The sequence below is a fragment of the Homo sapiens genome, chromosome 10 (genome assembly GCF_000001405.40).
Source record: "Homo sapiens chromosome 10, GRCh38.p14 Primary Assembly".
Classification (NCBI taxonomy): domain Eukaryota; kingdom Metazoa; phylum Chordata; class Mammalia; order Primates; family Hominidae; genus Homo; species Homo sapiens.
In genome coordinates, this window is record NC_000010.11 from 104,560,413 (window position 1) to 105,627,287 (window position 1,066,875).

At 40.0% G+C, this 1,066,875-nt stretch overlaps 1 protein-coding gene, 5 long non-coding RNA genes and 1 pseudogene across 10 annotated transcripts, besides 8 other annotated features; 4 read left to right on the top strand and 3 right to left on the bottom strand.

Annotated features, from left to right (window-relative positions):
- The first annotated feature begins 6,533 nt into the window (after positions 1-6,533).
- On the top strand, positions 6,534-64,380 carry LOC105378464 (uncharacterized). Of its 4 annotated transcripts, none has more exons than XR_946282.2 (10): positions 6,534-6,611; positions 24,945-25,188; positions 29,503-29,587; positions 34,304-34,423; positions 35,596-35,700; positions 36,957-37,082; positions 41,485-41,530; positions 55,602-55,741; positions 56,245-56,414; positions 64,186-64,358. It is a non-coding gene; the product is annotated as an uncharacterized LOC105378464 (long non-coding RNA). The 4 variants fall into 4 exon arrangements; XR_946283.1 differs by having other exon boundaries at positions 34,304-34,401; positions 64,186-64,331; XR_946284.1 differs by lacking the exon at positions 29,503-29,587 and having other exon boundaries at positions 64,186-64,331.
- A 16,497-nt stretch (positions 64,381-80,877) lies between these two features.
- Positions 80,878-704,830, top strand: SORCS3 (sortilin related VPS10 domain containing receptor 3). 2 transcript variants are annotated; one of them, NM_014978.3, is made up of 27 exons: positions 80,878-81,542; positions 282,380-282,447; positions 355,421-355,520; positions 416,923-417,081; positions 482,643-482,716; positions 529,363-529,427; positions 544,985-545,103; positions 578,985-579,074; positions 587,205-587,384; positions 596,726-596,872; positions 598,480-598,582; positions 603,891-603,967; positions 606,846-606,937; positions 617,654-617,761; positions 639,587-639,704; positions 640,708-640,841; positions 650,725-650,838; positions 654,030-654,201; positions 656,524-656,710; positions 662,704-662,837; positions 685,130-685,253; positions 686,807-686,919; positions 692,363-692,494; positions 695,290-695,389; positions 696,407-696,512; positions 701,919-702,079; positions 702,898-704,830. In NM_014978.3, exons 1-27 carry the CDS (start codon positions 80,916-80,918, stop codon positions 702,960-702,962), a joined length of 3,669 nt encoding a protein of 1,222 aa, NP_055793.1. In that variant the 5' UTR covers positions 80,878-80,915; the 3' UTR covers positions 702,963-704,830. The 2 variants fall into 2 exon arrangements, with proteins under 2 accessions (NP_055793.1, XP_011537844.1); XM_011539542.2 differs by lacking the exons at positions 80,878-81,542; positions 282,380-282,447; positions 355,421-355,520; positions 416,923-417,081; positions 482,643-482,716 and adding an exon at positions 526,157-526,162.
- Positions 104,196-105,804, bottom strand: SORCS3-AS1 (SORCS3 antisense RNA 1). The gene is made up of 2 exons (NR_104028.1): positions 105,037-105,804; positions 104,196-104,721 (listed from the first exon to the last, which is right to left on the bottom strand). It is a non-coding gene; the product is annotated as an SORCS3 antisense RNA 1 (long non-coding RNA).
- Positions 120,641-121,140: an enhancer, noted in NCBI's record as "H3K27ac hESC enhancer chr10:106440811-106441310 (GRCh37/hg19 assembly coordinates)". NCBI's record gives its function as "activates a minimal SCP1, AML or CMV promoter by ChIP-STARR-seq in naive H9 embryonic stem cells {active_cell/tissue: H9 hESC(naive)}" and the evidence as "EXISTENCE:reporter gene assay evidence [ECO:0000049][PMID:30033119]".
- Positions 174,590-175,547: an enhancer, noted in NCBI's record as "NANOG hESC enhancer chr10:106494760-106495717 (GRCh37/hg19 assembly coordinates)". NCBI's record gives its function as "activates a minimal SCP1, AML or CMV promoter by ChIP-STARR-seq in naive H9 embryonic stem cells {active_cell/tissue: H9 hESC(naive)}" and the evidence as "EXISTENCE:reporter gene assay evidence [ECO:0000049][PMID:30033119]".
- Positions 248,563-249,762: an enhancer, noted in NCBI's record as "P300/CBP strongly-dependent group 1 enhancer chr10:106568733-106569932 (GRCh37/hg19 assembly coordinates)". NCBI's record gives its function as "activates an origin of replication core promoter dependent on BRD2, BRD4, P300/CBP, MED14 and CDK7 cofactors, with strong dependence on P300/CBP, by STARR-seq in HCT116 cells {active_cell/tissue: HCT116}" and the evidence as "EXISTENCE:reporter gene assay evidence [ECO:0000049][PMID:35650434]".
- Positions 248,929-249,452: an enhancer, noted in NCBI's record as "OCT4-NANOG-H3K27ac hESC enhancer chr10:106569099-106569622 (GRCh37/hg19 assembly coordinates)". NCBI's record gives its function as "activates a minimal SCP1, AML or CMV promoter by ChIP-STARR-seq in primed H9 embryonic stem cells {active_cell/tissue: H9 hESC(primed)}" and the evidence as "EXISTENCE:reporter gene assay evidence [ECO:0000049][PMID:30033119]".
- Positions 507,817-509,016: an enhancer, noted in NCBI's record as "P300/CBP strongly-dependent group 1 enhancer chr10:106827987-106829186 (GRCh37/hg19 assembly coordinates)". NCBI's record gives its function as "activates an origin of replication core promoter dependent on BRD2, BRD4, P300/CBP, MED14 and CDK7 cofactors, with strong dependence on P300/CBP, by STARR-seq in HCT116 cells {active_cell/tissue: HCT116}" and the evidence as "EXISTENCE:reporter gene assay evidence [ECO:0000049][PMID:35650434]".
- LOC105378465 (uncharacterized) lies at positions 595,442-617,349 on the bottom strand. Its single transcript, XR_946286.3, has 5 exons — positions 617,292-617,349; positions 617,097-617,203; positions 595,964-596,121; positions 595,626-595,683; positions 595,442-595,534 (listed from the first exon to the last, which is right to left on the bottom strand). It is a non-coding gene; the product is annotated as an uncharacterized LOC105378465 (long non-coding RNA).
- Positions 704,831-767,696: 62,866 nt separating the features above from the next.
- On the top strand, positions 767,697-786,112 carry LOC105378466 (uncharacterized). Its single transcript, XR_946288.1, has 3 exons — positions 767,697-767,766; positions 774,961-775,194; positions 786,069-786,112. It is a non-coding gene; the product is annotated as an uncharacterized LOC105378466 (long non-coding RNA).
- A 149,359-nt stretch (positions 786,113-935,471) lies between these two features.
- LOC105378467 (uncharacterized) lies at positions 935,472-936,507 on the bottom strand. Its single transcript, XR_946289.1, has 2 exons — positions 936,473-936,507; positions 935,472-935,543 (listed from the first exon to the last, which is right to left on the bottom strand). It is a non-coding gene; the product is annotated as an uncharacterized LOC105378467 (long non-coding RNA).
- RNU6-463P (RNA, U6 small nuclear 463, pseudogene) lies at positions 974,247-974,353 on the top strand (annotated as a pseudogene).
- Positions 989,765-990,266: an enhancer, noted in NCBI's record as "H3K4me1 hESC enhancer chr10:107309935-107310436 (GRCh37/hg19 assembly coordinates)". NCBI's record gives its function as "activates a minimal SCP1, AML or CMV promoter by ChIP-STARR-seq in primed H9 embryonic stem cells {active_cell/tissue: H9 hESC(primed)}" and the evidence as "EXISTENCE:reporter gene assay evidence [ECO:0000049][PMID:30033119]".
- Positions 990,267-990,766: an enhancer, noted in NCBI's record as "H3K4me1 hESC enhancer chr10:107310437-107310936 (GRCh37/hg19 assembly coordinates)". NCBI's record gives its function as "activates a minimal SCP1, AML or CMV promoter by ChIP-STARR-seq in primed H9 embryonic stem cells {active_cell/tissue: H9 hESC(primed)}" and the evidence as "EXISTENCE:reporter gene assay evidence [ECO:0000049][PMID:30033119]".
- Positions 1,046,252-1,046,432: a silencer, noted in NCBI's record as "fragment chr10:107366422-107366602 (GRCh37/hg19 assembly coordinates)". NCBI's record gives its function as "represses an EF-1alpha promoter that drives an FKBP-Casp9 reporter gene in an ReSE screen in K562 erythroleukemia cells {active_cell/tissue: K562}" and the evidence as "EXISTENCE:reporter gene assay evidence [ECO:0000049][PMID:32094911]".

The window sequence follows — 1,066,875 nt, forward strand, 5'->3', positions numbered from 1 at the left end:
TCCCAGCTCTGCAACCCAAACGGCCAAACGGTCTGGGGGACAGTGGAGGAGTGGGGATGAAGGAGTGGTCCATGGCCTCTGAAGCACCATGGTTATATCACAAAAGTGGGGTGAGATCTGACAGCTTTCTCTGGGTCCATGGGTCTGTCTCTAAGCTGATGTGTTCCTCATTCTTCTCCCCTACAGAAATAAAAAAAAGTTACATGTCAGGTTGGACCCAAATCATTGCTATTTTTAATCTGTACCTATGGATGGGTACAAGATTTAATCTGTTACAGGAAGAAACAGGAACTGAGTTTGGTTGGTGAAAAGGCCTCCTTGGTGTCAGATCTGGGGTTCCTGCTGGAATCTGAACTCAGGTATTTAAAAGCAGGACCAGAGGATGGACTCCATGATTCTTTCCTATTCTCCTCCCAGACACCTTATCTGGAATATCCAATTAATAACCACATGTTTTTGTTCATTCCTTTAAAGTCTCTCTGACATCGATCCTAACCTTTGCTCTCCGTGTATCTGTGGGTGCACAGTAATCCTGTGGGCTGAGAGTAAAACTAGATGCCTTGATGGGTCATGGAATGGCATCAAAGAGGGTTCACCTACTCTGTGCCATAGAAGGCAGGATTGGAAATAAATCATTTGCATTGCTCCACATTGCCTGACACACAGAAGTTTTCAACACGTATTTACTGAATGAATGAGATGTGGGAGATAGGAGTTTGTTGGAAGTCCCTTGCTTTTTGCTACCCACAATTAACTTGATTTCAACTTAACAAATATCACCAAAACATTAGCTTGAATATGGCTTGTTGATATAAAAATTAAACAGTCTAAGTAGAAAATTACTTGTATTGGTGCATGCATGCACACACGTGTGCACACACACACGTGGTACACAGAGTACACCACTGCCATCTGGGATGACGGCAGAAAATGTCAAGCTTAAGTTCGGCAGTGTTAGGGTTGGGACAGGAAGGAGGAATAAGTCTTCTGAAACACTAAGAACTGTGTGCCTAGTAGGGCCCCTGCATGCAGAGAGGATGAGTGATTGGCTATGCAGACAGACAGGAGAGCAAGGGCTCCCCATGTGCATGGGGAGTTTGACCAATGAGACCAACTGTCCATGTTCCTATATCAGGATACAACTAAATCCATGGGAACGTGAATTTCAGCCAACTATTCAAGATGGAGCATCTTGGAATTCCAAGAAGAGCTCACTCTCTGCTGGTCATCTGGCTCTGAGCCCCTAAAGCTACTTGGAGCAGTCCAGATCCACTTTGCTTTAGGGTTGGTTGCTTCTATCTTTGTAACTCTAAAGGAGCTAGAAAGATTCTGTGTCTTTTCCTCTCTCCCTTTCCAGGTAAATAGAGGCGGGGAGAACAAGGAAAACACAGCATCATTTTTTTAACCTTTAATTTTAAACTAATTTTAGACTTACAGAAAAAATTACAAAAATAGTAGAGTTTTCCTGTACTCTTGTAGTTTTTTTTTTAAAATCAACAACTTTCATAGTTGTAGAACAATTATCACAACTAAGAAATTAACATTGGTATAATACTGTTAACTAAACTATAGACTTTGAATGTTGTTTTTTTTACTAATGTTCTTTCTTTTTTTATTCCCCAACTTTTATTTTAGAATCAGTGGTACATGTGCAGGTTTGTTACAAAGGTATATTGTGTGATGCTCAAGTTTGGAGTACAAATGAATTTTTTATCCAGGTACTGATCATAGAACCTGATAAAGCAGTTTTTCAATCCTTGCCCCCCTCCTTCCTTCCCCCTTTTTGTATCCCTCAGTGTCTATTGTTCCTGTCTTATGTCCATGTGTACCCAATATTTAACTCCCACTTGTAAGTGAGAACATGCAGTATTTGGTTTTCTGTTTCTGTGCTAGTTCGCTTAGCATGATGACCTCTAGCTGCATCCATGTTGGTGCAAAAGACATAATTTCATTCTTTTTTTATAGCTGTGTAGTATTCCATGGTATATATGTCCCACATTTTCTTTATCCAACCCACTGTTGGATAAAGGCACCTGGGTCAATTCCATGTCTTAGCTATTGTGAATAGTGCTATGATGAAGATACGGGTGCAAGTGACATTTTAGTAGGACTATTTATTTTCCTTTGGGTACATACCCAGTGATGGCATTGCTGGGTCAAATGGTAGTCCTGCTCTTAGTTCTTTGAGAAATCTGCAAACTGCTTTTCATAGTGGCTGAACTAATTTACATTCCCACTAACAGTATTAATATTCTTTCTCGGTTCCAGCACCCTATCCAGGGTCCCATATTATATTTAGTTGTTATTTCTCCATCTCCTGCAGTCTCTAACAATTCCTTAGTCTTTTCTTGTCTTTTATGACCATGACACTTTTAAAGACTATTGCACTGAGAATACAACTTCACAGCTGTGGTATTTTTCCCCAAAAATGCATAACTTCAGTTCAGTCATGAGAAAACATCAGACAAACCCAAATAGAGGGACATTCAACAAAACGGCTGATCAACCAACATTTTTTGAAGAAAACTCGAGCCTCTGCTTTTGTATTCTATTGTTCCTAAAATAGCTTGGGGAAAACTGCCTGCTGAGGTAGAAAATTAGGGTTTTAAAATGCAACCTCATGAGGGAGAAATGGTGCTTCTCTCTGGCCATGGAGACAGTCTTGAGCAAGCAGTTGAAGATGTGAATTCTGATCTCAGCTCCCTCATGTCACACAGAGGGCTCCCCAATGCCTTCCTGTAAAATGGAATGACCCTTTCTTATGTCTCCCAAAGGATGGTCTAAGGACCTGGTGATGCTGTGTGGAGGGGCTTAGTGATTCTCAAGGGGTGATGCTCATGGAGGGTCTTATCTCTCAACTCCACCAGCGATCCAACAAGATGAGAAGCTGGGAGACCCAGGCAAGCCAGAGCCTTGTTGGTCAATCAACTCCCCATCACTCTTAATTAGCTGTCATCTTCATGAGAAACCAGGAAGGAGAGGAGAGAGAAAAAATGTTCCAGATTTCTACCCCAGCCTTTTCTAAAAGCCTAAAAGAAAAGATCTTGTAGAATTTCATTCAACAAGTATTTTTGACCACCCACTGTGTACCAGGCACATTCAAGGGTTGGGCACCTGTGAGTGAAGGAATAGACTAAAATATCTGGCCCTTGGAGGTAATATGTTAGTGAAGGAGGCAGACAGTAAACAAAATAAGTACATAAATTAAGTAAATATTTGAAGGTGATGAAATTCCATCTTTGAACTGATGAAATTCCATCTTTGAACTGGTAAAAGTTGAAATGCTTTCTGATAAAATCCCTGCTGGGAGGCAGATGGTCTCTGCTGATGAATGGGGATGGTTACAAAATAACACATAGCATACATTAGGGGTGGGAGTATGGGTGTTGCCAAATGTCTCACCCACTTGAGCTTTCTCATTTTAAGTTTCAAATCAAACTCCTACTCTTTGTAATTAGACAATGCATATAGCAGTTCAAATGTCATTCCTTTGACCTGGGAAAATGCCTCTTAATCATTCCTTCTGGCCCCTAGCATCTCAGGGGAGAATGTGAAAGAGTAAAAACACATGGGAGTAATTCACCTTAGGAAGACTAATTGTGGGATAGTAACCACGAGGTGGATTGCACACATCATTTGGAGGATATTTGAATAAGTATGAAGAAAAGAGGGAAAAGATACACACCAGACTGTTAATCTGTTAATATCGGAACCTCAGTCGTGAGAGTGCAGCGGTGGGGCATTGGGAGTGGAGTGGGCAGTTGGTGGGAATTCTTTGTCTACTTGTCTGCTATTGGCTTGTAGGAAGTAATGAGTATTGCTTTTCTAGTTGGAAAAAGAAAATCTAAGGAAGCATTTAAAGAAACAATAGGGGCGAATGAAAGATGAGGAAGATCTTCTAGGATTTCTAAATCCCTCAAATTTATATGTAGCTTTTCTTTAGATGTATGGGTTTATTTCTGGATTCTCAATTCTATTCCACTGGCAAGTATGTCTTTCCTTATACAAGTTCCATACTATTTTGATGAGTGTACTTTTGTAGCAAGTTTTGAAATTGGAAAATGTGAGTATACCAACTTTGCTCTTGTTTTTCAATATCGTTTTGGCTATTCAAGGACCCTGGAAAATTTCATATGAGTTTGAGGATTGGCTTTTTCTTCTCTTTGAGATGGAGTCTCACTCTGTCGCCCAGGCTGCTGGAGTGTGGTGTTATGATCTCAGCTCACTGCAACCTCTGCCTCCCAGTTTCAAGCAATTCTCATGCCTCAGCCTCCCGAGTAGCTGGGACTACAGGCGTGCCACCATGGCCAGCTATTTTTTTTTTTTTTTTTTTTTTTTGTATTTTTAGTAGAGACAGGGTTTCACCATGTTGCCCAGGCTGTTCTCAAATTCCTGAACTCAGGCAATCCGCTTGCCTTGGCCTCCCAAAGTGTCAGGATTACAGGCGTGAGCCACCATACCCAGCTGACATTTTCATTTCTGTAAAAAAGGCTGTTAGAATTTGGATAAGGATTGCATTTGTAGATCATTTTGGGTAGGTTATTCATCCATCCAGGCAAACACTATTCATTTTCTGTCTTTATGTGTCATCCTGTGCTAAAGGTCATGGGAGCAAGGGTCTGTAAGGATGATTGAGATTTGATTTCTATTTCCAGGTAACTTTGTTTTTTAACAAACTTCTTTTTTTTTTTTTAAGTGGCTTTTCTGGTGTATTCTTTCTTTTTAATTGAGATGAAATTCACACGACATAAAATTAACCATTTAAAGTGAACAATTCACTGGCATTTAGTACATTCACAATGTTGTGTAAACACCGCCTACCTCTACCTACGTCTAAAACAGTTGCCTCATACCCTATGAAAGTAAAGTAAAGAAAGTAGTTACTCCCTATTCCTCCCTCCCCTAGCCCTTGGCAACCACCAATGTGCTTTCTGTTTCTATGGATTTACCTATTCTAGATATTTCGTATAAATGGAATCATACAATAAGCTACTGTGCCTGGCTGGCATTTTCATTTCTGTAAAAAAGCTGCTAGAATTTCGATAAGGATTGCATTTGTAGATCACTTCGAGTAGTATTGCCATCTTAACAATAGTAAGTTTTCCAGCTCATGAACATGAGGTATCTTAACACTTATTTAGGTCTTTCAACAATGTTTTGTGGTTTTCAGCATACAAGTTATTCGTCCTGGTTAGATTTATTTGTAGGTATTTTATTCTTTTCATGCTATTGTAAATGAAATTGTTTTTCTTAATTCACTTTTCAGATTGTTTATTGCTGGTGTATCAAAGCACAACTGATTTTTGTATCTTATACTTCGAAATTGTTGAATTGGTTTATTAGCTCTACTAGTTTATTTTGTGGATTCTCTGAGATTTCTTATATGTAAGATAATGTCACCTGTGAATAGAACTAGGTTTACTTCTTCTTTTCCAATTTGGATACTTTTTTTAAAGATTCAAATTTATCTATTTATTTTAATTGACAAATAAAAATTATATGTATTTATCGTGTACAACATGACATGTAAAAATATGTATGCAAGGTGGAATGGCTCAATTGAGCTAATTAGTGTATGCAGTACTACACAAACTTATTTTTTTGTGGTAAGAACACCTAAAATTTACTCTCTTGGGAAGTTTCAAGGGTACATTGTTATTCATTATGGTCACCATGTTGTACAATAAATCTCTTGAACTTATTTCTCCCATCTAACTGACATTTTGTATGTTTTGACCAACATCTCCTCAATCCCTACCCCACAGCACCTGGTAGCTACCATTCTACTCTTTGCTTCTATGAGTTTAACTTTTTTATATTCTACGTGTAAGTGAGATTATGCCGTATTTGTCTTTCTGTGCCTGGCTTATTTCACTTAACATAATATCCTCCAGATTCATTCATGTCATCACAAATGACAGGATTTTTTTCTTTTTAAAGGCTGAATAGTATTCCATCATGTATATATATACCACATTTTATGTATCCCTTGATGAACATGTAGGTTAATTCCATATCTTGGCTGTTGTGAATAATGCTGCAGTGAACATAGGAGTACAGATACCTCTTCAACATACTGATTTTATTTCCTTTGGCTATATACCTGGCGGTGGAGTGGTTGGATTCTAGAGTAATTCTATTTTTAATTTTTTGAGGAATCTCCATACTATTTTCCATAATATCTGTACTAATGTACATTCTTACCAGCAGTATACAGAGGTTTTCTTTTCTCCGCATCCTTGCCAGCACTTGTTATCTTTTATCTTTTTGATATAATCATTCTAACAGGTATGAGGTGATATCTCATTGTGGTTTTAATTTGTATTTTGCTGATGCTATGGTCTGAATGTTCATGTGTGCCTCAACATTTATATGTTAGAATCTAAAACCGACTGTGATAGTATTAAGAAGTGGGTTTTTTGGGAAATGAGTAAGTCATGAGGGCTTCACCCTCATGAATGGGATTAATGACCTCATAAAAGAGAATCAAAGGACCGCCCTTATCCCTTTCTTCATGTGAGCACACAGCCATTTTTGAAGCACAGAACAAGTCTTCATCAGACACAGAATTTGCTGGCACCTGGATTTTGGACTTTCCAGTCTTATGAACTGTGAGCCATACATTTCTGTTGTTTATAAATTATTCAGTCTAAGGTATTCTGTTACAGCAGTAGGAACAGACTGAGACATCTAATGATTACTGAAGTTGAACATTTTTTCATATACCTGTTGACCATTCATATGTCTTATTTTGAGAAATGTCTATTTAGGTCCTTTGGCTCACTTTAAAATCAGTCACTGGTTCTCTTACTATAGAGTTGTTTGAGTTTTTTATATGTTTGGGATATCAATTCCTTATCAGGTGTATGGTTTGCAAATACATTCTTCCAATTCGTGGGTTGTCTCATCACTCTGTTTATTATTTCCTTAGCTGTGCAGAAACTTTTTAGTTTGATGTAGTCTTGTCTATTTTTGCTTTTGTTGCCTGTGCTTTTAGGGTCATGTGTAAAATATAATTGCCCATGCTGATGTCATGAAATTCTACCTCTATGTTTTCATCTAGTAGTCTTACAGTTTCAAGTCTTATGATTAAGTCTTAATCCATTTTGAGTTAGTTTTTATATATGGTATAAGATAGGATCTAATTTCATTCTTCTGCATGTGGCTATGCTCTTGTGACAACACCACTTATTGAAAGGCCCGTCGTTTCCCCACTGTGTGTTCTTGGCAACTTTGTCAAAAATTAATTGACCATACATATGTGGATTTATTTCTGGATTATCTAATTCTGCTTCAATTATCTATTTGTCGGTTTTTACACTAGTACTATGCTGTTTTGACTACTATAGCTTTGTAGTATATTTTGAAATCAGGTAGTGTGATGCCTCCAGCTTTGTTTATTGTGCTCAACATTGCTTTGGTTATTCAGGCTGTTTTGTGGTTCCATATACATTTTAGGACTTTTTTTTTCTATTCCTGTGAAGAATGTCATTGGTATTTTGATATGAACTGCACTGAATCTGTAGATTGCTTTGGGTATTACAGTATGAACATTTTAACAATATTAATTCTTCCAATCCATGAACATAGGATATCTTTCCATTTATTTGTGTTTTCTTCAATTTCTTTCATCAATGTTTTATAGTTTTCAGTGAGTAATTCACTTCTTTGGTTAAATTTTTTCTTAGGTATTATATGTTATTTTGTAACTATTATAAAGGGGATTGCCCTCTTGATTTATTTCTTGGAAAGTTCATTGTTAGTGTATAGAAATGCTATTGATGGTTATGCTTTATTTCTTTTATAATTGCTTTGTATAGAACTTCCAGTACAATATCGAATAACAGTAGTAAAAGTAGGAGTCTTTGTATTGTTCTTGATCTTAGGAGTAAAGATTTCAGTTTTTCGTAATGGAGTATGATGTTAGCTGTGGTTTTCTCATAAATGCCCTTTATTATGTGAGGAAGTTCTTTCTATTCCTACTTTTCTGTGAGTATTTTCTTAAAAATCAAAAAATGTTAGATTTTGTCAACTACTTTTTCTGCATCAGTTAGGATGACTAAGTGGTTCAGTTTTTTTGTTGTTGTTCTATTAATGTGTATTACATTGATTGATTTTCTTATGTTGAATCACCTTTGCATTCCTGGGATAAATCCCATTTGGTCATGGAATTTTTATAATTATTTAAATATGCTATTTGATTCAGTTTGATAGTATCTTAAAGATTTTTGCATCTATGTTCATAAGAGTTATTAGCCTATAGTTTTCTTGTGGTGTCTTTCTGACTTTGGTATAAGGGTAATGCTATCCTCATAGAATGAGTTAGAAAGTGGTCTCTCCTCTTGTATTTTCTATAGATGTTTGAGAAAGATTGCTGTTAATTCTTTTTTAAATGTTTGATTGAATTGACAAGCAAAGCCCATCTGGTCCTGAATTTTTCTTCTTGGGAGTTTTGTTTTATTTATTCCTTTAAAATTACTGATTCAATTTTTACAATTTTTACTTTTTATAGGTCTGATTAGATTCTATTTCTTCTGGAGTCAGTTTTGTCAATTTGTGTGTTTCTAAGAATTTGTACTTTATGTTAAGTTTATCTAATTTTTTGGTATCAAATTGTTCATAGTATTTTTTTTTATTTCCATGAGGTCTGTGGTAATGTCTTTACTTTCTATTTTCAGTTATTTGGGTCTTCTCTTCTTTCTTTTTAGTTGGTCTAGCTGAAAGATTGTCAATTTTGTTGATGTTTTCAAAAACCAATTTTTGGTTTTGCTGATTCTCTCTAATTTTTCTATTCTCTATGTTATTTATCTTAACTTTAATCTTTATTTACTTCTTTCTGGTTTGGGGTTTAGTATTGCCTTCTTTTTCTAGTTACTTAAGATGTAAATTTAGGTTATTGATTTGAGATGTTTCTTTTTTAATGTAAACACTTACAGCTATAAATTTCCTGTTGAGCACTGCTTAACTATATCCTGTAAGTTTGGGTAAGTTGTCTTTCCATTTTAATTTAACTCTAAGTGTTTTCTAATTTCTCTTGTTATTTCTTCTTTGGCCTATTGGTTAAGAGTATGTTGTTTTCCACGTATTTGTGAATTTTCCAGGTTTCTTTCTGTTATTCTAGCATCATTTCATTGTGGTTAGAAACAATATTTTGTATGATTTCAATCCTTATAAATTTATTGAGACTTGTTTTGTGGCGTAACATGTGGTCTATACTTGAGAATTTTCTATGTGCACTTGAGAAGATGATACATTTTGCTGTTGTTGAGGGAAGTGTTCTATCTGTGTCTATTCAGTCGAGCTCTTTGTAGTTTTGTTTAAGCCCCCTATTTTCTTATTGATTTTATGTCTAGCTGTTCCATTCACTACTGAAAATGGTATATTGATGTCTCCTACTATTATTGTAGGATTGTCTATTTTTTCTTCTCATTCTGTCAATGCTTGGTCATGTATTTTGGAGCTCTGTTGTTTGGTGTGTATATGTTTATAATTGCTACATATTCTTGACGCATTGACTCCTTTGTCAATATATAATGTCCTTCTTTGTCTCTTGTAATAGTTTTTGACTTAAAGTCTATTTTGTTAGATATTAGTATAACCTCCTTAACTTTCTTTTGGTTACTATTTGCTTAAAATATTATTTTTCCATCCTTTCACTTTCAAGCTATTTGTGTCTTTGAATCTAAAGTGAGTCACTTGTAGACAGCATATAGTTGGATTTTTTAAAAAAATCTATTTGGTCAATCTCTGCCTTTTGATTATAGAATTTAATCCATTTATATTTAAAGTAATTAATTACAAGGGAGGACCTACTTCTGCCAATTTGCTATTTTTCTGTATGTCTTATGTCTTTGTGGTTCCTCATTTTCTTTATTACTGTCTTCTTTTGTGTTTAATTGATTCTTTACACTGTAACATTTTGATCCCCTTCACATTTCCTTTTGTGTATTTTTAAAAAGATATTTTCTTAGTGATTATCAGAGAATTATGATTAACATTATACACTTATAAAAATATAGTAACAGTATAGTTAAAATTGATATCAACTTAGCTTCAATAGAATACAAAATCTCTGCTTCTAAGCATCTCTGTCCCCACCTTATGTTGTTGTTGTCACTAAATACATTTTTTATTCATTACATTCATTTGGAGTGTTCAATAATGTAGATTTATAATTATTGTTTTATGCATTTGTCTTTTAAATTATGTGGGAAATAAAAAGAGGAGTTATAAACCAAAATCCAGTATATTGGCTTTTATATTTACTTTCTAGTTAACTTTTCTGGAGTTCCTTACCTTTTCATATTGCTTTGAGTTACTGTCTAGTGCGCTTTCATTTAAGCCTCAAGATCTACCTTCATCATTTCTTAAAGGGCAACTCTGCTAGCAACAAACCCTCTCAGATTTTGGTTTTCAGAGAATGCCTTAATTTTTCTTTTCTGGATATAGAATTCTTGGTTGATAGGGGATTTTTTTTTTCCTTTCAGCATTAAAAAAAAGTTATTTCTTTCCCTTCTGATCTCCCTAGCTTCTAATAAGAAATTAGCTGTTAATTCTACTGAGGATATATTGTACATGATGAGTCACTTTTCTCTTTCTGCTTTTAAGATTCTCTCTTTGTCTTTGGCAATTTGATTATAGTGTATCTTAGTGGGAATCTCTTTGCATTTATCCTTCTTTGATTCACTGTGCTTCTTAAACATGTAGATTTTTGTCTTTTTACCGATTTTGGAATGTTTTGGGATGTTATTTCCTTAAATATACTTTCAGCTGCCTTTTTTTCTCTTTTCTCCTGGAATTTCTATTTTGTGTATATTGTTGCACTTGAATGTTTCTCTTAGGCTCTGTTAATTTTTTTTCCAATTTTTTCTTGCTTTTTAAACTAGATAATTTCAAATGATCTGTCTTCAAGCTTGCTAATTCTTCCTTTTGCTTGCTGAAACCTGCTATTGAAAACTTCTAGTATGTTTTTTGTTTTAATTATTGCACTTTTCAGCTCCAGAATTTCTTTTTGGTTCCTTTTTATAATTTCTGTCTCTATTGATTTCTCTTTCATGTATTGTTCTCCTAGTTTCCTTTAGCTCTTTGTCTGTTAATTCCTTTAGCTCTTTGAGCATATTTAACACAGTTGCTTTAAAGTCTTTGTCTAATACGTTCAATGTCTTTGCCTCAGGGAAAGTTGCTGCTCATTTCTTCTGTAAGTGGGCCATACTTGTTTCCTTAAATGTCTCATAATTTTTAGTTAAAACTGGACAATTTGAATACTGTAATCTGGTAATTATGGAAATCACAATCTAGTTCTCCTTAGAATTTGTTTTTATTGCTTGTTGTAGGCTTTATCTATTTGTTCAGTGATTTTTCTAAACTATTTTTGTAAAGTTTGTATTCTTTGTCATGCATGGTCTCTGAAGTCTTTGTTCCTTGCTTGCATTGAGCTAGTGTTTTGATGAAGATTTCCTTGAATGCCAGGAGCCAAAAGGCATGAAGGGAGGGGCAAGAGAGAAGGAGAGAAAGGGCATGAGGGAGAGACAGGGAGCGGGAGAGAAGAGAAAAGCAAAGAAATAAAAAATAAAAAATATCTCTCCTATTCTTGGCAGATTGTTTCTGTACTAGGACATTCCTTCAATGCTTAGTCAGGCCATTTAAAATTTTACATTAGCCTTAAGTACTTGCCTGCACTGATCTTAAGAGATTGGCCAGAAGTACAAACTTAGGGTCTTCTCAGGCTTTTTCTGAGCATGAGTTTTACTCTGGGAACGTGTGTGGTTTTCTTAAATACCCAATACGCATGGAGCTTTTGAATGTCCTAATTTCCCAGAGAAATGCTCTCCCCAGCTTTTCTTTCCAGGCTTTAGGCACTCTGTTGTATGCATCAACTGAAATATTTTGCCCCAGGTGGCTGCAGGTTCTTCATCTGTCTTACAATATTTCCAATAAATGATCACTGTCTTTTCCACCCTGAGTGAGTTCCAAATTAGGCTAAACAAAGACAAGCACCTTGCTTCAGTCCTTCATGTAGCTCCGAGACAGGATAGAAGAGACAAACACAGTTCTTTGTGAGTAAGGTCTGCTCTCCTCCCTCAGAACCAGGGACTAGGGCCCCATACCGGGAACACAGAACTAATGTCTTCAAGATCGCTGCCAAGCTGGGGAGAGGGTGGAGCAAGCACAAGTAAAAAGTCACGAAGCTGGCTGGGTGCGGTGGCTCATGCCTGTAATCCTAGCACTTTGGGAGGCTGAGGCAGGCACATCACCTGAGGTCAGGAGTTTGAGACCAGTATGGCCAACATGGCAAAACCCTGTCTCTACTAAAAATACAAAAATTAGCCAGGTGTGGTGGTATGTGCCTGTATTCCCACTACTCGGGAGGCTGAGGCAAGAGAATCGCTTGAACCCTTCAGCCTGGGCAACAGAGTGAGGCTCCGTCTCAAAAAAAAAAAATCACAAAGGCTTTCTGCAACTTTAAAATTGCCTTTCTCTTTATTCCACATTTACCTGATTGCTATAAAGTTTGGAGTGTTTTTCAACATTCTAACAAAATAACTCTGATGGTTTTTCCTTGATTTTTTTTATATTTCTGTAGAGGGATGAGCTCTTAGAGATACCTACTCCATCAGTTTTGCTTTTTAATAAATGTTTAAATTGAAGTATAACATGCATTCATAAAGGTATATAATTCATAAGTGTGTAGCTGTATGAATTTCTGCATTTCATAACGCATACACACCTTTGTGACCACTCTCTAAATATTTTTATTTTTTAAAACATTTGTATCTCATCTCATTTCAAAAATTACTTGTTGTGACTTATAAAAATGCATATTATGCCAATAAGAGAAAAAATATTTTAAGTGAGGAAAGTAGGGGTAGGAGGAGAGAAGTAATAAAAGTAAAAAGAAAAACCAGTTTTCTATTTTTGTTACATGGCAATTGCATGGCAGAATGTCTTGCACACTTTGCTAAAAGTGGGATAGAAATTTATCCCTAACTTTCCTAGCTGCTAACGCAAAAAGGAAAATCTCATCAGTTTTAGGTTTTTGTAATTCTGAAGATAAAAAAGAAACTAATTGCTCAATAGACATGCAGCTATATCAGGTACTGAGGCTGGAAAGAATTTCTCCTGTTCTTACTATAAAGAAGGCCTTATTGACGTTAGTGGGAGATGTGACTTTTAACTTCTCCTGTAGCAGATAAATCCCACAGCAGAGTCCAGGTCTTCCTATCTGCGTATATCATGGGATGCCACTGCCACAGTGATCCAAATGAAGAGTAGTGACAGCAAGTCTAAGAGTGGCTGAAGCACTGCTACTTGAGTGGGTCAGGGAGAGGGCTATGAAAATAAGGGTGGATAAATTAACTGCCCTAAACCTCAGTTTTTCTACCTGTAAAATAAGAATAAAAGCAATTACCCTAGGATGCTACCAATAAAGGAGAGATTGTGTATGTGTCTCGTGTGTAATAAGTGCTTGCTAAATCTAGTGATTATTATAATTCCAAGGTTTGTGTAGAGACTATTGATGGCCTTTAGTTCCTTAGTTGAGTAACCCTGTTTCTTTTTGCCTGTTCTATTTCTAACCCTGGGTCATACCACCAAGGCTTTCAAATGGTTAAAATGTACTCACCGCATTTTTATCCTGTGGCCCAAGGTGGAGTTGGTGGGGTGGTGTGAAACTTAGGATCTTCCTAGTTCTGGAGAACCCAGGCTTGTGATGGATCGCTCCCAGGACTCACAGGGGGCAATATGCACGCTTGATAGGGAAGAGGAGAAGGTGACTATGTCTGTCCTACTCCACCCTGCTACCCTAACACCAGGCCCAGCTGCTTGAGGTCTGCATCCCATCTAGTATACAAATCAGGCTTAAAACAAAACAGAATGACAATGTATGTACTGAGTGCTGTTACACTAAGAAAGCAGGTCTTTATTCAGCAGCAAAGCCCATGGTTGCTTTCAGGTTTTGATAAATGCACATGGCATTACTTTTCCTTGGATGCTGACCACTGTCCAGATGGTCATGACTTCTGTGGCCCTGATGTGGTATGGCCTGAAGGACAGCAAGGTGCCTTCCGACCTCTGGTAGGATGAGCATCCATCTACAATTACAGTGAAACTCTTGCTGGTGTCTCAGGAAGAAGCACCTCTTTATAGCCAGTCATGAGTCCTTAATATATTACCCTTAAATCATTTAAAACTGGACTAGCCTGAGCAGCAGTGAATATGCCAATGCAGCTGGGAGCAATCTCAGGCAGGCCTAGTGAAATGGCCAAGATGATCTAATAGATCTTGCTTCATCTCTAGAAGTCTATCACCCTGCCTCTCTCCTCCTTATTAAACCAAAGCACCCCACTCCCAGGAAATAAAAGTGTTACCTGATATTTATATATCTTCAGAGAGTAGTGTGATTCAGAAACCAGGGAGAATGGTTTAAAACTATTTATTGAAAAGGAGACTGTTTCTTGCATGGAATAATCTTATTGGGAAAGTTACCTTATTTCTTCTACTGCACTTGAAAAATCTAGATCATTTGTAAAAAGCAAAGGGCAAAGCAGAAATTGATTTTTGTCAGCATGAGGTCAGTTTTTTTGTACTTTGATTAGTGGCTTGAAGCTGGTGGTGAGTCATGTGACAGTGCTGGTGTTTTGGGGCAGGGTATTCAGACTGAGATCATAATAGCTATTTCTGACCTTGACTTTGAGCAGAACATTGCAGGAAGTCTTATGTCACCCTGAAGTCTACAGCTATTTGCAACCTTCTGATATCTCTGATTGACTGCTTGTATTAAGCAGTCCCCCTCTCCTCCCTCACTGTGCCATCCCTAGACTCTAATGTTCTGAATGTATTAACAATATCTACATGGTGAAGCCCATGCTCCCTGCTCTAGCATTGGAGGCCTTCTAAGGACTGACCCAATCCAACTTTGCCTCCAGCCAATCTGTCTCCTGCTTCCACGGTATGAACACTCTGCTGCTATCAGTAGCTCTAGCTTCTGAGCACACACACACCTGGGCACATCCCAGGGACTCAATAATTTCTGCTCCTCTATGCACTGTCCACTCTGGTAGGAGGTCTACACCTTTCTCACATGTGCCCTCAGAAGTCACACCTGCCGTTGTGCCTACCAGTCGGCCTTCTTGGTTCTCTGTGTACTCACTGTCCTCTGAATGTGAGCCATTTACCATACCTGCCATCTAGTCGGCATGGGCCTTGTGCCTTGAAACAGCCCATATTTTTGGTGTGTGCATTGACCTTTCAGCAATGCAATGCTACGCTACCTACTGGAGAGAGAGAAGAGGGAGAGGGAAGGGGAAAGGGGGAGAGAGAGATTTTTGCCTATCTCCCCAAAATTTGTAAGTTGAAACCCTAACCTCAGTATCTTAGAATGTGACTCTATTTGGAGGCAGGGCCTTTAAAGAGGCAATTCAGTTAAAATGAGGTCCTTAGGGTGAGCTCTAATCCACACTGACAGGTGCCCTTATAAGAAGAGGATATTTGGACACACAAAGAGATACCAAGGATGCTTGTGGACAGACAAATGACCAGGTGAGCACACAGTGAGAGGGCAGCCGTCTGCAAGCCAAGGAGAGAGGCCTTAGGAGAAACAAACCCTGCTGACACCTTTGTCTTAGGCTTCCAGAATGGTGAGAGAAGAGATTTCTGTTGTGTAAGCCACCCAGTCCTGGCATTTTGTGATGACAGCCCAAGCCGATTAATGCACTCACAGAGAATGTACCCTGCAGTGAATGTGAAATCAAAGGTGTGAATCTGCTGTTCCTTGCTCAGGCTTGGTTCCCACAGCCTTCCAGGCGGGGGATCATCTCTCCAAGCTGGGTGAGAACCAAGTGTTGAACCATTAGCTAGCTAGCTCATCTAATCTATATCTTACAACCTCGACCCCAAACACAGCTACCTTAATCGGGGGCTCCGTCAAAGAATCGGTGATCAATTCCAATGCTGGCTGGGCTGGGCCTACTGGAGATGTCACTTTACTGACTTTTAATGGCTAAGGAATTTTTGAGGATAATGTTAATTACGTGTGATTTTCATCTTCAGTGATTACCTAAAAGGCCAGCTCCCAACTCCACTTAATGGTTACATAAATGGAACCCCTGTCCTGGCTGGCCCACATCATTGTGGCCTCTTCCCATCCACTCTCCAAGCAGCAGAGTCATCTTTTCTAAAAACAGTTCTGATTAGGTTACCTCCAATCCCCACTTCTGCACCTTTCCACCAATAAAAACCTAACATTATTCCCTTAGGAGAGAATCCCCAACTACTTTTACAAGACTTGTGAGGGCCTTCGGGGTCCAGGGTCTCACCAGCTTTCCTTGCCTCACTGGCGGCCCCTGCATAGTGCCCCAAGCTCCGGTGTAGATGGTTCCCCCTGCCTGGAACACTGTCTCAACCCCTCTCACCACATTCTCTCCATTTCATCCTTTAGACCTTTGTTCAAATGTCCTTTGCCTGGGGTTCTGCTGAGAGCCTGGCCAGGCCCCATGTCCGTGTCATGGGCACCTCTCACTGGGCCCCAGCTCTGTGTCATGGACACTTCTTACCTGGCTCCATCTGCCTGTCATGGGTGCTTCTAACCGGGTACATCTCCCTTTTCGCATTTGCCTCAGAAGCAGTTTCACAGTTGTCTGTGAGATGAGTGGATTCCTTTGTGTTTCCATAAATTCTAAATTTGATGTGGTAGAGACCGTGTCTGTTTTGTGCCTGGCACACAGCAGATATTCGGTAGGTGCTTTATTGAGCAAATAAACAAACACCCATCTTTTCCATCTCCACGTTAGTTCTTCCAAAGTAGAGACCACCTCCTGTTCATCTTTGTCTTCCTGTCTTAGAGATTTCTTCACTAAATCCCATTCTTTGATAGAAGAAGGAAGTGGAAGAATTACCAGGACTTACACATAGGAGGCTTTCACTCACTGAACCGTTTAATCACAAGGGCGGTGCCAAGACTTCTGCTCCCCACTCTGGGGCCTCAGGGCCACTCAGCCATGTGCAGACAGTGCTTCAGCAACGCCTGTTTTCTTCACTCTTTAGGGAGTTTATGATTGTTTAAGATTGAGTGCTTACAGTGAGTAAAAGCGATCTGGACAAAAAATCTTCCCATAAAAGAACAGAATGTATGCTGGATTTCTTTCTCTCTTGTTTTATGGGTTAGATTTCTTTTCTTTTTTTATTTTAAAACAGAGTCTCTGTCTCCCAGGCTGGAGTGCAGTGGCACCATCACAACTCACTGTGGCTTTGACCTCCTGGGCTCAAATGATCCTCCCACCTCAGTCTACTGAGTAGTCGGTGTGCACCACCATGCCTGACTAATTTTTGTATTTTTTGAAGAGACAGAGTCTTGACATGTTGCCCAGGCTGGTCTTGAACTCCTGGTTTCAAGCAATCTGCCCTCCTTGGCCTCCCAAAGTGCTGGGATTACAGGTGTGAGCCACCGCGCCCTGCCTGGGTTAGCTTTCTAATGGAGGGTTGCTTATTTGCGATTTGGGAGCTTTGCTACAAATGTTTATTGAGTGTCCTCTATGTGGCAGGCACTTATGAAGGACAGAGGGGGAAGTAGGTGAGGATAGGGAGTTGAGGGCGAGACAAAGGGAAGTGATGCTTTTTGAAAGTCCAGGCTATTGTGCAGTAGATCCCAGTGATGAGCTCTCAGAAAATCAGTGTCAGTGACTGTAACTTACTTTTCGCTATGGTCAAAAGTTTGTCTGAAGGCCTTGCCCTGTGTGGGACACTCAGGCTCAGAACACTTGCTTGGATCTGGCTGATGCAATCCCAAGAAACTCCAGTCAGCGTTCTCTCCCTTTGAGCCAGTGCCTTCACTTCCCCGAGCCTGTCTCCCTCATGTTTCCATCAGACACAAAGGACCGGTCTGTCGATACTCCTGTCTGTCAGTGACAAGCAATTGGTACCCGAGCCTGGGGTGGGACTTCTGATCTCAGCTTGGGGCTTGTTGATGAAGTGAGGACTGCTGTTCTCTCGGAGCACCACCAGGACGCCTCTCAGATCACTGTTTGAGCCCAGTAAAGGGACGAATCGTGCTCATGTTTATTCTGCAATTTCAAAGGCTGCCATCTAATGTTTAAGAGTGCAGAGACTTTAAATGAACAAACGGTTTGGTGGAAAATAAGAGATGCACATTGCCATGATTTGCTACCTGGTAGATGGACTTTATTTTATGTGGTTAAGGTGCAGAGCTTAGAAGGCTCTTCAAGTACAGGTAAGATTTGGAAAGTCACCACTAGGCTCTAAATTTGGGGAGCAGTGCCTTATGCTAATGATGTTTTTTGTAAAAAGATGGTCTCCTCTTCATCACCAGATTGTCCCTTAAATTAGCTAAAGCCCCGAGGCCTTAAATTAAAAGCAAGAAATTACAATGTAGCAGATTGAATTTAGGTTTATGTGCCGCGTGTGAAATATATGAGTGGCTTTTGAAAGCATAATTGTAAATGAACAGTGGGTTCCTTATGCACAGGCAGCATCCCCTGAATGTCTGGCTATTTGCATTGAAAGCCCACTTTCCACCCAGTTAGTGCCCCCACACCCACCCTCCCTTCCCCATCGCCATGACGCAAGCCAGACTGCACTGTCACGACCACACTGAAGCCTATGCTGACGCCATCATATCTGCTGGAACCTGCTCCCAAATTGCTCTCTCTGTTTAACCTGGTCAAGGCAGATCCAGCTTTTTGGGGTCCCCTCCCCTTCTTGGCCATTAACAAGCAAGATATCCAAGAAGGAGTGAACACCGAACTCTTTATCACTCCTGGGCTTGAGAATCTTCCTTTTTTTCTTTGCTTGGGCCTGAGGGTGCCTAGGAGGCAACATAAAATCTTGCTTTTGTTTCATTTATAATTGGTGAGTCTGTGCTCTCTGGGCAAAGGCCAGCGCATTCTTGGAAGGGGTTTTTAACGCTGGATGCACATTAGAATAAGCTAAGGAGATTTCAAAAATGCCGATGCCCGGGTCCTGAGCCATAGAGATTTCAATTTAATAGGTCTGGGATGGGGCCTGACTGTTGAGGTGTGTGTGTGTGTGTGTGTGTGTATGTGTGTGTGTGTGTGTTTATGTGTGTACAAGCTTTCCAGCCCATTGTAATGGTCGGCCAGAGTTAAGAACTACTTATTTGGAAGAAAAAGTTGTCCATTTTCACTGTTACTGTTAGGCAGATTTTCTTTAATCAGATTAAAACCATGTGATAGCAGACAATGCAAAATTAGCTGTGCAGAGAGAGGGATTTAAAGGATCCAGGCATTTATGACAAAATCAGCCATGATCCTTTTTTTACTGTACTCAAAATAAGACATGTAGAAAAAGCTGAGCCTTACAGGAGACAGATACAGTGTCCTTGGGCTTGGGTAGGGCTAGAAAGTAAGCAGCTTCAGGGCCAGGTGCAGTAGCTCACGCCTGTAATCCCAGAACTTTGGGAGGCCAAGGCAGGCAGATCACTTCAGGTCAGGAGTTCGAGGCCCGCCTGGCCAACATGGTGAAACCCCATCTCTATTAAAAATACAAAAATTAGCCAGGTGCGGTGGCAAGCGCCTGTAATCCCAGCTTCTTGGGAGGTTAAGGCAGGAGAATTGCTTGAACCCTGGAGCCGGAAGTTGCAGTGAGCTGAGATCATGCCACTGCACTCCAGACTGGGTGACAGAGACTCCAAAAATAAAAAAAGAAAAAGAGAAAAAGAAATAGAAAGCAAGCAAGCAGCTTCAGAGTGGGAGGCTGTAGACGTCGCCAACCTTTCCTTGAAATCAGGTTTATGCACTCATTTATTAACTCATTCATTCATACATTGCCTCTTTATTAAGTACCTCTTTGGTACAAACACTTCGGTAGGCTTGGGTGCAAAGGTGAATGTCTTCCAGATAGGAATTCTAAAAGAGTTGGAAACTCAGGAGATTAGGGTTAATTTTCGTAATCACAGATACTTGACTTTTCACCCGGCCTCCCATTCCTTTGTCAATGCCAGAAGCCAGTGTCTGCTCTCGAGCTTCCCGGCGCGGTGTGAGGGGGGAGGAGATGGCAGCACCCCCACTTTCTGCCTCACCACTTGCCGAGTCTTGCCGCTGACATTTTCTCTGGTACATTTTCGTATGACGCCGAGCAGCATATGGCACCTCTTTGTCAGACACATTATCTCAAGCACGTCCTCACTCCCATCCTGCCTGACTCATTTGGGGATTACAGAAAGTTCGTAGGAACAGACAGGGGTGCAGAGGCAGGAGAAACATTGTAGAATTTGTGAAGATTGAGTACTGGAATACACTTTTTTTTTTTTTAAAGCAACAGAAAAAGTACAGATCTCATGGTATAGCTTCACAATACCCTTCCTCGGATGGCTGGGAAGGAATCATTATACTCATTTTAACAATCAGGAATCTGAGACTTAGAGAAGTTGACTGTCAAGCATTTCTACCTGGATGCCTCTTCCTGGGGGTGGAGGATGTACATCTCTAAGATTGGCACCTGGAAAGACTTCTTATTCCAGTTTCAGGCTCCGCTCTGCAGAGACGCCAGAGCAGCCTACAGTCCCGTCTCCGCCGGCTAACCAGACATGACCACAAGGGGGCACCAAAGAGTTTTCATTACTTCCGCAGGTCTTGCTTTGCCTGCTTTTTCTGCGGTGTGGTGGCACATAGGTGCACAATGAAAAGAAAACAGTGTGAACTTAGAAGAACGGACGATGTTGGAAGACAAAGCTTAAGCCCCAGGTAGAAAACTGTGACTAGCAGTGGTGGCGATGACCCTAATTTTTCCATTGATCAGGGGGGTGGGGAAGTGTCGCAAGGTGGGGTAAACTTCAGATCCCTATCAGGACCCTGAGGTGCCATATGAATGTTTTCATTTTTCTTCGAGAAAGCAAAGGAAGATGGAGACTAATGCATATTAAGCAGGCATTTGTTTAATCAGTCCTTCACGGAGTGTGTGGCAGGACGTCAAGTATGGAAGGTAGGCTGAGGCTTAGTAGGACCTCGGTAGGACTGTGGAGGTCACGGAAGGGGGTCTGGGTTTTATTCCAAGTACCATGAGGAGTCCAAGCCCGCGGGTAGTGTGACCTGTCTTACCTTGGGATGCTCTGTGAGGAACAGGCCATGGAGCACAGGTGTGGGTGCAGTAGAGGGAGGGGCCATTGCAAAGTCCAGAGAGCCTAGAGTGGCCTTGGTGGAGATGGAACGAAGCAAATGGACTTAGGACATCACTGGAGTTGGGACTGGCAGGGCTACTAGTGGACTGATACCGGCAATGTGAGTGAGAAAGGGGGGAATCAAGAGACCCTCAGGTTTGGGGTGTGGATGGTGGTGAGACTGAATGAGAGGAGAAGGGTTGTGGGAGGACCAGGCTCAGAAGGGAACTGGCATCTCTTTCGGCCATGGCAAGTGTGTGATGCTGCAGGCTCCCACCTGGGGAGGCCTGGCGGGCAGCTGGATTTACAAGTCAGAGCTCAGGGGAGAGGCCAGGGCTACAGGTAGGAATTTGGCACTTTCATTTTTTTTTTTCATTTAATACTCACATCAGCCCTATGTTTCAGATATTGTTGCTCCCATTTCATAGACAGGGAAGCTGAGACTTAGGAAAGAGGAGGTAACGTGGCTCCAAAGTAGTAGAGCTGAAATTTAAACTGGGTCTGTGTGATTCAGTCGCTGTTTCCAAGGTGTCTCCCACATTCTTAACTGATTACCATTAGGGAAAAATCTACGTCTTATCCTGCCTCATACAGGCATTCATTAAGTATTGGTCATCCCTGGTTACACCACTATACTTTAGCCTTCCTTCCCTCAAGAAAAAAAAAGCATTAGTCAACCCAAATGTCTAGTTCTTTAAAAAAAATCATTTTAACCCAACAGATCTTGTTTTTTTTCCCAACTAAATAATAGATTATCTGAGGGAAGAAAAAAAATCATGCCTTCATATGTGCAGATCCCAGGCAGCATATGGTAGAGCACCTCACACCCAGGCAGGGAGGCCAGTGAGGTCACCCACTGAGTGCCAGCCACCGTCATAGCGGCTGCCAGGAGTGCAGTGCAGGAAAGAATACTGAGCTAGGAGAATGTGCTGAGATCCATGAGTGATGTCTGTTTCAGGCACTGGAGGGGTGAGAGGCAGCCTTTGAATCCTATATTTGCCATTCCTGAGACAGATCCTTCAGTCAAAGGAGAAATCAGGGCTCCAATAAGAACCTGATCAATAAGACCCTCCCCATTCACAACTCACCAGCCAATGGAGACTCCACAGCAAGGGCTTGAGGTCTTCCTTTCATAATTACTCAGAACCCAATGAAACCAGGGGAGTGCAGAGGCTCAATTAGCGGGAGTTATGGGTGAGTCAGCCTCCCCTGCACCTGCTGTGAGGATGGGCCTTCAGGGCAGACCCGTCTTGAGCGATTGTAGGTGCTGGCTACAAACCACTCTCCAGGAGTTGCTGAGGCAGCTGCAGGAACAGAGAGCAGCTCCCCAGAAGGGGAGACCCGAGAGGGAGGCAGAGGGCTATGAGTGAGCTGGTCCATGGCTGGCTGGAAGTGGAAGGCATGAGGGAGACTGGTAGGGCATGCTCAGATCACCCTGGGTTTTGTTCCTAAGCTGTTCTGGAGGAGAGCTGATATGATGAGAGGCTGAAGGAAAACTGCTCACTGTGCTCACTGCTTGTCTCCTGGAATCTGGAACTGACCCCTCAGGGGAGGGTGACTGGAGGGCCTCCTCCAGCCTGCTGAGAACACAGACAGGTACTCCTTGGTGCCACCTGGGTGATGGGTTAATGGGCACACTCTCAACAAGGGTAGGAGCTGTTTTGGACACCTGAACATCAGATGGGGCTGTCATCAGTTTGGAGAAAGCAGGTGATATGGTTTGGCTGTGTCCTCACCCAAATCTCATCTTGAATTGTAGCTCCCATAATTCCCTTGTGTTGTGGGAGGGACCCGGTGAGAGATAATTGCATCATGGGGGCAGTTTCCCCCATACTGTTCTCGTGGTAGTGAATAAATCTCACGAGATCTGATGGTTTTATAAGGGGAAACCCCTTTCACTTGGTTCTCATTCTCTGCTTGCCTGCCACCATGTAAAACATTCCTTTCCCTTTCTGCCGTGATTGTCAGGCCTCCCTAGCCATGTGGAACTGTGAGTCCATTAAACCTGTTTTTCTTTATAAATACCCAGTCTCAGGTATGTCTTTATCAGCAGCATGAAAATGGACTAATACAGCAGGGGTGCAGGACTGGCCCCTGGGATTCCAGAGATGGTTGCCATGCCTCCCAGTCAGAGGATTCTGGGTAATGGGGATGCAGGCATGGAGCTGGAGGTATCAACAAAGGCAGAAAAGCCCTAGTTAGAGGGCACAGAGGCCAGAAACTCCTTAGACACTTAATCTCATTATGGGCTAACAATTAGGAGGAGAGGGGGTTTTTTGGGAAGAGGGCCCTGGCTGGAGGGAGAAGAGGATGATCAGAGAGAGGTCTATAGGAGATAGGTGTCCATTCATCAGGAAGTCACCCAGGGAAGGAAACTTTAGACAGACAGAATCTGGGAGAAGTTTCCTAGGCTCTTTCTGTTTGCAATGTTGGGCTGGTGATTTTCCTTTGCCTTGTGTTAACTTTGCTGATGGGGCTGTTAAAAAAAACCCCAGCAAGAAACCACCTTGTTTATCCTGAGAACACTCAGTAGGACACAAGCAAGGAGCAAAGCTGTGGGAAGTGGGAATTGGAGTCCAGGGTACAATCTGAATGCAAGGGAGAGGACCTGTAGTGGGGTTCCAGAGTGGAGAGTAGAGCCATGGGCAGCTTCTAGAAAGGTGAGAAGGTTGGTGTGTCCTCTGCAAATACCTAGGAGGGCTGTCTTCTCTTTCCATTTATGGTCACCTTGATACAAGCTGGTTTGCGCCCACCTCAGTGGGTCAGTGATGGAGACTGAAGAGGGAGCAGAGACACTCTGCATCTGAAAGATGACTTGGGGATGTCAAAGAGCCATCTTGCAGCCACATCTAGATGTCTACTGCTCTCAAAAGAATGGGAGCAGCAAACATCACAGCAAATGGCATTTTTTCAAGAGAAAGTCATCTCCATTACTGCTAACTGGGGCCCATTGTGCACCCAAAGAAGAAGCAAGGTGGATAAATATTTTGGAGGAATGAGTGTGTGGGAGATAAGTGGGCAGGTCACACAAACATCGGGTAAAATGGACCTTGTGTTCCTCATGGTTCTCCCCCAACTCAGTAACAAGACCCAAGTCTGAGTTTCATGGAACTCCCCAGCTCATCCATGTCCACTGAGTTCCTTCTCATCAATGTCACCTGGGGAGGGAAAGGTGAGCCAGAGCAGGAAGCAGATTTCCTCTGTTGAGGGAGACGTGGTGGGTCTCCTGCTTTACGAGTCTCAATGGGCTGTCCCATCTAAGGGACACAGAGCAGAAGGGTTAAGGGAGATAAGCAGACATGTCAGGTGGCCTTTGCATAAAAGATATGGGCTGGGTGCGTGGCTAACGCCTGCAATCCCAGCACTTTGGGAGCCGAGGTGGGTGGATCACGAGGTCAGGAGATTGAGACCATCCTGGCTAACACGGTGAAACCCCGTTTCTACTAAAAAAAAAAAAAATTAGCCTGGGAGGTGGAGCTTGCAGTGAGCTGAGGTTGTGCCACTGCACTCCAGCCTGGGCTACAGAGTGAGACTCTGTCTCAAAAAAAAAAAAAAAAAAAGAAAAGATATGAGAGGAGCAGTCAAGAATGGGGGATTTCAACCCATTTGTTAATTTTTATCAACTAATCTCTTCGAATCTTTGCAACTTTCCCTTTTCGGTTATTCTTTTATTTTTAGTGAGATATACTTCACATACCCATAAAATTCCTCCACTGTGCATGTACGATTCAGCGAGTTTTAGTAAAGGTATAGAATTATACAACCCATGACTCCAATCCTGTTTTAGAACTGTTATTATTGTTTCTCTTCTCCAAAGGATTAGCTCAAATTCTTCTTGGAAGGGCTTGCAAGGTTTGCAGGAGGGTGCACAGTCGATCTGGGGAGAGAAGTAAACACAAGCAATGAAGATAGTGGAGTGGCCTGGACGGGAAGCTTCTTTTACAAAGGAAGGATGACAAGAGCCCACAGTTCTTATTGTGTAGGTAAAATGAGCCAGGGGCCATGCCAACCGCATCACATGGATTATCACCTTGGATTTTAACAGTAAGCCAAAGTAACAGGTAAACATGTTATTCCCATTTTACAGATAGAAAAATGGAAGTTTACAGAGGTGCAGTGGCTTCTACAAGGTCTCACTGAACCCATACCTTTCCAACTGCAGAATTTGCATGCTCAAACCATTACACTAGGATACGTTTGACAACTTTGCTCCAGAGTCTAGACTGTACTGTAAGATGACTTACAATGCAGCAGCTCCTGACTGCATGCTCAAGACCTTGATTTCTGCAACTCTGAATCCATTTGAGTTTATAAAATGAAAAATGAGCCCCTACTCCCTATTGATCCTAATCCTCATTCATCCCTAGTTTTGCTCATTTTGGCTTAGGCTCCACCTGGAAAACAAAACATTAACCACTGGGCTTTGTTTGCTCTGATGATCCTGCTCTGACCCTCACATAGCACGAGGCACCAAATGTCTGGCACCCTCCCTTGTGCAGAGGAATAAAGAAACCTGAAAACACACTATCATTTCAAAAACAGCCTGCCTGCCACGAAAGTAACAGTGTTCGATGATGCCATTGTATTTCTTCCTCCCTTTCAAAATCAATCTTTAGATTTTAGGCCTGAAAAGTAGGTGCCACTATCTTCTAATGATCTGCCAGGGGTTAGAAACGGAATGCTACACACCACTTAACATGTGAAATATGATTTATCTGTCGGGGCATATATGAAAAAAATGAAAAGAAATATCTAACAATAACCCTTCTGTTGAGTTTTGAAATGTAAATGTTTGCTAATGCTTTGCCGAAGACAGCTTCACTTGGGCTGAGAGCTATGTGTAAAGAAACATTAAAATGCATCATTTGCTCAGGGCTAAAAGTCATCAGCTTGTGATATTAATGCCCTTTAAAAAATAATTTGACGGCATGAAATCAGAGCACACCTTGTGCAAAGGATTGGCTCTTGTCAATTTTCTCGTGGATCTACTGAGCTATAATTGCATTTAGATCTTGCCAAAAATGAAAGTGTTCTTTTTAAAAATTCTCTCCATCTCTCATTTGCTGGAAGAAAGGTAAGGGGGTTAACTTTGATTTCATCTAGTGTGAAAGACCCCTGACCTATAGGCTGGAACATGCTGGTCAGCTAGAGGTCATGGGTTGTTATTGTTGTCTTTTCCTCCATCCTCAGCTCACAGGTTCCCAGCAGGGCTCATCTGGGTGAGTGCTGAGCTTAGGGGACCTGGGAGAGCCCAGTAACTAGATTAAGGCCACTTTGGCTGCAAGTGACAAAACTCTTCTCAAATTGGCTTAAGCAACAAATAGGAAATGTTTAAGGACACAACGGGTATCTTACAGAGTCTGGGGATGGGAAGGAGGTTGAGCCTTAGCCCACCTGGAAGCAGGGGCTGCCACGGATGTGTGCCTCCTGGATGTGTCTGGGGTGGGCTGTGGCTGCTAGTGGCTCCTGGGATGGGGCTGAGCCTAGTGGGGAGAGGGGGAAGATGAGGAGGAGGCGGATTCCATCCAGCTCTGGTCTTCCCTTCCTGCCTCATCTGGGGCAAGACCTCACTTTCTCCTGCAGTGGGTGGTGTAAGGGTTCCATTTGAAATAATGGTTCTGTGGTGAAGAAAGAAATTGGAAATAACTAGATAATTTCTTGGCCTCTTCACAAATTCTATAGCTTTGAGGATTACAACCACTTGATAGTCACAAGTGACAGGAGCGGTGCTTGAAGAATAAGCCATTTCTTCACTCTGTGATCATTTACCCAACAAAGGGGGAGCAGCTGAGGGTCGCAAGGGTAACAGATGAGCAAGGTACAGCAATGGCTGTGAAGGTGCCGCCTGTCTGGTTGCTATTCTGGAGGCTGGGTGTTCCAGGATGTGGTTTTTCACTCAAGGTCTCTGTACTTTCCTTTTATCTTTCTATTAAATTTTTTTTGATAGAATCTTTATATATGCGCGCGCGCGCGCGCGCGCGCGCACACACACACACACACACACACACACACACACACATATACATTGATGCATTTATTTCAACGATTTGTTCGACACATACTTATTGAGTGCCTACCAGGGGTTCCAGGCTCTGCGGATAGAGCAGTGAACAAAACAGAATTGGTGCGCTGTCCTCCTGGAACTAACTGGTTGGGATGGGGTGTGATTGCTTCTGCTTGATGCTGGTATTCCCACTTTCTCATCAGCAGTAAAGTGCCATGGCCATTTGACTCCTCAACAAGCTTAGCCCTGATCTTTAGCAGGCTTGTCAGTCCTTTAAATTAGTTTGGAAGGTTTCAAGTAGTGATTCTTAAAGTGTGTTCTGGAAACTCACATGGGTTATTTTTATCATAAAGCTAAAACACTTGTCTTTTTAAAATCTCTGTCATGAGTGAACAGTGGAGTTATCCAAAGTCTACACAATGTGTGAAATCAAAACAGATTGAATGGAGAAGCAGACATATGACTCCAATTGACTTCTATTAAGCCAGCCAATATAGAGATTTGCAAATAAGCAAAACAATGCCGCTCAATTCACTAGTTTTTTAAATTTTTGAAAATATAGTTATTTTTTAAAAAAACACCTAATTTATATTAACATGTTACACGTTTATGTTAAGGTACAATACATTTATTGTTTTTAATGAATTAGTGTCTTTTTTAAATGCTTTGGTTTTAATTTCAAATATGGTAAATATCAATAGATATAATCCACACAAAATTCTTTGAGGTTCTTAATTTTTAAGAGTGTAAAGGGGGCTGGGCACAGTAGCTCATGGCTGTGATCCCAGCACTTTGGGAGGCCAAGGCAGGTGGATCACCTGAGGTCAGGAGTTTGAAACTAGCCTGGCCAACATGGTGAAACACCGTCTCTACTAAAAAACCAAAAATTAGCCAGTCGTGATGGTGGGTGCCTGTAATCCCAGCTACTCAGGAGGCTGAGGCAGGAGGATCACTTGAAACCAGGAGATGGAGGTTGCAGTGAGATTGCGCCACTGCACTCCAGCTTGGGCAACACAGCCAGATTATGTCTCAAAAAAACAAGAGTGTAAAGGGGTCTTGAGACCAAAAACTTTGACAACTGCTAATTTAGAGGCAAAGGGTATTGCATGTGATGGGAGTCAGCATTCTCAGTAGCAATGAAATTGATTTAAAGCATATTAGAGAAAGAATTGTAAGGAGGCTCTAGAACCAGTCTCAGAAAGCTACCAGGATCTAGGAAAACTAGGAGGTCAGTTGCGGCCAATGTCACAGAACCAGGCTGGTGAGGACATCACTGTGTACTGCTGAGCGCAGGACACCATAGTTTCTCCTCGCTAACCCTGGAGGCACCGCCACCCTGGAAACTAGAGGCTGCTCCTGCCGCCAAACCCTCTGCCATTCCTGATTCTTTTTGTTCCCGGCTCATGTGTGAGGTCTGGGATGGATACATCTCACTGTGGGCCTAGGTCGTGGTCCAAGGCCTGGCAGCCACAGAGCCGAGGGAAGTGAGTGTGACTGTGTGGGCTCCCATAGAGGGAGGTGGGCCCAATCTCTCACCCAGAGGCAGGTGTAGAAAGTGATGGGCAGCCGGACAAAGTTCCCTTCAACCTGGTGTGTTTCAGAGAATGTCCTGGGGCTCTGTTTGCCCTCTCTAACCACATCCCTTGAGAAATCAGGGGAGCTAGAGATGGAGGGCAGTCAGTGTTACTGCTTCTGGCCCAGTCTCCTGTGTACTTTTGTTTCTAAGCCTCGGAAGCTTAGGGATCTTTTGTGGCTGGATGATGGCAAGGTGCATGGAATATAGAAAGAGGTCAGGAGAGTCTCTTATACTCCTGGGTCTGCCTCCTTCCTCAGTGAGGGGGAGGATGGAACTTAAGAGTATAGTGCAGCAATTAAGAGCTCAGTTTCTGGAATTAGACAGTTTAGCGGTCCCAATCTTGGAGGTGCCTTCTGCCTCCCTGGAGACAGCTGTTTCTGGACAGGGGCCAGCGGGCCATGTCAGGGAGACATGAGAGAGGGAGGAGGGAGACAGGCGGCAGCAGGAGCAGAGCTGGCTGGACAGGGCTTTGTCCACTTGATAAAGCTGGCATGTTCCTTCCAGCTGTCCCTGTGATGCTCGCTTATGTCTGGTTTTCTCATGACTCAGAGCCACAGGGCAGGCCTCTCCAGCAGTAGGGAGAATTTGGATTTGGATATGGTTTGAGAAGAAATGAGGTAGAAGACTGTCTTCCTTTGCTGCCACCCACCACAACTCCCCAGGCCAGTGCTGGATCCCTTCTGGTGATCAGTGAGCCTGGGGACAGCCTGCCAGTTAGAGCTGGTGACCACTTTGGCTGGAGGTCTGCAGGAGTGTACAGGACCCAAGAGCCAGAGAATCATTCCTTTCTCCTAGGAAGAGGCAATGAGAAGCCAGAGAGAAAAATCATGGACAACAGCATGGGCAATGGAATCCTGGGACCGAACGGCTCCTGACAAGAGTAAGTGAGGCTTTGAGCTCCTGGAGGGCAGGGACAATACTCATCTCTGACTCATTTCCCTGGCATCTGATGGACTGCCTCTCAGGATGGGTAACCACAGCTTGCAGGGAGCCCAGTCAGGTTCTGGCTCCCCCTTCCCTTCCCAGTACCCTCTTCCTCACCCAGTGTGCTCCTGCTAACACCTGGACCTCCGATCCGCAAGAAATTGCCTCCTAAACAAGTTCCTATGAAGGTGTCAGGCTGAATGTGCTCCTGTATTAAGGCTACTTGAATTTTAAAGGAAACAATGAAGAGGGCATTGCTTTATCCAAATTGGCAATTCTCTAATGCATGTTTTTACTTGTTTCCCCAAGAGTGTAACAGGTGTTTTCTAAAATTCTTTTATTAAATTCTTTGTCAAGTGAATTTGGGAAATCTTGGATGTTATAGCTCCTCCTCAAAGATTTAAAATGCACAATGTTGGCCAAGCATGGTGGCTCATGCCTGTAATCCCAGCACTTTGGGAGGCTGAAGCAGGCAGATCACTTGAAGTCAGGAGTTCGAGACAATCCTGGCCAACATGGAGAAACCCTGTCTCTACTAAAAATACAAAAACTAGCTGGATGTGGTAGATGCCTGTAGTCCCACCTACTTGGGAGGCTGAAGCATGAGAATCGCTTGAACCTGGGAGGTGGAGGTTGCAGTGAGCCAATCTCATGCCACTGCACTCCAGCCTGGGCAATAGAGTGAGACTCTGTCTCAAAATAAATATAAATGAATAATTAAATAAATAAAATGCGTAATGTCATATTAAAGGCTCTAGGAGGTCCTGTGAGTTTTAACCTGTTGGATTTTTAAGAAATAAGTCTTATTGAGGTATGGTTTACATACAATAAAACTTGCTCATTTTAATGGTGCAGTCTAATCAGTTTTGATGTACACACTCAGGTAACCAACATGACAGTTGAGGTCTAGGACATTTCTATCAGCTCAAAAACTCCCTCATGACCCTTCATAGTCAATTCTCTTCCTCAACGTGCAACCCCTGGCAGCCACTGATCTGTGTCTTCTATAACTAGAGTTGAGCCTTTTCTAGAATTTCACAACAATTGGAGTCATCCAGTAAGTTGTCTTTTGTGTCTCTGGTTTCTTTCCTTAGCATGATGTTTTCTGAGGTTGAGCTGTGTTGTGTTTATCAATAGTTTCTTCCTTTTTATTGCCAAGTAGTATTTCACTGCACGGATGTGTCACTGTGAATCCACTCCCCAAGTCTGAGTGGTTTCCAGTTTTAGGTGATCAAGAATAAAACCACTATGAGTATTTGTGTACAAGTGCTTGTGTGGCTGTGTATTTTCATTTCCCTTGGGTAAACAACTATGAGTGGAATTGTTTAATTTTATTTGATCAAGGGACACTTAAACTGAACATCTGTTAATGAATATTCTGAAAAACACAATCTGGAAAACATGGCTAAAATATTGGGCCTGTCAATACCATCCAGGCCGCCACCCTCACTGTCCTTGGGAAAATGCCAAGCTTATGGTGCCAGGCCCCTTGCTCTGCAGACATTTGAAAGGGGGAATGGGGTGGCCATGGCCTTATCAGACAGAGCTCAGCCGGAGAGGGGACTCAGGAGCTGGAGCCAGTGAGTGGAGTTGGCCTCAGAACTGTGGTATCTTTTCTTATCTAATAGTAAAATCCCAGATGCTAGTTGGCCCTGGTGCCCCATGGTGGAGAAGCAGTGAGTCTGGTCTGGAGCCCAGGTCCCAGATCTCCTTCTCATTGGTTTTAAGTAAAGAGGGAAAAGAGGCTCTGTAGCTGCTTTTCACAAATGTCGTCATTCTCATCAGCAGATGGTAGAGGAGAGAGGCTAATTCAGAACTCCTGTAGCATATAAAACAAAAACCAGCCAAAGGAACCCACAAGGTAAATGATATCATTATAAGGGAAGTAAAGGAAACAGCATCTGTCCCTGCTGTGGCAGGAACCAGAGCTAGGATGCTGGAGAGGTGCCTGCTCCCTGGGCCTTGCAGGGAAGTGGTTCTCACTCAGTGGCAAGGGGAGCTGACGGCTCAGCAAATGCTCTATTAATCCCACCTGAAGAGAAGAACAGTTCGGGAGGGCTGGGCTAGGTCCCGATTTTAAATGTTTAATGCACATCTTGATCTTCCTTTTATTTGTTGTTGGACTGTCTGGACAGACTCTTGTGATTTTCCAGGTTTGTTGATCAATTAAAGTTGGAGAAGACACATGGTTTATCCCACCGCATGCCTTCTGATAGGTCATAGTATGTTGAAACATCCAGGGATAAGTTCATCTGATTGTGGGCTTAGCTGATATAGGGGCTGAGGGTGTGGAAGGTACCTGCCTTTTGCAGCAGCCTGAACAAAGAATTTAAAAACTCCGTTCCTTGCCTTTAGCTCCACTGGGCTCTCAGACCCCACTGGAGAAGAACAGGGAAGAGACAGCTCTTTTCTGCAGCCACCTTCCTAGGCATTCTGTGGTTTTGCTGAAAGAGCAAAGGCTTCTGGAAACAGACCCATGTTCCCGATCCTGGCTCTGTCACTGACGAGCTAAGGCCAGGGCCCTCTCTTATGTCTTAGTCTCCTTGTCTGTAAAATGAGGGCATGTACCCACTTCAGAGGTGTTAGGAGGAGTATATACACATGATGCCTTATGTGGGTACAGTAGTGCCTAGCACAGTATTAGCTGTAGAATAAATGGGAATTCATAACCCCTCATTTCTAGATCAACCCCTGTAAGTCCACCCAAGAACACTGTGTGCCTGAACGAAAGGCAGGTAGGAAGAAGGCAGGGAGGAGAGTGCTTGGGTAAAAAGACACTGTGGTGAAGCATTCCTCTACTGGAGCCCCTTTCTCAGAATCCTAGACTCCTAAAACACCAGGATTGGAAGTTTCTTTGGAGGTCTTTTATTCAACTGTTCACTTCATGCAGGAGATGACTTTCCAAAGTCCTTGCCAAATGTCATCCAATTTTCCCTGGAACATCTTCAAAATAGTGTAGTGGGTGCAGAAATAGTCTCCACCACTTCCTAACCCTAACCCTGGGCTAGTTCCTTAGCCTCTCCCTGTCTCAGTTCCCTTAACTGTAAAGTGAGAGCAATAATAATAGGATTGCTCTAAGGACGAGTTAATACCTGTGCCTAAAGTGGTCTTTGGAAAGCGCAACCTCTCAAAAAATACCAACTTTAAACACGATTATTATTGCTATAACCTTTTCAGGGTTGAGGACAAAGCTATGGCTGGTTACACCCCAAAACCTCCCTGGCACCTCAGGGCAGCTTTGGTCCAGAAAAGGAAGCTCTCTCTGTCTTCATGAAATTTCCACTTAGGCATCCATTGATTATCCTTCTGTTCAGATTTTAATTTTTTTTTGGAGAGCCATCATCTCTTCCCTGGGTCTCTTCCTCTTTCATACTTAGTGCTTTATACCCAAGAGAATATTATTACATCGAACATGAAATTGTGGTTTTGGAGGTCAAAAACTGTCAGGTGTTTCATACGATTCAACCTGCACAGAAGCAGTGTCATCTTTGGGTCCCTGGAGTCACAATCACCACAGTTACTTTGGGTACCTGATTCCGGGTCCCTAAAGAAGATCTGAGAGGAGTGCCTAGAAATCTGCATTTCTAACAAGGTCTCCACTGACACAGTAGAAAGAACACTGGCCTGGGAACAGGAAACCCAAGTTTGAGGACCAGTCCTGTTTCTAGCTGGCCACATAACCTTGGGAAAGTCACTTCAGTCTCTAGGTCTCTGCTCTCTTTTATCACCACAATGGGAATTGCAAGAAAGTGATCTTTAAGATTACCCCCAAGCCTGAACTTATATGGTTTATAAAACACTTACTGGGTGCCTATTAGGAACTGAAGGTCACAAAAGATATAGTTCAAGCCTGCAAGGAGATTACTCTTGTTGGGAAGATTGAAACCAGATGAAGAGGCAGAGCAAAACAATGTGGAAGATAATACAGTACGGTGGCATCAGTGATATCACCGTGGAGAAAACGGTTACCTGCAAATGTGTATTACTTCTATAGAAGCAGTGACGTGAGGCCTCTGTGGGTAGCGTAAGCTTCCTGAGGGAAAGGCCAAATTTGAGCAGCATCTTAGGTTGAGAGAAGGAAGAGTCAGCTTATCTTCTTTTCTCTTTGATAGTCCCAGCACTGGCTCCTAAAATTTCAGCAGTCTTTAAGGTACTACCTATGTTCATTTGCTCATTCATTCATTCATTCATTATCTACCTATTCATGAATATATATTGGGTGCTTACATATGGTGAACAAGATCAAATTAGTCCCTACTCTTAGAGAGCTTAACATTGTAATGAAGGATATGACAAATATTAAACAGATTAAAAAAGTGGTGTAATGCTATGAAGAGAATTAAAGCAGGATGAAATAGTAACTGTGGTTTCTTCGGTTTGGGGGTAATGGTCAGAAAAGATCTCTCAGAAGACTGAGAAGCTATGACCTGAAAGTCAAGAAGAAGCCAAACAGGGCACGATCAGGGAAAGAATGCTTCAGGTAGAGGAAACTGCCAGTGCTGAGGATCTACAGTGGGAATTTACAGGAATGAAAGAAACGCAGGAGAAGAGGGGAGAAAGGCAGGAGAGGGTACAAAATATATCTGGTACAGTAGGCAGGGGTAAGATTGTGAAACGCTTCATAAACCAGAATAAGGATTTTATATTTTATGCTTAATTCTACATGCAATAGGGAACCGTTGAATGGCTCTAAGAAGAGGAACAACATGATTTGACTTAGGTTTTTGAGGGATCTCTCCAGCTACAGATTGAAGAATGATTGTAAAGAGGGTGAGTGGAAACAGGAGGCCTGGTGAGTATGTTATTGCAGAGTGGTCCGATGAGAGACAGTGATGGAGCAGACTAGTGAGGGAGCAGGTGGGGAACAGGGCACAGGTGTTTAATCACTCAGGGTAGAGAGGGTAGGGGAGAGGCACACAAGGAGATAAGGGAAGGGCTCAATATTTAAAGCACAGTTTCTTAAACAGTTTTTCCTGCTCTAGTGGGAAAATCATGCACTCGCAAGAACAGTGTATCAATTCAATGGTGATTCTAAATTGGGGTTCCCCCGGAAGATGTGACAGCATATTGTTGCTGGAGGAATGTAGGGGGCATGCCCTACGCCTGCACCCCAGCAATTGCCACATGGTTTATGTTGTGACTGTGACACAAGTCCTAATTGTGAGAGAGGACCCAGGGTACTGCTCAAAATGATAGGAAACATTGACAAATCCTAGCCCAGTTTGACTTTTTGAAAGCTTGTTCCTTGCTATTTTGACCCCCAAGTACATTTTGATTTCAGGTCTGTAAATAAAATTATTTGTATTAGAATAATAAAAACATTAATTTTTTTGTTAAGATGATTTTATAGGGTAAATTCTAATAAGTAAATTTAATTCTTTGATCATTTTTTATCTGATGCACCTAAAAATTTCCAGCCGAAGCTGGACCTGGTGGCTCATGCCTGCAATCTCAGCACTTTGGGAGGCTGAGATGGGAGAATCTCTTGAGGCCAGGAGTTTGAGACCAGCCTGGGAAACATATTGAGACCCCATGACTACAAAAAGTTTTAAAAATTAGCTGGGTACAGTGGCATTAGCCTGTAGTCCCAGCTACTCAGAAGGCTGAGGTAGAAGGATTGCTTGAGCCCAGAAGTTGGAGGCTACAGTGAGCTATGATTGTGCCACTGCACTCCAGCTTGGGTGACAGAACAAGACCCTGTCTCTTAAAAAAAATTCAATCATTTTGGTTTTCATTTCCATTTTCATTATGAGAAATTCTATTCCATATAACCAGTTTTTTTTGGAAGAGTTTGAAAGGATTAGTTCCTCAAATTTTTGGTAGAATTCAGTCATCACTCAGGTTGTTTTTTTTTCCATAATGATGTTTTTAAGTTCAATTTCCTTAGGCTTGATTTCGCAAATTTAAATTTTTTTCAGACATATGATTCTTTACTAAGTTTTAATGATAATGAATATGTTTCAGGTTCATCCTCTCAACTCTCTATTTGTGTCCAGTCAAAATTCGCAATGCCAACACAATAGTTTCTAGTCCCATGATCCACTGAGAAAAACATGGATTCTTTAAAAGGTAAAATACATATTCAACATGATGCTGCACTCTCTTCCCCTCCCCCCTCAAAGGCTGACACTACTAATTCACCGCTGGCACTTCCTATGGATTGAGAGACAGCTGTAGCTGATATTGAGCTTAGAATCAGATGGTTCAGACATCGAACCATTTCTGCATCAGCTGGTAAACAGCTGTGGCCTGGAGGGCTCCTTTTGGACCTCCCTATGCTGACCCAGCAACTAAAGAGTTAACACCCAAACCAGCAGGGCACCTGGAAGATCCCAGAAGGGTTGGGGTGAGGGTGAGGGTTGGGCAGGGCAGGGTTGGCCAGCACTGCAGCTGGCCATTTGTGCTGATTGGTGGATTGTTAACCTTTTTGAATATCACTCTGGGGAACAGTTTAAGAATCTTTCTCAGTACAAGGCTCCAGGAAGACATTACTGAATTGATCAAAGTTGGTACTTTAGATGAAACCTATTTATCACCCCTGGATTAAGGTCTTATCTCCCTTAGGGATATTTGGTTATAAACAGTGTGCTCTGAAGGTTAAAGAACCTCCAGGGCTCCAGGAACTGGACTTCTACTGCTGTACCTTCAAGTACCCTCCTTGGACAGAACTGGGGGCTGAGGCCAAATCACAGTTCCTGATCTGGATTGGCCTGACCTTTGAACATGAGATAGGGCAATCAATGGGGACGGGCACTAAAATGAACTCTAAGACCCTCCCCTCATTGCCAAGGCTTCTAGCACAACAAGAATGGCTTGTTCAGGCCTGCATTCAGTCTTGACATTCTGCAGTGTAGAAGCCAGGGGCATCAGTGGTTTCTCTGCTACATGTTTTCATTTTTGTAGAAATCACGTTGCCTATAGATAGCAAAACTAGCTTGGTATAAAAACAGCATGACTTGTGCCCTTAAAAATATTAAGTAAAAATAATTTGCCAGCCAGGTGCTGTGGCTCACTCCTGTAATCCCAGCATTTTTGGAGACCGAGGTGGGTGGATCACCTGAAGTCAGGAGTTTGAGACCAGCCTGGCCAACCATGGCGAAATCCTGTCTCTATTTAAAATACAAAAAAATTAGCCAAGTGTGGTGGTGCATGCCTGTGATCCCAGCTACTTGGGAGGCTGAAGGAGGGGTACTGCTTGAACCTGGGAGGTGGAGGTTGCAGTGAGCTGAGATTGCGCCATTGCACTCCAGCCGGGGCAACAAGAGTGAAACTCTATCTAAAAAAAAAAAAAAATTGTCATAGTAATATATATTTTTCCTTTTTAGTAAGTGGCAAAGTACCCCTGATTTTGAAACATGTATGGTCGTGATATCAAGAGTGACAACCTGGGCAAAAGAGAGCCATTGCAAAGAAGAAAGGCCTTTAGGGAAATGGAGCAGAAAGAGGAAGCAGTAAGATATTGTCTTTAGCGCCTACAACCATATATGGATTGGGTGGTCCAGAAGGAAGAATGTGGCAACCTCCCACAGGGGCTGTCGGCACTGCTGTGGTGGGATGGGCAGGAATGATTTCTCCCTCCAGGATCACTCTGTTTCCAATGAAAGACTTTTAGAGTTGTCACAGCTCTTATTTTTTCAGTGAGGTGATTGAAGTCCAGAGGAATTAACTGACTTGTGCAAGACCACACAGCTAGCCCAAGATCCATTCAGAGCCAAGAAAGAGAGTCCTGACGGCACATTCTAGTTACCTTAGACAACATGTCAGTGCAATTCATCAAGTTCTTCATAATCCAGAAGTATCATTAGAAACACTAACCATATAACACTGTAATATGGGGCTGGGTGAGGATATAGATCTATTTGCTTCTACGCTAAGTGGCCTCATTTAGTGCTATTTTGGGGTCTGCTCTTGGTACTTCCTAGGCTGTCTTTATCATCGTCAATCACGTACTGTGCCTGCTTCAAACAAATCTTCCAACATCTGCTTCCCCACACACTGTTGAAAGTACATTAGTAATTTAATTTTATGTAACACTTCTTCCAACTCTCTAGAAATCTTGCCAATGCAGTCTTGCCCGCTCCCCCTGAGGAGCCACTTTCTCTTCTGCATTCTCTGGGCCTTCTGTATCCCTTGTGGACAATGCATTGTTCTAGAAGGAAGCAACCTACTGTTTTGGGAAGAACAGGGCCCAAATCCTGTTACTAACAGTGTGGCTGTGGACAAAGTCCTTTGCCTCTTTGAGCCTGAGTTAACTCTCTGCACTAACATGTGTCTTTCAGGGAGAGTGGGAGGCTTAAATGCCTGCATAGAGCTGTCTTTTAACAAATGCTAGTTTCCTCTCTTGTTTAGAGGCATGCTCCACCTTCTGCCTTACATTGTGGTTGGTTCCAGGCATGTTTGTGCTCTTCAGTAGGATCCAGAATCCGTAGTTGGTGACTATGTTTCCTAATTCGGGATCCCCCTGTGCCAGGCATAGGCTTGCTGCAGGCTCTCCATTACTGCTTGTAGAGTAGATAATATTGTAAGTCATTAAGTTCTGGTCTGAGGCAGGTGTGTAATTGCCATGTACTCTCTTGCAGGCTCAAGAGTACAGGTCCTCAGAGGCCTTTTTTCTTCTGTGTCCTGGGAGGCATAGTGACTGCAGCTCTGACCTCCATACAGGTGGATTTTTTTTTTTTTTTGAGACAGAGTCTCACTTTGTTGCTCAGGCTGGAGTGCAGTGGCGTGATCTCTGCTCACTGCAACCTCCACCTCCCAGGTTCATGCGATTCTCCTGCCTCAGCCTACTGAGTAGCTGGGATTACAGGCGCACACCAGCACGCCTGGCTAATTTGTGTGTTTTTAGTAGAGACAGGGTTTCACCATGTTGGCCAGTCTGGTCTCAAATTCCTGACCTCGTGATCCTCTTGCCTCAGCCTCCCAAAGCGCTGGGATTACAGGCATAAGCCACCACGCCTGGCCCGACATTTCTATAAATGATGATCCCTCTTTGGAAAGTAGCCTCTTTGCAGAAGGCCCTTCTCCCAAGAGGGAATAAGATTCAGGGAACCAACTTCAAAGCCCATGCAAAATGAGCCAGTCTGCTCCATCCCTGTGGGCACAGTCAATGGGGCAAGAGCCCCCAGGGCTGCATCTCCTTCCTTCCCAGGGAAGCCATGATTGTGGGTGACTTTCAGTGTTTCTTAGCATTTGGGCAGTCTCTTGATTCCTTTGCAGAAGGTTTTGTTGTCAGATCAAGAGCACCTGCTCCCTTTATGCCCAATTGGTTGTATAGATTCAGAGGGAGCAGGTGGAGGGAGAAAGAAGTGGTGAGAAAAGCCTTGAGAATGGAGATAAGGGTGCTCCCAGAGAGAGGGAAAAGTGGATAAAAGCCTGGCTGTGCTCCCTGCACCTAAGTTCCTTAAGATTCTTCCCTTCCTGACAACAAATCTTCTTTCTCCTTGAATCAATTTGGGTGGGCCTTGGTACCTGTCAATAAATAGGCTCCAACTAACTTCTGTTTTAAATCCACTGGGGTCACATGGTAAGTTTTTTGAGAGTGGAACCACATTTCTGTTCTTATCTTCCCCTGAACACACAAGTAATGCTGGAGGCATAGTATTTGTTGGTTTAATGAATAACGTGCCTGAGTAGTACCACGCTGGTTGCAAGGAGAGTGTCTGCCCCCAGAAATTTCAAGAATTGCCAGAATATTGGAAGCAGGAAGCCTGGTCCTTTAAATATGTCATAAGCCCCATTTATGGTGTGTTCTGCAGCAGTTTTGCAAACACAGGAAAATCCATTTGAATCCAATATTCTCAGATTGCCCTGTTCATTTGGTAGTTAGAATATATTATCCTCATAGACTATTTGAGCTCCTGGTTTTCAGCCCTCTCTGAACCTCCTCCAGATCACTGCTAGTGAGACATTTGGGTAAAGTTGTAAATGCATTTGCTGTATCTTTTAGCCTAAGTATTTCCAGCAGGCTTTATGGAGCTTGTAAATATGAACTGATTTTTTTTACATATGTGAATCAGCCTTATTTTTGTCTAAAGTGGACTTTATGAACCTGCACGAATTAGAATAAACACTGAACCCAGCAATCAGTTCTATATTTAGTTCTTAATAGCTAGGCCGAGTGTGTGTGTGTGCGTGCACACGCGCATGTGCACGCATACAGAATATTAAGAAAAAAATTAAAGGTGAGTGCTTCTGTGATGTGTGAAGCTGGTTAACCCATATATGTGGCCTGGAGAGAATTCCTGGGCAGGTAGAACTAGGGCCAATGGCTGAGGGATCTCTTTCTCTGCTGAAAGTCACTGTTTCTTTATTTGAATATAGGGGAAAATAATACTACATCTCAGGATAAATGTGCAGATCAAAGGAAGCAGGGAATGTGGAAGGACCCTGCATAGTTACTAGGGTCTAGCTGGTATTCAGTAGACATGTAGCACTTACAGAATCTCAGCCCTGAATGGACTTTAAGGTTCTAGAAGGCTAAGGTACCTGTCTCCTGCTATGTCCTTGACAATTCCTAGGAAACCATGGGCCAAATAAGTAATAGTATAATAAGAGTTTATTACATTGAATGAAAGACAGTGTCTGCTTGAATGTTAATTTGATCAGAGTCCTGCCAGAGAATTCCCAGCCAAACAATGTTGTCTTGGGCCATCATAAGTAACAGAGCAGCAAGGTTGAGAGACAGCAGAAGGGTGGCATAGGATGAGTCTCCAAACCCAATTGCTTGGGTTGGTGTCTCACTCAGGTATTTAAGAGCTGTGTGATCTTGGACATGTCATTTAGCCTCTCTGAGCTGTGGTCTCTTCACCTGTAAAGGGGGTAGAATGGTAATACTAATGCCCCAGGGACAATATGTAAGTCTATAGAATATATATAAAATGCTTGGAACTGTGCCTGGTGCACAGTGTTTGTTGTTGTTGTTATTGTCATTACCATTTACTTATTATTGCTCTTAGTGGTTAAAAGTGTAGACTTTGGTTTGAGTCTTGGCGTTGCCACTTACCACTAACTTTGTGACCTTGGACAGTTTCTCAACTTTTCAAAGCCTCTATTTCCTCATCTGTTATTTGAGGATGTCTCTTACTTCCTGGGGTTACTGTGAGGGTCAAATGAGACAATATGTGCAAAACACTTAGCATGGTATCCATCACAGAGAAAGCACTTCATTGACGTTATCTATTTTATCATCTTGAGAACACTATTCATTCATCAAATATTTCTGAAGCCTGTGCTGAGTGTAGGCTTGGTACTGTAATAAAATTTCTTCCTTCTTTAATGAGGAAATGTGCACATCTTTTCTGTTTGGGAGGAACATGTACTTCCTCTATCCTAGGCAAAGCATTGTAATATTGTACAAAAATCTGGAGGAGAGTAAGGAGGGGTGGGGGATCCCTTACAGGGATTTGGCTCCAGTAGTCACCATGCTCATGAAGAAGCCCCAGCAACAAAGCATTTGCATACCCAGGACCTGGGACTGCAGCTGATGGACAAGTGGCCACAATCACCTCTGGGGTAGCCACCCATCCCAGTCTTTGAATGCCATCTGGCAATATTCTTAACTGTGCCCCCCTTTCACCTGAAAACTGTCCTGGGCTAGATGTTAAATTATATGGTTCCTGATACTTGATTTCCTTAAGACAAACACTCCCCTCTAGCTCAAAGGAATGTGGCTGCAAGTGCCATTTGGCTACATCTGGCGTTTGGGAAGGGTGCCTGGCACCTTGTGGATTGAGAGGGCAAGGGGGCCTCTCTGGTGTTGTCAGGGGGTGTCACACAGGGAAGGCCAGGGAGAAAACATCTCCTTCCTTCTCCTGGAAAAGTTATAGGTGTTTATTTCTTTCTGTCTTTTTCCAGGTCATCACACTTTATAGAAACTTTGTCATCTTTGAAGAGTCTGAAAGTGAGTGGCTATTTACTGAGAGAGAGCAGCACAGAGAGGCCAAATTAAAACAACAACAACCACCCCCTGCCACCCCACCCCCCGCCCCAGAAAACAAGCAACCAACCAGTGCCACAGAAAAAACTCTCACTTTAATTTCAATTCTGTTCTCTGTTGGTTGTGTGTGGTTGTTGATGGAGAAGTGTGTATCTGTCCCTGTGTTCTAACTTGTATAACTTTATGACAGCCTGGTGGGAGAGAGCATAGTACTATTGAGAGGAGGTATTGGTTGAATATTTTAGAGCTGTGTTCACTATAATTCATTAAAAAAACAATTAACTAGAAAGGGAAAGATAGAGATTTCCCAGGATTTCTACAATGCTGATGTGTTACTTTTATTAGCAGGTCAAAAAATATATTTTTAGAAATAATGACTATCACAGTGAAACTTACACAGTGATTATTGCATGCCAGGTTTTTTTTTTAAAATTCTTTCTACATATTAACTTCTTTAATCCTAACAACCAGCTTCTGGTTAAAAGATACTATCATTATCTCCAGTTTCCAGATATGGATACTGTGGCACAGAAATGTTGACTGTTAATAACTTGCCCAACGTCAATGTCTGGCCAATGGTAGAGATTCTGCCCAAGAAGTCAGGTGCTAGAATCTAATTCTTTTTAGCCAAATTCCATATCACTTTCTAGACTAAAAGCCTGGGATAGGGAGATTGAGACACAGAAAGGTTAAGTAACTTGCTGAAGTCACACAGCTAAGAAGCAAGGGAGCAGGGGATCAAACTCAGCTCTTTCTAGGTCCAACGACCGTACCCTTAGGAGTTATTCATGTTTTTTCTCTTTCCTCATTGAGTTTCCTAAAAGATTATCATGAAGGCTCCGTGAGACAAGGTATGTGGGTATGTTTAGCAAACTATAAAGCACCATACAAGCTGTCGTTTGTAAATTAGATTCAAGAACTAGAGGGGAAACAGGAAGAAACTCACCTTGCATTTGAGGTGCAGAAGACAGACCCATACCCTTGCAGTGAGGAGATAAAATAGTAGAGATGCAAAGGAAAATCAGGTGGGATCTTAAAACCAGACAGAGTGGAAGAAGGGAACATTTCTCTTTTAGTGCTAAATGTGCTGAGTGATAAAAGTAACAGACCCAGCACTTTGTTCTCTGTGACCACGGCTCAGAACCCAATGCTGTTAAAACGTCTTCAGCAACAACAGTAGCAACTTCATTTTAGCCAAAGACATTTTACCTCCTTCCTCTCACCGAACTTTCCTTTCTTCAAACAGTTTCCGAGCATTTCTCCAAGTGATTGGCTCTTTTCAGACACCTCTGCAGAAGGGTTTTAATTTGCATCACCATATGGAAATCTTCATCTTGAGCTACATGGCTCCTCTGGGCTGTAATAAGCCCACAGAATCGCACTTACTGATGATCTGAAAGTGGTACAAAGACTGACAGCTCTTCCCTCCCAATTTTAGCCCCTCTTTCCCAAAATACTGGCATCTGCCAAAGGCCCAGTTGTTTTCCATGGGGGCAAAATTGCCTGTCTCTCTCTTCAAGCTAACTTTAATTGTACATTCCTTTCATCTGTTCAAAATCTGATTTAAATATGAATTCCTAGAACAGAAATATCCAGCACTCAAAAGATTGTAAACTTGTTATAGTTTGTCCAGCTACACAGTGGTCATATTGTTCTCCTCTATTTGGTGGTGTCCCGTCAAAAGAGACTAAATGACAATGTTTGGTAAAATAGCAACATTAATCACAGTGAAAGTGATTTATTATTAATCTACCATTCTGTGGCTGTCCCTTGGTTATTTGTGAATACGTATCAAGCCCAAACTTTGAAAATTTGATGATTGGTTTCTTGCAGTTTCATTATTTCTCCCTTCTCTCTGAGTTTGATGTGTGTGGAAAGTTTCTCAAATATGTGTCCAGTAAATGAATCTTGGACTTAAAAACAGGGAGAGCAAGAAAAAAAGTCTGGTTATTAATTTAACAAATAGTTACTGAATGTCTTAACTGTCTTAGGTATAGCCCAATGTGCTGAGAATATAGCAGTGAACAAGGACATAGTCTTTGTCCTCACAAACTTACAGGCTAGTGGGGCAAAAGCCAGTGAAAGAACAAGAAAAGACATATACATTTTATACATTGCAATAAATGCTTAGAATGAAAAAAGCAGGGGTATTGCAAAAGAAAATTATGGAGGAAAAACTTAGAGAATGCTCCATGATGACTCAACTCCAAAACTTAGCGTTGTGGATGAAAGAAAAGGTCAGACATAACGCCCACGTATTTGGCCAACCCACAGTTGAAGCAGGTGCTGCTTCTTCAACAATATGCTAGTAGATATAGAAGTAAAATATACTGTACTCTTATGGTGAATTTTCTGAGAGAATTTGTCTTGAAGATATGTAATATGTATACAGTTAATATGTATACAGAATACATTCCTGGGAAAATGCTAAAAAACATTCTGGTACTCCTCTTTTTTGGATTGCTGTGGCCAGGATGCTCTGGAAGCATGCAGTTCTTCTCCCTCCTCCTAGATACTATCTCCGAATTCTTATAGTGAAACTCATTTTCATGCATTGGGTAGGTAAGTCCCCTAAACTTGGGATCTGACGCCTCTTAGACTCAATATCAAGGAGAAGAAATATCAATAGAAGTAGAAAAGTAGGATAGCACGCTCCTGACAAAGTAGGAAGAAGTGCTCCATCACTTTCCTCAGCAGGTACACTAGCCCAGTAACTAGTCTCAATTCACTAGTGAAGACTCACCCACCATTTCCCTATGTTTCCTGTTTCTCCTCATGATTCTCTTTCCATGCGGGAATCCCTAAGGATGGAGCCAACTTCTATTATCTTTATGGTTTGGTCTTATTTTGCCGGTGGTAGTTTCTAGCAGCTTGTAACAAAACTTTGAGGTGTCATCCCTGAACTGACTCAGGTGCCACAAACCCCTCATAAATCCCATGTTGTATTGTCAGAGTCCTTATCACACAAGATCAATGGTTATTCTCTTACATAAAACCCCACCAAGGGTCTCCTATAACTTGTTATACTAAGATCAAGCTAGATATAACAAGAGTTTCAGTTTTCTACTGCTCTGTAACAAACTATCCTAACACTCAATAACTTAAAATAATGATTTATTATTATATCTCATGATTCTGGAATTGATGGGCTCACCTGGGTGGTTCTTGTTTGTAATCCTTTATATGGGTCCACCCAGAAGGTGTCATCTGAAAGCTTCTTCACTCACATGTCTGGTGCCTGGACTAGGATGGCTGGATCATCTGGGGCTGGTCAGACATCAGTTACTTTATGCAGCACCTCTATGTGGCTAGCATAGGCATCCTCATAGCATGGAGGTCATAGTGTAGGCAGGCTTCTAATATGGCCACTGGCTGCATCAGAATTGGTGTTGCCAGTGAATATGGAATATGGAATATGGAAGCTGCCAGTCTCTTAAGGCCTGGGCCTGGAAACTGGCATAAGGTCACTTGTGTCACAGTCTGTTGATCAGAGACCATCCACTTTCAAAGGGAGGGGATATATGTTCTCACCTTTTAAGGGAATGAGTGTCAAAGAATTTGTGGCCATCGTCAATCTGTCACAAATCTATTGCCCCTTTTATACGAGAGCCTTTAATGTATATGAAGAAAGCAAATGTAGACCATTATATTTTTTCTTTACAGGCCATACTCACCAGTTCCTTTAACCTTCAGATCCTTCACATCCTTGCCAACTCCCATATACATTCCAAATTGTCAAAGTCCCATGTAAAACATGGTTTTCAGGTCTTGATTCATTATCCCTGATGTAGTTGTTCCAGTACAGAGGAATGAACTGATCAACATCTCTTTTCTGGAAAATATAATTCTACGTATGCAGCCTAAGTTTGCATTTCTTTTGTTTTTATTAGCTATGTTATACTTTTGATCCATATCAAGCTAAAATGACATTTTAATTATAAAAAGTAATTGCAGCAAACATGTAAAATATGAAACAACACAAAGAAAAATAAGATCATCTGTATTCTCACCACTGAGAATTAACCACTGCTACCTTTCTGGCCTTTTTTCCTATTAATATCTGTGCACAAGTGTGTGTATTCTGTGCCCTGGTTGTTATCCACTTAACAAAATAGTATGGGCATTTTCCCCACATGAGTAAACCTACATTGTCCTCTGTAGTGGCGGCATCATATCATATTTTGCAGTCAAGCGAAACACTTACATCTTTTTTGGTTGAAATGCAGTTAATCCAGATTGTCTTCATTCTGTACTTGCGTAGTTTTAAAAATTAACCTAAATGTATGACTTTACCTTTTTTTTGTTAAAAATTATATTACTGCTTTTAAGGTAAATTATTACAGCCGGTTATAACCTTTTAAGTCCTGATTTTATCAACAAAACTTTCCCAGATTTATGTAATTTAAAAATCAGTAAGTATTATAATCACTGCTATATAATTAAAAATAGGATAGAGCCTCCTAGTGTTTCCCTGGAGACTGCCCTCCAAGTTTCATAACTCCATTGATCAAACACTCTTTGGCTCTGATCAATTAATCATCTGAGTAGTACTATCATGTGACCTGTTTCTCCATTTGAAAACGAGAATTTTCAACACTAGGAGAAAATACTGCCAACCATTTTGCCATTTGAATACATTCTATCTGTCACGTTCCCTTATGTCCATCTCATAATTTTATTAAAGAAAAGAGATTGGGGTGGTTTGGCCTAACTTCTTTTTGGATTCATGCTGTTGTCTTTTTCCATTGTGTTTAAAAACCAACAGTTTAATTTTTCAGTGATTAAATATATACCCTTGGACTATAGATAACAAAACCTATTTTTAAAAATCCAGATGCATTTCCAATTACCCACGATCCTTCAAAGTGTAGCCCCTGTGGCTTGACATTCTCATCCTTAAGTCCTTTAAGTTCACTTCAATGTGGCTCAGTTGGGACAAGCAATTTGGACTCACTCAAAGCAGTGGTGAGCTTTCTTCTATCTTATTTATCTCAGATTTCTGAACCCTGCAAAAACATTGTTCTACCCTCTTTGTAGGAAGATTATTTTCCCTGAAAGGGTCAAGGCAAAATACAAGTTGAAGTAGAGTAGTTGTGTTTTCTCTCTATCTCCTGTTCCCACTACACCCTCTGCTTCAAGTAATGGATCCATTTTTTTTCCCTCTCTAAACTACCTGAGAGCTCACACATCTTGAGATTCTCCAGAGTGACTAACATCATGCCTTACTTGTTATAGGTGTATTAGAACTCTTTTCATTGCAAGCGACAGAAATCCAACTCAAACTTGCTGAAACCAGAAAACCTTTTAGAAACAGAAGTATACAGCGACTTGATTCAATATCAGACAAGCTTGCAACCCAGCTAGCTGTAGAGATGCAAATAATACCATCAGGACTTGGATTCTCTCTCTCCATCTCTCTAAGGTGCATCTCTCTCTGATTTCACTTGGAGAAAGTCTCCTTCCACATAGGAGCTCCAGAATTACATCTTCACAGTGCCAAGCCCTGGGAAAAACAAAATTATTCTTACTTGGTTGCCCAAGCACAAGTCCCAGGGTCAGCTGTATTTGATTCTGTTGGCTTGAATTATGTCATGTGGCCATTCCTGAGCCAATCACCATGACCCTGAGCTTATTACTCTCTGATTGGCCTGACCTTAGTCACTTGCCTACCATAGTGCTTGGACTACAGTGAACTCTACAATAAAGAACAGTGACAGAGTGAGCTGAATGGACAACAAACAGGAGCTGGATGGACAACAGAAACTGCCTACTGTGAACTAGGACCATGGAGGAGTTGCCAATCAAAGCAGAAATAAGGGAGAAATGCCCTGACTGCTCTCTCTTAGTCCTCCAATCTCCCAATATTGCCTCTCATTGGCTAGTCCAGAAGGCAGCTGTCAAGAAGTCTGGAAAATGTCATTTTCAGTACAAAAGAGAGGAATGTATCTGACACCAAGGAGGCAAATGAATGACACCCTCCTTGTAGCAAGAAAGAAAGATTGAGAGTGCTTTCCCATGGAAAATTAACAGCTTCATCTTGATCCTTTTCTTTGCTATAGTAGAAGAATTTGAAGCCTTTCTGCTATTGAGGAAACGGAGGCTCAGTTTTCCAGATTTTGGCCATAGGTCCTAGAGGCTACTGAGACAGCCAGGTGGGAGGGGGTCCCCAGAGAAACTCCAGCCAGCTTGTGCACTGTGATGGAGCCTCAGGAAGTTCACAGTTTGCAGCAGGAAGGAGCCTGGCTGCTCCTCTTCCTGTGTGGAACCTGGGATTAGAACAGCTGGCAGGAAGTGCTTTAGCAGGGACTCTGGCCTAGTGAGAGTCCTTGTTTCCCCCTTTCTTCCTTTTCACTCAATAAAGCCCTGTCTTACTCACCATTCAAATTGTCTGTAAGCCTGAATTTTCATGGCTGTGGGACAAAGAACCCTATTTTTAGCTGAACTAAGGAAAATTCCTGCAACATTTTTGGCACCCAACGTGGGACTCGAGAAGCTGTGAGTGAAATGGGGACTCAAAACCTCTCACTGTTGCTTCTAAACCTTTTCATCCTTGGACTTCTGAACGTGAGGGAACCATGCCCCGACCCCCTGTCATTCCTGGGCCTTTTCATGGCCTTTTCCTTCCTTTTTCAGGAGCTAACCAGCAAGCAGCAGCTCGTCGCCACTTCCCACTCCCTGCACTCCCTTCCCACTCCATGTGCAAGGACACATGGCCCAAGGGTCCCACACAGTTGGCTGGCTGGTTCCTAGCCACAAGCTGCCAGAGCCTACCCCTTCCCCATTCAACGGGTTTTACTCCATCAGACAGTAATTAAGCTTAAACTTTTCTCCCTGGTGGAGGAACCTGTTGCATAAGTATAAGAGGTTCTTCCTCAGGCATTTTTAAACTGTTTCTTTTCTTTCCTCTTTTCCACCCTGTCGGCAGTTAACTTTTAGATTTTTTTTTTTTTTAGGAGATGTTTTACTGGCCAGCTCTCTTCAACTATCACTGTGTGTAGTCTCTGCAAAGTTTTGGTTGTGAAATCAAGCCTCCATCTTGTTTTACATCCCGAGGGCATGGCTTGTGACTCCTGTGGCAAGGCTTTGTTTAGCAATTCTGCCTTAGGGAATAAGTTTCTTTCTGGTTCGATATCTGCATGTTTTCCTAGCTCTGTCTCTTAAGGGACCCTACCCAGTGACTGGGTTTTCTTCTGCCTGCCTGTGTGTGTACTGTGTGTGATGTCTGTGAAAAGAGCTTTAATAATGTGGCCTAAAGGAAAACAAGTGCTTGGATCTAATATTTTTTAAAGGGAATATAAAATATGTGGTACCTTTCTGTTCATGTGATTTTAAATTTTGAGAAATAAAAGCAGCACTAAAGACTATTGGTAAAACGCAGGTCAGATGCAAGGTTTTGAGGTTACAAACTGCTTTTTGGGTTTTGAGAACTATTTGACTTTGGGCTTCACAGTTGGTAAGGCCTGGGGACATATGGAATTAACCATGCCCTTAACTAAGAAGGCAAACCTTGGCTGCAGTTGGCACACAATTAAAGCAACTTACCAAGTTTTACCTTAAAGTTAAAAATTGCTAGGAGTTAATTAAAACTACTAGAAATAGATTTACATGCAAGGCGTGTAAGAACAGTAAAATGTGTTTTTTAGTAAACAGTCATAAGAAGGCATGGAAATGTAAACTATTGCCTAGGGTTAAAGGTTTGTTTTGAGTTAAATTACGAAAAAGCTGAAGATTCAAAGAAGTGCTGGAAGAATTGTGGAAATTAATCTTACAGAAGAGGTTCTCTGTGTGAAGATATTGACTAAATTCAAAAAAGGGTATTATATGGTTTTTCTGTTAATTGAGCATTAAAATAAAGGCATAACAAGGTTTTCTTAAGGTGCTAACCTGCTGTTTGGCAAAATTTGTAAAGGGTTATAAAAGATTTTTTCTTCTTTAAAATTTCTGAGTCATCATTTTGGCAAAATAAATAACTTATGGTAATCTGTAATTCTATTTCATAATATCAAGTGTTTTAAACTTCAAAGATATTTAACAGGCTTCCCCAAATCAAACTTCAGTTTCGAAATTGTCTTTCCTGATGCCTGGCTTTTTGGATGTTTCAGAGGGCCCCTGAAACATTCAGAAAAAAGAGGTAAACAGGATTATTTGACATGTTTAGGTACATGGGATTGCCAAAATGATGCTCAATCTTCTTTAGGCTGTATTTTTGTGAGTAAGGCTAATATATGTTCCAAAATTTTATGGGATTAAAAAAATTCTAATGTCCAAAGTATGTGCTGTCAATCATAATTAAGGTTGTTATGTTAAGTTATTGTAAACCATGGAGATAACCAAACTTCTTGTCAATCGTGTTTCTAACTGTAACTACCCTGGACATTTTGCTATTCATATACAATTGTTGTCTTGTTTTAATCCTTTTCGAAGATGGTTTATAATGAGCTATAGAACTTTAACAGGTGCTCTCAAGTACAGGCTTCTGATAACTTTAGAGATTGTAACATTGGAATAAAGGAAAATGTACAGGACTCATAAAGAGCTGAAATGTTCACAAATATCAAGCAAAACAAGATTTAACTAAATGGACTGAACTCAGGAAGCTGAAGCAAATCTTTTTGACTTTTGCTTAGAATATTGCTGATCCTTGTTTTGTTTTTCTGAGTCAAAGAAACCTATTTTGAATTATTTACGGCCTTTAATAAGTAATGTATATACACTCCTGTAATTAAAATTTGGAGCATCTTTGTTTCTCTCTTCCTGGTTTCTCTAGAATTTAGAAACTATTCGTGAGTATTCTTATGGCAATGTAGTTGTTTGCCTCAGTGCAATAAGAATCCATTTTTCTTTTGCAACAGAACACAGTTGGAGAAAGTGGTTATTTTGCCAAGGCTTTGACTGGAAGGGTATGCTTCCCTTTAAGGAGTCAAGCTCGACTTTCGGAGCTGATAAAAGCCCTGTGGGGAAACTGGCCTCATACCCTTGCCTACAGAGTCCCTGTACAGGGTTCCTGACCTGTGGTCTGTAAAGAATGTCACTTCTAACAGGTCTAGGAGCTCCAATTTTACCTTGGGACCTTAAGAGAAGAGAAACACCCACTCATAGGTGTTTGAGGATGCAAACCCATAGTTGGGCTCAGCTTTAAAAGGTCTTATCTGAGATTCCTTGTGGAACAAATTTCCATTAAAGCCAATCCAAAAGGCCTATGTAGAAATAATTGTTCTTGCTGCACTTTATTCAAATAATCAGGCCAAGTATAAGACTAATATCTATTTTTCAAACCACTCAGTTCTATGATGATTTGTGTTTTTAACAAACATGAAGACTGTAGAGAGAGAAATTATGTTCCAAAACTTACCATACATTTGTCATTAAATCCTAAACTAATTAGTTGTTTGTAAATTTTCACCTACATTTTAGACTAACCCTGCTTGTCCTGTGAACCAACCAGTAATCCCTGGCTGCAGCTCAAAAATAACAAAAGGGATGGGTAATGCAAAAATCTGGATCAATATTCTAGTTCTGAGCAATTATCATGCAAATCCTGCCAGGTGACGGGAATAAATAGGATACTCATCACTCGGAGGTTTCCTTTTTGGGAAAGTAAGACCAAGGGAGCTAATCAAAGCCAAGCACCATGCACCCAAATCTTAGCAAGCATAACTATAGCCACCAGTTATCTGGGTATATCACAAGGCCTCCTTTCCTCTCCCTTGTTGGAGGACGACTCACTTCCACAGTTTCACCTTAGCATTTGGCTTATGACAAGGAGTCCATGCAACCCCCTTAGAGGCACATTTTTGTCCCAAACTTAATTCCAAGCTTCGGGTCAAAACCCTAGGAAGGATAACTGGATCTAAGGGATTCAGAGGCAGATGACAACAGAGGTTAAAAGGCACACTGCAGGTGAGTGTGGCTGATTGCTGCCGATTAAGCCAAGCCCAAGCTTCCTGCTTCATGGATAAAGGCCATGTTAATATCCATGGCATAAATGAGGTCTAGGGAACTCCAAGGCTACTGACAGCAGGCAGGATAGAGGCACAGGTGAGAGCCAATAATTCCTATTCTCAAGGCCCTCCCTGCTTCATGAGTGCAAGCCACTTTAGCACTCATGACGGGACCAGCCAAGGTCACCAGGACTCAGGGATGCAAGGATGGAAGAGTGAAAGAGGACGCTCTTTCCTCTCTCCCTCATGTACCCTGGGTATCTGCCAAGAGTATCTGCTAGGAAGAGAAGGAAACCAGGGACGCCTGCTCCCCTCTTTCTAGATAGGTAGCCATTCATCTTCAGTCCGTACCCCTTTAGAATGCATCCTGAACCTCTGGGGCTCCTTTGAAAAAATACCCTTTTTTCCCCTCTCTCTTCCTCTGTCCTCTCTTCACAGATAGGTAATTGTGTCCCTATACTATGGGACACTCCCCTCAGATGCATCCTTCAAATTGGAGAGAGTTAATTTTCCAAACCTTAAACTGCTTGGCTTAGGATTTGGCTCAGAGGAAGGGAATCCAGAAGCCTAACATTCCAGCAAAAGGGTAAAGTTTTTTTTTGACAGCCGGGCTTTTGGCTGCCCTCTCCCTGTGCAAACTGGTAAAAGGCCTCAGAATTTTTTGAGCTGTCTTTACCCTGCTCCTTGTTTCATTTTGATACATGTGTTCTAATAACCTGGTTTGTCTGTCCTTGCCTTCAGGCCATCAGACTCTGAACAGTCATGCAATCGGAGCCTCTGACGATGGCCTCTTCTGCTGGGAACCCTTAGATAGGCCTCTAGGGAAGCTCTGACTGCCGTTTCCCTAAAACAGAGCCCCCTATCAGCAGGAAGCAGTTAAGACTGGACTTCATCCTTATCCTTAATCTAACAGCAGTTAGATGTACTTCTTTAGGGTGGGTAATGAGACAGCCAGGTGGGAGGGGGTCCCCAGAGAAACTCCAGCCAGCCTGAGCACTGGGGTGGAGCTTCACGAAGTTTGTGCTGTTTGCAGTGGGAAGGAGCATAGCCCCTCCTCTTCCTGTGTGGAACCTGGGATTCGAAAGGCTGGTGGGAAGTGCTCTAGCAGGGTCTCTGGCCTAGTGAGAGTCCCCGTTTCCCCCTTTCATCCTTTTCACCCAGTAAAACCCTGACTTACTCACCATTCAAATTGTCTGAGAGCCTGAATTTTCATGGCTGTGGTACAAAGAACCCCATCTTTAGCTGAACTAAGGAAAAGTCCTGCAACACTACCAGTGGTCCAGGAGTGACTGTTTTGTTTCTTAGAGCATGGAAAGGTCTGAGGGGTCCTGAAGGAAAGGCCAAGCCAGCTGTGGTGATGGAGGTCTACTTAGGGTGCTCAGGGAAGGGGCATTTTTTTCCAAAACAGAAGTGCAAGTCTTGACTTGGTTCCTGAGTGTGAATAGTGTGAGTTATATAGTGGGTTCAGGTAACGAGGGGGAACAGAATTGTCTTTTTGATTTTTGAGTGCAGGATAGCAAGAGTCTGAACAGTGAAAGAATTCTGTAATTCAACATTTAAACAGCTGGCATCACCAACCTGGTATGTTTTAATTGAGTGTCAGCTCTGCTCATAACCCTCCTTCTCCAGGAATTCTTCAGACATTTTGGCGACCCACAGACATTTTACTAGATCCAAGGCTGCTCTGTAAAATAACTTGTGTTGGGATTCTTTACTGAGAGTTCGTTATATCTTACCACAGAGCATCCAAAAACCTCTTTCAAGAACACATAGCCAACTCTTTGAGTTCCTTTGCCTCAGGAACTTTTGTGTTGCCAAAATAAAGCAGACTCTTGTATTGGAAAGCCCAGGCTCTCTGAAAGGGGAATGTTAGAGGTGCCTCACACAGGCAGCCCAGGGCTGAAAGCAGAAAAGAGATGTGTCTGGTTTGGTCTGAACAGTATTAGTCAGTACAGAGTTTAAGTCTAAATGTTGCTAACATTTAAAAATGAAGACATTCTACAAATAAACCCAGATTTCAGGGTTTTACCAGCAAATTGAATGCTCAGTCAATACTGGTTCCACATTCCAGTGCCAGCAATGGTGTCCCCTTTAGAAAGCATGCATTTGGCCAGGCGTGGTGGCTCACGCCTGTAATTCCAACACTTTGGGAGGCTGAGACTGGCAGATCACGAGGTCAGGAGTTCAAGACCAGCCCGACCAATATGGTGAAACCCCATCTCTACTAAAAATACAAAAATTAGCCAGGCATGGTGGCGTGCACCTGTAGTCCCAGCTACTTAGGAGGCTGAGGCAGGAGAACCACTTGAACCCAGGAGGCAGAGGTTGCAGTGAGCTGAGATTGCGCCACTGCACTCAGCCTGGACAACAGAGCAAGACTCAAAAAAAAAAAAAAAGCATGCATTTCTGGTTAGCCACAGTCTTTACCACTCCCTCTTGTCTTCCTGACCCACACTTGAGAGTCAGTTGCCATTTAATCATGTTGTCCAATGGGCAGGTGCCGCTCATTGGCACCACCTGCTGGGCCTCTTAGGTATTTAAGTTTCTGACTCAGGCTAGACGCAGCTAGGGAGAAAATAGTTCACATTCTCCAAGCCACTGATTTTTGTGGGCCCTGTGAGGGGAAGAGTCCAACTTCCCACTTTGGGACTTCTGTGAGGTGACTTGTGGATGACTGAGAGACCGGATACTGTGCTCTTGGTTGTTGTGATAGAAGATCTCTGGGCTCAAGCCTGGATCGTCTCCCTCAAAGGACCAGACTAGCTTAGACCAGGATCACTCAGCAGTAATAAATGAAGACAGAAGACACGGGGATTTCTCTCTAAAAATTTAGGGTGTGCAAGAACCCTAGTGCTTTTGAACAGCATTAGAAGGCAGGCTTATAGGATTATAGAACTGAATATCACTCCAGCAATGTGGGAGAGAGTTCAGAGAAAAGTATTGATTAAGAGACATAATATTAATATATAGACAGAGTTATATAATAGCTGGAAAGATGTTTGGCTGTGCCTTCAGGTATTAGTCACAGTTCTTCTGGGAAACAGAACCAAAAGAATCAGTCAATCTATCTAGGTATCTATGTCTATCTATCTATCTATCTATCTATCTATCTATCTATCTATCTATCTATCTCTCTATCCATCCATCCAATCTTTCTGTCTAGAGAGATGCTGGAAACCTGGGAGAGCCAATGAATAACTACTGTCTGAGTCTGAGTTGGAGCTAGAGTCTACAGCCAAAAGCAGAAGACCCATGTCCTATCTCAAAGACCATCAGGCATAGAGAGCGAATTCTTTTTTACTCAGCCTTTTGTTATATTCAGGCCTTCAATGAATTGAATGAGGCCCACCTACTTTGGGGAGGAAACTGCTTTACTCAGTCTACTGATTTAAATGTTAATCTCATCCAGAAACACTCTCACAGACACACCCAGAATAATGCTTCACCACATATCTTGGGCTCCCTGTGGCCCAGTGAAGTTGACATATGAAATTAACCATCACTCCTCATGCCTACCTATAGCGAGAGCTGGGATGAATCCCATCCTCCCATCTGCAGGGCTGGCTGCATGTGTTTGCTTATGTGCTGTCACCAAGGAACAGTTTCTCTTTGTTTTGTCATTGTGTGAAGCTGCATGTCTGAAATGATCTGATGATGATTTTTCAAAAAGCCTCCAGTACAGAGCTGCTTTTTTTGTTGTTGTTGTTGTTTTTATGTTTGTTAAGAGCAGATGCTCTAATAGCCTGTCTCTTATTGCATGGGAAAGTACAAAGGAAGTGATGGAGCCACCATATATTTCTAAATTTCTGCTGACATTCCTGGGGGATGCTGCAGTAACTCCTAAGGCTGCCTTTATTTTATCTGCATAGCCCAGCCCATGCACTACCTTCAGAGTTATTTTCCCAGATCCTGAGCCTAATCATGCTTCACTCACTTACAGTCTATCTCTGGGTCCCCATGCCTTCCTCTGGAGCCTGGACTCTTTGACAAGGCATTCTGGCATTCTAGACTCTTCCTGCATTGCCAGCTTCATCTCTCCATCACCATGTGCTCTGCCTAATTTCCCAAATATTCTGTTCCCTGCTTCTTTCCAGGTCTCTGTTTACCCTGCTTCTCCAGCCTGAGTTCCTTTTTTTTCTCCATTCTGCTTGTTGAACTCCTGCCAAACTCCGATTTTGACATCAAAGCCCACCTTGAATGCTGCTTGTCGCTAAAGCCATCGCTGGCATTTCCAGTAGGTATTGCAGTACTTTGGATCTCTATCCTAGCACCTTCCCTGAATTAGTATGTGCATGCTCCACTTCCCTGACTAGAACCAATACTTCTCAAGGGCCACAGAGCCATCCCCTTCAAGAGAATTTGGACAAGAGGAAAATGAGGTGAATCTTCTCAGTGTTAAATTATCAAATCAACTCAATGGGCCAGAAAAGTCATATACAAAGACCACTTAAGTAGTCAAAATAATTCTTGGTTCAGAGTGCAACTTGATTGCCGTTGTTTTTAAAGCAGCATTCATCACCCTGTAATCTGGAGGTGAGGGAGGTGTGTTTGTTTGGAAGAGTTCATTATCCTATCATATCTTCCCTTTGGTGGTTTGCATGATGAGTTAGCCTATTCAAGGCTCTGAGAAGTGCTGTAATAATGAGCCCTTTTCACTTTGTTGAATCTAATATTTCTTGAATTTATGACGTTCTTTTATTTTTCATAGAACACTATGAAACTTTTATTTTTTCATAGGACATTGTCAATATCTACTGGACTAAAGAAATTCTCTACTAATCAGAAAAGGAATTGGTCTGTATTGAAGCTGGAAAGAAAATCAGAGGAGCCAATGCTGTCAGAGTGCATCCAAGGACCATTTAAAGATGTCCTGGCCGGAGGTCTGGGCTGTCAGGTCCTGCCAGCAGGTAGATTCCTTCCAGAGACATTCCTTGACCTGATACCATCAAATCACTTTAGTAGGACAAGTAACTTTCCTTATTCTCATTTCATGCTTGCTAGACAACTGATTATACTTTAGTTTTGGAAGTAAATTTCTTACATGAAGGAAATAATCTGGTCTCAGGATGGGATGTTTAAACCCCTTGCAGTTCTAGTATGGTAATAAATTGGCATTCTGGGCTGTACATCAGTCCCTCATGACCTTGATTAGTGAGACTCCATCCCTGAGATCCTTATTCATTCTTAGTGGAATAAAACAAAATCATATTTCACAACCTGTGAGGCTGTGAATGATATCCTATTACTGTGGTGAATATAATAATGGCAATAACTAGCATTCATAGAGCATTGCTTTGGTTATCTGTTGCTGGATAGCAAATCACCACTTAGTGGCCTAAATCAGAAACAATCATTTTATTATTTCCCACTGTTTCTGTGGATCAGGAGTTTTAGAAGGGCTTTGGCTGAGCACTTCTGGCTTGGGTTGCAGTCAGACAATGACTGGAGCAGCTGAGGGCTACTGGCATCTCTCTCTCCTTTGTAGACTTGAGGCCTCCATATGTTCCCTCCATGTGAGCTGGTTGGGGCTTCCTCCAAATATGGCGGCCCTAAGACTCCAAAAGCAAGATTCCAAGTGAACCAGGTGTAAGATCTATCAACTTTTCTGGTTTATCCTGAGATTCAAAGGGAAGGGAAATAGACTTCACCTCTTGGCAAGAAAATGCCAAAGTTTTAAAGAACATATGGGATGGGAGATAATGTTGTGGAGTTTGGAAATACAACCTGCTGCAAGCACTGCTTATATGCGATGCCTTCACTAAATCTCTCTCTCTCTCTCACGCACACACACACCTTATTAATTCCTCACAACAAATCAATGAGATAATTCTTATCATTCCCTGTTTTTACAGATGATGAAACTAAGGCTCAGAGAGGTTAGGTCATTTGTCCAGGGACTTGCAGTCCTCTAGTTGTAAGGTTGGGTTTCAAAATCAATGTACGTTCTTAAACAGTACACTCCACTGCCTCCTGACACACCGAGGTAAATGCCACCCTGGGAAGTTACTGGAAGCCTGTCAGCCAGTCTTCCTAGTGACTCCCACATTACCATACATAGTAAGTGTGGTGGGAGAATATTTCAAAGTATTAACTAGCATGCCTTCCTCCTTAAACCATCACATTCCTTTACTTGTGCCCTGAGGGTCTTTCCCTCATGGATACCCTGCCTGCTTCCTGCCTCCTCTGGTCCAGATAATGAGACATGAGCCACCAATTTATAAAACCAGAAAGCAAAGGCCAAAGCTACTTGTTTATTTAGTGTCTAAACTGCTTTTTGACTCCATAAAAGTGTCCTAGTGAGACTGACACTCGGACAGGCTCTTGATGCTTTGCCCAGGTGTCCCTGGATCCCTTGTCACCATTGTATGCCCCAACCCCATCAGTGTTCCTGAGCTTCTAACAGGCAGCACCTGTGGCTCCTTTTTGCATATGTTTGAGTCCACTCTGCCCAACCGCACGAGAAGATAAGGAGCCTGGGCACTCAGGCCTCCCTGGCTGGTCCTTAGCCGGTGCGGGAGGGTGTGGGAGTGTGAGGGTTCAGCTGCCTGTCCTCTGGTTGGGACAACTGTGTGGGTGACACCCTCCAGAGCATTCCTGTGGGATTGGGTGAAGTTCCCCTCTGTGGGACTTTTCATGAAACTGCACCTTTGATTGGCTTCCTCCCCCTCCTTCCCCTGATTCCCTGCCTCCCTTATGGGTTTCTCTCGTTGCACCATCTTTGATAAGCCACTTAGAGCCTGCTTCTGAGGAGCCTGAGCTAAGACACCAAGGATGAGAAAAGAGAGGATGGAGGTGCTGGAGAAACTTCTTCAGTACGGGCCAGGTCCTTTGCCAGATCAGGTGGCTACAGGGAAGTCGAGCCAGCCTGGCCATTCTCATTGTGCTTCAGAAAGTAGACCCGCTTCCTGCCCTGATAACAGCAGCTGGCCAGTCACCTGTCAGCCTCAATTGAGGAGTCCCTCCTCAATATTCAGTCTAACCTTCCTTCTATGGACATACTTGCCTCCCACCCTGTTAATGGTACCAGCTCCCTGGAATGGAGATTGGACCCAAGCTACTTAAAGGAGGGCGGTGGTCTGAGGGTAAGTCCCCCACAACTTACTCCTCCTAACACTCTCTCACTCATGCCTGACTAAAATGATACTTGATAGAACTCATTCAAAATCTCCCAGAGCAGATGCAGAAGCTCACACCTGTAATCCTAGTGTTTTGGGAGACCAGTGCAGGAGGATCACTCCAGACTAGGAGTTCAATACCAGCCTGGGAAACATAATGAGACCCTGTCTCTATCAAAAAAAAAAAAAAAATCCAGGCATGGTGGCCTTCACCTGTAGTCCTAACTACTTGGGAGGCTGTGGCAAGAGGGTTGCTTGAGCCCAGGAATTTGAGGCTGCAGTGAGCCAGGATTGCACCTCCAGACTGGGCAACAAAACAACACCCTGTCTCTACAAAAATAAAAAAACAAACAAAATGAACAATAACAACAACAACAACAACAACAACAATCACAGACCTGGGGCAGGGTTGGAACCCACAATGAACTAAGAGTTAGAATTCTTGAGCACTAGTCCCAGCTTAGCCCCCTGACTAGCTGTGTAACCTGTTTTCTCACCTGCAGTATAGTCTCTGAGATCCCTCCAGCTCTAAATGCCTGTGCTTTCATAGGACAGTGCCTCCTGAGAGCTTATAATCTTGTTAGGGAGACACGACACAATTAGAAGGCTGTATATGACAGACTGGTGCACAAAGCTGAAATCAGTCCAATTAAGAGAGAAAACACTTGGTGCAGAAAACAAGTACTGTACAGTGGCTGATTAGGATGGGAGGATTTCTGTGGGACAGAGTCTTCAGGAAAGGATTCAAAGAATTATTTGAGAAGAGCTTTGGAGGATGACTATTGCTTATGGGGAATGGGGAAAGCCACCATAGTCTTGTGCATACAATTGTTACCTGGGCGTGAAATGAGGGCAGAGACAAGGGAGAGCAGAGAATGGAATCCTGGTTATCATTTAATTGCTGTTCTAACTCTAAGTGAATACAAGAGCACACACTGCTCCAGTTATAATATGCTAGTTATTTATAGGGCTGTATTTCTATTCTCCCAGGCTTCACACACATCACTGGAAATCTGACATTCAGAACTAACATTTCCAACCCCCTAAATTTTAATTAAAGTAATTACGTTACTAACAGAAGCTATAATTTATCTTCTCCTTGTGTTCACAAACAGGAAAAGGCAACTTTGGCCAAGCATGTTTTTCCTGACTCTTATTCCTGGTTTGTTTCTTTTGGTGGTGGAGATGGGGGCATCTTTCTTTGGTCTGGGTGGTCCAGAGATCACACTGCTTATTGCACTGTGCTTTCTATAGTGCAGAGAGGCCTGTTCTGGCTATTTGGAATAACTGTGGTACTGAGACCCAAATGGGTTGAGTCTTTTCATTCAGGAGCAGCCATGAGCTAAGGGAAAGTCCTTCTGGCAAAGCTCTTATTGGCATAAGACACTTTGTGTGTGTGTGTGTGTGTGTGTGTGTGTGTGTGTGTGTGTGTGTGTTTTCCTGGCATTGTTGGGGATAAGAAACTCAGTGATTTAGATGAAAACTTTCCATGCAATTAACTTTCTCCAGACTAAAGCAGGTGCGGAAGGGAGCTACTGGGCCAGTCTGCTTAGTAAATATCTATCCCCAGATGGAGAGCAATTCAATGGAAATAATTACACCAGGTCAATTAAGCAGAACTCAGATCTCCTCCTGTTAGCCCTTTTGAATTTTTTATTTCCATGAGCCAGATTTCCTCAGGATTTAAACTGCTTTACCTCTAGAAAGAGGGTGTCTCTGGGGAAATCTTATTGATTTGTGTGGTGGTGGTTGTTGCTGAAGAAGGTGGCCCCACTCCCCAGGCAAGAGCCCTGGGCTGGGCCTCCAACAGGCCTGGGTTGGAATGCTGGCTCCAGCACAGTGTAGCCTTATAACCGTAATCAAGTTATGGAATTCTCTAAACCTTAGTTTTCTCATTAGAAAAATGGGAATAGTGAGAGGGCCTCTATGTCAGCTCTTTCATAACGATTAATTGAGAAAATGCTGGTAAAGCTTTGAAAAAAGGGCCGGTATATAGTAAATGCTCCACAAACAGACACTTTTGTTATTATTATGATGATAGTTATCAACAGAGAAAAGGGATATTATTATACCTGTGCCACCTACAATGATCCAATGGAAAGCTTGTATAAAATGTAGCATGTAGATGTAAGAGCTAATGGAAAGCTTGTATAAAATGTAGCATGTAGATGTAAGAGCTAATTATGCTCAATTCCAAACATGCAGAATTCAAGAAACAAATATGTGAGTTTATAAAATGGAACAATTAGGGAGTGATGTAAGTGCTGAACAAAAGAAGGAACTGCAGAATTCAATGAATTCTAAAGACCCTTAGCTGCACCAACTGCCAGTCCATTTGTAGATTACCGATGGCTTGTCACAAAGACCGTGAGGAAGGCTGAGAAACTAAGCATTGGGGACCATGCTAAGTTGAAAATGAGTCAGAAATGAAGTGACATCGCCTCTAGAATGATAAGGCAAATCAGTAAGAAATGGAATCCAACTGACAAAAATTCAGCTTTTTGTACAACAATGGTATTTATTGAGAGCTTACAACTTGACAGAGGTATTTCTAAGTGCTTATGTGGATTCCTTATTTAATCCTTACCACAACCTATAATGTTGGTTCTATGATTACCTCAACCTGACAGATACACAAATCTTCAGGGATGCACCTGCTACAGAAAATGAAAGTCACTTAATTCTTAAAGGAGCCCCTTTATAGACTAGGAGAGAGCCTAGATCCACCAAAGGCTTACATGTGGAAGAGGCTTACTTAAATCCTGGGAGAAATTGGATTTAGTTGTGTTCATCGATTCTAATGAATCTAACAACTATTTACACAGGGTCTTCTACTCTGTACCAGAAACTTGGTTTGCTGTTGAAGATATAATGGTAAACAAAAATAGATATAATCAGTTCTGGGAAGATGGAATAGATATACTTTTCTTTACTCCTTCTGCTGTGTACAATAAACCCCCTGGACATTGTCTATAAAACAAACATAAAAGGACTCTGAAAAATGGAAAGAAGGCAGATTTTCTAGGGACCTTAAGACCCAAGGAAATGACACAGTGGTGTCATTAGAGGTGTCTTAGAGATGAAGAAACCAGTGACCAAGAAATGCCAATGGGTGCAGACAATACAATTCCTGCTGTCTGTAGCCAAAGGACCAGGAAAGAGGCAGCCTAACAAGACAGGGGACTTTCAGACACTAATGGCTCTACTCTAGCCAAACACCACAGAAAAAACTGTGGCTACCCCCAACCCCCATACTTGCAATGGCTACATGGGAGGCTAGACCTCCACCCTCTTGAGGCTGTAAGGAGGTGCTGCACTCCCCTGCAGGAATGGTGTCAGAGAGGACCAGGTAGAAAGCTGAGACTTTCATCTGCTCCAGGTGGTGATGAGGCATCCATGCCTGCAGTGTCAGTAGAAAGCTCCTGTACTCCCACCCAGCAATAATGAAGCCACCCTGTGCATCCCTGCTGGGGTGGTGTCAGAGGAGGCCTGGTGGAGAGTCAGGACTTTCACACCTGCCCAGTGGTAATGAAACCAACGCCCCCCACCACTTTCTACCCGTTTGCGTCAGTGCCCCCCCAGCCCCCACTTTCTACCCATTTGTGTCAGTGGAGGCCAGTTGGGAAGCAGTAATGAGCACCTTTCTACCCCTCCCAGCCAGAAAGGTATGAATGGAGGTTTGGTGGGGACAGAGGACTCTCACCTCTGTCCAGCTCCACCTACCTAGGTGCCAATGGACGCCCAGGAGGCAATGTGGACATATACCCCCACCTGGTGGTAACAAGGTGACACGCTCTCCTTCCCCTGCCAGAGCTGAACAGAAGTCAGCTGAAACAGAAGGCTCAAATAAGATCCAGCATCTTATATACTAAATATATCCAGGTTTTAACCAGAACCCATTTGACACACTAAGAGCCAGGAAGATACCTAATCAAATGCAAAAAGACAATTAATAGATGCCAACACCGAGAAGACAGAGATGTTAGAAATACCTGATGAAGAGTTTTAAGCAGTTATTGTAAAAATACTTCAAAGAGTAATTACAAATGTGCTTGAAACAAATGAAAATATAGAAAGTTCAAGCAAGAAAATTGAAGATATAAAGAAGAGCCAAATGGAAGTTTTAGACATGAAAAACATAATCACTGAAAATAAAAATCTCAAAGGATATATTCAACAGCAAAACAGAGGGACAGAGGAAAGATTAATTGAACTTGCAGGTTGAAAAGTAGAAATTACCCAATTTGAACAACAGAGAGAAAGTACACTGAAAACAATAAAGAGAACAGTCTCAGTGCTTGTGGGATTGTAACAAATGATCTAGTATAAATGTTCTAGGAGTCCCAGAAGAACAGAAGACAAAGGACAGGAATGGAAAAGTACTTGGAAAAATAATGGCTGAAACCTTCCCAAATTTTGCAAACCACATACCTACAAAAAAGAAAGACAGGGGTAACTATCTGAAGTGAGGAATATGTTAATTAGTTTAAGGTGAATTTATATATATACACACATATATATTAAATCATCATGTTATACACCTTAAATGTATACAGTCTTTGTCAAATATACTTCAAGTTGAAAAATTAGTTTAAAAAAGACATACTTATGTATTCAAGAAGCTGTGTGAATAATACAAATCATCTCCCCCAAAATCTATAAATCTCCAAAATAGAATAATCTCTCCAAAAATCTATAGCAAGGCATGTCACAAGCAAACTTTTGAAAACTTAACACAGAAGATCTCCTTTTTTTTTGTTTGTTTTTGTTTTGAAGAGACAGAGTCTCACTCTGTTGCCCAGGTTGGAGTACAGTGATGTGATCATAGCTCACTGTAACCTCAAACTCTTGGGCTCAAGCCATCCTCCTGCCCCAGCCTCCTGAGTAGCAAGGACCACAGGCACACACAACTACACCCAGCTGATTTTTTTTTTTTTTTTTTTTGCAGAGACAGGATCTCACTGCTGGTCTTGAACTCCTGGATGCAAGTAATCTTCCCAACTTGGCCTCCCAAAGTGCTGGGATTATAGCCATGAGCCACCGCACCTGGCCAGAAATATCTTTAAAGCAGGAAGAAGGAAATGATGCATTACCTATAAGAAGAAATGATTACCTATAGAAGAAAATGATTCAAATGCAACTGATTTCTCATTGTCTGCACATAAGAAACCAGCAAAATGTATTTCAAGTGCTGAATATAAAGAAATGCCAAGCTAGAATTCCATCATCAATAAAAATATCCTTCAAGAACGAAGGGGATAAGCCAGGCACAAAAATACAACTACTGCATATTCTCACTTATATGTGGAATCTAAAATAATAGGAATAGAGAGCAGAATGATAGTTACCAGAGTCTGGGGTTTGGGAATATGGGAAGATATTGGTTAAAACATACAATGGTTCAGTTAGGAGGAATAAATAGTAAGTATTTGAGGTGATGAATATATTAATTTGCTTAACTCAATCATTCCATATTGTATACATACATCATAGCATCACTTTGTACTTCATAAATATATACAATTATCATTTGTCAATATTCAATTAAAAACAGAATGAACAGAATGAAGAGGACATGGAGGCATTTTCAGATGAAGAGAAACTAACAGGATTTTTCAGCAGACTTACTCTAAATGAATGGCTACAGGAAATACTATAAAAATAAAGGAAATGATAAAAGAAGAAACTTTGTAACATCAAGAAAGAAGGAAGAACCACCAGTAAACAAAAATATGGGTAAATAAAATAAAATTTTTTTTAACTTCTTTAGTTTTCTCTATTATCTTTGATGGTTGAAACAAAAATTGTAACACTATCTGATGTGGTTCTAAACGTATGCACAGGAAATACTCAAGATAACTATATCATAAGTCGGGGAGGGTAAAAGAACATAAAGGAAAGTAAGGTTTCTGTACTTTACTCAAACTGGTAAATGAAAAACTGGCAGGCTGTGATAAATTACATGCATTTAATGCGATACCTAGAGCAACCACTAAAAAAAAAAAAAAGCTATGCAAAGAGATACATTCAAATGCTATGGAAAAATAAAAATGAAATTTAAAAAATGTTCAAGAAAGCCACAGGGAGGTAAGAAAAACCAAACAGAAAAATGGAAAGCAAAGAGGATAAACAGAAAACAAAAAAGAAAATGGCAGAATTAAGCTCTAACACATAATTAATTACATTAACTATAAATGGTCTAGATATACAAAATAAAAGAGATTGGCAGGGTTGTTTAACAAACATGACTAAATTATATTCTATCTGAAGGAAACTAACTTCAAATAGAATTATAAATGTATGATAAAGGATATATTATGCAAATATTAACCAAAGAAAACAAGAGTAACTTTATTAATGGTAGATAAAGTATACTTCAGAACAAAGACAATTACCAGAGATAGAGATATTATATAATGACAAAAGGGTCAATCTATTAAGAATAGCAATTTTAAATGTGTATGCATCGAACAAAAAAGCTGCAAAGCATGTGAAGCAAAAACTGATATAATTGAAGGGAGAAATTTTAAAAAGTCTACAAGTATAGTTAGACACATCAACCCCTCTCTTGACAAATAATAGAACAACTAGACAGAAAATTAGCAAGAATATAGAAGAACTCAACACTACCTTCAACCAACAGGATCTAGTCAATACTTACAGAATATCCAAACCAACAATAGTAGAATATATTTTGTTTCCAAGTGCTCACAGAACATATGCAAGATAGACCATATCCTCAGCTACACAACAAACCTCAACACATTCAAAAAATTGAAAGCATACAAAATGTATTCTCCTATAGCAATGGAATCACACTAGAAATCAATAACAGAAAGACAATAGGAAAATCTCTAAACACTTGGCAACAAAAAGACATACTCCAAAATAATTCGTGGTTCAAAGAGGGAGTCTCATGGGAAATTAAAAAAAAGTTTCAGCTGAATGAAAGTGAAAACAACATATCAAAATTTGTGGGATACAGCTAAAGTAATGCTGGGAGGGCAATTTATAGCACAAAATGCATATGTTACAAAAGAGGAAAGGTCTCAAGTCAATAATTTAAGCTCTTACCTTCAGAATCTAGAAAAAGAAGAGCAAAATAAACCTAAAGCAAGCAGGAGGAAAGAAATAATAAAGAAAACAGCTGAAATCAATGAAACTGAAAACAGAAAAACAAATGAGAAAATCATTGAAACGAAGAGCTGGTTCTTTGAAATGAGAAACAAAGTTGACAAACTTCTAGCATGACTGACAAAGTAAAAAGAAGATAGCAATATTTGGAATGGAAGATATCACTGCATATCCTGCAGACATCAAAAGGATATTTAGGGCATTTTACACCACAGATTTGACAACACAGACAAAATAGACCAATTTTCTTTAAAAAAAAAACACCAGTGACTTCAACTTACCCAATATGAAATGGATAATTTGAATAGTAGTATAATTATTAAAAAATTAAATTGATAACTGAAAAAACCCACAAAACAAATTTCCAGGCCCAAATGGTTTCACTGGAGAATTTTATAAAATACTTAATGAATTAAGACCAATTCTTTTGGGAGGCTGAGGTGGGCAGATCACAAGGTCAGGAGATCGAGACCATCCTGGCCAACATGGTGAAACCCCGTCTCTACTAAAAAAAAATACAAAAATTAGCTGGGCGTGGTGGCACGCACCTGCAATCCCAGCTACTTGGGAGGCTGAGGCAGGAGAATCACTTGAACCCAGGAGTCGGAGGTTGCAGTGAGCCGGGATTGCGCCACTGCACTCCAGCCTGGCAACAGAGTGAGACTCTATCTCAAAACAAACAAACAAACAAACAAAAATTCTACACAATCTCTTGCAGACAGAATAAGAGGAGGGAATATAATATAGCCCAATTCATTTTATGATGCTTCAATTATCATAATAGTAAAACTGGATAGATAGGAAAGGAAAGAAAGAAAGAAGGAAAGCAAGGAAAGATGGCAGGCAGGCAGGAAGGAAACCACAGGCAAATATTATTCATGAATATAGACACAAAAATCTTTAACAAAATATTAGCAAATAGAATTCAGCAATATATGAAAAGGATTTTATATACCATGACTAAGTGGGGTTCATTGCAGGAATGCAAGGCTGGTGTAATATTAGAAAGCCAATCCATATCAATAAGTTAAAGAATAATAATCAACTGATATGTCAATTGGTGCAGAAAAATAATTTGACTAAATTTAACACCAATTTATGGTAAAAAAAAAATCAGAAAAATAGGAATAGAGAAGACCTTTATTACTTAGTAAAGAGTACCTACAAAAAAGCAACAATTTACATGATACCTAATGGTGAAAAACTGAGTGCTTTCCTCCTAAGATCAGGAACAATGCAAAGATATCCACTCACTACTTTTATTCAACATATTTTGGAATTTCTTGCCAGTGCAATTTAGAAAGTAAGGTAAATAATACGGATACAGTTTGAAAGGGAAGAGATAAAACTGTCCCTATTTGCAAAGGACATGACCGTTACACACAAAATCCCAAAATGTTATACAGAAATAATCCTGGAATAAGTGAGTTCAGCAAGGTCACAGGATACAAGATAAAAAAGACAAATATGTAAAACTCAATTGTATTTCTGTATGCTAGTGATGAACTCATGGGCACAAAAATTTAAAACTATAATACCATTTACAATCACTCAAAAAATGAAATGCTTAGGTGTAAATCTAACAAAACATGTATAGGATTTGCATGTTAAAAATCACACCACACTGATAAAAAACACAACAGAGATATAGATATTTAAGAGACATACTTTGTTCATGGAATGGTAGATTCATCATAGTAAATAAGTCAGTTCTCTCCAAATTGATGTACAGGTTCAACACAACTCTTATCAAAACAACAACAAGATTTTCTTTATAGGTATCGACAAGTTTACTCTAAAATTTATATCAGAAGGCAAAACATTTATTTCAAAAGAATTAAAATGGCCAAAAGAGTTTTGAAAAGAGAAACAAAGTGGAAGGAACTAGTCTACCCAATTTCAAGATTTAATATATAGCTACTATAATGAAATCTGTGTTGTATTGGTAGAGGGGCAGAACTATAGATCAAGGCAACAGAAAAGGGAACTCAGGCATAAACTCACACAAAATCACAAATATGTCCAACTGATTATTGATGAAGGTACAAATGTAATTCAATGGAGAAAAGATAGCTTGTTCAACAAATGGTACTGGAGTAATTGGAAATCTATAGGCCAAGAAAATAAACCTTGACCTGACTTACACCTAATATAAAAATTCAGTCAAAATGGTTCATGGGCTTAAATATAAAATGTAAACTCTAAAACTTATAGAAAAAAATTATAGGTGAAAATTGTCAAGATTTAGAGCTAGGCAAAATGTTTTTGTTTTGTTTTGTTTTGTTTTGTTTGAGACGGAGTCTCCTCTGTTGCCTAGGCTGGAGTGCAGTGGCATGATCTTGGCTCAGTGCAAGCTCCACCTCCTGGGTTCATGCCATTCTCCTGCCTCAGCCTCCCTAGTAGCTAGGATTACAGGCGCCTGCCACCATGCCCAGCTAATTTTTTTATTTTTTTATTTTTAGTAAAGACGAGGTTTCACCGTGTTAGCCAGGATGGTCTCGATCTCTTGACCTCATGATCTGCCTGCCTCAGCCTCCCAAAGTGCTGGGATTACAGGTGTGAGCCACCATGCCAGGCCGCAAAATGTTCTTAATGACACCCAAACATTGATCTATAAAAGGTAAGATTTATAAATTGGACTTCATCACAATTAAAAAATTCTGCTCTGTGAGAAACCCCATTAGGAGGAAGAAGAAACAAGTTATTACCTGGAGAAAATATTTTCAAACCAAAAACCCAACAAGGACTACTTTTTAGAATATATAAAGCACTCTCAAACTCAACAGAAAAAACAACCCAATCAGAACATGGGTCAAATATATGAAGAGGCATTTTACTCTAAGAGGATACATGGATGGCAAATAAGACATGAAAAGACGTTCAACTTCATTAGCCAATGGGACAATGCAAATTAAAGCCACAATGAAATTTCACTACACACCCACCAGAATGGCTAAAATTGAAGAAAAGTAATAACACTAAATTCTGAAGAAGATTCAGAGAAACTTGACCACTCATACTTTGCTGATGGGAATGCAAAATGGTACAGCCACTCTGAAAAAAATAGTTTGGCAGTTTGTTAAAAAAACTAAACAGGGAACTACCATATCACCTAGCAATTACACTCTTGGACATTTATGCTAGAGAAATAAAAACATATTCATGGAAACACCTGTCTGTAAATGTTATTGCAACTTTGTTCATAACAGTTAAAAACTGGAAACATCTCAGATGTCCCTCAACAGGTAAACATCCATACCATAAAATCCAGCTCAGCAATAGCATAGAACAGATTAATGATACACGCAACCTAGATGAAGCTCCAGAGAATTATGCTGAGTGAGAAAAGCCAACCCCAAAAGGTTATAAACTGTATGATTCTTTTTATTTAACATTCTTGAAATGGCAAAATTATAGAAATGGAGAAGAGATTAGTGGTTGCCAGAGATTAAGGAGATGGGGACAGGTGGGAAGTGGGCATGGCTATAAAAGGGTCATATGAGGGATTCTTGAAATGATGGGAGGGCTCTGTAGCTTTGTCAATATTCTGGTCGTGATACTGCGCTGTATTTCTGCAAGCTGTTACCGCTGGAGGAAATGATAAATGGTACATCTGATCTCTTTGTTTCTTTTCTTTTTCTTTTTTTCTTTTCTTTTCTTTTTTTCTTTTCTTTTCCTTTCCTTTCCTTTCTCTCTCTCTCTCTTTCTTCTTTCTTTCCTTTCTTTCCCTTTAAGAGACAGGGTTTTGCTCTGTTGCTGAGGCTGGAGTGCAGTGGCACCATCATAGCTCATTGCAACCTTGAACTCCTGAGCTCAAGCCATACTCCCACCTAGTCTCCGAGTAGCTAGGACTACAGGCATGCATCAACACATCTGGCTAATTTTTTAATTTTATTTTTTGTAGAGATGGGGACTTGCTAGGTTGTCCAGGCTGATCTCCAACTCCTGGACTCAAGCGATCCTCCTGTCTCAGACTCCTGAAGGTCTGAGATTACAGGTGTGAGCCACCATGCCTGGCCTTTTTGTATTTCTTATAACTGCATGTGAATCAACAATTATTTCAGAACAAGAAGTTTAATTAAAATAGGTATGACCTCTTTGCTGATGAAGTTTATAATAGACTGGAGGAGAGAGGCATTAATTAAACCTCTAGGCAAACATATTTAGAAATTCAACTATAAGAATGCTTTTAAGAAGAGGTGTATAGTACCAGGAGAACATATAATAGATGGGGTGATCATATGATTTAGTGCTCAAAATGGGATACTGTTGAGAGTGAAAGGGGATGCTATTAGTAAGTACACTGGGAAAATGAACCTAAACTGGGACATGCAGTCACCTTAATAATAGGGGAGGGAGATGCGTCCTGACTCATTCAGTGGGGCCAAGGGAGGCTCCCTGAAGGAGGTGAAGATAGACTGAGGACCAGAAGGAAGATAACAGTAAATCACGCAAGGTGGAGGAGAAGAGCAATAAGAGCAAAAGTCCCATGCCAGAGGGGCGCCCGGACCTGTGGAAAGAGGAGTTTGGAGTTGGAGCTGCTGATGGATTCTGCCCGACTCCCAGGGCCGAGAAGCCCCTGCGTGGTTTCCAGCAGGAAAGCCCTCATCCGGGATCTGGCTCTGATTCCTGTGACCTGGACGCACTCTCCCTTCTGCTGCCCTGACTGGGGGGTGTTCCGTCGTAGACCGCGTGTTTGTTTTGAGGCTATATTTAGTTTCCTCTTTGCTCTCTCTGCCACGCTTGAACAACTTGCCAAGGATGCCATCTCTCTTACGTCCGCCGTGGTGCTCCGGATTCTGACTCATTCGGACGAACGGGTCGGGGTCGCGGAACCTGCGTGCGCAGGTGGTCACAGACGCGTCCACGGTACATCTCCCTCTCCATCCTGCAGCTGCTGAAGTGGCCTCGGGCCATTCCTGAAGGTTTTGTCCTGTTCCTTTGCCCAGTCCCACGCTTCTTCTGAGCTGCAGACCCATCTTTACTTGGCTGTTCCTGCTCCTATGGGGAGCTCCTCGTTCCTCTCGGTTTCTCCACCCCGGGTCCTCTTTCTTGCTCTTAGGAACGGCCCCTGCCCCATCATTGGCCCTGGACGGTGGGTTTAACTCTCTGAGCATCAGAGTCCCAGCCTGTAGAACAGAGATACTCGCCCGGGCGCTGGGCTTCTCCAGGACTCTGGGAAGATTAAATGGGGGAGATGGACACATATTCACCTCTTGTTCAGAGCCATAGCATTGAAGCCAGGCATCAAGGCGATTTCTATGAAGTTATTTGCTCTTGAAGTCTAATCTCACCTGGGGAAATTAAAAGGTTTGCTCTCTCATGAAGGAAATCCCGCATCATTGGGCAGAGGAAGATACTTCTTTTGGGGGGGTGGTGGAGTTAGGGATGGATGGTAAAAGGGGGTCTAATAATTATTTATTAAGTCCTTATTAAATGTACCAGACACTATTCAAACATTCTGTCATTGGATCCTCAAAAGACTCTTTGAGAGAGGGACAACCGATATCTTCATTTTACAGGTGGGGAAACTGATGCTGAGACGGGTTAGACACCAGGTAACATAGCTGGTAAGGCAGAACTAGGATTTGAACGCCACTCTTTCTGAATCCAGAATCTTTGTGTTTGACCACTAGGCTCTGCAGTCTCCCTGGAGATCATGTCTCATTTCTACTCCCTGAAAACACAACTGTCTGCATTTTCTCTCTTCTCCCCAACACAACTATAACCACCACCTAGGTATCTCTACTCTTTCTCCTTCTCTCATCCCTCCCTCTTCTTCCTTTTGCTTTAACCACTTTTCCCCCCAGTTGTATTTTCTTCTCTGTTATGCACGCCTTAACCTGCCACTGGCACCCGGGGGGAAGAGGTCAGTTCTGCTTGGGTCTCACTGTCACTGCTGCCTGGAGTTGCCCATGGTTGTCTAATCTCTTTGTTAAACTTGGTGTAGCAAGTTGGTGATGCCTTTTTAAATGCAAATATTATACTCCTGGGGAAGGGTACATTAAGGCATCACCATTTAGGTATGAATTAGATGCTTCCTTGTCTATGAACTTTGATGGGGAAGCACAGAATAAAGAGTGTGAACAGGAAAGGGAGACCGGGTGCAACAGACTCATTTTCAGCATATACTGGCTTCTAGAAATCAGAACTGTAGCTTGCTTGGGTCAGGAAGATGCCAAATCGAAGGAGATCAAATGTGTAACTATATTGATGGCAACTAAAACAACACACCCATGCCTTCTTTTATGTAGCTCTTTAAAGTTTGCTTAGTGTTTCCTTGTAAACTGCCTCCTTTAATCCTCAAGCCCAGTTATAACCCTGTTACAACAATGAGACTTGTTAGAACCTCTCAAGTAACACCGGTGAAGCCAGGACTAGACTTCCCTATCTTCATATTCACCTCTTCTAGATAACCTCCTGCTTTTTATTAAGGATATTCTAACTAAATTGCCCAAATCTTCTTTCTGTCTTCTGTACAAGTTCATTCTTTCCATTACTCTTTCATTCAGTTGACAAGCACTTATTGAGGATCTGCCATTAGGTTAAGCTTTTGCATATATTCTTTACTTCTCAAAAACCACATTATGGGGAAGATGTTAAAATACTTTCTTTTAGTATGGGAAAATGGAATAATGTATCTCTCTCTGCCGGACTGACCAATATCTCCCACTGTGAACCTCTGAAGACCATCACCATTAGTATCAAGGGCATGCTTTCCATAGCCAGCAATGGAGTGTACCAGGGATACCAGGAAGGCCCATTCCTGGAGGACAGGGGACTTTTCCGATAGTGACTTTGACTCAGAAGGGGACTCCTTGGATAGTAAATGACTTTGACTCAAGAACTTCCCATTAGCTTTGCCAAACTTTTTAGAACTTCCTGGGAATCCATGATAATTTAAGAGCAATGCTGTAAAAGACAAACTTTTCTCTAAGAAATGCAGCTTTGCATTGTGAATCATTAGGGAGAAGAATAAAATGAAAACCTATTTGCCTGCAAAACTTCTTTTCCAACTACCTCCACCTCATTAGATTGATGTCTTCCTTTTCTTTTGGAGATGTGACTAGAGGGAAAATGTCAACTAAGTTGCTGATGACTTTTGGCAGCTTAATGAGTATGTTCTTTCCCAGAACTTGTTAAGTTTCCATTGTTGACTTTACTTCTTTAGCCCAACCTTGCTACTTGAACACAGGCCTGGAATTCACCAACCATAATTTTCTTTTCTTTAGGAGGTAAATGGCATCTAAAGAGATGGATGTCACCAACTAAATCGCCAACCTCTTCCCAAATTGTAAGGCATGTTGTGGAAGCCATGTGCCCAGTGAGGACCAGCCATCAGTATTAGTCCTGGTGATATGTTCCTGGGTGCCAAGACAGAGGATGCAGCAGGAAGAACTCTGACTTCAGAGCCAAATAGACCAAAATGTAAATATTACCTGAGGCATGCTGTGGGATGTAGGTCAGGAAGACAGTGTAGACCACTGTGTGAGAGCTGTCTGGATCAGACAGATCCTTTAGTTTGGTTACTCACAAGCTATGCAATCCAACCTCTCTCACTCAAAGTTTCCTCATCTGTAAAATGGGGACAAAGTACTAGCCTCCACAGGACTGTTCAGGAGAATAAGAACATTTATAGCCAAATTTATCTAGCACTTAATCTTCGCTAGACCTTGTTCCAAGTGCTTTATGCCATTGATTCATTTAATCTTAATTGTGACCCCCTACATTAAGTATTATCACCATCTCCATTTACAGATGAGGAATTGAAGTATAGAGAGATTGATTTATCGAAGGTCACACAACTGGTAGTTGGTAGGGCTGGAATTGAAACATAGGTAATTTTTCTCTAAAGTATGGACTCTCAGTCACTCCAATAGCATGATGGTGGGTCCTTACCATATTTCTAGTCAAGAGTTAGTGCACAGCATAAATTATCATTCATCATTATCTTCTACATTATCTCCTCTAGCATCACTGCTTCAACTGTATGTATTTGTTTCTTAATCTACTGATTGGAACCAAGAAATGACTTTGTCTGGATTAAGTGAAGCAATGGCCATAGGAGACGTATTGCCTGACTTAAAGGAAGTCCTTATTAAATGCGTTTTCCAGGTAGCTATTTTCTGCTCTCCTCTTCTTTCTGCTGCCTTTTTTTCTTCCACTTTTCCTTCATCATAAAGTATTTGGCGCCTTGTGGACAGGATTCTTAATGTTACTTCCTATACCTATAACCACTGGGCAGATGGTCACCCCTCCTCTATTCTCCCCTTCTCCATGGGAGAAGTGTTTCCCTGGTTAAGCATCGAATTCCACATAGGTGTTATGTTAAATGTTACCTCGTCAGGATTTTGTTTTAGTTTGTTTTTCTACAAGAAGTTCAAGATGAAGGCAAACAGAGTCACTTTCTTTCTCTAAGAAATGTTTTTTTTTGGTGACAGGTGTAGTGGACATTTATCTTGCTTCATCCTGTGGCTGCCCAACATCTGAACTCCCTTCTGTGTGTGTGGGAGACTTTCCCACTTCAGGAGGCAGATCTGCTTCCTCACTGCATCTCTAGAGTAGGGGCTAGTGATCTAGGCTTGGCCAATCAATGCTAGTGATACAAAAAAGCAAGCAGAAGGCTAGCTGGTGACAATGGAGGTGGCAGCAACATTCAGCATTCAACTCTTGTGGTGCTTGTTAAAGCTGTAGCATCTAGGCTTATTGATGCTGGTAATAGGGTCCTTATAGGACCAATTCCGTGGTGTGATTTCAGGTGTCATTCCGCCTGCAGAACCCCTGAGCCTAGCTTTCCAGCCCGCCCAGCAATTTTGGGAGTTACTCAATATCATTTTCATAAGATAATTTTCTTTTTTTTCTTTTTCTTTTTTTTTTGACACAGAGTCTCACTCTGTCACCCAGGCTGTAGTGCAGTAGTGTGATCTTGGCTCACTGCAGCCTCTGCCTCCTGGGTTCAAGCAATTCTCCTGCCTCACCCTCCTGAGTAGCTGGGATTACAGGTGCTCACCACAACATCTGGCTAATTTTTTGTATTTTTAGTAGAGACTGGGTTTCGCCATGTTGGCCAGGCTGGTCTGGAACTCCTGACCTCAAGTGATCTGCCTGCCTTGACCTTCCAAAGTGCTGGGATTACAGGCATAAGCCATCATGCCCGGCTGCTTTTCATAAGATAATTTTCTCCAAATTTGTGTTGGAGAATTGTTTTCTGTGGCTTGCAATAGGAACATTGATACCATGAAATAAGGTGTGGTGGAAAGTAGTATCAATCAAGTCCTAGAGCTTTTGCCTCTTTAGAAAGTTGACATGCTAAAAAGAACAGGTGGTTAGTAGCTGCAGTGGAGGTATTATTATTTACATTCATCTGTTTTGTTTTTTATTGCACATTTATTGAGGGTCATCGCTGTGCCAGGCATTGGGCCAGGTGCTAAGGATACAGTATTGAGCAAAACAGACACTTCATGGACACACAGTGACAGGAAGTCCTAATTGCAGTGATCATCTGGCTGGCTTTGTCTGCATTTCAGGTTTTGTTTCATAATCATTTGCCTCCTTAGAAATTCAGAGTTACAATGTAGACTGTTGTTTGATGTTAATCAATTAATTAATTTCCTATTTAGTTCTAAAAAGAATGTGAAGTGGCTTATCAAAAATACGCAGATATAGTAAGATCAAAGAGTATCAAACAATAAAAACAGCATTTAGTAAAAAGGGAGCAGAGGATAAAAATCTTGACTGAAGACCATTAGAACAAGTTAACTCGGTACTCAGCGTGATTATTGAGACAAGAGGAAGACAAAGTGAGAAGACAGAGCCAGTTAAAAGAGCCTTTAAGAAAGGATGTCAGTTTCACAGGAGAAATACACGTTTTAAGAGAAATTTGCTTTTAGGTCCTCATGTAAGAGGTGCTGAACATTTTATAAAATACGGAAATAGGGCTGGGCATGGTGGCTCACGCCTGTAATCCCAGCACTTTGGGAGGCCGAGGGGGTCGGATTATCTGAGATCAGGAGTTTGAGACCAGCCTGGCCAACATGGGGAAATCCCGCCTTTACTAAAAAAAAACAAAAAACAAAAAAACAAAAATTAGCTGGGCATAGTGGCGTGTGCCTGTAATCCCAGCTGCCTCAGGAGTCTGAGGCAGGAGAATCAATTGAACCTGGGAGGCAGAAGTTGCAGTAAGCCGAGATCGCACCACTGCACTCCAGCGTGGGCGACAGAGCAAGACTCCATCTCAAAAAAAAAAAAAAAAAAAAAAGAAAAAGAAAAGAAATCGGCATCATTTGAATGCTTCCCTATCTGTGCCTGCTGTGAGTGCTGATGGCAAAATATCTATTAGATTATTGAGGGTCTGGAAGGGTAAGGGTGTGTGTGTGTGTGTGTGTGTGTGTGTGTGTGTGTATGTGTCTGTGTGTATTTGTGATGTCAGGGAGAAGAAGCACAGTTTCCCAAAGTGTTATTTCACTGTGATGGTAAAAAACAAGAAACAAAAAACAAAACAAAACAAAAAACCGGAAAGAAGACTTATTTGGGTGACATTTAGTGTAATCTCATGGATAACTTACAGTATACAGTTTGCTTTCTCCAGTTGTTTTTAACAGGGACAGAAGCCCTGGTGAGAAAATGCATTCCCAGTGGGCATTTGTTGCCGACCCTATGGGGACTGTGTGAGAGCTAATCCTCACTCTCAACCTGCCTTTCCCAGCTGAAGTAGGTATTATGTCAGCAAGGGAAATGGAAGCCCCCTTTAACCTTTGTCCTTTCTTTTAAATTCCAAATTGATATGGGACAGCTCCTATCTTATAGGAAGACAAAGAATTTGATGATGATGACATGATGATGGTAATAATAATGATATAATAACAAGTACTATGAGGCTGTGGAGGCAAGCTCCATGGAAGAGGATTCTTCCATGAAGAAGGGTTCTTACCATGAAGCCCCTTCCATGTTGAATACTGTGGCAGAGGACACATTCCAGGCTTAAGGAATACAGTAAGAAAGTTCATGGAGGTGGGGCAAGTACATGGAGCTTTGGATACCATTCTAAGAAGTTTGGATTTTATAAAAATGGTAGGTCATTGAAAAATTTTGAGGAGGGCAATTCATGATATAATCTTCCTTATGTTTTAAGAGGCTATTTCTGTCAACAGTGTGGAGCTGTGTTGTTTAAAACAGTAGCCACTAGTCACATGTGGTTATGAAATGTGGTAGTGAAAAAATGTGGGTGGTCTGAACGGAAATGTGCTGTAAGTATAAAATACACACTGGATTTTGAAGACTTGGTACAAAAATATGTAAAAATACATCAATAATTTTTATGTTGATTACAAATTGAAACTATTTTTGGTATCTTCAGTTCAATAAAAATTAAAGTTAATTTCATTGGTTCCTTTTTATTTCAATAAAGCTACTAGAAAGTTTAAAATTTCCTGTGTGGCTTACATTACATTTCTATTTGAAGGTGCCAGTGTGGAGGCTGGCTAGGAGAAGGAAAGAACCGAAGACCAGGAGAAGAGAGGAAACTATTGCAAAACCTTAGGCAAGAGATGTTGAGGGTCAGATATAAGGCAGTGACTCTAGGAATGAACAGGAGAGGAGTGGTAAAAAAAAAAAAAAAGGCTTTTTAAAATAGGACGAGACAAGTTATGGGTGTGGGGATCCAAAAGAGGGAGTCAAGCTTGCAAGTCAAGTGTCTAGTCTAGGTGACTAAGAAGATGTTGGGGTGATGGTTTTAGGTTTTGCTGCATATGGGTTTCAAGGTGAACACATAACACGTATGAAGCAATGAGGAAGTCAGGTGTGAAGCTCAAGAGGGGATGTGGTGAAGTTGTAGATCCAGGAGTCAACACCAGGAAATGGTAGTAGAAGGACAGAAATGGGCCTGATCTCCGGGCTCATTCAGACAAGGAGAAAGGGAAAACAGAATGAGAGCCAAGCACGGAGAATTGGGGAAAATGATGGAGGCTGGGGCTCAGAATTTAAGATGTGGATAAAAGAGGACAAGCTTGACTGAGGCTGGCCAGGGAGGACCCAGAAGATCCTAGTACCATGTAGATCAAAGGAGACCTTTTCAGATGGGACAAGTTTACACATGCGGGAAGAAGAGGTTGTTGAGTGAGGCTGTCAGGCGTGTTGGGGTAGGCCTTTGACTGAGTCGCCTAAAAGCAGATGTCAAATTGCAAAAAGTCCAGGAGTGAGGAAGAGGATACTGTGGGTTCAGGTGAGAACTACTGGGAGAAGTTTGGGCACTAGAGAAGGCTAATGGGGACTCGGAAGCAGGGGGTTGGAGGCAGGGGGCTGGGGGTGGGGGCAGGGGCAGCTCAGGGCTGAGGGCAAGGATTTTCAGGCAAAGGGTGAAGGAGGGAGAGGCTGCAGGTGGAAGAAGACTGTAATTGATGGGAGCAAGGCCAAGAAAACGAACTGGTGCAGGAGGCATGTGAAAATGTCACACTTGCGGGAGTCTTTCCTTTTTTGTTTGTTTTCAAACAAAAGCTTTTAAGCTACATCTCCTCAAGCCCATCCCAAGGATCCAACTCTGCCCGGGTTCCATCTGGTAGGGCCTTCTTCAGACAGGAGAGACAGAAGGAGGCCCCTCTCAGAGCGTCTGCCTCTTTTGCACCCGACTGCTCCTGCTCAGAGGCCGCGGGAAGCTGCGGGGACTGGATGGTGCACCTCCCCAGTGCGCATAGGACTTGGGAGACCACACTCCTCCGGGCTGTGTGAGCCTCGGGTCCGCCCAGATCTCTTATACTGTGGCACCTCCGCCCAGAGCCTGAAGAGAAGAGCAGCACCGCGTCCCTCCCGAACCCCGAGCTTCGGCTCGGGCTGCAGCGCCGGGCCTCCTCCGGCAGGGGCGCTGGGAACTCGCGGATGGCCGGCTCTCGTCCAGCGCCCGATCCCGCGCCCACCTGGGCCTGCGGCGCTGGAACTTTTCTTAGGAATACCCGCTACTCCCTGTCTTTGGAAACCCACAGATGCCAGGACCCGCACCATTCTGGGCCGGACGTTGTCGCTGGCTTGGTTCTTTGGCCCAGCCTCCCCCGCTGCTAATTGCCATTTTGGCACCGGGTGGAAAGGCAAGTTCAAGAGGGCGGGGGCTCTCGGGAATCGCTGGATGTCTTCTTCCTTGGCCAGCTTAGATTCTCAGTCGCCTCTTCTGCCTCCTCCATCCCTCTTGGCTCTTACCTGGCGCCCTTTCGCCTCCTCTTCTATCTCCCTCTTCCTTTTGCACCATTCTCTCGCCCCTTTTCTCCTTCATCTTGTCTTTCCTCTCTCCCCTTTTCCCTCTATTTTCTCCTTCATTCCTTCCTCTCACCTTTCTTTCCTCTCCGCGCATTCCCCTCCCTCTCGCTCCACTTTAACCATCTTCTAGAGAGGAGGAACTCTATCTACTCCCGAAGGGGAGGAGCAGGGCTGGAGGCTGTCTCTCTCTCCCTAAGCCTCCTCCCTCCTGCCTCCTCCTTTCTTAATAGCTCCTCCTCTAGCTCCTCTAGTCTCAGACTTTTCAACCCCTAGAATCCCAGGGGCTTCTCGGAGGCGGCGAGCTACACCACATGTCCTGGGGCCTGTAAACCGCAGCTCGAGGTCGTCTGTGGGTTTAGCTCATTTCCCTTCAGCCCACCTGAAGTCTCCTTCTTCCTACGGTCACGAAGGATCTCAGCTGCACCAAGCGCGCAGGCTACACTCCTGCAGTAGCGGATTGGGGACCAGATAAGCCCACGCGGCTCCCGCCTGAGTACCCTCTTAACTGGCGGCCGACACTTTGAAACAATTGAGTCCGTTCAGAAACGGACTGGGGAGAGTGAGGGCACGACCTCAAAATCCTAGGCAGCAAAATGAGGTCTGGATCCTCCCTGGAAGAACAGACATCTCGACTACTCTCTCGCCCCACCTCTGGCCGGGAGGTCGGGGCAAGGAGAATCCCTCAACCGAGAAGATCTGGCAAGTCCCCGATCCCACCGGGGCCTTCCGCCTCTTTTCCCTCATCCCCTAGGAGGCTTTATCAGGTTCTAACCGCTTGTAGTGGGGGCCGTGGGTGCTCGGGGCGCCAAGAGGAGGGGGCTGCCGAGAGCGGCCTGCCTAGTTCTCAGCATTGCCTCTTTGACCACTCGCAGGCTCCTGGAAATGCAAACACAGCCCGTGCGTGATCCGCACGCGACCAAAAGCCGAGCGCACACCTCCCGCCCCCGCCCCACTTGCCATCGCTCACACTAACGTGCACACATGCTCGTGCAAACGCGCACGCACGGAACCGCGCGCCCCCTCACACCCAGCCGCGCTCCCGGCCCGGCTCAGCCAGGTGCCCCCACGCGGCAGCGCCCGGTCTGCCCGCCGGCCCCCTGCGAACCCCTCGCCTCACGCCCGCCTGCCTGCGCGCACGCACGCGCACGCACGCATTCCCCACGCCCCCGCGCGGGGGCGCAGGCCTTGGGTGGCGGGGTTTGGCCGGGAGCCGGCCGGGCCAGGGAGCGGCGAGCAGAGTCCAGGGTGCATCCCGCGCTTGGCTTCCGTGCGCAGCCTCCCCGCGCGGAGGCACCTGGCTCCCTCTCGGCTCTAGAACGCGAACAGTTGGCGTTGAGCACACAACTCCTCCTCCTTCTCCCCCGAGACCCCTGTACCCTCCCCGCGCGCCATCTCCCGCCCCTCATAACAGGCCCGAAGAGTAAACCCCCAAACGCGTCCAGAAGCGGCTCCCAACTCTTCGCCGGGAGCACGTTGGAGGCTGGATTTCGGAGAGACTCGGGATTGGGGTCTATTGCCGGCCCCTCCTGGATCCGGCTTGATTTTCATATTTTAAGAAGATTTTCTTATTACCTTTGATTACTCCTTTTTACCAAATTTCTGGAGGAGCTCAGTGGGGAGGATTGGGGGGAATCTGATTTTAAGAAAGAAAGCACCGAAGGGGCAATTATTAATTTTCCTCGGGTTTGGAATCACCCTCTGGACAAGAGAACGGGCGAGCGGGAGCTAGGAGGGAAGAGTGGAGAGGACCGGCGAGGCGCGCCAGCCGGAGCCACCTCCTTCCCGGCCGCCCCCTCCCCACTCCCCCTACACACACACGCTCGCTCGCTCGCCGGCGCGCGCACACCCCCCGCGCCGGACCCGCACCTCGGCGGGCGCCACACACTCGGCAGCCCGAGCCGCGGTAGCCGCAGCGGGATGGAGGCGGCGCGCACGGAGCGCCCCGCAGGCAGGCCGGGGGCGCCGCTTGTCCGGACGGGGCTCCTACTCTTGTCGACGTGGGTCCTGGCCGGCGCCGAGATCACTTGGGACGCGACAGGCGGTCCCGGACGCCCGGCGGCCCCGGCTTCGCGGCCACCGGCGTTGTCTCCACTCTCGCCGCGGGCAGTGGCCAGCCAGTGGCCGGAGGAGCTGGCGTCGGCGCGGAGAGCCGCCGTGCTGGGGCGCCGGGCCGGACCAGAGCTGCTGCCCCAGCAGGGCGGCGGCAGAGGCGGTGAGATGCAGGTGGAAGCCGGAGGGACATCACCGGCAGGCGAGCGGCGGGGCCGGGGCATCCCAGCTCCTGCCAAGCTTGGCGGCGCGAGGAGGAGTCGCCGGGCGCAGCCCCCAATCACCCAGGAACGCGGGGACGCCTGGGCCACTGCTCCGGCCGATGGTTCCAGAGGAAGCCGTCCCCTTGCTAAGGGTTCCCGGGAGGAGGTGAAGGCGCCGCGGGCTGGGGGGTCGGCGGCTGAAGACCTCCGGCTGCCCAGCACCTCCTTCGCGCTGACCGGGGACTCGGCCCACAACCAAGCCATGGTGCACTGGTCGGGACACAACAGCAGCGTGAGTACCCACCCGGCGGCGGGTCCGCCTGTTTCCTGACACCGAAGGGGAATGGGGGGGTGGGTGGGAGCGAGGGACAGATAGTTGCTCGGGGGTCGAGGCGGGGGACGCCTCGACTTTTCGAGATAACAGGTTTGTCCGATTCCCCCCACGCCCCCAACAGGTTAACGGAGTTTGTTGTTAGACGCTGTGTGTGTTTGTTTACTGGAGACCCTAGGCTTCGGCCGCCGGGAGGGGAGTGGAGGAAGGGGCTTCTTAAAGATGAGTGGGGGAGGGATCTGTGCTCACTTTCTCCAATACTTGGCTTGGAGGGTCAGTTTTCCTGTTTGCGGGGTGCTTGAATTCTTGGATGAGAAAAAGGGCTGACTTGGGGCGGGAGCCGCTGAACAGACCGATTCCTGCGGCTGCCGGGCTCCCCCTACCCCCACCCCACCCCCACCCCCCCTCCCGTCACGCGAAAGGGAACCCGGAAGGCCATTCGGACTCCCAGCCTCCTGCTCGCCTCGGGGTCGCTGCTATCCGCTCCAGGCGCGCAGTCCTCCAGCCCAAGAGGGAGGCTCGGCCAAGTCGGCCCCCAGCCTTGGCCTTCAGGTAACCCCGGTTCCTCCTTCAAAGTCCAGGGAGCGGCCCTGGAAAGCCGTAGCAGAGGCCGTAAAAAAAAGTTTAAAGCGTGAAGCGAAATTCCACACCCATCCAGCGCTCATGCCACACCGCTCGCCCTCACGCACGCACAGGCACACGGAAGTCGCTCAGCAGAAAACTCTCGACTTCACCATTGCGTCCTGCGCCACAAACGGCTCCCTGAGCGGAGTTGGGTGCCTGAGCTTCCTGCACACCTCTCCACCCGCTTTTCCCCGCCACCGGGTTCTCCTGGACAAGGATGTACCGAGAGGTGGCGTCGTTGAGCCCGGTCTGGCCTACTCCGGCATTCCGAACTGGGCGCCCGACTGAGCATCGCGCCTGCCTGGCAGCTGCAGCGGCCCGCAGCGCGTGCCCGGAGGGGCTCCCCCTACCTCGCCGGCACCCAGCGCTGTGCAGCCAAGCAAAGAAAAGGCGGGGGACAGGTTCCCACCATCTCCCCGACTTCCCTCCCTCCCGCGGTCCCTACTAGAGCCAGATTTGGAAAATCCTTTCCTCTTCTCTGGCTCCATGGTTCAGATCAGAACCTGGCGTTGGGTAGGGTGCACGCTCCAGGCGGAGGATGACGGGTGTCTGTACAAGCAGCCTTGGGGAACTGATTTGATAGGAACTCACCCCGCAACTCCCTGCCGTTTTGTATTTCTCTTCATGACCGGTGTTTGACAAAATTTCTCTGGGAAATTTTTGCCTTATTTTAACAGAGCCTGGGATGTCCAGGATTGGGTATCTAATAAGAGGAAAGCGAGGGGTCCGCAGAAGGTAGTACATAAGCAATACCAAAGTGCAGATTTCTTGGTTTCTAATGATGCACAGCGCGGGCAGCCCAGCCTGGGTAGCCCATGCTGGTCTTGAAGGACCAGTGAAGTCCAGCTTCGCAGCAGCGCGATGGCGGGCTTCATCTGCCTGGGATGAAGACCCCCGTAGCCTCGGGCTGACAGCTCTGGCGAGAGGGGTGGACAATGTGTGCCTTTGCAGGGCTGGGTGATTGAAGACTTCCAAGTCCCTTCCAAGAGGACTTGGATATGTGTGTGCTGGGGGGAGATTCTCTGACCTCAGGGTTGATTCTCTGACAGCAGGGGTTGTGAATCCCAACTTCATTTTAGTTTGATAATTAGGGTGTGTGTGTGTGTGTGTGTGTGTGTGTGTGTGTGTTGGGGTTCTTACTTGGTGAGGAGGATGGATGGATGGATAGGATGTGTGGAAGTAAATATATCCTAGGAAGAGGAGGATGCAATGTCTTTACATCTGTGGCTTCCCTACTGCCACATTAGGACAATATAAATTCACCCTCCCTGAAGAGTTTTTCTGTGTCTCTGCTTTTATTTTAAGGATTATTTTTGAGTATTTACAAAGCCTCTGAAGATGGGACTTTAGAGAAAATGCTTCCTGCAAATAGCAGTTAACTGTGCATGGCCTTCTTTGCTCATCTTCAAAGCAGTTGTGCAGCAGAAGAGGTGAGGGGCAGGTCTGGCCCGTGCTCCCTGGGGAAATGACTCTTCAGTCAAATGACGGCCAAAGGGGCTTGGGGACTGGAGCAGTTGGGCTTGGAGACCTTGGTGACAGCAATGAGATTGGACAATGTATGAACAGCCCACAGGGACTTATTGGTTGTGCTCTTGGCCAGCCTTACTGCCCATGCAAGAGCACCACAGGTGGATGTAGGGCCACGCACTGTCCTCTCTCTCCAATCTGGGGAATAACTGCCTCTTTAGCCCCTAGGCTGGACCTGTCTCTTCTGACCACATTTTGTAGGCAATACGAGAGAGAGATCCTTGATTATCAGGTCTGTGAGCCTGTGTAAAGAAGATGGAGAAGCATACTCACATGGCCCTGTCTTTGAGACTTTAAGGAAATCTCCTGGAGAGTCACTGGGAAACCAGTTTCAGCAACATTGACCCAGCTGGTTTTTCTCCTGTCCCCCTTTCCTGATGGCAGGAAAAGAAGGTGTTGTAAATAAAAGCCAGGGTGAAGAGTGATGGGGATGAGGACACTTTGGGAAGATTCCTTCATCATTGGTTTCAAAGTGGAGGGAGATGTCCGTAAAACAGAGAACATGGGGCCTAGCTCCAGGCTCTTATGACGTGGAAAGAGAATTTTATCTTTTATTCTGGCTTCTGGAGTATTAGACATGTCCTTATTCAGGAGGCCACCAGTTTAATTTTTAACACAATGAGGGTTTCCTTGCTCTTCTTCCAAGTGTCTCTGATGCACCTGATTGCTTGATATGAGTTCCCTTTTGGGGAGCGTTTTCAGTAACCCTATGAAATTGAAAATTGAACTCCATTCTGACTGAGTTTACAGTCAGGGATGCAGGGTGGGACATGAAGGAGAAGGGCCTTCAGCCCACCCCATTGGTCCAGTGTGTGCCCCAGGTGGTTGAGGGTGCAGGAGGAGACCCTTGACCAAGGCTTGGGCTGGGTATTTGCCTTGGTCCCAGGACTGAGAAGAGATGGCTTTGGGGACAAAGGAGAAGGAGTGCAACTGGCTTTGGGCAAAGGAATCAGGAGGGCATGGGATCTGGGTACCACCTCTTGACCATGTTGCCTGCCAGGTGCTCTGGCTGGAAAGTGAGTGGACTTGGCCTTGGACCCTTTACTCTGGAGGAGCGATTTGCTATTTTTTCTCTCCAGTTGCCTCCAGCTGGAATCCTGGTGATTAATGGGTTAGAGAGTGTTTCAAAAACACCCAGAGGGAGCCCAGTCCCCGTGGCTTACAGGGAAACAGAAAAACACATTATTCTGTCCTTTTCCTTCAAATGAAAGAAGAAGCCTCCCTGCTTGCTCAGTGAGTTGGCAAATGGCTCTGGAGAGTGGAAAGTTGTGAAGGCACAGTCCACTTCTCCACACCCCCTCCTTCTTGGATTAACCCTTCATGGGGCCCCCATTCCTGGTGCCAAGGTGAAAACACTGCATCTGCCCTCACATTGGTCTTCATTTCCTTCCAGCAGCGCACTCGAAGTGGCAGCGATTTGCAGGCTGCTGCCCCTGCAGTGTATCTGCTTGGAATACTTGCCAGGTAGTTCTCAATTAATGGGCCCAACACTGCATCTTGGTGAAGAGAAATGGGGAGATGCTGATATTTCTAGGCCCTCCCAGATCACCCTGCCCTGAGCGTACTAGTAGGTGTAACACAGATTCTCCCAGGCAGGATTTCCTACCCTTAACTAATTCAGCTGGACTGTGTTCTAAAATATTTACTCCTAATGTGCAAAATAGTGACAGATTTGATCAGATTAATTGTATTTCACTCACTGGATCATCTAATTGTGGCTCCCAAACAGATTTTTCAAATAGCTTTTGGCTGGATTGCTTGTCTTCATCCTCCCTGCTCACAGTTCCTGTGTCACAATATCTTAATGCATTCTGCCTTTTTGGAGGCTTAATAAAGAAGCTTGCCACAGAAGCCATTCTTCAGGGTTTTGCCAAAAAAATTGTTTTCAATTAGTATTACAAGGGGAAACCATCTCAGTTGAGATGTAGCTGGGAAATGCATGGGGACATAACGGTACTAATTGCTCCTGGTCATTGTTGGTCTGAGGGGCCGTAGGGAGAGGAGGAGCTGGGCACAGCCTATTTATCTGCTCAGTGATTTCTCTGATGGCTGGATTACAGGATGTGATTTCCTTCTCAGATCCTTCAGTGATTTCCAAGGTGAGCAGAAGTTGCAGATTCCTTAATTGGGAGGCCTGATTTAATGATTACAGAAATGCAGTGGCTGGAACTTGCTTTGTAGCTGGCAAAGAAGGAATGCCCGGGAGTGGCTTCTCCAGTGGTGTTGGATTTAAGGGAAAGGGAGGGTGACTTCAGTGGCAGGAAGGCTCAGTGGACAGAAGGGAAAATTGCTTTTTCTTTGGGCTGTGTAAATCTATTGTCAGTGAAGGAATCCTGGAACTGGATGATCTGTGGGCCCTGAATCATCTCATAAGGAGCAGAGAGGTGCAACAAAGCAGACACTCTGTGATAGAAAGATTTGGCTGGAGACTAGTGGTTTATCCAAGGCTAGGTATAGATTGGCTAAGTCACTTAAGGCCTGTGGCTTGACCTACCTGTTGATTTCCCGCTTTCTGCCTTCTTTTGGCCTCTTGGCTGGTTTGAGACACTTCCCTTACAGGGAGAAAATGTCAAAGGAGGATTCTGCAGTAAGTTTGAAGGAGAAAAGAGGCCTTGTGGAGGAGGAGGTGGGAGATATAGAATGTGAGTGCCTAGTGGGTCACTAGGCAGTTCTGGTAAGCAGAACTGGCTCTGTGGGATGGATCGAATTTGGCTAACCAAGTTTATTCTCCTGGTGTTGTGGGTAACTGAGAAAAGGCTCTGGATAGGGCTCTGACTTTGTTGGTAGTCAGTGGAGATGAGGGAGCTTTGCCTTACACATGGTTGGCACTTGATAATGTTTGACTGAGTGAATGAAAGACAGTCTCAAGTCTCATCAAGCAGAGGCTATAAAGGAATTAGAAATTGTTGTTGCCTGGGATAGCAATGATTTCAGAACTTGACAGCTACCATAGCCAGGAGTGTTTCATCCAGTGTGTCTACATTCTGGCTTGAGGAACTTCGGTTTCTTAAATTCAGATCCAGAGTCCATTAGCCTGGCATTCAAGGCTATGTATGTCCCGGGTCTACTTCTCCAACTTTGGATTTGACTCTTCCCTGATTGACTCCTGCATTCTGGCCAGGGCAGCGTCTTCATTGTCCCAAGCATCTTGAGGTCTGTTCCACTTGGGGTACCCTTCTTTCTTGATGAAAGGGCACCTGTTATTCATAGCTCAGTTCAACATTCAGACTCAGTGGCTCTGTGAAACTTTCCTTAGAAGCATTTATTTCTCTTTTCCCCTACTTGTTTATAGAATTTGCAGAGTGCACCACACATTTTGTCATATTTAGTTTAGTACTTACTTTAGTCTTATATTATTTGGTGAGTGATTTGAGGGTAAGAGCTGAAATAATTAAAACAGCACCCCTTCCCTCCAATCACCATCAAGTGCGAGTTCTGTTCTTCTCATCCGTGCCTGGCAGCATGTGCCGTAGGGTAGTACATAGCTCAGTAATACTGAACTCACCTGGGGAGTTGGACTGTGCCTTAGCTGCAGGGTAAGAGGAGAGGAAAGAAGATCATTTTGCCCTAAGATAACTAACAGGTTAACACTGTCTCTTAATAACACTGAGTTTAGACAACTGGTGTATTATTTCATGTATGAATGTTAACATAAGATTCAGAGGGGTCTCTACACTACTTAGTAAGAGGATAGAAATAAGGACTAGTTAACAATCCTGGCTTCTCATGGACTTCAGAGATCAGATGGACACCCCCATAAGACATTCATCCATTTTCTGAGTGTTTCCTGTGTATGTGGCATTGTCCTAGAAACTGTGGGGTTGGTAGAAGTGTGATAGAGAGGAGACAAAGAAGGATAAGACAGCATTTGCCTCATGGTCCTGCCGACATGCTTTGGATGTGAGACTGCTCTTCTGTAAAGTTAAATAACACATGACAACAAGACAGATGCCATGGGGTGATATGTGGTTAATTGTCAAGTGATCGTTTCAGGCTATGAGCTCGCAGAAGAGAGGATCCCTGTGGGACATACTACAGGAATTTGAGACTTGCAGAATGTCAAGACTGGAAGTGCACTTGGGAATTGTCTTCATCAAATCACTCATGATAGAGATGAGGATATGAGGCTCAGACAGAAACATGGCAGCCTGCCTTGGACCCTGCTTATTTTTTTTTCTCTTGGAAGAGCCATCCCCTCTTCACACCCATTTTTCTCCTTTCTTCTCAGGTTAACAGAGCATTTTCCTTCTAAGAGGATTTGTGTGTTTTCACTCTGATGAGGTGCCCATTTTATAGGTAGGATAGATTGAGGCCCCAGGATGGGTATCGTATGAGGCTAGTTAGAGAGATTTAGGAATAGATTCTTTCCTTCTGTTCTGGGGCCATACTCTATAGTCAACCTGCCCACCCACCGCGGTGGCTGCAGACAATGAATAACAAGCTAGTTAATGTTGGACAAGCTGTATCTTACTAACCATTGTTAATGGGGGCCTCTTGTGAGTCACTTTGTAATTTGAGTTAGTGAGTGAATCAAGCCTGGTTACATCACAACCAGGAATATTTTGCTCATTTATTTTGATCAGTGTAGTTTGGATTTAATTATTTATAGAAATACTGTTGTTTATAGTACACTAATAAATGTTCTATAGTAAATTTGGAAAAAATAATGGAGTCTAAGAACCTCAGGATTGCACAGATTGTTTTCTGCTATTGAGTGCATGCAGGGAATCAGAGGAAGCCATCCCTGCTTGGTTGAGATGAGAGGGACCTGCAGCAGAGTGGGGCCAGCAGGGTTCTTGGTCAGTAAAACTGTGCCCTTGGCTAAGTAGGGGACTGTTACTTGGCATGCACTGGAAAGAGAAAAAACCTTCTTTAGGGGAAAAACTGGAAATAAAGCTATGTAGGATAATCAAGGATTATATTGGGTTGTGGGATTATTTAGTATGGGTATATGGTACAACTTGTGTGAATTCATATTTGTGGAGAGATTTCATCATGAATGCAATCCTCTTCTGGATTTGTTGAGAACAGATAGACTGGGAACCTGAAACAGGCCACATACTAAATAAGATCAATGGATTTTGCAGCCAGGTGCCTGGGTTCAAGTCCTGCCTCTGTTTCTTAATAGCTGTGTGACATTGGGCAAGTTGTTACCCTCTCTGCTGTTTCTTCATCTGAAAAAAGGGAGTGATGATATAGTATCTCTACCTTGGGCTGTTGTAAGAATTAAGTGAGACTGTACAGGGCAGAGTGCTTAAAAGAAGTGCCTGACCCATTTGTAGCAAGCACTCAAGATACTTTAGTTTAGTTGTTATTTTTATATCTGGAAGGGGCCTTCCCTTAATTTTCAGATGGAAATGTTGAAGCAGAGGAAGGAGGCACTTGCTCAAGGTTTCCCAGTGAGCTGATGGCAAGGCCTTGGCTAGAACCCAGTTCTCATCAAGATGCTCATTTCAACCACCTCCCATAGTTCATGTCCCCAGTCAATGAGTCTTTGCCATGTCTATCTTTTATGTCGTGCTAAAGTAGACATTGAAAAGGATCTAGAAGTGAATGACTGGGGACCTGTATTCTTGAAATTCATACTCAGAATTTGTAGTAGAAACAGAATAATATTCATTAGATGATTACACTAATAAGCTATGAATAAATTTAACATTATTTCGGGGCTTTTATTGCATGGAGAGTTAAGGGATCCAGAAAGATGAAGAGTAGCTTCTCTCAGAATTGGCATCCATGATACAACTCACAGCTAATCAAGGGAGACTTCTTGAGGGAAGTGAGTAAAGTGTGTAGCTACTAGAACATTGGAGAACACTGGGTTGCTGGGGCTGGTTGACAAGCAGATCCCATTGTGCCAAAGACTCATGTATGCCAAAGTCATGGGCTAGACCTCAATGTTACATTTTTCCTTTCCTCTTCTGTATTTGTGCCTGTTGTGAAATGGGCATATCACATGGATTGGAGCTATCTGTAGAATATCTGCAGCCTGTTCCCCAGAATTATCACACTGGTACAATCCACTACTTTGTGGTGATCTATACCCATAGAGTTGTAGGCTTGAGTTCCCTTTTTGCCTTCACCCTGTGTACCAAGAGTGGAACCTGAGAGCCCTACATAGACACTAGAGGGAGTGTTGCCCTGGGAAAGAAGTGAAAATAAATAGGATGAAATAACAAGACAATGCTGTACCAGGAATTGTTCCGAAGGAGGGAAGATGAAAAGTAGACTGTAAGTGAATTGTGTAGGGGTTGTATGATGATCCATAGATGAATAATCATTTGGCAGCAGGACAGTTTTCAATCCTGGGGGGGGCTGATCATTCAGCCTCTTCCTACAGAAAAAAGGGGAATAGATACAAACACGTTCATTCAGCAGTTAGATACTCAGACCATTAATGACCAAACTAACACTCTACAAATAGATTCAGCTGGAAGTGATGCTTAGGCTAGGTTCTCCCATTGCTTCTGTATTTCCTTCCTTTTTGCTTCCTTGCTCTCTTGTATCTGGTGGTTAAGTCAATAGGTGCTTATTGAGTTGAACAGAATAAATACTTGCTTAAATACTTAAAAGTGCCTGGGTAAAGAACAAGTGTCTTGGGGATGGAGTAGTGTCTGGCCTGCTGTTGCTGGCCTGGGATCTGCACTCTGGGACATTGCGGCTGTCTCTCACAGGCTCTCAGGTCCCACGTGCCTGACATCCTCCCAGAAGCCTTTTTGACATCTATGGTGAGGTAGGCAGTTTCTCATTCAGATGGTTAGAATCAGGTTACAGATTACACTGCTGCATAAGAAATAAACTTTTTCTTTTAAAAATCTGTTCTCAGTGGGAGATGAAGAACAATGACTGAGTTGAACATTTTCAAGACTAGAAAAATAGCTCAAGCTGCCATATCTGAATGTGATTACACATAGTGGGGGAACTTGTCTACAATAAGAGTTCTGAGACAATGAAGCTGGTGACACAGATAAACTTGTTTTCCAGAGTGGTGGTGGAAGAGGAGGGTATCCTTAGTGGTGAAAGAGTTGCTTATCTCACTGTGTTGCTTTCAGTGTTATTCATGCTTGAAAGCAAACTTTTGTTTGAAAGATTTCTCAAAACTCTAAAGCGTCTTTTCTGTCATGAGAAGGTCCCTAAGCCACAGCAATCTTGAACAAGTCTCTAAGCCTTAGTTTCACTGGCTGTAAAATGATGATAATACTGGAATTGCAGGATTGTTGTGAATCTTAGAGATGATGCCTATAAAGGGCCTAGCATAATAGGCTATTTTAACATAAGAATGTTAATTTTTGTAATTCCAGTACTTTGGGAGGCTGAGGCGGGCAGATCACTTGAGGTCAGGAGTTCGAGACCAGCCTGGCCAACATAGTGAAACCTCCGGGCTCTACTAAAAAAAAAAAAAAAAAAAAACACAAAAATTAGCTGGTGGCACATGCCTTTAATCCCAGCTACACGGGAGGCTGAGGCTGGAGAATCTCTTGAACGCAGGAGGCAGGGGTTGCAGTGAGCCAAGATGGTGCCACTGCATTCCCCAGCCTGGGTGACAGAGTGAGACTCCGTCTCAAAAAAAAAAAGAATGTTAATTCTCATTTGGAGATCTGTTGGTACTCTACCCGTATTCCCGGGGTGTTCCTTTGCTCTGCATGCTGGCCTGATTTCCAACCACCAGCACCAGGGACCAGCTTTCCCTGATCACTGTAGCTTGCTTTGATCACACAAGGTACAGGCTGGAAGAGTCAAGGAGTTAATGCCTGTGAGGGAGCAGAGAGCAGCCACTACCAATGACTGGTAGGAGTTGATGGATAAATATCTAGCCCCCTTGACTACTGGGGTTGGCTAACTCTGAGACATGTTTCTTTCATGGTTTCCCAGAGCTCCCTGTGGGATTAAACCCCAGTTTTAAATATATTTTAAATGTGTGTGTGTGTGTGTGTGTGTGTGTGTGTGTGTTTTAAATGGGTGCATTATTAGTAAGGAGAGAGCCTGCAAGTATGATTTAAAAAAATGGAAAATGCTTCTTTCAAGCATGCCTAGATTTGGTCTTACTTCAAGCAGATATATTTTCATTCATTCTTTCGCTCATTCATTCAATAATTTGTTTGCTTAGTATGATGCCAGTTAAGTTATTTGAATTTTCTGGGATTCAGTTTCGTCACCTATAAAATGAAAAAGTTGCAAAAATTGGTGCAGCCCATCTCACCACAAAGTAGATGTGATATTAGGTCAGTCATTTCTTGATGGGTAAAATGGGCACAATCCTGTTTACTCCCTTTATGTCACAGTTAAAAAATGAGATGGTGCACATGGAAGCATTTTGAAAAGAATAGGGGGTGATATGAACTCAAGTTGTTAGTTTACCTCACCTCTCCTTCATTCCTTAAGGAGCTAGAGACCCTTTGACAACAGATTTGAGACCAGATGCAGCTCTTGCCTTCTTCTGCCTTCTCTCAGTACAAATGAACACTTCCATTAACACGCATACCATGGTAGTAAAAACCCCAAGATTCTTATTCCAGGCGTGTTGTACAATTTTTTTCAAGTCACGTCTGATAATAATAAAATTCTCAGATGGGAGTGTAATTTGGATGTTTTAACAAAACATTTGCCCCAGGTTGTGACCTGTATTGATTGCTCTGCCTTACTCTTTTCAGATCATGTGAAGTGTTTCAGAGCACCTAGTATATGCCTAGTGAGGCAGCATGTGCAAAAAAATCTATGTGATGCAGACTGGACACCCAAGAAAACTTACAATTTTGTGTGTGGTAAACATATGTTGGACAGATATTGCAGAGAACAGTGTGAGATAGCATAAGACATGTGCTAATTGGAGCATGCTTAGGAAATAACTTGAACATAATCAAGACCACAGTGAATGAAAATTAATGAAATTATTAAAAAATTCTGGTTGTTTTTATTATCTGCAACAAAATCTACTAGCACAATAAGAAATAGATGCTATCACCAAACCTGGGTCACTTGACAAGGAGTGTCCTGAGCTTTGAGGTCAAATAGATTACCTGTTGTTCTGACAATTGTTCAGAATTCTGCCATGTCAGTGTGGTGTATAAATTGCTTACAGAGAACTCTGTTTTACCGTGTGTTTCTACTTGTTTTATTTTCTTTATAGGAAGATAAAGAATATGCTATTTCACCATAGTACTATGATATTCCAACTTTTTAGTTGTATTATTATTAGATATTCTAATTTGTACTGATTTCTTTCTTTCTAGGCCTGTTTCCCTTCTGTCATCTTGAGATTTCTATTTATTTTACTCTTGGATTAGTGCCTCTGTTTTTTGGATCCCATTCCTCTGTTGTGGGCTGCTTTTCATTTTTCTGTGGCATATCCTCAAGTAATCTTTTTCAGAGAATGCATGGGAATGTCTTGGTTTATACCTCTTGTCCTGATAGAATATGAATAGATGTATTTTGACTCTCAAAAGATCCAGGCTTAGATGATGAATCATATGGTCACCCAGTGCTTGGGAGATATTAATGCTTTAAAAATTTTTAATTTAAAAAATTGTTTGTGGGTACATAGTAGGCGTATATATTTATGCGATACGTGAGATGTTTTGGTACAGATATGCATTGCATAATAATCACATCATGGAAGATGGGATATCTATCCATTCAAGCAGTTATCATTTGTGTTACAAATAATCCAGATTATACTCTTTTAGTTATTTTAAAATGTACAATTAAAATTATTATTGACTCTAGTCACCCTTTTGTGCTATCAAATACTTGGCCTTATTCATTCATTTTATTTTTTGTACCCATTAATAATCCCCACCTCCCCCTCTCCCCCACTACCCTTCCTGCCTCTGGTAATCATTCTTCTACTCTATGCGCATGGGTTCAGTTGTTTTCATTTTTAGACGCCACAAATAAGTGAGAATATGCCATGTGTGTCTTTTGGTGCCTGGCTTATTTCACTTAACATAATGACCTCTACTTCCATCCATGTTTTTGCAAATGACTGAATCTCATTCGTTTTTATGGCTGAATAATACTCCATTGTGTATATGTACCACGTTTTCTTTATCCATTCATCTGTTGATGGACAGTCAGGTTGCTTCCAAATCTTGGCTATTGTGAATAGTGCTGCAGCAAACATGGGAGTGCAGATATCTCTTTGATATATTGATTTCCTTTCTTTTGAGTATATAACCAGCAGCGGGATTGCTGGATTGTATGATACCTCTATTTTTAGTTTTTTGAGAAACCTCCAAACTGTTCTCCATAGTAGTTGCACTAATTTACATTCCCACCAACAGTGTACAAGGGTTCCCTTTTCTCCATGTCCTCACCAGCATTTGTTATTGCCTGTCTTTTGGATATAAGCCATTTTAACTGGGGTGAGATGATATGTTATTGTAGTTTTGATGTGCATTTCTCTGATGATCAGGAGATCCACTTTTAAAAAAGATTCTTGGCATGTCTAAAATTTTGTTTTGCTCTCACATTGGCTTGGTGGTTCCTCTGGACATAGAAATCTAGGGTCAAAAAAGTTTTTCTTGGATTTGGGAAGTACTTAGGTTACTTGATGCTTTTGTATCATGTGCTATTTGGCATTATATGTGTCTCCCCTTCTACTCATGGACTGATGAAGGTGGGAAAAGGAGGTACATAACATAAGATACCTCTGACTTTGTTCAAATTAGTGATGTGCAACCCTTGAGGAAGCCTGATGCATTAAAACTGGATTTACACAAAATCGGTAGTATAAGGTGGGGGATTAAACACTCTGCAGAGCCATTTGCTATTTACACTCATTATCCAAATACCTTCAATGTAAAACTCAACCAAAAGAAGTAGTTTTAGGCAGGTTGCATTGGCTCATGCCTGTAATCCCAGCAGTTTGGGAGACCAAGGCAGACAGATTACCTGAGGTCGGGAGTTTGAGACCAGCCTGGCCAACATGGTGAAACCTTGTCTCTAGTAAAAATTCAAAAATTAGCCAGGTGTGGTGGCACACACCTGTAGTCCCAGCTACTTGGGAGGCTGAGGCAGGAGAATCACTTGAACCGGGGAGGCGGAGGTTGCAGTGAGCAGAGATCACATCACTGCACTCCAGCTTGGGTAACAGAGCTCCGTCTCAAAAAAAAAAAAAAAGGAGTAGTTTTATTTATTTAATTTTAGCTTCGGGGGTACATGTGAAGGTTTGTTATGTAGGTAAACTCATTTCATGGGGGCTTGTTGTACAGATTATTTTGTCATGCAGGTATTTAAGCCTAGTACTCAATAGTTATTTTTTCTGCTCCTGCAGAAAAAATAGCCAGCATTGTCTGTTGTTCCTTCCTTTGTGTTCATGAGTTCTCATCATTTAGCTCCCACTTGTAAGTGAGAACATGTGGTATTTGGTTTCTTTTTCTTTAAAAAAATTTAAAATCATTTTTAAAAACCACAGCAATAGCCAATTAATATGGTTTGGAACTGTGTTCTTGCCCAAATCTCATGTTAAATTGTAATCCCCATTGTTGGAGGTGGGGCTTGGTGGGAGGTGATTGGATCATGGAGACAGATTTCTCATGAATGGTTTAGCACCATCCTCTTGGTACTGTCCTTGTGACAGTGAGTGAGTTCTCATAAGATCTGGTTGGTTAAAAGTGTGCAGTGCCTCCTGCCCCCACTCCGCCTTGCTCCTGCTTCTTCCGTGTAAGACATCTGCTCCCCCTTTGCCTTCTGCCATGATTGGAAGTTTCCTGAGGTCTCCCCAGAAGCAGAAGCGAATGTGTTTCCTGTACAGCCTGCAGAACCATGAGCCAATTAAACTTCTTTTATTAAATATAAAATACACAGTCCTAGATGTTTCTTTATAGCAATGTGAGAATGGACTAACACATCAATATTCAATACATATTTGTGGAGTCCCCTCTATGTGCCAGGTGCTGCTGGATTCTGAGTCTGTAATAGTGAGCAGTGCTCTGATTGAGAGGTACATGACAACACTAGGGACATTTAACTTAGGAAGGGCAGAGAGGGAGATGCAGATGAGTGGAGATTGCAAAGATGTGCAGGGTGGATTAGGTGCAGAGGTGAGGGCATAGTGTTCTGGGCATATGGCTTCTGTGGCAGGGAGGAGCAAGGTATTTGAAGGGGAAAGGAAGGACAGTGTGGCTGGAGCAGAGGGGCTGGGGGATGGTGAGAGATGAGATGAAGCTAGACAGGCAGGCATGGGCAGGACTAAGCAAGGGTTTAGTTCTTTATCCCAACAGCAAAGGGGTGGCCTGGCCTGGTGGCTTATGCGTGCAATTCTAGCACTTTGGGAGGCTGAGGAAGGGAGATCCCCTGAGCCCAGGAGTTTGAGAGGCAACATGGAGAAACTCTGTCTCTGCAAAAAATACACACACAAACAAAATTAGCTGGGCATGGTGGAATGCACTTGTGGTCCCAGCTACTCAGGTGGCTGAGGCTGAGGTGGGAGGATCACTTGAGCCCAGGAGGTTGAGGCTGCAGTGAGCTGTGATCATGCCACTGCACTCTAACCTGGATGACAGAGTGAGACCTTGTTAAAAAAAAACAAAAAGAAAAAGAAAAAAAGTAAAGAGGTGAGCCATGAAAAGGTTTATAGTAGGAGAGTGATAAAATGATAAAATTAAATGTACATTAAAAAATCACTCTGATCACCCTGTGGGTTAGAGGGAAAAAAGGATGAATGCTAAGAGGATGTAGCTGGAGAGGTTGATGGCTTGGATGGTGGTAGTGGGGGTAGATAAGAAGGAGTCCACTGAAGAAATATTTGGCAGATGTAGTTGATTGTGTCATTAGCTCCAATTGTTCACTTCTCTTTATAACTCCCTTTGTATGGGACCTTTGCAGTGCCCTCTCTCTGAATGGGACCTTCTTCCCCATCTTCTAACTTTTGGTTTGGCCTTGTGACTTGCTTTGGCCAATAGAGAGTTGGAAGTGATAGTGTGCCAGTTCTAAGCTCAGTTATCAAGAAGCATGTGTGTTTCTACCTGTTTTTTTGTGCCTTTGGGGTGGCCATGAGAAAAACATAGCCTATTGGTCTCAGGAGGAGGATGAGAGACAACTAGTACATAGCCATTCCCAGCCAAGCCCACGCTAGATCAGCCCAGCCCAGTCCAGCTAGAACCACGTAGCTGAGCCCAGTTATGATCAGCCAACCCCAAGCTGCCCTGAATATTTCTGAGAATAAAGTGATTGATTGTTGTGAGAATAAGTGATTGAGATTTAGGTGGTTTATTTTGCAGCGTTTTTGCAGCAGGTAAAATCAATAGAACTTGAGAGATTGGATGTAGCAAATGTGTGGGAACATAATTACGGTATAAAGTGAGGCTCACCTGTATTTCGAGATCATTAGCCTGCTACATACATGCTCAGGGATGGACTTAGGAGTGTTTTTTTCGTGGTTGCCTGCCCCTTGCCTCTCTTTACAATTCATGGTTTCTTTTTCTGGAGCTGAATGCGGTAGGCCAGATTTATAGTCCAAAAGAATTAATTGTCTACTCTTTTTCCTTCTCACTCTCCTTCTGGCAGGCTAATCAGATTCCAGCAGAGCCTGAGAGCTGAGTAATCCTCAGTTCCCTCAATAGGGGCCTTCAGACTCTAACATTTAGTGTATTCTTGTTGGAGTTGAAATCAATTTTAGCTCTGACTGTGAAGATAGAATTTCACTTGAAGGGGTGAGAAATACAGGGCCAGGGATTTTCTTGGTTTTGACTGATTATTTAAAATATATTAGTTCCGATAAAATATTTAGCTTTTAAACAACAAATTTAATATAGGGAATTGTACTTTATTTGTTAATGGAAGTTGCAGGGAGATTGGTAGGAGTTGTGCTAAAGTGCACTGTTGTGATTTTGCAAAGTATAGTAATTACTGTAATATTTTGTTGAATTATTAATATCTACTATGCCTACAGGAACATAAGCTTTGCAGCTGAATTCATTTTAAAATTGCCTTTCTCCCTTCTGGTTTTGTTTTGTGTTTTCTTTCTTGTGCACTTACTAATTTTTAAAGAAATGGGGTAGGGCAGTGTTAATTATATTGTATGAAACACTGTTGTCACATGCTAACTGAATATATGCTTCTTCCAAACCGGTTTGCAGTGGCAGATTGAGGGATGCTGAAAGAATCATGTCTGGGGAGAAAGGGCTCATCCATGTGTTTTTTTCAGGAGCTGAGATGAGGAGAGAAAAATAGCAGAGAGGTCACATGTATGCACATGAGTATTATGTCTGCATGCTTCTAAGCAGAGCTGGTCCTACCTGTAGATGAAATTGGTAGGTGTTTAGGCATGTGTGATGAAACAGCACAAGTCTCCTTTTTTATTTTGAGATGGAGTTCACTCTTGTTGCTCAGGCTGGAGTATGCAATGGCATGATCTTGGCTCACTTGGCTCAGTTTGTATTTGTATTTTTAGTGTAGGCAACAGTTCATTATGTTGGCCATGGTGGTCTCGAACTCCTGACTTCAGGTGATCCACCCACCTTGGCCTCCCAAAGTGGTGGGATTACAGGTGTGAGCCACAGCACCTGGCCTCAAGTCCCCTTTCTTAATTGCCTTAACAGTGATTACTTAGTGTCTATTATGTGCTCAAATGAGATTATTGTGCATGATGATGATGATGATGATGGTGATAGCTTACAATTGTTACCTGAGTGGGCTCATGCTGCAATAGGACTCTGGATGGAGTGCAGGGTTATAAATAAGCACTTTTTTTTTGTCTTTTGTTTTTTGTTTTTTGCTTTTGTTTTTGTTTTTTTTTTGGTTGTGACTAAACTGAAATTGGAGGACTAGCCTTCACATGAATATCTGCCAGCTTTATGAAATGGTGTAAGTCGGTCAACATCTGAGACTCAAGTTTCCTCATCTGTTTAATAGTTGCAAGGATCAAAATGAAATCATGTATTTGAAAGGGCATTATAAACTATAAATGTACAGATATTTTTAAGGAAATATCACAACATGGTATTAAATTGTGGAAGAAGTTGCTCATACTCATGTTGTGATTTTGAAGGGGAGCAAGGAGGACTTTTTTGCTTGATTTTATTTTTTCCTTTCCAGAATCTTCACAATTAGAGGACCATTTTTCATGTTGAACATTGTTCCCTCTAAGGTCCTCTTAAAATATAAATAATTCAGAGACAATATTTAGAGCTGGAAAGAACACATAATGACCTAACTACATCTTTTTCCTGACATAGAAAATGTGGGCAAGCGAGATTGTATAGTGCCCAAATTCATCCAGATAGTAGAAACTCCCACATCAATGTCCACTTCTCTGACTTTTAGTCCAGTGCTCTTTCTGTAACACTCTGATGCCCATTCGTATTCCATTAAGTTTTTAGTCCAGAGAATTTCCCCCCAGAATGTAGCCTTGGGAAGAATAAATAAATAGATGACTAGTGGGGAGATATCAGGTTTGGGATTCCTTTAGGTGGAAGAGTAGTGCTTGGATCGGAAGGACCTGATCTTGAATCTTAGCTCCACCCCTGACTAGGTAGCTGTGACCTGGGCAAGTTACTTTTCTGAGACCTACTTCTCTCCTTTATAAAATCAGGATATAATCCCATTTTGCCTGGTCTTTGTGAGGATTTAGTGAGTTTAAAGGGCTTGCCAAGGCGCCTGCCCTGTGGTAGAAGATACTCTAAAATGAGTAGGAAATGGTTATTGTTAGATAAGAGGTCCTGGAGATTAGCTTGATCTCCCTCACAGTTGGTCTGCCTTTTGCCAGCCATTCTTTCACTCTCCTGTGAGGGTGTGTATTTTTTAAGAGGAGAGGAAACTGCACCCTCCAACATTGCTGGTTCCCTTCCCCAGGATCGGGGAGGGAGGACTATGTGAAAGGCCCCTGCAGAGATGCCTGCACAGTGGGGGACACTCCTGCACTGGCCAGAGGATGAGCTGGGACTTAGCAATAGCCCTTCCTTTCTCTTTTTTCTCACACAGCAGCAGCTCCAGCCCGATTTAAATTTCCTTTAAAGGAGCTGAGGATGATAGGAGGGTGGAGATGTGCATCTTGAAAGAACGGCAGGTGACTCTAAAAATGAGACAAATCAAAGCTCCTGCATCTATAGCTGCACATCGCTGTGTCTTAGGTGGCTCTGCTTCTTATTTTAAGTTACCAAGGTGGCTTCCTGAAAAGTGGGTTTCAGTTTTTTAACTGAGAGTTTATTATCCTGCATCTGTGCATCCTGCCGATCTGTGAGCTGGGTAGGACCTATTGTTTCTAGTGAACTTACAGCATGTAAAGCATGACCACCTATGGGTTAACATTTAGGTAGTGGAGGAACTTCTAGGGACAGAAGAAAACAGGAAACACCCCAGAGTCTGAGTCCCTTCTCAGGTATGGGGGCTGGGTCAGCCTTTACCTGAAATAAAATAAGAGCAAGGGATGCAGGGAAGTGAGCTCCTGTGGCCCTCACCCTCCCCTCTACCCAGCACCCTCCACTTTCCTTCTGACCTAGGGAAAATGGTCTAATACTGGTCCTTTGTGTCTTCACTTTTTTTTTCTGAGCCCTTCACATTTCAAATCTGATATCCTAATGGTGAATGAGTTGGGGATGGTTTGGGAAGGCGTTTTAGGGATGGTGACTCTTGAAATCAGAGCCTGTGCTATTTGCCTAATTTTTCCAATTTTTAGGGCTGGCATCAGGGAGAGGTAGGACAGTCCAGACATCTTTCTGGTCCAGAGATGCCTATTTCCTGTCTGACTCATGCCTGAGCCTCAAAAAGCTCCCATGAGAGGAGAGCCATGGGCTCTGGCCAAAGACTGGCTCTTCTCTCTGTGTTGGTCAAGTACTTACAATGATGGATTTTTCTTGGTTTAAGCGGAGGGGCAATTGGGGAGAGCTTTGCTCTGTACCTTTTTTCCTTTTTAAATTTTATTTATTTATTTAAAATACATATGACATAAAATTTGCCATTAGAATCATTTTTACTGCTACAACTCAGTGCCTATTAATGAAGAACCACTTAAACAGTGACTTCCTCTTGCTCTGTTCTTTACACAATTAAATTATCTTCTTCAGCATCTGAGCAAATATGGGGATTTCTAGTTTATTCCCCTCTTCTGCCTTCTCCTGTTCCGTCTCTAACCATTTTCTCTTCTTTCTTCCCAGAACAGGGGCCCATGGAGTTGGGAATGAGGACGAGTCTTGTAATATTCAGGGATAAGAAATAGGGGAGTATTTTTCATCTCCCCCTTGACAGCTATGTTATTTATTTATTTATAAAGATAATCATACCTGCTATCACCCAGAGAAAGATATGTATCTTGCTCCACCACCCTAACTTGTTCTCCTGAAGCAGGGATGGTAATGCCAAATTATCTGCTCCTTGACCATCATGGGCATCCTAGCAATCAGTGACATACCTCAACAGGCAAGCTGCCCTTGTCCAGTGCAGTCTTGACATTGTGACTTAGTTTTGGCTAAGCCTTTTTAAGAGGAGACTTGCTTGTACATAGCTGAGATCAAACACACTTCATAGTTGAGTTGTTATTACCTATATATTTATTAATATCATTGTTATTTAAGGTAGTATGATTTGGGAATATAGATAGATAGATAGATAGATAGATAGACAGATAGATAGATAGATACATATCATCCTGCAATAAATAGTTTTTAAAATATCTTGAACAAATTCCTAATTGCACTTCAGTACTGTGATCGATGATGAACAAGAAACAGTTCAGACTTGATCTCGGCCTTCTGGGAACTTAAAATCTAAGAGAAGTATGTGTAGGTGGAAGGATGGAAATCCAAATCAATATTGGAATCAAAAGTGAAGCATCTGGGGATGGGATCCAGCACTTACTGAAGGTTTGCTGTGTGCCGGGTGCCAGTTTTGGGTGCTTTATTTGTGTCAGTTCATTTTTCCCTCATAACTTTATGAGTTGGAGGTTATTACTATCTCTCTTTAACAGAAAACTGTGATGAAGAGAAGTTAGATTATCAAGCTCACATGGCTAATAAGCTTCAGAGTGGGTAATGAAATAGAGGAAAATACAGATGTAAGGTAGTTGAGTCTACTGTATTATTGATGTTGAAATCAGGATATTACAGAGTTTGTGAGTGCGGATAGGCTGAGAGTATCAGAGCAAAAGGGTGGGAGAAGGTAAAGACATCAGCTTTTATTTCATTTTAAAATGACATAATTTTGCAAAAATAATAGACCACAATTAGGATACTCTTACTGTGTGCCAAACATTGAGCTGTAACTTTTGCATTCAGCATCTTGTTTAATCTTCATGGTGACTCGATGAAGTTTCTACTATTATGAGCCACATTGTAAAGATGAGTAAATAAAAGCATGGTGGGGCTCAATACCTGACCCATGTCACAAAGCTGGTGAGTGACAGAGCTGCAAGTCCCACGTGGACCATCTGACTTGAGAGCTCCTTACTTGATGAGTTACAGAGCCCACTTCTCCAATTCATACCAGCCAGGGAAGCAAGGCCTCAGCAATGCAAGGTTGAACTGCTGACCCCATGAGGGCTAAGATGGGTTTTCAGCTCCTGGGCCTTTTTGCAATTAGACTGGCATGTTCTTTTCTAGAAGCCTTCATTGAATATTTGTACTTAAGCTCTGGTGTTTCCAGGCAAAGAGCAAGATGAGTAAAGGCTTGGAGGTGAGAAGTAATAGGGTGTTTTTCGGAACTAGGAGAGTCAGGAAGAGATGGGTCCAGATCACACAGGCATTGCATAGCCCACTGGCAAACTTGCATGTTATTTTTATAGGCACTGGGAACTCTTAGTAATTTTAAACAAGGGAAACATGTAATTAGCAGTGGCATCAATTGTCCTCAAAACACCACAAAATCCATTCTCCCTACTTCATGGGAGGAAAAAGAAAGGCTCAGAGAGGCTGAGTTTTTGCCTGGAGTCAGTCAGCAACTTGTTAGTGGAAGGAGCAGCAGAAGCCCACACTGCCGTCTCTCCTTCCAGCTCTGGGAGCTGCCGGCTGCCTTCCTTTCACTCTGCCTGTTCCCTTCCCACCTCTTGCCCGCTCCCTCCTGGCACAGTGGAGTCCTCTCCATCATTACAGCAGCCAGTGGGGTTCTGTTGTAATTAAAGGAAGCCAACAGGGAGAAGCAAGGCAGAGCAAGGGAAAAAAGCAACCACCAACACCACACAAACTCCGTAACAACTGCTGTCTATCGCCTTTCATGGGCACTTGCTTGCTTTAAGTACAGCAGAGGGAAACCCCATAGGATGGTGTGGGAAAGCAGGTTATTAAGTTGCCTTCAGGCTGGCAGAGGGGGGATTTACTCCTTTTCTTGTACTCCCTACCCTGCAGTGCAAAACTGATCAAATATTAAAAGTTGAAAGAGACTTCGAAGGCCATTTAGTTCAACTTCTCCTCCAAGGCAGGGCTTCCTCCATTGCTTTCCTCTCTCCGCATGGCATCTCTGATATGTTGTTATGTGGTGGCTCCCTCGCTCCCCAGCTCCCCACATTTTCTGGATCAAAGCTTAGGTAGGGATGGGAGACATTTTCACTAGCAAAATACTGGCCACACAAGCCTGTTGTCATTTACGGCAATGACTTCAGAAATGTTTAATTAATTCATTTATCCAATTAGCCTCTTGCTCTCTGAAATGCTTTTTCTAGGTTGCTGAGCAACTAGGACAGACTTTGAACACATGCATGCTGCTGCTGAATGAACCAGGAGCTTTTTCCTTCACACTGGCAGCCCCCCACTCCTCTTTCTTCTTTTATTTTTCTGGTGCACAGTAAAGAAGAAGATCTCTATCATCCCCCATCCTTCTCGCCTTCCCCACCCCGGCCTCTCTGAATGTGCATGCTGCCTGCCTTAACACATTTCCAAAGGTAACTTTTATGCCAAGCATTTGTCATGGACAAGGAGAATGACAGGATATATGGGCACACAGAGATGCCTCTGTAAAATAATGAAATTATCTGGGCTCAGGCATGACTTGGGAAGAGCTTTGCTGGTTGCTGGGGGAGGCGAGGGTGAGGGCTGGCTAAGGGTAGGCTCAGATGCATTGGGGAAGAAGGTGCAGGCTGTCTTGGGGTGACGTTGCATTAAGTGCAGCTTGACTAGGCAGCAGTTCCATCTGTCTTTACAGTGTGTCCTTCATGGGGGAATTGTCAGCCATCCCCAGTCTGGAGTGCATTGTGAGCAATAAACAGGAGCGGGGCTTAAGGTGAAAATGAAAGGAAAAATATCAACCCAGGAGGGCAGCAAAATGCCTTGAGGAATCATCCTTGACGTGTAACACATTTCCGTTTAAGGATGTGAAAATGCCACAGGCTGCTTCACTGAGTTAGAATGTTAGAGATGGACTTTGAGCTCAAATTGCCACCATTCTTCGTTTTTACAGATGAGAAAATCGAAGCTCAGGGAGGATAAACTGTTTGCTCAGTGTCTCACAGCCATGTCCTGCTTATGTCACCACATTCCTCCTCTTAGATTTCATTAAGGGGCCCTTGTCCATAAAATTAGTCACTTGAGTCATCAAAGCTTACTTTTAAAATTTTGACTTTATTTTGGAGTAGTTGAAGTTGGCAGTGAAGATTTGCAGCGCTCAAGGATCTTGGCATCTATCTCCCCATTCACCTTGACATGTGTGTATTGCAGATGCTAGGGGCGTGTGCTTGGGCTCAGTATTCAAATATGAATGAGGAAGGGTCCCTTGTCTTCAAAGACCTCCCCCAAACCCCTCATGTGGTGGAAGAGATGGACAGTAAAGGAGGAAGGAACTCCTTCTCAGAGACATTAAAGAAGCATTCAGAGAAGAGGAGCTGGGCAATTTGCTGGGCCCAGATCTTACAGTGAAGGGGGCTATGGGGATGGGATCGGGGTGGAGGACATTCCTGGTCAAGGAGACAGCATGGGCCCAGTAAGGAGGCATGAGAGATGGTGACATGTTTGAGGACTGGAGAGTGGCCTGGGAATAGAGCCTTCCAGCTGTCTGGCTTTTCTCTGATGCATGGTGGATGGTTTGGTGCTGCCCACACCGACTTCTGGAAGACACCGCCTCTTGCTCTCTGGAATAATAAGAAAGCACAGTTATCTCTATGCATGTATCAGTATGAAAAAGCATATGCCAGGATTCCCGGATGGAAATGACTTCCCTTTGAAGTTAGTTCATAAATAATGATGAAGACCATAAAAGTACACATGCACTGCACACATTTAGCTACTGCTGTGGACTGTGCTTGCTGGGAGCAGAACCTTCAGGAAAACCAGCTGCCCAGAGAAAGAATGAGGGACTATACATTCGCTAAAGCACGGGCTCCCAGAGCCTCCTGTAGGACCAAGGGAGACCTTTTATGGAACAGGGTCTATTCCACGGCACTCACAATTGTAGTAATCACTTAGTCACTCTGAAATTCCAAGAGATAGTCAGAGAAAAAACATGGCCTGTGACAATGATTGCCCTGACCAAGCCTTTCCAAGGCAGCAGATGCTTCTTTACTTCCAAGCATTGCCCGTCATGATCAAGTTCTTCCTCCAGCAGTGCAGCCACGTTTCCCTGGTGGCAGACATTCCTTTTCCAAGGTTGGGCTTGCTTTTAGAGGGCCCAGAGATGGCAAACAGCATTGTGTAGTGCTCCTTAGTATAAACTCTCCTCTGGGATTGTTCTTAACAAGGTGGTTTGAGTTTCTCTAGGAATTAAGCTGGGGCTGGCTATTATTTTTCTGGTAAGACTTGTTACTCTAAAATGCATATGGGGCCAAAATCACAATAGTCTTGTCTTTGGAGCAATCAGACGCACATGGCAATCTAAGGCTCTGGTAAGGAAGAGTCCGTGGGTTCTTATTCAATAAATATTTAATACATTGGGCTTTGATGGATGTAGACACTGTCTGCTTGGGTTTTCCTACACCAAAAGGTGAAGTCTCTGGTGGTCACTGCCTCTTGTTTGTTCCTTTGATTTCCTTTGACGAAAAACAATTCTTGTCTTGGTGAGGTCTATTAAATCTGTTCTTTTCCAAAATGGGGCTGGTAGTGCATGTTGGACAGAACTGGAACTTTCCCTCTGGTCATTCCTTGCCATCCCCTGGGTGATTCGGTTTCCCATTTTCTGGGATGTGCTGATAGGGCTTGTCTCCCGCCCCCTCTTATATAAGGAGGCAGGGTGCATCTAGTGCCAGATTTTATTCAACCCTGTAACAATCCCCCCTTTATGACATCACTGCTCATCACCATGGAAACATTTCCTCCGAGTCACAGAGACTGGATTGTGGCATCATAGCATCAGGCAGGAGGAGGAGAAGAGGAAAGGGGAGAGGATTGAAACTGCCTGGAGGGATGAAATGCCAATAAAATAGGACGCAGTCACAGAAATAGGATTTTTCTGTCCGGATCCTTGAATGGAGAATCTAACCATGAGCCACAGGAATAAACCTTATCTAGCATAAGGAGGAAGAGCTTTTGTGGAATGTAGACCTGGGACCTTTTGTTCCTGTGCAGTATTTCTTCAGGGAAATGGAATAATTTTAATGAGAGCTATGCTGTATTTTGTTTTATTTTAGAGACAGGGTCTTGCTCTGTTGCCCAGACTGGAGTGCAGTGATGTGATCATAGCTCACTGTAACCTCAAACTCCTGGGGTCAAGTGATCCTCCTGCCTCAGTTTCCCAAGTAGCTGGGACTATAGGTGCATGCCTCCATACCCAACTATTTTTTTTTATTTTTTATAGAGATGGGGTCTCACTGTGTTTCTCAGGCTGGTCTATCCTGTATTTTATATGCATTTCTTATTTCATCCTCACAAAGTCTCTTTGGACTATTGGATCAGAGAGGTTAAATAACCTGCCTAAGGTAACACGGCTAGAAAATGGCAGAGCTGAAAATTATTAGGGGCATAAGATGTAAACTGTGTTCTCATGCAGCTTAGTGTTGGGAGAGAGAGAGAGAGAGGAGAGAGAAGAGAGAGAATATGTTGGAGACAATTATCAAGTTAATAACATATACATAGTTAAAATTGTGGTAGGTGTCATGAAGAGAACAGACATGATGCTTTCAGTGAGGAGATACTGGAGTGTGCATAGGAACTACTTATGTTTGTATGTTATTAAATTTGGGACAAGGCTCTGAACCTAGTTGGTATGGACTTAGACGTGCAAGGCACTGTGCTCACATATGTACTGACTTTCCCGAGCTCACGTGCTGGGCCCCACAACCAATACCCTTCTCCTCAGCTGCTTTTCTCTGCCTATGCCCCATCTTTTTGCTTCTCCATTTGTCTTCTCCCTTCTCCTGAGATCTTCCTGCCTGCCCTCCTCTCTTGATCCTGTTTCTTCCTACTGATCTCTGATCTTCTCTTTCTCTAGACTATAAACTCCTCAAGAGAGAGAAAACTGTTCCCCTGTTTTATATCTTGGTTTACCCAAGGATCAGGCTCTAGCCTGATCTAGGACTGCTTCTATGGTCTGCTACAGAAATAAATGAGCAATGTCCCTTTTTAAAGAAAAAAAATGACTACATTTTTCACAGTTAAAAAATATTGTCTAGTAGACTTTTCTTAACAAACGCTGGCTGATAAATGAATGAACAAGTAACAAGTGAGCATTAAAAGGGAACAAAACCCCAGAGTAAATGGCCAATCCTGTGTTGTTCTACAGCTTGTTTGTCGTTGTTTGCATAGGTTCATTATGATTGTGATTTCAAGTTGTATTCATGTGATCTGGCCACCTTTTCTCTTAATACAACTGGTCCAAGTCTGTAGGATGGTGTCAGCTTAGTGCTTCACAGGGTTCTAAGAGCTGGGGGTGCTTTGCCATGGACCTCCTCTGGGAGCTGCTGTGCTGGTGCCCCATGTGGCAATAGATGGATGTAAGGAGGCCTCATACTTTCCATTTGTGTCACCTTGCTGAGCTTTCCTTGATTCATCTGAGTTTCAGGAGTGTTTGCCACTTGAGTTCAAGGCGCCTTCGTGGCACTCCTAGGATTTAAAGTGGGCAGGTTGGTCTCAATTTGGTCTCCAGTGTCTGGGCTGCCCAACTCAGATGAGCACCTTGCTGGTTGGAGGTCTGCAATTAGACTTTATTGCAACAGCTGTGTGTGTGTGTGTGCGCGCATGTGTGTGCACGCGCAATAGTAAACCATATTAAGTGCCTTTACTATCCAACCTTGTTCTTTCCAGGGCCTACAGTAACTTGATCTGACTTCTAAGGGGGCCCTTCTGGACCTGCTTTATGGATTCTATCAGAACCATTTATGACGGGCACATGTAGAACTACTAAGTGCCTTTTTTTCCTCTTTTTCTTTGTTAAGTGTTACATGGGGAGTGAATAGTGAATTAATTAAGACCACAGGGTTTGGAGTGAGAGAGACAAGAGTTTGATCCTGGTTTAGCCTCTTACTAGCTATATGGTCTTGGGCAAGTTACCTGTATTCCCTACATTTAAATGTCTTCATATACAAAATAGGCATGAATATATATTTGTACCTACTTCATAATGTTGATATTCAGATTCAGTGAGATACACTTGTATTGTCTTACCATGATGTCTGTCTCATCAAAATTAACTGTGATTAAGTGGGTCAAATGTACCATTTGCATATTTTCCCCCAAAATTATGCAAATACTTTTTGAACTCAGAATAAAACTTGAACTATAGCACAGATCATATCTAGACTTTTTCAAGTTTGAATTAGAAGGGTCAGAATAATTGGCATTTTAATTGTTCACCATTTACAGGCACCATAGGTGAAGGGAGTCTAGGAAGAATAACTCTTAGTTGGAACTAATTCCCGAGAGCCTTATCAGATATTAGAGATATTTTCCCCAAGTGCGATTCTGACATTAGGACTGTTAAAGCAAATTAAACAGGTGCAGTCCCCTCCCTCTGAGAGCAAAGAGTTATCTTCCAGCGGGGAAGTTAGTTCAGCTGGACATGTGTCTGTGTTGATATGCACATACACTTCAGCAGAGAGAAGTGTTAAGAACAAGCACTGCCACTCAAAAGTGGCTCTGTGACTTTAGGAAGTCAGTTCATCTTTCTGGGCCTCCAAATCTTCAGTATAGAAGGGGAAAGGGTAGTAGCTACTATATGCTTTTTCCCTTCAGCATGTTTATTGATGTATAATATACATGTACTAGAGTGCACAGATTTAAAACATTTATTATTTTTATTGTGGCAAAATACACATAACATAAAAGTTTACCATCTTAACCATTTTAAAGTGTATAGTTCAGTAGCATTAAGTACATTCATAATGTTGTACCAGCGTCACCGCCATTCATCTCTAGAACGCTTTTCATCTTGCAAAACAAACTCCATACCCATCAAATAATTACTCCCCATTCTACCCTACTTCCAGCCCTGACAACCATCATTCTACTTTGTGTCTCTATGATGTTGATTACTCTAGCTACCTTAATAAATGGAATCATATAGCATTTGCCTTTGGAATATTTCACTTAGCATGATGCCCTCAAGGTTCATCCATGTTGTAATATGCGTCAGAATGTCCTCCCTTTTTAAAGCTGAATAATATTCCATTGTATGTATTTACCATGTTTTGTTTATCCATTCGTCTGTTGATGAACACTTGGGTTGCTTTCATATTTCAGCTATTGGGAATAATGTTGCTATGAACATGGGTATATGGTATACCAGTATCTCTTTGAGATCCTGCTTTCACTTCTTTTGGGGAAATGCCCATAAGTGGAATTGCTATATTATATTGTAGTTCTACGTTTAGTTTTTTGAGGAACCATCACACTGTTTTCAATAGTAGCTGTACCAATAGAACAGAAGTCTTCCAATTTCTCCACGTCCTCACCAACACTTTCTGTTTTTTTTTTTATAGTAGTCATCTGAATGGAAGAAGTAGTAGCTCATTGTAGTTTTTATTTTTATTTCTCTAATGATTAGTGATATTGAACATCTTTTCATGTGCTTATTAGTCATTTGTATATCTCCTTTGGAGAAATGTCTATTCAAGTCCTTTGCCCATTTTTGAAATTGAGTTGCTTGTTTTGTTGTTGAGTTTTGGGAGTTCTCTATATATTCTGCATACCAACCCCTTATCAGATGTATGATTTGCAAATATTTTCTTCCGTTCTGCAGGTTGCCTTTTTACTCTGCTGATGGCATCTTTTGATATATAAATTTTTTTAATTTTCACAAACTCCAATTTTTCTCTTTTGTTGGCTATGCCTTTGGTGTTGTATCTAAGAAATCCAATGTAGTGAAACTTTTCCCATAAATTTTCTTCTAAGAGCATTATGGTTTTAGGTCTTACATTTAGGTCTTTTATTCATTTTGAGTTAATTTTTATATACGGTGTGAGGTATTTAATTGTTTTCTATCAAGTTTTCTCAGCACCGTTTATTGAAAAGACTGTCCTTTCCCCATTGAATTGTCTTTGCACCTTTCTCAAAAATCATTTGACCATTTATATGAAGGTTTATTTCTGGGCTCTATTCTATTGGTTTATGTATCTGTCTTTTTGCTAGTGCCACACTGTTTTGATTACTGTAGCTTTGTAGTAAGATTTTATTCAGGAAGTATAAGTCTTCTAGATTTGTTTTGCTTTTTCAGGACCGTTTTAGCTATTCAGGCTCCCTTGAGATTCCATATGAATTTTAGGATGGGCCTTTCTATTTCTGCAAAAAACATCATTGGGATTTTGATAGAGATTGCATTGGATCTGTAGATTGCTTTGGATAGTATTGACATTTTGACAATATTAAGTCTCTCGTTCATGAACATGGGGTTTGTCCATTTATGTCTTTAATTTCTTTCAGCAGTATTTTATAATTTTCATTGACAACTCTTTTCTGTCCTTTGATAATTCCTAAGTATTTTATTATTTTTACTGCTATTATAAATGAAATTGTTTTCATAATTTTCTTTTCCAATTGTTCCTTGTTAATGTAACGATATGCAATTGATTATTGTCTGTATCCTGCTACTTTGCTGAATTTATTAGTTCCAATCTTTTTTTAAACTTTAAGTGTTCTACATACTACATCATATCGTCTGTAAACAGAGATAATTTTACTTCTTTCTTTCCAATTCGTATGCCTTTTTTTTTTCTTGCCGAATTGCTCTGGTTAGAACTTTCAGTACTGTGTTGAACAGTATTAGTAAAAGCCAGCTTCCTTGACTTGTTCCTGATCCTAGAGGAAAAGTTTTCAGTCTTTTATGATTGAGTATGATGTTAACTGTGTGTTTTTTTTTATATGGCTCCTATTATGTTAAGGTAGTTTCATTCTTTTCCTTTTTTTTTTTTTTTTTTTTTTTTTTTGCGACAGAGTCTTGTTCTGTTGCCCAGGCTGGAGTACAGTGGCACAATCTCAGCTCATTGCAACCTCTGCCTTCCAGGTTCAAGCAATCCTATTACCTCAGTCTCCCAAGTATCTGGGACTACAGGTTTGTGCCACCATGCTTGGCTAACTTAAATATTTTTTTTTTTCTTTTGTAGAGATGAGGTCTTACTATATTGCCCAGGATCTTGAACTCCTGGGCTCATTTTTTCTGCCTCAGGCTCTCAAAGTGCTGGGATCACAGGTGTGAGCCACCATGCCTGGCTGGGGTAGTTTCCTTCTATTCCTAGTTTGTTGAGTGTTTTTATCATGAAAGGGTTGGTGGATTTTGTCAAATGCTTTTTCTGCATCAACTAAGGTGATCGTGTGTTTTTTTCCGTTTCATTCTGTTAATGTGGTATACTGGTCAATTTTCATAAGTTGAACCATCCTTGTTTTCCAGGAATAAATACCACTTGTCATGGCGTATAATCCTGCTAAGATGCTGCCACATTTGGTTTACTAGTATTTTGTTGAGGATTTTTCCAGCTGTGTCAATAAGGGATACTGGTCTATACTTTTCTTTTCTTATAGTGTCTTTGACTGGCTTTGGTATCAGGGTAATTAATGCTGGCTTCATAGAATGAGTTAAAGAGCTTCCCCTCCTCTTCAGTTTTTTGGAAAAGTTTAAGAAGGATTGGTGATAGTTCTTTAAATATTTGGTAGAATTCACTGGTGAAACCATCAGGTCCAGGGTTTTTATTTTTTGGAAGATTTTCGGCTACTTAATTTCCTTACTGTTATAGGTCTATTCTGATTATCTACTTCTTCATCATTTAGTGTTGGTAGGTTTTGTGTTTCTAGGAATTTGTCCATTTTATCTAAGTTTTCCAATTTGTTGGCATACAATTGTTCATAGTACTCATTTATAGTCCTTTTTGTTTCTGTAGAATCAATAGTAATGTTTCCAGTTTCATTTTTTATTTTAGTGATTTGAGTCTTCTCTCTTTTTTTCTTAGTCTAGTGAGGTAAATATTTGTCAATCTCATTGATCTTTTCAAATAACCAACTTTTGGTTTCGTTGATTTTCTCTAGTGTTTTTCTGTTCTCTGATCGCTGTTCTGACCTTTATTTTTCCTGTCTGCTAGCTTTGGGTTTAGTTTTCTTCTTTTTCTAGATTCTTAAGTTAGGTTATTGATTTGAGATCTTTCCTGTTTTTTAATTGTAAGTGTTTATAGCTCTAAATTTCCCCCTTAGGACTGCTTTTGCTGCATCCCATAAGATTTGATATTTTGTGTTTTTGTTTTCATTCATCTCTAAGTATTTTCTAATTTCTGTTTTGATGTTTTCTTTGCTGCATTGTTTGTTTAAGAGTGTGTTGTTTAATTTTCATTGCTGCTGAATAGAATGTTCTGTATATGTTTATATCTAAGTGGATTATTGTATTAATTCTTTCATTTCCTTATATTTGGTCTAGTTGTTTTATCCATTTTTTGAGGGTAAGGTATTAAAATCTTCAACTGTTATTATGAAGCTATTTCTCCCTTCAATTTTGTAATGCTTTTACTTGATATATTTTCATGGTCTGTCATTAAGTATTCATAACTGTTGCATTTTCCTGCTGTTCTGAACCTTTTATTAATGTATATTGTCCTTCTTTGTCTCTTGTTTGCAACTTTTTTTGATTTAAAGTCGATTTTGTTAGATATTAGTATAGTCACCTTTGTTCGCTTTTGGTTAATGTTTGCATGGAATTTTTTTCTCATCTTTTGACTTCCAGTGTGTTTGCATGTTTGGATCTAAACTGAGTCTCTTATAGACAGCATATAATTGGATCATGTTTTAACAATCCATTCTTCCAATCTCTGCTTTTGATTGGAGAATTTATTCCATTTACATTTATAGTTAATTACTGATAAGGAGGTACTTACTTCTGACATGTTGATATTTGTTTTCTATATATGCCTTACAGCTTTTTTGCCCCCCATTTCCTGCATTACTATTTTCTTTTGTGTGTGTTTAGTTGATATTTTTTGTAGTAAAAAAATGTAAGTTTATTTCTTATTTCCGTGTGTGTGTGTGTGTGTGTGTGTGTGTATTTTTTGATGTTGTTGTTTGTTCATTTGTTTTTGAGGCAGAGTCTCACTCTGTTGCCCAGGCTGGAGTGCAGTGGTGTGATCATAGCTCACTGCAGCCTTGAATTCCTGGGGACAAGTGATCCTCCTGCCTCAACCTCCTAGGTGCATGCCACCATGCCCAGCTAATTTTTAAATTTTTTTTTGGTAGAGACAGGGTCTTGCTATGTTGCCCAGGCTGATCTCAAATTCCTGGGCTCAAGCAGTCCTCCTGCCTTGGCCTCCTATAGTGTTGAGACTACAGGCATGAGCCACTGCACCCAGTCTCCTTTTGTATATATTCTATAGCTATTTTCTTTGTGGTTACCATAGGGATTATATTTAACATCTTAAAGTTATAACAACTAACTTAAATTTATACCAGCCTAACTTCAATAACATAAAAAACTCTCCTCCTTTAGCAGCTCTATCTTCACCCCTTTTGGTTGGTGATGCCATAATTACATCTTTATACATCATGTGCCCAAAAATGTAAATTAATAATTCTTTGAAATACATTAGCTAGCTAGCATACATTTTCGGTGTCCATTTCAATGAAGTTTCAACACCTGATTACGCTGATGTTACTCACCACCCAAACAAGATCAAGACATAGAACAATTTATAGCACCGCAGAAAGCTCCTTTATGTTTGCTGTAGACCAGAAGTCTCTCCCCCTGGGAATAATCAATGTTCTTTCTTCTATTAAGTTTTGTCTGTTCTTGAAAATCATATAAATGGAATAAGATAGCATGGTAGATGGCCACTATATGCAGCTCTAATGTGGTTCTAACAGCCTTTGCCTTCTAATATTCCTATCCTTGTACAGACTCCTCCCCTGGGGTGTGGACTGGACTCAGTAACTTGCTTGTAGTGAATAGTATTTGGCAAAAATGATGGGGTATCACTTCTGAGATTAGGTTACAAAAGACTTTGGCTTTCATTTTGATTTTGTGGTCTCTGGCTCTCCTCATTTGCTCTGATGAAAAGCCTTTGTGTTTTTAGCTGCCTTATTGGCAACAACCAATGAAGAATTAAGGCCCTTGGCCCTATATCCATAGTGAGTGAGGGAAGCAAATCTTCCCTCAGTTGAGCCTTGAGATTACGGTAGCCTGGCTGACATCTTTCGTAATGCCTTGTGAAAAATTGTGAGCTGGAAGACCCAGGTAAGATGTACCTGCATTCCTGACCCACAAAAATTGTGAGACAATAAATATCTGTTGTTTTAAACTGTTCAGTTTTGGAATAATTTGTTACACAGCAATAGATAGCTAATATGTATAATCCTTGTATTCTCTTTTTTGTTAAGGGTTTTTTTCAATTAACATTATGTCTGTGAGATTTAACCCTGTGGATATATATAACTTTAGTTTGTTCTTTTTATTTCTCCATAGTATAGGAATATATCCAAATTATCTATCTATTCTGTAATTCATGGACATCTGACTTGTTTCCAATTTTTGGCTATATGAACATTCCTGTACATTTTTTGGACATCTGTACTCATTTCTTTGGCATATATACCCAAGGGTAGACTAGCTGGGTCATAAAGTAGATTTTAGTAGATACCACCAAGTAATTTTCCAGAGTGGTTGTACCGATTCTACTCCCTCCAGCAATGGATGAGATTTCTAATCATTTCACTTCCTTGCCAATGCCTAATTTTTTTTAACGTTTTTCATTTTAGTCATTCTGTTGGGTATGGTGATAAATCCCATTGTGGTTTTTAATTCAATTACTGAGATGTTGAGCATTTTTCATATGCCTAATGGCCATTTGGATATATTCTTTAGTAAAATGCCTGTTCAAGTATTTTGTCCATTTTATATTGCATTGTCTATTTTTAAGTTAGATTTGTAAGTTCCTTATTTTCTGGACTTGACTTCTTTGTCAGATATATTTATTGTAGATATCTTCTTACAGTCTGTTCTTAATTTTAATGAAATACAATTGAGTGTTTTTTTCTTTTAAGGTTATAAAATCTTTGTCTATTCCAAGGTCAGGGAGATAGTCTCCTATGTTTTATTCTAGAAGTTTTATTGTTTTAATGTTCACATTTAGGCTCGTGATTCTTCCAGAATTTGTTTTATGTGTTGAGTGTCTGATGTGACGAAGGGGGCCAATTTCATTTTCTTTTCTCATATAGAACTCCAGATGGCCCAGCACCATTTACTGGAAAGATGTCTTTGTTGCAAATCAGGCGTCTTACTTGTGTGTCCATTTGTGAACTTTCTATTTGGTTCCATTGCTCTATTTTCCTATCCTAATACCAACATCACACTGTGTCAATACTGTAGCTTTATAATCAATCTTATTATTTGGTAATCTAAGTTTGCCAATCTTATCTTTTTTTCCTTCATAATTGTCTTGGCTGTTTTGGACTGTTTGTGTTTTCATAAACATTTTAGAATCACTTGCCAATTTCCACAAAAAAATCCTGCTAGGATTTTAGGGTAGGATTATATCAGTCAGTAAGCTTGGGGAAGAGGAACCTTTTTAAATTTTCCTTAATTTCTCTCAGCAGTGTTTCATACTTTTCAGTTGAAAGGTCTTGCACATCTTTCAGTAGATTTATTCCCAGGGATCTGATGCTTTGTGATACCTTAAGTGGGAATTTAAAATTTTTCATTTTCTAATTTTTGTTCCTAGTATAATCTTTAAATTGGATTTTCATTATGTCATCTGTGAACAAAGGTGTTTTGTGTCTTCATATCTTTTATTTATACCTTTTATTTCATTTTCTTGCCTTATTGAACAGGTTATGACCTACCCACAGTGTTGAATAGAAGTGGTGGTAGACATAATTCTCTTGTTCCTGAGTTCAGGGGAAAAACATTCAATATTTCCCTATGAATCATCATGTTTGCTATAGGTGGTTATGGATGCTTTTTACTAGGTTATGGATAAAAGCCTCTTTTTCAAGTCTAACTTTTGTTGACATCATCTAATTGTATGGAAAAAAGGAAAAGCTAATATGTAGAAGGAATAATGATGATAACATGGGTAAGAACAAGAGAAGCAAGAGAGAAAATGAGGTAAAGGAGTATGTAAAATAGGAGAATAAAAGAATTTTTGGGGTGCCTCCTATGTTCCAGGTGCTCTGAGAGCCAAGTTAACTTGTGATAGGACATAGGGCTAGTGAGGACTGGAGGCTGGAGGAGAACCCAGATCTTCTGAGAATCAGAGCTTATTCTTTCTACTGCACTCAGAGGAAGAGTAAACAAAGGGGAAGATTTGTAAGGAAGAGAACAGTTACTCCCAAATCCTCCTGTAAGCCTAGGGCATTGTGTCTTTTTTCTGTCTCTTCCATCTCTTTTTTTTTCTGTTTCTTTCTCAGTCATGTGATTTCTAGGTCTTGGCCTTGATCTTGAATTTTAACTTGATTTCATTCTGTCTCCAGTGGTCGAATGGTAGTGTGTGCCTTCTCTCCACTTCCATCCAGATCATATGAGGTTCTTGTGTTCTGAGACATCTCTTATTTTAATTCAGCTTTTGAGATACCCATTACATAATGCCAGTTCACCCTGGTCACTCAGATCACAATGGCTGGGGCATGAGATTAATGGTCATGTCTTTGGTGTCATTGTCAGCACTCTGCAAATCATGGTTATCCAGTGGTCACTGGGACACACAGAATAAGCGGGTTGAGCAAGGTTCAGGCTGTAGTGAAGGCTGTAACTACCCCTGAGAAGTCCAACCTTTTGTGGTGACAGTCACATTTATCTCCTGTGGCTGTGGACTCCATTTCAACCCCAATCTGGGCATGTTTGGGAGAGAGGCTGCTCCCCTGTTGCCTGAGCTTTTGGCAGCTGGGCCAGCTCCCCTGTCGGTTTGCTTTCTCTTTTGCAAAGTCTATCCTGAGGCTATTATTTGGTTTTCTAGCCTTGTCTGAATTAGGATGGTTCCATTTAAAGTGAAAACAATATAACACAACCTTAAAAAAGGACTGAAGAAGAAACAGAATAAAGAGAGGTTGAATGCAAATGTGTTTTGCAGTGTTTTAATGTATTCGGGATGTTCCTCTAACATTAGCCAGCCTGTCGCAGCCTGCCCAGGAACCTGGTGCATTTGTTGTGTGGCAGAAAACGTTGCTGAAGAAGAGGCTGAGGTTTGGGCTGAGAAGTTGCCTGAGGCCTCCTGAACCATCATCTTCATTATTGAAACATTAAACACCCTTTGGTCCCCAGGGCTTGCTATCAGAGCAGTTGGCTCAGAGGACGAAATGTGGCAGGAATGAGGCCATTATCTGCCATTATCCTGTTGTTCTGTAAGATATCCCTATATCCCACCTATATCCCACCCCAGTAGCCAGTTGTTTCTCAGTGTGACTTTCTGGAGAAAGTGTGGATAAATCAAGATCATCCATCTTCATTCCTGGAAACATAGGGGGTGAAGAGAGAGAGAGAGAGACTGACTGCATATGCTTAGCAAAGAGGACCAATCTCATTATTACATTTAAAATATTTGTTTCCTCCCTTTTGCAGTGTTTTAAAGTATGAAGGATGATGACCAGACATTTGTTTAAAGCAGGAGGCACACCCACTTCCCAGGAGCTTGCATTCTAGTAATGACATAATCCATGTCAATGTTAGACACATGTGTGCATGGTCTGGCCTTCAAACAATTAAACAATTGTGAGGTTGCCGAAGTTAAATTTCTTACCTGGGCATAGACCCATTGAAGCAACAATAAAGGGAGTGTACTTTAAGAATACACATGGAAGACATCTTTAGGCTTTAGTAATAAAAAGCCCTATTTGATCAAGGAGGTTCTCGTTATTTGGGATAGACTGGTTGGGTGAACTAGACCCAGTTCACACAAGTGACTTATAGAGAGTTCAGAGCTGAGAAAGCAGCTGTTAAGTGCGTTCCTATGTGTAAGCACGTACACATCCCTGGCACATAGTAAGTGTTCTGTCAATATTAGTGAATATGACTATTATTGATGAAACAGAAGTAAAGATTAAAAACCATCTGAGTCTGGTAACCAAATCCCTAGGTTCAGAGTTTCTTTCATTTAGGATAAAAGACACTGGCCAGTGCTGGAAAGTGAGTTAGACTGGATGTGTCCACATGTTTGTAAATGTTTTACCTGCCTCTTTGATGATTCTTCTTGGCCTAACCTAATAGGGCATGTGCTCAGGACTTGCTGCCCCTACTGTTAGCCTCCTGAGGGCAGGGACCACATCTGTCCCAGTATTTCCTAGCCAGTAGAGTATGATATGCTCAAAATATATTGTTGCAATAATTGAATGATATTTTCAAAATGAGTCAGCAACATCTGTGGTATCCCTCAAAGTTGATACTATGGAGGTTTAAAGAAATAATAGGAACATGCCCATCACAAAGCCCTGCTCTGTTTCCTCCCCTCCCAGTGTTATGTTCAGCTCTTGGAGCCCAAGCCAAACAAGAGAATCATTCACTGAGGGAAAGCAGGACAGGGAAGGATACTGGCACCCTATTGTAAAATAAACCATTACAAATATAGGTTCATTTACTCTGGAGGAGAGAAGACTTTGGGAATGAAAGTTCTAAACATTTGAAGGGCTTTTATACAGAAGAAGGATAAGAATTGTTCTCTGTGGCCTCAGAGGACAAAAGTTAGAATGCGGATGAGAAGTTGCAAGGAGGTAGAGTTTCTTGCACCATAAAGAGGAACTATGCCATGGAGAGAAGTGGTTGGCAGAGTCCTGGGATCTGTTTGGGTACCTGCTGAGTGGTTAATGTGTGTGCAAGATTTTGGAATCTACCTTCAGAATTTCTTATAAAGTAGAAATTAAATAAGATGAGAACTGGGGTCTCTTTCTTGTGGGGAGGGAAGTAAAAGCTGTTGTAGTGGCCCAGGTAGACCACTTAGGGCTGCTGAGAACGTTGTCTACCTTGAAAGAGAAATGAAGGGACCCACCAGTTACTATGAATCAGGAATATTACCAGATGCTTTCTTTACATAGAGTTACTTGTCTCATAACACTGGGAGGTTAGTATTGAAGGAAACATACTCACAGAGGTAGAGTAACCAGTCCAGGGCTCACTTTTCCTGTCTTAATCCTCTCCTGGAATACTGTGTTGTCAACTGGATCCCCTTTACACCAAATCTACTTTTTCTTCATCGAAATAAATGACTCTTGGGTAGAATATCCCTGCCTCAAACTGTTCTGGAACTTTCTTCAGGGACTTGGATGGCCTTCTAAGTACTGGATTTTGCCTTGTCAGTCAAGACCTTCTTCTCTTTCCTGCAGAGTCCTTGCCGAGGGCTCTTGATTGCAACATTCCATTTCTTTCCTTCTGCCTTGGTGGAGGGTTTCAGAGAGCCTTCTGTTGACCTTCTTTTAATTGCTAATAATTATTCAATTTTATATAGCCCACAGTGATAAATATTCATGAAAAGCACAGTGTATCAAGATCCAACACTTTAAGCTATTGTGTTTTTTTAATTAAACTGAAACATGGGATTAAATGCAATAAAACGAAAAAAAGAGAGAGCATATATTGTTATCTATTTCAGTCCTGCTGTGAGACTGCATGGGAGGCCGATAGGAAACCTTGACCTGGGTGCTGCAGTGTTCTGTCCTAAAGTATGTAAAGGAGACCTCTAAAACATCTGGACCGGCTGGATTCATTCATTCATTCACACATTTATTCATTAATTCACTCAGCACACATTTACTGATTGCTACCATGAGCCTTCCTAGTGCCTCTCAGAGGGATACAAATAGACTAGAACAGGGACCCCAAGGAGCTCACTGTTGAGTCCTAGATGAGGCAGCTGCATGAATCAGCCATGCCAGAGTTGCATAGTAAATACAAGCAAGCACATAAAACAGCATTCACACGGGGGCAGTGAGCAGCTGCCTGGGGTGGTAGATGTGGTGTTGTAGAGGTGGTGGTCCCCATCAGGACTTAATACTTTATTAGTCCTGCCTTCAGTGCATCTTTTCTCAACCTAGTGAGTCTCATCTCTAGGCGTGTGCCAGAAGCAGGCCACCGACCTTCTCCTCTTTCCCTGGAGAGGCTGTCCCCCGTGTGGACTCTGAAGTCAGGCTGCATGGGTTCAAATCCCAGCGCTGCCACTTCCCAACTGCATAACCGTGGGTGAGTCATTTGACCTCCCCATGCCTTAGTTTCCTTATCTGTAAAATGGGGATAATTCATAGAACCTACTGTATAGGATTGTTGTGAGGGCTAAACTAGTAACTGCACGTGAGGGGCACAGACCAGTGTCTGGCACACTCGAAGTGCCAAAATGCTGACACGCGTTATTATTATTTGTGCCGAGGCCTTGGCCCATGACTTCCAGGTTCTCTGGAGGGCTCTTGTGAGGTTTTGCTCTGTAGGAAGCAGGCAAGCTGCAGGTGCGCCCTTGTGGAGAGTTCTGAATCGCTCCTGAGAGCTTCTCTCAAGCACCAGCAAGAAGGAGGCAACGAAAAGCCTTAGCAAATACCTCCCAGACCACCAGCCTTCAGAAGGAGCAGGAGGCCAGGCAGGCCCTGCGGGGAACAGAGAGCAGGAGGGACAGGCGCCAGGGCAGAGAGCAAACTCCCTAGGACCCCACCTTCCGCAGAGCTCCGCCTCGGTTCCCCTCTCTCCCGGGAAGAGGACCAGCTTGCGCATGCGCTTGGGCGTAACACATGCCGGTCTCCCTGCTTTCCCACTTTAAAACGGGAAATGTACGTTATTTATTTGCAGCGCAGGCATGGGGAGACGCTCATGAATCAGCATGGGGATTTTCTCCAAGTAAACAAACCCACTTTCTGGAGAGGCGGTTGCTTTTTCCAGCCTGAGAGATGAGAGAGAGCTGGAGAGCGCAGCAGTGCCGCAGGCTTCCTGGCACCCTGGAGTCCTTTCCCGGGCCGACTCCGTCATCCTCCCCCGCCCGCCCCTGCCTGCAGTGTGGGGGCTGCTGAGCGAACCCAGGCCCCAGCCCTCCCACGGAACACCACCAGGCTCGTCTTTTTGCGTCAATTCACCCAATAGCTGTTTGAAGTCCAAGATGGGCTTCCAGGGGCTGTGGGCTGAGGAAGAGGCTCTGGGGCAAGGCTTGGTGGGATGAACAGTTCAGGTTGATTTTGCTTAGGGGCCTTGGTTTGCACTCTAGCCCTGTGTGGCTTTTAGGGAATCACCAGCCCTCTCTGAGCCTAGGTTCTTTCTCCATCACTAGGGGATTGATCAGAGTTGAAGCCAGAGTCTTTCCCATGGCCAGTTGCACCCTCACCTCATTCCTGTCTGCTCCTCTAGCTTCCTGGGTCCATCTACACTAGCCTCTCTGTTCTCCAATACCCCAGTAAAGCTCCTGCCCCAGGGCCTTTGCATGGACGGCTCCCTTTCTCGGAATGCTCTGTCCCCTGATAGCTGCATGGTTCATTCTCTCCTCTTCTGGTTTTTACTTAAATGTGTCTTCTCAGTCCTGTCCTGGCCACCCAGTCTAATACTATGTTCCCCTCCACATATTTCTCTTTTTTTTCCTGCCTTAGTTTTCCTCCTGTAAATGTCCTGCATATTGTATATTTTAATGATTTATCTATTGATTGCCTGTCCTCTGGTGGGAATGCAGTCTCCATGAAGACAGATTTTGTCTGTTTTGTTTCCAGGCTGCCATGTGATACTGTGAAGGGGCTGGTGGGGGGAGTATTATAGAGGTGGGGAAACTTAGCAAGGCAAGGTGGTAGAAACATTTTGTGATTGTGTGCTTTCTGGTTCTCTTTTATTTCCAGAGCTGTGAAATTTAGTGGCCTCTCCAGAAAGCAGTTTGTTTACTTGGAAAAAATCTTCATGCTAGTTCATGAGCATCTCACCTGGCACACCTGGCCCAAAGTAGGTGTCTAATAGTTGGTGAATGAATGAATATGAGGCCAGGTCCTGGGGCTGCATGGCCTGGACTCTTGCACGTATCACCTTTGTGAAGCTGGGCCAGTTTCTTAGCCTCTCTGGCTTTGGCTCCCTTTCCTGTAAAAAGGGGTTAATGATGTAACTACCTTGTAAGGTTGTTGGAGGACTCTGTGTGAATCTGAATAAGGCCTGAACCTTATAAGTCCTCAGCAGGTTAGCTTTTATTTTTAAAAGTACTTTCAGCTCTAACATTCTAATTCCAGGCAGAGGGGTGCCTCCTATGGAACTTGGGTCAAGTCCTTAAGGAATAACTTATGTAGGCAATAGGATGGTTAATGCATCCTGCCTCCCAGGCTGCTCTGGAAGAGGTTGGGGGCTGCTGGTCAAATTGCAGGAGATGCAGCTTTCTCCAGCATATTTATTTTGCTAAAATCATTGAAGAAACACAGCTAGGCAGAAAAGTATTCCAAAATGACACCTGCGTTAGGAAACTTGGAGGCTGTGGGTCTGGTACCAGGAGGAAGGTTGGGATGGAGGGGTCTGGCCCTGGCTCCTGAAGCAAACCATGAACTGCTCTTGAGGGCAGATGCAGCAGCCCCTGAAGCTCTCTGCTTTCTGCTCCTGAGTCTTGCTCAGGCCTGGTCCAGGATTTTATCTAGTTGTTCAGCTCTTCCCTGGCATCATGGCCATTGTGGGGGCCATTGGCTTTTAGCCAGTACTCTGGGATCTCTACCTACCCTTGACATCTAAGCATGCTTTGGCTCAGGGCCTCACAGACCACAGAAGCAGGCCCTAAATGTCCTAGGAGTAGGGACACTTGTCCTCAACCTGGTGCATCCCCAGCCAACTTTACAGTGGACCATTCAAGTCAAGGTAACATTGGACCTGGGTCATGAAGAGTCCAGGGAACAAAAGAAGACTTTGAGAAGGAGAAAGCCTTTTTAAATTTGGGGCACAGTACTCAAATAGGAAGTTTGAGTACAAGTCTGTGTTTGCCTCTTGGTCTTAGAGACAGGATACACTTCTCAGGGCTAAAGTGCCCAAGACTCCACGTACTTTGGATTCAGATAGAGCAGATGCTTTGAAATGAATCCTCACTGCCCACTTCTGTTCCTCATAATTGTTCTTTATGGGGAAGATAAAAGAAGTGGCCAGCTAAGACCTATCTGGTGAGTCAGTATATCTTCCAGGATGATTTTTGCCCTCAGCATGAAGCCTTGAGTAAGAGAGGAGTGACCAGGAGAGAAAGGTATTTTTACCCTTTTGCCTTGATGCTATCATGATGGCTCATTGTATAGATGCTGTGGGTAATTTTTAGTGCCAGGTGGTATTTGTCACCTGATTTTTGTCCCAGCCAAACAGCAGCTTGGAGAGGGGAAGCTAGGTATGGGAGGGATTGGCCTTAGGACTTAGAAGTGACAGGCTCGCCAGTTGGCTCCCTGGCAGCACCAGTGGCTGGCAAGGTCTGGAATGGGTCCCTCCACATCTATGAAAAGTCTTATTGTCCAGCCAAACAAACAATTTGCTTATTCCTGCTGCATGTGTTTGGTAAGCATCTTCTATATGCTGGGCTCAGGGCTCTATGCTGGGGATACAAGATAGTAAGACCAAGGCCCTCTCATTGAGTTATAACCATCTCAGAGGAGAGCCTTAGAAAGCCTGCAAAGCTCTCTAATAGGGGTCTATAGAAAGCTCTATAGTAACAGAGAATGTTGTCTACATTTACATGCTATCACCTCCACCAGGAGAGTTCACAGAAGTGACACAGTTACTGTATCTTGAAGTTTCCAGGAATCAAGGTGGTAATTCTGCTGTGGCTCAGGGATGGCTCTGGCACGAGGCACCCCTGGTCTTGACACTCTCCAGGGATGTGACCCTGGACTGGTAAAGGGCTGTGAGTCTCAGCTTCCTCAGCTGTAACCCAGGAAGCATGGTACCACCTTATAGGGTGGCTGCGAGGATTAAAGGAGGTGCCATTCATAAAGCATGCCTGGCATGTGGCAGGGAATGGAGCTGTTATCATTCTGTAAGCACTATGGTGCTTTGCTTCATTTCTTATTCCTATCTTTAATTGGTGATTTGGTTGCATTCTCTGGAATAGTGACATACAGAATAGGGGAAGCCCATTCATTCATTCAGTTAATTCCTCCAATTTTTCAACATTTTTTGAGCACCCACTGTGTGCCCGGCACGGGAGCCACCCCTGGGACACAGATGTAGGTAAGGCTGACTCCTTGCCCTTGAACATTGGCAGGGGCTGCGGTGTGTTTGTGGCTCCTCAGTGGACCCTGCTGCTGCTCAGCCCTCTTCCACCACTGGCCACTCGTGGGATCTGTGGGCAGTTTTTTTTCACTGCTTCTGTTCTTCAGATATCTCAACTGAAGAATGAGGATAATGATAATATCAATTTTATGATATAGTTGAGGGGAATAAATGAGCTACTAAATATAAAGAACATAATGTCAGGTATTGGTTGGAAAGTCCTCAGTGTTTTTTTTTTTTTTTTTTTTTTTTTTTTTTTTTTTTTTTTTTTTTTTTTTTTTTATGAGACACAGTCTCACTCTGTCACCCAGGCTGGAGTACAGTGGCATGATCTCAGCTCACTGCAACCTCTGCCTCCCGGGTTTCAGCAATTCTCCTGCCTCAGCCTCCTGAGTAGCTGGAACTACAGGTGACTATCACCACACCTGGCTAATTTTTGTATTTTTAGTAGAGACAGGGTTTTGTCATATTGGCAAGGCTGGTCTCGAGCTCCTGGCCTCAAGTGATCCACCTGCCTTGGCCTCCAAAAGTGCTGGGATTATAGGTGTGTACCACCAAGCCTGGCCTGAAAGTACTCAATAGATATTGATGTTGATGAATAGCTGGAATATAGACAAATAAATAGATAGCAGACATGCAATGCAAAAAGCCCTGAAAGAAGACTGAACTAAGCATTGTAGGAGCACAGAGGAAGCACAGACTCTGCCTACAAGGCAAAGAGAAAGGATGCTGCTCTGTGTCCAAGAATGAGCTCACTGGTCACCCTGGGTTGCTTCTAACACCCAGGCTGCTACTCCCTGGTTCCACTGGAATCCTACAGTGGGCAGGAGCTTCTGGGACCATCTACCAGTGTTCTTCTGGAGTGAGATCATGGGGCCATGAACCTGGGATCAGCTCTCCCTGCCCACCCAGGAGGAAGAGGCAGCAGCTGCAAAGGTTGCCTGCATGAGGTGCTCTAGCATATCCTGACCTAGGTCACATCCCTCCTGTCTGTTTGAACAGTTTCTAAACCCCTCAGCCAAGCAGTGCCTCTCCCAGTTTATTGAATTGCATTAGTTTTCTAGCCTAAGCCCTGGCCCACCTTCCCCATCTTTAAGCCCTTAAAAAAACTTACATATGCTTGGAAATAAGGCCCCGTTCTGTATAGTGATTTCCAGTAGGAGCAACGATTAGTGTTTTGGGAAGGTAGAACATTCTTTGTGGTGCAGGACTATCATGTGCATTGTAGGACTTAGCAGCCCTAGTTCTACCCTTTAAATGTCATTGGTTCCCTCTTCCCTTTGTCCCCACAAATGTTTTCTAGGGAGTGGAACATCCCCTAGTGAGACCCAGTAGAACTGAGATAGGATAAGTTTTTGCTTCTATTCTGGGCTTCTTTGCTGACATTCCTTCGACTTTGGGATTGCCCGGCTCCCTCTTGCCTGACCCTTTTGTCTGTGCCTTACTGGCAGTGAGATCCTGCAGCCCTGGGGTGGGAGAGAGGGAGCTCCTGGGAGGAATGGTGTGGTGGGGGAAGTGGATGAAGTGGAATGAAAGTAGGTAGCACAGGCATCTCTTTAGGGACATCTACTCTAATTTCTCTCGCAGGCCACCATCACTATCTCTGCGGTGGGAGAAGGTCAGGTTGGAGGGTATGGCCTGTTCTTTGGAAGTGAGGCTCTGAGCAGGGGCCTGGCTTTCCTTGAGGCAACCAGGGGCTCTGTGGGTATGTTCTCTGGTCTTGGTTTTGGGAGGGTGGTAATTTTTGTTGGGGGAGTGGGACAACAGGAGCAGTGGTGACCAGCTGGGGCATGGGGGCAGGAGCACAGGGAATGGTGGAAGGGAGTCACCAACTGCTGCAGGCTTAGACTGGAGTGACTTCAGCTTCCTGACTCACCCCTGCACCAGCCTCCTGGATAAATAAAGTAACAACCAATCGTCGTGAGCTCTGGACACCCACAGTTGGTAAATTGCAGAGATGAAAAGCCAGGTCCCTGTGAGACCAGTTCTACTCTGAGGTAATAGCCAGGAAGACTCAGGAACCCTGGGGGAGAGCCATTTGGATTCAGAAGGCCACACAAGTCTTCTCTCTCCCCCATTTTTTCCTCCTTTGTTCTTTCTCCTTATGCATTCCTATCTGTCCAGTACCCATCCTTCCCTCTTCCCTCCTTGTCATCAAAACCTCTCACTGCACATGATGGAAAAGATCCAGGATCCTGGGAGGAGCCCTGTGTAGTTGGTGGTCCCTCTTAGAACCACAAACCCACCCCGTCTCAGGATCCTCATACATCTGTTTGTCCATGTATCCATTCATTCATCCACCTACCCATCCATGCATCCATCTGTCAGTCCACCCATGCATCCATGCATCCGTCTTTCCATCTGTCAATCCATCTATCCATCCATCCATCCATCTATGTATCCATGCATTCATCTTTCCATTCATCTATCCATCCATCCATGTACCCATCCTTCCATCTATCTATTCATCCATCCATGCATCCATGCATGAATTCATCCATCCATGTATGCATCCATCCAGTCATCCATCCATGCATCCATGCATTCATCTTTCCATCCATTTATCCACCCATCCATACATCCATGCATTCATCCATGCATCCATCCATTCCAGCCCTGCCTTACATCCCCTGTCCACCAAGGTGGCCTTGTCTTTCCAACTGGACAGTAAGCTCCTTAGATGAGGGCTCATGACTCAGACTTTTAAAAAATCATCCAACCAATCTGGCTTGGAGAATGGGGTGCTGCCTAATATACTTTGATGCTTTCTGAGCTCCTTACCTCTTGCAGCTGCCTCCATGTAGAAGGCAACTGGATGAATGGAAAAACCCTTTCCTGATACCAAATACCAGTGGCTGAGCTTCCTTTAATGATGAGCAACATCTTTATTCTCTAAAATGAGACAACCCCACATTCAAATGCCTAGGAGAGGCCACCCCAAACATAAATACACACTAAGGTGTAAATGATCTATGTGAATTTCTTCCCTGAGTGTGTTTGTGCACTGGGGGTAGGGGTAGGGGATAGGAGACAGCCTGAAGTGTGAGTGGGTACCATGCAGGAGCAGGGCAGAAGAGAAGAAGCCCCCAGGTTTCAAGCTGAAGGGCAATAATTTGAGCATGAGAACTCTGTTGGACTGGTATGTCTGGATCCACTGCCTGTCAAGAGGGTGGTGGGGAGCGGAGGGCTGGAAGGCACAGGCTCTGGAGTCTGACTCTGGTAGTTCCAGTCTCAGTCCCTGCTTCCTAGCTGTGTGCCCTAAGTTCTAAGCCTCAACTTCTTCATCTGTAAAGGGGGGACAATAATAGTACTGAAAACATATGGTTTTCATGAGGATTTGCTGAAATAAAGCCTGTGCTTTGCTTTCACAGTGCCTGGCACATAACAGCCCAAGAATTTAGTGATCATCATCATCCACATCTCTAGCTTTGGGAAAAGGATTTGGAGCAAAAAGAAGAGGGATTTTCATACTTTGACCATAAATCATAGCATTGTCAGATTTAGTAAATGAAAATACAAATACATTTATGTGTTGTTTATCTGAAATTCAAATTTAACTGGGTCTCCTGTACTTAGTATGGCAACCCTATTGAGTCTCCCAGAAGCGGGTCTGGATTGCCTCCTCCGTCTTGGTCCCAAACTAGAACAGTTGCAGGGTCAGGGAGGTCTCCAGTGAAGCAGGGTTGTGGGGGCAAGGAAGCCCTGCACCCTGACTGGCCACTCATCCAGCAGCCTGGAGGCTGAAAGCTCTGAAGGAGGGACGATTCGGGTGAAGGGAGCTGCCCAGGCAGAGGCTGCGTGTGTGGGGGGGCAGTTGGAGGGGGGGACCCAGCCGTGGTGCAGAAGCTTTGAGCTTAGTGGATGCAGAGGGCGTTGTGAATCAGAGCACGTTGACTCCAGCGCCTGCCAGCCAGCGTGGGCAGAGAGTAGCAGCGTGTGTGGATACGTGCAGGAGTGCAGCGGTGGGGACCGCTTCTGTTTTCTTCTTGAAAGAAGCAGCCTGCGGAGCTCTGAGCGTTCTCACCCCTAATGGGTGGATTGTTCGGCCTCAACTCCAGTTTTCTCCCTTTCTTGTTCTTTTTCTCTACTCTCTTTCCTCTTTTCTTCCTCCCCTATCATTTTCTTCTCTTCTTTTCACCCTCTCTCTCAGATTCCCTCCACACCAGCCATTCAGGAAGTACCTCTGTGGGTGGGATTCTGACGCATCCTTAGTTACCTGCTGTTCCATACCCACAGACTCTATTCCCTCCACGTGCCAACTCCCAGGAACCTGCCCAACGTGGCCAGTTATTGGCAGCAAGTCCTTGAGTCCTCACTGACAAGGAGATGCCCAGGGCAGGTTCTGTGTGACCCATGGGAGATGAGCCCTGGCCCCTTCAGATGGGCATGCATGCCAAGGAAGTGAGAATGTGCCACCCAGAAGTGCCTGAGGTAGAGTATAGCTCAGAGTGGCCTCTTACTCAGTTAACACCCTGCTGCTCCACCTACTTAGGGCACTCACACTTTGGCTCCTGTTCTTGCCTCGGCATATGAGGCCCTGCATGACTTGCCCTCTTTAGGCATTCTTGCTTCATTTTCCATCACTCCTGTCCTCCCACCTGGAGCTCCAGGTAAATAAAACTGCTTGTAGTTCCAAGAAAGCTCTGTGCCCTTCACACCTCCAGGACTGTGTACCTTCTGTGTCTCTCCTGACTCAGCAAGATCCAGTCATCCTTCAGTGTTCAGCTCAGATACCTCTTCCTCCAGGAAGCCCTCCTGACAGCCACTGGCCAACTTGGCCTTCAGGACTCTTACTCTTAAGTTCTGCTTACGTTGCCCATGTTGCCATCCACATTCCACAATGTGTGGACTTGTGGTTGTTTGTTTGCGTGTCTGTCTCTTCATGTAGACTGGAAGTTCCATGAATTATATCTTTTAATCATTCATGCCTCAGGGCCTTTGCACAAGCTGTTGGTTCTACTTGGGACACTTTCATCTTCTCACTGTTCATGAGATCTCAGCTTAAATGTCACCTTTTCAGAGTAGCCCTCCCTGACTCCCCTTACACTGGAAAACTACTTTATTTATATTAGCACCTGTTTTATCTCTCAGTGGTTTATTACAACTTGACCTTTTTTTTCATTTTGTCAGTCTTCACCACTGGATGATAACATCTTGCAGGGCAGGTGGCTTATCAGCTGCTTCACCATCATATACCCAACACCTGGCCCAGTGCCATTTGCTGATGGGCTGGACAGTGAGGCATGGAGAACAGAAACACCGAAGGCCTAGAGAAAAGGAATTCCAGCTCGGGATTTTCTGAATTTGCAGACTGATTTCTCTGTAAACCGTACCATCCCATCTTGTCTGTGGCTAACTGGTTAATTCCAGAGCAGGTACTTCCATTGTGTAGCATCATCAGCCTCTCTTTTGGCATGCTTTAATCTTAATGTATGTTTATATTTGAAATTCTTCAGTTTGGTTGCTGTCCAACCAACAGGAGGGGTCATTTTCTGGAAGCATGAGGGATGTTTAAGGGAGAGTGGCTGCAGTGCCTGGGTCGGCTCTGGGTCTGGCTCACTGAGGAATTGAAGTTTCCTTTATCCCTTGCCTGTAGCTGGGAAGCTGGGAGACTCCCTTATGCATAGATCTGGCCTGCATGGCAGTACCTGCAAAGGCATAATTCTTGGGGTTGAAGCACTTCTCTGGACCCTGGGACTCCTCAAGGTGGGGGTGTGGGATGTGGATTTGACGGGTCAGTCCTCAGTAACCCATATTCTGCTGCCGTGCTCCTCTCAGGAGTGATGACTCAGAAGTCCCCATCTCTGGAGTCTCCCACTGAGCGGTGAAGAATGTCAGTTTGGAAACAGCCTGGAGAGATGATCTTCTCAGAGTCCCATACTTTACAGATGAGGAGACCAAGGCTCATGGAGAAGAAATGCTTTGCCCAAAGTCACAGGGTTGAGGCAAGACTGGAACCCAGGTTTCCTACCACTTCACCTGGAGTGCTTCACCCTCAGGCATAGGCAGACCTTCATGTAATCCAGAATGTAGATTCAGAGGTGTGGGCTTTTGTGTTGCAGGAACCTTTATATTTATATTCACTGTACAAACAGAAGCCCTCTTTTTCACTTCCTACTTTTCCCTCCTTGTTCATCATCATGAGAACATTGAGTTGATGAGGACGAGGTCTTGGGTTTCAGGATAGTGGACAACAGGCATTCTCCTATGGATCCGTGATCCAAAGAAGGTCTGCTGACCCCTGACTGTGCATCGAGGGACCAGGCAAGACCCTGATAGCAATAACTCAATGCTTCCTTTATGGAAGAGAGCCCCCATGTGTGTTCAGAGCACTTTGTGTTTGGATACAGATTTTACAAAGCTGTTTCTATGTGTTTGACCTTTTGAAGGGTCCACTGGAAAACTCTTCTGCAGCTTGGCTTAGTTCAGGTGTGTGATTACAGCTGGCTCAGGCTCAGACCATTGCATACTTTAGGACAGTGTCCAGGGGGATGGGCTTTGCCAGCACCCGTGGGCAGCTTGTCCTGCAGTGCTGTTGCCCTCCTGACATGCAATAAAAGATGGGGAAGGAAGGATTCCATGGTAACAAGGCTGAAGAGCTCTAGCACCATGGTGTCATAGCAACCAAATGGAGGAATTCCATCCACATGGTGACAAGGAGACCCCTGGACCTATCAGACTCAGACCAGTCCACTGCATTAGCAACCAGGCTGGGCACCCTATGATGGGGGTGAGGGTGGGAGGAAAATGAAAAAGACTACAGTGGGAGGATTGGAAGAAGTTGTTTGTGTGGGTTTAGAAAACTAAAAAACAAAATTATTAAAAGAGACAGACATAGAGAAGTCTTTGCTGGATTAGCACCAACTAAAGAGAAAAAAAATCAGGCCAAGCTTTAAATCACCTCTTCTGGGAAGTGTTTCCGGATTCATTCGCCCAATGTGGGCCATTTAGTTTTCATCTTCCCTGTCTTGTCTGGACCATTTGACCCTGGCTCTGGGGACGACATTCACTTCCAGTTCTCCTCCTTTGTTTTTCTCTGTTCCTTTTGCTAACTCAAGACATGGAGCAGATGCTAAAATAATAATTGGCTGCCCTGTCCCTCCCTTACCATCTTATTATGTGGCATGTAATTGTTTATATGTCCATTTTGGTTAATTAAATGAACTATATAATGTGTGTTTGATTTCCTTTTTTCTTTTTGTTTTTTGAGGCAGGGTCTTGCTCTGCCACCCAGGCTGGAGTGCAGTGGTGTGATCATAGCTCACCATAACTTCAAACTCCTGGGCTCAAGTGATCCTCCCACCTCAGCCTCCTAAGTAGCTAGGACTATAGGTGTGGACCACCACACCTGGCTAATTTTTTGTTATTGTTGAGGTGAGATCTTGCTATGTTGTCCAAGCTTGATTTCCTTTTATACTTTACCTTCCACCCCAGACAAGGGTCTGTTTTTTTTTACCCTGCAATGTGGACACATACAGGTATTCATGAGCTGATCAGGACTTGATTTGGGGTTAGGTAACTGTCTATAGGCTCTTGTGGCTGGTGTCTGTCAGCAACCTGGCAGCCTTTCTGAGATGGGATCATCTCAACAAGGATCTGGGGAAGGGATTGAGCCTTTTTCCTCCTTCCTTCTCAGTTGGGGAAGGGGAGTGGGGATGCAGAGTGTGGGAGGCCTTGGGGAGAAATAACAGAGGGAAGAATGGATGAGGGAGATCTGTGCCTGCAGCAGCAGAGGAAAGAAACTGACTGTCAGCCTTCTCGTCATGTGTCTGTGCCACAGTGCCTCAGTGGTCAAGGGCAGCTTTAGATGCAGAATGTCTCTGAGGCTTTGGGGCACAAGATGGACTGAGTTTTCTGTATGTACACAATCAGTTCCTACAAAGTTGGACCATGGCTTATATTACTTTCAATGGCAAAAACTGCAATTACTCTTGCACCAACCTAATACTTCTCTGTTCTCCATGGTGCCTGCACTGGGATGGGCATACAGTGGGTGCTCCATATTTGTTGAATGAGTCATCATTCTTGTCTTTGTCCAGCTTACACTCTAACTGGGAAAATGAAACATTTCTCCAAGGATCACCAAACTTCAGAGACATTAATAGACTACACATTTTCAAGTGTTAAATAAGAATTTGTTGACCATTGAGTAAATATTTGGCAGTAGGGCTTGGGGTTGGGGAAGTTCAGAAACAATTCATGGTAGCCAAGTCTGGTGGTCTAGGCTATAAAGAAAAAGCATGTCTCTCTTCTCTAAGCAGGGCTGTCATTGCAACCCAGTGAGAAAACTCTGTATCTCTGGGGGCCTCAAACTTCAGTTGAATCAGAATCATCTGGAAATCTGTTTAAATCTGCAGCTGCTGAGGGCTGGCCCAAAGATCTGATTCAGCAGTCCTGGGAATCTGCATTTTTAACAAGCTACCCATTTACTTTTGATGGGAGTCCGTTGGGGACTATACACTTAGAAACACTAGTCTACCCCAGGGGCATTCCTCATACAGTGAAGCCTCTTTGAGCCACATAAGCTTCAGGGATTGCAATTCTTAGGGGATTCACAAATAGTTTTAATAGCAGTAAGGTAGCCTCTGTGGGGCTGGCAGATCCAGGAACCTTGCTTTCCCCAGCAGAGGAGAAAGCATCAATCTAGTCTTTTGTTATCCTTCACTTGTGCAGCCAGGAGACAGATTGGCTGAGCTCCAGTGTATGGAATGGAAAGTGAGGATGCCCTCACGGATGTGTGAGGTTTACACACAGGTGATGAGGGTGAGCTGGCATTTCAGCAAGCCACACCATGGGAGCTGTGAAATGCACCAGAGGATAGAGAGTATCCGAGAGATGACTTGCCATGTTAGGGGATGTCTTTAAAGACAGAAAAGCAAAACTATTTATAAGCCAACATACTTTGCAGAGAATTCAGAAAAACCCAACCAATATACTGCACTTTCTTTCATTCTGACTTTTCCTGCTGCATTTTGGCTCTTGGGTGGGTGTTGAGGATTATGACCGCAACCTTGACAGTAATAACCCAGAGCTGACTCCATACGGACACAGTGCTAAGCCCTGAATACTCCTTGTCTCATCTAATCTTCGCAATGACCCTGTGATGTCTGTGTACCACCACTCTCCATTTAACAATTGAGGAAACTGAGGCTTCAGGAATAACAGGTCCAGGGATCTATAGCTGGTAATTGATGGATCCAAGATTTGCTGTCAGTCCCTAGGTTGGAAACATTATCCAAGGAGGAGATTCTTTTATTTACCTTTCTTCTCTCTCTCTTGTTCTCTTCCCCCATGTGCCAAAATGTGCATTCCTCTCCCATCCAATTTATCCTATATAGCTTCTATTTTTGGTAATTTATTATAGGACATGGGGAGTGGAAATGTAATAGAAAATAGATTTTTTTAAAGCATCCATTTGAAACCAAACCTCTCTTCAGCAAGACACACAGGATGAGTACAGGTTTCTACGCAGGACACTTGATAGCTGAAATCATTACAGAAAAACAGAGCCTTGATTTGCGTGGTTGTTAGCAAAGCCCCTCTCCTGTGATTGTGACAGATGTCTTCTGCTTGATAGATTGCTTTCCACGTTAGATTCAAGGATTCTTTTCTCCCCTTCTTCTTGGTGGGCAGAGGGACATGCTTACCAACATAAAATTCAGCCCAAGTTTTAAAGGTGAGATGCAGAGCCAGAAACTGCCCTTCTCTGAGACAGGCCCCTGAGTGAGCTGTTGTTGGTTTGGGGAAGTGACAGGGTATTAGGGAAGGAGCTTTGGAAGCAGATGGTTCAAATCCTACCTCTCCAGCTCACCTTGGACCAGTTACTTTATTTCTCTCAGTTGCTGTGTCCTGATTCCTAGAACATGGATATTAGGGTTTTGAAGGTAGTGGATGCTGAGGTACATCCCCAGGATCCCTTCCTCAGGACAAGCCTTCATTCCCCAGCTGCTTTAAGTATTGGCAGCTAAGCTTCTCCCTAGGAACTGCACTCAGATATAAAGGATTGCATAGCTCAAAGTTATCCCACTCCCTGGGGGCAGCCTGTGTCCATGTCAAGGGTGAAAAGGCCTGGCCATCTTGTCTCAAGGAAGGATGGATGCAGAGCTCCCCATAGGTGGGCATGTGCCTCTGTTATGGCTGCAGTATAGCTTAACTCCTGCCTAGCCTTCATTCCCACACAGGAGTTTGTCCTTCAGATACTCCCACACTAATTTACCTCCTACATGCACATTTCTGTCTCAGAGTCCTGCATATGCAACTGAAGACACCTCACTTACAGGGTTTTGTGATGATTATATGAGATTATTGATATAAGTGCCTACTCTAGGTCTTGGAAAACAGTAGGTCCTCTGAAAATGTAGGTTGTATTTTATTAGTTTTAAAATTTCCTAGAAACTCTTAGACCAAACAGCTTTTCTGTATTTTGGAAAAGTATTGAGTATGCAGTCATGATCAGGGCTCGATAAATTTCAGCGAAAATAGGAATCCTTTGGAGCTATGAAGGAAGCCCTCGTGTCGATTCATGTCAAACTTCATTATCAGAAGTGGTTTGGGACAGTCAGATCAGCTTTGTGTAATGGAATTTTATTGTGGTGATTTTTTTCTATTTTACAAGAAATCATATACTCTCTGAAGGAGAATCTTCCCAGAGATATTTTCACTTATAGGAAGAGATTAAGCAAACTAAATCTTTTAGTGAGGAATTAATGGGGAGAAGAAGTGTTGTAAATCCAGTAGCTGGGAGGGGTGTGTGTGTGTCCCTAAGGATGTATTGGTGGTTTGTTATTTGCTGGGGGGTTAGGAAACTTAGTCGATGGTTACCAGTGGGAATGGTCAGGATATTGGAGGCTCTGTGGAGGGAAGAGGATCTAGTATACCATTTAAAAAGAACATTTCTTGTAGGTGGTTATAAAAGAAGTAGAAAAGAAATGGGAAGAAATGCACATATTACTGAAATGGATAAGTTAAAAAAATGAAAGACCATTCTTTATCCCTGCCTCCCAACATGAGTTCCATTCCTCAGAGGTAACCACCCTCACAAGTTTAGTCCTTATCTCCCTCAGCTTTCCTCTCTACATGTGTGATCATATGCATGCAAATTTGTAATATGGGTATGTACATATTATCTTTTTGAAAATAAATGGGTTCCATCATGCATTCTACTGTGTAATTTGCTTTTTTTTCCACTCACTGTATTGGATATTTTTCTAGATCCGTATATATAGATCGACTTCATCCTTTTTAATATTTGTGCATAATACTCCATTAAATAGCTGCACTAAAATTTATTTAAAATGACCACCATTGCATTAATTCACAATAGTCAAAATATTGAAACAGCTTAAGTGTCCAATGGTGGCTGAATGGATAAAGAAATTGTGATGTATATATATAATATATATATTATATACACATATAATATATATAATATGTATTATATACACACATATAATATATATAATATATATCATATACACATATAATATATAATATATATCATATACACATATTATATATAATATATATCATATACACATATATAATATATCATATACACATATTATATATAATATATATCATATACACATATTATATATAATATATATACACATATAATATATAATATATATCATATACACATATAATATATAATATATATCATATACACATATATAATATATATCATATACACATATGATATATGATATATATCATATACACATATGATATATGATATATATCATATACACATATGATATATGATATATATCATATACACATATGATATATGATATATATCATATATATATCATATATAGTATATAATATATATTATATAATATATAATATATAATATAGAATATATATAATATATAATATAGAATATATAATATATAGAATATAGAATATATAATATATAGAATATAGAATATATAATATATAATATATATAATATATAATATATAATATAGAATATATATTATATACATATATAATATAGAATATATAATATACGTATATAATATATAATATATATTATATACGTATATATTATATATAATATATATTATATACGTATATATTATATATAATATATATTATATACGTATATATAATATATAACATATATAATATATAATATATATTATATACGTATATATAATATATAACATATATAATATATAATATATATTATATACGTATATATAATATATATAATATATATATATAATGGAATATTATTCAGCCATAAAATGGAAGGAAATCCTGCTATTTGTGACAACATGGATAACCTGGAGGACATTATGCCAAGTGAAATAAGCCGGACACAGAAAGACAAATACTGCATAATCTCACTTACATGTGGAATCTAAAAAAGTTGAACTCATAGAAGCAGGGAGTACCAGGGACTGGCGGGTGGAGGATATGGCGATACGTTGTACAATGGATACAAAATTTCAGTTATAAGCTGAACCAGTTCTGGGGATCTAATGTCCAGCATGGGTGGTGATGGATGTATTAATTTGATTTTGGTAATCATCACATTGAACACCTTGAAAATATTCAATTTTTGTTTGACAAGTATTTTAAAATAAATAGATGAATAAATAAATAAACGATCCCTGATAGATATCCATGTTGTTTCTAGCTGTTTGATGTTGTAAACAATGCTGCAAGTGAATATCCTTGTTCACACATCCGTGATACCATTTAAACATATGACCGTGACTTCCATAGGGTTGGATGCACAGTAGGTGTGGAGTCAATAATTGTTAAATTGGATTGAAGGCTATGTGCATGCAGCTTGCTGAGAGACCAAAGGGGCATAGCTCTGCTTAGCACACCACTAGAGGCTGATTTTTCAGGAGAGATTGGCTATCATGTAGATTTGGACGAGGAAAGGGTCTGGTGCACTGAAGTTCTCCTGGGCGAGAAATTGCTTAGGTCTGATGGTGTATTTACTGGGTCTTCTTGTCATTCTTCATGTCACAGAAAACCTTTTCTTTACATCAAAGTTAGCCTGTGCACTGATGCTAGGAGAGTTGGTGTTTTCTTCCTTTGTAGTTTTGGGGCATGGGCTTTGATCTGAGTGCATTTATGGATGATCACAGGGCTGTCACCCAAGCCTGTTAAAATGTTCACAGGTGCTTCTGGCTTTACATGACAAGGGGGCCTATTCAAAGATAACAGTTGGCCGGTGCTGAGCCTCCAACATGTAAATAAGCATTGAATGTGATCACTTACGAATAGTTAATTTTATGTTGCATCCAGAACATGCTCTATAACATAGTAGTTGATCCACAGACCCATTAATGCATCTAAGTGAGGGGTCTGGTTTAATGAGGCTATTCAGCATATTCATGGTCCTGCCTCTGGTTTAATTCTGTCACTCAGGAATCCAAGCAAGCCCAGCACCATGGATGCTGCCTGCACCTGTTGTGCTTTATCAAAGAGTGACTTTTAAGTTTTTTGTACTATATTACCAAATGTTCAGAGAAGGAAGTTTTCATGAGGGCCGTGAAATAATTGGAACAACTCTTTCTAGGAAGTCATGGACCATGTGAGTTCATTCTGTAGCATTCTTATTTTTTCAAAGCACTCTGTCATTTCTTTTGTATTGCATTCTTGTGAAGTAAGGAAGGCAGGCATTCCCAGCCCCATTTTACAGATGTGGAATCTGAGAGTCTGAGTTTAGTGGCTTGTACAGAGTCACATGGGCCCTGAGACCCAAGGCCTGAGACCCAAGCCCTGATTTCCTGTTTTGTGGTCATTGCACTCTTTTTTGCAAATAACAACTCAATGGACATGTCAAAGTGGTGTACACAAAGACTGAGTACACTTACATATAGCACACTGAGCACACAATGAGTTTAATATGTGCAAATTCCTGAGTAAGAGTTGTTAGGATTTAGTTTTGATTTGATACTCAACAGCCCCTCTTTACTGCCACACCCGTGTTTCAACCTGTTGCTGACCATTCTCTTTAACAGAGGCACACACACACAAATATGCATTTAAGGATGATCACACTGCTCCCACAAATTAAATAAAAAGTTATTTTGGAAGAAAGACGGATGATGTCATTCATAATTAGACCCATTATTGAACAAATGGCTATCCTGTGTAACTCTAGGCTGGACATAGAGAAGGCCAGAACTTTGCAAAAGAATTGTCCCTACCCTGAGAGGCTGGCATTGTAGTTGGGGAGATGAGAAGATGCAATTAGATAACACAGGGAAGTGTGTAATCAGTTGTCCATCATGAGCTATGAAAACCTTTATTTCCCTAGGATTTTGGGGAAAGTAGGGTCACTGTGGGATGGAGGAGTCAAGGAAGCAGCATGGGTCCTTAAATTCTCGTAACAAAGGATCTTAGGTGCTAGGTGGAATTTGGATGAAGGGAATGGGAAAAGGAAGACGATTCTATCACACTATAAGCTCCAAAAATTTGGGGTTCAGAGAGGAAACATCAGATAGCTGTAAAGAGAAGGGATCCATCGTCTTCTGATTATATTTGTTAGTTTCCAGAGGAACTTACAGAGTGCCCAAATCACTGATTCCTGGGACGTTTTGCAAATAAAAGTCCCAAGGGTTTAGGTATAAAAGGATAAAAGCCTGGACCACCAAATGTCTTGCAGACTCAATACTTTGGACTTTAGCTGTGGGTGTCCCAGATTTCCTAGTTGTCATTGCTATGTCATCACCATCATCATTATCCACATGTGACATGTTTGCAGAGCTCTTGATGGGGGAGGTTCTGTGGTATTAGAAAACTTGTTTCCCTGGAGTCTCCTTAAGAATATAAAACTGACCCTAAATATGAATCAGTATTTTACCAAGTAATTGCCAAACAGCAAACAAGTATGAGCTCAGAGGGAAGAGTTAACTTTGGGCTAAGATATCTAGGATGGTTTCAAAGATGAGATGGGACCCAACTGGCTCTTGACAAGTATGTGGGCTCAGCGTGTTAGATGAATGAGTAGAAGATGAATGGCAAGACCATTGCAGATCTTTGAAAAGACCTTAGAAAACTACCTTTGGAGATGTGTGGAAGTAGGAATATGATGGCATGTTTGGGAAAGAGTAGACCAGCTTTTTTGAAGAGCCGGGTCCTTGTGGGATATTAGGTAAAAGGAGGAGAAAGGGGCTATGATATGGGGTCTTTAATGTCAGTTTGAAATGTCTAAGAATTTAGATACAAAGTATTATAAAACCACAAAGGTAATCAGGAAATTCTAGATTGTTGGAAAATCATAGGAGCTAATAGATTTTTTAAAATATGAATGATTCTAAAAGATGGATGATTTGCTGTTACCTGTTATGGTAACTGCATCTGGATGCAATGTGAGCTTTGTTCTAGTAGCAATTCATTATGAGATACTTACAGATTATTTTCTCACCTAGTCTTGAATAAAAATGTAATAAATACCCATCCAAGGGGCTGTTGACAAATTGCAAACATAATATGCCACAGACCAGAATTAAGTCAAAGCATTGCCTAAGGTTGGGCTTCAGAGTCACAAGTGGTTGCTTGGACGCTGAGCTGTGATTTTAGGAGTGGGTGGTTTGCCCTGAGCCATCGGCATTCTGCTTCCTGATCACTTTGTGTAGGAAAATAAGGTGGCCTGAGGTGTGCATTCCCTGTACTGGTCAGGAAGCTTTGAGTGACAAGTGAAAGAAATGAAACTCAAACCTTAACCAAATGAAAAACTTAACTAAAAATCCAGCATGGAAGTAGCTTCAGTCATGGCTGGAGCCAGAGAGGCTCAGTGTGGTTATGAGTCTGGCTTTTTCTCTCTCTGTTTCCAATGCTGCTTTCCTCATTGTTAGTTTCATGTTCCAGCAGACTCCATGTGATGGGAAACGTGTGTTCTGGCAATTTAGAGCTTGCATTGACCAAAGGAGAGTAGGTATATATTCTCTTTCTCTTCCTTTCTTCATTTTATCCCTGAAATTGTTGACCCCACTTGGATCATGTGTCTACCCCACCTCTGGACCAATTACTGGTCAGCTTGAGGAGGCAGAACTCTCTAATTGACAGCCTCATCAGAATAAAATGGAGTCGGGAGAGCAGTTTCCGAAGGAAGGGACATGGGCCAGACTAAAGTGGGGGTGGGTAGGGAGGGAGAGATCAAAGTGATACCAACTGATGCTGACTGTCACGGGGTGGGGCTTTATGGTCTTTTGGCTTTAGGTGCTCTCCGGTCCACACAGCCAGCCTCATGCCTAGAATAAAAGGCAGGGGCTCAGCCTTAGCCTGGAGTACAACAAAGGATGTGAATATCAGAGACAGGGACCTATTGGATCTCACAGCCAACCACAGCCCAAGCTTTTTAAGTCTGTAGAAAGTGACTTACCTCTTTGAATTTTTATTCCGAATTCCAGTTAAAGTTATTCATACTGATAGAAGACTATTATTGCTTAGCCTTCAGAAGAAGAAGAGGTTGAAGTTCTTCCCTTAGAAGTTACCAGAATTTAATTCGTGGAAAGTTTTCCATCTTGCATTTGCTGTACTTGGACTAAGGCTCTTGTAGGAGATAAAATCCCTGGCTTTTGTTCCTATTTACTGTGAGTTCTACCTCTCTGGAAAACAATCTGGGCCTGGAGAAAATATACATAAGCAATGTTTAGCATTTACCTGTTAGGGTCTTATAAAAATCTCATAGCAAGTGCAGTTAATACATCCTTTCCAAACCATTTGTTTGGAGAAAGAGGACAAGGGGTAGGAGACGGATCTGATTTTCTCCATTTGGCTGATACAGGAAGTAGTACATAGGAGGGTTAAGAGATTTTCAAAGGAATATTAGTGGCAAAACTGAAAGACAGAAAATTGCACTCTTAATTACAAATCAGTTTTCTTAACAATCGGTCTTTGTCTTTTCTGATTCTAGTATGTTATTTCCTTTCAAAAGGGTAGCACCTTCAACAGTCACTTTCACTGGAGAGCCCATTCAAATCCATTGGTGAGCCCAACGGATCGTAGCCAAGAAATCATTTAATGAGATCTAGACCATTTTACAAGGCATGCTGGGTTTCCATTTATTGTAGTACTGCATTCAATGTGTGCATTTCTCTGATTTTTCTTTCAAAATAGAATGAAAAAACTTTGTTTTCTGTAGCTTTCTCACTGATTGCTAATCCTAAGTGCAGTGGTAATGAAGGGTGTAGCTGTCTGGTTCAAGAGTTCAGGCAAGAGTAGATATTATTGACAAGAGGCTTCTAAGCAGGTATCAAGTATTGAATAAATTTGTTTTGTGATTTTTTTTTCGGTATTGGGTAGAAAAATTATCCTTTCCAGCACTCTGAACATCAGTAATATTTTATTTAATTTTGGCTGCTATTGTTGATGCTCATGTTGTTATTATGTGAGTTTGTGTGAGGAGCTGGTAAATTTCTTTTGTAAAAGGGCATATTGTAAATATTTTGGTTTTGTGGGCCACCGGGTGAGCTACTGGACTCTGCTATTGTGTGAAAGCAACCATACACAATGCATACATGAATGGGTGGGCCTGTGTTCCAATAAAGCTTTATTTACTGAAACAGATGGAGGGTCAGACTTGGCTCATGGGCAGTAGTGTGCAGACTGCTGGTGTATACAGTCTGTTGGATTCTGTCTATGCGGACCGCTGTGTTTGAGCACAATGGAAACACACTGTGTTTTCATATGGTTTCTGCAGCTGCCATCCAGTTCCCTTCCTTTTCCCTTCAGAACTGTGTTACAGGATACAATTAATATCACTATTACTTTTTGAGACCTAGTCTCTCTTTGTCGCCCAGGCTGCAGTTCAGTGGCACGATTTCAGCTCACTGCAACCTCTGCCTCCCAAGTTAAAGTGATTCTGCTGCCTCAGCCTCCTGAGTAGCTGGGAATACAGGTACCTGCCCACCACCATGCCTGGCAAATTTTTATGTTTTCAGTAGAGATGGGGTTTCACCATGTTGGCCAGGCTGGTCTTAAACTCCTGACCTCAAGTGATCCGCTTGCCTTGGCCTTCCAAAGTGCTGGAATTACAGGCGTGAACCACCGTGCCTGGCAGGATACAGTTTTTAAGTGATGTTTCCAAGAGCTCCATTTCCAATGTTTGCATTTTCATCTTAAGAGCTATGAACCTTGGACTGTACTCAGGGGCCTGATTTTAGTTCTTCAGAAGCAAAGACTGTAAAAATCTTCCTGTTCTGGTGCTGGGGTTCAGGTACATGGTCTAGTGAAATGGCACTAGACAAATGATAATAGAGTGCTAGACTGGGTGACCCTGAGCAAACCACTTAATCTCACTGAGTCTGGTTTCAACTATACGAATATCTAGCTTGCTCATTCCACAGGGTTGTTGTGAGGATCATTCATTCATTCAGTTTCTCTTTAGTGAGCACATACTTCCTGCCCTGGCTTTTGCTAGGCATTGGAGAAATAATGGCAAACAAAACAGGGAAAGGCCTACCCTTATAGAGCTTACTTTCAAGTGATCAAATTTGTTGATGTAAGGGAGAGAACACTTCAAATCGATTGATTATACAAGAAGTTAGATTTTCCTGACCATTTTAAACAAATAGCATCCCAAAGTCCAAGGGAAATTTTGGTCATTTTATTAAGAAGTTGAAGTCTCAAGAAAGCCAGTTGGATGGCAGTTTAGATAAAATGATTCGGGTTGAGGGCCAGGGCAGGGAAAGAATGAAAACCAAGTTTAAAAGTGGCCTGATAGGTCAAATGGTATTTCTGGTTCTAGATCCTCGAGGAATCGCCATACTGTCTTCCACAATGGTTGAACTAATTTATGTTCCCAACAACAGTGTACAAGCATTCCTATTTCTGCACAGCCTCGCCAGCATCTATTGTTTCCTGAATTTTTAATAATTGCCATTCTGACTGGTGTGAGATGGTATGTCATTGTGGTTTTGATTTGCATTTCTCTGATGATCAGTGCCATCATCCTCAGCAAACTAACACAGGAACAGAAAACCAAACACTGCATGTTCTCACTCATAAGTAGGAGTTGAACATTGAAAACACATGGACACAGAGAGGGAAACAATACACCGGGGCCTGCTGGAGGGTGGGGGGTGAGGGGAGGGAACTTAGAGGATGGGTAAATAGGTGCATCAAACCACCATGTCACACGTATACCTATGTAACAAACCTGCACATTCTGCACATGTATCCTGTTTTTTTTTTTTTTTTTAAGAAGAAATGAAGAAAAAAAAAAGTGGCCTTATAGAGCTGCTTTCTACTAAAGTTCACTTCTGAAAGAAATCAGAGAGGTTTTCGACTCCATCAGGGTTCCAAACCTGAGGAGATTACCATTAAAGTCAGCTAGTCAAGGGTAAAAATTAGAGTGTAGGAGGATTCATTTTGAAACATTGTCAGCAACCAGCTGGAAAAAAATAGCAGCGACTGTGATTACTAGGAAATTTCTTGGAGGGTGTAGAAGTGTATCAGGTAATCTAATCTGTCACCTACTTCAGTGGCCTTTGGGTGGTTGGATAAGCATTTCAGTTTAGAAGTAAATATCACTGAACAGGAGGGAGAATAACATGGTTATTTAAAACTCTGAGGCCTTTTGGCCAGTTTTGGATTTGTTGTCAGCCAGACCTGATAGCTCATCCAAGTTTCCTTCTATGACTTTTTTTTTTTTTTTTTAGACAGGGTCTCTCACTGTCGCCCAGGCTGGAGTGCAGTGGCACGATCATGGCTTAGTGCAGCCTTGACTTCCTAGACTCAAGTGATCCTCCCACCTCAGCTTACTGAGTTGCTGGGACTACAGGTGTGCACCACCATGCCCAGCTATTTTTGTTTGTTTGTTTTAATTTTTTAGGGACGATATCTCCCTATGTTGCCCAGGCTAGTCTCAAACTCCTGGGCTCAAGCAATCCTCTGGCTTCAGCCTCCCAAAAAGCTGGGATTACAGGAATGAGTCACCATGCCCCAGCTGACTTCTACAGGTTCAACTACAATATTTACAGAGGGAGATCTTTGGGTCCTGGGTGAGGAGGGAAACTGGGGATGGGGTAGGGATGGGTAAAGGGGTCAACAAATTAGAGGCAGACCTGCTTACAGCCTTCTGAAGATAGACTTTCTGCAGAATGAATGTGAAAAGGTTTTGTAAAGTGTAATGGACCAATTTTTCCCTAGTACTCTAGGGAATGTGTGTTCCATCCATGCAGATCCTTGCATCGTGCCTGTAAAATAGCAAACATGCAAGCAACTGTGGAAAGGATCATCTTTGCCATCTTATGTTCAGTGTTCCAGCCATACCAACTCATTTGCAGATCCCCAAATGCACTATGTGCCTTTATAGATGCTGTTTTGGTGCTTGGCCTACTCTCCCCCTCTACTTTGCCTTGCTAGCTCTTGCATCCTCTTTAAGAGTGTACACAGGTGCCCTTTCCTTCCTGGAGGTTTTCTTCTCTCCTCCTCCACCACAAGTCTGGTTCAAATGCTCCACCTTAACCCCCTCTTCCCTCATTTCCCAACCCCAGATATGTCTATTATAGCCCATGTCTCAATAAATTGTAGTCATTTGTATTTTATGGTGGAGACCAATTCTTGGTAATTGAAAAATTTGTCTGAACTTTAGGGGAATCATTAAAAAATACATAATGCCCTGGACATATTATTTTAACTTAAAGTTTAGAGATGTGTATTTATTTGCTCATCTTTTGATATGGGCAGGCCTTCGTTTTTTTTTTTTTTTTTTTAATTGGTCTGCTGATTAGAGTTCCGGATTATCTTTCTTGTTTAACTCACATCCATAATACATCATCTATGATTTCCAGTGCCCGATTTTTTTTTTCATGGAATAGAAACCAACTGGGAAAGCAATTTAAAGACTCTAGATTCTCCCTACTCCCAGTATTTTATACTTTTCCCACTCACACCGAATTAGGTTCAACTACATTTTTAAGTGACTTACCTTTATCAGGTCTTTGCAAAACATTTAACTAAACTTTGACAGAAGCTTTTATTGGTACTCATCTTCTGTTGATTTACATATTACTTAATTAAACAATGTAATTATAATGACATGTAATGACAATGATAAATGGTTTTGAGAATGGACACGGTTGGCTCCTGTAAACACATACCTCAGTTGTGGGAGAAGCAGTGCTTGTGTATATGAGAATGGAATAACAGGTGACCCGACTGGTAGGAGTAGCATGAAGTAGGCATCAGAAGCAATGGAGAATCCCAGTTAATCCAGCAGCTCAGTGGAGCACAAGTTAAGGGAGCAACATAGATTGAGCTAGCCCAGTGCCTGTTCGAGTGGATATTCAATAATTTGTTAAATAAATGTGAGAATGATCCAGGAAGTCGAGAACTTCTGGGGATATGAGCTTCAGGACCACTGGATTTGAACTCGTAATTGGCCATCTCCTCTACCTAGAGGGGTGCTGGGCCCGAGTCAAAAGCCTAGAACTTAACCACTGTCTGCAAAATGAGACTGTGAAGAGAAATCTCTCTCCAATAACAGGGTGCAGATTTCTTGCCGAGGCTGCTAGCTGTTGCTGACGAGTGAGTATGAAAGTCTCCCTCCTTGCTCCCTGGATGACCTCTTTGCCATTCCTTCTTGTTTAAGCTCCTCTTCTTTGGCTCTGAAACCTGTGAAATGTTTGGAGACTAGAGTTTCTTTTGTTTGTTTGTTTCTTTTCTTCTTCTTTTTTTTTTTTTTTTTTTTTTTTTGAGAAGGAGTCTTGCTCTGTGGCCAGACTGGAGTGCAGTGGCACCATCTCAGCTCACTGCACCCTCTGCCTCCCGGGTTCAAGCGATTCTCCTGTCTCAGCCTCCGGAGTAGCTGGGGACTACAGGCGTGCACCACCACGCCCAGGTGATTTTTGTATTTTTAGTAGAGACAGGCTTTCACCATGTTGGCCAGGATGGTCTCCATCTCTTGACCTCGTGATCCGCCCACCTCGGCCTCCCAAAGTGCTGGGATTACAGGCGTGAGCCACTGTGCCCGGGCCAGAGACTAGAGTTTCTTGAGAGATATACTACTGAAAGAAGCTATCTGTATTAAAATTCAGTATGTGTAAACTACTTTAATGAACCTGGTTCCACCGTAGCATATGGGAAGTCAGATGGTAAGGGGTGCGATGTATGCATCAGTGTCCCTCTCCTGGTATAGTCCCACTTCCCTGTGGATAAATTTACCTTACCTATAGGGAGGCACTCACAAGAAGCTTATGCACACACACATACACATATGTACATTTATGTGTTTTATTTATACCTACATAAACATGTATATGCACACATACATAATGTATACATGTACATCTATAAGCTATAGGTCTATAATGACTTTTTCTTCTAAACGTGAGAAGAAAAATGATTTTTTCTTTTAAACGTAAGTGTGGGCACGTGGAAGATTGCTGTGGTTGCAAGGTCAGCTCTTGCAATCTAGGGACTGTGGAGAGAGACAGAGACTAAAGTTTTTCATATGTGTGTGGTATTGGAGTGGGGGTTGCTTAAATTAATAAGTTAATGGAGAGAAGTGTGAGCTATCTGAGGCATCGCATAGAGACAGGGCAGTCAGGCTTATCCACAAGAAGGAGCAGTGGGAATTGAGTCCAAGAGCCAGAAAAACATACTGATGTAGTGGCTAAGAGCACGTTTCCTAGTTTCAAATAGTTGTGGGTACAAAATCTGGCTCTGCTACTTACTAGCTGTATATCTAGGCAACTTACCTTAGTGTTTCATGGTTTAGTCCATAAGAAAGAGAATAATAGGACTTCCTTCACAGAGCTGGTATGATAATTAGATTTTATATGTAAAGTAATATACATAGTGTCAGCCATTCAGTAAGATACTTAAAAATGTGATATTCTTATAAATATTAATTGTATCTGGGGACAGCACAGGAACCTGCTATGGGGGCACTTTTTGGTAGTAATTGAGATCTAAAGACCCTCACTGAACCAGACTCTCTGATTAACACTGAGTAGTAAAGTGTAGTTCCAGGTACTTTGGGGCTAGGGGGAATCAACGAAGTAGATTTCAGGACCACCACAATGCAGGTTTGCATATAATAGGAGAGAGGTGGCCAACATCCATAGAAGGAGGACCTGAATCACATTCAAGGAAAATATATAAATGAATATCAACGATGAGATCCTATCCCATGCAGGGGTTGAGATACCCTGGGCAGTTTGTTTCACCTGCCTTTAATCACTGAGATTAACACTCAAAGGCTGAGAGCTAGTTAAAATGTATCTGCCTCCTGCCTATTTCCGAAACCAGAATAGAATGCCTGTTGCTTCCCTTCCCCCATCCCCAGCCCACTCCAAGCCTGTTCTTTATCCCTTATATTAGGAAGGATTTGCCCATGACAGTCTTGAGACCTAATGTCAGATACACTTGGGATGCAGATCTTTTATTGAAGAGAAGGTTGGACTTGACAGTGAGAGGGGTTGAGATGAATGAGTTTCCATTGTATTTATAGAAACTCAGTGCAATATCTCTCAAGGTATAAATAGAACAATGAAGTGTTGACAAAGGGGCTGGTTTTCTGTAACTGTGGAAACCCTGCAATTATTCCTGGAACTACACTCATTGTTTATCTGCATCTGAATTTTAATAAACAGGGCTCTTGCTGCTTATTCATGAATTTTCAAATGGAAATATCTCTCCCATTATTATCCCCTTCTTGTGAGTCAGGCCCCATCTTGCAAATTTGCAGCTGAGTAAATATACGGAACATTAGCAGCAATTAGATAATTGGTGCCCCGGATCAGCCCACCCACAGCTGTGAATGAATATGGGCTGCATGAGTGTCACCTGGTGCAGCCTTCCTGATGGCACTGCATGCCACCACAGTCTTGCAATTAAGCACAGAATTTTACCAGCCTTAGTCCTGGCCCTCCTTTCTCCCAAGAGACCCAGACTAGCAAGGTAAGTGAGGTTCCCTATTCTTCCAGCTGTCATCATACAATGAGAGATGTTAGGCCAAAGAAGTTGGTAAAGAAGAGAAAGTCCATGTATCTTCGCTTAGCTGATTGCTAAATTGCTTCTGATAACTTGTTTGGTGCATATAGCCAGCAAAAATTCATGTTTGGATCTGGGCTGGGGAGTTGGGTCATAAATCCTGTTTTTCTGTAAATCTCCCAAAACTTGCTAGCTCTGGGCTGGCCACATTTCTTCCCCCCCATCATCAGTTTTTTGGCCTCTGGCATTAACTTGGGATTCCTTTTAGCAGCCATATTTTAATCTCTCTTTCCTTTGGATAATATTTCTTCCAGGCCTCAGACTGCACTGGGTGCCTTTGCCAGCTCATGCTTTGCTCCTGTTCCTCAGGCAATCACAAAGCCCTTTTGAGGCATATAGATTTTGTTTTTTAATTGCTAGAGACTTCAGGAAAACAGAGTACTATTGCAAAAGGGAAAGTGGCAAGAGGGCTGCGCCTGCTATTATGACATTATGATGGAGGCTCATTAGCGTGCAGTGGAGCCACTTCTTTTCCTCCTCTGCCTTGGCCACCTGGCCCATCTCCTCGCTTTTGCTTTTGGTTAGACAGCAATTCTGTCTAGCCCTCCAGTCTCTCACACTCATTCTCCAGCCTCACACTCCCTGGAAGCTTTCCCAGGTTACTTCTTTCCTTTTTTATTGCATCCACCTTCTGTGTGTTTGGGAGGAGGCGGGTAGAGAGGGAGTTGGAAATAGTGAGGTAGAGGGGGAGATTTGGGTTGGGTGTTTGGATCTGGGAATGCGTCACATGGAATTCATTCATCTCCTGGAGATCCTTCCAGGCCACCTCACTGTGTCCCTGCATAGCAGGAATGTCATATTGGGCAATGAACAGTGGTCTCCAAGGAAAGCTCCAGAAGAAGTTGAAGTCTGGGTGGGATTTTGTGCCAATTCTCCCCTGTTTTTTTGATATGTACCATCCCTTTATAGGCATGGGATACATTATCTTTTGTTTATTATTAGAATTTTTTTACATTGCTAATATTTAACATCATTCATGTAATACTAAAAGTACATTTCCTGTACTGAGCACCTACTCTGCTTTATGTACAATTATATATCTTTTCAGCACCCCATGAGATTAATCTTATGATGTCCATTTGACAGATGGGGAACTCAGATTCAGAGAAGTTTAGGAAACATTACAAGGTCACAACAGCTAGTATGTGGCAAAGATGGAGTCCACACTTAGGCTTAACTAATTGCAAAGCCCATACTCTGAAACTGTGCTAAATTGCAGGACTCAAGTCATTTTGGGATACAATTAATGTCTGACTTGTTCTTTGCTTGAGAGTGAGATGTTATCTGTATAGCCTGCATTTTGGTTCCTTAAATAATGTGTCCAATTTGGTGAAGCCATTAAAAACACAAACTCAGGCAGTGGTGTTGGTTTTTTTTTTTTTAATTAAAAAAATTTTTTTTAACCTTTGCTGAATTTTCCCTTCTAGCTAGAAACTAGTTTTCCCAGTACTCTCTTGGTTCTTACTGCTGCCAACACATCAGATGTATCAACCACCTGAAATTGGGCTGCAGGGGTAGAATTTATTTGCAAACATTTTAATTTCCCTGGTGATAAGCAAATTAATTTTGTTGCAACTCTTTAACATTCTAATCGAATGATGGAATGTCACTGAATGTATTTTACAGATCAAAGACAGCCAACGTCTTCCCATCTTTCAGAAAAAACAGAGCTGAGACCTGAGTCTGCATTTTCCTTTGCCCTATAGCCCAACCCAGCTTATCCTCCTGAGCTTGAGAAAAGTCATTTGACTGAGGCTGTCAAATCTGCAATCCAGCCAAAGTGCTGGCAGTCACCTGTGCTGGGGAAGGACCTTTGCTTCATTTATTCATGTATCACATATTTCTTAGGTGTCTACTATGTATGTACCAGGCACTGTTCTGGCTCAGTAGTGAAAAAAACGGGCAAGTCTCTTTGCTGTTCTCTCAGAGGAGGCAGAGGATAAACTAATGAACAAATGCAATGTACAATCCATGAAGAAGAGCAAAGCAACATAATACATACAGAATACTGGGGTTGCTGTTTGAGAGGGCTTCTCTGGGGAGGTGATATTTGAGAAAAGCCAGAATGAAGTGACGAAGAACATTTCAGCCAGAGGGAACAGCACATCCATGAGGTTTATGCTCATCTTCAGATCAAACCCCCACCCCCACCTCATCCAGAGCAATGAATTGTCCTGAACTGAATATTCTGTAGTTGTCCATTCTTGTGGCTCATAGGAGCTTTCTCCAGACCAACTTCTTTGGAAAATGCTTATTTCATCTGAGTTCCTCTCTCATTAAGAAGTTTAGGGAAAAGTAGACAGCATCACCATAAAAAGGCAACATGTGAAGCATGAGGAGGAGGGGACAGTAACATGGATTTGCAATTTCTGCCTCTGTTGGCCAAGCAGTGGCATTTGTGAGTAGATGGAACAAAATGTTGGGAGATTAGATGGACGTTTCCAGGATCATCCATTGCAAATATTTATCAATTTCTTATTATGTGCTAGAGCTTGTGAGATGAGGTGGAACCACTTTGGTATGCAAGTCCCTTCATCAATAATTTATTATTGTTATTAATTTATTTTTATTGAACAAATCTTAGCTGTCATTATTCTTGAGCACTTACAATATACCAGGTACTGTTCTAACCACTTTACATGAATTAACTAATTTAATCCTCACAACAGGCCTAGGTTCTTTTATTGTCCATGTTTTATGATTGAGAAAAAGGAAGCACAGAGAGGTTGATAATTGCCCAGGGTTGCACACTGACATCTGATCCAGGTTTTAAACTTGGACAGTCTGGGAATGAACATCTGTAATTTACTGCGGGCCATGCACTGTGGTGAGAGCTGTCAGCTTAGTGCTTTTAAGTGGTGAGAGCTGTCAGCTTAGTGCTCTTATCTTTACATGAGAAAACTGAGGCTGGAAAGGTCAAGCGTCTTACTGGAGGCCACATAGTTGGGCAGCTGCAGAATCCAGAATCTAACATGAAATCTAATCTTTCTGGCCGTAAGGCTGTGTTTTAAGGGCTCTGTTAAGCTACCCTTCCTAGCAATCCAGCTCAGGCCACACTCACTTTCTGGGAGTGCAGGGAGGACCAGAGCTAGCTCCTGCCTTGGGCAATTTCCCAGCACCAAGTTGTGGCCCCTCCTCTGCCTTGCATTTCTGCATAGAGACAGATTCAAGGTGAGAACTGGCCTCTGGGGATTATGGTGGAGTTGTACTGGAAGGACTTTTGGAAGCATCACAGGCTACTGAGTCCAGGGTATTGTGGCTCTGGGACACCTTGAGGAAAGTTCAGAGTTGGGGATATTTGAGCTAAGGGTGTTGTCCTGTGAGTTCTGTGCCTGGAGGACATAGGAAGGGAAGGGAAGGGAAGTGAAGGAGGATGGAACTAGTTTATGCCAAGTTAATCACCACTGCCTGCCCCGCTTTTCCATATCTCTCATGATGTTTCTATGGCACCCTTCCAATAACCAAGTTACCATTAGTTTTCAGGTTTTTGTTCTTATTGTACTGGATCCTCAGCACATAAGTTTCTCCCCTTTCCTACTCTCGTGATTCTTCCAGATAATAACAACAATCAAAAGTAGCAACAAATAATTTGGCTCATTCTTCCCACTTTACAAAGTACTTTATGTATGCATCATCTCCTTGAATCCGGTTAACAACCTTGTGAAATATCATTATTTCAGACCTGTACCAGTATGAGGAAATGGGGGTTCAGAAAGGTTCCTTGACCTGCCTGTTGCCACACAGCTACTAAGTAACTGCCAGAGCCCAATTCTAGTTGCTTAACTCTTCCCCTTTCTGCCACGCAGCCTCTCCAAATAATTTCCTAATTAGTCTATTTAACGATTCTCTGTCAAGCTGGCTTCAGTTGCCCTTGCAAAGACAAGCTTGAGTGAAATCAAATGATTTCACTGCTGAATGAAAACATTTGCATGATGCTATTTTCTAAGCCATCCTCACATGTGAGTCTCTTGGCTCAGGAAGCCAATCCAGGTTGGGGGAGAGCTGTAGAGGCTGAGGAGGGATAGGATTCCTTTCTTGTCATAGGTGAGCTAGTTAGAATTCCCAGAGCCTGGCAGCGTGTTCCTTGAAGGGCCAGTATGTCTAGGGAAGGAAGAGACAGAGGAGGCCTCCATCTTGTAACAACAGTAAGTGTTCCTCTTGCTGAGAAAATGCTCACAGCTGAAGGATAGCTATGGACCTACTGCTTCCAACATAGGAACCCTCTTTCCAAGTGGTCTTGGCCCCTAAGTAACCCAGATGAGGACAAACTGGATAATTCAGTCAAGGAAAATTAACAAGCACCTACTGTGTGATGGGGATATAGCAATTTATAACCCATGGTCTTGAGGGGTTTGCTTTCCAGTGGGTGACAGTCAGTAAACAAAATAAATTATTCCGTATGTTAGAAAATGCTATGGAGAAAAATAAAGCAGGGTATGGTATGTGCTATGGGTGGGATTTCAGATAAACAGGATTTAAAGTAACTGGGCAGGTTTTATTTATTTTCAAGATGTGCATTCAGTTTATTAAAAAACCCCAAACACGAAAATTTGCACAGGGCCAGGCAGTGCAATATACCAGCCTTTCTCAAGTGTGTGTGCGTGTGTGTGTGTGTGTGTGTGTAGTGTGGGTGCGTGCATGCATATAAAATGAAACTTCAAAGTGACAAGAAAGCTTTTACTCCAGGCAGGTGCTATGTCACCTTTCCTCATCTGTGCTCTTCCCAACACAAGGTTGTCATCTTTGTTGCATGTGGGTGGTGGTAACAAAGAAGAAGTCCCAACCCTCCTCAGCCTCAGCAGCCTCCTGTAAACCTGAGGGAAAAATCAGCTTTCACCTTTTGTCCTTTTCTGTGGGATGTTTTTCTTTTTCTTAGCTCATGTCATCATGCTAGCTGTACGTTTTTTGGGTAGATATTCTTTACCAAACTGAGGAAGTTCCCCTCTGTTTCTAGTTTGCTGAGAGTTTTTATCATGGTAGATGTTGGATTTTGTCAAGTCCTTTTCCCACATTGATTGATGTGATCGCAGGGTTTTTCTTCTATAGTCTGTTGATGTAGCGGCTTACATTGGTTGATTTTCATATTGAACCAACCTTGCATATCTGGGATAAATCCCATTTGGTTGCATTATATAATTTTTTTTATATATTGTTGAGTTGATTTGCTAATATTGGTTGGGGATTTTTACATGTGTGTTCATGAGAGATAATTCGTCTGTAGTTTTCCTGTCTTACAATGCTGTTATCTGGTTTGGGGGTATTATAGAATGCTTCTGTTTTCTAGAAGAGATTGTAGAAAATTGGAATCATTTCTTTCTTCAGTGATTGGTAGAATTCATAGGTGAAAGCATCAGGCCTGGTGATTTCTTTTTTGGAAGGTTTATTATTGACTCAATTTCTTTAACAGAAATAGGGATATTCAAGTTATTTATTTCTCCTTGTGTGAGTTATGCTAGTTTGTGTCTTTCAATGAATTGGTCCATTTTATATGAAGTATCAAATTTGTAAGCATAGTTATCTGTAGTAGTAATTTATTATCCTTTTAATGTCAGCAGAATCCATAATGATGACTAGTCTTTTATTTCTGATATTGGTAATTTGTGTCTTTTTTCTTTTTTTCCTGGTTATCTTCATGAGATATTTGTCATTTTTATTGATCTTTTCAAAGAACCAGCATTAGGTTTAATTAATTTTCTCTATTGTTTTTCTGTTTTCAAGTTCACTGAATTTTGCTCAAATTTTTCTTCTTTCTTTTTTTCTCACCTGCTTTAAGCTTAAATTACTATTTTTCCTCTAGTTTCCTAAGGTGTAATCTTAGGTTCATTGATTTTATAGCTTTCTTATTTTCTAACATATGCACTTAATGCTATATTTTTCCTGTTAGGCACTACTTTTTCTGCATCTGACATATTTTGATAAGTTGTATTTTAATTTTAATTTTGTTAGAAATATTTAAAAACTTGTCTTCATTTTTGACCCAAAGTTATTTAGAAATGTGTTGTTTAATTTCCAAATATTTGGGAATTTTTACAACTATCTTTTTGTGGTTATTGGTTTCTAGTCTAATTCCACTGTGGTCTGAGGACATACTTTGAAGGATTTCTATTCTTTTAAACTTGTTAAGATGTATTTTATTGCTCCAAATATGGTGTATCTTGGTGAATATTCCATGCCAGCTTGAGAAGAAACACATATTCTGCTGTTATTAGATGGTAGATTTTGGAGTTTCATGCCAGTTTTAGATTCAGATCAAGACCACAGACTTCCCTGCCTTTCTCTCTGAGCCCATACAATGCTGCCTTCCCAGTAGGGAAGCTCCCAGCATGGTTGAAAGTTAAATGAGGGTAACTTTCAATCAGACAAGCAACCAAGTCACAGGCATTATTAGGAAGACCAGAGTCAAGAGGACAGGGAGGAGCTGGGTGATGGGTCATAGGCTAAATTATATGTGGGGTTGGGAGGAATGAGTATAATTTAAGCTCGTGTTGTATTACCACCTGTGCTTGGTACTCCATACCAATTATTTTGTGTAAGCTACCTTAGTACTCTCCAAAGTAGGTGGGATGGCTAATTTTGTGTGTCAACTTGACTGGGTTAAGGGATGCCCAGATAGCTGGGAAAACATTATTTCTGGGTGTGTCTGTGAGGGTGTTTCTGGAAGGGACCAGCATTTGAATCAGTAGACTGAGTAAGGAAGATTCCACCCTCACCACGGTGGGTGGGCATCATCCAATCTGTTGCAGGCCCAAATAGAACAAAAAGGAGGAGAAAGGGAGAATTCACTCTCTCTCTTCTTAAGTTGGGACATCCATCTTCTCCTGTCTTTGGATGTTGGAGTTTCTGGTTCTTGAGCCTTTGGACTCCAGGAGTTACACCATCAGCTCCCCTGGTTATCAGGCCATCAGACTTGGACTGAATTACCTATTGGCTTTCCTGGTTCTTCATCTTGCAGACGGCAGATCATGGGACTTCTCAGCCTCCATAATTGCGTGAGCCAATTCTCATAATAAATCTCTTCATATGTATCTGTATATCCTGTTGTTTCTGTTTGTCTGGAGAACTCTAATACAGTACAGTACATCGAAGGGGTAGGTGAAACACTAGATCTTCTGTTTTTGTTTTTGAATCTCATTGTTTTACTATTTCTGTTTCTAGGTGTATTTTAAAATGTATGGAACATAGTAGTAGAAAACTATAAAGCAGATAAGGACTAGTTCTTATCACCTCCACTGGTAAAACCCTGGTGTAGTCACCTTGATCTCTCACTAGGATTATTGCAGTAGCCTTAGATCTATTCTCCCTGATTTCAGCCTTCTTGCAGTGTGATCACACCAGGTGATTCTCTTACACACAGGTCAGGCCACGCCACCCTCTTCTCTGGCTTTCTGGTGTATGCCAAGTAGAGCCAAAGTTCTTACTGCTTATCTTCTCCCGTGCTGCTCTCACCTCTCTCCTGACCACCCATTTACAGGAGTCTCCTTGCTGCTTCCACCTCAGAGCTCTTGCAGTGGAGTTCCCTCTGCCTGAATCCTCTTTCCCCAAATCTATTCAACTTGCTTCCTTAATTTCTTTAAGTCTTTTAAATTTGTACCCTGCTGCATTTCCCAGTCCCCCTTCCTGCATTATTTTTTTCTCATAACATTTTCACTGTCGGACAGGTAATTTACTTATTTATTTTATGTATTGATTATCTTTCCCAAACTAGAATATAAGATACACGAGGACAAGGTTTTTGTTTTGGTACTGCTGCATTTCTGGAGTCTGATATCTACACGGAAGGTCCTCAGTGAACATTTGTTGACTACATGAAAGAATAAATATTGCAGGAGATGTTAAACTTTGTTGAGTGATGGGGTGCATAATGAAAACATTAGGTAGCCTAAGAGAAGTAAGGCTGAGTTCATGCTGCTGCTAGAAAGAGGGAGAGCTGAGTTTCAAATTCAGGGCTTCCTGATGCCAATGCTCACACTAATCCAAGATGCCATGGGGGTCGGGGAGGGGGCAAGAGAGAGAGACAGGGAGACAGGGAGTGGGGAGAGAGAAGAATGAGGATGAGAATATGAATGAGAATAAGAATTGAACTTAAAAGAAATCATTAGGACCAAGGAGAGCAAATAGGACCCACGTTTAGTCAGCAGGCAGTTCTTTTGGGACAAGAAATCATCTTAATTCCTCCAGGACCTTTAAGATCTGGTTGTCTGCGGAATGTTTTGGGGTTGGGGGAGAGTTTCTTTATCTCCTGCAAGTTCCCTGAAGTTGAGTCTCAGGTCAGTGGAGACAGATCTCCCTCCATGGTGGACCATTGTCATCTCTATTTGTAGGGTTTCACTTAGTGAGTTAGATGTCAGCTGGCACTGCAGTTCTGACTGGAAGAGAGAAAGCACTTGAAGAGCTTCCCTACCATTGAGGGAGAAGTCATTTTTCTAATTGTCTTCTCCACCAAAAAAGAAGTATATTCTAGCCTTGAAAATGGCAGCATGGGCCAGGCACAGTGGCTCATGCCTGTAATTCCCGCCTTTGGAAGGCCAAGGCAGAAGAATATCTTGAGACCAGGATTTCAGGACCAGCCCAGGCGGCATAGCAAGGCCTCTTCCCTATGAAAAACAAATTAGTCAGGCATGGTGGCTCACACTTGTAATCCCAGTTTCTTGGAAGGCTGAGATGGGAGTATCACTTGAGCCTAGGAGTTTGAGGCTGCAGTGAATTATGGTTGTACCACTGCACTCCAGCCTGGGTGACAGAGGGGAGACCCTATCTCTAAGAAAAAAAATGTAAAAAAAAAAAAAAAAAGGAAAAAGAAAATGTCAGCATGCAGTAAAACAAAAAGAAAGAGATGTTCTGTTTTGACCTCCTTCAGGTTTCCTTCTGTTCTCCAGTTCCTTTTCCTACTCAGAGCATTATTTCTTCCTTTCCAGTCCCGGACACCTAGAGCTCACCCACAAGGCGCCCAGCATTGTTGCCTGCTGTCTGTGTGAGCTGGTCTTCTCCACTGGGCTCTTTGTGGGTCCTTCTCTTTTTCCCTTTCAGTTGCTACCTTTGTTTATGAGTGTCTTCTCCCTGATGATCACATAGAAAACCCTGGGGCAGTGACAAGTAGGAGACCTCTGAGGGCACCACCTGCATATTGTGCTTGTGAGATAGTCACACCATCCAAGGAAAACAATTACAGCAGAAAACAGAGGGTCAGAGCTGGGCAGTTTGATGAAATTTAAGATTTAAAAAGCCTCAGGATACTGAATTATGTTAATCATAAGTCTTAGTCCATTTGGGCTGCTATAACAGTATACCACAGACTGAGTAATTTATAAATAAGCAAAAAAAAGTGTATTTGGGCCAGGCATGGTGGCTCACGCCTGTAATCCCAGCACTTTGAGAGGCCGAGGCAGGTGGATCATCTCAGGTCAGGAGTTGGAGACTAACCTGTCCAACATGGTGAAACCCCATCTCTACTAAAAATACAAAAATAAAATTAGCCAGGCATGGTGGCAGGTGCCTGTAATCCCAGCTACTCAGGAGACTGCGGCAGGAGAATCGCTTGAACCTGGGAGGCGGAGGTTGTGGTGAGCTGAGATTGCACCACTGCATTCCAGCCTGAGCGACAGAGTGAGACTCCGTCCTCAAAATAAATAAATAAATAAATGAATAAATAAATAAATAAGAGAAAGAAGTGTATTTGGCTCAAGTTTTGGAGGCTGAAAAGCTCAAGATCAAGGGGCCCCTACCTGGTGTAGGCCTTTTTGCTGTGTCATCCCATGGCAGAAGGTAGAAAGGCAGGATAGCATGAGAGAGCAAGAGAGGGCGAAACTTGCCTTTATAACAAACTCACCCTTACAATGATGAACCCGTTCCCTCCATAATGACATTCATCCATTCATGAGGGCTCTGACCTTCATGACATAATCACCTCTTAAAGGTAACCACCTCTCAACACTGTTGCATTGGGGGTTAAGTTTCCAACACATGTGCTTTGGGAGACACGTTCAAACTGCAGCACTGTAGAAGAAAGGTTTGTGTAGGGGGGTGCCTCTGAAGTACAATTAGAGTCTGAGAAATCTGATCCCACTCTGACCCTTCCCTATGGTATCTACTGCAGGAAATAAATCTGGAGCCTATCCAAGGAGGAATAGATTGCAGTAATGGGCCCCTGCTTTGAGGAATTAGGTGTGTTGAGTGTGAGAATTTCAGTAAAGACCATAACAGAAGGAAACTCAGTTCTGAGGTCAATGTGATGAACAAAGTAGGCCCGAGGAACTGGAGGAAGTCCAGGAAAGTGGGAGAAATGTTAGGAATATGCCATTATGGAAATGACTATTTGTCTACAGTTATTAAGAATGTTGGAAAAAAGAAAAATTCTGGTTTTATTTCATAAAAATAAAGAAGGGAACTGTCTAAGACAGTGCTGTCCAATTGAAATATAACATGTGCCACATCTGCAATGTAAATTTTCTCATAGCCAAGTTAAAAAAGGAAAAAGAAACAAGTGAAATTAATTTGAATGATATATTTTAATTTATTCAATATATCCAAATCTTATTTGAATGTGTAATTACTATAAAAATATTAATTTTATATATATTTTTCATACTAAGTATTTGAAATCTTGTATTTGACACCTAAGCCCATCTCAATTCTGACTAGCCACCTTCCAAGTGCTCCGTAATTACATGTAGCTAATGGCTGCCGTATTGGACAGCACGGGTCTAGAAGGTCCTCTTTTCTTTTCTAAAATCCTGATTATTTTATTCCTTCCTCATTATAAGCATACCCTGGTTTTGCTTGTCCTTCATGCTTCAGTGTCTAGCGTGTGTGTGCTGCATGTGGCTTTGGTTAATGGTTGCAGGGGTATAGGTTTGTCAATGTGATTGAATATAAGTAATTCGAGAATGGAGCTATGTCTTTTTACTTCCGTATTCCTTGACTCTGAAAGAATTCCTCGACTTCTGTATTCATCTGAAAGAATGGAAAGGTTGTGGAGAATGGATGGTGGATGCCCAGGGAAAGACATTACTCCATATCTCTATCTGATCTTAGACTAAATTGCTTCGCTTCTCTGCTCTTCTCCTTCTCCGTTAAATGGGGATGGTGGGATCATTTATACCTGCCTCCAGGATTGTTTTGAGGCTAAAGGAACACTGAATATAAAAGACACTTGGAAAAACACCATGCATGTATGTGAGGGTGTATTTATTACTTTAAGATCATTGAAATCAGCTGGTTTGTCTCTCTCTCTTCATGTGACGGTAATTTCTTTGCCAGCAGGAAACCATGAGAATTATGTGAATGAGAATTATGCTCTTGCCGAGATTGGAAGTGTGTGAATGTATGTGTTGGGGTGAGGGGGAACAAATGGATATGGATCTGAAAGTTGTCTGATGAAAGATTTCCCCACTTTGTGTGTAAGTCCATGTTAGAAAGCTAATTAGAAAGCCAGGTGAGCTTTCTGCTCATAGGTTTTTTTTTTTTTATACTTTAAGTTTTAGGGTACATGTGCACAACGTGCAGGTTTGTGACATATGTATACATGTGCCATGTTGGTGTGCTGCACCTGTTAACTCGTCATTTAACAATAGGTATATCTCCTAATCCTATCCCTCCCCCTTCCCCCGACCCCACAACAGGCCCCAGTGTGTCATGTTCCCCTTCCTGTGTCCATGTGTTCTCATTGTTCAGTTCCCACCTATGAGTGAGAAAATGCGGTGTTTGGTTTTTTGTCCTTGCAATAGTTTGCTGAGAATGATGATTTCCAGCTTCATTCATGTCCCTACAAAGGATGTGACCTCATCATTTTTTATGGCTGCATAGTATTCCATGGTGTATATGTGCCACATTTTCTTAATCCAGTCTATCATTGTTGGACATTTGGGTTGGTTCCAAGTCTTTGCTATTGTGAATAGTGCCACAATAAACATAAGTGTGCATGTGTCTTTATAGAAGCATGTTTATAATCCTTTGGATATATACCCAGTAATGGGATGGCTGGGTTAAATGGTATTTCTAGTTCTAGATCCCTGAGGAATTGCCTCACTGACTTCCACAATGGTCGAACTAGTTTACAGTCCCACTAACAGTGTAAAAGTGTTCCTATTTCTCCACATCCTCTCCAGCACCTGTTGTTTCCTGACTTTTTAATGATCGCCCTTCTAACTGGTGTGAGATGGTATCTCATTGTGGTTTTGATTTGCATTTCTCTGATGGCCAGTGATGATGAGCATTTTTCCATGTGTCTGTTGGCTGCATAAATGTCTTCTTTTGAGAAGTGTCTGTTCATATCCTTTGCCCACTTGTTGATGGGGTTGTTTGTTTTTTTCTTGTAAATTTGTTTGAGTTCATTGTAGATTCTGGATATTAGCCCTTTATCAGATGTATAGATTGCAAAAATTTTCTCCCACTCTGTAGGTTGCCTGTTCACTCTGATGGTGGTTTCTTTTGCTATACAGAAGCTCTTGAGTTTAATTAGATCCCATTTGTCAACTTTGGCTTTTGTTGCCATGGCTTTTGGTGTTATAGACATGAAGTCCTTGCTCATGCCTATGTCCTGAATGGTATTACCTAGGTTTTCTTCTAGGGTTTTGATGGTTTTCGGTCTAACATTTAAGTCTTTAACCCATCTTGAATTAATTTTTGTATAAGGTGTAAGGAAGGGATCCAGTTTCAGCTTTCTACATATGGCTAGCCAGTTTTCCCAGCACCATTTATTAAATAGGGAATCCTTTCCCCATTGCTTGTTTTTGTCAGGTTTGTCAAAGATCAGATAGTTGTAGATATGCAGCATTATTTCTGAGGGCTCTGTTCTGTTCCATTGATCTATATTTCTGTTTTGGTACCAGTACCATGCTGTTTTGGTTACTGTAGCCTTGTAGTATAGTTTGAAGTCAGGTAGCCTGATGCGACCGGCTTTGTTCTTTTGGCTTAGGATTGACTTGGCAATGCGGGCTCTTTTTTGGTTCCATATGAACTTTAAAGTAGTTTTTTCCAATTCTGTGAAGAAAGTCATTGGTAGCTTGATGGGGATGGCATTGAATCTATAAATTACCTTGGGCAGTATGGCCATTTTCACGATATTGATTCTTCCTACCCATGAGCATGGAATGTTCTTCCATTTGTTTGTATTCTCTTTTATTTTATTGAGCAGTGGTTTGTAGTTCTCCTTGAAGAGGTCCTTCACGTCCCTTATAAGTTGGATTCCTAGGTATTTTATCCTCTTTGAAGCAATTGTGAATGGGAGTTCACTCATGATTTGGCTCTCTGTTTGTCTGTTATTGGTGTATAAGAATGCTTGTGATTTTTGCACATTGATTTTGTATCCTGAGACTTCACTTAAGTTGCCTATCAGCTTAAGGAGATTTTGGGCTGAGATGATGGGGTTTTCTAGACATACAGTCATGTCATCTGCAAACAGGAACAATTTGACTTCCTCTTTTCCTAATTGAATACCCTTTATTTCCTTCTCCTGCCTGATTGCCCTGGCCAGAACTTCCAACACTATGTTGAATAGGAGTGATGAGAGGGGGCATCCCTGTCTTGTGCCAGTTTTCAAAGGGAATGCTTCCAGTTTTTGCCCATTCAGTATGATATTGGCTGTGGGTTTGTCATAGATAGCTCTTATTATTTGGAGATTCATCCCATCAATACCTAATTTATTGAGAGTTTTTAGCATGAAGGGTTGTTGAATTTTGTCAAAGGCCTTTTCTGCATCTATTGAGATAATCATTTGGTTTTTGTCCTTGGTTCTGTTTATATGCTGGATTATGTTTATTGATTTGCATATGTTGAACCAGCCTTGCATCCCAGGGATGAAGCCCACTTGATCATGGTGGATAAGCTTTTTGATGTGCTGCTGGATTCAGTTTGCCAATATTTTATTGAGGATTTTTGCATCGATGTTCATCAGGGATATTGGTCTAAAATTCTCTTTTTTTGTTGTGTCTCACCCTGGCTTTGGTATCGGGATGATGCTGGCCTCATAAAATGAGTTAGGGAGGATTCCCTCTTTTTCTATTGATTGGAAAAGTTTCAGAAGGAATGGTACCAGCCCCTCCTTGTACCTCTGGTAGAATTTGGCTGTGAATCCAACTGGTCCTGGACTTTTTTTGGTTGGTAAGCTATTAATTATTGTCTCAATTTCAGAGCCTGTTATTGGTCTATTCAGAGATTCAGCTTCTTCCTGGTTTAGTCTTGGGAGGGTGTATGTGTCGAGGAATGTATCCATTTCTTCTAGATTTTCTGGTTTATTTGCATAGAGGTGTTTATAGTATTCTCTGATGGTAGTTTGTATTTCTGTGGGATCGGTGGTGATATCCCCTTTATCATTTTTTATTGCGTCTATTTGATTCTTCTCTCTTTTCTTCTTTATTAGTCTTGCTAGCGGTCTATCAATTTTGTTGATTTTTTCAAAAAACCAGCTCCTGTATTCATTAATTTTTTGAAGGGTTTTTTGTGTCTCTATTTCCTTCAGTTCTGCTCTGATCTTAGTTATTTCTTGCCTTCTGCTAGCTTTTGAATGTGATTGCTCTTGCTTCTCTAGTTCTTTTAATGGTGATGTTAGGGTGTCAACTTTAGATCTTTCCTGCTTTCTCTTGTGGGCATTCAGTGCTATAAATTTCCCTCTACACACTGCTTTGAATGTGTCCCAGAGATTCTGGTATGTTGTGTCTTTGTTCTGGTTGATTTCAAAGAACATCTTTATTTCTGCCTTCATTTCATTATGTACCCAGTAGTCATTCAGGAGCAGGTTGTTCAGTTTCCATGTAGTTGAGCAGTTTTGAGAGAGTTTCTTAATCCTGAGTTCCAGTTTGATTGCACTGTGGTCTGAGAGACAGTTTGTTATAATTTCTGTTCTTTTACATTTGCTGAGGAGTGTTTTACTTCCCACTATGTGGTCAATTTTGGAATAGGTGTGGTGTGGTGCTGAAAAGAATTTATATTCTTTTGATTTGGGGTGGAGAGTGCTGTAGATGTCTATTAGGTCTGCTTGATGCAGAGCTGAGTTCAATTCCTGGATATCCTTGTTAACTTTCTGTCTCGTTGATCTGTCTAATGTTGACAGTGGGGTGTTAAAGTCTCCCATTATTATTGTGTGGGAATCTAAGTCTCTTTGTAGGTCTCTAAGGACTTGCTTTATGAATCTGGGTGCTCCTGTATTGGGTGCATATATATTTAGGATAGTTAGCTCTTCTTGTTGAATTGATCCCTTTCCATTGTGTAATGACCTTTGTCTCTTTTGATCTTTGTTGTTTTGAAGTCTGTTTTATCAGAGACTAGGATTGCAACCCCTGCCTTTTTTTGTTTTCCATTTGCTTGGTAGATCTTCCTCCATCCCTTTATTTTGAGCCTATGTGTGTCTCTGCACGTGAGATGGGTTTCCTGAATACAGCACACTGATGGGTCTTGACTCTTTATCCAGTTTGCCAGTCTGTGTCTTTTAATTGGAGCATTTAGCCCATTTTCATTTAAAGTTAATATTGTGATGTGTGAATTTGATCCTGTCATTATGACGTTAGCTGGTGATTTTGCTCATTAGTTGATGCAGTTTCTTCCTAGCCTCAATGGTCTTTACAATTTGGCATGTTTTTGCAGTGGCTGGTACCGGTTGTTCCTTTCCATGTTTAGTGCTTCCTTCAGGAGCTCTTTTAGGGCAGTCCTGGTGGTGACAAAATCTCTCAGCATTTGCTTGTCTGTAAAGGATTTTATTTCTCCTTCACTTATGAAGCTTAGTTTGGCTGGATATGAAATTCCGGGTTGAAAATTCTTTTCTTTAAGAATGTTGAATATTGGCCCCCACTCTCTTCTGACTTGTAGAGTTTCTGCCGAGAGATCAGCTGTTAGTCTGATGGGCTTTCCTTTGTGGGTAACCCGACCTTTCTCTCTGGCTGCCCTTAACACTTTTTCCTTCATTTCAACTTTGGTGAATCTGACAATTATGTGTCTTGGAGTTGCTCTTCTCGAGGAGTATCTTTGTGGCGTTCTCTGTATTTCCTGAATCTGAATGTTGGCCTGCCTTACTAGATTGGGGAAGTTCTCCTGGATAATATCCTGCAGAGTGTTTTCCAACTTGGTTGCATTCTCCCCATCACTTTCAGGTACACCAATCAGACGTAGATTTGGTCTTTTCACATAGTCCCATATTTCTTGGAGGCTTTGTTCATTTCTTTTTATTCTTTTTTCTCTAAACTTCTCTTCTTGCTTCATTTCATTCATTTGATCTTCCATCACTGATACCCTTTCTTCCAGTTGGTTGAATTGGCTACTGAGGCTTGTGCATTCATCATGTAGTTCTCGTGCTGTGGTTTTCAGCTCCATCAGGTCCTTTAAGGACTTCTCTGCGTTGGTTATTCTAGTTAGCCATTCGTCTAATTTTTTTTCAAGGTATTTAACTTCTTTGCCATGAGTTCGAACTTCCTCCTTTAGCTCGGAGTAGTTTGATAATCTGAAGCCTTCTTCTCTCAACTCGTCAAAGTCATTCTCCATCCAGCTTTGTTCTGTTGCTGGTGAGGAGCTGCATTCCTTTGGAGGAGGAGAGGTGCTCTGGTTTTTAGAGTTTCCAGTTTTTCTGCTCTGTTTTTTCCCCATCTTTGTGGTTTTATCTACCTTTGGTGTTTGATGATGGTGATGTACAGATGGGGTTTTGTTGTGGTTGTCCTTTCTCTTTGTTAGTTTTCCTTCTAACAGTCAGGACCCTCAGATGCAGGTCTGTTGGAGTTTGCTGGAGGTCCACTCCAGACCCTGTTTGCCTGGGTATCAGCAGCGGAGGCTGCAGAACAGTGGATATTGGTGAATAGCAAATGTTGCTGCCTGATCATTCCTGTGGAAGTTTTGTCTCAGAGGAGTACCCGGGCATGTGAGGTGTCAGTCTGCCCCTACTGGGGGTTGCCTCCCAGTTAGGCTACTCGGGAATCAGGGACCCACTTGAGGAGGCAGTCTGTCCGTTCTCAGATCTCCAGCTGCATGCTGGGAGTACCACTACTCTCTTCAAAGCTGTCAGACAGGGACATTTAAGTCTGCAGAGGTTTCTGCTGCCTTTTTTTTGGCTATGCCCTGCCCCTAGAGGTGGAGTCTATAGAGGCAGGCAGGCCTCCTTGAGCTGAGGTGGGCTCCACCCAGTTCGAGCTCCCTGGCTGCTTTGTTTACCTACTCAAGCCTCGGCAATGGCGGGTGACCCTCCCCCAGCCTCACTGCCACCTTGCAGTTTGATCTCAGACTGCTGTGCTAGCAATGAGCGAGGCTCCGTGGGCATAGGACCCGCTGAGCCATGCGCGGGATATAATCTCCTGGTGTGTCGTTTGCTAAGACCTTTGGAAAAGCGCAGTATTAGGGTGGGAGTGACCCGGTTTTCCAGGTGCTGTCTGTCACCCGTTTCTTTGAGTAGGAAAGGGAATTCCCTGACCCCTTGCGCTTCCCGGGTGAGGCGATGCCTCGCCCTGCTTCGGCTTATGCTCAGTGCGCTGCACCCACTGTCCTGTACCCACTGTCCGACACTCCCCAATGAGATGAACCCGGTACCTCAGTTGGAAATGCAGAAATCACCTGTCTTCTGCATCGCTCACGCTGGGTGCTGTAGACTGGAGCTGTTCCTTTTCGGCCATCTTTGATCCACCCCAGTCTGCTCATAGGTCTTTAAAGTAAACAAGTCTGTCATCAGAGGCAAATTCCCCTTATCCAAGTGTTCAGTGGCTCTGAATTCCAAGAGCTCACGGCATTGTGTTACTAACCTGTACCCAGGAGAATGGACACCTTCCCCTCTGGGAGCCTTAGAGGAACATCTGGTCTTGTCTTGTCCTGAGTGTTCGTACTTGGCCTTTCTTCCTATGAGGGCACTTGTTTGTAAATGGTTTTACACTTTATTAAGCAATCAGTTTTTGCTTGGAACTAAACTCGTGCTAATTTACCTGGATTAATGCTGTAGGCCAACGTGGTGGGTGATGAGGGTTGGGTAAGGCCTGCGTGTGCCATGAGAGTGGGGAAGTCTGACCTAAACCCCAGGACCAACCCAAGCTTCTCATGTCTCATGCATGTTCCATGTGGAAGGCATTTGTGCCATCCCACCATATGACGACCCCCAGGGGGCTCTCCGTTGGACACCTCTTTATTCCTTTTCTCCCCATCTAGTTTGCTCAATTGCTGTTCCAAAGTTGCTCCTCCTCAGAAATCTTCAATAGCTCTCTGTTGTCACTGGGACTTCAGAGGCATCTGCAATCTGGTTCCTATTTATACATCCTGTGGGTAAAAAACTGCCCTATTCCCACTGAATGAGCCTTGCCTGCCCCATCTCCATTCCTCTGCCCTTTTTTTCCAGAGCTTCTCCCCCAGAATAGGACCAGCAGTCCCAGTTGACCTGGGACTAGGGCTACTTGGGATGCAAGACTTCCAGTGTTCAATCTGGTATGTTCCCTGCTCCAATACCATCTCTAGTTATTGACATTTGCCTGTTTTTAGGGTACTGCTGAATTCCCTGTTGGGCCTCTGTGGTTTAGCTCTGATTGTCTGTCCATCCATATGGTGCAGGCATTGCCTTTTGCCATAAGTATTTGTGTTCACTCATTGTCTCCCAATCTGAACTGTAATTAATTTGAGGATGAGGATCATGTCATATTCTGTGGATTCTTTCAAGCACCTAGCACAGGACTTTCATGTGGTAGATGTTGAGATATTATTTGCTGCATGAAGGAATGGTGAATAAATTACCATTGAATAAATTACGTAGTTGTAATGAGAGAATGTATTGTAACTATGTTGATGGATTTTTATTGTTTTGTTGATTGCAAAAGAATATATATTCATTGTACTTTTGTGGAAAGTTTGGGAAAAATAGAAAAGCATACATATATCTCTTGTAAACCCACTATCCAGAAATACATAACTACTATTAATATCTTTGTGTGCATCCCTCCAACGTCTTCCCTCCTTCCTATCCTTCTGTTTGTCCAGTCATCATCTGCATATTTCCATGTCTTTAAAAAAAACTTGGATCTTATAGTACATATAGTTTTGTATATTCTTAGAAGGGATATATGTGTGTGTGTATATATATATATATATATAAGATGCATACACGCTTACCTATATATTCATATACTTATATATATACATATATCCCTTCTAAGAATATACGTGTGTGTGTGCATCTCCTTTTTAGGGGTCCCCAACCCCTGGGCTGTAGACCAGTATCAGTCCGTGGCCTGTTAGGAACTGGGCCAGGTAGCAGGAGGTAGGTGAGCGGTGTGCAAGAGAGCATTACTGCCTAAGCTCTGCCTTCACTCAGATCAGCAGTGGCATTAGATTATTATAGGAGCATGAACCTTACTGTGAACTGTGCAGGCAAGGGATCTAGGTTGCATCCTTCTTATGAGAATCTAATGCTTAATGATCTGAGATGGAATAGTTTCATCCTGAAACCATCCCCCACCCCACCTTCCCATCGATGGAAAAATTGTCTTCCACAAAACCGGTCCCTGGTGCCAAAAAGGTTGGGGACCACTGCTTTATATATATAACAGTTCTATCTATCTATCTATCTATCTATCTATCTATCTATCTATCTATCTATCTAATCTATCTGTCATCTCTTTTGTTCCATTTGTGTCCATACCATCAGGTTTTTTTTTCTTTTTTAACCAATCCACCATTGTTGAACATTTAAGTTTGTTTCAGAAATTTTGCTCTTATGGCTCTTTGTTCCATCCCTCATTATTTCCTTAAGATAAATGCTTAGAAGTAGAATTTCTGCTTCTAAGATTAAAGGCTTCTGAGTGATTTTTAAGATTCAGGGTGCTGCTTGTAGTTTGCAGGTCAGCTTAACCTGTGATCTTGCAATTCTAGTGCTGTTCTAAGATTTGGGCAGTGGAGGTTTGAGGAGACTTAGTTCTACTGCAGGGCTGAGAAAACCTAGGCAAGACTGAGAATTAACTTGGTTTATGGTTGATCTGGATTCTGGGAGTTTGTGTGTGTCAGGGATGATAATAGGAAGTTGATTGAAGCCAAGAAAATGGTTGGAAACCAGGTTAGGACAGTGAGAGTAGAACGATTAGGTGATGTCAGGACAAAGACCTGGGGATATACTGCACTAAATATGAGGACCTTGAAGCTGGGATGAATCCTGCCTCAGGCTCAAGGCCGTTTACACTTGACCTATCAGAAATCAAAGGATAATTTCTGTGATGGGGCTCTCCTAGGGCCTGCAGACCCAAAGAGCATCTGTATATAACCCCTGGAAAAATCCTAGTATCTGGCTGATCTTTTCTAGCTCTAGATTTTCTGAGCTCAGCAAATGATGGTGGAAGTCCAGGCTCACTGAGAGACTAGTCCTATAAGTCACAAACCTGGGGTAGATTAGGAATAATGAATACAAATGACCAGTTCTGGTGACCCAGTTATAAGAGGACTCCATCTGCCTTAAGTCTCTTAATCTCAACAATTACATCCCAGGCCAGATGTCACACTATAATGTAATATAATATTGCTAGTAATATTTCAGGAAATCATTGCAGAGTGGGAATGTTCTGAAAGACTGGAGACAAGCAATTATTCCTATTTTCAAAATAGTTTTATGAACTCAGATTCATGAGTTAGTTTAAAATCCTAGGCAAAAGATTCTATAATAGATTATTTAAAAAATGGTATGTGTAACTTTGGAAAAGCAAATAGTAGTCACTAGGAATCATCATGGGATAAACAAGAAGCACATGTTGTTCAGCTAACCTCATTTTCTGTTTTATGGTACACGTGTATATCCTACTTTCAGCAAGACATTTGAAAAGTCTCTCTAGATTACCCCAGGCTCAAGACTGAGACCTTTGGGCTGGATCAGTTATTCATGGAATGATATGCCCAGAGTACATTTTTAATGAAGCAATCTTAAGCCAGATACAGGTTTCCAGAGTTATAAAGTTCTATTCTTGATCCTGCATTGTTAACATTTCCTTTAATCAATGACAAAGAAAGAAATATGTAGGTGACATGAAGATGGGAGACACAATGGATATGTTGGATGAAAGACTTCAGATCCAAAATGATAAGTTCAGGCTTGAAGAAATGAACTTAATTTATCAAAATGATGGTTAATAGGGTCATAAGCTAGGTTTTATCCTTGCATTAAAAAAGTAAAACAACTGCACAAATGTGTGATAGGGAGGTTTGGCGTATCCATATTTCAGAAGGTATTAGGTGTCAAGTGCTGTATGTATCAGGCTGCATGAGTGGAACTACAGAACCTGTCATGATGGAGAGTCCTGCCCTGGCACTGCTTCTACCACGCCTGTCAGGAGGTGACTCGTTTTGGGCCCAGAACTTGGAGATAAAACAAAAGGCAGACAGTGTGCTGTAGGGGAAAGCACATGACAACTTCCAAATCTGCCAACAGACTATGTGTAGCTTGGGGAGTGAGTGTACTTAATCTCTCTGAGCCTCAGTTTTCTTATCAGTAAAATGGGCCAAGAGAACTTGACCTTATCAAGTTTTCTGAGAATTATGTAATTTATGAGCATTGCTTAGAAAATCACCTTGCTCAGACTTGGTACTCAGCAAATCTTGAATTTCTTTTGGTTGTCCCTGCTATTGGGAATGAACAAGATTCTAAGAGTCAAAATTCATGTTAATTGAAGGTTTGCAGTCTGGAGAAGAGTGGACGTCAGAGCATGTGAGATGTATGCATATACTCTGCCAGACATTATTCTGAACAATTTATATGATTCTCTCATTTACCTTTCTGAATAGTCCAATGAAGTATATACTGTTTGTATCGGCATTTTACAGATTAGGAAACTGAGGCTCAAGGAATATGTGCCACAGCTAATCAGGGACACAGCTGGGACCAGAACCTGATCTTCTGCCTCCCCGTCTGTACTACTGTGCTGCATCTCTTGCATTCTAGAAGAATATTGAAAATTGGCAAGTGTTAGAGGAGGTGTTTGTGGTGAATGGAGGGCTCCATCTGGGTTGATTCCTAGGAGCTGTCAGTGTAAGTCCTATACCAGCCACTGACCAGATAGGACATCTCTTTTCATTCCCTGCTTCTACCTCCCGCTTTTCTCTCCATGTTTTCCTCAGCTGGGCCCTTAGGGCATTTTTGTGAACAACTGCTATATTAGTCTTTTCTCACGCTGCTATGAAGAAATACCCAAGACTGAGTAATTTATACAGAAAAGAGGTTTAATTGACTCACAGTTCCACATGGCTGGGGAGGCCTCAGGAAACTTATAATCATGTTAGAAGGCACCTCTTCACAGGGCAGGCAGGAGAGATAATGAGAGCCAAGCGAAGGGGGAATCCCCCTATAAAACCACCAGATCTCTTGAGAACTCACTCACTATTGCCAGAACAGTTTGGGGGAAACCAACCCCATGATTCCATTATCTCCACCTGGTCCTGCCCTTGACACATGGAGATTATTACAATTCAAGGTGAGGTTTGGGTGGGGACACAGAGCCAAATGCTGAGTTTAGGCTTTCTGTTCTACCCTGTGGATCACCCTATGGTCTGGGGCCAGGGGGCCAAGGTTGAATTGGATGCAGAGTGTATTTATCATGGTTGGAAGGGCAGGTACTGAGTAGGGTTTAACTGCATGAGTGAATGCATTCCCAAAGAGAGCCAGAATCTGTCTGGTTGTCTGGTGTCTCCGCTGAGCCCGCATTCCCTTGCCTAGTTTCTGCTGACATGACCTTCTTGTGAGGACCCTGGAGGGAGCTTTTGAGAAACACCATCACCCTCCATTCATTCACATATGCTCCAGACAGCTACTTCTCTGGCATGGGGCAAAATAAATGATCTTTGGGGATATCATGGCTATCTTTTCGAAGGTTTTTCTTAGATCCCAGCCCGAGGCAGAGATGCAAATTGATGTGTCTTCTTAATCTGCATCTTCATTTACTGAGTCATGTTCCTTCTGGGAGAAAGAGCAGGGCTTGTGATTTAACTCTAAATCATCTCTATCCCAGAAGTCACTGCCGGGGACACTTCCAGAAGAGGCTACCTAATCCCTGACTTTCCCAACTCTGACATTCCCCTTCAACTTTCTTGGGAGGCTCAGTTTCCCTGTCACCTTTAGTCTACCTTCCAGACTCTAGGCTTTGGATCACACTGCCTTGCCCACTGTGATGTGTCTCCATGTCCTCTGTACATCTGGAACTTACATGCTTTTCCAGTTTACAAATCAACCCTGCTCCATGGAGCTGCCCAGGTTATTGAGCCTGTGTAGATTTACCGAGCTGTGAGTAACTTAAGGACAGGAACACTCATCCCTGTATCTAGAATTTGCCTGATGCTCAGTAGACACTGTTCAAAGCATGAGTGAGGACAAATGAAGGGAGGAACATCAATTGGCACCATTTAGCCCTTCATTCATCTCTGGTTGTTTCATGGTGGTGACATTGATCCCACCTTCCAGCTATGGGCTCAGAAGTCAGAGGCCTGGTTCCAAATCTCAGCCCTTCCAGTAACTTGGGAACATTTGGTAAATTCTCTAAACCTCAGTTTCTTTAACACTGGGGAATATTTTATAGGGTTAGAAGGAATAAATGAGATTATGGACACAATACCCTTACTGATCACAACAAACATTCCAGAAATATGCGTTAGCTCTCGTGTAAATATCTGGAGGACAGAACATCATCTTATATTACTGCTGCTGGTTTGGTGTTTAATTGGCCCTCAGTTAAGTCCATCTTGAGTGCTTATTGGATAAGAGCTCCAACATGTGCAAAGTAAGCAAGAAAGGGCTTAGGCAAGGGGGCTGCCACATTTATAATATAACAGGATTGTGCTAGCTTGGAGGCTTAATAGCAGACATTTTGTGTACAAAATGAGAAACAGAAGCATGAGGTCAGGGCCATTGTTACATCAGTGTTCTCTGTTGTCTTTGAACACGATGTTCCTAAACCGTAGTGCTTGCATTTGAAAGGCAGGTCACTCTAGGACGACACTGCTTTTAAAGATTATAATAGATGCTGGCAAGAGAAGAACACTCAGAACCAGGCTCTGCTTCAGGAAGTTAAAAATGCCAAATGCCAGTGCCTTTGCTGTGCCCCCAAGGGGGTGGGGGCAGTATGAAATTTACTAGAAAGATGAACTCCCATGTCAGTCTCCTTAAATGGGATGAGCCTCTGCTCTTGCACGCGTGCATGCTGCTGCTGCTGTTTAAAAGCTTTTATCTTGGGCTAAAATGTGCATATTGTGGGCAGAGCTATCTCTCCACTTCGCTGAAAAAAATCACCATGCTAACAGGCAGGGATGGGAAAGGGGTCTGCCACAGCAGTGCTTTAACATCTAGATGGCCTATTTAGCTGGGGAGCTTGTGTAGGTGTGCTGGGTATAGCCTGGTGTATGTAGAATGAGGGTCAGCCTAGGGGTGGGGGTAGCTGGACCCATGTAGGCTCAGTCCTCAGGGGAGAAGGAGGGCCTCTTTCAGGCCCCATTCATGGTCTCTGGTATCTGAAGGTCAAGGGGCTGAGCAAACAGTGGAGGTGGGAGCCCAGTGGCAGAGTTGGGGCAATCAGCTTACAGTACATAAGCTGATAAATCAGTGATAGATTTGATTTCCATGCAAGAACTGATGTAGATTGTCATGGGCATAAGCAAAAAAATAATAACCCGTGAACTTACAGAATGCTTTATGCTGCTGAAAATGCTCTGGGGCCCATGAGCTCCTCTGATGCCCCCAGGAGCCCTGAGAAGTGGGGAAGGCATGTACTACTCTCCCTTAGCAGAGGTGCAGAGAGGGTCAAGGGACCTGCACAAGGCCACCAAGCTAGTTCTCAAATAGCTAGACCTGATGTCCATACTAATTTCTGTGATTTCTTCATTTGTGCATTCACTCTTTCATCAAATCTTTGATAATTTTTTTTTATTTTTTAGAGACAGGGTCTTGCTCTTGCCCAGACTAGAGTACAGTGGCAAGATGAGAGCTCACTGCAGCCTTGAACTCCTAGGTTGAAGTGGTCTTCCTGCCACAGCATCCCAAGTAGTTGGGACTATAGATGCGCACCACCATGCCCTGATGATTAATTTTTTTTTTTTTTTTTTTTGTAGAAATAAGGTCCCGCTATGTTGACCAAACGCTTTGAGCCATTATTTTTGGTGCCAAGCACTGAGTTAGGTTTAAGAAATACGGAGATCAGAGACTTGCCTTCAAAGTGATCCCTATAGTTTATGTGTTTAAATAAAGCAGCTTTGGAGTGTTTTTCCCTCAGCTTTCCTCTGGGAAGCTCCAAGTTTGGTGCTTTGCTGTGAAGCCCAAAGATTTCATTTTCTTTTTTCTCAATCCCCTGTTTTGTGGTGGAGGAGAAGGCCAGGAGCCCTCTTGTTGAGCAAACCTGCAAACCTAAGCCAATTTATATAAGGCTGTTCTTTTTTCAGCATCCCCTCGGAACGAAAAGATGGGGGTTATGATGTTTCCCAGTGATGCCTTTAGATGCATGATGGTGCCTGGACAGATCATAAGCTTTATAAGGGTCCTGATGTCCTGTTTGTTTTAGCAATCTGCCCTCATGCAATAGGAGGCATTCAGCAGACAATAACTGGATTGAGGTGGTTGAGATATTACTATTTTAAGTTATTTGTGTCTCTGTGTGTGTGAGTAGATGTATGTTGGGTTGGCTTAATCTAAAATGTAAACAAAATTTGTCTACTTTTGTGGTTTGTTTTTAGGGATGCTAGGAAGATCTCGTCCCTAGAAATATATCCCATTACCTAGCTCAGTGTGCTCTAATTTTTACCATTAGAGATGCAATTCTTTATTGTAAGGGTGAATATCTGTAGTCCCGCACATGTTAGTATGAATTAGTCAGTGGTCTTTCCTTTTAGCTCTAGAAGAAATTACAGTAGTAAGGGGGCCTGGAGCTCTAGAAGAGAGCAAAGGGCAGAGAAAGCAACAGCAAAGCTCAGGCACCAAAGGCAAACTGCTGCTTTTGTAATTTGGCTGAGAGAGGACCTTAGTCCTGTCTTAAGAAGATTGAAAGAGCTTCAGAGACCAAGTATCTGTTTCTCCCTGAGAACTAATTACCAAGTACCAAGAGCACAGACGACACTGTGCTGGTGCACAGGACTTTGCATGCTATTGTTACTCAGGCTGTGGGTCCTAGTCTTGTGCAGGCATGATGGCTTTATCAATCATCATAGTGAGAATGAGTCATGAGGGATCCACACTTGGACAGAAGGGCTTAGCCCTGAAATCCCTCTCCATAGCTTGCACTGATAGTGTTCTCTTTTAACGGGAGAGACCATGTTTTGCAATGAAAATACATCTGCAGGCTTTGGGTGGAGCTAGCCAGACCTGGGTTTGATCCTAGCTAAGGAACTTTATAGCTTTGTGATCTTGACTGAAAGATTTAATCTCTCTGATCACCAGAGATAAAATTAACACTGACCTCCTACATGTGATGGGAGTATTAAATGAGATGAAGTATGTGCAGGGCCTGTTATTAACTTATTACTAATACATCTAACAAGTTAGGTATCTCTTTTTTTAAAAAACCATTTTTTATTGCAGTTAATTAAAAAAAATCTACCCTTTAATGTATTTGGTTTAGAAATTATTTCCCCAGAACAGAATGGGTAGAGTGTAAATTCAAGAGTCAGTAAAGCACATCAAGAAAGAGAAGGGCTCCCAGAGGGGGCTGTTCCCTGCCGCTTGCCTTTCACGTGGCTCTCCTGCCTGGTGACTGTCGGCTGGGCAGGGGGCCGGGCTGCTCCCAGGGAAGCTGTGCTGCTGCATTGTTCTTGGCACTTATGCCAGCCATTCAGGGCTCTCAAAAAATTGGCTTAGAAAATAGTTTGAAAGTTATTACTTGGGATTCAGGAAACTCCAGGTGGCTTTTGAGAGCTGCCCCCAAATGCAGCCGGAGATGCGTCCTCAGCTGTTCACTTTCAGGACTTTCATTATTTTTCATGTTTATTTCGGGCTGGAGCCAGAGCTGCGGTATTCATGAGCTCTCACCGTCTGTTTTTTTTTTTTTTTTTTTTTAATCAATCCCTTTGTTTCTTTAGGAGAGAAAGAAGCTTGCTCCCCAATCCCCTCTGCCCCACCATAGGGTTCAAGGAAACTGGCCCTCATAATTGTAAATTACCTATGAAAAAGACAGAGCCCTTGGCTCCCTTCCTGGCGAAAGCTTCAAGATCAGCAGTGATAGCGGAAATTAATGAAAGCGGCTGCTGAGCCCCTGGCCTGTTGGTGGCTGCTGAGATGAAAAGGCAGCAATTGAAGTCGGCTTTGGGGATGAGCATTCCGATAAGGATTTTTGTTTGGGATACGGTTATGACCTGTAGCATGGGCTCCAGCCAGGACTTAGGTTTCTTGGAACCGGTTCTGATTTGCTCACTAACAACAGTCTGCTTTTCTTTCAAAATATAACCTCTTTCCCTCTAATCTGACCACCTCATCCCCCAAGAAAAGAAATGCAGCCCTCCAAACACAATACAGTAGTAGCCCAAGGTGACGCCAAATGTCTGAATCTCTCCCTCTTTTCTTTTTCTTCTTCTTTTTAGTAGCAGAATGAGGCTCAGTTGAACTCATTTTCTCTTTCATCTCGGCTCATCCCCCTTGGGCTGGTGTTAAACAGCTGTCATACAAGGGCTGCCCAGGAATCCAGTTATGAAACAAACCAGCCAGCCTTCTTAATTGTCCTCCTGCGACTGGACTAAATTTGTCATCCTAATTCTTGAGCACTTGAGTTCCTGGGCTGCAGGCTTGAGTGTCATTCCTGAACTTGGCCAGTTGTTTGCCCTCCGTGAGACCCTCTTGTAAACTGATTAGATGGCACTCAGGAGGCCACGGCGGGGCGGGTTGAGGGGGGCAGGACTGAGCTTGTTATAAACGGAGATTTCTTATTTAGGTGGAAGGCAAAGTTTTCTCCTTACTGTTCCACTGTCTTCCTGAGAGAAATTAACACTCAAGTGGAAAGAACACATTCCACATGGTACACGGACACATGTGTTTTGTTGCACATGAGGGCTGGGTTTTTGACTGTAAGTGACACTTCATTCTGTCAAGATTTAGAAGTATATTTTAAATTGACATCAATGAATTTAACCGTCATGGTTTTGGATATTATTGTCAGCATCCCCCAACATCTATGGCATTATAGTAATTTTTTGCAGTATATTGTACTAAATGGTTTTTCTGTTGTCTTTTTGGGAAGTGAGTCCTTCTGAAATCTGTTTCCTTTATATTCTCAGCAGGTGAACCTTTTCTTTTCTTTTCAAAATACTTCAATCTCAGAGTCTTTCTTTGACTTCTTCTTTTCTTTCAAAGGCATGTTTTCTTTTTTTTTTTTTATTATTATTATACTTAAAGTTTTCGGGTACATGTGCACAATGTGCAGGTTAGTTACATATGTATACATGTGCCATGCTGGTGTGCTGCACCCATTAACTCGTCATTTAGCATTAGGTTTATCTCCTAATGCCATCCCTCCCCCTTCCCCCACCCCACAACAGTCCCCAGAGTGTGATGTTCCCCTTCCTGTGTCCATGTGTTCTCATTGTTCATTCCCATCTATGACTGAGAACATGCAGTGTTTGGTTTTTTGTCCTTGCGATAGTTTACTGAGAATGATGATTTCCAATTTCATCCATGTCCCTACAAAGGACATGAACTCATCTTTTTTATGGCTGCATAGTATTCCATGGTGTATATGTGCCACATTTTCTTAATCCAGTCTATCCCTGTTGGACATTTGGGTTGGTTCCAAGTCTTTGCTATTGTGAATAGTGCCGCAATAAACATAAGTGTGCATGTGTCTTTATAGCAGCATGATTTATAGTCCTTTGGGTATATACCCAGTAATGGGATGGCTGGGTCAAATGGTATTTCTAGTTCTAGATCCCTGAGGAATCGCCACACTGACTTCCACAATGGTTGAACTAGTTTACAGTCCCACCAACAGTGTCAAAGTGTTCCTATTTCTCCACATCCTCTCCAGCACCTGTTGTTTCCTGACTTTTTACTGATGGCCATTCTAACTGGTGTGAGATGGTATCTCATTGTGGTTTTGATTTGCATTTCTCTGATGGCCAGTGATGGTGAGCATTTTTTCATGTGTCTTTTGGCTGCATAAATGTCTTCTTTTGAGAAGTGTCTGTTCATATCCTTTGCCCACTTTTTGATGGGGTTGTTTGCTTTTTTCTTGTAAATTTGAGTTCATTGTAGATTCTGGATATTAGCCCTTTGTCAGATGAGTAGGTTGCGAAAATTTTCTCCCATTTTGTGGGTTGCCTGTTCACTCTGATGGTAGTTTCTTTTGCTGTGCAGAAGCTCTTGAGTTTAATTAGATCCCATTTGTCAATTTTGTCTTTTGTTGCCATTGCTTTTGGTGTTTTAGACATGAAGTCCTTGCCCACGCCTATGTCCTGAATGGTAATGCCTAGGTTTTCTTCTAGGGTTTTTATGGTTTTAGGTCTAACGTTTAAGTCTTTAATCCATCTTGAATTGATTTTTGTATAAGGTGTAAGGAAGGGATCCAGTTTCAGCTTTCTACATATGGCTAGCCAATTTTCCCAGCACCATTTATTAAATAGGGAATCCTTTCCCCATTGCTTGTTTTTCTCAAGTTTGTCAAAGATCAGATAGTTGTAGATATGCGGCGTTATTTCTGAGCGCTCTGTTCTGTTCCATTGATCTATACCAGTACCATGCTGTTTTGGTTACTGTAGCCTTGTAGTATAGTGTGAAGTCAGGTAGCCTGATGTGACCGGCTTTGTTCTTTTGGCTTAGGATTGACTTGGTGATGCGGGCTCTTTTTTGGTTCCATATAAACTTTAAAGTAATTTTTTTCCCTTTCTTACTTGATAGTTCAGATTTTAAATGTGATCATTTTTTCTTTGTTCACAACTCACCCACATATCCATGACATTTTATATCGATCCAGCCGAGGCACTTTCCAGAAACAGGTTCTTGATTCATCTTGAAGGAGCAGTTTATGGATGTAGCCTCTTAGAAATACCTGGTAATATCAGAAGATCCTGGAAGTAAATGAACCAGTGGTCTTCTCCCATTTGCCGTTTCTTTCTTTATAGTTGGCATATCGTCTTTAGGGGACTGTGGCAGAATTGCAGTATCTGTAGCTGCTTTGGGACAGATCTTTATGGGTTCCGTGTTCCCTCCTGGCATCTCAAGGCAGAAGAATGGACGCACGGGCTTTGAGGCAGACACGTGTGACTGTATATAGAAGGAAACCAACAGACCTTGGGAAATGAAATGGCTTTCAGGTCACAGACAAAGTTGGGTTCATATGGAGAACAATTCATTGTTGAGAACTGATAGCAACTTAATATTTTCCCTTGAGACGCAAGGGCTTCCCAGTACTCAAGGTCTGAAGATATAGGAGACATTCCTTGACAATATACAGATTCCCTGCCAATACCCACAGGTGAGTCAGCTAACTCTCTTAATCCTACCTCCTCCCAACTGTGGCAGCTGGAAGGAAAGCCAGAGGAACCCAGGACATGAGCTGCAGAGATGAATGTTTCAAGGTTTTCTCTGGTGGTCTCTTTGAGGCATTTGTGCATCTGATGCTCTGCAAGTCATTAGAAAACACAAGGAAGCCATTGGCTATGGCTGGATCCAGACTCAAACATACACAAACCTCAGCCTCCAGCAGCGCCTGCCCAGCACAGGTATCATCACTTTTGTCTCTGCTGCCAGCTGCCTCAGGGCCATGCTGATCTGGACTGTCTGTGTCTGAGCGATGTCAAGACACTGGAGACAAATGAAAAGACCATCTTGGTTCACTCTCTCCAAATGCCGGAGACAAGAGAAACAGAAGTTGTATTTGCAGAATAGTAAATAGGGATCTTCAAAATAGGTCAGGCAAATGGGTCAATTTCTTTCTGAGTTTTTTTCTGCTATTGTCACATAGAAGTTCACCACCTCAGGGCAAATTCAGGCCTGTGTTCATGACTGCTCCAGCTCTCTGATAAGTCTGACCATGTTGCCCAGTGCCAGGTTCTCCTGAATCTGTTTCTCCCAGGAGTACTGAAAGCACTCGGGAGAGGTGATAACCCTGTTATCTGTCTTCATCACCAACGAGTCAAGACACTTTAGACAGAGGCCATGTCTACAACTCATAGAGTAGGGTTCTTCACAGTAGTCCCTGCAACAGGGGGAGGTCAACAGGGCTTTCTGGAGTTCAGTCTCAGATGCTCTTAAATTGAAGTCCTCTCCTCAGGCTTCTGGCTCTGAAGATCCCCAGCATGTCTGAAGGATCTGGAGTCACTGCTGTGCTTTTAGTGGGGCAAGTGAAATCACACGTGTCCCCACATCCTTCTATACCCATTTCACCTACTCAGTCATTTGATTGGATTTCCATTAGAAAGCCAAGCAAAATAAGACAAGGAATTCACCCACCTTTGTAGGATGGGAGGATTTCTGGGTGCTAATTTTCAGGTTCTGTGTGTATTCAACCACCAAACAGAATTGTACTTGGTACCTCTTTTGTGTAGTAAGTATGCAAGGAGATATGGTATGTTTAATGGTGAACAGGAAAGACCTGGACCACAAAATATTAGCTGGTCTTTCCTTTTACAAATGGGAAGAATTTTCTTTATTTTGTTCATAGAACGTATTTCTTGGCATGATTAAAACATGCAAAAAGGTATGCATTTACAATTTTGCAGTGCGTACTAACAAAGGCAAACTCAGTGATATTTTTATTACATAAAACTGAAACAGTCAAAATTAATTATTTATGACAAATTCCTTCAAAAAATCTGCCTGTACTGTGTAGTCCTAGAAATTTGTGGCCCCCTTTCTCCTCACTCATGTACTACCGAGTTAAATAATTAATTTGCAGTTTTGTATCCCTTGATAAAATGAAGGCTTCTCAAAAGTAGGAAGTTATCTGGATCAGATTGTGATCAAAATATGTAGAATACATGTGAGTCTCTGCTGTCGTCTCACTTACTCCTCCTTCTGTGTACTGTTTCGACGCACCTCCTCTGGGAAGTCTTATCTGATCTTCCAGGTTAAGGATCCCCTTGTTTATGTTCTCATAGCCTGGCTTTGTCCTTCACAGCACATATTAAATTGTTGCTTTCTTAGTGTCTATCTTCCAGATAACCTCCATAATGGCATGAACTCCTTGTTTGCTTCTCAGGAAGGGATTCCAGCTTCAGGGTGTCACCTAATGCATTGCTCAATGAAAGGTTAATGGATTAACATTCATTGCACAGAGGTTTTATAAAAGACACTTATTTTTTTGTTTGTTTGTTTCCTTGCTTCTGTGTGTCAAGGCAAGGAAAGTGGTTTGTATGTATGTATGGAGAAATAATAATGTAGAAGGGGTGAGATTCTGGGGATTTGAGGGCTTAATTTTCTTCTAGGATCTTATCTATTAGTTGGCCTTATTAGGTTAACATAAAGTTAATCTTTCCATTAGCAATCATTGTAGCTTCTCATCTTGGAAATCTCAGTTTTAAAGAGTAAATTAAGGCCTTTCCTCTCCCTTTTATTATTATTATTATTATTTTGGAGACAGGGTCTCCCTCTGTCACCCAGGCTAGAATGCAATGGTCCTATCATAGCTCATTGTAACCTTGAACTCTTGGGCTCAAGGGATTCTCCCACATCAGCCTCCCAAGTAGCTGATACTACAGGTGCATTCCACTACACCTGGATAATTTAAATTTTTTTTTTTTTTTTTTTTTTGCCAGGGTCTTGCTATGTTGCCCAGGTTGTTCTCAAACTCTTGGCCTTAATCAGTCCTCCTGCCTCAGCTTCCCAGAGTACTGGGATTATAGGCACAAGCCACCAGGGACAATCAGACCTTTTCTTTTTAATCACCAGAAGGCAATGCTGACATTTGTTGCCCAACCATCATAACAGCACACTTGGCCGTTGTGGTCCTGGCAGGCGTATCTGTCTCATTAGATATTCACAGTTACTCGGAGCAGAGGCCTCCAAGAACTGATGTGCATTTCTTGGGTTTATCCTGTATGGAGTTTGTCAAGCTGCTTGAATCTTTAGGGTTGTGTCTTTTGTCAAATTTGGGGAAATATTAGTTATTGTTTCTTCACTCTACTTTCTTTTTCTCTCCTTCTGGAAATCCTAGGACATAAATGTTAAAGCTTTGTGTAGTTCCCTGATGCTCTTTTTTTTTTCAGTCCATTTTCTCTCTGTTGCTCAGAAAAATAATTTCTATTTTTCTGTCTTCAAGTTTATTGTTTCTTTCCTCTTTCCTTTCCATTCTGGGTTTTTTTTTTTTTTTTTTTTTTTTTTTTTTTTGCCTAGCCTTTGAGTTTTTAATTTTGGTTATTTTATTTTTCAGTTCTAAAATTGCCAGATGGTTCTTTTTTTATATCTCCCATTTCTTTGCTAAGACTTTCTATTTTTTCATGTGTTTCAAGCGTATGCATAATTGCTCATTGAGACATTTTTATGACGGCTACTTTAAACTCCTTATCAGAAAATTCCAACATCTGTATCCTCTCAGTGTTGGCACGTATTGTCTTTTCTCACTCAAGTTGGGATTTTCCTTGTTCTTGGTATCAGTGTTTTTTTAAAAAATTGTATCCTGGACATTTGGGTACTGTATGACTCTGGATCTTATTTTGACCTTCTGTTTTAGCAGGCTTTCTCTTATATCATGATAGTGGTGGGGGACAGGGGAGGGGAGGTGCTACCTTGTTACTGCCAGGTGAGGGTGGAAGTTAGTTTAGATTGACACCCTAAGAGGTTCCTTGCTACTGCTGGACAGTGGCACATGCAGAAAGGCTGAAACCATCATCTCTTGAAGTTTCCCAGAAAATTGTTTTTGTTCATCTCCTTAGCAGAAAAGATGTGCAAAGTTTTGCATTTGTAATCCATTTGGTGCTGGGTGACAAGTCATAACCTTAGTAGTGTGCTGTGTGGAAGCCAGCGGGGCAGCATAGAAGGGGGTCTCTGAGAAGTGTGACCAGCCTCCTGAATCACAGTGTTTAAGGATCTATGGAAAAGTAAGGCCCTGTTTGTCCTGACAGTGACCTCTAAGGAGCTTGGGTAGAGGAGGATACCAGTAGGTAGTGGCCACACTCATTGTCCAGTGGGTAGTGGTAACATGACTCCAGGAATTTGACTCAGTTTGATGCAGGCCCAAATTTGGGCCTCAGTCAACAACATTGGGCTGCAGACCTTGGACAGCTGGGCCTGGGGCCTCAAGAGGTATTAACATCAGAGCCAGGTCTGGGCCCCATCCAGCAGACCTCTGGACACTAAAAATAAGGGCAAACATCTTGACAACTGAACCAGTCAAAGAGTAAGTGTAGCACAGTAAGCGCAGGGAGACTCAGGGCAGTCAGTGGTCCTAAATCTATTGGATGGAACAGGGCTCCATGTTCCATTGGTTGGAACTGCACTGCCATGATTGACTTAGGGCTGAGACTCCGTAAGACTGGCCACAAAGAGACCAGGAGCACTTATTATTATTATTGTTTATTACTTAGTTCACATTCTAGGAATGCCCTGTGTGTAAGAAGCTTGGATATAAATAAGCATTAATAATTCTTGAAATCAGAATGGAAAGCATTTTATATGCATTACCTTTTAAAAAATTTCATAATAATCCTGTGGGGTGGATAGAACATGTATTGTTATTCCATTTCCTGAGGAAAAATCTGGAGCTCAAAGAGATGAAAATGCACTATACAAGTGAGTTAGGGAACTTGGCTCTTCAGACTCTAAAGTCTAGGGCTGTAGAGGGATATGCTGAGTGTCAGTCTCTGCAGCTTCCAGTAAGTGCCAGGTGTTTGCATAACTCAGTCTTTGCATCTGTAGACTAGAGCAACCATGACCTAGAGGACTATCTCTGCCATAGCGGGGTGAAGTTGCACCTAGTTTTACATGTCTCAGAAAACTCACTGATGCTCCTACAAGCTGCTAACAATCATTCAGGAAACATTTATTAAGCATTCACTGTACGCTAATAACTGATGTTGGGAATGCAAAAGTCTTCTTTGTCCACATGGTTTCTCGGCTCAATGGTCTCATGGTCCAGTGCAGGGAGGCCAAGTTTAATGCGTTCCTAATGTAGTAGAAGGCAGTGGGGGAGATGTGCCTTGGGAGGCATTCACCTTCTGCTAGGGTTCCTGGACCAGATGGATAATCTTGGGGGTAAAGGAGGTGAACTTCTGGGTCCCTTTTAACCATGCCTAAGAAGTTCCCTTCTATTAGTGGGTGTTACTGACCCACTCTCAGGACAGCCTGTGGACTGAGTTCTTGTCTCCATATTCTCCCCTAAGCCCCCTGTGAACCTGTACGTGCTGCTGTGAGATACTAGGCTGGAGCTGGAAACACAGGAATCCGCCTTGTCTGTACCGATGTGGATATGAGGACTTGGAAGCGAGGTTAGGAACAGGAAATTAAAAGCATCCTTTTATTCAGGCATCCGCTTAAAGGCTAAAGCTACAATAAAAAGGCTTCAGAATGGGCCTCCCTAAATCTTCATTCATTAATAACGATTATGATCATTATTCTAACAACAATAATAATACTAAACTCTGATAATGATCTTTTTGCATTTACCCAGTTCATCACCTCATTTGATCTTCACAACACTGTGAGATGGACATTATCATCTCCATATTGCAGATGAAGAAATCAACCCTTAAAAACTCGGTGGGCTTGCCCATGGTGGCTGGCAGGAGAATGATGGAGCAGACTTCTCATTCTAGAGCTCTTCTCCTTTGCCTCTGTCATCATCTTCCCTTTGAACCCAGTCCTCTAAAACAGCTGCTTAAAAAACAATAATGAAGAACAAAGAACTGACAATGAATAGACTGTCAGAAGACACCTTTGTTCTGCCTTCCCTCCCCTATGGTGCTCTGGGAACTTTTGACATGCTGGGCCTCCTTGATTTATACCAGTGAATCTGTTGAATGAGATTTCCAGTTGTAATAGTAATTTTTCTATTATAATAATGGTGATTATTATTAATTATAATGCTATTTTTATTAAAGCACAGGCCATATGTCAGCAATAGAAAAGCATTTGATTTTTCTTGTATAATCCTCACAACAATCCTATGGAGAACCTGTTATTATCTCCACTGTTACAATGAAGGATCTAAAGGTTATAGACATTTGAAACTTGCTTAAAACAAAATAGTTAATAAGGGGCAGAACCAGAGTTTGAAATTAGGTCTGTCTGTTTCTAAAGCCCATGCTTTTAACCCCAAAACCTAATTTCCTCCCACACTGATGCTAGGTTTGCAGAATCTGGACTCCGCCTCCATACCCAGAATGTGTCACGAACACTAAGAAGTAAAGGACATGCTGAATCTTCTCCCTTCAGTTTCCCTCTTGCCTTTGCTTCTCTGCAGGTTGCTGGTTGGGTGTTGTATGCCTGGGACCCATTTTAAGTCTGTGCTGTCTAAGATATGAGTGGTGTATTAAAAGTGAAGACACGTTGTTTGCTTCACGGGCATTAATCAATGGCAAATTAGAATGCAATTGATATATGCATAAGACATGCACATTAATTCCAAATGTGTTTATCGTAATTAGTGCTGTTACAAAGAATACCAAAGGAATCAGGGAATGATTAGCTACACTTAGTATTTGTTATGGTTTGTTTAAAAAAGTTAAACATAACAATTAGTTGAGGTTTGAGGAGCGATGTTCCATTTGCATGGTGAACGTGGCTACAAGCCTTGGGTCTTTGCGAGTTTGAAGGTTTGAAGGGGGTTTCCTACTCAAGATTTTACCAAAAAAACTGAGTTAATGAGGCTATCATCCTCAATTAATGCTGTGGTTTTCCTTTCTTAATCATTTGTATCTTACAGCTGTTTTCTACTGTCACATCTACATCAAAAAGCCTATCAATTGAGAAAGATGAACAGAGGGGATAGAAAAGTAGACCAAAACATCTAAAAGGATCTATTAGTATATACTTATATAGAAGTATACTTTTGAAGAAACTAGCAAGTTATGGCTGACATACAAAAAGCGGTACATATTTTAAGTATGTGAAATATTTAATGACAAGTTAGGAAATAGTGTACACCCTTGAAACCATCACCATAATCTATGCTATAAACCTATCCAGCACCTCCGAGAGTTTCCTCCTGCCCTTTTTATTAGTTATTATTATTTTGTAATGAGAACTCTTAACACAAGATCTGCCCTCTTAGCAGATGTTTAAGTATATAATAGAGAATTGTTGACCACAGGCACTATGCTGCGCTGTCCATCTCTAGGATTTATTCATCTTATATCACTGAAACGTTGTATCCTTTGACTGATACCTCCCACTTGCCCCCTCATCCCAGCCCCCAGACACCAGCATTTCACTCTCTGCTTTTATAAGTTTGACTATTTTAGGTTCATTATATAAATGAGATCATGTAGTATTTGTCCTTCTGTGTCTGGCTTATTTCACTCAGCATAATGTCCTCCAGGTTCTTGTATGTTGTCACAAATGGCAGGGTTTCCTCTTTTTTAGGGCTGAATAATACTCCATTGGATGCATATACCACATTTTCTTTATCCATTCAGCCATGGGTGGACACTTAGGTTGCATCCATATCAAAAGGATAAGTACATACTTATTTGGGGGAAGAAATTATGACCCAATTTATTTTGAAGGTGGTGTTTTAATTGACAAATAATAATTGTATATATTTATGGGTATGATGTGTTGTTTTGATAACTGTTTTCTTTTTTTTTTTTTTTTAAGGTGGAGTCTCGCTCTGTCACCCAGGTTGGAGTGCAGTGGTGCGATCTCGGCTCACTGCAAGCTCCGCCTCCCAGGTTCACGCCATTCTCCTGCCTCAGCCTCCCCAGTAGCTGGGACTACAGGTGCCCGCCACTACGCCTGGCTAATTTTTTGTATTTTTAGTAGAGACGGGGTTTCACCATGTTAGCCAGGATGGTCTCGATCTCCTGACCTCGTGATCCGCCCGCCTTGGCCTCCCAGAGTGCTGGGATTACAGGCGTGAGCCACCGCACCAGCGATAAATGTTTTCAATGTGAAGTGATTAAATAAGGCTAATGAACAAATCCATCATCTCACATACTTACCATTTTTTGTGGTAAAAGCATTTGAAATCTATTTTATCAATTTTGAAATATACAATGCATTATTATTTATTATAGTCACCATTCTGTATAAAAATCACTAAGGCTTATTCCTCCAGTCTAGCTGAAACTTTGTACCCTTTGATCACCATCTCTCCTTTCCTCATCCACCCGCTCCCCCAGGTTCTGTAACCCTCATTCTACTCTCTGTTTCTATGAGCTCAACTTTTTTAGAGTCCACGTAAAAGTGAGATAATGTGATATTTGTCTTTCTGTGCCTGGCTTATTTCACTTAGCATAATGTCCTTCAGGCTCAAGGATCAGTATATACTTTTAAAGGACATATGCTGCATTAGCCAGGGGTAGGATATTCATATGTATTGACATTGACTATGTCCTGGCATCTAATTTATGTGATCTTCATTTAATCTTCAGAATGACTATGAGAAACAAGTATTAAAATGAGAAGACTGAGGCTCAGAGAGGTTTATTTGCTCAGTTACACAACTACTGGGTTGAGGGCAGGGATTCAACTCCAAGTCTGTGTGAATTCACGTTCATGCTTGCTCTACTAAGGGTGGCTCACTTCCTTCAAGTGGCTGAATGCCTAGACTAATGATGCCAATTCCAGAGAACGTTGGTCCATTGTTCTGTGGTCAGTCTGAACCTCCCCCATCTGGCTGGTCACCTCCAGGATGGATGGAAAATAACATGGTTTAGCACAAACCCAACTCTGCTGATGAACCAGCTGCTCAAAGTGTTTGTCCTACCATGATTTCTGTTTTTTGAGGATGGGCTTCTAGGGAAGTAATCAGTCACATTAAGGAGTCCATTCAACAAACATTTGTTGAGCATATTGGGAATGCTGAACAACATGGGTAGAATGAGGGTCTATCCATGTTGAGAATGCTTCTCAGCTCTAGTGAGGTAGATGAACAGTACAGTCACCCACATGAATTCTTATAATTAAAGGGGAGTGGATAGACATACTGATACTTCCAATACGCTGAGAAATCTATGACAGATGCATGGAGTTCCTGGAGAGTTAATGAGAGGCTAATCTAACCTGTAGATTGCAAGGAGGCAAGAAATGCTTCCCATATGTGGTGTATAGGTTGAATTTTGATTATCGAATGCCTGCTTGATACTGTGCTATGCTCTGTGCATTATCCTATAACTCTGGGGAGTCATGTTCTTTAAGAGAGACACTGCTCGGACCATTCTCAGCACCTAGCACAGTTCCTGGCATGTAGGAGGCATCAGTAGAAAATATGTAACAACTCCTGGAAGGCAGTCTCCTGCCTCTGCCTTAGCACTTCCACACTGAGCATGTCAGCTGGAACAGGAGACCAGCTGTGCACCTTGAACAGCACTGGGTTTAAAGCCTGGATCTAACCCCTTGCTAGCCATGAAACCTTGGGAAAGTTCTTCCTTTATTCCCTGAGTTTCTTCATCTTTAAGTGGGAATAATAGTAGCCCAACATGACATGGTTGTTGTGAGGATTAAATGAGTTAATGCGTGTAAATGCCCTTAGAGCAGTAGCTAGCATGTAGTAAGCACAATAACCAATATTGGCTAAGTTTGTCATGAGGTCTCAATGAATCTTCTCAGAAAAGTCTCTGTTTTGGCAAATTCTGGCTTTCCTCTGATGTCATGTGGTCTGAATCTAAAATCCATTCTCTTTTTATAGATCTGGATGATATATTTTGATGGCATGATTCTATAATCTCTTTCTTAGAGAACTTTACTGAGTCCCGTTCAGTTTGTTCTAGCAAATAATAAACTATTAGATCTTATTTTGGTTATTTATATCAGCCACAGCAGTTGTAGCAATGGACAGAACCAGCCCGATAAAATCAGTATTATTGTTTTCCATTATTATCAGTATATCAGTTCAGTTTATTTTCCTTTCTTTTAAAATTAAAAGCAATGGGAACCGTCTGGAATCCACTTAAGGAAGAAAAGAAAATTTAATGGAAAGATACTGTAGGTATTTCAGGAAAAAACTGAGCCTCAAAATGGTAGGGATCAGGAAAAATCCAGGCCTCAGGGATAGGATTCTCTAGACTCCTGCTGGGTGCAGTGGCTCACACCTGTAATCCCAGCACTTTGGGAGGCCAGGGAAGGTGGATCATCTGAGGTCAGGAGTTTGAAACCAGCCTGGCCAACTTGGTGAAACCCCGTCTCTACTAAAAATACAAAAATTTGCTGGGTGTGGTGGCGGGTGCCTGTAATCCCAGCTACTTGGGAGGCTGAGGCAGGGGAATTGCTTGAACCCATGAGGCAGAGGTTGCAGTGAGCTGAGATCGTGCCATTGCACTCCAGCCTGGGCAAGGGAGCAAGACTCCATCTGTGAAAAAATAAAAAGAATTCTTTAGATTCTCCTTCCGGGTCTCTACCAATAGTGTAACTAGGTTTCCAGCAGATTCCCAGAAGAGGGAATCCAGTTTTCCCAGCTGTGGTCAGGTGTCCACCATTAAGCCAATCTGCTGAGACCAATGGGCAGAGTCCTGAAGCAGGAGCATGGCTATGAGAAGGTCACCACTCCATGGGGGGCAGGCAATTCCAAGGGAAGGGGCTTTTGGGTAACCTGCTTCATGTCTACTGCAGTTAATTTTTGTGTAGCATGGAGAGTTGTGATTTTACTTCTTGTTTTCCAACTCTGAGGATTAATCAAGTGTGGTTACTGAGCAGTGACCATGTACCTTGTTCTGTGCAAAGTATAGGGTGTGTGTGTGTGTGTGTGTGTGTGTGTGTGTGTGTGTGTGTAATGGTTACAACGAAGCAATTTGAAGGATCTTGTCCTTAGAAGTGCAAGCCCAGAACCAGACCAAGGAATGCTTTATCACTTTGAACATGATTGTGACTTCTGCATCAGCTGTTTTCCTAGTTCCTTTTCTTTTTAAATCTTTATGTCTTCTTCATATTTCATGCTTCTTAAAAATTGGGGCATCTTTGGCTCAAGTGTTCAATATAAAGGGTGGATTTTAAAGGGAAGCATGTAAAATACTATCAAGTTTAGTGCGTTCTTATTGTATGTCAATAACTGTACAAATTCATTATTTTCTCATTGAATATTCCCAGCCCCCTCAGCAGAGGCACTAGGATAATCCATATCCCACAAATGAGGGAGATGGGCCTTGAAAAGAGGAGGTAACTTCCTCAAGGTTACACCACTAGTATGAACTGAACAAAAGCTTCTGAATTCAACTTTGCTGACTCCAAAGCCAGTGCAATGGACAGGGCCAGTCATGTCACTTTTCATTTTGTTTAGTAAATTATTTTTCATATTTTGCATACATTTCATATTTTTCATTTTATTTATTTGATTTCCTCATGGAAAGATTTTTATTTTTTAAAGCCGTGATCTCACTGGTATTTCCTGAGTCTGTACTATTTAATTATATAATAGATTCCTTGCAAAAACAATGAAAATGAGCATTATTCTTTGAAAACCAACAAATGATAAAAATTAAATTATTAAATGGCTATATAACTAATTTTTTGATCAGCATCAGACACATTTTAAAAGCAATTTGTTTGAAAACATGTGCAAAGACAAGGTGTGTGCAGTATCAGTTAGTGGGTAGTACTAACTTATATTACATACTATGATGTTTGCCATGATCCTGGAATGGTGGGCTTGAAAATGACCCAGGGAAAGATTATAGAAGGGGCTACTAAGATAATGAAGAGGAGGTGATGATCACTGGGACTGCAATGAGGGCTTGGTGCAAGCAATTCATGCTAGCATAAATCTTACTGCTTTCGTAAGGGTCACAGACTTATTAGGTAGAAAAAAAAATAAGCAGAATGGACCTCGGCAACATATCTGAACAACTTCCTTGTGGTATCTTTGTGGCCAATATGGAATGTATTTGTATGTAAGGAAAACTGATGGGTTAATAATTGGCCAAATGATTATACTCAAAGTATACTGACCAGTGGTTGAAAGTTAACCTGAAGATAGTGTCCCAAGTAGCCAACTTTAGGGCCCTGTCCTTGGTCCTGCCCTCCAGTCTACCTAAGAGATGCAGGCTTCACTTTTCTCAGGTTGGTGAAGATACTGATGGCAAATTGTACCCAGTGCACAAATAATACGAAGACAGGATGGGACAGTGAATACTAAGACAGAAACAGGATATAAAATGATATTTATAGACTAGAGATCTGGGCCAAGTCTAACAGAACAAAATGTAGCAGGGATAAATGTAAAGTTCTACAAATCCCAAAATTAAACTGCACAAAATAGGATGAGGTAGATGTTTCAGAGAATTAGTAGCATGAGTAAAATATTAAATAGCTTGGGAACCAGTAAGCTCAAGGTTCACTATGAGTCAATTCTGTGATACAATAAGCAAAAAAACTCACAAAGCCTTAATCTATTTTAATAGACCTATATTCTAGAATGAGAATGGGGATAATTTCTTGGAACTATGCATTTCTTAGTTCGGAATATCGTGTCTATAATATTTTAATTTAGAATAATTTTTCTGCCTTGGTGGGTACATAATGAGATATGGACAAATTGGAAGACATACAAGAGAGGGAGAAGCACACAGCAAGAAAGAGAGGGCAAAAAAGAGACATTATAGCAGCCTTTAGATGCAGGAAGGGGTGTCAAGTACAGGAGATATTAGTATTGTTTAATGCAGTATGAGATTGTGGAATTGGTGCTAATCTGTAGCAGCCACAGAGAGATAAATTTGGGGTCAAAATAAGGAATACATTTCTAATAGGAATGCCTGGTTATAAGTTTTCCTGGGAGGTACTGGACTCTCTCTTATGGGAGATTAAAAATCCTGGGTTGGAATGTAATGTAGGATTGGTCTCAAATGGCATTACTACAGATTATAGGTGTGTCCTGAAATGGGGATACTCTAAACATTTTGAGCAGATGAGTGACAGGATTCTGACCATCCTGCAAGAGATGGGCCAGCCTGAAGTCAGGGAGACTAGTTAGGAGGCAATTGCTCTCATCCAGATGAAACAAAACTTGATTGGAGGTAAGGGTTAAGTAGACACTGGAGAGTTTAGGATAGGTCCATTGCTCCAAAGCCCTTGCAAGGCACGGTGAGTGAATGAGAGATAGCTAAAGCTTGCTGTGCATCTGGGGCAATCATTTAATGTCTGGGGTCTGTATTCACTCAGCTGTGAAATGAGAGGCTAAAATCAGGATCCCTTTCATTCATGACATTCTGTGATGAAAACAAGCTATAATAATCCCATCGCAGGGAAGGTGCATTTATAGCTCTGTGTCTGCTCACTTAAGTAGTCTGATATGAGGAGGGAAATGGAGGTGGCTCCTACCCAGAGATACTCTCCCACAATGACCTTGTACTGTGGCTGGGATTTTGTCACTGGGGTTTTTATTCAATTAAGTTCTTATATGCTCACTTAAAAAATGTAAATGCTAATAGGAAGCATATATATATATATATATATATATATATATATATATATATATATAATAGTTTAGCAGCAGGAATGAGGTTTTCTGATTAGTTGCCTTTAAAAGCTCTGTTAAGCACAGTCTTAAAACTTTTTTTTTTTGAGGCAGAGTCTTGCTTTGTCACCCAGGCTGGGGTGCAGTGGTGCGATCTCAGCTCACTGTAACCTCCGCCTCCCAGGTTTAAGTGATTCTCCTGCCTCAGCCTCCCCAGTAGCTGGGATTACAAGTGCCTGCCACCATGCTGTCTATTTTTTTTGTATTTTTAGTAGAGATGGGGTTTCACCACGTTGGCCAGGCTGGTCTTGAACTCCTGGCCTCAAGTGATTCGCCTGCCTCAGCCTCCCAAAGTGCTAGGATTACAGGCATGAGCCACCGCACCTGGCTAAAGCATTATTTTTTTGTGATAAGGAAAAGAGAGAGATCATTTTGGAGCATGGGACACTGCTTGGATTGCAAAGCCAAGTAAGGTGCCACAGTTGGCAAACTTGGCAAGGGAGGGGAATCACCACTGAGGGTAAGCCTTGCTTGTAAAAGAGTGGAAGGACTTCAAGGGCAAATTTAAGTCACTTCACAGTTTTACTGTGGGCTGGGCCAGCTCAGAGGCTGGACCACAGATATATTTAGCCTCCCTCTTCCATTTATTTGAGAAGACGATCTTAGGGATGTTAGGCGTGTCCCATTGTGATTGTTGTTACATCTGTGCAGTGATTAAAATATAACTTCCTTTCATCAGCGCTTGATTCCTTTAAATGGAATTCATTACTCTCATCTGAACATTTTATGTTAAAAACAAAAGATCATAGAGCAGTCTGAGGAGGTATATAATAATTAAGTTACTGTTGAGGTTCTGATAGTTACTATCAACTTAAAATAGAGAGTTTAAGTATTTTCTATATATCCTAAATGCCTGTAGACAGATTTTTATCGTTGGTTATTCAACAACCTTGGAAAGGGTTTGTTGGAATTCATGGGGCTTTTGAAGAAAAACCAAACCAAGCCAACCAACCAACCAACCAAACAAACAAACAAATGAACAAATGGACAAACAAACTTTCATGGAAACTGGGACTTTGGCTTCAAAAGTAATTTTGAACTAAACTCTTCTAGTAATTTATCACTGAAGTAGGAGTATGTTCACTCTATTGACTGACCTTTTAATTAAATGTTGTACCTGGCTAGCTATATTTTAAGAATTTGGCATTGACTTTGGACAACCATGGGTAATCTATCCAAATGAGATTTACTTGGGTCTTCCCCACAGAAGAAGGTTTAGGGCACCTTCTAATTTGTTAAATTATGAGTAAGGAATCCATTTGATGGGTGGAACCAGGGCCACCTTCACTGTTTGAGAAAGGTTAAGTGATATTTACCAGCACATTTTCTTGAATGTTCGTGTCAAGAAATATAAAAGGAAAAGTGATCTACATTCATGTAGAATGATTGGGCCAGGTTATGTCAAGAGGAGAATGAATACACTAAAGACCCGAATGAAAGTTTCCCTTAAGGCTGGATTCTGAAAGATGCACTGAATATAAAATGTTTGAATAAAGGAAGAACAGGAAGAGTGTTAAGTATTTACTGCTAGCAACACTTAGCTTTTAATCAAGAGCTCTTTTCCTAATACTATACGAATGATTAACTTTGATAATAGAAGTGTAAGGATCCTAATTTGTGACTTTGTTGATGGTTTTTCCCTCCTTTCTAAACGTAGTTTTAAAATACACTAACTTTCATTACCTTATAGTAGGCTTTTTCAAAGGACTTCCTTATCCTCAATCTTATTTACTAGTGTGACATTGTCCTTGGGGTTTATGTTATGGCACCATGTTATGAATGAGGCAGCATTATTGTGACATTCTTCAGAGATCAATGACCAAAAAGTCCAAGGCTGACCTATAGCTACAAGAATTTTGGGCTATCATTATGCTGACCATATTTTCAGAAGCCTCAAATGTACTATTTATTTTCCTAGTTGAGAATGTATATATCTGGAAGGTTTAAATCATAGTTACATCCTGTAAAGAGTCTTAATTTGGTAGACCTAATATAATTTAGTGAAATTTGCACTGGGCCAGGCAGTCTGAGAGGTAGAGTTCAGGGGCCCTATTTGGGCTGGTCTAGTTACTAAAATTCTGCTATGTGCTAGGCACTGCGCTACTAATTTTGTGAATGTTTGGTGCTTAAATCAAGGTTAAGCAGCTTACCCGTTTGTGATAAGTGACAGGGCTGGGATTTTATCCCAGGCCTGCCTGTGTCAAAAGCACATGCTGTTTCCATCACACTGAGTTTCTCTGCTCTCTACCAGTTTGTCATATGGGTCTGCTACATCAAAATCATCCGGGGCCCCTGTTAAACATCAGATTGTCAGACCCCACGCAGGGCCTCCAGAATCTCTCCAGCTGTAGCTAGCCAGCTCTCCAGGTGATTGGATTGTATGGCCAGGTTTGGGAATCATGGGCACCTTTGAGCATCATTGCTTGCCCTTATACTGTAACCTTTAGAGGGCAACACTTTTGCTGCATACCTATAGGTATGGCAGATGTTAGACACAAAGTCCAGAATAGGGGGGGAAAAACTTTACCCCCCTGGCGTTTTTGGTTTTAGGTGCTATTAAGGGAGAAGTTGAGAGAGACATACATTGAAAGATAGATAAGCTTCCCTGAGACTTGGAGTTGAGAGCAGTGTTTGGGCTTGGGGCCTTGCTTCCTGTTCTAGGACATGGAAATTTACTTAGGAAATGATTCTCATCAAGCTTGTTTGTAACTTGGGATATTCATCAATAAATGAAAGCTGATTATAGAAATCAGTCCCTGCTGGGGCCCTGCTAGGCTACGCCCTGACCTCTGTGCCCATATATTGACATCTTGTTTACTTGCATCTATAAAGATTTATTCCAGTCATTAGAGGATGGCAATTTGAACCCTAGAATTACACCCTATTCCTGCCAGCTGATTTATGTGTTTTCTCCTTTTCACCAAGCACAGAAATAATCCAGATGGAGTCAGGGTGGGTTGGAGGGGGATGCCAAAGAAGAAATTAAATTAGAAAAGGTGCAATTGAAATAACCCAGCTAATCTTAGCAGAGCTCTGTGGCTAATGCATTACCGGTGAATTCCTTCTGGTCGACTGAAAATAGTATTAATAGTGTATAAATATATGTGTGTTAGTTTGTAATAGGGAGGAGAGGAGGCAGGCAGAGGATAGATTTTGTTTGGAATTATTGACTAACAGTTGAAACCTGACCAATGATTTGGTACATTCATTCATTCCTTTATTCAATGATTCATACAGCTGTTCTGCAAGGAGATATTCATTCATTCAATCATTCATACATTCATTCCACAAAAACATATTCAGTCACTCATTCATACATTCATTTTGCAGGGAGATATAACTGAGCACTCACTATGTACCTGGGACTTATCCATATGTGAATTTTCTTGAGAAGAGAACTTGGGACTTAACATTAAGGAATTTAAAATTTAGATCAGTAATAAGATTGCATGAGAGTTGAATAAGGACATAAGAATTGAACAGGAAATATCATAAGAGACAAACTAAGTGTTGCAGAATGAAAGTGGCAGAGTAGTTAAGGAAAACCTAGATGAAAAGAATAATCCTGAAGAATTTAGGATTCAATTTGATACTTGAGTTTCTAAGATGGGATAGATTTACATAGGAGTGAGGACATTCCAGGTGGGGAGAATGGTGTGAGCAAAAACCTAGAAGCAGAGGTATGCTGGGGGCATTGACATTCAGGCCAGCCAAGTTTTGATCACAGGGATCATGTTTGTGAGGCAGAAGAGCAATATGAGTTTCATTTGATGATGTAGAATAATACCATTTTTGCCTTTCCTCATCACAGTTATCACACAGAATCATAATGATCAATGTTCCTGTCTGTTTTCTCCATTAGATTGAAAGTCCTTAAGATCAAGGACTGAGTATTTTTTTGTGGGGGCTTTTAAGTACCCTTAATTACACAAAGCTGTGCACCCAGTTATTGAGTGGAGACTGACTAGGGACATGTCTGGAATGAGGCAGTGGGGAGCCAGCCCCTGCTTCCCTTTCTTGCTGCCTGTTACATGTTGAACATTAGCCAAAGTGGTTTTCTCATTTATAAAATCATTAAGTTATTATGTGGCTCCTCATCCATGTGGTTAGAGGAAGTCGAGGTCACTCTGAGCCTCGCAACACTATTATTAGAGTTAGGCCATCAGTGAACTGTGAGTAAGAGGATGCATGGTGGTGAACTAATGGACAGCTGTTTACCAAGGATTTACTTCTCTCCACACCTATGTTAAATACTATGGGGGCATATAAAAAGTGCATATAGGATCACATAAGAGCACTGTCCTTCAGAAGTATACAGCATACTGGACTGATGAGGTTCCTCTACACGCAATAGAAATAAAAGAATGTCTGAATAGTCCATGGAACCTGCCTTGGTTTATTTTTATCTATAAAGTTGGACTGGATGATCTCTAAGGATCCTTTGAGTTTGAAGCTGATGGAGAGCTCAAAGAGTTCAGCAGGGGTAAATAACTAGGAAGGGCAGGCAATGCTTATTCAGCACCTTCTTCATAAACAGAGTTTGTAGGCAGGGTAAGGGTGGGTGAAAGGTGGAGCTGGGAATCTATCAGCTGGGGTTTGAATGGGAGTGGAGAAAGCATCCCAAGAGTGGAGAAAGCCACAGCAAGGGGCAGAACCTGGAAGAGCATGCAGAATGGAGGCTGCCTGTGGCATCCAGGCGGGCCTCAGATGGCACCGATCCTCAGACAGTGGTCAGGGTAACACTTTCAAGACAGCTCCCTTGTGAGCTTTAGTACCTCTCTTTAGAAGTTGCTGGCAGTGCATTGGCTGGGATCCTGAAAGTTCATGCTCTGTGCTAGTGTATGGGGAACATTCTGATACTTGGGTTAGTGATTTCTGGGACTGAATATTAAGGACTTGATCTTCTGTCCGTTCCACCTGCTTTCAGGACCACTGGAGATAGTCCCTTGGCTTCTACTGAAGCTGGAAGATCTGTGTCCATGTACAAGATCAACAACCATTATCTCCTTGGACTTCTAACTCACTCCAGCATTGAACAGCTGCTGTTTTCCAAGTTAAGGGTTTTTTTTTTTTTTTTTTTTTTTTTAGCCAATTATAGCTCACAAAAGTTTGTGCTTGCTCTGTCCAGGTGGGTCTGCCAGAGGCCCCCTGACCCAAATGTTCTGTCCCCACATCATGTGGCAGCACAACCCAATTAGAGGTGACCAGGGCAGCTGTCCACATAATTGTATGCAGTTAACATCTAACCCTTGGCTTTCTTGGCAAAGCAAAGGCATTGGCCTTTTGGCTTCTGCTGGTCCGGTCAGCAATTACCCAGTTATTAAAACTAAATAATTGCCATTAGCTCTTGTCCTCAGTGCATCCTGAGTCTCACTGCAGGTGGATCTTCATCTCATTTGCAAAGCTCTCCAATGCAAGGCAAGGGATACTTGTCCTTCAGACACTAGGCAGGTACAACAGCAGAGCAGTCTCCCTGTGTGCCACAGTTTCCAGCTGCTTTTGCGTTTCGAGGTGTTACTGTGAATTTTGCGCTTCTGCCACAGAGCCGATGCCTTGTGTGTCTGTGTGCTTGTGTATTCAGAGGGCTGCTGTTTTATTGTTGGGTTGGGGGGATTTTCCTTTGCTTTTTCTTAGCTGGATATTGCCTTTTGGTGGTGGCTTGAAATTCAGTTCGGGGGTGTGAACTTTCTCTTCATTTTTTTCTCCTTTTCTTTCTTTCGAGTTCTCATTTCTGAAGAGATTTCTGTTCTTAAATCCTAGCATTAAATGGAGGTGTTTTCATTTTCTCTGGGAGAAGTTTCACAGCACAGGTGTGTGCTTGATTCTCTACTTGCGGTTCCCCACTGCCACCACCCCCCCCCCCACACCCGCTGCCTTGATGCTGATAGTGGCTGTCTAAAGTACAAAGGGAAAGTTAAGCTTACAGGTTGTCCTTCTCTTTGATTGTATTCTTGGCTGTAGCTTCTCAGCCCTTTGCAGGAGGAACTCACATCAGTCTGGAACATAAAAACAGGAGAATTTTCAGCCCTGGAAATAATTGCTTCTTGGAGTAGATCCTTTGGGAGCCTCCACACTGAGGAATGAAGTTTGACTAAGCCCCAGCAATGAATAGGACTTGGATGAGGAGAAAGGGTCTGAGATCTGTGTTTCGAGGCAAGGAAAATTCTGGCAGGATCCGTTTGCATATATATTGAGGCCTAATTAGGCCCTCGGTGTGTTTGGAAACTGCTTTGTTGCGGTGGGTATGATATTATTCCATTTTAAGTACTTCCAGAGGGCAATGATCTTTAACTCAGATTCATTCCTGGACTTTATTTTTGCAGGGGTGGGTGGAGTGTAACCATAATGAGGGTTACTGCATTTTGTCTTTATGGCTATAATCTCACTCATTTATTCCTTTCTTCAACTATTTGATACATGTTTATCAAGTGGTCACCCAGTATAAAGTATGGCACAGCCTTGAACCATAGATTAAGGTGGTAGGGAGAGTCTGTAGGGGCCATTGTCTAACTTCTCATTTTGCAGAGGGGGAAACTTTGTCTCCATTTTTCTCATCTGTTTAGTGTCTCTCCAAGATCCCGGGCCTTTGAACATTCTAGCTTTGGGATGTCTCCTTTCCTGGATGCCCTACACTTCATCACTTTAAAATGACAGCTGAGACCTTGCAGGGTCATTGAGGTTATTAGGTGATCTAGCTGGTACTTTGGGATATTGTGGCTCCTCGCCAAGTAGGAATGGGCTCACATCTCTCTTTTAGTCCTTCTCCCAAGCAGCTTCTCCAGCCCCAGAGTTCATTCTTTCTGTGCTCCCTTTTTAGCGGCCGGACAGGGCTGATATGCCTCCACAGTTCTGAGTTGACCCAGACATGACTTCACTCTGAAGAAGTAGATCCTGTTAGGGAAACCGGTTTCAAACATGAGGTCTTGTATGGCTTGAATTGTGTCTCCCTAGAATTTACATGTTGAAATCCTAATCCCTGGCACCTGAGAATGTGATCGTATTTGGGAATAGGGTTGTTGCAGATGGGATTAGTTAAGAGAATGTCATGCTGGAGTAGGGTGGGCCCTGATCCAGTAGGACTGATGTCCTTATAAAAGGGGGAAATTTGGACACAGACACATATAGGGAGGATGCCATGTGAACATTAAGGCAGAGATCAGGGTGATGCAGCTGGAATGCCAGAGGTTGCCATCAAACAACTAGAAGCTGGCCAGAGGCTGGAAAAGATAATTTATTAAAAGATAATCCCTTAAAAGGAAGCAACTCTGTCCACACCTTAATCTTGGACCTCATCCTCCAGAACTGTGATAAGATAAATATCTGTTGTTTAGGCCACCCAAACTGAGTGGTACTTTGTTACAGTAGTCTTAGCAAACTCATACACAGAGGATTTGAGAGTGTTTTCTGGAATCTGCAGAGGGCCAAATAATCCCCTGGGGAGGGGACATGACTGAAGAGGGACTTGTCTCTCTCTCACTGCCATTCCAACAGAACAGGGGATTCTTGGATAATATTCTGCTGAGATTGCGTGAAGGTTACTTTAGTATATAGTTTCAGCATATTGATTATATGTGACCTTTTATCTGGAATACCCTCTGACTTTTTTTGCCCAAGTTTTATTTTTCTCAAGTCACTGTTTCAGATCCGGCTCAGTCCTCACCTCCTTGGGATATCTTTTTCTACACCCAGGCTTGGGTAGGTGTTTTCTGCTCTCCTTTGCTGTAACTTACCTCGTTGTATTCTATTTATGCTGATTTGCTGATTCACCAGGTGTTCTGTCGAGGATCTGTCACGGCCTGGTGATGTCCTGTTGGTTCTGGGTCAGTGGCTGACACAGAGGAGGTCCCTGTGCTTGAGGAGCTTGTACAGAACTGGGGTGAATGGATGGTAAACACGCTAGTGGACAGAATAATTTCAGATTCTGGAAGGTTCTAGAGAAAAAACAAAACAAAGTAATGTACCGAGGGGAAGCAAGGGACAGCTAGAGATACGGGGCCCAGGGGGGCAATAGCTGAGCTGAGATCTGAAAGAACAGGAGTCGGTCATGCAAAGATCTGCAAAAGAAAATCCCAGGTGGGGGAAGAGCAAAGTGCAAAGGCCCAGAGGAGGGACCTGTCCTGGTGTGTTCAGGATGGAGTGCTTGGAGAATGGCAGCTGAGCAGGAGAGTCAGTGGTGAGGTGGAAGAGATTAGCAGGAGTGGGGTCTTGTGTGCCTTGTCTCAGGGCCAGACTGTGAACTTAGCATGGAAAGGATTTTGTAACTTTTGTCACTACAGCAGCTGGCACACAGTCAGTGCTTAATATATGTATGAATAACCATAAACACTTGTATGTATACCTGTTAATCAAACATTATTAAACAATACCTCATTTATCTAAGAATTGCTTCTTAGGCAACCTCTGCTAGCCAGGGTGCATCAAGAAGCAACAAAGAAACAAACACAATTCAGAGACACCAAGTCAAGATGTCAAGAGTTTTATGTACTCCAAGTTGAACATTTTTCTCAGAGAATACTGACTTTGGTCCTTGTTCAGAGCCCAGTAACTATTTCTTTATATACTATTATAGTACTTTCTTTGCATATTATTGTAATAACTTTGAGTGTTAATTTTCTCAGTTCCTAGCAAATTTAGAGCAAGAAGTTATCATTGGGAAGGAAGTAGGAATTGGAAAATTGACATGAGAGGCAGACACTGTGATGGCAATATGACGTGACGACAGACAGACTGTAGATAGGAAGGAAACAGCTAGGACTTCAGAAAGCTCATCAGTATGAGTCTCTTGATTCAGAGACAAGCAGTCTTAAATATCACAGTAAGCCTGAGACATCATGTATGATAGCTTGGTAAAAATACATGCTCTTAACAATGAGGATTCTGAAGTACTGCAGGACAGATTACGTTTTTTTTTTTTTCTCCATTTGTTTTATCGAAGAAAACAGGGAAGTAGAGACCATTCTAGAATAATTTCCATTTGAAATGGTTAAAATTCAAAAACAGATCTGGTGCTTAAGGATAAGCTTCATTTATCTGGAAAATGTACTTCTATGGAAATCCTACCTCCTTGAATGATGCCAAATAAATGAAAATGTGATTGTTTAGCCCTTTGATCTTCAAAAGCCTTAGTACAAGTGGTAGATGATTTCCTGTGACCTCCCAATCAGACCAAGGAATTATTATTTCTGTTTTTTCTCCTTCCTAAGAGCAAGGTAGAAAATGACGAGCAAACAATGACATTACTACAGTGGCATTTTAATGGGTGTTCAGGGAACTAAAAAGTCAGCAGAGGCACTGTATGAAATATTCATGGGTATTTTTCTATTTTCTTGCCTCTTCTCGCTCCAGATACAGGAATGAAGTGTATCTGGAGAGAGAAGATACATACCATATCTGGAGAGAGAAGAGGCAAGAAAATAGATACAGGCCAAGTGTTCTGAGTACAGGAAGCATGCAGAAATGGCTCCTGCAGGCCTATCTTTGACCTTTCATGGGAGGGATAGACAAGGCTCTTCCATCCCCCACCCCAAACCTTAATTTTTATTTTCCTGAAATCTTGTTTTTCCAGTAAGCTGAGATCCCTCTGCTTCTTGCAGAGTATCCAAGATCCTGAATGGATATTGACAGTCTAATCTCCCCTTGGGAATTAGAGGAGGATTTTGAAGATGCAAATTTCCCCACTAAAGGCTTCTGGGAGAGGGTGAATGTGATCAAACAGATTATTGTCATTGAAGTGAGAAAATGGGGGCTGGATGGACTGGTCTGGGGTACCTCTTAGGTACTGCCTGTAAAGCGTTGACATGATACAAAGTCAGGAGATCCCTAGGAAGCACTTTCAGGGTTGGGGTGGTATCTTATCAGCAAGCTGCAGTTGCAACATTGCCTGCTTTTGCCTGTTAATGATTCTTAAATATAAGCTTGGCCACTATATGGGCCTACACTGCTTGTGTGTGCTTTTCTATGGAGACACATTATGTGAAATTCTAAACTTCCGAAACCAAATTTCATGGAAACACTCCTCTACCACAAGAATCCTTCTCTTAAGCACGTGCAGTCCCCTCACTGTTCCCACCTCTGAACATGAACTCATGTTTTCACCCAGGTGGATAGCCTTCATTCTCCACAGGTCCTATTAATTCTTTTGGTCCATCTCTGGCCCCACCTCCTCCAGTAAGTCCTCCCTGTTCACCCCAGTTTAGTGGGATTTCATCTCCTCATCTTTTGTGGCACATGTTGCCTGACCATTTGTGGTGTGCTGGTCAATGTTCTCTAGGTGGAGGGGGAGAGTCCTGATTTGTAGCATTTACCAATTTCTGTAGTGTAAATACTTCTGCCATGGGTTATTTCAAGCTAACAATGTGGTGTTAGTGAATGCAGAGCTGGGAAGCAGGAAACGCATTTGCTTTTCTCCAACGATGCCAGCTGGCTGCGGCATACTACTGCGTGGAGGGCCCTGGAACTGTCTTTGCATGTCTTTCTTATCTCTTCAACCAAAACCTAAGCCTCAGTGTTGCTTAACTCTGACTTCACATTAGAAACGCTTGGTGATATGGTTTGGCTCTGTGTCCCTGCCCAAATCTCATCTCAAATTGTAATCCTAATGTGTCGAGGGAAGGACCTGATGGGAGGTGATCAGATTATGGGGGCAGTTTCCCCCATGCTATTCTCATGATAGTGAGTTTTCGAGAGATGTGATGGTTTTAAAAGTGTGGCACTTCCCCTTCACTTGCTCGCTCTCCTGGTGCCATGTAAGACATCCTTGCTTCTCCTGTACCTTCCATCATGATTGTAAGTTTCCTGAGGCTTCTCTAGCCATGCGGAACTGAGTCAATGAAATCTACTTTCTTTATAAATTGCCCAGTCTCAGGTAGTATCTTTATAGCAATGTGAAAATAGACAAATACACCTGGGAGTCTGTGACAAATACTAGTGCTCAGACTCCATCCCCAGAGTTTCTGAGTCATTGGTTGTGGTAGGGACCCAGGCGTAAGTATTTTTAAGCAGCTTTCCAGTTGAGTGTGATGTACAGCCAGAAGTGAGAACTGCTGCCTTAAATGCAGGGAGGATATTTTTTTCAGTGTTTCTCAAAGTGTGGTCCCTGGCACGTGATAGAAATGCTAATTTTTGGTTCATACCCCAAACCTGCTGAATGAGAAACTCAGGGTGGGAGATTAGACCAGTATTCTGCGGTTTAATAAGCCCTCCAGGTGATTCTTACGCATGCTAGATTTGAGAACCACTGTCTTCTATCTTCTGAATACTTATGAAAACTAAAGACAGTTATAGGCACACAGCTGTGCCCAATCAACACTTGTTGATTAAAATCTATCAGGGAGTACATTTTCATGAAGCAAGCTATTTTTTCCTCTTTGTGAGAAGATTTAGTACAGAGTACCTTAAAATAGAGGTTTCTTTTTGCAGATTGAATCATGTGGCTTACAAATAGTCAAGGATCTAGGATTTACTGTTCATTCAGCTATGTGGAAACACACCTATTACATTAAACAAAGTAGAGTTTATTCATTCCACAAATATGTATTGATAGCTGGGAATAATTTGTTATTAGTCCATCTTCCCTTATGATGGCCACTCTCCATCAGGGCAGAACAGGCGTGGACTTCTATGCTCCACTTGTTACTTACAAGCTAGATGATCTTGTGGCCAACGCTTCTTTAGACCATATTTTTTCAAAGTTATTAATTGATATTGTTTGGCTGTGTCTCCACCCAAAATCTCATTTTGAATTGTAATCCCCATAATCTTCACATGTCAAGGAAGGTAATTGAGTCATGGGGGTGGTTCCCTGCATGCTGTTCTCCTAATAGTAAGTGAGCTCTCATGAAATCTGATGGTTTCATAAGTGGTTGGTAGTTCCTCCTGCATTCATTCTCTCTCCTGCCACCTCGTGAGGAAGGTGCCTTGCTTCCCTTTTGCCTTCCACCATGATTGTAAGTTTCCTGAGGCCTCCCCAGCCATGCAGAACTATGAGTCAATTAAACCTTTTTTTTTTTTTTTAATGAATTACCAGTGGAAGGTACTGGTAATTCATTAAAATGAAAATGGACTAATACATTAATTTTACATAGTTTTCTGTTTTGGCTTGATGCAGGATATCTAAAAAACTTATAATAAACTTCATAAATAATGATGAAAATAGTGATACATTCTTATTACATTCAGAGCAAAAAAACCTGATACCTTTACTACTTCTGCTTTTTCAACAGTAGCAGTGCTATGTTTATCAAACTTTAATGTGCATGTGAACTCCTGGGGATCCTGTTGAACTGTAGATTCTGATGAAGCGGTCTGAGGTGGGGCTTCAGATTATGTATTTCTAGCCAGCTTCCAGGTGATGCCAATGCTGCTGGCTCATAGACCACATACTGAGTAGTGAGGCTTTGAGATTCTAGCTGATGCAATAAAATAAGGAAAAGGAAGAAAGGGTATGAGAACTGCAAAGGAAAATTATTTGCAAAAATGATTGCCTACAGAAAAGATTTACAAACCATTAAAACTAATAAGAATTTTATGCTTTACACATTCTGAGGTGCCCAGCTGCCTGGTGAGGTAGTTGTAGGGTCAAGTGATAGTAATTTGTAAATCATAAAGTATTCTAGATGCTTGAGCCAAGAAGGTAATGAAGTATTAGCTTCTCAAAGCATGGTTAATTGCACTACATTGCCTGGTCCATAGTACTGGGGTAATGTTTTTTTCAGAATGCTTAACTATGGTTCACCCAGCAGGCTCTAGGAATATATTTTTCACCTGTTTCCTGTGTCATATGAATCAGTTCCCTAAGTAGATTATTCCAGTTTTCAGAGACAGGGAGTTTCTTAAACTCCCTTTGGCAACGTGGTGAAGTGAAGAAATGACAAATAGGTTTTATCTGGTAGTCAACTCTGATGGATTGTCCAGGATTTCTGGAGTCTAAATGCTGAGATTATTTGTGCCTGAAGGCATGAGTGCTGTGATGGATCAGTGATGTCTGCCATCACAGAGGTCAGGGAAGGTGGTGGGCTGGTCCCTAGAGCTGGACTAACTTAGGTTTGAATCTCTACCAACAGCCAGAGACTCCTATTATTAAGCTCTGAGACCTCTTTTTAGGTCTGTGGGAGTGCCCTATATTTACGTTTCTTTCCTTTGGACCCCGTGGAACCTAGTCTTTTCTCTCTACCTTAACCATACTTCCTCTGTCCCCTGTAATTTCTCTCTCCTTGAGTGTGATGAGACAGGAAGACAGTTTCCTCAACTCTCCTTTTCCTCATAAGCCCCTTGCCCTTATGGGCCTGACTCCCAGTCTTTTGTAGAAACAAACAAATACCAACATGAAGAAATGAGGAGGTTTATGGAGCCTTACAAAGCTGTATGGTCGTGGAGCTAGTCTCCAACTCCTAAGTAGTTTAGGGGAATTTCTGAGTCCCTGTCTCCTTATCTGTAAAATGGGAGGTAATTATTTTGACCTCTCAGGGTTGTTGAGAGATTAAGTGATGTATAACGTACATGAAAACACCCAGTGGCTGGTACACAGCAGGTATTCAGTCACTGTTGGTTCCTTCTTCCAGCCAGCCCCCTGTGCACTTTGTCAACAAGGCTGACATAGAGTGGACGTTGTGACTAGATAGCTTTCTTGGCATAGAATCTAGATGACCTTCCTACATGCCGTTGGATGGGGAGAAATAACAATTATTTTTATTTAATAAAAACTCCCAAAGCTCTCGCACTATGCCAGGAATAGTTCAAAGTGCATTGTACATATTAGCTCATTTAATTTTTTTAATAACTATAAATTGGGTGCTATTTCACAGATGAGGAAACTGAGCCAATGAGAAATTAAGTGCAGTTCCCAAGGTCACTCAGCTAATAAGTGTCAGACCTGGGATTCCCACCCAGTGAGTCTGGCTCCAGGGTCTGTGTTTTTAGCTGCCTTACTATGTTCCCACATCTAGGCCTGTGTGGGGAACATCTTGGTATCCACAGCTACTAACTTGCCCTTTGGGGCTAGAGAGGTTAGGGATTTGCTTTGTTTCTTGGGGGATTCCTTATCTTCTGGACTTTCTTGAAACAATACTTCTTCTTGACTCTGGCATTATTCTGCTGCATTCAGCAGGGTTCCCCAAATGACCCAGGAAAAATGTCAGCATGGGAGAGAGGGGAGTTGGGACTAAGTCTGGGACAGACCCAGTGAATCTGTTAAATCAGACCAGAGTGAACTGCCAGTGTGAGGCCATGGTCTGACTGCTGTGGTATTCATGAGCAGAGCTGAGAAAGTGATTGAGGAGAGTCTTGGTGGAACAGAGACAGTCACCACATCTGTATTTGTCTCTTTGGCCAATACTGAAGCCTTCACTCTCACTCCCACGTGTGGGGTTGTGAGAGGAACCATTGCATGGAGCAAATAGTGGCATCTGTACTTACCTCTGTCCAGGCACATTGCATTCACAGTGCTTGTTTGCTTGTCTGTGTCTCATGTGAGCTTTGTGGGAAGAGGAGGGGCTGTGTCTTTGTGTTCACTCTTGTATCGCAGGCACTGGCACAGTGCCTAGCACAGAGCAGTAAATGAATCATGAATGAATGACTCATTCAAGAAAAGGCCCTCCATACTGCTGACTGTTGGAGGATGCTGTCCTCCTTCACAGTGGCCAGTTGAGCATTCACATTGACTTTCTGTTGCTGCCACTGTATGGGCCATGTTGGAGACAGGATTTGGAAAAGTGGTAGATGGAAGGAAAAGCAGAGAGCACACACTGGGTCCAAGAAGATGTGGGGCCACGGTACCTCTGAATGTGCTGTGTGTGGTGGAGTATAATTCTCCATTGTAACTTGAATTGTTTTTGAGAAAATGGCAACTTCCTTTCTGTTTCCACCCAAAGGGTGCATATTGGCCTTCTGTGACATATTGTCCCATTATCTTCTCCCCCATGACTATGTGGTTTGATTTAACATAAATATTATCTGCATTCCAGTATTATAGACAAGGTTCATTTATCCCTGGGTAATGATCTTTTAGGTTTCTAATGTTTCAGGGGTTAGAGGAAGGATGGGAAAAGTGGTTGTTCTCAGATTCACATTCCTTCAATACTTCTGGTGACTAGCCTCACATCCCCAAGTTCTCCTTGCCTTCTGATTAAATGTGGTTCTGACTCTCAACATCTTGTTTTCCCAGCTTAAGTGTAAGCCCTCTGAGAGCTGATTCTGTGACTTGTGCTGACACAGCTCAGGATTTACATAGAGAAAATGATCAGTAAATACTTGAGTAGTGGGCAGTGTTTGTCCACTTAATCTGTGCTGCAGCAATGGAAAAAATGACCTTCTCAAGAGGGTGGCAAGTCCTGCTTTGCAAATCACTGAGTAAAGGAAAAGCCCCGAGGAGCCTTGGGACTGCTAGCCTACCTGCTCAATAAAGTTCCACCTTAAGATACAGGCTAAGCCTTACCTCCTGGGCCTGCAGTAACAACATATTTTGTAATGCTGATTCCAGAGGACTTGACTGTGGCAAGCTTGGGTAAGTTAGGTATCAGTACATGTCTTTGGAAATTGCAGCCTTCTCCCCCTTCCCCCTTTCCCTTCCTCTCCCTTTCTTGCTCCTTGTTTTTATTCCTCCCCCTTCCCCCTTCCCCTTTTCCTTCCCCCTTCCCCTCCCACTTCCACTCCCCGTTCCCCTTCCCCTTCTCCACTCCCTTCCCCTTCCCCTCCCACTTGCCTTCCTCTCCCCCTCCGCCTCCCCTCCCCTTTCCTCTCCTCGCTCTCTTTCTGCTTCCCCTTCCCTTTCCCCTTTCCCTTCCCTCCCTTTTCCCTTCTCCCTTCCCCTCCCTCTTCTTCCCCCCTCTCCTCCCCTTCCTCCTACTCTTGGTTTTTGATAAATTTATGAGTCTATTAGAGCTTGCTGGTAGTATAAAACATGGTCAATAGGTGCCACTCTTTGAATAGTTTTACTGTAGGCATTGCTCATCGTACTCCAGTACAGTGCATACTAAGGGATCTAGAACCCAGATGTTTAACAGAATAAGCAGAATTGGCACTTGAGTCAAATGTTTTCTGAAAATAAACCTCTAAATATATTCTCCTTGACCTGGGTCAGAACTGTAGAGCAGAGCTTCTAAAGGTATGGTTCACAGGAGAACTGCCTTAGAATTACAATTACCTGTCTTACTTGTTTAAAGTACAGCTTCTTGAGCTCCAAAGTAAATGCACAGAATCTAACTCCATAGGGAAGGCACCATGAATCTGCACTGTTCTGGGAGCTCCCCAGGTGATTCTTACATGCACTGAAGTTTGAGAATCATTTAGAGCAGTCACTTTTCCTTCTTTAGAGGGAGATAAGTAGGCACATTGGATTGGAATTCAGTATTAAGGAGGTGAACAACAGATAGTTTTTGAGACATCTGAGAGTTTGTTATACTGAAAAAACTGTGTCCTACTTTTTTTTTCTAAATTGTATTTTATAACACAAAGTATATTTAAGGAGAAGTTGTGGTTGAGACGGGGCCAGGGAGAATGGGAGAAAGGAAACAAAAAATTAGATAAGCAAAAAGATTTTTTTCTGTCTATTGTTTTCTTCAATGGTGTGGTATCCATTACCATCAAACAGAGCACCTGTAATAAGTCACCAGGGCTCTTGAAGAAATTGGTGAAGCTTCATTCTCTTGCAGTGCTTATTAGTGATTCAGTGTTTGTTCAGCTTCTGCTGATGGAGAATTTTCTCTTCAGAAGCTTCACAAGTCAGAGGTTACCCCTTGCTCCCTCCAACCCAATTTTCTATGCAAGAAGCATCTACTTTCTCTGCCTAATTAGAGACACTCCTCCTCCTGAATGACACTGGAGTGACCTGTCATGGAGGCAAAATGAGAGCACATAGAGAGTGTGGGTAAGTATGTAAAGACCTGGGCCCAGAGGGAGGTACAGAGGGCAGGGGCGAAGTGTGGAGCTGGCTATGCAGACCGAATCCAAATGGCCTTAGAGAGTAGCTCCACTTTCCAGCACCCTCTCTGCAGAATATTGACACAGGCTTCACTTTGTTTCTTCCTTGCTTCTGTGTCTCCCCTCTCCCACCACTCTATCTTCCAAACCTTCCACCTCTCCTGTTTTCATGAGTGGAAGAAGAGAGGGTCAAAGAACTGCCAACTTACTTGCATTTAAGAAAGTGGAGCCAACATGTAGTGTGAGAAATGTGTGGGCTCTTCACAATTGCACAGGGAAGAGCAGAGATTCAGGAGAAATGACACTCCTTCCAGGGGCTCTAGACTGCTGCATGTTAGGTCCCTACCAGCCCACAGCCAGAGGAAAAGCCAGGGTGAGGCCACTTCACAGGGCTGGCTCTGGAGGCCATCCCAGATGCTGTGCCCACGGAGGTGTTGTGGGCTGTTTCTGTTTCTGGAAACAGTTTCAGAACCTGAGTATCTGAGGAGATATCCGGAGGACCACAGTGAACATTCCTACTCCTTGAATGGAGGCTGGCCATGGTCCTTGCTGTGGGGAATGTGCCTAGGTTTGGGGAGATGCCTGCTGAGGAGCTTGGGACCCAGGTGTAAGATTCAGCATCTGATGGAAGAAGCTGGCAAGCATTACCTGCATCCTGTTCTGGTACCTAAAGGGAGGGGGGAATTTTCAAGACTTGTTAGAGCCAGGGGAGATCCACCAAGAATTAATGCCCAGCCTCCAGGAAGTCTGAGACATCTGCTTGGAGCCAGGGACATTTAGCTGCTGGTGTCTAGGGTGATGCTGTCAGGAGTGAGCACTGACTCTGAGGCTTAAGTGTCCCCTCTCTGTGTGTGCGACCTTGAATAGGACTTTCCCTGTATGTGTCAGCTCCTTATCTGCAAAATGAAGGGTTTAGGCATGCTGAGCCCTAAGTCTTGGCTTAGTCTTATAAATTATACACTTTTGTCAGATGACTTTTCTTTTGGGGGCCATTTGGGATAATGATAATGATGACTGTTATGGCAGTGTTGGCTGCCCGAGAGCGAAACAGGCTCCCTATGAGGTCATGAGCCCTTTGTCACTAGGGGTATTCATGTAGTCATCAAAGAGCACTTATGAGTGATTTCAAGACAATTTCATCAGGAATATCCAACTATTAAAAAGTTAGATTCCTGGGCTGCAACCTACTCTCAAGGACTCCAATTCGGCAGGCTTGGGATGGGACCTGGGAATTTACGTGAGGAACAAATCTGGATCAATGTGCTGCTGTAGGGAGGACATGTGAGATTGGGAGCCCTGTCCACTGTACCCCTCAGTGCAGGTTCACAAAGTGCAGGAGCTGAATAAAGGTTTTGGGAAACCTCATAGAGATGGAATCTGTTTGCTTTTGATTATCTCAGTGTTTCCAGAATTGAGTGTGGGACTTTTGTGTATAAGTGGAAAAGGGGACTCCTATTTCGAGGCCACAGAAGCAGTTCCATGGTATCTGTGGGGATGCCAGTTTTGTGGGTTTTACTGTATTTCATGGGAGGATCTGTGGCAGCACTGCTTGATAGAAGTACAATGAGTCACATATGAAATGTAAAGCTTTCTAGTCATCACATTAAAGTGAAAAGAACACTGGGCATAGGGGTTCACACCTGGAATCCCAGCACTTTGGGAGGCCATAGTGGGCAGATTGCTTGAGCCCAGGAGTTCAAGACCAGCTTTGGCAACATAGCAAAACCCCATCTCTACCAAAAAAATAAAATATATATATATACATAGGCTGGGTGTGGTGGCACACACCTGTGGTCCCAGCTACTCATGAAGCTGAGGCCGGTGGATGATTTGAGCCTGGGAGGTTGAGGCTGCAGTGAGCTGTGATCCAGCCTCTGCACTCCAGCCTGGGTGACAGGAAGAAGCCCCATCTCAAAAAAACAAAACAAAGAAGAAATGAAAACAGTTGAAATTATTTTTAATAATTTACTTAACCTGGTATATCCAAAATACTATTTTAATGTATAATCAATATAAAATTATTGTCATCTTTAACATTTTTTTCCCACTATGCCTTCTAAACTGCCACTATGCCTTCTAAACTGGTGCATATTTTGCACTTGCAGTTCATCTCAGTTCAGACTGGCCACAATCCAAATGCTTGATAGCCACGTGGGCTGATGGTTGCCATGTTGGACAGTGTAGGTCTATGAGATGCTTTTTGCTCAACGTGTGGTCCAAAACCCAGCAGTGTCGGCATCACCTGGGAGCTTGTTGGAAAGGCAGACTCTCAGGCCCCACTCCTATCTACTGAATCAGAATTTGCGTTTAGCACTATTCCAGGGGATTCTGCACATGAAATTGAGAAGTGTTGTGTCAGATGCTCTCTTTTCCAGTTTCAAGATTTTCTGTTCCTTGAATTCTGTGTGGATGTTGTTAGCTAATAAGCAGTGCTGATGTGAGAAAGATGGGCCCCTGTGTGCAAGAGTAGAGGTGGCTCATGGAATCTCTGCTTGGCCCCTGACCCTCTAAAAGGGCCCTGGGATCCCTGGGCAGAAGATGTGCCCATCACAGTGTAATGAATTCTAATTTGAATCTTGGCCAGGGTTCATCCTCGGGACCTCAGTGTGCTGAACTTTTGGGGTGGCAGGCTATCACTGAGACAGCCTAGCCAGGCAGCAGGAGGACCTTGAGCATGAGATGATGTTTGCACAGGCATGGCCTCTCCTTGCTCACTATGCCGTGAAGGTAAAATATCCTACTTCTCAGATAGAGGGTGCAAAGTTTGGTACAAGTGCCAATGCACTCAAAGGATAAGGAGTAGTCCAGGACCACAACAGGGATTTTAGACAGTTTCTCATGCATGCCACTGGTGCTGGTTGACCCCTTCAAGCAACCTGCATCACACTAGATACAATGAGAAGGACGATGGGGGAGGGAAAGTGAGTTGACCAAGGCTGACTCCAGGAGGTTCTCCTCTTCTCCTCTGAGAGCCCTAGCCTTGGCTTCCTCTTGGATCATGTGTTCCGACTGTTGTCTTTTTCCAATTGGCCTCCTTGAAAGGTTTTTTGGGGATGCTTAGATTCATTCTCTGAGTTAGGAATGTGTATCTGGGTGCAGGGAGGGGCCAATGCTTAGGCTAAGACTTGTGTTTCGATAGGTGGGGCTTGGGTGTGGGGATGACCCCAGGATGGGCGTCTTGGGTGTTGCAACCTGGACGGGAACACTCCCTGCCTGTCATCTCCACCTCCTTTCCAGAATCCTCTGTCATTGTTTCTTAGGGAGCTTCTTAGAAACTCTGCTTCTAGGGGACTGGTGGGGTGGTGGCAGGGGATTGTGCAGCAGGGGTGGGTGGGCAAGGATCTGCATCTGCAGGTCTCCCTGGACCTCACCTGTCCACTGCCCTGGCCCTTCTCACACTCCCAGCTGCTTGCTCTCCCACAACAGGGACCCTGTGTCTCACAGTTTTGGCATTGATCCTAGGGGCCAGCTTCCTTGCTTCTCTGGTGTCTCTGATTAAGTTCAGGAAAGGAGCCTCAGCAATTCCACCAGGTTGGCTGCAGCCCAAATCTCTGTCATTTTCTTGTTACTCTTAACAATGTCTGCTGGGTACTTTGGGCACTGTGGGGTTTCATTCATCAGCCCAGATCAAGCCGTTTTTCCTCTTGGATTCACTTATTGTCTCACATGACGTTATTCCCCCGCTTTCCCTTGCATTCACCCTCTGTTCTTCTTTGATCCAGCCTCTTCTAGTCTTCAAAAGATGCCATGATCTTTGCCATCACAGTACCTTTGTTCTCTGCCAGGAAAGACCTCTTTCCTCCATTTCTCCAAATCCTGCTTGTCCTTGAAGACTCAGATTCTCACCTTTTCCTGGAAGCCTTTTCTGATCATTCCTGGCCTTGCCAATCTCTTTTTATACCAGACTTCTGTTGCATGTATGGTCAGTCAATTCATCAAAAAGCACATATTGGCACATGAGTCAAGGGAGATGCCAAGGACACAGAGATGAACTAGACCTGACCTCTGCCTTATGGTTTAGGGAGGAAGACATATTCAGTAAACCATTACCAATAATTAGTAAATTACTTGCAAATGTGAATGGGCTGGAAGAAGGCATGCTGGGTACTGTGGGGGTATCTCATGGGGAGATATAGTATGAGGCAAGGCTTCCCTGAAGAAGCAGCATTTAACATGAGCATTGAAGGAGTGGGTATCTAAAGCAGGGGAGCAGCACACATGTGAGTCCCGAGGAGGTCAGTGAGGCTGGAGAGGTGACAGTCATGCAGCAGGGACAGGTGCACGAGTATCTGAGACCACAGAGGCATGGCCTTTCCTTGCAGCATGCTAGCATGTGTGTTAATCTTTCCTAGTCCTTCTAGTTAGGCTATGAGTTCCTTGTAGGCAAGGGCTGCACCAAGAGCCCTTGGAAACTCGGATTCATTCCCAGCTGCAGTGGTATGCTGTTGCCTAGTGACTTTTAGAGCTGATTGATAAATTGTCAGAAATTCTATGAGCTGTTTAATGCACATCAGTTGCTAGAAATTGGCCATGATGAGAATATTTACACTATGGAAATTGGTAAATGCTATAAATCTGGGCTCTTCTATTTTTCCTTTCAGTGAGCTGGTGTTTAAACATTTACCAGCACACCACTGCCAGCTGACGCAGGGCTAAGCATACAGAGCAGAAGGCAGCAGGGTGGAGGAGGAGGAACTCAGAATAGGGAGGCAGACACTGCTGTGTGTTGTTGGGAAAGTTAGTCAACTTCTCTGAGCTTCAGTTTCCTCATCTACCAAATGAGACATTGGGATATATGTGAAAGGATGTACATGAGAAAGAAGTGATAAGAACTGCTCAAACTAGAAGCCCCAGCTTAGGTCAGCAGAATCAGTCCAGGCTGGTTTCCTCCACCTCTGTTATTCAAGTGTCCTCAAGAACTGGACAGTGCAGGTCTCTGAGATATTTGTTGCTCAATGTGTGGTCCAAAACCCAGCAGTGTCAGCATCACCTGGGAGCTTGTTGGAAAGGTAGACTCTCCCACCCTATTCCTATCTACTGAATCAGAATTTGCATTTAGCACCATTCCAGGGGATTCTGCACCTATCCTCTGTTCCTTCTGGATTGTTTTTGAGTATTGTTTTAAATTTTACCTTAAAAAGTGTAATATTCTCTGTTGTGTTTAATTTCACAAGCCATCTCCCATCCTTTCTGGATGAAGATGGGATACATGCCTTCCTATAAAACATAAATTGTGCATATCCTGTTTACTTGCAGTCATCACCCCTGACTTCCTACCCCAAATCTCGCAGCTGTCAGTGGGACATCAGTCTTTACTTTTGCCTGAATGTTCTATCCCAGCCCTTCCCTGGGACAGCAGGAAGAGGGCTTTCCTCCTTCTAGAGGCTCTCTGAGATTCATGACTCAACTTTGCAAGGCCATGTTGTTAATCCCCATGCCTCAGAGGTATTCAGCTGCACCACAGCCCCTTCTTTCTCTGCAACCTGTGTCGACGCTGCCATTTCCCCGGGGGAAAGGGGAAGCAGTGTTGTCCCTTGCATGGTGTCTGCCATGTGTTGATTACTTAAGGATAATATTTCTGGCAGTGGAGAAAACGAGGTGGGAAATGGCTTTCGCGGGTGATTAATTGTTGAGATGACATGGCAGCTTCTGTCTGTGGCCATGACTCCCAATTACCTGACAAGAAAGATAGATTTGACCAGGAGTTCCTCTTCGAGCCTTGTTTCTGAGGGCTGCAGGTAGTGAGAAATAACACCCAGGACATTTAGAACTGGAATCTGAAAAGAAAAAGGGGTCATGGAGTGATCAGTGTGGAATCTGGCCCTGTCATTGATAAAACTTGACGTGCAAACTTGACCAAGTCATTTTCCATCTGCACCTTAGTTTACCTCTCTAGTGAAAGGATGGGCTTGAACTAGATGATTTCCAGAGTCCCTCTCAGCACTGAGATTCTGTGATTTTATGAACTTCACCAACGAGCTGAGACATTCCTATTTAGGCTTGTTTTATGTTCTAATTCCCAAGGACATATTTCTCATGGACTGTACTCCAGAGACTCTAATTATTTCTTGTTAGTCAAGAATAATTTTACCAAGCATCTGTAAGCTATGAGGAGCCTGGGATGTGTGTGTGTTCAGTTTTGGAGTGTTCTGGGAATTCAGTTTAACTCAAGCATTTATTGAGTGTTCACCCTTGGGATGAAATATGGTATGCAACATGGGATTTGCAGTTGGAAACCTGAGTTTCAGTCTGAGATTTGCTGTTAGTTAGCTTTGGCCTTGGGCACACAGCAATTTAAGTTCTCTGAGTGTTAGTTTCTTCACCTGTATTTTATAGGTGAAGGCACAGAGCCTCTTCATTGAGGAATAAATGAGAGAATGTTTGCAGAGCACACAGCACAGTGTTTGAAGCAAGTAAGTGCTCAGTAAGTGTTATTTCTTTTTCTACACTCCATGCCAAGTCTTTGTTAGGTGTTAGGAATGCAAAGATGTATATAAGTCAAGGGCTTCCTGCTTGCAAGACATCTGTTGACTTTAGGCACACAGACACCCAGTGATGATGATCAGTACTGGCAGTAAGAAAATGATGATTTGGTGCATAAGAGATGATATGTTCAGCTCACAGAGTACTGAACTAGAAAGCCAATGGCCAGTGTGCTCCTGTTGACAATCAGGACAGAAAAATACAGTGCAGCTGGGGCCGTTCTATAAAGACAGAATGACAGACTCCAGCACGGATTTGAGTTTGGGGATGGCATTTAGACAGTCCCTCTTGGCAGCACCATAGTTGAAATTCTCCAGACAGAACATCATTGGCATTTATGTTTCTAGAGCTGGACTCACACCATGGGGGTGGGATTCTAAAGCTTAGAAGAAACAGCCCTTGAAAGCCAGGGGTTTCTTGCTTTTCTGGAAGACAAAGCATGCTTACTTGAATAGCAAGAAGGTAGAAGCAGAGAGGCATAGCTACATCTGACCCCTGGCAAGTGCTTGATGATGTGAACTTTTCCCTCCTGCCCATATTTCTTTCCTATTCTTTTATTAAAGAGGCAGAAATTGAACACTTGTTGGTGTTGAGCACTAAGGGTCTAGAAGTGAATGAACCTGGTATTTGCCTCTGGAAGATTCCAGTGTGACTGGGGAGACAGACATGTAGGCAAGTATACTCAGCAAAGTATTATAGGTGCTAAGGACGCTGGGAGAGGGTACACTGGGCAGGGGGAGGGAGGTGAAAGGTACTAATATTCCACCTGGAGGTGAGGAACATGTGGTTGTATGAAGATATCTACAGAAAGAGTTTCTGTGGGTCCATGGTGGTCTGGGGAGGTTTTCTGGAAGAAGCAAGCTCTGAGCTATTTACTAACATCTCCCTTCAGGTCACAGAGCTATTCCCTAAAGCTCCCCAAGGTTGGGGAATTCTTATGTGTATTTTGAGTTCTTTCTGCTAGGCCAGCTCAAATGTTGCCAGACATTGCAAGGGTAGTCGGGGCTGGCGGGAAGCCCTCATCTAAAAGTCAATTACATTTGCCTTTGGAAAATGGGACAAGACATTTATGCTTAATATTTGGGTGTTTTTGTTGTTGGCTTTAAAAAATTTCTTTTTCAGGTCACACTCTGCTAGTGAAATACCATTAATTTCAAATGGAATTAAATGTCTGTTCTGTGTAGAGCACCCTTGCCAAATAATTACATCAAATATATAGTTTGCAAGGAAGATTGTCTATTTATCTTTTCTTAAAGGGCAGTCCAGAATCCAGACATACTGCATGGCCCCCTCCGAGAGCCACCCACAGCCTTTTCTTTAGTCTTTTACCCAAGATCGCTGTATCAGCTCATCCTTCTCCAAGAACCTGGGTCAGGAAAAATTGTAATACTCAGAGAACTTTTCTGTATTATCTTCACTAACGGTATCAGCTTTAATAAAAATACAAGTACCCAAGCTTATTCAGCAGCAGGGAAAAAAAAAAAAAAACCTCACAAAGCCCCTCATAGTTTTACTTTGTTATGTGATGACAGGCAGACAGGCAGAGAGAACAAAAAAGGTACATAAGGGGGAGATACAGTTGCTTCTAGAGTGAGGGAGATGGGGGTGGTGGGGGGTGGAGGCTTTGGGGGCATCCTACATGCCCAGGTCACAGTGGTACCTCTTGCGCTGCAGGTATCTGTGGCTATTCCCTCCTTCTGGGACCCCAGAATTAAGCATCCTTTTGGCCTCACCTTCTCATAGTTGGGAGAGTTGGCTGGAAAATAGTGAACCTGGAACTTGAGGTGACTCTGAAGATATTCCTGTTTAATGTCATCATTTTGCAAATAAGGAAACCGATACCCAGACAAGGGAAATTCAGACCCTGCTCACAGTTTACTGACAAGTGCATGAGTGAATGAGAACCTGGCTGTCCTCCGGGGGTAGCTGCACAGTTACACACTGAGCTGCAGGCAAGGGGGATGAGACCCCAACATGCTTAATTCCCAGGCTGTGCACTTCCCACTGCCCCATTCCAACCTGCTGTAGCTCAGTGAGGGGTGTGAGCAGAGCAAAGACTGGGACTGCAGCAGGCAATGCCTTTGCCCTCGCAACCTATTCTTTCCTACCTCCCATCTGGGTGGTTTTTCACCAGGGGCAAATTTTGCCTTGCAGGGGATATTCAGAAATGTCTGAAGACATTTGTCACAACTGGGGGGAGAGTGCTACTGGCATCTAGTGGTTAGAGGCCAGGGATGCTGCTGCACATCCTGCAATGCACAGGACAACCCTCACAACAAAGTTATCAGCCCCTAAATGCCAATAATGCTGCTGTTGCAAAACTGCCTGATTTTGTGTGTGAGTGTGTGTCGGGGGTAGTGTATTTGAAAGAGATTAGGGCTCAGTGGGACTGCAGTGAGGGTACTGATATCATTTTAAGGGTGATGGATTAGGTTCCTGTTTTACAAACTTGCCCACGCATTTGAGTTATACAGATAGCTTGTTAAAAAAGTATCAATTTTTACTGGGGTGAGATTATATCTCATAGAGGTAGAGAGTGAAATGGTGGTTACCAGAGACTGGGAAGGGCTAGGGGAGGGAGGGTTGAAGGTAAGCTCATTATTGAGTATGAAAATACAGTTAGATAGAAGGAATAAGATCTAGCATTTGTACAACAGGGAAATTATAGTTAACAGTAATATATGGTATATTTCAAAGTAGCTAGAAGAGAAGAATTGGAGTGTTGCCAACACAAAAGGACAAATGTCTTAGACGATGGATATCCCAATTACCCTGATTTGATCATTGTATACATGTATCAAGATGTCATATGTACCCTCAAAGTTTGTACAACCATTCTATACCAATTAACAAATTCTAGGCCCGGTTCCATACATGCATCTCCAGGGGTGGGCCTGGGAATTGGTATTGTTACTCTGCTTCAAAGGTGCTTCTGACATTGGGCCTATTTGGGGAAATAATGGATTCAGGTGCAGTGTTGGTTGAACATTTGTTATTTGCCTATTCAGATAAATCTGGATTTTAATGTCAGCTCTGTCATTTATCAACTGTGTGACCTTGGGCAAGTCACTTATTCTTCCAGCCTGCATTGTCTCATTCTCAAAGAGGAATGATCACATCCACTTCATGGTTTGCAGTGAGCATACAATGAGATAACATGCATCAAAGCACCAGCTCAGTTCCTGGTTGGCAGTAGGTGTTCATTCCTGTCAGATGAGTCTGGTAGTGTGTTAAGTTAACAATAATAATGAGACCCAACGGTCGTCAACCACTAATATCCCAGGCACCGTGTTAAATGCTTTTATAATATCTTTTCTCCTTAGCTTCACAGCAACCTTGTTTTATAGCTGGGGCATATTGTAGGTACTTGGCCTGTGGTAGGCTGAGTAATGCACATCTCCAGGCATTACTGGCCTTACAGATGTGGACCTGCAAAAGGTCCACATCTCCACTCCTGGAACCTGTGGATGTTACCCTATGTGGCAAAAGGGACTTCCTGTGGATGTTACCCTATGTGGCAAAAGGGACTTTGCATACATGATTAAGCCAAGGATCTTGAGGGGGGATCATTTTGGATTATCTGTGTGGGCCTGATCTAATCACAGGGTTCTTCATAAGGGGAGGCAAGTGATGAGAGGAGACAGAAGATTTAACAATGGAAGCCAGTCATTGGGTGGCACAAGGAAGGAATCATGAGTCAAGGAATGTCACCAGCCTCCAGAATTGAGAATAGGCAAAGAAAGGAATGCTTCCCTGGAGCCTCCAGACAGAGCCAGCCTTGCTGACATCTCGATGTTAGTTCTCTGCAAGACCCATTCTGGACTTTTGACTTCTAGAACTGGAAGAAAATAAGGTTGCGTTGTCTTTAAGCTCCATGCTGTGGTCTTTTGTTGTAGCAGCCGTAGGAAAGGAATACTCTTCCTCTGGCCTCATATCCAGAGATGCTGAGCTCTGTGCCAGGCATTGCAGAGTGACACAAGGAAGTTGGACACCTACCACCTGACTGATGAGAGGACACGTACACACAACTGAAAAAGGCCAGGGAATTTGCAGCAAGGAACAAATGAAAATATACGAGAGAAAATGTTGAGAGTAAGAAGATCTTCCACACCAGGACTTGCAGTGTGGACATCCAGGGGGACTCCACGGAGGAAGTGTGAAGGCTGCCGGCCCCTGAAGTATGCAGTTCATGCCTTGTAAAGACAGCTTGGTGCCCTGGAAACAATGACTTCTCTCCTGCCCAGTGATCCATTGGCCCCTTAGATGTTGATCCTGCACCTGGTCTCCTGCCCTCTCCTTTTCCACGTGGTGCAGTGGCTTCTGCTGCTGATCAACATATTCCCAGAGCTGCCTGTACCTCCCGGTGACTATGAGGATGGCAGGTGAGGGCCTCTTCATTCCCCATCTCCACTAACCACGCAAGTCTCTACTCTGCCCTGCCTCACCCCGCGCGCTCCGCCATGTTGATTGGTGAGGGCGGTGTATGTCAGTGCTGAGTAACGTGGTTATTAGAAGTATGAATTATTTAAGGAGACGTGCACATCATTAACCTGTCATTCATCCGAGGGAGGCTTGACATGTGAATTAGCCATGCACATTGCTATTTTGCTTATGGGGAGGGGAAGGGAGGTGGAAGGTGGGGCAGCGGGGCAGGAGTAGGGGTGACGGGTGGTACAAATAATCGAATTGGCTGCACTTGTGAAGGATTGGGAAGAATTGCCCTGAGAGGAGGCAGTTTTTTTTTTTTTAAGCCACAACGGAGCAATTTGATGGCAGAGTATTTTTGGCTTCAAGACACTGTGAATTGGAAATGCAGGAGAACTAGCACGCCACACGTTCAGCGGCATCTGTGAGCATACATACCAATATGATCACTGTAATTATAATAATAATAAATGTTCTCTTGTGGTGTGACTTGTGGAGGTCACCCTGAGATGAGAAAGTGAAGAGGAAGGGAGGTGGAAAGGGAAGCTATTAATAAACCTTAGACACAGCCTTCAGCTTTCCCTTACCCCTCTCCTACACTGAACCACGCATACTCGGCCCCCTGGCCCAGACTTTGGTGACATATGAGCCCACCTGGTCTGGCATCATGACCCCTTGGTAGCTGTTCACTCTTCCAAATGGGCTGCTTTGTTAGATGAACAGGTCAGTTCTGGTTATTGCCCCTGTTTGGATCTGCAGGGGCCTCTGCTCCAAAAGCAGATGCTCCTTTTGTGAGCTGCTGAGGTATGAAACCAGATCTCTGGGTGGGATGGGAGATAAGGACCATTTCTGCTAGAATATGCTGAATTATGGCTCTGAAACCAATTACCTTTAGAGGGAGACCAGCCCTAGAGTTGTTCACAACTGGGAATTGCCTGTGTCTTCTGACAATCATCAAATATTTGTTTAGTGTCTGCCAGATGATCCTCTTCTTTCAGGGGACATGGAAGTGTCAGAGAAAATCTCTCCTGAGAAGTTTACCATCTTCTTAGGGAAAGACTAATAACACATAGGTACTAACTGTAGAATATTGTTATTATTACTATTTCCAGCACAGCTAGGAATAATATTCTCTAATATCAGAGAGTCATATTTTTATAAGATGCATTATATTGCTTTATTGGCTACTGGTGGTAATAGATGGAAAGTATTGTCATACCAGTATGGATGTGTTTTGCACAGAAAATGAGGAAAATCACTGGTGATTAGATGATAGACAACTCTGTAGGCAGGTGTAGTAGTAATGCTGATATCTGACATCTGCAGAACGCTTTATAGCTCAGATCTCACCTTTGCAACTCATTTGATCTTTACAACAGTTGACAGCAAGTCATCTGAAGCCAGAGAAGTTAAGGAGCTTGTTTATGTCATATAGCTTGTAGGTAGAAGGGCTGGGATTGGAGCCCCTTGTGATGCCATGGCCAGGACTTGTCCCACCCCACCACAGCTGCTAGCATCACAGAATGTTATGTATTTGTATGTGGTATGTGTGTCACAGTGCTCTATGGTTTCAAAGTCTTTTCACATCAATCACCTCCTTTGATTCTCACAGAGGTTGAGTGCATGAGGTAGGTTCAGTTTTATTCTGGCCATTTCAGGGGCAGTGGGTTTGTGGAGGATTAGCCTTGAACCATCTGCTAGCTGATGTGTTAGTAGAGCATGTTGACTCCTGGAGAAAACACACACAAATATGTGTACACACACACACTTTTCAAGAAACAAAACCACACAGAACAAACAAAAAATGATAATAGAAAGCTGCAAGTGTAAAGTATATTAAGTATATTTACTGTATCATTGTGCCTTGCTAATTACCAGATAACAGTTATCCTTTCTTGGATTCCATAATGTAACAGCATAAGATGGGCAGGTGCCCCCATATCCTGCTGCTGCTCATCAGGCCTGATTTGGGTATTTATGGTTGTCCTGGCCTTTTGGTATCAGGGTGAGTCTTCCTGCTCTTCAGCTCTGGACACCTCTTGGTCTGCCCTATTGTTCTGCCATCATTTGCTCACTGTGTTCTCCTTTAGATAAAAGAATGGAGATGGAATTAAGATGGAGTTACGGAGCTTTACAGCTTTACACACTCCTGGTTTTTGTATCTACTTATAGAACGGGGTGTATGTGTGTGTGTTTTGGTGTGCATGTGTACCCACAGACACACTCACAAATGTGCTTGGGCTGAACTTTTCCTCCACACCTAATAACTTGGAGCAGGATCATGCCATTGTGTGCATGGATCATTTGTATTACCGGTTCTAAGGCAGCATTATTATTTTAAACCTCACTTATGATGTTTCCAGTGACTGACAGGCACTGTCATAAATCTACCTGATACTCCTGAGCCTGGAGTTGTTGACGTGGCTTAGGATGTATCTCCCGGTTGTCTAGCATTGCTCACCCATGCTGAGCCTGCTGTTCATTTCAGCTGACCTGCTTCCACCAAGAGAAGGCAGGGAGCTTGGGAACCAGGTGAAATGGGCAGTGGTCTGCCCTTTGTTGAGGCTGTGTTGCTTCCTAGAGCAGGCTTCCCTGAGCATCCTGTCACTGGAACCTGGGAGGATGACACAGTACTGCTAGCAAGATGTGCAATAAGATTGCAAAGATGTCTAGTCTAGTTCATCTTTCTTATCAGTGCAGTAACTACACCTTACAAAGGTCATCAGCCTGTTCTTGGATACCTACAGAATGAGGAGATCACTCCTATTCCAAGGGAACTCATTCTGTTGTAGAGTTAGAACACTCTTCTTATGTTTGGCCAACATGTGGTGAGATAGGAAGTGCCCTGGGCCAAGAGTCAGGCATGAGCTCATTCTTCTCCTGACTCCCTTACTGATAAACTATGGGATCTCGGGAAAATCACATTATCTTTCTGAGCCCCAGTTTCTTCTGACCGTGAAATGGATAAATTGGGTTTCAGATACAGCTCTGAGATGCTTGGGGTTTCTGGAAGATTCCTCAGGTGTTGCAAAGAAGATTAAGGTGATGGTCAAGTGTTGGGCATGAGTCCAACCATACTGAATGAGAATTATTATGATTTTGTGTTTTACATATGCAGTTTTGAGTCAATGATTTTTGTAGCTAAACAAGTTTAAAAAACAAGACTAGATCCTTCAAGATTCTTTCCAGGTCTCATATTTTATGATCTTTGAAATCTGTAGAAATTACAACAATCTACTTAGTATTATAGAGTAATACTATTTTAAATTCACTTTGCGTGGAATGATTCTAATTCCTCTTATAAGACAGCCTTCCTAATATCCTTGACCATCCTAATGTCCATATGTGCGGATTGTGATGTGAATATTAAGACAGGTCTGTTTTGGTGTCCTCTTTCCTTACTTCCTCTCCTGTATTACTCTCTTTTCTACTCCAAGTGCTTTTGCTGTTTCCTGTTCTCAATAGACTATTGGACCTGGCCAGCTCTCACAGGAGAAATTGTCTGATCACGTTACCCTGGAAGAAGTGTTTGCTGATGGTGATTTAGAGTTTTGATATCTTCCAAAATATTTGGGACTTCTGAAGCCTGAAAGTCTAAACCTCTTCTCAAAAAATGAATCTTGGGGCCGGGCGTGGTGGCTCACACCTGTAATCCCAGCATGTTGGGGGACCGAGGCGGGTGGATCACCTGAGGTCAGTAGTTCAGCCTGGCCAACATGATGAAGCCCCGTCTCTGCAAAAATTCAAAAATTAGCCGGGCATGATGGCAGGTTCTTGTAATCCCAGCTACTCAGAAGGCTGAGGTGGAAGAATTGCTTGAACCCAGGAGGTGGAGGTTGCAGTGAACCAAGATTGCGCCATTGCACTCCATCCTGGGCAACAGTGCGAGACTCCGTCTCAAAAAAGAGAGAGAGAGAGAAAAAAAGGATCTAGGATGATGAAGTTGGAGGCTCAAAGATGAATTGTGTATGGGCTGTTCTCTTACATCCTTCAGCTGATTCTTCTTCATCCCTTCCTCAGGATGTGTTTGCCCTAGAGGTGTATTTGTAATTTTGCCTTACACAAGTGTTTCCAAAAGTTAATCCTGTGGAATACTAATCCTAAATGCTCTGAGATAAAAGGATTCTGTGGCCAGATGCCTTTGGGAAAATACTGTGTATTATGTTTTCCTCTTGGAGATTCACAATGCACCTTGATCTGTTTCAGGATCTGAGGAATCCATCAGGGAAGAGTCCTGTTTATCTTTGTTTAATTCCAGGTTTCACAAACTATTTGACCACAGTTATCTTGTTTTTCTCTAGGAAATAACTAGAAAAGACCCCAGAACTGGTGTTCCCCAGAGCATAGTTGGGAAACTCTAGAGCAGTGGTTCTCACCTCGGGTGATTTTGTCCCCCAGGGGACTTTTGGCAAAGTCTGGAGACATTTTTGGTGGTCACAACTTGGTGGTGGGGTGGGAGGGTGCTCCTGGTATCTAGTGAGTAGAGGCCAGGGAGGCTGCTATTCACCCTGCAATACCCAGGACAGTCACCTCCAACCAAGAATTATCTGGCCTCAAATGTCAATAGTGCCAAGATTGAGAAACTGTTCTAGAAATAGGCAGGTACAAGGTGTGTTTTCAAACATCCCTTGAGCCATTTGTAACAGCCCTTCAAAATCAAGCTTTGAAGCCAATTCTTTTGTGACCAGGAGTGTTTTCCGGACAATGCAGAAGGAGATGCACCCAGATAGTAATTCCCTGAACATAACCATGACAAATTCAGAACTGAGTTCTCCTTCAAGTGCAGAGGCAGCAGTCAGCTCCCTGACTCTGCAGGATGTGGGCTGGGATGAAAGGCCCCTTCTCAGTGCAGAGCGTCTGGAATCAAGGCTGACATAGCTTATCACCTTGTTCTTGTCCTCCCTTCCTGGAATCAAGTGGTTTAGCACCATTATAGGAGGAACCTGTTTTCCTAGCTTGTAGATTGGGCCTTATTTCTTTCTTTAATCTTGCCTCAAGCCTCTTTTCTTTTTCTTGGGCTGACAGGGCTTTGCAGCTCATTCTGGAGATGATGTTGACTTGGTGAAAAAAAATGTGCTTGCTATTCCACAAAGCCGCCATTGTCATCCTGGCCCGTTCTCAATGAGCTGTTGGGCACACCTCCCAGACGGGGTGGTGGCCGGGCAGAGGGGCTCCTCACTTCCCAGTAGGGGCGGCCGGGCAGAGGCGCCCCTCACCTCCCGGATGGGGCGGCTGGCCGGGCAGGGGGGCTGACCCCCCCCCACCTCCCTCCTGGACGGGGCGGCTGCAATGGCGGCTTTGTGGAATAGAAAGGCGGGAAAGGTGGGGAAAAGATTGAGAAATCGGATGGTTGCCGTGTCTGTGTAGAAAGAAGTAGACATGGGAGACTTTTCATTTTGTTCTGCACTAAGAAAAATTCCTCTGCCTTGGGATCCTGTTGATCTGTGACCTTACCCCCAACCCTGTGCTCTCTGAAACATGTGCTGTGTCCACTCAGGGTTAAATGGATTAAGGGCGGTGCAAGATGTGCTTTGTTAAACAGATGCTTGAAGGCAGCATGCTCGTTAAGAGTCATCACCAATCCCTAATCTCAAGTAATCAGGGACACAAACACTGCGGAAGGCCGCAGGGTCCTCTGCCTAGGAAAACCAGAGACCTTTGTTCACTTGTTTATCTGCTGACCTTCCCTCCACTATTGTCCAATGACCCTGCCAAATCCCCCTCTGTGAGAAACACCCAAGAATTATCAATAAAAAAATAAATTAAAAAAAAAAATGTGCTTGCTGTCAAGCACAAGAGTGTTTCTGGGATAGGGATTCTTTAAGTCTTGGTGATTTCTCTGTTTCCATAAAGCAGAGCAGTGGTGCTTGTTAGTCACCAGAACTCACACCTGCAGTCTTCTCCATTCAATCCCATTCCATCTCAGGGAGGGCAGTGGGGATTGTTCTAGTTCTCGGGTGTTCTGATTTTCTAAGTTAGTGAACGTGAAGTTCCTTGGGGGCATGGATCCCTTTGAGAATCTGGTGAAAGTGGTCAATCTTCTTACAGAAAAATGCATACTGATGCATGCACACGATTTTACATAAGAGAGGTAGCGCATGGACCTGTGGTGTTAGTAATCTCAGAGTTTGACATGATGAGTTTACAGGACACTTCTTGGAGGCTGTAATTGCTTTTGTGAATCTATACTGAATATCAACATTAGGGTGCATGAGGGGAGGATCCTCTTTAGTCCCTGATCTCTGAGCACTGCTATTCTTGGAGATTCACAACACAATGAATTACTACTTTCTTGTGTTTTGGCTCATTCATTCATTCATTTATTTAGCGCTTATTTAGTTTCTATATGTCAAGTTCTGTTTTAACCACTGGGGAGTCAAAGGTAGACAGTCTTCCTTGATCTTGATGATAAACTATATAGGAATTGGAAGCCAAAAAAAAAAAAAAAGTGTAGTGGCTCTTGCCTGTAATCCTAGCACTTTGGGAGGCCAAGGAAGGCAGATCACCTGAGGTCAGAAGTTCGAGACCAACCTGGCTGACAAAACCCTGTTTCTACTAAAAATACAAAAAATTAGCCAGGTGTGGTGGCACGTGCCTGTAATCCCAGCTACTCGGGATGCTGAGGCAGGAGAATCGCTTGGACCCGGGAGGTGGAGGTTGCAGTGAGCCAAGATGGCACCACTGCACTCCAGCTTGGGCTACAAGTATGAAACTCCATCTAAAATAATAATAATAATAATAATAATAATAGTGATGATGATGATAAAAGAAAGGAAGAAAGAAAAGAAAAAAAAAAGAAAATTAAATCCTGAAGGCAGAAGCTGAGAGGAATGGCTTCAGGTTCAGGTGCAGAGCATGTGCTGGGTGAGAACAAGCCATTCGAGACCAGGTCCTTGCCTCTGTGGGTACTGGCTCCCTTGGTCTGTGACCCACCTCCTGGAATTGAAGAATTGTGCAGGATCAGGCAGAGTTTTCTTTGGTGCCTGGCACTTGGTTCTGGACTGAAGCTTGGCTTAAGAAGTATTTTAAGAACACTGTAGGAAACCATTCAGAACCTTCCACCACCCCAAGGCAGCACTGCCCACTCCTGCTTTTCAGTGCCCTCTGCAGAATGCTATGGAAATTCCACCTGCCCATCCTGCCCCACCAAAAGCATCAGATGGCTAAGCTAGACTTGTAGCTAGGCTCAAAGTACTCACCAGTGCAAACCAACAGAGCAGCACAGTCATGGACAGTCACCAAGAATGATGGCCACTTTGGTGACATCCCATAGATGTTATATGCAAGGAGCAGGAGCACACAGAGTCCTCACCTTGGGATTTTAGGATTTGACTCATCAGTTGTGATCTGTTTCGCCAAAGGAGGAGGATGTGAGGCAGCTGGGGGTGGGATTGGGGAGGATAATCATATTCTTGGCTCATGGCTATACCTGGTAGGGGGTAAGGTTGACTTTTCTGATCCCAGTATTCTTATTGATGGGTGCTCACTGATGCTGGAGTCTCTGTTGAGGGCATAATAATAATTTTGCAGAATGATGAAGACCTTTGCAATGAATCATGTTAATGCCACAGTTACTTCTGTTAGGTCTGCATTGTTGAGCTCCATAAGGAATCATAATGAATCCACTGAAACAACTAGATATCTCCTTTATAGTTAGGACTCACATTTTAGGCAACCTGGGGAGAGCATGAGCTGGTCTGTTAGTTTGTGCTGGGGAGTACTTTGAACTTAGCTGCAAGTCCAGCCTAACCATCTGATGCTCTTGGTGGAGCAGGGTGGGCAAGTGGGATTTTTTTTCCAGAAAGAATTTTTGCCTGTACAACATCATGATGTTCTCCCATGAAAAGGGACAATGATGTCCATAGCAGTTGGATTCAAAAGAAGAAATCACTTTTCCATAATTGGTACCTTTTTCATTCCCTCTTAAAAAATACCCAGCCCGCTACCCTGGCCCCGAATCCCCAGTGAACTTCAGTGCAGGGAAACAGAAATGCAGAGAAATTACAATTGTAACCAGGTAATGAGAGTCAGCTACAAGCAGACGGCTCTCTGCCTGTGAAAACAGGGCTTACAATTGCAGATTTTTATGACTCCATTTTCTGCTTTCAACATAGCCTGTCGACATCTCAAATTGAGAAGCCCATCAATGTGGCCTGGGCAGCCTCCTTCCAGCTCCTGTGTCAGGAGAGATTTATTATTCTTATAGACTCTACTTGGAGCCACTTCTTCCAGATTGGCCTAGAGAGGGAGGCTTTTATTTAATTTAATTTTGCTGAGAACTACAACTCTGCAGAGATGCATGTTCTCTCTCCTGAGGTAGGTTTCTGAGTCTAGGTGAGGAAGGTGGAGTAATTGAATCAGGCAATGGTTGAGTTGAAAGAAAACTAAAACGGAGCCAAAAGGCCATTTATTGTTGCATTGTGGGTTCTGAGGAGTAGAAAGATAACTGTAATGTCTGTCAGTGGGAAACTGGTTAAATCAGTTATGGTGCATTTATAGAATGGAATACTATGCAGCTGTGAAGAGGAATGCAAAAGATTTATTTCCCCTGATCAGGACTGATCTCCATCAGTCCTTAATGTAAAAGAAGGAAAAAAAATACGGTGCAGTATATATAGTATGAATCCACTTGCATAAAAGTGATGTGTAAATACATACTTTGCATCTACAAGGATGATCTCTGGGAGAGTTCATAAGAAACCTGTAATCCTGTTTGCCACTAAGGAAGCTGTTGTTGAGGGAAAGGGGAGCCAGAAAAGCTTTTCATAGAAAACCCTTTAGTGCTTCTGGATTTGTGTTTTGTTTTCTATTATGTGTTTGTATTACTTTCTCAAATCACTTAATGTTAAAAATGAATTTCAGATCTAATAGTGGCTAGCAAGGCTTGCTTTTGGAAAGATGAGCAAATTGTGGTTTGAATGTGAGTAACTGAAGCTACCCAGAAATGAAAAGTGTCTCCAGGAACTCTCATTATTATGTGGGATTTATCACTGCTAATGATAAGTAAGAACTAGAACCTGTCGGCTGAGGTACAGTTTTACCTTCATTTATGGGGATGAATTGAGTACATTATGGGCCACATAAATTGCATTTACACCACACCGATTTGTTATGTGCCATCTGTTAGAAGCTGGAACTTCCCTCCTAATGACATCTTTGTCTTCCCCCACCTGGGCTCCTAGCTTCCTCTTCCAGTGGCTGGTTATTCTTCAGCAGGGTGAGGGGGGCAGGAGTCAAAGAGATAATCTCTGTGTGTGGAATGGCCAAGTGGGAGCAAGTGAGAAGTGGTGAGGCCTTTGATGACTAGTGTGGTGTGTCCCTTTTGAAAACAGTCAAATTCAGCTTAAAAAAATACCTGCAGTTCATACCTTGTTCAAGGTCCAGGCTTCTAAATGCCTTTCTTGAACATTTCCAAGAGGTCCTGTCCTCCTTCTGTAATGCCCAGCCTTGGGCATCTGATAGGTGCCTTGTGAGTCAGAAAGCACTCTCCTGGGCATTGGTGCTGGGAGTCTATGGGAGGAAAATTGACCGGATAGCCAGAGGCAGCTCAGCTATTTGCGTCTGAGTGCATTTAGCCTCAAGGTCCTTAAAAGGCATCTTGTCTCCTGTTTTGGACATCAGATTCCTGGAGGGCAGGGATTTATTCATCTCTCCACTCAGGGCAGAGGTTAACACATCTCTCCCTGGGCTTTTCTTGGAAAACCCAAGTCAGGCAGGGTGTTACTGGGTTCTAACATTACAACTGGGAGACCCTCTTCTCAGGATGTAGTTCTCTGACAGGAAATGTAAAAACTACAATTGCTAAGAAAAGTAAATGAATGGATGAATTCAAAAATAAATGAATGGATGCAATGGATGCACAATGTTTAGTCAGAAAAAAAACTTGATATGCATTCAGTGAAAAATTGTTGTTCTTTGAAAGTGTAGCTGTATGTGGGGATGGGCTCTGTCTGTCCTACTTCCAAACCCTCTGCCACCACCCACCCTCACATAAAGAACCTCTGGCTGTGTGATCCTGGGGGCACTGTTTCCCCTGCCTGGTTTTTCTGGCTGGCTGGGATGTTGGCTGTCCCAGTGTGCAACTTTGTTGGATAATTCAGGACTTTCTCTTCCTCAGCCTGTCTTTTCTTAATGGTGTGGAATGACTCAGGATTCTGTGCCAATGCCTCCATAACTCTTCTCAGTAACTAACCTATACAGGGGTGTCTTCCCCAGGACAAAAGCAGGAGAGCCTGTCCAGGATCTATAACTGTTTCTTTCCCCGTGCAGAAGCACCAAGGTGCAGACCATATCTAAAAGCCACCACAGTACTAAATAACATGATGCAGCAGACCCTGGTTCCTATAAATTACTGAAAACAGTGCTGAAAAGATAATGTAAGGTGCATAAATTCAAGTATTTAGCCAGAAGCGCATTAACTTAGGGCAGACAAAAAGAAAGGAAGAACATTAACAAACCACTTCCTGGTAAGAGTTTTCAGTAGATGGAGAAGTAAGAGAAGAGGGGAAACAAAAAGTCAGCCATATTGGAAAGGTGGTTAGAGAAAAGGAAGAAAAAGTGTAGAGATCCTTTTCCAGATGGTGGCAGAAAACCTTCTGGTCCTGAGTTGGAGCTCCCAGGTGGATTGATTACCATTGGAAGGTCCCATCTCTGCAGTTTAGCAGTTTTCTCATCTAGTGGCTCAAATATCACCTTTTCCCTGAAGTCTTCTCCAATGCTCCGGATGAAAACAAATCTCTCTCCAAGATTTATTCTGTTGCATTGTTTGTCTCTTAGTGCTGACTTTCTATTCTGGTGATGATTATTTGTGTCCATGTTTTTTTTCCCCCTAAAAATGTATAAGCTCTCTGAAGGCAGAGATTGTGAGTTGGTGATTGACAATTCAGCAGCTATTCTACTGTTTAGTATATGCCAAGCTCAGTGCTAAAGGGACATAATGAAATGAGCAAAACATGGTCTCAACGCTAATGACATTTACCTTTAGCAGAATTGAGTACAGTTCTTTGCATAGTATATGAGCAATCACTATTGAATGAAGCTGGCTCAACCCTCTCTTCTTTGTTTTAAGGATGAAGAAATTGAGGTCCATGACTACTTGAACTTTATAAGATAACACTCCTGCTTTGCATAAGGACTAAAACAGGCAACACTTTTTTTTCTCTCTCTATTTGATAGTCTACAAGCAGCATCATTCCCTTGGCCAGTTGTTTCACAGATGAATAAGTGGGGCTGGGAGAACCTGGAGGTAGCCTTAATCCCATAGTTGGGAATGCAACTTCCAGGGTTCACTGAGAGCTAAAGAAAGAACGTGAAAGAATGATCAAAGCAAGGCCAGTGGGGGTGTGTATGTCTGAGAAAGGCTAGAAAAGCCGAGGAGGGGGCCTGTGGTGGAATGGGAGGCTAGATCTTGGGGCAGGCTGACCCTGGGCTCAGATGGCTGGAGGTGCTATGGATTCAGAGCCCTGTAAACAAACATATCAGTTGAAACTTAGCTTAAGTCAGTCCTTTGTTGAACTCGACAAACAGCCTTTCCTTTTCCTGGTTGCTGTGCAGGTTGGTTAGAGCTGGAAGATAACTTAGGAAGCTGTCGGGTTCAGCCTTTATGCAAGTAAGATATTGCCTGTGTTTAACAGATGACTTAAAAGAGGCTCGGTGAGGTTCAAGGATCTAAGACCACTCAGGAGAGCTCTCTAGTTGATGGCAGCCCAGTGGTGATGAGTGGAGTGTAAACTTATAAACCATTGTGAACATTCTTTCTGATTAAATTTCAGCAGAATCAGGCTATGTATTCAAGTGAAGCTCAGGCTCTGCAGGGACTAAGGATGCCTTTAGCCCTCAGCTTGGAGCGTGGGAATGCTGATGTCTGACACCTTTTCACTTTGGCTGCAGTGTGGATGACTGAGGATGACTTAAGGTGCCTGTGCTTCTCTGAGATGGTCTAGAGCTGGAGCAGCCACAGGCACACAGAATCATGGGGCCTGTCTCCTCAGTGCTTCTCCATTCATAAGCAGATTAGTTATGAATGAAGAGGGTTCATTCTCAACAGAAAAATTAGTTCTTCTGTTGACCCCTAAGGATCATCTAGGGTTCTCTGCAACTCTGGGAAATTGGGAGCTCATTTTAATTGGGAATCTTTAGATAGGGTGGTCATAGCTGATATTTATGTTTTATGTACCTCTTTTTTTTCCCCTAACAAAGTCAGTAGTTAAAAATCTTTTGCCAAGATCAGAGTTGTTATATTTCTATTTTGGAAAAAAATCAGAAAGAAAAGAAGGGGTTAGATTGGAGGCATAAGTATAGAGGGAAGCCTGGGCCAGTGTCTACCTTCTTTGCAAGAGAAACTCATGTTTTTGGGGTGGTTCTGGTCTGAATTCAAAACTCAGGGCCTGGGAAAGACAGTTATCTGACAAACTCCTACAACACCATGCATCTCTATCCTGGTAGATGTCTCTGGGCAGTAGGGCTTGGTAGGGAGATGGTGGAAGATCTGTAGTAGGGCTTCCACACTAACCTGGCTCACTGCTGCCTATTTGTCCAGTGCAGCTTTGAGGCCATTTACAGTCTCATTCTTCAGAACCACATTGTTGGTCCCTCTTTGAGGCCGTATCCCATTCTGCTTTGCTTCACTAGCTAAGCATGTTAATGACTTTGTAAGACCATTTGGTCCTTCAAGGCAATGAGTGTTTTATTCCCCTTGGATTGCTCATAGCGCTTGCACTATTTCTGGCAGTTAGAAGAAATGCAATGAACATTTATCCTTATGGTCTTTGGAACATTTCCTGCTTCGGGAAGTAAAATTTTAAGTATTCTTGGTATCAAGGTGGCTAAAATTCTTCTACTTTACTATCATTATTTTCTTTGAAAGATTTTTTGAAAGAAGCCTCTTTCATAAAACTTATGACTTGGATTTACGTGGGTTTACTTTCTCTAACTTCCTACATTTTTGTAGGTTGTATATCAAACTTATTTTTTTTCACATTCTTCCTCCCCAGGAAGACTGTGGGAGTCTCATTCTTCCTCCCCAGGAAGACTCCTTGAGTCTCACACAATGTCTGTGTTCTTACTTTAAGATTAAGTTATTTTGGGGTCATGGATTTCCCAAGTTTATCCCTTGATAAGTGGTCTCACTGCACCAATATTATGGTTGGGCAAAGAAGGAGAGGAGCCTTGGAATGTGAATCAGGCAAGTATGATTCCCATTTTCATCATCACAACAAACCTGGGATAAGCATTGTTATCTCAATTTTTGAGAAAAAGAGATTCTTGTCACTTTAAAATTGAGTCATTTTGAATGTCAGATAACACAACCCGATCTCAGAGGTGATTATTTTTTTTTCACTTAGAGTAGCAGAATAGGAAGTTGAACTCTGTAAAATACACAGACTCTACAATTAGGGTAATTAAAATAATGAGTCTATATTCTTCCTTTTGCCCAAGGTCATACAGCCAGTAACCCGTGAACCTATAATTCAATCCCAGGTCTGCTGGATTAAAATACTTCTAGTTTTTTATGGTTGAAAGAAAATAATAGAATTTATGCATTGTGCGTGACTATTGAAAGCTTGTTGGGGAGCTAAAATGAAATTTGACAATATGTGTCTTAATAGGGTGACATTGGTAGGATGTTGGGGAGGGTGGGTGCTGTGAGAAGGAAAGAATAAGTTGAGGTCTGTGGTATTACAATATTCCAGGAAGAAGATTATGGAAATCTGGACTGAAGTTGTGGGAATACAGGGGATGGGATTGTTAGGACTTAGCAATGATTGAATGAGTTGGCAAACAATGAGGTCAGTAATATGGCTTTTAGTATTTTTCTCTACATGCTGGGAAGCACAGTGACACCATGAACCAGGACAGTGACACAGACAGAGCAGCAAGTGTATTATTTAGCAAGCTGAAAGGAAGAAGAATGAGTATAATTTTGACATATGATTGAAGTATACCTGTAGTTCTAAAGGTTGGTGTCTTCCAGGAGGCAAATGGATTTATAGGTCTGAAGGTGAAGAAGGACATCTGGATGGCAGGTGGAAATTGTGGATCTACTAGCATTTAGGTGGCAATGAAACCGTCAGAGTCAACAAAATTTCTCAGGAATGGAATGGGGTGGGAGGCTAAAATGGAATTTCGGGAATGACCAAAATTTAAGAGGCAGAGTGTGGCAGGTCAGTGATGGCAAAGCTGAGAAGAGGCCAGCAGATTTTTAGGAGAATAGGGACTGGCCTTTCTCTCATCTCAGTTTTCATGGCAGAGGAAAGTCGCAGGCGGCTGCTGTTGTCTTTGGTGGCTTCCTCTGAAGAGTTTCTAAGATCTCCCCAACAGGGTCATTCATCTTTGAATTTCTGGAGCAGTCACGATTCCAAATACTTTGTACTATTGTCAGACTCTATACCCGTATTTTTGTCAGGCCTCGTGTCCAGGTTTTTGGTTTGGAAAATATGGCATGTGTGTCACTCTTCAGCTCTCTGGAATGAAGAATGAGATACTCCCCAGTGAGCCTGTTTTCCTTCAAGAGTTGATGGCTGGGGCTTTTTCTATTATGAAGCCAAAGTGATGAAGAGCCAAGTGGCCGCTGTGGATGGGAAAGACAAACAGCAATACAGGGAGTGCTGGGGCCCAGAGCAGATGCCTGTGGAATGGAGCAGAGAGTGTTTCAGGATCCCAGAGGAAGAAGAGCTACAGTAATCCAGGGGAAATGGACCAGAAGAGCCTCCATCAGAAGGATTTAAACAGACAATCAAGGAGGGATATCAAGGTAGATAGGGTGTGTGTGTGTGTGTGAGAGAGAGAGAGGGAGGGAGAGAGAGAGAGAGAGAGAGAGAGAGAGAGAGAGAGAATATTATCCAGCATAGTAGAAAAGGAAGAGATTTAGAAGGTTACTTCAGTGGAAACATATAGCATATGCCTTCTCACAGGTTTTGCTGCCACAGCAAAGAGACTTCTTTGGTAGCAAGATTTAGGAGGAAGCACATCAGAAACAAATTCCTTGGCGTAAACACCCTTTCCCTCGGGATAGTGTAGCCCAACACTCACTTAAAGCTTGTAGAGGAGGAGTAGCCTGCTTTCCTCTACCCTAAGAAAAGCCATAGATGGTCTCAGTGTGGTAAATGGAGATGAGTAAGAACCAGCACAATAGGAGCTGGTCTCTTTAGCATTCTATTCTTAGGTATATCAGACCCAGTTTCCCGTTTTTATAACAAATATTTTGAAACACTCACTTGACAATACTGAAATGACATTCAAAGACAATGTAACTTTCCTACACACACAATTAAAATCAGCATAATGCCCTAACTATAATATGAAGCAGAAATAAAAGGGGAGTAATTTATAACAAAATAGTATACATTTCAATAAATACTCGGGTATGGCTACACTTGAAGATATAACGAAGTCATCAGATGGTTCCTCCTATATATAGAATCACCATGAATAAGAGCTATAAAGGCAGACTGATCGATCAGATGTGTGCTATTGGCAGTTCAAACACTATGAATGGCATTTACATTTATTATGTAATTTAAAAAAATGGTGAATAGTTTTTTGTAAAGTTCTTCATAGAATAAGTTAATCTTCCTTTAATCTACATAGTATTTGTATTCCTAGAAAATTCAGTCCATTAACACTATACAAAAATATTTTTTGCTTTATATGTAAAATGAATTTAGGTCATAGGCTTGGTTCATGACAAACAGGTTCTTCCCTACAAGAATGTATTGTGGGATATTTTCAAGCTGTGTGGAATGTCAGACAATTTTTCATGGTACAACATGGTGTAGAATGATCGGCATTCCTGCCTTGTCACTAAATCCGGTATTTCAGCACCCTGTCAGATTTTTCACATGCCCCCTAAGGGGCAGTAGCTTTCTTGTTGATAACCGCTAAGTTGGAGTTGGTGGTGGCCAGAAGAGACCAGAGATGATGGGAGCTGAAGAGCTGCAGTTATCCTCTATGATCAATTCTTGGTACCCTATCAGGGAGCTATCCTGGTGCTGGTTAGACTTTGGTACAATCTAATTTGATTCCCACTGACTTGACCAATTCCATGTTCCACCTGCAACCAAGATTCTTTGATCTTGGCTTTCTGATCTAAAACTCTAGTTACCAACTTTAGCCTTCTCCATACTGTGAGTCATATGCCCCCTAGCAGAGCGCTTTGCCCTGCTTTGGACCCAGGAACCTTCCTGAGCTGTCATGTGTCTTTGGCTGCACCTTCATGTTGGGATCAAAAGGAGAAAAGGATCATGACTTCTAAGTAACTTCATATGAAAGTCCTCAAAGAGGGATTGCATGAGTTGTCTCCCAGACGAGTAGAGCACAGTTGTGTTCTCACATTTGGGTTTAATAGGTAGGGCCTGGGAGTTCCATAGTTTGTTCCGGATTTGTGAAAGCCTGTCCATGCTTTACATTCTGTAGCTAGAACGCTAAGTGGTATTTTCCAGAGTGTAAGAATTGTTCATCTAGAACATGGATATGATAATAAATAGCACTGGCTCATTTGATGAGCAAATTCATCTTTTTTCAGTTTGCTTTTAATCCCTTTAGGATATCAAGGAGAAAATTTGAGTTTAGGGTAGAGTGTCTTTAACACATTCCTAAGTTGATAATCTCCATTTTTTTTTTTTTTCCAGAAAGAAAAGAGCAGACTTCAGGCTCAGAGTCCATAGCAGGGAGCAGTATTGACTAGACCTTAATGGCTTCATTTCCCTGCTTCACAATTATTTTTATGATTACTCTGCATTTATGGCAGGTGATACTGTTTTTCCATTTTGTTGGAAATATACAGTTTTCTTTTAAAGTCAATTAATTATAGTTAAAAAAGAATAGCCAATTTAAATAAGTACATCAAATTTAGTATACATGTTACATAAATGTAGCTTGTGAAGAAGGTGGCACATGAATAATTTAAGTTTTGGAAACATTGCCATTTTGTATCATTCAAGAGGCAGGTTCCTGGGTGTAAAACAAGTTCTGGGGCAGAGGCAGACCACACTTTCAGGGTATTGGCTGGTTGTCAGTTCATTAAATTATTAGTTTTTTGCACAGACACACTCCAGACTATTTACTATTCTTGTTGAAGTCTTTGTCCCTGGATAGGAAAGCGGCATGTAAATGCCTCATATAATCAGTGATGGATGGCCCTTGCCTGTCAGTCTCTGACACTTTGAGTGTTCAGTAATTTCATTATCTACCCATTTCTCTACTCTTTGCAGCCTAGCACTTACAACAAGGTGGCATTCATCCCTAATGACATGGGATGAGCCAGGATTCTCAAGAATCATTCTGCTTTTAAGAAGGATGAAATTCCTTGAAAGATGACATTTCCCATTTTTTTCCTCCTTGGTTTAGAACAATGCAAGACTCGGGGCTAAGAATATTTGCAGTTTTAAAAATTGACAGAAAAGAATAATTAGCCTAGGTAAGAGGTCTATAAAATGAAACATTTAGTGACTAATGATAGTACTTGAGGTAAATGTTTGTTAAATCAAAATGGAGTAAGTATTTTTTCCAAATACGGTTTTTACAACGAGCTTTGATATGGCTTGGATGCCCACCAAATAAATAAATAGGAGCCACATTTGCCATTGGTTTGATGAAGCCAAGCTGTTTGCTCAGCCAACCTTGGCCAGTTTTGCTGCTTGGAGAGTAGCAAAACCTTGAATCTGAATCAAGGCTGATTTTTTTTTTTTTAAAAGAGACAGTTCATAAATGTGCTTGATACTTACAATATTGTTTGTAATTGTTTGACTACTATGTGCCTCACACATTTATTTCATCTAATCTTTAGAGCAATGTCTAAGGTAGCTTTGGAGAAGTTAAGTAAACTGCCTAAAGTCACACAGTAGGTAAGGTGGGACCAGGCTTTGAATTTCACATCTCAAGACTGATCTCTATATATCCAAAGTCCATGCTTAGCTAACTTTTTCTTGAAAAATCCATCTAGCCTGAGTTGAAATATTGTCCCCCTCCCTTTTAATTGCAAGACACTTCCAAAGATAAGAATCTTGGGAGATTAGAGAAAAAAAGTATCTTGGGTGCTGAAAACAAAACAAAATAAAGAAAAACACATACTCACATGCAGTTTTCTGGGTCCCAGCTCAGAGCTACTGAATTAGCATTTTTGAGAGTGAGGCCTCATCATAAGTCTAACAAGCCCAGAAGTGTTGTTAGTCATCAGGGAAGGTTGGGAGATGGTGCATAATCCCATAAGGTAATTTCAGGGGTGATTTTCAAAATATTTAATAACTAGTAAGGACTCAGGCACTCATCAATTAGAAAGGGCTCTGGCTGTAGCTGGAGCAGGTCCTGAGACTCTCTCAGTGCCAAGCCTTAGCTCCTTTGATACAGGATATTAGGAAAGGTGGGAGCTCTAAGGTACAGCTCTGGGGTGCCTGGGTGGTGGTAGGATACATGCAGAACTTGGAGCAATGGCTTGTTACCAATGAGCCTTGGAGCATGTCAGTATCTTAACTCATGTGGCCGTATAAGTGAGTACCAGTTGACTATCAGTCCTGGTAACATTCATGTAAGAAACTGGAAGCTGGTGTGAAGGGTGGGTTTTTTTTCTTCTATAAACCCCATATTTCTCAAAGCCTCAAGTCATCTGCATAACAATCACAGAGAAGCTCTTTTTAAAAATGCAAATTTGATAGCACAACATACTTATTAGAATTGTGACAATCCAAAAGAATAACAGCACTAAATGCTGATGAAGATATGGAGCAACAGGACCTCTTATTTGTTGCTGGTGGGAATGCAAAATGGCATAGCCACCTTGGAAAACAGTTTGGTAGTTTCTTACAAAACTAAGTATCCACTCACCATATAATCTAGTGCTCATGCTCCTTGGTATTTACCCAAACACATTGAAAATGGGATCTAATTAAACTAAAGAGCTTCTGCACAGCAAAAGAAACTATCATTAGAGTGAACAGGCAACCTACAGAATGGGAGAAAATTTTTGCAATCTATCCATCTGACAAAGGGCTAATATCCAGAATCTACAAAGAGCTTAAACAAATTTACAAGAAAAAAACAACCCCATTAAAAAATGGATAAAGGATATGAATAGACACTTCTCAAAAGAAGACATTTATGCAGCCAACAGACATATGAAAAAATGCTCATCATCACTGGTCATTAGAGAAATAAAAACCACAGTGAGAGATACTATCTCACGGTCAGTTAGAATGGCAATCATTCATTAAAAAGTCAGGAAACAACAGATGCTAGAGAGGTTGTGGAGAAATAGGAACGCTTTTACACTGTTGGGAGTGTAAATTAGTTCAACCATTGTGGAAGATAGTGTGGCGATTCCTCAAGGATCTAGAACTAGAATTACCATTTGACCCAGCAATCCCATTACTGGGCATATACCCAAAGGATTATAAATCATTCTACAATAAAGACACATACACACGTATGTTTATTGCGGCACTATTCACAATAACAAAGACTTGGAACCAACCCAAATGTCCATCAATGATAGACTGGATTAAGAAAATGTGGCATATATACACCATGGAATACTATGCAGCCATAAAAAAGGATGAGTTCATGTCCTTTGCAGGGACATGGATGAAGCTGGAAACCATCAGTCTCAGCAAGCTATCACAAGATCAGAAAAGCAAACACCACATGTTCTCAATCATAAGTGGGAGTTGAACAATGAAAACACATGGACACAGGGAGGGGAACATCACACACCAGGGCCTGTTGGGGGTTGGGGGGCTAGGGGAGGGATAACATCAGGAGAGATACCTAATGTAGGTGATGGGTTGTTGGCTGCAACAAACCACCAGGGCACGTGTATACCTATGTAACAAAACTGCACGTTCTGCACATGTAACCCAGAACTTTTTTTTTTTTGAGATGGAGTCTCGCTCTGTTGCCCAGGCTGGAGTGCAGTGGTGCGATCTTGGCTCACTGCAAGCTCTGCCTCCCGGGTTCACGCTATTCTCCTGCCTCAGCCTCCTGAGTAGCTGGGACTACAGGTGCCCACCACCACGCCTGCCTAATTTTTTTGTATTTTTAGTAGAGGCGAGGTTTCATCATGTTAGCCAGGATGGTCTTGATCTCCTGACCTCGGGATCTGCCCGCCTCAGCCTCTCAAAGTGCTGGGATTACAGGCATGAGCCACCGTGCCTGGCCCAGAATTTAAAGTATAATAATAAAAAAAGAAAATGTATGTCTACACAAAAAAATTACATGGATGTTAATAACAACTTTATACATAATTGCCAAAACTTGGAAGCAACCAAGATTCCTGTCAGTAGGTGAATGGATAAACTGTGATACATCCAGACGATGGAAGCCTTAAGAAATGCACTATTAAGCCATGAAAATATATGTAGAAACTTTAAATAGATACTACTAAATGAAAAAGCCAATCTGAAGAGGCTACATACCATATGATTTCATATATATATATATATGTAAAACATTCTGGAAAAGGCAAAACTTTGGAGACAGTAAAAAGATCTATGGTTAACAGTAGTTAGCGAGGAGAGGGGAATGAATGGGCAGACCACAGAGTATTTTTAAGGCAGTGAAACTATTCTGTACGATTCTACAATGGTAAGTGTCATTATACTTTTGTCAAAACCAAAAGAATGCACACCTCTAAGGGTGACCCCTAATGTTAACTGTGGACTTTGGGTAGTGATGTGTCAGTGTAGGTTCATTGATTGTCACAAATGTGCCACCCTGGTGCTGCTGGGATACTGAAAGTGAGGGAGGGTGTGTGTGTGTTGGGGAGGCGGGTAGGGGGTAGATGGGATATCTCTGTACCATCCTTTCAATTTTGCTGTGAACCTAAAACTCTGCTGAAAATACAATTTATCTGAAAATAGTAATAAAAATTCAGCTTCCATAGTTTAGCCCTAGTCCTAGAGAATCCAAATATGGGTGGAGTGAGAAAAGGGTGACAGGAACCTGCATCTGAAACAATAGCTCCCCAGGATTCCTAAACACATGGATGGCTAAGAACTGTTGTGTGAGAAGATTCAGTCACTGGCAGATCATTGAGCAAACACATTTCCTTCCCATCCCACCTTCTCCATTTCTGGTTTCCCTGATGGTTGGGCTGATCCTCTCTTTATATCACTGGTTTTAAAAACTGCTGCTTCTATGAAGTGTTTTATTATTTAGCTAGTCAGCACTGAGTCTTCCTTCTCCTAAATTTGTAGAAATCAGTCACTATTTTATTGCTCTTTTTCCATGTGTGTATGTTCACTTTTTCTAGCATAGACAGGCAGCTTTATTGTAAATGGTAAGGGGCACAGTCAGATGGCCTGGGATCAAATCCCATTTCTGCCACTCATTGTTGGTGTGACTTAGGGAATGTCACTTAATCTCTCTGTGCCCAGACTCCCTCATCTGTGAAAATGGGGGAATCAAGAGGGCCTATTTCATATGGAAGTTTGGGCTACTAAGTTAGGGCACAGTCACTTCTATTAGTTTTCTGCTTTCTCTTTTCTCTTAGAGGAAGGCAGCGTAGGGGAGTGGGCAGGCTCTGCAGCCCAACAGATCTTTGATTATAACCTCGGAAAAATTATTAAACCTTTTAGAACTATAATTTCCTCACTTGTAAAATGGGAGTAAGAATGTCTACTTATCAGTGTAATTTTGAGGAATGTAAAAATATCACCTCTCTTAAAGGGCCAGCTCCCCACCAGCCACAGATGAATGCTCAATTGAAGTGAATATCCCTTTTGAGCCTGTCACTCATGCTGCTGTGAACATAGTGAGGACTGAATGAGTGTGGGAATGAATGATGCATTGCGGTTCAGTGTAGATGGGATCTTTGAAGGTAAGATATGGATCTGTTGCTGACATGATTTTTACATCTTAGGACTTTCATCTAGGGATGTATGTTTTGAAGCAGGGCCCGAAAGAAGGAACTGAAGCATTGAGGGATGCATTTAATTCTTACACCAAAATCTTACATGAATTTACAGATACGTAAACTCTTACAGTGTCATTGTAGTACACAGCAAGGGCAAGCTTCAGATCTGTTAAAAAATTGGAAATTTCTACCACTTTTGAAGGTCTTAAGTTTAAACACTGATAAGAATAGAACTTACAATGATTCTGAAAGATCCTGGCTTCTTTGATGTTAAAATGGGAATTGTATTCTCTGAGACCTACTTCCCATTGCCAGCTCACTAAGCAATTGCTCACATTTTCTCTTTTTACTTTATTATATTTTAAGACATTTAAAATATTTTGGTGAGTCATTCTTCTTGGTAATTAGTTGTAGTGATTAGAATAGCTTTTATATTCTAAGGCATTAAGTTTATTTTATACACCTCAACATTATTTTCGGTAATGACCTAGAATTTAACAACGGTTTTGCAAAGATTCTGGCTCTCTGAAGCCAAGAGATGGGGAGACTGTCAGGTGATAGGAAGGGAGGGCCTAAAATCTCCATATTCTGCTTTTATTAGGCAATCAAGATGAGAAAATAGCAAGAAAGAAAAGTTGAAAAGCAGCCACAACAAAGATGAGATTTTATAGGGTTTATACAAAGTTGATTTTTCAAAATCTTGTAATAGTTTTTGGAATTGAGATAATACTTTTAAACCTGAACTGATGGATCTCTTTGGAATTTACAGAAAGAGGTGCTAGGCTATGATTTCCCCAAAAAAGTAATTGACTTATCCTGGGAATAGCCAGGAAGCAGCAAAGCTGGGAAAGTGGGGAGTGTGTAGGACCATGAAATCTGGCTTCCTGATTGGATGGAGCAAAAACAAAGAGAGGAAAGATACTCAGTTTCACCACTGTGTGGTTCAAGAGTCCAGTTAAGACCTATTGAGCATCTACAGAATCTGGTTCCCTGAAAAATGAAACATAAACAGAATTTGTTGCTATTAAATGCTATGGACAACTTTTGGACATCAAAGAGGTCACCATTCTGGTAGTGGGGCCTGGAGTCATGTGCTCAGAGATCTTGGAGAGAGAGCATAGAGAGTAGGAGACACCAAATTGAGTTTTTTCACTCTTTTCTCTTTCCCTCCTATGGCCCTGATTAGTTTGGAGCATAGGCGAGGCTTCTGTTATCATGAAACCCAGAATGCTGAAGCTTGAACAATATGGAGATTTCTTTCTCTCCAATGTCCAGGTGTAGATGGGTGGTCCAGAGAGGGGAGGTAGTTCTGCTCCGCAAGGTCATCCAGAGACCCAGGCTTCATCCACCTTGTTGCTCTACCACCCTCTAAGTTTGTCCTTTTCACATAGTTGAAGCTACTCATTGTCACATGCATGCTGATAGGGAGACAGAAATTTCTTTTAATGAAGTGACTCAGAAATTGCATGTGTCACTTTCACTCACATTTCACTGGATAAAAAGCAAAACAAACAAAAACTTAGACTCATGGTCACTTCTAGCTACAAGGAAAGTAGAGAAGTCTGTAGCTGTATGGAGACTGAAATTTGGTAGAAGTGGTTCTGTTTCTAAAAGAAAGAGAGGGGATGGGTGAGGGAGGAGAGCTGGTAGTCTCTGTTACAGATCCCAAGACTCTGTTAAGTCAGTGGCTTTCTGATTCTGCTGTGAGGTCCCTTAGGGTTCCTCAGATTTCTCTCAGGAGCTGCCTGTAGGGGAATGGAGAGGCTGTGGGCTGAGCACTGAGCATTGGGATTCCAAACCTCTCCTCAACCAGCTCACCTTGATTTTACCTGTATTATGCATTGGGTTTTCACATAACTTTCCCTTAAAGAAGGTTTTCCTGGGCTGAAATATTTTTGAAAATCACTTCTGTAAGCACTTTCTATAATCCTGTGTGTTGCCCATCACTAGCACTTTTTCCCTTCTCCCTTATTGCCACTCTCCCTTTCTGGCTATCTCTGGGTTGCTGTTTATAGGGAATGCGTTTAATGTTTCTATGTGAGTCCCCAGGCTCATTTATTCACTCAAGCTCTCACTGCAGGTGAGTGACCCCATTTTTTACTTCTGGGTTCTCATGAAAGGCAGTATTATTTTTCTGATCATTTTCTCCTCCAGCTCTTCCTTGGAGAGTCCTCTGCCTCCTCCAGGGCCCAAGGTTTCCTTTCTTGACTAAATTTACTGCTGTCACAGGGATTTCCAGCTCCCTACTAAAGGCTGTTTCAAGCTCCAGAGAAAGACCAGCCCCATCCTCTTTTACCACACAAGACTGAGACCCAAGTCAGCCCTGGAGAACTGTTTTGGGGTTTCTATTCACAAGTTTGTGGAGCTATATCATCCTTTGCCTCCTCTAATTACCTTGTTGGCATAAACGGTTCTATTATTTTAATAATACCTTGAAATTTCTTAGGGCTTTTCAATTTCCACAGCTTTTTCACATGGATCATCTCACTTGATTCTGACAAGTGTCCAGAAGATGAGCATCTCTAGAATGCGAATTTTGAAGATGAGGAGGCAGGTGCTTTGCAAAGATGAAGGAACCTGGCCCAAGGCCATATGACCACTAAGTGGCCAAATTAGGATTTGAATTTCGTTCTTCCAGCCTTACATTTCATGTTCAGAAACTCTTGACTATATGAATTGTAGAGAGCATGAAACAGGTTGTTGAAAGTTTCATGATTTTTGCTTCATAGGAGGGGCCCAAAGCAAATGTTAGTTTTCTTCCTTCCTTATTCTACCTGATACTTTGGTAAGGTGCCCTCACTTGCATGATTTTATATATTCTTCACAGTAGTCCTGGGAGTAGGCAGGGTGGCTATGGTTATCTGCATTGCAAAGATACAGAGGCCACGATAGAGGAAGTGACTCTACCACTGTCACACAGTTAGCAGTAAAACCCATCAACCAGGGCATAGTGCAGTCCTGTTCCATGAGCTGAGCTGCATCGTGGAAGTAGGATCTTAATGCATTTATTTTGAAAGTTGATATTCAATCTTCAGAAGTCAACAAAACTCCTGGCAGAGATAGAATAAGATTTGGAGATTTGATACCATTTAGGAAACCAGAATAGATGCCAAATTATCTGGCATGAGTTGGGCAAACTTACTTGATTTCAACTGGAAAGACTGGTGATGGACTGGCTGGTTGGTGTGAGCCTCCTGTGTGCCTTAGGAAAGGGTGGACTCTAGCTAGATACTCTGAGGTTTCATTCATTCACTTGTGCATTGATGTTATCTAGTCACTCAAATAAGTGGAGTTTAGATAAGTAGATCCATGAGAGAAGACAAACGATGAGTGTCACCCTTAGTTGATTCTCAGATATTGCATAGAACTGACTCAGCTTTCTAATACACCTCACTCACACATAATGAACACCCATCTGTCACTCAGTGAGTCATCAAGGGGCCATAAGCCATGGACCCTGCACTTCAGTTGCTTACCCTTGAGTAGAAGGAAGGAGACATGTACACAAATAACTAATACAATGAGAATGTTATTGGGGTTATAGGAGAGATGCAGATGCAAATTGTCTTGAGAACACAGAGGATGGGAGTAATTCCAGTTGAAGGGCCTGGGAAGCTTTCATGGAGGAGGAACCACATGAAATAGCTTGACTAATTTTGAGAGGGTGACTGAAAGTCATCCAAGCCTCAAGAAGGAACATGAGCACAGGCTCAGAAATGGAAAAATGCAAGGAATAGTTAGGAAATCTCAAATTTTCACATGTTGTTTGAAAGTGGTTTTGGCTAGAAGAGTGTGGAAGACATTTTTTTTAAAAGGTGGGTTGGAGTCAATTTCATGAAATTGGAGGTGGGGCCAAAGAGTCACCCTGAGGAGTCAGGATTTACCATGGGAGGTAGTAGGGAGAAATGTCAGTTTCCAAGTGGTGTGTGATAGAATTTGACAAGGCTTGAGGATGGATACCAGTTGTAACTACTCTTCTTGATGGTGGGATCTAGGGACATCCAGAGTAGGGAAGGGACCTGATGCAAGTAAAAGCCACAGCACCCATTCTCACATTTCCCCTGCCTTCAATTCCTGTCATTTCCCAGCCTTCTCATGTTCTTCATGCTTCAGTTTGTGGTTCCAGGTTTCCTCTCTTCATACCTCACACTCTCTACCCTTGCACAAACTCTCTTCTTCCTGTTCTTGCTTTCCCCTCTTTACTTATTCTTTTCTTTCTTTTTCTCTTTTTCTCTCTTGCGTGTGTAAGTCGTAGTATTTTGTAAACCCCTATGTCAGATATCCTGCTTCTCTTCTTACAGATCATCCTGGTCTGCATTATGAGGCCCATGGAATGGAGCAAGTGTTGGGAGATAAGTTTGGAATATTTGGGGGTTAATATTTTTGGCCACTTTTTTACTTTCTGTAAAGTAAGCCAAGTTATCCTTAGCTTCCAGATGAGAAAGCAGAAGCACAGAGAGGCCAAGTGTCCTTCCTAAGACCACATGGCTAGTAATTTAGAAAGCCAGGAATCTAAACAGGATATTCCTGACTAACCTATACTACGTCTTTCCACCATTCTAGCTGTCTCCTCTGAGTGTCCTTCCTTTGTGCCCAGAGGGTAAGTTTAGGCATAGAGAAGTTTGAAGACCAGTTACAGGTGACACAATAGGATTATGGATAGTGGCTTCAAAAAAACAGCAGCATAATGTCTCTGAATGTGACTTATGATGCTGTAAGTTCTAGAACCCTCTTCAGTTGGGGTGACATGAGAGTAATCATGGTAGTGGCATTGTAAATCAAAACAATTGCTTTGGAAGCCAACGTTGCAAGATGTACCCAAAGCCACAACATTGTTTATTACCTTTGACTAAGTAATATTACACCTTGGAATTTATCCTAGGGACTTGTTCAAAACTGAAAATATGCTAAATGCATAAAAACACATTAAAAGGGAAATAACGTAAGTTTTGTTTCATAATAACAATAATGACCATTTTGAAGGCTTTGTGGAAAAATGAGAATATATTAATAGGTTAGTTGTCAACAAAAAAGTAGTTTAAAATGGTATATGTACTTGATCCTAACTCTGTACAAAGGTCTACATTTTGTCCAACTACAAAGAAATCATAAAGATAGGAACAGTTGTAAGAGGCTAGTGTGATTATGGGTGACCTTTTCTTTCTCCTACAAATTATCTTGGATGTTTTGTGGTTTTCATAATGAAACACATGGAAGAGAACTAAGGGGTGTTTGCCGTTTTAGGGTTTAGTCTGAGCTGTTGAGATCTCCCTTTCCATTTTGGATGATGACACATTCTGGAAAACTTTCTGGACCTTGGGGAATTTTTGGGAAGAACCAGATTCTTTAGAGTACATCCTAATGTAGCCCAAATGTTTTCTTCTTGCATTCAGAATGCCTCTGGGAAAATCTAGGATGTGGATTCCCAGGAAGCATTTTCAGACCCTTGTGGACTGTTGCTTTTAAGAAATGGTCTGCTCTTTATAATCTCTTCACTAAGCTCCTTGCTCTCTGTGTGTGTGTGCGCATGTGTGTGTGTGCGTGTGTGTGCATGCATGCGTGCGCATGCACATGCATTTTGTACAAAAACATACCACTTTTTATTCCATTTTCAGCTGAGTGACAATATGGTACATTCTGTTTGGGGATTCCTTGGCCCATGGAGAGGTCTTGAGGAATTCATGAACACCCAGATATGAAGTGGAAATTTTTATGTGAATACATTATATATTTCTTTGGAGAGAGTATCTACCATTTAATCATTTCCTTTAAGAGTTCTTAAAACCTCTAAATTTAAGACAAACATGAACTATCAGGGCAAGGTAAAAAATAGAGGTTACTAAACTGGAGGACATTGGAAGAAGAAAAGAGATGAGTGGCTTTCTAGAAGTCTAAGAATCCTACGTTTAGAGCGTCTCAGGTTGTGGGGGAGGGTGGAGCAGCATCCATTCTCCAAGTGCTTTCTTCACCTCTTTTCTCTTTATTTTTTTGAAACGTGAGGCTGATTTTTGTAGTTGAACTTCTTGAATATGAGGGTGACAGCTCAAAAGCTAAAATCATTCTGTGGCTTCCAACACTTGCTGCTCTCCCAGCTTGTAACAGATGGATTTATAGCGATGATTCCATAGAATGTGATGCATGAGGGAGTTGTCCTCACACCAGAAAAAAAGGCTTCGTAATTTACTTTCAAATCTGGTTTTGAGTGAGGGCTGGAAGGCCTGCCTCTGCCATGATATGAAATGGATTCCCAGGAAGGGGTATGGCTCAGTTGTCTGACCTTTACAGCATATTTAAATGTATATTATGGTGTTCACAGTCGTAAATAATATAGCTAAGGTTATGCACAGGGGAGAGCTGAGGGAAACATTTGCAGTAAAGCTGTGGGCTGCCCTGGCGGGAAGACAGGCACTTGGCTTTGAACTGGAATTTGGAATCTGGGTGGGGGGAGTGAGAGCAAATATTTTCCAAATGGTTGCCAGTTGCTTTGGCACCAACAGAACTAGGACTTCTGAAGCAGAAGAAGCAGGATACGTTCTGCTTTTGTGAGTTGGTGAAGGACATCAGAGTGGATCTTCATTTATCCATTTACCAAGGATTTATTTAGCAAGTACTATATTCTGGACACTAGGGGCTGAGGATGTAAAGACAGGGCTTTTGCTTCAAATAGTAAACAAGAAAATAGTGGATAGAAATAAATAAATTAGTATAATGTGTAATACAGGAGAAGCATGCATAGAGCACAGAGATAGCATGAAAAGGAATGGCTGACTCTAAATGGGGGCAACAGGGAACAATGAAAATATGGAGGTAAATGTATGATTTGGGTTTTGAAGGATAGGCATTCACCTGTAATGGATGATGGGAAGGACATTCAGATGGAGGGAAAAACATGTGTGAAGGCCTGGAATCAAAAAAGAGAATGAGGCATTGAGTAAAGGCAATTTGCAGTTGTTTCCATGTAAATGAGATGGTGGAAACCATCAGTAGATAAGGAGACTGGAGCCCATCATGAAGAAGCTCTATCAGCCATCTTATGAAGGTAAATTAACTAACATCTACTGAGTATTTACATCAGTTATTCTACTGAATACTTTGATGTGCACAATCCTATGAAGCAGATACTAGAATTATCCCATTTTACAGTTAAGGGAGTGGAGGCTCAGAGAACAGAGAATGAAGTAACCTGTCAAAAGTCACACAGCAGAAATGGACTGCTGGTAACTTGAAGACGTGCTGGTGATAGAAATAGAAGTAAATGGATTTGAGAAATATTTCGACGGCAAAATCAACCCATTGATTGCGTTGGCTATAGTAAAATGAGGGAGAAAGCAAGGAAAGATTTAAGAATGATTTTTCATTTTTTGTCATATAAAATGGGAAGGATAGTTACGCCATTCACAGAACAGTAGAGGTTTTGGGAGGTAGAACATGGGTTCAGTTTCAAATGTCTTGAGTTTTAGATACCTTTAGGATATACAAATAGGATTTAAAAGCTGAAATAGCCTATTTGTCATTCATCTCCCAAGACTTAGTGTCTTAATTAGTTGCCTAAGCGTTCTGTGAGTTGGCAATTTTGGCTGGGCTCAGCTGATCAGTTGTTCTGGTCTTGGTTGGGATTCCTCATACATTTGTAGTCATGCCCATGCCAGCTAACTGGCCCTGCTCCTGGGGGTTGGCTGGCTGTCAGCTGGGGTGCTAGGGAAGCCAGACATGTGTCTCATCCTCCAGCAGGCTAGCCCAGGCTTGTTCTTGTGGCTAGGCATGGTTCTCAAAGAGCAAGTAGAAACATGCAATGTCTCTGGAGACCTGGACTCAGAACTGTAACACCATTGTTTCTGTCATATTGTTTTGGGCAAAACAAGTAAAACGCCAACCTATATTTAAAGCCTGGGGTGATTGACTCTTGATTGAAGCTCAAGTTACAACAGGAAATGAGTGTGGTTGCAGGAATGTGTGACATCATGGCCACTGCTGCAGTTGGCCACACCTGTTCTCCAAGCGGGACTGCTTTATAGTTTAGAGCACATCTTGTACCACCTTCCAGCTCTTACTCATGATGTCTCCATCCTCATTTAATGAGCATTATTTTGTCGTCTGTTGTGTGGGATAGCTACTCTACTAGTTGCTTGGGGATACAGAAATGAATAAAACGTACTCCCAGCATATGAGGTTAAGGATGGTCATGTAGCCTGTTAGTGGTGAAAGTGAAGTTGCTCATCGAGCCACAGACTGTACACAGTGTCCTTTATTTGATGTTCTCCTGATGTAACCATGTTGAAGCCTCAGCCCCCTGGGATAGGGGCTGCTTCCTGGAGCTTTGCATGAAATGTGTCACCCACCAGTGGGTTGGACTATTTCTGAACATGCTTCCGACAGAAAGCATGTTCTTGTTTAAGCAGAGCCATATGCCACATCTTGAATGTTAAAATTTAGCCACCACTGAGTCATCTAGAGATGAAATAAAGGTTATGAGATTTTAAAAGCAGAAATAAAGGATTTTCACCTCTATTTTTATAATAGTTTTTTTCTGAATATAAAAGAAATAGGAGTATCTGTTGTAAGAAATTAGAAAATCTGAAAACATATAGTGAGGGAAACAGAAATGGCCTGTCACGCACTGGAGATTATGTTAACATACGTGTACATTTATTTTGTAAAATTAGATGAACACTTTATATAAAGATTTATATTTAACATTGTCATCATATAGTGTGTATATTTTTTAAACACTTGTTAATGGTATATGTACTGTTTTATGGATTGCATTTTACACTTAACATTATACAAGTAGACATTTCAATATTGTAAAGTAAAATGTAGAAATATAATTTCAGTCTCATCATATTAAGTAGTACAGTTTAATTATATGATTATTTGGCTGTTTATGTTGTTTCTGATAATGTGCTATTATAAATAATGCTTTATGACCTTCCTGAAACCTAAATCATGTGGGCATCTGATTATTTCTGCTGTACATAGTCTTAGAAGTGGAAATACTGGGCCAGAGGGTATAAGTGTTTTTAAAAGATTTCCGATAGATATTGGGAATTTACTTTGCTGAAAGGTGGTATAGCAGTTACATACTTGTCATCTGATTTTCTTTGCCTTGAGAACTATCTGGGTGGCTATTGTGGAAACTTTCCTAGCAAATATTTGTTTATTTATTGTTTCCTTCATTCACTTATTCATTTATTCAGTAAACATTTATAGAGCGATAGTGCCTAGGGAGAAATAAAAATGTCTGAGACAGATGGTTACACAATATCATGCATTTTTCAAAACTCATAGAGATGTATACCACAAAGAGTGAATTGTACTGTATGTAAATTTAAAAAACAAAATTCTAAAAATGATTAAGAAAAGCCCATTGCTTCAAGGAACTTAAAATCCAGGGAAAGAGATAAGACATGCACGTAATAATTATAACACAAAACAACATATTAAAAGTACCATATAGGAAGGGAAAATATTTACTGGTACATTTCGTGTGCCAGGAACTGGACCAGATATTTTACACATTCATTCATTTGTTCATTTCCTGGCAATACAAAGATGAAAAACCTGAGTGCCTGTTCTCAAAGAGGTCCCAGCTTCATGGGAGTGGGACCTGCAAACAATCAACCACCACCAGGATAATTACTCTAAGTTGCACATGCAAGAGAACAGAACTTGCCTGAGGGAGTTGAGGCTGGTTTCTGAGAAGAGAGGGAACTTGCCAGGAGACATGAAGGAACACAGTGCTTTGCCTCATTTACTCCTCACAGTTGCCTGGTGAGGCAGAGCTTTCACACTTATTTTACACAGGAGGAAATGGAAGCTATAGAGCTTAAGTGAAGTGTCTTGCCGAAGGTCACACAGCTGAAAAGTGGCAGAGCCACAAATTTTGCCTAGATATGTGCTTTCTGTCCTAGTCACTAGATCCCTAGAAAGGGACTGGAATTTAGGATAAGCATTGCAGGATGGGGAGGAAGTAGCTCTGGAGTAAGCCAAGAGCAGCATCTCATGGGGAGAGGTTCATACGCAGGGAGTCAGGTCAGAGACCAGAGGCTCATTTAGCGGAGCGGTGCAGGGCAGATGATGGTGGCAGCCAGATAGCAGACAGCCTTACATTCTCGGCTGAAGGCTATGGACTTTTGCAGGCAGGGAAATGATTGATGTTTTGAGAACAAAGGAATGGCCTGCCAAGAGATGTGCATCAGAAAACATCAATCTGGTCTCAATATATGTTATTTGGGTGATGGATACCCTGAAAGCCCTGCTTGACTATTATGCAATCTATGCATCTAATGAAATTATACGTGTGCCCCATACATTTATATAAACAAAAATAAAAGGAATTGACAACCTAGAAAAAACAAAGAGGAATGAATAAATGGAAATGCCAAAGAGAAAAAAAATAACTTGGTAGTAGCACCCTGAAAGGATCCAGATGAAGGGTAGACAGAGATTTCCATCTCTCTTGGAGAACTCTCCTGTTCAGTGGTAGCGCACCTAGAATGTCAGAGTAAGGACACAGTGCATCTTAGTCCAGTGATCACTTCCCCACTAGCTAGGCCCCATCCTTAGTTATTCCCAAGATTTTGTTTCCTTATTCCAGCAGTTGCGTATCTAAAATGTCAGAGTAAGGACGCAGTACACCTTAGCCCAGTGATCACTTCCTCACTAGTTAGGTCCATCCTTAGTTATTTCCAAGATTTTGTTTCCTTTATGAATCCTGTCAAAATAGTAGACAAACTGAGACCTAGCTTTTGTTGTATTATTTCAGTTAAAGCAAATAAACAAAACCTCTTCTACTCAAATATTATTTCCTTTGCCTTTTCTACCTCTACTTCCAGCTGGCGATTCCAAAAATAAAAAGCTTTGTTTCCTCAAATAATAACAATGCACAATGTTGGAATATTCCAGTGAGTCATACATTGGTAGTCACACACAGGGATGGGGGCGACTTTAACCTGAAAACTCCAGCCCCTAATGGGCCTTTCCCATTGGAACCAGGTTTTACTCTTAAGGGCCTGGGTGGAGCTTGGGCCCTAAGTGTGGGCTATAAGCAGGGGCTGGATGAGTAGACAGCAAGGCAGTGCTGTGGAGTCTAGCTTGGAAAGGTAAACATCCAGAGCCAGTAGAGCTCAAAAGCTCTCAAAGGGTAACCAGAGCAGTATTTGGAGGAAGTATGCACCAGTTTCATCCCCATGTCCTTCTTGAAGGGGATGCTGTGGGTGGATCATGGGTATATGGATTTTAAGTCTTTAAGAATCAGAATGTAGAGCCCACCTATTTCTTTTCTGTGGCACTGCAATTTGCCCCCAGCTCTAACTTCAAAACACAGGGCCTTGGTCTTTAGTTCCAAAATCATCTTAGGATAGTTTTCTTACTCCATGGCCTACTGGGCCCTGGCCTGCTTCACCATTTTTTCAACTTCATCTCAGATTTATCCACCACCCTCCAGGCTCCCTGACTTTCCTTTGGTCTCTTAAATGTGCCAAAGTATTTTCAGCTTCAGGGCCTTCACTGCTGCTATTCCCTGTGAGCACAGTGCCTTTCCTTTTGCTCTTCCTCAAGTGACCAGACAGTTCCCACGACCCGTTCATCATCTGCTAAGGGTGTTTGTGACTTCACATTGTGAAAGGTATCCTCACTTTATTATTCTCTAATTCAGGAAACTTCATTGCAATTAGAGATTATATATTTATTTTTTTGTTTAGTTTACAAGACTCAGTCACCCCTACGACTAGATTTTATGCTCCATGAATTTAGGGCTGGCCTGTTTTATGTACTAATATACTAATCTACATACTCAGTTCAGTGATGGGATCACAGAAGGGGCTTCAGTAACATTTGTGGAAGGATTGAACCTGGGTCATTTCCTTACCGTAGCCTTAGCAACTCATTTCCAGTGTGCTGGGTGCATGTATAGGACAGAACAGGGTGGCTCTCTGCTCTACAGCGTTGGGTCTAATGGCCTGTCCCACACCCCTTAGCCTCTCTTCATGGGTTGGTTGGAGCTGATGGCGCCAAATGAGAAGATCCCACTGAAGATGCTCCAGGGGCTGGCAAGAATCACTTTAAAGAAAAATAATCTATCTCTTCCATGAAATGAAAATAGTAACCAGGACGATAATGTTTTCATGGGTTTGAGAAAAAAAAAATTTCTTCCACCATTGTCGTGATCATTTTGGAAATTCTAAAATCTGTTTCTCTGGGCAAAGAAAAAATTTATCTCACTGATGAAGTATATTTAAGGGAGTTTTCTTTTCTTTCTTTTTTTTTTTTTTTTTGCCAGGGGGTGTGGTCTTTAAGAATAGTTTAGGAAGACTTATGTTTTTTTCCCCCTATTCCAGAGTCACTTTGCAACTTAAGTAGAAATTCGTATATGTTCTCTCATCTCTTAATCATGCACAGGCTCTTCTAGAATATCTCTTACCTGAATAGCTTCTAAGGGGCTAGTCACTCACAGCAGTGGAATGGGCAGTGTTTGGAGTCTCAAGACACAAGGGGGGAGTTAAATCAGCTTTCCTTTTTGTGGAAAATGGGGTTCAGTGACCTGCCTTCTGTTTCCTCTCTCTCTTCCTACCTGCAGTGAGTAGTATTACTAGCCTTTTCTATATTCTTTCCCTCCGATCTTCCTGCTCTTCTTTCCCACTCCAAAGGCACATGCCATGCAAAATATTTGAACTAGACCCTCCTCCAAAGCCCAGCTTTTACACTGACTCACCCTCAGCAACCCTGAACTAAGACTCCATGTTTCAACTGTCTTTGTCATTCCTGATCAGCATGCCTCTGTGCCTTCATAGACGTTGTCCCCTTTCCCTGGAATTTTGCTCCATTCCTATCTCCCGCCAATGCATGTCTCTATGTGTCAGACCCCTATTCATCCTCTAGAACTCAACTTGGACATCAATTTCTCCTCCTGGAAGCCTGCCCTGATTGTCAAATTCTGTTCACTGACAGTACCTCACGCTTTCCCAGACACTCTCATTATATTGTCATAATATGTTTACACATCTAACTGACTAAATGTGAAATACTCTGGAGGTTGGGCAGGACTGGGTCAAATTTATCATTTGCATCATTAGGACATAGTAGATACCACTTATTAATTAATGGATGTGGAGAGCATTTTATTTGCTTCAAGACCTATGCCAAAATAAAACACAGCAAGCTAATTATTTGTACTTCAGCTCCCATTTTTAAGTCTTCTCACATTATTATATATTACAAATATAATTGGTAGTTAGGATCCTTCCTTTCTGTTTATCTTTATTGTCAAGTCCTAACTGAGCCCCAGTGTGTGAATGAGAGCCTCAAAGATGCTCTCTGTGGATAGAAGTGGAGGAAGAGGGAAGACACAATCCCTGTTCTCAAGAAGCTTGCAGTCTGAAGGAGGAGAAAAGACAAACAGCACTGATGGAAGGAGGACACCTGTGCGTGATTACTGCTGTTCTGTCAGTGAAACCCCAGAGATTTACAGTCAGTTATCACCACTGTAAAGAACAATGTGAAAGTCAGGGCCAGGTGCGGTGGCTGATGCCTCTAATCCCAGTACTTCAGGAGACCGAGGCCAGTGGATCCCTTGAGCCCAGAAGTTTCAGACCAGCCTGGGCAACATGGTGAAACCCTGTCTCTACTGAAAATACAAAAGTGGTGGCACACGCCTGTAGTTCCAGCTACTAGGAAGGCTGAGGAGGTGGGATCACTTGAGCCCAGGAGACGAAGGTGGCAGTGAGCCGAGATCACACCACTGCACTCCAGGCTAGGTGACAGAGCCAGACCCTGTCTCAAAAAAAAAAAAAAAAAAAAAAAGTCACCCACTGGGTATCTTGGAGCATAACATTATCGGGCACATTTAAATATAAATAAAGATTTGACATTGAGATACAAATTCACCACACTCCTAATTATTCAAAAATATTATTCTATCTTGATTGTCACCCATATACTTTTGTGCACATGGGAAATGCACCCATGTGCATTTCCACAATGACATACTAAATAGACACACTTTTTTTTAAGGTAGGCTTCAGGCAAAATCAATACATAAAACAAAAACAGTTTTTCATGATGCATTTAACTTTATAAGATATAATCTCATTAATACCAAGTGCCAGTTTATCAGTGGACACATATGTATTATTTCTATATAGCTGTAATAAGAATGAGCATACTTTTTGCTGTAATTAATAACTTCTGTATATTCATACGTTTTTTCCCCATAAGACCATGTAGTTCCAGTTTTCAATTTGTAGTAATGATATAGAATCTATCATAGAATATGCTATTAATTGCTTGAATATGTCCCTGCTATTGGTTATTTAGGTTGCTTAATTGCTTTTTCTCCCTGTGAGGGATAGCACTGTTATAAATATTTCCATACAAATAGCTTTTTTTCTTTTTCGCTTTTGAATTATTTCCATGGAATATAAGAGTATATTACCTAAAGTGGACTTAGCAGGTTAATGGGCATAAATAGCTTTGTCATTCTGCCAGAATGCTCCCTGGCAGGTCTGGGCCAGCATACAGTATTCGCAGGAGGATATGGGAATATCTGTTTCTTTATAATATCCTTAAATTTCATAACTTTGAAATGAATTTTCACTAATTCAAATGGCATTTTGGCATTTCAGAAATGAGTTAATTTGCTTTTCTTTAATCTGCTGAAAGCAAGATGCCAGGCCTTTTTTCAGCATTGGTTCACTCTCTACTTTTCTTCATGTATAAACTACCTGTCCTTGTATTTCAGAGATCATCCTGCTTTGGTGGGTCTTAGACTAACCATTTGTTAATGGTTATCCTTTCTGATATAAGGAAAAATAGAATGTGCCTTATCACTTTGCTAATTATTTTTCTTTGTCCTGCAGCATATTTTCACATTACACAAATTACACCTATCAGAGGTACACCCAAGTGCAGGAAGTTTGTGGTTTTAGTGAATTAGTAGCTATTCCCATGGAGCCAGTCAGGGGCTGGCGTCTGTTCAGCGCACCTTCCAGACTCATCAGACTTTTAAAAACCACTTTGTGGTGAGGAAAGAGGGAGGGCTTGGAGGTCCCAGCTCTGCTGCTGTGTGACTGGGGAGGTTCCTTAGCCTCTTTGAGCCTGAGCTTCCTCAGCTGAATCATTGGAAACAAAACCTAGCTTGCAGAATCATTTGGAACATAAGTTGGTGCTGCTTAGAGTGGTCTCTCCTTACTTTCACTTCCTTCTACTTGTTCCATCCTTCTCTCCTCTCTCTTTAAGACCAACAGGGAATACAGCTGCTAGAGTTTGGAGGGAGGCCAAGCCTTCAGCCCGGGCACCCAAGAATTCACCATGCCCAGAGCCTGTATCCACCTTCGTGGACCCAGCTTCCTGGCTTCTGGGGCACCACAGTGTCTGTTCCCCTCAAGCCCAAAGGAAGTTTGTTGTTTCCAACACCCAGACAGCCTCAGTACTTTCACCAACTTGGAAGCGGTGGATCTACAGTCATCTTGAAGGGGCCCACACTACTTATGAGCACATTTCATGAGAGACCTGGCCAAGGAGGAAGATAGGGCCCATGGATTTCCTTTCCAGGAAATTAAGGGAAACTACCCCTTATTTAGTACCTAATAAGGGCTGCTGACACATTATCTCAATTTTCAATTGGCAATCATAGGAGTCACTGTTTTTTTCCTTTTCTCCTCCCTTCCCTGCCTCCCTCCTCCCCCCTCTTCCACCCTTCTCCCCTTCCTCCCCCTCCTCCTCCTCCTTCCCCCTCCTCCTCCCCCTTCCCCCTCCTCCTCCTCTTCCTCCTCCCCCTTCTCCTTCTTCCTCCTCTCCTTCTTCCTCCTCTCCTTCTCCCTCCTCTCGCTTCTCCCTCCCCCTCCCCCTCCTCTTCCGCTTCCCCCTCCTCCTCTTCTTTCCCCCTCCCCCCTCCTCTCCCTTCTCCCCTCCCCCCTCCCCCTCCTCCTATCCCCTTCCCTTCTTCCTCCTCTCCCTCCTTTTCTCCCCTCCACCTCCTCCTTCTCTCCCCTCCCCCCTCCCCCTCTTCCCCTTTCTTTTCCCTTTTTTCCCTCTTATTTTCCCTCCCCTCCTCCTCTTCCCCTTTTTTGTTGGCAGGCAAGTGAGTAAGGGGGTGGGCAGATGAAGAAATCAGTCAGGGGGGATCAGTGTTTTTGCTCGTGGTCCCACAATAGGAAGTACAGAGCTAAGATTTGAACTGAAATCTGTCTGAACTCAAAGTCCACGTGCTTTCTGCCAAGCATGCTGGCCCTGAGATTATCCCTTTCCACCTCTTAGAAGCTTTCCCTGAGCTTTCTACCACACATTACCTTCCTTCGCGTCCATCTTTCTTTGAGATTTACCAATCATGTCACCAATTGAACACTTCTCATTTAATGCCTTGAATGATTAAACATGTTTGGCCTGCAGGTTGCCCTATCTACGTAGGTCTGTATACACACACACCTGTGCACACTTGGTTAGTCAGGACACTGCTGTGTGTTCTGCTCCAGGAAACTTTCCTACTGGCTCACCTCCCCTCACTTCTTTCTGTAATTCATGTGCTGAGCTGGTGGCAGTTGTTTGTAAATGTGACCCAACCTCTTGACAAAAGTGCATGTCTCCAGGAGTGTGTGTCTGACCCAAGTTAAGCCAATTGGAATCCCTTCCTAGGAATTGGAGGTTAGGAACAAGAGAGAGCACAATTTTTCTTCTCTTTCTTTCTTCTCCTTTCTTCCTTCCTTCCTTCCTTCCTTCCTTCCTTCCTTCCTTCCTTCTTTCTCTCTTTTTTTTTTGGAGCTGGTCCTCTAGCATGTGAATCTTAAGAGGTGGGGAGGGCCCAAGGGGTGCCAGGTAGACTCGGGGAGAGGTGGATGGAGCCTCCCTTCAAAAGAAGAGATATGAAGAGGGTCCCGTAGGCTCCCAGTCCTGCATTAGTCCTTTCCTGAGTCACAGCTGCAGCCCTGTCCTTGGCTACTACAGGATCCCCTGCTTTTCTGTGCCTCCCTGTACTCTGAGCTTATGTCAGTTCCACAGGGCCCCTTGCTTGTCTTCAGAAAGATTCCAACCCCTGTTGCCCTGGGTTCTGCCAGCTGAATGTGGGATTTTCTGATTATTATCAACCTACCTGAAGAGTAATCATGGGTTCCAGTTGGGAAATTTGCAGAGGTGTGAACTTGAACCATGCCTGCTTCTAAGCTGGTGTGTAGGGATGAGTGCACTTCTCAGTGGGCCTAGCTAAGTACGGCATGCATGACCGTGTGGGACTTTTTGTTTTTTCTGCTATTTTTTTACATGGTAGCTTTTTGCCTTATGATAAAAACAAAATGAAGTGAAACAAAACTAAATTCAGACTTAATAATATCCATCCAAGCTGGAGATAAAATGAGGGAAAATGGAAAAGGTTAAATAACTAGGTCATGTTTCTTGATGGAAATGTGATTGGAGAAAAGGCCAGGGGGGTGACATACTTTTTTTGTATTTGAGGTTTTGTGGATTTGCAGGAATCTCAATGTCACTTGAGAACTCTGAGGGGGTGCACGTCAGTGTGTACAAGATTCACCTGGATAGCCTATAAAATGCAGATTTCCAGGCCCTGTTCCCAGAGTGTACATAATGCATGAAAGATAGGGACCAGGGTCTGTGTTTTTAAGTAAGTTTCTCAGATGAGTCTGGCTCAAGGGGTCTGTGAGTCACACTTTGACAGATTCTTACCTGTTGTATATTACATTGATCTGTATCTGTTTGTCTGTCTATAGGTTCCCATGTATCTTCATCTCTTTCTCTCTCTCTCACTCTCCCACCCACACACATATCCACTCTTTCAGTAAGCTCCTCACATCTCCTCCTCTCATATGCCCACAATACCCGATAAATCCTTTGCACATTTCATGTGCCAGGTAAATGCTTGCTGGTTCTATTATTCCTCAGCTGTTATTCTGGGATGAACTTTTCCTTGGAGCGGGGCCACACCCAATACTATCCACTTGGACCCTTCCATGTGCTGGGCAGTGGGAGGCAGGTGCGCCCTTTCCCTTTCCCCAGATCTACCTCCTACTCACATGCAACCTACTCATTTGAGTCAAAATTCTAATTTTAGAAGAAAACTAGGGCCTGACATCTAAGCCTTGCCAGGTGCATGGCCTGGAGGAAGAGAAGTTGAGGGCTGGAGAGTAGCTCAACAGCTGAGATGTGGAACTCAGGTTTTAGGAGGGTGGAGAGGCAGGAGGGAAATGCAGAAGGCAGTGACGTGGCCTTCACTTCCAGAGCCAAGATTGCTCATGCAGCTATGAAATCAAACCTGCCGTTTATTGTGTTTTCCTTAACCACTGGGTTTAGAATGGAAAGTTGGCTTGAGGTTGAGTCTCTGATCTTATCTTGAGGATGTTGGGTTTACTTTAAACTTAGTCTTAAGGAGATTCTAGTGGAGGTTCTCATATGCACCAAGCTGTCATGGTAACTTCAGGGGTGCCAAAATTGCTGCCTTAATTGACACCCTCTAATCAGTAAGGAGGTGGAATTTGAAACATTAGGAGGGAACAGATTTTTTAGGGTAAGAATATATTAGGTGCTGCCATTTACGTGTCGTGGGATTTTGCTTGGTTACCTAATCTAAGTCTATTTCATCCTTGAATAAAATGGGAACAATAGTAATCATAGGATTGTTGCAAGGGTTAAATGAGAAAATAGATGTAAATATTGACTTCTGGTACTACTTGCATTATTGTCATTAACTGGAATTTATCAACTGGCTAACATTTATCCTATAAATATTTACTTATTAACAGATGTTTATAAACATCTACTATGTATCAAGTAGGGTTTTATTTATTTATGGGTTTACCAATTCATAACAAAGATCAAGAGGCAAGAAAAAACAGTAGGTCATTCATTCTGAAGATACTTTTTGAACACCTACTGTGGATTAGGTGTTTGAAGCACCTACTGTGAACAAAATGCTCTGCTTTTCTGCAGCCCTGTGTTCTGTTTGGTCATGCCTAATTACTCTTTTAATTGTAAAGGATTGAGTTTGTCAATATTTTATTTAGAATATTTGCATCAAAATTAAATGTGAACTATTTTTGACTCCCCCTAAAATAAAGAGACTCAACACTTGCTCTTAAATATCTCACAGTGTAGTGAGAGAAGATAAAATATTAGTATTACAATACAATAAGAAGTTGCTGTAATGTTAGGATGCATCAACAGTCATATATATAAAAGAAGGAGCAACAGAATCTGTCTTGAGAAGTCATGATAGGCCTTGGAGAAGTGATTTTGATCTGAGGCTTAAATGGTGGGAGAAGTATTTTAAGCACAACAGGAACACAAATGGGTTGAAACAGAAGAAAGATTGATTGACTGATTGAACAGAAAGGACTAGATGTTTATGGCTTCATGGCAGGCTTGATCCAACAGCTCAAATGATGATGTCGTCAAAGACTTAGATTTTCTTAGTATTTGTACTCCGGCTTGTGCATTCTTGGCTGCATCTTCGGGTTCCACACTGTGTACCTTCAGCAACTTCAGGCATTCTCTATACTCTGTTGGTTGAAGCAGTCACAACATTTTGAAGGGAGGAACATAGACCCCACTTCTCAACAGAGGGTGCATCAGGGTCACATTGTAAGGTAAGCATGTGGAATGGGAGATACCAGAAAATATAATGGGCCACAGATGGAGAGATGAGTGTGGACTGTGGTCATGAGGGATAACTCCCTGCTGGGGACAGGGCTTGAGCTGATGCTTAAAGAGTGGATAGCTGGAAGCTGGCAGGCAGAGAAGGGCAGGAAGAGAACATGTGCACATTCCTGGGGACACCGGTGAGGGTTTGTGTTCCTTTTTGGGTCTTCTAGATGCCTCCTTACTGCCCAGAGCAACTAAATAGGCTAAAAATGGAGTCTGTTGCTACCATCTATCTGTAGAAGACCAAAGCATTCAGCAATTTCAAAGCACATGGCTCCTTTTTGGTGTCTTACATATTCAACCTCAGGTTTAAAGTCCCCTGTGCCCAGTAAGTTGATCAGGCTTGATAAAATGCAAAGCCATTTCTCCTGACTTCTCCCTTTGTTTTCTCTTCTATTCTGGGGTACGAGGAGCCTCTGTACCATGGGATTGGAAGACTCACCAATGTCTTTGAGTTGGCACAATAAGTACCCTTGTTAGCACAGAAATCACATTAAATCAGTTATGTGCTTACTTGCCTGTCTGTCCCCCATTATGCTGAGAGTCTTGGGAGGGAAGAAACTGTGTCTAACACATTCCAGATTCTGAAGCAGAGCCAGGTACATAGTAGGTGCTGTGTACAAGGTTATTGGAATAAAATAACCTTGAATGAAACTTCAAGGTTGAATGACAGCAGTGTTCAACACACCTGGGCACTTTCATACCATCTCAGCCTACTGCAAGGTCCACATTTGTTTCCACCCCTTATTTTTTATTCCTTCTCTTAGTCCTGGAGTCTGACCAGCTCCTCTGTGATTCTTATTTCTCTAGATCAGGAATCTGATCTGTCCTCAGTTTCTGTATCTGTATCTGACAGTCAGGTCTCAGAACTGAGGCCTTAATTCCCAAGCACACGTTGTCTGTTTCTTATCATGGAGGGAGATTGTTTAGACCAGAGTCAACACACAAGAAGGACTGCCGTGTCCCTTTACCCTTTTCCTTGGCAAGTTTTCCTGGCATGAACTCTTGCTGTAACTAAGATATGTGAGGAACTTACTTTTACAGAGATATTTTGCCAAAGATAAATTTCTCAGGACTGTGGCCATGGATTCTTAGCAAAAGGAAGGACAAGGAGATACGATCAAATGTGTGCTGGTGAATCAATACAAATAAATTATGTGTTCTTTGTTATTATGTCCTAGGCTACATGAGAGAGGGCTCTTAATCATCCACCATCAGCCGCTGGAGGTTCTGCTCCTTTCTCAGGAGTTATGTGGAGACAAACCCAGGCATATGTTATTTTAGGCAACCCAGATCACTTTCTGGTGGGAATATTGGTGAGGCTGCTAAAGGAATGCTAGCCTCTGCAAAAGACTGGAGGAGAGCAATTCCTCTCAGAGTCTGGCATGGCCCTCAATACGCTCTAAGTTTTTCTACCTCTAATGTCCCTGGGATTTATCAGCACTTTCCTGCTTGAATGAATGGTCATTCTGCTGTGATATATGGGACCAATCTCTGGCGATTTTAATCAAGTATGTGACTAAGAGCTTGGACAGATTAAAATCTACACCTACCCCAACTTCCCACCATATAAATGAGGTGGCTCTTTATCTCTTATATCTTGGGATGTGGCTGCCATGGCCCTGTTATCTGCCATTCTGGGCTAGGACCTAGACCAAGGCCAACTCAGGAAGTACATGCATTCTGGGCAAGGTGAGATCCAGGTAAGCAGTTTGTAAAAGGAGCTAAAGAGGTGACGAGACATGGGGGTGAGGCTAGGAGATAGTAATCTAGGAAAGGAGCCTCTCCAAAGGCACTGGACAGGCAGTAACAAACATGCCTGCAGGGCCAATAGGCAGATGAGTAACGACAAAATAGGGCACAGGGAGAACCTAGGCCATGAGCAGGTTTCCAAGACAGGGAGGATGCACAAGTTTGGGGAAATAAGTTGGAAACCACCGCAACCAACCTGGAGCATGAAATGAGGTTTAGGCCATGGGAACACTTAGATGGTCCTCCCCTATGTGTTGGATTGGAGCTGGATCTCAAACCTAGACTTGTGATTAAAATGAATTATACTAACTTCTTGGATATCTCTGAGACACCTTTTTTTTCCTATTCTGTTCCATTTGCAGTTTTTAGCGACAACTTTTTCATAAGGGATTCCCTCCCACCTCCCTTCTCTCCTTTCCCACTGCCATTGCCTCAGTTCAGATTTCCTACCTCTTATGTTTGGACCATTGCAGTATCCTTCTCACTAGGCTTTCTGCTTTTCATCTTCACTGATCCACCCTTCATACTCCTGGCCATTTCATTTCCAAAGTGCAGGTCCTAAAAGGTCACTGACTTATTCAAGCTCATTAGACATCTTCATGGTATTTAATGAGTCAAGTCAAAACTCTTTAACTTGGTGTAGTTGGCAGAATAGTGGCCTCCCAAAGATACCCATGTCCTGATCTCTAGAACCTGTGGATGTGTTAGGTCACATGACAAAGGGAAATTAAGACAGTAGGTGGAAATAAGGTAGCAGTCAGCTGAGTTTAAGATAAAGCGATTGTCTTGAATTATTTGGCTGGGTACAATGTAATCATGAGGGTCCTTAAATGGGGAAGAGGGAGGAAGAAAAGTCAGTTTTCAGAGTGATGCCATATGAGAAAGACCTGACCAGCCATTGTTGGCTTTGAAGACTGAAGGGGACCATGAGTCAAGGAATGGGGGAAAAGAAAACTGTAGAAGCTGGGAAAAGAAAAACAACAGATTTTCCCCTAGAGCCCCCACAAGGAATGTAGAACACAACCCTACCAATACCTTGATTATAGCCAGTAAAACCCATTTTGGACTTCTGGCCCCCATAACTGTGAAATGATACATTTGTGTTATTTTAAATTCGTGGTAATCTGTTACAACAGCAATAGAAAATTTACACACCTGGTATTTAAAACCACTGTTATTTGGCCCCAGTAGATATCTCCATCTTCTTCTCTATGTATGTGAAGCTCTAGCCTCAGAAGACAATGGGTAGAGTGTCTCCAACCTAGTGTAAGTCAGACCAGTTTCAAATTTTTTTTGCAGGAAGTTGTATAAGCATGTATCTCCCTTCTTGCACTGAAAGTGCCTTAGGTCAGGAACTTTGTGTCTCTCATCCCTACATCCCCTTAGTACCAAGCATGATGTGTTGCCTGTAAGAGAGACTCTGTTGTAATTTGTAGGATTGAATAGGAGGTGGGTTGTGATGAATGCCCAATCATGAGTTGGTGATAGGGTATTCACTTCACTGTTATTTACAGCAGTGGTGCTGAACGCTGTCCCGGGTGCTGGAGGTGCTGAGCGCTGTCCCAGGTGCTGGAGATATAACTGCAAATAAAACAGATGTGTTGATACTGAAGCATCTTACAGTCTAGCCAAGCTCCTGCCTTTGCCCTCATCCGAAGCAGCTGAGGCTAGTGGCTGCTTCCAGTCTGGAGAGATGCTGATCCCCAGGAAATTCACTGGAGTCAGCAGCTGAAATTGTTTGGCTGGGAGCTCTTTTAGCTCCTGAGACCCAAGAGGGAGCACTGCCCCTGACAGAAGCTCCAGAAGAAAGGGAAGTGTGTGTGCCTGCAGGCAGGATCAGCAGAGACAGCCCCTGAAATGAAAAGAGACAAGAGGGTTGGATCACACACCAGGCAAAATGAACTTGGATGGACCTGTGATCTTCCCATCGCGGAGGCTGTCAGTGCGTGTCCACACAAAGCAAGCATTGGCATGCAGGGAGTTCCAGGCTTTTATCTCTGTGTCAGTGAGAGGCCTGATGAGGTTGCTCTTTATTTTGTGAGCTTCAAGTTGTCACCACTAAAGTGACATGCCCCTTCTTGAGGACATGGCATTTCCTCACTCAAATGGCAAATGACCTGGTTTGCTCAGAGACAGGGAAAAAGGAAGGAACCTAATGCATGCTGACGGCTTACTGTGTGCCTGGCAGTACAATACCCTTTAGCTGATCCTCACAACAACTGAATGAAGGGCGTGATCTTGGCTAACTTTAGTATGAGGACACTGAGGCTCAATAGGGTAAGCCCCTTTCCTAAGGTCACACAAAATAAGTGGCAGACCCTGGATTCTACACTAAAACTTTCTGGTTTAATGCTTTCACTTTTTCTCAAAGAAACAGATCACTTATATTAATATTTTCATTTGTGTTAATGATCATCTCTGGAGGTTTCACATTAGTGGCATTGCAGCCAGTTTCCTCTTCCATCAGCTCACATCCGTTTCTGCCCTTGGCTGCCTTCTCAGGGTGGTTTTGATGGTGGTTGGATGGATGGAGTAATGGACAGGCAGAAAGGTATGAGCTCAGACTCCTACCTAATGGTACACCTTTGGAGAGAATTAAGCCGTGGTCTGGTGAGATGTTATTATGGGATATAGAAATTGGCAAGGAATTGTGTGGTCATTTAGCCCCACCCCTGTTGCTGCGCTGCATGCTACCTAAATCATTTCCAAGAATGGCCATCTCATTTTCAAAGTCCCTTAGGGAATGAGAGTGAATGGATTTTTAATTCATTTTTAATGGCTCGTTACACAAAACCAGAACAACCCCCCACTATTCAACAGCCATTTTTCACAGTCTCCTTGTTTCAACAGCATTGCGTTTTCATTTCCTTGATTTGTCACTTGCCTTATTCAGTTACCAAATTCTGCAAAGTACTTTCTTAACAATGGCCCATTTTTAAGTCAGGATAACTACTGCTTGTTAATTTCTATATATCTTATCTCTCCCTTGGATCCCCTTGGAATAGAGAACCCTGTGTTTGGGTGCTGACTCCTGCCTCTTCCTACTTGCATGAGCGGGACAGTTTCCTTATCTAGGCAATGGGGATAATGCTATCTCCCTTTTGTCATAGTTATGCTCATTATCTGTGTAATACACATCAAGCATCAAGTACAGTGGTTGGCACTTAGTAGGTCCTCAGTAAATGTTAGCATGCTCACCTTGGCCCTTCCTGTATTTGTTCCTCTCTTGTATAAACTACCGTAGTTTAATTAAGTTGTGATTTTGTCTGGAAATTTAGTGTTTTCTTTCATCTACACCCCATTAGGTACAGGAGTATACACACATATACCTCAGAGATATTGTGTGTTACAGTCCACCACAATAAGGTGAATATCACAATAAAGCAAGTCACACAAGTTTTTTGGTTGCCCCATGCACATAAATGTTATGATTACATTATACTGTCATCTATTAAGTGTTAAGTAGCATCATGTCTAAAAAAATGCATACTTCAAGTAAAAATATTTTATTGCTAAAAATACTAATGATTACCCGAGCCTTTAGTGAGAAATCATCTTTTTTGCTGGTAGAGGGTCTTGCCTCAATGTCAATGGCTGCTGACTGATCAGGTTTGTGGTTGGTGAAGATTGGGATGGCTGTGGCAATTTCAGAAAATGAGACCACAATGAAGTTTGCTGCATTGGTTGACTCTTCTTTCATGAAAGATTTCTCTGTAGAATGTGATGCTGTCTGATAGCATTTTACCCACAGTAAACTTCTTTCAGAATTGAAGTCAATCTTCTCAAGCCCTGCCACTGCTTTATCCACTCAGTTTATGGAATAGTCTAAATCTTCTGTTGTCATTTCAATAATGTTTGCAGCATTTTCACCAGGAATAGATTCCATCTCAAGAAACTGCTTTCTTTTCTCATCTGTTTAAGTTTAATCATGAGATTGCAGAAATTCAGACACATCTTCAGGATCCACTTGTAATTCTAGTTCTCTTGCTATTTCGACCATATCTGCAGTTACTTTGTCCACTGAAGTCTTAAACCCCTCAAACTTATCTATGAGAGTTGAAATCAATCTATTCCAGACTCCTATTCATGTTGATATTTTGATCTCCTCCCATGAATCATAAATGTTCTTCATGACATATGGAATAGTGAATCCTTTCCAGGCGGTTTTCAATTTACTTTGCTGAGATTCATCAGAGGAATCACTGTTTATGGCAACATAGTTTTATGAAATGTATTTTTTTAAAAAAATAAGTCTTGGAAGTGAAATTACTCCTTGACTCACGGGTACATGATGGATGTTGTGATAGCAGGCATAAAAACAACATTAATATCTTTGTACATCTCCATCGTAGATCTTGGGAGACCAGGTGCATTGTCAGTAAGCAGTAATATTTTGAAAGAAATATTTTTATTGGAGCAGTAGGTCTCAACAGTGGGCTTAAAATTTTCAGTAAACTGTGCTGTAAAAAGATGTGCTGTCATCCAAGCTTTGTTATTCCATTTATAGAACACAAGCAGAGGAGATTGAGCATAATTCTTAAGGGCCCTAGGATTTTTGGAATGGTAAGTGAGCACTGGCTTTAGCCTAGATGAGTTATCCTGTCTTTTGAAGCTTTGAAGCCAGGCATTGAGTTCTCCTCTCTAACTATGAAAGTCCCAGATGGCATCTTCTTCCAACAGAAGGCTGTTGGTTTACATTGAAAATCGATTATATAGTGTAGCCACCTTCATTAATGATGCAAGGTAGATCTTCTGAAAACTTGCTGCAGCTTCTCCATCAGAACTTGCTGCTTCACTTTGTACTTGTATGTTATGGACATCCCTTCTTTTCTTAAACTTCATGAACCAACCTCTGCTAGCTTCAAACTTTTCTTCTGAAGCTTACCTCTCTTAGACTTCATGGAACTGAAGAGCGTTAGGGCCTTGCTCTGGATTAGGCTTTGGCTTAAATGAGTGTTGTGGCTGGTTTGATCTTCTGTCACTAAACCTTTTTCCCTATCAGCAATAAGGCTGTTTTTCTTTTCACGTGTATGTTCACTGGAATAGTGTTTAAAATTTCCTTCAAGGACTTTTCCTTTGCATTCAGAGTTTGGCAAACTCTGGCACAAGAGACCTAGCTTTCAGTCTATTTTGGCTTTTAATGGGCCTTCTTTGCTAAGCTTAACCATTTTTACTTTTAATTTAAAGTGTGAGATGTGTGACTCTTCCTTTTACTCAAACACTTAGAGGCCATTGTAGGGTTGATATTTGGCCTAAATTCAGTATTGTTGTGTCTCAGAGAATGGGGGCATGTGGGCTGAGGAGAAGGAGAGAGATGGGGAACAGCCGATCAGTGGAGCAGTCAAAACTTGCACATTTGTCAATTAAGTTCACTGTTTTATATGGGCATGGTTCATGGTGCCCAAAAAACAATTACAAAGTAACATCAAAGATCACTCATCACAGGTCATCATAACAGATATAATAATAACAAAAAAGCTTGAAATGTTGTGAGAATTTCCAAAATGTGACGCAGGGACACAAGGTGGGCACATGCTGTTGGAAACATGGTTCCAACAGGCTTGCTCGACATGGGGTTGCCACAAGCCTTCCATTTGGAAAAATTAAAAAGAAAACCACAGTATCTGTGAAGTGCAATCAAGTGAAACACAGTAAAACAAGGTACCTTTGTCTTCTCTAGTGGCCCTTAGAGAATGATAACTCTTTAAAACTTAATATGGTCTGATTTCGGGAGATTGCTTTCATTATCTTCCCACCCTGCTCCTGTGTCCCTTTCTCCTTACCCTGTTGTGGACATTCTCAAAGTTATTTCAAAGCCACCTTGAGCTCTCCCTTCTGGAGAGGCTTGGCAGACTAACTTATCTAAGGAAAAGAAATCCTTGAAAGACATTGCTCCCAGAAAGGAGAGGGCTGAGAGTTTAAACTTTTTCCATCTCTTATGATCTCATCAAAGCCTCTCATCCACTGTGAGGATGTCCTGACCACCTCAGCTCAGATTCATCGTCTCCTCCTTTGAACACCTCTGGTAATACTTTAAACTCAAGAAGTGTGTTATATCTCTGTTGATTAATAGATGCCATATCAAAGAAACATTTAATAATACTTTCATAGTACAATGATGAGAAAATCAGGGTTCCTGTCCTGAGGAAGCATGTAACCTAGAGTCAGAGATGCATGTGCAGATAGAAAATTATAGTCTGGTGAGTAGCAAAATTGGAGGTATGTACAACAAGTTAGGGGAACATAGATTAAGGGAAAATCAGTTCTGTCTTTGAGAACAGCTGAGACATCAGAGTGTTGATATTTGAGCTGAATCTGGAAGCATGAGAAGGAAGGAGAGCATCAGGTAGAGAACAGGAGAAGGGCTTTCAGAGGAGGGAGAAGAGCATAATGGAAAGGTACGGGAAAGTTGAATAGGAGAAGGGGTATTCTAGTATGGCTAAAATTCAGTGGTCATTTGGGAAAGTGGCTCTAGAAGAGGTTTAAACTGCCATTTGGGGCCAGGTTGAGAAAGACCTTTTATGCCATGAGGAATCTGGATTGATTCTAAAGGCAGTGAGAAGCCACTAGAGAATTTTTGTAAGAAATTAAGTAAATGAGTTAGTTCAAAGGCCTTTGAGGCCATCTAGTAGCCAAATCCAATGGTTGATTTTTGATCTTTCTTGTAAATAAACTGTCAGCAGTATTTCACTTTACAGGGATCTGGTCACCCTCTTCCTTGAAATGCTTTCCTCACTCGGTTTCCAGAACCCATGTTCTCCTTGATATCCTTGTATCTCCCAGCCTGTTCTGTGTCAGCCAGGGCCTCTAACTCGAGATATTTTTTGATTTTAATTTTATTTTAAGTTCTGGGTTACATGTGCAGAACATGAAGACTTGTTACATAGGTATACATGTGCCATGGTGGTTTGCTGCACCTGTCAACCCATCATCTAGGTTTTAAGCCCCACATGTATTAGGTATTCGTCCTAATGTTCTCCTTTGCCTAGCCCCCCAACCCCCGACAGGCCCTGGTGTGTGTTGTTCCTCTACTTGTGTCCATGTGTTCTCATTGTTCATCTCCCACTTATGAGTGAGAACATGCAGTGTTTGGTTTTCTCTTCCTGTGTTATTTTGCTGAGGATGATGGCTTCCAGCTTCATCCATGTCCCTGCAAAGGACATGATCTCATTCTTTTTTACGGCTGCATAGTATTTCTAAAAGAAGAGATTGAATACAGGAATTGAATACAAGAGTGCTGGAAAGGCTGGAAGAGCAAGAAAGAGGAAAGGCAAGGCTGCTCAAAGATCGGTCACTGCAGGAACCATCACGTGACTGCCTAGGAGGAGAGGAAGCAGTACTAGAGGTCAAGGGTCTCTCCCACCTAGGTTCCTGCTGTGTGTGCTGAGGTGCATCAGAAGAACCCAGGAGCCTGTGCTGCTGGTTACTGAGACCCATCCCCATTGCTTCCACCACCTCTGTTGCTGCTGATGTGTTGTCACATCAGAAGCCAGATATGTGGAGAGGGCTGCTTCTCCCTCCTCCGCCAGTCCCCACTCATGCTTTCCATTGGCTGAACTAATCTTGAAGAGAGCTCACAGGAGAGTTTTAGAAATGTAATTTGCAGAGCCCTGGTTACCTGCCATACATAGGCAGGATTGTGGGGTGAGAGTAAACAGCACAGCCTACTTCTTTGGCTATTGTGAGTGTTCTTTTCCACCCTCCTGTTTGTATTTAACCTTGTGATTCTGCCTAATATAATGCAATAACTTCTTTTTTTTCTTTTGAGGCAAGGTCTTTCTCTGTCACCCAGGCTGGAGTGCAGTGGTGCGAATGCAGCTCACTACAGCCTTGACCTCCTGGGCTCAAGTGTTCCTCCTGCCTCAGCCTCCCGAGTAGTTGGGACCACAGATGTGTGCCACCATGCCCAGCTAATTTTTTTTAATTATTATTATTTTTTTTGGTAGAGGCAAGGTCTTGCCATGTTGCCCAGGCTGGTCGTGAACTCCTAGGCTCAAATGACACTCTCACCTCGGCCTCCTAAAGTGTTGGGATTATAGATTATAGGCATGAGCCACTGCACCAAGCCACGACAAATTATACCATGAGGATACTGTCACTCTCTATCAAGAAAGAGATTCATGAAGTTCCATTAGTTGCTAAACCTTCTCTGGGTAATGTTAATTGCTTTGTAGACCTATTACAATCCTGTGTGGATATCTTATAACCCAAAGTAGTTGTGAAGCTAACCAACACTAACGTTCTTTGTATAAAAGAAAAGAAACAGAGAGAGAGTAGGAGAAAAGAGAGTAACTTATGGGCACCATCTATTTATCTGTTTTGCCCTGCTGAACCTGTGGCTGGAATTACCCCAAAAGTGATGGAAGGGAAGTTCCCACAAGGGAGTGCCCCAAACGGTACCAAGATAGGGCCAGTTGCGATTCCAAAGAAAGAAGCACTAAATGCCAGGGTGATCAGTGCAAAGCATTTATTAGGGGAACTTAGTATAGTGCTGCAGCAATCCTCATGACAGACAGCAAGAGAAAAGGGGTGATCTACCTAGATCTGTCCAAGCAACGTGGTCAGGGAAAGGAGTTTATGAGACGGTTTAAGGCATTTAGCTCAGGGCCAGGACCTCTTTCTTTCAGTGTTTTGGGCAACAACCTAGATACCTTTAACAGTTCCTGGGAATGTTCAAAAGACCAGTGTAGGTTCAAGCCTGCTGGGGAAAACCTGCACCTTGCTGGGTCACAGAACAGTCAAGCACTCTGATTTTTCACTCAGAACACAGAAAGCAAGTAGGTGATGGGGGAGGGGGGTGTGGAATAGGGAATCCTGCATTCTCACTCATCTCTGTGCACACACATTCTGAGCCTTCTCTCATCTCTGTGTATGTGCACATAAAGCAGGCAAGGAGAAATATGCGTAATTGCTATTATATTCATTTCTGTTACTAGTCCTGAGGCATAGTTGATAGGCCATGTCTTTTTCAGCTACCCATTTTGTATTTCTTTTGCCCTTAGCAAATACCTCAGAGGGTTAAGGATTTCTACCTCATAGTGTGATAGAATAATTCAAACCGTCATTTCTGAAGAATCTTAGTCCTTAATAGTTCTGCCTTTACCACTGTAGTCTTCCGTTAACTTGTACTTCAGGACTTGAAGACAATAGGGGCACTTGAAATTAATAAGAGGCATAATAATAATAATAGGTTTCAGACATCATTCTCTTTGTCCTCATTATAAAACATCATCTCTGTTTCTCCTTGACAATAGGAACAAATCATCCCAGCTGGTAAGTAACCCCTTCATTACCTGTTTGTTCAGTGGTAGCATGAGAAGCTCAACACAGATGGATATTCCTTTCAGCTTCCAGTTCAATAGAACAGGTGTGACCGGGCACAGTGGCACACACCTGTAATCCCAGCACTTTGGGAGGCCAAGGTGGGCGGACTGCCTGTGGTTAAGAGTTTGAGACCAGCCTTGCCAACATGGTGATACCCTGTCTCTACTAAAAATACAAAAATTACCCAGGCATGGTGACACGTGCTCGTAATTCCAGCTACTCAGGAGGCTGAGGCAGGAGAATCGTTTGAACCCAGGAGGCAGAGGTTGCAGTGAGCCAAGACAGGGCCATTGCCCTCCAGCCTCGGCAACGAGAGTGAAACTCCATCTCAAATAAATAAATAAATAAATAAATAAATAAATGAACGAACGAACAGGTGTTTTGCCTCTTGGTGACAGTTCCCTCCTTGGGAAGCAATACTTCTCTGCTAACAGAGCCCCAAGTTGTGGGGACATGATTTAAATATTCTGTGGTGTCCTCCTGGATATGATAAGGAGAGACATCACTCACACTTTTCATTGTTGATGTTCAGACCTTGGTATTTGGACCATATTTTGGTGGGACCCACATCCTAGAGGATAAGCACCACAGCCTCACATGGGTGTCAGCTCCCAGATGGTGGTCATTGAGTTTTCACAAGTCCACTCAAGCATTGTATCAGTCCAGGTGCTCTGGGTGATCATGTTTATGATAAGACCAGTGAATTCCACAGACATGCCCATGACTGTATTTCATTTGCTGTGAAATGAGTTCCTTTGTTAGAAGTCATGTTGTATGGGACACCATGACGGTGACTAGCGCAATCTGAAATTGAAATGTTTGATTCTAGCATGATCACTACAGGAAAGGAAAGCAATTCCAGTGAGAAGAAATTGCCTTCTCTGAGATGAGAGGGGTGCTGTGCAATCAACCTGCCACCATGCACGATGTTGAGACTCAGCATTGGTTTCTTATGTTGGTAGATTGGGAACTCAGCAGTGATTATTTCCACATCAGCCTTGGTGGGGGAGATTCCATGGTGAGCCTAGGGGAAGCCTCAATCTCTGCCACAATGGCCATTCTATACAGGAGCCCACAGAGCAGACACAGGGGTAACTGGGGAAGAGGCTCATTGATCTCAACAGAAGACACCATCCTGTCCATCTGATGCTTGAAAGTCTCTATAGTAAACACCACGTGGTGAGCATTCATACAGGACACAAATATCCCCTGTGCCAATTTCGAGAGGTCCAAACAAACTGGTTTTTCTGCCTCGTTTCACTGATCTCTAAATGCTGACATGCCCCAGCTGTCAATCCTTATAGCTTTAGTCAATCCACACTTGGTCTCTTAGTGACTAGACCTAGACTCATGTCTTACAAGTCCATCCAATCACTGACAGCTCCCAAATTGATATTTGTAGCCTAAACTCTCTTCTCTGAACCCCAGACTCATTTATCCAGCTCAGTGTTTGACTTCTCCATTTGAATGTCTCTTAGGCATTTCGAAATTAATGTCTAAAGCTCAACTTTTAATCTTTCCTCCAAACCTTCTTCTCTCACAGTCCTCGTCTCATAAGACAGCAATTTCATGCTTCCAGTCACTTAGGCTCAAATGCTGAGGGTTGTCCTTGACTATTCTCTTTTGTTCACACCTCGTATCTAATTTGTCAGCAAATCTCCTTGGCTCTATCTTTAAAATATATTTAGATCCTGCCCCTCTTCACCTGTCTCCCCAGTCCACTGCTGTTACTCTGGTCCAGTCTACACTGCATTTCCCCTGGATGATTACAGTAGGCTCCTCATCCACTCTCGTCCCCTCACTGCCTTTCTAAACACAGCAACCAGAGTGATCTTGTTAAAACCTAAGTCCTCCATGTAAATCCTCTGGTGGTTTCCCATCTCACTCGGAGTAAGTACCAAGATTCTTACAGTGCTTCTCAAGGCCCAGTGAGATCTCAGCCTCCCAATATCTCCCTCACCTCCCCTCCAGCTTCATTAACTTGTTGTTCCTTGGTTACGCTGGGCACATTCCTGCCTTTGGATCTTTGCATCTGCTGCTGCTTCTGCCTGACATGTTTATTACCAAGAGCACCATGTGACTTCTTCCTTCACCTCATTCAGGATTTTAAGTGTCAGTTTCTCATAGAGGCCTCTTCTGAACTCCTTATTTACTTTTGCAACCTTCATTCCCCACCTGCCACCCCCCCAGCCCACCCTGGAACCACCCCTGTGTGTTTGCACTTTTTAATGTATTTCTCTTATTTCTTATTTCCTGCTTATTTTTTCCCCACAGTACTCACTGCCATTTGACTACTGCATTTGTTACCTATTTTTTTTTTTTCCTCTGCTAGGATATTATCTTAGAGGGGGCAAAGAGGCTGGTTTGTTTTCTTTACTGCTGATTCAGCACTTGGCAAAAAGGAAGCATGCTATACATATTAGTTTGGTGAATGAATGGAAAAATTATAAGGACCTGAAATTGGTCAATGTAGTACACCCCAACACATTTCAGGAGACTCGGTGTTTGCTTGCTATGGGCAAGATGAGAAAGGAATCATGCTGAGCCACAGAGTTGGTAATGCTCCCTTAAAAAAAAAACAGAGAAAGGGGTTAACAGTTTTGTAAAATTTCTTGCATCAGTCACTGACAAGTTGGTGTCTCTTGTACTATTAATAATTCCTTGTCTTCCCAACTAGATTGTAAACTCATGCTGTGCAATGGGCACTGTTTGTCTTATTCTGGACACCCAGTTGGTGTCCAGACATTCTCGTACTGTGGGTCAGTTGGGTTCTGGACTCTAGATGTTTAATTTCTACTCCCTGCAGGGGAGGCTCCTCTAGGTGGGAGGAAGATGCCAAGACTCACAAGACTATGCTGAGACTTAAAATACACTCCTGCAGGCAGTCCCCGAAGTGTATGTTTTAGCAACTTTCTTATGTTACCATTGTCTACCACTCCTGGTAAAGAAAGTCAGTGAGTCCTATTCCACTTGGCTGAAAGCAAAGAATTATCAGGTCTAGGCAGGAGTGAGGTCATAAGAGTGAGGGGACCTAGAGGTGGATGTGCAGAGAGCCCCATGGATTTAAAGGCACCAAGATTTTAGGAAGGTTTAATGAACTAAAGTAATTTTCCTTCAGAGTAAAATTTTACAGGCATTAAAGGTCCTCACTTCACTGAATGTGCTCACAGGCCAGAGCGTCCTAGTGATTTATGAATTTGCAGATTACACATTTCCTTTCTGAGAACAGGAATCCCCTGGGGCTTTCTGCCTGGCTTCCAAAGCTGAGTGGAGGTGCCAGGTGAGAGAACACTGGCTCTGATTTGCGGCCTCCTGCATTGCAGTTAGGGTCTAGAATGGATGAGCATTTTTTTAGAAGGAGCTCAGCAACTCTAGAATCTGAAACCTTTCCACCAAATATGAGTAACTAGAAGCTCTTGTCTTCTGAAGAATAATTGTCACACTTATAACTCATGTTTGCACAGTACAGCTTATAAAGCAAGCTGGCATCCCTTATTTGATTTGAATCAGCAACCCTGTGAGCGTGGCAGGGAAAGTGTACCATTACCCCATTTTAGTAAAACACAGCCAACTCCGCAAACATACCTGAGTTGTTCGGGCACATGCAGGAGTGTGCGTCAAGGCTGGGTCTTGAGTTCAGCCCTCTGGTTTCAGGTGCTGCATTCTTTCCATGTGGCCTTGCAAGCTCCATCCAGGAGGCAGAGGGCTGGATCCAATTGGGCAAGTGAATTTAGACCAGGAGATATTTAGGATTTTTGGGTGGAATAGGGACTGAAACTTTAGAGTGTGGGCACTTCCTCTCACATAGAAAATGGGATGTGTAGAGTCACACCAAATATCACTCTCCCCAACCCTGTCAGGGACTTGGACTTGTTAGTTCCAATACGGATAATCTTGGAAGGCAGCAGGTTAAGGAGGGCTACACATTTAAAGACCACAGCAACCATTAAAAAAATCACTTTACTATCAAAATTCTTATACTGTGCTTGGCATTGGGCAGGAATAGATGAATGAAAGAAGTGAGGAATAAAGGCATTAGTTGCTGGTGTTGCGTGTGTCTGAAGCTGGCTTGAGCATTTGGGGACAGCAGAAGATACTAGCTGCTTGGGGACAAGAAAATTGGAGGTGGATACTCTACAAAGACAGCTCCAACTGATTTTATAAGAAGTCAGCTATGTCCCTTATTGTCACCTTATTTATGGTGACATAAATTATTATAATCTTCTATTGTCACCGCCCTCTTCACTCTTGTAGAGCTTTTAATCAAATCATTACTGACTACACCAAGTGCAATCCCACTCTCCTTCTTGCACCCTTCCCTTGTCCTTTGTGCCTTGTTTCCCACCTTGGCACAGCCTTGCCGTGTCTCTGAGTGGATCCTGCGTATATCATGGTGCACTCAACACAGCCCATACTGCTCCATCTCCATGCTGCTTTTCTCATAACTAGAATGCTGCCCCTACCTCCTGCTCTTTTCTATCTACCCCTGTCCAATTTAAAAAGAAAAAAAAGAAATAAAGCAGACAAGCTCCATTTCAGTGTATAGAAATTCCTACCATGCTCTAAGACCCAGCTCATATAACCCCTCCTTCATGAAGACTTTGTTAATCACATTTTCTGGACTTAATTGCTTCCTCTTCTCAAATCTTATAGCACATTTTCCATACCTCTCTCCTACATTTATCATCTCATCCCTTCTTTTACTGCCATATATTTATAATTCATCCAAAGGACCTTGTATAGTACCTGCCATGTGTCAGCCGTTGTGCTTGGTGGTGGGAATACAGAGCTAAATGAGACCTGATTTCTGACCTCAAGGAGGTCACAGTCTAACAGGGAAGACAGACATACAGAGAAATCATATTATCCCAGTATGACAGAAGCTATAAGAGATGTATGAACAGTGTTATTTCAAATAAGATGTCAGATGCCAATTTAAAATAGTTATATGTACCTATATGTACTTCCATAAATGTAATTTTCCAGCTATACACACACACATATAGAGACAGACTTCTCTGCTATTCTCTCTGTGTGTATGTCTGTATATAGCTTGTAAGAAGAGAGAAGTGCTATTACTCATGAATTATTCCAATTTATTTTCATTTCTCCTGCTGTCTAAAATCCCCCCAGGATTATAGCCAGTTAGGTCAAAAAGGTACTTATTTGACAAAGCTTATTTGGTAAACCTGGCTCTCCCAACAATTTGCCTAGTTCTTTTCTCATTACACATCTCTGTTTCCTATTTTTCTCTCCAAGAACAAAGAAAACAAAAGTTATCTTTACCCCTGGGCCTTGAGCTCTAGATCTCTCTCCCTGATTTGCAGAGTTTAGCAGGTGTATTTCTAGTTCACATAAGAGGTACTCGGTAAATATTTGTGGAATTCATGAATGAATGATAAACTCCTTGAGGGCAAGGGTACGTTTTTCTCTTCTCTGCATTCCTATTCATTGCCTTGCACGGAAGCCCACATAAACACTTACTGAGTAGAGGAGCATCACGTTAGAGCAGAACAAGCATGGTTGAGTCAGACAGGCATGAGCAGAAATGCTGGTTCTGTCTCTTGCTGGTTGTGTGCTGTGGGGGCAATTTGCTTAACCCTTGGGACTCTGTTTCTTTATCTGTAAAATGGGCGATATTATATAATACCTGCTCTGTTTCAAAGGTTTTTTGTGAAGATTGAGAATTGCCCAGTGTAGTACTTAGCACATAGTAGGAGTGCAATTAATGTTAGCTCCTGCTTATGCTTCCTTGAGTTTGAGTCCCATTCTCATTCTGGGGCCATCAGCTGGAGGGGATTCAAGTCAGGTTTTGCTGTAGATCCGGAACTACCCCCTCCACCATCCTGCCTGCCATATCCACCGACTGGGTTTCCGGAGCCACACTCTCATCTCTTTCTGGTCCGAGTACTTGCCTAACAGCCCCGAGCTTGTTAGGTGGGTTTATTGCATCTACTTTCAATGTTCTTCCCTGGAAATTCACTCCTCCCCAGTGGCGTTTGGAAGGCTGTGAGTGGTGGGAGAGGTCGGGGTGGGCAGGCTTTCTCTTGCTCTTGGTTTTGTTTGCTTGGCATAGAATGTCTTAAGCCTGAAGGTTACATTATCATCTCTTCATGGCTCTATTAATATCCTTCTGGGCTGGGCTCCAGGGGAAAAGGAGTTTCCATCCTATAATTCTCAGTGTTTTGACTTTTCCTCTGGGGAATGCTGGTGTGACCACGCTGAGGTATCCTCCTCATACGTGTCCCACTCCCTGCTTTATTTGTAAGGTTAAATTCAATGTAAAGGAAGCAGTGTTTTGCTAGATTAGAATCTCACCGTGGTGGGGTGGGTAGTGTCACTGTAGCATAGAGGTGGGAAAGGAACCATGATGTGATGGAGCCTTTCTGGAAATGTGGTCCTCTGGTTGCCACAGAAGATTTTCGAATCCTACTCAGGGTCCATCGAGTCAGACTTACTGGGGGTGGGCCATGGAATCAGCATTTAACAGGCTCCCCAGTGGCTCTTAGGCTCCGGCTTTATTCATGGAATGGGAGGAGCACTACCTTGGGGGTACTTGGTCAAGGTCAGACATTGCCAAGGCTTAACCTTGAGTCATGTTCCCCTTTCTGGGGCTCCATTTTTTCATCTATAAAATGAGAGCAATAGACTGGCTTAATAGCATCTCCTGCTGAAGTCTGTGATTTACCAACACAATATCAATATCTTTCATTTACTCAAAAGCGATTATTGTATAAGAACCTTCAATATGCTGAGCCTGTGAAGGAGACAGAAGTACTAAACACAATCCCTACCTTAAGTTGTTTAGACTTTAGTTGAGAAGGCCACTCATGTAACGTTCAGAAACTATCAATATAGTGTTTGTGATAAATTGCATGACTCAATTTTAAGCAAAATAGGACTTCACAGGAGAGAACATTTTTGATGTCTGGGATAATCCTGGGAGGCCACCTGAAAGGGGTGGGCTTTTGACTGTTGCTCCAACATCAGGCAGGCAAGTACAGGGGATAATGAAAGGATGGGGCACAGGCAGTGATACAATGATAGAGCATGAAAGAAAGCAGAGATGTGAGGATGTGTTTGTCTTACCTGAGGTACCTTGAAAAACTTAGATTGTTTAAAACAGAGGACAGGTTTTTGCAAGCTAGAAAAAATGGTTGGAAGAGTATGCATGGGCCAGATTGTGGAGTCTAAGTGTGCCAGTCTAAGGAGTATGAATTTCATCCATTGGCGGAGGAAGCCAGTAAAGGTTTCTGATCAAGGAAGTGCATGAATTAAGAGGTAAAATTGAAACCATCTACCATGAAGGCAGAAGTAATATTCACAGAAGTGTGGAAGGATATGTGAGTCTGGATTCTCCAAGAAGCAGACGTAAAGATGAAATGAGATCTCTGAGAAACTTATCAGGAAAAATGCCCGTGAGAGAAAGTGGGAAAGGAGCCAGAGCAGATTGGGACAACTGCTGGGCTAAGATGGACATCTGACCCCCCGGTGAAGGAGATGGGTAAGGAAGGAAGACAGGCAGGTAGGCTGGCTGGGAGCATCTCAGACTGTAGTGAGGTTCTGTGGAAAGTTCAGCAAGGCTGTTAGGAGATCTTAGCATCAATGTCACCCATCAAGGAGTCCTGTCACCCAGGAATGTGTCTGCCTAGTATTCCTGTTGCTTGTAACCATTGGCCAGGAGCAGCTTTTGTGGGGTGTGGGCTTGGCAAGAGGTAGCAATGGATTTCAGAGCACAACAGCTGGAGTGCTTAGTCAATTATGCTTCCTGCAGGTGGAGATCTGAGAGGCATGTTCTCATGGCAGCTACTGAGAGGAAGGAGAAACTAAGGAGAGTCTAATAATATTCTCTTGAGTGGTTTATCTGCAGAACGCCTGCGTCTTTGCTCATGATGCTTCCTCCATGTAGAAACACTTCAGCATTCCCTTTAGCTAGTTAGTTTCTACTCTTTCTAGGTATTAGTTTGGGTTTCACCCTTAGGAATCCTTCCCTGACCTCTATCTAGTTTCTGTTTTTGGTGCTTCAACATTCCCCGGTTTTCCCTGCATTCCCCACCACAGCACCTATCAGTCTATATAGGAATTGCCTGCTCATTTCTTAGGTTTCTCCCCTACTAGACTAGACTGTGAGCTACTAGAAGGAAGAATCTGGATCTTTTATTTCTGTATCCCCCATGTATAGCCCAGTGGCCAGAATATCATAGTCATTTAATAGAGGAAGAAAGGAAATGATGGAAGGAGGGAGGGAAAAAGCGGAGTGGTCCAAGCTTTGAGTAAGGAGAAGGGTTTTCCAGATCTAGTGGTTAGAAGCTCTGCTAATTAAGTGAAACTCTTACCCTCAGCATCTCTTTCTTCATTCTATGTAGATTTTGCACTTTTTAGAGGCATGTGCCCTGAAGGCTTGATGTTGGGGAAAAATGATTTTGGAGGCATGTCCTCTGAAGGCTTGATGTTGGGGAAAAAATGAAATGGTCTGACTTGCTCCTGCAGAGCCTGAGGTGGTCATTCTGACTCATTCCTAGTAGATCAGTTTTGAGCTTTTTTACTTTTTCCAGAATTTGGCATGGCCTGCACATAGCCTCCCATGCTTTTACACGGTGACTTTAAGAAGGACTTGGTACATGAAATAAGGTCAAATGAAGAACAGAAGAACTTTGAGGTGTGTGTGTGTGTATGTGTGTGTGTATACCATATATACTGATTCAACAAACAGAAATTATCTGGCAACTTGCTAGACACTTGGTGAGGCTATGGATAAGTTTATTTCTCTGTTAGTCTCTGGCTTTAATAAATGAGGAAACTAGTTATGAATGGGAGGGGCAAAGACCTCTAAGTGACTGTAGAGAACAATTCTTTGCATGGGTTCCTCACTCCTTGCTGTTGTGCTGTGGTAATAAGACAGGTAGCTTGGTAGAGTCTACTGTTCTACAAATAGCCATGCCACTGGTGTGTGCTATTAATACATACTCTTTGATTTGTGCTGTGGTAGGTAGTAGGACAGGTAGCTTGGTAAATTCTACTATTCTACAAATGGCCATGCCATTGATGATGTTTCTTGCCAACCTGCCATTCCTCATCGCAGAGAAATTGAATATTCCCGTCACCTTTGGCACATAATGGATCATATCCCTTGCCTTTAATTTTTTTCTTGGTTTATATAGAAGAAATGGAAATGGGGCTGATTGACCCCATAGAGTGCTGGATGAGAATAAATCTCAAAGTGAGCATTTTGTTGTTAGTTAAGTGCCATAAAAATGTGCAATATAATGGCTGATTATTTTTCTTTAATCTTAAATGGATACCTAGAATGGGAAAGTCCCATCTCGGTAGCAGAAATTCATTATCTCGGAAAGAATTTAATGGTTGCTGTGAAAATGAACTGGAGGAAGTTAAATTGTGGAATGGGAAGGAGCTGAAAAAAGTGAAATGAGTTGTGCATTAAATTTAGATAAACACAATTATGTGTAACTGGATTATCACGCGTGCAGGCAGGCAATGTGTATTATGCACCTGCGTTTTGATTAAAATCGATTCAGGTGCACGCACTTAGCATCCTTTTAAATGTGGAGCTGTGCCTAAGCCACTGCCCGGATGCATGAGAGGCAGGTAGGGCAACATCTGACAGCCAAGTCCCCAGCTAGAGAAAGCGCATGGGAACAGACTGGTCAGCCCAAGATTGGTTAAGAAAACCACCAACTGGATTACTGGTAGCCTCAGCTCTCTGATACGTCCAGCTTCCTTTTGGGTTACTTAACATCAACTGATGTCAAGAAAGTGGTCATGGAGTCCAGTGGGGTTCAATGATCTGCTTACTCCATAGTAGTGGGGGCAGGTGATACATGGTCGAAGGCAGATGGTATCAGGGGATGTTGGGGAAGTAGGCCTGTCTGCATTCAGGTATTTATGCCTGCCAAGGCCCTGTTGATGGAAACACAAAATCTCTTTGAACCCCTTTTACAGACAGAATCAGGACCACTTCCCTTTTACCCTTTTAGTTCCAATTCTGTAAATCAGAGTCATCTCTGGATCAAAAGCAAGCCTATCATCTGATCTCTGGGTGGCCTTGGTGGTGAACAAAGCCAGCTGGCCTGCATCTGACCTCGAAGGAGGACAGATGTGGAGAAACAGCTGTCAATAGCCAATTAATTCCTGTTGGCATGTTTTATTTCAAATGCAAGCACTGTCAGGATTAAAATAAATGCTACCAGTTACAGGGATGCATTAAATTAATAACTTTTTCCCCCTTGCTTAATCCTATAATACCCCGCAACTCAATGGATAAATACTAAGCCCTCCTCTGGGTGATAGGAGATGCATTATATATTGTTACACAAACTAAAGTAAGCTTCCTTTTTTCCCTCCCTTTGTTCCTCTCCTTTGCCCTTATCCCCAACCCCTTGCAGGTCATACTTATCCTGACGAAGCTGTATGACTTCAACCTGGGCAGCGTGACTGAGAGTTCACTATGGAGGTAAGCAGATTAGAGATTCTTAAGGAGCCACCCTGGCTTGGCTCACATGAGAAACGCAAGCTAAGCAGTTGGGAAGTGTGGACTGGAAGGAGCAGAAGATAGTCCTCTTCCTGGAAGCTCATGTTAATGCTCTGGGTGGAACTGATGGCCCCCACCTGTGAATTCCTTTCCTGCTCTGCTTATCTCTTTTGGGACCTGTTGCAAATACACCTTGGCCCTCTCATTGCTTCTGTGCTTTTGGAGTGTCTCATTCTACTTGAAGAAGGTGGGGCCTGGCTAGAGAGATCAGATAAACATGCACGAGTAGAGGTTCTTGATTAGGAAGCCTGCTGTAGGAGAGATTCTTGTCCTGGATGTGTGTCTTGGCCAAAGGACTGCCTCCAGCCCTTTGCATCTGCTAGATGCTGTGGTTCTTGAGAAGGCAGTATCATGGGGACAGATACACATGGGAAGAGATACAGATACAAGTCTGCATGATGATGTTCTGATCCCCAGGCAATTTTGCCTTCAGGGGCCCCTTGCCCCATAAAATAATATTAAAAGGTCTGTTTTACCACTGCGTTGGTATAAAGACAACTACATTAATATCATATATTAAAACACTTGTTTCAGCCCAGTTTATTCTTTTGATTTTAAAATAAAACACTTTTGGGGCCTCTAAGACTATTGTGAGCCTAGCTGCTGTACCTCTTGTGCCTAGTGGATAAGTTTGCCCTGTTAACAATGATTGTGCACACAGGACGAGGGAGAAGAGGGATGTGGGTGAGTGAAGTTAGAGAGAACCTTAATAAAGCCATGAAACCAGGAGTTTCTCAGGACAGGGAATGCCCGTGTGTTACACACACTTACGCCTATACCTCCTCACGTACATATGCACATCCATACGACCACATTGACGTGCAGTCACACTGGTCGACAGCGGGTCTTATCAGTCACTGGGACTTGGTGCTTCACCCTCTCTGCTAGGTCCATGAGACTTGAGGTGTTGTGTGTTTTCTCCCATTTACCTTGTGATGTGTCAATACTGGGCAGGAAGCTGTCACAAAAAGCCATGCATCTGGCTGCATCATCATCCCTACTAAGTCCTGACCTGAGGGTTTCCTGGGGTTTTGGAGCAGAGGGGACTGGGGTGTGAAATGCTTCTTCATCTGACCTGTTTGTTTGCAGAGAACTAGGCAGCTTCTCTCCAGGAAAGAGGGAGCAGTCGCAGTATCTATTAAATATTTAGGGGTTAATTGCTCATGTCGACTGAGGCCTGCCTCCATTTTCACAGGATGTCTAAAACCTAATTTTGCTGCTCAGTGAAAATTGGCAGAGGTATAAGTAACTAGCATGCCTCGAACAAATGAAAGCATGACTATTTCCACTCACACGGTACTTTCCAGGAAATTAGAACCTCAGAAACCTCCCTTCAAGCCCAAGCACAATGATGCTGTGTGATACTTTAAGCCTCATTCCTGTGGTGTCTGCTTGGTCAAATCATGAAACAAGCCAGAAAATTCTATCTTTATATTGAAGAACAGCTATTCCTGCTACTCCATGTTGCAGAAAAGGTTTGGCTATTTCTAGGAGCAGGCTAGGCAAGTATAGGAACCTAGGCCAGTTGCTTAATGCTAGAGGCCTTCAAGTTATGAAGGGTGTTTCTCACAATTTCAAGAGTCAGTGTATTCATCAGTATGTACCAAGAGACACTATATAGTTTGGTGTCTGTAAGGGTACCCTGGTGTTCAATTGCCAGGATTGAAGTCCCAGTTTGTCCACCACCAAGCTGTGTTATTTTGGGCATTTTACTTAATCTCTGTCTATTAGTTCCCCAGGGCTGCCATAACAATTACTACAAACTGAGTGGCTTAAAGCAACAGAAATGTCTTCTCTCACAGTTCTGGAGCCCAGAAGTCTGAAATCAAGGTGTCGTCAGGGCTGTGTTCCTTCTGAAGGATCTAGGGTTCTCCTGGATAAACCAGGATGACCTCATCTTGAGATCCTTAACTTAATGACATCTGCAAAGAATCTTTTATCAAATAAGGTTCCATTATAGATTCTGGGAGTTAGGATGGGGACATATCTTTTAAGGGAGTTTATCATTCAGTCCACTTCACTAAGTCTGTTTCTCTGCATATAAATTGGGGTTAGCACAGAACATGTCTTTGCTCTAGCCTCATTTTACTTGCTATTCCTCCAACGTACCAACCACACTTTTCCTGAGAGCCTTTACACTCAGATTTTCCCTCTGCCTAGTGCTCCCAGGTGACAGGGCAGACACCTTACTTCCTTCCTCTCTCTGGTCATAGGTCACCTAATCATGAGGTCCTTCCCCAGGATTCCAAATTCCATCACTTGGCTACATTTTTTTTTCTTGGTCCTTATCACCAGCTGGCATATGCTAAATGTTTACTTGCTGGTTTGTTTATTGTCTTCCCACACCCACTCACATCTAAGCTTGTAGAGAGAGGGAATTTTTTTCACTTTAATTCAGTGCTGTATTCTCAGCATCTAGAAGATTATTTGGCACACAAGAGGTGCTTAATAAATGTTTACTTAGTGAATAAATTAATGAATGGGCTGTTTTAAGGATTAAGTGAAACAAATATAAAAACATTTAGTCCAGTAACTCACATGTAGGAAGTGCTTACTTAACTGTAATTGTTAATGATTGTCATAGCCCTGTGTTTGGATAGCATTTTCATTCCATTGTTGACTTTGTTTTTAAGGATTCCTTGCTGCAGAGGTGCATGTGAGGGAATTTATAAGACACCAAGCGGGTGTAGTCTGTATTCTCTAGGAATTAGCAGAGATCTTTGAGGTTGAAGGTTGGGGGTTAGGGAGGGGAGAAGAGTGATTTAGAATGTTGTCCCTTGTGCTAGTTGGGAGGAATTGAAATACCAATTTCTGTCTAGTCAAAGATATTCTTTATAGAAAAGATTCTCCAAGCTGGGTGGTGGCATGAAGGGAGGGATGCAGTTTGGCAAGTGGAGAAATGTCCCTACCACAGGGCAAAGTCCAGGTGAGGCTGGTCTGCGGAAGAGAATGGAGCCAGACGGGAGGCACAGGGAGCAGCTGAGTGCTGGACCAGGTCCGGAGGGTGTGGAGATTGACCAGGTTCACAGAAGGGGCCCAAGCAAAGGGAGTTACTCAGAGCGAATTTACAGATCACAGATTCCATATGGTGTGACCTTATGGGGATTTGGAAAGCTGGTGAATATTATGGGTTTTCCGTGTTGACCAATATCATATATGAGTATATTTTTGTGTTAGGTTTCAGGAGGTTCATGGACCTGATAAAGCCCCAGCTTAGGAGCCACTGGATAGAGTGTGACTGAGGAAAGGGACTGCTCCTAAACTTTCTGGGGGTTTCCCGGTTTGCTGGGACCTCATCGGGAGTCTTCTAACTTTTTACTGTCTTTCTCACGTATCTTCTAAAGATCTGTATCTCCCGTTCTCTTTTCCTGTACTGATAATGATGTATTTTATAGTTAGAGCCTAGAGCCGTATGATTTCCCTTCCTAATACAGTGTGCAGACCAAAGAAACTAAATTAAACATGCACCCTTTCAGCTTCATGATTCGGCCTAACATGCTTAACCAAGTTGAAATTGAATTCAGTGATCTTCTTCAGTGTTCTGTACCATCAAGAAGCCTGGAACAGCAGCTGTCATGACAAGATGACACCCCCTGTCAGGTTGCAATGTGATATAATTATCTGCCTTACTGGATTAATAATTCAGAGGCCATCTACTTCTAAATAGACAAAAGATTGTTTAAAAGCATTAATTTGTGTAGCAGTATCTTGTGCCCTTGTGACATTCTTTCCAGAATACCTTGGTGCTCTTCTACTGGTGGTGGCCAAGGTTATTTCTTCACCACCACCAGAGTAGTTATGTAAATTTGTCGTTTAGCACAACCATCTGTTGGTATCCCTTAGTCAAAAAACACTTTACCTATAAGATATCATGTGTAGAGAGTTCATGAGGTTGGGGACTGACTTGTTTAAAGGAACCAGGGCTTTCCCTGAGTTACCTGGGTCATAAGGCTGAGATTAGGAGCACTCCCTGGCTCTTCATCTGAGCCTCCTTCCACAGTGTCATATATCCATCTTCAAAAATGGAAAGTCTGCAGCTAGACAGACATAACCCTCCTATTTATGTCTCTTCCATTCCTAACAAATGTAGGCCATTGTCATGTGGTAGGGTGGTGCTATGGACTCAAAGGGAGGACCACATCTTTCTCATTTCCATGAGAACTGCATATGGTGCATGCTTTGGTGCCATATTTATGCCCTCTGCACTCGTGGATGCGCGTGTGTCTCTGCCTCAGTTGGTGGCATTCATGGTCCTCAATTAGGGAGGAAGGATGTCACTTTTCTCTGGAAGTGGAAACTCTGATAGTGCCAATTAATCCACTGCTCGAGGTTATTAAATCTTTACTTTTGAACATATGTCCTGGTGAGGATTTATGTTTCTGATTGGCAGATCGTTTCTTGGACTCATTTCTGTATGTCTTGGACATGAGCCCTTGGACTGATAAACAAAAACTTTAAAGAAGTTTAAGTTACCCCCTTCTGGAGGGAAATGAGTTAGCAAGCAATTCTCCAGCTTCTGCCTGTCCATCCTAAGCATGACTGTTCATCAAGGGTCCCTGACTGATCAGCTTCAGAACAAAATATACATGGTAAAGGAACTTCAGGTGTGAGGTCACCACAGGTATGCAGTCCCCACAGGTGCAAGGTGTCCACAGGTGTGAGGTCTCTGCAGGAGCTCTCCTCTGGCTGCTGGTCTAGGGTCTTCACAGAGCTAAATGAATTTGCAGTTGTCTAGGCATGAGAGGAAACAGGAATCATTTGCAAAGAATGATCCCTTCAATTGGTAGACCTTGGTTCTTCACCTCTCTCCTCTCTTGCTTTATTGCACCCACCCTTAGCCTTGCTTTATTGCACCCACCCTAGTAGTATGGGAGCCATTCTACTATTAGAAAAGCAACCAGACTGCACAGCCATTCTTCCTGTATGCCTGGCTTCAGGATGCACCATAATTGATTATGATATATATGGAGAGTACGGATTCCCAGGCACTTCCTGCTGGAGACCTTTCATGACCCTCCTTTCTGGGTGGGAGGCTCCTCTTCTGCTTATGGGTAGCTTTATATCCTTACACCATACTGGTGATTCGTTCCTAGCCTGTGAACTTCTCAAGGGCAGGGACCGTGTGCCTTAGTTGTTTCTGGATCATTGACAATGCTTAGCATTTCAACTATACTAAATAAGGATTTGGAGACCTGACGAAAGTTTTCAATAGCCCCAAACCAATCCCAGCACCAGCCCCGCCTTGCCGTGTCCCTTTCCATGTATTGAGTTGTCTCATACTCCTGCCACTTGGGGATTCTGTGACTTTTCATCTGGTTCACAAGCTGTTGTCTGGACCACTTATTTCCTCCTTAATTGTTCTGTCAGTGACCTTTCTCGGGGATGCTGCTTTTTTAAAATAGAAAATGGAGACCTTTTGAATTTATGAATTTTTTGTTTGCCAAGAAAACCCTGATAATAATTGCTAAGACTTCCCAGAAGTTATTAGTTTACAAATTTTAATGACACTCATGATTTATTTATGCACTTCCCTCCCTCTACAGCTGCTCACCCCAATTCCTTGGTGGAATTCCTGCTGAATCTGAGTGAATTAGTGGAAACAAAACTGCAGATTGGAATGACATTTTTTGCTAGGCTGTTAATTAAAAGCCTTCCACCCCATTCGCTAGGCTCTTTATATGTGAGGTCCCGAAGGCTGGGCTGATATAAGCTGTGAAATCCTCCGTCTAAAACTGGGACGGTCTCCTATTTGTTTGCTGTGGTAATCAATCTGGTGGAAACTCCTGAATGGGTCACAGAACTTTCAACTGAACCTATATTAATCGAGCACCCATTATGTAAGCAGCCCTGCGCTCATTGCTGGGAGATACAAAGTATGTTATGCTTGCTATCCTCAAGGAATGTTTCATTTGGTTGGAAGATAAGATGAATGTACATGGGAAACAACAGCAGGCATATGCAAGAATATATACATATCCACAGAATACAGTGCATTTTGCAATGACTGGCTGTGCTCTAGAAATACTTGTATGTTTATTATTACCACCCCACTTCATTCCATAAAAAATACAAAACAATTCTAGGAATGAATCGGAGAAGAGAGCAATATGGCAAATATATTTTGTTTTGCTATTTAATATATTATATCCTATTTTTCCATTGGGATGTGTGAGCTTCTTAAAAAGAAAAACAGCCAGGCCTGGTGGCTCATGCCTGAAATCCCAGCACTTTGGGAGGCTCAGGCGGGTGGATTACCTGAGGTCAGGGGTTCACGACCAGCCTGGCCAACATGGTGAAACCGTGTCTCTACTAAAAAATACAAAAATTAGCTAGGCGTGGTGGTGGGTGCCTGTAATCCCAGCTACTCGGGAGGCTGAGGCAGGAGAATCACTTGAACGCGGGAAGCGGAGGTTGTAGTGAGCTGAGTTGATGCCACTGCACTCCAGCCTAGGCAACAGAGCGAGACTCCATCTCAAAAAAAAAAAAAAAAAAAAAAAAAAGGAAAGACTATTTCAGGTATTGGTAGTTCCCATGGTTCCTAGAAACACCTGGTGACAGTGGGTGGCATATATAGTGTTTAAAGGGGGTAGGTCTTGGATTCAAACAGCCTGGATGTGAACCCGAGCTCTATTGCTTACTAGCTATAACACCTTGAGCAATGTTTTCATCTCTTTGAGCCTCAGTTTACTTTTCCATAAAAATAGAATGATAATAAAGTCTATCTCATATAGGTTTTGTGGAAATTCAGTGAAATAATGCATGGAATGCAAAAGTTGTCAATGTAATCAGTATTTAATATAATAATTCTGGTTTGTTCATACCCTGTTAGCTCAGCAGCCTCAGCCAGGCTCCAGATGACAACTGTGCTAATACCTTTAGGAGGATGGGGTACAGAACAAATCTAGACTCCTAGGCACATCATGCCTGGAAATTGTGCATTTCTACTTGAGAGAGAATATTCCTGTCTTCCCCTTTATGTTCTCATCTGTGTTTGGCAAAAGGTGAAAGTTAACGTATTTCTTGGTTTTCATACACCAGATGCTGCTGCTGCTGCTGATTTGGGGCACAGGATGCAAACAAAGTACAATCTGATTTTCAATTTCTTCAACACAGTGTTAACTCGGTCTTTATTGGTTTCCTTTTCATATAACTTTTGGAGGGCCTAAGCCCATTGAAGAGCTTTGCTATCTCCCAAATAATTAACATGGAAGGCAGGGTGGGGCCATGCATGTTTCTCAAACTTGTTGCATCCTCAGAATTACTTGTGGAATGTGTTAAACATCTAAATTTATGGGCCCTACCCAAGAGATTTCAATTTAGTAAGGCTGGTCATTACTCAGGAATTTATTATTTCAAAAGCTTCAGCCAGGTGCGGTGACTCGCACCTATAATCCTAGCATTTTGGGAGGCTGAGGCAAGCAGATGGCTTGAGCTCATGAGTTCGAGACCAGCCAGGGAAACATGGTAAAATCCCGTTTCTACAAAAAATGTTAAAAAATTAGCCAGGCATGGCGGCATGTGCCTGTAGGCCCAGCTACTGGGGGACTGAGGCGGGAGGATCTCTTGAACCTCAGGAGGTCGAGGCTACAGTGAGCTGAGATCAGCTACTGCACTCCAACCTGGGTGACAAAGTGAGACCCTGTCTCAAAAAGAAAATAAAAGCTCCTTGGTTGATTCTGATCCTAGGTAGGATTGGGAACCACTGAACTCACCCGAGGAAGCTTGGGTTCTAGGCCCACCTCTGTTACTAATTAATCAGATTACTCATGCCGTCCTTCTGTTTCTTCACAAATAAAGGTATTAGACGAAATGATCTTTTGAAACTCTTTCAACTCTGAGTCCACAGTCTCTGCCATACTGGGAAGTCAAACAGGAAGCACACACAGGATTTATGATACCCAAAAGATACCTTTCCTGAGCTAACAGCACTGCTTCTGAGCACAACCACCTTCTTTCATAAAATCTGCTGGTGAAGTTGCAATCCAAGTGTCAATAAAATAACTTACTCTGCTAACTTGCTGTTCACTGATGGATATTATCCAGTTGGCAGACATTAGCCAGAACACCTGTCTAAACTACTTAGTTTGAATTCATTAAACATAGGGAGCATCATGCAATCTATGAAAGTCTTTGTTCTGAGAAAAAAAAATAGAATGAGAAATGAGTTTGCTCTAAATATTGGGCCCTCAGACATCTTACTTTGCTAGAGAATTGAGAAATGAGAACACTGGAGAAGTAGATCTGGATTACAGATTTAATATTTTCCTATTTATTATGGGAAAGAGGGCTTCTTTTTATGCCTCTTTTTTCTTCCACTAGGCAGGACTGCAGCGTGCATAAATCTTGATTTTTGGCCAGTGGCTGAGAGAATGTAACACTTTTCTATGGATTGTGTCTGTGGATTGTTATTTTATGTTGTATTCCCTTTCCTCCAAATGCAACACCATTTTATCACAATCTTAAATAACCCTGCCATTTGGATAAAAGGTGTGAAATTCTGCCCATCCCTGTCCACAGCCTGAGCTCTCTCTCATTTTCTCAGCAGTCAATTCATTAGCCTTCTAATGCAGTTGATAAGTGAATAGGATCAGACAGTCTCTTCTAAAATAACATTTATAGGTGGATGCATTTCCTTGCTCTCTAAGGTAGGCCTTAATTTATTTCCCTGCCAGATGTCCATGTGTGTAAAACTGTGATAGGTGGGCCCTTGGAATGTGGTTTGAAGCCAAAAGAAAAAGAAAAAAATTCAACTCACACAGAGCCTATCTATTTTCAAGTTTATAGGAGAGTGATTTGATATACCCCATTCCTGCTTATATATATAATGACTATAAAGATTAGGTAGTCAAACTTTCATAGTTACTTTCTCATCGTTTGGTGGCCAATTACTTTATTGGACATAGTCTATAAATGTCATTAGGAGGTTTCTGGCAAATTCCCTTGTAAGACCACTGCCCTAGACATTATTTGGGTGAAAATATGTAAACTGGTAAAAGACGTCTCCTCCCTGTTACACGTCTGTGAGATTTCTTTATAAGAATCACTGAACTTAGGAAGTTTTTTATATCTTAATGTTGCTTCCAAATGTTTTGTGCCCAAGTTAAAGCTAAAGCTGAGCTGTCTTCCAATACATAAGGTTTATCTTGTAAAAGATTCCCCCCTTCACTGCTATTATTCTCTTAAACTTGTATACTATTTTTAGTCATTGTCCACATGAATACGGGACAGTTCTAATATTTCTGGGAGGAATGTAAGGCCTGTGTAATTGAACATTCCATTTTGCAGACAGATCTGTGGTCCCTAGTGGGTTTGTGGTCAGTGATTTCAGATCTGGGACCCCAATCTGGATCTTCCAGTTCTCAGCAGCCCCTTTTTCTTGCTGTCATGTTGGTAAGCATGCTTTCCTGGCCTTACAGATTTGGCAACCATTCATGTTTCATGTGAGATCTATGGCCGAGGGACTATTTTGGGACTAGTAGTTTCCTTGGATATTTGCCTAAGTGATTTTCAATTCACGTGGATTATGAGAATCACCTGGGAAATTTAAGAAAAGTCAGTTTCCTGGGCCTTATTCTAATCCCACTGAATCAACTTCTGGGGTCAGGATCTATGAACTTATAGTTTTAAAGAACTCCCCTCTTGATTCTGATGTGCCACTGATCCAAGGCACTTTATGGCCATCTTTGCTTCTAAAATGTCATTTGCTTCTAAAGTTGTTTTGGATAACTCTCCCACAGCATACCACCTTTCCCTCTACCCATCTTTCTTCCTTCTGGCTCAGAGTGATGAGCGTAATCATTCATGCAGAAATCCATAGTTGCTCCCTCCTCTTTATAATGACGACCATAAAGGTTAATAATTGGAATGTGCTCTGGCACTTACTAATGAGCTTACATTCTGTCAGCATCAGGGCTGTTTAATTGGGCAATTAACACTGATCTTAGAGAGTGGTTCCACAAGAGAGTGGTCATGAGGTGCTGCTCCCCTGGAGCTGTGCTTGAGATAAGCCTTATGAGGGTCAGTTGGCCGTCAGGAATCTAGGTTCTGGTGGGGATCAGAGGACACAAAAACTGGGGAATAGGCCGGGCGCGGTGGCTCATGCCTGTAATCCCAGCACTTTGGGAGGCCAAGGCGGGCGGATCACAAAGTCAGGAGTTCCAGACCAGCCTGACCAACATGGTGAAACCTCATCTCTACTAAAAATACAAAAAGTTAGGCAGCCATGGTGGCGGGCACCTGTAGTCCCAGCTACTCAGGAAGCTGACGCAGGAGAGTTGCTTGAACCTAGGAGGTGGAGGTTGCAGTGAGCCAAGATTGCACCACTGCACTCCAGCCTGGATGACAGAATGAGACTGCGTCTCAAAAAGCAAAACAAAACAGAACAAAAGCTGGGGAACAGATTCCAGGTGCCTTTTGAAGGCTTTCTATTCATAAAGGTTTTTGGTTGCAAGTAACAGAAACCATTGCTAACTTAAGCAAGATATAGGATTTGTTGGAAGGATACTGGAATTGCCCAACATTTGGAAGAAGAGATGAGCAAAAAAACCCCAGTAGTGACAAAATTCTAGGAATCTCCAGCAACCATAGCAGCTGGATGTCATGGATTTACACTCCAGTGAGCTGCTATGAGATGACAGCTGCCTCCTTTGAGGTTTAAATTCCTGGAAGAGAAAATGGAAGAGACCACTTGGGTCAAGGAGTCGAAACTTTAACTGTATTTAGTAGGTAAGAGTTTCCTGGCCCAGCTGGCCCTGTTGTTCGTATCTATGCATAGAGAGACTGGGATGATCAGCAGCAGGGCGGCACATGGTTCTGGGAATACCAGACATCACAGATACCACATGCTTCCTGATGGATTCTAGTGTACAGATAAATATGTACAATTTTAAAGAACATCCCTCCAATTATAATATTTATTTAAGAGGCCATCAGTTATTATGTGTCAGAGAATGTTCCAGGAGCTTTAACCATAAAAATACCACTTATAAAAACCTTGCAAGGGTTTTACCCCATATTGGTGGATGATGAACCCGAGATTCGTGCTGTCAGTGGGCAAAAGAGATGAAGTTTGACCTCAGATCTGTAAAATGCCAAAATCCATTCTTGTCTCACTTGCCCCTTGCTGTCTCCCCGAATAGCTTTTAACTCCCAGTTTAGTTCGTGAACATTGTCTCAGCCCTGGACACTCATTTCCACATCTGTTCTCCTGAACCTTAGACAATGTACAAAGTTTTAACAGTAGGGTCTTCATAAATGAAGGTGATATGATTGGTCACATAATATCTCTGCAATTTTTATTTCTTGTAATGCCTCCCTCCCAACCCATCCCCACACTAAGAGATGCAAGTAGAATGCTCTTAGTCATTCACAAATTCTCCATTCTTCATAGGAGAGGTGGTGGGTGATTATAGAAAATTGTCTGGGATGAGTGTGCCATTTGTGTTCACACATTTTTAATGCAAATTTTATTGATATAACTGAATATTCACAGGCAGTTCTAAGAAATAATACAGAGAGATATTGTGTATACTTTACTCAGTCCCCCTCGATATTTTGCAAAGCTACAATATAATATCTCTAGGATATTGACATTGATATAATCCACCAACATTATACAGATACTCTAAGGTTTAGTTGTACCCATTTTTTTGTGTGAGTTTGTGTGGGGGTGTGGGGAAGGTAGGTTTGTCTATCTGCCCTCATAGTTATGATGCTGAACTGTTCCATCACTACAGGAATCTCTCATCTTGCCATTTTATAATCACACCTACCTCCCTCACCCAAAACCCCTAATCGCTAAACCCTGGCAACCACTAATCTGTTCTCCATTTCTAAAATTCTATTATTTCAAAAATGTTATAGGGTCATACAGTATATAACCTTTTGATGCTTTTCTCACTTTTCTTCATTTAGCATAATCCCCTGGAGATTCATGCACTTTTTTGTGTATCAATACTTCCCTTTTATTGACAAGTAGTAGTCTAGGGTATGAATGTACGTCAATTTGTTTAACCATTTACCTGTTGAAGGGCATTTGGGTTGTTTCTAGTTTTTGGCTATGGAAAATAATGCTGTTCTGAACATTTGAATACAGGTTTTCGTGCAAACATGTTTTCATTTTTCTGGGATAAATACATATGAGTGCAGTTTATCCTACCCTCCTTGAATTGCTTTTGCCCCTTTGTCAAAAATCAGTTGTACATATTTATATGGGACTGTTTTTTGCTGTCCATTCTGTTGCATTGGGATGTGTCCATTCCTCTGCCAGTACCATCCTCTTCATATTATAGTGATATGGTAAGCCTTAATGTCAGGCAGAATGATTACTCTCACTTTATTCTTCTTTGTTTTAGCTGTTCTAGGGCCTGTGCTTTTCTGTATATATTTTGGAAGAAGCTTGTCTCTGTTTGCCAAAATCAAAACCCTGGTGGGGTTTTGATAGGAGTTTTGTTAAACCTATAAGTGAATTTGTGGACTACTGACATCTTTAGTATATTGAGCCTTTGAATCCATGAACATGGTGGTACATCTTTTAGGTCTATGATTTCTTTCATCAGCATTTTATAGTTTTCACCATATAAAATCTGTGTGTATTTTGTTAAGTGTACACTTATTTAAGTATTTCACTTTCTTTGGAGTGATTGTAAAATATATTGTTTGTTTAATTTCAGTTTTCACATATTTATTGCAACTGACCAGAAAATGAAATGGGATTGTCTTTTGTGTGTTGACATTATTTCCCCAAGACCTTGCTCAACTTATTTGGTATTTGCTTTTGAGTGTGTGTGTGTGTATGTGTGTGTGTGTGTGTGTTTTGAGACAGGGTCTTACTCTATCACCCAAGCTGGAGTGCAGTGGTGTGAACATGGCTCACCACAGCCTTGAACTCCTAGGCTCAAGTGGTCCTCCTTCCTCAGCCTCCTGAGTAGCTAGGACCACAGGCATGTGCCACCATACCTGGCTGATTTCTAATTTTTTTGTAGAGATGGAGCCTTGCCATGTTGTCCAGGCTGGTCTTGTACTCCTAGGCTCAAGTGATCCTCCTGCCTTGGCCTCTTAAGAAGTGCTGGGATTACAGGCATGAGCCACCATGCCCAGCCATGCTTTTGAATGTTTATTGTGAACTCAGCACGGTGCTAGGCGTTTTCTGAATGCATCAGGAAACAGAGTGAAGTTCTCTAATGAGGTATGTAAGCCTATTTGGCTCTACTCAGACCCTGTATTAGTATAATTCATTTAATGAGACCTACTGTGTACAATATCTTTCCTAGGCACTGTGGGCCATATGAGAATGTAGAAAAGATTTTCCCTTCCAGGTGCCCCTAATTGGTTGGTCTCTCTCTCTCTCTCTACATATATATATATCATCAATTAGAGGCATATATATATAAATTAGAGGTATATATTTATATATATAGAGAGAAAGATAAAGGAAGAGAGAAAGCTATAGAAAGGGAGAGAGAGAGACCACTGTTATATGATATTATGATATTATGTTATGATTATATGCTATTCTGTAATAACTAATTTATATATATGCCTCTAATTGATTATATTTATATTTATATATAAATATATACATAGAAATGTATGTATATATAAATATATACATAGAAATGTATGTATTTGTGTATTCACATGTATATATAAATATATACATATAAATGTATTTATATGTATATTTATAAATATAAACAATTAGAGGCATATATATAAATTATTTCTTGCAGAATGTCATATAACAGTGGTCTCTCCCTTTCTATTGCTTTCTCTTTTCCTTTATCTCTATCTCTCTCTATAGATCTCTAATTAGATATATATAATATACATATAATATATAAAAATATATTAGTATATATAAATATATATTAATTATATAAATATATAATATATATCAATATATAAATAATATATATTTATATATAAATAAATTAGAGATATATATAGAGAGAAAGATGAGGGAAGAGAGTGATAGGGAGAGAGAGACCACTGTTATATGATATTCTGTAAGAAATAATAACAGAATTTTAAAACAAAGGCGTGTGAGAGAGAGAGAGAGATTAATTCTAGCTTTGGAGGATCAGAGGATGCTTATGCCAGGAGCAGAATATGAGCTAGGCTTTGGAGGGAGAGAAAAACTTTGATGAGTGGTGTGAGGGGATGGGCATGCTAGATAAGGAGTATAGTCAGATTAAATTCAGGAGGAGAGAATGTTCAGGGAAAATCTGACAAATGGTTAGGAGGCAGTGGAGTGAAATTGTGAATGCAGTTCAGGGAAGGTGACCCAAGGAGGAAGCTGGCCAGACAGTGAAAGCCACATAGTGGAAGACTTTGGTGCCAGACTGAGCAGTTTGAAATCTTTTCTGTGGAGTAGAGAGGAAGGAGTAAAGGTTGTAAACAGATATTATAGAATAATTGCTGTGTTTTAGCAAGATGTGTTTAGCAAGGGTGATTTAGTATGGGGAGAAATTGTAAGCAAGGAGGAATAGTTTGCACAATGTTATGATGTTCTTATTGCTTTTTCCCATTCATTTATTCCTTAATTAATTTATGCATTTATGTATTTGTTTACTTGTGTGCTTATTCATCTGCCAGCCCCTGTAGAATGTCCAATGATCTGATGTTCAATGCATCCAAAATGAGGAAGGCAGGAAGTCAAAGTTCAGAGCTTCCTTGTTTGAAGGGAAACAAAAACTTTTCCCCCCAGAATCTCTGGCTTTCCATTGTATAAACATGGATTCTACAACATTGGGGTTAGATGTGCTGACTGGTGTCATTGAGTCTTACATGGTGAGGGGCTATGAGGTACCAGGCTTTACTGGCTTACTGTACCCAGAGAAAGTTCAGACATTCTGAAAATGTAGAGTCTCCCTAGGGAAACCGGGCCTCTTGTAATGGTGGAGCAGAGGATAAAGAAAGTGACGTGACTTCTTAAACTTATCCCATTTCATTCCTCGGTGAGGATCTGGGCGGTCGGTAGGGGAGGACTGTAACAATGCAAACGGAAGAATTTGGAACTGGACCTAATTCTGATTTACTTTGAAACTTTGATGCTTCATATTGGCATCCTCTTCAAACACATCTGCCTGAATGCTCTAAGCCATGAAAATTGAGATACTTTAAAGGGTTCATCTGTGAAATGAGACAATGAGTTTCCAAAGCTCTAAATTTTTCTCTTTTGTGAATATTTAAATTCTTGTGTAATAATTTTACTAATAAAAAATGTTTTTCCAAAGCTTGAAAAACAAAGAGTACTGTTAAAATATACCAATCATCTAAATTCCATTCAAAATCATTGTTATGTTTTGGCATATGCATACTTAATACATATACGTATTTTTACCCATATATCTTTACATAATTGAGATCCTCTTGTATAAACAGTTTTTTCCTATTTTTATATAATGTTTGACTAAAAGTTTGTATGTTATCAAAATATTTGGCAAAAATAATTTTAATGTTTGCATGATAGTGTATTGTTCCATAATTTACTCAAGTATTCATCTGTTTTGGAGATTTAGATTGTTTTACAGTTTTTCATTCCTTAAAAAATGTTCTGGTGCATATCTCGATACTTAAATCTTTGTTTTTCCATGCATTTTAGAGTTTTTTCCTTAAGATAGACTTCCAGGGGATGAATTTTAAGACTCTTAGCATACATTGTCAGATTTGTTAAGAGAAGTGTACTTTTTTTTTTTTTTTGAGACGGAGTCTCGCTCTGTCGCCCAGGCTGGAGTGCAATGGTGTGATCTCGGCTCACTGAAAGCTCTGCCTCCCGGGTTCAAGCCATTCTCCTGCCTCAGCCCCCTGAGTAGCTGAGAGTACAGGTACCCGCCACCACGCCTGGCTAATTTTTTGTGTTTTTAGTAGAGACGGGGTTTTTCCATGTTAGCCAGGATGGTCTTGATCTCCTGACCTCGTGATCCGCCCCCCTCAGCCTCCCAAAGTGCTGGGATTACAGGTGTGAGCCACCGCACCTGGCCTGAGAAGTGTACATTTATAAAAAAAAAAAAAAACAACAAAAAAGAAGTGCACATTTCTTAGACTCTTATGCTGGAAAAGCCAAACTCTGAAATTAAACGAGAAATATTCACTTAGTTGCAGCTTGTATGTGTGTGTGTGTGGTGTGTGTATGTTGCATACATGCATTTACATGCTTTAGGGTGTTAGTATGCCTAAATTTATTGTAAAATTATGAGAATAAGACTTGGATAATGAAATCTCTGGAAATCATGCATCTCCAGACTCAAAGAAGAATGTGTCTCTCCTGCTGCCGGAAAATGTCCAGGCCCATCTGATCTGATAGAGCCTTCAGAAATAATGCCGCATATCTACAACTATCTGATCTTTGACAAACCTGAGAAAAACAAGCAATGGGGAAAGGATTCCCTATTTAATAAATGGTGCTGGGAAAATTGGCTAGCCATATGTAGAAAGCTGAAACTGGATCCCTTGCTTACACCTTATACAAAAATTAATTCAAGATGGATTAAAGACTTAAACGTTAGACCTAAAGCCATAAAAACCCTAGAAGAAAACCTAGGCATTACCATTCAGGACATAGGCATGGGCAAGGACTTCATGTCTAAAACACCAAAAGCAATGTCAACAAAAGCCAAAATTGACAAATGGGATCTAATTAAACTCAAGAGCTTCTGCACAGCAAAAGAAACTACCATCATAGTGAACAGGCAACCTACAAAATGGGAGAAAATTTTCGCAACCTACTCATCTCTCAAAGGGCTAATATCCAGAATCTACAATGAACTCAAACAAATTTACAAGAAAAAAGCAAACAACCCCATCAAAAAGTGGGCAAAGGATATGAACAGACACTTCTCAAAAGAAGACGTTTATGCAGCCAAAAGACACATGAAAAAATGCTCATCATCACTGGCCATCAGAGAAATGCAAATCAAAACCACAATGAGATACCATCTCACACCAGTTAGAATGGCAATCATTAAAAAGTCAGGAAACAACAGGTGCTGGAGAGGATGTAGAGAAGTAGGAACACTTTTACACTGTTGGTGGGACTGTAAACTAGTTCAACCATTGTGGAAGTCAGTGTGGCGATTCCTCAGGGATCTAGAACTAGAAATACCATTTGACCCAGCCATCCCATTACTGGGTATATACCCAAAGGACTATAAATCATGCTGCTATAAAGACACATGCACACATATGTTTATTGCGGCACTATTCACAATAGCAAAGACTTGGAACCAACCCAAATGTCCAACAGTGATAGACTGGATTAAGAAAATGTGGCACATATACACCATGGAATACTATGCAGCCATAAAAAATGATGAGTTCATGTCCTTTGTAGGGACATGGATGAAATTGGAAATCATCATTCTCAGTAAACTATCGCAAGAACAAAAAACCAAACACCGCGTTTGCTCACTCATAGGTGGGAATTGAACAGTGAGAACACATGGACACAGGAAGGGGAACATCACACTCTGGGGACTGTTGTGAGGTGGGGGGAGGGGGGAGGGGTAGCATTAGGAGATATACCTAATGCTAAATGACGAGTTAATGGGTGCAGCACACCAGCATGGCACATGTATACACATGTAACTAACCTGCACATTGTACACATATACCCTAAAACTTAAAGTATAATAATAATAAAAAACAGAAAAGAAAAAAAATGAAAACAACAACAGCAGCATCAATAATAATGCTTGCTTACACTTACCAAGTACCATGTGCCGGACAATGATCGAAGTGCTTTACATATGTTTAACTCATTGCTATAATAAACCAGGTAAAAATAGGTAAACACTGTTATCCCCATTTTACAGCTGAAAAACCTGAGGGGCAGAGAGCTTCAGTAACTTTCCTGGCATGCTTACTAGGTGTTTGAGCTGTGATTTGGATCTAAGCCCTCTGATTCTAGAGCCTGTGCGCTTGACCCTCTGCAAGATAGTCCCTGAATAAGACCTGGCTTCAGTTGGAGGTTGTCACTGGGGTTCCCAACAGTCTCAAATCTACAGTCCCCTCAGTGGAAGACCCAGGTGCAAAGCCTTAAGTGAAGGATGAAGAGTAGGGTGACCTTCCTCCTGGGTGAGACCCAAGACTCTTCCAAATGCACTGCCTGTTCTGGTTTCATCAAGGAGAGGTGTGTGGAAGGGTCCAGTCTCCTTCCTTCCTGTAAAGATTTGGAACAGGTCTCAACTCCCCCTCAGTTCAGTTCCCTTAATAACTACTGAGGGACTTGTCAAACAGAAGCTTACCTGTTCTGTACCTGTCGTACCTGTTACCTGTACCTGCTTAATGTGCACACCCTTGGGAGTCTCTGTACAGAGAAGTGAAAAGCATGCTCTCTGGCCCATACCACCTGGATTTGAATCCCAGTTATGCCACTTTCTAGCTGTGCACTTGAGGCAGTAACTCCTCTGGGCCTCACTTTCTCATGTCTAAAGTACAAGTGAAAACAGCTGGGCAGCTGAGTGGACATCCTGAGTTAATAATGGTAAAGTGTTGGAACAGTGATGACTCCCTTAAGCACATGTTCTGCCTATGAGGGCTTGCTTCAATTTCTGTCAGGATTGCTCTGCCTTTTGCCCTAATCCCTCAGGACTCCAGTAAGGTCTCATGACTTTGGGCACTCATTCTCGTGTTTCCCCACACCCTCAACACACACCTCCCCCGAGCCTACTTCTTTGGTGCTTGCCCCGGTGTGGAGGCAGCTTCTGATCAAGTTCTCCCTGAAGTGTCAAAGGGAAAGCATGGAGAGTGAAATGGCAGGACGTCACCCAGTGGGAGGATCAGGGAGGACGTTCCCAGGGGTGTCAGCCTGATAGGGCCACCATAACGCAGTAACACTGGGTGCTTCAACAACAGAAATGTCCCACCGTCCTGGAGGCTGAGTCTGAGATTGAGGTGTTGGCATGGTTAGTTCCCTCTGAGCATGCATCTCCCCCAGCTCCTGGTGGTTTGCTGGCAATCTTTGGTGCACCTTGGCTTGTAGAATCATCACCTTACCTCTGCCTTTATCTCCGCATGTGTGCCTGTGTCCAAATTTCCACTTTATGAGACTACCAATCCTATTGGATCAGGAGCCCATCCTACTGCAGTATGCCCTCATCATAACTAATACATCTGCAACAACTTTGTTTCCAAATAAGGTCACATTCTGAGGTCCCAGGGTGAGTTCTTCAACAGGTGAATTTTGAGGGGGTGGACACAATTCAAGTCATAACATTGGGGAAGTGCCCATAGCTGAGGCTGAAGGATGAGGAAGAGTTAACCGGGAGCTCAAGATTTGGGGAAAAGAGAGTGCATAATGGTACATGGACCACAGGATCTTTGCACAGGTCTGACTGGAATCTTTCAATGATCCACACTACCATTAGTGTGGCTTTTCAAGGAGCCAGAGTAAGTCAAGAGTGGCCCAGAGTGTGGGAGGTGGCAGAGGACAAGCCCTGTGGAGTTTTGTCAGCAATTTTTAGCAGTTTAGGTTTTACTTTGGGCACAATGGGAAAGCATTTTAAGCAGATAAGTGACATTTAATGAATGTTTCACAAGTTTATTATAAAATTTTTACTTTATTCCTGATTTTTTTTTTGAGAATAAAACTTTTTTCTTCCAGTTTGTTCTCCACTTGTATTTCTTCATATGGACTTTTCATATATTTTGTAGTTAATCTGTTGGGGACTTGTTTTATCATTTGTATGTGTTTTTAAATATAATGTATAAACTGAATTGTATGTGTTTTTAAATATAATGTGTAAACTGAATTGTATGTGTTTTTAAATATAATGCATTGTTGAATCAGATGCCAATATTCCCCTCATTCAGTTTTTTTACCTGTTATCATAGTATTGTTTTTCATAAAGTAAGGGATCAGGAAGTATTATTTATATTTTGTAAATCAAATCTGCAAAAATCTTAATTTGTAAAAGTTACATTCCTTCTTAGATTTATTTTTTAAGATTGAAGAGTTCCCACCTTTTTAATCTATTCTTACACTGCAGCAAATTCATCCTTGAGATGGGAAATGTATGCTAAAAATTGTCGAGGAAGCTGTGACATTCATTTGGGGAAACATCTGCTTGTTTTGTGCTCAATTATCTCATCAAATCCTCCCCAAGTAGGTACGTTATACTCTTCCTTTTTGCAGAGCGGGAAGCTGAGGCTTTAATAAAATGGGTAAAATCTGCTGAGAGACATACAGGTGGATTTGGATGATAAACACAAATGGGCAGGCCCTGTTCATAACCAAGGAGTTTCTCAGCTGGAAGCTTTGAGTGGTTTCTTGGGTGGCTTCCACCTTCTCACTTCAGAGTTTGGAACCCAGTTCTCAGAGGCAAACTAGGGATATCCCTAGCAGAACACATGCCTCTATGGAGCTGTTCTAGCCAGGCTACTGCCTCGCTTTCAAACATCCCTGCCTTTACTGATGCCATGTCTTGTTCTGGAATTTCTTCTTCTCTCCTCTTACGCATTTTTAGGACCTAGGATGTGTTCTGTTTTCTCCCATAGCTGTTCTTGAGCATCCTAGCCCAGCATCCTCTCACTTCTTCATTTTGAGTCCCTTAGAATCTGCTTTTCTACCCACTCATCTGCTACCTGGTCTTACTGTGCATGGCTTCTTGAGGTTACCCATAGCACCTGGCTGTGTTGTATGTGCTCAGTAAGTGTCTGTTGGGTAGACAGAGGAGCAGGATCCGTTTAAGTCTCCTTGATCTTGAGGTTAGGAGTCTGTTGAAAGCCTGCCTGGGTCTAGCAGCTGTGGGTCTTCCAAGCATCAGGTAGCTTCATATGGACACTTAGTTGTTGGTACCCTGTCTGCTCCTATCCCTAGCTTTGCAGTGGTGGTGTTTTCTGCTCTGTAGCATATCTTACATCACAGCTAGATGGTATAGGATGGAGAGATGGATATTTTGGAGTGAGGGCATGTGCTGGAGTCCAGCCAGCAGATGACTGAGAATGGCATACATAGAATGCCACAGTTGTCAAAACTCACTGGCTATTTTGAAGCAGTTGCCAGATTGCCTATCAGGGTTGTCAAAAGGGACATTTCCAGGAGATCTGAGGACAAGTGAGGGCAATATGTGCTCAGGGGCAGTTATCATAACTGCTAGCATATATTGAATAGCTACTGTGTGCCAGGAATGGGTATTTTTTAATATTATCCTAATTTAAACCTCCTGATGGCAAGACATTTAGAAAGTGTGGGGTATGAAATGAGCTGAATATGATACTTTGAGTACATAGGGATGTAGTATGGTTTTCTGGCTTTGCTATCTTGCCCAGAGGTGTCAGAAATTGTTAAATGTTTATAAAAGCCTTAAAAAAATTTTTAAAAAGATTTTTCTCTGCTGGGAACCCATGGGAGTAGGGGAGAGCTTAGTGTTATTGCAACCACAGCCCTGGATCTCCAATGTGCATGACCTCCCTGGGGTGACTGGATGAATATGGTCTCAGGGGCCCCATCCAGCCTTAGGCATCTTAGGAATCCTCAGTGACCTTTTTATGTGCACTGGCACCAAAACTACATTCAGTCCCTTCAGGGTTCAGCTCCCTGCCATTGCCAGTGTATACCTGAAGTGGTACCTGGTTAACAAAGCTTGTCCATAGGGTCTCACTGGGTGATATTCTCTCTCTTTCATGGCCTCTTGGTGTGCTGTGATGGGCAATATCAGCCAGTGGAGTGCTGGTCCAGTTGGGTGCTCCAAGGTCTTTTCATCAGAGACATGCTTGGACCTATTAAACACAATTTAACACTATTAAAGCTTGAGTGTTAAGGTGAATATACCAAGTTTATATAGAGAGCAAGGAGAGCAAGTAGTGGGGTGATAATGTGAGATACTGCAAGAGGACCCAAATCACCAAAGGCAAACTGGTGTTCTTTCAATCTCTAGAACAAACCAAGCTTTTCCTGCCTGGGGGCTTCACACCTGTCTGAAATATTCTCATTCTTCTCCCTACCTTCCCCTGGTGCCCCCAGCCAATCACATTTTTCACAGATCTGGTCTTTTTTATCTTTTGTCTCTTCAATTTAAGTATCTCTTCCCCAGAGAGGTGTTACCTGGCCATCCTATCTAAGAGAGGTTTCCAGGCTGGTCAGTCTCTCAGTCCCTTGTTGAGCACTTGTTATAATAGTACCACTTGCAGCCATTTTATTTTACATCTTATGTAGGGGTTATTTATTTATTTCACTACTGTTTCCCCTTCCCCATGAAACAGAGATTTATTGAGAGAAGGGATTGTGTTTTTCTCACACAGCATGGTTCCTCACTGCCTAGTGCTGTGTTTGGCACATAGGAGGATCTGTGTGAAAGAAGGAAAGAAGGAAGGAAGGAAGACAGGAAAGCAGGAAGGCAGGCCGGAATCCACAGCAGAAGCCAGGGCAGATAGGAGGACTCGAGATGTTCACTTCTCTTGGATGGCAAATCTTGACCTGATCCCTTGTCAATCTCTTCCTTTTTGAACTTTCTCAGTTAGATCACTGACATTTCATGCTATAAGTCATCAAGTCTCCTCTACAAATTTTAGGGATGAAGAAAGTGAGATTCTGAGAAGGGAAATGACTTGTTTAACCATCCTTTATTAGGGAAAGAGGTTGGACCAGAACTAAAACCAGCGCACTTTCAGACAGGAAAGCAGACACCCTCAAAAGATCCCAAGAGTCCAGTATTTAGTGGTTTGTGAGTAGGTGCTTCGCTTTTATTGATGAAGCATAGAGAAGTAGGAAAGTTAAGACAGAAAGACAGTCAAATGCTGGGCTTTCACCCGGGAGAAACCCGTGAGTCTGAAAAGCCATTCTCCAAAAGGGACCTTAAAGAAACATGAAAGAAACATGGAATTTTTTCTTGACATGAAGCTAGAAGCTGAGCACAATGCATCTGACAATGAAAAACCAGGCTGTGCCTTAGAACAGGCTTGGGGGTGGGAGGCTCATGCTTTCTTTGCGAGATAGTACTTCACTCACAGAGGCTGTTTGCAGTACTCTGTCCTTGGTGATGAGTCTTCATGGGAAGGAGGCATGTAGGGGTCAGAGAATAGTTTTCTATCTGTTCCCCATATTCGTCAGCTGTGGTTGATGTATTATCCTTGAAATTGGAAAAGAAAAGGAGAGAAGAAATGCACATAGAACAGAGCTGAAAAGTGAACCAAAGACGAAAAAGGTCTGAGAGAGAGAAGGGGCATGATTGAGGTGGTTCTTTTGAGGAAGCGAAGTGACGTTTGACTTAGTTTTCATGTTCAGGTACTTGAGGGTTTGAAGTCTGAACAAGAAGAAATGGACAAAGATTAAGGCACGGGAGATGAGGTTTATGTAACAGAATTTAATGACTATTATGTTGGAAAGCTAGCAGGGTGGATATGTAAAAGACATGTAAAGAGATATGCATTTCTGAAAAACAAATCATCTACGTTGACTATCCTTAAAGAACAGAGTTACCAGATTTATGGGTCTAGGAATTTTTTTTTAGAAAAGCCAGAGTTGGAAACTATTCATCAGGACCATCAGTAACTATTATGTTTATACTTTGAGTCCTTCAAGTTAAAAAAAACCTAGGTACTTCCTTAGGCTGTGTGAAAGAGTAATTTTGGTGCTTGGAAAAATCTGATTTTGAAAACTAGATGCCTCAGTTATCAGCTGTAATTCATATGCAAATTATGTAACCTCTTTCATCCTCACATTAATGTCCTCCATCTGGAAAGTGGGGACAAAGTTTACCACAGGGGGTTAATTTGGACATTCATTGAAATTTAAGTGTCTCTTATTTGTAAATCATTCATTCATTGTTCATTTCCATTTTTTCTCTCAACAGTTTGGAAAAGGTGGCCTTAATACTGGTGGAGTTCATATTTTATGGTTCACTTTTTACTAACTCAGGTACTTTTATTTTTTGCCCATAATCTCTTTTGGGGTATGTCAATTTTGAACAGTCACTCATCACGCTGGTTCTGTATACTTTTTAATAAGAACAGGAAGAATTAGACTTTAGGAAGATTTTCTTGGGTTGTCTAGAGTCACTGAATACCATTATCATAAGATGCTCTCACATCCTTGTTTTATTCTCATTAAACAGATTCATTCCTAGAAGCCTACTGTGGCCTAGACACCACGTGAGGAACTAGGGATTCCTGGGGTGGGGACAAGATAGACCATGTCTCTGCTCTCGTGGAGTGGACAGACTAATGGGGACAACAGACAGTAGATAAGTACACAATAAGCCAGGTAATAACTAAATGTGGCTAGTGCTGCAGGGTGGTGTGAAAGGAACTGGGTGGGCTTGGGAGAGGAGAGGAGAGGAGAGGAGGGGGTGCTTTTTTTAAAGTGGTCAGGGGAGAACTCACTGGAAGCAGGGCTGGGATTAGGGTGAGGAAAGTGAAATTCCCAGTGTACAATTTTTTTTTTTTTTTTTTGAGACGAAGTCTCGCTCTGTCGCCCAGGCTGGAGTGCAGTGGCGAGATCTCGGCTCATTGCAAGCTCCGCCTCCTGGGTTCACGCCATTCTCCTGCCTCAGCCTCCCGAGTAGTTGGGACTACAGGTGCCCACCACCACGCCCGGCTAATTTTTTGTATTTTTAGTAGAGACAGGGTTTCATCATGTTAACCAGGATGGTCTCGATCTCCTGACCTCATGATCTGCCCGCCTAGGCCTCCCAAAGTACTGAGATTACAGGCGTGAGCCACTGCACCTGGCCCAGTGTACAATATTTAAGGAAGCATTCACTCTTAGGGTCCTGCAAGTGCCTTCTTAAAATTTTGCACCCTACATGCCCTGCTTGCTTGCCTCATCCCAGTCCCAGGCCTGCCTAGGAGGTGACATGAGTTGAGACCTCAAAGATAATGAGGATACAGGCCTTCAAAGGCATGCATGATCATCAGCTAAACAAGTGAGTGAAGATAGTGTTTGCTGTGGCTCATTTCAATGTGGTACAGAGATATCTGTGTAAATCCTGTAATTGCCAAAATTGACCCATCAATGTTAAAGACCCTTTTTAAGTGGATCATTTTCTTCCTTTTACACAGCCATCAAATGCAGCACTAATGAGGGGTGGTATTCATCTTGTTTTACAACCCTGAGCTTCTCTGTATTCATTAGCATGCAGGAATCTGACTCCCTGTGGTTCCTAGAAACAGGAGCCCCTATCCTTGCTTCATATTTTCATATACGATTGTTTTTAATTGCTGAGGAGCCTCATGGCTCAGCCCAGGTGGTTACATTTCCACCTTCACTCTGACGTCAGAATGCTTCAGAGCTCTGCTCTCTGACTAAGGGATAATGTCTTGGCTGCCATCTTGGGGAAATGTCTCTTTGTAAATAACGTGTGCAGCTATAGACTATAAATTAAAAACACATCAACAATATTAACACATCATTGAGAAACACCACATGGCAAAGTTCCAAAACTATGAGCAAAGTTCTAACCCCTGAGCAATGCATGATATATTGCTGTTTCTAATGTGGTCTATAAGACAGCTTCCCTGACAGAATCTCACACTATTGAAAAGCTGTGTTCTCATGGGACTACTCGCCTGCCACGCTTCATGTAGTTTTTCAGAGATGCTCACTTACATCTTGCATTTCAGATAGAGACCGCTTTAATCAAGCTAGTCCATACTCATGGCTTCCAGGCCAGACTTTGTCCAACTAGTCCAGTGATAGTTCCCCTGGCTCTGTTTTCCTGATGGCATCTCAGCCAGTGGCAGGGTGAGATTCTATGTTTGATATTCAGCAGGCTCAGCCCTGTGACTATAGGAGATAAGGGCTTCCTTCAGGGCACACATAGACACCTTCAAGTCATTTATATGGAGCTCGATGCTGGGAATTTGAGTCCCTGAGCTCAGCTTTTTCTTTTACCATTTTGTCTAGCAACATTGGAGCAACTAGCCAATCTCATTATATTTGTTAGTTTTCTAAAAATGCTTGAAAATATCATATACCCAGTCAGACATCTTTTGCTTTGTGTAAGTTGTTGATTAGGTGTATCCAATGCAAATATTTTTCATGTTTCTATTACCAGTTCAGTTCATGCCATGGACTATATCAGTGCTCTCTTCACTACTGGGAAGCATCATTTGCACCTTTAAAACTAATCAGATTAGAGAGCCCATTCCAGAAACACCAGAACCAATTCAGAAAACTCATTCTCTAGTACCACTGCATTTCTGCTACTAAAATCTATGTTAAGGTTCTCTAGAGAAATAGAACCAATATGATGGATATGTGTGTATGTGTGAAATATAATATACAAATATATATTTATATACATATATTACATATATTTATATGTATTCAAAATTGGATTATGTGATTTTAGAGGCTGAAAAGTTTCACAATGTGTAAATTTCAGCCTGGGTCCAAAAGCCAGAGTGTCCAAACCAAGAGTGTCGGTGGTGTGAGTTCTAGTCCAAGGACAGGAGAAGACTAATGTTGAAGATCAAACAGTCAGGAAGAGAGACAGAATTCAACCTTCCTCTGCCTTTTTGTTGTATTCAGGCCTTCAATGGGTTGGATGATGCTCACTCACATTGAAGAGGGCCATGTGCCTGACTTAGTTTACCAATTCAAATGCTAATCTCTTCTGGGAATTCCCTTACAGACACACTCAGAAATAATGTTTAACCAGATATCTGAGCATCATGTGGCCCAGTCAAATTAACACATAAAACTAAGCATCACAGCATCTTTCGGATGGACCCTCTAGGCACTATCACCAACCATTTCTTCTGAAACCATAAGCAGAACACACCATGAACCATGTTTAAATGTGCTAGGTTGAATGTTTGAAGTCAGGACTCTGTTGGAATATCAGGATGCGTAATTACTACACATATTATGTAGTCCTGATTACCTGAGTTCTCCCTACCTGAGACATCCTTCTGGCTAGGTTGTCAACCATTCTTTCAAACATCTTTTATAGTAGAGGCCAAAAGACTGCAAGCTGCTAGCCCTGAAGAGCTTAGAGTCTAGAGCATCATCATTATTAGCTACTGCAAGTAATTTTCCATCATTGTACCTTGGTTTCCTCATTGTCAGAATGGACATAATGATGGCATCTATCACGTAGAGTCGCTCTGAGGAGTAAATGAATGAGTAGATATATGGAAAGTTGTTGGAATAATGCATGGCATAGCATAAGAGCTCTAGAAATGCTCTCTATTGCTGTCATTATCATTATTTCTGTTCTCACGGAATTGATGCATATTATAAATGTCAACAATTCTCTTAGGATGGTGCACATTTTACCATATTTTTTATCATGCAGATGAAATACATGTAAATAAAAGCACACATTTAAATTAATATTTCTTTCTTTCATTAGTGGTTTTATATATTGGTCCTGCACCTCTCAGCCAATCTTAATCTTTAGGAAAGAGAAACACTGATCCACCTTTAGTAAATGACAATGAGTAGAGAGTCATTCATTCATTCATGCATGCATTTATGCAACAGGTATTTATTGAGCCCTTTGTGCCAGAGTCTATGCTAGCCCCTTAATGAAAATGACAGATCATTATTTGTTTAATGTTTTTTTTTTTCTTGTTAACAACTATTGTATTACTTCAAAAAAAGGTAACACCTAAAACTGCCATCCACCCCTTGCACCTCAGCATGAGGGAAGGTTTGGAGAGAGACTTTTGAGGGAGGACTAGGGAAAGGATGATGGATCAGGTTGCTTTAGGTCTGAGGACAGCAAAGAACAAAGGGCATGTATCTGCGAGGGTAGACCTCAGGATAACCAGGGGAGTGGAGGGAAGGAGAAATGGCTCACTTGGAGAGGGAGAGCCTGGCTGTGATACGGTCATTTTCCCATGTTGAGCATGACCTCGCAGGGCTGTGCCCAGCCTGATTTGAATGGGATGAGGCATCCCACACTCTCTTATTCTCTTATCCTACTACCTGACTTCAGTGTCCCTCTCGGAAGGAATTTCCCAATGGACCCACCTCTGAGGCATTCTTCTGACTAGGTTGTCAACCATTCTCTTGAACATCTTTTATAGTGGAGGTCAAAGGACTTAAGGTGACCAGCCCTTAGGAGCCTAGAGACTACAGCCACACAAAGCACAGGAGTGAGCAGAAAGCACAGTGGGCAGAGCAGCCCTCCATACTCATGGGGGCAGGGATGACCCTCTGTGCTTCAGGATACGAGTAGTTGGAGAAGAACCAAACCCCTGCTTCCCAGAGGAACCACGGGATGAAGTCATATGAGAGATGACAGTGTGTCATACACTATCTGAAAATTACATGTGGGTTAACTTTTTAAATTCTCACAGTAATCCAAGAGGTGAGTATTTGAACTATATCTGTTTTACAGACAAAGAAACCAATGCACAGGGAACAGAGGCTTCTGTTGTGACTTAGACCTTGAAGGATGAGTAGGATTTAGTTACACAAAGGGAAAAGAGGGAGCTTTCCAGAAAAGTGGAAAGTCCGCTCCTAAACTAAACTAGGAGTGCAAACCAATTTTAAGAGTCAGAATTCATCAGTGGTGCAGTGTCCTTTTAAGAATTCTGCTACTTTAGAAAATTTTGAGCCCTTGGCTTTTGGCCCCACTGTGTGCACCAGCTCTGGGCGTTTGGCAATGCAGGTGGACCCTCAAATGCAAATTGCCAGAAAGATAAATGAGAATTGGTGGCTGTATTTAATTATGCAGCCTTCTGCAATGTGTCTACAACAGACATTTTTTCTTATGGAGAGTAATTATTCTTAGCGTGCCCATCTGAGTGAGATTATGCTTTGGTAATTGGTTTTGAATCCTTGATCCATTTTTATTTGAGCCACCTTGCTAGAATCCTTTCTATCAATATTTGTGAATTGAGCCTGAGGTACACGTGCCCCTGAGACACAACTTAAAGGTGATCTTGTTTTTGCCCTTCCCAGAAACCTGTCGAGGTGAGGGCAGGGAGTTCCTGGGGTGATGGGCAGATCCTGGATTGTGAGATGCGCTTGCTTAGTACTCTCAGTTCCTGCTGAGAGGACTCAGTTTTACCCCTTTGCGTCTTATTTCTGGTGGTAGTCTTAACTGATTGGAACACATCTGTACTGTAGGCAAGGAGGTGACTTCTGCTCTCTCACACCCTGAGACTACTCTGCTCACACTGACCCATTGATTCACAAATGTAGCCCAATACTCATCTACCTGACTGAATAAAGTACACAAAGTATACATACCCTCTGTCAACCAAATCCTACTCCAAGTCTGTCTACCCATAACTGTAATATAAATATGATAATAGCTGCCACATGAAACTTACAATGTACCATGAGGGATGCATGTAATCATAATTGGGAAAGTACTTCTCAATTGTACATTAAATCATAAATGGCAGGCATTGTCTTCAGCCTGGACTGAACTCCAGCAGTGACTCCCCTGTGACCTTGGCAAGTCAGTTTTCATTCCTGGGCTTTTCATTGTTAGGAAAATGAGGGGTTTGTGTCTGATACTCCTGACTAAGTATTTTTGAGAATCTATTTGCATGCTGAAGTCTTTGGCCCAGGGAAGAAAATAGAGGACTCAGTCTCAATGTGAGTGTGCATCAGCATTACCGGTCTGCAACAATTTACAGTCCTGCTAACGTGTCAGCTTCTGGGTCCCATCCTCCAGGGCTTTTTATTCAGAAAGTTGGAGATGGGACCTAGGGATCCTCATTTTGATTTTTTTTTTTTTTTGCAAACATCCCAAGAATTCTGATGTAGTTAGTCCATGAGCCAACTTAGGAATCTCTGAAATAGAGGGTGAATAACAAAGGCGAGTGAAGGAGAAAGTTCTTGCAATGATATCTCCTCTGGGGATGTCTGGGTTTCCACTGAGATTCCTTTCTTTAGCTCTATCTCCTCTGTGTCTGGTGTGCTTGCCCAAATGTGCATGCTCATGTCCACTCCCACGCACCATTACAAACAATATGGGTTGAAAAGTTTGTTTTCTGAAAAGCACAATATGCTGAAGTCTTGGCAGAAGGAAAATTGTGTTATGTGCTGAAAGCATCATCATTTGCCATGCGTGAAAGCTTATGGCTGGAAGGACTGATATGCCATTTGCAGAGTATGGTTTACAGTCATGTACACACACATACACACAAGCACACAGACAAACATACACATTTGAGTAAGCTCCCACACAGTAAATGTGTCAAGAAAAGAGCAAGGAAAGATCCAGGAAGAATCTTTGCCCTTTCTGCAGCAGAGAGCTGGTCACACGAATGTGTCCGTCATTTTCACAAGAAGGGCTTTTGTTTCTTGTTTTCAAAGCTGGCAGAAAATAGAAACATAGCAAGGGTTTCTGATGCAGAAATGCAGTAAGGAATGCAGAATGCTGAATTTCTTCATCCAGGACCCATTTTTCCTCAGTGGGATAAAACCCTTGGTTTTCATTCTTCCTTACTGGCTGACCAGATCATCCTTGCTGGAAATCCATTCATTCCTAAATGGGCTTGACAGCTTCCACTTAGACCAAAGTGCTCCTCTTGGAATGTGTACAGTTGTTGAGCAGTGGGAGCCAGTTCTGAGCACTGAACACAGGCAATCAACAGCCCCATTTAGCTTTGAGCTGACTACCTTCAGAAGAAGGACTGTTATACCTGTTGAGAAGGAAAGTGTGCATGAAAAGTAATTTCCTTCTCCTTTTTTATAGTGGAAACAATTGCCTTTTGGGGGCAGAGCACCAGCATTCTCTTTTGGATGCAGTAGTCATACAGTCACCATTTGGAGATATGCAATCTCTCATTTTTATTATAATTGTGGCATATCTTTAATTTGCTTGGCATAATGCACTTAATCCATAATTATAAAATATGCAACTAGCCCTTGGCCTCATTCTGCTCTCCCACCACAGAGGCAGTTTGGTGTTTTTATTAATTTAACTTTGTACAAGCTAACAGATTGTCATAAAGGAAAACAGAATTTCTCAACCAGTTCGGCTAATAGCTGAGCTTCAGCAAAGGGCCCTGTGGTATGTGTTGAACAATAACTACCTCTCTCCAGCACTACTTGCAGTTTTTAATTGAATTGCTATCCCATGGATATCATGTTGGAACTATTCATCTGCTCCACTAAGTCTTCTGATATTAAACAAGTTCTTTCAGGTTATTATTGTAATACAAATACGGTTGGACAGTTGATTTCCATTAAAAATTCACTGCCATGGTAAGGCTAACACAGTGAAGGGAGCTTATCCTGAACATGGCCAAGCAAAGAAATCACATTAATAAGGGTGAAAATGCAGTGTGCTTATCTTGTTTGCTTCCTTCTCACACCCTCCTCTTTGTTTAAGAGGATTTGGTCATGCTGACATATTTTGACAAATGACAAAATACTGGGCATTTTCAGAGTTTCTAGTTTGGTTTTAGATATCTGCCATTTGGATCTGCCAATAAGAAGACATGTCCATTCCTCTGGGTTTCTCTTCTACCTCCATTTTTCCTTTGCTATCTTGTCTCTAGCACACATTGTCATTCCAGTTGACATTACGAATATCTGCTGCCAAGAGCTATTCTTACTGTTATAATAAACATCTTATAGGCCTTATTGCCCTCTGCATTGTGTATACTGATGCCTTTCCAACGTGTACTACTTACACTTTCTGATGTTTGTATACTGACTAGTTCACCAAAATTTCAGAATATCAAAACTATAGGGGCCCTCTGGAAACCCTTAAATGGTAGGGTTTTATTAAAAAAAACAAATGGAAGTAAACCTTATATGTAATTGGGATGGGTAGAATTAGGAATGGCTACTATATATTCCAGCTTTGTGAAGGTGTCATAATGGAGGAAGCTTATTGTCCTCCCTACTGTTACTCCTTTAACTTGCACACCTAACCTTGAGTACATCTCATCATATTCTTTACCATATCCCTGGCTTGCAGCTCTCTTCTGCATCACATCCTGGGAAATCCTTCTTGATGACTTCTCTATCAATATTAGAAAACACCTTTGGGTCTCTGACCTCATACCCTTCAGCTCTCTTCTGCAGCCGCCTACCAGCACCACCAAATCTTGGTTTTCATCATCATTTGGAACTACCTTACCATAATAACTTGAATCCTTGAATTACACTATGTGATCACAGTCTCCTATTTATCCAGTTTTCTTACACTCCTACATTCACTGAATTTGTGTTTTCATTTGAATACATGATGTCTTCCATTTTCTCAACTCTTCCTTACTCTCCTCGAGTCACATGTCTTATCTTCCTTAAAAGATTATATACTCTTCAAAGAAAGGAATCAAGCCTTCTACCTACTCATTACTTTGCATGGAATCATGTTTGTCAGTTGGTAGATATTTCCAAGCCAAGAGTGTTGTTTGACCAATCAAGAAAACAATTATACCCTGACTTCTGAAGTGGGATATGCATTGCATCAAGGATGCCATCTTGGGACATATGCATTTATTTGCAGTTTGGTTTTACAGTAGTGGGTTATATGAGCAGTCTCTCTTGAATTCAAATCCTGACTGTGCCATTAAATAGCTATGTGACCATGGACAAGTTACTTGTCTTAGCTTCAATTTTCTCATCTGCACAATGAGGCACAATGATAGGGTCTACTGTGTGAAGTAACTGTGATAATTAAATTAGTTAATGTTTGTAAAGTGATGAGTGTATGTAGTCTCTGAACTTAGTAGACTATTAAAAGATAGTTGGTATTTCATTACTGGGAGCTTCAGATCAATGTTTACTTAAGATAAACCTTTGAAATGTCAGCATTGAAATGTTGAAGACTTTTGAGTCTATAAGTTGTGAGTGAGACCCAGCTGCTCTAATGAAATTCCTAGTTAGTTATTGCCGCTGGCCTGCCCATGTCTACAAAAAAATAGATGGTCTCATGGGCTCAATGGTGCATATTAGAAGTGTTTCTAAATTGTAAAACCTGCATGCCTGTCTGATTGAGTAAGTGCTAGGCTGATGGCTAGTGCAAAGCTTCACAATGGGTATAATTATTTGTGGTTTTGAATCTCTAGACCCTATAACATGAAGGTGAAGCCTTAGAATAGCTAAATAGACTCACATGGCAAAAGGAAAATGGCTGTTTTTAAAATAATACAGCCAAACATAAACCCACAGGCTCTTAAAGTTTATCTGAGAGTTTCTGAACCATGTTTTTTTCCCCTAGTTACTATTACTCCATACTTCAAGGTCAAATGCCAATAAAGTAGCAAATTGTATTTCTCACCTTGACATGGTTATTAGATCTGACATTCCTTGAGAAAAACAGTGAAGCCTGCTGACAAAAAGGACTGTGACTTCAACTGTTGTAAGTCACTAAGGGCAATAAACATTCCTGAAAGAGATTTATTCTAAGGATTTTAATCATTTCCTGTTATAGCCGGTTTGTGTTGGATAAACGTGTCATCAGGTGCTAATTACTTGCCTTGATTTTTCTGGCTGATGGAGGATGGTACTTATTTTAATACTGTCACCCTGATCTTTGGGTTTCTGCCTTTTCATTTGGCTATTAACAAAGCAAGTTAGATTCCAAAATATTTTCTAGATATGCACTCTTCACATTAATCTGTAGAAGCACAGAGGTTGTCTGGCACTTATAGATCTGTTTCCACAGGCACAATATCAAAGACCCAGAAAAGCTTTCTGATCCTTCCAGAAAATAGTAATATCTCAGGATGCTGTGAAAGAGAGAGCCTGGGTTGAAAGTTAGAAGCCTGGATAGGGTTTTTCATGGCTCTGACCCTTGTTGACTGTAGAATTAGGAGTATTCCTCTTTCATATGCCCCCAAAACTCCACACCATTGTCAGATGCTGTCACATTGCACATGCAATGAACTGGTCCAGGTTTTCCTTCCTTCCTTCCTTCCTTCCTTCCTTCCTTCCTTCCTTCCTTTCTTTCTTTCTCTTCCTTCCTTCCTTTCCTTCTTTTCTTTTTTCTTTCTCTCTTTCTCTTTCTCTCCTTCTTTCTTTCTTTCTTCTTTCTCTGCTTTTCTTTTTTCTCTTTTCTTTTGTTTCTTTCAAAAGGATGTTGCTTTGTCACTCAGGGTGGAGTATAGCAAAGCAATCGCAGCTCACTGCAGCCTCAGCCTTCCAGGCCCAAGCCTCCTAAGTAGCTGGGACCACAAGTACATGTCACCATGCCTGGCTAAGATTTATATTTATTTTTTCCTTTTTTTTGGAGACAAGGTCTCCCTATATTGCCCAGGTTGGTCTTGAACTTCTGGGCTCAAGTAATCCTCCTGCTTTGGCCTCTCAAAGTGTTGAGATTACAACTGTGAGTCACAGCACCCAGCCAGGTCTTCCTCTTTTAATCACAACACCTACTGTTTCCTAGTAATTCTTAACCCGTATTTCACCTAGTCCAGTCACCATTATCCAGCATGCCTTCTGGTTATCCACATTATTATTTCGTCTTAAATGTCTTTCTTTCCACCCTTTCTTTGCCTTTTCACTTTCTCCATCTTTCATTGCCCAGCCCCAGTTCCTTCCAATCCACAGTGATCAATGTTTCTTGTTTAAAAAATTTATTTACCCCTCAGAACCTGTATCCTCTTATGTAAAGTGGATACACTTACAGTGCCTCTCATGAAGATTAAGTGCACAGATATTTGACTCATAAAATATTTTCAATAAATATAATCCCTACCCCAGTAATGTATCTTGCTGTCTGCTATTCCTTCAAGCCCTGTGTGTCTGGGCCTGAACTGGTCATAGGAGTAAAAAAATATAGATGCTGGTCACATTCTCAATAGGCTCAGAATTAAATAAGGAAAGATGTATACAAATCATTTCAATGCAAGGCCATTTAAGGGAATACCATATAAGGACAGAAAACAGGCTAAGAGAAGACAGGAAGGGAAATTGTGCCAGGTGATAAGAAAAAGATTTCCTGAGAAGGAGTCAGATACCACATAGAGTATTTCTTCCCTATGGTTTTCTGCATTTTCCTAAGTTTTAAAACATAGGAAACTGTATATTTAACATTATGATAGTTTTCAAAGTCTTCTCTATTCTCTAAATTATAAAACTAGTTTTCTTATGAGGTCTCCTTAGGAATAATACTTAGATTTTGAAAATCTGTTTACTTATTTATACATATATACCTCACCATTTTCCAGAAGGGATTTCAGATGTGCCTGTACTGAATATCTTGACCATCATCTCAGTGCATATGTGGAATGCAACTTTTGGGAAATATACACAGATTCTTCAATTGCATTTGTTTATGAAATTCTTTTTTTTTTCCATTAGCTCAGGAACAAGAATGTAACCATAGAGATTTTCACAATTTATTCAATCACTTGGCCAATATCTGTTGAACCCATACTTCATTCCAGAGCAGTGCCATTTTCTTGGGATACAGATGTGGACAAGACATTCATGGACCCTACTCTTGACAAGTTGACATGCTTATAGGGAAGCAGACAACAAGCAATGGGATAAATTAATAAAACAACATAATTAGAGCTAGTAATACATTCTGTGAGGGAAATAAAAGGTGCTATGATGAGCAAAGGAGGATGATAGGGGTGGGGCTATGGAGAATTTCATTATATAAGCATTTTGGGCAAAGGGCTCACTTTATTATAGAAGGTACTTGATGTTCAAGAAGATTTACTCAAAATCTGCAAAAAAAATTGAGCTATTGCCTTCTGTGTTTATTATCTTTAATTGTGTGTGCACACAAGCTGTATGTATTATTTATGAAAAGATATCTGTAAGATAAAAAGCAGAATCTCCCAATTAGAATAAGGGTTAGGTATTTTATATGATGAAATACAATGTGACCATTTAAAATATTTTATAGGGCCTTTAAAAATAACATAATCCAATATTAGCATGAAAAAATAATATGTGGTTTGGAATGTAAGTACATAAAATTATGCCATTATCAGTCATGTTTCAGTCTGAATGCACTGTATGTATTCCAAATATGGAGGGCTTAAATACAGAGAATTAGAGGGATTTGCACGATGTGTTGGATGTTCTAGGAAACATAGGCATAGATGCGACCATTGATCCCAGCCAGCAGTGCCACAGTGGATGTTTTTGAAGGGCTCACCCTGAAGGTATCACAAATCTCCAGGAACCTCTGGTAAGCCCCAGCCTACTCCATCAGCAAATTCGGTGGTTCTCAGGGTCAGATTTGTGTTATAAAAGACTGCAGCATGTCTTTCCTGAGACTTGCTACAAGTTAGGATTCAACTTTGGAGCACTTTAGGATGGACAGATTATGATGGATCAGCATATGTTAGTTTTCTATTAAAACTATTGTAACAAATTACCAACATGTAGTGGCATAAAATAACAGAAGTTTATTATTTTGCAGTTTTGTAAGTTAGAAGTCCAGTACAAGTCTCACTGGGATAAAATCAAGGTGAAGTAGGCTGTGTTCCTTTCTGGAGAATCTAGGGGAGAATCTACTTCCTTGCTTTTTTCAGCTGTTATAGGCTGCTTATATCCCTTGGCTCATGGTCCCTGTCTCCATCTTCAAAGGCAACCATAACAGGCCAAGTCCTTCTCACCTCACCACTCTCTGACCCACTGCAGCTGAAAAAATTCTCCTCTTGTATAGACTCATATGATTAGATTAGGCCCACCTGGATAACCCAGGATAATCTCCTGATCTCAATATCTTTACTCTCAACTATATATGCTAAGTCCCTTTTGCAAGAGCATATTGGCAGGCCCCAGAGATTAGGGCTTGGACATCTTCAGGGGCTATTATTTTGAGCACCAGCATGCTAATGAAAAAGATGGTGGGGCTAGTCATTATGAGCCCATTGACTGCCTTTGTGCAAGCCAGACAAAGATGCCTCCCCTAGTTGGAGAGGGCCACTTGATGAGCAAAAGGGGTTTCCGCTGAATTTAGAAAAGGCATCCTTTCTTCTAGACAGGTGCTGCCCTGAGCCAGGGCTCACGGCTTGCATAACAGAGCACAGGCTGGGTTTCAGACCCACGCTTCCCCTTGATGGGATGGCTTAACCTGCACAAAACTATACAGAGGCCCTGGGTAGAATCAATGGGTGGCAATAGCTAGAAGAGAGGTGATGAAATCCGGTGAATTTAATCCCCCACCTCTTTCTCAGGATGGGATTGGGGTGGTGGAGGTGTTAAGCCTTGGAGCTGCTGGGGATTCCACAGCTCTAATCCTTTCTCTCAGGACCCAATCCACTTTGATTCACTTCCTCATCATTTCATTTATATTTTAAATAACCATGTACCACCTGTCCAACCAGGCTATAACTTCCTGGAGGGCGGCAAGCCTACGTTATCTTCCTCTTATATTCCTTATTATACTTCCTTATTAGATATTTAACACATGTGGCATAAATGAACCAATGACTGAAATAAAACGTAATGAGAATTGTAAAAGACCTTTAGGATTTAACAATAAAAGCCATTGTTACCATCTTTTTAAAAATAGAAATACAGAGAAAAACTATTGGACAGCAAAGTTTCCCTTCCCTCCTCAGTCTTTCCATTCCTTGAACAATCCTTTCCCCCAGTGGGACCTTTCTTTTGTCCATTGGCTGTTCTATGCTCCCTGCCTTTCCTTTTCTCTTTCAAAATCTGCTAGTTGGTATTGATGCTCAGGCATGATTGAGTTTATCACTGTGGTCTGCCCTTAAGGAATACATGTGTTTGATGCCTAATTATAGGATTAAAAGTCTGCTTTGTGTTAAAAGAATTGTCAGAGCAGGTGGGAGAAGCATTTTGGGGGCAGGGGCTTCCTTGGTACCTCTAACATCTTATCCCGTAGGTTGCTACTTCTGCCAATGCCTCCAGCAGGCCCTCCCCCGTCTGCTGGAGAAAGGAAACATTCTTGCAGAACATTTCAAGTACATTATCCAGCCCTCTATTAGAAACCCTGCTTTCCCTCATCCTGACCCCCTGCCTTACTCTGTAATATTACAATGCAGATAAGCACAGAGGTAGCACGTGTTGATGCGGTCATTACTGAGCTGATCCTGCTTCACAAGCTATCCATTTTGCAGTGGGAATGTCACAACATGAGTCACAATGGGACTTCAAAACTGTGTGTTTGTCACTCTGTATCCAGGGGAGAAAGACACTAATATTTCAAATTTCCTGAGATTTTTCTGCATATCTGACTTGTTAAAACATATAATCTCTGAAATCTGAGAGATAATGCCTTGGAATCAAAACTATGATTATTTATTTGCTCCAACTTCAGCATCATTTATGCAGCAAAGTATGAAAAAGGAATTACATTCCCCGATAACATCAGGAAACCCATATTTAATGCAGATTTAAAAGGACAGATGCTAGCATACTGGTTCCACTGATCATTACAAACACACAGAGGTTTAGCAGCTGTCTGATAGCTACATGCACAGTACAATGAGAGATACAAATATGGGTGAGTGCATATAGATTGTAGTTTAATCTCCTGAAATATTTCTACTGATCAATGACTGTAGCTTCGTGGTGTGCAATTGTCCTCTTTAAATCAAAATGGCCTGTCTATTTGTGAACTCTAGCTCAGTGCTTTGCTGGAGGGAAAAAGTTGGGAAAGAAGCCCGTTAGTAATGCATAGAATGATACTTTTTAATCAGAATATTAACATTTTGATTGAACCGATGGAACATTTAAATGGAAATATTCAATTGCAAAGACCAAACTTGTGAGGGAGCCTACAACATGCACAGGGTCTGTGCCTTTTTCCTTGATTAAAGAGAATTCTTTTAATAGAGAAAAAAGTAACAGATTAAAGAATCTTATATTAAGAATGGAAGGGTGGGTATTGTTCCCTTTTCAATTGCTTCTATTTAAATATAGACAAGCACACACATGGGCAGCTATAAAGGCAGAGACTTTGATCTACGGATGATTGAAGAAGTGTGTAGTAACTTGCGTCAAAAACCAAGCAAAGCAAAAAGACTATGAAATGAGGTGTAACATCAGACTGCGATGCTAGCACCAGCTCCATCCCTAACTGGCCATGTGACCTTGGAGAAGCCACTTTACTCTCTGGGCTCAGTTTTTCACACTGGTCAAATGGAGACAATACTTAAGGAATTCACACAGTTTTCATGTGGATTGAAAGGGATTTAAAAACTCTTTGCATCTTCAGCAGTTGGTAAGCATCCCTGTTTCCCACTGGGAAAATGCAAATCCCCAAATAGGGTATGAAGCTAGAGGTGATGAGCTGCTCAGTGGATGCACAGTGAAATTTAGGAGGCAGAGTCTCCTTTAAAGGGTTTTGACCCTTTGACTGATCTGCCACTGATTAATACCCCAGTTTTCTAGAGTAAAGTAAATATCTGGATTTTCTTTTCACAACAAATTGTGGGTAGAGATCCACCTGATTCACCTGATACCTCTGCTTTGTTCTTAATCCATCTTGGAATGAAACATCTGACTGCTTCTGAAATGCCCAGATTTATTGCAAAGGAGGTTCCCAAGTCACTTATTATTTTTTTGTTTGGCTTTGAAGCATGATCAAAAGTGTGACTATTTCTTTGGTCAAAAGAAATCTCCTGGCTTCAGATACTCTTAGAGCAGAGCTTAGTGTTTGGAATGAGAAAGGAAAAAATGACTATCAGAGCATCAGCTTATGAAGCAAGTATCCTTAGAATGCTTAAGGTTTTGAAGGGCAATTCTGATAAATATAGTCTCATTGTTTGTGCTGGGGAAGGAGCATGGCCTCTTAGAACTGTAGAATTCTACAGAATCATTTTACAAGTGAAGAACCTGAGGCCCACAGAGAGAGAAAGCATTGGGAAATATGTTTATGGATTTGACCCAACACTCCTGTTTAGGGAAGATACATCCAGATGGCCACTCCTATACCCATAACATACACTATGATTTTTTATTTCCTTGGTCAACCTTCCAATTTGATACAGCCCAGTCCTCTTGCTTATTCCCATCTCCCCACCCAGTGCCACTCCTGGCCACAGACTGGGATGATAGCATCTTTGAAGATATCAGAAAAGCTAGTGAACATTTGTACTAGAAAAAGGAATGCTAATTCATTATTTCATTAGCACATAATATTTCCTCTCTTGACTCCTCTCTTCCACTTCAAAGAGAATGCTGCTGATTTTTGGTGAAGTGTGGAAGAAATCATTCTGCTTTCCAGGAGACTAACATTATGGAATCACAGGGAGGAAGGACACACATTTTAAGGTTACAGGTGGCTGTGCCACCTGCCAGTCAATTCTCAACAGACGGAGTAGGAGCTTCATTTTTTTTATTCCAGAGCAGAGCAGTGGATGTCGGGAAGATTCCTGAACTTCACTGAAGCTGTTTTCCACAGGGTCTGGTAAGCCAAGGAGTTTCCACACTGGGGTGAGTGGATTTGACAGCAGAGGTGGAAGGAATCTACAGGAAAGAGCTGCCTAATTAATCACAAGCTATCAGAGCCTTTCAGCAGTGAGAGTCTCTGAGGTCTTAACAACACCCCTCAGTAAAGTTAAAAACCATCTTGGTATGACTTCATTTTCTTAGAGACACATGATTGATCTGGCTATTGGTGAATGGAGACACTGCGGCTTCTTTCTGTAGATGGTGTCATTAGATGAGAAGATTAAGTGCCTTTGAGCAAAGGCTATGTGAAGACTGTGAGTGATTCACTGGGAATGGAAGAAAGATAAAGAAAACTCTGAAATATGTACTTTTAAAGGCAAAACCTTAGACTTTACCTCATTTATTAGCATCATAAAAAGCTTGGTGGAGAGTCTCAGCTAAGAAAAATGCCTTCTTTGGGTCAAGTCTTTAGGGATACCGCTCAAAGCAGCTAACTGGGGCTGGTATCTATGAGGAATATCTTATTTTTTATTGTTGGTCCTACTCTATTCCCCTTTTAAGCTTTTGAATGCTCTGAAAGGAGACAGGGGTCTTTTCATTTGGAGCCTCTTAAGTATTAGGAAGCCAGGCTGGGCCAATTCAACTTCTTTTCCTCTAAGGAGGCTGGGAGGTAGGTTTGTCAGAGCTTATGATTAATTAGGAAGCTCTTTCCCATAGACTCCTGCCTTTGCTGTCAAATCTGCTCACTCCAATGTGGTGACTCCTGGGTTTTCTTTTTCCTGTGGCAAACAGCTTCAGTGAGGTTCAGGAAACTTACCTACATCCACTGTTCTGCTGTGGAATGAGGGGGGGGAAAGGGTCCTACCCTATCTGTTGAGAACTGACCAAACAGATGGTACAGCCACCTGTAGCAAACCAGGGCAGGCAATAGAGAAGGGTTATCAATGCCTATGGTCAACAGAAGATTTGTTTACCCTTCTGAAATCATTCAAGTTTAAATTTCTAAATACTTCTTGGCAGGCCAAGTCAAACATTTTTAGAAGGACTTAGCCCATGAGTTTCCAGTTTGCAACCCTGCAGGTGATAATATATCTTTAAAGGAGAGAGGAGACATTTAATGTAAGTATGCTTTTGTCACTCAGTTCACTCATTCATTTATTCATTCCTCAACCACGTCGAGACTGCTCATTGCTGGCTTACCCTGGAGGAGACAGAAAAGTAAGATCTAACCACTGACATAAAGCAATCCAACATCTAGGATCTATGATATAAAAATTCATATGTTATGTCAGAGACTTTTAGCGTTATATACAGTACTGTAAAGTTCAGAGAAAATACAGGATAGTGAGCTTTAGGTGCCAGGGAAAGGATGCAGTCAGCAGACCATGGGGAGCTATTGAAGGTTTTCAACTGGATGAGTATTTGAGATGGAATTTAGGAAGAATAATCATGTTGTACTGTATGGGAAGTGTGTGAAAGTTTGTTCTTAGAGAAGGGAGGATCAGGTTCCATTGGGTATAGGAAGGAGGTGACCTTTTTGAGAGGTAATTTGGGTACAAAATTCAACACACTTAACAGAACATTTGGGTTCAAGGGAAAAAAAAAGACATTTCTAAAATAGTTTTGAATTCTCATAGATAGCTATTTGGGTAGAAAAGCAGGTACCCATCAGCAAAGCTCTCCATAATCTGATCTCATGTATTTTTCTAGCTTTTTTTTTTTCCTCCTATGTCCCTCCAGGGGTGCTTGCTACCAATCCTAGTGGACCTGGACTAGTTATTCTGCCCAGAGCATCTCTTTCATTTTTTGCTTCTAGATTGTTTTTCTCACACTATTTATTCTGCTTCTTTGAAGATGGTAGGAGGTCAGGAGAGTGTGAGTGAACTAAACTTTAAATTCAGTATTTTAACAGAGTTCCTGAGAATCTATCAAGTAGCAGGCACCATGCCAGGAGTAAAGTGGACAGGCAGATCTTTGTCCAGAAGCTGGGCTGATGACAAGGAGACTGGGCTGCTGCTCACCCACACAGGGAGCACTGTCTCAGGTCTTCTTGTAGATTCTCATGGGCACAGCCTGGTGGAACACTGATGCCTCTGTCAAAAGTTTCTGTCTACTGGACATTTTGGAATCATAAGCCATGCCCTTTTCAGGATCTTAACAACAAAGATCTCAAGGACAGCAGATTTTAGTTTGTGCTGCCAGGAAGACTTAGTAGATTTAAGAGAGCATACACACTTGTGTTTCAAGTGAGCAAGACACACTTTTAAAATGTTCAAAATATTCCTTTCCTTCTCAGAGATCCTTTGTGTAGGTGGCCCTTGTGGCAATACGGTATTAAGTACTCAGCAGGACTTTTAAAGTACATCTTTATGTACTTTAATTTTGTTAGGACCGGAACAGTGTTAATGGTCATCATCTTTTTAAATGCTTGCAGAGTATTAATGCTTAGGAGAAAAACTTTTTCCCTCAAATATAGAATGCATAACCATGAAACAATATTTTTCGTTTTGCGTCTTTCCCATTCTCATGCCATCCTACTTATGTGAATATGTGATGTCAAGCAGATGGCTGTATCAAACTAGCTGGAACATACATATGATGACTATCCCATTATTCTTGGAAAGGTCTGAGTGCACCTCAGCACTACGAAGGATTTTGACATTTTTCCTTAATAGTTCTGAGAATTTCTCTTAGCTTTCATAATCTGAAGCTGAATAGTTGAAACAGTGATATGAGAATATTTTGAGGGGAGAGCAAGAAAGAAAAGAAGAATATAGTTATATCTGTTTTCTGTGACTGATGACTTAACAATCCTCAAAGTCAAGCAGGAACACTAGAGATGGAAAATACATTTTATATAGGTAAAAGATAACCCATTTAACAGCTGAAAAAACTGAGGAACCATAAATATCAGGTGATAGTCTGAGACACCCTGCTGCTAATAGATAGCAGCTGCAGGAGGATTAGAATTTCTCTGTTGGCTCCATGCTCCATAGTCCTTAAATGCATCTTTAATACTTTTTTTCTAGTAAGACTGACTTGATTTGTGGTTTTATGCAATGAGGTGGAGGTGGAGGCTTTTATTTTGGGGTACATGATACATAATGATTGGTTAGCCCTGTATGTGAGCAGCCAAATCTATTTGCATTCCTTTACTCTTAGTAGCCTTTCTAAAATTCTCTTATTTATGTGGTGTTTCTCTCTTTACAGTATTCCTGAAAATTGCATTTGAATATCTTTATAACAGGGATAATGGTGAATTATTCCATTTACTTTATGAACTTAGTTTCATATATGTTTATGTGTGTTCAGAATAGGCAGATACACAGAATATGTCCAGATACCACATATGTTATTTATATGTATATATATAATACATTACGTAAAATATATACAGTTGTGTATATAATATATAACTCTATCATCTATCTATCTATCTATCTATCTATCTATCTATCTATCTATCTATCTATCTACATTCTCCCCTAAACCTAGATGTAGAATTAAAATATTTCTTTAGGTGGGAGCCCAAAACAGCAGCCATTGATGGGAAATGACTTGCAAGGCAGAATCTACTTGCCATCTTTTTATGTTTAATTTAACATTTGAAAGAAGGTGGGGAAAATATTTGTTCCTAGACTTCCTAAATAAAATGTTTTTTCCTTTATTGATGGGGACAATTTTGAGGTTTGCTTGAGGTTTTCTTTCCACAATTTACCCACTACCTTCTTGGTCCAACTTTCTGATTAGAACATATGCAGGTTATTCACTTTCCTGCCTGTGAGCTTAATTGCAGTGCTGGCTGCAGGAAAGTGTTCTAAAAGTAATATTTATGTGGGAGTATTTGGTAATCCTAGTGATTCAAATTTTTTCATTCAGCAAGTAATTTAGTGAATATCTTGCTAAAGTATAGTAGGGAAAATAATTCATTGTAGAGTGTCTCTTTTACATGGATTTATGATTTAGTTGGGGAGACAAAAGATTCACATGCAGTGATTATATGAAAATTTAAAACCTTCTGTGAACACATGGCATAGACACTTTGCAGTTCATAAATGCTAAAGGACTTCAGGATAAAAAATGGTAATTGTGGACTGCAGTGGTTGGGAAGACTTTTTGGGTGCGAGTAGCTTAAGCTAAGGCTGAAAGGATGGATAAGAAAGAGCTGGGCAGAGAGGAGGTACAGAGGACATACTAGAAAGAGGAATGGCATGAGCAAAATCTTGGGATTGGAAACAAATATGGATCTTGGGGAGACCTGGAGTCATTCAGTATTGCTGGCATGGAGTGGGAGTGCATAAGAATAACTAAAGATATAGTTACTGATATGGAGGAAAGAAGAAGGGATGTTAGAAGGCTGTAAAGGCTCCAGTGAGGAGTTTAGACTTCCTCCTGGTGGCTTGTTACTTAGAATGCAGCTTCTAGACAAGAGTCCGGTTATAGGAAAGGGTGGAATTGTCACTCTGGGTCAGGTTGTTGGGTGCTCACCCTGCGATCTTGTCTGCCTCAAGATCCCCAAGTGGTGATGTTGGTGGTTGTAGTTCTCATCCAGAATTTTGTTTAGATCGCATGTGAACTGGATTGTTTTCAGCTACTACCACTTCTGATAGTTGTGCTCACTTATTCTCACCTCTATGACTTTGTTGTTCTACTTATGCTTCTGTGGATGTTTTAAGTTCTGTATCTGTCATACATGATCTACTGCATCTGTCAGATCTGGCAGTGGCTGGATCTGCATGAGGTGTCTAAGTACAGATGCTTGCACATTTAGTATAAGACCAGTTATCTCTCTTATCTTCCATACCTTCCCAGCAACATGGTGGGGGCGGGGGGGCGGGGGCGGAGCAAGCCCATGAAGACAGCATGAGACCAATGAGAGTGCTTCTAAGAGTTTGGGTTTATGGTGTGTTTTTTTTGAAGGCAGTTGGGAAGCTGTGCTCTCCCCTTGGACCTCTTTTCCTTTTGCTTGCAGCATTGAGACATCATAGATTTCTTTTAGTGAGCATTGTAAAAATAATTCCCCTTACCTTTACTTTTTAGAGTCTCATACAATTGTAACAGTTAACCTCTTTTAAACGATTTTACTCTTTTATTCCCCTGCTTCTGAGAATAAAACTGAAAATTAAATGTTAAAATCAAATCCATAAATCCCTAGCTACCACCAGAGCAAAGTGTGACTGGCTAAGTAGTTGGACCAGGAGACTCAAATGCTGGCCGATCCAAGAAATTGGGCTTCATTCTATTTTCCTGTTAAGGATCAGACCTTATGGTACTCAGTGGAAAATGTGAAGTGGCCCAGTAGGAGAGTCCATTGTTTTCCATGTTTCTAAAAACATGTGATCTACATGTGCTACCAATGCAAAGTGAAGATGTTGTCCATTCTTATTTCACTACTTTTAACTACCTCTCCAGTACTCACCTTTTTTTTCTATGTTGACTCAAATAAAGGCAAGAATAAAACCTTGGAAATGGCAGGAAATTTGTAGATTACCTCCATCTAAGTCCAGAGGTTACATTTTAAATACTTAACAATTGGTATGACAGGACACCAATCAATCACATAGAGAAAAACAAAATCAGTCAGAGTAGAGAAAGACAAATAGGGTCAGGAGGATCCATGTTATACAGGTGTTAGCTGGGAGGATCTATGTTACACAGGTGTTATAGCCTTTCAGTTTGTGAGTTGTGGGAAGATCCTTGGGGAGTGACTGAGTTGGCTGGAAGACATTTGGGGGCCTCGAGGGCAACAGCCATTTACAAAATCCAATTGTTTTAAAATTATTACCGTTGAATATTAGCCCTACCTATTCCCTACTTTAGGTCATATATTTTGGAGTTGTTAGTGGATGCATAAACATTAGGATTGTTATGTCTTCTGGAAAGATTGATTACTTTATCATTATAAAATATTTCTCTTTATCTGTGGTAGTTGTTTTTTTGGCTCTGAAATCTACTTTTCTTGGTATTCATATAGCTACTTAAGCTTTTCTTTTTTTTATTGGTATATATTTTTTTACCCCATCTTTTTGCTTTTAACTTATTTGTGTCTTTATATTTAAAGTGCATTTCTTTTAGACACCATCTAGTTGAGACTCTAAAGGCTCCAGTGAGGAGTGTAGACATTTTATATTTGTGGTAGATTTCCTGTGCTTTTTTTTTTTTTTTTAAATCCGATCTGACAATCTTTGCTTTTTAATTAAAGTTCTAGATCATTTACATTTAATGTAATTATTGATGTTTTAGGTTTAAATCTGTTGCCTTACTCTTTATTTTCGATCTGTCCTATTGTTATTTGTTCCATTTTCCCTCCTTTTGGATGGTATTTTTTTTTTTTTTTTGCTATCCCATTTTATCTTCTTTTTGACTTGCTGTGTATAACTATTTATTGTGTCAGGTTAGGGGTTGCTTTTGGGTTTATAGTACACATCTTTAATTTATCACAGGCTAGATTCAAGTGACATTTTACCATCTCACAAAAGGCACAAGAACCCTAAAACAGTATACTCTCCTTCCAGCCCTTGGACAATTAGAGGCATACATTTTATTTCTATGCATGTTATAAACCTCACAATACATTATTATTTTTTATTTAAATAGTTTATTCTTGAAAGATATTTGAATATTAAGAAAGAGTTATATTTATCCATGTAGTCACCATTTCTGGTGCTCTTTGTTTTGCGTAGATACATATTTCCATCTGGTATCATTCTAATAATTCTGCCTAAAGGACTTCCTTTACATTTTCTTGTGGTACCAGTATACAGATGATAGTTCTTTCATCTGTTTTAGAAAACCTTTATTTTGCTTTTGTTTATCAAAGAAATGTAATTTAATTGGCTTATTTTTCCTTTCAGAACTTTAAAAATGTACTTTCTTATCATTTACATTGTTTCTATAAAATAATCTTCTGTCATCCATAGCTTTGTTCCATTCCATATATCTTTTTTTCTATATTCTTATGTTTCTATCACTGATGTTAAGCAATTGAGTACGACGTGCTTTGATGTTGTTTTATTCATGATTCTTGTGGTTGGAAGTTTTTGTGCTTCTCGGATATCGACTTATAGTTTTCACCAGGTTTTGAAAATATTCAGCCATTATTTCTTAAAATATTTTTCTCTGCCCCACCCCCACACCTCCTTCTCCTTTTAGAGACTCTGATTACAACTGATGTTGTCCTGCAGCACACTGATTTTCTGTTCATTTTTTCCTCAGTTTTTTTTTGTGTTTCATTTTGGTATGCAAATAAATAGAAAAAACTTATTTTTTCTATGTTTCGTTCACTTTCTATTGCTGTGTTTTCAATTTCATTTACCTTTTCCTTGTAATGTCTAATCTGTCATTAATCCCTTTTAGTGTACTTTTCATCTCATTCATTATAATTTTCATATCTGAAAGTTTGATTTGTGTCTTCTTATATCTTTCATGTCTCTACTTGCATGTACACTTTTTTCTCTTGCTTCTTGAACTTGTGGAATAAAGTTAAAATAACTGGTTTAATGTCCTTATTTACTAATTCTGTCACCTGTGTCATTTCTGACCTGGTTTTCAGTAAGTTTTGTCAACATTGGTAATATTGACATTTTTCAGTGGCTAATAATTTTTGTAGGGGATTTCCTGTGCATCATAGGATATTTAGCAGAATTCCTGTCCTCCACCTACTAAATGCCAGTCCCATCTTCAGTCACGACAATTAAACATTTCTCCAGATATTGACTAATGCTCCCAGGATGCAGACAGTGAGAAATCACCCCCAGTTGAGAACTACTGATTTAGATTAATTGATTTTTCTTCTTTTTGTGTGTTGTAGATATCTGCTTCTATGCATGCCAAATAATTTTTTATCTGATACCAGATACTGTGATTTTTATCTTATTGGGTGCTGGATATTTTAAAATTCCTGTAAATTTTATTGAGCTTTGTTCTGGGACATGATTATGTTGTTTGGAAACAGTTGAATTCTTACACGTGTTTTGTTTAGGGTTTACAAGTGTTTTGCCCCACTACTGAGGCGGGAAGTTTTCTGAGGTATTCTACCTGATTCCCCATGACTTATGAGGGTTGCCACTCTGGCTTATGGTAACAGTAACTGTTATTGGCCTTGTGTGAACTTCTGGAATTGTTCCTTCTAATTCTTTCAGGCGGTTCTTTTTCTGATGTTGGGTATTTTTCACATAGATGCACTGATCAATACTCAGCTGAAGACTTAGTAGGATAGGGAGTCCGCTCTGTATATCCAGAGTTCTCTCTACTTGTGCAGCTGTCCGTTTTTCAGTACTGCTTCTTGCAAACTCTAGCTGCTTTGCCTTAGGCTTTCCTGTTCTGTCTGCTGAACTCAGGGAGATCACTGGGCTTCACCTAAGTTACTTTTCCCTAATGTAGCCTGAAAACTCTGTCCATGCAGGGTTAAGGGGCAATTACAAGGCTTACTGAATTTGTTTACTGTCTCTTAGGGATGCTTCTCCTTCATTGTCTTGGTGTCCAGTGACATGAAAATTGTTGTTTTATATGTTTTATTAGTTCTTAAATTGTTTCATGTGAGCGGGTAAATTCACTCTCTGTTACTCCCTCTTGTCCAGAATCAGAAGTACCTATGCTTTATTTTATATCTGATAAAACTGAGGTCCAAAAAAGTGAGTTGTTGCCTAAGGTTTGCTGAACCAGATTAGTGGCAGAGCTAGCATTGGATCCAGATTTCTTTCTTCCAGGTTGGTGCTTTTTCAATCATAACACACACTATGACTGGCACCTCCGAAGGTAATGAATTGGCTCCTGGATCTTCAAAGACAAGATTTAAATCACAAAGAGAATGAACTTCATGGAGTTGCTGCTCTTCTTTGATCCTTATTTGTTAAACATATTTTTCTCTAAATAGGTTTGTGACCCCTCAGTGAAGATGTAGACTGTCAGCGTGAATATTTTGTGAAGATTCTCATTTTAAGTTTTACAACTTTATACTGCTGGAAGTTGTAAAAACATGTGGCCCTTAAAAATTCCAGCTTGATGGTTAAAATGTCCATTCAGGGTCTGTTCATCTTTCTTGTTAGGAAACCTAGATTGTAAGTATACTAATAACTTAATAGTAATGGACTAGCTCAGTGCTGTGTTTAGGGAGATGCACTAAGCTAGTTGGGATTAGGTATTATTTTGGCCGAGGGTGGAAGTGAGATTTTTACCTTACTCACAGTTCTTACCACATCAAGACCAATAAAAACATCTGCTGCATGACTGACTATTCTGTTTCACATATGTTACTTGTCTGTAAGCTTCTACAGGTAAAGGCAAAGGCCATGGTTAAATAGTATCTGGCCGGGAGCAGTGTATCACACCTGTAATCCCAGCACTTTGGGAGGCTGAGGCGGGCAGATCACCTGAGGTCAGGAGTTGAAAACCAGCCTGGCCAACATGGTGAAACCCCATCTCTACTAAAAATACAAAAAATTAGCAGGGCGTGGTGGCGTGTGCCTGTAGTCCCAGCTGCTTGGGAGGCTGAGACATGAGAATCACTTGTACCCGGGAGGCGGAGGTTGCAGTAGCCGAGATCGTGCCACTGCACTCCAGCCTGAGCAACAGAGTGAGATTCTGCCTCAAAAAAAAAAAATTTTTTTTTCTCCTATTGCTTGAGACACAAGGTACTTAATACATGTGAGTTCTTTCCTCCCACTTTATGTCTTCCCAGTGTGAAACTAGGAGGCTGTAACACATAGTGTGTTCTCATTGCGTGCCTCTCTCTCTTGCTCACTGTATTTCAGCCTTACTGCCTTTCTGTAATTCCTTAAAAAAGTCAATCTCTTTCTTCCCTAGGATCCTCATACATGCCATTCTCACTGCAAAGCTCTTTATTTAACTCTTTGCATGACTCAATTTTTCAGGTTTAGCCTAAATGGAATCTCCTTTTAGAAGGAGCTACCCTCTCTCAGTCTCTGTCATGGTCCCTGTTTGTTTCCATTGTGCGTCATAGTTTCAGGTTTTGAACTTACTTATTAGCACACTAGTTCATTGTCTACCTCCCACTCTAGATTGTGAGCTTCATGAGAGCCAGGACTTCGTTTGCTTTATTACTTATAATTGACTTGGGTCCCAAGGAAAATGGGCAGGTATTTGGTTTATACTTGTTGGGATTTGTGTTTGTAAAAGAGTAACGTAATGCAAGGCTGATGTAGATACTCAGCAGGGACTTGTGGAATTAAATCTCCAAGGGTAGTCGGTCTCCCAGGCATCGCCATATGCAAAGCATAACCTCATTCTGAGTATAGAATGACCAAGAACAATGGCCTCTTCTGTCCACTCCCCACACTGTCTGCCTTGTCAGCTTTGGTAATCAGAGCAAGGTAAGGTGCAGTTCACTCCAGTTTGATTTCACTTGTAGAGAGATTTTCTATCAGTGGCATGTACTGGCTGTTTTCAATGTTTCTGACAGATGACAAGCCTTTTGTCCCACTTGTCCCCCTTTATGCCTTGACTGACTTTGGCCACCCAGTCCCCTGGTGCGAGACCTTTAACTGGTCCTTTGTAGAGTCTGTTTCTATGAATTAGGGCTCGTTTCCTTCCAAATGCCCAAGATGCCTTGCCGTATCTGCTCTGCATGTCGCAAAGAATCTAGCAATCTCAATGGCGAAGTGAACAGCTCCTTGCTTTTCCAGTTATTTCCTTCTCAGGCAAGCACTGCCATGCTTAGTAGTCTGGTCAGCTTTCTGCTCTTCCGAGACTCTCCTTCACCCATTCTGATAAGGACCTCGGGTTTTCTCCTGTGACAAATTTATGGCTCTCTCCAGCACCTGTTCCATCCTCCCTTTCTGCAACACTCCCAACCGGCAAATTCATTTCATTGTTTAGCTATGTCTACTCCCTGTCAATAAATTACTTCTTCCTGGCTTGCCCAGGCCTTTCTATTTTTTTCACAGACCTTTTGGGGGCTTGTTCTTAATTATTCCAGCTACTCACTGACCAGGCTTCCTCTCTGTTATTTGTCGTGAACTCTTGTGTAATCTCCTTTCTTCTCTCCACCCTTTGCTTTCTTATCATTGTTTTACACACATGTAACTGTCAAATCATGTCAGTTTTATAAGCCCATAGGTCCTCTCAACTGCAGCGTTTCTCTCAAATAGTGTTAGAGGAGGGAAAAAGGCATTGCTCTTTTCAGTATTCTTCATCTACCAACATTTAATCACCAAGCAATTGCTGAGATTCAACTGTGTGCAACACCCTGGATTGGAATGAGCAGTGGTGGTGATGGTGAGTGGAGACAGGGTGTTGAATACCAGAGTTATATTTCACAGCAAATATTGAATCATGAAGGCTCTTGAGCTGGAAAATGACTTTGTGCTCCTTAGCTGTGCTTTAGCAAGGCAAATTTGACACCACTCTGAAACCTGGACTGAGGAGGAGGAGGTTCAGAAGTGGAGGAATATAAGCTAGGGGAGTCTTAGAGAATCCCAGGCAGCCTGGCAGGCAGCTGATCATGTTGAATTTGGATTGTACAGAAGGAGAGACCAAGAAGGACCCATGCACGAGGTATTTCTGAGCTAGCAAAACTTGGCAGCAATTAGAGGTGAGGGATGGAAGAACAGTCATGATGATTCGAATGTTTTGGACCAGGAAGAGTTGTAGGATTTGGTCCTATTACCAAATTGGGGAATGGAAAAGGAGAAGGAGGGAGGAAGTGGGGGAGGAGAGGTAGGTGCAGGAGAATGATGATGGGAGAAGTGACGAGCTCAGTTTTAGTTAGCATCCTGGAATTGAAATGGCAACGGTTCATTGCACAGCATTTGGAAATGTGGGACAGGCACTCATGGGAGAGGCTAGAGCTGGATAAAGTTTGGGAGTCATCCAAATAGAAGTGGGAAGTGAACCAGAGGAGCAGCCATATGCATATTAAAAAGCAGCTAATACTGCAGGCAGCAGGTGTGGGGCTCCAGTGTGGTATGAACAGGCCCTGTGGGCTGTGGACACTCAGGGGATGGTGGAGTACCATGACAGGAGCTGTCAGGGAGGACTTCCTCAAGGAGGTGAGGCTGGAGCTGAGGCTTTCCTCTGCCTTCACCCAGCATGCCATTTTTGTTTTTACCTATTTCAATCCCTTTCCACATCTGGGCATGATTTTCATTTGCACTTATAATCTTCAACCCCAAATATTTTCCTTCCTCTCCATTTGTGATTAATCTGAAAGTAGAGGGTAGACAGCAGAGGAAAGATGCCCTCAGGTGCAAACTCGTGCCCCATCCCTTAAAGGTAGTGAGTGATAGCCTCTTTTTGGAAAGCATGTTGGGCAGCAGAGACTGAATCAGAAACTTCTTATGTCCCACTAACAACAGGGAGAAAAAAAGTGTTGTAGAGACTTGCGTGCACTTTGCCTTCCTAAGAACTCTCATGTACTGTATATCTTCTTTCTTTGTCCAGAAACTGACTGCTCCAGCATCCCTCAGCTCACACTCTCCTTTCCTTTCCTTTTCACAGCATCTGTGTCTCAGGGATGTGCAAGAATATAATGATTCCTGCTTCCTCAGCTGGTCTCATCAGCTGTTCTCATCCACTACACTGAGTTCTGGCTTTGATGGCAAGGAAAGGGCTCCCTCTGCTCCCTGAATGTCTGTCTCCATGCCTGTACACGCTTACATGTATGATGGGGGAAGAGTTTTGGATGCTCTCCCTGCCTGCTAGCTTTGCCAAAGCTATTGAATTAAGCAGGCAATTTCCTCTCACTTTGTTTCTCTGTAAATTTCCCAACCATATGGTATGAGGAGAGTTCTTGGATTATAAATAAACAGCACTGCTCATGAATCTCAGGATTTTTGTTTTTCCCTCCAATGGGAATAAATAGAAAGCATAGATTTGTAACTTCAGAAAAATGTGTTGGAGGAGAAGATAATGTCTCCCTTTATATACATATATAAATATTTTTCTTCCATTTCTCTTTATGCAGAGTCCCTTTTTCCTGGGAGTTTTCTGGCCAGAGTCCATTTGTTTTTTATTACTGCCATTTTCCAACCTGGAGGTAAATTGTTGCTCTAAGGCAATGTGATAATAGCCACATGGGCCTGGCCAGATTGCACTGACCAGATGGGTTTGGTGCATCTTTTCTGCTGCTGGAGTTGTCAGTTCCCCTCTTTGCAGGACACAGACTTCCTCACTGGTCTTATGGCAAAGGAATTCAGGGAATGGGAAGGATCCACAAGACCTTGGCCTTAATAAAGAATCACAATATTTGGCAGCCATTTTACCTGATTTCCTGCCACTAAAGCTACAGCGAATCAGCTGGGCATGCTAGCCACCAAGGACAAATGCCAGGATAGGGGCCTGGGACTGGAATGGTTGAGGCCAGGGGCAACTCAAAGAAGGCATAATTTAAAGTGTGAGTGCAGATTTCGATCTGAGGGAAAAGCGGAGTGTTGGTGCTGCAAGGTCAGTGAGAGCAGTTGTGTGATTCAAGAAGTAATGAGAGACCACAGTAGGGATGGGGCAAGTGGGCAGGGGTCAGCCAGTGGTGGCCCACAGGCCAAATGTAGCCCACTTCTTGTTTATGTACTGCTTATGAGCTAAGAACAGTTTTCACATTTTTAAATGGTTGAAAAAAATCAAAAGGATACTACATTGTAATACCTTAGAAATAAGGTGAACTCAAAGTTTAGTGTCCAGAAATAACATTTGACTGGCACGCAACTGTACTCATTTACTTACATATTGTCTATAGCTGCTTTTGTGCTATAATGGCAGAGTTGAGTAGCTGTTACAGAGACCATATGCCTCAGAGAGTCTAAAATATTTGCTTTCTGGCCCTGTACAGAAAAAGCTTACTGTCCCCTGGTCTAGAGTACCAGGAATTATGATGGGAATTATGGAGAGCAAGCTTAGGGCAGGTGATGGGTTTAAAACTAGGTGCTGGACTATAGCATGCTGGGCTCACTCTTTTGGGTGCTGCTCATACAGTGAAACTCATTAGGGGCAGGTCAGTTCATTTAATGTGCAAAACTGAGGCAAAAACTCATCCCTGAGAATGTCAAAGCAATAATACTTTCAGCTTTGTTAAGCTTTGGGAGACAGGGATTTACTCTCTCAGTCTGTACAAAAGGTAACAGTCTGTGGGCCTATCATGTTTTCACCCCGTCCTAGGGCCCTGTCCTCATACAAAACAATTATCTGATAATATAATTCACACGAAGTCATTGACTATTTAATACCTTTCCCAGAATTTTGTCTTTTCCAACAATGATCTCAAACCCAAAGGAACGAATATTTAAAGACAGACTTTTGGGCACTGGACAGATTGTTGCGGAACATTTACGAGATGGGAGGCTTCTTGCATCACAGTATATACAGCCTCTAAGAGCAGTTCCACTAAAATGCATAAGATGCTTCAAAAGACAATTTTATAGATAGTTGAAGTTATCAATGTACTTCTCTTTAAAAGCAGGATAATTTTCACATTGAAAAGCTGTATGTTCATCTAAGATTTTAATTTTGTTGGTACGATTCCCCTGCATCCAACCCTGACTTTCTCATACATTTATAGTTTGGTAAACTATGGAATGGTAGAGGAATTTTAGAGATCAATGACAGAAACTGGAGAGAAAGTTTGATTTCATTTTTCCTTTGTGAGTGCAGAATATAGTCTTTCTTGCAAGTGAAGCAGTTGTTGGGTGGTCCTGGGAATGGAATGCTTTGAGCAAGTCCTGTTCTGGTCGCTAATGAGTTGAATGGGTTGCCTGGGGGTAGTCCCACGTATGCTTGCCAGCCAGCCTTTGAGAACACACATTCAGATATCTGCCGCCCATACTGACTTCTCACATTCACTTAGTCCAGCTCATTCATTCTAGTGGAGGTGGGAAATAGAGCGTTAAATCTCCATGATTGCACATCTGTTCCTTTGCACCCTTGACAGAATGGCTTAGGGTAGGTTTGTGGTGGCTTCTCTGTAAGGCTTCCAGTTTCTTTATGGAGTGTTGTCTGAGAGCCAGTGTGGTATCTGAAGAACGTGAGTTCTAAAGTCAGGACAACCTGTTTTCAGACACCCACTTTGCCACTTACCACATCAGGGAATTTTAGAAAATCTCTTGGTCTCTCCAAGCCTCGCTTCTTTATTTGAAATATTGGGATAAAAGTAAAAATATCTATCTTATTATACAGTGCCTAACACAATAGTTTGTTTGTTTCCTTTCATTGTGGTATTCTGAGCATCTAGAATAGTGTCAGGCAAGTTATAGGCACTGCATGAATATTTGGAAAATGAATGAAGAATAGGGACTCAGCAAATTGTATTTCTTTTTCTTTTGGTAGGTACGGTATGTTTCTGGGTATCTCAAGTTAGCTTAAAGTTTCCTTGGGGGCCATAAGTAATTAACTGCTTTTTTATGTGTGAGATAAAATGCTAATTTCAAAACCCTGGAACCTCACTGTTATATTCCTGTGGCAGGGACTGATTAGATATTCACTAAACCTGTTTCCTCTTCATCCTGGGCAAGAAACTAGACTACATTTGTCAGCCTTTATTCATTGACTGAAATCTGGCCCCTGGAAAGAGGCTAGTAGTGATAGATGCCACTTTCATACCTGGCAAAAACACTTCCCACATTTTTCTTCATGCTTATTCATTTTCGGACTCACCAATTCAATTGAGATTTCCAAGATCTACAGGAGAGCAGAACCCTAATGTGGAAGGAGGCTGGATCTCGAAAGCACTGCATAGAACAGAGCCCCTATTTTTCCCCCCATCACCCTGCTGGCTCATATTGGGCTATGATATGAGTGAGAAATACACTAACATAGTGTTAAGTCACTGAAATGTTGGTATTGTTTGCTGTTGCAGTTAGTTGCTTCAATGCATACAGTCTCCAAGATGCATGTCCAGCCCTCCCATTCCTACACTCACTTTATTCTCTAGCCTGGATACCTATTTACTATTCTCAAGATATGCTGTGTTTTTCTAGCATCTAGCATAGCTCTGTTTATACCATAGGGACTCAGTAAACATCTGTTGATTGATTTCTGGGCCAAAGAATGAAACAGCAGCTTCCTATAAAATGTAAGCATGTTTTACATCAGACAGACCTGATATTTCAGAGGAAATATTCATTTAAGTGTTCTTCTCTACTATGGGACTTAGTATATAGTTTTTAAACAGAGAATTCAGCTTATCTGGCACATTAAAACTTACAGACTCACACACATCCTTTCAGGGAGATTCCTGCCATATAAAAGGAAAATTCAGCTGTATGGAGTTCTAGATGTGTTAGAATAACATCGCAGGTAGGCTCCATCCAGGAGAGAGGGTTTCAGGCCAGGGATGTATGAGCTAGCAGTCAATGTCAGGAGCCTTGGAGAAATGGAGCATCCATGCCAAGTTTTCCCACCTACATCCAGTGCTTCATATGCAAACAGCCTAACTTTCCCCATTTGTAGAAAGCTGCACCTAACTTTTCTGTTATGCTCTCACACCTTGGATGAATTGCATGGCCAATGTTGATAACCCAGAAAATGACAACTACTTAGCTTTCTGTTGCTTCCACAAAGTAGGTCAGGAAATGGAGGGGAAGTGAATTACTCTCCCAGACAGGGGTTATACCAGGCAGATAACTGTACTTGCTCAAAATTGTTTTCTTTTATCCATCAGATATCTTGAACATCTTGCCATCATCCTAATGCTAAGATAATAATAATAGAAGGCATTTATTGAGCTGAATGTGCCAAGCATTAGGTCAACATTTTCTTTACTCATCCATTAGCTGCCATTGAGTGCTGTGACCATCTCCAGAGGTTACCATTTTCCTACATCTAGGATGGCCAATGCCTAGCTGATATGGGGCACAAAAGCCCAGCCCTCTTGCCTTACAGTGGGACATGTATGTGGTGAGGTGTCTGCCCCAGAGCCTCCCTGGGGATTAAGCTTCACAGGAAACCACATCCTTGTTTGTCTTCTGCTTCTTTCCAGTCTTGCTTCCCTTTCTCCCATTAGGTTTTGCCTCAAAGCACTCCCACCATAGTTCTTGAGCTTCCAAATCCCAGACTTGGGCTCTGATTTTAGGGAACCCAGCTTAGGATGTTTTCCTTTTTTCTCAAAGTTGGTTTATAATGTGCTACAGAGATGCTGGCTCTGCTGGTTTCTGTCAGTGATAACAGAATTCTCTCAGGCACTCAGGTTTGGTATCTTTAAGATATCTTTACCTGTTCCTTCTTCTTCACCTCTGACCATGCCAGTAAACAGATTATGCTTCTTCTACCTGTCTTTTATTTCTTGCAACCTACAGTCATCCAGGATAGTGAGATGGATTCCTGACAAGTCTTTCTACCTCTGGAGCATATGCTTCACCAAACCATCATATAAATCACTAACAGCTTAGTCCTTTCAAACAGGCTTTATATTCCTATCTCATTTCTTGTAAGACAAGTTCAAGCTTCTTAGCAGATATGTAGGAGCCTCCACATAATCTTATTCTACTGATCTGAACTTATCCCCTCTTATGCCCGTGTAAGAACATTTTATGGCCTGGTGCGGACGCTCACGCCTGTAATCCCAGGACTTTGGGGGGCCGAGGTGGGCGGATCATGAGGTCAGGAGTTCAAGACCAGCCTGGCCAACATGGTGAAACCCCGTCTCTACTAAAAATGCAAAAAATTAATTACCCAGCTGTGGTGGCACGCACCTGTAATCCCAGCTACTCGGGAGGCTGAGGCAGGAGAATTGCTTAAACCTGGGAGGTGGAGGTTGCAGTGAGCTGAGATGGTGCCACTGTACTCCAGTGTGGGCGACAGAGCAAGACTCTATCTTGGGGTGGGGGGAGGGGGGCGGGGAAAGAACATTTTATTATCTACCCAGTCTCCTTAATTACCTTCTGAAAATACTTGCATTTTTCAGGTTCCAAGCCTTTGAGCATACTCTTTGTCTTCTGTTGACCTTCCAATACTCAACCCTCTTTCAAAGCCTACTTTTTTCATGAAGTCTTCCTTCCTTTACTTTGAGCTCCTCTATCACTAATAAATGTCATTGTCTTCTTCATTGACATTGTCACCATCATCATCATATTAATAATGGCCACCATTTATTAAGAGCCTATAATATGCATGACATTGTGATAAATGCTTCATGTGCATTGCCTGCTTTAGTTACCAAACAACCCAGGAAAAACTTTTTAGATAGTTTTGCCCATTTTATAGATGAGAAAACTGAAGTTCAAAGAGGGTAAGTGACCTGGTCAAGATCACACAAGTATCTAGTGGTGGAACCAGGCATTGAAACCATGTCTGTGACTTCGAAGTTTGTGCACTTAACCACTCTGGTAATATATTCCATTTGGCTTAATTGCTTCCTACTCATTTATCCCTTATTTATTCATTAAAGGTACTTATTGAGTTCCTGCAATGTATCAGGGAGTGTGCACTGGAGACTTAGTAGGGTCCTTGTCCTCAGAGTTTTATCTAATAGCACTCTTGAGCCCCTTTCCTAACTACCATCTCCCCCTCAAACCTTCCCCTCACCTACAGTCTCTCCAGGAGAGGACTGTCTCTGAATTTCACCAATGTGCTATGTCGTCTTGCCCAGCCTTTCCTGGTGGTCTTGTTATTAGATTTAAAATGATGTTTTTCAGCCCTTGGCTTTCAGGCCTTGCTCATGCCTTGCTTTCTAGTTATCTAGTGAGAGATGGTCTTGTCTCCCTAAGACCATATTATTCTTTCTGACAGTATTCCCACTGGTGCCTAGATTAGGTGATGCAGAGGCTGGCAAACCTTTGAACAGCTGAATGCTTACTCCAGAGACATTGCCCTCACTTAGGCAGTTTTTGCAGGACCTCAGTGGCCTCTCAGTGGTGACAGATCTGCATCTTTGGAGCATAGATCTGCATTTTGGAAGGAGCCAGAAGCCATTTGGAGCTTGATCAGATGCATAGAATGTTGGGGATGGCAGGGACTTTTGAGATCATTGATTCCAACCATCTCATTTTACAGAGAAAGAGAGTAATCAAACTGTGAAGCATTGTTTTTGGTTGGAAACAAAGAGTGTCTGTAACAACAAGACTAGAAACCCAATCAACCATAACTCATGGGGCTTGCTGAATGCTTAAGTGTGAGCCACTGAAGATGGCTGATAGGACCATGTTGCTGCCAGTCCTGATGATTGTTAACTGGCTGAGATACATTCTGTTTCTGACTGGGACTCTGGCTCCTGTCAGCACCTTCACTTGCCCAGTTGAGCACTCCCTTTACCCAGGGGAGCACCCATCTCTGGAAAAGTGCTGAATTCCAGTGACTCTGAGAGGTCATGGACTTGAGGAATGTTTGTGTATGTTGAGGGGAGTGGGCTGTGAGGGACAGGGTCCTTGAGCCAAGGCCCTTGCAGGCTTTTGCATGGATTGACCATGAAAATTGCTGTCTTCTCTTTCCAGTTATACTTTTTTCCTTGGCTTCTGCAACCTTCTTGTTCCAAAGACTCCAGAACCAGTTATCTGAGATAAAATATGTTTTTCTGTTCAATAGTCAGATCACTCAGATGATAGGAAGTGGCTGTCTTCATCTTGTGAAGTCATTGTTATTTTCCAGAGGAGAAACAGGGAATGGTGGTAAGACAGTTGTAGGAAGGAATGAAAGCCTGTCAAGAAACTAAGCTGATTCTTGCCCTGTGCTTTATGTAGGTTTTCTCACTGAATCCTCCTAATAACACTGCTTGATGGCAACTATTATGCCCATGTTAGATATGGGGAAACTGAGGCCTGGAAAGGTTAGGCAGTGTTTTTGGTGTTGTGTTGCTAGTAGGTAGGAGAGCAGGAATTCTAACCTAATTTTGACTCCAAGCATTCTCCTTTTTATACTTGTATAGCTTTCCAATAGGAAATGACCATGGAGACCCCCTGAGCAGGTGAATCAGTGAAACCCTTGCCATGTGATACTTTGTGAAGCAGATGCTCAATTACCATTGTTTAAATAAATGGCCGGGCATTGAAGTAGAGTGCATAGAACTTGGAATCATATGACCTGGGTTCAAGTTCCAGGATTGTCATTTGGTCAGTCACTTAACGTCTCCGAGTCTGTTTCCTCATTTTTATGACAGAGATAAAATATCTATGTCAGAGGGTCATAGTGAGGATTCAGTGAACTGCTTTAAGAGAAAGTGTTTTGTATAAAGCACTATGCAAATGTTAGTTACTTAATGCCACAGTGATTTAGGGTGACAGTCTTCCGAGAAATTAATTACAGAGTCTAAGTGTCTGCCAGAGTCTTGATCCTTGACCTCAAGAAGCTTATAGTTGTGGTGAGGACAAGAGACTATGGAAATCAGAGGGGACAGGGCAAATTGTGCTGTAGATATATAAAAACAATAGAAAACCAGAGAAAGGAAAGATAACAGAAGAGCACGGTAGATGAGAGGGCTTTACACAGGAGCCTGGAGTTGAACTGTAAAGGTTTGAAGTGAGAGGAGATTCGCGACTGGGCATAGATTTAACAATAATAAAAAAAGGCATGTTGTAAGTTACAGTCCTCTTGGGACCCAGGAGTTGTTTTGCATAGAGCAGCAGTTCTCAAAGTATGACTCAGTGACCCCTGGTAGCCTCCATGACTCTCTTCAGAGGATGGATAGAGTCAAAACTATTCTCTAATAATAATAAAATGTTATCTGCTTTTTAAACTCTTATTTTCTTATGAGTGTACAGTGGAGTTTACTAGAGGCTACCTGGCATATTTGATATTATCACAGATTGAATGTAGAAACAGATACAAGAATCCATATATCTTCTATTAAACCAGATATTAAAGAGCTTTGAAAGAAAAATTTGAAAAGTAAAAGAATGCTAATTTTGTCATGAAATTGTTTTGTTTTGGAAACTATAGTTTTTTAAATAAAATTATGTTATTTATATTAACATGTAACAGGGTTATTGTTATTTTAAAATGAGTCAATATTGTAAATTTTTCTCAGATGTAATTTCTGTTGTAATATGTATTGCTAGATATAACACACTTGAATTAAATATCTTGGGGTCCTTAGTAACTTTTAAAAGTATAAAGGAGTCCTGAGTCATAAAAGTTTGAGAACCAACCACTGTTAAAGACATTCTGGTATGGAGATACAGTAAAGGTCTCAGATTTTTATCACACTTTGGCGTCAATGTGTATGTCCTTTGGTATCTTAGAACATCTATGTACAGGAATTTCAAGATGATAATGCCCAATGTTGCAAGCATGCAGTGAAACTGGTACTTTTATACATTGTTAATAGAAGTGCAGACTGGCCAGAGTATGTCTGTAAGGCACTTTATAGCAAGAGCTTTAATGATAATTTTTATCCTTTGAACTAGTAATTACACTTACATGAATCTATTCTAGGGAAACAAATAATGATACATACAAATATTTATGTCTGACAACACACATTCAAGTTATTTAATACAAGATTTTGGCTAGAAACTGACCAACTGGCCAGAGAAGATAGTTAAAGTAAATTATGATGCATTCATACACTGGAATGTTGTAAGGCTTTAAAATAAAATGATATTTTTGAAAAATATGTAACAATATGTGGAAATGCTTACAATATTATGTTAAATGGAAAATCAGGACCCAAATTCTATAAATAATGACCCCAAATTTTGTAAACACACAAGAGTTAAAGAAAAACACACCAAAATGTTAACTGAGTTTTTCTATATGATGTGGCTATCTTGTGCGTTATTATTTTTTTTTTAATTTAAGGGTATTTCTACCATAAATTTTCAGTATTTTTTTTTTAAAAGACTCTAGGGTGTGACATTCCTTTTATCCAAGGCTGTGGTAACCAGTCTACTGAGCCAGCCCATGTCATGTGGGTTCAGGCGCACACTGCCTCAGATCTTGAAAGGGACACTTCTCTAAGAGTCACTGTGATAGTTTAAGGCATATTCTATGACTTGACAATACATCCGACTTCTAGCTAATTGCTTTTTCCTGCTTAGCCATTCAAAAGAAAGCTTAGAAAATACTGAGATTGTTTTTCATGCCCTACTACTCGGGTCTGTTGTCAAGAACAGTCAGTGTAGAATGTAGGATCCAATAGGCAATTGTTTTAAATGATGTGCATGTAACACAGCACAGAGAGCAGAGCAATCACTCCATAATTTTTACAAAGGAAGAGATAAATGAAGTTTTAGGTTTCTGGACCCAAAACGAGATGAAGTTACTATAGTGTTAGAGGCTCAAAAAGGAGAGCTGTAATTCACTCCTTGGAAACTGGGAATTTCCTCTTCTTCTTGCCTGTGTTGGAAAACACCATGTGTTGGAAGACTTTAGCCCTCTTTCTATTCTGGATGGCCAGTAGGACAACTGGTAAAACTGGTCCAGCACAAAGGAGCATCTGCTTTGCTATTAGTTTCTCACAGCAGAACAGTTTCAGTCAGAAGGGAATCTGTCTGAATGTGACTATTTCAGTCCCTGGGACATATTTTCTCAGTTTGAGGATTTACCCTGCATGGCATTATTCAGCATGATTTAGGGGTTAAAAGAGACGTCCAAGGTAGTCCCTTGACTTCAAAGACCTTATTCTGTCTGGAGAAAGAAGTGTCATGCACACAAAGTTAAATAATGGCATAAAACAACAGCAGAAAAGAGAAAAAGATGTGGTCCCAGAAAGCCGATACGATGCTCTCTGAGAGTGACAAAGATGCTGAGCACTGGGAAAGCAGAGGCAGGTGAGATGAGAGGCTCCGTCGGGGAGGATGGCGGCAGAAGGAGACACTCTCTTCTCTCCCGGGCTGAAGACTCTGGGAGGGGAGGTATTTGCATTAATTGAAAAGTGATTAATGAAAGCATTGAGTGCCTTCCATGTGCAAGGCATTGTGCTTATTACAGAAAAGGAAAATATTTAAAGATGAGTGGGACACAGAATTTAGTTTCTTGAGGGTAGGAAGGTGGTCTGAAGGCTCTCTATTTATTCATGTTCCTTCATTGGGCGGCTGCACATTTTATCCTGGAGGTTTCTGGATGTGCCCAAACAGACATAATTGTGCACATGTCACAGGGCCCCGACTGGCTCTATGTAATTTTAAAGAGAAATGATAAACATATTTATTTTTTAGACAGTGATGCCTTGCTAAAACTGTCCAGCACCTGCTAGTGTAGGCCTCATTATTTTTTTCCCCAGGAAAACTTAGTGGAAAAGTTGGGTTCGTTTTCCCTGGACTTTAATTTGTTAAGTGTTGGCCACCTGCTGGAGGCTATCTTTGATTACATGTAGCAGGCCCCCCATCCTCCCATGTGTCTTTTGGTAGCTTACTGCTGATATGGTGGGAATGAGATGGCGTTAGCCTGTCCACTGGGGGTTATGTAGCTATAACACAGCTGCTGTTTGCCCAGAAATGTGTGAGGCAGTTTCTCCTTCTGTGATAATATTATTGGTCTACCTTGGTGTTGCCCAACAACAGACAGTGAAGTGAACCCTCTGATAGTAGGGCTATATAAGCTTCACAAAAGCCCTAAGAACACAACATTTAGATTCCCATTGAGCAGACATGAAACATGAGTTTATATAATTAGTCTGAGGCTCCACAGACTGGATTTGAATCCAAATCTCCTTGACTCTGAAATGAATCCTCTTGTGATTCTTTTGGTCTGCCTTTTTGAACGCAGAAGCTTATCTGTAACTGGGTTCTCCTACAGATGTGTTAATTTGTTGATTAACATTGTGACTGTTTGGTAACAATCACTTTATTGCTATAATTTTTAACTACATGAGTCATACTTGGATACACTTTTGTTTGAAAACATCTCAACATTACAAGTAAATTCAAGTGCTTCTAGCTACCTAACCCCAGCCCACCCCGGTTCCCTACCCAGTGGTAACTTCTATTAGTAGTTTTATATATTTTCCACTAGATTTTATATGTATTTGTTTACACGCTTATAAACTTAATGGAAATGTATTGCCTTGTTGTGTCTGGATATACTGTGTGTGTGTAATATATTTAGTATTATGTCTTAGAGACTTTTCAGGTCAATAACTCTGGTATCTGTCTTACTCTTGAATGCTGCTGTATAGTACTGTGTGTGTGTGTGTGTGTGTGTGTGTAATACACTCTATTTAGCCTTTCCCTGATAATTGTTATTCAGTTATGTTCATATCAACAGAGATGCAGTGAATTATGGGCTGTCATACCTTCTCATGGGCCTGTTTGTGCACTTTCTTTTCCCTGGAGGGCTTCTTTCCTTCCCTTACGTGCATGATACAAATAGGTCTTTTGCCTGATAGGTTAGAGTTTTTGGCATTTTAAAACCTAAATATAACAACTCACCATCCTATTTTCTGAACTGAAGGTCTTCAGTGAGAACTAATGTGTTCACACCAAATAAAGAAAGGAAAAGAAAGAAACTGAAGATCTGAATATTGGCCCAACCCCATATACTTCAGCCTCTGTCCTACCTGAGACGTGTGCTGGGAAGCTGCTGCTGGTGGGTCTACAACTTATCTGATCCGAACCATGAATTCTGCATGACTGGTCTCCAAAGACAGCAAACCTCCAATTTTCCGCATTTAGAACCGGTGATGGCTCTCATTCAAATAGTGGGGGCAGGAGGAAATAGAGACGAATTAATTATCCTGTATCATTGTGCCTCTCTTTGTGAGACTAAACAATGCAGCCATGAGTTGGGTAAAAAGAGGTCAGGGAGAGCTGTGTAAGCTTCTGCACTGGCATCAACCTTCCTGTGGAGTTTCTGAAGCAGAGGGTGGGGCAATACCCACTTGGAGAATGAAGCTGTTTAAATGACTTACTTTTGGCTTGAGGTCTGAAATTAGTTATCTGGATGGTTATTTGTGGTCAGGCTGGGCTTCTGCCATTGCAAAGATACAGATTAATGTGACTTTGGGCACTGGCCCTAAAATGAGGAGTGGAATAGGCCAGAGGGAAACATTAATGCTTTTCCATCACAACTCTCTGAGAAGTCTTTGGTCTGGAGCTGTGCTGTGGGAACTCCTGACGCTGACCTTGGAATGGGCTGTGGTTCACCACACACCAGAGCACCTAATAGCCTATGGTCTTTGATTGTTGACAATCCTCAGTGTATCTCAGTGGAGTACACCTGAAGGAGCTGCTAGTGGGTGCTCCCCAAGGCCTGGCACTTGGAAGCATAGTTGTATCTTTTGATTCTCCAGGCAACTGGGTCTTATCATACACTTATGGTGACAATTGGAAACAGTGTCCACAGATCCTTTAATGATTTATTGGGTATCCGTGTGCCTCACCCCTATTAAGTGTAAGTAGTGCAAATCAAGAAAAAGAAAACAAGGTGATTTCCCTTGAGGACAATACAATCAGGGGTATTCATAAAAATGACAGCCATAAGCATTTATGGAACAAGGGCTTTTAGCAGATGCTAAGCTAGGTATCTTATTACTCTTCATTGAATCTGAATAACAACAACTCTATTGTCTGAGCTGAGGTTCAGAGACATGAAAAGCTTGCACAGCTAGATCTGGCTCTGAGTCTAGTTGTCTTTGTACTACTCCAGTCTGCTTGTTTTCTTTATGTAGAACTGTGCTCTGCACTTTCAGAAATTAAAAAAAAAATTCATTTGTGACTGTTCTTTTGAGAAGCTTTTAGCAATTGCTGAAAATATCAAAAGCACACATGTATATTCAGAGAATAAATAGGGAGCTCTTAGGTGCAATTGGTGTAAATGCAGAGGAGGGCGTGGGTGGGAATTATAGGAAAGATCTTTGTAGTACAATGAGTACTGGAGCTGGGAGTAAAAAAGGAGACAATCTGAACATTGGAGGCAATGGTAAAGCAAAGCAGGTAAACTACGAAGGCCTTGAATGCCAGACAGAGGCAGATGTTTGACCTGATGTGGCAGCCAGGCAGGGAAGGATGCTCTAGGGTATCAGAGATCCAGGCAGAAATCTTGAGAAGTTGTCTTAGAGACAAAAGCAGGGTGAGAACATGACTCGGGGGTGGGACAGAGGTGGAGGCTGATATTCTCTACCTCTAGCTGATACCAGCTAGAGCAGCACCACCAAATCATACCCCTCCTGCTTTTGCAAAAGCACCCTTTCATTTTGCTATTGTGCTTGGCTTGTTTGGAGCTGCAAAAGGTCAGAGTTGAGTAGTTGTGGCGGAGGTCCACAAAACCCAAAATATTTACTATCTGGTTGTTTTACAGGAAAAAAAAGTTTGCCAACCTGAGCTAGAGCTACTTTAAATGGCCGGAAAGGGGAAGCAAAGCACAGTGTGCCTAGCCCATGTCAGATGCCGTGGTTGATAAATATATGCAAAGGAATGAGCCAAACATGGCAACGCAGAAGTTGCTGAGAGGAAAGGAACAACCACAACTGTGGTTGTTTGCCAATTTTAGATTGTTTGCCAGTTTTAGATTGTATCCCTCAGAAGGCAGGCCACTGAGGAGATGACTTCTGACTGGTGAAAGATGCCAGGGTTAATGATCCTTAATTTTGCAGAGCTCAGGGGCAAGAAGAGGAGAAGAAATGAGGAGAGGACTGAGGACCAGGGTGGTAAACACCAGAAGAAGGTGCTGACTGGATAAGGAAAGCCATGTGCTCACCCAGATTGAGAACATCAGATGGCCCCGTGAGAGCTGGCAGAGTGTCTATCTCTGGCCAGAATGGGGCATTAGGACAGGGAGGTTGAGCTGCAGTTCAGCTCTACTGAGAGGCTGACTTGGCTGCATCGACTGGATGTCTTTTCTGTTTTTTTTTTTTTCTTTTAAAATAGCCCATATTCTTATTGCCACCAGCCTCTCCCCGAGAAGATCACTAGAGGAGTAGTGAACTTGCTGGGTAGGTAAAAAGCATACGATAACTCACACCTCCACTCCTGACTGAAATTGTCAGTGGGAAAGTGGCCCTGTGGGAATGACCAAGTGTATGGCAGGTCAGACTGGGGGTTCCTCCCACAATGTACCAGTCCGCACTAAGTCCTTCGGAATGCCTCTGGATGAGACAAGAACTCAGTGAACAGTTTCAGGACTCAGACTAGGAGTTGATGCCATAGAATAGTCCCAAGCACCTCTACGAAGTTGAAGAGGGAGGATGTCCAGTCTGCCAGTCAGCATCAGGTACCTGGAGAGTAGCGTGAGTGACAGGTAGCTGGCAGGACCTGCCAGATGATGAGCAGGTGCCTGAGCAGGCGGTGAAACCAAGGAGCAGTGTCTCTTTGGAGGTACAGTCTCCTTGGAGAAGATGTTGTAAATAGCCAGTGAAGTAGAAGTTATGCCCTGAGGTGACCCACACAGAGACGTCACCCCAGAAAAACTTTTCTTCACAAATACACAAGAAGCCACGCATAAGAATGTTTGTTGTAACATTGTTTATAATAGCAAATTAAAAAAAATACTTCTCAGTGGTTTGAAAGGATAAGCAGTGGTTTATTCATAAGCTGAAACACTAGATAGCAGTTAAAGTGAATGAATGACCACTAGGTATGTAACACGGATACATCTCACAAGCCGAATGTTGGGTGAAATAAGCAAGCTGCTGAACATATATCCTATGTGAGAACACTTATGTACATGTAGAAACACTCAAAAAGGTTATGTGTTGTTTATGCACACAAACACTTGTTAAATCTAATAGTGGCCAAATGATGGGCATTGCATTGTGTTTTTCTGTGTGCTGGAAATAATAAGAAAAAAAGAACAAGGGATAGAGACACACATGTGTGTGCACACACACGTGACAGTGGAGTGGGGTTGGGGTAACTGGAGCCAGGGTACAGGAGCCAGAGCCCCGTGGCTACACTGACCTCATGCGCCACCTTCCAGGTTAGTTGTGTGCACTGAACAATTCAGAATGGTAACTGGCAGAGTGCCAGGCCCATGCCTGGCTCAGGGCACTGGTGTCATGGCTCCAGTGTTCTGAACATTTCAGTCTTATGAACCTAGTGTCAGGATTTGGGAGGCTAGCTTTAAAATTGATGAGATGAGCCTGTTTTCTCTAAGTGACCCCACTGGCTGATGTCTGGAATCACAAAGTAGAGAGGATGGTTTGCTTTCTTGTAAGAGCAAGTTCTGCCAGCATAAATGTCTCTGGCAATGGGGCTGAGACCTCTCTACCATTTGCCCCTCACCCCAGGCCAAGTGGGCCCACAGAATGCTGTGGTCAGGGCAGTGTGCAGTGGCCATCCTGGAAAGGACAGAGTCGAGGGCACTGTTGGTTCCATAGGCTCCCAGGCTCCCTGAGGTATCTTCATCAAATAGGACTTGTTCCTCTGAGACCAAATGAGCAGAACCTGCCAGAGGCATGGAGGAGACTGAGACATAGAGGGTGTCCTTTGTTGGGCAGTCCCTCTTTTCAGCAGCCACTTTTGGAAAATAGCAAAGTCAGTGTTAATCTGTCATGCAGCTTGTGAAAGTGAGACCATGTGTGATGATCAGCGTACTATCTTTTGTGAGAGTTATTTGGATTCGGGAAGGAAGTTTGTTGTGACTTCCATCAGTCCTGCAGGGATCCCTGAGAATTTAGCTCTTCTAAGACTTTTGCTATAGATAGTATGAGAAAAAGATGATAGTTGGAAAACAACTTAGCATTGTGTTGGTGGTTTAATAAAATTTAAGATCCCATAAGGGACCTTAGGATTATGTAAGTAAACCTCTTGTGTTAATGATGGAATGGAGCTTGACAAAGATGCTTTCCTTAACCAAACTTGAGTTAGGATCCTCTGAGCTCTTTTTTTAACTAGGCTCCCCTGCTTGGGCATGTTCTCAAGAGTCCAATTTTTTAACAAGAATCCTTCTAAGTCATGTTAGCCAGAATCTCCCAGCCTCTGTTGCTAATGAAAGTCCTCATCCTCCACTATAATCTAGATAATATCTGATCACCCTGGCCTGCATTCAGCAAGAAACTTGTTAGATTAGTAACAAAGAATTACCCTCCCCTGTTAGCAATTTTTCATCCACTGACCTCTCCTCTGCCTCTGATAAAAAATTCCCACTTTTCCTTTTTCTATTTGGAGTTGAGCCCTGTCTTTCCCCTACTGCAAAATCCCATTGCAGTAGTCTCTCTACATATTGCAGTAGTCCTGAATAAAGTTTACTTAATCATTTTAACCAGTGTCAGAATAATTTTTTAACAGCCTTCTAAAAGTGGCTTGTGCAGGGTAACACGTTGAGTGCATTTGAAAATCAGCTCTACAGTCTCGACTTCTAGGCTCCAGCTTCAATGTTCTTTCTCCACACCATGCTGCCTTAATGCCTTCAAGAGTGTAGAATTAAGAAGTAATTAACTCTGTAAAATATTTTACTTGGATTAATAAAAATGCAAATGACAGCCTCTAGAGATCATGGTCTATCTCCAGTCTTGCACTGCCTAGGATAGTTGCTCAGGGTGATTTGTCATTTAACCGTAATTCTACTACAAGTGAATTACAGACCCTTCCCTAGGACAGACCTTGCTAGACTGTACCGTCTGCACTGTTGTGCTAGCATCCAAAGCCTCAAGCGTGTTTTCTAGGCATTGTTTGCTGTGTGTTGAATTACCACTAGACATCAGTAGTTGGTTAAAAACTTGTGAGTAGGTTTGGACAATCTCATTCATCCATTCATTCTTACAAATAAAGACAAATTAAAACAATACAAAAACTATTACTTTCAGCAGTTGCTTTGTACCAGGCATGGTGCAAGACACTGGAGCTGTTAAAAACATGGTTCTAGTCTTCAAGGAGTTACAGCCAAGGAAGAGATCCCAGAATAAGGACAGTGTAGCCAAACCAATAGGATAAATGCTTAAATAGAAATGCGTACAAGATAGTACGGGACCACAGAGGAGATTGTGATTAATCCCCCCCGGGAAAGCTGGAAAAGGGTGATGTTGGAATTAGATGTTGAGGGTTGGAGGAAAATTTGCCAAGTAGAGGAAACAGGGATGGATAGTTCGGACAAGGAGATGATGCGTACAGCAGCGGAGGGCAGTGAGAATGTAGGACATGCTCAGGAAAGTTTAGCGAGGCTGGAGAGAAAGGGCCAGAGGAGCAAGTGGCTGGGAATGGGTCCAGAAAGGGACGTTGAAGCCAGATTTTACAAGACTTAAGCTTGGAAGATTCAGCTTGACTGTGTGCATTGGGCAATTACTACCAAGGAGTGAGGTGGACAGATCTGGGGTAGAAAAATAGCCTGGTAACAGCATGGAGGATGAATGGGGGAGGGAGAAGACTGGAAGAAGAGCATCAAATTGGGGGATCGTTGAAACATGATGATGTATGAGCCACAGCATTGGTGTGATGATGGAAAGGATACCAGGGGTCTAAGTTTTTTAGGAAATAGCATTATTAAGACTTGAAGAGTGATCTGCGTTGTAGAAAGGCAAGGAGAAAGATTGGGAGTGATTCCCAGAGCTTCTGTGCCTGCAGTAGACAAGAGTCAGAGAATAAGTCAGCTTTTGGGGGATTGATGATTAAAGTTAGCATAACTCATGACCATGTGGAGCCAGTAGCCTAGGGAGGGGTTTGAAATATTGATATTTGTTTATTCAGTAAACGTGAAACGTGCTGAGTGTGCATAATGTGTAAAACTTTGTGCTGTACATTTTGGAGAAAGGAGAAATGAATGAATGCCTCTTCACTTTTGTTTATTTTTTAACATTTTAGTATACCTGCATTCTGTTAGGAGGTTTCCCATGTCTTATATTTTTGTAACCTCACAAATGCCTCATGAGACTAAATTATCCCCATTCTTTTTTTTTTTTTTTTTTTTTTCCGAGACGGAGTCTCACTGTCACTCAGGCTGGAGTACAGTGGTGCGATCTCAGCTCACTGCAACCTCTGCCTCCTGGGTTCAAGCAATTCTTCTGCCTTAGCCTCCCAGAGCTGGGACTACAGGTGTGTGCCACCATGCCCAGCTAATTTTTATATTTTTAGTAGAGACGGGGTTTCACCATCTTGGCCAGGCTGGTCTCAAACTCCTGACCTCAGGTGATCCACCCACCTCGGCCTCCCAAAGTGCTGGGATTACAGGCGTGCGTCACCACACCCGGAATCTTCATCCCTCAGATAAGGAACCTGAGGCTCCAGTGGTGCAAATAACTTGCACATGGTCATGCAACCAGAGAGCTATGGATGTAGAATGAAACAGAGATTTTGCTACACCCAAAATTCATGTTCTTTCCTCTTATGAAGGGAGTTTTGTGATGTTCTTTAATTCTTTGAGGAGCCTACATTGTGCTTGGGGAAACAGAGCATAGAGAAATCAATCATGACACTATTGAAGAGTTAGAGAAGAGGCATGTACAGTGTGCCTTGGGTGCCTAAGGATGGGGAAATCTGTTCTGGTGCAGAAAAGAGAGGAGCGGTGATTGGGAGGAGGGCTAGAGAAGCTTTTACAGAGGAGGTGCAGGTGGGTGTTTACACTGGGCCCAGGGACCAGGAATCTGCCAGCTTGGATGAGGGTGGGGGTGACTGTTAAGGGTCATCACATTGGGAAGGAGGCTGAGGTGGGAGGATGGCTTAAGCCCAGGAATTTGAGGCACAAGCCATCGGGCTGATGTGATGCTATGATTGTGCCACTACACTCCATCCAGGCTAGGCAACAGAGTGAGCACCTGTCTCTTAAAAAAAAGACAAAGGTTATATAGTTTTAAGTACTAAGCTTCTGAAGCTGAGCTGTTGGCCAGGGAAGCACTGATTAGCATTAGAAGGTGGATAAAGGCTCAAAGCAAAGGCTGGGGGTGGTGGTTACTAGGGCATCAAATGCCAGTTCAAAGCAAGGCTCAGAGCCAGAGTTGGGAACTGAGATTGTGGCGGATTTCAGGCCCCTATAAGGTCAGTTGAGTACAGAGAAAATGCATTGACCTCTGTGCTCTTCTAAAGCTTGAGTTGGAGAAGTTTTGTAAGTCTAGCCAAGGACAGTGATGACGGGAAGAGGAGGTGAGAACTGATGATACAGGTGGTGGAAAAAGGGAGGGAGGTCTCTGTGGGCCAGGGTTTGGGGACAGGTGAACAGTATGGCAGGGAGGTCAACTACTTGAATCCCACTGTTTGGCACCCTCTCTCCCTCCTCCACCATGGAAGGCAGGATGGAAAGAAAGGAGCCTCTACTTCTGGTTTTGGCATAGGTCAGTGTGCTGGAAAGGAGGAGCAGGTAGCCAGCAGGATCATTGGAGTGATGAACCCCTCCTCTGTAAGCAGCCCAGTGCCATAGGCTTTTCACCCTGGACACACCCACATCGTTGTCCCTGTGTAAAGCATCCAACCCTCTGCCTGGTGTGGTCTCATTTAGCCATTGGACCCCATAAGTTTTCTGGGCACTTCCTACCCCTCCAAGGGTCCCTTGCTTCAGGCTCAATGGAGTGGGTTGAAGTTGGTTGTACCCTGGTGATGACCTCAGGAGACAGCTGGCCATGCTCCCATGGCCTCCACACACAACTCCCGTATAGAGGGTCCGCTGGTGGGAACTTGTGTGCTTCCACAACTCCACACAGAGCTGGGGTGGGGGGGTGGGGCGGGGCTGAGCAGCATGAGAGTCAGGCCGTCTCCAGCAGCTCCTTTCACCAAACAACTTCACAAAGGGCGAAAAAGTAGGTCCTGAGAAAGGCTGGAAGCAAAGGGGAGCACGCTTAGGTAGTAAGCAGGTGCATTAGTCTAATTGCTCTTCTAAAATTAATGGGGCTTTTTATCTCTGAAGCACTCATATGATTCGGGAAGAAAGGTGCTGGTCGGTCGAGGGAGAACCTGGCTTCCCTTTAGACATAGCTGCCCATTGGTAAAATGATCTCTCCCTCTCTGTTTTCTCTTTTACCTGCAGGTCGACAGATTATGGCACCACCTATGAAAAGCTGAATGACAAAGTGGGTTTGAAGACTGTCCTCAGTTACCTCTATGTCAATCCAACCAACAAAAGGAAGGTAAGAGACTGGGTCAGTAGGTCCTGAGCACTCCTGCTGGGTAGCTGTGCTGATTAGGGCCAGAGGTTAAGGAAAAAACTCAGTTGTCATTGAATCATTTACAGAGGTCTGGTTTATATGCTGGGAACTTCATAAACGCTGTTTGTAATTCTAACAACAAGCTTGATAGTAATAATAATAATAGTGACAGCAGCAGTGATAGTAATGCCACCAGTAAAACTATGTACCTATGTCTTATCTCAGTTATCGTTACAATGAATCTATGGGATAGAAACTATTATGGTCCCCATTTTGCAAGAGAAGCTCAGAGAGATGAAGTAACTTTCTACCCTGAATCAGATGGTGGTAAGTAACAGATCTAGAATGTAAGCATGGGTTTGCTCAGCTTCAGAGTTGAGTCTTTCCACAGCCTTCCTCTTGCTGGTACATTTTTTGAGAACCCCTTACTCCAAGGGAGATTGTTTCTCCCACGTGAAGGAAAGAAAGGCAGCTCCTGGCTTCTTCAACTTGATCCTGAGCTGCTTCTGAGGCAGAGGGCAGACCAGACTCCTCTGGCACCTCTGCTTCTCTGCTTTCCTCTTGATTTAGCAGCCAGGATGAAATCATATAAGGTCAGACCTTGGCCATGGAAATCTACTGAGAGGAGGAGGCCTGGATTCTGTGGAACAATGGGCAGTTTTAGAAAACAAATACTGCACCATGTATTATCTTTGGGGAGATGTGCTCTTTCTCCAGCTAAGAAAGCACTGCTATTTAGAAACGTAGGCAGACATGATTCAAATACATGCACCAAAATGACCATATTAAAGGTCATTTTAATATTTCTAAAAGGCTAAAAAAAAATGGCACCACCAAGCTCTCCTCTTGCAATCTGATTTGCATTCCCCCGTGGTTTTGCCAGTGCTTTCTTCCTCAAGGTAAGCTCAGGAGCAAGCTTCAAACCATTGTGCGGATGTCTCTGATTTCTAACATGGTAGAGTCCAAACTGTGGCTGATAATTATGACTGTTTATGCTGCTCAGAGCAGAGCAGCTTTTACCTGAGCCACTAGCAGAATAATGTGCATCCATAGACTTTCTCCTCACCTCCACCTCTAGTGCCCCTAAGTACACCCAGCAAAGGGAGGGAGCAGAATTGTTGACTTATGGTTCAGCATTGGTGATAGATAGCCAAAGGATCCAGTTAGCTCTAGGGACTCTCAGGCCCTAGACTGTGCCCACTAGCCAAGTGCCAAAGCTTTGATCATCAGGCTGGCTGTTTAGGCACCTGTTATTGATTTTATTTGAGTAGTTTCTTTTTTCTTTGTCCCAAAGCATTGCCATTTTCACATCTTTCAGTATCATTATTTAAATTATTGGATTTTAGAGCTAGAAGAAAGCACAGATTTCACCTAGACAAGTGGTTATTAATAGTTTCTTTTAATTTGTTTATTTTAAAATTAACATATAACATTGTATGTGTTTATATTGTACAACATACTGTTTTGAAGTACATATGCATTGTGGAATGGTTAAATCTAGCTAATTAACAAATGCAGTAACTCACAGTTACTTTGTGGTGATAATACTTAATATCTACTCTTATCATTTTTCAAGAAAATAATATATTGCCATTAACTATAGTCATCATGCTCTACAATAGATATCTTGAACTTATTCCTCCTATATAACTGTAATTATGTATTTTTTGACCAATGTCTCCCAAACATGCCTCCCCTTTAACCATTCGACCCCTGTTAACCACCATTCTATTATCTAATTCTGAGATTAACTCTTTTAGATTCCACATATGCGTGAGATCAAATGGTATTTGTCTGTCTGTGTCTGGCTTATTTAACTTAGCATAATGTCTTCAGGTTCATCCATGTTGTCACAAAAGACAAGATTTCCTTTTTTATGGATGAATGGTATTTTATTGTGTCTACGTACCACATTTTCTTCATTCATCCATTGATAGACACTTAGGTTGATCTTATATCATGGCTGTTGTGAGTAGTGCTGCAATAAACATGAGAGTGCAGAAATCTCTTGGACATACTGGTTTCATTTTCTTTGGATATATACCCAGTAGTCGAATTGCTTGTTCATATGGTAGCTCTATTTTTAATTTTTGAGGAACTCCATACTGTTTTCTATAATAGCCATACTAATTTACATTCCCACCAACAGTGTGCCTAACAGTTTTTGGACTGCAAGTCTTTTACACATGTGATTAAAGTTCTAGGTGGCCTCTCTAGAAATATGCCTATGCCACAAAAATTTTCATACATTTTGAGGACTTCGTGGACACCTCAGATCCCACTCATGAACCCAAGATATCCATGGAGTCTCGGTTAGAAATCATTTTTCCATGCCAACAACATTTTACAGATGAGAAAATTGAAGCAAAAAAAACTCACATAGCCAGATAGAAAAAGGAGCCAGGATTAGAACCCAGGACTCTTGATTGTCAGGCCAGATGTATTTGCATCAGCTCATCTTTTGCAGCTTTTCTTCTTGTACAGTGATAGCGTAGGGGTTCAAAATTGCTTTATGATCTTGAATTAAAGCTTGGTGCCATGTCCTTGATGGGCACATGATTAAAGTTGACTGAATCAAGCCAGCAGTGATGGTTTTCAGTTCTTCTCCTGCCCTTCTCCCTTCTTGAGAAGGAAGCAGAGGCCCACAGAGGACAACTGCCCCACCCAGCCAACTCAACAGGTTAGGAGCAGCCTTGTCAGTTGGTCTGATGACTCCTAATTTAGTGCTCCTCCCATCCCACACAAGTGCCTTGAGCATACTGGATCTCAGTGGGCATATGCACTTTGGGCGAAGCAAGAACTGGATATTTGGTGCATGAAAAGTGCCCTACAGCGCTGATCTCTGTCTTGTATCTGGGCCACAACAGAATTAATCGTATTTTCATGTAGATGATTGATAGGCCACTTTTGTGAGGATTTTCCTAAGTGGCTCGTGAAGGTTTGTACCTGTTTGTATCTGTTTTGGAATTCATCTGTCATGTATGTTTCCTCTTCGAAAATATCATAATGATGTTTCTTTTTGTCTTTTGCTGTTTTTTTCTACTCCTGACAGTCTGAACTCTCCTTAGTGCAACTAAGAAGTTCTTAGAAGTGATAGAGACAAGGGATGGATTAAGGCAGATTCTGTGGGTTGGAAGGAACGTAGAGTTGAGATTTGGCTCTCACTGGCACGGGGATACCACCTCCATTTATCCTTCCTCATGGTGACATTCAGGCAGTGGGCTCTCAGGAGCCATTTCTCACAGAAACTAGTGCTCAATAAACAGAAGTTAGGCCTATTTTGTTGTCTGGTCTGAGAAACATCACCAAAGTGTAGTTAACTCCCATCTGGGAGGCACTGCCACCCAGAAAGTTAAACATACAGACATTTTCTTCACTCAGATTGGGGAAAAATAAGCAACAGGCCAATGGCATGGATTTTTTTTTTTTAGAAAATAGCAATAGAAATTAACGTTTGTAGCCAGGCACAGTGGCTCATGCCTGTAATCCCAGCACTTTGGGAGACTGAGGTGGGCAGATCACCTGAGGTCGGGAGTTCGAGACCAGCCTGACCAACATGGAGAAACCCTGTCTCTGCTAAAAATACAAAATTAGCCAGGCGTGGTGGTACATGCCGTAATCCCAGCTACTCAGGAGGCTGAGGCAGGAGAATCGCTTGAACCCAGGAGGTGGAGGTTGCGGTGAGCAGAGGTCACACCATTGCACTCCAGCCTGGGCAACAAGAGTGAAACTCCGTCTGAAGAAAAAAAAAAGAAATTAATGTTCATAAGGGTCCTACATGATCTAAAGTGCTTTCCTCATCATCCAAGAAAAAATGAAATTGGATTCATTTTCATTTTACTAAGTGGTATGTATTGTAATCTGAGCCTCTTGATGTTGACAGTGCACACGTAGTCTACATTCTAACTTTCTCGTAACCAGTATATTCAGCTTAGCAGAAATCCCCCTTCTCCAGCCACTTAGGCAAAAAGAAAATTTGATATAAATAAAAATACTCTTATTTGTTCCTTTATTAGTCTAGAGCTCTGGAACCATGTAACACAACTTCGTTTTTAAGTTTCCTTCTTTACGTCTTCAAGTTTAAACTTATGGTAATATGGATACTCATCTCAGCTTGTGTTAGGCAAGATGGTTTAGATTTGGTTAGTACCCAAATTATCTGTAGCAACCCATTTCATCAGTCAGCCAATGGCAGTAGTCTCTCGTGGATTTTTGAGTTCATCTTGTAGAAGCACTTGCTTTTCACCTAATGAGTTATTTATTTAACAGATGGCTGCTGCTTTCCTTGGAGGCTATGAATACATCAAATGAGATCTGTTGCCCCTGGCAAAACAGTAAATTGAGTTTGTATTCATGTAGTTGCTCCCAAAGCTAATTGTTGATTTTTTAAACAATTTTGAACAACATAAAATTATCCAAATACTGATAGTTAATTAACCATTAAGTTGGAAGGAAGCAGAGGTGTTAACCTGTGTATAGTTTCCTTCTACCAGTAATCATCCCAGGTAGCACTAACTGAGCAGCTACTATCCTAAACTCCCTTTTAAGAGTTTTATCCACATGATCTCTAATCCTCCCAGCCACTTTGAAAGTAGGCAGGGTAAGAAAATAGACTTTGATAAATTACCCCAAGACTATATTGCTATAAATGGTAGATCTACAGCAGCTTTCCCAATGGGTTTATTTTGAGGACAAATTAGTCATTCAGCAATTCTGGGCTTCCTGGAGGTAGCTGAGATTTAGACTGGGAGTACTGTCTTTATCACAGGCTGTGAGCAGGGTATAATCATTTCATCTAGCGGGTTTTATAATTCCCTGTCTAAATGAGAGTATTGATATGAAATGCACGAAGCTGCTTCAGTCAAAGTTGTCCTAGACTGCTGTTCTGTGGCATGGTGGCATCAGCATTATTTTAATGACCTTGACCCACTCTGACTATTTGATGTGAATTTTGTATACCCGGTTGTTTGCCTTTCTCCAGCCATTGGCCAATTAACTCATTGCCCAGGTTTGAGCCCAACTTCCTTATGGGAGCCCAGAATTGCTGAATGTGTCTGGTTGGTACTTGAAGATGAGGAATAGTATATTAGCTCTGGAAGCAAGAGAGTGTATGGTTTGCCTCCCAGAGGAGTGGCTCCATTATGGTGGGGCTAGTAAGCTCTAGCTCACAGCTTCTCCTTCCCCTTGCATGAGATAAACATCCCTGGGTTCCCAGAACTCATTACTGTCAGTTGTTTCTTGTCCTCAGGCCCATGCAGAATGGCAAGTGCCAAGGTCAAGTCTGCTGTGCTTTGTAAAAACAGGCTGAAGGCTTTGTGCCTTAACTAGAGAGGAGCCTGACTCCCATGGGCGAGCTTATTTGAGAATGAATCTTTGAGTGGACAGAGAAATGCAGGCATGTTATTGTCTAATTACTCTGGCTCCAAAGTGACTGCCACCTGCAACTTTGGAGACAGTGCATTGGAAATGGCAGAGAGCACACACTGGTCTAACAGCCAGAGAATGTGACCAAATTACTATAGTTAGAGGTACATGTCTCTCTCTCTCTCTCTCTGTGTGTGTGTGTGTGTGTGTGTGTGTGTGTGTGATGAAAACTATAAGGTCTGACATCAGTATAGGCTAATGAGTTCTTTCTATTGAGCTTCTAATAAGTTCTAGGCACTGGGCTAAGTTCCTTACTACACTTTATTCTAAGTTTTACTATTAATCTCCTGAGCGTGGTAGTTTTATCCTCATTTGACAGACGAAGAAACTGAGGCTCAAGCAGATAGACACTTAATTTTGGAAAATAGCTAATAAGAGGGGGTCCAGGATTCCTGTTCACCTCTATCTGCCCACAGGGTTGGTGCCACTACCACAGGTATAAAGACCAGGTGAGTTGTAATCATCACTCTATTAGTGGTAACCCTGTTGCCTGGGGTTTTCTGTTCATTAGTGTTAGAGGATTAGCAGTTTCTTGGAGGAGGAGGGGAATATTACATCCTGCATTCCTAATTGATTTACCAGTGAGAAGGATAATTACTTTCAGGCTACCCTGCAGAAATATAGTGGGAATTACCAGTGAGATTCTTACAGTGAGCAAGCTGCTTTTGTCAAGCTGTTCGAGAGGCACCGCGTGTGTGGTCGGAGGCTGGTTATGCCAATGTCGCTCTCTGGATACAACACATAACCCTGAACTATCTTTAAAATGCTGGAAAACCTTTAACCAAAACATAGCACAGAATTTTAAAATACCAGACTCCTAAGATAGTTGCAGGGTCAGGGAAAGTAAGTGGCAGGGTAACACATTTTCAGTCCACAAATATTAAAGTCTCTTACACTAAAGTAAGGCCAAAAAGGTGGAAAGGTAATTTTAGGCTGTTGAACAATCTTTTAAAAATGTCTACCTCTGAGCAAAGTATGTTTTGAGGGAGGGAGTTTCCTGCTTTCAGAAATGTGCAATTCACCTGGGCAGACAAGATGCACCGAAGAAAATGACTGCTACATAGACCTAGGTCTCAAATTCGGATGCATGCAGGGGCCAGAAGATAATGGCAAGGAAGATGTGGGCCAGGTAGAGACTTGGAAGCCCCTCTGTAAAGGGCCTTTTGCCATTAGGCTCCAAATGACTGTTGTCATGTGAAAATGAGGGCCCAGCATAGCCAGTTATTGTTAACATCCTTGCTATTATGTTCTGAGTTTTAAAGATATTTTTCTATATAGATTTTAATATGAAACATCCGTGTTTTGAAATATTTAGGAGGTGGAGTTCAGGGTTTGGGGGCTAACAGGCTGTACCAAATCTACTGTTATCCCTGTTTCCAGTTGGCAGCATGTGGCATATTCAAGTGGTAACTAAGTCTACAGGTGAAAAGTTGGTATTTGCAAAGTGGTCTTTAGAGTCACAGGAGAACACTTCGTAGACTCTCTTGCTGGGGACCTGCACTGATACCCTTATATGTGTGAGAGATAAACTAAGTCAAGTGTGGCTTACAAAGATTTCCCTTTGACTCAGAGGAAGCACATGGTTGATCCTTCAGTGCAAAGGGACTTTTTGTGTCATTGTAGGGTAAGACCACTAGAGTAGGGGTAGGGGGCAGATGTCTGCTTTCTGCTTCTGGTTTTGCCCCTGAGCAACTCAGTGTCTTTATATAGGCCACTTCCCTCCCAGGGCTTTCATTTCTCTATTTGTATAATGGCAAGTTTATGTTCTATGCTTTTCGAAGCCCCTTCCAGCTCAGGTCGTCTGGATGGCCACCATTTAGACAGTGTTTTTCAGAGGGCTTTGCAGTACCATGTGATGATCCACATTTAATTTCTGTGGCTCATTGGATAGCCAGTTGGGAAGTCCTTAGGAAGTGTAATCCTCATAGCTCTTAGTTATATGACTACATGTTGGCTGGCCAAGCCCTTAGGAAGTGTAATCCTCATAGCTCTTAGTTATATGACTACATGTTGGCTGGCCAAGCCCTGTTACCTGGGCTATCTTTTCTGAAGTTACAGTTCCTTGGTCAAAAGGTGGGTCCCTGAAACACACTGGCTCTGCTGGTAGAAGTCAGAGCAGCAGCACTACTTGCTGGCACAATTAAGGGGTTCTATCAGCATGAGCCAATGCAACTTCATAGGAGCATCACACGCATTACCCAGGGACGCTTAGCCCTCCTCCTGCAGGCAAGGGAGTTAGAGATGCTGCCTGTTCTGGTAACCCAGAATAGAGGACACCAAGTGTTGCAATAGGGAGTGGGAGCTTAGCTCTGCTGTACCACACTCCCTCCTTCATGGCCATTGACTTAATGACACATCAACCAGACATCTCTCCTCTGTGAGCCTTTCTTTTTCTCTTCGTAACATGTGCATAATAACCTGTCTGTTAAGGAGCAAAGAAGTCTCTGTTAGTGCTAGTATCTGTTTCTATTCATAAAGGCAACAAGTGTCTATGATAATAATGACAATGATAGTAAAAATAATAATACAAGAAGGAGCTAGAGTTTTTTGAGAGTTTGCTATGTGCTGAAAATTATCCTAAATGCTTCCAATGAATTAACTCATTTAATACTTCAACAGAAACTCTATGATGTTGGCACGATCATCATGCAATTTGCAGATGATGGATATTTGGTACTGAGATGTTAGCCATTTGCTCAGATTTGTTGCTGATGGTCATGTGCCTTGGTCTAATATGCTCATTTAACTCGTTTCCATTCATATTTAATTCTTAGACTCACTGCATATTGGAGCTTAAAGGGCTCTCGGAGACTGTGCAGACCCTCATTGAACAGAAGAGGCCACTCAGGGACTTGTCTGAGGTCATAGAGTCACTTGCCTCAGAGCTGGGGCGGGAGCAGTTTACAGACTCCTAGTCTAGTATTCTCTGCCAAGCCCATAAGGCTGGTGACAGCTGGAGAATTCTGATCTGATAGAGAACCTTGACTGAGAATAAGGTGAGCACAAATATGAAGTGGTAGGAAAATAGCATTCCACGTCGGTCCTGCTGAATGTCAGTTGTGTCTCTACGGCTTACAGAGATATCCACAGCCTCTCAGTACTCCACTCTCAAAGCCCAAAGGGTATTGCAGCTGGAATCTCATTTCAAATGAACCTGGGTGGGAAACCAAGGACTTGCATTCAAAACTGCCCAGAATGGTTGAGCAGCATGACAAAGGCCAAATGGCTTGATAAAGGAGCAAGAGGCTGGGTCCCTGGGAGGTGGGCTATCTGGGAAAAGAATCAGGATTTCTGTTTTAAGCCTTTCTGTTAACTACCTGTATGGCACTGAGAAGTCATTTAAATTCTCTGATCCTCACCTTCTCAATTTGTAAAATGGGGATAAAAGATCACTTACCTGTCCCCTTCTTTCAGAAGCATAACTAGCATGTTAGATATATTGTATGGGAGGGTTGTTAGCATTTTTTTATGAATTGTTCTTAATACTGTCCACTAGCTCCCATGCCTGGCCAGCAAAATGCTTTAATTTTTTTAAAAAAATTTACTTTAAGTTCTGGGATACATGTGCAGAACGTGCAGGTTTGTTACATAGGTATACATGTGCCATGGTGATTTGCTGTACCTATCAACCCGTCATCTAGGTTTTAAGCCCTGGCTGCATTAGATATTCTTCCTAATGCTCTCCCTCCCCTTTCCCCTGACAGGCCCCAGTGTGTGATGTTCCCCTCCCTGTGTTCATGTGTTCTCATTATTTAACTCCCACTATGAGTGAGAACATGCGATGTTTGATTTTCTGTTCCTGTGTTAGTTTGCTGAGAATGATGGTTTCCAGCTTCATCCATGTCCTTGCAAAGAAAATGAACTCAAAATGCTTTAATTTTTAACTGTAGAACACATGACTCGGTTGTCTTTTTCTCTTTTTTAAGAAAAGTAAATGCCGAATTAGGGGAATTAACATAGGCATGTTGCCTTATGTTAGAATGACCAGGTTAAACCACTTAATTTTTTTGTCCAAGGCAAACATGATATAAGGAATATGCACTACCAGAATAACTCCCCCTGGTGGCAGAAACCATGCTCCAAGCCCATCTGAGGCGCTGACTGCTTTTTGCCCCTTTTCAATGGGCATTGCCCTGATAGTGTGAATCCCATCAATTCAGCAGATGAGTGGGGAAATGAATATTTTCCCCCAAACCTTTAGGAAAAAGCAGGTTTTTGTTTGTTTGAGGCTTTTGGGTTTCTTTTTCCTCTTTTGTTTTTCATTTTTAAATCTTGAATGTTATTATTGAAGGCTGCAGGTATGGCAGACAATGAGCAGGTGAAGAACCAATGGTAAAGTGTCCCAAAACTGACATGTTAGCTAACAGGCTTCTGAATGAATTGCTGTGGTCCACAGAGGAGGCTGGAGAAGGTAGCAAGGAGATGCTGTATCAGTTACTACAGCCTTAAAACAAAGTTGGTGTCTCTTTGGACTTTCAAATTGCTCCTATGCAGCTTATTTTATTTTTGTTTAATCAAATAAGAGAGCCTTTCCATGGCAAAAAATAAAGAACATATCTAGGAAAAATGAGAGTTGTAATTTTGTTTGAAAGAAATGAGCTACAGAAACAGAAAGATTGTTACTACTGGGATGGAGCTGGCATCAAGATTGCAGACTGGAAGCCAGGGTCCGGCTGCCTGGCTGTGCCTTTAGTGCTGACCGCAGTGGCTGCTGGGCCTCCCCTCCTGAGCTGTGAGCTGCCTGCTTTCAGGCTTCCTTGGAGAGGATGCAGCTCCCAGAGGCTTGGATTTTTAAAGAGCCTCATGTCCTGCCTTATCCAGGAGGCATGCTGCCACTTTCTCTTTCCCCATCTTCTTCCTTGTCTCTTAAAACCAGACTTGCTGACTGCCTGAGAAAGACTGATTGTTCTGCTCATGGAGAGAAATGGTCCCACTTTTGTTAATTCACAGCCATCTCATTTTTTCCTGCTTCATAAATTAACATAGTTACCAAGCGGCTAGAGCAGTGTTTTGGAGATGGGTTTAGGGGAAAATGTATGAAAGGAAGAAGTAAAAAAAAAGGAAAAGAACAAAACATGAACCAAACCTCCCTCATTTACTGATTCCACGTCCAAATGTTTTTCTTCTTGGTGTATCCAGAAAAAGAACCAGAAAAGACTCCTTGCACCCCAAAAGGGAAAGTATCAGATCCCATTAGGGCTAAGAAAGCAGAAAGGAGAATCAATGAGGGGGCAGACACCGGTCTAGGAGTTTCCATCTGCCTTCGCAAGTGTGACCCAGCAATGGAATGGCTGCGAATGTGCTTCCATTCAAACTCATCACTTAAAGGAAAAAGAATCTAGAGTAATTCTTGGAAATTCAGTCTTAAGTCACAAATGTCTCTTTCTCAGCAAATATAGGTATATGGTTCTTTGTATAAATTACTGCAGTGTGCTCTGGCCAAGAATTTATTTAAAGGCTCATTAAAATGATTACTAGTTTTTTCTTTTGCATTTTATTTGAAAATGGGAAGAATATAAACCTATCCTGGCTCTTCTCCAAAGTGCCCTTTAGGGTTTGCATCGAGTATATCGTAATTTTTTTAAAAATAAAGATAATAATGATTTGCATTAAGATTATCCAGACATTTTAGAGGAATAATAAAAATTAGTCACTTAGTGTACTTTTTAGGTGCTTATGTTTGCTCAATATCTTTTAAAATTTTTATTTCTATTGTTGAAGTTTTTATGTGTCTGTATGTGTGTATATGTGCATCTAGGTGTGTATAAAACATTTTTCACAAAGTATTATGAAAACTTGAGAGTTAAGAAATATGAAAAAATGTCTGTTTCTCTTCCGTGTGAACTCTGATTTGGGCTGAACCAAGGATTTAGGGAAGCTTGTATTCCTGGATGGCCACATACAATGCTGGTTCCATTTCACTGCCTGGCTCATTTAGCCATCATAGTTGCTCAATAAAGCCTCTGAGAAGGGATTCCATTTGAGGTTAAATGGCAGCCAAGGACACACAGTAATTGTTTAGGCAGAGCCAGTGATAGGAGCAGGAAAATCAAGGGTGCAACCCAGATGAGAGGTCATTGATCTGTATCTTGAGAGAGTCAGGCTGGATAAGAGAAAATAACAACACAGTGAACATTGATGGGGGCTTCTAAGCCAGGCCTGAAGGACCAGTGGAGATCATGGGAGTTTTACACTTTGAAAGCCTTTAAAAAGAAGACAGCAAGCTGAGCACGGTGGCTCACACCTGTAATCCCAGCACTTTGGGAGGCCGAGGCAGGTGGATCACCTGAGGTCAGGAGTTCAAGACTAGCCTGGCCAACATGGTGAAACCAAGTCTCTACTAAAAGTACAAAATTAGCCAGGCGTGGTGGCGGGTGTCTGTAATCCTAGCTACTCGGGAGGCTGAGGCAGGAGAATCGCTTGAACCCGGGAGGTGGAGGTTGTGGTGAGCCGAGATCGTACCATTGCACTCCAGCCTGGGCAACAGAGCAAGACTCCGTCTGAAAAAAAAAAAAGAAGACAGTGTGTATCCAAGTCTAGAAGAGTGAATGCAGCACCAAGCTTGAAGAAGGATGTCATGCTGTGGCATAATCAAAGCTGGTAAAAGGTAGAGGCAAAAATCAGGCAGAATTTGGAAGAAATTTTGGGATTTGGAAAAGGAGGGAAAGGAAAGGGCAATCTGATAAGGTAATGAGAGTATAGAGGTTTTAAGTATGTGGGTTTTAGCAGTTTCAAGTTGGGAGAGAGAATAGGGTACGACTAGATATTATAGACTCCCAAAAGCCCAGGGATGGAGTTAGGACTCAGGGCAGAAGGACCTGGGGAGCCATAGCAGGCTTCTGAGCAGGGGCTTGAAAGCATGAGACCTGTGTCTCAGGAAGGCTGGCGACCAGCCTCTCAGACTGATGAGATGCCTGTGTTAAGCATCCCACTCTGTCCTCTCTTCTCACATGCACTGCCCTCACTAGACCTTCTGGGTGTGTTTTCTGAACATCACAAGCAAGAGCAATTTTAGCAAAGTGCTTGGGAAGGCAGGATGATGTGTTCTTCCTCATGTTCCAATGCACAGCCATATAGCAAATGGATCTCACTGCCCCTGAGGTAGAGATATCTGTAACAAATACAATCACCACCACTGGTGAAAGAAATGACTCGATTTTTTTTTCTTCAACCAAGCAGAGAGATTGCTACTGGCATGCATGCCTCCTCGCCCCCAGTTCGTGCCCCCATTACCAGCCCAAGGTCAGAATGACAGACCTCAGCACTTGGTACACACTCTGCTGGTGAGCGTGTCTGGGCAATGAGGGCCAAGTGTCCTGGGATCCTCGGGTCTGCCAGATGGCTCAGGGGTGGGTTTGAAGCCAGCAAGTCTCTGTCCCCACATGTTGGGGTCTGAGCTGGCAGGGAAGTCTGAGACATTGGCCTCAGTGACAAATGAAGGCCTTGGTCAGTGCTGCAGCCCTATGTCGAGGGCCTCCTGAGAGCAGATGCAGACAGTCAGCCCTGTCATCCCACAGCATGAATCTAACTCTGAGAAATGGCTTGGGCTGTCTTATGATGACCAAACAGAGGAAACAAATGAATCAGAGAGGACAGAAGTGTGAGAAATGCATGTGATTATCTCCTTGGCAGGGCAGCCAGAGGTAGGAAAAGTAGTGGTCAGTTTAGAGCTCCTTAATTATTCCTGGTTTCCCCCAGGGCCCAATGAGGTAGTGTGATGTGCAGGAAAGAGCGTGCAGCTCATGCTTCAGTTGCTGTGTGACCTTGAACATATTACTTGACTTCTCTAAGCCTTAGTTGTTTAATCTGTCAATGGGGCTCACAATAGTATTTTATAAAACAAAACAGCTTTAATAATTAAATAGCATAATGTATATAGAATACCTGGCAGAGAGTAGGTATGACTGGCTTTTCACCAGTTAAATGAGCCTCTCTTCGGCTTTCCCCCCTGCTCAGTGACACCTCCCAATTCCTAGGCACTCCATATCAATGTAGCTGGCTTTTCTATTCTGGGAGAAGGAATCTATACTTCTTTATATCAGCAAATATATAGAAAAAGTTCTTTCAACTTCCAAAATGAAAACAATAACAAACTCCTCCTGCATCCCTCCTGTTTCATCATTTATTTACCCATCTGCCTGTGTGCTCTGTAGCAGGCAGGGCCCAGTGGCCCTGAGCTTCAGGTGCATCCCAACACTGAGTTGGTCCCAAAGGTTCCAAGCCCTAGACAGCCCTCAGCAACAGGCCAGCCCCATTGTCTCTGGGCTTCAAGCTGGCCCCTGGGGACACAGGCTCTAAGCCTATCCCAGCAGACTCAATCAACAGGTCCATCAATGTGGATCCAGGCTGCAGGCCTGCCAGCCTAAGGACTCCAACAGCAAGCCCACCCATGGACCATGCTAACCAGTCTGTCCAGAATCTCTGGATGGCATGACTGCTAAGGGAATTTCCCAGACAAAGCCAGCGTGCAAAAACTGGAATAAGTACCTATTTTTTTCAGTTACACAGACACCAGAATATAGCCACAAGCATCAAGAACAAACAGGGAAACATGAAATCACCTCATTAAAGGGACAAAATAAAGGACAGTGACTGATCCTAAAGAAATGGACATGTATGAATTGCCTGACAAAGAATTAAAAATAGCTGCTTTAAGGAAGTTCCATAAATGTCCAGAAAATGGCAGAGAAATAATTCAATGAAATGAAGAAAACGATAAACGATCAGAATGGGACATTTAACAGAGTGATTGAAATAATAAAAAAATCAACCAGAAAGAACAGTAATTGCTAACATTGTGCATTGTTCTAATAAAAAAAAAGGTATAAGGTAAATACTGTTATTCTTAATTTGAGAGAGGACACATTGCAGCAAAAAGACTAAAGCTTTCCAGTTGGGCAGTGGCCAAGTCAGGTTTTGAAACCAGATTGTCAACTTTTAAACATATGCTTCATAGTAATAATAAAAATAAAAGAAAAATTAATACTGTGTGTTATTGGTCTCTCCTGGCTTAGATGGGTACCATGACCCTCTAGAACATCTCTTTATAAATCCATGAAAAGGAATATAGATGTGGAAAGGGATGTGTTTCCTTCTAGTCCAGCAATGCCATGGCTCCATGCTGAGAAGTTCTGAAAAATATTCCCTGCCGAGAGAAGAAGTCACGGGAGTTGCTGAGTTTTCTGAAACATAGGACAAACAATACACCGGGGTTGATGGGGGCAGTAAATAGCCTTTGGAAAATGCCTTAGTGTTCAATAATTCATAAGAGTAAGCATCAGTGCCAAGCACTGGCATTCCCACTTGGAAGCCCCCATAGGGCAGGGGCTGGCTGGGTTGCTGAGGGCCTCTTTTCACTTGGCCAAGAAGCTACTTTGTTGATATCCTCACTCTACCTCTTAGCAGCTGGGGGCTTAGGCACATCATTAAATACTTATAAGCTTCTCTTTCCTCGTCTGTGTAATCGGGATGATACTAGTACCCATCTCCTTAGCTGATAGAAGGATTAAATGAGAAATCTTTGCAAATACTTAGTGAGTGACCAACCCGTGGTACCCTGTAAGTAAATACTATTTATTATTACTCTTGTCATCATTGTAATCTCAGGACAATGGGCCCTTGAAAACAGGGGATAATTCCATGTTTGATCTACCCATTTATGATGGACACTCAGCCTGGGCAATTATTGCTCTTATTCAGGCATCTGGTGAGCCTTTGGAGAAATGTGGAGCTGGCAAGTGACTGAAAGTTTGTCTGCTTTAAAGCTCTCATTAAATTGATGAAGAAACTGAGTCTCAGGGGGGGAGTCCCTTATTCAAAGTTACACAGCCACTTGATGGCAGAACTATGATTTTGGAGATCAGGTGTCTGGCTTCAAGCCCAGTATCTTCCTGTTAGATTACACAGAAAGACACTGCACAATACAGGCAGAGCTGGGCAGCTAGGTAGCTACAGAAGACCCTGACATTAGGGCGCTTTGAGATTCTCTTATCTTTGTTCAGTAAACCTAGGATTTCCAGGGCACTGGCAGCAGAAACGGCCAGGTCAGGCTTTCAAATCGTGTGACTCTGGTGGAGAAACTGCCCAAGGGTATAAATAAGGTCTTAAATAAGACCTTTAAGGCTAAGTTGTACTCAGAGCAACCAAAGGCAGCAACATCAAAGGAGAGTCTGAGTCAGGGTTGAATAAAGAGAGAAAAAGTCCAAATTGGAGAATGTCTGTTGATATGCAAAGGCTGAGAAAAGACTCCAAACAGAAATCTCAACCTCTAGAAAGGCTCCAGAAAGACTGGAACCAACTTAGGTGATAGACTGTAAGACAGGCCTGAGAATAGTGTTCAGGACTGAGACTAGGAGGCTATTGACAGCCTGTTTTTATAGGGCAACTTTTGCTTATGCAGGGACAGTAGCAGGAGAGGCACTTGACTGATTAAAGCAGTTAGGCCAGGCCAGACAAGAAGGACAGTCACAAAAGAAGAATAGCATGAAGATAGGATGCAATTATCCAAAGTGGTCTTTGGCCTGAACCTCAAGTCTTAAATCATCCCAGGGGAGGCAGTGGCAGCATAGATATGCATGAGAGATTTCCTGACTCCACTCTGGACCTTTGGAGAGGAGTGAGCTGATGTCAGAGCAGAAACTTAGTGTGCACGTTAGCTCTGGAAACTCAGCTTGAAATAATGAACTGCTGGCTTCCTGGTCTCAGCCGCCCTGCCTTGATCCCAAATCACAGAACATCAGCATTCTATAGCTCAAAGGAGATCAGCTTTGCAGACCCAAGCTTGTAAAAAGTTATTTTTCTTGGAAGATTTTCTTGGCATTAATAGTTTCTACAGAACCCGTCTTGCCTCAGCTGGACCCTAAGCAAATTGTAAATGATTTGGAGCATTCCCTACCACTCTCTTCTCTGAAGTAGCTATAAAGATTGTTTCTCTTTAGTCTCACGGCTGCTTGCATTTGAATGTATGCATGCTGAGTGTACCCTGAAGTCAGGGCTGGCACATGGGCCTGAACTATCAACCCCTGGAAGTGAGGGAGAAAGAAGTGGTGAGGAAGTAGGCTGTACCACAGTTATCCCCTCAAAAAGTGACACAGTTAGAACTTTCTATATATCTTCAGGAATCACCACTTTGATCTTGCCAATCCTTACTCAGAAACTTTCAGCAGCTTCCAGGTGTCCACAGGAGAACATCTACCTCATTAGTCTGGTGTTCATGTGGTTCTGTCTACGTTGTGTGATTCTCAGCTTATGTGTTCAGCCTTTTCTTTGTCCTGCTCTATAGTGTTAGTTCTATGCTTTGAACAAGTTTCATTTTAACTTTTAATTTTTATTTTTTAGAAATGAGGTCTGTCTTTGTTGTCAAGCCTAGAGTGCAGTAGAGCGATCATAGCTCACTGCAGCCTTGAATTCCTGGGTTCAAGCAATCCTCCTACCTCAGAGTCAAGAGTAGCTGGGACTACAGGTGCACTTACCACTCCCAGCTATTCTTTTTAATTTTCTTTTTCTTTTGTTCTTTTCTTTCTTTATTTATTTTTAAAATAGAGACAGGGTCTTGCTTTGTTCCCCAGGCTGGTCTTGAACTCCTGGCTTCAAATAATCCTCCTGTGTTGGCCTCAAAAAGTGATAGGATTACAGACATGAGCCACTGTGCTGGCCCCCTTGGACAAGTTTTAATTGTTCCATACCTCAGGCTACTTTCCATAAAATAGGAATCATAATACTTCCCTAGATCAGCAGTGATGCTTTGGCTCTGCAAGATACAGAAAACTCTGCCTGAAATGGAAGCATAGGAAACATATGAGTTCATGTGATAGAGTCTCAGGGTAGGTAGCTCCAGGTTGTTAATTCTTTGGTTCAGTGACATCTTGGAAGACAAAGTCCTTTCTATCTTGCTGCTCTGCCTTCTAGAGCATTGGTCTTTGTCCTCTGGCTATTTTTTTTTTTTTTATAATGGATGACAAGATGGTTACAGAGGTTCTGGCATCACACCCAGACAGACAGTAAAATGTACAGAAGACCAATAGTAGACAACACATTTTCAGATGGAGGGAACTGCTTCCAGAAGCTCAGAGCTCCCAGCAGAGTACCATGTGTGCATCATGTCAGGACAGGGTAAACCAGGGGAGACAGAGTGGGGCCCAGCCTCCTCTAAGCACAGGCCCACACAGAGAGGGATACTGTAACAAAATACAAGTTCTGTTAGGAAGGTAGAAAGAGGTGCATTGATGGAAGTTATATAGGCAACCACCAACGCCTGCTGCACTGCCTTATAAGGTTCATTTGAGAATCAAGTGACACGAGCCGTGTAAATCATGTAAATGTTAACATCTCTGCTATTTATTATCATTCCCATCTTTATGCTGGGTCTCCCACTGATGTGTGTCCACTCCACCTATCAAAATCTTATTCCTCTTTCAGTGTTCAGCTTAAATCTTCCTTCCTTTTTTGTCTTACTCTGTAGCCCAGGCTGGAGTGCAATGGTGCAATCTTGGCTCACTGCAACCTCCACAACCCGGGTTCAAGAGATTCTCTTGCCTCATCCTCTCGAGTAGCTGGGACTACAGGCATGCACCACCATGCCTGGCTAATTTTTGTACTTTTAGTAGAGATGGGGTTTCACCACGTTGGCCAGGCTGGTCTCGAACTGACCTCAGGTGATCTGCCTGCCTCGGCCTCCCAAAGTGCTGGGATTACAAGCATGAGCCACTGTGCCCGGCCTTCCCTCCTTTTTGAAATTTTCCCAGACACCCCACTATTTCACTCCTATTTTTAACCCCAGATGAAACTTCTGTCCCTAATTCCCAAAGCGCTATGGCAGCCAATGGATTGATTGCATCAAATAACATAAAGGAACTTGAATAATATTGAATCCCAGACCTCATCTACCATGGAGAATCTGATTCTACAGGTCTGGGAAAGGTTAAGGCTATGTATGAGACAATAGGTCTAGGCATTAATGATGTATAATCAGGTTTGGAATAATTTTTGAACTTAGTATCTGGGCTTTATGGACTGCAAAGGTAGCAGATAACTTTTCAAGTTTGGTGTTTAAAGAGCAGGGACAGTATCTTGTATGTTTTTGTGTCCCTGAGTGTTGCTTAACACACAGCCTGGGCACATTTGTACAGTGTCAATAATTTTAAAAGTTGTGTATTTACTGAACCTTTTGAGTGAGAGGATTTAAATTTTTTTTTCAGACTCTTTCTGGATGTGCGCATAAGTGCACTCATTTTATCCATACCTCTTGTATTCTAAGACTTACAACCAAGAAATGTTTACTGGTTTACTCCTTTACCACTTCTTGCCAAAGAGGTAGACCAGCCTGCCTCCTTATGCTCAGATTCGGTCTTTCTGTCAAGAGTTTCCATCCTCCTTTTGGAATTATAACCAAGTTAAAAGGTCTGACTGTGATTTCCTTTAAGATTGTAGAGGTGGACGAAGTCAAAATTGACTTAATACTATCTGTGAAAACAGTCAAGGCTGGGAAGGGGCATTTTTTGCACTGCTTTCCTTTAGCAGTGGTGATTTTAGCAGTGAGTTATAGTACATGCAGTTGGAGTTGAAGGACACTGAGAGAGATTCTGAGCAGCAGAACATTCAGTTGGTCCATGAGTGTTTTCTAAATGTCAGTGGGGAATGTTGGCTTGTTTGGGTACTGAGGAGGACTATTAAGCAATAGTAAATAATAGCCCATGACATTCTTACTGTGTGCCAGAGACAGGGCCAATCATCGTATGATTAATTCTCGGAGCAGTCCTTTGACCCTTGTGAGTTAGGTATTATAATTATCCCCATTTTGCACCTGTTCAACTGAGGCTAAGAGGTTAAAAACTTACCTCACTAGGAAGCTGATGACCTAGGTTATGAACTCAGATTTGATTGACTCAGGATTTCAGGCTCTGACCCACTGAACTCTATTGAGTTCTAGAAAGCATGTATCACTGCTTTCAGCAGATTTGGAGTCTGTTTCATTAGATCTCAACTCTGGCTGCTCTTTAGGATTACCTGGAGGAGCTTTAAAACATACCCATGCTCAGGCCTCAGCCAAGGAGATGTTTAAATACATCTAGGGTGGGGTCCAGGGTTGGCAATTTATAAAGCTTTTGAGGTAATTCTATTGTACTTCCAGCATCAAGAACCATGGGTCTAGTTGGAGTGAAAAAAATTCATTCATCCATCAAATTTTATTTAGTGTCTTTTGTGTCCCTGGTCTTTGCTTTTCTGGAGTCATTCCCAGGAGAGTGATAAGCATTGCAAGTCACAAGAGGAAAGAGGCACTGATTCTGCCCGGCAGGTCTAGGAAGCTCAGAAGGAAGCTATATTGAAGCAGAGGCAACACATCAGTAGAGGTTTGCTGAGGACTAATGGTGGGGTGGGTTGGGGAGGGTTTTCTGGGCAGAGGAAATAGCACATGCTGTAGCATAGAGTTGTGAGAAGGTAAGGTGTGTTCAGGAAGCTGCAAAAGGCTTGGTTTGGGTGGAGTGAAAGCACCTGTGATGTGGTGGCAGAGGAGGAGGGAAAGTGGTTAGGGACCATGTGAGCAAAGGTGTTGGGCTCAGTACAGGGCTCAGGAGTTGAGATTTTGTTTCTTGAGAGGAGTCATTGCATCAGGTCTGTGTCCTAGAAAGTCCCTTGGGAAACAGGGCGAAGGCTGGATTTAAGGGAAAGGTAAGACTGATAGAGTCCAGTATGACATTGCTTTGCAAAAGCAAAAAATATTTTTTGCCACCTGAAGGCCTAATCATGACAGTTTTACCAGTAAATTAATCTATTATACATTCATATGATGGAACATGATAGAATGATTAAAGATTATGTGTATTGATATGGAAAGCTATTCATTATATGTATGTTTAAAAAGACAGGTTATAGAACTGTATATCTGAAATGGAGCAAGAAAAAAAAATGGCTAACATTGTGTTGTAGGGAAGAGATGACAAGGACCTGGACTCCTATAGTGTAGAAGGAAGGTATGGAGGGGCCAGCTGTGAAAATGCTAGAAAAGTGGGATCAACCCAAATTAGTGTTTGGATGTTGGGATAAGAAAAGAAAATTTTAAGGTGGGGTTCCGAGGATTTCAACTTGAGTGGCTGGGTAAATGAATGAGAGCTGGGGAACTGGGCATATTAACAAAACATAGATGGACTGCAGAGAGACAGGTTGGTGAATGATAATCAGTTCGATTTGGGCATGCTGAGTTTGATACTATGGGACATCCAGGGGAAAAGGCTGTTAAGCTGTTGGATTTATGTGTCGGGATGTTAGGAAACAGTCTTGAGCTTAAGAGCACAGATAAGTCTCCTTGGCAAACAAAGACGAATTTAACAATAAAAGCTGTTTGGGATTCTTGTTGTTGAACATAGGATCAAATGCAAGTAAACCCAGACTGCTATCAATTCAGCAAACAGTTTTTGAAAACTTTCTCAGTGATCAACATGGTGCCAGGTACAGGGATCACCAAATGAACAGACTTGGTCTCTGTCCAAGGAAACATAATCTATCAAGTGCTTTGGTAACACAAAGGAGGGACTGATTAATCTACCATGAATGTTTAGAGGAAGATGTGGCAGAGGTCACATTTGACTAGGCTTCAAAACAGTGGTCCCCAACCTTTTTGGTACCAGGGACCAGTTTTGTGAAAGACAATTTTTCCACAGATGGGGGCACAGGGGGTGATTTCAGATGAAACTGTTCTATCTCAGATCATCAGGCATTAGTTAGATTCTCATAAGTGTGCAACCTAGATCCCTTGTATGTGCAGTTCACAGGAGGGTTCATGCTCCTATGAGAACCTAATGCCTGATGATCTGACAGGAGGCGGAGCTCAGGCAGTAATGTTGGCCTGCCGTCCACTCACCTCCTGCTGTGCAGCCCAGTTCCTAACAGGCCACTGACCAGTATAGGGGTTGAGGACCCTTGCTTCAAAAGGTAAGTTAGAGTTTGCCACGTGGATCAATGGTTTTTATGCATTCCCATTGCAATTGGACTTCACTTTAGAAATTAAGCAGATTCTAGAAAATGTAGGTGTTAATTTGAATGCCAGGATGCCAAATATATAAATTCATTAGGAGAGTTCACTATAAAATCTAAGTTTTATTTTAAAAGATAACTAACATAGAATAAGTGTTTTCAAGTCAGTTTAAGTTCTCTTTCATCATGGCCGAAAGCTCACATTACTTTCGCTTACCACGAGGCAAAACAACATTAAATATCTGAGTCAAGAAGGATGGTGCATATGATACGTTTTCCTTCAGTCTAGAGCAAAGTAAGTTCGGGTCTTGGAAGGGCAACCCTTCCCCACTCCAGCCAGATGCCTCATTCCCCATGGCTGAGTCAATACAAAAAGAATGAGTGAGTCAATTCTTGCTCACCTCAAGGGAGCTTGTTGAAGGTCACTCAGCAAAGTGGTGGCAGAATGCCATTGCTTTATGGACCTTGCCACACTAATGGGCACTTCCAAATGATGCTTCCCCACATGTTTGGCCTCTCTCCTCTGGCAGTGCATGTGTGTGCTTTTACCTTTAATTACAAGGCACAGCAGTGCACAGTGGTTTGGATGCAGGTGCCAGTGGAGATGGAAGCCAGCCAAGTAGTAGACGCTTGACCTGGTGAAGGATGACAGATTGACAGAGTTTGGACTCTGGTATTACCCTTTGATTTTGCTGAAGTTTAATGTGTTTTCGGCACTTCCAGGACTCCCTATGCATCACGAGCCCATTCAGCCTCAGCTTGCTTCTTTCTTTACTGTCGTTAGTGCCTTAAATTTTTGACTGGGAAAGAAATACATCAGAGAGACCCAAACTTTCTCAAGCTGATGTGGTTCTCAGTAGTTAGCTGGTAAATTTATAACCTGGAATGAGGCTGGGCTTTGACATCTTCCAAGTGAATGGCCTTCATTGGTCAGGGAGGAATGTTTTTCAGGGGGAAGTGTTATGTGACAGAATTTGTTTTTATTCAGTTCCTACTCTGATCAAAATCTGCCAGTGACTTCTCATTGCCTGTAGGATTCAGGCCAAACTCCACAGCATGGGGTTAAAGCTCCTTCGTAATGTACACCCAATATTTTTGCTTGCCTTATCTCACTCATACTCTTTGACCTTTTTTGAATTTAGATTCCCCATGTTTCCTTTACACTCCCCCAGTAGCACCAGTGCTTATGCCCATAGTATCCTCTTAAAATGATCCTCCCTAACTTTTTTCCACTTACTTGAATTCTAACCATCTTCAGGGCCCTGTGCAGAAGTCAGTTCCAAGGGGGCCTTTCCTGATCACCTTGGCCCAGTGTTTCCTCCCACATTTCCACCAACATATTATCTTTTAATGTTTCCATCTATATAAATATGGCTAGTTCTGTTATGGCAGGCACTGAGTTTTCCCCATTCTTGTATGCATCATAGTGCCTGGCATAATGTCTTGCAGGCTGTCACAGTGCAACATTTTTCTTGCTGCCTTGCGGGGGAAGCCGTGATGCAGGTGTTGAAGGCAGTTCCAGGGTAGCTGGATTGCAGCCACTTGTCAATGGTTCTCAATCTTTCCCTGGACGAGGCCTGTGGAGGGCTAACTAATGAAGAGGTCTTTTGCTTCAGGTTTTATCCCAGCTTCCCAGATCTGCTTTCCTGGTCCAGATGGCACCTGAACTTGGCTACTGCATTCTGGACCCACCTTCTGTGTTCAGCATTCTGCTGGCCTCTCCTGTCACTGCTATAGGATTAATGGCTTCCAGCTGTGATAGTTATACTCTTCCTCTAGCACCCTCTGCCAAAATCCAGAGTCTAGTACCTCTGGCTGGAGGAGACGAGGAAGGAGGAGTAAAGGAGACATTTATGGTGGAATTGATTACTCCCTTTTTGATGCTTTCATCGCACTCTTGTTTACCTCCCTAGCATGTATCTTCCTGTAGCTCAGCCATTTATGTCTTTGTGTCTCCTGCTAAGTCGTAAATGCCCCAAGGCCAGAACCATGCATTATCTGTCCCTGCTTACTGGTACCTAACACAGTGCCTGGCACTGGGTTGACATTCATTTCAACTAAGCTGAAATCAGTAAGCAATTACAAAGTCAGAATAACCCACAAAATGTCCGATCAAAGCAGGTGTACTCTCTGCACTCCAGAGTGAATTCCCGTGGCTCCTCTTATGACAGTCCTTTTAAGAGAACGTCCAAATGGGTCTGAAACTCCTGAACACTGGAGCTTGGAGAGACATTTTTAATCCTTTGGGTGGAATTACCACTGGGGAAGAGGGAGGTCAAGGCCAGCCAAACTGTCCCTGAGACCGTGAAGTAACTGCCCTCACCAAAAACCTACTCAGAAAATGAATTTCTTGATGGGTCTCCAAACTGACTCTGGTCCAAATAGCCCAAGGGCAAGACTAGAAGGGATTTGGGCATGGATTTGTCTTGCTCCACAACACTCGGGTGGGTAAAAGATAAGCCATATTAAACAATCTTTCCATTGAAAAATGAAATCAGGAGCTCGAGCCCGTAATCACTAGACTTATTGATTTATTTCATCTCAGTGATTCTTTTTGGCTCTCTCCCCCATGCCTTTGTTACCGGAAAGGGGTCTGGATCCAGACACCAAGGGAGGGTTCTTGGATGTCATGCAAGAAATAATTTTGGGGTGAGTTCACAGAGTAAAGTGAAAGCAAGTTTAAGGAAGTAAAAAAACAAAAGAATGGCTACTCCATAGGCAGAGCAGCAGCAAGGGCTGCTGGTTGGCTATTTTTATGGTTATCTCTTGATCATATGCTAAACAAGGGGTGGATTATTTATGACTTTTCCAGGAAAGGGGCAGGAAATTTCCAGAACCGAGAGTTCCTCTTCCTTTTCTTTTATATATATATATATATATATATATATATATATATTTTTTTTTTTTTTTTTATTATACTTTAAGTTCTAGGGTACATGTGCACAATGTGCAGGTTTCTTACATATGTATACATGTGCCATGTTGGTGTGCCGCACCCATTAACTCGTCATTTACATTAGGTATATCTCCTAATGCTATCTCTCCCCCCTCCCCCCACCCCACAACAGGCCCCGGTGTGTGATGTTCCCCTTCCTGTGTCCAAGTGCTCTCATTGTTCAATTCCCACCTATGAGTGACAACATGCGGCGTTCGCTTTTTTTGTCCTTGTGATAGTTTGCTGAGAATGATGGTTTCCAGCTTCATCCATGTCCCTACAAAGGACATGAATTCATCACTTTTTATGGCTGCATAGTATTCCATGGTATATATGTGCCACATTTTCTTAATCCACTCTATCATTGATGGACATTTGGATTGGTTCCAAGTCTTTGCTGTTGTGAATAGTGCCGCAGTAAACATACGTGTGCATGTGTCTTTTCAATGAAATAAAAGAGGACACAAACAAATGGAAGAACATTCCATGCTCATGGATAAGAAGAATCAATATCATGAAAACGGCCATACTGCCCAAGGTAATTTATAGATTCAATGCCATCTCCATCAAGCTACCAATGACTTTCTTCACAGAATTGGAAAAAACTACTTTAAAGTTCATATGGAACCAAAAAAGAGCCCTCATTGCCCAGTCAGTCCTAAGCCAAAAGAAAAAAGCTGGAGGCATCATGCTACCTGACTTCAAACTATCCTCTTCCTTTTCGATCATATAGGGTAACTTCCAGGTGTTGCCATGGCATTTGTAAACTGCCATGGCACTGGTGAGAATGTCTCTTAGCATGCTAATGCATTATAATTAGCAAATATTGAGCAGTGAGTACACTAGAGGTCACTTTTGGCACATCTTGGTTTTGGCAGGTTTTGACCAGCTTCTTTATTGCATCCTGCTTTATCAGTGGGACTTTGTGACCTGTATCTTTGTGACCTCCTGTCTCATTTTGTGACTAAGAATGCCTAACCTCCTGGGATGCAGCTCAACAGGTCTTGGCCTCATTTTACTCAGCCCCTATTCAAGATATAGCTGCTGTGATTTGCACACCTCTGATACCCTTGGGCCATGTAAAAATTCTTGATTTTATAATATAAGGAAGAATAGAAAATGTCTTTCACTTCATTTGGGAATGGTCTTCACTACACCTGGCCCTTGTTTGTGTGGTCTCTTCAGAGGAGGCTAACTCTGAAGGTGTTTTTACTGTCTCTGTGTTGAGTTAGGCTGTGCACATCTTCTTTAGGGTTCTCAAGGCCACCAGCTTTGTTCCCAGTTTATACAGGCACTCCCATTAGAGTTTCTGCCACTCAGCTATTGCTTATCAGGCTGAGAACTACCACTCTCGTTACTACTATCCAATTAAAACTTTCAGGATTTGGACTCTTCTCTTTTCAACAAGAACACCAAAACTTGGACAACCTGGCTTAATTCCCTGGGTAGGTCTAGATTATAGAGAAGCAAAAATGACTGTGGCATTGGCTTCCAGGAATAAGCCTCTTTCTCTTCTTGCTCTGGCTCCAAAGCAAAGTAAAAAAAAAAGCTGTCAACTCCCCACTAGGGGAAAGAGTCCAGGCCTTGGAAACAAAGGCCTGGCTGGATGTCTGGAAGGGCTTATATGGGGAATTGAGACTTAGCTTTTGTTTTAGCCTGATGAGTCTGGAGTATTGAGAAAAAAAGACACAATTTAATGTCTTAATAGATTATCCTGTGTATTAAATTCTCAATAAATCTCCCTGCTATAAGGACAGGGATTATCTTTATTCTCTCTTTTTAAATGATAAAAATATCTTGTATTCACTGGAGAGGTTGTGCCTAGACAGTATGAGGATCAAAGAGATCTTACTTTAAAAGGCCAGTGCTCTGGAAGGAGAATCATAGATGGAATCTGACCAGTGAAACATTTCACACATTTTCCCAGGACTTCTAGGAGTCAAACGTTACCATTTCCTAGAGCAACTGCTGAAATATTTTGGAATATTGAAAATTTGAAGAGTTCAGTATTAATCAGATGAAAGGAATCGTAATTAAATGTCTTCCCACCAAGAAGTCACCAGGCCCAGATGGCCTCACCAGTGAATTATTTCAAATGTTAAGGAAAACTAGATCTTACAGAAATTCTGTTAGACAATAGGAGAAGAAAGAAGACTTTCCAGCTCATTGTGAGGGCAGCATCACTTTGACACAAAACTTGAGAATGACATTATAAGAAATAAGAATTACAGATTAATCCTTTTTATGAACATAGATGCAAAAGTCCCTAAGACATTAGCTAATTAAATCCAACAAAATATAAAGATAACATATTACAACCAAATTGGGTTTATTTTAGGAATGCAAGGTCACTTTAACATTCAAAAATCAAATGTAATTTGCCACAATTACATAATAAAGGAGAAAATCATGTGATAATCTTAAGCAATGCAGAGCAAGTATTTGATAACACTCAATACCCATTCATGATAATAACTCTTATCCAACTAGAGGAGAACTTCCTTAATGAGATAAAGTGTAGTTTTTAAGAAGCCAAAAACCTACAGCAAACCTCAAACTAAATGATGAAATCTTGAAAGTTTCCCTCCTAAGATTAGCAATCTAAGATTAGATAAGGATGCCCACTAACACCTCTTTTATTCAGCATTATAATGGAGGTTCTAGTCAGTGCAAAATGCAAGAAATAAATAAAATGTATAAGGATTGGAGGGAAAAGAAATAACAACTGTGGAAAATTCAAAAGAATCTGTAAATAAACCCTTAGAATTAATAAGTGAATATGGCAAGGTCACTGGATATAATGTCAATGTATAAAAGTATTATTTTTAGACAATGCAACAGAAAATAAATATAAAATATTTTTTTTTAAGAGACGGAGTTTTGCTCTGTTGCCCAGGCTGGAGTGCAGTGGTGCATTCTTGGCTCACTGCAACATCCGCCTCTTAAGTTCAAGCAATTCTCCTGCCTCAGCCTCCTGAGTAGCTGGGAGTACAGGTGCATGCTGCCATGCCCAGCTAATGTTTTGTATTTTAGTAGAGACGGGGTTCCACCATGTTGCCCAGGTCTCGAACTCCTGAGCTAAGGCAATCCACCTGCCTCGGTCTCCCAAAGTGCTATGATTACAGGCATAAGCCACTGTGCCCGGCCAAATGTAAAAAGAGTTCTATGTATAATAGCATCAAGTAATATGTGATAAATATGTTAATAATATAGTAATACAATGAATCAAGTCATGAATGCTGAGTGGAGACTCAATATAGAAGACTAAAAAAATTCTTGAAAACATTTCAAGGTGGCCTAAGTAAAGAGAAAACCAAGTTTATGGTTTATAGAATTAATTTTATAAACATCCTTATTTCCCCCCACTCTCATCTATTGATTCAAAACAATCTCAATGGAAATTCTAATGGACTTTTTCTGTGGAATTTAACAAGCTGATTCTAAAATTTATAAACAAATTTAAAGGGTGAAGAATAGGTAAGAGAATCTTGGAAAAAAAAGTTGGAGATATTACTAGACATAAGACTTATTTAAAGCTGCAGTAATTAAGAAAGTCTGGTATTAGCGCAAAGATAGAAAAATAGACCAATAGGACAGAATAAAAGTCCAGGAGTAGATCCATATATATACAGTTGCTTGAGTTTTTTGCTTTTCTTTTGAGATGGGGTCTTGCTCTGTTGCCTAGGGTGGAGTGAAGTGGCATGGTCATAGCTCACTGCAATCTCAACCTCACAGGATCAAGCAGTCCTCCCACCTCAGCCTCCCAAGTGCATGCCACCACACCCAGCTATGTTTGGTTGCTTGATTTATAACAAAGGGTAACACTGAAATGCAGTGATGAAAATGTGGTCTTTTAAAAAATATAACTAGGTCTATTAAATATCCTAATATTAAAAAATAATAATCTTGACTCCTCTTACTTCGACAAAAAACATTTCTTCTGGATTGCAGATATGACTATTAAACTTAAAACCATAAAACTTTTCAAGAAAAGCATAAGATATTATCTTCATGACTTCTGTATGGGCAAAGATTTCTTATATAGGCTTCTAAAAAATTTTGACTATAGAAGAAAAGATTGATATGTTGGACTTAAATGAAATAAAGAATTATTTAAGAAAAGCATTATATAAGAGTGAAAGTCATAGCATTTAATAAGAGAAGATGGTTGCAGTGTCTGTATCTGGCAGAGTACTCATATCTAGACTACATAAATAATGCCTATAAATCATTAAGAGAAAGACTGACGACTTAAAAAAATGGGCAGAAGACTTAACAGACATTTCACCACAGAAGGTATCTTAATGAGCAATAAACATTTGAAAACTAGCTCAATTTCCTTTGTCATCAGGAAATACAAAATTATACTACTTGAGATATCTTTTTATAACCAACATATTAGCTAAAATGAAAAGATAATATCAAGTGTTGGCAAGAAGGTGAGGCAACTGGAACTTTCATGCAGTACTGAGAAGATGTAACTTGTTATAACCACTTTAGAAAACCGGCAGTGTCTCCTAAAGCTGAATATATACACACCCTGTGACCCAGCAATTGTACTCTTAGGTATAATATCATACAGAACTACATATGTATGTGAGCCAAAAGACATGTACAAGAAAGGTCATAGCAATAAAAGCCACAATCTGGAACCAACTCACATATTTGTCAACAGCAAAATGGACTAATAATTGTGGAATAATTCATCCAATGTAATACCATACAGTAATGAGATTGAATGAATTACTGCTATAAGCAAGCAACAACATGGATTAATCTCATAGAGTATTGAGCCATAAAACGTCATAGAGTGTTGAGATAAAAAAGAATACATATCGTATGACCCCGTTTATATAACATTTAAAAATAGAACTAATCAATGTTAAATAGAAGAGCATTGTGGTTACTTTTGGGAGAGAGGACATACAAGGAGGGTTTCTGAGGTGTTGCTAATTTTCTGTTTTGTTTTGTTTTGTTTTGTTTTGTTTTTGTTTTGAGATGGAGTCTCGCTCTGTCAGGCTGGAGTGCAGTTGCATGATCTCGGCTCAGGCTCACTGCAACCTCCACCTCCTGGGTTTAAGTGATTCTCCTGCCTCAGCCTCCTGAGTAGCTGGGATTATAGGAGTGCACCACCACCCCTAGCTAATTTTTTGTATTTTTAGTAGAGATGAGTTTTCACCATGTTGGCCAGGCTGGTCTCGAACTCCTGACTTCGAGTGATCCACCTGCCTCAGCCTCCCAAAGTGCTGGAATTACAGATGTGAACCACTGTGCCCAGCCTAATGTTCTTTTTTTTTTTTTTTTTAATCATGGAAGTGAATACATAGGCACACTCACTCATCTTTGAAAGTTTATCAAGCTGTACCATTATGATTTTTGAACCTATGCATGTTGACTTTAATGCAAGGTTTACTTTAAACTATTTTGTTATGTTAAGGAGGAGGCACCTCAATTCACCGGGATACACTTTTTCACAAAATTAAGCATGCACACACATACACAATACCAACTTTTTTTTTTTTTAAACTGTGTTTGCTCCATCACATATTTTGCCTTGAGTCACACTGGAGAAGCTGAGATGGCTTAGTTAACACTTCCAGGTGCTGTGGGCATGGGCTTGGACTCAGGCGGCTGTTATTTTTAAGACATTTGATATGATTTTAAGAGCTGGCACCCTGGCTTCAGGAAGACCTGAGTTCTAGTCCTGGCTCCACCTCTTATTAATGGTGTTATTTTGGTTGAGTTCTGGAAATGTCAGTTTCCATATCTGTAAAATGGGGATAATATTAATTCTGACTCTGGTAGGGTACTGTTGAGTATCAAATGAGATAATCAATGAAAGTGCTTAGTGCAGTGTCTGGCACATCGAGTATGCACAATAAATGACAGGTGGTGGTGATGACAGCTATGACTACTAGATAAGGAGGGGATGTAAGGCTGTTTAAGACACCTGTGGGGGTTGAGAATAAAGAGTTGCAAATACAGGACGGCTGTTCTTGTTTCTGCTTTGGTGCTTAGTCTCCTGTCATTTCCTTTGGGACCCCTCTGCACCCTCCTCCTCTGCTGTTGTCCCAGTTGGGTCAGTGAGTCCCAGCAGATTGCCTTCTGCCTGGCTCATGTCCTTTCTCTCTTTCTCTCTGCATGCTGTGTGTGGGTGTGCTGGAGCTAGCCTATTTCCCTGCTATCAGCAGAAGACAAAATTGTTCGATAAGCACTTTGTCGTAGTCAGACCATCACAGGAGCTTTCATGAGGAGGCAGGGCACACAAAACTCTTTGTAAACAATAAAACCCATCTCCTGCTTTGACATGAAGTTGCCCGTAGGTTGGTAGTCTTGCTGATTCCATGGTTTCAAACAAAACCAGAAGCTGCTTCCACTGGCAGAGCGTATTTCCATGTCTCAGAGTCTCATTTCTGTGCCTCTCCCCACCTCCCTGTGGGTATGAAGTTAACTGAACATTATCTTTCTCCTCTTCTTCTGCCTAAGAACCCATCACATGTGGCCCAAGGGAGCAGAGGCATCAGAGCATGCTTCTTTTTATATGGAATTAATAGGTTTATGTTTCTTTAGTGGAATTTCTAAGTCCTAGAGGAATAGAAGGCCTTGCTCCCTCTGAACTCTGAGGTCATTTGGTGTGGTGATATGGGAGGGCAGATGTAGCAGGAATGGGGACAGCAGGATGGATGAAACTGTGCTGAGGTTCAACTTACCTCTGGGAGGTGGTAGCCTGAGATTGTCTGCGGTCCCTGGCATGGAAGATTGAGAGAGTAGATGGCAGCTCACGTTCTAGGAAAAGCAGGGGATGACTTGTACAAATCCGCACCGATATGTGGCCTAATGTGCTACCCTTATCCTCACTGCTCCATCAATTTTTCTTTGAGTCACTTATAAAGAGCTCTTCCATTTCTCCTTCCAGGAGGGAATGTGATTGGCCAAGGAAGGGCTCTGTTGGTAGACGTTCACATTTTTTAAAAAAAGCTTCTATGGCAGTGAAAGCAGGGTCCATGCATTCTGTAGTTTTTGCGGATTGAGGGGAAATTTCTCCTCTCTCTGGGTATCAGAAAGAAGGGCTGATAACACTAGAAACCTATCCTCCAACTCTGGCAGAGGGAGGCTTAGGAAATGTTGGGATTTAGAAGAGCTTCATTCTCTTTCCTCTTGGGGGAGGCACAATAAATTCAAAAGCACAAAGGCTCTCTGAACACGGAGGCGGGGTCCTTTCACGGGCTGCGAGGCTGACCGGTGCTGCAGTGATACATCATCCGCGCAGGCTCAGAGAATGGCAGTACTTACAAGGGCCTGCTTCATGACCTAGCACTGGATGTTGTATTTTTTGTTTGTTTGTTTTGTTGTTGTTGTTTTGAGATGCAGTCTTTCTGTGTCACCGAGGCTGGAGTGCAGTGGCGCAATCTTGGCTCAGTGCAATCTCTGCCTCCCAGGTTCAAGCTGTTCTCCTGCCTCAGCCTCCCGAGTAGCTGGGACTGCAGGCACGTGGCACCATGCCTGGCTAATTTTTGTATTTTTAGTAGAGTCAGGGTTTCACCATGTTGGCTGGACTGGTCTTGACCTCAAGTGATCCTCCTGCCTCGGCCTCCCAAAGTGCTGGGATTATAGGTGTGAGCCACTGTGCCCAGCCTAGATGTTACAGTTTTTAAAGAACTTGGGCATAGGTACTCAAAAAACAAAACTCCTTTTGTCTGGATGCCAGCACTATTTTTGTCATTGTAAAAATTAATGAGAATGTACTCCTTATAAGTTGACTGGCAACAGGCTAAGAGTCGTTTTGGGATTGAGGAACAAATAACACATAGACAACTATCATGCTTTTTCCAACTGCATATTGTCCACCTCTTCTGCCTGATTCAGGTTCCCTGGACACCAATCCCTGCCTGGTCCTGTCTTAAGTGCCCCTGAGCCCTGCTTATTTCCTAGGGAGCATTACCTATGCTTGACCTCACCTGTATAAGTCTGTCCACGGGGTTATGCTGTGCCAGACAGAAGTTGCAAAGGGTAGTGTGCAAAGCATGGAAATAAGGGCTTTGCCAAATTAGTGGGTCATTACCAGTAAAATCAGATGTTGATGCATCATGGAAAAAAGTCAACATAAAGGGGCTTAGAAGCCAGATTTTAGAAAAATGGGCAAGGACTCTCAGTGTGGAGGTAAGTGGAATAGAATGAGGAATTTATCAAGACAGAGATGGTTCAGCTGGGAACTGAGTTTGCAAATGAATTAATTTGATTCACAGCATTTTATGGATACCAGGCCCTGGAAAGATAGTAGCTAAACCTTGATATAGCTCTGCCCTCATGGCATTAACTTTCCGGTTCGATGTCTGCCCATGTCTTCTTTTACTTTGACCCTAACATGCCTCATGGGTTGAACAGAAGTGCTTTAAAGGGAAGGAACCTCTGCAAGAGGAAGATTACTGCGGATCTGAAGGAGTGAAGATTTGATGTGCCTTTTCTCAGGGGTTATCAAACAGGTCAGATTACTCCACATCCAGGATGCCCTTTTTTATTCCAGCATTGATTATTCACAGTGAGGTCTCCATGGGAAGTATTTTATTATAGGTCACTGTTCTCCCAGTTCCTTTTGCCATTACCCTCATTCCGCCCAGCTACCCACTAAATGTTACTTATTTTGTCAAGGAATACAAATTAATGCTACAGTAGCCCAAGCCAATTCAAGCCAATTTGTTGCAGAAAAGTCCACCATCCAGAATATGTAGAAAACATGCTTTGATTAGTCATCATTTGGGATCACACATCCATCCAGGTCTTCTCCATTGTATGAATGACCAAGCTTTGGCAATAACCACAATTTTTTTTTTCATGCTTAAAAAAATCAATAGGTCCCATCAGCACACATAATCACCACCCCACTCCAGAGGCAGAAAATTGAGAGTTGGTTTTATTTAAAATTGCTATGTTTGCTTTGTCTTTAAATTGCTATGTTTCCCACAGATACTATGTTTGTGTTTGAGCATCAGTGAGGAGACATGAGTGGTGGAAGGAACTTTTGCCTATATGCCATGGGGAAAGAGAAATAGTTTTGAATGTAGCTTGAGTCTGGGCAGTCAGGCTTTCAGTTTAAATTGGCTGTTCAAGAGAATGATAGATGAACTGAATTATTTTTTCCCAGTAAGAGAGTGAAACACTTTAACAGAGAAGGCATTCTCTTAGGGGTTCAAAGTGTGTAGTACTAAGAAAAGAAGTTAAATGTAACTTCCCTCTTCTACTTCTTAAGAAATTTCATGCCCTCTTTGGAACCCCTTGTAGCATTTCATAAATACATTCTATTTTTCTTAAGACAAGATAGGTTATAAGGAGAATCTTACAGCAGCAGTCTGGCTTAGACTAGGTAGGTTTTGCATCTTTGTTCATTGTGGTCATTTGAGTAGAACCAAGTGCATGCTTAAGTTAGTGTTCCTTTTAAGAAAACCCACTACATAAACGTTTTGATATAGAAAATATGTATGCTTTGAGTTTCTGTGTGCATAAAGGAAGGAAAGGTGGGGAAAATGGTGAATTTATTTCCTTAGTGTATTTTACTGTTCAGTTGCAGATTATTAGCCACTTGGCAGATGACTGAGAGAAGGGAAACTTTAGATTGCACATTGAATATCAATTTAAAGTGAAATGGTAATGAGTTAAGAGAGTAATAAGATTTGATTTACAATAAGTTTAATTTGTAATCAGTTTTGGCTTAAGCTGCATAAGTCTACCTGTAAGTTGTCAGGTGAATCATGGGCAGCATTGATCTGAGATGCAGAGGTAGAAGTCAGGACAATAAGAGATAAGATGAGGTTGTGCAAAAAGAAACAGCAGCAAGAAGAGCAAACAGGCCTCTTCTGAGCTTCCCCATCTTTATGCCTCTGCTCTCCTCTTAATCCTTTACTTCACTCAAGATCCTTTTCAAAATGTTACCCTCAGAAATAAAGCCATGTGTGATCACTACCCACAACCAATGAGATACTGCCTATTGCCTGTTTGGACAAAAAATAGCTAATTTTAGGTCAGTAAGTTTGGGGGTTAGAAAGGTTGGATGCTAGTTCCTGCAACATTACTTACTATTATATGATGTGACCGTATAATCTAGGGTATGTTGCTTAATCTCACCGGACTTTTCTCTGAAAATTGTGGTTAATAAAAAGTCCTAATTCATAGGGTCCATGGGAAAGTTAAAGGAAGCATTGCGTGTAAATAAGATTTCTTAGTTTACAGCTTGGCACATAGCAAGTGGAAGGAGTATTAGTATGATTGCGATTATAATTTTAAGGCTGTTTTTATAGATCTGGTTTAGTTACAAAAATATTTTATAAGTTGGTTTTGGAGAAAATCTACTGGAAAATTTCATTTGAATAGAAGGGCTAGCACAAGTGGCTTGGGGAAAAGCCACACTTTCACCTGACTCAGACCCGGGGAAATTCTGTCTTAAAAAGGAAGGGAGGAGTAGGTTTCTAGTCTAATCTCAGAACTTCAGAATCAGCATCTCTGGAGAATGTGGCCAAGATTTTGAATGTTCAACGAAGATTCCGGTTGATTCCTATACACAAGAACATTGAAACACACAAGCTTATATACAAATGGCTGTTTCCTCAGTACTCTCTAACTAAGAGGCTGGCCTCTAAATATAAATTATTTCAGCAAAGTGATTTTATTAGCAGGAGCATATTTAATTGATTGTTGTTTTGAAGTAAGGCTACTTTTTGACCTGCACATCTACAGAGGAATAATTATTCCTATACAGACCCTTTTAGACATCTATAGGAGGCACTGGCAATATTTTTAATTTTCTGGTTATTTTTACTATTTATGGATAATTTCCTTCTTAGTCTTCACTAGTGCTTCTTACCATATTTTCTATCTTATATGTTCCCTATAAGTTTCTAGCACATAACAGGCCCTTTAATGCATGTTCTTTTGGACTGAATTTTTTCTTCTCTATTAGACTGTAAATTTCTTGAGGACAGAAATCATCTTGCTTAATATCCAGTTCCAGTCACACCTTCAACACTGCCTTGCTTGGTATAAGACTTGATTTTTTAAAATTTATTTTTATTTTTTTCTTAGGGTCAGTGTCTTGCTCTGTTGCCCAGGCTGGAGTACAGTGGTGTGATTATAGCTCACTATAACCTCTAGCTCCTGGGCCCAAGTGATCCTTAAGAAAGGATCAGTAGCTGGGACTACAGGCACATGCCACCATGCCCAGTGAATTTTTATTTTTTTTGTTTTTGTTTTTGTTTTTAGAGATGAGGGTCTCGCTATGTTGCCCAGCCTGGTCTCAAACTCCTGACCTCAAGCAGTCCTCTCACCTCAACCTCCCAAACTACCGGGATTACAGGTGTGAGCCACCATGGTTAAATACAAACCAACCTGTTAGGATTACATAACAGTCTGTATGTCAGAGGTAGATCACAGGTGGCAAGACAAAGAGGCCCAATGCAGTTTCATGATTATTTTGAACCCTGGAGAAAACTGGCTTTTGATGTGAAGTCTTTTATAGAGAAGTCACATCCCAGGATATTCTTATAATTCAGCCATTCTCCATCTGGCTAATCTTAACCATAGGAAGGGAGTTCAATAGTGTCCACTTTTGTGGGCTTAGCAAATTGTGCTATGTATGTCATATACATTATCTCATTTAACCCTTACCAAAACCAGTGAACCCACCAATAGATACCATTATCCCCATTTATGTCTAGTGATATGAAGGGGCTTGCCAAAGTCACTAAGCAAGTTAGCACCAGCACGGCAATTTGAATCGTTCCCCCGATTCCAAATCTAGTGTCCGTCTCCTACACCAGTGGTTTTCAAGTGTGGTTCTTGGACCAGTAGCATTGACATCACCTGAGAGCTTATTAGAAATGCACATGCTCAGGCTCCTTCTAGATTTCCTAAATTGGACACTCTTTGTCGGACCCAAATCTGTGGTTAAGCACACTCTCCAGGTGATTCTGGTGCACATGAATGTTTGAAAAAAAAAAAAAAAAAAAAAAAAAAAAAAAATCACAGCATGACACCAGCTGTTCCTAATAGTCCTTCCTTACCCTGAGCCCTTGCTACTCAAAGTCTGGTCCACAGACCAGCAGCATTGGCTTAACTTCTAAGCGTGTTAGAAGTGTAGAATCTCACACTCTTCTACATACCTACTGAATCAGAATTTGTATTTTAGTAAGATATTTGGTGATTCATGAGCATATTAAAGTTTGAAACGCATTACTCGAAATTATGTATTTTCTCTCTGTAGTCTTATATTGGCTTTTCTTAGTCTCAGTGTCCAAGATTCTTGGGGTTTTTGTTCACCCATGTACAGGAACAAATGAAAGTTCTTCCATTTTCTGCCTTGTGACCAAATTGAGAGCTGTGCTTACTCTTTTCTGATAAAAGTCCACTTTTCCTTTCTATATCCCTGCTCCTCCAGCCTAAATGCATGCACACACAGACAACAAATGTTTTTGTTTCCCTTTGATGTCACCTTAAGCTAGGCACAACAGCAAGGGAGTAGCTAGAGTTGTGTTAACATGTTATAAATTAACAGGAATGGGAATTGTTGCCCATTAATTAGGAAAGAGATGGCTAATTTCTTGCTATTTTCTATTTCAGAAACTATATGTAGAACCTGAAAGCAGCAGCTCATTGCTCCACAGTTGATGCTAATTATTTCTCAACCATGTTTTGAGCAAACAGGTAGTGTTTAGAAAGCCTAAAACATAGGCTCTTCAGAGGAAAAGACACGCACCTTCTGGGGCTTATTGTGTAGTGAAGTTACAATAAGAATAATTGGAAACCCCACTCTCTGACAGAGCAGTGGGGAATCAAAGATTATTCAGAGGAGGATAGCTAACCAAATAATGTCCCAATTCCTAAATGATTAGTTCTGCCTCAATGCCACATAGTTTTCTTCTGCAGTGTTTAACTTCTCACTGGGTCTAAGGAACTGACCCATCATGGTGAAGGCTCTGCTGAATTACATATTCCATTTTGTATACTGTGAGTCTTCCACACTCTCTGTGGCCATACCCTTGATGGGGGGCTACCAGGCACTGGCAGTTTCCTCCATTCTGCAAGGAACTGGAAGCAAGAAAAATGATGTCCTTGCTGTAGGTATTCTAAAACGGTGATGCTCAACCTCATGTATATATTAGAATAATTGGAGTGCTTGTTAAAAGGTAGATTCAGGACTTTGCTCTCAGAGTTAGAAATTCCTATTTAAGATGTCTAAGGTAGGATCCAGGAAAATGCAATGTTTCACAAGCACTTCAGACAGTGCTGATGGCATTTTCCAGGTGCCACCATTGGCTAACAATTATACCATTGGTACCTATGAGATTTTAGAAAGGGGACTGCATTTGTTACATGTCCTCCACTGTGTGTTGGGATAGTTGAGAAAGATGATCTTAGACTTCCCTTTCTGCTCTGTAATAGTTTTCCCAGAGTTGGTTAACTATTACTGCATTTAGACGTATCTATTAACATCTACAATGTACCAGACATTGTGCTGGATGCCAGAGATAAAAAAGATAAATCAGGCTAATTACTGTTCTCAGAGACATCATAGTCTGATGCAGTCACAGACATACAGAGCAATAAATGACACAAAAGCATATTAGCTGGTAAAATAGCAACCTAACATAGGACCCAGTGGGGACTCAGCATTGGAAACAGTGACATGGAGTAAATTCCCAGTGTGTGCTAATAGCTGTCTGTATTGGGCAAGGCCAGGAAAATTGGGGGACTCTTGGTCACATGGGAAGTTCAAGGTTGTCCTAAAAAGTTTCAGTTGAATGGAGGAGGCAGATATGTATATATATATTTGACCAACTGACTTTCCTTCAACTGATAGGGGGTTTGGTTACAAATAAGTAAAATTTTTAAGAAAATTTATGCATCCAAGAGGGAATCTCAAAAGGGACACTGGAGATCTGTGTAATTTCTAGGAAGAAAATTGTGGTCCTATTATTAAAAGCTTAGAAAAGATATGGTTCACTCCATTGCCTGGAGTTTTGAAGGCTCTCTGTTCCATTTTTCATTATCCAATAATAAATATCATAGTGAAAGCCACCTTTAGCACTTAAATATTGCTGGGATTTTATGGGATTGAATTGAAGGGTATTAAAAAGCCAGGTGGGTGAGATACTTTTATAACACATGCTTCATAAAGCTGTGTATAGTAAGTGCCTGTATACCAACTTTTTAAATGAGAGCATTCGGGCATAGCATTTGAGCATGAGGGGGCCTCTGCTTGTTAATTAAACTTGTTGATAATACTAATTGTTAAGAAATAGGAAGAAGCAGCTTGTGGCAAGTAGAATAGGATTTGTTTCTGAGAAGAGTAGTCCACTTGGAACTGTCATGTACATCAGCAGGACCCAGCCTGAGCTGGAACTGGGCATCGCGGAAAGGAAGCAGACCTGCAACAAGTTTCACTAGCCAGTAGCTGGCTATGGGGTCAGTGTAGCTGTTCACCTGGTGGTGGTGGCCCGTGCTACCTGTTTAGATTGACTGTTATTATTATTTTCCATTAAGCAGAGGGATTTCATTAGGAGACTTAACAAGCTAGGTGGGAGTTAGTTTTGTACTTACTGCTATTTTTTACTTAACATTATCATCCTAGTTTTTCTGGATAAGTGAGAAAGGCTGAAACCAATGAGTCCCGGACCCAGTTCTTTTATTTATATAGATTTTTTGAAGTGAAATTCACATAAAATTAACTAAAATTCACTATTAACTAAATAACTAAATAATTAACTATTAACTAAAATTAACTATTTTTAAAGTGAACAATTTAGTGGCATTTAGTACATGCACAATGTGGTGTAATCACTACTATCTAGTTCCAGAGCATTTTATCACCCCCAAAAGAAGCCCTGTGACCATTAAGTAGTCGTTTCCCATTCCCCTATATCCCTAGTCTCTGGCAATCACCCGTCGGCATTTTCTTCCTGCAGATTTCCCTATTCTGGATATTTCATATAAATGGAGACATACAATATGTGACCTTTTGTTTCTGCTGCTTCTTACCTGCCATAGTGTTTTCGAAGTTTTTTTCATATTGTAGCATGTATCACTACTTCCTTTCTTTATATGGCTGAAAATATTGAGTGTTTACCAAAATCAGTTTATCCATTCATTCATTAATGAACATTTAGATTGTTTCCACATGTTTTGGCCACATTTTGTGAATAGAGCTGCTATGAACAGGCATGCACATATATTTGTTTATCTGTTTTTCATTCCTTTGGGTATATACTTAGGAGTTAAATTTGTATTATTTGTACAAAATATTCCCTGCTACTGGGTGTCTCCCTTTGGGAGGATTAGATACCTCACCCTCAATGAGAACAGGCTTGGCTCCATAACTTACTTTGGCCCATGAATGCAGTGAGAGTGGAGATGAGTATTGCTGAATGGAATAAGAACAATCTCAAAATTCTGCCTTCACTCCTTTCCTTCGTCCAAGACTCCTGCAGGGATGACCTGGGGGCTTCTTCTGGCTGGGTTCATAAATGCAGGCACCATGGAGCAGAGCAGTCCATCTTTTGAGCCCTCCCTGAAAGACAATAAATTGGGCTCTGAGAAGGATAAAAAGAGGAGAAAAAGTTCTTCTTGCCACAAAAGAGCTTACAGTTTTGCTGTAACTTAAGCAGGTAATTTTAAGGTCTACAAAGTACTACAGAGGGCTGAGGAAGAATCCACAGAGCTTTCTTAGAGGTGGTGGCATTTGGATATGGCCTTGAGGGAGTGATAGGATTTACGGGTATGGAGTGTAAAAAAGAGCCTTCCAGGACAAAGAATAACTGCAGCAATGACATCACAATGGTAACGTGGGATATTTGGGGAACTGTGATTTAGGTGATTCCTTTCAGGAATATAAGCACTCTGGGGACATGGGGCTGGAACATTCTATTGGAACCAGTGAGTGAACTATGTGACCTCCAGACTAAAGAGTTGGCTCTCTATAATCCGACATTACAAATGACAAGTTTGTCTCAGTAATGGATTACTGTCCCACTCTTCCTTTCTCGTTCTTCAGGATGTCACATCCTTCTGCAACAGTGTTTATCAGCCTTTACATTGTTGTTTTTACTTCATACATCTCAGCTGTGCAACCCAAGGGACTCTTGTCCTTACACAAACTGATTCTCTGTGTTTGCGCTCATCTCATTTGAAAGTAACTGTTCGGAAACACCATGGGACATGGAAGGCAAAGAAAGCCCCAACATTTGTTGAACGTATATGTGACAAGAGTTTTCCAAATGTTATTTCTCCTTCTCATCATCTCCTCTCAACCCACCATGGTGGTGGTGGTGGAAGTGATTTTTTTTTTTTAAATTTTACAGTTGAGTAGAACTGAAGCCTTGAAGTCAAGGAGTTAATAGATGATGGAGGTGGGGTTTGACTGTGTCTTTCTCATCTGTGTGTTCCCTGTTTACTGTAGAATCTAGCCCATAGTTAGAGCCTCAATAAATGAATGTGAGGGAATGATTGACCACGTAACTGAATGACCAAATGAAAAAGCAAGGTCTGTTTGATTCTAAACCCAAAGGTGATGAGATTCCATTAAGACCACCGACTTATTCTGTGTAATTTTGTTACCCCCACAGACACCAAAATGAATACCCTGGAGCTATAGTGAGTGTGGCTGGGATCCGATGACACAGCTCTGGTTGAAGAGTGTAGGGTGCCCTGAGGGGTTCCTAGATAATTTGGCTCTGCTAAGAGAATATTCTCAATTATCTCTTGTCCACCTTCTCTGGACAGAATGCTGGGTGCATGGACATTCATTGGGTGATCCTTCTCAGGTACATCATTCAGGACATTTTCTGGCCCTTTGCTTTGGGATTAGAGTATTTCTAAAACCCTAGCTCAAAATGGGCTGAGTGCGGGAAGTGAAGAAAGCAAGGTGAAATGTAATTTCCTCTTTAATATAGACTGTCATTTAATCTAATATTATAGAAAATGATTCGATCTTAAAAACCTATAAATTACACTTGACAACTCTCTGGTGTTCCTCTGCTTTCCCTTTCAGCAATTATAAATGGCAACAGTGGGCTGTGGCAGAAAGGAGCCTTCTGAATGCGGTTTGTTTATTGGCTCTTAATGAGAAGCGATTAATCTAAATCACCATAGGGGTGGATCCTTTGTGGAGCTTTGAAATCAGAAGTGGCAGTTGGACCTTTTGACAAATGTGCTGTTCTGTCCTTAATAACAACAAAAAGTTTGCGAGGGTTTGTGTGGTATTGTTTTCTTTCTTTCTGCAATAAGGAAAGAAAACACACACACACACACACACACACACTCAGACCTGTCACTGGGACAAAATACAAAACCATCACATTTGGGCTCCTCTGTTTCTTACCTCTTCAGTCCTTCCTCTCCTACCTCTTCCCACCCTCTCTGGCTGAGGCAGCTGGGGCTCCTCATTATGTAGTTATCTGGAAGACCCTTTTCTCTGTTTATTACTGTTATTGTGTTTTTCTTTTCCCTGCCTGTCTGGGGACCACCTGGCATGGGATGATGGATCATTACAGAGACTACCTGCCTGGCAAAATTGCTACCTTGGTCCCCTCCTCTTCTGCGTCACGTTGAGAAGGGAAGCAAAACCAAACAACCAAAACACCCTAAAAAACCCAAACGCCTATGATCACAAGCTCTTTTGTTTTGAGATAATGGGGTCAAATTTGCAGCCGAAGGGATGATCCCATAAAAGTAGGATGATGGTGGGTAGAGCAGGATGAGAGAACACCCACGGAGAAGACCTGTTAGGTTAAAAAAAGAAAAAAATCTCATTTTTCCTCCTGCTTTCTATTTGGTTCTTTTCTGCCTTTGTTTGCACTAATTCTTTGTCATTGCCTTGCTGTGCCCTCTGTCTCCTTTGCTATGTCACCAATACAGAGTACAGCAAGAAGAATAAAACACTCAACTTGGGAGGGAGAGTTCTGAATTTGAACCTGTCTTAATACTTAGTAATCAATTGTTACTGAGTAGCCAATTGTCAATAAGTAGCTGCTTGCCACTGAGTAGCAAGTCACTGAGCCCTGGCATTACTTTTCCTGTAGAATGGGTGTGATAGGCAGAATAACCACCTCCCTGCAATGCCCCGCTCCCCAGAATTTGTAAATATGTTCAGTTATATGGCAAGAGGGAATTAAAGTTCTAGATTGAATTAAGAATGCTAATCAGCTGATCTTAAAATAAGGAGAGTACCCTGGATTATCAGGTCGGCCATTGTAATCTAGAGAATGGGAAAGAGGGAGGAAGAAGAACCAGAGTGATGTGGTATGACAAAGGCTGGACTAGCTGCTGCTGGCTTTGAAGATGGAAGGGGCCAGGAGCCAAGGAAAGTGAGCAGCCTTTGGAAGCTGCAAAAGGCAAAGAAAACAGATCCTCCCAATATTAGTCTGTTTTCACATGGCTATAAAAAACTACCAGTAATTTATAAATTACTGAGTAATTTATAAAGCAAAAATGTTTAACTGACTCACAGTTCCACATGGCTGAGGAGGCTTCAGGGAACTTACAATGATGGTGGAAGGTGAAGGGGAAGCAAGGCACATCTTACATGGTGGCAGAAGAGAGAGAGAGGGAGGAAGTGCCACACTTTTAAAACCATCAGATCTTGTGAGAACGAACTCACTGTCACGAGAACAGCATGGGAGAAACTGCCTCCATGATCCAATCACCTCCCACCAGGTTCCTCCATGAACACGTGGGGATTACAATTTGAGATGAGATTTGGATGGGGCATGGAGACAAACCATATCACTCCCCTAGAGCCTCCAGAAAGGAAAACAGCCCTGCAGACACCTGGATTTTAGCCAGTGAGACTCATTTTGGGCTTCTGACTTGCAGATAGGTAAGATAATAAAGTTATATTGTTTAAATCACCAAGTCTGGGATGATTTGTAAGAGCAGCAACAGGAAATTAATAGAGGGGATACTATGGAACTGAATGCTATTCACCCCTACACATACCAAATTCATATAAATCGTAGGATTCATATAAAATTTTAACCACCCCCAGTGTGAGGGTATTTGGATGTCGGGCATTCAGGAGGTGGTTATGTCATGGGAAGAGCCCTCATGAATGGATTAGTATCCTTATAAAAGGGACCTCAGAGAACTCTCTCTCCTCATTACATCACATGAGGACACAGTGAGAAAGCACTAGTTATGAACAAGGAAGCAGGCTCTCATCAGATGCTGAATCTGCCAGTGCCTTGGTATTGGACTTTCCAGCCTCCAGAGCTGTGAGAAAGAAGTGATGGGTATGCATAAGCCACCCAGGGTATGATATTCTTTTATAGGAGCCCCAGTGGACTAAAACAGGGGTAACAATACCTGCGTTGCATTCCTCGCAGGGTAGAGCAAGGATCAAGGAGACAAGAGCTGTGGAAGAACTTGGCAAGCTGTAAAATGCAATGCAATCCGAAGACTTTGGTAGGAATTAACTCTGCCTGTGGGTGAAGGCATGCAGCACAGGTGTCTTGAGCTGGGGGTAAAAGCACAGACCAACCAAGTGCTTTGAACATCTGCCAACTCCTTGCACAGCCTGACTACTTATTGTTTTCATTTTTTTCTGGGAGCTAAATGTCTCTCCTCTGGGTGAACAGGATCAGTCCCTCTTGTCCTTTCCTCAGTACAGTTCCTGCATGGGTGAACGGACTCTAAGGCACCATTGGTTATTACAGCCTGGTCTCTTATGTGGTCCATTGTCTCAAAGGGTTGTTGCAGCAGCAAGTTGCCCTTGTTCTGCGTTGATCACATCTAGCATTTAGATGTTTGAGGGCCCGTCCCATCAGTTGAGTTCTAAGGAATGTTCATGTGATACGATACTTACTGGGCAATGCAATGTTCCCAGATATACTGATGTTGTTACCAATGCTGATGAAGCTCTTGGCTGTTTAGGCTCTTTCAGCTAGACCAGGATATAGGATATTTCTAAGTATATTTACTCCCAAGATTGTTTTCCTCACGATAACTTGAAGGTTATCTTCCTTCTCCTAAATATAATAATCCTCCCCAGATATCTAGGTTTAGGTTCCTGTTTTAGTTCATTATCTGTTGCTTGTAGCAGAATACATGAAACTGGGCTATTTATAAGAAACAGGATTCATTTCTCATAGTTCTGGAAGCTGGGAAGTCCAAGGTCAAGGGGGTACATCTGGTGAGTGTCTTCTTGCTGGTGGGGACCCTAAGCAGAGTCCCAAGGTGGCACAGGGTATCACATGGCAAGGGGGACTGAGCACACCAACATGCTATGCTCAGATCCCTCTTCCTCTTCTGCGCCCATAATAATCCATTAATCCATTAACCATTTAATCCATGAATCCATGAGTGGATTTGATACATTAGTAAGGACAGAAAACCTTTATGATCCAATCACCTCTTAAAGGCTCCACGTCTCAAAACTGCCACGTAGGGTATTAAATTTCAACATGAGTTTTGGAGGGGACAAATATGTAAACCATAGCAATCCCTTAAAATATCCTAAGTTTGAGGCTTCCTATAGGAAGAATTTAAGGTCCAATGGAAAAAACAGGGTTAGCAGGTGAACATATGAAAACCTCCCCCTTTTTTGATGTTCACTGGAAGAAATACTAAAGATAATACAATAAATAATAAGTATTAGTGACAATCTGCAGTTCTTAAATTAGCCATAATGGATGCTGTGCAATTAATTTCCATTTACCATCTCTTGTGCACTTGAATTTTTTCAGGCTTTTCCTCCTACGCAGCTTCAACAAGATGCTTATAAATTAGGTTTGTTTTGTGGTAGATAATAGGCATGTTGGTGGGCATTTTTTGCTTTATCTTTTCATATAGTCATTGCCTTTGTGATTTTAGGCTTTGGAACAGTGATTCTTAATTCTGGGGTCCCACTGTGGTCCCAGATGTGCACAGTAGCAACTTGGATGCTTGAAGCAACAAACGCCTTGGATGATCTTGATTTAACTCGTTAGATATTTCTGAAAACCAAACACACCTGGTTATGTATCTATGCCTGTGACAACATTGTGCCAACTCACATGTCTTCATCCTATTTAACCTGCGCCTTAGTCCATCTGATCGTAGAAATCCATGTCTGGGTTTACATCTTCCTTTAATGATCCTAATGTGGAGAAAAGAAACAAAGAAAAGCCCCAAATCAAAACATCAAAAATAAGCAAAATGACTTCAAGACCAATCCTGTATCCTGCATTTTTTTGAATTATGAAACTTCTTTATACTTCTCTCCTGGTGTTAGATTTGCTTTTTAAAATTACTGGAAATAAATATCTGGTTAAAAAATAATGTGGCCACCAATTTGTTAAATTTGTCTATATCCAACTTCTACAAAAGAATAATATGAAGTAGCAGAGGAATACTGACCTGAATGCCAATTACTGCATATGCAACTGGTAATGCCTTGGCTGGCAGAGGGACAGTGCCTCAGGTAAAGGTTTTGCTGACTGCCCTTATTGAGATGAAGCTAGCTTCTCTGTCTAGTAGGGCACTGATGAACCCCAAATACAATGAACTGAATATTTGGTCAAGCAAACTGAGAAACCTTTGAGTGACCTTCACTCAGTCATGCATCACATGATTTATTGATTTATTGAGCACGTTCTTCAGGCAGTGCAGCAAAGAAGACCAGAGAACATTGTTTAACCAAAGCTCCCTGCCTTTAAGGAACATAATATCAAGGTGGCAAAGTGAGGTAAATACAAGTAAAACGTAAAATAACCAATATTTTAAAATATATTAATATATTTATAAATTTCAAATATATTTAAACATAAAATCGCAGTTCAATGTGATTATGAATTTGCTGATGGAGTTCTTGGAAGACCGAGATCATTCAGCTGGAGCACTCAGGAGGCTTCATGGAAGGGATTGAGTTAAAATGGGACTTGAAGGAAGGCAGGGAGGATGCTGGGCTTTCTAGGTAGGGGAGTGGCATGGGCAAAGATAGGAATGTTGCAGTAAGCACAGTGATTTGAAAAAACTCTGAGGCACAGCTTGGCTTGAGCAAGTGGTTATGTTGAAGAGGTCAAGCCTGAAAACAGCATGGGAGCCCACTAAATGCCTGAGATGCTGGGTATGTTTTTAAAGACATGTAGAGAGTATTGGTGTTTCTTGTGGAGGGGAGATTCCATATCAGAGCTGGGCTGGGGGAAATCCATTCAGTGTATGGTGTGTGGGATAGTTTGGGGCAGCAGATTCTTACTCCATAGGGGAGGTCAGTAACACCACTCCCTGAATTGGGAGATGCTGTTTTTCCTGTCCACACTGAGTCTTCTTCACTACCCCACCCTCATGACACACCTGTCCTGCACCACGAGTTGTGCTCACCATGTGGATAGAAATTTACTAGCTTTTCAAATTTTCCAAGAGCAGGCAATGCGTAGCATGTTTTATCAAGAAGGTATATGTATGTGTATATGTGTGTGTGTAGACAGATAATGTTTTATGATTGTAAAGGAAATGTGTGCTCACTGCCGAAAATTTGGGGAAAATAGAAAAGTATAGAGAAGAAAATAAAAAATACTCATAATCTTGCCACTTAGGAATAACCACTGTTAACGTGAATGTTTGTTTCAAGTTATCTACTATGGATAAGTACAGACAAGAAATATAAGCAATGTTTAACAAAATTGAGATGATGCTTCATGTGTGTCCAGCCTGCATTTCATGCACTGTTTAAATATATGGTTGTTTTTCATATGTCATAAAAGTATTTGAATTCATTTTAATGGCTGCATAATATTCCATTGAATGGCTTTAGCTCACTTTAGTCATTATCCTATCAAATATAGTCATTATTTCTAATTTTGTATTATTATAAAAACATTGCATTGAACCTACAGGTGCATAAACCTTTTATTGGGTTTCTGATGGTTTCCTTAGATAGTTTGCTAGAAGACAATTTACAGGGTTAAAGTTATGAATATTTATAAGAGTCTCGTTCCATATTGCCACATTGGTTTTCAGAGTGGTCATGGCAATTTATGCTTGCATCAACATTGACAGTCTGCCTAGCTCACTCCACTGGCTTTGCCATGGTCACCAATACCCTCCCTGTTGCTACATTCAGTAGCCAATTCTCAGTACTCTTTATACCTGACCATCAGTTGCATTTGACACAGCTGGACACTCTTCCCTAATATACTTTCTTTCCTTGATTTTAAGAGTATCTCACTCTCTGAGTTTTCCTTCTCCCTCTCAGGCTCCTTTCCTGGTCTGTCCCTATCTTTTTGACCCTAAACATACTATAGAGCTCAGTTCTCCAGACTCTCTTTTATCTGTATTTGCTGTCATGGTTATCTCCAGATTCATGTCTTTAAGTGTTATTCAGACTCTGATGTCTCCTAGATTCTTATCTGCAGGCCAGCCCTCTCCCCGGAGTATAAACCTTGTACATTGCTCTTCTACTTAACGTCTCTGTTTGGATGTGTATTAAGCATTTCAAAACCAAATTCTTTATTTTTAAAGCCCTGAACCTGTTTTTCTATCCATAAGTGTTAATTCCACTTTCCCAGTTGTTCAGGCCCCAAATCTATCAGATAATTTGAGTTAGTTCCAATTTGTAATTATTAGAAACATTGAGATGAATGTACAGTTTAAAAATCTTTTAAGGGGTCACCTCACTTTCTCTGACACTCTACATCTAATCTGTAAGCAGACCTTTTTAACTTTTCTTCCAAAAATACACCCAGAAACTGACCACCTCTCAGCACCTCAGTGCTCCAGCTTGGTGCAGGCCATTCATCTGTCCCTTCTGATCATTACAGAACCTCTCCCTGGTCTCTTTGATTTTTTTCCCCACATCCTCCAATGCTCTATTCGACATGGTAGCCAGAGTGAGAGGATTAAAAAACAAGCCCTAGACTATCACAGCCATGCTCATTGTATGTGTATCATATGCTTTCTATGTAACTTGTGATAAAGCCAGAGTCCTTATATCAATGCCTGGGTCTGCGTTTCCTTGCTGACCTCATTTCCAACACTCTACGTTGTTCATTCTGTTCCAGCCTACTGGGCTCCTACATCCTTTTGCAAATGCTACTTTCCCAATGAGGCCTTTCCTGACCACATGATTTAAAACTACACAGCTTCTCTTTCAGCACCTCCCCTTACCTTTTCTGCTTTCTTTCACTCTAAAGGCCTTATCACCATCTGATATGCCACATGTTTTACTTATTTGTCTATCTGTTGTTTATTCTTCCTTCAACAGAATGTAAGCTCTATGAGGGAAAGTATTTTCATTCTGATTTGATTACTGCTCTGATCTAGGTCCTTAGAATAGAGCCTGGCATGGAGTAAGGCCTCAGTCAATAGGTTGGATGAATAAATGGTGTGTATGTGTTTGTTTGATTAAAGTGTTCATTAGCCTGTTACTTTATCTCTAGTCTCGTGTCTTATTTTTATATTTATTTTTTACTTTAAAAAATTGTAGGGATATACAAATAATATGCAATTTGCCGTCTTCCCATTTTTAAGTGTACAGTTTAGTAGTGTTAAGTACACATTGTTTTACGACCAATCTCCAAATTTCTTTTCATCTTGCAAAACTAAAACTCTATACCAACTAAACAACAACTCCTCATTTCTCTCTCCGCCTAGCCTTAGTATCTACCATTCTACATTTTGTCATTATGATTTTGACTACCTTAAGTACCCCATATAAGTGCAATCATATAGTATTTTTTTCTTTATGACTGGCATATTTCACTTTGCATAATGTCTTCAAGGTTCATCCATGTAGCATGTGTCAGAATTTCCTTCCTTCCTAAGGCGGAATAATATTCCATTGTAGTGTATACCACATTTTGTTTATCCATTCATTCATTGATAGACACTTGGGTTGCTTTCACCTTTTGGCTATTGTAAATAATGCTGCTATGAGCACTGGGTGAACGTATCTCTCTTTGAGACCTTGCTTTCAATTGCAAGAGTCTTGTTTCATGTTGCCACATTGCATTTTAGAATAGTCACGCCAATTTATACTTGCATCAACACTGACTGTCTGCCTGCTTCACTCCACTGTCTTGGCCATGGTCACCAATACCCTCCACAATGCTACATTCAATGGTCAGTTCTTGGTACTCATCTTTCTTGACCATCAATTGCAATTGACACAGCTGGACACTTTCACTTTTGGGTATTACCCAGACGTGGAATAGCTGGATCATATGATAATTCTATTTTTAATTATTTGTTGAACCACCATACTGTTTTCTGTAGTGGCTGCACCATTTTTTGTTCCCACCAACAGTTCACAAGGGTTCCAACTTTTCACATCCCTGCCAACACTTGTTATTTTCTGATTTTTTATTTTTTATTTTTAAACAGTAGCCATGGGTGTGAGGTTGTATCTCATTGTGGTTTTGATTTGCATTTCTTTAATGATTAGTGATTTTGAACATCTTTTTATTTGCTCACTGGTCATTTGTATAGCTCTGGAGAAATGTCTATTCAAGTCCTTTGCCCATTTTTTAAATAGGATTGTTTTCTTGTTATTTTTGTACTTTAATTTTTTTTCTTGAATAGCCTAAATGACTGCAGTTTTGTTGGTGTGCTTATGTTAAATCCTGAGGAACAAGTGTAAATAAGCTTAATATAATGGATTAGGGTGGAAAGGTGGGGAGTCTAATTTTGGCAAAGAGAATGGCATGCATTGTGGCCATAGGTGAGACAGGATATGTATAAGCATACATGCATATTGGTGTTCCGTGACATTTATATGTAGTTTACATATTTTACTTGTAATAATCCCAACTGCAGCATCATTGACATTTTGTGCTGGATAATTCTTTGTTGTGAGTCACTGTCCTGTGTTTTGTCACATGTTTTACAGCATCCCTCGCCTCTGCCCACTAGATACCGGAACTCTCTCCCCTGCCCCCAGCTGTGATAATTAACATATCTCCATATGTTTCAAAATGTCCCCTTGGCATGACCCCTTCTTTCTCCTCAGTTGAGAACCACTGTTCGAAGAATGAATGCTGGTATATTGTGAGTAAAAGCCGTATCTACAGTAGGCTCTGTTTGTATGGAAGTCAATATTCAACAACTTATCAATTATATCAGTGGGTTTAGCGGATAGCTATGCTGTCATTGTTTTATACTCTAAGAGCTCATATTGATGTTATTGTTATTTCTTATTGAACACTAACTTTGCTAAAAGTCTACCATTAGGACTCAATTATACAATAAATTATAGCCTTTCTTTTTTTATATTTAGAGAAAAGTCTGTTTGCTCCTATTCTGAGAACGTGCCCAAAACATTGAACTAGAGTGTTTTCCTTGACTTTCTGGATCTCTGGCAGAGTGAGAGAGAGACTGAGAAACGTTTAGCTTTCACTTGATTTTAATAGACTGCACAAAGGAAATAGAATAGGCAACTGAATAAAGTGACATATTCATCAATGATATTGTAAGACTCACTCAGCAGCAAGAAAGGGTGCATTGTGGAAAGATTTCTGGGGAGGATTTTGACATCTCCAATACTAATGTTGACTGGTTTAGACATAGATAAGCTGACAGGCTTTTGAGAGTATAAGCTGACTAAGCATAGCCCCTGCCTGACTCCTGACTTCCCTGAGTGTCCTTTGCAATTTGCAATATACCATTAAAATTAAAACCAATATTATTCAACATTCTCAGGAATTTCCTTCAGAAAGCATTACAAGTTTTTTTTTTTTTTTCAAAAGATACTGCACCATTTGTATGTTGGTAATCTCTAAAGATTACCAACTCTAATCTTGGACACAGACAATTCATTTACAGTGAATGGCTAAATCACAGGAACTTGATTGTATGCAGTTCTCACCCTAAGGCAGTGGCATGTTTAGTTTCCTCATGGGGTATAGTCATCCAATGAAGAGATGAGAGTGTTCATTCAAAGCAGCAATTGTGTTTAGCAAATTGACAATTATCTACCAATTGGTGTTTACTCTGGCCGTATTCATGTTGGTTAATAGGGTGTGTTTTCTTAAAATATTACCAGAAATGCAAAATGCATGTAAAGTGAATGTAATATATAAAACACTAAAATATGATGTTTTTCTCCCTGACACTTTCCTGTGTTTTAAATTATGGCAAACAAACACACGTACAGACAACATGAGATTTACCCTCTTAACCCACTTCCACATGTACAATAGAGTGTTAACTATATGCACATTGTACAGCATATCTCTAGAATTATTTCATCTTGTGTGACTGAAATTTTATAACCATTGAACAGCAACTCCTCAGTCCCCTTTATGCCCACCTCTTGCAATTTTCTCCACAAAGTTCAGGAATAATGGGAGTCAAGAGGGAGGCAAATAATCCCCACATCACCTCTATTTGTCTCCAACCTGCTTGGCATCACTTCTGACTTCAGTTGTGCTCTTATCCTAGATAATTTATTTTTTGGTTGGGGGGATGGGGTCTGGCTCTGTTGCCCAGGCTGGAGTGTAGTGGTGTGATCTCCACTGCCCGGGCTCAAGCCATCCTCCCACCTCAGCCTCCTGAGTAGCTGGGGCCATAAGTGCACGCCACCACACCAGACTAATTTTTTTTTTTTTTGATAGAGTTGAGGTTTCACCAAATTGCCTAGGCTGGTTCTGAACTCCTGAGCTCAAACAATCTGCCCACCTCAGGCTCCCAAAATGCTGGGATTACTAGTGTGAGCCACCATACCTGGCCTTATCCTGGGTAATTTAAAGCTAAAGGTTAACATTTATTTAGTACTTATGTGCCTGGTAGTGTGCTAAGCCCCTTTAATCATTATCTCATTTAATCCTTTCAATAGTACTAAGAGGTAGGTACAATTACTATCTCCTTTTTTCTCTAGATGAGATAACAGACTTGGGATAATTGCGACGGAGTTTCACTCTTGTTGCCCAAGCTGGAGTGTAATGGTGCAATCTCGGCTCACTGCAACCTCTGCCTCCCAGGTTCAAGCAATTCTCCTGTCTCAGCCTCCTGAATAGCTGGGATTACAGGCACATGCCACCACACCCGGCTAATTTTTGTATTTTTAGTAGAGACAGGGTTTCATCATATTGGTCAGGCTGGTCTCGAACTCCTGACCTCAGGTGATCTACCCGCCTGGGCCTCCCAAAGTACTGGGGTTACAGGCATGAGCCACCGCGCCCGGCCTTGAGCAACTTTCTGTTTACACATGAAATATCAGTCTGAGGAGCCTGGCCTAAAGACATCTGCATTGAGAGCCTATAACCTTAACAATCTGCGAAACCATATTTGAAAAACCCCTCTTCCCCTTCCAGCACACGTATACCCACTGCAGTTCTCATGTCAGGACAAACTGCTTTATAAAGAATCAAAGCAGAATGATGAACAAAACAAAATTAAAATCTCTAGTGGGATCTCTGTCCTGTTCGTATTGCCAAAATCACATAAATGCAGAACTCATGATATCTAAACAGCCATTGCCACAAATTATACACTAGATACCTATAATTATACATTGAAAGGTAAGCTTGTGAATGTCTTTGTTTTTGTAGAAACATGCTATCACAGCTTTAGCGAGAGTCACATGTCTCATCCATAAATTCAGTCCACAGATATATTTAATTTGGGCACAATGTTTTTTAAAAACCCAATTTTAAATATTTTGAGGGAATGATGTGTACTTTCCGATTTGACACAGTCCTCACCAGTCCCTGTCTTGGCTTGTCTGCTTCACTTGCTCACTTTACCTGCTTTGCCCTCACAGGCATTGGGATTTGAAATCCATGTGTAACAAGAAAAATTTGGGTGGACATGGGATGATTTTCTTTATAGATTTGGTACGTGAATATACAATACACGTATTTTACCTTGAGGCTTAACTTCTGACAAAATATTTGCTCTCTGATTATATAAATAATATGGCCTCCTCCTTTTTTATTTTTGAGCACCTACAACTAACCTATATCTTCCTCTTAGATTCCTACTCTCTTAATGCTTGATGCTCCTGTGGTCAGAAATTGAGATGAGTGAAGCTGCATTTTGGGCGGGTTTCTCAGAGATGCTTTCAAAAAGGATTGTGTGTGTGTGTGTGTGTGTGTGTGTGTGTGTGTGTGCGCGCGCGCGTACAGAGCATGGAAGGTGTGGGTTTTGAGGCAATTAGAGGAGTAATAGGCAAGTTGCTTTTCTCCTGAGCCTCAGTTTCCTTATCTGTAAAATATAACTCATGATACCTATATCACATGATTTGTATGAGATTTTAATAAAAAATCAGGTAAAATGCCCAGCATAGGTTAGAAATCCAGAATATGTCAGTATCTATCTCCCTTCCTTTCATTCTTCTCAAAAAGTTGAATTGAATAGAGACACTACCAGTGATATCAAAGTATATCAAATAATTTCTGATGAGAATGTCAGAGAAAGGTAGTAATAAAAATGTACTCTCACCAACAAAAGCTCCATAAAACTGCCACTCAATGTCAATATGCTTTATTATATATAAATTTCTTTATGTGTGTGTGCACATAAATGCAGCATCTCTGTATATGTTAGTGTATGTGTGCTCACACGTATGTGTTGTGTGTGGATTAATGTGCATTTGGGTATGCAAGTGGGCTTGTGTGTGTCTCTGTGCATGTGTGCACAGAAAGAAACAGAGCTAGGGGAAGAAAATACATTGCACAAGATATTCAATGGTAACCCTTATTTAGTATATTGTAACTCACGGTATATAAAATAAAGTTCATTTATGGTGTTGGTCTTATCTTCTAATTAAAATCATGGGCATGAAGCTTTTTTATACCTGCATAAAATAAGCAGTTTAATTTTTCTGCACCAGGGGAAAAATGACTTCATTGCCTGTTCTGTAGACCATTGGTACATGATATGGAGCAAGTGAGGCTGGTTATGAAAGCTTTTTTTTCTTTTTTTGTTTTGAGACAGAGTCTCACTCTGCCTGCCACCCAGGCTGGAGTGCAGTGGCGTGATCTTGGCTCACTGCAACCTCCACCTCTAGGGTTCAAGTGATTCTCATGCCTCAGCCTCCTGAGTAGCGGGGATTACAGGTGTGTACCTCCACGCCCAGCTAATTTTTGTATTTTTGGTAGAGATGGGGTTTCACAATGTTGGCCAAGCTGGTCTTGAACTCCTGACCTGAAGTGATTCACCCGCCTCGGCCTCCCAAAGAGCTGGGATTACAGGCATAAGCCAAAAAGCCTCCTTCTTACCCATTATATTCGTCCTTTCAAACTCTGCGAGCACCACAGATGCTTCCTCAGGTTTTCTCAAGGGCAGCTTGAGTGCTTTGACCCGTTTCCCCTACCCCTACCCCTTCATAGTGCCATGGGAAGAGGAAGTTATTTGGTCTATGATTACTCTAAGAGTATTTCCCTGCATTATTCACACATGAGTGAAAAAAAGTCATTATACTGCTCCATTTCTTAAAAATTTGCTGATAACTAGTGATGACTTATTTCAATGAAGCCAAAGCAAATATTTGAGAAAAGAAAGTAAGCTTGTCTTAGAAGCTGTAAAGGAATAAAAGAGGGAAAGGACTGTGAATTTTAGCACTTAAAAGACCTAAATTTGTTTTAAAGCTTATTTTATAATACTAATATATGCTCTGGGTAACATTGAAAAAATCCTGCTAGTTAACACTTTTATTTTATAAGGTATGGAAATTTAGGGGGCTATATTTTATACTCTGGGCCTTATGGTTTAGACTGCATGATAGAAAATTGGTGGCAACATATGCAAAGATAAGAAAAACTCTAAGAGGAAATAAATTCACTTGCTTATTTAGGAACTCAGAGAAGTTGAGTTGAGCTGGATAATAAATTCCAAAAAAGTTGTGCTTCTGACGAAGCCAGAGACATAAACAGGGGTGCAGCTTTTGCTAAGATGTTTTAAGGATTTTGGAATATAGGAACGTTGATTATGCCATGGAATGGTTTTAAGTGAGAGAATGTCAGAATCAGATTTATATTACAGGTTGATTGTTCTGGCCACGGTGTGAAACATGGATTGGAAGGGACAAGGCTAACATGGTAAGACTGGCTAGAGTTGTCTTACAGTAATCCAGGAGAGAGATTTGCATGTTTTGGACTAAGACAATCGCAATAGGTAGGGAGATAATGGATTTTGTGTTAAGAGTTAATTGAAAAGTAAAATACACTGTCCTCACGGACTTATTCTTTCAGAAGGTGAGAAAGCAGAGTCAAGGATGCATCTTGGGCTTTTTGCTAAACATGGATGTTGGTGGAAACGCTCATGGAGCTAGGGTATACCAGAGAAGCAGTAGGGCTGGAATCAGGTACCACTGTGGGGCATCTGGAGCTCAAGGTGCTTGTGGGGCATCTAAATAGAAGCATCTTCCAGGCAGCTCAGCTTCCAAATCTGTGACTGAGACTCAGAGATTTAGGAGTTTTCCCAAGGCGGTGATGATTTTCAAAAGGAAAAGGAAAAGAATCAGGAATGGAAGATGTCACTGAGTAATAGTATATTGAGTGCAAAAGAAGAAAGTCAAAATGGAGGGTTAAGGAGTGGTCACAGTTAAGGGATAATAAGAGAAAATTGAGTATCCAAATGAAATGAAATGAAAAGGAAAAATAGATGAACATGGTGTTATGGAAGCCCCTGGAAGAGAATGTTTCAAAATAGACGGAATTGTTGTGGTATCAAAGGCTGCTATGAGTTTAAATAATGGAAAAGTCTGAGTGTCTAAGCGTTTATTGGTTTAAATACTAAAAAGTTTGTCTATCTTTAGAGAGATCAATGTAATTGTGGCACTAGGGGCAGAAGTCAGATTGCACTGGCTGGAGGGGCAGTTTACTAGTAATAATAGCTATGACTGTTAAGAATGTACATTATGTTGGGAAGTGGAGGCAGGCAGATCACTTGAGGCCAGGAGTTCGAGACCAGCCTGGCCAACGTGGCAAAACCCCATCTCTACTAAAAAACAACAAAAAAAGAACATACATTATGCCCTGTGCTCAAAGCCAGTTTGGATATTATCAGAGTCAGGTTATTATTGAGGAAGCTGAGGTTAGGTAACTTTCTCAAGATGATACAATATTAACAGAGAACTGTTGAGATTTGAACCTGGTCTCTCTGATGCCAAAGACTTTTCATTACAATATTTCTGTCCACTTGACTGGAAGATGATAAACCTTCTGTGGGAGAAATATTTGCTCAAGGACCTTTGGGGCTATATGTTTTGGAAAATATCTCTAACAAAGGAATCATAAAACCACTTAATTAAATGCATAAAACAATTCAGAAAGAACAAAACAAACAATGGGATCATGGCAGCATGGCAGTGGGGGAGGGAGCTTCTCACAACTAAAGAACAATATAGGAAAAATGCTGTGATTAACAGTGGCATGGAGAATGGGATGGGGGAGAGAGAGAGAAAGAGAGAGAGAGAGAGACAGAGAGAGAGAGATGACTGTCCCAAGGACAGGAGACAGAAGACCACAAAAAATGTTCCCGGAACTTCCAACACTATGTTGAATAGGAGTGTTGAGAGAGGGCATCCCTGTCTTGTGCCAGTTTTCAAAGGGAATGCTTCCAGTTTTTGCCCATTCAGTATGATATTGGCTGTGGGTTTGTCATAGATAGCTCTTATTATTTTGAGATATGTCCCATCAATACCTAATTTCTTGAGAGTTTTTAGCATGAAGGGTTGTTGAATTTTGTCAAAGGCCTTTTCTGCATCTATTGAGATAATCATGTGGTTTTTGTCTTTGGTTCTGTTTATATGCTGGATTATATTTATTGATTTGCGTATATTGAACCAGCCTTGCATTCCAGGGATGAAGCCCACTTGATCATGGTGGATAAGCTTTTTGATGTGCTGCTGGATTCGTTTTGCCAGTATTTTATTGAGGATTTTTGCATCAATGTTCATCAAGGATATTGGTCTAAAATTCTCTTTTTTGGTTGTGTCTCTGCCCAGCTTTGGTATGAGGATGATGCTGGCCTCATAAAATGAGTTAGGGAGGATTCCCTCTTTTTCTATTGATTGGAATAGTTTCAGAAGGAATGGTACCAGTTCCTCCTTGTACCTCTGGTAGAATTCGGCTGTGAATCCATCTGGTCCTGGACTCTTTTTGGTTGGTAAGCTATTGATTATTGCCACAATTTCAGCTCCTGTTATTGGTCTATTCAGAGAGTCAACTTCTTCCTGGTTTAGTCTTGGGAGGGTGTATGTGTTGAGGAATTTATCCATTTCTTCTAGATTTTCTAGTTTATTTCTGTAGAGGTGTTTGTAGTATTCTCTGATGGTAGTTTGTATTTCTGTGGGATCGGTGGTGATATCCCCTTTATCATTTTTTATTGCGTCTATTTGATTCTTCTCTCTTTTTTTCTTTATTAGTCTTGCTAGCGGTCTATCAATTTTGTTGATCCTTTCAAAAAAACAGCTCCTGGATTCATTAATTTTTTGAAGGGTTTTTCCTGTCTCTGTTTCCTTCAGTTCTGCTCTGATTTTAGTTATTTCTTGCCTTCTGCTAGCTTTTGAATATGTTTGCTCTTGCTTTTCTAGTTCTTTTAATTGTGATGTTAGGGTGTCAATTTTGGATCTTTCCTGCTTTCTCTTGTGGGCATTTAGTGCTATAAATTTCCCTCTACACACTGCTTTGAATGCGTCCCAGAGATTCTGGTATGTTGTGTCTTTGTTCTCGTTGGTTTCAAGGAACATCTTTATTTCTGCCTTCATTTCATTACGTACCCAGTAGTCATTCAGGAGCAGGTTGTTCAGTTTCCATGTAGTTGAGCGGTTTTGAGTGAGATTCTTAATCCTGAGTTCTAGTTTGATTGCACTGTGGTCTGAGAGACAGTTTGTTATAATTTCTGTTCTTTTACATTTGCCGAGGAGTGTTTTACTTCCCACTATGTGGTCAATTTTGGAATAGGTGTGGTGTGGTGCTGAAAAGAATGTATATTTTTTGATTTGGGGTGGAGAGTTCTGTAGATGTCTATTAGGTCTGCTTGGTGCAGAGCTGAGTTCAATTCCTGGGTATACTTGTTAATTTTCTGTCTCATTGATCTGTCTAATGTTGACAGTGGGGTGTTAAAGTCTCCCATTATTATTGTGTGGGAGTCTAAGTCTCTTTGTAGGTCACTCAGGACTTGCTTTATGAACCTGGGTGCTCCTGTATTGGGTGCATGTATATTTAGGATAGTTAGCTCTTCTTGTTTAATTGATCCCTTTACCATTATGTAATGGCCTTCTTTGTATCTTTTGATCTTTGTTGTTTTGAAGTCTGTTTTATCAGAGACTAGGATTGCAACCCCTGCCTTTTTTTGTTTTCCGTTTGCTTGGTAGATCTTCCTCCATCCTTTTATTTTGAGCCTACGTGTGTCTCTACACGTGAGATGGGTTTCTTGAATACAGCATACTGATGGGTCTTGACTCTTTATCCAATTTGCCAGTCTGTGTCTTTTAATTGGAGCATTTAGTCCATTTACATTTAAAGTTAATATTGTGATGTGTGAATTTGATCCTGTCATTATGATGTTAGCTGGCTATTTTGCTTGTTAGTTGATGCAGTTTCTTCCTAGCCTTGATGATCTTTACAATTTGGCCTGATTTTGCAGTGGCTGGTACCGGTTGTTCCTTTCCATGTTTAGTGCTTCCTTCAGGAGCTCTTTTAGGGCAGTCCTGGTGGTGACAAAATCTCTCAGCATTTGCTTGTCTGTAAAGTATTTTATTTCTCCTTCACTTATGAAGCTTAGTTTGGCTGGATATGAAAATCTGGGTTGAAAATTCTTTTCTTTAAGAATGTCAAATATTGGCCCCCACTCTCTTCTGACTTGTAGAGTTTCTGCCGAGAGATCCCCTGTTAGGAGAAGGAAATAAAGGGTATTCAATTAGGAAAAGAGGAAGTCAAATTGTCCTTGTTTGCAGATGACATGATTGTATATCTAGAAAACCCCATTGTCTCAGCCCAAAATCTCCTTAAGCTGATAAGCAACTTCAGCAAAGTCTCAGGATACAAAATCAATGTACAGAAATCACAAGCATTCTTATACACCAATAACAGACAAGCAGAGAGCCAAATCATGAGTGAACTCCCATTCACAATTGCTTCAAAGAGAATAAAATACCTAGGAATCCAACTTACAAGGGATGTGAAGGACCTCTTCAAGGAGAACTACAAACCACTGCTCAATGAAATAAAAGAGGATACAAAGAAATGGAAGAACATTCCATGCTCATGGGTAGGAAGAATCAGTATCATGAAAATGGCCATACTGCCCAAGGTAATTTATAGAGTCAATGCCATCCCCATCAAGCTGCCAATGACTTTCTTCACAGAATTGGAAAAAACTATTTTAAAGTTCATATGGAGCCAAAAAAGAGCCCGCATCGCCAAGTCAATCCTAAGCCAAAAGAACAAAGCTGGAGGCATCACGTTACCTGACTTCAAACTATACTACAAGGCTACAGTAACCAAAACAACATGGTACTGGTACCAAAACAGAGATATAGATCAATGGAACAGAACAGAGCCCTCAGAAATAAAGCCACATATCTACAACTATCTGATTTTTGACAAACCTGAGAAAAACCAGCAATGGGGAAAGGATTCCCTATTTAATAAATGGTGCCGGGAAAACCGGCTAGCCATATGTAGAAAGCTGAAACTGGATACCTTCCTTACACCTTATACAAAAATTAATTCAAGATGGATTAAAGACTTAAACATTAGACCTAAAACCATAAAAACCCTAGAAGAAAACCTAGGCATTACCATTTAGGACATAGGCATGGGCAAGGACTTCATGTCTAAAACACCAAAAGCAATGGAACAAAAGCCAAAATTGACAAATGGGATCTAATTAAACTAAAGAGCTTCTGCACAGTGAAAGAAACTACCATCAGAGTGAACAGGCAACCCACACAATGGGAGAAAATTTTCGCATCCTACTCATCTGACAAAGGGCTAATATCCAGAATCTACAATGAACTCAAACAAATTTACAAGAAAAAAGCAAACAACCCCATCAAAAAGTGGGCAAAGGACATGAATAGACACTTCTCAAAAGGAGACATTTATGCAGCCAAAAAACACATGAAAAAATGCTCACCATCACTGGCCATCAGAGAAATGCAAATCAAAACCACAATGAGATACCATCTCACACCAGTTAGAATGGCAATCATTAAAAAGTCAGGAAGCAACAGGTGCTGGAGAGGATGTGGAGAAATAGGAACACTTTTACACTGTTGGGGGGACTGTAAACTAGTTCAACCATTGTGGAAGTCAGTGTGGCGATTCCTCAGGGATCTAGAACTAGAAATACCATTTGACCCAGCCATCCCATTACTGGGTATATACCCAAAGGACTATAAATCATGCTGCTATAAAGACACATGCACACATATGTTTATTGCAGCACTATTCACAATAGCAAAGACTTGGAACCAACCCAAATGTCCAACAATGATAGACTGGATTAAGAAATGTGGCACATATACACCATGGAATACTATGCAGCCAGAAAAATGATGAGTTCATGTCCTTTGTAGGGACATGGATGAAATTGGAAATCATCATTCTCAGTGAACTATTGCAAGAACAAAAAACCAAACACCGCATATTCTCACTCATAGGTGGGAATTGAACAATGAGATCGCATGGACACAGGAAGGGGAACATCACACTCTGGGGACTGTTGTGGGGTGGGGGAAGGTGGGAGGGATAGCATTAGGAGATATATCTAATGCTAAATGACGAGTTAATGGGTGCAGCACACCAGCATGGCACATGTATATATATGTAACTAACCTGCACATTGTGCACATATACCCTAAAACTTGAAGTATAATAATAAAAAAAAAAAAGTTCCCGGTGCTTAAAAGATGGACATCAAAAATGAAACCTTCTTCTATATGCTTCTAGCCTTGCCCCCTATTTTTACCTCAATTCGACAATGAGAGACTAAATCAGGAGAAAAGTTAATACAAGTATTTTTTACAGAGGCCCAGATGCTCCTTTATGTGCTATGGTGTACAAATACAGATGACTTATTTATGATTAAAGTTATTATATTTATTATTTCCTACTAACTCTGTCTGTATATGTCCCTCTATCCTTTCTTTAGATTATGCTTCTCAGTGATCCTGAGATGGAGAGCAGCATATTGATCAGCTCAGACGAAGGGGCGACCTATCAGAAGTATCGGCTCACCTTCTATATCCAGAGCCTGCTCTTTCATCCCAAGCAAGAGGACTGGGTGCTGGCCTACAGTTTGGATCAAAAGGTGAATAAATACTATTTTCATTTACTTCTTGTCATCCAGGTACCACCATGTGAAAATCACTTGCTTGCTTAATCCACATTTTGGAGGGAATTCAGTGACATTTCATCATTCCAACCCAAATCATTTCATCATTGATTTTGTCTGCAGCAACTAACTTTCCTTTCTGCTCTTAAGTATCAAAATATGTAGACAGGTATATTTCACTTATTGACAATGCTATTATTTCCTTTTCTTTTCTTTTTTTTTTTTTTTTTTTTGACACAGAGTCTCGCTCTTTCACCAGGCTGGAGTGCAGTGGCGCGATCTTGGCTCACTGTAACCTCTGCCTCCTGGGTTCAAGCGATTCTCCTGCCTCAGCCTCCTGAGTGGCTCGGATTACAGGTGCCCACCGCCATGCCCAGCTAATTTTTGTATTTTTAGTAGAGACGGGGTTTCACCAAGTTGGCCAGGATGGTCTCGATCTCTTAACCTCGTGATCCGCCCGCCTCGGCCTCCCAAAGTGCTGGGATTACAGGCGTGAGTCACCGTATTTCACATTTTTAAAATGACTTTCTTTATAATTTTACTCATTTGACCTTATTCAAAACAACCCTGTGAAAGAAGTAGGACATACATAATATTTTATAGTGACATAGTAAACGAAAGTACAGAAAAGCTATGGCTTATTCAAACCCTCCAAGCTAGAAGCTAGGAGCCAGGGCTTAAGTACATGTTATCAGATTCCACCTCGAGGCATATTCCATCACACTATGCCACCTTGATTTGGTGACATTGGAATATACCATTGCTCTTAGTTGAGTTATAGAAGGGAAGCTTCAAACAAAGTCCATTTTGTTATTTTCTAAAAATACATTAAAGATCTAGTGACCCCAATAAGACCTCCTTCTTGAGCTCCAAATACGTATATTCAGCTGCATACATAGCATTGTCTGTCTCTTGTATGCCTCAAAACCTCTCAACTCAATGTATTCTAGAAATGAACTGGAGATCTCGCCCCAGCATAGCTGGCTCTCTTCCAGTATTCCCTATCTCTAGCCATTTAATTGCAAAATTAGAAACCTAGGGAGTATCTTTAATATTTCCTTGTTCTAAACCCACCATCTGTGATCAATCATGGGATCTAATACCTTTTTATTCCATCCACTTCTTTCTGTTACCACTTCTAAATATCTTTTGATTCCATCCTCTTCTTTCTGTTACCACCACTACTCAAATATAAGTTTTGTTTGTCATCTGAACGATTGCTAGAGTCTCTTCCAGTATGTTAATACTACAACCTGAAAAAATATTTCCCAAATATAATGATTGTGTGCCTTTGCTTAAACCCTTCTCACATTTCCTCTTTGTTCACAAACTAAAGACCACAGTCCCCAGTAGATATTACCAGCCCCTGCCTGATCTGGTCCCTCCTTCTCTCTCCTGGTTCACTGTTATCACTTCCCCTTGAATCTTTCAGTTGCTTGCCCTACCTCTGCCCCTTGCTCCCTTCCCTGTGCCTGGAATTCTCTTCTTTAATGTAAGTCTCATCATCGTCAGATCTCAGATCCAGCATCACTTCCTCAGGACACCTTCCGTAAACTCCCTGATGAAATCAAATCCCTTTTGATGTTCTTTTTCGTAGCACTATGTATCCCTCATTCAGAACACTTGTCACAAATGAGATTTTGTGTTGATTTTTGGGGTCATCTGCATTCCTCACTAGATTACAAGCTCTATCTTGTAATCAGTCCTCAGTGTCTATCCGTTAGATGAATGAATTAGTGGATGAATGCTTAAATTCTGTAGTTCTCTATATTTGATCAACTTATACTTAAGAAAAGACATTTTAGATGATTTCCTCTTTGTATTTCCTGACATCTCCAGAATCGTACTACAGTGCTTGATGCCAAACTATTATGTAATAATGTTGTGGAATCAATCAGTGAAAGGAAACAGATAATTCTGAGCACTGTCTTACATAGAGATATCCACAGAACAACCTTGGTTGAAATAGCTTCTTCACTCTGCTCTCTTAAATACTGAAACAGTTGCTCCTCAGTGTATATTTGAATATGTGATTGTGAATTTGTGTTTGTGTGTGTGTGTGTGTGCATGCGATCATGTGATGTCAGCACCTTTAAACAATAATTTCAACATAACCTTTCTATGTCTCGTTAACCAAGCCTCATGGTGGGTGCCAGGTGCTTAATGCCATCCCCTAAGGACACCCACATGACATTTGCAGAGGAAAAGCCACTGCAAATATATTTCTTTCATGGCATCAAGTGGATATTGTATGAAAGACTTAGCCAAATGTCAGATAGTCTGTGACTTTAGAGGCTTAGTATAGCCAGAAATTTTGAAACAGTATTGAAAAAAGTAAATTATTCAGATGTCATTAAATGGTTGGATGGTAATTTATTTATAAGAAGCTCAGACCTCTTAAAGCTTATTTTTATTTCTATAGAGGCAAGCTGGGTTAGAGGCAACAGACTACTCATACCAAGAGGTTGATAAACCAAATGCAATATGTCTCCTGTGTATCTAAGAGTATCCTTTGCCTCCATCTCCACAGCACTGAGAACATCTGGGGCATTGCTCATGAAGTACCCTTATGGATATAATGCATTCAAAATACTTTCAGACTTGGTGGCTGCTCTTTCACTTGCTAAAAATATTTGAAAATGTGGCAGTGGGTGTTGATGGATTTTTCTAATCACACTGCACATTTCTAGATATATTATTCCTTAGGTACTCTTTCTTGTTGACATCTTTTGCGTAAAGTGGCTGAATGTTCTTCAGGCCCATAAAGTTTCTAACCAGTGCTTGGCCGTTCTTCTTTTAAATAAATGATGTGTGAAAGCAGATGATGCCCCTGGCAACACTTGCAGAGATGGCATAAAACACCTAGCCCCAGTCATCCAGGTTGCAGAAGAGTTTTTCTTTATTTTGGGGGTAATTTAGTAGTTTAGAGTCAAGGAGAGTGATGCTGTGCAGCAGCAAATGAAAATGCAAGTGTAGTTGAGATTGATATACAAATGTGTTATTTCAGACTAGAGCCTTCTCTGATGTGCATGCATGAAGGCAGCTGTTTCCTTCTAGAGAAAATGAAAAGTGCTAGTATTAAGGTAACTGCAGCATCAAAGGGAGATGTTTGTGGTGAGGAGTGAATCGATGTTTCCATTATTGTGCCTTTGATGAAATGCACTAGAAATTTCTTTAGAGTTGGTAAGGCTATCTCGTTATGTTGTATGTATTACAAAAGACCTAATTGAATGATATTTTAAAAGGACAGTATCCAATTGCTTTACTTTCCCAAATGCTACCCCAAAGCTACAGAAGACTTGCCAGTAGATCTCACTCAGTAAAGGCACTGCTGGAGAATTAAAGAAATACCTTGTGGATAAAACAAAATTGCATCTAGAAATCGAGAGATGCACATCACACTCTGCTAGTGATATGTGGCTGTTGGGTTGTGAGTTAACTGGGAAACATGTCTACCTGATACCGGCCAAGGCCTGGGTGTGGGGAAGATCTTCTGAGTCCTCCAAAGCTGCAAAGGGGTGGGGGGCAGATGTACCTTCCATTTGACCTTGCTGGAGGGTCATACCTCTGCAATCCTGATGCACCCCAGTCTACTAAAGTCCTTTCTGATTTCTGGTCAGCTTAATTTGGGCATTTGATCAATTCCTTCTCTTCTGACCATCTTATGAGCTTCCCCACTCCTTCTACCTCCCATGCCAGCTCCTTCTCTGGCCTATAGATTCTCCTGCCATCTTGCATTTTAATTTAAAAGGACTCAGTAAAGACAAGAGATTCATTCTTGGGTATCTTTGTAGATATTTTATAAGAATTCCTGAAGTTTAAAAAAGCAGTGGAAGTAATAGGTTATGGTTGACCAAATTGGAAATGACAAAAGAAAAGCTACTCTCCTCCCTCCATCTTAGAACAAAAGCTCTATAACTTCTTTTGAGGGCTGTGTCTTTGTCAGTTATTTAAGTGGTAGGATTCTCTTTTGTTTCCATCAGGCTATTTCCTCACTGATGACTGAAACAGCTTACACTGTGATGTGTTTAGATTAGCTGGAGGGCTCAATAATCTTATTAAAACTGAGACTTTTGGAAAGATTTTGAGATAGGTTTTGAAGACAGTGCAATCCTAGAAATATAGCTGCTGTTCTCATTGCTGTACAGAGCTGAATGTTTAAACATTCCTCATTTTGACAAGAGACTGCAGTTTTTAAAAAAATGGGCACATGCTCATGTATTCACAGATGCATACATCCTGGCACAGGGGGCCTTCCGTAGGAGATGGAGAGCTGAAAATAGCTATTTTTTTTCTGCGTGAGAGGTAGGATTGCAAAGCTCTCTAATACCGTTTATATTCTTGGCAAAATGAAACTTTAACAGATACAGCTGGGTTTGGAGATCAGAGATGAGCTCAATGGGATTGCAGACTCCATTGTTTTCAGACACTTCTGGGCCACAGTGGTCTAGAATTGCCCATAATTTTGATGTAAAAAGCACTTTCTGAAATGCTAGCACACATAATGAAGGGTTGCTGTTATAGTATTAATAGTTGGGGAGTGGGCATGCAGCTAAGGATTTTTGTTGATCACCTCCTATCCGACAAGATCAATAGTAGCTGACGGATTGACAGACTGGTTAAGCAGCTGATGCAGTGTTAGGCGTGGTAGCTGGCAACACAGGACCCAGTACAGAGGAGGTGCTTGTCCCACGCAGGCTTTGCCAATTGGACTGTAACTGGGGCAGGTGCTGGAGTGTATCTGGATTTCAGAGGGCCTAAAAATTCAAAAGGAAATGTAAACTTGACTTCTGGAATGCTGGATCCAAAGAAACTGTGACTTTCATTTATATTCTCATTTAAAACCCTCAGATTAAAAATGTAATTTTGTTGAGATCCTCCAGGATTAGTAGGCGATGATAAGTTTCTCAGTAGCTATTGGCAGAAACAGGCTTCCTGTCTCCTCACCTGGTGGAGATAAAGCTTCTGGGGATTAACTAGGGATGACCATGGCTTTGAAGCTTTTCCTCTGAGGAATATGAGTGGGACTGAAGGGCACTTTTCACTTAAAGAAAAACATTGCATTTTTATTAGGTCCTTTTCCATTCTTATAAAAATGATTTATATATAATTTAAGAGAAATATCTCTAGCTCTGCTCACCTACAGCAAGTGGCCACTGCTCTTACAGGTGTCTCATTAGTACAATGGAGGTGTGCTATCTTCATCACCATAGAAACACCAGGAGGTAGAGCAACCACCTAATGGGTGTGGCCCATAATCAGAGATACCCTGTGATATTTGAATGTTACCACTGATCTATTTGAGCAGAGTTCTGAATGACAGAACTGGTTTAATGTTAGCTATGAACTTGTATTCAGTGAGAGAAGGGCAGTAAGGATCTCCATTCATGTCAGTGTTGTTTTCAAGAACATTCATTCGAATGAACAACCTTTAGCAAAATGTGGCTCTGGTGGCCTGTGTCACCCCAAGCATGCTTTTTCTTTTCTTTTTTAATTTTTTGAAATGGAGTCTTGCTCTGTTACCCATGCTGGAGTAAAGTGATGCAATATTGGTTCACTGCAACCTCCATCTCCTCGATTCAAGCGATTCTTGGGTTCAAGCCTCCTGAGTAGCTGGGATTACAGGCACCTGCCACCAGACCCGGCTAATTTTTATATTTTTATGTAGAGATGAGGTTTTGCCATGTTAGTCAGGCTGGTCTCAAGCTCTTGACCTCAGGTGATCTGCCCTCCTCGGCCTCCCAAAATATTTGAATTTACAGGTGTGAACCATGCACCGCACCCAGCCCCAAGCATGCTTTTTCTATATGATGTCCTAGACTTTCTGGTCTCTTCTTCACCTTCTTGGTGTCCATTTTAGTAACCTGATACATTTATTAGAGGGAAAATCACATTTGCTGAAATGGAAGATACGGCATGTATATGCTTTAAGAAGGGTACTCAGGCAGGCAACAGTACCTTTCCCAAAGCAATTATGTTCCCATGATAGAAATTCAGCCATGGCAGTGTTTTAGTTAAGATAGGTGGCTCCAGCCACAGGTGCTCCAGGAGGTAGAGCAATGCAGCCTCAGGTTTCCCTGTGTACTTTCATCTGCTGCCTCTATGAGCTGACCTTGTCTTTATGTACGTGCTGTTTTTTTCTGTTAATAACACTGCCCTAGTGCTGACTACTTTGCTTGAATCCAGATCCTAGATTTCTCGTTTTCCAGTTGGACTCAGGAATTCTTCTGCTTGTCCCTTCCTTTGCAAGTCCCTATGACCTTAAGCTCTTGTCTGCCCGACCAGGCCAGGCCACTTATGCTCCCTCCATTCTCTGCCTATATCTTGACCACTCACTGTGGTATGAAGGCACCTGGCCTTTTAAACTCAGGGTCATTCTTTCAATTTTAAAAATGGGATTTTAACATACATACCGAAAAGCATACATCTCATGAGTCTGATGAATTTTCATTAACTGAATACACTCATGAAACCAGCAACCTGATCAAGAAACACCACTGGCATCTGAGAATTACTTGCGTGCTTTTTCAGCCACTACCTTCCACCCTCAGTGGAGCCACTCTCCGTCAAGGTCATTTTTTATTTCATGCAGACAAACTAGGAAAGCAACAGATAGAAAATAAGTTTTCTCAAAAGAAATGTTAGAAGGTAGCAAGGGAGGTAAACAATAGAGAAGAAGAAATACTTTAAATGTTAATATTAGAGAACTAGACTAAACCAAATACAAGAATTTATTGACATTCAGTAATCCCAGTTAATCAAGAAAATTCATAAGGACAATTTGAAAAAATTTTCATTTAAAATTAACAGGTTTCAGTTTTTAAAATGTATCACTTTCTGTACGATAATTATAATACCCAGTGTCGGGTATTATATTTTGAAATAGTATTGATGGGTGTGCAAATGAATTTTCCTTCCTGGAAAATATCTTGGCAATATATATCAGAAAACATACACATATTCATAACTTTAACCCAATGGTTCAGTTCAGAAGCTCTAGGCATAACAATGCTTATCAAAGTCATTTATAATGGGAAAAACTAGGAAGAAACTTACTGCCTAACATTAAGGGACTTTAAATTATGGTATATACATTTACTGGGGTATTATGCAACCATTAAAATAGTGACCATAATATCCATGTAGCGACATAGGTATATATTAATACCTATTAAATACATACAGGCGTATCTTGGAGATATTGTGGGTTCAGTTCCAGGCCACTAAAATGAAGCAAATATCACAATATAGCAAGTCATGTGAACTTTTTGGTTTCCCCATGCGTATAAAAGTTATTTTTATGCTATACTGTAGTCTATTAAGTGTATAATTGCATTACGTCTAAAAAATGTACATATCTCAACTTAAAAATACCTTATTGCTAAAAAATGCTAATGATCATCTGAGCCTTAAGCAAATTATAATCTTTTTGCTGCTGGAGGATCTTACCTTGTTATAGATGACTCCTAAGGGTGGTGGTTGCTGAAGACTGGGGTGGCTGTGGTGATTTCTTAAAATGAGGTAACAGTGAAGTTTGCTGCACTGACAACTCTTCGTTTCAGGAAAGATTTTTCTGTAACATGCAATGCTGTTTGACAGTTTTTTACCCACAGTATAACTTCTTTCAAAATTGGAGTCAATCCTCTCCAGCCCTGCAACCCTGATAAATCTTGCTTTATCAACTACGTTTATGGAATATTTAAAATTCTTTCTTGTCATTTCAACAATGTTTACAGCATCTTTACTAAGAGTAGATTCCATCTCAAGAAACCACTTTCTTGGCTCATCTGTAAGTAGCAACTCCTTATCTGTTCAAGTTTTATCATGATATTGCAGCAATTTAGTCACTTCTTCAGGCTCCACTTATAATTCTACTATTCTTGCTATTTCTACTGTGTCTGCAGTTACTTCCCCCACTGAAGTCTTGAACCTCTCAAAGTCATCCATGAGAGTTGGAATCAACTTCTTTCAAGCTCCTGTTCATGTTGATATTTTGATCTCCTCCCATGAATGTTCTTAAAGGCATCTAGAATGATGAATGCTTTCCAGGAGGTTTTCAATTTACTTTGCCCAGATCCATCAGAGAAATCACTGTCTATGGCAGCTATAGTCTTATGAAATGTATTTCTTAAAATAATAAGACTTGAAAGTTGAAATTTCTATTTGATCCACGGTCTGCACAGTGGATATTGTGTTAACAGTCATGAAAATAACAATCTATTTGTAAATCTCCATCAGAGCTCTTGAGTGACCAGGTGCATTGTTAATAAGCAGTAATAGTTTGGGAGGAATCTTTTTTTCTTAGTAGTAGGTCTCAACAGTGGGCTTAAAATATTCAGTAAACTATACTTAAACAGATGTGCTGTCATGCAGGCTTTGCTGGTCCATTTATAGAGCACAGGCAGAGGAGATTTAGCATAATTTTTAAGGGCCCTAGGATTTTTCAAATCATAAGTGAGCATTGACTTCAACTTAAAGTCGTCAGCAGCGTTAGCCTGGGTGAGTCTTCCGTCCTTTGAAGCTTTGAAGCCAGGCATTGACTTCTCCTCTCTAGCTGTGAAAGTCCTAGATGACACTGTCTTCCAATAGAAGGCTGCTCATTGAAAATCTTGTTTTGTGTATCCGCCATCATCCATGATCTTAGCTAGATCTTCTGGATAACTTGCTGCAACTTCTCCATCAGCACTTGCTGCTTTACCTTTCACTTGTATGTTATGGAGATGGCTTATTTCCTTCAACCTCATGAACCAGCTTCTGCTACTTCAAACTTTTCTTCTGTAGCTTCTTCACCTCTCTCAGCCTTCATAGAATTGAAGAGAGGGCTTTGTTCCAGATTAGGCTTTAGCTTAATGGAATGTTGTGGGTGATTTGATCTTGTATCTAGACCACTAAAACTTTCTTTATATCAGCAATAAGGCTGTTTAATTTTCTTATCATTTGTGTGTTCACTGGAGTAGGACTTGTAATTTCCTTCAAAAACTTTTCCTTTGCATTCACAATGTGGCTGTTTGGCGCAAGAGACTTCACTCTCAGCCTCCTGGCTTTCAACGTGCCTTCCTTACTGAGCTTAATCATCCCTAGCTTTTGATTTAAAGTGAGAAACATGCAACTCTTTCACATGAACACTTAGAAGCCATTGTAGGGCTATAAATTGGCCTGATTTGAATGTTGTTATGTCTTAGGGAATAGGGGTGCCTGAAGACAGGGAGAGAGATAGGAGAATTGTCAGTAGATGGAGCATTAGGACACACATATTTATGGATTAAGTGAACCATTTTCTACAGGTGTAATTTGTGGTGCACCTATACAAAACAATTACAATGATAACATCAAAGAACACTGATCACAGATCATCATAACAGATATAATAATAATGAAAAAGTTTGCAATGTTGTGAGAATTCCAAAAATATGGTGTAGAAACACAAAGTAGGCACATACTCTTGGAAAAATGGTGCTGATAGACTTGCTTGATGTAGTTGCCACAAACTTTAAATTTGTAAAAACCCCAATATCTGTGAAGCACAATGAAATGATGTATGCCTGTACGCATTACATATTACATATATAAATATATACAACTGCGTACATAATATATATTAAGACATACTTTTAAATACAAGTATGCAAAAAATAAGGTAAGGTAAAGAAAGGAAGGAATGAAGGACGGAACGAAAGAAGGAAGGAATGAATGTAGGAAGGGAGAAAAAAGGAATGAGGGAGAAAAATTATTTTAAAGAATGGAAGGAAATATTCCCAAATACTAGCTAGGTCCGTTAAGATGATGGAACTATGTTTGTGGGGCTTTTTTTTGCATACCATTTCTTTTCCAAATTTTTTATTATTTCATTACATTGCTTTCATAATTAAAAATTCTTTAAGTAATATACCATGACTAGTTTATGTTTATCCTAGTTATAAGGCAGTGCTCTTAAAAAATGCTTTAGATGTGAATGGGGCTGATTTAGTAAAACCCTTTCAAATCATTATTTAATCCCTTTTCAAGAAGGAGTATGTTGTAGAAGAAAATTTCCCTGAACTAAAATATGCAGCCTGAGATTTCTCTTTTCTTCAGCGTTTTTTTCACTGTCGTCCTTTTAGAACTCTGAAATTCTAGGAATATTTTTTTTTCTCCTAACAAAAAGTGTACTCTTGTTGGATGTAACCTCAATCTATATTATTTACAACTCAGCAACAAATGTAGGGTTTATTATTCAGAACGCACCCACCATAGGTAGATGTTAAGGAAGTGATTTATTCTGGTAGTTTTTCAGATGAATTTTCCGGCTCCATCCCAAAATTGAATTAGTATTTGCTTATTTGCTTTGACAGCTGTAATGGAAATAAATGATTCTGGAGCCAAGGGGTGTAGACAATTCTAATGCATTGAGCTTTGAGCCTAGGAACTCTTACATGCCCCATGTTACTTTACTCAGAGTTGGACGTATAGCTGCTCCTTGGAAATAGAGATACATGTCCTGAAGTACCACCTTCCCATGTGTGGCACTGACAAATTCTCTCATATATGTGATTATGTTGAATTTTCATAAGCAGCTGCCAGGTAGATATTATTTCCAAGATACAGAGGAGCATATGACTCTTGAAGGGCATTCTAACTTGTTCAAGGTCACACAGCCAGTGAGGGGACTGCCTGCTCTCTATCCTAGGCCTGGCTGAGGTACAGCCACCACACCCCACTCTTCCTGGTTGATAGGTGGGCTTTCCCTTGCCTTAAGACAGAACCGCATATGGGCCACTTTTACGCTGAACCCCAGCTCCAGAGAGCACAATAGAGTAAGACAACAAAATCAGCCATGTGGAAACCAAACCTTCAAATGAATCCAGTGGTTCTTATGGCATATTTCTCAGCTGGTGGCAGTTTCTGGAGTGGGACTTTGAGGGTAGAAGCCATCAGACTGCTTGCTGATGATAAGACATAGGACTAATTAATTCTGCCTCAAGCAAAAAATAAACAACAACAAGGCAGTTGTGTTTTAAGGGGATTTTGTCCAGTTTTGTTCGCTTTTCCCATTAATTTATTCAAATCTTTGAGTTAATATATAGATTAAACCAAGGTGTTTGTCATTTAAATAGGTAATACTATGATCTCAAATTTTTAAAGGAAGCTTTTGGAGACAACATCTTTAATATGGTAATGAAGAGAGAAGTTGAAATCATGTAACTTCATTTACAAATCATGAATATGTATTATGCTTTAAATGAAAAGAAGGACTAAAACAGATATAGTGTTTGTTCAATTTGCTAAAGAGAAGACAATTTGTCAAGATTCTTTCCCCAAAACTCAAGCAATATGCAAATGTAGGAAAATCAGACCCCCGTGTTAATTCCATGGCATGATGAATATTTTTATAATCCTAATTAGTACCAGTCATTTAGTCTAGCAATTTCCCCCAATCTAGCCAATTTGAAATTAAAATAGATGCCTTGATTACAAAACTCATTAGCAAAGAAGCACCCTTCTCACTAACCAGTTCATTTAAAATGCACAAACTGAATGAAGTGTGGAACACTTGTGTTGTCAATTGGCATAAGTGAAGTGAGTCTTAATTGGAAGCATTGTGAAGTATTTGTATTGCTGCGTGTTTCATTGCCGTATAATATATCATTCATTAAATGTAACAAAAGCAACTTTTAAATGGTTTAATTAAACGGAGTTTGTGCACTTGGTAATTTTTATAAAATCAAATGTCACAATTGTTTGCATTTGAAGTACTGACAGGTATTAATGTCAGGAAGATGAAGTCTGACTCTGCATGTATCACTCAGATTATGCGAAGAATGGCAGGTTTAATGTGAGAGGAGAAAATTAATTATAGAACATTGACTTCTTACTTAAAAGTACCAACGTGCATATTGTCCTTGTGAATTTGGGCATAGGAATTTCAGAACTACCTGATTTATGGCTGGAAATGGAGTGGAAGGGCCTGGCAGAGGACTAGGAGTGGAATATAAGGAGAAAATAACAGTCTGGAATTTTTCTTTTGTAATTTCATTTTTAATCAAGGGAGGAAGTAGTAGGTGGAGAGAAATGCTATCCTGTGTATTTTCATCTACTCCAAAGAGCAATAGAGATGTGTAGCAATGCAGACTGATGTTCTGTCTAAGCAGAATGTGATGCAAGTGGGATGGGGGAGGAAATTGGCTTCAGACCAGGGAAATGCTGCAGATGGGGACTCCACAGAAGTCCCGAACTGAGGCCAGAGAGCAAGGAGTTCAAGGATGATTTTCCAGTGGAAGAGGAGGCACAATGGGCTGTAATAGTGGCTGTTCTGTAGGCATAAAGTATAAGGCAAATATAGAAGCTGAGGTTCCCCTGATGTTTCTTCTCTGTGTAATGCAGGTGTCAGCTGTTGCCTCATATTTATGTTATTTCAACCCACTTCAACAAGGAGGCAAAACTCAGCCATGTCACTGATTTCTGTGAGAAATCCCATGTTAGCAGACACTGTTGATGTCCTGCCTATACCCACTAGATATTTCTATTCTAGTGTGCTCCTGCTGATTTCTGACTGCCAATATTTGCATTTCTTTGCCTGAGGGCTTTCTCTGAGGCCTCTGGAGGCTACTCTACCCCTCTGTGCAGAAAGCTATAGAAGTACCTGGGAATTAGGGGCAGCCTTAGCCAAAGATAGCAGAATTTGGTGTATAGATACCTCAGCTCTTTCACTGTCATGTGTGGTAACTCTGAGACATATGTCTTATACTTTTTATCTAGAATTTCCCAATGGAATGAAACTCTAGTTGCCCACAAAGTTGGCCAGCTTCGTAGCACCACATATTGACTGCGTTCTCTTACTTGGGTAATTTTCTACTTTAATACCAATGGGTTTTATTTTTTCATCTCCCAAATAAACTACTTACACTCTAGTCCTTGGCTTGGGGCCTGCTCCTGGGGAGACTCTAACCAGTTGTGCCAAATATTATGTGATCTTGGTGGTGGTAGCGGAAGATTTGTGAGGTCAAGGATGGGGATCACAAAACCTAGGTTTCCACCCAGGAATTACCCTTTGACATTTCTATGTTCCTAATCTCTCCTGAACCCCTCCAACTCCCCAGGCTGTCCACCTGGGACACCTGTGAATATGTTACTCTAGGGAAAAAGGGACTTTATAGAGGTGATTAAGTTTTATCCCAGATTATCTTGAGGGACCCAATATAGTCATAAGGGTCCTTTTAAGAGGGAGGCAGGAGAATTAGAGTCACAGAAAGATGTTACACAGAAGCAGAGGTTGCTCTGAGCTCTTTGAAGATGAGGACTGGCTGGAAAAGGCAAGGAAATGGTTTTTCCCCTGGAGCCTCCAGAAGGAATGCAGTCTGGCTACCTTGATTTTAACCTCATAAGCCTCATTTCAGACTTCTCACTTCCAGAGCTGTTCTAGAATAAATCTGTGTTGTCTTAACCACTAAGTTAGTGGAAATTTGTTACAGTAGCAATAGGAAATTAATACACTTACCAGCCCTTCCCTTGGCTTCACTGGACCTCCTGTCCCAGAGCAAGCAAAATCAACTGCTTGTCTCCACCAGCTTCTTGAAAGCCCAGGCATCGACTGACCCAGAGACGGTGCATCCAGGACATACTTTTGACTCCAGTTTCCATTGATCCCTGTGGTCCTGAAATAAGAAAAGTTTCTCCTTGCGGGTGGAAAAAAAAATGTTCTCTATATTGTTTACTTATTGTAGCAGTTTGTTTGGGGTGCTATAGCAAAGTACCACAGACTGAGTGGCTTAAACAATAGAAATAGACTGAGTGGCTTAAACAATAGAAATGTATGGCCTCATGGTTCTGGAGGCCATACATTTCTGAGATCAAGGTGTTGGCAGGGTTGATTTCTTCTGAAGCCTCTGTCTTTGGCTTGAGCATGGCCAGCTTCTCTCTGCATCTTCATAAGATCTTTCCTCTATGTTTGTCTTTCCTCTACGTGATCTTTCCTCTATGTCTTTCTATGTCCTGATTTCCTCTTCTTCCTTTTTTTTTTTTTTTTGAGACAGAGTCTTGCTCTGTTGCCCAGGCTGGAGTGCAGTGGTGCGATCTTGGCTCACTGCAACCTCTGCCTCCTGGGTTCAAGCAATTATTCTGCCTCAGCCTCCCGAGTGGCTGGGACTGCAGGTGCGTGCCACCATACCCAGCTAATTTTGTATTTTTAGTAGAGACAAGGTTTCGCTATATTGGCCAGGCTGGTCTCGAACTCCTGACCTTGTGATCCGCCCACCTTGGCCTCCCAAAGTGCTGGGATTATAGGCGTGAGCCACTGCACCTGGCCGATTTCCTCTTCTTACGTGAACATTGCTTATATTGGATTAGGGCCTGCTCTAATAACCTCATTTGAACTTATTTACCTTTTTAAAGACCCAGTCTCCATATATAGTAACATTCTGAGGTACTGGGGGTTAGGACTTCAACATGTGGATTTGTGGGGATGCATTTCAGCCCATAAGACATATGCATGTCAAGGTTGCTGAATAATGAAAGTCTTATTGCCCTTTGTGTCCCTGCTGCCCTGTGTGAGGGGGACAGTAGAAGTCTCTTCCTGCTGTGTAGCATGAGATATTCCCGAGACATATGGAATGGAGCCAACCACCAGGAAAATTGGCAGTAGGGTGTAGGGGAGGGAGCAGGGGGTAGGGCTTATTTCTGAGATGGAAACCAGATCCATGTGAGAGGCCCTGAGCCTGGTCAGGAAGATTCCAAGCTGGTCTTTGGCCTTGACCCTGGACAAGATTAGGAAATCATGGAAGACACAAGAAAAAAGATGGTGCCCAGACCATGAGGACCCCTTGGAAGAACATCGAGGGATCAGAGTCTAAAAGAAGTCTCAGATGGAAACTCGTATTTTAGAACCATGGCTATTTGTTGTATAAGCTAGACGTGTTTTGTTTCAGTTTTGGCATTTTGTTTTTGTTCTCCCTTTGTATTTGAAAATGTCAGCAGATCTCAGATGTGCCAGAAGTTACAGAAAGTTTGGTTGACCTGAATGTGTTGCAAATCTTCCTGAAGTTTATCATTGGCTTCCCCTTAGCTTGGAGGATAAAGTGAAAGCCTTTAGCTCAGCACATGAAGCCTTTTAACGTGGATCCTAACTTTCTACCTCCTCTTTTTAAGCACTCCATTCACTCATGCAACAGGAAATGTGTCTTCCTATTTCACACCAAAGTGCCCTGGCACACATGCTTTCTTCTAGGAGTCCTTTACTTCCCCACTTCATCTAGCTAGTTCTGAGTCCTGCTCATCTTTCAAAACTCAAAGAAAACAAAACTTTCTGGAGAAAGCTTTGCCTAGACAGACTTTACCTATGAAACCCTAACTAATCTAGGTTTTTAAGAAACGTCTAGAAAGAAACCTTTTTTGTTTAATGGTTTTACATTTATTAGGTATGTTTTTTTTTTCTCTGTGTTTAGGACATTTAAAGACCTGAATGAGAGTTAAAGAGGACCTGTATAAAGGTTATAATTATGGGGCTGGAAAGAAAGGGAAAAATTATCGAGTGATTTGAAAACAGAATCAAAATTTTTGACTGCCTAGAAGTCACAGGGGAGAGGGTGCCTGATAACACTGACCATGACAAGAATCAAAGGACATCATAGATCTGATGGTCTGATTGCCTACAAAAATATCTAAGGCCGAGGGCTATGCCTGCTCATGGCACACTTCTTTCCTGACAAAGGAGATGCTTGTTTCCCAAATGCACTAAGTGGAAGAGGGGAGCGTCTGGTTGGCGCTGTTGCCGAGGTGCACTGTAGAGGGGATAATCACCTTCCTTTGTGGTTGTTCTTCCCTGTAGTTGCTTTTCTGACATTTTGCCTCGTGCCTCCCTTGGCTGCTCTCAGAGCCGGAGGCAGGATCTACCAGTAGCTGTCTGAGTAAGTTATTGAAACAGGCTTTTTAAAATGGAGACTTTAATTTGAAGTGTTTGGTAGAGATACCAGGGTTGTAATCTAGAAGCTTTCTAATAGGCAGCTAGGGAATGAATGAGGGGAAAAAAGATACGTTAGCTTTTATTTCTTCAAATATGATCATGTCAATATTGGGCATGAATGTTTTCATAATTGAAATGCTGAAAGGTGGCTGGGAAATTCACTCTCCCTTGAGTCTATCTCAGGCATAGATGGTCTCTTGAACTTTCTAGCCCAGAGGCTTCAGTCCCTGAAGGGAGCTTTAAGATTTCATTAGTAGATCATTACTCTTGATATAATCTGCCTACCCTTAGGTTTGCACAATGTTTTTCCCTTTTTTTGATGCTGAAAATGCCAGTTTAATAATCAGGGAAAAAGCTCATTTAATCTCCATTATAGGTATCATGACTTAATCATTAAAGATACTGAAAAGTATGCCCCAACATTTGTCTTTTTTCCTCCAAAGTAGCTTACTACTCAATAGCAGAGTCTGACAAATGCTAACAAATATCCATTTTTAAATCTCAAAGAAATTTTCTCATAGTGAATACTGGTAAAAAGGAAAATGAAGAAAAGAAGCAGAGACAGCAAAATCCATCTGTTCCCTTCCAGCACATGTCTTTGAGAGTATCAGTACCCTACTGTCTATTACCCAGATACCAAATGAAGTACATGATACTCAACAAATACTTATTGAGCACTTACCATGTACCAAGACCTAGAGATGCAATAATGGATTTTGTTACCATCTTTGCTATCATACAGAGAGAACTGCTGATCAAATAAGTAACTGATGGCAATTGCAATAAGTGCTGTAAAATAGAAGCATGGATGGTTAGAGTATATATTAGGGAGGAGGTCTGACCTATCTACAAAAATGTTTGATATGATTTCTGTATTGAAGAGTTAAGGTGTTCACTGAGAGTGAAATCTTTTTAGATGCTCATAAGCATTATTTAACATAAAACTAGGGTCACTCTGTGAGTTGCCTTCAGATTTTTTAAACAACTTTATTGAGGTATAATTGACACTCAGTAACCGCACAAATTAAAATATATAAACTTGATAAAATTTTGATATGAATACACCCATGCAGTCATCACTACAGTCAAGAATCTGAGCAAATCCGTCACCTTCAAAAGTTTCCTTGTGCTCCTTTGTAATTCTTTTCTTCCATCCTTTTTCATCCCCTCACCATATTCACAATTGGTGGTACTCTTTATATCACTAGAGATGAGTTTGCATTCTCTAGAATTTCATATAAAGGGAATCATAAAGTATGAACCCTTTTTTGCACAGCCTGTTTCTCTCATAATTCTTTTGTGATTGATTTATGTTGTATGTTTCAACAGTTTCCTCTTTTATTGTTTCGCTGATAATATTATGTGGACATAGCACAATTAGTTTATCCATCCACATGTTAACGGGCATTTGGATTGAACCTAGGAAAATAAAGTTGCAATGAGAATTCATGTATAAGTGTGTTTATGAACATTTCTCTTGATTTCTCTTGGGCAAATAGTAGTGGAATGGCTGGATCATATGATAGAGGTAGTTTCAAATTTTTAAGAAAATGTCAAACCATTTCCTAAAGTGTTTGTGCTATTTTTTCATTTCCACTAATAATTCATGAGATTTACAGTTTCTTTATATTCTTAGTAACACTTGGAATAGCCAGTCTTTTTAATTTTGGCTTTTCTTTTTTCTTTTTCTTTTCTTTTCTTTCTTTCTTTCTCTTTTTTTTTTTTTGGGATGGAGTCTTGCTCTGTCGTCCAGGCTGGAGTACAGTGGCATGATCTCAGCTTACTGAAAACTTTGCCTCCCGGGTTCAAGCAATTCTCCTGCCTCAGCCTCCTGAGTAGCTGGGATCACAGGTGCACGCCACCATGACCGGCTAACTTTTGTATTTTTAATAGAGACAGAGTTTCACCATGTTGGTCAGGCTGGTCTCAAACTCCTGACTTCGTGATCTGCACGCCTCTGCCTCCCAAAGTACTAGGATTACAGGCTTGAGCCACCACACCCAGCTAATTTTAGCTTTTCTAGTAGATGTGTATTGGTAGCTCATTGTGGTTGTAATTTCCATTCTTTTAGTGACTAAGGATGTTGAACATCTTTTCATGCACTTATTTTCTATCTATATGTTTTCTATGGTTTTTGCCTATTTTAAAATGGGCAACTTGTGTTCTTACTATTGAATATTGAGAGTGTTTCTATATTCTGGATAAAAGTCCTTTTTCAAATGCGTGATTTACGGTGCTTTCTCCCATGTCATAGCTTATCTTTTAATTCTCTTGACGGTGTCTCTCAATGAAGAGAAGTTCATAGTTTTGATGAAGTACAATTTATCAATTTTTTGGATCATATTATTTGAGTCATATCCAAGAAATATTTGCCTAAGTCAGTGTTACAATTATCTTTTTATTTTGCCTTTTACTAGCTGCTATTATAGTTTTAAGTTTTATGTTTAGGCCAATAATCAACTTTGAGTTAAATTTTTTATATAGTGCAAGATATAGATCAAAGTTTATGATTATTGCATATGGATACCAAATTATTCTAACACAGTTTATGGAAAAGACTATTCTTTCTCCATTGAATAACCTGTACAGTTTTGTCAAAAATTAATTGGCCATATATGTGTGGGCTCTATTCTATGTCTGGACTCTATTCTGTTCCATTGATCTATTTGCTTATCTTGACACCAGTACTACATTATCTGGATTTCTTGGTCACTGTGGTACTTCACATTTTCATATGAATTTGAGAATCAATTTGTTTATTTCTACCCCCTACCTCCAAAAAAATGGCTTTTGGAATTTTGGTTGGGATTGCATAAAGTCCAGTAGACTAATTTGAGGAGAATTGGCCTTTTAAACATATTGAGTCTTCTGATTTGTGAACACAGCCATCTCTTTATTTGTTTTAGTTTCCTTTTAATTTGATTCAGTGATGTTTTATACTTTTTAGCTTATAGATCTTGCACCTCTCTTTTAATCAGGTTTATTCCTAAACATTGCGTAAACTTGACTTTTTAAATGGCATTTAAAAAAATTTCTGCTGTTTTTGTTGCCAGTACATAGAACAAATGGAAAAATCAGTAAGAACATAAAAGAATTGAACAATTCAACCAACTAAGTTAACTTTATTGACATCTCTAGAGCACTTCATCTAACACAAGTAGAGCACACACTCAAGTGCCCATGGAACATTTATCAAGATAGGCCATATTCTGGTCATTTGTGACTGAGTACAAATATTGTAACTTTAATCTGGAAAATGGTACTATTTTACTAGTTTCTGAGAAATATGAAAATTACTTAATGTGTGAGAAAGCATTTTGAAATAATTAGAGGGATTTTCAGAGCTAAGACTTAATAATAGAAAAAAAAATTTTTACTACCAAAATGTGTCTTCAAATGTCAAGCAAGTACAAACTTCTGCCCTCACCTGTCACTGAAGAAGGAAAGTTAGCATCTCAAGAGTTCAGTGGAGGGAGATCCAGCGGGGATGTGTGGATGTTGAGAAGAGTGGCATTTATTTTTTCGATGATCCCTGGAAGAGGTGTGAGATTTGCACATGGAGAGGATATTCTAGATAGTGCAAACAGCCCAAATAAACTTGTGAAGGTGGAGAAAGGGGGCTATAGCTAAGATTAGCAAGGGGAATAATAGGGGAATGTGATGGAGAATAATAGGAAATGTGATCAGAAAGTTACTCTGAGGTCAGAGAGTGAGGTATTTGGGTGCTAATCTGGGAAACTTATGCTTTATTATGTAGACAGGAAACTATTTCTTTTAACACAGTTCACATGGAAGTTGGGAACTGTCTATATTAAAGTAACAAAGGCTATTTCAGTAGGTAATTTCTTTCGTATGAACTAACCATTGAAAACCTAAAGGAAATCTTCAGTTTTGCCTTTCATCAATTTCATATGAACCCCTAATTTGTGTCATAACTTTAGACATGAACACTTCTGATTGTGTTTCTTTTGTTTTGAGACTTAACATTTCCATCAATAATCTGATCCCATCTAGGAAATCAAGTCTAGATCAGGCAATACCCTGACTCTAAACCTCTGCTGTTATAATCATTGGAAAAAGCCCACTGTAGATGCTTCCAGTCTTGGGAGAAGAAGAAGGTACATCAGGGATTGAGGGTGAGGAAGATGCATATATGTGCTTTTTGTTTTCTTGGGGTCTGTCCCTTGAGGATTATCTCTACAGCCTTTAGAATCTGGGATTCACAGTCGAGCACTTACAGATCTCCTCTTCTTCAATGTCTGTGTCATGTGTGTATCTTAGCTCTGTAACATGGCTAATTTTCTCATGCCAGAGCCTCCTTTTTCATTCAGCAAATCTTTACTGAGGACTTGATGGATTTAAATAATTGTACACAATGCTTGTGTGGATATAATGATGAATCAATGAAGTGTCTCCATCTGGTAGAATGGAAAAAGTAATGAACTGTTAATCACATATGGTGCTATTGGAACCTTAGGGACCCAGTAAAGTTCTGAGATGATCAGCAGGAAATGGCCTTTGTAGACTGTACAGAATGGGAAAGGCAGAATGCTGAATGTTGGAGAATGAGGGGGATTTTACCAGTGAAAGGAACCTACCGGGTGTTTATTAGGTGCTCAATACATACCTGATGACAGGTCAGTTATGGAAAAAGAGGTTCAGTTGGGAAGAACATATAATTTGGTGGAAATCTCATAGTTTATTCCCAGTTGAAAGTAGACTTCCTTGAAAGAGACAGTGCAAGGCTCTGGAAAGAGAATTGGACTTGGATTCTAAAGGCCTGGATTTAATTCCCTGATTCTCTTTTTCCCAGATGTGTTATGTCGGGTGGATGGCTTAACCTCTCTCAACCTGCCTCATTTTCTGTACATTGAAAATAATGATGGAAAGATGACAGGTGTGCTGTGAGAATCAAGCAGGAGAAATTATACAGATGTGCTAAGCACTGTTTTGTTGAGAGATCTCTGCTTGTCATAAACCAGCTCTGCAGAATTCTCCTCCAGGCCTCACAGCTGAGCAGAGGATGTCAATTTTCATATGATTTGAAATTTTCATATGGTTAACCCAACTCAGAATTCCTGCTCCTTCAGGGCAGTTATTTTTTTGTATCTCTTCTTCTTTGCTACTTTGAATTTTAACCTTTCTAAGACTTCAGGGGTTGCTTTCTCTGGACTGAAGTCATCTGCTAAGATTCTTTGAACCTTCAGTCTCCTTAATGCTTAGTTTTTCAGATTCAGAACTAGAAAGGCCAGAGGTCTCAGGCAGAGGAGGCCAGCTGGGTAATAGTTGGCTAATGGGACCGTACATCACTGAGGACAGTTTCCCAGTGGAGAATCATCGGCCCTTGAGTAATATGAAGTGTGGACATCTGTGACTGGCTTATCTTTACTCGTTAAGTCACAAGCTGGGGTTCGGACTCCATTTGCAATTCATCAAGGCTCATGTTCTCTAATTACAGAATTAAAGACAGGAATACTCAGATGATCCAGGTCTTTGTCTTTATCGTGGAAGTATACACAAAGGGGGAAGTTATGATGATGTGTGAATGATGACATTTTCAGCATTTCAGCAGTGCCAGTGTCACTTGATGGCAAACCTTCGTATTACTGGTGTAGATGCATGCCCTCATGCTCCGTTGTAAAAGTGGAAAAGGAGAGAAAAAAATACATCATTTATTTTAAAACCGTCCCTTTTTTGTTTTTACTAATACTTCTAGGTATATAATTTATTTTATATGCTCTCATTGGTAAATTCTTTTTAGTCATTTTTGCTGCTGTTTTATCCTCTACTTTTTCTTAACTGGTTCATACAGAATCTTTGAGCTAGATAGGTCCAACCCTGAAAACGTTTGTATATTGGCTCTGACCAGCTGCCAAGTAGTTTTGATTTACATACTTCCAGTTTGAGGGAGCTCAATCCCTCAGAAAGCAGACAATTCCAGTTTTAGAAAACTCTAGTTATTAGCCAAGGGTTTATGGCATTAAAATAAAATCTGCTTCATCTAAATTTCTGCCTGTTGGAAATAGTTTTCCCTTATTCACTACCTTGTTCAAATATTGTCCTGTGCTCTGAAATCCATAAGCAAGTCCTCCCCACTCCCTGCACAACTTCAAATAGATGTCCTTAATACCTGTTCCTTTACCCTTGTCTTATGGAGGTTGAGCATCTCTTGCTCCACAGGATCTCTTCTGAAAACCCTGATCTACACCCCATCATATAAGGGGGAGGCAGAAGGGTTTATTCCCCAGGAGGCCACCCTTGGCCATTCAGACACATACAAAGAGTTTGGAAGAATGCTTTATGATCCTTTACTCTGGGATCATCGTGGTCCAGCCCATTAGTCCACAAGTGGGACTCAGATTCCAAAGTGGTTTCTCTGCTCCATCCCACTAGCTCCTTCTCCTGTGATTATTTTATCCCAGGGGTTTTCATATGGCCACCTTCTTGTGATGGGCAGATGAGTTTCCTTTCTCTGTGACTACCTGCCTTTTACTTGGCCCCTGGTCCTCCAAAAACTTTTTTTTTCAATAATGAACAATTCAGTATGGTGGTAGCATAAAGTACAGTCTTCCTAAAGCTCAGCTCTGGTCATGCATTCACCTGCTGAATGAATGAATGAATGAATGAATGAATGAATGAACAAAATACAACAAAATTAAAAATAAATGTCCCAAGCCAACAAAAAGACAAGGACAGAATCCTAGAACCAATATTTAGGGTACAGAAGAAAACAGAGTGGGAATAGAAACTATTAAGTACCTAATCTATATCAAGCACTGTGCTAAGTGTATTACTCTGCTATCTAATTGTAATATTCTAGCCTCTATTTGTTCATTAATCCCAAGCCTCATGGTACTTATTTTTGTGTGGGTATACGTGTGTTCATGTGTGTGTGTGTGTGTGTGTAGCTATGTGTGTTTTAAATATTAGCCCATTTTCACATGGACTTGTCTATGCTGCTTTATTATAAGGTGCCCCGGATTGTAGAATATTCCCCACCGGTGGTGGTGGTAGTGGTGTTTGTTTTCTTTGTTGTTGTTTTGTTTTGTTTTTTGCTTCTGTGTGAGCCATAGAAGTATCAATGGACATAGACAGTTTTATGTATATTTATCTACTAGGAATTCCGGCATCTATTGTGCAGATTTTGTGAGTCCAAATCATATTCATAGCTACAGCTAGCTTGGGGTTTTATTTTCTTTTGTGTGTCAATTCCTATGCTACCACCAACCCCTGCACCCTAATCCAAGGCACTGATCAGAAGACAGTTTGCTGCTGCATGCTCAGATAGTGGCCAACATATTGGAGGGCACCATATCATGTATCAGATAACACTTCAAACTTTGTATATTGGGCTCATTTCCCATTGTTTACCACATAAGGCATAAAGATAAGTGTCTTTTCCTTATGTAGGTATTATCACTCACCCATCAGTTCCCAGAACTTAGGTGTCTTTCCCAAAACACCATGGGTCATTATCGAGTCAGATACTGCTTTATTTTTGAGGTCTTAGTTTGATTTTGACACTCAGCAATTTAATTCGAGGCTCAGAAATTATTTAAGATTTTTGAATTATACTTTATCTATTAGATCAAAATGTTTGTTGGGAGATGGGGTTCTATCCAGTTGGAAATGTGGCTTTTGTATTTCTCCTAGATAATTTTCAGACTAACCATGTAAGGTAGGTATCATTAACTCAGCTTTACAGATAATGTTGTGAAGGTTCAGGATAGTTAAGTAAGTTTTTGGAGGTCACATAGCCAGTAAGTGACAGAGGAGAGACATTTAGGAGCCAGCAAAGGAGAGAGAAGAAGAATGTTTCTGGAAGCAGGAAGAAAACCAGGAGTGAGCAGTGCCTTTGAATTCACGGAAGGAGAATCGTGTAAAGTTTGGAGAAGAATCAAATACTGTAGAGGGGCAAGGGCTGAGAAAATTATTGGATTTGGCAATTTTCTAGAGAGAACAGATTGTGTCTAAGTGGTTCTTTGAAGTGTGCCTGGAGGGCAGGGATTGTGTTGTCCTGTATGCTTCCTTCAGCACCACTTGAAAATGTGCACTTAAATGTTTTTTGATGGTGATGTTGATTATCCAAAACATTTCCTTGAAATAGCACTTTCCATTGCAAAACTTATGCAAGGATGTGGGGTCAGGTTCAGCTTCATGCTTACCCTTTGAATATACTTGTTCTCTGGGAGGATGCCTATAGAACCCCTTTAAGGGAAAAAGATGGAAAGGAAGGATCAGTTAGTGACAGGTCAATTAAAAGAAGCAGTTTCGCTAACTCTAGCCTTGAAAGCAGAGGTGGAACATTCTTTCATGAACACAGACAAGTTATTTTGTAGTATGCTAAGCTCTTCAGGCACAATATGTCTTTCAATCCTTTGGAAAAGGACACAACTGTTCCCATTTCAGAGAAGAGGAAACTAGGGTTTTAGAGCATCCAAGTGACTCAAATTATCAGAGCTAGAAATGACAGAATTGAGATTCACAGACATGTCTGACTTCATAGCAGAGCATCTTAATTCTTCAGGTCCCACAGTGGGATCTGTTTTAAGTGGTTCTTGAAATTTCCCTGGACACGTGGGGAATGTGACTGCCAAAATCAAAATGAGAGAGATCAATAGGTTTCAAATTATCTTTCAGACACTAAGATGTGTGCCCAGGTAGGCCCCAGGTGATGGATGATTAAGGACCTTCATAGCCTCTGATTTTGGCCCACTGGTCTCTCCTGAAGAGCAGATAAAAGAGTGTCGCAGGCTGGAGAATGGGTGCCTGCATCGTGACAAAGGAGGGGAGACCAAGAGATTCACCCTGCTTCATATGAAGCCGTTTCTCAACCTAGCTGGAGGTGACAGGTTCATGCATTTAATTATTCATTCTTCCCACAAACATTTATGGGTTCATTTTCACAGAATAACCTTTTATTGAAGACTGACTTGTGATGGCAGTAACCTCAGATAGGTAGGAATAAGGATTTATATCCTAGAGAGTAACATGAAATGCCTACCCTGCATCAGGCACTGAGCCGGGGTATAAGGGCCACAGAATGAATAAGGTAGTGAAGAGGTGAGCTGTTCAATACAGAAACCTCTAGACACACGTGGCTGTAAATTAAATTGAATTAATTATGAATAAATAAAACAATTCCATTTCTCAATGGCACTAACCACATTTCAAGTATTCGGTAGCCCCATGTGACTGGTTACCTACCCTCTTGGGTAATGCAGATGTAGAACTTTTGCATCATTGCAGAAAGTTCTACTGGACAGTGTCAGTGAGAGCGAGTGTTGGCTCTGGAGTCAGAAGGCCTGGATTGGAACCTGGCTCTGTTCCTTAGCATCTGTGTATTTGTATGTACTTGAGTACGTTCCTTAGTATTTCTGCTTTTCTTCCTTTACCTACAAAATAGGGAGCACAATTGGAACAGCAAAATAAGGAATATCATATAGAGTACTCGCTGTGTTCCAGGCACCATTGTATTGGCTTTATTTGTATTAAGTAATGTAATACTGACAACTACCCTACTAGGTAAGTGCTGTTACTATCCCCGTTTCATAGATATAAATGCAGGCACAGAAAAGTTCATGCAGCTCATGCATGGTGGCACTGGGAAGTAAACCCTGACAGCTGGGATCTGGAATCAGGGCTTTCCATCTTTGTTATAATTCCTAACAATGGCATCGCTCTCATAGTGATGGTGGGAGAATTAAATCATTTACTCCACTAAGATTGTAATATCTGCCTGGCATGGAGTGAAAGCTGAGGAAATGTTAGTTATTATAATATTATTCTGGCCTTCAAGGAATTTAGAGAAACTCTACTTTTTATTCTGTTCAGGAGTCTAGGAGCAGTGGACAGCCTGTTCCTCTTGTTAGTAGAAAATAGCAAAACATGGCAGATAAAGGAGCTTAGTGGGAGACACAGCCCTTAGCCTTGCTCTTGCCTACCCTAGATGTGTCACTGCCCTTCTCTGCCTCAGTTTCCTCATCTGTAATATGGGGATTGAACTAGAATGTCCCCGAACTCTGCTTGCTTTTTCCAAACTCTCTGATTCCATGATTAAATGGAGCCTAATTTGTGTTGTGCAATTCGAAGTTATGTATAAATATTAGCTTATGCAACTGGTTAATCACTTAGTGTCAGATAAATATGCAGAGCAAGGTGTTTAATATGTTTACATAAACTGTACAAACCACTTTTCATTAATTGTGCTTTTCCAGCGTCCTAGCAGGAGCGTGTTGAAGCAGGGAACTTGACATGGGTGCCTGTCCCCCTAACTTTTCATCTGGACCTCGCTTTGATTTATTCCATGGGCTCCTTCCTGTGCACTTGGGAACTGGGGCTTTGAAAATGTTTATGCCAACAGTTCAGCCCTTAGAACTGGCAGCACACAAGGTGTTATCTCTGTCTTCAGACAGGCTATGCTTCTTGTGGGCACTTCATTTTTCATCCAGTCAGGGAAAAGATGGGAATTACCACTAGTTTACACCTGGATGCCAAACCTCCTTGTTTCCTCTTATCCCTTTCCCCTCCTTTTTTTCTCTTCTCTCTCTTTTTTTTTTTTTTACCAGAGAAGATCCAGGATGATTTCAGGGCAGTTATGGGAAGTTTCTCAGGTGTGATAAAAGTTCTCTGAGTTTTTGTTCCATTGATTTTTATGGGACTGTGGGTGGCTATAAAATCAGAGTGGGTACAGTGCAGCTGTCTGCCTGACAGCATGGACTATGTAGGAAGCCTGGCGGGGTTGGGGCCAGAGCAGGATGGACAGAGAAGGGATGGGCTTTGATGCTGTACCAGCCAGGCTCTGCCTGGGAGCAGAAGGTTGACCTTGGCTGGAATTTCAGTAAGAACTGAGTGAAGGGACTCTCTACGGAGGGATGTGCAGGGTTTAAGGAAGCAACATGGCATGGCAAGGCACCCAGGAACTAGCAGCAGTAGGAGGCTTTTGAACCTGGGCCTGAAGGGGCAAGGACAGGAAACCATGTTACTGAATTTCTAGACAGAGCTGGAATTAAGGGGTAGGGGGTACCGAACAGCTGAAGTCAAAGGGATTGGAGCTTCTGCCAGAAACTTGGGGACTAGGCAGGATAGGAAGTGGAGCAGATAAACTCTAACCTCTCCTCTCCTCTTCTTAACTACCAGATCCCTGCTGTTTGTTTTTGTTTTTGGTTGAATGCAACAGGATGGCAAAACGCAAGGAAGCCAGGTGGGCTAATGCAGCCATATGGGTGAGCCCTGTGGGGGTATAGAATAGAGTAGAAGAGGTCAGAAAATGACTTTGGGGTGAGGGCAAATGGAGAATAATCAGCACAGACAGATGTGGAGAGCTGTGTGTGAATGTGAGGTAATAGAGTGAGGTGGGGGGAAGTGGGGGGCGGGGGGAGTGCATCGAGAATGCAACGTTCAGTCTTATCAAGTCTCCCCTTCCCTTCCACCATTCATAATCAGCTCCTCTCTAAACAGGCCAGCATGAAATACTTACTGAACTATAACCATGGAGAGGCAACCATGAATATGGAAAGGGCATTTGATGTGAATTAGGTAGATCTGAGTTTTCTTTGTAATCGTGATATAGTTCCTTATTAGCTAAGTAGCCTTTGACCAGTTACTCAAACTTTCTCATTCTCAGTTTTCATATCTGTAAATTATATGAATACCACAAGATTGCTAATTATATGAATACCACAGGAATGCTATTAAGTTGAAATTGGTTAATGAATATAATACACCTAGCCCAGGACCTGGTGTTTAGTCTCACATTCATTCAACAAATGCACCCTTGGGTGAGTAGAATTAGCCAGGGCTTTTGCATTCAGGTAGCCAACAGGTTGGTTAAAAGTGGATATTCACTGTATATACATAGAAACAAACATGGAACTACACAAATTTTTGTGTAAAATTATGTTCATTACAGACATATATGCATAGATTCATACCCAAAGTGTTAAGAAGGCAAAGACCAGGGTGATATAAGATAAAGGGAGGAAAGCTTATATTGGGGATTAGGGAAATCCTCTCTGAGGAAGAAATACAAAGGCTGAGACTTGGAGGATGAGTAGTTGCTAGCCAGTGAAGTGTTCAGTAGTGGGGGGAGGAGGAATAATAGCAGGGGTAGAATTATATACAAGATGGAACACCGTTCTCCTTTAGATCTTCTCCTTCATTGGCTATTCCTTCCAGAAGACTTTCATGGTTCTGTCTCATCTTTGTAACCTCTCTAAATAAAGAAGAGCCCTTGAGCACAGTTCTCAGACCTCTTTTATCTCTGCCCTCACTCACTCCCTTCATGATCTCATCCAGCTCTCAGTTATACCACTTATTTGTCCTAATTATCAGCCCGGATCTCTCCCCTAAATGCCAGACTTGTTCATTTAACTAGCTACTTGATATCTCAACATGGATATCTTATAAATATGCCAAATAATCCACTCTAAAATTTAGCACCGGGTTTCTATTCATTTCCTTTCACTAAATTTCCTCCTCTCGCAGTTTAATTCTTCAATTTCTTTTCTTTAAGATGGAGTCTTGCTCTGTCGCCCAGGCTTGAGTGCAGTGGCGCCATCTCGGCTCACAACTTCCGTCCCTTGGGTTCAAGCGATTCTCCTGCCTCAGCCTCCCAAATAGCTGGGATTACAGGCACATGCCATCACACCCAGCTAATTTTTGTATTTTTAGTAGAGACAGGGTTTCACCATGTTGGCAAGGCTGGTCTTGAACTCCTGACCTCAGGTGATCCACCCGCCTCTGCCTTTCAAATTGCTGGGATTACAGGCATGAGCCACCACGCCTGGCCAATTCTTCTAATTTCTCAGGGCAAATACTTTGGAGTCTTGGCTCTTTTCTTCATTTCATACCCTGCAATCAGTCCCTAAGCAAATTGTCTTGACCTACTTTTAAAATACAAACAGAATCACAACACTCTTTACTTCCTCCTCCTCTACTCACTTCTGGTTCATGTCACCTTCATCCCTCTCTCACATGGATTATTGTAACAACCTCTTCCTCCCTAATCCACATACCATCTACTCTCCATAAAGCAGCCAGACTGATCCACTAAAATATAAGTGGTATTATGTCATCCTTGCCCAAAAATCTCCAGTGGCTCTCATCTCACTCAGTATACTTTAGGTCTTCCATGGCTCATAAGATTATACATAATTTCCACTTCTCTCTGCCATTGCCACTTCTCTGGCCTTATCTCTCTGTGCCCCAACCACTTAATTTTCTTTGCTCTTCTTCCAGTTGACAAACACAGTCCTGTCTTGCACTGTTTGGGATATGATTATCCACTTGGTTCAAGTTCTCACTCCAGGTTTCTGCTGAAATCACATCTTTTTGGAAATGCCTTCCCCAACCATCCTATGTAAAATCTAACTTCTTCTCAACTTACAACAGGCACCCCTTATCCTGCTTTATTTTTCTTCATAATAGTTTGGCATCATTCAGCATGTTAATTCTTATCTGTGGCATGTCTGTTACTCCCAGTAGAATTAGAGCTCTAGGAAGGAAAAGACTTGGTCTCCTTTGACCCAGGCTGCATAGGATGGGTGATCTAGACTTACCTGTTGACCAACAGGGTAAGTGAGTGTGAGAAAGTCCCAGCACAAGATCTTCACTCTAGTGACAGCTCACATTCTAGTGAAAGCTCCTTCCCCAAAGAAGAAAAGGAAGTTATTCTAATCTAGTGTTAGTGACTTCCTTTCATCCTGAAGTTCTACCTAGTGGTTGGGCATTTTAACCAGTTGGTTAATTAATATTTATGAGGAATCTACTTATTGTGCAGCCCTGTGTTCAGTGTTATGAGAGATACAGAAAAATATGTGATATAATTTCTGCTCTCAAGGATCTTTACAGTTTAGTTGAGGTGAAAATACACAAAACAACAACAACAATTAATACCAGGCAGTGGTATTAATATGAATAGCTATATTCCAGGCAGTGCACCAAACCTTTACATTCAGAATCTCATTTAATTCTTATAACAAGATACCATTGTTATACCCATCACTCATCCTCCTCCCAGAGAAACAAACAAACATAAGAAAACAGAATCCTAGAAAGCAGAAGTAACTTTTCCAAGATGAATGTGTGAGTGTGAGTTTGTGAGAGGGAAGAAAGTGAGTGAAACAACAGAAGCTGGGTTCAGATCCACCTGCCTGACATTCAGAGCCATAATTGCAGACCGTTTTTTCTGAACCCCCTCCCCCAACCCCCCAAAAAATCTGGCCACAAGGTCAGTTCATGACATGAACATTTATTGTCATGTCTTGAAATAGGTAGTCATTGGTTAGTTAGTTATAGGAGTGCTTACTAGGTACCAAGCAGGGTTGTTTGTGCTGGGCATAAAATGATGAGTAACCCATGGCCTGGTCCTGCCTTCAAAGAGCTCAGAAGGCAGGAAAGAAATTTGAAATCAGGACATAAGCTAGAACTCCAGAAATATGGGGACCTCTTTCCTGGGAAGAAGTCCCCTCTGGGCTGTATAACTGGACTTATCACAATAAAGAAGGGACTTAAGGTTGACCTAAAAGATGGGGTGGGGGGATGTGTAGCTGCAGAGGAATGGAGAAGCAAGAACAAAGAAATTGCTGGCCTGGCATGATTCTGATTGCATGGCGTGATTTCTGTTTAGCATTTCTGATTCAGCTTGAGTAATTCTGGGAAGCTTTTTTGATCTCTACCAAGCTGCCTTAGGTCCTTTACAGTTGCTGCAGACATATCTCCATCTTAGCATTAACCACTTCATATTATAACCACCCCATTTTGCACAAGACTGTGAACAATAGTGAACAAGACACCTTGTCTTTTCTTCTGGGAATCCCTAGTAGTCATCCTATAGTAAATACTTAATGATCTGTTCTTGGATGAAGGTGTGCATTTCACTGATGTCTCATGAAAACTCTCTATGAAGAGATCTCCTTCTTCACTTTAACAGCCTCTGACCAAGGAAATATATTCAAACCTGGCTGAAATTGAAGGCTGTGACACCATTCTGGATGCATCTATCATTCTGATGTGGCTTTAAGCTGTCGTTTGGTACCTGCTATGGTTTTTGTTGCATTGACTCATGAGAATTCCACAGTGAGGTGCTTCATAGGCACAATGTTGTTAGAGGATGCTGTCCACTCTACTGAATATTACTGAAACTATAATGAAAGGTAGTTTTGAGAAGGTAGGATCAAGCTGAGGTTTTTTGTTTTTGTTTTTTCTTTTTCTGAGACAGAGTCTCATTCTGTTGCCCCGGCTAGAGTGCAGTGGCGCCATCTCAAGTCACTGCAACCTCCCCCTCGGGGGTTCAAGCAATTCTCCTGCCTCAGCCTCCTGAGTAGCTGGGATTACAGGCATATGCCATCACTGCTGGCTAATTTTTGTATTTTTAGTAGAGACAGGGTTTCACCATGTTTCCCAGGCTGGTCTTAAACTCATGAGCTCAAGCCATCTGCCTGCCGTGGCCTCTCAAAGTGCTGCGATTACAGGCATGAGCCACTGTGACCAGCTTGAGCTGAGTTTTGGCTGCATGTTTTCTTTTTCTCTTTCCCCCTTTAGCCTAAGGAGAACTATGAATACAGACAAATACTGTTTTAGATTCTCAGATCTAACGCGTAGTTATTGAGCAGTTACTATATGTCAGTCATGTGCTAAGTGCTTCCATGTGAATTATCCTTTTTTATATCATAATAACCTGACAAATTTGGTTCTTATTATTTCCAAGTTGAAGAATTTAAAACAGGGCATAGAGAAGTCAGTGATTTAAGACTAATAGGAGGAGCTAGTGCATGTCAGAGCCAAAGGAGAAACTAATTTTTTAGGAGAATCTGGAAAAGTGCAGAGCTTAAATTGTGGTAGAAAGAATTCAAGAAACAGAGGAAACATACTTCCAATGTAATTGTATCCTAGATGTAAATGCTAAATGCTGAGGCACATCCAAAGGGGTATTATGTAGGTTTCTGCCCTCAAGAAGCTTATAATTTAGTTGGGGAGAAAAGGTATTCAGGAGATACAATTTTTGCTGCAGAGAATAAAAGAATAGATCAATAGATCTTCTTCCCTGTAAAAAACAAACAAACAAACAAACAAACAAAAAAAAAAAAAAAAAAAAAAAACCCCAAAAACTGTAGTGAGAGGATATGATTTTGTGTTGGCAAGGCCAGTCAGAAACTGTAGGGAAAGGAAAACAGTTAATCTGTTAGAGTTATTGATTAATGTTTGATTGTATTTTGAGTGTTTTTTATGACTTTTTCAATAATTTTCATATAATTCAAATTTTTCAATAATTTTTTTCACTTTTTCACTTTTTTTTTCATTTTTTTCAATAATTTTCAAAAACTGAAGGAAAACCTAGCTTTTCTTTGTAGTACAACAGGGCCCTGGCTGGGAAGAAAACTTGCCATTCTTTTAGAAGATCATGGGACAAAACTCCCTTTCTCCCTGACTTCCCATTTCTCAGTTTGTGGAAACATAGAAAGACTTAGAATTTAATAATTGAAAGGCTATTGAAATATTCCCTCTTTATACAGATGAGGAGATAAAAACCCAAACATAATCTAAGATTTGTCCCAAAGTCAATCAAACCCTGAGGCACAATCAGAACAGAAATCTGACTCCCAGCTCTGGGGTGGCAGAAAGAGCACAGGACCCAGGTTCAGGGGTGTGGCTCAAGTGCACCTCTGCTCTTTCCCATGCACCTTGACTATCTCACTATGCTGTGAGTCTCAGTTGAGGTAATGATATGTACTCCACAAGATCCTTAAGAGGAGCTCATGAAGAAACATGAAAGTACTTTGTAAACTGTAAGGTAACATATGAATGGCAGGGATTGTTGATAATTCTACTCCCCTATACTACTTTTGCAAACCCTCTAGTAACTGGATGTTCTTCTGGTTCTATGTTTCTGCTAGAGATGAAGGATGGAATCTCAGTTAGACAAAAAGACAAAGTCAAACATGGTCTTTGAGAAATAATTGTTTTTCTCAGACAAGACCTACTCAAATTGACAGAAGGCATCTTATCACACTGGCCATTAACCAAGATCATTCTGAAGATTATATACCTTTTAGAAGCTTAGAAGATCAGGGAACTATAGCTTTAAGTTGTGCTCTAGCTAATAAGTGATTTTCCACTGCATTACCCCAGCTACTCTTGCATTCAATAAACATGAGAGATTGCACTGTAATAGCAACCAGTGCACACAGACACACACTTTAATTAAAGGAATACATCACACAGTGAAGTGCATTTAAATGAAAAATCTTTCCATTGGAAGCATAGTTTCTTTTTTTTTTTTCTCTCTTTCAGTGGCACTTTTCTGATGTTTAAATACTTCTAAGAGTATGGAGGGGCAGGCTAGGGTCAAGGTGAGATTCTCCAGGGAGACGCTCAGGGTTACAGCTGCCTTGGCTCTGACAGAGTGTTAGCTAAACCTCATATAGTGGTATAGTGACAGGTGATATAAACAGTATCTGGTGTGATTATACAGTGAGGCTGGTGAAGGGAGCTGGTGCATATATGAGTTACTGTTAGAGGATTTCTTAGTCTCAGGAGGAGGAGTGATGGCTGGAGGAAGGGGAAGGGCAGAGAAAATCATCATACTTCCTGGCTGATGTAACACTTTGTGGATGTCCAGCCTGATGACTTTGTATGAAAAGCCGGACTGCTGTTGTTCTTTAGATAGGAAACCAGGCTAAAAAGCCCATGTGCTCCTCTCTGTGCCTGTTACAATATTTTATCCCTTACAACTTTATTGAAAAATAATTTATGTCTAATAAACTACATTAACTTAAAGTATCTAGTTCAATGAGTTTTGAGAGTCATAAGCATTAGTGAAACCACCATCATGATATGGAACATGTCTATCACCTTCACCAAAGATTCCTCATGCCTTTGTAGTCCTTCTCTCCTTCCTCCTCTGACCCCAGAAAAACAGTGATATGCTTTTTGTCTATTTGCATTGTATGCAAATACAGCATACAATATGCATTTCTTTCGTGTATCTGACTTCTTTCACTGAGCAGTGATTCTCAGATTCCTCCATGTTGGTGTGTGTATCAACAGTTCATTCCTTTTTATTGCTGAGTAGGTTATGATGTTTTAAGGTAAACGCAGTTATTTATCTTAATTGCGTGGCTCCTATTGCTGATTCCAGTACCAAAGAAACTCCCTATGTGTATCTGAGGTGAGGTAGTGTGTCTCCACATTTTGAGAGCCTAGGGCCTACTCTAGTGGCCAACAGTGGTGAGAAGTATTTCCCAGTCTAGATTGCATAGTGAGAGATGGCCTCCCCTCTTTCCAACCGTCCTTTCACGTTTCCATTCCTCTTTCCACCAGTGTTTATTGAACACTGACTATGTCCCAAGCACTGCTCTTGGCACTTGGGTACATCATGAAACAGAACCAGAAACCCTTCCCATTGTGAAGCTTCTTACGTCTGTAATATTTTTAAAAGTTATAGCATTTATTGTTATAGTTGGCCTAACAACATATATTGTTAGTTGGTCATAAATACTATAAGGAAAATAAAGCAAGAAAGGAGCATAGAGGAAGTTAGGATAAAAGAGCTGCAACTTACATAGGGTGTTCAGGGAAGGTCTCATCAAGGCAGTGACATTTGAGAGAGCATAAGTTTCAGAGCATTCTTCAGCCAGTTCTCTGGGTCTCCAGCACAGCATTGACATCTAGAGCATGATCTACTGAATGTGGGCAGATTTTTAAGCGCATAGAAGGGATGAAGCATCATGGCACCCATACTTGTGTTTCCAAAAGCTTCTGTCTCCCTAGTGCTAGGTATTCTCCCTGGTTCATCTGAGTTCTTTATGATGTTTGATTCTGGCTACTATTCTTAGAAAACAATGTGAGGAAACTGGAGCAGGTCAAGAAAAAAATGCATGTTCAAAGTGAAGGAAAATCATGGTAAGGAGGAAATATGATTGGATTCTTTTGACATTGGATGGTTTGTCAAGGTCTTGCCATTTTTTTTTCCTGGTGAATGTTCTCTTGTCCTGAAGTTCAGTATGGTTGATAATGTTGAAGGTTCTGACAAGAAAGTCTGGATGGAAAAGAGTTAAGGAGGCCTTCTTAACTATTAAGATAGTAACTTGAGACTCCTCTAGTCATTCCCCCAATAACATGCCTAAAGTCTTGATTCACACTCCACCCTCTGGTTTTTAAACATTTTAATGCCAGGAGTTCCACCTTTCGTTTTCTCCCTCCACACACATATCTATGAGGTTGACTTCAAAGGTCCACCAGTCAAGCGTAAGTAAATTATCATCTCAAGAACAAAAGAACTGGATTAGATAGATGCCTAGTGGACACTATGAAAATATTGTACGTTGAAGCATTCTCGTGAGTTGTTAACTTCAAAGCATCCAGAGAAGCATGAAAGACGATTAAAATCTTGGGCTTTAAAGTCAGACAGACCTGAGGCCAAGTTTTACCTTTATTCATGGTCATATCATTACTAAATAACAAGCTGTAAAAAAAGATTGTAAAGCACCTACCTCATAATGTGAAGGTTGAATGAGATAACAAACTGAACCCAGCAGTGTATACAAAAGGGAATGCGTTATGATTGAGGGTGGTTTATTTCTAGAATGTAAGATGTTAATGTTAGAAAAATCTAAAAGTGGAATTTAGTATACTAAAGGTTTAAGGAGAAAAACTACATCAGTCTCTCAATTGACTCATGAAAATTATTGAATAAAATGGAACACTCATTAATGATTTACAAAAGAAAAACAAGAAAGCAAAACAAAGGAGTAAACAAAAAATTATTAGCAAACTAGGAGATGAGTACTTCTTTAACCTAATAAAGATTATCCACCAAAAACATATAACATATTATTTTTAATAGTAAAACATTACAAACTCTTTTAAAATCAGGACTAAGACATGGATACTCAGAACCACAGCTTTAAATCAACAATGTACTGGGAGGCTTATTCATCACAATAAAATAAGAAAAAGGAAAAAGGTCATCTTCTATACATAATATGATTCTCTACATTTAAGACTCAAAAGAAACTGTAGGCAAATTATTAAACTTAATAATTTTAAGTTATTTCAAGCAAAATCAAATGGATTTTTATTCCCCAGCAATAATGAGTTAGAAAACACAATTAAAATATAATATACACAGTATATCTTGTTTCAATATCCAACAAGAATAGGTAAAACAAAAGTTGGGCAAGGTTTTTATTGAAAAAATCTTAAAACTCTTAAAAGATACTAAGGAAAAACAATTTGAATGAATTAAATACACCATATACATTTACTGGAATCCTCAATAGCATGAAAACATAAAATCTCTGCAAGTTTCTCTGTTTCAATACAAATCAATCAAAATTGCAACAGGTGCTTATAGGAACTTATCAAACTGATTTTCTAATGCACAGAAAATAGCAAAGGTCCAAGAGCAAACCAGACTCACCTGAAGAGGAATAAAGGGTGTGTGGTTGGAGTGGGTTGCTAACTTAAGAGATATCAGAAGTTATTGTTCTGTACTTCTATTTAGTTTGTGTAGACACACAGACACACAGACACACACACACACACACACACACACAGGCATGGGAAAATTGACAAATGGTACAGAATAGAGACCCCAGCACAGATCTAAATATACATATATATATATATACACACATATATATACATATATATATACACATATATATACATATATATATATAACAACGTAATATAAAAAAATTCGCATAGCAAAAAAATGGTTATTGAGTAGGCTATTTAATTATTATTCTGGGACAATTGGGTATTCATAGGAAAGAAATTTGGATTGGAACCTGTTAACAGATGTAAAAAGCAAAATTTCAGATGGACTTAAGACTTAACTGTGTAAGACAAATGCCAACATTTAAGAAGAAAATTTTGGAAACTATCTTTTATACCTTATGACAGGTAGAGGTTTCTGAATTAAGATGCAAAAATGCTAGCCATAAGATGAATGTATATAATGCTATTAATTAAAGTTTATTATAATGAAGAATAGTAGCTCATTAAAAGATTCCAAAAATGGTATGTGAAAAGATAAGCCATAAGCTTGGAAAAGATTCTTGCTGCACATAATCCTATCAAAGGATAAGTATCTATTTTGTATAAAGAAATATTATAAGTTTATAAGCAAAAGATAGACAAGCCAACAAAATGATTGCCAAAGGAGTGAATAGCCATACCATTTATAGGAAACACTAACAAAAAATGCTGTGGTCTGAATGTTTGCTTTCCCCCAAAATTTATATGTGAAACTTAATCTCCAAGGTGATGATATTTAGGAGGTGGGACCTTTGGAAAGTGATTAGGTCATGAATGTGATTAACACACCTATAAGGGGCTGAAGAGATCAAAGTTCTCCTCTTTTACCATCTGAGAACAGAGCTAGAAGGTGCCATCTATGAACCATCAAATGGGCCCTCACTAGACACTGTATCTGCTGGTATCTTGATCTGGGACTACCCAGCCTCCATAACTGTGAGAAGTAAATCTCTGTTGTTTATAAGCTACCCAGTTTATGGTATTTTGCTACAGCAGTCTAAATGGACTACGACAGAAAATTAACATGAAAAAAGGCATAACCACATTAGTAATCAATGCAATGCAAATTAAGACTATAGTAAGGGACTATTTATTACCCACAAGACTTGCAAAATTAAGAACATTGTAATTTCAGTATGGGTGAGGTTGAGGTTCAGTGGGAACCCTAGTATGTCCTGGGTAGCAGTGTAGATTTGAACAACTACTTTGGAGAACAAGCTGGCAGTACATTTGAAGCCAAATAAGTGTAAATTCTGCAATTGAACAACCTACTCCTGGATATAAACCCTGGAGAAACACTTGCCAGGAGACACATGCATGAATGTTTACACATAATTTCTTGTTATAGCAAAAAGGCTGGAAGTAACTCAAATGCCCATAGATCGAAGAATGGATAAATTATATTGACACAGTGGAATATTATTTGGCCATGAAAATTGATGAACTAAGTCTACATTTAACCACATGGATGGATCTTAGAAAAACAATCCTGAATGGAAAAAAAATCACATCAAAGTAGGCTTTATACAGGATGATGCCATTTTCATAAATTTCAGAAACAAGCAATGCCTGACAATATCATGTTTCAAGATACATACCTATGGGGTAGAATTATTTTTAAAAGCAAAGAGACGATGGGGACAATAAAGCCCAGATTCTGGCAAATACTCACCTTTTGGGTTCAGGAAGAATCATGGAGATAGCTTCAATGGAAGAAGTAAGGTTCTACTTCTTTTTTTCTTTTTTCTTTTTGAGACACAGTCTTACTCTGTCACCCAGGCTGGCGTGCAGTGGCGTGATCTCAGCTCACTACAACCTCCACCTCCCGGGTTTAAGCGATTCTCCTGCTTCAGCCTCCTGAGTAGCTGGGATTACAGGCGCACACCACCATGCCTGGCTAATTTTTATGTTTTTAGTAGAGATGGGGTTTCGCCATGTTGGTCAGGCTGGCCTCAAACTCCTGACTTCGTGATCTGCCCCCCTCAGCCTCCCAAAGTGCTGGGATTACAGGAGTGAGCCACTGCACCCAGCTGTAAGGTTCTACTTCTTAACTTTTGGTGGTAGGATCACAAGTGTTAGTATTGTTTGTTTCATAACTTAAATTTATGTTATGTATTACATATTAGAAATATTATATAAATATATATATATATATATATATTTTTTTTTTTTTTTGAGATGGAGTCTCGCTCTGTCGCCAGGCTGGAATGCAGTGGCGCGATCTCGGCTCACTGCAACCTCCGCCTTCCAGGTTAAAGCAATTCTCCTGCTTCACCCTCCTGAGTAGCTGGACTACAGGCACACACCACCACGCCCAGCTAATCTTTGTATTTTTAGTAAAGATAAGGTTTCACCATGTTGGCCAGGATGGTCTCAATCTCTTGTCCTCATGATCCACCCACCTCAGCTTCCCAAAGTGCTGGGATTACAGGTGTGAGCCACTGTGCCTGGCCTTATAAATATATATTTTATAAACCTAAAATATTACATGATTTTTAGCGAGCAGACACATAACACTGAAGAAATTGTAGAGCTGAAAGGGCTCAGCACCATGTCTGTAGTCTAAAAGCAGTAACAACAACAACAACAAAAAATAGCTGTCAATTTTATAACGGTATCTATTTCTTTCAAATGGTGATGACTTTTTTTTGTGTTCCCTCTTATATGAATTATTATAGAAGATGAAGATTGCTGAAGGCTCTATCATGCTGGCTGGAAGGTGGACCCTACCGCCAATGTAGACAGTATTATTTCTGTCCGCCACTTCAATCTCTTGTCCTGGCAGAGGTTGCATTATCTCTCTACTCATTGTGTCTATGGGGAATGGAGGGCTGGCCTACTCAAAACTCACAAAATAAATGTTACTCTGAGCTGAAGTTTAAAAAACAGTTTCCTAAAACAACATATGCAATATTATTAATCTTGAAAACTGCCTGGGGGAAAGATGTATTTAAACTGATTTGACTCTTGGAATCAAGAGAGCAGTGTACTCATTTGGAGGACAGCATTTTTAACAATGACTTTGATGCAATACAAGAAACTCCATTACATCTCACTTAAAGATTCAGTTTTACTTATTCTCCCATGCTAGTAATATTTCCTTCTGCCACTTTGGGTAATTATCAAAGTTATTCGTTATAATGAAGGGGATTTTTTTTTTTTGAGGGAACCGTCTGCTTCTGCTGGTCTCTGCATGAAATGATTATACAATTGGGGTTTGTAGCTGGGGTGGAGATGGAGGTCCCCACACAGGAAGTGGTGGTGGTACCAGTAGAAAGGCCCTGCCTTAGGGGGGCAGTTGTGTTTAAGTGACTCACAGGACTCCAAGATGCAGTGAAAGAATAGGAAGGTGGTTTCCCACTTCCAACTGGTGCTGACAAATAAAGAGTCTTCTCTGCTGATTCAGAGATGAGAAAGAGTATCAATTAACCACAAAGTCTGGTTGGATTAGCCAGTCTGCAAGGGTTTGCTAGCAGCATAGGATATGGTTAAAACATGGACTTTTAAAGATGGCACAGTCCAGTCTAAAAAAATGGGGAGGCACTCATGGGCTTTATGGCTTCTATTATTATTAGTAGTATTATTATTGGAAATAGAATATGGAGATAGAGATGTGAGAAGTCCTAGCACATAAAATGTTGCTCAATAAATGCTGCATTCTAAAGTGCCATGGTCTTCCTTAAGTTTCATTTGTTTCACAAGGGTGGATCCTTGTCTGTTATGATCCACTCCTTATCCCTTAAACTTTGCTCACATTTATGTTGGGTCTAAACATGCAGTTGTTTACCACTTGAAATCATGAGGTCCTTGATTAGAAGGAACTCACTGAGATCATTTTTTATATTCCCTGTAGTGGAATAAGAATTGTATCAGCCAAAGCACAATGGACCAGCCTCTAAGACTTGGCCTCTTTCATGGGGTGTTTTCTGGCTGATGTAATCTATGGAATGCATTTCTTTCTCTGGACCTAGTTTCTAAGTTTTACATGTGGTTGTATGCTGTGTAGAGTAAGGAATGGTAGTTGAAAATGACAGGATACCTCAACTGAATTAGCCAAAGGTGAATTTATGGGCTAAGTTAGCTGTGATGTTCAAGAGAAGACCTGGCTTCAAGTTTAGCCAGGTCTAAGAGCAAATATTGTGCCAGTGTTGCTGTCTTGTTTTGCTCTTTCAATGCTTTGCTTCTCTTTTCTGGTGGTGTTTTTGTTCTCAGGCGACGTTCCCCTCAGAGGGGCAGGATGGCTGCTATCAACTCCATGCTTCTGTCCTAGTCTCTCAGTAACTCTGGTGGAAAGAGAGCTCCTTCCTCTAGCACAAAGTCTTGGGATTGGCTCTGACTGCCTCTCACTGTGTGGCATGCCCACCCTAAACTAATGGCCAAGGCCACTGCAGTTGGATTGGACCTGGATGATGTGCTAATCCAGATCTCAAGGTTGGGGAGAGTTTTATGCAAATCACATGAACTAATTGGAGGAGGAGTGGTCCCAGGGCAATTAGGGGTTGCTGGTAGATGCAGAAGTTGGCATAGGGCAGGAAAACAACAAATATAAAACACAGATATGTTGCTCCTTGTAGAAATGTGGATTTGACATTTTTCTGAATTAAATTGTAAGGTTATTACATATGAGCTTATGTTTTTCTTCTTCCCTAACTTTTGAAAACAAAATATAGCAATAATTCTACAGGCTCAACAAAATTGAATTGAATTGTCTCCCTCAGGAGAGGCTAGAAGAGGCCATAGATATAGTTGCTCCTTCAAATTCTCCCTTGACTAATTATAGTTATATACTCTAAGTGAATCTCTCTCTCACTTTCTATTACCTCTCTCTCTCTCAAACTTATATTATTGGTTACACTTATGAAATATTTTAAAAATCATCCACATCATCTGCCAAACTCCAATCTGATTTTTTTTCCTTATCTCCCCTAGTTGTATCAATGCTCCATCCATTCTTCCTGTCACTATCTTGGGACTTCCCCCTCTTCCTTGTCCTCCATGTTGAAATTATTATATCTGGCTGTCCTATCACTGTCTTCACTTCCTTTTTATTTTCATTGTTATCACCTCATTTTTTATCTTTGTTTGACAACACCTGTAGTGGCTTGCTAATTCTTCAGATGTCCCTCTTTGCCTCTTCCATTTAAGCTTCTTTATGTACTGACACCAGATTAAAATTTCTACAAAACTACATATCTGACCCTTCTTCAGAAGCCATTTCTACTCTTTGTTCATTTTACAGATGAAAAAACTGAAGGGAGAATATGACCATTACTTAATGTCATTAAATCAGTTTGTGCTACTCTATATCGTATAGTATGTCATTCCACATAGGAGAATGGCCAGTTGTCTCCATTGCCCACACTTCAGGTTGGCATTTGAGTCTTTCAGTCTAGATCCCACCTAGCATTTCTACTTCTCTTCATATACTTCATGTTTTAGACATGTTTGAGTTGCATTATTTTCTGTAAACATTTGCTAGCCTTCCTCTTTCCATCTCTTCTCTTACCTCTGCAACTCACTTGCTAATATATTTCCATGATCAAGTGCCACTTTTCCATGAGGCTTCCTTCAGTCACCAGTGAAATTGATCACACCCCTCTGAAGCTGAACATTCCTCTCTTCCTTTCATCTAATCAATGTTAAGCGTGGCTATTTATCAAGTGTCTCCTATGTGCCACAAATATTTTGATAGGCAATTATTCTACCCTGTTCCATGATGCACATTTTGTATTTTCACATAAGAATCATGTTGGAGAGAATTTGTCTTATCATCATTGTGACTCTTCCATCACAATACCTTGCACACAGAAGACCATCAATAGGCATTTGTTAAATGAGTGAATAAGTGAATAAATAAAGAAAATGTAATTATTGCTGAATTAAAGATTAGCTTGTTGCAGGGGCTCATTTTTCTGGACTGAGGTTGCAGATGATTCTCTTCTGTATTAAAAGGGCATTGATTACCATAGAAATACATTCACTTCTCTTGCCTTCCATTCCATGAATTTTGCAGCAGTAGCAGCTACTTACAATTGAATTTTAAGGCCTTAGAGCTCCAATGCTTTATGGCTTTACTTAAACCAAGTGACGAAACCAGAGCCTAAGTTTTCACTCTCTAGGAAATCCACTGTCTCATTTCCAAGACCTAGTGGCCGTGGTCTTGTTTCAGCATCAGGAAGCTTTTTGGCTCTGTTATTGGTATCCATAGGGCTGTTCATATACCTGTCACTGGACATCCAAGACATGGGACTCGTTCTTTATGGAAAGAAAGTCTTTTAAATTAAGGGCCTCGTAAATACTGACCACATAGAATACTTTCTTCCAAATGAAGTTACCAAGTCTTCATTGGCTCTCCTTTGCTGTCAGGATGAACTACAAGCTTATAAACTTACAATTTCATCTATTCACAGTTTGCATCATACAAGTGTCACTCATCTATATGACATAGGTGTGTCATCGTATTCTCTGTGCAAACCCTCTACCCCAGGTTTATGTCAGATGAATATTGGGGATAGTAAGACCATATAGATAGGAATAGTTTCACACTATGGTAAATTAGAGAGCACATATTCTGCCTAAAGATATTCAAACTCATTAAAATACTACTTCAGCAACATAAAAATAAATAAACCAAAACAACTCTCCTTTCTCCAAAAAACTTATCACGGACAAATAATAAAAACTATGTTTGGCCCATGGATCACAGTATTGAGAATTCTGTACCAATTAATCAATAAACAAATAAGGTACCTGATTCTCACCGTCACCTCCATTTACCTTATGCTGTGCTGTTACTGTGCCATTGTTTATGAAGGACTTTCTGCCATTCGTGGAGGGATACCACATCACATGTCACTCAGCCAGAAAGATTTCCCTTCCTTGTCTGAGTTCGTATGATACTCATCATCTATATCCTTGGCCACAGTACATAATGTCTAACTTTGTAGTAATTATTGCAAGCATCACCCTCTTCTTGGAGATCATATACTGCAATGTTCAGAGTGTGTGTCTTAGGCATCCCCATGCCCAAATGCATTGCACAAAGCCTAGCCATTGCTAGATTCTCAGATGGCACCCATTGACTGGCACTTGAGCCATCAGCATGTATGTACACTTTCTTAGTTTGTTTTGTGCTACTATGACAGAATACCTGAGGCTGGGTATTTTATTATAAACAAATTTATTGTCTCATGGTTCTAGCTGCTGGAAAGTCCAAGACTGAGGGGCCAGCATTGGGAGAGGGTCTTCTTGTGGTGTCATCCCATGGTGGAAGGGCAAAGAGAGGGCAAGAGAGAGCAAGAAATCAAACTCTCAGCCTTAAGCCCTTGTATGATCTATATTAATCCATTCATGAGAGTGGAACCCTTATGAACCCAAAACTTCCCATTAGGCCCCACCTCCCAATAATGTTGCACTGGGGATTAAGTTTCCAACACATGTTTTCTGAGGGACACATTCAAACCATAGCATAAACTAAAATGTTATTAACCAGTCAATAGAATGTATATCTTTTCTTTGCTCTTTTAGAATTCAAGCGCTCTTTTCCTCTACCTGAACTCTGACACATTCCAATTTTAATAATGAATAATTCGAAGAACTAGTAATTGTAATAATGTTCCCTGAGATGGGATAATTTTGGGTGACTCACATGACCCATTTATAAATACATACCGCATAATATAACATCCATCTCTGTGGTTTTGCCCTTACAAGTACCAGGAAGCCACCAGCTTTCATCTGTTTTCTCATGGTGTCTCCATTCTGCTTTAGAGCTTGCAGTTAAGAGAGGAGAAAGTTGAGAGAGAAATTTCATAATTTTAAAAGCTGCTACTTCCAGCCCTGTGCTTACAAGCTTCCTATTCTAGCAACCAACCAAACAAAAAGCAGTTCTTCCATGGAAAGACCCAAAGGAAACTTAAAATGCGTATTGCTAAGTGAAAGAAGTCAATCTGAAACTGCTACATAATGTATGATTCCAACTATGACATTTTGGAAAAGGCAAACCTGTGGATACAGTAAGAAGATCAGTAGCTGCCAGGGGTTGTGGGGAAAGAGGGATAAATAGGCAGAGCACAGAAGATTTTTGGGGCAGTGAAACAATTCCACATTATAGTACAGTGGCGACTACATGTCATCCCTTTATCAAAACCTGTATGAATGCACAAGGCAAAAAGTGAACCCTAATGCAAACTATAGACTTTTAGTTAGTAATGTATCAATGTTGTCTCATCAATTTTACAAATCTGTGGGGTGACAGGGCATATGGGAACTATCTGTTTACTTTCCATTCATTTTTCTTTTCTTTTTTTTTTTTTTTTCGAGACGGAGTTTCGTTCTTGTTGCCCAAGCTGGAGTGCAATGGGGCAATCTCGGCTCATTGCAACCTCTGCCCCCTAGGTTCAAGCGATTCTACTGCCTCAGCTCCCTGAGTAGCTGTGATTACAGGTGCCCACCACCACGCCCAGCTAATTTTTTGTATTTTTTTTTGGTAGAGACAGGTTTTTACTATGATGGCCAGGCTGGTCTCGAACTCCTGACCTCAGGTACTTTCCACTCATTTTTCTATGAGCCTAAAATGTCTCCAAAAATATTAATTTTTTAGAAGCAATTCTCAATTTAAGTCATTAAGACAATAAAGATGTATCCCAATTGTCAAGAAATGACTTCTTAGAAATTTTATCCAGAATGTCATTGTGGGACACACTGGGAGTGTGGGGAAAGGACATTGTTATTGTGACCGTGGGCACCTTGATTTGGAAGTATACCCAGTAAGCCCAAAATGAGTTACATCCTCTAAGCACCTCTTCCAAACATGGAGTTTTAAAACAGGACTTGAGTTAAAACAGGACTTGAGTTTTAAAACAGGACTTGAGTTTTAAAACAGCACTAAGGTGCCTTGATGATCACTGAGGCTGTGATATAATAAAAAGGACTTGAGAAGAAATAGGATTTAAAAAAAAATAAGAGTGGGAGGTCTGCAGAGGGTACTTCAAGGGTGGCCTGGTTTTAATATGCTCCCCCCTCTACCAGTTAATGACCCACATTAAGGTACCTTTTCCACTACCTGCCTCTTCTCAGGCTCACCTTCTGATAGGAGAATGTGGCTATATGCCACTAGTGTAAGCTGTTCCCACAAACTCTTCTATTTGGTGAGATGGCACAATTTTGGAGTTCTCGCCATTCTCAAATCAACAGAATTAAGTGAAGCCAAAGCCCACACATATATGGGTCTATTTATTTTCATTCAGTTACTGGCTTCATTTTTTTATTACTATGTGTAAACAAGGTCTGGAAATAGAAGCACATATGCAGATTTATTTTTTAATCCCCCAATTCCTGTCTGCTGGCTGCTGCTCCTGAAATTGCTTGGCCCATGACAATGACTGCCTCTAAGCTCCCAGCCAGAAGAAAGAGATCAGAGAGTTTCCAATGGTTGGAGGGTGGAGAACTGTGGGGGGAGCCTCCTTTCTGAGTTAGGAAAACATCTCCTGGTCTTCCCATCTTTGGCACTGATGGATTGAGTGATTGTTCTTGGCAGAGCAGTGGTTTTTTTTGTTTTTTGCTTGGGGCTATCAGCAGTAAGCTGTTTGAGTCGCAGGCTGTGCACCATGCCATCTTGGCAATTCTGTATTTTCAGCATTTTAGTCAATGCAAAGAGTAAGAGAAATTGTAATTGAGGCTGCCTTTCTATAAATCATGCCACAGAGAGTGAGCACATCCAAATGATGGGTCCAATAGAAACTTGTGTTCCTCGCCTGGGGACAATGGTGGGGGGTGTTGCAAAATCAGTCCAAGGCGTCTCTGTGGTTGCTGAGCAATGCAGTGAGGAAGAAATGGAAAATAAATGCTAAGTTTCCTGGCAAATTATGAACTCTGGATAGGGATAGGATGGTGGGGAGACAAATAGTATGAAATTATCAAACCGTAAAATCCAGTTGGAAACAGGAGGGCAAGATCACATGCAGAGTAGTTCCAATTCACTTACTCACGCAGGCAAGGAGATGGGAAGGCACTGGCCCAAGGAGAAGCCAGCTTCTCCTGTCCCAGCCGAATTATGTTTATCTTTGTAATTTGATTTTGTCATGGAAACACTGTCAGTGTTCAGTGTTCTTTGTGCAATAATGTTCATGTCAAATAAGAAAGCAAAGTGATGGGAGGAGGCATCTGTAGCTATGTGTTCTTCACACTGTATTGTTTGTGATATTCAATAACACAAAAGTAAACTGTGAGTGAGAGTAAATTCCATGGACCCTACTGTGCTTTTGTGAGTGTCCTTACTGGTTTTCCTCAAAAGGTGGCACACTCTTTTTTTTGTTGTTGTTTGTTTTGTTCTCATGTCCATTAAAATAGCTGCCTTTGACTTTTGTCTCTCACTGTTCTTTGAGGTGTCATGTTACCAACATTGGAGAGGTGTGGGGTCACTGTGCAGTCAGACAAGGATGTAGGCCCATCTGTCAGGGTTATTAGTTTTAGAAAAGGACTCCAGCATTGATTTCATGGGAACCCACAGCCCTGAAATAAGAAGAGAATGGGGCAGGAGAAATGGAGAAGAGGAGATCAGATCTTTGCCTAACCTGTGTCTTTACTGTTACATGTTTGAAGGCATATGAGTTTTGCATTTTTGTTTGCCAAGGGAGGCTCCAACAGCCCCAATCCCCATTCCCCACTCATTACCCTGCAAATAGTCACTGGATTGGAGTTTCCACTTCAGGCATCATCCAAAATGGAGACAGCAAAGCAAGCCTCATTATTTTTTATATATAAATGTATGCATGTGCACCAACTACCTGCCTAAGAATTAAACAAAGGTGTTTTCTGGGTTTGAAGCTTTCAGACCGAACGTGTAACAAAACAGGCCTGTGTGCCTGGTAAGTAACATTTCTTAGCTATTGTAAGGTCAGGAACTTCTGCTTTGTTAAGTGCAATGATTTTACAGATTTTATACTTTCTTTATTTCCCTCTTGAATTTCTATAGTGAGTTCTTTTTGAAAATGCTGGCCTCTAGCTGCTGTACCGGGAGAACTAAGGAAAAGGATTTTGTCTCATTTTTCCATTTCATCTCTGCCGGTGCTGGGACCAGACAGAAGGGTAGAAACAAACTCAGAGGAAAAAGTACCCTTCCTTCAACAGAGATATTCCTCAAGAGAGCTGTTTTCCCCTTGCTCAAACCTTGGAGGAATTTGTGTTTTGTTGGTGGAGGCAATTCCCTTGCATAAGGGCTTTTAGCTCTGTTGGTGTCTCTCCCTGAGAGTGGCCCTTTACACTTTAAAAGCAACAAGCACATCTGGAGGCAAGATCAGCTGGTAGAATGAATGAATATGGGGAGGAGAGCCAGGTCCTGATAGCTGTGGGCTGTCCTTTGAGCAACAAGTCATGTCTATGGCACTACATTTACGGTGGCTATGGGCTTGCCTGTTTAGGTTTCTCATAATCCTTTCTTCCCAAGGAGATTCTAGAAGCAATTTAATCATCAGCTGAACCACCTGAGCTGAAAATTTTTGACTGTGTGTTTGAGGCCAGCAAAATTATACTTTCTCGTGTCTTTCTTCAGATAAATTGGAGTTTCTGTACACTGGGATTTTTGAATCTCACTCCAGTGCTCTTTCTGTGCAGCCTCGAGCATTGCCTGGCATTTTCTAGCTTCGGAACTTGTATTGAGAGCTTTTTCTTTTAATAGTCGCCTGTTTGGTTGTTTCCCCAAATAGACTTCAGGTTCCTCCAGGGCGGTTGTGTTTTGTTTCTGCCTTATCCCCAGCCCTTAGCAGAGCACACACAATAGACAATTTATAAGTATTGGGTGAATATCCGATGCCTGTACTGCTTTATAATTATGTCTTCTCAAACACACACACACACACACACACACACACACACACACACACACACCTGAAGAACAAGTTAATGCATGCAAATCTTGACACCCTCACAACTCATTACTTTCCTAAATTTAAGTTACAGTAAGTGACACCCCTTTCTGCGGGCTCAAAATCAGGAAGTCATCTTTGACTCTTTCTCTCAAACCCAACTTCAGTACAGCAGCAAATTGTCACTTCTGCCTTCAAAAAATATCCCGGATGCGATCAGTTCTCCTATCCTCCTCCACTAATTAGTCAATGGGGCCCACAGTCTCAGAGCTATCTGTGACTCCTCTTTTTTCCTCAGACCTCACAGTCATTCTGTTACACATCTTATTGGTGTTACCTCCAGAATATTTTGCAAATCCCTCCACATCCCTACCTCCATGCCTAACACACTAGTCCAAGCCACCAGCCCTCTCCCCTGGACAGCCACAGTCTTCTCTAGACTCGCCGCTCCACTCTGTGGGTTCCCCACTTTCTGCTCCACAGAGTTGCCCGTGATCTTTACAGGTCACTAAATCAGATTGTGGGCAGTCTTCTCTTTAAATGCATCAGTAGACTTCCCTGATGCATGAAAGGAAGCAAAATGGAATCATCATTCAACCAGCAATCCCATTATTAGGTAAGTACCCAAAGGAAAATAAATTGTTCTACCAAAAGGACACATGCACTTGTATGTTCATGACAGCACAATTCACAATATCACAGACATGGAATCAACCTAGATGTCCATCAACTGTGGACTGGATAAAGAAAATGTGGTACGTATACACCATGGAATACGACACAGCTGTAAAAAAGAAGTTAATAATGTCCTTTGCAGCAACATGGAATGCAGCTGGAGACCATTATACTAAGTGAATTAAGGCAGAAATGCAAAACCAAATACCACGTGTTCTCACTTATAAATGGGAGCTAAACATTGGGTACACGTGGACACAAAGATGGGAACAATATATACTGCGGACTACAAGAGGTGGGTGGGGGAAGGGGACCAAGGGGTGAAAAACCACCTATTGGGTGCTATGCTCCCTGCTTGGGTGATGGCTTCAATTGTACCCCAAACCTCAGCATCACACAGTATACCCCTTTAAATCTGCATATGTACCTCCTGAATCTAAAAGAAAAGTTGAAATTAAGCAAACAGAAACGCCAAGACCCTGTCCAGGTAAAACCTGCCTTTGACGTGATCTTGTCCCCAGCTTTCTCTCTAACCTAACCTCTGTTACTTCCCTCCTGCTCGCTGTGCTCCAGCCACACTGGCCCATACTGTTCCTCAAGACGCTGTGGGTCTGTATCCTTCCCATCCTTCCATCCTAGGTGACTTCTTCAGATGTCCACATCACCTGCCCTTTCATTTCCTTCAGGTTTCTGCTCAAATGATAGCTCCTCAGAGAAGTCTCCTCTGGCTTGTTTAAAAACGATGCCACTGGACTGTATGAAAATTAGCTTGATTTAATTCTTCCACATTGTGTTCACGGATCATAATATCACGTTGTACCCCATAAACTTATGCAAGTACAAATTGTCAATGTACAATAAAAAAAGTACCACTGACATGCTCTATCCACTTTCTCTGCTTTAATTTTCTTTGTAGCAGCTACTGCTTCATGACACTATATAATAATGAGTGGATCCTCATTATTTGCAATTCCCTATTTATGACTTTGCCTACCTGCTGCAGTTTATTTGTAAGCCTAAAATCTATACTCACCATGTTTTTTTTCATGGTCATTCACAGACATGCAGAGAGTGGCAAAAAATGTGAGCCACATGATGGGCACATACTCAGCTGAGGTTCAACAAGCAACACTCTGCCTTCTGGCTCCAGCTCTGATGCTGTCCACAAGTGTCCTTTGATGGTCTATTTTGTGCCACATATTTTGCACTTTTGTGCTTTGTTTGGTAATCTCCTTGTTTAAAATGGCCCAGGACATGGTGCTGAAGGGCTTCCTAGTGCTCCTGAGCACAAGGAGACTGTGATGTCCCTTGTGGAGAAACACATGTGGTAGAGCAGCTTCCTTGCTGTTGGCCATGAGTTCAATGTTAATGAATCACTATATGTATTTAAAACGTTATCTTTAAACAGAAAACACCTAAAACAATGTCGCATATTGATTGCTTTTATAAAAATATTGTGACCAGAGACACGTAGATACTTAACCTTGTATTTCCCCTAGGAACTATAGTCAGTATTCACTAAATCAGGTTTTGCAGTGGCTTTATAGATCATAACTACCACAAATAATGAGACTCAATTGTGTGTGTGTATTTGCTTACTTACGTATATATAAGTAGGTTTTCTTATTGCCCATTTCTCTCATTACCATGTAAACTCCATGGAGTCAGGGGTCAGTACCCTGTGTTTTCCCAGATTCTTATTCTCTGCTGTTTTCTCAGAATCTAGAACCATGCCTGGCTCATGGAAGGTGCTCACTCAATTACTGAATGATTAAATGGTTGAACAAATGAATGAAATGTAGTCAAGAATGTCTCAGGGAAAGAAACTCTGACAAAATAACAGTTTCCTGGGACTTTATTAGGCATCATGCTGATCTCCAGTCTTGCCATGTCTTTGCAAAGTAAGTATTATTAGCAGCTTCTCCACTACCTCCCCGTGAAATGGCCCACCCAAGATCACAGGACAGTCTGGCTCAGGCACTCCATATATCCACCTTGTGAATCTTGGTGGGTGTGGTGTTTGAGCACATGGGCCATGAAATCAAACAGCCTGGTTTGAATCCAACTTCAACCCTTAGTCTGTGTATTTGGAATTAATCCTCTCCAAAACTTTATTTTTTTGTACCATAAAATGAGGATAATCAAACGTCCTCCACAGGGTGGTCGTGGGGATTAACTGGGATGATGCAACCACTTAACCTAGCACCTGACACATAATAAGTATTTCTTAGACATTAGTTCTTATTGTTATATGCTTTGGGCCCCTGGTGTTAGAGGTCAAAGAGATGCAAAACCAAGCCAGGAGGCACTCAGGATAAAGTTCCACTGTCAGCAGCCCTTAACAAGTTCTCAAGATCGGTACCTAAGAGCAGGGGTCAGCAAACTTTTTCTGTAAAGGACTGAATAAGTGAATATTTTAGGCTTTATTGGCCATCAGATCTCTGCCACAACAGCTCAACTCTAATGAAAGTGTGGCTATGTTCCAATCAAACTATCTTTACAAAAACGGGTGGGTCATAGTTGGCCAACCTCTGCTTTAGATCAAGGCTACTCAACCCTGCCTCTGCATTAGAATCAGCTGGGGAACTTTAAAGCTACCTCTGGCCAGGTATTCTATTCCCAGAGATTCTGATTTAATTTTTCTGGGGTGGGGCCTAGGTATCAATATGATTTACAAGTCACAGGTAACTCTAATGCAGAGTTGAGAACCACTGATTTGGATCATTAAAGCCATGGGTAGAAGAGTCTCAAAGCAGATGCTGTCTTCCTGTCTCCACCCAAGTTTCTTTCTCACCCCATTTTAAAATCCAAGGACAAGCATTGTTTGAGGGCTTTGGGTAGGAATTGGCCAGTCTCAGTAAATCTTCTTTGCTTAATGCACAGACCATATCCCTTTTGTATCTAGAGGGAAACCTAATTATCTGTCTAATAAATGAATTGTACTTTCAGGAAATACAGTCCAGCTGTTACTCTGCATTTTAGCTGAGGCTGTGCTTTTTGCTGTCTAATTGTCTTTCAGCATTGGCAGTTAGAATGGTTTTGAGTGGAAACAGTCTTCCAATCTCCTTTGTCAAAGCCGTGGCTTCTCTGATGGAGCTGGGAGTGGGCTCCCAGGAGTCAAAAGATCTCTGTCTTAAGGCCAAGGTACTCTTCTTTAATGAGTCCTAGAAGAAGCTTATGACATTCCCTTCTTTAAGAAGCTTCAAATACTCAGCTAGTTGTCATCCCCCATTTGATATAGGGGTAGAGGTTAGCTGAAGACAGGGGGATAAACTTAGTCATAAATATCCAAGCTTCCTCAAGAATTACCTGAACAGAGTTTCTCCCTTCTTCCCCATTTGCATTAAAATCATCTGGGAGCTTGTTAAAACGCAGACATCTGGGTTCTATTCCTGACCCACTGAATTGGATTTTCTGGAGGGGATACTGGAATGTACATTTTTAACAAGGTATCTGGATAACTTTGAAATTTGAGAGCTGCTATTCTGGGGTGAGCCCTTCACCCTACTTACATAAGACTGAGATTGAGGAATTTAAAGTCTTCTTCAAAACAGCCCAGTTAGTTCATTGCTGAAGCTAGGAGTTGGGTCTGACTCTGTGTATCAGCTAGTTAATGCTATGTAACCATCTCCCCCAAAACTTAATGATTTTAAAACAGTAAACATTCATTATTGCTCACATATATATGGGTGATGTTTCTGGTCTCAGCGAGATTCACTTCTGCGCTTATTGTTAACTGTGGTTGAGTAGGCAGTTCTGCTGATCTTGGCTGGGCTCTCTTTTACATTTGGGTAGGTTGGCTGCATGCTGGTCTGAGATGGTCTCAGCTGGGATGTCTGGATTCTCTTCTATATGGTCTGTTACCTCCAGCAGGCTAGCATGGCTGTGCTCACCTAATGGTCACAACATTCTGAGAGATTGGAAGTGTCCAAGGCTCCTGCACAAAACAGGGAAACTGTCATTTACATTGAATTCTGATACCAAAACAAGGAACAAGGACAATCTAGACTTAGGGGGTGAGGAAAGAAATCCTAGCTCTCCAAAGAAGATGCTGAAGATCCTTTTTTTTTTTTTTGAGACAGAGCTTTGCTCTTGTTGCCCAGGCTGGAGTGCAATGGTGGGATCTTGGCTCACTGCAACCTCCACCTCCTGGGTTCAAGCGATTTTCCTGCCTTAGCCTCCCACGTAGCTGGGATTACAGGCATGTGCCACTATGCCTAGCTAATTTTTGTATTTTTAGTAGAGTTGAGGTTTTACCATGTTGGTCAGGCTGGTCTTGAACTCCTGACCTCAGGTGATCTGCCCACTTCAGCCTCCCAAAGTGTTGGGATTACAGGTGTGAGCCACTGCACCTGGCCTGTGGATCCTTTTTACAAAGGTCTTAGATACAGGGAGGCTGAATGAATCTACCAGAGACTGTTACACAGAGTCCTGGGCCTTTTCCACAACATTCAAGTACCTTTAAAACATGTATGTTTGGCCATGTGTAGTGGCTCATGCCTGTAATCCCAGCACTTTGGGAGGCCGAGGTGGGCGGATCACCTGAGGTCAGGAGTTTGAGACCAGCCTGGCCAACATGGTAAACCCCCGTCTCTAGTAAAAACACATGAAAAAATTAGCCAGGGTTGGTGGTGGGTGCCTGTAATCCCAGCTACTCTGGAGGCTGAGGCAGGAGAATTGCTTGAACCCAGGAGTTGGAGGTTGCAGTGAGCCGAGATCACGCCACTGCCCTCCCGTCTGGGCAACAAGGGTGAGACTTAGTCTCAAAAAAACAAACAAACAACACACACACACACAAACACACACACACACACACACACACACACACAAAAACATGTATGTTTGTTTTACAAATGTTTAGGGAGCATCAGTAGTGAACATTCCCTTGGGTTCTATTTCTAGAATTATTGCTTTTGGATGAAGAATCAAAAATTATATATCTAAAGGAACCTAAGAATTCATTGTTTTAAACCCTAGCAGATACTTTAATTTCCTGTTAATGTCCCCTTAATCAAAATGTTCATCCATCTTCTGCTGAAACACATCACATTACTCCCTGGAGAACTTGCTGCCGTGTGAGGCAGCTCCTTCCAGCCTCAGGAAATTCTTACCAAGAGGATATTATTTCTTACATTAAGCAAACATTTGCTTCTGCCTAGATTTCACCTTTTGTTTCTGCTTCTGCCCTCCAATGCTACATGGAAGAATGTCTCATTGTCCTCCCAACCTTTGCCTGCACCTGAAAACAGTTATAAACATCTTTCCTTATTGTTCAGTCTTCTCTACCAGCTAATCCAAGTTTCTACAGTTTTTCCCTGGCGTATAGTTTTGAGCTTTCTCAACAATTCAGGTTGTTTCCTTGAAAATGTTTCTCAGGGCCAGGTGCAGTGGCTCATACCTGTAATCCCAGCACTTTGGAAGGCCGAGGCAGGCAGATCACTTGAGGTCAGGAGTTCAAGACCAGCCTGACCAACATGGAGAAACCCCGTCTGTACTAAAAATACAAAATGAGCCAGGTGTGGTAGCAGGCTTCTGTAATCCCAGCTACTCGGGAGGCTGAGGCAGGAGAACCGCTTGAAACCGGAAGACAGAGGTTGCAGTGAGCCACGATTGCGCCACTGCACTCCAGCCTGGGCAACAAGAGTGAAACTCCATTTTAAAAAAAGAAAGAAAGAAAACATTTCTCAGTGGCAGCCAAGGATTTTGGGATGAGCGTTGGTTTTAGAATCAGATACCCTGAAATTTACTTTGAGATTTTGAGCAAGTTCCTAAAACCCTTGGAACTTCAGTATCCTCCTTCAGGAAGTGTGGACGGAAATCACCATCAGTATGTATTTTGTGTCAGTTAACCACTACAACATACATAGAAATGCCTGTCAGGGAAATCCTCCATATATATGAGTTTCTTTCCTTTTTTACTCCTCTGAAAGAATAGCCTTTGAAGTACAAGTTTTCTTCCTATAATATTTTGAATTTGAATGAACTCAGATTTTCTGAGCGCTACTAATACTAAAATTATGAGGATATTTAAATGTCCTTCTGGAATTATGTTTCAAATGGCATTTCATGTGGTAGGAATAGCAAGGTTTTCATTTCTTCCAAGTTGAACGTAGCTATTATTATTTTGATACTTAGAGATAGTAATTTAAATTAAATAAATGACCTAAAACTAAGAGATTTAAGTTCTTCTCACTTCTTTTAGATTCAGGCCTTTGGGAAGGAAAAACAAATCTGAACCTGGAAAATAATTAAGGACAAATTGAACACAGTGAGGAGGCCAGGAAAGCAGGCAATAAAGTAGATATTAACAATAGGATGTGATGTGAAACTAAAACCCTTAGAGAAAGAGAAAACATAGGTAGAGGGTGGGGTGGGAATGTGGGCCCATCATCTCATGGAGGAGTATCAGTTTTTGTTCAAAGGGTATGGCTTAATATGAGATATTTATGAATTGCAGCATATAAAATGAATAAAATCTGATTGCAGAGGAAAATGGTTGAGGGAATTGGACTGTGGAGACAAAAGAATGGACTTCAGTAAATACTGTGTAAATTGTAAGGTTGTCTTATGTGACTATTAGCTCAGAAAATACTCTTCAGTATAAAGAGGATAAAAGGAATTGTGGAAATGATTTGTAAATAAAGGTGCTAGATAAATTCAAGGTACACTGCCATTCATGCACAGCATACTCAAATGAGACATTAGTCCTGTGAGGTTATATTAATTTGTTTTTCTTTCAACAGCAAGAAGGTAACATAAAAGATAGTATGGTGTAGTAAAAAGAGCATTGAGTGAAGTCAGGACCTCTGGGTTCAAATTCCAGCTCTACAGCTGACTAGCTGTGTGACCCTAGGCAAGTCTCTTAGGTTCTCTGAGTTTTAGAGTCTCCATGTGTGAAAAGAACTGTCCAGGTTATCTCTAAGGCCATGTTTATGATTCTCTGATCCTATGTTGTTAAGCAGCTCAGTGGCAGTTTCTATGGGGAGATTAAGATTTCAGATGGGATTCCTCTCATCTAGGAACTTCTATTCTACTTGAAGAGACAGCCTGGAGTTTTGATGCATAAGTGAATGAATGAGTAGGTTGATGTTTGGATGAGTTACATAGAGACAATTAGAGAGCTATAAGAGAAGCCTGTTATTAGAAGCTAGTTGGACACTGTCATTAAATATCAAAAAAGAGAGATGGTGTTTATAGGATACTGTTTCTTCCTCACCGACTTCCTATGGTTTTATAATTTTTCTGAACTAGTTCATAATTTTTGGTATTGTACTCTTACCTGTTTTGGCCAAGGATGGCTTCATGGAAAACAGAGAATTAGAACTAATTTTGAGAGAAGGATAGAATTTTTACAAATTCGGAAAAGGAAGGAGGATTTTTTTCAGGTAGAAAGAATAGACCTTTAAAAGATCTGAAAAGGGATATTCATGTGTTCATTCAGCAAATAGTCATTGAACATCTGCTCTTCCCATACCTGGCACAGTATTAAGCACTTGGGGTTATTAAGGAAGGAATTCCCACTATCTAGAAAGGAAGATATACATTGATCATGAAATTATACAAATACATGTTTTCATGCTTTGATGAATGTTGTGGAATAAGAGAACGGAGAGCCGTGAGAGCAGATGACAGTGGACCTGGTGCTGTCTGGGGTGGGAAGTGACCAAAGAGGACTTCCCTTAGGAAGTGTTATTTCCGATGACACCTGACATATGAGTAGGAGTTCAGTACACCAAATGGAAATAGGAAGAAGTCCAAGTGGAAGAAGGGTGTTCTAGATAGAGGGAGTAGCATGTGCAAAAGCCCTGAGACTAGAGAGTTCATGGCATGTTTGAGAAACTAAATGGGAACCAATGTGGCTGGAACTTGGAAGATAAGTCAGGGAGGGGAAAATACTGGAGGAAAAGGCAGGTGGGAGATGAGCATGATGTCATCCATTTGACAGAGGGTAAACATCAGTGTTAGTATAAGCCAGTTTCTGCATGCTTGACTGAAGGAAATCACTCTATTTCATAGGGTAGGCACTGGGGTATATATATGGGGCAAGCCTCATCTATGATCTCAAATGGATTTTGAGGTGCATAAGCACGTCTTCCAGAGAGGAGGATACTGACTTGGGAAACAGAAGGTTTGATCATCCAAAGATACAAATGTCCTTTGAAATTGGAGGCAAAGTCAGAAGGATAAGCCTGAAGAATCATACAAAGCCATGGCAAAAATAAGGCTGCCATATTAACTGGCACAGTCTGCTAGAATTGCTTTCTTGGAAGTATGACACTGCCTAAGACTCCATGTTTCTTTCCCTCCCCCTTGTTCATATAATTAAGGAGACTTAAGTGGAAACCCTGCCCATACAGTATCTCTTCATATTCAAGTCTAGGATTCTAATTGCCATAGGCACTAAGGAATGACCCTAGTCCCCTCTTGTAGTCACCCTGCACAAAACACACTTGAGACAATTAAATGAGTCAACCCAAGCATTAGCACCTGCTCCCTATCATGAGGATATCACTGCTCCCTAATCACATGTCAGCAATCTTGTTGTCACTGGCCCTATCCTCCTCAAACTGGGGCTCAAAAACATACCCCTGGGGGACAGTGGTAAAAAGGGAGTATGATAGACACAGTGTTTTTCTGGAGGGTCTGCTTTAACTGAAGATTTATGAAGAAATGTATTCTGAGCATGGGTACAGTATAGAACAGATTACAAAATACCCATGGAATTTTAAGGTGAGAATTATTAGAGAACTAAACATATTTGCACTTGTGTTTAAGATCAAGTCTCCAGATTCTCTGGGGGATGCTGTATTCGTTTGGCTTTTGGAGATGCTTTGATGGAAAACTTTGGGAAGCTGTGATCCTTAAGCTATCTTTTTAAATTTAGTCTTGTTTTGATACTGTTTATAAAATACCCTGCCCTTCTCACCAAGTTTTTTTTTTTTTTTCTTTTTGAGATGGAGTCTGGCTCTGTTGCCCAGGCTGGAGTGCAGTGGTGCAGTCTCGGCTCACTGCAACCTCCGCCTCCCAGATTCAAGTGATTCTCCTGCCTCAGCCTCCTGAGTAGCTGGGACTACAGGTGCCCGCCACCAGGCCTGGCTAATTTTTGTATTTTTAGTAGAGACGGGGTTTCACCATGTTGGCCAGGATGGTCTCGAACTCCTGACCTTGTGATCCACCTGCCTCGGTCTCCCAAAGTGTTGGGATTACCAGTGTGAGCTACTGCACCCGGCCATCAAGTGCTTATAGTAATTTTTGTGAATTTGCTTGAAAAGTACTTTTTCATTTTTGGTGCTATAATATTGCCTCTTTCAGGCTTCAAGGGGAGATGTGTTGAAATTTGAAAACCAGGTGTGCATCTACCTACGTTGTTCTGCTTTTATAGCCTTTGCTGTCACAGCTCATTTTAAAGTCCTCATTTTGTCCTTAACATATACATTCTTATGGAGTTGTCTCTTTCCCTTCTACTTGAATCCTTTAGATGACCTTGTTTGGATCCTTTTCCACTTCTGCTCTTTTTCTCTTTAAGATGTGGCACTTAGACCAATGCACACTGATCCAGGGCCAAGTGAATGGTACTTTTGTAGGAAGATGAGATCATGTTTCTGTTAGGTTTCCAAACTTTTTCCTAATGACCAGAATTTTAGCCACAATTTTTGGGGAAGGACATATCCTTCAGGCCAACTCTGGCTCATCCATCATGACTCAGCTTATGGACCTGCGCCCAACCCAGCAGAACTGATCACTCCTTCCTTTGAGTTCTCAGTGGTCTTCTACCTCCGTTGGCACGAGCCTCACTGTGCTGCACTTACCTGTTGATGTGTGTTTCTTCCCATCTAAGTTTTGAGTTTCTGGAGATCAGGGAACCTTGTGCTATTCACCTTTGTATCACCACACTTTGGCACTGAGCCTTGCACATGCTGGGTGCTTAATTAATATGAAACCAGCTGGGAGCAGTGGCTCACACCTGTAAACCCAGCACTTTGGGAGGCCAAGGCTGGTGGATCACCTGAGGTCAGGTGACAGCTGGAGATGGAAGCTCTTGTCTGGGTACCCAGAGCTTAGAAATGTTCCCACCAGTTATCAAGATCTGTTGAAGACTTTCTGAGGAAGGAACTGAAGACGCAGGTTGGAAAGGACTCCCTGCTGCTGTGAGACTCTGGTTTCTTTCCTGTCTATTACAAATGCCACCACAAACTAAGGGATTCTCCCTGCAGCTCCGTATAGCCCAGCCAAGCTTTCCTACTCTACACTTGTGCCTCCAGGGAAAGAGAGGCAGAGACCTCATTTCTAAGAGAACCAGCCTCATTTTATTTGAAAGACAAAAGACCATCATGAACACAATACAGCAGAATGCTACCTAAACTCCACAAGTTTTGAGTAAAGAATCAGCACAGTTATACATTAAGTTTAACTTTCCTATGAGGAAAGTTTATTTCAGCCCATCCTTTCACTTCTACCGGGGAGATACCTTGGCTTAAGAGAAACTGACCTGAACACTGAAAGATCCCATGAAGTCACATTTTGTTGCCTCTTCTGACTAAGTCTGGTCTACCCTCATATGATCATTATAAATTCACATTTCTTAGAAAGTATCCTGGGGGTGGAGGCATGATGAAAATGCACAGTACAAAGAAATGTAGGCAAATGAGGGTTTAACTTCCAGCCACAGATGTAAAAATCTGGCCTCACAACTAAATGCCTAGGTGGTGACAGGGAAGCCACAGAGAAATGTAGCATCTCTGTCATTGCTGTCTCTCTCCAGACTGCCTAGTCCTGGCAGGGGGTGTGAGATGCCCATGTTAGTTTCCTAGAGCTGCTGTGACAAAGCCCCATGAACTTGGTGACTTGAAGTAACAGAAATATATTATCTCACATAGAATTCCAAAATCAAGATGTTGGCAGGTGGGGGCTATGCTCCCTGTGAAGCATTTAGGGGAAACCTTCCTTGCCTTTTTCTAGCTTCTGGTGGTTGCTGGTTTAGAAAACATGTCTTAAGCCATCCTTGGCTTGTAGATGTGTCACTCTAATCCTCCATCTTCTCATGGAGTTCTCCTTATGTGTCTTTACGTAGGATTCCCTGTCTGCCTGTCTGCTTATGAGCCTACATTTCTCCTTATGAGAACACCAGTCATACTGGATTAGGGCCCACCCTAACACCCTCATTTTAACTTGATTACATCTGCAAAGAATTATTTCCAAGTAAGGTCACATTCTGAGATGCTAGAGGCTGGGACTTTAATATATCTTTCTTGAGGGACACAAATTCAACCCATAACAATGCCTGTGACTCTCCTATGATCTCATATTATTCTTTGAACAGGCTTTCCGGGTACAGTCTTTTGTTCTTCCTGTGGAATATTCTATTGATTAAATTGCCTCTTTAGTTCTTCAGCTATCAGATGCTTTTCTCTGGCAGGCCAATGTAATTAGGGAACTAATAACGGAATCAATAAGGAAAAGAGTATGTTCTTTCATATTTTCCAGCTGTTCCAGTGATTCATTTAGTCCTCGCTCTGTGTTTGTTGCTGCTGAATTTGTGCTTGTTAAAAGATATGTGGCCATGACATACAGTGGAAAGAAGGGAAAGGAGAGGATCTCGATTGGTCTCTGGTAATGTCCAGGAGGGACATCTTTGCTGGGAGAGGGTATCATGTGGCAGGATATGGAAGAGAACATGGCCTCATTTATGTAACTGTATAAACAAGGAAAGTTTTTAAAGATGTTTATTGTTTGGAAAACACACTTTATTTTAATGTTGCATGAAACATGTTGAGTTGAAGCCATGCAGGACTGTATAAACATCCTGTGAGCTGATGCATTGCCTGTATAAGGAAGGATTCAACACTAACTGTGATAATTTCTGGGACATTGTCCTATTTTTGGAAAATTCAATATTGCTTTATCTAATTCCAGTTTCCTCATGAAAAAAATAGAACTTTAATTCATGGCCTTTTAAAAGGTAGTTTGAGAGATAAATATACACATGGTAATTAGAAATTTACTGTAACAAAAATATAAATAGAATAAAATGTGGGCTTAAGTTACTATTGAAATATAATACATATTTATTGTTCAAACATCTAAAAATGATGGAAACTTCAAAAATATATAAATTACCCGTAATCTCACAATTCAGAGGCGACCACTGCTAAAATTTTGGCATATTTCCTTCTGATATGTTTCAAGTTTTTGTAATACTTTAACATCGATATCAATAAATGCATGTTTTATAACATATTTTTAAATTAATAATGTCATGAGAATTTTAATATCCTTAAATAATCTTCTAAAACTTACTATTAAATGTTGACACATGTGTTTTATTTCTATTTTAATGTTAGACCTATAATTTTGTAATCACAAAAGTAATATTTATTTATAATAATTTAAAGAAATCTAGAGGACAAAAAGAAGAACATACTAATTGCCCACAGTCTTGCCATTGCAGAGATAACTAATATCAATACCAAGGCCTACTTTGCATGGCATTATAATTGCATGCATTTCTGTTTCCACTGATCATGGCATTTTTGACCTTTGTAACCTCAGCTCTTAGTTCAGTTCCTAGAGCATAGTAGTTGTTTGATACACTTTTAGTGACTGAATGAATAAGTGATTAAATGAAGAAGTAGATGTGTAGGTGGAGAGGTTTTCAAGATCCAACTCGTGGTAGAATAAAATATGTTTCAGACTCAGCAACTTACTGCAGATTGAGAGACAAGGTAGCTAACTCAAAGCCCTTAATGAATAGGAGCCTGCTCTTTCTGTTCATCTCAATCAGCCTCCAGGAGGATAATTCAATTTAATTTTTTTTCCATCAGTCAAACTGAAGAGCTGAAAAAGCAAAACCAGAGATAGGCAAGGTAGGAGGTGAAACAGGCCTGAGTGAGGAGATCAGCAGTGGCTCTCTCGCTCTCTTTTTTTTTTTTTTTTTTTTTTTGAGATGGAGTCTTGCTCTGTCACCCAGGCTGGAGTGCAGTGGTGTGATCTTGGCTCACTGCAGCCTCCGCCTCCCAGGTTCAAGCAATTCTCCTGCCTCAGCCTCCCCAGTAGCTGGGACTACAAGCACCTGCTGCCATGCCCAGCTAATTTTTGTATTTTTAGTAGAGATGGGGTTTCACCACGTTGGCCAGGATGGTCTTGATCTCCTGACCTTGGGATCCACCTGCCTCAGCCTCCCAAAGTGCTGGGATTATAGGCATGAGCCACTGCACCCAGGTTCTCGCTCTCTTTATGTTAGAAAGAGCGTGAGAGGACAGGAACCATGCTGCTCTCAAGGGTGACCCAGCAAGAGCTCTGCCACCACCAGGTCGTCCGTGATGAAACTGATGATTTCTCTGAGGATGGAGACTCTAACAGTGTCAGTGTGACCCTCATGGTTTTTACCTGGCCTGTTTCAAGTGTTTGCAGCAGAGGAAGACACAATCATGTTGGGTTTTGTTGAAAGAATTTGGTACTTTGCTATGTTTGGAATCAGGGCTGGCAGATTTTGAACTTTGGGTTATAGAAGGTTCCATCCAAAGTCTCTTTTATATGTAATTGGAAAACATGTCTTAAGTCTAAGCATCTGTCCCTCAGGTACCTGTCATAGGAAGGAGAGTGATCCATTTTTTAAAACCCTACATGAAAAACTTAGTCTTTGCAATAAAATATATGGATATATTCTTCCCAATGGGATGGTCTGGTCCTTAAAAACCTGCTGCTTTTCCCCACCTCTCAATATAAATATACATACAAGATATAGAAATATCCACAAATAGATGGGCAGAGGGATAGAAGGAGAGACAGGCAGATGGAAGGACAGACAGACAAACAGTGTCCACCGCTTTTGGCCAACAACAGTCATCATATCCCTTCTTTTTCTTAAAGGTGCTCGTAGAGCTAACCTCGAACACTAGGCCATATTGGCACCTTTGCTCCTGTTGTCTCAAGGCCTGGCTCAAAACATATTTTTCCAGGAGGTCTCATTGTTTAATTTCTACCCCGGTTAATCTTTCCCATCTGTCAACCTCTAGAGCTTTAGCCCTTGCCCCAATTTTCCCTTTGACATGGTGTGTCTGTAAGTGTATATGAAGATCAGGGAGAAGCTACTCTGTTTGCTTCCTAAACAATTGAATGGGTTTTGTGTACTATGTAATTTAGTGGTTGTAGAGCTTTGTAGTGTTTTATTCACCAGGTTGGTGAATAAAGAAAGTGACTAGAGGGTGGTAAGATATTTCTTGCATGCATAATTGAACATATATTGTAGTTAGTACTTACTCATGTACTGAGAGCCCAGTTTAGATAAATACTGTGAGAGTTAGTGTAAAGTCAGTGTGGTATAGCAGAAACTTGTGATCAGCCAAATCATGTATATATTTTCTGTATAGTTGATGTAGTCACTATGCAGCACCAAGCATCAGTACCTTCATCTATAAAATGAATATGCTAAATATATATATTTAGCATATATAAATATATATATTTGTATATATATTTAGCATATTCATTTTATATACATTTTTAGCATATATATAAGAAATATATAAATATATATGTATGTATGTATATATATTTATATATATATATAAAATGGGTTCAAGATCTTTTATTTTCAGAGCTTGCAACAGTTGGTTAGCAATGCTAGCTAAGCTGATATAATCTGAAGGCCATCCAACCTTTCTCTTTAGGCACTCAACCAGCAGAATCTCTTTCTTGCAAACAGGATCATAGACCAATTGGGATCTGTCTCCATGTGTGTGTGGGAAGAGGTCCTCTTCCCCACACTTTTCCCAACAAATTGTTTTATAACCAAATGCAACTCAAACCTATAACACAGCTAGTAGTCAGCTGTATATACCTGACAACATTACAGGCTATTTTGAGGATTAAAAAAAATATATATATATATATACACACACATATATATAACTATATATATACATATAACTATATGTACATATATAACTATATATACATATATACCTACATACATACATGTTTAATTATATGTGTGTATATATACATATATAAAACTGTCTCTACTAGACAAAAATAGTTTTATGGCTCCGTTGTTCAATAAATATTTGCTGAATTAAATTGAAATGAGTCAAAACTTTTCTGAGCCCCACAAAACTTTTTTGAGATTACCGGAAGTTTATACAAAAAATTATTTCTGTATGAGTTGTAACATTATCGACTTAGAACTTTCCAGATGGCGAAGTTATCCAACTGTGGTGTGCTGGGAAGAACAGCCCTATAGGAGAGCAGATATTGGGGATGTGATCACAGGAATATACTTCATGTGGTCCAATTTCTATAAACTTGATAGCCACTCTGGCTTCCTCAATGCTCCCATCTGTAAAAGTTTTTGGGAAAAACATAAGGATGGTGGAATTCTCATGATAAACTTGGGTCATGATTCCATGGAAGGAGACTTGAGCCAGGCATCAGAAAACTCAAATCCTAGTTTCTTTGACCAAGACTTATCTTCTCCAAGATTAAGTTTTGTTAATTGTGAAATAGGAGGTTTATGTTCTCACCTGTTAGAGGTGTTTATGTTCTCACATGGCATTGTAAAACTACTGATGCACAAAGGTGACTAAGGCATGATCCCTGCCCCCTTATGACTCATAGTCTAGCAGGGTAGAGACATGCCAACCAGCAATGGATTACTATGAACAGCTTCTTAGAGGCAGGCAGTGAATACAGTGGTGGCACCGTGGAAGCTTAGTAACTAACTCTGCCTGGGCAGATTGCAGAATGCTTAAGAGCAGGGATTTAAGTTAGTAATAACTGTCCTACCTTCCTTTCAGGATTGTTGTAAGGCTTAAATGTATATGAAAGAACAACATGGTAGAATTATTATTATTATCGTTATTATTATTATTCCATTGGCAGTTAGAATCAGATGTTTTACTTCTAGACTTTCAGTTGAAAATATACCCAATACTCCTAGTTAGTCACTTATAGGGATGCTGGCTTATCCCTAAGGTGTTATAAAGGGGTCAGACTCTACATTCAAAAAGTAAGTGAACATGGAATAATAAGAAGAGTGGCCTAGCCATCTTGCAAAAACATAGGAGTGTGAATGAGCCTGGTCTTTTTGGTGACAATGAAGAGCTCCATTTCATTTAGATGATCTATAGAGCAGTAAGAAATGAAAGTAAAAGCATGATATTTTGCATGTAATATTGGCTCATATATCAGCTGATGAGCATTTTTATATGTAGTCTTATTTTTCCTGGGAGCACAGAATCTGCCTCTTCTTGTCTACATGACAATGGAGACAGTGATGGCCATCAGAAGTGTATTTATACTCTCCTCAAAAGTATCAGTTGATTGGATGTATATTGAGAACCCACGTAATGCTAGAAGATACCATGATAAGCAGTCATATTCCTACCTTTTTATCTGGATAAAATAAATGCCTACTTGGGTGTGTTGGGCACTCTGGTGTTGGGATGCTGCAGGGAAAACATCTGTATTCATGCCCAGCAGTGGTTCCTTGAGACTTACATTCTCACTTCATTGTTTTGCAGCTCTACAGCTCCATGGACTTTGGAAGACGGTGGCAACTCATGCATGAACGCATCACACCCAACAGGTTTTATTGGTAAGCCCTATCCACACACTCATTACTTCTTAGATAAAGAATTATCAAACAGCGTAGCACTCTAGACAGCTCTGGACAGTTGCAGTTCTTGCAGACAAATGTGTTCCAGTCCTTTGCTACACAGAGTGGTTTGTAGAATAGCAGCATCAGCATCACCTGGGGACTTGTTAGAAATGCAGAATCTCAGGCCCTATTAAGACTTACGAAACTGGGATTTGCATTTAACATGATCCTTTGCTGACTCATGTGCACATGAAAGTTTGAGAGGCACTGGGCTTAAAGAGCTCTGTGAGAAGGGTCATGATCAGGTGCTCTTTGCTATGTACTAACCCCCTCTTTTTGGAAAAGTGCATATATTTTATGTACATATTCTAAAAAGCAGTATTTTCCCAAAATGTACTCTGGAGAACAGCAGTTCCACAAAATGCTTCTTCTTTCATAAGAGTTTCTGTGGTCAAATAAATTCAGGTTATGATAATTCAATTTTATACTCCTGGAAACTCAGGATTCATGTTATGATATTAAAGACTCTGGAGAAGTGCTGAATGAAGAATTCTGCCAAACTTGAAGTCACTGATTCCCAAACTTATTTCACTACAGAATCCTTTTCTCATGTCACATGTGATAAATCCTTCAGAACTACCTCTGTAGGGCATATTTTGAAAAACCTTTTATGGGAATGAATACATGTTTCAAATGGAATATAAGCCCTTCCTCCTAATCAGGAAGTGTTTTATTAATTAGTATTCCTTTATGCATGCATACTATTTTTATCTTGGTTGTAACAAGTTTTGTACAAATTTGCCTTTTACACTTGCTTGCTATAACATGAAAATGATTCTTACTTTTATCTTGCTTTCATTTTAGCAGAAGTGATGGCTAAAGGAAGGGAGATTAAGAGGCATACACCAAAGTATATAGCATGCTTAATTATATGCTTAATGAAAAAAAAAGATTTGGTTAGGCACAGTGGCTCATGTCTGTAATCTCAGTACTTTGAGAGGCTGAGGTGGGAGGATTGCTTGAGGCCAGGAGTTCAAGACCAGCCTGGTCATTATAGTGATACCCTGTCTCTACAAATAAATAAAAAATGAGCTGGCCATCAGTGTCATGCCCCTGTAGTCCCAGCTACTCAGGAGGCTGAGATGCAGTGATCACTTGAGCTCAGGAGTTCAAGGCTGCAGTGTACTCTAGCTTGGGTGACAGAGAATAGGCTACTGCCATCATAGAGATTAGGCCACCGTACTCTAGCTTGGGTGACAGAGCGAGACTCTGTCTCAAAAAAAAATTTTTGTTAGAAGTTGTACTCATTCCGTATCTCTTATAAATATCTTATGAACACTCCCTTAAAAACTCATGTGATAGCCGTTTATGCCTTACACAACTTAGGGATGTGCTGTGTGTGTGTTGAAGATGGTGGTAACAAATACCTTGTACATACACACATTCATACCAACATCTTTGGAAGCAATGGCTTCAACCCATTCCGTCTGCATCCACAAAACTATGTTTAGATTTTAAATGAAGATTGCCTAAGCATTCTATGAAAAATCAACTGTTTTTTTTTTTGTTTTGTTGTTTTGTGTTGTTTTGTTCTTTGTACATGGTTCGGAGTAGTTGTGAGAGAAAAGGGAGTTGGCAGTATTGCTCTTGACTCAACACCTGGACTATCTCCAGCATGTTTGCCCCTTACAGGCCTACTATTATTTCATCTGTAGCTGTTATTCCAACTATTATTTTGCCTGTATTTGGAACTATGGAGGTTTTTCAATAGACTGAGGCAGAAAAAGGAAATATTTGTTTTTCTGCTATTTCACTTATAGAACTACAGCCTTTACTGAGCTGAGATAGTCCAGTTTCTCAGTATGCCACCACTCAGAAGTCCAGAATTCGAAAAAAAAAAAAAAAAAAAAGAAAGAAAGAAAGAAAGCGAAAGAAAGAGCCCTCTGCTGTTTCTGGAACAAACTCTTGAGATGATAAGGCAGTTGGCCAACTAGAAAGTCAGGTTAGTAGAGGAGGAAAGCACACTGGGCTAGATGAACCATGCCACTGTGTCTGAATGAAATTAAGTGCCTAAGAAGCAACATTTTCCTATATTTTGCAAAGAGCAAGAGGAGAAGGTTCTAGCTTCTGTCATCCACCCTCTTCCTTTATGCAGTAAAAAAGAACGAGTCCCTAGGTCCTGATAATTGTGTTTTGTCTCTTCTCCACTCTGTGCTTCTTCATATATGCTCCCAAGGGGAAATATAACAGTTTATGCCTGTGCTGAATAGTCAAGTGGTAGTTTTGAATATTCAATTTTTGTAATTATCACTTCTCCATTTCTGATATATAATTACCGCGATTATTCTTTTAGGTGTCGTGTGAGTCATGGCAAAAGAGCTTATTTTACATAGACATTTTTTTTTAATCCAAAGACAGAATTCAGGGTTTTCTAAAGCTCTAAACCGCTTATATTGAAGATATATGTTTTGTATAGGTTAGGGATGTAAATATTAACTTGTTATCTCCTTGAGAAAAGACAAAATATGCATTTCTCTGGGTATAGAACAAACCTTGGCTTAAGTGGGACCTCTTTAACCTATGGTTCCCTCATCCATCTAATGGGAACAGTATTTTTGTTGTCAATTTCATAAGGTTATTGAAAGGAGCAGATGTATCAAGTGGACACTTGGCTATTTCACTTCTCCATTGATTTAAGTACTATGTTTATTACTAGTACTCAAGAACATGTCACATAAGTGAATTGTCATTTTGCTGGGCACAAATGTGAATCTCGTGTACGGTAAGGCTGGTGCCCATGGGCATGTGATAACAACTGAATGGGTCTGATTTATTGCCAAGAATCCACATCTCAGCTGAACATTATTGTTCTCTACTTTTTGTTGAGTCATAATTCTTATAATTCTTATGAAGTGATCAACCAAAGCAAAACAATAACATGCATGAAAATGATTTCTTTGGGAGAGAGGGTGTAGAGGGAAGAGGTATTGAGGGTGGTTGGGGAACGCTGAGTGGAAAGCAGGCATGGTAAAAACAAGACATTGAAATGAGAGACGATGTTAAAAAGACTTTTAACTTGTGGTATGTAGACAAATAGAGTGAACATGGGATTCAGAAGAAATATTACAAATAACAATATTTGATTGTTGTGATTCATAGCTTTGCTCCTGTGACCCTGCGCAAATATTGTTATTTATAAGCTGCACATTTGCAAGTGTCTAAAGGATAGATCCTTCATGAGTGTCCGGTTTCTTCTCCCATGCTACTCGCAGTTGTTGGCAAGTAGCAGCTTAGAGGGGGATTTGTGCAGAAGGACACTGTGCTCCAGAAGTGATTTCTGACGAGGACACAGCAGAAAGAACGAACCCCGTGCATGTCTCTCGTCTGTTCCGTCATCTACAGTGATGATTGTTGTAATGGTTGTTAGAATACATTGGAAATTGTAAGGAGTTATCATTATTATCCGCTTCTTCATTAGTGCCCCACCCTTCTTGTGGGTTAGGCAGAGCACGGAACATAATATTCATTAGCATCAATACTAAGAGCTTCACCTGGAAATATTTTTATGAATTCTGGATGTTCTAATCCAATCAAGATAGGTCACCTAGGAATCTTACACCGTGGAGTGACTCAGCCATCAATCTCAGGCTACAAGAAGAAAGACAACTGACATGAACATTCCTTGTTTATATGTGACCCTTCCACTCACTTGATACCTGGTCACCAGGTAATCACCAGGGCTGTCTAATGCTTCCCCCACTTTTTTAACCTCAGCTGCTTCCGAAATTGTAATTTGCATGGAGAGCAGATAAATGGAGTAAGTGTCCTTAACATATTCCCTTCATTCTTCCTAGGCTCTGCTATGGCAGAGTTGTTGTCATGGGGGAAAAGCTTTTCTGTTTTTTTTAATATTTAAAAAAATATATCCTACTGAGCTACAAATGAATAGTATTCCACTCTTCCCTTGGGGGATATTTAACAGGCAGGCATATTCTGCAGTGGGAAGATTTTTTTTTTCCTTTGCACATCCAATGTGAATACTTGTTGTGATTCACAGCTTTGCTCCTGTGACTCTGCACTCTCCTAACATGCTCAGCCTCTTTGGGCATCTTTTCCAATGAAGTCACAGGTGTGCTAGGCCTTCCAGAATTCTCTGTGTAACTAGAATGACCTCAAAGTGCCTCTGGTCTCTGATGGCATTCACTTGTATGGTATCCTAAAACACGGAAGGAATGTCTCCAATGCGTCCTCTTTACTGATTTCCCTCCTCCGCTCCTTAATTATTCTTTCTCTTGAAAGAATTAGGTCCCTTTTTTGTCCCTCTTCTTTATCATTGCTGCAGGAAATTGTGCTGATAAAGTAATGTACTCTAAGGTATCAGGAACTTCAATTCTTACCCCTTTTCTGAGATATTTGGATTGCAACATGGACTGGCTTGAGCATTAGGAAACCTTTAAGAAGACAACAGACATACTATAAGTTCTATATCAGGCCATGTTAGGCAATGCAGGGAATGTGTATCTTGAAGACTGCTGTATCTGCTATGATGCCTGGTTTAGGATGAAAAGTGGCTGGTGTGTAAAGGTAGGTAGGTTGGGCTGTAGGTCTTTATTGTACTTTGCTTAAGGCCGGCTTACACACTATGGGTTTCTAGTGGTGTTTGTGCCAGCAGCTTCTCATCTGGTTTTTCAGAAAGGCCATGAGGGAAGGGAGGAAGAATGGAAAAACAAAGTGTGTCCCTCCTGGTGTGTGTAGACAAGAGGTCCTAGGGAAATGCCCTTTAAAAGAGACACATGAAAAAATGCTCATCATCACTGGCCATCAGAGAAATGCAAATCAAAACCACAATGAGATACCATCTCACACCAGTTAGAATGGCGATCATGAAAAAGTCAGGAAACAACAGGTGCTAGAGAGGATGTGGAGAAATAGGAACACTTTTACACTGTTGGTGGGACTGTAAACTAGTTCAACCATTGTGGAAGTCAGTGTGGCGATTCCTCAGGGATCTAGAACTAGAAATACCATTTGACCCAGCAATCCCATTACTGGGTATATACCCAAAGGATTATAAATCATGCTGCTATAAAGACACATGCACATGTGTGTTTATTGCGGCACTATTCACAATAGCAAAGACTTGGAACCAACCCAAATGTCCAACAGGGATAGACTGGATTAAGAAAATGTGGCACATATACACCATGGAATACTATGCAGCCATAAAAAATGATGAATTCATGTCCTTTGTAGGGACATGGATGAAGCTGGAAACCATCATTCTCAGCAAACTATCGCAAGGACAAAAAAACCAAACACCGCATGTTCTCACTCACAGGTGGGAATTGAACAATGAGAACACATGGACACAGGAAGGGGAACATCACACACTGGGGCCTGTTGTGGGGTGGGGGGAGGGGGGAGGGATAGCATTAGGAGATATACCTAATGTTAAATGACGAGTTAATGGGTGCAGCACACCAACATGGCACATGTATACATATGTAACTAACCTGCATGTTGTGCACATGTACCCTAAAACTTAAAGTATAATTAAAAAAAAGAGAAAGTGGTGATAATGAAAAAGAAGACAGACTAAAAACCGTTTCAAGACAGTCTTTCCTTTCCAATCTTTCATGTTCTTAGTTTTCCAAGTCTCTTTTTGTATGCATATGTTCTTTTATATGTAGCCTAAATATATACATGTGAGTGTGTATAATCTGCCTTTCTCTTCTTAATGTTCTATCCTTACAATTTTTGTGTCATTATAAAATCTTTATAACCATTTTTAATTTGTGCAATATCTTATTACACAAAGATACATGCTTTATTCTGTTTTATTTTTTATCAGACATTGAAAATTTTCACATTTTTGATGATCATAAGTAATGGTTTTATTGACATTTGTATGCATAGGTCTTTAACATCAAGAATTATTTTCTTGGACCAGTGTTTTAGGTAGCCCAAGTAAAGACTTGACTGCATTTTTTTGCAGTGTCACATTTCAATAATAAGACCCCAATTCAACACTAAAAGTATTTCAGCAAAGTAGCTTTTTACTGAACCTTTTCTTGAAGAGGGTTACAAAGAAGCATTACATCAGCCAACACACGAGTCTTCCTAAAACTCCTCTGTTCATATCTGTCCTGACCATCATGGGAGTTACTTTCTCATCCTCTCCTTCCCTTTCATGGACTCTAAAGCTATTCTGTCAGTGATTTATTGTCCACAGTCCATCCCCTTCCAGAACTCCCCTTACACCCACACACTTCTCCCCAAGTATCATAGCTTTTCTTATGTAAAACAATCTACCCTCTCTCCTTAACCCTCCATCTATCACCCTCACCCATCCCAGAAATTAAATGTAATATCCCTTAGGTGCACATTCCTTACAACATGGAGGAGGGAGAATTGGTAATAGTTAGGGTTTAATATTAGTTAAGGTTTAGTATTTTTGGTTTAATCACTACTATAAGAAGAAGTTTATCATATCAAAATATACACATTTTGAAGAATAAAATCATGTCCTTTGCAGCAAAATGGATGGAGCTAGAGGCCATAATTCTAAGTGAATTAACATAGGAACAGAAGACCAAATAGCACATGTTCTCACTTATAAGCAGGAGCTAAACCTTGGATATGGACATAAAGGTGGGAACAATAGACACTGGAGACTACCAGAAGGGTGCGAGGAGGGCAAGGGCTGAATAACTACCTATTGGGTACTATGCTTACTACCTGGGTTACAGGTTCAGTCGTATCTCAAATTTCAACGTCACACAATATACCTTTGTAGGAAACCTGCACATGTACCCATTGATTCTAAAGTAAAAGTTGACATTAAAAATAAATAGAACACTAGAAAAACTATATATGTGTATATGTGTATGTGTATATATATACATACACACACACACACACACACACACATTTTGAACATCTTAAAACCTGTCATTCAAAATATTACCCAAACTGTGTTCTGTTGTATATTCCCACCTGTAACATATGGCAGTATCAGTCTATTTAGTTAATATTTACTTCTTCCTTTTGGGAGACAGCCTCCAAGTGGGCTCCACTGATCTCTGCCTTCTGGAAATCCTGCCAGTCTATGGTGTTCTCTTCTTGAGTATAGACTGGATTAGTGGCTTGCTTCTAGTGAATGGAATATGGCAGAGGTAACGAGCTTTTTTGGGGAGTAGGTTACCAAAAGACAATGTTTTCATCTTGGGTGCATTCTCATGCTTACTTGCTCAAAGCAAGCTACCATGTTGTTAGCTGCCTTATTGAGAGCCCCATGTGTCAAGGAATGGAGGGAGATCTCCAGCCAAAAGCCAATGAGAAACTAATGGCCTGACAGCTTAGTTCTAATGCAGAAATGAATCCTATCAGCAGTCACATGAGTGAGTTCAAAAGCAGATCCTTCTCCAGTCAAGCCTTCATATGAGACTTCAGCCCTGGCAAACACTTTGATAGAAGCCTTGTAAGAGACCTCCTCAGGCAGAGGCACCTAGCTGAGTTGTGCCTGGATTCCTGACCAACAGAAACAGTGAGACAATACGTATTTGTTGTTTTTAGCTCCTAAGTTTTGTAGTAATCTGTTACACAGAATTATTAAGAGATAACCAATATGCTTTTCTCTGATCCTTATTCTTTGCTTGTTTATTTTATAACATAATGTTCTACTTCTGTCTACACGTAGCCTCCTGTCTACATACAACTACTTCTGTCTTGGACTACTTCCTCTGTTTTCTCTTCATTGTTATCAACTTTAGATATTTCATTTTGCCCATTGTTTGGGTGTGTCCTTGAAATAGAAAATTATCACCATGTTCTGGTATTCCTGACACCTATGCCCAGACTCTATGGGATTTGACAGTTGATCAGCAAACCTCAGAGCCCTATCCTCAACCTGAGTGAGGCTTACTTAATATCATGAGATTGCCTGACTTTGTTATACCTTATTATTTTATAGTTTGATGGCAGGATTGCATTTTCTAAGAATATTGTTTATTGTAAATATCTGTGTATGTACATATACACACACAAGGCATGTATGTACATGCTCATTTAGAGAAGTGTTAATTTCATTGGTACAAATACTTCACTAGAAGTACTAATATAAATCACATTGTCTGGATTTTAGACACCCGTGTCAGCCTAATAGCAGCTGTGGGTGGAGGATGAAGGGCAGAGAAGCAGGAAGTGAAAATTGGGGATGGTTACCTTGAGATAATGTGGTTGGAGTGAATACTCTTGCACCTCTTCCCTGAATTTGAGCTCTATAGATCTCACCTGTTCTGGAATATATCCTATAATTTGCTTCAAAAGTGGGCTCCTTCTATTCATTTAGGAACTTCTTTTGACCCTGGACCATGGTTCTTAAAGACTCAGCTGCCAAGTCATTTTTAGGCTATTCATATATTATCCATGACAGAGCCAGAGTTAAGGAACAGACAGAATAGCTTGAGATGGCTTCCTGGAAAATGAAGATCTTTTCAAACAAAGTTAACATTATGGGCTGAATTTTTGAAGCTGCCTCTAAATGTGCATCTACGATTTTGCAAACACAGTCATTTGCAATCTCAAGTAATGGGATTTAGGCATCAACCTGATATAAGGGATCAGATTTTAAGGCTATTGCAAACCAGGGTATGCTACAAATAATATTTAATTCAGCTCTCCTTTACATTTTTAAAATGGTACAGCAATTTAAAAATACATTACATTTAAAATAATACATGCAAGGTCAGGAGGGGAAATGTGAAAGCTCAGCTTGCAAGCAGAAATCAGTTTCTACTTTGCTGATGGGGGCTACCCATGCTGTATGTCTGGTTGCATCTTGGCTGTGGAAGAGCTGTCTTAATGCTAAGACTAAAATGCAGTGTTCATATGGTGCACGTGGTAGTTAGCCATGGCACTGAGCAAGACAGAATGGTCAACTCTTTGGAAGAAGTCAAGACATGCCGGACCCTTGATGATTATGCTGAGTACCTGTGAGTTATGTGAGGTAGGAGGCATATGTAGCTAATGACTTCTTTGCTATGAAAAGTGGGAGTCATGTTTGGTCCTGCCTTGGGAGATCTGAAAAGATTTGTGTGCATTAAACATGGAATTCAAAGACAGCCACATCCACTCACCTAATCCAGTGTAGCAAAAATTCCATAGTGCACATGGCAACACCGGAAACACTGTTGTTTTCTCTTTCTCTGGCTTTGTGGCCAGTGATTCCTTAGTTAGAGGCACATGGCTTCCAAATACTTATTCCACCCAGATGATTATGCAAAGGGCATGAGAAATACTCATTTCGCTCAGAAATAGTGAAATCTAACTTTATTTTCACTCACTGATAATAAACTTGCAGAGGGGAGCAAACTTTACTTTTGTCACAGTGGGTGAGATTTCAGGGCCTTATTGTCTATGAGGGTGGTGGGTCAGAAAAACCCCCACATAAAGAGACTTTGACTACTGCCATCTTCCTGGAACTCAGATTGCCTTCAGTACTTGCATGTTACATTAAAAAATGGGGAGAGTTGAATAGGTTGGTGGTGATGAGTTGTTCACTTCCATGAGCAGGAATAGGAGAATTGGAGGGCTAGGGAGAGGCCTAGAGAGAGAAGAGGTCAATGTTGAGCTCGGCGCCCAAGGAGAAAGTACCAAATTGAAGGCTTGGAGGCTGTTTGAAATGCAGGTTGGATACTTGGTTGCACGGAGGAGAAACCATCCTTTCTTCCCTGTTGAGGAAATCTGTTATTGTTCTGCTCCAGTTTGGTCTGGGGCTGTGCATTAGTCAGTGCTGGCTGCCAAAACAAAATACCACAGACTGGTTCCAGGCTTAAGCAACAGAAATTTGCAGTTCTGGAATCTGGAAGTGTGCGATCAGGGTGCCAGCATGGTTGGTTTCTGGTGAGGGCCCTCTTCCAGGTTGCAGAGGGCCACCTTCTGGATGTATCATCCCATGGCAGAGAGAGAGAGGGCAAGCTCTCTGGTGCACTTTCTTGTAAGGGCACTAATCACATTATGAGAGCCCCACCCTCATCCAAACCTAATCACTTCCCAAAGGCCTTATCTTCAGATACCATCAGTTTGGAGGTTAGAGCTTCAACATATTTTTTTTTTGGAGAGATACAATTCAGTCCATAGCAGGATGTAAAACAGGGAACAACTTGGGAAGGAATGCAAAATTTCTAGAGACACTTCCACCAAGAGGTGTCCTGGAGCAGAAGTGGCTAAGGCTTGTCGGGGAAGTGGAGAGGCAATGCCAGAAATACAAATGTATTGTTTAAAAGACACAGACACACACTAGCCATTTTTTTTTTCTGGTTGGAAACACAATATATCTCATAATCATTCAAGGGAAGGCAAGAAAATAAAAAGAAAATAATTACCTATAATTTTACTGCCCAGAAAATACCTCTTAAAAAATCAAGTACGTCTTCATAGCCTTTTTTCCCTATTATAATATAGTATAATTTTAAACATATATTTAAATATTTTTCATTCAGATCATATTGTTGATAAAATTTTATATCTTTTAAAAATGAAATTGAACATTCTCCTGTGCCATCCTCTACTCTTTCTAAACATTTTAAAGCTTGTATTGAATTATATTCTAATCTATGGATATATAATAAATGTAATCATTCTTTTGTTATTTGATATTGATCTTCTGAAATTTTACTATTAAAGTAAACATTATAATGTTGTTTTAGAAACATTTAAGTAATTATTTGTTCAAGGTCTGATTATTATGATTTTTTTAGGATAGACTACCAAACTATATATATAAAAATATTGTCGTGTCAAATCCAAAGAGTTTACACCTGTTTCCACTACAACTAAAATACCATTTCACTATACCACATAAAAATTTAATTTAAAGAAGTAGTCCATTTTAATATGCAAAAATGGGTTTTCCTTGTTTTAATTTGCATTTCTTATCAGACCAGTGAGTTTAGACATGCTTTCGTGTATTTATTAACCATTGTATTTTCTTTTATGTGACCATCTGTTTTTGTTTCTTCTTCATTATGGGTTCTTTATATTGTCTCTCATTTTGTTTCAATATTATAACGTTTATTCTTTGGTTTTTAATTGCATTATGCTTTTTAGCATACTTTGTACTTACAAAAATTTATGTTATCGAATCTTTCATTTTCCCTTTATAATGTTTTTTATTATTTTATGTTTATCAAACACCCATAGCCTGTGATCATGTAAATACAAACTTTTTATTTGAAATGCAGCCTTATTCAATCATATATATTAGATATTAGATATATATAAAAGGCATAAAAATATTTAGTATTTTCCAACAATATATTTTAGAAATCTCATATTAATAGTTAACTATTTCATCTAGTGACTATATAACAATTTAATCATTTTAATAACTTAATAATTTTCCATACCAATGGATATTTTTAAGATTTATAGGATTTCTTTTTTTTTTTTAAGTAAAATGAAATGCAGTGAACATCTTTTCACTTAATTCTGTGCCCATATTTTGGACTGGTTTCCTCTGACGGTTTTTTACATAAGATAAACTCTGGTCAGAGGTTAGGAGCCCTCGAGGTCTCAAGGTTGGTGGCATTTCGCAGCTTTCGTTTTACTGGATTGGTCAGTCTTCTGTGCCCTGTGGCCAGAACACATTGTGTTTAATCGTGGTTTATAACACAATAGAGTGTCTGGCTGGGTAAGTCTCCTCTCTGCAAAATACAACCAAATAAAACCAAAATAGAACTCTTCTTTTTCAAAATATTCTTGGCTTATTTTACTTATTGATTCATCCAAATGAATTTAGAATCACCTTGTCATGTTTTAAAATATCTTCCTCCCCATAAAGCAACTAATTAGACTATTGATTAGAATCGCAGCCAAGCTATACATTCATTTGAAAATAATGGAATTTTTTTCAATATCCAGTTTTGAGTATTGGCCACATGGTTTGTCTCTCTTTTTATTCCATTCTGTGAGTTCCTTAGTAAAGTTTTCTTCATATTAGCTCTACATGTTTTTAATTAATGTTATTCCTATGAATGTTCAGTTTTGGTGCTATTGTAAGTAAAGACATGTTGCACACAGCATCTCTCTTCAGATTGGCATGACTGAACAGGGTAACCTTGAGATACATACGTAATTTGCCTAAGGACACATATAGTTGCTAGTCGATACCCTTAAATTCTTCAGACTACAGAGAGAATATGCTTTATAAACTTCAAGTTATTAGAAGAGTGTGATGTGAGTAAGGATAAACACCTGCGGGGATATTTGGGATCTAAATAAAAAGCTCTGCCCTTAATAGTTTTATGTGGCTTTTGGCAGTTGCATTTAACCTTTGTGACCAGTGCTCCACCAGTCAGAAAGGATACCAGATGCTACATCCTGCCTTTGCCTCCTGGCTGAATGTCATTCTTCTTAGCCTGGAGCACAGTAAGTGCTTAACAAATACCAGCTATAAAATTAATAATAAAACAGCTTATAATAAGAGGAGATAATTGGAATAAATGACTATCCTTGTTAATTTGGTAGCAAATGGCACATAGCATCACTTTGAAACTAAGCAAGTTAGAAAGCATCTGCACTTTTTTTCAACATTCAAATCCCATTGCCTCATAGTCAGAGTTCATATTTCTGACCTGTTTTTCCAGCAATCAGCATATGGCTTATTATTATACTTGCTAAAACTACTATTTTTAGAGGAAAAATATTTCTGGCTTGATGTTAACAAAATTAAATAAAATTCAAAAGTCATCAAACTAAAGATTGTGTTGTATCAGATCATATGTACTTTAGCAGATGTGATGCAAATGTTGAGACAAATTCTTGCATGTCTCAGAGGGACCATGGCCAGAAATGGAAAGCACCAAAAGAGTATTGAAGGAAGTATTAGGACTGCTCAGAAGGTAAAGGTCTCACATCATCCTGGTGTTCCCAGAAAAGGGTTCCTGGAGGAGATAGGATGGAAGAATCTTGAAGAATGGTTTGAATTGGCAAGTAAGAAAGTGAAACAGATCCTTCTGGAAGGAAGAACAATTGGATCAAAGCTGAGGTCATATGTCTGGAGAGTAGTTAGTTAGTTGATCCGCTAGAATAGCGTTTCTCAACCTCTATGTTTTTGACATTTTGGGCTGGATAATTGTCATTTGCATTCTAAGATGTTGACCAGATCCCTGGTTTCTACTCAGTAAGTGCCTTCTGCACCCCTCTAGTTGTGCAGAATGTTCTCTGAGGCACAAAATATTTTGCCCCTCACTCCCAGCAACTCTGTTAGGAAAAAAAAGTTTGTGTCGAGGAGCAATGAGAAATAAAGCAGGGATATAGACCAGATTCAGATTGTGAAGCACCTCACATGCCAGATAAGTGGTTTGGACTTGTCTATCTTGGTAATAGAGGACATTCATCTTTTGTGCAAGAGAATGGCATGATATTCATGTTTTATGAAGATTTATTAACATTTGGCACTTTCTTGTGATGCTTAAGTGCATTTATATGCCACTCTCTGTCAATAGATGAGCTACTGACTTATGACAGATGCAAATCTTCTAAAGCATCCTGATCTCAAGTTCCATTCTCTGGTGAAAAATTATACAGTTGTACACTTTAAATGCGTGTACCAAATGTACATTTTTTGAAACCATACATTTTTGTTTAATTGAAAACAGCATTAAACATTTTTAAAAACTAAACTGAAGATAATCATTTTAACACAATACTTTCTTCCTTTCTTGCTCTCTTTTAAGTTTTGTACACATGAAAATAATTTCTCACAAAATTTCAGTTAGATTGTATGACTATTTTACATCTTTTAAAAAAACTTACACCTAACATTAACAGTTTGCTGCATATGTACATAGTAATCATAAGGATCATTTTGGTAGTGGCAGAATATTCCACTGAATTGATATACTCTCATTTATACTAAAGAGTTATAGAAAAGTTAGAGTGGGAAGAACCATGAGAGATTATGTGGTCTAGTGATTTCTCCAACAGTGCTCTTGGAAGCCTTATGGGTAGTCTGATGCATTGCCTAAGGGACTACATTAGGTATAGAGAAGGCTTGGGATGCTTAGTGATCAAGTTCTTACACCCTTCATTTTTGCTCCAGCCAGAAGTACTCAGATTCTTAATTAGCTTTGTATATTGGACTTCTGTATAAGTTTTTTTTAATGACAGAAGACCATTCATTAAAGAAGCAAATGAAAATGTTTAGAAAATCATTGATCTAGAATGGTCTTTTCATTTCACACAAGCTACATATGGGTATAACAGTCTCCAGGTTGTCTTTCCTTAGTGCCCACACCACCCTGAAGTGTCTAATTCCATAGCGTAGACACTGCTTGAATGGTTAAAGTCTTTGCTAAACTACCCAAACCATTGTTTTAGGAGGATGCCACCTGGTGACCCATTGCTCTATCAGTGGGCTCACCCTGATTTGGCAAGAAGAAAACTGGCCACACTCACATGGACATGATTTTGGCAAGTTTGGTGCTAATGCACTGGATTGGAAGAAATAGACCCCTTCATTTACTTGGTGGCGAATGGCACTGAGGATCATCCACTCTCACCCTAGCCTGTTTTGTTCTCAAAGAGATGCCTAAAATAGATTCTTCAAGCAATTAGGCTTTTTCAGCTGTCAGTGTATTGCTTGTCAAAGGCACTGGCCTTCTTCCTGTATACATGTCTGTATTTCTGAACGTAGCGTATTCTACCATTTCAATCCTCATTGCTTACAAATACAATGAGGGACAAAATTCTCATTTAGGAATCCTGAAATCTTTCCAAATCAGGACACGTTCTCCCCTTTTAGGCATCTCACCTGCTTCTGCTGTTTGAAAAGACAATCTGGATGATGGATTAGGGGCTTGTCCCACCTCCTCTCATCTCCCCGCTGGACAGCCATGTCATATTCCGACATTCTCCAACCTTTTCCCCTAACAGTGTGTTGAAGAGAGCTGTCAAGTAATTTGGGCAGAACTGTGCACAATGGAGGCAGAGAGAGATGGAACCCCTGGGGGATCCCAGCTCTGCAGACTTAGCATTTTGGATGGATGCAAGGAGACTGAAGCATTGAAAAGGTCAGACCCTGGAACCAGTCTGATCTATAAAAGGCACCACAGTGTGCAATAATTGTCAATGAGTGGGCTAAAAGCACTGGGGGATTTAAAATGGGATGGCCTTGCGCTTCTCCAAGTGATACTGGGAATGAGAGGTCTGAGATCCCATCCTGCTTCCTAACATTTCTTAACATTGCTATCTTCATTTAACGAGTGTCATGGAAGGATGTGACAGTGAAATAGAACAAATGGAGTTGGGTTATATGATTGTTTTCCACTTTTAAAGAAAGGGAAATTTAGAACATGAGTTACATTATTGAGGGAAACATACCTTCATCCATTTTTTTAAATGAGATTTGTTAGGATTTTTCCAGAGCTGAAAGAAACTCAACAGGTTAGGGAGAAGAAAACACTTCATGGACTCTGCAGTGTAATGGAAAGAGCATTGGAGTAGGAGACAGGACTTCTGGTTGCTAATTCTACTCCTGCCACTGGGCAGCCAGGCCTTGGGGCACTAGTAGGATTTCTCTGGCTTTCTGCATCCTCATCTGTAAAATTCAAAGGGGTGATGACCAAGGGAGAACCGGCAGTGAATACCTGAGGTGCTTGCTAAAAATGCAGACTCTAGATAGAAGGAATAAATGCAATGTTCAATAGAATAGAGTAGAATAACTATACTTAAAAAATATATTGTACTTGGGTGAGGGATGCCCTAAATATCCTCAGTCACTATGCATCATATACATGTAAAAATTATGTACCCCACAACTTTGCACAAATAAAAAGAAATTTTAAAAATGCCGATAGTTTCTTCGGCCCCACCTGGAAATCCCTGCTCTGGATCTCTGGACCTGGGCCTCAGGAATCTCCATCTGAACAAGCTCTCCTGGCAATGCCTTTGTACACTAGATTTTGAGAACCAGAGGAGGTAGTTAAGAGGTCATTTTGAAAACCAGGGAGACAAATTAGTGGAGTCCCAGGTGTTCCCCTTTGAGTAGTACAAACTGGTTCCCCCTTATCAAAAACCCCCTCTTTTCTCCACCGTGCTTGAAATACACAGTGGAAAGGGTTGTTCCAACCAATGAAGACATTGGCACCTCCAGGCATCTTTTCAAAATACATACACTCCCTGCTAGATGAGATAATATACTTCCGTGTGCTTTGCAGGCTGCAAAGAATCTTTAAAATGCTTCATAACTGTAAAATGCTATATTGTTTTAGACTTTATTAAAATAATGCCTGTAGTTTTTATTAACATTATGACATGAATGAGGTTACTGATTTTATCTATGCCTGTTTAGATGTACTTAGGAATTCCATTGAAAAGACACTTTTGAGTCCCTACTCTTTGAACAGTGTATACATAGAAAGGGATATGAAGGACGGTAGGTAGGGGTTGTTCCAATTTCTGACTCTCTCTAAGGTAATAAATTATGCATTCAAGCCCATTGCCATGGGACTCTCAGTGTTTTTCCACTGTATGCAGTGAGAATTTCCCCAATCCCTTGGCTTGGGATCATCCATGTGACTTGCTTTGGCTGAGTTTAGCAAATGTGACACAAGCGGAAGCTCTGTCATTGCACTGTAGCTGTGGCCCCTCACCCCAGGCCCCATCACGAACCCACAGAGCAACCTGAGCCTTCCCCTCTATGGGATGCCAAGCTCTGCTGGATTCATAGCATGAAGCAGAGCCTCGCATTGAGCCCAGCCTAGAAAAGCTGATCCCAGCTGGCCTTAGATGTACCAGCAAAATACATAACTGTTGGTTTAAGCTGCTGAATGTTGAGGTAGTTTATTATGCAGCAAAAGCTAAGCTGATACAGTAGGACAAAGACAAGTTGAGACAACTGGACAAATGGCTGATACAAAGGATTGTTAGGTACCAGGAGACAGATACAGCCTGTGATAGAGGTGTCAGAGGAGTGGCATCAGTAATGTGTTCATGGAGGAGTTGGAATTTGAGGGGGGTTTGAAAGATGGTTTCAATTTCAACAGGCAAGCTTGTGTGCGTGCTTGTGGATCCTCTGGCATGGTGGGTAATGGCGGACATTTCAGTCACAGGAAGGAGAAAGAAGAGAAACAGAAAAGCATGAGGTGTGTTTAGGAAATTGTTAGTAGGTCAGTCTGTCAAGAAGTTCGGATTCTATGCTTGGAGAGAGAGAGATTGGCCGATAAGCCTAGAAAAGAAGATTAAAGTGATAACTTAGAGGCTTTAAATGCCAGGCTAAAGATTTTGCAGTTAATACAGTGCACCTTTAAAGGGTTCCACTCAGGGGCAGAGCATGCTCAGGACTGGTCTTTAGGAAGCTCATTTTTACAGCAGGGTGAAGGGCAAATTACACAAGGAAGAGCTGGGGACGAGGTGGCCAATTAAAAGGCTATTCATTACTGGGGGCAGTGAGTCCTGGAAAGAGAAGATGGAAATCCAGGGAATTCTAGAAGATGTGGTTTGCAATTTAAAAAAGTTAAAAAGTCTGGGCGCGGTGGCTCAAACCTGTAATCCTAGCACTTTGGGATGCTGAGGCAGGCGGATCACCTAGGTCAGGAGTTCAAGACCAGCCTGACCAACATGGAGAAACCCCGTCTCTATTAAAAATATAAAATTAGCTGGGCATGGTGGCACATGCCTATAATCCCAGCTACTCGGGAGCCTGAGACAGGAGAATCCCTTCAACCCGGGAGGCGGAGGTTGTGGTGAGCTGAGATCACGCCATTGCACTCCAGCCTGGCCAACAAGAGTGAAACTCCGTCTTAAAACAAAAAAAAAAAACAAACAAAAAAGTTAAAAACAATTTAAGTATAGAAAATAAATTCAAATTCGTTTGCAGTCTTAAAATGTTTCCTGTAATGTGTAACATCTAGAAACTAGAGTTCTACTTGGAAACAAATTCACAAGTTATGGTGGCCACCAATTTATAGACTTTACAAATAATTTTTTAAACAAGGGCTCAAATTCAGCATAATATTTACACATTTGTTGGAAAGCTGTGCTCTGGACTTAGGTATCATTTCTCCCAGGGTAAGAAAGCACTGAAGAAAGTTCTCTGAGTAGTTTTGTGTTTGTTTTGTGGGGGTGAGGTAGGGTGGGAGAGATGTTTTAAGTGGTGTTCCTTTTTTTTTTTTTTTTTGAGGTGGAGTCTCGCTCTGTCACCCAGGCTGGAGTGCAGTGGTGCAATCTTGGCTCACTACAAGCTCCGCCTCCCAGGTTCATGCCATTCTTCTGCCTCAGCCTCCCAAGTAGCTGAGACTACAGGCGCCTGCCACCACACCTGGCTAATTTTTTGTATTTCTTAGTAGAGACAGGGTTTCACCGTGTTAGCCAGGATGCTCTCGATCTCCTGACCTCGTGATCCACCTGCCTCGGCCCCCCAAAGTGCTTGGATTAAAGGCATGAGTCACTGCGCCTGGCCCCCTTTTTTTAAATAGACCTCCAAATAGAGAGTGGGTGACAGAGCGAGACCCTATCTCAAAAAAAAAAAAAAAAAGTTGTGTTCAGGAGGTTTAGGAGCTCTCAGGAACACCACCACCTTTGAGGAATGAGGGATATGGCATGGGTGGAGAAAGAGGCTGCCTGTGATACAGGTGCAGCAGCTGATCCTATAGCACTTGTGTAGCTGGGATGGCCCTTCAGAAATGTCCAGCCTTGAACCAAAGGATTGGGTCTTTATATCTCCACAGTGACTGGCCATGAGATGTGGGCTGCCACCAGGGGAGGGGTGTGACCCTAATGAGGTGGCTGTCATCAGCTGCGGAAAATTCCCAGAGAGTGACCCAGCTGAGAGCCATGAGCCACCCACACCTCAACACTTAGGATAAATTCCTGGGACAGAGGGGGATTCAGGTGGCATCCACCTTTGGAGAGAGTTATTTATTTCAAATTCTTGTTATTTTCCTAAGAGGCAAGATTAATTTTGATAATAATGGTGGTAAATAACAATGAAATAATACATGAATAGCAATAACAATAAGACATTATTGTTTACTGAGGGCTTATGTGATGTCAAGCAATGTGCTAAGTCCACAGCATGCATTACTGCACTTATGTTTTTAAGAAGCATGCAGGTGGAATAATGTAGTGGCCCAGTGTATGGGGTTGGCCGCAGACTGTGTAGGTTTAAACTGCTAATTAGCTGTGTGTCTTGGGCACCCAGGGCCTCAGTTTCTTCATTGAAAAAACGGTATTCTAATAACAACAGCAATCTGTCTCCTAGGGTTGTGGTGTTATACGAATCAGAAAATAGTGGAGCTGGTTTGTGAGCTAGAAAGTGGGAGAACTGTTCTTTCTGGGTTCAAAGCCCATGTTGTCAAATTTAACTTTTGGTGTTTGTGGGAGGGTAGACCAGAGCAGGTGCCACGATAGGGACCCGGTGTAGTGGGAGGGTGTTGAGTATTTCAGCGGTTGGAGAGGTCAAGGTTAAAAGTGCAGTGAAGGACAGAAGGGTAAGAGGCAGAAGGGTGTGGAAGACCGTCAAGCTCACAGTGTTTACCTGTCTTTCCCAGCAAGGGCTAGCCCCATTATAAAAAGAACAAAACCTAAAGACTCAAAACTTCATTCCTTTCTGTACTGAACCCCACCCTTGATTGTTTGTCCAAGGAAGTGCCCAGTTTCTTGACTGTCCTCCATGGCCTGGATCATGCTTGTGAGGCACTTTCATCTAGCCCCACCACAGTGCCAGGCTCCATCAGACACCTTTTGGTGGAGATGATGGTCTTTTAGGCTCAGAAATCTACTCTGGTTATATAAGGAGGCTTGTCACCTCACGTATGGTTGCTGAACTAGGAAGTGGGTGGAACGAAAGAAACAGCAGCCGGGGGAAGTGACCATGAAGAAACTTACTGTTGTATGTCATTAATCGCTAATTGCTGAATGATTTTATTATATGGCAGCCATAAAATATCACTTGAGGTTTTACAGCCTGTGCTAGCTTTAAGAAAACAATTCCTTATGTCAAAATGACTATTAAATTAACTGATTCCATATTAAACATCCTATGGACTCCCGATGATTTATGAGGCTGTATAATGACTAAGAATCCTTCCTTTCTGCTGCTCTCAGGAAACCAGCAGCCATTTTTGGAACAGCTACCGACCTTGGCAACCTGAGAGATGTGCTGGTTTCTAAGACATCTGGACAATTGGAGTTAAAACACTCTCATTTTACAGATAAGGAAACTGAGCCCCAGGGAGATAAAGTGACTTAACCAGAATCACTGTGTAGACAAAGTGGCCACACTGTATCTGTTGTGCTGATGTTACTAATAATTATTTATTTGTCCTGTTATTCCCAGCCATCCCTACTGTCTCTCTTTAATAAAAGGCAAATTGAATCTTGGAAAACTCTTTTGTATATAACTTCAAATATAATCACTTGTGAGATAAGGTGTGATGCCTTTCGGTCACACCTATTTACATTTGTTGCCCTGAATTTGCTTTTACATGTTTTTGGTGGAGGTAGACCCAGTAAATTGACTGACAATAATTGTTTGGGCCTTGCAAGGTATTTCCACCAGAGCATTTGCACCTTCACACTTGGAGCACTGTGGGGATGCTGAATAGACACCAGCCATGTCCCCTCCTTCAAAGAGCTCAGAATCCAGCCAGGAGACCTGATCCTCGGGTGTCACATGCTGTATTGATAAAAGACTATTGAAAGAAGCCTGGAGAAGTAGTTAGCCTAAAGTTACTGAGCTAGAGAAAGCTGAACAAGTCAGCCAGTAGCCTATGCAGCCAGTCGCAGCTCTGCGGTGTTCCTGTAGTCCTCTCTATGGTAGCAGCTCTGAGCATGCTGCTAGTTCCCCATAGTGCCTGCAGATGGCCCCAGAGTGCTGCCGGAGCATGACTTCACCACTCATTAATTGATTACTTCAAGCAACATTTGTTGAACATCTGCTAGGAGTCAGGCACTGAACTAGGCATTAGGAAACAATGGTGGGTGAAACAGACACCGTCTCTGCCCTCTTAGCACTTATGGTGTAGCAAGGAAACAGGAAGAAATCAAATAATCAGACAATTAAAGTTGTGATTACTAACTGTGGTAAGAGCAATTTAAGATGATTAAAGGTTGCCATGGTGAGTGTAAAACCAAGGGATCTAGTGTAGACTGGAACTCCGAAAGGCCTTCCTTAATCGTCTGTGAATTAGTCAGGGCTCTCCAGAGAGAGAACCAATAGGAGATAGATAGATACAAAGCTGGATGGATGATTGATAGATAGATATAGATGGATGAGAGGGAATTTATTAGGGGAATTGGCTCGTGCAATTATAGAGGTTGAAAGGTACCCCAATAGGTCTTCTGTAAGCTGGAGACCCAGGGAAGCTGCTGGCATGGCTCAGTCCAAGTCCAACAGTCTCAGAATCAGTGAAGCTGAGGGTATGAATCTCAGTCTGAGGCCGAAGGCTTGAGAACCTGGGCGGGGGGTTGCTGGTTGAAGTCCAGGAGTCCAAAGTTCAGAGATTCTGGAGTTCTGATGTTCAAGGGTGGGAGAAGAAGGGTATCTCAGCTTTGGGGAAGGGAGGGAGATAGCTGCAGAGAAGGAGGTAGGGAAGGAGATAAAAAGGGAGAGAGAAAGAATTCACCTTTCCTCTTTTTGTTCTCTCCAGGCCCCCAGCCCACTGAGTGATGCCTGCCCATAGTGAGGGCAGATCTTCCCCACCCAGTCCACTGGCTCACACGCCAATCTCCTTTGGAAACACCCTCACAGATATACCCAGAAATAATAGTTTACCAATTCTCTAGGTATTCCTTAGTCCAATCAAGTTGACATGTAAAATTAAACATCATAGTGTATATATGACAGGGAACCGGAACCTAACCTAGTCAGATATATAAACATACTTAACAAAACTAAATCACGTAGGGTGCAGGTAATGAGTCTTTGTTGGGGGTGGGCATCCATCTCTCTTGATCTGTGTGAGTGAATATGGGGAGATTCAGTCATTGTGGCTGACATCAGTAGCCCTGGTTAGTAGCCTAACTGACCTACTAGGAAATGATGTGCTTGTGGTTAATTGCCTCCTCCTTGTGCACTTCAGCTTCCTTACCTAAAGGGTGAGAAGTTTGCACCAGAATCATACCTACTCAGTGTGTGGTCAGGAAACTGGGTGCTGGTTCACAAACTGCTACTAGTCTATGATGAGATAAGTGCACAGATAAGTATATCTATTGAGAGTGTGGAAACTCGTGTAGCAATTTGACATTCTTTAATATTTTATTGCATTTACAAAAAAAAAATCAGTCTGGGAAAATGAATTCATCCCAGGTAACTTGAGAACCAACTGCACACGACGACCTCTGAGAACCCTTCCAGTGCTAAAAGCCTTATACTCTAATTGGATGGGGGTAGAAACTTCTAGATCAGCATTGTAAAATACTCAGTGTAAGTTCTAGAGGCTGGAGTTGAGTGGTTATGAGTGAGACGATGTGATTTTAGAAAGAACATGTTCTTAGCCTGGGTCTAGAACACAGAAGTCATAATACCAGCAGAGTCAGAAGTTGGTCATTCTAAGAAGACAGCCACACCATGTCATTTACTGGCAATACACCTAATCTCCAGGCTAAAGCTTAAAAGACCAGACCTAACTTGGAGCATTTGTAAAAGAGGAAGAAGAAAAAAGAAAGAAAAATCCAATAAACTCAAATAACCAAATACATATATTTGATGTTTGTTCTTTCCTAATCCATTTAAGTCCCATCAAATTGCTCAAAAGCTCCTTTGATTTATAAATGGAATTTAGGTAGTGAGTCATCTAAAATAAAAACGATTTAAACTTTGAAAAGTAGCTCCCATGAAGCAGAATAAAGGTACTTAAAGGATTTCTATTTCCCAAGACCCTAGAAATACCATGAATTGGAGTATCTCTGTTTAACTGCTGTTATGGATGGTCCCTTGGGTAAACACTGTGCTTTATAAAAAGCTAATACTCAGAAAGAGTTTTTAAAAATTAATATTCATGCATGGGCTCATCTGGTGGAAAAATGCATGGTTGACATTTTGTGACCACGTTGCACAAAAGGCCTGCATTAACAGTAAGAAGCACGCCTTCCCCTGTCCCATCCCTCCTGAAATATTTCCCTGTGAACCTTGATTTCTTAGCTCTCTCTTCTTCAACATTCAGGGCAGGAGCATCTATTCTAGACCTGTGATCTTACTGGGAAACAGTAGACTTGAGGAGGCAGAGATGAACGGGGTGAGAAAGATCTGGGTTTAGAGGTTGAGAGTTGGTTTTGGAAAAGCTGAACATGAATCAGGAACAGGCTGGGGCACCCCCTTCACTGGCCACAAAAGGCTGCTTTTTCCTTGCCAGGAGCAGAGCTGGTGTGGGGTCTTGGATTTGCTGCCTCACATTTGGATTGTTACATCTAGAGACCTTACTGTATTTGACACTATTGCCTGCCATGTGTGTGTTAGGCACCCTCAGCATGTCATGTCATTCTGGAAGAAAGAGAATCATAATAGCCCAGCACCAGTCAAGACTGCTCCCTTCCACTCTTCTTATTTGATTAGCCAAGAAGCCTTTGCTCTAGCTACCTGGTGTTGTTTTCTAATTGGCTTCCCCTCCTATTCCTCCTATTTGGAGGAGTCAGGCTCCTCCAAATCATGACCATTTCTTTACTACTCACCTTAGCCCCCAGTCCTTCCCTTCATCTTCCTTCCAGGAATCATTGAGCCTTCTCTCTCACCAAAAAAGTAGAGCCTAAAAGACGTAAATGTACCAGCTTTCCTTTGCCCCTGAACTGCCCTCCAGAGTTCTTGCTCTTTCCCCCTATTTCTCTGAGGTGTTGGAAGAATAGCTGTACCTTCTTTATGAACTTAAATTTCCAGGTACACTTTTAATCTTGTCTCTTCCCAGCTGTTAGGGGTTTTGCTTCATCCGTTAACTCTCTCTTGGTTCACTATCTTCAAATTTCTTATTCTCTGCCACTGAAAACCTCATTATTTCTCTTCCATCTTGAAAAAGAGACAAAAAGAAACCATTCCACTGTGCATCTATATTTCAAAACATCATATTATATATGATAAATATGTTCAACTCTATCTGTCAATTTAAAAGAATAAACAAGGCCAGGCATGGTGGCTCAAGCCTGTAATCCCAACACTTTGGGAGGCCAAGGCAGGCAGATCACCTGAGGTCAGGAGTTCAGGACCAGCCTAACCAATATGGTGAAACCCCATGTCTACTAAAAATACAAAAATTAGCCAGATGTGGTGGCAGGCGCCGGTATTCCCAGGTACTCAGGAGGTTGAGACAGGAGAATTGCTTGAACTCGGGAGGCGGAGGTTGCAGTGAGTTGAGAGTGTGCCACTGCACTCCTGCCTGGGCGACAGACTGAGACTCCGTCTCAAATAAATAATAAACCTCAATTTTTTCCTTTTCCACTCAGGTGACTTTCCTGTTTGCCTCCTTTTCTTCATTGCTAAATTGTATGAAATTAGTTGTAATGAATGTGCTTCCTTACCTTCAAATCACCTTTAAACCCACTCCCATCTGGTTCCTCCACCACTACTTCCTTTACTGCAACCATCAGGCACCTCCTAATGGCCAAATCCCATGCTTTCCTTTAATTTCTCATCCTACTTGACTTCAGCAGATGTTAACACGGTTGTCTACTTCCTTCAGGAGTCTTTGTCCTTCCTTGATCATGATTTTCTTGTTTTTCTTTTTACCTTCCTGACCATCCTCTGCTGCATCTTTGCTTGCTTCTCTTGGGTTGGAGATCTTATACATGTCAGTGTTTCCAGGATGCTCTCTTCATTGTTTCATTTGCTTGCAAAGAGACACATTTCCCCACTCTCATCAATGCTTCCAGTCCCTCTAAAGATTACCAAACCCTATCTCACACCCTACTCTCTCCAGAATTTCAGACACATACTTCTCATGCCCCTCGCAACATCTCTACCCTGATATGGCTCTAATACTGCCAGATAGCTCTACTATATACCTCAAAACCCAACTGTCCATAACAGAACATATTGCCATTCCCCAAATGTAGAAGAACTGCATCTCCTCCTTTCCCCAACTTGGTTAAATGAGTTCTCCTGATTTCTCAGATTATTTTAGTTAACAATATCGCTATCCATCAAATTGTCTGACCTAGAAATCTCAAATAACTCCAGACTGCCTTTATTCACTGCATCAGTCCCTCTGAACAGCAGGGTCCAGCCGCTCACACCCTCTTGGCCCCCTTGTTGAATTTATTACACCTTCAAACCCCTTCCCTAGATGCATCTGCTTTTTCCCTGTTGGCACTTCCTTCAGCCAGGTCCTCCTCTTCTTTTGCCTGGACCAGCTTCCTCTCTGTTTCTCTGCCTTCAGTTTTACTGCCAAAACTTGAGTCAGTCCTTTATGGCTTCTTCTTGTTTCCTAAAACACCGGCTAAATGAGGTTATCATTTGGTTAAAAACTTCTGCTGCTGAAGTCGAGAGAATTATTTAAAAAAAATTAAAGCGTAATGACACATTAGTGAGTCATGATTCCTTGTGAAGTGTGTCACAAAAATTTTGTGGCCAGTAATAAAGAACTGATGTTGATGAGTTATCACCCTCATTTTCTTTTTGAAAATTTGAGGCAATTCAAGGTTATCAGTAAAATGATGTCATTCTTACATACTTGCATTCCTAAATGAATAGAAATCAATGGAATGACAACTAATGTGTCAGCTTCTTTAATATTTCTTACTGACCATAGTAAGATGCCTTTATAGATCATAAAGAGATATATTGAATGTAAATCATTGTTTTTGCTATGCAGGATTTCATTAAAGATTATTTGAGATTTGCTCAAAATCAGAATATGCTCACCTGATTTTCTTACATGTGAACAGCATCTACCATAGATCGTTTTGGAAATCAAGATAGACAAAAACTAGTCTCAATATTATACAAATCCTTTAGCATGACACAGAATGCCTTCTCATAACAAATTTCTGGAACATCTTTCCAAACTCATAGTCATGTACTATCCTAATCTCTCCACCCATACCCCACACCAATCACTGTTATGCTTACATGCCATAAGATTGTATGCCTTCAAGTCTTTTGGCAAGCCTTCCTTTTGCCAGGCCAATGAAGGCAGGGAATGCAATTCTAGGCAAATCCAGGAAATCCACTTATCTTGTAAAGTTCTGCTCAAAACTTTTGAAACTCCCTGAACCCTCTCTAACACCTTTTCACTGTGGCCAAGAGCATGTTTCTGGGACAAACCTCTTGGCTTCTCTATTGAAAGCTCTAATATTTGGGTCAGATTTTCTAAGCTTCAGTTTCCTCATCAGCCTAATGTCGATAATAATGCCATCTACCTCATAGAGTTGCTGTAAAGATTTCATAAGATTATTAACCATGCCTAGGGAGTTCTTCTGCAGCTCTTCCTGAGTTTAGATCTGTTAATATCCGCAACTCCTTCAGACAGTGCTTGGCTCTGCCACGCTCAGCTGGAGTCAACTTCACTTTGCATCTTTCTGAAGCATCTAATACTGTGGAGTAAATTAATTTTCAGTGACTTTGATGTTGTCCCAAGGTAATTCTCTGTGATACTTTCCAGCAGGGAGCCTTTGAAATGTCGTCCCTCTTATAATTAATACATTGTACTGTGCTGCACCTATCAACAGATGGATTTATCATTACACATTCAGACTTGACAGAGGTCAGCCATCATCTCTCTCCATGTGTCCTTGCATACTCCTGGCAAGTTGGTCTCTTTCCCTTTTTTCTTTCCAAGTCTCCCCCGCCCCGATCCCAACCTATCCCCCAGTCTAGCCAGATCCATAGCTTTCTGGCTGAAAGTAATTATGATATCAGGCTGAAGTTTTGAGGCTTGGAAGGGCTCTACTGTGTTCAGATTTCACTTCTGACTGGAGTCAGTGAGCTACCACATTATCAAACATGTACATATACTCCTTCTAAATAATGGAGGACATAGGAACTGGGCTTCTCCCAATGTCTCTTCTCTCCGCTCCTGAGATTGATTCCCGAGTTCTGCTCCATTTAAATTCCCTCAAATGTAATTAGGAAAAAAGGTATGGACATTTATCAATATCATCAGCATCTTTACCTTTCATGTCTTACTAGACCTATATCATAGTTGAGGAAACTAAGGTTGAGAGTGGTTATCAGTCCAAGTTAATTAGTAGGTGGTACAGCCAGGATCCAATGCAGGCTTACTCTAAAGCTGAGATTTTAATTCTGATTTTATACCACCTCGGTGTCTCCAGTGAGTGTCTCCTTCAAGGCTATTTTCAGATTCACCACCAGGGAGGTTTCTGGATCAAGTAGATCTGAATCAGATATATGTGACAACTTCAGAGAAAGGGAGAAATCCTAGGTTCTTTCTTTGAGAACAGCTTCCCAGCCTGTGATCAAGGAACCTCACATCATCTCTTTCAATGGAACCAATGTCCCAGCCCTTTTAAGAACTCTACATGGAAGAGAGGGAGTTCATATTTTCTCTACAAATCACAGGACCCTCCCTTGATAGTTAAATAGGATGATCTCAGCAAAGCTGACAAGATGTTTCCATGTTTGTTAAACAAGAACCATTTGTTTAGCTCAGGAGCATCTGTTGAATAAACAAGATATCTGATGTGCCATTTGCTCATTGAAAATTAACAAACCCTTTAAAAATGGCAATTTGTCAGGAGTTATATGAAGCAGAATTCATTCTCAGCAAGTGAACAAATTGAAACTTCCTTCCCAGGCTTTCTAGAATCCCCCAGAGCCAGTTGTACAGAAAAAGTTTAGTTTAATTTGCCATCATTAAGGAAAATATGCAGACAGTGATGGGAGAAGAGAAGCAAGTATCCTGCTAGGGAAATTGAAGAGTCCTGGGAGAGGTATTGTCCAGTCCAGTTGGGATGAGCTATTCCCCTTCTGGGCTGTGTTTCCATTTGGAGAGTGTAGGACTCCTGGAAGGGATCAGCTTTTTCTTCTTTCATCCTGTTTCCAGGAATCATGTGGTATAATAAAACTGTCATCAGTCAGCATCATTCCTCTCTGTGCCTCCCCATGGGGAGGGAATCAAATGGAGGGTTAATTTACTCCAAGAGTAAAGGCAACAAAGAAAAGCATAAAATGAATGAAAGGCTGTCACTACTCTCATGTGATGGAACAGCTATTAGAATCCTGGCTAAAATGAAGTCTGTGTATAGTTCTGTTTTCCTCATGAAGCACACGAGCTTCCTGGTATTGGTCCATCTTGACCTGCTCCTTGGAGGAGTACAGTGTGCTGGCACCAGGTGGACTAAGCATATTGGGCAGTGAATCTAGCATTTAGTAAGTCCAGATACCGTGCTAAGCACATTGCTGACATCAATTAAATGCTCACAAAGCTCTCGTTTGTTAAATTTTTTTATTTTTATTTTTTGTGGGCTTATAGTAAGTGTATATATTTATGGGGCACGTGAGATGTTTTGATACAGGCATGCGATGTGAAATAAGCACATTATAGAGAAAAGGGTATCGATCCCGTCAAGCATTTATCCTTTGAGTTATGTACAATCCAGTTATACTCCTTAAGTTATTTTAAACTTTACAATTAGTTATTATTGACCATAGTCACCCTGTTGTGCTATCAAATAGTAGGTCTTATTTATTCTTTCTAACTATTTTTTTGTACCCACAAAGCTCTCTTTTATCCCCATCTATAGATGAGGAAACGAAGGCTTAAGTTTGTGTAATTTTTCCAAAGTCACACAGGTAGAAAGACATAGAAATGAGATTTAAACTAATGCAGCTTGAAAGCTCATTGGTTTTATTTTCATGTTGCATCACTTCAGATAGCCCTTGAAGATGCAAGGTTCCTGGGTCTCTTGGTGTAAAGACTGAGAAGAGCAGCCTCTGAATTCATGAGCGCTACTTTGGGCAGAAGTATCAGCATTTTAAGCAGGATATTACTGAGATTCCTGGGAAGTGCTGGCTGGCTGGAGGTTGATATGCTATTCTTGCTGGGTTGCAATTCAAATTCTTTATTTAGAGAGAGTTTGGCATGGGAGGTGGTGAGCTCTCGGACTTTATATAAGCGGGTCCCTGTGGGCTCTAATTAGAAGCTAAGGAGTTAGCTGACTCTGGGCTCTGAGCAACTTGCTGCCTCATCTTCTCACGTTAGCCCTTTTAGCAATTGATCTTGTAAACTTTCTGAATCAGAGAAATTAAAGATGAAAAAGCGCCTATTAAGTGATCTTGCCCCAGCCCCAGACTAGGCAGAATGACTCCAAAGAGAGGATTCCTGAGTGTCTAGTTCATTTTAATTTTAATTGTCCCAGAGGGTGTGACTTCTTGATCTTCCCCTGAGCAGCCCTTCCCAGGCTGATGGATACAAGCATGAGCAGTATCTCACAGGAGGCTAACCGCTCTGTGCCAGGGCTATGCGTGTGCTATGCATGCTCATTTTGCCCTGTTTTCCAGGGCCTAGATTTTTTCACATATTGCCACTGGAATGTGCTGGGGCTTAGGAGGAAACCTTTTCTTTCTTTCTCTCTCTCTCTTTTTTTTTTTTTTTTTTTTTTTTTTTGGTGGTGAGGAGGTAGATTAAATAGCCTTGTGTGTAAATAGGATCTGGCAATTTTGCCTGTTTCCCCCCGTAGCCAGATGATGTGTCTACAGCAGGATTTATGCAGGCAAAATGGGGTTGAGGATACATGACAATAATTGGGATCAAGGACTGATGATCCCTTGGGAAGACCACAAACACTGATGGCAGGCACGTAGTGAGTACTCCTAAGCCTATGCTAAGGGTGTCACAGTATTATCTGGTTTAACTTTCACCATAACCCTGCGAGGTAAATATTGCTGTTATTCCCTCTTCAGAGACAAGGATTCTGAGGCCCAGAGAGGTTGGAAGCATGTCAAGGTCATATAGCTATTGGGTAGTGGGGCCAGGATTTAAACCCAGTTCTCTCTGTGTGAACTACATACTTTACCCTACTATACGGTGTTACTACCTCATAATAAAATGTACTGAACAAGGTCACACTGAGGAAGAGACAGGAAAGGACCAGTGATGATTAATTGGAGCTGGCTGTTGTTCAGATCAGCCAGGTTTAGCTTTCTACACCAGGAAGACTGGGCTTGTGACATGAGCTCTATGTGCAGGTTCCAGGTGCGGAGATCTTGCAGGGGGATTTGGATACCTATGTTCACTTAGATTGTGACCCCTTCCAGGCCTAGGCGAAGGGGATATTTCACCCTTGTTTCTCCTGCTTAGAGAATGACGCTGGACACAGGGTGTTCAGTCTGGTACACACGTAGAGGATCTAACTGATTAATGCTGGTGTGCTCTGCAGCCCCACCCAAGATGCCCTTGCTTGTTGCTGAAGATCTTTTTATTTATTCCACTTCTTTCCTTGGGCTGTTTTTGGCTGTGGGCTTGGGCCTTTCCATGAGGCTACTGGTAGTTGATTTTAGAGCACAGAATGTTAGGCAGCAAGGGCAGTCCTAAGTGGGGAACTATCTTCAGTTCTGGGGCAGGGAGTGGAGGCATGAGCGTGGGAGGCATGGGGGTGAGAAGCATGGAGCCACTGGATGTAGAGGTCAGAGGGAAGAGTTCTGCCAGGGGAGCTGGTACCTCGGACTGGGTGGGGGTGTGGCATCAGAAAAGAATTACTCGTGTCACAGTTTGTTCCCAGGTGGTCGCTAAAGGATTTGTTTGAAGGAACAGGGAACCACAGACGTTTATTTTCTTTCCCTCAGTGTTTTGTGATTTCAGGATGCAGTTTGATCTGTGTGTGTGTAACTGTCCGAGAAGCCATGAAGTAAAGGGAAGTCTCCTGAGGTTAGGTTGTGGAATCATTTCAATCCTCCCACTTTTCCTCTGCTGCCTGAGGAATCTTGGGAAAATCACTTAAACTGTCCTTCAGTAAAGACCTCATTTTCCACATTTTCAACTTGTGGGAAATACATACTTTATAGGTTACTTCTTCACATTAAATGATATAAAGAAATAAGGTGCCTGCCACAGAGTAGGTCATTCATACATGCCAGGCATTTTCTTTGCTCTCTTTTTGTCTTGTCCAGACAAGCCTGCACGGTGCATCACCAGATGTGCTGTGGAGCCAAGTCCGTGTGAGCTGTGTTTGAATTGGGAGCTGTCATTTATCAGCTGCGGTGACTTAGACAAGTCCCTAGCTCATCTGAGTCTCTAGTCTCTCATTGATAAAATGCAGACAAACATAGTACATTCCTTGTCGGAATTTTGATCATTTGTTCAACAATATAATTGAGTGCCAGTTTCGTGCTAGGAGGTGAAGTTATCATGGTGGGCACAGCAGCCAAGATTCCTCCCTTCAAGAAACGTGTAGTCTAGAGGGGAGGCAGGCAGTATTCAAATCATGAATTCAGTGAGATAACACACACAGAGCATTATGTTGTCGCAGGAACATGTCTCTCATAAGATAGTGCACAAATCTCTAGCTATCGTTACATTACCCTTGGGGCTACTATGGTTATTGTCTTCTTCCTGGGGGTCCCCATATGGTTACAACCTCTTCCCTGTTGTCTTCCCACTTATACTATGAACCCGTAAAGCAGATGCCCATTTTCTACCATTGATTCCAACCTCAGTCTGGGTCTGGGATAGCTGTAAGTAAGGCTTTCCCAGGAAGTGGGCTGTCAGTGTAGACTCTGGTCAGGTCTGTCTACACCAATATCATGTACCAAAATGCATGCCCCTAGCAGTCCCGAGGCAAAGACTAGGAAATTCTGATTTTATTCTCTTCAGAGCTGAGATACAATTAAAAATGTTACCACAGTAATTGGCAACATCCATTAACTTGATGAAAATTGCCCAAGGCAGCACATTTTTCCCCCTTCTGCACATTATTAGCCTATAAATACACCTGGTTCCTTTTTCTTTCTTCTCCAGAACTTCCACAAAACATCCTCCCATCCTCCCAAGCTGTCTCCTTAATGCCCTTTGCCTTTTTATAATTAACTCCCCGAATTCCTCCAGCACTTCCAGTCAGTACCACATAATCTTGCATCTAATTACATGTGGCATGGTGGCTCATCTGAGAGGTAGCATGGAAAGCCCACATTACTGAAAGGAGAGCACTGACTCAGTCAGCAGAGCCCAGGGTGAGTCTCAGCTCTGCCTTCACCTGGCTTAGGATCTTAAGTGACTCAGCTTTCTGAGTTTGCTCATCTGTGGAATGGGAGCAATGATGTCTACCTCCTAAGATGAAGGCTATTAACATTAGATAATGTGAACATGCTCTGTGAAATACCAAGTGCTGGGAGCTCCTATGCATTGATCCCAGCAGCTCCTTCATCTGCCCATGCCCTCCCTGTTCCATCCTCTGGTCCCTGCTTAGGGGTAGGTGCAGGTGGGTTCTGGCAGCACAGGGATGTTCACAGAAGCCCTCTCCTAATGGGTGTGGTCCTTGCTGATGGGGAGTGACACCTTGGGGACCTCACCAGCAGGAAATTCCTTTTCCTTTTAATATACTTGCTTCATTAGTTTCCCTATAAAGAAGGGGGGCGAGAAGGGGTGGAGCAGAACAGGAGGCTTTCTAACAATCAACAGTGTAACAGCTGTCAGTGCAGAGGGGAAAATCATAATGCCCCCTTCCTCCTGAGCTGTGGAGTCACTGAACACCAGAGACCACAGAGGGAAGGGATCCCTAGTCTCCTTAAAGCTCCCAGCCCCAGCAACCTCTTCAATTTGCAGAGGAAGAGACTGTACCCAAAGAGATCAGTAACTTAGTCAAAACTACACAGCTGGTCAGTATGAACGTGGTCAGAATCAAGGTCTTTATACCAGTCCAGTGCTCTTTCCATTACGTTCCAACACAAGTTTTTATTAGTCACTTTCTACATAATCAGGAAGTGTGGAAATGAGTGTGTGTGCACATGTGTGCCTGTGTGTCTCTGTATGTTCCATAAAGTGCTTGGAACCTGGTGTACATGTTCATTAATGTGTTCTTGCATCATTTCATTTCATCATTTCCAAGACCAAATCAGGAAGATTTTTGATTGTTATATCAATTTGAAGGTTCAGAGAGGTTAACTATAACTTGCCCAAGGTAACACAATTAATAAATGTAGAGTTGAGATTAGAATCTAGGACCTATGATACCAAAGCTCCTCTCTGAACCACTGGACTATAGAAGAGACGAACTTTTGTCTAAAAATGCACGTGAGTTAGAAATGATGCCCAGTGTGTAAGTGAAATCTCCACAAGTACCCTGTTATCCTGAGCTTGAGACTGAGAATTGCAGGGCGGTGAGATTTTTGTTCATTCCTAATTGTTTTCCTTTAAGTCGTCTCTATGGCCTTTATAAACCTGTTTCTCTCTCAACTTGCATACTCTCCACTTTACCAACCCCACCATCCACCCTGGCCTCCTGACCTTCACATCATCACTGGACTCCATGCTGGGTGCACAGGCAGCCCTCGGGAAGTACTTGCTTTAGGAGACACAGGGCCAACTGGTGGGCCAGCAGGACGATTTGTGCCTCATGTAGATGTTCCTCTCTTTTATACCCACTTTTGAAGCCCCAACCCTTTGTGGAACTGTTCGTTGGAGCTATGCTAGGCTGTAACTCACACATATGCTGTAAACAAATGGGCCATGTGGTAGGCTGTGTAACAGTTCCCAGAGTGCTTACACACAGTAGGTATTCAGTAGGTATTTGCCAAGCGACTGTTTGTCCTATTCCTAGTAGAGCAGTTGTCCAGCTGTCTTTAGGTAAATTTTCGTGGATTTTCACTACTTTAACACAATCATAAAATCCCAGGGACCAAATCTCCATTTAAAATGGCTACTGCCAGCATATGACATGGTGGTGGCTACAGTTCACTGAGATTCTTTAATCAAATTGAATTTCTCTACCCGTGGGGATTGGCCTCTTGACATGCATATGCTTTGCCCTGAAAATATTTCATGTGGCTGCTGCATTTGGTTCCAGCCATATAGAATGTATAAAGATATCAGATTAAATTAGACCATATAGTTTTCCACCCTTCCTTCTTTCCTAGTAGGAATTGTGTCATATTTGTGACCCAATATAAACTTATGTGTTTTTATCATGTAAGCAAAAGTTACATGAAAAGTACTTAGTCTACCACATGAGATGCACTCTAATATTTTCTATTCCAGTCTCTTCTATTTTATGAAACATTATTTGTGTTGTGATTCACTAAGTGTATTTCATGACCCACTAATAAGTCCCAACCCTATGGTTTGAAGAACACTAATCTAGGCAGTGAACTTTTTAATTTGCTGGGGAAACCAGAAGGATGAAGGGGCAATAACTATCCAGGTGTCATTAAGATCGTGCATATTCTGAGCAACTTCCTAGGGGGTGTATCGGTAATGACTCTCTGGTTGCACGAAACTGACTAAATTAAACACACACACACACACACACACACACACACACACACACACACACAGAGGGATGGTATTAGGATCCAAGTAATAAATACATATAGTTAGACTTTAGGCAGAACCCTATCCTAGGACCTCACAGAGTGATCTCTTTTTGTCTCTTGTCTCTGCTTCGCTCTTCTATCTGGAAGACCAGCTTAAGATATCCAAGACTAATTGCTTCAAGTCTCATGTTATGGTCTCGTAAACCAATCCTAATGTCTGGGAAAAGAATTCTTTGATGCAGCTTGGTGTGTGGGTGTAGCCTGATCTACTCAGCTGTTGACAAGAGGCAGGACCTCATGGTACAGACATGGGTGTCAGTGTCTGCACCTAAAAATCTGTGAATCTGGGGCTAGGGAGCAGTTGACAGAGGCAGGGGGAATATCTATAATTTGGGAGGAAATCTTCCAAAGTGCCCACGAGAGAAGCCGTGTTCATTTGAGCTGGATGAGATCCCTGAGTTCTTGCTGCCCTAGCGTTTTCACAGGACGATCACATTTGTCAAGCAAATCACAGATGACTGTGTTTGACAGCTCCAATATTGCTTTGAGGATAAATGGTGAAAATAGCAGCATAATAATATAAAATGAAGACTTTATTCAGTTAATTGCCTAGAGATTAATTAAATGAATGAAATCTGTTTCACCATATTATGGGACTCTTTTCAACATTTATCCTAAACATACTGCTGGGGTTATTGTTCCCATTCATGTATTTATTCAGCTACTTAACAGATATTTAAGAAATGCACAGGGAGGCACGGTGCTAGGCACTAGAAGAAAATGCAATTTAGTCAGATCTAGAGCCTGTCTTTAAGAAGAATGAAATCAAGAAGGAGACAAAAATCAGGTGTACAAATAACTAAAGGTGGCGTGAGATAGACTATGCTTGAATCCAGGCTCCATCTCTCTTTCTCACTCTGTGTCAATAGTTACACAACTGGAAATTTCAAAATCTCCATTTCCTCATCTGAAAAAAAAGAAAAAAAGATTATATTACTATCTCAAAGTTTGTTTAAAGATTGAGGTCATATATCTAAATTAATAGTAAAATTCTTGGTACGTTAAAGGTGTTCTATAAATATTAGTTGCACTTACGATATTTTGAGCACTATCATACTAAGTGTTACATACTGCAAAGTGTTAACATGTGCCTCTCTTTCTTCCAAATGTTTTACATACATTTAATCAATTAGTTCTCATAAAAACAATGACAAGGGTGCCATTATTACCTCCCCATTGTGCCGATGAAAAAATTTGAGGCATAGAAAAGTTAAGCAAATTGCCTAGAATCCCCCAGTGACTGAGTGATGGAGCCAAGACTCTAACCCAGGGTCTGGCTCTGGAATTTATGCTCTGAGCTGCATTAGTGATCTGTGAAAAGGAGCACCTGTTACAGTCTGAGATTGTATCTTGGGCTCTAATAAATGATTCTCAGCTCTGACTTCACATTCCTATCACCCAAGAGCATCTAAAAGCTATTGATTCCTGGACTTGACTCCTGGTTAATGATTCTCAAAGTGTGAATCTTGACCATCATCATCATGTCATCTATGTATTTCTTAAAATTCTTGGGCCCCACCCAGACCTCCAGAATCAGAAACTCTGAGGGTGGAGCCCAGCATCGGTGTTCCAACAAGCCCACCAGAAGATTCTGATGCTAGCTGCTACAATCAGAATCAGAATGAGAGGACTATTGCTCCAGACCAATTACTCCAGGATTTCTGGAAGTAGGGCCTATGCATTTGTATTTAATATTTTTGGAAAGTTCCTCAAGTGATACTAATATTCAGCCCGGGTCATGAGCTTTCACAGAAGCTAAATATTGAGCTGGGCCATAAGCAGGGAATATGTAGAGTGGACTAGAATGAATATTTCAGGTGGAAAGGCAGCTTGAACAAAGACATAAAGGAGGAGAAAGTTTGTGATGTGAATTGGGGAAATATCTTGAGATACGGCAGGGTGATGATAGTCAATAGTAACATATTGTATATTTCTTTTTTAATTGGTCTCAATGTGCCTTTATTTTTTTAAACTTTTATGTTTGGTTCAGGGGTACATGTGCAGGGTTGTTTTATAGGTAAACTCATGTCATGGGGGTTTGATGTACAGATTATTTTGTCACTCAGATACTAAGCCGAGTACCCTATAGTTATATTTTCTGCTCCTCTCCTTCCTCCCACTCTCCACCCTCTGGTAGGCCCCAGTGTTTGTTGTTCCCCTCTTTGTGTCATTTAGCTCCCACTTAGAAGTGAGAACATGTGGCATTTGTTTTTCTGTTGTTGCATTAGTTTGCTAAGAAGAATTACCTCTAGCTCCATCCATGTTCTTGCAAAGGACCTGATCTTGTTCTTTTTTATGGCTGCATGGTGTACCATGGTGTATATGTACCATATTTTCTTTATCCAGTCTCCCATTGATGGGCATTTAGGTTGATTCCATATCTTTGCTATTGTGAATAGTGCTGCAATGAACATTCACGCGCATGTGTCTTTATGATAGAATGATTTATATTCCTTTGGGTATATACCCACAAATTGGATTACTGTTTCAAAAGGTAGTTCTGTTTCTAGCTCTTTGAGGAATCACCACACTACTTCCCACAGCAGCTGAACTAATTTACACTCATACCAACGTGCATAGGTATTCTATTTTCACCTCAACCTCACCAGCATCTATTATTTTTTGACTTTTTAATAATCATCATTCTGACTGGCATGAGATGGTATCTCACAGTGGTTCTGATTTGCATTTCTCTAATGATCAATGATGTTGAGCTGTTTTTCATATGCTTGCTGGCCACATATATATCTTCTTTTGAAAAGTATCTGTTCATGTCTTTTGCCCACTTTTTAATGTTTTTTTTTCTTGTAAATTTAAGTTCCTTGTAGATGCTGGACTTTTGTCAGATGCATAGTTTGCAAATATTTTCTCCCATTCTGTAGGTTGTCTGTTTATTCTATTGATAGATTTTTTGCTGTGCAGAAGCTCTTTAGTTTAATTAGATTCCATTTGTCATTTTCTGCTTTTGTTGCAATTGCTTTTGGCATCTTCATTGTGAAATCTTCCAGTTCCTATGTCCAGAATTATATTTCCTAGATTGTCTTCCAGGATTTTTTTTTATAGTTTTGGGTTTTACATTTAAGTCTTTAATCCATCTTGAGTTGATTTTTGTGTATGATATAAGGAAGGGGTCCAGTTTCAATCTTCTGCATTTGGCTAGCCAGTTATCCCAGCACCAAAACAGCATGATACTGGTACAAAAACAGACATAGACCAATGAAACAGAATAGAGAGCATGGAAATGAGGCCACACATCTACAACTACCTGATCTTCAATGAAGCTGACAAAAACAAGCATTGGGAAAAGGACTCCCTGTTCAACAAATGGTGTATTGTATATTTCAAAATTATAAAGTATATTTCAAATTTATTTACCACAAAAGATGACAAATAAATGAGGTAATGGATATGTTAATTAACTTGACTTAATCATTCTACAGCATATACATACAGTATATCAAAACTTCACATTGTACCCCGTAAATGTATACAACTATGATTTGTCGGTTAAAATAATATTAATAAAATTATCATTTTTAAATTTAAAATCTAGCTAATCAGTTTATAAAGCATTCATACTTTGACCTTATCAGTATTTTACCCTTAATATTTCCCTCATGCATACCCCAATATTCAGTGTTTTTAATTCCTGGGGAAGTTTTTGCCCTGGAAATAATACTCACAAAGAAGAAAAACACAAAGGATCTTGGTCCTGCCACCCCCTTCCAAGACCAAGAGCTAAGTGTGTTATGAAGAGGCTGGTACTAATGTTCCAAGTTGGATTCTAGGGCCACTGACACAAGCTCTAGCTGTGTCTTTGCAAAGGGTTGGTTTCTGGTCTATGGCATGAATGGGGTTGGACAGGATTGTGATGTTTCTGAGGTTGTAGCGTCCAGCTCTCTTGAGGACTGTCGTGGCTGGGTGAGCGGTTATGGTTCCCAAGAAGTTCCTGTCTGACCTATTTTATATGGTAGGATTTGGAGACTGTTTGCACAAAGGGTTAAGTTGCTAAAAATAAGTTTGAAGCCACTTGACCTTTTCTGGCACTTCTGTTAGTAGCACCTGTGAGTCTGTGGTTCTAGGAGCTGATTCCATTTCTTCCCTGGAGTTTTGGCTGTGGCTTCCTATTTCCTTTTGTTCCCTGCATCCTTTCTTGGTCTTTGGTCAGAACTCAGAAGGGCTCCCAATTATGGAGATTTTCAGATGATTCTTATGCTATTATTGAGCTCATTAATTGTTATCCAATTAATGACAATACCCTCAGGAAGGCGAACAATCTACAAGGTAAACATGACATGGGACACAGGCAGGAAAGTGAGACCTCTTTAGGCCATAAGACAGTTTGTCTTTGAGATGCAAACACCATGCTTATGAAGTTTATCTAACAGAATGAAAGTATTATAACCGTTCATTCAACAAATATTTACTGATGATCTACCATGTGCCAAGTGCTATAATAGGATCAATTGATACACTATCCAGTGAAAGCCTGTGAGGTCAAGCATTGTGTCTAATAAGGAGGAATAAAGGTAATTTCAACTCAGTACAAAGATTTCTCCACTGGGGAGGAGACCAGATTGTTACAGGAGCCTTGTGAAGAGTTGGTTCCAAGGATTTGTGATGTACACTCAATCTAGAGAGGGAGAAGGTGCCTAAACTGAACTTCTTAGTAGCAGGGGCTTCTTATATCTAGTGCCTTGAAAAACACTACCATTACTAGTTACTTAACAAATGTAGAAGTATCAGTCGGGGAGCTGGGGGAAGAAGACAGGCAGGAAAGTATATTAGTTTATCCGTCCTTCAAATAGAAAATAATATTGTCATAGCTAAAATGTAACGACTGCATTATATGTGTCAGACACTGTTCTCAAGGATTACTACTTAGCTCATTTTAATTCTTCTAACTCTATGAAGTAGGTATTATGAACTTCCATTTTATAGATGTGGAAACTAAAAATCATTATTTGCACACATGTGATGAAGAGTTTACACAGAGGGCCTGATCCTAGTTCCCTTCTTGAAGAAGACTGGAAAAATCTACTGGAAAACGTTAGTTTTTCCCCAGTCATTAATGTTAGTCTTCAGAAAATCCCTGTGGTAGAATTCATGATTGAGTAATTTTTTTAAATTATTTATTTATTTTTAGACAGAGTCTCACCCTGTCACCCAGGCTGGAGTGCAATGGTGCGATCTTGGCTCACTGCAACCCCTGCCTCCGAGGTTCAAGTGATTCTCCTGCCTCAGCCTCCTGAGTAGCTGGGATTACATGTACACACCACCACACCCGGCTAATTTTGTATTTTTAGTAGAGACAGGGTTTCATCATGTTGGTCAGGCTGGTCTCAAACTCCTGACCTCGTGATCTGCCCGCCTTGGCCTCCCAAAGTGCTCCCAAAGTGCTGGGATTACAGGCATGAGCCACCACGCCCGGCCTATGAACTTTTTAAATGTTCATAGGATTTTCATAAATTCATACCTGATCTTCACATATTTATTTTGTCCTATAAAATTTTGTTTTATAGTCATTTAATTAAAAGTAGGAATACAGCATACTCAAATAAAGGCATTATTGATTACTTGTTTACATTAGCAATAATAATATATACTGAAACAATTTATCTTTACTATCTGATGCTTTCTAGAAACTTTCTAGGAGTTTTTTTTTTCAGGCAGTTTTAATAGGATGCTTGAAAATTCATCTTTACTCTTTTGCAGACATTAAGCACAGGGAGCTTTATGTGTCCTGAGGCTAGTTCTGCACTGAATACTGCTCATGGCCTTCTGGTCTATCCTGGCCTAAATTTGGTCCTAGAAATGTGAAGGAACTTGGATGCTTGAGAGGGAAGAGGTGCCAGGGGCAATTATTAACCTGCTTGGCATATCTGAGCAGGCATGCCTCTCCTCCCCTCCCTAATACCTGTGGCAATGTCACGGACCCTCTTACACATGCCTCACCTCATTCTATCATCACAGACCTCAAAAAAGTGAAGCCCAAGCCCCAAGTTTTCTTTTCTTCAGCCATGTTTAATCCTTCTTAAGGTTTCTTTGCAAAAATCTTCAGTCACTACTCCTCTACTGTTGGCCCAACCTCCTTTTTCTATTCTCAACTTTTCCTTCTTACCAATTACCTTCAATATGAGTGACTTCCAGTTCATGTAGTCTAGAACCAAAATTTTCTGCAATATTGAAAATGTATACAGAATGCATTCGTATTTCCTAAATGCTGCTTTAAAGGGACTTACATGTTGGAGAAAGGGAGGCAATGAGGCATGATGTTTATGATTCTTACTCTAGGAGAGATGGATGGGCACAAATCCCATTCTTTTCGCCAGCTAGGAGAGGCAGCTTACAGGAGAAGTTAAGCTTATGGCTCAAAGCCACCTGCCTGGTTTGAGTCTGAGTTTTGTTGCTTCGTGGCTACATGTCTTTGGGCAAGTTGTTTAAGCTCTTATGACTAATTGTGCCTTTTTAAGTAGAGAAAAAATCATTCCTAACTCATAGAGTTGATGAGAGGATTAAACAAAATCAACATTTACATTTTAAATATAGCTAACACATAGTGTACTCTCAATATCAATGAATTGTTATTATGTGATATTCTCATTTTACTGAAGAGAAAAATTAGATAAATGATACCTTCCTTAAAAGTTCATTTTGAGGATTAATGAAGATAATGCTTATAAACACCAAACACAATGCCTGACACAGGAATGGTCTCAATACCCATTAGCATTTATTACCATTATTATATATACTTTCCCAAACATTTCCACAAGTTTAACCCTTATGATTTCCACTTTTCCTTAAAGAAGAAAACTCTGAATGTTTGCATCATGTATTTCTTTGCTTGGTGTATTTGTGTGTACTTCCCTTGCACTGAGTTTCTACAAGTGGAGACTTGGGACTTTAAGACGAGGGACCTGATTGCTTACACCCAATGAATGTCAGATAGTTTCCTGGTGAGTTGTTATGGTTCTAAATAACAATAAGTTCATGGGCTTCTCAGCAGTTTGTGTTAGGTGAGGAAGTGCAGTTCTTGAATGCCTATTTGTGCTGCCTTGTTACTAGGGGAGGCGCAGAGTGCAAGCAGCAATTAAGCGTGTCCAGCTAAGGCAGTGCTGCTTCTTCTTTTTTTTTTTTTTTGAGATGGAGTCTCGCTCTGTCGCCCAGGCTGAAGTGCAGTGGCGCCATCTCGGCTCACTACAAGCTCCACCTCCCGGGTTCACGCCATTCTCCTGCCTTAGCCTCCCGAGTAGCTGGGACTACAGGCGCCCACCACCATGCCTGGCTGTTTTTGTATTTTTTTAGTAGAGACGGGGTTTCACCATGTTAGCCAGGATGGTCTCGATCTCCTGACCTCGTGATCCGCCCGACTCGGCCTCCCAAAGTGCTGGGATTACAGGCGTGAGCCACCGCGCCCGGCCAAGGCAGTGCTTCTTAACTGGGTGTGATTCTGCCACCCATCCCCACCAGGCGATATTTAGCAGTCCCTAGAGACATTTTTGGTTGCCACAACTGTGTGAGAGTGTTACTGCATCTGGTAGAGGCCAGGGATGCTGCTGAATATTCTGGAATGAGTAGGACATCTTCCACAACAAAGAATTATCCAGCTCAAAATGTCAACAGTGCCAACATTGAAAAGCCCTAGGCTAACGCCATCAACATGGCAGAAGGTGGGCGGCGGCTTCCCTCTGTGGGCTGGAGGAGGGCCTCAGGCCACAGCTCAGATTGTGGTGAAGAATGTTCTTCCTACCCTCAGCAGCCAAGTTATTTTACTATACCTCTGGCCAGCTGAGCAGCTTCATTTCCTCCCCTGTGGACCTAGGGACAGAGCAGTTTTGAAGTACAAATCTCTTACCCCTATCATTTCATCCAAAGGGGAGCCTAATCCTGAGCAGTGCTGGAGCTCAGGAGAAATATTGAAGAAAGATAATTAGGGTCTCTGGCCTTAGGAAGTTTACTGTCTGGTGAGTTGCATATATTTATAAAAATCATTCTATTTCTAATTGATAGCTTAAGCAAATAAATATACACACACCTTCACAAACAAAGGCACCCTATGGGCTTGTATGTATCAAGAAACTGCAAACCTGAGATGGAACTAAGAAATGGATTCAGATTTAAGGACCTTTAGCTGTGTCTAGTGGTCTGTCTGTCTCTTAGAGCATTTCCCTGTTTGTGTGAACCTCTGACTCTCTGATTCTCTAGATGTATGTGTGTGTGGGAGGGGAGGGTGGTGAATGTGTGTGAAGCTGCACACATGTGCATGAACTGTCTCTGTCTCTCTCTGTTTCTTTCTCTATCTCTGTGTGTTTCTGTTTCTCTCTGTCTTTTGGCTATTGTCTTCATATTACCACCTCTCTCTCTATTTCTCTGTCACACTGTCAATTTTTTTTTTCTCTCTGTATATGTACATCGTTTTTATAGACCTGATATTCCTATCAGGCAAGGAATATTTCTCCTGGTGACAAGATTTGAGAGACAATTCTTTCCTAACAGCTTCAGTAAGAGAAATCTTGAGGATGTCTTCTAAGTTGTGATCACCTGATCACCATAGCCAAGATGTCTCATGACCCTACTGGATCACGTGACATTCCAGGGCTTCAGAGGCATGGGCTGCTGTGATTGACCAGCCTGGCCAAAAGCACATAGCTGGAGTCAGGTAGACAGCTCCATAAAGGATGACAGGAAAGGGTACTGAGCAGACCCAAACCACAGGTGTCCACTCTAGTGAGCCAAGAGCAACTCAAGAGAACAACTTAATAATGCAAGTGCTGGAGGATGTGTGATCTACATTCTGGGTTCTCTAGAAGTATAAAGGAGAGAGATCAGTGTGAGCTGGTGACGAGGGAAGGCTTCCAGGAGGACTTGATTCTTGCTTTCAACCTTGAAAGATGTGTGAGATTTTAACTAGGTGGAAGGAAGTAAGCCTTCCTGATGAGGGAAGAGTTTCTTTGCATGTTTTATTGGTTTGGTTGCCTTGTTTTAAGCTCCCAAGAGGCAGAGACTTTTCTTTCTTTTTAGTATAGCATAGTATTTATTGACCACAATCAGGCTTCGTCAGTATGGTGCCAATTCTCTGAATGCTACTCTGCCAGTGACCTTAGGGAGAGAATGGAAGAATAATAACTGAGAAACTTCTAATCCTGAGAGTACCAGCATGATATAAAGAAACAGGGAGTTGCTTGTAGATTCTTGATATTAGACCTTTGTCAGATGGATAGATTGCAGAATTTTTCTCCCGTTCTGTAGGTTGCCTGTTCACTCTGATGATAGTTTCTTTTGCTGCGTAGAAGCTCTTTAGGTTAATTAGATCCCATTTGTCAATTTGGGCTTTTGTTGCAATTGCTTTTGGTGTTTTAGTCATGAAGTCTTTGCCCATGCCTATGTCCTGGCCCATGCCTATGTCCTGAATGGTATTGCTTAGACTTTCTTCTAGGGTTTTTATGGTTTTAGGTTTTATGTTTAAGTCTTTAATCCATCTTGAGTTAATTTTTGTATAAGGTGTAAGGAAGGGGTTCAGTTTCTGTTTTCTGCATGTGGCTCGCCTGTTTTCCCAGCACAATTTATTAAATAGGGAATCCTTTCTCATTGCTTGTTTTTGTCAGGTTTGTTGAAGATCAGATGGATGTAGATGTGTGGTATTATTTCTGAGGCCTCTCTTCTGTTCCATTGTTCTATATATCTGTTTAGGTACCAGTAGCATGTTGTTTGGTTACTGTAGCCTTGTAGTATGGTTTGAAGTCAGGTATACCTATGTAACAAACCTGCGCATTCTGCACCTGTATCTCAGAACTTAAAGTAAAAATTCTAAAAATATTACAGTGGTCAGATATATTTGGGATACATTGGGTTAACAAAATGAGACATTTCTCTTCTGGGAAAAAAAAAAAAAGAAAGAAAGAAACCGGGTGGCTTCAGAACAAATAAAGTATCCATATAGTCCCTTGTGGTACCCTCAGTCCTCTGCGTGTCTGGCCTCAAGTGTTTTACATTGAAATTTTGGCATTAACACAGGTAGATCAGATTGTTTATTAATTCAGTAAACACTTCAGTATCACCTAATATGTACTACACACATAGGTCCCAATGGTTCAAAAATAAATAAGACAGGATCCCACTTTAAAGTTTATATCCAAATAGAGAAGACACAGAAATGAATTAGCAATTGCATACATGATTTGATTGTGCTGTGCAAAGCAGTGGTCCTCAAACATGGCTGCACATGGAAATCACCTGCGACCTTTAAAAAATACTGACACCTTGGTCCCATCTGTGAAAGTTTTTATTTCATTGGTCTGGCGAAGAGGACACAGGCATCTGTATATTTCAGAGTTACCTCCCAGGGCTGTCATTAGCAGTAAAGTCTGAGAACCACTGGGATAAGGATGCTTTGGGAGCAGGGAAAGGGCTCTGCAGTGATACTAGGGAAGGAAGGACTGCTGGAGGGGCAAGGCCCAGTGAGCTTGGAAAGAGGAATGAGAGTTCACTAGGGAAGGAGAGGGGCAGGGAGATGAGTGGATAAGGACGTTGGAGCTCTTCCTGCTGGAAGTCAGGAAGTCTTTCTAATTTTGGCCTAGTCCCTGTGTGGCCTTAGGCAGACATCCATTTTTTTCTGTGCCTCAATTTCTCCTTCAGTCAAACATGACTAATGATGCCTGCTTTCCTTACCTTAGGGGTCTGCTGTTAGGATAAAATGAGGTAAAGAAAAAGGAAACGATAGAATGTCAATGATCACTGGGAAAAATAACCCATTAGAGTAAAGCCTCATTTATTCAGCCTCTTTGGGGAAAGAAGTGTTTTACATAAATGAACTTTCAGATGACTAAATTTCGACCTTTCAAGAAGTAATAATTTTATTTTAACCAATAAAAATCATTTTAGTTTTTCTAAAACATACCACTTGCTGCCGAAGTAATAATTTTATTTTAACCAATAAAAATCATTTTAGTTTTTCTAAAACATACCACTTGCAGCCTTAATTTCTTAAACAGAGTACCCTGGATGCCATCAGCCCCTGTTTCTTTTCTTCTGTGCCTTCAGCCCCGCAACATAGATGTCAGCACTGAACTGTGCTGTGTTACAGTAATGCCCCCAGGGCTGTTGAGAAGTGTAGGGATTTGTGGCATGGAAGATTGGGTTTTGAGTTCTTAGGTCTGTTTTTCATAAGTTTTCCATTTCTCTTGCTATCCAAGTATCAGCTCTTGGGTCTCACCATTTTCAATTCTACTTTCCATTTCTAACTTGCTGCTGCTTCTCTGCTGAAGACTGGAAAACCAGAATACAAATCTTAGAATAGTGTATAAACTCTGAGTCATTAGACTATAAGTAAGAGCTTGCCAGAGAGAGTGGATTGTGTGATCTTTAGTAAATGAGTTTTTAATGTGTGTGTCAGCTCTTTTCAGTGGACTTTTTGGGCCTTACTCTGGCCTAGGTCTCTAATTTAGGAGACAGCTGACTGGGCTTTATGTGTGGAAGGTCAGAGGTCCACGAGGATTGTTTGTAGGGATTCTCAGGCCTCCATCTTCTAGGTGTTGGCCAGAGAGACCTTTAAGGTTTTCCATCTTTCTCACCAGGAGAATTTTGTCCGTGTCAGACCAGATTTTGAATGTCTATTGCCAAACTTCTGTTATTTTCAAGGCAGGAATAAAGAAGGAGACCTAGGATTAAACTCAGGAAGGAAGGAATATCTTGAAGCAAACAGCCCAAACTGAGGCAATACCGTGTTCCCCATCGGGTAGAACAGGCAGGTAAAGTGGGAGGGCAGAGGAGGAGGAAGTGGTGGAAGGAGTCAAGAAAGTTAAGACAGAGGAGATAGATGGAAGACACTGGGGAAGGGAGAACTTCTGGGAAGGTGCAAGATGGAGAAGGCCAGGAGCAAGGTGTAGACCAGCATGACTATGCACTCTGTATTCTTCTCTATTTTCTTTGAATCGTTGACTTATTGACCATTCAGTACTCATGTCTCATGACCCTTACAGATGACAGTTCCTTGGAGCAGCCACACTGTGGGGACTGCCAGTGGCCACATTCTGCTGGTTCCCATACTGCAGGATGGTCCTCTTTGAGAAAATGGATTTCTGAGTAGCAGTTGGCCCTGAGTGCATCCCACTTTGCTGTCTGCTATCGGTGTTGTCACTGAGCTTCTGTCTCTCCCTTCCTTTCCCAGGTCGGTGGCCGGATTGGATAAGGAGGCGGACCTGGTGCACATGGAGGTGCGGACCACGGATGGATGTGAGTTCTGCTACAGCCAGGCTAGGCCCAGGGAGATCTGCCTGCAGGTCTCTGTCCTCCCCCAATTTGCATTTTAATATCTTGGGAAGATGAAAAGCTCTGAGCTCCATTACAGCCACATCCATCCTTAATTCCCAGAGTAAGGGTGAGAAGTCCTTTCCTAAGGGAGACTTTTCATTGAAACAAACTCTTGGGAATGAATTGTCTGGGGATATGAGTTAATGCAATGAATTTTGAGGCTCCTGTTTGTAATTTCTTTGGCATCTTCAGAGTAATTTGAAGAGGAATGTCCATAACTCATCATGGTATTTTACATTCACATGGCGAATTGCAAGGGCTGCCTGCTTCAAAGTATGAACCCTTTATATAGGCAACCTTACCAAAAAATGTAATGGGGCATTATTTGCAAAACTGTTTATTCATCCATTCGAGATATTTAGGGATGGCCTGCTAAGTGTCAGACATAATTTTAAGCCCTAGAGAGAGAGAAAGTGATGAGCAAGTTCTATACTATCCCTACAAACAAGGGACTCTTCTAGCAGTGAAATTTCAGGATTTTAAACACATGACCCGCTGTGTACCTTGTTCAGCTGTGTACTTCTTACACAAAATTGGACTGAAAAAGCATCATTTTGTAACAATTTAAGCATTTTATTCTTCTCAGAGTTGTTTATACTTAAAGGGCTCTTCTCCATCCAGGAAAAATAAAATCAGCTTAAACAAAAATATATAAAAATATAATTAGCATAGATTGAGAACAGAGCCAAATAATCTACTAGTGGTGAGGCAGAGGTGCAGCAGAACAAGCACCTGTCTGTGAGTTGGGGTACTCGGCTCTGTTACCCTCTGGCCTTGATACCAGGAAAAACTCCTTAACCTCTCTGGGCTGTAACTCCCTCTGTGACCTGAGAATACTCATCCTTGCCCGGAGCACCTCCCAGGATTATAGGTTAATCAAATAGAAGATGAATATTAGAGAAACTGAAAAATGTTGTATAAATGGAAGGCGATTCTGTTTTGACCTGGCTGTTGGCATTGTGGTATCGTTCAGAGTTTAAGTAAAACTGCATGTGCTTTCTGCAGGAGAAATCTACTGTTGGAGGCCAACCGTAGATGCATGCCAGAAATGTGCATTTGGGGGAATATGTTTTATATGATTTATTTTTATTTTTAAAAGAGTTAGAAGGTAATCAGAATTTGTTACTATATTTCTGCCACTCTGTACTCCTCCCTCCCTCCTTCCTTCCCTCCCTCCTGTCCTCCCTCCCTTTTTCCCTCCCTCCCTCCTTCCCTCCTTCCTTTCCTTGCCCCTTCCCTTCCCTTCCCTTCCTTTCCTCCTTCCTTCATCCCTCCTTCCTTCCTTCCCTCCTTCCTTCCTTCCCTCCTTCCTTCCTTCCCTCCTTCCTTCCTTCCCTCCTTCCTTCCTTCCCTCCTTCCTTCCTTGCTTCCTTCCTTCCTTCCCTCCTTCCTTCCTTCCCTCCTTCCTTCCTTGCTTCCTTCCTTCGTTCCTTCCTTCCTTCCTCCCTCCCTCCCTCCTTCCCTCCTTCCTTCCTTCCCTCCTTCCTTCCTTCCTTCCTTCCTTCCCTCCTTCCTTCCTTCCTTCGTTCCTTCCTTCCTCCCTCCCTCCCTCCTTCCCTCCTTCCTTCCTTCCCTCCTTCCTTCCTTGCTTCCTTCCTTCGTTCCTTCCTTCCTTCCTCCCTCCCTCCCTCCTTCCCTCCTTCCTTCCCTTCCTCCTTCCTTACTTTTCATCTCATTGGATCCTTAAATAGATGTAAATCGGTGAGACAGCCAGGGATGACCTACACTCTTTTTAATGTATTTTTTAACTGAAGAGCTATTGGGAATTTAAGAAGATACTGTCACACACTTAAATTACTGATCATAAGGGTGGTGGAGCCTGGATTCAAAATTATATTATCCAATTCTTATGGCTGAGAAAGAAACTGGGAGAAGAATGAGATGTAGGGGTTTCAGGGAGCATAGAAGGACAGGAGGAGGACAGCAAATAGCCAGTCTCAGAAAATGACCCACAGGCCAGTTTTCAGGACAACTCTCGCATGGGTTTTGCCTCCTAAGTCAACCTGTTTAGGCCATATTTGTGATCTGTCATGGTCATGGTATTTCAGAGTTGGAGGATGGTCTGAGTTCTGACCTGGTGTAGGAATCCCTTCTCCCAAAACTCTAACAGTACATTCTCAGGCTTCGTGAGCTCAGGCTTAAGACACATTATTTTCTGATGCTGGACAGCTTCTTTAAAAAAATGTAGTTTCTTACATTAAGCTAAAATTTATTTTATGAAAGTTCAAGAATTCTGGTCCAAATTGGGATGAGGCCTATGGTGCAGGACTTCCGTGAAATTTTATGAGATTACAAATGCAAAACACTTAGAACAGTTTCTGGCCTATTGCCAGAATTCAATAATTGAATAAAGGCAGGCAGAAATATAACAGAGATAAATGTCTTGTGCTGTACTTAGGTTAAAGTATAGAATATATTAGTTCTGTTCCATCTTCTAGGTTTTTTATTTTATTTTATTTTTTCATTATAAATCCTCCACTGGAATTCTAGGGTTTTTAAAATCAATTTTTAATAGCTAAAATAATGCTTTTTCAATCTAGTAAATTGTCCCTAACTCAACTTTATTTAGAAAGTACACATCGCAAAACTGCCTTAGTCTGGGCATGTTTTATTTACATACCCTAACAAAATGCATAATGCCTTTCCTTTGTGGTATGCAATGAGTGCTCCCTCACACTTGTGCATTCACAAACACACACACACACACACACACACACACACATCTCTACCATCATTTGAGCATCATCAAAAATACAAAAATGTTTTATTTACTGTTTTTCCTGACATGGTAGTTTAACTCAAATTTGCCCAGATTCACATAGCTAATTGGCGATAGGAAAAAACAAACAAACAAACAAAAAAGCAAGTTAGAACAAAAACCTCCCAATGGACTAGTGAGAAGGAAACTTCTGATAAAGGACATCTACAAAAAACCTAAAATTAACATCATCTTGATGATGAGATACTGAATGCTTTCTCCCCGAAGAGCAGTAAAATGGCAGGAATATTTACTCTTAACACTTTTATTCAACATTATGCTGAAAGTCCTAGGCAGTGCAATAAAGCAAGAAAAATGAAATACAATTCATATAGACTGCAAAGAAGAAAATAAAACTTGTTATTCTCATTGACATGATTGCCTATGTAGAAAATCCTAAGGTATCCATAAGAAAATCTCCTAGAACTAATATGTGAGTTGAGCAAGGTTGCAGGATATAACACATTCGGTGTAGAAAGGATATTATTTTCAATCAATGGTATTGGATCAATTGGGCAGTAATCTGGGGGAAAATTAACTTCAACCTATGATTCACAACTTATACAATGATTCACAACTTATACAAAATTTAACTCCAAATAGATCATAGATCTAAATATAAAACATAGATTTATAAAACTTTTAAAAGAAAACATAGGGGAAAATTTTTATGACCTTGGGATGGACAGAGTTTTTTAAAATTACACTAACAGCAAAATTGATAAAATAAATAATTGATAAATTGAGCTTCATCAAAATTTACAACTTTTGCTCTTCAAAAGATACTGTTAAAACACTGGGAGAAAATACATGCAAATCAATATCCAAGAAAGGACTTGTAGCCAGAACATATAAAGAATGCTTAAAACATAGCAATAAAAAACAGCTCATTAAATAAAAGTTTGAATAGATCATTTAGCAAAGAAAATATAAAGATTACAAATAAACACATGAAACAGTGCTCAACATTATTAGACATTAGGGAAATGCAAATTAAAACCATAGTGATATATCACTATATATCTATTGTTATCACCAAAATAAACAAAAATGACAATATCAAGTGCTGGCACAGAAGTAAAGCAATAGAACTCTCATACATTGCTGGTGGGGATGCAAAATGGTACAGCTACTCTGAAAAGATATTTTGGTAGTTTGTTATAAAGTTATACACATCTTATAACCCAGCAATCCCACTTCTGCTATATATTCAGCCTAGAAAAATGAAAAATTTATATTCACATTAAAACCTGTACACAAATGTCTGTAGAGATTTATTAATAATCACCAAAAACTGGAAACAAATATCTTTGAATGAGTGAATGTATTAATAAGCTGTGGCACATCTACAACATAGGATGCTACTCGGTATTACTCATATTTGAAACAACACATGAATTTTAAAGGTGTTATGTTGAGTGAAATAAGCTAATCTCAAAAGGTTACATGCTGTATTATTCCATTTATGTGATCTTATGGGAAAGACAAACTATATAGATAGAGAATTTACTGGTGGTTTCCAGAGTGGGGAAAGTATTTGACATGAAAAGCTGCATGAAATATTTTTTAGGATGATGTCATTGTTCTGTAACCTGATTGTGGTGGTGGTTACGTAAGTCTATATATCTGTTCAAACTTACAGAACTCTATGCCAAAAACTCACTGTGTGTACATTGAAAAATATGTTTGTATTAAAAATACTAAAATTAATATTTTTGGTTAATAAAAGCTAGGAGGCATAGTTCCTGACTTCTAGTTCTATAGCAATTCCTGCTTTTCTCATTCATTCATTTATTCATTCGCTTACTTATGCTTTTACCCAATCAACATCTACTTAAAATCTATATATACTGTGCACTGAGGGGACACACAGGTGAATGTGATATCATCCTTACCATCAAGGAGCTTCTAGACTTGTATTTGAATGATGGACAATTCAAATGATGGACAAGTATTAGAATGTTGCTAGCACACTCTGACAAGGACTTTAATGGAGTTGGGAATATATTGTGTTGAATCATAAATGAGATTGAGACTAATGACCTAAGCAAGTTAGGGGAACCATCTCAGAAACAGAATGTTTGATTTGGTACTAGGGATTAGTAGGAAATTATCTGAGCATTCTGGATAGAGAGAAGAAACTTGCAAGTTCCCAGAATCATGAGAGGTGGTATGTGCAAGGCTGTAAATTATAATCTGGAAAAGAATGAATGGAGATAGGTTGGTGAAGGTGGGTTGAAGAGGATCTATGAGGGAACAGGTAGGTAGCTTCCTGAGCCACAGTTCATGCTGCACACCAAGCCATCTATGGCCATCCTTGCCTGTTTATAATGATAAAGCTTCATGAAGCAATTATATTTCCCCCAGCTGCAGTCTCACATATGGATGGTACCAATCAATCTCTGGTCACTTCACCTTCCGTTCTACCTGCCTCTTTTATCTGCTTGTTTCACATTTAAGATACAGGAAGAGATAGATGAAAAGCTAGGACTCATTTCAGCTCATTCAGACCCCAGCCTCCATCTCTGGAGCACAAGGCAGCTTTTGCTCTGTTTCCCTGGTCCCCGATCCAGACTAACTTGGCTCATAATTTAGGAATGATTCTGAGAAATGGAGAAGTCAAGTGGCTTGTCTAGTGGCCCCGGACAAGTGGTGGAGGAGCAGACTGTGACTGTGGTGGTAGAGCAGACCAGAGACTAGCATCAGTGATGAGGTCAGGTAACATCCTGTACCCTGCTTCTCAGGGACTGTACTCTGAGCAGACAGACTTATCCAGTACCCTCAGCACTGCGTCCAGGTCTTTTCTTGCTTGATGACACCGGACTTGCCAAGCCTGCCTGCACTATCTGCCCAGGCAGATAGGTGGGCCTGGGGAGGGTGTTGAAATGAATGACTCTCCAAGCCCTGGTAGAGGGTTGCACTGCCCTGGCTGAAGTGTGGGCACCAGCAGCCATTAGGTACCACTCTTTCTGCTCAATCTCCATGGGAGCCATGTTTGCAATTTGTGTTTATCTTTTTGAGCAGTAAAGAGATATGGTCTTCTAGCTATTCACAGACAGGCAGACGTGGAGAGTAGACACCTAAATTCTAATTCCGGTTTTTCCACTGAGAGGCTGTGTGATCCAGGGAAACAAGTAAACCTCTCTAGGTTCCTTTTTCCTAATTATAAAATGAAGCAGAATTAATGATTTATTTATTCATTCAGGGAACAGAAGCAAGATCTGCTCATGAAACATCAATTAAATATTGCTCTATGTAGTTCCCAGAGTAAGATGGGGATACTGGCATCTACGCAAATATTAATATAGAAATTTGTGCTTTTCTTATGTTTGTTCATTGGTTCACAATCCACTCCTCTGTAATGGAACACTCTTCAGGTATAGAAGACAAGTGGTCCTCAAACCAAGCATTATAATCACCTCACAAATACACACACACACACACACACACACACACAGACACAAACAAACAAGCAGGCACACACACACCCTTACCTGGGCCCCACCACAAATCAATCAATGAAGTATCTCCTGGGAAAGGTCCTGGGCATTGGCCTTTTATAAAGTTGTCCTGCTGATTTTAGGACATGTAGGATTGAGAACCAACGCACTAGATCTGAGCTGGTTGAACTTTAACATGCATGTGCACCATCTGGAGAGCTTGTTAAAACATATACTCCCCATTTCTGACAAGCTCTCAGCTGCTGCTTCTGGCCTGGGGACTGCACTTTGATTAACACTGCACTGCACTGAGCTGCCGGGTATATACAGATAAAAAGGACACAATCAGCACCAAGTAGCTCACAGGCTAATGGGAGAGGCAGATATGCACACAGATCATTGTTGCAACACATTATGCTAAAGGCCACGGAGATTCTGCTGTAAGTATCATGGAAAAAGTGCTGTGGGGACCAAAAGGAAGGGTTGTGCAACTGCTGAGGAGTGACCGAAGGCTGCACAGAAGAGGCCATAGCTAAGCCTCATCTTGTGGGATGAATTGGATGAGTTTCCACCATCCAAAGGGATGGTAGAAATGGGGTGTGGGAAAGTTATGCTAGAGCTGTGCTGTCCATTATGGTAGTCATTTAGTCACAGTGGTTATTGAGTCCTTGAAATGTGCTGTCCAAATCAAGCTGTGCTTTAAGTATAAAATACATACCAGGTTTCAAATATTTATTATACTATGAATGAAAAATTGTTCCTTGATAATTTTTATATTGATGATATGATGAAATGATAATATTTTGGGCTAAATAAAACATATAAATGAACTTCACTTTTCTATTTACTTTTAAAACATGATTACTGAAAAATTTAAAAGGTCATTTGTGGCTTTTTCTTTTAATATATACTGGATGGTGCTGCTCTAGACTGAAGGAGCCCCAGAGAAGCAGCACAGAGCATGGCTTTTTCAGTTGTGTGGTGTGGCATTGACAATTCTGACTTTGACGCTGACTCCAACACTCTGGATCTAACCCAACATCAGCTGGTCTCTTTTCTTGTTTATATATCGGAATCTCTCCTCTGGCCTACTCCTAGTCTCCCTCTATAGGAGACAGACTTCCTGAATTAAACTGAAAGCATTAAATTATTATTTTTTGCCCTGGCAAGGTTTAAACAGGGCAAAGCCAACCAGTTTGGTTAACAACTGTGCGAATAATCCTATTTCTGTCATGAGATTCAGGATTCAAATGGCTTTTCCTCCCATTCGCTTCTGGAATTCATCTTTCTCTGAATGTCCCTGCACATGCTTTCTCTCTGACACAGTTACTCAGTCACAGACCGACAGACAGAAGGACACACACACCCTCCATTTAAGAGGCAATTAAGTGTCAATAGAGAGAGTATTAACTCGATGACATAAAAGTTGGAGAACTAACTGTCATTTAGACCTTGGACAAATTTCTTAGCCTTCCTGTGATCCCTCATCTGGTGTTTTACCTATTTGAAAATACTAACAAACATAAGAAGTATTTTTATAATTTATTTTTTTCATCAGTTTACTAATGATGATCTTGTTATAGAGTAAAATTGTCAACAAGGGAGATTTCAGTTCAATGAACAAAGCAGTAACAACAGAGAGTACCCAAAGATGACCTGACCTGGGCTGCTTTGTGAAGTAGTGAGCTCCTCTGCATGAAATTCCCAAGTATGGTGTCCCATGGGGCACTGTGATAAGTGAACCTGAACATGGGCAAAACATTCGAAGCATCTAGACATTCTAGAAATGTGCAGAATCAAAACCCATAGAACATATGCCACCGTCCTTTGTTTTCTTCTCATCATCATCCCGCATTAAGCAATCACGGCACTTCTTCTAAGGCAAGATAAAGCCTAATACTTCTTAACAGAAATTCCAGGCATATGTAAGTAATCAAATGAGCTTGGCACACAAGTGAAACTATTAGCTTTGAAGACTAAACTCTAGGCTCTAGATACATATATTATTGGCTCTTTAAAATATTGATTAATTCAATAACTTTGGAATTGTGTGAACTCAGAGCTCTAGCAGCTCTTTAAGACTTCAGAGGCCAAAACGAGGACAAAGTGGGGGCTAAAGGCAATGGGACTGCAGACTGCTTGCCTTCTGTTCAACCATAGAAGGCAGAGTAAAACTCACTTTATGGATTGAGATATAGGATTGTCTTTGATAGAAGGATTCCATAATCAAAAAGTCAGAACATATAAGAAATTCCCACATTATATTACATTCCAAAAGGTATCAAATTGTATAACAACTTGCCCAAGGTCACATAGACGGCTAGTGACAGGGAGTGACCCAGTGTGTAGATTCTAGTCAAATACCTAGCCCAGTTTCCTTTCCATGTTTAAAATACGTAAAGGTTAGAATCACAGGTACTGGTGTAAAATCACCTGGGTTCAAATTCTAGCTCCGTCACTTCCTAGAGCTGTGGAACTTAGGCAAATTACTTAATCATCCTGTGCCTCAGTTTCCTCTGCTATAACAGGGAAATGATAATAATTGTAACTCCCTGGGTTGTTGCAAGAATGAAATTAGTTAATGCATATAGTTCCTAGAACACCAAACAACACAGAATGAGCAGTCAAAAATGCTACTGTTGTCATCGTCATTGTCATTGTCATCATGATCTTCATATAGTCATCCTATTCAGGGTCAGTTTATTTAGCAGGTACAGTGGAAAGAGCCCTGAATGGGATGGTAGGACTGCTGAGATATTCAGTGTCACTTTGGTTTCTAAATATCTGTAACTGCCAGATTGCCTCCTGTGCCATCAAGGAGGCAGATAATGCTGGGATTCTCCTATGGGAGATGAGAAGTTTCACCAAAGCTCAAAATCCATGAACTCAGTAGAAGGAATGGAAACTTCCTTTTATTGTTTGTTGCCTTTGTTTGTTTTTAGAATCGATTATGCTTCAAGCTCTGTATTAGGTATTTGCAGCAATATTACTTCCTTCCTTGTCTTTACAGATAGGTTAGTTGCACTCCCCAGTCAAGAAAAAGGATGCTGATGGAAGCTAAATAACTTTTTAGAGTTACCTTGAATCTGCTTGTTTTCACTTATTTTCATTTGAGAGTTAATGTTACATAAAATAAACAGCTCACGGGTATTTCTCTAAGAGAAGGCCTAAAGAGCTGAATTTGCTTTTTGTTCACAATTTTAATTCACTTTTTCAATTTGTGACAATAGTATATTATTACCCAAAGGAATGGAAGTTGAGTAAATCACAGAAAGTTTTTTCTCTGAGATGACAAGAGGCTTGATGTCTAGGAAGTTTGAATGCTTAGTAATTCTCAAAGGCAAAACATAATCACGGGACACCATGTAATTAAACATAACAAAATGTAGAGGCTTTTAATGTCATTCAGTTCAGTTTAACCAGCATTCACTGAAGCTTTATAAAGTCAGCCCAGGAAGAGAAAAGTGGCTAAGATTTTATTTCTGCTGGTAAAGAGGTGATCCTTTTGGAAAGGTATGGCAGAACCAGAACTGGACTTTACAGTGAAATTTGTTGATGTAGATGAGGGGCTTGTCTTGCTGAATAGAGAAAGGCTGTGGCTGCCTGCCTGAGTCCTGTGCAACTTTGAGCAGAAATACAGCCTCTTAGGAAGAAAAGAAGGCTAAGGGCGTCAGATTTTCTCCATCTCTTCTCCCACATTCACCAGTTCTCTAAGCATCCTAAGGCATATTCATTTGTGAACATCCTGTCTCCATCACTGGCATAGGAATCTTCTGAGGGCAAGAACCTGTCTGATGTTCTCTGCTTCCTGGAACCTCAGGATGTGTCTGACACCTGCAGCTTCTCTATACCCCTTGAGCCAATACAAAAGGAATGAATCAGTCAGTGTAAGGCAGCCCTTCTCACCATATGAGATCCTTGGTCCCACGTCTGTATGGTGAGAAGACATGGATGCTGGCTCCATTTAAATGATGTTACAATGCTCCCTAAAGGGCCTGCTAGCTGTAGAGCTAGTTTGAAATAGGGGTGCATATTTCCAAATAGCAGAATAATCTTCTATTCCTGGTGCAGGGAACAAAGCCTTTGACTTTTCGTTTTTGTAAGTGGAGCAGTGACCACACCAGCTCTTAGAAATATATTAGGAAGACATTTTACATTTAGAAATATATTAAGCATGAAGATTATTTAGGAAATCACTCTCTAGTTTTTACATAGGGATATCCAAATGAGATCTTTCTACTGTCTGTTCTTTCTAGTTTTTCATTTGAGGATATTTCAAAGGAGAGGTTAGAAAATAGAAGTTCAAGAATAAGAATTAATCAAAGTCAATTCATTAACATGCAAGTATGTCACGTATTTCATGAGCTTTGCTTACATAAAAGTCCATGTGCATTTTTAACTCCCTCATTCAAGAATTTCCTTTCACATAGCACAATTTCACATCCAGGTTAAACTCAAGGGCTACCTCCTCTTTGAAGTTCTCCTTGATTTGTCCAGCCCATATACTTTCTTTCTTGTCCGAACATCCATTGCACTTAAGGTAAACGATGATTTAAATTCAGAATATGACTTCACTGTAGAACCTGTGATATCATGGTCTTTCAATTCTCCACAACAAAATAGGACATTTATTATAAATTGAATCTGTAAAAGATGCTGAGAGTTGGATTCCTTTCCCTTTCTCTTCATAATAAAAAATAACTAACATTTATTGATCTTTTAAAATGTATCCACAATGTGCTAAACAATTTTCATGCATAATCTTGTTTAATCCTGATGACAGTCCTCAGAGGCACATACTAAATTGTCTGTGCCTCACCGCTGAAAAGCCATGCTGCTACTTGGCCAAGGCCAGTCTGCACATAGTAAGTCCCGGATTTGATCTCAGCACTTTCTAGCTTCGGAGTCCTTGCTTTCAGAACCACTGGAGTATGCTCAAGAGATCTGGACCACTTTCATTTTATCTGGTATCTGGCGTTATTAAAAAACAAATAAGAAGGCCACACTTGTTGGAAGCCTATTTGGGGATTTTAAATTATGTCATAAATACCTTTGTGAATTTCATCATAGAATCTCTATAACTGTATTCAGCCTCATTTGGAAGTAATGTCTAGAATTCTAATTTGAGACATTTTGCATATGTGAGGTTTGAACGAAATGATATTCCCTGCTCACCCTTGACAGCCACAGTTCCTCCACGACCCTGAGTCACTTCTGTTTGACCGCCAGGCCTGCCTGACAATTTAGTTTCCCCATGCCCCTACTTCGGTTCTCTCCTGGCAGAGGGCACTGCGGCACTTATCCAATCTCTATGTTTTGAAAAATAAAAGCATTGAGACTTCCAATATTTGAGTCCAGCTAAGACGGCAAGGCCACCAAATTTTCAGTGATTTTCAAAAACTCATTTCAGTGCTGTCTTCCTGTTAAATTGGACCTTTCATTCCATACTGAGCAGTGGCAAGTAGAGAGCGAGCCAAGAACTAGGACAAGCTTGGCACAACATTATACCTGCTATGGGCCAAGGTTTAGGTAGGTTTTGATTTTGTTTCTGGTGGCCTCGAATACACTTGCTTCCTTTTTCAAAGTGTCCAAATGAGAGAGTGAATAGTAAATAGCCAGAGGGAAATGAACCAGTGTGTGGGAATAAGAAGGTGTCCCCCTGTGTGTACCTTTGATTACCAGTGCAAAGGGCTTTCTGAGACACTGGCTGGTAAGAAGGAAGCAGGTTGCCATATCAACACCTGTGGTTTCTTTACATGTTTTTACTGCAGGTTTTCATTGTTTTAGTGCTTTATTCTAGGAGTAAATTACTAAGACTGTATGGTTCCAAGAATATTCCTGGTGGGCTAGCAGCAATGTGCTCCAAAGCACAGCCTGGGCTCCCTGCCTTCCCCTCTCCTCTCAGCCAGAAGTGGAAATCCAGGCCACTCTTGGCTTTCTCTGTGAACCAAGACAAAAAGGAAGGGGCATACAGGCTGTCCTTAAAGCATGTTGGACAAGCTGTTGCTACAGGGTCAGGGAATGAGGGTAAGAAAGCCTGTCTCTTTCCTTATAAGGAAGGTCATGACCAAATTGCAGAGCAGAAAGGAATATAAATCATTGAACATGCACACATGTGTTCATTACAGCACTATTCACAATAGCAAAAACATGCCATCAACCTAAATGCCCATCTACAGTGGACTGGATAAATAAAATGTAGTACATATACACCATGGAATATCATGCAACCATAAAAAAGAATGAGATCATGTCCTTTGCAGCAACATGGATGGAGCTGGAGGCCATTATCCTAAGCAAACTAACACTGGAACAGAAAAACAAATACCACATGTTCTCATTTATAAGTGGGAGCTAAACATTGAGTACATACAGACACAAAAAAGGGAGCAACAGACACCAGGGCTTACTTTTGAGGGAAGAGGTTGGGAGGAGGATGAAAATAGAAAAACTATCGTGTGCTATGCTTATTACCTGGGTGATGAAATAATCTGTACACCAAATCCCCACAACATGCAATTTGCCTATGCACATGTGCATCCTGGATCTAAAATAGAAGTTGGAAAGGAAAAGAAAAAAAACAGTGGCTCCTGGGTTTCATTTGGAGTGTTGGCCTCAAGGTGTTTGGCCTGTACCATCTTTTATATTTAAATTACCTCTCAACCTTTTTTTTTTTTTTTTTTTTTTTTTTGTGAGATGGAGTTTTGCTCTGTCACCAGGCTGGAGTACCGTGGCGCGATCTCGGCTCAGTGCAACCTCTGACTCCCTGGTTCAAGCAATTCTCCTGCCTCAGCCTCCCGAGTAGCTGGGATTACAGGCACATGCTACCACACCCAGCTAGTATTTTGCATTTGTGGTAGAGATGGGATTTCACCATGTTAGCCAGGGTGGTCTGATCTCCTGACCTCGTGATCCACCCACCTCGGCCTCCCAATAGCTCTCAATTATAAAAATAAGGAAATTTAACATTTAAAAAATAGAGGCATTTAGCTTTTCTTAGAGACTCAGAATGTCTTCTTTTTGCATATGAATTCTGTGTGGAGGAGCAGTTCCCCCTTAAAATAGGCGAATGTTTGCATTTGAGTGTAGTCTCCGCTGCTCCTCAGAGATCCCTGACACTGAGACCTTGTGCCAGCCACCATTTATCATCTACCCCCGCTAGTTTTACTCTCATACATAATTTGCATGGCCCCTTAAGCGTTTGAGTTTATTAGGATAGTTATAAAGGCCTGCCATGTCATACAAAGTTATTCAGGCCATATCCTAAGGCACTCAGCAATAGTGGTTGTTTTGAGGCTGGGAGGTATTAGCCCAGGCTTAGGCTTTAGAGATGCCTTTGGCTACTTGTTTCAAGTCCATCCAGTTTCCAATTCATCATCCACATGGACCCTAGATGTGAAATGAGTGCAGAAGGAACACAGATGACAAGAAAGTGTCCCAGGCAAAGAGCACAGGTAATGGAGGGAAGAGAAGAAACTCTGGAAACACTTCAGAGGCAGAATTGTCAAGGATTGGGAACCAAATGGGATGCAGAAGAAAGAAAAGTTTAGAGGCTGGAGCTACTGTGCAGATGATGACTGTTGATGGGGCGAATGGAATCAATACTAGACCTAGTCAGATTATAGTTACCAAAGGAAACAGACATTGCTCAAATTTGAACATTCAAGAAATAGTTATATACAGCATGTAATGAATACATTTCCCATTAAAATATTTCTTTCTTAAAGTAGCATCATGTTTCTAAATTAATATGTGTAGTAACTAGCTACATATATGAGTAAACCCCTTCCTAGACAGAGGTTCTTTTAGAAAGGAAAATCTCTAATTCACTGCTTATTCCTAGTACCCAAACAATACCCAATATGTAGTGTGTGCATGAGAAATATTTGCTGAATCCATCCATAATTACTTAAACAGAGATCATTTAAAGTACCCATAGTTTAATCTCAATTGTTATACATTTTTTTCTGTAAGTCTTTTGCTTTTATTTATCTGCTGCCTACCACTTCCTTCTCTGTAGCCCCTGACACCTCTGCACACATATGTGCACATACAAGGAAACAATTGCATTAGATAGGCATATGTAATAATGCATGTGGTTTTAGATAATAAGATTTCTCTACTTTTAATCTTAAAGTGATTTCTACTTTCCATTTTGATCATTTATTTTTAAATTTCATTAAATGAATAACCTTTTTTAAAGCAAATTTTTTTGGTGGATTCTTCACAGAGACTCACCTGTAGTTTTTCCTTAATTAAAGAGCAAAAAAACCGAATGGATTCCCTTTCCTTGGATAACCTTCTAGTCATAATCAGAAAGCCTTTTGGAGCCAAAGATTTCCCATTCAGCTACAGCTGGTACCATGCATTTTTTGGGTTGCTTGAGGCGAGGGAGGAGGGTTCAGCTGTTGAGATCTCTAGAAGATTTTTACAAGTAATTATGTAAGTTTTGTACATGTTATGTAAGAAGTGAATGCATTCTTGTTGTAAAAATAATAAAAATGTATCTAATGTAAAAAGCAGAGGTCTCACTTGAATTCTGTCTACTTCCTTGAGTCCATTTCTTTGCCTAAAAGTAATCATAGCTAATTTTCATATGTATCCTTTAAACATTGTTCTGTGCAGTATGGCACAAGCCTAATTGGATCATACTACACATGATGCTAACTAATTTTTGAAAGATTGCAGAACAGTGCGTTTTGGAGAAATTACCATGTTGAAGCATACGTATCCACCGAATTCTTCTAATTGCAGCATAGTACTCTGTCATATGCATATATCATAGTTTATTTAGGTGATCATTAATTCATGGGCATTGAGCCTATTTCTAATTTTTTACTACTATGAACAATGCCACTGTGAATATCGTTGCCCTTGCCTCTGTGGAAATATGAGTCTTTCTCTAGAAAACATCTAGAGAATTAGAATTCTCTAATTAGAAAATTAGAGAGAACAGATTCTCCTTGAATTAGAATTGCTGATGTAAGATATGTACCTTTAAAATTCTGATACATATTTCAAATTTGTTCTTCCAAAAAGCTATACCAAATTACTCTTTCAGCAGTCTGATATGAGATGAACAATTTTTCCACTTCTCTGCCCAAATTAGATATTACGATTTTTTGGGAATTATTATAAATTCTGTGGACAAAAGCATGAAATCTCACTGTTATTTTAAATTACCTTGTTGATTCCCCCATGAAGTAGAGTTTTGTATGCTACCTGGGGCTCCCTCATGATTTTCACTTGTATCTAAGCATCACTCTACCCTCCTGTTTCAGATGCTCACTACCTCACCTGCAGGATCCAGGAATGTGCCGAGACAACTAGAAGTGGGCCTTTTGCCCGCTCCATTGACATCAGTTCCCTGGTTGTCCAGGATGAATATATCTTCATTCAGGTGAGTACAGAAAGTGCAGTTGGTGGTAGGAGGATGCATCGTTGAAGTTGGCTGCCTGCTAGGAAAAGGAGGGTGGCTTTCCCAAGGTTGTGAAGATGTGGAGTTGAGACACTGTCCCTCCTTTGCTTCAGGGACCCAGTCCTCTGGGGAGAGCCCAGACTTCTACTGGTTTTAGTGATGCACTGAATCCTTCCATTGGATTGCCATTTTATAGCACAGGAGCTGTCTGAATTGGCTAGTCTTGGGCTGGGTTTGAAGTAACTTAGTCAAATTTCTAATGGGATTTGACTTTAAGTAATTTATCAAAGCCACATTCTATTTCTACCCAAAGTGACTTGTATAACTTGGCAATGAAAATCCCCTGTAAATTAAGCATCTTTAGGATTCTTTTTCTGGAAATACCTACTACTCACTAAACTTTCCCCTTCTTTCCAGTGCTGACTACCTTCTCAATGTCCATGTCCCAAAGCGTTTACTCCCAGAACTGAGTCTTAGGAAAAATTAGATGGGACTCATATTTAGGCAGAGCAGGGAAGCCTTCTTTTACATTTTCGGTCTTCTTATCTCTATTGTGTACTATAAGGAGGTACAAAACAGGACAAAAATAAGGGGAACAAAAGGTAGTGCTCCACCAGATGACTGACAGAGGATGCATGTGATAAATCAAACATGGTATTTGATTGCAACCTTGATTTCCCACACTCTGCCTTTCCATCCTTCTATTCTCAGTTGTTTTGCAAACTATTCCCACAGGAAAGTTGAACTTTGAAAACTCCCTGAGTTGGCTCAGACCTAAGCACCTGAATGACCTTCTCTACCTGACCCCTGGTAGTTCAGTCCAGATCAATCCCATCTCTTCTAGGAGACTTTCTATGAACTTCCAAGCTCAGTGTGACTCTCCATCCTCTGAACCCTTGCAACTTTATGGTCTATACCATTCCTCTAGCACACAGGCTATCAATGGATTTGTCTTCTCTCCAAATTGCATTTTACACTCTCTGAGAATGGTGATGATATTTTATACACACAGTTGACCCCTCTCCCTTGGCCCTAACAAGATGTCTTTGCATATCAGGGGTGCTCAGTCAATATTTGTTGTATTGAACTGATTGTAGGCATCGCAGTTACTTCTATCTATAACTTAGTTACATAGATTTTTGAGGTCTAGTAAAATACAGGAAAAGTAGCTAGCCACTCAAAAACCATCTTCGATGAGGGAGTGAAACAGGAAGGTTCTGTGGCTTCAAAAATCCCTGTTTTTTAGCTTGACTGAAATGCAGAATCTCAGAATTGTATTTCTAAGTCTTGGCAGGCCAACGGCACTCTCATTCTCTTATTCGTAAGTGTTTGTTTATTGAACACATACATTGCAAAATACATAGCACCAGTCACTACTCTAGAGTTCCTCAAGTTTCTGCCCTTGACCTGCTTCTCTACCCAGTACTCGCTGCCTGAGCAATCCCCTGGTTTTAAGGACTATTTCCAAGGTTTGATGACTTTCAAGTCAGTGAGCTGTGACCTCATGTACTGCAGCCTTCCATATCAAATAACCAACTCAGGATCCCAACATAGACATTCCACAAGTAAAACAGAACCAACAGGTCACCCTTGACCTTGACCCTTACACAGTTTGTGGCACAACCCCCTACCAGGTCAGTCAAAGTCAGTCTGTGTTGCCAAATTAAATGAACCCACAGCCTCTGTTAATATCTCTCTTTGTGATTTCTGTAGTGTTTCCTTTTATTCCATTCTCATTGTTATGGTCCCCATTTAAGGCCTTTATCTCTTTCTATTTAGATTTTTTTTTTTTTTTTTACAGTGGAAGCACAGGAGTGAGTTATGAATTTACCAGTCGGATTTCCCTTCCCTTAATGCTAAATATGCTAGAATTGTTTCTCGGAAACATGACTTAGAATGTAAAATGTTCAGACTTTTTTCATTTTTCCTTGTGTTCCATAAAGTTTGCTGTAACTCCGCAGACAGATACACAGATTTTTTTAAAAATTATTCTGAAACATTCCTTTTTTATTATACTGGAAGCAGACGGAAGTTTTGTCTTTAATTAGCATCAATTTTTATTTTCCTTGAAAAGATATGCGGTTTCATTATTCAATAAAGTTTTACTCATTGCCAAGTATATGTGAGGTCCCCTGTTCTAGGTGCTAGGTGCTGGGGTTAGGATAGTGAACACAACAAAGTTTCTGCCTTAGTGGCATTTAATTCTAGTGGAAGATAGGAAAAAATATGTGTATGATGTAAACATCCATATATACATAGATGAAAAGTTATAAAGAGTAATGGTTAAGAACATATAATTTAGAGTCCAAAACCTGGCATTTGTTGAAACTGTGGCATTCCACACTTAGCTGTGTGACCTTGAGCTGTGCATCATTTGACTTATCTATAAAAAGAAGATAATTGTAGTACCTACTTCATGGGTTGCTGGGTGGATTATATTTATTAACGCTATCTGTAAAGCAGCAAAACGATGCCCTAGAAACAGTGTTATATGAATATTTGCTTTCTATCTTTTATCTATCTACAAAATGTATCAGATAATGACAAGTCCTATGAATAAAAATAAATCAGGGACTGTGAATATTGAAGCTATAAAGGTATTGCTGTTTTATTTAGGGAGACTTAGGAAGGCCTCATTGAGTGGTGAACTAGGAACACGGTGGCAGAAGATAGTGCAGTCAGAGAGGAGCGTGGAGCCAGGTTGTCAGGCCTTGGCTTCCTTGAGCCCACATGAAGATGGGGAGTGGGCAGTTAGAGATTTGAGTCTGGGTTCAGGAGCGGGGGTTCGTCATGGAGCAGTTGCAGCTGAGTGTATCCATTGTAAAGTTTATAGTATATTGGTGGCATTTTTAGACCACACAGAATTGCCAGTCGCAGCTGAGTTGATCTATTGTAAAGTTGCCAGTATATTGGTGGCATTTCTTAGACCACTAAGAAATAAGTATTGATAGAAAAGAGAAACCATCCAAAGACTGAGCCTCAGGCTACTCCAATATTCAGAGTTCAATGAGATGAGCAGAAACCTGCAATGAGACCTAGATAGACAATTTAGAGATAAGGCCGGAAAGGTGGAGGTGCTAGATCCCACTGGGCCTTGAAGGCTTTATTTTTACTATCAATGATGTGGGAACCAATGGATTAACAATGCCCCAAATAATGTGAAAGGCCAATAAACTTGAGAAAAACATTGGATTTCATTAATCATCAACTAAACACAGATTACATGGTATCATTTGCAACTATCAATTAGCTAAGATTGAAATATGGTAAAAGAATGCCAATGAGTTGCAGGTAGACAACTACATACAGTGTAGGTACAAATATAAATCAGTGGATCATCAGCATTTAATCCACCTTTTTCTTCTCACAGGTGAGTTTGGCCATTTGCATTGACAGATATGACATATATGTCTTAGTTTTGACAGTATATTCTTTGTGTTTAATTATGATTACTTTAAAACTCCCATTATATGGTCTGTTTGCTTTCCTGTGTGTCTGATAATTTTGAGTATTTGTATTTTTGTTCTAAGTGCTTAGCTTTATGAATAGAAATTTATATAACATACTGAATCTTCTATTTCTGGACAATATCTATTGATTTCCTGTTGGCAGCAATTACAAAATCAGTGTATTTCCTTGAATTTCTAATTTTCTCCCTCTCTTTAATTCTTCCACTACCTAATTTTGAATAATTATTTTCTAATGTTTGTCTTACTGCCTTAAAATATAATTCTGTTAGACTTAAATATTTTATGAAGCACTACAGAAGAAAGGTGAAAAAAATAGTATGTGTTTATGACCTCTTGTCAGATTCCTTTTTCCAACCCCAGTTTGTTGACGTCATCATTTTAGAGCATGAACATTCTACTCTGCACTGTAATTCCTGCATTTATTTTGATTTTAGTCTTATAGGTAAATGTATTCAGTTGTCCCCAGAAGTCTTTTTCCTATAGTTTTTCCCATTTATCTCTTGGTTATCTGAAATTTGTCTTCCAAGAAAGGCTAATTCTTGAATGCTGAAAATATGTTTGTCTGTATCTTTTTATATTTTAATATCATTTCTCAGGGTATAAAATGTATGTGTCATCCTCTTTCCATGAGAATTTTTACTCCAATAATTTGTTACTATTCAGACCAGTCTCATATTTTTCATTAAGGCATCTTGTTGTTGTTTTATTTTGTTTTTTAACTTCAATACTTAAAGCCTTTAAAAAATATTTTGGCCAATATATTGTTATCAAATATATTGATACAATATATTATATCAAAATAAAAAATATTTTGATACCAATTACTCATTAGTTAGCATATGCCTTGTGGTTGGCCATAATGTACTGATTCTTCTGGAATATTAATTTTTTTGTTAAATAGATTGAATTTTTTCTTTATTTTTTAATTTCTCGGGAGTTTCTGTGGCATATCTTGAAATATGTTTTCTATTTCAGTTTTGTAGTTTTGGTTCCTTTCTTCCAGGACATCTAGGATGTGTACACTAGACAGGAAAGACAAAAGAGAGCCATAATTTCTCCCATCCCAACCCTTTTTTACTCCCTGAGCAAACTGAGGAAAATGAGATTAAAAACAATCTTACATTATTTTCTAGGCTCTTTTTGCTTTATTGCTTTTTTTTTCTTTTTCCTGTTTTTGTTTAACTTCTTTTCTGAGCTTTGCCAGTTTATATTGTGTCTCTTTCTCTCGTATCAACATACCTTCCCTGAGCTCTTGTATTTCTGCTTCAAACCCTTCTCTTATAGAGGTGAGCTCTTCATCATACAGGTTATTTTAAATTATAGCAGTGTGTTTGCAATTTTTATTTGCTCTATGGAAGCATATTTTATTCCATATCTGTTATTTGTTTTTCCTGTCCCTTTCTGTCTTTTATTTTCCTATATTATTTTATCATTATTATGCTATTTTCTTTTATCTTTATATGTTTAACTATTGCTTATTTTTTAATGCTGTGAGTTCTTCCCAGAAAAAGTATTTGAGGAGGTTCATTTTAGCAACAGATTAGGGCTCTGTTTCAGCTTAACAAGAATCCTTCTTGGTTCTCACTGAGGTTCTGTATGACTCAAGATTGTTTTCTCTGTGAGTGGGTCCTTCTGATAAGACAGAACCACCTGGAACACAATATATATGACTCCTTTCCCACGTATATTGTGTTTCAGAGTTAGATTTTCATTACGGATAGAGTTTGCATTTCCCTTTCTTATTTTTCTTATTGCTTTAGGGTGATTTATAATAGGAAAAGGGAGAAGCATCATTATGATTTGGCTATTTAAAACCATTTATAAATCCTTATTATATATTTTCTGAAATGTTACAAGAGCTTACTAATTGATTTTCTTCTCCCAGATCAACACCAACCTTCCCCACCAGCCAGTCACAGGGCTAAATCAATATTTCTACATTCAGTGGCAGCTCATCACCTATAGGGTGAAATCCAATTTCCTTACCATTGTCTACAAAGACCTCTGTGACCTGGATCCTACCTACTCCATCAGTCACATATGAATTCCTTACCCACCACTGCTCTTCACATTCCTTCCTTGTTTCATTGTAACCTTCAATAAACATAAACCTCTTTAGTCTCCATGCACAAACTGTGCCATTTCTTACTGTATATGCCTTTCTTATATATTTTTTTCCTGCCTGGGATGTCCCTTTACCAGACAAATTTATTATTTAAATTTAGGACAGACAGCACCTCCTGTAGGAAGTCTTCCCTGACATCCTCAGTCGGGATTGGACTAAGCTCCAATGCAGTTCTTACCCATTTGCATTATGTTTCCCCAGCCAGGTCTCTAAAAGGAATAGGACTGTGTGTTATTCGTCATTGCTTCTCTTGCTTCTCCTGCTCTTAGCATAATTACTGGTACTCAATAAATGTTTGCTGAACTGAACTGAACTGAGAAGATAAGACACCATCCTATTCTCAGGAAGTGTAGTTAGTTATCTTTTTCAAGCAAGGGAATCTTGCTTCTGCAGCTAACAATACAGGACAACTTAGCCTAATTGACAATTGCTCAATGCGTAAGAAATGACCATGCAATGTACAATGTCTCTGCGTTTTTATAAAACTGCTGTCCAGGAATTGCCCAATATATTATTCATTGTCCTTTTTATATTCATTCATTTAAATGTATTAAAATACATTCAGCCCAGTGGGAAATGCACATAACTAAACAAATATAATGTAATATGATGAGAGCTGTATTAGTGCAAAGCACATGTTGCTCTTGGAGAAAGAGCCTTTCACCTGACCCTAGAAGAGGGTCAGTACAGGCTTTCTCAAAAGAAGGCTATGAGTACGAATTAAGTAGGTGAAGGAGAAAGAGCATTCTGCCCAGAGGAGAAGGCCTGGGTAAAGTTAAGGAAATAAGTGAACACAATGTACCAGGACCTCTTATATAAGGGGCAGTTGTAATTGTGGGAGGGAGTGGAGTGGTAGAAAAAGAAGTTGGAAAATTGAACTGAACATTTTCTGTTTTCTTTAATTAAATCTAGATAATGTTGTGTTCCCCTCTTTATAGTTGCTAGAAAGCACAGAACTAATTTTTGTGTGAATTTTAGCAGCTTCCCCACATAAAGCTTATGGTATTGTTATTTTTCATATCCCTTTATGCTTTGCCATAGGCCATTTTTTATTCCTTGGCTGCTTTCTTATATTCTTTTTGTTTGTTTGTTTGTTTTATTTTGTGTGTGTATTGCTTTTAAAAAATTATTAGAAACCATCTCAAATGATTTTCTGAAACCAGTGTCATTTAAAAATCTTTTTTGGGGTGGGGGGTATAAGTTTTGAAAATTGAAATGATGATTAGGACGGGCTTTATGGAGAAGGTAAGATTTGTATCGATAGTAATCAATATCTGCCTGTGGCCTAGAAAAGGGCGAGCTTTTTCATTCTGTTCATTGAAATAAAGTTGCCTCTGCAGGTTTTGTCAAAGCAGAAAACCCACAGACCAACAGAGTAGCTTTTCCTACTCTATTGGAGAAGCTACACAGATGCTATATGAGCACAGTATCAGGGCATCAGAGGAGGTGGTTTTCTACCTGTTCCTGCCTACCAGTCTATCAAAGAATGGCCTTGGTACAAGAAGTCATAGAGCAGTGAGGCTTGAGTCCCTTCAAGGTGGCATTCCCAGGGAGTAGCGCCAAGGCAGAACTGGACATTGAGGATTGTGCATTCCACTGACAGATGCTTACTGGTTTGGCTTTTAAAGGGGATCCGTGTAGAGGCAGATTATTTTTTATTCCTACTATTTAAGCAGTTAAATAACAGCAAGATGAGGACGAGAGACTTTGGTGGGTTTGGTTTTTCATGACTATAGAGATTTGTCTACTTAAATTTCGAACTTTTAAAAGTATTGATGTCTTATATTTGGTTTTAGTGCTAACAGAGACATATAACTGAGAAAGAAGAAACAACCTCACAAACAAAGGAGACCAGCCTTTCCCTTCGTCCTTTCCCACCCTTATGTGCCAAATGGAGGAGGACGCCTGGAAAGGCTGGGCTTTGGGCTTCCCAGCACCTCCTCAAACGGAGCAACTCTGCTTTTGTTTGCTCTGTATATTAGGTTTCCTAATACTCCTTCGTTTGACAAAAGGATCCTGCTGCTAAAAAATGTTTGAAAATCACTGACTTTTTGCAGCCCTGTTGGCTGCATTGGTCAAAGGTGAGGCTTTTCCATGTGTGGACAGCTGAACCGTGTGGAATGCAGGTGAGATCCAGGCTCAAATCTTTTCTCTGCATATTAATAAATGTGATGCACATATTTAATGTGCAATTTTTTACACATGAGTGAGAGATTATATACAAATGTACAGTATATGCATTTGAGAGTACAGTTTAAATAATGAAAAACCTTGGTAACCTCTTTATAATGATATTCATTCATTAAATTAAACCTCTTCCCATGACATTAAAAATTTTACCCTCTCCTGGTTGCCCCTATAAAGGAATGTGCCTCATACCCAATCATAATTTTATTTCTCTTGACATATTATTTTTAATTCTGTGTCTTATGTGCAGTAGAAGGGTCCATAAACCACCCACACAGCTCCTACTATTTAGAGAGACCTGGAAGTTCTCTACTTCACCTTTTATTTTCCTATTGACTAGGAGGTAAAGGTAGCCATCCTGATGGTTTTGCTTGGGGGAACCCAGTGTTTGATCTCCTGCTGTTGGACAAGCTGAGCTGGAGATATACAGAAAGCTGTGAAATTTGTTAATCTGTCAGTTCCTTTTCTGTGTAGGGGACCTGGGGTTTTGTAGCAAAATCAAAAGAAGCTAATCCTTCCCAGAAGAGCCCTTGTTTTAATAGGGAAGAGTCTGCCTGAAATGCCTCCGTTCCACTTGGATAAAAGAGAAATCGGCTTTCCTCTGTAGGGGCAGGGGAAAGCAGTAAGTTGATTTCTGTGTTCTGAGCCAAGCTGGTTGAAAATCCTGTCTTTTCTCCTTATGGAGTAGCGTTTCTAGTGATTATCCTGGAGAATCTGTATTTTAGCAGCAGTTGCAATAAAATTCCTTTAGTAATAAGATTCATACCCTGGCTACCCTTGCTACTAGGGAATGTGATGAAGAAACAAGAACAGTCCCTTAGTAACCTGTCACCAGCAATGTGTATATTATGTCTGCAGTGGATTGTGTGAAACCCTGCCCTATACTCTCTTCATGGCACAGAGGGTGGCCTTCAATGTGGTAAGAGTTCATTTCATAAAAGAGGTATAATACTGACAAGTCTTCAAAAATTTAAAACACAAGAGGAAAAAAAAGTCCATAATTAAGATACAAATAAAGTACTCTAGAGGTAGGAAGAAAGCAGAAAATTTGGAAGAGGGACGGTCATCTTGCCTCTGCCAGGTCTTTCTCCACATCCCTAATGTCTTTGTTGCCTTAGCACAGAATGAAACTTTTCCCTCGCTGTTTTAAGTGAGCCTGTAGTACCCTGTGAGATGAGGTGCTGCAACTTGAACATTCTGGAAAAGGGCATGGTTTTTAGGAACTGAGCACAGGGAAAGGGTAGGAACCCTAAAGATACAGTTGGCCACTTGAGCCTGGGAGGGTTTGTGCTGATTCAGGCCAGGAGAAGAGAGTGGCTTCCTGAACCTGTGGCACCCACAACCACTCATGCAAACCCAGAACAGCTAGCTACTCCCTGAACCTTTGTAAAGATGCCAAGCGGACAGGTAACACTGTGTAGATCCATCTACTACCCAGTGGTATTTTCAACTCTCAGTAATATTCTATAGACCTGGCGAAGAAAAAAGAAACCTTATGTAACAAGGAATTCTGAGGTGGAGCAATAACATGTATCAGACTGTTTCTAGGATGATACCAGTACTACATTGAAGTCAATTGGTAGCTTGGATACATGTTGCTGTTAGTTTTAAGAGTTCTATGTATAAACATAGAAAAATAGTACTGTTATAAAGTGTTGGGAGATGTTCCAGAAGTACTAGCAATTAACAAGTATTGGTAGCCAATTAACAGATACTTGTTGAGCCCTAGAAGTATGCCAGGTGCAATGGAGCATTGCCCTGGTCTCCATCAGTTTATGATTCAAATAGCTAGTGGTCTGATGTGGAGAAAACAGCCCTGACTTTAAAGACCTGGGTTGTAATCAGGAATCTGCCACCTACCAGCCAGGAAATACGACACAAGTCACTTAAACTCTCAGAGTACTAATTTTCTCATCTCTGTAGAATGGAATCATGCTACTTGCCCTTTCTAAATTGGAAGGTTGTTGTGAGGATCAAGGGAGATAATAATGGCTTTGAAATGCTTTGAACGCTACAAAGCCCTACAAAATGCAAGAATTGAGAGACTAATCCACATGCAAAAATCAGCCTCACTGTTTAGTGTATGCACATCCTCTTTTAAGGATTTTTATAAGCCGATCACATAAAAGATTACTAGATCTTTTCTCCAAATTCGTTTTTAAATTATTCATAGATTCAATTCATGTATCAACATATGTGCATGATAAAAGCTTCCCACATAGCTTCCATGGTGTTGGTTTCTTTGATAACCAACTTTTAATGATATATATGAGATGTAACTATTCTGGGATTTAATTAACTTTCAAGACTGTTTTTGCATCTTGGTCTCAGCTCACCTGGATTTTGGTACTTCATCTAAGATCCTGATTTATATACCCATCATGGAAGGTAGACAAGCCTCTATGATGTGGCTACTGTATCCCCAGTAAATTACTATCTTTCTGAAAAAAACCCTGAGGCAGAAATTAATAGAGTGTAATTATTCAAAGAAAAGCTATTTGGAGATGTTTTAAATGATGTTAATTTGGTCTTAATGGGAGAGATTTTGAATGTTAAATAAATAGCAATTACATCATTAGGGACACATTTACAACACGGGAGTTTAAAGCAAAATGAAAGAGTTACAGAGACAGTCTTCAAAAGAAATCCAATGAAGACATCTTCAGGTGAATATTCTTGAAGTGCTTTCAGAATCTTAAGTAAAAGTGTTTTCAACAGCCAGCCCAAATGGAGGTTCTTTAAATAGCTTGGATGCATCTCCTATATGTGTAATGATTATAGTGGTTTGCTGTTAGTATTTGAAATACTTCTATGAATAAACACAAATTAGTGATCTGATTGCAAAGTAATGATATTTAGTTGACCTTTGTATGGAGCATACTCCATCTCACATCCTTCCAGCTATGTTTGCCTCAGCTACTAGCTTTGCGCAGAGGTGACCTGCTATCACCTTGCCTCACCTGCACTGTGGATCCCCTGTTCCAGGGCTGATTTATTCCCAAGTAGGATGCTTGCAAGAGACTCGTTACCTATTCTGGTGCAGATACAAGTCTTGAAGGTGCCAAAAATCTGGGACAACTTCAGCAACAGGAATCCAAAGCTGGTGGATCAGTGCTGGTGGGAATGTAAATTAGTTCAGTCATTGTGAAAAGCAGTTTGGCAATTTCTCAAAGAACTTAAAACAGGATTACCATTCGACCCAGCAATGCCATTATTGGGTATATGCCCAAAGGAAAATAAATTGTTCTGTTGTAAAGACACATGCACACATGTGTTCATCACAGCTTTGTTCACAGTAGTAAAGACATGGAATCAACCTAAATGCCCATCAATGGTAGACTAGATTAAAAAAAAATGGCACATATACACAGTGGAATACTATGCAGCCATAAAAAAGAACAAGATTATGTCCTTTGCAGCAACATGGATGGAGCTGGAGGCCATTATCCTAAGCAAACTAACACGGAAATAGAAAACCATATACCTCACGTTCTCACTTGTAAGTGGGAGTTAAACTTTGAGTACATATGGACACAAAGAAGGGAATGGTAGACCCCGAGGCCTACTTAAAAGTGGAGGGTGGGAGGAGGAAGAGGAGCAGAAAACTATCTATTAGGTACTATACTTATTACCTGGGTGACAAAATAATCTGTACACCAAATACCCATGACATACAATATGCCTATATAACAAACCTGTGCATGTACCCTGAACCTAAAATAAAAGTTAAAAAAAAAAACAAAACTAATGGATCAGTACTCTTCTCTTATGTCAGGTAGGCAAGTCTGAGCCTCATTCTACATGAATTTTCATAGGCTGTCTAGTGGGATTGAGCCCTAATTGCTGACAATAATAACCAGTTTAGTAATGCACCCTGGAATGGCCTTCTCTCCCTCCCTGTTTCCTGCTTCCTAGTTTCACCACTCCTGTCCCCAGATCATTCCTCAACAAACAAAAACGATAAACTACATAAAAGTCCTTGACTCAGGCTTTACTTTTGGGGGTAACTTAATGCAAGGCAATCTTGAATGACTCTCAAATATTTCTTGGATCCCTGCTATGTATCCAGTTATTGTAGGTAGAGTGAACTATTTAAGTGAAGTAGAAGGCATTGTTCTCATCCCCATATAAATGAGATTCCTCAATCTAAACATCCATTTCCATCCCTCTTCTCAAGGACCTGGCACTACTGATCACTCTCCTTTCCCCTGTCTTTAGCTTACTCATCCCTATGTTAGACTTTCCATCAATATTTAAATATTTTTAAAATATCCACCATCCTGACATAACAAAACAAAGTAGGGTAAAACTTTCTTTGAACCTACACCCCTCTGTAAGTCTCCCATGTTTCATTCACAATCAAATTTTTTGAGCACTAGCTGTATTCATAATCCCATCTTCTCATTTCCCTGTCTCTGTAACTCACTTGAGACTGACTTCTGCCTCTGCCACTGCATTGAAATTGCTTTTGCCAAGTTCATCAAAGGTATCTTTGAAGTATATCTAGACTATGCCTCTCAATAATTAACATAGTTGAATTGTCTAGAGAATTTGAACCTCTTGACTGCTCCTTCTTTCTTGAAGCATTCTCGTTGCTTCCTCAATAAGGTACAGTTCAGGGTCCCCTCTCATCTCTCCATCTTTCCAATATCATCTTACTTTCCAACACAGATGCCTCTTCCTCTGCCCACTCTTTAAATATGGGTTTTTCCTCAGTGTTCTTTCTAGGTTCCTTTTCTCTGTTTACTTCCTACCCTCTCTGATATGGTTTGGCTGTGTCCCCAGCCAAATCTCATCTTGAATTATAGTTCTCATAATCCCCAGTGTGTCGTGGGAGGGACCCAGTGGGAGGTAATTGAATTATGGGGGCGGTTATCCCCATGCTGTTCTCGTAAAAGTGAGTGAGCTCTCATGAGATCTGATGGTTTTTTAAGGGGCTTTTTCCCCCTTTGCTCAGCACTTCTTCCTGCCCCCGCTGTGAAGAAGGTGCCTTTCTTCCCCTTCTCCTTCTGTCATGATTGTAAGTTTCCTGAGGCCTTCCCAGCCCTTCCAAAGTGGAATTGTGAGTCAATTAAACCTCTTTTCTTTATAAATTATCCAGTCATGGGCAGTTCTTTATAGCAGTGTGAGAACAGACTAATATAGTAAATTGGTACTACAGAGAGTGGGGTGCTGCTATAAAGATACCCCAAAATTTGGAAGTTATTTTGGAACTGGGTAACAGGCAGAGGTTGGAACAGTTTGGCAGGCTCAGAAGAAGAAAGAAGACGTGGAAAAGTTTTGAGCTTCCTAGAGACTTGTGGAATGGCTTTGACCAAATTGCTGATAGTGATATGGACAAGGAAGTCCAGGCTGAGGTGGTGTCCGATGGAGATGAGAAGCTTCTTGGGAACTGGAGTAAAGGTCACTCTTGTTATGCTTTAGCAAAGAGACTTGTGGGTTTTTGCCCTTGCCCTGGAGATCTGTGGAACTTTGAATTTGAGAGAGATGATTTAGGGTATCTGGTGGAAGGAACTTCTAAGAGGCAAAACGTTCAAGAGAAAGCAGATCATAAAAGTCTGGAAAATATGCAGTCTGATGATGTGAGAGAAGAGAAAAGTTCATTTTCTGGGAAGAAATTCAAGCCAGCTGCATAAATTTGCATAAGTAATGAGCCAAATGTTAATCATCAAGACAATGGGGAAAATGTCTCCAGGGCACATCAGAGGTCATCACAGAAGCCCCTCTCATCACAGTCCCGAGGTCTAGGAGGAAAAATTGTTTTCATGGGCTGGGCCTAGGGTCCCCCTGCTGTGTGCAGCCTGGAAACTTGGTACCCCGCATCCCAGCCTCTCCAGCCATGGCTGAAAGGGACCAATGTACAGCTCAGGCTGTTGCTTCAGAGGGTGCAAGTCTCAAGCCTTGGTGGCTAACGTGAGATGCTGGCTCTATAGGTGCACAGAAGTCAAGAATTGAGGTTTGGGGATGTTCACTTAGATTTCAGAGGATGTTGGGAAATGCCTGGATGTCCAGGCAGAGTTGTGCTGCAGGAGTGAAGCCCTCATAGAGAACCTCTGCTAGGATAGTGAGGAAGGGAAATGTGGGGTGCGAGCCTCCACATAGAGTCCCTACTGGGGCACTGCCTAGTGGAGCACTGAGAAGAGGGCCACCATCCTCCAGACCTCAGAATGATAGATCTACCAACAACTTGCACTGTGTGCCTGGAAAAGTCACAGACACTCAATGCCTGCCTGTGAAAACAGTTGGAACGGGGCCATACCCTGCAAAGCCACAGGGGCAGAGCTACCCAAGGCCATGGGAGCCCACCTCCTGCATCAACATGATCTGCATGTGAGACATGGAGTCAAAGGAGATCATTTTGGAACTTTAAGGTTTAATGGCTGCCCTATTGGATTTCGGACTTGCATGGGGCCTGTGGTGCCTTTGTTCTGGCCAATTTCTCCCATTTGGAATGGGTGTATTTACCCAATGCCTATACCCCCATTGTATCTAGGAAGTAACTAACTTGTTTTAGATGATTTTACAGGCTTATAGGTAGAAGGGACTTGCCTTGTCTCAGATGAGACTTTGGACTTGGACTTCTGGGTTAATTCTGGAATGAGCTAAAACTTTGGGGAACTTTTGGAAAGGCATTATTGTGTTTTGAAATGTGAGGACATGAGATTTGGGAGGGGCCAGGGGCAGAATGATGTGGTTTGACTGTGTCTTCATCCAAATTTCATCTTGAATTATAGTTTCCATAATCCGCATGTGTTATGGTGGAGACCTGGTGGGAGGTAATTGAATCATGGGGGCGGTTGCCCTCATACTGTTCTTGTGAGAGTGAGTTCTCACAAGATCTGATGGTTTTATAGAGGCTTTTCCTCCTTTACTTAGCACTTCTCCTTCCAGCCGCCCTGTGAAGAAGGTGCTGTTCCTCCCCTTCACCTTCTGCTGTGATTGTAAGTTTCCTGAGGCCTTTCCAGCCATGTAGAACTGTGAGTCAATTAAACCCCTTTTCTCCTTTCTTAAGAAGTTTAATTACCCAGTCTTGGGTATTTCCTCATAGCAGTGTGAGAACAGACTAATACACTTTCTCTTTGAGTAAGTCCATCCCATCCCCTTTTACAGTGTCAGTTACTATGCAAATGCCAATGACCCCAATGTTCCCTGCTCCTCTCAGCATAATGCAGAGACTGGGAGGCTCTAGCAAGGGGTCGTTCTTTACAGGATGCCCATCAATCCCTTAAGCATGGCAATCTCCTTGCTCCATTCAGAACTCTACTGTGCATGCCCCTTATAAATTACTAAGACTTGTTTCTTCCCAAGAGATCTAATGAGGCTCCATGGAAGTTACAATACCTGTTGCTTGCTAGGTCAATTTGGCAAAGAATATTTTCCTTTAATCTCAGAGAACGGTTCTGTAATTTGCTACATATTATAAAGTAACTATTTGCCTTTATAATAAAATATGAATGGGTCATGTCTAGCACAGGAGTATTAAATTGTTTTCATTTTATGTATCACCCCTGAGTTATTGGTAGTAGCTCCATAGAAGGCTGTGTTATTGTGGTTTGGTAGAAAAGCTTCTATTACTATTAGCGTCTCCATGGGCATGAGAAGTAAGGGTGGTGGTAAGCGTGCTGTGCAGTTCATTTTGCAAGAAGGGTGGCACTCATGGTGTTTAATTATTCAGGATGCTTATATGGAGGGAGCCAGCCTGTGAGTTCTGGTCAGGAAGGCAGATGTGTTATCCAGGAGACTACAAGAGTTTCTATCATCAGCTCAAAGGAGTGAGATCAGCTATACACTCTCAATCTCTTTCACTATTTGGAAATCAATTTCCTACCTCCAAAGCAATGGTTATTTGGAGTGTTCTTTCTACCTAGCTTCACCACCAATTTTACTCACCAATCAACAAACAGAAAGAATTGTTGTTATAGTGGAAAACGGACCTTGCAATTATTTCACATCAAATTTATGTCCAGCATGTGTGCATTTTATTTTATTTAATAAAACTTTAATCTTCACAGGATCTCAATATGACAGATATTATCTTTATTTTTCTATGGAGGAAACCAAGTTTCAGTGAAATATAGGTAATCACCCATGGTTGTATAGCTCAGGAAATGGCAAGGTCAAGGATATGACCTCAGGGCTGTCTGGGTTTATAAAGGATGACACAAGAGGACAATGATTGATTTCTCATTTCGTTTTTCTCTGCATTAGCACCTAATAATTGGTATTCCCAGATACTTTTCTAGATGACTGTGAAAGTGAAATAAGCAGATGTTGCCCCCATCTTGGTAGATGTTAGTGGCTGCAAAGACTTGCTCCATTCCCTATTCAGTGGACTCTTTCTCAGGATCTGTTTCAATTTTGTTTCATATCAGAAACTTTCTGCATCATTAACCAAAGAAAGGCTTAATGGGATTCAATACAATGTATTCATGCCTGAGCCTCTGAGAGCTGTCCCTCAGATATACTTGGGGGATTTACTCAAACACCCATCCCTGGGACTTCCCGTGGGGACTGGGTGGCAGCGTGGAGAATCATCATGACATCCACAGCTCTGCTCTTCTCCAGCCCTTTCCTCCTCCCTGTGTACGTCTTGCCATGCATTATGCATTTGGAGTGGGAGGAGGGGCTGCCTTTGGGTTCCATTCCAGGACTCAGAGGAGCTGTTGAGTCATGACCTCACTGAGTCTCCCCATTTTCCTTCCCTTCCACATGCCAGCAAGTCTTCCACACCCCCTCTGCTAAGCCCAGCTCCCTGGAGAATTCCTTTTCTGGGTCCTTCTCCTATTAAAGATAATTACACTGCTGTAAAAACAGCAGTGCTGATAATGAGGGAAGTTGGGCTGTTGACTGAAAAGTAGATGATTTAGTCCAGTTCTCTTCCCATTACCGCTCTAATTAGAGTATATCTCTATGATTTCAGAGTTTCAGCTTTAAAAAATTTTAATCACTCTGCCTATAACTCTATGACCAGCTAATGGAGTAAATAATCATTTTGAATTTCTGCAAGCAGCCTTTAATAATCTGAATCAGAATCCTTTAAGAATTCTGAAACCCCCTCATGGTCAGACAGAATAAGGACTTCTTGGAGTTTCAGAGCAGCAGAGACAGATGTTAACCAATCAGCTTGATGTGATTGAGGATCTACTATGTACCCAGTACTGTGACTGGTTCTCTCTGTGACAGAGGTATTGATTGACTGACTGATTCATTCATTCATCCATTCATTTAATAATCTTGTATTGAGCACTTAATATGCTCCTGATACTGTTCTAAATGAAGGGCATGTGATAGTCACAAGACGGAGAACGTGTCAGTCCTCATTTTGCCTTGTCTTGGTGAGGAGATAAAGCTGTTTGACCAGACACTGTTCATAAACAATGCTCAAAAGCATTTAAGAAATTGCTAGACTCTCCAGGACAGTGCTTCCCAGCGTGAGGGAGATCTACAATTAAAGAAGATATCCTGGAGGAGGCAAGGATCATGGTAGTTTTCATAGCAGCTAATTTACTTGAGGGGCTCAGCTTGAGGACCATTCAGTGCCCCAAGGGGAAGTGACTCTTGGAAGGAGACAGTGCAGTTGGATGGATGTGCAGGTGAAGGGAGTTGGCGTTCCTGGGTTTAAGTCTGGCCTCATCATTAACTCATTGGGTGATCTTGGGCCATCACCTTTCCTCCCTGAAGCTCAGTTTCCTTGTGGCAAAATGAAAAGATTACATTAAAGAAGGGCTTCCAAATCTTCTGTTGTTGTTCTTGGAGAACTGCCTTCCAGGCAAAACTGTTGAAGACATTCCAATATATAAAATAGATACAGTTAGAAGAGATCTATATTAAAGAGGGTGAGGGGCCGTATGAGCTTCACCACCCACCCAGACTCTTCATCCCTTTGGGGACACCCCAAGTCATCTTTGCAGAACTTAGAACAGCATAGAAAGTTTCAAAGCAGCGGACTGTATGACACCAGAAGTTCTCTTCTAACCCTAAAACTCCACAAGTTGTCTTGCTCTACAGATCGCTCCATTTAGTCAGACATAGGAAAGGGATTGCTGTTCAGAGGTATTGCCTCAGTTCATTTTTCCAATGTCAGTATCAAACAAAAAAGATACTTGGGATGTACTTAATTCCTCAAGCAAGTTGCTGAATCTTTCCTTCCTTTCTTCATTCCATTTACATCTACTTGGGGTATAATATGGAGATAATGCAGTAAAAAAGAAATAAAAATCCAAAAAGTAAATAAGAAAGTTATGTTCCCTGGAGATTATGCTATATATAAGAAATAAATATGTAAATAAGAAAACCACAGTTCCTGCCATAACAGGGTTTATAGTCGAGAGAGGGAGAGATACTACATAAGCAAACCAATAAATAAGAATGGTAATTACCCACTATGATAAATCTATGAAGAAATAAACATAATTGTGAGAGACAATAATAGGAGGGAGGGCACTTCATTTATTCACTTATTCTGTCAGTCTCCCAACAAATATTTCTTGAGCTACTGCTATCCAGAAAGCAAGGGGCCTCATTTTGGAGATTTTGGAGATCAAGGCAAACACTAGTATTTTTCTCCTGGGAGCTTGCAATTTAGATGGATTTTCATCTTTTATAGTTATTAGGAAACAAAAATAAAAGAATATAAAAACATAAAAGACAATTATGTGTGTGAGTATATAAAATATCCCTAGATTTTGCTTTTGAGACTAGGTCCTATTAAGCGATCTCATGACTGGCGGATCCATGCATACTCTTCCTTCCCCCTTTCTAAACTGGGAGTCAGAAGGTCTGGATAGAAATCAATCCCTGCAATTTATTTTTAACTTCTTTCTCCTTAGCCAGGATTGATTTTTGTCTTTGTGATCAATGGCACAGAGAATAGCTCCACAGCCCAAGCTGCTGTACAAGCACTTGGTCTGGTCAGCTCCATGTCTATTGAAAAGAACATTATAAGCTGATTATGAAAGTGATATAATGAAGATGTTTAAAGGATGGGCCCGATTACCCCTACTTTCCTGGGGTGGAATGCTTACAGACAGGGGGCTGCTGTGAGCAAGAACCTAGAACTGTCAGGAAGGCAATGTGGCAGGGCATACGGCCTGCACCCAACAGACAGAGCCTGGTGAAGCAGGGAAGAAGGAAGGGCATTGGAATTAGCTTCTTGTTTGCCAGCCTGACTCCCTTTCTCTCTTTTTAGCTTTTCTTTTTCTTCCTTCTACTATTTCATCTTTACTATACCAACTGCTATTAGATTTGGAACTGCAAGCAAACATCTGTTACAAAAAAATACATTAAAAAGATCAGCTTTTCCCTCTCTGCATTTCTTGGGCTTTAAAATTGTCTGATTCTTTAATCTCCATGCTTTCCTCCTTCTCTTCTCTTGTTTTCTTATAATCCAGCTTGTGTTTGATGGGAACATGAAATTAGCCACTTCCCACCTCTCCCTCTAGCCTTGTAACCTCTCGAGGCCAGGCAAGATTGCTTCCTGTTTCTTCTGAGAAAAATGTTCTCGGAAGAGACGTACACCTTGTAATAATGTGCAGGGGTAATTCCACGGAATGCAATTAGAACAGAAAGTCGGCTGTACCCAAGGCCTTCTGTCTGATTCTCTGGAATAAACGCTTTCAGTTTTACTGCCTGCCCAGGTAGCGACTGTTTCTAGATTGCATCAGGAAGAAATGATCAAAGTGCTCTTAATATGATTGTATTCATTATTTCATTGTGCTACATAGTTTCTTCTTAGGTGTTCTTTGTCTACGGACGGGGTCAGGAAGGGGTGGAAGAGATGGCTTCCTTACTTCCTCTGACATATCTGCCACAAGTACTTGTGAAGTTGATTGAATGTAGCTATCCTGTACAAGAAACACTCTCATTCTCACTATAGTTATTTTTAAAGATTTGTCCTAAACCTTCTTCCCTGGTTTTTACCTCCTGGCTAATTTTCTTTATTATTGAATAACCTGTAATTCTTAGAGATTCAATTACATTAGTAGTAACAACTGACACGAATTAAGTGGTCAGCATGAGCTAGGCTTATGAATTAGTGAATTTAATTGTTATTACAGCTTATGTGGTAAGTACAACTCTTCTGTTTCACAGAAGAGGCACTGAAAGGTTAAGCCATTTTCCCAAGACGACACAGCCAGTAAACAATGGAGTGGAGATTTTGATGTAACCATTTTGGCACCAGAGCCTTCTTTCTCTGTCACTGCATGATTCTCCTCCTTAAACAAGAAATATTCAGAACAACCTACACTTTCTTATTTGCTGGAGGCAAGTTGGGTCAGGAACTGTGTAAGGGACAATGAGTAAGTACATAGAGCTTTAACACAAAGTAGCTGCTTAAAACATGCATGTTGCATCACTGAATATCCACACACACACACACACACACACACACACAAAACAGGCAGCTTAGAATCTGAAGATACTGCTTGAAGAAGACCTTCGGCTTAGGAAACCAGGACCAAGGAAGTGAGTGGTTGTGGACCTCAAGCGATGTGACGTTTCTGAGTCCCTACTTTGTGTCAGCAGATGTTGGACCTCACATCGTGAGTGTGGCTGTATGTTTCAAGGTCCAGAAGCACTTAAATGATTGTCCCAAAGACATATCATAACCAATAGGTGAGGGTGGGGGTTGGAATCCAAGTCTAGGCTTGGTTGCTGTGTTCCTTGTTAGTTTTCACAACGAAGGACAAAATAAATAACTTAAAAGATGCATAAAAATAAAATTTCTGGTAGCTCAGCTATAACTCTTGGGCATTTTCTTCAAGCAAAACTTCATTCCTGCTATGAACTGCCTCTGCAAAGATAAACCAATAAATAAAATTATACTAATAAGAGTATTGAGCAGTGTCATATACTTTTTGTTAAATATGTCAAATAGAAATGAAGTAGAGTGTTTGTGTCATGTAACACACAGCAAACAAACAAAAGTCTACACACACTCACTATTTCTTTCCATTCCCCCAAAACTACCTCTCCTGGTACCAACAACTCACCTTGGCACTTCTGCCCTGCAACCTCTCCGGCTTGACTGGTAATCTTTTCTTCCTTCAAGTTCCCTCCCTACCTTTTCTCTCTGACTCTCCATTTGTTATGTAGAACAATTCAGCCAGGTCCTGGTTTCTCAAATCTTCCAAACTCAAATCCATCATCACATCCAGCAGATAAAATGTCCTTCAGTGTTTAGAACCTACTCTACTCTTAAGGCAGTGGGAGTATAAGTCACACTTATTTATAGATTACATACAACACTGTGGGTATGTGCACACATATGTGCATGTGTGTATGAATGTCACATTGTGGAGGGTGGTCTAAGAGAATCGTTATGCCTGCAGTATCTGGAATCTGGCAAACATGAGTTTAAATTTCAGTTCAGCCCTCTGCTAGCTGTGTGACTTTGCTGTCTTAGTTGTCCCTTACTTAGTTGTCCCCTTGTGTCTTAGTTGTCCATCTACAAAATGGAGATAGGATGAGGGTGGATTTTATTGTAATTGTAGAAGGAGCATGAGAACACACTGAGTAAATTGTTGTGCTTCTGAGGAAAGGATTTTTGTAGCATCTTATCTTCACTGTGCTGAGTACCATGGCATTATTACTGGCCTTATATTGTCATTTGTACATCTTGTATGTTGTTTGCTTTCCCAAAGAGATGGTGAACTCCATGAGGTGACAGCTCCATGACCCATGGTACTTAATACAGTCTGGTCACAAAGGTACTGAACCAGTACTCGCTGATTGACAAATGTAAGACATAGTGGAATGGTGGCCGGTATCCATAATGAGATTTTTAAACATGATTAACGTTCAAGGAATGATCTAAATTTGGCCAGACCCTTAATTATTACGTGGATTCAGCAGTGGGTGGGGAAGAACATCTTGTACTCTGCTTCCCTGTTTCCTGCAGGAAAGCAAGCTCTTTTATAGCCCCTGATTTTCGAAGGCATGGTGTTGTCAACCACGCAAAGGAGTATTTGATGTAAAATTACTACCCATTTGTAAAAGTTCATGCAATTGTCTTTTCTTTGTATTTTACTTATTCTGACTCTGGAAACACAGATTTTAGAAGCCTAGCAAAGTGAAAAGAGCCTGGAGTTGCAAGTCAGAAGCTTTGAGCTTGGCTTTAAGTCTTACCTTTTAGTACCAAGATGACCTCAAGCAGCCTTCCTAGGCCTCAGGCTCCTTAATTTTAAAATGAAGGTGTAATTAGACCTCACCTGCAGGGTTGTGCTCAGATCAAATGAGATTCAGTACAATAATGAAAACTAATAGCACAGAGTACTCAACAAATATTAGTTGTTATGACCTGAGTACTAGGTACTAAGAGACTATTATAGATGAGTAAGAACATTATCTACCCTCAAAGATATTACAGTACAGCAAGAGACCCCAAAAGGACCTGCTTCCCTCTAATTTGGAACAACAGCTGGTAAGTGCAACAAGCAAGCCACAAAAAAAGAGCCCTGGGAATCAGAGGAAGAAAAGATGAACTCCAACTGGGAAATTGGGGTTAGGGGAGCTTAGTTAAGGAGAAAGCTTTTGACACGAGCCACTGTGAAATTCACTGATGCTGAAGTGATCTGGGTCAGGCTAAGTCCCTCAAATAACTTCTCCTATACTAGCCATTCTTTGGAAAGGCTCTGGCGTAGACACTTTAGGCTCATTCAGGGCTGCACCATGTAGTGGTCATTGTCAGGGTTTAGAGACACAAGTTCAAATCCAGGCTCTGCCACCATGGAGCTGAATACCCGATGCATGTCAGTTAAATTATCAGTAAAGCAGGTTTCTTGGTATTTCCTTCATGGGGTCATTGTGTGCAAGAGCAGGCAGTGCATATTACATGGTAAGCATAGAGCCTGGCCCTCCAACAATGTTGCTTGTGCTGGCAGAGGACAGGAGAGGCATGACCCGGAGAGCATGATGGGGAAGCTCCAAGAAGTAGCAGTTGGCATTTCACAAATATTCATGGCTCTTGGGGAGGCAGCAGTGTTTTCTGAGAAACAGCTTGACAGATGGCTTAAATCCGTCTACTGTTGTCCCAAAATTCACTCATGAGACATGCAAATCCCATGTTGGTGAAACTTTGCTGTTGTATCTAGCAGCTCACGTGTATCTCCAAGCCTTCCAGAAATCCCATGCCCCAAAGAAGCGTCCCTAATTCTCTAGAAAATGAATGATTTTGTTTGCCTTGCCCTTTCAGGATATTTAATGTATTTTGAACATGTCAATAAAATTAATTATTCTCTAAGCAGCTATATTCACCTGTCATTCATCCCCTGTGGCTGAAGATGTTTCTGTTCTATAGCTGTGGCCATCATTTTCTGCTTCTCCTTCTCATATTATGTATTGCCTCTAGCCCTTCCTTCTGTGCATAGTTGAAGCTACATCGGCAAATTTCAGTGCCCCACGCAATCATTAGGATGGGAATTTATGGATCAACAGCATAATTTGTCAGTGAATACACTTCTAAAAGCTTGTGTTCCTGGGAACATACCATAGGTCTATTATAACAATCTAATCATTGTGTTTGTAGAGCATTTTCTGGTTACATGAAAGCATTTTATTATGTTGTTTATTCACAAGAATCTTGTGAGAGAAAGATAACTACAACTAGTTCCTTTTTTATCTGAAAATAACCCCCAAACTGCAAGAGATGGGTTACAATGCCTAAAATTGCACATCTAATAAATGATGGAGCTGAAAATAAAATCACAGATGTTACAATGTGAAGGAACAGGACCTTCCACCTTTTCCCTTCTCCTCTCTCACCATTTTGATTTTATTTTCTGAAGTACTGGGATACTATAGAAAAGAAAGAGGCTAGTACCTAGTTTGAGTATATTTCATTTAAATAATTGACCTCATAGTGTCCACCCATAAAAAGGAATTAGGCCATTTGATGTATCAAGTTGAATGAAAAACTTATACAAGTATTGGACAACCATATAAGCTAGATCTCTTGCAATATCTTCTTTAACCTCCTCTCAGCTCCATTTTCTTTCTCTTTTCTTTCTTTCTTTCTCTTTTTTTTTTTTTTTTTTTTTTTTTTACAAAACCCTACCAATCCACAGTCCACAAGGAACAGAACCATTTTTGAGCACAGAGAGGGGGCAATGTTTTGATAGCAAGTTTGAACATTTCTCTTTAGAGGTTTCATGGGCAGTGCCTTCCTTTTCTTTCACCTGAAGCTCTGGCGTCCTTATCTATAACACTGAAAGTATTAGCTCTTATTACATTATTTGGGAGTCTTCAAATGCTCCTGAATTTTGGACACTAGGATGATAATGATAATTCAAGTTCGTATCTGTCCTTTTGTATTTCTGCCCTTATCTTTGCTTTTTTACCCACTCAAATACACACACACACACACACACACACACAAATAGGAAAGAGAAAGTGCAAAGGACTTCCATTTTGAAAGCTCAGGTGAGCATCCTAAGAACTTCTTCCCCTCCATCTAAATCATGAAAGCCAGAACACAAAGATAAGTCTCGAAGCCATTAATGGTCAAGTCTCTTGGAGATCTCTATCTGTGGTTTCCTCTAGGAATTCATCTTGGCTGAGGGCAAGGAGAATTTCTATCCTTTATCCCTGATCAACTGGGATCAGGTGGCACACATGGCTACCCCAGCACCTCTTGAAGCCTCCAGGTTGCATACATAAACTGCCACCATAGTCAGTCTCCAGAAGACCTCTAAGATGTTAGACTGGTGCAGGCATTTTTGCCTCCAGTTCTGCTGGCTCAGATAATATGCATTGAGTACGTGCTATGTGCCAGATGCAAGGCTAAAGCTCTTTCTATATTGAATTATATTTGATCCTCATGATAACTTCTCAGTTGATAGTACTAATATCTGTTTTCCATGAGAGAAAATTAGGCAGGTTAAATTACTTGTACAAGGTCACCAAACCAGAAAGTGGTATGAGCGGGATTTAAACACAGGTCTGAGATCCCAAATAATGTGCTCTGTTACTTACTATGCAATTGGAAACTGATTGAGTCCAGACCCTTTATTGTATTTGAAGGAACAGTGTCAGAGGGTCAGGCATGCTAATTCTTCTTCTAGTCTTGTGTGTGGTCTAGACCCAAACTCTTTGTCCCATGCTTCCTAACCCACCCCCTTTCTCTGCCATACTAGCATTAACAAAAGGCAGTGAAGGGTACAAGAAGTTGCTCGGCAGGGCTGCTGAAAGTGGCAGTTGTGCTGTCAGTATTTATTGACCAGTGAGTGTGCTGACAACCTCAGCATGCATCTTCCTTTCAGCATCTCCCCTACACACACACACCCAGAGCAATATTGGCTTCAGTGTCAACTATCTTATTATCTCATGTCTATTCTTGGTGAAACTATTTGGGGGCTATTATGTTAGGGCACCAATAAAAGATTTTATGTGCAAATCTGTTTCAAAGGAGGCTCAGCCATAGTATGATGTTGGGTAATAGACCCAGTCTTTCTAGGCAGATAAAACTGCATCAATATTGCAGAGCCTCAAGGACATAAAATGAGCAAACACCAGTTAGACAAACACTAAATTCAAAGTCAAACAGTCTAACAGAGGAGATGACATGCTGATAGGATGCCATGTTGTTCCAAATGCTGTACCACACTTTTTATTCTGACTCATAGTGTGGTCCCTAGGAAAGCAGTGTTGGAAAATCAGCTCAAGATGGCAGAAGCAACTAATTCATCCACGCATAAGACTCTAGGGCCAGACTGACATGTATAGCAACTTCCTGATGAAACTTGTAGCTGTTTATAGACTCCTATGGTCCAATATTTGGAAGCCTGTTTTGTTTTATTTTGTTCTTAAGATAAATATGATCTTTGAAGGAATTATGGAAGTAGAGAGAGAAAAGCCCCAAAAAGTCAAGATTTATTATAAATAATATGAACTGAATTAATGAGCAAAGGAATTAGAAAAGTCAATTGTGCATCGTAACATCTTGGCTGATCCTTTTGTTTCTTTAAAGAGGAGGAAACACTGCAGAGGCAGTGTGAGAAGTAACTAAGATGTACCCTTAGAGGTGGTCATTTCTCTTGGCTTAGACAGATTATTCACATAATATTCGATACAGCACAATCCTCTAACTGGAAAAGCTTCCACATGTCATTTCTTATTAATACGACAGCTCTCGTGTAAGCCCAATTATGGTTCGTATTCACAAATTCCCATAGCAACACCAAGCACTTCTGTGCGACAATGTAGCATTGATTTCTCAGAACTTGGAAATTGATAGGAACCCTCACATAGAAACATCTGCCTTGGCCGTGGGTGCATTAGTCTGTTCTTGCATTGTTATAAATACCTGAGACTGGGGAATTTATAAAGAAAAGAGGTTTGATTCGTTCATGGTTTTGCAGGCTGTATGGGAAGCATGATGCTTGGCTTCTAGGGAGACCTCAGGAAACTTACAATTACGGCGGAAGGTAAAGGAGGAGCAGACACATAATATGGCCAGAGGAGAAGCAAGAGAAGAGAGGGGAGGTGCTACACACTTTTAAACAACCAGATATCACGAGAACTCACTATCGCACGGACAGTACCAAGGGAAATGGTACTAAACCATTCATGAGACATCTGCCCCCATGATCCAATCACCTCCCACCAGGCCCCACCTCCAACATTGGGGATTATACTTCAATCTGATATTTGGGTGTGGACACACATCCAAACTATATCAGTGAACATATTTTCTGGGAATTGGAAATGAAGTGACATGGGACCCATTCCCCTCCACATAGAGGTTTGGAAATTTCACATAGCCTGAGGGACCAGCAAAACCTTTAAAAGTCAGATAAACTTGGGTTCAAATTCCAGCTCCACCATTTATTTGTTGTGTATCTTTGAGTATGTTATATGATTTTCCTACACCTGTTTCCCCACCTGTACATAAAATAGAAGGCTAACGTGTACACAGGAATGGTTGGCATATAATAAATGCTCAAAAATATTATTAATATCTTTACCATGTATGGTACTGGTAATGCTATTAACAATAATGATAGTAATAATAATTATTGTTGTGGATATTAAATAATATCATGAAAGTAAAGCACCCAATATAGAATATAAACTCAAAAATATTTGCTTCTGACTCTCTTCTAAGATTACCTATGTCTACTTATAAATTCTAGAAACAGTTTAAGTTTTCTCCTGTGACAGAAATAGGCTCAACTTCTAAATCCCCAACGGGAGCTAGGAAATGACTCAAGGCCCTTTGGTTCTAATTTTTGGGGGCAGATTTCTGTCTTTCCTCCAGGGCAAGCCATCATCCAGAAACAAGGATAAATGAAAAAATAAAGGATCTGTCAGGTTAGGCTTGGTCACAGCAAGAGCGGGAACAAGTCAGAAGAGATAGATGTGTTTAATGGCCAATGCATTTGTCCAAAGGAATCATTTTCACTGGCCAGGAGCCCAATTAAACCTGTAAAATGGAAATCCAGAAAATCAGATTAACGAACCAGTCATTAGTAAGGAAAAGACCCAGCTAATTCTGTGTTTAGCATGACGGATGGGCCCAGAGCAAATAATTGGATGACATTCATCAAATATAAAATAAAAGGTGTCACCGAAAGGAAAAGTGGTAATAATCTTTGGGATTTACAATGCCAGCAAGTTTGCTAGTAAAGAAGAGAAAAGTTCATCAAAACAGATTAATAGTCACTAAACTTTATTTCTTTCTTGTGTGCCAGAGAGCCACAGGATCACAGAGAAGCAGAAAATGCATGCATCAGCCTGCTTTTACCCTAACATTGTGAAGCAGCAAATGCATCAGCCTGCTTTTGTGAGGACTCTGCCCCTGAAGGGCTGTGCGATCTTTGGAAAATAAATTCCTGCTTTTGTGAGGACTCTGCCCCTGAAGGGGTGTGTGATGTATTTGAAAATAAATTCCTTTGACCATCCAGGAACCAGGCAGGAGTTGAGAGTTCTTCACTACATCTGTGTTTTAGTCAGTATCCAATGGAGGAATCCAAACTCAAAGTCTTTCTGCTTAAGCAGATTAATTCCAACAATCTGTTATTCAGTAAGTGAATAAATATTGACCCCCTGCTGTGTACCTGCCTCTATGAGGTGTGCTCACTCCTGGTTAAGGTTTCAGGTACAGACTAGAGTTGGAGAGCCCAGGTTTATAAGGGTTCAGATGTAGGCGAGGGTTAGAAAGCCCAGGTTTATATTCTGGCTGTAACAATGAAAGGCTATATGATGTTGGGCAAATTAGTTGCTCTCTCTCAGCTTCAGTTTTCTGACCTGTATGAAATATTCTTTACATGATAGTTATTATTACTCTTAGTTTTATTACCTTACTTCTGCTCTCCTAAGAAGATATTATTTTCAAAATATAGCACCAGACTAGATGCAGTGGCTCATATCTACAATTCCAGCACTTTGGGAGGCTGAGGCAGAAGGCTGCTTGAGCCCAGGAGTGGCTTTGGTCACTTTGAGACCAGCCTGGGCAACAGAGGGAGACCCAGTCTCTACAAAACATAAAAAAATAAAATTAGTCAGGTATGGTGGTTTTGCCTGTAGTCCCAGCTACTTGGGAGGCTGAGGTAGGAGGATTGCTTGAGCTGGGCAGGTCAAGGCTTCAGTGAACCATGATTGTACCACTGCACTCTAGCCTGGGTGACAGAGTGAGACCCTGTCTCACAAAAGAAAATTTAAAAATACAGCCCGAGTGTCAAAACAGATTTTCCGGGAATGCAAGGAAACAAAACCATAGACATGCATGTCAATTACAGAGATTTTTAAAAAGTTTTTCACAAAAGATGTTGGAATCAAGATAATCTATTGTGTTATTGCAGTGAAATAAGAAAGATGGACAGAGGATTCTTCTTAGTCACAGAAGGAGGAGCACAGGCTTAGAGCCAAACTTTCTGAGGTTCAGATCTGTCTTATCTTGGACAAGTCACTCAAAACCTCTGTAGAGTTGTTATGAGGATTAAATTAGGTAATTTTCATAAAGGCTATGTGCAGTTCTGGAGTGTGGTAGATGTACTCAATTAATGACTGTCTTATTATTTTTATTATTATGTATCCGCTGGTCATCTGCCAGAAGATCAGCTCTCTCAGTCCCTTTCTGCTTATAAACCATGGAAATTTATTTTTCACAGTTCTAAAGGCTGGAAAGCCCAAGATTAAGGCACCAGCATGTTAGATATCTAGTGAAGGCCCGGTGTCTGCTTCCAAGATAATGCCTTGAATACTGAGTCTTTACATGGCAGAAGGATAGAAGGGACAAAAAGGAAAAAAAAAAAAAAAAGAAGCCTAGCTAGTTTTCTCCAGCCCTTTTATGAAGCACTTTTCCTTTCCTGAGGAAGAAGCCCTCATGGCCTAATCACCTCTTGAACGGCCCCAACTCTTAATACTGTTGCAATGGGGATTAAGTTTCAACAGGAATTTAGGAGAGGACAGAAACAATCGGCCCATAGCATTCCATCCATGGCCCCACAAATTTATGTCCTTCTCACATGCAAAATATGTTCGTTTCATCCCAATAGCTTCAAATGTGTTAATTTGTTCCAGCATCAACTTTAAAATCTAGGTCCAAAGTCTCATCTGCGTATCATCTTAATAAGATGCGGGTGAGACTCAAGGAGATTCATCCTGAGGCAGATTCCCCTCCAGCTGCAAGCCTGTGAAATCAAACAAGTTATGTGCCTCTGAAATACAATGGTGGGAGAGGTATGGGACAGTCATTCCAATTTCAAAAGCAAGCAAAAGGAAGGAAGGAATGAGTAACAAGTCTCGGTGAAGTCCAAAACCCAACAGGGTAAACAACCTTAAATCTTGAGGCTTAAGAATAATTTTCTTCACTCCATGTCCCACCTTCCAGGCCATGGGGTGAGGATTGGGTCTCCAAGGCTCTAGGGGACCCTGCACCCATGGTTTTGGGTAGGTATAGCACATGTAGTAGCTGTGACAGATTAGAGTCCATGCAGCTGCACCAGAATGTGGCGATCAGAGACTTGAGGTAGTACTGGACAGACAGCCCCAACATTCCATGGGAGCCTGGCTCCTCCCTTCAAATTGTTTTCCCCTCAAGGCCCTGGCACTCTGGGCCTGTGATGAGCATGGCAGCCTGGAAGATCTCTGGTATGCCTTCTGGGCCATTGTTTCATTGATCTGGTGAGTAGCATCTGGCTGCCTTCTAGCTGTACTAATTTTATCAATGGTCCCTTGGCCACACCCTTGGTGTTCTCTCTCAAACTTGCCTTTTTAAACTTTACATGGCCAGGCTGAGAATTTTCCAAATCTTTAAGTTCTGTTTCCCTTTCAATTGTAAGCTGCCTTTAATTCATGTCTCTCTTCTTGCGTTTTACTATAAATGGTCAAAAAAAGCCATGCAGCACTCTCCACATTTGCATTGATAGTTCTTCCAGATATCCTTGTACACCGCTTACAATTTCTGCCTTCTACAAATCTTTAGACACAGGCACGATTAAGCCAAGTTTTTTGCCGCTTTATAGCAAGGATGACCTTTCCTCTAATTTCCAATACCTTACTCCTCATTTCCATCTAAGACTTCAACAGCATTACCTTTACCGTCTATATTTCTACAAGTATTCTGTTCATGACCAGGTAAGTAATTTCTAAGGATACTTAAGTTCTTTCTACAGCTCCCCACTTCTTCTGAAGAAGGGTCCTCACCAGAATTGCCCTTAATGCGCTGTTTAATGCAATATAGGGTTTTTTTTCTAGTATTCACTTCAAAACTGTTCATACACCTATTCATTACCTGGTTCCAAAACCACTGTCATATTTTTAGGTATTTGTTATAGCAATACCAATACCAATTCAGTACCAATTTCTGTCTCAGACCATTTCTGCTACTATAGCAAAATTATTTAGACGACATAGTTTATTTCTTACATCTGTAGAGGCTGGGAAGTCCATGACAAAGACCCCTGCAGGTTTGATGTCTGATGAGGGCTTGGTCTTTGTTTCTAAGATGGTGCCTTGAACACTGTGTCCTCACATGGCAGAAGTGATGAAAGGGAAAAAAGAGGGTTAGCTAATTTTCTCTAGCCCTCTTATAAAGCACTGATCCCTTCATGATGGCATAGTCCTCATGTCCCAGTCATGTCCTCAAGGCCCCACCTCTTAATACTGTTGCATTGAGGAGTAATTTTCAACGTTCATTTTGGAAGGGACACAAACATTCAAACCACAGAACCAGCATTGTCTAGGAATGAAGTAGGTCACAACCTTGTAATAAACTATAGAAGAATAATTATAGGAATGTGTGTGCCATGAGAGTGAATGTTGAAAGTGCTATAGAAATGAAAAGAACAAAGTTCAGTAATTGAGAGATAGGAGAAATTAGAATGAATTGGTAGCATTCAAAAACCCTTCCATGAACTCATAGGATTTACACTGAGGTTTAATGCATCAGTTGGATTTTGGCAAGTACGGAGAAGGACACACTCAGGACAAAGGGAGATTGGCAGGATGAAGCTTGGTATCTCTGGGAGATACTACAGTATCAGAGGTACTTGGAGACCCCAGGGCTCTGTGGCCTTCATATAGCCCCTTTATGTTTTGGACCATTCGACAATGCATTTAAACATTTAAAGTATAATTTCTATCTTCATTATTTACTCAAGCACAAACTTTCCTGGGTTGTGTGTGAGCTTTTAAGAGAGTCTGTGATTGTGCAGGGCTCTAATAGACATGGGAGGATGAGTTCTCAAGGCTGCGGGGCTGATCACGCTGTCAAAGGGACCACTCTATTCTCTTTTGGCCGTTGGTGACTTGGAAACCCCAATGCTCCCAGCCTTGCCCTGGACTTCTGATAGGAGGTGGAGTGTGCTATCATTTTGTTCCCTGTTGAGGCAGCTGGATCTTCCAAGGAGAAGCCCCTTTTAATTGATGATCTCTGGCCAGCATTCAGGAATGGGACTTGCCTTCTCGGATGCTGGTCTGCTTTCCCATGAATGTGTTTGGTTCAGGGTAAGGTTCAGGGTGACCTATAGAGAGGTGGTTATTAAGCATATGATAGGTGACCAGATGATATATTTTGGGAGTATAAAAGCTTTGTCATCAGGTATAAGGACTCCTTTGGGGGTGATGAAAATGTTTTAGAACTAAATAGAGGGTCTGGCTGGATCACACACTGTGAATGTACTAAAAGACACCGAATTGTACAGTTTAAAATTATTAGAGTATGTGAATTTCACCTCAAATTAAAAAAAAAACCCCACCTTTCTCATCATTGTAAACACAGAATTCAGGAACATATCTACATCTGAGAGGCAGGGGGTCAGGGCAGGTGAGGAGCACAGAGGTCTATGCAAATTGTTGTTAAAAGTCTAGTTATGAGGTGTTCAAAGTGTGGTTCCCAGACCAGCAGCATTGGCATCACCTGGAAATTTATTAGAAAATTCTTGATCCCCAACTCAGATCTATTGAATCAGAGACTCTGCAGATGGGCCTTAGTAATCTGTGTTTTCACAAGCTTTCCAGGTGATTCTGATGCATGCTGAAGTTTAAAAACTATTGATCTAGTTTCTGGGTTAGCAAGTATGTTTACATGTGTTGGTTTTCTAATTAAATGTAAAACCAAATTAAACAAATACATACAATCATGTGAGAACTAATGGTGACTATGTGTTCAGATCTAAGGATGATATTTTATGCACTTGAGACTTATTTGGAAAAGGAAAAAGACTTCAGAGCAACCTATTGATCTTAATATAGCAACACCCACCTCTAAGCCAACACACAACAATATAGATTCAGAACAGATGTTGTATCAAAATAAAAAAGTTTTAAAGTCCTGAAATACAAGGCAAGAATGATGGTAATTAGATGTGGATGTTTCTCCCTGAAGATCAGGGTGAAAACCAGTCTCTCTTCTTGGTTCACAGCATAAGCCTTTGCACCAAGTTTTTCCAAGTCTCTGCCTTCATGCTGACTCTGACATCTGCTCTACCTGGCAGCGTGTGGTGCCTGCTTTGTGGGCTTCCGATCTGTGCAGAGCAAGGGGTAGCCGTGGGAGATGTCATCTCCCTCCCCGAGTGAGGAGAGATGGGTGGCTTCAGTAGAGAAGTTACAGCTCTTCTGCTCCCAGTAGGGCCTGTGGATGGCTGTCAGATTTGGATCAGACTGGGAGGACTGGCCTGTCTCCAGCCTGTGCTTGGACCTTAGTGAGAATGAAGCATGTGCCTTGGGTAATTGCCTCCTCAGCGCAGCAGCCTGGTTGCTATTGTTGTCCTGCTATTTTCTCTGAACAAGCCATGTTATCTTCTCCTGTGAATATTAATTTCCCCTGAGTTAGGATAATTGGGCAGAGAGCAGCCATCTGCAGAGCCGTGCCATGTTGGCAGGGCTTTTCAGCAGGCCCTGGCCAGAGGACCATTTCTTGGCGTGGTTTCCACTTTCCTCCCATTAAGAATCTATCCTTTCACAAGTGAGGTTACAGGGCTTGTCCCTGAGCCTTCTAGCCAGAGATAACAGAGTTCAGACTCAAACCCAGGACTTCTGAATTTCAAATTTGGAGTTCTTCCTCTAACTTTTGATGTTTTTAAGTATCTTGTACGTGGAAAGAGTCAATAAATATCTGCTCAATACATGGATTTGTAAATATGAAGGAAAGAAATCTGTGCTTAGATCAGAAGTGAGATTACATTTCAAAATAATGAGAGCTTTGAACAATAGTAATTATTCAGATCCAGGAAAAATACATTTGACAATTATGTTATGGTTGGAATGAATTAATAAACAATTCAAAAAGAATAAATAGATCATGGGTGTAGCCCACATTGGTAGCTTCTCTGTTTTTAGTTGAAAATACTTACTAGGTATGTGCCATGTGCAGAGCACAGTGACCAAATAGAGTCAGTCTCTGTTCTGAGGGAGAATCTGCCAGTGGGAAAGATTGTTGTAATTGCCCACCTGTGATCTAAGCACTGTGCAGTGGGAGCAACTCAGAGTGCCATGGGATTAGAGACCCAAAGCCAGCAAGGAATATTCTCTAAAAGGTAATTACAAACCCATTGTGGTTGTTGATAGAAGAGCTAATACTTTCCAACTTGTGCATGATCTGTGGCCTCATCTGATCTCTTTGTGTTTCCCCCACAATCTAGGTAACAACTAGTGGAAGAGCCAGCTACTACGTGTCTTATCGAAGAGAGGCCTTTGCTCAGATAAAGCTGCCTAAGTACTCGTTGCCAAAGGTACTGCATGCACCACTAGCGGTCCTGGGTCCCTCTAGGCAAAGGGAGGGTTGGAGAGGCTGCTTTGTTGGGCTACTGGGAGGTTTTATCTGTTTGGAAGGACTGCTGGCATTTAGACTCACTCACCACCAAGTCGTTTGGCCTCCCTTAGTGGTGCACAACCTGGATTCTGTATTTCTGTCTCAGCTGGGTACCAGCCAAGAGCTTTGATTTCCTGTAACTCAAAGGTCTGGTATAACCTTGGGTCATTTCCCAGGGGCAGTAATGAAAGGAACACTAGCTTTGGAATCTCCTCTGAGGGGCTCTCCCTTTTGCAAAGGGCTTTATCACCAAATAGAAGGCCAAACTCAGCAGGAGGACAGACGCATAAAAGTGCACAGATAAGTCTGGTGGTTTTATTGCTTCTTTCTACATTTTAAGGCTAAATAAAAATGTATTGCCTATGTTTCTACTCCCCCTGCCACCATGAGTAATTAAAAAGGGGTAAATTAATAGAATGTTAATATCAAATGTTGGCATTTTAACTCTTCTATTGAAAAATCATAAAACTTACTTTGGGGACCCCATTCCTTGTGAACATTGGCTTCTGGAGGGAGATGGACCTTAGAACCTCAGTGTGAAAATGGACAGGTTATAATTGCATCACTTAATGAGGCTACAAAGGAGTAAAATCTCAGGTTGGACACATATCAGGTGTAATGTTGCAAAGACTTGGGTCTCTAAGCTGGTACTAAGGAACATATTATGAAAGACTAAATGAGTACAGAGGTGGAGGAATTATGGCATGAGAAAGTGGATAATTTCCTACCCCCAGTTGTTATTATTCATTCATTAATTTATGCATGCGTGTATTCATTCACTCTTTTATGCATCCGTTCAACTATTCTTTCTCCATTTAACTTTTCCTCTGTGAACTAAACTCTATGAGTAGAGTAGTGAATAAGGCACAAATGGTCCCTGTCTTCATGGATGTTATGTTCTGGAAAAAAAAGATACTGAATAAGCAACGATAGGTATGAGAGTGTTACAGAAGTTCAAGGGCCATCTTGACATAAAAGGTGGTTTTAGTCAACTATGGGTAGTGAGGGCAGTTTCCTAGAAAAAGTGATGTTTAAGTTGATACAAGAAAAATAAAGGAGTTAATTCTGCAAACAAAGATGGGGAGAAGCTGATAGAAAATATATGCATAGGCTCGATTTTAAGAGACAGCACCGTTCATTCAACAAACTAGGAAGCCATCTTGAGAGACTGGGTTGCAGAGAGGCTGATAAGGTCAGCAGAGACCATTTTAAGTAGCTTCAGGGGCAATGGGAACCAATTTCTCATTTTATCTACCCTCTCTCTGATCAGAGATAAGCTTTATGGGACCATTGTATAGTATGGTGTTTGCAGGATGTACCCATCAGATATTCTAAACCCAAACAGGAAAGAGATATTCCAGCTTGGAGAAGGTTAGAAAGGGGAAATTCACAGTTATGCTCTTTCTAAAGGAGAATGCCCCGTTACAGTAACCAGAAGGTCTCCCATGTTTCTAAGCCTAGGAAATGAGTTTAGGGAACTTTCCAAGCCATCTCCCTGAGGTAGGGATTATTTTGTTTCTGTATTTGTGCATCTTTTATGTATTTTTAACCTTCTCAGGAAAACCAACCATTCACTCCCCTGGACAGTGTGGCTGCAGGTGGGGACAAATGAGGCCCTGAATTGATCACAACCCTAGAACACTCTGTTAATGATTAGCAACCCCGAGGCAATTTATTGTGGTGGAATGCCATCCGCTTAGTCCCTTTTATAGAGCCTCATCCAGAGCAGCTTCTCATTAATATGAGGGCTGCTGTGAAAATAGCTGGATGGTTATCGATCCCCTTTATTAGCCAGTGCTGGCCCAAGTTTTCATAGTCAAAGCTGAAGAGGTGGGGACAGAGAGGGTGGAGGGAGATTGGTTCTTTCCATTGTTTAAAAATGAAAATGGCTTTTAAGCAAGTTTTGCTGTTCCATGCAGTGCCGTGGATGCTTTTAGGTGGCTTGCTTAGAAACAAAGGCATGAAAAGCTCCCTATCATCATTGCCCTCGCACCTCTGCTCCCAGCTTACATGCTCAGAATATGCTCTCCTGGGGTACTCCATAGCTTTGTAGTGTTTGGCAGAGAATGAAATGAGTGCCATTAACAATGAGGAGCATTATTAGAAGCCATAGCCTTGTGCTGAGCCCTCCATAACTCAGTCCCTGGGCATCAGGTTGGTGCTCTTAGTCCAACAGGCATGAAAAGCACACAGCAGCAGAGGGCATGGGGCAGGTGATAGGGAGCAGGTAACCTAGGGAAAAGACAGGTGAGCTTATGAGCAGAGACCCTGAGCTTTCATTCCAGCTCTACCACTTACTTATCCATGAGCCCAGGTCTTCACATCTGTGAAATGGGGTTAATATTGTTTGACAGAGTTGTGAGGATTTAATGAATGGCTCATTGTTAGTCAAGTGTAAAGTGTTCGACAAATCTAAGGAATGGTTTTGGTCTGGGGGTAATAATACTGAGGCTCTTAACCTGTCCTACATGGAGATCAGTGTTCATAATGGGATCACATTCCAGACTGGCCTTGGACTCAATATTGCCTTAAACCCTCACTTTACCACGCTGAGCCTGATATACCCTCTTTTGTCTCTTAGATTCTGGATTTATTCTTAACTTACTACTCTAATAAATTGTTTCTACAAGAGAAAATATTTTTGTTTCTTTCTGTATGGGATTCAGGTTGAAAGTAAAAATGTTGATCTTTGCCTGAGCCTTGTGCTCCTGGAAAAGAGCCAAGGTTAAGAAATTCTGCACCCTTTTGTGTTTGGGAAATGGCTTATTGCAGACCCCCTCTCTCCATATGACTTGACAAGATTCAGACGTCTGTCTTGTTTACCTATAAGACCAGATTCCCATTCTTTTTCTCATACGTGATTTGCTAAAATGTTGTCCTGCTGGCCAATCTGGACAAAATGCCTGCTAATTTGACTTGCTCAAACTTAAAACCAGCTTTTCTCTTTCCTCAAGCCCCTGAACTTTGACCCACTCTTGAGCTTGTGTAACCAATGGGAGCTGAAGCAAGCATGGCAATGAGGAACAGCCCCCCTTAACAGCCCTTCTGAGAATCAGCTGACCCCAAAGAAAATTTCCTGTTCAATTGCTCGATCATGCCACCTGCACACCCTACTTTTCACACCCAGTTATTTCTAGTTTTTTTTTACTTTTTCCCATAAAAGTCATTCTTTTCTGCCTTCACTTCAAGGTGCTTGCAGGTATTGCAAGTCGTTTCAAATAAAATCTCCTCTTACCTAAGTCTGGGTTCATTTTTTATTTGACAGTAGAATATGGTTAATTCTGTTTTGAATAATAAAAGAGAGGAAAGGGAAATATGTCTTAGAAAATTCATTATAATGATAATAACAATGATATTAACCTTTTGTTTCCTTAGTTTTTACATTTCCCCAAATACTGATTTATCCTTCACTGCTGTGTCACGGCCACACTTCTCAAAAGAGTTATCTGTAATTCTAATCTCTTTTCTTACTCCCTATTCTCTCTTCAACCTGCTGCTGTATATTCTTTGCCTGTACATCCATCTATCCACTATTTCACTAAAAATCCTAGCCATTGCTACAGTGGCCACCTGCATGCCAAATCAAATAGATGCCTCTACATCTTTATTGCTTTTCACCATTCTGGAACATTTGATACTGATGAAAATAATCCATACTTGATACTCTTCCCTTTGGTAGTTTTTTTTTATGATTTGTTTTTGTGGATCCCCTTCTTACCACTCTCTAAATGTTGGTGTTCCTAAGTTGTTCTTGTATTCTGCATGGCTCCTAGGTGACTTCATCCTTCACTTTTTTTCAATAGTGGTGACTCCTATATCTACAACCCCAGCCCATATCTCTCCATTGAACTCTAGACCACATATCCAACTGCCTATTTGATGTAGATCCTCTTAAAGATATCCCATTTAACCAAGGTTGTAAACTAAGCTTCTAGTCTGCACTTTATAGTTCTTATATCCCATCTTTCAACTATGTTTACTTATATACTCCATTTGTTTCTTCAATAGTCTTTTGTTGGATGTCTACCATGTGCCAGATACTCTGGTGAGTATTAGAGATAAAGTGATACATCAGAGAACATAGTTTATGCTCTTTGGGATCTTCTAATGAAAGAGACAGACATCAAACAAATAATTACATAAGAGACTATTTAATTATAATTGTAATGAGTGCTATAAAGGAAAAGAGGAGTTTCATAAATCACGTTATCTGAGGCATTATATATTTGTCCTACTCCCTTCTCCCGCTGTAGATTTTACCTCCTTACTATCTCACCAGTCTGTCTCCTGGGAACCTCATGGAGAACCGGCTTCCTTGGTTCAGGCCCTCCTGAGTTATTATCTGAACTGTTGCTGGGACCTTTTAAGCCTTTCTCCCTGCCTCTAGCATTGCCCCTCTTAAGTCTTCTCTTCACAATGCTTCCGCAATTAATTTGATCATGCAAGGATCCCTATCCTCTCTAACTAAATCTCTGTATATATCAATTCTAATCATGCCTTTCTCTTGCTTAAAATCTTGTGATAATTTTGTGCTATTCTTTGGGCAAAACTTAGGTGTGCCATAGCACCCCTTATGATGTTACCCACTGTCTGCCTCACCTCCTTCAGAGGGAAACTGCTTTTATGCGATACAGATTCCCACACATTTCCTTGACTGTTCCATCCTCATTGTCACCTCTAAGCATTTGTACTCCAGTCACCATTTTTAGCACCTCTATCATAGCACTTAGTCAAATTTGAGAAAGGCCACTAGAGTATGTGATGTCTCCACCATCAGAAGACAACTTCTTGAGGGCAGGTTTTGCTTTTTCTCTATTTCCGTTGTCTGACACATGGCAGATGCTTAATAACATGGGTATTTATATAATGAATAAAGTTACATTAGGCCTAGATTATAAGAAAATGTTTCAACATCAGTGAAGTATTTTCACCATTGTTCACCTAGGAAGTCACAGGTTTTAGTTTTCAAAAGCAATCATAACTCTCCCAAATTATTGTCTTGGCAGGGCAGACATGGAATGTTATTTATAATTGCTTTCCAAATATAAATATGTATGTGATTATGTCTGATGCTTTTCAAGTTCCAAGTTTAGTAAAGTCCCAGTCTAAATTTACTCTTATTGCATTTTCCCTCCTTGGATTTCTCTCTTTAACACCAAAGATTTCCCTGCATGTTCTCAGGACCAACAAGTAAGGCAATGACATATGCTATGGAGCTAAACTGAGGTAACTCAGTTTAAGAAATAAGCTTCATTATTGTTCAGGTCTCTATTGGACCAATTTTAGCTAATTATGCTTTTCTTTTTCTTGAAGACTGAATGTTCTAGTTATTATTGGTTGACCCCATTCAACCATAAAGACCTATTTAGACAAAGGTTATATATTTCAGAGTGTTTCAAAAAGTGATTCCCTGGACTTAGATGCACCAGAATCATCTGGAGGGCTTGTTCAGATGGAAGAATCTAAGGGTCTACTCCAGACATACTGAATTATAATTTCAGGCGGTGGTCAGGATTAGAGGCAGCCAGGTTTGCTGTATGTGCATTTTAGGTTAATGTTCTTAGCACAAGTCTGCATGCTATTAAGATTGATAGGTCATTTTGATGCACACCAAAGTTATATCCCCACTGATACAGTGTTTAGAAGTTAGCTTCTTGGTTAAGATTAGGTTTAAATTAAGATAAAATTGTAGGTTTATATCTTAGTAATGTTATTTATTAGCTTTGGCAAATTAAGGAATTATCAAACAGATATCTCAGAATCCTGGATACCAGAGAGCAATCTTACTCCAGAGCCTGGAGCACTTGTTCACCAGGTGACACAGCCCCGGGAAAGCATTAACCTAATATGCACTCACAGCAAACCTGGCTGCCTCTAATCCTGACCATGCCCTGGTGTTTTAAGTTGTTCTTTTCCCATTTCTTTTACATTAGTTTAGTCTAAAATAACTTAGCTCATTCATTTTTATGACCAAAACATCTGGGAAAAACCAGGCATTTCTGTTGCATTTTAACAGGGTAAGTGAATTTAATTCGTATTTCCTGCAGCTGTGATTTCCCCTCCTACTGGGTTCTTCGGCATTCATTCCACACCAACACAACACGACTTCATCACACGGTTTTTAAGAGTAAGCTTTTTTTCCCATTTTCAAGCAGCTCAGCAGGAACCTGTAATTCTACAAGGTGTGTAAGCACAAATGAGCAAGTGAGGTCTTAGTCAAGGTGACCCAGACAGTTCAAGGCCAGAGGCTGAGATTTGACAAAGAATCTTCAATAAAAAGATCCAGAACTTGCTTTTCTACTTCTCTCATCTCCAGGTTGTCCAAATCAAATGGGTTTACTCCTTTATAAATCATCTTGGAGGAGCTCTCTGTGGTGCTGACATTACAGACATTGCTGTTTCTTTTTACTTGAAACGGTTTCTAGGAAAGGTTGGTCAAACACAGTAAAGGCTAGACCCTGCCTGATTATTAAGTTACAGTCAACTCCACTCCCCCATCATCCTTTTACCAGTGCTTTCCATCACAGCAACACGGTTGCCTTTCCTTCTGCTATCTATTACTCTTTGGCATATACACCAGTATGTTTATGCAGTTTTTAACTCCTTCCATTTTTTGGCAAATGATTATCCATGTCCTCCTGACTGTGTAAGTTCTCTAGGTAAGGGCTTAAATTTGTGATAATCTTTGTACAGTGCCTACCTACACAGGCAAATGGGCTTCTATAAATTACTTGGCATTGTAAACTACTAGGTGTGATTTTAGAAATGATCCAGACAGAGCAAGACCCTGTCTTTAAATTTTTTTTTAATTAAAAAAATAAAAATGATCCAGTCCGGGATTAAAACTAAAGTGATGTCAGGACCCAGGAAGTTAACATCAGTATGTAAGTGGCGGACCGTAAGAACATATGGATATAGAGGGCTGAGACCCTAACTTGGGGTCCTGACTCCATCTGAAAGACCAGAGACTCTGGTTTTTGGTACAGAATATGGCCAAGCTAAACATTTGTGATTCATATTTACTTCATGAGTCATCAGTTTGAAATCTCTAATCTAGAGGTGATATATCCAGTGACTGGAAACCATCCATTATGTTGGAGTCAGACCACAGAGGTTTAAAAGCTGGTTCTGCCATTTGATAGCCATATAATCTGAAACAGATTGATAAACTTCTGTGTGCCTGAGTTTGCTCTTCAGTAAAATGGGAATAATCATACCACCTCCCTCACAAAATTATTTTCATTTTTAATTGAAAAAATACATTTAGATGGCTTAGAATAGTCCCCAAAGAAATCCAACCTCTTCACTAGGTGAGAAAATTGAAGTTCAGAGAAACTGACACATTCAGCATCATGCAGCTTACTCACAGCAGTGCTTGTATTTTGACCCAGAACATTAAATTCCAGGTTGAGTATCCTTTTCTCTATATCAGTGATCTTCAACATAATTTCATTGGCAGCAGAACCTCCCTTACCTTTTGCTCCTAAAATATTACACAGAATTCCACTGTATACAACAGATGCAAATATTTTCTGCTCTGATTGAAACAGGATTGCAGGTCTAGAGCCCCACTCATTGGTTATACCTCCATGCCACATTTCTGGCAATCCTCATGACTCTGAAGATTTTAAAGAAAACTGTGTAAACCACCATACTACAGAATTTAAAAACATAAATGAATATCTAATGACAAGATAGGCTCTGTCTTCATTGCATGTGTGAGCTTCCTTTAGCAAGGGTGTCTGTCTCTGTTGGCACTAACTCTTAAATTTTAGGTATAACAATAAAAAATGAAAGTAGATGAATCCTTGAAAGCCATGGGAAATGATATCAACCAAAGCCCCTAACACCCATTTTGCTGTCACTTAGCAAGGAACAGAAATCATGAAGCTTATAATTTATAGCCTTGGTTCAACATGGAATTGTTTAACATTGCCTATAACTCAAGCTTTTTCTCAGCAATTTCATAAGTCATAGTAATTACTTGGCATCCCAATGGGCAGAGAGATATGGAGATCTGCTGCCTTACAAGCCTTCCATCTTCTTTCAGGACATGCACATCATCAGTACAGACGAGAACCAAGTATTTGCTGCGGTCCAAGAATGGAACCAGAACGACACGTACAACCTCTACATCTCAGACACGCGTGGGATTTACTTCACTCTGGCCATGGAGAACATCAAGAGCAGCAGAGGTCTAATGGGGAACATCATTATTGAATTGTATGAGGTATGTAGCCAAAATTCTCCTTCCCTTGGGTCTGTCTCTCTTTTTCCTGAGTTTTAATGGTATAAACACAAGCACTGGAGTTCTGGGTTCAGATTCCAGCTGTACCACTTAGCAATTGTATGACTTTGGGCAAGGGACTTCTATATGCCTCAATTCTAGTAAAATAGAGATAAAATATTTACCAAGGAGATTATTGTGAGATGAGAGATGATGGATATACTGCATCTAGTGTAGTGGCTGACTCAACAAAGTTAGTATTCTTGTATGTATAAACAATTGATTACTAGACAGAAATTAAGGTATTTGGCCTAGGTGATTTTTTAAGTAGCTTTGTAAACTCTGTGTTGCTTTTGTGGACCCTGAATGGAGGGAGTGGTGCTACTTATGTGCCTTAAATTATTTGGAAAGTCCTGTTTTATGAACAAATTTTATGGGAAAATAAAAGCGAATATCAGTGGTGGGAATGAGAGTTTTTCTAAGATTCCACCAGATGCCGACATCTATGCAGGGTAAAAAACTGGCCTTGACATAAGTGTGTCACTTATATTAAGCTTGTTAAAAAGTGTGATAACTAATTAAAGAATAATTTACTAAGAAACCAAGTGACTCCATGTAGTAACTGTAGAGAGAAAGAGAGAAAAAAAGAAACTATTTTCAGTGACCTAAAAGATGTGGTACCTTTTATAGTGACAGTATGTGACCTTTGACAGTCCTGGACCCAGTGAAGGAACTTGACTGACCACCTGGATATGGAGGATTGAGTTGAGCAATGAAGGTGTGTCTCATTATCCAATATTCACCAGTAACCAGTGGCCACACCCATACAGACTGTGATGGTTGAGATCATTCACAGAAAGAGATACGTTGTCTATTCTGGGTGGTGGCCTCAGAGCTGGGTGAGCTGTTCCCTTGTGGGTTTTCCTATTGAGGAGTGGGAGTGGCTACATGCATGGGTTTCTACTTTATAGTGGTCTCCTCTAAGCAGTGCCTGTCAAAATCCCAGCAGCCCTAAATTGGTATCTAAGTTGGCTACTCAGTTACTGAGTGATAAGGTTTGGTTCTGTGTCCCTACCCAAATCCCATCTGGAATTGTAGTCCCCACGTGTTGAGGGAGGGACCTAGTGGGAGGTGATTGGATCATAGGGGTAGTTTTCACATACTGTTCTCATGATAGTGAGTGAGTTCTCACAAGAGCTGATGGTTTTAAAGTGTGGAACTTCCTCACTTCCTCTCTCTCTCCTGCCACTATGTAAGACATACCTTGCTTCCCATTTGCTTTCCACTGTGATTGTAAGTTTCCTGAGACTTTCCCAGCCATGCGGAACTGTGAGTCAATCAAACCTCTTTTCTTCATGAATCACCCAGTCTCATAGTATCTTTGTAGCAGTGTGAGAATGGACTAATACACTGAGAGTGGCAGAAATATTTAAGATTGCACCTGTTCTGTTAGGCAGAGAGATGATAACATAAAGGCATGGGGCAAATGAATGTACATTTTAAAAGAAGGAGTGAATGTCATTCGGTAGAAAACAAAATCGTAGAAATACCCTGATTTCCTAGAGAGTAACTGACAAGTGCTGAAATAATTCCCTTAAACAACAAGGTCCCAGTTTTGGAAATGTTCCAGATTGTTTTACAGAGGTGTGGAGACTAGTAGAGATGACTAAGGGGAGTAAATACCTTTGGGAAGCTTACATTTCTATGCCTCTAATCATACCAGGAGGCAGAAATATAACTTTGTTATTGGACAATAAGTCACATCTTGTTTGAGGGTTTGGATTAATGTTCCCAGGACTGAGGCCATTCCAAGTTCCTGTTTGTACAAGTAAAGCCATAGAGATAAGACTGTGATTCATGTCCCTGTGATCAGACCCAAATAGGGGTGGGTGGGCATTGCTGCAGATGACCTTGCAGTCAAGAAATTCTTGTGTCTCTGATCCTCTTGGTACAGTGGGTGAGTTTGCCACTATGCTTCTCTTATTCTAAGAAGGGGTGCCTGAAACTCCTTGGTCATTTACAACAGTGTGACACAGTGATATGGAATGAGGCATGAATCAAAATGAAGAATGTGCCCAGATCCATGCAATTTTTTTCTTTCCACTTAAGTTGGTCTTGTGTTTTCAGTCTTATTGAAGAAAAAAATGCATGGTGTCACTGCATCTATAGAGAAGACATAACAGACAGGGCAACTTTAAAAATAAAACAGCTTTCTTGATCTTGTTTTCCATTCAATTTTAGCAGGATTGATCGCACCCCTGCTTTGTGTTCAAGCCCATGAGGAAGGCAGGAGAGTTATGACTTAGTTTTTACCTTCAGAGAGTTTGCAATCTAGTTTGTTGGGTTTTGAGGGGGTCAATAAACAAAGTTCCTTATTTACCTGGTCAATGCTGGAACCGATTAGGACAGCAACAAAGGGCAAGACAAATGGATATCAAACACAGCTTTATTGCTTTTAAAAATTATGCACAAGGAAGTGGGATTGATAATGCTGTACCCCAGAATTGAATTCATCCATTCAGTCCCAGACAGAAATGATAAATCAAAGACTGTCTTATGGAAGCCTGTTCCTATGACACCGCAGCACTGATGTAAAAAGGATGTGATCTGTGCAGGCAGATCCTTAAAAGAGGGGCAGGGGTATGGGGATGAGCTGTACATGCGCAGTTCTTCTTTTCAACGTTACCACTCTGACTGTCAGTCCTTTTGCCCTGGGGAGGAAATAGTGAAGAAGAAGGAGGCATTCCAAACGTAGGAATGGAATGAGCCAAGGACTGAATGGATGGTGCTGATTTGTGAGAAAGTAAGCTAGCCAGGCTAATTGTGTGGAATAAATGCTTGTCAGGGACAAGAATGAGGGCTGGATAAATAGCTGAATTTCAGATTCTAGAAAACATGTAATACCAAGTGAATAAATTGGAACCTGATGTTATCTAGACCATGACCATACTGAAGATTTTTAGAGGGTAATGCTGTTTTGCACCTGGAGATACATTCTGTGGTTTGGAGATAAAGCTCAATTTAATTGGTCTCTAGGGGTCATTAGAATTTAACCTTCTTTACTGGAAATTCTCACAGAAACTGTGATTATGTACCATACGGCCAGTTAGCAAAGAGACTACAACTTTTCTGGACTCCAAGTGCCCTTGAGTAATGCAACTGAGAAAAACAGTAAGTTTTCACATTCAATTCAGCTAAATTAGCACACTTTTATGGAGTGTATTTTGTTTGATGATGTTAGGACTGGTGCATGAGATTCATAATTACTGGAATGATACAAGTGACTCTATTAGGGTAATTATCACAGTCTAACTTGTATTAGAGGTGTGATTCCACCAGGTTGTGGAGTTACAAAAGAATAATTCTAACTTGAGTAATTTGGAGAGACTTATAGATGAGTTTGGCTTAATTATAGACAAATTGTTGGAAATAAGAAGAGAACCAGAGTCGAATGAGTAGGGATCCTATTTTATGAAATGTTGAGTGGCCTTGTGGAGCAGTGGGGATGAAGATTGTAAATATACTGGTAAAAAGCTGACTGAAGATTCAGGCATTTATGCTATGGGCTAGTATTTCTTTATCTTTTTTCCCCTCATATTTACATACCCAGAAAATATTCGCACGTGTGATGTAGTCCCTTGTGCCAGGTTAATTTGTAACTTTATATTAGAATAGGACATTACACCTGTTTCCCCTTGACTCAAAGGTTCAGAGATGTCTTTAGGTAATTTTCAGATATCAGGTAGCTTGGGCTGACCTTGCCCACTTAAGCCACAGGTATATCACTCCATCTTCTGCATGGACCTCTGAAGCTTCTTCTTGGTAATGGAGAGGAGACAAAGAAAGCAAGAACTTATTTGGAAATTCCCCTTGCAAGCCTTGGCACTGAAAAATCCTTGGACCAATGGAGATCAACCCCACTGAACTCCCCAAAATCTAACAAGGCTGAGATAATTTCCATTTCAAATCTGTTGGAGTTGTCTCCTGCTGTAGAGAGATTCTCCTGCTTGTTCTTTCTCAAATTCCTGCTTCAAAGTACAATGTTGTCATGACTATAATTACATAATTAGGGGAGAAAATAACACTTGAAGGCCAAGTAATAATCTATCTCTTCTTTGAGATGTCAAGCCGACTCCTTCAAAACAAGGCTGGTATTGACAGCGAATGTAGCCTATTGTGTGTACTTACCATTATTCTCGTAACACTCTTTTCATATAGAGCTCTATTGCAGTGTCTTCACATCCCCAGCTATAAACTACATTTCTTTTTAATTACTCTCCCTAATAAATCAAGAAACAAATATTCTTTCCAACACCCGCAGTTATACTATGGCAGCATTCTCTGAGCTGCCGGTGTGATACATTTTCTTCAATGCTCTCCTGGATATTTTGCATCTAACTTATAACTCCTTACAATAATAACCACAGCATACCTGGCAATGCTTTAGACCAGCACTGTCAAATACATACATAAGGTGAGCTACATACACACTTCCACATTTCTGCTTCCCACATTTTATAAAGTAAAAAACAAACAGACAAAATTAATTTTAATAATATTTTTTATTTAAACAAAGTATCTAAAATGTCATTTCAGTATACGTTCAATGTAAACAATTATTTAGTTATTTTATATTTTTCCATACTAATTTTCATAATAAGTCTGCAAAATCCTGGATGTATTTTACATGTCCCATGAATCTCAATTTATATGCTAAATTTTCACCAGAAATACTTGATCGGTATTTAACATTTCATAAATTTACAGTAAAAAAAGAAGATTCACATACCCAAGTTATTCTCAACAAACTTAAAAGTTTGCCAATAACTGAAATGGGTATCAGTTCTTCAATTCAAATTTCTATGGGTTAAAATGAAATAAAATTAAAAATTAGTTTCTTCGTTCCCGTAGCCACATTTCAAGCCATATGTGGCCAGTGGCTACTGTTTTGGATTGCACAGTCGTAAACAACTTATATATTTTTTTCTTATTTATCTCTCACAATATCACATTCTTCATTGTGCCTGTGAGATTACAGAGATGCAGAGAATTTAGTGGCTTGGCTCTGATCACACAGCTAGTGGTGCTACATTTTCAAGAAATCCACGTCTGCTTGACAAACCACTTAGGCTTTTCTCACTATTAATTTTTTTTTGCATTTTTATGGAGGTATAATTTATGTATAGTAAAATTTACCCTTTTAGTATAAGTTCTGTGAGTTTTGATTTGTGCATTCTGGTGTGTAAATTGTGCACAAATCACAATCAAGACATAGAACAGTTCCATTACCCCAAATATTCCCTTATTGCCCTTTTGTAGTCCACCCTTCTCTACCCCAAAGTCACCGACAAACACATACCTGCCCTCTCTTTGTCTTTAGTTTTGCCTTTCCTAGAGGGTGAGTAAATGGAATTATACAGTAGGTAACCTTTTCAGTCTGACTTTTTTTTGCTTAGAATAATGCATTTGAGATTCACCCACATTGTTGAATATATTGGTTCCTTCTGTTTCTGAGCAGCATTCTGTTGTGTGATGTGACAGAGGTTGTTTTTCAATCACCAGCTGAAGACCATTTAGGTTACTTTTTAAAATTTTGTGTGATTATGAATAAAATATCTATAAACATTCTCTTGACCATAAATTTTTATTTCTCATGGGTAAATACTTAGGAGTAGGATTGCTGAGTTGAATGTAAGTATATGTTTATAAGAAGCCACCAAATTATTCCAAAAGTGGCTGTGGGATTTTGCATTTCCACCAGCAAGGTATGAGAGTAGCAGTTGCTTCATATCTTCAGCAACACTTGCTTGGTTTGACAGAGAGAGAGGAGAGAGAGAGAGAGTGTGTGTGTATGTGTGTGTGTGTGTGTGTGTGTGTGTGTTTGTAGCTGTTCCGATGGGGATTTAGTGGTAACTCATCGCAGGTGTGATTTGCTTTTCTTCAGTGACTAAATAACTGGACCCAGTATACCTGGATGGATAAAATGAAACTTCGAGGCTGGGCGCGGTGGCTCACACCTGTAATCCCAGCACTTTGGGAGACCCAGGCGGGCGAATCATGAGGTCAGGATTTTGAGACCAGCCTGGCCAACATGGTGAAACCCCATCTCTACTAAAAATACAAAAAAATAACTGGGCATAGTGACAGTCACCTATAATCCCAGCCACTCAGGAGGCTGAGGCAGGAGAATTGCCTGAACCCAGGAGGCAGAGGTTGCAATGAGCTGAGATGGTGCCACTGCACTCTAGCCCAGGTGACTGAGTGAGACTCCATCTGAAAAAAAAAAAAAAAAAAAGAAACTTCCCATCCAGCCTCAGTATTCTGGTCTCTTTGCCCATCTTATTGATGTTTCCTTGCCTTTCCTCTCCCTAGAGCCTGTCATCTTCCCTCTGCTTTATCAGGACCTTCAGTGACCTTTATCGGGCCAGAAGGACAGCTGCTTAGAGACTCCACAGGGTCTTTTTTCCCTGAACCAACCTTCCTCAGCCCCTCACCACAGGTGGGACTCTAGGGACAGCCCAAGGCAGATCATGGTAATTGCTTTTCTCAGCAGAGCCCTGGCTTCTTTGTCCTGAGGTCTCTGGGAGGTGACCAACAGATGACCATGCCACCTGGACTCAGCATTCCGCCAAGGGGCCTGCTGTCAGTTTCCCTCTGCACTCAAATTGATTCCCAGAGGGAAAGTGGGCCACACAGGCTAGACACCTTGTATTGTTCTCTTCCGTGGGCACCATCACAAGCTGTTACCCTTCTCCCTGGACTGCTGAAATAATCAGCAGCAGCCAAACATCTGATTTCAAACAACAGTGGGTGGAAGTATGTTTAAAGTTAATTCAATGCTTTGTAGCTCCTTGGATGAGGATGAGTAAAAACGCATGTCTCATTCTCCAATTCCTTTACATTGCATTTAGTGAGGGTGCGTAGTCTTCATAATACTTTTGTCTTAGAAATATATGTGTACATACATGTGTACACATACATGCATATATGGGTATGAGTCTACTGGGTTGCAACATAAATGTATTTCTTACTTGGGTTGCAGTCAAAAAGTGTGAAAGCTGTTGGCTTAGGACACACAAAAGCCAAGTGCCTTCCAAACTCGCAGTCCATTTATACAAGACATGAAGCCAAAAAAGTGATTCAGTAATAATGTAAGGGCTTTGAACTATCCAAACACAAGTGGGAAATGTTCCGTTTGTTTCAGACGGGAAGGAGATTGCTGCGGCATTATGTACAACTGCAGGAGAAGCATCCTCACAGCTGCAAGTGGGTTCCCTGGGAGTCTGTCCTTTCTACATCTTTTTAGTCCCCATTCCCCTGGTTTTGTTCTCAGAATATGTGGGACACACAGAAAATGCCCGTCCAAATGGTGAAGTGCTCAGTCGGAAAACATGGTAATGGTAATGGTAATGATTCTTTAATTTGTTAACCTGCTCACCTGGAAGATCACAAGAGGTTGCTGAGTGGCTGGAATTCTTTCTGTGATGCATTGAGCTGGGGGCATCAGAGGGGGCCACAGCCGCTCCCCAGGAAAAACTGAACCGGGGTCAAGGTGTCTGAGTCTGATCCAAATATTTTCATCCAAGAAGTGGATAGCAAGGCCCTGGGTACTTGTGGGAGAGGGTAACTGGTTTAGGGGAGTGAGTCCTCTGGAATCATTAGGTGGTGGTCTAGCAGAAAAGGCACCAGCTCTGTGGCTAAACAGAACACTGAAAGGCCTCCATCAGGTAGAAGGTTCTAGAGAATCCCAGATTCCATTCTCTGTGAGGAATGATTAGTAGTCAGGTTTAGGAGATGCACCTTTGCAGTTGGTTTTAAAGACTGAGGTGATCTGAGGGGCTCATAGTCCCTAGATGAGCATTTGAGATGCTGTCCTTCCTGAAATGGCCCTGACTTTAAGCCATTAGGGCAAAGAGGAGGTCTCTAGGGAGGGCATGGCTCAGACATCATGCCCCTGCCCTACCTTGGTTTCTCTGCTTACCTACCCACTGTTCCAGGTAGCAATCTAATCAATTCCATTGTTGGCCCTTTGTCAAATTCCCCTGGTGGTGTCCTTCCAGTTAATTCTATTCTCCTCCTGAGATTCTCTGTCCATTTGTTTGTTTGTTTATTCTTATTTGGGCTGGCATTCTCTTTCAAGACCAATCAGGTTACTTAAAAAAAGAAGAGAAGACTTTTTATTTCGTCAATTAAATTATGTCATTTGAAAACAAAAAAATAAGCTCACTTCTGTGAAACTCTTACCATTTTCTCCCACTGGGGCATTCTCTCCGAAGTGAGTAAACCTCAGTTAACCATGATACTGGAAGAATGGGGGATAAATACAATTAAAACTTTAAGATATCTGAGTATCACCCACAAAACCTGCCATTGAACCTATTGTTTATATATATTTAAACTAATTTAATTGCCTTTGGCAATATGCTATTTGCTATTTGCCTTTGAAACATGCTATAACTTCTATGGAAAAAGAGTTAAGGGAATCTTTCTTTGATGCAGGATGTTGTCATTATAAGTATCTGCTTTCCTTGCCCAGCATATAGAATATAAGGAATAAAAGTTTGAGTAGAATTTGTGCTTACCCTAGAACCCTTCTGGGTGATAAATCTCCTTTAATCCTCTAGCGGCTTGTTTTGTGGTGATGCTCTTTTCCCGTCAAAATATCAAAGGCGTGCAAATCTCAAAACATGGGAACACTGGTGAGTGCTTTGCATAGTCTCATGGATCCTTTGCCAGCCAACTGGGAAAAAGAAGAGGAATAGGGCTTATTCCACCAATTTCAAAGCGACCATTGGCTGAGTCCCACAGATGATATGGGAGTTATCCAAAGTCACATAGTGAGCTAGTGGCATGGAAAGAGACAGATGCCAGGCCTCCAAGCTGGATCATCTGCCCCAGGATATCTTCATTACTACTAATCACAATGCCTCAACTTCCATTGTTATGAAATACCCATCTACAGGCCTCTTCTGAGCAGAAAAACATGTTTGCTGGAAGGGGTAACTCCTTCAGTTCTTGTCAGCCACTCCCATCTCAGAGGGAATGTTAATAGTTAATTAAAGGTAAAGTCCTATGGAACAAAGTACAGAGACGAGCAAACTGGGAAAAAAACAGATGGGTAAGCATAGAAAGGGACATCTAGGGGGTGACATAAGGTTCAGAGATGAACTTTTTAAACATTTTTCAGAGACCACATGGCATTCAACGTTTCCTATCATGTTCCTTCTTTTCTTGCTTGGAACCCCAACATGCCGTGGGAAATTCTGCGGCTTCTCTAAGGGCTTCTCCAAGACCAAAGGCATGTTGGCCCAGCATGGTTCTCCATCTCTCACCTTTTTTCCTAGGTAGCAGGTATCAAAGGGATATTTCTGGCAAACAAGAAGGTGGACGACCAGGTGAAGACATACATCACTTACAACAAAGGCAGGGATTGGCGCCTGCTGCAAGCTCCGGATGTGGACCTGAGAGGAAGCCCAGTGCACTGCCTGCTGGTCAGTCACTCAGCCTCATGGGAAGTTCACAGGGCAGGCTGGCCACCTGCAGAAGCTGTGTCGAGGGCTTTGTTTCGTCAAAGGGTCTTAGGAACTCAGGTGGTGCAGAGCAGTAATTTTCTAAAACTTGCAGGGCATTGGTGTGTGGACTCAGAGTGCAGCACCAATTGGGTGAAAGGCCCAGTTGAATTATGCAGGCATTTAATGAGGATCTACTATGTGCTCCATCTCATAGTAAGGCAAATAAACATATAAGAGAAGGAGCCTGTACTCAAGGGTCCCAGGCACAGCTCAGTAGTAGTAATACATCTATTAACTGATACTAACATGATGCATTGTGTTTTGGTAAATGCTTGCTAGATGTTGAGGCAAGCAAAAGTTGCTTTGAGAATCCAGGGGGAGCTTAGGCTGGAATGTCCATATGGGACAGTTAATCTATCAGCATTTCCAGGATTCCTGTTGTATGGGATATTGGGGTAGGCACCATGGAAGACATGATGTGTGAGATGGTATCTCTGGCTCCAGGTGCTTCTGCTCTGTGTGAGGAGGCAAGAGGCTTCATTAACAATAAAATCCACAATCTTCAGTGCCCTCTGAATAAGGACTGCTGTAAGAAACAATTCTAAGGTCCCAGAAATGGTTATGTTTCTTCTGAGCAAAAAGTTTCCTCTTGCCACTTATTCAGAAAGATTTATTAACCACTTATCTTATTCTAGACCCTATGTTAAAAATTGGGACTACAATGGTAAATACAGCAAATAGCGCTCTTTCCCTTTGTAATTTTCAGCCTTATTCCATATAATTTTTGCTTCAGGTACTAGGAGGGTCAGAGAGAAATGCCTGCTTACCTCTAGGAATTGGTCACAGCATGCATTTTTTTTTTCCTCAAACCTTGCCCATGGCTTCATCTTATTTTAATCTGATTTTCTCTTTCTTTCTATTTCTTCATCTTCTTATTTGTATTTGTTGTACAGAATATGTCTCTGTAAATCCCCAAGCCCTTTTAAGAACACTCCAATGGGGATAGATGAATAAATAAATGAATAAATAGAGAACACAGACTTATATAGGTTTTAGATGATGGCTTCAAATATTTTAAGTAAAATTATAAGTAAGAACAAAATATATAAAACAGAGACAGAGACAATCTGGCTGAAGAAGGTGGAGGGCCTGGCCTAGTTCACATAGCTTCCACTCTTCACTCCTCCCAGAGGGCCCTTACAACTCCAAGAAGCAGAATTGATGGTCAAGATCAGAAATGCGAGAATGTTAGTGTCATCCTGGTAGAAGGAATGGTCAAGGAGGCTTCATAAAGCCAGCCATGAACTGGAACTTGGATAGGTTGGGTGAGGAAGAGAGGGAAAGGCACGAGATTGTGGTTGGGGGGCAGAGGCAGGAGGGGGTTTATGGAAGGTACTCAGTGGAGCTTCTAATGTGAGCATACCAGCTATCTCAGGTGCGGATATCTCCTGCCCAAAACTGTGTGACTCACCATCCAATGCCTTGCTATTTCTGGGAGCTGAACATCGGGAAGCCCATCTCTAGTGGGGCAGGGGTACAGGTGTCTGGAATTTCCTAGAATGAAACTATTTCTTTCTCCATTTTAGCCCTTCTGTTCCTTACATCTGCACCTGCAACTCTCTGAAAATCCATATTCCTCAGGAAGAATCTCTAGCAAGGAGACAGCCCCAGGACTTGTGGTGGCTACAGGTAAGAAAAACATTCCCTGTGCTTCTTCCTTACTGAGAGTGTCTAGAATAAATTTGTCACCTCTTTTTGGATCATGGACTCACTTGAGCATCAGATGAAAGCTGTGAGCACTCGCCCCAGAAAATATGCAGGGTTCCTCAATACCCATCTAAGAACCTAACATGCAAAGAGCTCCAGACATTTGTAATTCCTAGGCTCATGCATCTTCCCCCCAGACACAGAGCAGTCCCCTGTGCTTAGGAAGAGGCCAGAGTTTCTCTCAAAGTAAACTGACCAATCAGAATGGTTGTTTGTAATAGGGAATCCACACTTTAAGAAAACATGATATATGAACTTCCTAGCTCACCAGATGTAAGTTGGGGTAGTTTTCTCTTTGAACAGATGATTCTTTACAAAGGGTTCCATCCCAGAGCTGTTTTTAATCAGGTGCATGTAAAGGCTTGTTTACACATGGTTAACCCCTTGGCTGAGAGCCTGAGGGCAAAGGGCAGAAAAACTTAAGGTTGCATTGTTGGAATCACTGTCCACTGAGCATCAGTCAGAGATGAAGATAAAGCAACTCTGAGATGAAAGCTAAAGTCTCCGGGGAGTATGCTCTGATTAGCATGCACTGCATTTCCATACACCTTTTCAAGAATACATTGATGGCATAAAGGAAGGCAGCCTGCTAATCTTAGAAGTTAGAGCTCCGGTGTTGGTCAGCTTATTTTTCTAATGAAAGCAGATAAATTCACAGTGACTTTCGGAGCTGGTACATTCTGTTTTCTCTCATCAACCCAAAGCTCTGGTCCCTGGAGTTCCTACTCTCTAGGCATGGCTTCCTTCTCCAAGCCTCCAACTGTGTGAGCTTTTAGATACCACCAGTGATGAACCACTCTCATCAGATTGACAGCTGGCATAGCCTTCTGGCATGTTAGTCAACTCCTGTCAACCCCAGATGGTTGACACCACAGTGGTATTAAGCAAGCCCACTATGCTTAATACCACTGGCTTCAGGGAGCCCAGGCTGAGGAGAGATGAAGGCAGGCTCAGTTGCTGTTCCCCTAGCTGGAGAAGTGATCCTCACACTCTGCAATCCATGTGGATTGGTTTTTCCAACTCAAGGGCTGCGGGACCCTATGCCTCTCCTCAAGACCTACAGGAGGTCTGAACTGGAAGCTACATCAAAAAGTAGGGATGAATGATAAAAGTTAATATTATCTGAATATTTAGTGTGTAGCCAGGCATTGTTCTTTGTGGGTTGACCACTCTGAACTTCAGTGTTTTCATTGGCAAAGTGGGCATAATAGTACCAAAATAATAGAATTGCAGGATATAATGAAACAATGAATTTAAAATGCTTAGAACAATGGCCAGGCGCAGTGGTTCATGCCTGTAATTCCAGCATGTTGGGAGGCCGAGGCAGGTGGATCACCTGAGGTCAGGAGTTTGAGACCAGCCTGGACAACATGGTGAAACCCCGTCTCTACCAAAAATACAAAAATTAACCAGGTGTGGTGGTGCATGCCTGTAGTCCCACCTACTAGGGAGGCTGAGGCAGTAGTATTGCTTGAACCCAGGAGGCAGAGGTTGCAGTGAGCCAAGGTGGTGCCACTGCACTCCAGCCTGGGTGACACAGTGAGACTCTGGCTCAATAAATAATAAATAAATGAATAAAATGCTTAGAACAGTGCCTGGGGCATATTGAATACTCACTATGTGTTACTTATCATCATTAATGTTATAGAAGTTAAAACTCTTCTTACATCAGAAGAATATAATGTGCTCATCTCCTTCAATAAATCCATAAATCCGATGCATGCACTATGCACACAGAGAAACTCAGGAAACTTGTCCTCCTGCTTTCCAGGCTGAGCCCTGACACTTATTAGGTTTGTGCATTTGGCTTAGTTTTTAAACTCTGAGCTTCATTTTTCTCATCTGTAAAACTGTGGGGGTGTTGTAAAAATTAGAGATGGAAGTATGTGTCTATAAGACCCAGCAGAGTGCACAGAGCATCATAAGGTAGTATTAATGGTAGTTGTTATTACCTGTGACCAGCATATTGCTTCTAAATTAGTACTTTGTAAATTAGCAAACACACAGACATTAAAGATTTATTTTTGAATTTTTTTGTCCCATATGTATCAGAATTGCTAATTTCTTTTTATCTCCCCTTGTAATTCTTGAGGCTTTTTGCCATGCCCTGGATCTTTGGGAGGGATATAACTCAGCTGATGAGATCCTGATGAAAAGCCAGGGCTAAGTCACTGGCGCGTGCCTCTTCATACCCAGCTTCTCCTTACCCTGCTTGCCCTGGACACCTTGGGAGGTTATTTGCCATCAGGAAGATAACTATGACGTCAGCCAATTATGCCTTCAGTGGCCTGCATGGAGCCTGCCCCTGCAGGGTCCTTTCCCATATCCATGCCTTCCACCTGCCCTTCAGGTGTCAGTCACCCTGGGCTCTCTCCACTCCCACTGCTGACTCCCTTTTCCCACTTTGCACTGAGATGTGGTCTCAGGGAAGCTGCGTGGATAAAAGTATACCCTGGGATTCATCTCTTAACTCCTGGTTGAGGACATCTCCGAAGGCAGATGGAAATCTAGTATAGAGAGTTTGGCAATTGCCTTTTGCAAGCAGAAACACTAGGGTTCCTAATATCCTTAACACTGTGGTTTCAAGCTAGTAATAAAGACCTCACATCCTTGCAGTGCCTTACAGCATCCAAAGCTTGCTTTTCTTGCCTTGATTGCATAACTGCACGATGATGTAGAAATGGCAATTACTATACTCCTCAATTTAGAGATGAAGAGACTGTGGGCAGGTGGAAACAGGTGTCATGTCCCAGCCCACAATCTCTCTGATTCCACCTCTAGTACTCTGTTCTGTAGCCCTTCAGCCAGACCCGTCTCTGAGCCCCTTTCCGTGCCAGCTCCACAGCTAACCAGACCCCCTGCCAAACTTCCTGTAAACTCTGAATGTTCACACCCTCCTATTGTTCTTTCTGTGGAGGCCCTCCTCCCGCCCCTGCCCCTGCAGGGGCAAGTTGCTTGTATACTGTCAGCTTCCTCCCCAACTGAGCCTGTAGCCACCCTGTATGGGCAGCAACTCCCTCTGGCATGAGTGGTGGTGAGAGAAGCGTAGCTAGCCCTCAGAGGACTTCAATATTCTCTCCCTTTTATTTTATTTTTTTAATATTTAAGGAGCAGAGAAGGATAGCACTGGGAGGAAATGAGGGTGAAAGCAAGTTGTTTAAAACTTCCAAAAAGGGCAATGGGCCCTCCATCATTTACCAGCAAAGCTGTTGGTGAGAAAAGATCCCAGTTCTTCTTCTCCATCTCACTCTCCCTCCTCTCTCATCATACCACTCAAGTGGGCAACAGCTGCATCCCCTTCTTCCAACATGGTTGGCAGCCACTCTAGCTGAGCTCCAATTCCACTTCAGCCAGCAAGGCTCATTTTTCAAATCCTCCTTCTCTGACACCATAACTCCGGCTCTTCCTATCAGAAATCACCCACAGAGCCACCTAAGGACTGTACATGTTCAAAGATCAACTCCTCCTGGGTACATCTTTTCTGTCCCTTCATCTGGGAACCAACTTTCTGGTCTCTGTGATCCGTAACATTTTCTTTCAGAGGTCTCTTCAATTGACAGAAGATATTTCCACAAATAGAGTTCACTGTGAGCCTTGGGTTCTTACCACCATAAGGCCCCCAAAATCCATCTAGTCGAGCTTTGAAAGAGAGGCTAAAGATGTTGACAGAACCAGCTTCTAAGGAAGGTGAGGGATGATAAGCTAGATCCTTAGAAGCCATGCCAGGGATGGAAGATACACAGCTCTGGAGCAACAGTGCTCCTGCCTCCCTCTTTCTCTGTCACCCTTGGTAGACATCTGTTGATCACCACCACATTCTATTCTGTCAAAACCAAAGAATCCTTCTTAACACAATGCTCCAGGTTAGCACAACCACTAAGCGACTCGAGTTGATATTCTCCTCCCCATTTCCCTTTACTTTCCTTACCTGTGTCTTCTAAAACCTGTATCTGGGGAGTTGAATTCCAAATTCCAGACAGAACTCCATGGATCTACTCACCAAGCCTCTCCCTACTCCTCCCACACCTACTGCCTGAACCCTGAGCCCTGAGCCCAGGGGTTATTTTTGAAATCTTGAGTCTCAAAACAAGTTGGCTATCTGTGTGCTTCCTGATGCTGATGGAAGCTTGACAAGCTGTAGCCTGGCTTTAATTTCTCATCTTGAAGCATTAAATGTCAGGAGCTCAATTAACATTTTCATTATTGCATTTTTGTTGTGCTCCTATTTAGGCTACAGATGTGTGGGAGCTAACATTCTCTTCCTGCTATTTTTAAAGAAAAAATATCAGCCAGTAAGATAAACTCTTACATGTTTAGGGTTCCTTCCTGGTTGTCAGAACTTCCTCAAGTGCACATCAACATTGGAACATGATCCAATCATTTGTTTTCCCATTCATTCATTCCACAATTATTTATTGAGCACTATTAGGTTGGGGGCCTCTTTTAGGCTGTGAGAAGAGGGCTGCTCATTGGGAAAACGAAATCAATATAGATGGACTAGAAAAGCTTGACCACTTTCTTTTTAATAAGCATAGCCACAAGGTGATGGAGTGCCAGGGGAAGAAAAAGAAGGGCAGAGAGGAGAGTGTGAAGGGATGGAAGCAGCAAGTATGGTTGGTCTAGGCATAAGCCAGGTGACTTGTTTTGCTGCCATGCTTGATGGCCATGGTATGCTGAGTGTGGTCATCTTCTTCTGGGCACCGTATAATTTAGGTTACATAATCTGTACCATTGGGTCACTCAACTGCCTGGCACTCAAAGGACATTCTGACAAGTTTCAAACATACACACAGACACACAGTTACGCACATACACACACACACACACACACACACACACACACACACACCAGTTTTTCTCAGGCTCCTATGCCAGATTTCTCCATATGTGTCTACTCTTCCACTCTTTGCTTCCTTCAGGGGACACCTGTCAGGAGCAATGTGAGAGATTATTGGTATACAGACTGAATAATTCAAGAGACCTGGACTAATCGATATTGTCTTTGACTCATGACATTGAATGATGCATTTCTGTCATACTATTTAGATTTTTTCCCATATTGGGTTTTTCATCCTGCTGGGCTTTTGATATGACACCAGAAAAGAAACTGCACAAATTAGCTGTAAATATCACTTAGAAAACCTTTACTCTCTGCTCCCCCATCCCTCAGCCCTAAGCACACTTAATTGGTAAACTCCTGACAATCTCAAATGATCTGCTTATGTTTCAGGCAACATTGGCCCGGAGCTCTCATATACTGATATTGGTGTGTTCATCTCCTCCGATGGGGGCAACACATGGAGACAGGTAACTGGGTGAATTGACAAAAAGGGAGGAGGCATTTAGAGTAAGTTCTACCAATCTCTCTCTCCATCCTATAGATTCTCAGCCTCATTATGACTTTGTAATTTCAAAACATTTGAAGCAGCTGTTCAGTTTGGTCAATTTGGCTGGCAGGTTAGAGGGGTAATGGGGTATAATGAGAAGGGCATTGGGCAGGGAATAGGAGGAACTGGAATTTTCCCAGTTCACTTATTCTTTCCTTCAGCCATATGTATGTAACAGGTCCAGATGCTAAGTACTGTGCTGGTTGCTGGGGATACAACTGATGAAACTGTTTTTATCATTAGTGTGCCAAGAGTTCTTGGCAAGCTGGTCTCTTCACCTTTGGGGATGTGTTTCTGTATCTACAAAATGCAAGGATTGGAACATTAAAACTGACAAAGCCATGGAAGTCAGTGGTTGTTTAAGTATTGTATAGACTGTCTTGAGTAAGTATGAAACAGCTTATATGCTTATATATGAGTAAGTATGAAACAGATATATGACTGCATGAAATGTTAATTCAGTTTTACAAACACTTACAGCAATGCTGTCCAATAGAATGTTCAGCGATGATGGAAAAGTTCTGTATCTGTGCTTGTCCATGCAGCTATGGAGCACTTGAAATATGACTACTGTGTCAGAGGAACTTAACTTTTAATTTTATTTATTTTAATTAATTTAAATTTAAATACTCTCTTATGGCTACTATATTGGACAAATAGACTTATACAGTGTCAACTAGGTGTCAGGCTCCAGGAGGTAATTGAATACTTTGGAGTCCCTTTCCTTAAAAAGCTCAAAATTAAATAGGAGAAATGGGTTCGTAGCTAGATAACTATAATTCAGGGTGATAATAATATTTTAGTGGCATTATTAGCATACAAAGAAAAGAGACGAATTGATCCTGCTGGAGAAACCAGGAAAGACATCACAAGGAGGGGAGGCATTTTACTAAGTCTTAAAAGTGAGACAGTTTCTCCGTGGAGAAGACAAGAGAAAGACAATGAATATCTTGTTAGACAAGTTCCTGTTTGGATCCCTTAGTGAAGATTGTCATCACCACCATCATCATCATCCCCATTGCCTCCAGTGTCAGCACTACCAGCGTTGTAAAAATTAACAAGTACTTACGAGACAAAAGCAACTATGTCAAGTACTGCAAGGCACACAGTCAATAATAAGTTAAGGTTCCTACCCACAAGGCCATAATCAGGTGGCTGGGGAGCAGATACATAAATAAGATCATACCCTTCAAAATGTAAAATAACCTATTACGAGAGCCAAAGGAGGGTGGAAGCTGGAATACAAACTCATCTGGTAAAAAAAATCTCCTCATAGGCAAACCATTTCTGGAGATCTCTCTACCTCAAGAAGTAGCTCACTTGACCAACGTTGTCACTACTTTTTCTTTCCTCCTTTCATAAACAGCTAAGGAATCCACTTTTTCACTCCAGTACTAGACAGGGCAAAAATGAGCAGTGGCCAGATGGTAAAATTAAGAGGAAAGGATAAGGATAACTTCTCCCTCCTCCCCAGTGCCTCTTCCTATGTTCCTCATTCTTAGGGTTCAACCCAGCATCTCCATTATGTGGCTTATCACAGAACCATCCTTTAAGCTCTGGAGAGAAAAGCCTAACATTGCAGACTCAGAGTCTATGTTTATATCTGGAATATAAGTGAATCACCCTTAGGTCCTTTGTGCATTGGGGCTCATCATTAATAGGGACATTTTTCTTTTCTTTGAAGATAAATATGTAAAAAAAGAGGTTTAGGACTGAGAAACTACTTTTCTCTCTAAGGTTCCCTGGGGCATATATATAGGAGGCCCCATTCCTCTTACACATTCACCCCTTAAATCTGACTGTATCGTCTCCTTATCCTCTTCTAGCCCTCTTCACTTAACCCACCATCCCAACTTCTCCATCTAGGCTGCATGAACCACCATCAGTGGTTAAGTGCTGTAGGAATTCTCCAAGCATACTTTCCCCTAGAAGATCTACAGTCGAGATTAGTTCTCTGCTGGAGAAATAGTTTTCCTGTTTAAGGTTGGAGATATAAAAGTCATATCTGGTATAAGCATTGATATATGTGGGCTTAGGTCTGAAATTCTCTTAACTCGGAACCTTGTATTGAAGTCAGTGCTTAGAAAATGCCTATGGGTAGATGGAGGGATGGATGGTTGGATGGAATACTGAATAAGGGAATGAATGAGTGAATGGATGGATAAGTAACAGACAAATAGATGAAATAAAGAATGAATAACGTTAGGTCCCTGGAAGTACTGTGTTTCAATGACCACTTAGAGTAGGGATTCATAGACACCCAACATGGGTCTTCATCCAACTTGCAGGGAGGTGGTGGCTATTTCAATTATTAGTTTTACCATAGTGGGTAGGAAATTGTCTTTTAAGTTCCTAGATAATGTATAAACAACACTATAAAACACAGACTATTGACAAATTAGCAAACATCTGAATAGATGAGGAAGAAGAGAAGGCTGAGTAGTAACTTAATTAGCTGGAAAGATAGGGAAGTTTCTTCAAAGTCATACTTCCGTTGGGTTACCTAGTTGAGCATGCACCTTGTTGCTTCACCTTCATGTAGCATGCTGGTTCACAGTACTAGTAGTGGAAAGAGCCCTGGAAATGCAATTTGAGTGGCCTAGGGACAGTTATTTGTTTTCTGTGAGCCCATTTCCTCATCAATCAAATGGAGATAATACTTGCAAAAACTATCTGATAGTGCTGTTGGAAGGCTCAGAACCTAGATGAAACAATATATGTGAAAGACTGTAAACTGTTAAGCACTATGCAAATGTAAGGTGTTGCTATGATTGTTGTTGTTGTTGTTGTTGTTCCAGATCTTTGATGAAGAGTACAATGTCTGGTTCCTAGACTGGGGTGGTGCCCTCGTGGCCATGAAACACACACCTCTGCCAGTCAGGCATTTGTGGTAAGGAGAGCTCCCTACCCTATTAATGAGCTAATGAGCAGCTTTTTAGTGGAGAGGATTGTGATGAGTTATTCTGCATGGTTTTGTACCCATTTGTACATTTCCTCATCCATTTATTTATCCATCCATCCATTTAATAGCCTTTACATCATCTAACTCATAAGCAGCAATAGTAGGCCAGATAATTCAGATGGGGAGGTGTAATGAATGGGGTGGGTGGTAATGAGTGGTCAGATAAGGCAGAAGACAGCAGGAAGGACCTGCAGTTCAAGTAGCCAAGATCAGTAATCCAAAATAGGAGAGATGGAAATTGGAAGAGGAGGGTTAGGTACATGTAACAGATACTGAGTTCAGTTCTAGAGAAGTTGAGTTAGTGGTTTCTATGAATATTTCAGCAGAAATGGCCATGAGTTGTCAGATATATTCATCTGAAGTTCGGGAATGGTCTAGGCTGACACTTTAGCTTTGAAGTCATTAACCACTAGGTGGTAGTTAAAGCTATGGTAGTGGGCTCAATGCCTCAAGAGAGTGGGTACAAGGAGAAACCAGGGACTCCTATGGACTCTGCTGAAAACCAATATTCAGATGGCAGGAAGAAATTATGGGACGGACTAAAGAGAAATGGCCAAAATATAGAAACTAAGGGGAAATATTTTCATGAATGCTGAAGAAAGGGGTGATTAATAGCATCAAATTCTACAATCAGATCAAGTCAGTTATGGAATAAAAAACAACCTAGGATTAAGCAATAAAGGAGGTTTTTCATGATTTTTGTCAGAGTAGAATTGAAACAGAGGTGGGGATGAAAGTTAGACTATAATAGATTTATAAACGAATGAGCTACTGAATGGATGATAAGCAATGAAATGAAATAGAGACAGTATAGATTATTCCTTTCAAAGAGTAAGATTATGAAATGGAGCTGACAGTGTATATGCAAGACCTTCCACAAGGACAGAGTTGAATGAGAATAGATGATGATGATGATGACGACGATGACAACGATGACGACAACTTGTTGCTGTTGTTGTTTTGTGTTTTTGGAAGGGAATGGATGAGTCTCATTTGTATTTATGCCCTGAAGGGAAAGAATTTCACGCTTCAGATTCAGCAAAGTGAATATTTGGAAGAGTGAATATTTGTGGGTGGAGAATATCCTATCTAGAGTACAGTTGGTCGGATTCACATGGGCAGCAAGGTGGACCCTAGCCTAACTACCAGGTCTTAGATATTGGGAGATAAACAAGTTTAGAGTAAGAATTTTACTGGAAAGCATCGGACTGTAATCAGGAAAGGCTTAGAATTCCCTAATGCCAAATCCAAGCTTCAGTCCTTTTGGCAAGGACTTAAGAAGGATTCTCTCAATTTGACCATTTTAAGTGAAACCGTATGAAATCGCCATTTTTAGGTCAAAAATGATCAAATATTACCAGTTTCTTAAAGCTTAACCTAGCTTATAGTGAAATAGTTCTACCACTATGATATGGAGAGATTGTGCATATAAATGTTGAAAAGATGCATGGAGCCATTTGTAAGAGGAGCGCTCTCCCACCTCAAGGATGAGCTTGTAAAAGTTCCCAGTGTAATTGTTTCTTATCCTTTTACTACTGATTTATATAGTTTTTTGGTAGTATCCAAAGACTAGAATTGCTTGATATTAATGATAGTCAGTATTTATTAAGGGACTTTCCAGGCACTGTTCTAAACCATTTACATGAATTATCTCATTTAATGCTTGCCCAACCTATGTATGTAGGTACCTTTTTATCACCCACTTATAATGGCATCAAAAAGCAAACATGTTAAATACCTTTCTCAAGGCTAGACATGTATACCTGGCAGCACCAAGTTCGATTTCTGTCATGGATGCTCTTCTGTTCTGGCTGCTAATTTTCTATATACTATAACAAGTACACCTAGGCTTATGACATAGTCCCTGCCCTCCAGGAGACTATACTCAAGATAAGGTGTTTAGGCAGTACATGTGTGACTAGAAGTGAAAGCAATGTCTGCTAAAGGATGCCAGCTGTGTGTATTGCTGGAATACTGAAGCCTGGTGTGTAAGGAGCCTGGCATCCTTCTCTCAAAGTTCAGCCCTCATGTCATCTCCTGCAGCAGGTGATGTGAGGGCTGACCTTTGAGAGAGGGATACTAGGATTTACAGGAGAGGTGAGAGGCAAGCCAGGGAAAGAAGAAACTTTGACCGAAGTCCAGAATTCAAGTAATGTAGGGAGTGTTCAGGGTACTATTTGATTGAGACCAAAAATGTAAATAGAGGTGGGTAGGACTCAGACGAACTTACATGCCAGTTTAAGGGATTAAAGTTGGTCTGGTAGGTAATTTTTTCTGCTAACAAAACCCATCTGCCTCTGTAGAGGAAAGAGCTATCTCTATTGTGGACTGAGTAGGACTTGCACTCTCAGAGAAGACAGCTTGAGTCTTAAAACAAGCTTGTTTTTAAACCAAGCAAGGCAATGTTTCTTAGCTCCCATCATGTTAAAAACTTCCATCTAAATCTTCATAAGAGAGTTGATAAATGTCCTACAGACAGACTTAGCTGGCCTGGTTTCTTCCCTATAAGTCCTGGAGAAGAGGCTAGCAACCGACCCTTAAACTTGGCCATCACTCTCCTTGATTGTGGTAGGGACCTAGCATGCACTTAATCATTGATTCTTAAAAGCATTCTGCAGAAGTTTCCTTGTGCTGAGGAAAGAAAGAGTTTATTTTTGTCATTTCCTTTTGGTGGTAGAAGAGAAGAGCATATTTGACATGGCAAGAGTACATGGAAGAGAGTGTTGGTTTTGTCAAATATTGGCATCCTTACATCTAACCGTCCAGTCTGATCCACAAAAGTTTATCTCCAAAGACTGCCTCACTTCCAAACGGAGTACTTGTCTGATTATGCCTGGAAGGAAACCATCCAAGTTGGGAAAATTACTCAATATTCATTTAGGGATATTTATGTAGGACCAAATCATGACTCTCAAAGTCATCACTACTAAGTTTGAGTTTTCCCTTGTTCAATGTAATATATCTCTTTTCTTGGTAAAAATGTTTATAGAGTTCAGAAAAAAAAAAGAACTGCACTGCCACTGAATTTCCTCTTATAATAACAATGATAATATCACCCTCCATTTGTTTGGCTGTTCTAACTTACAAAGTATTAAGAATGATTTTTCAAACTAAGCTTTTGAAATGGCATTATCCCATTTATAGGATGTTGATACTGCCATTTGTCATAAATGCTACAAATGTTTTCTTGAACATGACAGAGACCATGATTTTTGCTTACTTGCCTTTCTATGAATGCCATTCTCTAAAGCAATCCCTCGAAGGGGTTAAATGCCAGCTGTTGAGTATATGTGTTAGAAAACAACAGCAACAACAACCAACTCATTTGGGAATTATCCTTTGCACTCCTCTTTCAAAGGCTAAGTGAGTGTTTTGTAAGGGCTTGACAATGTTATTATCATCAATGTTTTCTTATGAAATTGTTGACTGATCTTGTCTCCTGCTTGTGAGATACAAGCTTCTGAAACTTAAGCCAGCTTTTTCTTCACTAGGAGCTTCTAATTAAGTGACAACCCTCAAGGTAAACAAAGCTCATTTTAAGAGGAAGATAGGTTAGGTAATCAGTTCATTGCCATTTTCTGTCATAGATCTCAGACTGACATTGTTTTATATACAGATGTATGTATATTAATATTTGAATAGGAAAAAGACACCAGATTACCCACTGGGATGTAGTGGCTCTCAGATTTAAATAATAGCTACATCACCTTTAAGAGAAAATAAGAGTAATAATTGAAAAGCTGGGGAAACTTTAGCTAGGCTAACTAGGCATGTTGTTTCCTACAAATTGAAATGATAGGTAGCCAGATAGGCGTGAACGCAAAACAGCATACAAATGAATCCATCTGTTTGTGACCATGTACTTTTGGATGCATTGAGATTAGAACTAAGTGCTATTTCAGGGAAACCCTCCATCTCCTTTGTACCTGAGAAGCATTAGAGTGAGATAAACAATGGGCCCCCACTGAATAGAGAGATCTGATGAAAACTCACAATCGGCAGAGCACCTAATGGGCAGGTAGACGAGGGTGTGACTGTTTGCTTAGCCCTGACAAGCTGTCAGTGTCTCTCAATGGGATGTTCTTGGAAACAGAAAGGAAAACATCACCTGGCCTTTTGTGTTTCTTTGGTTGTTTGTGCTAGCATTTTGTTCAGAGAAACTTTCAAATGAAAACAATAGTTCCAAACAATACATGTCTCTGAAAAGCAAAAGTGCATGTACTGTTCTGAAGAACTTCCAGGTGGCTAAAATGCTACCACCTCATGTACTGGGGATAAAATGAAATGGAGCAATACACCTTACCAGAGGGAGGAACATTGATTCTCAATGACCACTGTAGCTCTCTATTTCTGTGCTAGAGACTTCTGAGGAGGATTCTGATTGTTATTGGCAGATTCTATTCCTTTTAGTTTATGTCATGTTAGTATCATAGTCATAGACACCTGAAGTAGGAAAAGGTCTTATAGAAGTCCTTTAAACTAGTATTATACCTGGTGTAGCTGATAGTTTTGTGACACCCCCAAAAAGTTACCTCACTTTACCAGAATATCACAGTGCTAATTGACCTGCAAATGCCCACCTTACGTAGTTCCCATCTTGTATAATGGCTTTAGTTGTTAGAAAGATTGTTTTTCATGCTGAGCAATAGTAAATCTACTTGTAATCTCTGTGCATTGACCTGTAATCTGCCACTCAGATCTATGCAGAATAAGCCTGCTACAGAGTTACGTATGATTTTTAGAAAAGTACAGCTGGGAAGGACCTCAATGTATTTCTTAGAAATACCTTAGGCTAGAAAAGCCTTTTTAAGTTCTGGGAAATGACATGATATGCAACTCAAGACAGATTTTATTCATTTGTTCATTTATTGCATACATATTTGTTGAGCATATGTTATTTATCTAGCGTTAGAATAGGGGTTGGGATACACTGTTGAATGGTAGTGTGTACTTGGGAACTTATATTCTTATCCACAAATATTTGACTGTTCTCTTTAGAAGGGTCACATGGAAATCTTTATTCTATCTGTATGTTATTCCCTTATTCTATCTGTATGTTAAATAATTAATAGTTCCACCTATCTAACTACATTCTGTCTAATTTCCTTCACTGACATTATCCCTTTCTGGTAGTCGATAAATAGCCCTTTAAAATATTTGGAAACTTTCTCATTTACAAAAATTAAGATGCAATGGTAATTAATTCAGTTTTTCTTCTTCTTTTTCCCTAAGCTGCCTAAAATTCATATAACCTGTTTCTAGAACCATTTGCTTTTTACCTTTAATTACTCTTATTGTCAGTTTTTCTACACTTATTAAAATTGAACATAGTATTTAGGATTGGGTAGAAGGATGATTTCTTTTCTTATGCTTGTAATATATCTGTGAGCACATCCTACACTCACGGTGGCTTGATTACCTCTCATGATAGTGGCATTGCCAGAAAATATTTAACTTGTAGTTGACAAATGACTCCAGTTTCTTTCCAGCTTTATATATTTTATTAGCTAATTTCATTTCTCTAGTGGTAGGTCTTGGTGTTTTTGTTTTTTTTGTATTAAGTATTCTGCTTTAAGTTGTTTCTGTCTTATAAATGACTTCCAAATTTACATCCCTAATTATGATGAGAAATCTAGATCCATCCATCAAAAGGTCTTCTTAACAATATTACAGTATGGAAGTCCAAAAAGCATCAATCTTGACATGGACCAAAACAGAAACAAACAGATGTTAAACAAAAATTAGCTGGGTGTGGTGGTAAGCGCCTGTAGTCCCAGCTTCTCAGGAGGCTGAGGCAGGATAATCGCTTGAACCCAGGAGGCAGAGATTGCAGTGAGCCGAGATCGACTCACTGTACTCCAGCCTGGCAACAGAGCGAGACTCTGTCTCAAAAACACAAAAAAACAACAACAAAAAAAGAAAGAAACCAAAAAAACTGCTTCTTCTGTTCTTCTAATTTCCCCCTCAATTGTTTAACACTCCCCCAAATCAATATTTTCCATGACTTCTTTCTTTTGCTCATGCAACCTCTATATATTTTGTTACCAAATTCATTGACTTCATCTCTAAAAATAACCTAAATATTTCCATTTTTTTTCCACTATTAATAATCTTCATCCAAGCCCCATCTTGGTGTGGTCTCTTAAATTACCACCCCTCCCCAACTCATTTCCTTGAATCCACTTTGGGTGTTGACAATCCGTTTATCACAGAGAAGTGAAACTTGTCTTTTAAAGCTTAAATCAAATTATATTATTTCAACTGAAAATAAGGTCCTTCATGATTTGACTTCTGCCTTATTTTCTTCTACTAATTCTTTCAACTAATCCCTTTTCACACTAAGCTACAGCCACTGACCATCTTTCTGTTCTTCTCACAGGGCAGCTTTTTCATATTAGACCTTTCCTCTGTAATGGTTTTCTCCTGAATCTTTACATGGATACTTCCACTTATCATTTAGATTTCAGTGTAAATGTCACCTACATAGAAAGGGCTTTCTTAAATTTTTAGTAGAAAGTAGCTGTTTGGTGACTATCAAATCACCTTATTTTAGTTGTTTCCATGATATTTATTTCTAACTCATAGTTTTGCATTTATTTATTTCCAAATTGTTCATCTCCTCACACTAGAAAGTAAGTTCCGTGGAAGCTAGGACCTTTCCTTTTCTGTTCATTTCTGTATCCCTAGAACTGAGGTCACTGCCAGATCAGGCACATAGTAGTAGGCATCAGTAACATTTTGATAAATTCATTTTATTTGACTTTGATTCTGTAGTCCTATGTTGCCACTATTTGGAGATCAATTGGAATTTTACTTCTGTCTCCCTGAGTATTGGCAATCCTACTGATTTCAGTTTCCCTGTGGAGCTATTAAGGAATTCACAGTTCCTTTGTCTTGGCCATTAATGAGCTACTGACCTGAGGAGGAGAAGGTACATCCCTTGGGGATACCATTCAATATAGAATTCAATATACAATATATCACCTCAGGATATTTGAAAACTTCTAGTCATCAAAATAATAATAATAATAATAATAAGTTTCACAAATGGCAGCCTATCCAGACCCAAATATTTTATAACTAAGAGATTAAGTTTTCTAATGTTATTTTTTTTGGAGTTTCTTTAGGGAGTTTTATTCTTCATAACTGCCTCAGTGTGAGAATAAAGTGTTAGAAATCGCTGGTCTCAGATCGCCCTAGCTCTAGAGTCCTGCCCACTTGCTTGTGCTTACTTATGTCATCTTTGGGCTTCAGTTATTGTCTATGCTACCTTTTCTACCTGGACGTTGTTGTTTATCATCCTTCCTTTAGGTATCTGCCGATCCGCTCTTTCCTCTAGCAGGCATTTTGCTCCTTCCGTGTGAACTCATTTCATGTAGCAGGACCTTGATCATCTACAATTTCTCTCCCCATCTGGACTTAGCTTTGCCTTGGAGGTCGTATCTCAATACTGGAAGGCTGCGATGGTCTCTCCGTGTCGGCTCTCTGTGTGTCTTCTCTTCATTGTATAAACTAAAGATGGCTGTCCTGTGCTCTGCTCATTATGGCAGTGATGTGAAGACGACTCCTTCCCTGCAATGCTCATGGCACTCACTGCAATTTGCTCTGCTAATGCTGACCTTTTTTATTCATTTATTTGTTTTGAGATGGAGTTTCACTCTTGTTGCCCAGGCTGGAGTGCAATGGCACAATCTCGGCTCGCTGCAACCTCTGCCTCCCAGATTCAAGCGATTCTCCTGCCTCAGCCTCCCAAGTAGCTGGGATTACAGGCATGCGCCATCATGCTTGGCTAATTTTTTTTTTTTTTTTTTTTGTATTTAGTAGAGACAGGGCTTCACCGTGTTAGTCAGGCTGGTCTCAAACTCCTGACTTCGGTGATCTACCTGCCTCAGCCTCCTAAAGTGCTGGGATTACAGGCCACTGCACCTGGCTCATGCTAACCTTTTATTGATAAGGAAATCCTGAGAATGAGACAGAGAGAGGCCTTAAATTCACTTTGGCTTTCATCTGCCAAGACAAAAACCAATTTACCCAAAGTCGCCAAAACAAACCAAACAAAAAACCCAACTAATACTTTCTTACCTTCCGGACTTATTGGCCAGAGTTGACTTGTTAGTAGCCACGACACACTCTGAAACAACTATGATTATTTTAGGAACTGACGGACTACATGGTAAGAAAAGTAAAGTTCATTTCCAATTATACATGTTTTCACTTTTGAAATGAGAAACCTGTTTCTTTGACAAGCAATTTAGATATGCCCAACTTTCTTGGGGCTAGTTTAAATGATTATTTAGCCTTCAATATATTTTTTTAAAAGGCTGAAATAATCAAGTCCTTAAAATTCAAGACAGATGATGATAATTTAGAAACTCATGAAGATGTTTATGGCAGACTGTCTGCATTTCATTCGTGAACATGGATCAAGGTATACCATAAATGCAAAAATTGTCTGAGAGACTGGTTACTTTAGCTGGGTTAAGAGATTGACTTTATTATTGTTTTTAATCTGTACATTAGGACAGAGAGGATAAAATAGAATAAAATAGAGAGAGACAGAGAGATAGAAAGACAAAGAAGTAAGTGAGTAGAGAGTGAACCATGTAGGCTGGCTGCTAATGGGGTGGTAATTCACACCCAACTTATGAGTGCCAGTATAAGTCATGCTTGAGAAATGATTGGATGGATTTAAAGAGGGCCCGTCATTATTCCTTATTATTTCATTCATGTATTCATTTAACATGTATATAGTATCAACTATATGCCAGGTTTTCTGTTAAATACTAAGAATAGAAGAATTAACGGTATGGTGTTTGACCTAAAAAAAATACTCCCAGGTTAGGCTGGGCATGGTGGCTCACACCTGTAATCCCAGCACTTTGGGAGTCCGAGTGGGAGGATTGCTTGCAGCCAGGAGGTTGAGACCAGCCTGGGCAATAAAGCAACACCCCACCTCTACAAAAATAATTAAAAAAAAAAAAATTAGCCAGGTCCAGTGGTACACACCTGTAGTTCTAGCTATTTGGGAGGCTGAGGCGGGATAATCACTTGAGCTGAAGAGTTCAAGGCTGCAATGAGCTATGATCACGCCGATGCACTCCAGCCTGAGCAACAGAGTGAGACCCTTGTCTCTTTAAAAAAACAAAAAACATGGCCAGGCACGGTGGCTCATGCCTATAATCCCAGCATTTTGGGAGGCCTAGGTGGGTGGGTTACGAGGCCAGAAGATCGAGACCATCCTGTCTAACACAGTGAAACCCTTTCTCTACAAAGAATACAAAAAAATAGCCATGCTTGGTGACACGTGCCTGTAGTCCCAGCTACTCAGGAGGCTGAGGCAGGAGAATCACTTGAACCTGGGAGGCGGAGGTTGCAGTGAGCCGAGATCGTGTCACTGCACTCCAGCCTGGCAACGGAGTGAGACTCCGTCTCAAACAAACAAACAAACAAAAACCCTTCACAGTGTGGTGGGAGAATCAGACATCTTATTTACCATTATATATATTATATATATAAATATTATGTGCATATATTAGGATTTATGTGTGTGTGTGTGTATACACACACACATACTGTGCGGAGCATTGTAAGAGAGATATATTTGTGTTATATTTGTTATTAAGGGGTTTTTCAATGATAAGACATACATGATCTCTGAACTCGCAGAGTTTATAATCTTGAGTTGAGATATTCAAGATCAGTTAAGGAGTCAGTAGTCAGCACTATGATAGGAGAAGGCCTGGGTATTATAGGAACATACAGAAGGGAATTTTAATCCTAAATTATGGAAATAGAGTAGAATTAAGAATCAGCCAGAACAAAAATGAACCTATGATAGAGGATCCTATGATAGAGGATGAAGAAACTAAGGCTGTCTTGGGAAAGAAGGGATGCTGAGAAAAGCTTCTCAGAGGAGATGGTCCTTGGGCTATGCCCCCTGGTTAAATCAAGGGGCAGAAAGGTCCTTGATAATATCAAGAAAGGAAAGGAAACAAGCACTCAGAATTGGTCAAGTCTCTTCCACTAGTTACATCTCTTTAAAGCATTGCAGGTTCTGTTTCCACAAGGGGCCAGACCTTCCTCTTACCTTTGGATGAAAGATGAGGCAGTGTTGCTCAGAACATCTCAGACTCTCAGTGGTCATCCCTAAAAGCCCCTTAAAGTGGCACTGGGGAGGGAAAATGGTCCTAACATCTGTTTTGAACAAATAGAAAATTGCTGTTTGTAAGGTTTGATCTGAAAGACAAACCCCCTCCCTTTCCATTGGGTCCACCAGCCTTACTCAGTTTGTGTCAGAACCTCCAAGGGCTGAATGGATTGTGCTGTAAATTGAACCTCAGGTTCCATTCTGAGTACTTGAAACGTGACATTCCATCCACTAAGCCCTCCTGCTTGGGCTGTTTGTCGATTCTAATGTGTTGAAATATATCTGCAACTCTAGGTGCTGTCTCCGCCCAAGTCCAGAAATGCAGTTTTGATCAAATCTCATAATAATATGGGGAGATGTTGAAGATTAAAACCTATTGATAATCCACACTGCCAGAAAGCAAGATACAGAGGAAAATTTAATAACCTGAAAAACGGTTACAGAAGAGTGTGGCTTTATTTTCAGCTGTCTTTTTTGTGTACTTGTTTCCAACACAGGGTGAGTTTTGATGAGGGCCACTCTTGGGACAAGTATGGTTTCACTTCGGTTCCTCTCTTTGTTGACGGGGCTCTGGTGGAGGCAGGAATGGAGACCCACATCATGACGTGAGTACTTCTTTTGCTGTGACAGGAAGAAGACCAGAGACACTGGTTCTACTTTCATTGAGGCCTTGGATTTTTCCCAGGGAACCCTACACCAAAGTGGTCCAATCTCTGGGCCAAAATTTCCTCATCTATAAAATGGAAATACTTATTTTTATACCTACAAACTCAAAAAGCTACTGCCAGGATTAGGGAGGCTAGGGTCCTAATTGAACAGTCAAGGTTTCTAATAGAATTTAAAGAATTATAGCAAATTCCCATTTATTTAAAACCCAAGCAAACAGAAAACTTATGTCGTTAGATGGTTTTTTTCTCTTTCCAAAACAGTCTAGTGGGAGATAAGGAGCAGGGGCAGGGATGGAGGGAGTAAAACAGTCAACTTATTGAAATCAGAAATATTGTAAGAGATGTCTCTTTCTCTCTCTCATAGACACACACACACACAAACACACACAGACACACACTCCACAGTTATTTTGCTTCAGATTATTTCACTGTAAATTTTTTTCTATACTCTTTTATAATGAGATTTAATCTTAGAAGTTGATCACCTGTGTTTATGTGTGCACATGTGTACATGGTGAGTGGGTAACCGTAATCCTCCACCAACCAATACTGTCCCCCACCTCCCCTACTCCCATTTGGCTGGAGAACCTTACACCTCAGCTCTTCACTGGACAGAGTGGAGTCTTGTTGGGCAAAATTAAGGGATATTTGCTACAGTGTGGAGTTGGCACAGAAGGGCTCACAGCGTGCATCTGTGCTGGTTCGGTGGAAGGGTGTATGATCTTCCTACGCTTAGGGACACTGCTCTTGTTTTAACTTTTGTACACATAGATTTCTTTATAGTTTGAATTAGTCTTTTTCCAATGGTGATGGACTTGGAAGAAAGGCCAATCTAGGAGCCAATAAGTGATCAGTTATAAAAAAATTCTTTGTAACTGTATTTATGCAGTTTTGATCAAATCTTATAGTTTGGCCCCATTCTCGTCTATGAGGCCTATTTGAACTCATTGCATCTTCTTTTGGGCATTACTTTGAACAACATCATGTGTATGCCAATCTCTACATGACCTGGTATTCCCTAGCAAGTTTAAGGCCACAGCTTAAGTTCTGTGTTCATCTAATCTTAAATGGTAATAATTTTTTTCTCAGCTTCAGATGGAGTTTAGCTGGTCACATGGATATGAGGGAGATTGACCTCAGAGCCAAACCATTTACTGAAAAGATGAGATAGCACTCCTGTTTTCCTTTCCTCCTGGCCAAGACTCCCTAAGAGCTTGACAGAGCTTCTGTGCCTGTTTTATTTTCTTATCAAGATACTTAGAGAATAGAGCATAATCATTTTCTTATAGGGGATCTTTTTATGAAATTAAGATGGATCTTGGAAGTATTCATCAAAATGAATATAAACAATTCAAGTTACCTGTTTTCACATTTTGTTAAATTCAGAGTTTCTTTTGTATGAAAACAACACAGATTTTGTCAGGACTCTTCAGATAGCTGGACAAGCCCTGGAAGGGTTGCCAAGAGGTGATTTCTATCTCTATTCTAAATTTGAAAATGGTATTGAAACCAACTGGCCTACTAGGGTTGCCCAGTTGTGGAATGGCAATGGCAAAGATTGAAATAGGAGTTTTAAAATATTATGTATTTCTGTAGGAACTGTGAAGACAGGGAGTCCATTTGGGGACAAGAATGCTTAGCTTTGCCGTTGAATTGAAAACTTATTAATAAAGTAGGTCATTCAAATACTGTGTATCCTTCCCCTTACTGTTAACCCTGATTCTCTCTTTAGCTCTGTGTGGTCAGGGAGAAAAAACAGCCACTCTAAGGTTCTGTTGCTTTCTCTTATCCATTGATTTGGAGAATTTATATATTTAACAGTTAGAGAGCTTCTAATATATATCAGACCTTGTTAGAACTTAGGAGATTTTATAAAGGCAAATGAAATTATTTGTCTGCAAGGAGCTCTCAGACTTAAGTGGTGAGAGTAAGTGGGGATAAAGTAATCATCATGGTACCCTAGTTATACAGCCAGGAGATAGCAGAGGAAAACGAAGAATTCACACACACAGTAGGTGACAACTGAGTTGGTCTGGAAGTTTTCATAGCAGTTCACAAGTGGAAAACCATATAATAGAGAATGAAATGTAAGTTCCAAGAAAGCATAGATTTTTAACAGTTTTATTCACTAATATAAACTCAGTGCTGAAAGCAAGGATTGGCATGTTGTAGGAAGTCAGTAATCGTTGAATGAATGAATGATTCCAAGGCAAAGGAAAGAACACAAACAAAGGTAAGAACCATGAAAGAGGGTGGCTGGGTGTTAAGGGAGTAAGACTATGAAAGATTTTAGGTCACATTTAGGAATTTGACCTGTATCCAGAGTGATATTTTTGAAATTAAAAAATCTGATCAAATCACCAGTTTTCTTAAAACCCATGGAGCCCTTTCCATTGCCTTTAGGATAGAGTCTAAACTCATAGAATGGCCTACAAGTATCTATATTGACCACCTGCTTGGGGCTTTTTCTCCAACCTCCCTGACCTGACCACCCTTTTCTGATGCACTGGTGCCTTCCTGCCCCCAGGTTCTTTGTATCTGCCAGAATGGGCCTGCCTTCCCTACTTAAACAACTAAATTTCTAAGTATCTTTCTGATCTCAGTTTAAATATCAGTTCTCATAGCCTGCCAGATCAGGATGGGTTCCCACGCTCTATGTTATCTGGCCTTATTTATTTTTTCCTTCACAGCACTTTAGATAATAAATGTTAATACAAAGGGTATTAGTTGTTGAATATCTTTCCCCTCCATCTTCATCTACCCTTAAGACAGACATGTGGATGCACACACATGTGCACACGTGCACAGACATCCCTGCATGTGACTTTAAGTTCCCATGAGGGAGGATCTTTGTGTATCTTGTTCTTTCAGTGCCATATATTTACCAGGCTTGTGCTAACATGGAGGATTTAACAGTATATATGTACTGGATAAATGAATTATTAAATGGAAGAATCAAGTGACTTCTAAAAATCTTACCTTTGTTGTGATTGTTGTGATTTTTCTGGCCCATGGCTCTAGCATGTTAGGAAATTGATTATAGATCTCTAGAGATTCTGAAATGCTATGGTCAGAATGCAGTAGGTGCAAATCATGGGGGCTGGGGTTGGATAGGAATCAGAGCAGACTGCATATGTGTGTAGAGGTGTCTATATGGAGGTTATGATACATTGGGGTGGAATGGCATGTGGGCACAAAAGGGCAGCTAGAGAATGAGGAGCTTACTGGGAATGATTCTGATTTCCTCCACCTTTCACAATAATCTGCCCAATTTCCACTTTTCCTGGAGGCCAGTGCTCCAGGAACATGGACATTTCTAACACCGTAGCTTTGCAGGAGGATTTACATGGGAGACAGTCCCCAGAGTGGAGGCCTGGGACTTGGCTACCTTTATTGCTCTTTTTACTACTGTCTTTTCAGATGTTATTATTTAAACATCCCCCTGGTAACTGTAATGGGAACCATCTAGTCTAGCCAAATTCAAAATGAAATGTGACTGTTCTTATTACTTAAGGCTGAGGACAGGCTGACTGACAAGCTGGAGGGCCTATTGCAGTCTCAGGCAGTGGCTCTCCAGATGATGAGATGCCTGTGGCTGTTGCAGCACTTGGGCCTCTTTGGTCCACTATTTCATGAAAGGCTGTTTGCCCTTTGATTAGCACTTTAAAGAGAGCTTTTCTTTAGCTTGACTGAGATGTGGAATCAGATAGAAAAACACTGCTTTCCTGCATCCTCAAAGCTATGTTTGAAATTCTTTCCTGATAAGAAATGTTTGAACCAATTGGCTATGATTTAGCTATAGTTTTACAGGGGCCAAAGAGAACCTAGCAGCTTCCTAGAAAAAAAAAATCTTAGAAGGGAGAAGTACAGCTTCTCTGAAAGAGATCAGACACTTCTTACCATGAGTGAATGTCTAAAATGCTTAAGGAGAATTTAGTCTGATTTGGAGGAACCCAGTGAAGACCTTGCAGCCAACTTGTGACTATTCAGCATCTTTTTTTTTTTTTTTTTTTTTTTGTGCCAGGTATCACATTGAGCACTTTTTCAAACTTGATTTTATGGAAATCTCCCAACAACTCTGGAAGGTAGATAGGATTGGCATCATTGGGCAGATGAGGACACTGAGGCTCAGCTCACATGTTCATAAAGAGGCAAAATAAGAGCAAGGAATGTGAATTTCAAGCTCCAGGCTTGAAGGTAAAATTTAAAGGAAGGTACTATAATTCTCTAAGGTTTGTTCCATCAAGGAGTACCAAGATGTGTGGGGAAACAGTGGCAGTATACCAGTTGTTTACTTAGTAAGATGAGTGCCTGCTATGCTGCCAGACACCAAGTCACAGCAGACCTAGTTCTTGATGTTAATTCACAATCCATTTGAAGAAGTACGATAAATACATGAAATAATTAGATAATGATTAAATGGTAAGGTATGGTATAAATGTGTTTTGTTGTTGTTGTTGATGTTGTTTGTTTGTTTGAGGTAGGGTCTCACTCTGTTGCCCAGGTTGGAGTGCAGTGATGCGGTCATGGTTCACTGCAGCCTTGACCTCCCAGGCTCAGGGGTCAAGTGATCCTCCTACCTCAGCCTCCCAAGTAGCTGGGACTACAGGTGCTTGCTACCATTCCCGGCTAATTTTTGTATTTTTTATAGAGGTGGGGTTTTGCCATGTTGCCCAAGCTGTTCTTGAATTCCTGAGCTCAAGTGATCTGCCCACCTCAGCCTCCCAAATTGCTGCAATTACAGACACATGTGCCAGTGCGCCTGGCCAGTATGGGAAACATTTTAGTTGCCGTTAGATATCAAAGATGTGATTGAAGACAGAGTGGCTGTAAAGGGGTTCATGGCTATACAGAAAAGAGGGAGCAAGGACATTCCTGGTGGGTGGAACAGTGTGAGCAGACATGGAGTGGTAGGAATGTGCCTGGACAGTAGAGGAAAGTGAGAGGTGAAAAGGGCTACAGATACCTTTGGCTAGGGCCAATTGCCTTGTTGACTCCTCTTATAAATCCAGTTGTAATTGGCATAAATCTCTGATTAATTGTTCCACCAGCAGAACTAACAGCCAAAGTGAAGGGTAGAAAGATCATTTTGCTTAGAAAATTATGCAAACCCCAAAGCTGCAGAGGTTTTTTTTTCTTTTTTTAAATGAAGCCTTTTCCACTTAAAAAACTGTGACCACATGCCTAGCAGGGATCATTCTTTTAAATACAGCCTTAGCACAACGCAGAGGCTCAGCACTGAGCTTAAATGCATTGTTTAGCCTCTAGTAACTGCATCCGATAAAGTCGTTGAAAATGAACCAGAGCTGCTTCCATTGATCTGTTTTTCAATTCTCTGTTGTTTGCTGGAAGAGCCTGATTTTACTTTGCCCAAAGTAAGTCATTCGAGTAATCGGCAAATCCGGTGGAACTCCCAAGTCATCACCTCTCAGGCTGGCTGCTTGATTCATAACCTTCAGATTGTCGCCAGGCTTGCCAGCAACTCAGAGGCACACTCTTGTTTGTGCCAAGGAACACAAAAGCAGAATCCATGCCTGCAGAGGGGGTATTGGATGATGGTAGGGTATACTGGGGACTGGCAACAGCCTGGAAGGAAAAAGCTTATTTTGATCAATGGATTGCTGTGTGGGCTCAGGGGGAGGGATGGTGTGGTGACTGAGAGCATGGGCTTTGGAGATTCACTTTCCAGGGAAAATGCTCAGCTGGCTGTTTACCACCTATGTGACTTTAGTGCCTTGCTTCACTCCGCTCTGAGCTCCCGTTTCCTCATGTGGATGTGAGGACTAAGTGAAATAATAACCTCTATTGAAGAACATTGGACATGTTGGTAATCTCTGTGATCTAATGATCAAGAAACAGGCCACTTGCAGGGAAGAGTTTTGGCCAGCTAGAGCAGGGGTTGGCAGACTCCTGTAAAGGGCCACACAGTAAAGATTTTAGGCTTTGCTGGCCATAGGGCTTTTGTTGCAACTATTCAATCCTTCTAGCCTAGTGGGTGAAAGCAGCCATAGACAGTATGGAGACAAATGGGCATCTGTGTGTTCCAATAAAACTTTATGAACACTGAATCTTGAATTTCATATAATTTTCACATGCATGTCATAAAATATAATTCTTCACTTGCTTTTCCCCCCCAACCATTTAAAATGTAAAAATAACTCTCAGCTTGTGGGCCGTCCAAACCATAGAGCTGGCCAGACATGGCCCGTGGGTTGTAGTTTGACCCTGAACAAGAATGCCCATGGGTTTTTATCCATTGTAAATATATTAAAAATACCATTTGAATTTTTGACAGTTTTTACATATTTCCCCTAGCTATAAATTGCTTCTCCAATTGCACTGCCTAATGAAATATTGAAAATATACTTTTTATGAAATGGCTTAGAAGTTTCCTTATTTCTTTAAAAAAGTTTTATTGAGATATAATTGATATATACAAAATTGCACATATTTAATGTATACATTTTGATGAGTTTGGATGTATATGTACAACCATGACCATCACCACAATTGCAGTTACTAAACATATCCTATCATCTCCAAAAATTACCTTTTGTTCTTTTGTGAGTTTTTTTGGGTAAGAACATTTAACATGAATTCTGTCCTCTTGATGTATTTTAAAGTGTACAATAATGTATTGCTAAATACAGACACTATGTTATACATCAGATTTCTAGAACTTACTCATCTTGCATAATTGGAACTTTATGTGCATTGAAGAACTCTTCATTTTCACCTCCTCCTGCCCCTGGCAATTATCACTCTATTCTCTGCTTCTATGAGTTTGACTATTTTAGATACCTTATGTAAGTAAAATCATAAAGTATGTGTCCTTCGATGATTGGCTTTTTTCACCTAACATAATGTCCTCTTGGTTCACCAATGTTGTCATAAATGGTATATTCAGCTTTTGTTAAAAAAATAAAATAAAAAACACTCCTCATTTCTTATCAAAACCCCACATATAAGTCTCACCTCTTTCAGGAAGCCCAAGTTCTTTCTCATTTCCTTATATTGAATTCCTTTCATGGGGCTCACAGTGACTCACAGGTGTATCTTGCTTGGTGTGTACTTTTTCCAATGGAGCCCACATTTGCAAAATCAGAAACATCTGGCAGCACTAAGTCCAACACCCTGTAGTCCAACATTCTCCTGAAGCTGCATGGCAACTGCCCACTTCGGACAGGGTATGCTGTTTCTGCCCCACCCCTCACCTGGTGTACACATGTCCTCTCCGGCTGTCCCGTTTCACTCCTTGTTCGTTGAAGTTGCCCTCCTGCTCTGGTAAGATTTTAAATTTGTGATTCACAATTTGGATTCTATATCTGCAATTTCATAACTACATTATTGTCTTACAGGTTTTTGTTGACATTTAAGAAATACAGAATAATGCAAAGAATAATATTACAAAGCTTGTGTACCCACCACCTGAAATTAATAAATATTAATCTGTTATCACTTTGATTCAGATTTTTAAATAAAATATACAGGAAATCCTAGATAGAATTGATATTTTCATTATTGTCCATCTCAGACTTATTATCCTTACTCCTTCCACAACCCCTTCTAGAACATATGTGGACACTTTCAGCACTTATGTATTCATAGAAATATATGTGGTATCACTTTATATGTTTTCTAAATGTCTAATTTATAAAAATAATATTCTTCTACATGATTTTTTCTCTCAATATTATCTATCTGGGGTCATATCCATCTGGTCCAGGCACTTTTCGTGCTATATGGCATGTTGTCATGATATAAATATGCACAATTTATTTATCTATTTTCTTATCAATGGAAATTTAGGTTATTTCTAGCTATGTGCTCTTACAAACAGTATTACCACATCTTTATGTATGCCTCCAGGTACATACATGGAAGAAGTTCTCTGAGTTGCAAGCCAGAAGTGGAATTGGTGGGTCATGGTGAATTGACATTATCACAAATAATGCACTCTTATTATGCAACAATAATGCAATAATAATTCTTGTACTATTTTCTGATTGTTTTACATGTGGATTATCTTTGCAGATAGAATGCCAGGGCTTTTTATTTGTTCTGTAAGATTGAGGAGGCTTGCAACTGTGTCTTATTTATTATCTCCCATAGCACTGAACATAATTGTCCTCGTGCATAGGTGATGCTCAGCAAATATATGGTGAGTAAGTAATTCTGTTGGACTCGATGGCAAACTAAGAGCAGGTACTGAACTTTATACTTTTTCTGATTCTTTTTATTTTTTGGTTCAGGAATTGACATAAAGTAGGAAACTGAGAAATGTCATGACATTTTAATGACATAAGAAAACACAGTGTCCCTCTTTCCCTTCCTCTCTTATAGCTCTTTAAATTTCCCTATCTTAACCGGGTGCGGTGGCTCACACCTGTAATCCCAGCACTTTGGGAGGCTGAGGTGGGCAGATCACCTGAGGTCAGGAGTTTGAGACCAGCTTGACCAACATAGTGAAACCCCGTCTCTACTAAAAAATACAAAAATTAGCTGGGCGTAGTGGTGGGCACTTGTAATCTCAGCTACTTGGGAGGCTGAGGTGGGAGAATCGCTTGAAACCAGGAGGCAGAAGTTGCAGTGAGCCGAGATCGTGCCACTGCACTCCAGCCTGGGCAACAAGAGTGAGACTCCATCTCAAAAAAAAAAAAAAAAAAAATTCCCTCTTTCCTCCTGTCTAAATCCCATCTCAAATATCCATCTTCTCCCTTGTTTCCATCTCTTAGAGTCTCTGTCATTGCTCAACTCCAGACTTATCTTCTACAGGTTCACAGACCACATTTTCTCACCCACAGTTATGGACCTTAAACTTTCAAGCCCATTACAGGGATTTAGTTAGTTTTGAGAAAAGAATCAAAGTTGTTTGGACTAGGATGATTTATTTTTATTCATTTTAGAAATCATCTTTCTTCCTTTTGCTTCTTCTCTCCCAATGCTTTTTAGTCTCTTTCTCGGTTTTCCTTCCACCCACCTCTTCCCCCCATATTTATTTTCAAGCCTTTCAATCTTTGCCGCTTTCCACTACCTTGCCAATCATTGTATTGTGTAACTAACAGTCTCCACTTACAGGATTCTTGCTGTTGATCCCCTGCCTATTTCTATTAAGGTCTAGTTCATGTCTGGCCTTCGCTCAGTGCAATTCGCCCTGTAGCCACTGACCTCCTTTACCACTAATCCCATCTACATCCTAATGGGAAAACAATCAGGTGGCATGGACACACACCAATAGCCAAGAATGTGGCCTGAATTTCTGGAGACCAACAGCTGTTGTCTGCTGATGTCTGGCCTTGCCACAACTATGCTCTTTCTACTTTGATTTGAAATCTGTCCTCAGCAGCTTCCTTCATGGAGGGAGGGAAAGGAGGAGGGCTTTTGGAGGCAGAGGAAAAAGGAGGCATGGGGAGCCAGGCCTTTCAGAGAGAACTGAACTCTTATAGGAACACTTAAAAGAGGATTCGGGAGTCCACATGAATCAAGTGTTGCTATTACAAGAACATTTATTATTTCTTTACTCAACAATACGTATCGATAGCTTACTACAAGGCAGGCACTGTTTTAAGAGTTCTAGAAGCTGGGCTAGGGCATAAACAAAATAGTCAGGGTCACTGTTAAGAAGTTTATATTTTAAAAGCCACTTCCATCCTCAGTAGAGGAAAGATCAATTTTGAAGGAGGTTTATTTCAGCTCTGACATTCATGGAATCAGTTCTATAATCCAATTCTGAGCTTTTTAAATGGTGGTGGTGGTGCTGCTGCTGCTGGTGGTGGTGGTGTGTGTAACTGAGTAAAAGAGAGAAAAAAAATTGGGGGAGATAGATAGTGCTAAGGCTTAAGGGCTTCAGGGTACCTCTAACTTCCAAAGATTCTAACCCTGGCTTCAGTTTGATTTTTGCTTTTTGCCTAGCCTGAGAAAGAATAACATGCCAATGAATCAAAGGAACATCACAGAATATTAAAAGCATTACCTCCAGTGAGGCTTTTATTTTCTTATCTACAGATTTTTTTAGTTTTCAAATTTTTCATGATGAGAGTGCATTATTTTTATAATGAGAAAAAGGGAAATCATTTATCAAAATGATAAATTTAAAATGACATTTTAAAAAATCATCTCCCAGATAATGAAAGGGAGGGGCTGCATTTGAGTTTATCCTGATGATGATGTGGGTCACTCTTACTCTCCCTTTGAGGTTGTGATCTGGAGGAAGAAAGAGCCTCAACTGTGTACCATCACTTCCCAGTGCTAACCAATGCCCTGATGAAATTAATACTAAATCATTTCAAATAAACATACTACTAGAACCCAATAAGAGGTAAGAATGGGAAATAGACAAATTCTACTTGTAAAATAAAATTTCAGGAAATTGCTAAATAGTGGCTTCTGCTGAAACAGTTCTCTAATTTCTTCAAGGTCATCTGGTTAATTTATGCTGCATTTGTAAGTTATTGTGTATTTTAAAAATTAATGAAAGATTTAATTATAGCAGGGTTGCCTGTGACCTTTTGTGAAATGACTTCATCATAAATCTGCAGGCATTTTAGAACTGTTTTCCAGGTTTGTAATAATTTGCTCTCAAATTAATGACATCCAGCCAGTAAAAGGAGTTGAAGCTGGGTGAAAGGATTGAGTCGGGATTTGTGGTTACCTAGCAATGGCTAATTCTGAGTCCTGGATGGAGGTGGTAGAGGAGATGGTGTATGACTCACCGGAATCCACAGCACGTTTAACTATTTGCTTAGAGGAATGAGAAATAAATCCAGTGTGTCAATAGGGAGAAGTTGTATGTAGCCAGAGTGGGTCACTGGAGAGCAGTTGATTACAGTTCATTTATCTACATATGAATGTAGGGTAACCCCTGGACCAATGTGAGAATTTCTCTTCTTCCCTCACTTCTAGCAGGGGTTCTTTATTTGTAAATTGAGGGTCTTTGCCTGCCCTCAGCTTGCTGGCTACCCATGAAACCCATTTTAGACTCTAGCGCCCTAGTATTTCTGACTTTCACCCACGCAAGTGGCTCAATGAGCAGCATAGTTAAGCTGTCTCTGGATAGGAGTAGGCTCATTTCATCTTTGTCCCTGTCATTCTGATGATTCATTTGATCCAATAAAGTGAGAGGAAAGGCTGTGCAGGGGAATGCCACGTCTTAGCACATCAAAGATCCTCTGTCTTAGAAGAAACTGGTAGTGCACATCTGTAGTTACAGAATGGCAGGCTGGAGTTTGGAAAATGCAGAGCACCCTTTAGGCGCAGGAGCCTGGGAGAAAAGGCAGTGAAATCTGGAAAGTAAGTCTTGGCTGAAGCCTTTCCTAGTTAACTGCAGTCCTGGATGTGAATCACTTCTCTACTCTGCATTCCTCAAGTTTTCATGGTGCTGCGGTCACATATGGCACACCATGACTCTGCAAGCTGAAAGTTTCCCATGAAGAGCAGTCAGCTTGGAAGAAAGAGCTGGCTGTCAAGAGACTTGGGTTCCAGATCTTTGTGTCCTTGAGCAGGCCTTAGTTTCCCCAGCTAGCATGTGAAAAGGTTGGTCAGAAGCTCATCCATAAAGACCCCTCCAGCACTGAAACTTTATAATTCTGTTTGTTCTTTTGTATGCCTCAGGGATTCCCAACTGGAGGCTAAGCCAATAGACTCATAGCTCAGAGTCAACTACATAATTCTTCATGCAGTAGATGCTTTAGCCTTTGAGACAAATAGGGTCATAATTGGAACTTTCTAGATAACCTCTTCTCTGCAGATTTCTCCTTTTTTCCTCCAACTGTACTTTCAGTTTTATATATTTCAAGGCATTTCTGCCTTTTATGCAAACAGGCTATTAGGAGCTGGAGGTGAGAGCATCCCATTGCCCATACCTCAGTGCCAAACTGTGCAGTTAAATGATTGCTAATGAGTCATGAAGGACTTAAAAAAGAGTAACAGCCTTGCTGAAAACACACATTGCTGAGAATTGTTTTAGAATGGTTGCTGCAAATGCCTAAATTTGACCCCTGGCTTCATCATTTACTTGCTGTGTAACCTTGTCAGATGAGTTATTTAACTTTTCTGAACCTCAGTTTCCTCATCTGTTAAATGGGAGTAACGAATAAAATGAGATGATCCATGCATAGTTGTTAGCATACCCTCAGTGTTCAATAATTTTTCACTAATATTAGTAATATTAATTGTTATTATTATTTTTGAGACGGAGTCTCGCTCTGTCACCTCGGCTGGAGTGCAGATCTCAGCTCACTGCAACCTCTGCCTCCCGGGTTTAAGCAGTTCTCCTGCTTTAGCCTCCTGAGTGGCTGGGATTACAGGTGCGTGCCACCACGCCAAGCTAATTTTTGTATTTTTGGTAGAGACGGGACGGGGTTTCACCATATTGGTCAGGATAGTCTTGAACTCCTGACCTCATGATCTGCCCACCTCGGCCTCCCAAAGTGCTGGGATTTCAGGCGTGAGCCACTGTGCCTGGCCTAGTAATATTAATTATTATTGTTATTTGACTGAGATCTGCTGATCTACTGTTTGCAAAGTCTTATGGGTATGGATCATGGGGATATAAAAGCATAAGGCACACTGTCTGCCCACAAAGTTCTTAGACATCCAGCAAAGACAAAGTAAATAATCATAATATATAACCATACTAATAATTGTTTAAAATTATTAATTTGTTAATTTATAGCAATCACTATAAAATACAACTCAAAATCGTGTTAGATACTGCTATTATCCTCATTTTGCACATGAGGAAAGTAAGTTTAAAGTGTGTAAGGAACCCTCTGTAGTTCCAGGATTGGGGCTCTCATCTGGGCCATCTAATATGAACACTTTTGTGCTTAAGCACTTTATTCTACAGCCACTCAGACAATAAATATGTGACAAGCACCTGTGATGCATAAGGCACAACTTATGTGAGTTGCAAAGTTCTAAGAAGTTAAAATCTAGCAAAGAGAATAAGACACTTATGTACATATGCTATGATTTTTGATACATTTTGGAAGTGCTGTGGGTCATACCCAAAATACAGATAAAATGCTAAGAAATTCAGAGGAGAGTGATTTTATTTTCTTCTGAGGAAGGAAAAGAAGCAAGGAGGAAAGATCAGAGAGGACATAATAGAAAGGTAGTATTTGAATTACAAGTAAAAGGAATAACCTACCAAGAAAATAGAATAATCTCAAAACCTGTACAGTTTTGTGGTTATATAATATAAAGACTATAAAACATGCAAGGAGAAATGAAAGGTTTGCAATCGTAGGAAAACATTTTGATAAACCTCACTTAGAAACCAATAGACCAAGTAGTCCAAAGGTTAGTATGATTTTGAATATTGAATAACATTATTAGAAAGCTTGATTTAAAGCAGCAGTCCCCAACCTTTTGGGAACCAGGGACTGGTTTCGTGGAAGACAGTTTTCCATGGGTGAGAGTGCAGGTGGGGGGTGTTGATTTCGGGAAGAAACTGTTCCACCTCAGATCATCAGGCATTAGTTAGATTCTCATAAGGAATGCACAACCTAGATCCTTTGCATGTACAGTTCATAGTAGGGTTCATGCTCCTGTGAGAATCCAATACCACAGCTGACCTGACAGGAGACAGAGTTCAGGCAGTAATGCTCGCTCCCTAGCCACTCACCTCCTGCTGTGCGGCCCTGTTCCTAAACATTTAATATATTTCAACATGTTGACCATACACTGAGCCAAATACAATGTCTAGACTACTTTCAAAGAGCTGATTATCATTGAAACCACATTCTCTTTAAATATTTGCAATTAAATTAGAGATTTTAAATAAAATGATGGTGATGAAAACAAAGAATAAAAAACTTCAGTTTTTTATATTCTATATGACTTCCATGCCCATACTCACATTAATAAATTTGTATGCCTTTGAAAAGAAAAAGGAAGAAACCTCATACATTTGGAAACAAAACCGTGAGTTCTTTATGAATCATTTTGTTTCTTAAAGAGGAAATAAGGATGGTCTCTGGAAAATATTTAGATTTGAAAAGCTTTTCTCCTGCCCCTTTTATCCTCCAATCAAAACCTACTACCTGTATTTTGACCTAAGGCTTACAGAATGAGTAGGAGTTGGACAAGACAAGGTGTGGGGTAAGCCATCCCAAGCAGAGGAAAAGCATGTTGAAGCCTGCGTCTCTTGATGCAGAGGCTTCTAGCCTGAAGACTGACAGTCCAGTCAAGGCAGTAACAGAAAGAAGAAACTCAGGAAGGGGCTGGCAGAGTCGGCTTCACCCTGCTCTGTTTCTGAAGATGTTATTCCGGCAGATGGAAATGGGACAGTTGGTGGTTAGAAGAACTCGAGTTGCAGGCACTGGAGTCTCTGAGGACAGAAAAGAAGGACGTCCCAGTTGTGAGTCAATGGCAAATCAAACTCAACAATATTATCTTAGTTGAGTTTGATCAAAGATGCACTCAATAGTCAGCCTGCAGTGAAGTCCACTAATATAACTCCCAAAGCACTGTTTGTTCTTCCTTTTCGACGTTTTTTAGTGGCTTCCTAGGAACAAATTCTGATTCTTTCTTGAAGGATTGTGGTCAACCATTCTCTTCTTGAAACTTCTCTCAGCTTTCATAACTATGCATAAAAGTTGGCATAATTGGGAGGCTACAAAAGAATCAAATGACTAGGCAGGCGAGAGTCAAGTAACCCAGGGCTGCTCTCCTATAAAGAGGAAAACATCTTTACAGAGCCTAGTCCTCTAATTACATTTAGTGTGGCATTCTTTCCACCTAAATTATAGCAATTATATACAGAGATCCCCTTTGAAATCATTTAATTAATGAGTAGCTAACCCTCTCTGTGTATAGAATTCTAATGAGGTCTTTTATTTTTGTGAACCGCCTCCCTCCCTCAAATTAATTACTCCCCTTCCTGAAAGGCTTACTCAGGCCTGAATGGTGGATTAAAGGAGGTGGGTTATTTAGGGTCCCAGCAAATCATATTTGTTTGTGGAAATCCTAGCACAGTCCAGGGTGACAAGGGACAGAGCATTTGCTGCAATTACTTGCCTGAGATTGTTTCTGTCCTTCTATATTCCAAATGATACACAACTCAGCCACATTCTTTGACCCAGAAATAAGGGCAGATGAAGCTATTACCTCAATTTTGGAAGAAGTGAATGATTTTGTTAGATTAATTCTATCATTAATCAACCCAGAAGTATTTATTAAGCATCTGTTATATGAAAGAAGTACCAGTGCAGACAAAGATGAATGACTGTAATAGATAAATCCTTTGTGTATAGGGTTACCAGGAGATGGATAGCTTTGATGTAGACATTGAGGTGTACTTTGAGGTAGACATGGGGATTGAAAGAAAATAAACTCTTAGAAATGGTCTCAAAAGGGCCACATTCCCTGTAGGCTATTTCTGCAACTCATTCTTTGAACACATGTCACTGATTTCAAACAATCTTTTATTAAAAAGATAAGTCCTTGAGAGATGAAGTGATTTGCTCAAGGTCACCTACTTAATTTTATGGCAGACCATGTCTAGGAAAAGCCAAGTCTTCTATTTCCCTGCCCAGTACTCTTGCGACCATGCCCAGACCACCCATATGTTAACAACAATTCAAGAGCACAGGAAGACCACCTGTAACCAGAGTCATGTTAGCAGTGTAGGCATTTAGAATCAGAGGAGTTTTAGAAAAAGACAGAGATGGCCTCTTAAGTTTGTAGAGTCCAAGAAGAAGGTGAATCTTGAGTGGTTGTCAAATACTCTCATGAAAAATCCAAGTGGCAAGGTAAAAGGAAAGAGAAAAATGGGAGTTATAAATTTTAATTGATTTTTTTTCCTGAAAATCTATATAGTGAGAAATAGCATAGAGAATTCATTTATTTTGTTCCTGTGGTTGGGAGCAACTTCCTCAGGAAACCAAAGGGTAGGCTACCTGTTTCCAGGTGGTCATCTATATTTATATATGAGGTGTTCACTTTCTCCAAGGCTCACTAGGAAGATATCAAATAAAAAAAGAAAGTCCCAGCATATGAAGTTAGTACGTACCTTGATAAAAGGATTTTGAGCCAAGCCTATTGAAAGTCCTTGATGAGAAAGTCCTTGGGTGAGTCTATGAGGATTCCAACAGTAAAAATGATGATGATGGTAATAAACATTTGTTGTCTATTGTGATTTTCAAAATTTTCACCCACATTATCTCACATGTTGGGGGTTTGATTATGTTGGTGAAAATATGATTTGAGTTCAAAAGGGGGCTAGCAATGGGTTTCTGAAAAAGGCTGTCAAAATAGTTTATCTTGGTAATTGCAAGGAAGTGGGATTTAATAACAGTGAGTTTGGCCATACTAAGAATTCGTTTCTCTTTGCCAAAGACCTGAGAATAAAATTTCACGCTCTAGAATTGCCTTGTTTTTTTTCTGTTGGCATTCAATGATCAATTAGCCATTCTTTTTCAAGCAACTATTGTTGATAGGTTCCGTAGGATACAGAGAAGTACTAAAAGTATCCCCAGGCTTAAGAAGCTTTTTAATTAGTTGACAAAAATTTCACCAAAGATACAGGAAATTTCTGAAATTCTAGATTGATGGTCTGGGTAAGTTGTTCTCAAAATACGGTCCTGGGGCCAGCAACATCAGCATCACCTGGAACTTATAAGAAATTCAAATACTTAGGTACCTCAAATGTACTAATAAGAAACTCTGGGAGTGAGACATTCTATGTTTAACAACCCTGTAGGTGATTCTGATGTAGACATTGGAGAACCTCTGGTCTAGAGATAACAGGACCATTTGAGCTTCTGAAGAAAGAGCTCAGTGTTGCCAGAGGAATCACAGAGGACTTTTTGAAATAAGTATTGCCCGATTTGAGAATTATAGTATCCTTTTAATGATGCTCCATGCCTTTGGTTCTTCCATCCTAGCTATCTCTTGGGCTTTAATATTCTATTGATACATGAACCACTTTGTTCCCCCTGTAAAAGTACTACACATATGAGAAGTGTGCTGTACCTATTTTGCTGGTAACAGGCTCTCCTTAACTTAAGAGGAGTATTTCTGGCAGATGAGAAACTTTTACTGGAACTTGATTATTTTCAAAATTATTATTATCAATTAGAAGCGGTCTGGGCTTTCTCTTTTCCTAATTCAGAATCAAGAGGACCTTCTCAGTGTTCATCACTCCAAAGTGATGGACATGGTTTATGATGATGCCCACTTCAATTTCTCTGTTGGTGTCTTACTTCCACAGATCTTGTTGTAAATTTTAACATCTGCTCCTTGGGTATTCATGAAAAGAGAAGAAAAATATTTGAATTTGAATTAGTTCTTAATTTCATTCCCTGCTTATTTTGCTATGTTTCTGTCATTTCTTCAGCTTCCATAAGCTTTAATCAGAAGAGCAATGAATTAATGTGATATTGAACAGAATTAGGGAAGCTGGGTCTATACAAAAGTGACCATGTGTCTGAGTCATGTATGCCCCATAGGAAAGGGACCACAGTGAACTTTGCTCTTCCCTAAGCTGACAATGGGTGGATCGATGTGGAATACATTAACGTCTGAAAGTTGCTAGGGGATTTTACCCCACTGATCTTATTTGGGGCCCATTGAGAAAATGAGCAAAGCTCATAATCCTACCAGTGTTTAAGTGATTAAAATTTTGCATCTGATACACGAAAGTGACCTCCCGGGAGAGGAAACTAGCACACTCCTGAGTGAACATATTAGTGTATCAGTTTACAGTATGGGGAAAGACCTGGGAAACACAATATAAGAAAATCTGGGAAAGAAGCCAAAGAAATGCACATGAAAGGAATGTACCTGTGAGGATTGCAAAACAGAACAATCGAACAAGTCTGTAAGTCCTGACTGAGCACCTATTCTTGTGTTCTGTCCTGAAATGAGCACTCTGAGATCAGTAATGGATATCTCAAAGAGTTGGAAAGACCAACAACATGGACATTCTTTGAGGCTCGGAGTCAATTAGGCTGTACACATGGATGATGCTTGCATGCTGCTCCATAGATCAAGCCTGAGCTTGAATTTCTATGCTTACTAACTTTTGAGCATCTCTTGTTCCTGTTGTTAGAACCTTTGTCTGTTAGAAAGTTCCCTCACAGGCCAGGTGTGGTCGCTCACGCCTGTAATCCCAGCACTTTGGGAGGCTGAGGCAGGCAGATCACCTGAGGTCAGGAGTTCGAGACTAGCCTGACCAACATGGAGAAACACTGTCTCTATTAAAAAAGTACAAAATTAGCTGAGTGTGGTGATGCATGCCTGTAATCCCAGCTACTGGGTAGGCTGAGGCAGGAGAATTGCTCGGACCAGGGAGGTGGAGGTTACAGTGAGCCAAGATTGCACCATTGCACTCCAGCATGGGCAACAAGAGTGAAACTCTGTTTCAAAAAAAACAGAAAAGAAAGTTCTCTCACATTTTATAAACTTCCACACTTTTATTTTTTCATGCAAGAGAGCTCCCTAGAATATCAACCTGCTGCTCTTCCCTCACTGCACTTAGGAATCCTAAGTCATGTCCAGGTTAACTAGCCTGAGTTCTTACACTGCAGTTTGGGTAGATGAAAGTGGTCTTGGATCATATTGCCACCTGTATTAGTTTCCTGTGGCTGTTGTAACAAATTTAGTGGCTTAAAAGAACAGACATTTATTCTCTTGTAGTTCTGGAGTTTAGAGTCCACAATCAAAAGGTCAGCAGGCCTCTACTCCCCTGGGGCTCTAGGGGAGAATTCATTCTTTGCTTCTTCCATCTTCCTGAAGTTCCAGGTGTTCTTTGGCTTGGGCTGCATAACTCCAATTTTGGCTTCTGTCTTCACATGGCCTTCTCCTCACTGCATGCTACTCATCTTTGTGTCTTTTATAATGATACTTGTCATTGGATTTAGAGCCCACCCTGATAATCCAAGATGATCTCAACTCAAGACCCTTGATTTATAAGTGCAAAGATACTTTTCCCACATAAGGTCACATTCATAGCTCCAGGGAATAGGAAGTGGTCATATCTTATTGCAGGTTACCATTCAATGCAGTGTACCGTCTTAGTCACTCTCTTCTTCAGTGGTCCTTAAACTTTAGGAACTATGAACCCCTTTGAATAATCTGATAAAATATATGTGATTTTTATTTATAGATGAGTACTTATGTGCCATTAAGCACCTTTTTGTTTGTTTAAAATTTAAGCAGATTCATACTTCACCACCACTACCAAAGCCCAAACATGTGCTGTAGATTCAAACACTCAGTCTATATCCTTCTTGAATGGTAACAGTCAAAAGCAACCACAATTTTCCTGGTGATCTGGTTAATGTAGAAAAAAACAGGTTATTGCCTCTTTGGTTCTAGACAATACATATAATTCTGTTAATGCATTTCAAGATCACGTTAAATATTTTATGTCTCCCTGAAGTGTTCACATTGTGTGTGGAAACTCTTAAGCTGCTATTATTATTACTATTAAACCTGAAAAGTACCAAGCCCCATTTCTTTTATCTGGTACTTATGTAATTACCATGGAGAGGATCTAGCTAACATTTCTCTAGGTGACATCACACCTTATTAAATTAAGCCTGTCTCTTTAGTCTGTCACGACCTTATTGAGTCTTGCTTCTGCCATCGAGCATATTGAGGGCTTCCTCCAGCTTTATGTCATCAAAAAATTCAATTTCCAATGATGACCATTATTTTCATGTCTTCAAGTCGTTAATAAAAATGATGAACAAGAAAGAGCAGACAACAGAACCTTGCAGCGGACTACTCACACCTCCCTCTTGGTTGATTTTAATGTCTTCATTAGGTACTGTTCAGCCACATAATTTTACCAAGCACCTGGCTCATATTTTCTCAATCTTTTTGTCAAGATTCCTATGACAGACCCTGTTCAAATGCCATGCTGGTATCCAGGTAAATCATGTGCTTCACATTTTCCTCTTCTGTCTGCCTAGTAACCTTTTAATAGAAAGGAATGTGATTAATCTGACATGACGTTTTTTGTGATCCAGGAAGTAAATTTGAACTATGTGGAGTCAACAGAAATATATGGTTTAGCATCATTAACATCCTGCACTAGTAAGTCTTCCAATCAGGGAAGACTTACTGCTGGAAGTGGTATCTGAATGCGAGAGTTTTGAAGGCTGGATAGAGAAAAAAAAGATATCCATCAAGGTCTCCTCCCACTGTTTTTGTTTGTTTGTTTCGTTTTCCCTTGATGAGGCTTATCAGTTTAACTGTCCTCTCTTCAAACAAGCAAAAATGTTTGATAAGAGAGAGCTGTTTTGTTAAAGATTTAAAATGGACTGACCGCTATGTAAAATGAATTTAGAGCTAAGAAATGGAAATACCTTAGTGGATGACCTGGCATTGATGAATTGGATTTGGAAACCACTGGATTTACCAAGACTACAAGAGAACAGAGAGAACCCAGGGAGAGGGAGTTAGGTTTGCTTTGCTCCACAGTGTCAGCTGCATATGTTGGGTATTCTAGGCTCAGAGTTTCTCCTACCCCATGCTGAGCTTAGATCCACACAAAACCCATGTAGTTTTACTAAAGGAGAGATCCTGTCTCTCTTTCAAAGTCTGCTTAATTTTCTTTTAGATAAGCCTCTTAAAGGTTTTATTTAACTTTTATCTGAAGCACATTCAAAATTGATCCTGAGATGTATTGTAAATTGGATGATCCACAAAAGCAACTCTATATTCTTCCTCATTTCACAAGTTTTGTCAGTCTCTACCTTTCCCATAAGCATCCTCATCTTTTAGAGAGCATAAGAAAATGACCCAGGAAGAGAGTTAATCTTGTAGGTGTCACCATAACAGTATCTGAACTTGGGCAGAGGAGAATCCAGGGCTGGTAGTGTGATTAAGTCTTGCTGAAATGGAAGCCATCCAATTCCTTGAAAGACCTCAGTTGTTTTAAGTTCGCAGCATGATCGGTCTCCCCTTTACATCACTATGATAGATGTCTTGCATTGTAATTGCAAGACACGCCACCCGAGTAGAGTATGGATGATCAGTCTTTTTTTTTTTTCCATTTTTCTAGAAACAATTGATCATTCATATTTATAGGGCAATCAACTGCTGGGCTTTGAAAAGGTCAGTATTGATTATCTAAGTCACAGATGGTGTGCTTCTTTACTATACATAAATATGAGTTCCTTTTATGAGTCTGCTGTGATTCTTTTTTCTTTTTAAGGAAGGAGGAGGGAGGGTAGGTAGGTATTCATGTGCGTTAAACAATGGAATTTCAACTAACACTTAAATTCAACTAGGACTTTGCAGTTGGCAAAGTTGTACTTTAAATTAGCAAATTCATTCCTTCTACCCCAACACATATACTTACAATCCACTTTACAGATGAGGAAACTGAGTCCCTGTCCATGGACATGGGTAGGCAAAATGCCAGTGCTTGCATTAAGGAGAAATGGGAAGGCTGTGTATCTAAATCTGAACAGGGGTTTTATATGGGTGTTGAGTTTGGGACTACCGGTCCCAATTTTTTTTCTTTACTGGGCTTTTTATATTTTAAATGCTTCCTGTAATAGGCATATATTACTTTTGCAATTTAAAAAATGGTTGATTTAAAACCCACTGTGAATGACATGCCAGTTGATTGAATTGTATGGATAGTGGACTTTCTCCTTAATGGCCCTCAAGGAACTCACTTTGGAAGAATAACTAAAGTCCAGGCTGCAGTGAATCTCTATCTCCTTCCTAGTTTCTGTGCATTAGTGACTGACTATGGGACTTTCTCCCCTTGTGTCTCCCACTCCTCCCCTAAACACTTAGAGTTTTTGGCCACTTCAGCCTCCGCTCCGAATGGCAATTGGTGAAAGTGGACTACAAATCTATCTTCAGCCGGCATTGCACCAAGGAGGACTATCAGACCTGGCACCTGCTCAATCAGGTACACACCCCAGGGAGTTGGAGTGCTGGCTTTGAGGAGGAGGAGCTAGTGCAAGTCCGACTGGGTCTTATCTGAGCCTTCCTATTTAGGGGAGGAAGGTAGTGGGTCATCTGAGGATGTGGGTGTGGATTTGGAGAAAAGGGTGAAACACACTCAGGTCCAGTAGGGCCAGATGATATTTAGGAACTATCTCGCACCCTGGGATCCTATCTACTAATTGAGGTCACTGAGCTGCCTGGGGGAAAGGTGTTGATGATAACCTGGGGTTTTAGCTCTATCCATGGAGAAATGAGCTTTTTACAGCTAGAAGGCCTCCAAGAGTTGCTCATTTTATCTGCCAATGTGGAGGGCGAGAGCATTTCTCAGACTAGCCTGAAATAAGGGACCCAGAGCACTGGGAACAGGTCCACTGAGAAATGGTGTCAGGGTGGGTAGGTCTAGCAATGGTAGATATTTACTGCTGTGAGAAATAGGCAGACTTCTGCTCCAGAACCACTGGGTCCTTGTAATTTGTATCAACTTCTCCTTTCTTTGTTCTTGACTGGGAATTAAGATTTGGGCATGGTCGTTTATCATAGAGAAGGAACATTTTGGGTCAACTTCAATTTCCCTCTGAAGACCATGTGAAAAATGTGCCATAAATGGGCTCCTTTCCACTAGAATTGCTACTGAAGCCATTTGGGCAAATGTACCTGGTGGTCTGCAAAGATGCCTGGAGTCCTTACATTCTCTATGGAGGTGGAGCAGAAACGGGATGATGTAGACATCACTGGCTTGGGTGGGTGGAGGGTAGAAGTGGGCCCACCTTCCATAATGTTCCTTTTATGTGGTAGTGAAAGATTAGCACTTTTATTCTTGAAACTCCTGGATCATTACTGAGAATGAGACTGCTACATAAAGTACCTAAATGAGAATGAACAGGCTAATGCTTCTTGTTGACAACTGGTTTATTTCACCACCTTTTTGTTTTTCTGTCTCTCACACTATGGAATTTCTCTCTAAGGGAGAGCCTTGTGTCATGGGAGAAAGGAAAATATTCAAGAAACGTAAGCCAGGAGCTCAGTGTGCCCTGGGCCGAGACCACTCAGGATCAGTGGTCTCAGAACCCTGTGTCTGTGCCAATTGGGACTTCGAGTGGTGAGTTGTTTGGCATTTCATTACCAATTCCAACCAGGTCTTCACCTGTCTGTGGGGTGGGGTGGGGTGAAGATGAAGTTAGGAGAGGAAGCATGACGCAGAGATAGGAGGTGTATCTGCTGGCCTGTGGGCCCATCCATCCCAGTTACTGGGCCAGATGGGAAGTCTGCATTCCTGGAAGGAGGACAGGCTGAGGCATTTTCACAGAGAGAGTCACTGATCTATCAGAGCAGCATCTCTCAGGGGGCTTCTTCTCATCTACACTGAGCAGCTGTATTGGAAACTACTGGAGAAGTTGTGCTGGGCATTGACAGAGGTTAGAGAGCTACTGCCTTGCTGTTGCCTCCAGCCACATGCACTCTCACTGTGCTCTTCTACGTGACCTCTCTCTTGTTTCCTTTTTCTCCCCCTAATAACAGCAATGGAGAACAACCTTAAATCTCACTTAATGAAATTCAAATCTCACCTATAGACAATTACTCCCAAATTTCCAAATATTTACCTCTGGCCCTGGCCTCCCCCTTCTCTTGGTTGGACACATATGTGTCTGGCTGTCTACTCAGCATTCATCTCCTCTTGATTCACTATCAGGGTTATCAAACTTAAGGCAGCCAAAGCAAAGCTTTTCTTGAATCCCCTTCATTGGAAGGAGTCCCTTGCCCAGTTTTTCTAATTTCAATAAAACACACAGCTATCCACTCAGTTGCCAGAAGGGTTTGGTTTCTCCTTTTCTTTCACTGTCAGATCCAGGCCATCTGCAAGTCCTTGCAGTTTCTACCCTCAAAACACATTCTAAGTCAAATCACTTCTTTCCATCTCTCAGCTGTTTGTATCACTCCAGGAATCGAACTCTCTCCACATCCACCCTTGTCACTTAAAATTCATTCTCCTCACAGCAACCGAGATGGTATTTTAAAAACTCAAACCATATCTTATCACTACTACACTTAGAATACTCCAATATCTTCCCCCTCACTTAAAATCTAATCTTCTTTCCTTAGTTTCCTCCATTGTAGGTGATTTAGCCCTGCAATTACCTTTATGTCAAAATTCCTTACTGTTCTTACCTCATTCACTGTATTGCAACCGCATTACCACCTCCTGCACCTTTATTAATCCTGGCTCATTCCTAGCAGAGGGAGCAGAAAATGCAAGAATTTCTTCCAAATCTTAGTATGGCCGGCACCTTTGAGTCACTCATGTCTCAGCAAAAATATCAGCTTCTCAGAAATGCCTTCTGAGACCACCTAATCTCACCTATACCCTGGCACAGTCTAGTATATCCCTGTTTTATTATCTCCTTAGTATTAATTGCCGTACAAAATGAACATGTTTTTGATTGTTCCACTATCACCTATCTCTCCAGTAGAATGTAAGTGCTGGGAATGCAGGAGTTTTAGACTTTCCTTGTTTCTGCATCCACAGCGCCTGGCCCGCTGTAAACATTCAATAAAGAGTTGTAGCATGTTTCTGAACATTGTTCCTTTTAGGAGGGTCAAAAATCTCCCCAATTCTGGGAATGGGTACATAGCACTCCGATCCCAGCTGGATGAATTCTTCCCCTGCATCACAATAAAAAGCTAAAGTTCAATTTGATTATTTTGGTAGCCCATCTCAGCTTTGTCTTTGTTAAAAGACAAAACTAAGGGCTTGGGCATTGGCCTCTAAACTTGGGAGGGGCAGGGCAATGATGGAGCTGCATTTGGGCTTCTCTGGCATCAGATAGTCAAAGTAAGTCCAAGTGGGCACAGAGCAGCTGCCCCTGAATGGCAGCCTCACTTCTTCCAGCCTCATTTCATCCAGCTGGTTTTTTAGCTTGATTTGTACTAGAAACTATCCTTTGTTTCCCACTTTCTGCTAGGAATATAACTGGAAGCCAGAGGAGTGACTCTGCTCTCCACCTGTTCTTTATCCTTAAACTCATACCTAGGAAAGCATGGCTTCAGTGAAATTCATGAAAATGAGATATACTAAGTGTAATTTAAGTTTGACTAGCAGAGTCCTTTCTGTGACCATTTTGAGCCCTTGGCAGCAAAGTATATTTTCACATTGTGAAAAATATTTTCAATTATTAATCACAATTAAGCAAAAATAGTCACAGCAATGAGTGCAGTAGGCCACTCAAAATTATGGCTTGTGACATATTGATGTCAACCTGAATATTCAGAATATTAATTTTAGGCTTCCTTGTGTCCTTCTGCAGACTAACTCCATTGAGGCACACTGTCTTTGAATTTGTCATGATACATATTCTCCTGTGTCTCTGTGTGCCATAATAGACCCTCACCCATTGTTGGGTAGCATCACAAGTGAGAAGAAATAAGAACTGTAAAATATTTTCTCATCAGTAATTCCATTAACATTTACTGGTCTGGGCAAAAATTCTAGCACTGATAGTCACAGTTTTTGACCTTGGCAAGTTTTCTTAATCTTTGTGACTTCATCTCTATAGCTGCAAAATAAAAATACATGACATCTACCGCATTGGGTCCTAAGGAAGAATAAATGAATTCATATATTAATATACATCATTAATATAGATAAGGCATTTATCCTACTGATGTATAACATAGAAATACAACATAGGCTAGCTATTGCTGCTGCTGTTGATGCTGTTGTTATTCTTACACCCTAGGGTTAAGTGGTCCCTATGGTATTTTTGGAAGTAAACCAAAGCTTATACATCCAAATAAGCACTGTTTTCAGAGTAGGATCTTGGGGTCTGATCCATTTACTTCAGTACTGGTGGCATTGCTCAAAGTATTTCTGAACCCTTCTTTAGGGAGTGCTGTCAGAATCCATCTATAAGTAAAGCACGGTGGGAGAGGCGAGGGGGAGCCTTTACACGGCCTTCTGTGGTTCTCATACTTGCACTGGTAGAGGTACCATGTGGATCCAAGACGCTGTAATGTCAGGATCTTTATTATTGCCTTTTAATGAGAAGAAACATCTTGGATATAGGTTACTTGATCAAGGTTACATCCCTGGGAGAGAATGAGCTGGGGTTCAAGTGCAGATTTAGTTAAATTCCACATTCTCTCCTCTACACCCTGCCATTTCTCAAGAAATCAAACAAGTCTTTATTATTTTAGATTCATTTTGCTTCAGAAAAAAATAAAGTTTCCAAGTTTACTTACTCTAAAATTAAAACTCATCCCCAAGGACTTGGGTTTACTGCTGTTGATGAAATATAAGGTAGAATGTTTCCTCAACACTAAAACAATTTCCAATGAAGTAGTTTTGACCATTGGTACTAGAATCATAATAGGTGTATGGTCTCCAAAAATATTTTATAGAATTTTTTTTGATATATAATGTGGTGTATGTTTGCATTTTTATAGCCAATCACACCTCATATTAAAAAGAATATAGAGAACCACTTGAGTAAAGTAGAGAAGTAGACAAGGCCAGATGCTCAGTTTGTGGTCATAATCTCAGAACACAAACAAAAAAAAAACTCACACGACCTATAAAGTTTTTTTTTACTACTACTGAGTAGGGGAGAAGTTGTTTTTGATTACTGAAATTTCTGAATTATTTACAGTGATTTTTGGGGGGACAATGAGACTGAATATTTGAAATTGTCTTCTTGTTTTTAAGTTAACTTCAATAAGCATAGTGATTTGTTAAAAGATACAGTTTTTCCAACAAATACAGTTTGTCTGTTTGCTGGTCTTTAATGCTAATGCTAGAAATCAGCATATGGCGTATAGCCTTGTCCCCTTCTCAATGGTCCTCTCTAGCAGGAAGTATTATTAGCTAAGGCATCTGAAATACCCAGTACAGTTAGTACCAGTGATTATCATGCACAGTCCATTTAGATGTTTCCCTAGGCCAAATCAGGGCAAGTTCATTTGATTGATCTAGGAAAAGTTCAAGCCTCAGAGACAGCAGAGAGAGGGTATCACCTAGTTCAGTCAGTTTGGGAGGGAAGAGTAAAGACTGGGAAGGATGAATTAAAGTCTTCACTTTGGTGGAAGAATTGAGGAATGCAACCTGGATTCACAGAGGGAAGATATTTTCTGTCTCTGTCCCTCTTTTGCAAGAAAAGAGGAGGTTTTCTAGATTCTCAGAACATTTATTTGTAGCAAAACATTCACTTCCACAACTTTCTCCAGAGCGAGTATCAGTAATAAGTATGAATTCTGCATAAAGATTGATGTTTCAGCATAAGAGCCTCATAAATCCACCAGCCTCAAGCGAACCCTAGAGAGCCACTTTGCAGCAACCTCCATCATGGCGCTGGAGAAGGACCAGGAACAAATCCTTATTGAGAGTAAAGGTTGTTAGAGACCAGCAGGCAGTCAGAAAAGGTGCAAGAGGGGGCTCCTCTAAAGTCACACGAGGGCTCTTGAGAGGGAGTAGCCCTCCAGGAGACCTGAATTCACTTGTTCAGTGAGAAACGAGGTTGAACCAGAGATTATTATGCCCAGGAGTTCTTTTCTTTCACTCATTCATCTAACTTCTCACTCGACAAAAACTTTACTGAGCCCCTACTATGTAAGCAGATGTTTTACCACATCTGTGAGATGAATTATCTTAATCTTCTCAATGGACTCCCAGAAGGAGAGTCTGCTATTACAGACATTTTACAGATAAAGGAATGGAACACAGAGATGTTAAGTAATTCACTCAGGATAATATTATTCTGACTTCAGAGTCCTGAGTCTTAGTATGTATTACTGGCTACCTCCATGTCCCATATGGCACTACATCCACAAAGCAAGTTTATTGAGTGGTGATGTAGAAGACAGGGGAGGAGATTTGGGGGTGTCACAGCACATACATTCAGATGTATCCGAAGTACATTAATCTAGTGGTTCCCCAGAGTAAGCTTGAGTACTCTGCCTATGGAGCACAAGCAAGGATGTGTTTCCGCAGTGGACAAGTCAGAGGATAAACAAGACAATAAACAACATTGTTATTTACAAAATATACAAACTTTATAAAATATACAAAAGAGTTATTGCACTAAAAGAAGGCATAGCAGAAAATAATGAGTATAATTAAATGCTGAATTTTATGGTCCAAAGCTATCATAGTTACATGTGGTTATTTGAGTTAAAATGAAATAAAAAATGTTATTCCTTCATTGCACTAGTTAGGGGCTACCATATTAGCTTAATATAAAATATTTCTCTTATCATAGAAAGTTCTATTGAACAGCACTGGTTCTGACTGTATGTGCTATAGATACACAAAAGAAAGAGAACAAAAAGATCACTGAACTGAAGTAATCATGGAAGGCTTCCTGCAGGAGGTAGTGGTGGGACTATGTAGACTTCCTGCTGAGGAAGAAAAGGAAAATAGGCAGTACTTCAAAGAAATAAATAACAGACTAAGAAAACATAAACCTAAAGAAAACATTAGATTAGGAGAAATATTTGAGGAATGATTGTTGGATTTTCCAAGCATTTTCTGAAATAGTTGGGATATAATTGTAATTTTTCTTTGAGACTGTATTTGGGCTTATGTCTTAGCTAAATGATGATGTTAATGATTAATCCATTGTTTTTGTTGCTGTTGGGCCTGCTTGTGTTTGTTGAGTGCTCACTCCATGCCTACCAAGAACCTCTATTTGCCTAATCCCAAACCTACCATGCTATCCTGCCTGCTGAAGTGGAACAGGGTGCCTGTAGATCACTAGTACTGGAATCTCAACTGGCAGATGGGAGGATGGAGAAATGGGAATCAGGGAGGCTGTGATATGGCTATGAGTGGTCTGAGAGCCCCTGCAGCTTGTCTGGAAGAGACCATGACTTCTTGGTTAGCTCCAAGAGTCTCAGAATGTCATTCCTGGGGACTAGGGCCCTCCTTAATGAGCCAGTGGGTGCCCTATGGGATTGGACTCATGCTGAACAGGGATCAGGAGTCTCCATTATCACCTCTGCCACTGTCAGCTGTGTACAATCTTTGGCAAAGTCATTTCTCCTCTTTTTGCTTTTCTTTTCCAGTCTACCAACTTAGGAGACTGGATCCAAGAATAAAAGTATCCCTTCCTATTTTGGCATGCAGAGGTTTATTATTATTATTATTATTATTATTATTATTTCTAAACTGTCCTGGCTATCCCTCCTTTAGAATCTAAGCCTTTTCCCTGGATGGGATTTGGAAAACATGCAGGTTCCCGGAAATGAAAAAGTTTTAGAACTTCTAAAGCTGTTATAGTTGAGAAAGACATAGAGGTGACTTATTTCTTGAAGGAAAATGTGTGTGTGTTTGCAGAATCCGCAGCAGTAGACTTCCCCGAGGCAAATCAAACTTTCTGGTGCATTCTGTCCAAACCTCACAATTCAACAGAAAAATGCCTTTCCCCAGGAAGCTGGAGAAACAGCTGGAGCTGCTTGTTTTTCTAAATCATGCAGACTTCGGAGCTGGGAAGGAGATTGAGCTGTATGAGATATTTTAATATACATTTAGGAGAAATTAATGAAGAAGTCCACAGCTTGGAGGCAGCCAGTTTCCACTAGTGTTGTTAAATATTAATGAAATTCTTTTACTCTTTGGGGCAAAGCAACATGCCTGGTGCACCTTTTAAAATTACTGCATTGCTGACAGGTAGCAGAGCTGAACAGAACTGCTAAACACGGTTATATTTAGCAAAGACCATTAAGATGTTTCTTTCATTCTTAAAATTGCTTGAGAGAGAGCACCCTTCCTTCATAGATTACCAGTAATCCCTAGGGTTAATGGGACATTCAATAGATTTACCTAAGAAAACAACTGGAGAATTTTTGATAAGTAGTAAGGATACACCACAGCCCAATGTTTCCACAGATAAAAAATGCTTAGAAATAAGTAATTCAGGCCAGGAACATGGGCTCACGCCTATAATCCCAGTACTTTGGGAGGCTGAGGTGGGCAGATCACTTGAGGTCAGGAGTTTGAGACCAGCCTGGCCAAACGGCAAAACCCCGTCTCTACTAAAAATACAAAAATTAACCGGGCATAGTGGTGGGTGCCTGTAATCCCAGGTACTCTGGAGGCTGAGGCAGGAGAATCACTTGAACCTGGGAGGCGGAGGTTTCAGTGATCTGAGATCGCGTCCCTGCACTTCAGCCTGGGTGACAGAGTGAGACTCTGTCTCAGAGAGGAAAAAAAAAAAAAAAAGAGAAATAAGAGATCCAGTGGTGTACTTGTAAATATTTAACTGCTGGCTCTCTGGGAACTAACAAATTAATACTCCCTGATTAATGGTATCTGCTGATCATCATACATATTCCCATCATGGCAGATTTCAAACTACCAACCTGACATGAGTGAACGCAGAACTGGGGAGAGATAGCTAGTACCACAACATTATATAATATTCCCACCATGCAGATACATGGATGTAAAGCACCTCAATAGCATGGACAATAGAATGATAGAATATTTTTATATAATATATATTATATATAATAATAAAATATAGCAATCAAGAATGTATGCTTTAAGTATTATCTTTGTAATATAATTTATGTAATTGAAATTTCATACAGTTTCATTTTTAATAGTGGCTTTAACAACCATTAATTAGCTTGCAAAATTTCTGAGATGTTAACTGTGAGCTCTCATGGGCTACTACAAGCTGGCACAACACTGAGTCCATACGAACTGTCAGACTGAGATCTCCAGTAGTTAATCAGAAGCCTTGACCAAAACATTTACTTGGCAGCAGTGTCTGTTTCTCCTTCCTTCCTTCCAGCTTCATTTAAACATGCCAATATAAGACTGATCTCAAGTTCCACCTTTCTATGTAGAAATCCATGATTCTTGTCACATTAACTCCACAGGAATCTGTTGGGCACTTGGGGCTACTCTCTGCAGTCCACATTGTAGCATCAGTTATGGGCCCACAGTCTTCCTGCAGAGATAGATGTAATGCAATCATGTAATGCAATGGGATAATTTTTTTTTTCTTTTGAGACGGAGTTTCGCTCTTGTTGCCCAGGCTGGAGTGCAGTGGTGCGGTCTTGGTTCACTGTAACTTCCACCTCCTGGGTTCAAGCGATTCTCCTTCCAAGCCTCCCAAGTAGCTGGGATTACAAGCTCCTGCCACCATGCCTGGTGAATTTTTGTGTATTTTTAGTAGAGACGGGGTTTCACCATGTTGGCCAGGCTGGTCTCAAACTCCTGACCTCAGATGATCCACCCGTCTCGGCCTCCCAAAGTACTGGGATTACAGGTGTGAACCACTGTGCCCAGCTGCAACTGCTTTCTAATGTAATTGGAATTCATTTACCCAATAAATATTTAATGCCTGAAATGTCCTAGGTACAGTTCTAAATTCATATTGGCCAAAAACAAACAAACAAACAAAAACTGAAAATTATCCCTGCTCTTTTGTAGCTTCCACTTATAGTTACCAACAGGTTATGACCCCAGAGATTTTGTCTGGGGAAGCAGTGATGGCCTTCTATGACCTAGATATTAAAGAAGGATAAGTAGGAAACTACCAAACATAGAAAAAAGTGGAATGCTTCAAGCCTGAGGGATTACATATAGAAAGATAAAGAGGGTTGAAAAGGCTGGCTAGAAGTGTTCAGTTAAGAGTTTGATGAGAAGATAGGTAAGAAGGTGGGGTGGGGTCAGACTCGGAAGATATTGTGTACGATCTCATTAATCAATTGGTTCTTCTTAGCTCTACTGTTTAGTGCTGTGTTGCATATGGTTTTATTCTGTTCTTTAGTCATGTTTGGGGTATGCTGTATCTCTCTCCCCCAAAGACTGAAAAACCTTTGAGGACACGGATTATCACACCTTTTTAAGTTTTTTATTATTATTATTATTTTACAGGGCAGAGCACATAGTGAGTTGTAAATAGATGTGGAATTAAATTTAAATTTTTAGTCCCCTCTCCCCTTCATTCCTGTTGTAGATATACACACAGAAAATTTGCCTCTGTTTTCATTGGACTTCCACAAAATCTTGGCTCAAAGAATATACAGGAAGCAGAAAAAGAAAGGAGTTGTGGGTTCTGAGAAAGCAACTTCTTTTCTGCTGCTTCATGTTTTATTAACACTTAATGGATTAATATTTATATGTTCAGTTTATTTTGCCCCATCGGTGGGTTTCAGAAAACCCTAAGATGCTTGACTTAGAAACATGAATTCAGCCAAGTGAAGCTACCCTCAATGATCTCTGGTTGGCTACAAGAGCAATAATACCTTCTACCTACTTTATTGTTCTTCTACTTTGACATTTACACACCCAGGAGTCTTCTGAAACTCCAAGAAGTAGGGAAGCACTGTTTGGACTTCAGATAGGGGACCTCCTTTTCTACACTGCTCTGTTACTTTCCCATTTTGCATCAGGGAGAAGAGGGGAAAGAAATAGTAGCGGACTTTCTTTCTTCATTTTATTATGGCTAGGATTTTAAAGAAACACACAAAAAGAGCTACAGTGTAGTTTTATTTTATTTTTAGGGAAATAGGGGCCTTTGTTTTATCTCATCAGGAAAAGTTTGAATGACTCTATGTGTCCATGTGAATGGACATGTATATACTTGTTTCAGAGAGGGTGAGTCATTGTCTTTGTTGTCATGTACTTATTTCAATAATTCTACTGTGACTTAAAATGTATTTTTAACAGCATCCTCCGCATTTACTCCCAAGCCAATGTACCTGCCACATTATTTATATCAATACCTTTTTAAACCTAGAATTTCTATTTGCTAAGTTGCTATTTTGTTCTGTTGACTGGACTCCAAATGATTTGGAATTATTTATAAAGCTAAAAGTTCATTTTCAAAATATGAATATTTACCCTCACTGGGGATATTTAAAACAATGTGTTATGACTTTCTGGATGGCAATAGGGACATGTATATGTTTGTGTGTGCCTGCGGTTATTTTAGCGTTTGTACATATATACTACTATGCAATATTCATTTTCCTGACAGTGACTATGGGTATGAGAGACATGGGGAGAGCCAGTGTGTCCCAGCTTTCTGGTACAATCCAGCATCCCCATCAAAGGACTGCAGCCTTGGTCAAAGCTACCTTAACAGCACTGGGTAAGTAAAACACCTACAGGAACTCAGCTCCCTGTTTTCCTGTTTCTCTAAACTAGGACCAAAGGAAATGCATTGCTATTGAATACAATGGAGTGAAGATGGAGTCTGTTTATAACAAATGGCATTTGAAGGGAAGTGAGGAGTTCTTTAGCTGAGAGTATCTATTTGGGGAGCATCAGAAGAGATTTCTGATCAACCAGATTTCAATAACTTTGAATATTTGCTTATGATAGACCATAGTTACTGTTTTGGTTAATCCTTCTCTTCTGGAAGGTCATGTAGTCTTATTCCTTGACACTCAAGTGAATTAAATTCATACAAGTGATGTGCAGATATTACACTACTCTCTAGTGAAAGATGAACTGAAACTCTGTGACACTGATGCTGAAAACTTAAAATGAAAATTCAAAAGTTCCATTCTAGGAATTCCTGGAATAAAAATGTCAAGGATCCCTTTCAGGAATTCTCAAATGACGTGTGTGTTTATCTCTTTGTTCATGTATTAGTTACTCTTTCGCATGCTTGAAAAACATTTTCTTGAAGATTTGTTGTCTTGCCCTTTCCTTTGCTGCCTCTATAACCAAGAACGGATTTCACAAGTGGATGGGTGGTCTAAGACAGCACCTCTCAAATGTTAATGTGCCTATCAATCATCTGGGGATCTTTTTAAAATGCAGCTTCTGATTTGGGAGATCTGGGGTGGTGGGGAAATTTTTCCTTTCTGTGAGCTCCGATGTGATGTCGATATTGCTGGTCTCTGGACCAGAGTTGTTCTGGATGCCAGTCTTAACTCTCCCAATGGATCTTCTGTCATCTCAGTCAAGTTATTCATCTTCTTGATGCTTTTGTCATAGCTAGTTGTAACATAATCAGTTAGGTAGATGTAGATAGGTTGAGTACTATCTACCTAACTGATGTCAACAAAGGAAAAAATATGATGAAAAAGAAGTGCTGACTGGTCTGAGATACTCTGAAATGCATGCCAACTATTTAGTTCTGGGAGGGCTATTCCTGGAGCCTGAGCTAAGGCTCAAGGATCTTTGCTGTTATTTAATTGTAGGAGTCTAGTTTAGGGACTTAAGGCATTCAAATTGCAGATCCAACAGCATGAAGTTAAAGAGATTGTGGTGTCAGAGAATAAAGTGCCAGGAAGTTTGAGGAAAGGGAGTATTATGCGCACAAGTTATTAGCTGGGCCACCAATTTCCCAGTCAGGGCCTAAGCTGAATGTGATTGCAGGTTAAAACAGAATTATAAAAGAATTGAATTAAAGCATTTCATAGGATCATGTGACATGTGTAGGTAGACCACATTTTAAGCAACTTAGTTATGCCAAAATCCCAAATAGCTAACAAAATAATTCAGGAGAATGAAAAGGAATGGCAATTAAAAAAAAAGAAAACAAATATGCTACAGATGTCTACCAATACCTCCAGATTGTGTAAATGTTGGCTTATGTTTACAAAATCATCAACCAGCTTGAGTTAATGGCCAATTGAGGCTGAAAAAGAAGAGTAGATGATATCAAGTTTGTGTTAGGACATGGTACCCACTGAAATACCTATCATCAGTAAAAACTGAGTGTCTTGTAACTATGCATCCTGAGAAAGTATAAATTGATTACAAATCTTGACTGTCTAGACCAGTGATGACCAAATTAACTATAATATGAGGCATATATGTAATTTCAGATTTTCTAGTAGCCACATTAAAAATGTAAAAAATAAGGTGATATTAATTTTAATAATGTTTTCTTTAACCCAAAATTTCCAAAATATTATCATTTCAACTGTCACACTAATGATATTTCAAGTGCTCAGTAGCCACAAGGTGCGCTACCATATTGCCTACCATATGGACAAGTGGTGCTATGTTAACCAGAATAACTTTAGACCCATTATAAGCTCAGTTGACAAAAAAGATGTATATATGCAAGAAAATATATCATAATTTGATCTGAGACAGTAATGACATACAACATTAGCTTAATATCCCCTGGGATCCCTGAATGGAGGTATAGTTCAGCAGTGGGGTGGCAGGGGGTACCCAGGGAAAATGTCAGGTATGATGGAAGACTAATATCTTTCAAAAAGAGTTATAAATTTCTCTGTTTTTGAAACCACCATAGGAAGGCAACATAGATGGATTTGTTAATTATTCTTGACATAGTGAGTGAAAGAAGACAAAATGTAATGGGCATGTAATGGTGATGATGATGGTGATAATAATGCTGCTGGTGATGATGGTGGTGATGGTCATAGTGGTGGTGTGTTTCTTTCATGTGGTTTTTTACCAGAACATTTGTTTTTTCAGTGCAGCCTTATAGATGGTCATGTGCCTGGAAATATGCCCATCATGCAGATCAGGGTTGTAGGAAAGCTCTTGGCTTGACTTCATATGCTGGGGTTGGTGGGCAAGGAAGATGACATGGTGTCATTGTACATAATGATGTCCTTGTCACAGAAGGTCATAGTGCTTTGTCAGGTGATTTTCCCATGCCGACCTCCTCTATAAGATAATTTTACATAGTGGGATAGTGAGATTGAATAGGAGTTTCAAATCTGTGCTTCTAATCTGGAGTTTATGCTGAGTGGGAAATGAAATATTAGCAAGGAGAAAAAAAATGTGCTCTGAAACAGCCCAGTGGCTCCACAGAAAGGGCTATTAGGCATTAGGGGAAGGAATGATGCCCTGGAGGAATAGGGAAGATAGGAATCAGCCTCCTGATTAATCAGAGTTAGAAAAAGTCTGATGTTCTACCTGCTTTCTGGTACAGAGAAAGCTGGAGATGGCCTCTGGGAGATAGAAACAGGTCTGTCCCTCACAAGTAGAAGCACCTGCTTTTCCCATTTCCTGAGTCCAATGAGTCTGCCTCCTCTTTTGTTGTGTGAGTCAGACATTGATTTTCCTTGTCTGGTTTAGACACTGATCCAATCTGTGGCTCACCAGGTAGGATCAATAATAACGTTTAAGGAGCTACTCTTACCAAGATGGAGGGATAGCAGGTCCTCAGCATTTGTTCAGCTTCGTAAATGACTGTCTTTTTGAGACTTGGTTTCCAGGGGCCGCTGTGTGAAGCACCTGTTTTGCTCTTGCTCTCTTACATTCCCTTTATAACACACACACACACACATACAACAGCAACAACAACACAATCAACACAAACCACTATCAATTGTCAATTCTACTTAGGTATCGGCGGATTGTGTCCAACAACTGCACAGATGGGCTAAGGGAGAAGTACACCGCCAAGGCCCAGATGTGCCCTGGAAAAGCCCCTCGGGGCCTCCATGTGGTGACGACCGATGGGCGGCTGGTGGCAGAGCAGGGGCACAATGCAACTTTCATCATCCTCATGGAGGAGGTAGGTGCTCAACTGGGTCTCTGAGGTCAGAACTCCCAACCAGACCATTCCCAGAAGGGAAGAAGAAGATCTTACATTCCCACAGACCCCTGCACCAAAGTCAATGGTGAGAAGCTGAAATTTCTGGAAAGAAGACAGACAAGGGTGAAAGAGGGCTTAGGGTATTTACTGACCCTCCTCCCTTTATCCCACAATAAAGACCCAGTCCGCAGTGGGAGCCCACTTGCCTCTGGAGCATGCAGATCTGGATATATTCTTCAGGGTCTCCATTAAAGTCTGCTTTGCTGAGGAATATTTATTACCATAAGACCATAAACTGTAAACTTGGCCAGAGGAAGGAAATGTGAATTTTATCTGTTGCTTTTAGGAGCCTCTTTTGCTTTATTCTGACCCTTAATCCCACTGATTAGAAAAGCCCACAAAGCTTTCACAAGGCCTTAAAAGTAAGAGCATGAGGATGGGGAAGATTATTGAAATCCTTTAAAGTTATCTTTATAAAGAATGTTGTATTAGTTGCTTTTCTATCAGCTAGATGCTGTATTCTTTCACTTTTTTAGTGTCTTCTGAAATCTGGGCAGTAAAATCAGACTACATACATTGATTCCAGTATGGGAATATCTCTGTTGTCTGCTTCTTTTATAAGCTGTTGAATTGCTTCCTATACTAGGGCATTTTAGGCACTCTTTGCTGAGTGGTAGAGCAGGAAGGCTTGCTTGATTGACACAGCCCTCTAAATTTATATGCAAATTGCTCTGTGCTCTTGAGATCTTGGAAAGAAGGCAAAACAGGCCAGGAGTCATTTTTTTTCACAAGTATGAGCACTTCAGAAACCTTTAAAAGTCAGGAGCACACTGGACAGGGTGGTGAAGGTTCCTTATCCTGGGTTGACAGATTTCTCAGCCTTCACTCACAGCAGGTGCTGGAATTAAAGGACTTTAAGATTCAGAGGAGGTCATTATCACATTTCCACTAGGGAGTTTCCAGGACCACAGCTATAAAAACCTTCTCTTGAATGGGTGTGAAGAGCCACGATCTTATCCGTTTGAATTGCCTCCAGTTCATTTCCACTTTAATTTATATTCATAAACTCAAGGATAGTTGACATTGTGTGGGGGGCAAGAGAGTACCTATCAATATTTCATTCACATCTGGGCTGCCATGGGGGAAGAAATGGAAAGTGAAACTGTGATCAGTGCACATTCACTGGGCAGAAGGATTGGCTCATAATTCCAAAATGATGTATTTCTCTCTTTATTCTATCACTCATCTTCATATATGAACAGAGCAATGCTATTCTTCATATAGGATCTTTGTTTTGTGGTCAAGTGCATTGTGTTGATCCAAAGTGTTGGCCCAATATAATGGTGGGGTGGGGGGGTGGGGACCAAGAAGAATGAGGTTCAGCATAGACCCTTAAGAAGCTAAGTGTTGGCTTGGGGTGGTGAGATGCATTCACCTGAATCATTGGCATCATGTTACCAGGTAGTACACAGAGAGCTCTTTCCAAGAGACAGAGATATCTGTGAACTGGGACAATCTGAAAAGGCTTCAGGGAAGAGGAGGCTTAAGTAGATTTAGGGAAGTCCAAGGATAAGAGAACAAGGGTATAATTTGGGGTGGTATGCAGTATTCATCTGTAGAATGGGAATCGCCATCCTATCCCTGCTGTTGTTTTGCAGATGGTGTTATATAATATGTATTAAGTGAGTAGCATAATTCTGGTAACATAGCAAATACTCAAAATAGGAGCAATTACAACTATAGCATGGCAACTGAGGGCATTATTATTGAAACCAGACTGGGTCTGGAACCTGGTCTTCCTGTACTCACTATGAAACTTTGGTCTAACTACTTATTTTTGTCCCCAGACAAATGGGGACAAAAATACTTTCTATAATATGGAATTATGAGGAGACTGCTTGCTTGGCACTAATAAAAAAAACCTCGGTAACTATTAGCTGCTACTATGATTGCAATTATTATTATGACACAAAAGGAGAATTAAACTATGTATGTGAGGGAGTCAGTGAAACCCTTGGCTTCCCTTCAGAACTTTACAGAGGGTCTACCTTGCCCACTATTGTCAGTGTCATACCAACTCAGCTTGCCCCGAGCTTGGGCGATGAGGACAATAGGTCCATAGTGCCTGCCCGTAGTACCCTGCGGATCAGATAGGAGTGTGATCATTGTGTTGCAGGTGTTTCAGCCCTTTGGGAAAGACTATGGGTCATCAGAGGTTGATGCTGAAGCAACAGGAGGAAGCATCAGATAGGAGTCTGGCTGGACCAAGTAAATTGACCCGTCTGCTATGCCATCTTGCAGGGTGATCTACAAAGGACAAACATCCAGCTTGACTTTGGGGATGGGATTGCTGTGTCCTACGCAAACTTCAGCCCCATCGAGGACGGCATCAAGCACGTGTATAAGAGTGCGGGGATCTTCCAGGTGACAGCCTATGCAGAGAACAACCTTGGCTCAGACACAGCTGTCCTCTTCCTGCATGTGGTTTGTAAGTAGGAGGCACCATCCCCGTTTTCCCTTTGTTCCCAGTTGGCAACTTGCTCTGTTCAGACTTCCTAAAATTCAGAGCTGAGCCCAGGTTCAGTGTGACTACTACAATTACCCAAACCAAATGGTGGAGATATGTACTCATCTGTGTTTCTGAGTATTATGGTACTGAAATAGATTGATTATTTTGAAGTTCGGATAACATATTACCACCTGGGCCGTCCTTTTCAGCACCACTCTGCTCTGATATAAATGTGTGCGTGCACACACATTCAGGTAAAAGTCTCCTCTCTTCCTTTTGGAGAATCCTCAAAATGAAAAAGATAGAAACAAGCCTTCTGGTTGATAGTCTCAGGCTCATTCTCAATCTATTATGAATGAAGACTGCACAAATCAAAGTCAACTGTTATTTGTGTTGTAAGAGCCAGAGAAGGATTAAAGAAACATGTTTAGATATTTTTAATTTAGAACTAAACACACACACAAAATTAATTTTTACATACAAGGTTACTGCAAGTTCATTCTGTTTTGACAATTCTAAGAACTCTCCAAAAATATTTTGTTGTGCTAGAATCTATTTCATTGCTATTGGCTGTTGCTTGGCACAAACCAAAAGAACAGTTGGTGTTCCAAAATATTTCATTTGTGCTGGATGCATTTTGTGTATTTTCTATTCTAGAATTTGATGCATGTAAACTGAAACTTTAATATTGTGATTTTAGGATGTCGGGTCGAGGAAATGTTGTCTTGGGGCTGGGATTGGTTTCCCACATGTGTATCAGTGATATTCGTGGGTCTAAGGACTTCCATGGTTCTTACTTACATACCCCACAAGAGTTTCCAGGTAATATGCTACATATAGTGAAAATCATAAGTTCTGAAAGAGTCTAAGTGAAAACAAGGAGCACCCTCCTATTAACAACTCAGTGATGGCATCAACTCTATTGTATAAACAACCTACACCTTAAGAGGTCCCTGGCAAACAGTAAGCTAGCTAGTCTCCTGGCTCTCCAGTCACAATGCCGGTAAAGGGACCAAAAGTGGTAAGGGATGTGTGTGAGAGGAGACCTGGATTATGTAGCTCAGTCATGTCCCTAAAAATGCCAGGCTACATGGCCATGAGATAAATGATTTCATTTCTCAATCTCCTGAACTCCAATTTTAAAATGGCTTAATTCTGACTGCTACCTTGCCTCGTGGGGCTTTTGTAATAGTAAACACACAAAAAACACCCAATCATTCACTAATTAATTTAACAAAAATTTGTTGAAGTCTTAAAATGTGCAAGGCACTCTGCTAGGCACTGGGAGGTAACAATGCAGATATGGCCCTCCTCTTACAGAGTTTCCATTCTGGTGGGGAAGTGGGGTGCTGCTACAAATGAGCCATAAATAGGCAAAGTGGTGAGAACCACACCACATCAACTACAACCATTCTGTGTCAGAAGCACCAGGTCAGAAACCCAGGTGGGTGATGTGCACGGTGTTCATGAGCCCAGGCTTCAGAACAAGGGAGATCTGTGCTTGAATTCTGATCACATTCCTTTGTTAAATGTCTACTATTGGTCAATGTTCTTAGCCTTTATAAACCTCCAATTTCTTATCTTCATTGCTGGCTGGGCGCGGTGGCTCACGCCTGTAATCCCAGCACTTTGGGAGGCCAAGGCAGGCAGATCACAGGCTCAGGAGATCGAGACCATCCTGGCTAACATGGTGAAACCCGTCTCTACTAGAAATACACAAAATTAGCCGGGCGTTTTGGCACAAGCCTGTAGTCCCAGCTACTAGGGAGGCTGAGGCAGGAGAATCGCTTGAACCTGGGAGGCGGAGGTTGCAGTGAGCCAAAATCACGCCACTGTACTCCAGCCTGGGAGACAGAGCGAGACCCCGTCTCAAAAAAAAATATATATATATCTTATCTTCAATGCTTAGCTAAAAGGGAGGCTGTGAGAATCAAACTGGATGAGGTGTGCATGTGTTGGGTATCCCCAAGACCACCACCAGGTTTGGTGATTCACTAGGCATACCCACAGGGCTCAGCTAAAGTTTCACTCATGACTATGATTCATTACAGCGAAAGGGTACAAAACAAAATCAGCAAAGGGAAAAGGCTCAGGGGGCAAAGTCTAGAGGAAACGAGGCAGAAGCTTCCATGAGTTTTCTCCCCACAAAGTCACACAGGACACTCCTTTATCCAGCAATGAGTTGTAACATGTATAAAAAGGCTGCCTAAAACAGAAACTCATTAGAGACTCAGTGCCCATAGTTTTTAATGGGGGCCAGTCATGTAGGTACCTTCTGCCTGGCATATACCAAAACTCCAGATTCCCAATGGAAAGCATTGGGAATAAACCATACTGTTTTCAAGAACAGTTTAGGCAGAGTGAACCACTCTTATCAGTTAACGGTTGACTGGATGTTCCCAGATACCAGCCTGGGGCCAACTTACATGCAGACCTTCCTCAGGACAGCAATTTCAGGTCCATGTTATCTTTTGGCACAGTGTGCAGAATGCTGCCTATCACCCAGCTTGGTGCATGATGAATTAGAGTATTTACTAAGTACTTCCTATTAACTTTGTACCTGACATTTTTGCTGCATTTAAAAATGAAGACAAAGAAGGAAAATGAACTTCACATTCCTCTATTCCAAGGACTTGCCTCACCCACATTTCTGATTCTGCCAAGAGTGGGCCTTGCCTTCAGGGTATGACAACCAATGTATCTTACTGGCAAAAAACACAACAGCAAGGAAGAGGTTTACACTGTGGCTTATGTGCATGAGGGAGGAAATGTTCCTTGAAACTTTTATCGTGCTTATAATTCCCTCCAAATCAATCATGGCTGCATTTTCCAGATAGTTTTTATTGTGGAGACTGCTCTTGGCCTTACCCTGGGCCATTAGCTAACAAAAGTAGTTGTTAGCTGCCCAAAATAACCAATCTCGCACAGATTATTAGATTTTTATCAAAAGGGGCACTATTTGACAGTGAGGAATTTAGGACTTTTCTCTGTTCCTTCCTGAATCTGCTCAGCTCTCATCTCTTCTCATTGATCCTTGGTTTGTCTCCACATCAAAGCCCAGGGGTTCCTGGCTCAGAATCTTTGCCCTAAAAAAACTGCTATATGGTAGTGTTCCTTAGGATTATTTTTAACCAAACATGCTTGTCCTGAAGCTGAATAAATGCAACCATGAGTGATGGTCTTTCAAGTTGTGAACGCCACATCCTTTTTGTGTTTGGTGTGAGTTTATGGAGAAGGGGGTCTCCTTTTATCTTCTTGGGTATCAGAGGATCTGACACTGTCAGCTTTCACTGAGCCAAGGCCCCCAAGTGATAGAAAGCCAAGAAGAAACTCAAGGCCATGAACCATAGCTGCATCATTGCTTAACTGTGGAAGATCCCAGGGTTCCCATGAGGTGTGTTGGGGAATGGGCTTCATGCTTTCTGGAGGATAGCAGTGAGAAGAGAAGCAGTGACTTTGAAGGTAAAAGGGTCCCCTAAAGGGGCCCCTTTTCTATCAGGAGAAAAATGAGAGATTTGAATCTGGGCATGGAGAAAGAAGTTTTTCATCTCCCCCCTTGGATGTGGACTAGCCAGGAGCCCCGCCCCACAGCCTCTTTCTCTTCCCCATTGATGAATAAAACACAAACTATAAAGGGACATAGATTAGGTAAACTCCTAAAAATGAGTAAATAAAGCAATGAAAGTATCCATTATTTTCCCACATCTAGTGCCTTTTTACCTCATGAACAAACAAATCATACAAAAATAATAACCAAAATTTCCTTATTTAAAATAAGTCAACCTTCAACCAGACGTGTATCTGAATTGACAAAGTTGAAAGTGTTTGCTAAGAGAAATCTTGAGATGCCATATGTTTGGGGTCAAGGCAGAGCGCTTTAGGCAGAAAGCATTCTCACACTGTAGATACTCTTCCTTTTAAGTATTCGGTTTTATTTTATTTTTAATTTTTGTGGGTACATAGTCGGTATATATATTTATGGGGTACATGAGATGTTTTGATACAGGTATGCAATGTGAAATAAGTACATAATAGAAACTAGGGCATCCATCCCCCTCAAGCATTTATCCTTTACACATACACTGGCCTGGCTTGTCTCCCCACCCAAATAGCAGTCACTGTCCAAACACTTTCCCCTTCAACATAAAATTACCTATGACACAGAATATGTCCAGTTAGACTCAGGAGAATGCTCACTGAAGTCCTTAGAGGGACTACTACCCAATGACAGAAACAGTGATGGCAGTGGTGGTGGTCGGCAGTAGTGGTAGAAATCATGACATTCTTTCATTAATTGTATGGTACTTTAAACAACCACATAACACATTCATATGTTCTTATTAATATAAGGAAGGCAGAGCAAATGTTGTCCCTTATTTTTAGAACAAGGTAATAGTCTGTGTAGGATTAAGACTCATAAGATAAAGGAAAAAATCATATGGGTACATTTGTGCCAGAGTTGAAATGAGAAACACTCATCTGTTTTCTTCCCTTTGAACTGACTTGTCTCCAGAATTACCAGGGAAGCAAATAAGGACGGCTAGATGGCCTGAAAAATCCTCCACCAATAAGAATTCAAGGCCCCCAGGCTGAAGAGATGTCTTTGCTACAGTTGTGGCTTAAGAACTTCGTATAGAAATCTCTTCAATTACTTGTTCTTATCAAATTGATGATGGTGGAAACCAAGAAAATGTGCTCTGACATAATAGGAGAGATTTACATATTTTAGTTGGATTTGTTTATGTAGGAAGGATTAAAGAAGAGAAAGAAGGAGGGAGGAAGACAGAAATATAGAAAGGAAAGTAAGGGAAGGAGTTAGGAAAGGAGGGAAAAAGGGAGAAAAAATCTTGCAGTGTTAAAAAACTATTTACCTCTCAGATGCAACACCGATACCTTAACACTTTTTTTTTTTTTTTTTTTTTTTTTTTAGTTAACATGAAGTTTTGCTCTTGTCGCCCAGGCTGGAGTGCAATGGTGCGATTTTGGCTCACTGCATCCTCTGACTCCTGGGTTCAAGTGATTCTCCTGCCTCAGCCTCCCAAGTAGCTGGGATTAAAAGCGGCTGCCACCATGCCCAGCTAATTTTTGTATTTTTAGTGAAGACAGGGTTTCACCATGTTGGCCAGGCTGGTCTTGAACTCCTACCTCAGGTGATCCACCCACCTCAGCCTCCCAAAGTGCTGGGATTACAGGTGTGAGCCACCGCGCCCGGCCGCATTAACACTGTTTCATCAGCTTTGTCCTCTTCTCATTTTAGTTTGGAAAGTAAAATCCTCACTTATTGCCTAGGGTGTGTTCATGTATATTCTTCTACTTGCTAGTTTAGAATATCATGCTGCTTATATCAGTTTTCTGAGGGAAAAAATAAGAAGCTTGGTTACCTTTCTGCAAGCAGATTTCTTATTATTTGGGAACCTGGCATTTGTTTCTAGTTTGATTTAGGGAGATATACTTTTCCCTGTTTGGAAAACAGCCTTGCCAGTTTCTGAATGACACCCACTGTATACTGCAGATGATGAGGCACAATGGCCAATTGTTGAAGGAGATGGAAACCCATTAACAATCAAGAATAATGGAAGAGCCTTCCATACAATACACTGACCCCAAATCACAATACAGGCTAATCATCAATAACAAAATAGACTGCTGTTTATCTTCCCATTTATTGGCTAAGTGTCTAGTAAATCAGCTTTGTCCTTGTATTAGAGGTTCATAAGCATCTGTGGTTAGACTTATCAGATGTAAATTTAGTTCAGATGCCACTCAAAAAATCTGAAACTTGATTTGAGTTCCCTGTTATATTCAGTACTTCATTTCAAGCGTGTATACACACCTCCCAATGTATATGGTTTTGTGACCCTTCCTTTTTTACAGGAGATGCGAATAGAATTTAAGGTTAAGAATCTAGGGGTGTGATACAGTTTGACCACATCCAGAATATAAACACTGACTTTTTTTTTCTGTTTCCTTAGGTCCTGTGGAGCATGTTCATCTCCGAGTTCCATTTGTTGCCATAAGAAATAAGGAGGTCAACATCAGTGCAGTCGTGTGGCCCAGTCAACTGGGGACCCTTACCTATTTCTGGTGGTTCGGCAATAGCACAAAGGTTTGGCCCTTTCTGATTGATGTCAAATTAGATCTGTACTGAATGCTCCTATGTTCCAGCTTTTATGTGTCTATTAGGGGGCACTGAGAATGCAGGCAATAAGAGGTACTTAATAAACCTATGAGCCCACAAAATTGAATAAAACATACCTCTTTACACCAAGTTCATTACTTTATTAGGGAAAGTTCAAATAATCCTAAGGAAGAAAGAGTACTTTGAGAAACTCTGCAAACCTGCATGTTCTTGCTTCTCTAATCAATATTTCTAAAATTTCATTCGTTCCATTTTGCTTTAATCTTGGCCTTGGCCTGGTTATATAATGTCAAAGAAGTTACTTAGCATCTCTGAGATTAAGTAGCCCTATCTGTCTAGATATCTAAATGTAGGGTTGCCAAAATTAAACAAGATAACCCAGGTAAAGAATCCTTATCAATACTTACTAGTTGTTCTAGAAATGCTAGCATTCTTTTCAGGCAAGGTGCTGAGGTTGCCACGTCTCAAAGAAAGGAACAAAAGAGGCCAAACTCTGGACTTGCCATATACTCCCTACTTCCAGCCATGGTGATGGCAACACCTGTGTCAAGCATGACCACAATTGTATGATAGAAGCTGGGAGCAATTTGGCTGAGAATTCCTCAGAGGTAATGTTCTTCTCTATTCCTGTTTTATAAAGAACACTTCATTTTTGAGGAGTTGTAAGTTCACAGCAAAATCAACAGGTGGTACAGAGATTTTCCATATATCCCCTGCTTCCACACATGTATAGCCTCCTCCATTATCAACATCCTCCACCAGAGTGTTACATTTGTTGTAATAGATGAACTTACATTAATACATCATTATCACTCAAAGTCCATAGTTTACTTTAGATTCATTTCTGGTTTTGTAGATTCCATAGGTTTGGATAAATGTATAATGACATGAATCTACCACTATAGTATCAAAAAGAAGGGTTTCACTACCCTGAAAATGCTCTGTGCTCCACCTATTCTTACCTGCCTCCTCCTTAATCCTTGGCAACCACTGATATTTTTACTGTCTCTGTAGTTTTGCCTTTTCCAGAATGTCATATAGTTGGAATCATATAGTATGCACTGTTTTCATATTGGCTTCCTTCACTAAGCAATATGCATTTAAGTTTCCTCCATGTCTTTTCGTGTCTTGATAGCTCATTTCTTTTCAGTGCTGAATAATATCCCATTGTCTGAATGTATCACAGTTTATTTATCCATTCACTCATTGAAGAGCATACTGGTTGCTTCTAAGTTTTGGCAATAATGAATAAAGCTGCTATAAACGTTCATGGGCAAGTTTTCTGTGGACATAAGTTTTCGACTACTTTGGATAAATACTAAGAGCATGATTTCTGGATCTTATGGTAGCAATATGTTTGGTTTTGAAATAAACCACTAAACTGTCTTCCAAACTGGTTGGACCATTTTGGATTTCCACCACCAATGAATGAGAGTTCTTGTTGCTCCACATACTCACTAGCATTTGGTGGTGTCATGTTCTGGATTTTGGTCATTCTAATAGCCATGTAATGATATCACATTTTTGTTTAAATTTGGATTTCCCAGATGACATATTATTTAGAGAAATTTTTCATATGCTTATTTCCCAACTATATAACATCTTTGGTGAGTTGTCTATTAAGGTCTGTGGCCTATTTTTAAATCAGATTGTTCCATTACTTATTGAGTTTTAATAATTCTTTGTATATTATTGGATAATCTTTTATCAGATATGTCTTCTGCAAATATTTTCTTCCACTCTGTGGCTTATCTTTTCAACTTCTTGATAGTGTCTTTTGTAGACAAAAGTTTTTAATTTTAAGGAAGTCCAGCTTATCAGTTCTTTTTTTCATGAATCATGCCATTGGTGTTGTATCTCAAATGACTTCTCCATACCCAACATCATCAATGTTTTCTCCTATGTTGTCTTCTAGGAGTTTTATAGTTTTGAGTTTTACATTTAGATCTATGATCCATTTTGAGATCATTTTTTAAAGGCATAAGGTTTATACCTAGATTCATTTTTTTTGGCATGTGGATATCCAGTTGTTCAAGCACCATTTTTTGAAAATACCATTTTTGCTCCATTGTATTAACTTTGCTCCTTTGCCAAAAATAAGTTGATTACACTTATGTGAGTCTATTTCTGGGCTATTTATTTGGTTCCATTGGTCTGTTTTCCTGTTTTTTTTCACCAATACAACCTGTTTTGATCACTGTAGATTTATAATAGATCTTGAAGTTGAGTAGAGTCAGTTCTTCAACTTTGTTCTCCTTCAATTTTATGTTGACTATTTTGAGTCATTTGCCTTGCCATATATACTTTCAAATCACTTTATCAATGTCTACAAACTAACTTGCTAGGATTTTGATGGGCATTGGATTGCATCTATAGATCAAATTGGTAAGAAGTGACATCTTCACAATATTAAGTATTCCTATCCATGAACATGGCATATCTGTTTATTTAGTTGTTATTTGATGTCTTTCAACAGAGTTTTGTAGTTTTTCCTACATGGATCTTGTACACATTTTGTTAAATTTATACAGAAGAATTTCATTTTTGATGGTGCTAAAGTACATGGTATTGGGTATTTTATGTTTTTGTTTTAATTGGTATGTAACACTACTGTTTTTTATATGTTGATTTTGTATTCCGCAACTTTACTGAATTTGTTGATCAGATTTAAGAGTTTTTTCATGGAGTCTCTAGGTTTTCTAAATATACATCAGCAACAGGGAAAATTTGACTCTTTCTTTTTAAATGTAGATTGGCTTTTATTTTTTTTTCTCTTGCCTGATTACTCTGGTTAGGACTTCCGGTCCTATATTGAATAGGAGTGGTGAAAATGGGCATCCTTATCTTCTTGTTCTAGGCTTTAAAGGAAAGGCTTTCAACTTTTCCTGATTCAGTATGATATTAACTATGGATTTGTCATATAGCCTTTACTACATTAAGGTACATTCCTTCTATGCTGGTTTTTTGAGACTTTTTATCATTAACGATGTTAATTTCATCAAATGCTTTTTCTGAATCTATTAACATGATCATATGTTTTTTGTCATTCACTCTATTGATGCAATGTACCACATTTATTGGCTTGTGTATGTTAAATTATACTTGCATCCCTGGGATAAATTCAAGTTGATCTTGATGTATATTTTTTTCTGACGTGCTGTTGGATTCAGTTTGTTAGTATTTCATTGAGAATTTTCAATCCTATATTCATCGAGCCTATTGGCCCATAGTTTTCTTTTTTTGTTGAGTTCTTGCCTGGTTTGAGTATCAGGGTAATGCTGGTCTTGTAGAATGAGTTAGGGAGCATTCCCTCCTCTTAAATTTTTTGGAATACTTTGTGAAGAGTTGATATTAGTTCATCTTTGAAAGTTTGATAGAATTCAGCAGTGAAGCCATCTGATCATAGACTTTTCTTTTTTGGGAGACTTTTTGTTACTAATTAAATCTCATTATCAGTTATTGGCCTGTAATCAGGCTTTCTATTTCTTCCTGATTCAGTCTTGGTGGGTTGTATGTGTCTAGGAATTTATCCATTTTCTCTGGGTTTTTCAGTTTCTTAGTGTATATAGTTGTTCATAAATGTCTCTAATGATCTTTTGTGTTTCTGTGGTATCAGTTGCAATGCCTCCTTTTCCATTTCTGATTTTATTTGAGTCTTTACTCTTTCTTGGTTAGTCCAGCAAGTGGTTTGTTGATTTTGTTTATCTTTTCAAAAAAACCACTTTTTGGTTTATTGATCTTTTGTATTATTTTTTTAGTCTCTATTTTGTTTAGTTCTCCTCTGATCTTTATTATTTCTTATCTTCTACTAATTTGGGGTTTTATTTGTTCTTGCTTTTCTAGTTTCTTGAGTTGCAGGTTGTATTATTTGAAATCCTTCTGCTTTTCTGATGTAGGTAATTATTGCTATAAGCGTACCTCTCAGCATTGCTTTTGCTGTATCTCATAGGTTGTGGTATGTTGTGTTTCTGGGTTTTTTTGTTTCAAAATTTTTAAAATTTACTGTGTAATTTCTTTCTTGACCCAACATTCAGAAGCATATCATTTAATTTCTATGTATTTGTACAGTTTCTAAAGTTCCTCTTGTTATTGATTTCTAGATTTATTCCATTGTGGTCTGAGAAGATACTTGATATGATTTCAACTTTACAAAATTTGTTTAGACTTGTTTTGTGTCCTAACATATGGTCGATCTTGGAGAATGTTCCAGGTGCTGATGAGAAGAATGTATATTCTCTAGCTCTTGGATAAAATGTTCTGTAAATATCTGTTAGGTCCATTTGGTCTAATGTGCAGTTTAAGTGAAATGTTTCTTTGTTTTCCGTCTAGATGATCTGTCTAATACTGAAAGTGGAGTGTTGAAGTTCCCAACTATAATTGTGTTGGATTCCATCTCTCCCTTTAGATCAACTAATATTTGCTTTGTATATCTGGGTGCTGGGGTATTGGGTGCATATATGTTTAGAATTATGATATCTTCTTGCTGAATTGATCCCTTTATCATTATATAATGATCTTCTTTGTATTTTTTGTTTTTTATTTTTTTTTACTTAAAGTTTGTTTCTTTGATATAAATATAGCTACTCCTGCTAATTTTCAGTTTTCATTTGCATGGAATGTATTTTCCCATCCATTTACTTTCAGTCTGTATATGTCATGACAGGTGGGATGAGTTCCTTGTAGGCAGCATATTGTGGTCATTTTGTGTGTGTGTGTGTGTGTGTGTGTGTGTGTGTGTGTGTGTGTGTGTGTATGTGTGTTTTAAATCCATTTCATTAGCTTTAACTTTACTGAGGAAAGTTAATTTGCTTACTTTCAAAGTTATTGATATGTGAGGGCCTATTTCTATCATTTCATTAATTAATTTCTGGTTGTTTTGTATACCTTTGTCCCTTTTCTTTCTCTCTTATTGTTTATCATAGTGGTTTTGTTTTGTTCTTCATAGTGATAACATTTGAATCTTTTATCTTCCTTTTTTGTTTGTTTGTTCTACCAGTGGCTTTTATATTTTCATGTGTCTGCCTGCCTGCCCTGCCCTCCATCACTCCCTCCATCCCTCCTTTCTTTCTTTCCCTTTCTTTCTTTCTCTCTTTTCTTTCTTTCTCTCTTTCCTTCTGTTTCTTCTTTCTTTCTCTGTTTCTTGCTTTCTTTCTTGCTCTTTCTCTCTCTTTCTCTCTTTCCCTCTTGCTTTCTTGATTTCTTTCTTTATTTCTCTTTCACAGGATTTTCTTAAGAATTTCTAATATGGCAAATCTAGTGGTGATGAATTCCCTCAGCTTTGCTTGTCTGGGAAATATTTCATTTCTTCTTCATTTATGAAGAATATCTTTGCTAGGTATAATATTCTTGGTTGACAGTATTTTCCTTTCAGCTGTTTGAATATGTCATCCTATTCTCTCCTGGTTTGTAAGATTTCTGATGGTAAATCCACTCTTGGTTGAATGGGGGCTCATTTATAAGTCACTAGATGTTTTCCTTTGCCTATTTTTTGAATTCTGTATTTGTCTTTGACTTTTAAGAGTTTGACTATAATGTGGCATAAAGAAGATCTTTTTACTTTGCATCTTTTTGGAACTATCGGAGCCTTCTGAATCTGGATATCTAAATCTCTTGCTAGACTTGGGAAAAGTTTCAGCAATTATTTTGTTAAATTGATTTTGTAATTATTTCATTTTCTTTTTATCTTCTGGCATACCGGCAATTTGAATATTTGCTCATTTTATCATGTTCCATATAGCACATAAGCTTTGCTCATTTTTAAAAATTGTTTCCTTAACATTTTTGTTTGAGTGGGTTATTTCCAAAAACCTGTTTTCGGGATCTGAGGTTCTTTCTTCTGCTTGATTTAGTCTATTAAAGCTTTCAAATGTATTTTGTCATTCATTTGGTGGGTTCTTCTGTTCAGAATTTGTCTTCATTTTTTTTAATAGTGTCTCTTTGGTAAATTTCTCATTCATATCCTGAATTGTTTTCCTGATTTCTTTTCCTTGCATTTTTGAATCTCTTTTTATCTCACAGAGCTTCTTTCAAATCAATATTTTGAATTCCTTTTCTTGGATTTTATAATTGTTTTGTTTGATTGGGATCTGTTACTGGAGAATTATTGTGTTCCTTCAGAGTTGTCACTTTTTCTTGCTTTTTAAAATGTTTTCTGTGTCCTTACATTGATATCTGTGCAGCTGGTATAATGGTTACTTCTTCCAGTTTTTTGAATTTGCTTTTGTAGGGAGGGACTTTTTCCTGAAGATGTTTTTATGGTGTTGGTTGAATAGGGCACTTTGGCTTTGATTCTGGGTGCATGCATTAGTATAGTGTCTGTGTGATTTATTTTGCCTTAAATAGAATCAGTGGCAGCTGTGATTCCCTTGCTGGATTGGAGGCAGTTATTAGTGGAGGCCATGGAAATTTTTTGCTGGGGACTGGGATGTCAGGTGGGCCAGGGTCTGGGGTCCTAGGGTAGCAGCAGTGGGCTGATTATGCCTATTTAGGGGCCTCAGAGCAGTGTACGTTGGCCTTGGTGTTAGAAGGCCCAACTGCACTGATTCCTGGGCCTTCAGGTGTCTTGCTGGTAGTCATAGTGGTGCACCAGGTGGGTGAGTGGGTTCTGTGCCCCTTGGGCAGGAGGTGTGGTGTAGGTGATAGTAGTAGCAATGGCAGGATAACCCTCTGTGTCTTGAGCAGTTTCCACTGATGTTAGTGGTGGCTGCAATGGGTTAGTGGTTTAGTCTTCATATCTACAATTAGTGAATACAGATGGGTGCCAGCTCTGGTGGTAGTGGTAGGATGGTGGACCCAACCTGGTGGTAGTGGCAGGGTGGTGTGCCCAACCTCAGGTGTCTGGGAGGAGTGCTGAGGTACTGGTTGTGGTAGACTAGGCAGTGTGATCCCGAGACCCTTGTACTCTCAGATTGAGTCTTCTGGCTTCAGGGGAGGCAGAGCCAGGCTAAGAAGTCCTACCCTCAGGCTCCCTGGTGTTGTGTGCAGGTACTGGCTGTGGTAGACAGTGGTAGGGTGATCTCCAAACCCCAGGTGGGATGCTTAGGTTGGGGAGTGGGAGTGGTTATGCTGCTGCCCTGCTACTGGAGAGGGCAGGGGTGCTTTTAGTGGTGGGCAGGGTTGCTTTTAGTGGCAGCCATAGTCAGGTGGGTGGGAAATACATATTTTGCTTGTATCTTAGCCTAGGTGGCAGAAGCTTATATTTCACTTGCACTTCAGCCACCTCATTGGCAACTGGTTCTTCACTCATATCTTAGCCTTGACTGTAGCAGCCCAAACTTCACTAACCTCCCAGCCCACGGCAGCAGCCCACAGTAATGGCAGCTATGGGTGGGGAGAGGGGTTCTGTCTGGGTGCAATAAATGCACAGTGGCTCTGATGCTGGTGGCAAGTGTGATCATTGCCAGTGGCCTGTGCCTTAGTCCACATAGCAGCAGCTAGGTGCAGTGGTGACTGTCTGTGGGGGATGTCAACAGGGCTCCAGGAATAAGGAGATGTAGTCGCTGTTGGGCCCCAGAGCAAGGCAAAGTCTGTTGGGAGCTAGGTTCTCAAAATGGCACCTTGCTGCAGCTGCTTTGGACTTGGGATGTGTGGAACTCAGTGTGAGCTCCCTCTCTGGAGCACGGATATTGCAGTCTCCAGGGAGCTGCTTATGTCAGTTTCAGGGCCCACAATGGTCAAGAGGCTCTCCAGTGGCTAGGGTTGTAGGAGTCCATGGTGAGGATGTGGACTTCTGGAGGTCTCTCACTTGCCCTTTTCTCATATTGGGGAGTCCCTTTCCACATTGGGGAATCTCTCCAAACTCCTAGCCGATCCTGGCCAAGCAGGCTGCCTTGCTTCCATGTCCTTCACTGCTTTATGTGCTTCCTGTTACTTCTCTGTTGAACTCCAGGATTCTTTCTTAGATGACCTATTCAAAGTGTGATTGTCTAGTCACTATTTTTGTTTCTTCTTTGTGGAGAAGACCAGTATGAGCTGCCTTTGGTCAGCCATCTTTAAACTCCTTGGTATCGTGTTTTTAATTCAAATCACACTTGTTCATTGCTGGTATACAGGAAAGTGATCAACTTTTATATATGAACCTTGTATCCTGTAACCTTGCTATAATTATGTATTAGTCCCAGGAGATTTTTGCTGGTTGTTATTGATTCTCTTAGATGCCTACATAAGCAATCATATCATCTATGAACAAATAGTTTTCTTTCTTCTTTCCCAATATAACTTTTGTTTATTTTCTTGTCTTATTATGTTAGCCAGGACTTCCAGTACAATGTTGAAAAGAAGTGGTGAGAGGGAACGTCCTTGCTTTGTTTCTGATCTTAGTGGGAAAGCTTCTAATTTCACACCATTAATTATGATGTTTGCTATAGGTTTTTTGTAGATATTCTTTATCATCTCAGGGAATTTCCCCTCTATTCTAAGTTTACTGAGAGTTGTTATAAATGGGTGTTGGATTGTGTTAAATGCTTTTTCTGCATAGGTTAATATGATCATGTTCTTTTTTCTTTAGTCTGCTGATGAGATGGATTACATTAATTGATTTTTAAATGTTGAACCAGCCTTGGGATAAATTCTCATAGTGGTTATGTAGTATAATTTTTTATACATGATTGGATTCAATTTGCTAATGCTTTATTGAGGATTTTTGCATCTTTGTTCCTGAGAATTATTGATCTTTAGTTTTCCTTTCTTGTAATATATTTACCTGATTTTGATATTTGGTTACATTTGGTATTTGGTATTTGGTTGATGGTTGATTTTGGTATTTGGTTCATTAAATGAGTTAGAAAATATTTTATCCTCTTCTATTTTCTGAAAAATGATGTGGAAAATTGGCATAATTTCTCCCTTAAATGTTTAGTAGAATTCACCAGTAAAACCATCTGAGCCTAGTGTTTTCTCTTTAGCAAAGTTATTAATTACTGATTCAATTTATTTAATAGATATAGTTCTATTCAAATAACCTTTTTCATCCTGTGTGAGTTTTAACAGATTGTGTCTTTCAAGAAATTGATCTATTTCATCTGGGTTATCAAAGTTGTGGCCATAGAAGTGTTTATCATACTCTTTTGTCACCATTTTAATATCTATAAGATTTGTAGTGATGTCCCCTCTTTCATTTCGGATATTAGTAATTTGTGTCCCCTCTCTTTTTTCTTAATTAGCCTGGCCAGAGGCTTATTAACTTTATTGATATTTTCAAAGAACCAGATTTTAAAAATTGATTTTCTCTATTGATTTCCTATTTTCAGTTTCATTGATTTCTGTTCTAGTTTTTATTATTTCTTTTTTTCTGCTTACCTTGGAGTTTTTTTTTTCTTGTTTCCTGAGATGGGAGGTTAGATGACTGATTCTAGATACTTCTTTTTAATATATACACTCAATGCTATAAATTTCCTTCTAAGTACTGCTTTTGCTGCATCCCACAAATGTTAGATTTGTTAAATTTTCATTTAGTTGAACATACTTTTTAGTTTCTCTTGACATTTATTTTTTGACTAATATGTTATTTAGATGTGTCTTGTTTAATCTCCGTGTATTTTGGGACTTTCTAGTTATCTTTCTGTTAATTATTTATTGCTCAATTTAATTGTGTTCTGAGAGCCGACATTGTATGATTTCTATTCTTTCATATTTGTTAAAGTGTGTTTTATGGCCCAGGATGTGGTCTAGTTCAGTGGATGTTCTATTTGGGCTTTAGAAGAATGTGTATTCTGCTGTTGTCTGATAAAGTAATCTATAGATGTTAGTTATATCCAGTTGATTGGTGGCATTATTAAAATCAACTATGTCCTTATTGATTTTATTTCTTTTTTTGTATATCACTCATACTTTAAAAAAAAAAAACTTTTTAAAGTGATTGCCCTAGAATTTGCTATATACACTTACAATGAATCCAAGCCCATTTTAAATAACACTATACCACTTCAATAGTAGTGAGAGTGGCTTTTAGTAAAAATAATTCTAAATTCTTGTCTCTTGCCTCTTCTCTCACTGTTGTCACTCATTTCACTTGTATGTAAACATACATAAGATATATACATAAGTATACATAATCAAATACCTTGTTGGTATGTTTATGTTGAACAAATTTTTTTTCTGTTAAGTCAATTGAGAATAATACTTTTCTTTCTTTTTTTAATTATACTTTAAGTTCTGGGGTACATGTGAAGAACATCCAGGTTTGTTACATAGGTATACACATGCTATGGTGGTTTGCTGCACCCATCAACCTGTCATCTACATTAGGTACTTCTCCTAATGCTATTGCTCCCTTAGCCCCCCACCCCTCCTTGACAGGCCTTGGTGTGTGATGTTCCCCTCCCTATGTCCATGTGTTCTCATTGTTCAACTCCCACTTATGAGTGAGAATATGCAGTGTTTGGTTTTCTGTTCTTGTGTTAGTTTGCTGAGAATGATGGTTTCTAGCTTCATCCATGTTCCTGCAAAGGACATGAACTCATCCTTTTATATGGCTGCATAGTATTCCATGGTGTATATGTGCCACATCTTCTTTATCCAGTCTACCATTGATGGGCATTTGGGTTGGTTCCAACTCTTTGCTATTGTGAACAGTGCCACAATAAACATACATGTGCAAGTGTGTTTATAGTAGAATGATTTATAATCCTTTGGGTATATACCCAGTAATGGGATTGCTGGGTCAAAAAATTTTGCCTTCATTTATTCTTCTTCATTGTTCTTTCTTTCTTCATGTGGTTCAAGTTTCTGACCTATATTTCCTTCTGTCTGAAGAAACTTTAATGATTTTTGCAAAACAGATCTACTGACAAGTTTCTTAAGTTTTTCTTTGTTTGAGAAAACATTCTTTTCTTCTTCACTTTTGATGGATAATTTTGCAGGGTACGGAATTCTAGATTGGTGGTGTTTTTTTCCCTCAACCCTTTAAATATGTCTCTCTACTTTCTTCTTGCTTACATGGTTTCTGGGGAGAAGTTGGATATAATTCTTATCTCTTCTCCTTTATAGGTAAGGTATTTATTTCTTCTAGCTTCTCTCATGACTTTTTTTCTTAATCTTTGATTTTTTTTGTAGTTTGAAAATGATACATCTAGGTGTAGATTTTTCAGCATTTATCTGTCTCAGTGTTCTCTGAGTTTTGAGTGTCTGTGGTTTGGTGTCTGACATTACTTTGCTATGATTCTCAGTTATAATTATTTCAGATTTTTTTCTGTTTCTTTTTCTGTTATTCACATTACATGCATTTATACCATTTTTAGTTGTTCCTCATTCTTGGATATTCTTTTCCTTTTTTTTTTTTTACTTTTTGTTGTTTTTGCTTTTCAGTTTTGGCATTTTCTGTTGAGATGTTCTCAAGCTCAGAGATTCTTCCTCAGCTGTGTTCAGTCTGCTAAAAACACATCAAAGGCATTTTTAAATTTCAGGTACAGTGTTTTTGATCCCTAGCATTTCTTTTTTTTTCTTAGAATTTTCAACTTTCTGTTTACATTGCTCATCTGTTTTGGCATGCTGTCTACCTTATCCATGAAATCTTTTAGCACATTAATTAAATTTGTTTGAAATTTCTGCACTGGTCATTGCAACATCCCTGTTGTATCAGACTCTGATACTTTCTCTGTGTCTTCTATGTTTTTTCCCTTTAGTATGCCTTGTAATTTTTTTCTTCACAGCTGGACATGATATACTGGTTTGAAAGGAATGGCTGTAAATAAGTCTTTAGTAATGTGATGGTAAGCTATGGAAGGAGGGGAAGCTTTTTATCAACCTGTGATTAGTTCTCAGGTATTTACAGGTGTTTCTGTTTGTTCTCCCTCTCCTGATCCCTCAGGTTGATTAGATTAGCTAGAGTGGGCTGTAGGTAGGTATCTATGTTCTCCCACATGGAAGGATAAAGTGGGCTGGTGTTGTGTATTTTACTTCCCGTAGCTTAGTTGGACTATAAAACCCCTGAAGTTTAGTCTCTGATTTATAAGTTTCTTCTGAGAGCAGACCTTGTTAAAAAGAATGTAGTGCTCTGATGTGTATTTCAGAATAATTATTTTCCCCCTCCCCTGATATAACCATATGGGCAATTTTCTTTAACATTTGTTGGGAGTATGTGGTCACCTACTGGTGATAAAATTCACAAAGTGAAGGGGCTTCCTATGAATCCCCCTGGAGTTTTGAACTCTCAGACTGTGTGTGTGTGTGTGTGTGTGTGTGTGTGTGTGTTTTGAAAACTCTGGTTTTTTTTTTTTAAACTCATAATGTGATTGGCATTGCTTATCCTAGAGAAAGCTTTAACTTAAAAACCATAATTTAAGTAAGGTACGACCTCAGACTTGGAAATGCTGGATATCTAAAGAGAAGGGAAATAAATATTCAGTTTCTGGTGGATAACAACTGAAGAGAAGGTCACCCCATCCTTACTCCTGCATAAGTGGGAGATAACTTATCCCCAGTCTTTTTTAGGGAGGCAGCACGATATAGTGGACAGAACATGGACCTTGGATTTAGGGTTTCATGGGTTAAGTTTCTAGAACTGCTACTTCTTAGTTGTGTGAGAGCTTGATAAAGTTATCTGTCCTAAGATGTAATTGACTCACCATAAAGTGGAAATAATAATGCCTATCTCAACTTTATTGTTGTGAAAACTATGCTATTTTATAGCATAAATATATAGTAAAACTATACTATTTACTTGGCACACACTATGTACTCAATAAATGGGTGCTTTTCATGATGTTATTAGAACTTATATTTAGCATGGGTTGGTAAAATATAGAGCAAGATTCATGGACCAAGGAACCCTTTTCTGTTTGCATTATATGTGCCTCATATTTTCAAATTAGTTTCTCCGTATAGATGACTAATGCACTTGCATTTCTGGGATTATTCTTCACCAGGAAAACAGAAGGATAGGTCATTTAATAAAAGCCCTATTTGGTACATTTGAGAAGTTAAGCTCCCTGTCTGAGGTGAACATCCCAAATTCAAACACTTGGTTAGTTGCAGAGCCAGACCTCAAAACTGGGTCTACTAATTCCCATTTATCATGCACTCTCCCCAGTCCCAGATGCTTTAGCTGCACTACTAGAGGTGTTTATCTCCTGGAGGTTACATAATCTAAAATTGTGCCTCAAAGACCAGCAGATATACATAGTGAAGGAAAAAGAGAAAATTGTTTAGGGAGAAGTTAGAAAGAGGACGATTTTAAGTTCATTTCTCCTGTGCAGATGTGAGGGTTTGGCTGTCAAGTCAGAGAATTCTTTCTTGTTCTAGCTCATTTACCTGATGATGATCTTTTCTAAGAAACTTCTGTGTGCAAGAAGGGCAGTTCTTGACTGTTACCAACACAGTGATTTACTTAGGGGCCTGTGAGGAATGGAAGACACAATGTTTCTCTACAGCTCTATTTTTTTCTTTGAGTGCTGTTTCTAAGACCTGAAATGCCATGCAGTGTCTGATAGGTATATGACTAAAAACAAATAAATGAACAAAGCAATTGGGGATTCTAGTTTATACTTCTGTAATAATTATCTGTGTTAAATTGAATGAGTCACTTAATTTGAGTTTGTATCGATTTCTCTAAAGCAAGGATACTATAATATGTAATATATGAACATGACTTAGTTATTATTTGAAATCTACTGTGTATCTCTCTGTCTCTCCACTTCTCTATCAAGCAATCAATCTATCTATCTATCTATCTACTACCTACCTCATATATATTATGCCATATTATGAGAAGGCATTTTTAAATTACATACTGGCATTATAATTTTATGTTTTTTAATTAATGGTGACGAGAGGTATTTCCTTGGTTAGGAATTTTTAATCCAAAAGCTTGAACATGAAATGCTGCACAAATACCCAGGTCCCAAAGGTCTTACTAAGTGGTTTTGTTCCCAAAGAACCAAGAGAATGACAATACATGAGAGGCAGTAGAATGGAGTGGTTGCAGAACAAGACAAACCTAGGTTGGAGTCCAGACCGAATCTTCTTTGCTGTATGCCTTTAGTGAAGTCAAACCATTTAATTTCTTTGAGTCTCAGTTTTATTGTTGGTAATGTCTGAGTAATAACAGTAGTATCTATGATCAAGTATTGCTGCAAGGATTAAGTAAAGAAAGGCGTAGAAAGTGTTTAGAACACATCCGAGCATTTGGAAGTATTAGTCACTGTTGTGCCCATCATTTGCATTAATAGCATTTGTATTTAGGCTAAAAACCTGACTTGGTTCCACAGATTACAGTTTAATTTCTAAAAATGTTTACTTGGTCCATTTGAAAGAGGTGCATTTTCAGTGCAGTGCTATTTGCTAACACCATGCCAGAAACACATCAAGATGGCCATGGTCCCCAGTAGTTGATCCAGTGAGCACTATATTTGGCTGGCAAATGAATGAATGTCTCTGCATATATGGGGAGTGCCGTGATTTTAGAGCTGTTTGGTTCCCTTTGACCAGCAAACTGACCTGTAAAAGGAACTAGTACTAATTTTGAGCATATATTTCTGGTACGCATTGTGTACTGAGGGATTTTATTGTTATCAGAACATCACTGATGAAATAGAAATTATCCCCTTTTACAGAGAATACAATTAAGGAAATAACCTTGGAAGGTGATGTTTTATGGCTGTTTTATGTGTTTGTGTTGGTGTGACTAGGTTACTATGTAAGTAGTTAAATTAAATCATCCTACTGATAAGAGTGAATTGGCATCCTGCTTTATAATCAGACTTTTGCTCGTTGATATTAGGGATAGAAAAACACATATGACATTCTCCATACCTTCAAGGAGATTATGTCCCCAATAAGAAAGCACAATGAGCACATATGCAATAATTGACAAGCAAATAGATTCTATAAGCAAACAGGAAAGAGCAAGAATTTCTGAAATCCAACTGTAGGCTCATGTGCCTACAAATCTATCAGTGGGCAATGTGAAATTTCATCAGTACTTTTGTGGATCTTTTTTAAGAGCCTGTCGTTTGTGCTACATGTTGTGTGGAATGCAAAGCAGTGTAAATTCCATTTGTTGCTTTCAAGAAACATGTAATCTATTTGAGAATATAAGGCTAAAATTCAAGAATAGATAAAAGCAGGTATGCAATAGGAATGTAAAATTACTGGCTAAGTCAGGCAGGCTGGGGAGTGATGGATATGCAGACATTGTTGATCATGGAGTGAGTGAGTCATATACAAAGTTGAGCCTAAGCTGGCATGGAAGGAGCAGTAGAATTGAGGCAGAGAGGAAAGAGAGGGATTTTTGTGTGGAGGTCAGGCTTTGGGGATGATAGACTAATTCAGCCAAAGTTAAAGGATTCATTTGGGCAGAAGTTGGAGAAAACGCTGAAAGGTGAGGAAGACAGATGACAGATGGCTTTGAATGATAAAAATTGATGCTTTTGCTTTTGTCACAAAAATTCTGATTTAGGGCAGCATGATATAAGATAGAACCAGATTCATGGACAGTAATACTTTAGACAGATACTGTCAAAGAGTTTTTAGATGTATTTAAGTGCGTATGTTTGTGTATCTGTATTTGAGGGAAAGTGCTTTTTTAACCTGTGAATTTTCACATTAATCCCATAGGCATAAAAGTATGGGAGTTTTGGTTTACTACCTTCAACTATTTATCATCTTTTCCCACCTATTACCACCAGTCATTTTTCTCCTTTAAAAACACACAAAGACAAAGGAATAAAGCCAAATAGAATCTATAACTATCACTTTAGCTTTAAACTACTAGTTTACTGTATTATTTGGCTTTATTTCTTTGCTTTATTCTTTAATAGCATCCATAGCTACTAGTTTAGTTTTAAACTAAACTAGTGAATAGAACCATGAATTTGGTTCCATCTTATATCACTAGTTTAGTTGAGTTTTAGTTTAAAACTAGTAGCTATAGATAGTATTTTGCTTTATTTCTTTGTATGTTAAGATTTTTTATATAGTTCTAAACGTGGTAGATCCACAATTATATATCCAGCCTTTGTACCTCATATGATGAGCACTTTGCACACATTACTATATAATCTGCTGAAGGTTTTAAATAAGGCAAGCATAGTGACTGCATAGTCTGTCCAATTTGGGACTGGCAGCTGTTATCAAGGTATGCATTTTAAGTTGCAGAGATTTTAAAGTGTACAATATTAACTTGACTTACTGTGTCTGGGAAACTGATGTAGGCTGCATCCAAAGATTTCCCTGCAGCTTGCTTAGTTCCATTTGTCAAGTGGAAATCTCATAACTAAATAGTCACACAGAGCTTTGTCGATTTCTTGCTGGGCTCAGTGGATAATATGTGACCTGTCGCACATGAGGGATTCTCTGTGGGGAGGGATGTAGCTCACAGCCTAGGCAGGGCATGAGGTATTTTTCTAAGGGGCCTCCCTGTGGGCTGGCTCTGTAGATTGGATGAAGCACAGAGACAGAGAAGTCAATCAGCTGCCTGTTGGATTTGTGGGGCTCTGAAAGGCCAATTTGCTGGGATTAACAGAGGTCTGGCTTAATAAATGTGTCTGCTTGCCTAATATATTTGAGTAGATGAACCTTAAAATACTTGATTTAATTTAGCATTGGGCACCAGATATCAGTGGCTGATGAAGAACTCAAGAATCCTGTTGAGTGTTCCAGCTTTGCAAGGAAGGTGAAATCAGCCATGCTGCCATAACAGCTGATGAGAAACAAAAGCAATTTGGAAAACAAAATTAGCTCCTGCCATTTTCCCAGCACAAGAGTCTGTGGCTTGCCACCTGGGGACCAAGTGTTCCCATTCAGCACAGTTTGTTTGCTGTGGCTGAGTGCCCTGACTGGCTGGCAGGAGGGCACATACTCTCTTACTTCAGATGGCATTCCCTTTGCCCTGCATCCCTGCACCCTTGCTGGGCCCTGGATCTCCTAGGGAAACAGCCAGATGGAGGAGACAAGATCAAATCTGCTAGGACAGGAAGAATTCCATCACTCTCAAAAGAGATTCCATTGCCCAAGACAGCACCGACCAGCTGAATCTTAAGAGAGGGCAGAAAAAGGAGAGAGGGCCATGTATGCTACTGAGAGCTGAAGAAGATGAGCTGGAAGTAGTGAAGATTCTCTAAAGAGAAAACTATTAAGGGAGAAAAATGCCTGGTGGTGATAGGTGGGAAAAGATGAGAAATAGCTGAAGGCAGTAAAACAAAACGGAAAACTGAAAGAACTGTGCAGTGAACATCAACATACACACCACCTGTAGTCTACCATTAGTATTTGCTATGCTTGTTCTATCACATGTCTATCTGTCCATCCTTCTGCATACATCCATTAGTCTATCTTGATGCTTTATTCATTTCAAAGTAAATTTAAGACACCTATATTCTTTGTCCTAAATGATTCAGCTTGCAAATCATTAACCGTAGTTGAATTTTTTTTATACTTTTAGCCCTGTGGGGGTATAAATCCTATCAACAATGGAATGCAAAATTCAACAGTGTGTACTTACTGAGTTTTGGAAAAGACATTCACCTGTGTAATCCAAACTTCCTGAAAGTCCTCTCATGCCCCTTCTAAGTCAATCTCCAGCCCAGTCCCCCTTCTCAGTCAATCTCCAGTCCAGTCTCCAGAACCAACCACTATTCTATTTTTTCATCATAAATTAGATTTGCTGGTTTGGAGATTTATCCATACTGATTATATACACACACATATACACACACAAACACTGAAAAAAATATATATATATATATCTATATCTATATCTATATATATCTCAGTATTTATTTCCTACTAAATCTCCTACTAATGAATTCCTGGGCTGTTTCCTATTTTGGGCTGCTATGAATAAGCCACTATGAACATTTATTTTTTTGTTTGTATACTTGTGTCTTCTTTTCTCTTGACTAAATTCTTAGGGTTGCAGTTCCCAAATCATAAAATATACATATAGTACAACTGATGGAGGATTTTTCTTGGCCCCTTCACTGAACTCGCAGCAGTGGTGTTCCCTCTACCTGGCCCACCATGCTTGTGGGAGGGAGCATGTGAGCGAGTTAGTGTGGGATCTGGCCATACACTCTGGGTGCTGACACAGGAGCAAGCTCCATGGAGGGCCCATGGCCAGACCAGGTGTATCACCTCAGGGGGAGCGCAGCAGCCCCAGGTGAGGGTGCTCACAACCCTGAAGCCCCAGAGGGGGTGTTAGAGTGCACCTTTAGCTCTACCATCTGCGGACAGTGGCATGTTAGCAGCTCAGTTGGCCCCTTGCCTTGTCATGTGGGGCAGCTGCCCTCTGCCACTGCGAGTAAAGGGCCAGTGTGACAGTCTTTCTGGGTACCCACACTCGGTGGGTCCTGAACTCTTGTCTGGCATCCAAGAAGAATGAGGTCACATGGATGGTTGAAGGATGGTGAAGGCAGAGAATTTTACTGAGCAATGAAAACAGCTCTCAGCAGAGAGGGGAGCTGGAGAGGGGACAAGAAGGGCAGGTCATCTCCTCCCTGACTTCAAGTCAGGCTGTCTCCTCCCAGAAGTCAGGCCGTCGTCTTCTCTACCAACTGAGTCTGGGGTCTTTATAGGCACAGGATGGGGATTGTGTGCTGACTGGTTTGTGAATATGCAAAAAAGGATCAAGTGAAGACACCATTCAAAGGTGGGCATGACAGTGTAGAAAACCAACTAGGAAAGGGTAGGTATATGTAAAGTAGGTGAAGAATAGGGATCAATCAGAGAAAGCGCACCAAACAGGGAGAAAAGTTTTCAATCCAGTCCAAAGATTTAACTTGTAACTTGGCTTTCAGGCTTTAAACCGTCTTTAGCTTGGAGGTGGGGTTTCACTGGGTACCCGCCCCTATCTGCCTAGGCATTTGGCTGCCTCCTGTCACTGTCACACCACTTTGGAAAAAGTTATTGCAATTTCTTATAAAACTAAACATTTTCCTAAATCATTCTACCATTTTACATTTCCACCAAAATTATATGAGTCCTAATTGTCCTGCATCTTCAATATTACTTGTTATCATTTATATATATATATTTATACATATATTTATATATATATTTATACATATGTTTATATATATATTTATACATATATTTATATATATATTTATACATATATTTATATATATATTTATACATATATTTATATATATTTATACATATATTTATATATATTTATATATTTATACATATATTTATATATATTTATATATTTATACATATATTTATATATATTTATATATATTTATATATTTATATATTTATATATTTATATATTTATATATATTTATATATATTTATATACATTTATATATATTTATATATATTTATATATTTATATACATTTATATATATTTATATATTTATATATATTTATATATGTTTATATACATTTATATATATTTATATATATTTATATACATTTATATATATATTTATATACATTTATATATATTTATATATATTTATATACATTTATATACATTTATATATTTATATATTTATATACATTTATATATATTTATATATTTATATATATTTATATTTTATATATTTTATATATTTATATATTTATATACATTTATATATAATTTATATATATTTTTATATATAAATTATATATATATTTTTATATATAAATTATATATATATTTTTATATATAAATTATATATAATATATGATATATAAATTATATATATAATATATATGATATATAAATTATATATAATATATGATATATATTATATATTGTATGATATATATTATATATAATATATATTTATACATGTATTTTTATATATATTTATACATATATATTTACATATATTTATATATATTTATATATTTATATATATTTATATATATATATTTAGCCATTCTGTTGGGTGTTTAGAGATATCTCATTTTCTTTTTAACGAATGTAGCAAAGGTAATGAACCAATTGAAGGTTTTGTGTCAGATAAGACCTGATGGACTGACCAATAGAAACTAGAAATTTTGCCTAAATCCATTTGTCAATGCAACATTCTGATTGCTGAGTCCTCACAGATCACCTAACCCAAACCACTCATTTAACAGATAAAGAAGTAAAGGCCAGAATGCAGACAAACTTTGCCTAAGGATATTGATTCAAACAGTAACAGAGTGAGTTTCAAGTCACTGTTCTAATTATACTAGAAATGGTGACTCTGTGCCACACATGTTGATATTCCCTTATTCCATGGCCCTGAGCTATGCTCAGCCCAGCTTGACTTCATCTCTCTTCTCCAAACAGGACCATAAACAGCCACTATTGACCCTTTGGATTTTATATGCATGTCAGAACCTGCTTACACCTCATTTATCGATTAATTCAGAAGGTCACACCCATGTGTGTGTCATCACCCAGTCATAAGTATGGGAAAGAATGCCTGAACTCTGAGGTTTGCCCTTAGTTAAGGGAAGGAGTATATCCCTTTCCATACTCCCTTTCTTCTTTCATTTACCAAATAGAAAAGAAATATGCCAGATGCTTAGGACAGTATCTGTAATCCTGCCCAACTCCAGCCATCAACCTCGTCATAAAACAGAGCTATAGAATTTTAAAGCAGAAGAAATTAAATTATTGTTTCAAGGCCAGTTGAAAAGTCTGAGCTAGAAAGGAATTTCAGTATTACAGTAGGGACACCATCTGAAAGCTGCAGCTGGGAGCCTCTGCAGGGTTTTGTACACATGCATCCAAGCCATACATGGGTATGTTGTGAAGGACTGTCCTGCCCCTCTTAAAGGGCAGCTCTGTGCTTCTGCAGCTGGCTACATTGCTACTCTCCATCCTGCTGTCGTCCTGACACAAAGAGAGGAGAGAGAGTCTGCTCATCTGCCCCTGTGACATCTCTTTATCAGCTGCCTTAGATCAGCCTCCAACTGTTACGTCTTACTTTCCAAACAGTAGAGAATTTGAGAGGGCACTGACTTTAAGATGCCCAGTGAATAATGACTCATCAGACTGAAGATCTGTACTCTCTTCTCTCCAATAAGCATCTGCTTTTTAATCAAGATTCTTCTTTCCAGGAAAAAAAAATATATATATATATATAATTAGAGCTGACCCTTGAACAACAAGGGTTTGAAATGTACAGGTCCACTTATATGTGGGTTGTTTTTTTTCAAGAAATACAGTCAGCCCTCCATATCGTCAGGATCCACATCTGCAACCAAACTTAGATTGAAAATACAGCATTTGCAGAATGCAATACCTGCAGATATGGAGGGTCTACAGTGGGATTGGAGTATGCATGGATTTTTGTATACACAGCGGTCCTGGAACCAATCCTCTGTGAATTCTGAGGTATATCTGCATTCTATTTCTGTCTTCATCCTTGAGAACTTCCTATATGTTATGATTATTGGGGGAAAAACAGAAAGAAAAAGATTAATAAATGATCACAAATATGTTTTTTTGTGTATTTTCCAACCTATTAAAAATGGTAAAAATGCCTTGCAATGGGAAACACACATATAATATAAAAAGTCAGTAATCTGATGGTGCATCTAATTTACATATATTTTCTGCTCTATGAAAGGCAATGTGCGGCCGGGCGCAGTGGTTCACGCCTGTAATCCTAGCACTTTGGGAGACTGAGGTGGGTGGATTGCCTGAGCTCAGGAGTTCAAGATCAGCCTGGGCAACACGGTGAAACCCCATCTCCACTAAAATATAAAAAATTAGCTGAGTGTGGTGGCATACACCTGTAGTCCCAGCTACTAGGGAGGTTGAGGCAGGAGAATTGTTAGAACCCAGGAGGCGGAGGTTGCAGTGAGCCGAGATCGCATCATTGCACTGCAGCCTGGGCGGCAGAGCAAGACTCTGTCAAAAAAAAAAAAAAAAAAAGACAGTGTGCTTAGGGTGGGTAATACAGAAGTAAATAACTATGTGATCACTTCTCAGAAAGGTCTCATAATCCAGTGAAATATAGGATGAAAATATAAGTGACACCAGATATTGGAGGAGAAGGGAAATGATCTCCTATTCCCAAAGTCAACAGGGACAGGTTACAAAAGCTGTTTCTACTTTGCCCCAGGAGAAGGAGCAGAATGACATGCAAAATCCAGGATGCCCAGTCTTATCCTTATTTCTAGAATTTAATAATTTATAATGTGTTTCAAGTATACTAATACTCTTCCTAGATACTGGAAGAATAATCACAGTTTTAAGAAACGGTATAACGTTTGTTTGTTTGTTTGTTTTTCTTTTCCAAGTTAGGATGACAGTCTGAGAGTTTCAGGAAAGGAAATAAAGTTGATATCCCACACAAGACTGAATGAGTATTGTTACTTCTTCTTGTAGCCTCTCATCACTTTGGACAGCAGCATTTCCTTCACATTCCTTGCAGAAGGAACCGACACCATCACAGTCCAGGTGGCTGCTGGGAATGCCCTCATCCAGGACACAAAAGAGATTGCAGTTCATGGTAAGCCCTGAAAATTGTTCTGTGATGCTCCTTCCCGCTCAGTTAATCTCCTGTGTCCACTCTCCCTACAATCATTGAGTGTGGTGGAAATTCCTCAGGCCCTGGGAAAATTACATAGGTCAACAGGAAGCTTCCAAACCTACCTCCGACCTAGAGATTGAGGTTATAAGAGACGTATACCACAAACAGGTATTTGTTGTCCCCTGTGTTATGTCTGCCTCAGAACTTGTTTGGGGTTCTTATTAGACAAAGACACGTATCACAAATTGAAGGAAATGCAAGCTGGGAGGTATCTACAACATATATGCAGGACACACTCTTTGTGAGATGAGGACCAGCAATTTCCAAAAGTCAGGAGTCATGATCCCTGCCTTGTAGGACTCATTGCTCAGTTAATGAGATGATCTCTATTCACAACAGATGGCTTTCTTGATTGTTGGAGATTTGAATATCATTGGCTGCAAAACTAGATAATAAGGCTAAGAATATAAGTTAGGACTAGGGCAGAAGAGGGTGAATAGGACTACTATCCTGTTCTCAACCCTGGAGAACCACTGTTAAGTTTATTACAAATGAAAGTGCCTCTACTGCCATTTCACACAACCTCTCCCAGGTCCCTAGACACAACCAGTATCACTGTGGTTTTCTTTTCTTTTCTTTTTTTTTAGATTTTTCATTACTAGTTTGATTTCTTTAATGGTAATTGGTTTTTTGGTTTTACATGTCTTCATTTCATTTCTTCATTTCTTCTTTTTTTTATGTATTATACTTTAAGTTTTAGGGTACATGTGCACAACATGCAGGTTTGTTACATATGTAATGTAAATATCACTGTGGTTTTCTAGAAAGTTAAGTGAAGGCTTGTGATCCTCTGATCAGATTATGTTCCTCCAGCCTCACACCAGGTAAATTCTTTTTCCTACCTTTCTGCAAACTTGCTTCTCAGGCTCTTCGAGGGGCACATGGAAGGTTTGTGTGTTTCTTTCAAAGTAAACATTTTAATTGTATTGTAAATTTTATACAGAAGCGTGCAGGGCACAAGTGTTTAGTTTTATGCATTACCACAAAGTGAATGCACTTGTATACTCACCAACCAGGTCAAGATACAAAGTTTAAACCTATTTTCTAATCCTCAGAGGCAGTTTCTAGCACAATGGGTGAAGGGATTAAAGAAGGAGAAGTGAAAAGACTCCATTCCAACCAAGTCCAAATTGTTAATGCTTTGTGTTGGCTCTTCCTGGTACCACCTACAGTAGCAGACGTCTCCTTCTGGAGTTTCATAATTGTCTTTCATTTCAGATAATATACAGGAAGAAAGGCTTAAGATCTTAGACACTAACAAAAACTGGTAGGAGCACAAATCTACTTTTAATCACCAAATTCTACTTTATTTCAGAAGTCAGGAAACAAGCTGAGAACAAGGAATTCTAGCAGAAGCCTGGTGAAAGAGTAGACCTTTTACCAAAAGCACAGTGATGGTGGAGCTCCACACCTGTCACACCCTCTCTCTTCTCACTCTCCCAGCCTCACTTAAACATTCTCTCTCCCTGCAGAATATTTCCAGTCCCAGCTTTTATCATTCTCTCCTAATCTGGATTACCACAATCCTGACATTCCTGAGTGGAGAAAAGATATTGGCAATGTCATCAAGCGAGCTCTGGTTAAAGTAAGTTGGCTTTGTCTTTTTTTAAGTTCTTGTGAATAAAGAAAAGAACTAGATGGTGTGGTCCACAATACATTGGCATGGATTGAAACTGCATTCCACAGTTAAAGATTATTTCTCTGTAAAAAGAGAGAGAAGAGGCTGGGTGCAGTCGCTCACACCTGTCATCCCAGCACTTTGGGAGGCCAAGGCAGGCAGATCACTTGAGACCAGGAGTTTGAGACTAGCCTGGCCAACATAGCAAAACTCCCTCTACTAAAAATACAAAAATTAGCTGCATGTGGTGGCGCACACCTGTAATCCCAGCTACTCAGGTGGCTGAGGCATGAGAATTGCTTGAACCGGGGAGGTAGATGTTGCAGTGTGCTGAGATTGCGCCATTGCACTCCAGCCTGAGTGACAGAGCAAGATTCTGTCAAAAAGAAGAAGAAGAAGAAGAAGAAAAAGCAAGAATTGTAGGATTAAAGAAGGAAGAAGAGAAGTATAAAAGAGAGTCTAGTTCAATGTTTGAAGAAGGAAACTGGCCCAATGTTTATTATGAATTTGTTTGAGATAGGGGCTTGATCCCTTTAATGCACTAATGGATGGACAACTCACTGAGTTGTTGCTAATATTATGCACTTGTCTGGCTCTTTGTTCACCAATAGGATCTTCTCAACCAAACATTTATACTCACAAGACTACCGTTGGCCACAGATTGCACTCAGAAGGCTACAGGCCAGGAAACAGAGCGTTCCAGCAGGGTAATAGAATTACAGAGTTAATCCAAGGTCAAATTTGCCTTAGAGAAAGTAAAAGGGTTTTGTTAAACATTTTCTCAGAGGTAGGCACTAGAATATATTGATGAATAAAACATGGTCAATTGAAATGTAGAAATAAGTCTAATGTATAAGCAGCTCTAAGCTAGAGGCATGGCCAGCATCTCTATGGGGCAGAGAGAACAGTATGATTCACGCTATCCAGGGACATGAAGACTTGGCACAGATTTGCAACTCAATAAATACTTGTTGAACTCTTGGAACATCTTTGGAGAGAATACTTGAACTGTGTTTGCAAGGATAAATGTCAGTTAACAGGGGCAGGATGGTGTTTGAATGAGCAGCATGTTCAAAGTCATGGACTATAAAGAGTACAGCACACTTTGGGAGGCCGAGGCGGGTGTATCACCTGAGGTCAAGAGATCGAGACCATCCTGGCCAACATGGTGAAACCCTGTCTCTACTAAAAGTACAAAAACTAGCTGGGTGTGGTGGCGTGTGCCTGTAGTCCCAGCTACTCGGGAGGCTGAGGCAGGAGAGTCACCTGAACCCAAAAGGCGGAGGTTGCATGAGCCGAGATATTGCGCCACTGCACTCCAGCCTGGTGACAGAGTGAGACTCCATCTCAAAAAAAAAAAAAAAAAAGAGTACAACATATTTGGGAAATGGCAAAGAGTTTGGTGTAGCCAGTCTGTAGGTTATAAGGGCAAGTGCAGCTAAAATTGAGCTAGGATGGTTATGTCATATTGTGTAGGGTTTGAGAGACCAAAAGAAGCTTGGCATCTATTCTGTAGGCACTGGGAAGTATGAAAAGTATGAAAAGTATTCTTTTTTTTATTTCAGTAAGAGAATAGGTTTATATGTCAGTAACCCATTCTGGTGGCAATGCATAGTTGGGGAGACATTTCACAAAAGGTGACCAGCTAAAAGACCACTGCAGTTATCTAGGCCAGAAATATAAGGTGCTCAAGAAAAAGAGGCAAAGGCTACTTAAAAAATTGAACAATAGAATTGGTGACTAAGGAAATGTCGTGTGGGTGAGAAGGAGAGAGAAATTCTCTGATAACAAGAGCCAGTAGGAGATGGCCTTACATTAATCAAGATGGGGACTATGTAGGAGAAACACGCTTGGGAAACAATAGTGATTTGACTTTTAATGTAAGTCTGGAGCACATGAGAAACAACTGGTTGAAGATGACCAGGAGGGTTGAAAATATGGATCTGAAGATGAAGCAGAGGTTCATGCTGGAGGGAGAGATGTAAGAGAAGAGGCTGTGGAGGTTGTTAGGCTCTCTAAAGAGGAGTTGGGGGACAAGGCAGACACACTGCTGGTGGTTCCCCAAGGCAGAGGAGAAAGATCCAGGAAGGACATGGAGAAGGAGCTGACAGATAGGAAGAAGAATAAATAGAAGAGAATGACATAGGAGCATTGCTGTATGGAGCGGTCTGTAAGAGTAACTACACTTCAAATCTTTTTACAAAGAGACTATTCATAGAAAGAGATGAGAATGAGGGCTGGGAGCGGTGGCTCATGCCTGTAATCCTAGCACTTTGGGAGCCGAGGCAGGTGGATTGCCTGAGCTCAGGAGTTTGAGACCACCCTGGGCAACACAGTGAAACTCCATCTCTACAAAAATAAATAAAAAAAATTTATCCGGGCATGGTGGTGCATGCTGGTAGTCCCAGCTACTCAGGAGGCTGAGGCAGGATAATTGCTTGAACCCAGGAGGTGGCAGTTGCAGTGAACTGAGATTGCTCCAGTACACTCCAGGCGACAGAGTGAGACTCCATCTCAAAAAAAAACCAAAAAGAAAAAACAAAGAAAAAATGAGATGAGAATGAGACTGTTATGTATGCTGTGTTAGTCTGTTTGGGCTGCTATAACAAGGTTCCATAAACTGGGTGGCTTATAAACAACAGAAGTGTATTTCTCATAATTCTGGAGGCGGAGAAGTACAAGATCAAGATGCTGGTAGATTTGATGTCTGGTGAAAGCCACTTTGCTTATTCATAGGCAGAACCTTCTTGCTGTGTCTTCACATGGTGGAAAGGGCAAGGTGGCTCTCTGGGGTCTCTTTTATAAAGGCACTAATCCCATTCATGAGGGCTCCACCCTTATGACCTAATCACCTCTCAAGGCCCCACCCTGATACCATCACATTGGATATTAAGTTTTGACAGATGAATGGGGGTGGGGGGTGCAAAAACATTCAGATCATAGCATATGTCTTTGGTTGCAAGGCATCCAGAATTGGGTTGTGTTATGTATGGTTACGTTCATTAAAAAGATACTAGCTTTTTAGGAAATAACTTGTAATTGCAATAATAATAATCAGTCCTGTCAGTTGATTCTCAGACCTCAAATCTCACAAGGACCAATCACTCGTATGTCCCTTTGGATGGGTTAAATGAATCTGTATACACTGCTCCAAGGTCTCTGTAAGGGCCTTGGTGGACTGACACTCCCTGACATTGTTCTTTCCTGAGACAAAGGGTCACACCAGTCAAGGCACTAATAAGCTCACCACCCAACCCTTCACTGCATTGGGTGGTTCTCTGCATTTTGCCCCTAGTCTGGCCTCCTGAGACTTGCTTTAAGGTAGTTAAAGGCCCCCAGCCTTATGGACTTGGGCATTAGGACTTAATGCTACTAAGGATCATGCTTTGAAAGAATGTTGAGGCATCTAGCTAACCATCTCAGGCCGTTAAGAGGATGCCTCCCTGGTTGGTGGACTCTTTAGGCTTCTGACTGCTGCTTCTTACTTCCCTGCGGGCTGGCTCTTTCACTTTTCTTTATCACATCCCTGAGAGTTAACTCCAATCCGTAAGCCTAATTCCAAATAGGAATCAGAGCTGAGCAAATGGAAAACAACCAAACTCTCTGCTTCTGTTCAATCTAGCAACTATTTATTTAATTTTTACTCTGTGTCAAGCATTCTTGGGAACAGTGAGACCCCAGACAGAAATATCTGGGCAATCACACCATAAGAACCTGTATTAGTCCATTCTCAAACTTGTATACCCGAAACTGGGTAATTTATAAAGAAAAAAGGTTTAACTGACTCACAGTTCTGCATGGCTGGGGAGGCCTCAGGAAACTTAACAATCATGGCGGAAGGCACCCCTTCACAGGGTGACAGGAAAGAGAAGAGTGGCAGAGCGAAGGGGGAAAGGCCCCTTATAAAACCATTAGCTCTCATGAGAACTCACTATCATGAGAACAGGATGGGGGAAACCACCCCCAGGATTCGATCACCTCCACCTGATTCCTCCCTCAACACCTGGGGATTCTGGGGATTACTATTCAAGGTGAGATTTAGGTGGGGACACAAAGCGTAACCATATCAGGATCTATCTGAGAAAAGACTACACCAGACAGATGTAATCATGTGTCACGGTGGACATGGTCTATATCTCTGAAATGCAGTGGACATGGTCATTTGGAGGTGTTTGGGGTGGGAGGCTAAGGTGGAGATCACTGCAGGTAGAGATAGTCAGGGGGCACTTTGGAGGATGGGGGTATTTCACCTGATTCACAAATTATATATTTGGATTGACAGAAGAGGTGGTGATGTTCTGGATAAAAGATCTTCAGGAGACACACAGGAAAGAACAAGCTTACCCTTCACGGGGGAGAACTCAGCATCCTGTTTTCTTTAAAAATTTGCCTTCAGACAGAAGCTTACTTTTAAGTTTTTATCACAAAGCAATATCATTCTTTTACTAACCACTCAGGAATAGAAAAATTCACTCGTATTCTCAGCCTCTTAACCACGTTTAGTATTTTGTTATTTTTTTCTTCTATATATTTGTATTTTTATAGAGTTGTAACCAAAGAAATGTAAGGAAATAGATTGGAATGCAGCTATCATAAGTATTTTTCTATGTTGTCTCATAGTACTTATTATCATCTTAATGGTGGCATAATAGTCTATCAGGTGATTATACCAGTATTTGCTTATTTTTTTGAATACTGGAGGTTTTCCCCTTTATTTACTATTATAAGTAATGTTGTGTTTTTTCCTGCATATGGCTTTTCCTATATTTTGGATCATGTCTTTAGAACAAACTCACCAAGTTACAGTTACTGACTGAAGGGTATGAATATTTTTATGGCCTTTAAATTAAGTCTTTCAGAAAACAAATTGGCAATATGTATCAATTTCTAGCACTGCCAGTGCCAAATGAGGGAACTTCCTTCAATGCAGTCTTACCAATATTAGCTATTGCACTTAAAAAAAATCCTGCTTTAATAAGTGAAAGCAAGTATTGCTCGGCTTTCTTTAAATTTGCATTTTCCCATGTTGGTTTATGACTTCTTTTTCCTCATTTGCACCCAGCCTGTGTTTCAGCCAGAAGCTCTAGCTCTCATAGAAAAATGGAAAATATGAGAGGAACTTTTGCCAATGTTCCCAGCAAATAATGTTTTAAAAATCATTTGTAATACCATTCTAGTTTCAGTAAAAATGTATATAAGAGCAGGGGAGGTAGTGAAACTAATAATGTTTTACCTAGCAGGTCTAAGGGAAAAACTGAAAGAAAGCCTGAATGTATATTGGAGCCTGTGCCTAAAAAGCTGCATTTGAAAAACTCACATGAGCCATCTGGCTGTGCACACTCTGCTCTTGTCATTGATTTGGGGAGGGCTGGCTCCTCCACAGCCTCTCTTTGTCTGAACATCTTTGCAGGTAACCAGTGTCCCAGAGGACCAGATCCTCATTGCCGTGTTTCCTGGTCTCCCCACTTCAGCAGAGCTTTTCATTCTTCCACCCAAGAACCTGACAGAGAGGAGGAAAGGCAATGAAGGGGACCTGGAACAAGTAAGTGAAAGTAAATCTGGCTGGGACCCTTGCCTGCACCCTACACCCTGAGAGGGCACAAAGCTGTTTTCAGCCAGAAAGGGAGACAGGCTCTCTTCCATTACCCCAACAGCCAAGGTTTTGAAGAGCAATCACCCTTACCCAGAGTAAATACAGGTGCAAATAGACTGGAGCATTCAGCTACTCAGAAAGGAATGTCACCCCTGGCATTATTCATTCCAATGTCTGACATCCCTGTGCCAGCTCATGTCTCCCTCCCAGTGACTCTTCCTGGGATTCAGGGGAAGGGGAGCAGCAGAGAGAGAGAGAGAGAGACAGACAGAGAGAGAAAGAAGGGGGGAATTTGAATTTCCTTGTTTATTTCTGGGACTATGTGCCTCTTGTCTTTAAACTGCACTGGCCCTTAAAGATCCTGGCCAATGTTAAGCTCTGCTTCTGGGGAGAAAATGAACTGCCTTCAAACATGATTTTTTGGAGAGGGATGTATTGCCTCTCTTTGCTTTAACTAAGGAAGCAACATTTCCAAAAGGGATTGTGATTTACTGTTCTTATCAAATGGGCATATAGAACTATACTGTGATCTGCACGCTGTCCTGGAAGTAAAGGGGATGGCAGGACTGGTGTTTCTCCTTTTCATCCTCTATTCCTCCTGAGGTCTTAATGCCTGCACTGTTTCACCCTTCCTTTCTTTCTCATGATGCTAAGTCAGGTGCAATAGAAATAAGTGAGCATGAGGCTGCAGAAAATCGGCATGAATCACAAACATTTGCTCTCATATGAGGTAATCATTGTACAGACATATTTTGTGTCCCTGTGATACTCACTGGCCATCACCCCATCCTTACTTACAGCCATCCACAGACATTGAGCGGTAGAGATGTGATTGCAGTTTCTCTGAGAAATAATTTCTTGCATTGCAGGGTTGCATATTGAAGTTGGCCAGAAATAAATTTAGCTTCTTAATGCATACATCACTTTTACAAGACCTCTTTATTCTGAAATAGCAAGTGGCATGTGTGAACTATATTTGGAAGCTACAATATCCATCCATTTAGATAAATAGGTAATTACAGTGATGAATAGCAGCTGTGATATTAAGGCGCATACAGCGAGATAAGAGTTAGGGACAACAGCCTAAGTCGGCCTCAGCTTTCATGTGGGAATTACAGAGTGATTAAATCGATGTTATGTGTTCTGCGACTTGCTAGGGAAAAGTAAAGAACAAAAATTATCCCATAAAAAGGAGGCAGCTTCTGCTTTGATGTTTGCTTCCCATTGTCTCTAAGATAGAAAACGCAGAGGAGAGGGCTGGTAGTATATGTACCTGCTTTAATCCTGGCAGCGGCCTACATCCCCTGTGTCTATGACTTCATCAGATTACAGAGCTAATGATGGGTTGAACTTCTTTCATTGGAACCCATAACAGGTCTTTTTAGAGGGTTATAAAGGCATGGATAAAAGAGCAGTGAATTAGGAGTTGAATGAAACATCTATGTCTATTATAGCTCTAATTCACCAGTGACTGTAGGCATGCCTCTTTCTGTCTCTCACTCTCCTCTCCAGAATAAGCAAATATTACCATCTATAGTTGTCTCTCAGTATACATAGGAGAATGGTTCTAGGACTTCTGATATACCAAATCTGTGCATCTTCAAGTCCTGCAGTTGGCCCTGCAGAACCTGCATGTAAGAAGTTGGGCCTCTGCAACATGGTGAAACCCCGTCTCTACTAAAAATACAAAAATTAGCTTGGCGTGGTGGCACGTGCCTATAATCCCAGCTACTCAGGAGGCTGAGGCAGGAGAATCGCTTGAACCCAGGAGGGAGAGGTTGCAGCCAGTCAAGATCATGCCACTGCACTCCAGCCTGGCAACAGAGTGAGATTCCATCTAAAAAAAAAAAGAAGTAGTTGGGCCTCTGTATATGCAGGTTTCACATCCTGTGAATACTGTATTTTCCATCCACATTTTGTTGAAAAAATCCACATAGAAGTGGATCTGCGGCCAGGCGCGGTGGCTCACGCCTGTAATCCCAGCACTTTGGGAGGCCGAGGTGGGCGGATCACGAGGTCAGGAGATCGAGACCATCCTGGCTAACACGGTGAAACCCCGTCTCTACTAAAAATACAAAAAATTAGCCGGGCGAGGAGGCGTGCGCTTGTAGTCCCAGCTACTCAGGAGGCTGAGGCAGGAGAATGGCGTGAACCCGGGGGGGCGGAGCCTGCGGTGAGCCGAGATCGCGCCACTGCACTCCAACCTGGGCGACAGCGAGACTCAGTCTCAAAAAAAAAAAAAAAAAAAAAAAAAGTGGATCTGCTTAATTCAAAACTGTCCGCATGTTCTCACTCATAGGTGGGAATTGAACAATGAGAACACATGGACACAGGAAGGGGAACATCACACACCTGGGCCTGTTGTGGTGTCGGGGGAGGAGGGAGGGATAGCATTAGGAGATATACCTAATGTTAAATGACGAGTTAATGGGTGCAGCACACCAACATGGCACATGTATACATGTGTAACTAACCTGTACGTTGTGCACATGTACCCTAAAAGTATAAAACAAAACAGAACAAAACAAAAACAAAACTGTATAGTTCAAGGGTCAACTGTACTTCCTTGGTTTCACAAGGCCCCAAGGGCTGTGAGAACCAAATCGATAAATATTTTTCACTATCTTATCCCTAATTGAACCATGGTGACTTTTTACCTATTGACCTTGTCCTTGGTTTCTTACCCCATGAGGGAGCATCATTGCATGTCATGTCACCCCATGCATCCTGTCTTATTTTTTCAGATTGTAGAAACACTGTTTAATGCTCTCAACCAAAATTTGGTCCAGTTTGAGCTGAAGCCGGGGGTACAAGTCATTGTGTATGTCACACAGCTGACGTTAGGTGAGTGCCACTGGGAACTGGGGAAATGGGAAAGAGGATCTGTTATCCCAGAGAGAAAAGGAGGAGAGAATCATGAAACCCTGCTGCATAATGTCTGAAAGTGGCTTTGTAGAAGGGTCCTTTTTGTAGTTATGGTTCAGAAGGATTGGTCACATCAGTCACATTGTTCTGAAGGCATCCTGCAAGAAGACTTTCTTAGGAGTAGCTTTGCCATTGAATCCCTAGACGGTCTCGGAGAAAACCTACAATTTACTTGGGTCTTAACCTTATTCGTTTGTTTGTTTGTATATTTCTTTATTTTGTCTGTGACAGTTGGGATTATATTGGACAGTCCTCTAGCTCTCTTCATTCATTCGATTATCTGATTTTATGAATCTTGGATGGTAGGCCACAGAACTTTAAAACTCCCTTCTAGTTTACAATGTGTGAGTCAAAGTAGAAACAGGAACAAACTCTAGTTGGCTTATTTGTGAAAAAATCTAAAAAGGCATGTCCCATTGGGCATCTACTTTGGGCTCTCTGGGAAAGCCTGTTTATTAAATGGTTCTTAATAATGTAAGACTTTTCCAAGGTGTAGGTCACAAATGTGCCCATCCAGTGGGTTTTTATCAGAACAGTGTAAAGGAAGAGAATGAAACACTGCATTAGTACTTAACCCAAAATTTCAAATGGGCTCCCTGTAATTATGGTGACAGGCATGCAGCCTATCTAAGAGAAAGAGCACTGGAGCCCTTATTCCACTCCCCTGAGCTGGACATACGTTGTTCAATTTATACCAAGAACTAGCAAGTTTCCCCAGGCTGAACAGAGAAGTTTACTTTCCCTAAGAAGCTGTACTCAGGTGCCATTGCCATCATTGAAGCCAGACTTTCTGCACCCAGATATCAGGCAGGGGAATTGGAGACTAGACATAAGGATGGAGATCAGTGGCCTCCTTCCTGCAATGAATACTCCCTCCAGCTAACAGCTTCCAAGTGAGCATATCTGTTCTTTTCCTTATCTGTTCTTCTTTCCAAGCTCCATTGGTGGACTCCAGTGCTGGGCACAGCAGCTCAGCCATGCTTATGCTATTATCAGTGGTATTTGTTGGCCTGGCTGTGTTTTTGATCTACAAGTTTAAAAGGTATGTCCTATTATCACTCAATTTAGTAGTGGGGTTGGGGTCATTGCAAATGATTCTTCCTATAACTAACTTTACTAAACTCATCGCAAGAATGTGATTTTTAATTCTCCTTGAACTTCTGTTTGACAATGGGTAAAAGCAAGAATGGTTGAGGGTCATGGATTAAATGGGTTTGAGACTCTGAACTCTATCTATTATGATTTATAGGTGTAATGAGTTAGGTAAATAAAGACTGGCCAATGAAATCAATTTATTATCTTCAAGAGAAGTGTAAGGGGTTTTCAAACCTCAATCAAACTTCTAAAGTAAGGTCTTATATATTCAGAAGATGTTTTTATATGGATCAACATCCATTCAGGTGGTTAAATAGGGAAAATGCAACTAAAATTTGATACATACATGTACAGACACCGATGCATTTTTTTACCTCCTGTTGCAGCTATTCAGCATCTCTCTTTAAATTTGCATGCTAAAGATATTCAACTACCATCCCTCTCCCTCTTTTTCCTATTCTAAAGAGAAATTGATTAGGAGAACAAAACTCCACATGTCTTGAGAAATTATTTTTGAAAGCCACAGAAGGGGTGGTATAACAAGATACTTATTAGAAACGTAAAATTGAAATCAATAATTTTGTACTAACATTCAAATTATAACTTCTACTAGGATGTATACTAATTAAGAGTATAAACTCTGAAATAAGATCCAATTTTAACTTTTAGCGTTTGTAACCTTGGGCAATTGTTATTTGCCTCTCTAAGTCTTAATTTCTTCACTGGTAAAATGAGAATAGCAATAATATTTTATAGGTTTGCTACATGATTTAAATGTCATAGTGTGTGTAGGTGCTACGAACTAAGTAATCAAAAAAGCTATGCTATTATAAATAACAAAGCACATGCCTGCCAAAGATGCCCTCTGTGCCATAAACTGTCACATAATAGGCCCTCAGAAATTTTATCAGTGGCCTAGAAATGTGCTCCCTGGGAAGCCTGGGTAAAGTAAAAATGTCATTAATTATTGTCAGATGAGTTTGAAAGCCTCCTTTAGTCCTGGAGTCTTTCCAGGAACTAAAGATAATGCTTTTAGGTTTTGGTAGAGATCAGTGGTAAAGGTGCTTGACTCTTCCTGCCCCCCTTCTTCCTGCTTATCTCTCCTTTAGTGGCTATTTCATTTTCTTAAAAACACCAGTTTAATTCAGTATACCTCTCAGCATTAGCCGCAGCAGCAGGAATTCTATCAACACCCTCCACGCTCTCTAGAAGGACAGAGTGAGATTCACCTTCCTACTCAACTTGTAGACCAGTATGTGAGTTCATGTCCTCTTGGATCAAGATGTGTTAACCCACATACCCCTGTTCCCTTTGAAGGGTGGATAAAACCTTTATGTCACAAAGTGAGAAAAGGTTCAATATAGAAACAGCCTGGTTAAGGCAACACCCATTTATTTATAGATGTACTTCAATTATATGCAAAGAACATTTCACTTTTCACTCAGCCAAGAATTTGATTGTGAGGAAGCCTGGTGGTTGCTGGGCGTGACAATCAACTAAACCAAATGTCTCATCTCTGACTCCCAGAGCAGCATAGTTGCTGAGGACAAGGGCCAATAGAAGTCCTGTAAAGAGTCTTTTGTGGCTTTTGTGTCAGGTGGATCCAAAGTAAGGATACTTAAGGATCACTTATACTGTGACTTGGAAAACTTCTTTTTTTGTTTTGTTTTCTTTTTATAAATGCTGTTAAACTCCTTAGACGGTCAACTTACTAATGTAGGCATCTTTAGATGTATACACTTTAATAATGAATCCATACCAGGTAATGACATCTCTAAAAAATTCTACCTTTGTAGTTCCCAGGTATCAGCCCACCTTTTCTGTGTCCCTGACAGTGAGTCATGCAGCTGAGGCCACAGGAAATAAACTCCAATCAAACTGGACAATAGCAGCATCAGTTAACAGTAACTAGTCATCAGTTAACCTTTACTTTTCTGGCTCCTTTTCCTGGAAGTTTTACTCCCAATGCTTAAGCCCTTTGGTTGAAATTCTGTGGGATTTTCTTTTATTTTTTTGGTCTCTTTTCCCCACTCATCACATGGAACCCCAGTAATGGCAACATGGAGTGTACCTGGCTCACAACAAGTACGTAGGTCAGGTTCCTAGCCCTGGATTCCCAAAGTCTCCTTTGCTTCTTTCATTACTATCCAATAGAACTTTGGCAATGTTTAAAATGCTCTATCATCAGTACTGTTTAATACAGTAGCCAGTAGTCTGACTGAGGAACTGAATTTTAATTATACTTAACTTTAACTAATTAAGTGTAAACAGCAACACCTGGCCATTAAACGCTCTGTTGAGCAGCACAGTTTAGTGTAAAGACATTTCTGTTTCTGTGTCCAGATCATTGGCCATACTGAGTTTCCAGATCCAAAGCTTCCTCTCTGTAATTGCCAGTATTAACACATTAAGACATTCATTCATCCTACAAACATTTATTGAGTACTTCCTGTGTTCCAGGCACTGGAAATGATCTCAGTATCCCAAGTGGTCACTTGACATAGAAAAAGAGAATAGAATTACTATGAGCCTCAAGCTTCCTTTAAATGAGTATCACCTGGCCTCTCGCAGGCTCTCTTGCTCTTGGATAGTGACTGCTATTTTCTTATATCTCAAGTAATGTAATTAAAAATCATCATGAGATGGCTTTTCTTTCTGAAGACTGCCTAACAAGAATTTCTTTCCATAACTGAAGATCTGCTTTTTCTCTATCCAGGAAAACATTTGAGCTTCTATATTCCTTCCACTGTTTTTTTAGGAGGGCTTTCCTTATAGTCCAAAGCCCACTTTGCTTTCTCTAAATTTCCTCCTACAGGCTTCTAACACTCATAATAGATGGATAAATAGATACAAACTGCAGTTGGGTTTTGTTTTTTGTTTTTAGAGGGAGACTTGAGCCTATCCATATTACTCCTCTTATTTAAACCTGTATGAATGTTGGTCCAAGACATATCTCTTGATCTCTTCATTTCCCACATTCCTTGTATGCAGAAGTGGAGTTCAGACTTATATTCTCAACAGTCCTACAAGCGGATGTGTTAAGAAATGAAAAGCAACTTGACAAATTTTTAAAATTATGCAAATTGAGATACAAAATTTATTCTCTTCCAACCATCGATTGCAAAAAGATGAAAAATATGCCAGTTTTTAGATGTGTTATTTGGAAATTGAAATAAAGCGAATAATCTCTATAAGGGCAAGTTTATCCAAATCCTCATAGGTATTGTGAGAAAAGCAGGAAAGGGGAGGCAGTTGACTCTGGTTACAACTGTGAAGTACACAGGCTTATGTGATCAGGAATGGTTTAACCACCCCCAGACCTAATAAATATTACGGTTGATCCCAACCTTCATGAGCAATATGTACTTTTATGATTGGGAGGAATCTCAGTTATTAGACTGTATTTTCATTTATATAAAAAGGAATATAAAGGCCAGCATTAATTTTTAATTATACCACATTTAGAGAGCCTAGTGTGCTGCCTCACATGGATGCTGTTCACTTTGGGTTCTTGTAAATTATATTAAACTGGCTTAGACCAGTAGGGGTCATGGGGACACCTCCTTTAGTGTATGGAAAGCAAACATTAAAGACATGAAAACTGAATGTAAAAAATAATTAGAAGCAACTAAGTGTTTTAAACCTATTTTCAGATTTTTTCTTCTGAATTAGCTGCAGGAAACCCGTATTAAGTGCTTCCACATTTCGCATCATTTGGAGTTGGAGCAGATAGGGGAATGTAGAAGCTTGAGAATACCACTGCTTGGCACAAGGACAACAAAGTGATTTTCCTTTAGAGTTGCATGGGATGTCCTGGATTAGGATGGGTGTCCGATGTCCCAAGTTTCAGTGATATCTATGCTAGTAATTGGCTTTGTGAAATGTCTAGACATTAGTCTAATTTTCCCATCCTTTGATGAGGTAAGAGGGGTCTCTTCTAGAAGTGATATTCTAAAATAAAAATATAATCTTTTTATTGACAAATATAGTATAGTAAAGTAGAAAGAGCACAGGATTTAAGGTAATTTATTCATTGATTCAAAAAATGCTTAATAAATGTTAACCATTTGCCAAACACTGTGCTAAGTCGTGTGGATAGCAGAGAGGATAGAAAACATAGACCTTGCCTACATGGGGCTGTTAGTATAGTGGGACAGAAAGACAGAAAACAAGTCAATAAACATTGCCTATTACATCACCCTAAACCAACACCATATTTATTTCTTACATAGGCAGTGTTGCATCGTTTCATGTTTATAATGGAAAGTTGGATAGTCAGGGGAAGCCTCTCAGAGACGACATGTAAGCCAAGCTCTGAGAAGAGCAGAGGGCAGTGTGTTACAGGCAGAGGGAACAGTTGGTTCTAAGTCCCCAAGATGTTGAAGAGCTGCTTCTATTAGAGTCTTGTAACTCAAAATTTGGGTCTCCAACTGATGAACAGCATCAGCATCACCTGGGAGCTTGGCAGAATTGCAGAATCTCAACCCATCCAGTCCAGACTTACAGAGCCACAATTCACATTTTAAGGAAGACTCTGGGTGATGCTTAAGCCTGTTAATGTTTGAGAAGCCCTGGATTAAAGGAATGCAAAGGAGTCTCCCGAGGCTGGAACACACAGTGTGTGAGGAGATAATGAAGATGGGTCAGAAGATGAATGCCTCAAGAAGATTTCAGTGTGAAGCCGCTCACTTCTCCAACCCCAAGCTAGTCTGCCTTGCGTTTCCAAATCCCACCTACTATGTTTCTGTCTTTGAATAGAGCTATTTAGCTTCTCTTAATCCTTAATCATCTCCAAAATCCAAAAAGAAACTATTGTCATCCCCATTGAACAGATGAGGAAACTATCCAAGTATTTAAGGTACTTATCCCATAAGTGATGCTCTGAAAATTGTAGCAAAAGCTATGAATCTATTATTTCTTGACTATTTATTTTAAAAAAGCCAATGTGGATTGATTAAATTGATGCAACCTTAGAAATAGGTGTCTTTTCACTCTGTACACACTTAGAGTTTCAAAGTCTAGCTCCTTTAAAAACTTAATACCAGGTAAATATTTATAGGGTTTTATTATCTAACTGCCTTTTTGTTTATACCTTCTTGTTTTTTACCCACAGGAAAAGGTGCATTCCTCAGGGAGTTCTATGGTTTACATCTTCCCTGGGCATCTGGGTTCCTAGCTGGCTTTGTGTTCCTTGACCTTGTAGCCTCATTGTCTCTGGGGTTACCAATATCTTTCCCTGACATGGACCCTTCCTATTAATAGCTTCTTCCTCCCCTTATCCCCCAGGATTTCCAGCTGCCCAAGTTTGGCACACCCTGTGATCTTAACCTGATTTTGCTCCTGTCCCATGTAGGAAAATCCCTTGGATTAACATCTATGCTCAAGTCCAACACGACAAGGAGCAGGAGATGATTGGGTCAGTGAGCCAAAGTGAAAACGCCCCCAAAATCACACTCAGTGACTTTACGGAGCCTGAGGAGCTGCTGGACAAAGAGCTGGACACGCGGGTCATAGGTACATGCTCCTGCTCCACTAAGCTCCCCTGTTCTGTGTCCTCTAAACACTGGCCTGCTTCATCTGTCCCCCATACATTACTGGACTGGAGGGTGGGGACAAACAACTACCTACAGTGACAGAATCATGTTTTAAATTTGTCTGCCACCTCTGGCCACAGGAAATTGGCAGATATTTTTCCCCTTAGAAGTTAATCAGGATTGGAAATACTGGAGTCTGAGTGGGTTAGGGATGAAGCCAACTATCCATTACTGACGGGCTTTTACTTCTTTTTCTATAAAGCAAAAGTATTATATGTCCTTACTAATGATTACATGAATGTGGAATCTGGCATCAGATAGCCCTGGATCCATTTTTCTTGCTCTGCTAATCTACTACATCTGTGACCTCTCTGTGCCTCAAATTCCTGATCGGTGAAATGGGAGTAGTAGTACTTATGATTCATTTCTATTTCTGTGTAGTACCTAAAAAAAACAATTCTAAGACTGTTGTGATAATGACCTGCTGTTATGTCATTAGCCCAGTGCCTGCCACATAGTAAGTTTCAATACACATTGGCTGTTACTGTTGTTATCAATAGAATATAAGATAGCAGTCAATGTCTTGATCCCACCTGTGGGCTAGTGTGGGAGGTAGCATGTTAAACATGGATGACATAAGTCAGTGAGCTGATAGGTAACGATATCCGGGTGCCTTTTAAATAAATTCCTATTAAGCACCTGTTCTGGGTGGCTTGGTATTTAGCAGTGAATAAAACTAAGATCCCTGCCCTTGTGGAACTCACATCCATTTCTCCCTGTGTCTTCTCTTCTCTGCAGGAGGCATTGCCACTATTGCAAACAGCGAAAGCACAAAGGAGATCCCCAACTGCACTAGTGTTTAATACCAGCAAGCCACGTGGTCAACCACCTTTCTGACTTTTTATTTTTGATGATTACTATTACTATTATTATGGAAAAATTAAAATGTCTTTTTTACCTTTTGTTTACCAAGGGCCCCTTCATAAATAGCAGGCAAATGCCTAGCTTTGGGAGAAAAGGGCATTCTTAGCTGATTGAAATGAGACAAAGGGAATAAATGGCTGTATTTGTGCTAAGAGCAAAGGATGCATCTTCCCACAGCCTCCTCGCTTTACTCTGCCATTGGTAGCTTAAAGACTTTCTTTTTCCTTGTGGTCTCCCTTTTTTCAAAATTGAAGTTGGGTTGGCTCTTTGTGAACCTCTCATCCCCACAGCAGAATCACCAACACTCTCCGCTTCCCCCAGCACACACACATACAACACAGATCATTTCCCAGTTAGATCCGCAGGAAGTAGGTTGGTGGGGGTGGATGTAGCTGCAGAAAGCATGCACAACTTTGTGAAAGAGGCCCTGCCTTGTGCATGTCCATAGTGAGGCTACAGATGGCTTATTGTATATAATTACAATGTAAATAGCTTTTTATTTCCTAAGAAATAATTTAATGTTTAGTAAAAAAGAAAACAGAAAAAAGAAAGATGCGTGTGTTGGCTTACGCACTGGCCCTCAGAGCTGACCAACCCGCCAGGCCTGCTCAATGCATTGGGTTTGGATGCTCTCCTGTTGTCTGTCACACTTAACTCTTGCATCTCCTTGTCCATGCCATAGCTGGTTTCTACTTATGTATATAAAGGGGGGTGGGGGGAGGGGCTTCTCTGGGGCAATTGATAAAGGAAGGACTCTAGTGACATCATAGAACATGGCAGTCGTTTTTGTTCCAAGAATGATATGAAAGGTGAAGAAGAGGCCCACTAGAGGCTTCATACTGAGACCCAGATGGGGGAAAACAGCTTCCTCTCTAAAAGGAAAAACTTGATATTTATCAGTCTGAGAAAATATTTTTTTCTAAAGAAGGCAGTCAGTGGATCTTAAAATGACAATCTGTTTTTAAATTGGATTCTATGAAAATGCATAATGCTTATGGTGAATTCTCAGGCTATTCTGAGCTCAGAAAAGTCCCCTGGGCACTAGGTAAAGCCCAGTGAATGTCTCTTGGCATGGGAGGAGTTAAAGAGGTTGGAAGGGAAGAGGCATTTGTGGAATTATGAGTTCATGCAAAACTCTCCAGGCCAAGTAGGGGTCTAGCCTTTAATGATATTAGTCAAAGGCAATTTTAGCAAAGCTGTGCTATTTGCTTGTCAGATGTACACAACTTCCTTAAAGTCAAATGTCTGCCTTCAGTTCCCTTAAGGTAGTTCTTGCCTCTGGGGTGAGTGGCTTTCAAAGCCTTTTAGCTTTTCCAGCACCTCAGCCCCTTCACACATTTACACATACCAATTTTTTTCAATAGGGTCACGTTAAGCCATGCTGTAAGCATTGTTTTTATTTTCAGGCTTAGCCTGAGCACACTTATTTTTGAAAATGATATAATGTATATATATGGGAGGAAAGGCCACATTTTGTACCTGTTAATTTTTGTGGGATGTTGTTCCCATTCTTCTTTGTGAGACAGAGAGAATGTGATATAGAGAAATCTGGCTGGCTACAGTGTAGATCAGTATTAGGAATATTTCTAAAGATCCTGCTTTTTTGTTTCAAGGGTTAAATGGGGCAGACAATTGCAATACTTGTACTAAACACTGGAATACAAATGCATGACTCATATCTATATATACAGTATATGTACATATACTGTTCTTGGTTTTATTGTTCCACTTGAATATTTCTACTGTAAAAAAAAGACAGTGGTTTTGAAATTGTTGAAAATAAATGTATTTTTGTACATCAAAGCTACATACGTGGCTGAGTTTTCTCTTTGGGGAGTTTTCTTTATCCACTGTGTCTGTAAACTATTGCTACAGTGATGCTACATGGAAAACAATGAATGGCTTATAACAACAGATGCTTGGTTTTTGCTCATGAATCTTTAGGTTGGCTCTGGTTTGGCTGAACATATCAGGACTGACCAGGCTCTGCTGGTCTGATCTGGAAGGAGGTTTCAGGTAGTTTGAGTCTGCTCCATGAATTATCATCATCCTGGAACTGCAGCTACCCAGGGCATGTTTTTTCATGGTGGATTGTAGAATTCCAGGTGAGGCCAGTAGAACAACCCTATGTCTCTAAGGCCTGGGCTCAAAATGGTCACTTTATTTATCTTCATCCACATTCCGTTGACTAAAGAAAATCACACAGCCAAGTCCAACCTCCATGGCTAGAGAAATAGATTCTTTCTACTCTGGTACTAGGTACTATAATTGGAAACAATAATCTGATTTACTCTGCCTATTCATTTTCCACTGCCCCATGGAGCGCTTTCACTAAATGACCTATTTGAACCCATGTCAAAGTTTTTCATTCACATATATATGGCTGGGACCTCTGAGCAAAGGTCTTGGTAATTGCAAGGTCTTTGAGTTTGATATGAGTTCCCAATGAGTGGTAGAGATGATGGAATGCCAAGTCAGGTATGAAGACTTATTAAGCAAGAGCAATGAAAAGGAGAAAAACAACATGTGTCCGTTTTTTTTCCTTCTTCCAGCTGTTCGATGCATGAAACCGACAGCAAATGTCGTTTTTTGGTTCTTTGCTTATTAGTGGCTCTTCTTCACCAGGTAAATAAGGAAATGTAAACTGGGCACCCAGAATAAGGGCTGTAAGTTGGATGTTTCTTCTTATTTCTTTAGTGTTTCAAATACGTGATAAAGTTCCATGGATCTAAGAAACCAGAAATCATTTGTTGATAATTTAGTTGCATATTTTGGAAAGTGGCTCAATCTTCTGGAATCATATTTTCTGCACTTAAATTGAAGATAAAGAACTAAGCAAAGGTGGTTTTCTTTTGATTTGGGAATTTATTTTAAAATCATGTATAATTCTTACTATAACTTTTCTTGAGTTATACTCACCTTTTGAAAAATTTATATAAGTACCTGCCTCACATATTGAGAATATCACTTAAGTATCTCAAAAAGAAGCAGGGGGTTTTCTTGGTCTAAGTGCCTATACTTCTTTTAGGGATTTTGACAGTTTGGAGCTTTCAAATAATGTAAAATGTCTATTATTTCTATCCTAAGCCAAAGACGAATTTTCTAAATGCATTAGTTTTTGCTTCCTAATGGGATCTGAGTTTTTCTTGTTAATTTTATGCCCAGGTTGGTGAAGTTTCTTCCCTGGATTAAGAGAGATGAAAGAGAAATAAAGCAGTAAGAAAATCTGAGTCAGTTGGGTCATTTGGGTAAGCCATGGCTAAGAATATAGCCACTATATTCACCATCAGCATGAGTTTGTTAGATTTCTCAGTAGTAGACTGAGGCAGAGGCAGATAGCAGAGAGTGTGGTTGGCTTTGCAGCTATTTCCATGCAGGGCTTCTCACCAGTGGTGAGGACACTCTTTGCATCAGAATTGCCTTTAAGGGAATTGTAAAGCTAATAACTAGGCCCATGGAAGCACTCCAGGGCTGTATTCTTCCAGGATTCTCATGTACATGAAAATTTGAGAATAACTGCCTTATCTGCCACTAAAATAGTTCAGGAATAAGTATTGGGTAAAAGTCACGTCCTTTGACTCCTGTTATCATAATGCAAGTTACCTTAATCTACAGAAGTGAGAACAGCTTCCAAATTTGCTCATTTCTTCCTGGGCAACAGCTGCAACTTTGAGAGTCGCTCAATGAGCTATCTGGGACAAAAATACACTGTGAGTTAAGGTGGTGACGGATTGTGCCTTGGAAAGAATACTGTGCTGGAAATTAGTAGATCTCTAACTTTCAGCAAGTAATTCTGGACCCAAGTACCTCATTCGTAAAAGGAAAACACTTCATGGCCCGCCTTGCTGGCTTGTTTTGATTTCCAGAGGTGTGAAAAGCACATTGCCAATTCCAGAAGTATGGCAGTATTAGGAGAACTCCCATCTGCAGAGCAATAGACAGAGAGGAAAGTGACTCCAAAAGTCACAAAGCAAGGTAATGCAGAGATGAAGATGGAGTCCAATGTTTATTATAATAAGGTGGGATCCTTACTACCACACATCTCTGTCAAAATGCAAAACAGATTGAACTGCATATCACTGGGCAACAGCGGAGAGCCTGACGGTAATGCCAGTCATATGGCTCCCATATTTTATAATGTCCAGAACAGTTTAGAATCTCACATCCCAAGTACACTCATCCTTCAGTGGCTCACAGCCTTCCTCATGCCGCTGCCCTCTGGACCCACCTGTTTAGCAGCCCATGGCCTGACGCCCTTGCTTTTCCCACTGGACTGAAATGAAACTGCTCAGCAGACAGCTGCTCACCCCAGTTCCACCTGCTGGGCTGCTCATCTTTTAAAGTGATGAGCCTTATTCAGAGGGAGGAAGGCCAGAGAACAACATAAGCAATAAGGATGCCTCATCTGGATTATACCACATCCTGCCAAAATTCTCTCGTCTGCTCCAACAGTACTGCCAAAGGGGACCAGACATAACCCAACCATTAATTCCCAAAGCACTGTGCATCTTGATGTTCCTTAAACTTTAATCACCATGTTCTTTACAGTAGCAGAGTGTCCTTCAACAGGCTCTTTGCATTTCTGACCATGTATCATGATGAGACATAGGTTCATTCAGAGATGAACCAATGGAACATTGTATACAAAAAATGGGGGAGACCCTCAGTTAAGAGTTCAATTTACTGGAGACTAAAACTTGGATCCATCACTTTTCAATTATCTGAGACTCAGAGGGGTAAAATGACATAATCAATTTTATGTCAATTTCCTTACCTATAAATTACAAATAATGACATCTACTTTCCAAGGTTGGAATCTAGATTAAATGAGATAATTTGGGTAAAGACACAAATAATAAATTGATTATGAGAAGTGCTAGTTTTATTGCACTGGATCTTTGCCCACATAGCACTGTCTCTGGCCTCGAGTTGTAAAAATTATCCAAGCAGTCTCACTTAGGGCTGTACCTGCAGAGGAAAAAATTCAGATTTACCTAAAGAGACATGCCTTCTCCATCAGTTCTCCTTCAGGAGGAAGATAATTTTGTTTAAAATTTACTACTTACACATTGATCCCCAAAGTCATTGCTTCTTTTATTGCCTTTTAAATAATATGACTGATCTAATGTTGCTTGGACCATATGGAAGGGGCAAGAGGTGGACTCTTCTAGTCAGAGTTGCCAAGAATGCCTCATAAAGTCAATGACTGGAAGCTCTCAGTTTCTAAAACATGTTCACTCTAACCATGTGTGGGTGCCCCGGATGTAGCCATGCTAATGGGACAAAAACACTTTGGCCTTGCTTGTTTATGTTCTTCAGCTCAGGTATTAATAACATCATTTGCATCTCCCTCACTGTCCCTTACCATATAGTGCTTTTGTTTCGTGAGGACGTGTGCAGTCCCAGGTCCTGGGGTCACTGACTTGGGTTCCTTTGTCCACACACATTGAAAAAAATATCCGATAAACAATTACTTGTAAAAATATACCTCTTAGATAGCCAGAGATGCTAAGGGCACAGTTTCCCAGTGCCTTCCTTGAGCTGTGGTTCAAGAAGAGCTGTTCCAGAGTACATGCAAGATCCAGATTCCTTACAAAATGCCAGGGAAGACAGGAAAATAGATCATGACAGGCACACATGCCATCTGTCATTACAGCTTAGTCGCTGGGGAACAATGCTGTTTGCAGCTATTAAAAATGAACCAGATAATGTGGAGCCCTCAGTGATTTGCTCCTGAGGAAATGTGTGGTCTGTTCCCCAAAGAATAGAGACTTCTTCAGCAGAAATGTCTGTGCCCAGTGTCCTACATGCAGATGGCTTCTGGGCTCCAGGGATACTCTTACCACCAAAAAGGCCCCATTTCTCCTCCCTGGGGCCTCTCCCAGAAGATTCTTCCTACTGTGCAAGGTTTTTCATTGCTTACTCCCATTTACAAAGGGTTATTGCTGTCAGTATCCCAGGAACTGGCTGCAATTAGCAGTCTGTCCAACCACAGTGCATGGGGAGAGAAAGGAGATGCTGTGGTAGCAAACAGAGAGCAAACAGGATTGTTTTTCTTGTCACTATTCTGTCTTTCTTGGTTTCGGGGTAGACTCACCTGGGAAGCACATAATTGTCTCCATAAACAACACATCTGGTCCTTGGAGTGCCAGAATGGTTTTCTTGCACTGTCCTTCCAAAATCTTATGGTTCAATTGGAGAATTGCTGGGTTTCTTTCATTGGCAACCAGGACTTGTCAAGGGAGGAGGTATCAAAGGAAGAAGAAGGGAGAGATGGGTCTAGAGAAATAAAGTTAATCTTTGTCAATTATGAAGCTCTGCTTGACACATTTGCATTTCAACTTGTCAATTTCAGAGTCTCCTCTGTGAGGGGAAATGCAGATGCTCCCCAGATTTCTAATCTATTTATAATAGTAACAAGGCAACTCTAGGCAGCGTGTGCTCATCATGAGCTAATCATCCTCCGCTATGCCTTGTGCCTCCTAATTAGTGGCATGTTGGTTGCCTACTGATCAAGTTGGAGCCTCATCCAGGCAATATGCGTGGGGAGGGCAGGTATGGGGAGAAGGAACACTGAACCCAGTGGAGCTCAGATCTTGGCAGGCTTTTTAATAACAGGTGGGCTTCACACCTTGTCTTGAAATCCATCCTCTTTAAAGAGGCAGCCACCATGTCCATGGGTGCTAACAGGAATATGGCAAGTCTCCAAACACATGTCTCCTTTGTGTCTAGGAGCTCTCCATAAGGAGATGCTGTCCTTCCAAAACCTCTTGGCTTGATGATATAGACCAGTGGGAGGCACAAGTAGAAGAAAAATAAATATTTAAATGTGCATCTGTAGCTGATAATGGGGCAAGGCCCCTTTCATTGATTTATCCATTCTTTCCTTAATAGAATATTTATTGAACACCTACTTTCTACCAGGCTCTGTTCTGGATACTAGGGATACATCAGTGGCCGTGACACACTTAAAATAGGGTGGCCACATTGGAATACATTTGGGGATGGATGAGACACTATCAATAATTACTGTGGGAAAAGTAGCATGAAACAGGGCTGTCTCAAGCAAACCAGGAAATGTGGTCAGTCTGACTTAAAATCCAGAGGAACCATTTATCCAAAGTCAGAGATTGTGTCCATGTTCCATTTACCCTTGAATTGGCATTTTTTCCCTTTCAAATGCTGACCTATGAGTGAAAATTCAACTCTCTAAGCCCCAAAACTATATTTATGGAGATCTCCCATCAGCTTTGGTGTCTTCTGAGGACCTCTCATGGGGGTGGTGAACCCCAACATACTCAGAGGTCAGTGAGCACAAATCGAGATGGTTTTTGAAAAAGTCTTTAAAATACTGTATCAAATAGCGTTCTTAGTTGCAGAAAATAGACACTGATCCTGGCTAGTTCAAACAAAAGGAATTTATTACAAGGCTATCGGGAACTCACAGAATCAGGTTTGAAACACTTATCTTGGAAAGAGCCAGAAGCCAAGATAGCTTTGGAGGGATGAGAATCAGGAAGATTAGGAATATTTTTCTAGCAGACAGCATCTTATCAGACCTTTCCTCTGGGATGAATGAACTGCAGTCGTCTCTTCTACCTTTATGTTACTGAAGATTAAAAATTCCAGGTAGGTTCCCACAATCCATAAAGTTTAGCTCCCATGCTCACTGCGTGTGCAATGAATGTTACAGGCTGCATTGTGTTCCTCCAAAATTCGTGTGTCAGAACCCTTAACTCCCAGGGCCTCAGAATGGGATAGTATTTGGAGAATAGGTCTTTAATAAAGTGATTACGCTAAAATGAGGTCACATGGACGGGACCTAATCCAATGACTGGTGTCTTTATAAGAAGAAGAAACTAGGACACAGACAGGTACAGAGGAAGGTCATAAAAAGATACAGGGAGAAGATGGCCATCTTATAAGCCAAGGAGTGAATTTAAAACTTCTAACTTCCAGAATTGTGATGAAATAAATTTCTGTTATTTAAGCCAGCAGTCCCCAACCTTTCTGGCACCAGGGGTGGTTTTTTTGGAAGACAGTTTTTCCACAGACAGGGGGCAGGGGTGGGGGAGATGGTCTCGGTATTGAAAGTGTTCCACCCCAGATCATGAGGCATTAGTTAAATTCTCATAATAAGTGTGCAACCTAAATCCCTTGCATGCGCAGTTCACATTAGGGTTCATACTCTTATGAGACTCTAATGCCACTGCTGACCTGACAGGAGGTGGAGCTCAGGTGGTAATGATCATTTGGCTGCATTAGAGTCTCATAGGAGTGTGAATCCTATTGTGAACTGTGCATGCTAGGGATCTAGGTTCCTAATAGGCTAGGGACTGGTATGGGTCCGCTGCCCCGGGGGTGGGGGATCGCTGGTCTATAGCACTGTTATGACAGCCCTAGCACACTAAACAGTGAAGAAAAAGATTAGGGAAGAAATCCCTAACTATTGTTCTGGCTTTTGAAGTAGTAGTAGAAGCATTTGGAGTTACTGTTCCTCTTATACAACATATGCTATAGGAAAAGTTCTCTCTCCTATTCCCTTCTAAGGAAATAAGTGAATGGTTATGAAGGCAGAATGGATGCTGGACAGAGAATGAATGTCCACTACAATAACTCCTCAAGTGCTTTTTAAAATCACTGTTCTTTGAGTATTTGTTGAGCATAAACTAAGAAACCAAGTGGCTGGTACTATGTTAAATGTTGGAATTTCAGATATGAATACAAAACTTCATTCCTGGTCTGGTGGAACTTCTTACTATTTAAGGAACATTCCTGTAAGTTGTTTTCAATCTTCTATCACACACTCTTTTGGGAGACAAAGTGCTTTAATAATTTAGGGAAAGGTAACAAAGAGAGGAAAGGAATAATTCTTTTATTCCCCAGAGGAAAAGTTGTGGTGAAAGTTAAGGAAGAATTCTCAAAGGAAATTTCATCTACACTAGCTATTTTTAAATGTTGTAATTTTCTCACACTTTTTTATTCCATCTAGAATAGTCCTTTCCTCTTCTCTCAGGAAAAATAATGGAATGCTGAAAGTTGGAGAAGGGACAGAACTGGAGGTTTAATGGGGATGGGGGAACAGTCAGAAATGAGCTAGAAAGCTGCTAGTCTGCAATGACAAGGTATTTATTTTCTATGTCATTTCAAGTTTTTAAAAATAAGCACATATTCATTTCATAGTTATTTGTTAAAAAAGAAAAGTCACATCAGATGTTCATAATGGTTCTCCAGGTCTTGTGGATTTTAGGGTATTGCCTTAGAGTCCTTTTAATAAACTTTTTAAGAAACATAATGAGATTGCTCTGCAATACTGATTATTAAGCATAGTTAACACAGGCACATCCATAGGTCAAAGACAGACAATAATTTCAAGAGAACTTGTAGTAGTGTAATATCTGCTAGAGGATGGTTTATTGGTCTTTATAAGTGGAAAAAGAAACTGTAATTTGTTCGGTCCTTCACAATAAGTATTAAAGATACAGGAAATCATTACTCAAGATTCTTGGCCAAGAAAATGGCTCTAATGTTGCTCTCTGCTTCTCTTTTATCTTTCTCCTTTCACAAAAGCAGAGAAACTTTTTTGGTTTAGTAATTTTGCTGGCAATGTACCATCCATAAGTATTTGCCATTGTTAACAAATGTTGGAACAAAACAACACCAATTAAGGTTTTAAGTGGTTATCAAACAAGGCAAGAAATTCTGCATAAACTGCGAGGTGAAGAACTTAGCTTGGGGAAAGCATCCCTGGTGCTGAGAAAATATTTTAAACAGAAGAGAAATTTTCCAATAAAATTTCTTCCTTCGACTTTAGTACCTACTTGACGCTCTGGCACAAGGTGATGGCTAGGGATTCAGGTTTGGAATTCTGGAAGCCTCGGACTTGGAGGACATAGAATGGAAGGTGAGCAGGCTCAAACTAGCCCCATCCACTTTGGAAAATGATCTACTCTTAAATTTTTTCCATTTCCAATATGTGCTTTTTGTGAGTGTTTATTGACATGTGGTGTAACCTTTCTTCCTTCAGATGAATTGTCTCCAACTCTGAGCTCTCAGAATTAATGTCATCACTCCCCACCTCACACTCATCAAGGGCTTTTCATCTCCCTTTGGCGACAGGAGCATGATGTATAATAAGAATTTCTCCTTTGAAGGGCTAGAGATCTGCGTTCAATTCCAGTTTCTGCATTTATTAGCTGTATGGTCTTGGGTAAGTCTCTGACCTCCCCAAGCCTTAATTTTCTCTTTTGTCCTTGTGAAGAAAATAAAATAATAAATATAAAGCTGGCCAGGCATGGTGGTTCATGCCCTTAATCCCGGCACTTTGGGAGGCCAAGGTGGGAGGATCTCTTGAGGCCAGGAGCTCAAGACCAGCCTGGGGAACATAGCAAGACCCTATCTCTAAAAAAATTTTAAAATTAGCCAGGCATGGTGGTGAGCACCTGTAGTCCCAGCTACTCCTGAGGCTGAGGTAGGAAGGGTCACATGAGCCCAAAAGATCAAGGATTCAGTCAGCTGTGACCACACCACTGCACTCCAGCCTGAATGACAGAGAGAGACCCTGTCTCTAAAATACATTAATAAATATAAATAAAAATATAAAGCATTTGAAGTATAACAGATTCCACATCAGTAAGCATTTCCTCCACCCCCACCCTCCTTCCATGCTTTTCTAGGCAAGTCTTTGCTTGGGCCGAAGCAAAGCAAGGTTCAGACCCCAAGGCGTCCTGTTTGCCCCTCAAGAGGTCTCTACTCCAACCCATCCAACAACGCAGTGGTGCCTCTTCGCCCTCCTATAGGAAACAATGAAACAAATTTTGAAAAGATAGTCCCTAAACCAACCCCATCACCCCCACTAATATTTACACCTGTTCTTTTGTCAAGTCTCAGAGAAGAGCCACAATACCAATAATTTTGTAGAAGCAAAATTAGAGCCGGGACAGTGTAGGAGACAAGTGGCTGGCCCATGACGTGGTTGGTGTGCTGCTGGAGGATGAATGCCAAATTGCTAAATGCAGCCATCCCTGCCAACTGAACGTCTCCTTTTCTTTATAACAAATATGACACCATGCAAGGTCCTCCCTCTCCAAAAGCCTATCATTAGCTTTGTTATTATGGTTATTATCAACAATGTGGCAATTTCCTTGCATCTTTTAGGATCTTTCAATTATTCCATGCTTCTTTCTCTTCCCCTTTTTTTAAGTCTCCCTGACACCCTCAAATTCCTCCCTCTTTCTACCCCAAGTGCCACCGTTTCATTTCTTTCCCCCTCCCAAATTGTTTTCTGCGTAAAAGGATGGCAGTGACAGGAATTGAAACTAGCAGAATCTAGAATCTCTCTGATTGAGGGGAAAGAAATGTTTGTATATTATTCAACATTCTCCACATTAATCATCTGAAGTTTCATTTTTGACTGAAGTCTTTTCTTTATCTTAAAGTCACTGACATAGATATATATCATGAAGTTAAAAAGATTGAATTACATCCTGTCAGCTACCTGCTAAAATGCATGGAGCATCAAAGCCCCAGCTCGTCTCTGGATGTACCAACTGTGGTATTTTACCTTTGGGTTTTTTTTTCTTTTCTTTTCTTTTCTTTTCTTTTCTTTTCTTTTCTTTTCTTTTCTTTTCTTTTCTCAGTGAACACACACTAACAGGGTTTGTCTCTTCATTGTGATGTAGGAATGATTGAAAATATTCTCTGTATTGTTTGATAAAAGACCTTTGCCAAAAAAGAGAACAGTTGTCATGTGAGCACATTTCCTAGTGGTGTTGAGATGTGCTTGAGTCAGGTTTAATGGGATGTGTTTGAGCAGCGATGTTGCCTGATGAGCCCAGGGCAGGAGCTTCTGTGTGAGGTCATGGGCCCCAATGGACTGTGGAAGCTCCCAAGTTTCAGTGCAGATTAGATACACAGCTGGCCTTGTTTCCTGATAGCTGAGGTACCTGGGCTGGGGACATCCTGGGGGTTCATCCACCCACCGTGTTGTTACTACCTGAGAGTGAACAGCAACTAAAAGCCTGCATTAGTTTCCTACAGTGCTGTGGCAAATGACCACAAACTGAGTAACTTACAACAGCAGAAATTTATTTTCTCATAATTCTAGAGGCCAGAAGTCCAAAGTCAGGGAGTTGGCAGGGTTGGTTCCATCCAGAGTCTCTGAGGGGTAATCTGTTTCATTTCTCTCTCCTGGATTCTGGTGGCTGCTCGAGCTTCTCTGCATTCCTTAGCTTGTAAATGCATCACTCCAGTCTCCACCTCCATCTTCACCTCACCTTCTCAGTGAATTTTCCCTTCCTTCTTATAAACATATGTGTCAGTGGATTTAGGGTCCATCCCATTAATCCAAGATGATCTCATCTCAAGTTCCTTAATTATATATGCAAAGATCCTTTTTCTTTCTCAAATAAGAAGACTGTCATATTCATGTTCTGTATGGTCATATCTTGCGTAGGGTCACCATTTAACCCACTACACAGTCCTATCCCAGAAAAAAAGTTAAAGAAAGATACAGGCAAAAGGATAACAGTTGAGATAAGCAGCATATCTGTGTGGATTCCACAGCGGCTCTCCCAATACTTAGCTGTTAACACGCAATGCTAGGCTCCATGCTCCATGTATTTTCCTTGGCTCCTCCTTTCCCAAGGAAACTTACCAGGCCAGGGTCCAGTCCTGTGGGTTAGAGTGAATCTGGGCTGTCTGTTACGGGATTGTTTTTGTGGTCTGTGTTTTGTAAATTACTATTGTTAGGTACCTTCACTTATATAAGCCCTTTAATCACACCAGCCTACGGACTGATTATTCATAAATTTCCCACTGATGGCCCTGCCCCCACTTCCACCTGAAGGAGAAAAGAGAGTGGTCTGATTTCCAGTTTCTAGGACCCAGGTGAGGCTCCCTTTGCTAGTTATAGGATCCACCCTGCTGCCATGCTGTGGCCATCTCTCAAGAAAGAAGGGAGTTTTCTTTCATATGCCCTCTTGCAGGTTTCTGTGTTTTCATAAAATAGACTGAGCCATTAGATCCCATGATTTTCAGTGGTGCTTACAGGAGAGGAGAGGCTGGTGAAGAGGCCTTATAAATATCCAGGCTGGGTCACATGCTTCACTCAGGTTTCTCAAAACATTCTGCATTAGGGTTAGTGGTCCAGGTCTTAGGAACAGGAATGCAGCAATTTGTTTTCCTTTGTCTTTCCTCTTGGGACTCTTGGGAACTTCATGGATAGGTGTGTTTGAGACAAGAGTGGAGCAGTTTTGAGTACCTTGGCCTCTCCTAAACCATCTTCATTCTCTAAAACCCTACTGTTGCTTCATAGGAAATGCATATTGAATTTAAATGGCTTTATTTATGTTCATCTAATGGAGGAAAGCAATTTCATGCAACTCTCCACTGCTCAGGACCAGTTATGCGGGAGTTAACAAAATGCGAAATGATAGCCAAATTTAAAAGCTAGAGAAGGGTGTGTGTTGGGTAGATGGGAAAAAAACCATGTGGGAGACAAGTGAGAGGAGAGACAGGCTGAAGTGGCTGACAGCCCTCTCCCCATATTCATGTTCTGTCATATTCATGTTCTGTATGGTCATATCTTGCGTAGGGTCACCATTTAACCCACTACACAGGCCTATCCTCAGCATGACACACAGTTTACCATTGCTTATCCTACTCTAGTCTGTCTCCAGAACGGGGCACATGCTCTGCCTAGATGGACCCTAGGTCATTCTGGTCTCTGGACTACCTGAGCCTGGAAATGTCTCATCTTTCTATCCAGCTAAATCTCAACCACCATAGAATACACCCAGCATAGATGTGGTTCCCCACCATGACTTTCTTTTGTTGAGTTCAGCTCAATTCTTATCACCTTTATTTACTTCTTCCAGTATTTGTTTGCTATACTACCTGTATGCTTGCTATCACCATTTAAGCTTTCTCATCTTTTATCATGTGAGATACAGAGCAATATAGCAGAAAGGACACAGATCTTGAAGTTGGATATCCTAAGTTCTACTTGCAACTCTTCTCATATAATCTGGCTTACTTAGGCCAGTAATGCAGTCAACCTGGGCACATTTTCTTTTTGTAAAATAGCAGTCAGTACTGAAAAGAATCGACATCTGCCCTGCCCACCTTATCAGGTCATTATATGTATCAAATGAGATACACTATTATGTAATGAATTTAATATACAAGCTTAAGCTGCCACAATGAGTTAAATATGAAGGCAATTCCCTGATTTCTCTCTTTACTTATAGTTACATTCCTTTAATGACAGTGGCGCACCCAACACCAGCATCTGTGAGTGTTGGGTGCTAATGTTTCACAGCTCCTGCCCCAGAATAGTCCCCATCGCTCCTGCAAGTAACCCCAACTCCTTGACAGGGCAAGTCTGCAGCATAATTCATGCTCCAGAGTTCCTTGCCAAACAAGTCAAAACTGAATTCAACCTGGGACTACATCCTTGTTCCGCTCTTTTTCCCCTCCATCCTTCTCTCTTTCCCTTACACCACTCTCTTAATAAGTGCCCTGGCCAGGCGTGGTGGCTCATGCCTGTAATCCCAGCATTTTGGGAGGCTGAGGCGGGTGGGTCGCCTGGTGTCAGGAGTTCGAGACCAGCCTGGCCAACATGGCAAAGCCCCGTCTCTACTAAAAATACAAAAATTAGCTGGCGTGATGGTGGATGCCTGTAATCCCAGCTACTCGGGAGGCTGAGGCAGGAGAATCATCGCTTGAACCTGGGAGGTGGAGGTTGCAGTAAACCGAGATCACACCATTGCACCCCAGCCTGGGTGACAAGAATGAAACTCCGTCTCAAAATAAAATAACATAAATAAAATAAGTGCCCTACATGCCCCAAATCACTGTGTCAGGCTGTGCTTCTAGGAAGCTTGACATAAGGCACCATCCTGCAGTGGTCAGACCACAAAACAAGGATCCCTCCTTCATCCCTGTGATTCAGAGTGTCTTTACAGACTGAAGAGATATAGGACAATGTAAGAGATATAGACAGCTTCCCCCTCCTCACTGTAATAATCTGAAGAAACAAGAAAGGCAGCTCCCGCAACCACCCACAAACACGAACAGCTGAGTTTCACAGTGCGCATCTCCAGCAACGAGCCAGAGCAGAGGACTCTGCAAGCCTAGGGATAGGCAGGGGTTCTTGCAGCTCATGAGATACAGAGACATGGATACCCCTGCCAAGGCCAGAACACCATGGCATGCCACAGCAATGGGCAGCTCTCACCCCTCCAGGAATTTTCTTCCATGGCTGCTGAGCTCCCAAACTCAACAATGATCGTCATCCGCGCAAGCTTAGCTTTCTTGAAAGTGGTTGTTTAGTGGGAACATCTGGTGTGTGAATGGAAGGCCTATTTTTTTTTCTCTTTCTTCCCTCCAGTCAACACTAAAGTGAATACTTTCGAAAGCTGTCCTGCTTCCCTCCCAGAGATGGGAGAGCTGCTTCATTATTTAACTCTGTGTTTCCATCACGGCACAAACTATTTTTGTGCAGCCCTTGGCAGCCTGGAGGGGATATAAGCCACAGCTTGTGAGACTTTCTGGATAATTAAAAGTTTCCAACATCTTTGTTTACCAAAGAAAACACTGACATATTACCTTGTTCAGTTACATATAATTATGACCAGCTCACCATTTTCAACAATTGCTGTAAGTATTGTAGACCTTCCTTTCTTCCTCCCTCCCTCCCTCCCTCCTTTCTTTCTCTTTCCCTTTCTTTCTTTCTTCCTTTCCTTTCTTTCTTTCTCTTTCTTTTTTCTTTCCTTTCTTCCTCTCTTTCCTTCCTCCCTCCCTCCTTCTTTTTCTTTCTTTCTTTTTCTCTTTCTCTCCTTCCTTCCTTCCATCCTTCCTTCCTTCTTTTTTTCTCTCCCTTTCTCTTTCTCACTTTCTCTCTCTTTCTCCCCTTCTTTCTTTCTTTTCTTTCTTCTTTCTTTCTTTCTCTCTCCTTCCTTCCTTCTTTCCTTCCTTCCTTCCCTTCCTCTCTTCCTCCCTCCTTCTTTCTTCATTTTTTTTGCTGTAATAGGCCTGAATATTAGTTAATATTTACACATACATATTTTTATTTTTATGTGTGATGAGATAAGGACATTGAATATCTACTCATGCATTATCCTTTATTTGATTAAATTCCACATTTTCTAGGTTGTTCTATGCAACTGTTCTCCCCAAAGAGAACAGCTACTCTGAGGGTGATGAGTGAAAGTGTAACTTACACTGTTGATTATCTTGCTATTGCCAATGATATGAGTTAGTTTGGATAAGAATATGTAAGCATGATGTTTCCTGCATAGTGTCATAATGAAGACCGTGGAAATACAACTGGACCTAATCCATTACCTCTGGCTGGTGACCTTGGCAAGTTGACTTAACCCCAGTAACCTTTAGGTTTTTTGTTTGTTTGTTTGTTTTTTAATCACAAAATGTAAATAATGGGCCAGGCACGGTGGCTCACACCTATAATCCCAGCACTTTGGGAGGCTGAAGTAGGAGGGTCGCTTGAGCCCAGGAGGTTGAGGCTGCAATGAGCCATGATTGAAACACTGCACTCCAGCCTGGGCCACAGAGTGAGACCCTGTCTCAAAAAAAAAAAGGAAATAATAATAGTAGGTACTTTATGGTACTATTTAAGGATTATGTGAGATAATTCTTGCATCCTACTTAGCTCCCATTTACCAAATCCTAATCTAGGTGCCTCAAGTCTGTGCATTATTCTTGCTTATTGGTTTTGGGCCTCTTAATAGGGAACAAAATATGTATTTTTTAAGAATTAGCCATGCCACCTCAAGATACTCCTCTTGAGAAAACCAAGAAATAGCATTCAGACTGTGGCCTTGTAGCAGAGAGAAACCAACCAGACTGTCAAATGGGCTAGTAGATCTAGATCTATACTGTCTGAAGTGGCGAACCAATGATTCTAAACACAGATAAGCTGCAGATACTCTGTGGCCAGCTATTTGAGACTGAGCTTCCTTGATTTGCTGATAGAAAATCAGGCTGCCCTTCAATTATTGCAGAAATACTCTACCACCAAATTGTGACGTTAGGTGCTGTTTCTAATTTTCCCTTTTTCCCTTTTTCAAGGACACCTTACTTAGCAAACAGATTTTTTTTTTCTATTTTCCACTCAGAGAACTGAGGACAGGGAAGATAGGGCCTTATTCTCTATGCATCTGGCATAGAGTAAGTGTTTAGTAAATGCAAATGTAATGTCTGGGATAAAATCCACGTCAATGTTAAGGAGGGCTCTTTTGTTGTAATAAACTGAAACCTTGAGTAAATTATCTTTATATTTGACATTGTCCTTTATATTTGACATTGTGCAACTTTCCAGTTCCAAAGTTCCAGTTCTTGTAAGGCTCAGCTGTAGCCTTAAACACTCTGTATCTCTCAGGAATCATGTGGTCATCTCTCTACTCTGATTTTTTCTTCCTGCCTATCCATATGCTCTCTATTTTTATTTGCACTTCCAGCCCATGCTGGAAGGAGTCAAGCTAAAAGTCCCAGAGTGAAGTTTAAGAGAGAGGTAATCTGATTATTTCAGCTTGTCTTTGTAAGCCAGCAAGTCCCTCTCCAGATTTTGAGATGACCATCTGTTGAATAGTTGTCCATCCTCAGCTCAGCTGGCTAAGACCTGGGTAGTAGAACATCATGGTACAGAGTTTGACCACACCCTCTCCATATGCATGCAGATGAGGCCACCCCTCTTGGTTGGGATGGGATGGTTACTGCCAAGTAGGCAATGTAATGTCTTTTTCCTCCTCTTCCACAAACTTGCTGCATATTTTATGAATTAGAAATGAGCAGAGAAAACATTCTCTCTCGGAGCTTATGTTCATGGGGTAAGAGCAGGGCACTCCCTGAGCATGAAATTTAGATTCCCCTCTGAGCAGAAAGCTAGAAAGAAATTCAGCATGTGGGAAATGAAATTAGCCATCTGTAGAGAAACCTATCCTAAACGATAAGCAGATGAACTTCCAGGTTCAATGATTTGGGAGCCATCAGTCTCAGGGGAGCATGGTTGCTCAGCAGAGCTAAAGCTGTTGCCTTCTTCATCCTCCATGTGAAAAAGGAATATGCTAACAGAAGGGCATATCCTGCATGAAGAAAAAAAAAAAATAAGAATCCACGGGGTGAGGCCTGGAAAAGGAAGATTCAACTTTTTTAAGAAAGGGGTTCCCAGTCAACAGACATGCACTCTCTGGTCCTGTATCCTTGTAATCTCCAAAACATATCCTATTTACTTCTCACCTTTCTGCATCTGACTTCATTCCCCATCACTCTTGGAAAATGCTTTGTTCAAGTTTATCAAGGATTCATCCCATCCCAGCCACCGAAATTCCTGGACACCTTTTAAACTTCGGTTTTAAAAGATTCACGTAGCAAAGTGGAACACTTTCTTCTGGAAATTTATTACACTTTTCTTGTTAAATTTCTTCCTTATACTTCAAACGTGAGTCATTTAAATCTCTTCCAGGGCTTTTTTCCTCCATTTTTCTCCTCCACTAACCATTGGAGTTTCTTTCTTTCTTTCTTTCTTTCTTTCTTTCTTTCTTTCTTTCTTTCTTTCTTTCTTTCTTTCTTCTTTCTTTCTTTCTTCTTTTTTTTCTTTCTTTCTTTCTTTTTCTGTTAAGCTCTTTTCTCAATCCTCTGCTTTTATCACTCTCTCCAAAGCTAGCTTCTCTATCCCAAGACTTTATCCTCTGCTTTTCTAACAATCCCTAAACTTAAATACAAAATTTAGAAGCCAAGGATGCTAAAATCTTTCTCCTGGTCCACATATCCAGCCCTCTCTGCCTCTACCCCGTGATGTGCTGGTAAATCTTGTACAACCAGCTGTCATGGGAAGAGGAAAGAAAAGCCCTAGTTTGAAGTTTGTCAATTGCCATGGTGTAAAAATACTGACTATGGCTGATACATCAACCAGCTTACAAAATTCCTGAAAATTTAACAACTGGCTCTTCATAGCTGCTGTGAGCCAGCTGTGGCACAGTACTACCTCTCCTAGAAATGTCCTCTTAGCTAACCCACAGATACCTCAAACTACATAGTCAAGGCTGGACTTCAATGACGTGTGTCTACCTTCCTCCCAGTTAGGAATCTGAATCATAGCACTAACAGCGTAATCACCATTATAGCAGGGACCTTGCTGATCTCATTCACTATGGTTTTTTTTTTTTTTTTTTTTTTTTGGAGACGGAGTCTCACTTTGTCACCCAGGCTGGTGTGCAGTGGCGCAATCTCGGCTCATTGCAACCTCTACCTCCCGGGTTCAAGCAGTTCTCCTGTCTCTGCCTCCCGAGTAGCTGGGACTACAGGCACCTGCCACCATACCCGGCTAATCTTTGTATTTTTAGTAGAGACAGGGTTTCACCTTATTGGTCAGGCTGATCTCCAACTCCTGTCCTCAGGTAATCCACCTGCTTTGGCCTCCCAAAGTGCTGGGATTACACGCGTGAGCTACGGCGCCCAGCCTCTCATTCACTATCTTATCCTTAGCACCTATAATGATGCTGGCACCTAGCACACTATAACACTATACACATTTATGCAATGGATGAGACATTATGCCCAATATTCCACTATTCTACCTTGTTTTCTGAGCATATTTTGTCTTTTAAGTAATAAATTAAACTTATTTATCAGGTTCCCATGCATTTAGCAAATTCACTCCTGATGATGGACAAAATTGATTTTTTTTTTCTTTTTCTTTCTTTTCTTTTCTTTATTTTTTTTTTTTTTTTTTTGAGGCAGGGTCTCACTCTGTTGCCCAGGCTGGAGTGCAGTGGTGCGATCTTGGCTCACTGCAACCTCCACCTCCCGGGTACAAGCGTTTCTCGTGCCTCAGCCTCTGGAGTAGCTGGGACAACAGGCTTGTGCCACTATGCCTGGCTGATTTTTTTTGTATTTTTATAGACATGAGGTTTTGTCATGTTGGCCAGGTTGGTCTCAAACTCCTGACTTCAAGTGATCCACCTGCGTCGGCCTCCCAAAGTGCTGGGATTACATGCATGAGCTACCATGCCTGGCCCAACAAAATTTATTTCTGAACCTAAAAACTGAGAACCACAACTGCACCGTAGGAATTTACCAAGGGCCTATGCAGCCAGACAACTCCTACTATTGTAATGGCCAATAAAATGTTCCAAGGATAATAGATGTGAACATGTTTGCTGAAGTGCTAAAATATAGGAAAGCATCACCATATTCAAACCACTAAAAGAGGCTGGGTAATCTACTGAGGTGCCTGATAGTGTGGAAGGTGCGTGGGTTTGAGATATTTCTAAATTTGTGTTCAAATTCTAGTTTGGGCAGTTATGAAGCTTGCAGCTTTGGGTGAATTGTTTAACCATTGTTTGGTTAAACTTAACTTGCATTGTGAGGAAAGGAATGATGTATGAAAAACAGCTGGTGCATAATAATGGCTCCAAAAGATAGTTTATATTATTAATGATGGAGAGAAAAGTAAATTGTGTTGGTTTCTAGTAGATATAGATTTTAATCTTAATTCCTACCAAAAGTCCATGAATGACCTGTACATAGTAGGTAGTTATATATTGACTACTCATTGAATAAATGAATGCATGAATAACTGGAAAATAAAGTACTGAGAAGTTAAATAATCTGTCCTACTCAAGATGCAATGAAATACTTTTCTGGAGAATAAAGATTGTTAGGAAGATGTCATGAGGCTACCACAAACGATGTCATATGAGGACCCTTATATCTGAGTTACCTGTTGATCTGGCTGCCAGTGACAGAAAAGAGACTAAATCCTCTTTGTTCCCCAAACTGGCATAGATTCTGTTAGTAGAGAAAGTGTTGAATCCTCTGCAGCTGACTTTTCTCTATGCCAGGGCCGAAGCACACTGCAGGAGTGATGGAGGCCAGTGTGCATTGCTGTGCTTTGGGTGCCTCTATCTGGAGTAGACAAATTCTCTTCTGCATTGCCCGTTCCTACATTTCTGCCCAGCCATCTGATATGGCTTCATGAGAGCTCCAAGCTGGGAAGCTGGCCCTGCAAGGCGGAAACACCAGATAGAAAGACCTCTAAGTGGACCCTGGAATAAAAAATTCAAATGATGTAATTAGAATAATTTTTCTCCTGTCCCAGATGTGATAAACTCATCTTGCTAACTGAGGCTGGCTAGAAAATTCCTCAGGGGATTTACTTTATCTTTTAAACCAAAGGAATCCTTGAGATTTGACTATAGCCAACCCTATTGGCCACTACTAACACACTGAAAAGCAGCAGTTGATAACAGCAGGGATCCAGATATAAAGTCATCTAGAATCTTTAGGAACTGGGTGTTGAACCATAGAAATCCCCCTGGCTTTGCAGAACCTGGTGCTAGCAAACTAATTATGGCTGAACAACTTATGACAAGGTGGGGGAAGGCAGTCAGCCACAGCAAAACAGTCCTTTGGAAGGCTGGTTTTCTTCAAATCTTATAAGACAGAGAAGGAAAGTTTCTCTTTCCCTGCAGCATGTCATAGATACACGAACTTGGATCATTCTGTGGCAGAATTCTATTTATTTCAGGGTGTTCTTCTGGCTTTTGTGATATTCCTGACACATGAGAAATCAAGCTGTTGGGCCACAGCCAGGCCACTCTGGCTGGAAGATGTGCTTTGTGGGCCATATAATTGTTTAAAACACTTTAGGGAGGCATCATTGAAGTACAATAAGCTGCACATATTTAAAGTGCACAATTTGATAGGTTTCAACATATGTATACACCTGTGAGACCATCATTACAATTAAGATAATAAGTATTTTCATCATGAGTTTTCTCATGCCCATTTAGAATCCGTCTCTCTCTGTCCACCCTATCCCTAAGCAACTACTTACCTGCTTCTGTCACTTGTAGATTTATTTGCATTTTATAGAACTATACGTAAGTGTAATCTTACAATACATACTGTGTTTTTGTGTGACTTCTTTTACTTAGCATCATAATTTTGAGATTACATAATTTTGTTGTATGTATCAGTAGTCCATTCCTTTTTATTACTGAGAAGAATTCCTTTATTTAGGTATACCATACATATCATGTGGTATACAAATAAAATATGTATTAGCCCACTCAATTGTCAATGGGCATTTGGCTTTTATTTTCTGCTTTGAGCTATCACAAAAAAAAAATCTTCCATGGACATTTGTGTACAAGTCTTTTATGAACATATGTTTTTGATTGTCTTGGGTAAATATCTAGCAAGAAAAGAGCAGGGTAACAAACTATTTATATATTTACATTTTTAATAAACTGACAAATCAGTTTCCAAATTATACTTTTTTGCTTTTCTGCCAGTAGTGTATGAGAGTTTCCCTTGTCCATGATCTCCAGCTCTTGATATGGCTGGTCTTTTACATTAGAGCCTTTCTAATGCGTGTTCAAAAAGATCTCACTGTGTTTTAATTTGAATCCTAAAGACAAATGATGTTGAACATCCTTTCATCTTTTTATTAGCCATTTGCATGTCTTCTTTTTTGAACTACCTGTTCAAATCTTTTGCCCAAGTTTAAAGCTGGGTTGTTTCTCTTTTCACCATTTATTTGCAAGATTTTTTATGTAGTCTTGATACAAGCCATGTGCATGATATGTAAGTTGCAAACATTTTCTCCTGGTCTGTGGCTTGCTTTTTCATTTTATTAATTGCGTATGTATCAGTTTTGTGTCTTAGCTAAGAAATCTTTGTCTAACCTAAGAAATAGGCTCTGTTTCTTTTTCTTTTTTTGTTTTTACATGTGGATACCAAATTGTTTCACTATCATTTGATGAAAATGTTATTTCTTCTTTCTTTTTTTTTTTTTTTTGACAGAGTCTTGCTCTGTCCCCCAGGTTGGAGTGCAGTGGCACAATCTCGGCTCACTGCAACCTCCACCTCTCAGGTTCAAACGATTCTCCTGCCTCAGCCTCCTAAGTAGCTGGGACTACAGGCATGTGCCACCACATCCAGCTAATTTTTGTATTTTTAGTAGAAATGGCGTTTCACCATGTTGACCAGGTTGGTCTCGAACTCCTGACCTCAGGGGATCCGCCCGCCTGGGCCTCCCAAAGTGCTGGGATTACAGTCATGAGCCACCGAACCCAGTGAAAATATTATCATTTCTTAATTGAAGTTGTCTTAGCTTCTTTGTTAAAAATCAATTGACCACATATGTGTGGTCTGTTTCTGGACTATATTCTGTTCCTTTTGTCTATGTCTTGATTACTGTAGCTTTATTATAATCTTGAAATCTGATAGTGTGAGACTTCCAACTTTGTCTTTCTTTATCAAAATTGTTTGGGCTGTTTTAGTTCCTTTGCTCTTTCATATCAATTTTAGCATTTTCATGTCTACATGATGAGATCTGCATTAAATATATTTACCAATTATAGAAGAATTAACATCTTAACATATTAAACTTCCAATCCATTAATGTGATTTATCTTTTTTGTTTTTTAAGTGTTCTATGATTTGTTTCAACATTTTTTGTAGTTTTAGCATAAAATATTGTACATATTTGGTATTTTATCCCAATGTATTTTATATTTTTTTGTGCTTTTCTAAATGATACTATATTTTATTTCAATTTCCAAATGTTCTTTGACAGTGAAGTTTCATATGTAGCTTCTGTGTAGATTCACGGAGGTCCCTTCTGAATATAATTCCCCTTTTGTTTTTGATATTTGATGCAATAGATTCCAGCCACTTCAGCTGCCCCCAATTCCGATTTCTGCTTCTTCACCTTGGCATGTCTGCCATGACCTGTTTCATTTCAGCTCTTTGTACCACGGTCAGGAGATTATCTCCATGTAGAAGGCTGGGCAATTGTGGGTCTCAAATTTTTAGTTTTTCCACTCTCAGGGATCACATTCTTATGCTGTCTGTTGTTCAATGCTGAAAATACTGTCTCATATATTTTATCTAGTCATATAGGTATTTATGATTGGTGAGCTAGTTCATATCAGTTACTCCATCATGGCTGGAAGTGGATATTCTTCCCATAGTTGATTTAACCAGATATCTATTAATATTAATACTGTTTTCGATCTTATTTTTTACTTGAAGTGTGGCAATGAAGGTCTTATAAGTATGCCATTTGGCACATATATAAATGTGTCTGTAAGATAAATACATAGAAACTGAATTGTTAGGAATGAGCACTTTAAAATTTTTAGTAGATTATTGACAAATTACTATACATTTTATAATTCTATAATCATCATAAGTGGGTATCTGTTTCCTAGCTCACTACAGCAGTTTTTTTGGTCTTTGCTTAATGGAATGAACAGACAATTCATGGAAAAGGAGAAAAAAATTTCTCACCAGTGTTTGAAAAGATGATCTGTCTCATCCATAACACTTACAATACTCTAAAGATACCATTTCTCACATTTACCAGATTAGGAATATCATGTGAGGCTTTCTTATAAAAGTGAATCTGCAATCTGCATATCGATGCATAAAGAGTAAGCAAAAAATGAAAAAAAAAGAAAGCAAAGTCTAGGCAGATTGAGGGAATGGAAGTCCCATTTTCCCGTCATTTGCTGCTAATGGTTATCTGAGAGGAACAGTAACCACAGCCAAAGGGTCCTTAAAACTTCTATAGGGTGCTGCCAAAGTTGGACTACTCACTTCGTACCATTGTTCCTTACTGCCTTGTGTCACTGGCATCGCCATGCACAAATGATGGATTGCCTGAACTGCTTCCACCAACATAAAATCTGCAGAGCAAAAGCAAAACCAAGTCCTGGGCCAAACTCTTAGCACACTTTTAAATTACCCCATTAAATCTTGTGCAGGACTGTGGTGAATTCACTCCATTCTTGGCAGCCAGCTGCTAGGAGGAAGAAAACCTGTAGGGATTTAAAAATTGAGTCTTATTTTGGACTGGGGAGTTTGGATTTTTTCCACCTCCTGGTTTTCAAGTTCCCTCACAGCCATTCTACATGTTAAGTCCAAGAGAATGCAATCAAGTTTAAAGTCATGATTTGGAATGTAGACAGTCATTTAATTAGATCCTAAATGTAGATATGCTTTGACAAATATCCCTATTTAGATGAGGATGCCCAAATTAAAAAATATATATTTTTTAATTTTTATTTTAGGTTCAGAGGTATATGTGCAGGTTTGTTATATAGATAAGCTTCTATCATGGGGTTTGGTGTACAGATTATTTAATCACCCAAGTATTAAGCCTGGTGCCCATTAGTTATTTTTCCTGATCCTCTCCCTCCTCCTCCCCTCCACTCTCTGGTAGACCCCAGTGTGTGTTGTTCCTCTGTGTGTCCATGTGCTCTCACATGTGTCTCATGTCTTTATATATCAACTGAAATAATAATAGTATATTATAATACATATCTTATATGATTGTTTTAAATTATTTAATTCATTAAATTATTAGTTAATCAAATTATTTAATTCATATAGAATATTAATGCTGATGTATTTGTTGGAAAGTATTGTCATGACATTTGTGATCATTATTTTGCTTTTATAACCATGAATAGATGTAGAATATAACCTCAGAGAATGGCTGCAAGAACAGAGGGAAGATGCCAGTTAGTAAATTAATCAAAGATTTTGATTAGAAACTATATCCTCACTACCTTGTTAGCCTAAGATTCTGAGACCTGTGGAATCTGTGGTCTATTTAAAATTCAATGGATAACGTATGTGAAAGTCCAATAAAAGAGTGAAAGTGTCGGAAGAATGTTGGTTACTGTTATTATTAATAGTTGACAGTTCCTTTTTTATGCTACACAAGATGTTTGAAATATAAATATCACCATACAATTATCTGGATGATTCTGTCTAGACTACACACACATACATATACATGAAAGTGCATATATATAATACAATTATTCGAAGACACTATAGCCTAATGGCCAAGTGCTTTGTTTTTGAAGTTACACAGTTCTGAGCTTAACTCTTTTCTCTGCCACTTACGAGTAATGTGACCTTGGACAAGTGACTTGACCTTGCAGAACTCCAGATGCACCATCTATAAAGCCCTCTAGGATTGTTTTGAGATGTCAATGAGATAAACTATGTCAAGTCCCAGTATATGAAGTCCACAGTGCCTAGCGTGTAGTGTTTTCTCAGTGAATTTCCCCTGAAATGCTGTTAGCTCTGTGGAGCAGGATCACTATGTGATGGGTTTTATATCAGCGGGGTGATTTATAACCTAGAAATATACACAGGGGTGGTGCTTAAAACATCTTGCTGGGCAGAAGAATGAAAATGATTGCTTTCTGATAATGCATACTCCAGACTGTAAAATTGTATGAGTTCATGGGTAAGAGTAAAATGCAAACTAAGGTAGTGAGTGAAGTCTTTCAGAGAAGTTGGAAGAACTAAGGTGAGCCTTCAAGACTGAGAAGGATATGAAGAATTAGAGAAAAGGAGCAAGAATAATGCAGACAATGCATTTTGCTTTAGGAAGAGAAAATCCAGAAGACTTGAACAACCTTACATCTCTGGCTGTGACATGGCTAAACAGAGCAAACCAGACATTGTTCAATCATGCCATACTCTCCTACTCCATGCCCACGGAAAAATAAAGTAGGAACAGCAACAGCAAGCCCTACTTAGACATCGCTCCATGAAAATCTAGCTTCAGAGCTGCTTTACCCTCTTGCAAAAATATCTCCATTGTAATCAAGTCAGAAGCTTGAACCTCATCAAAGATGTTTAGATTGTGAATGAAATATTGGTGGGCAGAAAGCATATGAAGTAAAGTGGATAAAATCCTGAATGGAATGGCCATCAATGAGTGACTCATCACTCATTGCTTGGAGACCTAGTAAATCTCCCACCTCTATTTCAACTTCGTCAACAGCAAAATGGAAAAAAATAATATCTGACTTACCTCCACTGAAAGTCTTTTTAAGTATTCAGGTGTAAAATCACTTTGGAGAATTAAAACTGTTTGCAATTTTACTTAAAATGATAGTTCAGGGAAGTAGCATTGAGTGATTTAGGGAAGAGAAATAAGAATTGTTGTGGTTAGCACATTTTACAGGTGATAATGCTGAAGAAGTAGCTGCTTTTGCTCTGTTTCAATGGTATTTTAGATCAATGTGAAGTCCAAAAGGTTGGTACAGACTCTGTCGCTATTTCTGGATATTTAATTGTGGAGGGATCCCTTGTGGAAAGCTCAGGTCTCTTTGAAACAACCATGAATAATAACATTAGTAATGTGGTCAGTATGTAGATTAAAGATGCCCATAATTCTCTGATATTTCTCTCATAAGAGATCGACCTATCTATTCTCTCTCTTTGAATCTGGGCTGGCCTGTGACTACTTTAATCAAGCAAATAGAATTATGGTGACATGTGCCTTTTCTAGCTCTAGTATTCAAGAGAACTGGAAGCTTCCGTCTTAGGCTTTTGAAGTCCTGAGTCTCCAGGTAATAGTTCGACTATGTTGCTGGAGAGACCATCTGCAGAGGCTCAGACATTAGATGAAGAGGGACTCGGCTGAGTCTACCTTTCCATCTAACTCTGCCAAGGGACTGAGCTTGTAAATAAAGCTAGCAGACACTTCAGTCTGATGCAGCCACCCCAGCTGAACACAACAAAATGACACCAGTCAATATCAGGTGGAGCAGAAGAATTTCCCAGCTATTTTCATATCCCTTACCAACAGAATTATAAAATGTAATGAAAGGATGATTGTTTTAAGACGTTAAATTTTGGGATAGCTTTTTTTTTAAAAAAACAGCATATTTCCGTGAGTAAGGTGCATGCATAGAAAGTCACATGGCAGAATTAGGGGAAATGGTGGACAAAAAAGGTCAACACACTCACAATTAGTAATGTCGAGCCGTCAATGAAAAGTTTATTGATGAAACTCTAAGTGCAAGGTTGATTCATTAGTACTGAATATCATTTACAATGACAAAAGAGATAACATGTTGTATAATTCTAAATTCAACCAATATCCATTTCCAAAAATATTTTACTAAAATTAAACTTGATGTGTCATAGTGTAAGGAGTATCTCATGTCTAGATTCTTCTTTCAGAGAAAGCCAGGTGCAGATCTTTAAAAATGCTTAGTACTTAATGTCTGCTAACTTTACCACAACTTGCACCTTGGAAGCTGTACACATTTTAATTAATTAAGCCTCACAATGCCTCTGTGATGGCAAAAGGAAATAACAAGGAATCATTTTACCCACTACTGAAACGTAGTCACCTGTTGGGTTGAACACAGCAGCTGTTTAGCAGCTGTAAGGGAATCCTGAACTATCATTCTGGGCAGCCATGCTAAGGAGGATAACGTATCTGATTGAAATTGCAAAGGAAATTTGAGCAGACAGGATGCAATTACCTGAACTGGAGCCCAGCCAGCTCACCAGGGCTAAGTGGCAAGGAACTCAAGCTGGGGAGCTTACCTTCTGCATATTTCACAGATTACTGGGGACGTTCAGTGCCCTGTGTGGACAATAATCAGAGGCTGTGGAAGGCTGTCATCCTGAACCTGCATTACATCTCCCCTGAACACATCTCTTTCTAGAACAATACGGTCATTTGGTTAAAGATATTTGAGAATATAGGCTCATATGGACCTAAACCATGCCTTTAAACCTTAAAACTGCTCATCCTGACATACTTCAAGGCACAAATATTTTACTGTCTAAAAAAATTATAAGAAAAATGTCATGAAGAGGTGCATAAAACTCGTGTATTCTACACTGACAATATACTTATAAATGTGAGGATATTTTTTGTAATGGATGAATCTAAACTTGACTTTTATTTTCCATTTTGTTGATGACATTTCTCCACATTTTGTTCTGGAGGAAACACGGCACTTGACGAAATGTCTCTAATGTCCTTGGAGTGTTTGTATTGAATTCTAGTAGATATGCTTAAGAGTTTCTAAGTAACAGGTTAGAAATTAAACTATTACCAATTTGTCCTTAAGAAACTAAGAAATATTGCCAACAAAAACATCCCTAGTCAAAATAATCCAATTAAAACACCATCAGCACACACTATGCCCGAGGCCTGTGCTGTGAACAGTGACCAATGAAAAGAGGAATGAGATGTGGCTCCTGTCACTGGTGACTGTGGTGTAGCTGGAGATGGGGACTTGTACAGATACCTGATGCTCACTTAATGGTCCTCACAGATGCTTACAGTTCCAGCCATCTTTGAAGATGCAATTGAGTGACCATCCCCTCCAAAAGGTCTTTCCAGATCTTCAACTTTGGATTTAATCTATTTTTCTTCTGTTTCTCTTTATACTTTGTTCCACTTATCGCAGTCTATCTTGATTTAGAGTTAATTGGTTACATACATATTTGCTTATCCCCACTATCATTGAAATTCATTTAAAAATGTTTATTATATATTGACAAATTGTAATTGTAGATATTTGTGGCATACAAAGTGTTGTTAGGATTTTTTTAATATAATGTGGAATGATTAAGCTAATTAAAATATTTATCACGTCAAATATGTAACTTTTTTGGTGATGAGAACATTAGAAATATATTCTCTTAGCAGTACTGAAATGTACAGTACTCAATTATTTTTATTCAGCATGCTGCACTATGCATTTCAAAAAAAAATCAGACTTCAAGATGGCTGAATACAGGTATCTGGTATTCACTTCCTCCACAAAGAAAGAATCAAAATAGTGAGTAAATAATCACACTTCTAATAGATCACCCAAGAGAGAACACTGGAATTCAACAGAAGTGACAGGAGACACCTAAGACAAGGAAAGAGAGAGAAGCGAGGCAGCCTGGCTGGCTGGGATTACCTAAGAACCTGAAGAGGCTTCCCAATGTGGAGAAAGGGTAAGTAAGTGACCCCTAGCAGTCCATATTCCCACCATGGACTCCTGCAATCTTAGCCATAGGACAGCCCCCTCTACCCATGTGGCCCCTCATTTTGAGAGCCCAGCTCTCAAGATGGTGCTTCGCTGTAACTGCTTAGATTCCAGGTATTTTGGGAACCCAGTGTGAGCTTCCTCTCTGGGACAGTGCCATCATGTGGTCTCCAGGTAGCTCCCTATGTTAATTTCAGGGTCCCAAAAGCACTTGGGGCCCAACAGCACCTGCATCTCTACATCCCTGGATCCCTGTTGACATCCCCTTCCTGGAGCCAGGCACCACTGCAGGCTGTCACCACCAGCGCAGAAGCACGAGTCATTGGCAACAACCCTGCTGCCCTCAGTAGCAAGTTCACCATGCATTTAAAAGCACCTAAGGAAGGGCCACTCTGGTTATAGCCACCACCTGAGGCTGAAGCATAAGCTCCCCAGCTACCTGCTTATAGCTACTACTGTTGAAAACAACCCCACCCTCCCCTGCAGCAGGGCCACAGCACAGCCACTGCCAGCCACACCTGAGCGTTCCACCAGGGATTTGGAGATTAACCCAGCCCTGCCTACCATATCCAGCTTCTTCATGCACCACTAGAGGACCTGAGGATAGGCTAACCTCACCTGGCTCCACTCTGACCCACCAGTGCCCAAACGTGCCATCTGGAGGTCTGGGAAGTATAATGCCCTACTTATTGTTGGCCCCTGAGCACTCCTTTAGGAGGCCAGAGTATGAGCACACACAACCTTCTGCTACCACAAAAGCTGGTACCCACCCCCACGTGCCACTTGTGGGCCTGGGGACTGACCTACCCAGCCTATCGCAGCCATCATCAACACCAGTGTGGACCACCTGAGCGTTAGAGAATTGTCCCACCGCTCCTACTGCCATCACTTATGCCACACTTGTTGCCCAGGAACTGAGGAGTCACTCATGTGCCCAGCCCAACACTGCCACTACTATCACCCAGGCAAGACATCCTGAAGGCTCAAGAATCCCCCCTGCCTGTACCCACTAATACCAATGCCAGCATATGCTATACTGGGGTCCAGACAAGCATGCTTGGCCTGCAGCTGCCACCAATGGGGCCTGAGGACTGGCTCACCTGATGTCTTTGTCCCTAGCAAAACATCATCACAGCCTCCACAAACAACCACACCCTAAGCCACTGAGGAAATTACAAACATTACTGATACTGTTTAGACCCAAATAGATCATATGAAGACTATACTACTGCATGTGCTCAGAATCAAAAACAAAATTCCTTATGTAACCAGAACTACAGATATGTCTTCAGAAAAAACTCCTCTCCAATGAAAGCAAATCCAAAAAATTAGAAGTTATTACACCGTATGTGTACATATAAACATGGGGACACAGGAAACATAAAAAACCAAGGAAATAGGACACCTCCAAAGGAATACAATAATTCTCCAGCAACAGATTACAATGAAGAAATATATGAAATCCTGGAAAAAGAATCAAAATAATGATATTAAAGAAGCTTAGTAAGATACAAGAGAGCTCAGAAAAAGCAATACAAAAAATCAAAAAAACAATTTAGAATGTGAATGAGAAATTTAGCAAAGAGATAACTATCATAAAAAAGAATCAAACAAATTCTGAAACTGAAGAATTTATTGAATGATAAAATACATTTGGAAGCTTCAACAATAGACTAGTTCAAGAGGAAGAAATAACTTGAGAACAGCTCTTCTGAAATAACTCAATCTGAAAAAATTTTTAAATTCTTTTTTTTATTTGCTTTTTGAAAAATTTTATTTTTCCATAAGTTATTGGGGTACTGGAGGTATTTGCTTCCATCAGTAAGCTCTTTAGTGGAGATTTGTGACATCCTGGTGCACCCATCACCCAAGCAGTGTACACTGCACCATGTTTGTTGTCTTTTATCCCTTGCCCCCTCCCACTCTTCCCCCCCAAGTCCCTAAAGTCTATTTTGTCATTCTTATGCCTTTCTGTCCTCATAGCTTAGCTCCCACATATCAGTGAGAACGTATGATGTTTGCATTTCTATTCCTGAGTTACTTCACTTAGAATAATCGTCTCTAATCTCATCCAGGTCATTGCAAATGCTGTTAATATGCTTTTAAAAACACAGCTTGATTAAATGAACATTTTCCTGCATTGATATTTAAAAATTAAGTTTTGCAGCAGGTAGCAGAACTCAAGTCTCTTGAGAAAGGAATGTGATTGAAGATTGTGACTGGAATAACATACCTTTTCTTTCCCAGATGGTTTATTTTTATTTTATTTTACTTTTTATTTTTATTTATTTTTATTTATTTTTTTAAATTATACTTTAAGTTCTAGGGTACATGCGCACAATGTGCAGGTTTGTTACATATGTATACATGTGCCATGTTGGTATGCTGCATCCATTAACTCATCATTTACATTAGGTATATCTCCTAATGCTATCCCTCCCCCTTCCCTCCACCCCCAACAGGCCACGGTGTGTGATGTTCCCCTTCCTGTGTTCATGTGATCTCATTGTTCAATTCCTACCTATGAGTGAGAACATGCGGAGTTTGGTTTTTTGTCCTTCCGATAGTTTGCTGAGAATGATGGTTTCCAGCTTCATCCATGTCCCTATAAAGGACGTGAACTCATCATTTTTTATGGCTGCATAGTATTCCATGGTGTATATGTGCCACATTTTCTTAATCCAGTCTATCATTCATGGACATTTGGGTTGGTTCCAAGTCTTTGCTATTGTGAATAGTGCCACAATAAACATACGTGTGCATGTGCCTTTATAGCAGCATGATTTAAAATCCTTTGAGTATATACCCAGTAATGAGATGGCTGGGTCAAATGGTATTTCTAGTTCTAGATCCCTGAGGAATCGCCACACTGAGTTCCACAATAGTTGAACTAGTTTACAGTCCCACCAACAGTGTAAAAGTGTTCCTATTTCTCCACATCCTTTCCAGCACCTGTTGTTTCCTGACTTTTGAATGATCACCATTCTAACTGGGGTGAGATGGTATCTCATTGTGGTTTTGATTTGCATTTCTCTGATGGCCAGTGATGGTGAGCATTTTTCCATGTGTCTGTTGGCTGCATAAATGTCTTCTTTTGAGAAGTGTCTGTTCATATCCTTCACCCACTTGTTGATGGGGTTGTTTTTTTCTTGTAAATTTGTTTGAGTTCTTTGTAGATTCTGGATATTAGCTCTTTGTCAGATGAGTAGATTGCAAAAATTTTCTCCCATTCTGTAGGTTTAGTGTTACTCTGACGGTAGTTTCTTTTGCTGTGCAGAAACTCTTTAGTTTAATTAGATCCTATTTGTCAATTTTGGCTTTTGTTGCCATTGCTTTTGGTGTTTTAGACATGAAGTCCTTGCCCATGCCTATGTCTTGAATGGAATTGCCTAGGTTTTCTTCTAGGGTTTTGATGGTTTTAGGTCTAACATGTAAGTCTTTAATCCATCTTGAATTAATTTTTGTATAAAGTGTAAGGAAGGGATCCAGTTTCAGCTTTCTACATATGGCTAGCCAGTTTTCCCAGCACCATTTATTAAATAGGGAATCCTTTCCCCACTTCTTGTTTTTGTCAGATTTGTCAAAGATCAGATGGTTGTAGATGTGTGGCATTATTTCTGAGGCCTTTGTTCTGTTCCATTGATCTATATCCCTGTTTTAGTACCAGTACCATGCTGTTTTGGTTACCACAGCCTTGTAGTATAGTTTGAAGTCAGGTAGCGTGATGCCTCCAGCTTTGTTCTTTTGGCTTAGGATTGTCTTGGCAATGCAGGCTCTTTTTTATTTCCATATGAACTTTAAAGTAGTTTTTTTCCAATTCTATGAAGAAAGTCATTGGTAGCTTGATGGAGATGGCATTGAATCTATAAATTACCTTGGGCAGTATGGCCATTTTCATGATATTGATTCTTCCTATCCATGAGCATGGAATGTTCTTCCATTTGTTTGTGTCTTCTTGTATTTTGTTGAGCAGTGGTTTGTAGTTTTAAAGCCTCTGTGAGAAATGTGACACCATAAAATGACCAAATATTCAAAATTTGATGTCCCAGATGGTGAAGAGAAAAAGAATGTGTTAGAAAAGACTATTTAACAAAATAATAGCTGAAAACTTCCCAAGTCTAGCAAGAGATTAGATATCCAGAGACAGGAAACTCAGAGATCTCAAAACAGATACAATACAAAAAGGTTTTCTCCACAGCACGTTATAATCAAACTGTAAAAAGTCAAAACAAATAGAGAATTCTAAAAACAGAAACAGAAAAGCATGTAGTCACTTATAAGGAATCCCCTATCAGACTAAACAGTAAATTTTTCAACAGAAATCTTGCAAGCCAGGAGATAATGGGATGATATATTCAAAGAGCTGGAAAAAAAAAAGTTCCTAGTCAACGAAACTATACTCAGCCAAAATATCCTTCACATATCACGGAGAAATACTTTTCTAGACAAGTAAAAGCAGAGGGAATTCATCCACACTAGACCAGTCCTAAAAGAAATACTTAAAGGAGTCCTACACCTGGAAACAAAAGAGCAATATCTACCATCATGAAAACACAGGAAAGTATAAAACTCCCTAGTAGAGCAAATACACATGTAAGGAAGAAAGGAACTCAAATATCACCACTACAGAAAACCACCAAGCCACTGTGATAAACAATAAGAGAAAGAAAGAAAGAAGAAAGAGAAAAAAAGAAGAAAGAAAAAAAGAAAAAGAAAGAAGAAAGAAAGAAAAAAAGAAAGATGAAAGAAAGAATGAAAGAAGAAAGAAAGAGAAAGGGAGGAAGGAAGGAAGGAAAGGAGAAAGGAATAAGGTAAGGAAGAAATGAAGAGAAAAAGGATATACAAAACAACCAGAAATCAATTAATAAAATGACAGGAATAAGCCCTCACATATCAATAATAATCTTTAATTGGAATAAACTTTCTAATTAAAAGATATAAACTAGGTGAATGGATAAGAAAACATGACCCAACTCTATGCTGCCTATAAAAAACTCATCTCACCTGAAAAGACATAAATAGAGTGAAAGTGAGGGGTGAAGGCAAATATTATATACAAATGGAAACTAAAAATGAGCAGAAATAGTTATATTTTATAAAAGAGACTTTAAGTCAAAAACATGAAGAAGAGACAGAGAAGGCCATTAAATATAAATAAAGGGATCAATTAAGTCAGAATATATACCAATTCTAAACATGTATGTACCTAACACTGGAGCACCGGCATATACAAAGCAAATCTTATTAGATCTAAAGGAAGAGATAGAATCCAATACAGTAATACTTGGAGACTTCAGCATTCCACTATCATCAATAGACAGTTAATCTAGACAGAAAATTAACAAAGAAACATAGGATTTAAACTGCACTTTACCCCAAATGGACCTAATAGACATTTACTAAACATTTTATCCACCAGATACAGAATACACATTCTTTCCTTCAGCACATGGAACATTTTCCAGTAGAGATCATATAGTAGGACACAAAACAAGTATCAACAATATTTTTAAAAATGGAAATCTCTCCAGTGTCTTCTCAGACCACAATGGAATAAAATTAGAAAGAAATAACAAGAAGAACTTTGGAAACTGTACAAATACATGGAAATTAAATAACATGGTTCTTAATGATCACTGAGTCAAGAAGAAAATTTAAAAACTATTGAAGCAAATAAATATAGAAACACAACATACCAAAATCAATGAGATACAGCCAAAGCAGTGGTATAAGGGAAGTTTACAGCAATACATGCCTACAACAAAAAGTAGAGATATTAAAAAAAAAACCTAACTGTACACCTCAAGAACTAGAAAAGCAGGGATAAACCATACCCAAAATTAGTAGAAGGAAAGAAAAAATAATGGTCAGACTAGAACTCAATAAAATAGAAACTAAAAAAATTACAAAGGTTTAATGAAACAAAGTTGGTTTTTTGAAAAGATAAAATTGATAACCCTCTTGCTAGAGTAATCAGGAAGAAGAGAGAGGACCCAAATCAATAGAATCAGAAAGGAAAAAGGAAACACTAAAACTGATACTACAGAAAAACAACATCAGAAACTATTATGAATAAACTATATGCTAATAAACTGGAAAACCAAGAGGAAGTGGATAAATTCCTGAACACGTATGAACTGCCAAGTTTGAATCAGGCATAAATAGAAAACCTGAACAGACCAATAATAAGTAATGGGACTGAATCAGTAATAAAAATGTATCTTACAAAGACAAAAAGTTATTCAACAAAGATAAGTCCAGGACCGGATGGTTTCACTGCTTAATTCTACAAAATATACAAAGAACTAACAACAATTCTCAAACTATTCCAAAAAATTTGAAGACCTGGGGTATATTAGTCAGTTTTCATGCTACTGGTAAAGACATACCTGAGACTGTGCAATTTACAAAAGAAAGAGGTTTATTGGACTTACAGTTCCACATGGCTGGGGAGGCCTCACAATCATGGAGGAAGGCAAGGAGGAGCAAGTCACATCTTATTTGGATGGCAGCAGGTAAAGAGAGAGCTTGTGCAGAGAAGCTCCTGTTTTTAAAACCATCAGATCTTGTGAGACCTACTCACTATCACAAGAAAAGCACCAGAAAGACCTACCCCCATGAGTCAATCATCTCCCACCAGGTCCCTCCCATAACATGTGGGAATTATGGAAGCTACAAGATGATATTTGGGTGGGGACCCAGAGCCAAATCATATCATGGGGTCCTTAACTCATTCTATGAAGCTAGAATTATCCTGACTTCAAAAGCAGACAAGGACACAAGAAAAACAACAACAAAAAATGCTATAGAACAATATTCTTGATCAAAATAGATGCAAAAATCCTTAACCAAATACTAGCAAACTGAATCCAACTATACATGAAAAAGATAATACACCATGATCAAGTGGGATTTATCCTAGGAATGCAAAAATGGTTCAATATAAACAATATGCAAATCAATAAACATGATATGAGGCATCAACAAATAAAGGAGAAAAAGCATATGATTATTTAAATAGATGTAGCAAAATCATTTGACACAATTCAACGTCCCTTCATGATAAGAAACTCTCAACAAACTAAGAATAGAAGGACCCTACCTTACCACAATAAAAGCCATATATGACAAACTCACACCTAATATTATACCGACTGGGGAGAAGCTGAAAGCCTTTCCTCTGCAACTGGAAGAAGATAAAAATGCCCACATTCACCACTCCTATTCAACATAGTACTGGCAGTCTTATCCAAAGCAATTGAATAAGACAAAGAAATAAATGATATCCAAAGTGGAAAACAGGAAGTCAATTTTACCTCTTTGCAGATGACATGATTTTACATCTAGAAAAAAACTAAAGACTCCATCTAAAACTCTTAGAGCAGATGAATACATTAAGTAAAGTTGCAGGATACAAAATCAACATACAAAAATCAGTAGCATTTATATATAGCGATAATGAACTAGCTGAGAAAAAAAATTAAGACGGCAATTTCATTTACAATAGCTACCAAAAAAATAACTAGAAATAAATTTAACCTAGGAAGTGAAAGACCTCTACAAGGAAAATTACAGAACACTGATGAAAGAAATTGAAGATGACATGCAAAAAATGAAAAGTCGTCCCCTGCTCATGGATTAGAAAAATTAACATCAATAAAATGACCATTCTGCACAAAGTAATCTATGGATTCAATGCAATTCACAGAGAAACAAAAATCCTAAAATTATATGGAACCAAAAAAGAGCCTAAATAACCAAAACAATCCTCAGCAAAAAGAACAAAGCTGGATGCATCACATGATGTGATTTCAAAATGTATTACAAGGCTATAGTGGTATATTTTGAATAATTTTTATTTATGTTTTGTGCACCTATTACAGATTTTTGCTGTTTGGTTACCATAATGCTTACAAAGAATATCTTAACTTATAACACTTAGTTTCAAGCTAATAAAGCTTCACTTTGGTTGCATACAACTCTGTATTTTTACTCCCCCACCACAGAATTTCGTTTTTCATGTCTGAATTTACACTTTTTATGTGGACCCCTTGACAGTTTATTTTAGCTCTGGTTGTTATTAATAATTTTATCCTTTAGCCCTTATACTAGGGATAAAATTACATTGCACACCATCACTACAAGTACTAGAGTGTGCTGAATATTGCTCAATGTTACTTATGCAACTGGGTTTTGTTCTTTTGTGTGTTTTATGTTATTAATTAGAAGAGCTTTTCTTCAGTTTAAAGAACTCCCTGTAGAATTTGTTGTAGGACAGCCCTAATGATACAATGATAGTAAACTCCCTTAGCTTTTATTTGTCTGGGAAAGTTATTGTTTTTCCCTCGTTTCTAAAAGACTGCTTTGCTGGGTAAAATACTTTTGGTTGATCATTTTTTAATGTTTTTCCTTTCAACTGAAGAAAAAAATCTGCTAATGAAGAATATTATGAGGATTTTAATTTGTTGAAATTTCACAAGATAAGCAATATTTGAGTTTAAGGTAAAGAGGCACTGAGGCCCACATTTTCCTTTAAAAGTTCAAAGAAAAACTGAAGATATGGATACTAATTCTTGCTCTACATTCCTGTGTGATGCTGGGCACATGACATCACTGAGATCTCTATATTCTTATCTGAGAAATGAGAATTTTAGATGACACACACTTTAATAATCTGCTAAATGTAAAATTTTATGAGTGTATGATTCTAAAGAAGAATTACTGACTTTACTCTTTAATGAATCAACTCATTTTTGTGAAAGTATGTTTAGATGAGGTTACTAACCAAAAGATATTGGTGAACTAAAATAAACTTACCCGAAAAGAACACTTTTTTATTGTAAAAAGAGCCAATTGCAGGACCCAATGTCAACATCAGGGTATTTGGGTTATGAAATACTTTAGTTAATTTGTCTACATAATTTGCTTAATACATTACAACAAAATGCCCCTTATTTAGTGCTTAGTGGAGGTGTGGATGAGAAAACAAACAATGGGCTGACATTAAGGAATCATCCTACTCAGTAAAGGTAAGTCATATGCACAAATTTCATAATATAATAGTCTTAAAATTTTCCTCCATCTTCCCACAAAAATATGCAATATCAGAACTGCTGCACTATGTCTATTCAACTTTCTCACATAAAGCCTGCATGCACTTTAGCACTTTTTCACTCAAAGCATGGCCGCAGACCCGCAGCATTTGCATCACATGAAAAATGTGAAATCACAGGTCTTATCCCAGACCTGTGGAATCAGAAGCTGCATTTTAGCAGAATCCCCAGGTGATTCATAATCACATTAAAGATTGATCTGCTCTGCTTTAGATTATTAAAATTTTTAGGACTCCTGAACCCACATAAATTATCTGATCTTACTTAATTCAGCATCTGTCAATTTTTCTTTAAGGCACTGTCATAGACTATCATCAAGGACGCATACCCAGATATACAATTCTTTTTCATTAGCATTCATTGGCATTAAAATATGTGTATGTTTTACTTTTGTCTTTTCCAACTTTTATTTTAGATTCTGGGGGTACATGGGCAGATTTTTTATAAAGGTATATTGAGTGATGCTGGGGTTTGGAGTAGGATTGAATCCGTCACGTAGAAGGTGAGCATAGTACCCTATAGGTAGTTTTAGAACCCTTTCCCCTCTCCCTTGCCCCTTTATATTATCTGTTGACTATTGTTCACATCTTTATGTCCATGTGTACCCAATGCTTGGCTCCCACTTATAAGTGAGCACATATGGCATTGGGTTTTCTGTTACTGCTTTAGTTTGCTTAGGATGATGGCCTCCAGCTGTATCCATGTTGTTGCAAAGGCCATGATTAATGGTCTTTTATTACCTCCAACCTTATTCACTTCAGATTTTCAATAATTTTGTACTCTTATGTTTTCCAGGTAAATATTGTAATAATTTCTTTGCCTTTGATTCTTCATGGTCTTATGTTGAAGGGAGACTTTAAACTACAGGTAGTGTCTTTGAAAACCAAGGACTCAATAAATTTTGCTCAGCCTTCAATTTCTCAACCACGGCAATTATTTCTCTTATGTTAAAGGATTAACATGTTTGTGATACATCACCATGTTATAAAGGCCTATCGTGAGTTGTAATTTTATATAAAATTATTCCATTTAGCTTAATAATATCCACTTATAGCTCAGTTTATAATATATTTTCTACTTGAGAGCAATAAAATTGCATTTTGTTAACAAAACGTCTGTAATTTGGTTTTGTTACTAAATCATATTAGTCTCATTATTCAAAATTAGTGAGGCTTTACCACATATGTCATCGATGCAGAAAGTAGCTGGAACAGTGTGAATAATATCAACACTGAATATAAGATATAAGATTTGGAACTTGTTTAGAGAACAGACTGTCCAGAAGTGTATAAAGCATGCTTCTCCAATCCCCCCAAGTCTTGGAGTTGAGGGATAAAAGTGGGTCTGGTTTGTACTGTTTTGTGTTTGTCCTTTATGTCAACTTTTATTTGAATAAAGTGTTCCATAGCTAAATATTTGAAACCCACTCATTATTTTCCAATGTCTCCTTCACCATGGACATGTCTCATTAAAGATTAACGGTGACCAGTGCCACATGTGCTGCCACAACTGCGAGGACTTCAGAGCTATGATGATCATCAGCACCAGATCCTGCTTCCATCTCTGTGCTGCCTGCCATATTGTGTGCGCTCTGGGATGTCATAGCTGTCTCAGAGAGCAACCCTGAATTGTCCTTGGGTCATTCTTTGCTTTCTGTGTCCTTTGAGCATCCAGAAAGATGTGCAGCTTGTCCTGGTTACCATCTCCCTAGGAGAGATTCCTAAAGCTAATCCAATCATGCCCCCCATCCCTGTTCTCTTCTGTCCTCACCACACTTAAAACATTAATTGCAAGGACTCCTTCATCCTACACTCTACAATTACTAATTACACCTGATTTCCCACATAACTTTTTCACTGTGCTCCCTGGAATCATGATCTCTTAGCTGTGAACTACCCTATATCCATGGTCCTTTCTCTAAACTTTCCTTTCACCTTCTTGCCATAACAGAAATCTAGATGTTCCCTTACACATCATCTCCTTAAAGAGAGCTGCATGAGACACATTATTTCTTTTATCTCAAGAACTTCAGAGCATGAAGATAACCAATTATAAACCACCCTCTCCCCCTCCTTCAAAACCACAGTTTCTGTGAAAATCATGCTATAAGATCTTGCCAGATATCCTGCTGCAGTCATATTATTCCTTCATTCACTGATAACTTTTTAATGCCTGGTTCATTGTCTTCTTTTCCACCTCTATTCCTGAGACAATTTTCAATTATCTCAATGTACATTTAGCAGATTTTGTCTCATTCCCTTGACCTCCAACAATCTTTCTTTCATCCCACTTAAGCCACCTATTTTTATATCTTACTTTTACCAATAATTGGAATTTAACTGGAATTATCCTGTTTTTTCTCCTGCATCTTCAATGTGACTCTCCAATCAAACATTCCTAACACAGAACACACTTGTTCTAGCATCTTTCATCCTAGATGTTGGGGGTAGGCTTTCCTTTGAACCCACTTTCATTCTAGCTAAAGCCCTATCTGTGCTCCTATTTAAAGCAAGTCCTCTAGGGTGAGTTATGTTGTATTTGCTGTTTCAGTCTTCTCCCCTTGTATTTTGTCCTGCCATACCAATCAGACTGTAGCTCCTAGCATGCAGAGATGGCTTTTGTCAGAGTTGTCTGGATGTGAACACAGGTAGTGAGCTTTCTCCACTTTTATTTGACCTCTGCAGTATTCAACTTAATTTCTTCCTTCTGGAAGCACTTTCTTTTCTTGACTTCCATGATTTATGCCTTTTTTTCTATCACATGGGCTGTGTCATCTCAGGTTTGTTGCTAGCTCTCCTTATCTGCTTGACTTTTAAACATTAGAGGCTTTCCTGGCTATCATCTGAGCTCCCTTCTTTTTTCTAATTATACACCTTCCCAAGTGGATTATTTCAAAGTCATTTCAGTTTTAAATGTCACACTTGTTCACAAATCTCACGAATTTGAATATCTACTTCCTTCTTTTCCCTAGAAACCTCAATGTGCCAAGGTAGACTTGGCATGTCTACCTTGGATGTCTCATGGGCTTCTCAAGTTCACTGTTTTCAAAAGAGAACCCTCATCCTGCATCTGCCCACGTGTTCCCATCTTGAGAAATTACACCACAATATACTTAGATCAATGTTTCTATTTTTTTTATTATTACCACTATCCCCATTTTTTAAAGTTTTTTTCCGTATTGATCTCCCCCATGAAGTTTTAACATCAGAGATATACTGTATACCTGTTACTGTATTATGAATATCTATGCTTTATACATACAAAAGAGTGAGATATTCTTGTTTCCCCACCTCCCACAGATATTTCAGCCTCTTGAAGGCAATATCACCTCATTGGTAATGCACACCCTTGATGTTCAAATCATCCATCTCTTACCTTGATTCCTCCTGTTTCTTGCCCTCCAAATGGAACCCACTTCTAATTCCCACAGTGTCTCCTTGCACTCCATTATCTAAATCTTTTCTTGTGTTCCCATCTCTTAGACAACTAACCTGGGCTAAGCCACTATCACCTCTCAAATAGATGAATGCAGCAGCAGTTTAGGACCTACCTTCAATACTTGCCATCCAGATACATTTTTAAAAGAAGTCATTTATGCTATTCCCATGTTTGAAATCCTTCCATGACATTTTATTGTATTTAGAGTAAAGGAAAATACTCACAACCCTGGAATGAAAAGGTCTCTGGACTTACAAATCTCTATACAATCTGGACTTCATCTAACTCTCTCCTTCGTTTTCGATTCTGCCCACTGCCTGTTTTCTGTTTCTCTAATATGTCAAGCTTGTTTCTGTCTGTCAGACATGAAAAGTTCTTTACTCCGAGCATCACATGCATGGTCTCTTTGTCAATATCTCAGATTAAATATGTGTCTTCTCCACAATCCCACCTACTCACAATTTAAAAGAGCCACACAATCACTCTCTATCTCATTGTCGTGTTTTAAATTTTTGCACAGTTAATATTACTATTTATTTGTGGGTTTATTTGTTATTTGTCTGCCTTTCCTCATTTGTTATTTATTTCTTTTATTTATTTATTTATTTATTGAAACAGAGTTTTGCTCTTTTTGCCCAGGCTGGAGTGCAATGCGGCGATCTCAGCTCACTGCAACCTACGCTTCCTGGGTTCAAGCGATTATCCCTCCTCAGCCTTCCAAGTAGTTGGGACTCCAGGCGCCTGCCACCACGCCTGGCTAATTTTTGTATTTTTAATAGATATGGGGTTTTACCATGATGGCCAGGCTGGTCTCGAACCCCTGACCTCAGGTGATCTGCCTGCCTTGGCCTCCCAGAGTGCTGAGATTATAGGCATGAGCCACCACAGCAGGCCTGCCTTTCCTCATTTGAACACCAACTCTATGTCTTGTCTTTTCTTTCTCATTTCTATTCTCCCATTGCTCAGAACAGGGGCCAGCACATAGCAGGTGCTCAATAAGCATTCACTGAAAAAATTTGTAAATGGCATTCCTCTACAGCAATATCATACCAAAGCTAAGCTGTGCCAGTCCTTGCCCTGTTTTCTCTCTTATCTATTCAATCTATTGAACATTTTATCTTGGTTATGATACAGACAGTTTCTTCTTTGGGTTGTTAACTTTAGAATTGAACTTATTTGTTTTTGTTGGTTATTTCTTCTTGCTGTGATTTTCTGTTTCATTAATTACTGTTTTTTTTCCTTATTGCCACCCTATACATTCTTTGGGTTTACTCTGTTCATTTTCTAGTTTCTTTCCTGTCCATGTCTTGATTGCTATTGGATCCCTTTATCCCCTTGCACTTCTCTGTAGTTGCATTTTGTAGACTTCCGAGTCAACTGTCTCCCAACTTGGTTCAGCCAGTGGAAGGCATTGTGGGGAAACTAGACAGCAAGGGGAAAGGAGAAGTCATAGTGTTTCCCCCAGTCTCTCTGCCTCAGTGAGTATCTCTGGCAGTGACTGTATCTCCTCCCTCTTCCTATTGTTTTAAAGGTCTGTCACACTTTCTGTTTTCACTGGGTAACACCAGCCCCGGCATCGAACAGCTCTGGCTCTCTACTTTTTTTCCTTGTACTCTTGGAATGGTAATGGCTTTTTTCTGTGGCTAAAATCAGGTTGGCCCCACTTCTCCATATGGCTTTTTAGATGTTTCATAACTTTTGCCATGAACTGCCTCTATTCAGTTAAAACTCTAAATACATATAGTGACTGCTGCTTTCTTGGAAGGACCCTCTCTGATACAGAGAGATAATAAAACATTACAAATTAAAGACATTACATCCAGAAATGTCTTTCATTTTAAGTCACTGGCAGAGCTTTCACATTAGATTATTGAATCACTGTAGGTAAAATTTTACTTTAGTGCAGTTACAAGTATAATGCATTTTTGAGCTCCTAAAGGGTATCACAGATACTGAGATGATTTAACACTGATCAGTACCTTTAATAAAAGCTACGATGGTCAAATTGTGGAGGAAAGGAGGGGTGCCAGAGCACCAAGGCAAGGCAAATGTTTCACTCTTTAAAGAAAAAATGTGATAAAGTGTTAAGGGAAGGGAAAAGATTTCCTCAGAAACAAAGTAGTGCAGCAATTTTCAAAGTGCAGTCTGCAGGCCTCTGGGGTGCAGCCTGCGAGGCTGAAATTCTAAACAGTCCCCAGGTGATGTTGAAGCTACTGGTACATGGAACACACTTGAGGGCTTGCAGGTAATTAGAAAAGATTGAACTAAAGCAGGATTTCTCAATTTTGTTTGGTTTATAATTATCACCTGGGTTTTTTTTTTTCTTTTTCAGATGGCGTCTGGTCCTATCGCCCAGGCTGGAGTGCAGTGGCATTATCTCAGCTCACTGCAACCTCCGTCTCCTAGGTTCAAGCGATTCTCCTGCCTCAGCCTTCTGAGTAGCTGGGATTACAGGCATGCACCACCATGCCGTGCTAATTTTTGTATTTTTAGTAGAGACGGGGTTTCTCCATTCAGCCAACCTGGTCTCAAACTCCTGACTGCCGGTGATCTGCTCTCCTTGGCCTCCCACAGTGCTGGAATCACTTGGTATGCTTAATACAGCTCTCTATGTTCCTCCCTGGAGATTGGGTCTTAGTTCATCTGGCGTGGATGTCTAAATCTTGCGTGTTTAACAAAGACATTTTTATGATTCGGTAAATTTGGGAAACACTAGCTACATCATCATGATGTTTTCATGATGCTATTTTTCTGTATTTCCCATATGGCTGGCTATTAATTACATATATCTTTCCCCTAAAATCATTCTGTCTACTTTTTTCTGTTTTCTTTTGTCTTTTTTATTGTCCCCGTGACAGTAAGATTGCTATCAGAAGGAATAACAAAATATCCTCCCTTTTATTTCTTAATTACCAAGATAAGTGCTGAATACGTAAACCTGCTGATATGGTTTGGCTGTGTCCCCACCCATATCTCATGTTGAATGGTAATCCCCAGTGTTGGAGGAGGGACCTGGTGGAAGGTGATTGGATCATGGGGGCGAGTTTTCCTCTTACTGTTCTCATGACAGTGAGTAAGTTCTCACAAAATCTGGTTCTTTGACTGTGTAGCACTTCCACCGTTGCTCTCTCTCTCTCTCCTGCTCTGGTCATGTGAAAACCGTGCCTGCTTCCCGTTTGCCTTCTGCCATCATTGTAAGTTTCCTGAGGCCTTCCTAGAAGCAGAAGCCTTTGCAGTCCACAGTGAGCCAATTAAACCTCTTTTCTTAATAAATTACCCAGTCTCAGGTATGTCTTTATAGCAGCAGTGGGAGAACGAACTAATACACCTTCTATTATCACTTGGTAGCTAAATGATTTGGTGAAGTGATGTAATCTTATCTGTATAACAACTTTGTGAAGTTTATATTAGTTCCTTCATTGTGTGGACTAGAAAGCTGAGGTCCATAGACGCCAAATGCCTTGCTCAAGGTAACACAGGATGGAAGAGGTTGTGGAGTTGAGGGTGACTCTCATCTCAGTCCAATACCTGGTCCTTTAGACAGTGGACACTGTTTACCTGTAGTACCACCTTTTCCTATGCGCTGGTGAGGCACAGTGTCTGCACACTGTTGGCATCTTCTGCTCTTCTCTCCTTACTGTAGTTCTCCATTTATCATGGCTTTATATATCCTGCTTAGGACTTTACAATCTGAGGTTTGTGCCTGCTCTCCCCAGACACAAAAACATCAGCCCTGATTCTGACCATCATCAGGTTCTAAGTTGCTCTGTACAATATCTCTGGTCTTCCATATCCGTCTCAGTCTGCAGAGAAAGCAAAATTACGATTCAGTGAGATTCTTGATTTTAGTCTCTTCAGCACAACATTAAAATGTATTTCCTTAAATATTCTTTAATCAGACTAGCTGATCTGTGCAGAGCCATGTGGTGCGGTTGGTAGGGTAGGGAAATAAGTTTTACTTAATCGTTTAACAGTGCTTTTCATTGACCATTCTTGTGTCTGAGGTATTATCAATACAAATTTAACAGAGATCATTTATCTATTTATTTACCAATACTCACTGAGTACCTGTCCAGCACTGTGCAAGATACTGGAGAGGCAGTGCTGAGCAAAAGTTGACATGGATGCTGTCCTCATGGAGCTTCTGATTAAATGAAGGAGATAATTTTAAATAAGTAATCATGAGTGAATATATGATTACCAACGGAGGTCAGAGCTATGAAGGAACACAGATGTTAGAAAAAAAGCAACAAATTTGTGGCAGAAGTCAGCAAAGATATGGCCAGGGTAACCTGATTTTTCCTTTTATCCTTTTTGGTCAAGTTACATTGTTTATGGATTGAAAAATAATGAATATTTATCAAGTCACTATTACATACAAGTGGTTGCTTGTAAGCTTTTGATATGCTTTATCATATTACATCTGCACAGAAACAATATTAGCTTGATAAAGTAGCTACTCTCATGAAACTTCAGCTTCTTCATTTGTGACTTGTGGACAGACGGCTTATGTAACCTGTTTGTGGTCACAACAGCTAGCCAGGGGTGGGTGCTGAATTGAACACTAGTCTAACTCCAGTGCTCAAGTTTATAACAACTGTGGATTACTGCCTTAGGGAAACATGGTAGTTGTTGCATCTGGGAAGCCAAAAGGGTTTTATGTCATAGTTGGGCCATGATGGAGAAATACTGGTAATACATAAAAACAATTAGGTAGACTTGTAACTGGTTGAACCAAAAAAACCCAAAGGGAATTGTTTGATGGATGAAAATTGGGAGAAAGTTTTTAAATAGCATGATCCAGGGCTCCGTCGTTGGTCCTGACTAAAATGTTTTGTCAGTGGACCTGGAGAAAAATATGGAAAGAGCGGGTTTATCACATTTGTGGCCAAAAAGAAAAAGAAAAAAATGCTGAGAGGAGGAGCTAATATGTTGAGAGGAGTTACTACGTTTGATTGAAAACAATCAGTATTCACAACAACATCCACCAACTGAAATGAAGGTCTGAATCTAATTATATGAAACCTAATGCAAATGCAAAACCTCACTTTTTGAGTTCAGGGTATTAATTGCATAAATAGAGAAATGGGAAGATGAAGCTGAACGTTTTCATTTAGGGATTTTTGTAGTAAAAAAATATCAAGATAGGCAACATATAAAATGACATGTGAAAACCTTAATGAGATCCGTGCTTCACTATAAGATGTATAGAATCTGAGGAAAACTTTAGAAAGCAAAGGAGGTAAGAGGTGGTATTGTTTTATTTGGGCTGGTCATTTATGGGAGGAAGTGTTTTCCATGGTCTGAATGTTTTTGATCCCCCAAAATTTATATGTTGAAACCTGTCTCTAATGCAATCATATTAAGAGGTAGGGGCTTTAGGAGGTGACAAAGTCGTGAGGGCTTTGATCTCATGAATAAGATTAGTGCATCAACCTACTCATCTGACAAAGGGCTAATATCCAGAATCTACAATGAACTCAAACAAATTTACAAGAAAAAAACAAACAACCCCATCAAAAAGTGGGCGAAGGACATGAATAGACACTTCTCAAAAGAAGACATTTATGCAGCCAAAAAACACATGAAAAAATGCTCACCATCACTGGCCATCAGAGAAATGCAAATCAAAACCACTATGAGATACCATCTCACACCAGTTAGAATGGCAATCATTAAAAAGTCAGGAAACAACAGGTGCTGGAAAGGATGTGGAGAAATAGGAACACTTTTACACTGTTGGTGGGACTGTAAACTAGTTCAACCATTGTGGAAGTCAGTGTGGTGATTCCTCAGGGATCTAGAACTAGAAATACCATTTGACCCAGCCATCCCATTACTGGGTATATACCCAAATGACTATAAATCATGCTGCTATAAAGACACATGCACACGTATGTTTATTGCGGCATTATTCACAATAGCAAAGACTTGGAACCAACCCAAATGTCCAACAATGATAGACTGGATTAAGAAAATGTGGCACATATACACCATGGAATACTATGCAGCCATAAAAAATGATGAGTTCATGTCCTTTGTAGGGACATGGATGAAATTGGAAATCATCATTCTCAGTAAACTATCGCAAGAACAAAAAACCAAACACCGCATATTCTCACTCATAGGTGGGAGTTGAACAATGAGATCACATGGACACAGGAAGGGGAATATCACACTCTGGGGACTGTGGTGGGGTCGGGGGAGCGGGGAGGGATAGCATTGGGAGATATACCTAATGCTAGATGACGAGTTAGTGGGTGCAGCGCACCAGCATAGCACATGTATACATATGTAACTAACCTGCACAATGTGCACATGTACCCTAAAACTTAAAGTATAATTAAAAAAAAGAGAAAGTGGTGATAACAAAATATAATAAAAAGTATAATAAAAAAAAAAAAAAGAAAAGGGACTTGAGAGAGACTGTTTGCCCCTTCCACCATGTGAGGGCACATGGAAGGCACTATCTGTGAGTAACGGGACCTCAACAGACACTGAATCTTCTAGTACCCTAATTTTGGAATTTCTACCCTCTAGAGCTGTGAACAATACATTTATATTTTTAATACATTATTCAGTTGAAAGTGTTTTGTTATAGCCACCTGGAATGGACTAAGAGAGTATTGTACATAATTTTAGCACCTTATAGAAAGGTTGTACATAGACCAGTCAAGTCATTTAGAGGAGACAAGTAGGATGGGGAAAAGCTTAGAAATAATTTCATCTGGGGAACAGATAAAAATAAAATGAATAAATAAAACTATGTTGTTTGGTCTAGAAAAGCTAAGACTCCAGGTAGTTGACAAGCTGCCTTTTGCATTTTGACTCTCCTGGGAGAGAAGATATGAGATCAAGGCAAAGGTTGTGGTGCAGAGTTTTGGATGAGACCACTGAGCACAGAAGCAGAAGCTATGAGAGAATAACTGTTATTATTCCCCATTCTACAGACGAGAGAGTAGAGATCTAGAAAGTTTAAGTAATTTAGTCTGGGTTAAGAGCTTACTGGATAAATCAGAGAGAAGGAGAGCAGAGAAGGTGATATATTTTAGGGAAGGCTTCAAAATGCAAATCAGAAGCCAGTCCAAATAGGCATCCAGTAACAAAAATAATTATAGGAAAAAATGTGTCGATATTATTTTATACCAAGAACTCTGTTATATGTTTTGCATAGCTGGTCTTATTTAATATTTGTAGCAATACTTTTCTTCATTTTAACAATGGGAAGACTAATGCTGGGGAAAATTAAGTAGCTTGCTTGTACACAGCAGAACTGGGACTCAGTCATATCAGGGTTGATTCCAGAGCCTATGCTAGTAACCAGCTCTGTTGCTTCTAATAGTATAGAGCAGGTGGAAACCAAAATATTAGAGTGGGAGAGCAAAGGATTCAGGGGCTAGGAAAAAAAGTGGCATTTGCTCAAGGAGAAAGGTTGACAGTATCTAGTAATGCATTGAGCTGGAGATCCAAGTGGTCTAGAGGGGCTGGATGAAGTCGGTGAAATGATCAAGATTGTGCTGGAAAGCAATGGCTGTACCAAGTCCACTGACATCCGCTTTCCCTGGGGTTGAGTATTTCGCCACAACACATTAAAATTAGACAAATGCATCCAGGACGTCCTGAGGAGACATTCATGTCTCTTCAGGACAATACCACTCTGCTTGAGTGCTGTTTTCACCTTCTTTTGCCTAGAAAGGTTTTCTGTTCTATTTTTAATGAAAAAAAAAATCATTAAGGATGAACAAGGCACATACAAAGTGCTTTGAACAGCAAGGCTGTCACATTGACATTGTAATTTGTATTGAGGTAATGCCTCCCTGCCCAAGCTTTACATATTTTCTCTCTTGTAGACTTCACACATATAGCACAAGAGATATTATCTTTCTCTCCAGACGTTGGGGAAAGAAAAGCCATCATGCATTCTAACATTAGACTTACTTCTGGGGAAACTGAGGCTGACAGGACACAATCTGGGTCTCATCAAAAAAGACCAATCATAACGGAAAAGCCTAGGCTGGACTCTGCTTCTTGGGGCCTTTATTTCCCACAGCTTGCTGCCTCCCTGCTTAAGCCAGAGGAATCACTTTGTTCTCAAAATTCTTCATCCAGAATGTAATATACCCACTTCTGGAACAGGCCAGGGGCCTGTTGGTGGAAAAAGTATCTCAAGCCTACCCTGTTGAGTTCTTGCAGCTGGTGGTCTCTCTTCCCTGCTAAGCAACAACTGCTTCATGATTTAATTTTTCATTCCTCAGCATCTTGCTGTGCACTGCTTTATTAAGAGGAATTTACTCTTCAATTTCCTGTAGTGATTTCAAATTCCCAAGGTTATTGCAGCGCCTTACTTTATAGCAACAATTATACCCCACTCCCTAAGGTCGTAAACAATTGGAAAATACATCCTCAGAGGAATCTTTGGATGTCAGATGACACCAGCTTGCAACAACATTAACTCTCTCATAGGAAACTCTCTTGTGAGATGCTAGGAAGTGGGAGAGAAGAAGGAACTCAAACAAGGATAGGGTCTTTTACATGTCCTGGCCAGGTCTCAGCACTCAGAGAGTGCCTTAAGAGAGGGGATCATGGAGATAGTATAGGCTTTCTCTTACAGGGAGTAGTTTCATGCTTGCAGGGGGTCAAATTTATTTCCTCAAGCCTATAATCATCTAGTCACATAACTCTCCTCACAAGAGTAGTTATTTTAAATGTGCAACATTTTCAAGGAAAGTTACTGCTGAGGCTCCTTTAATCTTTAGAGCCAGTTGGTAGGTGGGCCTGTATTGTGCCTATTTTATGGTACTCTCACAATTCCTTCAGGGCAGCATCTGGGACAATCATAAATTCTTCAGATGGGAGGTGGGGAAGATGCTATAGACCTTCAAATACAACTCCTGCATTTTATAAGGAGGGAAACTGAGGCTCTGAGAGGGTAATTCAGTTAACATACTAACACATTGTAAGGAAACTGGAAGACATTTTTCTTATTGCTTTTAGTTATCCACAAATCCCACATTCACTATAGAGAGAAGAATAATGCACTGAGGATTCACAGATTATTTTTTCATTTCTATTCAATTTGATATCTTCTTTACTTCAATTTTTCTGTATAACAACACAAATTTTTGAGACTTATTTAAAAAATAACTGAGCAACCTATGGGTCTTGAATTAATTTAATCTTAGAGGAAAACAAAATGTTTAACCTCAGTTATGACAATAGTTAATTAAAGGACCCATCCAGAGGATACCATGGCATAACTTTCCCATCTCATCTTTGCTGGAGATAGCAGCATCTGCAGCACGATGAGATGGGAAAGTTATGCCATGAAATGGTAACTTTCTACAGGCCTTTCCTAGACAGGAGGATTGAGAGGAAGATTTCAATCACCCTAGAAGATGTGAATCAAAATATCTGTATCGGTTTTGTTCTTTATTATCAATCCCCAGCCTCAGGTTGGTAATGAAATCATGATTTGTAGAAATATCTATTAGTAGTTGAGTAAGTTTGTATTTCACATGACTATTTTGTAAAGAACAAACTGTAATGTTTTATGTTTCTCTCTCTGGCTGTGTCAGTAGTGGGAATGTCCAAAGGAGAGAAGTAAGTTGAGGAGTATATATCAGTGACCTTGTTTGAAAAAGGTTCTTTCTGGAATAGGGGAAGACCTAGGAAACTGGATCCTGATCAGAAACCTTGCCAAAAATTGACTTTATTCATTCAGCAAGTTGTGTTTGAGAATTACTGGGTGCATAGTACATGTGTCAACCTTTGTTTTCCGGTGGGAAATAGAAATCACATTTGAGAAGGGTAGAGAGAACACAAATGGGACAAAATTATGACTAGTGACCTACAAAGAAATTCAAGAAGTTTAGGAGAAGTGAAGAAAGATTAACATCTGCTGAACCTCTACTCTGTCTCAGGGACTATGTGAAATGCTTTGTTAACACAGTATTTTCATTTGTGAAATTACTTTAAACTGGATGACTTTTGATGTGGAAAAGCTTAATCATAGTAATTTTCCCATGCTGTCACTGCTAGTAAGTTGGGTTGGGTCTGGGTTGAAACCAGAAACTTTCCATTATTCTAAAGGATAAAGGAGGGAGAATGTTGGAACCCATAGAAAGATGGAGAGCTGTATGGAGAGTGATGGCTGGCAGAAGCTGCAGGCTTTCAGGCTTTCATTAAGACTTGCATCCATCCAAAGAGGAACTCACAGCAAGGGAGCTTGAGAATAAGTACCCAAACCTCACTCTCATCCTTTCCTCCAATTTCCTGCTCCTCACTGTCGGAACTGAAACAGAATCCAGAAAGAAGAAATGTCTTTTCCATAGGTTAGCCTCCCCAGCATTCTAGCAGAATGGGGAATAATGTAAATTGGATCTAGAAGAGCAAATGCTTATCTACCTCTGAGAGTTATTGCAAGGATTACATGGTATAAAACATGTGAAATACTGAGATTGATACCAGTCACATGATAAGCTCTCATAAAACTCCAGAGTTGAAATGGCTCAGAATTCATTTGTATTTACTTCAACAGCTTCATTTGACAAATGAATACACAGATATGCTTAGAGAGAAGTGATTTACCCCAAGTCATACCTATAGAGACAAAGTCAAGAATAAAACTCAGTTCTGCTGTATAGTTGCTAGAGACCCAAATCTGTAACCCGTTTACCTAAGGGAGTGCACAGAGCCAGTCCCATGTCCAAATGGGACTCTGATCTTTTGACTTCACATCTCACTGGACCTCCAGCAAAGGCCTGGGTCTTCCAGCAAATGCTCTGTTAACAATCTGTATTTCACAGAGAGAACCATGCCTTTCTAGGCTGCTTGGCACTCTGGCTAGCCTGTACCTTTCTTATAAGTTTCTCTGTGAGAATGAGAATATATCTTATAAATTTCAAGAAAGAAGAAGGAAAAAGTGAGGACCCCCTATTACACGCCCAGCAGTTTTGAAAATGGATTTTTGTTTTTTTTTGGTCGACAGTAACCATGCCAGAGTAGGAAGCAGAGCCAGAAAATTTTAAAAAGCAGCACCCTCTTCCCAGGAATATGAATGCTGTGCAGGGGCAGTAAAGAGGACAGGGTCCTTCATAAAAACTTCAGCCAGTTATGTGGTGACTAGCCACACAAGTTTGCCTAGGATTGTCTTGGTTTTATCATGGAAAGTTTCTCACCCCAGACAACCTCCTCTCTCCGGAATCCAGGGCAAACCAGGATGACCAATCACCCTAGACAATTTAGAGTTTTGTCTAGGCATGAGCCCTGTGTTCAGGTTCTTACCTGATGCTTATTTGGGTTCTTTTAGAATCCAAACAGTTGCATTTCCAAGTAATAATCAGCATTTGCCTCTGGGAATACTAATGAGCATATGATAATCAAAAAGTGGTCACAAGGATAGAAACAAAAATTAAGAAGCAGCTTAAAAACAAAACAGGGAGCAGATGATATAATTATTTGTCATTCAAAATGCACTACATTTCTTCAAGAGAATGCTCAAAGTGCCAATGTATCTGGTGAACAAAGACTGGGCTAGTGGCCAGTATAAGACTGGGTGTGAAATACAAAGAATCTCAGGATAAGGAAAAGAAAAAGTTGCCTCAAAAGCTACATTTTGAGAAGGGTTTCAATGTCATTATTTCTATACGGTTCTGAACTTGAATGTAAATAGATTTCCTTGCCTAACCTGCTTGTGTCCAATTTCCATCAGGAAGCTTGTCCAACATATTGATTCATCGTCAATGTACCTAGTAAGTCTGTGTGTACTAAGAGCCTTGAATAATACCCAACATGTGCTCAGTGAAACTCTCATACTTGTGATGGGGAAAAGTAAAATATAATCTATGATAATCCTAGCCTTCCTACTTTTCTGAATGGCCTGGTTGGCTTTGTCTTTATTTTTTGAATTTGACAATCTGAGGGAAAACTTTGTGGTGCCAGATCAATTCTTGAGATTTCTGTGGTGGTAAACCAGGTGAAAAGGCAGGTGGTTTGGTTTTTTGAAGAATGATGAAGTAGACAAGAGAGAGCAATGGAAAGTTTTCAAAGACATCCAAGCGACCATGATTGACCCTTGTAATCGCCTAGAATGTAACTTAGAAAATTAAATGATGATTAATTTTCTCGCATGAACAGTGTTCTTTTAAAGATGGCACAATTATGGGATGGAAGCACATGAATCAAAAACTTATAAGTTTAAGATAATATTCTATGTACACGACTTTATACTACTGATAGAATATGGCAGAAAAAAGCTATTCTGTTATTTCAAAATTGATGCATATCAGCTACTTTATATCAGTGAACATGGTGTGCTTTGTCATATACTAAAATCTATATAACAGCAAACAGTATTTTCTTGGCATTCTTTTTTTTGAGACAAGATCTGGTTCTGTCATCCAGGCTGGAGTGCGGTGGCACAACCTGTGCTCACAGCAACCTCTGCCTCCTGGGCTCAAGTGATTCTCCCACCTTAGCCTCCCCAGTAGCTGGGACTATAGGCATGTGCTGCCAGGTCCAGCTAAATTTTTTGTGTTTTTGTAGAGAAGAGGTCTCACCAGTTTTCCCAGGCTGGTGTCAAACTCCTGGGCTCAAGTGATCTGCCTGCCTTGGCCTCCCGAAGTGCTAGGATTTCAGGCATGAGCCACCAAGCCCAGCCTGTTGACATTCTTTAATGTAAAATTTTACATAAAATTATTACATTTTCAAGTATGTCTATGCTGTAAGCTAGTCTGGATATTAAAATAGTCTCATTAATTTAAATTGCCGCAATTTTGCTTTTTGTTTTTGTTTTTATTATCCTTTAAGTTTTATGGTACATGTGAACAACATGCAGGTTAGTTACATATGTATATATGTGCCACGTTGGTGTGCTGCACCCATTAACTCGTCATTTACATTAGGTATATCTCCTAATGCTATCCCTCCCCACTTCCCCCACCCCACAACAGGCCACGGTGTGTGACGTTCCCCTTCCTGTGTCCAAGTGTTCTCATTGCTCAATTCCCACCTATGAGTGAGAACATGTGGTGTTCGGTTTTTTGTCCTTGCAATAGTTTCCTGAGAATGATGGTTTCCAGCTTCATCCATGCCCCTAAAAAGGACGTGAACTCATCATTTTTTATGGCAGCATAGTATTCCATGGTGTATATGTGCCACATTTTCTTAATCCAGTCTATCATGGTTGGACATTTGGGTTGGTTCCAAGTCTTTGCTATTGTGAATAGTGCCGCAATAAACATACATGTGCATGTATCTTTATAGCAGCATGTTTTATAGTCCTTTGGGTATATACCCAGTAATGGGATGGCTGGGTCAAATGGTATTTCTAGTTCTAGATCCCTGAGGAATCGCCACATTGTCTTCCACAATGACTGAACTAGTTTACAGTCCCACCAACAGTGTAAAAGTGTTCCTATTTCTCCACATCCTCTCCAGCACCTGTTGTTTTCTGACTTTTTACTGATGGCCATTCTAACTGGTGTGAGATGGTATCTCATTGTGGTTTTGATTTGCATTTCTCTGATGGCCAGTGATGATGAGCATTTTTTCATGTGTCTGTTGGCTGCATAAATGTCTTCTTTTGAGAAGTGTCTGTTCATATCTTTCACCCACTTTTTGATGGGGTTGTTTGTTTTTTTCTTGTAAATTTGTTTGAGTTCATTGTAGATTCTGGATATTAGCCCTTTGTCAGATGACTAGATTGCAAAAATTTTATCCCATTCTGTAGGTTGGCTGTTCACTCTGAGGGTAGTATCTTTTGCTGTGCAGAAGCTCTTTAGTTTAATTAGATCCCATTTGTCAATTTTGGCTTCTGTTGCCATTGCTTTTGGTGTTTTAGACATGAAGTCCTTGCCCATGCCTATGTCCTGAATGGAATTGCCTAGGTTTTCTTCTAGGGTTTTTATGGTTTTAGGTCTAACATTTAAGTCTTTAATCCATCTTGAATTAATTTTTGTATAAGGTGTAAGGAAGGGATCCAGTTTCAGCTTTCTACATATGGCTAGCCAATTTTCCCAGCACCATTTATTAAATAGGGAATCCTTTCCCCATTGCTTGTTTTTGTCAGGTTTGTCAAAGATCAGATAGTTGTAGATGTGCGGCATTATTTCTGAGGGCTCTGTTCTGTTCCATTGATCTATATCTCTGTTTTGGTACCAGTACCACGCTGTTTTGGTTATCGCAGCCTTGTAGTATAGTTTGAAGTCAGGTAGCATGATGCCTCCAGCTTTGTTCTTTTGGCTTAGGATTGACTTGGCAATGCGGGCTCTTTTTTGTTTCCATATGAACTTTAAAGTAGTTTTTTCCAATTCTGTGAAGAAAGTCATTGGTAGCTTGATGGGGATGGCATTGAATCTATAAATTACCTTGGGCAGTATGGCCATTTTCACGATATTGATTCTTCTTACCCATGAGCATGGAATATTCTTCCATTTGTTTGTATCCTCTTTTATTTCATTGAGCAGTGATTTGTAGTACTCCTTGAAGAGGTCCTTGACATCCCTTGTAAGTTGGATTCTTAGGTATTTTATTCTCTTTGAAGCAATTGTGAATAGGAGTTCACTCATGATTTGATTCTCTGTTTGTCTGTTATTGGTGTATAAGAATGCTTGTGATTTTTGCACATTGATTTTGTGTCCTGAGACTTTGCTGAAGTTGCTTATCAGCTTAAGGAGATTTTGGGCTGAGACGATGGGGTTTTCTACATATACAATCATGTCATCTGCAAACAGGGACAATTTGACTTCCTCTTTTCCTAATTGAGTACCATTTATTTCCTTCTCCTGCCTGATTGCCCTGGCCAGAACTTCCAACACTATGTTGAATAGGAGTGATGAGAGAGGGCATCCCTGTCTTGTGCCAGTTTTCAAAGGGAATGCTTCCAGTTTTTGCCCATTCAGTATGATATTGGCTGTGGGTTTGTCATAGATAGCTCTTATTATTTTGAGATATGTCCCATCAATACCTAATTTATTGAGAGTTTTTAGCATGAAGTGTTGTTGAATTTTGTCAAAGGCCTTTTCTGCATCTATTGAGATAATCATTTGGTTTTCGTCTTTGGTTCTGTTTATATGCTGGATTACATTTATTGATTTGCATATGTTGAACCAGCCTTGCATCCCAGGGATGAAGCCCACTTGATCATGGTGGATAAGCTTTTTGATGTGTTGCTTGATTTGGTTTGCCAGTATTTTATTGAGGATTTTTGCATCGATGCTCATCAGGGATATTGGTCTAAAATTCTCTTTTTTGGTTGTGTCTTTGCCAGGCTTTGGTATCAGGATGACGCTGGCCTCATAAAATGAGTGAGGGAGGATTCCGTCTTTTTCTATTGATTGGAATAGTTTCAGAAGGAATGGTACCAGCTCCTCCTTATACCTCTGGTAGAATTCGGCTGTGAATCCGTCTGGTCCTGGACTTTTTTTGGTTGGCAAGCTATTAATTATTGCCTCAATTTCAGAGGGTGTTATTGGTCTATTCAGAGATTCAACTTCTTCCTGGTTTAGTGTTGGGAGGGTGTATGTGTCCAGGAATTTATCCATTTCTTCTGGATTTTCTAGTTTATTTGTGCAGAGGTGTTTACAGTATTCTTTGATGGTAGTTTGCATTTCTGTGGGATCGGTGGTGATATCCCCTTTATCATTTTTTATTGCATCTATTTGATTCTTCTCTCTTTTCTTCTTTATTAATCTTGCTAGCGGTCTATCAATTTTTTTGATCTTTTCAAAAAACCAGCTCCTGGATTCATTTATTTTTTGAAGGGTTTTTTGTGTCTCTATCTCCTTCAGTTCTGCTCTGATCTTAGTTATTTCTTGCCTTCTGCTAGCTTTTGAATGTGTTTGCTCTTGCTTCCCTAGTTCTTGTAATTGTGATGTTAGGGTGTCAATTTTAGATCTTTCCTGCTTTCTCTTGTGGGCATTTAGTGCTATAAATTTCCCTCTGCACACTGCTTTAAATGTGTCCCAGAGATTCTGGTATGTTGTGTCTTTGTTCTCATTGATTTCAAAGAACATCTTTATTTCTGCCTTCATTTCGTTATGTACCCCATAGTCATTCAGGAGCAAGTTGTTCAGTTTCCATGTAGTTGAGCGGTTTTGAGTGAATTTCTTGCTCCTGAATTGTAGTTTGATTGCACTGTGGTCTGAGAGACAGTTTGTTATAATTTCTTTTCTTTTACATTTGCTGAGGAGTGCTTTACTTCCAACTGTGTGGTCAATTTTGGAATATGTGCGGTGTGGTGCTGAGAAGAATGTATATTCTGTTGATTTTGGTGGAGAGTTCTGTAGATGTCTATTAGGTCTGCTTGGTGCAGAGCTGAGTTCAATTCCTGGATATCCTTGTTAACTTTCTGTCTCGTTGATCTGTCTAATGTTGACGGTGGGGTGTTAAAGTCTCCCATTATTATTGTGTGGCAGTCTAAGTGTCTTTGTAAGTCTCTAAGGACTTGCTTTATGAATCTGGGTGCTCCTGTATTGGGTTCGTATATATTTAGGATAGGTAGCTCTTCTTGTTGAATTGATCCCTTTACCATGATGTAATGGCCTTGTTTGTCTCTTTTGATCTTTGTTGGTTTAAAGTCTGTTTTATCAGAGACTAGGATTTCAACCCCTGCCTTTTTTTGTTTTCCATTTGCTTGGTAGATCTTCCTCCTTCCCTTTATTTTGAGCCTATGTGTGTCTCTGCACGTGAGATGGGTTTCCTGAATACAGTACACTGATGGGCCTTGATTCTTTATCCAATTTGTCAGTCTGTGTCTTTTAATTGGAGCATTTAGCCCATTTACATTTAAAGTTAATATTGTTATGTGTGAATTTGGTCCTGTCATTATGTTGTTAGCTGGTTGTTTTGCTCGTTAGTTGATGCAGTTTCTTCCTAGCCTCAATGGTCTTTATAATTTGGCATGTTTTTGCAGTGGCTGGTACCGGTTGTTCCTTTCCATGTTAAGTGCTTCCTTCAGGAGCTCTTTTAAAGCAGGCCTGGTGGTGACAAAATCTCTCAGCATTTGCTTGTCTGTAAAGGGTTTTATTTCTCCTTCACTTATGAAGCTTAGTTTGGCTGGATATGAAATTCTGGGTTGAAAATTCTTTTCTTTAAGAATGTTGAATATTGGCCCCCACTCTCTTCTGGTTTGTAGAGTTTCTGCTGAGAGATCAGCTGTTAGTCTGATGGTCTTCCCTTTGTGGGTAACCCAACCTTTCTCTCTGGCTGTCCTTAACATTTTTTCCTTCATTTCAACTTTGGTGAATCTGACAATTATGTGTCTTGGAGTTGCTCTTCTCCAGGAGTATCTTTGTGGCGTTCTCTGTATTTCCTGAATTTGAATGTTGGCCTGCCTTGCTAGATTGGGGAAGTTCTCCTATCCTGCAGAATGTTTTCCAACTTGGTTCCATTCTCCCCATCACTTTCAGGTACACCAATCAGATGTAGATTTGGTCTTTTCACATAGTCCCATATTTCCTGGAGGCTTTGCTCATTTCTTTTTATTCTTTTTTCTCTAAACTTCTCTTCTTGCTTCATTTCATTCATTTGATCTTCCGTCACTGATACCCTTTCTTCCAGTTGATCGAATCGGCTACTGAAGCTTGTGCATTCTTCACATAGTTATTGTGCCATGGTTTTCAGCTCCAGCAGGTCCTTTAAGGACTTCTCTGCATTGGTTATTCTAGTTAGCCATTCGCCTAATCTTTTTTCAAGGTTTTTAACTTCTTTGCCATGGGTTTGAACTTCCTCCTTTAGCTCGGAGAAGTTTGATCGTCTGAAGCCTTCTCTCAACTGGTCGAAGGCATTCTCCATCCAGCTTTGTTCTGTTGCTGGTGAGGAGCTGCATTCCTTTGGAGGAGGAAAGGCTCTCTGATTTTTAGAATTTTCAGTTTTTCTGCTCTGTTTTTTCCCCATTTTTGTGATTTTATCTACCTTTGGTCTTTGATGATGGTGACGTACAGATGGGGTTTTGCTGCAGATGTCCTTTCTGTTTGTTAGTTTTCCTTCTAACAGTCAGGACCCTCAGCTGCAGGTCTGTTGGAATTTCGGCAATTTTGTAAACAAAACTTTGAAGTACATAGGATCAAAAATAGAAAAGCTTGAATGGTAACCCAAATTGGACCACTAATTTGGTCAGTGAATTTGGGAACTTGGCTCTACTTCTTTAGGTTTTAGCAACTGAAGAGTTATACAAGATTTTGGGGGATCGAACTTGATCCAAGTAAACCCAATGAGAAAAATCTTAAAGTTCTATGCAAATGCAAAATTACTATTATATGCATTGCATGAATATTAATTTTCTAAAGGGTTAGGAAGCTATAAAGTGTACTTATCATTAAATGGATTCTACTTTTAATCTTCCTGTGATAATTTAGAAAGCACAAAGGCAAAGCTGCCCCTATAAAATAGAGTGGTAAAATTTGGTTCAGTGGTAGTGCTTCTATTTCAGATTTGACCATCAGGCTGTTAAACATGTGTGATAATTTACATTTGAATTTATTTTATGTTTGCCCTGTACTGAGTTAAAGGCCATTTCCCATTGCCTTTCCCAGCCCCTCTATATATACTGGTTCACACTTACTAGTCTCTAAATCTCTTATAGTAAACACTACACATTCTCAAGCCAGGTAAGGCATAGGTGCCTTATTTTTACCTTTTATCTCAAGGTTAATCAGCATTTTGAAACCCTGGCAGGAAATTCCAACTGGTGGCAGAATGGAGCAGTCTGTTCTGCATTAAAACCCTAACTGCAGGATTGGTCTCTACCACACGAGATGTAGTAAGTGGTCAGCAGGAAGTGTTGATGGTTGGTAGAAGCACATTCTGTGATTGGGTATTAGCTTTTTTGAGCCTCAGTTTTCTCACCTATATAATGAAGTCACTATTGCATGGCTTTTTTGAGGACATTTGGGAACACTCATGTTCAGAATTCAGCACAGTGCAGGATACATAGCAAAGCACAAGGTCCATATGTATTAACTATTATTATTATCTGACCCTCCATATAAGTCAGATTCCATTGTTATATAATGCTCAAAGAACTGGATTCATTTCCATCGTGATCCTAATAATGGCTTGTACTTTTACCTTCATTATTGTGGCTTTTTGCTTAAAACCCATCACCTCCATCAGCACAGCATCTCTGCCTCCTTTTTTCTCAGTAGGGTGTCTCCAGCTATCAGAACGTGCCTGGCATGTTGTAGGTGCCCAGTGCATATTTGTTAAATAAATAAATGATTTCCATGAAATTTGTACTGATAATCACAGAGACATAAGAATAATCAGTGAAAAGCAATATTAAACCCTAAAGGAAGACTCATTTCCCCATTCCACCAGCCCTACCACATGGCTCTGTACACAACAGTTGTTCTGACTGAAGAATACTCAAGGGAATACATTTTACTGCTGTGCTGAAGAGCCTACAATTGAGAATCTCACTGGATCATAGTTTGGCTTTTTCTGAAGACTGAGATGAATATGGATGTTCTCAAAGATCAGAGATACTGGACTGAGCAATTCTGAACCTGATGCTGGTCAGAATCAGGACTGATCTTCAGGGCTTGAAGGCCTGGGGAGGGCAGGCACAAACCTCAGAGTGTAAAGTCCTGAGCAGGAGACATAAAGCCATGGTAAACATGGTAAGTTAAGGAGAGAAGGGCAGACAGTGACAACAGTGTGCAGACACTGTGCCTCATAAGCACACAGGAGGAGGCTGTACCACACGTGAACAGTATCCAGTGTCTGAAGGACCAGCTACTGGATCCTTCAGAGATAGCTTCACAGAATCACTTAACTACAGGATGATAACAGCAGGTTTGCATATTGAATATTCATTTTTGGTTATTAAAAACAAAAAGGACATTATTCTTTCTAGTAGGGATTTTAATGTTTCTGGGATGAAACAACATACCAAAACAAAGCTGGAGATAGGAATCTGTTAAAACCCTACTGTATAGTTAGTTCTCTGAGTAAATAAAGCAGAATGATGGAAAGTCAACATTGAAAACCATCTTGAAGATCATTCAGTTAGTATTTCCCCAAATTGGCTGATTGTAACAATTATCAGGTTAAAATCACAGATTCTAAACTTACACTGAAGAATAACTAAGACATAATTCCCAGGGTGGGGGCCTAGTTATTGTTATTAACAAGAGCACTAGATGATTCTTATTACTGGATGAAATTGGTAAACACTGCAGAGTTAGTTCAATCTTTGTTGATTGCTTGAATCTCTTTAAGTTCTTACTACTCAAACAGCAGGCCTTAAACCACCAATAACAACACCACCTGGGAGTGTTAGAACTGTGGAACCTCATACCGCATCTTGGACTTAACGGCATTCAGATCTCTAGTTTAACAAGATCCCAGGTGATTCTTACACATGTCAAATTTTGAGAAGCACCAGTCTAAGACATCTTCACCTATTCTTGCACACAGTCAGTAACAAAGAAATCTCTCCCAGGAAAACTTCTTTTTTTTTTTTTTTGGCATCTCTGATTATTTAGAATAGAGGAGCATCTACCTTCTCTGATGTGCCAGCATTTTTTTTTTTTTAGAATTGAGCCACTGATTGCAACACAGACTAGTTAGACCTAACATTTCCAGGAGTCCTAATAATGGTTGGTATTAATGCACTTCCACAATACCAATCCTCAAAATCAGAAGGTGTTTTGTGTTTCTTCCTTTATTTTTTAAAACTTGTGTTAAAAAACAAATAATGTAAAATTTACCGTCTTAACGATTTTAAAGTGCATCTCAGTAGCATTACCTATATGCACATTCTCATGCAGCAGATCTCTAGAACTTTTTCATCTTGCAAAACTGAAACTCTATCCCTACTGGACAATGATTTTTCTCTTCTTCCTCTTCCTGGTCTTTTGCTCTCTTTGAAAAAGTTGGCCACCATGTTGTGAAAGGGCCCTGAGAAGCTCATCTGGCAATGAATTGCAGCTGGCTTCCAGAGGAACTAAGCATGGCTGACACATTGATTGAAGCCCTGTTTTGTATGTCATGTGTTATTTTAAGCCACCAAGTTTGCATTAATTTGTTATGCAGCCATAAAAAACAAATACATCTTTAGAGTGAGACTTAGAAACTGTGAGAATATCCTGTTCCCATCAATGTTTTATCTAACAATTTTATTATCATCTTATTCTTTTTACATTATTGTTGAAAGAATTAAATTATTCCATGTTGGTATAATAATCACCTCCAAGATGGTAAATGAGCTTTTTCCCCTTTATTATTATTATTACTAATGAGTTTTATTTAATAAATATATTACAAACAATTATAGCCACTTTCTTGCTTCACATAGCTTTTGAAATATCATTTATTTTGACAAATAAAATTTGTTTACCTAAGTTGTAAATGAAGTAATGGGTCTTGTACTAATGGACCTTTAATAGAAGGGATAATGTGCATTTTATGTTATTTAGCAACCTCAGTATTCTGGGCTTTGATTTTGCAGGCCCTCTCCAAATGAAGGTTGACTTCTAGCAGATTCAGCTACAAATCTGGCCTTTTTGCATTTGTTAATTCACATCTTAGTTTTTGAGAACCTTTGAGTAATTCCTACGAGATCACCTAGAGCCAATAGATCAGTATTTCTTTAAGCAAGTATTTCTTGCAGCAAAGACTCTCCCATACAGTTTCATGAGGTGTTATGACTCCATTTTAAAACACACAGTAAGGCATTGGTAACTGGCTTCTTAGCACTAAACTTTCCGGTGCTTTCTTCTCTTGCAAGAGCCTCATTCTGAGCTTTAGTTCTGATCTGAGTGGGAATGTTGGCTCCATGTTTTCTGTAGAGTTTTCCTTGGACTTCTTGAAATACAGGCCCCTGAAAACGCACTCTCCTCTGTTTTCTGTGAAATTGATGAACTAGGAATCCTTGTGAATCCTACCCAAGTAACTTCTTCAGGCAGGAAAAGGCAGAAGCTCTGGACTTCCCTGGAAAGTACACAATTTGGCATTTGCTTGAGGAATAGAAAACACCATGAATCATTAATGGTCAAAATGCAATAGGCAATTTTGCACCAAACACAATTAGTATGTGTCTTGAGAACCAAGCCTACCCTATTGGTAAACCAAGAAAATGTTCACAGTCTCAGGGACAGTAGAAACTCAACACACTAAGAGTCCAGAAGAGAGATGGCTGCTCCAAAGGGATCTGGGAAATTCTTATAGAAGAAAGAAAAACATATACTATCATTGCAAAATGCATAGTCATTGAGAAAATGAAAAAGAAGGTTCCTGTGAAGTTCAAGAGATTTGTACTTTTTTTTTTTTTTTTTCAGTGAAAAGAGGCTTAGAGACTCAAACAGCTCAGTAATGCTTCTGCTGTTGGTTACTGCATCTAAGACAGGGTAAGTAGAAATAGTCCTGGGCTGTGACCTAGGGGATCTGAATTCCAGCTTTGAGTTCCTATCCCTAGTTTTGTATTCATCTCTTTAAAGAATACTGTTATTTTTTTCTTCCACCATTTATTTTCATTGCTACATGGAAATTATTTTGCTACATTTATCAAAATGGTGAATCAAACACTTAGAATTTTCTGTAGAATAACCGAGTATTAGAACTAGAGGAGGTCTAATAAATCTATGAGTCAAGGACCTAGTTCCCGTGGGTGTTTAATAGAAAATGGATGAAGCAGCCTGGGTTTATTTTATAGTGGGGACTTAAATTATATTACTTTCCTGCCTACATATACACATGGAAGAGAGTCCTTTATTTCCAGAAAGACATATGTTCTCTCTCACTTTTCTTGAAACATATGGTCACTCAGTCCTTCTTTGGTTTACTTTCTTTGAATAGAGTGCTGGGACAAGAGCCAAAACACTTTCCACTTAACAGTATCATAAGAGAAACAAAAGAAAGAATGCTGTATTAAATGATCACTGGCATGCATCCTCAGGGTCCAAAGACAATAGAGGCATGGGACTATGATAAACAGAACAAAGGAAAACTAAAAGGGGGCAACCTCTTCTAAACTCAGCAAGTTGTTGCATAGAATTGTAAATCTCTTAAGATAAAGCTAGAACTCCAAAAATTAATGTGAAAATGCCAGATTTTTAAATGTTGGCCATAATTTTAGTTTTTAAAGACAATAGCTACTACTGTGCAAACTGGATCCCATCCAAGGCCAATGCTATTCAGACTGGATCCTATCCAAGGGCAACTAGCTAGCAATTTGATTTTGTTTACAGATCATTTTCCCATTTCTGAAATTTAAATGTGCTAAATCTAGTTAACTATAAAACCTAGAACAGAGCTTTCTTTTCCAAACCCTCAGATTAGGGAAACATATACGAGAAATTCTCCCTCAAAAGAGACAACGTAAAATGTGTTCCCCATGAAGTCTAAATCTTGTTATATGACTTGTTCTTCTATTTCTTTTTTCTGAGAGATAATCTGGTTGATCATGGAGCAAAGCTTTTATTCCATTTTTGAACTTTAATGCTGGTTAAAAAATAATAATTCATCTTTAAGGCATGGATTATGGTGGTGAATATTTAAAGTCTTATAAATCCACCGTGAAACAGAGATTCCGAAGTCAATGAAAATGGATAGCAAAACTGAAATGTTTACAATTTCCCTTTGGAAAAATGATCAAAGAGGACACTTCTCTCCCCAATCCTTCTTTCCCTTTTGCCTTAGTTCAGAATTCCTCATTTTTCTAAATAGAAGCAATTATGGATATTTATAAGGGGGCTGTCAGTCTTCTTAAAATTCTCCCCAATCTAAGGATTTTTCATGATGAAGCATACTAGATGAGAGGTCTCACATACGGTCCGTAGGGAAGACTGATCATCATTGACTGTTTCCCCTCACATTTCTCATCTAGCTCAAAGGACACATTAACTTTTTTGCTTCTTTCCGACATACTAATCAGTAAATGATTCATAGCTTACTTTCATTCAGGTCTTGGCTTAAATTTTTTAAAATATATATACATACACAAATAATATAAACATACATTTATATAAATATATATAATACTTAATATTATATATAGCTATTTTTCTAATATATAGACCATGTCAGTGTGTCTATTTAATATGCTCGGCTTTTATTAAACCAGTAAATATTTCTCAAGTACCATTGTGTGTTTTGGTGGGTGTGGAGAACACATAAGCACAGAATATTTCTTATTTAGTTAAACATGGCGTCATACAAACTTATAATCTCTCTGGGAACTGAAATAATTAGAAAATACAACAGAAGAGAATGTAATTATATAAGCTGACTTTTGAGGCATTTATGTAACTTCTGTAAACCATCATTTTAGAACAGCTGTCCCAACACACCCCATGACTACTCTGTCTACCAAAAGGGAGGAACAGAGGCAGCCATGTGTACGGGCCACGAGTGGATAACTGGCCCAAGATGAGCCAGTAACATTTTCTCTCCTTGAAATTTGGAAGTGTGCTTGCTTCAACAGTGGTTATATATACTTGGGAGTCATAGAGCATTATCCTTCAGCATGGGCATGAAGAAGAGAGGAGAATAAAGCAGATGAGAAAACAGAAGTGGAGTGCTTTCAGAATTGTTTCTGAAATCTTTTCCATTCTGGTTTTAGTTTTTTGCCAAGCCCGGCAGAATTCCTTGTCCTTGGTCTTTGTGAGACAGTCACTTTATCTTAAACACATAAACACAAATACATACCTCTTTATTTGCTTAAACTTCTTTGAAATCAGTTCTTTGCTTGCCACCAAAAAGAAGTGAGGCAGGAATTACATGATATACTTATTTTTCAGACCATGAAGACTATAGAATATGGTTGTAGGTGTTCATAAATAAAGACTGGATTTGAGAGTCTTCAGGACCTTGGCCTTCAAAAAAAAATATATGTGTATATATATATATATATATATATATATATATGAGTGTGTTAAAAAGAAGTGAAAATAAGCCAGGAAAGAAAATGGCATCAACCCAACATTTGTATAGTGATTTGTGGCTTAGTGGCTTACAAAAAAACTAAGTTCTCGTACTATCCTCAATGGCTCAAAATAATTATTCCCATTCTATGGAGCAGAAAACTGTGGCTCAAGGATGTTGAGACTCTCCTTGCATCATAGCTGCCTCTTTGCAGGGTCCAGCACAAAGAGAAAAGTCAACGTACAGTAAGCAAATGTATAGCTTAATGTGGAATCATGGACTTTATTATTTCTTTGCAGGGGATTAGATGATCATGCTCAAGGATTTATTAACTGCAGTCAGGTGGATGCAAGCAATGTACAAAATAGCAAAGGAAGATTTGTTTTAATTCCGTAATACAGGTCTATTTGTAAACTAATTAAATAACCAAGTAGTTGAAGTGGCAAATGTAGAGAATTGTGTTTTCAACTGATGCAAGATCTTAGGTGCAGAAATCAAGTTTTATATTTATTTTCTTATTTTATAAAAAAAGAAAATGTATTATTACAAGGCAGCATAGTTTAAGTGCTAAGCAATGAAGCTGAAGACAACAGTTAAAAAAAAAAGATACCTTACTTCAGACAAAGATAGATCTTTCAGTACACACAACTATAAGGGTAAATTTGTTTCTGCCCAGAAAACGTTTTCAAAATGGCATAAACCTGCCCATTTCACATGATTAGCTCTCTCCTTATGACCATCTGTAATGCAGACTTAGCGAGCAAGTGTTTGCACCCGTGCTGGGAACCCAAATGTTCACTTACTCACCTTGTTTTCTATAAGGAACAAATAAACATCTGTGTGCATGACAGAATGCAGAGCCTTTTCTGGCTATGTGGCTTTGGCTCTGGGCACCCACATGAGCTTTTTGGGAGCTTATTTTTTGATGCCTGGACTCCCATTTGCTTCAACCAGACATTTGCCCATTTATTTGAAACACAAGAGAAGAATATAGAATGTGTCTGGTTATGTTTGAACAATGCAGAGCATAAAGTGGGTACTGAAGTATTCCGTGAGAGAGAGTTTAATCCAAAAAGAGAAGGAAAAACAGAAGAGAGGAGAAAAGACAAAAATAAAAACAAAAACACAAAAGACACAAGAAGGAATCAGTGAGGAACTATTATGAGATTTATATTGTCTTGCAAATAGCAAACATAAACTGAGAGCCCAGGAGTTTGGTGATTATTACTCTCAAAATAAAATAACGAAAAACCTAACTCCTTACTAGAAACTCAGTTTCTCTGTGTGTGTGTGTTTGTGTGTGTGTGTGTGTGCATGTGTGTATGTGTGTTTGAAACAAGGCTAAGGCCATGAAGCTGCAGAGGCTTTGATTGTGGGAGATACATGGTAACATTAAGTAATAATGCTCAAAGATCTCATCATCCTGGCTAGATGTGGCTGAGAAATGAAATAAGGCCAAGAATGATAGAGAATCTAGAGTGAGGAAATCTCTGCTTACTGGACAAAGATAAGATTTCTGGACATGGTAGAGTCTGAATTGGAAACATTTTTCTATGAGGATATTTTTCTAAACCAAACTCTACATATTTGAACTTAAGAGATTAATGAACATTAGAATACAAAATTAAATGAGATTAAAAGAAAGTATGAAATTAAGGGTCACACAGGACATATGACACAGTCTTACTACGAAACATCTCTCAGTCAAAATTATTTTGTTTTCTGTAGGCTTGTGGTGCCTTGCACTTATGCCACAAATAGCACAATCTGTAGTAAATTCAGACAGAAAAGAAACTGATATTTGTTGAAAGACCATGGTATGCCATGTACGTTCCTATATTGTCTTTTTTAAGATACTCATAAAACAGGATATCTGGAATATTAGCCTTATTTTTCCTGCTTTGCAGAGAAGGCAATTGAGGTACAAGAAGTTAAGTAACTTTTTAATTAGTAATTTACGGTGTCAAGATTTGAATTCACATTCATCCATTTACATTTCTCTGCATGGTTCTGCCTATGCATAAACATCTGGAAGGAGGCATTAGTATCTTTCTGGACTTAAATGACCTACTCTACTGAGTAAATGCTCACTAAGTCTGATTAAATTGACCATGGTCAACACATAGCAATTAGGTGTTTCATTTTATAAGGTGAAGATGCAAATAATAACCTTTAGAAGCTTTATTCGAATTGTAATACAGCAATGAACTTCAGACTATCCTCAGCTTATTTTATGGGCAGTCCCTAAAAGTTCACAAGAGAAATAATTATTCAGAACTTCTTAATCTTTACGTCAAGAATAGACTTGCCTTACAGATAGTAGAATGGGCAGCCTTGCCTCTTTCTTAGTCACTTTGATGAGTTCTGAAATGTCTACATGTCTCAAATTCTATCCCTTCCTATTTGGCCCTAACACCAATAGCATGCTTAAAATTTCTACTCGTGGAGCTAATTTCTTGTGTAAAATTATAGTCATTCAAAGACTTCAGTTAAATCACTCATCTGCACTAGGGATAAATAAGACATAAGCCTCCATTTTATAGTAACACACACACATCAAAAAATTAATTTACCCTAAAGAAGATCAGGGGAATTCTACATGCAGATTTGGAAGGGAGATGAGTTAAAGGGTTAGACACCAAAGGGTTAGGGAACCTCATAATCTTGCCCAAGGGTGGTTCTGAATTAGAAGCACATTTACCATGTGTGAATGATGTAACTAAGTAGAATGTAAATCAATGTGACTTTAATATAAATGGTGTTCTTTGCCTCCTATGTAATGCTGTCAAGAGTGCTAGACATGGCAACTCTCCAGGGCTTGCAGAACTCTCCAGAAGACCTGCAGGGTTTCTAAGTCATCTTTGGCATGGGAGTCCATGGGGAAATAAAGCTTTTGGTGGTAAATAAGGACAGAGCCCCTGAATGTTTCAGTGTTCAGCAAGTCTTAGTGACTGATGTTCCAGCAAAAGTCCTAAGCAAAACAAACAAACAAACAAAACAACAACAACAACAACAGAAAACATTGTGGAAGTTGTGGGAGAGAATAAAGGAAGAGATAGGAGGTCCCTGGACTTTAAGAATGACACAATCTAACAATGGAGAGGGTGTGTATGACAGAGAGAGAGAGAGAGGAAAAGAGGAAGAGAGAATAATATGAATGAATGAATGAATGAAAAATATTGGGACATTGTTTTAAGGTTACAAAATTCTTTTATGGTTTTTCATCAAATTTTCATAAAGACTGTAAGAGAGAAATATTATTAAAGCAGGAAACCAAGCCCATAGAAGGTAAATTTCCCCAAGAGAAATTAGAAAGGAATAGCCTGAAATAAACTTTCCCCTTCTAGGTTCCCCATCTCATGTCTTCAGGTAGATTATGCTCTCTTCTGCAAAGAATACAGAATACAGGACATTCTACAATTTAGGTGCTACATTATGTCACATGAGATATAGAAAAGTACTGGAGCAGTCAAGCCTGGCTTCCTAGAAAAAGTTGGGTTTGAGGTAACCTATGCAGAAAAGGTGGGGAGGGGAAGTGGTTGAGAGTGGGGTTTTGAGATCTGACATCCTGAGTTTGAACTTCATTACCGCCACTTTTCAGTGGCAGTGATGTGATCTTGGCAAGTTAAGTCACTTGTAACATTTTACTACCTCGGGTGTCTCACCTGCAAAATGTGGATGATTCTTGTGAGCATAAATGGATTAAGATTTGTAAAGTGTTTTGAACGGTCCCTGCAAATTGCAAACTCTCAGGACTGTAAAGGGTGCATCAACTCTAGGAGGGAGGTGTTTGTTTATCCAGCCACCCAGTCTTTTAGAATTGATTGAAAATCTCCATGAAGGCGGAAAGGCACTGTCCATGATACTTCAATGAATGACTCAATCTCTCAATCTAGGCTTTGCGTGCCAATCACAGAGCAATGCGGAGCTATGTTGTTACCACCTGAACTCACTGAGATCAATCTTAGCATCACTAAAAGTGAGACGGACACTATGTGCTGCCTGGTGGGAGGCAATCTGAACGGTGCCACCTGTGAAACATTCTTACCAAAATTACATAACCTGAATCTAATTTACAGTCTACAGTCCATGTAGAAACCACAAGAGATGGGGGATAGGTAAATGATGCACAAGTAAATAATTAGTCAAGTTAAGAATGGGGAACTTTCTACAAGACAACTAACCCAGTTTATACAACAAATAACAAATGTGAAAAAAGAGAAGTGAGGGTGTGCTTTAGATTAAAAGTGGCTGAAAAAGACTTAGAACAACCAAAGGTAATGATGGACTTTTTCCTTACACATCAATTAAATAAATCACTTGTAAAAGACATTTTATAGACAATCATGGACAACCATAGATATTAGATAATTTAAAAAAATACTGTTATTGCTATTAGATTTGAAAATGACCTTGTAGTTATGTAATAATACCTTTCTTTTTGAAAAAAGAAAGCTTTGCATGAAGGATTATTTTTTCTTTTTTACTTTTTACTCAAGAAACTAATTTGACAAAAGTGAAACGGAGTGATATAGGATTTCAGAGGATTTCGAAGTAGTTGGGGCTATTTTAGAATTAAGCTTTCCCTGTCCTTTCCTCAAGATCCCAGAAAATGCCCACTGAGTATCCTGGGCCTTTATAGGAGCCAGCATCTAATCTGTGACCTCATTTTATTTCAGAATCTTAAATGCTTCACCTGTACAGACGAGCTTATCTCAATGTAGGAGCCAGAAGAAAGATAAAGAAAAGTGAGAGAAAGACTAGTAGGTAACAGGAGGAATGAGAAGAATGAGTGGAGAAGTGGGGAGACAAAAAATAAATCAAGATAAATAGCATAAATGAATGTGGACAAAGATTGAAGGAAAGAGAAATATAAGAAGACAAGAGGAGGAGAAATTGAGGTTAAAATAAAGGTGAGGGCACAGAATCTGAGAGCTTCAGAATACTTCAGATTACAACGTTCTAACATTTACTCTTTGCTGGGGAAAGTAAGCAGAGTTTATCAAGAAGGGGCATATAACATACAGAGGACCATAAAAGCAAATTATGGACAAGTGGCATGCACCACTATAGCTATTGTATTTATTTAACACTCGTAACAATACTATGAATATACTATCAAGTGTATATTATTATTTTCTGTTATTTAATTTTTAGTTAATTAAAACAGTTTATGTTGATGTAAAAGTAACACATGTACAAGGTAGAAAATGCAAACACAACTAAAAGGTTTTCTTTGAAAAGCATGCTGCTCTCCTATCCCATCCCCATTCTCTAGTCTCCCAGTTTCACCATCCAGAGGTCACTGCTATTGCCAATTTCTTGCCATCAATATGCATGATTTTTTTTTTACAGAAAAGGTAGTATGGCATACAAATTGTTCCAAATTTTGCCTTAAAACACCACCACCGGCCGGGCGCGGTGGCTCACGCCTGTAATCCCAGCACTTTGGGAGGCAGAGGTGGGCGGATCATGAGGTCAGGAGATCGAGACCATCCTGGCTAACACAGTGAAACCCCGCCTCTACTAAAAATACAAAAAATTAGCCGGGCGTGGTGGCGGGCGCCTGTAGTCCCAGCTACTCGGGAGGCTGAGGCAGGAGAATGGCGTGAACCCAGGAGGCGGAGCTTGCAGTGAGCCGAGATCGCGCCACTGCACTCCAGCCTGGGCGACAGAGCGAGACTCCGTCTCAAAAAAAAAAAAAAAACACCACCACCAAGAATAACCCATAAACATGTACAGCTAGTATATATCTATAATAAATTAAAAATTTAAACACATCCGTAACATTTGACCCCTCAATTCCTCCTCTAGGTTTCTATTCCTAAGTAATATTCTCAGAAAATAAATACAAATACACATAAAAATTACTGAATTTTTTTATAGTCAATCACTGAAAATAATCTAAATGTCTTTCAATAGGACACTGGATCAATCAACTATGTTACATCCATCCAATGGAATGCTTCATAACTGTTAGAAAGAATAAAACAGATCGGAAATGTTTTATTCCTGCAATCAGAAAACTAAAGCATAGGGTGTTTAAATAACTTGCCTAAGGTCGTACAACTAGTTAGTGGAGGTTTAGGATTCAAACCCAGGTAGTCTGCCTCCAGAAGCTGCACTCTGATCTATTGCACCACCACTGCCATAGGGTCTCTAGGACAAAGTACTAGCCTATAATTAGACTATGTAATATACTGTGATTTAAATGTTGCATGTTTACATTTGCATTTATAACTAGACTTCTCACTATCCTTGCTTTCATGAGCAATCAAATTGTATGCTATTTCAACCTACCTAGGACAAGGCAGAATGTGGGTATATAATGTGATCATAATGGATAACCCAAGTCCCGTTCCTTCAGCAGTCCAAGAGGAGACACAACTACCACATGCATAGAACTGTGGAATGCCACTGCTAAAATGGATTCGGATAATACTTAGTCTAACATACTATTTTGTCAAATGAGGAAACTAAGTATGAGGTACTAAAGTGATTTACTCAAGTCTGCATGGCAAGTAATCATACAAATTGGATGATAGTCCATATTTTCTGACTTTGAATGCAAAGACTTTTCCCCACAGAGCAGAGTTGGGTATTGTGTTAGTCTCTTTTCACACTGATATAAAGAACAATCTGAGACTGGATAATTTACAAAGGAAAGAGGTTTAACTTACTCACAGTTCCACATGGCTGGGGAGGTCTCAGGAAACTTACAGTCATGGCAGAAGGTGAAGTAGAAGCAAGGCACGTCTTACATGGAGGCTGGAGAAAGAAAGTATAGGGCAAATCACCTCTTTTAAACCATCAGATCTCATGAGGACTCACTCACTATCATAGAACAGCATGGAGGAAACTGTTCCCATGATTCAATAGCTTCTCCCCAGGTCCCTCCCTCAACACATGGGGATTATAATTTGAGATGAATTTTGGGTGGGGAAACAACTCCAAACCATCTCAGGTATCTTAGCTATATCCTAAGCATTACTCTTAACAAGGACCATACAATCCAGTCATTCCACTTCTGGGTATGTACCCAGAAGAATTGAAAGAAGGGCCTTGAGGAAATATTTGTACACCCATGTTCATAGCAGCATTATTCACAATAGCCAAAAGGTAGAATCAACCCGTGTATCCATCAATGGATAAATGAATAAACAAAATGTTTTATGTCCATACAATGAAATATCACCAAGCCTTAAAAAGTAGAGAAACTCTGACACAGGTTACAACCTGAATGAACCTTGAGGACAGTAAGCTAAGTAAAAGAAGCCCATCATAAAAGGGAAAATATTGTGATTCCACTTTCATGAGGTACCTAGAATAGTCAAATTTATAGACAGAAAGTGGAATAGTGATTGCCAGGGATGTTGGCAAATGGTACATGGGGAGTGCTTTAATGGGTATAGCATTTCGGTTTTAAAGATGGAAAGAGTTCTGTGGATGGATGGTTGTGATGGTAACACAGCATTGTGAATATACTTAATGCCAATGAACAGTACATTTAAAAATGGCTAACGTGGCAGATTTTATGTTATGTATATTTTGCCACAATCAAAAAATAGATAAATAAATACAGCCAAGGAACAACAATAAAAAAGAAGTAAAGGCACTTTGGTACATTTCAGAAGTCAAGGCAGATTCAACCACAAGAATTTCAGCTTTGTCCTCATATCTTACCTTGATCGCATTCGGTTGTATTACAGAAACAAATATTCTGTGTTGACAGAACTATAAAACATAATTCAATATCTGTGCACTGCATCCACCATTGGTCATTTCTATTATGAAAGGTACAATATCACTTTTAAAAATGTCTACAGGCCTTTGCAAGCATTGTTTCTTCTAGCCGGAAATCACCTCCTCCTCTTCTGAAGTGTGCCCCTGGGCATATGAAGGGCACACACAAGCATACACACAATACCATATTGCCTCCTTTCAAAGCTCCTATTTATCCCTCAAAAGCCTGCTCAGAATCTTCCAAATATTTTCGGAGAAGCCAGAAACCTTTGTGGTTACTCACCTCAGATAAAGACAATCTCAACTTTCCCTGTGTCTATTAATATTGCTCTTGTCTCAGTATATTTTCATTTATTTATTGGGATGCTTGCTTCAATAATTACACTGTGAACTTTTTCAGACTAGGTGCCCTCTTTCATCTATGTATTTCTAACATTTAGAACATTATACCTTATAGAAAATTCCTTAGCAAATTAATTAAGTGAATAATTGGAAGAAAAATTTCTGAGGCTGTGTATTGCATGTCTCTTTCGTGTCTGGCTCTCACACCCCTTAAAAGGCTTTTGCCCCCTGAATCAACCCATCAGTGTCAGTTAAAATTGTCTGTGACATCTAATAAACCAAATGTCTTGTTCTGTGTTCACACAGTGCTGCTTTCAAATATGTAAAAATGTCACGAAAGACAGCCCGCCCTTCTGGAAGAGGATGATTAAATGCATAATTAAAAATTGATGCAATTTTCTCCGATGCAACGTTATTTTGCTGTTTATCTTCCTGTAACATATAAATGGAGATGAACACAGAAAATGAATTGGGTTCCCAGTTCTTGGCACCCTCTTCCCTCTTCTCTGCTCTGGAGGGAGCAGAAACCTTGGTATCATTCTCCCCATGTTTGGAAAGAACCATGCAGTTACTGACTTGCAGAATCTCTCCTCAAATAAAACCATTATTCTGTACACATTTCATGGGGTATGAGGTTTCTAGACATGTATTGTGCTATTTGCAAGCCATACAGAGATGGACAAGCTTCATGATAGATAAAGCAGAAAGAACACAGGTTTTTTATTCCGATGCCTCTAATTTTTTGCCACATGTGTGTTTTTATACCTCGAAATTTGTAAATCAAATGTAGAGAAAACTAATCTTATAAAATAGAGTAAAGGAAGAATTGTTTAGACATAAATTTTTTTTTGTTTTGCTAAGTGACACTCCTTCTACAAGCACCCATGATTTCTTCTTCAATTTCAGGCTTTTACCTGTCAGTTTCTTTTAAAGGAGCTAATATATAATTTTTGCTCTTGGAAAACTATAAGCTGGGTAATAGGGAGGCATAGGTATAGAAAACAAGAATTATGACAAAATAAATTATTATATAAGGAAAAATAATATTGGTATTAATTAGTAAAGATTTGATCCTCATCCATAGTCTTCTGCCAGTGAGTGGTTTATTCATTGTCATGATGGGGCTTCTTTCTTTTCCTCCCTTCCTCCCTTCCTCCTTCCCTCCCTTCCTCCCCTCCCTCCCCTCTCCCTCCCTCCCCTTCTCCTCCCTCCCTCCTTCCCTCCCTTCCTTCCTTCCTTCCTTCCTTGTTAAGATACAAGCTATCGACTAATTAATCTTGTGCTGCTTTTAAAAGAAATTAAATTAAGTACATAAAATGATAGAAAATAAAGTAGAAGTTACATCTTAACATTAACTTCTAACTCCAAAACTTGTGACATTTTGTATGGCCACAGGAAATGCATATAATGCCTTCAAGCCTTACTTTCCTCCTCTGTCAACTATATTAATAATACCTGCCTTGCACACATTTTGAGTTTTGGTGAGAATTTTAGTCTGTGAGAGACAGATCCAAGGAAGCTATGATAGAATGGCTGTGATTAGAGAAAGGGATTCCTCTTGTGTAGGCTGGGGCCTCGAGACATGCTTCATGGGGAGGCCAGCAGGGGAATTAGGCTTTCTTGGTGGGTTAAGTTTAACAGAAGGTGAGGAGGAGATGGAGCATATTTCACAGGCCAGGAGAGTAACATAGAATACAACTGAAAATAGACAACCTGTGAGTATGTTTCGGAAAGAGTGAGTTTTTAAAAATTAAGAAAGCAATACTATATCTATTTGCATTTAAGTTTTTCTTCTCGTGCAGTAAAAAGAATAAGAAATAACTCAGCATAGCTGAAATGAAAGACTATTGGGCAGCCCTGTTATTGGTTCAACATATAAGGGCTGGGAGGGAGGAGGCTGGCGGGTGGAATAAATGCAATTAAACTGTCAGGAAAGCTCCGCTTACATTTGGCCTTTCAATACGTCCTTCCCTGTGCTGCCTCTCTCCGCAGCATTGATTGGGTATTGTTAACCTTTATCTATCTCTTGTTTACGTTTCTCTATTAGGGGCAAACATCAATACTAGGCTTTTAGAAAGGACAGAGGCAACCAACAAAGAGACATTGGGAAAAGGTCAAAAATTTCTGAGTTGAGGTGTGTTGCTGTTGGCTAGGCCTGGGGAAACACTCTGGCTGAGACAGCAAGGTCAACCCTCAGAGGCTGGCATCCCTGGCTCCTGACTTTGGGGAAGAAGAAATATAGGCAGTAATGAGCAGCACCTCTTCTGTCAGGGAAGCCAGAAGCAACACCCAGCCTAAAGGAGAGGGAAGCGAAGAGGCTTCCTTGGGGTGTATGTGTGGGTGTGAAGGCAGGGAGAGGCACAAAACAGATCACCAGATGGGCAATCTGCACGGGAGGAGGAAGGGAACGGTGACTCCACTGTCTGCCATGTTACCTGGGATGTTCTTTCTCCTCACCCCTGCTCTGCTCTGCAAGGCCAGAGTACAACTTTTCATTTCAGATGGAAGGAAACTGAAGCCATGAGAGGTTAAGCCACTTGCACAAGGCCCCACAGTGGCAAAGCTACTTTTGGGTTCCTTAGTTTTGCGAGTCCATATCTGCATCTGAGAAACATAAGAAATGCCTTTCCTTTGCAAAATCTGATATGTGCCATGAATCCCCAGATGTCATAAGAATTTGGCAGAATTTGTAGTAAGAAATTTTTTTTCTATTGTATATTACAAAAATAAAATGTGTATTTTAAGTACTAAATTATAACATTGTAATAATTATTATATTGAATGTGCTGCCTCCCTTCCCTCCTCCCATCACTCCTGTATTCGGGTTCACTATTCTGTAGTCCTATTATACAAAACAGTTGTGCCCTGGCCATATCTTAGCTGCGAGGTACAGTTAACCTCCCCAGGTTTCAGTTTCTGATTACTAATACTAATACTGCCCTAATACTAGTATTTAGAAGGTCATTCTCTTAGATTTTAGTGAATCATGGACTCATTCCCATTTCTATCTCACTTTAGACCCCACAGCCTTAATTATTTTGCTAAAGCACCTGCACGTTTGGGCTATAATATTTGTGCTGCCTTCTTGAAAGGATGCTTTCCAGCATAAGATGCAAAAATAAATAAGCATTGGGAGATCAGGTTTGTAATGGTGGCCAAATTTTTCTTCTCCACTGAGACCAGAAAAGAAGAAACAGGTCTCACAACAACTAAAGGGCTATGGACAGACCCATGTATGACTCAGCTGCCTGAGCATTGCCTGGCACAAAGTAGGAACAAAACTTGTGACAGTTCTTTAAAGGAGATGGAAAGCATCTTAGAGACCATGTAGCACCTTGTACCCACCCCATGACCCCCATGTTGAAGGTGGAGAGCCTGAAGCCCAGAGCCATGACCTGGAATGCCAAGGTCAGCTAGCTGAATACTGACAGAGGAGGGAAGGTTCTGATGCGTCTGTTCATGACTCCTGCTAATGCGCTACTTCTTTCAAACAGAGGATATGATATGTTTTGTGTGGCATTGTACTTTAAAACTAAAACATAACCTACCAAACAAAGGAAATACAAAAGACACAGAAAGCCCACCCGATTGTGAGCTGGGATAATGGTTCTTGTCCTGGGTTCATCAGCCGGTTTGGTATAAGAAAGCCACTCTGATCCTCATTTTCCTTATTTATGTAATGGAAGTATGACTTTCCCCTCGCTGACACATTATTTTGTTTTTAAATAATCGAATGTAATGAAAACATGTTTTAAAAAGAAAATGCTATATGCAAATTTTAAAGGCATTAACACAGCACTGCTCTGTCCCTGATAGAGGGATGACCTTGGACAAATCACTTTACTGGCTGCCACACTAGAAGATTTTAAACTTCTCTTCTTCTCATTCAACGTGGTTGGAAGAATGTGCCTTTGTTACCTCACCTTATGAGATGGTGCCTTTGCATGCTAAGCCTCTCCACAGCACTGGTCACACATGGCTACATCAGATGAGTCTCTCCAGGGTCTATTCTGCTAGGGCTAAGGCAGCCTCTTTACATACACATGGGTGTGGGAGAATACCACATTCAGCCTCTTCCAGGAAAGTCTGGATTTAATCAAGTCCATGCCTGTGTCCCATAAGTCTTTTACTGTCAGAGCACGAGGCCTGATCTTGGGTCAGGTCACGTTTACGGGTGTAGTGATAGTAGTGCTTGTGTGCTGGCCCTAGTCAAAGGAGGACCAGGTGTTTGGCTGCAGGAATAAACCAGGAATAGCCTTCCCTCCAGCCCTCACCTTATATAAGCAAAAATCCAAGTACGCCTCATAATTGTGTATTTCAAGTTGACGGGGGTGTGGTACAGCTTGATGACAGGTTTCTTCTTGATCAGAGGAGGAATAAAGGAGACTTCTTATGGGTATTCTTATTCACAATTAACTTTATACTTAAATGTCTTAAGGATAGATGGGTGAGGGGTGGTTGTGACTGCTGGATACCATAGAAAGTTCCAGCTTCTAAATGCTCCCTGAGCCCTGAAAAGCCATTTTTATATACCCATCCTCAGTTAAGGCACTGTCATTGATGAAAACACAAATATCTCTAAATGTGTTCGTCATTAGCTATTTTGTGCTAATGTGGCAATGAGATTGCCTTTTTCCCCCTACCTAGACAGCTAGCTGTCATTAGCTTCATGTTAAGAATAAGAAACATAGTAGATCTGATGACTATGAGAAAGAGCAACAGAGACGAACAGAAATGGAGCTCTGACTGAGAACTCTGGCACAGGCACAGGCATATCAATGGAGTGTCCTGGGCAACATTAGAAGAAAAGATGTTAACATTTTTATTCAAATTATATTAAGGGCCAAAAACCCAACTGGTTCTTCTTCCATCTATCTGTCCATCAATGCACTCATCCATCTAAACTATGCATCCATCCATCCACCCGTCCATCCACCCACCCATCCATCCATCCATCCATCCATCCATCCACCCACCCACCCATTCCATAGTTCTGAGTACTTATTAATTCCTATGCTGGTCTCTGAGAGTCTAATCTAGAAAGAGACAATTTCCCTTCCCTCAAGGAACTTAGACTCCTGGTTGAGATCGTAAGTATGCAGATAACAATATAAAACCTGGAAATAGCCACCAATGGGGTACATGGTACATGAGGGTACATGAGGAGTATGTCTTGCCTTGTAGCTGTGGGGAAGTCAGGGAAAGTCAAAGTCAAAATGCGTTATTTTGCTTAAACTTCATATGAGTCCTGCCTGGTAATTTTTTTTTTTTTTTGGGGATGGAGTTTCACTCTTGTTGCCCAGGCTGGAGTGCAATGGTGCAGTCTCAGCTCACTGCAACTTCTGCCTCCTGGGTTCAAGCGATTCTCCTGCCTCAGCCTCCAGAGTAGCTGGGATTACAGGTGCCCACCGCAATGCCCGGCTAATTTTTGTATTTTTAGTAGAGATGGGGTTTCACCATGTTGGTCAGGCTGATCTTGAACTCTTGATCTCAGGTGACCCACCCCCGTCGGCCTCCCCAAAGCACTGGGATTACAAGCATGAGCCACCACAACCTACCTGCCTGCTAAATTTTTTACCTAATTTTTATAAAGGAGGCAACCAAGTCCCAGAGAATGTAACATCTGTAATTATAGCGGCAAAATCAACCAGCCACCATGCGTTGATCACTAAACCCCTTCCTTGCACCTGTCAATGAAATATCTAAAGTCACAAAGCCAAAAAGGCAGAAAGTCTAGATTTGAATTCATGGTGTACCAGAATCTAAATGTATACTTGATCCTCTCATCCTCTACTGTGAGGAGAAGCGTGAAAGGGAACAGGTATGTGTGTAACTCATGGTAGGGAGGGTGAGGGTGGAGGCTGAACCAGAATAGGGAGTATCCACCATTACTCTTCAGCCTTAATGACAGTTGTAATGGAAAATATGTACATGGAGGACTAACCATCAGGCAGCTTTTGTGTAGTGTCTTTTAAACATAGAGCACAGCAAGCCCACATTTTCAAAAATGTCACAGATTCCCCAACCACCCTCATTCTGGCAAGAGGTTTGCTATTTTCCTTCATTTACAAAGTTGATTGGCTGGGGCTGGTTCCCTGCTCCTGCATCTTCTCAGTTGAAGAGCCCATGGCAACTGTCCTTTAAAAATCCTTGAGACAAGGATTAGAAAGAGTTGCAATTTCTATCCTTTACGCAGAAGACACTGACTCAATAAAGAGTTAAATAATGTTCACCTGTTCCATGTACTACCCTGGACTAGGTACAAAAGGCTCTATATTAATAAGGTTTTGCTGAGTTTAAGAGATTTTCCCAGACATTTTAGGAATTGAATTTCTCTCTTGGCTATCAGCAATCAAGTAGGAGGACAAAGAACACAGAATTGCTCTAAGAGGATTTGTGAGTCTTGAGAGAAGAAAGCCTGACCTCACTCCTCTCAGGGCTCCGAGGAAGTCCCATCTTTGTAAATATCCCCGCCCTGATTGGTGTGAAGGAAGTGGGGTCATTAAGTCAGTTCCTGCAGATAGTAGCTGTTGATTGCCATACTGGCATTTAGGTGGCTTACTGGCTGGTTTCAACTGTGTACTTGCTCCCCAAACCCTGCAGTTGGCCAAGGGTGCAGTTTTATAAATAGCAAATAAATAAACACAAGAATTTAATCCAGGAGAATGAACAAGCAGAGTTCAAGCTTCAGTGCAGGTTGCAGGAAGTGATAGAGGCGGCTGCAGATTTTCAGTGCTCTGACCCACCCTTATCATTACAGGCATACATAATGCTCAAGGCAGGGAAATGGGAGAAGCTCCATTCCATCCCTCCCTCATGCCCCCTTCTAACTTCTCCGTGATTTTATCTTGCTCAGCATTACGAATACTGCAAACAGCAAAGAAACAAGAATATGAGGTTTGTTTTGGCGCTCCTTGAGCCTGACAAAATCCCTTTATCTTGAGTGCATCTCATAATTGTTTTAAATCATGGGAGATAGATCTGAGGACAGGGGAATCAATTAAAGGTCAGGGTTGAGGTGTCTTCGTGAAATTATGGGAGACAAGCTCCTGCTACCCCTGCTTGCCTAACATGGTTAGGTAGAATGTTATCCTCAGCCCATACTGTCATCAAAAGTAACGTGATGGACAACATCAAATACAACACAGAAGCCTATTATAAGGGGTTAGTGTACAAATTCATGAGGCAAAGGGCAGAAAAGATATCATTCTGACTTTTATAGCATCCATCTCTCTGAATTCACAAAGTCAGCGTCTAATTAACAGAGGCAAGCTAGCTCATGAGAGGGAAAAATGCAATCACTAAGTCACAGTCATTTTGTGAAGCCATTTAGAGGTAGAGTTGTGCCTGTTTGAGAGGAAAGAAAGATACAAAGTTCGACAATTTGGTAAAAGAGAAAGGAACTGGCTGTTGAAAAGATAAACAATGAATGAAGGCTTCCTGCCTCCTGTTTCTCCTGATGGAACAAAAACATTGTGCCATAGGGTTAATACTGGATTCCTCCATGAATGCAGAATTAGAAAACAAAAAGCTTCTGGGGCTAAGTTGATGTTTGCAAAAATCATGAATATAAACACAATCAGATTCATAATGCATTGACTATATATAGTGCTTTTATTTTGAGAAGCTACATAAAGTCACCCAGGGTCTCTCCTTAATCCTTACTTTTCTCTCTCTCTCTCTCTTTTTTTTTTTTAATAAGGTGAATAGCAGAAATGGGGCAAAGAATTGAAGATCAAGCCTGTGGAAGTGTCTAGGGAATCAACACTGTCCCCACTTTCATAACAAAAATAACTTGATAGAATTTCAGCAAAGTGACCATTCTGAGTCTTGCAACTTTACCTATAACAGAGGAGACTCCTGTATTCATGCCTCAAAAAAAAAAATCATTTGTAGACTTCTTTCTGTCCCGTCATATTTTCTTTGAATTATAACAAAACAAATGGAATGAAAATATTGTTTTATAGACAATAAAATTCCAGCACTTTTTTAATGGATTATTACATATGTGAAGCATTTCTACAATAACCAATTGAAAATATTCCTCAAGTGCCCTTTGCCTAATAGGGAAATAACAAATATACATTCACCTTTTAAAGCTTTGGGGCTTTCCTTCCACCACTCCCTAAAATAAATTTTGTAACAACAATTTAAATAATTTGAACTGGTATATCCTAAGAGTTAAGATAAAAGGAAATAGGATTATTTAGCCTGAGGAAAGGAAAGGCCAGGGGAAGCTTTATACTGTAAATAATATGGGGAGAAAGATCTTACAGCATTAATGGGAATCGGCAATCCTTCATCCTCACTGAGCAAGCGATGAGAAGATTCTCTAGCTGCTATATAAGGGATTCAAATGGCCATAAGCTTTGCCACTACAGTTATTAATATTAAGATTCCCATTTCTCTCTGTTGTCTCTGCCACTTCATAAGTCCAAGCCCACATCATCTCTCTCCTGGATTGCATTCACCTGCTAACGAGCCTCCAGTTAGCACTTCCCCTTTTACAATTTATTCTCTAAACAGCAGTTGGAGTTGCCTTTTGAAAAGTCAAATATAGTCATTTCATTTCTTTCTCAAAAGCCTTCAAGCATCTGATTGTTTTCAGTGTTTGGGCCAAAATGTTGACTTGTAAATGGCCTGCAAGATCCGACTATGCCAACACCCTCTCCACCCATATCTAGTCCCCTTCTTCACCTTTTTCTCAGTGCTCTAACCATACTGGCATTCTTCCACTTCCTCAAGGATGTTACCTGCCTTCCTTTTTCAAGTTCTTCGTATCTGCTGTACTCTCTTGATACAATGCTCTTCCATCTACTTCTCAGCTAACCCACTGTGACTCATCCTTCATATTTCAGATAGATGTAATATACCCATTATATGCTCCCAGGACATTCTGCCTTTATCTTGCGTGATATTTATCATACTTGGAATTACTCATTGAATACCTCCTGTTTCATTACATGGATGCTCCCTGAGGGCATATTTGCCTTATTTAGCTCTATGTTGCCTTAGAATCTGGTTAGTTCCCTGTCTTATGGTAAGATTCCAATAATTATTTATTGAATCAAGAGGTGATTCTAGTAGGAGTTTATTAAATATTTGTGGAATAAGTGAATGGATTACAGTGGGATTGGCAGAGAATCCCCAAAAAAAGATCAGGTCAGTTGGATAGCCTACAAATATGTGAACTTGAGGTTGTTCCAGTCTGATTTGCAGAGCCATTTATTTCTCTACAAAATTCTGTGTATGGGATTAGAATTAGACTGGTTAATGTACAGGATTAATAATCAGCAAGTAAATGTATAGTGAAACTAGATAATTTCAGATTTGCTTGTTCAAAATTTATGATGATCCCAAAGTTTTCGCTATTTGTAAAAGGAAGCTTTTCTGAAGGATGTGGTTAATTGAGCTTTTTAATATACCACTGGTGGGAGTATAGATTGGTACTACCTTCTTGCAAAGTAGGTTGGGAATATCAGTAGCCTTAAGGAAGTGGAAACTATTTTGAGGAAACTTTTTTTTTTTTTTTGAGATGGAGTCTCGCTCTGTCACCCAGGCTACAGTGCAGTGGGAAGATCTCGGCTCACTGCAAGCTCTGCCTCCAGGGTTCACGCCATTTTCCTGCCTCAGCCTCCTGAGTAGCTGGGACTACAGGTGCCTGCCACCACGCCCGGCTAATTTTTTGTATTTTTAGTCGAGACGGGTTTCACCGTGTTAGCCAGGATGGTCTCGATCTCCTGACTTTGTGATCCACCCGCCTCAGCCTCCCAAAGTGCTGGGATTACAGGCGTGAGCTACCGTGCCCAGCCCGTTGAGGAAACTTTTTTAGATAAATATTATAATCAGAAATTATAAAGATGAAGATTTACACATTAACATTTTAAATGCAGCCTTTTTTGCAATGAGTGAAAATTCAAAATTACAGAAATGTCAAACAGTAGTAGGCTGAATAAATTATGCCACATCTACACTGTTAATGTCAATAAAATTATGTGTTTAAATAATTTTCAAAAATAGAGACAGCTTATGATACCAATATTAAGTGAAAAATAAAGGCAACATCCATCAAAAAGAACTTTTATAGAAAATATTTGGAAGGAAATATATCAACATGCCTATATCTGTGTGTGGAGAGTTTTATGAATGCTTTTGACTTCCTTCCTTTAGATTTTTCATAATCTCATTTATCAACTCCCACACTAGTCATGGCCTAACAACAAAAACAAAAACAACAAAACTAAGAAAACTTTAAGTGTGGATTCTTTTGAGCAAATGAAAAACATACAAATGACAATTTTGGAAAGCAAATGAAGGAAACAGTGGGACACTTAACTTCCTGCTTTTAAAACTTCAAGTACATTTATTTATTGAGCAGCTCCCATTGGAGAATGTTATGACCACCCTGCCCTGCATGTCTACACTGATGTCCCTCTGTGATGTGAGATAAGTAAACTGAGTGATGTCTATGTCTGTTCCATTCAGCAATCCACACCTGTTATTGGCTCATTCAATAGGAAGGTACTCATGTGTAAGACATGCTCGTAATTTACATTCTAACCTGAAATAGTGCCTTGACTCCAAATAATAAATTCTCCATGGTGGATGCTAAAGTCTTTAGAGCAGTCCTTGCATGGTGAGGTGGCACAGATTTATGATACTCAGAGTTCTTTCTAGTGCTTCTCAAAGTCAGCAATTATTCACGTGCAACAATTCTCACCATTGCAAAGGGCACTTCCATGTCTGTTGTTTCTTCAGAGGAGTACATAGTAACTGCTATCAACCCATTTTACAGCTAAGTTAAAAAGAGCTAATGTGACTTTACAATAGTCGCAGAATAGGAAGAGACACAGTAAGATTCCAGCTCAGGGCTTTCAATTGCAAATCTTGCTCAGTTATCAAGATGAGAAGCATCTCCTCTACCCATATTTAAAACTATGGCTGTATTTAAGAATTAAAAATACAAAGGCATTTGCTTTGGATCAACAGTCTGCTGTGCTCTGATTCCCACAAATACCAGTGTATGGACAATAACACATGCCGTATGCCTGGCACTATTAGAAAACCCATGATATCGAGGTCAGGAGATTGAGACCATCCTGGCTAACACGGTGAAACCCTGTCTCTACTAAAAATACAAAAAATTAGCCGGGTGCGGTGGCAGCCACCTGTAGTCCCAGCTACTCTGGAGGCTGAGGCAGAAGAATGGCGTGAACCCGGGAGGTAGAGCTTGCAGTGAGCTGAGATTGTGCCACTGCACTCCAGCCTGGGCGACAGAGTGAGACTCCATCTCAAAAAAAAAAAAAAAAAAAGAAAACCCGTGATAGGTTTTAACTCACCTCATTTTGCCCACGTCCACCTAACACATGATAAGTGCTCAAAACATGGGTATTGAACAACACTTTAAAGTAGATTTTAACACTATCTTTCATTTAAAAATGAGGAAACTGAGGCACAGATCAGATTAAGTTACTTTGTCAATGATGTACCTCAAATATACATGATTAATTTGGGGTTCACACGGAAGCAGTCCAGTCTGAGCATCTATGCTTGTCAAATGTGTAGGATGAAGCAGTTTCACTAGATTTCCAGACGGGGCCACATGTCAGTATTGTTTGAAGAGCTTGTTCTTTCTATAAATATTGGGGTCTGCTACAGAGGTTCTGATTAAATGAGTCTGGAGTGGGGTGTGATCATCTGTATGTTAACCAACACATTCAAGTGGTTGGGAAGCAGTCTGTAAGTCAAATATTTGAAAACACAGTTTAAAATTGTGGCTTGGGACTCAGTTGCAGATCTGAGCCCCGGCCACTTACTTTGTGATGGAGAAAATTGCATAAACTTTCTAACTTTAAGTGACTCATCTGCAAAATGGGGATATAAACAAAAGCTCTCACAGTGAAGGTATGAGGAGTCAATGAAAAACCAATTGCTTAGTACAATGCCTTGTAAGTAGTAGTTACTCACTAAATAAATTTTAATAAAAACAGTTATCTTTATTAAAATTATTCTATAATGACTATTAATACTTTATTAATTCAAACTAAAATTAGTACTAAAATGACTGTTAATTTATCATATTAACTAATTATCCTATTATTGTTGTTTTTATCATTATAAAAGCCAGTTGTGTTCTGCAATTCTGCTGCTGAGCAGGATTTGAGTGAGCTGACCCAGCTTAGCTCTGGGAAAGCAGCCCCGAAAACTCAGGCTGCAGCAGAAATAACAGAGAAGGCTCTCACTTGTTTACTTAAGCCCATGCAGCAGGCGGCCCACACAGCCTCAGCATTATCAATATGGATTTTGAAATCACCCACGGCTAATAGCCCAAATTAAGAGCCTCGGGGTGACTCCAGAGCAATTGAGAAAGAAAATCCATACCTTCACTATGGATGCCAGGAGCTGTTCAAGGAGAGAGGTCTATATTAATTAACAGCTGTGAATACTGTAAAAGTTGGTGCATTCAGGAGAGAGAGAGAGGCAGTTAAAATTAACCAAACACAAGAATCTCATAGGGTTCCCCAAGTTAGGAAGCAGAGACAGCTGCCCCTGGAAAGGGTGGGCTGGAGACTGCCCTGCCTCACGGGGGCATGGAGTCTGGCGCATGCTCCTACCCACCTAGTACCCCACTGCTCACAGCAGCCTCTAGGGCATGCCTGTCCTTCTGGCATTAGCTATCAACTTTAGGAACATTGAGATTTAGTGTGTGCATAAAATCCTGTGGTCCTTTTGTACTGCAGCAAAATCACTCAACTGCAGTGACCTCCTTTCTCAGAGTCCCTCCTGGATTCTTTGCAAGGCAGGAGACTCAATGTAAAGATGATTCTACTAATAAAGAGGGCTGAGGATGTGAAAACAACGGTCATTATCCTGCAGCAGCCTCCCCCAGGTGCTTTGCACATAGGAGGGCTGATTCCTAAGAACACTTACAATCTCTGGGGAGAAAATAACAAACACTGAGGAAAAACTGTGTGCCCAGAGCGCATAATAATCAAGGCAGTAATATTAAATAGCATGCTTTGAAGCCAGGTGCCTTGGGTTTGAGACCTGATGGTCATTTCCTACCTAAATTTAGGTAAGTCACTTAACATTCTTCTATTTCCTATCTGTGATATGAGACTAAAGAGTCCTTAAAGTATCTTCCATATATTGCAGGCTATTCACATTTTATTCATATGTTATTTCTCTATACAATTCCTCTTAGTTGATCTCATCCAGTAGTGTGGCTTTAAGTACCATCAATATGCTAAAGACAACACATTTTAATCTCCAGCCAGGACAACTGTCCTGAAACCCAGACTATATGAAAACCTGTTGACTCACTGCCTTTTCAATATCTATTAGGCACCTAAAACCTAACATGCCCCAAAATGAATTCCTCTGAGGTAAATGCACCTGAGAGCAATAACTTCAGCATACTCTTAGAATGACCCTATGTGGCAGGTGCACCTGAGTGTGTGTTCCTAGCTAGGGAATCTGGGAGTGGCCAACTTGGAGATTCGTTCCTTATCTATCATGAGCATCTGAGCTCCATGTCTGTCCTATGGAACATGGGCCATAGAAGGGATGGAGGCCCTGAGTTTGGGTTAAATGAAGGTTGCCAGGTGGAGGTCATTAGTGGGAGGGTGTTAAGTGAAAGTGCTCTATAAACTGCGTGCTATTTGCAGGTGGTTGTGGTTTCCTGCTCAGCCTGTTGCCACTGGTGTGGTTATGTTACCCATCCCACCACCACTGGACTGCATGTAAGATGCCTCTCTTGTCCAGCCCACCACCACTGTACTCTCTGTTTTATATGTAAGTCCTAGTAAAACGCTTTGCCTTGTTTGCTGGCTCTGGGTCTCTTCTTCAGCCTCTTGAACCTGGTGCCTTCCCTATTGTGGTTAATAGGGATTTGGCACCATAGCTCCTGGCATTCCATTTCCAAACCTACTGGTCCGATAACCATCCTGGTCACAGGTGATGGCTCAGGCCAAAAATATTGGAGTTGTCTTTGTTCTTGTACTCCTCATGACCAGTCTGTCAGCAAATCCTATTGGCTCCGTCTTCAAAGTATATCTACAGCTGACCTCTTTTCAGCATGTCCAACGCTACCATTCTGGACCAAGCCAGCATCATTTTTACATAGATCCTATCCAGCATTTCTTAACAGGATACCCCAAATTTGCCTTTCCTTCCTCCCAGCTCGGTTTGGTCTATTTCTAGCACAGCAGACAGAATGAGTCTGTTAAAACGTAAGTCAAATCACGTGACTCCTCTTCTCAAAATCTTTCGAGGTTTCCCTTCTCACTCACAGTACAAGACAGTCCTTGCTTTGGCCTACAAAGCCCTAGTTGATTTTCCTGTTGCCCCTGCCATCACCTCTCTGGCCACGTTCCTCCTCTTGTCCCACCTGTTCACTCTGAACCAGCTATGTCAGCTGCCTTGCTGTTCCCTGCACCTGACAAGCAAGCTTCTGTCTCGGGGTCTTTGCATTGCTGGACTGCTTCCTTGAACTTTTTTTCCTCATGAAGCTCACTCTTTTTACTATTTTCAGGGGTTTCTGCTCACGTATACCATGCTTTCCCTGACCCCTCTGTTACACTAGCAACTTGCCTTGCTCCTTTGCACTGACCTGCTTGCTTTTCTCCATTAGCTATGTTATGTATTTAATTATTATGTCACCTTTCAACTAGGATATGAAATCCATAAGAGCATTAACCCATCTGTTTTGTTCTCTACTATGTTCCCCCAACACTTAGAACAGGATCTGGTACCTAGAAGGAAGGTAATTTATATTTCTTAAATCGATGAATGTATGAATGAACGATTATCATCAGAACATGTGACTTGGCTCCCAAAATTTCCTCATGAGAAAAAATTTAGATTTATAATTTCTTCTAATGCCCTCTTTTGAAATCCTGACCCATAGATAGACAGATAAGTAGATAGATAGGTAGAGTTACAAATCTAAATTTCATATCGAAAGAAATAATTAAAAAAAACATACACACATATACATGCATCTATCTATATATTTCCACTTAGATGCCTCAATAGCACCTTAATAAATATAAGCAAAACTGTATCCTTTCTAGAAAGGGAGTTGTACATGGTGGTTAAGAGCCTGACTCTGAGCGCTTAAATAAGTTGCCTAATGTTGCACAGCCAGCCACACAAAATAGGTTCCATATCTGTAAAATGAGGTAGCAGTAACATGCAGGGTAGACTATATAATTTGCAGAGCCTACTACAAAAGGAAATGCAAGGCCTCTTGTTCAAAAGAGTAGGATAAAATACTATTAAAGGTACTAAGATATAGAATTTTTCAGTGTTTTTTGGTTTTCATTTTTGCTATTTAACGTCATACTCCCTCAGGTAAGGAAGTACACAGGCAGACTCTCACAAGTGTGCAGGAGCCCCACCCTGCCACAGAAGGTAGCAGCAGGTCATCCAGCTGCCAGACCAAGGCACCATGCCCCACCCTCATCAGGGAAATCAATTTCTAGTGCCAGGAATCCACTTCCCCACCCCATGGCTGACAGGTGATCCTCCAAGGTTTCAACCTCTGTGCCAGGATATGCTCAGTACCTGGATTGAGAGGCTTGTCCCTGGCAAGTCACCCACCAAACACACTATCTATTGTGCTGCCAGCCCAGGGCAGGAACAGCTGCCCCCATGTGCCTGACCTCCATCTTACACACTGCTGCAGAGGCCCCTGCTGGGAACAAAGGATGGATGTGGGATGCAGCCCTTTCCCAGCCCCAACACACAACACAGTTGGTCACTGCAGGAGAGGGAGTAGTGGCGAAGCTGGCAGTGGTCATGAGGAAGTGATGGAGAGAGGGACTCCTGGTGGGGCCCCAGTACCAAGGAGCTGGGAGCAGGCAGCCAAGAACCCATCCGGAGAGGGTAGGGGAGGTGAAATGTTTCTGGGCTGAGACCGCAAGCCCTCTAGCACTCACTATTTTCCCATGCAGTTTGGCTTATGAAAGATAGTCAACGATAAAAATTATTAGGAATTTCAAGACAGAGACCACAGAGCCTTAGAGCCCAAGTCTGGGGCCCTCTGAGCACCAGCACTTTTCCACTGAGCTGTAGCGTGCCCACCCATGAGTCCTGCCCTGAACAGGTCACATAGTGCGGAGGCCAAGGTTAAGTAAGTTAATATACTTACACGGCATGGGCTGCTGCCTAACAGACTCTCAATTTGAGCTAGTTACTGAGGTTACCTTCAAATTGCCCCTACACTTGCTCTTCTACCAGTGTTGGAGTCTCAAAAGAAGGCATCGTTTTAAAATGTAAATCCAATCATGTTTTTCCTCTGCTTCAAATATTTAAGTTGCTTTACTTTGCACTAAAAATGAAGTTCCAACTCTTCATGTGACCTGTAAGTCTCGGTGGCAATCTTTCCCAGGTCCCCCCACCCTCCACCCTCACCCCATTCCCCTCTTGTCACTCATGCCCTGTAAGCACGGCCATTCTGAACATGGGCTTCTTCCCAATAGAGGTCCTTGGCCAGATTAAGGGAAAGGAGGAGCTCCGGACAGAAGGACCAGCCTGTGCGAAGCCTGAGTCATTTTTTGGTTTGAAAATGTTACTGTTTCATAGAGGTTTATTTTGAGCTTTCTGACCAGTTAACTCCTATCCTGTGATGCACTCTCATAATACTCTGTATTCTTTCTTTAGAGAACTTATAACAATTCTAAATATAATAAGCTATTTTCAGGTTATTTAATGTGTCTTTCTCTAACTTAACTATAAGCATCAAGCAGGCAGATTCCCTATCTATCTTGTTCACTGTTAAATTACTGTGCCTAGTTGAGGGCCTGACACATGGTAGAGCCTCAATAAGGATTTATTGAATTAATTACATTCAGTGCCTAATTTGCATTAGAATATATTTGTCCATAATTAGTTTAGGTTAAGTGTTTGGGAAAGATTACTGTTTAATACAGGCAAATACTGCTTAAGTTTCAGAAGATGACTTGTCTTAGGTTTCTCTCTCTTCTTGCTTGTTTCCTGGACATTTCAAATTGTACCTGTTTTGTGTTGAAAGCCATTTCTTCAGCCATCATTTCCCAATATCCTTTTCCTCTATTCTTGTGTTATCACTCTTCAGCAGAAGATACGTACATATTCCCACTTGCCCAACCCAGCATTTGTTTTTGATTTCTTTCCCTGTCAGTGTCCAGCCACTGAGTCTCCTTATTTATTCAGTCCATAGTGTCTTTACATCACCATTCTCTGCACTTTTCCTATAAACTGTCTCATATTATTTAAAGGTGTAAGGGGTTCAGTGATGCATCTTGCGGAAGAATCTCTGCAGAGGAAAATGGTCTTTTAAGTAAAGAAGGATACTGGTTTGCTTAAATAACCTTGTCACATAAGCAGTGCTGTGCTTACCTGTAAGTTTCAGTTCTTTGTATTACACAGTTGACAATCACAAAATGAGTGCATAAAACAGAGCCAGTGCACACAGCCACTGAGTTTCGGGAGCATTTTGAGATGATCCCTAATTTATTTGTCATTGTCTACAGCCTAGTAAGATCATGCTTCCTTTTCACCTTTCATTTTATCACTGTCTCTAATAAAGGAATACATTAATTTAATCCATAAATACAGATATGATGGTTTTATCCTGTGGCTATGAATAGTGCTTTAAAAGAATCAAAAATGATAAACCAGTGTGGTAATTTACCATAATTCCAAAAATGAAATATTACTTTGAATTAGTCATGGCAGTAATACGTGGATAAGGAACTTTCAGTAAAACCTAAGTGGAAGAGAACAAAGGCAGAGAGGAAACCCAATCTGAGGATGTGTAAGGTTTCTGGCTACTAATCTAGACAGTTGGGAAGAATAAATGCAAGCTGGAGGGCTCGGGAAAAATCTGCCCTGGGAGAAGATGCCCTTGTTTTTTTCTGGAAAGCCCGCCAAGTTTAGGAGACTTGCCACAGTTTAATTAAAGTCTGCCACTGATGTGAAAGCAAAGGAGCAAAAGAAATTAGGGCAGCAGAAAAACTAATGAAAGTCTAGAATCTCATTTTGAACTTTTCTCTCTATTATGCAAGAAATATAACTTGTCAGATGTGTCCCTATTCACCATGACAAAGCCCTCAGGGAAGGAACATTCTGGACTGGGAGGAGAAAAGACCTGTAGTCAGGTCTCTTTTGACTGAACTGTTACTGCCTTTTTCAGTGAAAACTTTTGTTTGTTTTTAAACCAATTTGTAAAAGAGGGCAGCACAGATGGAACAGCTTCCAGCTGAACTACATGAAAGTTGACTGAAACTTTGAGACCATAGACTAGAAAGGAAAGAACAGACCTTGGCAATCAGAGTTGGATTCACAGTTAGGCTTTACCACCTGTATTAATCAGTCTCCAGGGAAACAGAACCAATAGGCTGTATCCAATTTGGACGCTGCTAAGTCCAAAATCCATAGGGCAAGCCAGCAGGCTGAAAATTCGGGTCAGAGTCGCCTGTGGTAGTTTTGAGTCTGAATTCCACAGGGCAGGGCAGGCAGGCTGGAATCTCAGGCAGGCTTTTTATATTGCGGTCTACAGGCTGGATTTGTTCTTCAGAAAACTTCATTCTTTGTTCTTGAGGCCTTCAACTGATTGGATGAGGCCTACCACATTTCGGAGGATAACCTGCTTTGCTCAAAGTCTACTAATTTAAATGTTAATCACAGGCCAGGCATGGTGGCTCATACCTGTAATCCCAGCAGTTTGGGAGGCCAAGGCGGTCGGATTACTTGAGGTCAGGAGTTCGAGACCAGCCTAACCAACATGGTGAAACCCTGTCTGTACTAAAAATACAAAAATTAGCCAGGTGTAGTGGTGGGTGCTTGTAATCCCAGCTACTCAGGAGGCTGAGGCAGGAGAATCACTTGAACCCGGGGGTGGAGGTTGCAGTGAGCCAAGATCACGACAGTGTACTCCAGCCTGGGCAGCAGAGTGAGACTCCATTTCTAAATAAATAAATAAACATTAATCACAACTAAAACGAATATCTTCACAGCAATATCTAGTGTGGTGTTTGACCAAACAACTGGGCACCATCACCTAGCCAAGTTGACACATAAAATTATCTATTAAGAATGATATAATAGTTAATATTTATGTAGCACTCTGTATTTGCCAGGCACAAAGAACTCATTTAATTCTCGCAACAACTCCACGAAGTTGGTGTTATTCTCATTTCATGGATGAGAAAACTAAGATACGGGAAAGTTAAGTAACTTCCCAAGATCACAGATAATAAGATGGAGATCTGGGATCTGAATCCACCTAGCCTAACTCCAGAATTTGGGTTCTTACGCGTCATGATATGACAAATTTATGCAATTAACTTATCTGAGCCTTCATTCTTTTATGGGAAAACATATGTAACAGCAAATAATGTATGTTGAGAGGAGGATTAAGTTAGAAAATGTATATAAGCAGCCTAGCACACTACCTAATATAGAGCAGGAGCTGAATAAATTTAGCTCTCTTCCCCTCCTTTAAAATTGTTAGCATTTTATATCTTACATCTGGAAGCCCTTTCACTTTATAAAGCCTCGTCAAAAAATGATATTAAATATTATTATTTTTGTAATTATTTGTTTAATATTAATTTATCCAGATTGTCTCTAAAATTCATTTGGGCTAGAACCTGTATTATTACATGCTATTCCTCAGCACTAAGCTTGGCATGTAGTAAGTTATTTAATTCATTAAATGAATCAGTGAATAGAGTTAGAAATTGATGATTTTTATTCTCAGTTAGCAGATGAGAAACTGAGGCACAGAATAATCAAATGACTTTCCTTAGGGGTATACAATTTATGGTCAAGTGTGGAGTAACATATTTAGGCCTCCAGAGTTTCCCAATTTAATTTTTTTAATTCAAGAAAGCAGTGTCAGATATCAGCAGAGGCATATACAACCTTAAGGTTCTATTGGTCTCCTTGCCCAGTTGAAGTCTCAGAAACCTTAAATAAAATTCTAGTGTTGAACAATACAAACCTCCGTGCTTGGGTTCTATGAATGGGTCTTGATCAGTTTCTGAGAGCTGTTGACTCCAAAAACCTTCATTTGGAGTGGGCTTTCTCAGATCAGGCAGATGAATAGCTCTGGAGATCAGTAATTAAGGGGTCAGTGATTCACACAAAACAATTCCACATTTAGACACACATTTAGACTTTCTTCAAAAGGAAAAGGAAAAACCCACTTCTTTTTCCAGCTTTCATTCCTCCTGCTTTCTCACTTTCCTGGAAACTGATGAGAAGTACTTCTGTAATTTAAGCCTAATGACAAAGTGCAAAGTCATTACCCACTTTTATTAAATTGTCTTCTGTTTTATAGACCAATTGAAGGAATGACACATTACCACAGAAATTTGTGTGCTCATCCCCCGCCAGCCGTTCCTCCTCCTGCCTTGGGTTTGCTGTCTTGGCTATGGAAGACTGATCTTGGACTCAGAAATACAGTACAAGGGACCACTTCTAGCCTGGACACTTACATGATGAGTGACTTTGGACAAATGATCAAACCTCTCTGTCTCACATGCTCACATATAAAAAGTGGGCAATAATTTCTACCCTGACTCCTTCATAGAGAAATCAGATTTTAATGAGGTGATTTATGTGAGAGTCATTTGACTAAGACAAACATAGATAAAACAAGATAGTGTACCAACATAAACTGCCATTATTATTGCTACAGAATTTTTTAAAGGGAAATATATCTTGCTTGGTGTTGAGTTTCCTATACACATTAAATAAAAAGTCTAGATTTTAAGTACAAACAAATAGATAAGTAACTTACAATCTTTCAGAAATTACAGTAGTCCCCATTTATCTGCAGCAGATACATTTCAAGATCCCCCAGTAAATGCCTGAAACTGCAGACAGTACCACACACTATATATGCTATGTTTTTTACCATACGTACGTACCTGTGATAAAGTCTAATTAATAAATTAGACACAGTAAGAAATTAACAATAATACCTACTAATAAAACGGAACAACTATAACAATATGCCAGCACCACTATTCTTGTGCTTTGAGGCCATTATTAGGTAAAATAAGTGTTACTTGAACACAAGCACTGTGATCCTGGGACTGCCAATCTGATAACCAAGAGGGCTGCTAAGCAACTAACGGGCAGTAGTTACAGCATGCATATGCTGGACAAAGGGAAGGTTCGCTTCTTGGGCAGGACAAAGAGGAATGGCTCAAAATTTCCTCATGCTACTTAGAACAGCAGGCAATTTAAAACTTATGAATTGTCTCTTTGGAATTTCCCTTTCAATATTTTCAACCTTGGTTGACCACAGGTAACTGAAGCTGTGTAAAGTAGAACCTCAGATAATGGATAACCAGGGACTACTGCACCTTCTTCTGGTCATTCTAACTTATCTTAGAACACTGTGATAGTTAATACTGAGTGTCAACTTGATTGGATTGAAGGATGCAAAGCATGGTTCCTCGGTGTGTCTGTGATGGTACTGCCAAAGGAGATTAACATTTGGGTCAGTGGGCTGGGAAAGGCAGACCCACCCTTAATCTGGGTATGCACCGTATAATCAGCTGCCAGCAAATATAAATCAGGCAAAAACAAAACAAAATAAAACAAAAACCACACACATACACACACACAAAAGGTGAAAAGGCTATACTGGCTTAGCCTCCCAGTCTACATCTTTCTCCCATGCTGGATGCTTCCTTCCCTTGAACATCAGACTTCAAGTTCTTCAGCTTTGGGACTTGGACTGGCTCTCTTGCTCCTCAGCTTGCAGGTGGCCTATTGTGGGACCCTGTGATCATGTGAATTTAATACTCCTTAATTAACTGTCTCTCTCTATATATTTATATATGTATAGCTAATATATACATATACTATATATATATTAGGATGAATATATATCCTATTAGTTCTGTCCCTCTAGAGAACCCTGACTAATATAAACACCAAAGTTCCAATCAGTCACTTCTTAACTCCATTTCTTGGTCCCTATAATATATACCTTCATTACCATTTCCACTGCCACTACCTCATTTCAAAACAGTTGTTTTCCAAGAGGCCTTTCTGTTTCCTCACTGTCTTAGACTGATCTTTATAATGGCTTTCCATTGCCTAGGGAAAATTTCAAATCTCTTAGCCCCCTACAATTGAGACTTACCAAGACATTATTGCCTTATATTTGAGTTTCTATAAAGAAACCTTCTACCCCAGAAAATTTGATAGTTTCACTATTCCTAGAAAATAACTTGTTCTGTTTTCAGCTAGCTCATATTAGTTCTATGGAATGCTGTGCCTTGCCATTTCCCATATAAAACCTTTCCTCTTTCTTTCAGAACTTTTCTGCATTACCCTTCTGCAGAGTGACTTCTTATTGACTGAATTGTATCAACTATAAGCCACCATATTTATTCATGTGTTTTATATATCAGGCGTCGTGTTTCACACATCATTATATCTACTATGCTAGCAAAGTGACTGGCATATAATAAATATTTAAGTAATAGCCATTGATAACATAACTTTTCTCTATCTGTTCTAGAATCTCTTCATTTTAGACAACAAAACTAAGAAAATAATTTGTTTTAAAGCACAGAAAATGCAACCTAACCAATGTATGTTCATTTTTAAAAAATTGTAGTAATAAAATTCACCCATTTTAAGAGTACAGCGCTTTGACAAATGTTTATAATTTATATTGGTATATGAATGTATATAATGTCAAAATTATATACATTTAACAAATGTATATAACAGTCACTATAATTGAGACAGAATATTTTCATTCTTCCTCCATTAACATCCCCTAGAAATTACTGATTTTTATTTTTCTGAGTAGTATTACATTGTATAGATATTCTCGACATTTGAGTTCTTTCTATTTTTGGCTACTATAAATATAGCTGAAATGAATATTCCTGTACAGGTTTTTGTATAGAAATATGTTTTTATCAGTCTTGGATAAATACCTAGGAATGTAATTGCTAAGTCATATAGTATTTGTTTAACTTACAAACAAAATAATTTACAAACACAAAATGGGGCAGGCATTTTCATTAAAAAAAACCTGGCAATATATGAGAGTTCTAGGTGCTCCACTGCCTTGTCAACACTTCATATTGTCAGTCTTTGTAACTTTCATCATTCCAGTGGGCATGAAGTAGAATCTCGTAATTTTAATTTGTGTTTTTCTAATAATAAAGATGTTTAGCCTCTTTCTATGGGCTTATTTGTCCTCTGTATGTCTTATTTAATTAAGCCTCTGTTAACATTATTTGCTCATTTTTATGTGACTTTTGTCTTTTTATTATTGAATTTTAAGAATTCTTCATAAATTTTATGGCTTTTTTTGTAATATTCAAAGTGTTTTTTTTCTAGTGTATTATTCCTGGTCTGTGCCTACCATTTTATTTTCTTAACATTTTCTTTTAATGAGAAAAATACAATGTTGATAAATTATAATTTATCATTTGTTTTCTTTATGGTTGAGCTATCTAAAAAGTTTTTATGAAAGCCAAAGTTTCAAAGATTTCCTTCTATGATTTCTTCTAGATGTTTTACAGTTTTAGCTATTACATATTATGCTACATTAAGGGTCAAAGTTTATTTGTTTGTTTGCATCTATTCCAGCACAATTTGTTTTAAGCATTATTCTTTACCATCATATTACCTTGGTTTCTTTCATTTTCTTTTTTTGAGACAGTGTTTCACTCTGTCACTCAGGCTGGAGTACAGTGGCACAATCTCAGCTCACTGCAACCTCCGCCTCCTGGGTTCAAGCAATTCTTCTGCCTCAACCTCCTGAGTATCTGGGAGTACAGGCATGCACCACCACACCCAGCTAATTTTTGTATTTTTAGTGGAGATGGGGTTTCACCATTTTGGCTTGGCTGGTCTCGAACTCCTGACCTCAGGTGATCTGCCCGCCTTGGCCTCCCAAAGTGCTGGGATTACAGGCGTGAGCCACTGCGCCCAGCCTATCTTGGTTTCTTTTTCAAAATTCAACTGACTATATGTGTGTGTATTTGTGTTTATTTATGTATTCTTTGTTCTATTTCATTTATTTGTCTACCCTTACTCTCATATCTCACTGTCTTGATTACTGTAAACATATATTAAACTTTGAAATCAGGTATTCAAATCCTTCAACTTTGTTTTTTTTTTCCAAAAAAACCTTTTATTTGCATTTTTATATACAATGTAGAAGCAGTTCATTAATTTTTTTTTTTTTTTACAAAAGTCCACTGGATTTTATTTCTTTATTTCTTTTTTTTTTTTTTTTTGAGATGGAGTCTTGGTCTGTCACCAGGCTGGAGTGCAGTGGTGCGATCTTGGCTCACTGCAACCTCAGCCTCTCGGGTTTAAGTGATTCTCTTGCCTCAGCCTCCTGAGCAGCTGGGACTACAGGTGCACGGCACCACACTCAGCTAATTTTTGTATTTTTAGTAGAGACATGGTTTCAACATGTCGGCCAGGATGGTCTCGATCCTTTGACCTTGTGATCCTCCTGCCTCGGCCTCCCAGAGTGCTGGGATTATAGGCGTGAGCCGCAGCGCCAGGCCTCCACTGGATCTTTGATTGGACTTCTAAAATGTTATATATTTTCAAATATATTTATTGTTAAATTGTCATATACAATGTATTTACATTGTACAACGTGATGCTTTGAAGTACATTGTGGGATGGTTAAACCTAGCTAATTAACAAATGCATTACCTCATATAGCTATCACTTTTTTGGTGAGAACACTTAACCGTCACTCTGTTAGCATCTCTCAAGAATACAATATATTATTATTAACCATAGTCACCATACTGTACAATATATCTCTTAAACTTATTGAATATCTCTAACTATATATATGTTTCCTTTAATCAACATTTTCCCATTCATCCCTACCCTGCTAACTGCCTCAGCCTGTGATAACCACTATTCTATTCTCTACTTCTATCTGATCAACTTTTTTAGATTCCCCACATAAATGGAATCACGCAGTATTTTGTTTCTATGCCTGGCTTACTTACCATAATGTTCTCCACGTTCATCCAAGTTGTCCCAAAGGATACAATTTCCTTATTATTTATGGCTGAACAGTACTACATTGTATATATATATTTTTTTTCTTTATCCATTCATTTGTTAATGAACCCTGAGTTGATTCCATGTTTTTTTATTTTTTATTTTTTGGCTCTTGGGAATAGTGCTGCAATTAACCTGGGAGTACAGATATCTCTTCAATGTACTGATTTCATTTCCTTTGGCTCTATACTCAGCAGTGCGTTTTCTGAGTCATATGGTAGTTCTATTTTTAATTTTTTGAGGAATCTCCATACTGTTATCTATAGTAGCTGTGTTAATTTACATTCCCACCAAGAGTATGCAAGGGCTCCCTTTTCTTCACATCCTTGCCAACACTTGTTATCTTTTGTCTTTTTGGTTGTAGCCATTCTAATAGGTGTGAGGTGGTAGTTCATTATGATTTTGATTTGCATTTGCCTGAATAATTAGTGATGTTGAACATTTTTTCATATACTTGTTGGCCATTTTTATATTTTCTTTTGAAAAAAGTCTATTCAGGTCTTTTGCTCATTTTTAATTGGGTTGTTTTCTTGTTATTGAGTTGTTTGAGTTCCTTATATTTTAGATATTAACCCCTTAACAGATGTATAGTTTGCAAATGTTTTGTCCCATTCTGTAGCTTGTCTCTTTACTTTGTTTTTTGTCTCCTTTGCTGGGCAGAAGCTTTTTAGTTTGTTGTAGCCCCGTTTGTCTATTTTTGTTTTTGTTGCCTGTGCTTTTAAAGGCATATCCAGAAAATCATTGCTCAAAACAATGTCATGGAGCTTTCTCCTTATGTTTTCTTTTAGTACAGAAACAATTTGGGGATAGCTGATTTTAATGTTTAACAGCATTGAATCTTTTCATTTTTTTCTTTTTAAACATTGAGTCTTTGGATATGCTCATTTAGGTATCTTAAAAATTTCTGTCAGAGATGTTTTGTAGTTTCCATTGCACAGGCTTAACACGTATTTTGTTAAGTTTGTCCCTATGTATTTCTTGGTTTGCGATGCTATCTTAGGTGGTGTTATTTTTCTTTTATTTCAATTTGCTTTTGTTCATTGATTATATATTGAAATGCAGTTGATTTTTTGTAATGCCTTATGTTCTTTGATGTTTCTTACCTCATGTATTAGTTCTAGTATCTTTTTAATAGATTTCTTGAGAATTTTAATGTAAACAGTTAGGTTTAAACACAGGTTTACGGCTTTCTTTTAAATCTATATGTTTGTATATCTTTTTCTTGCCTTATTGTGATGGTTTTGACTTCTAGTACAATATTGAACAAAATGGTGAAAGTGTATATCTTTGTCTTGTTTTAATCTTAAGGGGAAAGCATTGAGCATTACATGTGATGTACCTCTAGGTTTTTGTAGGTGTCCCATATTAGATGTTACTTTTATTCCCATTTTGCAGAAATATTTTTGCACTCTGCATGGATATTACATTTTTAGTTGCTTTTCCTATATTGAATGAAAAGAGCATTTAGCTTTTCTATTTTAGTTTGTGTATATATATAGAGAGAGAGATATTGTTTAATTTTAAATGTTGAAGCAGTCTTATATTCCTAAAATAAACCCCACTTGGTCATGATGTGTTAATTCTTTCTTTGCATTGGTAGATTCAACTTGCTGAAAGTTTTTCAGAGGTCATTTACATCTATATTCTGACACTGGTCTATAGGGGTGTGTGTGCGATGTTTTCATCTGGTTTTGCTATCGGGTTTTGCTGGCCCCATAAAACTGGGTAGTTTTTCCTTCTTTTCAATTTCTTGAAATGATTTGAGTATAATTGGTGTAATTTCTTCCTTAAGTATTTATCTTTTCTCTAGTGAAGCCATTTTGGCTTAAAATTTTCATTATGGTAGAAATTTTCACAATAAATCTCATTTATTTAAATATGTCTTAGACATATTTGTATTATCATATTTGTATTAGACATATTTGTAGACTATTTGTATTATCTGTTTCTTCTAGAGTTAGCTTTGTTGTTTTGTGTTTTTGAAGAAATGTATCTATTTTTTCCCTAAACTGTTGAATTTATTGGCATAGAGATTGTAATTTTTTTTTTAGAATTTGAATTGAACCCTTTTTAAAATATATGGTTTTCATTTCTCTAGTAAATTTCCTTTTGTGTTCATTCATGTTGTCTATCTCTTTCACTAGATCCTGCAATCGTATTTATCATAATTTTAATCATAACAATTTTAAAGTCCCTTTCTAATAGTTTCAAGTTCTAGATTATTTTTGGTTCGTGTTCTCTGTCAATTGTTTTGTTTATTGCAATGTGACTTTTTTTATTGGTGTGTGTATCCGTGTGTGTGTATATGTGTGTGTATTTGTAACGTTTTATTGAAGGCCAAACATTATTTCTAAAAGGACAGAAAAGGCTGAGATAAATTTTATTTACATTCAGAATGTTTTTTCTTCTCTTAGCCTATTAGTATGGTTGAGTGAACTCAGTTGGTGACTAAATTGTGTTTGGGTTTTGCTGTTGCTATAGTTATTGTCAGCGCTCTGCAAGTTTCCAATTCCGCCAGTTGTGGACTGACATTACTTTGCTCTTATTTTGAGGCCTAAAGTGCTAGATTTTTCTTAGTGTTCTTTCTTTACTCTCCCCTTTCAGAGACGCTGTGGTGAGTCTCTGTTTCTGAGCTCTCGCCAATCCCCCAGTGGTAAACTGCAGCCCATCATTACGCGGTGAAAAGCTCCTAATCGGGGCAGGAAGTTTTCTTGGTTCCTTCCTTGGTTCTTCAACCTCTGTATTAGGCAGGCAGGTCTATGTGCCTAGATCTCAGGAGTAAGGCTTTTTCAATGTTATTGCCCCTTCCCTGGTGGCAGGAAACCTCCAATTTCTCCTGATTTCGGGGCTTAACGCACAGGTTGAGGTCTTTACATTTTCCTGGATGGCAACTAAACTCTCCCATGTATTGTTGGAAAGATGAGTGGGAAGGACAAGATTCTTGGCCTTCCCCGACAGTAGCAGACTTCTGCTTTGTCTTAGTGAATGATCCTGGGCATGAGTGAGTTTTCTTCCCCTCTGCAGCAGCTGAGAATTTGTGCCTGGTGTCTATGTAGGGTGTTGGGAGCAGGTTTTTTATGCTTTCCCTAGTAGTGGCCAAATTTGCTTAGACTGAGAACACAAGGATTTCCTACCCTGCGCATTAGTGAATGGCTTTTTCCTTGTTTTAAAGTAGACTTACACAGCAGGGATAGGTCTTTCTTCACCCCCAGTACCCACTGATTTTTTCTTCTTATCTGTGTATCTGTGAAGGTCAGGACTAGATCATGTTTTGTTTCTGCCCCTAGCAGCAACCCATCACCACCTTGTACTCATATACGTCCCAGCGTGCAATGGGTTTCTCAAAATACTGCTTATACCCACAAATCTTGTAAGAACCTACACAGTTATCCTACCAAGAGAGACTCCCTCAGGTCTCCCATGTCCTCAGTCTTTCACATGAATGCGTGGCAGAGGTCTGTGTAAAACAAATGGTGAGTGACTATAGACTCATGTGAGGTTCCAAGATTGTAACCTGTCATACTAACCTATAGGAGGCATAGTTGTTTCCTATTGCTGCTGCAACAAATTACCATAACACAGTGCTTTAAAATAACACAGATTTAATGTTGTACAGCTCTAAAGATCAGAAGTCTCAAATAGGTCTCATTCCCTTAAACTAAAATGTCATCAGGGCTGCATTCCTTCTGGAGACTCTAGAGGAGAATTTATCGTCTTGCCTTTTCTAGCTTCTAGGGACTACCCACATTCCTTGGCTCATGTCTGCTTCCTCCCTCTTCAAGTCCAGGAGGGTAGCATCTTTACCTGTAACTCTTCTGCCTCCATCTTCCAATTATGACCCTTGTGACTATACTGGGTCTACCAGATAATCCAAGATAATCTCCTCACCTCCAGGTAAAATGATTAACAACCTTAACTGTATCTGCAACCATAATTCTTTGCCATGTAATCTAACATATTCACAGGCTATGGGGATTAAGACATAGACATACTCAGAGGAGGAAGTGAAGGTATTATTCAACCACCCACATTAGGTCTTACAGATATCAATACAGTTTCTTTTTTTACTTACTTTTATGACTTCCACGTCTTCTTCTCCTGCTTTACCAAAGGTAAAATAACTCATCTGTCCTAAATCTTACATTTTGCCATCCTTTGGAATTCAACTCTGATGGGCTCAAAAATTATGCTTGCATATATCTACATTTTTCGTAGTTTTAGGGTGAGAGCCATGTTCTCTGCAGCTTGCATAACCTAAGCAAATGCAGAACTCCTCTCAAAGCCTTTCCTATTAAAAAATATTCAAGTTGTAAACCACGAAATTCTGAAATGTTCCTATTATATAAACTCATGCTGAACCATATAATTTAAGGATAATTGGTCAAAAGAGAAGAAGAGTTTGTAAACATATAATATAAATTCACAACAAATTCCTCTGACACAAAGTGAACTGTATTTTAGGGATGCCTCTCTGCTTTTACATACTTCAGTCTAATTAAATTAAGTTCGGCGATACTTATGGGGAATGCAGATATCCAAAAGTTTCTAAGACTCGCGAAATCTTTAGTCTAAACAATCTACAAACCCACTATTTAGTTCTTACTATGTGAAATCTTTTCCAGAAATTTCTCTCTTTTTTGTTTCAAATGTCCATTTCCATGTGCCCTTTGAATTTGTGACACAGCATTTTAAATATAAATTTAGAAGTAATTTTATATCATCTTTACTTCTTTTGTCAAAAATATTTTTAGTAAAGCCTCCAGGTTTCTGCCCTACATGACAGACCCTAATGCAGTTAAATTGAGCTTGAATTTCTCCAACCACCTATCCTCTTCTCTGTTTCTGGTTCTCTTTATTCTTGTTCCTCACCTGCTTTTTAATGTTCATACTGCAGGTGTCCAATTGTATATCTTCAAGTGCTCATTTCATATTTTCTGTTGCTGCCCTTGCTCCCAAACTCAACATCCCAAGACTTAATGATGTCCATATCTCAAGCTTTCCATAGGAAGCTTTATGTTTGGTAAAGCAGAATTGATCACTTAATTTTTACTCATGTGGCTTAACTCTGTTTCCCAAAATTCATATGTTGAAATCCTAATCCCCAGTTCCTCACAATGTGACTAGATTTGGAGAAAGACTGTTTAGAGAGGTAATTAAGTTAAAATGAGGTTATTAGGATAAGCCCTAATTCAACATGACTGATGTCCTTAATTATAAGAAGAGAAGGAAGAGAAGGACAAAGGCATGCCCAGAGGGAAGACCATATGAAGACACAGAAAGCAGAAAATGACTGTCTAGAAGCCAAGGAGAGCGGCCTCAGGAGAAATCTACCCTGCCAACATCTTGATCTCAGACTTCTAACCTCAATAATTGTGAGAAAATAAGTTTCTGATGTTAGGAAAACCAGTCTGGTACCTTGTTATAAAAACCCTAGCAAACTAATATATCATCCTTTAAAACTATGCACAGGTTTAGCTCCTCTTGGAAGCCTTCACTGATCTTCTGTCTGGGTCAGATGGCTCTTTTTTCTGTGCATCCATAAATGCTGCAATAAATATATATGATTATTTCTCACATTTCATTGCCATTGTGTGCTTCTTTGTCCCATAAACTCTATCTTTGAATTTCCAGCATCTAACAGAGTCCTTGATATGTAAAAAGCAGCTAAATGTAGGCATTGAATTAATGAACATCCTATCTTCTACAATAGACTGTGACCCTTTGAACATATGATAAAAATCTTATTCACCTTTTTGTTTGAGTGTACCTTAGACTCTAAGTGGTACTAATTAGTTACATTCCTCAATCCATGACACAGTATCATTAATTGTCTGCACACGTGCTCTCTTATTTAATAATCTGTTCCCCATTAGTGCCCATTTTCCCTTCCATTTTACACTTTACCTCTGTAAATAACAACTCTGACATACTTAATGTGTACATTCATCTGTGTTTATTCTTGAAAAATGTATACTTAAAAAAATTCACATGCACTTTAATATAAATGTGATATTGTGTTATAAATCACAAACGTATCTTACTTTTTTTCTTTAACAGTGCTTTTAAGGTCCATTCATATTGTTATCTGTACCTCTAACCAACTGTTTCTAACAGCTACATCCTTGCATTGTATGTCCGTGTGTGTCAGTGTGTGTTTATCCTCAGCACCTAGACCAGTGCCTAAGGCAATGTAGGGTACTTAACTGTTAAAAAAAAATGTATAAAAGGTATCATATTCACCCAATATTGCTGGTGATGTTGTCCTTGCAATTTCTACATCAAAATCTCCTTCATATCCATCCTTTTCTTTTCTGTCCTATTTCCACTATCTTAGATTAGACCCTCTCATCTTCAGATGTGGTTGGTTAGAATATGTCACCAACCCCTTTCTTTCCTGCACTAGAAGCCATTCATCACATTGGAGTCTCATTCATTTTATGAAAACTCCGTGGTCATCATTTCTCTTTCTCCACTAAAAACTTCCACGAGACCACACCGACCTTAGACTAATATCCCTGAGACTGATTTTGAAGGTCTTTCATATCCAGCCTTAGCTCATTTATTTTCCCCTTACTCCTCCCCCAAACAAGCTATTTTTATCCACCTTAAATACCCCATACTTCCTGACTCTGCTCCCTTTTTTGTTCCTTCTCCACTTGTCTAAATCCCTACAGTCTTTACAAAAAAACAGCTCATGTAAAATGTCCCCATGAAGTTTTCTCTGTGGCTGCATGTTTTGTTCACTGACTTACAAGAATACCGAGGAGACTGTGTGGTGTGAGAGAGTCAGTAAGGCATTGCAGAAATCGTATTGCATTTGGAGACCTAGACTTAGAATACCAGTTTGGCATTTAATATCAGTGAGTTTGTGGGAAAATCACAAAGCTCCTTAAGCTTCCTTTTCCTTATCTGTAAAATAGGAATATTAATTATAACTTTATATAGAGTGTAGTGATTGAATGAGGCACTTTGCGTAAAACATCTGCCGCATAATAAGCATTCAATACGTAGCAGCTGCTATCATCATGAGTGCTGCCTCTATCGTTCATTTGGCATCTAGCATATGCCACCGTGTGTTACTATTTAACTACTTTATGGTTTTATATCTGTCTCCTGTAAAAGTGGCTTTTAGAGATGTGCTGTGTCTTACACTTATTTTGTATGTCCCAGAGTGGTAATCACAGTGATGGTGTCTTCCCATGTATTAAAAAAATTAAGAACCTCATCCCTTGAAAAATTCATTTCAATAGTATGTCTTGTTACTTTAAGTATATAGAGTTAACTGTATATTACCAACATTAATAAAGTGTTGCTACATAGAGATCCTCCTGGATTAATTTGGCACATTCCATTGAGGAACACTTTACACTACTACCCTGTTGCCTGGATGTCATCATTTGAAACTTAACAAGGGACTCGGACCATCTCTTGGGGTGATAATGGGTTCTTGGGTCCCCTCACCTCAACCATGCTGAATAAGATTTTATAATTTGTGGCATAAGCATAAATTATAAGCACATCAGTTGATTCCTAATCACCACAGAGCCTGAGACCCCTCTATATAGGAGAGGAAACATTTGTTATGGAAACACAGGCCTAAATGCTCAGCTTTGAGCCATATCCTTCACCTCTATGAACCTCAGTTTATTTTTTAAATATAAATTATCATAGTTCTTCCTCATACAGCTTGTAGAGAAAGCTCTATAAGCTAATCTTATCTTAGCTGATCATCTCATCATCTTAGCTCATCATCTGGTAGGTAGCCATTGCCTAAAACTGTAGTTAATTTTATCCTTGTTAAATTGGAGGATGTGATGACTGTGTCTTTCCCATAACCCTCCTGTCCCCCTGTTCTGAGGAAGATGTTTCCTCCTATAGTAGCTAAATCCTTGTTATTCAAAACATAGTCTTTGGACTAGCAGCTTGGGTAGCCCCTGGGAGCTTGTTAAAAATGCAGTCCCAGGCCCCATGGCTAGAAAACTGACTCCGAATTTGCATTGTAACAAGAATATTTAGGTCATTGGAAGGCACATTAAAGTTTGGAAAGCACGGGTCTAAATAAGCTTCTAAATCAGTAGGTTGGGGTCTAGGGAGGAACCTAGGACTCTGATTTTTCATGAGCTCCCAGATAGTGCTGTTAACCCATTAATTGCTCTTAGAGTAGCCTGTTTAGATCGCTGTTTTCAGACTTGACTATGCATTGGAATCAACTTGGCAGGAAGCTTCAGAAAACAGAAATTACTGGTTTTGGCCAGGTGGAGAGGCTCACGTCTGTAATCCCAGCACTTTGGGAGACAGAGGCAGGTGGACCACTTGAGGTCAGGAGTTTGAGACCAGCCCAGCCAATATGGTGAAACCCCATCTCTACTAAAAAACAAAAAATAGCCTGGTGTGGTGGCACATGCCTGTAGTCCTAGCTCCTCTGAAGGCTGAGGCAGGAGAATTACTTCAACCTGGGAGCTGGAGGTTGCAGGGAGCTGAGATGACACCACTGCCTTCCAGCCTGGGTGACAAAGTGAGACTCCATCTCAAAATAAATAAATAAATAAATAAATAACATTACTGGTTTCTACTCTCAGGTATTTAATTGGAATGGGGTGCAGTCTCAGCATCAAAACTTCTAAACTCAGAATTATGTGTGTGTTGTCAGCTGTGTGTTCATTTGAACACACAGAAAAGTTTGAGGGCCACTGCTGTAGATTAATTTGGTTGAATTTTTTTCACACATAAATTAAAAGTAGCATTTCAAGCAAGGCACTGTGTAAATTATATTTTAAAAACCCACATTGGTGAGATTTTACTAGAGATATTTTGACAGAAAAACATGTAAACATGTATATGTACAAACACAGACATATAGATCAGTTTAAATCCTTTTAACTCCCGACTGTCTTGTGTAACAAGAACAAAACAAAGTTGAAAGCCTGTGAAAGATATTATTCCAAGATGGAGTTAGGGCACAGAGTGAAGTGGAAATAGCTTAGAAGGAAGCTTCACTGAGTGTTTGAAGCATTAGGGAATCTGCATACTGTTTTCTGCATCACCAGATTATCAATTATTAGCATATCAGAATTCAGGTTGAGCCAGATAGATTGTTAACTATGTCATATTTGATTGTTGCAATATGTTCCAAATCATGGCTGCCAGAGGGTGTATCTTGCTGACTTTGGCATCTTCCTTCCTAAATCTCAAAAGAATGATAGAGGGATATATTTTTTCAAAATGTAAGCAAAGAATTTATTTAGAAACAAGTGACATTTTAGTGGGTGAACATGTGTACAAATAGTCCACCTATTGATAAGACTTGTAAAAATTCTTATTGGAAGTTTCACCATTAAAAGAGATTGTAGCATCACATTAGGGTAGACAAATATTTTCCAGTTTTCAGCAAAAGCAATATATTTTCAGTAAAAGACATTAGATGACACATAATTACTCTAAAAATTCAGTAGCTGACAATACCATAGATACACCCCTCATATGACATCAAGGCTAGGAAGAAACTGCATCAACTAACGAGCAAAATAACCAGCTAACATCATAATGACAGGACCAAATTCACACATAACAATATTAACTTCAAATGTAAATGGGCTAAATGCTCCAATTAAAAGACACAGACTGGCAAATTGGATAAAGAGTCAAGACCCATCAGTGTGCTGTATTCAGGAAACCCATCTCACGTGCAGAGACACACATAGGCTCAAAATAAAGGGATGGAGGAAGATCTACCAAGCAAATGGAAAACAAAAAAAGTCAGGGGTTGCAATCCTAGTCTCTGATAAAACAGACTTTAAACCAACAAAGATCAAAAGAGAGAAAGAAGGCCATTACATCATGGTAAAGGGATCAATTCAACAAGAAGAGCTAACTATCCTAAATATATATGCACCCAATACCGGAGCTCCCAGATTCATAAAGCAAGTCCTTGGTGACAGTAATCCCAAGTTTAAAAATATGTCCCATAATTTTGTTCATTCACATTAGCTATTATTATACCAGAAGACCACTTTGAATGTGCCCAGTATGTTTTCACTTTTTAAAAACAGAATTGATACTCAACTCCATGGGAAAAGCAATTACAAAATAAGTTTTATCCATTCATTCAAAAATATGTATGGAATGCCTACTATGTGCTAGGTACTTTCAAAAGACATGAAATAAACTTCTCTTCTACACACTTAATTTTAAACTTCCTTCATTCAAAGTGCTGTTGTGGGCAATGGATGATGTTAATAGTAATAAACATTTGATGAGAACTGAAATGCATCAAGCACTGTGCTAGATCCTTCATGATCATCACCTCTTTTTTTAATATTATTATTATTATTATACTTTAAGTTCTGGGGTACATGTGCAGAAAGTGCAGGTTGGTTACAATGGTATACACGTGCCATGGTGGTTTGCTGCACCCATCAACTTATCATCTATATCAGGTATTTCTCCTAATGCTATCCCTCCCTTAGCCCCCCACCCCCAGACAGGCTCTGGTGTGTGATGTTCCCCTCCCTGTGTCCATGTGTTCTCATTGTTCAACTCCCTCTTATGAGTGAGAACATGTGGTGTTTGGTTTTCTGTTCCTGTGTTAGTTTGCTGAGAATGATGGTTTCCAGCTTCATCCATGTCCCTGCAAAGGACATGAACTCAACCATTTTTATGGCTGCATAGTATCCCATGGTGTATGTGTGCCACATTTTCTTTATCCAGTCTACCATTGATGGGCATTTGGATTGGTTCCAAGTCTTTGCTATTGTAAACAGTGCTGTAATAAACATTCATGTGCATTTGCCTTTGTGGTAGAATGATCTATAATCCTTTGGGTGTATACCCAGTAATGGAATTGCTGCATCAAATGGTATTTCTGGTTCTAGATCCAAGACATTTATGTGGCCAAGAAACATATGAAAAAAAGCTCATCATCATTGGTCATTAGAGAAATGCAAATCAAAACCACAATGAGATACCATCTCACACCAGTTAGAAAGGCAATCATTAAAAAGTCAGGAAACAACAGATGCTGGAGAGGATGTGGAGAAATGGGAACTCTTTTACACTGTTGGTGGGAAGTGTAAATTAGTTCAACCATTGTGGAAGACAGTGTGGCAATTCCTCAAGGATCTAGAACCAGAAATACTATTTGACCCATGATCGTCATCTCTTTTTTAAGTGACATGGCAACCTTGTGTGGCTGGGACTGGGATAATCCAAGCTTTAGGATGAGGCAACTAAGATGTAGGGAGATTAGGTAACTAGAGAAACAATAGACAGTGGGGTGGGCATTTGATATCTGACACTCTGAACCCAGAACCCAAGTTCCTAAACATGATGGAAGAAGCAAGTGTGTTGCTTGGGCTGAAGCACTCCTCATCCCAGTCAGACTGTATTTGTTGTCAGAGAAAAGTGATTCTTGCTCACATGGAAACTTTTCTGTACTCAGCCTAGGAAATTTCCATGCACAAAAGAAATCGATAGTGTCAATGAGCTCCAGCCAAAGCTCACCTGGAGCACACCAGTGATTGAACAAGTATTGATTATTACTACTTGCAGAGAGAAAGGACAGGCACCGTGGGGAAATCATGCATTGTCTTAGTAAGATGGTATTTAAAAGAACCTATTAAAGGATCTGGGCTTTGGTTGTGTGATAAATAATGATTTAGCAGGCTTATACCCTGCCTCTCTGAACACCTCTTTTCTTCCCTCCATTTACACAATATTATTGCAATCCAATTTTGGTTAAATTAAAAATATATTTACTGTATTTATATGATACATGGTATTGTTCAATTGTAGAGTACCATGATTATATATTCTGACTGGTATTACTTTTTTATATTGCAGTTAATAACTGCCTTTATATAAAATTTTCTTAGTTTTCAATATACTGTTATCACCATTTTTCTGCAAACTCGACAAAAGACGTATAGAACCCTTTAGAATACTTTTTTCTGTAGTAGCTAAGCAAGTATTTCTTCTTCCCTTTGAAACAGTCCTCCATCCTGTGCCTTCCAACCTCCACTTCTACTCTAGAGTGGTGGCATTCTGAATGGTATATTTAAACTTTTGGGATTTTTCTACAGTTCTCCTCTGATTGATCCAGTATTTCCTGGACAAAGTGCCTTTGCCCTTCTTGCTCTATGCCCTAATTTGGGAGAGGCACACTTTCAAGTGATTTCCTGAGAATAAGGCATCAGAGGGAATCTTGAGACCTGAAACATTTCTGAAAGCGTTATTTTCTATCTTCATGCTTGACTGAGAATCTTGCCAGGTATGGCATCATAGGTCAAAACTAAATTTTTCCTCAGAATTTTGAGAGCATTGCTTCATTGTCATTCACCTTCTAGTGTTGCTACTGAAAAATCCTATACTATTCTAATATCTGTTCTTTTGTCTTTGACCTTGTTTGCTTGTTTGTTTGTTGTCTAGAATATTTTATCAACTTATTTTTATCCCTGGTGTTTGAAAACTTCTATTAGAAACCGGGCATTACTATTAGAGACCGGGCATTACATAGCTGATTAGAACACGGGTAGAAATTGTTGAGTGATTGGTTGGAAACCTGGGAATTGCTCTTACGGAAATACCAATTAGCCATATCTCTGAGTCTTTTTCTCTCATGTATTCTTGTTCTGTAGGGATGAAACAAAAGGCTTTACTTATCTTCAGCCAAGATCAGGCCCAGGGTTTGGATGGGTAGTAATTGTTAGGTATGAGGTCAGTCCCAGAATTCTTGGAAACACTTTGTGGGTGGTGGCTGGAGTAACTTCATCTTAACCTCTTTGTTTCTACCACACTGTCTCTCTCCCACTGTGTGCTGTACCTAGTGTTCCCTAGAATGAAACCTCTATGACTTAAAATCTCTCCAGATAAACTCCATGCTGCAGTGGAGAAAGTGAAGTTGCCCAACCAGGTGGAAGAGAGAATGAATCAGGGTACTGACTTTTCTACCAGTGTCCCCATTTTTTTTCTGGTGCTTCACTATTATCTTCTGTGGTATTGGTGCCTCCGAATTCTGGAGGTCTCATTGACTTTGTCCTAATTATCTTCCACTTGTGCAAGCATTTGGGATTCAGGTTTCTTCGAAAAACGAATCTCTTCCTCCACTTCCAGTGTTCTAAAAACTTGAAATACTCTCTCTGGTCTGTTCCTTTGTACATTTATAATTCATTTTTATTTACTTTCTCAAAATTTAGTGCAGTTTCATGAGGGTACAAGGATTAATTCATATATGTAATTGAAATTTTGTGATTGAAAAAGTCTTTACATTGCTCTTAGATCTAAATTGTCTATTGTGGCATAATTAGCAGGCAACATATATATTGACCTTATGGAATGTATGTTAAGTATATAACACATAACAATATATTTTAAGCTGGTAGAGGGAACTCTGTGGTGACTACCAATAAAATTCATCTCATCACAGTGCAAACAATTTCACTACTGATAAGCTGGGTTTTTTTTTCATTCTGTTGAAAACAACCTAGTAATCTTTTCTTTTTTCTTTTTTTTTTTTTTTATTATACTCTAAGTTTTAGGGTACATGTGCACATTGTGCAGGTTAGTTACATATGTATACATGTGCCATGCTGGTGCGCTGCACCCACTAATGTGTCATCTAGCATTAGGTATATCTCCCAATGCTATCCCTCCCCCCTCCCCCGACCCCACCACAGTCCCCAGAGTGTGATATTCCCCTTCCTGTGTCCATGTGATCTCATTGTTCAATTCCCACCTATGAGTGAGAATATGCGGTGTTTGGTTTTTTGTTCTTGCGATAGTTTACTGAGAATGATGGTTTCCAATTTCATCCATGTCCCTACAAAGGATATGAACTCATCATTTTTTATGGCTGCATAGTATTCCATGGTGTATATGTGCCACATTTTCTTAATCCAGTCTATCATTGTTGGACATTTGGGTTGGTTCCAAGTCTTTGCTATTGTGAATAGTGCCGCAATAAACATACGTGTGCATGTGTCTTTATAGCAGCATGATTTATACTCATTTGGGTATATACCCAGTAATGGGATGGCTGGGTCAAATGGTATTTCTAGTTCTAGATCCCTGAGGAATCGCCACACTGACTTCCACAATGGTTGAACTAGTTTACAGTCCCACCAACAGTGTAAAAGTGTTCCTATTTCTCCGCATCCTCTCCAGCACCTGTTGTTTCCTGACTTTTTAATGATTGCCATTCTAACTGGTGTGAGATGATATCTCATAGTGGTTTTGATTTGCATTTCTCTGATGGCCAGTGATGATGAGCATTTCTTCATGTGTTTTTTGGCTGCATAAATGTCTTCTTTTGAGAAGTGTCTGTTCATGTCCTTCGCCCACTTTTTGATGGGGTTGTTTGTTTTTTTCTTGTAAATTTGTTTGAGTTCATTGTAGATTCTGGATATTAGCCCTTTGTCAGATGAGTAGGTTGCGAAAATTTTCTCCCATGTTGTAGGTTGCCTGTTCACTCTGATGGTAGTTTCTTTTGCTGTGCAGAAGCTCTTTAGTTTAATTAGATCCCATTTGTCAATTTTGTCTTTTGTTGCCATTGCTTTTGGTGTTTTGGACATGAAGTCCTTGCCCACGCCTATGTCCTGAATGGTAATGCCTAGGTTTTCTTCTAGGGTTTTTATGGTTTTAGGTTTAACGTTTAAATCTTTAATCCATCTTGAATTGATTTTTGTATAAGGTGTAAGGAAGGGATCCAGTTTCAGCTTTCTACATATGGCTAGCCAGTTTTCCCAGCACCATTTATTAAATAGGGAATCCTTTCCCCATTGCTTGTTTTTCTCAGGTTTGTCAAAGATCAGATAGTTGTAGATATGCGGCATTATTTCTGAGGGCTCTGTTCTGTTCCATTGATCTATATCTCTGTTTTGGTACCAGTACCATGCTGTTTTGGTTACTGTAGCCTTGTAGTATAGTTTGAAGTCAGGTAGTGTGATGCCTCCAGCTTTGTTCTTTTGGCTTAGGATTGACTTGGCAATGCGGGCTCTTTTTTGGTTCCATATGAACTTTAAAGTAGTTTTTTCCAATTCTGTGAAGAAAGTCATTGGTAGCTTGATGGGGATGGCATTGAATCTGTAAATTACCTTGGGCAGTATGGCCATTTTCACGATATTGATTCTTCCTACCCATGAGCATGGAATGTTCTTCCATTTGTTTGTCTCCTCTTTTATTTCCTTGAGCAGTGGTTTGTAGTTCTCCTTGAAGAGGTCCTTCACATCCCTTGTAAGTTGGATTCCTAGGTATTTTATTCTCTTTGAAGCAATTGTGAATGGGAGTTCACCCATGATTTGGCTCTCTGTTTGTCTGTTGTTGGTGTATAAGAATGCTTGTGATTTTTGTACATTGATTTTGTATCCTGAGACTTTGCTGAAGTTGCTTATCAGCTTAAGGAGATTTTGGGCTGAGACAATGGGGTTTTCTAGATAAACAATCATGTCGTCTGCAAACAGGGACAATTTGACTTCCTCTTTTCCTAATTGAATACCCTTTATTTCCTTCTCCTGCCTGATTGCCCTGGCCAGAACTTCCAACACTATGTTGAATAGGAGCGGTGAGAGAGGGCATCCCTGTCTTGTGCCGGTTTTCAAAGGGAATGCTTCCAGTTTTTGCCCATTCAGTATGATATTGGCTGTGGGTTTGTCATAGATAGCTCTTATTATTTTGAAATACGTCCCATCAATACCTAATTTATTGAGAGTTTTTAGCATGAAGGGTTGTTGAATTTTGTCAAAGGCTTTTTCTGCATCTATTGAGATAATCATGTGGTTTTTGTCTTTGGCTCTGTTTATATGCTGGATTACATTTATTGATTTGCGTATATTGAACCAGCCTTGCATCCCAGGGATGAAGCCCACTTGATCATGGTGGATAAGCTTTTTGATGTGCTGCTCGATTCGGTTTGCCAGTATTTTATTGAGGATTTTTGCATCAATGTTCGTCAAGGATATTGGTCTAAAATTCTCTTTTTTGGTTGTGTCTCTGCCCGGCTTTGGTATCAGAATGATGCTGGCCTCATAAAATGAGTTAGGGAGGATTCCCTCTTTTTCTATTGATTGGAATAGTTTCAGAAGGAATGGTACCAGTTCCTCCATGTACCTCTGGTAGAATTCGGCTGTGAATCCATCTGGTCCTGGACTCTTTTTGGTTGGTAAACTATTGATTATTGCCACAATTTCAGAGCCTGTTATTGGTCTATTCAGAGATTCAACTTCTTCCTGGTTTAGTCTTGGGAGAGTGTATGTGTCGAGGAATGTATCCATTTCTTCTAGATTTTCTAGTTTATTTGCGTAGAGGTGTTTGTAGTATTCTCTGATGGTAGTTTGTATTTCTGTGGGATCGGTGGTGATATCCCCTTTATCATTTTTTATTGTGTCTATTTGATTCTTCTCTCTTTTTTTCTTTATTAGTCTTGCTAGCGGTCTATCAATTTTGTTGATCCTTTCAAAAAACCAGCTCCTGGATTCATTGATTTTTTGAAGGGTTTTTTGTGTCTCTATTTCCTTCAGTTCTGCTCTGATTTTAGTTATTTCTTGCCTTCTGCTAGCTTTTGAATGTGTTTGCTCTTGCTTTTCTAGTTCTTTTAATTGTGATGTTAGGGTGTCAATTTTGGATCTTTCCTGCTTTCTCTTGTAGGCATTTAGTGCTATAAATTTCCCTCTACACACTGCTTTGAATGCGTCCCAGAGATTCTGGTATGTGGTGTCTTTGTTCTCGTTGGTTTCAAAGAACATCTTTATTTCTGCCTTCATTTCGTTATGTACCCAGTAGTCATTCAGGAGCAGGTTGTTCAGTTTCCATGTAGTTGAGCGGCTTTGAGTGAGATTCTTAATCCTGAGTTCTAGTTTGATTGCACTGTGGTCTGAGAGATAGTTTGTTATAATTTCTGTTCTTTTACATTTGCTGAGGAGAGCTTTACTTCCAACTATGTGGTCAATTTTGGAATAGGTGTGGTGTGGTGCTGAAAAAAATGTATATTCTGTTGATTTGGGGTGGAGAGTTCTGTAGATGTCTATTAGGTCTGCTTGGTGCAGAGCTGAGTTCAATTCCTGGGTATCCTTGTTAACTTTCTGTCTCGTTGATCTGTCTAATGTTGACAGTGGGGTGTTAAAGTCTCCCATTATTAATGTGTGGGAGTCTAAGTCTCTTTGTAGGTCACTGAGGACTTGCTTTATGAATCTGGGTGCTCCTGTATTGGGTGCATAAATATTTAGGATAGTTAGCTCCTCTTGTTGAATTGATCCCTTTACCATTATGTAATGGCCTTCTTTGTCTCTTTTGATCTTTGTTGGTTTAAAGTCTGTTTTATCAGAGACTAGGATTGCAACCCCTGCCTTTTTTTGTTTTCCATTGGCTTGGTAGATCTTCCTCCATCCTTTTATTTTGAGCCTATGTGTGTCTCTGCACGTGAGATGGGTTTCCTGAATACAGCACACTGATGGGTCTTGACTCTTTATCCAACTTGCCAGTCTGTGTCTTTTAATTGCAGAATTTAGTCCATTTATATTTAAAGTTAATATTGTTATGTGTGAATTTGATCCTGTCATTATGATGTTAGCTGGTGATTTTGCTCATTAGTTGATGCAGTTTCTTCCTAGTCTCGATGGTCTTTACATTTTGGCATGATTTTGCAGCGGCTGGTACCGGTTGTTCCTTTCCATGTTTAGCGCTTCCTTCAGGAGCTCTTTTAGGGCAGGCCTGGTGGTGACAAAATCTCTCAACATTTGCTTGTCTATAAAGTATTTTATTTCTCCTTCACTTATGAAGCTTAGTTTGGCTGGATATGAAATTCTGGGTTGAAAATTCTTTTCTTTAAGAATGTTGAATATTGGCCCCCACTCTCTTCTGGCTTGTAGGGTTTCTGCCGAGAGATCCGCTGTTAGTCTGATGGGCTTTCATTTGAGGGTAACCCGACCTTTCTCTCTGGCTGCCCTTAACATTTTTTCCTTCATTTCAACTTTGGTGAATCTGACAATTATGTGTCTTGGAGTTGCTCTTCTCGAGGAGTATCTTTGTGGCGTTCTCTGTATTTCCTGAATCTGAACGTTGGCCTGCCTTGCTAGATTGGGGAAGTTCTCCTGGATAATATCCTGCAGAGTGTTTTCCAACTTGGTTCCATTCTCCACATCACTTTCAGGTACACCAATCAGACGTAGATTTGGTCTTTTCACATAGTCCCATATTTCTTGGAGGCTTTGCTCATTTCTTTTTATTCTTTTTTCTCTAAACTTCCCTTCTCGCTTCATTTCATTCATTTCATCTTCCATTGCTGATACCCTTTCTTCCAGTTGATCGCATCGGCTCCTGAGGCTTCTGCATTCTTCACGTAGTTCTCGAGCCTTGGTTTTCAGCTCCATCAGCTCCTTTAAGCACTTCTCTGTATTGGTTATTCTAGTTATACATTCTTCTAAATTTTTTTCAAAGTTTTCAACTTCTTTGCCTTTGGTTTGAATGTCCTCCCGTAGCTCAGAGTAATTTGATCGTCTGAAGCCTTCTTCTCTCAGCTCGTCAAAATCATTCTCCATCCAGCTTTGTTCTGTTGCTGGTGAGGAACTGCGTTCCTTTGGAGGAGGAGAGGCGCTCTGCGTTTTAGAGTTTCCAGTTTTTCTGTTCTGTTTTTTCCCCATCTTTGTGGTTTTATCTACTTTTGGTCTTTGATGATGGTGATGTACAGATGGGTTTTCGGTGTAGATGTCCTTTCTGGTTGTTAGTTTTCCTTCTAACAGACAGGACCCTCAGCTGCAAGTCTGTTGGAATACCCTGCCGTGTGAGGTGTCAGTGTGCCCCTGCTGGGGGGTGCCTCCCAGTTAGGCTGCTCGGGGGTCAGGAGTCAGGGACCCACTTGAGGAGGCAGTCTGCCCGTTCTCAGATCTCCAGCTGCGTGCTGGGAGAACCACTGCTCTCTTCAAAGCTGTCAGACAGGGACACTTAAGTCTGCAGAGGTTACTGCTGTCTTTTTGTTTGTCTGTGCCCTGCCCCCAGAGGTGGAGCCTACAGAGGCAGGCAGGCCTCCTTGAGCTGTGGTGGGCTCCACCCAGTTCGAGCTTCCCAGCTGCTTTGTTTACCTAAGCAAGCCTGGGCAATGGCGGGCGCCCCTCCCCCAGCCTCGTTGCCGCCTTGCAGTTTGATCTCAGACTGCTGTGCTAGCAATCAGCGAGATTCCGTGGGCGTAGGACCCTCCGAGCCAGGTGTGGGATATAGTCTCGTGGTGCGCCGTTTCTTAAGCCGGTCTGAAAAGCGCAATATTCGGGTGGGAGTGACCCGATTTTCCAGGTGCGTCCGTCACCCCTTTCTTTGACTCGGAAAGGGAACTCCCTGACCCCTTGCGCTTCCCAGGTGAGGCAATGCCTCGCCCTGCTTCGGCTCGCGCACGGTGCGCACACACACTGGCCTGCGCCCACTGTCTGGCACTCCCTAGTGAGATGAAACTGGTACCTCAGATGGAAATGCAGAAATCACCGTCTTCTGCGTCGCTCACGCTGGGAGCTGTAGACCGGAGCTGTTCCTATTCGGCCATCTTGGCTCCTCCCCCCCTAGTAATCTTTTCTAATGACAGTCTAGCAACAGCCTCAAATCCTTTGTGAAATCCATAGTAGTGTATGTATAAATGAATGAATAAGTGAACAATAAATGAATGCCTATTATTTATTAAAATAACACAGCAACAAGAAAAAAATTCTGGTCAAATACAGCGTGGTCTTTGGACATCTGTTTGAACAATAAAATGTTTTCATTCTGAGGGCTTTATGGAGCCTGTATCCCCAGCATGTCATGTCAGCTTCAAAAGCTGATGAGAGTGCATGATCCACTGGTGCTCTTCACATTTGCTTCAATGAAATTATCATCCAGTTATTGCAAGCATGAGGTTGGATTTCTCGGGCTTCTGGGCATTGCCAAGTTTGACGGTGGCATGCAGGAAAATGAGGAACAGCATGAAAAATACCCATCCCCTTGGCAAGCATTCATCCTGCTCTAATCTGCCACAGCACCCCTGGACTTTTCCAATATTGATAGTCCTCTTTATACAAGTGAATTCTGAAAGCTGTCTCATTAATGCACTGAATGGATAGTGGTGTTTAACCAATGCCATTTTCCAGGTCTCCTTATCCACGTGTAACAATCCATCATGGGAGTCAGTTTTATTCCTAGGCATTTCTCACTGCAGAATGTTTCTTCTAGAAACCAAAGCTGCCCTTTCACTTTTTAAAATCATCACTCTTTTCCTCTCTCACAGAGGAGTGTGCCTATATTCTCTGTCTCCCTCCTCCACTCTCCTTCTCCCTTACTCTGAATGTGTAGGCCCTCTGGGCTCATCTTTACAGGGCTTATGATGTGTTTGACAATCATTGATGCCTGCTAGGCTTCAGTTCATGGGGTAAGCAATGTCAGGCATGAGCTTTCCTGACAGATTAGAAGATGCTTTGTAACAAGGGGAAAATCAAATCAAATGCTTGTCACAGGGAATTCCAAGCTGTGTTGGAAGGCAGAAAGGGCAGGAGAGAAAAGAAATAGTTGGGAGAAAGTGAAAATGCTCTCTAATAAATAAGATGCAAACACCTGAAAAACAGCGTCAACCCAGGAGACAATGGACACTGCTTTAAGAGTCTTTAAGGATGTCTTCTGCTTTTATGGCAAACAAGTGAATTTTAACAAGACTGGCACACAAATTTAGAAAACACAGAATGTGGAGATGGTTAACAAAACCATTATGTCACCAACCAATGAAAGTTTATGTAGCCATTAAAAATGTTGATTATGAAAAAATTGTAATAATATGGAAAATGCTTTTTAGGTTAGGCTAGGTGGGAAAGTGATACAAAATTACTTCCAGCATGATTACAGCTATGTACATATCATGCATAAAGAAAAGGATCACTTTATGCCAACAAATTAAATCTAGGTGTAGTTCGGGGTGGAGCTCCATAAATTTCCCATATTTTCCACATTTTTTAAAGGGCTAGTCACACTAATTCTGTTGAAAAAATAAAATAAAAAGAAGAAACAACCATGCTTCTTTTTCAAAAGGAAGAAGTCCAAGAAACTTCAGGCCCTAAAGGAAAAGATTTAAACTAAAAAAGTGTGAGGAAATACAATCAATGTGTTAGCTATTCCGGGTCTGCAGTCTAATGAAAATGGAACCAAAGGAAGAGCCAAGATTAATGAGAAGGGCAAAGACACAGTAGAGATTTTTAGTAGTAAAGCTAAAAAAAGTGAACAAAGTAAGTTAGACACACTTCATATAAATTATTATTTTTTAATTAGAGAGAAAAATCTCTTTGAATGTCAGGAATATTTTAAAAACAGTTTTAAAAGATAATTTTTCTTTAATTTTCATTTTTATTTAAAAAGGTCACAGGTGATCTAGAAACATGAAAGAATAATAAAATATATTGAGAAGGACCTAGGAACTCATTTAGACTAGGAAAATCCATGGATTTTATGTATGTTTCTCAACTAAAAATTAATTTAACTATTAAACACATGCCTCTTAGATGTATACAGCTGTAAAAGTGATGACTGTCAAAACTACAGAAGCATGAAAAATACCTACAAGAGATGTTAATTTTTAAAATGCCACACAACTATATTTGAACACTGATTACAACTATGTAAAATTATATGTGTATAGCAATATAAACAGTTATGCTATGGGGCATGAATCTTTGTAAATATTTTTCTGTAAAACTGTTTAATATTTAACACAGTTGTATTCTGTAAAAAGATTACTGATATATAGGCCAAATGCATGCAAGCTTTTGGCTCAAATTATTTGCAAGCTAGAATAGCAAAATGATCCAAAGATGGCATTCTGGGGTCTTTGGGATTATGTTGAGGACTCTTTAGTTGAAGGGCAGCAGAGGGCTGAAGTAGCCAGCACAGGCCCCAGACGAGGATGTCCTGCAAACAATTTAAAGAGATCTGCCTTGTTAGAAGGGGAGGGAAAGGCTGAAAATAGCTTGTGTATACCAAGCATCTTCTAAGCACCGGACTGTGTCCTAGGCACCTGTCATATATAGTCTAATTGGATTCATTGGCCATAACTAGCTCCTCCTACCTATGTCAAAGACTTCTTTTGAATATTCTTTCAATCCTGGGTGTTTTCCTACCAAGTTGAGAAACACTCATCTAATTTTCACTTAATATGAAAGTGGTCCTGGTTGACTTTCTGGCTCATCTGACACCCCCTCCCCTATGTTCAATCTTTCAAAGCCTTTTCCACTTCAGAGCCTTGCTGTTTCTCCTGCAGGTTTTGATTTACTTTGCTCTTCAATGCTGGCTCTTTATCCTACAATGCTTTGTTGATATATCACCTCTTCAGAGGGGCTTTTCCTGTTACCCTCTCTAAAGTGTGACTGCACCCCATCCATCCACCCACACAACTCCCGCAACCACAAGCGCCCATGGTATACTCCCTTTACAGCCCTTACCACAAACAGTGTTAATTTCATTTGTCATTATCCATTTATTCATTTACATTTAGTTTCTATTTCACAAGACTAACTTTTTACAGGGTTGAGATATTAGCTGTTGTTGTTAAGCACAGTATGCACAATGTCTGGCATAACACCTGTCAAATAGTCGGTGTTTGATACGTATTTGTGGACTTAATAACTTGCAGACTGATGGATAGATTAAAAGAACAAAACATGCTCCCTTTTCTTTTCCTTCTCATAAAGGTGTTCCTTAGAGACTATTATACCAGGAGATATCATAAGCTCTCTGAAGCCTTAGAAATGGCATCTCTTTTGTTTGCAAGTATTTAAATTTGCCTGGATATCTGAGGGCCAGATTAAGATAGGACAACAGCTTTAGGTCACAATCTTGTGCTAGGTCTGTGACTTTGAGTTAGTTACTAAAACTTCATCTTGTTTTGTTTATCAGTATGTGTTGAATGATGAGTAAGTACAAGATATTCAAATAATTTTATTATACGATCAATATTATTTTTGTTATTACAGCTTCTATTTTAAAATGATTTCTGGTGATGGTGGAAATAATTAGTCGGTATCAGGTCATTTTTATTTCTGTAACTTGATGTGGACTACATTTAAATTTTATTAGAATAAAGATATTAAATCCACTATAAATGTATCAAACTTTAAACTCCATTTAAGGGGATTTTTTTTTATAGTGAAAACTCAAAGAGCCTCTTAAATTGTTCAGATGACACAATACCCAGTAACAACATTGCAGAACAGTAGAAAATGGAAAACACTGAAAAACAAATCAAGACAACCTACTCTGGATTAAACTTCAGTGTTTGTATCTCAAGAAACAAGAAATCCCATGACCTTCATGATAACACAGTATCAGATGCAATTGGCCACCAGCATGTAACTTCTGCACAGCTCATTCCCAAGCAGAAAACATCAAAGGTTCTTCTCTTATGAAGTGAAGGAAGGGGAACGTGAAAGGTAGGCAGAGGCTAGATAATTATAGGTAGTAAATATAGGTAATAAAGGTAGGCAGAGGCCAGATAACCCTTGCAAGAATACAATACCACATCTCACAACTTTGAATTTTTTGGACACCACTCTTTGATGTATGGCGGGATATTACTGTATTAATGAAAATGAAACACTTCTAAATTTCTAGAATGTATGTGCTATAGACTGAATGTTGTAGTCCTTCCTAAATTCACGTTAAAACCCTAATCCACAATGGGATTTGGAGGTGGGATCTTTGGGAGGTAATCAGGTTTCAAGTGAGGCAATGAATATGGAGCCTTCATGATGAGAGGCTGAGAAGAGTTGCTTCCTCTCTATACTTTTTGCCATGTGAGGATACAATGAGAAGGTGGCCAACTGCAAAGCAGGAAGAGGGGCCTCACCAAATCTGCTGGCACCTTGACCTTGGACTTTCTAGTCTCAGAACCGTGAGAAATAAATGCCTGTGGTTTAAACCATGTGGTCTATGGAAATTTGTTTTAGCATCTCAGGCTGAAAACGTTATGTCACAGGAGAAGCAAAACCTAAGATCTTACCTTCAACTCATGGCCTTTTATGGGAAGCTCACCTCGTTAGGTGATCATCATTTTTAGCATAGCTGTTTTTGGCTCTCTAGTATGACCTTCTTAAGTGACAGCTCTTTTAGCTTTGGCATGGCCATTTTGAGTTGATTGTAACTGGTTTATGTTAAGGTGGTGTGACAGTAAGTGCCAGCTAGGTAATGCTGATAACAAACAATCCCCAAATCTCAGTGATTTTAAACAACGAAGGTTTATTTCTTGCTCACCATACATGTCCACAGAGGGCTGGCTGGGTGCTCTGCTACTGCACCGTCATTGTCATCATTTTAAAGCTTAGGCTGAAAAGAGCAGTTGTCATGGAGAGGAAAAAAGAGAACATGGTGAATCATGCACCGGCTCTTAACATTTTCATATGTAAGTATCTCACATCAGTTTCCTCATATTTCACTGGCCAAGGCAAGTGACACAGCCAAGCCTGACTTCAAGGTGGTAGGAAAATAAAATCTTCCTCCAGGGAAAGGGGCCATATATGGGGAAATAGTAATACAAGTCTACCAGGTACTTGAGTGGAAGTGTGGAATCCTCACTCCTGGGATTGATTTGTAAAGGTAACCTTCATACATATATACACACAAATATGTATGCATACATACATTCATACAGTGTGTATGTGTGTGTGTGTACATATTCAAGTCTGGAAATAATTCACTCAGGTTACCATGGCCCGGAAGACTGCTTTGGTGCTGTATGTCTTCTTTTTGGTGTATATCTGTATTTTAAATATCAGTTGAATATTTGTACCCTAAATCTGATCTTCAGTTTGGTTATTCTGATAACTAGAACAGATGACCACGAGGTCATGTGCTATCCTGCTGCCCAGGTGAACCAGATTAGCTTCTGACATGAGCAACCATCTTTGAAATGCGGGCCTTTCCTCATGCAGGGCAAATAATGCTTGTTTGAGCTTGGTTTGAGCCAGGGCTCTTAACACAGTGTAAGCAGTGTGCTCTGGGGAGCTGCTACTAACGTTTGCTCGGGTTTCAATGCTCTCCTAACACATTGGTGCAACCAAACGAGTGTAACGGGGAGGAGTAAATAGGACACCTGCAAAGTGCTCTCTGGAGAAAGATGTCCATATAAATGGAAAGTGCTGCCATGTTACTCACTCATTGCTATCTTTAGATTGCAGTCTCAAGGTCCTTCCTGAGCTGTGCTAAGTGAAATGAGTTTTGGAAATGCAATTTACATCAAGTACCTTTTACTTATCTGTCAATGACAAACTGAGCACTTGACAAATTTTCTCCCATGTGATACAGCGTATGCTAATTGACTAGGAGTAAAGCTCTCTAGTAAAAAAGTATGTTTATTACTAGATCTCAATTCCAGCTCATTTTCATGATGATATTTTATGATGATGCAGCTGGAGAGAAAAAGTCTATGACAGTGAAGGGATGTGTAGAAAGTGTAAGAGATGCACCATGCTTCTGTTACCTTGCCACATTATATTTGTATAGCATAACAATCAAAAGAATTAAAGCTGATGAGAAATACATGAGGCAAAATGAGGCAAAGGAAAATAAGAGTAAAAATGTCAGACAGAGCCTTTGTAAGACTGGTCCGTCACAGAGATGTCTTGAGCTCCTGTACATCCGCTAGAACACACTTTGGACTGCAGGTGTTTGGGCACCAATGGAAAGAGGGAAACACACCCATTTTACAACACACAGTGAACAAAATATTAAAAATAAAAACAAACAATAGAAAAGTGTTTACAAGTCAAACTACTTGTGGTAGAGAATTGTCCTTCATGGATTATCTTAGATGCAGAGCTTAAATGATGGTTGAGTCATTTGCCCAGGGACTTAGGTTTGACTCCAAGCTCTGTAATGTATTCACACCGTTATTTTGAATGAGGTTATTTGAACTCCTTCAGGCCCTTTTTCTCATCACTAATTAGGAACAACAATTCTCACGTTATAGGATTGTTTTGAGGATTATCTTCGAAAAAAATCTATGAAAGAAATTCATCGTTGTGCCTATTTATAGTACTAGCTAAAATTTAAAAATTTTCCCCATTGAGGCCAGGAGCGATGGCTCATGCCTGTAATCCCAGCACTTTGGGAGGCTGAGGTGGACACATCACAAGGTCAGGAGATCGAGACCATCCTGGTTAACATGGTGAAAACCTGTCTCTACTAAAAATACAAAAAAATTAGCCAGGCATGGTGGCGGGCGCCTGTAGTCCCAGCTACTCGGGAGGCTGAGGCAGGAGAATGGCGTGAACCCAGGAGGCGGAGATTGCAGTGAGCCGAGATCATGCCACTGCACTCCAGCCTGGGTGACTGAGCAAGATTCTGTCTCAAAAAAAAAAAAAAAAAATTCCCCATTGATCAAAATAACAAGTTTCAAAGTACATAGATGTAAAGAAGTAGAAAGCATCAAGAAGACTTTCAGTTTAGTAATTGCAGTTCTTTAGAGTAGCAGGTGGAATAGGTAAAGCAACAGGATTGAGTTAGGTGTTTTGGGGATTATAAACTAGAAGTACATTGGGAATAGCTGGAATAGTGTGTCTCAAGTATGTTTCACAAGATTTTACATAAAAATGGCTCTTTGTCAAATAGGTTTGGAAAATTATAGGTTAATAAATTAAAAGCTTTTTCTTTCCTTTATGAGTTCTCAGAGGTTTTTGTATATCGTGTGTGTTCTGAATCTCTGGGGGTGGGAAGGAAGAAATATAATATGTAGCATTTGTCAAACTTGACCAAATAATTATTTCTTCATTGGACATGTTGTGAAATTTATGTCCCAAAAACATGCTTAGGAAATGCTGATTGAAGGAAGTGGTAGAATTGTCATTCCTTCAGGCAACGGGTCATAAATATCATTTCTATCAACTGAGTTTTTGAGTTTGAATTTAAGAGTTGGAGTGTCGCTCTGTTCTGACTCCAGTTAAACATGTCATTACTCAAGCTGGTTGGAATAAAGGATAAACTTCCTTCTGTAAATATTGAAAAAGACTGAGGAGGACGTGTCGTTGACTAGTCTATTTCTTTTCAACAAACTTGTTCAGGTTGGATATGTAAATCATTTTTCCCTTGAGTTATGGTTCTCTGGGATTTTGGTGGAAGCTTGTGAATTTGGCGGGGGTCTTATGAACATTATGTTGGCTCCATTTTTACTCTTATTTTTCCTTTGACTCATTTTTTTCTCCTTTTGTTTCTTATAGCTTTATTTAGCTAGTACTATGAAGAAACAAATGCTGCAGTCTTTGTTGTCTTCCAAGGTACCATTACAGATCCTGAGTTCTTGTTAGTAAAATATATCTATATATGTTTACATAATCAATACATGCATATACATGCTAATTGTAAATGTTCTAAATTCAGAAGTATACAAAAGAAAAAGCTTAAGGTTCCTCCTCATTGGGATTTAACATATTCCATTAACATAATAAGTATATAAATACAGTCTTTAAAAAAAACAGGGTTATGTAATATATATTGTTGTACACCTGGCTTTTCTTTACCTTAAAATATCTCCTGGGGAATCTTTCTTTGTCTTTCTAATATACATTTATTCTGTTTAAAACTGCATAAAATTTTGTAGTAGGTGTCACATTATAAATAAGAAGAGGACCAGTATAACTACAAGATGTGATTTCATAAAGAGAAGTTTGCATAGGGAGGCATGAATTGAAAAGAATTTTGGGTTGAGGACTCTTGGGATCTTAAGGAAATGGGAGATCCCATTAGTTCCTAGGCTGGGAGAGAGCACGGAATAGCAGAGTTTTAGTTCAGCTCTGGCAATGAGAGGCATGATAAAATAGTGTTTGTTATGATGCATGTTCCTGCTTTTATGCACTGGGGTTCATGATTTCAAACAAATGCACACATTTATAAATTGTAAAACGATGGCCATCAAAGTCACTCTTAGGTTTTTGTTTGTTGCTTCTTCATGAGAATGCTCTCAATTTTTGAAAGCTTCTGAAGGCTATAAACTTACATGTTCTCTGGAAGTCAGTCAATGTGTCAATCTTCTCTGCACAAGAAAGAGTTCAGCCCCGGGAATCATCCGGGAAGCGTTGTACCTCTTCCTACATCAATGAGTCCCCTGAGATGTAGAGGATGTTTACAGGCACCTTGCGAGTTCATGCTTTGGGCAGTAATACGCTTACATTTTGCCTGGTTATTTCATCTGGTCCAAACATCGAGAGGTTTTATTATCCCTGATTCCGTTTGTGGCCAATCATATTTTCCGCTTTTCAAGCATCTCCCCGTAAATCACCACCTGTCAGACTTGATGTGCATTAAGGAAGTCAATGAGTTGTATTTCACTTGTCATGTTTGAAGAGGTGCATGACACTCTATGGTTACTGCTAACTAAAGAAAGAGATGACTTTTGTGCGCACCGGCTAATTGGTGTCAACTCACATCACCTTGCATTGAGGTGACAGGCACAAATCAGAGCAGCAAAGGGTTGTACCAATCTTGGTCCTATCAGGGTCCAGCTGGTATTTCAAAGTTGCCACAATTCAGTATTCAGGACCCCCACACCCTCATCCCAGAATAAAAACAAATTGTGCTTTAAATTGCCTTAATCCTCAGGTCAAACAAATTTCAAGGACTCGAATAACTGAGCCCGTATTATCACTGCAGACAACAAGATTGACTCCCTCTTTCTGGCAGTCAACCCTAGGAGGGATTGTGCTGAGTATAGGACTTAGAAGGGTAATTATGGCAAGGGAACAGCTTTGCTGCCACCAAGTTCTTCTACTGGTGTTTTTGAAGGAGACTTGATCCTTACCCACTCCAGTTACTCATGTCTTAAACGTTCAAGAAAAACGGATGAAAGCAATCTCTTCATTCCAGAGATTTCTTTACACATCCCTGTGAACTTTCCACTTAGAACGCTTAGAAAATGTAATTTTTTTTTTTGAAAAGGAATGAAAAAGAATAGAAGTGGATTGTTTCCAAGAGACTAACAAGTTCTACACAAATCCTGGAAGCATAATGCCAGGAGCCTCCACTCACACTAACTACTCCCAGGAACCCTCTTCCACAAGCTTTCTTGGCTCCTTGTCATGCTGCATGTCTGAGTTTAATACTCCTGGCCATCTCCACCCTAAGGCCCTCTCTCTTATCCTTCACCAGGACATTCTGTTTTGTTACTTTGTAACATGTGTCCCAGTCTATAATTATTTTGCTCATTAATTGTTTTACTTGTATATCATCTGTTTTCTCCACTAGAATGCAAGCTCCCTAAGGGGGCAGGGATTTTTGCCCAAACAGTTCACTTTGCCTAAACAGTTCAGTTGCCTAAGTAGCACATGATAGGTGTTTAATTAATACTGAAGTAAGAAAGAAAGGAAGGAAGGAAGGGTGAGAGGAAGCATAGAGAAAAGGAGGGAGCAAGGAAAAGAGATTAATTTTAGCACAAGGGTCTTTGCTCTAGTGCCTGGAGTTGATGGAATCTCAGCACCTCTGATTCTTGCCGCTGTGGCCAGGCTCTCTGCTGTCATTGGCCTGAACACTCTGACTCGGTCTGGCTTTTGATTGTAAGATCAACTGCAACTGCGCATGCAGTTAACCTTGTGAGTGGAAATGGCTGAGCTTCCTTTTTATTATTTATGCATTTGTCCTACCTTACTTATCTATAACAGAAAAAAACAAAAAGTCAGCTCTGGGACTCAGGGATGAAGCATTCAATAAGGAAGGTCTTGGCAGCCAGTTGTGGGCACGCTGAGGGATGAGGAAGGGGAGAAGAGAAAAAACAGCCTGCTTTTCCCAAACAGCAGATTCTAACTTTTGTTCTAATTTCACCTTCCACACCCAGCTTGCCGCATGGCCTCCTGTGTCAGGACGGCTGCCAGTTTTAAACACCCACCTAATGAATTTAGTCAGAGATTTACAAGCAGAAAAATGAAAGAGAACTAAGCCAAGTGCTTAACTTTAATTCAAAACGAATTACCTGATTTCGTTTTAGCGAAAAGCTTCTTAAGCTTCACAGCAGCATTGGCAGCTTTTCTCAAAGATACATCTTAATATGCGGTTACTTCCATGTAAATTTCAGAGGCTGCTGTTCTTTTATCATGAGCCTAGAAAGTTTGCAGAAGAGTATTTTGTTTTGTTTTGTTTTTAAACTGCTATGGGGATAGCAACTACCTGCTATGTGGAGATACTATTCCGGTGACAGAATATTATGACACAAAGACTTCAGGGATGATGCGGAAGTTATGAATTCTGGCTTGTATGCTGGAAAGCATTCAGATTAGAGCCCATTGTGTTCACCTAAAGGGCTGGTTTGAAAGGTACCAACCCAGTTCACTCTGCAATGCTCTAGAGACACATTGTGGTACATAAGACTCATTTAAGGAACTTGTGAAAATAGCAAGATCAATGGGACCCACCCCAGGGATTCTGATATGTAAGAAATGAAGCCCAGGAATGTTTATTTTCCAACATCTCAGGGCATCGTGATATGATGTAGTTTAGAAACACTGCTTTGGGGGATAAAAAAGTAGCAGTAAGATATAATATTTATCATGTATAAGTATAGCAAATGGATCGCTGAAATTGCCTTCCAAATAGTCTTCAGTCTGGGTCCCCTCTATGTCAACTTCTGCTGAACGCATGGATCTTGTCTTTCTCCTACATAAAACCCTTCAATGGCTCCTCAAATCTTTCAGAATCCTTTTCTAAAGTCTTTGCCTTAGCATTCAATACTTTTCAAGATCCAGAACAATGCTTCATAAAGACAGCTTGTTAAAAACGTGGATACTGAGCCCCACGGAACCAAGTTTCCTGGACCTGGCCAGGAATCTATAGCTTAGTAAATTCTCTAGGTGATGTATTTAAAAATTTTGATGTATTTAAAAATTAGAGCCCTTCTATTGGATTTTCTTGGGCCTATTTTTCACCACTGACTACATGCATTTTCTGCTGCAACCATGCCAAACTGCGCAAATTTCCCTCAATAGCTTGTCTTGCTTCAAGTCTTCTGGAGTGCCTCACTTTTACCTCCCAGAAGCTAATACTTCTTGTCCATTTTAAACTTATTGAGGCATCATATGTTCCAGGAAGCCTCTCTTGACTCCCCTGTCTGAAATTCACACACATCTTCTGAGCTCTCATAGTATCTTGTATGTATTTCCAGCTGGAATGTATCTCCCTGGATGAATGTTGTTAGTTTACTTAGTGCATCCCCACTAAGCTGTGAATTCCTTGAGATGCAGGAGCATATCTCATTTAATACACACTGTATCACCAGTGATTAGCACAGAGCTTGTACCCACATACAAGTGTTTGGTCTCATAGCTGCCAAATGAATGAGCTAGAATGATAATGCAGAACAGTAGACAAATAGTTACACATAGAAAGGTGTAGTTTTACACATACAACCTCAAAGTATTCTTAATTGAAAAAGATGTTATTAAGGTAAAGATAATCTGGGGAGATTGTCTGGAGGAAGTACATTTTGAACTGGCCTTGACCAAAGGATATGGGCAAGAAGATCAGTTGATATATTCAAAAGGGAGAAGACTGAGAGGGGCCTAGTATGTGAACACCTCGAGAAGAGCTAAGGATTAATGAAATTAAGAGGCCAGAGATGGATCAAATAGTCAAGGAGCTGGAAGGAGGTTTTTTTTTTTTTTTTTTTTTGTGGGTGGTGGGGTACAACTGGGGCTTCAGAAACTGGTTTTCCTTAGGTTTCTTAGCTGTAGCTCAGAGAATATCAGCTGAAGATTTGGCTGATTTCATCCTTGCTTCCTTTGCAATGGTACTTCATGTGAACGGTATGGCCCTCTGTCCCCATAGACAGGAATCAGTGACAATGATCTATCATCCTATAAATGCTTCCTTATTCTCTTGCTCATCTTTGAGGAGTAGTTCAGGTGACTACCTCATGATTAATGGCTTGCCTTTTCTGTGGAATGTCAAGGCAAGCAGTCAGTCTATGAGGACTTCAGTTGTTTATTCTGTAAAGAAAGCAAATATCTTGACCAAGAAGAGTGAAAGGGAAATTGGGAGAGAGCAGGAGAGGAGAGACAGGAGTGAAATCAAAGAGAAAGACTGAGAGAAAGAAAAGTTCAATACCTCTTGGCTTTATTTATTTTAACCACTTTTATTTATTAAAGAGAACTGAATTAGTGTTGGCTATCTCATGCTTAATCTTTCTTCCAAAACCTGAAGCTTTGAGATGAGAAGCTTTAAAACAGAAAGAAGTGTTTTTGAGGAGAAAGAATGAAATGCATATAAAAGATAGACAAGTGGACATGCAAATCCACAATTTAAAGCTGACCGGCTTCACAATTTTCTAATTGCATTTGTAAATCGTCAGTGCATTCTGCATCTTTGGCTATAACTAACTTAAAGTGCATGGTCTCTTCTGCCAGATGCTCAGTTCTTTTGTGTCCTTGTTTCTTTGCCAGGATTTCTCTGTCAGAACTCTCCATCAGATCCAGGATTACATCCACCTACACATCATACCATTTTGAGTGGCACTGATTTTTGGACCTAGCCATGGCCTTAGTTTTAGACTAAATCATGTAAAATTCAGGTTTTTTTCTAGGCTAAAAGATGTTGAATTTCAGTAAATTCAGAGGAAGAAAAAATGGAATATCAAATGATATTTGCTTAAGGTAGTTGCTTAAGGTAGTTTAAAGGGCAGCAGGCTTGTTGAGCAGACTTACAGTAAGTAATTAGTCAATATTATTCCTTATGCAGCCTTTTTCATCTTGATTTCATTCTATCATCCCTCCCCTATTCTATCATCCTTCCAAACCTAGACACCAGTGTAGGTACTGTCCTAACCTACCCAATGTGTCACCCAGTTTTGTCTTCAAGTCCCCTCCTGACAGCTACTCCTTTTCCCTGTAAATTCTCGTAGAGATCAGTACAGCTGCCCTTTGAAAGCTCTCTCTGCCCTCCTTTTACCTACACCCAGTTTCATTCTTTCTACTGTTCCTAGACTTATTTTTATGAACACATAAATATGATTATGTTATAAGTTTTAATGATTCCCTGTAGCATGCTGTTTTTAGGGCTGTGAATTTTAGTCTTGAAGATCTAGCTTTTGTCTACCTCTCCAATTTCATCCTTCTCTCTCTCTCTTCCCTCTTCTGCTCCCTCCCCTTTAACCCAGAACTGCTTGCTGATCTTAGACCACATCAGGATCTCTTGTCTGCAGTATTTTTCTCATGTTCTTACAAATATTTGCAATTCCCACATCAACTTTCTTTGCTTGTCAAACCCCTAAGCGTTCTGCAAGACTTAGTTCCCCCAGGAATCCTTTTGTGATCCCTCCTCTGGTTTGCAGTCATCTGCACTCCCAGAATACTCTGAGCATAAGGATATTAAGTAACTATCACAGAAAATTAGAATTGTTTTTGTCTGCTTCCTCCACAGATACACGTTCCTTAACAGGTATGTCTTTTACCTCTGTATGCCAGGGTCTAATATTATGAGCCCATTTGTAGTGTGTTTTCTAAAATTATTTCTTTTAGGAGCCACATAGGACTCATTTTATGTGATTCTGTTGTGTCTGTTCTTGGACCCTTTAAACCTAGTGATGGGTATAAGACTAAGCCCTATTATTTAGATAGCATGGAGAAAGATGTTTTTTTATTCTAGAGTCAAAGCTCTAAGGACACCCAAGATGAACATCTTATGGCTATTTTCTCCCCATTGCATGGAAAAATAAAACATTTTAAATAAGACACTGAGGCTAATACTCCAAAAGAAGCAGGGCCTGTAATCACATGAAATGATAGAAAGAGAGAGACAGACAAAGAGAGATGAAGCTAGAGAAAGGAGATAAGATCATTGTAAACCTCTCTCCCACACCCTAGGTACACCCACACATGAGGCTATTCTTGGTACTTTTCAGTTATGTGAGCAAAAGGTAATTATTAAATAACAACAACAACAACTTGAAGTACTGTACTTGAAAAACAAAAGAAATGAGATAACCAGTTAATATGTATTGAATAGATGAATTTTTAACAGAAATATTTCATAAGGTGAAGGAAGGGGAAAGACAGAGAAGGTTTACACAAGGGCGATGGCAGTCAATTAAGATGGAATACTTTTCTTAAATAGAGTCTAATACAGGAAGAGAGATGGTGATACACAGAAGAAAAAAGGAATATTGACATTAGCAGAGTATGGGCTGAGAATTTAATTGTTGAAGAGACCCAGAGCAATCTGAGAGGCATGATACACTGCTAATAGACTGACAAGTCAATGATTCATCTGAAAGGGGAAAAATTAGAATTTAACATCCTAAAATGCATTTTGTTACTTTATTTTTAAAGTTCCATTTCTAGCATCTACCTAACTTAGGATTAAATTTTCAGCATTTCAGCAGGAGTATCCTGACAGACATATATTCAGGAATGTACTTTTGGTCAAAGAATTAAATGATGAAACCCACCAGGAATGGTCAGAATACAGTGAGGTTGACCAAGTCCCATTTGTTATGGTGAGTGAAATGTCGTAAACAGAGCACAGACATTACACTCAGAAGCTGACTGTAGCTTCTGACCCTCTGTGATGGCAAACCGCCAAAAGAAGGCCACAGCCAGGATGAAAGGGGATGGCAGCAGACGTGGGAACGGAGTCCTCTGTCTGCCCTTCACATGGCAACTCTGGGAATTCAGATCTATTTCCTGACTCTGTCAGATGATACTTAGCACACACAGAAGATAGGAAAACCCTTTGTCTGCTTTAATAAGGATGATGATAGATAATAAAAACCTGGTTCTAGGCAATTATCTACTCTATGTATGGAAGTGAGTTTCTGTCTTAAAACTAGGATGTGAAGCTTGCTTACAAAATACATGAGGGTGTGTTTGTAAACATGATTCTTTTGGTTAAAGTGCTATTTACAAGAAAAGAAGAAATAAATACATGGATGAAATTGGAAATCATCATTCTCAGTAAACTATCGCAAGAACAAAAAACCAAACACCGCATATTCTCACTCATAGGTGGGAATTGAACAATGAGAACACATGGACACAGGAAGGGGAACATCACACTCTGGGGACTGTTGTGGGGTGGGGGGAGCAGGGAGGGATAGCTTTAGGAGATATACCTAATGCTAAATGATGAGTTAATGGGTACAGCAAACCAGCATGGCACATGTATACAATATGTAACTAACCTGCACATTGTGCACATGTACCCTAAAACTTAAAGTATAATAATAATAATAATAAAAGAAAGAAATATCTTTTCTACTATTAACGTCTAAAGAGGAAGTGTCTTTTTTTGGAGCAAAACAAGTGAGTAGTTTCACAGGTAAATAGCTAGTGAATTCATTTTTTAAGATTATAAAAATAATAATCACTCAACCATTAGTTTTAAAAACATAGCAAGAGGTATAAACAATTATTTATTTAAAAGGAAAAATAATAAATATATTTCTTCTAACATATAAGTTAAAGAGGAGGATACAAATGGGGGTGGGTTGAGGAAGGAGAGGGTGTCAAAACAGAGAAACAATATGGAAGTTTGTCAGTTTTAAGTGACAGAAGTAGGGCGGAATCTAATATATAAAACGGGACTAATATTGCTTTTTTCCTGGGTGGTAGAAAAACAAGCAAAGAACATAACTGCTACTGCAAGTAAGTAAAGTTAAATGAAATTTGACATCAGGTTCCTGATTCCACATGTAGGAAGGTTGCACTACTCAATCCTAGCAATAAGTTGAAAGGTGAACAGACTGAAAAATAAACAATTCTAGATCCATTATAGAGTGAGGACACAGGGCAAACTGCTGTCCCCAAGACTGGAGAGACAGACAGGCAAATGCAAGGAGCAGAGACTCAGGAGGGGAAGTGGCCAAGGGAAGCAGTGTCAGGGTAGGAAAACCTGAACTGTAACTGATGAATTTCTGAAAGCTCAGTGTGGAGAGACAAATCTAAGAGGTAAAATTTCCAGGGGGACCCAGTCATAGGGGGAAGCCACCCTTTTGTGAATGATACCACCAGGAAGGAGCTCAGTCAGGTTTTCACAGTAAATATTGGCGAAAAAAATCCTCTTTTTTTCCAGTAAGGAAAAGGAACCATTGTGAAATATGCCAGAGTATGCTGCTCTTCCTAACAAGGTTCTCCCTCAGAAGAAACTAGTTAAGTGGAGCCTAATTTGTCAGGTATTATCAGTGCCCACCTAGCCTGGGGGAAGGGAAATGCCCAACACTCCAGCCTGCTTTAGCATTCTGTCCCACTTAAGGGGAAAAAAATGAGAAACTCTTCTGAATTTCACAGACCAGAGTCCTAGGCCTGGTAAAGACTGAGACCTAATTATAGGACTATAGAACATTTCCCTTCCCCTCACAACTTCACCACCACATTACTCAAGGCCTATTTATAGCAGTTCCTTTTACATGGTATGATATGCCTATCAAAACAAACAAACAAACAAACAACAAACAACAAAACACAGAAATTACAGAATATACAAAAATGCAAAAAAGACAATTTGAAGAGGCAGTGCAAGCATCAGAACCAGACATGGCATGTATATTGAAATGATCAAATTTGGAATTTGAAAAAAAACTATAATTAATGTGTTAAGAAATTTAATAAAGTAGACAGCATACAAGAAGAGATGGACAATGTAAACAGAGAGATGAAAGTCCTAAGAAGGAATCAAGTAGAAATGCTAGAGGTAAAAACACTGTAATAGAAATTATTACTTTGATAGGCTTATTAGGGGACTAGACAGCTGAGAAAATAATCTCTGAGTTTCAGGATATATCAATTGAAACATCCAACATTGAAAAAGAGAATGAATACCAAAACAACAACAACAGTAACAACAACAACAACAACAACAACAACAGAACAGAACATCTAACTACAAAAGTTATAATGTTTATATAACGTGAATCCCAGAAGGACAATAAAGAGAGAAAGAAACAGAAAAAATAATTGAAACAATAATGAGTGAGAGTTTCTCCAAATTAATCACAGATTTAGGAAGTTCACAGAACACTAAGCAAAATAAATGTCAAAAAATAAAACATCAACAACAACAACAACAAAAAACTGCCTAGGCATATCATCTTTTTACTACAGAAAATCGCAGATAAAGATAAAATTTTGAAGCAACTCAGGGGAGGAGAGCAACTACCGTATCTACGGAGAAATAAAGGTAAGTATTACATCTAATGTTTCCTCAGAAACCATGCAAGCAAGAAGAGAGTGGAGTGAACACAGTGTTGAGAGAATAAAGCTATCAACTTAGAATTTTGTACCCTGTAAATTTATTCTTCAAAGGAGAAGGATAAATAAAGATTGTCTCAAAAAAATATTGAGAAACTTTGTGGTCAGTAAACCTGCCTTGCAAGAATTGTTAACTAAAACTGTAAAGCTATTTGAAGAAAACACACAGAAAATACTTAACAATATTGTTCTGGCCAAAGATTTCTTAGATATGAACCCAAAAGCTGAAGCAACAAAAAACAAACAAAAAAACAAAACAAATGGAAATGCATCAAACTAAAAAGCAGAAGAAACAACTAATAGAGTGAAGAGACAATTTGCAGATTTGAAGAAAATATTTGCAAACCATCGATCCGATAAGAGGCTAGTATCTAACATATATAAGAAACTCAAACAACTCCACAACAAGAAAACAAATAAAAAAATAAGAAAATGGCAAAGGACCTAAATAGACACTTCTCAAAAGAAGACATACAAATGGCCAATAGATACATAAAAAATACTTATTATCACTGATCATCAGGGAAATGCAAATTAAATCCACAATGAAATATCACCTCATGCCTGATAGTCTGTTACACTTTTTTAAAAAATGATGAGAGATAGCAACTCTAGTCTGCATGAGCAACTGCATGAGCATGGAGAAAAGAAAACCCATGTACACGGTTGGTAGGAATGTAAATTAATAAAGCCATTATGGAAAATAGTATGGAGGTTCCTTAGAAAAGCAAAAATAGAATTTTCCTGTGATCCTGTAATCCAACTTCTGGGTATATATCCCAAAAAACTGAAATCTGTATGCTGAAGAGATACCTGCACTCCCATGTTTATTGCAGCATTATTCACAATAGCTGAAATATGGAAGCAACCTAGATGTCTATTATTAGACAAATAAAAAATGTTATATATATATATATATTTATATATAAAATTTGTTTTGGCTCTGTGTCCCCACCCAAATCTCATGTCTAATTGTAATCCTTAATGTTGGAGAAGGGGCCTGGTATGAGGTGATTGGATCATGGGAACAGGCTTCCCCTTGCTGTTCTCACAGTAGCTAAGTCCTCATGATATCTGGTTGTTTAAAAGTGTGTAACACTTACCCATTCTCTCTCTCTCTCCTGCTGCGCCATGTGAAGACATGCCTGCTTCCCCTTTGCCTTCCACCACGATTATAAGTTTCCTGAGACCTCCGCAGCCATGCTTCTGTACAGCCTACAGAACTGTGAGTCAATTAAACCTCTTTTCTTTATATATTATCCAGTTTCAAGTAGTTCTTTACAGCAATGCAAGAATGGACTAATACAACATATATGTAATGTATATATATTATACACACACATACATATACACACATATAATGGAATAACATTCAGCTTTTAAAAAGGTAGAGAATCCTATTATTTTGAGACAACATGGATGAATCTGGAGGGCATTATGCTAAGTGAAGTAAACCAGGCCCAAGAAAAATACCATCTGATCTCACTTATACATGGAATATGGAAAGCTGGCCTCATAGAAGTAGAGAGTAGAATCATGGTCACTAGAGCCTGAGGGAGGGATAGGAAGGAAAAGGGGAGATGGTCAAATGGTACAAGGTTTCAGTTGGACAAAAGGAATAAGCTTTAGTGGTAGATTGCACAGAATGGTGACTATAATAAATAATAATACACCATATATTTCAAAATTGCTAAAACAGTATAATATGGTTTGGTATGTCCCCACCAAAATCTCATCTTGAGTTGTAACTCCCACAATTCCCATGTGTTGTGGAAGGGATCCAGTGGGAGGTGATTGAATCATGGGAGCAGGTCTTTCCTGTGCTGTTCTCATGATAGTTAGTAAGTTCATGAGATCTGATGGTTTTAAAAGGGGGAGTTTCCCTGCACAAGTTATCTGTTTTTGCCTGCTACCATCCATGTAAGATGTGACTTGCTCTTCCTTGCCTTCCACCATGATTGAGGCCTCCCCAGCCACATGGAACTAAGTCCATTAAATCTATTTTTCTTACCAGTCTCAGGAATGTCTTAACCAGCAGCATGAAAACAGACTAATACAGAGTAGATTTTAAATATTTTCACCACAAATAATATAGGTCAGCAACTCAGATCTAAGGAAAAGAAGAGCATTGAAGAAGTGAAAGTAAAATAAAAACTTATTTTTCTTATTCCTAATAGATCTAACAGATAACAGTTTGCTCAAAATAATAGCAGTGACATATTTGATTATATATATTTGTTATATATACATGACTGTATATATATCTGTACAGTTGTGCATCACTTAATAATGAGAATATATTCAGAGAAATGTGTCATTCAGTGATTTGTTATTGTGCAAACATCATAGAGTATACTTAAAACTAGATGGTATAGGCTACTACACACATAGACTATATGGTATAGCCTGTTACTCCCAGGTCACAAACCTGTACAGCATGTTACTGTACTGAATACTATATGCAATACACAATGGTAAGTATTTGTGTCTCTAAACATAGAAATGTCACAGCATATGAAAAGATGGATGACATATGTCATCAGGAAAATAAATGCAAATTAAAACAATAAGATGCTACTGAACACCTGTTAGAATGTCCAAAATTCAGAACATTAACAACACCAAATGCTGGTAAGGATGCATGACAACAGAAATGCATCATTGCTGGTGGAACGCAAAATGGTACAGCCACTTTGGAAAATAGTTTGGCAGATTCTTATGAAGCTAAATATACTCTTACCACACAATCTAGCAATTATACTCCTTGATATTTACCCCAAGGAGTTTAAAACTATGTCCACAAGAAAACTTCCATACAAATGTTTAGAGCAGCTTTATTTATAATTGCCCAAACATAGAAACAGCTAACATATCCTTCAGTAGGTGAACAAATAAACTGTGCCACATCAAGACAATGGAACATTTAGCACCCAAAACAAATTTTCAAATTATATAAAGGCATGAAGAATCTGAAATGTATATTACTAAGTGAAGAAGCAAATCTGAAGAGGCTACATGCTTTATGATTCAAACTATATCACATTCCAGAAAAGGAAAAACTATGGATACAGTAGAAAGATCAGAGTTTGCCAGGAGTTGGGGTTGGAAATGGGGAAATGAATAGATAGACTACAGAAGATTTTTAGGGTAGTGAAAATACTCTATATGAGGCTATAATAATAGACACATGTCATTGTGCATTTGTCCAAACCAACAGAAAGTACAACAGCAAGAGTGAACTCATGGACTTTGGGTGATTGTGATGTGTCAATGCAGGTTCATCAATTGCAACAAATGTGCCACTCTGGCAGGAAATGTTAATATGGGGTTAGGGGATATATGGGAAATGTCTGTAAGTTCCTCTTGATTTTTCTGTGAATCTAAAACTGCTCTAAAATAATAATTTTAAAAATAAATGAAAATTTAGCATATACAATTAACAAGTTATATAAAAATTTATTTATTATAGTTATATTTTATTTATTAAAGTTATATTTTAACTTTTTCTAAATTTGAGCAGTCCACAAATATTTAAATATTTTTTCATAATTTTAAAGTAGACACTAAAATGTTCCCAAATTCTTTGTGTTCTAAAGTATATGAAGCTGTGGAGATAAAATTCTGTTTTCATAGGGCTGCCATAGGATCTTTTTACTAAAAGACTTGTTTCATTGTTAGCATCCATAAGCATAAATAATTTTATAAAGTCGATCATTCTCCAAATTATAGACTCTTGAGAACTCTGATGTTTCAATTTGGCTTGTAAAGTGATGGCAATGGTGGTGGTGTGGTGTGATGGTGGCAGTCCTCTACCATTATTCAAGTCACACCAACCAATATATTTTCAAATTCTTTCTAAACAAATCATATTGGTCCTAATTCTCTGGGGCCATTGTATCCCTTCAACAATTTTTTTGTAAAAATATCTTTATTTTGCTGAAGTTTGGAGCACTCTATGCCATTCTTCTTCGGGGAAATCAGGTTTGGAAATTCAACCCTAAGATGTGGATGAAAACTCCTGGAGACTTCACTTTAGCAAATCCCAGTGCCTGGGAAGCCTAAGTCTATCTTGACAATGACTTACGTTTAAAAAGCTTCACTTTGAGGAAGGAGCTATGCTTTTGAATTAGAAGCCATCTTTTAAGAATATCACAGGGTGACTGTTATTCCTCATATATTGGTTTCCTCCTCTCTGCCACCAAGATAACTCATAGTCTGTACTCCATCCATCTGATATTCTATTACTCCCCCATATGAGAATTTGCTTCTAGTCACTGTCTCATAAGCATGTCAAAGTCACCTCCAATCCTCCTATCATTTCCTGTTCTGAAACATTCTTCCATCCCCCTGCCTATCCAATTTCTGCACCTACAATTTACTCCTTCATTGACGACTTCCCAAACTGTCCAAGTCAAAGCTGACTGTCATCTCACATCATGGAAGTGCTTAGCATAAAATTCTTTTCTTTTTAATTTATAATTCCAACTATTATTTTAGATTCAGGGGGTACATGTGTGGGTTTGTTACATGGGGTTACTGTGTGACACTAAGGTTTGGAGGACAAATGGTCCCTACCCCAAGTAGTGAGCATAGCACCCAAAGGGTAGTTTTTCAGCACCTGCCCAGCTCCTTACCTCCCCCTTCTAGTCCAGTGTTTATTGTTTGCATCTTTATGTCCATGTGTACTCAATGTTCAGCCCCCACTTGTAAGTGAGAACACACAGTATTTGGTTTTCTGTTCCTGTATTAATTCCCTTAGGACAATGGCCTCTAGCTGTATCCATGTTGCTGCAAAGGACATGATTTCACACTTTTTACGAATGTGTAGTATTCCATGGTGTATATGTACCACATTTTCTTTATCCAACCCACTATTGATGGGCACCTAGGTTGATTCCATGTCTTTTCTATTATGAATAGTGCTGTGATGAATATACAAGGGCATGTATCCTTTTTGTAGAATAGCTTATCTTCTTTGGGGTATATATTCAGTATTCAGTAACGGGATTTCTGGGTTAAATGGTAAGTCCATTTTTAGTCCTTTGTGAAATCTCTAAAATGTTTTCCTCAGTGGCTGAACTAATTTACATTCCCACCAACAGTGTATAAGTGTCCCTTCCCTTTTCTCTGAAGCCTCGCCAGAATCTGTTATTTTTTGACTTTTTGATAAAAGCCTCCTGAAACTGATAAATGACCTCAGTAAAGTTTCAGGGTATAGTATCAATGTACAAAAATCAGTAGCATTTCTACACACCAATAACATTCAAGCTGAGAGCCAAAACAACAACACAGTCCCATTTACAATAGCCACAAAAAAATAAAGTATAATACCTAGGAATACAGTTAACCAAGGAGATGAAAAGTCTCTACAAGGAGAGCTACAAAACACTGTTGAAAGAAATCATAAATGACAAAAACAAATGAAAACAACATTCCATGCTCATGGATTGGAAGATCCAATATTATTGAAATGGACATACTGCCCAAAGCAAACTACAGATTCAGTGCTATTCCTATTAAACTACCCATATCATTTTTCACAGAATTAGAAAAAATTGTTCTAAAATTCATATGGAACCAAAAAAGAACCCAAATAACCAAAGCAATCCTAAGCAAAAAGAAGAAAACTGGAGGCATCACGTGACTTCAAACTATAAGGCTGCAGTAACCAATACAGCATGGCACTGGTACAACAACAGACAGATAGACCAAAGAATAGAGAACCCAGAAATGAAGGAACACACCTACAACCAGCTGATCTTCAACAAAGCTGACAAAAATAAGCAATGGGGAAAGGACTCCCTATTCAATAAATGGTACGGGGACAACTGGCTAGCCATATCCAGAAGAATGAAACTGGACCCCTGCCTTTCACCATACGCAAAAATTAACTCAAGAAGGATTAAAGATTAACTGCAAACTGTAAGAATCCTAGGAGAAAACCTAGGGAATACCATTCTGGACAATACCATTCTGGATATTGGTCTTCGCAAATAATTTATGGCCAAGTCTTCAAAAGCAATTGCAACAAAAACAAAAATTGACAAGTGGAACCTAATTAAATGAAAGAGCTTCTGCACAGGAAAAGACACTACCAACAGAGTAAACAGACAACCTCCAGAATGGGAGGAAATATTGGCAAACAATGCATTTGACAAAGATCTTATAACCAGAATCTGTAAGAAACTTATATAATTGAACAAATAAAAAACAACTCCATTAAAAACTGAGCAGAGGACATGAACAGACACTTCTCAAAAGAGGAAGCACAAGCAGCCAACAAACATATTTTTAAAAAGTTCAACATCACTAATCATCAGAGAAATGCAAATTATTTTCTTTTTCTTTTTTTTTTTTTCTTTTTTGAGATGAAATTTTGCTCTTGTTGCCCAGGCTGGAGTGCACTGGCATGATCTCTGCTCACCGCAACCTCTGCCTCCTGGGTTCAAGCAATTCCCCTGCCTCAGCCTCCCGAGTAGCTGGGAGTGCAGGCATGCACCACCATGCCTGGCTAATTTTGTATTTTTTTTTAGTAGAGATGGGGTTTCTCCATGTTAGTCAGGCTGGTCTCAAACTCCTGACCTCAGGTGATCCGTCCACCTTATTTTCTTATAGTAATGTGTTTGAGTCCCTGAATGTATCATTAGAAATTCAAGAAAATGGGCTAAGTCATGGAATTTTCCCTCATTTCCCAAAAAAGTTAGGCATGTGTTCAGCAAATACTAAGTAATCAAGACATATTTAATGGTTTTTTCTGTATAGTGGGTGCATCTCTGTCATTTAAGTCTCTGATGTCTTTGAGTGACAGCTAGTAGTATAACAGAGGACATTTGACAGGAGTAAGGACTGAATTACAGTTCTTTGTTGGATGTGGTGCTGAGGCACAGGAAAATCATTAGAAATCACTGCAATGTGTAATTTTTATGTGGCATACACACAAATATATATTATTCAGCTCTGCAGTTTGCACTGTGCCTCTGTTTTATTGGCATGTATATTTTGCTCCCTAGGAACTCCAGAGGACAAAATATTACCACTAATTTGCTAACACTGTTTGGACTTACATTGCAATACATAGAGTGAACACAACATTCCCGTTGCTGGAAAACTTCATCACATATACACTAGGTGTTTTACCAAGAAAAGGTGCCCAATTTAAAATGCCTAGAGACATAATATACCTGAAGGCAAAACCTTACCAATAGGATGTTTCTGCTAAGGACAACTTCTTCACCACGTAAATGGTAAGTCATCTTATCCAAGGCTTCTTATCAACTTATCACTTCAACTCAATGAGAGGCTAAGTGGCTGAATTACCCTTCAAAAGTCCCTGTTTTGTCATTTTAAGATGTTATAGCCTGGGTGCATAAAAACAATAAATATGCTTTAATAATTATTTTGCATCTGTTTAACATGAATTATGCCATTAAAACTAAATTAAATATCTAGCCAAAGATCTTAATGGAACTTATTACCCCCAAAATGCAAAATCTCCTTTCAATTAAAACTCTTTGCAGCAATAATTGTAATAATTGCATCAACTCACTTACATTTCTCTCTTGTCATCCTGAACATGTCTCTCATCTTGGCACTGTAGGAAATTTTTGTGTTGGCAGGATATTAGTGAAGCATGTTGTAGTTAACACTAATTAATTCATGTTGATCTCTTCACAATCTAATGAAACAAAATTAAACCTGTACTTTGTTCATTTGGTTCATATTTTTCAAATGAGACACCTAATGAGACTTTGTAAAGGGCATGTCAACTCTATATAGTTAGTCTCTTTGAGATTTCTTTAAGCTTCCCAAAGAGAAAAACCTGAATATGCCAATAATAATGATTAGGATTGTATAGCAAAGAAGGAATGAATTGCCATAAAGTAGCTGATGATTTTTCAAAACAAATGTCTAGTTATGAATGTATAATCATGCAGCAGTTTCTTCTTAAAACTGACATTGAAGGAAGGAAATTAAATAGCTAATTTTGTCAATACATCCTAGATTATATAACCTAGGAAGCTTAGATCTACACAGCCAAAATACTTCTGAAAAAGTGATAATTATCTAGGTAATTAAAAACAACTTTGGCCTTTCTTTTTAGAATCTACCTTAATTGTCTATTTAGAAATAATGAAGCTCAGATGTTGCTGATTTATTGGCTTAATTTTTTATTTCCATTCTTTTTGCTTGATTTTTCATTTTTATTTGCTTAAGAAAGAACTTCCTTGAAAATAGCAATAGCTCAATTGATTATAATTGCAGGGATAAATATATTATTAGGTCCTCCAAAAGACAGTCAAAAGACAATGATGTTTTTTTTCGCTTTATATTTACCAAGCATAATTGTATATATTTTGGAAACTACTCTGGGATATTGGTCAAGTCACTTTCTGGCTTCGATTTTCTGATTTTTCCTCTTACAAATGAGGATGCTGATCCATATGATCTCTTAGAACTAAAATTTTAAAAATAGATGATTCAAAATACAACATAAGCAGCCAAAATCTTATTCAGAGGAAAATTCATAGTCTTGTAACCTTGGCACATATCACCAAAAAGAGGACCATATATAGTTCAAAACAAAAACTGAAATAAAACTAAGTCATAAAATTAACTGAAGAAAGGCCAATGTAGACCTGAGTTTCTCCAAGAAATTTTGATGCTTAAAATTGTTTTCATCATTTTCTGTCATTTATTTGATATTCCTGCTTTACTGGTACTCTTAGACTTAATCTTTCTATCAAGTAATCTGTTAATCATAACATTATATTTACATTCTCTCTTTTGGACTTGCAGAAGAAGTGATTTTAGTTTTATATATGTATATTATTTGTGATGATATATGCAATTATATATTATTATATATTATATATATATCTATTCCACTGTTACTTTTTGTGTCTCATTTCTCTGTCTCTCTCACATACACACACACACACACACACACACACACACACAAGCATCATGCAATTTATCTGGTATGTTTTATCAAATTCTCACATGGCGTTTTCAGAGACAAAGAGTTACTCAATCACCTTTTATCCTATATGCCAAGGGTCCTAAATTTCTAAAGTTAGAAGCCTTACACAGCTGGGCTTTCTTAAAGAGAAAAGCTCTCTGCAGGTTTGGTCTAATTCAATTTTTATATAGTATACCCTAGGAGGCCTTTATTTCCTTTAAAGATAGGGAAGAGTTGGAGATTCCCATCTCAGTTGCTTCAAAACTGGTTGCTATTAACGTCCTAGAGGAAGGTAGTAACTAGATTCCCAAGTGCAGCAGTTCTTTACTGAATACTTTGGGCATCCAGCACTAGAAACATTTTGACAGAGGGATGAGACAGGCAAGGTATCCTTTACTTACTGAAAGGAAGTATAGTCCAGTCTTGCAAACTAGATTTTAACAAAATAAAAAACAACAGTAGACTGCAATGAGACATTTTTAAAAATGGTGCTCAAACACCTAATTTTAATTTTTAAAATATTTTATTTTATTTTTGTTTTGTTTTGTTGAGACAGAGTCTCCCTCTGTCCCCCAGTCTGGAGTGCAGTGGCACAGTCTCGGCTCACTGCAACCTCTGCCTCCCGGGTTCACGCAATTCTCCTGGCTCAGCCTCCTGAGTAGCTGGGACTATAGGCACGTGGCACCACACCCAGCTAATTTTTATACTTTTAGTAGGGATGGGGTTTCATCATGTTGGCCAGGCTGGTCTTGAACTCCTGACCTCAGGTGATCCATCCACCTCGGCCTCCCAAAGTACTGGAATTACAAGTGTGAGCCACCACACCCAGCCCCAAATTTAAATTATTTAGACTATTTTAGTAGTGTGATTTCAGAGAAAGAAGACACTGGGCATTACAATCATCAAAAGAGCCTTCCTGAAGGGCTTTTGCATAGGCAGTGATACTCACTTGTGTTCTTGTATGTATAACCAACCATTGTTGAGTATTTGTGTAATATCTTTTGCCCACCATGTATGATTACCATCCTTACATAATCAGTATTGCCTAGTTCCATAAAGGAAATACTAATAGTGGGAAATCTATGTAGGTACTCACAAGCCATCGAATAGGAATTTGTAAAAATGTGGACCCACGTTCTGGTGATACTCCTTGATCCCTCAGATTGGTGATTGGGTGGTTTTCATAACCCACAAAGAACTTCATGTTCAACCAAAAGAGGTGCCTGCTTTTCTGGTAGAGAACCAGCTTCTCAGCCACTGCTCAGAAGTCCGTCTATTTACTGGACCAGAAGAAACGGGGAAAACCCACTTGACTACAATTTACAGAGTAGACTCAGTCTCTCTCCCTGAGGGTCTCTGGCCACCTGATCAAATGAGTAGACACTGGAACAGGAGTCTGGGAAACTCACCACACGGAGAAACTGATTTGAGATTTTATTCTTCCAGTGACACTGACTTTACCTGTCTACAGGAGCAAAACAAAGGAGCGGCATGGGCAGTCTTGTCATCTTCAAATAGAGTGTAAAGCTTACTCCATGGAACCAAAGCAGAAAGAAGTAGGGGTGTGGTGCTGGCCAAATCCTCCAGGATTTGCATTCCTAGCTGTCAGGTGGCTTTTATTTTTACTGTGTTGTTAATCTAACTAAATGGACAGTTCACCACCTTGGAGCTTATTAGAAATACAGAAACTTAGTCCAACCCAACTCTATTGAGATAGACTTTGTCTTTAACAAGATCCTGAGAGGGTTTGTATGTATGGACTGAAAGGGAATATGTGGGTTATGAAGGGTTGAGAAGCCCTGTAATAATAAACACCCAAGCCCATGTCTTCATGGAACTTACTTTCTAGTGGGGAATACAAACAAGAATACAAACTACAAACAGTGGTCATAACCATGGCCAAAATCCATTGAGGAGTGACTATTATCAGATACTTTCCTAAGTATTGAATAGTATTAAACTTGTCTTCATGTGTTAACTCATTTAGTTCTCACAATGAACTAATTGGATAGTACCATTAATGTCATTTTACAGGTAAAAAAAAAAAAAATGGAGGCACAGCAATTTTATTTTAGCCAAAAATCACAGTCAGTCAGTGATAATGCTGAGACTTGAACTGAGGATTGTTGGGGTCCAGAGTCACATCCTTAAGTATTGCATTCTACTGATAATTTCTAAGAGTAAAAGTCAGGCTTTCATATGAGAACACTGGAGGAGCAAGTAACTCAAGCTTTCCAGAAAAACGATGACTAAGTAAGCAAAGGCACAAGAATGAGGGAGAATGAGCCAAGGCAGTGGTGTCTATTCAGCAGGACCTGGGCCTTCCCTTTGCGCTACCAACTCAGCCTAAACAGCTCTGAAGCATGTCCCTTAGCTACACAAATGTCATTTCTTTTGCAGGTTCTCTTTGATCTGCCTTGCTTACACTACGCTTGCTAGCAGGGCTGTCTTTCTCTAGATCTGTCCCTCTGTTTTCTTCTGTCTCCTCAGAGATCCTTGCTCCCACCATTAGGAGAATGATTTAATAGCCCCTACACATGTTTCATTCTCATCATTCCTGCAATATTTTATTCCTTTGAATAGGGGAACTCATCCTATTTAAATGGTTCTCCAACTAGGTACATTCCTTACTGTGATAATGGAATATAACCTCCATCCTCTCAGGTTGGCATGTTTTCCTTCTAAAATCTGCCTTCACTGGAGTAATGAATAGCATGTTAAAAAGGAATAAGCAAGTTTAGTGATAGCTATCTCAGAAAAGGGGCCTTGGAATGAAGGAACAGAAAGACAGAGCTGTTTGCATGGCTAAGGGCATGGCTCAGCCTGACTCAGAGCTCCATCCTTTATGCGATGGCTTTCCCTTTGACAAACCCAACTTGCCCAGTTTTAGCAACTGATGTTGATCTTGCTTTAGAAATGAGTGATTCCTGAAGGCATGTGAGGATCACCCTTGAGATAATTCAGCTAAAATGGAAAGGCTTCATTGCTCTCAGTTTACCTTATCTACCTAGACCAGGGGAACTCTAAGCCATGCTCTGTCAATCCCCATCTCTCTCTTTCAATCAGTTAAATTTGGTTTAAGGTCCTTCAGAACTCAAGAAAAGTATACAGAACATATGATATGCTCAATTCCATGTCAGGCACCTAGTAAATGCTCAGTGAGTGAGTGAAAGCTAAGATTGTATTCATTGTTGCACAGTTCAGTAAAATAGAGTCAACTTTGGTTATTGGTGCTAGCATCTGAAAGAACAAACTGTCTTCAAATAATTTCTCTTTGGATTCGTGTTGCAATATATTATTATTATTTCTCAACCATTGTTGTTGGTTCACATTCTGAATAAAAATTGCATTCTCAGAGCATAGACCTATATCCAGTGTATAAAACATAATACTATTACTTAAAAATAAAGAAATATATGCAACATATATTAGCAATTTATTTTTTAATAAATGAAATGTAAAAATATTTGTAGTAAGGTAGTGAAATTACAGGTTACTTATCAATATACCTGCTTTATGCTTTTTATTTCATGTGCTTTACACTTTTTTATACTTTCCAAATTTTACTTTATATATTCTTTTTAAACAAAGTATAAGATTTAAAATTACAGAATAAATATTTTTTCCCCAGAGAAGCTTCATGCAGATAAGAAAGATATGTTTATGAATAATCTCACAGTAAGAGAACCTTATCTCAAATGAAATTTAGTGATATTGACATTGTCTAACACCAATATTCTGTTTGAAGCATGCTTCTGTCATAGATTATACATTTTTAAGGGAGGGTGGGTTGTAAAATTTCCAGTTCTTGCAGATCAACAATGTTTTTTTCCCTCACTTTGTGGAAACCTCTTATCCACAGGGAGGATTAGAGAATCACATAATCTTGGAGTTAGAAAGTGTTTGAGATCATCTTTCTTATGATCAGTTTTATTGTCAGAAATTCATTTTTCAGGGCTTCTCATTCTTTATCTGAAATTGTCGCAATGCCTGGCACAGTGGGTACATAAAAGCCACTCAGTAAATACAGCTGGATGAGTCAAGGGATCTTTTTCCTTTAATAGCACGTATCTATAGGGTACTATTATAATGTTCTCTGAATATGTTGAAATCTGCTTCTCCCAAATATAGAGCACAAGTCTGTCTTCTTCTTTTGTTTCTTTCCCGCCCTTTTATGGCGCTTTCTCAGAATATCATACTCACCTCTGAATCACCAGCTGGTGCTTCCTTGTTAGTCAGAATTATAAAGGAAGTGCCAGTTACTTCATTTATTTTATCAGATAATTTATTCAGCAAATGCCCTACTATGTCTGGCATTTTTTAACGGATAAGAGATAAGGCTAAGTAATAAGACTGAGATACAGGCTAAAGATATATAAGTGTGTGTGTGTGTACGTATAGGTATGTGTGTGTATGTGTATATGTATGTATGTATATGTGTAGACATATATAAATCATTAGCATATAGGTGGTAATTGAATCGACATTGTTTTAAAAATTTTATTTTTGTTTTAATATGGCAAGAACACTTAACATGGGATCTACCTTTTCACTTAATATTAAGTTAGAGTATAATATTGTTAACTATAGGCACAATGCCATATAGCAGCCCTCTAGTCTTATTTATGGTGGATTACTGAAATTTTAGACCCAATGATCAGCAGCTCCTCCTTGCTCTCTCCCCACGGTCCCTGGCAACCCCTATTCTGTTCTCTGTTTCAATGAGTTTGACTATTTTACATACATCATTTCAATAGAAACATGCAGCAAACTTGGTACGATTAGAAAGAAACGATAACCAAGAAAACACAACACTAGAAAAATTAAAATATCAGAAACATGCATTTTCTATAACACTTGTTTATTTTTAACTGTGGAGATAAGAATTAAGAGGAACGTGTCACCTTTTCTAATTTTCTACTTTAAACAAGCAATGTAGTCTTGTTGCTCTTTGTTTTTTTTTTAACTTTTAAAATGTTTGAATGTTTTTTCTGTGTGTTATTATAGGTCCCTCCAGGACAGTCTTGTGATTTATTGTAATTTGTACAATTTTCAATATATTATCATACCTACAACAGGCACCTAGCAACATTTGCTGGTTGAATAAATAGGTAAATTCTATATGATATTTCAAGATTCCTAGCAAATCTGGAACAGTATTCCTAACCAAATTTGTCCTTACCTGTATCTTATGTCTGTATGAGATGTGTGGGTGAACAGGTATTTTTCTTACATATTTTTAAAATCAAAACTCTAAAAGTGAGTTATCTACCTAAATGGCTGCCAATGGCTCCACCTCCAAGGTGATGCCATGGGAGTGGTTGAATATTATTACTGAAGGTAAATAAAAACATTACAAGGATTTTATGTAGTTGAAGAACCTTAGCAGTATATAATTTAGTCCGTTATCAGTGGGTTGGAAGTTCAAAGATGAAAACATCATTGTTGTAAAAGTCCAAATATTCAATAAACAAAGGACACTTAGAAAAGATGGATCCAATGGTTCTAAGTGAAATACAGCATTGGAAGAAATAAATGGATCTTCAAAAAATAAGCAAGTTTAAAAGACAGAATAAATTGTATTTATCTTAGACTAACAACCATTTATACATTTATCAAAACATGCAAACAAACAAATTTCTTTAGGCATATTTTGGAGTGTGATACCATTTAGTTTTGCCTGTAGGTGATGGCACTGATTAGTGCCCTTTTGTCTCTCCAGATGTAGAGAAATTGTTTTAATATTTTCACTTTCATGTAAAGTGAGTAGCACTTAGTGCTATTAAATAGTTTAAAAATAAAGGGTAAACATATATCTAAATGAAGTAGGTTTGAACTAGCCCTATCAAAGGAGCTGTAGTATTTAGAAATATTTAATCTCCTTTTCCTTTTATTATTAATAATATCTTCTGTATACATTATTTTTCTAAACCCCATCAAATGTTTTCAAAGTACAAAATTTCTAGCTCCAAAGTCTTTTGAGAGTTACTATTATATTCATTTTATATCAGCCAACTTGTAGCTGCTGGAAATGAAGGGAATAAACATCTATCATTTCAGAATGTCACGGAATAGGACTGGATGCCAAGTGGCTGAAGTCCCCCACCACTACTGCAGGGTGTGACACCACCTTATTCATGTCCTTTCAAAAGTAACAAAGAAGCCCCACACAAAGGTTTAAGCTTAATTTAGACATGGGGATATGTCTGGGTAGAGAGATTCATCTTCAAAACCAACCCTTTAATCTTCTAATTCAACCAATGCTTGCTGAATGTTACACTTATTCATGAGTTTCTACTGTGCTAACTTCCTGTTTGATGTAGTGACAGAGGGTAAATGACAAATACAGATTTCATCTACTCAATGAATATGAACAAATAATTAAGAATGTAGTACAGAGATGAACCACATAGGATGTTTCATGTATATTTTACAATAAGGTCAAATGCATTTAAATCTAAATACTCAAAGAATAGTCTTGCCCCTCTCTAAGGAGAGGACAATGTAGAATCTGTGCCCTAAAAAGTAGGTTATTGTCTAATGAACGATGCTATATGTTCACCAGTATCTTTGCCCATGTAAGTGTAATAAAACCATCAAATGATTAGATAAAGGGGGAAAAATAGAGACATTAATTTCCTCCCAGATGATAAACTGTACCATAAAGAACAACCTACAGAAAGAAGAAGGAGGAGGAGGAGGAAGAAGAAGAAGAGGAGGAGGAGGAGGAGGAGGAGGAGAAGGAAGAGGACTAGGAGGAAAAGGAGGAAGAGAAGAAGAAGGAGAGCTGCTTTTATGTTAGCATTAACTAAATTTTACAATCACGTCTCTGTGACTCTTCTTCCTCCTATGTCAGGGTTTATTTCATTCTTCTCCAAATTCAGTAAATACTTATTGCCCACTGTGGGTTAATCAACATTTCTAAAGTGTGCTTTGAAGGCCCTGGGGTCTTCTTTCAGGGATTCCATAAGGTCCTCTCCTCCTAAAATACTTGTCTATATGAGGACCTATTTTCTTTGTATACTTCAGATAAAACAACATGTATCAGATTGAATGTAAAAGCAAATTTAAGAGTCCAGGTATCTTCTATTAAGCCTGGCATAAAAAAAAATTATAAAAACATACAGCAATGCCAGTCTTTCCACCAAAACAGTTTTTGTCTTGGAAAATACTTATTTTTCATAAAAAATAGATTAGCACAAAAAATTAAGAAATGATAAGACCAAATGTGCATTGCAGACTCAAGCACACATTTATTAAAAAAATTTACAGGTATTCTGTTTTCTTCAATATATATATATCTGGGTGAGGATTTCTCTTAAATCTACATGCTGTAAATATTCAGTCTGGAAATATTGAAATCCAAATTGGGCAATAAATATCATGAGGTAAAGGTGGCTTAGAGTTAATTCTAGAGAAAATTTTACTGGAATTCAGCATCAGCACCAGCAGAGCATAGAACCCAATACAGTTGCATAGGCTTACTCTGAGCTAATTTGGGACAATGGTTCCTGATATGATAACATAATTCTTGTGTCTATCAGGAAGGTCTTCAGAGATAGCAGAAGAGCCCTGAGGCAGGCAATAGTCCAGCCTTGCTTGATCATTTTATCAAAGACAGCTAAAAGTAGCTGTGAACCTCTGGGAATAAGTATGTGTAGTTTTACAGAGTTCTGTTCTTGTCATCTGAGATCAATAGGATTGGAAGATGTCTTGAAATAAGGGTTTTCCTTGATCCATGTGCTTGAAGCAAACTCAGGGCACCAAGGAATGGCTGGTGTCTGACATTGGCTGTGTCCCCATCCAAATCTTACCTTGAATTATAATAATCCCCATGTGCCAAGGGTGGAGCCAGGTGGAGATAATTGAACCATGGGGGCAGTTTTCGCTATAGTGTTCTCATGGTAATGAATAAGTCTCATGAGATCTGATAGTTTTATAAATGGGAGTTCCCCTGCACAAGCTCTCTTTGCCTGCCACCATGTAAGACATGACTTTGCTCCTCACTTGCCTTCTGCCATGATTGTAAGGCCTCCCCAGCCATGTGGAACTGTGAGCCAATTAAACCTCTTTTCTTTGTAAATTACTCCTTCTCAGATATGTCTTTATTAGCAGCATGAGAACAGACTAATACAGTGGCCAATACATTTGTGCATACCTCCAGCAGTAATATCTCAAGTGTACGTTGGCTCAGACACTTTGGAGAATCAAGAAGCTCAATCATATAGATTATCTAAAATAAGTGTCACTTATCCCTGAGCCTGAATTTTGTGAATGTTGGCTCTTTTGTCCCATGATCCTCTTCTATATAAAACAACCCAAGTATCTGTCCAAAATTTGTTTGAAATTTTCTTGACTTCTCATTTGGCCAGTAGTAGTCAATCATCTCAAGGGTATTCACTTGTCTTTCCTGAGAGGGCTGCTATCAGTGTTCTGGCCTACAGTGAACTTCTCTGATTTCCTCATGATTATAAAGAATAAGAAAGTAAAATTGCCTTCTACCTGCTGCATCCATATTTCCATTTGGTGTGGGTCTTGAGGTGACCTCAGTCTCACTCGAGCTACACTACATAAGAGGAAGTCTTCATCCTCAGGCTGATGACCATCTTCTTGATACCCTCAATTGCTGTTCCTTCTATCTGAAACATTCTCTCACTTATTCAGTTGGCAAATTCCTGTATATCTTCTAGTTCTCCACTCAGACAAAATCTCATTTTTGATCCTCTCTAGAATAGGCAATTTACTCCTGTTCTTTCTTCTATATGAAGCCCCTGTCATGGCATTATCATATTTTACTATGACTGATAATTTAATCAGTTTATTTCCCTTCTAGCCTTTAAGCTCTTGAAGGTAAACAGGTGTCTATGTTACCAATCCCTGGGCCCCTAGTGCTTAGTCTTTAACGCTTAGTAGATAATCAACCAATACTTACTCAGCAAATGATTGTATGGTTGGATGGATGAGCAGTTGTTGACCCAAGCCACATTCACTAAGCAAAGAGTATGAACAAGGAAGAAAGTAATGCCTCGGTTTGTGACCCAGATTTTACAATGTATACTAATGAAATTGCTACTAATATACAATGTTTATTAACTCTTTGACTTTCTGGATACTGGAAACTTTTGGACACTTGACTTTATTTGTCTTGGCTATTTATCTTGGACTCAACATTCTGTGTCTAGTAGATCCTATTGTTCAGTGGAAATCTCCATTATGATCACTCTTAGATTTTCCTAGTCCTATTGCCCCATATGTCTTAATGGGATAATATAGGCATTTTAAAGTAAAACCTAAGAATTATTCTCAAAAATATAAACTCTGTGCTCTTCTGTTTTCACAAATTAAAACATCTCTGCTTTTAACTGTTCTGTAGGTTTTATTCAGCATATTTTTTTCAATTATCTATAAGGTACTGTCAAAATATTAAGAACATATGATCCTGACCCCAACAAGACTTATGTAATGCTCAAGAAATAGCAAACATAGATAATATAAATGCTTACTAGTTGTTTCTAGGGGTTTTTTAAAAAATCTTATTTCTAAAGTATGTAATGAAATTCTGAAACTATTTGACTTATGTACAAATCTAAATAGTAGGGACAAATCCTTTATTCCATGTAGGTAAGAAATAAGTAAATGGTTTTGTTTGTTTGTTTGTTTTAAGACTGGGTCTCACTCTGTAGCCCAGGCTAAAGTGCAGCAGCACAATCTTGGCTCACTGCAACCTATAGCCTCCTGGGTTCAAGCGATTCTCCTGCCTCTGCCTCCCAAGTAGCTGGGACAACAGGTGTCCACCACCATGCCCGGCTAATTTTTGTATTTTTAGTGGAGACGGGGTTTTCACCATATTGCCCAGGATGGTTTCGAACTCCTGACCTTGTGATCTGCCTTCTTCAGCCTCCCAAAGTGCTGGGATTACAGGCGTGAGCCACTGCACCCGGCCAAATTTTTTTAATGTAATGTGTAGAAATCTCAATTCTATATCATAAAACAAACTAAGTAAAACCAGAGATTAATATTATTTAAACTAACCCTGGAGTTATATGCTGTTTCATATCCTCTTTTTTTGGAGTCTCTCAAACATTTTAAACTTTTCTGGTACAGATTTGGCTGAGGTATCTTTCTCCCTAAGTATAAACTTTAAATTTATCCAGCCATCTATCTATCTTTATATTCTTTTATCTGGCACTGACACATTCCATAAAAGGTTTTAGGAGCAAATATGTTTTTGGTATTGAAAACAGACTTATCTATTAATTCATAAATATTTTGTGCACCTTCTATGTTTCTGGCACTGCACTGAACACTAGACATATAGTAATAAACAAACCAGAAATAACCTTATGGAATGGATAGAAAAAATCTAAGCAGTTATCCTTACAATTGGAAAAACTCACTTGGCCTGGGAAAACAAATCTGTAAATGAATCTTAGAATATGTTTTAGCTATCAGTATTAGAACAAAGTTCAATGGCAGTGTGAAATCAGATTTAGCTAACTTTACCTGGAAGTTCAGGGAATATGGAATGGCTAGGGATGTGACTATAAATAAAAAATTTTGGAGACCAGGGTTAGAAAATATTTTAACTGGTAAACTACTTAGAAGATAAAAGTAAAATTCGTTGTTGGTGCAAATGAAGTGCTTCAGAATTCTCCCAACTTTTATTTTCAGTATCTTCTTTCGTACTTCACTTTCCTGGTTGTACCTAACAAATTATACAAATTATTTTAAATTATGATGAGTAATATTTTAATAACAAAATCTAGTATTTAATCAAAATTTGCCATTGTTTAGAAACTGTTATGAGCTGTTAGCTTGTATTGACATAGTACACTCATTCTAGGAGAGAATTACATTTAACTAATTTCGATCTGACATATGTACAAATTGAGTAGAACAGGAGTTATGTTACATGTTTAGGGTCAGATAATTAGTAACTATTGAATACAGAACTTGCATATAGAAAATTTATTTCTAAAGCTCATGCCAGCATACTTTCCACTGGGAACTAATCATTTTCAGTGTTGATATTTCAAATAATTGGACTTTCATCTTCAATTAGAAAATAGGTAACAAGTAATCATCTTTAGAGGCAGAGTTCTACCAAATGCTATGGGACATATATGTGAACATTATCATCCTGGGTATCTCAGTGGAAATATAATTAACTTCTAATGCTCAATATGCTACTGAAAGCTCATGGAAATTATTGGATTCAAAAGTGAAATTTTTTAAAAATGTACGTCCAATGGAAATGTAGCATCCATTGGAAATTACTGTTGTGGTTTTGTAATTTTGTAGTGAGACCGAGTTTGAAAACTACATGGAGAGCAGATATTATTGTTTCATATATGGTATATGTATTAGTCAGGGTTCCATAGAGAGAACTAATAAGATATATGTATATATATCCTATTATAATAAGATATAATAATAACATGTATCTTATTATAATAGGATATATATACATATATCTTATGAGTGTACTATGTCAATACAAGCCCACAGCTCATAACAGTTTCTAAACAATGGCAAATTTTGATTAAATACTAGATTTTATGTTATTAAAATATTAATCATCATAATTTAAAATAATTTGTATAATTTGTTAGGTACAACCAGGAAAGTGAAGTATGAAAGAAGATACTGAAAATAAAAGTTGGCAGAATTCTGAAGCACTATGGGATACATGTATATCCTATATATATGTATTAGTTTATTAAGTAATAATATTAAGGGGAGTTTACTAAGTATTAACTTACACAATCACAAGGTCCCACAATAGGCTGTCTGCAAGTTGAGGAGCAAGGAGAGCCAGTCAGAGTCTTAAAACTGAAGAACTTGGAGTCCGAAGTTTGAGGGCAAGAAGCATCCAGCATGGGAGAAAGATGTAGGCTGGGAGACTAGGCCAATCTTGCCTTTTTATGTTTTTCTGCCTGCTTTATATTCACTGGCAGCTGATAGATTGTGCCCACCAGATTAAGGGTGGGTCTGCCTTCCCCAGCCCACTGACTCAAATGTTAATCCCCTTTGGCAACACCCTCACAGACACACCCAGGATCAATACTTTGCATCCTTCAATCCAATCAAGTTGAACTGAGTATTAACAATCAGAAGTCCAGCCCTTGTCAACTTGAACCCATACACATATCCTGAGATAATACATATTCTGAGATAATACATAATCTTCAAATAAAGACAATAATAAGGTCATTATTATGCCTAACAAAATACAACTATACGACTGGAAATGCACCAATCCCCAACACAAATGCTATTACATAAAGTTAACAATACTTAAACGCCAATATGAAGTCAATAAATCTTATGTCACATGATAAAGGAAAAGGAAATAAAATGAAGATATTTTCTTAGTACAAGTGCATACATGCACAAACATATTTTTAACGAAAGAAGGAGGAAATACTAATGACAGATACAGTCCTCATTTCTGCAGCTGGTCACCTGGTCGTAGCTGGTATTGATGACTACCTTCTTCTACTACCCATTCTGTACTGCCTTTGCCTTCAGCAAGCACCTCAGCAGGTCCTGTTTTTTTTTCCCTGGTGGAGTGACCCAAACCTTCATTCCTGAGGGGTCTGGACAATTTTTAGTCCTGCCTGGATTAGGCTGTTGTAGTTTCTCATTGACCCTAATCACAGGACATGGTAATACTAAGAGACATCCAATGGATTTCCTGTATTCCATGCATACTCTTCCTTACCTCCCTTATGGGGTAGTAGACTGATTTCATCTTGATAGTCCAGGTCAATCGCCCCAGCCAACACTGTAATTCCCTTCTTAGCCTGTTGACTTAAAGGTAAGAGGAGCCCAAAGTGTCAGGTGGCAATCTTAACTTCCAGTTTAAAGGAATCGTTGTTGGGTCCCCTGGTGGCAGCATTCCTTCCTCTGGGACTAAGACCTCCGGGCCAGCAGAACAGAATGTTGTGGGTACAGGAGGCAGAAATTTTGCTAGTAGATCACTAGGGGTGATGGTGAGTGGTGCCACTTCCACTTCCACCCCTGATTCCTGGACTCATGAATCCTGGCTATGGGAGAAACAGTACCATATACTGGATGCTGATTCAGAGCATACATGGCCTTCTGGAGAACTTTGTCCCAGCCTTGCAAAGTATTGTCACCTAGTTGGTGTTGTAATTATGAATTCAAAGGTCATTCCACCATTCTATCAATCCAGCTACTTCAGGATGATGGAGAACATGGTAAAACCAGTTAATTCCATGAGCATGAGCCCACTGCCACATTTCTTTAGCCATTAAGTGAGTGAGTTGGTCAAAGGCAATGCTGTGTGGAATACCATGATGGTGGATAAGGCATTCCGTGAGTTCATGGATGATAGTCTTGGCAGAGGCATTGTGTGAAGAATAGGCAAACCCATATCCAGAGTAAGTATCTATTCCAATGAGGACAAACCTCTGCCCTTTCCATGATGGAAGAGGTCCAATATAATCAACTTGCCACCAAGTAGCTGGCTGATCACCCTGAGGAATAGTGCCATATTGAGGGCTCAGTGTTGGTCTCTGCTGCTGGCAAGTTGGGCACTCAGCAGTGGTCATAGCCTGGTCTGCCTTGGTGAGTGGAAGCCCATGTTGCTGAGCCCATGGATAACCTCCATCCCTGCCACCATGGCCACTTTGCTCCTTGGCCCATTGGGCAATGACTGGGGTGGCTGGGGAAAGAGGCTGAGTGGTGTCCACAGAACAGGTCATCCTATCCAATTGATTATTAAAATCCTCCTGTGCTGAGGTCACCCACTGATGAGCACTCACATGGGATACAAGTATCTTAACAGTTTTGGACCACTCAGAGAGGTCCATCCACATACCTCTTCCCCAAATTTCTTTGTCACCAATTTTCCAACCATGCTTCTTCCAAGTCCCTGAACATCCAGACAAACCATTGGCTACAGCCCAAGAATCGGTACACAATCACATATCTGGCCATTTCTCCTTCCATGCAAAGTGCACAACCAGGTGCACTGCTCAAAGTTCTGTCCAGTGGGAAGATCTCCTTTCACCGCTGTCCTTCAGGGATGTCCTAGAAGGGGCTGTAGTGCTATAGCTGTCCACTTGCGGGTGGTGCCTGCATATCTTAAAGAACCATCTGTGAGCCAGGCTCTTGTCTTCTCTTCCTCTGTCAACTGATCATAGGGAACTCCCCATAAGGCCATAGGTGCAGGCTGGGGAAGAGAAGGCAGGGCGGCAAAAGTGGAGACAGGGGCATTTAAACTACTTTCTCATGTAACTTACTTATGTCTTCAGAACTTGCTCAAGCTCGATCACATATATACCACTTCCGTTTGATGATGGAATGCTGCTGTGCATGATCCACTTTATGGCTAGATGGGTCAGAAAGTACCCAGTTCATGATAGGCAGTTCAGGTCATATGGTAACTTGATGACCCGCAGTCAGTTTCCACCAAAGCCCAGTAACAGGCCAAGAGCTGTATCTCAGAAGAGAGTAGTTATCTGCAGAAGATGTCAGGGCCTTGCTCAAAAATCCTAAAGGCCTCCACTGTGATTCACCTGTAGCGGCCTGCCAAAGGCTCCAATCAGCATTCCCATCTGCCAGTGACACCTCAAGCACCATTGGACCTGCTGGGTCATGTGACCTAAGCAGCAGAGCAGCTTGCACATCTGGACCTGTTGCAGAGCCTTCTCCTGTTCTGGACCCCACTCAAAACTGGAAGCCTTTTGGGTCACTTGATAAATGGGCCAGAGTAACACACCCAAATGTGTTGCCTCCAAAATCCAAATAGGCCACTAGGCATTGTGCCTCTTTCTTGATATCTTGTGGAAGCAAAAAACAATCAAGGTCTCTCTGAATAAGATTATGACACAAAGCTGGAGAGTTGATATTCTTCTGAAGTAGGACAGTAAAGACACATTGCTGGTCTTGCCAGCTGAAGGCAAATTGCTTCTGGTGGGCCTTACGGACAGGAATGGAGAAAAAGGCATTTGCCAAGTCAACGGCTACGTACCAGGTACCAGGAGATGTGTTAATTTGCTCAAGCCATTAAACCACATCTGGTACAGCAGCTGCAATTGGAGTCACCACTTGGTTAAGTTTATGATAATCCACTGTCATTTTTCAAGATCCATCTGTCTTCTGAACAGGCCCAATGTGAGAGTTGAATGGGGATGTGGTAGGAATCATCACCCCTGCGTCTTTCATGTCCTTGATGGTGGCACTAATCTCCATAATCCCACCAGGGATGCGATAATGTTTTTGATTTACTATTTTTCTAGGTAGAGGCAGCTCTGATGGCTTCCATTTGGCCTTTTCCACCATAATAGCCCTCAGCCTACCAGTCAGGGAGCCAATGTGGGGGTTCTGCCAGATACTATGTATGTCTATGCCAATTATGCATTCTGGCACTGGGGAAATGATCGTAGGAAGAGTCCAGGTACCCACTGGACCCACTTTTAGTCAGGCCTGAGCTAAAACTTCATTAACTACCTGACCTTCATAAGCCCCTACTTTAACTGGAAAACCACTATGATCTTTTGGGTCCCCTGGAATCAACATCAACTCAGAGCCAGGGTCCAGTAGTCCCTGAAATGTCTGATCGTTTCCCTTTCTCCAATGTACAGTTACCCTGGTAAAAGGCCAGGAGTCTCCTTTGGGAAGGATGGGGGAAAGATCCACTACGTAAATTATTAGTAATGTAGTGGGGTCCTTCCTCAAAAGGACCTGGCCTCCCCTTCATTCAGGGGGTTCTGGGTCTGTAAACTGGCTCAAGCCTGGAAATTGATTGAGAGGCTGTGATTCTCTGTTTTTATACTTCAAGTTAGACTTTTGTCCATTCAACCTAGAAGTTTCCTCCTTATATAAATTAAGTAGGAATGCAGTAGGCTTCCTATCAATTTCATTTCTAGGAACACTGTGATTAATTAGCCAGTGCCAGAGCTCTACATGTGTCAGACTATTCTGATTGCTGCTTTATCTCTGCTGTTCATTACGGTAGCTACGTCCACCTTGCCTTTGACAGTTGAGTGCTGCCACTTGGCCCCTGCCACCTGGGGATCAAATTATTCCCATTGTATTTAATTTTATAGTTGAGTGACTACTGTTCCCACTGTTAGATCTGACATACAGAGAAGAGAAATTACAGGGCTCTTCAAAGATGCAGGTGCTGCCCTCACAAATCTATTTCACAAGCCATTGGTCAGGGGTATATCTTCTGAACCTTCCCAGCTGAGATGAGCAGGTTTAAAGTGACTCATCCACTCCACCACCCCAATCTCATTAAGCCTTTGGATCCCTTCCTCTACATTAAACCAAGGGAGATCAGGCATTTCCAGCTCACTCATGGTGGGCCATCTTTTAATCCATATTTCAGCTAACTAAGCAAATAAACTATTAGAACCTTTTTCCAGCTCACTCATGGTGGGCCATCTTTTAATCCATATTTCAGCGAACTAAGCAAATAAACTATTAGAACCTTTTATAACTGCCCAACGTTATCTGCAAAGTCCCTACTTAGTGGGCCCAAATCAATAAATTCAGCCTGATTCAACTCTGTGTTCCTTCCACCATTATCCCATTCTCTTAACATCCATTTCCATGCCTGTTCTCCAGATTTCTGTTTCTATACATTAGAGAACTCAAGCAGTTCTTTTTGAGTGTAGCACACCTCCTCATGGGTCACCCTCCCAACCTCATCCTTAGGGGCCTGCCAGGACTTTAGTCTAGTTATAGGTCTAGAAGCAAACAGGGGTGTTGGGGGTGGCTCCTGAGGAGAATCAACATTATTTTGCCTGGAAACTGCCTTGGGGGAGGCCATCACTGTTGCCTCAGGCAGCACAGAGTTTATCTCCTCATACAAAGGTGGAAACGCTGATGACAGCATGGGTCAGGGAGGGGATGTTGCCACTACTGGGGATGCGGAAGCTGTTTCTTCTGGCAAAAAAGGTTCATCAGAGTTTGCAAACTCCGTGTCTCCAGCTTCATCAGGTTCGTCCCACACATCCCCATTCCCAGTTGCAGGGTTCCATTCTTTTTTTTTTTTTTTTTTTTTTTTTTTTGAGATGGAGTTTTGCTCTTGTTGCCCAGGCTGGAGTGCAATGGCATTTGCTGAATTGCCTCAGCCTCCTGAGTAGCTGGGATTAGAGGCATGAGTCACCAAGCCCAGCTAATTTTGTATTTTTAATAAAGATGGAGTTTCTCCATGTTGGTCAGGCTGGTCTCTAACTCCTGACCTCAGGTCCGCCCGCTTCGGCCTCCCAAAGTGCTGGGATTACAGGCATGAGCCACCACGCCCAGCCCCATTCTTTTCCAATCAATGCCCTCGTTTTAACAGGAGACACCTGGCGAGGCCTGTGCAAGCACCTTTTGTTGCAGGTCAGCCAATCGCATGATAAGAGCTTGTGTTTGTTTTTCCACAATTTCAGCTCTTTCTCTACTGGAGATAAAACTCTCACTCAGGGCAATCTTAGCAGATTTGAGGCTCAGTGTCTGCTTCTGAAGCTGTTAGACAGAATCCCTGAGTTCATCATTTTCTTTCATCACTTTGTCCACTGAACTTAGGAGCAACCAACCAGCTTCATTATGTTCGTTGGTTCTCTACGTATGGTCAAAGGTATTATGTATAGAATCACTAAACTCCTTGCTTCTCATGAGCAGTGTATCAGGAGTGTCAAATGGAATTATTTTGCATAACTCTCTAAACAGTTTATGCCAAGGACGATCAGTGTTCTCCATACTATTAGAAGTAGAGTCTTTAGCATTTTTGGGTCTTATATTAAGCAGCCAACTCCAGAAAGCCCAAAACCAATGAAAGAACTCCATCCTTAATATTCTATTCCTCTAGAACCACTCCTGGTACCAAAATCTGTATTAGTCAGGGTTCCCTAGAGGGACAGAGCTAATAGGACGTGTATATTTCTCATTGGTCTTTTTGGATTTGTGTATCATTGCACCAATACCTTGCTATCTATTGCAGAAGTTTAAAGTCTAAGATTTTGTTGTTTCTCTTCAAGATTTTCTTGGCTATTATGAATTCTTGTGATTTCCATATAAAAGTGAGAATTAGGTTTTGAATCTCTACAGAGAAATTCTCTTGGAATTTTGATCTAATTTTCTATTTAATCTATAGATCAATCTGGAAATAAAAACAATTTGCTGGTAGTGTGTCTTCTGATTCATAAACATAGCTACCAGGATTTTAGGACTTTAATTTCTCTCAATAATACTTCATAGATTTCTGTTCAGAGGTCTTCATTTCCTTATGTTAGATTTATTCTGAGTAATTAGATGATTTATGCCATTGTGTGTAGTATCATTTTTTAAAGATTTCATATTCTAATATCATATTGCTATTACATAGAAATGCAATTGATACTTGTAAAATAATCTTGATTCCAACAAAAGTATTGGCAAATTATTTTATTATTTCTAGTAGTTTATCTATGGATTCATTTGAATTTTAACATACACAATTATATCTATGAATAATGAGAAATGTATATCTTCATTTCCAATCTCTACATATTTCTTTTATATATGTGAATTATCATTTATATGTATATATATGTTTCACATATAGAAATCTCTAATTCCATATTACTTTATTTTAAATATACATTTTTAGGTTAAGGAAATACCCTTGTATTCCTACTTTGCTGAGAGTTTTTTTTTTATCATCAGTGGGGGTTGAATTTTGTCAAATATTTTATTCTGCATATATTGAAATGTTCGTATGATTTTTCTCCTTTCATATCTTATTGTGATGAATTACATCAGTGGATTATTGAATGTTGACATAAATTTGCATTCCTTAGGTAAGACCCACCATTTTATGATTTAGTATATTTTTTGTGTATTATGAAATTTGATTTGCTAATATTTTATTAAGGGTTTGTTTCTTGTAAGATTTTCCCTATCAGAGTTATGCTTGCTTTATTCAACAAGTTGGAAAATATCACCTCCTTAACCCAGAAAAATTCCCTTGTAAGAGAATTGTTAGGCAGAAAGAATTGTTTTTACATCTGGGAATCTTTCAGATTCAAATTCTCCAGGCTAATACACGTCCTTCAAAAGTTGGTTATACACTTGCTTTTCTCCTGTTCCTCCCCGACCCTGTCCTAGGAAGGGTTCATCATGACAAAGCCTAGCTTTTTAGATTCCTTTTGTCCTCAGATCTTTAATGTCTTTAAAGAAAATAGTGCATTATTTGTTTTATTTAACTGATTTCTCAACAGTTTGATGGATATGAGTGTCTTTATGTCTTTCTGTTATTAATTATGATTAATATTACTTCTTAATCAGAAGTTGAACTTTCCTTGAATTCTTAGTTTCAGTTATACATTTTGGGTTCCTTTTGAGGGGCTCTTGTAGTTGCCAGTTCTTCACCAAAATTCTTTCCATCTTGTCATTTTATTTATTGAATGTATTAATCACAGTTATTTGAAAATAATTAGGCAACTCCAATACCTGGATCTCCTCCAACTCTATTCTACTGTCTGGTTTTTCACTTGCACTTGGTCAATTGTGTTCATTTACATGCTTGCTGTGGCAATTATTGATCTATGATTTCTCAGTCTCAATCCCATAATTCTATACTTTGCCCTAAGGGTGAGAATCTGCAAAATCATTTCTAATTTGCCACTGGCTTCCTGTTAGGATCTGCTAATAAAGAACACGTGAGGGAGACTGGAAGGTTGGAGAAGGCAGAAAGGATGTTCTCTTCGTTTTCTTCATGTTCCTATCAGTATTATCTTAACAATGTTATTTTCACTCCAGGGCAAGTGTTCATTTAAGTAGCAGCAACGGATTCCAGTTTTCAGTTTTTCAGACAGACACAGAATCATCCCTATTGAGGCTGCTCAGCATTATATCCTGGAGAAATCTGGGTTTCAACCCCTCAAGAATCCTCTTTCAAGCTCAGTGATACCAGCAGCTAAGCAGCAAACACCTCTTAACGTCTCCATATTTATCTCTGAGGGTCCTGTCTTCCAACCTCTGCTTTAATATTTCTAACCTCTTTCCCTTCCTCCACCAGTTGTAAGTGAAGAAGTTGCTTCTGCATTTGCTAACTTTGTGATGCTTCAGTGTTCTTTTCTTTTTTGCCCTTCTATTTTCTTTTCCGTCTTTTTTTCTTTTATCTTTTCTTCTTTTTTCTTTTTTTTTTTTTTTTTTGAGACCGAGTCTCGCTCTGTCACTGAGGCTGGAGTGCAGTGGTGCAATCTCAGCTCTCTGCAACCTCCACCTCCTGGGTTCAAGCGATTCTCCTGCCTCAGCCTCTTAAGTAGCTGGGACTACAGGCACCCACTACAATGCCCGGCTAATTTTTGTATTTTTAGTAGAGACAGGGTTTCACCGTATTGGCCAGGCTGGTCTCAAACTCCTGACCTTGTGATCTGCCCACCTCGGCCTCCCAAAGTGCCAGGATTTCAGGTGTGAGTCATTGCACCTGGCCGTTTCTTCAATTTTCATTGAAATATTATTTATATTAAATTATTTCTACTGAAATACATTGCTTGGTTTTGTTTCCTAACCGGACCCTGACTGATACACTTTGTTACTTTTTTAATGAATGCTAGACATTCTGCATTGCATAGTTTAGAGATAAAAGTGCAAGCAGGACTTTTGGAATGGGTAGTACTTTAATCCCATCGTGATTTGAGCTGTTTCAAAGCTAAATTTGACTCCTTGTAGAACCTACTCTGTATCTGGTTAATACTTATTTTTACAACGCAATCCTTCTGGGCCCCAATTAAATCTTATTTGTAAGCAAAGACTCCTCCTTTTTGACAGCTCCTGAACTCCATTTTCACCCCCAGACCTGTAAGAATGCCAATACTCTCAGCTTCCACTTTATGCTTAGATTTGTAGCCTCTCAGCTGCTGTTTTAAAATCAGCAACTGCCTCAAGGAGAAATGCAGTGCCAACTGTTAGGCTCATCATTTTAGGCTTCCCTGCTTTCTGGAGTGTTGGCCCTAAAAATTCTCACTTCCTTTTTAGCTCTCCTATGGCTTCAGAAAGAGTTTTAGAGAATTTTGTCCAAGTCATTCAGTTTTTCTCAGTGGGAAGTTTAGACAAGCTGACAACCCTGTCCGCTTTCTAATGCCAAGGGGAAATTTAACAAGTCCTATTTTTTTTCAACTGTTCCCTCCCACCACCTTTAATACCATGATTCCCTAACAGTGCTATCAGGTGAAATCAGGAGACTCATCCTCAGACTCCATCATGACTTCCTGCTCTATCATTTTCAATTATATTCTCTTTAAAGAATGTGAATGAAAACTTTCATCTAGATATCAAACTTTCTTAAAGTTGGACTGTTAGAAAGCAAGTTGATTAAGAACTCACGTTGCCACTACTCTTGCATCAAGGGAGAGATCAAGCAGTGACATCAGAGGCAAAAGTCTTCTTTGTTTGTTATTACATGGAATGTCATAAATTATAGATTTGCAGGGATTTATCATCATCACCATAACTTCTAATTATAAGTTCAAAAATAACATGGAGATTTAAGTTGGCATTATCCATACAATGTAACAAATGAAGTAGCATTTTAAAATGATGTTGGAGGAAAAGCTTTAAATTATACAGAATCAAATATGAAACATATTTTGGGTAAAGTACAGAAAATATATGATATCATGAAATCTCAAGAATATATTGTAAAATCATAGAACAGAATAATAGCTTATTTTATTTATTTATTTATTTATTTAGAGACCGAGTCTCGCTCTGTCACCCAGGCTGGAGTGCAGTGGCGCAATCTTGGCTCAGTGCAACCTCCACCTCCCGGGTTCAAACAATTCTCCTGCCTCAGCCTCCTGAGTAGCTGGGACTACAGGCGCCTGCCACCACGCCTGGCTAATTTTTGTATTTTTAGTAGAGACGGGGTTTCACCATATTGGCCAGGCTGGTCTCAAACTCCTGACCTCATGATCCGCCAGCTTGGGCCTCCCAAAGCGCTGGGATTATAGGTGTGAGCCACCGTGCCCGGCCTACTTGCTTCTTAATAAGAAACATGGTACAAATTTTTCTTTTTCTTTTCTTTTTTTTTTTCTCTCTTTTTGAGACAGGGTCTTGCTCTGTTGCCCAGGCTGGAGTACGGTGGTGTAATCTCGGCCCACTGCAGCCTCAACCTCCTGGGCACTAGTAATTCTCCCACCCCAGCCTCCAGAGTACCATGACTGGTTAATTGTTTTCTTTTGTTTGCTTGTTTTCGTAGAGATGGGGTCTCACTGTATTGCCTCTTTGGTCTTGAACTTCTGGGCTCAAGCAATCATCCTGCCTCAGTCTCCCAAAGTGCTGGGATTATAGGCCGGAGCCACTGCACCTGGAAAAAAAACATTATTTTTTATTGTCCTACTTTTCTTTAGTTTCTCAACATCTGTAATAAGCATGTGCAACTGTGATAATCAGAATATGATTTTGAAAGAGAGTAAGAGATCAGTACGCATTCCATAACATTGTGTTCTTTACGTTAAATGTACACAATAAAATTTTTTAATTAAAAAACAGAATAAAGTAATACAACTAGTTTCTTTTCATATTATTAACTCACCATCTATTTAGCCTATTCAATTGGTATCAGCCTCATTAACAATGTTCACATCCCCTCTGTATCTATCTACACACCTTACAGCTGTCTTCATCACAACTTCTTCTCAGGCATCTCTGAGAATATACATATCCATTTGCATTAATTAGACTTAGTCTCCTGAAAGCCCCCTTAAGACAGACACAGCAAGCTAATTGTAAAGGTGATGTTTGTTGGCAAAAGTAGAAAGCCCATATTCTTTGGGGTGATGGTGTAGAACATTGTGGGCATTCTGGAGAGCAACATGGTGGTACTTAGTCACAATCAGTGTGCACATATCCTATGACACAGCTGTCCAAGCTTTACACAGGTTCACAAGGAGACATAGATCAGTATGTGCAGAGTTGGAGGCAATACACTATTAAAATAAAGAATAACCATAATGTGATAAATGCAAACTATGAAATATTCTGTTGCAGGTAGAAGTAAAGATAATACACACACATACACACAGTCATGCACACACAATAAAAGTGAATTAGCTTAATAACAGTGCTGAAAATGCAAAACTGATGAATAGAAAGAATTCTATGGTATTATATATAGTTTAAAACTTTATATAAAATAATTATAAAAATATAGATATAAAATAATTTTAACATAATTAAAATTAAACATGTAAAAATATTTCCCCAAAATATGCATTTTCCAAAGATATGTAAACGTTCACAGATATATTTTAAACTCATTAGAATATTGGCCTGTTGCTGGGAGAAGAATAAATCTGGAATGAAGAAACATGAGAGTAATGAATAAGTAAATCATGGAGGAACTGATGATTATTTTGTCTTGAACTAAAGAATATGAGTAACTTTTCATCTTCATTGTTTAAAAAGAAAAATAAAAAATAAATTTTTCTAAATCAACAAACCAAAAACATCAAAAAAATCAAGGAGATTTGGCTATACACAATTCTCAACAGGCTAAAGGCAAGCTATTTTGTGTGTGTGTGACTTTTTTAGTGCATTTTATATTTGGTTCCAGAGTTTGGTTCTCTTAATTAAAATATGTTCCTGCTATTTTGAGTATGTTAGGTAAAGATAGTGTGACTTATTCTCAAAATATAGTTTTGTTTTTTTAAGCGCCAGGTTCCTCTAAATTATTATAAGCAATAGCTTCTCTTTGCAAATTAACCTTGGATATTATTTTAAAAACTTTTTTTTCCACGCAGCAATACAAATCACTGAACACAATGTTCAATCTTAAGTAATTATATTTATTCAGAAGGAAGTTGTGTGAAAATTTTCCTTTGGCTTCTCACTTGAATGACACAGTTAGAACACAGCAACTACAGTTGAGGCCAGACCCTCTTCTTTCATATTTATTAAGCAGTAGCCAAACCTGCCCCAGTATCTCTGATTATCACTGCAGTATCAGGACCACAGCCCATAGTTATTTTGTGCAGGTTTCTTATTGTACAAATGTGCAAAGCCAAGAGGGTAATAAGGACTGAAATGCAGCCTGAACTCTGTTAACCTAGCCACGTACACATGGGCTATCTTCTTCCAGAGCAGAAATACTGCTCTTTAATTCATTAATAGAGTCCATATGGACTAGCAGTGTCTTTATTAGTCCCTTGCTTCACCCTCATCTCTTTGTACTCCCTGTTCCTTCTGATTTCCTTATAGTCCATACCTGCTACCAGACTGGGGAGAGGAGAGGAGAATCTATAGTACCTTTCCTCCTTTCCATGGAGGGTGTAGGTACTTCCCTTCATCCAAAGCCAAGTGAGTGGGGGGTCCAACCTCTACAAATGAGTGGAAATTTGGGTGTCTACAAAAAGGACATGCTGACATCTCACCCCCTTTCTGCTAGATTACTCAGCTATGGAATCTGCAGGCATAGAAAGGAGAGAGAATGAATCTTAATTTCTTGGCAGAGCCTGGCATTTATTTACTGGAGTTTGGGGAGAGTTTCCAAAGAGACAAAAGACTGCTTCTCACCCTGGAGAAATCTGGAGACAGAATTTCCCAGATCAACAGAACAATTTGGAGTCATTGGATTGCACACATAGGAAGAAGAAGACTGGAACTCATACCCAAGCTTGTTTCCATGGCAAAGAGTTAAATTAAGGTGGATTGCTTTTGAATAATCAAAGCCCAGCTCTAGAACCAAAGTAGAGTAAATCCAAACCAAAGTCAAACCACAGAGGTGCTGCACAGTAATGTGGTGGCAGGAACAAGAGCTATTCTGCAAATGAAAACCAGGATGATGTTAGCAAATGGATGTGTGAGGAAATGGATGCTAGAGAGAATGCCTGAATTCTGCCCTTGGAAGATACAGAACAGCATCTCAGCAGGCCCCTGTGCCTTCAAGTGAAGTGAAAAACTCTTGAATAGAACAAGAAGAAGGGCTGTGAGGTTGCCCACTGGGCTCCTGAAAGAGATGGAAACCCCAGAGAGAGAGAGAGAAAGAGAGAAGTGGGTTTGTGAAAATCTCAGTGTTGAAAGAAGATACAGTAGTTTTTCTTTGTGTGCTTACCAATGGCGGGAGCCAGAGTGAAACTTAATTCCTACCTCAAGAAAATTATTCACATTCTTGTGGAAATTACCACATTGGTAAATAACATCAGCAACAGGTGGAATGAACCTGAGTCAGAGTAAGACAGGATACCTCCCCCACCAATACCTTTCCTTCTTTTCTACTCCCTCCTATCCCCTGCTTACACAGATGGCTAGACATAGAAGTGGGAGGAGAGAGGAAATATTCCAGAACCAAACATTTCTCTAAGGTGTTGGAGTGTGAGAATCTAAAATCAAACCCCACATCCCATTCACACTCCAAGTTCTCCAAAGTGAGGCCTTTCCTGGGGGTGGGTGATATGAGACTGAAGTCTTAAGTCGTTCTGGGCTCAGTGACTTTTCTAATAACCTAAAACCAGAGAATTTATCTAATATATTGTTAAGGAATCCGAAAAGAGGTTTGACAGAATATGATTGTACACAGGGATTGAAGACAGAATAATTAGACCATTTTGTTATTACACTTTAAAAAGGTGCAACAACATGGGAAATATGTAGTTATTAGAGGGTAAACCTATAAATACTTCCCCTTGAACCTTAAGAAGAGACATAGAAAAATGGAGCTCTGTAAATTTAAAGGCTATGTATTACACTGGAGGGGTTTTCTGGCCTTTAAAAGCTTTCCTATCAGCTGTTTCCCTTGAGAAGGCCCTTTAAAGATTGACGTGTAGGAAGTGTGAACCACTTTTCAATCCTTCTGCCATTTGTTTATCCAACAAGGATTTTTCATCACCCTTTGTGCAGGCCTTTGCAATAGATGTCATGTGGGTTGGTTGAAGTGGACAAGAAGAGATTCAATATAACAGATAAAGGTTCTCATAGACTGCAGTGCAAAGCTTCAAAACTGGACCAAAAGCCAATGCTCTATCAGTGACAGAGAAACAAGTTCCAAATAACAAGAATGAATCATAACACTTGTATTAAAGCCTGTCAATAGTATATGAAAGCTTTTAGAATAAATACAAGTTATTCCCACTTGCATGATCTGGCCCTTCTATCTAATTATCTTCTTTATTCAGGGTCAGAAAATACAAATTTTGATATTTTGATAATCATGGATTTTCTTGCATTCATTTTAGTTCTTAAAAATATTACATGAAAATATTATTTATCTCAATTTTTTGGCACCCCTTAAAATTTGTACCTGATATGTTGATTACCCTGGTTCCTGCCCTGCTAAGGAGAAACATTAATAAATTTAAAAAAATCCATAGTCCATATTTGATATTCTGTTATATTCTGAATACAACTTGGGAAGTAAAACAATGTTCTCTAGTTCCAGAGGACCCCAACCTCTGTCTCCTATGGTTTCCCAAGGCCATGGTGTGTGGAATTGAACATTGCACAATCTAAGGAAGACAGCAAAACTTTATAGTTTTTTTTCCTCTGGCTGCTTTGAAGAGTTTCTCTTTATTTTAAGCCATTTAGTTACATTATGCCTTAGTAAAATTTTCTTCTTGCTTCTTATACTTGGGGCTGGTTGAGCTTCTTGAATCTACAGGTTTATAGCTTTCATCAAACCTAGAAAAATTAAAGCCATTATTTATTTAAAACATTTTTCTGAACCCCTACTTCTCATCAGGGACTCCAGTACTTCAATTACACATATATTGGGCTGCTTGAAGGTTCCCGATGCTCTGTTCATTTGTGTTTTCAGTCTTTTTTCTGTAGGGGTTTTATTATAGATGGCTCTATTGCTATGCCTTCAAGTTCACTATCCTATTTTATTTAGTGTTGAACCCACTGTTTATCCTACCCAGTGTATTTTTAATTTCAAACATTGCAGTTTTCAACTCTAGAAGGTCTATTTAATTACCTAATTAAACTACTTTCTTCCTCCTCTGCTACATTCTTTCTACAATGGTCTTAAGGCCCTTCTTAGAAAATGTTTAGTTCTTTTCTGCTTTAAGGCTTGTCCTTGATGTTTATGCAACTCAAAACACTCTTACCGGGCCTCAAAACATGGTCAACCCACCTCAACTTTCAGGTAGAGTGACTAGCTCATTCCAGTTCACCTCGGACTTCCCCAGTTTTAGCACTTAAAGTCCCACTCCTGAGAAATCCCTTAGTGCTAGCAATCCTGGATGATTAGCCACCCTACCTTGAGGCCTCTCAGGTTTAATGGTTTAATGTTACCTCCCCAGAGAGTCATTACCTCAGCACCCTAAGTGGCCTCTGAATAAAGAAATATAAATTACATGATAATGAAAAAAAAAAAAAAACCTCCAAGAGAAATAAGCTGTAATAAAAGCAAAAAGACAAGTGAAATACGGGAAATGAAAACATTTGCATTTTTGTCACAGACAAGAGTTAATATTTAAAGAACTTAATAAAACAAACAAACAAAAAACTCAACTACCCTGTAGGATGATGGGTTAAAAAGTGAACACAGTTTATAGAAAAAAAAAACTGAAATGACTCTTAATCACATGAAACCATGCTCAACCTCACTTATATAAAGGAAATGCAAACTAAAACTTTAAAACAATGTAATTTCTCACCTATTGGCTATAATTCCAAAGTCTGACAGCATACACTATTTGTGAAGTTATGGGGAAGCAGTTATTCTCGTACTTTAATGGTACAACATTATGGTTGAGAATTTGGTAATATTTAGGTAAATTTCCTCTTTGACCTGGTAATTCCACTTTTCAAAATCGATTCCAAAGATATATGGGTAAAATTATAAACGCTATTTATGGAAGGAGTGTTAGTAACAGCAAAAGTTTAGATGCATGATTAGAGCTGGTGATTAAATTGTCAAACCAAAAATTTTTGAAAGTGAATATCAGATGTCATTCTTGAAGCAGTGTTCAATTAAAATAACAGCCACGGTTTAGGTAAGTTACCAAATGTGGCAAAAACTAAACTAAGTCCTGGGTAAAAAAGTGGAAATTTATTTATATGTAATCTTTTGCCTGCTACTAGCTGGACAAGAGAAGACTGGGGTCAGTTTCAAATTTCAAAAATTTCTTCAATTCCTCTTCTACCCAAGCAAAACAGTGGTGTATGATAAAATGGGAAATAGAGGTTTCTAGCCCAAGTCTCCCTGCCATTCTCTCTCATACATGCAAAATTGAATATAATATTTGAACCAGAATTCCCATCTGGGAATAAAGCCATCTCTAGAGCAGGAAAGTTATCAGAATATTAAAACTGGGCCAGATGCAGTGGCTCACATTTGTAATCCCAGCACTTTGGGAACCTGAGGCAGAAGGATTGCTTGAGGCCAGGATTTGAGACCAGCCTGGTAACATAGTGAGACTTGTCTCTACAAAAAAGTGAAAAAAAGCCTGGCATGGTGGTAAGTGCCTGTAGTCCCAACCACCTGGGAGGCTCGGGCGGGAGGATTACTTGAGCCCAGGAGATCAAGGCTGCAGTGAGCAGTCATTGTGCCACTGCACTCAAACCTGGGTGATGGAGCGAGACTCTGTCTCAAAAATAAAAGAATGAATGAATAAATAAATAAATAAATACTGGAAGGGACTTTAGAGAGATTATGAAGTGTTTTATAACTAATTTTATGAAACCAGTAAATTTTTAAAAGAGGAAATTGAAGCCCAGGGAAATCGAATAATTTTTATAAGGTCACACAGCTAGAGTTGCAGCCAGATGGATTTGGATAGGATCAATAGTTAGCTAGCAGGCTAAATACCAGTACTACCTAATATTAGGAAAAATCTATCAAAATGGGACAAAATAATGAGGAGATGGGTGTAGGTATAATACGAAAGATCACCAAAGATTCACTGACCTCATAGCTTATTTCAAACTGCAAGAAGTAGTTTATTTCAAACTACTTTTTACCTGGACTCCCAATCTTTAGCCCATCTCAAATTGCTTATATGACAACAAATATATGTTTATAACCTTATCATTCCTAGCTGTAGACTGTATCTTTCATGTTCTGGATTCATGTATAGCTACCTCCAAGTTCTGCTTGTTGTTGTTTAATGAGTGACACATTTGGAGGTAGAATGGACATTCATTTGTGACCTTTCCAACACTCATTTCTACTCAACTCCATTTTATTTCTCCAACATCATTGGGGTACAATTGATAAATAAAAATTGTATATATTTAAGGTGTACAACCTCGTGTTTTGAGATGTATGTCTATCTATACCTATATTCTGAATTGTTCATCACAATCAAATCTATCGCCTCACACATAGTTACCATTTTCTTTCTCTTTTTTTGGTGAGAACATTTAAGATCTACTATCTTAGCAAATTTTAAGTACACAAAAGAATATCATTAACTGTACTCATATTAGATCTCCAGAATTTATGCATCTTGCATACTGAAATTGTATACCCTTTGACCAACATCTCTCCATTTCCCCCTTCATCCAGCCCCTGGCAACTACTACTCTACTCTCTGCTTCTATGAGTTTGACTATTTTAAATTACACATGTAAGTGAGATCAGACAGTATTTGTCTTTCTGTGCCTGGCTTGTTAGCCTAATGTCCTCCAGACTCATCTACATTGTCACAAATGACAGGATGTCTTTATTTTTAAGGCTGAAAAATATTCCATTGTACATAATACCACATTTCTTTATTTATCCGTAGATGAAAACTTAGATTGTTGACATATCTTGGCTATTGGGTATAACGCTCCAATAAACATGAGAGTATCATTTTTTCTTTGAGATTTCAATTATTTTGGATTTATACCCAGATGTGAGATTGCTAGATCAAATAATAAAGTTTTTATTTTTTGAATAACTTCCATATTTATTTTCATGGTGATTGCATTAACTTACATTCCCACTAATAGTGTAAAAGGGTTACTTTTTTGTACCTCCTTACCAATACGTGCCTTTCTTTCTTTTTTTTTTGAAAATATTAATTTTTGTAGGTGTGAGGTAGTATCTCATCGTAGTTTTGGTTTGCATTTTCCTGATGATTAGTGATGTCGAACATCTTTTCTTATGCCTAATGGCCAATTGTATGTCTTTTTTTTTTGAGAAATGTCTACTCATGTCCTTTACCTGTTTATTAATCAGGTTATTTTTTTCTTGTTACTAAGTTGTAGGAGTTCCTTAAGTATTTTGGATATGAACCTCTTATCAGATATATAGTTTGCAAATATTTTCTTCTATTCCATAGGTTGCCTTTTCATTTTGTTGATGTTTTTTCACTGTGCAGAAACTTTTTAGTCTGATATAGTTTCAGTTGTCCATTTCTGTTTTTGTTGCCTGTGCTTTTAGTATAGACTTCAAGAAAATTTTGCCCAATCCAATGTTTAGAAGCTTTTCCCCTATGTTTTCCTTTGAGAGTTTTATTGTTTCAGGTTTTAGGTTTAAGCCTTTGATCTATTTTGAGTTGATTTTTGTATATGATGTGAGGTAAGTGTCCCATTTCATACTTTTACATCTCAACATTCAATTTTCCCAATATCATTTATTGGAGAAACTATCTTTTCCCCATTTCATACTTCATTTTCTATTTTCACTGGGATTTTTCTTTGGGGAATGATCACTCCACATCATTGCATAGCACCTACTTGGTTGAGTTTAGGTAGGATTTACTCTGCTCTGGTTCCAGAACTGGGCTCTAATGCATTCAACATTGATTAGGGCTTTGTCATGGGGATTGGTAAAGAAATGGTCATTAACATTGCTTGAATCTAATCAGTGCATCATATGTCTTTAGTCACAGTGATTGGATATGAAAATGCAACTTAAACTACAGTGGCTCATCAGACCTAAGTCTAGGACTTGTGTTTGTGATAGTCTCTCTCTCCTTCTTATTTTTCTTTCCTCTCTCCCTGCCTCTCTTTCTCTCCTGGAAGCTATTGATACTTATGCTATGACATCGAATGAGCAGTTCTTAGCACAAAAAGAAGGCACCGTAGAAAGTGAAGAGTTAGAAAGAAATAAAGTTCTTGTTGATATGCTGAACCACTAGATCAAACCATCATACCTACCGACATTTGTACTTACTGTTTATAGGAACAAATAAATTCTGTTGTGATTTTAGTTCAATTTTCAATATGAAACTAAAAGCATTGAAATAAATAGTGGAGGCAATGTGATTTAGAGAACAAAAAAGTCTCATCATTGGAAATAAGCAGACCCGGATTCTACTCCAGTGACCAACTGTAAGACCTTGGGGCTGTCATTATAACTTTGTATATACTACATTTTCCTTAGCTGTAAATTTTGTAATCTAATATTTGCCTTGCTTAATATTACATGGTATTGTGAATATCGCATGAAATAATTATTTTGGGTTAGGAAGACCTGAAAACTCTGTGCAATTGAATCGTAGGTGATATTATTACCATCAGAAGATCTTGCAGCCATCAAGATCTTATTATAGTACATTGCTTTCTTCCCTTCTCTGAGTTGCAAGTTGACATGAATAATTCATCAAAATTTGCACTTCCAGAAAACACTTGACGAAAACAGGAGTGGAAGTTTCTAAAGCAAAGTGGATTTTATTAGGGTGCTTAATATGAGTATTTATAGCCAAATTGTTTCCCAATTGACTTTGCAATCCTTGTTTGTGATTTGTAATTATTGGTGAATAATTGCAATTATCATTTGCTTAATGAGACAATAATTCCCCCTCTCTCTCTCTATCTTTATTTTCCCTTTAGTAAAGCCCTACATTCACTGCTGTGTATGTCACAGAAAGTCAGTCCATCATTATTGCATGACCACAAAGATCTCCCTCGTACTACTTCTTTATAGTCAGTTTTTTTGGTTAGGTTGCCCTAAATACTGGCAACCACACCAATCTGTTTTCCATCTCTATAATTTTGTCATTTGGGAAATCTTATGTAAATGGAATGGAATAGAATGTGACCTTCTTTTTTAGATGAGATTTTTAAAAGACTCTATATTGCCTTTAAAATTCATACAAGTTGTGTGTATGAAATGTTCATTCCTTTTTGTTGTTGAGTAGTGTTACATGCTAACACTATTCATGTAGTGTTAAACACTGCACGAATCACAGTTTATTTAACTACCTCATCGGGGCCATTTTCATTAGTTTAAGTTTGGGGCTTTGTAGATAAATTTACTATCAACAATCATGTACAAGATTTTATATGGACATACATCTTCATCTATCTGGAATAAAATGCCCAGAAATGTGATTACTGGGTCACATGGTAAGAGTACGTTCAGTTGTATGTTTTTTAAAGAAACTGCCAAACTATTTTCCAGAGTAGCTGTACCATTTTAAATTCCCACCAGCAATGTAGAAAAGATCCAGTTTCTCCATATCATCATCAACATTTGGTATTGTCATTTTATAGGAACTATGCTAATAGGTATGTAGTGATAGTTTATCATATTCTTATTTGCATTTACTGCATAGCTAGTGGTATAAAAAATTTATGTGCCTATTTATCATCCATATATCTTCTTTAGTGAAATGTTTCTTCATGTTTTTCCTCATAATTTCTAATTGAATTATTTGCATTTTAATGTTGAGTTTTGAAAGTACTTTATGTATTATGGTATCAATTCATTGTCAGTTATGTTATTTTCAAATATTTCCTTCTAATCTGTAACTTGTCTTTTAATCCTCTTTCACAGAAACAAATTTTTTAATTTTTAAAATTTAGTTCAACTTGCCAATTATTTATTTATTTTACAGATTGTACTTTTGGTGTTATATTTAAGAATTCTTCACCAAATCTAGCTTCCAAAGATTTTCTCCTATATGAGGTTCTAAAAATGGTATATTTTTGCATTTCCTATTTAAATCCATGATACATTTTAATTTTATATAAGGTGTGAGGTTTAGGTTGAAGATTTATTATTATTATTATTATTATTGTTGGTTATGGATATCCAATTGCTGCAACACCATTTATTTTTTTGAAAAGACTATCCTTCCTTCAATGAATTACTGTATGCCATTGTCAAATATCAGGTGGTCACACTTGTATGGCACTAATTCTGGGTTCTCTGTTTTGTTTAATGATCTATGTATCAATTTCTCCACAAATTCCGTGAAGTCTTGATTACTATAGCTATATGCTAAGTACTGAAATCAAGTAGAGGATGTCCCCCATTTTATTCATTTTCCCCCAGAATTGTTTTAGGCTGTTCTAGTCCCTTTGTCCCCTTTCCATGTGTAATTTACAATAATGTTGTTATATCTACACAATTATTATTATTAGTATTATTGTTGTTATTTTGAGATGGAGTCTCACTCTATCACCCAGGCTGGAATGCAGTGACATGATCTCGGCTCACTGCAACCTCTGCCTCCCAGGTTCAAGCGATTCTCCTGTCTCAGCCTCCCTAGTAGCTGGGACTACAGGCGCGTGCAACCACACCTGGCTAATTTTTGTATTTTTAGTAGAGACAGGGTTTCACCATGTTGGCCAGGCTGGTCTGGAACTTCTGACCTCAGATGATACAAACGCTTCGGCCTCCCAAAGTGCTGAGATTACAGGAGTGAGCCACTGTGCCTGGCCATTATTTATATTTTGATATAAATTATTTTAAACCTGCATGTCGGTTTGGGGAGAATATACATTTTGACTTTTTTGAGTCTTTTAGCCCATAAGCATGATACATGTCTCCATTTATTTAGTTTTTTTAATTTCTTTCATCAATATTTTTAGTTTTTACCATACAAGTACTACATGTCTTTGTTAGACTTATATCCAAGTATTTTATTTTTGATTAATAGTAAGTGGTAATGTGTCTTAAATTTCAGTTTATAGGAACCAATAAATTGTTCATTGCTAGTATATAGAAATAAACTTGAGTTGTATATATTGATCTCATATCCTGTGATTATATTGGCTTGTGTTGATCTCATATTCTGTGACCATCTATAATACTAGAAGTTTTATTTTTGTAGATTCCTGAGGATTTTCTGTATAGACAATCTTGTCATATCCTTATCCTTTTCCTGCCTTATTATACTGACTAGAAATTCAAGTACTATGTTGAATATTGGGCATCTTTTTTTTTTCCACAATCTTTGGGGGTAAAAAGTCTGTAGGTGTCAACTTTTTACAGATATCCTTTATCAAGTCAAAAAAGCTCCTCTCTATTCCTAGTTTTCTGAGTTTTTATTGTGAATATATGCTGAATTTTGTCAGATGCCTTTTCTGTATTCATTGACACAATCATGGGGTTTTCTTTCTGTAGCCTCTTAATATGGTAGATTGCAGTGATGGTTTTCAAATATCAAGCCAGCCTTGAATCACTAGAATAAACCCAAATTGATCATGGTAGATAATTATTATTACATATTGCTAAATTCTATATGAGTAAGTATTAATTCTTCTTTAAATGTTTGGTACAATTATCCAGTGAAAGCATCTGGGCCTGGAGATTTATTTCTCGAGAGGGTTGAGTTAAATTTCCTTAATAGTTATAGGGCTATCCAATTTTTAAATTTCATATTAGATGAGTTGTGGTATTTTGTACTTTTCCAGGAATTGTTTCATTTAGTCTAAGGTGGAAAAATTTTCTATAGAGTTGTTTGTAGTATTCATTCATTATCTCTTATCCCCTTTATTCCCTTGATGGCTGCAGGTCTAAATATCCTCTGTTTTATTACTGATATTGGCAATTTGTGCCTTCATATCCTTAGATGAAAAATTGTTTTCACAACACACACAAAGCATAAATTACAAGGAAAGGATTGATATTGTTTATACATTAAAATGATATTTTATTTGCACCAAAAAATTATAAAATAAGTTAAAAAACAGGCCACTGATTGTGTAAAGGTGTTTTTAATACATATCACTAGAAAATATTAATATTCATTTCACAAAAATCTTAACACAATAAATACATAAAAATATTTCCCTAGTTATCCAGAAAATGCAAATTAAATCCTCAGGGATAAGACTTTTTGCCTCCAGAGGACTGGCAAAAATTTTAAATCTGATAATATCAAATGCAAATGATGAGGAGGACCAACGTAAGCTATTATACACAGCTCATGAAAATATCAAATGGTACAACTACTTTGGGAACATTTTTGGTAGTATCCAAAAACTTAAAGATGTGTATAGCAAAATATCCATAAATTCCAATTTTGAATATATTCTGTAGTGAAAAATCTTACACTTATGCCAAAGAATACCTGTAAGAAACTTAGAGCATTATTGTTTGTAATTATTTTTTTAAATTGGAAATATTGAGAGTGGATGTGTATTCCAGTGTATGTACATTTGAAAATATTATATAACTCCTAAGACAAATAAGCTAGAGATGCCAATATAAAAAAGATAAGTCTCATAAACCTAATGTTTACTGATAGAGCTACATTACTGAAGAGCACTTACCAAATATTTTAAAGTGTGGTAAACAGAAGTGACTATAGGGTTATGAGTGTAGCATATGGATGGACAAGGATATGTTCAGGAAGAGAATTATATCAATGCAAGGTGCATAGGAACAACTACAGTCTCTCCTGCTGCAGTAGATGTCTAGATCAAACTTATTTTTATCATCCTTCTCTTACACCAACCATTCTATATACCCTTCACCCTCAGCTAGCACCTCTGCTAGTATAGACGGCTTGCCTAGAGGTGAACAAAACTTCCATTCTAAAGGGGGTCTTAATTTTTGTCTATCATGTCCTTATCAATATTTGGCTGCTCTAATTGCACATTTTCTATTAAAAATGCACATTGCAGCCTCTCAAGAGACATCCCGGAGAACCAGTAATGCCAAGCATATTCTCTGTCCTTACTATGTAGTAGCAGCTCCTACCTCCTACTGATGACCGGGGTCAGTTACCACCACCAGAATACTAACTCCTTTTTTCCTTGCTAATTTCTTGGCATGAGAAACTCAAAGTAACGGTAAGAGTCACAACTTAAGAGTCGATGGAACTCTTACTGTGCCACCTGATGGAATTGTACCCTTTCCGGGGACCAGACATCTAGACCAACAGATCCTTTAGTAACAGGGAAAAGAAGCACAAATTCCGAAACTCAGTCACTGAGAACAATGCTAAGTGGATCCACTTCTATTTATACCTGTTTCTTGGATCTATTTTTTTCTACCTATCAGAAAACAATCAGGAAGTGGATGTTGAGTTAAAATACACATTGCATCCATATCATTTCAACTGAACCGTGTCTTTACAGCGTCATTTCACTACTCTATCAGATCTGTGGCTTCTTCCCCATTTTTACATTTGCACATGTAGCTCATTTATTTTAGGAGTTCTATAATATTCTTGTGTGTGCATATTTGAAAATGTATGGACTGGGATACACATCCACTCTCCTGTCAACATTTCCAATTTTAAAAATAATTACAAACAACAATGCTCTAAATATTTTCTTACAGGTTTCTTTGCATAAGTGTGAGAATTTTCACTGTTCTGTGTAATGTGGCCAGTAGTTCTCATGATGATGTACCCAGTGCAGTATACATTTTGCCGAAAAGTGATACCCTTGGTTCAATGCAGTGTTACATAGGATCCCAGGTCAGTGAATAAAACACACTGAAACTCCCATGTAGATGTACTAGATCAGTCCTGGACAGTAGCAGCCTATTCTTTTGGGTTCATGTATAGCCTCCACGTCCGCTATCATGCTGCTCTATGTATATATCCATTGTGCCAGCATTGAGGTGGACAGTGACAGAGGCTGGCTTATGTCATCATGCCAAGTCATTCTATACTTTGTTTAGTGTGTTTTTGTTTTTTGTTTTTTTTTTTTTAATTTTAGGTTCAGAGGGCACACATACAGGTTTGTTACATGGATATATTGCATGATGCTGAGGTTTGGGCGTCGACTGAACCCATCCTCCCAATAATGAACATAGTCCCAAATACATAGTTTTTCAACTCTTCCCCACCTCCCCTCTTTTGGAGTACTCAGTGTCTATTGCTCCTGTCTTTATGTTCACCTATACCCAGTATTTAGCTTCCACTTATAAGTGAGAATGTGTGGTACTTGCTGTAATGTTTTTGTACTAATTCACTTAGGATAATGGCCTCCATCTACATCCATGTTGCTGCAAAGAATGTGATTTTGTTCTTTTTATGGCTGCATGGTATTCCATGGTGTATACGTACCAAATTTTTTAATCCAATCCATTATCAATGGGCACTTAGGTTGATTCCATGTCTTTGCTATAGTGAATAGTGCTATTAACAAACATGTAAGTGCAGGTAGAACAATTTATTTTCCTTTGGGTATATACGCAGTAATGGAATTGCTGGGTCAAATAGTAATTCTACTTTTAGTTCTTTGAGAAATTTCCATACTGCTTTCCACAATGGCTGAACTAATTTCCAATCCCACCAACAATATATGAACATTCCCTTTTCTATGCAACCTTGCCAACATTTTCATTTATTATTATTATTTTTGAGATTGAGTCTTGCTCTGTTACCCAGGCTGAAGTGCAGTGGCATGATCTCTGCTCACTGGAGTCTCTGCCACCTGGGTTCAAGCAATTATCCTGCCTCAGCCTCCCAAGTAGCTGGGATTAGAGTCATGCACCACCACACTATCGTGCTGCTCTGTTTATATATCCATTGTGCCAGCACTGAGGTGGACAATGTTTGAATTTTTTAGTAGAAACGGGGTTACACCATGTTAACCAGGCTGGTCTCAAACTCCTGGCCTCAAGTGATCCATCCACCTTGGTGTCCCAAAGTGCTGGGATTACAGGCGTGAGTCACTGCACCCAGCATCTGTTATCTTTTGACTTTTTGATAATAGTCATTCTGACTGGTGTAAGATGGTATCTCATTATGGTTTTGATTTGCATTTCTCTGATGATCAGTGAGGTTGAACGTTTTTTCACTTGTTTGTTGGCTGCTTGTATGTCTTTTATTGAAAAGTATCTGTTCATGTCCTTTGCCCATTTTTGTTTTTTTGTTTGTTTTCTTATTGATTTGTTTGTTTCTTCTAGATTCTGGATATTAATCTTTGTCAGATGCATAGTTTGCAAGTATTTCTCCCATTCTGTGGGTTGTTGGTTTATTCTACTTACAGTTTCTTTTAATGCACAGAAGGTCTTAAGTTTAATTAAGTCCCAATTGTCAATTTTTGTTTTTGTTGCATTTGCTTTTGAAGACTTAGCCATAAATTCTTTGCTTAGGTCAATGTCCAGAAGAGTATTCCTTAGGTTTTCTTCTAGGATTTTTATAGTTTGAAGTTTTACATGTAAGTGTTTAATCCATCTTGACTTAATTTCTGTATACGGTGACAGTTATGGGTCCAGTTTCATTCTTCTGCATACGGTTAGCCAGTTTTGCCAGCACCATTTGTTGAATAGGGTGTCCCTTCCCCATTGTTAATTTTTGTTAATTTTGTTGAAGATCAGTTGGTTGTGTGTATGCTGCTTTATTTCTAGGTTCTTTATGCTGTTCCATTAGTCTATATGTTAATTTTTTGTAACAGTACAATGCTGTTTTGGCTACTGTAGCCTTGTAGTATAATTTGAACTCAGGTAATGTAGGAGTGCCTGTGGTTTTGTTCTTTTAGCCTGGGATTGCTTTGGCTATCTGGGCTATTTTTTAGTTACACATTAATTTTACAATAGTTTTTCTAATTCTGTGAAGCATGACATTAGTTATTTGATAGAAATTGTATTGAATCTATAGATAGTCTTGGGAAGTATAAACATTTTAACAATATTGATTCTTCATAAACATGAGCATGAAATGTCTTTCTAGGTTCAGTGCTTTTTAAATGGTGAATACTCTTGGTGGGCTTCAACATGTGATACAACATGGGTCCACCCCTGTAGATCTATCTACATTCTTCTTTACAAGTTTCCTTGCCTTTGCTATTCCAGTTTTTCTCTTTCCAGGACTCTGCTCAACCATCCAGGTCACTTGACATTGCCTATGTGTCCATGTACATTATTATTTCAGGTCACTTCTCATTCCATAATACTTGGATGATCAGGTGCAATACCCGGGGCTTTGCCCTGAGAAGAATTTGTTCCACTGCTCTCTTACAGGGCCACTCCTGAGTGGGGTTATGGTGCACATGCAGTACATTTCAGCTCTCACTGACACACTAAACTGACTTATCCATGAACACAGCCAAATATTTTTCCTTTCTCTGTTGATAATAAAGAATACTGGCATGGCCATAAGTGTGAGCTAATGGAGAGGCACCAGTGAAACAGTGGTTGAAAATATGGGGATCTGGGATGCTGCTTTCATAGCTTACTTATGCCCTCTGGCCCTTCTAGTGCTCCAGCGCAGGTATACCACTTCAATCCTACAATAGATTGCTGCTGGGACCACCTGACTTTATGCTTAATTGGTCTGAAATAACTCACTTATCATAGGCATCTCTGGCCATATGGTCACTTGATGTCTCATGCTTAAAGGTTCATTTTCTATCAGGGCCTAGTAGCATGTCTTGTGCTTTTCAAATGGTGTGTAGTTTTCTGCTGCAGATGGCATAGACTTGCCCCAGAGCCCTAGCAGTCTATGTTGTGATTCTTCTATTTGGACTCATCATAAATTCTACATGGAAACTTGTACCCCAATATATTAGGGTCTGCTTGTTAACACAGCCCAAGTGACAGAATAGTTTGTATAGCAGCCTGGACCAATTGTAGCGCTATTTCTGTCAGCCTTATTCAAGCTGGAAAATGATCATAGTACCAGGTAAATTGGTCAAAATAGTATTTCCAAGTGTGGAATATGCTGCCTTCAGAACATGAAGAGGCCTATCAATCATTTTGCTAGTTTCTGATTGGTGGGAGGTATAATCTATTTCTTACCATGAAGGGAATGACCTCACATGCCCTAGACTACTAAATCCCTCAAAACTTTACTGATGTCACCATTTTGGAGCATGTATGTCTGACTATAGCCTCCAATTTGCCACATCTTGCCACTCCTTCAGTCTTATTAGAGTAATGCCTCTGATATGGTGTATCAGTGTGATGTTCTGCAGGATGTGCAGATGATCCGAGTACGCTTGGACATGTTATGACAAAGGGTGTGAGTGTTAATATAATCCTAGGAAAGACCATAAGTGTTTATTGTCTTTACCACATAAAGGTGGCCTGCTTCTGATTCTCCTTCCTGATGGTGATGAGACATAAACATTCATTGGTTCAGCGCCCACATCCTACAAGCAGGAGGTGATGTAACTCTGCAGTTGATACTACTACCTGGTTAATTTTACAGTAACCTACTTTCACATACTATGATCCATATTGTTCTTAGAGACTAGAGTGGTAAATTAAATAAAGATATAACAAAGGCTAACTTCCTTCATTGTCTTTTCTTGTTAATTTTATTTCAATTTTAAAAACGTAGTTTTTAATTGACACATAGAAATTATATACATTTATCACATGCAACATCTTTTGAAATTTGTGTACATTGTGAAATGGCACATTCATTTTCTCACATAATTTTCATTTTTGTGACTATACTCAAAATCTATTCTCTTAACAATTTTCAGTAGCATAATGTCTTCTTATTAACTATACCCATCATGTTTTACAATAGATTTTTTAAACTTATTTCTCCTATCCAACAGAAATTATGTATCCTTTGACCAACATCTCCCCTCAACCACCTCCTTCTCTGGTAACCACCATTCTATTCTACTTCTGTGGGATGAGCTTTGTTAAATTCCAGATATGAAAACAAATATCCCAATCCCATATCCCAGATATGATGAGATCATGTGGTATTTGTCATTCTGTGCCTTGCTTATTTCACTTAACATAATGTCCTCCAAGTTCATTCATGTTGCTGCAAATGACGTGATTTCATTATTTTTATGGTTGAATTGTATTCCATTGTGTATATAGATCACATTTCTTAGCCCATTCATCTATCAATGAACACTTAGGTTGATCCCATATTTTGGTTATTGTGTATAGTGCTACAATAAACATGGGAGTGCAGAAATCTCTTTGACATACTGATTTCCTTTAGATATATACCCACTAGTGGGATTCCTAGGGCATACTGCAGTTCTATTTTTAATTTTTTGAGAATCCTCCATACTGTTTTAAATAATGGCTGTACTGGTTTACATTCCTACCAACAATGTGCAAACGTTTCCTCTTCTCCACATCCTTTCTACCACTTTCCTTTTGTCTTTTAGGTAATAGCCATTCTAACAGATATGAGACCATATCTCATTGTGGTTTGAATTCACATGTCTTTGATGATTAATGTTGAGCATTTTTTTCACATACATCTTGGTCATTTGTATGTTTTCTTTTAAGAAATGTCTATTCAAATCCTTTGGCCATTTTCTGGTTGGGTTATTTGTTTTCTTACTATTGAGTTATGCGAGTTTCTTATATATTTTCAATATTAATCTATTATCAGATGTGTGGCTTACAGATTATTTTCTTCCATTCTTTAGGTTGTCTCTTCTCTCTGTCGACTATATTCTTGGCTGTGCAGAAGCTTTTTAGTTTTGTGTAATTCCAATTGTCTATTTTTGCTTTTGTTTTCTGTGCTTTGGGGTTCATATAAAAAAATCATTGCCCACATCAATGTCATGGAGCTTTTCCTTTATGTTTTCTTCTACCAGTTTTACAGTTTCAGGTCTTACATTTAAGTCTGAATTCATTTTTATTTGGCTTTTTTGTATAGTATAAGATAAGGGTTTAACTTCATTCTTCTGCATGTGAATATCCAGTTACCTCAATATTACTTATTGAAGAAAGTGTACTTTCCCCATTGTGTTTTCTTAGTACCTTTGTAAAATTGACCATAAAATGGGTGGATTTATTATTGGGCTATCTCTTCTGTTCCATTATTCTGTCTCTTTTTATTCCAGCATCATGCTATTTTTGATTACTATAGATTTGTAGTATATTTTTAAGTCAGGCAGTGTGATGCCTCCGGCTTTGTTCCTTGTGCTCAAAATTTCTTTGGCTGTTTGAGGTCTTTTGTGGTACCATGCAAATTTTAGAATTTTTTTCTATTTCTGTAAAAAAAATAGTCATAATTTTGAAAAGGATTGCATTGAATCAGTAGATCACTTTGGATATTATGGAAATTTTAACTAGATTAATTTTAACAATATTTCTAATCCATGAACATGGGATATCTTTTTATTCATTTGTGTCTTATTCAATTTTTTTCACCATTATTTTCTAGTTTTTAATGTACAGGTCTTCCATCGCCTTGGTTAAATTTATTCCTAAGTATTTTATATTTTTGTAGCCATTGTAAGTTTGATTTCTTTTTCAGATAGTTTGTTTTCAGTGTATTGGAATGCTATTGATTTTTGTATGTTTATTTGTATCCTGAAACTTTACTGGGCTAGTTTATTAGTTCTAAGAATTTTTTGGTGGAGTCTTTAGGGTTTTTTCTATATAAGATCGTGTCATCTGCAAACGGGGACAACTTAATGTCTTCCTTTCCAGTTTGAATGCCTTTTATCTCTCTATCTTACCTAATTGCTCTGGTTGGGACCTTTTCTGTATCTTTGAGGGTGGCACTATGTATCTCATTTCACCTAGGATGCAGTATTATTTTTTGTTATCTTTTTGGGTAGGAGGGGTTTGATTTTAAAGATATTCATTTAGTCTAACTTACTATAATAGTTCTTTACCTAGGTCAAAGAACCATTACTGATATGTTCCTTTGTCTGTTTTGTGCTACTGGAGTAAAATACCTGAGACTGGGTTATTTATAAAGAACAGAAATGTATTGGCTTACAGTTCTGGAGTCTAGGAAGTCTAAGGTCAAGGCACTAGCAGGTCTGGTGTCTGGTGAGGCTATTCTCTTCATCCAAGTTTGGACCTTGCATGCTGCATCCTTTAAAGGGGGATGTCTGGGTGCTCACATGGTAAGAGGTAGAACGGGCCAAGAGAAAGTGAGAGAGAACAAGAGGAGGAGAATCCACTCTTGTACTAATGGCATTAGTCCACTCCTGAAGGCAGAGCCCTCATGACCAAACACCTCTTAACAGTCCCACTTTCCAATGCCATCAGAATGACAATTAAATTTTAACATGAGTTTTAGAGGGAACAAACATTCAAACCATAGCAAATGCTGGCAACTACACATATGTCCATTCCAAACATACATCTCAGAACTGGGAAAACGACCACCAAATTTTTCTGTAAACCTACTGGAGCCACTTTGACTAAGACCGAGGCCAGAATTTCATTTATTATCTGGCTCCTATATGTCCCCCTCTAAGCCACATCAATGACAATTCAGACCATGTGTCCAGCAATCCATGTGTCTGATGCTCATAATCCTGAATATTTCCCTTCCTCCAATGCATGTTCACCTGAGTAAATGAGCACAGATCTTTTTGGAAAGTTACTTCTGAATTTCCTTGCAACAGTGTTTATAGTCCTTCTTCAATGTGTTCTCAGTATGAAAAATATCTCAAATCTTGAAACTAGTCAAATAATTTTTTTAGATTGGTGTAGCTACCACCAGCCTTTAGCCCATCCATCCTTGATTTCTTTTAATCATATAAATTAAGCAATGTCCATGTTAAATACTCATCTATTTTCCCTCTAGAGATGTCATGCTCTATTAAATGTCTCCATAGCTCTTTCTAACTTGGGCCTCTGTGACTGCCACTCTGGTCTTGCTCATCCTTGTGTTAGTTGTGTCTACTTGCTTTGGATGGCTAGGTATAGCCACTTGGCCTCTATTATTTTGGGACTTTGTCATGCTCATTATTATCGGAGAACTAATTTCTGTACCAGAATTTTCCACTCTTACCTCTGTCCTACAGAGTAGAGAGCTACCACTGAGATTCTCAATGATGTTGATGTATTTGCCATCAGCACATTCTTTGTCATGTTGGCAAATGAAGTATCTTTGGAACTTTCCTACAGAACACAATTGGCTGGTGGTTTTTCAAGCATTTTGTTGTATATTCACTCTATAATTATCACTTGTCTGAGTGATGGCTTGTAAGGCAACTGCTCAAATAAAGCCTCTTTATGATCTTCAAGGAGGGTTGGGCTACTCTTTTCTAACAAAGGAAAGAGAAACACTTCAGCAAACTGTGCAGGTTGAGAGGAACCTAATACACTTTCAACTTCATCTTCTATCTCTATTAGGGCCTTAACATTGGTAAAGAAGACTTGTCAGGACTGAGAATTGAACCTTGTCTGAAACTCCATTGCTCTTATGATTAAGTTATTGCTTTGTTCCTGATCTTAGAAGGCAAGTATTCAGTCTTTGAATATTAAGTGTAATGTTAGCTGTAGGCTTTTTGTAGATTCTCTTCATTAAGGTTGAGGAAGATCTCTTTTATTCCTAGCTTTTCTTGTAGTTTTATCAAAATGAATGTGGGATTTTGTCAAACACTATTTCTAAATCTATTGAGGTAGTCATATGGTGTTTCTTTTTCATTTTTGTGATAGAGGTAAATTGCATTAATTTATTTTTGAATGTTAAATCATTCTTCCCTTCCCAGGATAACCACCCCCAACACTGCCGACCCTTTGTTATGTATTATCATTTTTGTATATTGTTGGATTTGATTTGCTAAATTTTTAAAGAGAATTGTTTAGTCTAAGTTCATGAGGGTTATTGATACATATATTTCTTGTAATATCTTTCATTGTGGTATCTGAGTAATGCTGATTATGGGCCTCATTATATGAGTAATGGCTTTATTATATTAGTTGAGAAGTGTTCTATCCTTTTCAACTTAGGGAAAAATTTTATATAGAGTAATATTGTTTATCCTTAAATACTTGGTGTAATTCACCAGTGATACCATCTATGTCTGGAGTTTTATTGTGGAAAAGAATTTAACTACTCATTGAATGTACTATATATATATATATATATATATATATATACACACACACACACACACACACACACACACACACACATATATACATACATACATACATATATATATGGAACTATGAGTTTATCTTTTTCTTCATGAGCAAGCTCGGTGGTTTATGTCTTTCAATGAATTTGTCCATTACATCTAAGTTATCAAATATATTGACATAACATTTCTCATATTTTTATTAATCTTTTAATGCCTTAAGAATTTTTAGTAATATCTTCCCTCTCATCTTGATGTTGATCATAGTAATTTATATATGTGTTATTTCTCTCTCTTGTTCCTCATTGGTCTGACTAGAGTCAGACTAATACTAAATTGTATTGATTTTCTCAAATAACTCATTTATGGAGGTTTAAGAAAAGAAGGCATCTCCATAACATTAAAATGCCAAGTGAAGCAGCAAGTGCTGATGGAGAAACTGTAGCAAGTTATCTAGAAGATCCAGCTAAGATCTTCAATGAAGGTGGCTACACTAAACAACACATTTTCAATGTAGACCAAACAGCCTTATATTATATGAAAATGCCATGTAGAACCCTCACAGCTAGAGAGGAGAAGTTAAAGCCTGGCTTCAAAGCTTCAAAGGACAGGCTGAGCCTCTTGTTAGGGTCTATTGTAGCTGGTGATTTCAAGTTGGGGCCCAATGTACACATACTATTCCAAAAATCCAAGAGCCCTTAAAAATTATGCTAAATCTGCTCTGCCTATGCTTTTGTAAATGGAAGAATAAAGCCTGGATGACAGCACATCTGTATGAAGCATGATTTATAAAATATTTTAAGCCTACTGTTGAGACCTACTGCTCAGAAAAAAAAGAGATTTCTTTTAAAATCTTATTGCATATTGCAGTGCACCTAGTCAACCCAAGAGCTCTGATGGAGATGTATAAGAAAATGAATATTATTTTCATACCTGCTAAAATAATAGCCATTCTGAGGTCTACTGGTCAAGGAGTAATTTCAACCTTCAAGTCTTACTATTTTTACAAAAACATTTCATAATGCTATAGCTGCCATAGGCAGTGATTCCTCTAATAGATCTGGGGAAAATACATTTAAAACCCACTGGAAAGAATTCATCATTCTAGATGCTGTTAACAACATTCATGGGAGGAGGTCAAAATATCAACATGAACAGAAGTTTAGAAGAAGTTGATTCCAACCTTTATAGATGACTTGTTGATTCAAGACTTCAGTAGAGGAAGTCACTGCAGATGTGGTGGAAATGGTAAGAGAACTAGAATTAGAAGTAGAGCCTGAAAATGTGATTAAGTTGCTGCAATCTTATAATAAAACTTGAATAATTGCGCAGTTGCTTCTTATGGACGAGCAAAGATAGTGTTTTCTTGAAATGGAATCCACTCTTGGTGAAGATGCTTTGAACATTGTTGAAATGACAAAAATTTAGAATATTAGATAAAAATCATTGAAAAAGCAGCATCAAGATTTGATAGAATTGACTCCAATTTTGAAAGAAGTTCTACTATTGGTAAAATACTGTCAAACAGCATCAGGTGTTACAGAGAAATCTTTTACAAAAGGTAGAATAAATTGATGCAGCAAACTTCATTGTTGCCTTATCTTAAGAAATTGCCACAGTAACCACTTCCCTGATAAGTCAGCAGCCATCAACATCAAGGCAAGACCTTCCACTAGCAAAAAGATTACAACCTGCAGAAGGCTCAGATAATTGTTACCATTTTTAAGCAATAAAGTATTTTTAATTAAGGTATATATGTGATTTTTCTAGCTATGATGCTATTGCACACTTAATAGACTATACCATAGTGTAAACATAACCTTTAAGTGCACTGAGAAACAAAAAAAAATTGTGACTCACTTTATTTCAATATTCACTTTTTGTGGGAGTCTGGAACCAAGCCTGCAATATCTCTAAGGTATGCCTGTATTTATGTTCTCTTCTTCCAAGCTAAGCTGTTTTTATCATTAGATGTGCTGTGTCACCTAACATTTATGGGATTTACTATACCATGATATCTGCATGTATCTAAAGAAGAGAGAAAGGGTAAAGAAACAGATGGTAACATACATTATTACTGATCAGGAATGCCTGGTTCAGAGATGTGAAAAAGAGCTCATAAACATCAAGCAATGTAAAAATGGAACAAAGTGTCAGAGAAAAAAAACATGTTTATTCATTCATTTATTTGTTCAAGAGAATCTTCTTAAATGCCTGCAAAATATAACCCCTTGGTGAAGGAAGGGCTGTGGAAAAATGCTTTTACATCAATGTCTGTGATACCGAGGAATTTATAAAGTTGCAATTGTTGATATTTATTTGCCAAAATACATCATATTTAGAAGAGTAAAATGATAGAGTTTTGGTGGAAATAGAAAGTCAGTTTGAAAAAAATAACTATAATTTTCATAATTATAAAACAGTTTGGTAATATATATGTATACATATTTAAAGAAAAACCAAGGTGCAATATAATTTGAATACCAAAATATCCATCTGTGTTTTTCTTCAACAAATTAATTATTGTAAACTGATTTACAAATCCTATGTGCCACATGAATACTAAACAATTAAATTCAAAAGTGGAAGTAATAATATAAGCCAGTATTATGGGGATTATATAACTTCAGATATTTACATATGTTTGAAGAAAAAAAATTTAAAGTGTCAAAACGATAACCAGTGGGAAGTTTCTAAATATTCCTTTGATCTAAAAACAAGAGAGTTTGGGTGTTATATTTTTTTAAAAAATCATTTTCTTTTGTTGGTTTCAAATATCCTGGGAACTTAGGCAATATTTTTTCTGCCCCAAATGGTCCCACCAGAATAACTTAAAAATACATGTATATGATTGTTCCTGACCAGGCAAATCTAAGCCAATTTAAAATTACCTTCACAAATACTTGCACCTGCAAATAATTCTATGGTAACAACTAAACTAGCCTTGTTAATTGGACCGTTAATCACAGAGGGAGCAGATTTTCCACTGCCAGAAGGGTCATCTGTGCTTCTAATTGTTTCCCTGCTGAAAGTAACCTGAAACAATTCCTAGGAGTCCCTAAGCTTAGTTTGAATAAATTGATCAGATTGTGTCCCTCTATGATAGGCATGTCAACTCCTAAAACTATGCCTTGCATAAAATAGGCACTTGATGTGTATTTGCTAATGCACTAGTTTACTGATGCAAACATTAGGAGAGATCTGAGTTCTATTAGTATGGCAGGCATTGAAAGGGCAGGAGGAAATACAACAGAAGTTTTACTCTCTACCTGTATGCCACAGATGAAGTTTGCTTAGAATATCACTTGTGATTTCACTTTAAAATTGCTTTCCACAATAGTAAGCCAAAGAGTCTAAAAATGTCTCCAATTTCCACTGACTTCTGTGTGTTTAAACTTGTGTCATTAAAAATAATAATTTAGAGCTTTATGAACCCCTCATATGGTTGCTCCTCTTTACAGATAAGGAAACTGTGACCCAGAATTGGTGACTTCACAAAGATTGTATAGATGTCAGATTAGCTATGCTGTTATTTCCACTTCACCTGTAAATACACTCTCAGTTGGAGTTTTTGACATAAGGGAGAAGACCGATGGCTTTATCCCAGCCTAAAATGTTAATGTTCCCAACAGAATAAAAGTATAGATTCCCAAAGCATGAAATGACCTTAAAATTGTCCTAGTTAACCCTTCTCCCTTTTTCACAGATGAGGAATCTGAGGACCAGAAAAGAAGAGCAGTTTCCCAGGATATATAGTAATTTATGCTTATAATAATGCTATTATCAATGAGAAGCGAAATTATATTTCATTTACATTTTTTACTAAGGTAGGAAAATGTTAATACATCTTAAATTAACTTTGCTACTGGTCAGCTATAAACTTAAAGGTTTTTATTTTTCTATTATGTAAAAAATTTAATTATTCACATTACCCTGAGACAATTGCAATAAATGATAGATTACTGACCTAATCACAGTGGAAGTAACTGAACACATAAAATTGTTTATCTCAAGGGGTCTGCAGCTCAGTATTTTAAGAGAGAACATTAAAGAGCTGAATTTTTCATTTTTATCATGAAAAAATAATCAACTATTGTAAACTTCAGACACATTTCTTCCTCTGTAGATATCAACATGTTTTCCCTGAGATCTTTCAAATAACAATAACAAAATTAGCTCATGACTCAATACTGTCCTTTTTTTTTCAGCCTTATGTCAATTTCTAGATAAAAATGTTAACTGAAAGAGACAGACTTAAATATTTCTCTGGTCATCTCCCTTAGGGAGATCTGCAGTCTTTGTGCAGGATCATAAAAGAATGATTCATTTCAAGTTTCTAATAATTATTTCTTTGTAGTCATCATTTTTCTTCACTGTGATGGCAGGAGTGATTTTTTAAACCTGGTAATGCAATGAAGGACTGCAGGTAAACACTTAATTTGCTGACAAAGCAGGGAAACTATTCAAAGACAAAAAAAATTACCATTTATGGATAAATCTTAGTTTGTTTTTTTAAGCGTAAGTGCTACTACCTTTTGGTAATAAGAAGAGAAAAAAGAAAGTTGAACATGGAGAGCCCTAAAAATTATTTCTCCTATGATAAAAGGAAGAAGAAAAAGGGAAGTGTGAGTGCATGTGTTTGTGTGTATGTGTGTGGGTGCACTTCTCTATAATCTTGTACAATTCAATTTCAACTTTATAACAGCAATTGGAGTAGAAAGGAGTGTGTTCATTCAATAAGACATTTCTAATGGAAAAGTTTTGTGATAGCCCATTAGAGTGATCTAGAAGTATGGAAACTTAATCTTCAGCAGGATAGGGAAAAAGGGAGAATTTGGTGGCAGCTGCTTGCCATTGGGCCAGTGGTGAAACAGGCAGTGCAGTTGATTCATATAGCTGAGGTAGCATATTGGGTCATGGACATTGATGGCTTAATGGGAACTCATTCTCAGGGTGGGTGGTGATTTTGCTGAAGCCAAGATGTTCCTAGCAGAAGGGATAAGGTCAAGTAGGAACAGTTCTGATTCTGGGAGAACAGGATGGATGGGTCACAACTTGTGCTGCAACCCCAGTTTAATCTGCAACTGCCTTTGGCATCTTTAATGTCAGGAAAACAACATTCAGGAGAAAGAAATCTACTATTCTACTGTTTTCTATGGAATGTAAGACACTGTCAGTTGCCAGATAAGCTGTTTAAAAAAATGCACACTTAAGAAAGAAGTAATAATGCCAATTAAAATTTAAAACAATATATCATTTTCATTTAGATTGATACTTTAATACTTGTTGAAGTGGATCTTTTAAATTTATATAGACATTGATTGCTATCTTATATCAGTCTTGTGTATATGTAATAAAATAAAATAAAATAAATAGGTTTAAGATGTCCTAAACTTCTTCACATCCAGAATTTTATTCTTTTGAATCACTCTGACTCAGAGTCATCACTAGCTATATATTTTATTTTAATATAATCCTTCGTGCCATTAAATGTGTTAACAATGTTGATGATGTAGCGTTTCTTAACAGAGCTCCACCATTATCTCCCAGATTTCTTCTGTGCTGCTAATGCTCACTCAGGAAATTCTGGTCCTTGTGTATTACCAGAAAGTGACAATGAAAGGTTTTCAGAAGACACTCGGTTATTGGAAGGACAACAACAATATATTCCTTTTTCTTTTTTTTTAAATTTTATTATTATTATATTTTAAGTTTTAGGGTACATGTGCACAATGTGCAGGGTTGTTACATATGCATACATGTGCCATGTTGGTGTGCTGCACCCATTAACTCGTCATTTAGCATTAGGTATATCTCCCAATGCTATCCCTCCCCCCTCCCCCCACCCCACAACAGTTCCCAGTGTGTGATGTTCCCCTTCCTGTGTCCATGTGTTCTCATTGTTCAATTACCAGAAAGTGACAATGAAAGGTTTTCAGAAGACACTTGGTTATTGGAAGGAGAACAATAATATATTCCTTTTTCAAGTGATTCTTAAATGATTTCTGGAATTAAGTGTCAAGGGGTTGCAGTTGTCTGTCTAATCATGCCACCAGGAATCACGACCAAGTTTGTGCATGCCCGGGCAATGACAACCACCACATTGTAACCTTCCCAGCTTACAGAAATTATAATATTTCAACATAATTACTGAGACTTAAGTATGGACAAATGACCATCTCCAAATTGGTGAAACATACTGAATTACCTCAGGCATCAAGTCATCCATCTTCTATTCTTCCGTAAGAGAAAAGTAAACATAATAAAACCCAAACACTGTCCTCTCCATCTTCCCCCACCTGCAGCCTTGGCTCCTGCTAAGACTAACATGTTTTCCTTCCTTTTTCTTTTGAATTCAGGGAAGAGCTCTTAGTGTTATTTTTGAATGACTCCACATTAAACTTTTCATTTGAATCCAATTTTATGAACTACATCAAGGGTTTTACTCTAAATGTTCAATCATCTCAGGGTCAGCGCAGTTTCCAGGGAAGCCCCAATCATGTAAACAGTGTGAAGTGTTGTCACCTGCAGTTCACCAGAGTTGAGGTTCTGGGCAATTCTAGTGAAATTGGCGTGACTTTTTTTCTTTGCATGCTTACCAGGCAATATCCTCCTTTATTCTCCCTTCCACCAAAAAGGAAAAAGAAAAACATTACAGAAACTTTCTCCAAACCAGAGTTTTTACTCCGTTATTATCCAAATGGATTCTCAGCTGGCACCGGAATGGGAGCTTCTGGAACTCCCTGACTCGTTTTGGGAAGCTGTTGATTGGCCCACAGTGGGTTCCTGAGCAGGGATCTGGAATAGACAAAGAGATGAGAGAATAGAAAATATTGGCTGTCTGTGTGTACTCTGTGCATACACTGCATATGGAATATTAGTTAAAGAATGTCTGTCCTGTTTTAATTATATATATTTCAAAAGGATCCTTCCTTTCTGATTTCCTGTTTCAGTCATTTAAACACTATTTTTGGCATCCTGCACACTCTGCTTTACTTTTGTTATTTATAAAATATGGGAGAAGGGAGTAGGTAACACCATTCTGTGCAAATAATAGTAAATATTCTGTTCACTGAATCTTTGAGTGATACATTGATAAACTATTACATTACTCTTCAGTCATTGGCAAATGATTCTTGGATTTCCACCAGTTACAATGTTTTTTTAGAAAATACAGTGCTAAGCACAACATTCAATTTTACATACATTTAGGATAAAAAATAAATGGCCATGGGAGAAGGAGCCTGAGACATGAAAAGGAACATGCTTTTGGGGGATAAATTCCATTCATCCTCATTGACACTATTGTTATTTTTTAATTTCTTTTAATTTAATTTTAAGTTCTGGGATACATGTGCAGGACATGCAGGTTTGTTACATAGGTAAATGTGTGCCATGGTGGTTTGCTGTAGCTATCAACCCATCGCCTAGGTGTTAAGCCCCACATGCATTAGCTATTTATCCTGATGCTCTCCCTCTCCCAAACCTCTGCCACCGACAGGCCCCAGTGTGTGTTGTTCTCCTCCCTGTGTCCCTGTGTTCTCATTGTTCAACTCCCTCTTATAAGTGAGAACATGTGGTATTTGGTTTTCTGTTCCTGTGTTAGTTTGCTGAGGATAATGGCTTCCAGCTCCATTCATGTCCCTGAATTGCAGCACTATTCACAATAGCAAAGACATGGACTCAACCCAAATGCCCATCAATGATAGACTGGAAAAGAAAATGTGGTACGTTATACACCATGGAATACTATGCAGCCATAAAAAAGGACACTATTGTTTTTTGTCCCACGAAGCTGCTTACTGCTTTGGCAAACTGGCCACATTTTCTGTGTATGGCTACCACACCATCCTAAAGGTCTTTTTACAACTTTCACTTCTAACTTGATTCCTCCATGTGGCTTAATCTTTTCAAAAGTACCATGTACCTTTCTAATTACTGTTCTTCAATAACACCACTGCCCACAATTCAGCTTTACCTGTATGTCTCCATGCCCTACTTTGACTCTTTGATCCCTTTCAGATAGAGGCCTCTTCTTTGCTCACCATCTACAACCCACCAGCAATAAAGTGCTATGGGGTAGAAAAGAATTCAGAAGGAACCTTCCTGTTCTCAATAGCTTAAAATATACGATGTAAGTATATAATACATAGTCAGACAAAACAGAATAAATGAGTTTATGCCAAGCCATCATTCCTGAATATGCATCACCGAGCTCTATATAGTACCAAGAGATGCTGTATTTCAAAAGTTTCATGGTCAAATGCATTTTGGAAATGCTATATTATTATATTCCACTTTTATGAGATTCAGAGTGTACATCAGTATATTAAAAGACCTGAGAAACTCTGTCTTACAAACACCAATTTAACGTGCTGAGTGCCAATATTGTCCCAGATTATCTGACTTGACTATTTCTTTGCTATTGCTAGTCATGGGGCATTGTACCAGCCTTTCCTGAATTCCATAAATCCATCCCACTACCTGTAAAAGTCCCTGTTAGATTCTGTTCAATCACCCTTTTAGCCTATCATTTGTTTCCTGCCCATCCTGTACACTTTGGGACCATTCTCCCATGGCACCAACAACCATAAAGACTCATGCTTCTTTCCCATGCTGGTCTCCAAGGCTGGAAAGGCATTTTATCCATTTTCTAGCTGTAGACATCATGTTAACTATTCAGGGCCCATCCCAATTGTTCTTCTTTTTCCTTTCAGTTTTTCTACTTCCAAAAATCAGAAGTATTCCTTATTCTGGGTTCCCATTTATATTAATCAAACTATTCTCATGCTTTGTCCCACTGGCCCTATCCTCTACACCAGTGGTCCCCAACCCCTGGGCCATGGACTGGTACTGATCCATGCCCTGTTAGGATCTGGACCGCACAGCAGGAGGTGAGTGGCAGGCAAGCAAGTGAAGCTTCATCTGCATTTACAGCTGCTCTCCATCACTCACATTACTGCCTGAGCTCCACCTCCTGTCAGATCAGTGACAGCATTAGATTCTCATAAGAGTTCAAACTCTATTGTGAACTGTGGATACGAAGGATCTAGACTGCATGCTCCTTATGAGAATCTAATGCCTGATGATCTGTCACTCTTTCCCATCACCCCCAGATGGGACTGTTTAATTGCAAGAAAACAAGCTCAGGGCTCCCACTGATTCTACATTATGGTGAGTTGTATAATTATTTCATTATATAAAATGTAATAATAATAGAAATAAAGTGCACAAAAAATGTAATGCACTTGAATCATCCCCAAACTATCCTCCCCACCCCTAGTCCATGGAAAAAAATGTCTTCCACGAAACTGGTCCCTAGTATCAAAAGGGTTGGCAACCACTGCGCCACACCATTGAACACGATGTATTTTAGTTAGCAAGTTCTCTTTATGGGTTTTTTGAATTGAATTTAAGGTGAGGCATTGCATGTAGCTGATAAAAGAAAATAAAAGATTAGTTGTATCTTTTGGGATTTAACAACATTCTCCAATCCCCACTGCATGGTTCATGTTTCTAGTAAAGTGTTTGATCAAAAGTAAAAATCCAAACTGTCACTTAAGCACTTTAGAAAGAGCAAATATATTATTCCTCTTCACTATATTGTTATTAGAGCAAGATCACTACAGGCCAACAAGAGATGGGTCTCAGGAAACTATCAGAGCTCCACTATATAAACATAGCATGCTTTGGATAACTAATCCTCCATCATTCCAGAGTAGTCCTTTCCAGTCCATCTGATGATGTTGAGTATATTCAGATCCTTTCTTCTCCAAGTAGGGTGTGGATCATCACATAGGACTAGACACTCAGATTACTCATCCATAGCAGTCACATTGATGGTTTAGGAATCATTTTGTTACTCATACGGGCCTATAAGAATCCTATGAAATACACTGCAAAACAATTGAGAGAGACAACCTTTTGCTTTAGGATTTGTAAGCTATCAAGTTGATAGCCTTCATTTTAGTTAAGATAGAATATGTTTTTGTTATAATAACAAAATCCCCAAATCACTAGAGATTAACATCTCAAGATTTATTTCTGTATTTCTCTCTTACACAAAGTTCACCGTAGTTCTAAGAGGTTCACCACATGGTGACTTATGTGTCCAGCCTGATTAAAATTATCATCAAGGACCTGTACCACTGGGGGCACATGGCCTCTTTTGTCAATATTGCAGGTAGAACAATTCTGGGTCAATGTTGTAGATAAAATAATATTGGGCATGGGGGACTTCAAGCATGAACTTTTCACTGCATCAGCCTGAGAGTGACATGGGTCACTTCCTTCTGCAGTGCACTGTCTAGAACTAATGACACAGCCCACTGAACTGCAAGTAAAAGGAAGGTGTGTATTACTGTCTCTGTCACAGCTCCTGACTTTTCACAATCATCCCATATCCGTGTGGAAATAGCCTAACAATGAAGCCAAGTAGCAGCTAGTAAAGTCAAGAGTTGTTGATGAAAATTTCTGATGGAAAGAGTCAAGCCCAGGCCCAGCTATACAGAAACTATGCCACAGGGCTCCCACAGGCATCCAAAAAAGCAGAAAAAAATGCTTATGTATTTGTATGTGTGTGTTTGTGTGTGTGCATGTGTATGTATGTCATACACACCAAGCCTAAGAAATAAATGTGCACCCTAATGCATATGAGGTATGAAAAAAAAAAAAGAAATTTGGACCCAGAAATTCAAATTTAAAAACTGTCACAGAATTATTGCTGCTGTTGTAGAAACATCTCTACAAGTAGCTTTCTGTTCTCTGCTCCATGGTTAAATAAGCAAGCTAGGCAGAAGGAGAAGTAGACTTTTATAGCTAATTAGAAATTAGGAAAGCAATGCCAGATATACCATTTATTTAAGCTTACAAATCTTCAAGGAGGACAATTGGCTGTGGCTTATTGAGACATATGACAAACCACCAAAAGGAGTTATAGGTGACAAGCTGCTCTCTAACTTTGAAATCACCTTATAGAATGTTTAATTGCCTTTAGGGTAAATTATAAAAGGAATTTCTAATGTTTAAGTTCTAATAATAACAATAGTTGGCCTTCACTGAGTGCCTACTATATGTCTCAGACATGGTACTAAGTGCTTTGCTTAAGTTATCTCTGTTAAATCTTACAACAACCCAGTAAGCTTGCTAATAATATTATTGTACTATACAAATCAGAATATGGAGGCATAGAGAAGGTAAATAATTTGGAAAAGACCGATGAGGAATTATGAATTGACTGATATAAATTAAGTATTTGAATGTAAAAGTAAATTATACCTAAGTGTTTGTATTTTTAAAGTCTTGGTTGTTTATCATGTGTTACAAATGGCATCTGGTACAATAACTTTTGAAAAAAGTCATGTACTATGTTTGCATTTTTAAACAAAGCATTCTATTTTTGAAATAAGAAAAGCCCTGAAGGAAACTGCTTCTTTATTCCTCAGATCTTTCTAGAGCTGAAGCCTCATAATGTATTGTAATGATGAGCAAAATACCAAGAAAAGAAGTAAATAGTGTTGCCTGCTAATGTTGACAAATCTAAATAGAAGATGATAGGGCCCCATGAGTATTAAAGCTCACTTTGGTAGAATTTCCTTGGCATGATGTCATACACAAGGTCTTTTTTATTAAATAATCTGAATTTGATTTCTTTCCAACCTATAACTAGCTGCAAGACCTTCTTAACATTTACAAATCTCAGTTTTCTCATCTGTAAAACAGGAATCATAGTAATACTGAAAGCATCTATCTTTCTGGCTTATCATAAGTATGGAAGAAAATTATCAATGTAAAAAGATGTCTCATCTTGCCTGGCATATTATGGGAACTTATAAAATGTTGGCTATCATCACCCTTACCACCACTACCATCATCATCATCATCATCATCATCATCATCATCATCGTCATCACTCTAATAATCAGAATTGTCACCAGTCATAACTCTTTATCACTCAAGCACACTGAAGCAACTAACTTGGACCAATTATCATATTGTTGATTATCTGTTTTAATCTCTGGAGGATGGCTAAATTTTGATTCATTTTGTTGTCAGCTTTTTGTTAGGTGTCCCTCCCCCAATTATGTATTTAGGGACTGAAGAAACAGTGATCCAAAATTAAAACACTTATGCTAATAGGATATAATTGCAACTTAACAGGTAGGAATTCGTGCTTTTGGAGATATAAGCACAAGATAATTTGAACATTTGGTTCGTAGTGTGGACACTGCTGTTGTGTTGAGTAAAGCATCAACGAACACAAATAATGTGAGGGGAAAAGGCTCACAATATTTTCCATAAACAAAATGGCATTTAATGTTGTTTACAGGTATGCTTGAAATTTCAACTAATACAACTACAAATGTACCTGTTTAAAAGTCAGGCAATTAAACACAAGCAAGAAAAAGAATGAAAACTTAGCAGTTATAAAGTAAACCAAGCAGCCAAGAATTTCTAGGCATAAAATCCACATAGATGTTAGTAAATGATTTTTTTTTGGTGATGTCCTGTGTGACAGCATCCGTCTCTTCATTCTATCTGTGAGGTTAGATTAGGTTTCTTTGACCATTTCCTTTATTTCTTCACATCTTTCCCTTTTTTACCAAGGTGGAACAAATCACAGTGCTGAGGAATCTCAGAGGCGCGCACACACACACACACACACACACACACACGCACACACACCCCTATATCTATATTCATGAATAAAAATTATATAGTTCCTTCTTATTCATCATGAATAATTTTACAGTGAAGAATGCAGAAAGCTGATTGGCAATTACAATGTAGATGAATATTCTCATGGGGTAAGTCTGTGAGCACATAGGAGGATTACCAGATTAAACCCTGGGCATATCGGGAAGGCTTCCTGAAGGAAGCAACTTTTGCCACTGCAACCCACAGGACAAGGAGCTGGTTATGTTGTGTGCGAAGTTAAGTTCTTTGAGGAAGGTGAGGATGGTTTATTTTTATTTTATTCTTTTTTTATTTATAACACTGAGATAACAGGAAACAAGTAGGAGAGGTTTAAAGAAGAGCAAAGGGCATGTATGGAAACAGGAGATCATGGCATGGTGGAACTTAGAAAGCACGTATTATGGTCAGAATGTGGAGTTTGGGCTTGGTGACGGATAAAAGCTAGAGAGACAAGGAAAGCACTGGGAGGCTTAAATGGTGCTCTAGACAGATCACACATACATTCTAGAAAGATCATTTTAGCTAAACTATGGACACGAATTTGAAGGATATGAAATAAGATTAGCAATGGGGGACAAATTAAGAGGCTGTTGCAGTAATTCAGGTAAGACATATGGTGGCCTGTACTAGGGTAATAAAAATAAGGAGATATATATGGATTCAAGAAATAATAAGACAGTGAGATCAACAGAACTTAGTGATTTCTGGTGTGTGTGTGTGTGTGTGTGGTTTTGTTGATGGAGAAGAATAAGAATTCAAGGACTCTGTCCAGCTTACTGGCTTGAGAAAATGAGTGGATCTATTCATAAAGACAAGGATCCTGGGGGAAGTGTACATTTATGAAGAAGGAGGTGGAATTTGGAAGAAATCTTTCATAAGCATGGAGGAAAGGAACTCATCAAAATTAACGAGAAGGAACAATCAAAGAGACAGGAGGTAAAGCAGAAAAAGTTATTGTCTAATAAGTTTTAGTCATCTAAGGAAGCATGTGTTTGAAAAAAGAGAATTGTATGTGTGTGTACACATTGGGGAGCAAGGGTTACAAAGCAGACATTTATTTGCTGAGAAGTAAACAGAGTCTGAGGAAGCAGAGAGAGTGAGTACAAATGTCTTTCCTCTCTAACGCTAAAGTACCATGTCACAAACAAGAGATGCCTATCACTGAGTCAGAGCAGGGTACCTGTCTTCCCAACAAAATTAAAATAGGGAGAGAAAAGAAAAGAACTCAAACAACTCTCAGAAGAGAGATAAATTTAGGAGAGCATTGTTTAAACCTAGGATCAAGGTTCCTGTTATTCATTAGTGGCAGATGCCTATATACTCAATACGTGAGAGTGAAAGAAAGAGGAAGGGAGGAGAACAGTTCCCAGGACTGAGAAGCTCAGTTGCAGGTTTCCATGGAAATATTTTTAGCCAAATGGCTGGTCACTCTGCTCACACACTGGTATTGTGTTTCCAGTGGCAAAATAATGCCACCTGGTGTGCTGCTTTAGGTGTTCAGCATCTGAAACCATTTGGAAAGTTAGGGAAAGCCAGAGATGGATGTTCTAGAGAAGTCTGCCATTGTTCCTAAAAGCATACAATTGACTGATAGTAATGATAATGTGATAATAATAATATTAATATGATACTAATGATACTAATATGATACTCCTACTAATAATAATATGATACTCATATGCATGCTAATGATAATGTGATGATAATATTATTAATATGATACTAATACTATGATACTACTACTACTAATAATATGATACTCATATACCTGCTAATAAATTGTAATGATCATATTTATTAAGTGCATTAGTGTAGTGAGACTATGTGCTAAGGATTTTTACAAACATTAGTATCCAGTGCTCATGACCACCCAATGAAGTGGTTATTATTATTAGCCATTTTACACATGAGAAGGTAAGACTCAGGTTCTGAGATATTCGGGGACTTACCTGAGCCCACACATCTGATACATGGTAACATGAGAAGGGCAGTCAAGCTCATGCTGCCTTTTCACTTTGACATGGGAAGAACTTGATTATGATGATAAAAACACTATGAGGTCAGGTGCAGTGGCTCACACTTGTAATCTCAGCACTTTAGGAGGCCTAGGTGGGCAGATCACTTAAGCCCAGGAGTTCAAGACCAGCCTGGGCAACACAGAAAAATACACACACACACACACACACACACACACACACACACACACACTATGAGATAACTCAAATGTATAGAACAGACAGTGTGCTAAGTGCTTTGTGGTCATTCTTTTATTTAACCCTCTCAACAGCCTTATGAGGCAGTCACTGTGGTACATCCATATTACAAACCTAGACTCAGTGAGGTTGGGTAACTTTTCTGATTTTACAGAGGTAATGTGCTGCAGAGCTGGGATTTTATCCAAGTTCTCTGATACCAGACCCTGTACACTAAGCCATCTCTCTGTTGCTTATTAGCCTGCGATACATATGAATTAAAGATGTGTGGGTCCTGAATTGGACAGAGGCAAAGTGTAGCACTAATGAAAACAAAACTGATTCGGGCCTTCCTTTTGCTGTCTCTTGAAGGTGACTTACATTTGGTGAATTTGTTAATCTGCGTAAGAGAAATAAAGTGTGGCTATATCTGGTGTGAGTACCTACAATGAGCTATGCATAGTGCTAGAATGTATCTACTTTTTAGTTTAAGAGAAAGAGTTGGACAGCTTCTGGGGGAAGTGGGGAGATTATACTCCTAGACACAGATTCGAAACAACTTTTTCAGCTGAAGGATGTTTTGGAATAAACCTAGCATCCAAACAAGAGGTGGGTAAATAATGTCTGGACTCAGGGCTTTGATTCTAGAAAGTGACTATCTGGATTGGCAATTCAGGCCAAGGAAAGGCCACGGACATCTTTCAAGGGTATTTTACTCTACTGAGCTGGGAAGAAGGGAGCCGCTCTTGAACCTGCATCAAGATGCGTTTTGATCTTCCAAAACCTATCTGCATAGTGTTTACTGCAAGAAGAGAAAGGGAAGCTAAAATTCCTCTAAAATCCCTACCCCTTACTGAAAACAACTGGAGTTAGGGTTGAATTCCTTTTTATATAAAAGATAAAGCCAGGAGGAGAAAGCTAAAAAATCATTTTCATATAATTTACACTAAATAATAAATGTGGAGGGAATCCTGTCAGGGACATACATTAGAAATGCAGTTGGCTTTGTTCTCTGGGAGTTCTATGGATACAGCCCATAGATATTTCAGGGTTATTTCCTCTGTAAAATAACAGTGGCTTCATGGACCTATTTCTGCAGTGTTTTCTACCTCCATACTATGCACAGCAGGCAAAATCACAGGCATCTGACATGAACTTAGGCCGATAAGTTTTCCCTGAATCTTACACACACACACACACACACACACACACACACACACACATATCCACAGGTGAATATGGAAAAAAATAACAATGACAACTTTAAGGAAATTTTTGTCATGCTTTCTCTTGATTTATTTTCAATAGTTCAAATGAAACTTATTGAGCACGTTATTCTTATCAGGTACTCAATAGGTACTATGGGTGATAAAATGATGAATAAGACATGGTACTTAAACTCAAGGAGTTTGTAATATACTGAGGCCAACTGTGGAGTATACATTTTATCGTAGTCCAAAACAGACCGTTCTAGTTGTTATTGTGATAAAGGCACAAGCAAAATGCTTCAGGGGCTCAGAGGAGGAAGAGATAAAATTTTAATGGATTAACTGGTTGTTAAGAGTTTTGACCCCATGTCTCTAACCACTTACTACCTCCGTGATCTTGAACATGTCCTTAACTGCTTTAAACTTTGGTTTTTCTCATTTGTAAATTAAATATAATAAGAGAAACAGTTTTATTAAAGATGATAGGGAGAACAAGCAGTTAATTATTATTAGGTGTTGAAGAAGTCTTCCCAAGGGTGGTGATATTTTAGTTGACCTTTGAAAGGGAGTAGTGTTTTTCATAGGGAGAAAGTTGCAGCAAGACTTCCAAGGTTAGGATACACTTTGAGCAGAGCATCTCCTGCATTCACCTGCTGGTAAAGCTGAAAGCTCCCGTACATCCCCCTGTCCTGCTTGTATTTCTTACCATTAGGATTACTTCTTTGGATTTGTGCAAAAGAACTACTTCTAGTGACCAGAATCAAACCTGACATCTAGTGTCTAAAAAGTGTGTGTGTGGAGTGGGGGGAGTCTAACTCTCTCTTTTGAATTCATTTGGAGCCATTAGCTCAATCATTTTATCAATTTAGCCAACTGGAGTCTTAGGAAACAGAGGTGGGACACAAGTGGAAGCTTCAGTATAGATACAGTTGAAGTTCAACAGGTGATAAAGGACAGGGATATGGGACGCTACCCCAAGGGGATGTGCAAGACAGTGTAAGGTCACCACAAACCTGGTAGGCCTGGAAGAAGGGCCAACAGCAAATGGAACTCCTTTCAAATTCTTCTAATGGCAATTTTGGTCATGTTTATTGGTCTCATGAAAATGGAAATGAAGAGCAAAGAAGGAGGGTGGGTTGGGGACAGTTGGTACTGAAGGCCACTGCATTGGCTACTTCACATTCAGGGCTGATCCACCTTAGCCACAACCATCAATAATTTGCATTGACTTTTCAGCTGACTTTCTTTAAATTCAATGTTAAAAATCATTTCCAAGGTGACTAATACATACCTTTCATCTAATTGCCATTATTTCATAACAAGAACTTTTCAATCCAGCCATGGTTGTCTAACTATGCCTCTTGGCTCAGGTTACTCCTCACTTGGAATGCACATGTCCTCTCCTCATCTGTCGACAAGCTGAATCACATTTACTTGCCTCTAAGGCCTGGCTTCGCTGAGACTCTTTCCCTTGTCACCCCATATCTCCTACATCTGAACTCAATGTCCATGTCACTTATCTGGTTTAAGAATACACTGCCTAATGGAGGGGATTATTTTTCTTACCTTGGCAGCTCTGCCCCATCCGTCCCATTTCTCAAGTGAGAATCTGAGTCCCTTGAGGAGAGAAATTGACAGAAATCTGTTTTCCCCCTTACTGCTCCTAGCCCAGAGTCCTGATGTGTTTGCCAATTGAATTAGTTACAGACAGAATCAAAAACATCAACACAATCAGCAAAATCCCCAGTTTCCTTCAAATCTTTTTACCCTCCTTGTATTTTCTCTAACACTTCAAAGGTTTTCATACTATGCTAAACCTATCCCTTTGGTTTTAAACCTTATCCCTTCCTCTTCACTACATGGAAGATTTCCCTGACCACAAATAGAAAAGGATGAAGAATTAATTAACAAGAAAATGCCAGTATAAACATATGCCTAGAGCCTGCCTGTCTTCTAAATGCAGAAAGCAGTCCACATATGAATATACCGATGTATTGTTGTTGAAGTACATAATCATTTTCAACGAGCATAGACAACTCTAATACACATTTCCTCCATTTAGAAAGGGACAAAATGGAGTCCAGAGATGCTAATTAAATTATACAAATTACACAGGGCTGAGCCTGGAACCCAGGCCCCCTTTAAATACCATTTCAAGATTTAACCCACTATCCTTCATCCTTGGTATTCATTTAGTAAGAAATGTCAGAGTTGGGGATGATGGTGATGTTACAGTTAGCAGAATGGCTTACCTATTCTGTGAAAAGGTAGCTGTCCTTCCAGCAGGGAGAACAGGAGCTGTAAAACATCCTCTAACATCAGATTCTCGAGCAAGTTCCCTGTGATCCCACTGTAGGAGCAGCCTGTGGCCACGTGCAGCCCACTCATTCTTTCCTAAATGGCTTTACACACATTGATTGCCAATTAAGGCTTTTGTTGCCGACAGAGTAGTCAAGACCTAAAATTACCCCTCACTTCTTATGACTCCAGGGCACCCGGCCAAACTAATATTTATAGCTGCTACAGATCAGTGAACTAGACAGCCAGGACACAGAAATGAGTCAAAACTGTTCTTTGTCCCAGAGACACCAAAGTGAAATGAACACTCCTGAAAAAGATGACAAAGCTTTTCTCCAAATTCCTACCTCCATAAATTCAGAGTTTTCTAGGAAAACAAAAGTTAAGGAATAAAATTAATAATTATTGAGTATATACTTTACGCCACCACTTCCATAATATAGTCCTGTAATTCTTAAACATAGTATCTGGAAAATATTTGATATTTATTATTTATCAAAGACCAAAACAAAATGTGAAAAGCGGTGTGTTGTTTTCATTTTTTTTTTCTGAAGAAAAAAAAACATACACAAGATTCAGAGGTTGAGCAATTGTCAAAGGTCAAATAAATTGTTTGCGGATGGACTGAGACTCAAACCCTCTTCTTTCTGCAAATATCATGCTTTCCTTGCACTTATCTATTGTAGGAGTTGGCAGATTGTCACTCTATTCTATAAGCTCCCATAAAACTTTGTAAAATCCTATATTAGAAAACTTAGAGCATTGTATTTAAAAACTCCTTCGCGTAACTGCTTCCTTTGTGAGTCTTAGAGGTCCAAGTCCTGGCTATATCACTTATGAGCTGTATAAATGTTGCTAAATCATTGAACAACTGTGTACCCCACTTTCTTTATCTGAAGAACAGAGATTATTATATTATTTTACTTTTAAATATTATATAATTATAATGATCATCCAAGGGCCTAAGAGTACTAGCGAGTAATGGCTAACCATGTACGTTTTACTGTGGACAGACCACGACTATCTTTATGCACCACTAGCATAGTGCTTAGCAAAAAGTAAGCGTATAAGAACATATTGACTTAATGAAAGAGTGAATAAATTGTTTGAAGGCCTGAATACAGTGAGTATATTTGTGGTAGTTCCCAACCTATTGGCCACAGACCTTCCGAACTAGCACAATTACGGTGAGATATCTGTAAAACAATGTCTGCCAACAAAAGAAAGCAAGTCTTACACATAGGTGTACTATTATTTTTTCACTGTGTATAGATATTGTTGTGATTTCTAAAATGCAAAATTGTTTAAATGTGTTACTTAAGTCTTAATAGCTCCTTGTATTTTATTTGCACATTCAATTAGTGAATACAAGTAGGGTTATACTACATCACGAAGGCTGCCCATGAGGTGTTAGAACATTAAATGAGAAGGGGCACACATAAAAGTTGAAAAATCCTATCCGAAGGCATTGAAAATTGGTTGCCTGCCACTAATAGACTTGGCTCTTTCATACTGTATCCCCCTAGGGTATGGCTATGCAGAATCTGATTTTTTTTTCTTTCTTTATTATTATTATTATTATTATTATTATTATTATTATTATTATTATGCTTTAAGTTATAGGGTACATGTGCACAATGTGCAGCTGTGTTACACATGTATACATGTGCCATGTTGGTGTGCTGCACCCATTAACTCGTCATTTAGCATTAGGTATATCTCTTAATGCTATCCCTCCCCCCTCCCCCCACCCCACAAAAGTCCCCAGAGTATGATGTTCCCCTTCCTGTGTCCAAGTGTTCTCATTGTTCAATTCCCAACTATGAGTGAGAACAAGCGATGTTTGGTTTTTTGTCCTTGCGATAGTTTGCTGAGAATGATGGTTTCCAGTTTCATCCATGTCCCTACAAAGGACATGAACTCTTCATTTTTTGTGGCTGCATAGTATTCCATGGTGTATATGTGCCACATTTTCTTAATCCGGTCTATCGTTGTTGGACATTTGGGTTGGTTCCAAGTCTTTGCTATTGTGAATAGTGCTGCAATAAACATACGGGTGCATGTGTCTTTATAGCTGCATGATTTATAATCCTTTGGGTATATACCCAGTAATGGGATGGCTGGGCCAAATGATATTTCTAGTTCTAGATCCCTGAGGAATCGCCACACTGACTTCCACAATGGTTGAACTAGTTTACAGTCCCACCAACAGTGTAAAAGTGTTCCTATTTCTCCATATCCTCTCCATCACCTGTTGTTTCCTGACTTTTTACTGATGGCCATTCTAACTGGTGTGAGATGGTATCTCATTGTGGTTTTGATTTGCATTTCTCTGATGGCCAGTGATGATGAGCATTTTTTTATCTGTCTGTTGGCTGGATAAATGTCTTCTTTTGAGAAGTGTCTGTTCATATCCTTCGCCCACTTTTTGATGGGGTTGTTTGTTTTTTTCTTGTAAATTTGTTTGAGTTCATTATAGATTCTGGATATGAGCCCTTTGTCAGATGAGTAGGTTGCGAAATTTTCTCCCATTCTGTAGGTTGCCTGTTCACTCTGATGGTAGTTTCTTTTGCTGTGCAGAAGCTCTTTAGTTTAATTAGATCCCATTTGTCAATTTTGGCTTTTGTTGCCATTGCTTTTGGTGTTTTAGACAGGAAGTCCTTGCCCATGCCTATGTCCTCAATGGTAATGCATAGGTTTTCTTCTAGGGTTTTTATGGTTTTAGGTCTAACATGTAAGTCTTTAATCCATCTTGAATTAATTTTTGTATAAGGTGTAAGGAAGGGATCCAGTTTCAGCTTTCTACATATGGCTAGCCAGTTTTCCCAGCACCATTTATTAAATAGGGAATCCTTTCCCCATTTCTTGTTTTTCTCAGGTTTGTCAAAGATCAGATGGTTGTAGATGCACGGCATTATTTCTGAGGGATCTGTTCTGTTGCATTGGTCTATATCTCTGTTTTGGTACCAGTACATTGCTGTTTTGGTTACTGTAGCCTTGTAGTATAGTTTGAAGTCAGGTAGCATGATGCCTCTGGCTTTGTTCTTTTGGCTTAGGATTGACTTGGGGATGTGGGCTCTTTTTTGGTTCCATATGAACTTTAAAGTAGTTTTTTCCAATTCTGTGAAGAAAGTCATTGGTAGCTTGATGGGGATGGCATTGAATCTATAAATTACCTTGGACAGTATGGCCATTTTCACGATATTGATTCTTCCTACCCATGAGCATGGAATGTTCTTCCATTTCTTTGTATCCTCTTTTATTTCGTTGAGCAGTTGTTTGCAGTTCTCCTTGAAGAGGTCCTTCACGTCCCTTGTAAGTTGGACTCCTAGGTACTTTATTCTCTTTGAAGCAATTGTGAATGGGAGTTCACTCATGATTTGGCTCTCTGTTTGTCTGTTATTGGTGTATAAGAATGCTTGTGATTTTTGTACATGGATTTTGTATCCTGAGACTTCGCTGAAGTTGCTTATCAGCTTAAGGAGATTTTGGGCTGAGACAATGGGGTTTTCTAGATATACAATCATGTCATCTGCAAACAGGGACAATTTGACTTCCTCTTTTCCTAATTGAATACCCTTTATTTCCTTCTCCTGCCTAATTGCCCTGGCCAGAACTTCCAACACTATGTTGAATAGGAGTGATGAGAGAGGGCATCCCTGTCTTGTGCCAGTTTTCAAAGGGAATGCTTCCAGTTTTTGCCCATTCAGTATGATATTGGCTGTGGGTTTGTCATAGATAGCTCTTATTATTTTGAGATGCATCCCATCAATACCTGCTCTGTGCTCAGCTCACAGTTGGCCATAGTGCCTCGAAGGTGTGATCTGCTCTCCCCTAACTGTATTAGTTATCCAGTGCCTGTTGTATTGGTCAGGGATTCTGCTTCTCATAGCTCTATAAGTGAGTACTATCATGATCCCCACTTAAGAGGAAGACACTGGGGCCCATGAAAGGGACTCCAGAACCTGTGCTCTTAACCTCTGTACAGTTTATGAAGGGTTGTTGAATTTTTTCAAGGCCTTTCTGCATCTATTGAGATAATCATGTGGTTTTTGTCTTTGGTTCTGTTTATATGCTGGATTACATTTATTGATTTGTGTATGTTGAACCAGCCTTGCATCCCAGGGATGAAGCCCACTTGATCATGGTGGATAAGCTTTTTGATGTGCTGCTGGATTCGATTTGCCAGTATTTTATTGAGGATTTTTGCATCAATGTTCATCAAGGATATTGGTCTAAAAATCTCTTTTTTGGTTGTGTCTCTGCTTTGGTATCAGGATGATGCTGGCCTCATAAAATGAGTTAGAGAGGATTCCCTCTTTTTCTATTGATTGGAATAGTTTCAGAAGAAATGATACCAGCTCCTCCTTGTACCTTTGGTAGAATTCGCCTGTGAATTCATCTGGTCCTGGACTTTTTTTGGTTGGTAAGCTATTGATTATTGCCACAATTTCAGATCCTGTTATTGGTTTATTCAGAGATTCAACTTCTTCCTGGTTTAGTCTTGGGAGGGTGTATGTGTCGAGGAATTTATCCATTTCTTCTAGATTTTCTGGTTTATTTGTGTAGAGGTGTTTGTAGTATTCTCTGATGGTAGTTTGTATTTCTGTGGGATCGGTGGTGATATCCCCGTTATCATCTTTTATTGCGTCTATTTGATTCTTCTCTCTTTTCTTCTTTATTAGTCTTGCTAGTGGTCTATCAATTTTTTTGATCTTTTCAAAAAACCAGCTCCTGGATTCATTTATTTTTTAAGGGTTTTTTGTGTCTCTATCTCCTTCAGTTCTGCTCTGATTTTAGTTATTTCTTGTCTTCTGCTAGCTTTTGAATGTGTTTGCTCTTGCTTTTCTAGTTCTTTTAATTGTGACGTTAGGGTGTCAATTTTGGATCTTTCCTGCTTTCTCTTGTGGGCATTTAGTGCTATAAATTTCCCTCTACACACTGCTTTGAATGTGTCCCAGAGATTCTGGTATGTTGTGGCTTTGTTCTCGTTGGTTTCAAAGAACATCTTTATTTCTGCCTTCATTTTGTTACGTACCCAGTAGTCATTCAGAAGCAGCTTGCTCAGTTTCCATGTAGTTGAGTGGTTTTGAGTGAGTTTCTTAGTCCTGGGTTCTAGTTTGATTGCACTGTGGTCTGAGAGACAGTTTGTTATAATTTCTTTTCTTTTACATTTGCTGAGGAGTGCTTTTCTTCGAAGTATGTGGTCAATTTTGGAATAGGTGTGGTGTGGTGCTGAAAAAAATGTACATTCTGTTGATTTGGGGTGGAGAGTTCTGTAGATGTCTATTAGGTCTGCTTGGTGCAGAGCTGAGTTCAATTCCTGGATATCCTTGTTAACTTTCTGTCTCGTTGATCTGTCTAATGTTGACAGTGGGGTGTTAAATTCTCCCATTATTATCGTGTGGGAGTCTAAGTCTCTTTGTGGGTCATTCAGGACTTGCTTTATGAATCTGGGTGCTCCTGTATTGGGCGCATATATATTTAGGTTAGCTCTTCTTGTTGAATTGATCCCTTTACCATGATGTAATGGCCTTGTTTGTCTCTTTTGATCTTTGTTGGTTTAAAGTCTGTTTTATCAGAGACTAGGATTGCAACCCCTGCCTTTTTTTTGTTTTCCATTTGCTTGGTAGATCTTCCTCCATCCATTTATTTTGAGCCTATGTGTGTCTCTGCACGTGAGATGGGTTTCCTGAATACAGCACACTGTCAAGGGTCTTGGGTCTTTATCCAATTTGCCAGTCTGTGTCTTTTAATTGGAGCATTTAGTCCACATTTACATTTAAAGTTAATATTGTTATGTGTGAATTTGGTCATGTCATTTTGATGTTAGCTGGTTATTTTGCTCGTTAGCTGATGCAATTTCTTCCTAGCCTCGATTGTCTTTACAATTTGGCCTGATTTTGCAGTGGCTGGTACCGGTTGTTCCTTTCCATGTTTAGTGCTTCCTTCAGGAGCTCTTTTAGGGCAGGCCTCGTGGTGACAAAATCTCTCAGCATTTGCTTGTCTGTAAAGTATTTTATTTCTCCTTCACTTATGAAGCTTAGTTTGGATGGATATGAAATTCTGGGTTGAAAATTCTTTTCTTTAAGAATGCTGAATATTGGCCCCCACTCTCTTCTGGCTTGCAGAGTTTCTGCCGAGAGATCTGCTGTTAGTCTTATGGGCTTCCCTTTGTGGGTAACCCGACCTTTCTCTCTGGCTGCCCTTAACATTTTTTTTCCTTCATTTCAACTTTGGTGAATCTGACAATTATGTGTCTTGGAGTTGCTCTTCTCGAGGAGTATCTTTGTGGCGTTCTCTGTATTTCCTGAATCTAAATGTTGGCCTGCCTTACTAGATTGGGGAAGTTCTCCTGGATAATATCCTGCAGAGTGTTTTCCAACTTGCTTCCATTCTCCCTGTCACTTTCAGGTACACCAACAAGACATAGATTTGGTCTTTTCACATAGTCCCATATTTCTTGGAGGCTTTGTTCATTTCTTTTTATTCTTTTTTCTCTAAACTTCCCTTCTCACTTCATTTCATTCATTTCGTCTTCCATCACTGATACCCTTTCTTCCAGTTGATTGCGTTGGCTCCTGAGGCTTCTGCATTCTTCACGTAGTTCTCAAGCCTTGGCTTTCAGCTACATCAGCTCCTTTAAGGATTTCTCTGCTTTGGTTATTCTAGTTATCCATTCGTCTAAATTTTTTTTCAAAGTTTTTAACTTCTTTGCCATTGGTTTGAATTTCCTCCTGTAGCTCGGAGTAGTTTGATTGTCTGAAGCCTTCTTCTCTCAGTTCGTCAAAGTCATTCTCTGTCCAGCTTTGTTCTCTTGCTGGTGAGGAGCTGCATTCCTTTGGAGGAGGAGAGGCGCTCTGCTTTTTAGAGTTTCCAGTTTTTCTGCTCTGTTTTTTCCCCATCTTTGTGGTTTTATCTACTTCTGGTCTTTGATGATGGTGACATACAGAAGGGTTTTTGGTGTGGATGCCCTTTCTGTTTGTTAGTTTTCCTTTGAACAGACAGGACCCTCAACTGCAGGTCTGTTGGAGTTCGCTAGAGGTCCACTCCAGACCCTGTTTGCCTGGGTAACAGCAGCGGTGGCTGCAGAACAGCGGTGGCTGTAGAACAGCGGATCTTGGTGAACCACAAATGCTGCTGCCTAATCGTTCCTCTGGAAGTTTTGTCTCAGAGGAGTACCCGGCCGGCCATGTGAGGTGTCAATCTGCCCCTACTGGGGGATGCCTCGTACTTAGGCTGCTCGGGGGTCAAGGACCCACTTAAGGAGGCAGTCTGCCCATTCTCAGACCTCCAGTTGTGTGCTGGGAGAACCACTACTCTCTTCAAAGCTGTCAGACAGGGACATTTAAGTCTGCAGAGGTTACTGCTGTCTTTTTGTTTGTCTGTGCCCTGCCCCCAGAGGTGGAGCCTACAGAGGCAGGCAGGCCTCCTTGAGCTGTGGTGGGCTCCACCCAGTTCGAGCTTCCCGGCTGCTTTGTTTACCTAATCAAGCCTGGGCAATGGCAGGCGCCCCTCCCCCAGCCTTGCTGCCACCTTGCAGTTTGATCTCAGACTGCTGTGCTAGCAATGAGCAAGACTCTGTGGGTAGGACCCTCCCAGCCATGTGCGGGATATAATCTCCTGGTGCGCCATTTTTTAAGCCTGTTGGAAAAGAGCTGTATTAGGGTGGGAGTGACCCGATTTTCCAGGTGCCGTCTGTCACCCCTTTCTTTGACTAGGAAAGGGAACTCCCTGACCCCTTGCGCTTCCCAAGTGAGGCAATGCCTTGCCCTGCTTCGGCTTGCACACGGTGCGCTGCACCCACTGTCCTGCACCCACTGTCTAGCACTCCCTAGTGAGGTGAACCCAGTACCTCAGATGGAAATGCAGCAATCACCCATCTTCTGCATCGCTCACGCTTGGAGCTGTAGACCAGAGCTTTTCCTATTCTGCCATCTTGGCTCCACCCACTGAAATCTGATTTTTTTTCTTATAGAACCCTCTTTGTCAGAGGATTCTATTCATTTATACAAGGCCAGAGTAGAGAAAGCCATCTTCTTTCTAAACCTGTCTTATTTGCTGTGAGTATCTCTATATATTAGTGAAAGGGTATAAATGTGAATCTGGAAAATATCTCAAAATCTATGAAATAAACCCTTTCCCAAATCCTTATGTATGCTCTCTTGGATCCCTGTTTGCATTCTGTGACCCCATTCCTTCAGCTACTGTTGATTTCCCACAAGGGGAGAACACTTTACCCCGGTGTTGGTCAATCCAATGATCTCTTCCAGAAGCATCCAGGTCTGGAGAATCTAGTTAAGATTTTGGATGGAACTGAGTTCATAGGAACTCAGTTTTGACATAATGAATCAATGAAAATGAGACAGCACAAAAGACCCAGACACGGAGAAGATCATGTAGGGAGAACCTATAAACCCACAGAGAGAAGCTTCCAAAGTTCCGACTGTTTCCTTGTCTTTTGTAAATCCAAGATTAACTTGCCTTTGAGTTTCATGAAGCATAATTGTGTCCTGATTCTTTAATTCAATTATTATTGGTTGAGCATCTACTATGTCCTAAGCACTAATCTTGGTATTGTAGTTACAGCAGTGAAAAAAAATTCAAAAAGATCCTTGCCCTCATGAAGCTTATATTCACATGTTGAAAATACAAAGTAAACAAGATAAATAATTAAAATAGTATGGTAGGTGTGTTAAGTGTAACAGGAAAGCAAAAATGTTGTGGGAAGTTTCATGAGTGGAGGTTCAGCTTTAGATAGGTGGCTAGTGAAGGCCTTGACATGATATTTGAGTGAAGTAAAAGGAAAGAAATGATGGCATTTGAGTGAAGTGAGGAATTGAGTAAAGTGAGAATTTGAAAAAACAATTTTAACTTTTATTTTAGCTTCAAGGGGTACATGTGAGGCTTGTTACATGGGTTTATTGCATGAAGCTGAGGCTTGGGCTCTTCCCCCATCCCTCTCTTGCATCTATAGTGGCATCAGTATCAATTGTTCCCATCTTTATGTCCATGTGTACCCAAAGTTTAGTTCTCATTTATAGGTGATAATATGTGGGATTTGGTATTCTGTTCCTATGTTAATTTGCTTATGATAGTGGCCTCTAGCTGCATTCATGCTGCTGCAAAGGACATGATCTCATTCTTTTTGTAGCTGTGTATTATTCCATGGTATATATGTACCTCATTGTCCTTATCCAGTCCACCAACCTACATGTTGATGGGCACGTAGGTTGAGTCCATGTCTTTTCTATTGTGAATAGTGCCATGATGAATATGCTAGTGCATATGTCTTTTTCGTAGAATGATTTATTTTCCTTTGGGTATTGTAACAGCTAATACTGAGTGTCAACTTGATTGGATTGAAGTATGGGAAGTATTGTTGCTGGATGTGTCGGTGAGAGTGTTGCCAAACGAGATTAACATTTGAGTCAGTGGACTGGGAAAGGCAGACCCACTCTCAATCAGGGTAGGCAAAATCTAATCAGCTGCCAGTGTGGCCAGAATAAAAGCAGACAGAAGAACGTGAAAAGGCTAGACTGGCCTAGTCTCCAAGACTACATCTTTCTCCTGTGCTGGATGCTTCCTGCCCTCCAACATCGGACTCCAAGTTCTTCAGCTTTGGGACTTGGACTGGCTTCCTTGCTCCTCAGCTTGCAGGCGGCCTATTGTGGGACCTTGTGATTGTGTGAATCAGTACTCCTTAATAAACTCCCCTTTATATGTATATATATCTATCCTATTAGTTCTGTCCCTCTACAGAAGCCTGACTAATACAGATTTATAATGAGCAATGGGATTGCTGGGTCAAATGGCAGTTCTGTTTTCAGTTCTTGGAGAAATCTCTAAACTGCTTTCCACAGTGTCTGAACTAATTTACATTCCCTTTTCTCTGCAGCCTCCCCAGTATCTGTTATGTCTTGACTTTTTAATAATAGCCATTCTGACTGGTCTGAGATGATATTTCACTGTGGTTTTGATTTTCATTTCTCTGATGATTAATGATATTGAGCATTTTTCCATATTTTTGTTGGCAACTTGTATGTCTTCTTTTGAAAAGTGTCTGTTCATGTCCTCTGCCTGCTTTTTTTTTTTTTTTTTTTTTTTTGAGACAGAGTCTCGCTCTGTCGCCCAGGCTGGAGTGCAGTGGCGCGATCTCGGCTCACTGCAAGCTCCGCCTCCCGGGTTCACGCCATTCTCCTGCCTCAGTCTCCCGAGTAGCTGGGACTACAGGGGCCCACCACCATGCCTGGCTGATTTTTTGTATTTTTAGTAGAAATGGGGTTTCACCATGTTAGCCAGGATGGTCTGGATCTCCTGACCTCGTGATCCGCCCACCTCGGCCTCCCAAAGTGCTGGGATTACAGGCATGAGCCACGGTGCCCGGCCCCTCTACTCACTTTCTAATGGGGTTATTTGTCTTTTGACTGTTAAGTTCCTCATTAATTCTGGATATTAGACCTTTGTCAGATGTATAGTCTGCAAATATTTTCTCCCATTCTTTAGATTGTCTGTTTATTATGTCGATAGTTTCCTTTGCTATGCAGAAGCTCTTTATTTTAATTAGGTCCCACTTATCAGTTTTTGTTTTTGTTGCGATTGCTTTTGAGAACTTAGTCATAAATTCTTCGCCAGGGCCAAGATTGAAAATGGTATTTCCTATGTTTTCTTCTAGGATTTGTATACTTTGAGGTCTTATATTTAAATCTTTGATCCATCTTGAGTTAATTTTTGTATATGGTGAAAAGTAAGGGTACAGTTTCATTCTTCTGCATATGGCTAGCCAGTTATCCCAGCAAATCAGGTCCATTTTAAAGGTGATCATTTGCTTTGATTAGGCTAACATGGGCTGGTCTTTTCTACTTACAGTACATCAAAAATTCTTAACTAGGGTATACTTTGTCAATATAGTTTTTGAGCCAAAAAGCAGATTATTGATAAAGAAAGCTTGCCTTCATTTCTTTAGCAATTTTTTTCTTTTTTTAATTGTTGTGTTACAGGGTAGTTTGTCTTATAGCTCTGTGCTATACTCAGAAGCTCAGGCATTTGGTACTGGGATATGAAAGAGATTGAGGAGCAAATGAATTAACCTTTATTAACACTGGGAAATACCGTACTTGCAATAACCTTCAGAAATCACTGGGCTCATGGTTGTCTCCACTGAGGCTGCTCCCAATAACCTGGCAGCAAAAGGATTATGTAGAAAGGAAATCCATTTAAACATCTGCAAACCTTTCTGCTGATTGAATCTCCAAACATGCATCCACAAATCTGCATTATAGAACACTAGGTAAATCACAATAGAAAAGTATATCCTGATACAGAAAGATCATGATTTATTTACGAAAACGTACACTTTTAATTATCCATTAAGAACAAAATTCCAGAGATAAATTTAAATTTCTCTGAGAAGCAATGTCTCATTGTAGGTTAAACAAATTTGTAAACTAGGTAAATAGTAAATATTATAAATTTGGGGTACTGAGGAGAGGTTAGCTGCAAAAACAAACTATTTCATATATTTTCTTCTTAACAAATTCTTCCGAAGCATCAATTCATGAACACAATTTGTCCACACCTAGTGCTAATTCGTTGACTTTGGGTTTAATAGATTAAAATAATCTCTCTATAAAAAGATACGACAGGTTCTTTGGAATTATGAGCAATAATTTCTAAAATGTGACATGCATGTTAAGTTCAGATGGTGTGGGGGCCATCAGGTGATTTTGCTTCATAGACAGAAAAGTGACTATCTCAAGAAGGTAGCAGGGGAGGAAAGGGGTTGTGACTTCAGTTGCTTTGTTATTTTATCCAATTTGATGCCTGCTTCTTTTCTGACCTCGGGCCTTCCATTGTGACGTGTGCAATTGTAAAGGAAACGAGAGGACGAAATGAATCAAACTAGGCTTTTGTTCCCACTATCCCAATTCTCGCCAACTAAAAGTCACAAAGGAAACTTAGTCTTATTAAAGGGCAGTGGGTCAGACCACAGAATCTGCAAAGCTGCTCTTAAGGCTCAGTGTTCTTGCTGGGTCACATTACCATTGAAATCAAGTGTCAAATGACTGTGCAGCATATCTGTCACCAGAAAAAGGTAGAAAATTGGGTGCTGGGATGTAGAAAGCTGAAAGCATCCAAATAGAGTTAGTGTAGTTATCAAAAACAAGCCTCTGTGCCTTTCTTTATTAACCTCACCTCCCACTTTGTTTAATCTTTTCCTCCCATGAGTTTTACTAACTCAAACTGAGCTAGCACTTAAGATGTTTAAAACGTATATCATTTCTGAAAGCCCACGCTCAGGTGAGGCAGTAACTCGGCTCCAGAGCACATTTTCTTAACCTCGGCACTACTGATATTTTGGGTAGCACAACTATTTGTTGTCAGGTGCTGTTTTGTACATGCAGAATATTTAGCCGCACCCCAGCCTCTACCCATTAGAATGCTACTAGCATCCTCCAGTTGTGACAACCAAACATGTGTCCAGACATTGCCATAGTACCCCAGGTTGAGAACTTCTGCTTTAGGGATTGAATTGGTGGATTGAGTGGTGTCCTCTGCAAGACAGCTTATGCCAGCCACTGCTTCAGAGCTTCTCTCCAGTAATAGAAAAGGAAAGCTAACATAACCTGCTCTATATTGCAGGTGGAGAGAAACTCCATTTACTCATTTAGAAAGGTGAAATTGACATTATGAATGTACCCACTTGGAAAAAATGTAGTGTGACACTTAAGAGTCACTTTGAAAATTTCTCAGTCCTTAGTAGTAGAGTAGGTGGCATTGACCTGAAAAGTTGAGAGTCTGGCTTGGGCTGTTCCATTGATTCATTGGGTAGCTTGTGACAATCCCTTGGACCTCACTATATCACTGGCTATAAGATGTCTTATGCTATGTAGTGACTCAAGACAATATCCATAAAAGACTCTAAGTGCTGGGAATGGCAGTCCTATATCAAAATAAGATGTCACGGATGCATTTGTGGATAGCCACTTGTCCTAGCACTTCAATGTGTAAGTAGTAGAGTAAAATGAATTCCATGGAGAATGATATAGAGAAAGACCTATTCGGTTTTACTAAGAACAAAAAATTATTAGCAAATTAATAATTAGAAAATACTTATTGAACACTAACAATGAACCACTTTCCTGTACACTTTACATGTATTAACTCATTTTATCCTTATCTCACTATTAGTGGTATTTACTATTTTCAGGTAGTCCAATATCAATATCGGTGGTATTTACTATTTTCAGTTATTTACTACCGATTTCACATAGCAATCAAGTTGTAGACTTAGCATACAAACCAGTCAGTTTGGCTTTCAACCACTACAGTATAAATTTTAAATCAACAAACATGTATTATATCCATATTCAACATACCAGGTGGTCTGCTAAGTGTTGAATAATCAAAGATGAGTAAGTCATGATTTCTGCTACCAAGCTGATCACAATCTAGTGTGGAGGCAGTTCTATATATATATAATATATATATATTATATATATACATATATATATAATATGTATATAAATCATTCTATATAACTGAAACTAGCATGATGCTTTTAGCATAGCAGCAGTTGCAAGTTAAGTAGTAGAACAAAGAAGGGGTGATGTATTGAACGCTAAGGGAAGCAAGGGGCTTCATAGAGGAGGGAGAACCACAGCCAGGATTTGAAGGATAAATAAGAATTCACCAGAAAGACCCAATGCATTAACAGCCACTGGGGAGGAGGGAACAGCATGAGCCAAGGCCCATCCTGGTACTCAGCAGTTTGTCTGTCTTTGGGCTCTAGGTGCCCATTGTAAAACAGCCTATTCTTCAAGGCCCAACTCATCTGCTATCCTTTTCAGATCAAGTCTTTTGGAATATTCTTGTGCTTATTCTTGTTTCAGATCTTCATGTTAGCACTTATCACACTCTGCATTGTGTTAGTTGCATTCACATCATTCTCTGTGACTGGTAACTAAGCTCCTCGAGGGAAGTGAATCTGTTTACATTTATTGCTAGGCAGTAACTTATGCTAGATGATGCTGGATACATGTTAAATTAAATGGTGAGGTGAATAATAAAACATAGCCGGACATAAGGCAATGCAAATGTCATATCGAACAATTCATTAAATGTATCCCATATTTTTTTTTACATATATATACTCTCTAAGATAAGTCAAAGATGAAGTTTGGCATATATTTTGATGTCTGGCATCTATGAGTCACTGCAAGGTAACTTGGAGAAATGAAAGAATTAGCACTAAATCCAATCAGTTTCTAATCCTGGTAGGTCTGCTCTTGAGTTTATCTAGTGCAGTGAGTGGTTCTCAAACTTAAGCATGCATTAGTCAGTCTAAAAAATTTGTTAAAATGCAGATTCCTACAGATCCTAATGCAGAGTCCTGGAATAGGGTACAGGAATAGGCACCCTCCTCCTGAATGATTCTTTGAAATGAGTTTAAAAAAATGGTCTGGTAACAGCAGGCAGAAGTTTTGGACTTTGGAGGAGAAAGAAGGAGCACCCAAAAAAACATGAATGTAAGGGAATTACACTGGCCAGCTGAACAAAAATGTCTATATATGTGTGTGTGTGTGTGTGTGTGTGTGTGTGTGTGTATACACACATTATATATATATAAATACATATATATTACATAAATAAATATGTATATAAATAATACATTATATATATATATATTCCCTCATTATCTTGTTACAGATTACTAAAATTACTAACAAGAGCCATTTCTTAGGTACAGGTTTCACGCTATCTGTTTTATGAGAAACTCTGACATGGGTGAGGCCCAGGCATTCATTGGTAGTTTTAAAAAATCTTCTGAGATGATAATAAACAGTTTGAGCTAATAATCACTCTTTTAGGGCCTTAAAATTGACAAAATGAAAACATCTCAGAATGCTTAACACTTTAGCAAGCCAATTTTCGGTCATTGTTAACACCTGAGGGTAAATTATTTGCATTTTTCTTAAGAGGCAATCAGGTGAGGCAAATTCTCCATAAGAGTAAAATACACAAAAAGGAAAATCAGGTGGAAGAAATTGAGGTGGACAATCTGGCAATGCCTAAGGGAATACTGGCCAACCTGAGGTCATCTTGAGGACCAGAAAGGAAAGGTCCAGGATAGGGTTGTTTAAAAGGGAAAAAGAAAGCAAGGAAAGAGGTCAGAGATTTCAGAGGCAAGTAGTGATGCTAGGTCAATATCTGGCCTGAGACCCTCAGGTTTCTTCTCGGAGGAAAGCAAATTAATGAGGAATGTGTTGAGGGCTGATAGAAGCTAGGTAATAGGGAAATCTGGGAAAGAGTACCATCTGTGCCCTGAGCTCTCCCAGCTTTAAGCCATAAACTAGTTCTCTCCCTGAGGTTTCTTGTGTCTTCATGAATGGGGTAAAAGTGAGCAGGGCCACTGATCTGGTTGAAAGAGAAAAGCTGATATGGGAGAAGAGGCAGTGTTTAAGGAAGGTGTGAGCTATTTTCAAGTGAGGAAGGCGTGTTTGAAGAAAGCGGCACTACGGAGGTAATTAAAGCTGTGGCTGAAACCACAGAACTGGCTTGTTCTTAACTGCTATTTGTGGCTAATCACTTCCAAATAACAAATGAATAGCATGGTAAATGTTAGCAGGATAATTTTCTATTAATCAAGAGTAATGAGTGAGTAGACTAATTCCCTCTTCAAACATCCCTAATTTTAATGCTGTTGCATGTTGCTGCTTCAGATTGATTACACGGTGATTTAGAGGGAGTGAGGCAGTAGGGAGACTCAAAATAAAAGGCAGGATATTATTATTTCCTGCTACATTCATGTAGAACATCAACTTCTCCCACATGAATTCTTGTAGAAGGTGAAGATTGCCTTTTCAAAAATAATTTCAAGTCTGAGAGACAATGTCCAAATTTAAGAGAGAGAGAAGGTAGGAAAGAGGAAGAGGAAGAAGAAAGAGGAGAAAAACAGGACGAGGAGAAGGAAGGAAGGGGAAGGAAAGGAAAGAAAGAAGGACAGGGAAGGGAAGGGAAGGAAGGGAGGAAGGGAGGGGAGGGGAGTCCTGATTGCAAATGAAGCCATAAAACCTAAATGCATAAAATCTGCAATAAGTCTACATGTTTTGTCAACTTTATTCACTGTGAGGCTTTAAGCAATTTCCTTAAATGCAATGATATTTTATCTATACACTCATGGTAAAGAAGTACGCAGAGTTTAGATATTTCACATTACATTAGGCTGACCTCAACAGTCTGGGTCTTGGTCTTCCACAGCACCAGACTTTTCAAGAAATTAGATGTAGTCCCAGCCCTTCCAAAAGTATTTAATATAATTGGAAAATCAGCCACCTATGAAACAAGAGCAGTAAGTGAGAGTCTATGTAATTCTTCTGCAAAAGATTAGAAAGAAATTTCTTTATTCTTGTAGTAGTTCAAACAAAGAGGGACTATTGTGGCAACAAGGGTTTCATAGTTCATATGAAGTTGCTGGATGTAATTTGAAGACATGGTGCGATGTCTTTTTCACTCGTCCACAGCTACTCTCCACCCTTCTCCATTCACCTCTTTGCTGCAGGAGACTGATGTTTGGATTACATTAATGGGTCCTTTTGCCTTCCAGTCTCTTATGGCCTTTGGTCATTGAAGAGCCCCTGAAGGAGATAGGAGGAGGAGTGTGTAGTTGGTATTTATCTTCTGTCTCCTTGTAAGCTTGCACTTAGGAGCTTTCCAACCTCAGAACAATTTCTATTATGGTCCCTCTGCACTCTCTCCTGTTTGGTTTTAGTACCACTTCCCTTCTCCCCTTTTATTTAACCAAGAAATGACAGAGGTAGAGCAGAGTGTTACTATCTCCTATGATTTCCCTAAACACTGCCCACATGTTTGTAAACAGTCTCTTTATTAAATTCTTCTTGAATTATTCTAATTTGAGAGTGTCTTCTGTTTCCTGCGTTACTAGCTAACACACATAGACTTGGAGATAAGAAGGTGGGCATATCAGAGAGTCGGAGTAACCTTGAAGATGCATTTAATTTACAGCAAGTTTGCCTAATACAGGGTACTAGCTCATTGCTCTACAGGAAGTTAATGACTAAGTTGAAGGAAAATAAGATTTTAAAATAATCTAATACAAGATCATAAAGATGTTTCAAATGCAGAGTTTTGCTAGATTTGAACCAACTTCCTTTCTTTTATCAAAGCAATATGAAAAGCTAAGATATCCCTGTTCAGAACATTTGGTTTGAAAGGAGATGAAGGTAGCAAGAGGATTAGAAGAGACTCTGAAGACTGCCTTTAAAAGAACCATGTTTATTTTAAAATTTCTGTCCTCTTATAAATCATCATAATCGAGCTGCAGGTGTGAAGCATCAGCCTACTCCTCTGCAATCCTGGGGATTATGAGAATCAGGCAGAAGTTTCCATGGATGAAATTCATGCCATGGCTTTCCTTTCAGGAATGCATATTTTGGGATGAAAGTGAAGGAACTGTTATGAGGTTTTGATTATTGTTATTATTATTAGTAGTAGTATCATTTTTTTGAGACGGAGTCTCACTCTGTCGCCCAGGTTGGAGTGCAGTGGCACAATCTCGGCCCTCTGCAACCTCTGCCTGCTGGGTTCAAGCAATTCTCCTGCCTCAGCCTCCCTGGTAGCTGGGACCACAGGGGTGTGCCACCATGCCCAGCTAATTTTTTATATTTTTAGTAGAGACAGGGTTTCACCATGCTAGCCAGGCTGGAGTTGAACTCCTGACTTCGTGATAGGCCCGCCTCGGCCTCCCAAAGTGCTGGGATTACAGACATGAGCCACCGTGCCCAGCTTTGATTATTCATTTATTTGATCATTTTTCCATTCATGTATTTATGTATTCATTTGTGTATTTAAGGAAACAAATCTAAATGCAGTTGCATGTGGCAATGACATCTAGCCTCTCAAATGTCAGGAGGGTGATATATATGTGTGTAGGAATAGACAAGACCAGTGTTTTCTTCCAGCAGTTCTAACCAATTTGTTTAGCTTGATGGACAGATGCAGGGTGCAGGGCTCTTTATCATACTTAAGAGAAACATTGACAAGCTGAACCATAAAAAGGAGAGCCCGGTGGATAGCTAAACAGTAGGAAAACATGTAAGGTTAACTGCATTTAGGAAAACCAGCAAGACCAGGCGTGGCACCTCTATCATTCTTTATGTTTACCTGTGCAAGATATTATTTTGAATGAAGTAAATCCCTCAAAAGGAAAGTGTTGACTTTTTTCTCCTGTAAATATTTTCCCCAAGAGTTTTGTGATCTTTGACATACAGATCAAAATATATACCTTTCTTTGAGTCAGTTAGAGCCAGGTTAGAATCCAAGGTTTGAAATATCCTACCTCAAGCAACTTTATTTTCCTCTCTGAAATTAATTTTTCTTACCTGAAAAAAATGGGGTAATAAAACATTTCATTAAGTACTAAGGATTAAATGCAGTAACGTTTATAAAATGCTTGACAAGGCACCCAGTGATAGAGGACAGATGGAACTGTTGCTCTAGTTGCTGTTTAAAACACTATTCATATGCAGCTTCCAAGAATCTGACCACAAGCAATGGTAGCAAGAAGAGACATGAACACAGAAACACAGAAATGATAGCTATTGTAGAATTTCAACCTCCAACCTTTGTGAAGCTTTTCTTCAGTATTCTGTTTCTGCAGGTTCTGGGCACCTATATTGGTGATGAGGAACTTATTACCCATTCATTCAGTCACTGATTAAATTTTTTAGCAGCTTTAGGCATGAAGATTTAACTGAGGTTACAGAGATATAATGGTAGAATGGAAAGTGTAAGTTTTAGAGTCAGTCATAAACTGAGATAAACACTACTATGCCATTCACTAGCTGAGTGACCATAATAAGAAAGAAATATCTCTTGTCTACTTTTTTTAAGGGTAAAATCGCAACCTTTAGTTCACAAATGGATGAGATGAAATATGAACATTTTTAAGTACACCTGTTCAAATATAATGGGTACTTATTTTTAGTTTGCTTCCTTCTTTCTTTCCTTCTGTTGAGGCAAAAATCTGCCTGTTTGTATCTCAACCATTTATCCTCCATTCAGCTCTGGATCAATGTGGATTAAATTGAGTTTCACTTTCATGATCAGTTATTCTCTGTTCTTTTATTTGTCTCTCTTTAAAAGTAAATAAACTCTAGGTTCTATTCCATTCCTGCAGGAACATGATTGCTAGGATGCTAAGGGAAAGAGATGCAGTATTTGTGTATGATTAAGGAGTATAAATTGACTTTATATATTATGCAAATATCAAGGCTTGGGAGACAAAGAACCTTCTAAAACATACACTTTTGGTAATGCGTCTCTATGACCTGCATTCCCAGACCAGCAGACATCCCATAAGATGGAAGAGAGTAAGTTTCTTATTCTTACAATAAATCTTTGTTATGTAACTAAAACTCCCTGAAAAACAAGCAATAAGAGAAAACACTACCTGTATTATTACTACCTGCCTCACAAACAGCACAGGCTAATGTTAGTGACACATTTTGTCTGTTTTCATCCTTCATTTGTATACTTGGCCTTGCAAATAGAGTACTTTGAATAAACATTATAGCCATATTTATGAGTTTTCTTGCTAAGTGCTTCTCTTGGAGATGCATTATCAGGCATTCAACATAAACCACAGAGATAGAGTCATTTATCCTTGTTAGGCCAGCAAACAGAGGGAAATTGTTCTTCCCCACCATCCTGGACCCACAAGAGCCTTTATCTAAAACTAAGGCAATTCAGAAAGACCAGTTCCCAGCTGATGAAGTAGGAAGTTATGAAAATTTTTCAAAAATAATTAAAAACCTAGATACTGGCTATTGCAAGGTTGAGAAGAAATGAGCTGCCAAAGAGTTCATAATCACTGGGTGTCTAGGATGGGCCACAGTCTGCCATAGGTAATTCCCATGCATTGTATTCTGTGATGTACAGATCTATCACGTCAGGTCCTATTGTGGGGTGAGTGTTATTATCCCCATTTTGTAGATGAGGGAGCAGAGATCCAAAGATTAAGGAATTTGTCTAAGAACAGTGGATTTGTGGCAGAGTTGGGACTTAACCTCAGATTAGCATAACACAAAGCCCATCTCACTATACCAACTTCTTTCAGTGTTTGGCTGGCAGAAGGAGCAATGTTGCATGGGAGTGAAGACACTCTCTGTGTCTGTATGAAGATATAATTGGAGGATCATTTAAAGTCAGAGAAGGCCTCATCTGGGTGTTTTGAGAACTCTTTATGGAAAAAAAAAGTTAAACCAAAGGTAGAAAATCCTCTGCTAACTCACTGAGAGTTTATAGGAAGAAGTGAAAAGTGCCTAGATGTGCCGCTACAACCATGAGTCAGGGGAAAAACAACCTGTTAGGGGAGAGTAGATGGAAAGGGAGGATGGTGACTGGGAGTGACAAAAGAAAATATTGAAGAAAATAAGAGGAAAAAAACCTATTTTCCCCCTAGTCCTTCTGTGTGTCATATATTGCTTATTCTTGTCCTAGAAGTATGTAAACAATGTTTTATCTTTGTGAAACAAAAGGTGTTTGAAATGCCTCTGAACATTTAAAGTACTTTAAAGATCACCTACAGCATTGTCCACATCTATTAAGAAAGGAGGATGGAGGGAAAGAAGAAGGAAGGGAAGGAGGGAAGAAGGAGGGAAAAAGAACAGAAGGAAAAAAAGGAGGGAAGGATCTAATAACATCCCCAAAGATTGTCTGTTATCAGGATAATGGCTGAAATATCTTGTAAAAGCGAACATAAACCCAAGCCTAGACCCACAGTCCTTCTGCAATGACTAAATCAGGCTTTGATGAACACCTATGGGAAGTAGCATTTTAGATCTGTTTTATCTCTCTTGTGACATTAGGGCCATTTGTTTCCAGTTGCCTATTGTTCATGTCTACAGTCAGGACCTAATCATGTCTGAATAGAAGAGAAAAATCCAAAATTCTCTCTGATCATAATACATTGTCAGTAAAGCTGAATATAACTCCAATATTCAAAGAAAAGCAGCCAATAAATCTGTGCAAACTCTTGGTTAAAAAAAATCTTATGGTTGTTATTTTTCCCCTTAAACAAGTACAGTTTGATTTCTATAATGACACTAATTCTAATGTATTTCGTTTCTTAATTCCCTCTATGATTAGTCATCCTTGGAAATAACAACTAGGCAAGTAGCTTGGGATTACATTTCTCATTAGGACATTAATGCATATTGTGAACTGTGATAGCCTAATGCTTCCATCTCCAGGTAACACACTTAGCTCACACAGCTCTCTTTATGGTCTGGCAAGTCTGTTCACTGGTGTTTGTGTTGCTACTAACTCTCTGATCTGCAGCACTATTTCAGTTGTACTTGGCATTTGGATAGCTGCCTTGAGACCTAGACTGCCTCATTAGTAATTTTTTTATTCAAACATATTCTATAGCAACTACCATTTAACATTACGGTGAATTTTTTCATTTTTTAATGCTCATAATCCATTATACTCGCTATAAATTGGCAGGGATAAGGGTCAACTAATATTTTTCCGACGTTGGTAATTTCCCCTTATTCTTAACTCACTTAAATCACTGTGATTCATCACATGGTTCAGAAAAACAAAATGAATACAAACTTTAGATGTGTGTGTGTGTGTGTGTGTTTGTGTGTGTGTGTGTGTGTGTGTGTGTTGACAGACCAAATGTGTATTTCTGTCATGGCTTTGTAAAGATCCCTTTATGTGTTTACACCGTGACATAATATCCAAGTTTCTCCATTCTGGGGTTAAAACTAAACTCTTTTGACTTGATTAACCCATTATATACTGCCTAATTTATTGTATAACTTTAGGCAATTTTAAGATACTTCTCTGAAAGGCTATTGTTATTACTGTGCTGGATTATTGAGAAGTATATGAGTCAGCAGAATTAATGCTAGCTGCTTCAGTAACAAACGCTAAAATTTCATGGCTTGACCGAATAAAACTTTATTATTTCTTGCTTTCATAAAGGCCAATATAAATGTCCTATATTGGACAGTTCTTCTTGGCAGCTACCCTTTAAAGCAGTGACTCTGCGACCTGGGCTCCTTTTGTCTATTCTATAAGTTGTGAGCTCCCGTAAGTCCTTGGAGTTCTTCAAGGATTCTCTTCATCTGTCGAGCCAGTGATTCCGTATGAGAGATTTTGTGAGAGGTGTTTAGAGCTCATAATTGGAAAAACCATATGTCATTTCCCCTGATATTTCTTAGCCCACACCTGATTCACATTGTCTCACCATCTATAAGGCAGCTTCCAAAGGTAGTTTGGCTATATGCCCAAAAAGAAATGAAAAAGTGTAGAGGGCAAAGAGTAGCGTCTCCATTATGCTCTACCAATACACAGCATGTATTTAGCAGCACCCAAGGAAGACATCCCAAAGTTCCATCCAGGCACTGCATCCAGCAGGACTGCTGGGTAATGAGACACTTTCTCCACCTCACTAGAAGTGGCTCTTCTTGGTCTTCTACCTATGACTTAAAGAGACAAGCTACTTCCTTCCCCACCGCCCCATCCCCCACCGGCCACAAAAGCTCATATGTAATGGCAGATCAGGGTCAGGATAACCACAGTGATACTACCACTTAGAAAACTGAAGAAAGAAGCACAGATAATTCACTCACTTGCTTTGACATCTTGTGTTTTCACATGGTCTTCCTTCTGTACCAGTCTGTGTCCAAATTTCCTCTTCTGTATGGACATCAGTCACATTGTATTGAGACCCGCTCTAATGACAGCTTAACTTGATTACCTCTATAATACCTTATCTCCAAATAAGGTACATTCTAAGGTACTGGGGGCCAGGACTTCAAGGCATGAATTTGGGGGGCACACAATCCAACCCATGACACTGTCTTTTGATTACAATTACTTTCATATGCCAATACCCACATTTGTATTTCCTTCTGAAACTTAAGTTTTCAAGCATCCCTTATTTGTTGTTTCCTCAACCCTATGTCTTTCTCTCTCTCAAGACAATGGTGGCTGACATTGAATGGGAAGCCACACTCTTTATTAGGTAACTGTTTTTGGACATTTTATTCATCTGAGTTTTATTTGGCCATTGACACTCAAAACCTTTCAAAATTCCATCTTATTGTTTGTGTCTAGAAGCAGATGGCTTTCCTAGCAATAAAGTCCTTGCTTTCTATCTCTTTGTTTCCTTTCATTTCTGTTTGCAAACCAGCCAGGGTTTTCCTGAGTTCATCTCTTTCTTGTAATATTGCAATACCTTGTCAAAGCAGCCAGTAGTATCCAATACACGCTAACTGTTGATTCTTCTAATTATTTCCACTAGAGCTGCTGGCTCAGCAAGCACGTGGCTTGCCTTCAACACAATCACAAGTGATAGTTATACAAAATGTTTACCGCTGAATAATATGAGTTCTATCTTATCAGACTTCAATATCAATTTCCTTGCTGCTTATCATCCAACCTATAAGGCAACTACCACATATTTAATTTTTGCATTTTAGCAGCACTCTTTTTCTAGTTAAGCAGTTGCTATATTAGTCGAGTTTAATAATACTCACTGCTACAAAATAGCAATGACATCTAAGTTCTTAGCATTACTGAACTTTACTGCTCATGAAAGTTCATCAGTTAATATCAATCATCACCATCAGCTTTCCTGAGTAGCTCTCCTCCATAGAATCCAGGCTCCAGTCATCCAGTAGTTACCACGGGTCTCAGAATCCTTTCCTGGATTCTCTCTGCATCCAGCCAGCCAATGAGAAGGGTGGGAGGCAGGGGCATGTGGAAGTTACCAAGGACAAGCTCTGAAAATGGCATATGTTACTCCCACCCACATTTCATTGACCATACTTAGTTCCATGGTCCTGCCTAACTTGAAGAGGCTGGAAAATATTTTTCTCTTTAAAGGAATGATTTGGTGAGTTCATAATTCTAAGACAAAGGAGAATCAAATAAAATAACATGTGTAGAACCCTTGACACACACAGGAGGCATTCAATAAATATTGGTTACCAGTAGAGAAGATATTTTATGCACTGACTGGTCTCAATAAAGGCCTGAATACTCTCTATTACATATCAGCATGGTTTAACCAAATATATCATTAGAAATAGGGTGACATTTTCACTTATTGAAATTCTGACAGCTCACAAATCCTAAAATACAGGATCCACTGTGAAAAGCAAAGAAGTGAATTGCATTCACTTTTGCATGCATACAGATTTGCATGCAGTCACACACATATACATGTACTCTAAGAGACCAGCTAATAAATTACTACAATTTTCTTTCAGTGTGTTTTAAGAAACCTTTCTCAATATATCTTTGGTTAACTGTGTAATTCTGCTTTCCATTTAGACTAGAGAAAGGGTAGATGTAATGTCTATGAAATAGCTTTCTATTGTCATCAGAATAAGGAACACTTAACTATACAGAGATGAAAACATTTCCTTTTTCTCCCTGTTCTGGAATATCAGTGAGAAGTATAGGCTGTCACTGAAAATTTCTCCCTCTGCCTGGATCTACATAGGCTGTGTCCATGTAAGATTCTGTGGGCTTCTTGTGTACTGAGTGTGTGTATGAGAAAGAAAAGTTTATCTCTAGAACAAATACTATCTGATCTTTACAGAATTAGGTAGAGGAAAGAATGCCAACCAAATGCAATAATAATGTTAATGAAGCTAATAGCTGGGGAGAAATTTCTGGGAATGTCAATCATGAGGAAAAATGTCAGAAAAAGACATTAATGTCCCCTTATAGAAGAAGGCTCAGATGGAATTGACATTTGGAACAGCTAGTAAAGGGCAGACTTTTCCACAATATTGTCCCATTTAAATCAAATACACTGTCGACAGACAAGGTCCCCCAAAACAGTCAATTGAGTTTCTACTGATTTTGGGCCTAAAAATTTTAGGTAAAGTAAATCTCAAGCATGCAGAAATTTGGTGTGAATCTCAGAAAAGAAAAAAAAATCCTGAAGCCAGTTGTTTGTCCCATTATCTTCCTCCTCATGTGATTACAAGAACATATTTCTTCTCCTTTTTTAGAAGCAACGCTTTTGATTCCAGTCTTTTTGTTTTCATCTGGTTCACTTTATCTCCTTCGAGTCAAGGTATTCACAAGTCTAAGGACTATTTTCATAATTTTAGTACAGTTAAGACTACATTTGCCATAAAGGTAGTATCTTGAGAGATACAAAAAGGACTTCAAATATTCAGAAACTTAGTTGCACACTAAAAATGTTCAACTTAGTTTTTTTGTTCACTTAAGTGAACAAACATCTTGAATATCATTTGAGAGCAGTAAAATTCAGGACATCAGAGAAGGAGTACAACTAAAAGAAGAGAAAGGGTCATGGCCTCATAAGTCAAAATACTAATTCATAAGGGATCAAAAGAACTAAATTACAGAAAAGAGAAGGAAATACATGGGAATACTTTTAAAGACATGAGGTATGGATTACAGTTAAGCCAAACTTAAGCTAAAGGTATCAAAGATGAGATTGATGGGAACAGATGGATCTTAGAGGCATCACATTAAGGAATTAAAAAAAATTTACAGGCCAGGTGCGGTGGCTCACGCCTGTAATCCCAGCACTTTGGGAGGCCGAGGCAGGCGGATCGCGAGGTCAGAAGATCGAGACCATCCTGGCTAACATAGTGAAACCCCATCTCTACTAAAAATACAAAAAATTAGCCGGGCGTGGTGGCGGGTGCCTATAGTCCCAGCTACTCGGGAGGCTGAGGCAGGAGAATGGTGTGAAACCCGGGAGGCGGAGCTTGCAGTGAGCCGAGATTGTGCCACTGCACTCTAGCCTGGGCGACAGAGCGAGACTCCGTCTCAAAAAAAAAAAAAAAAAAAAAAAAAAATTTACAACTTCCACTGAGGCCATGGGAAGGAGAGTGGTACATAGAAAATTGCCGCTAGGACAGATGAACTTACTATGCAGTTTTGTCTTTATTTTGGATTCTCAACCATGGCACTACTGGCATTTTGGGCCAGATAATTTGTTTTAGGGGCCTCACCTGTGCATTGTGGGTTGTTTAACAGCACTCCTGGCTTCTACCTATTATATGCCAGTAGCACCTCCCCAGTTGCAACAACCAAAAATGTCTCCAGATGTTGCCGAATGCACTCTGGGGAGGCAAAATTTCCCCTGGTTGAGAAACACTTGTTTAGAGGAATTTTATTCAGAAAGTGGGAATGGCTGGACAATTCCTTTTCCTTTCCTCAAAGCTGTTCAATATTTGAATCTTCCATGAACTCTCTTTTGGGCAAACAAGTTTTCTTTATTTGATTTGCTATGGCCACTCGGAATTTATTTATGATTTTCATCTCCATCTTCTAATGCCTTTTTCACGTTTAGTTTTGTTTTCAAAATTACCCCACATTCTCTGTACCAGTCATCATTTTAGATGATAGCCTCCTCCTGGCCATAACTCTTCTGTATCATTTGTTTGTTACACCTTACGGGCCTTTTAGTCTTTCTCTACACAGTAATAGCCAAATCAATACTATGTATACCTGAACATTCCAAGTGTGTCTAGTCCAATATAGAAACTCTTAGATATCTTGGTAGAAACACTGATCAAGTCCTAGTCACAGATGCTTTTCTTCCTATTTATCTGTATATTTCTATTTGGATTCAAAGAGCATCATACAGTCTGTTCTGTTACAATGTGTTTCCTTAAAGTAAAACATTTCATACTGGTTGGCAAATAGGGATGTAATGTCAAACAATGTACAAGTCATGTTGGTCCATTTTTTCCCCAGCACTTTAATAGTTGGCCCCATTAAGTAACAGTAATTGAATTCAAAGTACATGAGCATAGTGGAATACAGCAGTCAGCTGAGGATTGTAATACTGTACACTATGACTTTTCACTCTATGTACTTCATCTTGCCTCAGTTTGGCTTCATGCTCTGTCTTAAAGTTTTAATTATATGTTTTGCCTCATCTCTGTGCACTTTGTCCTTGAACTCATAAGTTTCAACCTTTCCTTACACAGGCTTCTATCAATAAATATTCATCCCCTAGCCCCTTTATTTTTATAGGTAAAATCTTCTATGTACTGTAGTATTCCTTCATTTATTTGTAATTTAACATTTAACATTCCTTTTAAACCATGCTAGTATTTTCATCATCATTATTGTTTATTCATATACTTCTCTGATTACAAAGTTACACAGGTTATGAGTGAGCTGCTTGATCCCAAATTTTTCCTTAAGGCTTGTGATAGTGCTTCATTATATAGAAATAGAGGAAATATTTTCAGGAATGTACGTATTGGTTTTTAACAGAAACACCTGAACTTGAAAAATGATTTCATCCAACTTTCATTTTTCACCCATTTTGTAAATACAAAAACTGAGACCCATGGGTGATGATCGTGGTACAAGTTGTTTCTTGCTTGATTCTGGCCATGACACAGCAGCATTTTGTATGCTGCTACAGTATATTTCCCAAGTTTAGATTTGCTGCTATAACTATCCTTCTTTCTTTTTTCTTTTATTTTGGCTTATTACCTTGTAAAAGAGTTCTGATACATTAGTAGCTTTTATTGAAAGCCACCTCCAATCTGTTTTGGAAAATAGGCAATATATAAATAGTAAATAAATAATGAACTGAGATGCAGAGAAGTTTTACAGCTTGTTGGAAAGAGAGCTGGGACTGGAGCCTAACTTCCAATTCCCAGCCCAATATACTCTTTATAATATCCTGTCTCTCCCATGCATCCGTGAGTTTCCCATTTTATATCATCATGGCCTTGAAGACTCAATAAGGAATCACCAAGGTGATGCCAGACTTACTTCCAAATGTTTCTTTAATTTACATGTCTAGGTATGCCAAAGGTTAAGATCAGAGATATTCTGTTACTATCTAATGTGAATACAGTATTATTAGCTAACCAATCGTATAGTCAAATTAGTTTTTTGTTTGTTTGTTTGTTTGTTTAGAGTATTGGGTATACACAGCCCACAATCTCTTCAACTCTGATAAGGGAAATATCTTATCATTTACTCTTTGAAAGTTCACATAAAAATATAAAAATGAAAAGTTTCATGTGGGTTTTATTACCACCAAAATCTAATTGGCCCAAGAAAAGGAAGCATATACAAACATTTTATAGATTGGTCAACAGTTTCTCCCCACCAACTTCTTCTCATATGTTCATTTTTATTTTTTTGTATTCCTTTGGAAAATATTTGACACACACACACACAAATGAAGGATTCAGAAACAGCATTTTTTTTAAAATTGAGAGCACCAGTGAAAGATTAAAGTGTGATATCAGAGTTTAAGAAAATAAATTTAATAAGGGGAAAATATTACAGTTTGTCCTGAGCCAAGTTAAACATAAAAAACTATAGAAGGAAAATGACAAAAAAAAATGGTTTGACTTATAACAAGTTTTACAAATGTGATTCTCAGGCAGAGCACGGCCTACAGGTAGGCTTTGTTTGCTGGGCATACAGTTGGCCCACAAGGAGATTGTATAAATCTAAACATCTTGCTGACATTACAAAACTGGAAGATTTTACACAATCATCTAGATTTCTGACTGCTCCTAAAAATTGGGAAAACTGCACAAAAGGCCTCTGTTTGAGCATGGTAAGCATTGGCTAGAACTGAGTTGCAGGGGACACCTTCTTGAAAGAGCATGTGTTCCAGCTTTGTTCCCATCTCCATCACTGATTTTTGCTCCTGGACACTGAGCCTGGTCATGATTGCTATGGTAATAATGTCACCTGTCTCATTCCCGTTGTATTTGCATATCTTAACCTAGTAATGGAGCCTTCTAAGCTTTATTAGAGATAAACTTTCTTAGTGTCTCACTTTTTCCACCTACTTAATGTGTCAAATGTTAACCTATAATTATACCTGGAAGTCCAGCTTTCAGAGATGAAACCCAAAGAGTCAAGATTTACTCTGGTTCACAAAGGCTTTTAAAACTCTTACCTTCTATTTCCACACACCTTGTTGCTTTCCTTTGATAAATCTTTTGCTGGCCCGGAACTGAAACTCACAGCACAGCACAGCACAGCACAAGCAGGGCTATAAATTTTTACTCAAGTGATGGGCTTCCTTTGAACCTGTCCTGACGTCGTCATTACCAGCTCCAATTCCACATTCTGGCTTTCATTTCTTGGTACAGTGGTAAAATTTGAGGCTTGTCTCACAAAGTTACCACTAAAAAGAAAGGAAAAAAAGGTATGGATGATAATTTTAATAAGGCATGGAAGATAAATTGCTTTTGAAAAAAGAATTTTAGAAAGCTTCTTAATAATTTATGGTTAACTTCCAAATTGACTTTCAGTGTTAATTATAAGACTGTACTTGCAGTTTTGCAGTTTTGGTTACTCAAGGCACTTTCTCTGATTACCTTTGATTCTCAAAACTCTTCACATTGCTGCCATTACCATCTTTATTTCAGGTCACAAAGGTAATTTATTACTTCATTTTCTTTTATTAAAAAATCATCTTGCTGGGTTCCACCCTGACTCCCCTTGGAACCTACAAATTATTTCATGAGCTGTTGGTGAATTCATTGATTTATTGCTGTTTTGGCCATTGGTCCCTAACATTTTCTTAGAAATTGTGCTTGTTTCTTAACTCTTTAGTATAGAAATTTTCAAAAGCACACAAAAGTAGAGGGAATAATATAGTAAATCCCTGTGTGCCTATCATCTAGCTTCAACAGTTAGCAACATATAACCAATCTGATTTTGACCCTCTTAGATGACATATTGTGTAATTGTATTTATCATACAGATATGTAATTTTATTTGTATTTCTGAGACCATGACTCCTATTAATGACACATTATCATAACTAAAAAAATAACTTATTAATCTAATTAACACTATTTGTTAATGTTGACAACATTATTATTACTAACTTTACTGGAATGGATTTCAACTATTATCCAAACTTTGTTCAAATTTCACCAATTATCCTGTGAATGACTTTTTATACTAATTTTCATTGTTTATTTTGCTCTGTCTTGGCCCCTCCCCGCTTTCCTTTTCTTTCTTTTTTATTTTTGCAAATTATATGTGGAAGAACCTGAGTTCTACAGATTTTTTTTTTCAGAAAATCCTTCAGAATTTCCTACATCCTAGACTTGGCTGATTACATTCCAGTGGCGGTCTTAATGAGTTTGTCTATCCTCTGCGTTTTCTATAAATTATTAATTTAATCAAGTGGCTTGGTCAGACAAAAAGACTTCGATTTTTTCATTGAGACTATTTCGTAGGTTGTGTGGATACTACCTATTTCATCATATTGGTAGAAACAATGTCTGGGTGTTTCTCCTTTTTATAATGTTAAGGGTGAGCATCACCTTCAGATGTTATCAATCTAATCTCTCCATTACAAAGTTTGCCTTTGACTTTTACCTAAAAAGCTTTTGGCATGTTTCTTCCAGAGGCTGTGGAAAACAGGATTATAACAGAGAAATAAAACCCCCCAAACAGACAGAATACTGAACCTTCTGTTCAGCTCTGGAATTACTTTGGTATTAGGGACTCATCATCCTCTGTTGAAATTTTCTCTCTTGTTATCTTCCTGTAGTATCTAGTTTTGCACCTCATTTCTTCCAAAGCTCCTCTGCACAATCAGCTGTGTTGGGGACAGGCTGCTAGGTCAGAACCTGACTCTGTTTCTGCCCCTGAAGCCACTCAGCATAAGAAAGAACTTGCTATTTTCTAGGCTGCCTTACCAAGTCCTGAGAAGGTCAGCAGCATCTCCTGACCTTGCAGTCCAGAAAGTGGGATAAAAAACAGTAATCCTGTGAAATAGTTGTGTAGATATTTTCATCCCCTTTTGGCAAATAAAAAATGTATATAATGCAAAGAAAGTCAAAGGGGCTTTGAAAAAGACATACAGCAAGATAGGGAAGGAGTTGAAATGTATTCTGCCTGGGGTAACCCTTCAAAGGGAGGCAATTCTAAATTTAATGGATAGAGAAGATTCATTCACTCTTGGGGAAATGGGCAATATCCAGCTGAGTTAATAACTTGAAGATTTTTTAGAAATCATTATTATCATCATTATTGTTTTTGTTGATATTTAGGATTGTAGCATTTTTTTCTCTTTAATTCCTGCATCCCCTTCATCTTCCCAAGAGGAAGAGATTTGTAATAGATTTCCTGTATGGCTCTGCCTTGAATAAAAAATAGACACATAAGGGCTAAATTTGCCTGGTCTCCTTCCTCCTCCTGCCATAGTTCTTGTCACCATCACTGTCATCACCATCATCAGTTAATGACTTCTTTTATTAATCCACTCAGCAATTGTTTAAGGGTCTGCTATGTACCAAGCATGAGAATTAATGGTGAAAAAAAACTTGGCATGCTATCTACTGTCACAGAGCTTACAGTCTGTTAGGGTGACCAGCAATAATTAAATATGCAAATGAATGTGAAATTACATTATAAACCATGCCATGAAGAAAAGGCACATGGTGCATAATGGGAAGGCCCACTCCGACCTGTACCATTAAGAAAGGCTCCTCCAGGAAGTGACATCTGAGCTGAAGGCTCAAAGACGAGCAAAGCCGGCTTGACAGAGAGGAGGTGAATGGCATCCAAGTGTGAGCAATAGTATGTGCAAAGACCCTGTGGCAGGAAGGATAGTGGCTCATTAATGGAACTGAAACAGGGAATGAAGAATTGGTGTATTTCTATAATGATAGAAGACTATGTAAAAGGCTTGCTAAAACTGAAAAAAAATTACTAATGTTAAAGGGAAGCCAAGAAAGAAGTATGCATCATCGGTGTGATAAAAACAACTAGAGAAGCAATATAAAGAACTACTAAAAACATAGTGGCAACTGAGATCACCCTCAATGAATATCAGCCAAGAGATTAATTAATTGGACATCAGACAAAAGGCCACGTAGGAATTTTATGGAAACCTCTCTCTTTGTTGAGAACATCTGCTTTAGACAAATGGAAAGATTCATTCAATCAATAACAAATAAAAGTAGAAAAGATGATCTTATTCAGGTAAGGGAGAGCTCATTACAAGAAATATCACTGATGTTAATTTGAATCTAGTGAGGAAAATAGCATTCCGTGTTCTGCGCCCTTCTAAATTTTCTACAGTGAAAATTCCATTTGTACATATAAATTATATTTGTATAACACATTGGAGTAAACAGAGAAGGCTGTTACTGGGTAAAGATCAACCCCAGAGGGTTTAGGCTTCTCGGGCCATCCTGGTGGCTGAGGGGTTCAACATTTTAGCACAAATTTAAAACATCTGTGGCATCCCAATTGAGCAGCTGTGCTCAGCAATATTGGAATAGAGAGGAGGAGATGATAACCTGGGCTAGTTACGTGGTTCAGAGGGGATGGTTACTTGGGCTAGTTCTGTGGTTCTCAAACAATATTTCAATAGGCCTTTTGCAAGAACACTCAGGAGTTGCAATCATGAGGCTGAATTTCTTGGTCCTCTGACCTCAATATAAGTAACATTCTTATCATCTGTTTTATATATTGAGCATCAATGTCAGATTTTATTTGAAAAGAAGGATTCTATTAAAAAATATGTGTGAAATCCACCGGCCTTTTTATAGAGAAAGCTTAGGTCTGGGACTGGGATGGAGGAGGTTTGACTGCTTCTCTTAACTTGTACTAAATAAGTAGAGAAGTTTGGTAAGTCACTTACTCTGGGGTTTGGGTTTCTTCAGCAGTCTTGGGAAGATATGCATATCTGTCCTGTACATCTTACAGGGATGTTGTGAGGACCTGGAAGTGTGACAGTTTGAAAGTGTTTTGCACAACACAAATGCAAGACTTTTTTTTTCTCTCTTTTAGGTGATAAACATTACTTACAATAGAGGTTTGTGGGGAATAAAAATCACTTAGCTATCCCTAGAGAGAGAAAGCACCATCAGGGGAGAAGCTGACATTAGAAATTTTAAAAATAATAGCAGAAAACAACTTCCTTTGTGAGTTTGGCACACTGTAGGGACTAAACACACACTTCCAAGGAAATCTGAGTGATGGGCTGAAATACAGATGGTCCCCAACTTACAGCAGTTTGATTTATTATTTTGATTTTATGAGGATGCAAAAATGATAAACATTCAGTAGAAATTGTACTTTGAATTTTAAATTATGATATTTTCCCAGGCTAGAAATATGCAGTATTACACTCTTGTGATGCTGGACAGTGGTGGCGAGCCCTGGCTCCCAGTCAGCCACGTGATCGGGAGGGTAAACAACTGATACTCTACAGTGCATTGTGTTGCCAGATGATTTTTCCCAGCTGTAGGATAACGCAAGTCTCGTGAGCACATTTAAGGTAGGCTAGGCTAAGCTATGATGCTGGGTAGACTAGGTGTATTAAATGCATTCTTGACTTAAGGTATTTTCAATGTAAGATGGGTTTATTGGTATTAATCCTAGCATATGTCCAGGACCATCTGTAGGTCTCTAGGGACCTAAGGACAAGATAAGCATTTCTCATCAACATAGTGCGGCAGGTTCTGCTTGTGGGGACATCAGTGAGGTGATCTGCATCCCTGATTCTGATGTGTTTGAGAGATGCTTCCTATGATTGCTGGTATGTGCAAAGCCTGGGAGGAGCCACAGTAGGAGCTTCCTTTCCTGTGGACTGTTAGAAATCTGGACATTTCAATAGTATATCACATAATAGTACTTGTGTGGGCTCTCTGAGTTTTTCTGTTCAATGTAATTCTCTTTAAATTGGGCAGCCCAAAGAGTCATGCCACTTTATCTGCAGTTCTCAAGGTATTTCAGAATTCATCAGAAAGATTTAATCAATTTATCTTCCACAATTGACCTCCATGACTGGTCTATTTTAAGTACAGTGGAAAAAACAAGTTATTTAGGTATCTCATTACCCAGATAAAAATCCTTTATTTGCCTCTTAATGGTTCTATGAATTTAACTATCTATGTTACCTACCTCTATTTGTATTCTCCTCTGTAAATAGGTAGAAATAATAACAATTGTTATTGTAATAAAATAGGTAAAAATCATCCTCATCATACTCATCATTATCATTACCTACCTAATAGAATTATTGCAAAGATTAAAGGAGATGAGATACTCACTTTTGATTATAAAGGGCCATATAATGTTAAAAACTAATGCTGTTCCCAGTTAGTATTGTCCTGTATTTTGAGAGGTGCTCAAATGCAATCTGAGAGTATGTATTGTTCTTTTGTTTAGATTTCCCTTAAAAATTATTTTAGTGAGTGAGTGTGATTATATCTTGACTATCTCATTAGGAGAAAAGGAATTCACATGCTGACATAAGTAGGTAAGGGATATGGAAATTATATCTTAATAACAAAGGAACACCTAGAGATGTATTTTATAATAGGAATGAGCATTGGGAATGCCTTTTGTTCTTCTAAATTAAGGAATACCTTGGAGCAGATCTTTGTCTTTCTTCTATTTAGTACCCAAACTTCCTTTGGGAAATGTCTTCTGCTGGGACTGCCAACCATAGTTCTGAAAGTCTCTGATGACTTTGGGATCCAGCCCTAGTCTAGCACAGGCCATGCCCAGACCTTAGGGACTGATCCCAGGTTGAGCATGAGTTTTACGTTAGTAATCAGTATTTTCCCAAGTGTTTTTCATTTAGAGCTTAAGAAAAGGCACTGTACCTTTTGATTTTGTTTATGGGAGTATATTAATAGGGGACTGGAAGAAGGAATCTTCCCCACAAGTAGTTGGAATTGAGATAAAGAAAGAAATAGGGTGAAGGTGAGCTCCAAGTTCCTACACTCAGTTGTGCCAGATGCAAAGACCAATAAATTCATTTTTTTTCTATTTTTGATTTGAGCCTGTGTCTTACTGCCAATACTCCTGAATCATCAACCTTTTTTTTTTTTTTTTTTTTTTTGAGATGGAGTCTCACTCTGTCACTCATGCTGTAGTGTAGCGGCATGATCTCGGCTCACTGCAACCTCTGCCTCCTGGGTTCAAGTGATTCTCCTGCCTCAGCCTCCTGAGTAGCTGGGACTACAGGTGTGCACCACCACACCCAGCTAATTTTTTTTTTGTATTTTTAGTAGAGACAGGGTTTCACCATGTTGGTCAGGCTGGTCTCGAATTCCTGACCTCACGTGATCCGCCTGCCTCAGCCTCCCAAAGTGCTGGGATTACAGGCTTGAGCCACCACACCTGGCTAATGGTCAACTTCTTATACATAGTATCTGTATTTGAATGCTGGTGTAGAGGAGAGAAAACTGTCTCTCTACCCTTTGAGGGTTTGATAATTAAGTCTATGAAATAAACTGACAGGTAGACAGATTAACAGGAGAAAAGCCATTTTAATTACATGCATACCCATGGGAGTTCTACTTTGTATGTATATGAGACTCAAAAAAAAGGGTCAGATGATTGAAACTTATAAAGCATCCTGAGCTACAGAAAGGAACAGGGGCTTGGAGATTCCCAGGGCAGGAGGTAGGGCATAGTGACATTAGTAATGGAAGGGTGAGAGGAGAAAATGCATGGTAAAAAAAGGTTTTGTTATGCAGCCAAAATGTCTCCTGAGTAATAAAAATGGTCTCTAAGCGGCCCTCAGAATAGGTGTAGTCTGTGGAAAAGTCTGATTTGTGTCAGACATAGACCTCTAGTCTCTTTTTTTATTTTAATTTAAAAAATGTTTAAAGACTGTGTCTCACTCTGTCACCAAGGGTGAAGTGCAGTAGAGTAATCATAGCTTACTGCAACCTCACACTTCTTTCCTTAAGCAATCCTCCCAACTCAGCCTCCTGAATAGTCTCCTAATAAGTTCATCTTCCCTGGTTAATGAGATTCCCAGGGAGGGAACTCATGACAATTGTATTATTTCTGGAGGACCTTTCTTTAGGCAGATAAGGAAATTTCAGAGGGACCTTCTCTGTGTGTTAGGGGAAAAAGAAGGGCAAGAGACAGGAGGAAAGGAGAAGGTCAGAGAATGTGGTTGTAGGGCTGCTTCTAAGGCCTTCCAATTTCCTTTAGTTCAAAGGACTCAGCATGTCAAAGCACCAGAATTTGGGGTATTGTTTCTGAGCCCCAACAGTAGTATTATATGATTATACAAGTATTTCGTATTGATGTTCTTCAGTATCTTTTACATGTATATATCTATTTTTACTCCAAACATCAGACTTTCCTGCAGGTGTGAATTGGGGCAAGTGAGGGTGGGAGTAGATGTGGGGTTGCCAATAAAGCATAACTAAAAAAGAGAGTCATTATGTAATCGCTTAATGGGTTCTTCCTGACTGCCACACAGACAAAATCAATTCACTGAGACCAAGGCATTGCAGTAAAGACAGAGTTTAATTGATGCCAGGCTGACCACGTGGAAGAGAATTATTACTCAAATCAGTCTCTCTGAAGGCTCAATGGTGAGGGTTTTTATGGACAGTGGTGGGCAGAAAGCTAGGGAATGGGTGCTACTGTTTGATTGGGGATGAAATCATTGGAGTATGGGAAATGGTCATTGTGTGCTGAGTCTGCTTCTGGGCGGGGCCACAGGACTGATTGAGTCCTGAGTCACAAGTCCAAGTAAGATCAGTCTAAAAGACATCTAATAAAACCAATCTTCAGCTCAACAATAGTGATGTTATCTACAGGAACAACTGGGGAAATCACAAATCTTGTGACCTCCGGCCACATGACTCCTGAGCAATAAGAGATTATAGAAACGACACCTACATTTTAGCAGAACCCTCCTATTCTTGTGCCCTTTAATTAGTCTCACAAGGGGGTTTCAGCTCCAGAAGAGGGAGAGGATTAGTTTTAGGAAGGGCGTATTATTGTTGCAAACTTTCTCCTTAGTTCAGCTAAAAGCGGGTTCTTGTCACATGACTAGGAAAGATTAGGCTTACGGGCACATATAAGGGTGAGAAAAAAAATGAAATTTATTGGGTAAAAAGGAAAAGAAAAAATCTCAGTAGAGCCAGAGGGAGTCTTGTTAACAAGCTCCTGCCCCACCAATTGAATCTCAGGCCACGATCTGGAACTGAAGAGGCCCAGGCTCCTCCCCTGCTAAAAGGTACCCATTTCTGGAGGCTCCACCTCATTCCCCCAGTGCTCATGTGGGCATTATTCTGAGAGTATCCATTGGGAGAGGATGGGCTTCATCCGGGACCGGCAGTCCAATTTTCCAGCCTTCAGGCTGTTTTAGGTTTGAAGGTGGGGTTTCGCTGGGGACCCTTGGCTGTTTCCTGTCTCTATCATTATCATCCTTGCTCCAAAGTTAAATTTAAATTCTTCCCAAAGTTAGCTTTGCCTATGCCCAGGAATGACCAAGGGCAGCTTGGAGTTCAGAAGCAAGATGGAGTCAACTATGCCAGATTTTTCTCACTGCCAAAATTTTGCAAAGGCAGTTTAAATCATGTGTTATAAAGTCACTTTTAGGTATATCTGGTAAGAACTTTAATCCAATTTCTACCCAGGAAATAGAGACCTTATTAGTAAAATACCTGTGCTGAGCCATATTAAAGAGTTACATTCCCAACCATCTGATTCTGAAAGTTAGTTTCTTAAGATAATGTTATTATACTTTGAAATAAATAAATACAATTGTAATATGATTCTTTCTTTGAAAAATAGCTAATGTGTCTTTATCATTTTCAACATATTCTTCAGATATTGCTTCAGTTAGGGATGTGTTTGCAGTTCTCATGATTAATTTCCATACGTTTGAATAGGAAGGGATTTGTTAGATGGTATTAAGTAGCTTATAACAATTTCTAGGAAGATTAGGGGATTATATGTGAATGCTACACCGATAGCAAGAACAACTAGGAGAAAAAGGGTTTTAGGGAAAATTCAATGGCCCCCTAGGTTGTGGGTTGGAGTCTGTGATGCTCTGGGTCTGGTGACTAGAACTTTTACCACAGTTGCCATAAGAACCAAGTGCCTATGCCCCTCATTCTTGCAAGCAGAATGCATCTGTGTGGCTGAATAATGCCAGCTTCTCACTTCTTCCTTCCCAACTTTGTGCAAGTGTACCCATGTGGCAGAATTTACGTAGCATCTGCAGGCTTAACTGCAAGCAAGTCTCTATAAAGATTTTGGATTTTCCAGCTCTGTGGTATAGGAAGTCTGCTAGAAAACATTTAGAATAGATGTGGAGTGTGCCAATCCACAGTGTCCCCTGTGTGTTTTATCTGATTTTTGTCTATATCAACCTAACAAAATGATTGTTATGGTTCCTATTTTAAAGACGAGAAGACTAAAGCTCCATGATGGTGGGATAATAGTCTACGAACCAAATCCCATGTTTCCTTCACCTTCCCCTGCTACTTTTTCTGATCACTTCTGAGCTTAAGTGCATGCTCCATTAGTATTTCTTCCCACTGCCATTTCAACATAGACCAGAATAGTTGTCAAAATTGTCACATTTATAAAGACATTTATCATTCACATTAGCCACTGTTTCAAGATTAACATTTCAAGAATGGAATCAACTACTGGGTTAAATCTGTTTCTGCTCTGTGATTTTGGGATTTCCTTAAATGACATGTTCTAGGATTGTATGCCACACACACAAAAAAAGTCTTCATGGTTGTCCCTCGAGTAAACCTAATTTGACATTTTCAACAGGCCTATTGCCAAAATTTTTAATACTAGCTATCCTCCTTAAGAACAAAATGATCATATACATACAGTTAATGTCCTTAGAAAATGTATTGTAAATGTGTACTACGATTTGGTACTGGAAAAAGAACTACATTAAAAAAATAAGGGGAAGGCACATAAGAGAAAGAAAAGGAACTGATTTACATGACTGAAAACCCATTTCTCCTGCATTTGTTCATTTAAATATCCCACCTACAGATGAAATTACCAAGCATTCCCACAGAACTCTCTATAAAAGTGGGAGAATTACTGAAAGATTTGATGGGTAGAAGCATTTCAGCTGGATTCGAACTTTGCATCATTCCCTTGGAATTTAAAAATACCCCATAAAATCAGAAGGAATTAGTAACACTAAGAAGCAAACAAATAAGCAAAGCACCCTAGGACTGATGAGCTGGAATAGATACATCCACAGAGTTTATCAAACCTTATCAATAAAGCTGAAAGAACATATTTTCTTAATTTGAATTTTTAGTTTCTAAGAATAAAAGAAAGATTACTAAAATTTAAATTGAAGAGCTGAATAGAAAACTTCAGCGTAGCTTGAATCTATTAAAATACCATCTGTTGGTAGGAATGAAAAGGAAGAAGGCACCATCATTATTTCAAAAATATGTCAATTGCTATTATAAATGTCAGGGCATCATGACTGCTAAAAGATAACCCGTCCTCAGGAGAAGAGTGAATTTAGGACTCTCGATGGTTTAAAAGTTTATGCCAGGTACATACACAAGGTGGGATGGGGGAAATAAGAGAAGGATTGGAAGCAAGCTCTGCCAATTTAGTCCTAGTTGTTTAATTATCCTGTGTGAGTGTCAATAGTTGTAAACCATGATTTTCAGTGAGTTATGGAATTTTATATTTTATGGTTCATGTGCCCATCCTCTGCCTATTGGCTGTAAACTCAATTACTAACCATTCTTCACACTTAAGAACACACTGAAGTCAGTTTTCTGTTGAGCCAATATCAAATTCTTTGAGTAGCTATGGTTAAACTGCAGTATTAGAGGTGAGCTTGCGAGAGGTATAGGTGTCATATCAGTTTGCACATTGCAACAAAAGCAAGATATAGAGCAAATTCTGAGTGTTCAAACATGCATTGGCAAACTGACATGAAATTATGACTTGTACTCTTGGTCAGAAAATTCCTACTCTCTGCTCTGAGGTACTTTGACAGTTACCTTACATATAAAGCTTTTTCCAAGGTAGATACAGTAAACTCTGATGACAGGATCCACTAACATTGTAATTGAGCCAAGTAGCAGGGTTGTTGAAGGATGCGAGTCCAAGAAGGCTCTGAAACTCAAATGTTGCCCTGATGTTACTGGACTGCAAAGTTTGCTGAGTTCCTAAATTTCTCAAAGGTTGGCAAAGCCCAAGCAATCTTTCTAACCAAATTCTAATTTCTAATATCACTAGACTAATTAAAAAAAAAAAAAACCTCTGGTGTGGATTTTGACAAAGATATATGAAGCCACATTTGAATGTGTTAATTCCTTCTTGGGCTAGTCTATTTCCTAGCTAAATACTCTTGGCGTGCTCTGGAGTATACCTCTCTGATGAAAATTCTTCAGATTTTATCTAACTGACCCTAGAGTGTAGACTAGAGTTGAACAGTGCAAACACATACATTTCACTATTTATACATGAAGACAATACAACACAGATGTATGTCTTCCTTCATGCCATCTCTGGGGCTGTTCCTCTGTGTCCAGAATATTTTCTCTGTTTCTTTCTAAGGCAAATGTAATGGAAATTCACTGTCACCATGAAGGCATCATTCTTTTTTCCCTGTAACCCACAAGAAACTCTTCTTTGGACACCTACCACTGACTACCTTGTATGGTCACTCAACTCTTTCATGTGTTTTCAACTCTTTCATGTGTTTGTATCCTGTTTCTCCAGGTGGAGGTCAAGTATCATTTCTCTATAGCTGTTTATTCATCTACTACAGGACTGCATACCTTGGAGGTACTCAGTAGATATCTGTTAAATAAATGAATAAATGATGACATGAAGGACCCATTAAAGTGGGCTCCAATATGCCTTCTTACTGCTTCCATTTAGGAGAGATGTTGTAATCCTTTTAACTTTGTGATCCAGACTTGTGAGGCTGAAGTCTTACATACTATTTGATTCTGGAAATAATATACTTTGAGGCATTTCTTTTGATGGCTAAAGGCGGGTGTCTTAATGTTCCCCAGCTGCGGCCTGCAGCAAAGACCATCAAGAGAAGGCCTTTAGGGGCAATGCTTTGTGAGTACATCATGAATTTTGTGCTCTAGTTGTCTGCCAATCCCCATTCCAACCCACGCGCGCACTCACACACACACACACTCATGCGCGCACACACACACACACAGCTCTACTATTTACTTTGTTGATTGGCATTTACACAGCAGCAGATGTGCTGTAAATAGACATGCAGCAACAGGGTTGGCATACTAATGGACCCAGAGGTGAGACATCTGGTAAAACAGATGCAACGTGGCAGGGAGATACAGACTGCCCAGAAAGTGCTCATCTCCCAAGATCAGCACCAAGGATCTGACCAATGCCTGGTCGGGCACTGTGCCTTCCAAACAGATGGGGATAGATTTGAGCCAATAAGAATATATGAAGAAAGTGGTCAGATTGCTTGTGAGATAGAGGGGCCTGTGCCAGGAAAGTTGAATCAGCCATTTTCTTTTAAAAGTCTGCTCTCCTTGTCACCTGGCACCACACACTCATCAAACACTGTCAAACAGTTTTCACACAAGTTACACCATAGCAGAGTGAGCCTTTAAATAAATGCCTCACCTTTTTCATGGAGATGACAAGAGGATTAATTAGTTAATGTTAGCAATGCTCCTACAAGATCAGTGGATGAAAGAAAACTCACAAAGTGCATTATCAATAATGGAATGAGGTCACACTCCATAAAAGGCCTGTAAAAAATTCCATTTTCAGTATACAGCAGTCATTTTGTGCTAGAGTCCCACTTTTTATTGAAATATTTAACAAGCATAATGCAACGTAGTTTGTGTTAACTAGCAAAAAAAAAAAAAAAATGCATTCAGGAGAAATGCAGGAGAAAAAGCATCAAATCCACTCATGTTTTACTTCTTTTATGTGGTCTAGAAGTAGGGTCATTTTTTTTTTCCCTTGAAGAACAAGCGTAATTATTCATGTCTCTAATACTTTTGATTCACTGCATCTATTCAACTAGCCATTATAATACAATGAACAAAAAGTAACTGTAAGGGACACTTGAATCTTCAGATATGCAAAAATAAGGTGTTAGATATGCTGTAAAATAAAGTTCTTGAACAAATGTAATTCTCTTATTTTTGGAAATATGTTATCAGAATCAGGCTAACAAAGTATTTCCAAAATGGAATTCTCTAAGGGGGCTTGCATACAATGGGAACAACCACAAGATAAACAGCAATGAACCCGGATAAGAGGAACTTGAAATTAGCATAATTTATTCCACCAAAGAATCTCTTTACTTCTATTTCTAACTTTTTAAATCTCACATTTCTTTCAATACTCCTTGAATTTTGTCCTCCTTTGTGAGACAAAACAGGTCATCTTAGCCTAAAAATCTCTTGCATCCAACTTTTATTACCATATATATATATGGTAATAAAATATATATATACCATATATATGGTGCATATATATATACACATATATATACACCATATATATACGCACCATATATATGGTATATATATACACCATATATATATACCATATATATAACCCCATGTATACACCATATACATACGTACCACATATACGTACCACATATACGTACCACATATACGTACCACATATACGTACCACATATATACACCATATATATGTACCACATATATACACCATATATATGTACCATATATATACCATATATACACCATATATATACCATATATATACACCATATATATACACCATATATATACACCATATATTTATACACCATATATATATATATACACACCATATATATATGGTAATAAAAGTTGGATGCAAGAGAGTTACACACACACACATATATATATATATATATATATATATATATATATATATAAAACCATATTTGCTGTTTTTATTATTACATTTCATTCAGGGTGTGCATACCCTATTTCATCAAAGGAATCATAACCTCTTATAAGACAGTCAGTTACATTGTTAATTATATTAGTTACCCAATTACAGTATATTAGTTTAGTACATCCCTCAGTAAATACCTGTTGATTGATGCTGAAAATACAAAAAAAAGGTAATAATGGATAACATATAGAGAGTACCCTCACTGTGCTAGCCATTTTACTAGTTGCTTTCATGCATTGTCTCCTTCTAGTCATCACAACACTATGTGAGATGGGTTCTACTGTCATCTCAATTTCAAAGATAAAGACAATGAGTCTCAAGCAAGGTCACTAAGATCCCCCAAATGTATTGGTAGGAAAGTGCAGGGCATGGACTTGAATTTAATTCTGGCTGAATCCAGTCATCCACTATACTATATTGCCCCTAAGTTTCTTCCACTCCCTATGAAATCCCTTCCCCCGACAGTGCATCATTAAATGTTCATTAAGGAAACTTTTGCTTCCTAATATCTTACAGGTAAACTCCAACTTCTTAAATTAGGCAAGAAATACAAATAGATGAAGATTCGCTACACTATTTGTTCAGTGACTATTATAAGCTGGATATAGCAGGTCTAAAAGAGAGAAGCAGGCTTGCTCTTTGAATACCCAGAGTCTCATTTATGCACTGAAGCCACCCATGATGATGTCTATCCAAAAGAATTTTCAGTTCCCTCTGCTCCCAACCAGGGATGCTTTGGGGACTAAATAGATATTGCTCACAGAACATAAAGTAATAATATAGTTAATGATAAACCATCCAGGAGCTCTTCTGCTATTATGAGATCATTTAAAAATAACCATCTCTGAGGTCCGAAAACAGTAAATAATGTCAGCCAAATAGCTTTGACATTCAGGTTCCAAGCATTCTAATGTAGAGGGTAATTCAATGCACTCTTATAGCTTGAAATGAAGACTTGCTTTCCTGGTTGACTCTCTATTAATGATAAATTGTTTAATTAGTTAACAAGATAACTGCTGGGGAATAGGAAGTAAAATCACAATGGCATATGTTGGCAGAAAATGACTTCTCCATAGTAAACATTTATAATTTTATGCATTCATCCATTTAATAAACATTTATTCATCACCATTCTGGCATGAGGCATTGCTTTAGGTGCTGTGTTTACTGAGATAAACAATACAAATTCCCTGACCTCATGGAGTTTATATTCTAGTAAGCAACACACAAAATTTATGTATTTAACTGGTGTTATAATCTGGTTTCAGATAATGATAATTACTATAAAGACAGGGTGCAAATCAGATAATAGAGCAGTAGAAGGAGGTGTTACAAGGTCAGGAAAGGACTCTGAAAGTGCTGTGAGCAACAGCCTGAATGATATGGAGGAGGAAATGATAAATCTGGGAGACGGATGTTCTGGGCAAATGAAGCAAATTGTCTAAAGGGCCTAAAGTGAGGACAAGAATGGCCAGTTCGAAGAAATGCTAAATGGCCATACTGGCTTCTGTAAATGAGCGAAGAGAAAGTTCTAGACAATGAGATGGAAAAGGTAGACAGGAACAAGACCATACAGAGCCTGGAGGCCTTCTTCAAATTTTAATTGTGAGGCTATTTAGAGATTTTGAGCAAAGCGATGGCATGGTCAGATTTACATTTTAGAAAGATCACACTCACTGTTATGTGGATAATACTCTATAAAGATGCAAGAGAGGAGGAAGGGAGACTAATTAAATGCTATTTCAGGAGATGAGGATATTTTGGACTCCAGTTTAAGGGTGGGGAAGGTGAGGATGCTCAGATTCAGGATATGATCTTGAACTACAGCTGTCAAGAAGAGGGGTTAAGTGAATTGTGGTATATAATGGTAAGAGAAGACACTTATATTCAAGGGTTAAGGAGAGACTTAAAAATGCTACAATACCAAAAATAGGTGTTGCAAACTGTATTTTTCTCAGCCACATTTCCACAGTTTAATGAACTATTCCCAATAGGAATTCCTGAGAATAGGACAAAAAGCCTTTACTCCTTTAAAGCTCAGAAATTAGTGTTGTGAAAAAGCCCTTGGGTCTAGGAATCTGGTCCAAGCTCTAATGCTGATTTTTCCTGGTGACCTAGAAAAGGTTTTTCTACCTCTCTGGGCCTTAGTTTCCTCTTTTGAAATGTGTAAGTGAGAAGCAAAAATGGGAAAATGTTTAAGGTTCTTTCCAGCTACACTCTTTAAGCAAAGGGTCATGTTTAATAAGCTGTAAGGTTTAATTTTAACATATGTAAGCAGTCTATAGTCAGATATATTTTCTAAAACTGAAAATGGTCATTGATGATATCATTACCTCACTAACATTAGAATAGATCCTGCAAGTTGATATGGTTTAGCAAGCACAATTTCTGCAAATGAATGGCAAGTAGCACCTATTATAGCAGAATATGTGGGTCTTTGAATCCTGCTAGATGTGCCTAAATTTGGAATCTTTGTAGTGAAAATGATATTTCCTCTGTACCTTTACCCAGTATAGGTACTAACTATGCTGAACTACTTTTCCTTCATTCCGCTATCTACTTCATAAAAAAGGATTTTTGATTAGAAAGACATCTTGACACTAAAAAGTTGTCCAACTACATAGGTTCCAATTAGTATTAATATGTTCGATGCTTTATCATATATTTGAAAATTCTTACCCAATCAAGAAAATAAAGAATAAATATTCTACATAAAAGAAGTAAAATCTTTTATACATTTGCATGCTTAAAATCTAAAACAGAGTAAACTTCCAAGACATTAACAATTCTGAAATTGATCTTAGGCTAGAATTTCCAGAAAGTAGAGCTTGATCCCAAGGTTTATATGAAAGTATTTTCTTAGCAAATACAATCAGAGAAAAGCAGGAGTGAACAAAACAGAGAGGAGCAGAGCAGGAGGGAGCACCAGCACAAGAGCGTTTATCGAGCTGGCCCCACGGAGGAAGACTGTCTGATGTTGTGGAACCATCTTCTGAGAAGCGTCATAAACTGCATCTCAAACAGCTTGTCTGGGGTGAGGATTGATCCATCAGCACCTGCATCCTATTGGTCAAAATTCACTGCAAAAACTGTTAACTCCCACCCCCCAACATTTCTGATTTGCACAAATGGGGGTCCACGCAAAGTCTCACAGTGCCCCTTTGCTGCAGGTCAAAAACCTGGTGCGAGGGGCAAGAGAGGTGGCAGGGGAAGGAGGTGAGATGCTGTTGGGTTTTCCCTTCATGCAGAAGGACAGAACCATGCAGAGCTGGCCTCTGCAGCAGCGGCTGGAAGTAGTAAGTGTGATGCATAAGAAATGTCTGATTCAAAGCATTTCCTCCATTAGATGTAAAAATGCAAGGTAGAAGAGAAGGGCCTCTTTAGCAACATACGTGAGAATGATTTATGGGACTTAGCCTACAGTAAAAATGACATGGGTTAACCATGACATGTAGTGCCCAAGCCAAACAAAACAAACAAAAGCAATACTACATTGGGTAGCATTAACCAGAGTAGAGTGTCCAGAAATAGGAAGATGCTCATACAGTTCTCCTCTGTATAGGTCAGATTACACAAAGCAGACTAGGATACAAGAAAAGTGGCCATGACAGCTAGGCGAACTATAACCTATACTAGAAAGAGAGTTACAGATAAAGGAATTAGAGAATTTTATTAGTAGAATAGCAGAAAAAGAAATTATGCTATGTATTCTATATCCTAGTACTTAAAAGTGTTCATATGGAAGACAGCTGAGAGTTAATTTTGTGAGAAATAACAGGTAGAAATAAAAATCCACAGTTGAAGTCATTAAAACACATTTTTTGTTATTAAAATCTGTTCACATAAGGAATGTGTATCTTGGAGTGAGGTAGAATAATACTAAAGGTATCGGTGTACTTTGGGGGGTTATAGAAACAGAGCATGGGATTTTTGAGTTAGAGAATATGTACGTGAATGTAGACCCTAGAATTTCTAGCTGGATGATAACTGACAAGTTGTCTGATGTCTCTGCGTCTCAGTTTTCTCAACAGAATAATGGTAATACTCTCAGGGTTAATGCAAGAATTACCAGATATAAGGCTGTATATGAATCTTCAGGAGTACTAAATGTCCTGCTATCAACATTCACAGTAGTTACTGAGAGGTAGAAAGTATATCAAGATTTTTAAATGAAGGAAAGTTTTCTTAGGTTAGAAGAGTGAGCTTTAACATCACATATGTAGCTGGCATTGTCAGTTCCAGCAGCAACTTGGACTCTATGGAGAAAAGCCTGTGTTCTCTAGAGCCAAAACTCCTCCAGTGGCAAGAATTGCTGTATTTCAAAATGGGGCTTATTTGAATGGAAAGAAAGACACTCAAACTGTAATGAGCCTCCAAGGCATTTTATAAAATTCTCATTAGAAAATAACATGGCCAACAGGCTATATGGGTACTAAATCTAAGAACAAATAACATGAATGAGATACTAAACGTTCAAAGCCTATACTGTTTGCTAAAAAGCATAAATCCAATTGATCAGATGCCAAATTAAATGTAGAGAGACTAACAAAATATTACTGTAGCAGAAAATAATGTTAGAAATTAAGCAAATGAATAGACATTCTCCTGCTGGTGAATATTTGTGGCAATTATTGAAAAATTTTGCAAGCATGTGGTATTTTAACAAACCTTAACATTATATGATATGCAATTGTATGTGAGAAAGCTCTGGGGTGTTTTGCTCTGAGAACTGGATGGCGTTCTATCCTTGCCTCTAATGAGAGGCATGTAAATAATGTAAAACAAACATGGATTTGGCACTCAGATGGTGTTAACGAATGAGCAGCGCTGACCACCACCTCTTTTCATTTGGGACAGGTGACTATGTGTGTAGCAAGTTCCTCTGTGCTAATGACAGATTAAAGCTGTTTGACAGCGTCCATGAAGTGTAGACACTTGATAGAAGACAGCATTGCAACTGGCCCTTTGAAAAAAATTAGTGACTTTTTAATTGCAAGGTTATTAAAATCAATGTAAACCAAGTTTTCAAATACATGTGATTCCCCTACTTTTATCCAACACCATTTAAGAATTAACTAACTCATATGTTTATCCATCCATTCAATTGCCATTTATTATTCATCCATCCATCCAAGGCATGAGCCTTGGAGTTTCAGTGCTTGATTTCTGAATCTTGAACCTCAATTTAGTAACAATACAACCTTAGACAATTTACTTAACCTTCCTAAGCTGCAGTTTCCTCTTGTATAAAATGGAGGTAATAATAGCAATTACCCCCATGGATTCCTTGCTGTGAATGAAGGAGTTAAAGTGTTAAAATGCCTAACACTGGGTCCAGAATGTAGTAATCACTCAGTGTTAAACGTAATAGTGGTTATTTCATTCAAATATTAATTATGTACCTGCTGACCATTGGTACTCAAAAAACATGCTCAATAATTCTTCTGTTGTTATGTTATCTTCATTAATTACTTTCAACCTTACAGATGCCAGAGGAAATCACCCTTTTACTGAATAGTGCTCATCCCCAGAAAGAAAAAAAGGCAATTCTCTAAGGATCCTACATGAATTTCCAACCTACCAACTCCTCTTTTAGCTAGGATGCTTCTTACAAGTAAAACATGAGGCTCATATTCTGCACTTTCCACAGAATTCAAGATACCCTACCTTGGACAGACCAATCAGGACCACAAAGGATGTTGGACAGGATGTGCATAAACTGCTCTGGCAGTTTTCATTCCAAATGAACATCAATTTGAAGGCAGTACCTGGCCCCTTCCACACAGATTATCTTGAAAATAACCCCACTATTCTTAAGGGACCTGAATAACAGGAAATTTTCCTGGGCCACCAACCCTCACCCATGAGACATGTTTACAAAACACTGCTCACAGTTTGAATCAGTTTTCATTTTCTTCACTGGAAAAAGCCCTTGCATCCTCCCCCCACCTCCATGACAGACGCACATGGCTCTGCTACCTCCTCTCTGACATGTACTCTTTACAGTGAGCTGGACCTAGTATCATGTTAATTTATTTTTTCAATGAAACATTATTAGTTTGAAGTAATTACGTAGGTAGATAAGATATAGAAACTTGAATTTAAAAATGAGTTTTAGGGGGAATAAAATTGTTTTTACCCAATACCACAGGCAATTGCAACATCGCATCACCAAGGCAGGATAGCTTGTGTGCATTGCTTCCATAAAGAGATTAAGACTGATTTATTACAAGATGTCAAGTGTATGTAAATGAATGCTGGTATAACATTTGAAAAGTGCATTTGCATGAAAAGCTCAATTTGTTCCTGATATTTTTTATGGATTGTTCTTTTTTTTTCCAAAAAAATTTTTTGAAGAATATGGTACAGACAAAACCTCTGTTAGAGTTGTGGAAAAGCATGGTAAATGGTTCAGTGTCACTGAGACATTTCTTGTTGTTCTTTTATCAAAATAAGAAATAAAGATACATAAAAAGATAAAATGTGATAATAGAGCAATAAATAAAACATTTTTTAAAATGTCATTCAGCAAATCCCAGTCAAAAGTTTTAGGTTGATAAATGTATTTTTCAATGCACATCTCACCTTAGCAAGACAAACTTCTCCAAACATGGAAAAGAAGAAGGGGCAATGGAGGAAAGAGAAGGAGGGGAGAGACAGGGAAGAAGAAAGAGATGGGGGGAGAGAGAGAGAAAGAAGCAACAGTAGCATTTCAATGGTTCAGTGCATCTTGAGTTAGTTAGGCATGGGTAAGGAAGTGAGATTAAGTTATACATTCATTCATTCAACATATGTTCGTTTAGTGTTTATTATATTCTCAGTACTCTAGTAAGCATTAGGAATAAAACAGTAAATGAGAAAGGCAAAAGTTCCTCTTTCATAAAATTACATTTTAGATGGAGAAGACATATAATGTACAAACAAGTTAACAGTTTAATTTTGGATAGTGATGAATGCTGTGAAAAGAATAAAATAAGGTGTTATAATAGCATGTTACTAGGTTGACCTAGGAAGTTCTTTCAGAGGGGAAACATTTGAGCTAGAGCTAAATGACAGAAAAGGGCTAGGCCTTTTCCAGTAGAAATAGCAGGTGCAAAGACCCAAGGCAGGAAGAAAAATGAGGCCATTGTGACTGGAGTTTCATAGGTAAGTGGAAGGAAAGTGATTGAGATAAGTGTGGAGCGATAGACAGGGATCAGGTCATTTAGAGTTTATGAGAAGTAGAATTTTATTTAAGTGAGATAGGAAGTAATTGGTAATTAAGCCTCTCATTTTCTCATTTACCTTATTTTCCATTGTTCATGTAACATTTATTTTTTAATGACCACATATTAGGCCAAATGCAGGCATCATTAAGTTCCAAATAACATAAATTCAACAGGCCAGATTTTTTTCACATAATCACATAAAATAGTAATTAACAGTAGAAATGAAAGAAAAAAATCTGTTACCCAGAGAATTAAACATAAATCTCTTATGGAACCATTAGATCATAGGGGAGTCAAAAACTAGAATTTCAAACTAGATCAAGAACAATGAAAATAAAAATGCACTTTCATTTTTAGCTATGAGCCAGACTAGGTATTCCGAACAATTTTCCTATTGAAAATAACTAAAACTCACATAAAATTTGTGGCAGTAACTGGCTAGATGTTCACCTTCCTGTTTCCTCTGTCTGCGTATATAGCTAAAGTATACTTTCCAGCCCTCTTGAATTTAGGTAGGATGATCTCTATATTTCCTGTCTATGGAATGTGAATTGATGTGTCACTTCCAGCTCAAGCCAGTTATGAACAGATTTACCTTCTCCAAATTCTCTACCCACCAACCCCATCACACACACATTTGTTGTCTGAAGCATACTGGGATGACTATGAAAGCACATGTTAAAAATGAGGGAGCCTCAGCATAGAAGGACTCTGAATCCCTGTATGATTGAGTGAAGCTGAGTCTACTCACCTGTTGACTTTATTAGACTGTGATATAAATGAGAAATAAACTTTGTTTGTATTTAGCTATGGATATGTAGGGAGTTGCTTATTTTAGCACCTACTATTACTTATGCTATCTATTACAGAAGTTAAGATCCTCAAGTAGGACATTAGCTTAATAATTGTTTAGTGAGCAGGGAGGAAAGTGATATTAGAAGCTTTAATGATGGAGTTATGACCTATGGTGATAAATGTTTGGTAAAATTGAGGCTTTGGTATCTAGGAATCCAATCATGTACTAATTGAGTTGGAAGCTCCAGGGTAAGAGGTTGGCATGAATAAAATCTTTAGTTTGTGTTGGCAACTATTATTTTCTTTTAGCAAAGTCTTATAACACAAAATACTCAGGAAAGAAAGGGCTAATTTGCAATCAAAAATAAAAGCAAATATAGAAAGTGAATAAATTTGAAATCTCTAGGGTTTGAAAAATCCTACTGCTTCTGGACAACAAAGATCAGAAGATAATATTGGGGGAAATCTGTAAACAAACATATAGTAAGAAAGACCCAGTCTTGTCATGAATATCAGATTAAGGGTGGGTGTGAGAGTGTCAGCTACTAACCATCACTTTGAGTAGTCACCATGTACAGAAGCAAGGGGATGAGGAAGCAAAGAAAGATAAAGACAGATTACCTGGGAACTTAAAAAAGGGTCTTTGGATTTAGTTGTTGACCCAGGAAATTAACTGGAAAGAAACAGACGAGAAGCATGCCACGTACTGGAAGGATGTAATTGAAAAAAAAATAAAATTCAACCTAGGCTAAGCTATTTGACTAGTCAAAAGTTAAAACAATCTCTTTAGGTTACCGTATTTTCATGAGCAAGAAGCAGGCTTCAAAAACTTAAACCTACTCTCCTGTAGACATAGCAAATGGGATCATGGAAAACAGAAAATAACTATCTGAATGAAGTCATGAAGAAAAAAAATGTGCAAAGGTACCACTTCCAGAGCAGAGAACCAGAGTCTAAAAGAGGAACTTCTCTCATTGTTAGGATTTTGGAACTACTATAGACAAGTGATTGTTCTGTGTTTCACATTCTTACTTCTTTCAAAGAGAAGTATTCTGGGGGTTATCTTGACTAGGTACCATACTAAATACTTAGTGTGGGACAGTTGACTTATCTTTTTAGTTCATTGGTCACCAGCAAATGAGAAGCCATATCTGCACCTGATGGTGCAGAATATACATACCTGAGAGATCTTGAACCTTGAGTTGGATACACTGGGGTTATTGGTGTGATAGAACTAGAAGAACCATAGATTCTTGTTACTCCTCATAACGAGTGGTAGAATTAAATCTTCCTCACACTGAATCTGGGCTTGCCTGAGTGATGTTCTTGATCAATAGAATCTGGCAGAAGTGATGTTCTTGGACCTTTGAGGCCAAGCCATAAGAAACCTTGTATCTTCTACCCAGGAGCCTTGGAAAACTCACACTTAGAGCCCTGAGCTTCCTTATAACAAGCCAACTTCCCTGATACCACCGTGTTTTGAGAAGCCCAAGCTTCCAGGAGAGGGCATGTGGAGAGGCTCTGAGACTACATGGAAATGGAGAGGGGAGAGGCTAAACCCAGACTTCCAGACATTGTGCCAAGGCACATGAATGAAGTCATCTTGGATCTTCTACCCTAGCCTAGCATCAGACTAACTCCTGTTAAAGCCATTAAGAGCACAAAATTGCCAGCTGAGCCCTTTCAGAATTTCTTACTCACAAAATTGTGAGATATAATAAAATGGTAATTGAAAATATAATAATTATTGATTAAAAATCAGAAATGATTTTTGCTGATTTTTAAAAGATTTTATAAGTCAATGAAAAATAAAATAAATTAGAAAATTTAGAACTAACAACAACAAAAATACTCTACCTACAAAACATCATGAGATGAAACTAATACTTAAGAGAAATCCACAGGCAAAAAGACTTAAATCCATATTTTGGAAAAGAACATAGGTTTAAATTAAATTAAATACTAAACTTATACAGTTAGAAAAATGAACTAAAAATTAAAGAAAAGTAGTAATAATAACAAAAATTTTAAAAATAGAAAATACACCTATAATTAGAGAAGATTAAAAAAAGTCAAATATTTGTTAATTTTTTTTAGCCTTTTCAGGGTATTGATCTTTTGCAAGACTGAACATTTTAAAAAGTAAAGGACACAAAAACAATATTAGAAATGACAACACAAAGATTTTTACTGATAACTTAATGAAAGGAAATAAAGATTTTTTTAAACATTTTATTCCAGTAAGTTAGAAAACTTAGAAAATTTGCCAATTACTAGAAAAATATATCTGGCTAACCAACCAAAGTTGACTCAAAAAGTAGCCAAAAATAAAAATGCCTTTTACAAAGAAACTGTCCTTTCCCTATTGTGTAGCATCTTTTTCAAAAACCAATTGGCCATAAATACTTGGATTTATTTCTGGGCTTTCTATTTTGTTCCATTGGTTAATGTGTCTGTTTTTGGGCCACTATCATGCTGTTTTGCTTACAATGGCTTTATAATGCATTTTTAAATCAGGAAGTATGATGCCTCCAGCTTTGTTCTTTTAGTTCGGGATTGCTTTGGCTATTTTGGTTCTAACAGAAACATGCAGAAGAATGAAATTTGTCCCTTGTCTCACATCGTACAAAAATCAACTGAAAATAGATAAAAGACTTAAAGGTAGGATGTGGAGCTGTAAAACTACTAGAAGAAAACATAGGAGAAAGATTCTGCAGTGCTGGTCTGGGCAACGATTTCTTGGATATGACCCCAAAAGCACAGGCAATAAAAGCAAATATAAATAAATGGGATTGCATCAAACTTTAAAAGACTTCTTCGCAAATAAAGAAACAATTAACAGAGTGAAGAGGCAACATATAGATTGGAGAAAATATTTTTAATCCACATTAAGGGCTAATATCCAGAATATATAAGGAACTCAAACAATTCAATCGCAAGAAAACAACCCATTTTTTAAAATCAGCAAACACCATGGAATACTATGCAGCCGTAGAGAAGAACAAAATCATATCCTTTGCAGGGACATAGATGGAGCTGGAGGCCATTATCCTTAGCAAACTAACACAGGAACAGACAACAAAATACACATGTTCTCACTTATAAGTGGGAGCTAAACAATGAGGACACATGGACACGTAGAGGGGAACAATACACACTGAGGCCTACCAGAGAGTGGAGGGTTGGAGGAGGGAGAGATCAGGAAAAATAATTAATGGCTACTAGGCTTAACACCTCAGTGATGAAATCATCTGTACAACCCACCCCCATGGCTCAAGTTTACCTTTGTAACAAACCTGCCCATGTAGGTACCACTGAACATAAAATAAAAGTTTCAAAAAAGACAATAAAAAAATTTTAAAAAAGAATCTGAATAGACATTTCTCAAAAGAAGAGATAGAAATGGCCAACAGATACATGAAAAACATGTTCAATGTTTCTAATCATCAGAGAAATGCAAATCAAAACCTCAGTGAGATATCACTTTACACCAGTTAGAATTTCTATTGTCAAAGAGACAAAAGCTATGAGAAATTACTTAATGGATAAAATGTGCATTATTCAGGTGATGGATGACCTAAAATCTCTGACCTGACTACTGTGTAATCTATGTATGTAACAAGAAATTGCACTGGCACTCCATAATTTTCTATCCAAAAAAAATTAAAAACAACTCAGAAAAAAAAGACCAATGACAAGTATGTGCAAGGATATGGGAAAAAAAAGGAACACTTATACACTGTTGGTAAGAATGTAAATTATTACAGGCATTTTGGAAAATTAAACAAGTCCCTTAGAAAACAAAAAATAGAATCATCATATAATCCAGCAATCCACTTCCAGGTATATAGCCAAAGAAATTGAAATAGAGATATCAAATATATAACTGCATTTTCATGTTCGTTTCAGCATTATTCACAATATCCATGATATGGAAGCAAACTAAGTTTCTATCAATGAATGAATGAAGAAAATGTGGCATATATACACAATGGAATACTATACAGCCTTAAGAAAGAAGGAAATTCTGTCGTTTGCAACCGCATGAATGAAACTAGAGAATATTATGTTAAGTGAAATAAGCCAGGCACAGAAAGGCAAATACTGTCTGATATCACTTATATGCAAAAATTTTTAAGTCAATCTCATAGAAACAGAGAGTAGAAAGGTAGTTATCAGAGGCTGAGGGAAGGGGGAAGATGAGGAAAAGGAAGGTATTGATCAAGGGTACAAAGTTTCAGTTAGATTGGAAGAATAAGTTTTAGTAACTTATTGCACTGCATGTTGACCAAAGTTAATAATAATGTTTTGTTTATTTCAAAATGCTAAAATACATTTTAAATATTCTCACTGGAAAAAAATAATAAAATGGTGTGGCAATGAATATGTTAATTAGCTTGAATGAACCTATGATGAAAACAAAGATCACAACATCACATTGTACCACATAAATATATGCAACTATTATTTGTATATTAAAATTAATTAATTGTTTAAAATGCTTTGCTGATAAAAGTATAAATTAGAATACTTTAGAAAGCAATGTGGCATTATCTAGACGAGTTTGAGTGACCACACCTCCCACTTTCCCTGGAACAGTTTCAACTTATGACTGATGTCAAAGCCTAATTATGAGAAATAATTAATAATTCATAATTAACAAACTATTAAGAGAAAAATGTTCAAGTTTGGATGCATACCTTACAACCTAACCATTCTACTCTAGAGATAACCTTGTACTGATATCTCAGGAAACGTGCAAGAAAATTAATAGCAACATTATAAGCCATAGAAATAAAGAAACAAAAACACTGGAACCAATATAAATTTTCATTTGAAATGTTTTCTATGGAAAATGATAGAATACCATGCAGCAGAGAGGAAGAATGATCTACAACTCCATGAATCAATTGAATGGACTTCAGGAAAATAATATTGTAAGAAAAAAAGTCTGGTTATAGAATACACCAGCGTAAATTTATTATATAAAACTGCTTAGGAATACACATAAATGTGGTTTAAAAAGAGTCTAAGAAATATAACAAGGACATAATATACACCACATTCAGGACATTGGGATAGAGAGGCTTGGAATCAGGAAGAAGGGTAAGGCTTCAAAAGTGCCTATTAAGTGTTTCTACTTCTTAACCCTTGTTGTTATATATCTTGCATGCATAATTTACTTATATAAATCATCTACCATTAAAATAAGAAACATAATAATAGTAATAACAGTTACTAACATTTACTGAGTACTTACTTGGAACCAAAAATAATTCTTAAGAGCTTTACAGCTTACAACAAGAACTTAAATTCTCACAACTCTAAGAAGGAGCCACTGTTACTTTCTCCTATTAAAGAGAAAAAATGGCCCATGCTTAGAGATGTTACTTAAAGTACAGGGCTAAACTGCTTATAAATGGCAGAGCCAGGTGTTACTTAATCATTGTGCTTCACTGCTTCTCTTAGTCTGGCTCTAATTTTGCAGATTTCTACACCAACTATATATAACGTTTATATGCAAAACAAAACAAACATTATAAAACAATCTTCAGCCTAACTTCTGCTGGAATTCTTACAATGCTTGAGTAAATTTAGCCTAAATTAAAGATGCTTTAATGCATGACTGAAAGAACTTGGGAGTGCATTAACAACTTACAGTGCAATTCGATTTACATTGAGCTTTCGATCTTAAAAGCATGTTGCCATAAGCCTTTATAAATGCCCACTAAAGCAGGTTTATATCATCATTTTCATTTTATGGATAAGGAAACAACTCATGTGACTATCTCTAGTTCACACAGAAAGGAGTCATCATCATGGATACAGATACTTTATCTATCTCTTAGTCACACTTATTATTCACACAATATCTGTTACATTGGCCTGGAATAGTTTTTTTTTTTTTTTAATCTTGATAATCATTCTAAGGTATGGTCTTTAGAAAATGCTAACTCTGATCATTTCACTCTTCAAGGGACTGGTTGTAAATCAGTGATGCTTGGAGAAGTTAAAAAGAAAATTAAAATGTTAGACCATGTTTGGTGCCTAGGAAGGGATAGGGTCTCAAGGAAAATCCATTTTTATTAAAAAGATGATTCTATGTACATTTTTTTCTTAGGCTGGAAATTATGATGATGGCTTACTGGATTACCTCTTGGCAAAAATCTGAGTTGGAAAAGTTCATTTTTCTCTGACCTCTTCGCTTCCTTTTAATTATTTTAATATTAAAATATTAAGAGTTAATAATTATTGCTGCTGATTCCACATTCTTCATCACTTGGGTCCTGTTTCTTCCTCATTCTTTCCTTCAGTCTGCTACCAGTCCTCTAGATTTATAACTGGCAAATATGGTATTTTGGAAAACAGGCTGGTCAGGAAGCCATAGCCTTCAGTTTTGGTCCCAATTCTTCCTCTAATTCTCCTAGAGACTCGAATATTTTATCCCTCATCTCTAAGCCTCTGTTTTTCCTTGTTTAATGGAGAGGGATGAACAAGGTGGTTCAATAGAAGGGATGCCTTCTAAATCTAACATTTGTGTCTCTATAGCTAGAAAACGTAATTATGAAATTGCCTAAGCTATTACTTCTCCCAGGGATATCTGTAATTTTAAAGAAAATACTTTAAAAATTCATTGCTTTATTAAGTCTGTTATTATCTCTTATAATTGACTGAAACACTCTCCATATTTCCTTACTTCAGTCCTCCTCTCCTCCAATCTATTCCAAATACTATGGTCAAAATAAGCTTTCTGATTATGGACCCCTCAGCCCTGCTTCCTTCATGGATTTCCCCATGTTATCAACCTGTTTAAATCATGATGGCATCAGATAGGAGGACAAATGATCTCCACATGGATACACAGAAGTATTGTTTATAAAAACTGACCATGATTAAGTTAGCAGTGAATGCAACTTGTCTGTAATACCAAGAATTTCTTGATTATTTTTAGTATATTCATTTTTATTTTTAAGCTAAGTCCAAAGGATATTTATTATTTATTTTTAATGCACCAACACCTTCCACACTCCTCTAGTTCTTCCTATAAGGCAGAGTTAACTGGGCTATACATTGCTCCCACTTCATTAGAGTTTTTTATTGTTGTTTTTTCATTACAATAATAATGGGAGTAGGAAGCATCTTTACTAAAGCAACAAACATATGAAGACTGGGATGATTAGGTCTTCTGGGCAACTTGTTCATTTGCATAATTTTGTGGGTTTTTAAAAATTTTCTTAAGAGATAGAGTCTTGCTCTATTCAGTCTTGAGTGCAGTGATATGATCATGGCTTACTGTAGCCTTGAACTCATGGGATCAAGTGATCCTTCTGTGTCAGCCTCCCAAGCAGCTGGGACTACAGGTGGATGCCACCATGCCAGGCTAATTTTTAAACACCACGTTTGTAGAGATGGGGTCTTGATATGTTGCCCAGGCTGGTCTTGAACTCCTGGCTTCAAGTGATCTGCCTGACTTATCCCACTGAGTAGTTGGGATCACAGGCATAAGCCATCGCACCCAACTCATTTCATTCTTAAGGTCATAAGAATGTGAACATTTTGCAATTTCCCTTTCCTTTTCTTGTCTTCTTTTCAACAAGTTATTTCCATTATGTGTGGTTTCTCTAAATTTATTTAAGATAAGTAAACCTAATACATGTTTTCTCCACCAAAACCATGGATTTCTCTCCTCAATAAAACTCGCTTTGAACTTACAAAGTTTCTCATCATCTTTTAATGTCTCCCTATTGCCCTCAGAACTTGGAAATGGGAGCTAAGAATTCTTCAGGCCACTAAGGAGATAAATTATAATGATGGTGCATGAGCACTTAAAAGAATATGTTGGAGCAGTGGTCCTCAAATAAGGAAATAAGGATCCCTCAATTTCTGTTGTTATCCACTGAAGGTCAGTTAAATGATGCTTTCTTCTTAGAATAACCTAACAAGCTAAAGATACTGGGGGCAAGATAGGGATTTATTAAGATGTACACATATATTGATATAGATATATACATATACATACTTTTTAAACTGAACTTCCCCTTTATTGAGGATTCACTGCCATTTCTAGATATTATGGAAATATTCAAATAATATATGTTTAAACTCAAGGAAATTACTGTACTAACGAGAGGGCACACACACACAAACCTATAATAATAAAAGGCAAAAGGTGGTAAGAATTTTCATAATGATAATGCTAATAATCATTAATGTTTATTAATTATTACCCAGTGAAAGTAATTGTTCCTAGAACTTTACATAATTAACTCAGAAACCTGTACCTTATCTCTCTGAATTGATAGGTACTACTTTTAGCCCTAATTCACAGATGAAAATGTGGGTCACAAGGAGAGTGAGAAAAATCCCCTATTCAAATGTGAGCTTCATGGAGTGACTGTCTTTCAAAGAGTAAAGGAGGGGGTCTTTGTAACTTTACACTGGAGAAACCTGACAAACAATATTTCATCCAGGTGATAAAGGTTATCATCAACAATGATAAGTTATGTTGATAGTATGTACCCTTTATGTGATGCAATGAAAATGGCACTGTGTGGTCTTCCTCTCAAAGACTCTGTGGTCTTCTTCCCAAATATCTATAACCTCAGTCTAATCATAAGAAAAACATCAGACAAATTCTAATAGAGGGCCATCCTATAACATACCTGACTAGTACTCAAAACTGTCAACATCATCAAAAGTAACCAAAGTCACAAAGAAACTTATCTTCAAGAGTAGCTTAAGGAAACATGACCACAAAATGTAATGTGGTATCCTCACTGGAATTCTGGAACAGACAAAGGATGTTAGGTAAAATTTAAGGCAATCTGAATAAACTGTGGATCTTAGCTAATAATAATAGTGCAAGAATATTGGTTCATTAATTATAACAAATATACCTGTTGGGGATTGAATTGTGTTCCACAAAAAGATATGTTAAAATTCTAACCTTAGGTACTGTGAATGTAACTTTATTTAGAAATGAAGTCTTTGCAGATGGAATTAAGTTAAAATGAAGACATACTGGATTAGAGTGGGCCCTAAATCCAATGACTAGTATCCTTCTAAAAAGGCCATGAGAGACACAGGCACACACACAAGGAAGATGGCCAGGCAAAGACAGAGGCAGAAATGGGAGTGATGCAGCCACAAGCCAAGGAATGCCAGCAACCACCTGCAGCTAGGAAGAGGCTAGGAGAGATTCTTTCTGGAGTCTTCGGAGTGTACATGGCCCCGCCAGCACCTTATTTTCAGACTTCTAGCCCTGAGACCTGGAAGAGGGTTGATTTCTGTTGTTTTAAGCTACTGAGTGTATGATCATTTGTTACAGTAGCTCTAGAAAACTCATATGGTACCATACAAATGTAAGATGCTAATAATAGAGGAAACTGTGTGTGTTGGAGGGCAGGGAGTTACATGGGAACCCTCTGTACTATTACTAACTGCTCATTTTTTTCTATAAATCTAAACTGATTTAAAACATTACATCTACTAATTTTTATTTTTAAATTTTACTTTAAGTTCTGGGATACATGGGCAGAACGTGTAGGTTTGTTACATAGATATACATGTGTCATGGTGGTTTGCTGCACCTATCAACCCATCATCTAGTTTTTAAGCCCTGCCTCCATTAGGTATTTGTCCTAATGCTCTCCCTCCCCTTGCCCCACCCCCCAACAGGCCCCAGTATGTGATGATCCCCTCCCTGTGCCCATGTGTTCTCGTTGTTCAACTCCCACTTATGAGTGAGAACATGTGCTGTTTGATTTTCTGTTCCTGTGTTAGTTTGCTGAGAATGATGGCTTCCAGTTTCATCCATATCCCTGCAAAGGACATGAACTCATTCTTTTTTATGGCTGCATAGTATTCCATGGTGTATATGTGCCACATTTTCTTTATCCAGTCTATCATTGATGGACATTTGGGTTGGTTCCAAGTCTTTGCTATTGTAAGTAGTGCTGCAATAAACATACGTGTGCATGCATCTTTATAGTAGAATGATTTATAAAGCAAACAAACAAAAGCCACATGAGATGCCATTTCACACCAACAATAATGGTTATAATAAAAAATAACAAATAATAATGAGTGTTGACAAGGATGTGGATAAATTGGAACCCACATACACTGCTGATGGGAATTTAAAATCAAGCAATTGCTTTGGAAAACATTCTGGTAGTTCCTCAAGAGGTTAAACATAGAATTACCATATGGCCCAGTAATTCCATTCCTAGGTATATATCCAAGCAAAATACAAACATATGTCTACCCAAATCTTTCACATGAATGTTCTTAGCAGCATTATTCATAATAGCCAAAACGTGGAAAGAAGCCAAATGTCCATCAACTGATGAGTAAGCCAAAAAATGTTGTATAAAAGAAATGAAGTCTATCCCTGATAGATGTTATAACATAGATGGATCCTGAAAAAAATCACACTTAGTAAAAGAAGCCAGTCACAAAAACTACACATTGCATGACTTCATTTATATGAAATGTCCAGAATGGGCAAATCCATAGAGACAAAAGGTAGATTTGTGGATGTCTAGGGCTGGGGGAAATGAAGAGAGGAAGTGGGGAGTGACTGCTAATGAATGGGTACAGGGTTCTTTTTAAGGCGTGATGAACATGTAGTAAAATGGGTTGTGGTGTTGGTTATGCAGCCCTGCCAATAAACTAAAAATAATTGAATTGTGTGCTCACTTCGGTAAGACATATACTAAAATTGGAACAATACAGAGAAGATTAGCATGGCCTCTGCACAAGGATGACACACGAATTCGTGAAGCGTTCCATATTTTTAGTGGGAGTTGAACAATGAGAACACATGGACACAGGGAGGGGAACATCACACACTGGGGCCTGTCGGGGGTTGGGGGTTTAGGGGAGGGATAGCACTAGGAGAAATACTTAATGTATACGACGGGTTGATAGGTGCAGCAAACCACCATGGCACGTGTATACCTATGTAACAGACCTGCACATTCTGCACATGTACCCCAGAACTTAAAGTATAAGAAAAGAAAAAAGAAAAAAATCTATGTATTAAAAGCATTTGCAAAATGAAATTAAAAAATAATAATTGAATTGTACATCTGAAATGGTATGGTATGTGAATTATATCTCAATAAAGTTGTTATTTAAAAAAAAAAGTGGGTCACAGAAAGAACATGTCACTTGTCCAAGGTCACATAACTATTAAGTGGCAGAGCCAGAATTAGAACCAAAGCAGCCTGACACGAAGGGTCCACATTCTCAGCCACTCCATATACTGCATCTTTTTGGTGTTTTCAACAAAATTTTATAAAAACACGAAGGGAGACACGAGCCTAAAAGAGGAAGAAGGAAACCATCAGAACAATGACTTTCCTAGCTTTCCTTGCTCAGAGTCACTCCTGGGGCGACTCGGAGGGGAAACAAGGGCAGGCTCTGAGGGGAAAATGTCATTAAAGTCCTGATTACACTACAGCCTCCCGTAGGGAAGCAGGCTCTTTCTTTATTCCCTTTGCAATTCTGAGAAGAGATATATTTAGGGGAGGAAAGAAAAAAAACTTCTTCCAAGCAATATGATAAACATATTCCTGGTACCCACTTAAGTCATTTAGATGCATGACAAAGCATCACTGAAACCCAACTTAAAATGAACTCTAATGAGGCGATATTGCCTTCCATTTTACAACCTGTCACACATTTGCTTTTCTTTTATGATAGATGCTGCATGTCTGTCAAGCAAAATGAAGACATTTTTTCCAATGACTGAAATGTTTATGCACATACAAAGATATTGTCAGGTTGTGTTCTGTTCAACCATGATTTTTTTTTTCAAATAATAGGGGTTGGGCTCCACTCACGGAGTGAGCTGCACTGTCCAGGCAGCCTCCCTTAGGCCTGCGTTCTGGATGGAGGGGTCAGGGTTATGCATTCTTCTGATCCATGAGAAGCTAACTAACTGTCCAGCCAATGAGCCTGGGGCAAGCCCCAAAGGCAACAGAACTCAAAGGAAGACAGAATCTTAAGGGGTATATTTAGTGGAATGAGTGGTTGTGGAGGAGTCCTGGGGTGTTTGGAAAGGCAGGACCCATGTCAGGAAGGGCTTTATGAATTTGAACATTAGCAGGCCTTGGAGAGCCTCTAAAGGATGTCCAGTGGAGGAGAAACATTTGCTATCCGAAAATAATTTCTGAAAGCATTATGGAATGTCTGTTTGAGGGAGCAAGACAAGAGACAGTATAACCTAAATGGATAATCATACATAGACATGTCATCTTATTTATTGAATAATTATACAGACTGGGTTATAAAGATCTGAGTTCAAATCTTGCTCTGCCTCTGACAAATGTATGAGTTTGAATAATTTTTTAAATTATTGTTTCAAATTTTTACCTGCAAAAGAAGGATAAAATGATACTCCTTTCCTGGGATTTAAATGGAAATAAAAATAAGGTATTTACTCCATATCATTATATGTTTTAAAAAAACAAGATAATTAGGCAATGTTGAGTGTTGTTGTTTGTCCCTAATGAGTTAGGTGTTGAATGATGGGAAATACAATGATTTACAGGCCAAAGAAATAATAGAATTGAATTATTGAATTCATCTTGGTGGTCTTCATGATGTCATTAGATAATTTGTCAGATGCTAACAATGCCATAGAAATGTAGTTTTTTATGTGATCAAAGAATGAACTGAAAATTCCAAAAATACCCAGAAATTTCATAAATTCATAGAATACCTGGAAATTACACTGAGAAAAGTGAATCAATCAATTCATCAATTAAACATGCATTGATACGTTATTTTCTCTTCAACTTGACAAGCATTCAATGAACTCCTACTTGGTACCAGGCACTAGTGACAGTGATAAGAATAAAAGAACATTCTTATATGTTTCAGAGATGTCAGACACATACATAGTCAAGAGTAACTCACAGTGATGGGGAAAGCGGGATTCTGCTCAATGACAGGGGTCTGAGCAGATTCTGATGTAAGACATTATGAGACATATTCAGAAATAGCGAATCTTAGTGTCTGATGAGTAAAGACATATTAATCTAGAAAAATAAGTTATGACCTAATATACGAACTCTGTGCTTTATTTTATGTATAACACAGGACATTGAGAGATATTAGAAAAATAGGGTTTCCAATGAAAGAACTATTTTAATTTAGACTCATCTGTCAAAAATAGGTGGAATTGGAAGAGGCAATGAGTACAGCCAAAAAGTTGCTCAGCTATTACAGCATTCCAGAAGTGAGACTTTGGGAACCTGCACTACTGCAATAGGAAAAGAAAATAAACTGTGAAACAACATAAATAAAAGACTGAATTGTTATGATAAGAAAAGGAGATGGCAGGATGACAAGAAATTTACCCTGGTGTCATTAGTGATAAAAATTACTTCATAAGCTATAAAGAGTTATGCAAATGTATGACACTATGCACACCTTTCATTTTGTTTGGAAAGAAAAAAGACACACATATACACAAAAAATGAAATCAAAATGATGTAGACACAATTCATCTTTCTTGGATGATGAGAAAAGCTCACAGAGGCCAATTGACTTGTCCCAGGTTATACAACGAGTGGCAGAGTTGGAATTTGGACTTGCATCAGCTCCTCTTTGTACCATAGCACAGGTCGCTACAGGCAAGTGATCTTATAACAGGTCTAGGTGTAAAATAACCCCAGAGTTGTTATCGTTGTACACCACTGAATTGCTGTTGCTACCAGACATTTCCCTCTAAGCACACCTTATGCCTTTGTCTTCTTTACTGAACACATTGCAAGTGTCAAAGAACGTCTTTTTGTATGTTACGAAGGCCCATTGGCAACAGCTCTTGGCTTACTATGTCATAGACACCTAGAACTGTGGAAACATAAAGCATATTTGCTATTCCCATGTATCAAAAATTGGAACTCAGTTCATAGTACTAGTCGCTTCAACCTCTCTTCTAAGACTCCCTGATTCTTGGGATTTATGAGTATTTGACAAAATAAGCTCACTGAAGACAGACATCTTTATCTGTTTTATTCAGTGATACACCTCAAGTGCTAGAATGGCAACTGTCACACAGTAGATGCTCAGTAGATGTTTGTTTAATGTTTGAATCCCTTTCATCTGGATAACAAAGATGAAAATATTTGACTAAATATATTCATGCAATGCCAGAAATGAAGTGCTTAAACTCTGTTTTTCCAAGAGGCCAAGTAGAACAAATTCTTCACTACTGGATTTCTCTGAATCACTTTACAACCAAAGAAGCACTGCAAGACTATCCCAAGCATGGCCCTTAGGTAATGGTTTTATTTGCCATTTGATTCTTAGGGAGTCTATAGGCAGAAACAGTCAACCTAGTTTTAAAATGACCAGGGAGACTCTTGGACTACTTGCAAATGAGGGAAACTCTATTCTCTCTCTTTCCTGTTTATTATCGTCATCAGCCTCAATGATTTCCAAGGAACGGCAGCATGCTGTGATGGAAATAACAGGGGCCTTGAGTCCAGGAAAAAAAAAATCTTCTGCATTCCAGCCAACTACTCACTAGCTGTATGACCTAGGACAAATGACTATACACCTCTGCACCTATTTACAGCATCCTCAGCTGTAAAATTGGGACTAGACTAACTATATTAAGTTGTTGCTGTTGTGAAAATTAAAGATAAAGCATAAAGGTGTTGACACATAGGAAATACTTAGGAAACACTGTTTTTATTTTTACATGCGCTAATTATTTCTCTTTGCCCACATATCTCTGAAGATAACAGTGAAAGGTAATCCAGGGGGAGGAGACATGTACCCAAGCTTGTGGATATGTGTAATTCATCAGGGTAATTGTCTAGGGGGAAAAAAAAGCAACCTTGTGGCATCTACTCAGGTCTATTTAATGAGTCCTGTGCAGGGGATCCTGGGGCCAGCTCCTTTTGTTCATTAAAGCCCAATGATGTGTGGAATTCAAAGCAGGGGTGAACAGTCAGAAATTTGCCTTTTAAAAATAAGATCTGCTATGATTCCCTCCAGGGACTGTGGCACAGTTGCCTGTTCCGGGGGCTGCCTGCTGTGTAGGAGAGTGACCGTCACTGACTTTCACTTGTCAAATACATTTCTTAGCCCTCAGTATTTACTCCTGAGGGAGCCACCGCTGGGAGTATCAAAACAGAGAGGAGTTAAATAGCCCATGCTGGGTTTGTAGCACCATGGCTCATGCAGGGCCAGCGTTAAGCCCTTCCTTTCTGGCATTCACAGTGGGTGTTCTCTGCTTCTTCCTGCATCTCCAACTCCCTCTGTCTTAATATTTGCTGGATTTCTCTCATGCTTAATTAATGCCATCTCTGTGGCCAGAGCTGGCATGTACCTGTCACTTCCCTTTACTACCCTCCAATGAGGAGCAGATGAGTGATTTCAATTTAAATATGAAACTGAGGTTCTGATTGGTTAAATAATTTGCCCACAACTACCCAGATAGCTTTGCAACACAGGATTCAAACCTACACTGATCTCTAATGCTTTGGGTAAAAAAATTGTCTTCAGGGGCATTAGATCTGAAACCTCTTAATCTTGACATGTTCTTGGGTTCTTACTGGGGTTAAGTACATTTACCCTCCATGATTCTATTGGTGTCTGTGAAAAGTCACTCTGATCAAATCTTTTCTGCCCATTTCTTATGAATTTGATGAGTTTTATTTTGAATTAATTTTGAAAGATGCAAACAGAACCAAGAAATGAAAAACAGGCAAGTAGCTTGTTTCCCATTCGCCCACATTCATGATAATGACAGGATGTATTGAACACTGCCTCCTCCATGCCTGGTACTGCTTAAAGTTCATTATATGTGAGAATTCACTGAATCCTCATGACAGCTCCAGGTGGTAGGCACTATTACCTCAAACTTACAGATCAAAAAAACAAAGAAACAAGGAGATTATGCAACTTCCTCAAAATCATACAGCTAGTAAGCAACAGAACCAGGATTCGAACCCTGGGAGTTTGATATCAGGGGCTTAGCTAACAACTGCACCACCCTGTCTCTATTTCTCTTCTGTCTTTAGAGCAACATTTGAAGAAGAAAAGAAAGAACATAGAGAAGCAATAGCCTTTGTTTTTATCGTTATTGTCTTCTTTCTTTCTTTCTTTCTTTCTTTCTTTCTTTCTTTCTTTCTTTCTTTCTATCCTTCCTTCCTTCCTTCCTTCCTTCCTTCCTTCCTTCCTTCCTTCCTTCCTTCCTTCCTTCTTTCCTTCTTCCTTTCAAGAGTAAAGAGTGAGCAAAGATGGAAGTAAGAAGGAAAATACGTTAGGAGTCCATTCAGACAATGGAGTGCCTGCCAAGGAAAGGTTATTGAGGCAACATGGCTGAGGATAATTTTAAAACATATTAGCAAAGTATATTAGGGGAAAAGACAGAGAAAGGGCCTGGAAGAGCTGCCAGGAGTCATGTTTGATTATCCAGAGGCTTCCATTTGAAAGGGTTAGGATACATTGAGCAATGTCTCTCTATCTTTGACGTTGACTGCTTGCCAGCAGGGAAAAATGCAATGATCAAAATCAGAGACCTAGTGTGCACTAGGGCTACCAAAAAGAAATGTTCAGATGCTAAAGAAAAAAAAGAAAAAAAGTCCTTAAAAGGCACATCCTCTTCTGGCACATGGCCAGAGTTCACTGAATCAAGACCCAGATACTGAGCATGGGTGGATAACAGGTGGTCCAGGTGTAACCCCAGCATTTCTCTTGCTGAATCTTGTTTACCCAAGTCTGCATGTGATACAAGGAGCAGAGTCTTATGGTCGAGGAGGAAAATCCTATTCTTTTATTTGCTTAACTATGAAAGAATACATACTTCATGAAGGCCTGGGATTAACTTTAGTGGTTTCACACAGCAGTGTGCATATGAAGAAAGCCAGGAACTTGTTAAAAATGCAGATTCCCTGTTTTTGTATCCAGAAATTATAATTCAAAGGGTCTAGGAGGGGGTCCAGGAATCTTCATTTAATAAACGTGCTTAAGATGATTCTGTTGCAAGAGGTTTTCAGATCTTATTTTGAGAAGACCACTTAGTGGTTCTTAAAGAGATATGCCTCAGAATCACCTATGGAGCTTCACAAAACTATGCCGGCTACTGCTGGCAGAACAATTGTACTCAGGGTTCTGCAGAAGGAGGCCAGTGTCATAGAATGGGTTCCCCAGGAAAAAAGATTAGCATTCAGGGGATATATTAAGGAGGGCTCTGGAGAGTGACATCTCTGAAAGGGAAGGAGATTGGGCAGAGAGAGATGAGCTGTGAAGCAATCTCAACAGAGGCCTTAGACAATCCACAGGACTGTGAACCTCAGATGACCTTTTAGAGTTGTTATTATCTGGGATGAGGGAACTGGATGTTTAAACCTCCACACTGATCAGTCATGGAAAGCTGGCTCCCCCAGGGAAGGAAATGAGACATTAGTCTTTAGCCTCAGAAATCTACATAGGGACTCACAGTGGAAGGCCCTCTGCTAGAAACCTGAAGGTAGATATAAGCAGCACCTTACAGTGTCCACCACACTGAGTAAAATTTTGTTTGGTTTGGTTTTAGCCCCATTGGTGATTCTTAAATGTTCCCAGGCCACAAACCAGGAATGCAGATGTGTCATTGGTTATGAGGAGAAAGAAATGATACTTGGGGTGTTTTCGCAACGAGGTGAGTTCTACCTCTGTCTCCCAGAGAATTCCCATGCCTCGTACGGAATTCAGATCGAGTAGCATCATTTTTCCAAAGACTTTTTTTTTGACAGTTTCAGGCAGAGTTAATCACTCTGCTTTTGGAACTATCACTTATCTTGTATAAACTTTCATGATTACATGTCTATTCTCCCTAGTAGTCTGCTTATTTTATTGGGACCATGTCATATTCATTTCTGTATCCTCAGCATCTAATAGGGTCTACACATAGTGAATACTTATGAATGAATGAATAATTATTTGTTTATCAGTGACTGGAGGGTTAAGAGTAGAGGCAAAGAGAAGCTGATGCTGTTAACAAACTTCCTTTAGTATCCCAGAGAAAGACATTGAGTAAGACAGATGATATTGCCACCATCCCTTGCAACAGCACTGCCTTAAGAAGGCTTAGTAAACACAGATTTCTAAGCCCCTCCTAGACCCTTTGAATTACAATTTCTGGATATGAGGACCAGGAATCTGCATTTCCTTGCAATTCAGCTACAGCACCTCTTAGTCTACTCGGGAACAAGGGACTATTGTTTTGTTTTTTTGTTTTTTTTTTCTCTAGAATAAATTTCAGGAAAAAATATTTTTAAGTGATTCAAACTCTAGAGTGATCCTGCCTACCATCTTTCTCTCTAACTCATGTCAGCCGTGTCACCTTCTTACCTGTTAAAGGATTATGTGTCAAATGAGTGGTGTGAAATGGTGTACTAGCAAGCTGGTGGCAGATCTCACAAAGCCCCCCTTTAGTGATTTTAGAAAACTAAAACCTTCCCCCACTTCCCCAGTAATCCAAATTCCCCACTAAGTTCCTTGAGCTGTCCAGTGTGACTATGATGCATATTACTAACCCCAGCCACACAAGTGAATTCCCAGCTGTGCAGCCCTTGGCTTGATTAGGTTGCAGCCTGTGCTCTACCTCCAATCACTTGCATGAGCAACTCTGAAGCAGAACAACCAGCGATCCGCCACAATAACAGGTCACCGAGGGCTCAGAGGGGAAGGGGGAACACAGTGAGTTTCACAGGTTCCTTATCCATCCTGAGAAATGCCTGGGGACTCCAGTTGTTTGAGAGCCTGGTACCATTACAGGCTCCTGATGATTTATTTTAGATTTGTCCTGAGGGAGAGAGTATCAAAATTTCCTACTGATAGCTTGTATAGGTGAATGATGCTGTTACTTGTTCAAGCAGAAAAGAAGAGCTTAGAAACATAATAGGAATTTTGGCTTCTCCTGGGTGTCTCTAAAGCCAGAAGTTTTCTATTATGCAAAATCCACAGTGCTTGAAACCTTCAGGTGCAGGGAGAGAGCACTCATCCTGCAGCCCCTACACACCTGACTTCATCAAATGATTGCTTTACTATAAGATGGCATTTTAGTATAGATGATTTTCAGGAAAGAGACTAATCCCTCCGGAAATCCTATTAATACTGTATTTGTAAATCTATAAAAAGCCCTACTGTTTATAAGCATAGATAACTGTGAAGACAATAAAAGTGGAGGTTGTCAAAGATTAGTAAAATAGCTTGGATGTATATGCTAAGGAGTACTTCAAGGGAAAAAACAAACAGGTGACAGGGAAAAGGGAGCTAAGTTTCCCAAATGTCAGATCCCACATTCATATCACCTCACTTTTCCCTGTGATAGAGTGGATGCCATCTGTATTTTAGAAATGAGGAAAGAGGGGCTATGGATTAGTGAGGGAATATTTCAGATTTCTGCTCAATCCTCTCATCTTCCATGCCTCCATTCAGAGAGCTGAAAAGAGCAGAATCTGAAGAAGGGAGAGAAGGAACAAGAGGATAGAAGATGGTGGCAAATGTGAAATGGGCTAATACATTATGTTGTAGAAAAGTATCATTAGAATTACCTGGGGAGTTTGCTAAAATGGGGACACTTTCAGTTTCCACTGATGCATAACACAGCATTCCAAAACTTAATGTTGTAAAACAAAAACAAGCCGTTATGTATTCGTGATTTTGTGAGCCGAACAGGTAGTTCTGCATCAAGTAGGTTGACAGAGATGGTGGGATCTGGGAAAGGCTCAAAATAGCCTCACTCAACAAGTTAGTACTCATTGCTTGCTGCAAGCTCATCTGGGGCTTTCAGCTTAGCTAGGTTACAGTTCCCCCAGTGGGCTTCTTCACAGTGCAATCAGGACTTTCTCAGCATTGCTGGCTGGGTTCCAAGAAGGAACATTCTCAGATGACAGGCTCCAGCAGGTAAGCCCTTCTTATGCCTTCACTTGCTTCACATTAATGTCCCACTGGCCTAAGTCAACCAGAAGGACAAGCCCCAGAGCCAGTATGGAGAACCCCATGAGGACAAGAATACTGGGAGACATGGTCACGGGACCTATCTACAGAGGGCTTCCTTTACCCCACCCTAGACCTATTGCGTAAAAATCTTTGGAAGTTGGATACAGGTTATCTGCATTTTTAACACACTTCCTAGAATATCTCCACAGCACATCTTCCTTCCTTCCCTCATCTGCCTCCTACCTTCTGCCTTTCAAACTTGCTTTATGCTAAAATTCTTTGTTAATTCATTAATCAGCAAGGCAATAGGTTTATTGATTGCGAGAGAAAGAGGCTCATTGATCTGGAGAGAAAACAATATCAACAATCACAAAAATTCCACTAAAAAAGCTCTTTGTAGTTACTAGTGACCTCCATGTCACTATTAAATGAACATTTTTTCAGTCCTCATCGTACTTGATTTCTTACCAGTATTCAATATTGTTGATCACTCCCTCCTTCTTAAAATACTCTTTCCTTGTTTTCTGTGATATATCACGCACACTTCTGACTTCTTTTCTATAACTCTGCTCACTACTTCTAGTATCTTTTTGGTTCATTTTCTTGTTCCTAACTTCTAAGTGTTGGTAGTTTTCAAGGCTTGGTTCTTACAGCTTTTTTTTCCTCAATCTGTACTCTCTCCCTAGGCAATCTGACACTCACCAAATGCTTCCACCATCAACAATCACCTGCATGCAAATAACTCCCAATGTTATGTGACTAGCCCAGATCTCTACTCTGAGCTGTAGACTCAAATGTCCAACTATTTTCTCTCCATCTCTCCTAGATTGTCTCAAGGGAATTCATATTTAGGGTGTCTAAAACTGCACTCAATCCTCTCTTTTACTCCATCCCAACCTCGTCTTCTTTATTTTGGTAAACCGTACTGTTATCTAGGTACTTCTGCAATAAAGGAGGAGTAATTCTGACACCTCTCTATTAGCCACCCACACACCCCATTCAATCCATCACCACTCTTGTTGATCTTACCTCCTCTAATATGTCCACCTCCCTGCATCATCTCCTGCAGCACCCTAATCCAAACTGCCATCATTTCTCATCAGAAAACAAATAAACACTAAAAGCTTTCTAAGTTCCCCCACCCCCAGGATCACTTTTTTCTTTCTCTTTCCACCCTCCTGATCCACAAGCCTTTCCCCAGGTTTCAATCAGAGTCATCTTTTAAAAACACACCCAATCATGTCATCATTTCATTTAAAACCTTCAATATCTTTGTATTTATTTTATAATAAAGACCAAAATCCTTACCATGATTCACAAGCTTGCTTCCTCCTCAGCCCCTTTGTCAATCTCCTTGTTTTCTGTGATTCACCTTCCCTGGCCTCCTTTCATTCTTCAAATGCACAATCATCTTCCATATGAGAGCCCTGAGCCTCCTTTAAGAATGTCTCCTGGCTCCCATTTTCTTTCTGGTTCTTCACATCTTAGTTCACATGTCTCCTCCTGTGAAACAAGTCTTCACCATACAAACCAGTCTACTCCAGGGCTTCTTATTATCACACTCATAGTCCTATGAGATTCTGATTCTTATATTTAAACATTGTTTATGATAATGCATCTATTGCGTGCTTTTTATAAGAATGCCCATCTTCCCCAATAGATAGTGAAATATATGAGGGCAAGAATCACGGTAAAATAAAAATAGAGATGGGAGTCTCACTATGTTTTCTAAGCTGGACTCAAACTTCTGAGTTCAAGCAATCCTCCTGCCTCAGCCTTCCATGTAACTGGCACTGCAACCAACCACCTTTTTAAACACATTATATTCCTAGTGCTTGTCACATAATAGGTACTCAAAAATATTGTTGAGTCAGTGAATGGAGGAAGGAAGGAAGGAATAAAAATGCTTGCTAGGACTATAGTCATGCCTAAGGTGCTATCTTTAATGTTAATTGCCTGCTTCTTAGGATCCATGAAGGTCTTTCTCTGCTGGGTCTCTCTTTATATGCTATACTCTAATCTTCTAGAGTAGACCACTCCCAGCTAGGACTGCTTCATTTTATGCCACAACATTGTGTCAGGTTAGCCAGTCAGAGTGATGCTGCCTTCAACACCAGCATTTAGAGCTGCTCTGTCCAGAGTGAACCCCTTTCCTGGGCATGTTTAGTCTTCTGCTAAGTCCTAGATCTCTGAGTCTGTACTTGCTAGAAATTATCTGGCTATGGTAGGCATAGACCCAAGATTTGATAATGCTTCTTAATTTTTTTTTCAGACAGAGTCTTACTCTGTTGCCCAGGCTGGAGTCCAGTGGCACAATCTTGGCTCGCTGTAGCCTCCTCCTCCTGGGTTCAAGTGACTCTCCTGCCTCAGCCTCCCAAGTAGTTGGGATTACAGGCTTGTGCAACCATGCCTGGCTAACTTTTGCATTTTTAGTAGAGACGGGGTTTCACCATGTTGGCAAGGCTGGTCTTGAAGTCCTGACCTCAGGTTATCCGCCCACCTTGGCCTACCAAAGTGCTGGGATTACAGGTGTGAGCCACCACACCTGGACTGATAATACTTCTTTAGCTTGGTTTCATGAGCTTAAAAAATAAAAAAGAAATAAAACTTGATTGCCAATGTTAAGTGAGATAAAACCCACCATAACTGGATCTAAAGATAGCAGGAGACTTTGGGGACGTGGTGTTAGATGAGACCATTTTTTTTTCATGTAAATGGAAAACATTAATATTAGGATGCATCCCATGCAAATTGTTTGAAATCTGCAGGGTATCTGCTTCCTATTTCCAACAAAGCTTGCCCTTGAGAAGTGTAAGTTTGTTTGGTTTCTCAACTTACGTGAATTGAATTTCTGACAAGACAACCCTTGACACAACCAATTGGATCAAGCTGCTTTGACACTTTGAGATGTCTAAAGCATACTGAGGGCAATTGATCAGATTCCATTACTGTCCATTCACCTTCAGCTAATCCTTTCTGCCTTGACCTACTCAAGGGAGGATTACTGAGAAATTTGGTTGCTGCCATTTGTGAGGGTTGAGTATGTATAGACTCCTAATCATTACTGCACTTTGCACTTTTAATGGATATTTTTGTCTTGGTAGTTTCCTTTCCTCCCCTTTGCACACCCCCAAAATTGATTTGTGTATAGACTAGCTTTACACTTTGATGGATTGGAAAAACAGTGCTCAGCAGTTTTGCATTGGGGAAGCTATCTATATTTTATTAAGAATAAAAATGATTATTTAAAGATTGAGTTCTTAGAATGATTTTACATGGCCCTAGCCAGCATGGTCAGTACACTCGATAACATAAACCTTTACCTGTCTCCAGGGGTACCTCTCATTTGGTGAGCTTCACTAACCTCTGAATAGCTATACCATCTCCAAGGAAAGACATATAAGGTCTTTTTGCAATTAAAGGAATATAGGTTTTTTTCTTCACTGAGTTTGACAATAGGAAAAAGGCCTCAAACATCTCAAATTTAACATGCAGCAAACTAAGATGATTGGTGATTTAAAAACATCTACTCACTCATTTATTAGTTTATGCATCTTCTGTCTACCTATCTACTCACTTATGCAAGGAATGTGTATTGAGCTGGTACCATTACCTAGACATTGAAGTAGACAGTGGAGATATAAATGACAAATAAATACACACTACACATTTCCTGCCCTCTGGATTTCATATTTGTGAGAAGGTAGACATAAATCAAATAAACATACAGTAAATGTGAAGTTATAGCTGTGAACACTACCATGAATGAGAGTAATAGGGTTTGGCTCTGTGTCCCCATCCAAATCTCATGTGAAATTGTAATTCCCAATGCTGGGGGAGGGACCTGGTGGGAGGTGATTGGATCATGGGGGCACATTTCTCCCTTGCTGTTCTCATGATAGTGAGTGAGTTTTCATGAGATCTAGTTGTTTAAAAGTGTGTAGAACTTCCCTCTTCTCTCTCTTTCTCCTGCTCTGCCATGATAAGATGTACTTGCTTCCCCTTCACCTTCTGACATGATTGTAAGTTTCCTGAGGCCTCCAAGTCATGCTTCTTGTACAGCCTGCAGAATTGTGAGTCACTTAAATCTCTTTTCTTCATAAATTACCCAGTCTCAGGTAGTTCTTTGTAGCAGTGTGAGAATGGACTAATACAGAGAGGTATATTATGTCTGCAATAGCATCTAACAGTGATACCTGGCCTACATGTGGAAGATTGACTTAACTTATGGCCTCTCACTGTACTTAGCTAATTATTGAATGGGTGGGATAAAAAATTTTAAATTATACCTACAATCACAATGTCCACCTAAGATTTTAGTACTGTTGTTGGATTTTGATAGTTGGGAAAAACTTCCTTCACTATTGGTCTTTTGGGCTATAGCTCCTAAGTTTCTTTCAGAATATTGTCTTAACTCCTCATTGTACCACTTAAGGCCATCAGTTTCTTCTTCACTTCACATGCTCCCTACCAAAAAGAATCTACTGCTAAAATAACTGACTCATATTCTGTGACTATCTCACGCATGTTCCCATCTCTCCCTTGCTCCAAATATTAACCTCATCTAAAGACACATATCCCTTTCTTCCTATCTGGTTTTTGGTGGGATTTTTTTTGAGAACAGGTGAGAAATCTAGTGAGAATGCTGAACTTTGACATCATTTGTTTAGAGACAAAAAATTGTATTTACCTCAGTCTGAAGCAGTATAACTGAGTTTGATAACAAGAATTATTACTAAAGGGATCCAAGTTGGCACTTGAAAAAAATGCCAAGTGTTAAATATGAAGAGTGAAATTGGGGTAAAAAATATGTCAGCAGGAATAGACTAATACTAATTATACATCATAATTTATGGAATGTTTATTATATCAAGATGTTTATTAATCACATTGTTGCTTTATTTAATGTAAAAGATTTTAAGGTCATGACAAATTAATCTCTGGTATAATGACACTGAAAGCATCTCCACTACCCTGCTTTCTAATAAAGTTTAAAAATTTAAAGCTTCTTGAAATGGCCATAAGGTAAATGCCAAAAGAAGAAATATTTATTAAAAAAAAAAAACTACGAAAATTCTGTAAGAAAGGCAAGAGTCTGTGGTACTTGAATCAAAACTACCCCCTTCCCTCATCTCAAAACACACAAGCTCCTTCTCTCCTTCTCTCTCTCTCTCTCTCTCTCTCAGTCCCAGTTGTAGGGCTATCTTCCTGAGAAGAGTAGGACTATATTATTTTTATCCTGACTCAAGCCTCTTAAAGTTGAGGCTAAATCCTGAGTAAGTGCAGTTGAGAGGTTGGGGGCCCCTCCTTTCTATCTCATGGAATGGAGGTTCTACTAGAAGTTCAACAATGTTGAGAATTCTAGGGCTCTGATTGTTTATATCCTGGTTTGTGAAGAGGAACTTCCATATCAGAAGAGACAGGCCCAGAGGATCTCAGGCTGCTGCTGCTCCTCATTACCATGTGCTCAGCACCAAGTTCAAAAGTGTGCCTCAAAGAGAAGCTTGCCATTGTTCCCAACCACAGCTCCAGATCTCTGGCTCAGAAGTTTTTGCCTTGGTGAGAACAAGCCCATTAAAAAGATAGCTTCTAATCTCTTCCCAAAATAACTGATTTCATTTATACAGAGTGTGGAGAAGTTCAAACCTAAGGGTGCCCTTAAGAACAGCGAAGGTTGAGATGAAAGGCAAATCTACATAAATTTCCTATCCATATATTATAGTTCTAACCAGATACATAAAATTAACCATCACTGTCTGCTAGCAACAAATTCTCCTAGTTTGTGTTTATCTAAGTCCTTCTCTTTTCTTTGTTTTCGAAAGATAGATTTGTTAGATGTGGAACTCATGGTTGACATAAAACTTCCCAATTTACTGAAAAACAACAACCTACATATCCCAGGGAGCTCAAAGAACTCCAACTAGGATAAATACAAAGATGTCCACCAATAGACACATAGCAAAAATGCTGAAAGTCAAAGATAAGGAGAAAATCTTGAAAGCAGCAAGAGAAGAATGACTCATCATTTATGAAGGAACCCCAATCAGATTAAAAGATTACCTCTCAGCAGAAACAATGGAGCCAGAAGGCAGCAGATTAACAAAGTGCTCAAAGAAAAAATTTTATCCATAACAGCACAAAGAAGGTGGATGGAAGCAAAAGTGCAGTGGGCTGAGGAAATAAGAGAGAGTAAAGTAATAATTAGAATAGTAATTGTTGAGTTTGTAACATTAATAGATGTTGTATTAGTATATTTGGGCTGCCTTAGCAAGATACCACACGCTGGGAGGAGGAGCCAAGATGGCCGAATAGGAACAGCTCCTGTCTACAGCTTCCAGCATGAGCCACACAGAAGACAGGTGATTTCTGCATTTCCATCTGAGGTACCAGGTTCATCTCACTAGGGAGTGCCAGACAGTGGGTGCAGGACAGTGGGTGCATGCACCGTGCATGAGCTGAAGCAGGGCGAGGCATTGCCTCACTTGGGAAGCGCAAGGGGTCAGGGAGTTCCCTTTCCTAGTCAAAGAAAGGGGTGACAGACGGCACCTGGAAAATCGGGTCACTCCCACCCAAAGACTGCGCTTTTCTGACGGGCTTAAAAAACGGCGCACCAGGAGATTATATCCCACATGTGGCTCAGAGGGTCCTACGCCCACGGAGTCTCACTGATTGCTAGCACAGCAGTCTGAGATCAAACTGCAAGTCAGCAGCCAGGCTAGGGGAGGCGCGCCCGCCATTGCCCAGGCTTGCTTAGGTAAACAAAGCAGCCAGGAAGCTCGAACTGGGTGGAGCCCACCACAGCTCAAGGAGGCCTGCCTGCCTCTGTACGCTCCACCTCTGGGGGCAGGGCACAGACAAACCAAAAGACAGCAGTAAACTCTGCAGACTTAAAAGTCTCTGTCTGACAGCTTTGAAGACAGCAGTGGTTCTTCCAGCACGCAGCTGGAGATCTGAGAACGGGCAGACTGCCTCCTCAAGTGGGTCCCTGACCCCTGACCCCCAAGCAGCCTAACTGGGAGGCACCCCCAGCAGGGGCAGACTGACACCTCACACAGCTGGGTACTCCAACAGACCTGCAGCTGAGGGTCCTGTCTGTTAGAAGGAAAACTAACAAACAGAAAGGACATCCTCACCAAAAACCCATCTGTACATCACCATCATCAAAGACCAAAAGTAGATAAAACCACAAAGATGGGGGAAAAACAGAGCAGAAAAACTGGAAACTCTAAAAAGCAGAGTGCCTCTCCTCCTCCAAAGTAACGCAGTTCCTCACCAGCAATGGAACAAAGCTGGATGGAGAATGACTTTGACGAGCTGAGAGAAGAAGGCTTCAGACGATCAAATTACTCTGAGCTACGGGAGGACATTCAAACCAAAGGCAAAGAAGTTGAAAATTTTGAAAAAAATTTAGAAGAATGTATAACTAGAATAACCAATACAGAGAAGTGCTTAAAGGAGCTGATGGAGCTGAAAGCCAAGGCTCGAGAACTACGTGAAGAATGCAGAAGCCTCAGGAGCTGATGCGATTAACTGGAAGAAAGGGTATCAGGGATGGAAGATGAAATGAATGAAATGAAGCGAAGGGAAGTTTAGAGAAAAAAGAATAAAAAGAAATGAACAAAGCCTCCAAGAAATTTGGGACTATGTGAAAAGACCAAATCTACGTCTGATTGGTGTACCTGAAAGTGATGGCGAGAATGGAACCAAGTTGGAAAACACTCTGCAGGATATTATCCAGGAGAACTTCCCCAATCTAGCAAGGCAGGCCAACATTCAGATTCAGGAAATACAGAGAACACCACAAAGATACTCCTGGAGAAGAGCAACTCCAAGACACATAATTGTCAGATTCACCAAAGTTGAAATGAAGGAAAAAATGTTAAGGGCAGCCAGAAAGAAAGGTCGGGTTACCCTCAAAGGGAAGCCCATCAGACTAACAGTGGATCTCTCGGCAGAAACCCTACAAGCCAGAAGAGAATGGGGGACAATATTCAACATTCTTAAAGAAAAGAATTTTCAACCCAGAATTTCATATCCAGCCAAACTAAGCCTCATAAGTGAAAGAGAAATAAAATACTTTACAGACAAGCAAATGCTGAGAGATTTTGTCACCACCAGGCCTGCCCTAAAAGAGCTCCTGAAGGAAGCGCTAAACATGGAAAGGAACAACCGGTACCAGCCACTGCAAAATCAGGCCAAAATGTAAAGACCATCGAGACTAGGAAGAAACTGCATCAACTAACGAGCAAAATAACCAGCTAACATCATAATGACAGGATCAAATTCACACATAACAATATTAACTTTAAATGTAAATGGACTAAATGCTCCAATTAAAAGACACAGACTGGCAAATTGGATAAAGAGTCAAGGCCCATCAGTGTGCTGTATTCAGGAAACCCATCTCGCGTGCCGAGACATACATAGGCTCAAAATAAAAGGATGGAGGAAGATCTACCAAGCAAATGGAAAACAAAAAAAGGCAGGGGTTGAAATCCTAGTCTCTGATAAAACAGACTTTAAACCAACAAAGATCAAAAGAGACAAAGAAGGCCATTACATCATGGTAAAGGGATCAATACAACAAGAAGAGCTAACTATCCTAAATATATATGCACCCAATACAGGAGCACCCAGATTCATAAAGCAAGTCCTGAGTGACCTACAAAGAGACTTAGACTCCCACACAATAATAATGGGAGACTTTAACACCCCACTGTCAACATTAGACAGATCAACGAGACAGAAAGTCAACAAGGATACCCAGGAATTGAACTCAGCTCTGCACCAAGCAGACCTAATAGACATCTGCAGAACTCTCCACCCCAAATCAACAGAATATACATTTTTTTCAGCACCACACCACACCTATTCCAAAATTGACCACATAGTTGGAAGTAAAGCTCTCCTCAGCAAATGTAAAAGAACAGAAATTATAACAAACTATCTCTCAGACCACAGTGCAATCAAACTAGAACTCAGGATTAAGAATTTCACTCAAAACCGCTCAACTACATGGAAACTGAACAACCTGCTCCTGAATGACTACTGGGTACATAAAAAAATGAAGGCAGAAATAAAGATGTTCTTTGAAGCCAATGAGAACAAAGACACAACTTACCAGAATCTCTGTGATGCATTCAAAGCAGTGTGTAGAGGGAAATTTATAGCACTAAATGCCCACAAGAGAAAGCAGGAAAGATCCAAAATTGACACCCTAACATCACAATTAAAAGAACTAGAAAAGCAAGAGCAAACACATTCAAAAGCTAGGAGAAGGCAAGAAATAACTAAAATCAGAGCAGAACTGAAGGAAATAGAGACACAAAAAACCCTTCAAAAAATTAATTAATCCAGGAGCTGGTTTTTTGAAAGGATCAACAAAATTGATAGACCGCTAGCAAGACTAATAAAGAAAAAAAGAGAGAAGAATCAAATAGACGCAATAAAAAATGATAAAGGGGATATCACCACCGATCCCACAGAAATACAAACTACCATCAGAGCATACTACAAACACCTCTACGCAAAAAAACTAGAAAATCTAGAAGAAATGGATAAATTCCTTGACACATACACTCTCCCAAGACTAAACCAGAAGAAGTTGAATCTCTGAATAAACCAATAACAGGAGCTGAAATTGTGGCAATAATCAATAGCTTACCAACCAAAAAGAGTCCAGGACCAGATGGATTCACAGCCGAATTCTACAAGAGGTACAAGGAGGAGCTGGTACCATTCCTTCTGAAACTATTCCAATCAATAGAAAAAGAGGGAATCCTCCCTAACTCATTTTATGAGGCCAGCATCATCCTGATACCAAAGCTGGGCAGAGACACAACCAAAAAAGAGAATTTTAGACCAATATCCTTGATAAACATTGATGCAAAAATCCTCAATAAAATACTGGCAAACCAAATCCAGCAGCACATCAAAAAGCTTATCCAACATGACCAAGTGGGCTTCATCCCTGGGATGCAAGGCTGGTTCAATATACGCAAATCAATAAATGTAATCCAGCATATAAACAGAACCAAAGACAAAAACCACATGATTATCTCAATAGATGCAGAAAAGCCCTTTGACAAAATTCAACAACCCTTCATGCTAAAAACTCTCAAGAAATTAGGTATTGATGGGACATATCTCAAAATAATAAGAGCTATCTATGACAAACCCACAGCCAATATCATACTGAATGGGCAAAAACTGGAAGCATTCCCTTTGAAAACTGGCACAAGACAGGGATGCCCTCTCTCACCACTCCTATTCAACATAGTGTTGGAAGTTCTGGCCAGGGCAATTAGGCAGGAGAAGGAAATAAAGGGTATTCAATTAGGAAAAGAGGAAGTCAAATTGTCCCTGTTTGCAGATAACATGATTGTACATCTAGAAAACCCCATTGTCTCAGCCCAAAATCTCCTTAAGCTGATAAGCAACTTCAGCAAAGTCTCAGGATATAAAATCAATGTACAAAAATCACAAGCATTTTTATACACCAACAACAGACAAACAGAGAGCCAAATCATGAGTGAACTCCCATTCACAATAGCTTCAAAGAGAATAAAATACCTAGGAGTCCAACTTACAAGGGACGTGAAGGACCTCTTTAAGAAGAACTACAAACCACTGCTCAAGGAAATAAAAGAGGATACAAAGAAATGGAAGAACATTCCATGCTCATGGGTAGGAAGAATCAATATCGTGAAAATGGGCATACTGCCCAAGGTAATTTACAGATTCAATGCCAGCCCCATCAAGCTACCAATGACTTTCTTCACAGAATTGGAAAAAACTACTTTAAAGTTCATATGGAACCAAAAAAGAGCCTGCATCGCCAAGTCAATCCTAAGCCAAAAGAACAAAGCTGGAGGCATCATACTACCTGACTTCAAACTATGCTACAAGGCTACAGTAACCAAAACAGCATGGTACTGGTACCAAAACAGAGCTATAGATCAATGGAACAGAACAGAGCCCTCAGAATTAACACCGCATATCTACAACTATCTGATCTTTGACAAACCTGAGAAAAACAAGCAATGGGGAAAGGATTCCCTATTTAATAAATGGTGCTGGGAAAACTGGCTAGCCATATGTAGAAAGCTGAAACTGGATCCCTTGCTTACACCTTATACAAAAATCAATTCAAGATTGATTAAAGACTTAAACATTAGACCTAAAACCATAAAAACCCTAGAAGAAAACCCAGGCATTACCATTGAGGACATAGGCATGGGCAAGGACTTCCTGTCTAAAACACCAAAAGCAATGGCAACAAAAGCCAAAATTGACAAATGGGATCTAATTAAACTAAAGAGCTTCTGCACAGCAAAAGAAACTACCATCAGAGTGAACAGGCAACCTACAAAATGGGAGAAAATTTTCACAACTTACTCCTCTGACAAAGGGCTAATATCCAGAATCTACAATGAATTCAAACAAATTTACAAGAAAAAAACAAACAACCCCATCAAAAAGTGGGCGAAGGATATGAACAGACACTTCTCAAAAGAAGACATTTATGCAGCCAAAAAACACATGAAAAAATGCTCACCATCACTGGCCATCAGAGAAATGCAAATCAAAACCACAATGAGATACCGTGTCTCACACCAGTTAGAATGGCAATCATTAAAAAGTCAGGAAACAACAGGTGCTGGAGAGGATGTGGAGAAATAGGGACACTTTTACACTGTTGATGGGACTGTAAACTAGTTCGACCATTGTGGAAGTCAGTGTGGCGATTCCTCTGGCATCTAGAACTAGAAATACCATTTGACCCAGCCATCCCATTACTGGGTATATACTCAAAGGACTATAAATCATGCTTCTATAAAGACACATGCACACATATGTTTATTGCGGCATTATTCACAATAGCAAAGACTTGGAAACAACCCAAATGTCCAACAAGGATAGACTGGATTACGAAAATGTGGCACATATACATCATGGAATACTATGCAGCCATAAAAAATCATGTGTTCATGTCCTTTGTAGGGACATGGATGAAATTGGAAATCATCATTCTCAGTAAACTATCGCAAGAACAAAAAACCAAACACTGCATATTCTCACTCATAGGTGGGAATTGAACAATGAGAACACATGGACACAGGAAGGGGAACATCACACTCTGGGGAACTGTTGTGGGGTGGGGGGAGGGGGGAGGGATAGCATTGGGAGATATACCTAATGCTAGAAGACAAGTTAGTGGGTGCAGCACACCAGCTTGGCACATGTATACATATGTAACTAACCTGCACATTGTGCACATGTACCCTAAAACTTAAAGTATAATAATAATAAATAAAATAAAATAAAATAAATAAATAAATAAAAGACCACATGCTGGGTGGCTTAAACAACAGACATTTATTTTCTGACAGCTCTGGAGGCTAGAAGTTCAAGATCAAGGTGCCATTAGGGTTGTTTTCTGGTGAAGCCATCTTCTGACGGTGTTCTTATATGGCCCTTCCTCTGTGCACATGAAGAGAGAGAGAGAGAGAGATTGATCACAGGTGTCCTTTCCTCTTCTTAAAAGGGCACCAGTTCTAGCAGATCAGGGGGCTATGTTTATGAGCTCATTTTACCTTAATTATTTCCTTAATGGTCCTATCTCCGAGTCCAGTTACATGGGGGTTAGGATGTTGAACTATAATCATAAGTAAAACAGTTTCCTGACTCCTATGAGTTGTTTCAGGTAATTATTCAACCTGCGAAGGTAGTGGGAACCCTCAAATTTGTAGCTAGTTGGTCTGTAGTGTGGGTGGCCTGAGAATACATAGCTGGCATCTGGAGTGATAAGAGCCTTATGGAGGACTGTGCCCCCAGCCTGTGAAGGCTGTGCCTGCTCTGGGTAATAAATGGCAGAACTGCATTAGAAACACGTACAGAACTTCACTGCTGTGTGGATACTCCTGCATGTTGTTAGACCTAGAATGACAATGTTAGGGAACGTTACTCAGCCAGCTAAGATTTCTCAGTAAGGCCTTCCTTGAGTATCTGATTTCTCAATGACTGTCCACGCCTGTGATGGTTTATTTTATGTGTCAACTTGACTGGGCCACAGGGTTCCCTGATTTGGTTAAATATTCTGGGTGTATCTGTGAGTGTGTTCCTGAATGATACTAATATTTGAATTGGTAGACTGAGAAAAGCAGATTGCCCTCCCCAATGTGGATGGACCTCTTCCAATCTGCTGAAGGCCTGAATACAACAAAAGGCTGAACGACAGGGAATTCGCTCAAAGAAAAAAAAAGAAAGAAAGAAAGAAAGAAAAGGAAAAGAAAAGAAATAAGAGAAAAGAATTCTTTGTCTCTGCCTGATAGTCTTGAGCTGAGACATTGGTCTTCTCCTGACTTCAGACTTGGATTTAGACTGGGACTTACAAACCATTTGGCTCTCCTCTTTCTCAGGCCTTTGGACCTAGGCTGGAATGTCTCAGCCTTCATAATCATGTTATCCAAGTCCTTATGATAAGTTTGTGTATCTATATCTATATATTTACATCTATATCTATATTTACATCTATACCTACATCTCCAGGATTCTCTGGAGAATCCTGACTAATGCAACCCTTTAATTCCTAAAGCACTAAAGCCTTTAAAATTATCAGTAAAAACGATAATATTAGCTTCTGTTTTAAAATATCTAATTAAGCTGCTATCAACTAAGTTAATAAGCCATTTGAAAGTAAGTTCTATGTGAATTTACCATTTAGTACTCCAGCATCTAATACCATACTCTCTAAATATTAACTCTAATAATATATTGCTACTACTTCAAACTACATTCAGTAATGAAGGATAAAAATATAATTCACATGCTTTGATGATCTGCTTTTAATAATTTTAATGTGCAGGAATTTCCCAAAGAAAGATATACTTGATATCGTTTTAGGGAAATCTGGCCAAAAGTTCTATATTTTACAAAGTGTGAGATTGTGCTTCTCTCAGTTCACAGGGAATTTTCTCTTTTAACAAATTCCCGATTCATGACTGAGGCTATATTTATTTCCAAATTATAGACCTAATACACCTTGATTTCCTTAAGTTCCAGAGGCTAGAAACCCCTCGATGAGTTTTCAGAATTAAATCGTACCTGACAAGATTTTATGGAATATATAATGATGCCTCTATTAGGAAGTGAGTACATTGAGACATTCAGCACCACAGGTAGGAAGAACAGAAGAAGCATGTTGGAAAATAAGACAATAAGAACAACAAAATATCTCCCCCCCAAAAAAGTCCCTTTATTTTGGTATTTCTTTTCCTGAAAGAAAAATACTGTCTCCAATTTAAAATAGGTTTTTATAAATAAGGAGCTGTAGGGTCTCCTTGTTATTTCCTAATTTGATGTTCAATTAAACTGGAATATGTCTGCTATTATACATTCTAATCTTCCAGTGACCAGATAAATCTACCTTTATTCTTCCTTTTTGTTATAGTAGAGACAGTGTCCCTTCACCTCCTCTTCAATATAGCAATCCTGTACATATATATACTTCTTACTTGACCTCTCACTGAGGTGTGTGTATCATATCTATAGTATTGTAATTGTACATAGTCAAAAATCTGCTCCTCTTTGAAAAATCTTTTTGTTGTTTTCTATTGTACCACATTCCTCAGGCCTTCCTCTAACCCTTTCTAATTCTTCTTAATACCAGCATGCAAAAACCTCTGGTACTAATGCAGATCTCTCCAATAATGTTGTTGAGGCTGAAATGCCAATCCTGTTAACATTGGGCTGAGCTCCATGATCCATGGGCATTGTAGAGAGATATTCTTTTAGCATTATTTTTTTTCTTCTTTATCCTAAGCAAAACTCCCTGGTGGCTGGGCAACAGGGTAATTTGTATGGCAAGTACTGTAATGAACTCAATCACCTGCTGTTATTAACACGAGACAGTAGCTGCAGGTCACTTGTCCAAGGATGAGTTTCTTCCAGGGAGCTTTTTCAACCTCATGTAAGCAGACTTCTGGTGACCATGCCCCATACATTGCTGGCTATGCCTGAATCCCAAGACCACTCCTATTCATCTCAAGATGCACTCTTATTAATGATATTAAATAAATTATTTACTTGAAAGGAACTTAGCTTAATATACTTTGATGTTTTTCTAATCTGAAAATAATTTTTATAAATCCAGTCATTAAATTGCAGATCTCCTTTGCCAGTTTGCCACAAGGCCTGTTTCTGCCAGAGAACCATAGCCAAATACACAAACTCGACTAATGGAATACACATGAATCTCATTGGAGATGAACAAAGAATCACTCTTAAACCAACCTTAGCTGTTCTGCCTTAGGTATATGCCATTTCGCTTATTTGGCAATGCTGCAAAATGGCAGTAAGAGCTTCTCTATGAGATTAACCTTTCTTTCTGCATCTGGCAGAAACAAGATGCTCACTGCAAATCTTCTGTCTCACACATATAGCAAATCCCAATCATACCCATTCAGCTGAGAGCTTCTAAAAGCCCACTTCCATTTGCTATCGCCATTCTCTCTGCATCCTTCCTCTCAGGCTCTGGATTTGCCTATCTAAGCATCTGACCTTTTGTGATCCTTCTTGACTAGGCTAACCTACTGACGTAGACTGACCAATGGCCTATTTTTTACTTCTTGACTAATTTTTTCCACTGGATTCAACATAAATGCTTGTGAGTAAAACACAGTGCATAAACTTTTCCATTTCAAAAAGGAAACAAAATTTAAATAAAGTTCTATTAAGCCTGAATATATGAAGATGAAGGTAATAGTTGGAAATTCCAATATGATAGTATATAAAATAGATGGAACATTAAATAAGGCATGATATATAGCAACTGTAATCAAACGTATTTACTGTTGATAATTTTAATTAAGGAAGTTGTTAATGGAGTTGTGTATATTCAGGAAGGATTTCATGGCTTTATTTTTAGAAGCACAGGCTCTCAAATTTACAAGCCATATGAATTAAATGAATCCAATGATCTACATGTAATTGAAAGCCGTCCTTCCAGTGCTGGAGAACAATTTTAATTGCAAATGTTATTAAACTGTCCTTGCAAATTTATTTATGTGAACAAAGTTCCAATAGCAGTGCTACTATTTGGTGGTTTCAATGTGTACCATATAGTCATTAAAGGCCTCCAGAAATTAAAATAAGTACCTTCTTCTTTCATTTATTTCTTAAAATATTCACTTCAAATTGGTTCTCTGAAAGCTTACAGTTTGTCTCAGTGCCCCTGACATTTACTTAATATAAGGATCTGACTTATTTGATAGGTGGGAACCTGAGACTCAGGGTAGAAAAATGAATCATTTAGTATCACACAGCACCAAGATGTAGTCAGCGTTGGGGGATTCTGATTTTTAGATGCAGACATGCCTAGATACTGCATATTTGCTTCTGGAGAGAATACAATCTCTAACTTGAATAATTCAAATGACATTTGGAATGGCAAAGTTTGGGACATGTCTGTAGTCAGCTTTCTTTAACATCATTTGTTCATTTTCAGAGGAGTCAGAGAAGATGTGAACAAAGTTTATAACCCAGAGTTGCAACAATCAGCTATTCATTCATTCATTTAATATATAAGTATTGCTGGTTGCATTAATCTTTTTTTGCCCATATTCCATAACCACTTCCTTTACTGAACTCTCACTTGCCAAGTCAATATTCCCCTGCCTTAATCAATGTGGGTTCAGGCACCAGACAACTCAGGACAGCCCCTATAATCCATAGCTCACTGAAATTATTCAAACTATACAATCCCAAACCTGCTTACCTTGCCTCCCCTAATCCTTTCCACAAAAATCACAATAAAGAATTTTGCCCACAGTTTTCCCTCACTCCCCTGCCTCCTGACTAACCCTGGTGCTTCCCCATGTGTTCCTGTATAGCATGGCATGACCTGTCTTCTTCTTGGGAACCATGAGTAAGAAACTATCTTTTTAGGGCCAGGCACAGTGGCTCACGCCTGTAATCCTAGCACTTTGGGAGGCCGAGGGGGGTGGATCACCTGCGGTCAGAAGTTCGAGACCAGCCTGGCCAACATAGTGAAACCCCATCTCTATTAAAAATACAAAATTAGCCAGGCATGGTGGTGAGTGCCTGTAATCCCGGCTACTTGGGAGGCTGAGGCAGGAGAATCACTTGAACCCAGGAGGCAGAGGTTGCTGTGAGCTGAGGTCACGCCACTGCGACTGCCACCCTGGCCATACAAGAGCGAAACTTCGGAAAAAAAAAAAAAAGAAAGAAAGAAACTATCTTTTTAGTAACAATTGTCTTCTGATCTGTTAGCCTCACCATATGTGAATAATAATACAACCAATATTTTAAAACAAGACCATGTCCTAGATATTGTCCTAAATGCTGGAGATTCAGTAGGGAGTAAGCTAGATGTGGCCCTAGTCCTGCTGGATTTTATAGACTGAACCAAGGGCTTTCTCTGCGCCAGTGATAGAGAGTCTGATCCAAGTTTTTAAGGGACTCTTTCTGTATATCTTGCATAATTGTCCTCATTCAAGCTTCAGTTCAGAGCAACAGGAAGATTATGAGATTTGTTGTCAGATCTCTTCATGGTTCTTATGTCTTGCAGGACCTGGGACAGGTTATCTGAACTTCTAGCTACACACATATGGTTATCCTAATACCATTTGCCAAGTCCGGCAAGCTATGTTCATAAGCGAGTTGTAGTATTTCAAAACAAAAGTGTTATGAAGAAACCAGGAGGAATACAGTATGGCTGATCATTTCACAAGAGTGAGTAAAGACCGGCATCCCTGAGGCAACTGTTCTTATAAACTCTTGGAGGACTCACTGGATCTCATAAGCACATTGAGTGTTGCATAAATAAAAATGCAAGCCTTTAAGCATACACTTTACACACACACGAGCACACACACACACTTAGAGCTAGACACTGATAGAGACTTGTGTCTTACACATTAGAATTCAAAGAGTGTTCTTCTTTCCACATAAGGGAATTTAGAGGGGTTAAAAAGAATACACACTCATGCATGTATGCACTCAGGTTTTCTTTGGGAAGTCTATGATAACAGTTACATAAATAAAAATGAATAATAATATAAATGTCCCTTGTCTCTAAGAAAGCAGAACACCTGTCTGCCCACATCAGTTTATGTAATACAAACATCTCACCCCTACCAAAAAAATTTTATGAGCACACTTACACCCCCAGGAAATCATTAAAAATCAATGATCCAGAGTTACAGTGGCACACATTTTTTAAAGCTTTGTTTATCTCCCCTCATTAAAAATACCTTTACAGAAAGCAATAATCCTGATGGTGTGAATTAATAACTGCATTTTTGAGGTTCATTGTTCTTGTTGTACTCATGGTTCACTGATTTCCTAGGCCTGTTTTGTGTACAGTGCTATTTACATAGTCACTGGATTATTATCTGCCTTCCAGAATGACAGGAAAAACCTGGGTCTTCTGGGAGCAGTGGGAAGATTACTTGCACAGAAGAAGTGCATTTTTTAGTAGAACAGAAATCCAGACAGTATTAAAATTAGGGTTATAAAGTAACAAGGACAAAAGGATAGCAAAGTAGAAAATAGAGGGGATCAAACACATTTTTTTTCCTAGTAGAACTGAGAAACAAGCAAGTATCTGATTACTTCATTCATATCACTTCTTAAGTTCTCAAGGGAGAAGGAGTCTATTCAGTAACATATATACTCAGAAAGGCAACAAGATGAGGAGGAAGGAACAGGATATTGGGACCCAGATGGACGAAGATGGGGATCTCTATGCTAGGACTTCCTTAGTACCACCCATCCTTAAGCAAGTGATTGCCTTCCATTTGCTCATGCATTAAAATGGGGGATAGTAATAACTATTGCAGTGGGTAGTTATTAGAATTAAGTGAAAATCTTTGGGTATATACCCAGTAATGGGATTGCTGGGTCAAATGGTATTTCCATTTCTAAGTCTTTGAGGAATCACCACATGGTCTTCCACTAATTTACATTCCCACCAACAGTGTAAAAGCATTCCTATTTCTCCACAGCCTGACCGGCATAGATACATACACGCATATGTTCATTGCAGCACTACTCACAATAGCAAAGACATAGAAGCAACCCAAATGCCTTCAATGATAGACTGGATAAAGAAAATGTGGTACATATACACCATGGAATACTATGCAGCTATAAAAAGGAACGAGATCATGTCCTTTGCAGGGACATGGATGAAGCTGGAAGCCATTATCCTCAGTACACTAACGCAGGAACATAAAACCAAACACTACATGTTCTCACTTACAAATGGGAGCTGAACAATGAGAACACATGGACACAGGGAGGCAAACAACACATACTGGGGCCTGTGAAGGGAAGGCAGGAGGGGGAGAGCACCAGGGACAAGGGCTAATGCCTGCTGGGCTTAATACCTAGGTGATGGGTTGATAGGTACAGCAAACCACCATGGCACACGTTTACCTATATAACAAACCTGTACATCCTGCGTATGTACCCCGAAACTTAAAGAAAATAAAATTAAGTTAAAAAAAGAAATGCCCCTTGTCCTAAATGGCAATGGTTTGGGAGCAGTCACAGCATCTCAAAGGATACCTGGTTTTATAAAATAGCATTGCCATGAAGTCAACAACCAGATAGAAGTCTGGCTGTGGCTTTTCAAGGGAGTCTTCATTTTAAGAAGCTTTCCTTAGTCAGTTGAAAAGTTGAGTTTAAAAATAAATAATGCATAAAGAGGAAAGTTCTGGGCAAATCTTTCTGGAAGGCAAAAATTGTATATTTAAATTTGTGGTTCTTTGAATATTGAGGATATTTTTTGGTTAAGTCATGGGGAGACCCTTCTAAGAAAAGTGACTGAAACACTCAAGTTTTTACATTTGATTTTTCACATTCTGAAAAACATGAAAGATGCCTTTCCCTTTTCTTTGGTTCTGCTACAATCAACTGTGTAATGGTCTCGCCATCAATTCAGATCCTGCTGTGCTTAGAAGCTTTTTCTCTCTGAGAGGACAACACTCTGGGATATGCATAAGAGCTTTGGAGATAATTTTATCAGCACATTTGATTTTGTCTAAGATGGATCACTTGAAACCCTTGCCAGTGTAAGACTTCTCTTACTTACTGGAAATTGTGGTGCTTCATCACAATTCTGAATTATAAGTTATTTGAAGGCAATAAGACTGCAATTTTCAAATGTGGGTTCATCCATGTAATAAATAAATACCTTGAAGTTATAAATCAGCTCAAATACATACATACATGTGTGTGTGCATGTATGACACATATTATATGTATTTTATATTTATATATATATATATGTGTGTATGTATGATTATACGTTCTTTAAATTACTTACAAAAACTCACCAGTCTGGTGTTCTAGCAATGTGTAAAATAATTTTTTTGAAACACAAATTCAGAGACAGAAATGTATTCACTGAATTGTGTAATGGTAAGGAGAGTCATGTGTTGAATGGAGTAAAGAAAATGACAGCTCAGAATTGTGGAAAATAGTCAAGGCTTAGAAATAAAACATATTTGGTCTCTTACTTCCATATTCAAAAGGTGAGAGAGCAAAATCCCTTGGGCTTTCTGAGTTTGTTTCAGATTACCTTTCTTCCAGTTGGGGAAAGATGTCAAATAGCAAATGTGGTGTTAACTAAAATATTACGAGTCTTAGTATATTTTATGCTGCTTATAACACAATATCTGAAACTGGGTAATTTATAAAGAAAAGGAATTTATTTCTTGTAGTTATGGAGGCTGGGACATCCAAGGTGTAGGGACTGCATCCACTAAGGGTCTTCTTGCTGATGGGGACTCTCTGCAGAGTCCTGAGGTGGCACAGGATATCACGGGGTAAAGTGGCTGCATGTGCTAGCTCAGATCTCTCTTTCTCTTCTTATAAAGGCACCAATTCCATTCCCATGATAACCCATAAATCCTTTAGCTCATTCATCCATTAATCCATGAATGTATTAATCCATTTATGGGAGTGGAGCCCTCATGACCCAATAATCACCTCTTAAAGGCCCCACCTGTCAATTCTGCCACACTGGGGATTAAGTTTTATTATGAGTTTTGAAGGGGACAAACATTCAAACCATAGCAACATGTAACTGGTTTCTAAGTTCAGATTCAAAGTAATGCTTCTGACCTGGTTCATCTAAAATTCTAGTTCCTGCATTAATGGCTATAAAATATGTACCTGCCAACTTGCCAAGTTCTGCCTCTAATGCAAAGGTCTCTTTTTTTCTCTTTTTTCCCCCTCTCCTATTATTTTCTTTTCTCTCTATCCTATGATATTCTCATACCTCTCTCATTCTGGTTCTTTCTACTTCTTCACCCATAATTACTTCTTCTTAATTGTAATAGCTATCATATGCTTAGGATTAAGAGAAGAGAAGGATGAAGACAAAGGAATTGTCACCAAGAACCAACTAGGCCCCCATCAGGTTCCCTGATGTTTTAAAGATGAGCCTAACATCTTGGTCAATGCAATTAAGGATGTGTCCAATTTATGAAGCTTCATATGCACTTAAGAAATCTGATTTACAAAGCTTTCTTGATTATAGAGGAGTTTTTTCTTGATCTATTATGATAGATTTGGTAATCTCAGATTACCTACTGAACACAGCCTTTCTACAAAAGCAGGGGGGTACTTTATGGTGCTTAAGGACCCATCGTCACTCAGAACTCAGGTCTTGGCCCTGTCCTTCACCACGTGTGTGGCCTCAGGCAGGCCCTTAAACTTTCTAAGCCTCAGTTTTCTATAGGCAATATGAGGATAACAATCATAACTACTTAATAGGAGTACCATAAGGATTAAGTGAAATATTATTTCTGAAGGCCTTAGCTGAAAGATTCCCAAATTATATTATGAGATCGATAAATAATAGCTGTGTTTTTCTGTTATTAATCTAGTAATATGGTGTATGCACACAGATGGCAACCATAGGATCAGTTTGAGAAAACAGCTGAAGCCAGTCTTCCAATCTCAATTTTCTATATCCTGGATTATTCTACTTCAATATTTAAATTTCTCTCTCTCTCTCTCTCTCTCTCTCTCTCTCTCTCTCTCTCTTTCTTTTCCCTCTACTATTTTCTCTTCTCTCTATCCTATGATATTCTCATACCTCTCTCATTCTTGTTCTTTCTACTAATTCACCCATAATTACTTCTCTTTAATTGTAATAGCTATCATATGCTTAGGATTAAGGGCTTTACATGTATAATTTGTTCTCCATAGAAACAACACAAATGTAAATATTATTATTATCACTAATTTTTAAATGAGAAAATTAGGTTAAATTTTTTACAAAGCAAGATTTTTGCATACTACAGCCAGGATTTGAACATCAGCTATCTAACTCAATAGCTGCTTCCATTTTCATTATATCATATATTTTAGTTAGCTATCTCTGCATTAAAAATACCCCAAAACTTGATAGCTTAAAACAATCACCATTGAATTAGCTCATGCCGCTTTAGCTCAGCACTCAAGGTTTGGCTCAGCTGGCTAGTTCTTCTGGTCTACAGTGGGTTCAACCAGGTATCTCTTGTCAGTATGTGTTGGGAGAGGCAATTCTGCTGCTCTTAGCTGGTCTTTCTCATATTTTCTCATACGTTTCCAGGTTGGCTTGGTATAGGCTAGTCTGGGATCACCTTAGCTGGGACAACTGAGCTATCGTCCATGTCATCTCTTATACTCCCAACAAAACAGATCTGACTTGCTTACATGGTAGTGGCAGAGTTCTGAGAAAGCAGAGTCTAGCCTGCAACGCCTGTTGAGCTCTGAGTTCAAAACTAGCTTTCTATTTGTCTACTGAATTCTACTGGGCAAAGCAAGTCACAAAAGCCAGATTCGAGGAACAGGAAAATAATCTCCACCCCTTGACGACAGGAATAGGGAAGTTCGTAACCCAAAGTACATGGGTCTAGGGAAGGATAGAGAATGTAAACTAGTTTTGCAATCAATTTTCACACTAGACATTTTGTCACCTTAGTTTGTCTCCTGCACTTTGAGTCCCTGGCTTATAGTCATTTCTCTCAAATTTTGAAAAGTCTGAAAGAGTATCAAAGGGCTTACCCCTTGCCCTTGTTAGAGCAAGGAATTGCAACGGACTCTAAGGAGTGAAGAAAATTAATGGCAAAATCTCTTGCTAAAAATGGGTGCAGTTGAGTGTCTATAATAGTTGCAATACAATAATAATAAAAACAAAAAAATTCAGAAGTATTTCCCTACCATCTGTCATTATTTTGCTAACGCATTCTATTGACATCCCCAGGAAACCCATGCACGAGGTAGCAATAGGCAAAAAAAAAATCCCACACAATAATTTGCAGACACACATTTCTATTTTTTACGGCTTAAAGAGAAATACAGTTTGGGCTGCATAGCCCTATGGCAACCAAGTGTAAAGCCATAGCAGGTATCCACTTCCAAATTTATCTTTGCCTAGAGCCCCATCTGATTTATTTTTAAGTATATTTCACCAAGATGCCCAAAGTCAAAATGTTATTTACAGTGAGGAGCTGGAAGCGGAACATACTGCATCAATTTTTCCAGAAAGAAAGGAGCTCAGAAATCCACTCTTATGAAGGTAGAAAAACACAGCCCCCTTATTTGTTTACTTAGAGCCTTCTTCCTACCAGGAAAGCGATGAAGATAGCTCACATAATTGGCTGCAAGGTAAGCCACGTATATTGGGAAATGGGAAATCAATCCTTTTGTAACAATCCTGCCTTTGATTGAGCAGCATCTGTATGTTTAAAGAGAAAAGGGAGAAAGATTCAGCAGGTATCGATTCCAAAGTCATTATCACTCACGTTCAGTGAAAACGAACCAGCTTTCCGTTTCCACTCAGCATTTGTTTGAATTAACTGGAGAGTACAAAGATGCAAAACACAGTAGTTGCCTCTGTAGGGCATCTTAACCTGGACCATTGAATCTAGATCTTCCAAGAATCATTTATTTTTTCTCTCTGAATTTCTCTGGGACACGTATACAACATCTAATCAAGGACTTCCTCTTCATCATTGCCAAGTGGTTACAGTTACTAGCTAAAGGAATTTCATTTTTCCCAGATACAAGTGTCTGAAATTTCAAAAGGCTGATTCTAAACACCAGTCTCTTTAAATCCTTCATTTTCACTAGGTGTCCAATGTTGGTTTAATTCCAGAAGATGCCTGCTTGAAGTTTCATTTCACACAAAAAAGTGCCTATGATAAATATTCTTAAATTTTCTTGCTAGGAAATTTGCATGTACAGGAAGAAGGGAGGATAGTTTTTTTATAGGCTTCATTCTGATGTAAGAAAAAACTGGTTATTAATGTGAATTTAATAAATACCTGTTGAAAACTACAATGCATCAGACACCACCCTAGGTACTATTGATCATACCAAGATGTAAAATTAGATATTGTTCCTGAACTTAAAGAGTTATCAGAGTGGCATAGCAGATATGCCAAGGTAATAAAAATTGTGGTAAATATCACTAGAGAAACAGAATCTAAACACTATTGAGCTCAGAACAGGGAAAGTTTGCCCCTGGTTAGGAAGAACCAAGAAAGACTTCATAGAAGAGGTGGCATTTGAGCTGGTTATCTTCTGCACATAGGTAAGATTGAGGCAGGAGAACAGGGTTGGAAGCAGGGAATCTAAGGCCAATTCACACTGACTTACTAGAACTAAATGAAAAGGAAAACTCCAAGTTTCCACACCTAAGTAACAAAAGGATGGGAGGCCACTCCGTTTGCAACCCCTGCCCCCCTATTTCTATATTGCAGATGGAAAATTGAAAGTACCTCTGATTGATTGCTTTCCCCATAGGCGATGTGGAATGTAACTTTGTAACTTTACTTCAGCCTGTGATTGTGGGCCACTACTTCATTTGCATGGAGTGTACACCAAGTGGCTAATGGGAAACCTCTAGAGGGTATTTAAACTCCAGAAAATTCTGTAACTAGGCTCTTAAGCCCCTATGCTCAGGCCCACTCCTACCCTGTGGAGTGTACTTTGTTTTTCAATACGTCTCTGTTTTTGTTGCTTCATTCTTTCTTTACTTTGTGTGTGCATTTTGTCCAATTCTTTGTTCAAAACACCAAGAATCTGGACACCATCCACTGGTAACAACATCAGTATTGCTTAAAACAATTACCTGTTGGTTGATACAAAGTTTTTAATTTCATCTTGTGGTGCATCTCTTCCTAGCCAAAGCTAACCTACCATATAAAATGTGGAGACATAGAGGCGAACAACACACACTGAGGCCTTTTGGAGGGTGGAGGATGAAAGGCAGGAGATCAGGAGAAATAACTAATGAGTACCAGGATTTATACGTGGGTGATGAAATAATCTGCACAGCAAGCCCCCATGATACAAGTTTACCTATGCAATAAACCTGCACTTGTACCCCTGAACTTAAAAGTTAAAAACAAAATAAAATGTGGATACTATCACTGTCTTTTTTTCCTGGAATTTTCCTTAACTACCTATTCTTGTTGTGTTCCTCCTCTTAATAAAGAAAGCCTCAGTTGAGATGACACAAACAATTGGAAAAACATTCCATGCTCATGGATAGGAAGAATCAATATTGTTAAAATGGCCATACTGTCCAAAGCAACTTATGGATTCAATGCTATTTATTTCAAACTACAAATGACATTTTTCATAAAATTAGAAAAAAAGCTATTTACAAATTTATATGATTCTATATACCAACAGTGAGTAATGTAAAAAAGAAATAAGAAAGTAATCCTATTTACAATAGCCACACTGAAAATTAAATACCTAGGAATTAACCAAAGAAGGGAAAGATCTCTATAATGAGCACTATAAAACACTGATAAAAGAAATTGAGGAAGACACCAAAAGATGGAAAGATATTCCATGTTCTTGGATTAGAAGAATCAATATTGTTAAAATGTTCATACTACCCAAAGCAATCTACAGATTCAATGCAATCACTATCAAAATACCAGTTGGCATTCTTCACAGAAATAGAAAAAAAATCCTAAAATTTATATGGAACCACAAAAGACCCAGGCTAGCAAAAGCTATCCTAAGCAAAAAGAACAAAACTGGAAGAATTACACTACCAACTTCAAATTATACTACAGAGATATAATAACCAAAACAGCATGGTACTGGTGTAAAAACAGGCACATAGACCAATGGAACAGAATGGAGAACACAAACAAATCCACACACCTAGAGTGAACTCATTTTTGACAGAAGTGCCAATAACACACACTGGGGAAAAGACAATCTCTTCAATAAATGGTGCTGGGAAAACTGGATATCCATTTGCAAGAGAATTAAACTAAACTCCTGTCTCTCACCGTAGACAAAAATCAAGTCAACATGGATTAAAGACTTAAACCTAAGACCTCAAGCTGTGAAACTACTACAAGAAAACACTGGGGAAAATCTCCAGGACACTGGCCTGGACAAAGACTTCTTAAGCAATACCCAACAAGCACAGACAACTAAAAATTCATATGGAACCAAAGCAGAGCTTGAATAGCCAAGGCAATTTTAAGCAAAAGAACAAAGATGGAGGCATCATGTTACCTGACTTGAAACTATGCGACAAGCCTACCATATTAGTCCATTCTCATGCTGCTAATAAAGACATACCTGAAACTGGGTAATTTATAAAGAAAAAAGAGATTTAATGGATTCACAGTTCCACATGGCTGGGGAGGCCTCACAATCATGGTGGAAAGTGAAGGAGGAGCAAAGCCATGTCTTACATGGTGAAAGGCAAAGAGGGCGTGTGCAGGGGAACTCTCCTTTATAAAACCATCAGCTCTTGTGAGACTTATTCACTATCATGAAAATAGCATGGGAAAGATGCACCCCCATGATTCAATTACCTCCCATCCTCCCATAGGGTCCCTCCCATGATGCATGGGAATTATGGGAGCTACAATTCAAGATGAGATTTGGGTGGGGACACAGCCAAATCATATCACCTACAGTAACCAAAACAGCATGGTACTGGTACAAAAACAGACACACAGACCAACAGAATGGAGAGCCCAGAAACAATGCTGCATACTCACAACCATCTCATCCTTGACAAAGTTGACCAAAACAAGCAGTGGGGAGATGACTCCCTGTTCAATAAATTGTACTGGGATAACTGGCTAGTGATATCCAGAAGATTGAAGCTGGACTCCTTCCTTCCCCATATGCAAAAATCGACTAAAAATGGAGTAAAGACTTAAATGCAAAACCTCAAACCATAAAAACCCTAGAAGATAACCTAGGAAATGCCATTCTGGACACAGACCCAGGCAAAGGTTTCATGACAAAGACACCTAAGCAATTGTAATAAAAACGAAAATGGACAAATTGGCCCTAATTAAACTAAAGAGCTTCTGTACAGCAAAAGGAACTATCAATAAACAGTCTACAGAATGGGAGAACATATTTGCAAACTATGCTTTGACAAAGGTCTAATATCCAGAATATATAAGGAGCTTAAACAAATTAAGCAAAAAACAACCCCATTAAAAAGGGGGAAAAGGACATGAACAGACACTTTTCAAAAGAAGGCGTACACGAGGCCAATAAGCAAATAAAAAAATGCTCATCATCACTAATAATTAGAGAAATGCACATCAAAACCACAATGAGAGACCATCTAACACCAGTCAGGATGGCTATTTTGAAAACGTCAAAAAATAACAAATGCTGGCAAGTTTATGGAGAAAAGGGAACACTTATACACTGCTGGTGGCAGTGTAAATTAGTTCAGTCATTGTAGAAAGCAGTTTGGTGATTTCTCAAAGAATATAAAACAGAAGTACCATTCAATCTAGCAATCTCATTGTTGGGTATATACCCAAAAGAATGTAAATCATTCTACAATAAAGACACAGATAGTCATATGTTCATTGCAGCACTATTCACAGTAGCAAAGTCATGGAATCAGCCTAAATGCCCATCAATGACTGACTGTATAAAGAAAATGTACGTATATAACATGGAATACTACACAGTCATATAAAAGAATGAGATCATGCCCTTTGCAGCAACAAGGATGGAGCTGGAGGCCATAATCCTAAGTGAACTAATGCAGGAACAGAAAACCAAATATTGCATGTTCTCACTTACAAGTGGGAACTAAACACTGAGTACACATGGACACCAAGAAGGGAACAACAGACACTGGAGCCTGCTTAAGGATGGAGGGTGGAAGGAGGGAGAAGACTGAAAATGTTGGGTACTATGCTTAGTACCTCGGTGATGAAACAATCTGTATACCAAACCCCTGTGACATGCAATTTACCTATATATGAAACCTGCACATGTACCCCTAATCCTGAAATAAAAGTTAAAGAAAATATAGCCTCAGTAGTAATGTGCTCAATTTTTATCCCGAAACCAATGAGGGATGTAGTGAAGGAAGTAAAATAAAATTTCTCTATCTTTATCTTCCTTACTCAATTGCAGATTTCCATCTCTCCTTTCTTTTATTCAAGCCTATAGATAGAGTCCTCTCTAGACTTGTTCTCCCTACTGTGATATGAATAACTACTTGGGTTTTAAATTTTTTGGTTACTATAGTCAATGTTCTTAAGTAATATATTGGTTTTTGATTCCCAAGTGAAATCAGATAATTATAAAAAACATAATTATGTACTCACAATAAATTCTGTCCCTAGGAGACATCCTATTCCTATACATCTCTCCTTACTCTTCAATGCTCAAACACTTTGTAAAACCCAATGCTTTCCATAGAGGCCTGAAGTATAGACTGGAAGCAAAACCATTCTGTGTCTATCACAACCACCAATGAAACCACATTACACCAGACTAATAAAAAAAGATATTTCTTGGTATTTTTGGAAGAAGACAAAAGCAGGGTATGTTATCCATAGATTGCTTCGGTCTAGCCCAGGAAATCAAATCCTTTCAGATTTTGGTATATACAGAAAATAGTTTCAGTGAGCTACAATTTCATTCCATAATTTTTTCATTCACCTTCACTGGATTCCTTTAATGTGGCAGGCAGGTGCTATGCTGAAAAATGAGATACAAAAAAAATGAGTTCGATATAAAACCTGCCCTTGAAGAATTCACAGGTTTGGTGGCTGCATAAATACAGTATGTAAAAATAATTGTGAAAAGTGTTAATAATATAGATGAGGGGATATTACTGTTAGATCATAAAGAAGAACCCAATTCTACTTAGAGAGTGACAGAAAAAGCTTCAGAGAAACTCAAGGTGATCCTTGAGAAGATAAGAGTTTGATAATGAAAGGCATAGAAGCCTATATGAGAAAAGAGAGGCATACAATAATGTGGCATATCCATGGAAGTGTAAGACATACACTATTACCACTACACAGGGTGAAGGCAGAGTATGTTCTAAAAAAATATGAAATTGGTGACAGCTTGGGGCCAGATTTTGAAATGTGCTATTGTTAGTTAAAAACAATAGAAATAGAATTAAACACTGAAAAGAGCATGCTGAACAAACTTAGATGATAACAGAACTTCACAAATATCCCCACTGAAAGAAGAACTCATAGAGGTATAGAAAATCTTTAGAGAGGGAGCATGAGAACTCGAAAAGGTAATACCATGGCATTCAAGGATGGAGAGATGTTGATGAAGCAAGGTTTGGCCAATGGGAACAATACAATGAGGGAGGAAGAGTTCACGAATTTAAAAAAAAATAACTTGGATTTAATACCATAAAGTCAGTAAATAAGGTTTGGGTGGGCTGTGAATACTGGCGCCAGACTGAAGTGGATTAATTGACAGAATGAGAGTTCTGCTTCATACGCCATGCAGGGACATAGGCTCCCTCCATGGTATGGCTCTGCCACCATCTTCTAGATCTGGCACCATCATCCCATGATTCATTCAGAGGCAGTGGGAAAGCCAGAGCATGGAGGACCACGTGGTAAGTTTTATAGGGGCAAGACCCTGAAATTATGCTCATCCCATCACTTACATTCTACCAGCCAGAACCCAGTTGCATGACCTCTGATATGGTTTGGCTTTGTCCCCACCCAAATCTTATTTTGAATTGTAGCTCCCATAATTCCCATGTGTTGTGGGAGGGACCCAGAGGGAGATAATTGAATCATGGGTGTGGTCCCCCATACTGTTCTGGTGGTAGGGAATAAGTCTCATGGGATCTGATGGTTTTATAAGGGGTTGCCTCTTGCACTTGGCTCTCATTCTCTCTTGTCTGCCACCATGTAAGATGTGCCTTTCACCTTCTGCCATGATTGTGAGGCCTCCCCAGCCACATGGAACTGTTAGTCCATTAAACCTCTTTTTCTTTATAAATTACCCAGTCTCGAGTATGTCGTTATTAGCAGTGTGAAAACAGACTAATACAATCACCTATACCTGCCAGGGCAACTGGAAAATGTAATGGACCTGCACACACAGGAGGAAGAAGAAACAGGAATACAAATAGTGAACACACAGCAGTGTCTGTCACAGCTGTTTTTCCTTATTCTTTTACAGAATTATTTTTAAAAATTATAAGCAAAAGAGACATGTAACAGGGAATTTTCAGCCTTTGCATGTGTTTTCTTCCTTATTGCAGCTTATCTCTTGGGAGAGGCACAAAGATGATTCTTAAGAACAGAAAAACAGCAGCAGTTTTTTTTTTTTTTAAATCCCATTCGTTTTCCAGTTGGAGAAAAAATCTTTATGTGTAGCTGTCAAAATGCTCAGGCCCCACACATGGTACAGTATTTGGATGAAGTTTAAAGGAATAGAAACAACAACAAAAAACCCACTAATGATAATTTCTAAGGGACTTTCTTGCCAGAAAAAGATACAAACATTGTCAAACATCATAATGCTACAAACACCAGTTATACCGGCTGCAAATTTCATTTGCATTAGAGCCAAGCATCTGACAGTGTCAGTGGTGGAGAAAGAAGTGAGGGTAGCCACCCCTCTGGATATAATTATGGCCAACAAAGAAGAATGTACTGGTGTCTGTGGGTATGAGAACTGTGGGAGAAAGTGACCATGTCAGTGGAGATTTTATTGTGGGCAACAGGAGAATGAAGAGCAGATTTCAAAACGTTCACAGAAAAGGAGGATTTGGTAACTAGTGGTTATGACAGGATGTGGCTCAAATGGAACAGAAGATTAAAAACTGAAAATCTGACCATATAATCCATCACAAGTATTCCACATCAGGAAGAAAAGAGAGAATCAGCTAAGAAAACCAATGCCACATCTTAGGGAACTCTGGGTGAGTTCCATTAAAAATGGGAACTCTATCCGATAGAAGAAAGGACTGAACCTAAAAAGGAGTACAGATCTAAGAGAGAACCAGGGTGCAAAGGACTAAATTAACTGGGATTTCTGTAACAAGCAGGGCAACAAACTAAAAAGAAAGAGAGACAGCCCATCTAGTGGGACAGAGCAGTATATTTACCTGTGACAGAAAGGGACACATCTACATATTCTTATTTTTCTAACCTTTTCCAGATATTTTTATCCCCAACTGAAAAACCTACAACAAGCATTGCTTCTTGTTATGAGAAAGAAAGAGAAATCCAATGTAGAAAGAGAAATACTTTTTTGTTTTTTAAATGTTTATATTTTTTATTCAACTTTTAAGTTCAGGAGTACATATGCACGATGTGCAAGTGTGTTACATAGGTAAACGTGTGTCATCTTGGTTTGCTACACAGATCATCCTATCACATAAGTATTAAGCCCAGCATCCATTAGCTATTCTTCCTGATGCTCTCCCTCCCCATGGCCTGACGGGCCCCAGTGTGTGTTGTTCCCCTCAATTTGTCTATGTGTTCTCATTGTTCAGCTCCCACTTATAAGTGAAAACATGTGTTTGGTTTTCCGTTGCTGCATTAGTTTGCTGAGGATAACAGCTTCCATCTCCATCCATGTCCCTGCAAAGGACATGATCTCATTCCTTTTTATGGCTGCATAGTATTCCATGGTGTATATGTACCAAATTTTCTTTATCCAGTCTATCATTGATGAGCATTTGGGTTGATTCCATGTCTTTGCTAATGTGAATAGTGCTGCAATAAACATATGTGTGCATGTATCTTTATAACAGAATGATTTATATTCTTTTGGGTATATAATCAGTAATGGGATTGCTGGATCAAATGGTATTTCTGCCTCTAGAACTTTGAGGAATCACCACACTGTCTTCCACAATGGTTGAACCAATTTACACTCCCACCAAGAGTGTAAAGCATTCCTTTTTCTCCACAACCTCACCAGCATCTGTTATTTTTTGACGTTTTTAATAATTGCCATTCTGACTGTCATGAGATGGTATCTCATTATGATCTTGATTTGCATAGAGAAATACTTTTTTTTCAGCCATAGTAAATGAGCTTATGTCTCCAAATCCAGATAGAATTAATTCAAGGGTGTGGAGAAAAATTAATAAAGGTTTTCATGTTGAAACAGTCAGTAATTTTTGATGGGTTTTTGAGTTTGGAAGGGAAGCCCCATAACTGAAAATAGAAAAAAAATGTTTATTTTTAAAGGGACAGAAAAACAGATCGTGGGGAAGAAATCCTCATTAGTTTGCTAGCAGCCTACTGCCAAATTTTAAAACATATAAACAGATGTTTATATGCACTTGAAAAAGAAAACTACATTCATTTCAGTATACCATAAGTTTATTCAGGATAATATGTGCCAAACTATCTCCTTTCTGTTAAGTGGTATTGATAAGTATTATGGTTGTGTTAACCATATAGAACTCTAATATGCAAAGAGAATTTGAGGGCAATACCCACACATATGGAAAATGTATTTTATTTTTTACTCTTCAATTAAAAACAATTCATCAACCAAACAAGGCACAAATATATAGTTCCTTGTGAAAAAATTTAATATTATCAGTGAGTCTAAAGACTCCTATGATTACCTCGACCAATTCTGTTCTCCTCAGCCCCTTCCTAAAAATGATCACCACTGGAAATTGTATTATTCCATACCTTCTCCTATTTATTTACACACACACACACACACACACACACTCACTCAATAAGTGGATAAAATAATAATATTTTGAGTAAATTTTCATTCTCTCTCCAATTTATTTACACACACACTCATGAGTGGATAAAATAAATATTAATAAATATTTTGAGTAAATTTTTATCACAAAATATGTCATATTTTCTTAAAACTATTCTGAATATTTTATTCAAAAATACTAACACATATTTCTCAAAACATAAAGATCTAAGTTTTTTTACTGAGTTCTGCAGAATATTTCATTGTATAAAATATCACAGTTTATTTCATCAGAATACTATAAAACGTATTTCTTACTTTTCTTTTGTGTGTGAATCAAGGGGTTTTTTTTGTTGTTGTTTTTGTTTTTTGGGTTTTTTTTTTTTTTTTGAGACAGAGTCTCACTCTGTCACCCAGTGACAGAGTGCAGTGGTGTGATCTCAGCTCACTGCAACCTCCGCCTCCTGTATTCAAGGGATTCTCCTGCCTCAGCCTCCCAAGTAGCTGGGATTACAGGTGCCCGCCACCATGCCTGACTAATTTTTTGTATTTTTAGTAGAGACGGGGTTTCACCATGTTGGCCAGACTGGTCTCAAACTTCTGACCTCAAGTGATCTGCCTGCAACAGCTTCCTAAAGTGCTGGGATTACAGGCATGAGCCACCACGCCCGGCCAGATTGGGTCATTTTCTTTGGATAACCTAGCCGCAAATAGTCCAGTGTTTCCATTTGTCTGATGTGTTCTACTTTTGAGAGCTACCGAATTGCTTTATCCAGCATGCTGGCAAGTCATACTCGCAGGACTTTTCTCTGCAAAAATAGTCCATCATTCTCAATCATGAATATAATCCTGTTTCTTCTTTCCTCATCTGATATGATAATTATGAGACACATACAGGCCAAATTTAGGAACATAAATCTCCTAGATCCCATGAAGTCTAGGATGGCTAGAAGTTTCCCAAGTTCAACTTGACAAACAATGTATCTGGTGTTTCCATATGCCAAGAAATAGTAGAGATATAACACTATTCTAGAGGAGACTGTCTTTCGTTCATTTGTACTTGCATTTTTCAATCAACTGACAGTGTTGAGTGCTACTTTATGCCAGACACCATTCTAGTCAACAGATATGCAGCCATGCAGAGACAAGTGTGTTCTCAAGGCACCCATCTGTCAGGTTGAGGTTGCCCTACAATCCGCAAGCAAACAGTGAATGAGGTCATTTGAGATGATAGTAATAATGCTTCGAAGAAAATTAAATAGGTAAAAGTGTGACAGTCACTGGGAGAAAAGGAAGTAAGTGTTCAAATAGCAACAGTAATAATAGCAATTTATTACTATAATAGTGTTTAACATGCAAAGATACTGTTTGAAGAGAATTACATTGACTAATCATCTAATTCTCACAAAAGCTCAGTGAAGTAGGTAGAACTTTTACTCTTCTTTTATAGAGGGGGAAACAGAAGCCTAGAGACATTAAATAGCTTGGCAGGGTCTCACAGCTTGTAAAAGACTGAGATAAGATAGTAAGAACAGCCTCTAGAGAAGGTGACATTTGAGCTGAAACCAGGATGACAAGACGCCATCCATGGAAGTCAGAGGGAAAATCAAGTACAGATTTCTCACAATGAAAGTGCTTGACCTATTTCTGGAATGAAAAGGCCAGAATGGAGAGGTTTCTTGGAATTTCTTCATCAAACGGTATTTCACTGAAGTAACTTTGGGACATCATATTTTTTGCATGAAGTACTGCCAGAAAACATGAGGTCCCCAAATTTAAAAATTCTGAAAGTCAATATTTCTGGTCTTCTCCATGGTGGCCTGGGACTCTGTGGGACCATGGGTAGTGAGGAGAAGTATACGGCCTGGGTGCAGTTGTGTTTTCTAAGATTCCCATTCTGAACTAGAGTACTGGGGAAATAATGGGCATTCAGAATTCAGTAAAGCATTATATCCTCACAGAAGAGGTAGAGAAGTTAGGTAGACTTTCAGTGCTTCATCACTATACCTTGAAACTCTATGTTTAATAGCTCAATAATTACAAGTAAGTTAGTCTTTAATATTATGCCTTTGGGTTTTATCTTTGTACTCACCATAGTCAACGCTGAACAATTCTTTGAGTAAAGACATGGAAATGTTACGAGATCTTTGGAGTGTCGTTGTTCTGGCAGGAAACCTGTGGCCAGTGGCACCTTTGCCCAAGTTTTGCTTGGGCCTGCTGGGCTCATTTCACCCACTCAGCCTGGCAGGATGAGTTCAGTTCATGCTACTGGCCCAGGTCCCACATCTGCCAAGGGAGAGTCAGGCATGGAACAGTGAGAGGTGTGTGAGTGAGCACGGGGTTCAGCCACTGCGCACATGCCAGCAGCTGCAGCAGGGCAGGCAGCTCCAGGTGCCGACATGGACACCAGCTCTCTACAAGGGCGCAGCCAGACCAGGCACACCACAAGCAGCTTCCACAGCTGGCACCAGGGAACATGGCAGCACCCGGCAGCTTGAAGACACCAGGAGCCACAGGGCTCAAAGAGGGAGTCACAGCTTTGACTCAGGGAACTCTCAGGTCTGGGCTTCCCAAAGGGACATAGCTCTTCTCTCCTATTTGACTGCAACATGGTGAGCAAAGGCCATGTTTCAGCCATGTCTGTGTTACAGTTCTTTTATCCTCATTTGGCAGGTCCTGAGTTCTTATCCTGTGCCCATGAAGAATGAGGTACTCAGACAAATGGAGGGTGAGCAAGAGGAGCTTTATTGAGCTACAATGGCTCAGAGCAGGGCCTGGAGTGGGAAGCTCCTCTCTGCAGCTGGTTGTACTGATGTCAGCTCAGCTTTGACTGAGCCTGGGGCTTTTATAGGCCTCAGAGGGGAGGAAGTGTGCACTGATTGGTCCATGAGCAGCCATAGGCAGGCCAAGAAAAGGCACCACAAGTCCCCACCCAAGTCCATGGGACTGGCAGCCTGGCCCCAGCCTTCAGGTGCTCCCTGGCCTGAAGGTGGATCCTCACTGGGACCCTCCCCATTCTGCCCAGGAATCTGCCTCCTGCTGCCATTCATGGCTGCCTGGGCTTGGCCTGACTTTGCTCCAAAATCTGAGCGGGTGTTGACAGCAGGGAAAAGCCAGGCAATGGGAGCAGACACTTCTGAGCCTGTGAGGGTAGGATTGGGTGGGGCTTTCCTTGGCCCCCAAGAATGCAGGGATGCCTGGGTCCCCAGCTGTAATTTTGGCAGCTGTAGTGGCACCCAAGGAGCTCCTGCCCCAACTTGGAAGGGTTGCAGTTCCTGCTTGTCCCTGGTACCTGCAGGCTCCAAGGAGCCTGCAGCCCCAGCCCCACCTCCCTACTGCAGCTGATATGATGGCAGCAGCAGCTCAAGAGAGCCCACTGCTGCCATCAGAAATATTTTATTAGATTTGTGGATGGCATAAAGCTATGATTTAGTACAAATAGGGAATGACAGAATCAGAGTTAATATGAATTAAATACACTATAATTAGAGGTCATATTTACAAGATATAATCTAACTGTGGAAATGATGAACTTGTCTATTAAGTTAAAGTACATACACACATATACATGTGACTGTTTCTGCATGTATGTGTGTGTATACTTATAAATGCATGCACAGAGAAGGATAGATTTCCTGACTTAATAGATATTCTTCCCAGATGGATGCAGAGTGTGATGCACTGTTAGAAAGGTTACATGTCAGATCCCTCATTAGTACTGAGTCTGCCCTAGTTCATTTTAAGAAATTGTGGTAAACAAAAGAGAGACCAAGAAGGGCCACAGTGAAAATAAGGGTTCTAGAAATGAGCTTTTATATTGATAATCAGAAGAAACGGTACAAAACTTAGCCTGGAAAAAAAAAGAAGTTAGAATCTGAGAGCTGTCTTTCCAAACATTTTAAAGCTGTTGGGCAAGACAAGATACAGAGTTTAAGGGAAATGGTAGTGGTTAAATCCAGGTGTCAGTGCACTTTGGCCAGTAGTATTAGCCTACATAGTGTTTCAAATTTGAATTTATTACCAATATTCAAAAACTGGGATTTTTAATGTATGAATCTAATTTCCTGGTCTTTCTTAAAGAAACAGAAAATCTGATGACTCTAGGCCACACTTTTTCATAATAATTACTGGGGCTGGTAGCTCCCTTAGAAGGGAAATGCATATTTCATGTCACCAAAGTCTCCCTTCCCCCATACTTTAACTATAATTTATTATTTTATGCCTAAACCAAGTCATTTATTTAATTAATTATCTTTCGAATCTTTATTATTCATACAGCAGAACCATGGCAAGCCTTGGCAATTTTAGTGAGATACATTTCAACTCAACTTTAAAAAAAAAGTTAGATTTGCCCAGTAGTGGAGCAAAATACCTTAAGAGTTAGTAAGCTCCCTGACAATGGAAGTAACAAAAGAGATACTGGAAGAAGTATGCAATGGATATCTGGACTGGGTCTGTACTTAGGTCAAATAGTTGAGGCAGCTCTTTCCCTTATTCTATTATTCCATCCAAAATCAGAAGAACACGTAATAGCGACAGAAGAAAACAAAATATTGAGAGCAGAGAGAGAGAGAGCACAAGGCACTAGGGCATAGGGAGAAAAAATAAACAACTTAAGTGAAGGTTACCAAGAGTGTCTGAGAGATAGTGGGAACAAATGAGAGTCTAAATGGTGGCTCCACATTTCAGAGAGAATTGTAAACTTATCCACAACAATTGCAATTAAATGAGGTGTATCCTGGGCAGCTGTCTTCATGCATTAGCATGGCCAATTGGAAAAGTGAAAAAGTAGATTTCCTTCTTTTTGAAAGCATCTGCACCAACTCCTGAAAGGTTGGTGTCTCAAGAATCTCTAATTTAGCAGAGGTATTTATAAAATATGCTTGTCATGTCATTTGTGGCTCAGGATGGATTAAGTCTGATCTGTTTTTATGCATTATAATTACTAAGTAGTTTTGTGCATTGCATGTTTCCCTTAAAGGCCACCAAACAAGCAGGCAAATAGATTAGATTTCTTTGTGCCCCTTCTTTGTTTCTTAGGTTTAGTCCTTTGAGGACTTGCTGTTCCAGGTCCTTCCTTACCATCAGTGCTCATCAAACTGTGTTCATCGCTAATGCTTAAGGAAAAAAAAAAAAAGAAACAGCTCTATTTAGAGACTGGGAGATTATGAAAATCTATGCAAATTCACAGAAGAGTGGGAGGAGAAGGGGAAGAAAAGATAATTCCCAAAGAGGTCAGTTCGTTTCTCTGTGTCTTCCTGCTGTAAACATATTGCAGAAAGCTCTTGGGTTTAAAAGCCATGGCTGGTCAGCTTGCTCCCTGCCTCTCTTTTTCATCTCTTTAAGATAACCATGTAAGAGCAAGAGAAATACATGGAAATGTTGTTCTTTCTGACATTTTTCTCAAATTGCAGTTAAGATTTTTTACATTTGTATCACATCCCTTTATATAGAGCATCATCAGGGGAACTTGTTAAAAAATATAAATTTCTGGGTCCCTTTTTAGATGTACAAAAGCAGAGTCCCAGGAGAGTGTGAGCTGAGAATGTATAGTTTCAAAATTTAATAGAAAATTCCGCTAAACATACATATGTGACAATTACTAATATATAAACACCCTTTGTTTAGACAATGTTTCAAGATTCTGATAATGATATTGGGATGATCAGAAGTAGCAATATAGAGTGGAGATGACGGACTTCTATTTTTTGTTGGTTATAGCTTCTGAGAGCCCTGGACAAAATTGTCAGCTTTCAGCACCCTTGGTAAATAAATTGATTGCAATCTGATGAGGGGTGAAGAGGGGAAGGTAGAAGTTGTTTTAACCTTAATAGGGTACCTTAGTACCCAGATGCTTTGCTTGACTGCCAATCTGTAATCTACAATTGTCCTAAAAGCTTGCTCTGAAGCCACCCAAATGATGACCTGGGAATAGTTTACAGCATCTCTAGTCACGTTATTCAGGGAAGAAGAGGAAAGCAGCTTTTTCTTCTGGAGAGGGAATTGAGTACCATTCAGAGGTACTGAAAAGAGGAAAGAATTATGACACAGGTAGTAAAGCATGATAGATGGTTTGAGGAAGTCCAGTTGGCATTTTTATTCACCCTTTCCCATAACAGAACAACAAGAGGGCACTCACTCAATTGGGGAAATCAAAAAACTGCACGTTTAAAACAAATGAAAGGAAACTTCACAGCCTATAATGAACTCAAGAGACTGGCTGCAGATTGCCAAGGAAGATTACTGAAGCAATTAAACATTTGTGTGTGAATGAGGATAGCATTTTACAACCCAAGTAGGTAGAAAAATAAATTCTGTACTTCTGGATAACACTGGCTTTTTCTTTAAGAAGTATCTATTTTTCTACTTAAAAAAGAAAAGCTGATCTTCAGCTAGATACAGAAAGTGCTATTGCTCACTCTAGCAGATGATGAAATGCCCTTGCCTGGAATCATTAAATCCATGAGAACGTGGTTGTGTTGGGAGTCTCCAAGAGTAGACCACCCTCACGTTTGGAGATTGGTTGGAAAGGACTCCTAGGACTTAGCATATAGTTGTACTTACAGCTAAGATTTATTATAGCAGGATAGTAGTAAGGATATACAGCTGCATCAAAAGGGGAAAAGACACAGGTGGGGTTGGGTGGAATCCACGTATAGTCTTCCTCATGTTCTCTCCCTCCCATGAAGGGTCACACAGAGCACACTTTTCCTCCCAGCAATGAAAATGCAGCAACATGTTCATGATGCTTCTACCCAGGAAAGTCTATTAGAGAATCAGTATCCAAGGTTTTTATTGGAGGCTGGTCCCAAAGGCACTGTCTGCCTAACATGTACCAAAATTCCAGATGCCCAGAAATAAAGCAGGTGTTCAGCATAAACCATATTTGTTTGCACAAACAGCCTGGCACAATGATTCACCCTTTTTAGTTAGCTCTTGACTGGGAATACTCCAAGAGCCACGTTCTCAGATGCCAGCCAAGGGCCAACCTTGCAAGCAAGTCTTTTTAGGGGTAGCAGTCTCAGACCTTCTGTGTTAACTCTTTTTTGCACAGGGGATTATGTGTTATGACGTTGGGGTTAAAAGAATTCAGTGTTAATTAGTATAGATTTCACACCATAGCAAAATGAATCACTGACCAATCCAAGAGAGCAAATTATTTTATTGTTTTAAACTATGGATACACACATGGTAATCTATTTCTGTAAAATCTATTTCTTGTTTTTTTAATTTTGCTCTCTATCAATTGGCCTATTCAATTTCTGCCCCCACACCCATGAAGCATTTATAGTCTGACATTAATTACATTAAAAAATTGGAGCAAAGTGGAAACTCCAGAAACCCAGGATTAACATTTGTCCACTCAATTGTTTCTTTCTTATGTTAAAACTAATATGCCTTCTCAGAAAGGTGACCTTTAAAATTGCTTGATATACTACCATAAGCACCAGCATACAAATGCTTCATGAATTTTCTCCTTCTAAATGTATCCCAAGTCTCTAGGTCTTGGTATTGAAGTACCGCCTTGGCTCTACTTCAAGATTGGAGAATGAATGCGGGGAAATTGGAGATGAAGGTAATAATGCATTTACCTCTAAATATAATTTAAGTGGTAGTTTTGCCCACTGAAGAATAAAGGTTCACTAAATCCTTTTTAAAAGATGATTACCTCTCAATATAAACCACTACCTGTAGATATAAACATATTCATCTGAGTGAAATCAAGAGCACAACTTATAGTATCTTCGTATCTTGGATCGTGTCTTAAACATAGTTAAAACTCACTGGAAAATGGTTTACTTGAAATAAATGCATAATTTTTTAAAAATTTATACTTCCTATTCTAATTCAGGATCTGGAAGCCTCAAGCCTGGGCTAATCCAAAAGCCAACTTTATAATCGTCCTACTTCTAAGATCTACCCATCCAATATTTTGCAAGTGAATATAATCATTGCCAAGTGGATCTTCCCAAACAGTCTGCTAATGTTATTCATTGTCCCAAAATCTTTCTGATAGCTTTCTTTCACCTTGAGAATCAGTCTCTAAATTCTAACTACTACCACTGCCCCCAATTTGGTTAAATTTAACTTTCTAATTTAAGAACGAATCAATTGTATCATCTATGATAGCAATGTTGAAATTATAAATAGTTTGTTCTCTCTTGCCTCCAAGGGTAAAATCTTACCCTTTCTAGATATAAAAAACTGTTGAGGTCTTCCATATTGTGTGCTAGCGGTTCCCCATTATATTTTTTATTGTCTTGATGAGGGAGGTGTTCTTAGGGCCCTCTTAGGAAATTTAGTCATTTTGGTTTATTTGCTCTCAGGTAATTCATTTTAAGAGGTTGTGGCAGTGTCTTCACCTCATTTCCTGGATGAGCCACCATCCCAACAACACATTAGAATAGACTCCAGGTGTGTCTGCTGTGACATTAAATTCTGAGTCATAGAAGAATGTTCCCATGTAATACTCTCCCCTCTTCACCCTCATGACCCACTCCTACACTTGTCCCTGGATCAGCCAAGCCCTGCAGTTATTTTGGTAATCAAGCTATTCTTCCTCCAAACAGGAATTATATTTTCCTGTTCAGGTTATGTTGAAACCTGTCCTTCATTAGTGGTCTGAAGGCCATGAGTAGAAGCAGGGTAAAGAGGTAAAGAGATGAGGTCTACTTCTGCTAGGCGTCTGTGTCAGAGCAAGATGGAAATTTAAGATTCTCAGACTTGTCACTCAAGTGTCATCAGTTCAGATTACAGGTACTACATCCTCCTATAACAGCCCTGACTGTATAACCTAAGATACCAATTCCTATTAAGTTATATGTTCAGTCTCCTTTGCAGCTCTGCCACCTCTACAATTAAATCCTGGGTATGAATTTCAGCCCAGTCTGCTCTTTTGCTGTGGGAGATAAGGATCTTTTCAAACACTGCTATGGATGTCTTCTGATTTTCATAGCTTGTCATTTTCTTTATTTAAGATTTCCAAAGCGACTATGTTTACATTCCTGAAGGTCTTTACATTCCTGCGTTACTGTATAAACTAGTACTTCACCTTCCACTGCTCCATCATCCCAGTGCGTCACACGTGAGTATTCTAGGAATTTTGTTGCTACAACATACCAGGAGTTATTATTCTCAATTACCAACATCACTGGGGTCTTTGTTATCATTTGAACAAGGAATGATATCTTTTTTTTCCAGAATCCCACAATTCAAAAGAATCTAACTTGCACGGTTCTGAAAGAATACAGGAGTTATTTTAAATAATCTTGAATTAATGAATATCGTCTACAAATATCAGTTCTCTCTCTCTCTTTTTCATAGTAGATGCTCCATAAAATTTTTATATTAAATCAGCGTGGTCTTAGGTTTTCTTTGCTTCCCACTTTGAATGTTCTGGGGAAAAGCAAACTAAATGAGCTTAAATGAAACGTAATTTGCAAAATAAATATGAATAAAATATGCATGAGTCTTCATTTTGGAAAATATAAATACAGTCTCTCCCCTTATCAGTTTTAAAGTAAGTCTGTTTTCCATAGATGTCTGTATCACAGAGAGATGAGATTTTCTGAAACACATCCGAGGCAGATAAATTTATGGAGAAACATTTATCCTCTTTCTTGGTTATCCTGCCCAGGTCCATAAAATTGGAACTGTACCATGTGGGAAGTATGAAAATCTTGTTTCTGCCCTCTCGATGACTCATTTCTGCTCAACAGAGGAGGAATGACTTGAGTGGTGGGTAATACAGGGAGAAGAGTTCTGAGCATTGGCAGCACATTCTCTCCACCTGTCTCTTCTGGATCTTCCTGCTTGTTAACTGGAAATGGAGTCTTTTGCATGGAGTTAGCAGTCACTTTTGAGGTGATAGAAATGGTGCCAGGGGTGAAAGCTGAGCTGGTTGGGAAGTTGAAATACAGTTCTTCACCTTCTGAGCCTGTGGCTGAATGGGTGAATACGATCATTTCTGTAAAACTAATGAATCAACTCTCAACCTTCATTGGTTCCAATATTTAGACTAGAGTATGTCAAAGCAAATTGAGATTCTCAGTCTGAGTCACTGTGTTTTTACTTATAAACTATATTTATAGAAGAAGAAACTGCCTTTAGCTATGTTACCGTTTTAAAAAGACTAAGTACAGTCTTTTTAACATATATTTGAATTAATTAGAGCTTGATAATAAGGTTATGAAAATTTAATTACTACCAAAGTTATGGTCAGTAAAGTCAACTTCTTATGAAAAGCATAGATTAATATAAATGGATGGTTTGCTTCATACTAACTTTGAGACTTTTTACAACAAATTTTGATCTTAAGCTTAAAGTCAGTGATCCTTGTCTATTTAAGGAAACTAAGACCTTTGTGTTTCGTAGTTAAAAGTCAGAGAGAAATGCAACTTATGTTTACAAGATACAAAATAAATATAAATTTATCTGAAATTCTATGAAAACAGGTATGGAAATATACACCTGATCTTTTTCTCTACTGATCTAACAAGATATAATAATAGCCCAGGATTGCTTCCCTAAGAAGTGTGTCAACATTCTCACATTTTTTGAGGGCTTCATTAACAATTTCTTAGCCAACAATTGAGTCTCTGATCTCAATTATTTTTCTATCCAGAGCGGAATTTTAAATACTAAGTTCACCATTTCTGTTTTCACAGGGGGCAGCCTGATTCTACCTGCAGTTTTAAACTGCATTTTCTATCTAGGTTTTCTAGCAATAAAGATTATTTCTTTTGTAACAAAGATTATTTCTTAAAAGATCCAAAATCTCTTAGGAAATAGGGGAATAATAGGCAACTCAGAGAAATCTATGTTACTATATCTCATAATAATGACCTTAGAAAAATTCTCCTACCAAAAGTAATTCTATAGGACTTTGAGAGCATTTCCGTGTTTCATGACATTTTTAAAGATGTGAGTCTATCTCTGCCATTTTCTTTTCTTTGTTCTTCTCCATGATCTATTTTGCATAGAGGACAAGATCCTGATTTATGGTATTGTGTTCTAGTGATTTTTGTTTATGATTCCCTCTGCCCCCACTCTCGGTATGAGAAAAGCTAGTAGAAAAGCCTAAAATGTTATTGGTAGGTGCCACTTTAGATATCATAGCTTAGATAACAAATTCTTTGCAGTTATATGTTTAAGCTTGTAAAATACAAATTAGACTTCTCTTTGCCATTTTTGTACCTCTGAAATTGTAAACAGAAGTTTTTTTTTTTTTTTTTTTTTTTCTTAGAAACAGGCTGGGATCTCAAAAGCATCAATGCATTTATTGGTGAGTTCAAGGAGATTAAAAACTGTTTAGGCTGGCCATCTCCAGACACTTTTTTTAAAAAAATTAAGGCATAATATGGATATATAGGAAAACACAGATCTTGAGTGTACAGTTTGATAAGTTTTGACAGATGTATGCACCCTCGTTACTACCACCTAAGTCAAAATAGAGTACGTTTTTATTAAACCAGAAAGTACTGTTAAGCCATTTCCCAGTCAGCCCTAACCCCTACACTTTCATAGTAATTGCTTTTCTAATATATATCATGACTGATATTTTGTTTGTTTATTTTGCCTGTTCTTGAACTTCATTTAGTTAGAATCTTGGAGCGTGTACTCTTTTTTGTCTGACTTCTTTTGCTTAACAAACTGGCCTTGTAGATTCATGCATGTTGTTGCAAGTATCATAGTTCATTCATTTTTTTTTTGCTGAATTGTAATTGGTGAGTGTATTACAATTTGTTTATCCATTCTTCCATTGATAAGCATTTGGATTGTTTGCAGCTTTTGGTTATTTTCAAATAAAGTTTTTGAACATTCTTTAAAAATCTTTCTTGTAGACATATTTTATTGCTCTTGGGTAAATACCTAGGAGTAAAAATGGCTGAGTGATAGGCATGTTTATTTGTATAAGAAATTGCCAGATTTTTTAAACCAAAGTTTTCATACTATTTTACAATTTCACTAACAAAATATGAAAATTCTAGTTGCTCCCTCCGTATCTTTGCCAAAGTTTGGTATTGCTAGTCATTTTAATTTTAGCCATTCTGGTAAATATTTACTAGCATTTCACTGTGATTTTAATTTGCATTTTGCTGATGATTAGTGATGTTCACTATCTTTTCTATGAGCTGATTGGCCATTTGTATATATGCTTTTATTAAGTGTCTGTTTAAATATTTTTCTCATTTTTAAAAGTAGAGTTATTTGTATTCTTATTATTGAGTTATAATAGTCTTACATATTTTGGATACAGGGGCTTTGTCAGATATGTACATTGTGAATATTTTCTCTCAGCCTGTGACTTGCGTTTTTATTTTTTTAATGATGTCTTTGATGAGCATAAGTTGAAAAGAAAATAGAAGTTTAAATGCAATTTAAAATCTGGCACACTTTTCTATTGCTGAAAAATTTGAATAGGGTTTTTTATTTTTTCAAAATAGACCAATTTAAAGTGCTCTGAAAATATGTTCAATGATGTAATCTCTTTCTTAATGATCTTTCCAAGTGTCATAAGAGACTCTAGTGGCTACCATAGTTAAACTGAGAAAGTTGAAATAAAGATACATTTAGTTTTGATTTAGTGGGATGCATCTATGAAGTTTATAGTGACTGTTTAATTATATTGTTGCTAATTATTCTGGTATAGGAATGGCTTCTAAGGATATTCCTGCCATCCACTGTAACAACTTCTCTGGTGTGGTAGCATGACCGTACAGGGGCAGAGGTTGTACAGTAGGAATATGATATGTTCTTTGATGCCAGGCACTAGAAGCACATACATAGTGGAAAATAAACCAGATTTGAAATGTACAGACCATAAGCTAGTCTGTAGAATATTCTTCTAATCTTTCGACATGTGAAAGTATAAGTGATAGAATCAGTTTTCATCAATCAAAAGTTCACATTTATAAGAAATATGCTTGATAATGTCGACAATATGCAATTAAAAACATAGCTTATTACTTTTTATTGAAGTCACATGAAATATAATCAAGATTTTGTGTTTGTAACGCACGAAGCTACATAAATACTGCAAAAGCTAAGTATGTTTGCTTGTGCGTATCCACAACATTGATGCATCCCAACATATGAGACTTTGAGCATATCTGACATAGTTTATCCTGAAGAGAATTCTGTTAGTTCAGGCAAAAACGCAAACAACATTGCTACCAACAAAGGGGAAAAGCCTGAAAAAACAAGTGTGCCAATTACAAAACTTCCACATGTATTCACCAGTAAGTTAATGTATGTAACATGATAATTATTTGATTATGCAATTACGTGGCTCAGTAGTATGTAGTGACTATTTTACACACACTTGCTTTTGTGTGCACCTTATTTTCATATTTTTAGGAATTTTAAAGAGTAATTAAATGAATAAATAAAGCTCTTGAACTGTTTGATAACCCAGTTAATGAAGAGGAGTGAATCATGTAAATGTAAAAGAAAAAGCCTTGGGTTTATTGCAAATTTAAAATAAATGACTAAAGTAAGTGAATATATTAAATTCATGATGCTTTATGACAACGAGTGTGTCATTGACAAACTGGTTAATGAGTATGATCATTGAAAGATTATTTAATATTAATCATTACTAAGAACAATTAAAGTGCTTTGAAATTTTATAGGTCACATACGAAAGAAACGTGATTAAGAGGCCTAAAGTGAGCACGGCATAACCAATGATAAGTTTTAAAGCTGAAAACACCTTTTCCAACCTCTTGATAACAATGGAAGCTTTAAACATTCTTGCTGATTTTATTCTGATTTGTCTCAGTAATCACATTTGTATCACATTTGATGGTTGAAATTTTGTATTCTTTCTCTTAAGGAGGGATCCTCCAATTGTTTTCCTTTAGACTCTTCAATGTTTAACATAGGAAATGCCAATACATTATTGTGCTACAGAAATCCTGGGGACATCTGCACATAGTGTGAGGTGGAGTGCAGTCATGTGGGCTGAATGCTGGGAAACTTCTTATACAACTGATCATGAACACACTCAGTCCTGGAGCAAGCACAAAGCTCCTGCCAAACACTTCATCCCATAGGTTTGCTCCTTGAGTCACCTCCATTTTCAAAATTTCTATTGTAATTTTAGGCTTTACCTATAAACTCTTTCAATGCTCTCACTGCTCTTTCACTTATCAGATATGATAGTTAACACCATAAGATTCATTTAAAAATATTTAAAAGCCTAAAACTAAGCCTAAGCTCAGCAAACACCCAATAGGTTAACAATAAATTGGCTGAGACTAAAATAATTGCATGACATCCAATGCTTCACATTGGTTGCAGTAAAGAGGACACTCTTTGAAACAAAACTCCTACCACTTTTAGATAAATATTAAAAAATTAAAATTATCATGTTTAAGATAAGGATCTTGTTTATTCAGTGTATGTAAAAACAAAGCATCTGTACATAAAATGAACTCAAGAGGACATAAATAACTACATTAGCGTCTGTTTCAGATTTTTCTTACTCTGTCTACCTCACTGTTGACTGTATTACATTTTTTTCCTGTAATAAATACATGTCAGAAGATATCTGGATGGGGTGTAAAGGAAAATTCCTTCAAAAAATGGGAATCAGTGTAGTCAGATGGAATTGATGAGCCATTCGCCCACACAATACAATATAACCAGACAAGTACACATGACCCTGCCTCTTTTCTCATTTCACCACCCCAAAATAAAGATTCTCAGATTCTACCAACAGAATATGTTAACTCTTTTCTTAGTGTTAACAGACTCTTTTAAAAATACGGTGGAGTGTTATTTAGTTGACTTCTGTTTGTTTAGAACTTTTTGTAAATAGACTCAGTGAGCCCCTTCTCCTAACTCCTGAGATTAAATTCCTTCTTCAGGCAGTAGGCAGTTGTGGGGAGGGTGAGGAGGAAGGAGGAGGGAGATGTCATTTTCAAGTCTGGGTCATGAATGGACTCAAATTTCAGAGTAACAAGTGTTAAGGGATACAGGACAGGAAGTACTTGAAAGTGAAGTAAGAGAATTAAGAGAAAATCACAGCCAAACCTCATTTATGTTGCCTTTAATTTTGCCAAAAGACTCTTCTTGGAATGTGGTTCCTTAAATTGGTTTTCTTGTTCCATCTTATCCAGGTCTTCTCTGAAAAATCATCTGCTCAGAAAGTCCTTCCCTATCCCCTCCTAATTAAAGTAGCTCTCCTAGATGAACCCTCTGTTCTTTCTTTTACTATATTTTACTGATAAATCTCCCTCTCTAAAAATCATTTTTATATGTTTCCTGTCTGTCCCCATACTGAAATACAGACTGCATTATGACCAGACATTTTCCTATCACTGTTAAAATACTAACTCCCAGAATAGTGCCCAAAACTTTGTAGATTGGTTGAAAATGTTTTATGTTCTCATAAATTCTTAAAGTCTAACAACTTGTTGTTTCACAGAGATGTGCTAAAAGGAAGACTCAAGATATGGGTTAAACACTGCATCTCAAAAACATTATTTATAGTAGACATAGGCCAAAGAGTGCTAAATACATGTCAAATCTACATTTACATGTATAACATTCTATATATCTTTAACATAAATGCATGTTTAATCACTGCCTTAATTTTAAGCCACTATTCACATTTCACGGACTGGTTAAGTCTTCCCTAAGAACATACCCTAGTCATTATTATGTTCATAAATTTAGTGGCATGCCTAGGTTTTCCCTTCACTCACTTAAGAACTCCTTAGTGGGATAAAAGAAGACACAGGAAATATTGCAACACATCTCCTATTTCTTTTGGCTTTCTATACTCATACTGCTACTAATTTGTAAGGATGGCAGAGTCAGACCACAAAAGGATAAAAGACACTTAAAGGAGAAAGATGATCAAAAACAAAGGAAACAGGACTGAGAATTTGGTCTTATCCTTCTGGGACAAAGAACTGTATGTAGCAAACCCCCTATGTGAGACTCACTTGTCCTGAGCATATGGGCTCTATTAATTGATTAAAAGTGAATTGATATTTTGCTATAAATCTGATATAAATGCTTTCTTTTCCTACGTAGCCCTAGTTGGATCTTGTAAAATGATTAATGCTAGTAGAGGAAATTGAACAAAGGAAAGTAGAGGAAAATGAACAAAGTGGGGAAGAGAGAGAAGTAAAGGAAATAATTGCTGGGAACACACGATGTTTACCTATTAGAATGATTTTTTTTCTTTCTACATAGAGAAAAGAAAGTGAAGGAAATCGTAGAAGAAAAGGTCACAGGGAGCTACCTGAAATGAGGAAAATGAACTGGAATAGATTCTCAGGGGATTGTAGTAGTCCCAGCCCTGATATTAGCCAGCTGTGGGACTTTTAGTAATGTCTTTAGCATCTGCACTTTAATTTATCCTTTGTAATATTTCTTTGTAACTCTAATTAGTGTACAGATTTAAAACCTACAAGTTATATGTGATTGCTGTTGTGGTGTTTTGTTTTGTTTGTTTTGTTTATGAGATGGAGTCTTGCTCTGTTGCCCAGGCTGGAGTGCAGTGGCACAGTCTCAGCTCACTGCAACCTCCACCTCCTGGGTTCAAGCGATTCACCTCCCTCAGCCTCCTGAGTAGCTGGGACTACAGGTGCGTGCCACCATGCCCGGCTAATTTTTTGTATGTTTAGTAGAAATGGGGTTTCACTGTGTTAGCCAGGATGGTCTCAATCTCCTGACCTTATGATCCACCCACCTCGGCCTCCCAAAGTGCTGGGATTACAGGCATGAGCCACTGCACCTGGCCATGATTGTTGTCCTTTAAAATCACATGTCCCACATCCAACCCCCCCAACCCAGGGTTTCCCACTGACTTTAATTCCAACATCTATCTTGAATATGCCTGCTTTCTCCATCTACGTTGTTATCACTGTAGTCCAAACCATGGACTTTCCTAGGTTCAAAAGTACTGTTACATATGGATTTTTCGCTTCAAATCTTGCTCTCTCTATAGTTAATTGTCCACACAACAGCTAGTGAAAATGTTCTTCTTAAAGAATAAATGAGACTCTTCAATGGATTTAAAGCACCATTTTAATAAAATCCACATTTCTACCATGTGCCCAAGGCTTTACATGTCTTGGCTTCTACTTGCCTCTGCATCTGTCTCAAACCACCTCCCTTGCTGACATGGTCCATTGAATGGCCATTTTCCTAACCTCCAAACACACTAAGCTTGTTCCCTTCTCAAGTCCTTTGTCATTTCTGCCACTTAGAATGCTCTTTCCCTGCCCTTCACCTTTTTATCATGGCAGTCTCACCACCAACATCACTTCCTCAGACAGGTGTTCCCTGGCCACATAATCTTATGTTGTCTCCATACTTCCAATTATACTTTAGCCTCCAGGGCATTGGCCAGTACCTGAAAATTTAAATCATCTATTTGTATACAGGTTTATTTTCTTCTCCTCCTCTACAAAACTAGAAACTCATTGACAGCAGAAAGTTTGTTGCTCACTATTGTTATCCGCAGTGTCCAGAATAATACTGGGCACTTGGTGGGTCCTTAATGAATAATGTTCTTGAATGAATGAATAATGAATGAGTCAGGTAAAAAGACTGGTAACGAACCCTTGCTTAGCTAAAGGTGAAACTAGATTTTCTGCATCACTAATAACACTCAGATTTTTCTGTTATCTAGCAAAGTATAGCATTAATCATATGAGTCAAGATACTTCCATTAGATGATTAATCCAACACTCATTATTGGATATGTATTTTTTGAATTGCTTCCCAAATTTAAAATTTAGATTTTCTTTGTCTCTGTTTCATTGTAGGGGTGAAACAGTAAGTTCTAATTATAATAAGTATCTGCTACTAGCCACCTCGCTTTATTTGGAGTGATCACCCTTTTTTTTTTTTAACCTCTTTCTCTCTTCTGCAGAATTTAGTGCAATTCTCTCCCTTTTCACTCTTCAGTGACTAACAGCCTCTCCCTGCTCCCATTCACTTTAAGGTGATTACTATTAAAGGAAGAAGATAGAATTTGTTAGCAAGGCTAGGGCACCTCAACACGTTATCTACTTTTACTTAAAGACTCAGCCCTTTTCTTTATACAATGAAAAGAGGAAGAATTAGACAAAGATTACAGAGCAAGGGCAAAGTGACCTAGAATAAAGATATGGACAGATTTAACAACTTTTCAGACAGGAGGACACAATAAGTTTTAAGATCCAGGACAAGAGACATCTCTTTAGATTTAATCTTTATAACTAACTCCAACTTGAGTCTGCACAATATGTACTGGTCTTCCCACAGCTAGGGTGATACTGCACTTGGTGATAGTACTTGAGTCTATATTTATAATGATTGAAAACATCATTTCTGAATTGAGCACCAGCTGACTTAAAATTTAAAAAGTTACTCTTCGTTGTGCACAAATGTTTTCATTAGTCTATTCCCAGAAAAGGGGAGTGATTTTAACATGAAAAGGGCAGTCTAACAGGGCCTTAATATCTTACTCAAAGAATTGCCAAAATCTAGCCTGCCATGACAGAGAATTCGCTTTAAAGTTAAACCATCAACTACCATCTCCTCCTCACTTCCTTAAGCAGTTTGAAAATGAATGACAATTTACGCTTATGATCAAATTGTTGCAGAAACAATCCTTTGCTACAGATATTTGAATTCTGTTAGAACAAAGTCCATCAAAGACAAAAACTCCCATGCTGTAAACAACCTCTATTTCATAAGAACTAAATCTAGAGTGTTTTCCTAATCCTATTAAGGTTTATTGAGTAAATAATGCCCACTTTACTGTGGTCCTAACTATATGTTCACCTGACAAATACGTGGACACAACACGGGGCTGAATAACAGCATGTTGTGAAGAGCCTTTGAAGATACCATCCTTCCAAGGAAAAACACATTTAGACAAAACCCCTTAATATTATAAGTGCTTATCATAAATAGTTAAAGGTATCAGCATATTTTAAAACAAAAATTTTTTAAATAAAGTTTTAAAAATCATTTCAGTACTTGTAGGACAGATAGGGATGGGTGGCTTTCATGTAATGCATGTTTATTATTTCCTATATAATTTTTTCTTATTAAAACATTGACACAGCCAAGCATAGTGGCCTGTGCCTGTAGTCCCAGCTACTTGGGGTCTGAGGTGGGAGGATTGCTTGAGCCCAGGGGTTCGAGGCTGCAGTGAGCCATGTTTGCGCTACTGTACTCCCGCCTGGGTGACAGAATGAGACCCGATCTCTTTAATAAAAATAAATTTAAATAACTAAATACAAACATAAATACAATTTCCTTTCCTTTTCTTTTCTTTTCTTTTTTTTTTTTTTTTTTTTTGAGACAGGGTCTTGCTCTGTTGTTCAGGCTGGAGTGCCGTGACACTGCAACCTCTGACTCCTGGGTTTAAGCGATTCTCCCGCCTTAGCCTCCGAGTAGCTGGGATTACAGGCACCTGACACCGCGCCTGGCTAATTTTTGTATTTTTAGTAAAGACAGGGTTTTACCCCATTGGCCAGGCTGGTCTCGAACTCTTGACCCCAAGTGATCCTCCCACGTCGGACTCCCAAAGTGCTGGGAGGTGTGAGCCACCACGCCCGGCCAGTTTTCTAAAATTGTTCCCTATATAGCTAGAGCTAGAATAGACAAAAAAATATTTTCCACTTCAGTTAGAATTAAGAAGGATTCAGTAGACTAAAGGATACGGAAGCTGCTAAAATGTTAATTTGATTGTATGGCCTCTTTAAAATCTTGTATCAGAAACTTATGCTTGGTATTGTGGAGCTTGCTGATGTAATTGGTGTCATATTTGTGACTATCACTAATTTTCTAATGCTATTTGTGTAGAAACTTTAGCTCTCAGCATCTGCTATAAGCTGCACAGCACTTAGAATGATACAATTTCATCTGGTTCTTCAAATCCCAGTTTATACCTATGTGGCTTTGCTGTGCAGCACAATCTGCATATATAATCATATGAATTCATAGACACAGTTGATTAAGGTTGGGATCGGATGGAGAGCTTATGCACAAACACAAAAACAATTAGGGTCACCTCCCTCTGCCCAAGGGTTGTGTGTATGGGCATGAGATGTGCAAATTTATTCGCAGCAAACTGTCTCCACAGACATTTTGCAAGTCAAATTTCTTGAAACTAAACCATGATTGTGTTGCTAGCAATCTTTGGCAACTAGTCAACTGTGACGATTTCATTAATTAACAATTCCATATATGCAATATTTCTATCTAATTCTAAAACTGATAACAAGAAGCACGCCTGATTGCAAATATTGACTTAAGAATTCTAATGATGGTCATAATTTATTAATGCTCTTGTCTGTATCTGTTAGAAGGAACTTTCTGTATGCCTCAATGGGATTTTTTTTTTATTTGTTGAATAGGAGTGAAGAGAAAATAGGCATATAAATTATTTCTGTCCTGTATATCATCCTTATGATGCCTTGGAGTGGGGAGGGGTTATGGTTTTGTTAGCCATAAATGAATTTGGACCTCCCATATAACTTAACTGGTGACTAAACCAAACACTTCTGATTTAGTTGGGTTAAAGCCAAGGCTTATAGCTCACATGTACAACAGTCTTGACAAATTTATGTGAACGCTTATTTTATAGTGCAATCACTGGTGTAGGGATACCAGCTTTATTTATATATCTCCCAACTGAGTGTATAGTGAGCAAGTGCTGTAGCCCAGGGCTATGCCAAGACTAATTACATCCCCAAATTCACTCAGCTTTCTCTTCTTCCCTTTTTACACTCTTGTAGAAAATACATAAATAAATATGCACACACCATAGGGATTACTTGTAAGTACCTTCATTAAGCAATAAGATTGTCAAATTACATTTTGCCGTATTTGAACATGGCAAAAAAGAATACACACTCTCTATATATGTTTTCACAAAAGAGGATACAAACTTTCATAGCAATTTCTAAAATTTCTAAGCAGAAAAGCACATAAGGAAACAGAAACATTATAATTATTGGGAAGATAACAAAATTTCACAAGGATACCTCGACATTTTAGTTTAGGAAGAACAGTTGTTTTCTCACTGGTAACAATGATGTGGGTTCCTGAGTTCCATTTACAAAGAAGACTCTTGGATTATTTTATGAATGACCTCAAAATGCTGAGTAAATGTGAATGATGGATCACAATAGAAATAACTTCATTGTTGAAATGTTTCACTGGTTACTGAGGTACCTGGAACTTCCATTTCTAAAATGAGTACTAGGTACTTAATTATCTTTCAAGACTATGTCTCAAAAGTACTTAACTTTTTCACTTTTAAAATGTAAAACTTGATGGCAATGGTTTTCAAAAAACATGAAGAAATGACTATATGCTTTTGTGGCTGATATTGCAATACATGGCTCAGATCTTCTTCAGGAGTGAAGGACTTGCAGCCCCATCCCTTGACTGTCACCTCCTTGCAGAGACTGCCTCTACTGAATGGAGCTGCTTCAATCAAGATTATGCCCCATTCCTGGAATGGCCCACACCCAGTGACTAAGTGATACGGGAGCATAAAAGCCTGCTTCCCCCAGCCCACTTGGAACAACTCTGAGGCATAAACCTTAGAATTCCTTAGTCTGCTGAGACTTCCTTTAAAACTGCATGGCAGCTCAACTTCTCCCTCTGCTCAATCCAAAACACCTGAATGACTTGTAAAGACTGAAAAATTATAGTAAAAATAATAATTACAGTTATTTATTGAAGACAGGATTACAGTTAATTAAGTTTGTTCATTAAATTTTTATTAATATCTTATTTTTTTCTATAATAAGTATGTATTATTTTATAATTAGGAGGAGGAAAAAAAAAGTCCTGATGATAAGTGAGTTGTTTCATGGAATGTTTGAAATGAGATTAGTGGGCCAATCATGAGCCTTAGGAAACATCAGTATTCAAGGGACATATTTAGAAAGAATGAAAAGAATGGCTTAGGAAAGAATGGCATTAAAAACTCTAGGAAAATAATTAAAATAATATGTTTTTATGGAATCCCAGAGTGCTGAGAAGGTTTTGAGGAAGCCATTTCCATAGACAAGAACAGTTCCAGTGAAATCATTAGGGGCAGAAGATAAATTGCTGTTGGCTAAGGCATAATTAAGAGGTAAGGAAGAAGCACAAATAATAAGTACAAACCATGTTCCCAAATCACATGGCTATGAAGTTAATGAGAAAAATGAAAGGTGGAGCTAAAGTGAAGAAAATAATTTAAACCAGCATTTAAAAGAATTATTATTAGGTTGATTTGAACTTTTTCATAGTCAAGTAGAGTCAGAAATATTTAAAATATTGACAATACAGTGAGGGGAGAATGATAGTAGCTGATAAAGGCATGGAGAAATTAAGATGGGATCAGATCTACTTTAACAACAGAGAGATTGATCTTGAGTTGCAAGAGGGATACCAGGTTTTTTGAGACTAAACGATAGTCTGAATAAAAATAAATATAATGTTTGTAGTAAATTAAGGAAATCCATTCCTAGTTGTCTCAACCACTGTCAATTTTATGAAGAAAATTACCTGGTAAGAGTGAGAGAACTGGGTCTTAAGCAGGAACTTGAGAAGAGTAGTGAAGTTTTAAATAGTTGCTGAATGGAACGGCAGAGGAAATGGATAATTCAAATAATCATTGAGTGATGTCAGGATCCTGGCTGGTGTGATGGCCATGAATTATTCAGGACAGCAATCTGAAGAGCTGTGGAGCTGTGAAATTTTTTAATTTATCCATTTGTTTATTTACTTACATATTTCCTTTGCTGAACAATGCTCAAGAGACTATGTAGGACTATACTGAATGTAGATTGTGGCAGGAGAGGCAAGGGATATATGTTTAAAGGACGGGGTGCAAGAAAGGAAGTGCTGAGACAAGAATACAAGTGGAGAGTGTGGTAACAATAATGATCCTTGTGTAGTCTGATGGACCTGAGAACATCAAGAGGTCAATCAGCTATGGACACTAAACAGCCCAAGGAAATTTTCATGAGAGTGAGTCCCCAAGAGAGAAGGAAGAATTTAAAGGCTCATCAAATGAGACTGGAATGTCTGAGGTGTCCCAGTCCTCAGTAATGATAAGTTCTAGGATGTTGACATAGACACAGAAGAGAGACCAAGGTGAAAAAGTCAAGAAATGATGAGACCAAGATGTTTAACAACAATTATTCAGGATTAACAGATATGGGGTACTGTCGGGAATATTTTAGGAGAGGTAGAAAAGGTAGAATATCTATCCTGACCCCCTAGGATATGATTTGCTAAAGAAACAGCCCCTGTTTCACTCTGAAAAACATCCATCTGTGCTGACAATGAAGAGATGGGTCATAGGCTGAAGTGATGAAGTGAGTAGGGGGGTGGTCATTTTAGGAGATATGTGAAGTTCTAAACTATTTTGCCAAATTAGAAATGCAGTGGCACAAGCAAAAATGTTGGTTCTTCCACATGATGCTAGATGAATTCTAGGAAGAAACCAGTGCATCATATGATAGGGTCCTGTGGAACACAATCACAAAAGCAGATACCAAAGCTGAGGGGAAGCATTCTTTGACTAATTGCAAACAGGAGACTTAGGAGTGTTTCTTTGCATCAAATATAAATGAGAGACATGTAACTAATGCAATTTATATGTAGATCTATCAAAATACATTTATTAAATCATAAATAAAGCAGAACTGTTAGTAATAGCCAAAAACTGGAAACTATCCAAATTTCTACCTTTAGCAGAAAGGATAAATAAATTGTGGTATAAACATATAATGAAATACTATACATAATATGAATGATGATTCTATATTACAAAAAGCACGAGTGAATCTCATATCCCTAATATTGAATGAAAGAAGCCAGATCAAAAAAGGATATTCTGTAATAACATTGGCATAAATTTCAAAAACAGGAAAAATGAATCAAAGGTGTTAGAAGTCAGTGTAAAGGTCCTTTGGGGGACGTTGTGACATGCAGAAGGCACAAAGAAGGTTTCTGCATTCCAGTCATGTTATATTTATTTTAACTTTTATTTTAAGTTCAGGGGTACAAGTGCAGGTTTGTTCCATAGGTAAACTTGTGTCAGGGGGGCTGTTATATTTCTTAATCTGGGTACTGAATACACAGGTTTGAAAATTAGTAGATGTTATCTATTTAGGTATTGCAGACTCTTCTGAATAAATACTACATTCTAAAAAATATCTTCTTTAAACTATGACAGATTAGCTTGTAGCAGAGAAACTGGTCTCTCAAGATAAACTATACAAGATAAATATAATTTTTAAAACTATGCATGAAGGCATGATATCCTCAGAGAACTAACTACAGATCCAAGGCTTGAAGGAAAAAGATCTCCAAGAGAAGCAGAACCAAGAGGCTAAGAAATCAAGGTGAAAGCAGTTGCTAAGAGACTGAGAAAACCAATAATTTGTCAACAGTTTCAGCTGGGAAGACAAAAATTGTAGCCCAGAGCTTCAGACAGCCAGGACTTGGGGGTTATTACTACAGAGAAAGCCAAATCCCATCGAGGTGAACCTGATATTTGGTACCTTTTAACCTTAGATGTCTTTTCTCAGGAACAAACAATACCAACAAATAATATCAGCTAAGAAACTGAAAAACTTAGCAGAGATAACAGCAGTTTTGGATCTCTCTCTCTGTCTCTCCACATGTATACATGTACCATCTTCCCTTAGTATTTGCAAGGGCAAATACTAAGGGAAGTATACCTTAGTGTTTGCCTTAGGGCCTGATACCAGGACCCCTGCAGATTCCAAAATCTTCAGATATGCAAGTCCCCGATACAAAGTGACACAGCATTTGCATATGATCTATGCACATCCTCTCGTATACTTTAAATCATCCCTAGATTACTTATAATACCTAATACATTGTAAATGCTATGAAAACAGTTGGCCGAGCACCGTGGCTCATGCCCGTAATCCCAGCACTTTGGGAGGCCAAGGCAGGCGGATCACGAGATCAGGAGTTCAAGACCAGCCTGGCCAACATGGTGAAACCCTGTCTCTACTAAAAATACAAAAATTAGCTGGGCATGCTGGCATGTGCCTGTAATCCCAGCTACTTGGGAGGCTGAGGCAGGAAAATTGCTTGAACCAGGACCTGGGAGGCAGAGATTGCAGTGAGCTGAGATCACGCTGCTGCACTCCAGCCTGGGCTACAGAGCGAGACTCTGTCTCAAAAAAAAAAAAAAGTTGTTATACTGCATTGTTTGTGTTATTTTTATTGTATTGTTATTCTGTATGTTTTAATAATTTTTTATTTGTGGTTGATTGAATCCACAGATGCAAAATTAGTGGATACCAAGGGATGACTGTGTATATATGTAAATGTATAATGTATTATCTATATTCTATCTATTATCTATTAAGTCTATCATCTCTCATCTATCTGTCTCTGTATCTATCTATCTATCTATCTATCTATCTATCTATCTATCTATCTGTACAGAGAGAGGGTTAAGGCCTATAGGAAAGGATTCTGGACAATACTTAAGCTGTACCATAGCTTTCATTAGGAAAGTAGGGCCTAAGGATCAGCCAAAATTAGGGCAGCCCTTATAAAGACTTACAGCCAGCTCTAAATCAGCCCAGTCCCAGACTGGAGCAAGTTGACCTATGCCTTCTCTATCAGTCTGCAATAATCAAAAGTAAATCCTCTTTGGTGGAACACAATATCATCCAGACTATTAAATTATTTCTATAATTTTTATATACAATATTCATCATTTAATTAATTTACTATATATAGCATAAGATAAAACTAAACAACTGAAAAACAGGTAAAAATGTCCTCAATATAAACAGATCCAGTGACAGTCCAGATACTGGAGTTCTCAGACATAGATTTATAATATCAGTAATTTATATCTTCAATAAAATATGTGAGAGAGTGGGAGATTTCAACAGAGAAAAGAGATCTATAAAAATAATAAAATGGAACTTTTAGAACTGAAAAATATAGTAATTGAAATGAAGAATTTACATGTTTAATATCAGTTTAGACATAGCTGAAGAGAATATCAGTGAACTAGATGAAAGACTGATAGAAATATCCAAGTTGAATCATGAAAACAGAAAAAAGAAAAAAGACAGAAAATACAGAAGAGCATAAAAGACAAGTGGGCTGTGGTGAAAAGCTGTGGTAGGAGTCGCAGGACAAGAGTAGGGAGAGAATGGGGGAATATGATATTTGAAGGGATGATGGCTAAAAATTTTTGAATAGATTGAAAGAGACTAAGGTACATAGTTAAGTAGTGCTGCAAACCTCAAGGGAGAAAAATAAGCAATGCCATTTCTAAGAAAATCAGAGTAAAACTAGTGAATCCAAAGACAATCAGAAAAGAAAAAAGAGACTTTTTCTCTCTATTTCTAGTTGAAGAAGACAGAGAAAAATAAGATATACTATTTTCAAAGAAGAATAGGCCTGACAGTTGATTGAGTTTGATAGAAATGACAAAATCAAACATGAGAAAATAACAATTTTAAATGCTTAAAGAAAATAATTTGCCTATTGTTCTTTATGTAGTGAAAATAAGGTTAAATGAAAAACATTTTTAGATATACAAAAAATGAGAGAACACACTATTAGATGTTAAGACATTGAAAAGCTATAGTTAAAACACTTGCATTCATAAGGATAAACAAATAGATCAGTGGAACACAATAGAGAGTACAGAAATAGATCACACTCATATAATTGGTTGATTTATGATGTTACCAATGGGACATCATACCAAGAGGAGAGTACCTAGCATTGGGAAAGGGTGGCCTCTTAAATAAATGGAGCTGGGTCAATAGGATACCAGTAGGGAAAACACACTTCTTGACTCTACCTCATACAACACAAAAAATCAATTCCAACTTGATTATAGGTATAAATTAGACAATAAAGCTTCTAGAAGGTAATAAAAGTGAATATGTTCAAGACAAGTTAGACAAAGACTACTTATATGTGAAACAACAAGCACTAAACTTTAAAAAAATGACAAATTAGGTAGATTAAAAGGAAAAACTTCTATCCATTCAAAAGCACCATTCCAAGCGTGAAAAAAGCTGCAAAATAAAACATATTTGTAACACAAATATCCAGAAAATGGATTATAAACAAAACATGTAAAAAACTTACAGGTCAGTGAGAAATTCAATAGAGAAAGAAAGTTTTGAATAGGCATTTCACAAAACAGAATATCTAAACCACACACACACACACACACACACACACACACACACACACAAATACACATGCATGTGTACATATCTCAGCATCATTCATGAACACAAATATGGAAAAGAAAAAAAAACCTGAATTATACACCATATGCCACCAAAATAGCTAAACTTTATCATCTCTCTCTCTCTCTCTCTATCTCTCATCTCTCTATCTATCTATTTTTAGCAGCAGAGTCTTGCTCTGTCACCCAAGCTGGAGTGCAGTGGCACAATCATAACAGCTAAAATATAAGAGACTGTCAAGACTCAATGCCAAGATTTTGTGAAGATGTGGAGCACCTATAACGCACATACACTCTAGTACTGGTGGGGTTATTAACCAGCACTATCGCTAAAACTGAACATATCCATACCCTTTGTTTTAGATTACACTCCCCTAAAATCAAACACAGACAATCCTATTGCAAGAGGTTTCTTCACATAAGGGAGACAGGGTAGGGAAGGAAACTAAAAAGAGTGTGTGAATTCTTAAGCAAATTACCAGGGTTGACAACTGAAGTTGACTAGAGAGCTTTGGGAGACAGTGTAGAAGATGCTCTGGGATTAGAGGCAGTCATTGTTTAAGGGCTGCTACCAGAGATGTTAATCCCCTGACTTCCAGCCCACCGTGTGCATGTGTGACTGTGTGTATATGTGTGTATGTGTCTGGGGAGCAGGGTGCTCAGCCAGCTCCAGTGGCCACAGAAAGCCCTCATGCAAAGGATAGAAATGGTAAGAACCATGTGGTTATGAGTGAAATACCAGGAGCCTCTGCTTTACCTTATAACCCAGATCATCAATTTCTAGGAATATATCTAGCAAAAATACAAACACATGAATACTAGAGGCATGAACAAGAACATTCATAGCAGCATTAATTTTAACAGCCCCAAACTGGGGAAAAAAACTAATGTTGATGATAGTAGTATACATAAATATATTGTATTATGTTATAAGAAAAATATAAGCAATGAGAATGAATAAACTACTGTCCTATGTAGCAATATGGACGAAATGTGCAGATATCACATTGAGAGGAAAATACCAGACAGAGAGTACATATTGTATGGCTCCATTTACATACAGTCAAAATCAAGTAAAACCCATTTGTGGTATGAGAGGTCAGGATATTCATAGTTGCCTTAAGGAAAGTGGTGCATGTAGTGACTGGCCTGGGACAACAGGTGCCATTCCACTGTGTGCGGAATGTTCTATCTCTTGATTAGGGGGTGTTATATATATGCGTGTGTTGTCTTTATGAAAATTCATTGAGTATATGAGTATGCTTATGATTTGTGGCCTTACTATAAAGCCACAAAGATATATATATATATGTTATTTTCCAATGAATAGTTTATTTTAACAAATATAAACATAAGCCATTTAAGAATTAATGGCAACACTGATTTTACATTCCTTGAGAAAGAGAAATTCTCACTCTTGTCAGCGAGTTAATCCTGCACCCTTTAATTACATTTTAGGCAATTCTATTGGAGGGTATTGGAGAACTCATCACCTCAGTCTGTGATTAGATGTGAATACTCTGGAGAAATGACTAGGACATGCCAAATGTTAAATCTTCATTATCATATGTTCTCTTTTGCAAGTTCCTAGCTTCAGCTCTATTTTTATATTGCCTTTAACAGTTCCATAGTCCTGAGCAACTATGGCTGGTTTTTGTGAAATACATCTCATTATGAGACCAAAAGAAAATGTCTTTGTTTTTCTGATCAGTTCAGTTCTTAGGAATCCTTTGTGCAAATCACACCCCCTACTACTCTTTTTAAACATATTAAACTTTTACCAAAATCCTGATCTCTAGGCAAGTCTAACTGCTCTTCTCTATGTTTTTACAGAAGCATAATATATGTTTTGTCCACTATCTTGTAAAGAGATATGCCCTTCATTATCCTTCTGAGAGCAACCCTAGACATGGTAGGCAGAGTCATCTGGGTTCACAGATAAATGGAGACAGAGCTTAAGTATTTTTAGAAATGTAGTCAAAGCCAATAGGAGCTGCTTTTGAAATGCAAATGAGAATTGCATTGCCAGAAGGCAGATGTTGTAAGAAAAAAAGCATGGGTATGTGGCATGATACCCTGCCAGAGGTTATATTTGTGATTTTTCTCTTTTCTGAGACAGAGGTAGTAGAAAACCTGTTTAGGATTAGCAACAGTGTCTTTCATCACACTCTCCAATTCCTTGAGTTTATAGAGGTTCATAATAGCTACACATAGAACTATCAGTCTTCCCACAGTCAAGTACAGATTTCCATATTCTTTTTTTTTTTTTTTTTTTTTTGAGACGGAGTCTCACTCTGTCGCCCAGGCTGGAGTGCAGTGGCGCAACCTCGGCTCACTGCAACCTCCACCTGCCAGGTTCAAACAATTCTCCTGCCTCAGCCTCCCCAGTAGCTGGGACTACAGGCATGTGCCACCATGCCTGGCTAATTTTTTTTGTATTATTAGCAGAGATGGGGTTTCACCATGCTGGCCAGGCTGGTGTCAAACTCCTGACGTCCTGATCTGCCCACCTTGGCCTCCCGAAGTGCTGGGATTACAGGCATGAGACACTGCGACCGGCCCTGATTTCCATATTCTTTTTTTAAATTTTTTTGAGACAGAGTCTCGCTCTGTCACCCAGGCTGGAGTACAGTGGTATGATCTTGGCTCACTGCAACCTCCGCTTCCTAGGTTTAAGCAATTCTCCTGCTTCAGCCTCCCAAGTAGCTGGGACTACAGGCATGTGCCACCACGGTCGGCTAATTTTTGTTATTTTTAGTACAGACAGGGTTTTGCCATGTAGGCCAGGCTGGTCTCGAACTCCTGACCTCAAGTGACTCACCTGTCTTGGCCTCCCAAAATGCTGGGATTACAGGCATGAGCCATTGCGCCTGGCCCAGATTTCCATATTCTTTCCCGAACAGAATACAATAGGAGCCAGAGAGGGATAAAAAAGGAGCAAGCAAAGTCAGATAAAGCCCCAGATGACAGAGGTATGCTGTGATCAACAGTTGGGGTGTGTGGTAATAGAGGAACAAAGAAGGGGTAGAGATCCCTATGAATTATTTGTCTTTAGCCAAGAAGAAAATTAAGGATTGATAAGAATACTCGTCAAGAAAACTTTTATAAAACTGCTTAGTATTTAATCCTGTATAAACCTAACTGAAGGACATAAACATCTGTTTAATTACTATAGTTTTATGGTTTGTAACCTAACATAAGCTAATAATTGACATTGCTGAACATAAAATTATGTGTTTGTTCTAAATGCTGGGAATGAATTGTGATAGAAGAGACAAAATTAATTCAATTGGAGATACGTGGAGAAAATGGGCAGGAAATAGGGAGAAGTCTGGCTTTGGGGGATATTTCTTTTTCCACCTATGTCTTCATTTATTTTGAGGCATTTAAACATGTATCAATATATCTTTTCCATTCTGACTCTACCCTGCTTTAAACTTCTGTTTTAAAGGTAAAGGAAAAAGTGAAAGGAAACCTTTGTAACAGAGATAAGATATGAACTTTTTTTTTTAATGAATAAGTTTAAAAGTAATTTGGGCAAGCGGCTTAATAAAAGGGAAGATACCTGGATAACACGGTGAAACCCCATCTCTACTAAAAATACAAAAAGAAAATTAGCCGGGCATGGTGGCGGGCGCCTGTAGTCCCAGCTACTCAGGAGGCTGAGGCAGGAGAATGGCGTGAACCTGGGAGGCAGAGCTTGCAGTGAGCCGAGATTGTGCCACTGCACTCCAGCCTGGGTGACACAGCGAGACTCCCTCTCAAAAAATAAATAAATAAATAAATAAAAAGGGAAGATACCTTTCCTTCACTGGACAGTGCTGGGTGCTACCAACTCTGCTGATGATGGTAAGAAACTGACCGGACATCCTTAAAATGGTTTTCTAAGTTCAGTAGTTCCCTCAGACTGACTAAACTTTAGACAGGTTTCTTCCTGACTAAAAGTACCTAACTTCCCTTTACTTAGACTGTTTGCTTTAGAAAACATGAAATTATAAATTCTTTCTCTGCCCCTTTGAGATGTAAATCTTCTATAAATTATGTCTTTCTTAAGGACCCAGGAGAAATCTACTTCAAATGCAATCACCAAGAAAAATACCCACCACATCCCAGGCTCTGTGAGAGAGTAGGAGAATAACTTTGATGAACACCAATTAGCAAACACAGGGGGCTGAATCACATAAACAATCTTCCCGCTAATATCCTTTAGTACTTTACCACTAGTTTTTATTTCTGTGGAGTTGAGGTCAATCTCTCTCCTCTACTGCAATAGTCTTGAATAAAGTCTTCCTTGCCTTTTAATTGGACTGCTATAATTTTTCTTTTACAAAACTTAACAAAATATTGCTTTCAGTGTAAGTGCATTTGAAGAAGCCAAAAATTCTACAAATTATGTAGTTGCAGTTTATCCTGGTATTGGAGAACCTCCTCCACACCCTGCCACACACTGCTACCCCCCTTAAGATAATAGCACTTGTAATATTTAGCAGCTCCTGTACTTTCAAGCTGGAAATTCCCTAAAGGTCCAGCCAGAGTTCTGGCTAGACTTAATACTTCTGAACTCAAAAAAATGAGCCAAAAAATGGGAGGAATGTATATAACTGAGGCAGGTGGAGAGCAAATTCTGTGAGGGTCTTTTGATTCTATAAATAGAAACAGTTTCAGAAGTTGATTCCTATCAGATGTTCAAACATTTTCTCTGCTGTTGGCATCAATATTAACAGCTTGTCTTGTGATCACATCTTTCATTTATGTGAAAAGAAGCTAGTCTCCAACCTCATCTTGGCATCCCTCATAACTTAGGGTTCAACCTTAATGTGTCCCTTGCTTATACTAAGAAACCTCTGGCCGGGCACAGTGGCTCATGCCTGTAATCCCAGCACTTTGGGAGGCTGAAGTGGGTGGATCACCTGAGGTCAGAAGTTCAAGACCAGCCTGACCAACATGGTGGTCATGTTCACCAACATGGTGAAACCCTGTCTCTACTAAAAATACAAAAACTAGCTGGATGTGGTGGCAGGTGCCTGTAATCCCAGCTACTTGGGAGGCTGAGGCAGGAAGAACTGCTTAAAAACCAAGGAGGCGGAGGTTGCAGTGAGCTGAGATGGTGCCACTGCACTCCAGCCTAGGCGATAGAGCTAGAATCCGTCTAAAAAAAAAAAAAAAACCTCCAAAACATTTCTTCTTCCTAAGATAGTAACCTCAGTGAGCACAAAGATGAGGTTTGTTTTGCTCACAGTGCCTTGCATGTAATACACACCTAGTAAATATTTGTTGAATATTCAACAAATTCCAAAGTTGAATATTCTCACATTTGTTTTATGGTTTTGTCATTGGCTGACATAAATGCCAATTTCCTAAGTTTTTGATTATGTCACTTTAGAAATGTCTTCCTGGGTACTTCAAACTATTTATGCATTCAAACAGGAGGCTATTTGTTTGATTTATCTTTTCAGTCGAGGGTAGGGAATCTGTTCCAAGTCACTTATTTTATCCTCCTCTCTAGTTCATTGTAATTAAAGGCCAAGCTGAGAAAACAAGAGACTTCCAAGACTGATGGTATAACTTTTATCTGTAGCAGAGGGGAAATTAAGGGATCATGCAGGGACTGAACTCTTAATGACCAATGAACCTCTAACAAAATCAAAATAAAGCATTTAAAACATGGTATTTACCAGTCTAGTTTTTTTTTTTTTTTTTTCAGATGGAGTTTCGCTCTTGTTGCCCAGGCTGGAGTGCAATGGCATGATCTCAGCTCACTGCAACCTCTGCCTCCCGGGTTCAAGAGATTCTCCTGCCTCAGCCTCCTATTATAGGCATGCACCACCACGCCTGGATAATTTTGTATTTTTTTTGTAGAGACGGGGTTTCTGCATTTTGGTCAGGCTTGTCTTGAACTTCTGACCTCAGGTGATCCACCTGCCTCGGCCTCCCAAAGTGCTGGGATTACAGGTGTGAGCCAGCGCACCCAGCCTACTAGTCTAGCTTTTGAAAAATCTCTTATCATTGAGAATGTTATTATCATGTAAAGATACATAGACTACCCAGAAAGTCCCACAGCACCAAACTGGGCTGTATAGCATTGTACCAGTCAGGCTGTATTAACTAGGAGTATTAGAAAACTCCACTACAATGATTACAAAATGCAGGTATTGTTTTCCATGTAACAAGAAGTCTAGCAGGTAGGTGATCTAGTGTTGCTGCACTGGCTCAGCGATGTTGTTGAGGACTTAGACTCTTTCCATTTGTCTTCTCCACCTTTCTTGGAATGCTGACATTTTTCCTCCTTCTTGCTTCCTCATGGTGACCACATAGTCGCTTCCCTTGGCAATGTAGGCAGCAAGGAGAAAGGGAAAAAGGGAGAGGCCCAAGACAGTCATATCTATCCATTTTAATAACTAAGAATAACCTTTCCTTGATGCCACACTCAGATCCTCCCACTTAGCTGTTGGCCACTCCTACTTAAATCACAGCCAACTGTTAGGAGGGTGGCAAGGCTGGATTGAAGCATCATGGTTTATACTCTGAGAGGAGTCCAGCCATCCTGAGTTCAAGGGCTCTCTGCCACCTGAATAAATGTGGATTTTGTTAGAAGAGAGAAATGGGATTGGGGAGGTTTGGATGTTGTTTAAACAGTCGATATTGTCTACCATACCTTTTCTTTTAAAACCCAATGTCTACTGGACACTTACTGTGTGTCAGGCACTGTAAATTTCTCCTGAATTAACTTAACGCTCCTAACAACCCTGTGCAGTAGGTACTGTTATCTTCATATTACAGAGGAGGAAACTGAGCAGCAAAAGTTTCAGTAATTTGCTCAAGGTCTTACAGCTAAAAAGGAGCACAGCCTGTACTTGAACTCCAGCACTTTATTTCTTGGACCCACCACTTTTCCATGTTGATTAATCTTATTCTCTATGCCATTTGTGGCTTTAAAAAAGTACAATACCTAGGGTAATTTTTTCTTACATGATTTTAGGAAGAGTGATATTTATAACAAGTTGACATACTGCCAAACTGATTTTGATTTGTGAAGCATCTAATGGGGATTTTTAAAAGTAATTAAGTATGAAGCTTTCCTTCTTGTTAGTTTCAAATGTTGAAGAATCCCATATCTAACATATATCTGTTGACTTTAATTCTACAAACCTTTACAGACAACCCACTATGTGACAGGAATCACAAAGGCAGAGCTAGATAATAAAAGTACTCTAGTCAAGGACACAGGCTCATAAACAAATAATTATAACATGATAAGTGTTATCATAACAAAATGTACAATTACACTCAGGCTGACAGATTAGCCTAAGGCTGGGAACTCTATGGGGGGAGGTGAAAATTGAATTGAGCTTTGAATGAGCAAATATTTGAAACCCATTAGAATCAGTAAAAGTGATCAAATGTTGAAGCAGAACCTTGAGAAATTGGAAGCTGTAACATGTTTAGATAGCTTTGAATGCAAAATGTGCAGCTTGATGATTAACTTTCACTTATCTTGTGAAAGGAGTTTGAGAACAAACATGAGCTCATATAAATGTAATTGGCTTTAGAAATATGTTGGATTTTGTAAGCACCAATACTTTTATTTGATCATCAAAATCCCAAGCAATGGCTAGATATGTAATAAAACAAATATAACAAAACATCAATTGCAGAATCTATATAGTAGGTATATGGGTGTTCATTATACAACTCTTTCGAATTTTCTTTATGTTTGAGAATTTTCACAATAAAATATTGGTAAATAAAAACAATGTAATATGTCTCCTCGGGAAGGCTGAGAATATCCAGGACATATAGTTTACTTGTATAGCTCTTGCATTTGTACAAAGCTGGTGTTTTTCTGTACCTAGGGATATAGGTCAAGACAGTCAGCTCAAGTTTAAGCTAATCAGATAGTCCAATCCCTTAGCCATAGTTATTGATTCAAGTAAGAAGATATATACAAAGATAGGCTATTAAGATTTGAATGAAGTTTGTTGACATCTTCAGGGGAAGGAAATTTCCTCGCTCTTTGGAGAGTTTCTGAAACCATCTGATCTTTCTCTTGGGTTGTAGAAGAAGAAGGCTATACTTAAAAATGGTTGAGAGTCATTTAAAAATGACCAGAGAAAACCTAGCAGAAGAAAAGTAGGTCCTTATTGCCACCACTGTAAAGCTACTAAACCAAATCTTTATACCTAATCTTTACAGTTAAACATACAAATAAATTCTTCGTTAATCCAGTGTGCATTCTACTGAATATATCTTTTTATGAATCTCATATGTGAAATAAACACAAAATTCATGTAAGGAGACAAAATAATGATATTAAAATTGTATAAGGAAGTGCAAAAATATATGTATTCTAATCCATCCCAAAAGGTAAGTTTTCAGCTTACAAAAAGGTAAGAACTATCCATATAGTTAATAAATAATTTCAAGTTAACATCAGAAACCGATGTCATTGATTATCAATAAGTACTTTTTCAACTTAAAGCAGTGTATTTAGTTCTGAATGTTCTAAAATTTTCCAGAAATAATGTCTTTCTGATGGCTACCACTAATGTATTAGTCTGCTCAGGCTGCCTTAACAAAAATACCACAGACAGGCTTGGTGGCTCAAAAAAGAAATTTATTTTCTCAGAGTTCTGGAGGATGGAAGTCCAAGATCAAGGTGGTTAGGGGTTGGTGAGGTTGAGCTGGCAGACAGCTTCTTTTTGCTGAGTCCTGTCCTTTTCCCTGTGCCACAGAGAGAACGAAAGCTCTCTGGTGATTCTTTCTCTTTTTATATGGACACCGGTCCTGTTGGATTAGGGCTTTGCTCATATGACCTAATTTAACCTAATTACATCTTTAAATGCCCTATCTCCAAATATAGTCACATTGGGGGTCAGGATTTCAACATATGAATTTGGGGGGGGATGCAATTCAGTGCGTAACATGTATGTGAATGCATACACACACACACTCACACATGCACATTTATATTTCTATCCTCAACCTTGGTAAATGTGTGACCTTTGAAGTGAAACATTGCAAAACATGAGTGAACCTTGCAGATGCTTATTCCTTTATGTGCTCCCTCTCACCCACCACCATACTCTACATACACACCAGGAAAAAACTAAAAAAAAAACACTTAGTAGGCAGTCATTGCATCATAGATATGGTTGCCAGATCAAAAAAAAATACCATTTAAGTTTTAATTTTATATAAAAAAATATTGCTTCGGATATGCTGAAAACCTATTATTTGGGCTGGCCATGGTGGCTCATTCCTGTAATACCAACACTTTGGAAGACTGAGGTGAGAGGATGGCTTGAGGCCAAGAGTTTGAGACCAAACTGGGCAATGTAGTGAGGCCCTGTCTCTAACAAAAACAACAACGACAAAAATGGGTCATAGTGGTACGTGCCTGTAGTCCAGCTACTCAGGAGGCTGAGTTTGGAGGATTGCAGCCTCGGTGACAGAAAGATACCCTGTCACAAAAAAGATAACAAAATAATCCTATTACTTGATGTTTATCTGAAATTCAAATATAACCCGATGTCCTGTATATTATCTGGCAACCTTAATCATAGATTGAGGATTTTTTTGTTGTTAGTCTTGGAAAGAGGGAAATATTACCTTTATGTTCAGGAATAAGCTTAATTTTTGATCCCGCTCAACCCTGCTAGATCATATGTCCTGGCCAATTCTGGTTGAGACTGCTGCCGAGTATATTGCATTACATTCCTACTTCATGTTTAATTTCATCAATGTCAAATGTTTTTGGTGTGGCTTCAGATGGGTGGCTATGTGACAGGCTGTGAACACCAGGCAAGAGAAACCTCAGCTTCTGGTTTTACTAAGTATAACTTTTTAAAAACAGCTTGACAGCAACACATGCTTAGTGCAGAGACCTCTCTGAGGACCATATCTGTGTGCTGCAATGGAAGTTGATCTCTTTGCATTGTTGATTTTCAATAAAGGTTGTGGTACAGTTGAATTGTACACTTTCCCCCAAAAAAGATATATTGAGAAACTAAGCCCTGGTACCTCAGAATGTGGCCTTATTTGGAAATAGGGTCTTTGCAGATTGTGATTGGTTACCTCGAGATGAAGTCATATTGGAATAAGGTGGCTTCTAATCTTAGGTGACTGTTATCCACATAAGAGGTCACCAATGTGAAGACAGAGACATACAGGGGGAATATCATGTGACAACAAAGGCAAAGATTGGAGTTACGCAGCTGTGAGCCAAGAAATGTTGAAGGTTGCCAGCAAAGCACCAGAAGCTAGGAAGAGTCAAGAAAGGGTTCTATTTCTGACAGGGAGAGCGTGGCCATGCCGACACTTTGATTATGGACTTCTAGCCTCCAGAAGTGTAAGACAATACATTTCTGTTGTTCAGAAAAACAAATACAGCATGTTCTCACGTGTAAGTATGAACTAAACATTGAGTACACACAAATATAAAGATGGGAACAATAGGCTAGGCATGGTGGCTCACATTTGTAATCCTAGCACTTTAGGAGGCTGACAGGGGTGGATCACTTGAGGTCAGGAGTTTCAGACCAGCCTGGCCAACATGGCAAAACCCTGTCTCTACTAAAAATACAAAAATTAGCCAAGCATGGTGGCGTGCGCCTGTAATTCCAGCTACTGGGAGGTTGAGGCGTGAGAATTGCTTGAACCAGGGAGGTGGAGTTTGCACTGAGCTGAGATTGTGCCACTTCACTTCAGCCTTAGCGGCAGAGTGAGACTCTGTCTCAGGAAAAAAAAATATATATATGTGTATATATATATGAACAATACATACTGGGGAATACTGGGGATTACTAGAGTGGGGAGGGAGGAAGGTGGATTTGGGTTGAAAAACTACCCATTGGGTACAATGCTGACAACCTGGGTGACAGAATCCTTACCCCAAACTTTGGCATTCACACAATATACCCATGTAACAAACCTGCACATGTACCCCCCCGAATCCAAAATAAAAGTTGAAATTACTAAAAAAAACTCTGTTGTTTTAAGCTGCCCAGTTTGTGGCACTTCATTACAGCACCCCTAGGAAACTAATACAGATTGTTACAATTTTTACTGTTATTATCAGAAGAACAATAGAATAGAGCCACTGAGGGATGAGCTAGGTGTAAGGCGAATCGTGGGGCCTACTTATAAGTGTTTGAAGTGTCATGCCTTTGGAGGAAAAGTCTATTCCTACCAAAGAAATGGACACCTGAACTCCTGACAGCTCAGACCTTCTTTAAAAAAATTATTTTTTGATGGCACTTCTTATTTCACTTTACTGCAACAATTCCAATGAGAAGTGCAAAAGGATTTTTATTGTCATATCAGATTTACATGGTAAAATTTAATGTACTTCTTGTCAGTTTTAAACACTGGAAATATCAATAAAATGTCAAATTATATTTGACTTCAAACCCAAGTGGTTATAAAAATGCAATACAAATTTACAATCATTTAGTCTTCCCCTTTTCCCACAATAAAACCCTGTTTTATTCTTTATGGGAAGCTAAACTTATTTTGCTCAAAGCTGATAATTTATTAAGGCTTACATCAGATCTGAAGTATGTTTCTCTTAGAAATCAATGGTAGGCCTGGAACGAGGACCAAACTTTTTAATTATGGCTTTGAAGTAATGTAATTGTGGTTTTTAATGCCTCATTCATCTGCTTGAAGGATTATATGAGTTTGTTCAAAGTTCTGGAAGCAATAAAATTAATTTTTATGGACAGTGAGCCAGCAAAAGGATACTGGTGATGCTAATTGGAGTGTATGACATAATATCTCTTAATGCATTTTGTGATCTATCTTACACAATGAACATCTTGCCCAGGGTGTCAGCAGGAACTGCATCAAAGGAACTTTTGTCGGCCTTCTGTTCAAATACCTGCTTTTTTTCTTTCTCTTTTTCTGCATTCCTGGTATTAAAACAATTTATTCTCTCTTGGATGAAAGATTCAGTGGCATGCAGCTGATGTTTCTTACCGCTATTTATGAGGATTTGAGGCCAAGCCTGTCTACAGATTAAGGTTTTTAGGCAATGCTCATTTCAGTGATCAAGAAGGTCAGCCATTCCTTTCAAGTGAGCGTAGCTGAATGGGCCATAGTCACCACTGAGAGTGAAGCTTATAAGAGAATTCAATAAAAGGAGAAGGAGAATGCTAGAGAGAGCACATAAGGAGAGATCCTGGTGGAGCATATCCTGGCACCTTTCCTTGGACTCCCAAAGAAAGCATTTTTATAGTATTTGAGGATAATCAGATTTCTGGATCATAACTTGCTCAGGCAGGGCAAACATTAAAAAATAAAGTTCAAATCTTTTCATGTTTCACCCTTTCCCTCCTGCATACATTTGTGGGTTTTTTTTAATTTCAATTTTTATAATTATGTGGCATCATATATGTCTTTGTAATGCCAATGGACTATTTATTCATCCCCTTTTTCTAGAAAGGTAACTATCTAGTATATCTGGAAATATTCATTTTCTACCTAATAATTCATTTTTATTTTTTTCTGATGTTCATTTTATTCTAATGTTCTTTCTTCTACATTTTAGTAGCATTTCACAAAATTAAGATGCACTTTGTATATAACTTAGGTTGGTCCATATCAAAAGTAAATATTGAACATAAAAAAGGAATTTATAAAATTATTTTTCTAGTTTTGAGGTTTAGTTGGAATCGGCTATTTGACCCTTAGCATACTTCTGTGTTTTGTAGCTTGTTCTCCGTCTGTCTCTTAAGCTTCTCCTAAATGATGACTTCATATTTTCTCTACACCCCACAGACATCTGAGTCCTCCCTCCACCTTTCTCCTTCAGTCAATGGCTTGGCTTCATTGTTCATGAAAAAAAAAATGATCAGATGAGATTTTTATTTTTATATCCAGCATATAAAAATTGTTGTGGTGGGCAGAATAATTCTCCTCCCCCCATCTGCCAAATAGCTAGCTCCTAATTTTTGGAAATGGTGAATAGATTAAGTTACACAGCAATGGGGAATTGAGGTTGTGGGTAGAATTTAAGTTGCTAGCTAATCAGCTCACCCAGAAATAGGAAGACTATCCTAGATTATCCAGGTGGACCAAATGTAGCCATAAAAGTTCTTTACAAAGTGGACAAGAAAGGCAGCATAGGAGGTCAGGGTGACGCACTGTGAGAAGGACTCAACGTGAGTTTGTTGGCTTCAAAGATGGAGGAAGGGAGCGATGAGCGAAGGAACGTGGGTGGCCTTAAGTAGCTGGCAAGGAAGAAAGCATCCTACCCAGAGCCTACAGGAAGAAATGCAGCCCTAAAGATATCTTGATTTCTGCCTGGTGAGACCCACATTAGTTGTCTGACCTACACAACTGTAACATAATAATTTGTGTTTATTGAGCTTGTGGTAATTTGTTGGTTTGAATTTGTGGTAATTAGTAACAGCAGAAAACTGAAAATTAATCAACAATCAAACCAACAAACCAAACTAAATGAAATAACCCAAACACAAATATAACCAAAAGAAACCTTCCCAGACCCTATACGTTGCTTCTCTTCCTCTCTCTCTCTCCCTCCATTATTTCTCCTGCAATCTCAATCTCTCTCTCTCTCGCTCTCCTGTTATAGCAGAATTACTCAAAATAGTTGAATATACACATCCTGTACTTCCTTTCCCATGGCCTTCTTTCCATTCTAAATCTGGCTTCTGCATTCACCATCATACCAAATCTGTCACAGCTAAAATCACCAATGACACCCACCTTACCAAACTCAGGACATTTTCATTTTACATCGGCGTTTTTAATACATTCACCTATTCCCTTATTGAAATAGTACTTTCTCTTAGCGTCCATGAAAACAAACACTTAAAAGTGTTCGCTCTTCTTTTAGACTTTCTCAGTGTCTTCTGGCTTTCTCCACTACACCTAGTGCTTTTTATGGAGACAGCTCTGTGTTCAAACCTGAACCTCATCCAGGGTCCAAACATTAAAACAGAAACCACAGTAAATGCTTTGGACAAAAAAAAATTCACACATTGATTTTGTTACACAAGTGCTTAAAGCACAAAGCATATAAATAGAGGATAGCAAGGCAACCCAGAAATTCACAATAGCAAGAAGCAGCAATGGGTCTTCCGAAATCCTGATAGGCATAACCCACTGCCTACCTTCCATCTTCCTTGGATAGCATAAGGCACTTAAAGCTAAACAGTCGAAATCAAAGCTCACATCTTTATACCCAGACTTCATCCAGTGGCCCCCACCTTAATAAATGGAAACACCTTTCCCTTTGTTGCTTAAAGTCCCAGATGCCATGCTTAGTACATTTCTTGTCCTCACCAGTCTACTGACATCCAATAAACTACTCTTTATATTTTCCTTGTAAATAATTTCCAAAGCTGACAAATTTTCTTGGTCTTCACAGTCATCATCTGGTTCAAACCACCATCATTTCTCACTGTACCATGAAAAAAGTCAAAATTTTCTATTCTTTTACCAAAGAACTACATCTTAAAAGGAAATCTGAAGATGTGCACTCTGTTCCCCAGTCAAAAATTATATGTACATATAGAATGTAAGGGGAACCAGTTCTTAATAGGACCTAAAACCTTGTTTGATCAGGTCTTGCTGCCCATATGCCTTTCAAGCTCCCATGCACAACGTAACTGAGTTTCCCGTGGGCCTTTTCTCTCCTGCCCTCTCCTCAGCTTTCATTCCCTGGAATTCTGTTCTTCACTTCTCTATGGCCTCACTCATCCTGTCCTAAGAGAGGAGGATGCACTTATCTGATTGGGAAAGTTGGGAGAAGAAACTGGACACGTGTGGCTCAACCGTTCTTTTCCCTCTGACTGCTTGGGACTTACCTTTCTGCAGAAGCCACATATCAGCTCTGATACTTTTGTTACTAAATGTAATTTTAAAAAAATTCTTCATCTTTATGACTCTTCTACCTCTCAGTTGCAATTAATCACAAGCACAGAAGAGAGAGGGTTTCATTCTGTGTGCTCCCTAAATGTACAACATGCCAGCCTATTATACCACCTACTACAAGCTCTCAAAGCCTTCCATAGTACCCTCTCCACCATGGCATTTGTCACAGTGACAATGATATCATTATTTGTCTAACATATGTGAATTGTCTCTTTGCCCTGCAAAAAGCTGCAGTCTGTGAAGGAGACGCTTCATCTTTTTCGCCATTCTATCTCTACTGCCTAGCATGGAGCCTGGCACAGAATGAGCAGTCAGAAAATGATTGTCAAGGTTGGGTGTAGCGGCTCACACCTGTAATCCTAGTGGTTTAGGTGGCTGGGGTGGGAGGACTGCTTAAGGCCAGGAGTTCGAGATCAGCTTGGGCAACATAGCAAGACCCCCGTCTCTACAAAAAATTAAAAATTTAGCCAGGCATGGTGGTGCATACCTGTAGTCCCAGCTACTGGAGAGGCTGAGGTGGGAGGATCACTGGAGCCCAGTGAGTCAAGGCTGTGGTTAGCTGTGGTCATGCCACTGCACTCCAGCCTGGGCAATAGAGCAAGACCCTGTCTCTAAATTAATTAATTATTTTTTAATAACATGATCATTGCTAGAATACATGGAATAATTTGCTTCTTTTTACAGGAAAGGCCAGGGAGACCTCAAGAGAGCAGCCACTTCAGACAGGCATTGCCCCATAAGGAAAAGTTGGTGCTCTGCAGCAGATAATAAAATTGATATCCTGGCTTTTTTATACAAAAGAATCGAAAGGCACTATTTTATGACAAAATTATAATTAGATTTTATTTGTAATGTGACAGCAAACAGCCTAAATATATGATGAAGGAAGAAGGCAGCCAAAGAAGTTTAAGCACTCAGTATCTCAGATAGAAAATGAAATCTTTGGACTTCAGTCTGAGTTTTCTCTCACTGTACATTTCAGTATTTGATTTACCGATATGGTGTTTAGGATGGATGTATTCAATCAATGAGCACATTTAAGTGTGTCTAATCTGTAATAAATGCTGTGGGTAGTATCAAGGGCATAAGTCACAGTCCAAATTTCCGAGTCCTCCTGGAGTTCACAGTGTTAGCAAACGTCTAATAGCAGGCAGTATGCCTTAAATGCTCTGAACTTTGTTGTTGTAAATGTTGATTTCTCTTATAAATTACTCTGGCTTGGATTTCCTAGGTTTTCTTAGAACCTGTTTCTAAGGCAAGTTTGGTACAGGCCTTTTGCCATCTAAAACACTTGGGGCAGTCACAAGAGAAATCAGCTTATCCACTGAGGACTCTAGCAATTTGATGAGCACTTGCCCTGATTCTCAAGAGGGATTCTTCTTAAGAAAATAATGCAATATAATACACTGAGACTGTGCTTAGATCCTGCTCTTAATTGCTGTTTTTAAAACTGTTATTATTATTATTTTACTTTTTGGAGTCAGGATCTCTGTTGCTCAGGCTGGAGTGCAGTGGTACGATCATAGCTCACTGCAGCCTCAAACTCCTGGGATCAAGCGATCATCCTGCCTCAGCTTCTTGAGTAGCTGGGACTACAGGCATGAGCCACTATGCTGGGCTTTAATTGCTGTTTGACCTTGATAAACCTCTTCAATGTTTGGAGTCTGTTTTTGCAACAGTAAAATGGAGGCAATAAAAGTGACATCAGAGTGTGTTTCTGACTGCTTTTAAAAATAAGTTTTTATTTTAGAATAGCTTTGGATTTGCAGAAAGGTTGCAAAAATAGTAGAGTTCCCATATATACCCACAGAGGGTACCCTGATTATTAACATCTATAGTGCATATTTATAATTAATGAACCAATATGTTATATGATATTATATATTATTCCATATACATATACATACACACATATTATTAACTAAAATCCATATTTTATTCAGAATTTCTTAGTTTTTACCTAAGAGCCTTTTTTTTGGTTCCAGGATTTCATCTAGGTACAACATTACATTCAATTATCATATGTCTCCTTAGCTCTTCCTAGCTGTGACACTTTTCAAGATTTTTGTCTGTTTAGAGGATTGTGGCATACACTGTTAGTTGTCTTCTCAATGTCTCTTCTCTCCTTTCTTTTATTTATTTATTTATTTATTTATTATTTTTTAAATAGAGGCAGGATTTCATCATCTTGTCCAGGCTGGTCTAGAATTCCTGGGTTCAAGCAATCCTCCTGCCTCAGCCTCCCAAAATGCTGGGATTATAAGCATGAGTCACCACACCTGGCCTCTCCTTCCTTTTAAAAGAAAAGTAATGACAGTATGCTCAACTAAAACTCTCATTCTCCAGACTCCCTTGCAGCTAGGAGTGTCCATATGACCTCCTTCTGGGCAAGGAAACAGAAGTCAAAGATTCTGGATGAGGTTTCTCAGAAAGCTTCTTAAAGAGTCAGACTTGGCTGGATGTGCCTTTTTCCCTTACTCCACTAAACTTGTCCAGAGGGTGAAAATAATGATAAGAGATACAGCAAATATCTTTTTAAAATAACTATTGTATATTCTGTTTATTTCAATTATGAAAATGAATTTTGCAATTAATATATATGTACATATTTATTCATATTACCACATATTTGTAATAGCTTTATTAAGCTGTGATTCACATACCATACAACTGTCCTTTAAAGTATACAATTCGGTGGTTTTTAGTGCATTCACAAGTTGTGAAACCATCACCATAATCAATTTGGGAACATTTTCATCACCCCCAAATGAACCCTGAACTCATTTGCAGTGACTCTTCATTTCCCCAACTTCTGACCTCAACTCTGGGCAATGACTAATGTATTTTCTGTCTCTATAGCTTTGCCTATTCTGGACATTTCCTATAAATGGAATTATACAGTATATGACCTTTGTGTCTACCTTCTTTCCCTTACATATTTTTGGGTGTTTTTTAAGAACAAAATAGAGAACTCAGAAATAAGACTACACATCTACAACCACCTGATCTTTGACGAACCTCACAGAAACAAGCAATGGGGAAAGGATTCCCTATTTAATAAATGGTGCTGGGAAAACTGGCTAGCCATATGCAGAAAACTGAAACTGGACCCCTTCCTTATACCTAATACAAAAACTAACTCAAGATGGATTAAAGACTTAAATGTAAAACCCAAAACCATCAAAACCCTAGAAGAAAACCTAGGCAATACCATTCAGCACGTAGGCACTGGCAAAGATTTCATGATGAAAATGTCAAAAGCAATTATAACAAAACCAAAAATTGACAAATGAGATCTAATCACACTAAAGAGCTTCTGCAGAGTGAACAGACAACCTACAGAAGAGGAGAAAATTTTTGCAACAGTGGATAAGTTTATCTACAAAGAACTTAAACAAATTTACAAGAAAAAACAAACAACCCCATTAAAAAGTAGGCAAAGGACATGAACAGACACTTCTCAAAAGAAGACATTTATGCAGCTAACAAACATATAAAAAAACCTCAACATCACTGATCACTAGAGAAATGCAAATCAAAACCACAATGAGATACCATCTCACACCAGTCAGAATGGCAATTATTAACAAGTCAAGAAACAACAGATGCTGGCGAGTCTGTGGAGAAATAGGAACACTTTTACACTATTGGTGGGAATGTAAATTAGTTCAACCATTGTGGAAGACAGTGTGGCAATTCCTCAAAGACCTAGACCCAGAAATACTATTTGACCCAGCAATCCCATTACTGGGTACATACCCAAAGGAATATATTATATTTATAATATAGTAGAATAATAAATCATTCTATAAAGATACATGCATGTACATGTTCATTGCAGCACTACTCACAATAGTAAAGAGTGGAATCAACACAAATTGCCATCAGTAATAGACTGGATAAAGAAAATGTTGTACATATATACCGTGGAACACCATGCAGCAATAAAAAGGAATGAGTCATGTCCTTTGCAGGGACACAGGTGAAGCTGGAAGCCATTATCCTCAGCAAACTAGCACAGGAACAGAAAACCAAACACCACATGTATTCACTTATAAGTGGGAGCTGAACAGTGAGAACACACAGAGAGGGGAACAACACACATGAAGGGAGGGAGAGAATCAGGTAAAATATCGAATGCATGCTGGGCTTAATTCTCAGGTGATGGATTGATAGGTGCAGCAAACCACCATGGCACATGTTTACCTATGTAACAAACCTGCACGTGCACCCTGGAACTTAAAGTAAAATTTAAAAAAAAAGAAAGATCTAATTCTTTAAGGGTAGGGTCTTGCTCTGTCACCCAGTCTGGAGTGCAGTGACACTATTATGGCTCACTGTAGCCTTGAGCTCCTAGGCTTAAGTGATCCTTCAGCCTCAGCCTCCTGAGTAGCCAGGACTACAGGTGTACACCACCATACATGCAGTTAATTTTTAAAACGTTTTTAGTAGAGGTGAGGTCTCACTATATTGCCAGTGCTAAGTCTGTAACTGCTGGCCTCAAGCAATCCTCCTGCCTCAGCCTCCCAAAGTGCTGGGATTACAGGCATGAGCCCACATGGTTGGCCTCCTAAGCACATTTTTAAGATTTATCTATGTTGTAGCATGCATCAACGCATCATTTTCTTTGATGACTGAATAATATTCCATTTTGTGGATAGTTTATATTTTATTTATTCACTCATCAGTTAGTGGACATTTGATTTATTTTCACTTTTTGGCTATTATAAATGAAGTTGCTATAAACATTTATATACAAGTTTTTGCATGGACATATATTTTCTTTCTCTTAGGTAAATACCTAGGAGTGGAAGCAGCAAATAACTTGAGAACATGAGGATGAAGGCCTCATGTAAATTATAGCAGAGCAAGAAACACAGGAGATGGGGTCCTCATGATATCTTAGAGGTACTACAACTTGCCTAGACTTTCTACCTAGGGATTTCTTATTATGTGAGGAAAAAAATAAGCCCCTTTCTTATCTAAAAGGCTTCTAAAAAGTCTGCTGCTGTATGCTGCTAAAGAGAATTCTTACTGATACCAAGATTAAATGGGATGTTGTCAAGCAGAGGGCAAGGGTTCCATGCCTGGTGCAGTCAGTTTCACCCTCACTCCAAGGAAGCTTGTTCTGATTCTTCCAGCTCATACTCAATGGTTCCTTCTCCTCAGAACATCTTGAACTAAGGGCCATATATTATTTGCTCTTTTGTATGTTACCCTTGTATTCTTGGTGTGTCTGTAAACTGAGGACAAAATATCACTGGTAATGCTATTTTGTTGCGGCTCTGGAGCACCTAGGTGAGGTGCTGGGCCATAGTACCCCACAGGAAATACTTGGGATTGATTCTACTGTAAGTACAAATCTGGTATTTTCTCAGTGAAGATCCTGTTCTCTGAATGTGACATTCACCAACAACACATGGAGAAGGACTAATGCCCTGCAGTGCCACGGCAATAAATCTCTGGTGGCAGTTTCAAAATTCTAGCCTCCTTGCTGCTAAAAACCAAGCCTAATTTTTACAAAAGACCATAACAGTTAGTGATACATGCCTGATTGCTGCTACTGGCTCAACCAACAATTCATTCCCTTGTTTTTGCAAGATTAACAACAGAGATTAATTTGCAATAAAATTAACAACAAAGGCTAATTAACAAAGACAAAGACAACAGTTAACAGAGTACATAATATATATTAAGAATAGTGCAATAAAGAAAAATAATGCGATACATTTGAAAGATAAAAAATAAACAGAGGATTTATGGAGGTGGGGGTATGGTGGAACTGCTCTGTATCTTGATTAGGTGGTGGTTACATAACTGTATGTATTTGCTAAAACTCATAGTTTAACTAAAAAGTGTGAATTTTACTCTATGTGAACTATACCTCAATAAATCTAACCCTGCACTGTCAAGTCCCAAGAAAAAAAATAAAATAGAAATGCTCAGTCTGTACTTACAAGTAACTTACAAATTAGGGGACAAAAATAACAAATTCAAAACTTTGAGAACTCTTTTATTCAAATTTCAAATCAAAATCAAGGAAGATATTATAAAAATTAATTTAGTAAGCCATGAAGATCATTTAAAAAAAGAAAATTTTGGAAAGGAAAATGTTGGAATTTAATACATGCCATAAGAATAATTAGTTTGATAAAACGTATTCCAATTATATCCGTGTAAGTGGAAACATATGGAATATGTTTGAATGTATGTGTATGGACTCGGTGTGGTATAAATGCAGAATGACCAAACATCTCAGTTTGCCTAGGACTATCCTGATTTTAGCCCTGAAAGTCCCACTTCCTGGGTAACCTCTAATTCTCAGTGAAACCAGGATAGCTGCTCTATTTTTTTTTTTTTTTTTTTTTACTGAGAATTATGGGTTTTTTTTAGAGTGTAAAAAACACTGATTGAAAAGTTATCACAATCTTTCTGTTTTTGTATTAGGACCAATAAGAATATAACGTGCCAAAGTTGATTCTGCAGAGATTCTCATTTCTCCAGCATGTGCTTATCAATCGATACCATAAGCATTTATGTGCTTATCCACTCTACCTGACGGCTTGAGAGTAGGGGCCATGTCATAATTCTTGAATTCCTTTGATTTAGCACATAGTAAATTTTTCATATACACCTGCTCTGTATACAGAGATCTGTCAATATAACTAAGGCATGGAAATTTGCTAATTATATTGTGTGTAATGAAGAGGAAAAGACAAGTTATGCATTGGCATGGAGGCAAAATAAGGATTTCAGATTTTATCTTTAATGTATTGAGAAAAAAATCTTACAGATTTCAAGTGCCAACTTTATTAGATTCACATCTTCCAGGTTTCTCAATTTTCTTTATTTCACTGTTTCGACCACATCCTTAGTACCAGAAAGGAGTGACACCCTCATTCCCTAAATAAATAGTGGCTCTTAATAAACAAGAGCCTCTTGTCAGCCCCAGAGCTTTGTAACTGAGATCACAGCTGTATGGCAGCATCCTCATCTTTGACATGGGGATAATAATAGTAACCCTTTGCACTTGATTCAGCAGTTTAGTTCTCCTAAAAGGGGTAGTAGTTCTAAAGCCCTTAGTGCCTAGAACATAGTAAGATCTATAAAATGGCTTCTTAAATAAATATACAGTCTATTGTGAAGAATGTGAGAATTGAGAGATAAATACCTTTTCAAGTTAGACGTAAGTGCAGCAATGTGAATAAGAAATTGCTAGATCCAATATATGAATTAAGAATTACGCCAACGGATTACTGATGTACTTGTGTATTTTTGGGTGGTGATGGGTTCTATACATCCATTAGTTTTCTATTGGTGCATAACAAATTTGGCAGCTTAACAAGACAAATTTATTGTCTCACATTTTCCATGGGTCAGCAGGCTAAGTATAGCACAGCTGGGTTCTCTGCCTGGATCTCAGAAGGCTCAAATGGAGAGGTCACCTGGAGCTATGATCTTACGTTAAGCATAAGTTCCTTGTCATGCTCATGTTCACTGGTTGGCAGAATTTAGCTGCTTTTTTTTTTTTTTTTTTTTTTTTTTTTTTTTTGATATGGAGTCTCACTCTGTCACCCAGGCTGGAGTAGAGTGGTGCAATCTTGGCTCACTGCAACCTCCGCCTACCAGGTTCAAGTGATTCTCCTGCTTCAGCCTCCCGAGTAGCTGGGATTACAGGCACCCGCCATCATGCCAGGCTAATTTTTGTATTTTTAGTAGACACGGGCTTTCACCATGTTGGCAAGGCTGGTCTTGAACTCCTGACCTCAGGTGATCTGCTCACCTTGGCCTCCCAAAGTGCTGGGATTACAGGCATGAGCCACTGCACCCAGCCTTTAGCTTCTTATAATTGTAGGAATGGAGGCCCTCAGCAACTCGAGGCCACCCACTGTTTCCTGCCACATGATTCGCTCTACAATATGGTAGCTTACTTTTTCAAATTGGGCAGGAGAATGCTCCAAATGTCTCCCTTTAGGAGGGACTCAGTACCTTTTAAGGATTCACCTGATTCAGGCAGCCCCACCCAGGATAATTACCTCTGATTAATGAAAACTCAACTAATTTGGGACCTTAATGACATTTGCAAATCCCTTTACCTTTCTCCTACAATATAACTTAATCACAAGAGTGACAGCCATATTCATATTCACTGTCCTAGCCACCTTCAAACCACAAGGATCATACAAGGCAATATACCAGGGGACAAGTATCTTTGGGGTCATCTTAGAATCCTACGTAT

What these genes read in the sequence shown, in the direction of transcription:
- SORCS3 (NM_014978.3), top strand. Translation starts at nt 80,916, where the DNA reads ATGGAGGCGGCGCGCACGGAGCGCCCCGCAGGCAGGCCGGGGGCGCCG. An exon ending in CCTACAGTTTGGATCAAAAG is followed by an intron (nt 417,082 to 482,642) that starts GTGAATAAATAC and finishes ATTGTTTTGCAG; the next exon opens with CTCTACAGCTCCATGGACTT. An exon ending in AGGACTTGTGGTGGCTACAG is followed by an intron (nt 598,583 to 603,890) that starts GTAAGAAAAACA and finishes CTTATGTTTCAG; the next exon opens with GCAACATTGGCCCGGAGCTC.